At 40.5% G+C, this 1,104,264-nt stretch overlaps 1 protein-coding gene across 3 annotated transcripts; it reads right to left on the bottom strand.

Annotated features, from left to right (window-relative positions):
• Window positions 1-180,574: 180,574 nt before the first annotated feature.
• On the bottom strand, window positions 180,575-1,089,334 carry thsd7ba (thrombospondin, type I, domain containing 7Ba). Of its 3 annotated transcripts, none has more exons than XM_072579697.1 (29): window positions 1,089,267-1,089,334; window positions 1,020,315-1,020,603; window positions 1,007,843-1,008,017; window positions 744,800-745,601; window positions 729,861-730,109; window positions 705,010-705,179; window positions 659,757-659,912; window positions 652,201-652,404; window positions 587,899-588,090; window positions 575,950-576,184; window positions 572,052-572,167; window positions 559,958-560,090; window positions 555,326-555,429; window positions 476,778-476,972; window positions 468,802-469,056; window positions 461,741-461,919; window positions 360,439-360,569; window positions 358,547-358,700; window positions 345,637-345,778; window positions 342,051-342,166; window positions 337,930-338,047; window positions 319,674-319,819; window positions 260,327-260,495; window positions 246,917-247,090; window positions 222,852-222,947; window positions 221,120-221,202; window positions 205,184-205,376; window positions 185,168-185,255; window positions 180,575-182,034 (listed from the first exon to the last, which is right to left on the bottom strand). In XM_072579697.1, the coding sequence occupies exons 3-29, from the start codon at window positions 1,007,982-1,007,984 to the stop codon at window positions 181,953-181,955; spliced, it is 4,824 nt and encodes a 1,607-aa protein (XP_072435798.1). In that variant the 5' UTR covers window positions 1,007,985-1,008,017; window positions 1,020,315-1,020,603; window positions 1,089,267-1,089,334; the 3' UTR covers window positions 180,575-181,952. The 3 variants fall into 3 exon arrangements, with proteins under 3 accessions (XP_072435798.1, XP_072435799.1, XP_072435800.1); XM_072579698.1 differs by lacking the exon at window positions 1,089,267-1,089,334 and adding an exon at window positions 1,081,039-1,081,176; XM_072579699.1 differs by lacking the exon at window positions 476,778-476,972.
• Between the last annotated feature and the right edge of the window lie 14,930 nt (window positions 1,089,335-1,104,264).

Here is a 1,104,264-nt window from a genome sequence, read left to right as displayed (position 1 = left end):
TCTGGGACACCCGCACCAATCAACCACACGGCCCTGCGGCCCAAACTTTCAACTCCCCCTCCCACTCCGTCGAGGACATGGAGGTCCTGGGCGTCTTTCACCTCCGCTCCCTCACCACCAGACGCTTGGAGGAAGAATGCCTCATCTTCCGCCTCGGAACACTTCAACCCCAGGGCATCAACGTGGACTTCAGCAGTTTCCTCATTTCCCTCTTCCCCACCTCACCCTAGTTCCAAACTTCCAGCTCAGCACTGTCCCCATGACTTGTCCTACCTGCCTATCTTCTTTTCCACCTATCCACTCCACTCTCCCCCCACCTCCAACCTATCACTTTCATCCCCTCCCCCACTCACCTATCGTACTCTATGCTACTTTCTCCCCATCCCCACCCTCCTCTCACTTATCTCTCCACACTTCAGGCTCTCTGCTGTATTCCTGATGAAGGGCTTTTGCCCGAAACGTCGATTCTGCTGCTCCTCAGATGCTGCCTGAACTGCGGTGCTCTTCCAGCACCACTAATCCACAATTGTTAACTTGGTTTGGCTGGGTTTTAATCTAGAGACTGGGAAATGTTTCACTACGGCCAGGAGTTGCCACAGATTGACTATCACATGCATGGTCTCCCAACTAACCTCATCAACATTAAGTAACTTGATGAGTAAATTGTTTATATATTTGCAGCACCATGTAAGATTGTGAGGTCACAGGAAAAAAAGGCATTAGGAAGTAACACATTGGCATTTCTTAACATTGCTATTGAATCTTGTCTGCAAAGATGAGCAAATTTGAATAATATCATAATTGGACAAATGCAAGTTAACAGTTTTTGCTAACATCTTCTAAAATTCTGCATGTTGGCCAATCTCCATAGGCTCATATAAACATGTGCAGGAGTAGGCCATTCAACCCATCATTCAATAAGATCAAGGCTGATCTGATGTAGCCTTGCTACTACTAGTTCCCATTTGTCTTGACAGTCTTGTAGATTAAACTTTCTTCAATATATTCACATGGAGGATCTCTGTCATTTAGATAAGTATTATTTCAATGCTTAATGGCATGCAATCAAGATATTGTAGAACATAATAAATAACTTTTTAATATAACTGTAAATCGGAGTGCCATCACTCATTGCAAACATGATGAGTTCAGTCCAAAAATCAGGGCAGTATGATTTAGGGACTCTATAAGCATGATTTTTTTTTTGAAGTACACAGAGAGAACAGGTCATCTGGAAGCACTGAGTAAACATTCTCAATGTATTCAGACAATCCACTGAGTGACTGGTAATTTTGCAACACTGATACAGATATCTTCCTGGCTTTATAGTTAGGACTGGTGCCTCTATGTCACCAGTAGTGAGGTGAGTGAACAGAAGACGAATGCTGCAGAAAAGCAAATTACAGAAGCAAAAGAAATCCATTAGTCAATCTAAATTCACCTTGAAATTTATCAAAAATTAACATTGATGCAAACAACAAAGTCAAAGTCACCTGGAAGTATTTTTGTTCATCGTCCGATCTTAAGGACAGTTCTTTAACATTGACGTAATTTATTGTTTGTACACTTCTGTAATGTCAGTTTAGTCTCGTTGTTTAAGCATTTAGTGTTAAACAGAACTCTCAACCTTCTGACCCAGAGCCAAATACACTATTGACTAAGGGAGGGTGATACTGCTGACAGATGCATGGTTTTAATTGAGTTATTGAGGCTCGCCAAATGATAGAAATTGCTAACAATAAACTATGCATAGAACTTGGATTTCAACTCAAATTTAGGTTGCACTTAGTTTTGACTAATGGATATTTATTTAATTAATGTGTATCTGAGAAACAGTGTTAGGAAGGATCGAGACAAATAATCCTTCCAAGTAAGTACATATGATGGAGTTCGGTCAATACAAAGGTGCAGCTAACTACTACAGCTTAGCAGCTAATTAATAATTAAATATATTTAGCAATAAAACAATATATCCTGTTGTGGTTCTGTTCGCTGAGCTGGGAATTTGTCTTGCAAACGTTTCATCCCCTGTGTAGGTGACATCCTCAGTGCTTGGGAGCCTCCTGTGAAGCGCTTCTGTGCTGTTTCCTCTGGCATTTATAGTGGCCGCTTCCGGTTGTCAGTTCCAGCTGTCCGCTGTAGTGGCCGGTATATTGGGTCCAGGTCGATGTGTTTGTTGATAGAGTCTGTGGATGAGTGCCATGCCTCTAGGAATTCCCTGGCTGTTCTCTGTTAGGCTTGCCCTATAATGGTCATGTTGTCCCAGTAGAATTCATGTTGCTTGTCATCTGTGTGTGTGGCTACTAAGGATAGCTAGTCGTGTTGTTTCGTGGCTAGTTGGTGTTCATGGATACGGATCGTTAGCTGTCTTCCTGTTTGTCCTATGTAGTGTTTTGTGCAGTCCTTGCATGGGATTTTGTACACTTCGTTGGTTTAGCTCATGTTGGGTATCTGGTCCTTCGTTCTGGTGAGTTGTTGTCTGAGAGTGGCTGTTGGTTTGTGTGCTGTTATGAGTCCTAGTGGTCGCAGTAGTCTGGCTGTCAGTTCGGAAATTCTCCTGATGTATGGTAGTGTGGCTAGTCCTTTGGGTTGCAGCATGTCCTCGTTCAGTTGTCTTTCCCTTAGGCATCTGTTGATGAAATTGCGAGGGTATCCGTTTTTGGCAAATACCTTGTATAGGTGTTCCTCTTCCTCTTTTTGCAGTTCTGGTGTGCTGCAGTGTGTTGTGGCCCTTTTGAATAGTGTCTTGAAGCAACTTCGTTTGTGTGTGTTGGGGTGGTTGCTTTCATAGTTTAGGACTTGGTCTGTGTGTGTGGCTTTCCTGTAAACCTTTGTGGTGAATTCTCTGTTCGGTGTTCTCTGTACCATGGTACAGGAGGCTTCACATGGTACCCTTCGCAGGAGGCTCCCAAGCACTGAGGATGTCACCGAGACAGGGGACGAAACGTTTGTAAGACAAATTCCCAGCTCGGCGAACAGAACCACAACGAGCAACCGAGCTACAAATCTTCTCCCAAACTTTAAACAATATATTCGTTATGATTTTTAGATATTTGAAAGATGGATATTTTTAGGAAGAATTAAAAAGCATTTGTTCTTCGGAATGCAAACATCTAAAGCATCAAAATAGTAATCATCCTCTTCTGCTTCCCTTCTTAGAGACTTCAGGCAAACTCTTACCGGAATCTGAGTGATGTGGCCAATGGCAATATGCGCGAAGAACCATCAACAGGTTCAGTGATGCCCATCTTGACATTGAGGTCACCTCATTTTTTCTTTCACGCTTTTTAAAAGCAGTGTGGCAAAATTCTTACTGGATAAGAGCAAAATACCAGTTGACTCTCATTATTGTTTGTTCAGAGCATTGTTAATGCCATAACTCACATCATTAATATGCAGGCTCCCATCTGAACAAAATTGCCAAACAATCTAGACATTGGGAAACTCAATTAGGAAGCCAGGGTGAGCAGCTGGGGGGGGGGGTGGGGTTCAGCTTGTTGCTTGATTAAAGCAATCTCCATGCTCGATACTAGGCACCAACATCTCAGGGCATGCTTCATGGGCATTAGTCACTCGTACCCCACATCTATGGACATTGGTATCCAATATGTGACAGCCTCCAAGAATCTTGATGCCACATTTCCAATTCATTTACAGATCACTTCACCGCTTCTGAAATTCAATGCTATATCGCAGGCTGTGTTGGCAATTATTATTGTAATGCTATTTCAAGGACACTGTGTGCTTAGAGACATGCACCCAGCTCATGGACTAGATCAGGCTGCATCTCTGAGCTCATAGCACTCATTCACTTAGATCCTACCTGGATGTTCACATCATCCCTGCTCTGCATTCATATGCTTTGTCCTTTTGCACTTTGCTTCCACAGGCAATATTGCAGGCAATGGTGAGAATGGTAGAGCATGTGCATTGGTGGGAGGTGGGTGCAGTAGCAGAAATGGAGTGATTGTGAGCTAATGGAGGGAAGATGATGGTACTTATAATGAGAATGAAGGAGGAAATTGAACCATTACCTACCTTAATGGGTATTTCTCCAAATGGCTAGGATTGCTTTAACTTGTGTGGCAACCTGGGACCAGGCTGGTATAATCTAGCGTCAGGACTTCCACTGCTGTTCCTGGGGAAAGAGGCAGCTCGGCATCCGCAGAGTGCTGATATCCCCCTGTCTGTCAGGTCCATGGCAAACATGAAGAACCATGTAAGGTATCTCTAGACTGACAGTGCTTGTTTGGGTGCATAATGGGTTTTTAAAGCTGGCATAGTTTCCCAGATTTCAGTGATATCTGTATTATCTGCTGAGTGAGGAGTTGCTACAGGAGTGGTGCATGATAAGGTGGAGTGAGGGTTGGATGTGAGAGATTACATATAAGTGGGTGGACAATTAATGAGGTAAATTTGGTAAATCAGAGTGAGTAAACATGCTAGACCTCACAGTAAGAAACCTTCCAATAAAACTCAACACAACTTAGACTTAGCCAAAAAAAAAGCTTTTTGTTTTCTCCTGCTTGCATTGTGTCATGCACCATTTCACACCAAGTCTCGCTGTCCAAGCAGTTCTGCAAGGTGGAACCTGGAAAGTTCCATCTTTGCAGTTTTCCTTTCTTCTCTGTGGTAAAAGGCCTAACCCATTTCACCCTTGAATCATCATTATATCTTTGTCTACCAATATGGTATACTCCCGAGCCACTAAGCCTTATAATTAGATATTGTGTGATGAATTATAAATCTACTAAACCAATTGGAAAACCCTACAAATTAGAAAGATTTTCTTTTAGATTAGATTCCCTACAGTGTAGAAACAGGCTATTCAGCCCAACAAGTCCACATCGACCCAACTTCTTTCAAATTCACAATATTTGTAGTGAGTAATTTGCCTTTAACAAAAAACTTCAATTCATTATGCATGGAAACTATGTTTAATCATCCTAAATTACAAAGTACAACCAGGAATATTGTATTTCTATTACCTTTGTTATGCCTAGCTTGGCAAAATGTGCTGAACTTTGAAATTACATTTAAGACTAATTTATTATTAATAATTGAAATGCCCCGACCTGGAGATGTTAACGTTTAAAACATAAGTCCAAAGACTTTGGTAAATTAGTTAAGAGATGAATTTCTGATAATGTTAGAATATTATTGTGTTATTTTAAATATTTGTGAGGTCCAGTTATATTTTTGAATAAAACCCCATTTATCAGCTGTGAAAATCAGCCTGACAAACCACTTTTCAATCATACAGGGATATGGATGTCATTGGCTGAACTGGCCTTTATAGCTCAAAGCTAGATGCCCTTGAGAAGGTGATGGTGAGCATATAAGGCAGAGGTAAAATTACTGAAAGATTTCCTGTCCCAGTAAATTCAAATTTTAATTCAAGAAAGTTGCTGTGCATTTTAGTGATGTAAGGCATGCTTTCTTTACTTATGGCTTGTTACTCTAACAAGATTTTTCTACAATTTAGGCATTTATACAGCATCATTTACATCCAAACTCTTTCCATATTTGAAACACATGTTCGATTAATTACAGTAAATTTTAACTTGCTTCAACTCTGTGAAACAATATATTTTTCAGGTTCTTTATCATTGTATCTGATCCAATCTAAGCTAAAAGATGTTAGAGGAAATAACATTTTAATTATTTATGGTATTTTTAGAGAAACTGAAAATTGCTTTTGTCGAAACTGATGTACTTTTAGATTTCCAGATTCAATCCCTAACATTTTGCAACAAATCAACCATAACATTTTGCAATATGTTATTTTCCTGAGAATTTGTTTTGTCATTCAGCTACCAAAGGGTGCAAGACTGATTGCAACTAGGGGTCAGAAATATTTTTCCATATTACTACATTCCAGTTTACTGTGTTACCACACTTGTGTAAGCACACAGTATTTATATTCGCTGTAATGAATAACTCCTTTGAATGTTTTTGTTGTGTTTGCAAAAATATATTATGAGCAAGTGACAGTTAGCACGAGTTGAGCATTGTTGTGTAATATAGCTGACAAACCAAAAGGGAAGAAAGGTCATTTAAAATTAAAGGCAAAAAACACAAGGATGACATAGCAGCTGCTGTGGTGTTTTGAGTTTGGTCATTAATGGAATGATGGAAACATATGTAATGCATGCAGTAAAAAGACTGCTTTGGATTGCACCAGCTCAGCAAGGGCAGCAGCAGTCTGGACTGACTGAAAGGCAACAATATGGTCATTGATAGAGTGATAATTGTGGGAGGATAAGGTTGTCATCCTAAGGGAAGGCAACAGGGTTTCGCCAACAGAACCACTGTGCTTGCATTGGTTAAAATCTCTGCAGACTTACATCCATGGAATCTGAACTGTCATGGCAACTAGCATGAATAATGTAATATCCAACTGAGCTCCTATAACAACATTGATGCGTTGCACTGTGAGGCGAAGGTAAAATGTCAAGCACCCCAATATTGCTCGGTGCTTGAATCCTCCAGTGGAGTAGACTACATCTCAGTGCTGGAAAAGATGGGCTCAGAATCCTGTGTTATGTTGGAGCCAGACACCTTCCGCTTCTGAACAGTGACTGAAGGCTGTCTGGTAGACTTCTCAACGCACTAACGACCGAAGCGTGAACACGAACCAGGAACAATAGGTGCCAATCGCCCCTTTGAGCTTGCTTTGCCATTCAATAACATCACGGCTGTGCATTGTCATCTGGGTTTTCCTGTACAGCATCCCATCAAAGTCTCTATCAGAGTTTCTGCAACAGAACCTGTATACAACCTCACTCTCAGAGGAACTGATACATGATACACCTATCCTGTCTCACCTGTTTGCATCCCACTGATATCCAGTGAATTGCCACATGCTGATCTTGACTCTATATTGGCCAGTTATGCACTATGCAAGTCATTGAGCACATGTGGCAGGAATCAGGTCAGGTGATAGAGTTCTTCTCCCCTGTATGGGATTGCTTTCCCCCTTCCTCCTGGAGATGCTGCTGTTGCCCAGCTAGAAACTCTCAGGCATCCGAAGATAGAAAATCAGAAGAGAATTGGCATGGGGAAGGGAGTTGTGCTCATGATTGCACTATCTGCATTTCTAAGCAATGAGATGAGGCAGGGGGTCAAACAGGTGAATGGTATTGTAGTCAAGTGAGCACTGGCCCAAAATTCAATATTCTGAATTCACCTTATAGTCAGAAATATCAAGCCTGACAGAAAACTGGCCAAACTACATTAAGCAGCAGGCACATACTACAGGATGAAATAAGTTACAACCAGCTCAAGGGTTATGGATTGGACAAGTATCAAACAGATTTTCTGGTGTGTTGACGACCTGAGTATCTGCACTTTACTCTTCCTGGCATGACGACAGTGAAGGGTGTTGCCATGACCCCATTGAATGATTTGAATCCAACCCATGATCCTATTGGCCAAAGCTACAGAACATTTCGGAAGATCAAGGACAAGGGAAGATAAGAACACACACCTGAGTGCCAGTCCTATCCACCCCTCAGCAAAGAGCTCTGATCATCTGGAGAGAGAGGGAGAGAGAAGATCTGCTCTGATCACTGCAAGATTCTCCTTTGTGGAAGAAAGTCACACCTTCATTGGACAGGAAGGAGATTCCTAAATAGAGAGGAAATGTCCTAGGAATTTTGGGAAACGCTCGCACAGTGTTTTAGTAAGGAATATCTTGTTAATGAAATTGAGTTGAACCATGAACTGAATTCCATGTCCCTTTGTCCACCTCGGCAACAGGAGCACTTGTGTAAATACATTTTAATACATTAACTAGTCAAAGTGTTCAAAGTATGGACAACAGTATGTTAGCATTTATAGCCAGAGGATTTGAGTACAGGAATAGGGATGTCTTATTGCAATTATACAAGGCCTTGGTGTGACCATACCTGGAACATTATGTACAGTTTTGGTGCCCTTATCTGAGGATAGACGTTCTTGCTATATAGAGAGTTCAGAGAAGGTTTGCTAGAGTGGTTCCTGGGATGGCAGAACAGACATGTAAAGAGAGATTGAATCAGTTAGGATTATATTTATTGCAGTTCAGAAGAATGAGGGGTGATCCTGCTTTAAGAAGGAGGTTGTGAAACTTGAAAGTGTTCAGGAAAGGTTTACATGGATGTTGTCAGGGTTGGAGGGTTTCAGCTGTAGGGAGAGGCTGAATTGGCTGGGGCTATTTTCCCTGGAGCATCGGAGGCTAAGGGGTGACTTTATAGAAGTTTATAAAAACTTGAAGGGCATGGATAGGGTGAATAGCCAAGGTATTTTCCCCAGGATAGGGGAGTCCAAAGCTAGCAAGCATAGGTTTAAGATGAGAGAGGAAAGATTTAAAAAGGATGTAAGAGGTAACTTTATCATGCAGAGGGTGGTGCACATATGGTCTGAGCTACCAGAGGAAGTGGGGACGGCTGGTACAATTACAAAATTTAAAAGACATCTGGATGGGTATATGAATAGGAAGGATTTAGAGGGATCTGGATCAAATGTTGGCAAATGGAACTAGAGTTGTTTAGGATATCTGGTCAGCAAAGACAAGTTGGACCGAAGGATCTGTTTCCATTCTTTAAAGGTTTATGACTGTATAACTCCAGCTCATACAAACCAATAAAATTCCAACAGAACTAGATGGGAAGGATGTTCATGAAGACATTGATTTCTAGAACTAGGAATCGCAGTCTAAGGATACAGGAGCAGTGATGAGAAAAATATTTCTTCTCCAAGAAAGAGATGAACCAGAGAAATTTGCTTCCCCAGAAAGTCATTGAGGCCAAAGCATATTATATCTCAAGAAAGAGTGGAAAATAATGTTTGTGCTAAACTGTAGATTTCCAATAAAAACTTTGTAAATCTCTGAACATCTAATTCAATATATGAATATCAGTCTATAAAACACGCATCCTTCTGATAGGAAGCAGACCAGGATTGCACAGAATATTGCAAAAGTGGCCTAACCAATGTCTTGTACAGCTGCAACATGACCTCCCAACTCCTATACTATGTGCTCTAACCAATAAAGCAAAGTACTCCAAATGCCTTCTTCACTATCTTACTTATCTGCTACTCTGCTTTCAAGAAGCTATGAACCTGCATTCCAAGGTTTCTTTGTTCTGCAATACCCCCCAGGACTAACTTGGACAAGTAGGCTGACAACAATGTGGCAGCAGAGAATTTGAGACAAATGCAGAAAGAATGGTGCAAGTCTTCATGTGGATCCTAATGCTGTGACTTTGAATATATATTATCATGATGATGATTTGGAGGGCAAATGATTGAGGTCTTCCTTTGCAGCAGTATCGGTGGGAAGACAAGCCACATATCATAGGAAATGCAATGTCGATAAGTGAACAAATAAGAATGGAACCAACTGAACACAGTCTCACTGAGCTTGATGATGATGAAAAATGGTATTTATGACTGTATCACATGTGGCAGAAAATGGAAAGAATCCAGGAGAAGTAATCCACTGTGCCACCATTGCAAAAGTGTGATGTTGATAAAGATCTCTTTGATGCTGTGACAGGAATTGATTGGAGAGAATCCAACGGTGGAATTGTAGAGGCGATAGTCATGAAGTTGGACTTTATCTAAACTACTGCTCAAGTTTCCAATCTGAAAAATTCCTTATACTGCTGTGAGAAATTAGAATCAAAACAGAAAATCAATTTACATCAATTTTACATCAGCTTGATCCCATTCCTTTAAGTGTAATCATGGTTCATAAAATATTTCTGATACAACAGAAACCTATACCATTTGATGCTTTCTAACAATAAATTATATATGAGGAAAATCTTCCTTCCTCATGTTTAATTTCATTGGATTATTAATCCTTCATCTGAAAGCAGAAAATCAATATACCCCTAACTAAACATATACAAGCTACAGAGTACTGAGGTAAGTCTGACAGGAGAACTGATTTAGTGAAAGTTATATTGGAGACTGTCAAAGGTCAGATGTCTCATTGTACCATCACAATATGTCTTTCTTCCCTCCCCCTCCAATGCACTGCATCAATGGGCCAACAGTTCCAAAATCTAGTCATGTTTGTAATAAATCTTGTCCTCTAATCAAACAATAGATTCATAACATCAATGGTTCACTACCTAGAACCCTGATTTGTTTCTATTGACTGGATGTATTTTCTTCAAAGTAATGCTCAATTATTTCCATGGCAAGCTAGTACACAGAATTTATAAAAGAGAAACAAATTTTCCTTTTATAATTTCACAAGCTACAGAACAATTTAATTACTATGTGAAACACTTATTTGTTCATTCACAATCTTTGTCAGACAGCAAGTCTGCAAGTTACAACTTGAATACCTCTACTTGAATAGTTTTTTCTTCACTTGTTTGTGGAACTGTTAAAACCAAAATTCAAGAGGAAGAATTTTTGAATGATGATGTTTTTCAATCTGAAGCACTGTGTAAGTGCTGGTCACTCTATTTACAGAAGGGTGTTAATGTATTGGAAATGTATCAGAGAAGGTTTACTAAACTGATTAGATTACCAACATTGTGGAAACAGGCCCTTCAGCCCAACAAGTTCACACCAACCCTCCAAAGTGCCACCCATCGAGACCCATTCCCCTCTGACTAATGCAACTAACACTTTTGGACAATTCAGCATGGCCAATTCACCTGACCTGCACATCTTTGGATTGTGGGAAGAAACCAAAGCACCCAGATAGTTGCCTGAGGCTAGAATCGAACCTGGATCCCTGGTGCTGTAAGGCATCAGTGCTAACCACTGAGCCACTGATACCTGAAATGAGTGGATGGCCTTATGAGGAAAGGCTACAAAGGCTATGCCTGATTCTCCTGGAGTTTAGAAGACTCAGATATGACTTATCTGAAACATAAAATCCTGGGGTGACTTGATCAGTTCAATATTCAGAGGTTACTTGCTCTTGTGGAAGAATTTAGAATTAAGGGTCATAGTTTAAAAATAAGGGGTTCCCATTTAAAACAGAGATAAGGAATCAATGTTTTCTCTCGGAGGTTGTGAACTCCCTTCCTCAAAAGGCATTGGATGCAAAATTTTTAATTATTTTTAAAGCAGAGGTAGATAGATTTTTGATTATCAAAGAAATGAAAGATTATCAGGGAAATGCAGGAGTGTAGATTTGAGGATAAACTCAGATCAGCTTTAATTTTATTGAATGGCAGAGGGGCTCAATGAGCCAAGTAGTCTATTCCTGTTCCTTGTTTATATGTTTGACCTCCTTGCCAACTACTGCAGTCCCAAAGACAATTAATATTCTGAAGAGCATTAACTGATTGGAGGTGGGATTTTCACCTCCTTTTAAGTCGAAGGTTCACCTTACAGAGCCAAAAGGCCAGTAGTGCCATGGTCCCAGAAGTTCCAGTGACTAGAATTGTGACTGTAGATTTTAAGTCTTGGAGTTCAGGACCAGATAAATATGTGAGGTTTCACAACAGAGAGTGGAGGTGAGGCCCAAAGGCAATGAGGAAATATAGGTCATGGGGAGATGTGGAGAGGCCCAAAGAGGCTCAAGGAAAAGGAGGTGAGAGGTCTTGATGGAAAGGTTGGAGGGAAGGGAACACCATTGAACGGCAGCAGTGAGGAGGTGGAAGGAGTACCTGATGGTGAAAAACTGTTGAAGGACCTCCTTAAATTGCCCATAGTGTTAGTTGCATTAGTCAGAGAGAAATGGGTCTTGGTGGGTTATGCTTCTGAGGGTCGGTGTGAACTTATTGGGCCAAAGGTAGCCTCTTTACTATCAAAGGCTGGAGCAGAGTGGTTCATTCTGGGATCCCCCAAAACCTGTATTCCATTCACCAGCCTTAACATTGAGGCCATGTAACAGGCAGCCCTGAAATAATCAATAATTACGCATGTCAGTGTCTTCAGGTTGGGCAAGATCAGATTGGACACCTTAGGAATTTCCCATCTCCATTAAACTGTGGATGTTTTGGGGAGAGGCAGGATGTGGACTGTCCAGGGGATATTTGATGGGTACCTATCAACAGACCCATTGATGCTGGACAGTAACATTTGGTACCAGATATTAAGAGGGACTGCTAACCTCATTACCTTTTCATTACAAATGTAGCTCTGCCTCAAGGAAAAGGAGGTGAGAGGTCTTGATGGAAAGGTTGGAGGGAAGGGAACACCATTGAACGGCAGCAGTGAGGAGGTGGGAGGAGTACCTGAAGTAAATTTACTTAAATTTACTTCATCTGAGACAATGGACTACAAGATTCTCTTATTGGTTCAAGTCCCTTCCAATCTTCTTTGTCCATCAGGTTGTAGGCTGATGTTGAAAGACCTCCTTAAATATACTTTAACATGTTTTCTTTAACGAGACTGCCTCGACTTCTTCCACTGGACAATACCTATTCTAATGCCACTCTGCATCAGGAAGGAAAAGGACTTGTCCCATCCACATCAGCTGTCTCTCTCTGTCACAAAGTCACACTGGCACCCTTGACTAGTCCTCTGCACCTATCCTCATTGGCATTGGTGTGTCTCCATGTGGTGTTTTAGATCTTATGTAAGCACTGCAGATGAAAGGAGTCCAACTTACATTATGCCTTTTCTGTTCTCTTCCATGTCTCATTAACAGATTGTAGATGGTATTGTTAGTGACATGAACAGTCACAGATCCATAGTTGTGGTGATGGCATTTGATGCATACATCACACGCAGTGACTCAGAGACTGATGTTGCTTTGCTGATTCTTGTGTGGACATTGATCCTGAAATCATCCTCTTGGGAGATGTTCTTCCTGGGTAGGGAAAAGTTGTTAATGTCTTCAATATTCTGTTGCCATTCAACCATCTACTTATTGTTGTTTTGGTCTTTTAACAGTTAATGCGCAGACCATTCTTTCTGATCTACTTTCAAGAACAATGGTCATGTGTTGGAGTGTGGGTGATTCTTTGACCAGCAAGATGATGTCATTTGTGAAATCCAAGTCTGACACCACAACCCCTAATTGTTCATGATTCATGTCTAACATCCAGGATTGTACAGGAATAAATTTCCTTGAATTAGATCGTGGAATGACCAAAGCCATGTTTTCAGTCCCTATTGCTAACACGTTCCATAGCCACTGACAGTAGCTCCCACTTTGGTCACCATGTGAATTTGAACTGGTCACTTCAAAATCTCTGTGCACTGTTTCAATCTGAGATTAACATCCTCAATTTCCATTGTTTTAATATTGATAGTTGTACCTTAAGTTGCCTAGGACCGGACTTTTAGAACATCCCTCTTCACCTCCTCACTTTAAGACTTTCTTCAAAACCTAGACACTCTTTAAAACGTCTCACTTTTACCAATTTTTTTGGTCACCAGTGGAATATATCTTTACGTGGTTTAGTGATGACAACTGGATATTACAAAGATGGCTGTGTTTAAACAGTCACCTTTACTTAGCGGGGCATAACTCTTGAGAATTTGCCTGGAGATAAACCCATGTGAATAAGTGCACCAGCAGGTCAAATTTTCACTCTGCACTGACAGGACTCCTTGGGAGGGGAGCTGGGTGACCTCAGAGAGAGATTAGAGTCTGCTGGCTTGCTGATGTGAGGAGGCATAAAACCTGATTCAATGCACTGGCACTGTACTATGGTTTGATAAAATAAAGAATTAAACCAAAAAAAACCCTTCAGTCTCACTACATTCATGCACACACATTTCATTTACCATCCATGACAAGCCCATGCAACTTCATGCCCCCATGCCATTCTACATCCTTTTGATCCACCCTCATGCCTCCTCCTACTGCCCATACCAGCCTATGGACCTTTAGTCATCACAGTATAATAAAACAAAGGACTGCAGATGTGAGAGATCTGAAACAGACAAAAACAGAAATTGCTGGAGAATCTCAACATGTTGGCAACGTCTATGGAGAGAAAACAGAGTTAATGTTCCAAGCCCTGTGACCCTTCTACAGAATGGGCTGTATGGCTATATAAATGTCTTATACCCTTCACCCTGGTCTATTAGAGCATATGCCAACAAATGTTAACTCATGTTAATCCATGCCAACACCACCTTTTGCCTTTCCCCTCTATGTTAGCTTACCAGGTACCTATCATGGGTAAGGTATGGAAGATAGGCTGACATTAAAGAAAACAATGTGTCTACTGCTGATACCGCTATTAAAATAAACTCTTTTATACATAAAAATAACATTTAATAGATTCAAATTTGTTCAATTAATCTCTTATGGAATCAACGTTTGCAGTCCAAATTGTTTGAGAATTTTGACAGTTCTTAGACAGCTGTTTGGCAGCTTTGACAGATCCCATGTATTGATTCTGTATTTTGTAGGCACATTTGTCTCTACCTTTCACAAACCCAAATTGTACCTGCATCTCTCCCACCCTCACCAAATGTGTGTGACTTTCCCATGAAGGCCTTTGATTGTGGGGGATTTTTGGCGTTTCACCAGGATAGAGAGGCTCTCCATCACATTAGAAATCTGGAGTTGCATCTCAGCAGATAGTGCAGCATAACTTACAAACATAATGTGAGGTTTTCATTTGTACTATGAAGTTAATTGGGAATAACTTTTCTGTAGTTTGATATATTATTTAGAGACGAGGTAACGTTTAGTTAATATTAATTTGCTTGTGACAGCAATGATCATAAAATGTGAAATCTTTCTGTGTATTCCTTTCAGACAGTCAATGAAAAAATCATATTTCTTTTTTTTTAAGTTATCATGCTCTATAAGAATTATAACAATTTGGCATGATATTTACACTTAGAATCTCTACTGTGTGGAAACAGGCCATTCAGCCCAGCACCAACCCTCCAAAGAGTAACACCCAGACCCATTCCCTTATTTCTCGACATTTCCCTTGACTAATGCACCTAACACTACGGGCAATATAACATAGCCAATCTACCTGGCCTGCACATCTTTGGATTGTGGGAGGAAACCCATGCAGACACAAGGAGAATATGCAAACTCCACACAGACAGTCGCCAGAAGCTAGAATCGAACCCAGGCCCCTGGTGCTATGAGCCACCGTGCCACCCACTTTTAAAATTGTTTTACACATAATGCTCCTGTGAAGATGTTTTATTTCACTAATGTTGCTACTTAAGTGCAAGTTTTTGTTGGTATTCTCATTAGCCACAAAGGCTTTGAGCAGCTGTTGTCAGCTATTGTCAGCTGTTACGAGAAAGTGATGAACTGTCTATTTTAAGTATTTTCTTAAAGAGACTTATTCTTGCAGGCCTCAAAAGCAATTCAGGTGTGATGGCTTTAGGATTTAAAAAGAACCAGTAAAACCAAGTGATAACTATCACTTCATTAAATCCTCACGCTTCAGTTAGTGAGCTGACTAATTCCCCAAAACCTTTTGGCTGAAATCATAAATTAAGCTAATTGGTCAATTATTCACTGGTGTTGCTTTCAGGGTGAATATCTGCTGACTTAGAAATTAGCAAATGATTCAAAAAAGAGACTCGCAAAACATGACAAACTTTCATGAGTACAAAGTGTATGCAATTGTTCCATTTTGTGATTGTTTCTTTCATTTGGATAAAATAGAGATGCACTTGAACAAAAAAGAAATTGTGATCTGCGGAAAGAAATTCTAAGCTGCTGTATTGAGAACTTGGCAGAGTTAGAGGGGCCTCTGCTGTTGAGTGATGGGATTAACATTAGAAGCATACATAATGATAGGGACATGGCATCAATCAGTTAGCTCAGTTGGTTGGACAATTGGTTTGTGAGAAGGGGTAATACCAACAGGACAGATTCAATTTCTGCTACCAGCTAAGGTTACTCTCATTCTCCATCATGCCTATTGCCTGAGGTATTAGAGATGTACAGCATGGAAACAGACCCTCCAGTCCAACTCGTCCATGCCGACCAGATATCCTAACCCAATCTAGTCCCACCTGACAGCACTCGGCCCATATCCCTCCAAACCCTTTCTATTCATCTACCCATCCAAATAACTCTTAAATGTTGCAATTGTACTAGCCTCCACCACATCCTCTGGCAGCTCATTCTATACATGTAGCATACTGAGTGAAAAAGTTGCCCCTTAGGTCTCTTTTATATCTTTCCCCTCTCACCCTAAACCTGTGCCCTCTAGTTCTGGATTCCCCAACCCCAGGGAAAAGACTTTGTCTATTTATCCCATCCATGCCTCTCATAATTTTGAAAACGTCTACAAGGTCACCCCTCAGCCTCCGAAGCTCCAGGGAAAACAGTCCTAGTCTGTTCAGCCTCTCCCTATAGCTCAAATCCACCAACCCTGGCAACATCTTGTAAATCTTTTCTGAACCCTTTCAAGTTTCACAACATCTTTCTGATAGGAAGCAGACCAGAATTACATGCAATATTCCAACAGTGGCCTAACCAATGTCCTGTATAGCCACAACATGACCTCCCAACTCCTGTACTCAGTACTCTGACCAATAAAGGAAAGCATACCAAACGCCTTCTTCACTATCCTGTCTACCTGCGACTCCACTTTCAAGGAGCTATGAACCTGCACTCCAAGGTCTCTTTGTTCAGCAACACTCCCTCGGAACCAAAGCAGTCGGCCAGCAACCAAAATGGCTGAGGAGTCGCCAGAGACCAAAGCAAGCAAGGCCAAGAGGACGAAGACCACGGGAAAAGACACTGCACATTGTGACTGTACAAGTCCTGCTAAGATTTGCTTTCCCAAAAAGCAGCACCTCGCATTTATCTGAATTAAACTCCATCTGCCATCTAGATGACATCTTCAGTGCTTTGGAGCCTCCTGTGAAGCTCTGCTGGAAGTTGGGAATTTATTTGATTCCACTTCTGCTGCTTCCTGTTGCCAGTTCCAGTAGTTTGTAGTAGTGGCCAGTATATTAGGTTTATGTGTTTGTTAATGGAGTCCATGGGTGTGTGCCATGCTTACAGAAATTCTCTGGCTGTCCTCCATTTAGCTTGTCCTATGATCGTTGTGTTGTCCCAGTTTAATTTATGGTCTTTGTCACCTTAGTGTATGGCTACTAGGGACAACTGGTCATGGCGTTTAGTAGTTGGTTGGTGTTCGTGGATGTGGATCGCTAGTTGTCTGCCTGTTTGTCCGAGATAGTGTTTTGTGCAGTCTCTGCACAAATTATTGTAAATTATTTTTAGTCTTGGACATGACAGGCATATGGTCTTTTGTTCTGGTAAATCGTTCTGGTGGGTACCAGGTCTAGTCTGGCCTCTTCCCAAGTTGGGCTATTTGTATATTGCTTCAAGGAGCCCTCCTGAACACACTTAAACTCCTCCCCATCAAAGCCCCTGGTACAAAGGGAGCCCCACTCTATATTGTGGAAGTTAAAAATCACATGCTCCAACAACTCTGTTGTTTTTACATTTTTCCATAATCTTTTCACATATCAATTCCTCTAATAGTCGCTGGCTGTTGGGAGGCCTTAGTACAATGCCAAAGTGATTGCACCCTTCCTGTTCCTGAGCCCTTTAAAGTTTCCTCCCTCAGTACAGCTGTGATATTCTTCCTAATCAGTAATGCAACTCCCCCATCTCTTTTATATCCCTCTCTATCATGTATGAATCACCTAAATCCTGGAATGTTAAGCTTCCAGTCTTGTCCCTTTCTCACCAAGTCTTTGTAATAGCAACAAAATTGTAGTTATATGTATTTAGCCAAGCTCTAGGTTCATCTGCCTTGCCTATCATTCTCCTCACATTAAAACAAAATATACCTCAGACCGCCAGTCACAATGTACAGCATCTTCTCCCACAATGCCCGCCCTCCCAACCCCACCCGCCCCAGTCTCTGACGACCCCTCAGCCACCCCAACCGCCGACCGACTGCCCTGGTTCCCACTGCTTTGCCACCACAACTTAAACCCTCCAGCAAAGCTTCCTGCCAGAATATTGGTGCCCTTCAGTTTAAGTACAACCTATTCTGTTTGTACAGATAGTAAAAACATTTCCTTGGATTCTGGAGAAGTACAAGAGGCTCGGAAAGCTGTCCATGTGACACCCCCTATTCAAAGGCAAGTAGCTTAACAAGAATTAGCCTGACACCTATTGTTGGAAAAATGTTGGAATCAATTATTGAGGAAGTAATAGCAGAACATTTGGAAAATCATAATCTAATCAAGCAGAATCAGCATAGCTTTACAAAAGGGAAATGGTGTCTGAGATTATTAAAGTGTTTCAAGGAAATCTCAATCGGGGTAGATGGAGGGAAATCTGTAGATATGTTGCATTTGGACTTCTAGGAGGCATTCAACATGATATCTCTCAAAACAGCCAGTGTTGGGGGTGGTGTATTGAGAATTGGCTGAAGGGCAGGAAACTGTGAATGGCGATAGGGTATTCCTTTTCTAGGTTGGCAACTATACTCAGTTGGGTTCCACACAGATCCCAGCTGTTTACAATATATATTAACTTGGAGTAAGGAGTTGAATGTACTACAGCCAAATTTGCAGACAATACTAAAATAAGTGTAAATGCAAGTTGCGAGAGTTTTGTGACCCTCAGGTTAAACCATCACCAGTTATCTCTCTCTAATGATGGCACAGTCCTCTGGTGCAATAAGAGAATGCATATAGATTAAGCTGCCAATACAGAGTTGCTACAGAAAGTTCTATGGACTCTAGCAGCATTACTTTGAGAGATTACACAGAGTTAGAAACTAAAAAAACACCACAAAACATGATAGCAACAGTGTTGACAGTGGAAATGGCAAAATGTAACATTGAAGACAGCAAAAGAAGTGAACTTTGGGGTTAAGATGGGCAGGGAAACTCTTTTTGGAGACTCACCAGGATGTCAGGGATATCACAAGAGAAGACTGTTAAACAAATCTGGGGGCTGCATGGCAGTACTGTAATGAGCTGAAGTAATCAGCAGCAGAATAGACACAGTAGCAGAAGTAGGAACAACACCAGATCTCAAGAGAAGCAAGGAAGCTGGTCTACTGCCTCTAAACAGTTCACATAATCAAAAGGACCACACCATGCAGTCATTGAATCATAGAGTCATACAGCACAGAAACAGACTTTTTGATCCAACCAGTCCATGCTGAACATTATCCCAAACTAACTAGTCCCATCTGGCTGCTCTTGGCCCTTCTCCCCGCCAAACCTTTCCTATTCATGTATCTATCCAAATGTCTTTTAACCATTGTAATTGTACACACATCCACCACTTCCTCAGGAAGTGCATTCCACATGGGAAATACTCTCTGTGTAAAGATTTGCCCTTCATGTCTTTTTTAAATCTTTCTCCTCTCACCTTAAAAATGTGCCTCTTCGTCTGGAAATCCCCCATCCCAGGGAAAAGACGACTAACATTAATTCTATCTATACCCATCATTTGTTTATAAACCTCTGTAAGGTCACCTCTCAACCTCTTATGATCCAGTGAAAAAAGTTTCAACCTATGCAGCCTTTCTTTATAACTCAACCCTTCCATGTCTGGCAACATCCTGGTAAATCTCTTCTAAACTTTCTCCAGCTTAATAATATCCTTCCTATAATTAAGCAATGAGCACTTGGCACACTATTCCTGAAGATACCAATGTCCTGTACAACCTCAACATGATTTCCCAACTCCAGGCCAGGAGAATGGGAGGAAAAAGTTCACTGAGTACAGAACCCCTTCGGGATTAGATTTTGAAATGCCCAAAGAACTGAGTTTATTTTATTCTGTGAGTGTTGTATGTGTGCATTGCCTTGAGGGGGAGTTCATCTTAAGGACTCCTTGTGCTGTGATTATACAATTTTGCTGAGTGTGTACAATGTTTTAAATCAATGAGGTAAAAACAATGACTGCAGATGCTGGAAACTAGATTCTAGATTAGTGGTGCTGGAAGAGCACAGCAGTTCAGGCAGCATCCAAGGAGCTTCGAAATCAACGTTTCGGGCAAAAGCTCTTCATCATGAATAAAGTCAGTGAGCCTGAAGCGTGGAGAGATAAGCTAGAGGAGGGTGGGGGTGGGGAGAAAGTAGCATAGAGTACAATGGGTGAGTGGGGGAGGGGATGAAGGTGATAGGTCAGGGAGGAGAGGGTGGAGTGGATAGGTGGAAAAGGAGATAGGCAGGTAGGACAAGTCCGACAGCTACCTGGATTACACCTCTTCCCACCCTACCTCTTGCAAAAATGCCATCCTGTATTCCCGATTCCTCCGCCTCCGCCGGATCTGCTCCCAGGAGGACCAGTTCCACCACAGAACACACCAGATGGCCGCCTTCGTTAGAGACCGCAATTTCCCCTCCCACGTGGTTAAAGATGCCTTCCAATGCATCTCATCTACATCCCGCACCTCCGCCCTCAGACCCCACCCCTCCAACCGTAACAAGGACAGAACGCCCCTGGTGCTCACCTTCCACCCTACCAACCTTCGCATAAACCAAATCATCCGCTGACATTTCCGCCACCTCCAAACAAACCTCACCACCAGGGATATATTTCCCTCCCCACCCCTTTCCGCCTTCCGCAAAGATCGTTCCCTCCGTGACTACCTGACCAGGTCCACGCCCCCCTACAACCCACCCTCCCATCCTGGCACTTTCCCCTACCACAGCAGGAACTGTAAAACCTGCGCCCACACCTCCTCCCTCACCTCTATCCAAGGCAATAAAGGAGCCTTCCACATCCATCAAAGTTTTACTTGCACATCCACTAATATCATTTATTGTATCCATTGCTCCCGATGCGGTCTCCTCTACATTGGGGAGACTGGGCGCCTCCTAGCAGACCGCTTTAGGGAACATCTCCAGGACACCCGCACCAATCAACCACACTGCCCCGTGGCCCAACATTTCAACTCCCCCTCCCACTCTGCCGAGGACATGGAGGTCCTGGGCCTCCTTCACCACCGCTCACTCACCACCAGACGCCTGGAGGAAGAACGCCTCATCTTCTGCCTCGGAACACTTCAACCCCAGGGCATCAACGTGGACTTCAACAGTTTCCTCATTTCCCCTTTCCCCACCTCACCCTAGTTCTAACTTTCCAGCTCAGCACTGTCTCCTTGACTTGTCTAGACTTGTCCTACCTGCCTATCTCCTTTTCCACCTATCCACTCCACCCTCTCCTCCCTGACCTATCACCTTCATCCCCTCCCCCACTCACCCATTGTACTCTGTGCTACTTTCTCCCCACCCCCACCCTCCTCTCGCTTATCTCTCCACGCTTCAGGCTCACTGCCTTTATTCCTGATGAAGGGCTTTTGCCCAAAATGTCGATTTCAAAGCTCCTTGGATGCTGCCTGAACTGCTGTGCTCTTCCAGCACCACTAATCCACAATGTTTTAACTCCTTTCTGTAGTTAAGGCTTTCGGGATCTACAAACTTCACACATCAAATAAAGTCTGTTTCATAATCTATAGTATGTTTTACTATTTTGAATAGACTAACCCACTGAGTTTTAAAACCCAACCAAGCAATTGATTATTACACCATTATCATTATCATGATATAGTAAATACTGGGGAAAACATCATGCTGATGAAGCTAATTCTGATTGACAAGTCAGCAAACAAGTCAAACTACAGGTGTTTTATCAACAGACTTAAGTCATGTTAAAGGTCATGAAACAATCTTCAATGAACTTGTTAGTTACAGCTTTGAAGAGTGTTAAACCATAGCTGGTTAGTAAGCAGACAAATTCCACTACAGAAAGATCAATGGTCAGAGTGTATGCTGGATCCATTGCAAGCAAGGGAAGTTCAAATGCACATTGTCAGAATATCCACTTACTCATTTTAATTGGGACACAGCAGATCTCATAACAGAATTCAAAATATTTGAACAGTATTCAGCATTGGTTTCTAGATTCAGGTGTGTCCAATGCAGTAGCATACTATTAAGATTTGTCTGGTCATTAGGAATGAAGGTCCACACAGACTTTATATATCTCAGGATTTACAACCAAAGAGCTAAAAGATCTCAAACGATAAGGGGATTAGGGGGTCAATTCAGTATTGGTTTAAACTTCTGGATTCATCAACTAGAATTGATATCCTTTAGTTAGATTTCTCAGTAGACTTAGAACATAGAGCATAGAACAGTATAGCACAGTACAGACCCTTCATGGAGAGATGCAGAACAAATGGTTCATCATGTGATGTTTCAAGTAGGGAGCTAGAAAACAAAATTGTTGAGTTGGTGACCACATTCATGAAAATGTTTGAGAAAGGTTTACGAGATAAACTGAAGACAGACAGTGTTGAAGAGCTATTGTAGGATAAATGTAAGTATGAAGCGATCATTGTAAATTGATTAAGCTTACAAGTCCAGCGTACAAGCTTGATGGTTGAGACAATCACTGGAAAACCCTAACATAGTAAGACATGTGGAAGGTGTGGCCCTCTGCTTGTCCCAAGGAAATGTTCAGCTTTCATTCAATTTTGTAAGGAATGTAGCAAAAAAGGTTATTGGTAGAGGGAATGTGCTAAAGCAGTGGTTGATCTAGTACAGTTACAAAGAAATGTGCACCAAGCAAAACAGACTAAATAAGGAGTATATTCCAGCTACAATAATGATAATCTGGTATCTTGCCATACTTGTTATTAACAAACCAAATGAGACAAGAAGTGGTGAATGCATGTTTCACATTATCAGTCTTATGGAAAGCATCAAGGTCTCCATACCATTAGAACTGTTGAACAAGAGTAGGCTATTCATGCCATCAAGCCTGCTTAGCCATTTAAAGCAAACCTGTCAATACCTTTTATCAAAACTATCCCTCCAATACTTTATGACATAGATAATCAAAAATGTATCAATATCTACAATAAATAGATTCAAGAACTGCATTTTCATAGCCCTCTTGTGTAGAGAAGTTTAAAGATTCACCACCCTTTGAGTTAGAAATCTCATTATCTCAATTCTAAAATGCATTCTCTTTATTTTAAAATTGTGCCTTCTGCTTCTAGACTCTCCAAAGAGGGGAAACACCCTACCTGCATCTACTCTGCCTATAGGTTTAGGTATTTTGGCGGTTTCAATAAGATCATCTCTCATTTTTTGAAACTCTTGAGAATACAGACCCAAATTAAAACCATTCCCTACTCTTTGCGCTGGTTTTAAACATTCTGCTTCTTTGTTTGCCATTGTGTTGAGAATAAACAATCCACATTGCTTGCAAAATTTCATATATCTGTCAGCAGAGGACTGGTGACTTAGTTGTTGGGTAATTTAGGGCAAGTGCTACTATATTTCCTTGCAAATTCTAAGAAGACATGTTCCCACAGACATGGGAAGCTATGATGAATTCTATGAATGTTTGATATTCAGAATTCACCAATATCGCGCATAGGTCAACAGTGATGGAGTGTAAAGACAATCACTTTGCCTGATGTTAAGATATCCTACATTGTAGTCATGGCTGGACCAGCAATGGCAATGACCTAGCATGAGACACAACTCATGAAATTAGTCAAATGTCAAAAATGTAACAGAAAATGCAGCAGATATTGTGTATGGCTTGCAGAAGCAAGCTATTCAAGAAACACTCACAAAATTGAATGTGATAGAGGAATAAAGTACTTTCCTTTCATCTGAATTAATGCAGTTAAAATCTCAGCTGACCACTGTCAAAAGTAAAATGGAAGTTCCCAAGGAAAAGGTTGAAGATCTCACTCAGGATAAGTCCAAACCTGAAAATGCCACCTTTCAAATTTTCAAGGAATACTTCTACTCCATTCATAAAGGTGAATGAAGGGCTGAAAGAGAAGGAAAGGAAGCAGGGTGCATTCTCTCTGCTGGGTGGGGTTATACATGACACATAGGAAGGTGGCTGTGGTAATTGCAGGTGAGTCAGTTCAGCTCCAGGACATATTTGTAAGAGTTCCTCAGGGTAGTGTCCTAGGCCCAACCATCTTCAGCTGCGTCATCAATGACCTTCCCTCCATCATAAGGTCTGAATTGGGAAAGTTCATCAATGTTTGCACAATGTTCAGCATCATTTGCAGCTCCTCAGATATTGAAACAGTCAGACTTGGGCTAACAAGTGACAAGTAATGCTCATGCCACATAAATGCCAAGCTAAGACCATCTCTAATAAGAGGCAATCTAACCACTACCCTTTGACACTCATTGGTATTACCATCACTGATTCTTCCGCTATCAACATCATTTGCATTACCATTACCATCAACTGGACTTACCACATAAATGTAATGGATACAAGAGCACATCAGAGGCTAGCAAATTTTGGCAAGTAACTCATCTTCTGATTCCCAAAGCCTGTCCACTATCTACAAGGCACAAGTCAGAAGTGAGATCAAATACTCCACACTTGTCTGGATAGGTGCAGTTTCAACAACACTTGAAGCTTGACACCATCCAGGCCAAAGTAGTCCGCTTGATTATCATCACACAACAAGAGTCCACTCCTTCCACAACCAATGCTCAGTAGCAACAGTATGTTTACTATATCCAAAATGCACTTCAAAGTTTCACCCACAATCCTTAGACAGCAGCTTCCAAACCCATGACCACTTTCATCTAGAAGGATAAGGGCAACAGGTATATGAAATAATCACTATCTCCAAGTTCCCCTCCTCCAAGCCACTCATCATCCTGGCATGGAAATATCTGGCTGTTTCTTCACTGTCACTGAGTCAAAATCCTGGAATTCCCTCCATAAGGGCATTGTGGATCAATTAACTACAGGTGGACTGCAGTGGTTCAAGACAGCAGCTCACTACCACCTTCTCAAGGGCAACTAGGTATGGGCAATAAATGCTGGCCAGCCAGTGATGCCCACATTCCACAAGTGAATAAAAAGAGGATGAACTACAAACTCAAATTAGCAGTCCAGTGAAAAGATTGCCAATTTACAGAAAGGTCTGGAGCCATCCATATGGGAAACAGATCTGTCTCAGCAGCAGCATTGACAGAAACCTCGGCATGAGGTCACAGCAATACTGAAGAAAGTGACAGACCTGGAGTATCTGTAGATGCACAGCACCATACTAAAAACCACTCACTGGAAATCTTTTCAGAAGTAAGAATTTGTTAAACTTGAAAGGGTCCAGCAAGGATGTTGCTAGGCATAGCCTAGAGGGAGAGGTTGAATAGGCTGTGGGTATTTTCCTCTGGAGCATCGGAAGCTGAGGGGTGACCTTATAGGGGTTTATAAAATCATGAGGAGCATGGATAGGGTAAATAACTAAGGTCTTTTTCCCAGGGTGGCAGAGTCGAAAAAAAGAAGGCATATGTTTCAGAAAGATTTAAAAGGGATCTGAGGGGTAACTTTTACACATTTAGGGTAGAACATGTATAGAATGAACTACCTGAGGAAGTAGTGGAGGTGGGTACAATTACAACAACTAAAAGGTATCTGGATGGGTACATGGATAGGAAGGGTTTGGAAGGAAATGGGTGAAATGCTGGCAAATGAGACTAGATCAGTTTAGGATATCTGGTCAGCATGGACGAATTGGACTGACGGGTCTGTTTCCATGCTGTACATCTCTATGAATTGTGTTAGGGGATTCTCTAGTCCGAGGGACAGACAGACAGACATTTTTGTGGCCAGCAGCGAAAAAATAGAATGGTGTGTTGCTTCACTGGTGCCAGGATCAAGGATGTCTCAGAGAGGGTGCAGGATGTTCTCACGGGGGAGAGGGGCCTGCAAGAGGTCATTGTCCATGTTAGAACCAATGACATAGGAAGGAAAAAGGTTGAGATTCTGAAGGGAGATTTATAGGATATTGGTTAGGCCACTGTTGGAATATTGTGTGCATTTCTGGTCTCCTTCCTATCGGAAAGATGTTGTGAAACTTGAAAGGGTTCAGAAAAGATTTACAAGGATGTTGCCAGGGTTGAGGATTTGAGCTATAGGGAGAGGCTGAACAGGCTGGGGCTGTTTTCCCTGGAGCATCGGAGGCTGAAGGGTGAGCTTATAGAAGTTTACAAAATTATTAGAGGCATGGATAGGGTAAATAGGCAAAGTGGTAAAAACAATAACTGCAGATGCTGGAAACCAAGTTCTGGATTAGTGGTGCTGGAAGAGCACAGCAGTTCAGGCAGCATCCAACGAGCAGCAAAATCTCTGCTCCTTGGATGCTGCCTGAACTGCTGTGCTCTTCCAGCACCACTAATCCATAAATAGGCAAAGTGTTTTCCCTGGGATCCGGGAGTCCAGAACTAGAGGGCATAGGTTTAGGGTGAGAGGGGAAAGATATAAAAGAGACCTAAGGGGCAACCTTTTCACACAGAGGGTGGTATGAATATGGAATGAGCTGTCAGAGGATGTGGTGGAGGCTGGTACAATTGCAACATTTAAAAGACATTTGGATGAGTATATGAATAGGAAGGGTTTGGAGGGTATTGGCCGGGTGCTGGCAGGTGGGACTAGATTGCGTTGGAATATCTGGTCGGCATGGACGGGTTGGACCGAAGGGTCTGTTCCCATGCTGTACATCTCTATGACTCTATGAATGACGTGAAAGTGAAAGAACCAAAACAGGAAATAGAGGAAATCAAACAACATCTGAAGTAGCAAGTGGGAGAAGCACAAGGTTCAAAGACAACAGAAATATGAAAATTCAAAAAGTTTGATTATTTATGAGACAAGATTATGGAAAGGAAAATATATTAAAGTTTGATACAATTAGAAGAATACAGGATGTGGAACCAGAAGCTTTAAAATGAGCAGATATGCTTGAGGAATAAAACAGTAAATGACAAGAAGAGATTATCTATCCAATAGCTTGAGGAATGAGATTCATCAGTTGTTAATCTGCAATAATATTTGGCTGTACTGTGTCAGGATTATCAAATTCTGGAACGACAACTGCATGTTTATGACAGGAAAACTTGACAACTTAAACAGGAACAACAGGCAATGACCCTGATACTTGTGGCAGACAATAGCACCTCCAGACAAAAATCACCATTCCATCGACACTCATAGGTTGACTTGTTATTGCAAATATTTAAACATCTTTTTGGGAAGAAGGGTGATACTGTATTGTACTCTGTATTTAAAAGGTTTACCTGTGAGAACTCCGTGTATATAATGTTGTGACTCTGCTGGATCATTAGCATGATGTGCGTCTGCAGCCTTCACATAACACAGATACCAACTGGTTTGCTTTAATTGGTGCAATTTGGCTTTCATCGAGGCTGTGTATCTGATACAGTAATGCTTATGTTATCCCTCATGAATCTGAGTGTGGATAGATTGGCATTGATGAATCTAACAGATGTTTATTACAGCTAATTATTATGCACAATCATGATATCTCCCAGTCCCAGCTGCATCAGCATGTGAGCTAACCTTAAGTTATTTTATTACACAGCGCAACATACTCCCACTAGCTTATTATGATTCAAGTGATCCCAGGGTAAAATGGAGTCTGAGTCCTTGATGCCTACAGGTCACATGCTAGGATACAATGATGGTAGCAGAAACATGTCTTTTAAAGGCTTTCTATTTTACTGACCATGAGACATACCATAACAGTAACAATGACTTCATCACTTTTAATGTGCTTTTAATAAACCAACTCATTTTATTCATTATCAGACTATTATCGTTAATGTGTTTATTTCAGTATTATTAAAACTTAATTATTGAATGGGTGAAATTTAATAAAAGAAAACAGAGGCCAGAAGAAACCATGGATTTGTTAATTAAATATCACTATAGGCAGCTGAAGTATGCTCTTGTGAAGGACTAAAGGCAGAATTAAAGAGTAGAGTTGAAGGTAAAAGCCAGAGCATAGTCAATTTAGCAGGTGAGGCTTTGCCAGACAGCTTATATTGAATTAGGAAGAGTGGCCCAAGGTATTAGGCAAACAGAACCTCAGAAACATAACAGGAGATTTTTTTGACAGGAAACTGAAGTACTATGAGAAAAGGAAATGTGTCAAATTATTTTATAGACAGCAAAAGAGAAAGCATGTGAAAACTACAATCTGACAAAATGGAAATAGCCATACCATCCTCCATTTTGAAGTGTCATGGAGGTGGTGAAAATAATCTAAGCATAAGCAAAGAATGCCCAGCAGAGTGAGCAAAGTGGCTCAATTGTGAAAACAGTTCTTTTCGAAGAAGCCTGCTAATTTTAAATACAGACAACTGGGAAATGAAGAGAAAAAATCCTTAAAGCAATGGCACGTTCAATAAGTGGAATAGACAAAAACTGTCGTGGAAGGAGGCAGCAATCAGACTACAAAGTGACATCAAACAGAATTGCAGGCAACAGTGCATCCCTACTCAATGAGCTCCATGCATTTTACTTTGAACAGAAGGTTAGTGAAACAATGTCACCTATCCCAACAACCTCGGATGCACCTGTATTCATGGTTACCACCACAGACCTTAGATCGGCCTTCTGCAGAGTTAATCCACAATAGTGACTGGCCTGACTGGAGGCCCCAGCCATACACTCAGATCTTGTGTGGACCAATTGGTGGGAGGATTCACAGGCACCTTTAATCTATTCTTAATATGATTGGAAGTTCCCACCTACTTCAATAAGATCACCATCACTCTGATGCCAAACCAAAATCATGCAACATTCCTCAATGACTACCGCCCATGATTCTGACCACCATGATTATGAAGAGCTTTGTGAAGTTAGTCATGGTTCACATCTTTCCAGAGAGGAAAGATTTAAAAGGGACCTGAGGGTTAATGTTTTCATACAGAGAGTAGAGCATGTATGGAATGAGCTGCCAGAAGAAATTGTGGAGCTCGGTACAACTGCAATAACTAAAAGGCATCTGGATGGGTACATGATTGGAAGTGTTTGGAAGAAATGGGTGCAATGCTGGTAAATGAGTCTAGATCAGTTTAGGATATCTGGTTGATGAATTGGAATGATTGGTTCATTTCCATGCTTTACGTCTCTATGACTCTGTGAACGATGTGCCAGTGAAAGAACCAAAACAGGAAAAAGAGGAAGTCAAGCAATGTCTGAAGTAGCAAGTGGAAGAATTGCCTTGATATTTTGCAATTCATCTACTGGCACACCAGGTCCACAGCAGACACCATCTCCCTGGCCCTACATTCAACCCTGAAACATCTGACTAACAAGGCTATTTATGTCAGGCTCCTATTTATTGACTACAGTTCCACCTTTAGCACCCTTATTCCAAGTAAACTCCAAGACCGAGGTCTCATCTCTCCCTCTGTAACTTGATCCTCAACGTCCTGATCCATAGACAATAATCAATGAGAATAGGTGACAATACCCCCTCTCCCATAATTCTCAATACTGGTACCTAACAAAGCTGTGTACTCAGCGCCCTACTGTTTTCCTTATACCCTCACAACTGTGTAGTCAAATCCCACCCCAACTCCATTTACAAGTTTGCTGATGACATCAACATTGTAGGTCAGATCTCAAACAATGACACAATATTGGCAGCATGGTGTAAAGATAATGATCTCTCCATCAAGTTCAGCAAAACAAAAGAGCTGGTCATTGACTTAGGAAGAGGAATGGTGGGCAGGCCCCTGTCTGCATCAATGGTGCTGAGGTAGAGAAGTTTGAAAGCATCAAGTTCCTGGGAGTGATGATCACCAATAATCTGCCCTGGTCCACACACATCGATGAGATGGTCGAGAAAGCACAACAACACTTCTACTTAGGTAGGGTGGTTAAGAAGGCGCTTAGCATGCTTGCCTTCATTGCTCAGATTTTTGAGTATAGGAGCTGGGAAGTTATGTTGAAGTTGTACAAGACGTTAGTGAGGCCTCTTCTGGAATACTGTGACCAGCTCTGGTTGTCCTGTTATAGGAAGGAAATTATTAAGCTGGGGAGAGTTCAGAAGAGATTTGCCAAGATTTTGCCAGGAATGGAGGACTTGAGTTACAGGGAGAGGCTAGATACGCTGGGGTTTTTTCACTGGAGTGTAGGAGATTGAGGAGTGACCTTGCAGAGGTTTATAAAATCATGAGGAGTACAGATAAGGTGAATGGCATGTCTGTTTTCCCTGCGGTGGGGGATTTCATCACTACGGGGCATATTTTTTAAGGTGAGAGTAGGAAGATTTTTAAAAAAGACATCAGTGGCAATTGTTTTGCACACATTTCATGTGTGAAATGAACTTTCTAAGGAAGTGGTGGATGGAGGTAAAGTTAAAATGTTTAAAAGACATTTAGATAAGTACTTGAATAAGAAACATTTGTAGGAATATGGGTCAAGCAGAGGCATGGGTTCAGTTTATTTTGGGATTATGGTCAGCATAGATTAGTTGGATTGAAGGGTCTATTTCCGAGCTCTATGACTCTATGATTCCTTGCCTTGGAGGCTCAGGAAACTCGATATGTGTCTATAAGGACTTTACTAATTTTTTTTGATGCACAATAGAAAGCATCCTATTCGGATACATCACAGCTTGGTATAGCAACTGCTTTTCCCGAGAAAGCAAGAAATTCCAGAGAATCATGAACATAGCCTATCACACAAACTAGCCTTGCCTCTGTTGACTCCATCTATACTTCCTGCTGCCTTGAGAAAGCAACCAACATAATCAAAGACCTGGTGAGGTTCTTATTTTGAAATGGTCTTTATTTATGTGGCAAGAAGCCTACAAGGAAGGGCTGTCCAACTGACCAAGAAAATCCTCTCATTGAGTTTAGAGGAAAATCCTGAAAGTGAGATTGCAGAATTTTCTCAATACTCTATTTCCTGAGTAAGCTGTACCTGTGAAGATGCTAGAGAGAACTGAGTGGATTACCGATGATCAGACTTGTCAGAACATCATACGCTTCATTCTTTTGTCTTTAAGAATAATGCATTGGTTCAGATATGTATTTTTCAGATAGCTAAGTTCTTTTTCTGAAGTACACGTGCACCTGCCTGGCTGTTTAAGGTATTTGGAAGGATAAACACTTAGGCGGCTTTGGGAGGAAGGATATTTGGTGGGGTTGCTGCAGCAATGAAGGCAGTATGGTGTGTTCCTGATGGCCATTGTGGCCACATCCTGGTGGTTCCTGCAGTCTGTTTGGCCTCTTCAGTGTTTTGGCGGTGTTGTGAATCCAGTCAGAAATTCCAATGGTCTGGAACTTTTTGAGGCTGCTTGTGTGACATGTTCTGGCCTAGGATTCCAATGGAGCAGTGTGATGTTTTGCTTCAGCAGCAGCTTCAGTGGCAAGGTGGGTTATTGAGACAGTTTCTGTGGCATCTTCAGTGGCATGGTGGACTGGTCTGGGATTCCAATGGCCTAAGATTTGATGGAGGTCTTCAATGTGTACTTTCTGCTGCAGTGGAAAATGTGGTTCCTGTCTTTTCCTTGACTTGTGAACTGATGAGCCATGAATTGAACAAAGATGTACTTTGTCGTAATATATCTTTTTACATGATTCCTGTATTAATATAGGTGCCAAAGTGTGGTGACTTAAACGCTTTTAACTGTAATTTTGTAAAAAATAAACATGATAATAAATTATTATTGTATTCTATTCTACTTATTGTGCATGCTAACCTTTACTGCATTTTTGCTGAATAAGTTTTATGCTGATAATAAAACAATAGTTGTTCAATTAAGAAATCCAGTTAAAAAGTCTTTTAATTTAAAACCTGATACAGATCAGCAATTTAACTTGTTAACAGTAAAAACTATTTTACTTTGTGTTGTGACGAGTGAAACAGGAAAACAATTTCTGTTTAACATTTGCACTAAAATGTTCCAAAATCTCACCATTACAGAATACATTATCAATGTCAGAGTTTAGATTAGATTCCCTACAGTGTGGAAACAGGCCCTTCGGCCCAACCAGTCTACACCGACCCTCCAAAGAGTAACCCACCCAGAGCTATTTCCCTCTGACTAATGCATCTAACACTATGGGCAATTTAACTTGGCCAATTCACCTAACCTGCACATCTTCGGACTGTGGGAGGAAACTGGAGCAAACCCGCACAGACACGGGGAGAATGTGCAAACACACAGGCAGTCACCCAAGGCTGGAATCTAACCTGGGACCCTGGTGTTGTGAGGCAGCAGTGCTAACCACTGAGCCACTCATGTTACTGATGAATGGGAGACTGACAACACAACTTTCATTTCGATGTTAAGTGCTCAAACTTCACAATATATAGATGACCACATTGAGTAAAACAGTGCAAAGAGAAGCAAAGAAGTATCAAAATTTCAGCACAAGATACAGAACACTGGGGAGAGAAGATATGTAAGATATTAACAGAGAAAAGAAATGATCAAAGCAAAAACACCAAAAATAAAGTTTTATTTCTGAAATTCATTCACAGGATATGGACATTGCTGGCTGGGCCTGCAGAAGCTAGTGGTGTGTTGCCTTCTTGTACCATTGCAGTCTTTGGTGTAGAGCAATGGGATTAACATCAGATGCAGACATGAAAGAGGTAATAGTGATATAGTAATGATGGAGAGTTATATGATTAAACAGAGTCAATAAGTAAGGATAGTGAATCTAACTTAGTACAAAGATAAAATGACCAAAACTACTCTCTTTTCCCTGTAAATGTAGGGGCATGTGACTTTAAGGGCATGTTAAACCCTGTCCACACCAAAGAGGAAATTCATTGGATCAAGTGCCAATAGGCACTTACTGCTGATGAAGCTGGCAAAATGGTTCTTGAACCACCTGTTGCTGTGCCCAAGAAGCTGGTGGTGAAGCAAAGGCTGGCAGTCACCGTGAGCCGCAGAGAATGGTTGGAAGCTCACACTGCTCAGCCATTAATACAAGGCAGGCAGGAAAGTCAGCCTTTATCATTGAGGCTGAGGATTGTGGAGTGAGTGTCAGGGGGACAAGAGGGTCAGAGAGTTGGAAGCAAGGCCAGAGGTGGAGCTGTTAGTGGCCAGTCCCTTCCCTGATCTGTGCACCCCAACTGCAACAACCAGGCAGTTGTTGATAGCGGTCAATTTGCTCGGTCCTCTGGAAGGGAGATCATCGAGCCAATGGCCCATGAACCACCCTGACCAGAAACTAACTGCTGAGGTGGCAGAAAGGAGGTGAATATCTCTCAAGTGGTATCCCACCCAATTATTTACCCTTTCAACCAACTTTGCCAACGCTACAAGGGAGGGGGTGAACCTACTAAATGTGTATGATCAAACTATAAGTAGAGTTCTTGAAAAATATTCACAAAATAAAACATCTGATGAAGCGGGTAGTAGGATATCAGGTGGCGGTATTGGACTGCAAGCAAAGGCAAAAACTGATGAAATCTTGAGTGTTTGGAGGGTTCCCAGATACAGAAATTGAACAGAGAATTTGAATTTCAAGTCTAATGTTGAACTTGCTTTTTATGCACCTTCTTTGCAGTCATAACTTTGTATTCTTCATTCTGTTCTATTACCCAATGATCCCTGTATGGTATGAACTGGCTGTACTGCATGCAAAACATTTTTTTTAATGTTCCTATGTACATATGACAACAATAAATCAAATCAATACCCTAACTTATCTGGGTACAAGGATCACTGCGCTTGATGTTGCTGGAAATGTTGGCACTGCTGACCATCCACTAAGCAGCAGAGTACCCATTCTGCGCCAATGTACTGCTGGCAAGTTTCTTCTGAATCTCTCAGTTCTACATCTGCTGACTTTTCTCCTGAGAGGGATAAACAGTCTCCACCAGCCTTCTACCCCCAACAAAATAGTACCCCATGTTTTTGGATTTGAACTGATTTAACATAAAATTAATATTACTTGGATTTGCAACCAAGCAATACCTCATACTATTTGGTACAAATTTCATTAGAGGATCAATATTTCTAAGTCGCATGCATGTTTCAAATTCTAAGTATGGTTTACTATCTGTATTTCAATTTATGATTGTGTCCACAGAATTTGGAAGACCTTTGATTTATATTCTTAATTGAAAATGATATTATGGATTTATTCTGACTAAAGCTTATCTATGCACTCTCTTCGATTAACTTGAACTTTATTTTAACTTGATCACCATTGAAAAGAGTCATTGTTTTATGCAGAATAAAATAAAAATGCATGTTCTTGTTTTAAATCAAATCAAGTATTTATAATGTGCTATTATTGCAGTTCAATAGCTGGTGTTATGATTGTCTCCTGTCCAACTAATGAAGTTTTTGTAGCAGTAATCACAAATTGGAAACCACATTGAAAGAATAACATCAAGTTTATCTATGAAGGAAGAAAGCAGAAGAAGGAGTTAGTTCTGTCTTTTCCATCTATGTTTTCATCCAAAATGCATTTTTGAATGTCTTGTAGACACAAGCAGTGAGCCAGTCTACCCTGTTTTACCTTTTGTATAAAGATTTTAATAAACAAGATATGATTGCCAGGGTGAGATAATTATGTTGGAGCCAAGATTTCAAAACCATGCTCAGATGAAGAAATTACATTTATGGTGTAGCATGTTGGGTCTCACACCATCCCACATCAGGTTATTATTTGTAATACAATTACAAGCCATGAATGCACATTGTGTTAAAACCTTGTGGATTTAGAGACTACCCTCAAGATTAATTCATTGGAGAACACAAAACTTGTGGCATCCAATTCATATTCTTTTAACAGTGGCATGCAACAGTTCTCTTTGTACAGTTGTGTCTGAGGTGGGCAACTGGCTTTCTCGAATTGTATCCCACAAGGGAGGGGTACATGTGATTCATGGATGGAGGGTCAGCACTGTCAAGAACAAATCAGGCTTGAGGAGAGTGGCGAGCAAGGAGTAATGGAAGAGGATTTTAAGACAGGAGAGCAGGTGCAGGTGAAGTGCTCAAATGTACCATGGGAAAAACTTGGCATCTTCGGTGTGGTTGTGGGTCCAGTTTGAAGTAGTGAAATGCAAAGCTTTTGCAGGTTTGGGTGACAGGGTATATATCAGAAACTTTCAAGATGATGTTGGGAAAGCATTGGATCAGAGGTCAAGGCTGGGCAAGGTTGAAGGTAGTCTCAGCTGGCAGAGATAGCAGGGGACTTGACTCGTAAGGGGAAGGTTCAAGGTTACAAAAGGAAGGTTCACAGTAATATTGTGAAGGTGAACATCAATGGGGACAAATGGAAAGTGACAGAAGAAGGTGGAGAGACATGGGTTACAATTCAAGAGTCACTTGCATAGTGTTATTGGCCACATCCAAATCCCTACAGTGAGTACTTGCAGATCTATGTGAGGAGGCCAGCATGAGTCGGGTGCAGTTTTGGATGTGGAAATTGAAGTAAACTCCTTTTGACAGTCAAAAGAGATTGTAAAGCCAGCAGCACAAAGTACCTCCAGAGAAGAAGAGTGACGAGGAGTTAGCCATCCACGGAAAGTATCAGAGAAGGTGGTCACTGGAATATCAATGTATTTTCCAGATGAAGGCAGATTATCTCCTGAGGTGCAGTAAGCAAGGCGAGAGACACCAGTGGCTATCCCAGGAGGTGGTCACTGCTCCAGAATCACCCAACAAGACTTGCAGACATATGGATTTAATGACAGCCTCATGTCAATGATTCTTTAAGTGATTGTGGTGATCAGCATTATCACCACTAGCTATTTCCATGGGGGAAATGTATGACATTACACAGGCTGCCATGCACAATGCATCAATGCATTTGTGGGCGGCACGGTGGCACAGTGGTTAGCACTGTTGCCTCACAGCGCCAGAGACCCGGGTTCAATTCCCGCCTCAGGCGACTGACTGTGTGGAGTTTGCACATTCTCCCCGTGTCTGCGTGGGTTTCCTCCGGGTGCTCCGGTTTCCTCCCACAGTCCAAAAATGTGCAGGTCAGGTGAATTGGCTATGCCAAATTGCCCGTACTGTTAGGTGTAGGGGAATGGGTCTGGGTGGGTTGCGCTTCGGCGGGTCGGTGTGGACTTGTTGGGCCAAAGGACCTGTTTCCACAGTGTAAGTAATCTAAAAGAAGTGCATCAAAGCCTGTCCACCATAACCAAGGCACATGAGTGTAATTGAATATTTCCTGCTTGCTTGAATGGGTGCAGCTCCAACAGCACTCAAGAGTCTCAACATCATCCAGGACAAACCTGCTCACTTGATTGGCAGGACAGCGGATACATGAGACCACCACTGCCTGAAAAATTCCCTCCAAGCCATTCACTATCCTGACTTGGGAATATATCATTGTTCCTTCAGTGTCATTGGGTCAAAATCCTGGTATTCCTTCCCAAAGGGCATTGTGGCTCAAAGTAGAGCACACAGATTGTAGTCATTCAAAAAGGCAGTTCACCACCACCTTCTCAAGGACAAGTACGGATGGGAAATTAGTGCTGGCTAGCCAGCGATGTCTAGATCCCATTTGTGAATTTTTTTTAAAAAGCCTTCTTCCTTAGTGCAAAGTAGTTAATCAGATTCACTACCGATGATGAGGTAACATGAGTAATTGGTCCCATAGTCAGGAGTCACTGTTGTGCACTCCCAGGGCAATTCCTTCTCAACTGTATATCACTGTGCTGCAACTGCTAGTGGGTCTGTCTGTTGGTGGGAGAAAACATACCCAAAAAGTTGATGATGAGGTATCATTCTTTGAGGTATGTTTCTGTGAATATTGATCATTTTCCTCAACTGCTCGGGTTAATTGGTTACACACATGCTGCAAATAGAACTCACTGGGAACATTCATGAAATGAAATGAACTGCAAGGGAATCCATTCTTTAGACGTGTAACTGGTCTGCAACCACAGACCAACTATTGTGCAGATCTGTACTCCTTTCTCACCAAATTCTCAGAAATCTTGGAGAGCTCACAGCTTCTTGAATTTCTTCAGGCCTATGCCAGATCAACAGCTGGATCTTTGGTGATTATGGCCATTCCCTCCAAAGATGGTGACATTGGTGAGATTCCCCAAAGTGAAGACAAACAGGACGACAACAAACCTCATGACACAGCAGAGCCATCTTCAAACATTGGCATGCTGAAAATGCATTTCTGCTGTCTTTACCGGTCCAGTACAGCTCTGACACAGCTGAAGATGATTGAGCCTAGGACAATGCCCTGAGCAACTCCTGCAGAAATGTCCTGGAGCTGAGATGACTGACGTCACAAAACAACAACAATCTTCTTTTGTGTCAGAAATGACTTCAACCAGAAGAGCATTTCCTTGTCTCTATCTCTCTCGGCAAAGCTGAAATGCTGCATATAATCAATATGGGGAATTCTGGGGAATCTTCTCTGTACCCTCTCTAGAACAATCACATTCTTCCTATAGAATGGCAACCAGAACTACACACAGCATTCTAACTGGGGCCTAATTAACTTTATATAGGGTTCAATCATAACCTCCCTGCTCTTGTATTCAATGCCTTGACCAATAAAGTCAAGTATCCCATATACCTTCTTAAACCAGCTGATCACCTCACAATTTTCCATTTGCTATTGTTCTGTCCATTTGACCAGCCCAACTATATTGTCCTGTAGTCTAACACTTTCCCTCTTTACAATATACCACATCACCAATTTGCATCTCAGCTGCACACTTACTGATGAAACCTCCCACATTCATGTCTATATCATTAATGTCCACAACAAACAGCAAGGGACTCAATATCAAACCCTGTGATATGCCACTGGACACAGGTTTCCAGTTACAAAAAACACCTTTGACCATCACCGGCTGCCTCCTGCCACTGAGTTAATTTTGCATCCAATTTGTCAAATTGCTCTGAGTCTTACCTTCTTGACCACTATCCCTGTGAGACCTTGCCATAAGCTTGAGTGATCCATACATACATTTCACAACATTCATCCATACATTGAGTCTCCTTTTTGAAAAATTCAATCAAACCAGTCAGACATGATCTCCCCCTAACAGAGCCATGCTGACTATCCTTGATTAATCCTTATTTCTCAAAATGGAGGTTAATTATGTCCCTCAGAATTTTGTCCAATAGTTTCCCTACCGCAGATATTAGAGTCACTGGTCTATAGTTTCCGGGTTTATCTCCACTATATTTCTTGAATAATAGTACAGTGAATAATATTAACTGTCTGTCATTTCTCCAGTGTTACGAAAGGAATTGAAAATTAATCTCAGGGCCCCTATGATCTCCACCTTTACCTCATAGTGCAGCCTCGAATACACCTCAGCTGGGCCAGAGGAATTATCCAGTTTTAAGCCCATTAAAACTGTGAGTACTTCCTCCCTCTCAGTTAAAATTTGTTTAAATGTATCACAGTCCTCATCCTTGATTTCTATACTGGCATCATATTTCTAATAAGTAAATACAGATGTAAAGTACTGTTTTAAAGACTCACCTATGTCGCTGGTCTCCATTCACAATTGCAACTTAAGACCCTAATGAGGCCCACTCTTTCCCTGGCTATTATATCGTTCCTAATACACTTGCTTTTGAATTTTCCTTTATCTTACCTGCCAGTGATTGTCATGCTGACTCTGATTTCCTAATTTCTTTCTTAAGCAACACTTTACTGTTTCATACTCCTCTAGGGCTTCTGGGGTTCTCCATCCTCAGCTCCTACTATAACGTTCCTTTTGCTTCCGGATCTAAGCATATGCATTCCTTGATATCCCTGGTATTTTTTGGTCTCACTCTTCACTCTTAAAAACACATTTTGGCTTAACACTTTCACTATTTCCTTTTTGAAAAACTCCCAATGCTCTATTGTAGATTTTCCTGGAAGTAGATACCATCAGTCCACTTTAGCCAGATCAGTTCTTCTCATATTAAATTTGCCTTCACCTCATTCAAAACATTTAATTTTGGTCCATCTTTGATCTTTTAAGCAGTTGTGTTAAATTTTATTGAGTTGTGTTCAGTATGATTAAAGTCTTCTCCCCCTGAAGGTTTTTTGCTCGGTTTTGCTCCCCAAAATTTAGTCTAGTACTGACTTGTTTCTCATAAGACATTCTTCATGCTGGCTTAAAAAGCTCTCTTAGATACATTTTAAGAATTCCACACCCTCTAAGCCTTTCATATTTTGCCCTTCCCAGTCAATATTAGGGAAGATGAAATCCTCAACTAATTTTGCACCATTAATTTACACCTAAATGTCTGTCCTTCTGTCTCTTTTTGTTTGGGTTGTCAGTTCTTTTCTCAATCAGGAAATTAAAAGGAAAAATCTGAAATGATGGAATAGCTTCTAATAAGCACAGGAAGAAGCGAGTCATTTCTATTGACAGCTATTGTTTATAATTCACCACACAGCAAGTTTTATATTGCTGAATATAAACTTATATATTGGACATTTCAAATTTAATTTTTTTCATTTAAGTGTTTATTTCTATAAGATGACAGAAGGATATTGTGAATTGATAGATTAACATCCTAGGTCTTAAACAAATTTAAAATGTGCTTTATTTCTCTTAAATAGATAACTACCAGATGATTATCGAGGGTGCAGCAAACGACCTAAACACATTAAAAGGGGATACGAAGACCCAATGGTATTATCAGTGAGATAATCCAGAGACTCAGGTAATATTCTGGGGGCACAGGTTCGAATCCTGTCACAGTAGATGGTGGAATTTGAATAAAAATTTGAAACTAGGGGTCTAATGATGCTCATTAAACCATTGCTCACTGTCAGGGAAAACCCCATCTAGTTCACTAATGTCCTTGAGGGAAGAAACTGCCATCCTTACCTGGTCTGGTCTACATGTGACTCCAAACCCATGTCAATGTGGTTGACTCTTAACAACCCTCTGGGTAGTTAGGGATGGGCAATAAATGTTGGCCTAGTCAGTGATGCCTTCATCCCATGAATGAATTTAAAATAAGAGAATTGATCTGCAGACATCAGCAGCTGAATTAAGGATCCCAGTTTGTGGTGGGAGCAGATGAGTGGAGGCTTAAAAATTGGCTTTGGAGAGCAGCATGCTGGGCTTCCCACACATTGGGCTTTTGGACCATTTTCAATTCAGACAGAGCTAGGGAGTTGACAGCTGTCTTCTCATAAAGAGCAGGAAGCTCATTAGGCAAACTTAATGGCTAGCAAGACGACTCAGCAGAAGCCTGTTGGAATTTTCCAGTCCACTGAGGCTGAAACACAGCCAGAAGGTGGAAGCAGTCCTAATAGCAGATTATATATGAAAACGGGCCTCTCTAGGGATCACTCTAGGGATTATCTCTTGGCTGTTGGCTTCAATAGAGGTGTTGCCTGACAGCTGTAGCCTTTAGGATTTAAAACATTTTTCCTTGCCTTCAAAGGGAGCTTCCTCCAGGACCCTTATGCCTCTTGCACAATGTGGCAACTTGTCACTCAGATGAACAGGGCTGTTGACACGTCATTGATGTAAAGCCTCCTATTAGGTTTTCAGCTCAGGAGACCATCCTTGATTGGACAGGTAAGGTAAGGGCAAAGTCACGATGGTCTCATGGGGCTACTCTCTCATTAGAGAGAGAGAGACATCTGGTGGCAGTTTAACCTGCGGGTCACCACACCTCAGGAAAGGGGCCAGGTTGAGAAAGTGGGACCTTCATGGTAATCCCAGCTAGTGCAGAAATTGAGAGTCAAGATTAGAGTTGTGCTTGAAAAGCACAGCAGGTCAAGGAGCGGGAAAATCAACGTTTCAGGCAAAAGGATGCTGCCTGACCTGCTGTACTTTTCCAGCACTACTCTAATCTTGACTCCAATCTGCAGTCCTCACTTTCACCCAGTGCAGAAATTGAACCCATACTGTTGACATCACTCTGCATTGCAAATCAAACATCCAGCCAACTGAGGTAAACAACCCTCTATTGGATAATAAAAACACTCACTGGCCATTTAATTAGCCCTGTCTATGAAAACCACATTGAATAGTTGATCCAACCATAATGTGGGGACAAATTATACACAATGGCAGGATTTCAACCCAAAATAAGAGTTCAGACAACTTGGTGACATTTTGGGACTTCAGATTTTTAATTTTAGGAGCTCAGACTGAACTCAGCCAGGATCAAGGGATATGAAGATGATGCAGCGTCTGAGAAAACAGAACAGCAATTCACGTATTGCCCTGATGTATGCACACCTGATTGTGTTTGAGAATGGCATTGGGTTAATGAAGGCATTGTAACCATAGTAATGGGATAATTAGAAGGAATTAGGGAAGACCAGATGAATTTTAGTCATGTGCAGGGATCTTTGCTTATTACAACTAATTGGTTCAAATATTTGTTTAATTACAATTAATTGAATATACAATATATCTTAGATTTGCTGCAGCCAATTAGCCAGTACAGTCACCCATGTGTATCCTGCTTTTCTTTGCTTCACTACAACTAATTGGCCATACTGCCATCTGCATTTATATCAATTTCATTGTAATTTATTGGTAATATGTAAGGATTGTTGTGATCAAAGGAAAAATGTTACATAAATGCCATGTGCAAATGCAAGGCAGCAGCTGTGAAGCAGAGAAGATGGAGGGAGTGGAAATCCAGGCGGTGTGAAGGGATTGGCTAATTAAGGAGAGGAGATCTGTAGTCAATAGGAGGAAAACAAATCATGGCATGCTCTGCTTCTTCTTATGTATAAACAGTGCTGGAAAAGAACTACCTGATCTATCTTACATCCACTGCGAGACTTCTGTTGCAGCCATATTGAAGACTGACATCATCCTGTGTATCCAAGGTCCAATTGCCCCTCCTTCTTCCGCAGCTGTTTCCCTGTCCATAATTGGGTGATGACCCCTGGGATGGATTCTTAATTCTCAAGAAGGGTGATTGGATCTGTAACATTAACTGTGCTTTCTTTCTACAGATGTTGTCAGATCTGCTGAGATTTTTCCAGCAATTTCTGATTTTTGTTTCTGATTTGTAGCATCCACAGTTCTTTGGTTTTTATGCCTTGCATTAGGTTGTATCCAAACTCTATGCTGCAGTGAACTGGGTCTGGACCCAAAAATAGTCCCAAATCTCTGAAAATTTTCAAAGTCTGACTTACTCTTTTGGTGCTTATAATCTGTAAGAACCCATTGCACATTTTTTTAATGTAGTTTTCAATATGAACAACCTAACTTTATAGGACTTTCTTACTTTTCTGAGCAGTCATACAACTTCCTAAAAATCGTGACTACCTTTCTTGCTTAACTACCATATAGAGGTTATGGGCTTCACTGGCTGGCTAATGTTTATTGCTTATCCCTTATTGGTTTGGAAAAGACAGCGATGAGTCACCTGCTTGAACTGCTGCAGTTCATAGGGTTTAGTGGCAGCATCAGTGCTGTTAGGAAGAATATCCCAAGAATTTGACTGGGCAATCATGAAGAGACAGCATTATAGTTCCAAGTGAGTATAATCAGTGACTTGGAGGGGCACTTATCTGTGGTTGTGTTCTTGTGCATCTGTTGACCTTGTCTTTTGAGGAATTGTGGACTTGGAAGTTGCTGTTGAAGAAGCCTGGGAATTGATTTACAGTATCAGCTATCAAAGTGCATTGGCTATAGTAGGTGTGAATCTTTAAGGTGGTGGATGCAATGCCAATCAAGTGAGCAGTTTTGTCCTGAATTTGCACAGCTTCTTGATTGTTGTTGGAGTTGCACTCATCCAGGCAAGTGATAGTATTCCATCACATTCCTAATGTGTACCTCGTTGATGACCAACAGACATTAAGGAGAAAGATGAGAGTTAGTCTCTGCAGAATTCTAAGCTTTTTTGACTTTCACTTGTCGCCACTGTATTTATGTTGAATTTATATTATAATAGTCAATGGTAACTCGAGGATGTTTTTAGGATTCAGTGATGGTAATCCCATTAAATATCAGAGGAAGATGGCTGGATTCAGTCTTGTTGGAGATGGTCATTGTACTTATGTGGTGTGACTAGTATTTATCACTTAAGCCTAAGACTGGATATTATCCTGGACTTGCTGCATATGGACGTGGACTGCTTTATCATCTGGGGTGTTGTGAATAGTGGTAAGCCTTGTACAATCATCAGAGAACATCCAGACTTCTAATCTTATGATGTCATGAAAATCACTAACGATGTAGCTGTAAATGGTTGCAACTGGGACACTGCGAAATTTCTGCAATATAGTTCTGGGACTGATACAGCCGATCTGTAGCAACCATTTTCCTTTGTGTTAGGTCTGACTCCAACCAATAAGGGTTTTACTCATAATTTTCATTGGACTTCAATGTAAGGTTTCCTGATGCCACACTCTGTCAAATACAGACTTAATGTCATGTTCAATCACTGTCACCTCACCTCTTGAGTTCAGCCCTGTTTGGACCAACACTATAAAAGCTACATTAGTATTCACCAGCAACTAAGCACTCAGATTGAATCCAAAAGGTTTTTATGTAGCTTGGTAATTACTTTGATACATTAATTGACTGATACTTCTATTGCTTCATAAATGTGTATGTACATATAAATGATATTTCTCAATTAATTAACAGGATGAAATATTATTGGAATACTGGTTAATTGTTTAGGTATGGTTATATGGATTCAAACACTCATTAATTTATAGGCCTAGATACTTGGGTTAAATCATGCTGCTTTTGTCTTTTCACATATGACCTCTACACGCGGACACTGGATCAATGATCAACAGAACTCAGGTGAGTGATTTCGGCTGCTGTTGTAAAATTGCTTCAGCCTGGAGACTATACTTGCTTTATTATCTTGGGTCAATTTTATATTTTGCTCATAGAGCTAGTAATAAATTTATTACTAAGGTGGAATTGCACCAGTTATTTTATTTTATCTGTTGGAGACTTAATTTATTGTTTTTAAACTGTATTTATTTTTTACTGTTGACACATTTATTCCAGTTCCACTGATAGATAATGTCTTAGACTGCATTTCCAGACAGATTGTGTGCAGTTACCTCTGTAATGTGATGGATAGCATATTTCATATCAATGAGAGTGATATGAGCTCCATCCTTTTATGAATTTTTTCAGACCATTTTTCTCTTCACTTACTGTTATTTGTGCAATTGGATGATGTTCAAAATGGTACCTGTCAGGATTACAACTGTGATACATCTGCAATCCCTTAATATTGTAACCCATTTATTACAGCATGCAGTAAAAATTATGCAGTTGTGTAACTCAGCACTAAAGTCATTACAAAAAAGTTGAGCACAAAAATTTATTATCTAATTTTAGAATATGGATCTTTTTTCAAAATGATATTTATCACAATCAAAATTAAATATTTTGTTCTTGGTTATTGTAGCATAAAAAGCATTTGAAAGATTTATACATAATAAAAGAACATCAATTGTTCTTAAATTGATCGAGCTACTATGGTCCAGAATTTTAATGCCCAACACTTGTCTGCTGGATGATAAAGGATTCTTCATTACCTATATTGAACAATGTGAAACTGGAAATGCATCCCGGAAACACATCCAGGGAAGTTTTTTGGGTGGAACTGGGAAATGAGAAAGGGATGATCACCTTATTGGGATTGTATTTTGGACCCTCTAATAGTCAGAGGGAAATTGAGAAACAAATCTGGAATGAGATCTCAGTTATTTGTAAGAATAATAGGGTGGTTATGGTAGGGGATTTTAACTTTCCAAACATAGACTGAGACTGACATAGTGTGAAGGGCTTAGATGGAAAGAAATTTAAGTGTGTACAAAGTTTTCTGATTCAGTACGTGGATGTACCTGTGATAGAATTTGCAAAACTTGACCTACTCTTGAGGAATTAAGGCAAGGCAGATGACTGAGGTGTCAGCGGGAGAGCACTTTGGGGCCAGCGACCATAACTCTATTAGTTTTAAAATAGTGATGGAAAAGGATAGACCAGATCTAAAAGTTGAAGTTCGAAATTGGAGAAAGACCAATTTTGATGGTATTAGGCAAGAGCTTTCAAAGGCTGTATGGGGGCAGATGTTAGCAGGTAAAGGGACGGCTGGAAAATGGGAAGCCTTCTGAAATGAGATAACAAGAGTTCAGAGATAGTATATTCCTGTTAGGGTGAAAGGAAAGGCTGGTAGGTATAGGGAATGCTGGATGACTAAAGAAATTGAGGGTTTGGTTAAGAAAAAACGGAAGCGTATGTAAGGTATAGACAGGATAGATCGAGTGAATCCTTAGAGTATAAAGGCAGTAGGAGTATACTAAGAGAGAAATCAGGAGGGCAAAAAGGGGACATGAGATAGCATTGGCAAATAGAGTTAAGGAGAATCCAAACGGTTTTTACAAGTACTTCAAGGAAAAAAGAATAACTAGGGAGAGAATGGAGCCCCTCAAAGTGACTGCCTTGCTTATATCGGTGGAGCCGCAGGGGATGGGGGAGATACTAAATGAGAATTTTGCATCAGTGTTTACTGTGGAAAGGGACACAGAAGATTTCAATTGAGGAAATAGATGGTGACATCTTGAAAATGTCCATAATAGAGGAGGAAATACGAGATGTCTTGAAACACAAAAGTGGATAAATCCCCAGGACCTGATCAGGTGTACCAGAGAACTCTGTGGGAAGCTGGAGAAGTGATTGATGGGCCTCTTGCTGAGATATTTGCATCATCAAGAGTCACAAGTGAGGTTCCGGAAGACTGGACATTGGCTAATGTGTGTCACTATTTAAGTAAGATGGTAAGGACAACCCAGGGAACAATAATCCAGTGAGCCTGATGTCAATGCTGGGCAAGTTGTTAGAGAGACTCCTGAAGGAGAGGATGTACATGTAGTTGGAAAAGCAAGGACTGATTAGGGATAGACAACATGGCTTTGTGCATGGGAAATCATGTTTCTCAAACTTGATTGAGTTTTTCTTTTGAAGAAATAACAAATAGGATTGATGAGGGCAGAGTGGTAGACATAATCTGTATGGACCTCAGTAAGGTGTGTGACAATATTCCCCATGGGAGACTGGTTAGCAAGGGAGAACTAGCCATTTGGATACAGAATTGGCTCAAAGTTAGAAGACAGAGGGTGGTGGAGGGTTGTTTTTCGACTGAAGACCTGTGACCAGTGGAGTGCCACAAGAATTGGTGCTGGGTCTACTACTTCTCCTCATTTATATAAATGACTTGGATGTGAGCATAAGCGGTATAGTTAGTAAATTTGCAGATGACACCAAAATTGGAGGTGTAGTGGACAGTGAAGAAAGTTACCTCAGTTTACAATGGGATCTTGATCAGATGGGCCAATGGACTGAGGAGAGGCAGATGGAGTTTAATTTAGATAAATGTGAGGTGCTGTATTTTGGGAAAGCAAATCTTGGTAGGACTTATATACTTAATGGTAAGGTCCTAGGGAGTGTTGCTGAACAAAGAGACCTTGGAGTGCAGGTTCATAGCTCCTTGAAAGTGGAGTCACAGCTAGATAGGATATTGAAGAAGGCATTTGGTATGCTTTCCTTTATTAGTCAGAGTATTGAGTTCAGGAGTTGGGAGGTCATGTTGCTGCTGTACAGGACATTGGTTAGGCCACTTTTGGAATACTGCATGCAATTCCAGTCTCCTTCCTATCAGAAAGGTGTTGTGAAACTTGAAAGGGTTCAGAAAAGATTTACAATGATGTTGCCAGGGTTGAAGGATTTGAGCTATAGGGCGAGGTTGAATAGGCTAGGGTTGTTTTCTCTGGAGCATCAGGCTGGGGAGTGACCTTATAGAGGTTTACAAAATTGAGGAGCATGGATAGGGTAAATAGACGAAGTCTTTTCCCTGGGGTCAGGGAGTCCAGAACTAGAGAGCATAGGTATAGGTTGAGAAGGGAAAGATATAAAAGAGAACTAAGGGGCTACTTTTTCACGCAGAGGGTGGTGCGTGTATGGAATGGGCTGCCAGAGGAAGTGATGGGGGCTAGTATAATTGCAATATTTAAAAGGTATCGGAATGAGTCTATGAATAAGAAAGTTTAGAGGGATATGAGCCAGGTGCTGGCAGATGGGCCTACATTGGATTGGGATACCTGGTCAGCATGGATGACTTGAACCAAAGGGTCTGTAACCATGCTGTACATCTCTGACTCTATGGTCAATAAAACCAAGTGAGTTTCTGCAATCCCTGATCCTGTTTGCCAGACCAATGTGTAATTATTTTAAGGAAAATAATTGAAACGTACTTGTAAATGTGGTTGATTACTGCACTCAGTTCAACTACACAGATTACTGGTTTTCCCACAAAAGTATAATATGTGAGACTGAATCATTTGATTGTGATTTCAGGTCAGTTTCAATGGCCAGAATTGTATCGGGTCAAGATTAGAGTGGTGCTGGAAAAGCACAGCAGGTCAGGCAGCATCCAAGGAGCAGGAAATTCGACGTTTCGGGCAAAAGCCCTTCATCAAGAATAAAGCTGGGAGCCTCCGGGATGGAGAGAAAAATCGGAACGGGTTGTGTTTGGAGGAAAGGTAGCTGAGAGTGCAAGAGGCGAATGGAGGTGGGAGTAAGTTTGATAGGTGGGAGGAGAGGGTGGAGCGGATCGGTGGGAAGGAATCATTTAGGGGTCTGATAATATGATGCTCTGGTGAGACATATGGCAGAAACAGTCAATTCGGCAAGGCTCATCTTCATGTCAAGATCATTATTTATGTTTTTGACAAACAGTGTGGCAAGATTCTGACAGGCAGCAGCAATTTGCAAATTGACAGTCATTACTGATTGTTAAGTACCTTGTGAATAACCCAGTCAATCTAATTAATATTCAGTCTTTCATTTTTCCCAGGCTCAAAAAATAAGATTCTGGATTAGTGGTGCTGGAAGAGCACAGCAGTTCAGGCAGCATCCGAGGAGCAGTAAAATCGACATTTCGGACAAAAGCCCTTCATCAGGAATATAGGCAGAGCGCCTGAAGCGTGGAGAGATAAGCTAGAGGAGGGTGGGGGTGGGGAGAAAGTAACATAGAGTACAATAGGTGAGTGGGGGAGGGGATGAAGGTGATAGGTCAAGGAGGAGAGGGTGGAGTGGATAGGTGGAAAAGAAGAGAGGCAGGTAGGACAAGTCCGGATAAGTCATGGGGACAGTTACTGAGCTGGAAGGTTAGAACTAGGGTGAGGAGGGGGAAGGGGAAATGAGGAAACTGTTGAAGTCCACATTGATGCTCTGGGGTTGAAGTGTTCCGAGGTGGAAGATGAGGCGTTCTTCCTCCAGGCGTCTGGTGGTGAGGGAGTGGTGGTGAAGGAGGGGCCTCCATGTCCTCGGCAGAGTGGGAGGGGGAGTTGAAATGTTGGGCCACGGGGCAGTGTGGTTGATTGGTGCGGGTGTCCTGGAGATGTTCCCTAAAGCGCTCTGCCAGGAGGCGCCAGTCTCCACAATGTAGAGGAGACCGCATCGGGAGCAATGGATAAAATAAATGAAATTGGATGGATGTGCAGGTAAAACTTTGATGGATGTGGAAGTCTCCTTTAGGGCCTTGGATAGAGGTGAGGGAGGAGGTGTGGGCGCAGGTTTTGCAATTCCTGTGGTGGCAGGGGAAAGTGCCAGGATGGGAGGGTGGGTTGTAGGGGGGCGTGGACCTGACCAGGTGGTCACGGAGGGAACAGTCTTTGCGGAAGGAGGAAAGGGGTGGGGAGGGAAATATATCCCTGGTGGTGGGGTCCATTTGGAGGTTGCAGAAATGTCAGCAGATGATTTGGTTTATGCAAAGGGTGGAAGGTGAGCACCTGGGGCGTTCTGTCCTTGTTACAGTTGGAGGGATGGGGTCTGAGGGCGGAGGTGCGGGATGTGGATGAGATGCATTGGAGGGCATCTGTTACCACGTGGGAAGGGAAATTGCGGTCTCTAATGAAGGAGGCCATCTGGTGTATTCTGTGGTGGAACTGGTCCTCTTGGGAGCAGATCCGGCGGAGGCAGAGAAATTGGGAATATGGGATGGCATTTTTGCAAGAGGTAGGGTGGGAAGAGGTATAATCCAGGTAGCTGTGGGAGTCAGTGAGTTTGTAAAAAAAATTTCAGTGTCAAGTCGGTCATCATTAATGGAGATGGAGAGGTCCAGGAAGGAGAGGGAGGTGTCAGAGATGGTCCAGGTAAATTTAAGGTCAGGGTGGAATATGTTGGTGAAGTTGACGAATTGCTCAACCTCCTCGCGGGAGCACAAGGTAGCGCCAATGCAGTCATCAATGTAGTGGAGAAAGAGGTGGGGAGTGATGCCAGTGTAATTACAGAAGATCAACTGTTCTACGTAGCCAACAAAGAGACAGGCACAGCTGGGGCCCTTACGTGTGCCCATGGCTACACCTTTGGTCTGGAGGAAGTGGGAGGATTCGAAGGAGAAATTGTTAAGTGTGAGGACCAGTTCGGCTAAACGAATGAGTGTCGGTGGAAGGGTACTGTTGAGGACGTCGGGAGAGGAAAAAAATGGAGGGCATGGAGGCCCTGATCATGCGGATAGAGGTGTAGAAGGATTGGATATCCATGGTGAAGATGAGGGAACGAAAGTCTCGGAGGAGGTGGAGGGTGTGGGTGGTGTCTCGAATATATGTGGGGAGTTCCTGGACTAGGGGGGGATAGGACAGTGTCGAGGTAGGTAGAAATGACTTCAGTGGGGCAGGAGCATGCTGAGACAATGTGTCGGCCAGGGTGGTCAGGCTTGTGGATTTTGGGAAGGAAATAGAACCAGGCAGTGCGGGGTTCCTGGACTATGAGGTTGGAAGCTGTGGGTGGGGGATCTCCTGAGGTGATGAGGTTCTGTATGGTCTGGGAGATGATGGTGGGATCATGGTCGAGGGGGTGGTAGGAAGAGGTGTCCTAGAGTTGGCGTTTGGCTTCAGTGGTGTAGAGGTCAGTGCGCCAGACTACCATTGCACCCCCTTTATCTGCTGGCTTGATGGTGAGGTCCAGATTGGAGCAGAGGGATTGGAGGGCTGCGCGTTGTGAGGGTGAGAGGTTGGAGTGGGGGAGGGGGGTAGACAGGTTGAGGCGGTTAATGTCCCGGCGGCAGTTGGAAAAGAAGAGGTCGAGAGCAGGTAATAGGCTAGCGTGGTGGATGCAGTGTGTTGGAGGTGGGCGAAGGGGTCCTCAGAAGGTGGGTGGGAGTCCTGATTGTGAAAGTAAGCTCGGAGGCGGCAGAAGAAGTGATCGACATGACAACGTGTAGGCTTGACTTTGGAAAAGTCAACAGGGAAATCGGAGCATGCACCTGATGGACTCTGGTCTGAGTAATGAGTATCTGTGGACGCCGAACACATGCTCCTTGTTGTCAGACATTGACATCCAACGTGTCCAGCTTCTATCAAACCTCACTGCTCATTTCTAATCCATTCACAGGATGCCTGTGCACTTCAAACTGCACCGGCAATTATCATTGTAATGTTGCAGTAAGGACAATGTGTGCTCAGCTCATGGACTGGATCAGGCTACATCTCTGGGCACTTTGCTTGTGCTTTTAGTACTCACTCACTTGACCTACTGGGAAGCTCCAGTAATTGCCTTGCTTTACTTTATCCAATGAGTGTGGTGTAGTAGTAAATGTCACTGAACTCCTAATCCAGAAGTTAAAGTTATTGCAGTTGGAACGACTGTTCAAATCCTGCCTTTGTAATCCAATTTGATATTGGAATTGAAGTCGGTAACTATGAAGCTAACATTAATTATTTTAAAACCTGATTCACTGATGTTCTTTAGGAAGGAAACCAGCCACCCTTTTGCATTTGGTTTATAAATACATTTCAATCCAATAACAAAATAAATGAATATCAATTACCTTCTGAAGTAGCCTAACAAGCTACTCAATGTGTCAAAAATTCCACAAGAAAAAATTAAACCACTATAAAACATAAATGATAGTTGTTCAAGAAAGCAGTATAACCTCACCATCTCTGAGAACTAGAGATGAATAATAAGTGCTGACCTTGCCAGCAACACCTAAATCCTGAGAGAAAAGGAATGTAAAATGTGCGCTACATCCCTCTACCAAATGAGAATTATTCATAAACCAATTAGTACCTGGCTCTCTGTTGATATCCACACCTAGTTTTTTTATATCTGAACTCAATAGGCAGGAAATGAATAGCTGATCCACTGAAACTGCCCCACACAGCAGCAATGTCTGGAGCACCATAATAAGTACAGAAAACCACTATCATCAGGAGATGCACCAAGCTGTCCAAAATCAGTCATGTAATGTATCAGAAAAAGCCACGCAGAAGGAAAATTGCATTGTAATCCTTGTGATCAGAACTAATCCAAGAGAGGGTGCAGAAAAAATTTACGAGGATGTAGCTGGGATGGAGGGTTTGAGTTATCGGGAGAGGCTAATTGGCTGGGGCTTCTTTCCTGGAGTGTCAAATGCTGAAAGGTGACCTTACCGAGGTTTATAACATCATGAGGGGCATGGATAGGGTGAAAAGCCAAAATCTTTTTCCTAGGTTAGGGGAGTCCAAAATAAAGGACATAGGTTTAAGGTGGTGGCAAATATTTAAAGAGGCCCAGAGGTGTAACCTTTTCACACAGAGGGTGGTGAGTATAAGGAACAAGCTGTCACAGGATGTGATGGAGATGGGTATAATTACAATATTTGAAAGGAATTTGGATGGGTATATGTGGGAGATTTGTTATAACAAAAGCATCCACCTTGTCACATATTAAAAGCCTGGAATCCATTTTAAATCTCATATTAGTGTCTGTTTGTTAAGTTTGTATGTTCCCAGGCTCGGTGAGGTGGTTGACCTTGCAGCTGTACTAACACCTGATAGTATGCTCTTTCTCAGCATGGGAATGCTTTTCTTTTTCAAGAATCTACTGTAATACTAATACTTGCTTATCAGCTACTAACCAGCACAGTCCATACACTATATGACTGATTTTGGATTAGTGGTGCTGGAAGAGCACAGCAGTTCAGGCAGCATCCGAGGAGTAGCAAAATAGACGTTTCGGGCCGCAAACCCACCAACACACTAAAATAGCAACTAATGAACTTGAAAGACCCTATACAGACAAACAAAACTAATGTCATTTACAAAATACCATGCAAGGACTGTAACAAACATTACAATGAACAGAGAAAATCTAGCCACCAGGATACATGAACATCAACCTGCCACAAACGAAGGTCCTCTCACTAGTATCCTGACATACAGATTAGGAAGGACACCACTTCAACTGGGACAACACATCCATCCTAGAACAAGCTAAATAGAGACACGCACGAGAATTCCTAGAAGCTTGGCATTCCAACTGGAACTCTATCAACAAACACATTTATTGGACCCTATTTACCACTCCTGAGAAAAAGAACAGAAAACGACATCACCCCAAGAAAGCAGAAACACCAGCCGTGCTTCAGCTGGAGGCTCACTGAAGATGTTATCTAGTATGTTGACGTAACATCTGAAAATGAACCTTTCAGCTCAGTGAGAAAACCTACATCCAGAACCTTGACTTGAGCTACAAATTTTCTCAAAAGTTGCTGCCTCTACTGTTAACACTACCTTCACTATGCTGAACACCTTGGTCGCTCTCTCCTACAATCGCCCGTGTCTTTTAGGTGATTTGTCACCTGCGTTATGGGCTTTCCCTCCTAACCACGCTGATTTAGTCGTTTTGCTCCTCCATGTACTGTTACTTTAAAAGTTGGCACTCGCCTACTGTCGATCCCTTTTATAGCCGCTCACACCCACTTCTACCGAGGGCATAAGGCCTGTTATAGCTTCCCTTTTAGACCAGGGCATTCTTATTCCTATACAAAGCCCCTGCAATACCTTTTTATTTTACCTGTGCCAAAACCTGGCAAGCCTGACAGGTGGAGATTTGTCCAGGATCTACGGGCTATCAATGACATTATTGTTCCCTGCTCCCTTGTAGTACCTGACATTAATGGGCGGCACGGTGGCACAGTGGTTAGCACTGCTGCCTCACAGCGCCAGAGACCCGGGTTCAATTCCTGCCTCAGGCGACTGACTGTGTGGAGTTTGCACGTTCTCCCTGTGTCTGCGTGGGTTTCCTCCGGGTGCTCCGGTTTCCTCCCACAGTCCAAAGATGTGCAGATCAGGTGAATTGGCCATGCTAAATTGACCGTAGTGTTAGGTAAGGGGTAGATGTAGGGGTATGGGTGGGTTGCACTTCGGCGGGGCGGTGTGGACTTGTTGGGCCGAAGGGCCTGTTTCCACACTGTAAGTAATCTAATCTAATGCTATTCTCACTACTGTTCCTGACTCGGTCTGCCTTTTTCTCTATTAAACTATCCAGTGTTAGTCAATATCTTTCTGCCTTTACTTTCAGCAACCATCAATATACATGGACTCTGCTTCCCCAAGGGTGTACGGAGAGCCCCACAGTTGATGCTTCTGCTGTTCAGCATACTGTTGAGATCCTACACATGCCTTGCAATAGTGTCTTTGTTCAATACGCTGATGATTTCCTTGTTGCGTCTGCTACATCTGATGCCTGCATGCAAGGTACTGTTGCCCTGCTTTGGTGCTTTGCACAGGATGGCCACAAGGTTTCCTTGGATAAGGTGCAGCTCTGTCGGCCCACTGTTCATGACTTGGGTTTCACAATATCGCACGGTACTTGAACACTTGTTCCCGATTGCTTGAAGGCCATCACAAATCTCCCTTCTCCCACAACACACATTAAATTATTGCAGGCACTGGATTCCTGACCCTCATGAGATTAATGTGCCTTTGAGAGAGGGGTCTTCGCCTAAGAAACTACCAAAACTATAATGGACCCCTGAGATGTCACAGGCTTTTGAACATTTGAAATCTCGACAGAATTCTGCACCTGCTTTGGGCCTTCGGATTATTCACAGCCATTTCAACTTTATGTTGCTGAGAGGGAGAGTTATACCTCTGATATTCTGACATAAATGCATGGGGATCTCTGGCACCCTGTAGCCTTTTACTCTGTTCAGTTACCTCCTGTTATAAGGGGAATGGCAGCTGCCTCAGTAATAATTGAAAGGTCTACCCTGCCCCTCCCCCCCCGGCCTTGTGCTGGAACAACCATGCACTGTTTTTGTTCCACATTCGGTCTCCCTGCTGCTGCAGCTACCCAACATTTTGTTGCTTCCAGATATACAGTCTATGAGGTCATCCTACTCTCCTGGTCTAATCTTACTCTGCGCCTTGCCTCGTCTTTGAATCCCACTACCCTCCTTCCTATCACCGACTTCTTAGGGATACCTGACCATGATCGTTTCCATGTTATCCGTGAAAATGTTAACTCTCACCCAGACCTTTGAGACCCCTCTGCACAATCCTGATATGGTCCTTTTTATAGATGGCTCCTCCTACAGATCATATGACACTGGTAAGCTATGCTGTCTGCATACTATCTGAGGTCCTTGAATCTGCAACACTCTCTAACGGTATTTCTGCCCAGGCAGTGGAGCCTCCTGCTCTTACACAGGCACGCATTTTAGCTACTGGAAAGTCTGTTAATATTTACACTGATTCCCACTATGCTTTTGGAATGGTGCATTGATTTAGGCACCCTCTGGAAGCATAGGGGCTTCCTCATCTCTTCAGGTAAACTTTTACAAGATGGTCAGCTTATTAATAATCTTTTTTGGAGGCCATTCTTCTCCCTTCAGCTGTGGCTGTCATCCAATTCACCGCACGTACGTCTGCTGGAGATCATGTCACCCATGGCAACGCCTCCGCTCGGGTGGCTGTTACTAATCTTATTATGCAGGTTTTACATACTCCTAAAATATGCCAGTTTCCCATTGTTCTTGACCTTTTGGATGGCATCTGTGATGCTCAGCAGGCAGCACCTCAATCTGAGCGTGCTCTTTGGGCTAGTTTAGGTGCCACTGAATCTGAATCCCTTTGTCGTCTTACGCTTCCTGATGGGTGCATCACGTGCCCTAAATCTCATCTACATCTCCTAGCCCTGGCCAATCATGAAGTTGGCCATGTTGGTAAGCAGGGCATGTGCCAAGCAGTTGCAGGTTTTTAGTATGTCCCTGGTTTCCACTATTGCTGCTTGCGCTTTGTTGTCGCACTGTCTTATTTGCCTATAGCTCAATAACTCTAAGCCACTGGCCAAGTTTGACCATCTTCCTGTCCCTGCTGGCCCATGTGTGAAACTTCAGATTTTGTGCAAATGCCAAAAAAGCTGGGTTTCCACCACCTACTGATGATTGTTGATATGTTTTCCAAATGGGTTGAGGCATTTGCCACCAAGGATGATGCTAGGACAGTTGTTAAGTGTTTAATATTATCCCTAGATTTGGCGTCCCTGGCTCTATTGACAGTGATAGGGGCTCTCATTTCACTTCAGCAGTTGTTAAGGCTCTTTAAAACTCAGGGAATTTCCTGGCAACAACATATTCCTTATCAATCACAGTCCACGGGTATGGTGGAAAAGATGAATGGCACCCTTAAGACAGTCTTTACTAAGATATCACAGGATATGGGCTTACCCCAGTCTGAAGCTCTGCCCCTTGCTCCATATTCCATTCTGAATCAGGTTAACTGTACAGTGGGCCTCACACCTTTAGACCCATGCCTACTGCAACTAGGCCTCCTGTACTCTCCGCTGATGTGGTTCTGCTTCTGACACAGGAGTCTTTGATTATACTAAAGTCCTTTCAGAACTCATCATTCAGAATCATGACATTGTTTGGAATGGGAATGGCCGTATTGACAATGATCCCATGCATCCTTTCCAGCCAGGGGAGTATATTATGATTAAATCATTTGAAAAGAACTCCCACTCTCTCCTAGAGGGAAAGGTCCATTCCTTGTCCTCTTGACCCAAACTGCTTTCAAGGTCGAGGGGAGAACATGATGGATTCATGCCACGCAGTGCAAGAGAGCACCACACCAAGGAGAAAATCTATTGACTCCTGCTGTGTTACCTGCAAAACACATGACCGCAGATGACTCCAATTGATTGTTTGTACAGTTATTATATTGTTTTTGCTCATTTTTGATATTGCTCTTTTCTGACTGGTGTCCTCGGTATAACATACTGGCCTCTAGTAAGAAAGAATTGCATTTTAATATCTTTCTTTATTTGGCATATCTTAATGCACAAAAGGTCAGCCACTCTGGCTACTGGGTTTGCACACACATTCCTTTTCATTCTAAAGGGAGGGTTCCCTTGAGGACCATAACCTTTAATGAACCTGACACTGCTGAATGGTAGCAGCATCAATATTGTTCTGCTGCTGTTATCACTTTTTGCATCCCTCCTACCTTCCTGAAGCTGATAGGCACCCCCTCCACTTATGGAGGCAATACCTGTCTCTGATGGCAATCAGTAGGATACAGGATGGACACATTTGAAGGCTGGTTCTATAATCTATCACGCACACCCCCATCTCTGTTCCTCACCAATGTCATGGCCACGACCACACCCCTAGGAAGTATTTGCATTAAAAGCAAACATCCTATAGGAAGGCAAGATGGGTTCAGTAAATGCCTTTGCCGCATCCTCCTTTCAACATCCGATTTCTGATCCACTATGGATAGCAGCATACTTATTCTCACTGTTTCCAACAGGACTGCCATTAATTCCTCTTTTACTACCTTTTGGATTGGTATCCAATGCGATCATTTATTAGTTTTCAATGGCACTTATTTCATTTGTGGCCAGACGGCCGACTCCTGACTATCTGCCTCCTGGAATGGCAGCTTCTATCTGGGGTATGTTGTCCCTTTCCTTTACCACTCCCACACTTCATCTTTTGAGGCTCCAATGCCCCGTAGAAAGAGAACTCTTACGACCTTTCAGCGCCTTCTAACTATCTTCTCCCCTCCCTATGCTACCCTTCAAATTGAAGTTGAGGTTCGGAAGATTGCTAACGCCACTGCTTCGGCTTTTGACCTTATTAATGCAGAGATGGTGGCTGTCGCACTGTGGCCTTCCAAAATTGCATGGTCCTCGACTACCTTTTGGCTGAAGAAGGGGGTACATCTGCCCTTATCGGCTCCGACTGTTGCACCTACATCCCTGACTCCAGTGAAAACATTATGAACGTTCATATTCACAAGATGGCTTCCTCTCTCCATGATACTATCCCACATTAGGATTTCTGGACATGAATGGGTAGTTTGCTTGGCTCTTGGGCTTCAACACTCCGAGGGCATTATGGTTCTTGTTGCTGTTTTTGTTTTCTTTTCCCATATCATTGTTTTCGTAAAACAGTGCTGTGTCCATTTTGGGTCCCTACTGATGCCAAATACCCCTGTTTCTTCCCAGCTTGTATGTTTTCCCATTTCTGACATTCCCCCAACAGTGGATAATTTTACTGAGTCTCTCGGTCCTGGTGACCCTTATTCCGACCATTATCTGGGCGATCCAGAACCCCCCACCCCCCCTCCTCCCCAACAAAACCCTGGATCTGGCTACGTCCCTCCTTTTGCCAATTCTTCTGAACTGCCTCCTGATTTGGTGAAAAGAGAAAAGAAGAAATTGTGGGAGATTTATTACAACCAAAGCAGCCACCTTGTCACATATTAAAAGCCTGGAATCCATTTTAAATCTCATTAGTGTCTACTTGTTAAGCTTGCACATTCCCAAGTTCAGTGTACCTGCCCCCTGTAAAAATGTCATCCCATATTCCCAATTCCTTTGTCTTCGCCGCATCTGCTCCCAGGAGGACCAGTTCCAAAACCGAACAACCCAGATGGCCTCCTTCTTCAAAGACCACAATTTCTCCCCAGATGTGATAGACGATGCTCTCCACCGCATCTCCTCTACTTCCCGCTCCTCCACCCTTGAGCCCCGCCCCTCCAATCGCCACCAGGACAGAACCCCATTGGTCCTCACCTACCACCCCACCAACCTCCATATATATCGTATCATCTGTCGTCAGTTCCACCACCTCCAAATGGACCCCACCACCAGGGATATATTTCCCTCCCTTCCCCTATCAGCATTCTGAAAAGATCACTCCCTCCGTTACTCCCTCGTCAGGTCCACACCCCCCACCAACCCAACCACCACTCCAGGCACCTTCCCCTGCAACCACAAGAAATGCAAAACTTGCGCCCACACCTCCCCCCCCCCCCCCCCCCCCCCCCCCCCCTTACTTCCCTCCAAGGCCTCAAGGGATCCTTCCATATCTACCACAAATTCACCTGCATCTCCACACACATCATTTACTGCATCCGTTGCACCCGATGTGGCCTCCTCTGTATTGGGGAGACAGGCCGCCTACTTGTGGAACATTTCAGAGAACACCTCTGGGACACCCAGACCAACCAACCCAACCACCCTGTGGCTCAACACTTTAACTCCCCCTCCCACTCCACCAAGGACATGCAGGTCCTTGGACTCCTCCATCGCCAGACCATACAACACGACGGCTGGAGGAAGAGTGCCTCATCTTCCGCCTAGGAACCCTCCAACCACAAGGGATGAACTCCGATTTCTCCAGTTTCCTCATTTCCCCTCCCCCCACCTTGTCTCAGTCCCAACCCTCAAACTCAGCACCATCTTCCTAACCTGCAATCTTCTTCCTGACATCTCTGCCCCCACCCCGGCCTATCACCCTCACCTTAACCTCCTTCCACCTATCACATTTCCAACACCCCTCCCCCAAGTCCCTCCTCCCTATCTTTTATCTTAGCCTGCTGGGCACACTTTCCTCATTCCTGAAGAAGGGCTCATGCCCGAAACGTCAATTCTCCTGCTCCTTGGATACTGTCTGACCTGCTGCGCTTTTCCAGCAACACACTTTTAGCTCTGATCTGCAGCATTTGTAGTCCTCACTTTCTCCATGCTGTATGACTCAATGGTTCTATGACTCTTTAAGACATCATATGTATCGCACCATATATTTTACCAATCTTAGTAAGAAGTGGTGTCACCTAACAACAAGAAATTGGCAATAATACAAAAAAAAACCCCAAAGAACTACAGAGGCTAGGAGTCAGAACTTGTGGAGAAACTCAGCAGGTCTCACAGCATCTATGGAGAGAAAACATTGAGTTAAAATTTCGAGTCCAGTGACCCTTCCTCAGAATACCTTGCTGACAAGTGGCCACTTACAGGGATGCAAAGTATCTGCACATATAACAGTGTCAGTAAATAATGTCATGGGTCAACAACACGATGGGAAAAAAATGAACCACCTGATTTCTCATCTAATCTTACCCTTGCACAACTTAAAGTGCAAGACTAATATTAGATTAAATGTTTCTGCAGCCATTTCATTGAATTAGCTTCTGGAGAAAATTAAATCCTTGAATAATTATGTGCACCCCCAATGAAATCATATGAGCCTACATAATTTAAAAGAGAACAGACCCATCCATTCTGAAGTAGTAAGCTATTTATGCAAGGAACATGCTGTGTGGCCCTAACTATCAGCTCTCAAAGCTTCTAATTTATCCTTGTTGTGAGCAAACTAAACCAGAATGGGGTCTCCCAAGGTGACATGGTACTTATCCCAATTAAAAACTATTTTACAGTTTATAACCAGCGCCCCATGGGCATTTAGATACTGCATGATGTTAAATTGCTCTTTTTTTTTCTATTTGCCTAATTCAAATAATGTTTAGTATGTACGTTAGCTCGCTGAACTGAAAGATGTGTTTTCAGATGTGTTGTTACCAAATGAGCTATCATCAGCGAGAGTTGCCAGTGAAGCACTGGTGGTATGTCCTATCTCTATTTATAGGTCTTGTTCCTAAAGGTGGATGAAGTCACTTCTGGTTCTTGTTTTCAAGGGAAGGTGGATAGAATCTAAATCGATGTATTTATTGATGGAGTTCTGGTTAGAATGCCATGTCCCTAAGAATTTTCCTGTGTGTCTTTTTTTCACCTGTCCTAGGATGTGTTTGCTATCCCAGTCAAAGTGGTGTCCTTCTTTGTCTGTATGTATGGAAACTAGTGATAATGGGTCATGTCTTTTGGTGGCTAGTTTGTGTTTGTGCATCCTGCTGGCAAGTTTCTTGCTTGTTTGTCCAATATAGTGTTGTTTACAGTTCTTGCATGGTATCTTAAACAATGATGTTAAGTGTGCTGGTAGTATCTAATGGGTCCTTTACAAACTGGTCCCCTTCCTATCAGAAAGATGTTGTGAAACTTGAAAGGGTTCAGAAAAGATTTACAAGGATGTTGCCAGGGTTGGAAGATTTGAGCAACAGGGAGAGGTTGAATAAGCTGGGGCTGTTTTCCCTGGAGGGTCAGAGGCTGGAGGGTGACCTTACAGAACAAAGAAAATTTACAGCCCAGGAACAGGCCCTTCGGCCCTCTAAGCCTGAGCTGATCCAAATGTACTGTCTAAACTTGTTGGTCAATTCCTAAGCATCTGTATCCCTCTGCTCCCCACCTACTCATACATCTGTTCCAGATGCATCTTAAATGAATCTACCGTGCCTAGCTCTACCACCTCTGCTGGCAACGCGTTCCAGACACCCACCACTTACAATGCGTTCCAGACGCCCACCACCCTTGTGTGAAGTACCTGCCACGTGTATCACCTTAAACTTTCCACCTCTCACCTTGAAAATGTGACCTCTCATTATGGAATCCTTCAACCTGGGAAAAAGCTTGTCTCGACATAAAATCATGAGGGGCATGGATAGGATAGGCAAAGTCTTTTTGCTGGGGTGGGGGAGTCCAGAACTAGGGGGATAGGTTTAGGGTGAGAGGGGAAAGATATAAACAAGACCTAAGGGGCAACTTTTTCACACAAAGGGTGGGACTTGCATGGAATGAGCTGCCAGAGGAAGTGGTGGAGGTGCAATTGCAACATTTAAAAGGCACTTGGATGGGTATATGGATAGGAAGGATTTGGAGGGATATGGGCTGGGTGTTGGTAAGTAGGACTAGATTGGGTTGGGATATCTGGTTGGCATGGACAAGTTGGACCGAAGGGTCTGTTTCCATGCTGTACATCACTATGACTCTAAGTCAACGGAACACCCGTGGGATCACCAATATCAGGTCTCATAGCAGAAGCAGTAATGCAGAGACTTGAACAAGCTGCCCTCCCATCTATCCAACCCAGCTTAGAGTCCTCTATGTGGATGACACAAAACAGAACAAATTAGTGAAAACGTACAACACCATCAATAATCTCCTGACAGGCATCAAATTCACAAAAGAGAAGGAGAACGACAACAGACATCCATTCCAGCATCAAACCAGCATCTACAGAAAAACAACAAACACAGACCAAATAGTTAACTTTAGAAGCAACCATTCAACACCCATAAACAGAGCTGCATCAAGACATTATTTAAACAAGCCACATCACACTGCAGCACCCAAGAACTACAAAAAGAAGAAAAATATCTTTACATTTTCAAGAAAAACAGATGCCCACTAAACACAATCCACCAATTCCTCAGAAACAAACCCAAATAAGCATACACAATACAACCAAAAATCTATAGCCACATTACCTTACAAAGGCATATCAGAAATGACTTCCAGAATACTCAGACCCCTTGGTATCATAGCAGCCCAAAAATCACAAACACATTGAAACAGCAACTAAAGAATCCATTAGATACTACCAGCAAAACTAACATAATTTACAAGTTACCATGCAAGAATTGTAAAAAAAACACTATATTAGACAAACAAGCAAGAAACTTGCCACCAGGATAAACAAATGCCAACTGGCCACCAAAAGACAACCCACTATCACTAGTTTCCATACAAATAAGGACACCACTTTGACCAGGGCAACACACACATCCTAGGACAGGTGAAAGAAAGACACGCACGAGTATTCTTAGAAGCATAGCATTCTAATCAGAACTGCATCGATAAAGGCATCGATTTAGATCCTATCTACCTTCCCTTGAAAAAAATGAACTGGAAATGACATCACCCACCTTAAGAAACCAAGACCTATTAATAAAGAGGTGGGACATACCACCAGCGCTTCACTGAAGACTCTCACTGATGATGTTACCGAGTATGGTGATGAAACGTCCGAAAATAAACCTTCAAGCTCAGTGAGCTAATTTACATACTCATCATCAACCGGAGCTACAGATCGTCTATCAAAAATTGCTATCAAATAATGTTTCATCAAGGTGAGCCTGTCTCTTTAAAAACAATGTTCTGATATGTTACCACTGGGGACTGATTATGTAACTGTGGCCAGAATCAAACTCATGAGGAGAATTAAAAATCGCACAACACCACATTGTAGTCCAATAGGTTTAATTGAAGCACTAGCTTTTGGAGCGCTGCTTATTCATCAGGTAATTGTGTGATCTTTCCTGCTTGCCTGCTTTTCTGTAGAAGTATGACTTCTGTGTCAATATGTGCGATCTTCATGGAGATCCTCTCCACTTTAAGCCGGCAGTTAGTGGTACCAATTGTAGTCATGATTTGGAGATGCCAGTGTTGGACTTGGATGTACAAAGTTAAAAATCACACAACACTAGACATAGTCCAGGTGAAGGAGCAATGCTCCAAAAGCTAGAGTTTCCGGTTAAACCTGTTGGACTATAACTTGGTGTTGTGTGATGTTTAACTTTGTCAACCCCAGTCCGACACTGGCATCTCCAAATAATGAAGGAATTGTTGGTGTTTGAAAACTCATTGTTTTTGGAGGGTTTGGTTATCAAGGTGGATATGTAATTTTATGGCTTATGTAGGTCAGGTTTTCTAATGATAACATTCAATTTTTGGCAATCTAATGGCAACACGTATACAAAAATTCCCTTGTGGCATCAGAAAAATTTGTTCTATCACTGGGAACGTATCATAATGTCTTTCTTCTTATTGATAGGTTTTGGGGTCCAGTCATTCAGACAGCAGGCTGGCAGGTTTGGTTGGAGCACAAATACTTTTTCCAGGACTGAAGCCTATCCCAAGGGGGAGTTCCCATCCCATTGATGCTGACTATCCAGTTGAGGAGGAGGGGGGGGGGGGAGAGGGGAGGGGAGCAGGAGGAGATTGCCAATACACAAGAAGTAGTTGAGGGCAATCTTGGTGCCCTGGATTAGAGACAGTTTGGTTGGAGGCCTGCAGTGAGATGCTCAATGGGCATTGGAAGGAGATGTAAGGGGGATGATTCGTTCCAATTAGAGGCCAGAGAGGGAATTAAAAGCCTCAGGAGAGGCTGGAAGCTATGGACATTCATAAGCCTGAATGGGAATTCAAAGCCTGGAAAAAAAGGTTAAAATCCTGAGGTTGGGGATCTTATAGATTCCAGAGACTTGGAAAGGATGACACAGGCCTACAAAAATGTCGGCATGGAACGGGGGTGCAATGGAGACTGGCCTGGAGAGACGGAGACCTCATTAAGAAGCCTCCATGGGAATGTTGCAGTGACTCAGCGATGATAATGGGGAGATTGGAGAAATGAGGTAGCACTGTGCATTTACAGGCTGTTTCCCAGGTAGAGGGGGAAAATCCTTAAACACCAGATCTATTAGTTGTCAGTTGGCAATGGAGGTTGACTTGCCCAAAGTCTGCGAAACTTGGTCATTCAGAGCCAATTCAAAATGGTCCTTATAAGAATGAGGCTCACAGTCTCATCATGATATTTAAAATGTCAACATATACTCTGTGAGTGGGCTGATTGACTGCATCGCCATCTCTGCTTCTCTGACAATCATTCCATCAAAGCCTGAAGCGAGGAGATTGTAAATACATAGAGGTTGGGATTCGCATTTTAACATGTTAACATCCCATCCAACCAAACCTGCCCATTTCTTGGATCGAAAATTCTGATCATAATGAAATTAACAATTCTCATTAATTTCCCTGAACTAAGAAGTCAATTGCAGTCAGGATAAATAACAGTTCTTTCTATCATTCTCCCAGTACTATTTAGTACTTTTATACTTGATTAACCTACCGATCACTTCTGATACTTGTCTCTCTTCCCTCCCCTTACCAATAATTCTCCTGCATTCTCATACTAAATAGATCACTTCTTCATTCCACTTAGATTTTGTGTAAATCTAGTTGATGCAAGGGGAACTAACATTCAAACTTTTGCAATACTAATGATCAGCTTACTGCAAAAAAGATTTTGCTCCATTGTAACAATTAGCAAATTTGGTGAAAAGGAAGAGTCCTCTTCAAATATAGGACAATGCATGGAACACTGACTGAATATTTTTCAGTTACTCAGATGGAGAAAGCAAAGAAGAAACAAAGATTTTTGCTGCATTTTTATAGTTTGTGAAAACTGTAAAGTATTACATTTTAAATCAATTATTGATTTTCAAATACCTTACATTGTGCAATGAATGCCATGTCATTGACCTTTTGTAATGCAAGTTTTTTTTTAGTTTTCCAAGCTACATTATTTCACAGCACAAAGAGATAATGTCTAATCTCAACCATGCTGCCATAAGAAACAGAGTTAAAAATCACATAACACCTGATTATAGTCCAACAGGTTTATTTAAAAGTAAACCTGTTGGACTATAACCTGGTGTTGTGTGACTTTTAACTTTGTACACACCAGTCCAACACCAGCACCTCCAATCATAAGAAACAGAAGGATAGTGCTACACTACACAGAGGAAAGGGAAAGATATTCAATGCATATCCTAGCATTGATGTCAAGTTGGCAAAGATAGAAACTGGGAAGAGGTCTCTTGTTCCCTGTACTTGACTGGAAGCTATGTCAAGTTGAGTGACAGAAAATGGAATATGTAATTTTTAATTACCAAACATTGTGTTGTGGTTGAGATTGTTTTAATTTTTTTTCCACTGGAATTTATTCAACAGTAATTTTATTATTTGTCAATTCACAGTGTTTAATTCAATTGGATTAGTTTTATTATTTGTTCCTAACAGCCCAAAATAAATCATCAATGTTATTTCACATTCAAGTCTACATTCACATTAAGTGCTTAGTTATTATTCTTTCATTTAAATATCCTATTTTGACTTATTTCTTTTTAGATTAGATTCTCTATAGTGTGAAAACAGGCCCTTCGGCCCAAACAGTCCACACCGACACTCCAAAGAGTAACCCACCCAGACCCATTTCCCTCTGACTAATGCACCTGCACTATGGGCAATTTAGCATGGCCAATTCACCTGACCTGCACGTCTTTTGACTGTGGGAGGGAGAATGTGCAAATTCCACACAGACAGTCGCCCAAGGCTGGAATCAAACCTGGGACCCTGGTGCTGTGAGGCAGTAGTACTAACCACTGAGCCACCGTGCCACAAGGCACCGTGTTGTAAGTATGTTAGTATAAGATACAGCTTAGATATTTATCATTGAGTTGTTTTCTTTATGTTCTCTTAAATGCAAAACAATGAAAAATATTAAGATAATGACCTTGAAGGTAGGTTTATTCTGCTTATTGCTTTTCAGGTTTAACTCGAGCCAAATTGGTTGCCTGCAGATTCAGCATTTATTCTTGTATAAGCTCAACGGTTTCCTTCGTTTCATTTATTGACATGTATAAAATTAAAATTCTTGTATCCAGCATTCAACTGCAGGACATGAAAACGTGTTCATCACACTTCAAAGTACGAAACCAGTGCACCCGGCACATTTTCACCTGACTGCCCAAAATTCATGATCAGAGCAAACTTAGAACAAAGTCTGAAACCAAGAATGTTGATACTTCCTACACCATGTCGCTGCACATAGTTTGTGCAATGAAAATATTTTAAAATCGAGTTGTAAAGGCAGGTTTATAAGCTGAATAAGTATTGAGAAGACTGCTAAGTTTAAGAAGCCCAGCCAGTTATATGCAATTATTTTACAGGTGTTCCTTTCATATAAAAGTTGTGTTTCCAAATGACTAATGTTGAACTAGCAGACAGAAGATGTTTGATGGGAAAGGAATTGTTTGAGGTGCAGATGGAAATCAACAGTGGGTGTTTCTAAGGCAATCTCAAATATTCTGGAGGGAATTGAGACATCCACCTCCATTGTAGCCAATTCCAATTACTAAGTTGTATGAAATCAAGGAAATAATAGTGTTTAAGTTATCAGTAACTTGTTGAGATTTAAAAACATCAAAGCATACCTGTAACTCAAAGCTGTTATCTTGACAGTTATTCAAGGATGGAATTTGCATCTTTTCTTCTGCAGTGGTTAAACAGCAGAGAAGACTAAATGAGTTATCCAATGGATGCGTGATTCATTCTGCCACATTACTCCCAAAGTGATAAAGTTGAAAATTATACCCAAGAATCTCATGTTAAATTAATCATGCTGACTTGATAATGAATGTGACTTTCTGAACAACTTTATTCCATAGAAAGTGGAGTCCAACTGATTAGTGTTACCACAAACTGGTCCTTGTGAACCTGTAGACTAATTCGGTAGGTTTGTATCATCAAGGGACTGAAGAAGAATTCAGTTTGTTCATTGCATATATCCAAGAAAGGTTTAAGATGAAGACGCTGTTAATTTTGTTACTATGAATCTAACAAAAAAGATTGGTTCCTAATCTTATTGTCCAACCTTTCTTTGGTGACCTTGGCCAAAACAGGTTCACTTATTCACATACATGTGCTGCATCCCAAAACTGTGGAGTCATTCTTTTGTGCAACTATCAACATATTTTTGAATTGGCTATTGCAAAATGATTCAGATGAGCTAAAATTTAGGAATCAAATAAACCTGAAATCTTAGTGTGGAAGCAGGCCATTTAGCCTGTCAAGTCCACTAACCCTCCTAGCATCCCATGCAAACCCACCCCATAACCTTGCAGCTCCCACAGCTAATCCACCTAGCCTGCACATATTTGGTCTGTGGAAGGAAGCTAGTGTACCTGGAAGAAACCTGTGCAGAGATGGGATTAATGTACAAACTTCACATTGACAGTTGCTCAAGGGTGGAATTGAACCCAGGTAGGTCCCTGAGCGACCGTGCCATCCCTGCAGACTACAAATGCAGACCACAAATTTCCTGTTATTTTTTGAAAAGGAGTTAGAGTGAAGCAATTAAATTTTAATGTGATTCCCTATGGTTTGTGACCATTACAAGTTTTATAGACTTACTGATCATAGATTCCTCACATTTGATTAAACTACTTGTTTGATCAACTGGAAACTGCTGAGAGTCTTTAAGTTCTACATCAGCTTTAGAGAATTTTTTTTTTGTTCTGCTGTGTCTACAATTCACTATCATATTAAAATTATTGGGATTACTTTGAAACATCCTAAATAACATTGCCAAAGAATACTTGATTAGGCCCTTTGTTGGATGCAGGGTCATAATGCACAATTTAACCACACCCTTTTGTTTGAATGAAGGCAACTTGCAAAATTAGTGCTGAATGTTCATTTAAGGAGTGCAGCATGTAGCTAGCATTAATGGAGTGGCTCCATAATTGAGTAGAGGCAACAGAATCATGAGAGCTTGCATGAATTTGAACTTGGCCTACTCTCCAAAGAATAAATCAGCACCGTTGAAAAATGAAGTACATTTTTAGAGTTGGTGCTAGAATTCATAGCACAAGTATCTTTTCTCTTGGAAAATACTCAGGAATGGCACAACAGAACAGAAAGCATGCTCCAAAGTTTTAATAGGACAGAAGATTTATAGCAGGAGGGTGACAGAAAGAATGACTTCCTTCACGGGGCCAGAAAGTTCCTCAGACAAATCTGTGGCACCGGATGAAAGGAAAGGAGAATGTAATAGAAGCAGACAGCCCTGAAAGTCAATGCCAACTGTTCAGCCCAGAGGATCTTGATGTAGTGCTGAGAGAAATGTAATGATCGTGCAACAGTGTTCAAGGTTAGTGAAAACACCTACCAACTGCACCAATATTCTTACTCTCTGCTCAATGCACCATCTCTCCATCTCTCACATATCAACAGCCGCTAATCACAAATCATGCCCAACATTCCTTTCACCACCTCTATCCTCAGACATTTAGCATTGCAGCAATTCACATCCTGCACTTTGTAATAAGCTGTCATTCAAACACACTGAATCTGACTCCCTAGTAGGAAGGTTAAAGTTGTCCCAAGGGTGTTGTGACCATGATGAATCCTGATATACTCTAGCAAGTACTGAGAGCTTCACCAAAGCAATTTACACAAGGGAGATATTATCTACACACTCTAATACTCAATCACATTTTGTATATGTCATCATATCCTTTGATTGCACACCAGATCAAGGTCCATGTAGGCAGTGGATAGCACTGTTCCCCATCCCCGTGGGCGGCACAGTGGCACAGTGGTTAGCACTGCTGCCTCACAGCGCCAGAGACCCGGGTTCAATTCCCGCCTCAGGCGACTCTATGTGGAGTTTTCACATTCTCCCCATGTCTGCGTGGGTTTCCTCCCACACTCCAAAGATGTGCAGGTCAGGTGAATTGGCCATGCTAAATTGCCCGTAGTGTTAGGTAAGGGGTAGATGTAGGGGTATGGGTGGGTTGTGCTTCGACGGGGTGGTGTGGACTTGTTGGGCCGAAGGGCCTGTTTCCACACTGTAAGTAATCTAATCTAATCTAATTCTTGTTTGACTAAAATGCAAAGGCTATAACAGTTTGGCACAAACTGACGTAGATTTTTGCCAAGATTTGGTTCATTCATTTGCATCGCGTGTCAAGCTTAGCAACACATCAACTCCACATTCAGTGAGTGGAACTGTTTGCAGTTGCAGTACCTCACTGCAATTAGATGCTGCACCCACAAAGCAATCTGTGTACAATCAACTGTACTCTGCATTACTATCCTACTGAAACTGTATACACACTCTGCTGACTTCAGTCTACAAAGAGCAAATGCAATATATCCTCTCTCCCGGTATAAGCATAAATAACTTTTTATTCAATCGTGGATGTAAACTGTGAGATGTTAGAGTTATTGTCAGCTTGAGACTGGAAGAGTGCTGACACAAATAAGTTCATGATTTTCACAGTCACTGGTAGTGCATTCCTTCCTCTGCTCTGAGGCTGCAACAGGTAACCAATTTTCGTGTACACCATTCTCATAAAATACAGAGGCATTGTGCACCCTATTACCCATTGATGTTGAAGTAGGAGCTTGCCCCTTGAAAACCCTCTTTTGACATGTTCTCCTGTCACTCCCCTTCTCCTCTTCCTTATTGCAGCTCGTCTTTCTCAGTATTGCATCTATTGAACCTTTATGTCATGCATAGGCCAAGGTGAATTGTAGCTACAATATCCATGACAGGAAGCAAGTCACTTGAACAGAATCTTTGACATGACAATAAAATGTATTCACCACATGCCACCAGAGACCTTGCATACTCCACCAACTTTTAAAACAAAACAGAGAAATCTCTCAGCAGTTCTATGAATTCAGCAATGTTGTAAGAAATGCCCACAGCTGGCACCTGGTTCTGCAAGGAAGGATTACCTTTGGGTTGTAGTGCTGTTACCAATCTGTCTACGCTGCATGCATTTTTATTGCCTGCAGTAATGGTCTCAGAAAAATCTCCTCTGGTGCAACCTGCACCCAAAAGTCATGGACATCATGACTTTCATATTTAATGCACTGAATAAGTGGCTCCTGTGGGAAGGTCAAATTTTGTAGCCTTCAGATATTGCATATTGAATGTACAGAAATCAGTTTATCTCAATTGATCTGGAGTTAGCTCAATTTGAAAGGTATTTATAGAGTTTTTACAGACTGAATGCAAAAGCTATCTTTTTTAGAAATTAATTTCTCAAAATGTACTTAGGTATTTTTCACTCTACTCACGCAAGTGCATGTGACAGTAAACCTAATTCTTCTCAAAATACATTCCTAAAATCAGGCATCAGCACTGTTACAATAAATTACATCAAACTTGACAAAACTAGTGTGGAAAACCTTTCACAGGTCTCTCAGTAAAATTGTAAATTACAGTTCAATGACAGTATCTTCCATTGTCTTTGAATTTCTTTGCTTCTTCCTTTAGTTATAGTACATATAATTTATGAGCAATAATGACACTCTTGTTTGATTCCTTTCATCAGAAAGCAGAAAATCAATTTACTCCCATGAGTATATTGTAGATAGAAGATACATAGGCATGGGTAGCTGTACTCATCTTTAGAAAATTCTTTCTGCTTTGTCAGCAAAGATCAACCTAATTACTATTCCAATCATTTACAAAATTGCTGTAGTTCAGTATTCATTGTATATTCATTTAAATCTCTCTGCAAAATAATCCTCAAATTATGACGATGAGTCTTTACATGAAAAAGAATCAAATCATTGTTCCCTCGATGTTCAATGCTATTGCCATCTCTGAGTTTCCACTCTTAACATCCGGAGGAATACCAATGATCAGAAAGTGACTTGTTCCAACCACATCAACTTGTGGCTATAAGTGCAGGTCAGAGGCTAGGAATTCTGCAGTGCAGAACTCACCTCCTGTCTCCGAGGCCTGCAAGCCATCAGCAAGGCTCAAGTCAGGATTGTGATGACATACTTTCCACTGGCCTGGATGAGTGCAGCTCTAACATCACTCAAGATGATCAATATGATTTAGAACAAAGCAGCCTAAATGATTGGCATCCCATCCACCATTGTTAACTTTCCTGCCCTTCATCACTGAACCAATAGCAGCAGTGTATGCCAACTGCAAGGTGTGTTGCAAGGCTCTTCTCACAGCACTTTTCAAACCCTCACCCTTTACCACCTGGAAGGAGAAGGTCAGCTGATGCATATGAAAACCTGCAAGTCCCATTCCGATCCACACATCACCTTGACTTGGAACTATATCACCATTCCTTTTCAGTCACTGCATCAAAATCCTGTAACTCCCTTCTGGACAGTACTACAGGTGTCCCTACACCCCAAAGGATATAGAATTTAAAGAAGGCAGCTCACAACCACCTTCTTTAGGGCAATTAAGAATGGACAATAATTCTGACTAGCCAGTGACACAAACATCCCATGAATGTGTATTAGGTAAAAAACACCCAGTTTGACTTAACTTTCGAATGGGCTTCAATTTCAATTGAATGCTGAAACAACTATGATACTGAGCTTGTCCAAGCTGGAGGCATACTGCATGTGATCTGAAAAAGAATGGAATAAGCTTACAAGTGGACAGTTTGCTGCATCCACTTCCATTTTATTTTATGGTCCAGATCAACTGGCAGGAATACCAACTGGTCCTGCTGAAATCCACAGAATCTTTGTCTCAAACTGTCAAATTGTTGTGGATACAAAAGAGCTGAATCAGTCATCACTTCTTCCTAAAAGCATGACTGTCACTTTGACTCATTAAACTGAGGTCAGGCTGTTGATGTACTGACATATAACAGTTTATTTGCCCACCGGGAGCATTGCAACACTATCAAGTATAAAGGAGCCGGAGCCTTATTAATCTGTTCTCTATCGATTATATTCATTAACTTCCATATTTGGTAGCAAAGGTAATCAGCTTGCTTTTCCTCCACCACCCCCAGTTCCATCTTGCCTACACTGTCTGATGTTGCCCCCAAGTCAAGGATCAAACAGATGTTTTGTAGCTCAATGCTAACAATGACAAAACCATCTTCTTTAATTTCATATATCTATTATCATATGCAAAATATTGGAATGGGATTTATTTTATAGACCGATGTTACAACAATACCAATTGAAAATCTAATCATAATATTACTTAAATTCCAGCGAATGAACAGAAGTTGTCATTTCTTCTGTGATCCCTCTCCACCCTCTGCCTCCACTAACTGATATCATACTTTCCTTGGATTTTTTGTGGATAGCTTCCTGTTTGTCCTTTTAAGGAACACTAATGGGCCTGCCGTGTAGGATAAATGGGTGCAGTAGGTGTCTATATTTTGCCCAACTGTACCTCAACATTTAATTTGGAATGTCACTGGTCCTTCCTTTCATACTTCAACTAAAGTACCTTGCCCATTTTAAACAGGTGGCTGGAGCATGTTTGTGAAGGACCGATGCAAAATGTCTTAGTCTTACTTCGGTGGTAGGCAAAGTAATGGAAAGGGTACTGAGGGATAGGATTTATGAGTATCTGGAAAGACACCGCTTGATTAGGGACAGCCAATACGGATTTGTGAGGCGTAGGTCTTGCCTTACAAGTCTTATTGAATTCTTTGAGGAGGTGACCAAGCATGTGGATGAGGGTAGAGCAGTGGATGTAGTGTACGTGGATTTTAGTAAGGCATTTGATAAGGTTCCCCATGGTAGGCTTATGCGGAAAGTCAGGAGGCATGGGATAGAGGGAAATTTGGCCAGTTGGAGAGAAAACTGGCTAACCGGTCGAAGTCAGAGAGTGGTGGCAGATGGTAAATATTCAGCCTGGAGCCCAGTTATAAGTAGAGTTCCGCAGGGATCAGTTCTGGGTCCTCTGCTGTTTGTAATTTTTATTAATGACTTGGAAGAGGGGATCAAAGGGTGGGTCAGTAAATTTGCAGATGATACGAAGATTGGTGGAGTTGTGGATAGTGAGGAGGGCTGTTGTCAGCTGCAAAGGGACTTAGATATGATGCAGAGCTAGGCTGAGGAGTGGCAGATGGAGTTCAACCCTGTCAAGTGTGAGGTTGTCCATTTTGGAAGGACAAATAAAAATGCAAAATACAGGGTTAACGGTAGGGTTCTTCGTAAGGTGGAGGAGCAGAGGGATCTTGCGGTCTATGTTCAGAGATCTTTGAAAGTTGCCACTCAGGTGGATAGAGCTTGTAAGAAGGCCTATGGTGTATTAGTGTTCATTAGCAGAGGGATTGAATTCAAGGGTCGTGAAGTGATGTTGCAGCTGTACTGGACCTTGGTTAGGCCACATTTGGAGTACTGTGTGCAGTTCTGGTCGCCTCACTTTAGGAAAGATGTGGAAGCTTTGGAGAGGGTGCAGAGAAGATTTACCAGGATGTTGCCTGGAATGGAGAATAGGTCGTACGAGGATAGGTTGAGAGTGCTAGGCCTTTTCTCATTGGAATGGCGAAGGAGGAGGGGTGACTTGATAGAGGTTTATAAGATGATCAGTGGTATAGATAGAGTAGACAGTCAGAGACCTTTTCCCCGGGTACAACAGAGTGTTACAAGGGGACATAAATTTAAGGTGGTGAAGGGTGGAAGGTATAGGGGGGATGTCAGGGATAGGTTCTTTACCCAGAGAGTGGTGGGGGCATAGAAGGCGCTGCCTGTGGGAGTGGCAGAGTCAGAATCATTGGTGACCTTTCAGCGGCAATTGGATAGGTGCATGGATGGGTGCTTAAGCTAGGACAAATGTTCAACACGACATCGTGGGCCGAAGGGCCTGTTCTGTGTTGTATTGTTCTATGTTCTAAAATGGTACCAAGAGGAAGTAATGGTAAGAGCAGCATCCCAAAGTCAGGGCTGTTAAGTCCCCAGCTCTGTCCTGCGAATGAGTTAAAATCAGCCTTGGCATGCATTTCATTTTCTTTAAATTAAATTAGCTCCTTCAATGCCCACACCACCTACAATCATTATCTTTCAAATGAGAAGTTTCAGAATAAATTCCCCTGTCATCACCATCATGTGCGAACGGAAGGTGTGGAAATTAACTTTGTGGCTTCTACAATGGTGTCAAGTCCAAAACAGCTGCACAAAATAGTGATGACTTTCCAATCAACAAAGGTTTTAATGAGGGAGTGATACACACCAATTAGCCAAAGTTTGGAGAATTAATCACAGGAGAATATTTTATGTCAGAATGCATACATCTCTCACCGAGCAGTTAATTCCCAGAATGTAGGGAGATTAGAAAATGTAAAATATTTCAGTTGCTTTGAAGTTCTACCTCTGTTAACATTATTAAATCAGAAAAGCTATTTTTTTGTTTAATTAACAGATTAAATTAAACCCAGGTTTGAATCTCAATTCATTGTGCAACCTTCACTTTTGAGAGCAGGATGTGAAGAAAGGCATGATGTACCATAAAATGTTGGTGACTTACCGATGTTCTCTTTACCTCTGAAATTAAGCTTCTCTTTTTAAAGATTTAATTGGATGTTTTGGTCTAGTTTAAAACAGATATAATCAATTTATTATTCAAGAAACATAAATGCCTCAGAATGCAGTAGGTCATTGCTAGATCTAGAAGAGTAGCAATCGTGACTAAACATCATTAGTATCTATCAGCTATGAAACAATTTGGGACTTGGTGAGATTTAAAAAACATTACATAATACAAGTTCCCTTAATCCTTCATTATACTTATCTGATAACAATGTATCAGATAACAGTGTACAAAATCCCATGCAAGAACTGCACAAAACACTACCTAGGACAAACAGGAATACAGCTAACGATCCACATCCATGAACATGAAACGACATGACCAGCTATCCTTAGTAGCCACACACGCAGATGACAAGCAACATGAATTTGACTGGGACAACACTACTATTATAGGACAAGCCAAACAGAGAACAGCCAGGGAATCCCTAGAGGCATGGCACTCATCCACAGATTCAATCAATAAGCACATCGATCTGGACCCAATATACTGACCACTGCAAGGGACATCTGGAAGTGACAACCGGAAGCAGCAGATTCAAACCACTACAAATGCAGGAGGAAACATCACAGAAGTGCTTCACAGGAGGCTCCCAAGATGGAGGATGTCACCTATACAGGGGATGAAACGTCTGCAACACAAATTCCCAGCTCGGCGAACAGAACCACAACAACGAGCACCCGAACTACAAATCTTCTCACAAACTTTGAACAATGTATGATTTATGTTATTAAACTGTAAACTACTCCCCTACCCTGTAACCCTGCACTTTCCATGACTAATGCATCCCCAAGCCTGTACATGCCTGGACACTATGGGCAATTTAGCATGGACGATCCAACTAATATGCATATCTTTGGACCATGGAAAGAAACCAAACACCCGGAGGAAATCCATGCAGACATGGGGAGAGTGAACAAACTCCACACACACATGGTCTCCTGAGACAGGGACTAAACCTGTTCCCTTGCACAGTGAGGCAGCAATGCTAACCACTGTACCACCATGCTGCCCTGTTCAAGAAGTGACCTCAAATTTAATTGAAATGAATGATTTATTGTTGCATGTATTTTAATGTGAGAAAAACAGTTAAATACAATGAAAAGCTTTTCCAATGTAGCCATGTTCCGGCATAATTTTGAACAATTTAAGAATAAGGGGAAACATATAGAAAGATAGAGGTTAAAGAGAGTCCATCAGTCCTAAGCCTTCCTCTAAACTGACCCTTCCTCAGATCGTTCTTGTGAGGAAGGTCCCTCGACCCGAAATATTAACTCTGATGATTTCACTCGACAGATGCTGCCAGGCCTGCTGAGATTTTGCAGCAGCTTCTGTTTTGTTTCTCAATTAATTTAGGATATCTGGTTGGCCTGGATGAGTTAGACATAAAGGTCTGTTTCCGTGTTGTACCTCTCTGGGACTCCACACTTTGTTGGGTGTGAAGCGCTATGAATATCTTGCACTTGGGAAAGGCAATATGTAAATGTAAATCTATTTATTCTGCATTCAAGGGAGGACAGGAGACAGTGAAATATTAGAACAGTGTGATGAAAGGAGGCAATGATCTTTAGTCAACTAACAGTGGGAGCAAATAATAAAGTGGGAGAAGGATTGGGAAGAGGGGAGGAGGAGGATAACAGCAATCATTTAATATGGGATTGGTGGGAGGATTTCTGGTCCACCTAGTTCCTTATTTAGGCCAATAGTTATTTTCCAATTTATATTTTTGTTGCAGTCTAAATATTGCAACTCAAAGTACCCAGCTGTTGTATTTAATATTGCGGTACCACATCTTCAGGAAACTATTTCAGGAAAACCACATAACCCATCTTGTGCCTTTGTATGTATTCTCAGTCTATAGATGAGTGACCTTGACTGAAATTCAATGAATATAATTTGGATTAAAGCTTCCCCTCTCAACATAGTTGTCTTGGTACTTGTAAACTTGTTAAAAGTAATTTTTCCATGAATTTTCCAGATTAACTTTGAGCTGACTTGTTTATATTGCAATTCTCATGCAATGGCCCTCACAAACGTCTGTAGTATGATTACTTCTGAACATTCACTAAACATAGCACAAATTTCATTTTGTATTATGATGTTATCTAATAATGTGTTTTCAGTGGGCACAGCTTTGAAGCAAGGAATTACAGAACATTGGTTCCACTGCTTGTCCCAACAATGTAGGATCACTTTACACTCGACACTGCACCCTAGGGCAAATTTTGATATCAGCATGTGCTAAAATGATTCTTATTTAATAGAATTAATCCACTATAAACTCTCCAATCTGAAATGTTTGGAACCAAATGATAACTGGATTTTAACATTTTCTGGATTACACAGTGAAGTAGTATGCTTAACCACAAGTATGCGTAATGGAAAACAAAAGATAGATATTGGTGTTTACTTAAAATTTGTAACAACAATAAAACAATATAAAGAAATAATTAAAAACAAAACTTATCCAAATGTCTTCCATGATTTCATTCCCATAACATCAGAATGAGATAATGCAGACAAAGTTGAGGGAACAGATGAGTGCTACAATATTTTGTTTCTTCAATGGTTGAAAGGAATGTAAAAGAAAGCAGATGGTTCAATGGGCTGAATGGCCCGTTCCTATTCCGATTTTTGGAGATAGTGTGGGGAAATGGCATTGAAGGTTCGATCACCCATGATTGTATTAAATGGCAAAGCAGGTTCAACAGGCAGAATGGCTTACTCCTGTTCCAATATACAGTATGATTTAATAACACCCTGGCCCCTTGACTGAATACAAACAAGTGGTTGGAGGGATGGGGTGGATATCTAAGAAAAACATTTAATTGTTCCACGAAGGGGTAAGTTGAACACTTATTCAAAAGAAGCAAAAGTTTGCAATCTATTCTCAACACAACCTTACAATGGTGAACATGAGCTTCAGTGTCAAGCATTATGGATCTATATATTCATGCTGTTCTGGAAGACACAAGCGCAATTTGTGGCTCCATAAAACCCCTGGAATTATAAAAAGTCATTCTCTCTCTGTTCAGGCTTTTTCAAACTGATCCTCTGGAAGTCTGCACAAGCTGGGATCACGACATTAAAGCAATTCCCAAATTCTGTTTCCCACCTACCTGATGAAAATCTGACGCATACGGTCATTATGACAGGAGGTGAAAGGCCTTTTTCTGTTCAAAAATAAATTGGTCTTTAACCTTGATCATATCTAGTCAAGTGCTATATGTTGCAACTTTGAATTTTATAGTTAGTCACAAGTCTACATTACTTTTCTTCAATATGATTTTAAACCAGATTGAAAATACTTCCCTAAACAAAATGTAGGAAGATCTGATGTGTGTATGTGCACGTATTTTTGACAGTTAACAAATTAGAAAGTTGTTACAAGGCCAAATGGAATCCTAGACTTAAAAGTAGAGCCACAAATAGTGTACAGAATCAAGAAAGTTATAATAGACATTTTTAAAAACCTAGTTTGGCCTCAATTGTGGTATTGAATCACAATTTGAGAAGCAAGTTAACATCTTTAGAAACGGGGCAAAAAAGATTTTCGAGAATGATACCCAGGATGAGGACTTCAATTGTGTGGATAAAAACCATGTTTTCCTGGAGAAGAGGAGAAGATTGAGCCTAGATTTGATACAGATATTCAACACCATAAGTAGTGTAGACAGAGTTGGTAGAGAGAAGATTATGGAAAGGACCACAGGCTAAAGGACACAGGTAGAAGATGAAAAGCAAAATAGCCAATATCAACAAGAAGAAAAGCCTTGTTATGCAGTGATTAAGATTGGGAATCTGGAGGATACAGTGGAAGCAACAATGCACAATAAATTCTAAATTATTAGTTTTAAAGTGCATCCTTTTGTTTGCGATGCATAGGCTTTTTGTTTTCTTACCTGATTGTGCAGTGTCCCTCTTCCTAAATTATTTGCAGTAGCATATTTCCCAGCAATCTCTTTAACAATTCAACAAACCCTCTTCTTTGAATATGAATTTAATCACGCACCACCACTCCTACAGCCTGAAGTTTCTTATTATTTAAGCAGCTGCTCAATATTTCTCCAACTCAATGGCTCTTCCCTTTTTGTCCTTACACAGCTGGTGAATGGGAATAAATGATGTAACCCATTGTAATAAAAATGATTTTATTATCTGCCTAATTCAAGGGTTTTTTTTTTGCATTTTCAATATCCAGGAACTTTCAAGAATAATTGTAGCAAAATAGCATCTTCATTAAACTTATGTAGATAAGATTAAAGTTAAAGCTTTGCAGTCACACAGATGAATGTGGTGGTGGCACTGATAGTGTCCATGTTGTGCTTGTTTCATTTTGAGAATTAATTTTCCATCCCTTCATAAATTATCAGGGTGAATACAAGTACTGCATTTAAATTCACAGCTTCACACCAAAACAAACAGGGTACATTTGTGCACTGATTATAAGTTGTGCAATCTTAAAACACAAAGGAATTGAAGTAAACTTACCTCAGAATTGTTCTTGCTGGAATCAGAAATGGCCACTAAAAGTATATTCTTTCAATCGTGATCCTGTCACTTAAGGTATTGAAATAGAATATTGCATGAAGTTAATGTTAAGCAATCACTTTTCTTACACTCTGTTCCATCAACTAATACTATCAAATCACTGCAGTTCTTTTCATTTTCTCGACATAAAAAAGAAAATTCAATACTAATATATTGATATTAAACAAGTAAGTTTGAACCAATAAATGCATAATAATTTTATTCTATTTAAAACAGTCAAATAAGCAGGAAACAATAGCTATATGTGATACAGAGAGGCAAGGGAGTGAGAATCATCATTGTGGTTGAACATTTCACATTTATTTTTTCTTGTTGCATATCAAACCTGTAAATTAATATAGTAGAACCCAAGCTCAGGAACACATATGTAGATTACAAATTAGTTAGGCATAACCTGAATTTATTCAAACAGTTTTTGAAACTAATTACAAGAAGGAAAGCTGAGTGGGATAAGTTCTTAAGATGTATTTGCAAGTATAAACCCTACTGGAGGGTGAGCCCTCTGTCTGCAGCATGTCTGTTTCATTCGCTGAAGGATATTAAGTGACACAGCACTTTACCTGACTGCCTTCTCATCACTGATTCATGGAGTAATGTTATGGCTGAAAATCACAGCAGAGCTCACAGACTGGTTATCTGTCCTGCCAGCTGGCTGTACAGGTCAATGCCTATTGAAAGCAAAACATACAAAAGCGGATGTGAAAGATTAATTCTGCCCATTGAATATTTCATCTTGAAAATTTTATGAAATAATTTTCAGAAAATTTCTGTCCTGGATTGAAATAGCTGAAAATTTGGGAAGTCATTTACAGTTAACATTGGAACAAGACCATTTATTGATTAGTTATGAACTGTTGTGAAACCCAAAAGTTTATATTACTAAGAAAATTAAATCTAACAAAGGACCTAATCATGATGTCCCTGATTTATTTTATGCCTTACACATTTGGCATGCATTGATAGGTCAATTGATAAAGGTCAATTATTACATTTTCTTAGAAGTACCGCAGATATATAAAATACCTCAAATAAAATGAAAGTGATGTTCAATATTACAGCAGCTTGCGAACTGTTCTCATTTGTGGAAGTGGGATTTTTGTTTCTCTCTACACTATAAGCTGTACATTAAACCAGATGGAGACATGAAACATTTAACCACTAAAGATTGTGGCCTTGACTTTTTTTTTAATTAGCTGATTAATAGCAAAATAAAAGTACAGCCATCAATGTAATCCATTATAGGGTGGTTTTACCGCTGGTGGGAGAAAAGGAAATGCTAAATAACCTCAAAAGCATAGCTCAGATATAAAGTCATCGTCATAGAGATGTACAGCATGGAAACAGACCCTTCGGTCCAACCCGTCCATGCCGATCAGATATCCCAACCCAATCTAGTCCCACCTGCCACCACCCGGCCCATGTCCCAACAAACCCTTCCTATTCATATACCCATCCAAATGCCTCTTAAATGTCGCAATTGTACCAGCCTCCACCACGTCCTCTGGCAGTTCATTCCATACACGTACCACCCTCTGTGTGAAAAGGTTGCCCCTTGGATCTCTTTTATAACTTTCCCCTCTCACTTTAAGCCTATGCCCTCTAGTTCTGGACTCCCCCACCTCAGGGAAAAGACTTGGTCTATTTATCCTATCCATGCCCCTCATGATTTTATAAACCTCTATCAAGGTCACCCTTCAACCTCTGACGCTCCAGAGAAAACAGCCTCAGCCTATTCAGCCTCTCACTGTAGCTCAAGTCCTCGAACCCTGGCAACATCCTTGTAAATCTTTTTTGAACCCTTTCAAGTTTCACAACATCTTTCCAACAGTGGCCTCACCAATGTCCTGCACAGCTGCAACACGACCTCCCAACTCCTGCACTCAATACTCTGACCAATCAAGGAAAGCATACCAAATGCCTTCTTCACTATCCTATCTACCTGCAACTCCACTTTCAAGGAGCTATGAACCTGCACTCCAAGATAAAGACCTTTAACTTTTGACTTTTTTCCCTATTATTACTTAATCTGATTGAAATTTCTGTTGCATTCTACTGTTTATGCTTTCTGTCTCTTCCTGTCAAACGTTGATTGTCATTTACGTTTTCACTGCCATGTTCCATTGCTGTCTCATTTCTTTTTAATTGTTTAAACTTCCCTTCATTTGATCCCTCTATCCACTAATTAGCTCAATACCCTATTTATAACCCGAGATATACAATTCACCAGGACACTGGTCTCAGCACAGCCCAAATTATTGACACGGTAGCACAGTGGTTAGCATTGCTGCCTCACAGCTCTAGGGACCCAGGTTCAATTTGATTTCACCCTTGGGTGACTGTGTGGAGTCATTCTCCCCAAGTTCTGTGTCTGTTTCCTCTGGGTGCTCCTGTTTCCTCCCACAATCCAAAAATATGTAGGTTAGGTGGATTGGCCATGGTAAATTGTCCAGGGATGTGCAGGCTAGGTGGTTTAGCAGAGTTATAAGGGTAGGGAGGCTCTGGGTGGTATGCATTCCAGAGAGTTGGTGTGGGCACGAGGACCAAATGGCGAGCTTCCACACTGTAGGGATGTTATATAAAGTAATGATGCCCATCCCAATGGGACCATGTTCTCGATCCCCAGAATTTTTATCGGTTCCCCTATGAACCAGAACCCATTTCTCCCACACCAATCTTTGAGCCATGTATTTATCTCCATAATCCTATTTACCTTCACCATTTTTCATATGGCTGAGGCAGAAATCCTGAAACTATTACCTTTGTAGATCGGCTTTATTTTATTTTGCCCTAAACTCTCCATAATCCCTCAACAAAACACTTCCTAGTCTTACCCATGTTGTTTGTAACTACATGGTACATAACAACTGGATATTTCCCCTCCCACTCCAAGTGCCTCTCTAGCACAGAAGAGATGTTCTGAATCTGGGCACCAGGTAGGCAATACTGCCTTCTGGATTCTCTGTCTTTGCTGCAAAGAACAACATTGAATCCCCCAACTACTCTATCCCCTATCACTATTACATTTTAGAATTATTACTTTGTACAACACAATCCGCTAGTCCTCAGCTGCAATGAGCTGAAACTCAGAGGGGAAAATTATCATTTGTTATCGGCAGAACCCCTTTGGTATGGCAATGGTTCCTTCAGTTCCATGAACTGTGTTTCACTAGCATAACAATGTGCTTGACTTGTTTCTGCCAGCATAACTAATATATATTTCATTGTAAACTATTTTATTCCCATATTATTGCAAATGTAGATCATACTTACCACCACAACAGATATAGGTCCACATCCAGCATGACAGAGTGAAAGAGCCACCAAGTGGAAGAAAGTAAAATTGCAGTTTCAAAAGGTCATGCAAATTAGACCACACTGTTCAGTGCTGTAGTGCCACCTTTGTCCTGGTTGTAGTACAACAGATGAAATTTTAAAACCAAAGTGATGTTGATATCTCAGTTGCATCCAATGCAGTTTTTGAATACACCATTCAAGGACATTAGCTAGGACCATATACTGGCAGAATGCTAAATAGGCAGATTGTGATGTCAGTCAGCATGTAAGCCTAATTTGATGCCAGTACTGTTTCAGTTGATGACCTCACTTAAATATAGATAGCTGGATAGTCAGTAAACAGCAGATAGGAACATTCACCTGTACCTTTTAAAGGGTTCAATTACTTTCGGATTATCTGTGAAATGATTTCTTCTCGTTATTTATTTTAATGTTCTTTCGCAAGATGTGGGTGTCGCCGACTCTGCAAGAATTTGTTGCAACTACTCGAGTCCGTGTGGTGTAGAAACACCTATAGTGCAATTAAGAAGGCCGTTTTGACCCAGTCACAGGATGATGTGAGGCATGAAATGGAATGTTGTTGGAGGTGCACTTGTCAAGCCAATGAAGAATATACTATCACACCCAAACTTACGCATTGTAGATGGTGAACAGAACTTGAGGAACAAGGAGGTGAGTTAATAACTGCAGGACTCCTAGTTTCTAACCTGCTCTTGTAAATGCTTTTTTTTTGGCTGGCCTGTTTCAATTTCTGGCCAATAGTAATCCTCAGGATATTGATGATGGAGGATTCAGTGATTGTAATGTCATTGCATATCAAGGGAAGATGGTTATGTTATCTATGTTAGAGCTGGTCATAGGATGACACTCGTGTTCTGTGAATATTACTTGCCACTTATCACAAATCTGAATGTTGGCCAGATCTTGCTGTATCTAGGTATGGATTGCTTCAGTATCTGAGGAGTCATAAATTATGCTGTAGATTGTGCAATCATCAGCAAATATCTTCACCTTTAATCTTATGATGAAAGGAAGGCCATTAATGAAGCATCTGAAAATAATTAGGTCTAAGAAACTTCCCTGAAGAACTCCAGTGGGGGTGTCCCAAGACTGAACTATTGCACTCCAATAATTACAACCATCTTCCTTTGTGCAAGTTGCAATTCCAATGAGTGAAGAGTTTTCCAACAATTTCTATTGCCTTCAGAGGTCCCTTTATGTTATTCTCAGTGAAATGTTGTTTTGATGTTAATGACCATCACACTCACCATGTCTTTTAAGTTAAATTCTTTGGTCCATATTTCATTGTAATGAGATAAGTAGACTTAGCGGAGTCAGAGTTGAGCATCAATGATGAATAGTAGGTTGAGGATAGAAATTAGTTGGTTTGGATTTGTCCTCTTTTTAATGTCGGAAGTTACATGACACCAGGTTATAGTCCAACAGGTTTATTGAAAAATACAAGCTTTCAGAGCATAGCCCCTTCATCAGCTGAAGTCTTCAGGACTTAGAAAGGCTGCTAACTGCATTTAAAGGCACATGTAATGTCAAACCAGATTAGCTCGACATGGTGCGGATGTTGGAAAGACCTCTCCTGTAAAGCAACATGCTTATCAGTGAGGCCAAAGAAATGTGGCCCAGGTTCATGAGGAAATACACTCGAGCACAACCTAGCAGCAGTAACTGGAACTCCCCATTTGCACGTGTGCCCCAGCCAGATGGCTCCATGAGAGTCTGCTCTGACCAATGAAAAGTCAACTCAGTGATCAGAGCCTACTCCTAGCCAATACGCCAAATGGAAGACTGCATTGATAAGGTAGGGTGAAACCACCTGCTTTACGAAGATAGATTTACTCAAAGAGTACTGACAACTTCCCTAGGCTATGCTTGCGAAGGAAATCTCTACCTTCATAACTCCAGGCAAGTTATACCAGCTCTCAGCAAAGGCCTTGCCTTTATCCCTCTCCGCCCACGCATCAATGAATTTAATACACACCATGACATCGAACATTTCTTCCGCCGCCTCTGAGCTTTCTTTTACAATCAGGACTCCCACCAACCTTCCGAGGACCCCTTTGCCTGCCTCCAGCACACTCCATCCACTTGGACACCCCCGTACTGGCCTATTACCTGCCCTTGATCTCTTCCATGCTCTCTCAAGTTATACCAGTGCCAAGCCATGCCATTCAGAGTCCAAAATGCCCAGCTGCCTTTGAAAGGTCGATAAACCACGTAGTTACAAGTTGATCTAGTTGTGTGGTGTACCTATACAAACTCCTAGACCAGTGTTCAACCTGGGAAATGCAGTTATAACAACCAAAAGATCTCTTGGAAAATACAATCACCTAACCTAGTGGTCAATCTTGCAAAGAATGAGCTTAAAAAGAACGAAGAATACTATCTAGGACAGAAAGTGAGCAAAGGATAAGTACTGTCCAGATCTGCAAAAAGCAGAAGCAGTAGCATAGTTTTCCATTCCCACAACAAAACATCAAATCGTGGAAGTCTTGGTAATGTATAGGTTTAAGAAAAAAAAATTCCAAATTTCAGTGCAGTGGCTGTGCTACTGACAGACCCACTACAGAGAAAAGCAAAATTAATATGAGGTAAGAAATACCAAAATGCATTTGCAAAGCTGAAGATTATTTTAAAAGCGAGCCTGTACTTGCAGCTCCACATTTTAAATAAACGTTTAAAGCAGCCATCAATGAGTAACATGGGGGAGGGGCTATTCTCCTTCTGGGATGGCGACTCTAATCCCTTTGCCTCAACTACTGCCTGTGACAGCAAGCTCCACATTCTCACAACCGTGTTGGTGGAAACCATCTGGATTATAATAGTGACGAGCTTGCATTTAAAAAGTGGGTGGCACAGTGGTTGGCACTGCTGCCTCACAGCACCAGAGACCCGGGTTCAATTCCTGCCTCAGGCAACTGTCTGTGTGGAGTTTGCACATTCTACCAGTGTCTGTGTGGGTTTCCCTCAGGTGCTCTGGTTTCCTCCCACAATCCAAAAATGTGCAGGTTAGGTGAATTGGCCATGCTAAATTGCCCATAGTGTTAGGTGTGGGGGTAAACGTAGGAGAATGGGTATGGGTGGGTTGCTCTTTGGAGGGTTGGTGTGGACTTGTTGGGCCGAAGGGCCTGTTACCAAACTGTAAGTAATCTAATCTAACTGGGTGCTTTTCCAAAACAAAAAAGTCAAAAATGGCAGAGGGAAGGAAACCCTCGTTTTATTGCAACTCTTGAAGATAAGTGTCAGAAATGGGTATAGAGAGATCATTATTTATATTGACCACAACCTATGAATGTGTTTAAAATGTTTATTACATGGAAGGCCAGGTTATTCCACTGAAATTATTCCTTCAACTTTGCTACCTGAATATCACCTGAAGGAGGGCTTATGACCGAAACGTTGATTCTCCTGCTCCTTGGATGCTGCCTGACCTGTTGCGCTTTTCCAGCAACACATTTTTCAGCTCTGATCTCCAGCATCTGCAGTCCTCACTTTCTCCTACCTGAATATCACCAGATTGTTGAGAGATGAAAAGTAAGTTTTTCCCTAAGTCATTCACAGGATATAGACACCACATTGCCCATCCCTCATTGCATGCAGAGAAGTTAAGAGTTAGCCACATTGCAATGTCACAGTCATATGTAAGCCAGACCACATAAGGACAGCTGATTCCATTCCTTAGAAGGATTTTAGTGAATCAGAAGGATTTATATAAGAATTGATAGTACTTACCTAATTTCCATCAGAATATCTTTTCATTCCTGACTATTATTGAATTCAAAGTTCACCAGCTTCCATGGTGGGATTCAAGTCCATATCCCCAGAACATTAATCTAGAATTCTGAATTATGAGGCACGAGATATGACCACTACGTCACCATCTCACCCAGTACAGACACTATGTTGCAAACTTATAGAGACCTAGGTAGAACTGAAAGGATGACAATGACCCAGGCAAAGAGAATAAATTTGTGTTTATTGTTTTGTGCTTTTACTTATTTTCATCCTTTTAAAGAAACAGCAATGTATCTATTTTTTTCTTCACGTCGCGAAGTGTCATGATCATGTTAGAACCCCAAAGTACTGTTGACACTTTTAATCTGTAATTCCAAAAGATGGTTTTCAAAAAGCTCAGTAATGGTTAAAAATGGCTACAAAGGTAAATTAAATGGTTGTTTAGAGAAATAGACCCCAGGTAATTTTGCACTAATGGATGCAGATGAAACTTTATCACTCGCCATTAAAAGGGGCAAGCTGGAACAAACTGGACTGTTATAATTACCAAAATAATAAGGGATTAACAGTACTGCAGAAGATGCCTCACCAACATCCTGCACAACCTCAACATGGCATCCCAATTTCAAAGAATTATATACCTGCATTCCAAGGTGTCTCTGTTTTACAACATTACCCAGGAACCATTAATTGTATAAGTCCTGCTCTTAATTGTTTTACCAAAATGCAATATCTTGATATATCCAATTTAAACTCCATCTGCCACATGTCAGCTGATTGACCAAATTGATCAAGATCTCTTTGTAATCTTAGATAATCTTCTTCTCTGGCCACTATATCTCCAATTCTGATATCATCTGCAAACTTACCAAACATGCCTTCTACATTCTCATTTGCATAGTTTATACAAATGACAAACAAGATATTAGAACCTATTTTAAAGGATGTGATTCCTGGACATTTGAAAAATAATTGATTGATTGGCCAGAGTCAAAATGGACTCACAAATGGAAAATCATGTTTGGCAAAGCTGAAAGAGCTTCTTTGAGGATGTCACCAACAGGATCAATAAAGCAGAACCAGTGAATGGGATCCAATGAGTTTTTTTAAAGGGCTTTTGATGAAATCCCAAACAAGAGTTTAGTTTAGTAAACACATTAAAGTGCATGAGTCAGACAGCATCCATGGAGAGAAAGCAAGCTAGTGTTATGATGGCAAGAATTTGACTTTTGAACATAGGCATGATGACTTATTGGAGCCAGTCATTATTCTTATTATCACAAAAGAACAGAAAACAATGCCATTAGGCCTGGGCCATCAGGCTGCCCAGAATTCTCAGCTCATGTCTTGTTTACCATCATTATTCTCTATTATTAAAGTATTACTAAGATAATAAAAAAAAAATTGCAGATATTGGAAATCTGAAACAAACACAGAGGATGTTGGACAAACTCAACAGGTCTGGCAGCATCTATGGAGAGGGAAACAGAATTAATATTTTCAGAGCAGTATGACTGTTCTTGAGAACTCAGTATTGTCAAATTTGATTATGCTAATCTCTACATGACTGTGAATAAAGGACAAAGTTCTAATTCCTAAAACATAACAGAAGTGTGAATCTCTTACAAAAAAATCTGGGCCATTTAAAAAAGTTAACACACAGATTAATAAATTTTTAAGTTAAGGATAAGGGTCACAGAATCCAGGTGGATAAGTAGAGATCAGACAAGATCAGCCATGATTTAACTGAATGTGGAACAGGCTCAATAGGCTGCATAATCTACTCCTGTTGCTAAAGTAACATTAACCATTGTTTAAAAAATCCAGTTTCTGTATCAATCACTAAAATGTCTAAACTAGTTTGAAAAAAAAGATAATTTATGATTGAAATCTGAGTTTTAAACAATATGATGCAAATATTCCACTTTGTGCCATTACAATATTTCAAAGTTTATAGGGCTTGCAGGCCTAACTTGAAAATAAATCATCATGTTTAGAATTTGCAGATTTATCATCCAATCTACACTTAACACTTCATTTCCAATGATCTATGAGAAACATGAAACGAAATTCATTGACAAATGAGGATTACATCCCAATGTACTTATTAAGATCCCCTTTCATGCTGAATGAGCCATTTCATTTCCATTTACACAACCTGGTAAGTGAAAAATAGATGTTCTTGTTATTTAAAAATATGTGATACCAGAGAAATAGTAGCTCTCTGTGCCTCAATATTTGTGCATCCAATTGGAAACAATTATCTTTGTAAAAATGAAACTTCAATTTTGTGCACAAAATTGTGAGAGGATCATGATTTTTTTACTTTGCTATTCTCTGCAACAATATCTAGATCGTTGTGAATTTTGGGGTGAAACTGCGTCTTGACATTTAACTGTTACCTCAACATCCTGATTTCAATTTTCTTCCTTAATTTCAACCACTACATCCCTTCAGTGATTTTCTTTGAGTCAATTACTTCAAAGGGAATGGAGTATAAAAGCAAGAAAGTTTTGTTAAAGCTATAAGAGACACTAGTTAAACCACACCATCAACACAGTTAACAGTTTTGGGTCCTTCATCTAAGGAAAAATATACTGTCATTGGACATAGAGTCACAGAGATATACAGTACGGAAACTGGCCCTTCGGTCCAACTTGTCCATACCAACTAGATATCCCAGTTAAATCTAATCTCATTTGCCAGCATTTGGCCCACATCCCTCTAAACCCTTCCTATTCATAATCCAGATAAAGGTCACTGAGCTGATACCAGGTATGGAGCAAGAGTCTCATGAAGAGTCTCAAGTCGGTTGGGTTTGTAATCATTTGAATATAGAAGAACGAGAGGTGACCTTAATGAAACAGGTAAGGTTCCCAGAGCACTTGACAGGTTAGATGGAGACAGATTGTGTGAGAGACTAGCATAATCTCAAAGTAAGGGGTCACAAATTCAGAACTGAGTTAAGGAGGAGTTTCTTCTGAGGTTAGTGAATTTGTGGAATTCTTTACCTCAGAGGGGCTGGGTCATTAAGTATATTCAAGGCTGAGATAGACAAACTTTCAATCAGTAAGAGAAGAGAAAGGCAGGAAAGTGGAGTTGAAGATTATCAGATCAGCCACGAACTTGATGAATAACAGAACAGGCTCAATGGGCTGAATGGCCTCCTTGCGTGCCTACATCTTGTGGCCTTAACCGATTTCCCCAGATTGTTGTCTTGTAATATTAATTGGAATGAAACCACATTTGGTACATACAGAGCACTCACTATTGGAAATCAGCAGTAGTGGGCACTCTCCTGCCAACCACTGACAATATTAAAGTTTAATTTGTGATTGAATAGATGAAATGCTGCATCTTTTGCTAATTATGATTATTGAACGGTCTATCCAAATGTAGGTCACATTCACAATACCATGCCCTCAAACACAAGCAGGGTAAGGAGACAGGTCCTGAATCCACACCAGTTGAAGATCAAACACCATGCTCCTCCACCCAGATCAGTGTTTAAATGCCATTTTTCAGAGAGTTGTGGTTCTGTTTTTCAACTGGGGGAAGCCTGTTGAAGATTAGGCTGCTCAGCTCATCTCTCCTGATCTGAAGAACTTTTTTTGTGTAACCTGATTGTCCTTTTGAAAAGCAGCTGGAGAAATTCTCTACACTGTGTTTCTTGTGTAGGATGTGACTGTCAAAATACCAGAGACAACTCCCATATTTGGTGCAATTATTAAATAGTTGATGCATCTTTTTGGAAAGGAAAGGCTGGTCGGTATAGGGAATGCTGGATGACTAAAGAAACTGAGAGTTTGGTTAAGTAAAAGAAGGAAGCGTATGTCAGGTATAGACAGGACAGATCGAGTGAATCATTGGAAGAGGATAAAGGCAGTAGAAGTATACTTAAGAGAGAAATTAGGAGAGCAAAAAGGGGACATGAGATAGCTTTGGCAAATAGAATTAAGGAGAATCCAAAGGGTTTTTACAAATACATTAAGGACAAAAGGGTAACTAGGGAGAGAATAGGGCCCCTCAAACATCAGCAAGGAGGCCTTTGTTTGGAGCCACAGAAAATGGGGGAGGTATTAAACAAATAATTTGCATTAGTATTTACTGTGGAAAAGGATATGGAAGATATAGACTGTAGGGAAATAGATGGTGACACCTTGCAAAATGTCCAGATTACGGAGGAGGAAGTGCTGGATGTCTTGAAATGGTTAAAGGTGAATAAATCCCCAGGAGCTGAACAGGTGTACCAGAGAACTGTGGGAAGATAGAGAAGTGATTGCTGGGCCTCTTGCTGAGATATTTGTATCATCGATAGTTGCAGGCGAGTTGCTGGAAAACTGGAGGTTGGCTAACATGGTTCCACGCTTTACGAAGAATGGTAAGGACAAGTCAGAGAACTATAGACCAGTGAGCCTGACGTCTGTGATGGCAAGTTGTTGGAGGGAATCCTGAGGGACAGGATGTATATGTTATTTGGAAAGGCAAGGACTGATTACGAATAGTCAACATGTCTTTGTGCATGGGAAATCATGTCTCACAAAGTTGATTGAGTTTTTTGAAGAAGTAACAAAGAGGATTGATGAGGGCAGAGCAGTAGATGTGATCTATATAGACTTCAGTAAGGCGTTCGACAAGGTTCCCCATGGGAGACTGGTTAGAAAGGTCAGATCTCACAGAATACACAGAGAACTAGCCATTTGGACACAGAACTGGCTCAAAGGTAGAAGACAGAGGGTGGCGGTGGAGGGTGGTTTTTCAGACTGGAGGCCTGTGACCAGTGGAGTGCCACAAGGATTGGTGCTGGGTCCACTACATTTTGTCATTTACATAAATGATTTGGATGTGAGCATAAGAGGTACAGTTAGTAAGTTTGCAGATGACACCAAAATTGGTGGTGTAGTGGACAGCGAAGGTTATTTCAGATTACAACAGGATCTTGACCTGATGGGCCAATGGGCTGAGAAGTGGCAGAAGAAATTTAATTCAGATAAATGCGAGGTGCTGCATTTTGAGAAAGCAAATCTTAGCAGGAATTACACACTTAATGGTAAGGTCCAAGGGAGTGTTGCTGAACAAAGAGACCTTGGAGTGCAGGTTCATAGCTTCTTGAAAGTGGAGTCACAGGTAAATAGGATAGTGAAGGCGGCATTTGGTATGCTTTCCTTTATTCGTCAGAGTATTGAGTACAGGAGTTGGGAGGTCATGTTGCAGCTGTACAGGACATTGGTTAGGCCACTGTTGGAATATTGCGTGCAATTCGGGTCTCTTTCCTATTGGAAAGGTGTTGTGAAACTTGAAAGGGTTCAGAATAGATTTGCAAGGATGTTTCCAAGGTTAGAGGATTTGAGCTACAGGGAGAGGCTGAACAGGCTGGGGCTGTTTTCCCTGGAGTGTCGGAAGTTGAGGGGTGACCTCATTGAGGTTTACAAAATTATGAGGGGCATGGATAGGATAAATAGACAAAGTCTTTTCCCTGGGGTCAGGGAGTCCAGAACTAGAGGGCATAGGTTTAGGGTGAGAGGGGAAAGATATAAAAGAGACCTAAGGGGCAGCGTTTTCACACAGTTGGTGGTACGTGTATGGAATGAGTTGCCAGAGGAAGTGGTGGAGGCTGGTACAATTGCAACATTTAAAAGGCAGTTGGATGGGTATATGAATAGGAAGGGTTTGGAGGGATATGGGCCAGGTGCTGGCAGGTGGGACTAGATTGGGTTGGGATATCTGGTCGGCATGGAAGGGTTGGACCGAAGGATCTGTTTCCACACTGTCTATCTATGACTCTATGACTGAGGTGAATTAGCGAAAACTAATGATTGTCATTATTAGGAACTGTGAGAAAATGAGGACTGCAGATGTTGGAGATCTGAGTTGAGTGTGTGGTGCTGGAAAAGCAAAGCAGGTAAACAGCATCTGAGGATCAAGAGAATTGACGTTTTGGGCATAAGCCATTCATCAGGAATGAGAAGGACTTATGCTCAAAATGTCGATTCTCTTGCTCCTCGGTTGCTGCCTGATCTGCTGTGCTTTTCCAGTCCACACTCTCGAACCATTGTTAGAAACTAGTATGTTTACATCCCAGAGTAGGGAGATTGGACAATGACAGTAGAGTCTTCCAGTTCAGTCATAACACCACCTCGAAGGAAAAACACTGCAATTCTAAATAAATAACATGAAATGAACATATAAAGATAAACAATATTGGATGACAGAATTGAATTCACTATGGGCAAAAGTGAGGACCGCAGATTCTGGATTCCTGATGAAGGGGTCCTGCCCGAAATGTTGATTTTCCCACTCCTCGGATGCTGCCTGACCTGCTGTGCTTTTCCAGCATCACTCTAATCTTGAATGCACTGTTTTCAAATTGTAATTGTATAAAAAAAAAAGACAGGACAGCAACTAGTGAGAATGATACAATGAGTCTACAGAAGGATGCATCCTCGGATATTTCAGTAGTAATTACACAGTTAGTGGATGCACTGGAAGTAATCTTTCAAGAACTGTCCCAAAGATTAAAAATTTGAAAAACTGCCACTGGAACATCCTTCAAACAGCGAACGAGACAAAAACAAATAACTATAGGCCAGTTAACTCAATATTGCACTCCTTCACTGGATATTCTACCCAAAATCTTCAGGTCAAGAATCAGTCTGAAGGTCCACAGCAAACATTTGCCATCCTGATTAGACATTGTCTATGAATTTAGTGACAGCTTCCCATTTAATTGAGCTCATCCTAGTTATTGTATTAGCTACTGTGGCATTCAATGGTTTCTGCTCATCCTCATGGAAACACACTTAAAATGAGTCAACTGAAAGGAGAAACTGAAGAGCAGTGTAACTGGCATCCAATCACTCCCAATATCCAAGGAATGTCTGATATTCTTACTAATATCTAATGTCCTCATTACCTGCCAATAGGTCTTTTACAACAAGCATTACTTTTTTTAAAACTAAATGCACTCATTTACAATAAATGTACATGATAAATAAAAATTGTTCTTCTGTTACGAAATAACAGTCACTACATTTGCTATAAAATCCTCTGACTTGATTATATAAATAAGTGCTTAATATGTTTCAAATTCATCTGTCTGCCATAAATTCTTTCCTATTTAGGCAAAATGGAATTTTCTCCAACATAAATAGCTTGAAAAGAGAACACGTTAAAAATTCTGTTCCTAACAATGTAAGATTATGAATATGATTGATGTAGAACTGTATCTGTGATATAACCAATATGTTTCTTCAGTTTGTCACAAAACAGATTTTCAAAAAACCAACTTTAATATTTATATTATAGTGGCTGTTATAAAAAACTTTAAACAGCTCGGTGAAATTAGCTGCTATAATTATGTAACTAGACTTGGCAGTAACCTCACAGATGCCTCTCAGAAGTCAATGCCTGCAGACAATCAACATTTAATATATCTCTGGATGGGACAGAATGCTACCATCAGTGTTATTACCTGCGACAGAAATTACTGCATCAAGAAAGATCGTTGCACATTGAATTTACAAGTTACAGCTATGTTGCAAGAAGATGTTTTAAACCTGCTTTTCCTCTTAAACTCTTGATATGCCTATCTGCAATTCAAGATTTTCTCTCCATGATAAATATTCCACTCGTGCCAAGAAATGTGGGTACATGACTTGCAAAGGGCAGAACCCCTTTCAATTACAGTTTTGAAATGGCATTCACTTAAGGCGAAAACATTGCTTCTACAGTATCTAATGTCAAAATCAAAATTCCTATCTGGACTACAAAGGAAAAGTCTCTGGCCTGTAAAAAGCAGATAACAAGTTGTGTTCTATGCCAGTAATAAACCTACTTTCATCAAAACAGGAAATCTGAAATGACATTTTAGGAACATTCCTCAGTCAGCCTTCAAAACATTTTAAGGAGAAGAAATTGTTTATGACTCCTGAACTCACAGTGAGCTAATTGCTTCAGAACTTTCAGAATGCTAACTCCAACTTTGGAGTCTTGGACATCATTTTAAAAGAAAGAAAACTGATAAACTGGTGCCTTTTATACTTTAATTACTAATTATGTTGCTAATTGAACAATCTCTTTACCTTTTTAAATTCAATTTCTCCTTGGGTGTGTTTGTTTGTAAGTCTGCTGGTTTTGCAATGTATTTTTTGTCCATTGTCATTAACCCTCATTTCTCCTCCCCACTCCCCATTGGTTACAGAGAGGTGTTGTAGATTTCTGGTTTAAAAACCGTAACTTTATGATTTGTAAGTGGTTTTGATTCACCCTCAAATCCCCGATTATAAAAACTGGACTTAGGGAATGTGAAATGAAAAAGGCAGTAGATAGGTGTTTCAGGGCAAAAGATTCTCTGTGTGTATTTACATTACAAAAGGTAATAATACAAAAAATATAGGTGAATGCAATAGACAGGTAAATTGACACAATCAACTCTACAGAGGATGTTAGTACTATTAGATACACTATGAGCTAGATTAAATACTACAGAACCGAAAACTATGGTTTCAGTTAAATGAATGCTTCACTACTGAAGATCCAACACTGACATCCTGAAGATGGATGCAATGCTCCAAATTGGAAAGGAAATAAAAGACTCCACTTGAACCAATGAACATGAGCACATTACTCAATAAAAACAGAGCCGAAAACCAACAGCTTTAATTCGGCTTCTTATCCTTGGAGTCCCAATGCACTGTCACCATCCACCTTCCCCTCCCTGCTAGCGAGGTCAGAACTTTGGGGTCTCAGGAGTTTCAGCTAACTACTGAGGAAAACACAGTTTTGAAGTGCACTTGGGTGTTTCTGCTTGCTGTATCCAGAGCCTGGATGAAGAGTTCAGACTTTTCAGTTTGGGTTGAGATATAGTAAGGTGCATATTAGATCTGTTGGGTAAACACCTTGATTTCTTTACTTTCTGCTGGGTTTGCAGGCCCAGTTTTCATCTCAGGGAGCATCTGAAGCCTTGTGGTGTCAGTCGGGTGGGTTGGTTTTTGGAGTTTGTTGGTTGTGGTCAGTTGCCGTTAGTTCCCTGGTTTGGAACAGGCCTGTGTCTGGGAGCTCTTACTCGGAAGGTCTCAGATAGCTCTTTGATTGCTCTCGGAAAATAGCTGCTGTACTTACTGGTGGAATTCTTCCTCTTTTGGAGGTAGCTCTTTGGAACCCCTTTTCAGCTGAGCTTGTGCGCCCCTTATTTTCACTCCAAATCTGTGTCTTCCACTATGTTTCTGGTGCTCCTTCTGAAGTTAATTGGTTTCTATTCATTAAGAGATTTTACTTGAGGTTGAATGCCCAGTATCTCTGTGAATGGATTTGGTTGCAGTTGAACGTTCGGTATCTCTGTAGTCCCATATTGTATGTGCTGGGTAGCCTGAGGTCTACCACAAGTTGTCTGTCACGTTTGGTTGATGGTTCTTTAGAGTAGAGGGATGCAAATTGGAATTCTCGGTTGAACAATAGCCTCAGATAGAAAGCATTCTGGCTCTGTTGTGTGTTTGCTGTTGTCTGAGCCTAGGATTTTGTCCAGTATTTTAAATATTGGAGAAGCCCAGCATCTTGTCCAGTATTTTAGATGATGGGGATTTTTGCTCAGTCCTAAAGTGCTGACAATAACAAGTGATTTTCAAATTTAAATTTGCATTCTGTCTGCAATGGACCTCTAACTCAAGAGAAGTAAACTTCCTATAACCCATTGTGGCTTACACTGGGGCATTAAAGTCACATCTAATCTGAAATCTATCTGTCCAGTGCGAGTTTCAATTTTTCATATCAAACTTCCTGAGATGTGAAGATAGAGAGGGTTGGTAGCCCCAGTCTTATCTCAGATAAACTGCATTTTCCTGTCTGTCTACAGCTCAGCTTTTTATATTGCGCTTTGGGCCAGCATTCAGAACGAGAACAGAACAGCCTCAGGAGATAAAATTTGCAAATGTTAAAAAAGTCTAACTTCAAATAGTTTCAATCAAATGACTAAAGATTAAAATGTTGCAAATGATAATTTAGCCTTATTTATAGGTTGTAGAGTATTTGAGAAGCCATTATGTCTGCTCGGATTTCCACTGAGTGCCCTAGTTTCCTCCCATAATCCAAAGATGTGTAGGCTAAGTAGGTTAGCCATGGTAAATGCGGGGTTATGAAGATAGGGTAGGGGGCTGGGTTTGGGTGAGATGACTATCCAAAAATGGGTGCAGACTCGATGAGCCATTTGAACTCTTTCTGCACTGTAGGGATTCTATGACCTCTCATCAAACTCTTTTGCAAGTTTGTGCACTTGAAATTTAAGCTCTGATGACCTTGTTATTATGAAAAGATTAAACTACATTAATGGTCTCAAATACAAGATGGATTGTTTTGATGTCAGACTTAAGACTGTCAATGTATCTCCTTAACAATTTCTGTCAAAACAGTTAGATTCTAGTTAATACTTGTGACCCATCAGGCTGCATCATAATATATGTCCTGTAATTACCTGTCAGCATACAATACAGTGAGGAATTTTACTGTGTATGTGTTTAAACAATTTCTATTAATCAAATTGCAGAGAGCTGAATCCTCATTTAAAAGTGTGAAAATCATTTTGCCATGTAGCGTGGTGAAAGTGTGGAACTTTCTGACATGCACAGTAATTTACATTAGCTCAGTTATTAACTTTAAATCTAAGATGGATAGAATGTTGTTAATGTAGATGCAAACGTGGATATAAACCAAAGAATTGGAGTTAGATCAGAAACGATCTCCAACAATGTTAGAGCAGACTTCAGGGGCAAATGGTTTGCAATTAAAATGATCCTGATTCGTTTCTGTTTTGTTGTAGCTGCCCTCCATTGTACGCCTCTATATCAACATATTGAAATGCATTTACATTTTCTGCACATGGAGATCGATATGGCAGTGATTTACTACCATAAGTAAATTGTCCAATTTTCATTCCATTAGTCCCATGCAATAAATTCGTTCAGAAATTCATTAAATTATTTTGTTTTCTTGAAACAAAACCAAAAGATCTTGGAGTTGCATCAAGCTACATTTTGCTGACGAATTCTGAGGCTATTTTCTCGGAATTATTTTTACCAAATTTTGTGTACGTTCACACACTCAGATGTTCTGCCTATCATAAAAATGAGAAATGTGGTACATGAATTTCAGAGCCAGACACAACATCTCAAATACTGGCAGATTGCATCAAACAGGATATCACTTCAGTTACTGACAAGAAATAAGATACTGATTATTACCAGTTGCACTTGCATAGCTTATAACATACTGTTCAAAATTACATGTAACTGGACAGTTTATGTTAAATAAGCCCAAGTGCATGAATAATGCTTGCAGACAATCTATTTTCAGTTGGTTTATAGTGTGGTACACTCAAGTGTACGAGAAGCTATATCACAACAAAGTTATGCAGGGTCCCCATTCTATTATCTGGTATGGTCAATCAACGACTGAAGGTATATTTATAGATTTCTTTCTTTACATCACACTGTACTTTTCATTTACCTTTTCCTTCCAATTTTGCATTCTCAGACATCCAGGAACTATTACTTACCCAACCACTCCAGGCTAAAGAGGAAAAATGCGAGCAATTGAACTCCACTGATAAACAGAGACTGCTACTTGAGTTGACACTTACAGGCTCAGATACTGGCACTGCACATCCACTGGAGAATAGTGTCGTGTTGTGACCAGCACACAGATAGTTTTCTGGGTGCATGTCAGCTGGATGCAAGTCATGCAGGGATAAAGAGTAATTCATTTATCAGCTCACTGGTTCAGGGAACATCTCTGGGGCACGAAACAACTCCACCACCCAAGGCTGGCCACTTCATCTCTCCCTCCCACTCCCCCAAAGACATGCAAGTCCTGGGCCTCCTCCAAGGCTAAATCAAATCCACCCACCAACTGGAGGAAGAACACCTTATCTTCCACCTTGGGACCCTTCAACTACATGGCATCAACATTGACTTCACTAGTGTCCAAATCTCTCCTCTCTCCATCTCATCCCCGATCAAACCCTCCAACGTGGCACTACTCTCTTGACCTATCCTATCAACCATCATCCTTCCCACCCATCTGTTCCATGCTCCCCAATGACCTATCATAATTACATCCTAAATACATCCACATAATGTCTTACCAGCCATGTTACCCCGCCGCCCCAAACCCACCCCCTATTTATCTCTCACCTCCTTTCCCCTTCCACATTCCTGATGAAGAGCTTATGCCTGAAACATCTACTCTGCTGCTCCTTGGACACTGCCTGACCTGTTGTGCTTTTCCAGCATCATCCTTTTCAACTCTGATTCACCAGCATTTGCAGTCCAGACTTTCTCCCAGCTCACTGGATAGCCAGGTTATAGAATTATCCTACACAGACCACTTAGATGAGGATATTATTCATCAAGACCATGAGCAGCAAGCTGCTGGGTGCATTAGCTGACCTACTGTACAGCTTCCTATTGCTGTCAAGATCATAGAGGAGTCCCATTCCAAATTGACAGAGGTTTTACATGCTGTCACCCTTCTCTATTTATTACAGCTTTGGTGTAGACAGGTTACTTAACCCTGAGCCATTGCTGTGTGACTGCAGCAATGCTCTGCAGAATATCAACAGGAAAATGTGCCCATAGATGTTGCAGAATATTTCCAAATTGGAAAAGATGTCAAAAACAACCATATCTCCAATTGAGCGCCCGACCATTTCACATTGTGTGGCATCAGAATTCTACCAATTCAAAACTTTTCTGGTCCATAGAATCCTTAGTGCAGAAAGAGGCTATTCAGCCCATTGAGTCTGCATTGACCGTTTAAAAACCATCCTACCCAGAACCATATCCCCACCCTATTTCAGTAACCTCACATTTACTCTGGCCGGTCCACCTAACCTGCACATCTTTGGACTGTGGGAGAAAACCTTGGTACCCAGTGGAAACCCACGCAGATGTGCATCTCCACACAGGCAATCACCCCAGGCTGGAATCAAACCTGAGTCCCTGGTGAGGCAGCAATGCTAACCACTGTGCTGCTATGCAGCCCAAAATTGGAACTATTCGATGGTCGGGAATGGAACTTAGATTAACTGCTAGGAAGGCAGCTATGCTCACCACTGTACCATATCACTTTCTTGCTCTGGTTCACAACTGGATATACCATTCTGTACAGCAGCACACAGGCTGTGCAGGAAGCAGATGATGGTGCATCACACCCTATCGCAAGGCATGAGAAAGCTTTGTTAGACTCACACCTTTCTCAGAGTATTACATTGAAAACTAAACAGATATCAATGATTTTAGATACTTCTCCATATTTCTGTTACCTGACAACATTTGCAGAGCTCATTAACTCCTCTGACTACCGTATAGCAGAAGCAAAAATAAGCAAGGCTCCAAGGAACTACCACTGAAAGGGATAGCCTTATGATAAAGGTTGGGGAACAAAAATGAAGTATCTGTCTTTAGTTGTGCACCTGGCACTTATGTTTAAACCCAGGGCAGACCAGAAGTGACAGATGGAAGCTTTTTTCCCATATCAGTCAACATTGTTCTCCATGAAATTAGTTTGCAGAAGTTTAACCCGATACCCAATGTATGTTATTAACAGTACAAGACCCATTGTCCGGCCAAATTAAACTGAAGGCCATGAAGATTAGATTAGATTACTTACAGTGTGGAAACAGGCCCTTCGGCCCAACAAGTCCACACCGCCCCGCCGAAGCGTAACCCACCCATACCCCGACATCTACATTTACCCCTTACCTAACACTATGGGCAATTTAGCATGGCCAATTCACCTGGCCTGCACATCTTTGGAGTGTGGGAGGAAACCGGAGCACCCGGAGGAAACCCACGCAGACACGGGGAGAACGTGCAAACTCCACACAGTCAGTCGCCTTATGCGGGAATTGAACCCGGGTCTCAGGCGCTGTGAGGCAGCAGTGCTAACCACTGTGCCACCGTGCCGCCCACGAAGACACTTAAGGAATGAGAAAGCATATTTGATTGGTTAATTAACACAGCCAGAGAGATTATTCAATCATAATTAAGACTTACCAATTTGTTAAAAATCCATTTACTGTGAACTTGACTAATCCCAACTTTCAGTTGCCTGATGCATTCTCTATTCTAATGCCTCGGCCAATCAGAGACCACTTGCAAATTTTTCTCTTCTGAAGTCTAAATTGTTGCTGCTTTTTTGACATTTGTTATTCTTACATTTATTTTGATGAGTGCAAGTCAAAAATCTGCAATAGCAGGTCTCCTTTGTCAGCAATTTTTAACTGTTTCCTGCGAGTTTATTGGTTATCTGATGAGGAAACAGTGAGCTTTGGGTACTTGTGATACTTCCCCAGGCATCCTATATATTGTTTATAGATCAATTCCAGGCTCTTTACCTTGAAGGCACTAGATGAACAGATACTTCCTCCAACTGAATATTTAGGAGATCAAAGTATTATGGCCTAAAGTTGAGAGCCCCCAAAATTAGAATGAAGGTCCAACACATGTTGGTTATAGAATATAGGCAGCATGTCATGTAAACATATGAACAAATAGGCCATTCACCCTTAGAACCTGTTGACCCATTTAACAAGGTCATGGTTGATCTGATTTTAACCTTAATTCTGCATTCCTACTTGTTCCTCATAATGTTTCATCCCCATGGTAATCAAGAATCAATTTACCTTTGCCTTCAAAATATTTAAAGATTCTGCATCCACTGTGTTTTGAGGAAGGGAATTCCAAAAACTCACAACGCTCAAGAGGAAAGGAAAGTTGCAATTTCTGATAACCTTCATCACTGTCCACGATACTGCCTATTTTAGTGTCATCACCAAACTTACTAATCATACCTTGTACATTCTCATCCAAATCATTGATATAGATGACTAACAGTAATGGTCCTGCACCAGTCCCTGAGGCCGTCCACTAGTCACAGGCTTCCAATCTGACAAGCATCGTTCCACTATTACCCTCAAGTTCCTACCATCAAGTTAATTTTGTATCCAATTTGCCATCTCGTCCTGGATTCCATGCAATCTAACCTTCCAGAGCAGCTATCATGTGGAACCTTATCAAAGGCCTTATTGAAATCCATATAGAATACATCTACCCCCTTCCCTCGTCAACCTTCCTAGTCACTTCATCACAGAACTCTAACAAATTTGTGAGGCATGATCTCCCACTCACAATGCCATACTGACTACTCCTAATAAAACCCTGTCTTTCCAAATGCATATATATCTTATCCCTCAGAATCTTCTCAATAAGTTACCTACCACAGATGTTAAACTTACTGATCTATAGTTCCCAGGTTTTTCTTTGGACTAATTTCTTTTCAATAATTTTTTTAAGCATGACTTCCTTTTGTAAAAGTGTATTTGCTCTGCATGATTTCTTTTAACTTATCTAAATGCCTTGTCACAATATATGTTTTTTTAAATAATAACTGGAGATGTCAAACTAACTAGCCTCTAGTTTCCTGCTTTTTGCCTTCTTCCTTTTTTGAAAAAAGGACTAACATTAGTTATTTTACAATCTAAAGAAACTCAAATATAATGAGTTTTGGAAAATTAAACTAACACATGTACTATTTCACTAGCTACTTTGTTTAAAACCTGAGAATGAAGTCCATTACGACCTGGGGACTTAGCAATTTACAGTTCCAATAATTATCTCCATATTACTTCCCTGGAAAATGTAAAGCTCTTGAGTTTCATCCTCCCTTTCAATTTCTAATTTACAGTTAATTGTCAAATGCTCATTGAATCCTCTCAAGTGAAGACTGATGTAAAATATCTGTTCAACTCAACTGCTATCTAGAACATAGAACATAGAACAGTACAGCACAGAACAGGCCCTTCAGCCCACGATGTTGTGCCGACCACTGATCGTCATGTATGCACCCTCAAATTTCTGTGGCCATATGCATGTCCAGCAGTCTCTTAAATGTCCCCAATGACCTCGCTTTCACAACTGCTGCTGGCAATGCATTCCATGCTCTCACAACTCTGTGTAAAGAACCTGCCTCTGACATCCCCTCTATACTTTCCTCCAACCAGCTTAAAACTATGACCCCTCATGTTAGCCATTTCTGCCCTGGGAAATAGTCTCTGGCTATCGACTCTATCTATGCCTCTCATTATCTTGTATACCTCAATTAGGTCCCCTCTTCTCCTCCTTTTCTCCAACGTAAAAAGTCCGAGCTCAGTCAACCTCTCTTCATAAGATAAGCCCTCCAGTCCAGGCAGCATCCTGGTAAACCTCCTCTGAACCCTCTCCAAAGCACCCACATCTTTCCTATAATAGGGCAACCAGAACTGGATGCAGTATTCCAAGTGCGGTCTAACCAAAAGTTTTATAGACCTGCAACAAGATCTCACGACTCTTAAACTCAATCCCCCTGTTAATGAAAGCCAAAACACCAGATGCTTTCTTAACAACCCTGTCCACTTGGGTGGCCATGTTAAGGGATCTATGTACCTGCACCCCAAGATCCCTCTGTTCCTCCACGCTGCCAAGAATCCTATCCATAATCTTGTACTCAGCTTTCAAATTCGACCTTCCAAAATGCATCACCTCGCATTTATCCAGGTTGAACTCCATCTGCCACCTCTCAGCCCATGTCTGCATCCTATCAAAGTCCTGCTGCAGCCTACAACAGCCCTCTATACTGTCAACAACACCTCCAACCTTTGTGTCATCTGCAAACTTGATAACCCATCCTTCAATCCCCTTATCCAAGTCATTAATAAAAATTATCAACAGTAGAGGCCCAAGGACAGAGCCCTGTGGAACACCACTCACCACAGACTTCCAGGCAGAATATTTTCCTTCTACTACCACTCACTGTCTTCTGTTGGCCAGCCAATTCTGTATCCAGACAGCTAAGTTCCCCTGTATCCCATTCCTCCTGACCTTCTGAATGAGCCAACCATGGGGAACCTTATCAAATGCCTTGCTGAAGTCCATATACACCACATCCACAGCTCGACCCTCATCAACTTTTCTAGTCACATCCTCAAAGAACTCAATAAGGTTTGTGAGGCATGACCTGCCCCTCACAAAGCTGTGTTGACTGCATTTAATAAAGCTATGCTCTTCCAGATGTTCATAAATCCTATCGCTCAGAATCCTTTCTCACAACTTACAGATGACAGACATGAGACTTACTGGTCTGTAATTGCCGGGGATTTCCCTATTTCCTTTCTTGAAGAGAAGAATTACATTTGCCTCTCTCCAGTCCTCAGGTATGACTCCAGCGGAGAGCGAGGATGCAAAGATCTTTGCAAGTGGCGAAGCAATTGCATTTCTCGTTTCCCAAAGCAGCCGAGGACAAATCTGGTCCGGGTCTGGCGACTTGTCAATCTTAATGTTTGACAAAATTTTCAGCACATCAGCTTCCTCTATCTCTATCCATTTCAGCATGCACACCTGCTCTTTGAAGGTTTCATTCACATTCATTTCTTTCGTAAACACAGAAGCAAAAAACTCATTTAGGGCTTCCACTACCTCCTCAGACTCCACACACAAATTCCCTATGCTATCCCTGATCGGCCCTACTCTTTCTTTGACCATTCTCTTATTCCTCACATAAGTGTAAAATGCCTTTGTGTTCTCCCTAATCCATTCTGCCAAGCCTTTCTCGTGCCCCCTCCTGGCTCTCAGACCATTTTTGAGCTCCTTCCCCACCTACCTGTAATCCTCTAGAGCGGAGCTTGACCCTTGCTTCCTCCACCTTATGTAAGCTACCTTCTTCCTTTTGATGAGAAGCTCCACCTCTCTCATCATCCAAGGTTCCTTTATCTTACCAGTTCTTGCCTGTCTCAGAGGGACATATTTATTCATCACTTGCAACAACTGTTCCTTAAAAGTCTCCACATGTCTATAGTGTCTTTACCATGGAACGATTGCTCCCAATCCATGTTTCCTAACTCATATCTAATCGCATCATAGTTTCCTCTTCCCCAATTAAATATCCTCCCATTTTGCCTAATCCCCTCCTTCTCCATAGCTATGTAGAATGTGAGGCAGTTGTGGTCACTATCACCAAAATGCTCTCCCACCACAAGATCTGATACCTGCCCCGGCTCGTTTCCAAGCATCAAGTCTAGAATGGCCTCTCCCCTTGTGGCCTATCAACGTACTGAGTTAGGAAACCCTCCTAAACACATCTTACAAAAACAGCTCCATTCAAATCTTCTGCTCGAAGGAGGTTCCAATCAATATTTGGAAAGTTAAAGTCACCCATTACAACAACCCTACTACATCCACACTTTTCCAAAATCTGCCGACCTATGCTTTCTTCAATCTCCCTGCTGCTATTGGGGGGCCTGTAGTAAACCCCTAACGCGGTGACTGCTCCCTTGCTGTTCCTAATTTCCACCTATACTGACTCGGTAAGCAGATCTTCCTCGGCAATGGAAGCTTCTGTAGCTGTGATACCCTCTCTGATTAGTAGTGCTACACCCCCTCCTCTTTCCCCCCCCCTCCCTATTCTTTTTAAATGCTTTAAACCCTGGAACATCCAGCAAACATTCCTGCCCCTGAGAAACCCATGTTTCTGTTATAGCCACAACATCATAGCACCAGGTACTGATCCATGCTCTAAGTTCATCACTTTTATTCCTGATACTCCTTGCGTTAAAGCAAACACACTTTAACTGATCCCTTAGTTCCTTCCCAGGAAAATCCTTCCCACTAGCTGGTCTATCTCTTGCTATTGCCTCATCTGCATCAAATCACCTCCGGTATACAGCTCAGGTTCCCACCCCCCCTGCCAAACTAGTTTAAACCCTCTAACTACTCGAGCAAACCTTGCACCCGGGACATTGGTCCCCTTCCAGTTCAGATGCAACCCGTATCTCTTTACCTTCCATTACTGATTCCACAGACATTTTTTCTATAGGATCAACAATTACTAAATTCTTTCATTTTTTAAATATCTGAAAAAAATTTTTCATTTTATGTTTGGCTAACCTTCTACAACTAATATAACTTTTACCTCCCTATTAATCTTTTAAACTTCTGACAATGTGACTTCTCTTTGCAAAATTAAGGATCTTTTCTTTGAGTTTGATACTACCTTTGACTTTTTGAGTTAACCACAGATGGAATTTGTTTGAATGTATCTATTCTGCACTTCTTGGAATATCCCTTAAATGTTTGCCAATCATCTTTATTGATCTATCCCTTAACCTTAATTTGCCAGTGCATTTCACTAGCTCTGACTTTATACCTTGTTTAATTTCAAAATATTAGCCTTGGACCCACACTTTTTTTCCTTGAAGCTGTATGTAAAAACTCAACCATATTTTGGATAGTGTTACCAAGGGGCACTTGCATTATGAGGTGAGTAATTAGCCTTATCTCATTGGTCAATCCATGTCTAGTAGAGCTTGCTCTGGTTAGTCTCATAAAACGCTGATCTAAAAAATTGTCATGAAAACATTCAAAGCAGTCCTCATTTAGTTGACATTTTCCTATCTGATTTCTCCAGTCTATATATAGGTTAAAATCCCACATGATAATTGCTGTACTATTTTGACACATCCTCCAGATACGCTGTCTTACTATGTGCTTCCTGTTGGAGAGCATGTACACAGGTCTCACAAGTGACTTCTTGCCTTTATCATTCTGTATTTCTATGTCCTGATTTTCTGAATTTAAGTAATCCCTCTCTATTGTTCTAATATCATCTTTAATTAATAGAGCCAATTCACCACCTTTTTCTACCTTGTATATTTCCTAAATGTCAAATACCCTTCAATATACAGGTCTGAATCTCAGTCACACTGCAGACATGTCTCCGTTCTGGCTATCAGACTATGCTTATTTATCCCAACTGTTCATTTTGTGCTGCCTGTCGTTTTATATTTTTCAGCTCATATTGTTGATTTGATGGACAGCTAAACAAGCTCATGTGTGGCTAGCACCACTTAAAAGTTAGTCAGCACTTCTCAAAGTGAGCTGGCCCCTCTGAAAGGCAAAGGCATTTTGTGGTAGCTGCAGGGAATATATGAGTGTGTGTGAAGAGAATGTATGCCAGGAAACATTGGAGAGAGGCACAGTATGGAAAGAAAGGACTCCAAGTTTTTCAGGTGGTGCATGGAAAGCACTGATAAAGATGTCACGAATAAAATAATGTATTGTGTCCGCAAGGTTACTCATTAATTCTGTGAGAGAAGACTCAGATGAGGCAGCCTATGGAATAAGACTGATGGCTAAGGAGAATACAGAGCTAGAGGCATTGGAAAGCTTCCCAGAAACACTAAGGAGTTCAGCAGGATTTTGTGCAGAATTTGCAAATAGCATGGAAGTGGTGCTCAACTCCATGTGGGCATTTGCAGCCCACATAAAATGGCACAGTAATAATGTCTCAACTTCCACTGCAGCTGCTTCACTCAGTCCCAGTGCTTCAGTAGAAATTCAGTCTGAAGTCCTGCAAAGTCAGCTTGCTCTCACTATGACTGTGGATTACAGAGTCCTCCAGTGGCTCTCGAGCATTGCTGAAGCACCATGCTGGAGGATTTGCAGTGGCTCCATTGAGCACACACCTATTGTTCTTCAGAGGAGAACATCATTCTTCCTTCAGTCCCTGCTAGTCTTGCTGCCCTTGCTGTTGTCATCAGTGAGCATGTAACACGATGCCAAGATGTTGCAGTATGAAGCCTGTTCCTTTAGACCAAAACGTGCTTGAGGACTACATTATTTGTTGTCTACTTCATTAAAAGTCAGGAGCCTTCAACCAGCCATGTTCTAGCAACTAGGATAGTACAGCAAAGACAGCATTAGGACAGGCAAACACCATGCAAGATAGGCAGGTAATGAATGCAAAAAAAATTGAAACATTGATTTAAGGGTATTGGAAGTTTTGACTCACAAATATGGCTTGGAATGATTATTTTACATTAGCTGATACTCTTTTCAAGGTGGCAAAATGGACACTGCGATATTTGGTGACAAAGAGAGGTGAGATGCATAATTGTGGCTGTGGAGATCGGTATTACAGTCAGAAGAGTGTGGACTCTAAGCTAGAGGGTATAGTTTAAGAATAAAGGGCCAAACTTCAGGACAGATGTTCAGAAGCACTCTCTACACAAAGGGTAGTTAATGTTTGGAGCTCTCTTCCACAAACATGGATGCTGGATTGGTTGTTAATTGAAAATCTGCGATTGATATTTTTTATTAAGCAAAACTATTGTGGATTTAGAGTTCGGCCACAGATCAGCCATAATACAGCACAGGAACAGGCCCTTCAGCCTACCATGTCAGTGTCAACCATGGTGCTGTTCTAAACTAACACCATCTGTCTGCACATGACTTGTATCCCTCTACTCCTTGCCTGTTCATGTGTCTATCTAAATGCCTCTTAAACATTTTTATCATGTCTGCTTCTATCATCTTCCCTAGCAGCATGTTCCAGCCACCTACCACCCTGTATGTAAAAGCATTTACCTCACACATCTCCTTTAAACTTGCCGCGTCTCATCTTAAACCTATGTCCCCTAGTATTTGATGTTTCTATCTTGAGAAATGTCTATGAATGGTAGAAGACCATAAGACCATAAGACCATAAGACATAGGAGTGGAAGTAAGGCCATTCGGCCCATCGAGTCCACTCCGCCATTCAATCATGGCTGATGCGCATTTCAGCTCCACTTGCCAGCGTTCTCCCCGTAGCCCTTAATTCCTCTAGACAACAAGAACCTATCAAGAGACTCAAGAAGCTGAGTGGCTTTTTCCTGATCCTGCATTCTATGCTCATTGACAGATGAGACAGAAAAGAGTTATCTAAGTTGCCTTTTCCTCTTGTTGCTTCTCCTTATGCTCCTACATAGATATCCTCCCACTCCCCAGTTGCTCATTCTATAACTGATGTTAATGGTTTCCCTGATAAGGCCTTTTAGCAAATTGGTAGTGTCCCTATGTGAGTGAGCAGATCCACGTTCCAGTCCCATTCCAGGACTTGATGTCCATGGAAGGTAGCTAAACATATTGACCATCAACTTACAAACCCTTTGAACATATATCAGAAGCAGTATGTACCCTGCTGAGCAGTCACATTAGAGGAAGTATTGGATCAGCACATCAAAGGTCTACTCTCTCACATTGATGTGGTAGCCCTATGCTATTCCAAGCTATCCAGCTGGAGGATAGACCTAGATGTCCTTTGGTTCAAATGCAGCTGACTGCAGGCTGCTATGGAACTGAAGCTTTATGACTGCTCCCAGGATACCAGCCAGTGACTTAAGCGATTCTCTGACACTTGTCACGCAACAACTGGAAAATCATTTGGTTTCCAGGATTGGGAAGTGTAGGCATGTTATGCCAAGTGTTCACAATGGCTTCCTGCAAATTGGAGAAACCTGTCATTCTAGCGAAGAGAGGCTATCTGCCTGCTTCCTTCTGGCAAAAACGGATGTAATTAAGTTCACTCCCTCTAACATGCAACAATGGATAGCAAATTGAAGAATATTGCAAGTATCTCCAATTCCAGCTTGCAAGGAGTGCATTATGTAGATGGTTTATGGTCAGGGTCACCTTTACAGCTACCAGCAATGCTTGCCCTATTCTAAGGTTGCAGTTGTGGCTGCAACAGGGCAGGCGGTAGCACAGTGATGATAGGGTGTCATTGTCGCTGGGCTAGTAATCCAGAACTCCCAGACTAACATCTTGGGGACATGTGTTTGAATCTCACTTTGGCACATGGTGAAATTTGAATTCAATATAAACTAAAGTGATGTAACTATTGTTGAGAAACCCCGTTTGATACCCCAATGTCCTTTAGGAAAGGGAATCTACCATCATTAGCCTGTCTAGCCTTTATTCACCTGCAGATCCACAGTGATGCTGTTGGCTTTCAACTAACCTCTGGGCAAGAAATGCTGGCCTTGCCAGAAAATCCCACATCCCACAAATGAATGAAGAAGATTTCAGTGACTTGTTGCTCTTTTGGAATCAACATACTAATTCAAAACAAATAAATTATTCTTGGGCCAGGTCCAACCATGACAGCCTAATTTCTCAGAGAGCTGTAACTAAAAGCATTTGTCTGTCATTAACACAAGAAAAGGATCTATCACGTTGTTTGGGCAACACTCCCTAAAATATTGAATTGGATATTTTCAAGTGTCCTCAGGACAGATGGTCAAATTGATTATTTTGGCAACATTTCCCATTTAGAAATGAATTTTGAGGAACAGACATGTCAGACTCAAAGTGTCAATTCTATTTCTCTCTCTATGGATGTTGCCAGATCTGCTGACATTTTTCAGCATTGTCTGCTTTAATAAATAATGGCTTCTGGTCTTCAAATGCAAAGTAAAAGCAAAATACTGTGGATGTTTGACATCTGAAGTATGAACAGAAAGTGCTGGAGAAGCTCAGCAGGTCTGCAGCATTTATAGAGAAAGGAACAGAGTTAATGATCTGAGTCCAAAGTCTCTTCTTTGGAATTAATGCAGATTTATTCCATAATTAATTTGTGCTTTCCACATGCCCAATCTTTTCATAATCATTGTCTCACTAAAAATAAATAATAATTCTATTGAACCTGAAGGAATTAAGTGAAGTTCCTCTTCTACATTTAGGTGCATCCTAGAACTTTTTGGGAAAATAGGGAAGTGATTGCTGAGCCCTTTGCCACGATATTTGTATCATCAATAGCCACAGGTGAGGTGCCAGAAATCTGGAGTCTGGCTAATGTAGTGTCATTATGAAAGAAAGGTGGTAAGTAAAAGCTAGGGAACTATAGACTGGCGAGTCTGATGTCAGTCGTGGGTAAGTTAAAGTCTCAAGAGTCAAAGATATATAATGGAAGCAGAACCTTGTTTGGTATTGACTGGATCCAACAAGTCAATGCCGACAAATATCCCAAACTAAATTAGTTCCCAACTGTCTGCACTTGGTCCTTATTGCTCCAAATATTTCTTATTCATGTACTTACCTAAATGCTTTTTAAATGTTGTAATGGTACCCACATCCACCGCTTCCTCTGGAAGTTCGTTTTACACACTGCAAAAAATTGCCCTTCCTATCTTTTATGAATTTGTCTCCTGTCACCTTAAAAATAAGGCCCCTAGTCTTCAAAATCCTCAACCTAGGGAAAAGATACCAGCCATTCACCTTACCATTATTTTATAAACCTTTTGGAAAGGCAAGGAATGATTAGGAATAGTCAACATGGCGTTGTGTGTGGGAAATTGTGTCACACTAACTTGATTGTGTTGTTTGAAGAAGTGACAAAGAAAATTGATGAAGGCAGAATGGTGGATGTTGTCTTTATGAATTTCAGTGTTCTACAAGGTTCGGCATGGTAGACTGGTTAGCAGGGTCAGATCACATGGAATTCAGGGAGAGCTAGCCATTTGGATACAAAATTGACTTGAAGGCAGGAGTCAGGGTGGTGGCAGAGGGTTGCTTTTCAGACTGGAGTCCTGTGACCAGCAGGGATTGATACTGGGCCCACCTGATTTTTGTCATTTATATGAATGATTTGGATGAGTATATAGGAGTTTGGTTAGTACGTTTGCAGAGAACAGCAAATTTGGTGGTGTAGTGAACAGCAAAGAAGGTTAACTTCACTGTACAATGTAACCTTGATCAGATGGGCCAATGGGCTGAAGAGTAACAGATGGAGTATAATTTAGATAAATGTGACATGCTGCATTTTGTGAGGCAAATCAATGCAGGACTTACATACTTAATGGTCAGGTTCGGAAGAGTGTTGCCAAAAAAATAGACCTTGGGGTTCAGATTCATAATTCCTTCAAAGTGGAATTGCAGGTAGATAGGATAGTGAAGAAGGTGTTTAGTAAGATGGCCATTATTGTTCAGTACATTCAGTATAGGATTGGGGGTCATGTTAAGACTATAAGACATAGAAGCAGAAATTAGGCCATTCAGCCCCTCGAGTCTACTCTGTCATTCAATCAAGGCTGTCGAGTTTCTCAACCCCATTCTTGCAACTTCTCCTCTTAATCTTTGATCACTTTAACAAACAACAACCTCTGTTGTAAATATACTCAATGACCTGTCCTTCACAGTCTTCTGTGGCAGTGAATTCCATGTATTCACCACTCTCTGTTCTAAAGGGTCTTCCCTTTACTCTAAGGCTGTGCCCTCATGTCCTCATCTAGGCTGTACAGGACATTGGTTCAGCCATTTTTGGAATACTGCATTCAATTCTGGTTTCCCTCCAAGACAAAAGATGTTGCGAAAGTGGAAAGGGTTCAGACAAGATTTACAAGAACATTGCCAGGGTTGGAGGGTTTGAGCGACTAGGAGAGGCTAAATAGGCTGGGGTTATTTTCCCTGGAGTTTTGAAAGCTGAGAAGTGAGTTTATAGAGATTTTTAACATCAAAAGGGGGGTAGATAGGGTGAACAGTCAAGGTTTTCTTTTTCCCAGGCCAAAAGAAGAGGGTACAGATTTAAGGCGAGAGGGAAAAGCTTTAAAAGGGACCAGTGAGGAACTTTTTTAATGCAAAGGGCAGTACGTGTATGGAATGAGCTGCCAGAAGTAGTACTGGAGGCTGGTACAATTGCAACATTTAAAAGTTATCTGAGTAGGTATATGAATAGGAAAAGGTTGAGAGAGATACAGGTTGAATGTTGGCAAATAGGACTCGATTAATTTAAGATATCTGGTCAGCATGGACGAGTTGAACTGAAGAATCTGCTTCGATGTTGTACGACTTTATGACACCACGATTCCAAGTGACCAACAAGTTTAACTGAACAAGTTCATAAATTCTAAGATGTCCAGGTTTAGATGATTTGGCAGACTAGGCCAGTTTCACTCTGCTCGCTTAAGCTATTAAATATATGAATAATGTACTGTGTGTCCAGAATCACAAATGAAAGCTGATCCAATATCTACACCCAAAAGTACAGAAACAATTCAAACTATGTCTAATTTTATGCAGCAGCTTTAGTAATATCACCGAAAGACAAAGCTAAAATTAGCTGAGTGTATTAGCAAATGACTACGTGACATACATAAATTATGTTCCCTTGTGGCAAAACTATCTGATTTCTGGCATTCTTATACAGTTGACAGATCTTTTATAGCAATTGCTTGCTAATGAACAACTGGTAAGATGAACCTCTGACTGCTGAATTTATCTTTCCTCAAACAGCTTTCGGATGGTAGAACAGATTTGTAACAGCACAAATCTCCAAAAGAACCAAATAATTCATTAATACAATACCAGTTTTTTTTTCCCAGCTATGCTGGGAACAAACTTGGAGGTGGAAACAATCAGAACAACAGGACTGCTGATGTCAGAATGGAAGCCCAATGTCTTCATCTTGCTGCCTGATAATAAATTAATAGCTCTTGAATGCTGTGAAGTAATAAAAGAAAATTGATTAGCCAATTGAGAGCAATTTTACGGGTCTGATAAAAGGAGATGTTAAGAAAGTGGAAGCTCTGTAATGGAAGAGCTGCTGTGCTGCTCTATGCATTCTCGTCTCCTTTTGTATAAGAGGAAGGTCAAAGAGGAATAAACACCTCTGCCAATCTTGGCCCTTCCTTTATATTATGAACAATGTTCTCCAGCAAGCTGAAAGATCAGCAAGACACAAAAATGGGTGGGATTGAGATTATTAATGTAAAACGTAGCGGAACCTTTAGATTTTTTTCTCCACAATTCCAGCAGTTACCTCTTAGCTGACAGTTAAAAATTGATGTATGCCTCATGGTGCATTATATTACATGCTGTTTCATTTCCTCTTTTCCAACATAGACATCCCAATCATATGCAAGAATTCGTGAAACAATAATGAGAGTTCTTTATTTGAAGATAAGACCACATACAGATAATCTTCACTGAGACATTAAGCACGGTACATCTAATCCACACCCTGCTGCTCATAGATTGTCATAGTTGCACAACTTGTAGTCATTGTGCTGTGTTAGTGCTAGGGTTGAAAAGTGTGGTGCTGGAAAAGCACAGCAAGTCAGGCAGCATCTGAGGAGCAGGAGAGTCGACATTTCGGGCAAAAGGCATTCATCCTGATGGAGGGCTTATGCCTGAAATGTCAACTCTCCAGCTCCTTGGTTGCTGCCTAACCTGCTGTGCTTTTCCAGCACCACACGTTTTGAGCCTGACTCTTCAGCATCTGCAGTCCTCACTTTCTCCCTGTATCAGTGCTGGATGTGATTACCTGTAGTTTCAAATATACCTTCTTACAGGTGCATACATCTCATTGGCCCTTCCTTTATATTGCAACAGCTTTGAGAAAGAATAACAAATTCATAGTTCTGTTTAAACCTGAGAGAACAGTGGTACTGTGAGTTAATGAGTATCAATAAAATAGTCATATTATCATTTGTGAAGCTGTCTGACTCTATTAGATTAGATTACTTACAGTGTGGAAACAGGCCGTTCGGCCCAACAAGTCCACACCGACCCGCCGAAGCGCACCACCCCCCTACGTTTACCCCTGCATCTAACACTACGGGCAATTTAGCGTGGCCAATTCACCTAACCTGCACATTTTTGGACTGTGGGAGGAAACCGGAGCACCTGGAGGCAACCCACACAGACACGGGGAGAATGTGCAAACTCCATACAGTCAGTCACCTGAGGCGGGAATTGAACCCGGGTCTCTGGCGCAATGAGGCAGCAGTGCTAACCACTGTGCCACCATGCCGCCCACTATACCCTCAGAGAAGCAGAAAACATAGTAATCCAGAATTCAAGACCAGTGCTAATTGGTGCACAAGATTTATGAAAGGACACAGTTTAATTAACTTTCTGAAAATGAAAATTTCACAGCATCTGCCACTTGAACTCAATGATGAAGTCAACAAAATCCAACATCTAGAAAGGAATGCACACTGACTGGCTTTTATTGGAAATATGGACAAAATGCTGATAAACATTGACACGGCAGCAGGAAAGGTTGGTAGCAAGATTGGTGACAAACATTATCCTTGCAAAAATGAATGGCCATGAGAAGACAGTTCATAATCGATCCATCAAATGGATCTATGCTATTCACATCAGTTATTTAATTTAGCATCTAACCTCACTGGAAAAAGAAGCTTTCATTAATTTCTTGTTAGGTTTACTAATAGCTACAGTAACATCACTTTATTTTTGTCCCAATGATTAATGTAAATATATTCTTATTTTGAAATATCTATTATTGAAACATGACATCTGGAGAACAATGTTCCGTTCTGGATGTTTTTCCATAGAAATGACACAAAATATTCATATATATCATAAGATGGAACTTAATATATGATTGATAGTCATTTAAAATAATGAATATGCTCTTTAAACTTATTTAATGTGCATGGTTACAGACAGCAGAACGATACATTATTGTACAGTAGGTTTTCATCAGAGATCTGACTTATAGGAATACTCAATCTCAAGGTGGCAGTAGAGCTTTGTGTCTCAAGCTCAGTGCTACATTTGGAATTTTGCAAGATGAGAAAGTAATCACAAATGAGGAACGCCATTTCATCTAACATGATTCATCGTCCCAAAAAAAACCCAATGTTACAGTGTCTCTGCCAACACATCCTCCCCTCACTCCCCACTTTGTAGTGCAAATAGCTTCTTAAATTATTCCAGGATTTATGTTGCCAGTAAAAATCAATGACTTAATTATCAGTGAAATAGAGTTCTACAAAGACTTAATGATTTCAAAATAAATAAATGCCAGCAAGGAATGGCATTTATCCCAGTGTGCTGAGACAGACTAAGGAGGAAATCTAGAAGGCACTGATGATGTTTATGAGGGAGTCACTGAATATTGGTGAGATGCCAACAGGTTGAAAACATGCTAATGTGTTGACCATGTAATGAATGAGCTTTTACAAAACAGACAATGACATTTACTGAGCCATTAGTTTTAACATTCATTCATTTAAAGGAATGAGGTTATCGGAATTAAACCCAAGCATCATCTGTCAAATTATGTAGTTAAACATTTAGGAAACAGTGGAGAAGCAGAGGTCCAGTAAGAATGAGGTATTCAAGAAGTTAGTATGCGTGAAGAAGCAGGGCTGGAGAAACTAATGAGGCTTAAAGTGAACAAATCTCCTAGAATTAATCGCCTACGTTGAAGATTTTGAAAAGAAATAGCCATGGAGATAGTGATTGCATTGACTTTGAACTGACAATTCCCTAGATCCCCAAGATTCCCTCAGCATGAAAGGATTGATTCATCCCATATGCACAAGTCCTTATTCTGAGACTGTGATCTCTAGTTCTGAATCCCCGCTACCAGGCAAACATGCGCCAAGAATCTATCCTATCAAACACTTTACTAATTTTAAATCTTTCAATGAATTTTTTATATTCTTCTTTGTTTGGGAATAAAGCTCTCGTCTGCTCAGTTTCCCCTCATTGGGCAATTAACATATCCCAACAATCAATTTAATAAACCTTTGATATACTCCTTTTAAAGCAATATCATCCTTCTTTGGAGAAAGGCTTATGCATCATTGTGGTAGTGTCCCACTTCTGAGTCAGCAGGTCCATGTTTGAGTTCCACCTAGTCCAGAGAACTTCCCTGGATTAGAAAAAAAAATCCATCCTTCCTTAGGTGAAATGATCAAAAATGTAAACTGTGCTCAACTTGTAGCATCATTATGGCCTTGTATATTTGCAATAAATCTTCATAAGTCTTATATCCCAGTCTACTTGTATTAAAAAAAACTATCATACTATTTGCTTTCCCAAATGCTTACTTGAATTCAATGTACACCTTTACAGTGCTTATGTTCACAGCCTGAATTTTGTGAGTGCTGAGATTTCCCAATCTCACGCCATTTAAAACAAATGTTGCTGTTCTATTTTCATTTACAAGAGGGGACTTCAAACTTTTTCACATGATGTTCCATCCATCACGTCCTTGCCCATTCACTTAGCCTGTCTTTATCATTTAGATCTATCTTTGCATCTTCCTCACAGCCAACTTCCATCAGCTTTATACAACCCACAAATTTGGAGGCATTACACCTGCTCATCTAAATCATTAACCTACGTTCTACATAGCTCAGGCCTAGCACACTGATCCCTGTGAAACCCATTAGCGACAGTCTACCAAGCCCAAAACAATCCAGTTATTCACAATGTCCTTTCTCTGTCCATTTATTGAACTCCAACTTTTATTAATATTTTGTCCACAATCCCATATGACCTATTTTTAATTCAATAACTATTTGTGTGGTTGTAGAATGCTATTCGTAAATCAAAATGACATCGAATCAGACAATGGTAACAGGACAGGAGGAGGCTATTCAGCCCACCATGTCTATGCTGACCCTCTGAAAGAGCCACTAACCCAGTGCCATTGCTCTTCATATTCCCTGTAGCCCTGTAGTCTCCTAATCAGGTAATACTCAAATCCCTTTTTAAAATGCCATTACTGAATCTATTTCCATCATACGCCATACCTTACCTACTATGTTAACCAGGTCCTCCTTTTCTACAATGCTGCTTTTAACCTCAAAAACTTTAACAGATATGTTAAACCTGATTTTCCATTCATAAATCTGATCAGAGCTTACCACTCATATTCTGATTTTCTAAGTGCTCTGTTACCATCTTCATAATATTAGGTTCCAGCAGTTTCCCACTATGATGTCAAGAAGACTCAATATTTGTTACTTTCTTATTGGATTTGTTGGAAACAGAGGTAATATTCCTAGACCAGGAAATCCAGGCCAATACTCTGGAAATATGTGTTCAAATTGCACCATGGTGGCTGATGGAGATCAAACTCAGTCATAAATCTAGAATTTAAAGTGAGTATATATAACAGTGAAACTATTGTTAATTATTGCAAAAGACCAGCTGGGTTCTGGTTCAAAATGCCCCTTTAGAGAAAAGGCCATCATTACTAGATCTGGCCCACATGTGACTCCAGCCCACTGTATGGCTGACTCCAGATGAAGGGCTTATGCCCAAAACGTCGGTTCTCCTGCTCCTCAGATGCTGCCTGACAGGCTGTGCTTTTCCAGCAACATGCTCTCAACTCTGATCTCCAGCATCTGCAGTCCTCACTTTCTCCTATGGTTGACTCTTTACTGATTCCTGAAGAGGCTTAGCAAACAATTCAGTTTAATATGATTATGGATGGGCAACCAAACTTGACCTTACCAACAATACACATATACCATGAAAGAATAAAGAAAATTCTATATGGACCATGTGAGAATCAAAGAAATTCTGGAATATCAAACTCAGTATTCATTATCTCCATGTCACTGGCCAGATGTCACTTCCATTAAAATCCTTGGATATCAACCATCAGGTCGAGGGGATTTGTTGGCTTTTATTCTCAATTACTTCAAAATTTTATTCTCGTAATTTCTTGAAGCTTTCTGCTTTCATTAGACCCTTAACTCTCTGCTATTTACTGAATTTTTACTTACTGTCATTTACAAATGTTTCACAAGTTTAAACTGGATTGAAAATTCCTTTATGTTATATGAAATTGAATTTGAAATGAATGGATCTAGGAGTGTCAGTGTCTGTCTTAGATATCTTTTTCATGGCATAGGTACCAACTAAACTTGCCCAAGTTTTCAGTGACTCTCTAAATACTATCTGTGCCTTTCAGACCTCCGCCTTCATCTCTCTCAGCACACTGAAATAAATACCATCTGTCCCTGGGATTTACTTGTTTTGAACCTATTAGGTTTGTGTCACACTTCATCTCATTCATAATGAAGTTATTGATTTTACTGGGCTGTTTTGTGAATCCCCGTAGAATGCAGTTATTCAGAATATTTACTGTCCCTTGCTCATCATGAGTTTCAAGGAAAAATGAACCAGATCATTTGCGGTATCAAACATACAACATGAGCTGGGGAATAAGTTTAATTATTTTAGGAAGCATGCTGAAAAGATTACTTTTGATATTTTGATAGAAAATAGACTGAGGTTACATATTAAGAGATCACTGTGCAAATTTTTGCAAACTTTATCAAAATGCATATATTACAGCATGATCTCTCTATGACTGCCACTTCCAAATAACTTTAGTACTATCTAGAAACATAAGCCCACAGCACAGACATAACTAGCCTGCATATTACAAGTTCATTGGCCCACGTACAAGTTGATTTGCTACCTCTTGTTGCTTTGCTACCATCAGTACAAACTGATTCCTTCCACGTTAAGATAGCTGATAATTAAGAGCAGTAGTAGACCCTAATTATAGATCCCTCACTCAATCTGACCAGACCATACTCAGCTTCCTACTATAAGACACGTTCAATGTGTAAGCCATAGAGAATTAAGGTGGGGGTAAAAGCAATCTTTTTGTTATGATCTATAAATGTGTTCTGTATCATATTTCTTCCTTTGTACAACTACTTAATAAAATAGTATTTTGTATATGCTTAGTACAATTTGGTTGCTTTGGTAAGCTGCAAGAAGCCATAAACCTGGTTAGCATCAAAAAGGAATAATTCAATTAGAGGCCTGACAAAGAGAACTCTGATTTAAGTCTTCCAATCCTCTGTTGACTGTATAAAAAACAAATACAGTGAAAGGGAAGAACATGTGGCAATTAAATTTGAGGAATTGCACGATTAACAAAAAATAACGTCCATATCCTGTGCATGAATACAATAAAGAAGAACTCTTCAATTGGATTAGATGTTGGAAAAGTGCAAAAAGGATTCCTCAGAACTGAGTGGGCATATTTAATCTTTACAAGAAAAGGTTAACAGGCTGAAGCTCTTTCTGTAGAAACAAAGTGAAGAAATGACTTTCGTTTGATTCATTGAGCATCACTGGCTAGGTAATCACTTATTGTCCATCTTCAATTACTCAGAGGGCACTTAGGAGTCAACTATGTTGTTGTGGGTCTGGGGTCACGTGAAGGACAGCAGATTTCCTTCCTGATTTGATTTATTATTGTCACAAGTACCTAGGTACAGTGAAAGTCTTAATTTTGCATGCAGTACAGGCAGATCATACTATACAAAGATCATAAGATGATTGAACAGAGTAAGGAATACAAAGTTACGGCTGCAAAGAAGATGCACAGAAAACAAGATCAACATTAGATTTGAAATTTGTAAGGTCCATACAGAAATCTAATAACAGCAGGGAAGAAGCTGTTCTTGAACCTGTTGGTATGTGTTTTAGCTTTTGCAACTTCTACCTGATGGAAGAGGTTGGAAGAGATTATAACTGTGATGGGAGGGGTCTTTGATAATTCTGGCTGCCTAAAGAATGTTAGTGAACCTGACAGAGATATTTATGTTTACAGATGGGTGAGGTAGTGTAGTCAAGAAAAGATGTTCACAACTGTAGGGGAGACTAACACTAGGATCTTCAGCAATATTTAACTTGTGTTTATATGATATCTTTAATGCAATAAGTCCAAGATGCTTGACATCTTCAGAAGATTAAGTATTAAAAATTATGTCCAATCTGACAGGAGAGATGCCACAGAATGAAGATGCAAGTGGAGTTCAAATGGGGAAAAATGTGAAAATGGTGGCAAAGGAATTTACATTCAGAGATTCTGCTTCAAGATTTGAGGGATTTGAATGAGCTACACATGCTTAGGACATAAGAAGGAGGGTATCTCCGACCATCTAACAAGTATTGCTGAAAGTGGCAGAGGGAGCAATAGCAGGAGTACTGTCCTCATATGTGGTTCAGGGAGGGCAGCAAGGTAAATGGCATAGCACATATCCATGCCAACCACTAGAGTCTGATATTCAGGGTTTTCTCCTGCAAAACATTTGCAAGATCAAAACACCATCACAGCTAATACTCACGCTCATCTACATCCTGTTGCCTCTCACACCCAGATGCAGTAGTCATCCTCGACAAATATTGCTCCTCTCTACTCAACCACACACTCACGTGCTTTCCCTCTCCCTTCTCTCTTTGTGGGAGAAAGGAACATGCCACTGAAGGGAGAGGCAGGAAATAATCGGGGCCGGGGAGGGGGGGTGTGGTGGGGTGGGGGGGGGGGGGGGGGAGGAAAGGTTGTTAGCTTGGACAGTCATTAATGTGTACTCTCCTGATGTGCTGGAAGGGAGGCTAGTTCAGCTGTGATCTGACATGTGAGGCTGAGCTTCTCGAGGCCCCTGGTGCTCAGCTCATCATGCGTACTGATCCTCGGCTTGTACAGCCATGTTATTGTCTCCATCAAATTGAATTTTGGAATCTGTCCCATAGTTTTGTGGAACAGTATGTGGCTCAGCAGAAAGTAGCTACTGCCGCTGATGGTGTTGCTGCTGCTTTTGTTCCTCATCAGAAGTGTGAGGTAAAACTGCTTAAGCTGCTCCCACACTGGAGGCTGATAACACACAAGTGAAGGTCAAAGTGAGTGAAGAGTTGAAATAACTTCCAGGAAGTTGGAAATCAACTCTCAGGCAATAAGATCACATTCTCAGAACTGCTGTGAATGACAGCTTCTTAGCTGGGCATGGTTGCAGCTCTTCAGTTTCACTAATCAAAGGCTTCCCAGCCTTTCAGGTTCACCCTATAAATACTTTATTTTGTGCATTCAATTGGGTGAAACTTATAAGTTTCAAATAACTCAGGAAACCAGTGAACTAGTATTAAAGCCAAAAGGTTGGGTTAGGGTTAAAGTGAATTTTGTACATGCACATATTGCAATGACTTTCCAGACGTCTGATGGGGGGGGTCCCAAGTTGCCATCTGGTTCAAACCCCAAAGCGTGTGGGACCATTTCAAGATTTAAACCACAAGCCACAAGTGAACCCACTCCCCTTGACAGTTAAAATCATGCCCAAAGTGCCTTTAACTTTGATCATATTGTAAGAGATTTCCTGTACTGTTCAGAATGATAAAAAAGTGTTGATGGACAGGATGATAATGCAAGAACAGTAAGATTTAACTATAAGGCAAAACACTGCATTTGCTGAACATCTGAAATAAAACCAGAATATGCTGGAAAAATTCAGCAGGTCCACTGTTATCTATGGAGAGAGAAATAAATTAATATGTTGAGTCAAATGTAAGGCTTGAGACCTGAAAGAAGTTCAATGGACATTTGCCACAGAACTTTCTAACTGCTCGCTTTGAGCGAGTTGTTTGCTTGCTCACCCCATATCAGCGAGATAATTTCCTTTTACATGTTTTTTAGTTGGCAACAGGTCAATATTGGATTATAAAGGGATGCTGCTTGACAATGTTATACTTGGGAGAGAAAACACTCCGTGTACCTTCTGACTTGTTTGACCAGATAATGACTTTTTTCGCACTTTTTGCCAAACTCGCAATGACAGCAATTCTTCAGAATAGCTTCATGGAATATTTTACTTGCACTGAAAGGTTTCCTTACCTAGAAAATGATATTGTTTTTCTCCAAAGATGCTCGCTCTTTCAGTGGTAAACTTTTGTCAGAGGTAACCAATAGTCTTTGCTTTGGAAGTCAGCAGGCAGCACTTTCACCTCTGAGTCTGAAGTTCCAATCTCAATCAAGAGATTTCAATTGTATAAAATTCAGTCTAAAACTTAAGATCATTACTGAGGGAATATTACACTTGTCAGTGTTGCCACTGCTGAGGTGAATGGAAGTGATTTCATAGCACAACTTCAAAGAAGAGTTCTCCCTGGTATGCTGACTAATATCCATGCTTCATTAACAATTGCTAATTGCTATTTGATTACTACCTCATTGCTATTTGCATTGATCAACAAGCCAAATGGGTTAATCTTGCTCTTCTATCTTATAGTATGCTGGTTTTGTTACTATTATCCAACAGTCCATTGCACCTGCTCCAGTATTAATTTCAGTAACATGAACCATGCTGTATTTTTATCTCACTTCTTTACTCCTTTCTACATTCTCTATTTTTGTTGTAGTTTTCAGTCTTGAATGAGGTTCAGTTTTGTCCAGCTAAATATTGGAATGACCTAAGCCTAATTATCTTGAACTTATGCCACAAACTCTGTACATTCACCATTGGTTTCATTCCCCTCTTTGGTCACTATCGCGGAATGAATCAGGCTGTCTGTAGTCTTTGTGCCCAATGCAACTCCAAGCTGAGCTTTTAACTTTTATCTTCTATATCCACATGCTTTCACTTCCTTTTGTTGTCTGTATCAATCCTAATTTCATCCATTGTCAGCTAAAACTAATGACATGTTAATTTCACAACCAGTATCTCCCTTTCCAGTGCTCTGCAGGCTGGCTTGCTATCCTTCCTGTTATACAAACTTCTCTTTATGCAAAATTATGCTACATGCATCTTATTTCATACATCCATCATTTCTGTCCATACTGATCTCGATATGGTCTAAACGTCCCCAGTGCTTCTTTGTTGAACTGTTCATCGTTGTGTTTAATGAGGCTGTTGGAAAATGAGGCTGGAGAAGTTACAATGGGAAACAAAGAAATAGTGGAGGAACTGAATAGGCACTTTGTATGAATCTTCACAGTGGAAGACACTAGTAGCACACCAGTAGTTTAATAGAGCAGGGGCAGAGATGAGTATAGTAGCCATCACAAAGGAGAAGGTGCTGGGGTAGCTGAAAGGTCTGAGGGTTGACACCTGGGCCAGATGGACTACACCCTAGAATTCTGAAGGTGATAGCTTTAGAGATTATGGAGGCATTGTTGGTGATCTTTCAGGAATTACTGGAGTCAGGAATAGTCCAGGAATACAGGAAAATGGCAGATGTAACATCCCTGTTTAAGAAGGGAGGCACGCAGAAGATGGGAAATTATAGGCTAGTTAGCTTGACCTCGGTCATTGGTAAAATTTTAGAGACCATTATTAAGGGTGACATTATGGTATATTTGGAAGTACATGGCAAAATAGGGCTGAGTCAGCATGGCTTCATTAAGGGGAGCTGCTAAAGAGTCTAAGGTGTTACAGGCAGAGTATTGGCATGGATGCAAGATTAGCTGACTGGCAGAAGGCAGAGAATGGGGATAAAGGGGTCTTTTACAGGATGGCAACCAGTGACTAGTGGAATTCTGCAGGGATCAGTTTCAGGACCATAATTATTCATATTATACATTAACAATCTGTAAAAAAGACTTCGGGATTTTGTTGCTAAGTTTGCAGATGACAAAACAATATGATAGGAAGCAAGGAGACTACAGAAGGCTAGGAGAATGGACAAAGAAGTGATCGATGAAATACAATCTAAGAAGGTATAACGTTGTGCACTTTAGTGGGAATACAGTTGTAGACGATTCTCTAAATGGAGAAAGGCTTCAGAACTCTGAAATACAAAGAGGTTTAGAAGTCCTAGTAGTAACACAAAGGTTCAGTGAGCAGTTATGAAGACAACTGCAATGTTATGACTTGGAGATGCCAGTGTTGGACTGGGCTGTACAAAGTTAAAATCACATAATACCAAGTTATAGTCCAATAGGTTTACTTGGAAGCACTAGCTTTCAGAGCGCTGCTCCTTCATCAGGTGGTTGTCAGGCTGTGCAAAGGTCTTGTCAGCTTGTATTTGGAATATTGTGAGCAGTTTTTGTAACCATATCTAAGGAAGAATGTGCTGCCATTGGAGGATGTTCAGAGGAGGTTTACAAGAATGATCCTGGGAATGAAGATCTTGGAGCGGTTGAGGACTCTGGATCTGTACTTGATGGAGTTTATAAGGAAGAGAGGCTACCTCATTAAAATTTACAGAATACTAAGAGGCCTGGATGCAAAGGAGGTGAAGAAGATGTTTCCACTAGGAGGAGATAGGAGGACATGAGGGCACAGCTTCAGAATGAAGGATGATCCTTTAGAATTGAGATGAGGAGGAATTTCTTCTGTCAGATAGTAGAGAATTTGTGGAACTTATTGCCATAGAAGGCTGTGGAGGCTAAATCATTTAGAGTATTTAAGACAGAGAGAAAGATAAATTCTTGATTGGTTTAAGGATCAAAGGTTTTGGGAAAGAAGGTAGGAAAATGAGGTTGAAAAATATACTACCCATGGTCCAATAGCAGACTTGATGGGCCAAGTTGTCTAATTCTACATGTAGTTCTTATGTGGATGTTGGCAGACTGATGAATTTGGGAAGCCCACGGCAGATATATACTTTGAGAAGAAGAATGAGGGGAGATTTTGTTAAATGTATAGACTCCTTATGTTTAAGAAAATGGGCCATAGAATACAAAATGAAAGAAACAATGCTAAACATTTATAACTGATTGGTAAAGCGTTAAGTCATGCATTGCAGCCAATGGTAGACACCTCACTTCAGAAACTGATGACATGAACGTTAGAATGGCAAGGCATTGGAGACAATGCACACATTTTCCAGAATGATTCCATGAACATGGGACTTCTCTTGTGTGGAAGGGTAGATAAGCTGAGAATGTCCTCTCTTGACCAGAAAACAATAATGGGAGATCTGACAATGTATTCTGAATTCTAAGAGGTTTTGATTAACTAAATAAGAAGAAACTTTTTTTTTAACTGATGTATGAATCGTTAAACAGAGTAGACAAATTGGGAAAAGGAACCAGTGGATAAATGATGAGAACTTCTTTAAGCAATGAGATGCTATCACTTGGAAAGTACTTTGTGAAAAAGTGGTGAAAGCAACTTGTTACAAAGCAATATTTTATTTAAAAATAAAACAATAATTTACTGGATGAAAGCCACTGATTGGACTTTAGTCACATTCCAGCAATTTGAAGTTACAGTTCCCAAGATGGCTTAATATTTGAATTACTGCATCTGACATAATCCAAAACATAATGTGATATACATAAATGATCTGGAAGAAGGCTCTGTTGGTATGATCAGCAAGTTTGCAGATGACACAAAGATTGGTGGAATAGCAAGCATAGGGGACTGTCAAAGAATATAGGAGAATATAGATAGTCTGGAGAGTTGGGCAGAGAAGTGGCAGATGGAGTTCAATCCAGGCAAATGTGAGGTGATGCATTTTGGGAAGTCAAATTCTAGAGCAAATTATATAATAAACGGAAGAGCCTTGGGAAAAGTTGATGAGCAGAGAGATCTGGCAGTTCAGGTCCATTATACTCTGAAGGTTGCTACACAGGTGGATAGAGTGATCAAGAAGGCATATGGTATGTTTGCCTTCATTGGACAGGATATTGAGTATAAGAGCTGGCAGGTCATGTTAAAATTGTACAAGACATTGGTTCGCCGCATTTCGAATATGGTATACAGTTCTGGTTGTCACATTACCAAAAGGATGTAGACACTTTGGAGAGGGTAAGGTTTACGAAGATGTTGCCTGGTTTGGAAGATGCTAGCTATGAAGAGAGGTTAGGATTGTTTTCATTGAAAAAAAGGAGATTGAGGAGGGACCTGACTGAGGCCTACAAAATCATGAAATGTATAGACAGGGTAGATAGAGATAAGCTTTTTCCCAGGGTGAAGGATTCAATAACGAGAGGTTACACTTTCAAGGTGAGAGGTGAAAAGTTTAAGGGGGATACATGCAGCAAGTACTTTACACAAACAGTGGTAGGTGCCTGAAACGCATTGCCAGCAGAGGTAGTAGAGGCAGGCATGGTAGATTCATTTAAGAAGCATCTGAAAGACAAGTTGTCATATGATAGCTTTCTATCATTACTCTTATATTGTGTATAAGATTTAAAGAGAAAAGAAAATACAAGGGAACAAGAAAAGAGAAAAAGAATTTGTATTTATCTAGTGCATTATCACATGTCATCAAAAATAATAGTTTTGTATTAAATTCTACTGTAAACATGAGCCCACTAAAATGTAAAGCATAATTATTAGGAATTAAATAAGTTGAACCAAATTACATGCTATAATGAAATGTTAGATTATCTCCTTATATCCTGATAATATACAAGCTGGATCAAAGCAAACAACTGCATTAGAAATAAGCTGTTTTAGTTTTACTTGCAATCTGTCCTCATCACTAGCATTGCAGCAAAGTACATAATCTCCCTCTCCTAGAATCATGATCTGACAAAGGCATCTACTGTTAATATATTAATGTCTCTGACTGCAGGAAATTGATAGAGGAAGAACTGAAAGCAGGAGGGGGCAAAAGTCCCACCCTGCCACAAATCTGCTGCCATTGTGGTAAAGAGGAAATTTCAGACATTCAAGTAATTTATGCAGCACCCAGAACTGAAATGAATGCTCCCATATAACATGCTATCTTTCCTAACATTTGCAGTTAGGATATGGGTCATGGATAAATGTGGACACTGATAGCGAAATTGTTGACAACTTCAAATTCACATAACCGAAAGGTGTATCCTATTTCAGATGAAAAAGATGACCACAAAGCATTGTATAATAAGATCCATTTGATTAACTTCTCCTTTCAATTTCCTGTTCAGCTCCATTGGGACCACATCATGTAACTTCTTGGTTTAATGGTGCAATACATTTCCAACGGTATATTTCCCTTTTAAGTATTAATTTTTAGCAAGTAGAGCCATCAGTGTGATCTGCATTTACACCCTTTTGCTTCAGTATTGCAACATGAGAATCCAACTGTACTGTCAGAATTACAAAAGGATTAGAACTGTTACTTTTGTGAATTTAATATGTAGCTATCTATGCAGTATGAAATTACTAAAAACAAAGGATAAAAGGTAAGAGTCACAGAGTCATAAAATGCACAGCATGGAAACAGACCCTTCAGTCCAACCTGTCCATGCCGACCAGATATCCTAACCCAACCTCGTCCCACCTGCCAGCACCCGGCCCATATCCCTCCAAACCCTTCCTATTCATGTACCCATCCAGATGCCTTTTAAATGTTGCAATTCCTGCACTTCCTCTGGCAGCTCATTCCATAAACGTACCACCCTCTGTGTGAAAAAGTAACCCCTTAGGTCTCTTTTATATCTTTTCCCCTCTCACTTGAAACCTATACCCTCTCGTTCTTGACTCCTCGACCCCAGGGAAAAGACTCTGTCTATTTATCCTATCCATGCCCCTCATAATTTTGTAAACCTTTATAAGATCATCCCTCAGCCTCCGACCCTCCAGGGAAAACAGCCCCAGCCTATTCAACCTCTCCCTAATGCTCAAATTCTCCATCCCTAGCAACATCCTTATAAATCTTTTCTGAACTCTTTCAAGTTTCACAACATCTTTCCGATAGGAAGGAGACCAGAATTGCACACAATATTCCAACAGTGACCTAACCAATGTCCTGTACAGCCGCAACATGACCTCCCAACTCCTGTACTCAGTACTCTGACTAATAAAGGAAAGCATAACAAACACCGCCTTCACTATGCTATCTACCTGCAACTCCACTTTCAAGGAGCTATGAACCTGCACTCCAAGGTCTCTGTTCAGCAACACTCCTGAGGACCATACAATAAATGTATAAGTCCTGCTAAGATTTGTTTTCCTAAAATGCAGCACCTCACATTTATCTAAATTAAACTCCATCTGCCACTTCTCAGCCCATTGGCCCATCTGATCAAGATCCTGTTGTAATCGAAGGTAAAATTCTTCGCTGTCCACTACACCTCCAATTTTGGTGTCATCAGCAAACTTACTAACTGTACCTCTTATGCTCGCATCCAGATCATTTATGTAAATGACAAAAAGTAGTGGGCCCAGCACCAATCCTTGTGGCACTCTACTGGTCATAGACCTCCAGTTTGAAAAACCCTCCACCCACCCGCTGTCTTGAGCCAGTTCTGTGTCCAAATGGCGATTTCTCCTTGTATTCCATGAGATCAAACCTTGCTCACCAGTCTCCCATGGGGAACCTTGTCAGATGCCTTACCAAAGTCCATATCGATCGCATCTACCACTCTGCCCTCAACAATCCTCTTAGTTACTTTATCAAAAAACTCAATCAAGTTTGTGAGACATGTTGACTAGTCTTAATCACTCCTTGCCTTTCCAAATACATGTACATTCTATCCCTCAGGAATCCGTCCAACAAATTGCCCACTACCGATGTCAGGCTCACTGGTCTATAATTCCCTGGCTTGTCCTTACCACCTTTCTTAAACAGTGGCACCACGTTAGCCAACCCCCAGTCTTCTGGCACCTCGGATGTGACTATCAATGATACAAATATCTCAGTAACAGACCCAGCAATCGTTTCCCTAGCTTCCCACAGAGTTCTAGGAAAACCTCTCGAACACAATCATTTTTATTAGGCAAACTTAAACCTGCCTGTTCTCCAAAATTGGGCAGTTGGGCAGCTAAAATTCCTGTATAATGCACACTGCTCCATTCTCACCAAATTACATTTCAACTGTGCAGTTTCTTTCAATTGATGAAGGCACCCTCCCTTGAAGAAAGATCGTAGCCTCATTCACACAGGCAAATCACGGCTCAATGACCTTTGTGATATTCTAACGCAAAGTGACAGATTTATTCATGTAATCATTAAACATAATAATAGGAAGTGCTGGAGAAACTCAGCAGCTCTATGGAAAAAGAAACAAAGGAAACGTTTTTAATCCAATTTGACCTTTCTTTGCTATTAATGATTATGTGGCACTGCTTGAAGAAATGAAGTAGTTCTTCTGATATCTTGGTTAAGCAATGCAGCCAAAATCAAGTCAATCTGTAATTTAGCACATTCTTGTGGACAAAAGGACAGTCAATTTTGCCTCTGTCACAATGGTGACAATACATCTAGCTGATATACTGTTTTGTCTCCAATTTACAAATAATGTGTCTTGTGATATGAGATTAAAATTTGTCTTTCATACTGTATAATTTCAATATTGATGAACTTGCTATTTTACAACATATCTAAGGAAGAACCACACAATCCCTCCAGTGTGGAAACAGGCTCTTCGGCCCAACAAGTCCACACCAACCCTCCAAAGAGCAACCCATCCAGACCATTTTCCCCTGACTAATGCGTCTAACCTACACATCCCTGAAAACTATGGTCAATTTAGTGTGGCCATTTCAGCTAAGCTGCACATCTTTGGGCTTTGGGAGGGAATTGGAACACACAGAGGAAACCTACACAGACACAGAGAGAATGTACAAACTCCACACAGACAATCACCCAAGGCTGGAATCAAATCCAGGTCCCTCACGCTGTGAGGCAGCAGTGCTAACAACTGAGACACCATGCCACCCATCTACCACACAGAGTCAAACTATATTAAGTCTGGTAACAGGAATTGCAATAGCAGCTATGCACACCAATATGATATCTCAGAATTACATTGACATTCTGAGTCATAGATTGCAAGAAGTAACTTGGCCAGATATGTTACAACGCATATTTGTAGCAGGTGGGTCCTGAATCCACGTCTCCTGATCCAGAGGTAGGGGCACCTCCACAAGGGTCCTTCAAGACTGGATTATTAAGTTACTATTACATAATATGCAGAGCTGACTGGCCATCTAACTAACTGTCTAATTATCAACTAATTGTACAGATGGTAAAGTGAAGAAATTTTGAAAACATAAAAACATAGGAAATAAGAGGAGAATTAGGCCATTCAGCCCTTCAGGTCTGCTTCACTACTCAATATGACCATGGTTGTTCAATCCTGTTTCCACTTTTCCCCATACTTTTTGATACCTTTAGCCCTATAAAGTATGTTTAATTTCTTCCAAAAAACATTCAATGTTTTGGACTCAACCAAATTTTAAGAAAATGTGGTCTCCAACATGTAGATCACAATTAGATGATGAATTGCAGAGTTTCTGTCAGCTGATTGCACAGCCTGCCTGTGTTCCCTACAGCCATGTTGCTAAGAGCATTCGAAGAGCATAGAATTCCCAGAAATTCCTTTAGTTGACTGCTTCAGACAATTTGATGGATTCTGGCTTGGTCACATTGTTACATGATATTTCATTTAATTTATTAATTTTAAAATGAGATAGATAATTTTTTGTTCAACAAATGTATGAAGGGGTATGTGCAAAGACAAGAATGTGGTGTGAGGCCACAGATCAGCCATGATCAGACAATATATGTTGTGGACCAAATCATTGTGGTTGTTTCAAAATCCATTCTTTCAAGTGGACACCAGTGGGCTGATTACCAAATTCCATGGGGCCTTTGATTTCCAAAGCATTTGAGTTAATATGGAGATAATTACAATGCAGAATTATCTTGAGCTGCAAATGAGATCAAGAGGCAGTAATTTTTGAGGACTTGTTATTAGAAAAATACCCCGCCCTCCTATCATCCTATATGTTTTTAGGAGAAAACCTCCTTTAACTCCATATATATCTGTGAGGTAGTGTTCTCCCAAATGAAGAAAATCAAGTCCAGCTATTGCACTCATTGCACAGATACTCATTTGATAGGACTATGACAACGATAGGCCCAAACTGCAACCCAGAATTCAAGGCAGTGGCAGATAATGTGCAGTCATCAGAAACACATTGAAACTTGGTAAATAGAGGGAAAAATGAAAAGTTATCTATATTTGGTTTCAGATTGAAATAACACTAAAAAACAAAAATGTTCACTGTACACTTTCCTCTGGAAAGATCCTGGGTTGCACTTAAATTCAAAAAGCAATCTTGTGCTTAAACAAGTTGGAAACTACATGATAGAATGTCACATGGTGTGGTGTCATCGAGCTGGCTTAAGGATATAGTGTTTTTCTGAGATCTGATCAATAACACAGTAAAAATACTATGGAACTGTAAATAATGCCTTGCATTTTTATCAAAAACAAAATACTTTTCAGCTGACAAACATCACTAAGAGTACATAACAGAAAATTCTAAAAACTGTAATTGAGTGAATGTGAATCAACAGGGAATATGCTGCGGCATTAATGTCTCCATAGGAAGCCCAAGTAGAAGAGAATAAAAGAAATTAGATATTGAAGATATATCAAATTTAACAGATAAATTGTTACTATCCCCCTTAGAGACTGAATACTTTTATAAGAAAGAAATCCTTACAAAGTAAATGAAAACTAAACTACTGGGCAAGATTTCACTTTTTAAAAATGTACTGTAACAAACCAGCTAAAAACAATATAATTCAAACATCAATTAACAGGTGACGGATATTTCAAATTAAACAAATTTTAATTTAAGTAGTCTCTGCATCAAAGATGTGTTCTCATGTAGATACAAGCACTTTCATTACTTTCCACACAAGTGCAGGACCATGTATAGCCACACAGTTTTTCCAACTCAGATTCCATTTTACACTCTACTCATTCCTGACTGAATCATTTTAGCCCTGAAGTCACATTTGCCAGCAACGATATTCCATCAAAGTTTCCCAGGTTTAGTTTGATGTAGCACAGTGGCTCAGTGGTTAGCACTGCTACCTCACAGTACTAGGGACCCGAGTTCAATCCCACCCTCAGGCAACAATCTGTGTGGAGATTGCATTCTCCTTATGTCTTACGGGCTTCCTCTTGATGTTCTGGTTTTCTCCCACAATCTAAAGATATGCAGGTTAAGTGGATTGGCCATGGGAAACATAAGGATAGGGTTGTGCGGTGGGTCTGGGTGGAATGCTCTTTGGAGAGTTGGTGTGTACTCAATGGGTTGAATAACCTGCTTCCATACTGTATGGATTCCATGGTTATCACTGACAAGGGGCACAATCTGCAAATACACTTTCACATTGGCCATAAGAATCCTAATGGCATAGAATTCCCAGAAACTCCTTTTGTTGACTGCTTCAGACAATTTGATGGATTCTGGCAACTCCAAAATATCGGAATGATCTTATTTAATCCACAGTCCTTTGACATTCCTGTCTTCTAACTGAATAACACATACAGTAACATAATGTCTGCTTGTTTCTCAGAGTGCTCCTTCAAAACCAGGAACTGTTAAAACTGAAAGCTTTTCCATTCAGAGACAGGTTTGCTTCTTTTCCCTTATATGAGTTCTTAGGTTGTTCGGAACTGCCAAATGTGAAATACAGAGTGACCCAACCCCACTGCAGTTAGCTTTCTGTTCTCCTTTTATTTCCTAGTTGTTCATCTCTATGGTGCCTTCTGGTCTTATCATCATTTTATGGAACCTAATGATATCATGGTATGGAAACTAATTAACCACCTTTGAGAATGTCTCCCAGCCCACTGTGGTCTAAAAGGACATAGCTCAAAATAAACAGACTTTTCCAGTACATGCGTCATCAAATAAATGCAGTTTCAAGTATCTTTTGTTTATAGATCATTCTAAATGTATGGGAATCATTGGCAAGCCCAGCATATTTTGCCTTTAAACATCCTTATGAAACTTCTATGGGAAGGTAGTGGCAAACTTACATGAATGACTGAGTTTAAAACATGTTTTCACTTTCTTTGTTTAATGCAACTTATCTGAAATTCCTTCCAAAATCTATTATTACGATAATATACACTATTACTCAATGCAGTTCAATGTCAAAATAATTAAAAATAAATAGGGCAAGGCAGTGACTACATGTCAGATTACCTCACCATTAGTGTATCCATATGAATGATTGCTAGAGGTATGGATTTTTAGAGGTGACAACATATTAAAGAACATTGAAATTTAAAAAAGTAATATTACAGATAAGGATCAACAGTATATTTTAGAGGACGATGTTGGTGACAGTTTCATTAGATTCCCTACAGTGTGGAAACAGGCCCTTTGGCCCAACAAGTCCATACTGACCCTCCAAAGAGTAATCCACTCATACATTTGCCTCTTCACCTAACACTACGGGCAATTCACCTAACCTGCACGTTTTTGGACTGTGGGAGGAAACCCACGCAGACACAGGTAGAATGCGCAAGCTCCACATAGACAGATGCCTGAAGCGGGAAGTGAACCCGGATCTCTGGTGCTGTGAGGCAGCAGTGCTAACCACTGTGCCACCATGCCACCCACAAGCTATGCAGGGGAAATAGGCAGTATCCAAAGAAAGCATATTATTGACAAGGTCAGTGAATATAGAGACCAGATAGGGGAGTTAATCACCAATACGGCTTTAAAGGAGTTTGAGATAGAGCTCACAAACTTCAAGTGGGCTCCTGGGTGGGCTGGTGGGGAAAATGGGAGGGGATGGTTTGATTTGGTGAACACAAGAGGCAGCTGAATTGTCAGCCTTTCTTCCTAAAGGCTTTTATTCTTCTTGGGATCCAGGCAGCACTATGATTTTTTAAAAAAATTCATACATAGGTTGTGGGTGTCACTGACTAGTCCAGCAATTATTATACATCCCTAATTTTCCAGAGGGCACTTAAGTTAATTACATTTCTGGGGCCTGGAGTCATATATAGGACGGTTAAGGACATAAGGTTTCCCTCCCTCAAGAACATCAGTGAACCAGCTGGGTCCTTAGAACACTCAACAGTGATTATGTTGTTGCCATTCGGGAAATTCTTTATTCAAAATTTCATTGAGTTCAAATGTTGCCATGCTGAGAATTGATTTGCTTTGATTTGACTTATTGTAGTCACACTTACCCAAGCACAGTGAAAACCTTTGTTTTGTGATGAGGCAGATCATAGCAAACAAGGACATACAGACCATAGGATGCTTAGACAGAGTGAGGCATTCAAGGCCATGGCTGCACAGGAGTTGCACAAAGCGAGATCAATGTTATCTGAAGTTAGAGTGGTCCTTTCTTCTGTCTAATAATGGAAGGCAAGAAGCAGCTCTTTAACCTCTTGGTGCATGTGTCCAAGCTTCTGTGTCTTCTGCCTGAAGGAAAATGTTAGACAAGAGCATTACCAGGGTGGTTAATTCTGTTGGCAGCCTTACTGCGGCAATGAGAAATATAACTGGAGTCCATGGATGGAAGGTTGGCTTCCATGATGGTCTGGGCTGTGCACACAACTTTCTGTTGTTTCTTACGGTCCTGGGCAGAGCAGTTGCTGTACCAGGCTGTCATGCGCCTGATTAGAATGCTTTCTTTGGTGCATATGTAAAAGTTGGTGGGGGTCCTTATGGACTTGCCAAATTTCATAGGCCACCTAAGGAAGAAGAGGTGCCGGTGTGCCATCTTGCCCCTGGAGGCTAAGGTCAGATTATTGATTATCATCACTTGACACTCTCGACCCTCTCCACCTCAGCTCCATTGATGTAGATAGGGGCGTGTCCTCCTCCATTCTTCCTGAATCAATGATCAGTTCTTTTCTTTTGCCAACATTGAGAGGGAGGTTGTTATAATTGCACTATGACACCAAGCGCTCTATCTCCTTTCTGTGTTCTGATTTATCACTGTTTGATATCAGTCCTACCATGGTGATGTCATCAGCAAACTTGAGACATGGAGTTTATAATTAGATTAGATTAGTTTAGATTAGATTAGATTCCCTACAGTGTGGAAACAGGCCCTTCGGCTCAACAAGTCTACCCCGACCCTCTGAAGAGTAACCCACCCAGACCCATTTCTCTCTGACTAATGCACCTAACTCTATGGGCAATTGAGCATGGCCAATTCACCTGACCTGCATGTCTTTGGACTGTGGGAGGGAACCAGAGCACCTGAAGGAAACCCATGCACACACGGGGAGAATGTGCAAACTCCACACAGACAGTCTGCCTGAGGCTGGAATCAACCTGGGACCCGGGGGTACTGTGAGGCAGCAGTGCTAACCACTGAGCTCTGTGCCACGTTTATGTGGGCCATGATCAGTTTCTCAAAGCAGTTCATGAGTTTGGAGGCCAGAGCCACTGGGTGGTAGTCATTAAAGCATGTTGCATGTGGTACTGGGATGTTATTGGGTTTCTTGAAGCAGCTAAGGACTTTGGATTGTAGCAAGGAGAGGCTGAAGATGTCGGCGATTACCTCTGCCAGCTGGTCTGCATAAGATCTAAGTGCATGGCCTGGGACACCGTCTGAATCTGTCATTTTCCTCAGGTTTACTTTTCGGAATACATCAGCAGCAGTGACAGAGGGAACAGGTTCTTTGGGGCTGTTGGGACAGGTGACACAGTGCCATTGGCGTTCTGCTCAAACCGACCATAGAAAGCATTGAGCGTGTCAGAGAAGGATATATTTTTGTTGCTATCTTACTTTGCTTCATTTTGTATCCCAGTATGTTGCGTAGACCTTGCCATAGGTGGCAGGTGTCCGTTTGCTTGATTTGGGCTTTTAACTTGATACGATACTCCCTCCTGGCGTCTCTGATGGCTTTGCAGAGGTCATTTGAACCCACATCCCCAGAACATTAACCTGAGTTTGTGATCCAGCGGCATTGCCACAATGCCACTTCCTCCCTAGATCAAAGCTAGTGTTCATACTGTGTAGGTCTTAACTGTAAACCTTATTAAGTTTTCCTACCATGTGAATTAATGGCAGCTAAGCCAAATGTTATTTTTTAAATCTCACATCTATGTATGCAAATTTCCCAGCAGACATTATTGGATAGTAATCTGAGAAAGCCTGGTGGCTTTATTTGCCTCTTCCTAGTCAGTAGCTGTATCGTAATTAGAGCACTCAACTGGTTTTCAACTGAGAAGAGATCAAGATTCCTTTCAAAGCAATTATTTTTGTATCATTTGCAAAATTCAGCAGTCATATGATAAACATATACCCATTGAATGAAGGGAAAAATCAATTTATTAATCATGCTAAGAAAGTGTTGCTTCATTCTGTAGTGGATCAGCCCTGACCTACCCATGACTGTGTCATGAAAAGTGTGGTCTGCACTATAAACCACAAGAGGAAATATTTCTCTTGGCATCAGTTCAAACTTTACCAAACTAACGGAATTTAGAAATGTCAGGAACAGAGATCATACTGAGCCCTTCCGATTTCAAAGGCTTGCTGCCTTATTGAATATCTGATTAAAGCATCTGACATAGAATTGAATCCAACAATATACAACACTGTTTCATTTGTAAGCCCTTGGAACCTAGAATAATATAAAAGTTTGACCTGCACCTATCTGCATGACATCCGTGTCTTGATCAAAGAATCATACAGACCAGAAGAGGCCTTTCAGTCCATTGAGTCTGTACTGTCAAAAATATCCTATTATCTACACTAGTCCCAAAGCCTTGAATGTTATGATACTTTAAGTGCTCATCCAAGTACATTTTAAACATGGTGGGGTTATGCCTCAAATCCCCTCTAACCTCCTGCCTTTCACTTTATGAGTATGTTCCTTGTTGTTGACCTTTCAACTAAGGGAACAGTTGTTTTTTACGCACCCTGTCCATACTCCTCACAATCATATACGGATCAATCAGGGGTCACCTTCAAGCCTCTCTGTTTCAAAGAAAACCAACTTGATCTTCTCCATTCTCTCTTCATATCTGAAATGCTGCATCCCAGAAAACACCCTGGTGAGTCTCCTCTGCATCCTCTCTAGTGCAATAATATCCTTTCTCTGGGGTGGCGAGCAGAACTGCACATAGTACTCCACCTGTGGCCCATTTTGTACAGCTCCCTGCTCTTATAATACAGTTATAACACACTCTTATCACCTTTGAAAAGGAAACCAAAGGCCTTTTTGCTAAATTCTTTTATTGGGATGCATACTGAAGTGAATGGAAAACCCACTTGCAGATGTTGGATCAGACAGTTAAATAGGAGAAAGTGAGGACTGCAGATGCTGGAGATCAGAGCTTAAAAATGTGTTGCTGGAAAAGCGCAGCAGGTCAGGCAGCATCAAAGGAAGGGATTATACCCGAAACGTCGATTCTCCTGTTCCTTTGATGCTGCCTGACCTGCTGCGCTTTTCCAGCAACACATTTTTAAGCTCAGACAGTTAAATAATCAGTTAATGAGAATTCATGTTTTAAAAACTGGCACATAGGTTTCACTCAGCGAGTCGTAAGTTCATGGAATGCCCTGCCAGTAGCAGTGGTGGACTCTCCCTCTTTATGGGTAGTTAAGCGGGCATTGGATAGGTATATGGAGGATAGTGGGTTAGTGTAGGTTAGGTGGGCTTTGATCGGCGCAACATCGAGGGCCGAAGGGCCTGTACTGCGCTGTATTCTTCTATGTTCTATGTTCTATGTTCTATGTTCTATGTTCTATGTTCTAAAACTGGGCAGAATCTGCCAAGGTTTGCAAGGCAAGAGCACAGGGTTAAGCCATTGAACAATGAAATGCCCAGGCAGGAAAGTCTTCAAACAGTGAAACTGCTTATCTGTCGCATTGTCTATGTGAAAGGCTTATAATTACAGCAACTGTCCTGAGAATCTAGGTTCACTATTTCATAGTTGATTTAAATGTTATCGTACCAACCTTAAGCTTTACTCAACTTGATCTGAATTCCTGATGAAGGGCTTTTGCCTGAAACATGGATCTTCCTGCTCCTTGGATTCTGCCTGACTTGTTGTGCTTTTCCAGCACCACACTGAATTTGCCATTGTCAGCCCTAATTGTAGCAAACAGACTACTTCTGCAGCTATAACATGGAGCTGAAATAAGGAACAACCACACCAATATTACCAGCAGCAGGAGGATAGCAAGATCATCAAAATGTACAACAGATGAAGCAGCAACAACAGCAACAGAAATTGCCATCTCTGCAACCAAGGAGGAATGAGGCGGATACAGAAATGAAGCTAACAATATCCCCAATACAAGGTGTACAGGTGGGAGGTGAAGATCCTTTATCACAAAGCATAAGCCATACCTCAGAACAGGGTGAGCAGTTTTAGGACCCCAATCTAAGGGAAAATACACTGGAAGGAGAGGCGGTCCAGAGAAGGATCACTCAGCAGATCCTGGGAATAAAGGGATTTTCTTATGAGGAGATGTAGAATAGGTTGAGTAGTTAGGATACTCATTGGAATTTAGAAGAATGAGAAGGAATCTTATTGAAATCTATAAGATTTTTAGAAGGGTTCTCAGGGCAGATGTAGAAAGTATGTTTCTCCTTTTGGGCACCAGAGGACATAATCTCTGAATAAATTAACCCAAGAGTTGAGGAAGAAGTTCTCCTTTCAGAGGGTAGTGAATCTATGGAATTCTTTACCTTAGAGGGATCATTAAGCAGGTTCAAGGCTGAGATAGAGGGATTTTTAATCAGTAAGAAATTGAGGGTTATGGGAAATAAAAAAGTGGGGTTAACGATTATCAGATCAGCTGTGGAGTCACTGAATGTCAAAGTAAACTCAATGGAGTAAATGGCCCACTTCTGCCCTGAAACTTTATGGTCTAATACCTTGCGAAACTGAAATTTTTGTGGCATTTTTAGCCTTTTAGATCCAACTGTTCTTCCGAAAAGACCAGGTCAATATGCATTGTCTGACTTGAATTCCCTTACCTCAGACTTCCTCCAGGAAGCTGCTGGTGACATCAACAGAATCTCACAATCAGCTACCTATAAGTAAATTTTAGGGGTGCCCAACAGCTGAATATTCTGGTAAAACAAAGCTTGTTTGTGACAGGACTGAAATGAACACATATTTCACTGAGAATGTATGAATGTATAAACCATGAAAACTCCCTTGGTAGCATGCACACACCAGAAGGATTTGTTTCTGGTGATCATTGACCAGTGTAGGTGCAGGGAGTGAAACCCCTTTCTGTTATACATGCTGCTGGCTGTTCCCAGAAAGCTCTAAGTGTCAATTTGTGTAGTCATTTAACCCTTAGACTTGTAGAAATTTCAGCAATTTCCAGCAAATCTAACAACCCTGGCAGTCCCACCCTCTGGGTATGTTGTGAATTTAACAGAGTGATTTGCTTTTCTGGACAGGGTGTTGGTCAATTTCATAATGGATTTGTGAAGATTGACTACAATGTTCCATTAAAAAAAGCCCTGGAGAAAGCCACCGGCAAAACAGGTTCAACACCATAATCACTTCCAATATTACTGGCATTGGTTTTCCTTCCAATGTATGTGGAAACAAGCCTGTTGTGGTTCTGTTCGCTGAGCTGGGAATTTGTGTTGCAGACGTTTCGTCCCCTGTCTAGGTGACATCCTCAGTGCTTGGGAGCCTCCTGTAAAGCACTTCTGTGATGTTTCCTCTGGCATTTATAGTGATTTGTACCTGCCTCTTCCTGTTGTCAGCTCCAGCTGTCCACTGCAGTGGTCGGTATATTGGGTCCAGGTCGATGTGCTTATTGATTGAATCTGTGGATAAGTGCCATGCCTGTAGGAATTCCCTGGCTGTTCACTGTTTGGCTTGTCCTATAATAGTACTGTTGTCCCAGTCGAAATCATGTTGCTTGTCATCTGAGTGTGTGGCTACTAAGGATAGCTGGTCGTGTTGTTTCGTGGTTAGTAGGTGTTCATGAATGCGGACCGTTAGCTGTCTTCCTGTTTGTCCTATGTAGTGTTTTGTGCAGTCCTTGCATGGGATTTTGTACACTACAGTGGTTTTGCTCGTGCTGGGTATTGGGTCCTTTGTCCTGGTGAGTTGTTGTCTGAGAGTGGCTGTTGGTTTGTGTGCTGTTATGAGTCCTAGTGGTCACAGTAGTCTTGCTGTCAGTTCAGAAATGTTTTTGATGTATGGTAGTGTGGCTAGTCCTTTGTGTTGTGGCATGTCTTCCTTCCGTTGTCTTTCCCTTAGGCATCTGTTGATGAAATTGCGCGGGTATCCGTTTTTGGCGAATACATTGTATAGGTGTTCTTCTTCCTCTTTTTGCAGTTCTGGTGTTCTGCAGTGTGTTGTGGCCCTTTTGAACAGTGTCTTGATGCAACTTCTTTTGTGTGTGTTGAGGTGGTTGCTTTCGTAGTTTAGGACTTGGTCTGTGTGTGTGGCTTTCCTGTATACCTTTGTGGTGAAATTTCCATTCGGTGTTCTCTGTATCATCACGTCTAGGAATGGGAGTTGGTTGTCCTTTTCTTCCCCTCTAGTGAATCGAATATAAGAACAGCTGAAACCTGCCATAATTCATGCAAACTGCAATAGCCACATCTCCCAAAAGCGAATGAGCATGAGGTTATCCACATTGAATGAGAAAACAGAAAGGAAGCGTATTTTGATAGTTTTAGAAATATTGGTGTCTTCATTCATGAGTCCAAAAAACCAGCATGACAGAACTTGGTAGATATTTTTGGGCACTAATGAGATCAAGGAACCAGAGGATCATGGGTAACAAATGGCACAGAAGTAGATGATCAACTCTGGTCTGTTTGAAGTGTGGCATCTGCTTGATAGATTGATTATGTAAGTTCTGAGTGTGAGTTTTGGGATCATCACGGAACCAAATGTATTATGAGAACACATCTAAGTAGAGAAGTAACTTGTCAGAGGAAACTCTGATCAATGTGTCATACAAATAAATGGTTTATTATGAGGATGCTAATGTGAGGAAGCATTAGCACCAGAATCAGAGGTTAGGTATTTTTAATCAACCCTTGCAAGGGTATTATGACGCAGCTTTGGAGCAGGTGGGTCTTAAACCCAGCTCAGAGGTAGGGTCACTACCACAGCACACAACAGCCCTAACCCAAATCAGAGGCCATTAGTCAGATGGAAATGGGAATTAGATACTTCAGTCAGTAGGGAATTAGAAAATTATAGCCACAGTAACAAGAAAGAAAATGAAAAGAATGATTAAAATAATAGGTAACTTACTTTTGAAGTATGACACAACAACAAGTCAATAAAATTCAATGTGAGGCAACTGTGTCCAGTTTTGGTTATTTAGAGGACACTTATGATTTAAAAAAGCATAGATTTTTATCAGTAAACTAGAACGAGTAAGTCTTGAGTGGAATAAAGAATACTGTAGCAAATTAATTCTCAGTTATAAGTAGTAGCAGGACACACACATCTCACTCTGCTATGCTGTTTACTTACCCATTACTTAAGGATAAGGACAAATGGTAGATGGTCTACTCAAGGGCAACTAGGGATAGGCAATGCATGTTGGCCAATGCCCATATCCCACAAATAAATAAAAAAAGTAGAGGAATTCTTTTGTACTTCAAACATAAAAGATACATAAAAACAATTTGACATGAGAAGTGATTTTATTTATTTTGACGAGATAGTCTCCCTCAGAACTGTAATTTAACAAATAATGTTTATTTTTAAAGCACAATTGAATTCAATTGTTGCATTGTTCATGGAAAATCTATTCCAGGTAAAATTATTATTACAATCGTGTTTTGATGCTTTATGTTCTCAATTCAATACCTACTCATGTGTGTACCTACCCATAAACAAACGCATAGATCTAGATGCCATCTATCAACCCCTCAGAAAATGACCAGGAAATGACATCACCACAAACCCAAGGAACCTCATCCAGGAGAAAGACATCGCTTCACTTGGAGGTCGCCACTGATGATGTTACCTAGCCAGGTAATGAAATGTCTGGATATCAAACCTACAGCTCAGCGAGCAAACCTACACCCTAAACTCATGTGGGTATTTTGAAAAAAAAGCTAAAAATGCACTGGAGCCAACTCTTTCTTTAATAAATGCTCTACAATAAGAAAAGTGAAATGTTGTCACCATATCAAATATGTCTGAATCTGCTGTACAGATGGATGGGGAATTCATTTTTAAAGACAGTGCTGGGAAGAAGGAACTCTTCAAAATATTATACTATCTTTTAAGTATTAAAGGATTATGGAACTATACTTATTTTATCAGCATTATAGATCTTGTTGTTGAGTGGTTTTCCACTTCAATAGCCTTGATTGTATTGAATTTTGGTTTTTATAGGTGCTGATAGGACATGTTAGCAAGCCTGGAGAATTTGCAAGAGATTTGAGCATGTAATGGGGAAAAATTATAATTTACAAAGCCTCACTCATTTTAAGACAGGGTGTCCTTATAAATTCTGATATATAACCTACAATATTACAAATTATTCTCTTGACAGAAAGTTTACTAAGGTGCCAGTACCGTGTCTGTCTGTGTCACAGGGCCCCATTTTAGCAGGGGTGAGTTTGGTGCATAGGAGAAAGTGAGGACTGTAGATGCTGGAGATCAGAGTCAAAGAGTGTGGTGCTGGAAAAGCTGATCAGCTTCATCAGGAAGCTGATGAAGAGCTTGTGCTCGAATGTTCCCTGACCAGTGGTGCTTTTCCAGCACCACACTCTTTGACTGAGCTTTGTGCATATTTAGAGGAAGGACAAATAATGAGGTTCAATTTCCTGGTTTGCATTTTCCAGACAGCTACGACAGGGATGACTTGAGAATTGTCCTTTGACAAGCCTCTAACTTGCCTGGAGGTCTTAATAGTCTTGCACAGCACCATTGGCAGCATTTATTTTGGATGTGAATATAGGAGGTATGTTTGGGAAGGTTGCAGATGACACCAAAATTGGAGGTGTAGTGGACAGCAATGAAGATTTCCTCAGAGTACAATGGGATCTTGATCAGAAAGGCTGAAGTGTCAAGAAGTGGCAGATGGAGTTTAATTTAGATAAATGTGAGGTTCTGCATTTTAGAAAGGCAAATCAGGGCAGGACTAATACACTAAATAGTAAGGTCCTGGGGAGTGTTGCTGAACAAAGAGATCTTAGGGTGCAGGTTCAATGTTCCTTGAAAATGAAATCCCAGGTAGACAGAATAGTGAGGAAGGTATTTGGTGTGTTAGCCTTTATTGGTCAGTGGATTGAGTATAAGAGTTGGGAGGTCATATTGCAGCCGTGCAGGATATTGGTTAAGCCAGTAATGGCATACTCCATTCAGTTCTGGTCTCCCTTATATAGGTAGATGTTGTGAAACTTGAAAGGGTTCAGAAAAGATTTACAGAAATGTTTCCAGGGTTGGAGTGTTTGAGCGATAGGGAAAGGCTGAATAGGCTGGGGCTATCTTCTTTGGAGCGTCAGAGGCTGAGGGGTGATCATATATAGGAGTTTATGAAATCGTGAGGGGCATGGATAGGGTGAAGAGCCAAGGTGTTTTTCTCAGGGTAAGACAATCCAAAACTAGAAGGCATAGGTTTAAGGTGATAGGGGAGAGATTTGAAAGGGACGTAAGAAGCAACTTTTTCATGTTAGTATGCCCATGGAATGAGCTGCCAGAGTAAGTGGTGGAGGCTGGCACAATTACAATGTTTAAAAGGCATCTGGATGGGTGTATGAATAATAAGGGTTTTGAAGAATATGTGCCTAATGCTGCAAATGGGATTCAGGATTAATTTCAGGTACTTGGTTGGCATGGATGAGTTGGACCGAAGGGTCTGTTTGTTGCTGTACAGCTCTATGACACTATGACTCTGTGAAATGGATCTGCACAGGTCACCCAGAATGTCAGTACCTGCAGCTTTTCGATGAACCTTTACAGCAGCAAATTGAGCGCTTCTTTTTGCTCTTCCAGCGGTCTGAACACGATCCAAACAAAAGATTTGTTGCTGCTTTCTTAGCATGTAGAATGGCTACCTACCGTTCTGAATCTTTGAAATTCTCTGTCCCAGAAAGTTGTGATAGCTCAATCCTTGAGCTGGTCCAACGGGAAAATCCATTGCTTTCTAGAGAAAAATGTCTTTGAAGAACATGGAAATCATGTAGAAAAAAAAGCAGTCAGGAAATGACTAATCCAGATCTAGAATGGCTGAACAAACTCGATAGGCTGAAGGGTTAACCCCAGCTCTATATTCTGTCAAACAACTTATCAAATAATAACAAGATGTCCCTCTTCCAAATTTCAAATCTCATTCATCTGTTTTCATTTTCATACCACATACTGGTAGATTCACTTCTCACATACTGTCACTTACATACACCAATGACTTCCACCATTTTTTATTTACTTCACCCTTCACACACACCTGCCTTCAGATTCAGCACCTTTTCATCATCATTCCATATTTCTTCTTCTTTTCCTTCAATATACCTGTGCATGCTCCAATTAACTATTCAACAGTGACTTGCTATTTCTTCCTCTAAGACAAAACTCTGTATATACCAGTCTGGGTAAAGAAACCTCCAGAATCATTCCACTCACAAAACAGAGCAAGAAACCTTGGATATCATTGCCCTAGATTTGATTATGAAGCAGATTCTGGATTAGTGGTGCTGGAAGAGCACAGCAGTTCAGGCAGCATCCAAGGAGCAGCGAAATCGACATTTCGGGCAAAAGCCCTTATGAAGCAGAAGAGCCTGAAGATGTACCCAAGTAGTGTAAACATTTTAAAAAATGAAAGAATAAATAAAAGATAGTAAAATAAGCAAGGAAATTAAGAAGCAAATAGGTCACATCCATATCTAATAAGCACTATCGAACTTCACAAAATAATATATAATTGTAAAAATATAGATAAATATACTTTTTAAATCTGGTAGCTACTGTAAAAATGTAATATCTTGCTTCAGTATCATTTATAATCCAAAAATTGCAATTTGACAAAGGAAACTTCATTAAGCACAACATGAGAGGTTGATAACTGCATGGTTTTTATGTTGTTTCTGTGCAATATCAAATACATAAAAGATATTAACATTTATAATTATCTGCAAGAATTAAAACACCAATTTTTAAATACCACTTGCAATATTTAGCATTTGGTTATGGGGCTTCCTATTCATTTCGTGGCTGAGATGTTAAGGACGAGATTTTCTGTGTGTTGGCGACAAATAGTACGGAATCATAATTAATAATTAAGTGGAGACACATTTGGATCTTTGCCCTTTGTATATAAACACATCAAAATGCATATTAATGGTAATTTTATTCAAACACATTTCAGCAAAGTATGATGTACAAGCATTTATTTTCAGTCAAACCTCAATTGCTTTTGTCTTAGGGCATTGTTGTGGAGTGTTCACCTCAATTTTCATCACAATGTGTGCAGCTTACAAATTTACTCTTCTCCTTCTGTATATAATTCAGCTAACTAATTCACTGATAATGATGTTTTGCAACATTTCAATGCTTATTAATGCAGCATTTTAAAATTAAACAGAAATATTGTAGGGATCAGCATGTGCTTTTCATGAAGAGAATACTGTGCTCAGAAAGATGAAAAACATTTAGAATTAGAGATTGTCAGGCAAAATGTATGAGGTAAAAACAATGGCTGCAGATGCTGGAAACCAGATTCTGGATTAGTGGTGCTGGAAGAGCACATCAGTTCAGGCAGCATCCAAGGAGCAGCGAAATCGACATTTCGGGCAAAAGCCCTTCATCAGGAATAAAGGCAGTGAGCCAGAAGCGTGGAGAGATAAGCTAGAGGAGGGTGGGGTTGGGGAAAAAGTAGCATAGAGTACAATGGGTGAGTGGGGGAGGGGATGAAGGTGATAGGTCAGGGAGGAGAGGGTGGAGTGGAAAGGTGGAAGAGGAGATAGGCAGGTAAGACAAGTCCAGACAAGTCATGGGGACAGTGCTCAGCTGGAAGTTTGGAACTAGGGTGAGGTGGGGCAAGGGGAAATGAGGAAACTGTTGAAGTCCACATTGATGCCCTGGGGTTGAAGTGTTATGAGGCGGAAGATGAGGCGTTCTTCCTCGAGGTGTCTGGTGGTGAGGGAGCGGTGGTGAAGGAGGCCCAGGACCTCCATGTCCTCGGCAGAGTGGGAGGGGGAGTTGATATGTTGGGCCATGGGGCAGTGTGGTTGATTGGTGCAGGTGTCCCGGAGATGTTCCTTAAAGCGCTCTGCTAGAAGGTGCCCAGTCTCCCCAATGTAGAGGAGACCACATCGGGAGCAACGGATACAATAAATGATATTAGTGGATGTGCAAGTAACTCTTTGATGGATGTGGAAGGCTCCTTTAGGGCGTTGGATAGAGGTGAGGGAGGAGGTGTGGGCACAGGTTTTACAGTTCCTGCAGTGGCAGTGGAAAGTGCCAGAATGGGAGGGTCGGTTATAGGGGGCGTGGACCTGACCAGGTAGTCACAGAGGGAACGGTCTTTGCGGAAGTCGGAAAGGGCTGGGGACGGAAATATATCCCTGGTAGTGGAGTCATTTTGGAGGTGGTGGAAATATCAGCAGATGATTTGGTTTATGCGAAGGTTGGTAGGGTGGAAGGTGAGCACCAGGGGTGTTCTGTCTTTGTTATGGTTGGAGGGATGGGGTCTGAGGGCGGAGGTGTGGGATGTGGACGAGATTCATTGGAGGGCATCTTTAACCACATGGGAAGGGAAATTGCGGTCTCTAAAGAAGGAGGTCATCTGGTGTGTTCTGTGGTGGAACTGGTCCTTCTGGGAGCAGATCCGGCGGAGGCGGAGGAATTGGGAATACGGGATGGCATTTTTGCAAGGGTTAGGGTAGAAAGAGGTGTAATCCAGGTATCTGTGGGAATCGGTGGGTTTGTAAAAAATGACAGTGTCAAGTCGGTTGTCATTAATGGAGATGGAGAGGTCCAGGAAAGGGAGGAAGGTGTCAGAGATGGTCCAGGTAAATTTAAAGTCAGGGTGGAATGTGTTGGTGAAGTTGACGAATTGCTCAACCTCCTCGCGGGAGCACGAGGTGACGCCAATGCAGTCATCAATGTAGCGTAGGAAGAGGTGGGGAGTGGTGCCGGTGTAATTACGGAAGATCAACTGCTCTACGTAGCCAACAAAGAGACAGGCATAGCTGGGGCCCATACATGTACCCATGGCTACCCCTTTGGTCTGGAAGAAGTGGGAGGATTTGAAGGAGAAATTGTTCAGGGTAAGGACCAGTTCGGCCAAACGAATGAGAGTGTCGGTGGAAGGGTACTGTAGGGGATGTCTGGAGAGGAAAAAACGGAGGTATTGGAGGCCCTGGTCATGGCGGATGGAGGTGTAGAGAGATTGGATGTCCATGGTGAAGATGAGGCGTTGGAGGCCAGGGAAACGGAAGTCTTGGAGGAGGTGGAGGGCATGGGTGGTGTCTCGAACGTACGTGGGGAGTTCCTGGACTGGGGGGATAGGACAGTGTCGAGGTAGGTAGAGATGAGTTCAGTGGGGCGGGAGAATGCTGAGACAATGGGTCGGCCAGGGTGGTCAGGCTTGTGGATCTTGGGAAGGAGGTAGAACTGGGTAGTGCGGGGTTCCCGGACTATGTGGTTGGAAGCTGTGGGTGGGACATCTCCTGAGGTGATGAGGTTCTGTATGGTCTGGGAGATGGTGGTTTGGTGGTGGGGGGTGGGGTCATGGTCGAGGGGGCAGTAGGAAGAGGTGTCCTCGAGTTGGCGTTTGGCTTCAGTGGTGTAGATGTCAGTGTGCCAGACTACCACTGCACCCCCTTTATCCGCTGGCTTGATGGTGAGGTTGGGATTGGAGCAGAGGGATTGGAGGGCTGCGTGTTGTGAGGGTGAGAGGTTGGAGTGGGGGAGGGCAGTAGACAGGTTGAGGCAGTTAATGTCCCTGCGGCAGCTGGAAATGAAGAGGTCGAGGGCAGGTAATAGGCCAGTGCCAGGTGGATGCAGTGTGTTGGATGTCGGCGAAGGGGTCCTCGGAAGGAGGACGAGAACCCTGATTGTGAAAGTAAGCTCGGAGGCGGAGGGGACAGAAGAATTGTTCGACATCACGGTGTGTATTAAATTCATTGATGCGTGGATGGAGGAGGATGAAGGTGAGTCCTTTGCTGAGGACTGATCGTTCGTCCTCAGTGAGGGGGAGGTCTGGGTGCATGTTGAAAACTCGGCAGGGATGGGTCCTTTACTGAGGACTGATCGTTCGTCCTCAGTAAGGGGGAGGTCTGTGCGGATGGTGAAAACTCGGCAGGGCTGGGTCCTTTGTTGAGGACTGATCTTTCGTCCTCAGTGAGGGGGAGGTCGGGGGGATGGTGAAAACTAATGTACAAGCAATTTTGGAGGGGTGCAACAATTCCTTTCTAATCCATCATAATTCTAATGATGTTATGATTTGGAGGAGCCAGTATTGGACTGGGGTGTACAAAGTTAAAAATCACACAATACCAGGTTACAGTCCAATAGATTTAGGTGGAATCTGGATGAGTGGTGCTGGAAGAGCACAGCAGTTCAGGCAGCATCCGAGGAGCAGTAAAATCGATATTTCGGGCAAAAGCCCTTCATCAGGAATAAAGGCAGAGAGCCTGAAGTGTGGAGAATAAGCGAGAGGAGGGTGGGGGTGGGGAGATAGTAGCATCGAGTACAATAGGTGAGTGGGGAAGGGGATGAAGGTGATAGGTCAGGGAGGAGGGTGGAGTGGATAGGTGGAAAAGAAGAGAGGCAGGTAGGACATGTCATGGGGACAGTGCAGAGCTGGAAGTTTGGAACCAGGGTGAGGTGGGCGAAGGGGAAATGAGGAAATTGTTGAAGTCTACATTGATGCCCTGGGGTTGAAGTGTTCCGAGGCAGAAGATGAGGCGTTCTTCCTCCAGGCGTCTGGTGGTGAGGGAGCGGCGGTGATGGACCTCCTTGTCCTTGGCAGAGTGGGAGGGGGAGTTGAAATGTTGAGCCACAGGACGGTGTGGTTGACTGGTGCGGGTGTCCCGGAGATGTTCCCTAAAGCGCTCTGCTAGGAGGCGTCAAGTCTCCCCAATGTAGAGGAGACCGCATCGGGAGCAAAGGATGCAATAAATGATATTAGTGGATGTGCAGGTAAAACTTTGATGGATGTGGAAGGCTCCTTTACGGCCTTGGATAGAGGTGAGGGAGGAGATATTGGCGCAGGTTTTACAGTTCCTGAGGTGGCAGGGCAAGATGCCAGGATGGGACGGTGGGTTATAGGGGGGCGTGGACCTGACCAGGTAGTCACAGAGGGAACGGTCTTTGCGGAAGGAGGAAAGGGATGGGGAGGGAAATGTATCCCTGGTGGTGGGGGCTTTTTGGAGGTGGCAGAAATGTCGGCGGATGATTTGGTTCATGCGAAGAATGGTAGGGTGGAAGGTGAGCACCAGGGGAATTCTGTCCTTGTTACGGTTGGAGGGGTGGGGTCTGAAGGCGGAGATGCGGGATGTGGATGAGATGCATTGGAGGGCATCTTTAACCACGTGGGAAGGGAAATTGCGGTCTCTGCACATATCCACTTATATCATTTATCACTTATATATATCAGCACTGTCCCCATGACTTGTCCTACCTGCCTATCTTCTTTTCCACCTATCCACTCCACCCTCCTCCTTGACCTATCACCTTCATCCCCTCCCCCACTCACCCATTGTACTCCATGCTACTATCTCCCCACCCCCACCCTCCTCTAGCTTATATTTCCACGCTTCAGGCTCTCTGCCTTTATTCCTGATGAAGGGCTTTTGCCCGAAACATCAATTTTACTGCTCCTTGGATGCTTCCTGAATTGCTGTGCTCTTCCAGCACCACTAATCCAGAATCTGGTTTCCAGCATCTCCAGTCATTGTTTTTACCTAGATTTAGTTGGAAGCACTAGCTTTCGGTGTGCTGCTCCTTCACCAGGTGGTTGTGGAGTATAAGTGAGAATTCAGAATGTAACTTTGAAAACAGTTTTGTGATTTACATATGAAAGAATTGAAACCGACATGGTCATTCTAGCAGATGAGAGACTTAACAAGCAATCCAGGTCTTCTTCAATATATAATTTCAGTTACATCGCATTGTAACCTTTTTCTATAAATTCTGTTTCTTACAATCTTATACTCTACAACCACCTGATGAAGGAGCAGCACTCCGAAAGCTAGTGCTTCCAATTAAACCTATTGGATTATAATCTGGTATTGTGTGATTTTTAACTAATGATGTTAGTAACACTGTGGTTTATCATTACCATTCATTAATAATTCACAAATGATTCCAATTGTTTATTTTGATGATCTGCCTTGAAACTACCTCAAGGGTCATAATGTCATGGGATGCCTCATTGGCTGTTTATGTTATGGTAGTTTACATTCTTTGTCTTATACCATGCTCCCATGCATTCTGGAAACTGTACCCTAGTAGTTATTTATAAGCACAGTTCTAGGCATTTTCATAGATCGCTACCTTAATCAAGCTAATGTTACCCCTGAATATCTTGCTGAACTTTAATCAGGCTCAGTCATAACAAGCAGTTATGGCCTTTGAGCTTCATAACCTGACTCTCCAATGTAGTGAAGTATTAGTAGCACATGGCCTCTTCTAAGCCCAGTATAGTTTGCTGCCTACTAAATCCTGAAACCCCTTTCTGAGTTCTGACTGCACCAAGCTGTTATTTCTCACTGAATTCCAACTACACTTTTAATTATGCCTTATGATTTCCAGAATGTCTCCTTGAGTTATGACTGCACCAAACCAGTGACTCTAATACATCTCATTGATTGTTTAACAGCATTTTTTCTGGATAGAACCTGCCTCAAGCTTGCTCAGTCTGCTCTCAATGCATTGTGATCTGAGAACTGCTCTTTAGCGACCCATGAACTTTGTGTGATCTACTGAAAATCTTGCAACAGGTCCTGTCCCAATTGCTAGGGAGAATTGATTGTAACTCATATTTTGGAACATTCAAATGTAGTAACCCCTTAAAACTGTGTTTCCTGAATGTCACAATGTTGCAAACAGATTGCTGGCTCCTATAGCACAATTACACACACCAGATAAAAAAAAACACACAACTTTGAGTAAAATGACGCAATCCAGCGTGGGAACAAATATTAAGAAGAATGGACCAGGGAATCTGCACTTCTCATTCTTTTTCCTGATTTCACCCTGTACCACCTTGTGACAGTATCTCCTCTGTTGACAGAACAACTGAATGTACCGTCTAGTTTTAACAATAGATAGCCAGGTCAAATTGCACAAAGTACAAATTTTATAAGAATGAAATATCCTTCAAACATAAAATGTTTGTTTAATAATTAAACATTAATTTTGATATTATGTAATTTTTGAACTTGACCACCTCTGGCACAGGTTCAATGACCTTCACCGTGCTGTCACCATTGAAACAGAATGAAACAATGTCTGAATTACTTGCTTGCTTCTAAGATGTGAACTTTAACTGAAAGCCACTAATACAATTGCAAGGTAATCAAAATTCATAACAGCACCCTAGGAATTGGAAGTCAAACCAATTTTTCTTCAACTTTTCATCTGTTATATGCAACCTGCTGGTGCACTGCCTGGTCCTTTTAAGATTGTGGTTGGCCATGCATGCAGTTTTAATGGACCATGAATTCTACACAGGCTGTTTGTTGCACTGCACAATACATTCTGGTTTGCTACATGACCAAACATCCCTGCAGCTTATGGGGAAGATTGCCTTAGGCATCATTTTGAAAACAAACAGTGTACACTAGTCTTCAAAATGGAGCTTCAACACACCTTGTACTTTTATTTCCCAGTATTACTGTTTATCCCTCGGAGTGGGAAGGAGAATTCAATGGGTTGGAGGTTGGGATTGATACATGGGCATTGATTGTCAACCAGAAGGAAATCATAGATGAAAGGTGAAATTGCTGACTGAGAGGCATGACACAAGAAGTGGCTTTGGTTAAAGAGGTTAGAGATGTTTGAAGGGAGAAGCACCGACAGCCAACATTATTTTAATGTGATGTCAGGAGTAGCATTTAAGGCCTGTTAAGCCAAAGTGTTTTATTCTGAGTTGACGTAGTCTCAGGTCAAATTGCAATGGAAGTCTCAAACACAAGGAAAGCAGTAGGAGCCTCTTGGTTTTCTTGGCTTCACCAATTTGGCAGACGTTGCAAGTAAATGAACATGCTCTTTATGGTTAGGAAACAAGGAGGTCCAGGGAAGGTGAAATCCAATTCTATTGTTAAATAATATTAATTATTTGATTTTCGAAGATTACTTTCTATTTTTCAAATAAATTAAATTTTAAACATTTAAAAATCTTTCAAATCATTATTTGACTTTTTGATAATATCAAATCATGAGAATTTTGCTGATAATTTTTCCATTATCCTGTCAATATTATATACTATTATTAAAATTCAGTTAACAACAATCCAATAGAGACAGAAATTTCTGTTTGTCTTATGCATTCAAAGACTGCAAATCAGGTTTGTGCAGTAGATTTTAACCCACTTTACCAGTATCACGACAGCACAATAAAATATAACACTCCAGATATACCACGATTTATGATGAATTTAAATTTCAGATATTGCCATCAATTTACTTGATAACGTTTATCATGAATTTACAGACATAGAAAAGGAAAAAGATTTGTACTTGAAGCTGAATCATGACCTACAACTCTCAATCTGCAATAGCGATTTCCATTCACTGGTGATTTTGAATTATAATTTTCCACCTACATTTAAACCAGGCAATTTGTTGTGTTATTAGAAAGATGAGTTTCAATGAAGTTTGCTTTGGATGTTTAGGAAACTGGGAGGCCCAGGGAGGGTGAAATGCAATTCTATTGTTAAATAATATCATTTCAGATCTTTACTTATCCAGTTAAAATGATAAGATTACAGCATTTGGAATCTTAAATTCTTTTTGCCGTAATACATTTTTATCCAAGTCTTTTTATCCATGAGATATTACTGCTGACTGAAATTAGAAAAGAAAGAAACTACACTATCAGAAGTCATTTTTTAAAAAAATACACATACAAAGACTTCAGTTACAAGTACAAAACGTTCGCAATGCAACATGTTTGTAAGTGTTTAAAAATCGACTTTTTGATGATATCAGATCATGAGATTTTTGCTGCTGGGAGGAATATGCTAGCAATAAGCTCAGTCTAATTTAGTTTGCATAATATTTGATACTACAATGGTATTTACATAGTAAAATGTACTCCCTTGACCGACGACCCAGTTTATAATCTAACATTGTTGCAGCCAACCTCTTATTCCCATCTTTTACAAGCTTCTCAAAAACCAAATCTTGACTGTCTGTAAGTTGCTTGCAACAAGCTCCCATTGCCCATCACATCTCCTCACTTGCATTGGCTTTACATTCCTAAAAACCTAAAATTTGAAGAGTGCACTCAGATTCCTTAAAGATTCGTTAAAGATCTCAGTGTCCCAAACATTGTAATATTGACTGGCCATTTTTGTATTCCACAACACCACCCTCATCTTACCTCACCACCAATAGCTACAACTTCAATAACTGAGGTTCCATGCACTGAAAGTTCCTCTTTAAATCTACCCCACCCCCAACCTTATTCTTCTCCTTCATGATCCATCATAAAACTAGAGGTTATTGTCAGTCTTTTAAAAGCTTTCTGTCTTTCACCTACTATTGGGGAATAAATCACAGAATTAGTAATCTAATGGCCCAGATTAATGTTCTAATGATATTGGTTCAAATCGCACCATAGACATTTGTGGAATTTGCATTACATTAATATAATCTGGAATTGAAAGACTGTTTTAGTAGTCATGATGATGAAATCACTACCAATTAATCATAAAAATAACTTATTCACAAATTTCCCTAAGGGAAGCAAATCTGCTTTCATCTGTTCTGGTTTACAACTAATGACACATTTATAGCAACGTGGTTTCTTCTGAACTGCCCTTTGACATCAGCTTAAGGGCAATTATGGATGATAGTATTAGCCTTGTCAGCAATGCCCATAAGAGAATGTTTAAAATCTCATTCATTTCATGAGCACTTACACATCTTCTCAGATCCACATTTGGAAGAAATACACAACAAGTTGGACCTGTATAAGTGGCGAGTAAGGAATAGTTGTCATTTTTTAAAAATAGGTCTTCCATAATGAAATCTGTGTCCAATATAAATTTTGACAATAGAATGAGCCAAGATATGCATGAGATTGTACATATTCATAGGAACACCGGAGAGATCATTTACTACTTGGAAGATGCAAGTGTAGGTGGGATGTTAGAAGTTGAGTACAAATAGATCAATCACTAAAAGGATTACCAAAGCAAGGCCATAAAAATCAAAAGCAAACCAAGTAATAGCCTTTAGTTCTAAAGGGATAGAATTGAACAGTATGGAAATTATACTCAAGTTGATTTGAACCTTGATTAGATCACACCAGCATAAACTGTTTGGCTCAATTGGTTTGTCACTGTGCCATAATTCCTCCAAACTGCAATCATATGGATAATTAACATATATCTTTCTGAATACATTATTTTTTTGGGTCACACAGGTGTATGATCATACCATAGACAAACACAAATTCAGCAGGCTGCTTGTTCACTGGGGACATTGAAGCTAAGTTTAACCTGTCCATACTAACCACTCATCCGAGATGGACACTTTCCAACAGGAAACAAAATTCATCATTAATAAGGTATCTATCAGTTTCTAATCCTCATGCACAGGGATGCATAAACACAACCAAACTCTTCCCCATTACCCACTCTATCAAAAAAATTCAATACTTCTCAGACCAAGTTGAAGGATTTCAAATTGGAGTTTTGTAACTTAAATCTCACACGATGGTAATGCCTTTTGATGCTTGAATATTCTGTGCCACCAAAATACACCTTTGTAATTATGAAATAAGTACAATGGACTACTTGCTGGGTGGTTGTTGAAGATAAGTTATATAAAAGAACATTGCAGTATTCAATTGCTTGATTATGTATCTGTTAATTCTTCTCTGTTTTAAAAGCACTTTTTAGTAAATCTCCTGTTTAGTTGGGAACTAAAATATCATCTCCATATACCTGTGAGGTATAAAGCACAACAACTGGTAATAAAACAGAGATGAAAATAAATTTACCAGTTCAGAGCTTTTCTTTCTTTTTCGATTTGTCTTAATTATGCTGTGTCTCAGTACTAAGTAAAAAGCACCATTCTGTAATTTCTGAAAAGTGTTTGAAAAGGTATATGTAAGGCTACTTAATAAGATAAGAGCCTGTGGTATTGAAGGATAGAATTGAACAGAGTGTGGAAATTATATTAAAGCTGATTAGTTGGGAGAAAGTTGGGATAAAGGGGACATTTTCAGGATGGCAATCTGTAAATAGTAGAGTGTCAAAAGGATCAATGATGGGACCACAGTTATTAACAATATATACTAATGACTTGGATTAGGCAAGTGACTTCTCTTTTTTGTGTTTGTGGATGATGCAAAAGTAGATTTAAAGGCAAGTGGTGAGGGTGACCAGTTGAACTAAACCATGTTTTTTTTTGGTTAAGTATGAGTCGTTGAGATCTTTTAAGGAGTCATAGAGTCATACAGTCATTGAAGATGTACAGCACGGAAACAGACTCTGTGGTCCAACTCGTCCAAGCCCACCAGATATCCTAACCTAATCTAGTCCCATTTGCCAGCACTTGGCACATATCCCTCTGAACCCTTCTTATTCTTCTAGATGCCTTTTAAATGCTGTAATCGTACCAGCCTCCATCACATCCTCTGGCAGCTCATTCCAGAAACACACACCACCCTTTGCATGAAAAAGTTGCGCCTTAGGCCCCTTTTATATCTTTCCCCCGCTCACCCTAAACCTATGCCCTCTCATCCTGGATTCCCCCACCACAGGGAAAAAAACATTGCCTATTTATCCTAATCATGCCCCTCATAATTTTATAAAACTCTATAAGGTCACCTCTCAGCCTCCAACGTTCCAGGGAAAACAGCCCAGCCTGTTCAGCCTCTCCCTTTAGCTCAGATCCTCCAACCCTGGCACCATCCTTGCAAACCTTTTCTGAACCCTTTCAAGTTTCACAACATTCTTTCAATAGGAAGGAGACCAGGTAGCACACAATATTCCAAAAGTGGCCTAACCAATGTCCTGTACAGCTACAACATGATCTCCCAACTCGTATACTCAATGCTCTGACCAATAAAAGCTAGCATACCAAACACCTTTGTCAGTATCCTGTCTACCTGCGACTCTATTCTCAAGGAATTATGAATTTGTACTCCAACGTTGCCAGAGTGGGAATAACAATAAAGTTCCAAGTCAGGATGATGTGTGGCTTGGAGACACACTTGCAGGTATTGGTGTTCCTTACATCTGATCCCCTTGTCCTTATAGGTAGCAGAGGTCACATATTTGGCAGGTACTGTCCAAGGAGACCTGGTGAGTTATCTCTCCAGATGCTTTGAATTTCATACACGTGACTAACTGCTTTTGTCTATTCTTTTTGCTTTCATTGAATGTATTTATACCCATATTTCAATGACTATTAGATGAGAAGCAATCAGGCAACAATAGACTATTTGGTTGCTCAAACCACTCAAAAAAATCATGGCTGATCTGATCATGGTGGTAATGCTATTTTCCTACCTTGAGAAAGGTAGACTTATGCTGTAGGAGAAAGGTGTGATGGGAGAAACAACAGCTGCTGGCAAGCTGTTAGAACACGAGCCTTATTTAACACACAGGGATTATATTTTTCAAGTTTAATTATGCACATCAGTTATAGATACCAACATCCCAAAAAATTGCATTGCATCTTCATTAACACCTCATATGTTGCCTCAATCAAGTCTTGTAAAGATTACAGATTTCAAATTGTTGCCAGCAATGTTACCATTCAACCACTTAATGAGCTGAAATCAAATTACTATCCACTATTTTGCCAGATGTTAATCCATTTGCCTTCATTAATATAACAGAGAGAATCCTGATACAAACTCCTTAAATACTCAGAGTACCACATTGCTAATGGTAACTTCTGTCCTCAATTAATTGAAGATTTCGAAGATAGAGTACACCAAGAGTGTATCACTGTGGATTTCAACACCAGCCAAATCTGTGAGCTTATGAGGGGGAGATTTTTAATTTAATGTCATCGCATTTTAACGAGTTAAACGTTATGTTGGAGGGAAGTTTGGGAGTCAGGTAAGGGGGGCATTGGAGAAGTTTAAACTAGTTGTTTAAAAAATACCCCATTTAAAGCAGACTAGCAATTATTGCTAATAAGATTGCTATTGCAAAGAAAATGATCTATCTCCTCATTACTTTGGAATTATTCTTGATAAATGGATACAGTGGCAAAAAATGGCAAATACCAACAGTACAAGAAGGTCTTCAGTAAGTTGATGAAGGAGAATTTGTGGATATGGAACCCAAAAAAATGGGAATTAAGACAGGAAATACCTCCAAGTCTGATTGGCTTCTGTGCAAGAACTTCTAAAATAAACTGGTGGGCAATGGCAGATTTTACTTATCATTTTCCAAAGCTCTCTAGATTCAGGGATTACGTTATTCAGCTGGAAAATTGTAGAAGACACTGCATTATTTGTGAAAGAAAGGAAGTATCAAAAAACTCTCTGCATCTACTTCTGAAAGATTCACGAAAATCTATCATCAGAAATGGAGGGTATTTGTTTTTACTTTTGCACAGGATGGCTGACGTAGCCATTTATTGCCTATTCTTAAATGCTATGAAGAAGGTGCTGGTAAGTTGCCTCTTTGAACCACTGCAGTCTAGCTACATGTGGACACATCTCCAGTGAAATGAAAGAGGGCTCCAGGATTTTGATTCAGTAACAATAAAGTAACGATCAGAAAGTTCAAAGTCAAGATGGAATGTGGCTTGAAGGACAACTTGCACATGGTTCTGTCTCCACGCATCTATTATCCTTCTCCTAGGTGACTGCAGTTGCAGGCTGGAAGGCTGCTGTCAAAGGAGCAGTATGAATCTCTGCAGTATGTCTACTTCCATTGTCTGTCAGAGGTGAAAGAAGTGAATGTTGAAGTGGATGAGGATGGATGGGGTGGATGGGATGTCAATCAAGTGGGCTGCTTTGTCCCAGATGATGTCAAACTTCTTGAGAGTTGCTGAAGCTGCACTCATCGAGGCAAGTGGAGAATATTTAATTACTCTCCTGACTTGTGACTTGTAGATGGTAGACAAGATTTGAGGAATCAAGTGAGTTACTCAGACCCAGAAGTCTGACAAACAAACAAGAAAAAACATTAGGCCAACTGGTTTTTTGAGCCTACTCTGCCATTCAAAAACATCATGACTGACCTGAGTTTGAGCTCAATGCCTCACATTCCTGACAACCAAGAATCTCTTTGCCTCTACTTTAAAAATGTTTAAAGATTCTGCATTTACTGCCTTTTGAGGAAGGGAATTACAAAGGCTTTCGATCATAAGAACACAAGAACATGAGAACTAGGAGCAGGAGTAGGCCATCTGGCCCTTCGAACCTGCTCCACCATTCTATATGATCATGGCTGATCTTTTCATGGCCTCAGCTCCACTTACCCACCCTCTCACCATAACCCTTACTTCCTTCACTGTTGAAAAAAATCCATCTTAGCTTTAAAAACGTTCAATGAGGCAGCCTCAACTGCTTCACTGGGCAGGGATTTCCAAAGATTCACAACTGTCTGGCTGAAGAAGTTCCTTCTCAATTGGTCCTAAATCTAATTCACCTAATTTTGAGGCAATGCCCTCTTTTTCTAGTTTCACCTGCCAGTGGAATCAACCTCCCTGCTTCTATCTTATTTATTCCCTTCATAATTTTGTATGATTCTATAAGATTTCCTCCTTATTAGGAAGTTTTGAGAACATTATTTCAATGAGCCACCACACACAGCAGCACAGGGGAGCTACAAAGAACAGAGGAAAATCACCTATACAGTACATTCAAGAAGAACAAGTATCCAATGAATACAGTCTACTAATTTCTCAGCAACAAACCCAAACAAGCAGACAAAACACATCCAGAAACCCTAGCCACTCTCCTCTACATCAAAGGCATCTCGGAAATGACCGCCAGACTACTCAGACCTCTTGGTATCATGGTAGCCCACAAACCCACCAACACACTAAAACAGCAGCTAATGGACTTGAAAGACCCTATACAAACAATGAGCAAAACAAATGTCATTTACAAATATCTTGCAAAAACTGTAACAAATACTACATTGGACATGCAGGCAGAAAAATAGCCCCCAGGATACATGAACATCAACTAGCCACAAATAGACATGATCCACTCTCACTAATATCCTTACATACAGATGAGGAAGGACTCCACTTTGACTGGGGCAACATATCCATCCTAGGACAAGCCAAACAGAGACATGCACAAGAATTCTCAGAAGCATGGCATTCTAACCAGAACTCTATCAACAAACGCATTAGCTTGGATCCCATTTACCACCCCCTGAGAAAAAGAACAGGAAATTACATCACAACTCAAGGAATCCCAAATACATAAATAGAAAGTGGGCCATACCACTAGTGCTTCATCTGGAGGCTCACTGATGATGTTACCTAGTGTGGTGATGAAACATCTGAAAATGAACCTTCCAGCTCAGTGAGCAAACCTACATCCAGATCCCCCCCACATATGCTACAGCGGTGAGGAATAGGGAGAGAAAGGGGTTGAACACGTGGCTACAGGGATGGTGCGGGAGGGAGGGTTTTGGGTTTTTGGATAATTGGAGCTCTTTCTGGGGTAGGTGGGACCTCTACAAGCAGGATGGTCTTCATCTAAACCAGAGGGGTACCAATATCCTTGGGTGGGAAATTCGCTAAAGCTATTAAGGTGGATTTTAACTAATACAGCAGGGGGATGGGAACCAAAATTGTAGGACAGGTACAGAAGAGGATGAGAGTAGGGAGTTCCAAAATCAAGTATCTAACACTGGCAAGTGAGAACCTGGATTGAAATGTGTGTATTTCAACGCGAGGAACATCCGAAATAAAGTGGGTGAACTAGCAGCGTGGGTTGGTAGCTGGGACTTCGATGTTGTGGCCTTTACAGAGACATGGATAGAGCAGGGACAGGAATGGCTGTTGCAGGTTCCGGGATTCAGATGTTTCAGTAAGAACAGAGAAGATGGTAAAAGAGGGGGAGGTGTGGCATTGTTGATCAGGGCTGAAAATGTGTTGCTGGAAAAGCGCAGCAGCTCAGGCAGGATCCAAGGAGCAGGAGAATCGACATTTTGGGCATGAGCCCTTCTTCATTGTTGATTCGGGACAATATTACAGTTGTGGAAAGCATGTTTGGGGAATCGTTAACTAAGGTAGTATGGGCTGAGGCTAGAAACAGGAATGGAGAAGTTACCATGCTGGGAGTTTCCTATAGGCCTCCGAATAGTCCCAGAGATGTAGAGGAAAGGATAGCAGAGATGATTCTCAATAGGAGTGAGACAGGCAGGGTAGTTGTCATGGGGGACTTCAACTATCCAAATATTGACTGGGACCACTACAGTACGAGTACTATAGATGGGTCAGTTTTTGTCCAGTGTGTGCAGGAGGGCTTCCTGACCCAGTATGTAGACAGGCCTACAAGGGGCGAAGCCACTTCAGATTTAGTACTGGGTAATGAGCCTGGCCAGGTTTTAGATTTGGAAGTAGTGAGCACTTTGGAGACAGCAATCACAATTCCATCAGGTTTACTTTAGAGATGGAATGGGATAGGTGTACTCCACTGAGCAAGAGTTACAGCTGGGGGAAGGGAAATGACAATGCAATTAGGAAAGATTTAGAATGGGGAAGGAAACTGCAGGGGATGAGCACATTAAAAATGTGGAGCTTATTCAAGGAAAAGCTCCTGTGTGTCCTAGATAAGTATGTACCTGTCAGGCAGGGAGGATGATATAGAACGCATGAGCCATGGTTTACTAAGGAAGTGGAATCCCTGGTCAAGAAGAAGAAGAAGGCTTATGTTAGGACAAAATGTGAAAAGTCAGTTAGGGCACTTGAGGGTTACAAGGAAGTCAGGATAGACCTAAAAAGAGAGCTTGGAAGAGCCAGCAGGAGACATGAGAAGTTGTTGGCAGATAGGATCAGGGTTAACCCTAAGGCTTTCCATAGGTATGTCAGATTCTTGGGAGTGCAGATGAGCAGAGAGATCTCGGTGTCCATGTACACAGATCCCTGAAAGTTGCCACCCAGATTGACAGGGTTGTTAAGAAGACATACAGTGTTTTGGCCTTTATTAATAGAGGGATTGAGTTCCGGAACCAGGAGGTTATGCTGCAGCTGCACAAAGCTCTGGTACGGCCACACTTGGAGTATTGTATACAGTTCTGGTCACCGCATTATAAGAAAGATGTGGAAGCTTTGGAAAGGGTGCAGAGGAGATTTACTAGGATGTTGCCTGGTATGGAAGGTATGTATTACGAGGAAAGGCTGAGGGTCTTGAGGCTGAGAGAAGAAGGTTGAGAGGTGACTTAATTGAGACATATAAGATAATCAGAGGGTTAGATCGGGTGGACAGGGAGAGCCTTTTTCCAAATATGGGAATGGCAAACATGAGGGAACACAACTTTAAAATGAGGGAAGATAGGTATAAGACAGATGTCAGAGGTAGTTTCTTTACTCAGAGAGTGGTAAGGGTATGGAATGCTTTGCCTGCAACGGTAGTAGATTCACCAACTTTAAGTGCATTTAAGTCGTCATTGGACAGGCATGGAATAGTATAGGTGGGATGGGCTTCAGATTAGTATGACAGGATGGCGCAACATCGAGGGCCGAAGGGCCGGTACCGCGCTGTAATGTTCTATCTTCTGTGTTCTTTGAAAGTCCAATGAGTATAATCCCAAGTCTACTCAGTCTCTCCTCATAAGCCAAACCTCTCAACTCCAGAAACAACCTAATGAACCTTCTCTGCACCCCCTCTCATGCCAGTACATCATTTCTCAAGTAAAGAGACCAAAACTGCACACAGTACTCCAAGTGTGGCCTCACCAGCACCCTATACTGCAACATAACCTCCCTGCTTTTAAACTCAGTAGTAGTTACCAGTAGTTCTCTGCATCTCAGAGATTTGCAATCCCTCATCATTTGCCAAAATGGACAATTTGCCAATCACTTAAAACTATCTACAACCCTCCATTAACTCTGTATGTTCTCTTCACAATTCGTTTTCCTACCTATCTTTGTAGCATCTGCAAGGTTAGCTACCATACCTTTGCTTACTTCATCAAAATCATTGACATCAGTTGTAAAGAGTTGAGGCACCAGAATTGTCCCCTGTGACAAACTACTTTTGTCATCCTGCTAGTCTGAAAATGGCCTAACTATTGCACTCTCTGCTTGCTGTTATCCAGCCAAACTTCTATCCATGCTAATATGTTACTCCATGCGTCATGAGCTTTTAACATCTGTAATGAACTTTGATCCTTATCAAATAACTTCTACAAACCTAAATACAGTACGTCCACTGATTCCCCTTTATCTATTTCTTTGAAGAACGCCGGTAAATTAGTTAAACATGATTTTCCTTTGACAAAATCAGGCTCTGCCTGATTACCTTAAACTTATCCAAGTGCCCTGTTATAATGATTTTAATAATAGCTTCTATCTTTTCCTTCTGACAGATGTTAAGCTAACTGAGCAAATATGATGTATTTACTTTACACACTTCTGATGGACTCTCCCTGACTGTGCTTTGACATTCTCATCAAAATCAAATCTAGTGTGTTTGCGCCAGCAGTGAATGGGGCAATATGTCATCCATAGTGAGGGTATCAGAGAGTTGATTTATTTTCTGGTGCCATGTAATTAAAGGATCAGTTGCAATCAGAAAATATGAATTTTGTTTTTCACTATGAAACAGTCCAGAATCCTGCCTCATCATAATGTTATGGAAATACCAAATGCATGTTTAGTTCTAAACCATTTCAATAAATAAATAATATCGTAAGTAGGGCCATGATATTTGCTTATTTTTCCCATTTTGCAATACTAAATAATGCATTGAAACTTCTATCTTTGATTAGATCACCTACAGTGTGGAAACAGGCCCTTCGGTCCAACAAGTCCACACCAACCCTCCGACTAATGCACCTAACACTATGAGCAATTTAGCACAGCCAATCCACCTAACCTGCACATCTTTGGACTGCGGGAGGAAATCCACACAGACAAAGGGAGAATGTGCAAACTCCACACAGACAGTTGCCCGAGGCTAGATTTGAACCTGGGACCCTGGTGCTATAAGGCAGCAGTGCTAACCACTGAGCCACCATGCCAGCTGCCTCATAAATGGCGATAGTCATTTTTCATAAGAGATAACCAACTGGAAAATATAAAGAGAATGTAACAAAACCTATATGGAGGTATAATCTAGAGTCTGCTGAGGAAAGTATTTTTTGTTTTGTAAATTCCTGATGTAAAGTAATCCTTGGTAAAGTAATGTAGCAAAATTTTTAATCCAAATTCACTGTCATGTCAAATTCCAATAAATAGCAAACACAAGGAGTTCAAATAAAACACAAGTTTTACTATGTGTTAAATTAAATTTAGGTGAGTCCTGAAATATCTCAGATGTTTTATTAAAGAAATGAAATTCTTTTCATTTATATAACCTCTTTTATGACCTCAAATTGAGAAGAACATGCTACCATTGGCTATTAAATGTATACAGTCAACCATAAAAGTCAAGGTAGTATTGAAATTCAGTGTGCGCATAACCATCCAGGTAGGAATAGGCAACATATCCAACAGGCCATTGCAATGGTGTAACAACACTTTTGAATCTCCCCAACTTGGGGATAGTCGTCCACTACCATGTGTGCCCAATTACTGCCACATCCTTGATGTCATTGGCTTGGAATAACTTACCTTTATGATCCACCATTCTTTATCATTGCATCAGTGGAGATGTCCCATAATTACATCCCTTGGCTAACATGCTAAAATAAAATCCGCCAACCAAAGCTTCACCGTTAACATTTTTAGACATTGAATTCTACAAACAAAACGGAACTATATAACCTTGTGCATTTTCTTAGTGCCCTCTTCCTAATGCATTTGCCTGTAGTAGTGCTCTTATGCAGTGCAACCATTATGCCTACAATGTGGCAAGTGGAAGGCTGCTAACATTCAGGGAAACAGTTGATAATGCTGCAGGATAACCTCAAATAGCTGTAAACTTTGTGAACTCCTTTGAAGACTGAGCAGCATGAACCAGGAGATGAATAGCAACATTGAAACTAGATTGCTGAGAGCTAAAAGCAAGCAATTGGCTTGAGCACAAACTGCAACATTCAAAGAGACAACAATAGGTTCATACACCACTGTTAACTGTTACTCCTACCAGGCAATGCCTCAGAAATCCTAGCAATTTACCAAGAGTCAAATTGTTCAAGTTATATTGATTTGGTTGCTCAGAACATTGAAGACAGCAGTCTAAGCTTGCATGCTGTTGAGTGGCCTCGACCTGTCAATGAACTTGGTACCTTGCTCTGCATAATCATCAATGGTCTGCAGTGGAAGTATTCATCTCTAAACTCATCCTCCAGGCTGTAAGCGTATACTTTTGCCTGGCCTGGCTCCAGCCTACCAGTGGATTAGTGGTGTCCACGCCCCCCTATAACTCACCCTCCCATTCTGGCACTTTCCCCTGCCACCGCAGGAACTGTAAAACCTGCGCCCACACCTCCTCCCTCACCTCTGTCCAAGGCCCTAAAGGAGCCTTCCACATTCATCAAAGTTTCACTTGCATATACACTAATATAATTTATTGTATCCGTTGCTCCCGATGCGGTCTCCTCTACATTGGGGAGACTGGGCACCTTCTAGCAGAGCGCTTTAGGGAACATCTCCGGGACACCCGCACCAATCAACCACACCGCCCTGTGGCCCAACATTTCAACTCCCCCTCCCACTCTGCCGAGGACATGGAGGTCCTGGGCCTCCTTCACCGCTGCTCCCTCACCACCAGACACCTGGAGGAAGAATGCCTCATCTTCCGCCTCGGAACACTTCAACCCCAGGGCATCAATGTGGACTTCAACAGTTTCCTCATTTCCCCTTCCCCCACCTCACCCTAGTTCCAAACTGCCAGCTCAGTAACTGTCCCCATGACTTGTCCGGACTTGTCCTACCTGCCTATCTCCTTTTCTACCTATCCACTCCACCTTCTCCTCCCTGACCTATCACTTTCATCCCCTCCCCCACTCACCCATTGTACTCTATACTACTTTCTCCCCCCCACCCTCCTCTAGCTTATCTCTCCATGCTTCAGGCTCACTGCCTTTATTCCTGATGAAGGGCTTTTGCCCAATTTCGCTGCTCCTGGGATGCTGCCTGAACTGCTGTGCTCTTCCAACACCACTAATCCAGAATCTGGTTTCCAGCATCTGCAGTCATTGTTTTTACCTCCAGCCTACCAGTGACTGGTATATTGTGCAGATCACAACACTGTACTCACCTCCAAGGTTTGCACAATGCTTATTATATGAGCAGATAATACCTGGTCCATCTTTGGTCATCTGGTGCAACTTTCTCTTCCACATAGTATTTCTGTGGTTAGTAGTATTCCATCCTTCTTCTTTATAAGGTCCCAGACTAAATGAGTGTCAATTATTGCCAAAATAGCAAAACATAGTGCAGTTGCTGGAGATCTGAAAGAAAAATAGGTAATGTTGGAGAAACTCAGTGGGTCCGGCAGTATCTATTCAGATAGCAACAGTTGATGTCTCAAGTGCAATGTGAGTTTTCTCCAGAATCCAATTGACTAATCAACTCTGTTGGGGTGGCACAGTGGCTAGCACTGCTGCCTCACAGTTCTAGGGTCCCAGGTTCAATCCCAGGCTTGGGTGACTGTGTATGTGGAGTTTGCATGTTCTCCCTGTGTCTGTGTGGGTTTCCTCCCACAATCCAAAGATGTGCAAGTTAGGTGAATTAGCCATGTTAAGTTGCCCACAGTGTTAGGGAAATGGGTCTGGGTGGGTTACTGTTCGGAGGTTTTGTGTGGACTCCTTGGGCCGAAGGGCCTGTTTCCACACTGTAGGGAGTCTAATCTAAATGGTCTGATCCTAATTGGTTCCAATCTGTTTTGAAAGCCTTCGACGGCTACAACCCATGTTTACATTGATAACTTTAACATAATAAAATATCCCAAAGTGTTTAAGAAAGGGGTGAGAAAATAAAATTTGGCACTGCTCCATAAAGAGATATTAGGGCAAATGACCAAAAATGAAGTAAGCTTTCAAGGACTGCCTTAAAGAAAGAAAATGAGATACATAGGCATTTTGGTTTTGGGAACAACTTCCAGAAAGCACAGCCATCAGTGATGGAATAATTAAAATTGGGTATCCTCAGAAGGTCAAAATTAGAGTGGTTCTGTTATATCAGAGGCTTATTGGATGAGAAGTGATCACTTCTTGGGGCAAGACCAAAAGATATTTGAAAACAAAGATGAGAATTTTAAAATCAAAGTGGTGCGTAATAAGAAGTGAGAATACAGAGGATGGGAGAATGATCTTGCTGTGAATTAGAGCAGGAGCACCTGAGCTTTGGATGACATTAAGTCGATGGAGAATAGTGTGTGGGAAGCCAAGCAGGAGTACATTGGAACAGTTACGCTTATAGCCAACAAAGCCAAGGATAAAGACTTTAGCCACAGAGGAGGTGAGGCAGGGCAATGTTACAGAGGTGTTTGAGCTCTGATGAAGAGTTACCTAGTCTCGAAATGTTAGCTTGCTCTGTCTCCACAGATGCTGCCTGACTTGCTGTGATTTTCAGCATCTGTTTTCATTATAGAGATGAAAATTGGCCTTCTCAGCGACAGCATGGAAATGTGGTCGAAAACTAATCTTAAGGTCAAGTACCACAACTAGTTTGCAAACAGTCTGGTTTATTCACTGAAGGCTGCATCTTACATTTTTATTGGCTGTCAATTTTTGTCCAGTTTCATGGAATTTCTCTTCAAGAGACCTAGCAAGTTTTCTTGTTACATTTTATCAAACATACCTATTTAACCATCCACCTTGCTCCTATGGCAGCCCTATCATGCAATTCTAACACATTTCTACTACTTGCTTTCCCAGAAAGGACATTCCACCCACCAAATATCCCCTGATAGACCAGTATCCCATCCATCCATGCCATTTTTAAAAGGGCATTGTGCATCCAGATAAGCACGAGCATGCCAGTGCATTCCAGTGCTACCCTGCTCAATGGTGGGCAGGCATTCTGAAGATGCTGGGCAAGGTGTAACAGATGCCCCAGTTCTGCAACAGAGATAGTCCACTACTTTTCGTCATTTATAGAAATGATTTGGATGTGAGCATAAGAGGTATAGCTAGTAAGTTTGCAGATGACATCAAAATTGGAGATGCAGTGGACAGGTTTCCTCAGACTACAATGGGATTTTGATCAGATGGGTGAATGGGCTGAGAAGTGGAAGATGGAGTTTAATTTAGATAAATATGAGGTGCTGCATTTTGGGAAAACAAATCTTGGCATGACTTATAAACCTAATGGCAAGTCCTAGGGAGTGTCGCTGAACAGAGAGACCTTGGGGTGCAGGTTCATAGCTCCTTGAAAGTAGAGTCGCAGGTAGATAGGATAGTGAAAAAGGTGTTTGGTTTGCTTTTCTTTACTGGTCAGAGTATTGAGTACAGGAGTTGGGAGGTCGTGTTGTAGCTGTTAGGTCACTTTTAGAATATTTCGTGCAATTCGGGTCGCCTTCTGATCGGAAGAATGTTGTGAAACTTGAAAGCGTTCAGAACCTTTAGGGGTTCTGAGAATTTTATAAAATTATGAGGGACATGGATAGGATAAATAGACGAAGCTTCTTCCCTGGGGTGGGGGAGTCCAGAACGAGAGGCAATAGGTTTAGGGTGAGAGGGGAAAGATATAAAAGAGACCTATGGGGCAACTTTTCTATGCAGAGGGTTGTACATGTATGGAATGAGCTGCCAGAGGATGTGGTCGAGACTGGTACAATTGCAACATTTAAAAGGCATCTGGATGGGTATATGAATAGGAAGCATTTAGAGGGATGTGAGCCGGGTGCTGGCAGGTGGGACTAGATTGGGTTGGGATATCTGATCGGCATGGATGAGTTGGACCAAAGAGTCTGTTTCTGTGTTGTACATCTCTATGAATCTATGACCTGAAAGTCCTGACATGGCTTGGCATGGTAAGGCAAGGCAGGGATGCTATGAGCCCACAAGTAGGCGCTAAGTGAGTAAATGCTAAAACATCCTATGAGCAACCCTGAATCTAGTCAGCCAGGTACCTGTCCAGGAATGTCCCTGTGGCAGACTTTCATTTGGAGATCCAGGAATTGTTCTGGGGTCCCATGTTTGAATCCCACTATGGGAGATGGTGGAACCTGAAATCAAAAATAATCTGGAATTAACAGCCCAATGATGACCATGAATTGATTGTCAATTTTTGGGGAAAATCCCATCTGGTTCACTAATGACTTTTGGGAACAAAACTGCCATCCTGACCCTGTCTTGCCTACTTGTGACTCCAGACCCACAGCAATGTGGTTTGACTATTAATTGCACTCCGGGACAATAATATATGGGCAAGAAATACTGACCTAGCTAATGACGACCTCATCCCATGAACAAATATTTTAAAATGTTGCCAGGGATTGGGAATGAAATCATGAGTTACAAAATGGAATTTATAGTGTAGACTCATCAATATGTCATCAATATGATTAAAACAGTCAAGAATCAAACAAATGCAGTGCCACTTTGCTGGAAAATGGTGGAGTGTTGATTGAGGAGAATGGTTTAACAAACCATGCCAAAGACTGTGGAAAAGTAGAGAAGGAAGCAAGTGCATATGTAAAATGTGAATAAAATACAAAGAGGCTGCAAAGACGTATAGACAGGCCTAGTGAATGGGCAAAAAGATAACAGGTAAATTATAATAAAGGAAGTAGCTACTTACTTGCAAAGAACAAACCAAAAGCAAAATATATTTTTAAAGGATTGAAGCTTCTAAATGTTGATGTTGAGAAGCTTTTAGTGTACATATGCAAGCAACAAAAATAGTTAACAAAGGTTCGGAACATAGGTACTTGCACTGGAAGCAGCTCAGCAAAGATTCACTTGATTGGTTCCTGAAATGAAAGGGTTAGCTATGACAAAAGGCTGATTAAATTGGACTTACAATGTGTGGAGTGCACAGGAACGTAAGGTGATCTCATGAAAACGTGCATAATTGTGAAGGGGCTTGACACTGTGGATGCTGAAAAGATGATTATACTGGTTGCAGAATCAAGAACATCAGCGCACAGTCTAAGGGTAAGGGATTGATCATTTTGGACCAAGATGAGCAGAAACATCTCCATTAAAAAGGTTATGAAATTTCAGGATTATTTTACCTTTGCAGGTTATTGATTTTCAATTATTGAGCATATTATAAACAGATAAACAGATTCTCAGTCTCTCGGGATATGAAGCAATTGAGTGAATGGTGTTGAGATAGAAAGACAGCTATGATCACTGTGGCAGAGTCAGCTGGAAGGACAATATAATCCACTCCTGCTTCCTATGTGTGAGGATTCGTAGGGTGGTAAGTAATGAGGAGCGGGAGGATATCAATGGATTACTCAGGTGGGCAGGTTCATTGGCAGTCCTTTGCAGACGAGGATGACTCTCCTCCACTCTCAGGGTCAGGCCATAGGTGGCTGTATAGACTGATGTGGCTAGTACAGACTCTGTTACATTTGGGGCAGTGGTCACAGGAAGAGGTGGGTTGGAGTTGGTTTGGCAGCGTACTTCTTTCATTATCTTCACCTAGCTTCCACTTTTTCCCAATGGCACGCCTCAATGTGTGCCATTCTCACCTTCTCAGATTCGCTTCCTCTACTTTGGATTCACTTCTTCCAGTTGGCAGAGTACTGGCGAAGTGGAACGCAACCAGAAAAGTGTAAAGTGTGCTTGGAAAGGGTCAACAAGTCAAGGGATTACACAGTGACTAATAGATTCTGGAAAGTACTGAAGATCAGAGGGGCCTTGGTGTGCCTATCCACAGATTCTTGAATGTAGCAGGGTAGCTAAAGTGGTTAAGAAGTCATATGAGTGAGATGTATATGCCTAAGAAGCACAGTAAATGATAATATTTTTCACTCAAAGGGTGGCGGGAGTCTGAACCTTACTCCCTGAAAAGGTGGTTGAGTCAGAAACTCTTGTAACATTTGAGCTGTATTTAGATATTAACTTCCAATTTCATGGACTCCAAGGCTATGAGCCAAAAAGGAGAAAATAGAAGAGGTGTATCAGATCTTTGTTAACCGACAAAGACACAATGGTCCAAAAGGACCTCATTCTGTGTTATAAATGCATATGAGATTATGAGTGATGCAATTTGAAACCAAGTAAATGGGTAATTAAGCCAGGTAGTAGAGTCATAGAGATGTACAGCATGGAAACAGACCCTTCAGTCCAACTCGTCGATGCCGACCAGATATCCCAACCTAATGTAATCCCACGTGTCAGCATCCGGCCCAGATCCCTCCAAACCCTTCCTATTCATATACCCATCCAGATGCCTGTTAAATGTTGCAATTGTACTAGCTTCCACCACTTCTGCTGGCAGCCTATTCCACACATGCACAATCCTCTGAGTGAAAAAGTTGATCCTTAGGTCTCTTTTATATCTTTCCCCTCTCATCCTAAACCCATGCCCTCTAGTTCTTGACTCAGCGACCCCAGGGAAAAGACCTTGTCTATTTATCCTTTCCATGCCTCTCATGACTTTATAAACCTCTATAAGGTCACCCCTCAGCCTCTGAAAGTCCATGGAAAATAGCCCAAGCCTATTCAACCTCTCCCTGTAGCTCAAATCCTCCAACCCTGGCAAAACCACTGTAAATCCTTTCTGAACGCTTTCAAGTTTCACAACATCCAAGACCATGATTGCATGTAATATTCCAAAAATTACCTAATCAATGTCCTGCACAGCCACAACATGATCTCCCAACTCCTGTACTCAATACTCTGACTAATAAAGGAAACCAAATGCCTTCTTCACTATCCTATCTACCTGCAACTCTACTTTCAAGGAGCTATGAACCTGTACTCCAAGGTTTCTTTGTTCAGCAACACTCCCTAGGACCTTACCATTAAGTGTATAAGTCCTGCTCAGATTTGGTTTCCCAAAATGAGGCACCTCGCATTTATCTGAATTAAACTTCATCTGCCTCAGCCCATTGGCCCATCTGATCAAGATCCCATTGTAATCTGAGGTAACCTTCTTCGCCATCCACCACACCTCTAATTTTGATGTCATCTGCAAACTTACTAACTATACCTCTCATGCTCACATCCAAATAATTTATATGAGTGACAAAAAGTATTGGACGCAGCACTGATCCTTGAGGCACTCCACTGGTCACAGGCTTTCAGTCTGAAATACAACCCTCCACCACCACCCTCTGTCTCTCTGCCTTTGAGCCAGTTCTGTATCCAAATGGCTACTTCTCCCTATATTCCATGAGATCTAACCTTGCTAACCAGTCTCCCACAGGAGACCTTGTCGAATGCTTTACTGAAGTCCATATTGATCACATCACTGCTCTGCCCTCTTCAATCATCTTTGTTACTTCTTCAAAAACTCAATTAAGTTTGTGAGAACGATTTCCAACACACAAAGCCATGTTGACTATCCCTAATCAGTTCTTGCCTTTCCAAATTCATGTACATCCTGACCCTCAGGATTCCATCCAACAACTTGCCCACCACCGACATCAGGCTCAATGGTCTATAATTCCCTGGCTTATCCTTCCCACCTTTCTTAAATAGTGATATTATATTAGCCAACCTCTAGTCTTCCGGCACCTCACATATGGCTATCGATGATATTAATATCTCAGAAAGGGGCCAAGCAATCACTTTCCTAGCTTCCCAAAGTGTTCTAGGGTACACCTGATCAGGTCCTTTGGATTTATCCACTTTTATGCATTTCAAGTCATCTAGCACTTCCTCCGCTGAATATGGACATTTTTCAAGATGTCACCATCTATTTCCCTACAGTCTAAGATCTTCCATATCCTATGGTTAGGAATGTGACTCAGGGATGGACAGGATTTTCCATATCCTTTTCCACAGTAAATACTGATGCACTCATTTAGTATCTCCCCCATTTTCTGCGGCTCCACACAAAGGCCGCCTTGCTGATCTTTGAGGGGCCCTATTCTCTCCCTAGTTACCCTTTGGTCTTTAATGTATTTGTAAAAACTCTTTGGATTCTCCTTAATTCTATTTACCAAAGCTATCTCATGTCCCTTTTTTGCCCTCCTGATTTCCCTCTTAAGTATACTGCTACTTCCTTTATACTCTTCTAAGGATTCACTTGATCTATCCTGTCTATACCTGACATATGCTTCTTTCTTTTTCTTAACCAAACCCTCAATTTCTTTAGTCATCCAGCATTCTCTATACCTACCAGCCTTCCCTTTAACCCTAACAGGAATATATTGTCTCTGCACTCTCATTACCTCCTTTCTGAAGGCTTCCTATTTTCCAGTCATCACTTTACCTGCGAATATCTGCCCCTCAATCAGCTTTTGAAAGTTCTTCGAGGAGAAAGTGAGGACTGCAGATGCTGGAGATCAGAGCTGAAAATGTGTTGCTGGAAAAGCACAGCAGGTCAGGCAGCATCCAAGGAACAGGAGAATCGACGTTTCGGGCATTCCTGAAGAAGAGCCGATGCCCGAAATGTCAATTCTCCTGTTCCTTGGATGCTGCCTGACCTGCTGCGCTTTTCCAGCAACACATTTTCAGTTTTGAAAGTTCTTGCCTAATACCATCAAATTAGCCTTTCTCCAATTTAGAACTTCAACTTTTAGATCTGGTTTATCCTTTTCTATCACTATTTTAATACTAATAGAATTATGGTCGCTGCCCCCAAAGTGCTCCCCCACTGACACTTTAGTTACCTGCCCTACCTTATTTCCCAAGAGTAGGTCAAGTTTTGCACCTTCTCTAGTAGGTACATCCACATTCTGACTCAGAAAATTTTCTTGTACATGCATAACAAATTCTTCTCTATCTAAACCCTTAACACGATGGCAGTCCCAGTCTATGTTTGGAAAGTTAAAAATCCCCTACCATAACCACCATATTATGTTTCCAGATAACTGAGATCTCCTTACAAATTTGTTTCTCAATTTCCCTCTGACTATTAGGGGGTCTATAATACAATCGCAGAAAGGTGATCACCCCTTTCTTATTTCTCAGTTCAAACCAAATAACTTCCTTGGATGTATTGCCTGGAATATCCTTCCTCAGTACAACTGTAATGCTATCCCTTTTCAAAAATGCTACTCCCCCTCCTTTCTGCCTCCCTTTCTGTCCTTCCTGTAGCATTTGCATCCTGGAACATTAAGCTGCCAGTCCTGTCCATCCCTGAGCCATGTTCCTAACCATGCCCTGAGTTCATCTGCCGTCCGTGTTAGGCCCCTTGCATTGAAATAAATGCAGTTGAGTTTATCAGTTTAATTATTACTTTATATAACACACAGCTATAGAATGAAAGGGATGTTAAAGACTTCAAAATGACTTGCTGCAATGGGTAAGGTGATGTGATCAGCCACAATGCAAATGCACTCAGAGATCTGTTGATGCATTGACCAGCTGAGGGATCTTAGCTCACAGAAATTTTCAGCAGTGTAATTGTGCGTAAGTGCTATGTCTAAGTGGTTTAATAAAGATGTGCAACTTTTAATGGAACAGCATCAAGTTTGTTGTGTGACACTGCTATCCAAATCAAAGACAAATTTTTTTCAGCCATGGAGAGAACATCTTTCATGTGAGGTCAAATATTGATTTTTCAACATGAAAGTTGATGATGACAGATATAAAGGAGAGAAGGACGACACCTGAACAAAGAGAATCACTAACAATATCAGTCAATATGAGAGCTCAGGAGTTTAGATCAGTTGTAATGGGTAAGTGGGAATATAAGAGAGCAGAAAGAGAGATAAGTGAGACTGTACACAACAAATGGCACATTTCAGTGAGCACTTCTTTAATGAATTTGAAGCATTAAACACACCCTCCCTGCTGAAGTTGAGATCAGAGAATTATTACCAGAAGCCCCTGAGTAAATAAAAATTAAATACTATGGATGCTGGAAATCTAGTGCTATTAGACCCAGGTAATGTTAGAAATCATAGAATCCCTACAGTGTGGAAGCAAGCCATTTGTCCATCATTCCACACCAACCCTCGAAAGAGCAGCCCTCCCAGACCCACTTCCCTATCCTGTCCCTGAATTCCTGCCTTCCCCATGGCTAATCTACCCAGCCTACACATCCCTGGACACTATGGGCATTTTAACATGACAAAATCACGTAACCTTCACATCTTTGGACTGTGGGAGAAAACTGGAGCACCTGGAGAAAACCTATGCAAACATGGTGAGAACATGCAAACTCCACACCTGAGGGTGGAATCGAACCAGGGTCCCTGGCACTTTGAGATAGAAGTGCTAACTATTGAGCCACTGTGCCACTTCATGTTCTGGGGTACTGGGTTCGAATGCTGCCAGAGGGGATGGTGGAAGTTGAATTCAATCAAAATCTGGATATATGAGTTTAATGATGACAATGAAGCCATTGCTGATTATCAGAAAAATCCCATCTGGTTTACCAGTGTCCTTTAGGGAAGGAAATTGCCTTATCTGGAAGTTATGTCATTACCTGGTCTAGCCTACATGTGACTTCAGGCCCACATCAATATAGCTGATTCCTGCTCTCTGGGCAATTAGAGATGGACAACAAATACTGGTTCAAGCTAGTGACACTCACATCCCATGAATGAATTTTAAAAACAAAAAATTCTGAAAAAATTCAGCAGGTGTTAATGAGATAACAAGAATCCAGAGAAAGTATATTCCTGTTAGGGTGAAAGGAAAGGCTGGTAGGTATAGGGAATGCTGGATGTCTAAAGAAATTGAGGGTTTGGTTAAGAAAAGGAAGGAAGCATATGTCAGGTATAGACAGGATGGATCAAGTGAATCCTTAGAAGAATATAAAGAAAGTAGGAATATACTTAAGAGGGAAATCAGGAGGGCAAAACGGGGACATGAGATAGCTTTGGCAAATAGAATTACGGAGAATCCAAAGGGTTTTTACAAATATATTAAGGACAAAAGGGTAACTGGGGAGAGAATAGGGCCCCTCAAAGATCAGCAAGGCGGCCTTTGTGTGGAGCCGCAGAAAATGGGGGAGATACTAAATGAGTATTTTGCATCAGTATTTACTGTGGAAAAGAATATGGAAGATATAGACTGTAGGGAAATAGATGGTGATATCTTGCAAAATGTCCAAATTACAGAGGAGGAAGTGCTGGATGTCTTGAAATGCATAAAAGTGGATAAATCCCCAGGACTTGATCACGTGTACCTGAGAACTCTGTGGGAAGCTAGAGAAGTGATTGCTGATCTCTTGTTGAGATATTTGTATCATCAATAGTCACAGGTGAGGTGCCGGAAGATTAGAGGTTGGCTAACGTGGTGCCACTGTTTAAGAAGGGTGGTAAGGACAAGCCAGGGAACTATAGACCAGTGAGCCTGACGTCAGTGGTGGGCAAGTTGTTGGAGGGAATCCTGAGGGACAGGATGTACATGTATTTGGAAAGGCAAGGACTGATTGGGGATAGTCAACATGGTTTTGTGTGTGGGAAATCATGTCTCACAAACTTGATTGAGTTTTTTGAGCAAGTAACAAAGAGAATTGATGAGGGCAGAATGGTAAATGTGATCTGTATGGACTTCAGTAAGGCGTTCGACAAGGTTCCCCATGGGAGACTGATTAGCAAGGTTAGATCTCACAGAATGCATGGAGAACTAGCCATTTGGACACAGAACTGGCTCAAAGGTAGAAGACAGAGGGTGGTGGTGGAGGGTTGTTTTTCAGACTGGAGGCCTGTGACCAGTGGAGTGCCACAAGGATCGGTGCTGGGTCCTCTACTTTTTGTCATTTACATAAATGATTTGGATGTGAGCATAAGAGGTATAGTTATTAAGTTTGCAGATGACACCAAAATTGGAGGTGTAGTGGACGGCGAAGAAGGTTACCTCAGATTACAACAGGATCTGGACCAGATGGGCCAATGGGTTGAGAAGTGGCAGATGGAGTTTAATTCAGATAAATGCAAGGTGCTGCATTTTGGGAAAGCAAATCTTAGCAGGACTTATACACTTATTGGTAAAGTCATAGGGAATGTTGCTGAACAAAGAGACTTTGGAGTGCAGGTTCATAGCTCCTTGAAAGTGAAGTCACAGGTAGATAGGATAATGAAGAAGCCGTTTATAGTATGCTTTCCTTTATTGGTCAGAGTATTGAGTATAGAAGTTGCGGCTGTACAGGACATTGGTTAGGCCACTGTTGGAATATTGCATGCAATTGTGGTCTCCTTCCTATCAGAAAGATGTTGTGAAACTTGAAAGGATTCAGAAAAGATTTACAAGGATGTTGCTAGGGTTTGAGGATGTGAGCTATAGGGAGAGGCTGAACAGATTGGGGCTGTTTTCCCTGGAGCGACGGAGGCTGAGGGGTGAACTTATAGAAGTTTACAAAATTATGAGGGGCATGGATAGGGTAAATAGGCAAAGTCTTTTCCCTGGGGCTGGGGAGTCCAGAACTACAGGGCGTAGGTTTAGCGTGAGAGGGGAAAGATATAAAAGAGACCTAACGGGCAACTTTTTCACATAGAGGGCGGTACGTGTGTGGAATGAGCTGCCAGAGGGAGTGGTGGAGGCTGGTACAATTGCATCATTTAAGAGGCATTTGGATGGGTATATGAACAGGAAGGGTTTGGAGGGATATGGTCTGGGTGCTGGCAGGTGAGACTAGATTGAGTTGGAATATCTAGTCGGCATGCATGGGTTGGACCGAAGAATCTGTTTCCATACTGTACATCTCTATGACTCTATGAGATCTCCAGTGAGAGAATCGGTTAACATTTTGAGTCCAGTATGATTTCTTCTGGGAAAAAAATGGCTTCTTTCTTGAGTTCTGCTCCACGTATTTCACTTCCACTTTCACTGTGAATAGTATGTCTCTTAAGTATCATCTATGTTTATTCTTCCTGTCCAAAGGAATGGGAACTACAGCATTGTTACTGGCAGCTAGATGTCTGAGCCGAACTTTTGATGTGCAAAACCAAGACCTTAACTATATGCTGCACTAATCTGTATGAACTTCAACAACTTTAAATAACAGTACAAATCAGCAAACATTTCTGCAAACTCAACAACAGTCAATGGACATCAATCAACAACTAACCTGAGAGTGGATCATGATCCTTTTAAGTACCACTGGTGGGAGGGCTTCCCTGCTGTGGAGCAAAATGACTGAATAGCACTTAAAGCAGCAGAGCTATGGAGCCAAACGTATTGCAAGATAACAAATCAAAAAGATGACTAAGTGTAAAACTTGTGTGAATTTCTGAAATTGTTTTTGGCTCTCAAAACAATCAATGTTAAACCCCATGTGGAGATTAAAAAATTATTGAGAAACACATCTACTTTTTTTTATTAACAAGAAACAATGTAAGAGTTCACCCATTAGTTTCACACAATGGAAAATCTGCACCCAGGTTCACGTGGTCTTTAGTTGTTCAAACAAGTACCCATCATTAATGAAACCTAGTGGAGTGGTCAATACAGGATTCCACTTGGACAATAATTGACACCCGACTCATGTGAAAATGGGAGATCATGGCAGATTCAACACCGCAGTTTGTGGAACATCAAGAATAATTGCTGGAGGAAGGATAGCTAAGAAACAACTACAGGAATGTTGAAGTAGTTATTCATACTACTGCCTTGATGTAGATATTCTTGCTTTAACAGTTGTACATATTTATTGAAGGTACCTTTAAATTTGCACAAACTCTTAATATGTAATGTTAAATCATCAAAGATACTGACTGATCAATAAATGGAGCAATGTGACTTTTTTTTCACTCTCTATTCTTAGGTTCACGCAATGTCAAAAATTATTTCCTAACATCCCATTAAAAGTTGCAAAAATCCCTTGATTTCAATTGCTTATTGTGATAAAGCAATCCATGCTAAAAAGAACCTGTCTCCATAAACAAATGTCTTCTAATTTATTCCTATCTCTTAGTAACACTTTTTAAATTGATTATTTGACTCCAAGAGCTTGTTGTCATTTATATAAATGATTCAGAACCCTTGAGCTGTTCAGGGAGAGGTGGGTACCACAGGAAGTGGAGTGTATTATTTCCCCCTCCAACTCTATTTTGATTTAATCCCTGCCCTCCCCTTCATTGTTTGAACACACTTCATTGCCATCTAAGAAGGGCAGTGCTTGTCACTGGCCACTTGGGTATTTCCTTTCTTCCTGGTGGTGGAAATCGAATAAAGAGTTTTATACCTTGTGTCTTTCATTGTGTCTCACACCTGTACACACTCAACATGGGTGCTGGGGAAAATATAAGCGAAATATATATATATATATATATAAACAGGAGATTTAGAATCAGCTCAATCTAAGGGACTGAATCTGTGCTAGCTGGTGCTGCAGTCAGTGTGTTACTGCTGTTGTTGGTTTCTGCTTTTCTTTCGGAGAAGGAGAGTTTTCTCTTTCTTTCTCCTTGTTGAGGGAAGACATTTATTCCTTTGGTTTTTTAAAATTGTTTTTTGTTGTGTTTATTTTATTCTTTTCAAAAAAGAAGATAAGGGAAAAAAATAAATGATTTGAATGTGAATATAGGAGGAATGGTGAGCAAGTTTGCAGATGACACCAAAATTGGTGGTGCAGTCGACAGTGAAGAGGGTTATCTCAAAGTACAATGCAATATTGATCAGATGAGCCAATGGTCTAAGGAGTGGCAGGTGGAGTTTGATTTAGATAAATGTGAGGTGCTGCATTTTGTGAAAGCAAATTAGGGCATGACTTATACACTTAATGGTCGGGTCCTGGGTGGTGTTGCCAAATTAAGAGAGATTGGAGTGCTGGTTCATAGTGCCTTGAAAGTGGAGTTGTGGGTAGACAGGATAGTGAAGAAGGCTTGCCTTTATTGGTCAGTGCGTTGACTGTAGAAGTTGGGAGGTCAGTTTGAGGCTGCATTGGTTAGGGCACTTTTGGAATACTACGTTCAATTCTGGTGTCCCTGCTATGGGAAAGATGTTGTTTTATCTTGAAAGGGTTCAGAAAAGATTTACAAGCATGTTGATAGGATTGAAAGCTTTGAGCTTTAGGAAGATGCTGAATAGGCTGGGGCTATTTTCACTGGTGTGTTGGAGGCTGAAAGGTGACCTTGTAGAGGTTTTTATAAAATCATGAGGGGCATGGATAGGGTGAAGAGTCAAGGTCTTTTTATCAGGGTAGGAGAGTCCAAAACTAAATGGCATAGGTTTAAGGTAGGAGGGGAACGATTTAAAAGGAACCTAAAGGACAATGTTTTCATGCAGAGGTGTATGTATGGAATGAGCTACCAGAGGAAGTGGTGGAGGCTGGTGCAATTATAACATTTAAAAGGCATCTGGAGGGGTACATGAATAGTAAGGGTGTAGAAAGATATGGACCCAATGCTGGCAAATGGGACTGGATTAATTTAGGATATCTTCTTGGCATGGAAGCAAGGAAATGGCTTTTCTTGATAATTCTGTTAAAGCCTTCTTTGCTTCAGGTTTCAGCTTATAATGATAATTTCTTATCACTAATATTACCTTATTTTACTGTAATACACTTTCTTTGATAGATGCCCAAAACTAGCCTTAGAATGCTAAGGAGAAAATGAGGATTACAGATGCTAGAGATCAGAGTCAAAACATATGATGCTGAAAACACACAGCAGGTCAGGCAGCATCCGAGGAGCAGGAGAGCTAACATTTTGGGCATAAGACTTTCATTAGGCTTCCTAATTTCTGATAAAGGGCTTATGCACAAAACATTGACTCTCCTGCTCCTCAGATGCTGTCTCACCTGCTGTGCTTTTCCAGTACCAAACTTTTTCACTTGGAATGCTAAGGCTTAACTTTAGCATTTGCAAATTTATCATAAATTGACAGATTTTTGCATTAAAACTAGTGGTGATGCTAACTCTGCTCACATTCACTAAAAGGTGAATTGAGGAGCAACTTCCAGTAACTATACATGAGCCATTAAATGTGGAAATCAGAAGTTATGATAAGATGTTGTGCTCCTCCAGTTATAACAGTATCTCTGTGCAACGCCTGACTAAAATGTATTACGGTTATTTTGCTTTCCTGACAGCAGGAAACTAAACTACAAGAAAAAAGTCCATTCCACAATAAATACCCACTTAATGACATGCTAAGTAATACCCAAAAACCTTTCACTAATGAAAATGACATTTCATAAAATGTGAACTATTAATTTCTGCTGGAAATTTAGAGAAATATGTTTTATTTTTCTTCTTTCAATCTCTTTTGTCTCTCTCCCTTTGTCTATTCTTCTTTCATCTCTTCACATTCTGTACCTTATTTGACACTGAATTAAATATTCCAGCTGATTCTAGTCTACGTTCTGCAGTGATTATCAACGATTCCTCAATCTGATTTGTAAAGGATGGCTGTCAAAAATCCAACACCGGTACTTTAGTTATTTTAATCAATTTATTTGGACATATTCTAACTCACTTCCCAGGTAAGTGGGACTTAAATCCCAGATCTTCTAGATACCACCACCATACTACAAAAGCCTCTATGGTTACTTTTTACACTAGTGTTTCCTTAATTGTGCCACTAGGAGGATTATCAGTTCATCTGTGATTGCATTAAATGCTGGAGCAGACTTGCTGGGCTGAATGATTTTCTTCTACTCCTGTGTCTTATGATCTTATGGTTATTTTGAAGTAAAGAAGTTGAAGAATATTTAGCCCAGTCAACAACTTTCAGCTGAGATACCAGTCAGGTAAATTCGAAGTTGAATGTGACATGAAGTTCCCTTTCCTGTATTCTGCAATTTTATGATTTCCTACAAAGCATTAGAGTCATAGAGCATGGAAATAGACCCTTTGGTCCAACTCACCTATACATCCCAATCTGACGTAGTCTTATTTTCCAGGATTTGGCCTCTAAACCCTTCCTATTCATATACCCATCCAGATACCTTTTCATAGACTAATAAAATCCCTACAGTATGGAAGCAGGCCATTCAGCCTATTGAGGCCACAACAACACTCCAAAGAGCATCCCACCCACCCTCTACCAGTAACCCTGCATTTCCCATGGCTAATCGACCTAGCCTGCACATCTTTGGATACTATGGGCAATTTTTAGCATGGCCAGTCCACCGAACCTGCACATCTTTGTGCAGGTCCTCCAGAGGACCAGAGGAAACCCATACAGATATGGGGAGAATGTGCTAAGTTGACACACATAGTTGCCCAAGGCTGGAATTGAACTGTGAGGTAATAGTGCTAACCACTGAGACACCATATCGCCTCACCTCCTCTGACAGCTTGTTCCATACATGCACCACACACCCTCTACATGAAAAAGTTAACCTTAGGCCCTTTTTGAATCTTTCCCCTCTCACCTTAAACCTATGCCTTTTCTAATTTTGGACTCCTCAACCTTCAGAAATAGACCTTGGCTATTCACTCTATCCATGCCCCTCATGATTTTATAATCATCTATAAAGTCACCCCTCAACTTCCAAAACTCCAAAGAAAGAAGCCAAGCTTATTCAGCCTCTCCCTGTAACTGAAAATCCTCCAATCCCGGCAACATCCTTGTAAATCTTTTTTGCATGCTTTCAAGTTTAGCAATATTCTCGCTATAGATTGGCAACGAGAATTGTTTGGAATATTCTAAAAGTATCGTAACCAATGTCCTGTACAGCTGCAACATGACAACTCAACTCCTGTGCTCAATGTTCTGACCAATGAAGGCAATTAAGTCCAGTGCCTTCTTTACTCTGTTATCTACCTATGGCTCCAGGAACTATGGCCATTGTCCAAGTCATTCAGAATGTGTTGTCAATTTACCATCAATTAGTAGATAATGAGAGCTCATTTTATGCCATTGGCCCATGTAAGTTTGATGGTAGATTAAGATTATCCCAAAATCTGTTTTTTGCCTTTCTTATTTTCCAGGGCAGGATGATTTTACTTGCTAATAACTTTCTAAGAATTGATTTACTTTGTATTAACAAGTCATAATACTTTACCTTTGGCTAATCAAAAGAAGACTTCAAATTTTGACTTAGCGTCCTCAATTCTGAGGCTGTTTTCTGAATTTGAAATTCCATTGCCAGAAACTCAAAGTATTCACACTGACCACTGGAATTGTTTTCAAAAACTCATTACTGTGAAACACAATGTGCAACAAGAGAAAACGAAACATCCAGATTCTAACCACCTGTTTTCTGGTTTATTTTCAAGAAAATACATTGAATTGGTTCCCAATTGGAGCAATGAATACATTCCAAAATAACAAACACGCTTTACCAGCTGTTAATACTGTTCTCTTGAGGCTCACAAATGAAGATCAGTAAATGCTACGTTAACATTTGTTATTTGAATAGCACGACTACCACAAGAATGAAATAGGTGTTTTCCAGGCACCTGCTGAAATACATCAACCAAATTTAAAGGAACCTATCCTTTGAGCTCAAAATGTAAAATAAACCATCATTTAGGTGCCAACCACCAGTGCAAGGTTGTTCTATTTTTCCATAAATCTTTAGAAGGAAATAAAAGTCACTACTTACTGGATCTTGCCACTTTAGATGTATCAAATGGAATGGAAAACAACTGTTTAATTGCAAACCTGAAAACGTCTGAATCAAATGTTTAACAAATCAATGTAGTATTTTATTTGGTGTCGGGCCAGCATGTTTTTTACACTTGGCCATGTCTTATGCCTCATAATAATTAGAAATGGAACAGAAGGCAGAAATTGTGAACCATTTATTTTTCTCTATTGAAAAAAAAATCTTCACTTACTGAGAATTCTTCTATCCTATCAGGAGCATTTTAACATCTAATTAAATGTTGGGTTTATCTCATTTGAGAAAACACATTCATTACAAAATACTCATTAAGGCTCCACAACATTACACTTTTCATCTCTTCTCTGGTAAGACTAGTACTGTTCTCTTGCAGAGTAAGTCACTTGAGAAGACCAAGCATTAAGCAATATTGAAATCTTTGAATCTGTACATGGTGGATTTTTGCTTGTTCAATAAACGCAGGAAATCATGATGCACTAATATAGTGCAATTGTTCCACAGAATGTTCAATAATTCCTTTCAGGCCAGAGTAATTGTTGAGTAATAAGCAGTATTTGCCTTCAGAAATGCACTTACAGACAGCAGGTTGTAAATGCAATAAGTGATTTCTTTTAAATTGTCTTCATACCTTTGTGTTAGGAACTCTATGCAAATTTTTCTCACATTTGTTAAGAAGAAAAATGAACAAGAAATGCTGTTTAATCAGTCTTGGCTTTCATTTCATAAACTAAACATTTTAAAGAATGAATACAATTTTAATAGCCATTTTCAGTCATGTTGTGTTCCTGACTTTCACGTATCTATATTAAGAGCACATTTGGAGATTCTGAAAATTGTTTCTCCCCTCAGGAATGATATGGTTTGAGACATTCCTCAAGGCTACTTTTGAAGTTTGTCTTCTTTGCTCATGCTTGTGACACTGAAGTAAGTTTAAGGCTTCTGTCATTCCACCTAATATGAACAGAACAAAGGAAGAGTTTCTTTTCCTGAACTCATTACATGTCCATATCACCATCATAGGCTAAAGTCAGAGGTTTCTGCTGGGGAGCTGGACGAGTCTGCTGTTTTGGTTTCTTGCTGTGAAGGAGAAACAATTATAACAATGATTAATTGTGCTCAAACTTCGATATTGTGGATAAATAGAAATATAACTAAATTTAATACAGATCCACATGCGGTATATCAATCCTAAGAGAAACAAACAGTAACAATTAGACTAGATTACTTACAGTATGGAAACAGGCCCTTCAGCCCAAAAGTCCACACTGACCCTCCAAAGAGCAACCCACCCAGGCCTATTCTGCTGCATTTACCCCTTCATCTAACACTATGGGCAACTTAGCATGGCCAATTCACCTAACCTGCACATCTTTGGACTGTGGGAGGAAATGGGAGCACCCGGAGGAAACCCACGCAGACACAGGGAGAATGTGCAAACTCCACACAGACAGTTGCCCAAGGTGGGAATTGAACCAGGTCCCTGGTGCTGTGAGGCAGCAGTGCTAACCACTGAGCCACCATGCCACCCCTGAGCCACCATGCCACCCAATATACTGCTTGAATTTCCGATGAGGTCTAATACTACATTGCATTAATCATGAATGTTTGGCTAGTTATACTGCAAACTGCTTAGTTTGCATGCGTAGAAAATTGTACTGTTAAGCAATAACTTGTTTCAATTTTACTTTTTGTGTGGGATGAGAGGAGAATCAAATTTCTCCCAACAATGAAACAGTAATTATATGAAGTATAACAAATAATAAATCAAGCCATTTCTTAAATCTGACAATGGATTGGGTACTCAATATGAGGTGAATCATAAGCAGAACTTAAACTCCAGGGCAGGTAACTAGAGGACCTGGCAGGGAAGCATCTTATAGGTGCCCAGGAAGGTTCACTCCCTTTTCTTGTCCAAGCCTTATTCAAATAGAACACGTAACTTGTACGTTCCAAAGACACATCTAGTAAAAAAAAATGGTGGGACAGTTTGTCCAACAGCAAGGCAAGTGCTCGGGAGTTCAGGAAAGTTGCAGAAATGGTAGGAAGCAGAGGGTGATAGTAGAATGATGTTTGTCAGATTGGAGGCCTGTGAGTAGTGGAGTACCACAAAGGTCAGTGCTGGGCCCATTCCTGTTTGTTATCTGTATCAATGATTTGGATAACAATGTACAAGGCATGATTAATAAGTTTGCTGATGACACTAAAATAGGCAGTGGTATGGACAGTGAGGAATGTTATCAGAAATTACAGTAGGATCTTGATCAGCTGGGGATGTGGGCTGAAAAATGACAAATGGGGTTTAATATAGATAAGTGTGAGATCTTGCAGTTTGGAAAGTTCAATCAAGGTAGGAGTTTCATGGTGAATGGTAGGGTCTTAAGGAGGGTAGTGGAACAGAGGTATCTTGGAGTTTAGGTTCACAGTTCTCTGAAAATGGAGGCATAGGTAGACAGGGCAATGAAGAAGGCTTTTGGCCCACTAATCTTCATCAGTTAGGGCATTGAATATCGAAGTTGGGAAGTTATATTGCAGTTGTACTGGACATTGGTGAGATATTGGTTGGATAAAACTTGGAGTATTGTACTGAGTTTGGTCACCTTGCTATAGGAAGGATGTTATTAAGCTGGAAAAAGTGCAGAAGAAATTTCCAAGGATGTTGCCTGAACTCAATTGTCTGAGTTAAAGGGAGCAGTTAGACAAGTTAGGACCTTTTGCTCTAGATTGTAGACACTGAGGGGATTCTTATGGAGGTGTATAAGATCATGATAGGTATGACAGAGTGAATACACTCAGTCCTTTTTCCAGGGTTGGGGAATCAAGGATTAGAGGGTATCAGTTTAAGGTTAGAGGAGGAAAAATAAAAAGGGAACCTGATAGGCAACTTTTTTACACAGAGGATGGTATGCATGTGGAATGAGCTGTCAGCAGAATTGGTCGAGGCAGGTATTTTAACAAAAGGTTTAGCAGGATATGGGCCAAGTGCAGGGAAATGGGGTTAGCGTGGATGGACATTTTGGTCAGCATGGACCAGTTTGGGCTAATGGACCTGTCTCTGTGCTGCAGGACTCTATTACTCTAAATACAGAACATAAATAACCTGGTTCAGGAGCAGTTTAAACTATTTTGCTGGAGCAACGCCTGCACATCCTATGCCAAAAAAATTAATTTTGTTTATGATTTGGAGGTGCTGGTGTTCGACTAGGGTGTACAAAGTTAAAAATCATCCAGCACCAGAGTATAGTCCAACAGGTTTATTTGGAAGCACTAGTTTTTGGAGTGCTGCTCCCTCAACAGGTTCACAATCTGGTGTTGTGTGATTTTTAACTTTATTTTTGTTTAACATCACTTGGAAGATGGAATTCACACTAGATTATATTTATGGTTCTGGAAATCTTTCTCTGTAACAGAATCCTGATTTGTATAGCCTCTTGAGACTTTCATCAAAGGCAGGTGGGAAATTAGCTGCCTATCTGTGGGATAGTTATGGGCCAGCAAAATAATAGATGTACAGTTTTGATCATAATTCCTGGGCTGCCTACTTTTTTTCGGGAAGATGAAGCATAAATCCTTACATATATTAAAATAGATATCAAAAAAAGTAATACATTTCATTGCAGATGAAGGAGTTCTGTTATAGAATTATACAGGATGCATGGCAGACTGAAACTATTTTTCTAGTAAACGATGCCATATACCTGATAATTTATGTTTATATTTTAAAACCGGATTTAAGAATGGAAGCTTGGCATGCCGCAGTCTTATGTGAATTGGTAACTCATCAATGTTCTCCATTACTGTTTAACAAATCTGCTTGGGTGTGTCAAGTAAATCAAGTCATCAGGTGCCAATAAACAAACCAATTTTGTGTTTTATTGAGCATCCCATGAATCTGGCTGACTCTGATCTGTCCAAATAACAATTTCATTCTTTGGCAGTCTTGTTAAAACAAATATTTGGTTTGCCATGTTATAATACAATTTGGAAACAATGCCTTTATCTGAACTTTTATTATATTTGCTTTACAGAATACATTATTCATCAAGATTTCCAAAACTAGGTTTGAAACAAACAATAAACATTGTTGTCAATTAGGTAAAATGTCACTTAACATGCCTTGGGCACTTAAATAAGGATTTAGTCATGATTATTGGTGTATATTTTGACATTATAAATAAAAATAACATTTGAAGTAAAAGTTGCTGATGCTTACCAGACCAGATATGAAAGGACAGTAATGAAGATAATGAGGACTACCATAGCAGCAGACACTCCATACACCCAGACCTTTGGTTTACCATCTGTCAAAGAAAATGATAAAAAAAATACAATAAAGGATTAAGTGTAAGTGGACCTAATACTTAAAAGGAAAAGTAGTTTTTTTTAAGCAACTTGCAGAGAACATCATAACTTCAAGCTGATTTTGTTGATTGGAAGATAGTTGTGAGTGAGGCAGGTCAGAGAAGGTTCATGAGGATGATCCCTGCTATGGGGGGATTATGTTATGGGCAAAGGTTGAACTGCTCAGGACCCCACTCATTAGAGTTTAGAAGAATGAGAGATGAAGCATAAGGAATTCTTAAGGGAGTTGAAAGGATAACTGCTGAGAGGATGTTTTCTATTATGGAAGATTCCAGGACCAGAGGACATTGTCTCAGAATAAAGGGGCATCAAATGAAGACTGACATGAGGAAGAGTTTCTTTCTTCAGAGGGCTGAAAGCCTTTGGGACTCCTTGCCACAGTGAGCTGTGGGGGCAGAGTCCGCTTCTACATTTAAAGCTCAAATAATCAAGGGATCAAAGATTATGGTAAAAACACAGGAAAGTCGAAGTCAGGAATGTCAAATCAGCCATGGTCGTACTGAATGGTGGAGCAGGGTCAAAGGGCCAAATGGTCTATCCCCGTTCCTATTTCGAATGGTCCTATGGTCTTATGACAACTGTTTTGGCATTCACAATTCTTCAGGCTCTCTCTACATTAGTACCACATTTAAAGATCTGAGGCAGTACGTTACGTGTCAAAAGAAATAGCTGCAAAGGATATGCACCAGTTCAATAGAATTAAAAAAAATTATCAGTAACCTACACCAGAAAGCTGCAATTTCCCATTTCATTCAATGATAAGTGTTTGGTGTTCTATCATAATTGTGTTGTAAATATTCATTATAATTCTGGAATGAAAGCTTCTGGACTTTGAAAGGAAAATGTTTGATGCAGAGAGCCAGAACCCTGTCATTTAACTCTTAAGACAACAAGCCTGAATGCAGACAGTGAAATGAAAACCTTCCATTTGTGCTGACTGAGTTTATTTTTGTGAAATGAGCAATTTATATCCAAGACTAATGCCTGAATATAGAACTGTTATTTACCCTGACAATCCTTAACAGAAACCAAGGCGCTGAAGAAACTGGAAACCCTCAAACTGCTACATTATATGCTGACAACTTCTGATCTTTGGCTAAATTACTAGAATGGATACAATTTTAGGATTTCCTCTTAAGTGGTATACCAGCTTTAAACAGACAATCTTAAGCATTTAGATAAATGGGGGATACTGACAGCAAAAAACACCAGGGTCAAGTTTTTGGTTGTACCATCACATCCCACTTCCTTTCCATGTTATACATTACCTTTCCATCAGTGTTGCTGGGTCAATACTTTAGTATTCCCTGTCTTTAACCACTGTGGAAACAGTATCAATCAAATCGGCAATTTAAGAAGGATCAGAAACACCTTTTCAATACAAGGGAAATCCAACGAACATGATCTTTCCACCATTGTACAAATCCCAATGACACACTTTTTAATAAAAAGAATTATAATTATAATGTCCAGTTAATCTGCATTTGTAATATAAATACAAGAAATCATTTGTAGGTTGTATTTTATCATTTTGATTGCATTTGAGTGGAGAAAACAAATTTCACTCTCTGTACTTAGAGCACTTACCACCACCTTTTTTTAAAAGAGCTGATTAAATAGCTATTATATCAATCACTGGCAACTTAGGTTGGTGTAGAATGCTGCCACCAATCTTCTTTTTGACGCTCTTAACTGAACTTAAAATTGTGTTCAAAAGCCTCTTATGGGGCACATTAACAAAAATACATACCAACGATTTATGGAAACCTGTATAAGGAGAATAGAAACTAATCAAGTCAATATAATGCTTATCTGGGGTGATTATACACCAGGGACATAACTGTGAAAGAGAGACATGATGAAGGACTTATGACCGAAGCATTGATTCTCCTGCTCCTCGGATGCTGTCTGCCCGGCTGCGCTTTCCCAGCACCACACCACCCCACCACTTTGACCAGGCCCAGGTGCATTCCATGAGGAGGGTCTCTGATTAATCCACCCCTCCCCACTCAGGGTGCCCTTAGATCAAGAGTGTGGGGTTGAAGTGCAAAAAAAATTAAAAAGCAGTCCCTTTAAAAAACTAAAGAAGGGATTCTCCTTTCTATTCTGAGTCTATGGATCTATCTAACTGGCATTGCTAGAGGATAAAGCACAATGGAGTCTTAATGAGAACAGACACCTGTCGAACATAACAAGATGTAGTTTATTGCAAGGTAGCAATTGGTACCAGTTTTGTTGATGAGTTAGGCATGGCTACAAGACCTGTTAGGTACCAGAGATGGCATCTCTGTCTCAATCTGGGACCTGATGCCAAGGTCTTTCTTCTGCATCTAATAACTATGTAACATAATCAGATTGGCTGGAGCTTGGGCACCTTCACAATTAATAGTTTCAAAACCATTAAGTCATACTACAGTAGCCAACACATTTCAGTTATTTAAACAGCAAAGATGACAAAATAAGCTGTCTGTAAAGCTAACTACACACTGTGTGTTGTACTGCAATTCTTGTAAAGAATGTCTGTTGTTGGCACTTGGTTGTAAGAGATCCTCTTTGGGTAGATACACTGTAACTAACTCTTCTTGTAGTAAAGATAAAGTTGCCATAGTTTTACTGAACCATAGAGCTGCTCTCTCACTGGAGAGAAAAAACTGGTGGTGTTTTAACTTGAGCATCACTCCACCTCAGGTGAGGGGTGAAGCTGAGAAGGTGGGACCTTCCTGGTAACCTCAGCCAGAGTGGGAATTGAACCTGTGTTGCTGGTGTCACTCTGCATCACAAACCAGCTGTTCACCCAACCCATGTCTTCTTGGTAGTACTAGTCGAGAAGCTTATTAATGTTGAATAGTGAAGAATTAACCACTAATGAGCTTTTGTTAGAAAAGGCATATACTTGAGTAACAGAAAGTAGTTTATTGTTTAATAGTAGAATAGCATATTGTATTATCTTAAAACTGGTTAACTACATTACCACTTGGAAAGAGACATCGTTATCACCTGAGAGATCGTAACTACATTTATGCTGTATGATTGTATGCTGCAGAACTGACTAACAAAATGCAAAAAAAATGATTAGCACAGAATTGAACTACCCCCCACACACCCCCAGAGACAGTCATTTGTATATCAACTGGTGAAGCTATACCAGACTTTCCAGCTATACCAGACTTTCCAACTTTCATATACAACACATATTAACACAAGATTACCTTCATCAGCTTGCTTCATTCAGGTCTGTATTGGAATTAGCAATGCTGTACTTCATACCTGTGAAAGGTTGTGCCATACCAACATTAATAAGACCTTAAGACATAGGAGTGGATGTAAGGCCATTCGGCTCATCAAGTCCACTCCGCCATTCAATCATGGCTGATGGATGTTACCTGCACTCTTTCTGTCACCCTTAATTCCTTGCAAGATCAAGAATTTATCACTCTCTGCCTTGAAGACATTCAATGTCCCAGCCTCCACTGCGGTCTGTGGCAATGAATTCCACAGGCCCACCACTCTCTGGCTGAAGAAATGTCTCCTCATTTCCGTCTTAAATTGACCCCCTCTAATTCTAAGGCTGTGCCCACAGGTCCTAGTCTCCCCACCTAATGGAAACAAATTCCCAGGGTCCACCCTTTCTAAGCCATGCATTATCTTTTTAAGTTTCTATTTGATCTCCGTTCAACCTTCTAAACTCTAACGAATACAATCCCAGGATCTTCAGCTGCTCATCGTATGTTAGGCCTACTATTCCAGGGATCATCTATGTGAATCTCTGGTGGACATGCTCCAGTGCCAGTATGTCCTTCCTGAGGTGTGGGGCCCAAAATTGGACATAGTATTCCACATGGGGCCTAGCTAGAGCCTTATAAAGTCTCAGTAGCACATCACTGCTTTTATATTCCAACCTTCTTGAGATAAATGATAACATTACATTTGCTGTCTTAACCACGGACTCATTCTGAAAGTCAACCTTTAGAGAATCCTGGACTAGCACTCCCAGATCCTTTTGTACTTTGGCTTTATGAATTTTCTCACTGTTTAGAAAATAGTTCATGTCTATAAATCTTTTTTCCAAAGTGCAAGGCCTCGCATTTACTCATGTTGAATTTCATCAGTCATTTCCTGGACCACTCTCCTAAACTGTCTAAGTCTTTCTGCAGCCTCCCCACTTCCTCAGAACTACCTGCCTGTCCTCCTAAGTTCGTATCATTGGCAAACTTCGCCTGAATGCCCCCAGTCCCTTCATCCAGATCGTTAATATATAAAGTTAACAGCTGTGGCCCCAGCACTGAACCCTGTGAGACACCACTTGTCGCTAGCTGCCATTCCAAAAAAGAATCTTTTCATCCAAACTCTCTGCCTTCTGTCATACAGCCAATCATCAATCCATGCCCGTAGCTCATGTCGAAAACCATGGGCTCTCACCTTACTCAGCAGCCTCCTTTGAGGCACCTTATCAAACGCCTTTTGGAAGTCTAAATAGATAGTATCCACTGGGTTTTGCTGGTCTATCCCATTTGTTAGCTCTTCAATGAATTCTGACAGGTTTGTCAGGCATGACCTCCCCTTACTAAATCCATGCTGACTTGTTCTAATCCAACCCTACACTTCCAAGAATTTAGAAATCTCATCCTTAACAATGGATTCTAAAATTTTACCTACAACCGAGGTTAAGCTAATCAGCCCACAATCTTCCATCTTTTGTCTTGATCCTTTCTTGAACAAGGGTTACAACAGTGATTTTTCAATCATGTGAGACCTTCCCTGACTCCAGTGACTTTTGAAAAATCACAACCAACGCCTCTGCTATTTCCTCAGCCACCTCCCTCAGAACTCTAGGATGTAGCCCACGGGGGCCAGGAGAGTTAGCAATTTATCTAGCACTTTCTCTTATGTAATGGCTACCATACTCAACTCTGCCCCCGAGTCTTCTTAATTATTGGGATATTACTCATGTCTTCCACTGTGAAGACTGATGTAAAGTACTTATTAAGTTCTTCAGCTATTTACTTATCTCCCATCACTAGCCTTCCTGCATCAATTTGGAGCAGCCCAATTTATACTTTTGCCTCTCGTTTGTTTCTTATGCATTAAAAGAAACTTATACTATCATTTCTAATATTACTGGCTAGCTTACCTTCATATTTAATCCTCTCCTTCCTTATTTCTCTCATTGTTATCCACTGTTTTTTTTTGTAGCTTTTTCAATCTTTTGATTTCCCAGTGCTCTTTATAGGCTCTCTCTTTTTCTTTGATACATTTTCTGACTTCCTTTGTCAGCTATGGCTGCCTAATCTCCCCACCCCCTCCCCAGGTAATCTTTCTTTTCTTTGAGATGAACCTCTGTACTGTGTCCTCAATTATACCCAGAAACTCCTGCCATTGTTGCTCTACTGTCTTCCCCACTCGGCTCTGCTTCCAGTCAATTTTCATCAGTTCCTCTCTCATGCCCCTGTAATTACTTTTCTTATACTATAACATCATTACATCCAATTTTGCCTTCTCTCTTTCAAACTGCAGACCATATTATGATCGCTGCCTCCTAAGTGTAATGATATAATATGACGTCAGGATTTCTAACAATCAATGCTTCAGAGGTATAATCCTCAATTGCTGTGTTATTGTTTAGCTAACAAACATTCCATAAACAGTTAAGCGCCAGTTTTGCTTGGATTGAAATCTACCTTTTACTAGCCGGTTATATTCTTGAAACCCCCTACTCACTTTGTGAATGCATATTTCTGGATGTTGGCTTAACACATTCAGCACCTCATATCTCTACTTATCAAACCACTGCCATACACCACACTCCCTATTACACAGATCCTATCAGTAATGAGAGCACTGTCTTATTTTAATTGAAAATCATCAGGTTTTCAGTCATTTTAGACCCTTGAAATACAATTAAACAGAGCTAGGAACTACAAAATCATAACCAATCCCAACTTATGTCAACATTAAATTATATGCAACTCAGTACACGACTCATTTAATATTCTTTCTGTATGTGTCTTCACTTGACTTACCTAAATTAAATCACTTGTATCACTATCAATAACCAAGACTCTATAAATCATTTGGCAGCATTGCTGCTGAATTGTCCATAACTTTCTCTTTGTTCTGTCTAAATCTAATTCACCTACTTTCTAACAAGATAATTTAGTGCAACAGAAAATTCATACAAAATTTAGATAAAAGAAATGCCACCCAGTTAGAGGAATTACAATGCCTATCAGATCAATTAGGTAGAGAATTTACAACAGGGCAACCTATGGAAGCTCTGACTGAAACGACCTGCTTCAAAGATCCTCTGAATTGTATTAAAACAAAATACCACCACCACAAAAGGAAAGCAAGTCAGCAAACAATTTTACCTAAAGGCAGTACAATCTCAATAACAAAATGTGAGTCAGAACAGTGAGCCTACAGCACTGCACTGTTGCTTTCTGTTTTTTTGTGATATAGGAATATATATTCTGTAAGTTATTTACTTAGGGTTCAAGCTTGGAAAATAACTGAAAAATCTGATTAGTGATGCAAAATTTCAGCAGAAAGTGAAAGGATAATAGCTCATGGCGAACAGTCACATCTGAATTAAAATTAAGAGTTGTACCTTCAGGTCAATTATTGGTGCCATATAGCCTTAATACTCTCAATATGGAAGAATGATAGTGCATAAAAGTAGAAATTGAATATATGGTCTTCCGAGAGAATATTGTCATACTAACAGTTTTGATAAGATGTCTTTCTACACAAACCAGTTTGTTATATGGTCATGTCAGTTCAATTGTATAAGCATGATGATGGTACTCATGATGATGGTAACTGCTACCATTCTCTTTAAGTATAGGGACCTACACAGGCTGCTTTGTCGAGTGTGGTAGAGAAAACAAACATTTCATGGTTGGACAGGAAGGATCTCTATCTTGTTTGGAATGTTTGCGTACAACATTAAAATTGGTCAGGTAGTTGACAGGGAAGAGGCTACCTATAAACCACAGGATGCATCAATTATTTGATTGAGTAGGTGGAAAAGCAAGAACTGGAATTCAGTCTGGAGAAATGTGAGGTTATGCATTTTGGGAGGACAAAGAAAACAAGGGAATACACAACAAACAGGAGGATTTGAGAGATGTAGAGGCAATGAGAGATATAGAAGTGCAAGTACAGAGATCCCAAGGGTGGGCAGAAAAGTTAGAGTAAATAAATGGGATGCTTTGCTTATTGGACTCAGTTGTGAATACAAACGCATGAATATAATGATGGGACTGTAGCAGAGTTTGGTTAGCTTGGTGTCTGGTTCTGGACATACCATTATAGAAAGGACATAATTGTTGTCAAGATAAATGTCAACAGGGCTTGAAAATTGCAACAACAAAGAAAGATTGGATACGTTAGGGTTATTTTGCTCAAGCCAGTGGAGGCTGAGGCATGGCTTAAGTGAGTTGTACAAAATATTAAACTAGGCTAGAGTGGACAGCTAAGGCCTGTTCCCCTAATAGTGAGGTCAATTATCAGCAAACATAGATTTAAGGTAGCAGGATTAAAGTGAATATGAGAAAAATCTTTTAAATCCAGAAGATGGTGTATGCCTGCAATTCACTACCTGGCTTGGTGGTTGAGGTGGAAACCCTCACCTCATTTAAAATTAACCTGGCTGAGGATGTCCCTGGATACTGTCACTGAACTTTACCAACTGCTGGTGTGGGGCCTATGGCATAAGGCATGACCACCAAGGTCATAGCTATGTTGAATTTTTATGCAGTGGATTCTTCAAAAAAGCTACTGAGGACCTGTGAGGGATTTCTAAATCATCCACACACATATGCATCAAGGCTGTGACTCATGCAGTTCGTGCCAAATAACACCATTTCATCTTGTTTTCCCAAGACAAGGTCAGTGCTGCAGCCCAGGCACAAGATCTCAGCAATATAGCTGGCTTCCCAGTTTCCATACCTGCTGAGCTCTTCCAACAATTTCTGTTTTGGCATCTCCAGATGCAGTGTGCTATAGACTATATAGACTGAGAGGGCCATATCATAATGCAGCTAAGTTCATCAATAGAAACAACTTCCATTCCATTGTTTGCAAGTCATCTAAGATCATTGGTAGGGTATCTTAGAAGTCTGCCCTAGATACCCTGGAAGCTGTTATGATACCTATATCGTGCTGCACCCATGGATAATGAGCTGGTTATGCATTCCCGAGCAGAGGAACAGCATAAATACAATGCAGCACACTCTCCAAACAGAGCTATGCTGGGCCAGATGATAGGCTTCTTAAAGATGTAGGTCCATTGCTTGAATCTATTGGGGCAGCCTTGCAGTACCCCCAAAAAATCAGTGTGCTGCATAATCTTAGCAAGCTACACTCTGCACACTGGAACAGGTACAGTGGGCATTTGTTAGAGGCTGATGGAATGGGAGATCAACAACGGTCTTCCAAGGAGGAAGAGGAGGACATTAAGCATAAGGAACTTCATCTTCAGCATGACAGAGAGCAGCTGCATTGGATGCTACAAACTAGGCAGGATGCAATGGCCATTCATTGGCTGTCAAATTGTTGGTGTTTGATGTATAAACCATTTGTTTCTGTTCAGAGAGGAAAATCAGGTGGTAGTTTTGTTGATTTCTGTTTGGGTTGGTGAATAAAAGTGAATATTTTGAAGTGATTGAAGACTTCCCTGTCTGTAACTGTCCCATGCTGAACAATAACAAGATACTAGGCTAAGGTGGACATTGGGGTCAGAATGGAGTGGGTTGTAAGATGGATGGGTAAGCGGTGTGGTCTGGTACTTAGGCAGCGATTTTGACAGGAATGTGCAAGGTAGTGTCAGCCATGCCATCTATATCTGTGCGAAGAGTTATTTTGTGGCTGCTATGCCACCTTGTGCACAGTGAAGGCCAATTCTATCATTGTTCTACTGGGTGTATGGCTGAGTATGAAGATGGTGCTAGCATTAGGGATCCCAGGATATCCTGGTACATGGCTACAGTGAGTGGAAGAAATGAGTTGGCATTGGATGAAATAAGACAGGTGCCCAAACAGTATTGCACCAGTTAAATGAGGTGGGTTTCAGATAATCTTGAGTGAAGACTCATTAGGCACCTAAGATAAAAACAAAATTAGATTTAGCCAAAATATGGTAAGATTTAGCTCTCTGAGCAAAATTGTTAAATTCATGCAATTTATTGTCAAATATGGATAGTTTTTTATGATAAGTGATTGCACTGTTCTTGACCAATTTAGATTACCAATGGCTCTACTTCTAGTCCATTATTCTAGACTAAATCAAATTAAAGCATATAATTGAAGTTCTAATTGGAATCTATAAGTAGCCACATTTTTGGTTCTGTCAATATTGTTTTATTCACATGCACTAATTATATTAAATAAAGACCACGTACAAACAAACATGTGTAAATGCAGTTCATAATACACTTACAGTCACAGAGTCATAGAGATGTACAGCATGAAACAGACCCTTCGTTCCAACTTGCCCAAGCCGACCAAATACCCTAAACTAATCTAGTCCCATTTGCCAGCACTTAGCCATATCCTTCTAAGCCCTTCCTATTCATATACCCATCCAGATGCCTTTTAAATGCTGTTATTGTACCAGCCTCCACCACTTTGGCAGAACATTCCATACTTGCTCCACCCTCTGTGTGGAAAAAGCTGCTCCTTAGGTCCCTTTTATATCTTTCCCCTCTCATCCTAAACCTATGCCCTCTAGTTCTACATTCCCTCATCCCAGGGGAAAGACCTTGTCTATTTATCCTATCCATGCCCTTCATGATTTTGTAAACGTCTATAAAGTCACCCCTCAGCCTATTCAGCCGCTCCCCACAGCTCAAATCTTCCACTCCGGCGACATCTTTGTAAATTTTCTCTGAACCCTTTCAAGTTTCACAACATCCTTCCAATAGGAAGGAGACCAGAATTGTACACAATATTCCAAAAGTGGCTTAACCAATGCCCTGTACAGCCACAACATGACCTCCCAACTCCTATACTTAATACTCTAACCAATAAAGGAAAGCATACTAAATGCTTTCTTCTATATCCTAGCTACCTGCAACTCTACTTTCAAGGAATTATGAACCTGCACTCCAAGGTCTCTTTGTTCAGCAACACTCCCTAGGACCTTCCCATGAATTGTATAAGTCCTGCTCTGATTTATTTTTCCAAAATGCAACACCTCACATTTATCTAAATTAAACTCCATCTGTCACTCCTCAGCCCATTGGAAGGGCTTTTGCCTGAAACGTCGATTTCGCTGCTCGTTGGATGCTGCCTGAACTGCTGTGCTCTTCCAGCACCACTAATCCAGTATTTGGTTTTCAGCATCTGCAGTCATTGTTTTTACCATCTGATTCTTTCTTTACCATAAATAGTTGAGGCCCTAGAACTGATCCCTGTGATATTCAATTAGTATAGTTTGCCAACATGATAATGACCCCATTCATCCCAACTCTCTGTATCCTGTTAGTTAATAATCTATCCATGCTAATATACTATCCAAGCACCTTGTACAGTTACATCACATCTGCTGGTTTCTTTTCACATATCTTACTTTTTACATTCTTAAAGAATGCTGATAAATTTGACAAACATAATTTCAACTTCATAAAACCATGTTGACTTGGCCTGATTAAATAATGATTCCATAAATGCCCTGTATGACTTCATTCATAATGGATTCAAACATTTAGCTCATGTTAAATATTAATTCAGCACACCCCTCAAGTATGAATTTCTTTTCAAGTTTTACAAATGATACATTTATGTTCCCAAGTTCCTCCTTGATCGCCAGCAGTGTTTCTCTTTTAATTAAAGATTTTGGAAGTAAGATTTAAATGTATATCTTCTGTAAAAGGGAATCCTCTTGAAAATAACAGTATGGTAGGTCTGCGTAATTTTCCTCTACTGTGTGGCTTTATCAGTAGCAATGCAGCATTGAGTGATGAAATTACATTACTTAAGGAGGGAAAAATTGAGAAACACTATATTAGCAAACATGAGAAATGCCCATCAATAATTACAAGTTATTTTCCCAAAGTTATCAGTGAAGGCAAGATAAAGTGACTCAGCAGTATTTGAAAATTTATGATATGGTGTGGAAATTTTTAGTAACTTGTAAAATATTAGAGAAGAATCTTTCAGTGTAAAGTGTAGAGAAATGTACGAAATGCTCAATATCTCTTCTAATAACTAAGATAAGTAGTAAAATGCATCACCTCGCTTGAAAATTTGAATGTATATATTTTGCAAACTGACACAATGTTGGTAACAAACCATTACTTCAGAAAATAACTTGCTCAGATTAAATTAAAATGTAGCCAAGGTTGATTCCTTGGATAAGTTACAATGACAAATCGATGTTTCTAAATCATGGACATAAAGTACTTTATTTTCCCACAATCTCTTCAAATACATGGCTGCAGCTGGCTCTGTGGCATAGCAATACCCTGGCTAACGTATGAGCAACATATACTTATGGAATATATTTAAGATGTCAAAGTTTAAACATTATGGTTTGAATAAAGAACCCTTTATCTGTCAGGAAGAAAAATGACTTCTGTCAGCAACTTAAAAGGATGGTGGTGCAGTACCTATATTTTGTAAGATGACCTTGGATGCATTTAAACATATCAGTAAAAAATATACAATACAGGCAGCAAACTGCCTTATATAAATAGTTTGAGCATGATATGTATCATCTCATAAATATGTTTAGCACCACAGGTAATGGACTCAAGTTACAGTTTGTACCTGTTTATTAATTTAGATCAAGAGTACTTAAAATACAAACAGTATAAATCATTTCAGAGACGAAAAAGCAGATTTTCAAACCATTTGGAATATCACAAATGCATTGAAGACTCTCCTATATTTGGAAAATATGATGAATTTGAGGCTATGGATCACAGCTAAGAACATTGAAGTCCAGAAGCCTGCCACAGAATACACCTATTGCTTTTTGAAATATCAAAAAGGGGCCAATTTGCCAACTAAGTGTTCATTCTTAACCAGATTTTCACAATGCGTTTTTGCAAGAAAAGTGAATAGTCATTTTTAAAGTTAAAGGTCTATTGGCTGCTAATAGATGTAACTTTAGAAATTTATTTTCCTGGACAGATTGCAACTGGAATGGATAATATCAGAACTGTTATGCCAAAAAAATGTGACACACAGAATTTCCTGAAAGCACAGATTTAAATAGAGCATATGCACAATTGTTTATATTTTAACATTGACACAATTCACAAATGCTCCATGAAGCAGCCTTGCCAGACAGACCAAGACAACAGCCAGGTTTAAACTGATATGTGGCATACAATAACCACCTCACACAAGAGAAAATCCACCCTTCAAATGGTACAACTAGTACTGTGTCCCCCCACCACATATTATAGGATCACAAATGACCAGAAGCTGAAACAAGACCATGATTATCCAAAACACGACTAAAAACAAAACACCACAGATGCTGGAAATCTGAAATAAAAACAGAAAGTGTTGCTGAAACTCTCCAGGTCTGACAACATCTGACGTGAAAGAAACAAAGTTAACATTTTGAGTCTGATACAACTCTTTGGAACTCCAGTTCCAAAGTGTCCCACAGACTGTTTCTCCAAAGTTGCCAGACCTGCAGAGTTTCTCCACTACTTCCTGTTACTCTTTTATAAGGTTCATCAACTATACTAATAATTGAAGACTATTGAAGAATATATATGCTTTTACAGTTTTTCCAATTCCATGGCAATTTTCTGTCTGTTTCACTCGTAAGAGAGGACTTAACAGCATGAAGAGTACGTGAGTGGACAAACACATGACAGATGCACTAGAACATGGTTAAATATGAAGTTATGCACTTTAGTGTCAAAAACAGAAAGAACAGTATTAATTAAATGGTGATATATTGGATGGGTACTTTGGGTTCTGGGTGCCCTTGTACACCAGTCAATGAAAGTGGATAGGCAGATACAACAAGCAATCAGGATGGCAAATGATATATTGGTCTTCATTGCAAGAGGATTTGAGTTCAAAAGTAGGGATGGTGGTACCCTACCTGCAAATGCATGCCGTTTTGGTTTCCCTACAACAGGAAGGATACACTTGCTATAAAGGGAGTGCAGCAGAGATTCATTAAGCTGATATTGAGGATGGTTGGATTGTCCTTTGTAGAGATATTTGTTCAACTGGATCTGTATTCACTAGCATTTAGAAGGATGAGAGGGGCTGTGACTGAAACAGATAAAATTCTAATAGGTCCAGACAAATACGTTCCCTGATTGCAGAGTCTTGTACCAGGGAATGCAGTCCCAGGACTTGGGGTGGATTATTTAGGACTGGTATGAGGAAAACATTCTTCATTCAAAGGTAATAAATCTACAGGATTCTCTGCCACAGAAGGCTGTAGAGGCCAAGTCAATGAATACATTTCAATAACAGGATAGATGCATTTCTGGGCTTTGAAGGCATCAAGGTGTATGGGAAGAAAGCGGGAAAATAGCATTGAGATATGGGATCAACTATGATCATGCTGAATGGTGAAGCAGACTAGAATGCAAGAATGGCCTACTTCTGCTTGTAGTTTCGATATTTCTACCTGTCTTACAATTCTCAGTGATTGTAAGACTGGACCAGATTATAGAGTGAAGAAAGAAAGTTAAAATTTGATTTCTGGGGGGGGGGGGGGGTTGGAGGGGGAGAGGGCAGCGGGGAGGAGGCTTCCCATTGTTGGAGTTGCCCGAAATTTGTAATAAATGGAAGAGCCCAATTTTGATACCAGGGTTAGGTTATAAAGCGCGTATGCATCCTTAACCAGGATTGCAATTCCAAAACAATTACAAAGCAATGCCAGGGAGACATGGATTGACAACTAAAACTAGCACTCTGTACTGGGCATAGTTACTTGTAAGTTTGTGAAAGGTCACATGGTGTAATATTTCATTAAGTCACTCAACCCATTAGGTCTGAGCACCAGCAGGTCAGAAGACATGAGAAAATGCATAGAACAAAGAACATTGAAAAGTACAGCACAGAAAAGGATCTTAGGCCCACGATGTTGTGCTGAGGTTTAATCCTAAAATATAATAACTTAACCTACACACCACTCAACTCACTGCTCTTCATGTGCATGTCCAGCAGTCGCTTAAATGTCCCTAATGACTCTGCTTCCACCACCACCGCTGGCAATGCATTCCATGCATTCACAACTCTTTGCGTAAAGAACCTACCTCTGATGTCTCCCCTATACCTTTCTCCTAATATCTTAAAACTATGACCCCTCATACCAGTCAATCCTGCCCTGGGGAAAAGTCTCTGGCTATTGACTCTATCCATTCCTCTCACTATCTTGTATACCTCGATCAGGTCTCCTCTTTTCCTCCTCTCCAGAGAGAAAAGTCTGAGCTTATTTAACCTTTCTTCATAAGGCAATCCCTTCAGTCCAGGCAGCATCCTGGTAAACCTTCTTTGCACCCTCTCCAAAGCCTCTGTATCTTTCTTATAGTAGTGCAACCAGAACTGGACACAATATTCTAAGTGTGGTCTCACCAGGGATTTGTAGAGCTGTAGCAAAACCTCTTAAACTCGATCCCCCTGTTAATGAAAGCTAAAATACCATATGTTTTCTTAATAACCCTATCCACTTGGGTGGCAACTTTGAGGGATCTATGTACTTGAACACCAAAATCACTCTGTTCCTCCACACTGCCAAGAATTCTGTCTTTAATCTTATATTTAGCATTCGAGTTCAATCTTCCAAAATGCATCAGGTTGAACTCCATCTGCTATTTCTCAGCCCAGCTCTGCATCCTGTCTATGTCACACAGCAGGCTTCAATAACCCTTGATACTATCAACGGCACCTCCAAAATTTGTGTCATCTGCAAATTTACAAACCCACCCCTCAACCTCCTCATCTAAGTCATTTATAAAAACTACGAAGAGCAGAGGCCCAAGAACAGAGCCCTGCAGGAACCCACTCATCACTGACCTCCAGACAGAATACTTTCCATCTACAACCACTCTCTACCTTCTGTCAGCCAACCAATTCTGAAACCAGATAGCCAAATCTCCCTATATCCCATACTTCCTGACTTTATGAATCAGCCTACCATGAGGAACCTTAACAAATGCCTTGCTGAAGTCCATATACATCACATCCACTGCTCGACCTTCGTAGACCTGTCTTGTCACCTCCTCAAAGAACTCAGTAAGGTTTGTGAGGCATGACCTGCGCCTCACAAAGCCATTCTGACTGCCTTTAATCATACTATGCTTTGCCAAATAGATCCATAAATCCTATTCCTCAGAGTTTTTTCCAAAACCTTGCTGACCACAGACGTAAGACTGACTGGTCTGTAATTGCCAGGGATTTCCCTATTGCCCTTCTTGAAAAGCAGAACAACATTTGCCTCCTTCCAATCCTCCAGTCCGATTCCCGTGGAGAGTGAGGAGGCAAAGATCCTCGCCAGCGGCTTCGCAACCCCCTTTCTCACTTCCCGGAGCAGCCTAGGATAAATCTAGGTTTGGGCCTGGGGACTTATCAATCTTAATGTTTTCCAAAATTTCCAGCACATCAACTTCATCAATCTTGATCTGGTAAAGCCTGTATCCCAGCTCCTCAAAGTTTTCATTCACAACAAGGTCCCTTTCATTAGTGAAAACCAAAACAAAAAACTCATTTAGGACTTCCCCTGTCTGCTCAGGCTCCATGCACAAGTTCCCTCCACTATCCCTGATCAGCCCTACCTTCTCCCTGGTCATTCTCTTATTCCTCACGTATGAGGAATATCCTATGCACTCATAGGATCAGGGCAGATGTATCTATGGGAAGTAATATATAAATGCATTCTACATATATGGTTAGTCCTTCACTTGCTTTCCACGACTGTCTAGGTGACAGAAGATATCTTTGAAAAATTCATAGTCACTCATTACCATCTTAGCCTAGCTTCATACATATTGAATGCTCCCTCATTTGTTGCAGCATGTTGTAGAGGATGAGCATAGATGCCTCTCTCATCCTACACTCACAGGTAATTCACTTAGTGAGACTACTAGTGTGTAAATATGCAGATACTGCAGCAAATTACAAAAAAAGGTGTAAAGAAAGCATTGATAATAAAATTAGATAGTCATGAAACAAGTTTTATATTTAATAAATATGTGCTGGAACTTGATTACTGATCCCTTATCGCCTTTTTGTTGCAAATCAGCAAGAAAGAAAACAGGTATGAATACACTGAATATTTTAGAATAGAAGAACAGTCTGACCGAGATTATTCTGTTCATATTTATTCTTAGGATGATAGTATGATTAGGCGAAAAAAGTAATCCAGTCCTTCTTTAATGAAGCAACTGAAAATTATTTTGAAGCAATTCATGTGAATATGCTGGGGGAGGTGGTGTGGGAGGTGAGGCTCTGGGTCCACCAACATCCCTGTATCACAATCCATTCCAGGATATATTTTAGGCCTTCTGTATTGCTGGACCTGAAGCACAAAATCTCTGATTCTGATGCCAACTGCAGATGCCACCTTCTCTGCTGATGTAGCTATGATACTCATTCTGCCATCACTTCTCCACTGCTAGTGCCAGGCCCAACCGAATGTTAAAGTTGCCAATCCTCAGGTGCCTTGCTGGACTTACCTTGCTGACATCGTCTCCACCGATGTACTGAGAAAATGTCAACCAATTAGATTGGAAAGTGTCAGATATAAGTGTCAGAAGTGTACAAGATGATGAGAGGCATAGATAGAGTGGACAGCCAGAGACATTTTTTCCCATGGTGGAAATGGCTATCATGAGGTGACATAATTTTAAGATGATTGGAGGAAGGTTTAGGGGATATGTCAGAGGTAGGCTCTTTACACAGAGAGTGGTAGGTGCATGAAATGCATCAGGTAAAAACAATGACTGCAGATGCTGGAAACCAGATTCTGGATTAGTGGTGCTGGAAGAGCACAGCAGTTCAGGCAGCATCCAAGTAGCTTCGTAGTACAGTCAGATACATTAGGGACATTTAAGTGATTCTTGGACAGGCACATGGATGATGGTAAAATGTAGGGTATGTAGGTCAGTTTGATCTTAGAACAGGATAAAGGTTGGCACAATATCGAGAGCAGAAGGGTCTGCACTGTGCTGTGCTGTTCTATGTTCTATAACCCACTAATCAAAAAATATGACAGAATTGCAGAAAGCAGGAATTTTAGACCAGTTAGCTTGATTTCTGGCATGGGAAGATACTAGAATTGTTCATTAAAGAGATTATAGCTCCAGAAAAGAAAAGACAATAAGGAAGATACAATATGGTTTTATCAAAGGGAAATCATATTTAACCAATTTATAGGAGGTATTTGAAGGAGTGACAGACACTGCTGGTAAAAATGGGCTTGTAGACATACTATACTTGGAGCTCCAGAAAGCATTTGATAAGGTGCAACATCAAGGGAGATTGTGGAAAGTAAAATGGGGTAGTAGTTAACATATTAAAACGGGTAGATAATTGGCTGGCTAACAGAAAATGAAGAGTATGTATAAATGGGTCTTTGTCTGGTTAGGGGGATGTAATCAGTGGGGTTCCAAACTGGTCTACACTTGAGCCTCCACTTTTACAATTTCCATCAATGATTTAGATGAGGGAAGCAAAGGCATGATAGCTAAATTTGCAGATGGAAAGTATTTTCTGATGAAGACATTAGGAAGCTGCAGAGCATAGAGATAAATTGAGTCCATGGGCGATATCTGGTGAATGGAGGATCATGTAGAAAAATGTTAAGATTTTCAATTTGACAAGGAGAATGAAAAAAGTAAAGTATGACTTAAATGGAAAAAAGACTGCAGAATTCCCAGGTGCAGGGAGATTTATGTGTTCTAGTGCATGAATCTTAGACCATTAGTACATATGTATACACGAAGGCTAATTGGATGTTATCCTTTATTATGAGAAGAATTGAACATAACAGGATGTTATGTTTCAATTATACTGGGCATCAATGAGATCACATCTTGAACACTGATTACAGTTTTGGTCTCATTATTAAAGAAGGATGTAAATATATTGCAGGTGGCCCAGAGAAAGGTTACTTGGTTGATAACCATACTGAATGGATTGTATGGGACTAGGTTAGACAGGTTGGATTTGTTTCTGCTGGAAGAGTGAGGTGTGATTTGGCTCAAGCGTATAAGATCCTCAGTCATCCTGTTCAGGTCATAGAGTCTTTCAACATTACAATATTAAAAAAAAACACCCTTTAGCCCATCACAGTGCTAGTTATCAAGCACAGATCCACTCTAATCCATTTCTCAGCTCTTGGTGGTGGCAATGAAAACAATGGTATTTTAATACTTTTTAAATGTTGTGATGGTTCCCATCTTGGACACCTTTCAGGAAATAAGTTCCAGATACCTGCCACTTCTTTTCCTTAAATGTCCTCTAAATATCCTGCCCCTTTTCTTAAATTTATGCACTCTGGTTATTGACTGCTTTACTAATAGGGAAAAGTTCCTTCCAACCTATGTAATTTATATCCCTCATCATTTTGTACATTTCAATTGTTTCCTCCCTTGGCCTTCTTGGCTGTCTGAAAAACAACCCTAGTCTATCTAGCTTCTCTTCTAGCCCTGGCATTTTATTGGTGAATCTCCAGTGTATCCTCTCTTGTGCAATCATATCCTCCGCACAGTGTAATGGTCACAACTGCACAGTTCTCTAGCTGTGGTCTTATTAATATATTATCTTGCTCCATCATAACCTCTCTGCTCTTGTATTCAATTCCTCAATGAATAAGGACAAGCATCCCATATACATTCTTAACCACGTTATCTGTCCTGCTGCCTTCAATAATCTATGAACACAGATACCAAGGTCCCTCGATTCTCAGTTCTTCCAGGGTCCTACCATTCAATGTACTCCCATGCCTCGTTAGTCCTCCCAAAATGCATCACCTCAATATTACAGGATCAAACTCCATCTCCCACTGGCCTGCCCAACTGACCAGTCCATCCATAGTTTTGTAGTCTTAGGCTTTCCTCCTCAACATGTACACCAATATAGAAAGAACTCTTATGGGTCAGTCTGGAACAAGGGGCAATGTGTTGAAATTTGGAGATGCCCTTTCATGACACAGATGAGGAGATTGTTTTTGTCTTTGAGGGTTGTGAGATTTTGGAACATTATGCCTCAGAAGGAGATAGAGATGAGCTTATTAAATATTTTTACACAAAAATTAAATAAATTCTTGTTGGACAAGGGATTCAAAGGTTATTGGGGTAGCTGGGAATGTGAAATTCGAAATATTGACAGATCAGCCATGATGTTATGAATGGCAGAGTTGATTTGAAGGGCTGAATGGTATATTTCTGCTCCTCAAAATTTTTATCCAGTTAGATTGTCAGCACACATATTTTAAACAAATTTTTCATTTAAAGTAACTGAGAGATGTCAGTAAGTAAATGTGCTGATGCAAAGTATTGATGTGACATTTTAATAGTGTTGAAAATGGCACATATTCTGTATAGATATATGTAGGCAGCATCATTACTTCACTAATACAGTGGACAGGCCATTTGCTAACATTAACTCTTTTTGTAACATACATCTACTGAATAAATTAGTGAATGCTTCAAGAAATTATAACACAGGAATAGATAGTTCAGACTAACCAATCAACATTGATGTTTATTTTCTTGATCAATCAATATGAGCATTGATCCGGCTTCATATACATTTCCTGTCCCAACATCTGTTTATTCACCTCCTCTCATCACCAACCTTAACAGTGGACATTCCTCGATCAGTAACTCAAATAATCTATTTACAATGCTTCTCCTCCACTTATTTTGAACACAATTCTTACCAGGATCAAAAGGTTCGATGGACCATCCTTTAAAAAATGCTTGGAATTTTGAATTGCCCAGCTTGTTCTTCCCCACACTTGTCTTAACATCAGCTTTCTTCTCCTCTTGTCCAGGAATTTTAGTGCAGTAATCAAGGAATCCATAAGGAGTCATTACTTCCATGTAACCTTTCTCACAGCCGCATACACCTCCCTGAGAATTGATTACAATGCATTCAGTTACTGAACAGGATAAAAATGTGTTTACAAATAATTGAGAGCTTCCAGGACTCTAGCTATAGAGCCATCAGCAAAGTAATATGTAAAGTTTCAGGAGTAGGTCTAGCTCCACCATATCTTTACAATTGTATTAACTGTTGTGTAATATTTTTAACCAACTTGTTCAAATATGTTATAACACACCTCAGGAGGAACTTGTTAAGTGTGTTCAGGATAGGTTTTTCAATCAATATATAAATGACGCTACTGGAGAACGGGCAAAACTCAACCTCTTCTTGGGAAATAAGGCAGGGCAAGTGACCGAGGTATTAGTGGGTAAGCACATTGGGATCAGTGATCAAGATTGTATTAGTTTTAAAGCTTTATATAGTCAGTAGCACAGAATGCAAACTATCTGTAAGGCTGAGATCTTACAGCAGTGTAAAAAGTAAATAGGCCTGGGTTCAAACATCTCTCTTAACAAGAAGAGAATTTTGTAATATTAATTACAAGGGCCAAAATATAGGAAACTCTCAAATTATTTCATACTACCAGTGACATTTTACCCAGAAATCACATCATGGTGTAGATGGTTGGTAATAAAAGGGAACAACAAAATGGCAGTTCTACAAACTTTTCCTAACTGTCACTAATCTCTAATGAGAAATCAGATCTGAAGTCTAGGCACACCCAACAAAGACCAAAGTGGACCAATCTGTTCAGAAGTGCAACAACCCTATTTTCAGTACCAATATTTGTAAGTGGCTTAACGCTGCTGAAGAACATGTGTTCTTAGTTTTGTTAGTGACCTAATGCTGCAGTGTGTGTGTTTAATTTTGGCAGACTCAAGACTGGACTGCTTGCTTGGTCACCCAGCCTATGGTAGACAATACAAGGCAGCTCCACTCTGTCAGCAATCTGCCAGAAGGTAGAGTGCTGGATTGTTTAGTTTCATTCCTTGTCTTAATGTCAATCAATTCCACCATTTCCTTTGCAAGAAACAGTGTGAAAACCACAATACAAACTCATGTGACATGATCTTTACTTCTCTTTTGTAACAAATGCCACATACAGGCAGAAACCTGCTTTTAAATCAGTATTTAAATATAATAAAGGAAAAGCCAGCAATAAGGCAAACATTGCTTTCAAACATGGATTTGTTTACTGGCGGCACGGTGGCACAGTGGTTAGCACTGCTGCCTCACAATGCCAAGTACCCGGGTTCAATTCCTGCCTGGGGCAACTGTCTGTGTGGAGTTTGTACATTCTCCCTGTGTCTGTGTGGGTTTCCTCCCCCAGTCCAAAGATGTGCAGGTCAGGTGAATTGGCCATGCTAAATTGCCCGTAGTGTTAGGTGCAGGGATAAATGTAGTGGAATGTGTCTTGGTGGGTTGCTCTTTGGAGGGTCGGTGTGGACTTGTTGGGCCGAAGGGCCTGTTTCCACACTGTAGGTAATCTAATTGTACAGGGCAAAGAACCACAAAGGAGATGAGAAAAACAAACATTCAAGTGTGGATTGACAATCTACTGACATTCTGTCAGAGTTCAAGTTACTTACATACAGAATAAATATTGACTTTATGGATCAACAAATAAGTTATGCAAATGCAGATAGTTAAAATCCTTGCTGGAACAAAGGATTAAGAAGAGTCAATTCCTCAGGCAATCTGAATGCTGACCTCAAAACATTCCTGCTTTAAAAGATCAGCTTAAAGATAGAATTACCATCAGGATGCACAGGCTTTAGTTCACATCTTACCAACAAGAGGACATTGAGTTAAAACATACAAGAAAGCCAACTGCTCAGAAAGACCTAAATAGGCACACAATGCTCCACAGCTCAATGTGGAAAAGAGTCAACCAAAGAGCAATGTCAAAGATGTTTCCAAAGTTCCATGAGTCCTAGCAAGATCTCTAATGCAATGCTCTGACACCCATTTCATTACCTCTGTGCATCACCTCTTTGACAACCCACCAAGGGCAGCGGTACCCACCACTTCCGGGACATTTTTAAAGCCTGGACATAGAGTCATAGAGATATACAGCATGGAAACAGACCCTTTGGTCCAACTCGTCCATACCGACCAGATATCCCAACCCAATCTAGTCCCACCTGCCAACACTTGCCCCATATTCCTCCAAAACCTTCCTATGCATATACCCATCCAAATGCCTTTTAAATGTTGCAATTGTATCAGCCTCCACTACTTCTTCAGGCAGCTCATTCTATACATGTACCACCCTTTGCGTGAAAACTTTGCCTGTTAGGTTCTTTTTATATCTTTTCCCTCTCACTCTAAATGTATGCCCTCTATCAGATCAAGACCTGCCAGTCAGGAACTGCCTTTTACCATGCACATATTGTGAAGTGAACCAGGGTTCACAGGACACTAGGTGGCACGGCTGACAGTTCATTGCAAATACAGATGCACATTCATAAACATACAGGTGTTCCCCCACATCCGCGGGTGATACGTTCCAAGACCTACCACGAATGCCCGAAACCACGGATAGTAGCGAACCTTATCATTTAAATGGGAAACTTATCTCCCATACAGCCCCCCTGGAATTACTTCTGAAGTGTCCCATGTTCGATATAATATTTTCACGCCGCGGTTAACTGCGAATAACTGAAAATGCTGAAACTGAATCTGTGGATATGGGGTTCTACTGTATTTTAATTTAAAAACCAAGTTAACAGGCTAACTGTCCAGAGCGCCATTATAACTTAGAACACTACCTAAGAGAGTGCCTATTCTTCCCCCAATGCCCAATGTAGCCAAGCAAGTCCTCATTGTTCTATGAGGGACTATCATGGACAGGAAAGCCTTCTAGTAGAGTCATAGAGAGATACAGCACAGAGACAGACCCTTCAGTCCAATTCGTCCATGCTGACTAGATACCTTAAATAAATCTAGTCCTACTTGCCTGTGTTTGGCCAGTAGGCTAAACTCTTCTTATTCATTTAGGTATCCAGATGCTTTTTGAATATTGTAATTGTACCAGCCTCCACTACTTCTTCTGGCAGCTCATTATATACATGCACCACCCTCTACGTGAAAAAGTTGCCCCTTAGGACCCTTTCAAATCTTTCCCCTCTCACCCTAAACCTATGCCTTCTAGTTCTGGACTCTGCTACACCAGTGAAAAGACCTTGTCTATTTATCTATCCATTCCCCTCATGATTTTATAGACCTCTATAAGGTCACTCCTCTGCCTTTGACGCTCCAGGGGAAACAGCCTCAGCCTATTAAACCCTTCCCTTTAATTCAAACCTTTCAACTTTGGCAATAACTTTGTAAATATTTTCTGAACTCTTTCAAGTTTCACAACGTCCTTCCTAAAGCAGGGAGACCAGAATTACACACAATATTCCTATAGCGGCCTAATCAATGTCCTGTACAGCCGCAACATGACCTTCCAACTTTTATACTCAATGCACTGACCAAAAAAGGCGAGAATACTAAATGCTTTCTTCACTTTGCTTTCTATCTGTGACTCCACTTTGAAGGAACTACAAACCTGCATTGCAAGGTCTCTTTGTTCAGCAACACTCCCACGGAACTTACCATTAAATGTTTAAGTCCTGCCCTGATTTGTCTTTCCAAAATGCAGCACCTCACATTTACCTAAATTAAATTCCATCTGTTGAATACATTCACTTCTGTTCACATAAAACTTGCAAAAATTGCCAGTTAGTCCATTTCTACTAAACTTTACCCGAATGCATCAATATAGTCCTGTACATGGTTGCTTGGAAAGGTTTCCCATTCTTTTAATGAAAATATAGGGTAGGGAATATTGTATTATTGCATAGATCCAAATCCAGACAGGCAATGTACCTTTAAGACAGTAAATTTACATCTTGCATGTGACTTTTCAGTATATACCCACACTCACCTTTAGATGAAGTAGCAATAATAATGGTAAAAACATTAACTGCAGATCCTGGAAACCAGATTCTAGATTAGTAGTGCTGGAAAAGCACAGCAGTTCAGGCAGCATCTGAGGACCAGTAAAGTCGATGTTTCGGGCAAAAGCCCTACATCAGGAATACATCAGGTATTCCTGATGTAGGGCTTTTGCCCAAAACGTTGATTTTACTGCTCCTCGGATGCTGCCTGAACTGCTGTGCTCTTCCAGCACCACTAATCCAGAATAGCAGTAATAATGGCCTACTGCACGTGGGCAGTAAGCACTGAACCCAGACCATATGCAAATCTGAGATTTTATAGAAGTGAGCGTTTTTAAGTAATCTGTTTTAACAAGAACCCAAACCATTGTGATAAATCTTGCAAAGGCTAAAATATAGGAATACTCAGACTCTTTCACACTGGCAATGGTGCATTGCCCAGATACAGTTTAGCCTATGGTCTATTTGTGATCATTTATTTATTTGCTGAACATTACATTTTATGGCAATGTCAATTAAGAAATCAGCAATTAAATTGAGTAAAAAAAGTAATAGGAGTTTTTGTGTTAGGTAAGTCATTTGTAAAATAATCAGACTGAGCTATATTGCATTTGAAGTGGAATGGATAATGAAGCCTTCTTCCAGCAAATTGTGCTTTCCCACAATCCAAGTTCTCAAAAATAACACAGATCCTTCTGCGATGATATTTGACCTAAATAATCCGTCAGAACAGGGATGGTTAATTATTTAAATATCCTAAATAAAAATATCTTATTAAAACTAATTAGTCATTTAAGAAATTTGCAAAATTCATGCACATTTGTATGCAACTTACATCACGAAACACACACATAAGTACGAAATGTTAACATTTAGTGTTCTGTTTAAGTTCACAATGGAAATAGAAATATGGATTAATATTATGTGGCTTGCCAGATTTATCCCAGCAACAAGAAAGAAAGAACCCAGTATTTCAGTACTTATTATGTGTGCACATACAGGTCATTGTGTTATAACATGCATTTCATAAATGCAAATTCACTATAACACGATTGACTAACTGGGGATACATGCTCTAAAGCTCGAACGTTTAAAGCATGTATTGATTAGAACGCAATTCCGGCACCATTAATTTAAATGGTGCTGCTATTAAGCAATTTTCTTATAACACAGGGTTGCACGAGAACAGAACTATCATGTTATAGCAGAACTGACTGTATACCTTGTACTCCAGTGACTAAGTTCAATGGCAATATTACTGCTTTGCCTATTTGGGTAGCTCAGATGGATATTCAAAATTCAAAGGCATTGCTCAATTGAATTTTAACTTTCGTGAAAAAAAGAGCCAAATTAGTTGCACCAAATTAAAACACAATTTTTAAAAAAACCCAAAACTCAATCTGAAAAAGACAAGTCAGCAGCATTCAATGGTAACTGCTTAAAGTCAAGAAAATTCGATGGTATTACAATGTGTTGGGTGACGAAGGAAGTTCAATTTTTGTCAGGATATTCTTCTCAACTACTGTAAAACCAAACCATTTCAAATAAAATGCATAATGATTCTACATGTGCATTAAGAACAAAACTGTGCTTAGAGAGAGAATAGGGCCCCTTAAAGATCAATAAAGGCATCTATGTGTTGAAACTTCAGGAGATAGGAGAGATACTAAATGAATATTTTGCATCAGTTTTTGCTGTTAAGAAAAAATACAGGCTGGAGTGAATAAATTCAGGGAAATCAATATCGATGCTTTGAAATCAGTTCACATTGCAGAAGATCAAGTGCCAAAGGTCTTAGAAAACATAAAGGTAGATAAACCTCTAGGATGACCTGATCAAGTGTACCCCAGAACACAGTGGGAAGTTAGGGAAGAAATCACAGAGCCCCAAGCAGAAATATTTGTAACACCTATAACCATGGGTGAAGTACCAGAGGATTGGATGGTGGTTAATGTTGTGCCTTTATTTAAGGAATGTGGCAAAGAGAAGCTTGGGAACTATAGACCTGTGAGCCTGATATTGGTGGTGGTTAAGTTGTTGGAGGTGATTCTGAAAGATGGGATTTACATACATTTGGAGAGGCAGGGACTGATAATGGATAGTCAGCATAGTTTTGTGCGAGGGAAATTGTGTCTCACAAACTTGATTGAGTTCTTTGAGGAAATAACTAAACAAAACTGATGAGGGCAGAGCAGTAGATATTGTTATATGGACTTGAGTAAAGCTTTTGACAAGTTTCCACATAGTAGGCTAATTAGTAAAGTTAAATTACATGGGATTCACGGTGAGTTTGCCAACTGGATACAAAATTGACTTGCCAGTAGGAGACAGAGGCTGGTGGTGTTTTTCAGACTAGAGGCCTGTGGCAGGCTGTGTTCCACAGAGATCAATACTGGGTCCATTTTTGTTTGTCATTCATGTAAACGATTTGGATGAGAATATAGTAAGGCTTGGTAAGTAAATTTGCAGATGACACCAAAATTGGTTAAAAATCACACAACACCAGGTTATAGTCCAACAGATTTATTTGGAAGCACACTAGCTTTCGGAGCACTGCCCCTTCAAGAAGCGCTTCGACAGCTAGTACATCCAAATAAACCTGTTGGACTATAACCATGTGTTGTGTGAATTTTAACTTTGTACACCCCAGTCCAACATCGGCATCTCCAAATCATGATTACCAAAATTGGTGATGTAGTGGACAGTGAAGAAGGTTATCTAAGATTGCAAAGAGATCTTCATCAATTGGGTCAATGGGCTGAGGTGTAGCAGATAAATGTGAAGTATTGCATTTTGCTAAAACAAACAAGGGCAGGACTAATACAGTTAATGGTAGTGCCCTGGGTAGTGTTGTTGAACAGAGACACCCAGGGGTTCAGGTACATAATGCTTTGAAATTTGCATCACAGGTAGATGGGGTAGTTAAGAAGACATCTAGCATGCTTGCCTTCATTGACAGACCTTTGAGCATAGGAGTTGGGATGCCATGTTGAGGTTGTACAGAATGTTGGTGGGGCCACTTCTGGAGTACTGTATGCCGTTCTGATTAACCAGCTGTAGGAAGGATATTATTAAATTGGAGAGGGTTCAGAAAAGGTTTACTAGGATGTCACTGGGCTGGGAGGGTTTGAGTTACAAAAATAGGCTGGATAGGCTGGTACGTTTTTCATTGGAGTGTAGGAAGTTAAGAGGTGACCTTGGAGAGACTTATCAAGTCATGAGGGGCAAAGATAAGGTGAATAACAAGGGTCTTTTCCCTCGGGTGGGAGAGCTCAAACCTAGGGACATATTTTCAGGTGAGAGGAGGAAAGCTTTTAAAAAGACATGAGGGGAAACCTCTTTGCACAGAGAATAGCTCGTGTGTGGAATGAACTGCCAGACACAGTGGTGGACGCAGGTACAGCTACAACATTTAAAAGATATTTGGGTAAGTACATGAATAAGAGAGGTTTATAGGGAACAAAGAAATGCTGGAGATCACAGCAGGTCAGGCAACATCCGTTGAGAGAAAGATGAGTCTTTATCAGAGCTGAAGGGAAGTGTGGAGGGGGTAGCAGTTATGCAAGAGTTGGGGGTGGAGTTGGGGGAGCGGGGAGAGAGTGTTGGAGTGCTGGGGCAGCAAAGGATGTTGATAGTTCAGATTCAGCGATCAGAATGTGAAAGTGGCAGAACAATGGTGTGTCCAACTGTCGGATTGGAAGGGAAAAATAATCTCACTGGAGTAGGGGAGGGAAGAGAGGACATGGTGACAGAGAAAGTAACAAGCAAAGTTAAAAGGAAAGAAAGGAATGGATTCACAAATTGTTTGAAACCTTCCTGATAAGACCATAAGACCATAAGACCATAGATTCTCTAAAGGTCAACATGCAGGTTGAGTCTGTGATTAAGAAAGCGAATGCAATGTTGTCACTTATCTCAAGAGGGTTGGAATATAAAAGCACCATTGTGCTACTGAGACTTTATAAAGCTCTGGTTAGGCCCCATTTGGAGTACTGTGTCCAGTTTTGGTCCCCACACCTCAGGAAGGACATACTGGCACTGGAACGTGTCCAGTGGAGATTCACATGGATGATCCCTGGAATGGTAGGTCTAACATATGAGGAACGGCTGAAGTACAAGATAATACATGGCTTGGAAAGGACGGATGCTAGGAAATTGTTTCCGTTAGATGAGGAGACTAGGACCCGTGGACACAGCCTTAGAATTAGAGGGGGTAAATTCAGAACAGAAATGCGGAGACATTTCTTCAGCCAGAGAGTGGTGGGCCTGTGGAATTCATTGCCGCAGAGTGCAGTGGAGGCCGGGACGCTAAATGTCTTCAAGGCAGAGATTGATAGATTCTTGTTGTCTCGGGGAATTAAGGGCTACGGGGGGAATGCGGGTAAGTGGAGTTGAAGTGCCCATCAGCTGTGATTAAATGGCGGAGTGGACTCGATGGGCCGAATGGCCTTACTTCCACTCCTTTGTCTTATGGTCTTATGGTCTTATGATATCATCAATGTTCATCACCTATCCACTGAAAATCCAGTTTCATGTACTTACTAACAAACAGGCATTGAATTGAACCTTTAAATCTGACCTCCCCAAAGTCACCTGCCTCCAGTGCTGCCTCATGTTTGCTACAGTAGACAACAGACCTGCTTAGAGGCCAAGTTATGCAAAGGGGACTGAAAAAACATGCTTGTGGAGAAGGAAGTGAGAACATGCCTAGGCTTGACTCCAACTCCCCTTGGGAAAATTGTCCCTCTTTGTCCTGATACTTTTGTTCACCATTGGGCAACACATTCTTAGTTTTCTGGCCTCTACTCAACATAATGAAGATGCTATATGCTGTAATTACAGAACTTTTATGCACCCTCACTCGCCTTCCTTGGTATCAGAAAATTGGCTGAATTCAGAATATACAATGTTGGTTGAAGTCATGTCAACTCTGTTCCATGAGTGCAATAGTATTATTACATTTTCAGAACTTTGGTTGTGGGCTAGCATGATAATATTCTCTTTCAAGCACTTTCCACTGCAGGATTTCTGGAGATTTTCAGTCATTACAATTGTTAGTGAAAGGGGCTAAAAGAAATTTGTTTTCCAATGTCTGACCTGAAAATGGCCAGAGTTTCTGTTGCCCTAGTCAATTAAATAAATTATTCACATCATGTTGTTCAGGTCTTCACACTCACTGTATGATTACTTTATACAAGCTTCATGAAAATGCTCCTACATTATATCTAGCTCTGAACCTAGTCTGAACCTGGATAGGTATATGCTGTCACCATCACTCTTAATGTATGGCTAGCTCTACAGAGCTTGTAGATCTCAATGTAGCTCTACAGAGCTTGCTTGGTATGATGTGGGAGAAGAAAGCCACTTACTATTTAACTAGAAAAAGCTCTGCTAAAAACAAGAGGTAATTTTGTTGCATGATAGTAACCAACTGGAGGTTACATTGATAAGAAAGACATTGGTGTAAATCTACCAATCTGACAAAAAAATACATTCACCTTTTGAAGAGTTCTTTCATTTGAAGCACTCCAGTCTAGGCCAAGAATCTTCAGTAAAGTGGATTGGCTTTGAAACTAAGCCCCATTTTCATGTCAATTCCTGCCATATTACAGCATTTTAAAATCCCGAAGCCACATTCGCAGTAGTTGAGGCAGGGAGTCATCCCAGGTTGAATCCACACTGTTGGCATCAGTTGGCATTGCAAACCAGCCATCCAGCCAACTGAGCTAAGCTGTACTTCACACTGTACATTTTGCTTGAGAGCCTATCATGATTGCATGTTTGACAGTACTTAATCTACACAGAATGTAATGTGAAGAAATAGACAAACCTTTAGAATTTGAAGGAATCAAATGGTAGTTTTAATGTTCATTTGCTGACAAGTACAACTGCCAGTTCACATCAAATAACCAACAACTCAACCCCTTCACTCTAACTCAAATTAACTGAGGTAACTTGGTAAACTGCGCGGATATCCTTGCTGTAAAATGTTGACCTGACTCAAGTATGTTGCTTTAGCTGTATCTGTATGAGTGTTTGACTTCTTATCACCTTCATGAATTTTTATTCACAAAAATTGTTTTAATTTACTTTTTAAAACATAGCTGAGGATTCCTCACTTTTATTTTTGTAATTCAGCTTTGCAACCACACAAAATTGAAAAATAATATTAAAAAGGAAGAAGATTTTGGCACAGTCAAAAGGTTTGTAGCAGCATATTGACTTTATTATCACCAGGGGGCAGTAAATGCCTTTTTTACAGAAAAACCAGCCTTCGTGAAAACTGCTTTATTTATTCTTGGGATGTAGGTGTCTCTGGCATATTGGCATTTACTGCATATCCCCAGTTGCTCTTCTAGAGCCAGATGTGGGTTTTCTTGTTATACTGAATTTACTGGAATTCATTAATCAAAATCATGGTCTACAGAAAAACTGAAACAGACAATAAAATGTTGACCTAATTGCACATATAAATTGTCTCTTGTTAAAACTCATAAATAATGTAATTTATTAAACTGTTTAGGTAATTGTATTTCTTTTATCCCTGCTGAGTTCATATCCTGTGGTTCAACTAGTTTTTGGCTCAACTCATTATTTCAGGTCCTCCATTAAATTCTCACAAAATATAGAGCAAATATTTTCCAGCCTCTTCAAATCTCCTTTAGCACCTTTAACATTGTTCTCAGAGGGTTTTAAGAAGTCCATCTATTGTTCTTTTGTATGCGATTATATAAACTGCATTAATGCTTGTCCATCCTACACCAGTCAGTGAATTCGCCGATCTGTGCACAATGATGTTACTTGTTCATACAAATCATGACAAATGCTGAAGTACTAGATTGTCTTAAATTCTCACAATTAATTACAGGTTGATCAGTATCATAAATCAACTGATTTTTTTAAAAACTTTGAAACATATGAACATAGAAACTTGGAGTAAGTAAAGTCTATTCAGCTCTTCAAGCCTGTTCTATCATTTAATATGATCATGACTGATTATCTCAGTACTCTTCTGCTGCTTTCTCCCCATACCTTTTGACCTCTTGAGCCCTAATAATTATATTTAATTCCTTCTTGAAAACATTCAACATTTTGACGTCAACTGCTTTCTGTGGCAGAGAAATTCACAGCTTTACTACACGTTGGGTCCAGAAATTTCTCCTCATTTCAGTCTGAATTGACATACCCTGAATCCTTAGACTGTGACCCTTGGTTCCAGACTCTCTGGTCATCAGAAATATCCTTCCTGCATTTACTATTGCCTAGTCCTTTTAGAAATCTATAGATTTCTATGCGATTCTATCCTTCATTCTTCTAAAGCCCAGTAAACCAATCCAATCTCTCTTCATACATCAGTCCTGGAATCAATCTGCCGTACTTTTGTTGCATTACCTTCATAGCCAGAATATCCTTTCTCTGGTAAGGTGACCAAAACTGCACACAATACTCCAGGGTGTGGTCTCACCAAGGCTCTGTACAATTGCAGCAAGCCATCACTGCTCTTGTACACAAATGCTCTCACTGTGAAGGTCAACATATCATTTGACTTCCACACCACCACTTTACCTACATGCCTCTTTTCAGTAACTGCTGTACAAGGGCACACAGGTCTTGTTGCACCTATGCCTTTCCCAATCTACCGCTATTCAGATAATAATCTGCCTTCCTCCTTTGTGTTACCAAAGTGGATAACCTCACAATTATCCACAATAAACTTCACCTGTCATTCATTTGCACAAAAATTGTGAAACTATGCCTTTTGGGACAGGGTGGATATCCTTTACCCACACATCTGAAAATTGGAAAGGTCTAAAAGCTAAAGGTCTTTTTGAAAGTAGCTCATATAGATCAGAATAAACCCATAGATATGCCAAGTTCAGGAGCTTGGGGAAAAAAAACTTCAAACCAACATAAAAGTAAAGTATTTTTTTCAAAGCCTGAACTCAATAGGTCCACAGGTATATAGAGGTCTGTTTGGGCCCTTTGAAAAACTTCTTCTATTTGAGGTCTGCTTCGGTCCAATCAGGCTAAGTGAAATTTATTTCCAAAGGATTTGAATAGACACAGCGGTAAGTATAGAAATATATGGATACAAAGAAGAATAAGTGCAGAGAATAATGTGAAAAGAATTAGAGTTTTTGATGAAGATAAAGTGAACCCATTCCCTAACAGATTAAGGTACAGTGTGTTCAAGAGATAAATGAATATGTTGATTTTCATTGTAAGCTGATGAACATTGGATCTTAAAGAGTAAATGTATCTGAAACCCCAAAATATCCTAGAAACAGTTGGTTGCAAGGTTTATGGATAAAGGATTCCTTAATAATATTCTACATTCATATAAAACTCCTCTGCCTACTTGTCAGCCTCAGATCACTTCCTGTACCCTAGCTAGCCTGAAAATTGAGGGTTCAAATTCCAAACCTGAAACCTGAGTGTAGAATGTAGACTGACAATCTGTGCAATATCGAGAGTGAATTGCAAGTTAGAGGTGCCACCTTTTGGGTGAATCTTAAAAACCAAATCTTTGTCTCCACATGTTTCTCTACTTACCACTGGGTCTATTCAGGTCCTTTGGAAATTAACTTCACACATGTCCTTGTCGAGTAGGATTCTTTGGCATCATTTTGAATGAGATTAACAAGTTTGCTTGTTGTTCAGATTAATACTTACTTATTAAATTATCCAGTTGCCTACCATTCCGCAGTTTACATTTTGCTGTATAAACCTCCCTCCCCCTTGTTTGACATCAACGATGGGAAGAAAAATGAGAAATATGATGGGAATAAGGAAAACCAGTCCCAATTTTTCCCTCAAAGTTTGATTGGCAAATTCAGTTTCTCAGTATTGAGCAGCAATCTTCTAATTTCCATATATTTGCATCTTATTTCAAACCCAATTCATCTTGATGTATAAATTGGAGCAGGTACCCTGGCAAGGGAAACACATTGAATGTTTGTCCTGACCATTACACAACTGCTTCTTCAGAACAATATCACTTCATGTCCCATAGCCCCCATTCACAATGATTATTCGTCCACTCACGCAGCATCAGAGAACAACCAGTCTCACTATATCATCATGCCTGCTCTCAGACTAACTCACGCAGCACTTCAGTTTTGGAATTCAGGGACACTAATGACTTGTATGTATCTGCTAGGTTGCTTTGCATGGATGGATAAACAAACATCTCATACATTTGGTGAGGATGCATCTTTTGGCTCTTAGTTTGCTTTCTTAGCCCTCAAGCAGTCTATCATTTACTTGGAAGCCGCTAGACTCTATGTACTTCACATTGTTATCACGGGGCACACTCACCGACTTCAACATTGGTTTACTAATGGCCATCCTGTGTGTGTGGCATGTGTTTCTATTTAGCACACAGGGTTTTTATTGCCCATTACAGGCTGCCAGTCTCTGTCACTTACATTGCGTTTCAGTGCAAAGGGAGACGCAGGAAACTTGTAACAGTGGACAGCACTGAACAAGTCAAGCTTTCATTCAGATAGGGTGAACAAGTCATTGTTTGGTACATTACTATGCATATGTAAAACCCAGTGAGTGAGTAAGACTTGCGGAGGATGCAAAAAGCCTGGGGTCTAATAAATGGACATAATGCATATGGAGAGTTAAGTACATGAACTTTGGAGGTAGGCTTGCAACTGCAGAGTCAGAGAGTGTAGTGGAATTATAAGTGTGAAGTAGCGGAGAGAAGATAGTGGCACCTACCCTTGTGAAGTACTGAAGAACATTAACCATCTTTATACACTGTGAGGTGTTCCTTTTCACCTGGGACACAGCACAGCCCAAGACTACAATCCATGTACAGATAACTGTGTCTGGTGGCATGGTTGCTTGTGTTAGTCAGTTGGAAAAAGGACTGCCCTCTTCTCTATTACCCTCACTACCCTGTCCGCAATTACCTCCAGATCTCTATACAAGTCACAAGCTTTGCTTTCCTATGGGTCATATGTTTGGGAATAATGATGGGTAGGAGGGCCCTGGCTTGCAGCATCTAAATGGATAAAGAGTTGGGCATTAAATATGGTGCTAGACCCATGGAAGCCAAAAGGTCCCAGCAGTGATGAGCATACTCTGGCCACATGATTACCTGTGAAAGGCATCTGTGAGTTGACTGTGTAATTAATGAGGTGAAGAGAGTAAGATTGAATGAAAAAAGTCACTCTATAGACTGGGTGTCATGAATCTCACTCAACAATACCCTTTAAGTGCAAATGGGAAAATTCAGCTCATTGTTATTCCCTACATCAATATCTATGCTTCCGTCATGCTTCATGAACTTTTTAGTCATTTCAAATATCAAAGAGATTGCGAAGGCATAAACTAAGTTTAAATTCTTGGCTGTTAATTTAGATTTGTATACACTGGAGTTTGGAAAATCAGGTGATGACTTTGTTAAAACATAGAACATCTTGAGGAGATTTGACAAAGTAGATGTAGAGTGGATTCTTCTCATAGAAGAATCTGTAACTAGGTGTCACTGTTTTAAAATAATGGGATGCCTAGTTAGAACAGAAAAGACTTCTTTTAATTTCAGGGGTCATGAGTCTTTTGAACTCTTCTGGAAAAGTTGGTAGAAGCGGAAACTTTGAATATTTTTAAGGCAATGACAGATAAATTGTTTGGAAGCAACAGGGTGAAAGATTATCAGGGGTAGGTTGTAATACAATTTGAGATTACAATTAGGTTGTCCATGATCCTGTTAAATGGTGCAGACTCAAGGGGCTGATTGGCCTACTCCTGCTCCTTGTTCGTCTGTTCATCTTTCAATGGATCTGAATTTTATCAACATTTAGGAAAACTGCTTCAGTCCCATCTCTACATTTGGTCTAAGTAGTCCATCCATAAAAGATTATATGATAAAGAACAAGATTTTTGATTTTCTAAAATATATATTTTAAGGTAATTAGTCTTATGAGGGATCAGTGAAAACTAAATTATCCATTTGCATTATACACACGTAGAATGTAGGAAATCATATAGTTCTTTTTGCTGAATATATATATGTATTGCTCAATATATTTTGAAATGTGTACCATTGAAACTTTTTCAACCATGATAGCCATATTATGAGTAGTTCTAGTATCCTTTTCAAAGAATGACTTCAATCACGTCCTGTGAATTGTAAAGACCAGCCTCGGGTGACTGTCTGTGTGGAGTTTGGACCTTCTTCCTGTGGCTGTGTGGGTTTCCTCTGGGTGCTCCGGTTTCCTCTCACGATCCAAAGATGTGTAGGTTAGATGAATTGGTCATACTAAAATTGCCCATAGTGTTCAGGAATGTGTAGGTTAGGTGCATTAGTCAGGGGTAAAGATAAGACAATAGGGTAGGGATGGGTCTGAGAGGGTTACTCTTCAGAGGGTCAGTGTGGACTTGGTAGGCCGAAGGGCCTGTTTCCACACTGTAGAAATTCTATGATTCTATGATTTGGTGACAGGCTAATTTCCAGAAATAAGCCTAACTCTGCTGTTTTCTTGGCTAAACCCTTTTAAAGACCTTACCCAAGCACTTGGCAAATACAACATAAATCCATAATGACAATACCATTTGTTGTTACATTATCTTACTTCCATTACTTTGCAGCAAGAGATGATGGAACAGCCTTACATTCAATGTATGATAGACCAATTGTTTCCAAACTAAATTTATTGCACTTCTACAGAACGTAATTAAAACCAGAGCTTCAGCATTTATATTAGATATGGAAATTAAAAGCAGGGAGCAGCAAGGATTTTTAAGCACAGTCAATAATTTATTAAATAATAAGTATTTACAATGAAAAAACATCTATCTTGTTTGCCTACCTGTGTACAGAAGGAATATGGTTTAGTGCAGGATGGGTGGCAGTGTCTGGTAGCAGTTGGCTGATTTCTGGGAGAACATCCTCCTAAATTTAATAAATTCAACAACATTATGCATTCATAAGCTTCAATAATACTGAAGACTGACAATTCTTTAAAAACTATACGCTTTAATAATGTACTGTTTATTAACACTACTAAAATCATGCAGAAATTGGAAATGTAAGAGCACAGCTATGACACAGCCTTATGAATTATGAATTCAACTACCAAAGATTCAATAAATTGTAACTTTACAATATGTTCTGGTTTAACGATATCATGTTCAACATGGCATATATTTTACAATGTTTTGTCAGAAGGAGCCAAGGACAAAAAATATTCTTCATGTTCCTGTCTGCCATGAAGATGTCTTAAGTTCTCAAGAAGAAAGTTAACTTTACAGTGTAGCTACAGCTTGCCACTATGCACTTTTGCCCAACCCCCAACACCACCCTGGCTTACCACTGGGAGGCAACCAGGCTCCATCTTCAGGACCCATCTTCTTTTAAAAATCCAAACTGCATGTTATGTTATGCCCTCAACTGATATTTAAATGAGCAGCTTTGTGCCATTGTACTTTTGATTTCTCAATCTTTCCACACTGACCAAAGAACGAGATTAAAGTTGTATTTCCCATTTTCAGGCACATAAAGCAAGCAAGAAAATTTAAGCCTCTTACCCAGCAAAAATTATTTAACATTTATTATAGTCTGAAAAATATCTTAGTGATTGTAATTTTTTTTGAGTTGATTTATTATTGACACATGCGCCAAGACACAGTAAAAAACAATGTTTTGCTTGCTAACCAGATGAATCATACCTTCCATAAGGACATCTGGATAATGGAGAATAATGAAGTAACACCATGTCTGGGGAAGGCCGAAATTGTCACGATAGGCATAACAAACTCAAATAACAGGGCTTTTTACGCTGGTTTTTAAGATGGTGAGATTCAGCAGGGTTGAGAAAGCAGTTTCAGAACATGGGGCAAGATAGTTATAAGAATAGCCGCTGGGCATAAAGCAGTGAAGATTTATTTTGGGTTTAGAGGACTCAAGGACATTTACAAGGTAAAGATGCTGGAGTGGTTTATAAGAGATAGGGAAGCTGAGATCATGGAAATATTTACAAATGAGTGGAAGAATGCTGAAATGGATTGCTACGGTCAAGGGAAGCTGGCGCACATCGGCACAGGAGGAGATGTGGACTTTATTATGTGTCAGGACATAGATATGTACCATTAGGAATAAAATTCAACTTATGAAAGACAAAAGCAATGTAAGGATAATGATGTTGAAACAAAAATTGGGTGTAAATTAATGGGTGAAGTCGGGAAGATGTAGCTTTATGGATGTGGAAGTTTGTTTTGAGGTTAGCTCATGGAGGTTGGAAGATGAGCTCAGAATGAACCAAGGTTTCACGTCCCTGGACTATAGCTGAGGTGGAACCAGGAAGGAGACAGGGTCAAAGATTGAGGCATATAACCATTTACAAAATCAAAAAAAGATGGAATCAGTTTTGGAAATAATAAGAAACAGAAGTAGTCAGTCTGATGCATTCATCCTAAAATAAATAGAGGAATTTAATGAAAAAGATGAACAATTACTCAAGATCAAACACTGACAGAAACTGTTACCCTGATTATTCAGTCTCTGTCAATTGGATGCAGAATATAAAGTTAGATATGGTTTACCTGTCACATTCACACCATCTGAGCGGACACACCATACAGTTCGTTCATTACCATTCCAAGAGCTTGTCCTCCACTCATATTCATGACAATTTCCCTCTAGAAATAAAATATTCAAATTGTTCGTTGCAGGAAGAAAATTCAACTTACTTTTACTTCATGAATTTGAATTTAGGCCATCAAAATAAAAATAAAAAGGCAAAACGTGAGGCTCTCATTAATTTGAAGCAGTGATTTTGAAAGGCATGATGAGAATGCAAGTACAAAGTTACCAGAAAAAATGTCACCATGAAAAGAAACTTAAAAATAGACTGCTTTTTACCTTATAGTTTTAAACCTCCTTGGATTGGAGCATATATATGAACATTCCTGTTATCTCTGAAGTTGAATACTACACGTATTGTACTCATTTATTTTGCATCAAACTAGGTAAAGGAGGTCATACTTTCACAACCCATGTGTTGAGGCTTTAAGCAGACCTAAATGTGCTGAAATTACCCCTTGTGAGGTTTTAAGCACAAATGAAAATGGTGAAAATGAATGTGACAGTATGTTAGATTAAGTGATTAACGAATACAAATTATGGAACATGATAAAGGTCATATGACCCATCAAATCCTCTTTTGCAGACCATGTACAACTTACCCTATCATGGAGCTTAATCAAGCCTTTTGACTCCTGGAGGGAAAATACTGCATTAAAACTTTCTTAAACCCAAAGGTTATTTAACATGTACCAGAACATTCACCCATTATTCACATCTCCATTATTTCAAGTCAGGAAGGCACGCAGATATCAAACATAATAGCTCCAACCCTTTGCAATACCAAGCATCATTTTTATTCTTCACATATTCCAATCAGCACAGAATTTCAGCACTGCACTCCTTTGACAATTCTCCATGCCTCTGATCTTCATTCTCTTGAATAGTACCACAACAAAACTAACTTGATATTCAAGTAAGTATGAAACAAGTTAATTTAAAAATGTAAATGACATGGCATCTGTAATTTAATGTTAAATTTTGAAATCATTTTGAATAAAGTAGGAAAATAATTCATATGCAGTTTTCAGAAATGGGGATGTCTTTATTGACCTTATGTTCTTCAGCAGTCATCTTTATTAGTACCTTTAATTATTTTCAGTCGAGGTCAGAAGCTGATAAGCTTCAAATTTAGTTCTGTGGAGGTGAAGGGCAAAGGCTTTCAAATTGAACTAGATTAAAGTAACTTTCAATTACACATGTATCTTTCAGTGTGATCTATCTCTGAATGGACATTGCAAATTGCACTTTAAGGTTATTTTAGCAGCACAGAACTGCTCACTGCCAGCAACAGAGACCAATTTTCAATCTTATCTCTTTATAACAGTGGTGCACAACACATGGCTTATGCACCGCTTCCAGACAGCAAAGCTTTGTGAAGGCTCAGTTAGCACTTATAATTTTGTGAAATGCTGAATAGTTCAATTGCACTGACCCAGGTGGACAGATTTCAAATGCAGTTTCCTTTTCTCTGTATGTTTTTGTCTCCTTTTCTTTTGTTTTTCTTCTTCTTTACTTTTTTTTCCATGTTGTCTCCTTTCCTGCAGAATTTCCTTTTCTATTCCACATACTCTTGCTAATGAGAAGGAAACTATTCCAGGAACATTCCATTGGTAGAAGTACTCACTTCATCCAAGTCCGTGGCAGTGCCAAAAGAATGCCGTCGTCAATTGCCGATTTACCTTTGACTAACCCACATGACCTTCACTCAGACTCTAAACTAGCAGCAAAAATTGGAACGTTCAACACATATAACTTAGATTTAAAACAGAATCAAAGCTTCAAATAAATATTGAAAATCAGAAGTCTTAGTTTAACTTCTGAGAAGATTCACTGAACTCATTCCAGAACATGGTAAAAACAAAGACTGCAGATGCTGGAAACAGATTCTAGATTAGAGTGGTGCTGGAAAAGCACTGCAGTTCAGGCAGCATTAAAGGAACAGGAAAATGACATTTCGGGCAAAAGCTCTTCATCAGGAATATGAAGGGCTTTTGCCCAAAACGTCGATTTTCCTGCTCCTCGGAAGCTACCTGAACTGCTGTGCTTTTCCAGCACCACTCTAATCTAGAATCATTCCAGAATATGGGCTTGCCTTACGAAGAAAGGTTGAGTGGATTAAACCTCTCCATGCTGGAGTTTAGAAGGAATAAGAGGTGACCTTATTGAACAAACAAAATCTTGAGGAAAATGGATAGAGTGGACAACTGGAGAATGTTTTCTCTTGTGGGAGAGATTAAAATGAGAGACGTAGGTTAAGAATGAGGTCCTCTGTTTAAAACAAAGTTGGGGCATTTTATTTCTTTCTCTCAGATGTTCATTACAGTGTGGAATTGTCTTCTCCAGAACATAGTAGATATGAGATCTTTAAATTTATTCAACCTTAATTTCAGTAATTTTTGACTGACGAGGGAGTCAAATGCAGACAGGAAAGTGGAACCAAAAGCACAACAAGATTAACCACCATTTTGTTGATTAACATGCTTGCATTTTTGGCTCTAACTTAATCTGTTCAACCTTGCTTCATAGGCTCTATCTTTCTCCCTAACAACAGACTAAACCTGAATCTTTATACTTTAGCATGCTCTCCTACTTAGCACCAAGGTGCGCTTCCAACTATATATTCATTTGGGTATGTTCATCTCTGTAATATCCCCCATCTTTTCCCTCCCTCAGTTCATCTATTAGTGAAATCTTCATTCATGCCTTTTCCTCTAGGTTTGAATATTGCAATGTCATCCTGGCTGGTGTCTCATGTTTTACCCTCTGTAATCTCAAAATCATTTTAAAAATTTGCTCACCGTGTCCTGCTACTTGCTGCTTGTGTTGCCCTGCTCGCACCAACTCCCAGGAATCTAATATCACCACATTGTTGATTTACAATGGCTCACAGGAAAGAAACACTTTGATTTTAAATTGTATACCTTGGATTCAAATCCTTCCATGTGTGCTTATAAAGTCCCCCAATTCAATGTTGTGAGATGTGGAGGTGAACTTTGAAGTAGTGGTGTTTAGAAGTGGCTTTTGTAAGAAGTGTTGGTGAGATGTTTCAATGCAACTTGTAGATGGTACACAACTGCTACAGTGTCTTTGTGGTGGAAGGAGTAAGTGTAGAAGATGGTGAATGAGGTGCTAATCAAAGAGACTGCTTTGCCTGGATGATGTTGAGCTTCTTGAATGCGGTTGGAGCTGCACCATCTAGGGAATTGGGGAGGAGTCCATCATACTCCTGACTTCACCATACAGATTTGGTCATGTTTTGAGGAGTCAGAAAGTGAATTACACACCTAAAAAACTCCTTGTCTGTGAATTTCCCTTGTATATGTCTAATCTAGTTTAGTCCACGTCAGTGGTGAGCCCCAACAATTGCAAATGAGGATTCAGCGTTGATAATGAATGTCAAGGATTAATGTTGGATTCTCTGTTGTTGGAGATAGTCACATTGACTGGCATTTGTGTGGCATGAATGTTACTTGCAGTCACCCTCATTCAATTCAGTTTTTGTGTTGATGTTAGGATCAAGGCTAGGCCTGGCAGAACCAAACCAAGTGTTAGTGAGCAGATTATTGTTGAGCAAATACAGCTTCGTAGCACTATCAATGATGCATCCACAATTGAGAGTAGACTTATGCGATGGTAATTGGTTGGATTGGATGGGACCTACCTAGTTCCTCATTCCCAATGAAGGGCTTATGCCCGAAACGTTGAATCTCTTGCTCGTCGGATGCTGTCTGACCTGCTGTGCTTTTCCAGCACCACACTCTCGATTCTGGTCTCCAGCATCTGAGGTCCTCACCTTCTCCTAGTTGATTTAAATCTTACTGTGAAGCCTCTTCCATAAATGCCTACTCTGAAGAAGTTCTCTTTCTCTCTCTACAAGGATCTCAATGAGTCTCTCTTTCACTGCACCCCCCCCCCCCCCCCCGCCAAGTCATCTCCTCTGCCCTGAAGCCTTTCAGCTATATCCTGAAGCAGATATACTACCACAGCCACATCTCCTTCCTTCCTTCCTGATGAAGGGCTTATGCCCGAAATGTGGATTCTCCTGTTCCTCGGATGCTGCCTGACCTGCTGTACCTTTCCAGCACGACACTCTCAACTGGGACATACCTGGCCAAATTCCCAAATTACTGAATAGATACCAACATTGTAACAGGGCTAGAACAGCTTGGCTAGGTATGGAGCTAGTACTAAAGTACAGATCTTCAGGAAAAATACCAAATGTTGTCAGGACCTTTTCAGTACCAATGCCTTCAGCTTGTTTTCGATAACACATGGTGTGAATGGATCGGCTGAGGTCTGGCTTGTATGATATTATTTTTATTTGTTCATGGGATGTGGAAGTCATTGGTTATGTCAGCAGTTATTTCCCTTTCTCAGTTGCATTGAAGAAGGTGATGCTAAGTTGTCTCTTGAATCACTGCATTCTTATGGTGTACAGTGCTGCTAGAAACGAAGTTGAGCAATAATGACCACAATGAAGAAACTGTAATATATTTCCAAATTGTTGCCCTTTGATGTTTCCAAGCTAATCTATGTATGTCTGGTGCTGCTCCTGACATGCACTCTTAATTGCACAAGTGTTGACCCCCTGGCTTATTGATAATGGCATAGCAGGAGTTATGTTGAGGTTACAGATTGTGGGTGAATACAATTTTGTTTCTGCTGATGGCCCACAGTGCTAACTGGATGCCCAGAATTGAGATGCTACTGCTGTTCAAAATCCATTTGGAGGGCAAATATGTGAAGGTGAGTCTTCATCGCCACAATGCCTGTGCAGTGGTGACTCCAGCCATATTATCATAGGCATGTAAATCTACTACAGATAGATTGGTCAGGACAAGCTTAAAATCAGCATTTTTGCCCGTCCATTGTTTGCCCATCGTTAAGATGGTGGTGGTGAGCTGCTTTCTTGAATCACGGCAGTCCATTTTGAAAAGAGGGCTTTGCAAGGTAAATAAAACAGACTGTGCCATTGCCTTTTCAGCTCATTGCCGGTCGTCCACTTGCTTTCATTTCTCTAGTGAGACTTTGTAGCATAACAAGTGAGCTTAATGGCAACCATGTACTCACTGCTGATAGTTGTCAAAATCTAAACTGGTCACACATTTCCTTTGGGGGAGAGAAATTTGCCATCCTTAGCTAGGCTGGCCTACATGTGACTCCAGATCCACAGCAACATTGTTACCTTTTAACTTCACTCTGTGTAATTACATTCTGGCCATGCCAGTGATGCCAAAATCCCACAAATATTTCAAAAAGGCATACATACAAACTAGGGGTTTCCTAGACTATTTGAATGTGCATCGCAGTGGCTCTCAAGTTACAGATGGCCCAGAACGAGACGAGAATGTCAGGAGTTCTCTCCATAAAGAATATTGGTGAAATAGATAGTTTTCAAAAGAAAACGGTTTTATGGTCACCAGTAAAATTGCTTTACATTGCAGATTTTATCAATTTAATTCAAACTTCACCATCAGTCTTTGTTAGATTCTAACCTATATCCCCAAAGTATTAACCTGGGTCTCTGGATTAATAGCCCAGTGACAATATTCTTACAACATGATCTCCTATCTGACATGGTATCACTTTATATAATATATTGTGATCTGAAGAAGCGTCCGACTGAACTTGAAATGCTAATTCTGTTCCTCTCTCTCCACAAATGTAGCCTGCTCTGAGTTCCACCAGAACTTCCCATTTTTCTTTCCAGTCTTCAGTTATTCACAGTATCTTTTTCTCCTACTGTATCTCCTTATTATCCACTTATTTATTTTAGTTTCATTTTTATTTCACAATGCTCCCATAAAGTGCTTTTGGAGATTCTATTTAATTTAAGGTGCCACATTTAAGATATTGCTTTTGTAATGGGCTTCAAGACTGCAAACTATTCATTCTGACTTCTGAAACATTGGTGGGAAGAATGGCATATTGCCAAAGTTGTTTGACAAGAATTCATCAGGACAAATGCAAGAATGCCAAATTTCAAACAGCCCAATTTTAGATCTAGCATTGCTCAATTAAGCAGGGTTGATTCATAAACTCATTATAAACATCATCTGGAAACTAGATCAGGAAGTTAAGGAGGTAGAAAACAGGAAACTGTAGGCCAGCTAGCTTGATGGTCTCCTCTCCCAGACCTGTTGAGTTTTTCCAGTAATTTATGTTTAAATGTTTGATATCTATCATGGGGAATATAGTTGAATCAATTGTTAAGGACATTATATCTAAGCACTCGAAAAAGCTTCACATTTAATTGGAAAGCATCAATGTGGCTTTGTGAAAGTAAAATTATGTTAAATCAATTTACTGGAGTTCTTTGAAGGAGCAACATATCCGATGGATAAAGGGAAACCTGTAGGGGTAATGTACTTGGATTTCAGGAGGCATTTGATACATCAAAAGTCATTAAGCAGCATAGGAGCTCATGGTGCAGGAGCTACATGGATAAAATATTGGCTGGCTGGCACAAAAACATACAGTATGCATAAATGGGTATTTCTTTAATTGACAGGATATGGTAAATGTAGAGTTCCACAGGGTTCTATGGTGGGGACTTCTTAAAAAAAAGATATAAGTGATTAAATGGGATGTGCCAAAGTTTGGTTGCTAAATTTGCCGATGACACAAATGTAAGTGGGAAAGCATGTTGTGAACAGAACTTAAAGATGATGCATATATATGCAACTAATGAGTGGGCAAAATTCTGGCAGATGGAGAATTTTGTTCACTTTTTATGTGATTGCAATGCTGGACAAGTCAGATCCCAGAGTGAAAGCTGGTCTTATGAACTAAAAGTTTAATTTTGTCATTTTTTTGAAAGTTGCAATGCACTTTTAACATCATAAGGTATTATAAATATAAAATGGAAAAAACACATTATATTTCCCAAGTAAGAAGTATTTGAAATGGTCTTACTACAAATATTAGAGTTAAGTATTTACTTTTAACATTGCCTTTTACCCTCAACACAAATTACAGGTATTTAAAACTCAATGAAAGTTCATCCTGTTTCCAATTTAAAAATCCTTGTTCAGTGGAAATGGCTGCAATTGCTTTATTTTTGGCAAGCTCCATCTTTTACTCAGTGTGATTCCGTCAGTTAATGACACTTCCTGAGCCCTTTAAACAAACAACTAACACAGTCGAAAAATGTGGCGCTGAAAAAGCACAGCAGGTCAGGCAGCATCCAAGGAGCAGGAAAGTTGACATTTCAGGCATAATCCCTTCAGCCCTTTCTGATGAAGGGCTTATGCCCGAAGTGTAGATTCTTCTGCTCTTTGGATGTTGCCTGACCTGCTGTGCTTTTCGAGTGCCACACTTTCCGACTCTGATCTCCAGCAAATGCAGTCCTCATTTTCTGTTAAGAAACTAACAAAGCTCACTTATTGTTGCTGGAACTTTAGCCAGATAAGACCTCTTTTATCCTGTGTTAACTGCATTGCTGCTGTTATGTTTTTTTTTGTTTTTGAAAGACCTATTCTTTCAAAATGAAACCTATACACTCACTGACCTTTTGGATGTTTCTATCTTCTGAAAATAATTTGTTTCAGCCCCTGTCTTCCTGTTCCCTAGGAGATCTTTCTTGCTGAGCAAAAGCCACTTTTTTCTACCTTTGTCTCTAAAGCACTGATTATTCACATCAAGGGTTTTAAATGCATAATTTAAAATGCATGTAAAGAAACATCCAAACAACCTGACACCAATCACAGAATTGAAAAATCAAACACAATTTTAATATCGAAAATACTAACCAAGCTTAAAACCGTACATTGTTCTATCTACATTAACACCCAGGTTTCCGGATGATAATAGTATATCCTGAACCTTTAGAGAAGAATAACTAGACTAATACCTGGAAACAGGGGGCATATCCAATAAGGAAAGTTTGGGCAGATTGGACTTGTTTCCATTAGAATTTAAAAGAGTAAGGGATGACTTGACTGAAGTAAGTGAGATCATAAAGAATCTTGACAAGGCAATGTGAAAGCCATATTTTTTTTTGTGAATGAGATTAGAATTAGGGAGCAATGTTTGAAAGTTAGGCTTAACTCTTTCAAGACAGATGCAACATTGGAACTCTGCCTCAGATGTTAGTAGAGGCAGAGTCGTTGAATACATTTAAGACAGAGATAGATTGATTTTCTTGCCTAGCAAGAATCTAAGATTACTCAGTGTAGAATAGCATGTAATTCAAACAACAAACTATTGAATTATGCAGCAAACACATGGACTGGGTGGCCACTTTCTGCTTCCAATGTTTATATGATGGTAAAGGCTCCAACATTCTTACCATCATATATTCACCATGAACCTTTCCTGCACTTACTGCCAACATTGGCACTTCCACTTGCTAGATTTAAAGCATGGCAGATCTCCTGCTCCTTTGATGCTGCCTGACTTGCTGCGCTTTTCCAGCAACACAGTTTTTCAGTTTCAGGCATAGTCCCTTCATCAGGAATGTGGAGGGGGAAGGGGCAGAGAGATAAGTAGGAGAGTGGGATGGGGATGGGTAGAAGGTAGGTGGGAAGGCAATAGCTGAATGCAGGTGGGGGGTAATTGTGCTAGATCAGTGGGGAAGATGGAGTGGATAAGTAGGAAGGTAGACAGGTAAGACAGAGGGAAAGTGAGGACTGCAGATGCTGGAGATGAGAGTTGAAGAGTGTGGTGCTGGAAAAGCACAGCCAGTCAGGCAGCATCCGAGGGACAGGAAAGTCCATGTTTCGAGCATAAGTCCTTCATCAGGGATGAGGCTTGTGGGCCAAGGGAGTGGGTGGATATGATTTGGTGGTGGAGAAGGCCAGTGGAAAACAGGGAGGGAGACATGTAGTGGTTGGCCACTGGCGGTGGGATTGTTTGGTGTGTGTGTCCCAGAGATGTTCCCTGAAACACTCTGTGAGTTGGTGTCCTGTCTCCCCGATGTAGAGGAGACCACACCAAGATGGAGTAGATGAGGTGGGTGGATGTACAAGGAAATCTCCTTTGGAAGTGAAATGATCCTTTGGGGCCTTGGATGGAGGTGAGGGGGGAGGTGCGGGCAAAGGTTTTATACCTCGTGCAGTGACTAGGGAAGGTGCTGGGCCATCTTCACTGTTGAAGACACAAGTTTTATGCTATAGATAAAGATATGCTAGGTGCTAAAAAGACCAAAGACATTCAGGAAATTAATATCTGCTGTGATAAAAGGGTAATGGAGAATCACAGCAACTATAGTCTTACCAGGACCTGATAATAACTCCATCTAGAGTTCTGAAGGAAGTAATTGCAGATTTAGTGCACAGCCCACTCTGTCCAAACTTCCCTCATTGGGCATGCCTCCACATTCCAGGTATCAATCTAGTTATTTTTCTCTAAAAGCTCAGGATAATAATTTTTAAAGATCTTCTACCTTCTCAAAGAGCACAAACTATTTGGAAGCGAGGAAATGTGACAGCACTATTCAAGAAAGAAGGGAGAATGCAAATACATGACTACCTGCCAGGCATCAATCATTGGCAAAGTGCTGGACCCTATTACTCTGAAGGACTAAACAATAAACTGAGACACTTATAATATGAGTAGACAATGAGTAAAGTCAATATGGTTTTATGAAAGACAAATGTTGGTTGACAATTGTATTAGAGATTTGGGAGAATTTACCTTCTAGAGTAGAGAAAGCAAAACCTGTAGATGTAGATGTGGTGTATCTGGATTTTCAAACAGCAGTTGATCACAAAAAGCTAATAAACTAATTGAGTTGGGGATTGACTATACAATGGAGAGAATAGCAAAGAGAAAGGATAATAAGGTTATTTTCAAATTGGCAGGTTCTGGCTACTGGTGCACAAATTAGTGTTGGGGCCTCAGCATTTTACTATCTATAGGAATGACTTGGCTAACAAGAAGGTGAATAGTATATTCAAGATTGCTGATGATATAAAACCAGCTGGAGTTAAATTATTAAAAAAACACAGAGAGGGTGTAGAGTGATAAATGAGGAGACAACAAGTTGGCAGATGGACTATAGTATGTGGAGAAGTGAGGTTATTCACTTTTGCCATAAGAATAGGGAATCAAAATATATTTCAAAACATGTGCAATTTGTAAGTGGTCAGTTGGCACTATATAATTTGAATATTGATGAAAAAGGATGTTTGTTTTTCACTTTGCACTCATGAGGACAAAGAGAGGAATGCAATAATTAGGTTAGCACAGCATTTTAAAAAATTCATTCAGGGAAGGTAGGCTTCATGGACTTGGTCAGTATTTACTGGTTATAATTACTTGCCTGTATGGACTGCCTTTTTGGCACACCAAATATCTAATACAGAAGGATTTCCAGGAATTTGACTCAACCATTGTAAAGGAAAACAACATATTTTCCAGCTCAGAATGGCTTTGTAAGTGGTGGTGTTCCTTTGTTTCCCACTGCCCTTATTCTTCTCCATGGTAGAGATTTGAAAAACCTACTGCAGGAGAAATGAATGCAGTTTGAATGACAAGTCAGCTATCAGTGAAGCACCTACAGTTCGATGTGATTTGGTGAGAGTGCAATACGTTAAACAATCCTGAATGCACTAATAGCTGAACTAACAACACGCTTAAGAAAATTGACTATCTCTGAGCAGTGGTAGCCTAAAATTCCCTGTTCTCTCTGTGGCAGTGCCTCACTCAAAACATCAACCATTTAGCAGCTGTTTTTCCTGCAATATTGTTGCCTTTTCCCCTGTAGTATTGTTGTGATAGATTGAAATTTGGCTTTCTCATATCCTTCCTGATAAGCAAGCAAGAAGCTTTGCCTTGTTGATGTTTAGCGTAACATGGGTGTACTCATACAGAAAGTTAGTATATAGGCACGGCAAACATTTATTACAAGTGTATTAGAATATAGGAATCAAGAGGCTTGCCACAACTTAGTGAGACTACACCAGGTGTACGGGGTGCAGTTTCTGACTAAAATTTCAGGAAAGATTTACTTGCAAGGCAGTACAGTAAACATTCACTTGTTTGCTACTTGCAATGAGAGGGTTATATAAGGATGAGAATCTCGGTAAATTGAACCTTTATTCTCTTGCGTTTAAAATGAGAAGTGATCTCATTGATACAAATGAGATTCTGAAGTGGTTTGAATGGTAGACAATAAGATGCTTCTTCTGCTGTTTGGAGAATCTAAAACATGGCAGTACAGATACAGGATAAAGATTTAATCATGTAGGACTGAGATGTCAAAAAGAAATTCTTTATTCAAAGAGTTGTGAATTTTTGGAAGAATGTAGAAATGCCATTGTTGACAATATTTAGGCTAGAAGAGACAAACCATTGGTCTGCTAGACAAAGGATATGGTATGTTCCCAAATTAAGTGGTAAGATATGCAATCAAATAGCCACATTTTCTTCCAAAGCAACATGTCCAACATCGAGGCTGTAGTAATTGAAAACTAGTTCTGTTGGATTGGACATGTTATTTACATATCTGGCTCCTGATGTAACTGTTCTGTTGAGTATTCAGCTGTCACAGGATGCTCCAAGGAGAACAGAAACATTCCAGAGATGCCCTCAAGATCTGGAGAGGTGAAATATCCTTGCCAATTGTTGGAAGTCCCTGCTTTTTCACAACCAAGATGGAGAAGTTTCATCCAGGGACTTTGTTAGGACACAAAGGTAAAGTTTAGGTATCAGTGACAGTACATAAAGCAAAGCCAATGGCCTAGGTGGTATTATTGCTGTTAATCCAGAGACTCAGGTAATGTTTTGGGGACTCAGGTTTGGAATTAGGATTTAGTGAATTTGAATTCACTATAAGTCCAGAATAAAATGTCTAATGATGACCATGAATCCATTGTCAATTATTGGAAAAAACCATCTGGTTCATTAATGACCTTCAAGGAAGGAACTGCCATCCTTACTTGGTCTGGCCAACATGTGACTTCAGACTCACAGCAATGTCGTTGAGTCTTAATTGCCCTCTGGACAATTAGGGATGCGCAATAAACGCTGCCTAGCCAGTGATGCCATCATTCCGTGAATGATTAGTAAAAAATATATTAGACCAGTATTGTGGAATGTGACAGGATTAATTCAAGCACGATTGAGAGTGGATTCATGCTTACTCAAACCAAGTCCAGTCAAAGTTAATGAAGGAGATTTGAGTCAGTGGCAATGAGGATCAAGCGAAGAGCAATAAAAATATAAAACGTGCCAGTAGCATAAGAGTAGAGCCTGGGGAAGTTGGAAAACTGTGAAGTTGAGAGAATTATACTGTTACTTTAAGTACAGCAACTGAGTATGCATAAAAGGAGTTAAATCATAGTGATATCAGATCACAGATGGAACTGAAGCAGCAGTTTATAGGTTTCAAGTAAGATGTCCTCTCTTACCATCTACTAAACAATAATGTTCAATAAACTCTGTACACTTATAAGACTGTAGATTTCACATTAGTATAGAAACAGCAGGAACAAACGACAGTTTGGTGTGAGGTGAAATGTTCATCTGGTAGAGCAGGAAGTAGCCATCACACTCAAAAGAGAAAGTATTAACCAACATGCTTGCATTTTTCACAAATATTTTGAAAGGGCAACTGCAGTTTCCTTTCATCACAGATGACATTATTTGTCATCTTCACAGACTTACAACTAACGGTAATTCATATTGTTGAACACTTTCTGCTTTTGAATATTTTTATTGTGGTATCATGCTTCTTGTGACACGAACTGTCAAAATGGAACAGCAACACTTTTGTTGTTTCTTAACACCTTTTAGTCAATGCAAGTGGCAACACTTCTGATTGCAGTGAACCACACAAGGTTTTCTGCATCCTTAGTTCATCAGTAAGGTTGAAACAATAAAGGGGCATCTAGTATTCATATTGGCACATTCACTTTGCAACAGAAGATCTAATGTGATACAATGCCCATTTGTGATCAGCTTCAAAATCAAGTTTTTAAAGACCTGTTTGAAATTACATTCACTACTGCATCATCACAATGTTGAAGAAAGAAAGAAGGTAACACGATGAACATGAAAGAAAAGCATTCGTCTCTTCAAAACTGTCAATTGCATTAATTTGACAGTCAAAGCTGGAAAGCACCTGATGTCTGAATGGAATTTCCCAACTCTTCATATAATACTTGGTTAGCATTTTCCCTATGTTTTTCTTATGGTGCAGCACAGAGCATTTCTTTGAGAAACAATGTAAATACAGGCTCAAGCAAATACATAGAATGTTGCATAGTGTCCTCTGGTCTCCCTTGTGGGCAAATGATTGCATGCTTAAGTTGTATCATTTTTTGTTGCAAAATCTCGAGGATTAATAAAACACTCACCAGCTTTTATATAAAACTGGGCTGTTGCCTTTTCAGGTGTTTTGGCAAGTTAGTGCAATAATTCACACAAAGGTCTGCAAATGTATGAATATTTTTCACTCCTCATGTACTGCCTATGAACCACTTACAGAACAGTAGATTCTGATTAGGTGAGAAGCAGTAGGCTGGTGCTCTCCTTTCCCACTGCTATTTTAGTGCAACAGCTTGCAGAAGGTACATTCTATTTCAATGAATGCTGAGTTGTTAAGCTAAGTAACAGAGGGGAGATCAAGATCATAATCTTAAGATATAGGATCAGAATTAGGCCATTCCACTCATCGAATTAACTCCACTTTGGCCGATATGTTCCTCAACCCTTTTCTCCTGCCTTCTCCCCATAACGCTTAATGCTCTTACCATTCAAGAACCTATCTATGTCTGTCTTTAATGCACTCAATGACTTGACTTCAGCAATGAGTTCCATTGATTCATCACCCTCTGGCTGAAGAAATTCCTCCTCATCTCAATTGTAAAGGGACATTCTTTCACTCGCAGGCTGTGCCCTCAGGTCTTTGTCTCTCCTAATAGTAGAAACATCTTCACCACATCCTCTCTATTCAGGCCTCTCGTATTCTGTAAGTTTCAATGCGATCATCACCCCACCACTCCCCATCCTTCCAAACTCTATTGAGTACAGACCCAGCATCCTCAACTGCTCCTTATATGACAAACGCTTCATCCTCAGAGTCATTCTTGTAAAACTTCTTTGAATCCCTCCAATACCTGTACATCTTTTTTTTCAATACAGGATCCAAAACTGCTCATGGTGTCACAAATATAGTTGACCAAAGCCTTATATATTTTTAGTTGTACATCACTGCTCTTGTATTCTATCCTTCCCCAAATGAATGCTTTCCAACTGCCAACTGAACCCGAACGTTAACCACAAGCCAATCCTAAACTAGGACATCCGCATTCCTTTGTGATTCATATTGCTGAAGCATTTCCCTGTTTATTAAATAGTCCATTTATTCTTCTTACCAAAGTGCAAAACCTCACATTTTCTCACATTGTCCTCCATCTGTCACTTCTTTGCTCACTCTCCTATCCTGTCCAAGTCCTTTTGCAGTCTGTCTGCTTCCTCAACATTATCCATACCTCCACCTATCCTTTTATTATCTGCAAATCTAGTAACAATGCCCTCAGTTCATTGTTCAGATCATTAGTGTATAACATTAGTGTATAATGGGCGGCATGGTGGCACAGTGGTTAGCACTGCTGCCTCACAGCGCCAGAGACCCGGGTTCAATTCCTACCTCAGGCGACTGACTGTGTGGAGTTTGCACGTTCTCCCTGTGTCTGCGTGGGTTTCCTCCCACAGTCCAAAGATGTGCAGGTCAGGTGAATTGGCCATGCTAAATTGCCCGTAGTGTTAGGTAAGGGGTAAATGTAGGGGTATGTTTGGGTTGCGCTTCGGCGGGTCGGTGTGGACTTGTTGGGCCAAAGGGCCTGTTTTCACACTATAATGTAATGTAATGTAATGTAATGTAATCTAATCTAATCTAGTCACATCCTTATGGCTAATTTCTCAACTAGCAAGCCAAAGAAAGAGAGCTCATTGGAATGTGTGGATGGCCCAAGGTGCACAAAAATAAAATCCCTTAACTCCCTATCATACTTATGTGGGCGGCACAGTGGTTAGCACTGCTGCCTCACAGCGCCAGAGACCCGGGTTCATTTCCCGACTCAGGCTGTGACTGTGTGGAGTTTGCACGTTCTCCCCGTGTCTGCGTGGGTTACCTCCGGGTGCTCCGGTTTCCTCCCACAGTCCAAAGATGTGCAGGTTAGGGTGAATTGGCCATGCTAAATTGCCCGTAGTGTTAGGTAAGGGGTAAATGTAGGGGTATGGGTGGGTTGCGCTTCGGCGGGTCGGTGTGGACTTGTTGGGCCGAAGGGCCTGTTTCCACACTGTAAAGTAATCTAATCTAATCTAAACATGATTAGTTGTGGTCCCAGCACTGACCCCTGTCAAACTCCATATGTTGCCAGCTGCCATGCTAAAGAAAACCACTTAACTCTCACTTTCAGCCTTCAGCGAGTCAGCCAATCCTTTATTGATGCCAGTGCCTAGCTCCTAACTCCATGGGTTCTTATTTTATTAAGCATCATCCTGTGTGATATCTTATCAAAGGATTTTGGAAATCCAAATCGATCATGTCCACTGGCTCTCCTTTGTCTAACTTGCTGATTACCTCCTCAAAGCATTCTATCAGATTTGTCAGACATGACCTCACTTGGTGAAGCTGACTCAGCCCTATTTTACCATGTACTTCCACGTACTCTGCAATCTTACTCTTAATAAAATCTTAGCAAAAAATGAGGTCAGGCAACCAGCATATGCTTTCCTGCCTTCTGCCTCCCTCCATCCTTAAACGGGAGTGTTACATCAGCCAATTTCCAGTACTCAGGGATTTATCCCCCTTTCGAACTTTCAGCTTCCCCAACATCTTCTCCTTAGTTATGGCCATTACACTCACACCTGCCCCCTGACTGTCTTGAAGTTCCACTGTGAAAACCGAAGCAAAATGTATATTCAGTTACTCTGCCATTTCTTTTTTCCTATTTGCCCAGCCTCATTTTTCCATGGTCCAATGTCCACGTTTGCCTTTCTCTAACCTTTTATATGACTAAAAAAATCTCTTACAATCTTCTTCTATATTACTAACTAGCTTACTTTTCACCTATTCCCCCATGGCTTTTTAAAAAAGTTATCTGCTGCTTGTTTTTAAAGGCTTCCCAATCCTCTGGCTCCAACTAACCTTCACCACATTGTATGCTTTTTCTTTTAATTTTATTCTGTCCCTGCCTTCCCTTATCAGCCATGGTTGCCTCGTCCTCCCCTTAGTATGTTTCTTCTTATAGAGTCATAGAGATGTACAGCATGGAAACAGACCATTCAGTCCATCCCATCCATGCCAACCAGATATCCCAACCCAATCTAGTCCCATCTGCCAGCACCTGGCCCATATCCTCCAAACCCTTCCTATTCATATACCCATTCAAATGCCTCTTAAATGCTGCAATTGTACCAGCCTCCACCACTTATTTTGAGATAATTCTTCAATGGAATGAACTTCTGCTGTGGCTCCTAAATTACCCCAGAATCTCCTGCCATTGCTGTTCCAATGTCTTCCCTGAAAGGTTGCCCTGTGCTGATTAGTTCATGGCTCAAGTGGTAATCAAGTGATTATTACTTTTTTGGTTCTGCTTTTTAATTTAATCTCTAGCTGCTCACATTCCATCAGCAGAACTTCTTTCCACTTTCTACCTATATCATTGGTACCCACGTGGATCATGCCAAATGGATCTTTCCTCTTCCATTCCAAGTTCTTCTGCAACCTTGAATGAGATATCCACAACCCAGGCACCAGTCAGGAAATACAGCCATCAGGAATCTCAATCCCGGCTACAGGGAACAGTGCCTATTTTCCTGATTAAACAGCTCCCAATTACAAGTAGGTTTCTCTTTACACTTCTCTTTTGAATGGCTCTCTGTTTGCTCATCCTGTCTACAGGCATCACTGTCATTCACACAGGGAGAAAGAATCTCAAATCTGTTTGACAAGCCTAAGGACTGATGCTCCTTCAGCACTACCTCCTGAATCCCTCTGGCTGCCTTGTTCATAGGCATACACTGCTGTCCCTGACCACTGACTGAATTTGAGGTAGTTGGTCTAAGGAGCATGATCGTGTCCAGGAAACTCTCACTGCTCTCTTCTACATCAGTGTTTGAAGCTTAGACTGCAACTCATCAACTCTGAGCCACATTTCCTAAAGCAATCAACAATTGCTACAGACGTGGTCACTATGAACAACAATGAGGTACGCCTGCTCCCACATAATGCTGTTACAACACATCGCCTGGCCCTGCATCACTATTTTAGTTACTTAGTTCTTAACTTGAGTTTTGAAAATTTCACTGTGGTCGTTTGATTTTTAACCTGTAAATATTTTCCCTATTTAGCTTCGACCTGAAAGTAACATATAATAGTCAAATTAGTAACTATTATCAACCAATGAATTTATGGTTTTCCTAAAATGTCACTCTTTTGTTCTGGCCCCTGATCCAGGGTTTCAACTGATCCTGTAAAAAGGCTTTCCAAACTTTGCACCAAAAAAAAACAAGCAAAAAAGCAGCTCTTCCTCCTGCACTGAATTCCCACACTAGCTCCAAAATCCTCAAACCATCGGGCTATGTCTCACTAAAAGATCAAACTTTGAGTGCACATACCAAATCAGAGGATACAGTCAGGGCAGGAGAGCAAAACAGAAAGTTTGAAACTGAAGGTCATAGAATGACAGGAAGAGACAAAGAGAATATACCCAGGAATACACCAAGACAAGACTTACAAAGATTAAAAAAAAATTGAAAGGTTCTGATATCAGAATGTGCATAGCATTCATAACAAATAAACAAATTGATTGCACACTTTGAAGAAAATAAATATTACGGAAACCTGGCTGCACGTTGACAAGGATTGGGTCCTGAATATTGAGGGACATGTTACATTCAAAAATATAGGAAGGTAGGTAAAACTGGAGGGCTAACACAGCTTATCAAGGATGGCTTTGGTGCAGTAGTAAGTGATGACCTTGGTTCGAAAAATCAGGGTGTAGTATCGACTATAGTATCAGGAATACTGTAGAAAGAGTCACATAAGGATTGCTGTACACAAACAGTATCTATAATATAGAACAAAGTATACAAACAGAAATATTGGGTGCTTCTGATAAATGACCTGCAATAATAAAAAGTGATTTTAATATAAACTGGAACAATCCAAATGGCAATAGTAGCCTGGTTAAGGAGTTTGTAGAATGCTTTTGAAAAATTTCTTAGAGCAGGATACTTTAGAGCCAACCAGACAGCAGGTGATGGTAGACCTAGTAATATGTAATATGACAGACATAATTAACAATCTCAGAGTATAGGCACCATTAGGTAGCAAAGACCACAGGTTATTAAATATTATATTCAGTTTCAAAAGAAATGAGTGGGTCTGAGAGGGCATATTAAACTTAAATAAGGGCAACCACATGGGCTTGAAAACTATGCAAGCTCAAATGAACTGGAATCTTACACTAGAGGATAGATCAAAAGAGATCTTTAAGAGGATATTTCAGAATACTGAGAATAAGTATATTCATGCTACAAAGAAAAATCCGAAAGGAGCATTCACCATCTATGGTTAACTAAGAAGTTAAGGAAAGCTTTAAGCTAAAGGAAAACGTATGTGATTATGCAAAACTGAACAACAGGTCAGGTGATTAGACAGAATATAAATAATGTCAGAGAATAGCTGTGTGATTCATCAAGAGCAAGAAATTAGAGTATGAAGAGACCTTGATATAAATAGAAGCTAAATAGCAAACGTTTCTACAGGCATTTAAGAAGCAAAAATGTAAGTGAAGTGGGTGAGTCCCTGAGAGTGAAAACTGAACGTCAATAATAGATAATAAGGAAATGACACATGAAATCAACAAATTTCAGGACCTATCTTCACTAAATACAATGCAAAAAATTGAAATATCTGTAAATCAGGAGGTGAAAGATAGAGAGAAATTTGGTAAAATTACAAAGACTAGGGAAATGTTACTGAATGAACTGATGGAGTTTGAGGTGGACAAATCCCCTGGTTCCAACAGATATTGTCACATGGCCTTAAAAGTAGCACCTAATGAGGCATTAGTGTTAATTTTCCAAAATTAATTCAACTCAGAAAAGATTTCATCAGACCATCAAGTAGCAAATATAACTACAAACAAAGAACTGCAGATGCTGGATCTGAAGCAAAAATCAGAAAGTGCTGGAGAAACTCAGCAGATCTGGCAGCATCTGATTTGATGAAAGATCACTGAACTCAAAACCTTAATCCTGTTTTGTCTCTCTACAGGGGCTGCTGGACCTGCAGAATTTCTCAAGCACTTTCTGTTTTTGTAGCAAGTATAACTTCTTTATTCAAGTCACAAGGGAGGCATAAAACAGGAGATGATAGGCTCGTTAGCTGGATGTCTGTCATGGGGGTAGGTTTCAGAATTGATTATTAAAGAGGATACAACTGGGTTCCCAGAAAAACCTGAGGTAATTGGGAAGGGATAACATGGTTTTGTGAATTTAAATCATTTTAAAGCAATGTATTCAAGTTCTTTGAAGGAGTAACTTGTGCTGTGGATAAAAGCGAACCTGTAGACATATTGTACTTGTGTTTCCAGACGCATTAAATAAGTTGCCACATAGAAAGTTACTGCACAAATTAAGAGCTCATAATATTGGGGTAACCATAAGCATGGACAGAAGCATAGGTGGCTGGCAAAAATATCAAAGAGTATGTTTTCTTTCATTGGTAGAATGTGATGTGTGGAATTCCACTGGGCACTGTACTGTGGAGTTCAGCTTCTTTCTATTTATATCAATGACATAGAGCTTCTGTGCAGGTACAGCAGGTAATAAGGAGGGCAAATGGAATTTTGGCATCTTTGCTAAAAGAATGGAGTATAAAATTAGGGACGAGTTTGTGCAACTGTACAAGGCATTGGTGAGACTGCATCTAGAGTCCTGCCGACAGATTTTGTCCCCTTATTTAATGAAGGATGTAATTGAATCAAAGGCAATTCAAACAAGGTTCACTGGGTTAATTCCAGAGAAGGAAGACTTGTCCTATGAGAGAGATTGAACAATTTAGGCCTATACTTATTAGAGCTTAGAAGGATGATAGAAGGTCTAACTGAGATGTTAAATAGGATTTTAAAAAGTTAATGTAAAGTGAATGTTCCCCCTATCGGGTAATCAAGAATGAGAAGTCATAGTTTTAGACTAAGTGTAACAGATCTAAAACAGAGATGAGTAGGAATGACCTCTCAATTTACTACCCACAGAGCAGTGGACACTAGGACACTGAATAAATTTAAGGAGGCGACAGACAGATTTTTAATTAATAGTGGGTTGAAGGGTTATGGTCAGCAGGCATGAAGTTGCAGTTGAAGCTGAGATGAGATTAGTCATGATTATATATAATAGTAGAGTTGGTTCAAGGGGCTGAGTTACCTACTACTGCTCCTAGTTCTTATGAACAAATGCATGGTAGCTATATTTGTAGATGGCACAAAGATGGGTCAGAAAGTATGTGATAAAGAGGACATAAGGAGGATCCAGGTGGGTATAGGTAGGTTCAGTGAGCAAGCAGATGGAGTGTAAGTGGTAAAATATAATACTTTTCACTTTGGCAAGAAGGATGAAAAAAAAAGTATTATTTAAATGGAAAAGTAATGCAGAGCTCTGAGATGCAGAGGGATCTGGGTGTTCTTGTGCATCAGTCACAAAAAAACTTGGTATGCAGGTACCACAAGCAGGCTAGTATAATACTATCCTTTATTGCATTAGGACTTGAACATGAAATTAAGGATGTTAAGTTTCTGTTGAATAGAACATTAGTAACAAAACAACATGGATAGTGTGTATATTTTTGGTCTGCTTATTTAAGGAAAGGTATAAATGAGTTGGAGACAATTCCCTGAAGGTTTATTAGGTTGACACCTGGAATGAGTGGGTTATCTTATGAGGAAAGGTTGGACATATTGGGCTTGTTTATAGTTGAGTATAGAAGAATAAAGGTTTACTTGATTGAAATAGATAAGATTCTAAACAATCTTGATAAGGTAGATATGGAAAGAACGTTTCTCCGTGGGTAAGTCAAAAACTAGGTACCACTGTTTAAAAATTAGGGTTATCCTTTCAGGACAGGGATGAGGTTTTTTCTCTCTTAATTGACAAATTTGTAACTATCTCAGAAAGCATGGAGGCTGGTTAATTGAATATTTTCAAAGTTGAGATAAGTAGATATTTGTTATGCAAAAGAATCAAAAGTTATGAAAGAGAAGTGGGAATGTGGAACCAAAATAATTTCAGCTATGGGTCTTTTTAAATGGTGGAGCACTCAAGCAAGCTAATTGCTTATGTTTTTAATTCATTAGTTTGCATGTTTGTGTTGTCTAACTGCAAAAGATGCGTAAAAGATGGTTTCCTGGCAATAAATTCAGAAAATCATTTTTTTTAAAGCATGACTTCATAGTGGATATCGATTTTCAATGATTCACTACACTCTATGCATAAAAATAGCACGTTTACTCAGACTAGTCATACTGGCACAGTAGTTAGCACCAGCGCCTCACAGCACCAGGGACCAGGGTTTGATTCCAGCCTTAGGCAACTGTGTGGAGTTTGCACACTCCCCGCATGTCTGCATGGGTTTCCTCCAGGTGCTCTGATTTCCTCTCACATTCCAAAAATGTGCAGGTTAGGTGAATTGGCTCATTTGTCCATAGTGTGCAGGTATGTGTAGGCTAGGTGCATTAGTCAGGAGCAAACGTAGGGGAATGGATCTGGGTGGGTTACTCTTCAGAGGGTCAGTGTGGACTTGTTGGGCTGAAGAGCCTGTTTCCACAGTGTAGAAATTCTAATTCTAGCCTAGTTCTGTTGTTACCACACCCATAATTCTGACACTATCACATTAGGCAGGTTTTTGTTTTTAAAGAAAAGAGAATCACATTTATTGTATTTTATCTGACCTAAGTAAAATAATAAATGCATTCCAAATTCCATGCACACACCCAAATAAGTTACAGGATCTGAGGATAACTTAAGCAATTTCAATTAAAGACAATGTAGTGGGGTGTAATTAAAGAGGAATTTGGCATCTAGCTTTAGGGCATTGGTAATGTTGATGGTCAGTTTTTTTTCTTTTGGAGGCAGCAATTGCCAGGTTGATTTTACAGGAGCAGGGATGTATTGTCGCAGTTATACAGAATATTGTGTGCAATTCTGTTCTCCTTTTCTGAGGAAGGATGCTCTTGTTCTCAAGGGAGTGCAGCAAAGGTTTACCAGGCTGATTCCAGGGATGTCAGGACTGACATATGAAGAGAGATTGACGAGGTTAAGATTGTTTTTTGCTGGAATTCAGACAAATGAGGAGGGATCTCATAGAAACTTATAAAATTCTGACAGGACTGGACAGCATAGATGTTCCCAATGGTGCGTGTGTCCAGAACCAGGAGTCACAGCTTGAGGATTTGGGGTAAACCATTTAGGACGGAGATGAGGAAACATTTCTTCACCCAAATAGTGGTGAGGTTATGGAATTTATTACCACAGGTAAGTAGTTGGTGCCAAAACATTGAATGTATTTAACAGACAGCTAGATATAGCACTTGGGGTGAATGGGACCAAAGGTTATGGGGATAAAGTAGAATTAGTCTACTGAGATGGATGATCAGCCACGATCTTGATGAATAGTGCAGCAGACTCAAAGGCCTCCTCCTGCTTATTTTTTCTATGTTTCTATGTTTTTTATTATATCTTTCCTGGGACATATGGATAGCCACACAACAGACTGACTCCAAGCTTTCACAGCCTAGTCAGAATTTTGCTTCATCAGGTTTTAATTTCCTTGTGCACTTGTCTACAGAGAGAATGAATGCTTTAACACACAAAGGTTACACTGTCCCATGACCCCCTCCAACTGTCAATCAATCCTATCTGGTCATGATTAATGGATTCTAATTGCCTGCCCTTCATGTTTAGATTATGCCCAAGCATATTCTTTTCACAGCTGCACTCCATTTGACCAAGTGGTTAATTCTAATAGTTTGTCCTGACTAAGTTGAGTAACCAAATGATTATCAGAGTACTTTGCTAATAAAGTAGGACAAGTGCCTCATTCACCCTCTTTCGAGGTAATATCTCTTGGCTGGTATTTGTAGAAGTTTGACTCCATTTCACAGCTTTTGGAATGTAGGAGGTAAGGTGGTGCAAATGTTCATCTATCTCTGCGACAGTGATTTCAAGAATGGCTTCAGTTTTTTTTTAAATCCATGTAATAAATTCATCAAGTCATTTTTTCAAAATAAAGCTTGACTTCATAACAAATATTAATCATCAATGATTTACTATATTCTATACATAAAAACAACATGGCTACACTAGCTAATATGTTTCTTTTTAGGTTCTGCTCTTACTACACCCATAATTCTGATATGGATAACTGTCATAATCTCTGCTGAATGTGGAACCTCACAAATATTGCTCTAAATTAAAAATGTTACAAGTATAGTCAAAAACAGGAAAATAAAACAAGCAACATAAAAGATAGAACAATTTTTCATTAAATTAATTGCCATCTGGCAAAACAAGGAAACCTTGACAAGAAATTGGCTGTTTTCCCACAGTAGCCTCAAGCAAGAAAAGACTCAAAATGATTATGGAGTGAGTATAAGAAATAAACAACTCCTTCCTAGAAATCCCTCGCCTAATTTTGAAATTTTATTGATTGTGGGATGGAAGGAAAAAAAAGTAAATATCTTAGGCTAAGTTCATATATTCTTAATGTCTAAAGTGTTAAAGATTCTAGAAATTAGGCATTAAGCTTTGCATAATCTTTGTAACCAATTCCAAATTATAGTTGGTCCATTAAAGCAATTTGAATGGTGCAAACAGCTATTTGTCAGGGCTCATGTATCTTGACTTTCATGATTCATATCCTCTTAATCCAGTTGTGTGTTATTACATTGACTAAACAATGTTAAATAAGCTGAATTGATTGTTAATTATTTTACAAATTATTGATGATAAATTTGACAATTACATTTTTTAAGCAAATTTTGCAACAACCTTCTTGGTTTGTTCTCACCTGTGCAATGCCGCTCCTCCCACATTTGTGCAGGGCAGTTAGCCTGGTTTTCCAACGCCTGAACAATGACAGCTCTGGAACGGGTTTGACGACCAATTGTTTCAAATCTCTTTCCATCCAGGCAAATCAGCTGGCACGAACTCCATGTAGACCACTCAGTTAGGTGACAGTCACCTGGTATTACAATTGAAATATTTCATGACAACAATGCTCACATCTGAACAAAATAATGGTCGTGCATGCACTGAATGAGCCATTTCTAAACTTGTAGCAATATTAACTTGCAGCATATAGTGTCATGATGATGGATCATAACTTCAGATCACTTATAGACATATGGATCATTTAATAACAAGTTTTAAAAAAAGGCATACAGCCTCAAAATGACTGTGGGTGTAATTTCAGTGGCTTACTGGAGATCAAGATCCAAGAATTTCACACCTACTGGGATGTCAAGGAACTTTGACAGGATGGATTGAAAAGGGAAGAAATGTACCACAAACAGTTATCTCCTGGCAGTTATTTCTGACTGTGAACATAATGGGATAAAAGACAATAGTCTCAACTAGACATGTGTTTTGTGCCTTTTCCTTTTAGGAATACACAAGGACAAGTGTGTGCTAGTGGAAGGCAGTATGCTTGTGAGCTGCGGAGCTCATGTTAATAGCCTGGGTTCAATCACTAGCAAGCTGCAAAGGTAACAGACAAACAGCTCACTAAATACCCTACAATACGGGTAAAGTAGTGTATATTAAAGTCAATTAGTCAGTTTTCCTTTAACAGGACAAAACAAGGATTCTCATTCTGAGTGTCACCTGTCAGCCACTGTTAAAAGGAAATGGACAAAAGCTATGCCAATAGTTCTGAAATTCACAGTTTAGCTATCTGATGATCCACTATCAGAAATTACCCATTATGTTGGACTTGTATAGCTAACTTCTATCAGTTTTGGACCCATTTCTCTTTTCTCATCTGTGTGCATTTGTTGCATTACTATTTCTACTTGCATTGAGGAACTGATAAAGTTACTAGCTTGTTATTACAAGAAACTCTGGTTAAATTGATTTCTTTAAAAAAAATTCCCCAGTATGTTGCCTGGGTTGAAAAGTCTCAGTTATAATGAGAGACTGGATAGAATGGGTTTATTTTCCTGAGAGCAGCGGAGGCTGAGAAAGGATCTGATTGACAAAATTACAAGAGGCATGGACAGAGTAGATTGGAGAATGTCATCCTCATGGCAGATGTGCCGAAGACCAAAGGGCATAAGTTTAAAGTGAGGACCAAGTAGTTTAGAGGAGATCTGAGAATTTATTTTTCATCCAGAGAGTAGATATATGGAACATGCTAACTGAGAGCATGATGGAGGCTCCCACAACATTCAAAAACACATTTGGATAAGTACTTAAAATGTCAGGGCATACTAGGCAATGGACTAAGTGCAGGTAAATGGGATTAGTGTAGTTTGGAGTTTGTTAGTTGGCATAGACATGGTGGACTAAAGGGCCTGTTTCTGTTCAGTATGACTCTATGCAACACTAAAACTCTTTCAATTCATTTGATCTGGGAGGTAGGTATCCACAAGGAAGAAGTACTTTATAATCTTGCTGCAAACAACCAAAGCAGCTGAAGAAGAAAGAAGGATAGACAGTTCAGCTCTTATCTACACAGAGCTTGACACATTAGGGTATCCCAACGGAACCCCTAATAACTTGAGGAACCTCATCCAGAGTCTGGCCATAACAGCAGCAAATATAAGCCCAATCACAGAATCATCTCTAACAGTGGAGCAATGTTGTTTAAGAGTTTCAGTGCTGGAGCAATGTAAGACATAAACCACACGTCAGAGATTTACTGATCAAAACAAACAGTATGTTCCTTAGATTGTTGATAATTGGCAGAGTAAAGACTGTACTCAACTATCATGTGTTCACATAAAGTCTGAATGTGATTCTGTGAAAGAATTTTTCAAAAAATACTGTCCTGAGTATGCGAGTCGCTACACTATCAAACAAGGTAAGTGATACAGCTACTAACGTGGCTCATTTATCTTTGTTGGAAGTGTCATTCATTCATAAGTAGGTACCTGTTCCCAGCAAACTAGAGCAATATGTTCAAACTTTCCATTTTTTTAATTACCCAGGAGCTTGGAAAGAAATAGTTCCTCTTTGCCTTCTCCATGGACAGCACATCATTACTAGAAAGCTACAAACAGGAAGCAATAAGAAATGTTGAGTTAAAGCCAAAGGTTGTCTGGCATTTATCTGTACTGCTGCAGCACTGCAGAAGTCCTGTGCAGCCAAAATTCAGTGAGCCATCTAAGGATCATTTGCAAGGTACCCTAGCCTTCAGTGTAAATGAAGGTTTTCTCTAAATACTTAGGGGGAAATAGAGGAATCAACAGGAGGAACTATTTGAATTTTTGACAAGTGAGGAATCACAGGAGAGGACAATCATCCATCCAATTGCACATTATCCTCAAAGAATGTCTCCAAAGCAGTTCTCTAGAATTTAAATAGGGGCAATACATGGGAAGGCTTCAATCCCGCAGGAAGATTGGTAAATTTGACATATTGCAGGTGCACCTCAGCTATGCTCCAGGCAGGCATGCTGCCACTGTCAGTCAAGGTTAACTCTTGTTAATTTTTTTTTTGTTGCTTGATGAGTATAGCACTAGAACAGAATATTTAATTCACCCCAGTCAGTCAGCAGTCCAATCAGAATTTAACAGGTGAGTAATGTCTTGCTCCAAAGAGCCAATATTTACATCATATTCGCAGGTTACTTCACAACTGCAGGACTTCCCAATTACAACAATCCAAAGGTTAAAAAAAAATAGTATAACATGGAAATAAAAGTGCTGGTCACGCAAGACCTCCAGTTTGAAGTACACAATGATAGTGCATCATTGAAAAGCTTATTAGTTTTCTCCTTGTAGCATATTACATATTTTCTTTTGTTCCTTGGCTAAATGACAGTGTCAAATTTCCACCCAAAATAAGACTTGCCCACTTCATGACCCTCTGAGCAACAGACATGGTGGTCATCGAATGCTCCTAAGACAGAGCTAGATAGGTCTTGACCAACAAGGGAGTCAATAGTTATTGTGGGATAGGTGGGCAAGTGGAGTTGAGGGCATGATTAGATCAACTATGACCTGATCAAAATAGCAGAGCATGTTAGATGAGCCGAATGGTCTACCTCTCCACTTAACTTTTATATTTAATAGTAATTGCCATTTAACCACTGTGAAGAATTACAGACATTTGAAGGGATATCTCTTAATGGCAACTTATCTCACAGCACCTCCATAATGTCCAACACAAAGAAACCAAGAAACATCACCAATAATACAAATGACATGTTTCCAGTGCACCAGCATATCAGAAATTAGAATAACCTTGCATAGATTTAAGGCTGAAAGAGTTAGATTCTTGATCAGTCGGGGAAATCAATGGTGAGTAGGTTCAAGAGGCCGTATAGCCTACCCCCGCTCCTATTTCTTATAGTCTCATTGTATGTTCTTCTATGAAGAGCTGGAGAAAATATGGAAACCAGATTAAATGACTGCCTATATATGGGACACCTCTGACTTTTTATAATTGCTTATTTTAGGAGAAGAAGCCATACAGTGTGGAAATAGGCCCTTCGGCCTAGCAAGTCAACACCAACCCTCAAAGAGTACCCATTCAGATTCATTCCCCTACTACTTCTACATTTACCCCTGGCTAATGCACTAACCAATACATCCCTGAACACTGGGCAATTTAGTATGGCCAATTTACCTAACCTGCACATCTTTGGATTGTGGAAGGAATCCAGAGCACCCAGACGAAGCCCACGCAGACATGGGGAGAATGTGCAAACTCCACACAGACAGTCGCCTGAGGCTGGAATCGAACACAGGTCCCTGGCACTGTGAGGCAGCAGTGCTAACCACTGAGTCACTGTGCCACCCACAATCTTGTGATAACCCTGTTAAGAGCATTAATTTCTTCCAGCAATGGAGCCATAAGCTTTTCGCTGTTATGTGAGTGATGACATGGCCTGCTGCCAGGCTCATCTTACCACCTTAACCATCTTATTGCCATAGCTCAGGAGCTGAATCTCCTCCTGTCCTCCATGTTTCTGAACAATATGTTTAAAAAGCGCATCACAAGAAAATTGTTGCTTCTACCGTTGCTGCTTCCAGACATTTTAAGTTACCCTCAAATACCTAAGCCAGACAGATAACAAACCAACTGGAAGTCAAGCAGACCCAAAACAGAATCAAAAATAAAACAAACATCAAGCCCAGACCACAGGAAAACAGGAAAAGGTCAGCCACAGAAGAAAACATGCAGAAACGCAGGCCTCTGATTTCAAAGCAACTTCAACAGAACACACTGGGGGCTAAATTGGGTAATAGGTGCAAGGTACTGGGCTGTGAACCTGCACCTGTAAGTTGACATGTATGCAACATGTTAACTTCATGCTACCTGCTCTTTATAATTATATTAGACAGCTAGCATACACAGTGCTGATCATTGACTGCACCCAGCAGTAACTTGCTTGCACCACTTAACATTCTGCTTCAGGCTGGCTTGCAAAGGGTGCATTGCTTTGGGGGGATAGAAAGAATGTGGGGTCATTTGGGAAATATAGTGAATTATACAGGAAGTGATTCTAATCAAAAGATCGAGGGAGCACGTTGGTATAGAATTCAATGTCAAGAAGAAACCCAAGGATGTGCATACAGTTTTGAATGCTGTTCAATGATCTCACACATCAAGGGCAAGTGCATGAAATTTTAAATACAATGGCCTGCTAACTGCACCACTTGCCTTGGTAATATATTATTATTCAGTACAATATTCAGTTTACCACAACCTACCACTAACTAACTAACAATCTCTATCAATCAGGATTCTTGCCTGGAGTTCATGTGCTTTACCTAGCCTACACACTAGGCACTTGCACAAAGCTCCTGACCAAACTTCACAGGTTTTACACACTGCCAAATATTCAACATGTCAGGTATATCAGCAAAATGATGCTAATCAAAGCTGAGGCCATTGTTATAGGCAGAGGTGAAACACTGATCTCATCCTCATTCCTAATCCTCTTTTTCCTTATCCCACAAGCCCATCATTCCACAGCCTTGAGATTCCAGATTTGCAATACTGTGGTTGACTCTTAAACCATCGAGTTCACTAATGGCCTTTAAGGAAGGAAATACATGGGAATATGTCATCCTCACCTGTTCTGGCCTAGGTGTGACTCCACAGAAACATGATTGATGCTTAAATACTGACTGAAATAGCCTCACTAGCCACTCAGCTCTGGAGAAGGGTTATATATGAAACATTGACTTCTCCACCTCCTGATGCTGTGTCGAGAATGTGGTGCTGGAAAAGCACAGCAGATCAGGCAGCATCCGAGGAGCAGGAGAATCGATGTTTCATGTATAAGCCCTTCACCAAGAATGAGGCATTCCTGATGAAGGGCTTATGCTCGAACCGTTGATTCTCCTGTTCTTTGATGCTGCCTTCTCTGCTGTGCTTTTCCAGCATCACACTCTCAACTCTAATTTCCAGCATCGGCAGTCCTCACTTTCTCCACCTCCTGAATCTGCTGGCTTGCTGTGTTCTTCCAGCCTCTGACTTGTCTACCTTGTGAGCCAATTATGTCAAGTAAAATTAGGGATGGGGAGCAAAACCGCGCAGCAGATTAGGGCTTCTGAGCGAGGGGCTTGCCTGCACCATTCATTTCTCTTTTTGTTTGTTTATTTTTTCTCTCTCTCTTCTCTCGTTTTATTTTCTTTTTTATTCTATTTTACTTATCTCTTGGTGAAGTGTTTGGTCCCAGTGACAAGTAGGCTCAGCAGCATGGACTCAGTCCTAGCAACAATGGCAGAGATTAGTTCAGGTTCCTTGTGGCTTCTGTCAAGGCAGTTTAGTGCTGCCTCAACACCTAGTTCAGGCTTCGGGTGAGGTTCCGGGAGGCCACAGGGTGGCCTGCAGTCATTCCTCATGGTTGCTTCAGTGACGGCTGACGATGAGGCCTTCTGCCGGACTTGACAGGGTGACAGCAAGCCTGGCTTCCTGAGCATGTATGGCAGCAGCGGCAGGAGGCAGTTGTATGAGGGCAGTGAGCCCAGCACATAAGGAGTGAGCCTTCAAGAAACACCCGATAGCAGTGATTGCGGGTCCTGAGCTGAGTGATGGCATCAGCACAGGACTTGAGATGGTGGCAGTGGCATTGGCTTTTAATGGCAGGATGGCCTCTGCAGTTGGCAGAGAAGGCAACATCTGTGATTGGTGTCAGTCAGCCATGGCAGTGCGGGAGGCCGAAATCGATACTCTGGGGGAGACAACAGGAGTGGTGGTTTCTTCAGCTGCAGAATGGTAGGCCCCATGAGGGGATTCCTGGTATGGACTGTGTGAGGAAAGCACAGCAAAGAGGAGGATCGGAGCCCCTGTAGGAAGTGCAGTCCATACATGGCTAAGTACTTTCCAATATAATATTTGACATTAGCTTTATTTCTTTATTTAATACTAATAATTACTGCAATGTTTAACTTTTAACTTTGTTCTTTCTTTCTACCATGTTCTTAAGATTCTGTAGCTCAATACTTGTACCTAAATGATGCCTTGTATGGTGACAATATAAACTTTTCACTGTATTTGAATATGCATGACAATAAAACAAATCTAAATTTCAAAATGCTAGGCTTGCCAGTGAAAATCACATCTAATGTAACAATAAAATTATTTTAAAAACATTCTTCTGAGTCACAAGCTGCACAAGGTATAAGCAAACACCTGACTTCTCTATCGTCTTAACATAATTTCAATCTTATATATTTTAGTTTTCAGATTCCCATGAAGCATCATCAAACCAGACCAGGCCATAGAGGATTACCAAGAAGAGAGTGAAGATAGGGACACACAAATGATTTCACACTGACAGCCAAAAGCTCAGCTTCTGCTCCTCCTTTGTCTTAAGTCACTTGTCCTGCTCTGAGTAACCTCTGCTCATCCACCCCACTCATAATTTATTCTAGGCAGAATGCTTAATAGAGCACACATGTTTGGAAATTACTACCACGTGCAGAAGTCTTAAAGGCAATAAAAATTCCTGTAACAGCTGCCATATCAATTAATATAGATTTTTACAAGTTGAATGAACTGTGGGAAAGCATCAAATACCTGAAGCAATAGATATTAGAGATCTACCAGCCAAAGACCTATGAATGGTTGATGACCCTGTAAGTGGTTGATGAATGGGGTAGATGTTCTTTACTGCCGCATGTTTGAATGGGTGAAGTTAAGAGAGGTGATGACTGAAGCGCTGAGCTCCAAATGGGCACCAGTGACATCAAATTAGTGTTTTATTTCTTCTCTCATGGGATATGACTGTTGTTGGCAAGATCAGCATTTGATGTCCATTCCTCCAGCCCCCTTGAACTGAGTGACTTTCAAGACCCTTTTGAAGCCAGTTAAGAGTTAACCACATTGAAAGTGCAATAAGTGGCTGCCACAATCATCTGTGCACACCAAGTCTGTATTTATGAGTCCAACAACCAGAAAATATATGGTTAATGCACATTTTGGACACAGCATGCTTCTGGTGCTCTGTGGTTCTGTTTGTTAAGGCAAAGAGCCAAGCAAGCAAAACTGACCTTTAAGCTTTAAACCCGCAGGAGAACTACACTGCACCTGACATCATTATACATTCAGATAACAAAGCAGCAGCTTTAGCCAACCTGCAGGAACAGGTTATTACCTTGCTGAAATCTATTTTGTAGCTACTGGTTTCCAATTAGTCACTGCAGTTAAATGCTTATATGTAGGAGAAAAGGCTTTATTTAGTTAAAAGCAAATGTTAATTTAGAATTCTGAATTTTGCTTGATTAGTCTCTTCTTAGCTTGGATATTGCTGGATTTTCATAAATGGGAGCTCGGGGACAATGGAGTCTGTCTTCTGATTTGTCTGGATGCCTGTTTTCAGGTTCAAGGTAATTTTCTTTTTGAGCAGGATCATTCAGTCCCACATTGATTCTCCGAAAAGCTTTCCACTGAGATCCACCCCAACCACCACCCCCATCCCACACTTATTCCAGCATTTCCCACAGCTAATCAACCTAGCCTGCATATCCCAGGACACTATGGGCAATTTATCATGACCAAACCACCTAACCTGTGCATCTTTGGACTGTGGGAGGAAACCAGAGCATCTGAAAAAAACTCATGCAGACACTAGGAGAATATGTAAACTCCTCACAGTCACACAAGGGTGAAATTGAGCTCAGGTCCCTGATGCTGAAAGGCAGCAGTGCTAACCACAGAGTAACTATGCCACCCCAATTTACATTCCAGCAAATCAATGTATGAAATTCAGGCAGACGATAAAACGTGCAAGTAGTCTACTACACTAGATTATCACCCGGGAGTGGGGATAAATATCACCTCCAACTAGAAAATCAATCCATTTATTTAAGCTATGATCTAACATCAGGAAGAAAACCTCAACAGAATAAATCAAATAAAAGTGCAAGATCAACATCTAAGATTTTGAACTTTTTATCAAACAGGTATTTGTTTCAACTCCTATGTAAAGAAATATGAACTGAAACAGAATAAATTCTGGGAAAAAGAATATTCTACTGTGAATCATAGAAATTGTAGCTTGCAAGTGTGAAAGTGTAAGTGTTTTTCACTGACAAGGACCATGATTAAGTGGTACTTTCCAAGTCACAAACTGCCACAGTTAACCTTTTGAACCTGACATGAAGGAGTTCATAATGACCTAAGTATTTTTCTAAAAATTCTGTTTGCAGTTGGTGGCACAGCTGCTAAAAAGGGACTTTCCATCTTCAGCAAATAGGTTCTGTACATGTGACAAATGCTTATCAGTGCTTCTAATGTTAGTTATCATTAACTGTCACTTACCCTTAAAACATACTGATGATTCATTAGAAAGTTCATACAACTATAGAGTCCCAAGGCTTACAGCACAGAAAAAGAGCATTCACCCCACCGAAACTGCACCATTAAAAATAAACATCTATTCTCCCCTATTTTGTAGCATTTTGTCCATAATCTTGTATAGCTTAGCATCACAAGTGCATATCTATATACTTCGTAAATGTTATGACTGTTTCACATCTACCACCCTTACAGGTAGTGAGCTTCAGATTCCCACCACTGTCTGGGTGAAAAAACTCCTAATTTCAATAGCAACACGGCATAAATTAGAAATGCAACCAAGGCAGGGCAAATTCAGCTATTTGATGTCTAAATATGAGGCTTAATGAGAGCAGTATTAGAGGTAAGTCAGATGAGTTAAGAGCTTGGATTGACATATGGAAATACAATGTTGTTGCATCACAGAGATATGGTTGACAGTGGGACAACTCTGGCAATTTAACATTCCAATGTGTAAAATTTTCAGGCAGGACAGGAAGTGGTGTTGCATTATTAGATAGGGAGTCACCTACTCCAGTAAGGAGGAATGATATCTTGGAAGGGTCATCAAATGAGTCTTTGTGGGTAGAACTTAAGAATAAGAAGGGGGCAGTCACACTGTTAGGAATGTATTATAGATCCCCAGCAGGCCATTGAGGAACAGATATGTAGTCAATTCACTATGCTGTGAATAACTAATACGAGGAAAATTATATTAGGGAATTTCAACTAGCCTAATGTTAATTGGAATAATCATAATTAAAGGATTTAGAGAGAGGAGATTACTTGAAATGTGTACAGGAAAGCTTTTTATATCAACATGTTGATGATGCTACGAAGAGCAGTGCTGTGCTGGGGAATGAAACGTCTGCAGGCCAACTTCCCAACTCGGTAAACATGTCCACTCCAACTGCAACCAGCACCCGAGCTACAAATCTTTACCCTATGCTTGAACATATAATAGGTACAAAGGGAGCAAAACAATGCAGGCCCTAGAGGAGCTTTAGAAGTGTTAGGGAGAGCTCAAGAAAACAGTTAAACTAAAACAAAAGGGGTAATAAGAAAATGTTGATGGACATGATTAGGAAGAATGTTCTAGAAGTATATCAAGGCAAAGAGAATAACCAGGGAAAGAGTGGGGCTTAATAAGGACCAATTAGACAAACTGTGCATGAAGCCAGAGGATATTAGTACAGTGTTAAATGAATACTTCACATCTGTCTTACTCAGGTGGAGAGGGATGCAAGTACAGAATTTGCGGAGATGGACTGTGAAGTTCTTTAGCAGATTGATACAAGAAGCAAAGAGGTATAGAGGGTTTTGGTAGATTTAAAAATGGACAAATCCCTAGGTCCAAATGAATTGTATGCTCGGCTGTTATGGGAGATGTTGGAGGAAATTGTAAGGGCCCTGACCAAATTTTCAAATTATCTCTGGCCACAGGGAGGTGCCAGAGAACTGCAGGACAGCTAATGTGGTTTACACAAGATGTAGTGGAGCTAGACCAGGGAACTATAGACCAGTGAATTTAACACCAATACAGCATGTTAAAAAACACAAAACGCCAGGTTATAGTCCAACAGGTTTATATGGAGGCACTAACTTTCAGAGCGCTGCTCCTTCATCAGGTGCTTCATCAAGAAACAGTGCTTCGAAAGCTTGTACTTACTAATAAACCTGTTGGACTATAACCTGGTGTTGTTGATTTTTAACTTTGTCCATCCCAGTCCAACATCAGCTCCTCCAAATCATGACCAATAGGGAAACTGTTGGAGAAAATAATGAAGGAGAAAATGAATTTCCATTTAGAGAGGTAAGATTTGGTTAGGTATCGTCAGCATGGCCTTGTCAGAAAGAAGTCATGTCTAACAAATCTGATGGAATTTTTTGAGGAGGTAACCAAGTGCTTGGATGAAGATAATGCAGTTGGTGCAAATTATATGGATTCCAGCAAGGCCTTTGACAACATTCCATCATGGCAAACTGTTAAAGAAGGTAAAAGCTCATGGGATCCAGGATAACTTGGCAAGGTAGATCAAAAATTAGCTTAGTAATGGGACACAATGGGTAGTGCCGAAGGTTGTAAGTGTGATTGGAGGCCAGTGCAGTTGTGTACAATAGGGATCAGTGCTGTATTCCTTATTGTTTATGATAATCATAAATGATGTAGATAAGAATGTGGGAGGGATGATAAGTGAATTTGCAGATGACAGAAAGTTTGGTGGGTAGTTGATCGTGGGGAGGAAGATGTTAGGTTACAGAAAGATATAAACTAATTGATCAGTTGGGCAGATCAGTGGCAGATGGAAGTTAACCCTGATAAATGTGAGGTGATGCACTTTAGAAAAAGGAAAAGACAAGGGAATACTCAATGAATGGCGAGACACTGGGTCATTCGGAGGAATAGAGGGATCTGGTGGTGCCTGTCCATAGATCCCCGAAGGTGACAGGACAGAACAATAATTAAGAAGGCATATGGCACACTTGCCTATATCAGTTGTGACAAAGATTATAAGAGCAAGGAGGCCATATAGGAGCTGTACAGAACTTTGGTAAGGCCACAGCTAGAATACTATATGCAGTTCTGGTCACCATACGATAGGAATTATGTAATTTCACTTTAGTGGTCACAAAGGAGGTGCCCCAAGACATTGGTTGGGACATGGTGTATTTGAGCTCTGAAGAGAGGATGGATAAGCTTGGTTGTTTTCTTTGGAACAAATAGGCTTGAGAGAGGACATGGTACAGGGGTATATTGGTGAAAATATCAGCTATAACTGTACCTTTCCCAAAAGCAAATCAGCAAAATGCACACTGCCTCAAATCATTAGTTGTCAAGTTTTAATAAATTTTGATTAAAGGGAATTGCTTGAAAGCATTAACTCTCTCCCTTCATGGATGCTGACTGGCCTGATCAGTCTTCCCAATATCTACAATGTTTATATCAGATTTTTGGCATTCATTGTCATTTCTTCTTGTTTTAATGTTCATAATCTTATATTTTAACTATATTAAAAACTTTCCAGGTGTTTTCACTAACATTGTCCTAGACCCAACTATCTATTTACTGGCATCAATGATCTTCATTCCATCATAAGGTCAGAAGTGAAGAAGTTCACTACTGATTGTACAATGTCCAGCACCATTTGCAAGTCCTCAGATATTGAAGCAGCCAGTGTCTATATGCAGCAAGACCTGGACAATATTCAGGCATGGCAACATGAATAGCTACTATCATGCATGTCACAGAGATGCCAGGAAATGACCATCTCCAACAAGAGAGAGTGTAGCCTTTGTTCTTTAACATTCACTTGCATTACTATGACTGAATCCTTGACTTTCAGCATCTTGGAGTTATACTGACGGAAGCTGAACTAGGTCAGACATATAATTACATATAACTACAATGGCTACAACAGCAGATGGGGTGCTCAGAATCTTGTAGCCAGTAACTCAACTCCTGACTCCCCAAATCCCCAAAGCCTGTCCACCATTTGCACGTCACAAGTTAGGAGTGATTTGGAATACTCTGTACTTGACTGGCAAGTGCAGCTCCAACAAGACGCAAGAAGCTTGAAACTACCCAGGACAAAGCAGCCCACTTGGTTGGTATTCCATTCACCCCCTTCCACATTTAATTCCATCACCACTGATGCACAGTAGCAACAATGTGTATTATCTGCAAGATACACTCCAGTAACTTACCAACACTCCTTTCATCAAAGACATAACTTCTACCATCCAGAAGGACAAAGGATGCAGATACATGGGAATGCCATCTGCAATTTCCCCTCCAACACACAGCCCAACCTGATTTGGGACCATGTCAGTTACAGCACTCTACAGGTTCTGACATACCAAGGACTGTAGTAGTTCAAGAGGTACAGCTATCACCTTCTCCAGGGCATTTAGGGATGGGGTAAAAAATGCCAGCCTAGCAGCCATTCCCACAACCTATGAATGGATGAAAAAATGTTGGCTTTCCTAATATGCAGAATTACAGATTATTAACACTATGTCAGTGACATCAGTATTCATTGGCATCTCTCATGCTTGTAGTTTGAATGCATCGTAGAATGTTAATATACTTTAAAGGTATAAGTGTATGTTGTTTTCTTCTGCTAAGTAACACTTGAAAAAGTGCATAATACTAAAGAGAAATATCAGCGATCACAGCAGCTTGCCAGTGAATAATTATATGATAACACCGATGTGAATTAGAATCAATTAAGTAATAAATTGCAAGCATTAATTTTGATATCATGAAGCATTATTGATCTTCCCTTTTACAAAACCATCAAATTTGTCATAAATGGAAATAAAAGCATTGTAGCAATATCTCAAAGAGCTCTTAATTTAACTTGTAATGACTTTTATGCTTCAATACATTGCCAACATGATTATCAGAAATATTCCAAAGTATTAACAATTCATATTTATGTGAGGTAATCATATGACATTTTACCTGGACAAGGCACTGAACAAGGAATCTTTAATCCCCACACATCAGATATTCCAACTGGCCTGTTGCCACACAATTCGTTCTCCACCACCTTTGCTGAACCTGGGAGTCTTCCATCATGAACAATACAAGAGAGATTACGCACTTTAAAACCATCACCACACTGTGCTCCCTGCAAAATAAAGTAATTATTGATTATAGCCTTTGAAACATTAATAAAAATGTCTATGAGAACTGAGATCCAAATCAAATTCAGGCAACATTATCTGACTTCTGTTATGGGTTGTAGTGAAAATGGGCTATCGATATTTAACTTCGATCATTTGACTTTACTAACTGAGATTTTCCTGGATTAAAAGTACTTTTTTAAAGGATGCTACTGACCTAGAATGTCTGCTGTGATTGGTTGACCATCCCAAGCACCCAGGTCAAAAAAATGACACTAATTGCATTGGAATTGCCATTGTTCTCAAGAATCATTGAAATTCAATGCAGCAGCAAGGAATTTGCATCTTTTGCTTTATTCACACTTGCATGACAAATTCAGATATTGAGTAATGATAGGTTGCTTGCAGCGAAACAATGACACAGACACTAGAATCCTCAGAGGAATTGTACAGCAACAGCAGCATTTGAGCAACTAAGGAAAGGGAAAGCAAAATTGATCGAACGTTCTTTTCTGCTGAAATCTCTCAACCTCAGAAGGCAATGCTCATGAAAAAGCAACCTAGGAAACAACAATTCAGCAAGAAATCAAGATTATCTCGAAGTTTCACTGCTCCTTAGGAAATAGGTTGAAACATTCGGACACAGTATTCACTCTTGCAATTTAATGATTCTAAAAATCAGGAACCAGCAACCTCTTTTATGATCCTATCAATATGGACACCCCTACTCCTAATTTATAAGAATTATTACTTGTGTTTGTGTGCCTGATTTTGATGGTGTGATTTTGTATTTTTCTCAGGTTTAAAGGTAAAAAAGAAACTCTCTTTCAAGCAAGAAAACATTGGATTTGACGTTTTCTTAGTTTTTGATCTGGTGAACTAATCATAATTGACGTCCAATAGCCATGCAAGCAACAGGGAAGGTTAAAAAGACAGGAGCCAATCACTAATTGGTGAAGGTGTGGCCAAGTGATATTATCATCAGACTATTAATCCAGGGACCCAAGTGATGTTCTGTGATCCATGTTTCAATCCTGCCATAGCTCTTGGTGGAATTTGACTCTAATAAACGTCTGGAACTCATGGTCGAATGACGACCATGAAGGTGTTGTTAATTATTGGAATAAAACCAAAATCTGGATGATTAATGTCTTATTAAGGAAGGAAATCTATACTCCTTATCTGATCTGACCTACATGTGACTCCAGATCCACAGCAAAATAGTTTCCTCTTAACTGTCTTCTGAGCAATTAGGGATGGGCAATAAATGCTAGCCTAGCCAGTAACACATAACTCATCAAAGAATTTTAAAAAAAACTTTTCACTTGTTCAGAACTTTGAGAGATTTGCAAGCTAAAATGTAAATAATTGCATTTTTCTCTCTTCAGAATGAAAATCCTCATCCTACATTTAGTGTTTTTTTTCAACATGATAGTGGAAAAGCAGTTAAATGAACAAATCTTGGTCCCCTAGTTAAATTCAACTAGGAGAAAGTGAGGACTGCAGATGCTGGAGATCAGAGCTGAAAAATGTGTTGCTGGAAAAGCACAGCAGGTCAGGCAGCATCCAAGGAGCAGGAGAATCGACATTTCAGGCATACGCCCTGCTCCTTGGATGCTGCCTGACATGCTGTGCATTTCTAGCAACACATGTTTCATCCCTAGTTAAATTCTCAAGCAGACTGAATTCTTATGTCTCCTAGTAATTACTTGCTAATCAATTGTGTTCAACAGCAATCTGATAATGAAACAAGGAGTGTGGTGAGGAGGAATCAATATACATGAGAGAGATCTTAATTCCTTAATCCAAAATGAACAACTGAAGGCAAAAAAAAAGCAGAGAACATCCCAATGGCATATTCAAATATATGGACAACCTTTATACAGTCTTTACACTATCTTACTGACATTCTTATTTTTAAATCACCAAAATCTTCTCTTAATATATTATACGAAACATATAGATTGGTTGAAAACATAATTATTCTTTAACTCAATGACACATTAACAATGTATCTAAAATGGCAGTCTGTACTCAGATAACACATTCTATGTATTTATTAGCGAGAGCATTAAATTTGAATTGAAATACATAAAATACTCCTTTATTCTCTTTGGTGAACACTACAATGCAAAAGCAGTAAATAAATATACATTGGTGTAAGCGTAAGTTGAAATCTCTGCCAAATTATTTTTGCAACACTGTAACATTCAGTTCACAGAGTGATAAAGTATTTACTAGCTGTTTTAAGATACGTTAAATTAAGGAACCAACTTGAAAGCAAAATTTTATGACACCTAACCCCATTTATTTTCCATGCAAATATTGTTATATAATACATTATCTGTAAAACAGTATCTTCTCTGAAATGCAAAAGTACTTATTATGTTTGCAATGATATAACATTTGATTTACAGATAGAGAAATTGGAATAGAAAAATCTTGATTAATATAGCGCAAACAGCACCAACAATAAATTTTCAGGAAAACACAACATTCAGCCCTGCATTATCTCAGTGCTTCTAAATCAGAGCTGTACATTGCCATCTTACTACACATCTAATTTCTGAAATTTATTTCCTGTCTGTTTCTCCATGTCTAAGCTTTTATGTTTGCTTCTTCACCTTCTATTTTTTTTACTTACTTGCTTATAAACATCAAAACTTTAATTCAGGAAGTCTGACTCATTCATCACATACCAAAATGTACAAAAACAACTAATCTTAGAGTGAAGATGTTGTCAGTAATTTGAACCAAAACTTGTACTGTTGGCACTAAATGAAAAGTAGTTTTATTTGTTTGCAATTTTCGCAATCCAGGCAATTTTAAGATTAACAGCTCCATCAAGGAAGAGACAAGACCTATTCTGTGAGCACTATGACAATCTGGCTGGCCACTGATATTTGCTACAAATCGTCCGACTCCCATAGTTACCAGATACATCCTCACATCCTGCTTCCTGTAAAGACTCTTATTCCATTCTCTGTCTCCGTCAAATCTGTTCCAAAGATGCCAACTTCAAAAAGGAGGCCTCTGAATGTCCATCTTTTTCTTCAACCAAGAATTCCCCATCACTGTGGCTGATAGGGCCCTCAGCCATGTCTAACCCATCTCCTGCACTTTGGCCCTCACCCTTCTCTGCTCTCCCAGAACAGCAATAGTGTACACCAGTCCTCAGTTACCATGCCACCAGCATCCATCCACATCCAAAAGATCATTAGCCACCATTACCACCACCTCCAGTGAGATGCCATCACCAGACTCATATTCCCCTCCCCTCCCTTGTCAGCATTCCACAGGGATGTTCCCTCCAGGGTACATTGATCCATTCCTTCACTCCCAACACACACATGCTCTTGCCCCCAACCCCTACAGCCATGTAATCACAGAAGGTGCAAAATCTGTCTGTTTATTTCCTCCCTCCTCACTATCCAAGGCCCCAGACACAGCTTCTAGGTGAAGCAGTGATATACTTGCACTTCAGTCAATCTAGTCTATGGTATTTGCTGTTTACAATATGGTCTGTTCTACACTGGGGAAGCGAGATGTAGACTGGGCAGTTACTTTGCAGAATGCCTACAGCCGGCCCACAAAAATGACCCTGAGCTATTTGTTGCCTGTCACTTCAATACACTACCTTGTTCCCTGGTCAACATCTCTGTCTCGGGCTTGCTACATTACTCCAGCAAAACTCTGTGCAAGCTGGAAGAACAGTGTCTCATTTTCTGCTTCGGGACCCTGCAGCCTTCAGGACTCAATATCAAATCCATTAGTTATAGGCCCTGAGCACATTCTCCCATTTCCTTACCCCAACCCTGACACATCAGGCCTTGTCATCACACAGGCTGTTATCACAATCAACCCATTGTCAACCACTAATGGTCTCTATTCGCAGCTATTGATTCTCCTTGGCTGACCTATGCCTATTCTTTTGTCTGCTCAACTGTTCTCTCTCACTGGAATCCATCTCTACCTATCAGTTACTCCTCCACTGTTTCCTCATCTGGAGAATGACAATTAAACCCATTAGGTAAAACCATCAGGTAAATCCAATCTGGTTCAACAATGTCCTGTAGGAAAGGAAATCTGCTGTCCTTACCTGGTCTGTGTGCGACACCGGACATACAGCAATCTGGTTGACTCTTAAATGCCCTCTGTGCAATTTGGAACAGGCAATAAATGCAGGCCTAGCTAGTTATGCTCACATTCCTTGAATGACTAAAAAAAAATCTGGATTAGAGTGGTGCTGGAAGAGCACATCAGGTCAGGCAGCATCTGAGGAGCTGGAAAATCGACGTTTCGGGCAAAAGCCCTTCATAAGAAAAAAAACCTCTGCTTTCTCTCCACTGAACTTCTCCAAAAATTTCTGTTTTTATTTCTAATTTCTAGCATCTGCAGTTCTTTGATTTTTTTTGTATATGTTATTGCATGCTGAACAGGTTACATTGATATGATAGACATTTTTATAGAACATTTGAGGAAGACCAGATATTCGGTATTGCTCAATTGTGAACCTAAGCTGTCATGAGTTCACATGACATCATCAGAGTAAAACTGTTCAGCGTTAACCCTTTGAGACTCATAGATAACGAGCTTCTGTATAAATATATTTATATTTGTTCAATGATACAAAATTCTTAGCAACTCCTTATAGAAAAGAAGGGTTTATTATAAATTGTAAAATATCTTAGAATTCCTCAGACGTTTCAAAGCATGTAACATCTAATTGAATATTTTGATAAGTAGCAATCATTATTACATGGCAATTAATTCATACACAAGCTCAAACAAAATTGTTAATTTGATAACTGACCAGTTAACAGGCTTTTGGCTGAGAGAAGAATGCTAATTAGGATATGAGAACATCCTATCCTCTGCAACCTAAGGCAATGGTAGCTTTATATCCATTGTAAATGATAAATGGAACATACTTCTGCTTAATAGCTCATTCAAAATATTTTCTGACAATATTGCATTCCCTTGGGACTAGACTTAATCACATGTCCAATTCCTGGAACACTCAAAACTCAACCTGACTCCCAAAGAAAGGCATAGGTTTAGGGTGAGAGGGGAAAGATATAAAAGAGACGTAAGGGGCAACTTTTTCACACAGATGTTGGTACGTGTATGGAATGCCAGGGGATGTGGTGGAGGCTGGTACAATTGCAACATTTAAGAGGTATTTGGGTGGGTATATGAATAGGAAGGGTTTGGAGGGATCTGGGCCGGGTGCTGGCAAGTGGGACTAGATTGGGTTGGGATATCTGGTCGGCGTGGACAGGTTGGACCGAAGGATCTGTTTCTATGCTGTACATCCCTATGACTCTATGATTCTAAGGAATGCTACAATGGAGACAGCCTATAGGTTATCAAAGTTTATTGGAAAAAGTACATATTTTCCCAAGTTTTCAATGCCTTTTAGGATCCTGTCATTTTTGAATAAATAATAACGTAAAGCTGCAAAGCACATTTATTTCCTATGGTTCTTAAAGTAGAGTAATGCTGATGAAGTTAGATATAAAGTAAATCAGAAAAGAGCTACAAACTGCTCTCTTTTTCAACATCAACACTGTTGTACATATCAAATCTGCAGTGATTCTACTGAAGTCAGCCAGGTGGACCTCACAGAATATGAGTTCCCTGAGTGGGGTTGTAAATCTGGTCCAATCAGGGAGTCCTGGCTGACAGATTAAAAAAATGAGTGTCAGACATTCAGACACTCTGAGAGCTGGCTCTGAGGAGACTGAACCTGAGTTAAGGACTTTCCACATGTAAGTTGACAATGACTTGGTGATGGGATTCCGGCCTCTGTGGAGTTATTTCAAAAACCTATATCACTTTTAAATTGAACTTCATTTTGTGCTTTCAATTGGAATACTATTCAAGTTATTGTCCACATCAGATAACCGTAACATAAAGTTTGTGTCATGAGGTAAATGCCCACAGAAGTGGAGCTGGCACTGAACATTGTAAACTTGAAATGTTTTTGTCTTCACTACAAACCTATTATACACTAAAACCTCTCCACTCTGGAATACCTTGGACTAAGTCAATTTTTGGTTTAGATCAGAGTGAAGCTGGAAAAGCATAGCAGGTCAGGCAGCATCCGAGGAGCAGGAAAATCGACATTTTGGGCAAGGGCTTTTGCCTGAAACATCGATTTTCCTGCTCCTCGGATGCTGCCTGACCTGCTGTGCATTTCCAGCACCACTCTGATCTAAACTCTGGTTTCCAGCATTTGTAGTCCTCACTGTTGACTAAGTCAATTTTTAGTTTATAGAATTTTTTGGATAATAGAATGACATCAGAATACCTTGCACACTTGAAAAAAATGACAGATTATGAATAGTTAACTGAAACATAAAACAGTGGTAAAACATTATAAAGTAATAAAAACAATTATCTTACTCATCTAAATACTGCATTTTTCATGTTTCTGCTCCCAAAATAAAACTAATGATGTTGAGGGAATGATTGGGTCTTGTCAAAAACATTCTAGTCTATAAGAATTTCCAAATAATGGAAAGCTTACATTATATTATTACTCAAGTAATTTAATGCAATAGCACATGAGTGCAATGGAAATCAATAGCTCCTCTTTACAGAGCAAGATGAGGACTTAGAAGAAAACCTAATTTAAAGTTCATGACAATGCAGAAAAATGTATATCTGATAAAGCCACTGGAAATGCATAACAAAAGAAATTCTCAAACGACTGAACCATTTTATCTTCGCCCTGATATGGTCTAGGAAGAATGCAGGACACTTTCTTTTGAAAGCACCAATTTGAATGACTTGTCAAAAAAACTCAATAATATTACCATAGTGCTGAAAGCCACTTAATTTGGTAATAGCAATGTTTTAAGGAAATTCAAGTAACAACTATCCAATTAAATGCTTAAAATTTTAGTTGCAAAAACAAATGGTAAATTCTGCTATGAAGACTCGATCAGAAAGTATATGAATCTAACATGCAAAACCTGTTGATTCTCCTGATGATTTGCTGTTCATTTCACAAATTATTTATTGTCTGTCCTGAATAGAAATACAGAGGAACCTCGATTATCCAGCATTCAGTTATCCGGAATTCAGATTATCTAGACAAGAATCACAAGGTCCCAATGCTTGGCTAAACTGTGTTATCCTGTGTTATCCGAACATTCGATTATCTCAACAACATACTCCCTACCTGAGGTGTTCGGATAATCAAGGTTCCTCTGTGGTTCCAATTTATTTTCTAAGAATAGCGTGAGGGTAAGCTGCTCTAAACTTTAGCTATAAATAGTCAATAAAATGTAAAGGCACAGCAGATCAGGCAGCCTCGGAGGAGCAAGAAGGACAAGGTTTCGGGTTGAGACCCTTCATCAGTCCTCGTGGAGGTTCCCGATTTGAACCATTGACTCTCCTGCTCTTCCGGTGCTGCCTGACCTGCTATGCCTTTCCAGCTCCACATTCTAGCGACTCTGACGTCCAGCATCTACAGTCCTTACTATCTCCATTTAGCAATAAACATGCTGTTGAGGTTCAGCTGGGAGCACTCTTGCCCCTTGGTCACAGGTTTGTATGTTGAAATTCCACTCCACAGATCTTGGCTCAAGGCTGTTGTGTTGTGTCACATATGGACTATCAACTTTTAACTTCCACCATTTGCTTGTTATATCTGAGATATTTCATGAGCTAAAATGTTTTTTGAAAGAAGAAAACTACTGCCCTAAGTATCTGCCATGATCACCTGAACACAGATTGACACACTCTACATGATTCATTTGGAATAAATGTAACCATTGGCACTGAAATTATCATTTTTATCTATGTACATCAAAATAAGGCAACTCAGTCACTTTCAAGAAATTCAGATGTCTAGTTTAATTCACAATTGTATGATCATTTCATATATTGGGAAATAAGAGGCTCACCTGCTCGTTAGTCAGCTTGGAAAGACAATGGAGCCAAACTTGAGAATATACATGCATAGCATATTTTTGTAGCTGTTTTTGAGCAGCACAGCAGAGAATAGGAACGATGACCTCTAAACATAGAAACTTGAAAGCTCTTTCTCTCTCACACACACACACATACACAACACACACATACACTCTCACTCTCTCTCTCCATCTCTCTCTCTTTTACCCCTTTTAGATTAGATTAGATTAGATTAGATTAGATTACTTACAGTGTGGAAACAGGCCCTTCGGCCCAACAAGTCCACACCGCCCCGCCGAAGCGTAACCCACCCATACCCCTACACCTACATCTACCCCTTACCTAACACTACGGGCAACTTAGCATGGCCAATTCACCTGACCTGCACATCTTTGGACTGTGGGAGGAAACCGGAGCACCCGGAGGAAACCCACGCAGACACAGGGAGAACGTGCAAACTCCACACAGTCAGTCGCCTGAGGCGGGAATTGAACCCGGGTCGCCGGCGCTGTGAGGCAGCAGTGCTAACCACTGTGCCACCGTGCCGCCCTTGGTTCTTCATCATTTCAGAAGACTGTGCCCAGTAAACACATGAATTGAAAAAATATTGAGAGTGAAAAATATCCCTACAGCTATTGTTGATGATACAAGTCAACCATTAAAATGAGACTGAATGTTAAAAATCTAACATCCCAACTCGTCTAAGGACTTCTAAACTACGTACTCTTTATGTACCAAACACTCTTCCTTTACTAAAATATAATAGCTATGTTTTTTGTGTGTTTGATTTTCCCATGGTTAGTAGGTAATAAAATTCTGTTCTGTTCCACTGAAATAAAAAAAAGTGTAATTGGATCCTTCATTTTGATCCAGTTAACCGCATTTTTAATTGAAGTGTGATAATTGTGTAGTAAAAGTAAGAAAAAAACATCAGTTGTGACTGATCAAGAGAAGATTAAAAAGAGGGGTGATAAATCACCCATCCTCAACTCTTTGTAAAAAGACTGGCATGCAGGGTCGTGCTGTCTTTCAGTTTGGTGGGATGTTAGACTGAGACGTCAGATGGATGCAAAACAGCACTTCTTTGTCCAAGAGCAGTAAAATTGTTCCTAAGAGTCCTAATAATATTTATTCTTCAACCAACTTCTCAAGAAACAGCCCATCTGGTCAATATCATATTTCTGTTTGTAAAAGCCTGCTGTGTGCAAATTGACTGCTATTTTTCTTATTTTTTTTTACTCACCCATGGAACATGGGCATTATTGGCTAGCCAGCATTGATTGCTCATCTCTAGTTGTCTTTGAGAAGACAATGGTGAATTGTCTTATAGAACCACTATAGAGAACAGGAGTGATCCTACTTCAGAAAGTACTTATTTAACTGTCGCCATTTAGAACATCTTGAGGTCATGAAATGTGCAACGTAAATGTGAATTCTCTTTCTTCTTTTAGAGTGTCAATCTGTGAAGTAATCTGAACTGTGAATGGTTCATCTTCTCGAAATAGCCATACTCATAGGCAAGTGATTCCTATGCAACAATGACATTAGCGTCTTCTCAACAACATGAGAAATCACCCAGGTATTTGCCGTCCACAAAAAGCAGGACACATCCAACCCAGCCAATTATCATCTATTAGTCTATTCTCAATCTTCAGTATGTGATCTTGATCCTCAACATCTGCTGTCAATCATCAGCAAAGAGATGAAAGATGTCATTGACCAAAACTGTAGCAACACTTACACAGCCTGCTCACCAATATTAACAATAGGTTGTCCCATGGCTACTTGACTCCTGACCTCATTGCAGCCTTAGTCCAAATATGGACAAAAAGAGATATGAGGTAAGACAGCATTTGATTGAGTTTTGCATCAAAAGACCCTTGCTTGGAGTCATAACTAGCACAAAGAAAAATAGTTGCTTGTTGATCTCAAGTGAGGACATTACTGCAAGAATCCTTCAAGATAATGCTGAGGCCTTACCATCTTCAGTTGCTTTGTCAACAACTTGCCTGTTATAAGGTCAGAAGCAGGAGTGTTGACTGATGATTGCAATGTTTGACATGATTCATGATTACTCAGATACTGAAGCAGACTGTGTCTGTAGGTCACATGATTTGGACAACATTCAGGCTTGAGATGATAAGTGGCAAGCAACATCTGTAGTATACAAGTAGCAGGAACTGACCAGCTCCAACAGTGCTGAATGACCCATTATCAACATTGTGGGGTTACCATGAACAAGAAACTGAACTGGGCTCGTCATACCAATATTGTAGCTGTGAATCCATGCCAAAGGCTCAGAATTCTGCAGTATGTAGTTCACATCCTGAATACAAAACCTGTCTGCCACCTATAAGGCACAAGTCAGGAGTGTGATGGAGTACACACTACAACTGTAACAATAGAAATACACTCTATCCAAGATAAAGAAGCTGTCTTGATTAGCATCCCATTCACCATCATAAAGTTTCATTCTCATCACTGATGCACAGTGGCCTCAGTACCTAACATTTACAAGATGCACTATAACAATACACCAAGACGCCTTCATTAGCACCTTTCAAATCTGTGACCTCCAGGTAGGCAGAGATAAGCAGCAGATACATAGGAACACCTGATAGGTTCTGCTCCACCTATCCCTCTGATATGGAACTATATTCCATTTCTTCATCGTTGCTGGGTTCGCGTCATAAAAATCCTTACACTTGAAAGACTGTAGCAATTTAACACTACACAACACCAGATTATAGTCCAACAAGTTTATTTGGAAGTACCAGCTTTCAGAGTGCTGCTCCTTCATCAGGTAGCTAGGGGGACAGGATAAAAAACACAGAATTTATATCCTTATGATCCAGACCCAATAGCTAGCTGACAAAGGAACAGAGGTCCGAAAGCCAGTGCTTGCAAATAAACCTGTTGGACTATAACCTGGTGTTGTGTGAATTTTTAACTTTGTCCATCCCAGTCCAACACCGGCACCTTCTCATCATGGCAATTCAAGGCAGCAAGTAGTTCATCACGAATAGGAACATAAGTTGTAATGGGACCATCCATGTGTTGTAGAGGGCTTCATGAGTGCAAAAAATAATTACATATATATGATATATTTTTCATATTGATCTTTCCACAGCTGGCAGCATCCATATTCTGTCTTTGTTGGAAGGGCTGTACATTTTGTACCAAGGATTTCACCATGGCTACTGTCAATGTCAATTCGTTATTGTCAAGTTCTGGGTTTTAGTCACACTTCAGGACTTAAGCTCAAAAATCAAAGCTGGCAATCTCATGTATTAATTTACCCTAACTCCATCAGAAATTACAAAGGCACAAAATAGCATACATTTTAACTGCCACATGTTATCTCCAAACCTTCAAAGATCCCACTACACTTTGAAGCATCTGATGCATCAAAGCTTTAATTTCATACTTACAAATCCATGTATACATATCTTCATAGCCTAAAGCAGTGGAAAATATCAGAAACAATTCCCAAAAATGATTAACTTTACTGCAGGAACTAATTAATAGATGACAAATCAACATTGTTTTACTGCAGAGTACATTGTGGATTGAAAATTCTCAAGAGTAATTGTTCACTATATTTCCTCAAAAAGCAAAAATTAATTAGTTTTTCTCACCTAGTAGATGCCAATTAACACTCACAGAACATTATATAATGTTTTTAGAACACCTGGTTCATCTCTGGTGAAATGTGTAACAGTTTCAATATACAACTTTATTTCGTCCAAATGATATCCTACTTTAACAACAGAAATCAAAGACAAACTGAAAACAGCCTCAACTCCAACTTTTTTTATTACTTCTTTTTACAGTCTTGTTGCCATATCTATCCTTTCTTTTAACCAGGTCAGATTTCTGGAACATGGCTGTGGACAAGAATCAAATTTAAGACGACAAATTAAAGCTCAGCTCAGCCACTTCTATTCAGAAAGGTTAGACCATTTTTCTCATTATATCATGCCATTTATCAATGCAACGTTTTAAGAAAATGAAGAAAAAAAACAAGAATTGATTTAAAAGAAACATTTCCCCTAAAAGGAGAATGTGCATCTCGACAGGTGAGACATTAACATGGAAATACTGGGAACCATGAAACAGACAATAATGGGAGCACACATGAGGTTGAGAAGTATCTGGGAAGGTTAAATGTTTTCAAGTAGCCATCATTTATCAGAACTAAAATAATTTCAGATTTTGGTGTAAGAGTGTCATAAGGTTTGGGTCACGAAGATTGGTCTACTTAGTAATTAATCAGATCAAACTAGCAAAGATACTAAAGCTTCTACATTTTAAACAGTAATTATTTTATTACCAACTGTTCACCATTTATAGCAGATAAGAAGTCCTCAAACATATAATCTCAGACATTATCACAGTAGGTAATGTACTCATATTTTAACTTTGTTAAACTTTCTTATAACATATTTCCCCATAGTCTATGTGCTGATAATTATTTTACATACATTCACAACATTGCACCAGTGCCAATCTTCTGCTTTATCCCCAAAGCCTTGCATATTTTTCCTTTCCAAATAATCATTCAACACTCTACTGAATGCCTCAATTGATCCTGCCTCCACCATATTTCTAGGTGGTGCATTCCTAACTACTTACTGAGCTTTTTCGCACATTACCTCAATTTCTTTTGCATGACACTTTCTGTGCCTTCTCCTTCTTGATCCTTTTACAAGAGCTATAGGGAGAGGTTGAATAGGCTAGGGCTGTTTTTCCTGAAACGTTTGAGGCTGAGGGGTGACCTTTTAGAGGGGCATGGATAGGATAAATAGACAAAGTCTTTTCCCTGCGGTGGGGGAGTCCAGAACTAGAATGCACAGGTTTAGGGTGAGAGGGCAAAGATATAAAAGTGACCTAAGGGGCAACTTTTTCATGCAGAGGGTGGTACGTGTATGGAATGAGCTGCCAGAGGAAGTGGTAGAGGTTAGTACAACTGCAACATTTAAAAGGCATCTGAATGGGTACATGGATAGGGAGGGTTTGAAGGGATATGGGCCGGTTGCTGGCAGGTGGGACTAGATTGGGTTGGGATATCTGGTCGGCATGGACGAGTTGGACCAAAGGATCTGTTTCCATGCTGTACATCTCTATGACTCTAAAAAGGAACAGCTTCTCCCTATCTACAGTACTCTAAACATCCTGCTCATGGTTTTGAAAACCTCTGTCAAATTTCCTCCCAACCTTCTTCTCTTCAAAGAGAACAATCCCAACATGTTCAATGTAGCCTCATAACAGAAGTTTTTAATTCCAACAACTATTCTTACAAATTGATTCTGCACTCTTTCCAACACATTCACATCTTTCACATAATGTGGCACCAACAAATGTGCATCTAACAAGTGTCTTATACAAGTTCAACTTCACCTCTTTGCTCTTGTACTCCAAGCCCCTATTAATAAAGCTGAGGACACTGTATGCTTCATTAATTGTTTGCTCCACCTATTTTGCCACCTGCAATGACTCTGCTCTGACACCACTATTAGAATTGTACACACTTTTTAAATATTGTCTTTCAATGTTCTTCCTACCAAAGTGTATCACCTCATGCTTCTCTAAACTGAACCTGACACCTTTTTTAGATTACTTACGGTGTGGAAACAGGCCCTTTGGCCCAACAAGTCCACACTGCCCTGCCGAAGTGCAACCCACCCATACCCCTACATCTACCCCTTACCTAACACTACAGGCAATTTAGCATGGCCAATTCACCTGACCTGCACATCTTTGGACTGTGGGAGGAAACCGGAGCACCCGGAGGAAACCCACACAGACACGGGGAGAATGTGCAAACTCCACACAGTCAGTCGCCTGAGGCGGGAAGTGAACCCGGGTCTCTGGCGCTGTGAGGCAGCAGTGCTAACCACTGTGCCACCGTGCCGCCCACCACCATACCTGCCATCTATTTGTCCACTCCACCAACTTGTCAATATGCTCATGGAGTTCTACACTGTTCTCCTCACAGTTTGCAAATTCTTCCAGGGTTTGTATCATCTTGCATTCTTCTTTGTGTTTAGATTTAAATATTACTCCATCTCTTTGCAAGTCTCTGACTTGACAGATTTAATCCATTAGGAAGATTCACGACTCTGCCTGATTGTGTTCTCACCTGTCTCAGAAAGTGGTTAGTATTAGAACACTTCTTCTTAGGTTTTCACTGTTTTCGATGAAGTCCATAACATATGGCTCTTCTTCTTTTTCAGACTCAACATCTGGTTCATCCATATTGGTACATGTTTAGTGTTATTGATATATTGATATCGGATTTCTCCTATTTCTTCTTATGGTACCATCTGGCATGTGTACTAGATAGAATCTCTTGACGTACATCTCTCTGGATTATCACCAATAATCTCTTCTCTACTAAATCTTAGATCCACAATCTGACCTTCATTTAGTTTTGATAGATTGCTTGCATGGTATCCTCTATTGTAGCTTTTTTTTACTTCTTGTGTTCAGTTGGATTTATCTCTTTTCTTGCACATGTTGATAATTCTGGACACTTAGGCCTAGGGTAATTTCATGGGAGGATAAGAAGTTGCGTGTTAAGCTTCTTTCCAATCAATAACTCTGATGGCGCTAATCTACATAGTAAATGAGCTAAGTTTAAGAGTCCTACTTGCAGAACTGTATTCTTCTTTAAGAATGATTTGATCATTCTGACTACTTGTTCCATTTCACCATAAGACTGAGGATATCAGAGAGGACTTGCACATTGGTTTTAAAAAAAAAACTGCAGATGTTGGGCAAAAGAAACACAAACAGAAATGACTGGAAAATCTCAGCAGATCTGGCAGCCCCTGTAGAGAAAAAGCAGCCTTAATATTTCAGGTTCAGTGATCCTTCTTCAGATCTGATAGTAGCTTGGAAAAGTTTGGTGTATATGGTGAAGCTAAGGTGGGGAAAAGGGGGAGGAGTAAACAATAGGTGGAAATAGAGCCAGAAACAGAGGACAGAAGGTCAGCAGACGAACGAATATGTAAAGGTCGTCCAGGGAGGATGAATAGCTGCTAATGGGGACCATTAGTAGCTGACAAGGAGTTGGTTGTGGTTGCAGTCCATGTGATGTCAAGGCCTGGTGTATGGGGTTGGAGTAAGTGGGACAAGGTGCTCAGGTCCTCAAATTATAATACTGATATTGAGTCCTGAAGGTTGCAGGATTCCCAAGCAGAAAATGAGCTTGTATTAATGCTGGAGGTTGTCTGTATCATGGTTGTTGATCATCTTTGTGGATTACTCTGTTTTCCTTGTGAACTTCTGACTATTTCACTCACTGTATTATTTCTTCCAGGCTGAGGTCTTCATTCGATTGTCATAAATTTGATTGTCATAAATTTGAATGACAAATCCAATGACAATGCTGTCCCTGATCAATTCTGATTTAAAATGTTTGTAATTGTACCTCTCAGCTAAGGTTTATAAATTATTGATAAAATCCTCTATTAATTTACCTTCGGCATTAAATGCTTCAATTAAACTTGTCTCTTTCTAACATCTTATTTGTTTTGGGGCCGAAGTAACTATTCAAGGCTTCATTTCCTTGTTTTGAAATAACTTCTTCTGTTGTATCTCCAATAGAATAACAAAGAGTGTTAACTTGTTGTGCTTCAGACTTGCCGTCCTAATTATAAAGCAATTTTATACTCTTTCTTCATAATACACAATCCTGGGCAAGATTTGGTTTGTTATTATGTTTAACCTTAATTGGGTTAGACTCCCTACAGCATGGAAACAGGCCTTTCGGCCAACCAGTCCACACTGACCCTCCGAAGAGTAACCCACCCAGACCCATTCCCCTCTGACTAATGCACCTAACACTATGGGCAATTTAGCATGGCCAATTCACCTGACCTGCCCACCTTTGGACTGTGGGAGGAAGCTGGAGCACCCAGAGGAAACCCACACAGACACGGGGAGAATATGCAAACTCCACACAGTCAACCAAGGCTGGAATCGAACTCAGGTCTCTGGCACTGTGAGGCAGCTGTGCCAACCACTGAGCCACCGTTCCACCCCCATCTTTCTGGCCAGAAAATGCCGAATGTTTGTTTTTATTTTTAAGGATGTTGGATGGATTTGCTTGTTTCTTTAAACTGTTTACTTGGTAATGGATTTTTTTGGCTTCTTTCTGAACCTTGCTGTGATTCTCCAATTTTATATTCAACAATGATATTATTAGATTTTGTTCTGCACTCACTTCTGCTGTGAACACATTAAAAGCTTTCCCTAATTTTGGAAAGATTCATTTTTTTTTGCCATGATCCCTACTGTATTCCAACCTGGTTGTTCTTCATGTTATTTTAAGCTACCTTCCTATCTGTTTTATTATTTTTAAATTTTTCTTTATTTCAACTAATTTGAATTTTTTTACTTAATCCTTTCAACTAAGTAGAAGTTTCATGATCATTCGCCTGATCTAATAAGTGCAAATCCTAAAATTTCTGCATTTTAAATAAAAACAGTTCATTATTTTTGCAAGGTAATCAAGACATGCCTGTTGCCACTGAAGTCTTCGCTAAAAGTCTTTATCATGTGATCTCTGACATCGTAGTAGGTGATATCACCCACATTCTAACCCTTTCAAACATTTCAAAAGAAGAATGGACATTTTTTTCTCTTTCCTAACGCTGACATAAATGTTGTGAAAGCCCAGCCTCTTACATTTTCGTTGTGACATAGAATCCAGTTTTTGTTTGACTATGTTATGACTTTCAAGAGCATTACTATTTGCTGGATCATGGAATCCTGTATTCTGCAAATATGACTATCAGGCTACTTTCCAACTGCACCAAACTCTTAGATTCCTCCTTTCAGCACAAAAGTCCAGTCCACGAAAGCATTGTGAACACTGAATGAAAACTCACCTGTAAAATCTGCTGATATGCATAAGGATTTGTTTTAATCATAATCATTCATTCTTTCTTTATTCATTCATGGGATGCAGGCATTGCTGGTTTGGTCAGTATTTATTGTCCACCCAGGGGGCAATTCAGAGTCAACCACATTGCTGTGGGTCTAGAGTTATGTAGAGTCCAAACCAGGTAATGATGGCAATTTCTTTCCTAAAGTGAACCAGATAGGTTTTTCTGACTATTGACAATGGTTTCATGGTCAACAACAACAACAGTTCTGAAGAAGGGTCACTGGACCTGAAATGTTAACTGATTTCTCTCTACAGATGTTGCCAGACTTGCAGAGATTTTCCAGCAATTTCTGTTTTCCAGCATCTGCTGTTCAGTGGTTTTTCATTTAATGGTTCCATGGTCACTATTAGATTCTTAATTCTTTTTATTGAATTCAAATTCCACCATCTGACATGGTGGGGTACAAACTCAGGTTCCCAGTATATTACCTGGGTCTCTGGACTAACAGTCCAGCAATAATACCACTAGGTTATTGCCTCCCCAAAATCACTTAAACAATTTCACATACCCAGCCACATTTAGTTTTATTGGTAATGGGTCTACTACAATATAAGCAGTGTCTGTTCATTGTTGTTATGCAATAAAGACAATTACAGTTGTGAAGACAACATGTTTCATGCACAATGAGCAAGTCTTGGTTTCTTGCCTGATTCTTACTTATCTCACTTAGGTATCACCCAGTGGTTTTAACGAGGGAAATGCTTGTGAACGAAATGCTTGTTTTGTAGCCACTAAGACTGTCATAAATGGTAGATCCATTGGGAATAGTATGCCTAAAATTCACTGATGCCCAGTTTCCTGAAGTGCTCAGGATTACCACTAATCCCTGGTATTTTTGAAGCATTGAAAAATGATGTTACAGCTTGAGTATCTGGAAAGGATTGCGATCAAGACATTTTTGTTATATAGAAGTTATAAAAGGATACGTTGTGAAGGCAGAAAAATGAGCACATTGGCTATGAACTTAACTGACCAATAGAGCAAGCCTGAGGATCAGAATGGCCTAGTCTTCTTCTTAATGTTGTTCTGTTTCTAAAATGCATTTTCAATGCAGACCTGAGTTCTTTTTTCAGGTTAGTGAGGATTTTGTGAGCATAGATAAGTTTGGAAGTAGTTAATGTTTAAAATCATACTAAAGTCTACAACCAATGCTTCTGCTTAAAGCATTATGACATATCATTCTCCCTGTTCATTCCACAATCACACTTCTGTGTTTATACTTTTATGTGCAGTCTTGTTGCTTTCCATTTATTTTTAGATAACATGCAACTAATCTAACATGAAACAGAATGTATTGAAGATAATGGCTTGAAGTTTCTATTAGGTTATAAATAACTCACTTTAAATCAACCAGAAATGCAAAAGATAGAGGAACTTCAAGCAAAAATTCCATCCAGTGCAGTCTGAGTTTTGCAATCGTTAGTAATTATTTAAGCAATGCTGCAGTGGAAAGCACAAAATTGGCCACAGTGCCAGACAGACTTAACTACCGTGCTGGACTCCATTAATTTGACTTGCTTCCAAGCCTTAAAAGAGTTTCTTCAAATTAAGCTTGTTATTTATAGGCACTTTAAAAAGGCTTCTAAGTATGATTTTCTACAGAACCCAACCAGCATACATGAATGAAACAAGAAAGTAATTCAAAAGCTCTTCTCTAAAAAGTAATGTTCATTATTTAAAATTGGGTAACAATAGTTGGTTACTAAACATTGGATAAAAAATGCTGATTTAATTTGTTATTGACCCATTTTCAGCTGTATTAATAAAACAGCACCACAATACTTCTCTTCGGCATACAGATTAATATTTCACAATCTTCTTGACTAAAATGTTATCTGATTCTACTGGTTCACTCAAGATTTTATATTCAACAATTTCAAATGAGTTTTAGCAGAAATCTGGGCCAAAGAAAAGTACATTTACAAAGCTAGCCCAATTTTAACTACAATTTACAACTGGATTGGCAGGTGGGACCAGATTGGGTTGGGATATCTGGTCGGCATGGACGGGTTGGACCAAAGGGTCTGTTTCCATGCTGAACATCTCTATGACTCTATGACATCCAAAGCCGAAGTTGTTAGTCACTACATGTACCAAAAACAAGCTCAGTATTTTGCCTGTTCCAAGAATATACTCCACAGAAGAATCAGGCAGAATCAATTAAAGGAGCTAAGTGAGGCCAGAATAATTGAACTCTCCAAATTTGATCTCATATCTTGCATCACACCACAGTTTAAATGTTTACAAAACCAAATTGTTTTTATTATTTAGATTTAGTTTTTAGAATCTCTCATCTTGGTGTGTGAGTAATCAATGCCAATCATTTATCATGCCCTCTCCAACTTTGCTTTCTCCAAGTATTTCCATGAATTCCAACCTGTGCAAATAATAATTTCTTCATTTTATTCATCATCGAGCTCCCATATATACTGAAGTTAAAACCGTTATCCTCATTCGCAGACAAACAGAAATGTATTACTTTAGCATAAAGTTGCCACAGTTTTATCAGACTATCCAACTGCTCCCTCATGAGAGAGAGAGAGAGATTACTGCAAGTTTAACCTGAAGGTTACCGTGCCTCAAGCGAGAGGAGTCTTTCATGATAACCACTTCAGTATTTGCATTATGAAAGACAGAGTCACAGAAAAAGAGTTACGTAAGATGATCAAAAGCTTAGAGCAAAACCAGAGAGGGAAGAAATGGCTTAAAGGAGAAAACTAAGGTGAAGAGACAAAGAGGTGCAGGGGGTGTATTGTAGAGTTCAGGGTCTACACAATTGAAAAAGTCAGACATCATGCAACACCAGATTATAATCCAACAGGTTTATTTGAAATCACAAGCTTTGAGAACAGTTTGGATGAAGTGATGAAGGAGCAGTGCTCCGAAAGCTTGTGATTTCAAATAAACCTGTTGGACTACAGCCTGGTGTTCTGTGACTTTGTCAACCCCAGTCTAACATCGGTACCTCCACATCATGGATACACAGTTGAAAGCACAGCTACTAATGGTGGAATGATTCATGTCAGGAATGCGCAGGAGGCCAGAATTAGATGATCACATGTATCTCAGAAGGTTGTGAGCTGAAGGAGATTATACAAATAGTGAAGGGTAATGCCATGAAGGTATTTGAAAATAAGATCGAGAACTTTTAGAATGACCAATTTTAGAATATTAAAATAGTTATGGAGAGGGGCAAAACTGGTCCTCAGGTTCAAGTTCTAAATTGGGCCAAGATAAAATTTTGGTGGAATTAGATAGGAGTTTGCTAGGGTTGATTGGAATAGTTTGTTTACAAGCAAAGAGACCTCTGGCAAGTGGGAGGCTTTAAAGGTGAGATAGCTAGAGTTCAAGGTCTATATGTTCTTGTGACGATGAAGGGCAAGGCTGGCAGGAATAGGGATGACAGGGATATTGAGGTTAGACCAGAAAAAAAGAATGAAACATGGCTCAGTTACAGGCAGCTGGGGTCTAGGGAACCCGTGAAGGTATATAGGGAATACAGAAGTTTACTGAACAAGAAAATGAGGAGGGTGAAAATGGAGAATGAGATAGCCTTGGCTGAGAAGATTGGGTTGAATCCAAAGAGGTTCACTAAGTATATTAAAGGAAAAAGAATAACTAGAGAGAGAATAGGCCCCCTCAATGACCAAAGTGGACATGTATGTATGGAACTGCAGAAGGTGGGTGAGATCCTCAATGAATATTTCCCCTCTATGTTTACTGTGAAGAAAGACATGCAGACTTGGGAACTTGGGGAAGTTAGTGGTCATACCTTTGACGAAATCCATATCACAGTACACGAAGTGTTGGACGTATTAGAATGTATAAAGGTGGATAAATCTCCTGGTCATGACCAGATACATCCAAGAATACAGCAAGAAGCTAAAGAAGAAATTGCAGGGGCCCTGGCTGATATTTTTGTACCATCATTAGCCACAGGTGAGGCCCCAGAAGACTGGAGAGTAACAAATATTGTGTCCTTATTCAAGAAGGGCTGCAAAGTAGATCCTGAGAACTATAGATCAGTAAGCCTAAGTTACTTGGAAAGATCCTGAGATATAAGATATACATGCATTTGAAAAGACAGGGTTTGATTAGGAATAGTCAGCACAACTTTATGTATGGGACATCATGCCTCACAAATTTGTGAGAATTCTTTGGTGAAGTGACCAGGAAGGTTGACGAGGGCAGGGCAGTAGACATAGTCTATATAGATTTCAGTAAGGCCTTTGATAGGGTTCCATATGGTAGGCTGCTCTAGAAGATTAGATCGTATGGAATCCAGGGGGACCTGGCAAACTGGATTCACGTTTGGCTTGATGATAGGAAGTAGAGGATATTAGTGGAAAGATGTCAGACTGGAGGCCTGTGACTAGTGGGATGCCTCAGGGCTGGGCCCATTGTTGTTTGTTATTTATATTAATGATTTGGATGAGAATGTACAAGGCATGTTTAGTAAGTTTATAGATAATATTAAAATAGGTGGTATCGTGGACAGTGAGGAAGGTTATCAGAAATTGTAGCAGGACCTTCATCAGCTGGTGAAGTGGGCCGCGAAATACAGTTAAGTGTGAGGTCTTGCATTTTGGAAAGTCAAATCAAGGTTGGAGTTTCATGGTGAATGGGCCTCAAGGAATGTCGAGGAACAGAGGGACCTTGGAGTTCAGGTTCACAGTTCTCTGAAAATGGAGTCACAGGTAGACAGGGCAGTGAAGTAGGCTTTTGGCGTATTGGCCTTCCTCAGTCAGGACTCTGAGTATAGAAGTTGGGAAGTTACGTTGCAGTTGTACAGGTGCTGTGGACAAGACTAGACCACTCGAAACGTTCTAAAGTGGCAGCCCAGACCATAACTTTGTAATTTGTTTCGGTAAGTATACAGTGAAAATTACCCGGAGTAAGTTAGCTCGGTTGACTACCAGGTTTTAAATAGACAAAAAAATTATTCACAAAATTACACAATGAAATACACAGAACAGAATAAAGAACCCTCACAGAACTCATTCTATCCATTCTAGACGTAATTATGCTATACCAAATATACACAACAGTCCTAATAAGCAAACCTGCTTAAAAAACAGTTAAAATGGAACAAATGCTTACAGGTTGAAGTCAGAAGGGCAGAAGGAGAGAGAGAGAGAGCTTTGCAGCCTGTTTCCACATAGCTGAACTCCTAACTAGTTCTGGACTGAACTGTTCAGCTAGAGAGCTGACCATTCCCCTTTCATTATACAGGTTACTTCTAAAACATGACCACTTTGGCCTGAAGTCTCATCTGTTTACATTTAAACAAAAGGCCTCTCAACATCCTTTTTCATCTCTGTACCAAGCCAGTCACCTCAGAGCTGGGAGGGTTTTATACCCCCTCTGAAAGAAAAACCAAGGACACAGTATCATTGAGAAAAGGAACAGCTTTTAGAAAAAGGGGACCAGCTTTATGTCACGGGACGTTGGAGAGGCAGCACTTGGAGTATTGTGTACAGGTTTGGTCACCTTGTTTTTGCAAGGATGTTATTAAACTGGAAAAAGTGCAGAAAAAAATTTACAAGGATGTTGCCAGGACTCAACGTTCTGTGTTACAGGGAGAGGTTGGACAAGCTAGGACTTCTTTAAAGCATAGGAGACTGAGGGAGAAACCTTAAAGAAGTTTATAAGATCATGAGGGGCTTGGATAGGGTGAATGCACTCAGTCTTTTTCCAAGGATTGGGAAATTGAGGACGAAAGGGCATCAGTTTAAGGTTAGAAGGGAAAGAATAGAAGGGAGTCTGAGGGACATTTATTTTACACAGAGGGTAGTACGCAATTGGAATGAGCTGCCAGGGGAAGTTGTTGAGGTGGATACATTAACAACATTTAAAAGGCATTTGGACAAATACATGGATTTGTATTGCAGCAGGGCAAAGTGCAAAGAAATGGGGTTAGTGTGGATGGGCATTTTGGTCGGCGTGGACCAGTTTGGATGAAAGGGCCTGTCTCCGTGCTGTAGGACTCCATAAGTCTAACTCTTGTTAAGCATAACAAGGAGCTTCATTGGGTAAATGAGGTTAGGTGTTTTATTGAATGGCAGCACACGTTTGAGAGAGCAAATGGCTAACTCCATGATGGATGTTTCTTCATATCCTTCTATTTGACATCTTTCTGTCAAGCAGTGAAACACCTTGGGACATGCTACTACATTAAATGTGTTAAATGTGTGTAATTTATTACTTAGTAATCTAACTATGCCATGAAACATGAATGGATATGTCTTCTCAAACAAGACGCCTATGCACAATTGCTGAAAATATACCTGGAAGAAGCCAGTAGTCGAGAAGTTAATTGTCACCATCACCTTGACTGCTATTGCAGAAGCAGTGGCAACTGCAGAGTGAGCACTAAACTCTGCAATTTACAGCGTAGGTCGATGAGAACTTACCTACTGAGATTTATTCTCCTCAGGCACTGCATTTCAATAAGACAGATAATTTGTTTTCAACTGGAATTGGTACTGCTTCTTCTACCATTCTCCAGTTGCTGCTGTCATTGTTATTAATGCTCCTCCAACAAACAATTCTGCAATGAGTGTGCAGGCTGCTGTTGACAGCAGGAAATATTTATGCCTGGTTCAAATAGACTGTAATACTTTCAGGTTTAGTGAAGAAAATGTTAACTGAGTTCATTCTAAAGAAATTGATACCTGAATTGTATCCTCCTTAGCACCACTGTAAAATGCAAGATAACTTAGTGGTAGCATGTGATATTGAGTATATTTGGTCCATCAATGTCATACAGGTGGGAAAGTTTTATGGTGTTGATGGTGGCTTTATGCAGGTGACAGTAGGTTTATGTAAGTGATGCTAGTTTTATTAAGGCGATGGTGGATTTGGCTGCTGGTGCCAGAGGTGGCAAAAATTTGTGCTGGCTCCTTCTGGGACAGCCTGCCATATTACCAGCCAATAGTTGAGGATGCAAGCAGGCCTTTCATGGAATCAGGATTCCAGGGCAGAAAGTTCCATCTGCTGAGACCTGCCAGCCAACCTGAGACCAGAAACTCCTTTGCACAGCAGTGTTACAGGGGAGAGAGTGTTTTTTGAAGTCAAAACACCCATGAGCCAACGCTCATGGAGTGACCTAGGCCAGAGGAGTGGCTTCTAAGAACACCATCCCCATCTATCTCCCCCCAACATCTAAATGTTACGTCTCTCAATTTGTCACTGACACCTTGAATAAGGGATCCCTTGAAGAGACTCATGCAGTTCCACACATTGTTTCCCCACATGATGACGGGTCTATCCACATTGCATTATTATCACCAGTTATAGAATCATAAAGGTATACAGCACAGAAACAGACCCTTCAGTCCAACTCGCAAATGCTAACCACATATCCGAACCTAATCTAGTCCCATTTAGAGTCATAGAGTCATAGAGATGTACAGCATGGAAACAGACCCATCGGTCCAACCTGTCCATGCCGACTAGACATCCCAACCCAATCTAGTAGGGGTGGGGAGAAAGTAGCATAGAGTACAATAGGTGAGTGGGGGTGGGGATGAAGGTGATAGGTCAGAGAGGAGGGTGGAGTGGATAGGTGGAAAGAAAGATAGGCAGGTTGGACAAGTCATGGGGACAGTGCTGAGCTGGAAGTTTGGAACTGGGGTGAGGTGGGGGAAGGGGAAATGAGGAAACTGGTGAAGTCCACATTGATGCCCTGGGGTTGAAGTATTGCCCTCGGCAGAGTGGGAGGGGAAGTTGAAATGTTGGGCCACAGAATGGTGTGGTTGATTGGTGTAGGTGTCTCAGAGATGTTCCCTAAAGCGCTCTGCTAGGAGGCGTCCAATCTCCCCAATGTAGAGGAGACCGCATCAGGAGCAATGGATACAATAAATGACCACCAATATCATTTATTGTATCCGTTGCTCCCGATGCAGTCTCCTCTACACTGGGGAAACTGGATGCCTCCTAGAAGAGCGCTTTAGGGAACATCTCTGGGACACCCACACCAATCAACCACACCGCCCCGTGGCCCAACATTTCCACTCCCCCTCCCACTCAGCCAAGGACATGGAGGTCCTGGACCTCCTTCACCGCCGCTCCCTCACTACCCGACACCTGGAGGAAGAATGCCTCATCTTCTGCCTTGGAACACTTCAATCCCAGGGCATCAATGTGTACTTCACCAGTTTCCTCATTTCCCCTTCCCTCACCTCACCCCAATTCCAAACATCCAGCTCAGCACTGTCCCCATGACTTGTCCTACCTGCCTATCTTCCTTTCCACCTATCCACTCCACCGTCCTCTCTGATCTATCACATTTATCCCACCCTCATTCACCCATTGTACTCTTTGCTAATTTCCCCCACCTTCCTCCCTGACCTATCACCTTCATCCCCACCCCCACTCACCTATTGTACTCTATGCTACTTTCTCCCCACCCCCACCCTCCTCTCATTTATCTCTCCACCCTTCAGGCGCTCTGCCTCTTTCCTGATGAAGGGCTTTTGCCCGAAATGTCGATTTCCCTGGTCCTCGGAAGCTGCCTGAACTGCTGTGCTTTTCCAGCACCACTCTAATCCACAACATAGAACATAGAACAGTACAGCACAGGAACTGCCCTTTGGCCCATCATGTCTGTGTTGATAAGGATGCAATACTAAACAAATCCCATCTGTCTGCACAAGGTCAATACCTCTATATTCCCTGCTTATTCACATGTCGCTATTGGAGCTGCTTCTACCACCTACCCTGGTAGCAAGTTCCAGGCACCTACCCGTATAAAAAACTTTCCTCACACATCTCCTTTAAATTTTCACTCTCTCACCTTGAATCTATGCTTCCAAGCATTTGACATTTCTACATTGGGGAAAAGGACTGTGACTATCCACCTTATCCATGCCTCTCATAACTTTTTATACTTCTATCATGTCGCTCCTCAACATTTGATGCTCTAGCCTAAATAATGCAAGCTTGTCAACCTCTCCTTATAGTGAATAAACTCCAATCCAGGAAACATCCTGGTAAAGCTCTTTTGCAATATTGCCAAAGCCTTCACATCCTTCCTATAGTGTGGCATCCTGAACTACAGACAATGTTCCAAATGTGACCTAACTAAATTTTCATATAGCTGCACTGACTTTTATACTTTAATTCTCAATCCCCAACTAATGAAGACAAACATGCATACACCTATTTTACCACCTTATACACTTGTATTGTCACTTTTGGGGAGGTATGGACTTGCACCCAAAGATTGCTCCATATATCAATGCTTATAAAGGTCCTGCCATTTATTGTAGACTTCCCTCTTGCATCTGACCTCCAAGTGGTAACCAGAAGATCCAGTTGCAACTGAATCTGAACTGAATACAGGCTCTACATAAATTCCCTGCTTTTGAACTGAATATCCTTATTTTTGAAGCTTAAGATTTCATATGTTTTGCTAACTACTCTCACAATATGTTTTGTCATCTTCATGAATCTCTGCATTTGAATTCCCAGGTTTGAATTCCTCTGTCCTTGTATACTCTTCACAATTGTATCATTTAGTCAATGCTGCCTTTCCCCTAATCTCTCTTCCAAAGTAAATCAATTCATACTTTGCTATCCACTATACAAATTTTTCACTGTATTTTATAACAAGATACCTGTGACAATAAATAAATCACATAAATCAAATTTGCTGCTTATCTACCTCTTCTGTTAGCCTAAGTCCTAAACAAACAGAGAATGCTGGAGAAACCCATATATCAACGCTCCAAGTGGCCGTACCATTTATTATATACCTTATTCTTGCATCTGACCTCCAAAAATGTATCAACACACACTTGTCTGGATTAAACTTCATCTGCCATTTCTCCATCCAACATTTCAACTGATGTATCTTGCTGTAAGCTATGAGAATCTTCCTCACTCTGCACAAAACCATCAATTTTTGTGTTATCTCCAAATGTACCTCTGGTCACAGATCTCCAGTCAGAAAAAAATCCATCCACAACTACCCTCTGTATCTGTATCGAATTTTGTATCCAACTTACCAATTCCTCATGGATCCCTTGTGATTAAATCATCTAGACCAGCCCACCATGATAGGCCACATCAAATGCTTTAGCAAAGTCCATGGACACAACATCTACTGCCCTACTCTCATCAATCATCTTCATCACTTCCTCAAAAATCGCAACAAAATTTCTGAGACAAGGCCTCCTCCACAAAAAGCCATGCTGACTATCCCTATTAAGTCCATTCTTTTTCAAATACCAATCATCTTGTCCCTAAAAATCTTCTCCAATAATTTCCCTATCACTGATGGAGTCATAGAGTCATACAGCATGAAAACAGACCCTTCAGTCCAACCAGTCTATACTGACCATAATCCCAAACTAAAACAGTCCCACCTGCCTGCTCCTGGCCCATATCATTCCAAATCTTTGCTATCCACGTACTTATCCAAATGATGTTTAAACATTGTAATTATACCCACATCTACCACTTCCTCTGGAAGTTCTTTCCATACACAAAGCACAAACTTCTATAAGATCACCTCTCAACCGCCTCCATTCCAGTGAATCGAGTCCCAGCCTTTCCATTCTTTCTTTTTAACTCAAACCTTCTATATACAGCAACATCCTGGTAAGTCCCTACTGAACTCTCTTCAGCTTAATAATATCCTTCCTATAAATGGGCAAACAGAACGGGACAGTATTCCAATAGAGGCCTCACCTATGTCCTGCAGAACCTCAACATGGTTTCCCAACTCCTATACTCAAAGGACTGAACAATGAAGGCAAGTCTGCCAAATATGTTTTTAACCACTCTGTCTGTCTGTGATGCAAACTTCTAAGCATTATATTCCTGAATCCTGAAGTCGGCACGGTGGCTCAGTGGTTAGCACTGCTGCCTTACAGTGCCAGGGACCCATGTTTGATTCCAGCCTTGGCCGACTGTCTGTGTGGAGTTTGCATATTCTCCCCGTGTCTGTGTGGGTTTTCTCCCACAATCCAAAGATGTCAGGGCAGGTGAATTGGCCATGCTAAATTGCCCATAGTGTTAGGTGCATTAGTTGGAGGGAAATGGGTCTGGGTGAGTTACTCATTAAAGGGTTGGTGTAGACTTGTTGGGCTGAAGGGTCTGTTTCCACACTGTAGGGAATCTAATCCCTAGATCCATTTGTTCTACAACACTATCCAAGACCCTACCATTAATTGTATAAGCCCTACTCTTTTTTTGTTATACCAAAATGCAATAACTTGAATTTATCCAGACTGAATTCCATCTGCCATTTTCAGCCCATTGACTCATTTCATCAAGATCCCTTTTTAACCTTAGAAAACCTTCTTCATTTTCTACTATGCAACCAATTCTGGTGTCATTTGCAAACTTACTAAACATGTCCTCTATATTCTCATCCAAATCATTTATATAAATGACAATCAGAAGAGGATCCAGAACTAATCCCTATGGAACACCATTAGTAACAGATATCCAGTCTGAAAAACAACCCTCCAACATTACCCTCTGTTTCCTGCCTTTAAGCCAATTATGTATCCAATTGCCCAGCTCACCCTGAAGCTCATGTGACCTAACTTTGCTAATTTCGTCTACCATGCAGAACCTTGTCGAAGCCTTTATTAAAGCCCAAGTAAACAAGGTGTACTGCTCTGCCATCATTAATCTTTTTAGTAACTTCCTCAAAAAATTCAATCAAGCTCATGAGACTCCTAGTTCCTCACACAAACTCATGTTGACTATTCCTAATCAATTTTTGCCCCTCTAAATGTCCATAAATCCTATCTTTTAAAATTACGTCCAACACTTTGCCCGCAACTGAAATGAGACTCACAGGTCACTAGTTCCACAGTTTCTCTTTACAACCTTTATTAAAACAAAGGTACATTAGCCAGCCTTCAGCCATCTAGCACCTCACCTGCAGTTATTGATGATGCAAATATTTCTACAAGCATTCTTGCAATTTCTTCCCTTATTTCCCATAACGTTCTGGGATACATTAGAACAGGTCGTCAAGATTTATCTACCTCTATATTCTTTTAGACCTCCCAAACCTCCTCTATTGTAATGTGAACTGTTTTTACAACATCAAAACATATTTCTCTGCCTACTCTAACTTCCATTTTTTTCTACACAGTGAAAATTGATGCAAAATATTCATTTAGTATCATTCTCATCACCTGGGGTTCAATATAAAGGCAATCTCCTTGATCTTTAAGGGGCTGTATCCACTCTCTGATTACCCACTTGCTTTTAATGTATTTGTAGTATCTCTTTGGATTATCTTTAACCTTATCTGCCAATGTTATCTCATATCCTCTCTTGGTCTTCCTGACTTCTTTCTTAAGAATGCTCCCACACTCTTTATATCGATGAAGAGATTTAGTTGAACCAAGTTGTTGATATCTAAAATAAGATTGTCTTTTATTCTTGAATAGAGCCTCAATATCTTTATTCATCCATTGTTCTGCAATCTTAACAACCTTACCCTTCACTCTAACATGCACATAATGCCCCTGAACTCTTATCGGGATATTGAAAGCTCTTGTCTTATACCATTAAAATTTGCCTTACACTAATTAAAATCTTTAACTTTTATTGGAAAGGTTATCCTTTTCCATAAGCATTTTGAAACTAATAGAATAATGTTCGCTAGACCCAGAGTATTTATCAGTCACCTGACCTGCCTTATTGCCCAAAAAAAGTTCTAGTGTTGCTCCTTCTCCAGTAGAAGCATCCACACATTGAGCAAGAAAATGTTCTTGAATACATTTGACAAATTCTTCACCAACCAAACCTTTAATACTATGGTGGCCCCAGTTAATGTTTGAAAAATTAAAGTCCTCCATTTTTACAACTGTGAGACTCATTGGCCTACAATTTCCTGAATTATCCCTCTTGCTTTCTTAAACAAGGAAGACACATTGGCTATTTTCCAGTCTTCTGGAACCTCATCTGTGGCTAAAGATGGGATAAAGACCTCAGTAAAAGCCCCAGCAATCTCCTGCCTGACCTCCCTCAGTACCTTGGGATCGATTCCATCACAGGGACGCAGTGGTAGTCTGGCGCACTGACATCTACACCGCTGAAGCCAAATGCCAACTCGAGGGCATCTCTTCCTACTGCCCCCTCGACCATGACCTCACCCCCCCATCACCAAACCATCATCTCCCAGACCATACAGAACCTCATCACCTCAGGAGATCTCCCACCCACAGCTTCCAACCTCTTAATCCGGGAACCCCGCACTGCCTGGTTCGACCTCCTTCCCAAGATCCACAAGCCTGACCACCCTGGCCGACCCATTCTCTCAGCATGCTCCTGCCCCACTGAACTCACCTCTACCTACCTCGACACTGTCCTATCCTCCCTAGTCCAGGAACTCCCCACATACGTTCAAGACGCCACCCACGCCCTCCACCTCCTCCAAGACTTCCGTTAACCTGACCCCAATGCCTCATCTTCACCATGGATATCCAATCCCTCTACACCTCCATCCGCCATAACCAGGCCTCCAAGCCCTCTGTTTTTTTCCTCTCCAGACGTCCCCAACAGTACCCTTCCTCCGACACTCTCATTCATCTGGCCAAACTGGTCCTCACCCTTAACAATTTCTCCTTTGAATCCTCCCACTTCCTCCAGACCAAAGGGGTAGCCATGGGCACACGTAAGGGCCCCAGCTATGCCTGTCTCTTTGTTGGCTACGTAGAGCAGTTGATCTTCCGTAATTACACCGGCACTACTCCCCACCTCTTCCTCCGCTACATTGATGACTGCATTGGCGCCACCTCGTGCTCCCGCGAGGAGGTTGAGCAATTCATCAACTTTACCAACACATTCCACCCTGACCTTAAATTTACCTGGATCATTTCTGACACTTCCCTCCCCTTCCTGGACCTCTCCATCTCCATTAATGACGACCGACTTGACACTGACATTTTTTACAAACTCACCGAGTCCCACAGCGACCTGGATTACACCTCTTCCCACCCTACCTCTTGCAAAAATGCCATCCCGTATTCCCAATTCCTCCGCCTCCGCCGTATCTGCTCCCAGGAGGACCAGTTCCACCACAGAACACACCAGATGGCCTCCTTCTTTAGAGACCACAATTTCCCCTCCCACGTGGTTAAAGATGCCCTCCTACGCATCTCGTCCACATCCTGCACCTCCGCCCTCAGACCCCACCCCTCCAACCATAACAAGGACAGAACCCCTGGTGCTCACCTTCCACCCTACCAACCTTCGCTTAAACCAAATCATCCGCCGACATTTCCGCCACCTCCAAAAAGATCCCACCACCAGGGATATATTTCCCTCCCCACCCCTTTCCGCCTTCCGCAAAGACCGTTCCCTCCGTGACTACCTGGTCAAGTCCACACCCCCGCTACAACCCACCCTCCCATCCTGGCACTTTCCCCTGCCACCGCAGGAACTGTAAAACCTGCGCCCACACCTCCTCCCTCACCTCTATCCAAGGCCCTAAAGGAGCCTTCCACATTCTTCAAAGTTTTACTTGCACATCCACTAATATCATTTATTGTATCCGTTGCTCCCGATGCGGTCTCCTCTATATTGGGGAGACTGCCCGCCTCCTAGCAGAGCGCTTTAGGGAACATCACCGGGACACCCACACCAATCAGCCACACTGCCCCGTGGCCCAACATTTCAACTCCCCCTCCCACTCTGCCGAGGACATGGAGGTCCTGGGCCTCCTTCACTGCCGCTCCCTCATCACCCAAGGCCTGGAGGAAGAACGCCTCATCTTCCACCTCGGAACACTTCAACCCCAGGGCATCAGTGTGGACTTCAACAGTTTCCTCATTTCCCCTTCCCCCAGCTCACCCGAGTTTCAAACTTCCAGCTCAGCACTGTCCCCATGACTTTCCGGACTTGTCCTATCTCCTTTTCCACCTATCTACTCCACCCTCTCCTCCATGACCTATCACCTTCATCCCCTTCCCCACTCACCCATTGGACTCCATGCTTCAGGCTCACTGCCTTTATTCCTGAGGAAGGGCTTTTGCCCGAAATGTCGATTTCGCTGCTCCTTGGATGCTGCCTGAACTGCTGTGCTCTTCCAGCACCACTAATCCAGAATCGATTCCATCACGCCCTGGTGACATATCCACATTATTAGTTTTCAAAGTACCTAACACCTCCCCTTTCTTAATATTGACGCAGCCTAGAATATCAATACAGCCAATTCTAACTTTGCCATTATCCACGCCCTTCTCCATAGTGAATACTGATGTGAAGTACACAAGAAGGTCCTTACCCACTTCCTCTATCTCTCGTCATGAATTCCCTCCTTTGACCTTGAGTGGACCTACCCTTTCTTTAGCCAGCCTCCTGCTCGAAATATACAGATAAAATACCCTGGAATCATCCTTAATTCTATTTGCCTCTCACAGGCCTCCTAATTCCTTGTTTAATTGCTTTCCTGCTTCTTTTCTAATCCCTAGGGCCTTGTCTGATTACCATTTCCTAAATTGCTTCCTTTCTCTTTTGGATTAAATTTTCAGTACCTTTTGTCATCCAGGGATCCCAAATCTTGCCATCCTTATCTTTCATTCTTACAGGAACATGCTGGTCCTGAACTCTGATTAACTACCTTTAAAAAACTTCTACGTGTCAGATGTGGCCAACCCCATCTAGATTTTCCAGTTCCTATCTAATACTGTTTCACACTTTTGCCCAAGGACCAGTCTTACCCTTATCCATAACTCTCTTTAAAGTTATGGAATTAGGATCACTGTTCCCAAAATGCACTCCCACTGAAATTTCAATCCCACTAAGTCCAGTACAGCCCTTACCTCCTCCCTCACCTCTATCCAAGGCCCCAAAGGAGCCTTCCACATCCATCAAAGTTTCACCTGCACATCCACCAATGTCATTTATTATATCCATTGCTCCCAATGCAGTCTCCTCTACATTGGGGAGACTGCCCGCCTCCTAGCAGACTATTTTAGGGAACGTCTCCAGGACACCCGCACCAATCAACCACACTGTCCCGTGGCCCAAATTTCAACTCCCCCTCCCACTCTGCCGAGGACACGCAGGCCCTGGGCCTCCTCCACCACCGGTTCCTCACCACCTGACGCCTGGAGGAAGAACGCCTCATCTTCCGCCTCGGAACACTTCAACCCCAGGGCATCAATGTAGACTTCAACAGTTTCCTCATTTCCCCTTCCCCCACCTCACCCCAGTTCCAACCTTCCAGCTCAGCACTGTCCTCATGACCTGTCCTACCTGATAATCTTCCTTCCCACCTATCTGCTCCACCTTGCCCTCTGATCTATCACCTCCATCCCCACCCCACTCACCAATCGTACTCTTTGCTACCTTCTCCCCAGCCCCACCCCACCCCCACTTATCTCTCCACAATGGAGGCTCCCTGCCTCCATTCCTGATGAAGGGTTTTTCCCCGAAACAGCGATTTTCCTGCTCCTCAGATGCTGCCTCTAATCTAAACTCTAGTACAGCCCTTTTCCTAAATTGACTATCGATGTACTGTTTCAAGAAACCCTCCAATTCTGCACTATTTTAGACCCTGACACTAAGAAAGACCAATCAATATGGAGGAAGTTAAAATCACAACGCTCTTGCTTCTACAACTTCTCATGATCTGCCTGTATATCTGTTCCTCTATCGTTCAGTGGCTATGCGGAGACTTATCATTTAACCCCATCATACAGATTGCACCTTTCCTGTTCCTCAGTTCTACCTATTGGGCCTCGCTGGATGAGCCTCCAAGATGTCCTCTTTTAGTGCAGCTGTGCATTCTCGTTACTCAGTAATGCAACTCCCCACACATTTTGCGTCTCTCTGCCTGAAGCATCTAAACCCTATACCGTTGAGCTGCCCTTCTCTCTACTACATTTCTGTAATGGCTACTACATCATAGTCCCATGTACTAATCAAGTTTCTAAGCTCAGTTGTTTTACTTGTTACACTCCTTGCATTAAAACAAATACTCTTTAGACCACCAGTCCCACTGTGTGCCCTGTCCGTCCTTCCTATTATAGAGTCATAGAGATGTACAGCATGGAAACAGACCCTTTGGTCCAACCCGTCCATGCCGACCAGATATCCCAACCCAATCTAGTCCCACCTGCCAGCACCCGCCCATATCCCTCCAAACCCTTCCTATTCATATACCCATCCAAATGCCTCTTAAATGTTGCAATTGTACCAGACTCCATCACATCCTCTGGCAGCTCATTCCATACACATACCACCCTCTGCGTGAAAATGTTGTCCCTTAGGTCTCTTTTATATCTTTCCCCTCTCACCCTAAACCTATGCCCTCTAGTTCTGGACTCTCCAACCCCAGGGAAAAGACTTTGTCTATTTATCCTATCCATGCCCCTCATAATTTTGTAAATGAAGAGTTCATTTTAATCTCTACGTTCTCCTCAATCACTCTGCATGCTGACCTCCTGCTCTGGTTCCCCTCACCTTGCCACACTGGTTTAAACTTTCCCATGTGGCATTAGCAAACCTCCCTGCTAGGATATTGATATCCCTCTAGTTTAAGTGCAACTCATCCTTCCCAAATAGGCCCGTTATGTCCTGAAAGAGATTCCAAATGATCCAGGTATCTGCAGCCTTCCCTCTTACACCAGTTCCTTACCAAGCATTCAACTGTATTATTTTTCTATTTTTGGTCTCACTAGAAATTGGCACACAGAGTAATCCTGAGAATATAACCCGAAAGGTCTTGCTTTTCAACTTTTTACCTAACATCCTAAATTTATTTACATGACCATATCTCTCTTCTTGCCCTTGTCATTTGCACCATTATGGGCCATGACCTCCAGCTGCTTAGCCTCCCTTTTCAGAGTAATCTTTGCCCACTCAGCAACATCCTTGACCTTGGCACCAAGGAGGCATGATACCAGCCCGAAGCATGCATCTGTGCCTCTGACTATAGCGCCCCCTATCATAACTATTCACCTGCATTTTGACACCACTGCTGCACAACAGAGCCAATTGTGATACCACAGAGCTGGCTGCTGCTGCAGTTTTCCCCAAGAGGCCATCTCTCCCCAACAGTACCCAAAAAGATATACTTGTTTGAGAGGAAAAGGCCACAGGGGACTCCTACACTGGCTGCCTGCTACTCCTAGGTAAAACCAATGACTGCAGATGCTGGAACCCAGATTCTGGATTAGAGAAGCTGGAAAAGCACAGCAGTTCAGGCAGCATCTGAGAAGCAGTAAAATCAACGTTTCGGGCAAAAGTCCTTCATCCTGCTGTGCTTTTCCAGCACCTCTAATCCATGCCTGCTGCTCCTGGCAGGCACCCATCTATCTGGCCAATCCTTTGGTATGACCACGTCCCTGAAATTTGTAACTAGAAAACTCTCTGTTTCCTGCATGCTCCTTAGTGAGTCCAACTGCCACTCCAACTGATCCATGCAATCTGAGAAGACACACTACCTGCAGAGAGGGTATCACACTTGATCTCCCATATCTCACAGGAGCAGCACATCACTCCTATAGCTGCCATTACTATCCCTCTGGTAGGGATTGGATTAAAAGAAAAGGAAAGGCCATATCTTGTCATACCTTAAAGCTGCTTTCCCTCCTCAGTGAAGCCCATACTTTAACCTCAACTGTAGCTCTTTGACCTTATAGCACCTCTCCAAAATGGCTGCTTCAACTACAACTTGCCTCTTTTTTTATATACAGAGGAACCTCAGTTATCCAAACAACACAGGCAGGGAGTACTTTGTTCAGATAATCAAAATTCGGATAATCAAATGCTGAATAACACAGTTTAGCCAAGCATTGGGATCTTGCGATCTTGCGAATATTCTGAAATTCAGATAATCAAATACCAGATAATCAATGTTTATCTGTATTGTCAATAAGAAGGAAAATCCCAATCTTTTACCTGGTCCCTGCCTTTTCAAATAGTCTCTGCTGCTGCTTCTCCCCTTCCTTTGCTGCTTGGCATGTCTAGTTAGGATGCTGTGTTGGATGTTCTTCCTCCTTACTTTCAAAAACACCTCTAATTTTGGTATCGTCAGCAAACTTTAAAATATTACCCTATTCCAATATCCATGTCGTTAACACAGTGTCTGGGACTGAGCATTGGGGAACACCATTGTCTATCATTTTCCCATCTGAAAAACAACCATTAACCACAGTTTCCTATTTCCTTAATTTTTTTTCATCCAAACTGACACTAATCCTCTGATTGCATGAGGCTTGTTCAGTCCTTATTGTGTTACTTAGTTCCTGGTCTTAGTGAAGTGTGTATTAATCTCTAGTAAATATGTGGCACAATACCAAGCAGAGACATTGAATTTGACTAGGCTATCATGAGGAACAGCCACCCAAGCTTCCTGAGGCAGATGAGTACCACAGGGAAGTAAATAAAAGAGTATTCAAGCTTGACAACTAGATTAAATTGATTTTACTGAATATTGATCTTAGCTTGGTGCTTCTCTTATATTCTGAGGCAAGGGACTTCTAATTGTTCCGCTACAATTGGGCTTTAATTGAAAGAGGAAGTTCTAGATACTCTATGATATTGGAGCTGGTGGACACCATTGTGGTTTACTTTGACCACACGTGTAGCAAGTGTTGGTTACTTGAGGAGCTCAGGCTCAGAGTTGGTGAGCTGGTGTCTGAGCTTTGAACACTGCAGCACATCAGGGAGGGGGAGAGTTATTTTGAACACTGGGTTTCAGGAAGCAGCCACACCCTGTAGGTTAAATACTTCAAATTTGACCACTGCTCAGGAATAGGAGGATGTGACTAGCAGTGAGGCAGATAGAGGGGTCCTGAATTTAGCATTGGAGGAACCCCAGCTCATGCTCTTGTTGAACAGGTATAGCGAGGATGGGCAAACTGACCATTGGACCATGGTACAGCATTCAGTCAGGAAGAACAAAAAGAACAGCGGTAGTGATTCTACAATTCAGGGTACAAATGCCATCCTTTGTAAATAGGGTTGAGAGGCCTATATGTTGTGTCGCCTTCCTGGAATCAAGGTAAGTAACATCTTAAATTGGCTTGAAAGTGGGGTGAGAGGGAAAGGGTGCAGTTGTTGTGGTCCATATTCAGAGTAGGCAAGAGGTCCTGTTTGGAGAATGTCAAAATTAACAAACAGAGCCTCAAAGTTTGTAATTTCTGGATTATTACCTGAGCCCCGTACAAGTTGGCACAGGAAAAAACAAATTAGGAAAGTAAACACGTGGCTAGAGGAGTGGTGCAGAAAAAAGGAATTCAATTTTTGGGCACTGGCATCAGTATTGGGATGGGATGGTAAATAGGAAAGGGACAAGAACTTTAAGTTAGTGAATCTGGGGTTGGGGGGATGGGGTTGATGCTTGGGTGAAATCATTACAGTTTCAAAATCAAGTAACATAATAGACAATAATGAATCAGCAATCCTACTTCAGGTATTGCAGGTAATGACAAAACTATAAGAACTGCATTGATTAAATGGGGAGAGAGAGGTTCAATAAATGGGTGAAGAAAGTACCGGTGCTGAGGGACAGATTACAGTGTATGGCCCATATGCGATTCCATATGCAAATATATGGAGCACTAGGAATAAATTAAATGAGCTGCCGGTACAAACTGAAGTTGGAGATTTTGACATAGTAAGCATTACTGGGACATGGCAGCAGGATTGGGAACTATATATACACAGCGGTCATTGGGTTTATAGGGCAGACAGATCAGTTGTTAATTTAAAATCTGAGATAATTTTATTTTGTTAAGTAAAGGTATTAAGTGATATGGATTTAAGACAAATATGTGGATTTAGGCCACAGACCAACCATTGAATGGTGGAACAGGTTCGAGGGACTGAATGACCTATTCCTGTTCCTATGTTCTTGTAAACTGGGAAAATCTGCTCATGAGTGAAGTAACTGAAGAAGAGTGGAGAATATTTAAGGAAACATCTAACACAATACAAGGCCAATGTATACTTGTGAGAGGGGAAAGCTCCATTTCACAGATCAAAAAAAACAGCCATAGACAACTAGAAAGGTGAGGGAGGGATAGCATTTAAAGAAAAGAGAGGGCTTACACAAAATCAAAAAACTGTTTAGAACTGCTGAATGGAATAGGAACAAAAACCAACAAAGAGCCACAAAATAGCTCATAAAAGTGTAAACATAAGGAAAGGTGGGAGGTCAGTAGCAAAGTTGGCCCACAAAAGACTGCAAGTGGGGATATTGTCAATGACCATGGGGAAATGGTATACATATTGAATAATTACTTTGCCTGAGGATTTATAATAGAAAAGAAAGATAGCTTGTTGGAAGTCCTGAAGAAATTAATGCTGAATTGGGAACAGGGATTGAAAAAAGTAGACCTAAGTAAAATTTGGTAATGAGAAAATTAATGGAATTAAAGAGTTACAAATCCCTGGGACCTGACAGTTTCCATCCAAGGATATTACAGGAAATAGCGGAGCATATTGTCAATGCCCTAAATATATATTCCCTCAGTATTGGAGTCATGCATCTGGATTGGAAAATTATACATCACTTTTCAAAAGGAAAATGAAGGAATTTCAGACCAGTTTGCCTAACAACTGTGATAGGGAAACTGTTGCCTTAAGGATGAGCTAAATGAACACTTTGAAAACTTTCAGTAACTCAGGGAGACCAAGATATATTCATAGCAGATAGATCATGCTTGACGAACCTCATTGAGTTTGGAGAGGTGACTAAGATATTGGACAGGAGAATGTCTGTGGATGTTTATATGTTCTTCCAGTTTGCATTTGATAAAGTCCCATGTAACAGACTGTTTTCTAAGGTGAAAGTCTGTGGAATTGATGGCAAATTACTGAAAAGGCTGGGAAATTGTTTGAGTGGCAGGCAATAAAAAGTAGGGATAATGGCTAGGTGCTCCAGTTGGCAGAATGTGACCAGTGGTGTCCCACAGGGATCTGTGATAGGGCCTCAATTATTCACATTCTTCATTAACAATTTGGATAAGGGAATAGAAGTCAGATATTCAAATTTACTGATGACATAGAGTTAGACAGCATTATAGACAGTATAGGAGATAGTATAAAATTACAAAGGGTCATTGATAGACTAAGTGAAAAGGCAAAACTGTGCCAGATGGAGTTCACTGTAAACAAGTGTGATATTATCTATTTTGGACCAAGAAAGAGCAGATCAGGATACTTTCTAAATGGTACAAAGTTAAAAACAATGGATATCCAAAGACATTGATCTTTTAAATATCACAAGCAGATGCAGAAAATAATCAAGAAAGCTCATAGAATATTGACCATTGTATCTAAAGAACTGGAGTACAAAGATGCAGAGGTTATATTGTGGTTATACAAAAACCTTGTTATACCCTCCTTAGAGTACTGTGAACAGATCTGGAGCACCTTTGGAAGGATATATTGGCCTCAGAGGGAGTACAGCATGGGTTTACAAGAATGATACCTGAGTGACAAAGTGATGAGAAGAGATTATGCAAATTAGGTCTATTTTCTCGAGAATCTACAATTGGATTGTTTTCACTGGAAAGACGGAGGTTGAGGGGCAACCTGATAGAGGTTTACAAAATTATAAGAGGCATAGACAGGGTGAATAATCAGAGGTTTTTCCCAGGGTAGAAAGGGCAACTACAAGAGAGCATGGGTTCAAGGTGAGAGGGGGACTGTTTGGACAGAAATGCAGGAAAAATGTTTTACACAGAGGGTGGTGGGTGCCTGGAACATACTGTGAGTGGAAATGATGGAAGTAGGCACCTTAGCAATGTTTAAGCCATGTCTTGATTGATACATGAATGGGAGGTGAACAGACAGATAGAAACTGTGCAATAAGTAGCAGGTCTATATAAGGATTCGGAATCAGTGCAGGCTTGGTAGGTCAAAGGGCCTGTTCCTGTAAAGTATTAAATTGAAGTGAAAAATTTAGAAAGTTAAGGGGTGACCTGATTGAAGTCTTCAAGATATTAACAGTAAAAAATAGGAGAAAAATAAACTATTTTCACTGGTTGGGAATTCTAGAACGAGGTGGCATAGTCTGAGAATTAGGACCAAGCTGTTCAGGAAAGATGTTAGGAAGCACATCAGCACACAAAGGGTGGTCAATGCTTGGAATTCTCCTCCACAAATAGCAGTGGGTGCAGTTTCAATTGTTAATTTTAAACCTGAGATCATTTTTTTTTGTTACACAAACATATTAAGGGATATGGGTCAAAGGCAGGTTTATAGAGTTAAGCCACAGATCAACCGTGATCTCACTGAGTGGTAGAATAGGATCAAGGGGCTGAATAGCTGAGGTATTGTTCCTATGTTCTCACACTGACAGAATAGTTTAATGTTTACGATGTCAGAATTATTCTGAGACCTGTGTTCTGATGCACTATCTCGACTTCCTCAGATCTTAACGCTTGTGCTCATTCAGCCTTATGCTCATAAACATGCAGTTCCAGGAGGAGCCGCTGAATCATGGTCAGAAAGAGGAACCATAGCTTATTTGTCTGCTCCCCATGAGTATTTAGGTCAATATTAGCATATTAGCATTTAGACTGACGAGGATCTGATAGCTAAATAAAGTCCTGGGAACAATTTGTTTTTGTTTCAGTCTAGAGGTACATTTCAACATGTGAATTATTACAGTTTGTTTATTTTTCTGAGGAAATCTGATTTTCCTTCCCATTGTAGAACACATTTCATTCTCCTCTAATCTTTTTGTAGTTTAGGAATGCCTAGTGTGCAAAACACACACCAGTGCCGACTGAGGTTCTCCAATTTCGATGGGGATGGAAGATGGATTTCCTCCCACGTATTATTTTCTTCTGGGGCTTTAGAGCACAATAAAAGCACACTAGGCTTGAGAACTTATGAAAAAGATGAAAAGTCTGCTGAGTAGTCAAGGACATTCTAAAACTCATGTAATGAAGTGTATTCACATTTTCAAATCTCACTATTAGGTGCTGTATTGCAATGGAGGTGTGTTTTTATTACAGTGATTCAACATGGAGATATGTCCTGCAAAGGTAATTTGACACTTACATTGAACAGCATGTGTACTTGTTCACATGCATTAAAGTGTTTTTCAAGGGAGAAAAGTACCTTATGCCATGAAAAATGGAACCAAATAGCCAATCAGCTTGTGTAGCTTGTTTTGAATTGTGATTCAAATGGAATAGCAGCTCTAGCTGATAGCAAGAAAATAACTTTGACACTTGAAGGAAAATTAACCATCTGTGTAAATCCATTGAGTGACTGAGACTTGGCTATAAAATTGAAATTAACATCGTCGAGTTCCATTTTGGAGAGCGGCTAACTGTGGACATTACGATTCCTTGGCTGAGTTTTGAAAGCTGAAGTGGATTTTGCAAGGGAGGTGTCCATTCATCTGTGAATGAACAACAGCTTAAGAGCTTTTTAACAATTAACTAGGTTTTTGATGTGGTTTATGATTTAATGACACAAGCTAACAGGATTACAATTATTTAAAGTTTTATTAGCACAGCAGAATCTTTTTTTACCTTAATGTCAATGATAATAGTTTTCATAGATACTTCCTTTAGATGATGATAATTTTGTTTTTTCACCAAGGAATATAAAATATTTGCCATTGATTTTGCCTTGAAACATAAGGACTAAAAATAGTGAATGTTTGTAAGAGGATACATGATAACAAATGGAAGGGGAATGAGGTGGCAATGAAAAAGTAAGGATATGAGAAATGTTATATAGAGTCTGTAACAATATTAGGAGCCATGTTACTGCCACTAGGACCTTAGCAACCCAGGCCACATCCACATTCCAACATCGGTTCATGGCTCACAAATTCCCCTGAAAAATCAAACCTTGTGGAATAAGACAAAATTCTTTTGCCAATTTGCAGTCACTCAAGAGAGCAGTTTGCAAATTGCAAAATCTCCTGACTCATAAAACGAGCTCTCAAGAGAAATCTGGCTCCAGTGATCAAAATATATTTGCTTCAATTCAATATACCATCAGAACATATTTAAGAAAAATAGGCTTTATATTGTATTGCTTGGTTGGTTGGTTTGGGAAATGATGTGAGTTTGGGGTTGGTAGCTTGAACTTGACACAGACTTCTCAGTATATTGGGAAATAATCTCAACCAACAAGTAACACTGGGTCTGAAAGCTGATTGTATTATATTTATATATATTTGAGGCACAATATTTTCAGTTTGTTTTAAGTAGAGAATGTAAAAAGAAAATACTTGAGTAATTTGTCAGAAAAACTCTCTCTCTGAAATCATTACTTGAAGTGTTTAGAACCACACAGTAACAGAGATGTATAGCACGGAAACAAACTGTTTGGTCCAACTCGTCCACGTTGACCAGATATCCTAAATTAAATTAGTCCCATTTGCCAGCATTTGGTCTATAGCCCTCTAAACGCTTCCTACTCATGTACCCATGCAGATGCCTTTTAAATGTGCAATTGTACAAGTCTTCACCACTTCCTGTGGCAGCTCATTCCATAGCCATACCACCCTCTGTGTGAAAAAAGATGTCGCTTAGGTGCCTTTTAAATCTTTCCCCTGTCATCTTAAACCTATGCCCTCTAGTTTTGGACTCTCCCATCCTGGGTAAAAAGACCTTGGCTATTTACGCTATCCATGCCCCTCATGATTTAATAAATGTCTCATAACGTCACCCTCAGCCTCCGTGCCCCTGCGAAAACAGCCTGAGCCTATTCAGCTTCTCCCTATGGCTCAAACGTTCCAACCCTGGCAACAGTCTTGTGAATCTTTTCTGAGCACTTTCAAATTTCACAACATCCTTCCAATAGTAGGGAGACCAGAACTAAACACTAACCCAAATGTTCTTACAGCCACAACATGACCCACCAACTCCTATACTCACTGACCAATGAAGTATACCAAATGCCTTCTTCATTATCCTATGTGCCTGTGACTCCACTTTCAAGGAACTATGAACCTGCACTCCAAGGTCTCTTTGTTCAGCAACATTCCCCAGGTCCTTAGCATTAAGTGTATAAGCCGTGTCCTGATTTGCCTTTACAAAGTGTAGCATCTCACAGTTGTCTAAACTAAATTCCATCTGCCACTCCTTGGCCCAATGGCTCTAATAATGACATTGAATGCTGCTTAAGTAGGAACATGGACAAATGTACTTTATAGGCAAGAAATTTCATGTAATATAGAAAGGTGCATTATAGAAATGTAATGTTTTACAGTATTGCACTGACCTGATATTAAAAAGAAATCTGAATGTAATATTTGTGATTTATAATATATAACAATGTGTTATACGATTATATTAACATCCTATAACACTTGAGCTGAAAAATGTGTTGCTGGAAAAGCGCAGCAGGTCAGGCAGCATCCAAGGAGCAGGAGAATCAACGTTTCGGGCATAAGCCCTTCTTCAGGAATGAGGAAGGTATGCCAAGCAGGCTAAGATAAAAGGTAGGGAGGAGGGACTTGGGGGAGGGGCGTTGGGAATACGATAGGTGGAAGGAGGTTAAGGTGAGGGTGATAGGCCGGAGAGGGGGTGGGGCTGGAGAGGTCGGGAAGAAGATTGCAGGTCAAGAAGGCGGTGCTGAGTCCGAAGGTTGGGACTGAGATAAGGTGGGGGGAGGGGAAATGAGGAAGCTGGAGAAATCTGCATTCATCCCTTGTGGTTAGAGGATTCCTAGGTGGAAGATGAGGCGCTCTTCCTCCAGGCGTCATGTTGCCATGGTCTGGCGATTGAGGAGGCCAAGGACCTCCATGTCCTTGGCAGAGTGGGAGGGGGAGTTAAAGTGTTCAACCACGGGGCAGTTGGGTTGGTTGGTGCGGGTGTCCCAGAAGTGTTCTCTGAAACGTTCCGCAAGTAGGCGGCCTGTCTCCCCAATGTAGAGGAGGCCACATTAGGTGCAGCGGATGCAGTAAATGATGTGTGTGGAGGTGCAGGTGAATTTCTGACGGATATAGAATGATCCCTTGGGGCCTTGGAGGGAAGTAAGGGGGGAGGTGTGGGCGCAAGTTTTGCATTTCTTGCGGTTGCAGGGGAAGGTGCCGGGAGTGGAGGTTGGGTTGGTGGGGGGTGTGGACCTGACAAGGGAGTCGCGGAGGGAGTGGTCTTTCCGGAACGCTGATAGGGGTGGGGAGGGAAATATATCCTTGGTGGTGGGGTCTGTTTTGAGGTGGCGGAAATGACGAAGGATGATACGATGTATCTGGAGGTTGGTGGGGTGGTAAGTGAGGACCAGTGGGGTTCTGTCCTGGTGGCGATTGGTGGGGGTCCGCCCTTGAACCCCGTCCCTCCAATCGCCACCAGGACAGAACCCCTCTCCGGCCTATCACCCTCACCCTAACCTCCTTCCACCTATCGCATTCCCAACGCCCCGCCCCCAAGTCCCTCCTCCCTTCCTTTTATCTTAGCCTGCTTGGCACACCTTCCTCATTCCTGAAGAAGGGCTTATGCCCGAAACGTCGATTCTCCTGCTCCTTGAATGCTGCCTGACCTGCTGCGCTTTTCCAGCAACACATTTTTCAGCTCTGATCTCCAGCATCTGCAGTCCTCACTTTATCCTATAACATTTCCAAATACTAGAATAAGTCAGAAATGTGACCTATTTTGTGAAGTACAAAATAACTAATATTAGCAAATGAAATGGATAACATAATAGTGACTCTATTCACTGTCTTGCCATTTTTTCTGTCAATTAAATTTATATTTCTATGGGTGAACATAGTTCACAGCACAAACTGCAAACTCTACACAAATTGACTATAAAGATAGCCAGTGCTGGAAATGCATTCACATGATTATACCAGTGATCTTTTAACATGAAAATTAACTGATCTATTCTCTGCAATAGCTATGTGATAGCATTTGATGTTGCAACTAAGTGAAAAACATCCCATTCTCAGAATGTACAATGTGTACCAGTGTTCAAATAAAATTGTAAAACCCCATTTTTGGTATCTTTCCAAAACAGGCAACCACACCCATGACACCTCCCACATATGCACCACAAGGGAACAGTACGTACTAACAAGAACTTACTGTTCCTACAAAAAAACTATCCACTGCTTTAAAGTAAATAAAGTTATTGTCAAATAAGACTACCAGGACATTATAATAACCACCCAGAGTTGTACATTTGATGTCAAAGATTTTCATCAATTCACTCACAGAATTTTGACATTGCCAGTAATCACAGCATTTATTTTCCTTTCCTAATTGTTATTGGCAAAGCAATGGTCAGCCATCATGGAATAACTCAGTGGCTTGTCAGACCATTTCAGAGGGCAAGTCAGAATCAGTAGATCTGGATAAAAGCAAATTACTGCGGATGCTGGAATCTGAAACCAAAAGAGAAAATGCTGGAAAATCTCAGCAGGTCTGGCTGAGAGAAAAGAGCTGACGTTTCGAGTCTAACTGACCTTTTGTCAAAGCTCGGAGTTCCATGTGGGTCAAATTGTGTCAGGCCAATAGAGGCTATTTCAGTAAGGCGCTTGACAAGGTTCCCCGCGGGAGATTGGTTAGCAAGGTTAAATCTCACGGAATACAGGGAGAACTAGCCATTTGGATACAGGGTACAAACAATGACTGCAGATGCTGAAAACCAAATACTGGATTAGTGGTGCTGGAAGAGCACAGCAGTTCAGGCAGCATCCAATGAGCAGCGAAATCGACGTTTCGGGCAAAAGCCCTTCATCAGGAATAAAGGCAGTGAGCCTGACTATGCTAATCTCTCCCCACCCCCACCCTCCTCTAGCTTATCTCTCCATGCTTCAGGCTCACTGCCTTTATTCCTGATGAAGGGCTTTTGCCCGAAACGTCGATTTCGCTGCTCGTTGGATGCTGCCTGAACTGCTGTGCTCTTCCAGCACCACTAATCCAGTATTTGGATACAGAACTGGCTCAAAGGTAGAAGGCAGAGAGTGATGGTGGAGGATTGTTTTTCAGACTGGAGGCCTGTGACCAGTGGATTGCCACAAGGATCAGCGCTGGGTCCTCTACTTTTTGTCATTTATATAAATGATTTGGATGCTAGCATAAGAGGTATAGTTAGTAAGTTTGCAGATGACACCAAATTTGGAGGTGTAGTGGACAGCGAAGGAGGTTACCTCAGATTACAACAGGATCTTGATCAGTTGGGCAAATGGGCTGAGAAGTGGCAGATGGAGTTTAATTCAGATAAATGCAAGGTGCTGCATTTTGGGAAAGCAAATCTTAGCAGGACTTATACACTTAATGGTAAGGTCCTAGGGCGTGTTGCTGAACAAAGAGATGTTGGAGTGCAGGTTCATAGCTCCTTGAAAGTGGAGTCGCAGCTAGATAGGATAGTGAAGAAGGCGTTTGGTTTGCTTTCCTTTATTGGTCAGAGTATTGAGTACAGGAGTTGGGAGGTCATGTTGTGGCTGTACAGGACATTGGTTAGGCCACTTGGAATATTTCATACAATTCTGGTCTCTTTCCTATCAGAAAGATATTGTGAAACTTGAAAGGGTTCAGAAAAGATTTACAAAGATGTTGTCAGGGTTGGAGGATTTGAGCTATAAGGAGAAGCTGAGCAGGCTGGGGCTGTTTTCCCTGGATCATCGGAGGCTGAGGGCTGACCTTGTATAGATTTAGTGCAGCAGGTCAAGCAGCATCAAAGGAACGACGTTTTGGGCATAAGCCCTTCTTCAGGAATGAGGAGGGTGTGCCAAGCAAGCTAAGATAAAAAGTAGGGAGGTGGCATAGGGGAGGGGCGTTGGGAATACGATAGGTGGAAGGAGGTTAAGGTGAGGGTGATAGGCCGAAGAGGGGTGGGGGGGGGGAGAGGTTGGGAAGAAGATTGCAAGTCAAGAAGGCTGTGCTAAGTCTGAGGGTTGGGAATGAGAAAAGGTGGGGGGAGGGAAAATGAGAAAGCTGGAGAAATCTGCATTCATCTCTTGTAGTTGGAGGGTTCCTAGGCGGAAGATGAGGCGCTCTTCCTCCAGGCGTCGTGTTGCTATTTGAAAGGCATTTGGATGGATATATGAATAGGAAGAATTTGGAGGGATATGGGCCGGGTGTTGGCAGGTTGGACTAGATTGGGTTGGGATATCTGGTTGGCATGGACGGGTTGGACCGAAGGGTCTATTTCCATGCTGTACATCTCTATGGCTGTATGACTCTAAATCTGGACCAACCCTCCAAACTTCTTTGCCCATGACACTACAGGGCAATTTAGCATGCCAATCCACCTAACCTATGCATCTTTAGACTGTGAGAGGTAATGAGCGACTAGCAGAAACCCACACAAACATGGGAGAACATACAAGTTCCAAACAGACAGCCACGCACAATTGGATCAAACCTAGGTCCCCTATGTTGTGAGGCAGCACTGTTAACCACAATCCTAATCCTTGTTTTCTTTGTAGCCTTGTTTATCTTCACCTCTTAAACCCGTCCAGTTTCGCGACCTTCCAAAATCTTCACCCTGAGTGATTTGCTAGGCCATACGAGAAAGCAGTTAAGAGTCAAACACATTTCTATAGGTCTGGAGTTACAGTTAGACTGCATTTGGTAAGGTATCCTTCTATAAAGGAAATCTTTCCGAAGGTCATTAGTCAACCATTTGGGTTTAAAAGCAATTGACAATAGCTTCATGGTCATCATTAGATTTTTAATTTCAGATGTTTTCCAGAATTCAAAATCCACCATTAGTCCTTGTGGGATTTGAATCTAGTTTCCTGGATTATGACAGTAGCAACAATATCTCCAGGCCTTATACAGTTCTGATTTTAAGTGTTCCACCATTGACAGCTGTCATTTTAATTCCTACACTCTAACATCAAGCATTACCTCTCTAAACCCTTCTGCCTCTTTATCCTCCTTAATAACCCCTTTAAAAACCTCTTTACTTAAGCTTTTGTTATCTGCTCCAACATCATCCTATGCGTCTAAGTGTTAAATTTTATCTAATACTGCTCCTGTGAAACACCTTGGTCCTTTGACTACATTGAAGGTGGCATATGAATGCAGTTAGCTGTTATTACTGCTGCATCTGAATGAAATCTTTTCAGAGATAATGACCACATCATTAGTGAGAAGGCAAGGATGGAGGAGCTTTAAATGGGAAATCTGAAGATTTCAAACTATCAGGCACATTTTATGTTGTTCCTACAATGACACTCTATCAAATTGAAATATTTATTTAACAAGACCATGGTTATGGAGCAAAGATGAGGATAGGAGTGAGGATGTGGGGAGATCACTTTTGGGGTAAGAGATCTGGTCAAGGCTAGAGAAGAGGAGAGATTTGTTTGGGGGTGGGGAAAGTAGTTCATGTTTAGCACTCTAGAGGAGTGGAGGTCAAGGTCAGGGAGAGGTAGTGGTCAGGGAAAAAAGTTCAGATGATGGGAATCCATCATGGACGTGGGGAAACAACATGACCAAAGGAGGAAAGCTCATTTGAGTATTGTGGGTTGGGAGGGTGGGAAAGGTGGTAGAAATTATGCGGGATCAGGTGTAGAATAGGGAGGTAAGTTCATGGAGAAGGAGCGTGTGCAAGCAAAAGTACAGTTGAAAGAGAAAAAAATCTTCTCTGGTGGAGATAGAGGTAAAAAAGGTGTGAAGTTGTGGGCTAAGAGAAAACAGACATGTGGTGAGAACAGAATTGCCAAGGATGGGGAGGTTGAGTGTGGTTTGTAACCGTGGAAATAGAAGCAGCTTAGTTTGCAGAGTGTGAAGGATATACTCGGGCTGCTCCTTCCATAAAGGCCCCTTAATAGAGCTAACCCACTTCACTTTCTTACAGCTGCCTATTTCGCTAAAACTGAAAGTGTCAGAAAAACTCAGCAGGTCTTGCAGGATCTTTGAAAGGAAAAACAAGATGGTCTTCACTTGAACCATCGGGGCATTAATATCCTGGGTGAGAAATTTGCTAGTGCTATTTGGGTGGGTTTAAACTAGCTCAGAAGGGGGATGGGAACCTGAGGTGTAATTCCAATACACAGGAGGTTAACAGTACGGAGGACATGGACAAGATTTCATGGTCACAGGAGTATGCTGGCAGACAGCAAGCTGGTTTGAAGTGTGTCTACTTCAATGCCAGCGGTACCAAAATAAGGTAGGTGAGCTTGAACACACATAGGTTCCTGGGAGTTAGATGCGGTGGCCATTTCGAAGACATGGATAGAGCAGGGTCAGGAATGGAGGTTGTAGATTGTAGGGTTTAGATCTTTCATTAAGACCAGTCAAGGACAGTATAACAGTGGCTGAAAGAACTTTTGATGAGGACCCGTCTACTGAGATGGTATGGGCCGAGGTTAGAAATAAGAAAAGAGTAGTCACACTGTTGGAAGTGTTTTATAGGTCTCCACAAAGTCCCAGGGATGTGGAGGAGAGGATTGGCAAAATGATTCTGGACAGGAGTGAAAGGAACAGGGTGGTCATTATGGGGGACTTTAACTTCCCCAACATTGACTGGAAATGCTATAACTCTATCTGTTGGATAGATCAGTTTTTTTTCCAATGTGTGCAGGAGGGTTTCCTGACACAGTATGTTGAAGGGCCAACAAGAGGGGAGGCCACACTGGATCTGGTACTTGGTAATGCACCAGGCCTGGTGTTTGATTTAGTGGTAGGTGAGCACTTTGGAGAGAGTGACCATAATTCGGTTCCGTTCAGTTTAGTGATGGAAATGGATAGATACAGGGCACACAGGGCAAGACTTATAGGTGGGGAAGGGCAATTATAATGCGATTAGGCAAGACTGAGGAGGCGTAGAATGGGATAGCAAAATGGAGGGGATGGGGACAATCGAAATGTAGAGCTGGTTCAAGGAACAGATATTGTGTCTCCTTGAGGCAAGGAGGAAGTGATAAGGTAAGGGAACTGTGGTTTACTACAGAAATTGTAGCTCTTGTTAAGCTGAAGAGGGAGGCTTATGTGACTTTGAAATGAGATGGTTCAGATGAGGCGATGGAGAGTTACTGATTAACTGGGAAGAAATTAAAGAGAAAGTTAAGAAGAGCAAGGAGAGGACATGAGCAGTCTTTAGCAGGTAGGATAAGGTAGGATCCTAAACCTTTCTATGTGAGGAATAAAAGGATGACTAGGGTAGGAATAGGGCCAGTAAAAGACAGAAGTGGGAAGTTGTGTCTGGACCCTGTGGAGATTGGAGAGGTGTTAAATGAATATTTCTCATCTGTTTTCACTCAAGAATAGGAGAATATTACAGAGGAGGAGACTGACGTATGGGCTCAGTATGGGATTTAGGTTAGTAAGGAGGAGGTGTTATCAGTTCTAGAATGTGTGAAAGTAGATAAGTCCCCTGGACCAGATGGGATTTATCCAAAGATTCTCCGGGAAGGTAGGGAGGAGATGGCAGAGCCTTTGGCCTTGATCTTTGAGTCATCACTGTCTTCATGTTTACTAACAGAGGACTGGAGGATTGCAAATGTTATGCCCTTGTTCAAGAAGGTCAGCAGAGATGACCCAGATAATTACAGACCAGTGAGCCTTAACATCTGTTGTAGGAAAGGTTTTGGAAAGGATTATGAGAGATAGCATTTATAATCATCTAGCAAGCAACAGCTTGATTGGAGATAGTCAACAAGGGCAGGTTGCATTTCACAAACCTCACTGAGGTTTTTGAGAAGGTGACTAAGCATATTTTGATTAGATTAGATTACTTATAGTGTGGAAACAGGCCCTTCGGCCCATCAAGTCCACACCGACCCTCTGAAGAGCAACCCACCCAGACCCATTCCCCTACACCTGACACTATGGGCAATTTAGCATGGCCAATTCACCTAACCTGTACATCTTTGGACTGTGGGAGGAAACCGGAGCACCCGGAGGAAACCCACGCAGACACGGGGAGAATGTGCAAATTCCACACAGACAGTTGCCCGAGGCAGGAATTGAACTTGGGTCCCTGGCGCTATGAGGCAGCAGTGGCACTGTGCTGTCCATATGGATGAGGGTAGGGCAGTTGATGTGGTTAACATAGACTTAAATAAAGTCTTTGGTAAGGTCCCACATGGTAGGCTATTGGAGAAAATGCAGAGGCGTGCGATTGAGGGTGACTTAGCAATTTGGATTAAAAACTGGCTTTCTGTAAGAAGGCAACAAGTGATGGTTGATGAAAAATATTCAGCCTAGAGTCCAGTTACGAGTGGTGTGACAAAAGGATCGGTTTTGGGACCACTGTTGTTTGTCATTTTTATAAATGACTTAAATGCAGGCATTGGTGGATGGGTTAGTAAGTTTGCAGATGACACTAAAGTCAGTGGAGTGGTAGACAGTGTGGAAGAATGTTGCAGGTTGCAAGGGGACTTGGATAAACTGCAGAATTGGGCTGAGTGGTGGCAAATGGAGTTCAATGCAGATAAATGTGAGGTGATACACTTTGGGAAGAATAACAGGAATGCAGAATACTGGGTCAATGGAAAGATTCTTGGTAGTGTGGATGTGCAGAGGGATCTTGATATCCATGTACATAGATCCCTGAAAGTTGCCACCCGGGTTGATAGTGTTGTTAAGATAGCATACGGTGTTAGGTCTTATTGGTAGGAGGATTGAGTTCCAGAGCCATTACGCTATGCTGCAACTGTACAAAACACTAGTGCAGCCTCACTTGGAATATGGTGTACAGTTCTGGTCTCTCCATTACAGGAAGGATGTGGAAGCATTGGAAAAGGTGCAGAGGAGATTTACCAGGATGTTGCCTGGTCTGAAGGGAAGGCCTTATGAGGAAAGGCTAAGGGACTTGGATCTGTTCTCATTGGAGAGAAGGCGGCTAAAAGGAGACTTAATAGAAATGTACAAGATGATCAGAGGATTAGATAGGGTGAACAGTGAGAGTCTTTTTCCTAGGATGATGGTATCAGCTTGTACAAGGGGGCATAGCTGCAAATTGAGGGGTGGTAGGTTTAAGACAGATGTCAGAGGCAGGTTCTTCACTCAGAGAGTGGTAAGGGCATGGAATGCCCTGCCTGCCAATGTAGCACACTAGGCCACATTAGGGGCATTTAAATAGTCCTTGGATAAGCATATGGATGATGATGGGATAGTGTAGGGGGAAATGCTTAGATTAATTCAAAGATCGGCGCAACATCAAGGGCCGAAGGGCCTGTTCTGCACTGTATTGTTTGATGTCCTATGTTATAGAAGCAGAATTAATATTTCGAGTCATTATGATTCTTTGTGTTCTGTCATCATGTTAACATTAATGCTGTTTCTCTCTCCACAGATACTGCCAGATCTGCTGAGTTACTTCAGCATTTCCTGTTTTGATTTCAGATTTCCAGCATCTGCAATAATTTGCTTTTTTTTTAGGTTGGAGACATGTGAAACTTTGCAATCATGAACTTCTCATCGCACCTGAACCCACCAATTCTTTCAGATGAAATTACTCCCAAACTCTTGATGAAATCATTTAGTCTTTTTGTCATGTCGAGTAACCATTACAAGAAATGAAAATTTACAAGGTATGCTGTGAGCCACAAGCTGGTGAAAAAAAACGAAATGGTGGTCATTGAAGTGTTTTTTATTGACTATTCTTGATAAAAAAAAGCTTGCTTTTCAGGTCTTGCTTGTCTTTTGATTAAATTTAGGATTAGAGTGGTGCTAGAAAAGCACAGCAGTTCAGGTAGCATCCGAGGAGCAGGAAAATCGACGTTTCGGGCATTCCTTGGATGCTCCTGAACTGCTGTGCTTTTCCAGCACCACTCTAATCCAGAATCTGGTTTCCAGCATCTGCAGTCATTGTTTTTACCTTTTTGATTAAATTTTCTCCCCTCCTCTACAGGTTTGTAGATGTGTCAAATACTTTTGCACAGGAACAAGTCACTTAATGCAGCAAGTACATGCCAATGCCTTTCTTCAAAAACATTCTGCTGTCAAACCTCACTCTCCTTCTTGCCCACAACATTTCTCTTTTTTAAACAATGATAGAATTCACATTGGTGCAATTTGCAAACACTGCTTCAATTCTGGCAGCAAAGAATCCCACAATTTAGCCATCTTCTGTCTCAAGAGTTTTTTTAAACTTGTTTTTAATTCTTTTTGGTCCAATTATTGTAAATTTGTGGCTTCTGACTCATGCTTTGTCCTGCTGGAATTTCAATATGGCCACCCTCTCCATACACATTTAGTCTTTGGGCTTGGTAACACAAAATGGCCAGCTCACCACACCACAGTATGAATGTCGAAGGTGGGTGTGGCTAATTTTGCAGGCAGTGAATCTTTAAGTCATGTGAGATAGTACTTTTGTCTGTCTCCAACAGGAAGCATCATATAATAGACTTGTTAGCCACTCAGAGGCCAGAAACTCCACACATTGGTAATATCAACCAGGAGTTGTGGCCAGTGTATTGCAGCTGTGAAAGTGATGCTCAGCATTTTCCTGGACATTTGAGTAAATCCAGGATGTGATTGGGGCCAAACTGACAGGCCCCAGCAAGAGAAGGTGAATGTTAGAAAGGGAATCGGTGAAAGGGACAGTTACAAAGAGAGGCAAAACTGTGTGAAGAGATCTCTGATTGGAGCCTGGCAAATGGCACCATCTCCATTTAAACTGGCCAGCTGCTCACACAGGTAAACCTGCCAGCCTGCACATTGAATGCAAGCCTCTTCCACCAATCAATCGAATCCATCTACCAGGCCCACTGTAAAGGAAAGGCTGCCAGCATTCTCAAAGATCATCCCACCCTGGCAATGTTTTTGTACAATCTCTACCATCGGGGAGAAGGTACAGAAGCCTGAACACATGCTCCAGCTGGTTTCCAAACAGTTGCTACCCTACAGTTGTTAGAATACTGAATAAACTCATAAACTCTTAACATTCACCTGTACCTGTGTTTTTGCTTTTGCTGCTGTTTACCTATTATTTACTTATCTATGCTACTTAACTATGTGTATTGCTCGCAAGATAAAGCTTTTCACTGTGCCTCGGTACATGTGACAATAAATTCAATTCAATTCAATACAAATCAATTAAATTTAATTCAATATTGGCATTGGGATGAGGTCAGCATCGAGTGTTTGGTGCTGAAAAGGCACAGCAGGTCAAGCAGCATCCAAGGAGCAGGAGAATCGACGTTTCGGGCATAAGCCCTTCATCGAGAATCAGGGTTTATGCAAAAAAACCTCAATTCTCCTGCCCCTCGGATACTATCTGACCTGCTGTGCTTTTCCAGCACCACACTCTGATCTCCAGCATCTGTAGTCCTCACTTTTTCCACCAGGAGGAAGCTGTTAACTGGGCATTATTTGCCAACTTGGAAGCTTCAATTCAGTCACAAGCAGGTGACCACAGCAATGCTTCCCTTGCAATGTATGAAATTGTGATGAAGGGAGCTGAAATGGGCAGGGACAAGGTGGTCATTGTGCATCCTCCTACTTTCTAACCTGCTGCTATCCATTACAATTCAGCCCTTAACATGTGAGCTTCAATTGTAAACTATGAAGCTGCTTCAACCCAGCAATCTTCAAAAGTGAGAGACAAGTCTAACATCTGTTTGGTCCCCTCAGTTCTGTTCATCAGTAGATAAATCCATTGAAATATCCCACATCCCTCAGAGCTACATTTTCCAAGCTATGTCAGTTTTCTTCAAGGAGAAAAATTGTATGTTGGGAACATTGTGTTTCATCCTCACTAGTGTTTAAAACATTGGAGCTGAAGGAACTGAATTTTTTTTTTGAAGAGTCAGAGAAAACACAATCCTAAATATTCTGCAGAGTTTTATGAGTTATTACCCAGTAAGAAGAGTTTACCGATATCTGTATTTCAACATATAAACAATTATTTATCTGTAGCCTGAAAACCAGTTTTCTTTCATGAAGCTATTTTCAAATTCAGTACAATGTACAATGAGAGTTTTTAGTAAAAGTATCTTTATGATCTGGGTAACCTGTCTTATGAATTGGAACCTGCTACTTGCAACAATTGCAACATTTCATGTTGAAAATTCCACATGACTGTCAGCCAGAAAGTCATAAAGGACAGCAATATACTCGCTCATTACAAGCTATACCTGTTGTACCCGCATACTAATTTTTGTGACTAATGAATTAGAATTCTAAATTCCTCAGCACTTCAAACTTCTGCAGTCATTCTCCATTTAAATAATGTTCTGCTTTTCCATTCTTTCAGCTAAACTGAACTTCACATTGTCCCACCTTATTTGTCATCTGCTAAATTTGGCCCATTCACCCATTCAATCCATTTCATCATCAATCTCTGTATGTCTTCTTCAAAGCATACTTTCATACCTCTGAAAAATTTAGTAACAATGCCTGTGTTTCCCTCATCTAAGTAATTGTTGTAAAGGGTTATAAATCTGAGGATCCAGCACAATTCACTGTGGGACTTTACTCATTATATCCTGCCAATCAGGAAAAGATGTATTATGTACCTTCCTAGTTTTCTGCCAATGCACCAATCTTCTGTCAATGCTAAATATGCTATCCCCTATAACATTATCTTTATTTTCCATGATAAACTTTGGTGTGGCATCTTGTTAATTGCCTTCTGAAACAAAACAGTATGTTGACAAGGTCTCATTCATCCACAATACATGTTACTCCTTCAAAGAACTCCAATAAATTGATCAAGATTTCAATTTGACAAAATCATGTTGACATTTTCCAACTACCTTGAGCTATTCTAAATACACAACTATAATCTCTTATTAATCAATTCTGACATTTTCTCAAACATAAACACCAAGTCAGTAGTTTCCTGTTTTGTGCTTCCATCTTTCTTGAACAGAGGGGTTAGATTTGCTACTTTTCAGTCTGATTGGGTCTTTCCTGAAAAAGAGAATCTTGGAAAATGAACAGCAATGCATCTACTATCTCATTAGCTACTCTACAATGAAGTCTATCTAGACCTGAAGACTTGACAATCTATAATTTACCTAGTATCACCTTTCATGTGATTGTGACCTTCTTTCTCCTTCCCACCTCCTGAGTTGCAGATATTGTTGGAACAGTTTTTCAGATCATGTACAGTGAAGACCAAAGCAAAATATTTTTGTTCTGAGGAAGTTCTGATGAACAGTTACTGGAGCTGAAAGTTTACCTCTGATTTCTCTCCACAGGTGCTGCAAGATGTGCTGAGCTTTTCCAGTAATTTGTTTTTGTTTCTGATATCCAACATCCGCAGTTCTTTCAGTTTTTATAAAGCAAAATATCTGTTAATTTCTTCTATCATTTCTTTATTATCTCCAATTAACTTCTCATCCCCACTTTGTAGAGGGCCAGAGAACTGAGCACACATGTGCAGGATGTGTTAGCTGTGGTTACTCATTAGTTTCACAAAGATAGAATGGAATCCCTTTGTAAATGAAATCTATTGGCTAAACTGTGGGATCCACAATGGCTACATGCATGGGGTCTATCACATCTTGCACCTGGGGATTGCAACAATGACTCTGAAAACTTTGGCTCAGTTAGTCAAGGTACAAATGGATGTCTTGGTTAGCCCTCCTGACATTGGTCATTACTTTGTGAGATTTTGGATTCTAGAGGTAATTTAGGAGTGGATGTAAATGCTGAGAAAATGAATAACACCTTTATTTCAAACAACGGTGAACATAGATGACTACAAGCATTTATTCATTCAGGAAGCCGTGGTCTGTCTAGTGTGTTTTCTGTATTCTTTTCGGAGTGCTGCCATGTCATGATTCACTTTCACTACCAATTGCAATAAAGGAAGGCTGCTGACTTAGCTGCCCAGTGGCCTAAGAGGACTTGGTGATCATCCTCTGGTTGTTTAAAAATTGGTGGCACTTGGCAGCATTCACAGCGCCTGCACAGTTACGTTAGATGCTGAATTTCCAGCATCTACCCCTTTACTGACAGCCCCATAGGCATATCATCAGCCTGGACTCAGCATGGTCCTGGCTTCTCACTGTCTTCCGAGTATTAGTGGCCATGTCTTTCTCAGCCTGCTGTTGGCTTCTCCAGAGCTTGTGATTTTTTCACAAGGTTTTAACATCAAACCTAAGCTCGAGTACACAACCACCAATGAAAGAGTATCTGAACTGGTTGAGAGTGTAAAAGGAATGATGCGACTCTGCATCCACTGAGGCATCTTCCCACTCCACCTTCTGAGATTTAAATAACTGCCCTGGAGGTGTCAGTTTTCTGATCTTGTGATTGACAGATTGAGAAAACAGAGAGATCATTGGGTTCTGCACTTCCAAATGTAACTCTCTAGAATTGGTTTGCATTCTGATCAATCCACACACACTGGAGGATATAGGAACACAATCGCTTCTGTTCATTGAAGGCCATGGCTAGTCATTAGGGTAGATACCCTCTTGACCCTATAGCCCTGCTTCACCATCTGCAATGGAGCAGACAGCATGCTACACTGCTAGTTCCAGACCTTTCTCCTCTTATGGAATTAAGAGGTGAGAAGTGGTGTTCTACCATTAGTTTGGCTTCTTTATTTCCCATTGTGATTCCCTGAAGGAACAAAGAAGCAGAATATTAGCTGTTTCAGAATGCCAGGAAGAAGAATTTTAATCATCCCATAAGAACAGGAACAACTTCTGACCTGTTCGCTTTGGGCGCATTTGAAAGCATTCAACATCTGGCCACTCTGAAATTACATTGCAAAATAGCCAGACTTTTACCTCTTTCCTGAGCAGCATCTATTTCTTCAGTCTCACCCAATTACCACTGACATGGTTAGCTCTGCGTAATAAGGGAACCATGCTGTGGAGTACTCACTCTTGTGGAGTGAAGATGGTCATTGATGTACTTCTGGCATTGCAGTTCTCTAAGTGACCGATGCCATTGATCTTCCTTGTGACCTTTGACCAGAATTGCTTGTTTACGTCTCCTCCTCCTGCCCTGTGGAACAGGACCTTCTGACTTCTCTGAGAAAAGTCTGGAGCCACCAATCAAATGCATGGGCATCTAGGAGTCTTAGGTCTCCATATTCCTGTTTCCAGCTCCTGGTATCCACTCCTTACCTCTTCATGTGGATATCCCTGCTTTTAATTTTTTTACACTTGCACTTCATTGCACTTATTTACAAAACTCAAAATGCCATTGAACATTTAACTACGTGCATTCACAATGGAATTTCAAAAGCAAGTTGAGAAATTGTAGATTTCCAGTTTGAATTAGTGAAAATATATGTTTCAGCAGAAATTCAAATTAAAAATTATTCAAACAATGCAAATTTTAAACTGTGGTAGGATTGTGAAATTGCGGCCAGAACTTTGGTTATTTAATCTCTGATATCTTTCAACATTAAGTATGTATAGCATTAGGTGCTTGGTGCATTGAGTACAAAATTTGAATTTTTTCAAAATTAATTATTTTTCTTGTTATCTGTATCTGGATCACTGTATTCAGTGGGGCTGGCACAGTGGCTCAGTGGTTAACACTGCTGCCTCACAGCACCAGGGACCTGGGCTTACTTCCACTTTCGGGTGACTGTATGAAGTTTTTACATTCTTCCTGTGTCTGTGTAGGTTTGCGCCAGGTGCTCCTGTGTCCTCCCACAGTCCAACGTTGCGCAGCTTACGTAAATTGGCCCCACTAAATTGCCCATACTGTAGAGGGATGTGCAGGCTAGCTGGGTTAGTCATGGGGAATGCATCATTACAAGGATAGGGGAGTGGATCTGGGTGGGGTGCCCTCCAGAGATTCAGTGTGGACTCGATGGGCTGAACAGCTTGCTTCCACATTGTAAGGTTTCTATGATTCTATTTCTGACATTTGTTCCAGACATTTTCAAGAGATCTACATTCTCCTTTCCATGATCAAATGTAAAATCTGATGCAAAATATTTAATTAAGGGTTTGGAAATTTTCACTGTTACTGGCTTAACTCTGGTAATACATTAGCAGCACGCTCCCACATTTGGGTACTCTTCTTCATCCATCTACAAATCTATTGGCTCCAGTGGAAAGTGGAGCTCAACTCACAAAGGAAAACAGCTTGTCTTCCCAAACTACTTCGATAACATCTGTCTGTATACTGATTGGATCTTGTGAGAGAAATGCTGTGCTAATGTCAAACAACTAATTCTGGAAAGAAGATGAAGAGAGGCAGCTAGAACACAAAGACTGACATTTTGAATGCCTCATATAAATTTAAACTTCCGTCAGTTAAGGTAGATAATTTATATCAGTCATATAGATGTCTGTAGCTCACACCTTTTAGAGAGAAACAATGCTAAGGTATGGAATTTGTAAGAGAAGGGTTAGCTTCAGCCTATGTGAATAAAAAAGACACTAATTTGATCCTTTAATTGTTAATATCCTTCCTCTTTTCAGCAACAGTTTACATTTGTCAAAGACTGCAACCATATATGCCTGCACAGAATAATTATGCAGTCCCTAGACAAGCTATAAAAATGTGAGAATCTTACCTCAACTTTGCAAGGAGACCATTCACTAAAATCCCAGCTATAACATGGCTTATTAAGGCAAGGCCGGTATTGAACCAGCTGAGAGGAACAGGGTCTTCCCTCTCCCTGGGTCTTTTGTAGTACACGCCTATCACGCTTCATTTGACCTAAAAAAGTAAATGAATGATTTTCATACTGGGCAGTGTGTCAAATTTGTTTAATGCTGGAACACACACACACACACACACACACACACACATATATAAAGCAAATTTGGACAAACCTGCTACTTTCAAAACATACATATGAAGACAGAAAATGATTAAAATATTAACAATAGCTAGTGGTTATGTTAAGTCTGAAAGCAAAGCATCTTGTTTGTAATGGCAAGTATTTTGCATGTCTGCATTCACCATCTGAAACTGACAACAATTTTGAGAGTTTGGACATCTGCAGAACAACATGAAAATCTAGAAGCTGTAGACAATGAGTTTGCACTCCTTCATAAAATATGCTGTAAACATTCTCACAGCCTGTACTCTTTATTGCAAATATGGATTGATGAAAACTTCCACCCTTATATCACTAAAACACTGGAAAAAGTTATATTTTGCTAAATGAGGCAAAACTGAGTTTAACAAATTGCAAACTTCCCAATTATCGTTAAACACCATCAATGAACTCAAAAAGCTATTCTTTTTATGTGGAAAGTTAAAATTGTTGACATTGATTAAAAAATTCATACATTTTAGAGAAGTTTTGCTTTTCAGGTCTGTGTATCTTTATTTTAGTTTTTTTAATGAAGTCTGACTTTTTTGGATCAGCTCTTGTAAATAAATAGTGGTAAAAGTGCAGGACTTCAACTGTTGTTAATTTCCAGGTTTTTGGGTGTGTTACTATTTCTGTTTGCTTGATTGTCTGCTTTCTTGTTGACACCACTACTATGACACATCAACTCATCCTTTGATTCGTTGCCAAGTTTAAGCTGCTGTTCAACAAGGGGAAAGCAACATCATGAAGATCACTAGATCTTTGTGGATAGTGTCATTCCTCACTAGGTATCATGCTGAAAATTAAGCCTTGCTATTTCCAGAATGACCACAGATTTTAAAAACTTTATCAAAGTTCACAAAATTCCCCCAACTCACTGTCTTTTTAGGTTCAGGATGATAGAAAGCATAGACCATTTATCTGCACTAAACAAGAATTATAACTCATTACAAATAAACAAAGACATAGAGCTGACCAACATGGAAACACACCCTTTGGTCCAATTCATCCATACCAATCAGATATCCTAAATTAATCTAGTCCTATTTTCCAGCATTTGGCCCACATTCCTCTAAACCATTCCTATTCAAGTATCCATCCAGATACCTTTTACATGCCTCCACCACCTCCTCTGGCAGCTCATTCAATACACGCACCACTCTCTCCATGAAAACATTGCCCTTTATGACCCTTTTAAATCTTTTCTCTCTCACCTTAAACTGATGCCATCTAGGTTTGGACACCCCTACCGTGGGAAAAAAAGATCTCAGCTATTTACCCTATCTATGTCCCTCATGATTTTATAAACCTCTATAAGGTTACCTCTCAGCCTCTGACACTCCAGTGAAACTAGCCCAAGCCTATTCAGCCTCTCCCTATGGCTCAAACCCTCCAAACCTGACAGCATCCTTGTAATTTTTTCCCCTCCTTTCAAGTTTGTAAGAACTGTTGACATGTAAACTACTAGTTGAAACTCTAATTCCCTTATAAGTACTCCATAGATATGCATACAGACGGAGAAAACATTGGTATTATGGGTAAAAGGAGAAACTGGAGAAGATAGTCAAAAGCATTTGTTAAGCTGCTCCTTTTGGCTTGCCAGGACTTGCTGCTCCTTAACCTCTCTTTCAGGTACTGCGACCTGCTTGCAGGAGGCATGGAGTAACTGGGTTTATAGTATCTGATGTACTGTTTGAAAATCTCGGCTTTCAACAGCTGAGGAAGGAAAATAAACTGTCTCTCTTCAGGTTTTAGCAATTTTTACTGCAAACAAAAGAACAGATCTCCCCTTCCACAGATCTGAAGGTCTTCTGGCTAGATCATTTACTCATAGCTGTTCAGCTACCCAAAAGTCTATCACATGGTTGTTGGAAGACTGAAGGCCTTTAGCATCGACGACTGGTCAGAACTCAACAGAGTAATCAGCTGCATCTGGCTGGCCAAATGACCCTTCAGATCTGTTCCCTGACTTGAGCTCATCTGCAATAAGCCCACTCCTAATGATTGATGAAATAGCTGTTTAGAGTGCACTTACAGTAGGTGTCAGGTAACCTTTTTAAAAATACAACAATCCCTTTCATTATCCTTGGTTTTTACAACAGTCCTTTTCCCATGTCAATCCACAAGTAAAATAAAAACAATCTCTACAATAACTTTCTTCAAGGTAAATCTCATTGATTCATCACTAATTGCAAAATTTAGATCAATGCATTGACATTTAACATGCAGGCTTGTTTCTTGGTCAACCTGAGCATCAAGCAATTAAGACCTGCAATGGTCATTGCAGTGATCACAGATTTAGGTCTCTATGACTGTGAAATGCTGAATACTTTATATCACGCAGGCTATGTTTTATGCCACTATTTTGTGCAGCATTTTTAAAAAAAGGCTTACATTGCCTTTGACACTGAAGAAACAGTCTCTAAACTATTTGATTCAGGTTGGGTGTCAGTGCTTTTTGAATTTCCAAAACAGCTAGCTGACATCATTTTACAAGTTTAGTCTGATAGTGTTGAGATTTTAAAACAAAATTGCAGCAGGTTTCCTTTGACATTTATACAAAGGATGCTAAATATCAGCATATTTTGGCAAAGTGCCATCTTTTGTCGAATTTCATGGGGGATTTATCTCTGTGAGGCCTTGTGTTTTCTGATGATGTCATCCCAAATGTATGTCCTCCACACTCCTGTGGAGACCTCCGTCATCTGATGCTCACCTGATTCTTCTACTCACTCTAACCAGAAGTACTTGCCACGACTGGGATACCTCAGGATCCCTTGTGCCAGTGCCATCTTTAAAAGGTTGTTTTACATCCAGTCAAGTACTGTCAGTCTAACACTGTCCTGCATAGGTTTTGACCTTTGCCCCAGTCTTAGCAGCTTGGCAGAAATTGGAGGAGATTGTCGATGGGGTGATCCAGATGATGGGCATTGTTTTTCCTATAAGACTAACAGAGAAGACCATGACATCAGACCCTAGCAACCTAGTTCAAGATGGCAACCTGGTTAGGGAAGTCTCCAGCCATCTGGATGAAAACGAAGCAGTGTAGGAAAAGAGTCAACGACCTTCTCTGTTCTGCTAGAGAAAGTGTCACTATATTCTGTCTGCTACGTCATATTCATAGACAATTCCCACCAAGGTTCATGCTCCATTACTCTCACTATTGCCTGCAACACTTTCCCTCACCCACTCCCACCACCTGGCTCACCAATGTCACTAACCCTACGTGGCCTCTGAACTGCCGACACACTCACATTTCACATCTCTCCACCTTCCCCCCTCCTGCACCCACACTAACAGCTGTGCTCACCTACTTTGTCTCACTGAATTCCTCCTTTTTAGTAATTCCAGGATAAGACAATTCATGATAGAAAGAGCCAAGACACATGGCAGGGGGTCTGACTTTCGGCTCCTCAACCGTATGAGGAGAAGAACCTGACCCTGACCACGACCTGTTTTAAATGGATGAATGATTGTACCCAAGCACTGGTCTGATATCAGAGGCAGTTCTTGACTTACTGCAGCAGGACCTTCTGACTGAAAGGTGGGCCTTCTGACCACCTAAAACAATAAAGCAGATAACTAAAGTCAAGATGAAACATACCACATCGCTTTGAGGCAAGAGGGGGTAAGTTTAAAGGAGATATGAGTTTTTTTAGGCAGAAGATGTTAAGTACCTGAAATGCGCTGTCAGGGAAGATGGTGGAGACAGATACAACAACAATGTTTAAGAGGCATCTTGACAAATGCATGAGTAGGCAGGGAATAGAGAGATATGGACCACGTAGAGACAAAATGTTTTTAGTTTAGAAAGACATCATGTGTTGGCACAGTCTTGGTGGGCCAAAGCAGCTGCTCCTCTGCTCTACTGTTCTTTGTTCTTTTGTTAATACATAGTCTAACTGCTCAAAAGAAAATACTTGGTTTCTTTTCTCAGTCTTTTTTTTATACAATTGAGCTGTAAAAAATTTAGAAGGAACAATTATACAATATGCCAAACCAAATTACTTCAGAACATTTGTTGTTTTTTATGTATTAGCTTTACTATCCTGAAGATTTAAAACACAGTTGCTTGCCTTTTTATTAGCCTCACCAATAAATTTCCCATAAACTCAGAGATTTCTACTTTTTTGAACTAGTTTGCTTACACAAGGGCGAAGAAAATACTTTGAGGTAGTAACATTATGCAATTTTGCCTGTCTCAAGACTCATCCACTCCAATACACAACTTTGACTGTTCACCACATTTTATTCTTTGTTTCACTGAGGTGATCCAAGCCTGCTGCAGATTCACTTACACACAAGTCCCATTCATCTATCATTACTGTGCTTGTTGACCCACATTATTTGACCTCAAGCAATGCCTTGATATCAAAAATTCTCATCCTTATCTCCAAATTCGTCAATGACCTGAATGCCCTCTGTCTCTGTAATCTCCTCCAGCTGTGTACTCGCTGAAATATCTGTACTCATCTAATTCTAGGTTTGTAAGTCATCCCTGAATTTAACTCCTCCACCATTGACATGTCTTGTTTCAGTTAATAGTTTTACACAATAGTGCATTTGCTTGAAATTCCCTCTCTTCTGCAAATCTCTACCTCACTGTACTTTAAGATACTTACTAGAACTTATTTCTTTGGTCAAGCTGTTATCCTGCCAATACCTTATGTGGCTCAGTATCTATTTTGAAACAATCTTTTTTTCTAAATTTATTCAGGGAAACACAGACTTCACTGAGTGGGCCAGCATTTATTGACCATCTCGGATTGCCCTTGAGAAAGTGGTGATCTGCCTTCTTGAACAGTGGCAGGCCATTTGATGGAGACTCCAAGAGAGAAAGTTCCAGGATAATGAAGATAGAACGTATTGGGGATACTCAGTAGTTCTGACAGCATCTGTGATGAAAGAAACAGAATTAACATTTCGAATCCAACATGACTCTTCTTTAGAAACTAGGGCATTGACCCAGTGATCCGAAGGCATAGAGATGTATTTCCAAGTCAGGATGATGAATGGCTTAAAGGGAACTTGGGTGGTATTCCCATGTATCTGCTGCTTTTGCCCTTCAAGATAACGTAGTTTGGAAGGTGCTGTCTAAGCAACCTTAATCAAATACACTTTGCTGTTACTGAGAGCTTGTAGTGTAAAGAGTGAATGTTTATTGATGTGGTGCCAATCAAGCAGCTGCTTTGTACTGCATGTTGGCAAGCTTCAATGGCAGGAATGTATTTACAGCTGCATTCAGCCAGATAAGTGGGGAGTATTCCATCACAATCCTGTCTTGTGGACAGTGGATGGAAGCTGTGCAGACAGGAGGTGACCTGCTCACTGTACCATTCCTGCATCTGAACTGAGAGGTAAAGAATAAAATATCATAGAGTACTTATAGTGATTGGAACCAGGTTGACCTCATTAACTTCAAGATTGTTTATCGGACTGGTTAACTTGAGCCAATCAGGAAAGTTCTGGCTAACAATATAACCAGGAGATTAAAGATTCGTGCACCTTGTGTCTCTCACTGTGTCTCACACCTCCCCCCCTCCCCCCCCCCACCCCCCATCCCATCCCATCCCATCCCCTCCCCACCCCACCCCACCCCCACCCCACCCATGGGTGCTGGGGAAAAAATAAGCACTAACGCAGTTAGGCGGTAGTGTGGGGGTTAATTACAAAAAACGGAGAGAAGGGCACTGCTTATCACTACCCACTCAGGTCTTTTCCAAAAAAAAAGACAGGAGATTTCCCCTTCACTGTTTGATCACACAGCAAGAAAAAATAAAAAATAAAAATAAACAGGAGATTAAAACAGAAGTGCGTAAAAAAAACAGGAGTGAAAAAAAAATTAACCAGATTACATTCGAGTCTGGGTGTCCCTGGAGATGAAGCATGTGGTGTCCAACCTTTCAGAGGGGAGGGGAGGAGAGGGTTTTATTTCCCTTTCCAACTCTATTTTGATTTAATTCCTCCCCTTCACTGTTTGATCACACAGCATTGCCCTTTGATGTGAGGGGAATTCTTGTCACTGGCCACTCGGGTGTTTCCTTTCTTCCTGGTGGTGGAAACTGAATAAAGATTTGTACGCCTGTTGCCTTTCACTGTGTCCTACACTGAACCACACACAACATGGATGTTGGGGAAAACATAAGCACTACTACAGTTAGGCAGTAGTGTGGAAGAAAATTTAAAAATATACATAACCAGGAGACTAGCATCTCCTCAGTTCAGGTGACTGACTCCAAGCTGCCTGGTCACAGCAACTGTAGTGTGCACAAGCAAATACAGGGTGACCTGGTGACAGGATCCTGGCCTCTGTGCAGTTATTTCAGCATTATAAGCAGGAGCAGAGAAAAATATTAGCACTTTAATACACCTCTGCAGCAATTATGTCAAGGGCAATAAGGCTCATAAAAGGCCTTCCCATCCATCAACATGTGAGGCCCTTAAATAGTGAATTGATGTTAATGTGTTCTAAATGGCCATCATCTCTCAGGAGATGCAAGGGCCTCAGCTTTAGTCCTTAATCGCAAGAAAAAAATCTCCTGCTGGTCATTTGATGGGCTTGACAAACATATAATAGTAGCAGCCCTTCCCCAGTGGAGTTAAACTGGGACTATGACCATTCTGCCTCACTCCGGGTTAATTGCAAATTTACAATTTATCTTTTTGGGGTCAAATGGGGAAATAAAGGTGATTGCATCAAGCATGAAAATTTGAAGGTCTTTTAAGAAGTAACATTTTCATGACAACACTTAGGTTTGATTTTAGTTTTGAAAACCTCTTCCAGTTTCATGGCCACTCACTAGAGCTCTTCTGAGGCTCCTTAAAAATTATTGCTATGTATTTGTTATGTATTTCAAAACACAAATAGACCAAGCATTCGATGTGTCCATCCACTCAAGAAGATTTATCAATAAAGATATTTTTCTGTATTGTTAGCTCCAGGCTAAAAGAGAAAATCAAGCAGTAAGGTCACAGCTGACAAACAACCTGTACTAAAATGTTGAAGAAGAAAATCAAGACCAGCCTAGAATCTAAAGTGTGCTTTTATTGCACATTCTAAAAACCTCACACAATGTATTCTGAATTATTCATATCATATCCATAGGTGGTCATACTGTTGGAGAATTAGGACTAAACATAACAACAGGAAAGTAGTGACAGAGGGAAGACATTTACTGAAATCAGAAACAAACTTGAATTAACTCTTGAGTTTCATAGACAAATGTCAATGTAGTGTATTCAATTCAAACTAAGCAATTGTTTGATGCCCACTACATGGTTTGGTTGAGCCATGAAGACTATTGGAACAATAACTTGAATGGAATATCACACCCTCAGTGAAATTTATTACTTCCACAAATGGAGATAAGAGCAGCTGTTAAAGAAAAGAGGTCTATCAGAAATGATTTCAATGTGCCTGTGCTATAGTGTAGTTATAGATTCAGAATCTACAAAATCTGGCTTCACAACATCCAGAGCTTTGGTGCTACAGGTACTTTTCAGGTCTAATCTCAGTATCCAAAGTTGGCATCATTTTGCTGCGGTTGGTAGCGTGGTTATTAACAGTAGATAGAGAGTACTAGCGTTCAGTGTGTAATGTTGATTTGGCATCAAAGCTACAATTTTCAACCTCAACATTTCATTTAATGCACTCTCTTTAATGCGTACGGCAGCTGGAAGGACCCTTGACAAGAACAATTTAAAGGCAACATCAATACTTTCAGGATAGATGTTGATTGTTTTTTAAACTTGGTTCAGGGTGAGTTTGGAGAGGTGCCATGAGTTTTCGACTCCTCCTTAAAGTTGCTGAAGTCAACAGGAATCATGTTGCCTGTGGAGATGGTGTTGTAGTCATCAGGGATTTGGGACCTTGGGTAAGAAAGCAAGAGACAGGAAAGGCACCACTGAGGAGGAAAAGCCCACAGAGGGGGAAGAGAAGTCAGCAAAAAATCTTACCCACTTGGGTCTTTCTGGAACAGTGTGCACATCAGTTCCATTTTACAAAGGATGCAGGCACAGAAATCTGCCAGCTTTTGCTGCTATAACATAGCCTGAGCACAGAATGAGAAAGCTGCTATTGGCTGTGTAGGCAACCACAGCCACCAACCTCACAGTGTCAGACTGCTTCCAGGATGGAGCAGGCTACATCTCCAACATTTCCCAGTTTGGCAGTCGTTACTGTGTGAAGGAGGTAACAGTCAAACTGTATGAGGGATGTAATTGCACTGGAGAGAGAGCAGAGGAGATTTACCAGGATGTTACCTGAGTTGGAGAGTTTTTGTTATGAAGACAGACTGAACAGACTGGGGTTATATTTTCTCTGAGTAGAGGAGACTGAAAGGGCAAATGATTGAGATTTATAAAATTATGAGGGGGGTTGACCAGTTGGACAGGAAGGAACATTTCCCCTTGATGAACATATCAATGACTCCGACTGTGGAGGGCATCTGGACCTCACTGCCTGTAAGGGCAGTACAGGCAGAAACCCTCATAACATTTAAGAAGTATTCAGATGTGCACTTGTAATGCCAAGACATAAAAAGCTATGTACAAAGTTCTGGAAACTGGGATTAGAATAATTGGGTGACTTTTTTTTCATTGACAAAGACTCAATGGTCCAATGGACCTTTCTGTATGCTGTAGATCTTTATGTCTCTGGGGGGAAGTTTACATCACCACAGAGACTGGGCTGGCATAGAATCAGACACTATCACAGTGGCATGTCCTACCATCTCCACTGCTATTGTACCAGTGATGAGAAGCATTGGGTCACTTCTCCCAATGGTACAGCATTGAGTAAGGTAACTAATTAATGGAAAACTGAAGTCTGCCCGACTAATAGTATAACCCTTTCCCGCATGTTCCCTTCTGACACTGCAGAACATAATCCCTATTTCACTAATCAGGGCTTAACAGGTTTGCTCAAGAGAAACTCCAGTTATATAGCTTCCTATTGTTGGACATTTGCTGTAGTTACAGCAATGGCTATTGTTCCCAGTGGCACCACCTGGTTAGGAGAACTATCAACAATTTGATGGGCTGGCACCTCTTGGAATGGGATTTTCTGCCACGTGGAAGTGCAAACCTTGTCCCGACCCAATCAATGCTGTACAGGCCAGAAAGACACAGCAGGGCGACTCAAGCTAGTGAAATTGAATTCACCATTAATTTTTTGCGTGTGAGGTGTTGCAAAGTAACTACCTCCAAGTAAAATACTGGCCTTTTTAGAAGGATAGGGAATAAATTGTCTTCCTTCTTAGATTAGATTACTTACAGTGTGAAAACAGGCCCTTCGGCCCAACAAGTCCACACCGCCCCGCCGAAGCGTAACCCACCCATACCCCTACATCTACAATTACCCCTTACCTAACACTATGGGCAATTTAGCATGGCCAATTCACCTGGCCTGCACATCTTTGGACTGTGGGAGGAAACCGGAGCACCCGGAGGAAACCCACGCAGACACGGGGAGAACGTGCAGACTCCACACAGTCAGTCGCCTGAGGCAGGAATTGAACCCGGGTCTCAGGCGCTGTGAGGCAGCAGTGCTAACCACTGTGCCACCATGCCGCTATTAAGAAGTGGACACAGTGGGCTCACAACATTTGCAGGAGTGGGACCATGCCCATGTTGCCAGATGCCATCATGGCATACCATGGCTCCATAAGCACCTTGTCTAAATGTTGGTGTGTGTCACATCTTACAATCTATTAATATGTAGCTACTGTATGACAATGCTCAATACAACATGTTGATAACACTCAATATCCTGGCAACAGGCATGGAAGCCTTTGTTCTGCATAAGTCCACTATTCCCTCAATTTTTAAGCCATTACATCAAGCTAGAGGCTGCCCACTGGGTGATAAGGACTGATTAGATTAGATTACATTTCAGTGTGGAAACAGGCCCTTCGGCCCAACAAGTCCACACTGACCCGCCGAAGCGCAACCCACCCATACCCCTACATTTACCCCTTACCTAACACTACAGGCAATTTAGCATGGCCAATTCACCTGACCTGCATATCTTTGTGACTGTGGGAGGAAACCGGAGCACCCGGAGGAAACCCACGCAGACATGGGGAGAACATGCAAACTCCACTCAGTCAGTCGCCTGAGGCGGGAATTGAACCCGGGTCTCTGGCGCTGTGAGGCAGCAGTGCTAACCACTGTGCCACCCACAAGTCTGTCCGCTGACGTTTTGGCTCGTGACCTCTGTACATGATCCAACGATGTGTGACCAGCAGGCAGGCATGCTGAAAGCCATGCTGCCATACAGAATCTTATCCATTTCTCTCCTGGCCAGAAGCTCTGTCTGAATTATAATGATCAACTCTACCTCTTCCAGTAGGGTAAAGTGCCTGACTTTTCTCCAGTTAGATATTGCAGGCTGTTATTATGCGCCACCAATGGTTAATGTGTGTCAGTGAGTGTAGTTGATGATGTACTTGGCATAGTTTGGTTGTTGGAATAGTGCTCAAGTTTTGAGGTAGTGTGACAATTATAACAGTGATAACAGTCTCAGGAAGAGACCAAACTAAGAGTACTTAGTATGTGTTGTAGCTATTATCGGATGTCATTCACCAAGTGAAACAGGAATAATAAATGGAGTAATGTGTGGAACTAATGGTCCATTTGAAAGAATAAGGCATTTGAAGATGTATTCACTGACCTTGACCAGAAATGTGGAGTCATTCAATTTCTTCCTGCTTTTCATGCAAATCCTCAGGGCTCGGCTGCTCAGTGATAGCTACTTGCTTTCACTCTATGGTGCCTGCATGGCAGATAAACAGCCTCCTGTCCATTTCTTGCATCAAAGCCTCCAGTTCTGTGCCAGAGAAACATAAAACCCTCTGCCAGTTTTCATATTCACTCTTCTTCCAGCTCAGAATGTCTTGTGTAACCACTTCTTCCAGACAGAATATAATTTCACGAGAAAAGGAGTACTCTGACTTTAAAGTTGACAGCCCAGCTTTATTTGGTCCAAGTGTGTCATGAATGTTGGTCCACTGCTAAGTCATGTGTTCATTCAACAACAGAATTAACACTAGGCTGCATGCTAATATTCTTTAAATTAGCATGTGCTGTCAGTATTTGATGCAATAGCTTTGAGTTAATCATTCTTTGAGATTGCTTTGCCCCCACTTGGGGCTTTATGCAAATTTATGCCCTGATGTTGGAAGTTGAACAATTTACCATGGATTTCCAGATTGGTTGAGATTCAATAGCTCTGATTCCTTTTGACCCCAAACTGTTTTTTAAGAGAGCTTGTACAGCCAAAAATGGTGGTGGATGCAAATTAAGTGGCTGTCTAGAGAGAGGCTGATGGAATATAACACTAAGTGTCAAGGAAATTTCCAAAAGTCTGGACTATCATATCTTGCAACTCCAAAGATGAGGGGCTGATGATCACTTGCTCAACAAGTTATCACCCTGTAGATCATGTCCCAAACTGCAGACACATTTTGTGTTTCTCCCTTTGAAAGAATACACAAGGACAGGAACTAAAATGTCAGTTTAATTTCTACTGGAGTACATCATTGGCAATGAACTCATTCAGGTGTACCAGTGTAGGTCTGAGAGTTAGCGTGTTGTCACAGTTCTGTCTCTAGTTAACAATGTTGCAGGCAAATCCCTCTCTCAATTCGAGTGCTACAAATCAGTAAAAAGATAATAGGACAACTAAAGGATTCTCTTTCACCATGAATGCTACAATTCCAAGTTAAAACTGTCCACAATACTTTGGGGTTCTGACCCATGTCGAGAGTGTAGTGCTGGAAAAGTACAGTAGGTCAGGCAGCATCCGAGGAGCAGGAGAATTGACATTTCGGGCAAAGCCCTTCATCATCTGATCCATGGTCATAACAGCGCAATTCTTTACACATGGAGCTATTTAATCTAATTCCACTTCCTGTCTTTCTTCTGTATTCTTACATACGTTTTCCTTTCAAATAACTGTCCAATTCCATTGTAAATATTAAAACCTCTGCAACTAAAGTTGCTTGTATAAAGCATTTCATGACCTGTGTGTGAAAGAAAATTGTAAATTTCCCCTTTGTTCTTCTAATAATAATTTGAGTCTTAACTCCAGTGTTACTAATTCACCAACCATAAACAATCTCTCCCTATTTATTTTCACCACTTAACATGATTTTATTAAGCTCCATTTTAAACTCACCTAGTCTCGTGAGGAAAGATCCATTTTCTCAAGTTTTTCTTCATTACCATCTCTTTAATCATTCACAATTAATTCAAACTGATTAAATTTAAAATATATTCACCTCTATGTTTTGTTTAAAAAACAACTTTCAAATTGCCACTTGGTGGCTATGCTCTAAGAGGAGGTTTCTATTCAACACCTTCAAAGTTAGATTGCAGTCAAGGGATTATCAATGATTGATCTGCAGCTGTCCATATTCACATGAAAAATGAAACATGTTGAAGTTGAAATTCTAGCTGACAAATATTATAGAGATGCACAACTATAAAAAGCAAAAAAAAATAAAGAGGATGCTTACCTCATAGGAGTTTATTTTTTTAAATTTTGAGTCTTATACTTATGCATATCTATATATATATATATATATATATATATATACACACACTTATTAATTCCTTTTTTTTGTTCTAATCATTTGAACAGTAGGAGCCAGCAATTTATGAAACCTAACATTTAGGGAATCTGAGGTTCCAATATTTACTATGAGACTATTTTGAAACCTCCTCAGAACAAGAGCAGAGCTCAGCTCACTGCAAGGTTTTCAACAAGTCACACATAAGAGCTGAAGGCTCTTTGAAGACCAAGTCAAATGATACAGGCAGTTCAAGGGAAAGTATAAGTCTGTAACAGACTGGGCAGACAGAAGCAAGTTCCATGTCAAGATGTGCTGCTACTGAACTGCAGAGAAGGCAATTGAACTTCACTGTGTGTTTGGAGCTCAGGAAGATGTCACAAGAGCTGTTGAATACTTCTGCGTAGTTAGGATACAGGATGCAGTTCTCTAAGCCAGTGAGCAAGATTAGGGCTAAGGGAAAATGCCCATAACAACAATAGCTTGGTGAAGCTAGCTGCCAATAAATAAAACAACTAGAGATGTATCTGTACTTTGATGTTTCCAGGGAAGCATAGTCCCAAAAGAGGAGGGTGAAGTACCAGATCATGAGTAGCTGTTGAGGCAGGTCAGGATCGAGCAGTGTTTGAGGGCGTTCCAAACAGAATATGTTGGAATGCCTTGTAAGGTTTAATGAGATTTGGTAATCCATAGTGTCACTAATATCTGGAGGACTGCTGAGGAATTCATGGGTGTTGTATTAACTGCACTTGCTAATTGTTGTGCTCTGTGGAATCAGTGTGTCTTTTACCTATATTTACTTCATGTTAATTCTAATTGGAAGTTAAAATACAAGTTGTATACATATTGTAAATTGCATTGCTGTTGTAGCTTTGTAAAGTGAAGCTTATTAATTTATTTTGTTCAGGCCTAAGGGAGTTCTCTGAGGATGTATGTTGAATCTCATAGAGATTGCTGCTTAAATTTGGATGTTTAGTCTGGGGTCACAACAAAATAAACACATTTATTTTCTGTCACTTTTTAGCCCTCATGCTTCCTGCACCTGATAATTCATCACAATCAGTACCGCACAAAAACTGCAGACCTGCACTCGTAAGCAAATACATAAGGAAAAGCCTGCAGGTGGAATTTATCAAAAACCTTTTCTTAACAAGTGTTATCTGTCTCTAATGAATGTTTGAGAAATACGTTATTATCACCACTTAAAGGAGCAGCATTCTGAAAGCTAGTGCTTCCAAATAAACCTGTTGGACAATAACCTGGCGTTGTGTGATTTTTAACTTTGCCCACTCCAGTCCAACATCGGTTCCTCCAATCACGATCTTTCTGAGATTCACCTTTTTCACAATGGGCAAACAGCCTGTGGAGGCATGACAAGAGGAAAGGAACAAAGAATTCCAGGATTTTCACACTTTTTATTACCTCGGGTTGTCCCAAAGCATTTCACAAATAATGAATTATTCTTGAACACTATTTGCCATAGTTTTTGTAGGTAAAACATTATGATCAATTTATACACTACAAACTCACAATAAGATGAGCAACCAGTTTCATCTATTTTGTTCCTGGTGTTGATTGCAAGATGAGTGTTGACCAGGCCACTAATTATTCAAATATCAGATGTTGGCTAATAATTCAAATCCTTATTTGTGATAAAATTAGTAGGAATGTGTAGGTATCTTGGCTCATCACTAACAGCTTTAATGGAATTTTTCAAGGAAAGTCACATTTGACAGATGTAGTAGAGTTTTGAAGAAATGACCAATTGAAAAGAATAAAGGGAATACCGATGAATTTTAGAATGCTTTCAATACACTGACATAGCCTTGTGAATTTTCAAATGCTTCCATTGAACTTATTCCTCAAACAGCAGAAATAGTCATCGCCTATGAACTCTATCAAAACTGTCTGTTATTTTAAATTTTTTTACGAAATGACCTTTTATCGCTCTCTGCACTGCTGGAAATATTCACATTATTTTAAGTGTTTGGGTAAAATATTTCTCATCCAGAATATTATCCTGATAAATCCACACAATATGTCAGGTGTATTTGAATCCCTAGATCTCTGGCAATCACATTTCCAACAACAATAATGTTTCCAAGCTGTATTACCAAATAGTTTTTCCACATTCCATTACAGTTGTCCTCCATCTGCTCATTCCACTAACCCACATTCTCGTCACCAGTTGCTAAACCCTCTTCAGAGATGCCCACTTATTGTTTGGCAGTACAGAATTAAACACTGCCAAAGAGAATCACAAAGTCAATGCTTTCATTTGGACTGAAATGGAAGAAAACCAACTTAGAGTAGAAGCAACTTTCTAAGGTGGTTTTCTTTCATTTAAATCCCACACAAGGCACTTGAAAAACAATGGCTTCATGTCTCTTTTGAGATATGTTTAAGTCCTTACTTTCTCTTGACAAATTTCAGTATCAGGATATTTACATTCAAATTTAAGTTATCTAAATACATGAAGAACATAAATAGATACAGCAATTATCCTTGGACTACATCCTCTCTGCCAGACTTCCAACCTGTCTCCAATCTGCATACTACCCAGTCGTATTAACTCTGTTTCTTGTCAATCAATTCGTTATCAACAATGCTACATTTCCTCTAATATCATGTTCTTCAATATTCTAATAACCCCCCCTTGCAGTCTATTATATTGAATGTGTTCTGAATCAAAACAAGAGACATCAATTCAAAATTGTCACTCAATTAGTGAGGCATCAAAAGCTTTTATAATAGTACATTGGTTAATATGGCATTGCAGCATGACAGTACTTGCTATACATTTCAAAATCTCAACCAACTAAACCAATATCAGTTGCTCCCATGTTATAATGTGATTATATGTTAACCCATGCTTTGAAAAAATCTTTTGAGATTTCCACAGTCAATTCATACATCATGATCTAGGGCAATTTTTGGGAACTTGGCCTTATTTCAAAGTCAGCATTTATTGCCCATCCCTAGAGTGCCTTCAAACGTTGGTAGTGGTGAAACTTATTCTTGAACTACTTCATTACGTGATGTGGAGTTGGTCTATAGTGCTTTTCGGGAGGGCATTCCCAGACTTTGACACAGCAACACTGAAGGAATTGTGAGATCATGCTCAAGACACAATGATGTGCAACTCTGAGAACACAGTGCTTCTATAAACCTCTGTCCTTGTCCTGCAGGGTGTAGAGGTTATGTGTTTTCCAAGAGCTACCAAAGTTAAGACAAATTGCTGCAATTCATTTTCTATACAGCATGCACCACAAGTAGTTACAGAAGAGTTGGATTGCATGAAGTGACAACCAAACAGAATACTGTGTCCTGGATTATGTTGACTTTCTTTGGTGTTGTTGCAACTGTCCTTATTAAGGCAAGGGATAAGTATTTCATTTCAGTCCTTGTTTGTTTTTCCTTGTATTTGGGGTTTTTGGAGAGTCAAGAGGTGAGCCATTCAGCATGAATAATGAACCTCTGATCTGCTCTTGTAACCACTGCTAACTGCTGTGGTAACGTGTCCCTTCAAAGATGTGTGAGCAAAACAGCCCCAAGGTCTCTCTTTTTTGCATCTTGCTTAAAATTGGAGAAATTAGCTGACATTTATAATTTTTGCTATAAAATGAAGCACTTCACCCATTTAGTGCATCAAATTTCATTACCTCTGCATTAAGCCATTCCATTAACATACCTCTGTTTTCTTGAAGTCTACTCTACTACTTTCTTCCTCACCTTTAATGATACTTCCAAGTTTTGTGTTATCTGTAAATTGTGCCTGATATCTCCTAGTTCAAGGTCAATAATATGTATCAAAGACATCAATGACTTTTGTTCTGTATCCTGGGCAACATCACAGCATATCGTCAGTCATTCATCTGTTTTCTGTCCCTGAGCTGAATTTGTATCCATGCTAGTGTTGTCCCTTATATCCTCTGGGCTTCAATTTTGCTCATAAACCTCTTATGTGATTCTTAATAAATATATTTTGAGAATCTCTGTAGATGAAACCAACTTCACTGTTCTCAACTAGCATCTTTGTTAATTCAGCCAAAAAAAAATCAAGCTAATCAAACACAATTTCCCCCTAAATAAATCGGGGCTGGCTGTCCCTTATATGTACCTATTTGTCCATTTGGCTACTAATTTTCTCCCAGTTTATAGTTCCTGTTAGCTTGTTTACCACTAGAGCCATAATTACTAGGTTTATTTCTTTTCCCCTTTCTTAAACAAGTGTGTAAACAATTGCAATTGTCATGCTGGACTCTGATATCATTAATAATTGAGATGTTTATGGATCCCATTATTGTGTAAATGTCACCAATCATGACTGGAAGTGACAGGCTTGCAGAGCTGTCACTAGATACTTTGAAGTGATTGCTTATTTCTGTGTATGTTATACTACCTCCACTGTTTGGGCAGGAAATGGCCTGTGCTGTAGCTTCACTAGGTGGTTCTGGCATTTGATACATATGGTGATACTTTCTGTGATGGTCTCAATTGTGTGAATGATTTCAATGCAATTAAAAAGCAGGAGAGGCATAACAGGGACTGCCAATTTGTTGCTGACAATTTTATACAAAGTCAAAATCATTCCAAATATCTTTTCATGTACAGACATGAACAAATATGCTTCATTTAAAAAGAAATTATTTACTTATGTAAAATTTGGGCATTACTAATCAAGAAATTAATATTGATATTCAGGTCACCGCATGTTATGTTTTCAGTGTGGTCTCCATTCTAACAATAACTGCATAGCTGTAGAGAAAGCGATAGAAAAAAATCATAAGATGTAAATAAAGTGTTCAATTAGCATTAATCTGACCCTCTAAAAATAATATTGATTACTGATGTACTATACAGACACATTTTTCTTTCCCTCTACAGTCCCTATGATGCACCTAAAGGTTTCTGAATTTGTAATATGTTCAGTGCTGAATTATTCAGATATGCAAAATTCAAATGCCACATTGAATATTAAATGCAAACTGTTATATACGTGATCTGCATCTGGAATAAATTTCCAGATAAATTCCATATTTAAACTAATAATATGGCAATGAACAGTTAAGCATGTTTGACATCATTCAATACAATTATAGAATGCTTATTATGGGATAATATTGAATATAATTGTTTTCCCTTTTATACTCTTATATCAAACATTTAGAAACATGTGTTTATGTGTTGGACTTGTTATGTAGCTTTATCCACAATTCAGCCACAAAATAAAAGTTAAAAATACCTAAACTAATCATCATGACAATTAACAGACATGTTTTATAAATTAATTTTATTACATATAAGCAATTAATCAATTAGAAATCTCTTTCTTATTTTTTCTCAGATATTAGCCTTAGTAACTGCTTGTACTGATGTTGTACATGGAAGATAGACTAACACCTGCTTTGAGTTGGTCAGGAGGATCTACATACCTTCAAATCCGCAAGTGTGGGAACACTCAGACCAAGGTGACCACTCTGACAGCTGGCAATTTACAGGGCATTCCACAACGCAAGGCATAGATAAATGCCAAGGAGATTCCAGTGCCATCTTGGAAAATTGAAACAGAAATGCAGCAGTAAACCAGCCAGTCAATAGTGCCATTCAGATACAATTTACAACAAAAATTTACACATATCTAGCAGCTTTGTCACAGTAAAATCTCCCAATACATTTCACAGGAGTATTCTCAAATAAAACCTGGCACTGAGCCACAAAAGGAGATTGAAGGTCAAGTAATCAAAAGCTTGGCCAAAAAATAGGTTTTTAATAACATCCGAAAGAGAAGTGGAAAGCCGAATGTGGGTTTTGAAATCTACCAGTGTAAAGAACTTAGTGATTTTTTGATTTACATTCTGTTGCGAGGTGTGTTTGAAGTACATATTGTAAGGTGAAGAGCTGAATAGATATTTTGAAAACCTGCTACTATGGAAATAAAGTGAGTGCAATTAATGGCAGCGTCTGCATCATCTGAAAGCAGCTGTCACAAGTTCTTAAACATTTCTTTGAATGCCAAGGAGTCTGAGGGCTGTGGTAATCAGATGGAATCCTGAGCAATGCTACTTTCAAGCAATCCTGTCCACTTGCTAAATCAACTTTTTTTGTTTTATTTTGTTGCATTACAAATTAATTAGAAGTATAAATGGGTTTGCTTTTTGTTAATAGCCTTGGTCAAAGCAGTTTCTCATTGATCATGAAAATTGAGTGTTATCACAATCCGTTAATGACTGGATCAGTGAAGCAGCTGTGCAGTAATATAGAGATTAAACTATTTACACTACCTGGGTTCAATATAACTGTTAAACAAGGAGATGCAAACACTATTGTTTCATCTTTAAAAAATTAATCTCCAATATAGACCAGCCTGAATATTTTGCTGATGTATGCTTTACTGATTAATTGCTGACTTTGTGAAGGTATGTCAAGCTTAATGTATTGGGAATCTGTAACTCACCAATGATTTGCATGGTCTTACATCAGGGTAGCTCAAAAACAATGTGCTTGGACACATTGCCACAATAAATTGGGTCAATAAAACTATAAATCACTACTGGATATATAAAATTGTAAAATGTCATTGTTTAGAATTGGGAAATAAGTAAAAGTTATTCAGAGGCACAAACTTCAAAATAGTTTTGACCTTTAAAGACCAAAGTGCATATATCCATTTGCCGAGTATAAAAACATTTTTCTTGACCTTTACTTGCTAATAATGTAGTCAAAGTGTGAAATCGGCAGTCTGCTTAAATTTTAAAGAAACTCATGTCACTTTTGCACGACATGACTGGAGAGGTAACATGTTCCCAGTGAACAGCTAGATTCAATAGAGTCTGGGTCAAAGGTAGAAAGGATTGAGTTGTATGCCTAACTTCAGCTCGTGCTCTACATGACGGTGGATCTTCACTGGCAGCTTTAATTATAACATCATTACTGCAATCTCCCAAGCCCCAACCTTCAACTTATTTTAGAAAATAGGTTGGGACATAATTCTCTTGCAAGAAAAATCTTCTTTCAAATAACTATTATATGCCTGTTGAGAGGGGAAAGATCTAAAAGGGAGCTAAGGGGCAACTTTTCACACAGAAGGTGGTGTGTGTATGGAATGAGCTGCCAGAGGAGGTGGTGGAAGCTGGTAAAATTACAACATTTAAAAGGCATCTGGATGGATATATGAATAGAAAAGGTTTAGATGAATAGGGTCAAATGGGATTAGATTGCTTTTGGGTACCTGGTCGGCATAAACGAGTTGGACTGAAGGGTCTATTTCCATGTTGTACATCTCTATAACTCAATTACATATCTAGATGAGATACAATACAATCGAACACAGTGAAACCACAATTTCTCTGTTTAAGTGGTAAAAAGTGAGATGCAATGGCTAATTTCAAACTTGTAGCATTAAGGACATTTGCACAATGAAGGGATAGCTTAATATAGTCAAGGTAATCATGTTGTGCTTTTGAGTCCTTTAAGCTTCCCGCCAGAGAGAAGTTAACCAACCAATTGAATGCATAACAATTTCTGCTGCTACCTGCAGCAAAGCAAGTAACAAAGCAAGAATAGTAAAGCAGAACGATTCAGAAAATGGTCGAACTATTTCAATTTGTAATATATCAGAAACACATGGAAGATTAAATGTATCAGATCTGAATTTTAGGAACATAGAAGATAGGAACAGGAATAGGCCATATGAGTCTACTCCACATTCATTAATGATCATAACTGATCATTGATCTCAATACCCTAATCCCATCCTTCCCCATATCACTTGATCCTTTTAGAGTCTATCACCAGCAGGATTGCATTAGGGCACTGTAGAATGCTACAGGTGGACTTCCTGTTGACTTCCTGCCAGTCCCTGACTTGCCTGTAATATTAAGGAGGAAGCAGGGAAGATTTAGGCCTGCCCACATTCACCTCAACAGAGGCCCTTGAGGTGTTAAAGACTAATTTGAACATGGTCTCAATTTTAAGGCTCGCAGCAGGTGTTCAAGAAGAATGGGAAAGCCTAGCAGTCTTCTCAGGCCTTGAACAGTAAGTGATGAGACAGGGCCTTTCCTGAAGAGCCTCTTCCCAGATCAGGCACACTGCCCCCTCTCTGAAACCTCTCTCAGGTGCTCTTTCCCATCTCATCCCCAAACTCTCCAGCAAGACTTCTTCACTGCATCTCCTTCTCATAAGTGAAACCTTTTCAGACCTCCAGACACTCTCCATCCCCTTCTACTACCCAGCACCATCTCTCATCACAATGTGGCTCCTAATACTTAAATAATCCTGGACATTGGATTTTCAAAGCTGGAAGCTCAACCTCCAGCCAATTAACCAAACAATGGGACTGCTGTGATCAGCAGGGATGCATTTCAAATCAGCTCCTTGGCTAGTGGGTTGGGAAACTCTGCCGTCCAAAATATCCTGTCCCTTACATGGAACTTAAAGCAACAAGTGACATTAAAGGGTCAATTTCCCAACTTGGGACAATGTAGAGACTACTCAGCTTTTGAATTCAATCATAAACAACAAACATATGTCAGAAAGGAAAAAAAAAGACTGCATCAATCTAGTACCCTGCATGACCACATGATGTCCCAAAGCATGTTATACCAAAGAAAAACTATTGAAATATGGTCACTGTTGTAGCATAGAAAAAGCAATTTAAGCATTGCACCGCTCTTACAAATGGTGTGATACTGATCAGATCACTTATTTTTAGAATGTTAAGTTGAGAATAACACTGGTCAGGACACCCGAGTTAGTATCTCTGTTTTTCAAAATAGCACTATGAGAACTTTTACAACGGAAGGGGAGTCTTAGTTCCTCATTTCTTCTGGAAGAAGTCTTGAGCCCATAGCTTTCTGACTCTGAGGTAAGTGTGCTATCAACTGAACCAAGGCTGAAACTGAAAAACGTTTGTTATTTTTCTCTACTCATCATGAGTGCAAAAAAAACCCCTCCAAGATAAATAAGTCAGCATCTAAGAATCAAACATCAAGAGTTACTGGAGCACTGTATCATCATGGACGTAACAATATAAGAAAGCTGAAGATAGAGTGCAAAGCAATGAAGGCCTGAACTGATTTTCCTTGAATGAATTGCAGTGAAATCAGGCAATTCCTTTTTTCACAAATGTGCATCTGAATCAATACAACTTGGCAATATTCACCAGGCTCAGGCAATCCACTGTTTCCAACACACAGCATATCTTTCTGACTATGCTGTGAAACATAGAAACAGGGAGCAAAACTGAGGTGAGAGGTTTCACTGACATACCTTCCTAAACACGATTTCACCGCTCGTAATGTTGACAAGATGTTATGTTCGAAAACATTAGAAAAAATATTGAACTATTAAGTCTCATCATGCAACAGTTTCTTGTTAACAACTTTTACTGTTTTACACTTAAGTGACTGGAGGTGAATCTTTGAAGAGGAATGTGTATGAATAAGGTCACACACAGCGATCTAATGCAGGTGTTATACAATTACAGTCCATTTCAACTGCACCTCCAAACCAACCAGGTTCAGTCATGAAACCACACCACATATTGAGGTCTCACCTTTTCACAGTACTTGCTATCAACTGATTTTCCATCACTTCGAACACAATTAAGCAAGCGAATCTTTAGCCCTTGTCCACAAACTGCATTATCACTCAGCTGGCAAGAGCTCCAATCTGACAATACAAAAAAAGACACATCCAGAAAAAGTCACTGCATTGACTGAAGTTTCTGGCTGTACCTGTTATAATTAACATTGTAGTAAATATCATTAATTCAAACACAATAATTTGCTTTTATTTGTTGACAGGTCTACAGGGAAACAAACATTATGACCCTAGCAAAAAAATATTGTCTTCACACCAGTCACATTTATACATACATGCACAATGTTTCAATATTTCAAAAGGCTCTGCTGGTGTCTAATGGGCATCATTCATTTTTGCATAAAACCACTGGTAACTTTAGAATCTAGCACAATGACATGAGGGTCAATGATGATGTGGTGATATTTAACTCTACATGACTATTTATTTCCTTTCAGGAAAGAATATTGATGGCTGTGAAGGTTATATGCTTAGAAAATTAATTTCGTAAAGGATTTGATAGCAGAGGTGTTTTATACCTGCAAGGAATGGGATAAGTGTCGTTAAATTGTATTTCCTGAACTTTACAATTTGTCATGACTGAAATCAATAGCACTCACCAAAACAAATGGCTCCAGTAAAAGTGTCGACTTAAATTCATTCAGACTTTGAAGGAAATAAAATGGAAAGTTTGGAACAGAAACTTCAATGTGAACTTATAAAAATAAGAGAATAGAGAGAGGTCAAAATTAAATATTTTACACAAGTGATGATAATGTGCAGAACAAAATAAAATAAAGAATTCTGGATGCTGGGAATCTAAAAGTGCAACAGAATTGGTGCAGAAACTCTACAGGTCAGGAGCATCTGTGGAGAGAGACAACTGAGTTAACATTTCAAGTCCAGTGAAGCAGTGACACAATTCAGAAGAAGGGTCACTGGACTTGAAATGATAACTCTGGTTTCCCAGAGTTTGCTCAGAAATCAATGGCAGTAAAAGGTAGCATGGAACAACTTGAAGAAGCAGTCACTTGAGTGGGCAATCGAGGTGTACTAGGTTGGATTTGATAGTGTACTGCGGTTCCGAAGGGATGGGGTAACTGTCCATGTTTCTATTGGCAACCATGCAGCCATTTAATGCTGGGAACAGTGATAATTGATCTGTCTCTTTCTCAGGAGGAATTTCTGCCTTAGAGGGATACTTAACAATTGGATCGCCAAAATCGCTTCAATTTGCCAGTACCAACAGGACCACTAGCCACTGCTGGCACAATGGGCAGTGCTACAAAGCCAAGCAGCCCATGGAAAGCCAGAGTTGGGCATCCTTGACAAGGCGAGTTGATAGAACATATAACCTTTGGTTAGGGAAATCCCTCTGATGGGTTAAGGGGATTCACAACAGATTAGATTCCCTGCAGTATGAAAACAGGCCCTACGGCCCAACAAGCCCACACCAACCCTCCAAACAGTAACCCACTCAGACCCATTCCTCTACCCTGTATTTACTCCTGACTAACGCACCCAACACTATGGGCAATTTAGCATTGCCAATTCACCTGACCTGCATATCTTTGGATTGTGGGAGGAAACCGGAGCATCGGAGGCAACCCACGCAGACATGGGGAGAATGTGCAAACTCCTCACAGACATGCACCCAAGGTGGGAATCGAACCCAGGTGTCTGGCACAGTAAGGCAGCAGTGTTAACCACTGAGCCACCGTGCCATCCAGCACTTACTTCACAGGAGCCTGCATATCTAAAGCTGACCGCCTTTCTCTATGGCCATGGGCAAAATATCATCAATGGGATGAGGACCTTAAATGGCTTTGCAGCTGAACCATCCCCTGAACCTCCATGAGCCCCCATCTTGACATTATCTCTCCACCCTTCAGGCTCTCTGCCCGTATTCCTGATGAAGGGCTTTTGCCCGAAACATCGATTTTACTACTCCTCGGATGCTGCCTGAACTGCTGTGCTCTTCCAGCACCACTAATCCAGAATCCCATCTTGACATTACTCAGTGGTGGTTTGGGTCCCTTGGTGAGTCAGGACCTCATTGGGTACATTCCCAGCAGCTATCACCAGCTTCCTGATGATGCTTCTGAGCAATTAACAGTTTAGCTGCCTCTGCTTAAACACATTCACTAGCACGTGTTTAATTTCTAAAAACATCGTTATTTGATAAGAATGAATTAGAAGAACAATCCTTTTTCTTTTCTTCACTCCTGCAAACTTGCAAGTTATCTGCCCTTTATGTCTGGATTTCTCCAAACATTTCCAATGGTTTCACTCTGGTCTCTTAAAATCTCTAATGTGAAAACCTGAACTTTGACTACTAACTCCACTTCATGATTGGGACTGTAATGTTGTTTAATTTGACTTAATCAAACAGCCTTACTTATATTGCTCTGTTGGTAGATTTTGTTATACAGGCAAGCTTTCTGTTTTTGTTGACTTTCACTTTCATTTTGAACTTCAGTTTGGGCACAGGATTCAATCTGTGGTTTTTTCATGCTGCCCTTTTGTCAGATTTCCTTTTTGAAGCAAATGATGTATGGAGAAAAAATAAAGTTGTCGTAGTATTACCAGACCATTGGGTTGCTCTCTCATTAGAAAGAGCCAAAGGGCGGTGGTTGAACCTGAGGGTTATCATGAGTCAGGCAAGGGGAGCAATTGAGAAGTATGGTCATTTATAGTAATCTCAGCCAGTATGGCAATTGAACATATGCTGAAAGGGCAGTGTTCATGGTCTGAACACAATGTTGAACCCCAAAGGCTGGAAAGTGCACAAGTGGGAAAAGGAGAGATTCTGTTCCCCCAGCTTACATTGGGCACCACCAAAACACTGTAGCAGGCCTAGGACAGAAATCTTAACGTGGGTACAAGATGATGAATTGAAATGGCAAACAGCTGTAAGATTAGGATCATTGTTTCACAGAGCAGAGGTGTTCCACAAAAAAGTAACACAGTATGTGGCTAGCCTTACCAACATAGAGGAGAATGCAGTCTGAGCAGAGAACACGGAAGACTGGATTGTTTATTTTGTTTATTCATTTTTTCCATGTGATCTGGGTATTGCTGGATAGGGCAGCATTTATTGCCCATTCTGAACTGTCTAGAAAGCAGTTAAGAGTCAACCACATTGCTGAGGGTCTGCAGTCACCTGCAGACCAGGCATAGTATGCCCAACAGATTCCCTTCCCTAAAGGAAATTACTGAACTCGACAGGTTTTTGTGACAATCAACGTTAGACTGGCATTTTTTTAAAATTCTAGATTATTTTGTTGAATTTCATTGCCATGGTGGGTTTTGAACCCAAATCCCCAGTATTAGTCTGGGACACTGAATGTTACTACTAAACCTTCCCTTTGAATAATAGAATTTACTGGTCGCTTTTGAAATCATGATATAATTTGGAGGTTAAGTCTGGAATTGTAACAATGGAGCTAACTCTTTAATTCTCCAGCTGTTGCTTTTATTTGGAAACTCACAAAAAAAACTAAAAATGAAGTATTTTTTCAGAGGCTTTCACTTTATGCCATTTCTGAATTGCCCACTACCTGTTATGTTGTAATGATAGTGAAAGCAGTTTTTGTTGAGAGTGCAGGGCTCCACCTCAGAGACTTTGGGGCAGGTTTTCCCATCTGCTGGTAAACGTAGAGGATACCGGGTTCGAACACGAATGTTCAAGATGTTACACTCCTAGAGATAGACATTCAAATGCACAAATATGAATAGCAATGTTTGCAGAAAACTAAATTTAAAGTCAAAATACAGAAGGTGCTGGAATTTTTTTTGCATTTTGTATTAGCAAAATACAATGCTACCTTGCGCAGATATGCTTGCATTCAAGTCTTAATCCCATATTTTCAACAATGAAATAGCATTTGTTAAATTTTAATTTGTACTACAGTGACTAATATGATCAAAACCCTCACATCAGGAAGTGGTTTTTAGTCACTCCGTTTCTAATCGGTTGTCAGAGTACCACACCCAGTTGTACTAGTAGTGCTCTAAGGAAATGGTTTGAACCACATGCCCTGTCTTCTGTTCTTCTGACACAAAGTGGAGCTGCTGTCTGATATTTGGTCTAACAGGTTGAGCAAAACCTAGGCCTTGCTGTCATTTTTAAAGCATCTATAAACGAGTTATTGAGCAGGTTCAGAACAAAATGTTGTGCAAAAATCTGCCACTCTACCTCAGAGATAGAGGAACATATTTGCCAAACGATTTGGGTAAGCTATGCAGAAAATAGAATGAGCTTAAAGATGTTGCTTTAGATAAATAGCATTTAGTTTTAATTTCTATTAATTTTGCATTTTTCAAACATTTCAATGCAAAATAATGAAACTCTATGTTAAATCAGTGTTAACTCAAGTGAACATACATATAAATATATGAATCATGGAATCATAGTTTCATACTGCATGGAAACAGACCCTTTGGTCCAACTCATCAGTGTTGACTAGATTTCCCAAACTAAACTAATCCTATTTGCCTGCGTTTGGCCCATATCCCTCCAAACCTTTCCTATTCATCTACCTGTTTAAGCATCTTTAAATTGTTGTAACTGTACCTGCATCTATCACTTCCTCTGGCAGTTCATTCCATCAATGTACCACCACCTAGGTGAGAAAGTTGTCCTCTCACCTTAAACCAAACCCTCCAATTTCCCGACCCAAGGGAAAAGTCCTTTGCTATTTATCTTATGCCCTTTATGATTTAATAATGTTCTATCAGGTCAACTTGCTACATTCCAGGGAAAAAGGTCTCAGCATCTCCCGATAACTTGAGCCCTCCAGTCCCAGCAGCAATTTTGTAAACTTTTTCTGCACCTTTTCCAGTTTTAATAATATCCTTCCAAAAGCAGGGCGACTAGAACTATATGCATTACTCCAAAAGTGGCCTCATCAATGTCTTATACAGGCACAACATAACATCCCAAGTACAATACTCAATTCTCTGACAATGAAGGCAAGCATCCCAAATGGCTTCTTCACCACCCTGTCTACCTGTGATGCCACTTTCAGGGAACTATGTACCTGAACCCCTAGATGTCTCTGTTTGACAACACTCCCCAAAGCCCCATATTAGTCACTGTGTAGGTCCTGCCCTGATTGTCTTACTAAACAGCAATATGTCATATTTATCTAAATTAAACTCTATCTACCACTCCTCATCCCATTGGCCCAGCTGATCAAGATCTGAATGTATTCTAAGATAGCCTTTTTCACTATCCACAATACCACCAGTTTTGATGTCATCTGCAAACTTACTAACCATGCCTCCTATATTGTCATCTAAATCGTTTATATAAATGACAAGCAATAGAGGACCTAGCACCGATCCCTGCTGAACACCATTGGTCACAGGCCTCTACTTCACCTTCTGTCTCCTACTGCCCAACTAGTTATGTTATATCCCATGTGATCTATCCTTACTAACCAGTTTACCATGTGGAACCTTGTCAAATGCCTTACTGAAGTCCATGTAAACAACATCGATTGCTCTGCCCTCATCAATCTTCTTAGCCATATTGTCAAAACATTCAATCAAATTTGCTAAACAGATCTCCCAGGCACAAAGCCATGCTGGCTGTCCCTAATCAGTTCTTGTCTCTCCAAATGCTTCCAAATCCTGTCTCTTAGAAACCCCCCCAACAACATTCCTGCCACATTACGTCAGACTAACTGGTCTATAGTTTTCTGACATTTCCTTGCAATCTTTCTGAAATAAGGGCTCAACATTAGCCACCGTCCATTCTATTGGCACCTCACCCATGACTGTAAATGATACAAATATCGCTGTTAAGGCCCCCACAATTTCTTCCTTAGCTTCCCCTGGAATACACTTGATCAGGCCAGGGTTTTATCTACCTTTATGCCTTTTAAGACCTCCAGCATCTCTTCTTCTGTAATGCAGGCTGTCTTCAAGACATCAGTTTTTATATCCCCATGTACCCTACCTTCCATGTGTTTCTCCACAGTAAATACTGACATGAAATATCCATTTAATATCCATTCACCCACATCCTGTGGTTCCACACGTAGACAGCCTCATTGATCTTTAAAGGGCTCTGTTCTCTCCCTAGATACTCTTTTGCCCTGAATGCATTTGTTAAATCTTTTTGGATTCTCTTTAACCTTATTTGTCAAGGTTATCTTATATCCATTTTTTGCTCTTCTGATTTCCCTCTTAAGTATTCCCCATATTCACCCAATACTCCTTCAGAGATTCACTTGATCTTAAGTCAGAAGCAGGAGTAGACCATTCAGTCTTTCACCCTCACTCCACCGTTCAATAACATCATTGTTAAACTGATTGTAACATTTCTGCCAATTCCTGATAAACTTTCAGCTTCTTACTGCCCAGGAATCGAGAGGATCTTGTTGGGTGGAGTGATCGAGCTGAGTGAGAGGGGGTCATTGGGTCTCTCTCCCCCCACCTGTACTCCTGCCAGCACCATGCGATTTCTCACCACCCCCAGCCCCACTCGTCATCTCTCCCCCCTCCAGCTTCTCTCCTTCACCTGCAGAATGTCATCCATATGTGCTGTGAGTGATTGAATTAGCATTGTTAATATGCCTGAAACCTGGTTTGCTTCTCCATTATCAAAGATGATACTATTACTTAAATAATCATCATGATGATATGTCCATGAATTCACAACTTGGGATTTCCTTTGCTGGCATCTTTCCCCCTGTAGTACCCTCTCTCAGCTTCTGTTTGGATATTTCTGCCTATCAGCCTCACGAGCAAAAAACTAATGTGAATCAAAGGTTCTGCACAAATATCCCAACATTGTCAGTAATTCAAACCTTTTGAATTCACTGACCTCCTGTTCTCCTTCGAAGATAGGACATAGAACAGTACAGTACAGGAACTGGCCCTTTGGCCCACGATGAAAATGACAACAAATGAAACCCATCCCTTCTGACTGCTCGTGGTCCACATCCCTCCATGACTTGCTTACTTATGTACTTATCTGTAAGCTCCTTAAATTCACCTAACATCCCTATCTTCACCACTACCCTCAGCAGTATGTTCCAGGCGAAAGTGAGGACTGCAGATGCTGGAGTTCAGAGTCAAAAAGTGTGGTGCTGGAAAAGCACAGCCAGTCAGGCAGCATCCGAAGAGCAGGAGAGTAGACGTAGAGTCAGGAAGACGAAGATCAAAACACAGATTCTCCTGCTTCTTGGATGCTGCCCGACCAACTGTGCTTTTCCAGCAACGCACTTTTTGACAGCATGTTCCAGGCACCTACCACTCTCTGTGTAAAACAAACTTACCCCTCACACCTCCTTTGAACTTTTCCCCTTTTACCTTAAATTGATACCCCCTAGTATTGGACATTTCAACTCTGGGAAAAAGATTCTGACTGGCAACTTACCTATGCCTCTCATAATTTTATAAAATTCTGTTAGGTCTCTCCTCAGCCTCTGCTGCTTCAGAGAAAACAAATCTAGTTTGTCCGTCCTCTCCTCATAACTCATACACTCTAATCCAGGCAGAGTCCTGGTAAACCTCTTTTGCATCCTCTCCAAAGCCTCCGCATCATTCCTGTAATGTGATAACCAGAATTTAATGCAATACTCTATGTGTGGCCTAAAACTTTTATAAAGCTGCTTTTATAATGTCTTCCTGACTCTTGTACTCAATTCCCTGACCAATAAAGTCAAGCATGCCATATGCCTTCTTTACTCCCCTATCTACTTGCTTGGACACTTTCAGGGAGCTATAGATGAGGACCACAAAATCTCTCTGTACATCAATGCTGTTCAGGGACCTGGCATTAACTGTATACTTTCCCTTAACATTTGATCTCCCAAAATGCAACACCTCACATTTACCCAAAATAAGCTCCATCTGCCATTTCTCTGCCCATATCTGCAACTGATCTACATTCTGCTGTTTCTTTGACAACCCTCTATACTATCCACAACTACTCTGATCTTTGTGTTGTCTGCAAACTTACTAACCCATCCACCTATGTTTTCATCTAAGTCATTCATATAAATCACCAACAACAGAGGTCTAGCATGGATCCCTGCAGATAACCGCTACTCATGGGCCTCCAGCATTCTATGCGCAAACCAATTCTGAATCCAAATGGCCAAGTCTCTGAGGATCCTATGCATCTTACTCTTTCGGAGGAGCCTGCCCTGAGCATGCTGACTGTCCATATTTTGGCTTTTCCAAAAGTGCAAAAACCCTATTTCTAAGATTCTCTCTAATAGCTTCCCAAACAACAATGTGAGACTCACCGGTCTACAATGCTCTAGATTATATTTATTTCTCTTCTTGAACAGTGGAACAATGTTAGCTACTTGCCAGTCCTCAGGGATCTCTTTGCTGGCTGGAGAGGATACAAAGATCTTAGTCAAGGCCCCAGCAATCTCCACCCTTGCCTCTCTTAATAACCTACGATAGATCCCATCAGGCCCTGGGAACTTAATTCACTTTAATGCTCTTCAAGAAACCTAACAACATATTTTTCGTGACTTCAAAATGCCCTAGAATATTCATATTAAACATTTCCCTGAATGTAAATTCTCTGAACCAAATCCCACCTGAACCACTTCCTTAGCCTATCATCTTACACGGTCTCTGTATTTACATGAATATAATTTATAATGATCCCATCACAGACCTCTTCCTTACTATCTTTGACCATTCATATCCCTATATTTTTGTCCTATGCCATTTCTAACTCCAGTTTCATCACTGGAATACACTGTTTAAGTCACGCCATATAACATTATCAAATGACCAAAATACCACATTTAAATTGAAGATTAAGAAAAGCATAAGTGAAACAAATATCGGGAAGAAAAACTTTCAAGAGAATGAGAATGGCCGCACAGAAAATAAACAGGAAAACATTGTTGACAAATAAAGAAATAGAACAACAATGAGAAACATTTAAAATGCCAATCAATAAGCTGCCTGGGAGAAATATATCCCACTAAAATGTAAAAACAAGACAGCTCCTAACACATATGAAACAAGAACAAAAGTAATACCCCAAAAACAAACGTAACAAAGGAGAGAACAAGAAACAGGAATAAATGAGAAGTAACAAAAGACAAAAAAGAATAACTAAATTAAATTAAAAACAGACATAAAAGGAAATAGTAAGCTTGCCAAGCCCCATGAAACCAATAGAAAATTCAGGACAGGGATTGGACCACTAAATTATACATAAGATAAGCTCACAGATAATGCCAGCAAGGTGGTAAAACAATAACTTTACCTTGATATTTACTGGAAGACAAATATGAGAAGAACACAATAACAAAACAAAACAGGAGTGAGATAATTGATTATCTCATCAAATTAGAGAGAGTGCAACCCCTGTCCATTGTATCTGAGCATAATAACATTGTTTAAAAAGTCATTGTTTCTATGAAATGAGATAGGAAATAGAACGTGAGTATATTTGTTGCCGAAAAGATAATAGCTATCTTATTTAACAATGTAATACAAAACACTTGGAAATTGAAAATATGATTGGAAGGAACAGCAACGACCTAAAAGCAAAGGTGGCCAGCTTTGTTAAATTCTTTAAAGTAGTGACTTAAAGGATAGAAAGGGTAATACAGCAGATTTATTTAGATTGTGACAAATTAGAGGGATATTTACATAAACTTTCAGAATGGGCTTTTAATTGGAAACTTTAAAATAAATACATATGAAGTTGTAGATTTTGCTAGGAAGATTAATGAGGCCACAAAATTTGTGAAGAGTTAATTTCTAAATGGGATAGGTGAACAGAGTGGGGCAGGTGTACAGATACACAAGTAGCAAGTGTGGCAATAGAAGTGAATAAAGCCTTTAAAAAAGTCATCAGTTTTAACTTTTAGAGGGAGATATTTAAAATGAGTTCAATTGGTATAGAAATTAATTAGGCCGAGGGATGTAGGTTTGCTCGCTGAGCTGGAAGCTTCATTTTCAGACGCTTTGTCACCATACTAGGTAACATCTTCAGTGAGCCTCCGGACGAAGCTTCTGTCATATTTTCAGTCATGAGATATGGGGTATGCTTGCTAGTCCAGTATATAGCCCATTCCTAGTTACCATTGAGAAGGTTCTGGTGAGCTTCTTTCTTGAATAGATGCAGTTGGTTTGCACACCCACAATGATGTTACGGCAGGTGTTCCCGAACTTTGACCCAGTGATCCTGAAGGAGTGGCAATATAGCTCTACATCAGGATGGTGAGTGGTTTGGAGACACACTTGAAAATTGTGCTGTTGATTTGTATCTAGAGATCCTTAAGTTTATGAAACTGTTTGAGAATGTATACATAAAGAGGCTGTTTCTACAGGCAAGCAAAAGCAAATTTAAGGGACATTAAAATGGTCACAAATGGATTAGATTAGATTAGATTAGATTAGATTACTTACAGTGTGGAAACAGGCCCTTCGGCCCAACAAGTCCACACCGCCCCGCCGAAGCGTAACCCACCCATACCCCTACATCTACATCTACCCCTTACCTAACACTACGGGCAATTTAGCATGGCCAATTCACCTGACCTGCACATCTTTGGACTGCGGGAGGAAACCCACGCAGACACGGGGAGAATATGCAAACTCCACACAGTCAGTCGCCTGAGGCGGGAATTGAACCTGGGTCTCTGGCGCTGTGAGGCAGCAGTGCTAACCACTGTGCCACCGTGCCACCCACTAATTCAGCTAGCAACAAATTCAGAGAAACATCTTACTCACAGAATGATTTGAACATGGAACACACCACATGTAGTTAAAGTTGAGGTGAGCACCATACATTAATTCAAGGGCAGGCTGGGTAAATTTATGAGTGAGAATGGATTAGATACCTATGCTTTTGAGGTTAGATGAAAAAGGATGGAAGAGAGATGACAAGGAGCACTTTTTGGGCTGAATGGCTGTCTCTGTGTTGTAAATATTTTATAATACATTTTCCAGCAATGAATTGCTGCAATCTCATTGACATCTTGATTTGGCCATTCGGATGAAATTTGTGCCATTGTTGCTTATTGCAGTTGGATACCAAAAGAAAATAACATCTCCTGTAGATTACTAGGGTTAGGTCAGTTTTCATTTTACGTGTTACTCTAAATAATCAAAAAAGACAGTTTATCTTAAATGATCTATTATTTATTGAATGAATGGCACATTCTTATGAAAGTTGTTAATGTACTCTAGCTATTTTTACCCTTGACCTCAGTACACTATGTTATAATAAGAACAGAAAAGTAAAATTTCAAATGATAGTTCTTTGTCAATAGCTAGCCTATTACCCTACTGCAAATCTTCTTGCAAGGGTGCCTGCCTTGAAGAAGTTTTCCTTCTCTCTCGACAAGAGTCTCAGGGAGTCCCTCTCCCACTGCAACTCCCAGGTCCTTTTCTCTGCCCTGAAGCTCTTCAACCATGTCATGAAACAAACTCACTACCACAGCCACATTCACTTCCTCAGTGCCTGCCTCTGTAACCAACTCATCCCACACGGACTCCAGACCACTTTTAAACCAGCAGAGTTTGGGCCCGAACAGGACAAACAATACAGACTACTGATTCAAAAACACCAGCAACAGCCCTCCTTCAAGATCCTCCGCTCCACGCTTGCAGCAATGCACTGGCACCTAACCTCTCTACAGTCAGCCCTGCCTCAGTTGAGGGCCACACTCTCTCAGAATTGCAAAGGACACACTCTGTACTACATCCTCAGGAGAATTCATACTCTCAACAAACAGTATTTCAACTCCATCTCAAACATCAAAAACTGTAAGTACAACAAACTTTTATCGACCCAACTCCATAACCAGCGCTTCTCAAACATTCCAGAAGATTCTCCCGGCCTCTGGAACTACTTGAACTCCATTAGCCATGCGGCTGGTGCAGCTGCCACCCTCATGCTGATTGATGATGTCACTTCCGCCCCCATCATGGCCACTCCAACAACCACTTCCACACCTCACAATTCCTCATACATCACACGTGACATCACTTCCGCCCTCACATCATCGCTGATGTCACACGGTCAGTGACTTCCGCCACCCCTACCTCCATGTCTGCCACCACTTCCGCCCCCACCAATGCCACTCACCTGCATTCTGCTGACATGCCCCCCACATATCCCACTGTCACCATTCCCGGCCCCCAGAACCCTGAGGGGAGCACCACCCCTGGTCATGGCTCCACCCCCATTCACACCCACTCCAGTTACAGGTTCCGCCCCCACTCCCAGCTCTACATCCACACCAGATCCCAGCTCCCAGCCCTGCCGAGATTTCACCATCCCTCCAGACCTTCCCCTCACTGAGGACGAACGATCAGTCCTCAGCAAAGGATTCACCTTCATCCCCTTTCGTCCATGCATCAATGAATTTAATACACACCGTGACGTCGAACACTTCTTCCGCTGTCTCCGCCTCCGAGCTTACTTTCACAATCAGGACTCCCACCCACCTTCCGAGAACCCCTTCGCCCACCTCCAACACACTGCATCCACCTGGACACCTCGTGCTGGCCTATTACCCGCCCTCAACCTCTTCATTTCCAACTGCCGCCAGGACATTAACCGCTTCAATCTGTCTACCCACCTCCCCCACTCCAACGTCTCACCCTCACAACGCGCAGCCCTCCAATCCCTCTGCTCCAATCACAACTTCACCATCAAGCCAGCAGATAAAGGGGGTGCAGTGGTAGTCTGGTGCACTGACCTCTCCACCGCTGAAGCCAAACGCCATCTCGAGGACACCTCTTCCTACTGCCCCCTCGACTATGACCCCACCCCCCATCACCAAACCATCATCTCCCAGACCATACAGAATCTTATCACTTCAGGAGATCTCGCACCCACAGCTTTCAACCTCATAGTCCGGGAGCCCCGCACTGCCCGGTTCTACCTCCTTCCCAAGATCCACAAGCCTGACCACCCTGGCCGACTCATTGTCTCAGCATGCTCCTGCCCCACTGAACTCATTTCTACCTTCCTCAACACTGTCCTATCCCCCCCAGTCCAGGAACTCCCCTCATACATTCGAGACACCATCCACGCCCTCCAACCTTCTCCAAGACTTCCGTATCTCCGGCCCCCAATGCCTCATCTTCACCATGGATATCCAATCCCTCTACACCTCCATCTGCCATGATCAGGGCCTCCAAGCCTTCCGTTTTTTTCCTCTCCAGACGTCCCCAACAGTACCCTTCCACCGACACTCTCATTCGTTTGGCCGAACTGGTCCTCACCCTTAACAATTTCTCCTTCGAATCCTCCTACTTCCTCCAGACCAAAGGGGTAGCCATGGGCACACGTATGGGCCCCAGCTATGCCTGTCTCTGTTGGCTACATAGAACAGTCGATCTTCCGTAATTACACCGGCACCACTCCCCACCTCTTCCTCTGCGACTTTGATGACTGCATTGGAGCCACCTCGTGCTCCCGCGAGGAGGTTGAGCAATTTATCAACTTCACCAACACGTTCCACCCTGACCTTAAATTTACCTGGACCATCTCTGACACCTCCCTCCCTTTCCTGGACCTCTCCATCTCCATTAATGATGACTGACTTGACACTGACATTTTTTACAAACCCACCGACTCCTACAGCTACCTGGATTACACCTCTTCCCACCCTACCTCTTGCAAAAATGCCATCCCGTATTCCCAATTCCTCCGCCTCCGCCGTATCTGTTCCCAGAAGGACCAGTTCCACCACAGAACACACCAGATGGCCTCCTTCTTTAGAGACTGCAATTTCCCTTCCCACGTGGTTAAAGATGCCCTCCAATGCATCTCATCCTCAACCCGCACCTCCGCCCTCAGACCCCACCCCTCCAACCGTAACAAGGACAGAATGCCCCTGGTGCTCACCTTCCACCCTACCAACCTTTGCATAAACCAAATCATCCGCCGACATTTCTGCCACCTCCAAAAAGACCCCACCACCAGGGATATAATTCCTTCCCCACCCCCTTCTGCCTTCCGCAAAGACCGTTCCCTCCGTGACTACCTGGTCAGGTCTACGCCCCCCTACAACCCACCCTCCCCTGCCACCGCAGGAACTGCAAAACCTGCGCCCACACCTCCTCCCTCACCTCCATCCAAGGTCCTAAAGGAGCCTTCCACATCCATCAAAGTTTTACCTGCACATCCATCAATATCATTTATTGCATCCGTTGCTCCCGATGCGGTCTCCTCTACATTGGGGAGACTGGATGCTCCTAGCAGAGCGCTTTAGGGAACATCTCCGGGACACCGCACCAATCAACCACACCACCCTGTGGCCCAACATTTCGACTCCCCCTCCTATTCTGCCAAGGACATGGAGGTCCTGGGCCTCCTTCACCGCCGCTCCCTCACCACCAGACACCTGGAGGAGGAACACCTCATCTTCCGCCTCAGAACACTTCAAGCCCAGGGCATCAATGTGGACTTCAACAGTTTCCTCATTTCCCCTTCCTCCACCTCACCCTGGTTCCAAACTTCCAGCTCAGCACTGTCCCCATGACTTGTCCAACCTGCCTCTCTTCTTTTCCACCTATCCACTCCACCATCCTCCCTGACCTATCACCTTCATCCCCTCCCCCACTCACCCATTGTACTCCATGCTACTTTCTCCCCACCCCCACCTTCCTCTAGCTTATCTCTCCACGCTTCAGGCTCTCTGCCTTTATTCCTGATGAAGGGCTTTTGCTCGAAACATCGATTTTACTGCTCCTCGGATGCTGCCTGAACTGCTGTGCTCTTCCAGCACCACTAATCCAAAATCTGGTTTCCAGCATCTGCAGTCATTTTTTTTTAACCTATTACGCAGTGCTGCAGTCTGCTTGTGTATCTGATTTTCAACTACATCTGCTCAAACACGAAAGTGAAAGTGACTGCTCCTCTTAAGGTTAGCACATTAAAGCAAATGGGACTCAGTAAATGAGTGCAGCAATCGCCGGTTACCTAAAGCACTCTGTTACTCTCTGAGTAGCTACAAATAACAGACAATAATTAATTAGGCAACAGAACTAAACAGTATTTAAACGCTCAGCTACTCACAATATATTAACATATTGGCATTTAGTCACTCCCAGCTACAATTACAAAATTGCAGAGGGAAACAGAACTTATCATAATAAGATGTTTAAGCACTGACTAGCCTTAGAAACCATTTAAAATGTGCACCAGCTTGTAGTTACTAATTACATTTCTCCTCTGTTTGGAAAGGAACTGAAATGTCAGTTTGTGAATAAATTAAGACTAGATTACTTACAGCGTGGAAACAGGCCCTTCGAAGAGCAACCCACCCAGACCCATTCCCCTACATTTACCCCTTCACCTAACACTACAGGCAATTTAACATGGTCAATTCACCTAACCTGCACATTTTTGGGAGGAAACCCACGCAGACACAGAGAGAATGTGCAAACTTCACACAGACAGTTGCCTGAGGCAGGAATTGAACCCAGGTCTCTGACGCTGTGAGGCAGCCGTGCTAACTACTGTGCCACAGTACTTTCTAACAATATAAAAGGATTGATATTTTGTTTAGTTTTAAAATTTTGTATTGGTTTCATGGGTCTTGGAAAACTTACTATTTCCTTTTATAACTGTTGTTAATTTAATTTAGTTCTTCTTTTTTGTCTTATGTTACTCCTCATTTATTCCTGTTTCTCATTCATTCACACAGCAGATTTCTGCTTTTCATCTCAGTTTTCCAAACAATTGCAATGTTAAATCTTAAAAGTAGAAGTCAGTACCATTATGATACAACAATATTGGACATAACAATTTTGGTTTTAATATTCAGCTTAAATATTTTAAGAGTGACAGAAAAAGAAACCATGTGTCATTATCTCTCGCTTTCACTGAAAAGATACTTAATCATCAATGATCTGGCACTTATTAAACATTCATTCATCAGATGTGAGTATTAATGACATTTATTGCACATCTTGAATTGCCCGTAAGAAGGGAAAAATTAAATTTATGAAGCCAAGGAATCAATACACTTAAAGTGCATCTCAAATTGTTGTAGTTTTTGTTAATTGTTTTTCAAGGTGTAAATACTCACAATTTCAATTCCTAACATGCAAAAACAATAACAACATCCTTCAGTAAAGTGCCAAAAATATTAAGAAGGAATGCTGCTTCTGAGTCTGTGTAGGAAAACAATCAGTAAGACTGACTGAAATTCCATTATTTTGCTTTGTATTTGATTTGCTGTCTAAGTTGCACACCTTCAGGTGATAGCTTACTTAGGCGCAAGCAGCTTGACTAGTTCAAAACAGGAAGATATACAGGGCATATGCGTACATGATTTATAATTTATTGGGCAGTTTCTATCTCAACTAAACATGTGATTAGTTGAGATGCTTTTTGCACAAAAAAATTACCATTTTAATTTTGTTTACAGCTTCTAAGTAAATCGATAATTGTCATTTCTGCAACATTCCATTTGGCAAATTTATCAAATGCATTCAAAACAAAATACCAACTTTTGGACAAGTACTCCAGTCGCCCCAATCAGACATTACACAGTTATTTGGACAGTGGAGAGCACATTCCCGAGCTCCAATGGGCATTTCATCATAATCACACAATGCATCATCCACACTCTCTTGAGGCCCAGCAGCTGTGCTATTCACACATCTAGGGAGACAAAACATGTTTTTATTATTGGCATAAGTTGTCAAGCTATCCAACCAGCATGATATATGAAATGGAATATACTGTTTTTTTTCTGGAAGAGTCGCTTTTACTATTTTGATATTGCAATCTTATATCATCTATCACCTTTTAAATGCAAATAACTGTCAGAAAATTTGACTTTTGTATCTTTGATTTTGAAAATGAGAAAGGACTACATAATCTCAGCAAAATTGCCAGTAAGTGACAAAGGCCTCATTCAGAGTTAAGTGCATTGTGCCTTCCAAAAAGCTTTGGAGATTGGCACTGCTGAGAAGGTAGCCCTCATTGCTCACAGGGGATCATCATAATGATATAAGCACAAAACCTCTCAATGTCAGGTGCATCAGAGCACCTTTGTATATCTGTTATCCCTTTGTATAAAACAGTCTACCTTTGAATCAGGTGTCTTAGTTACTCAGATGCTTTATCTCTCCCCCCACCAGCAAATAAAAGAGCATTCTATTAATCCACTGTCTATTCTACAACATGGTAACATAAAAACATTTCAAGCCTTTTTACCCTACATGACAGTACCAATTATCATGATTTGATCAAATAAGGCAATACCAAATCCAAATATGTTCTGTTTAATGACCCTTATGAAAAAGAGTTTGTCCTGAATAAGCACTGATAAGATACCTTAAAATTGTGCTTGCTATCTACTTGAAATGTTTATTTGACTAATTTCAGAGAAAGAGAGAAAGGGTACATGGAAACAATAATTGACTCAATTTACAACAGTGCAAGGGAATTATTGAAACTGAAGACCAGAATGTTTGGCTAATCAGTTCAAAAGAGGCATTCAGGGAGAATGGCATAGGGTGGAGAGACATCATGTAGGAATCATATTCCATTCGTACATAACTAAAGACTGAAATGGTAAGATGCTGTCGTGTATTGCTGCAGGTCCCAAGACTCCTTTGAAAGGTGTAGACAACTGAAATTGGTTTGTTTTGCAAGACCAACTGTGTGAGGATTGATGTATACAGAATTAGTTCCTGGAACCTGGACAACAAAACCCAATTAAAAATGACCAAAGGAAAATACTATTTGGAATAACAATTGCGTATGATCAGAGGACATCCATAAATTACTTTAAAAATAGTCATCTCTTATAAATTTATCACATTTTTGAAAGGTTTGAAGGCAGCTTTTGGGCATGAGAAGACAATAGTAAACAAAATGTATCTACTAAATATTCCTGAAAAAGAATGCCCCCATTGTGGGTGCTTACAAGCAGAATTAGAGTAATGTATGTCATCAGAACAGTTCAGAAACTTGAGAAAATATTTTGGTCAAAAAGGATTAATGCTGCTGGTTATAAAAGCATCAAACTTCTTGTTATTAAAACTCACTCATTAAAGGATTACACCTCATTAGATTAGATTAGATTACTTACAGTGTGGAAACAGGCCCTTCGGCCCAACAAGTCCACACCACCCCGCCGAAGCGCAACCCACCCATACCCCTACATCTACCCCTTACCTAACACTATGGGCAATTTAGCATGGCCAATTCACCTGACCTAGAACATTGTAAAAATACGAAGAATTCTTTAGTTCTTCAATAAAATGGTGTTCTCCCCAATTAAAAAATGAAATTTCTACAGTATAATGTCAAAAGATGAGCCAGAAGAGACTAGAAACAAGAAAGATCTTAGATATTCCAATGTATGTGCAATTCCTTTTTTTTGATTTACCTCACTTTTCGAGTTTGAACACCTTCTCCACATTTATGCATTGACTCTTTATTAATTCTGCAATCAGACCATGGTTCAGCCATCCAGCTATATTTACTGCAATCTCTGTAACAGGGAACTCTGTCATACACCTGAGAATTAAATCAACAAAAGTAAATCAGTCATCATCCTCTGAACTGTGGTTCTTCCATACAAGAATGATTTTTATATATCGAGTGTAAAGCTTAATTTTCCACGACACTGTTGGCTATTATGGATACAATAAATTCTTATGCCATTATTTCATAAATTCCACAAAGTCATCAGTAAATTTCAAAGTAATAGTATCTAATATTGATGCCCAGAGTGATTGGAATGTTAGGCAAACAGAATATGATGGTGTAAATCTAAATACAATAAGGGTTGACACACATTTAGAAATAATGTATTTTTTAGATATCCTGGGATTCATAAGGTACTTATTGAGATATTGTATGGAATTTACTGACCCCATTCCAGGATTAGAGGTGAAGGAGGCATGGGTGGTGCATGAACTGGCAAGGCATAGGGTTGCCTTCCCATCCCCTTCCATTTAAATCTGCACTTTTAGGCTGGAGGATGGACTTCTCCCTCAGAGGCGAACTGAGGCCCTTAGGTAATCAAAATACTCTTATAGGTCAGGAAAGTAAATACTGAAGTTGGATTTAATCACATTGTTTAGTTGCATCATGCTTGAATAGGAGAGAATTGATAGACAAACTCTTCTTTATCTGTCCGTAATTTTTAAAATTTATTCATGGAATGAGGGCATCACTGACTAGATCAGCTTTCATTGCCCATTCCTACTTGCCCAAAGGGCAGACCATAAGACCATATGATATAGGAGCAGCAATTAGACCATTCAGCCTATTGAGTGTGTTCGCCATTCAATCATGGCTAATAAGTTTCTCAAATCTCTTCTCCCGCTTTCTCCCCATAACCCTTGATCCCCTTGACAATTACGAATCCATCTATCTCAGTCTTAAATATACTAATGACCTAGCTTCCACATCCTTCTGTGGCAATGAATTCCATAGATTCACCACTCTCTGACGGAAGAAGTATTTCCTTATCTCTGTTTGAAAATGTCTCCTCTTTCCTCTAAGGCCATGCCCTCAAATCCTGGTCTCTGCTAGCTATGGAAACATCATCCCATCATCCACTCTGTCCAGACCATTCAGTATTCTATAAAATTCAATTCAATCCCCCCCATCGTCCTTCTAAACTCCGTTGAGTATAGACCCTGAATCCTCAAATGTTCTCGTACATTAAGCTTTTCATTCCTGGGACCATTGTTGTGAACCTCTTCTGAACATGCTCCAGGGTCAGTACATCCTTCCTGAGATATAAGGCCCAAAACTGTGCACACTCCTCTAAATGTGACTTGACCAGAGCCTTATAGAACCTCAGAAATACATCCCTGCTTTTATATTCAAGTCCTCTCAAGATAACTGCCATCATTACATTTGTCTTCCTAACTACTGACTCAGTTTGCAAGTTTACCTTGAGTGAATCCTGGACTAGAATTCCTAAGTCTCTTTGCACTTCAGATTTCTGAGTTTTCTCCCCATTTAGAAAATCGTCCATGCCTCTATTCTTTCGACCAAAGTGCGTGACCTCACACTTTCCCACCTTGTACTCCATCTGTCACTTCTTTGCCCACTTCCTAGCCTGTCCAAATCCTTTTGCAGCCTCACCACCTCCTCAATGTTACCTGTCCCTCTACCTATCTTTCTATAGTCTGCAAACATAGCCAGAATGCCTTCAGTTCCTTCATCTATATTGTTGATGTACAAAATGAAAAGTTGTGGTCCTAACACAGAGCGTTGTGGAACACCACTTGTCACTGGCTGCCATCCTGAGAAGGACCCTTTTATCCTCACTGTCTGCTTTCTGCCACATAGCCAGGCTTCTATCCATGCTAGCACCTTGCCTCTGACACCATGAGCCCTTACCTTACTCAGTAGCCTCCTGTTTAGCATCTTGTCAAAGACCTTCTTGAAGTCCAGGTGGATAACATGCATTGGCTCGCCTTGGTCTAACCTGCTCATTACTTCCTCAAAGAATTTTAGCAGGTTTGTCAAGCATGATCCCCCCTTGATGAAACCAGGCTGAATTTGCCCTATTTTACCAGTTACTTCTTAGTATTCAGAAATCTCATCCTTTACAATGGATTCCAGGATTTTACCATTGCCCGAGGTTAGGCTAATCGGATTGTAATTTTCCATCTTTTGCCTTACTCCCTTTTTAAACAGGGGTGTCATAATTCTGATTTTCCAGTCTTCTGGGACGTGAAAGATTCCTGAAAGATCACCACTAACGCCTCCACTATCTCTTCAGCTATCTCCCTTAGAATGCTGGGCTGCTGTCCATCTGGTCCAGGTGATTTATCCACTTTCAGCTATTCAGTTTTTCTAACACCTTCTCCTTGGTAATGGCCGCCATACTCAGCTCTGCCCCCTCACTCTCTTGAATTTTTGGAATATTACTTGTGTCTTCCACCATGGAGACTGATACAAAGTAATTATTCCATTCCTCAGCCGTTTCCTTGTTCCCCACTACTACCTCTCCAGCATCATTTTTCCAGTGGTCTATTGTCCACTTTTGCCTCTCTTTTGCCTTTATATATCTAAAGAAACTCTGACAGTCTTCCTTTATATTACTGGCTGGCTTACCCTCATATTTAATCTTCTCCCTTCTTATTTTTGCTTTTGTTGCCCTCTGTTGGTCTTTATAAGCTTCCCAATCCTTCGGTTACCCACTGCCCTTCACACATTATCTGCTTTCTCTTTTGCTTTTATGCTATCCTTGACTTTTTTCCCCAGTCAGCCATGGTTGTCTCATCCTTCCTGTATTATGCTGCTTTTTCCTTAGGATGAACCTCTGTTGTGTCTCCTGAATTACTCCCAGAAACTCCTGCCTTTGCTGTTCCACTGTCTTTCCTGCTAGACTCCTCTCCCAGTCAATTCTACCCAGCTCATCCCTCATGCCTCTATAGTTGCCTTTATTCAGCTATAATAGTGTTACCTTGGATTCTATCTTCTCCCGCTCAAATTACAGAGTAAGTTCAATCATATTATGTTCACTGCCTCCTAAGGGTTCCTTCACCTTAAGCTGCCTTATCAAGTCTGCCTCATTGCACAACATTAAATCCAGTATTGACTGCTCCCTAGTGGGCTCCACCACAAGCTCCTCCAAAAAGCCATCTCATAGATATTCCACAAATTCCTTTTGTGGAACCACATTGCTGCGAGTCTGGAGTCACATGTAGGCCAGACCAGGTAAGGATGGCGGCATATTTTCCGAAAAGTCATTAGTGAAACAAATGTTTTTTTACGACAATCGATGATGGATCCATGGTCATCACTACACCTTTTTTTAGTGAATTCAAATTTCACTATCTACCATATCAGGATTTGATCTCCAAAACATATTCTGGGTCTCTGGATTAACACTCCAATGATAATGCAATTTGGCCATCACCTCCCCATTTCAAGCTCGATTGTTTGTGTTATGCTTTTAATACAGGTTCTGGTATGTGTATTCTGCATAGTAGCCAACTAGCTAAATTATCCAGTTTTTTTTATTATACAAGAAGGGTTCCAATAATAAAAAACTTCAAAACAAGTATTTTCCAACAATATTATAAATCTTAAAAAAAACATAATTTTACGAATTCTAGATTACAGCCAGAATTTTGATGATAAGTGTATAATGCAAAAGAAAAACTCATTCTCAGCACATCATTGAAGGAACAAATCAGAATCAGTTGTAAAAGAGTGATTGTCTTGTATAAATTGTTTTCTCAAAATACTGATAAAAATGTAAAGTCTCAGCAAAGCTTGTATGGTTCTTTCAATCTGAGTGGATTCTGCATTCATTAAAAAATCATTAATCACTTTATTAACAGTTGCAAATAATTCTACCTGTAAATTATTAGTTTTGATTGCAAGGAAAATGTCATTAGATAACTACATACAGAAAAAAAAAATCTGATTGGTGGATTACATACATCATTACAGGAAAGAAATTATCACATTTGAATCTTGATAATAATGAAATGCTCTATAAGTGGAATGAGTGCAGAATTAATTAGTGTTTAGCAATTCACTGCACTGTTAATTACATACTCATCATGCCTTCATCACATACCACTTATTTCAAGAACTTGATCATACTATAGGCTTCAATAAACATATTCCAGTTAGTATATGGATGCAAATTATATACAGTAGCCACATAAAACATATCACATGCAAGGCACTGGCAACCATTAGTGCTCCAAGCAAGTTCATGTCTTTACAATAAACAACTGAAAAATATAATTTTAAGGAATATCAGAGAAGCATGGATTAGATTCCCTACAGTGTGGAAACAGGCCCTTCAGCCCAATAAGTCCACACCAGCCCTCCGAAGAGTAACTCACCCAGATTCATTTCCCTCTGACTAATGCACCTAACATTATGGGCAATTTTAGCACGGCCAATTCACATGCCCTGACATCTTTGGACTGTGGGAGGAAACCAGAGCACCTGGAGGAAATCTACGCAGAGACACAGGGAGAATGCACAAACTCCACAGACAGTCACCCAAGGCTGGAATTGAACCCGGGACCCTGGTACTGTGAGGCAGCATCCTTACCTGGTCTGGCCTACACAATATTCCAGACTCACTGCAATGTACTTGACTCTGAATTACACTCTGAAAGCATTAGACAAGTTTCTCAGTGCAAGGACAATTAGGGATAGGCAATAAATGCTGGCCCATCCAATGTCCACATTCCATGAATGAACAACAATAAGGATACATTTACCTCCTCCACCACTCATGCACAGGGCAGCACTGTATATAATCTAAAACGTGCACTTCAGCAATTTAACAAGCCTCCTTCTGAGCTCATGAACTCCAAATGCTATCAGGTCAAACACAACAAATGTATTGCAATACCATGACTTGTAGGATCTCCTGTAAGCCATACATCTTCCTAGAATGAAATGAAATAAATGTTCCTTATTGTCTTTATGTCAAAATTCTGGATTTCCCTTCCTAGCTATGCTTTTGATGTACATACATCACACATTGACTGCAACAGTTCAAAGAGGTGGCTCACGAGCACCTTCTTAAGGGCAATTGGATAGGCAGTAAGTGTTGGCCACAACTGCAATGCTCGCAATGAAAATAAAACAAGAGTCCAAGAACTAAATGCCATTTGTGCACTATTATTTCCATAAATGTGTCAGTAAATTGTTTGCTTTAGTACACCAGACTTAGATCAGTTCCATCAGTTTTTTTCAGGAAGGGGACAGCCAAATAACTTTCGATTAACTGGACATTCTAAATTATGATGTGCATTTTGACATCTCTGAAGGCACACTCAAACAAATCTCACTCTTCAGTCTCAACCACAGCGTGCAGGTTTCTTGTCTTTCAATATCTATAACATAGCAAGTTTTTATCAAAGTGTTGGAACTTAATACTTTAAAATGCATATTAGAAAATGGCAAATAGCAAATGTCATATTTACGATCACACCAAACAGTTGCTGGATCATGTTTATATTTTTAATGATATATAACTTTTTCAGTACAGTTAAGATAATTCATTATATAATATAAATTTCTTGCAAACTAATTAAAGTAATGTGGCAAGTATTAATTTAACCTGTTGGTATTATTCTTGTTACAGTTACAATCTAAACCATTGATGAAGTAAACCGTAAGCAATCTGAGAGTTTCTTAAGTTGTTGGCTTGCTTAATTTATGTCCGGTGGTAGACCACATAAATATTTTCTAATCACTCTGTTCAGAGATGTTATTGTGCACCTCTGCAGTAGATGGGACCTCAAATCAGCCCTTTGACTCAGATATAGAGACACTACCATTGTTTCACGTAAGTGCTCTTTAGATCATCATGTTGGACAATGTTTTAATCAATTTTCACACTAGGGCAACTTTCATGTGTAAATGGGAACAAAAAAACTTCATCACTTGAAGGAGATAACAAAGCCAGTGAATGACAAACTACTAGAATCATTGGCAATAGTGAGATTCAAACCCACCCTTCCAAAGAAATTGGAGTCTGAATCCAGCACCTTAGAAAATATGGGCATGCTACCACCTGGCTGCACATATATCATGCACACAAATTACTGTGATCATTACCTTTCCAAATAATTTGAGCAATTCTGTGTGAAATTTACAGACATTCAGAAAATGACTCCCACGTTTTCAATATTACTGCAGAAAACATTCATTCGAAGCTGTTCAAGATGGAGATAGATATATTTCCTGGAGCTAAATGGATCAAAGAGTATGGGCTGAAAGTGTGGAACAAAGTACTAATTTGAATGATCAGTCATTATATATTGAATGGCTGAGCAAGAAGACCAAATGGCCGACTCCTCTGTTCTGTGTTTCTAGTCACAGTCAAGATGCTCAAGTCCTATTAACATACTCAGCCCTCAGTTTTGACCTATATCAAACTGCTCAGAACGTAACATCAACAGTACAAATGTATTATATATTAAGTATATCTTATTGCTTGAGGAACAAACATTGATTTTGCCAAAATTTTATAAGACCATGAATTGAAGATTTGCATCAACCTGAGAGTTGCACCCTGCTAATCCGATTGCACAAGTACTTCACTCATGCATCCTACAGTAACAATGTTACAATTCCAAATGACATATTTGAGAAAGCCAGATCCAAGTTTACATTTGAAATTAAACTCAGGAGTATAATCTCAGCAAATGCAATGTGACATTTCCATACAATTATTCTTATCTACATATCTGCATATATCATATGTGAGCCTAAATTCAAATGATTTAAATCTGAAATAAGATTTTAAACTTGCCAAGGTCAATCAATTTATGATGTTTGAACTACCATGATACAGGATTTAATAATACTGAAACCTAATTGTTGTCATAAAGTATGAATTTCAGGTATCATTCACAGTACTGACTGTAATTTAAATAGGCTAGTTTTTCATTCATTGCCTACAAAGGAGTGAAACCTCAAGTAGTTTCACTGAGGTGACCACAATTCTTATGTGTGCTTACTGGACTCCACTCAGTTCATTTACCCTACTTATACAACTTCAATTGTTCCTTAGTTTTCATTCATTTATGAACCAATTGTAGACTAAGGAGATTGATTGATTTCACTCCTTCTCACAGCACTTAGAGATTTTTTCACCTTCACAAATTGTAACTGGTTGTTCTCCGAAGGTTCATTAAAGAGCATTAAATTCATTGGGGAAGCTTGATTTTAATTGCAATTTGTCTGATTCATGGAACTTGTATGAATCAAGTTAAAGCTTTCAATTTAAATATCATAAGTATTACATATACAAATGTAAGGAATGAAACTTAGGATGGTGATTACTTTTATCATACCTCATTTGCAAAAAGTACATATAACTGGAATTCTGCCTTGAGGTTCAAGCAGTATCTTTGTAGAATGTTTAAGCTGAGTTAATACAGTAAATAGCAAACTGTTACAGTCTCAATAACAAAAACATACACAAAACAGCCTAACTTAGCTGTAACACCGCAGTGCACAACCAAGAAATCCAGAAGCAATCATCAAATTTTATCAGTTCATTTTGCCACTTATATCGAATTGAAACTTTGAAACCCTGTGGAAGCTATCTTAAATGCAATGATGTCATGACCAAGTTGGGAATGTGCACTGATATTCAAACCTCACTAATCCTGAGGTCCTCACAGATTCCTCAAAGTTCTTTGTTTACCACGTCTGATAAGCTTAGGTTAACTGAAAACATTGACTATGTTTCCATGCTTAACAAAAAACTACTTATTATACATAAATCAGGTCTAACCACAGGCAAACAAAATATGAATGACCAACTTATAACTTTTCCCCTTCTTAAACACCAATGCACATTTGCAGAAGGAGATAAGCGTTAAAAAAAAAGACGTCATGGGCAGAAAAAGGAAGAAATGTTACAGAAATAATGTTCATTCACAAGACAACAATATTCATGAGGTGGCTTTTTGCTTCTTCGGTTTATAGATCTCTTATTTTCTTTCCAAGTCCTTTCAGTGTTTTACTTCAGTCACAGGGCAGTCAGCACACAAATTGATCAATCATTGAGTCCCTGATAGATGCAACAACCTAATTTCCAGTTCTTTCATACTTCTCTACAAAGAGAGAGATTCTGTCTTTTTAAGAGTCTGGAGATTTTCTGTCCCTGTATAATTCACACAGGGTGCCTACCTGCCTGGGATCCAAGCAGAGGATTGTTGTAATGTTGATGATTCATGGTCCACAAAACTGTCCTGATTGAAAAACAAATCGATAGCCTGTTCTCTGGGCCACTAATGTGCACACATACACACACACACATATCATGCATCTCCTCTTCCTCCCACCACTTTATCAATGCAACAGTGTGCATTCAACCTACAATAAGTTCCAAAATTGCAACTTCTCCTTCCATAGTGGCCCTGTTTTAGTCCATAATCCAAAAGAACTCTTTTAAAAGAAGGTGGCTATTCCGGGAGCACTGTACCACCTGGCAAACATTGTATTTTTTTAAAACATCATGGCTGTCCTGATGCAAGTTCCAAAATTCTTTAATATGTCTTCACATCATGTAATAGCTGGTAAATGGAAATGAAATAGATGGTTAAAACACTAGCAAAATGCAGGAATTCTGAAATATAAACAAAGTATTGAAGAAACTCAGCAGATCGAGAAACATCAATGATCTCTTAGTTCTTAAATAGAAAGTTTTAATGAACTTTTGCTCTCAATCAGTCCTGGACCTGATCGATTTAAGCCTTAAAGGGACCTGCATTTCTAACTCTGACAGGCAATGCTATCAAGTCCCAAGTCAGACAGCTTTGAAAAGTAAAGAACTTACTACTTCTTATACAAGATTTTCAAATATGCCAGAAGTCTGGAGCCGTGCTGATATTTTGCTGAGCACTTGTCATTCAATAACTTCCATTTGGAAATGTAAACTTAGTCCAAATGGCCCAAAGCAAACATTCAAGTACTTTCAGACTTGACTGGATTTTCTTTGAAAAGTCTGTTTCTAGACATAATCATAAGAAATTTCAGTGATTAAAGAAAGTGTATTTGCAGATTGCTGTCTTTCTAGACTTAAAGAACAGCTGCCTTTCATTCAGGCACATCTGTAAGGTTACTTCTGAGGATGTTTGCATGAAGATGTCTTTTATTTGACAGAAACATTATCATCAAGCAGGCCATTATATTGACTGTGCACAGAATTTCAATGAATATATTGCATTTCCTTTCTTACAGAGAAAGAAATGTTGACTTATTTGAAGATACATTGTTTGCTAAAGAGAAAAAGGAATCAATGAGGTTCAAGAGAGTAACCAGAATCAGCTGGATTCTGCATGGAGCTTTTGAAGTTCACTGAAAGGAAGAGGCATCGCCTTTTGAATATGTATCACCTTCCACAGAATTTGTAGACATGCACATGAACAGAGCATGACAAGCAAGGGAAGGAAAAAAAACTTAGGTATTTTTATTTAAATATTGTATATTTTCATAAAAGCTGTTTCAAAAATCCTGTTGTGATGTAGGGGGCATCCACAAAATAGATCTCAATATGAAAGGAGATCTCAGCTATCTGTAAGAATAATAGGGTAGTTATGGTAGGGGATTTTAACTTTCCAGACATCAACTGGGAGTGCCATAATGTTAAAGGTTTAGATGGACAGGAATTTCTTAAGTGCGTACAAAACAATTTTCTGATTCAGTATATGGATGTGCCTACTAGAGAAGGTGCAAAACTTGACCTACACTTGGGAAATAAGGCAGGGCAGGTGACTGAGGGGTCAGTGGGGGAGCACTTAGGGGCCAGCGACCATAATTCTATTTGTTTTAAAATAGTGGTGGAAAAGGATAGACCAGATCTAAAAGTTGAAGCTCTAAATTGGAGAAAGGCCAATTTTGAGGGTATTAGGGAAGAACTTTCAAAAGCTGATTGGAGGCAGATGTTCGCAGGTAAAGGGACAGCAGGAAAATGGGAAGCCTTCAGAAATGAGATAACAAGAATCCAGAGAAAATATATTCCTGTCAGGATGAAAGGGAAGGCTGGTAGGTATAGCGAATGCTGGATGACTAAAGAAATTGAGGGTTGGTTAAGAAAAAGAAAGAAGCATATGTCAGGTATAGACAGGATAGATCGAGTGAATCCTTAGAAGAGTATAAAAGCAGTGGAAGTATACTTAAGAGGGAAATCAAGAGGGCAAAAAGGGGAAATGAGATAGCTTTGGCAAATAGAATTAAGGAGAATCCAAAGGGTTTTTACAAATATATTAAGGACAAAAGAATAACTAGGGGGAGAATGGGGCCCCTCAAAGATAAGCAAGGCAGCCTTTGTGTGGAGCCACAGAAAATGGGGCAGATACTAAATGAATAGTTTGCATCAGTGTTTACTGTGGAAAAGGATATGGAAGATATAGACTGTAGGGAAATAGATGGTGACAGCTTGCAAAATGTCCAGATTACAGAGGAGGAAGTGCTGGATGTCTTGAAATGGTTAAAGGTGGATAAATCCCCAGGACCTGATCAGGTGTACCCGAGAACTCTGTGGGAAGCTAGAGAAGTGAATGCTGGGCCTCTTGCTGAGATATTTGTATCATCGATACTCACAGGTGAGGTTGCAGAAGACTGGAGATTGGCTAACGTGGTGCCACTGTTTAGGAAGGGCGGCAAAGACAAGCCAGGGAACTATAGACCGGTGAGCCTGACCTCGGTGGTGGGCAAGTTGTTGGAGGGAATCCTGAGGGATAGGATATACATGTATTTGGAAAGGCAAGGACTGATTCGGGATAGTCAACTGATTCGGGATAGCTTTGTGTGTGGGAAATCATGTCTCACAAACTCGATTGAGTTTTTTGAAGAAGAAACAAAGAAAATTGATTAGGGTAGAGCAGTAGATGTGATCTATATGGACTTCAGGGTAAAAACAAGGGCTGCAGATGCTGGAAACCAGATTCTAGACTAGAGTAGTGCTGGAAAAACACAGCAGTTCAAGCAGCATCCAAGGAGCAGGAAAATCGCCGTTTCAGGCAAAGGCCCTTCATCAGGAATAGAGCTCTTTTCCTAATAAAGGTTTTTGCCCGAAACATTGATTTTCCTGCTCCTCGGATGCTTCCTGAACTGCTGTGCTTTTCCAGGACCAGTCTAGTCTAGAATCTATATGGACTTCAGTAAGGCGTTCAACAAGGTTCCCCATGGGAGACTGATTAGCAAGGTTAGATCTCATGGAATACAGGGAGAACCAGCCATTTGGATACAGAACTGGCTCAAAGGTAGAAGACAGAGGGTGGTGGTGGAGAGTTATTTTTCAGACTGGAGGCCTGTGACCAGTGAGGTGCCACAAGGATCAGTGCTGGGTCCTCTACTTTTTGTCATTTACATAAATGATTTGGATGCGAGCATAAGAGGTACAGTTAGTAAGCTTGCAGATGACACCAAAATTGGAGGTGTAGTGGATAGCGAAGAGAGTTACCTCAGATTACAACAGGATCTTGACCAGATGGGCCAATGGGCTGAAAAGTGGCAGATGGAGTTTAATTCAGATAAATGCGAGGTGCTGCATTTTGGGAAAGTAAATCTTAGCAGGACTTATACACTTAATTGTAAGGTCCTAGAGAGTGTTGCTGAACAAAGAGACCTTGGAGTGCAGGTTCATAGCTCCTTGAAAGTAAAGAAGGCGTTTAGTTTGCTGTCCTTTATTGGTCAGAGTATTGAGTACAGAAGTTGGAAGGTCATGTTGCGGCTGTACAGGACACTGGTTAGACCACTGTTGGAATATTGCGTGGAATTTTGGTCTCCTTCCTATCTGAAAGATGTTATGAAACTTGAAAGGGTTCAGAAAAGATTTGCAAGGATGTTGCCAGGGTTGGAGGATTTGAGCTATAGGGAGAGGCTGAACAGGCTGGAGCTGTTTTCCCTAGAGCGTTGAAGGCTGAGGGGTGACCTTATAGAGGTTTACAAAATTATGAGGGGCATGGGTAGGATAAATAGACAAAGTCTTTTCCTGGGGTGGGGGGGGTCCAGAACTAGAGGGCATCGGTTTAGGGTGAGAGGGGAAAGATATAAAATAGAACTAAGGGGCAACATTGTCATGCAGAGGGTGGTATGTGTATGGAATGAGCTGCCAGAGGATGTGGTGGAGGCTGGTACAATTGCAACATTTAAGAGGCATTTGGATGGGTATATGAATAGGAAGGGTTTGGAGGGATATGGGCTGGGTGCTGGCAGGTGGGACTAGATTGGGTTGGGATATCTGGTCGCCATGGACAAGTTGGACCGAAGGGTCTGTTTCCATGCTGTACACCTCTAGGAATCTATGAATCTATGAAGACTTTTTGTTTAATAATGTGATAAGACATTAACAATTCATAATCATAAACAATGCTTAACATAATGCAATGCTACAAAGTGTCTTTCTGAAAGGATTATAATGTAAATTTAGTCAAACAGTAGAATAGATGACCGAGAGCGCAGTGAAAGAATTATGGCGTGTCATATAGGAATATGAGAGTGACAGAAGATTAAAGAGGGAATCCTGGAGACAATGGCCTAGGTAGCTGAAGGTTCAGGCACCAATAATGAAGCAATTAAAATTGGAAATGCCAGAATTAGACATATCTTTGAGGTTTGTGGGCCTAGAGGATATTACCGAACTGAGAAGTAGTGATTCCATGGAAGAATTCGAAACAAGGATAATTTTGATTTCACAAAATCAAAACGTTACTTGAAATAGAGTCACTTATGCCGGTGAGCACATGGTAACAGGTTTCAGTGCAACTAAGGACACAGACATTTTGGGCAATATCAAGTTTACAGAGGATAGGATATGGAGGACTGTTGTTTAAGATGTTCAAGAAATCAGCTTCTCCCACCAGAATGAGAGTTAATGCTGAGTGTATATTAAGCACCTTATGATATTAAATGGACTTCAATTGGAGAACAGCTTTTTATCTTGAAGGAGAAAGATCCAGTATCTATATTTTTGTTGTCATCTCAGTAGTCCAGTCTATCATATCAATGTAGATACTTTCTAATCAACTTTTCACTTCTAAAGCAGGTGAGACTTGAAGTTGGACCTCCTGGCCTAGTGGTAGGTACACTATCACTGCACTGCAAGGGCACAATATTACACCAATGCAAGTTATAGCTGATTGCTATCATGCATAATCAATAATCTTGTTTAAGACAATAAACTAAATTTCATTCAATTCCCAAGTGGATTTTCTCAATTCGACACTTTAAACTCCAACTTAAAAGAAGAACGTTGGCAGCAAATCTACCCAATGTGCCTTTCACCATGATGATGTGACATCATGAGCAGTCTGTTTTACTCTCAACAGATGTCAGGTAGAGAGGTGGAATTGGTGGCTACAAATAGTATCTATTGTGTTCCAATACCGAATTGTAGGACATTTCTGTTCAGCCAGCACAGGACGTTGGACCAACAGATGAGCTGAGTGAGGAGGTAGTGAGGCAGAGTTGGGTGACAAAAGCACATAAATGTACATGTTGAAATGAATGCAGTGTTTTTGGATGATGTGACCAATACATTGTATATAACCAAGAAATAGGAATGGGGGGTGGGGGAGGGGAGGATGGGGTGGTTGTGCACAGATTGATCCTTGGGGAACACTAGAGGTAACAGTGCAAAATCAAGAAGATAAATTATTGTGAGTGATCTTCTGACAGTGATTAGATTGATAAGAGTGGAACCAAGTGAGTGTAGGTTCAAATATCTGGAAACCCAAGGAGAGGTATCTCAGATGGTATGATCAATAGTGTCCAAGACGGCAAAGAAATCAAGAAGGTAAGAAGGTGACATTTACCATTGCCCCAGTCATCAAGAATGTTTGTCATGTGTGACTTTGATTAGAGCCATATTATGGTGGGATGGAAATCTATTTGAGGTGATACAAATGTGGAGTTTCAGAAAAGTCAGAATTAGGAGGTGAAGTATGTTCAAAATGATGGAACAGTGGTTGGAAATGGGATGGTAGTTTGCAAGGGTTCTTGTTAGAGGGGAGAGGTAATGGAAATAAATTTAAAGGAGAATCAAAACCACTTGAAAAGAGAGCAATATTAAAATATCAGTCAATATGAGAAACAGCAGGAGAGCAGGAAGTGTGTCTTGTGAAGAAGGTGACCTTATGGGAGGAGATAGGAGAGAAGGTAGACTTGCTGAGAGGGTTACCTGGAGAGACCGTAGTGTGTTGTCAATTATTAATCCAGAGGCTTGTGCTAATGCTCTGAGGTCATGGTTCAAATCCCACCAAGGCAGCTAGTGTAAGTTAAATGCCAGAAGGTAAACCAGCAAGTGGCATATGCTGGTTTGACATATTTTCAAAATGAATCTCCAGTACATTTATTTCCAATGAGTACTGTCTTTTTACTATTTATTTTCTCTGGGATTCAATTAATGAATCTGGTATTAAAAACTAGTTTCAGCAATGTTGATAATGTCAACTATTATACAATTGTTCTAAACATTCATCTATTTCACTTACTCTTTAGGGAAATAAGGTGCCATCCTCATTTAATCTGATTTACGTAACAGGCTGGACCTACAGCAATGTGATTGACTCATCTAACCCTAAGCTTGACTCTATTGCAAAGATCTCATGAGGTGCTTAGCTTAAGGGCAACTAGAGATGGACAATAAATGGTGGAAAGAAGAGAAATGGCAGCGGCAAATGATCAAATTATCTTGATCTTTGCAGCAAAGAAGTTCATGAGCTCTTCTCATTTATTGGTGGAGGTGATAGAGTCAGGGGTTTAAGAAAATGTTTTTCAGTACAAAAGTGAAACTTACAGTTATCTATGCATTCCAGAACAATCCTAACATGGTGAGCAGTTTTACAAATGAAGAGCTTTAACTGGTTCGGTTTGTAAAGGGCTAAACCAATTGACCACCATATCCTTTCGAGTCTGCATTCCTTGGACTCAACTAAGCAGCAATAAGGGTTGGACCAAGAGAAATAGCCAAGGAGAGAGACAGTGATGGTTTTACTGGACATCAGGATTTCAAACGTGAAGGTGTGAGACAGCTGTGCAATTTCCTAACTACAGAAATGCTGCAGAGAATGAAGGGTTAAACATTAGATGTTTCAGATTTTGAATGTCGGGTGGAATTAGTCTTAAGATCTAAAATTTCTCCTCAGAATTAATATTTCTCACTCTAGTATAACCTTGTTTAAACTTTACTGCATATCCACAATAATTTCAAATTTCTTTCGAAAGTGAAGTAACAAAAATTGTACACAGCACTCCAATGATGGCTTCAATAATGCCTTGTGCAACTTTATAACAATAATTTGTGTGCATGTCTGTTGAGCCCTTATTTGTAAAAGCAAGAATGGCATTGTCCGTTTTCAATGATCTCATACCTGCTCTTTCAAAGAATACTGCATTTGAATTCCCAGGTCTCTTTGTGCATTAAAACATTTCAACATTCTTGCATTAAGTTATTTTTCTGACCTTCCAAACTGAATAATGTCACCCTGAGCCACATTAAGCTGTACCTTCATTTGCCTATTCATTAAGTGTCTTCTTGAAATCTTGTACAGTCCTCCTCACTATTTACTAAATATTTTAATTTTTAAATAATTTATTATGCCAGAATTCATATCAAAGCGTAACTCTAATGTTTCAAACTACTAATGCATTCCTGCACTGTTACACTTAAATATTTAAGCAATAATTTATTGGATGCAGAAATACATCCCTCATAATCTCCAGTGGTATTTCACAAAAACAAATATTTGTTGTTTTGTTTTTTTTCCTTTTAAACATATTCAGGTTTTTTATATATTTTGAATTAAAGACAACATTGAGGCATAAGCCATTCATGTTTTTGCAAACAGTTTCTCATTCTATCTTAGTAAAATTTATAGTGGAAACAAAAGGAAATTGTCTCAAACTTCCGCCATCAGCAAAGATGCACATAAATTCCTACCATGATGTTAAACTAAAACTGAACGTAACTCAAGCATCAATACTCGTATTTACTTACAACCTCGCTGAAAACAATTGACTTTGGAAATAGCTGATAATGATTAGTTTGATGAAAAGCTATTACTCATGCTGATAAATGTATTCTTAAACCCATAAAGCAATTCTCTCATAAGGCAAGACAGATTCAAGGACGTTCATGGTTCAAGTTATAGCATTGTTAGACACACTAAATGTCTGAATAAACTAAAGCCTGCCTAAAGGAAGCTAGGATAAATTGAATCATAACAAAAAAAGCAAGTATTTTCTTCAGCTTATCAGCAGCGATGAAGTTATCTTGCTTTTCCCATGACATAAACTGAAACTTTAAAAAACAATGCACCTGTTTCTCTCGCTGCTGACTCAAGCTGAATTTGATGTGCAAAATCTTGGTGCACTGCTTGGCTCTGAGCTGATCTCCAGAGTTTGAGCCTTTATGAGCATCCCCAACAGTTGCACTCCATGATGACTCCTGTAGGTTGAAGCTTAGCTGCAGCATCAACTGGGATGACCATGAACCTTACAGGTGACGGTGAAGTGTAGGTGTTAGGCTATAGTTTCTAATGGACTCCTCCATGCTTTCTACATAATGGGAAAGTTCAAGCAGTTCAATGCTTTGATACATTTCTGGCTGAAGGAGTGCTTTCAATTTGTAAGAGCCGGTATCCTTAAAATCTGCATCTTTATCCTTCTTAAAAAGGTTGGAATGTGAGCCGATCCTTCATTGAGTTACCTCATGGTCATCCTTTGAACCTGGATAGTTGCTTGCTCATCTGGGTTCAATGATAGACCTCTATAGAGTCTTCCAATTCACTGACTGCAAAATCAGTCTTGCTGGTTTCTGTGCTCATTCTCAGAAATATAAGAAAGAAATTATGCATTTGTGGCAATTGAGGTTAATTGCCCAGCTTCTCCACAAAACATTTGAGGGCTACAATTTGAATAAAGAGCCTTCAGAAGCAGATCCTGAAGAGTGAATAAGCTTTCCAGTAGCAGAGGATGACTTTGACTTCAAAACATCTGACAATGTCAATTCTCCTGAAATTTCAGACTTTGTAGATAACTTCTTTAACAGGTTTGTCTGATGACTGATCAGATTTTTTAAACATGAGTGTATATGACATTTTAACAAGATTTATCATACTCTTATAATTCTTAAACACAAATGACATTTAATTCAAGATTTATAAGATTTTCTAAATGTAAGTGCATAAGAGGTATTACAAAGATGTACACCAAATACATGATTTTCAAAAATATTATTTGACATATTAGAAATGTTTAAATTTATATTTCTAAAAAATAGTTTTCTAAAAATAACATTCAACCAAACTAATCTGACTTGAACTTTTGTTTTAATTTTTAACCTGAACCTTCTATGACAAGTAGAGCTGACAGTAGAGACACTACCACTGCAACACAAAAGCTTTTAAGAGGGCCCTGTCCTTTAACTGGAAACATCAAATTCACACCTTCCAATTAAAAAGCTGTTTATGCAGAATAACATTGCTACTAACAACTTGTCAATTATAATTAACCTCAAACTAGGAGACAAAAGTGGCACAGATCCACTGCTGACAACCCTTGGCCAATGGCACTGGCGTCTGTTCAATCTCTTTTCAGCATTAAAACTAATCTTACAGTTTCATATCTATTTCCTAAGCAATTCTGTACTTTCAAATAGAATGCTAGCTAATAAAACTCAGTTTTCAAAACTGTAAGTGCAAATCCACTCCTTACATTTGCATACGCATGTGTGTGTGTGAAGGAGAGGGAGTGTATGTGTCTATGAGAGAAAGAGAGAGAGTGTGTATGTGTGGAGGGGGGTGCAGGAGAGGGAGAGTGTTTGTATGTGCGGTCTTGAGCGAGCGAGTTTGTGTGTGTGTGTGTATTTGTAGATTTGAATTTGCAAATACTTTCTATTTTGTTCAAAAAGCACACAATCTGTAGACAGTCAGTCAGTTACTGTGGCATTTTATAAATTCCTAATTTGGAAATAAAAGCAGTCTAGCTCCAGGATGAGATACAAACAGACTTGAAACATGGCCTCACACCTAAAATACATTGCTTGGTCTAAGATGTCACCTTTATTCTGATAAACCCAGCAGTTATCTGGGAGTAAGGATGCACATATTAATCAATCAAAACCTTTCCTTTCTGTTCTAACTGATTAAAGACTTAATAGCCATCTAGGTTTGTTCAATACATTTGCATAAGTTGGATGACCCTTTGATCTTTTACTTATAAATTGTGTCCAATGTATTGTCTCTCACTAGCTGCCTGAGGAAGGAATGGGGGCTCCAAAAGCTTGTGGTTTCAAAGAAACCTGTTGGACTATAACCCGGTGTCATGTGATTTTTAACTTTGTCCACCCCAGCCCAACACTGGCTCCTCCACATTTATTTCAAAGGGAATGGAGTATAAAAAAGGAAAGTCTTGTGAAAGCTACATGAAGCACTAGTTAAACCACACCTGAAATACTGTGAATAGTTTTGGTCCCCTTGTCTAAAGAAAGGTAAACTATCATTGAGGGCAGTTTAAAGAATGTTCACTGGTTGATCCTGGGCTTTCCTATGAGGAGAGTTTGAGTAAGTTGGGCCTGTACTCATTAAAGTTTAGAAGAATAGGTGGTGACCTTACAGAAACATATAAAATTCTTATAAGGCTGAACAGGATAGACAATGAAAGGTTTCCATTCTGGTAAAGTCGAGGACCAAAAGATATGATAGAGTAAGAGGCCATTTATGATGGAGATGAGGAGAACTTCTTTTTTCTCTCAAAAGTTAGTCAGTCTGTGAAATTGCTTATTGCAGACAGCAAAAGAGGCTGCATCAATAAGTATGTTCAAAGGTGGGTGCTGGAGCAATGCCCAAACATCACACTGTTACTTTTATGACGAGTGAAATGATTTCCATTCTTGGCATCTCTTCAAATTTTTCCTTAACTTTTTTATAATAACGATGTCATTCCTTCCTGGTGTATAAAGACAAAAAAAAATTACTATCTATTGTTAATACGATGCCATTGGTTTTTTAACCCTTTGAACAAAATGGGATATTTATTTTCAAAGTAAAATTCAGCTTTTGTTGCTTAACCTCTACCCCTTTTGAATGAATTGAGGACAATACAAACTGTTCTACTTAGAGTGTGATGATACTGGGTCTATAAGAGATGTGTTCTGTCCTGCTTCTCTTGCAGAGGGTTGCTGTAAAAGCGACACTGAAATGTCTCCTTCATATATGTAGTTGATAAATAATTTTCAGGTCTCCCTGGGTGATTTTTTTTTAAAGTAAGACAAAAAAATCATGAGTGGACAGGGTCAGACTCACGTATACTCAAAACAATTTTGGTTTTGCTCTCAATTATTTGGTGGGTTTTACTGGCTGTTGAAGTGAAAGCTTGAATTCTCTGTTGCTAGAATGCAGCCTTAGACAGAGAAGCTTCCTCTTTAAAAAAATCAAGATTTTTTTTTGATTTTCTTTCTACTGGACTACAGAGAGATAGTCCATGGGAATAATACATTGTATTGCTGAATTGCCTTTACCAAGGATGTGTTTATGGGATGTTGCCCATATGAGAACAGTTGATGACTGGTGGGTAAATAATACATTATCTTGTTAAACATTTCAATAGAGTAAAGTTATGTCCATTCTTCTCTTTGCTGTATTTTAATACATTTGTAAGAATAAAGTGTGTCTTGATTAAAGCTTAGTGGTTGACCAATCAAATCATATCTGAAACATAGTGCCTTGTACTTGCTTTTCAAAAAAATATAAAAGTTAGGTCGTGGCCATCTCCATAATTTACTTTGGGAAAGTCTGATCTGGTCCTAACAAGAGAGAATCCAGAACCAGAGGGCATAGGTTTAGGGTGACAGAGGAAAGACATGAAAGAGACTTAAGGGGCAATTTTTCACTCAGAGGGTGCCAGAGGAAGTGGTGGAGGTTAGTACAATTGCAATATTTAAAAGGCATCTGGATGAATGGGAAGGGTTTGGAGGGATATGGGCCAGGTACTTGCAGATGTGACTGGATTGGGTTGGGATATCTGGTCGGCATGGATGAGTTGGACAGAAGGGTTTGTTTCCGTGCTGTACATCTCTGTGACTCTGTAAATCAAATGGAAACACATTCTGGGAGAGTCATGAAATCTCTAAACTTCTAAATTTATTAATTTAGGTACTAGAGGAGAGATAGGATAGCTGTAAATATAAGAAGTGGCATGCCTCACTCTGGTGGTGCCCTGGAAATCAAATTTGCTATTCCTGATATATCAAACTACTCAATATCTCCAATTTACCTTTCTAAAAATTCATTTGTGAAACATGGACATTTTGTGTTATTCAATCACTCTTTGGATTCTTTTCACTTCCTCGCAGGAGGCATAGATAATTACGCACTAGCTGCAATTTCTCTTAATTACTGGTTAAAGGCCACATCCTTTTAACAGTTGATGAGACAAAATAAACTGGCATTCTTCAGGCTTTATGTATGTTATTAGAGAGAAGGATGAAACATTTGCCCTTGCAGCAGTTCAAACATTTCTGCCAGTATTGTTCACACCCACAAATTGTTCAGCTACACTTCAACTAGTTACATAATTGTTGTCAAGCTGATGCCATTTGACATCCAAAACTAATCACAACTCTACAAACCACTCAGCAAGCTGTTTCTGGCCAAATCTTACATACATATTGCTACAGACCTGCCCACAAACAGCTTCCCTCATTGCTTGAACACTACAGCAGTATAAACTCAGCTTATAACATATCTCAAAAAGTTGCTTTTTAAATGTGCAACAATTCTTTCCACAATTTTTGATTATAAAATGGTCTTTTTACTAGTACAGCCCACAGTCAAAAGTAAAAACGATATAGCTTCTACAAAATACTAATGTATATGATAATAATAATAATTGAGATAAAGCTTTCAGCAGAGATGTAGATGGGTGTGAAAGGGTAAATATCTGCATGTAAGTTTAGCGCCAACCATTATGATGATGACACACAGTGACACAAAATCAATTTGAAACAATTCAGAAGAATTAGAATCCCTACAGTGTAGAAACAGGCCCTTCAGCCCAACATGTCCATTACGACTCTCCGAAGAGTATCCCACCTGGACTCATTTTCCTACATTTACCACTGACTTATGCACCTTACCTATACATCCCTGAACACTGTGTGCAATTTAGCAAGGCCAACTCACCTAACCTGCACATCTTTGGATTGTAGGAGGAAACCGGAGCACCGGAGAAAACCGGGTCATTGACGTAAGACAGAAAGTCTATTGCAATATCAGTAACACTGATAGAAATGCTCATGTATCCTTGAGGATCCTTGATTATCTGAAGTACAGGGGTGGGGAATATTTCCTTCAGTTAATTGATTGCCTGATAACCAAGGAACATAGTTAGCCAAGCATCGGGACCTTGCGATCCTGTTCTGAAATTTGGTTAATAGAATGCCAGATAATCGAGATTCCTTTGCATGTAGTTTTGAATAATAGACTTATTATTTAGTTTACTGTTAAGAACCCAAATGATATAAACACTGGACAAATCAGATCCCAAACCAAAATCTGTCTTGACAGACCATAGTTTGGATTTTATTTCATTTAACAAAGTGGTCTTTAACTAATACACATGCACACAATGTTGCAGATTTGGTTTAAACAATAAATCAGAAGTTTAACACACACATAAAATGAAAACTTAAAACAAAATAAACCAAACCATTCACATATAACACAAATTGAAATATTTTGAAAGACATAGTAAAATACTACTATTGAATTTTAAGTACTCCTTTAAACTATTCACACCAGGGAATAATTTCCCTTCTCTATCACATCTGTAGGCCTTAATATAACTTTGGCTTCAATTCTAGATTTGAGAATCCAATTGGCTCTTCCTTGAGTCTGCATTCAACTAAGCCTAGATGTTCTCACGTTCAGTACCTCCTTTAGGGTTTTATCCCGATACCTCTGGTCTGGAACTTACAAACTAATCGGCTTACATAGAGGTAATGAATTTATTAACAGTTTTAAACCAACTCCTTCCATCAGAAGCACTGTGTTACACATCTAGGTTCAGCCAAAACTTCTGCAAAATTGCAAAGCTGAAACTGAAAAGTCTTTTTCTCTAGGTTATGGGTGTTTCCACTCAACAAAAGGAAAATGAAAATCAATTTCTGACCTTCTAAGCTAAAAGCTAAATGAACAACAGCTTCATTTGTTTGCTAATCAAATGCTTCCGATTTAACCAAATATTCATTAGCCGCTTAGGAGTATATCTCTCAGATTATCCTTAAAAATAAATCACCAAGGTTACAAAAATATTTATAAATGAATTACTAAAATCTTTTGGACACCATGGACCAAAGCTCATATGCTACCTCAGCCAAATTCAAATTTTGAAATGAAGGATTTTGAAATATGGATAAATAACACACCTTACATCCTATCACTAACCCTCAAGATTTCTGTTAGTTAGACTGAAGGGAATGTTTGGACTCATCCACAACAAACCACATAAAGCTGGATATAATGGTTACAACAATATAAATGCTGGAATGTGAGAACTGTATGGTAAGAATGGTATAGAAAGATGTCGTGTTTTGAATAAAAAAATGTCTGAAGGACGTAATTGAGATGAGGATTGTTGAAGGTGTTGGCAAGGCAGAGGGATCTGGATGTAGGTTTGCTCACTGAGCTGGAAGGTTCGTTTTCAGATGTTTCGTCACCATACTAGGTAATCTTGGTGTCCATGTACACAGATCTCTGAAAGTTGCCACCCAGGTAAATAGTGCAGTGAAGAAGGCATATGGCGTACTGGCTTTTATTGGTAGAGGAATTGAGTTCCGGAGTCCTGAGGTCATGCTGCAGTTGTATAAGACTCTGGTGCGGCCGCATCTGGAATATTGTGTGCAGTTTTGGTCGCCATACTATAGGAAGGATGTGGAGGCACTGGAACGGGTGCAGAGGAAGTTTACCAGGATGTTGCCTGGTATGGTAGGAAGATCCTATGAGGAAAGGCTGAGGCACTTGGGGTTGTTTTCATTGGAGAAAAGAAGGTTTAGGGGTGATTTGATAGAGGTGTACAAGATGATTAGGGGGTTAGATAGGGTTGACAGTGAGAACCTTTTTCCACGTATGGAGTCAGCTATTACAAGAGGGCATAGCTTTAAATTAAGGGGGGGTAGATATAGGACTGATGTTAGGGGTAGGTTCTTCACTCAGCGAGTCGTAAGTTCATGGAATGCCCTGCCAGTAGCAGTAGTGGACTCTCCCTCTTTATGGGTATTTAAGCGGGCATTGGATAGGTATATGGAGGATAGTGGGTTAGTGTAGGTTAGGTGGGCTTTGATCGGCGCAACATCGAGGGCCGAAGGGCCTGTACTGCGCTGTATTCTTCTATGTTCTATGTTCTATGTAACATCTTCAGTGAGCCTCCGGACGGAGGCTTCTTCCGAAGGCACACTGAAGATGTTATCTAGTATGGTGAGGAAACATCTGAAAATGAATCTTCCAGCTCAGCAAGCAAACCTACATCCAGACCACAGCCTGAGCTACAAATCATCTCAAAACTCACTAAGGCAGAAGGATGTTAGAAGTGTTAGTAGGTATTATGGAAGAAGATGGCAAGCTGATCAGTTGTTTTTTAAAATTTTTTTCATCTCCTGTAAGATCATTGAACCTTTATTGATACTGAATCCAGGTCCTGAGAGTTGTCACTGTTCTTGACCTGCTCAGTCAGCTTAGCAGGCTTGTTGAATAGTAGCACTAATAAAACTATTGAAAATACTGGAAAATAATGCTTCTGACTTTACCCAGAAAACCTGGAAGAGGTCTAGTCACTCATTCTCTTGATGTTTCTTTCTTCCAATTGCCTTGCAGCAAAAATGGATCAGATATTACAACTAGTCATAAAATGAGGCATTTTCACTGTTCATCATCTTGGATAGATCACTGGAAACTGCAACATGAAATAAAGAGCTCTCCATTTTATATCACAGGTAAGCAGGATGCCAGTCAAATCAAAATGCAACATGGGGGAGCAAAATTATTTCCTGCTGCTCCCAGCTCCACATCATATTAAATACTTGTTTTAAAAAATATATTTTTGGATAGCCTCTATTAGCCCTCTTTAAGAATTGCTGGTTAGGCCAACTGCAAACCAAGTAATACTGAGCGAACAGGTACTAATGCACACATTGATAAGAATATAAAATGATTTTGAAATATTTTCATTATTATTCCCTTCACAAAATACCTGATACCTTCAAATCCGTCAGGGTTATCAGCTCCAGTATCCGACATATCCATCAAACCAGTTTTTCTTTCGAACAGCATGAAACACACTAACTGTGCGACAATGGTAAGAAAACAAAATTCTGAATAATAATATTCAACCATTTCCATGAATGAGAAACTAGTGCACCCTCTCTGATATCTTCTGATCCTTCTTAAAGCATTGTACTCAGTGGTGGGCACACTTTTCCAGTGAACACTGAACTAGTCTTTTAGACGTCTAACATATTTTAAATGCTTTTGTTCTCTATGTCCTTACCAATAAAGCCTAGAATGTTATGTGGGAGAAAGTGAGGACTGCTGATTCCTGAAGAAGAGCTTATGCCCAAAACATCGATTCTCCTGCTCCTTGGATGCTGCCTGACCTGCTGCGCATTTCCAGCAACACATTTTTCAGCTAGAATGTTATGTACATTGTTAACCATTCTTTCAAGGTGTTGGCCTAGTGACACTATGACTAGACTATTAATTCAGAGAAAAGAGTGGGGGAAGGTAGCAAAGAGTACAATGGGTGAATTGGGATGGGGATGAAGGTGATAGGTCAGAGAGGAGGGTGGAGTGGATAGGTGGAAAGGATGATAGGCAAGTAGGACAGGTCATGAGGGTGGTGCTGAGCTGGAAGGTTGGAGCTGGAGTGAGGTGGGGAAAGGGGAATAAGGAAACTGGTGACATCACGTTGATGCCATGGGGTTGAGGTGTTCCAAGGCAGAATATGAGGCGTTCTTCCTCCAGGCGTCGGGTAGTGAGGGAGCGGTGGTGGAGGAGGCCCAGGACCTGCATGTCGTCGGCAGAGTGGAAGGGGGAGTTGAAATGTTGGGCCACAGGGTGGTGGGGTGATTGGTGCAGGTGTCTCGGAGATGTTCCCGAAAGTGTTCTGGATCCCCACCCCCATTCACCCATTGTACTCTTTTCTACCTTCCCCCACCCTCCTCTCAGACCTATCACCTCCAGCCCCACCCCCATTCACCTATTGTACTCTATGCTACTTTCTCTCCACCCCCACCCCCCTCTCATTTATCTCTCCACTGCAGGCACCCTGCCTCTATTCTTGATGAAGGACTTTTGTCCTCGGATGCTCCTGACCTGCTGTGCTTTTCCAGCACCACACTAATCTAGACTCTAGCTTCCAGCATCTGCAGTCCTTGTTTATACCTTATTAATTCAGAGAGTCTGGTAATGTTCTGGGGAGCCAGATTCAAATCCCGCCAAGGTGGAATTTGGATTCAATAAAATAGCTGGATTAAATTTAGGTTTATTGTCAGGAGTAAGGAGTTTAATAAGGACCACAAAACCATTGTTGATTTTCAGAAAAATCCATCTAATTCACTAATATCCTTTAGGGAAGGAAATCTGTCATCCTTACCTGTTTTGGCCTACATGTGACTTCAGGTGCTCAACAATGTGGTTGAAACTTAACTGTCCTCTAGGCAATTAGGGATGGGCAATAAAAACTGGCCTGGTCAGCAATGCTGGCATCACATGAATTTTTTTTTTTAAAACTGCCATACCATTTATGCCCCATTACTCCTCTACTTTTATGAGAATTGTCCTTTTTATTTACATTGTCTCTTAATGTTCTTTCTACCAAAACAAATTATTTTATTCTTTTCTGCATTAAAAGTTTTCTACTGCTTGTCTTTGTGTTCCACCAACCTGTCAAGATTGAACTTTTGCATTATCCTCTTCATAGTCTAATATACTTCCAATGTTTGTATCACCTACAGATGTGGAATTTATACCCTGTACACCAAGTTCTAGGAAATGAACATATACAGAGGAAGCAGGGGACTTAACTATCCGTGGGGTACCACATCTTTGTCCAATCTGAAAAACAATGATTCACCGAAACGCTTTTTTTTTGAGTTACCCAACTAATATTTTGTCCATCTTGTTACTGTCCCTTTTAATTCCTTGAGTTCTCACATTGCTCACAAGTCTGTCATATTCCACATTTTTTTTAAATTTGGAATTTCACACAGCCCATTAGCAATATTAGCTTCATCAAACTGCTCTGTTGCCTCACCACAATATTAAAACTAATTAATTATATATGATTTTCCTTAAATAAATCCATACTGTCTTTCTTTAAAACACCTAACTTTGCCCTATTAAATTGACTGACTTTTGTCTGTGAGGCTGGCCTTCACACCCATTCTGAACAAACAGTATAACACTTGCAATTGTGCAATCACAGACATTACTCCAGAACCTAAAGAGGGTCGGAAAACTGTGCCCAGTGCTTCTGTAGCTTCCACCTTCACTTCTTTCAGTATCCTTTGTTGTAAATCATGCAGTCCTGTTGCCTTATCAACTTTCAGTACAGGCTTTTCCAAAACAACCTTCTTATCAATTATAATGCTTTGAGAGTCTCAACTACCTTCTCTTTCACCACTTTCTGAGCAGCATTTTCTTCCTTGGAAAAGACAAAGCAATGTGTTCATTTAACACCTCAGGCATGCCTCCAGAAATCTGTCACATTCCCACTTATGTTAGTTTTCAGTCTCTTTTCATCGTCCCTCTTGGTTTCTCCTACATGTTTTTTCAATTCCCCTCTGAACCTTCTACTTCTGGCCAGGATGTCAATTGTCTTCTTCATCTTACATATGTTGCATGCAAATAAAATGAAATAAAGAATCGCAGATGTTGGAAAGCTGAAATAAAGAAAGAAATTGCTGAAGAAAATCAGCAAGTCACAGAGTATGTGTGGAGAGAAAGAAGAGTTAATGTTTCGACTCCATTGACCCTTCCACAGCCCCTTCTTTTTCATATGTTACATGCATTCTTTTTCGGCTATATCATAATTTCGGTTGCTTTTGTCAGCTGGGGAGCAAAAGGTTTGCTTGTCCCAACTTTCCACTTCTTGGCAAGGTACCAGTATTCAATGTCTTCTTTAGAAACAGCTATTGTTCTGCTGCAGTTTTGCAGTCTAGCTTTGAATTCCAATTCATCTGGATGCGATCCATTTCTACCTTATTGAAGTTAGCTTTCTTCTAGTTAACTACTTTTACTCTGGACTACTCCTTGACCTATTTGAAAACCAATCTAAGCTTTATCATACACTTCATTGCCATTCCCTATATGTTATGTTACAGCCACTTAATCAACTGGGATTATCTCATTTCCAAAAACTATGTCCAGCAAAGCAACCTTTCTCATTAGATTGGAAAGATACTTTTGGAAATTCACATTATTCGTACCACACTTTGTATTTGAATCATTAAGGTATTGCATTATAACTATTCTATAACACTTGGACAATTCTATAATTTTGGAGCAAAATTGATCATCTATCATTTCCACTACTTGGTGGTCTGCAGATTACACCAAACAATGTCATTAAACATTTTTCATTCCTCTAGCCAAGTAGGGAGAAGATGTCACTGGATCAGACATTCTGGTGAATGTTCTGGAGACAAGGGCTTAAATTCCATTAAGACAACTGATGGTATTTAAACTGAATTAATGATTCTGGAACTTAAAAACCATTTTAGTAATGATGGCTGCAAAACTAATACTAATTGATAAATTCCTGATAAAGGGCTTATGCCTGAAACATTGATTCTCCTGCTCCTCAGATGCTGCCTGACCTACTGTGCTTTTCCAACACCACACTCTAGACTTTGATTAAAGTAGACCAACTGAATCATATCTGAAGCAGAGAACCTTACACTTGCCATTTTAAAAAATATAAAAGTTAGGGTCCAGGCTATCTCCATACTATACTTTGGGGTTCTGGTCTGGTCAATAAGATGTGGAAGTGATCCCCACAACAGTGGTCTACAAGTACTCAGTGTGGGCTGGATGAAGGTTGTGAATGTTCTTGCTCAGTTTACAAGGATCAGGTGAGGGAAACAGATCAGACCTTGGTGCAACAGAAGCCCACAAGCAATCCTGGACCACAAATCTATTTGAAATAAATTTTAAAATTTGCAGTCTAAGCTATTACAGACCCTCCCTTTGATTCATTCTCCCACCATACCTCCTTTCACTTATTAAAAACTAATTACATTTCTAATTGTTCCCCAGTTCTGATGAAACATCACAGACCTGAAATGTTAATGTTGTTTCTGTCTCCCATCTCACCTGCTGAGTTTCCAGCATTTGATGTCTTAACTTTGGATTTTCACTATTTGCAATATTTTGTTTTCAATAAAATGTTCCTAAGTGCTGGATTTCTTCCACCCCACAATTCTGCCCCCCCCAGCAAATGAAGCATTGGCCACTACACTATCGCATCTACACCCATCTCTATTCAAGCCTACTTCTAAATTTGAAGGTGTCCCAATAACATCACCAAATGTGTCCTACTCACTCTCTGACATAAAATGGGGTGAAAAGGCAGTAGGAACAGTTGCAGAAGAGACTAGCCTTACTTGAACCACCCCTTGCAAACTCCTGCTCCTCCCACCATGACCAAGTCTGCAAGAATGATTTAGTGCCTGAACCATTAAAAATCCTAATCTATTAAAAATGGGAATTTGATTAAATGGCAAAGTCAAAACTTTGTTAGAACTATTGCTTACAGTTCTGACAGAAAAAAAAGACAAAAAGAATGTTAATTTCTGGAAGTAAGAGAAAAAAGGAAATCCTGTACAGCTATGGATTCTAAAGGTTAATGGCTTATTAGAAAGTGATGTCAGGCCCAATCATCACTTGATGACATGTTTGCTCTGAAGAATGAAAAGTTGTGCTTTAGTGGCTAATATGACATGAACAAACTCATTTCACACTGAGATTGAACATCCAGGATATCCAAATAGTTGTCTAAGGAACTTGGGAAATGTTTCAGGTACTAACTTAGACATTTAAAGAACAATCTTATTCATGTTGTAAACCCTTTTGTCACCAGATAAACTTAGTGATTAACTCAAAGTGCTAACAGGCTGTCACCATATTCAGCAATAAATTCCTTATGAAATCTGAGCAGGTTTTCTCTGCTGTCTGCAGCTACAGTGTTTCTGCCTTTTAAGCGTTGCTGGCTGCTTTTAAATACAGTTGATATTCTCAGATCTCGGTATGAATTTTACAAATTTGACATGCAGCTTGGGACCACAGAAACAAAAGTACATAATGTAAGCCCACCTTCACATTTCTAGAGCTTAAGTTTTTGAGTCATTTTCAAATATTTTTTAAAAATAATTACTTAAAATTTCTGGCAACTTTTGAAGTTTTCAGAAAAATGTACCTAGCATAAGCTCTTACACTGTGAGGTAATAAACTACAAAAACTTCACCCTGAGGAACAACAATTTGTGTTTAGCAGGCTGGTCTTAACTTTTATTCGTTCTTTTCTGAAATGATTGGACACTACTTGCATCTCTTTGAGATAGTTGTGATCTAGAGCTGTGTAATAGCTTTTCTGAATAGGTTGATTAGAAAAAGAGGTTATAAGCTTATCATCTATCTTTTTTTAAGGTTTCCAGTTTCTTTGATTGATGATATTGGAAGTACATCTAATTAGATTCAGCCTGCAGTTTGATCACAACATCTCCACTGACTGTTGAATTTAAATTAAAAATCAATTGTCTTTTTTTGAATTTGTAAGAAGTGGGTGTTGCTGGCAAGGTAGCCATTTCATGCTGCTGTCCTTGAGAAGGTTTTGATGGGGTGGGTGGGGCAACTCCTTGAAGTTTGATAGAATGACTCAATGATGTTGAAGTAAATGATGCCATATACCCATATCAGTGTGATATGTAACTAGATAGACAATTTTGATATATTGTGCTTTCATGCACATGCTGCCTTTCTTCTTCCAATGGATAAGATCTCAGGTTTGAGAGGTGCTATTGATTATGTATTCATAACTTGCAGCAGTGCATCCTGTAGAGAATACACACCGTTACCATTGTGTGCCTTTTACAGAGAGAATGAATGGTACTGCAATTCAATAGTATAATTAAATTGGAACATCTACGCCACTATGAAATGTTTCTGTGAGGGAATCCAGCCATAGTGAAAGTTTGTAAGCCAGAAGAGTTGATTTCCTTAATTGATTCCCATAAAAGTTTCAAAGGTTCAATTTTTTAGTTCAGTTATGTAACAGTAAATGGCCATGGATGACTGAATGAAATGCTTACCTAACTGCCATTAGAATAATTCCTGATTAAAAAGATGAACACTTAAAGCCACAAAGCTTATTGCAGGACAAAGCATTCATAATACCATTAAAGAAACTATCATAAAAGCTACCAGGATATAATATTTGGAATGAGATGACTTTATTCTAATGGTCCTAAACCATAGTCAATTGATTTTTGACAATGCTAACCAAACCTAAATCTACACAATAATTTGGAACACAGATCAATTAATATAGGATTTACGATTGTTTGGCTTATGAACACTTGCACTTCTGAATGTGATCCCATACGGGGATGTCATTGTAAATCCAACGTACAAACATTTCCTGTACTTAAAAATGGCTAGTTTACACTTACCATCATTTTGTTTCAACTTGAGTATAAATTGACTTGTGAACAGCACTCACTTGCATCCTGGGGACTGTCTACAATGAAAATTTGACCTTGCAACCTGCTCTCGCTTCCTAAATCAGAGGGGGGCCACAAATTAACAGTAATACAACTTTATTTGGCAATTAAAAGAGCTACTGTTGAGTGACCACTTCTACACATAAGAAGTACAATCTCAGAAATGCTTTCAATATTGAAAACACACATTGGACTTTTAGTAGCGTAACTTGCTTGAGTGCCACTCAAGGTAGAAGTAAAACTGTTGGGATAAGGTGATATACTTCTCTCCTTTTAACTAGGTCAGATTTAGCTCATTAATTCTATATTCTTTCACTAAATTTGTGATTAAGGTAAATGTTACATTAATAACTGTGGATCTACAAGTTAAATATTTTACTATAACAATATTTGGAATTAGAACACAGATTCTCTATTAGAAAAGATATTTTATTTTCTGTCCTTATTTGCAATTGACTACGTCACTAGTTCTTTCATAAAGTTTTATATAGTTTAGAATGTATACTGTCTCACATAGCATTCGATGTCACGAATTTGTGAACCTGGCTTTAGACAATCTTTAATAAAAAGACATGTTACTGAGGAGAGACTCCAGAATTCTAGCTGTATCAGAGATATTGTAGTCTGAGTGAAACTTCTTAAAATGGCATGATAATATTCCAACTGGAGTTTGGGCAGCCTTTCAGTGTCTTTGCAAATTTGTCTTTCTCAATCTTATGTTGAGAGTGATTATTTGAGAAGTAGGCCTGATGGGGGATGTGATCAAAAGTGGCTAGGAATGTAATACTCGATAGTTGGTATCTAACATGTTTCCTATTTGATACAAAATCTTATATTTACATCTAAATATATCTTTATGGTAATTGAGTACACAATTGAGTAACTGACAGTGCTATAGGATCCAGATATACATTCATACAGACAACAATTCCCTGAATAGGTTTTGCAGAAATGAAGTCAGAACTTCCTCAATGTATCATTTAGGTTTAGAAGTTACTTATGAAGCTTGAGAACTGATAAATAGCAAACCCTATCAGAGTTAGTCAAGTTGCTCCATTTGAAATCCGAAGGAATTCTTTGTGATAGCAGATAATCCTGCCTTGCTACCTCCACAAGGTCAAGGCTCTTTTCTAAATAAAAGGTATTGATACCTGTGCACTTTAGAAATCATGGTATAATTGGAACTGGTCCCAAGGATCAGAGAGTGCAACATAGTTGCTGGAAATATGTCAGACCCTCAAAGTAGCTGAATGGTAAACTGTGAACTAGCCCTTTCACCAATGACCTTTCCCCCATCAGGAGATCAGAAGTGGAGATGTTCACCAATGATTGCATAATGTTCAGCACCATTCGTGGCTCCTGAAGCAACCCATTTTCAAGTACAAAAAGATTCAAACTTGGAAAGATAAGTGACAAATAACATGCATGCCGCCAGGCAATGACTATGTCCAATAACAGACAACTACTCCTTGACATTCAATGGTGTTACCAATACTAAATCTCCCTCTATCAACATCCTTTTTGGTTACCACTGACCATAAACTCTGCTGGACTCTCCACATTAACATCATCTACAAAGCACAAGTCAAGACCGTGATGGAATACTCCTCACTTGCCTAGATGAATGCAGCTCCAACACTATTAAAGAAGCTTGACATCATCCAGGACAAAGCAGCCTGCTTGACTGGCACCACATCCGCAAACGTTCTCATCATCATCAATGCTCAGTAGCAATAGTGTGTACTATTAACAAGATGCACTGCAGAGATTCACCAAAGATCCTTAGATAGCACCACCCTAACACATAACCATTTTCATCTCAAAGAACAACGGCAGCAGATACATAGGAACACCATCACCTGCAGGATCTCTGCCAAGCCACTCATGATCCAGTGTTGGAAATATTGCCATTTCTTCACTGTTGTGGGCTCAAACTCCCAGAGTTCCCTCCTTTATAGCATTATGGGTCAACCCACAACATGTGGACTGCAGTGGTTCAAGAATGTAGTTCACTATCACCTTCTCAAGGGCAACTAAGGATGGGTAATACATGCTGGTCCAGCTAGTGATGCTCACATCCTGAGAGTGATTAAAAAAAAAACAAAACCCACAGTGGTTTTTTGTATGAGTTTGCTATCATCAGAACCAACCTTTTTTTTTGACTATTATTCACATCAATCATTAATATCGAATGTGCATCTCAATGTTTCAGTTCAATCACTTTGTGTTGGAATGAATAAACAGCTGGTTGCAAGGCAGAAATTAGAGATCAGGAGTATATTTATGTTACCTTGATCATTTGCTCTGAGAACTATTTAAATAATTTAAGATCTCCTCTGGCTTATTCGTTGTTTCCTTACTTTTATCTGGATGAATAATGAACTGCAGTCATGCCATCTCAACAAGACTTAAAGGAGTTCCCCTTATTAAGTATTTTTACATTTCTACCTCTGACCTCTTTAAGTATAAAATATCCTTTGAACAGCAATAGTTTTAGTGGTGTTTATCAGTGTCTAAAATCTAGGGTTATTCCACTTGCATTTATAAATTAAAGTCCTGAAACTAAAAATGATACTCCTAAAACATATGAATCATGATTTTATATATGCAAAACATTTGCATTGAATCAGCAGAGGATCACAATGAAACCTCAGATGAAACATAACTCACATAGCTCTTAGACTTCACATTGCTTTATTGAAAATAAGAGAAAAAGAAACAGTAATAAAAGTAAAAATTGAGTAAATTTCTTAATTAGATGAAATCTCTTGTGTGGCTGTAATTCATATTAAGTTCATTCTTCTTGTTCATTATTGCCTAATTGGTGGATTAACATTAACTTTCATTTCATCTAAATTAAAACATTTGTACACTTTGATCTCAGAATGGAGTTAGTTTCTCAGCTCAGTTCAACCTAAGTAATATATTCTCAAAGCATATTGCAGTTGGCATTGTTTCAGGTACATATAAATGTGACTGCAAAATGTATTTTTGAGGAGGTGCTAAAGGCATTGTTGGTCAACCTACAGCACATGGACTACAGCGGTACAAGAAGGCAGTTCACCACCACCTTCTCAAGGGCAACTAAGGATGGGCAATAAATGCTGGCCCAGCTAGTGATGTCTATGTCCCAGGAATGAATTCAAAAATAGTCTAAGTCCCCCATTTTCCCAGAGTTGTGACACACAACATGATTTTTGTTGAACGTGTTAAGGCATGACAGCATTGTTCTGATATGCCACAGATAGGGCTAGATTTTGCCAGCAACATGGTTTTGCAAAACATGAATTGGATAATTCTTGATTAGAATCTGGGGAAATCGGGCAGCTACTTAGCGACCATAGGGGCTCCTGCCCCTTTGCAAATAAAGATTCCACCCCCAAAGCCTGGCAACCTGTGGGAGGATTAGCAGATCTTCAGTCACAGCAGCATCACTGGGATTAGTGGCCATGATTGCGACTGCATCTGGCTTGAACAGCATCCTCCTAAAAGGTAAATGGAGTCTAGGTCAGTTGCAACAGCAAGTGGAGAATGCTCTTCCCATCCAGAGGACAATTTTGCCACACGAATGATCTATGGATAACCTCCACCTTTCTAAATGTCAGCAAGATGCCATGGTGACAAGAAAGCAACTGGCAATATCACCCGCTCGTCCCTACTTTGCACTCCCCCCAGTCTTAGCCTGCTCCTTCATATAATTAATTCCATATACCAATAGAATATACCACCACATCTAAAGTATTCATCAAGGGAGGAACCATGATTTGAGTCATATTGCGAATTCAGTTATATCTACATATGACACGATAGATTTGAAGTTTGCATTTGCTGCATCATCAAAGGTCAAAGTCACTCACTATATTTTAAAAGTATGTAGCAGATTCAACTGCAACATTGAGTCTTCTGACATTGATTTTGGATTTTATAATTTCTGTGTCATTTTGAAGAGTTCTATCTGGCTTCATTTTAGCTTTAAAAGATTATTTTAACATGTGGTTAACAGCTTAAGGCACTTTACTTTGAATACAGGGTTACAGTCTGAAATTTTAGTGATTTTTGAGAAGATTTGTAGCTCAGGTTGATGATAAATATGTAAGTTAGCTTGCTGAGCTGAAAGATTTGTTTTTAGATGTTTCGTCACCATACTAGACAACATCATCAATGAGAGTTTCCGGTAAAGCGCTGGTAGCATGTCCCACCTCTCTATTGAAAGGTCTTAGTTTTTTAAGGTGAGTAATGTCATTTCCTTTTTTTTCAAGGGAAGGTGGATAGCATCTAAATCAATGTGTTTATTGATGGAGTTCTGATTAGAATGCCATTCCCCTAAGCATTCTCATGCATGTCTTTGTTTCGCCTGTCTTACAATGTGTGTGCCGTCCCAGTCAAAGTGTGTCCTTCTTTGTCATACATATGAAAATTTAGTGATACTGGGTTGTGTCTTTTGGTGGCTAGTTGGTGTTCGTGTATTCTGGTGGCAAGTTTCTGCTTGTTTGTCCGATGTAGTGTTCTTTACAGTTCTTGCATGATATCTTGCAAATGACATTAGATTTGCTGGTAGTATCTAATGGATCCTTTAGTTTCATTAGTCTCTGTTTAAGTGTGGGCTACTATGATTCCAAGGGGTCTGAGTACTCTGGAAGTCATTTCTGATATATTTTTGATATAAGGTAATGTGGATATAGTTTTTGGTGGCATTGTCTCTGCTTGTTTGGGTTTGTTTCTGAGAAATCATAGGATTGTGTTTATTGGGTACCCGTGTTTCTTGAAAATGTTGTATAGATATTTTTCTTTTGCTTTTGTATTTCTTGTGTGCTGCAATGTGATGTAGCTTGTTTAAATAGTGTCTTGATACAGCTCCGTTTGTGGGTGTTGGATGATTGCTTCTGAAGTTAAGTATTCGGTCTGTGTGTGTTGTTTTTCTGTAGACACTCGTTTGAAGCTTTCATTTAACTGTATGTTCAGCTGTCATGTCAAAGGATGGGAGTCTTTTGTCACTCTCCTCCACGTTTGTGAATTTTATGCTGTCTGGATATTGTTAATGGTGTTGTATATTTCCTCTAATTTGTTCCATTTTGTGATGACAAAGGTGTTACCGACGTAACGAACCCAAGGTTTGGGTTGGATAGAAGGGAGGGCAGCTTGTTCAAGTCTCTGCATTATGCTTCAGCTATGACCCCTGATATTGGTGATCCCATAGGTGTTCTATCCACTTGTTTGTAGGTTTTGTTATTGAATGTGAAGTGGGTGGTGAGGCATAGGTCCACTAGCTTGATGATGTTGTATTTGCTGATGAAGTTGGTGCTGTCTGGTCTTTGTGGCCCTGGTTTACCTCGTAGTGATGTCAGTGTTTCTTTGACCAGGTCAATGTTAATTGATGTGAAAAGGGCTATATGTCAAAGGAGACCATTATGTCAGCTTCTTCGATCTTGGTGTCTTTAGTGATGTTTTATAATATACTCTTAGATAATGCATTCAATGGACCGACACATTAATTGGGCTATTCTTGAACTAATTGTTTTCCAGAAACTCAATGATTGACTATTTAAGATTTTTGGTTGAATTCCCAGCTTGTAAAATTATACAGATTTGTTGATAAATGTGTGGAAAATATTGTTTATCTAAAAGTTCTATCTTCCTTTACCCAAAGAACAGATGCCAGTCATTGATCTAAACCTGCCAAAGAGTTTCCACCTGAGGCTGAGATGATCAAGTGAAGCACTGAGTCAATATTAATCAGTCACCTATCAATATATTCTCTTTTCAAATCATTGGTCATCTGTTCAAGGCATTAGCAGAATTCTGAGCTTTGTCTTCTTATCCAGAGAAAATACACATTTTTGCTCTGGGATTTCCACTTTTGTCCATGTCAGTCCATTACTTTTTGACAATTCACTTTAAAAGACAGATGTGCAGAGGCTGGCTCCAACCTTTATATTCACTTAATAAATAAAACAATTAAAATAATATTGCAGCTGCTTTATAATTGTTCTGCATAATAATCTTTATTCAACACAGATGGCAGGAAATATTTCTGTAATAATCACATCTATGTCCAAATTTGAGTGCCACATCATAACAATATTAATATCCTTTATGATAATACATACCATCCCTAATTTGTGACAGTAGGGATCGCTCATAATAATGTTGGAAATCAACAGCCATTAAGTTCAACAGACATCTTCTTGTAAAGAGAAGTCTTTCAGTGGTTTTAGCAAGGCGAAAGGCAAAGCAACACAAACAGAACAATTCGTAGAGGTTCAGAACTTCTCTGCATTTTTTGTTCCGTAAATTGTTGGATTTTTTTGATGTATAATACCAAATAATGACAATATGTTACCCTAATAGCACATCTGCCTCATCACTTCTGACATAATATTGCAAATATCAGTGATTTTTACACTCCACAATTTTAAGATTTCTGTAGAAACATAAACAGATCGCTATTTTTCCAGTGAATCATCTTTGGTGTTTCAAGAATGATCATTTTCATGCAGGCAAATTACAAACAAAAATAGAGATTGCTGGAAAAGCTCAGCATGTCTGGCAGCTTCTGTGGAGAGAAATCAGAGTTATCATTTCGGGTCACGTGACTCTTCCTCAGAATGTTCTTTTCAAAGGTCTTCGGAATTATCTATTCCAAAATCATGGATTCAATAGACAATACACAATAGGTGCAGGAGTAGGCCATTCTGCCCTTCGAGCCTGCACCGCCATTCAATATGATCATGGCTGATCATCCTTAATCAGTATCCTGTTCCTGCCTCATCTCCATAACCCTTGATTCCACTATCCTTGAGAGCTCTATCCAACTCTTTCTTAAATGAATCCAGAGACTGGGCCTCCACTGCCCTCTGGTGCAGAGCATTCCACACAGCCACCGCTGTCTGGGTGAAGAAGTTTCTCCTCACCTCTGTCCTAAATGGTCTACCCTGTATTTTTAAGCTGTGTCCTCTGGTTCGGCACTCACCCATCAGCGGAAACAGGTTTCCTGCCTCCAGAGTGTCCAATCCTTTAATAATCTTATATGTCTCAATCAGATTCCCTCTCAGTCTTCTAAACTCAAGGGTATACAAGCCCAGTAGCTCCAGTCTTTCAGCGTAACGTAGTCCCGCCATTCCAGGAATTGACCTCGTGAACCTACGCTGCACTCCCTCAATAGCCAGAATGTCTTTCCTCAAATTTGGAGACCAGAACTGCACACAATACTCCAGGTGTAGTCTCACCAGGGCCCTGTACAACTGCAGAAGAACGTCTTTGCTTCTATACTCACTCTCTCTTGTTATGAAGGCCAGCATGCTATTAGCCTTCTTCACTACCTGCTGTACCTGCATGCTTACTTTCATTGACTGGCGTACAAGAACACCCAGATCTCTTTGTACTGTCCCTTTACCTAAATTGATTCCATTTAAGTAGTAATCTGCCTTCCTGTTCTTGCCACCAAAGTGGATGACTTTACATTTATCGACATTAAACTGCATCTGCCATGCATTTGACCACTCACCTAGCCTGTCCAAGTCACGCTGTAATCTCCTAACATCCTCCTCACACTTCACCCTGTCACCCAGCTTAGTATCATCAGCAAATTTGCTAATGTTATTACAAATGCCATCTTCTATATCATTAATATATATTGTAAAAAGCTGCGGTCCCAGCATTGATCCCTGCGGTACCCCACTGGTCACTGCCTGCCATTCTGAAATGGAGCCGTTTATCACTACTCTTTGTTTCCTGTCAGCCAACCAACTTTCAATCCAAGTTAGTACTTTGCCCCTAATACCATGCACCCTAACTTTGCTCACTAACCTCTTATGTGGGACTTTATCAAAAGCTTTCTGAAAGTCCAGGTACACTACATCTACTGGATCTCCCTCGTCCATCTTCAGAGTTACATCCTCAAAAAATTCCAGAAGATTAGTCAAGCATGATTTCCCCTTCATAAATCCATGCTGACTCTGACCTATCCTGTTACTACTATCCAGATGTGTCATAATTTCATGCTTTATAATAGACTCCAGCATCTTTCCCACCACTGTGGTCAGACTAACTGGTCTATACTTTCCTGCTTTCTCACTCCCACCTTTCTTAAAAAGTGGTACAACATTAGCCACCCTCCAATCCGCAGGAACTGATCCCGAATCTATCGAACTCTGGAAAATAATCATCAACGCATTCACGATTTCTCGAGCCACCTCCTTCAGTACCCTGGGATGTAGACCATCAGGCCCCGGGGACTTATCAACCTTCAGACCTAACAGTCTCTCCAACACAAATTCCTGGAAAATATAAATTCCCTTCAGTTCAGGTCCTTCAGCCACTGTTACCTCAGGGAGATTGATTGTGTCTTCCCCAGTGAACACAGATCTGAAGTACCAATTTAATTCTTCTGCCATTTCTTTCTTCCCTGTAATATATTCCCCTTTTTCTGTCTTCAAGGGCCCAATTTTAGCCTTAACCATTTTTTTTCCTTTCACATACCTAAAAAAGCTTTTACTATCCTCTTTTATATTTTTGGCCAGTTTACCTATGTACCTCATTTTTTTCTCTGCATATTTCCTTCTTAGTAATCCTCTGTTGTTCTTTAAAAGCTTCCCAGTCCTCCGTTTTCCCACTTATCTTTGCTATGTTATACTTTTTCTCTTTTAACTTTATATGTTTCTTAACTTCCCTCATCAGCCATGGCCACCCATGACTCCTCCTAGGATCTTTCTTCCTTTTTGGAATGAACTGATCCTGCATCTTCTGCATTATACACAGAAATATCTGCCATTGTTCCTCCATTGTCATCCCTGCTAAGGTATTGCACCATTGAACTTTGGCCAGCTCCTCCCTCATAGCTCCATAGTTTCCTTTACTCAACTGAAATATTGTCACTTCCGATTGTACCTCTCCCTCTCAAATTGCAGATTGAAGCTTATTGTATTATGGTCACTACTTCCTAATGGCTCCTTCACTTCGAGGTCCCTGATCAATTCTGGTTCGTTGCACAATACCAGATCCAGAATTGCCTTCTCCCTGGAGATTCCTTCACTCAATGATCCAACACAGAAAAAAAGAAATCGGTCACTTTGATCCTGTGCATCACTAGTTAAATTGTTGATCAAGGCACCCTAGTATTGAGGTAACATTAAGAAAAACAGCTTTTATCATCACATCATTGTTGTTCTTACAACCTCTGTCTCCTTGAGGTTGGAATTTAAGCCCAAATTTAACTATTGCTGTTTTGGTCAGCAGTAAAGACTAAGGAGCCATTAGGTTTAGAACGACAAAAATAGAACTTTCTTCTCATACATTATAGAATACAACAATTTGATTCGGGAGAACAATCCTAAGCTTTCAAAAATCAGTGCTGGAGCCAAAATCTAGTAAAGTGTCAGTCACGCTCAGCTCTCTATATATCTTACTGCCAAAAATAAAATTACAGGAACAGATTTCAACTCTAGTCTTCTTCATTTACAGATTTGGCATCTGCTTCTGTGTCCACGTCAAAAGATTTAGGAAAGGCTTGATATTCACTGTTTGAAAGCACTGACCAACTAATTCCGATTTAAAACATTAAATTTTATATTAATGCAAAAATATTACAGGCTGCAAAAATATGCAATGCAACACCAATTTAAAGCTACATGATAGTTATGTTAACATTAAACTAATTTGTAATTTCCACATAAGCAGAATTACAGTCTCAGAACTAAGCCCAATTTTAAATCTGTTCTCAAATTTGAGCAGCAGCAACATGATGAGAGAGATGCCCAAAATGTTACAAATATTATCTTAACTATCAAACTTTATTTCCATCTGATTGTTTCCATCAGACCAACTAAATAATGCATGTAATTTCTGGCAGGCCAAATAGGCTGGATGGCATTTCAAAGCAGGGTTGCACATCTTAAAGCGAGGTTTCATTCACAATGGCAATGTTCGTAATGGTCTCTTTCTAAGTGATTCTGCTGTAAAAATGACTACGAACAATAGTGTTCATTAAAAGCAGATATAGTTTACTGGTCTGAGAAGGCAAATGAAGTGAGGAAGGTCTGGCTTGGAATCTGAAAGATGTGCTCTTAGTCCCAATAGCACAGCAACATTAGTTCATCTGAATTAATCTATTTCTTCGCATAAGAGTATAGGTCAAGAGGTGGCCATTCAGCTCCTTTGGCAAGCCTGTTCTGCCATTTAATTAATTCATGGTTGATGCGACCCGCAGCTCCATTTACCTTCCTCAGCTCCACATTGCTTCATACCCATACCTACCAAAAATCTACTCTTTCAGCTTTACTTCCTACTTAATTTATTATTTGCCAATGTCATTCTCTTACTGCATCCAATTCAGAACAATATATCCTTCCTGGGATGCTGCACCTAAAATTTAACTCCAGGTGGAATCTGACTAAAACTTTATGCAGCTGATGCAAAACTTTAACCTCTTTGTATTTTGGATCCCTAGTAGCTTTTTAGATTGTACCTATCTACTAGCTTTAAACAATCTATTTACATGGACTTCCATGTTTTTGCTGCAGTGCAATCTATTCACCATACTATGGATCCTGGGACAATTGGAGCTTTTAAGATTGTGATTGATGGATATCTGTAAGGAAGGATATAATGAAATATGTAATAAATGTCAGTAAATGGATTTGAGATACAGGGCAGCCATGATCTAACTAAATGATGGACTGTGCATGTGGCATCACTGATTGGCTCCTTGACAGTTTGGCTCCTGGTGGATAAGGAGCTGATGCGTGAAAGCTGCAAAACAAGGTGTGTCTATACTTGGAACAGGTAGAGTGGGAGATGGCTGCTATTCTGCATGGGGTGGTTAAGAGATGTAGTGGAGTGGGAGATGGTCAGTTCAGGATTTGGGGAATGGATCCATCAATGGGAACTGGAGTAGGTACCTGCATCCCATGAATCCCTCCTTAGTCCTGCAAGTGCAAGTTGACCCTGGTCTATTCTGGTATTTCTGGTAAAATCCTCGTAAATAATTTTTGCCTCCTCTTTATATCTTCCAAATTTTTGTTTATAATCCCACAGCCAGAATCATACACAATAAGTCGGTTGCAGCCTAATCAATCAGCTTTGATATAAGCTAACTGTAATTTTGCAACCTTCTAATTCTGTTGCTCTAAAAAGCCTAGGATTTATTTCTTAAGGTCTTACTACATGCATTGCTACTTATTGTGATTTGTGTATTTGTACTCTCAAGTCTCTAAACTTTTCTATCCTGTTATATCCTTATTTTTAAGTAATCTGCATATTCCTTATTTCTCTTCCCAAAATTTAATGCTTTACATTTACTTCTATTCAAATTTTATGACAATTATATGTTTACTCTTTGGGTTTATCAAGTTTTCTTTGAATTTGTTACTATGCTCCTCAGTATTGAATATTCCCGTCAAATGGATGCCACCCAGAAATTTAGAAATTAAGATTTTGATTCCAAAGCACAATTTGTTAACATAAATTGTGATCAAAGGTGATCTCAGCACTGATGCTTGTGGATCCTACCTTCCACTTTAAAAAGCTTCCCTTTATGTTTGGTTTCTAATTTCTATCTTGCAGGTGCACATTCTGGTGGAAGGTAACTGACCCTAAACCAATGCAATCCACAATGCAATCTGGCTCAATATTTTCTGTTTTTATTTCAGTTTTTCAGCATTTGCAGTATTAACTCTCTCAGCTCTTCAGCCAACTACTTGTCTATGACACCGATAATGAAATTATCTGTTGTGCCAATTCAGCTAGTTATGGTTAGTAAGTTTTCAGATGACACCAGAAATGGTGGTGGAGTGAACAGTCAGGAAATTTACCTCAGAGTACAATGGGGCCTTGATCAGATGGGCCAATGACTGAGGAGTGGCAGATGGCGTTTAATTTAGATTTTGATTTTGATAAGGCAAATCAGGGCAAGATGCATACATTTATTGGTAAGGTCATGGGGAGTGTTGCTGAACAAAGAGAACTTGGAGTGCAGGTTCATAGTTCTTTGAAAGTGGAGTCACAGGTCAACAGAGTAGTGAAGAAGGTATTTGGTACACCCAACTTTATTGGTCAGTGTATTGAGTAAATGACTTGGGAGGTCAAGTCACATCTGTACAGGACATTGGTTAGGCCACTTTTGGAGTATTGAGGCTGGGTAGATGGGGACTATTTTCCCCAGAGTGTAGGAGACTGAGGGGTGACCTGATAGAAGTTTATAAAATCATGAGGGTCATGTATAGGGTGAAAAGCCAACATCTTTTCCCTGAGGCAGGGGAGTCAAAATTAGAGACACAGGTTTAAGGTGACAGGGGAAAGATTTGAAAGGAACCTAAGGGACAACCTTTTCATGTAGAAGGTAGTGCGTGTATGGAATGATTTGCCAGGGGAAATAGTGGAGGTTGGTACAATTATGACATTTAAAAGGCATCTGGATGGGTATATGAATAGGAAGAGTTTAGAGGGATATGGGCCAAATGCTGGCAAAAGAGACAGATGAATTTAGGATATCTGGTCAGGAAAGACAAGTTGGACCGAAGGGTCTCTTTCAATAACGTATATCTTATGTCTATGAGTGTATAACTACAATTCAAATTATGAAACTTGTGCATATTTTTGAAATTTAACTGAGAGACAATGGTTAAAAATCCAATCATTTTTCTCTGCACTGAAGTGGAGATTTATTCGGACAGGTTTCAATTCTATTTGTGAAGAGGAGCAATTATCAACAATCGTGCAAGTCTTTGCTAGTTTCATCAGCATTGAGTGCCTGTATTTTGATTTCCATAGTCATAATAGATTCTGAATAATTCATTAAGCATCTCCTCAAAGATGCATTTTGCAGTTACGTTTTCTTTACCTGAAACAATGCCAACTGCGATATGCTTTGAGAATGTATTACTTAGGTTGGACTGAGCTAAGAAACTGGCTCCATTCTGAGATCAAAGTGTACAAATGTTTTAATTTGAATGAAATGAAAATTAATGTTAATCTTTTAATTAGGTAATAATGAATAAGAAGAATGAATTTAGTATGAATTACAGCCACACAAGAGATTTCATTGAATTTAGAAAATTACTCATATTTTATTATTATTGCTGTTTTTCATTATCTTATTTTAAATAAGCAGTTTGCACATAAAGCAAGGTGAAGTCTAAGAGCTGTGTGAGGTATGTTTCATCTGAGGTTTCAGAGTGATCCTCTGTTGATTCAAAGCAAATGTTATACATATGTAAAATCATAATTCATATGTTTAAGGAGTATCTATTTTTAGTTTCAGAAATGTAATTTTTAAATGCAAGTGAAGAAACCTGGGCTTTAGACACTGATAAACATCACTAAGACTTTTGCTGTACAAAGGATATTTTATGTTTACTCAAAAAGGTCACAGGTGGAAATGTAAAAGTATTTAATAAGGGAAACTACTTTAAGTCTTGTCGAAATGGCATGACTGCAGTTGTATTCATAAGGGGTTTTCATTATTCATCCAGATAAAAAAAAGTAAGGAAGCAACGGATAAGCCAGAGGAAATTTAAATTATTTAAGTAGCTCTCAGTTCAAATAGTCAACTTAACATGAAGATACCCCTGGTCTCTCATTTATGCCTTTCAACCAGCTTTCAATCTTAAACATTGAGATGCGCAATCAATATTAATGGTAGAGTCATAGACATGTACAGCAAGGAAACAGACAAGTCCAACCCATCCATGCCAACCCACTATCCCAACCCAATCTAGTCCCACCTGCCAGCACGCAGCCCATATCCCTCCAAACCCTTCCTATTCATATACCCATAGGTGTGGATGAGAGAAAAAAGGTTGCTTCTGCTAATAGCAAACCCATGCAAATAAACACTGGGCTTTGGGTGATTTTTTAAAAAATTCATTCACAGGATGTGAACATTGCTGGCTGGCTAGCATTTATTGCCAGTCCATCGTTGCCCTTGAGAAGGTGGTTGTGAGCTGCCTTCTTGAACCTCTGCAGTCCATGTGCTGTGGGTTGATCCATTTTGTGACTAATGAGGGAATTCCAGCATTTTGACCCAGATACATTGAAGGAACAGTGATATATTTCCAACTCAGGATGGTGAGTGACTTAATTGGAAACCTGCAGGTGGTGGTGCTTTCATGTATCTACTGCCCTTGCCCTTCTGGATGGAAGTGGTCATGGGTTTGGAAAGCGCTGTCTAAAAATCTTTGGTGAATTTCTGCAGTGTATCTTGTAGATAGTACACATTGCTGCAACTGAGCATTGGTGGTAGAGGGAATAAATGTTTATAGATATGGTGCCAATTAAGTAGGCTGCTTTGTCCTGGATAGTATCAAGCTTCTTTAATGTTGTGTGGCTGCAACCATCCAGGCAAGTGGGGAGTATTGAATTACACACCTTACTGTGCCTTGTAGATAATGGACAAGCTTTGAATAGTCTGGAGGTGAGCTACTTGCCGCAGTATTCCTATCCTCAGACCTCCTCTTCTAGTCTATGTGGTGTGTCTAGTTGAGTTTCTAGTCAATGGTAACCCTAAGGGTGTTGGAGAATTCAAATATGGTAACACCATTGAATGTAAAGGGGCATTAGTTAGATTGTCTCTTCTTGGAGATGGTCTTTGCCTGGCATTTGTGTGGCAATAATGTTACTTGTCACTTGTTAGCTCAAGCCTGCACATTATCCAGATCTTCTTGTATTTGGATATGGACTGCTTTAGTACCTGAGGAGTCGTGAATGGTGGTAAACATTATGCAACCTTTGGCGAACATCCTCACATCTAACCTTATAATGGTGGGAAGGTCTTTGAAGAAGCAGCTGAAGATGGTTTGACTGAGGACACTACCCTGAGGAACTCCTGCAGAGATGTCCTGAAGCTGAGGTGATTCATCTCCAACGACCACAACCATCTTCCTTTGTGCCATGTGTGATTGCAACCAGCACAGCTTTTGCCCCATAATGCCTACTGATTCCAGTTTTGACATCAAGGATTGTCACTCTGACTGTCAATTGTGTAATCAAAATAGAGGACAGTTTTTTATATGGCCTGAAGTAGTTGAACTCAATGTCAAGTCCTGAAGACTGTAAAGTTTCTCTGTAGAAAATGAGGTACAATTCCTCCAGCTTGGATTGATCTTGATTGGAACACTGCAGCAAATCTAGGATGGATAATGTTGGTATAGGAGCAAGATGGCTTATTGAAATGGCCAATAACTGTAAAATTGAGGTCATTCTTGTGAACAGAATGAGGGTGTCCTGCAAAGTGGTCACCCAATTTACGATTAGTCTCACCAATGTTGTAGAGATTTCATCTTGAATAGATTGAACTAGATTGAAAGAAGTATAAACAAATCACTACTTTATTTGTCAGGGTGTATTTTCTTCCTCAGGCAGTGAGGAAGAGGAGGCAAAAGGACAATTCTTACATTTTTTGTATTTGCATGTGAAGGTGCTGTTGGTCTGGGGGAGGGTGGGGTGGGATGGGGGTAATGAGGAACTTTAAGATGCAGTAGTGGAGTAGACCAGGTTGTTGTGGACAGAACAGTCCCTGAGAAGGAGACAATAGAAAGGAGGGGATGATGTGTTTGGTGATGGCATTCTGCTTGAGGTGACAGAAATGATGGAGGATAATTCCTTCAAGGTGGAGTCTGGTGGGGTAGAAAGTAAAGATATGGAGAACCCTATTGTTGTTATGGGAGGAAGGGGAAAGGATGAGAGCAGAAGTACAGGAAATGGATCAGATACAGCTGAAGGCCCTATCAACTATGGTGGGTGGAGGGAGGGGTGTGCAAGTCCTCAGTTGAGGAAAAAAGGGAACAGACCAGAGAATCCCCTGCAGAAGGTGGTAGCATCAGATCAGATGCAGCAGATGGAGATTGGAATAGAATCCTTGCAGGAAGCGGATTGTGCACAAATGTAGTCAAGGGAGTCAATGGCCGTGTAATGGAAACGGGTGAAGAGCCAATCCCTTTAAACAGAAACAGAGAATTAAGAAAAAGAAGAGAATTATCAATGAATGATCAGGTGAAGGAGAGAGGAAGGTGGATATTGGAAACAAAACAAGTTTTTCCAATTTTGGACATAAGCAGGAAACAGCACTGAGGATGCCATTGATGTATTGGAGATGTGAGTAGCTGCCTCAGAGTACGATTAGAATATTCCACCTACCCTACAAAGACAGAGGAATATCTTGCATTATCTGGGTACATATAACACACGTTTAACAGCTAGTATGTGGGATGAGTGAAAGCAAAATTTGTTGAAGTTGAGACCAGCTCAACCAGCTGAAGGATGGTAATGGTGGTGGTGAACTGTTCTGGCCTCTTTCAAGGAAGAAGCAGGCAGCCTTCACACCAGCCAGATGGAAGATAGATGTGTCGAGGGATTGCACATCCACAGTGAAGAGGGCCAAAAAAACTGGAGAGTGTGGAACCAATGTAAATCATCAGACAAATCACAAATGTGAGTGGCAAGAGATTGGACAAAGAGAGAAAAGATTGAGCCAACAGAGCATGAAAAATAACTAGTGGTCAGGAACAGACTAAATGATGGAGGTGCCAGGGCAGTCCTGTTTGAATTTTTGAGAAGAAGGGCAAGCAAACTGCACAGGGTTGGGGATCCATGCGGTAGGAAACTATGTAGGGAAGATCACCACAGGAGTAGAGGTCAATGACAGTCCTGGGAACAATAGCTTGATGTTCAGCATTAGGGTCATAACCCAAGGGGAGATAGGAGGATGTGCCTGATTATTGGTGCTCAGCCTTTGCCAGGTAGAGGTCAGCTTGCCAGATAACTAAAGCACTGCATTTACATTATTGCGCTTTAATATCAGTTATTCATCCTGTTGTCTTTCTACTACATTGACAATGAAATGATTTATTGTGTTCATTTAACAATGGTATAGATGTTAGTAGCACGGCGGTGGCCCCCGTGTAAGACTGCAAGAAGAAAGGTATCATATTGCTGGAAAGGTTCAGCAGGTCTGGTGGCATCTCTGGAAAGAAATCAGAGTAAAAGGTTTGGCTTCAGTGACCCTTCCTCAGAACAGTGCGGGCGCTTGTGAACAGATGGCCTCCTCCTTCAAGGACAACCCAGATGGCCTCCTTCTTCAAAGACCGCAATTTCCCCTCAGACGTGATTGACGATGCCCTCCACCACATCTCTTCCACTTCCCACTCCTCCGCCTTTGAGCCCCACCCCTCCAACCGCCACCAGGACAAAACCCCACTGGTCCTCACCTACCACCCCACCAACCTCCATGTACAGCGTATCATCTGCCGTAATTTCTGCCACCTCCAAACGGACCCCACCACCAGGGATATATTTCCCTTCCCTCCCTTATCAGCATTCCGAAAAGACCACTCCCTCCGTGACTCCCTCGTCAGGTCCACAGCCCCCACCAACCCAACCTCCACTCCCGGCACCTTCCCCTGCAACCACAAGAAATACAAAACTTGCGCCCACACCTCCCCCCTTACTTCCCTCCAAGGCCCCAAGGGATACTTCCATATCCACCACAAATTCACCTGCACCTCCACTCACGTCATCTATTGCATCCGCTGCACCCAATGTGGACTCCTCTATATTGGGGAGACAGGCCGCCTACTTGCGGAACGTTTCAGAGAACACCTCTGGGACACCCGGACCAACCAACCCAACCACCCCGTAGCTCAACACTTCAACTCCCCCTCCCACTCCACCAAGAACATGCAGGTCCTTGGACTCCTCCATCGCCAGACCATAGCAACACGACGGTTGGAGGAAGAGCGCCTCATCTTCCGCCTAGGAACCCTCCAACCACAAGGGATGAACTCAGATTTCTCCAGTTTCCTCATTTCCCCTCCCCCCACCTTGTCTCAGTCAAATCCCTCAAACTCAGCACCGCCTTCCTAACCTGCAATCTTCTTCCTGACCTCTCCGCCCCCACCCCACTCCGGCCTATCACCCTCACCTTGACCTCCTTCCACCTATTGCATTTCCAACGCCCCTCCCCCAAGTCCCTCCTCCCCACTTTTTATCTTAGCCTGCTGGACACACTTTCCTCATTCCTGAAGAAGGGCTTATGCCCGAAACGTTGATTCTCCTGTTCCTTGGATGCTGCCTGACCTGCTGCGCTTTTCCAGCAACACATTTTCAGCTCTGTTCTAGCCTCTTGTCAAGGAAGAAGCAGGGAACCTCCAGATGGGGGCTGGCTGTGTAAAGGAATTACACATACACGGTGAAGATCGGGTTTCCCGTTCTAGGTTCTCCTGCAAGAGGAAACATCCTTTTCACATCTATCTGTCATTACCCCTCAGGATTTTAGGTGTTTCAAATCAAGTCACATTTTACCTTTGTAAATTCTAGTTGATACAGACCCAGACTGTCCAACCATTCCTCATCAGACAACTCAGGTATTAGTCCAGTAATGATGTGGAGGTATCGGTGTTGGACTGGGTTGGACAAAGTTAAAAACTACACAACACTAGGTTAAAGTCCAACAGGTTTATTTGGAAGCACTAGCTTTTGAAGCACTGATGAAGGAGCAGTGGTCTGAAAGCTAGTGCCTCCAAATAAACCTGTTGGACGATAACCTGGTGTTGTGTGATTTTTAACTTAGTCCAGTAAACCAACTCTGAATTATTTCCACTGCATTTACATTTCACCTGAAATAAGACCTATACTGCACAGTACTTCATATGTGGTCTTACCAATGCTCTGTATAACTGAAGCATAACCTGTTTTCTTTTGTATTTAATTCTCTTTTTTTAGGGACAGGATGTATCTGGGCAAGTTTCCAGCTGGCCAAGTAGATGCCAGTGTTGATTCTGTAACTTTTGCTAGAGATATGGCTAGTTCTGGAGCATAAGGCTTAAGGTCTGTTACTAGAATACCCGGTCTGTAGCATTTTCAGTATTCAGTTATTTCTTGATCCCACATTGAGTGAACTGAATTGTTTGAAGACTGGTATCTCATGATGCTGGGAACCTCCGTGGAGACAGAGATGGATCAACCACTTGGCCCTTCAGGCTGAATATGAATGCAAATACCTCAGCCTTACTATTGTTCTGTAAAGCAATAAGTGGTCACCTATTTAAGCTAAAGATGAGAAAATATGTTATCTCACAGTACATAATATAGACTTTGATTTTTTTTTCCTTGAAAGGTGGCAAAAGCAGTGTTTTTGAATATTTTTCAGACAACAGTGGATAGATTCTTGGTAAATAACTAGAGTGGCCAGATCAGCCACAACCGCTTTGATTGGTGGAACAGGCATGAAGGGTCTAGTGTCTTCTGTTCATAGCTTGTGTGTTCATATATGTGTAAGAAGTTTGACAGCACCCAGAACAGTCTGCTTTATTGGTACAGTCCACATTAACTCTGAGACACCGTGTACCAGTGTGAATCATGAAAAGGTGAATTGCAGCAACTCACCAAGGCTCCTTCATTGGTATCTTCCCCTACCACCACAAAGGAAAAGAGCAGCAGATGCCTGGGTACACCATCACCCGCACGTTCTCTGCAAGTCACACTGCATCCTGACTTGAAACTATATCACCATTCCTTTCAAGTCACTAAGTCAATATATTGAAACACTTGAAGAAATGAGTAGAAGTTTCTTTTATTAGGAATGGATGAAGAGGGTTGGGAGAAGGTTAATGTGGAGCATAATTGCCAGCATAGAGTTGTTGGGCTGAATAGTCTGTTTCTAGGCCAGAAATTTGATGCAAAAGTTAAAGTACTCATTGGGTTGACAGGGAAAAAAATATCCAGACATTTGAGTTTATTACTCTGGTAAACTTTGTTTATCTACTTAGTGTCAAAAATTTAATTACCAATAATGTTAAATTGCCCACAGTGCATAAAGACTTCAACTTTGCATTGTTCATTAAGTCATAAAAGCATCCTGAAGGATACTTAATTAGTATTGCATGAAAGGACACTAATTTTCCAGAATTTTATTATCTCAGTAAAGTTCACAGGCACAATGTCATGACAACAACCCAAAGTGAACAAACTTAGATTTACATAAATTAAATTTTATTATCACACCAACAATACTGGTGAAGATCTGTGTTCCCAAACTAATTCAATCTTTGTGCCATGTTGTCACAGTTCAGCAACAACACTGGCATCTACTCAAAAATGTGGAACATTGCCCAGGTACATCTGGCCACAAAAGCAGAGCATAACCCAATCCAGCCAATTATTGTCCCATCAGCCTCTTCTTCATCATGAGTAAAGTGGTAGAAAGTGTTGTCAATCGTGCTGTCAAGAAGAAGAAAGTGAGGACTGCAGATGCTGGAGATCAGAGTCAAGAGTGTGGTGCTGGAAAAGCAGAGCAGGTCAGGCAGCATCCAAGGTGACGAAGGGCTTATGCCCAAAATGGCGATTCTCCCGTTCCTTGGATGCTGCCTGACCTGCTGTGTTTTTCCTGCACCACACTCTTAGTGCTATCAGGAAGCACTTGCACAACAGTAACCCACTCATCCATGGTCAGTCTGGGTTCTGCCAGGACCACCAGATTCCTGAACTCATTGCAACATCAGTATAGCAAAATATATACATCCTTGCTGACTAGCAACCCAAGGTCTTTGGTTGTGTGACTGCACTAATTAGCGCAGCATGGCAAGGCAGGGCATGAATGTTTTAAGCAAGTAGGTGCTAAGTGAGTGCTAAGAGAAAAAGTGAGCAACCCTTGTTCAATTTGTGTGCTGGATCAATGTGCATGAAGTGTACCTGCTGTAGCCTTTTAAAGTTTATTGCTAGCTTGCCCTGCAATACATGTCTATGCTTCCAGAGCACTCTGCCAGTTTATCAGTGAGGTACCATGATATTTTGGACGCAGATGTCTGGATGAGGGATGTATGTAGCTGGAGCTCATAGAATGTTCTGAGGTGCTATTTGGTCATGGGTATCATGGAGATCCTTTGGATCAAGCAGTAAGCTGAATTCTCCAAGCACTTGTTCTGGTTTCCATGCCAAGCTTTCTTAACATTGAGCTTGTTAGTCACATAGGAAGAAGAAAGGAAGTTTAATATTAATGAGGCACATGTGGGGCATGAGCAAGGTGTTTAACAATCAACCAATTCCTTTAATTGACAGCTCTGTATTACCTAGCAAAAAGTTCACACTGCTTCTGGAAAGCAAACTTATGGAATGGGATCCTCCCAACATCTACATGAGCCTCATCAGATTTCTCATCCAATTTTGCCACAAATCCCTACATTGTCCACATCGCTCAGGTCCCTATAACATTCCATCTGTTATTTTCTGTGTTGCACATTCTCTCAGATGTTCCCCAATCATTTCCAATTCTATTTGAGCTCACATAGTAACACAAAGCTGCAAACAAACTGTTAAACTGCTTCAATCCACTTTCAGTACTTGATGATAAAGGTGTGACTGCCAATACAATTTCTACTTACTTTGCTGAATTCCTTCCAAAGCAAGTCATGTGTCCAATGATAGTTAAAAATTTAAAGTTAATCTTTATTTCCTCAATGACCAATTGAAGTAGTTTGGAATGTACTCCATCTTGTTCCGGATATTTAACACATTTTCACTACAGTTTCATTATCAGGCCATACATTTATTATTTATTCTTCTATTAATTTAATTTGGACAATTTCTTCCCTCTTCTCTGAAAATGTCAGAGTAAGATATTCACTGATTAGATTCCCTTTGGCCCAACAAGTCCATACCGACACTCTGAAGAGCAACATACCCAGACCCATTCCCCTACATTTACCCCTTCACCTAACACTACGGGCAATTTAGCATGGCCAATTCACCTCACCTACACATCTTTGAACTATGGGAAGAAACCGGAGCACCCGGAGGAAACCCACGCAGACACGGGGAGAATGTGCAAACTCCACACAGACAGTTGCCTGAGGCAGGAATTGAACCCAGGTTTCTGGTGCTGTGAGGCAGCAGTGCTAACCGCTGTGCTGCCCACATGCCTTGTCTACCACAAAACACAAACTTCCCATTTGCTTTGATCTATTTCTTGCAATATGTTTGCAATTGCTAGCATTAATAAATATCTATGTTTGTACTAGAAACATACAAGCTGCTACAGCTGTACTCAAACATTTCAAAAACATTTACACTGAATCAGCACTTCCTGGTTTGTAGATTGTGGCAATTCTGAAATTTGCATTCCTTGCTCAAAACAAAGTACAAAGTTAATTATCACTTGGATCAGTGTATTCTGATGCTATTCTGAGAAGAACCATTGCCACCCTGATTACTCTAGATTGCCCACTCGTAAATCAATACAATTCTTCCATGTCTTCATCTACAATTTGCCATGTATACAAAACATACAAAACAGACATTGTATGCCTAATTTTCAAGTGAATCTTAATTAATTGTAGTTTATGAAGGAGACAGGATCCAAGTGAGGAGAAGAAAGGCAAATCTAGAGGGCACAAAGGTTTTTATCGGAATTTCAAAGTCAATGAAGTAAAAGGGTCAATATTTTGGAGACAAAAGTAGGCAGACTTCATGATGGATGGGATGCAGTGTTTGAAGCTCAGCTCAAATCAGATAGCAAGACAATATACCATTGAGCAAGAACTTCAAAAGAGATTCAGGAGAATAGATGGATTAGTAAAGTGAGTACTGTTCTGGCATTCCAACCTTTGAATATTGGTAATGATAGTTGAAAATTTAAAGTTAATCTTTATTTCCTCAATGACCAATTGAAGTAGTTTGGAATGTACTCCATCTTGTTCTGGATATTTAACACATTTTCAGTACAGCTTCATTATCAGGCCATACATTTATTATTTATGCTTCTATTAATTTATTTTGTACAATTTCTTCCCTCTTCTCTGAAAATGTCAGAGTAATATATTCACTGATTAGATTCCCTTTGGCCCAACAAGTCCATACCGACATATAAATAAAGAATTTAAAGGAAGGAATAAAATAAATGTGATGATGACTATTGAAGTTGAAACAATTACAGGAGATATACTGACATCATTGGGACAGATTGGCATAGATGGATTATAGGGCAGTGCAACAGTGCACGGCAAGAAGACAGTGGAAGAGAATGCTAACAGTATTGAAGGTAAAGGGACCAGATAAAAACAAAATACTGTGTGTGCTGGAAATCTGAAACAAACATGGTGAGTTAAAAGATGAGTCAGATTGGACTCTGTTTCTCGACAGATGCTGCCAAAATTGCAGAGTTTCTCCAGCATTTTCTGTGTTTGTTGTGAAGTGACCAGAATATGATTGACAAATTTGCTGCAAAAATAGATAGGAGAATAGGTTGCAAATCATAGAATAGAATCATAGAATTCTTACAGTGTGGAACCAAGCCATTCACCCCATCGAGTCCACACTTATCCCCCAAACAGCATCCCAGCCACACACACACCCCAACTCTATCTCTGTAACTCTGCATTTTCCAGGACTAACTCACCTAGCCTGTACATCCCTGGACACTATGGGCAATTTAACATGGCAAATCCTCCTAACCTGCACACCTTTGGACCGTGGGAGGAAATCAGAGCACCTGGCGGAAACCCACGCAGAATGTACAAACAGACAGTTGCTCAAGAATTGAACTTAACCTGGATCCCTGGCGCTGTGAGGTGGATTGAGGTACTAAGGAAGTATAAGATGCAGTAAAGGAGTCGACTAGGGTGTTATAACCAAACAGTCCCTGAAGAAGACAGACATTGGAAGGGAGGGGATGACATGTTTTATTGGTGGCATTCTGCTAGACATGATGGAAATGGTGGAGGATGAATCTTTCAACTTGGAGAGGGAAAGTGGGGTGAAAAGTGAGAACATAGGGAACCCTGTTGCTGTTCTGGGAGGAAGGTAATGGATGAGAGCAGAAATGTAGGAAATGGTTCAGATATAGCTGAGGGCCCTGTTAACCATGCTGGGTGTGGGGAGACATATACACTGTTGTGGAACAGGCGAGCCCCTCAAAATACTTTAAGGTAGCTCAGACCCTAATATTTTCTTATTTTTAAAGCAGATATAAGTGGATATTCCAGGAGTGATGCAGCTAATCAAACCACTTAGCTTTAAGCAAAACAGAATTTATTTACACACTAAAGTTGAAAGACGAACAAAAGAAAATAGGATTTAGAATAACTTAAAAGGATTTTGTGTAATCCAAGATGGTGGATGGGAGCAACTTCTGGCTGTAACAGGCTGCTCCTTTTTTGAGGTATTTTACGTGTCGAAGGTGATTTATTGAATTCCCCAGGAGCAGCAATTACTGTTTCATATGCTGTTGTATTGTTTTGGAACTTTGGAGAAAAAAAAGTCAAAATAACAGCACTTTTAAAAAGGAGAAGAACAGACAAAGGAAGCACATGGTGAGGTCAGTGCAGGAGAGAGAGAGAAAGAAACCGACACCACAGTGTACCTGCACAGTTACTGCCTTTGCTGTTTGAATTCATGTATCACTGGACATCGGAGTGTGTCTGGGAAAACTAACAAACAGTGAAATTCACAACTGATCTTGAAGGAACCTGTTTGGGAGAGGTCACAGCACAGAAAGAGATACGTGAATATTTTAAGTGTGGCCTTACAGTAAGTCTGCAGTTGTGAGTAGAGTGGGTTTTTTCTTCATTATATGTTTTATTGAGATAAGTTTCTTGATAAAACTTAAAAATATAAGCCTTAAGTATTAAGTTAGCCTGGACTAATGTTTTGTAGAGGAATAAGACAGTGCTATTTTCTGGGTCTGTAGACTGAAAGAAGCAATAATGACCTTTAGTAGAGTGATGTGCTCTTTGTGTCAGATGTGGTAGTTTAGGGAGTGTTTAAATGTTACTGAGGATTATATCTGCAATAAATGCAGTTAGAGGTTATGAGGAATTTACAAGAGCTGTGATGGAAGGCAATTATAGGAAGGGCAAAAAATCACAGATACAGTCACATAGATGGGTTAGCTCCAGCAAAGGTGAGAGAGGTAGGCAAGTAGTGCAGGAGTCTTCTGCAGGTATCCCCATTTCAAACAGATATGCTGTTTTGGAAAAAATAGAGGGTGATGGATTCTCAGGGGAATGCAGCATCAACAGCTAAGTTTCTGATATTGACACTGGTTCTAATGCAATGAGGGGTATGCCGGGTTCCAAGAGATCAATTTCTTTAGGGGACTCTAGTCTGAGGCACAGACAGAAGTTTCTGTAGCCAGCAGTGAAAAATCAGAATGGTGTGTTGCTTCCCTGGTGCCAGGATCAAGGATATCTTGAGAAAGTGCAGAATGTTCTAAAGGGGGAAAGGGCCCAGCTGGTTAAAGAGGAAGTTTTTAACGAGTGTCTTAAAGACAGAAGAAAGTTAGAGAGGCAGGTGAGTGTAGGGATGGAATTCTGGCCTTTAAAAGCTACCTAATGAAGAAATGGCTCCCAATGGTAGAGCAATTACAATTCAAAATGTGTAAAAAATCAGCATGAGAAATGTAAAGCTATCTTTGAAAACACTGAGACCCAGAAAAGGTTGCAGAGATGGGCATCGATAAGGTCAAACAGGGATTTTGAAAAACAAGAATCAGTTTATTAAAATCAAGGTGGGTAAAACAAAATTAGAGTTATCTTAGATGAGATTAGTCACAAAGTTCCTTGTTTTTTTTGTGTGCTACAAATGGCCCTAAGCAGCAGATTTGTTTTCATGTGACACATGTTGAATGTCATTGTGGTGAGGTTATTAGTGTGTGCGCAGTCAGCAGACAGCCAGAAATATGAAGAGGAGACTGATTATGACATTAGTGAATGTATAATGCTAATTTAACACCCGCTCTGTTGTTGGAACCTGATTCTCAAGCCACTGCTGTTTTTTAATCACACACAGTCGAACACAGATTAAGAAGCAGGACAGTTTGCAAAACATCAGCTATTCAATGGGATCATCAAGATAGCTGCTGATTGATTTCTACTCTATCATGTTACAATTGTACAAGTTTTTGGTGCTTTCTGGAATTTCTATAAAAATGCTAAACATTACGGGGAGAACTTGGCAGATGCTGAAGAAATTGATCCTGACTACAAGGTTTCTGTGCAAACAAGCTGACCCCTGACTTTGATCGATTAGGATGCATTCCCATTGGATTATCGCTTGACTGGAAAAATTAAAGAGAAGAATTGCAGAGTAAAATCAGGAGCTAGAAGAGGGAGAGGAGAGAGGAGTAAGTTCATAAAATCATAAGACATAGGAGCAGATGGAGGCCATTTAACTCATTAAGTCTGTTCTGTCATTCAGTGAGATCCTGGCTGATCTGATAATCCTTAATTCCACTTTTTTTTGCCATTTCCTTATAACCCTTGATTCCCTTACTGATTAAAAATCTCTTTCTTCATGTTGAATACATTTAGCAATGTAGTTTCAACAGGCTTCTGCAGTAAAGAATTCCACCGATTCATTATCCTCTGAGAGAAGAGATTCCTCCTCATCTATGTCTTAAATGTGTGCCCCCTCACTGTTAGATTATGTCCTCTGGTTCTGGACTCTCCCACCAGGGGAAACTAAATTTCTGCGTCTAGCCTGTCAAGTTCCCTAAGGAGATCGTGCATTACAATAAGGTTATCTTCATTCTTCTAAATTCAAATCGGTACAGGCCTAAGAGATTCAACCTCTCTTCATAAGGCATTTCTTTCATACCTTGTGGCAGCCTAGTGAATCTTTTCTGAACAGTCTCCAATTCCAGTATATCTTTTCTTTGATAATAGGACCAAAACTGTTCACTGTTTTCCAGCTGTGGTCTGACTAGCATCTTGTATAGTTTTAACAAAATCTCCCTACTTTTATACCCCATTCCTTTTGAAGTAAGGGCCAACATTCAATTTGCTCTCCCTTATTACAAGCTGAACTTGGTTGCTAGCTTTTTGCGACTCATACATGAAGACCCCAAATCCCTCTGCTCTATAGCTTTCTCAATTTAAATAATAATCAGCTCCTCTATACTTCCTGCCAAAATGCATAACTTCATATCTTACCACATTATATTTTGTCTGCAAAGTTTCTGCCCACATGACAAGCCTATCAATATCCATGCTAATATATTACTTGGAAAATAATGATGTCATTAAGTCACTTAATGTGTGGAACCATATCAAATACTTTCTGAAAATCCATAGATACTATATTTACTACTTCCCCTTTTTCTATCCTGTTTGATAACTCCTCAAAGACTTCTAGCACATTTATCAGGCATAACTTTCCATTCACGATGTCATACTGACACTACTTGAATATATTATGTTAAAAATCACACAACACCAGGTTATAGTCCAACAGGTTTAATTGGAAGCACACTAGCTTTTGGAGCGACGCTCCTTCATCAGGTGGAGGGCCCTCCACTATTACCTGATGAAGGAGCATCACTCCGAAAGCTAGTGTGCTTCCAATTAAACCTGTTGGACTATAACCTGGTGTTGTGTGATTTTTAACTTTGTACACCCCAGTCCAACACCGGCATCTACAAATCATGAATATATTATGCATTTCTAAATGCTCTGCAATTAGATCCTTTACAATAGACTCTAACAATTTCCTAATAACATATATTAAGCTAACTGGTCTGTAGTTACTTGTTTTTTGACCCCCCTTCTCTGTGTATCCACTACATCTGTAGATACTTACTTTAATATCCTAAGATGCATCCAATAAGATCCAGGGGACTTATTGGTTTTTTGCACTATTAGTTTCCATAGCACTTTTTTTTCTGGTAGCAGTTATGTTTTCTCCTCCTTTTCTCCTTTGATTATTTAGTCATGTTGGAATGCTATTACTGCATTCTACTGTGAAGACTGATCCAAAGTATTCATTCAAAACCTCTGCCATTTCCTGGTCCCCAATCTCATTCTGTGAGGGTGTATGTTCATTTTGCCTTCTCTCTTCCATTTTATATACATAAAGTAGGTCTTGTTGTCCATCAGAATATCACTAAATTTAATCTTAACATTGAATTTCTCTCTTTACAATTTTCTTGGTCATTGTTTGTTGGTTTTTAAAACTTTCCCTCTGTCTTGCCATTAATCTTTACCACATTGTAAGTTTTTACTTTCAATCTGATGATACCCTTAACTTCCTGGCTGATTATAGTTGGTTTATCTATTCTTAGAATTTTTCTTCCTCACTGAAACATGTCCTTGCTGTGAGCCGTGAGCCATGATCCATTTTCTTAAATGTCAGTCATTGTTCCTCACCCATCTTTGCTGCTAAACTCCTTTTTCACTACATTCCAGCCAGCTCTGCTCTCATTCATTTGTAATTACCCTTATTTAAAGTTAACACAATTTTTCTGACCCAGTTTCCTTCCTCTCAAATTGAATGTTAACTTCTAACATGTATGGTCATTGTTTCCTCGAGATCTTTTACTCTGACATCATTTTCACATGTGCCTCACTGAATCCAGAATAGCCCTGATCTCTGGTTGGATTGCCACATGTTGTTCTTGTAAGCTGTCTCAAATACATTCTATGATGGATACCTCTGCAAATCTGACTATCCCAATCTATATGAAGAATAAAGTCACCCATGATTAATGTACTGCCTTTATCTCCTGAGTTATTCTCTGTCCCACTGTATAGCTACTGTTAGGTGATCTATAGAGTACGCCTTCCACTTTTATCTTTTTTTTCTTAACCACACCCGTATGAATTCTGTCTTCCAAATTTAAAATAATTTCTTGCTATTGTTCTTTTTCCGTCCCACACCAACAATGCTATCCTATCACTCTTGCTTTCCTGCCTGTCCTTTTCAAAAGTTACATACCCCTGAATATTTTGACCCCAGCTTTGATTTCTTTGTAATCATATGTCCATAATGGGTGTAAGATCATACCCATTAACTTGTATTTGTGCTGTTAATTCATTTATTTTGCTCTGAATGCTACTCACATTCAAGTAAAGACCTATCAATTTTGTCCTTTTTACCATGTTTCTGCCCTGGCCATAGTTACTGCTATTTTCCTATGTTTGTTTAACATATCCTTACCTATCCCACATTGGCTACTATTATATAAAAAGTTACCTTTTAATGCTACCAAATCCTTTAACTTTGTAAGCCTAAATGTACCCACTCACAAACCCTCCACCTCTCTAATTAGTTTAAAGCGCTTGTTATTCAATTCAACAGGACATTGGTTCCATTACATATCACATGAAGCCCATCTCACTGGACTAACTCCTTCCTACCCCCCAGTAATGATGCCAGTGATCCATGAAGTGAAAGCCATTCCACCCCAGCAATCTTTAAGCCACATACTTAACTGCTTGACATTATTCCAATATCCCCGTAGATAAGGTAATAATCCAAAGATTATTGTCTTGAAGGTTATGCTTTATAATTTAGCTTCTAACTATTTAAAATCTCTCAGCAGACCTCCTTTGTAGCCCCATAAATGTTATTGATAACAATGTGGATGACATCCACTGGATCCCTCCCATCTCTCTCCAAGTTCTTCTCCAGCCCTGAGAAGATATCCCTTGACCATGGCACTGGGAAGGTAACACAATCTTTAGGACTCCTGCTCATGACTGAAGAGAACAGTACCTATCCCCTTAATTATACTATACCCTACTATACCGAGATTCTTATTTCCTCCCCCAAATGAATGGCTCCACACACCAAGGTTCCATGGTCTGTCCACTCATCATCCCAGCATTCTCCACTCTTGTCCAGTCAACTTCAAAGAACCTCAGCACTGTTGGACAGGTTGAGACTCCTCAATTTTAACCCCTTGGTCCTAATACCTGCCTCATCTGCAGGGACACTCGCCTATCCCCGATCACAGTGCAATTTTGAATTTCCTAATCCCTCACGTGACACAATGTCTGCAGCTTAGACTCTAGATTCTTTACTTTGACCTGAATTTCCTTGAACTGCAAACATTAAAGGTATGTCGCCTTCAATTGCATTGGTTCCCAGCAGCTTCTATATGTTGCAGCATCAAATGTTACCAGCATCAATCTAATACTTAAGCAGTTATTGTTAATAAAAGAGAAAAGAAAAACACTCGAGTCCTAAACATGAACTGAAGATCTGACTTTCACTTTAAAAGGCTAAAAATGTTCACCGATTCTATTCACTAATCAGCTTCTTTACCTGCACTCATATAATGCAGAAGGCCATTCAAGAGGGGGGAGTTAATAGACAAGTAGTGGTTATAGGGGATTCTATAATTAGGGGGACAGATAGTATCCTTTGCAAGCCGGATCGGGAGTCTTGCATGGTGTGTTGCCTGCCCGGTGCCAGGGTGCGGGACATCTCCGACCGGCTTGAAAGGATATTGGAGCGGGAGGGGGAGGATCCAGTTGTTGTGGTCCACGTTGGTACTAACAACATAGGCAAGACTAGGGTGGAGGACCTGTTTGGGGATTACGAGGCACTAGGCAGGAAATTGAAGCACAGGTCCTCAAGGGTCATAATCTCCGGATTACTGCCCGAGCCATGTGCCAATTGGCATAGGGACAAGAAAATTAGGCAAGTAAACATGTGGCTAAGGGATTGGTGTGGGAAAGAGGGATTCCACTTCATGGGGCATTGGCATCAGTTTTGGAACAGGGGGGATCTGTACCGTTGGGAGGTTTTCCACCTGAACCAATCAGGTACCAATGTTCTAGCGAAGAGGATAAATAGGGTGGTCAGTAGGACTTTAAACTTCTGAGTTGGGGGGAAGGGAAAGTGAAAGCAACAGGGAGTATGGCGTTAAATGGAAAGACAAGCAGCAGGATAGCATGTGTCCAGGCGGATTTAAAATTGAGGCAGACTGGGAATGCAGAAAAAAGCAAGGATAACTTAGGACATCATATGACTTCCAATATCTCTGATGATAAGAAAGTTAGCATTAAGGCGCTTTACCTGAATGCGCGTAGCATTCATAACAAAGCAAATGAACTAATGGCACAGATCATAGTGAATGATTATGATGTGGTAGGCATCACAGAGACTTGGTTACAGGGGGGTCAGGACTGGCAGTTAAACCTCCAAGGATTTTCAACTTATCGAAAAGACAGGGAGGTCGGCAGAGGGGGTGGGGTTGCCTTGTTAGTTAAGAACAATATTAAATCTATGGCACTGAATGACATAACGTCAGATGATGTGGAGTCTGTGTGGGTGGAATTGAGGAACCACAAAGGCAAAAAAAAACATAATTGGAGTTATGTACAGACCTCCTAACAGTGGTCAGGAGCAGGGACGCAACATGTACCTGGAAATAGAGAAGGCATGTCAGAAAGGCAAGGTCACGGTGATCATGGGAGACTTCAATATGCAGGTAGACTGGGTAAATAATGTTGCCAGTGGATCCAAAGAAAGGGAATTCATGGATTGCTTACAGGATGGCTTTTTGGAACAGCTTGTCATGGAGCCCACAAGGGAGCAGGCTATTCTAGACCTAGTGCTTTGCAATGAACCAGACTTTATAAAAGATCTTAAAGTAAGGGAACCCTTAGGAAGCAGCAATCATAATATGGTAGAGTTCAGTCTGCAGTTTGAAAGAGAGAAGGCAAAATCGGATGTAATGGTGTTACAGTTAAATAAAGGTAATTATGAGGGCATGAGAGAGGAACTGACAAAAATAGACTGGAAGCAGAGGCTTGCGGGGAAGACAGTAGAACAAAAATGGCAGGAGTTTGTGGGTATAATTAAGGACACTGTACAGAGGTTCATCCCCAAGAAAAGAAAGATTATCCAGGGAGGGATTGGACAGCCATGGCTGACAAAGGAAGTCAGGAAATGTATTAAAGAAAAAGAGAGATCCTATAAAGTGGCCAAGAACAGTGGGAAATCGGAAGATTGGGAAGGCTACAAAAACAAACAGAGGATAACAAAGAGAGTAATAAGAAAGGAGAGGATCAAATATGAAGGTAGGCTTGCCAGTAATATTAGAAATGATAGTAAAAGTTTCTTTCAATACATAAGAAACAAACGACAGATAGAAGTAGACACTGGGCCACTTCAAACTGATGCTGGAAGCCTAGTGATGGGAGATAAGGAAATAGCAGGAGAACTTAACAAGTACTTTGCGTCAGTTTTCACAGTGGAAGACAGGAGTAATATCCCAACAATTAAAGGGAGTCAGGAGGCTGAGTTGAGTATGGTTGTCATTACAAAAGAGATAGTGCTAGAAAAGCTAAAAAGTCTTAAAATTGGTAAATCTCCTGGCCCCGATGGGATACATCCTAGAGTTCTGAAAGAGGTGGCTGAGGAAATAGCGGAGGCGTTGGTTGAGATCTTTCAAGAGTCACTGGAGTCACGGAAAGTCCCGGATGATTGGAAGATCGCTGTTGTAACCCCATTGTTCAAGAAAGGATCAAGACAAAAGATGGAAAATTATAGGCCAATTAGCCTAACCTCGGTTGTTGGTAAAATTCTAGAATCCATCATTAAGTATGAGGTTTCTAAATTCTTAGAAGAGCAGAGTCTGATTAGAACAAGTCAACATGGATTTACTAAGGGGAGGTCATGCCTGACAAACCTGTTGGTATTCTTTGAAGAGGTGACAAGCAGATTAGACCAGGGAAACCCAGTGGATGTGGTCTATCTAGACTTCCAAAAGGCCTTTGATAAGGTGCCACACGGGAGGCTGCTGAGCAAGGTGAGGGCCCATGGTGTTCGAGGTGAGCTACTGGGATGGATTGAGGATTGGCTGTCTGACAGAAGGCAGAGAGTTGGGATAAAAAGTTCTTTTTCAGAATGGCAGCCAGTGATGAGCGGTGTCCCGCAGGGTTCAGTGTTGTGGCCACAGCTGTTAGCATTATATATTAATGATCTGGATGAAGGGACTGGGGGCATTCTAGCGAAGTTTGCCGATGATACGAAGATAGGTGGACAGGCAGGTAGTACTGAGGAAGTAGGGAGGCTGCAGAAGGATCTAGACAGTTTGGGAGAGTGGTCCATGAAATGGCTGATGGAATTCAACATTAACAAATGCGAGGTCTTGCACTTTGGCAAAAAGAATAAAAGCACAGACTACTTTCTAAACGGTGAGAAAATTCGTAAAGCCAAAGTACAAAGGGATCTGGGAGTACTAGTCGAGGATTCTCTAAAGGTCAACATGCAGGTTGAGTCCGTGATTAAGAAAGCGAATGCGATGTTGTCACTTATCTCAAGAGGGTTGGAATATAAAAACACCATTGTGCTACTGAGACTTTATAAAGCTCTGGTTAGGCCCCATTTGGAGTACTGTGTCCAGTTTTGGTCCCCACACCTCAGGAAGGACATACTGGCACTGGAATGTGTCCAGCGGTGATTCACACGGATGATCCCTGGAATGGTAGGTCTAACATATGAGGAACGGCTGAGGATCTTGGGATTGTATTCATTGGAGTTTAGAAGATTAAGGGGAGACTTAATAGAGATGTACAAGATAATACATGGCTTGGAAAGGGTGGATGCTAGGAAATTGTTCCCATTAGGCGAGGAGACTAGGACCTGTGGACACAGCCTTAGAATTAGAGGGGGTAAATTCAGAACAGAAATGCAGAGACATTTCTTCAGCCAGAGAGTGGTGGGCCTGTGGAATTCATTGCCGCAGAGTGCAGTGGAGGCCGGGACGCTAAATGTCTTCAAGGCAGATTGATAGATTCTTGTTGTCTCGGGGAATTAAGGGCTACGGGGAGAATGTGGGTAAGTGGAGTTGAAGTGCCCATCAGCCATGATTGAATGGCGGAGTGGACTCGATGGGCTGAATGGCCTTACTTCCACTCCTATGTCTTATGGTCTTATGGTCTATCACTGGTCTCACTACAGGTCAACCTCTCAATCCACTCCTTTTAATTTCTTCACTTAGCTCTCACTCTGGAGAGTTTATTTCTTGCAGTACACCCTAATTAATGCACTTCTGCTACCCTTTGCACTTTGAACTAAATTTTCAACAGTATAGTCAGTAGACTCACTCGACCTTCATCTCCCTCTGTTCAGTGTTATGCACAATGATCCTACTCCTTACTGATTGCCTTGTATAGCTTTAGCAAAAATCCCATATTTTTATAGTTCACTCTTTCTGAAATGAAAGTCAACAATCCAATTCCCTTCCCAATTACCTAGTAAACTTGGATGCTAGTTTTTTGTGATTCATACACAAGAATCCCCAAATCCATTCTGTGTTGCAGATTTCTTCTGTCCTTGTCTATTTGAATAAAACTCAGCTCTTCTTCTTTTCTTGTAAAAGTGTGTAACCTCACATTTCTGGCATTATATTCCATTTGTTATGTTTTTGCCCACGCACTCACACCTTGTTCCCCGTTGTAGCTGCTGTCTATTCATGCCTGGGATCATATAAGATTCATATTCAAATTTGAGTTATCCTCTAAAATATTCTGAGAGCTGAGTACTCAAAGTGTCTGACTGATTGGCTTGTTTCTTCATTCTCTGTGTGTTCTTGTTTCTCGAGCACTACCTGAACAACAAACTTGCACCATCTACTTAATGCTATCCAAATTGATGAATGAATATTGAAATATCCTGCTACTATTTTCTTTGCTGCATAGTAAAGTCTACAGTAATTAATGTATCTCAATTAACTGCTTCCCCTGAACAAATAAATGTACTTCATCTTGCTCATCTTAGCATAATTGTTCCAAAACAACAGAAATTCTAATGTTTTCTCACAATTGCAAATGTCAGAATTTTATCATAGAATCCCTACAGTGCAGATAGAGGCTACTTGATCTATTGAGTCTGCACCAACTCGCTGAAGAGCATTCCATTCAGGCACAACAGCCCTTCCCTTCCCCTCCCCCCACTCCCTGCCTCCCATTCCCATAAACCTGCATTTCCCATGTGAACCCATCTTAGTCTGTACAACACTGGACACTACAGGGCAATTTAGCATTACCAATCCATTTAATCAATACATCTTTGGACTGTGAAAGGAAGCCAGAGTACTCAACAGAAACTCTCACAGACACAGAAATAACATGCAAACACCATACAGACAGTGCCAGAAGGCTGGAATTGAACCGCGATCCCAAGCAGTTTGAGGCAGCACTGTGCCACCCCAAATTTTATGATTGAAAATACAGTAAAATATTTACAGTGAAATGTGTGAACCACAGCCAACTTTAAAGAAATGCACAAAGGCATTGTCCATCTCTATTAGTAATACTGTCTACACTTCTTGAGCTGACTGTTCAAAGAAACCAGGAAATTGATGGGACTTGAAGTCCAATTTGGTAAATGACTCACCTACTCACTAAACACCAAGATCATTTCATTCAGGAATTATTACAAAAGACCCTTTTACGTTTCTATTATTTAGGCTAGTTGAAAAAAATGCTTAGTATTGCTGTCAGAAATAACATACACTGAAAATCTTAATTCCCCGACTGAATGCTGGTTCATGATTAATTCTCTGCTGATTCCCACAACCTGATAATACACATTCACATTCATATTTTACCCTTTGACTGGGATAATGTGCCTGGTCTCAGATGATGTCTGCCTCCTTCCCAACAAATAAATCATATTCAATTTGTTGCTCCATTTTCTTTTAACTCTTCTTTTCCAGCCTGTTTGACCATATTGTCTCTAACCAGAAATCCATGCTAAAATGCCAGAAGTCATTGAGATAATAATGACTTTGGGTACATACATACAACAATGATAATGCACGAAAGGCTAAATTTTATAGTCCTTGAAAACTGATGAGGCAATCATGGTGTCCAATTAATGGATGCCCATCTCCTGCAAGGCAGGCAGTATGCCAACTATGTGCTGCCCACCATTTTGAATTATTGCGGAATCTAGTCCATGCTAATCATGCTATTGCTTAAATGCTTGACTGAGGTTTGACTAATATCAGGAATGACCTGTTTGAGAGTCTTCAGTTTCATGAAATCTTTTTAGTGTTTTGGACATTCCACATTGCTTGGTGTGACTCAAGAACCCTATTTAATATAGTTACTTTGCTGCATTTGTTGTAGACAATGGCAGTGAACTGAATGGGTCAAGATTCTCTGTCCCCTGTTTTCTCCATGTCACCTTCTTGACCAGTTGAGTTTTCCCAGTTCCATGACATGTACCCTGCACATTTCAAAGTGAGGTGCAGTGGTTAGAACAGGTGCTGGGAGCTTTGCAGGAACTAAATGTAAATCTAAGAAACACAGAATTGTAATGGTGCAGAAGAAGCATCATGTCTGAACAATTTAGCTTAGTATCAATCTCCTGACTTTTCCCTGTAACCCTGCATTTTATTTGTAATTAAATAATCATCCAATGTCCACCTGAATGCTTTCACTGAACCTGTCTCCACCATACTTCCAATTAGTACGTTCCTGACTCCAACTATTTGCAGTGTGAAAATGTTTCTCCTGTCTCACCTTTGCTTCTTTTGTAGAAAATTTTAAATCTGTACTGTCTGATTTTTAATCCTCTTATGTAGCATAATTTCATGGAATAATGGTAAACATGGGAGAATGTTGGCTATAAGTGTTTTCAATATTATATGCGAGATGTTCATAGAGGAATTAAACATTAAAATAGATACCCTGTATAGAAAGGGAGCCAGAAGGCTCTCGAGATGCATGCTCAGAAGGCAGTGGCATAGCTGGCTGTGGATATCAATGTCAGGAGTCAAGCTCCAAGGGCCCATGCAGCAAGTGTTCAAGTGTCCAGAAGCAGTTCATTTCGCCATGCAATAAGATCTGGACAACATTCAATCTTAGGCTGGTAAATGTTAAGTAACATTCATTCAAGTGCATGGTGGCAAAGTGGTTAGCACTGCTGCCTCACAGCACCAGAGAACCGGTTCAATTCCTGCCTCAGACAATTGTCTGTGTGGAGTTTGCACATTCTCCTCGTGTCTGCGTGGGTTTTCTCTGGGTGCTCCAGTCTCCTCCCACAGTCCAAAAATGTGCAGGTTAGGTGAATTGGCCATGCTAAATTGCCCATAGTGTTTGGTGAAGGGGTAACTGTAGGGGAATGGGTCTGGGTGTGTTGCTTTTCGGAGGGTCGGTGTGGACTTGTTGGGCCGAAGGGACTGTTTCCACACTGTAAGCAATCTAATCTAATCTAATCAATTCCCTAATATTAACATCCCAGAAGTTGCAGTCAACCACAAAACCCAACTAGACTAGCCAGATTAATACTGTGGCTACAAGCATCGGTCAGAAGTTGGAAATTTGTCACAAAAAACTCACCTCCTGATTACCCTGTCTACAATCTAGAAGACAAAAGTCAGAAATGTGATGGAATACTCTCCACTTAACTGGATTCATGCAGCTCCAACAACAGCCAAGAAGCTTAACACTCAAGCAGCCCATTTGATCGTTACCTCATCCATCACTGAAGAACTGATTTCCTTAATCACCAGCAAAATGTCCTATCTGAAAACCCAGCTAACAAATTTCCTTCAACAGTATTTTCCAAAACAACAAATTCTACCAGTGAGAAAGACAAGGGTGGCAGCCATATGCGTAACCCACCATCTGCAAAGTTCACTCCAAGTCATGCATAAGGCTGACCCACTTTTGCTTTCCTGTCACTGGATCAGTAATTTTCTTCAGTTGTACTTTCTTCCTAACACCACTGTGGATGCATTTATAATGCCTGACTGTAGTGGTTTACTAGTGGTGCGTTACCATTTTTTCAAGGACAGGTGTGGATGATAATTGCTGATCTTGCCAGCAACACCCATATCTCAGTGTTACAACTATGGTTAAAATGGATTACCATTATTCAACTTTCATCTTTTAATTTAAATAATCCAGTTTTCATGGATTAAAATGGTTTTAAAATGGACATTACTGGCATAAAATGGCTGCTATGATCTGTTGAGAAGCCCAGGGTACCCACACGAAATATGCAAAGTCAGCTGCCTCGAAATTAACATTTAATCAGGAGGCACTTAAAGTCAAGGCACCACAAAATTGGCATCTCTTGTTTTACTCACAATTGCATAATAACCGTAAATAGGACGCAATTGCAATATTTAAAAGACATTTGGATATGTACATGAATAGGAAAAGTTTGAAGGGATATGGGCCTAGAGCTGGCAGGTGGGACTAGTTTAGTTTGGGATTATGCTTGGTATGGACTGGTTGTACTGAAGGATCTGTTTCCATGCTGTATGACTCTATGAAGCTTTGAAAGATTCCTGCCCAACTTTTTCTTCATTTCTATCTTTCTATCTATCTCAACTACAGAAACCAATTCCATTGAGAAAGCAATTTGGAACATCCATCATTCACTAGCATTCAAGATGTACAAACTTTACCACTGTGAAACAATTGAAATCAGGTCCTTTCATTCTCACAACGCTCAAATTGCAAATGCATTGGAGGTGGTTCAGAGGAGTTCACCATATTGATACCTGGTCTGTGAGGGGTGTCTATTGAGGATAAGTTGGTCAGGCTGAGCTTGGTTCCACTGGAGTGTAGAAGACTGAGAGTGGGTGTTTCCTTTTACAGGTATACCCAGATCTAGGAATTACCATAATAAAATCAGGGGTCACCCTTTTAGGAAATAGCTGGGGAGAATATTGTTCTCTTAGAAGGTTGTGCAACTTTGAAATTCTCTGCTTCAGAAGGCAGTGGGGATGAGGTCATTAAACATATTTAAGGTAGAGGCAGAGATATTCTTGTTATACAAACAAACTAACGATTAAATAGGAACTTAGAAGTTGAAACACAAACAGATCAGCCACATGCATCATGAATGGTGTAAAGCTGAGGAGTCTCGAGGAGCTGAATTTTATTTCTGGTCCTATTTTTATGCTTGTACACTTATGTCCTTATGAGGAAAGACCAGACAGACTAGGCCTGTATCCTCTGGAGCTTAGAACAGTCAGAGGTGATTTAATTGAAATAAATAGGATCCTGATAGACTTGACAGGATTAATGTTGGAAGGATTCTTCTTCATGTGGAAGAAACTAGAATTAGGAGTTGTAGTTTAAAATTGAGGGCGCATTCATTGAAAACAGGTGAGAAGATGTTTTTTACCCCTCTCAGAGAGTTGTCAGTCTTTAGAATTCCCTTCCTCAAAGGGCAGTGGACACTGAATGTTTAAGTATCTCTTAGGCAGAGTCAAGCGGATTCTTGATTATCAAGGGGATGAAAGATTATTGGGGGTATGTAGATATGTGGAGTTGAGGTTAAAATTGGATCAGCCATTATTTTGCTGAGTGGCAGAACGTGCCTGAGGGCCAAGCAGACTACTCTTGTTCCTCATTCATATATAGCTACATTTCCTTTATCTTCCAGTATGTACTCACCACTTCATCCCAACCAGCATCACCCCACCCCACAACTCTTCTTTGAAAGTTAATTTGTATGCATTTGATACCACATTTTAACAATATCCATCATACCTCAAGCTCAGATATTTAGAATGGTTACAAACCTCACATCTACACCCCAATTTGTTATCATTGTCAGCTATTCAGCCACATCACCAAATGGTCTGCACACCACTAACAGACACATTTCCTCCCTCTTTCAGGATAAAATGGTACACAACTAGAGGCAGTTGGAGCTAACTATAATAGTTATAACACAAATAATTACGTGAATAGCTAAAGTTTTTAACTAAAGTAAAAGCTGAACATTCATATTGACTCATTTTAAGAGATGGGTTTAGCCATTACAATTTTAATTTTAATTGTACACTGAAATATTTTTCTTTTAATATGCTGTCATGTGCTGCGCAATGCATATATTAAGTAGAAATAATTTTGGTAGCAGGATATCTGAATTTTCTGTGGCCTGACAGCTTCTCTGTTGCAGCATTGAAGCTTATATGGAGACAGCTTATTGAATTAAGAATGCAGCATCATCTTCAACATGCAAATAATCATTGCTTCTAACACAGAGTCCAAAACAGCTGGGAAGAGAAGTAATAGATCTGTCAATTTCTGGTGGCTGTTTGCAATAATTAATCATTTGGCCATTCAGTTCAGAGCAGTATGGAACATATAATATGATGCAAATTAAATGCTCAATTTCAAATGCTTTATTTTTGAGAATTTTCAACCTGTTGATGAAATTCCTTGATCCAGTGCTAATCTTTTCAAACATTAGAGCCGTAAGAAGCTTCTGTAACAAATGCATAGATAACCCAAATTAAAATAGTTAGTTCACCTCTTGTTCATAAGAATGGCCACTAAAAGAAACATTGCTGAACCTCACATGATAGAACTGTATTTCATTGACAGTGTTAAGATAATTGATTTTTAGGTTTGAGGTTTAACAATGGTAAATGGCTTTTTCATCACTTTTATCTGCTTTGAAATGTAGCTTAACCTGATAAAATCAATGTTTTTCTCAGTTTTTTTAAGGTAGCCTTTCCCAAAGTAGGTAAGTCGGTTTGGGTCAGTGCTATCCTCTTTACACACAAGGGCATCAAAGAATCCGTTGTCCTTGTTGTGGTTCTGTTCGCCGAGCTGGGAATTTGTCTTGCAACCGTTTCGTCCCCTGTCTAGGTGACATCCTCAGTGCTTGGGAGCCTCCTGTGAAGTGCTTCTGTGCTGTTTCCTCTGGCATTTATAGTGGCCTGTCTCTGCCGTTTCCGGTTGTCAGTTCGAGCTGTCAGCTGTAGTGGCCGGTATACTGGGTCCAGGTCGATGTGTTTGTTGATAGAGTCTGTGGATGAGTGCCATGCCTCTACGAATTCCCTGGCTGTTCTCTTCCGGACAAACAGGAAGACAGTTAACGATCCGTATACATGAACACCAACTAGCCACGAAACAACACGACTAGCTATCCTTAGTAGCCACACACACAGACGACAAGCAACATGAATTCGACTGGGACAACATTACCATTATAGGGCAAGCCAAACAAAGAACAGCCAGGGAATTCCTAGAGGCATGGCACTCATCCACAGACTCTATCAACAAACACATCGACCTGGACCCAATATACCGGCCACTGCAGCGGACAGCTCGAACTGACAACCGGAAGCGGCAGAGACAGGCCACTATAAATGCCGGAGGAAACTGCACAGAAGCGCTTCACAGGAGGCTCCCAAGCACTGAGGATGTCACCTAGACAGGGGACGAAACGTTTGCAAGACAAATTCCCAGCTCGGCGAACAGAACCACAACAACGAGCACCCGAGCTACAAATCTTCTCCCAAACTTTGAATCTGTTGTCCCTTAGCCCTATAAATCAATTTCAGTCGTGAGCTAATATGGACATTTAAAATGTTGATGCTCTAACAGTCTGAGACTTTTGCCATTTTTTGAATGATAAAGATCTTTATATTAACACTTCCTGGAACAAAGAACATTTTATTGATATGTAGTGGTGCCTGTCTTGCTGATTAGACTAAATTAGTCACAAGAGTCAATAAAGTGTGGTGCTGGAAAAGGCGCAACAGTCTGGCAGCATCTGAGGAGCAAGAAAGTTGACGTTTAGGGCTTAACCCTTCATCAGGACTGGGGAAGGGGTAGGGTACTGAGAAATAAATAGGGGAAGGAGGGTAGGGCTAGGGTTAAGGTAAGTGGGATGATGATTGGTTGGCCAAGGTAACAGGTGATTGTGATAGGTATATGGGAAATATGAAGCAGATAGGTGGGAAGGAAGATGGGCAGGCAGAGATTTATTTGCATATGCTTAATCCACATTTACTGCATCCATTGATCTCAATATTGTGTCTTCTACATAGAAGAAACTCGCAAAACAGTTCAGGGAACATCACTGGCCTGTACTTAGCAACCAACTCCACCTTCTTGTATCCAACCACTTCAACTCCCCCTCCTATTCCCCTAAGAAATGTCCATTCTGAGCCTCCTCCACTGCCCAAACAAGGCCACCTGCAAACTGGAGGAGGAACAATTTATCTTCCACCTCGGGAACACAGCCTCAACATTGAATTCACAAGATTTCAAATCTTTCCACCCCACACCCCATCCTAGACCCAACCCTCCAACTCAGATCTGCCCTCTTAACCTGACCTACCTGTCCATCTTCCTTCCCACCTATCTGTTCCACCAACCTATTACAATCACCTCCTACCTTGGCCCACCTATCCCCATCCCACTTACCTTTCCCATAGCCTTAACCCCTCTCCCCATTTATTTCACAGCCACCTTCCCCAGTCCTGATGAAAGGTTAAGAGCCCGATTCTCTTGCTTTTCAGATGATGCCAAACCTGCTGTCCTTTTTCCAACACCACACTTTATTGACTCTGACTTCTCCTGCATTTGCAGCCCTCACTCACTCCTAAATTATTAGCAATTTGACTAAAAACAAATATGTTTAAAATCATCATTCAGAAGTCACAGCAGTATGCAGTGTCACAGAGGTGAATGAATCAGTTTGAGGGCATGACAGAGACATTGGCCTCAATAGAAGTCCCTGTGATCAAACAGTAAGACTTGAGGAACCTGTTGGGCTTCAGATCTCATTTCTATGCAACAGGCCAGCTGCAGAGAGCATCTTGATATACTACCGTACAGAACCAAGCTGTATTTGTGACTATATATATCTAAAAATGTTTTATGAATAAAGTATGTTTTTGAAATAAAAACTGTGCATGTGGCAAAGGTGAGAGAGCATCAGGCCACTGCCAGCAAACAGCAAACCTGAGGTAAATGGGGCAACCAGGGAGTGGGTGATTGATGACAGGTCAAGGAGGTCAGTAGCTAGGCTAGAAAATTGATAGCTGGAGATTTGATAAAAGATACCACTCGTTCTGCTAGTCTTTTTGAGCGTAGACAATAGATTGATGATATAGGCAACTCCACTTAGTTCACATGCCCTGAAATGGTCTGCCAGTCTTCTGCAATTCACTCTCAGATACTATTTCCTCATAAAGGAGATCTAGCTTACCAAGTAGAACGTAAGGGGAAATCATTGTAACAGCAATTTTGGCATGAGCATTTCCATTGTTACGTCTTCCAATATATTTCCATATATTACATGAAAATCTGCCTATTCTCTATTTTGTGATATGCAGGACAATTTTTTTTAAATGGATCATAGCTCACTATGATTTTTATGTCAGCCGCTTGTTACATAGCTATTATTTTATTTACCCGGCATGAATCACACCTAAACCACAGGTATACGTAAATTAGGTTTTAAATCAGCAGGATAATGCACACATTAAACAAAATGACTTGATCTGTTTGATGCCAAGCCAAGACGTGCATGTCTTTTACACAGCAGTACACGCAACAGGAGCTGGCATAAAACATAACACAAATTCAACTAGGAATGTTAAAAGAATTTATCCATCAACTTCTCTAACAACGTTCACAGTACATTTTTCAAGCACAAGAACAATTGGCTTTCTTCAATGTCCACAGCAGTAATTTGATGCCTCAATACATATGATATGAGCTGTAACATGTGCTACTTTATTCGCAGTACCTTTGGATGATGCTGATGAACAAAATGACTTCTTTAAAAGAATGGAAATTTTATGACAAAGTAGGGTTGTTTCAGTAACTAGTTCTTATTGATTAATAGATAACAGCTTTGGTTGTATTTTTTAATAGGATCATAGAATCCCTACACTGCAGATAGAGGCCATTTGACCAATCAAGTCTGCATTTACACTCCATAGACCATCTTACACAGACCCAAAATCAGACTAAAACAGATGACACCCAAGCTAAGGGGATGGAATTAATCTGCACTGGCTGAGTGAATTGCACTTGAGTGAAATAACAGTCTGTTTCATAGTACGTGAGTTTTTAACTTTTATTTCTCATTGGCTTGGAAAGTGTTGAAAAATTTTGAATTTCAGACCAAGTAAAAGTGACATGATAACTTTAGAGTTAGTCTCCAAAAAGCTGTCTGAACCAGCCTCCCGTGAACTCCAGTGGGAGAAAGATCAGGTGTAATGGCAGTCAGCTGCTGATTCACTACAAACCCATTGTTAGCACAGTCTAACTCCACTTGCAACACAACGACCAAATGGCCCATCCCAAATTTAAACCAATGACTAAGCTTTATGAAAAACACGGACCAGATTAAAGTTGCATGTATCTTCAAAGTATCATTGCTCTTTGGTTGCCTCCTCTAATCAATGAAATTCTAACCTATAACAAACACAGAATATGGAGAAACTCAGCAGGTATGGTAGATTTTGTGGAGAAGGAAACACAGTTAACATTTTGAATCTGGTATGACTCTTTTTCAGATATTCAAACATGCGTCTTTTCATATTGAGGTCTAAGTATCTGAGCAAACTCCCTTAATTCATCATTCATAAAATTCATTCAATCTCTGTAGCTCAGATCCTTTTGTCCACCGTTATTGCTCTAAGTAGCCTGGTCAAATCCTAGGAGCTCCCCATTTTCTAGCATAATGATTTCAAGGTCCTTTTAAATCATGCTCCTTCCTGGCTAAGTAATTTCCTCTTAGCATATTTTTCAGCATGCACTGTTTACTTCCAATCATTTTTACTTTTTGTTGAATGAATTTCTTTGCGTACACCTCTGAAAACTAATTTTTTAGGCTTTGTGTTTTTGTCATCTGGAATTCTCCCTAAATCTCACTGCCTCACCAGTTCTCTCACTTCTTTCAAGAGCTTGTTAACAAAATTATATTTCCATTTGTGTTTTTGGTCCAATTAACCACTTAACCTTGTTGTCCAAACTAAATTTTTCTTTCAGAATGCCTTGAGACAAGTTTTTACGTAAGGAGCGCTGTATAATTTAATGTTTTTTAATTTGTAAAGATTCTCAAATATTGATAAGCAGTATCTTCACGTACATAAAACAACTTAAAGGATTTGTTTTCCCAGAAGATAATACAAAGTACACCTAATTTCAAGTAATAATGACTTCCAGCTGCATGAATGTGAACAGTTGCTCTTAATAGATATCTAAATTACAATTAGATGCACAGATGTTAAGATGTATCAAATGAAAGATGGGAGGAACAAGGATAACAGATTAATATCAATTCATAACTTATCTTAATTAGAAATTAAACTGAATAGGAAGAATAAATTGCATAATCTAAACATTGATCAATTACTTCATACTTAATATATGATGTGTTACTTTGTAGCCATCAGGATGAGTAAATGATGATTAACTGTTTCCACTGTTGGCCAATATTCCCGACAAGGCTACTGACTCTGAAAGCTACATTGCTGACATGTTTTTCTATCCCAGTTACAATACAAACTATGTTCTCCAATTCTGTACTTTCCAAGTCTCTGTCTTGTATCTGGTCAAAAATTAGACCAATGATATGAGTTACTTTGTTCTCCATAGTGAGCATTAAAGTTTAGAGTGAAATTCTGACAGCCAACAACTAAGTAAAAGAACTTCATCACAAGATTTCATTTATTTAAACAAAAATCAGACTTTACTATATATAAAAAGAAATAAACAAACCAGCATTAGTGAATCAAGCTATTGAGACATAGTTTATCCTCCCTGAATGTGGTAAGGAGTCAGGGTTAGAGAAGAGAAAATAAATTGTGTGAGTTTGCCCTGGAGAGAAGCTGACCCAATTCTCACCATCTCAGTAATGATGTGCAGGGCAAGGAGGTCCATAGACAACTTTCTCAACTCACTAGCAATTATGGTCCTTTAGTGGTCAATTAACCTTAACCACCAGTTCTCTGACCATTTGCCTGCCCAGCAGATGGGAAACGTGACTGCCAATTGGAGGGGGAAGGGGAGGAAGTAGCCTCCGACTGCCCTGATCTGTGCGTTTGTGCATAGATTCGGATAGTTGGCAGTCAGGTTTGATTGCTTGCAATGTGCATTTCATAGAATTAAGTCAGCAAAACAGATAACTATTACTCCAGTTCTAGAGTTAAAGCACAGAAATTATTCACTGCATGGAATACAGGTAGGAGGTCATGCTAAGTTTGGAGACAGAATTCATAATGGGGAAAGAGGTTGGATGGAAGGACTAGATGTTTGTCACAGAAAGCCCCTCACACTTTTCCGTGACATCCCCTCCCCAACTCCCACAACTCAGATCCTGCAATGAGAAAATTAACAAAAATTTATCTTCCTGCTGCTGAATAACTCTGGAGTAAACCTCAACTAGTAGCCTTTAGGAGAGGAAAGCTTCCTGTGCCTGATTGGCACAGAGTGACCCAGGGCCAGGTTTCCAGTGGTAGAGTACCTGATGGATCAATAAACTCACCAAGTGTTGCTTAATGGTAGACATGTGATACAATGAATTATCTCACTGCTGTGGTGGCCTGTTAGGTGGTAGCTAACATGCTGCCTTAATATTTCATCACAAAATAGCAAAATATTTGCCTTAGAACATAAGTACAGTTCCCAATTTTAATCCTCATTCCATCCACATGATTCTTTATATATTAGATCTTGAGGGTTTATATCATTCAGGTTGTGGCTATACAAGATGTTGGTTAAGCCACTTTTGAAATATTGTATGCAGCAGTTCTGGTATCACTCCTAAAGGAAAGATGTTGCAAAACTCGAAAGCGTTCAAAAAAGAATTACAAAATGTTGCCAGGGTTGGAGGATTTGAGCTATAGGGAGAGGCTGAATAGGCTGGGGCTATTTTCCCTGGAGCGTCGGAGGCTGAGGGCTGACCAAACAGAGGTTTATAAAATCATGAAGGACATAGATAGGGTAAATAGACAAAGTCTTTTCCCTGGGGTGGGGAAGCCCAGAACTAGAGGACATAGGTTTAGAGTGAGAGGGAAAAAATTTAAAAGGGACATAAGGGGCAACCTTTTCATGCAAAAGGTGGTGCATGTGTAGAATGAGCTGCCAGAGGAAGTGGTGGAGGCTGGTAAAATTACAACATTTAAAAGGCATCTGGATGGTTATAGGAATAGGAACGGTTTAGAGGAATATGGGCCAAGTACTGACAAATGAGATTAATTTAGGATATCTTGTTGGCATGGATGAGTTGGACAGAAGGGTCTGTTTCTATGCTGTACATCTCTATGACTCAAAGCCAAGTATGTCTGGAAATCACTTTGATTTCTCCTCATTGTTCGAGTTATTCTCTATGGGCTTTCATGGAGATCCTTCCATTAGCTTTCAGCTAATTGGACACTCAACATTTCATCAAAATCACATCACTGTGCATTTCTCAGATCAAGCTTAGGCCTCACTGCATTCGGGCTTATTGATTTAAAATTCAGGAACACTCCTTAATTGTCTCTATTCTCCTGTTTAGCTTTTGGTCCTACAATTGGTCCGACAAGAGCTCCTTGCAGAGTCTCTCTCTCTTTCTTTTTCACTCTTGGTCTGTATATTCTGAGCTCATTTCCAAGGTGAAATGTTGCTTTTCACTCTATGAGTTACTACTCGATTTATAGCTTCAAGCAATGTAAATCCTCCAGCCTCTTTCCCCATGATGGATTCTGTCTCCAAACGTAGCATGAGTTTATAACTGTATTCCAGGCAATGCAAGATATAGTGTGTACTTTGTCTGATGAAGCAGCAGGATTGAACAACATGTCTCTTTTGTTCCCTAAACTCAGTCAACTGAAAATTGTGCAAGACTAAAGTGACAGTGACTGTCTGTTTCTGTGTCCAAGTTAGGTAAAGCCTAACACAAAAGAGAACTTTCCTGTATAGCCAGGTAAAGTGGCATATCTTTGATGTTCCTGAATGGAATTCCAAATTAACTGTTGTTCACTTTCAAATAATCCTTTGATCATGGAACATACAACAATAATTTAGCTCTAACAGAGTTTAAGTCATTTTCCAGAGGTTCTAATTCCACCAAAAAACTGTCTCATTTACAAAAATATTTTTTTTAAAATCACAAACTGTGGGAACACATTCAATTCTTTACTAAAATAACTGCGACCTCCGCTCCTTGCTGAGGTCCACTGATTAGCTTTTCTTACCTCTATCTTTAGCATCACAAAATGAACACTGGCTTTCCTTTGATTACAATTACATCGGGTTTGGCTACCAGTCTCTCAGTCATGTGCTTTCATTGATCTACATTCAAATTCAATTCCGAAACTAAGAGCTAGGCCCCAAAAACATAAGAATTATAAAACCAGAAATTCGCAACACAATGCCTCTGATTTGTTAAATACCAGAAGAATTGAGGAAGCCGTAAATCAGAAGCAAAACCAGAAATTGCTGGAAAAGCTCAGCAGGTCTGGCAGTGTCTGTGGAGAGAAATCAAAGTTAACATTATGGGTTAAGTGACTGTTCTGAGGAAGAGTCAACCCAAAACATTAACTCTGATTCGTCTCCACAGGTGCAGCCAGACCTGCTGAGCTTTTCCAGCAATTTCTGGTTTTGCTTTTGATCTGTTGTCGTTTTTTCTCAATCAAGAATTCCCTCCACCATGATTAACAAGTTCCTTGATCAGATCTAAAAAATGTGTTGCTGGAAAAGTGCAGCAGGTCAGGCAGCATCCAAGGAGCAGGGTATAAGCCCGAAACATTGATTCTCCTGCTTCTTGGATGTTGCCTGACCTGCTGCACTTTTCCAGCAACACATTTTTCAGCTCTGATTTCCAGCATCTGCAGTCCTCACTTTCTCCTCCTTGATCAGGTCTATTCCATTTTCCATACTCCAGCACTTAGCCTTTCCCGTCCTCATGCCTTAGCAATTTGCCTTACATCCCATAGGCCTCTACACTCAATGAATCATCCTCTGTCATTTTATTCAGAATGATACTATCATGGAACAACTTTCCCACATCTTTTATCAGGCACTTCCTGACATTCCAGTCAATATAGCGTTTCTTTCATACAGCACTTACCCATTTACTTGGAGGAGATGCAAAAGCTACCCTTCTACCTCCTCCCTCACTGTTATCCTCGGTCCAAAACACCACTTGGAGATCAAACAATGGTTTAACTCTTTGAATTTAGAATAACTTATTTGCTGCTCATTATGTATTCTCATTAAAGTTAGGGAAAGCAAATGCAGGTTGTAGGATTACATTGCTGAATGCCTCCATTCAGCCAATCAGCTGTTATTTTTATTCTTACTGACTTTTCTATTCTCACCATCCTACACAATTCCAAGGCAGTTCAAGGACAGCACCTTGCCTTTCAGTGAGGCACTCTACAGTCTTCTGGGTTCAACTTTGTGGGCAATTTTATATCTCAGCTTCTGCCTATAATTTCTCCAGCTGGCAAGTGATATTGTTGATAATTATTCTGCTATTCCCTCAAGAACCCTTCTCACCACTCTTTGTTCCTCTATTTGTCTCATTACTGCCCATTTTTGCCTTGAACAACCTTTGTCACTTAATGCACCTTTCACTCTTCTTTTCTTCCTCACTCCTCTTTTATTGTGGGCCCTTTATTGGCTTCAAACCTATCATACCCCCAAACAGTTCTGATTACAGGTTCTTGAGCTGGTTTTCTCTCTCCACAGATATTGCCTGATTTGCCAAGTGTTTCTAGCATTTGCAAGTTTTATTCTACTGTGGAAAATATGATTAACCAGTACACTGGAACCTCAATTATCCGGCATCCAATTATCCGAATATCAGATTATCCAGCAAGATTGCAAGGTCCCAATGTTCAGCTAAACTATGTTTTCTGGAATTCAATTATCCAGAATTCAATTAACCAACTGAAATACTCCCCTCCTGTGTCCTTTGGATAATCGAGGTTCCTTTATATATGCACCATCCATCAGCAAAGTCAGGCCGATAGACTTTATATGTATCATGCCAGGACAAACAGTCTGCATCCCAAAGGGGTATCAGGTTATATGGGGAACCAGTGCAGAATTATAATTATTTATTTGATGAGAGAAAACGTATGATGAATGGTTGGTCAAGTAAAGTAATTCATCATATGATGTTGGAAAGAAACAAATCACAGGCAGTTTCAGAGCAAATTGAATGCACACTGTCGGTGTCACTCTGCATCACAAACCAGCCGACTGAATTATTATACGAACCATTTAAACAGAGAGGGGATTGGCAAGGTTGTCATGCCTATATCCACAGATTTCTCGCTTTTAGCCAGACTTCTGCTGTTGCATCTCAAGCACTGAAGAGAGGTGAGCTTTCCCAAAAGTTAGAGGGAAAAGCCAACCTCTTCAACTAAGTAGGCAGGATGGAAGTGGTCAAGGAAGTCCATGGCAGGGAGTAGTGACTCCTAATCTGGAAACAGAGCACCAGGAGCATCCCTGACCTCAGTGGGGGCAGTGAGAGTGAGTGGCATAAGTCATTCCTACATGATGCCCAAACTCTGACTCACCCAGTGTTCTTCAATACAGGAGGCTTCCAAACAATGCACCATATAACAGCAACCAGTTCTCACTTGACAGGCATGTCACATCACCCTCTGAACATCCAACCCTTGTCTTATCACCCTTTTATACCTATACCTCTCAAATACTGTCCTTCTTTTCCCTTCACATAAACCATTCTAACACCCATATCACACATATTTCTCTCCTGATAGAAGAAGAGATCATAAAACCTTGTTAGGAAGCAGAAACAAAGTGGTGAGGGTGGCCTACTAGTCAAGTTTTTAAGAGGCTGGAAGTATCCAAACTCACATACTGGAAAAGCCTGAGCCTTCTGAAGTGCTGACATCATATCAGAGATCTGATCCTCTACCTGTAGACTCCACGCTGTGGACCTGTCGCTATGGAACTGGATCTCTGTGACAATCCTCTCTGTCCTTTGGAGCAGTATGTGTCTGAGAAGAAGGCAGCTGTGGATGGAGCTGCATTCAGAGTTTCCTGTCATTATTGCCACTCCTTTTGTTTTGATATCAGATGTGTAAGGTAGTACTTCATATCAGGGGTACGCAGTTGAAAGTCAGTGAAATGCAAGACAGGTAATGTAACTTTATAAGAATTTGGAAATCACCTGGCATACACCAAAAGCACTCATTGAAAATTAATGCTATAAACAACAGTCTCTCTCTCTGTCTTTTGTCTGGAGCTGTTTAGATGAAATCAAAAGAGAACAATGTGATTCCTGGGCCAGCAACACTTTTTTAGTGAATTTAACACCTCATACATCAACACACCTTACTTTTTTGAACCGGTGATGGAAAATTTGAAAAGTTGACGAGTTCACATTTGCAGTGTTAATATTTGAAAGTTCTTACATAGATATCATTGGCAACAGCTACAGAATCATATAATGCCTACAGTGTAGAAGCAGGCCATTTGGCCCATCAGGTTCATACCGATACTCCAAAGAGCATCCAATCCAGACCCACCCTACATACCCTATCCCTATAACCCTGCATCTCTCATGGCTAATCCACTTAGCCTGCACATCTCTGGACACTATGGGCAATTCAGCATGGCCAATCCACATATCCTCCACATCTTTGGACTGTGGAAGCAAACTGATGCACAAAGAGGAAATCTACACAGCCACAGGGAGAATGTGCAAACTCCACACAGACAGTCAGGTGGAGTTGAAATCAAAATCAGGTCCCTAGCGCTGAAGCAGCAGTGCCAACCATTGAACCACTGTGATGCCTGGTGCGAGAACACCAATATGACATGTTTTTCTTAAAAAAAAGTTGTGTTTCTTAATAGTGTTTTATTTTCAAATTCTTCTTTAAACAAAGACATGGACTTGTAAAACAGTCAAGACGTTTCAGAAAATTGCTTCCAGACTATTCATGTAACCATTATATCATGAATAAAAGATGACAATGTAACTAAGTAATAACTAAGTTTTAAATATTTTCTGCATTATGAATAAGGTACAACAATATCAGAACTTGATGAGCAGAGAAAATGTGCCAAATTATTAATATGTGCTCTGGTTTTGAGAGATGTCACCATCGTTTGATGTTTCGCTGATTGAAGTGTTCTCACATTCTGAAATCCCCTTTGAGGGACCATCTACCCTTCAACACCTGTGCTTCCTAATGTCTAAATAAATTCAGAATCATTAACAAAGGTGGATTGCTAATTCACCCAGCTGTTCTGATGATTGTTCAAATATAAATGAGATTGATACTAGGAAGTTCCAAGCATGTTAATTATTACCAACAGATTTAAAAAAAACAGATGGGCACCATTCTGCTGATCTTCATAACTACAAGCCCAAGATTATTCAATACAGATGATGACGAGACAGGTAACACTTTCATGTCAATAGAAAATAAAATAAACAATTTTCTTCATTTAAATGTTTCTGGTCTATTGGATTTTAAATAGCTTTTCAATTATTTACTTAATATCAAAATTGCCAGGTGACAAGAAAAGTCGATCAAAACCATATACCAATGTCAAAACAGAGAACAGTTCAGGAGCACAGGAGCATGGCCTTCGCTCACTTCCTCTCTGCCAACCATGATACTGTTCTAAACTAATTCCCCATCTGCCTGTTTTTGGTCCATATCCTTCTGTTCTCTGCCTGTTCATGTGCCTGTCTAAATTCCTCTGAAACCTTGCTAACATATATGATTCCACCCTCACAGCATGTTCCAGGCACCTACTACCCTCTACGTAAAATCTTCTTGCAGCTTCCCCCCTCTGACCCTAAACCTATACCCCCCCTAGTATACAAAAGTATACACCTGGGGGAAAAAAACTCCAACTATCCACCCAATCCATGCCTCTCATAATCTTATAGACTTCTATCTGGTCACCTCCTCAGCCTCCAATGTTCGAGTGAAAACAATCCAACCTTGTCCAACCTCTCCATATAGCTAATACACTCCAATTCAGGCAAATCCTGGTTATTTTCTTTTGCATCTCCAAAGCCTCCACATCTTTTCTATCATGTGGTGACCAGAACTGCAAGCAATACTCCAAATCTGGTCTAACCTAAACTTTTATACAACTGCACCATGACCTGTCAATTTTCATACTCAGTGCCCCGATCAATGAAGGCAAGGATGCCTCACATATTCTTTACAATCTCAACCACCTGTATTCCAACTTTCAGGGAGCTATGTGCTTGCATCCTAAAATTCCTCTATGTATCAGTGCTCCTAAGGATCCTGCCATTACTGTATATATTTCTCATGCATTTGACATCCCAAAATGCATCATATTACACTTTTCTGGATTAAACCACATCTGCCATTTCTCTGTCCAACTTTCCAACTGATCTATATCCTGCTGTATTCGTGTTATAGAAGATTATATCCAAACTCAAGTGTAGAGTAATACAGCATAGAATCAGCCTCTTCAGCCCATCATGTCAATGCTGACCAACAAACGCCAAACTACACTAATCCCATTTACCTACACTTGGTCCATCGATCACTATGCTCTGGAATTTTAAGTACTCATCCAGATGCTACTTAAATTTTGTAAGAATACTTGCCTCCACCATCCTCTCGAGCAGCATATTTCATATATCTATCACATTTTGAGTGAAAAACAAATTTCCTCAGATCTCTTCTAAACCATTGACTTCTCACCTTAAATTTATAATCCGCGCAACATCAAGGGCCGAAGGACCTGCACTGCACTGTAAAGTTCTATGTTATGGCCTCTGGTCTGAGCCATGTCTGCCTCTGGGAAGAGATTCTCACAATATATACTGTCTATGCCTCTCATACTTTTGTATACTTCAATCAGGTACGCTCTTGGCCTCCTCTGCTGCAAGGAAAATAAATTGAGTCTCTCCAATCTCTCCTCTTAACTGAGACTTCTCATCCCAGCTATCTTCCTAATGAACCTCCGCTATACCCTCTACATCTTTCCGATAGTGTGGTGACCAGATATGTACACAGTATTTCATCTGTGGCCTAGCAATGTTTTATGAAGCTGTGACAAGACTTTCATACTCTATATTATAGCAGAGACAAGAAAACTGCAGATACTCAAATCCAAAGTAGACAAGAACACAGCAATTCAAGTAGCATAACCCTTCTTCAGGAATGGAAGTGGGGGTATGGGGAGCTGCAGATAAAGAGAGAGTTGGGGGGGGGGGGGGGGGAGGTGGAGAAGAGTAGAATGGTGAGGTGGTGATAGGTGAACACAGGTGGTCCCGTATGTTTTCTTCACCAGCTTGTTTACCTTTGCTGATACCTTTCGTGATCAATGGACTTGTATATCAAGGTTCTTTTGTTCCTGAGTACTCCTTATGTTCCCACTATTCTTTGTGTATATCCTTCCATTATTATACCTCCCACAGTGTACACTTTGTACGAAATTCCATCTGCCACTACACTGCTCAATTTATCAGCCGATCAATATCAGACTGTAACCTGAGACCAACCAATTTTTGTCATCTGCAAACTTATTAATTATAGCTTCTACATTCACCTTCGAATAGCAGGGTTCCCAGCACTGAGCCCTTTGGTACAACATTAATCATAGGCTTTAAATCACAAAAACAACCTTTCACCTTCACTGTTTGCATTGTAATTGTAAGCCAGTTTTGGATCCAGTTTGCCAATTTGTCTTGGATCCCAGGGGCTCTTACCTTTTGAACCAGCTTTCCATGTGGGACCTTGTCAAAGGCCTTACTGAAATTCATGTAAACCACATCAACTGCAGTATCAACATTCATATATTTGCAAAAAAAACTCTGTTAAATTAATCAGACAGGATTTCCTTCTAATAAATCCGTGCTGACTATCCCTGATCAATGCTGAAAATGTGTTGCTGGAAAAGCGCAGCAGGTCAGGCAGCATCCAAGGAACAGGACAATTGACGTTTCGGGCATTAGCCCTTCTTCAGGAATGAGGAAAGTGTGTCCAGCAGGCTAAGATAAAAGGTAGGGAGGAGGGACTTGGGGGACGGGTGTTGGGAATGCGATAGGTGGAGGGAGATCAAGGTGAGGGTGATAGGCAGGAGTGGGGGTGGGGGCGGAGAGGTCAGGAAGAAGATTGCAGGTTAGGAAGGCGGAGCTGAGTTCGAGGGATTTGACTGAGACAAGTTGGGGGGAGGGGAAATGAGGAAACTGGAGAAATCTGAGTTCATCCTTTGTGGTTGGAGGGTTCCCAGGCGGAAGATGAGGCGCTCTTCCTCCAACCGTCGTGTTGCCATGGTCTGGCGATGGAGGAGTCCAAGGACCTGCATGTCCTTGGTGAAATGGGAGGGGGCGTTGAAGTGTTGGGCTACGGGGTGGTTGGGTTGGTTGGTCCGGGTATCCCAGAGGTGTTCTCTGAAACGTTCCGCAAGTAGGCGGCTTGTCTCCCCAATTTGGAGAAGGCCACATCGGGTGCAGCGGATGCAATAGATGATGTGTGTGGAGGTGCAGGTGAATTTGTGGCGGATATGGAAGTGTCCCTTGGGGCCTTGGAGGGAAGTAAGGGGGGAGGTGTGGGCGCAAGTTTTGCATTTCTTGTGGTTGCAGGGGAAGGTGCCGGGAGTGGAGGTTGGGTTGGTGGGGGGTGTGGACCTGACGAGGGAGTCACGGAGGGAGTGGTCTTTTCGGAATGCTGATAGGGGAGGGGAGGGAAATATATCCCTGGTGGTGGGGTCCTTTTGGAGGTGGCGGAAATGACGGCGGATGATACACTGGACATGGAGGTTGGTGGGGTGGTAGGTGAGGACCAGTGGGGTTCTGTCCTGGTGGCGGTTGGAGGGGTGGGGCTCAAGGGCGGAGGAGCGGGAAGTGGAAGAGATGCGGTGGAGGGCATCGTTGACTACGTCTGGGGGGAAATTGCGGTCCTTGAAGAAGGAGGCCATCTGGGTGGTACAGTTTTGGAACTGGTCCTCCTGGGAGCAGATGCAGCAGAGACGAAGGAATTGGGAATATGGGATGGCGTTTTTACAGGGGGCAGGGTGGGAGGAGGTGTAGTCTAGGTAGCTGTGGGAGTCGGTCGGTTTATAGTAAATGTCTGTGTCGATTCGGTCACCCGAGATAGAAATGGAAAGGTCTAGGAAGGGGAGGGAAGAGTCTGAGATGGTCCAGGTGAATTTGAGGTCAGGGTGGAAAGTGTTGGTAAAGTGGATGAACTGTTCAACCTCCTCGTGGGAGCACGAGGCAGCGCCGATACAGTCATCGATGTAGCGGAGGAAAAGATGGAGGGTGGTGCCAGTGTAGCTGCAGAAGATGGACTGTTCCACATATCCTACGAAGAGGTAGGCATAGCTGGGGCCCATGGCTACTCCTTTGGTTTGGAGGAAGGGGGAGGATTGGAAAGAGAAGTTGTTCAGGGTGAGGACCAGTTCAGTCAGTCGAAGGAGGGTGTCAGTGGAAGGGTACTGGTTGGTACAGTGGGAAAGGAAGAAGCGGAGGGCTTTAAGTCCTTAGTGATGGGGGATGGAGGTGTACAGGGACTGGATGTCCATGGTGAAGATAAGACCGGGGAAGCGAAAATCATGGAGGTGGTAGAGGGCGAGTGTAGTGACCCGAACGTAGGTGGGGAGTTCTTGGACTAAGGGGGACAGGACTGTGTCGAGGTATGCAGAGATGAGTTCGGTGGGGCAGGAGCAGGCTGAGACAATGGGTCGGCCGGGGCAGTCAGGTTTGTGGATTTTGGGCAGGAGGTAGACACAGGCGGTGCGGGGTTGTGGGACTATGAGGTTGGAGGCGGTGGATGGGAGAACCCCTGAGATGATGAGGTTCTGGATGGTCTGGGAGATGATGGTTTGGTGGTGGGAGGTGGGGTCATGGTCAAGGGGGCAATAGGAGGAGGTGTCTGCGAGCTGGCGTTTAGCCTCAGCGGTGTAAAGGTCGGTGCACCAAACTACTACCACGCCTCACTTGTCTGCTGGTTTGATAGTGAGATTGGGGTTGGAATGGAGGGAGTGGAGGGCTGCACGTTCCGAGGGTGAGAGGTTGGAGTGGGTGAGAGGGGTGGAGAAGTTGAGGTGGTTAATGTCGCGGCGGCAGTTGGCTATGAAGAGATCGAGGGCGGGTAAGAAGCCAGCACGGGGTGTCCAGGTGGATGGGGTGTGTTGGAGGCAGGAGAAGGGGTCGTCAGAGGGTGGGTGAGAATCTTGGTTGAAGAAGTAGGCACGGAGGTGAAGGTGGCGGAAGAATATTGATTAATCCAGGCCTTCAGAATTTCTTCCAATAATTTACCTGATACTGAGGACAGACTAACTAGTCTGTAATTACCTGGTGTATCTCTGCTGCTTTTCTTGAACAAAGGAACTACATTAACTATGATCCAATCATCTGGCACTTCACCTGTGGCCAGTGAAGTATGAAATATACCTGCCTGAGCCCCCTTCCTTTCATAGCAGATTGACTGGAAAAATAAAGACATAGAAATTGCAAGAAGTGATGAGCAAATGTAGAAATAGAACAGTTTAAGAAATTCATATAATGTCTAGAAAGGCCAAAGAGGAGGGAAACCATTGGTGCATTTGGATAGATGGACCATGCATCAATTTGAATAAGGGGGGATTAAGCGGGAAAACTGGAATTCTAATTATCATTTTGGGTTAGTGAACAATGGAGGCTAACAAGAAATGGTTCCACTGGAGATCAAATTTTATGTTTCCATTTCTCTCCCATAATTTTAGAGTACAGCCTTCTTGTAAGCTGTCTCTGCTTAGCAATGTGCTAATAGTGTAAATGCACCAAATAGATCTTCTTAAATGTAATCTCACTACTTGTATTGCATAAAGTTGCTGAATTTCAAAACAAGAAAAAATGGACACCAGAGCAGAAGGGAAAGACTGCAACATCATAGGCATTAATTGTGAAGATTAATAGAAAGAGGGAGCCACAATTGGATAGTCAGAGTACTGCTTCTTGTGATAACACATTCTGGTGCATGGAAACTTTGCACACACTGCCCAAGTTACTTAACAAATATGCATACCCTTTCCCAGGAATAGCAGTCTGCTTCCCTTCAGTGAGGTTGGAACATTGCCATTGTAATCCTGCTTTGGTATAATATGGCTGCAACCCACACCACAACTGTATTCCAAGCGTTTTTAACAAGAAACCACAGGTTTTAATTCCATAAGCTGTTTATCTCCACTGCCTGATCCTCCTTAGGCTTGCATTTCTCTCTGTTTCTCCATAACTGCACCCATGCCTCTTACATCACTGGATGATAATTGGCCCACAATGTATTGTGGCTCCAACTCTTCATGACATCTCATTGGAATGTGATACCATGAGTTCTGGAGAGAAGTCCTTTCATTGCAAGTGGAACACAGCTGAATCTGGTTCTCCATTTATTAGACTCATAATTAATAGGATGGCCCTTCAGTGAACCAGAAATTTGAAATATTAACTCTATTTGCTCAAAGAAAGGCCTTCTCCCAGTTTGGCTATTGCAACATTCTCACATTTGCTTCCATTTCATTATAAGGATCAATTTGATCAACATTCTCCTCTCACTCACCAACATCCCCCATTATCTTTTTTTCACACCACCCTGTATTTCTGTTTCCTCTGTTACTCTTGAACCTTCCTCCATTTCCACCAATCCCTTCCATGTATATATTGACTTTCCTACACACAGAGCTTATAATTATCAGGGTCGCATAACCCCACCTGACCCTGATACCTCCCATTTTCTCATTAACCTTCACTCTCTCTTTACTTAAATCCCATATACGGAACTATATAAAACCCACCTATACTAAAACTTGCAGTAAAGAAAATGTATGAAACCCTTGCCTTTCTCTGTCACTGAATTGTACATAAAAGTTGTGAAGTCATGTTGCAGCTATATTAAATTTTAAGTAGACCACATTTGGAGTTTTGGCTCACCACATGCTATAGGAAGGAAACTTTGATGAGTTGGCAAACAAGGTTTGGCAGGATGTTTTCTGGATTGGAGTGTTTTAGCTATAAGGAGAGGTTGGACAAACTTGGATAGTTTTCACTACAGCCTCTGAGGTGACCTAATGTGAAATGATGAGAGATATGGATTGGGTGGATAGACTGAGTCTTTTTTTTCTCTAAACCTCGGGGGCATAGGTTTACAGTGAGAGGGATAAGTTTAAAGGATCTGTGCAAGGCACATTTTTTACACAGAGGCTGGTAGGTGCCTGGAACATGCTGCCAGGGAAGTGGTAGAAGCAGATAGGATAGCAATGTTTAAGGGGAAATTATACAGATACATTAACAGGCAGGGATAGAGGGATACTGAACACATTTGGGATGAGCTTACAATTGTATCATGGTGGCATTGGCATGGTGAGCTGAAAGGCCTGTTTCTGTGCTGTACTTTTCTATGTTCTATGTTCTACCTCTAACTGTGACAATACCCTCTGCAATGAATGTCCATCATTCAGGCGCCCAGACATAAACCTCTGACAGCAGTAACCTTCCACTGGACACTGAGCTGTCTGTGATGCACCTTTCCCAATCGTCAATCCAAAAACACAGAATAGGACAAAAATGTGCTGCCACTTTCCACCCTTGCTCTTCCCAGACAATGCTCTGCCTTTCCAGGGCATTGTCCCATCCTTCCCTAGCCTTTTTTTCCAAATGCTTCTCCAGTGACCTTTCCTGCCTTGTGATGCTTTTGCTCTACCCAGCATCATGTAGTGAGAGCTAGCCTCTTGTCCTGTGTCACATGGAGAACGCAACCAGTAATCTTGATTTAAAACTATGTAACTATAAGGACAAAGCAGCCAGAACATATGATAGAGTCCTGGAAGAAGAAGTCAAGTTCAACCTTTTACATGTAGTTAGGTTTCTGAAGGAATGTACTTTCTGACTGGGTGGACTTTCATTTGGATAGAGCATTTAATTCTCCTGCATGATGAGATCCATGATGAAATCCATAGAGATAAGATTCTTGACATCTGCAGATTGGAAGGTTGGCCAACATTTAAGTTTGGAGAACTTAAGCGGAAAAGCTTATCTCACCCTTAAGCTTCTGAATTTTGGACATCAACCAGTTAAATGTCCCCTGCCCACTTTTCCTCTTTACTCCTTTAGAACCAGAAAATCCCACCTACACATACACATACATATGCCTACCAATCATGTATGCTTGCTTGTTATCTTGTAAAAAGAATCTATTTGCAGATCGCGTAGCTGAGTGAAAACAGACCATATCACAGCAGACACAAATGTGGCAATTAAAACACTTAAGTAGCACAAAACTTGGTGTGTTTTCGTAATTACAGTAAAATCATAAGTTTATTGTGGATGAGCACTCACTTTATTATGTCTCATTATACATCTGTATTCTCAATATGATTTATTGCCTGTTTCTTAGTATTTGATGATTTCACTACTATACTTTCCTAATCAGCTAATTGCAAAGCTTTTCTTCTATTACAATAAACAAACACTGTCAATATAATTAGGCCAAAAGCATTAATCTTTAAAATTATATTTTTGGAAACCTCCGTAAATAAAGAGAAAATATAATCTAAGCTCTTTTCTTTGAAACAAAAGACAAACAAGCTGTCGTTGGTCAACTCAAGTCTCCATTCTTGGACAAGCTATGTATTACCCAACAGACAGAAGCATAGAACGAAGCAGAAAACTGAGACATCTTCATCTAATTATAATCACAGTAATGCTTCTGTAGAAGCTCTCATGGGATTTGGCTATTTTAATATAACAAACTGCAAACTATAAGCACATGTAGCCTCAGAGGACTATATCAAATATTATATTGTTAATGCATTTACAACACTTTGAGTAGGAAGTGAGGTCAAGTAATTTTGAGTACCTTTAGTTAGAATAAGAAGTGGTAAATGAAAATCTGTGGCCGCAGTATGTGGCTACTTAAATATTTGAAAATGTTAGAAGAGTTAAGATGGTATTGATAAAGGATAGTGGGACACAACTAAGTAGGAAGCTTTTCCAGTTCCCTGGTACAGTATATACACTTTGGACAGAATAGCCTCTTGTGATGTAAATTTATGATTCTAATCATGATCCGAAATAACAATGTACTTGGATCCTCAAACAGGTAATACCGGGAACAAATAGTTTAGCCAAGATATAATGTTAAAATCTCATCTAAGCAAAGATCCCTCCAAAGGTTGTGAAACTTAACACAGTAAATTTGATGAAAAAAATAATATCTTTCCAAAATAGGAATTTGCCATGGCTACATTATGCAATTCACTGATTGCTCTAATTGCAGACTGTGTGGTTAACTCTTACTCCCCTCAGATCAAGGTGGGATGAACAATACAGTTACCCAAGGCAAATGAAAATATTAAACATTAAGGTGTTTAAAGGGAGGAATCAGGTCTTTGTAATTTTCAGCAGAGAATTTGAGTCTTTGGGGATAATCTTAGCTTGGTTTAAATGGTGACAGAAAGGATAAAGGTCCAAATATGTTGCATCAAAAAACAACAATAAATTTTGATGTGTCTCATGTTGGAGCCGATAAATAAAGTGTTTTTAGGCCATAATTTTCATGCTCAATTTGCTCCAGCTATCTCTGAAATTGTTCTTCTAAGTACATACATTTTCACTACAATTTAATTCACATATGAGAGCACATTACAACAGTGATCACACATGCCTAATGTTTAAAGAAGGATAGTGTAAAATTAACTAACTTGTCTAAGATTTAAAAAACTACATTGTAGAGAAAGGACTGGAATTTGTGTGCCACAGGGACTTCAATTCAGTTCAAAGGTCAGGCACAGAGGAACTCAACTGGCAGATGAGGTGAGGTGAGATTTTTGCTCCTCAGCAGAAGGAAGTCGAACCTCACAGATTTACTGCCAATTACACGGGGGTGAAGAATCCCGCTGGATGGTTATAACTTGGTGGGATCTTGTTGCATCTTGCTGGGTCACAATGGGCCCAGGAAGACTATTAAGGGGTGAGACTTGGCTGCCTGAATTGGACTTTACCTGCCATCAGTAAAGTCCTAGCAGTATGACAAATTATAATCACAGCAATTCTTCTGTAGAAGCTCTCACTTAGGTCTTCACTTGACCCACCAAATTCACAACCCCTGACCTCTCACATTGCACACTCCACAATTGTGCAGTTGCTAAGATAAGAAAACAGTCCCTAGCTTTAATGTGCCATACCACTGCCTTCAAAGTGAAAGTATATTAAAACAGTCCAAAGTGTTAGCTAACATTTTGACAACAATCAACTTCAGAAAAAGGCTTAAAATTTAAGGTTTCTGCTTGCCAGTTAACAAGAAGTTGGTGTTATATAATCCCAGCAGCTTCAATAATTTAATAACTTCAAGCTGAAACAAACTATATTTTACAAATTACTTTGCTTGTAGCAGCAGGTTGACACATTAGACTAATGTATTAGTATCAGCGCATCCATTATAAAGTCATTAGAGGAACAAGCCAATTCCCTCTAACTAATCATAAAGCAATGCACAACATGACACTATCATCCATTTAACCCAAGGAATAACTTCTAATTTATACTCTCCATTCCCTAAAAAGTTCACATATTTCTGGCAGAAAGAACTGTAAATGCAAAAAATAAATCTTCCTCCTGTCACATTTTTTAGAACAATTTTTAACAGCTGTGGCATTCACCTACAAACATCTGCTGTAGGGATTATGACTGCAATGGTTACTTACATGGAGGCAACAATTCAAGACAAATCACTTTTTTCTTTGAAAATGCATTCAAAGTAATTTTTATCATTATTAAGCATTTTTGAAAAATTTGTCATTACACACTCACTGACTGATTAAGGAATCTCATTTTTGATTCACAATATTTGATGCTTGGAATTTTAAAATAAATATTAAACTAGGTTTAAAAGATCAATAAGAAACATTTCCTAAGTCATAATCAAAATTGGGAAAGATTGATTTTCTTATTAACAATGATTTTTTTTTTATTTATGTTTTCTAGTCAAGGGAATTTTCCTCAAGATCCTTCTTAGTACAATTCCTCTTACAGTGTTATTTTCCATTGCACTTTATTTTCAATCTATCTAATCAGAAATTATCCTTATTAAATTCCTATACCTAACTCTCATATTTTCATTTTATGTCAAGTGTGAGATCATAGCAATATATATTGACAAATCAGCTTTATTTGGACATAGTTGAAGTTTACTGTGTTAACTGGTTGATGAAAATGGATTGCAAATAAAGGTAATCTCATTCGTGCAAAGAGGTGGGATGATAGATCTATTTGTTGGTGCTGATTAGGACCATACAAAACTCAGAATGACAAACACAACTTATTTGCTAATAAGTTATTGTTGTTTATATCAAATATATAAATAAAAACATTATTTATAATTGACATGACCCATTTTTTAAAAATAACTTATTTCATTTATCTTTCATGCTCTTTCAACTTGTTGTTGTGAACTAGATTTTTGTTTGGCACCTGCATTACATGGTTAGTAAAATTATATCTGGAATTTTGCACAATAATATGAAAAGAATATTTGTAAATCCATGAAAATTTAACATTTAAATTATGTTGGCAAAACCCATCTACACTTAGTGGTCCAGTAGAGGCAGTAATGAGTCTTTTCCTTGTTCTGTGGCAGTTCTTGAGGAGGTAGTATTTCCATATTATTGTCAGTCTTGAATTATGGGATTCTGACCAATTATAGATATATATTTCCAAATCAAGATGGCATGTAACTTTGATATAATGGTGTTCCCACGATGTAGCATATACCATAGTAGAGGGTGTCATGAGCTTGAATCAGAATCCCAAAATATTATGGACGTTTTTAACTTTGATGAAATCTGGTACAAAGTGGTCCTTGTGGAACTTAAACTGAGCATTGATGAGGGAAATAATGGATAATATATAAATAACTATTAGCACAAAAAGATATTCAAATAGATTATATTCAAGGCTCTCAGAACACATCATCTTTACACAGCAATTTTGTAAGTTTGTATCAACTCCTGCTTTACCCAGCAGTGCTACTTTGATATATTAATAATATATATTTACCTTTTGTTAGCATATTTGAACATAATTATCACCTGTCTTTCTAAGTTATAGAAGGCAACATTCTATTGATTATGTCTGTGAAGTACATTTACATTCATTTTGATGGTGATTGTAATGAGGTCAACCAGATGGACCTCATAGAATATGAGTTCCCTGACTGGGGCTGCTAACCTGGTCCAATCAAGGAGCCTTGACCGACAGATGCAAACAGGAGTGTCAGAAGTTCTGTTCAGTCTGAGACCTGGCTCTGAGAGAGCTGAATGACTGTCAAGGATTCTCCGTGTGTAAATAAAGGGTAACATAGTGATAGGATACCAGTGTCTGTGGAGTTATTTGAATTTCCATATGAAGAATTATGAAGTCACATCTAAACAATTTAACCCAATTACATTAACACATCTTATAGAATTAGTTGAAACATAACAGTAGCCACTGTAAATACTATTACATTATACCTGGTATGGACATTCCTAATGAATATCAGTTGTACCACTCTTGAATGCTCATACTTTATGAAGGTGTCAATTTGTCTAACAGTAACGAATGTAACATAACTGCCTAAGGGGGTTCATGAAAAGCCTCACAGCTAGAAGCTGCAAAAATGTAACAGTGATAACTTCCTAATTTTCAAATATAAATACCATATGATACATTTTCTTCTAAACAATGCAGTGGTCATTCCCTCAGTTACTTAAAGTTGAGATTTAATACCCATGACTTACAGGATTTAAAATATGTTTGGAGCCATTGAGTGTCTCAGAATAGGCAGTGGACTGATGGCACTTATCTCAACTGAGAAGAGCAAAGATGGCATTAAATTGAGTGTTGGTCCTCAATTCAATACATTTGGTGATCTTGACCCTTACATAGTTATTTTTCTCTTTGTTTAAATCATTGCAGGCAACCCGTCTAGTTAAGTATGGAGGGAGAGAATGATTGCATTGTGGGAATTTGTTTGTGGCTAGCGGAGCCTAGTTAAACAGTTGGCATGAACTTTCCTATTACTCTTGGCTCTGCAGTTTTTTTTTAAAGATATATAATGTAAACTTAGCTTTTCAGACAGAATTAATTACACAACTTGTTCTCAGAAGGGATATAATCCAAAAGTGCTCGGGCCTCATTAGCAAATGCATTTTCCTTTCAGCATGATACCCCAAGCAGCTGAAAATCAGTCAAGTCCATCAATGCAAATTCAGTTTTTCAGGCATCCATCAGATGTATAACACAGCTCTGGAAAATTGTCACTGCGTCAATTTCTATTATTTCTTCAATTCAGTGTGAACTAACTGAAGGTGGTCAACTCTATAATGACAGAAAGCAAGTTTTATACAGCACAATTTTAAAGGATTTTAGATGTATTTACATGTAAATTCAGCTGAGAGCCTGATATTGAACTCTCAGGCTGTGGTTAATCACAATCTGTCAGTCTCGGTCTCATCAATAAAAATATTCTATGCACCTGAGAGTATGTTTCTGAATGCTTCCAAAACAGGAACCGTAATAGTTGTGAACAAGAAGTAGATTATGAGCATCTGGCTTTCATGAAAAAAAACATGGTGATTTTAGTCACAATGATGCTAAAATAAGCTATTCTTTGTTTATAGCTGGTATAGTGTTCTCTTGTGCTACTGCCCAGTGAACCAAGACCTCAGGATTCTCTACATCCGCCGATAGTGCACACCTTATTCTTCTTCCGTTATGAGCAGTCTCTGTGATATGCTGAATTAAATAGCATGCAGTAAATATCAACAATCAGGGACACCTTAGCTGGAATGTAATTCAGTGCTGCTCCAGATTTATCAAGGTTCCAGAGTACCTTCAGTATACAATGATCTGTTTTGTAAGAATCCTTGCGAAACTAAAACATAATAATATCAGTGTTCAGCAGAGATCCTAGGAAACCATACCAGGTCATCAGCCATTACTTCACAGAAGATCTCATTACCTGCCTTTTTGCTACAAACCTCCTTAACTTATCAGAATGGTGATATGTCCCTGGATAATGAACATTATAGAATATTGGAATGTCACAGCACAAAACAGGTCAGTTTTCTCTCGGAGAGAGCAGTGATGCTTAGTCCGACATATTTGCTCTTTGATGGCAAGGCTGTAAGTTCTTCATCCCATATATCCAAATTCTTTCTAGAATTAGTATCCAGCACATTTTCAAGAAGTTTATCAGTGCCTCTTTCTCATTAACACCAATGTCAGAATCCTCACCAGTCAGTCAGCATCCGAGGAATAGGAATAAGGTCTCATCCCTGATGAAGGGCTTATGCCTGAAATGTCAATTCTCCTGCTCCTTGGATGCTGCCTGACCAGCTGTGCTTTTCCAGCACCACATTCTTTGACTTTGATCTCCAGCATCTACAGTCCTCACTTTTTTCCAATGTCAAAATCCTGTCCATTTCATAACAGTGCCAGAGCCCCTTTCCCTTTCAGGTGTGCACTAATAGATGTTAAAGGTTGCTGATCATGATAATCTGAAATATTTTGCAATAAAAGAAGCTGACAGGCTTTCTGAAAGGAAATAGGATGTGACTGGTCAATAGTTGATAACAGGTTGTGTGTGAAGATATTAGGGCAGTATGTTATAATGTCACAATATTGAAAATCATGCATACAAAAGATAAGACCTGACCAGCACAAAGAATGTATTGGTCACTAATGCATTGGCATGCAAATTGAGAGCTAGTTACTGCTTTCACAAATTCCACATTGCCTCTGGTGGAGGTATCTTGCAGGTCTGTGAAATAATTATAATCTCCTGAGAGACGTGGAGCCTTTTTCTTTGTTACTTGATGTTCAGGTTGAAAAAGGAGCTGTAAGTAGAAAGGCACGTGTGGCTTATGGGTAAATGCCAGTTAATGGCATTTGATTGATATATCCTCATGAATTCCCCCTCCAAATGTTCTATTTCTTCCTCTACATTTATAATATAGGTCAGAATCTTCAAGTTTAACATGATTCATTCAACGGTGAATGCTTCAAGCTGCAAAACTATATACCCCAAGGAACAACACAAACTTCAGATGAAATAAAATGCATAAAATAATTCCTAATGACTATTTTGCAATGAAGTTATCATGGTTACAATATTTCTTTAAATCCAGAAACATTCAAAAGCAACCAATTAATTAATACTTGATACAACACTCTATTCTTAATAGTAAGCTGCTCATAGATAGGAAGACTGAGTGTCTGCCTTGACAACAGCATTTAAAACTTTATTGGCATTTGATGATGATATGTGATCAGGTATTACTGGGTATCAAGCTCAGTCTCAGAGGTAAATGCTTAAGGCAGTTGGTAAAAAGTGTGAATTTGGTACAATGGTACATCAATCCATTTTTTGTTTACAAACTTACATGAAAAAAGTCATTAAAAGAGGGGGTAGGTATGTTCAGCACACAGATTCCTTTCATACTTTCTTATTCATCTCCACTACAACATGGATTTGGAGGGCATTCTTTTGCCCCCACAGCTGAAGTGACAGAAACATGAGTAAAGCTGCAACTTACATTAGGATATGATTTGGAGATGCTGGTGTTGGACTAGGGTATACAAAGTTAAAAATCACACAACACCAGGTTATAGTCCAACAGGTTTAATTGGAAGAACTAGCTTTCGGAGCACTGCTCACAACCACCTGATAAAGGAACAATGCTCCAATTAAATCTGTTGGATGAGAACCTGGTGTTGTGTGATTTTTAACTTTGTACATTAGAATAGTCAATGTCCCCCTTCCTGTAATGTCAAACACCTTGTCTTCATATATCATTAAGTTATATATTCAAAATTGTATTGAGCTGGCAGCTGTAAATGATTTTCATGGAAAAGGTCAATGTATTTATAGCTGTCTAGACTATTTGTGTTTCCTCAAGGTGACTTAAACATGCAGTTTTAATTGTTGCAAACTGGCCTGGGCACCAGAATTCTTTCATCATTGGTAAAATACATACAGTGCTGCAAGCCAAACTGGTTGTCTTCATAAGCACTAAAGATAAAGGGAAGGAGTGTTCATCCATCAAACTTGACACAAGAGGCCATCACAATCGATGATTATGCAGGAAACAGTGATGTAAGGTATCAATTACATTCCCAAAAACAAACATTGCTGAAACTCAATAGGGCTGGTAGCATCTGTAGAGAGACAAAAGTTAACATTTGTCCAGTGACCCTTCTTCGGAACTAATTGTAGATAGAAAAATGTTGGTATATAGGCTGAAGCTAGGGTGGAGTGAGCAGGGGAGGAGTAAAGGATAGGGAGAGATGGAGCCCAGAGAGAGGAAACAGCATCTGGGGAGACAAAAGGGTGGATAATGGTCAGGCTGGGGATATTATTAGCTGCTACTGGAGACTGTTAACAGTCAACAATGAATTGATTGTGGTGACAACCCATGTGATAACAAGCCCTGGTATGTGGAGTTGGGGGAAGAACGTGGAAGGAGGTGTTCATGCCCTAAAATGATTGAATTGAATATTGAGTACTGAAGGCTACAGGGTCTCCAATCAGAACATTAGATGCTATTCTTCCTAGAATCATCCTGCAGAAAACTGACAAAGGAGTGGAGAGGAAAAGATGTCCTGGTGGTGGTATCCTGCTGCTGGTGGTGGAAATGGCAACTAATAATCTTTTGGTTGTCGATGCTGGTCGGTGGTAAGTGAGCGCCAGGGGACCCTATCGTTGTTGTGGGAGGAAAGAGAAAGAGTAAGGGCAGAAGTACAGGAGATGATCAGACACACTGAGAGTCCTATCAGCCATGGTGCTGCAGAATCCACTGTTGAGGAAGATGGTGAATGTTTCAGAGGACACCCTTGTAGAAGCAGGAACAGATTCGACAAAGATGGAGAAACTGGGACAATGAAATTGCCTCTTTCCAGGATGTGGGGTGTGAGGATTTATAGTCAACATAATGGTGAGAGTCAGTGGAATAGCGAAGCTTATTGTTGTCTAACTTATCCCCAGAAATAGAAACAGAGATATCAAGGAAAGGGTGGGAGGAGTCAGCGATGGACAAAGTGAAGGTGAGAGTAGGATGGAAATTGGAAGCAAAATTTATTAATTTTTCCCCTTCCAGATAAGAGAGGGAAGCAGCACTAATGATGTCACTGATGTACTGAAGAAAGTTTTATGTACTAATCGTATTATACTTAATAGAACAAAAATTATAAAGCTTTTTGACTTATTTTAAGTTTGTGATATTTGTGTCATCTCTTGTTTACTTATCTTCAAATTAAATGCCGTTGGTCTTGTTTAAAACTGCAAATTAAAAAGAAGTAATAAAAGGTATTAAAGTGTTTGAAAGCCTGAAGCTAAAATGAACTTTCCAATCAAACTACAGATCAAGCCAAGTATTACTATTATTGAGTTACTGACTAATATACTTCTAACAAAGTACTAAACACATACAAGTATGTCCATACACAAGATGACAGTGATAATGATCAGTATAATTGCTAGTGGTGCCTTCATCTGGTCTGTCTGCCTATTTATTTTTTGGATGTCCTGAATTAGGCTTGTGTTATTATTCAGGGATTTTTGATCCTGTAAACAAAATAAGGGCAGTGAGCTCCTTGATGTTTTGCCTTGATGTTGTTTAATCATTGAAACATGTTGTCCAAGTTTCTTTACATTGCATGAAGTAAGGTAATCGATTGTTAATATGCATGTTATCTACAGTAGAACCTGAGAAATTATTTTAAAAACACTGGCAAAATCAATGGAAAACTGGATGAAAAAATCAGATATCGAAGAAGCCTAGTTCCTATTTTGACAAAATGACCCAAAATTGGTACAACATCGATAACTGTTGGCTTGTGCACAATTGTTTTAATTTAGTTTAATTTACAGAAGTAGGATAGACACAAAGACAACTTTCCTTCTTTCCTGATGAAATGCCTGCATTAAACTGAAATAGGTATGAAGGGCTTTTGCCCGAAACGTCGATTTCAAAGCTACTTGGATGCTGCCTGAATTGCTGTGCTCTTCCAGCACCACTAATCCTTAAACTGAAATAGGCCAACCATATTTTTCCTCTGCTTCACTGTTTTTCACCAGGTGACAATCACTAACGTGTAGCTCCTCATTTACCGTGCACGGTGTCTCTGGACACATCTGTGATTACCCTGGATACATTTGTAAAATCTTCTGTGCCATTTCCAAATAAGAAAAATCTGCAGTTTCATGCCTGACAAAGATGTGAAATTCAAAGAAGTGAAAATAGTTACAAGGAATCCAAAGTTAAGCTCAATATCCTTGAAGCCACTCAGCTGCTTTGCACAACCTGCGTGCCTCTTGAGTATTCAACTCACTTAGCTTCTCTCAAAACAACATATGTCTATTACCAATCTGGTCTTGCAGACTGAGATCCACCCTGTCTCAATGACAAACTCCTATTCTGACCAAACTTGTTTCCAAGTCTATTCTTAGCAAAATAAAATCACAGCCACTGCTTTGCTCAGTCAACTCCCGACAGCCCACATGCGTGATTAATTTTATTGGATTCAATTAAGCTGTTAGTGAAGTGACCCTCATATAAGACATAAACGTGAGGGAAGGCTGTTGTATGCTAGACTGCCTTTTGGCAATATACTCCTCTACCAAAGTGCTATTTATTTTCTTTTGGTTGAATAGTCAGATGAATAGAAATAAGATGCAATGGAATTAAAAGGGTGGACTCAAAAAGTAAGCACAAATAAATGGAAGTGAACGGCTAACTAATAATGGTGCATTCAAAGCATATGCTACCTGTGGATGGTTACACTGTTTCAGCATGGCTTTGGAAGGATCAAATGTATGTAATTACACCAAAATGTGAAACTATTTATTCAGGAGAAAATTAGCAGTTCAAGCACATGCAGTACATAAACAACAATTGGAGTACTGACCAATAATACATTAATGATCAATGCTGCACTTCGTACTTCATTGTTAGTTATTTAGTATACCTCACCTGATTCTTCACATCAAGCTTCAGGCAGGGTCGGCCACCATTGTATGACTTCTCCCGCAGCCATTTGGATCTGATCTGTATTCCACTTCCACAGGATTTGCTACACGCTGACCAATTTGACCATTCACTTAACTTACAGTCAGATGGACATGGCAAATTGCAAGTCTCTTCAATATACCCTAATTTGATTAATTAAAAGAATATAATTTAGTGTTTAACACTGTACAGCCAGGTATTCTACAAGCTTGACACACATGTTTTTAAGTAACTTACATCTCAGATTGTAATGTAGAAGCATGATTTTCTCTGACTTGCTGCTATTACAGAAATTAATATTACTAAAAATATATAATTATAAGGCAAATTAATTTGTTTTGTTCATGACTCAGATATAGTTATATCAAGTGGGCCAAAGCATAAACAACATATTCTTCATATTATTTTTACTGAATACTAATTCAGCTACTTTATCGACAGGGAGTAAAATTATAGATTGTATAATTAATTCATTACATTGAAAATGATCAGCTCAGTATTTAATTTTAAATGAGCATTTTATCATATTCAACTTAGTGATGAAATAGACTTTGAAAACAATGATGACAAGAAGGTTAAATAATGAGGATAGTTTGCACAAGACTGGGTTTGTATATTGGAGATTTAACACAATCTAACTGAGGTGTTTAAAATGATTAAAGGGATTGATGGTATAAATAAAGAGAAGTCTCTTTCCATGGACAAGTCCAGACCAATTTCAGCTAGGTTACTCAAGGAAATGTCAGAAAGTACTTTTCATACAAATAGTAGTGGAAATCTAGAATTCTCTCTCTGATCAAGTTATTGAGGCTGTGTCAAATTTCAAAATTGGGATAGATAGATTTTTATTAGGTCAGTGCATTAAGAGATATGGACACAAGGCAGGTAGATAAAGAAAATATAAATTAGTCATGATCAAATTAAATGGTGGAAAAGACTTAGGGTTTGAATGGCTACTCCTGTTTCTAATTCCCTAAACACAGAAATAAGTTTCAATAATTTGCTGAATGATGTCCACAATAACACTTCTGTTTCTCTTTTTTTTTCTGAACTGATGAAAACTTTTCACATTTTCACACAGCAGTTGTCCAATTAGCCAGCAATGGAATGATGTATGATGGAGAATGATAGGATGCTGACATAATGCCTATGAAGGAAATGTGATGACTTCTCAGTTCAAGTTGACGAGTGGCTTGCAGATAAACATGGATTCAATGTTCTGCCCGAGATATTTCTGCTCTTAAAAAAATTGCTGTTTGGTCCATTGTGGTTATGTCAGCTCCATGCTGAAGCAACTCAAATCCAGCCTACTGTCCTGATTCACCACTATTAACATGCTTTGTGGTTTTGTATGTGTTAGCCCATGTAACTTATACCACAGATAGTTGGGATTTTGTGAGTGAAATGCATTGAAGTTTATTAACAATACAATCTATTTCCATGGCTATAACATCACAGATTTACATACATTCTCTGAGTTCTATGCTTGCTGATGATACTGTCCATTACATACGTGAAAAATTTGCCCCTGAGGTCTCTTTTATATCTTTCCCCTCTCACCCTAAATCTATGCTCTCTAGTTCTGGACTCTCCCACCCCAGGGAAGAGACTTTGTCTATTTATCTGATCCATGCCCCTCATGATTTCATAAATCTCTATAAGGTCACCCCTCAGCCTCTGTTGCTCCAGGGAAAACAGCCCCAGCCTATTCAGCCTCTCCCTATAGCTCAGATCCTCCAACCCTGGCAACATCCTTGTAAATCTTTTCTGAACGCTTTTAGGTTTCACAACATCTTTCCGATAGGAAGGAGACTAGAATTGCATGCAATATTCTAACAGTGGCATAACCAATGTCCTGTACAGTCGCAACATGACCTCCTAACCCCTGTACTAATACTCTGACCAATAAAGTGTTGTGATGACATGTAACTGTTTCAATAGTACAGGCCATTCTGGGTTAGGATCTATGCTATGATATGACTTGCTCCTTTATCCTATAAAATACGGGAATCATTTCTCTGATAATGATCTACAAAGATATATTTGGATATGTTGTCTCAACATACTCAGGTAACGTCTTGATAGACACATGACACAACAAGATCTGGTCTCTTATTCTGTTGTTACAACTTGGATGTGTAACTTCATTCTATGCTGTGCTGGTTGTCATTGCAGATGGATGTGTATCAGTTGTCATAGACGTGTGGTTGTTGTCTGGTATGATATCTTCAGTAACTACATTGTCATTCTTTATTGATTTGTCACCGTTATCCAGATGATTGATAGTATGCAGTTTTAGAATGTCAACATTTTCTCTGGAGGACTTGAGAAATGCCCGTTGGAAAATCATATGGTCTAATGATTTGGACTGGACACATTTTTTCATCAACTCATGCAACTGCATGAAAATCTCAAAGGATTAAGCTTTGTCCTAGCACAATTGGGAAACATGTATGCATTCTTGTTGTTCATACTCTTGCTTCATTTTCTCCCTTCTTTCCAACAATGCATCATACTCATCAGTGATGAGTGTGTGGGAGGAAGAAATATGTCAATCTGTCTCCCAAATATGAGAGCTGCCACTGAGGATAAAACATTGTTTAGAGGAGGAACATGTACATTTAACATAATTATCCGAAAATATTGACAAGTCACTCTATATTGAATGATCATGGACTTTAGAGAATAAACACTGCACTCTATGAGACCATTGGACTGATGGTAGAGAGGAGAAAAGGTAACATAATAAACATTCCTGCCCATGTCTTTGAAGAGTACACAAATGAACTGTGGAACATTGATAGATACAATTTGTCGGGATACACTGAACATACTTAATTTCGCATCAGTATGTCAAAAATTGTTGATTAAATGATATCTCTAATTTGGCATGAACAAGGGAATTTGCCTGCAATTCCACAAGGATCAATGCTGGGTCCTCTACTTTTTGTCATTTACATAAATTATTTGGATGCGAGTACAAGAGGTACAATAAGTAAGCTTGCAGATGACACCAAAATTGGAGGTGTAGTGGACAGCAAAGAGGGTTACCTCAGATTACAACAGGATCTAGACCAGATGGCTAATGGGCTGAGAAGTGGCAGATGGAGGTTAATTCAGATAAATGCGAGGTGCTGCATTTTGGGAAAGCAAATCTTAGCAGGACTTATACACTTGATGGAAAGGTCCTAGGGAGTATTGCTGAACAAAGAGATCTTGGAGTGCAGGTTCATAGCTCCTTAAAAGTGGAATTGCAGGTAGATAGGATAGTGAAGAAGGTGTTTGATATGCTTTCTTTTATTGATCAGAGTATTGAGTACAGGAGTTGGGAGGCCATGTCGTGGCTGTACAGAACATTGGTTAGGCCACTGTTGGAATATTGCATGCAATTCTGGTCTCCTTCCTATTGGAAGGATGTTCTGAAACTTGAAAGAGTTCGGAAAAGATTTACAAGAATGTTGCCAGGGTTGGTGGAGGCTGATACAATTGCAACATTTAAGAGGCATTTGGATGGATATATGAATAGGAAGGGTTTGGAGGGATATGGGCCAGGTGCTGGCAGGTGGGTCTGGATTGGGTTAGGATATCTGGTCGGCATGGACGGTTGGACCAAAAGGTCTGTTTCCATGCTGTACATCTCTATGACTCTATGGTGAAACAAGTGGTTATCAAAATGAAATTGTGATCATGTATACGAAAATTATCAATCACAATCTTAGACCATGTCACAAAAAGAACCTGACATGGAAGGAGAGTCACTCTCAAATGTTGATGTTGATAGAATTAACATTTTACACACTTGATTAGTTGAGTAATGTCTTTATTAACGCAATGCCAATATCTGGATGCAAACACTTATCTCTTTTTTTTCCTTGCTGCACTGAAGTAACCAATACACATATTTCACATATATATAGTCTAACAAGTCTTATGCAGAGCTTATGAAATTATACTTTTTGCTTTTGAAGGTTACATCCTTAGAGGGTCCTAGTTTCTGTCTGAATGACCCGAAAGAATGAACTGTATAGGGCACTTTGAGTCATAGAGTCATAGAGATGTACAGCATGGAAACAGACCCTTCTGTCCAACTCGTCCATGCCGACCAGATATCCCAACCCAATCTAGTCCCACCTGCCAGCACCCGGCCCATATCCCTCCAAACCCTTCCTATTCATATACCCATCCAAATGCCTCTTAAATGTTGCAATTGTACCAGCGTTCACCACATCCTCTGGCAGCTCATTCCATATATGTACCACCCTCTGCGTGAAAACATTGCCCCTTAGGTCTCTTTTATATCTTTCCCCTCTCACCCTAAACCTATGCCCTCTTGTTCTGGACTCCCCAGCCTCAGGGAAAAGACTTTGGCTATTTATCCTATTCATGCCCCTCATAATTTTGTAAACCTCTATAAGGTCACCCCTCAGCCTCTGACGCTTCAGGGAAGATAGCCCCAGCCTGTTCAGCCTCTCCCTGTAGCTCAGATCTTCCAACCCTGGCAACATCCTTGTAAATCTTTTCTGAACCCTTTCAAGTTTCACAACATCTTTCCGATAGGAAGGAGACCAGAATTGCACGCAATATTCCAACAGTGGCCTATCCAATGTCCTGTACAGCCACAACATGACCTCCCAACTCCTGACTCAATACTCTGACCAATAAAGGAAAGCATACCAAATGCCTTCTTCACTATCCTATCTACCTGCGACTCCACTTTCAAGGACCTATGAACTTGCACTCCAAGGTCTCTTTGTTCAGCAACACTCCCTAGGAGCTTACCATTAGATGTATAAGTCCTGCTAAGATTTGCTTTCTCAAAATGCAGCACCTCACATTTATCTGAATTAAACTCCATCTGCCGCTTCTCAGCCCATTGGCCCATCTGGTCAAGATCCTGTTGTAACCTGAGGTAACCCTCTTCGCTGTCCACTACAGCTCCAATTTTGGTGTCATCTGCAAACTTACTAACTGTACCTCTTATGCTAGCATCCAAATCATTTATGTGAATGACAAAAAGTAGAGGGCCTAGCACTGATCCTTGTGGTCACGGACCTCCAGTCTGAAAAACAACCCTCCATCACCACCCTCTGTCTTTTACCTTTGAGCCAGTTCTGTATCCAAATGGCTAGTTCTTCCTGTATTCCATGAGATTTAACCTTGCGAATCAGTCTCCCATGGGGAACCTTGTCGAACGCCTTACTGAAGTCCATACAGACCACATTTACTGCTCTGCCCTCATCAATCTTCTTTGTTACTTCATCAAAAAACTCAATCAAGTTTGTGAGATATGATTTCCCACGCACAAAGCCATGTTGACTATCCCAAATCAGTCCTTGCCTTTCCAAATACATGTACATCCTGTCCCTCAGAATTCCCTCCAACAATTTGCCCACCACCGAGGTCAGGCTCACCGGTCTACAGTTCCCTGGCTTGTCCTGACCACCCTTCTTAAACAGTGGCACAACTTTTGCCAACCTCCAGTCTTCCGGCACCTCACCTGTGACTATCGATGATACAAATATCTCAGCAAGAGGCCCAGCAATCACGTCTCTAGCTTCCTACAGAGTTCTAGGGTACACCTGATCAGGTACTGGTGATTTATCCCCTTTAACCATTTCAAGACATCCAGCACTTCCTCCTCTGTAATCTGGACATTTTGCAAGATATCACCATCTATTTCCCTCCAGTCTCTATCTTCCATATCCTTTTCCACAGTAAATACTGATGCAAAATATTCATTTAGTATCTCCCCCGTTTTCTGTGGCTCCACACAAAGGCTGCCTTGCTGATCTTTGAGGGGCCCTATTCTCTCCCTAGTTACCCTTTTGTCCTTAATATATTTGTAAAAACCCTTTGGATTCTCCTTAATTCTATTTGCCAAAGCTATCTCATGTCCCCATTTTGCGCTCCTGATTTCCCTCTTAAGTATGCTCCTACTTTCTTTATACTCTTCTAAGGATTCACTCAATCTATCCTGTCTGTACCTGACATATGTTTTCTTCTTTTTCTTAACCAAACCTTCAATTTCTTTAGTCATGCAGCATTCCCTATAGTTACCAGCCTTTCACCCTTACAGGAATATACTTTCTCTGGCTTATTGGATATATTCAAAACACCCTTTGACAATGACCTTCATTGGAGTTGGTCATCATCTGACACAGTTTGCTGAATCTGCTCATTTGTTTGACTGTGACCAAAATGCATGAAATCGATGTCAAGACTATCTTTCAGTTTAGATTCGATAATGTCCACCTATATCTTTCAAGAATATCTTGTCGTAGAATTTGGAAGTTAACTAAGAACATTGGGGTTGGCCAGTGGGATCCTTGATTGTATTGCACTTCTAAATCATACCCTGGAATAATCACACATTGATGTTGTAGTCATGGGGGTGTCGAGGTTTTCAGCAGACCATTTCTAACAGTTTGTAATCGGTTGGGACAATGAAGTTCCTTCTGAACAGATACATGTGCAACTGTTGTATATGAAAACTAAAAAACTAGGTTGAGTTTTGCAATGTTGGAATAGTTAGCCTGAATTGACAAAAGAACCTTAGAACTAAATGGATTATGCTTATCATTTTATAGTTGACTTGTTCTTTTTGGGATGTACCTTCTGTCAGGATTAGAATATCAAAGTTAACACTTCCTGGATAGTAGAATGTTGAGAAATTGAAAAACATGCTTGTGATCTTTTTGCCATATGTATAGTGTGCTCTTGTGGAGAGGATGTCAAAGAAGTTTTTATCGTTACATCATGTCCCTATCCTTAACCTGCTGAGTTTCTCCTGCACTTTCTGTTTGTTTTTCTGGAAATACTTGCTATTGATACTATGTTGCAGGAGAGGAAAAGAAATGTTTGTTTCTTTTGCCCTCAAAGCCTTTTCCGTGATGTACAGAGCAATTAAATTTTACATTGCAAAATAAAGTAAATAAATTGCAATATTTCTCAAATTATTACTTGCAGAAATAAAATAATGCCACACCACTGAAATTTTAATCAGATTTATAACAACTGTGACATACCAGAATTGCTACAAAGCCAAGGATTCACCAACTTCTCATCTTGGTCATAGCAGGCTATGGCTCGATAATGCACACCCTTCCCACAGTCTTTGACATCTCCTTGTACCTTCATGCCAAGTTGCAGTGTCACCTTGTTTTCAGGAAGAATGCAATCTGACCAATTCCCTTGTGGCTGGCTGAAATATTTGTCACATGGACAAGACCTGGTCTCAACTAGTGGCTCCTTGAGGCACTTCTCTTTCTTCTTGTTTTTTCCTAATTGAACAGAAGAAAAAAATTACATTCTTTATTTATTCCACAATTCTTCATTTTCCTCATGTTATATGATAGGTGTTTGGAACGATTTGTGCAAAATATTTAAACAATTCTTTTTTATTCTGTCCTTAACTCTCATCAAAATCAATCATCAATTCTGCAGGTGGGAGGCGTAACCTCAAACATGTGTGGAAATTCAAAACTGATAAATGACCTTTTGTTTGCCTCTTACATTATTTGACAGTTTATTTTCCTTTAATCTCAGTATAGACCATTAACTTCTAGGTGACATTCAAACTCAGTTATTAATTGAAAGACTTGTAACACAATGTTTGGCATTTTAAACAAAACACTTTTACTGCACAAGAGTTGAACAAAGCAAATTTATCCTGACCTAACAACTTGGGGAGGATTTTCCATTCTGAGGTGGAAAGAACAATTGCATGCGCAATGAGTGAATCAAACAAGTGTCAAAAAATCTGATTCCCCTCATTGAAATAAACATTCACAAGATTGCAAGATCATATGGACACCAACTTATGGTGAGAAATCAAAATACCAGAATTTGTATCCCATTAATTACCCAAATTGTTGGAATTAATTTCGCTTTCCCAATTAATTTCTGTTCAAATGAGATACTTAGTGTTTCAGAACTTCAATTGCATCAGCCAAACAAGCACTTGGGGACTTTGGTCCTTTGTTACTAGTTTGGATGAGTACTCGATTTTCCACCAATACTTTGTAATGTTCCTTCTCTTCACTTTTGCTTAAACTTCCACAACTGCATGTTGACTAAGTCGGGACGTATCCCTGGACCATCACTCCACGTAACTGGACAATCTTATTGCATCACTATCAGCTTCACAGGTTGCACTTCCACGCACAGAAACAGAAATATGGGGCAGGGGCCAGCAGTTTTTGTTTCACAGGTGACTCTTTAGCTCAAAAGGAAGCATAGACGCTGGTACCTGTAGAGAATGAGAAAGGTAACTTGCTGGGTGACACAGTGCTATGTCAGAGGCAGTGCATGTCCCAAAAGTACATGTGACAAACATAGTGTATGTGCATAGAAAGCACAGCAATGTGTGAATGGAAAGATTAAGACATACTTAATGGCTGGAGGGTACACTCCCGTGAATCAGAGAATAGTGTCACAGAAGCTGGGAGATTTCTAGTCCAGGTGGACGGGATTTGGCAACAGTTAGTCAAGCAGTTGGCCCACCACAAGCCTGGAAATCCATGCAACTGTAGATCAAGGATCAGAATTCTGTCATTTGGTATGTCTAGTAAAATAGCCTGGGTCTTGCCTTATTGCTCAGTTTGAAGGTAGCACTACAAGTCGGTAAAGACCTGCTGTAAAGTCTGTCCATAGAATGGACCTAAGTCAGATATCAAGGTGGGATCTGCTTTAGGCTGGGAATTTACCTTTTTTCTACTTAGAGGACATGAGAATTGTCAGTCACAGGAGGAATCTGTAGATATTAGTGTTGGAACTGGTTGATATGTGAGAGGACTGAAAGGTCTCAAAGAGAGTGCCAAGATGAATCATGGTCTTTCAGACTTCATTATGGGGAGAATGCAGGACAGCAAGAGCGGCCACCTAAAGAATCATAGGCTCTGGGGACAAAAAGAGTACATCAATGGTCATGTGAAGTGGCTCAACCAAATTGGAAGGAATGATTCTCAAGCTAAAAGTTACAAAAACTAAATCACATATGGCGGATTTATTTCAGACTTTCTGAAAACTGTTGAGGGCAGCCAGAAAAAGAGAAGGAAGCAACCTAATGCTACATACATAGTTTTCCAAATAACATTTGATAAATTGACAAAGTATAAAAGATTGGTTCACAGAAAGAAAAAAGGAAGTAAGGGATAAACCAGATATTTTCATATTGGCAATCTGAATGTATTGGTGTGCCATAGGATCAGTACTGGACCTCAGATATTTGTAATCTATATGATGAAGAGACTGAGATTAGGTGGGAATGTAAACTGTAAGGTGGACATGAAGAGGCTGCAAAAGGACATAGAGATTAAATGAGCAGGCAAAAAGTTGACAGGTGGACGATAACGTATGGAACTGTGCAGATATCCGTTATGGTAGTAAAAATAGCAAAACTGAATGTGTTTTAAAAGGCATGAAACTTCTAAATGCAATGTTCAGACACACTTCAATATGATCAATTAACATGCAGGTACAGCAAGCAATTACAAAGGCAAATTGCATTTGGCCTTTACTGCAAGGTTGTTAAATAGGTACTTTCTACGTCCAACTTTATGCTGCTTGTCACTAATCTTTCAATCTGATTTGCTGAGGAAATGCAGAGTTGCTTGTCTTAATTATACAGGAAAAAGATCTCCCACGAAAGGTGCATTGCTTTTTGGCTGATTGACTGACAGCAATGTGAAATGGAGAAACCCATGGAAAATTTATGGGCAAATGCACATCATTGTTCAGACCTCGATCAAGCCCATGATGAATTCCTGTCACCTCTTTCTAATGTGTAACAGGATTAGTTATGACATGACATTAGACTATTACTACATTGTGCACGATATGGGATGACTAGTCTAACTTTATAGTCTTGTTCAATTCCAAAGCTCAAATTGCTTATTTTTAAACAACTATATAATTCATTTTTACAAACATTTTTGGGCTTAGCTTGAATAGCTGATTTTTTTTTTATAATTCTGTGTTTTACACATAATACTATTAAATAATTTGACTCCCCTTTCAGTCTTGCTGTGAACATTTATTTTCCTACCCACTCTTTATGTTTTATTAAATAATGGAAATAAAATAATTCAAATCAAAACATCTTGTCCAAGTGGCTCCTCAACCCTCTCAGCTCCAGTACAGCAATAAACTCTCAAGCCTGACTGTCATCCAGAGAACATGATATGAATTTATACTGCACGTTTCATTACTTTTGCTTATTATGTATTATGAGATGCAAGTAATCCTACAAAAATGGCAAAACTGGTGTCTTTTACTAATTCAATATTATCTCATAGATTCTATGGTCTATGACACTGCTTACAAAAACAACGAACCACACACAGAGTGTCTAAACATTACAATTCCTATACTTGTCCACTCTGAGTAAATCTTTATCAGATGAGCTTTTCTCTTTCTTCTTTCTCCCAATACATCTTTCTTTGACTTAAAATAGAGTGATTCATTTTCTTTAATTTTGAACTGTATTTGTCCAATCTATCTATCTCTCTCCTGCTACCCAATTTATGTACTTCCGCACTCTTTCATCGTCCTCACCATTGGAATAATTTGCTTTTGTTTTTGTTTTAGCTCTACACTCAAGTTGTTTCTAAAATAGACTCAGTATTCTGACTTCAATCAGCCATTTACTCATCCAACTCTATTTATTGAATAATCTCTGCATAAAGAAATAATTCCAAACAGTGCAACTTGCAACTCACAGTCTGAAACATGATTGCTGTTTGAATCACTATGATACAGGAAGGCCATCCACACTTCAGATACCATGAAAAAGGTGGTAAATACGGCAGACCAAAGTTACCTGCCTGGACAGTTATCTCCCTGGAAAACCAAAGATGGAGTCCAGTGGTTATGGTGGTGTGTCTGAGACTGGAAGAGCCTGTGGCAAGTATGCCTTGTTCATTCTGGGTTCCCCAATGTTGTTATTGTCATTCAATCACTTACTTGGTCAGTAATAAGCCCTGGTCATGACCTGGGAGCACTTTCCTGCATCTGACAGCTGCAGGTTAATCAAAGGTCAGCAATTCTCTAGAGCTGGGAGTGCCACTTGAAGTAGAGGCAGTTGCTGGTACTGCATTAGCTGAATTACGGTGGGACAGCCCTGTTGCAGTCATTGAGTGTTGTGGCCATCACTGTAGAGAAGGTGCTGAGAAGCCTACCAAGGATCTGCTGCCAGCAATGACTGCCACAAGGCTGTCCCACCATAACTCCTGTATGCCCTTTAAACTGACAGTTTCACTACCTTGGCAATCTCTGACTGGCACCAGTAAGCCTATCTAACCTGCCTTTCCCCCAGTAATGGTCTGGTACTTCAGCCAGCTGCAGTACCAGCAGCTACCTCTACTTCAAGTGGCACTGCCAGTCCTAGAGAATTGCTGACCTTTGATTAACCTGCAGCTGTCAGACACAGGAGCCAGAAGATCTTTGGTAGGCTTCCCAGCACCTTCTCTACAGTGATGGCCACAACATTCACTTCTGCCACCCCAACTCTCTCAAAGGTCTGGATGCTGTTGGGGTCTCCACTGTGAAACTGATGCAAAGTACCTATTCAGATGCTTCATCATTTCTTTGTTCCCCAGTCTCATTTCCAAGATGGTGGCAGTAGCAGCACAGCAATCAAGTTCCTGCCCAGAGTTCACCTGCTCCATCTACTTTTATTTCACACCTTTTTTCTTACTTCAATCTACTTACATTTTGTGGAGAGATTGGCAGATTCAAGGTGTCCAGCACACCTGAGGAAAATTTACTTGCCGGCGGTGGTGTGTCGCATGTGGAGATCCAGCCCAGCATGGGGGAGAGCAAGAGAGTGAGCCCATTGCGATGAAGTGCAGGAGACAGTGAGAGACCATGGGGGAGAGGGAGAGAGCGAGTCCAATGCATAGGAGAGCAAGCCCAAGGCCTCCCAACGTCTGTGGTGGCTTTAAGCATGGAGGAGATTGAGCCCTTGTGGGGAGTGCAAGATCACCATGGCTCAGCACTTAAAATTCAATATGACAATGTCTTCTTAAGTTTATTTCTTTATTTTTCAATTTTATACTAAGAAGGATTTTTATGTTGAATTTTTAACTTTATTTCCTAATCTTGTACCTAAGATTTTGTACCAGCTGGCACCAGGAATGGTGACTGTATACACTTTTCACTGTAGTTCTGTACCCCTGTACTTGAGTACCCATGACAATAAAATTTGATTCAGATTCAGATTCATTTTCCACTGGACCAATGTCCACTTTTGTCTCTCTCTTACATTTTATATATCTAAAAAATCTCCGCAATCCTTTCTATTACTAGCTAGCTTACTCTCATATTTCATTGTCTCTAGCCTAATTGCTTTTTTTTTGTTATCTTCTGCTGGCATTTAGAGGCTTCTAAATACCTGGCTTCCCACCCACCTTCACCACATTTACACTTCCTAATTTGCATTTATGCTGTCTCTGACTTCCCTCATCAGTTGCCTTGTCTGCCCCTTCTTCTTCCTTGGGATAAATTTCTGCTTTGCCTCCCGAATTACCCTCAGAAACTCCTGCCATTGGTGCTCCACAGTCTTCCTTGCTAGACTCCCATTCCAATCAACTCTGACCAGGTCCTCCCTCACATCTTCGTAGTTACCTTTACTCAATCATAATACCATTCCACCTGATTCCAGCTTAACCTTTTCAAATTCCACAGTGAATACTATCATATTATGGCCACTGCACCCTTTCACTTGCCAATCAAATCTGCCTCAATAAACATCACCAAATCCAGAATAATTGTTCTCTCGTGGGCTCTACCACACACTGCTCCAAAAACCATCTTGTAGATATTCCATGAATTTGTTTTCCTTGAAATCCACTACCAACCTGATTTACCCAGTCTACTTGCAAGTCCCCGTGATTATTGTAATTGTGTTTTTCTTATGTACCTTTTCTATCTCCTGATTTATTTTCTTTACCACATCCTGACTACTTCTAGGAGGCCTGTACATGCCTTTTGATTCTATTGCATTTCTTGATATTGATTTAATTTCATTTCTTATGAACAAGGCAACCCTGTCCCCTCTGCCCATCTGCCTGTTCTTTCCATAGGATACATATTCTTGGATATTTATTTTCAGCCCTGATCCCCTTGCACCTACATCTCTGCGATACCTATAACGTCATACCTGCCAATTTCAATCTGTACTACAAGCTCAGTTACCTATCTGTGCATTTAAACACAACACCCTCAGTCCTGCATTGGCTGCCTCCCCTCCCATAATTGTTCTCTTATCTGCTATGCCTGAAGTTCAGTTCCTAAGACTTTCCACACTCTCCCCCATATAATTCATTCTGAAAACTGTAATAACCCTTGATGAGCCCTCTCCATCCACACCCTTAAACCTTTTCTACAGATTTTTAAGCAACTGAATACCAGTTCCTCCCCCCACCTCTTCCCCCCCACCCCACCCCCTCCCTGCACTACCAACTTTTTATTTAAAGCCCTATCCAGAACCCCAGTTATTCAATTTGTCATTACTCTTGCCCCAGCATGATTCAGGTACAGGCATCCCATCAGAACTGCTCAGACTGGAAAACATTAAGGTGCTTAATATGTGAAATAACATGACATGTTACCTTACAGAATACTATATAGTGAGTAACACTATAAAGAGGTAATTGCAGAATCATAAATTGATTTGTTTGCCTCGGCCATAGGAAAAGATTGTCACTGTTAATGATGCTAATGTAGGAGATTTATTACCAAATAAAACAATATCTGTACAGACTCAATCTAAAAGATTATTTTAGAGAGGGAGAAGATTAAGGTCATGATGGACAATGAAATTCTCAAACTGAGTCATAGAATATGAAGCTCACAGGACATGATCGTGCCAGAAACAGATGGGTCACAGTGATTCTGTATTATTACAAAGACAACATGTGATGAAAATTGATTCATGTCCAATTGCAAGACTGGAAGATGGCATTGAATATATTAGACATATGATTTTTCACAAAAACTAACTTTCTAAACTAAAATTGACAGATCTTGTTGGCAGCTAGAAACAGGTAGAGACTAGGGGAAACCTATAGCTTGGGAATCATTTGCTTTCAGTTCACAGATATCCTAGTTGGGATTAGATGAAAAAGTGAAGTTCCTCCAAAAAGAGGCAATAATTCAGAACAGTTAGGGTATGAGCTGCCTCAGGGTAAAGATTTACTTTGAAATTTCCAGACCAGAAGTGTTTGGTTAGAACCCTTATGTGTTATTCAAAACTGAGAAAATCTAAGCTTGGCTGTGTCAATTGTAAAGAAAGACACTGTCACTTCAAACTGTTATGATCAGGAATTGAAAGATATTGTTAAGTAAATCAATAGATGTGTTACAGAAGAGATTTGTCTCTGGTATTTCAGTGCTAAAAAGCAGTGGTGTTGGTATAGATGACATTGTATTTTTACTTTGTGTCATTGTGATAGATGTAATAATTTATTCTATTTTATCTTTTCTTTAAGTGTGATTTAAGCCTGACTCCTCCATAAATGACATCACCTAAGATAATAATCGTAAAACAACCAATTATTAATCTGATGAGATTGTTAAAACAGAATCTGTTATTTAAATGCCACTCAACACTTTAAAGTGTGCAATTTTAAAACATAAACATGAATTTACTCTATGGCAAGTAACCATGTTTAAAAATTTTCATAATTCCCATGATTAAAAACATGTGATTGCTACTTTCTGAAGGCTGGCAATAAATTACAGTCTTTGGAAAACTAAAACAAAAACTAATGAGTTCTGTTCTGTTAAGTATGCTTTTACACAGTAGTGTGAGAGATCAAATTAATGCTATAAGACATGACAATTAATCATTGTTTGAGAGTGTAACGGAGCTTCCAAAAATATGATTAGTAAAAACAAAAAATCAATTTAATAATAAGAAATAGGAAACTTGCTAATTCACTGTGATTATATTTGATGTAATATGTCAAGCCTTTTACAATTGGCAATGCCCAATATTTACCTATCAGCGATCTTCTCCGACTATGCGTTGATCCACAGCCTCCTACACAGGGTGTAAACTTGCTCCAGTTTGTGAACATGCAATCATCATGGCAAGGAATGCGACAGTTCTGCACAAGTGCAGGCATTGGTCTTGCCCACTTCAAGCATCCAAGAAAGTCCACATTTTGATCATTACCTGTTCTACAGGTCACACCTAAAATAAAAAGGACAGTAAAAGTACTTTCAACTGAATTCCTTTATGAACACCTCCCTACTTTAATATAATTTAAAACATGGTCAGTTAAATATCTAGAATAATATTAGAAATCATAGTATTTGTAGCTTGAAGTGACCTGAAACAAACATACTAATCTCAGTTAAAAATCACACAACACCAGATTATAGTCCAACAGGTTTAATTGGAAGCACTAGCTATCGGAGCGCCGCTCCTTTATCAGGTGGTTGAGGAGCGGCACTCCAAAAGCGAGTGCTTCCAATTAAACCTGTTGGACTATAATCCGGTGTTTCCAATGGGAGAACAGACCTAATCGTCTGTATGGCCTAATCTTGGACCTGTTCTAATTCTCTTTTTCTGGAACAAACTAACGTGGTGATTCAGAGACCTGAATACGCCAGTTTCAGATAAGTTATTTTCAATAAAGTAATATGTGGAACTAGGTGGCATTGAAACCCATTATGAAAGCTGAGAAAATGTTGGTGAATTTCAGTCCTCTCAGAAGGTAATGTGGTGAGTAGTTTGGTTCCATTTGATTACTATTTCAGGTAACTTGTGGTCTGTTCTGGATTGAGATGGCTTCTTTCTGTCTGTGACTAACTGAGATCTAATGTTGTATTCAAAATTCCTTTTTTAACATCACAGTACATTTTATACTTGCAGTGTCTTGTGCAGAATACTCCCCACACTTCTCAGATGCTTGCATCTCAACTGCTGATGTCATTATTATATCATGATACACAGCACATATTTCATTACCATAACCATTAATCCATTACACTGCAGTCCAACTTGTGAAACAGAATACTAAAGGTGAGAATGACAACTAATTCATTACAATCCTTCTTAGTTTTAGATGGATTTTCCAGAAGCAATATGACCAAAGAATTTGCAACATATGCACAAGGAGTACAGGATGTTGACAATGCCTCTGCTGGAGTTACTGAGTCTAGCTCTGGTCACCCTGGTGTAAGAAGGATCTTATTAAGCTGGAGAAGGTTCAGAAGAGAATTAACATGATGTTGCCAGAAATGGAAGGTTTGAGATCTATAGGTTTGAGACTCTATAGGCTGGGACGTTTTTCATTGGACCGTAGGAGGTTGACAAGTGACCTTATAGGGTTTATAAAAATAATAAGGGGCATTGATAAGGTGAATAGCAAGTGTCTTTCCTACAATGTCAGATTTTAAGAATAGGGGCATATTTTTAAGGTGAGAGGAGAAAGATTTTACAAAGATATCAGGGGCAATATTTTTACACTGAGAGTGGTTCGTGTGTGAAATGAACTTCCAAAGGAAGCAGTGCATGCAACTACAGTTACAATGTTTAAAAGACATTTAGATAAGTACATGAATCAGAAATGTTTGGAAGGGTTTGGGCCAAATGCATGCAGGTGGAATGAGTTTAGTTGGGGTTATGGTGGCATGGACTGGTTGGATCGAAAGGTGAGTTTCCATGCTGTATGACTCTCTGGGTAGAAATTGGTCATTCAGCCCCTCAAGCTTGCTCCTCTTTTAAATAAGATCATGGCTGATTTGATTGTAACTACAAACACAAACCCCCACCTAAACCTAATAACCTTTCACCTCCTTGCTTAACAAGAATCTAGGCACAACTGCCTCAAAACTATCTAAAGACTCTAATTCCACGACCTTTTCAGAAAGAGAGTTCCAAAGAATCATAACTCACTGTACAAAAAAATCTTGCCTCTTCCCTTTTTTTAAATTGGTGATCTCTTATTTATGAACACTGATTTCTGATTCAAGAGGTAAAGTTTTTGGAAAGTAAGAAAAAATTATCTTAAGTATTACTGATTTTGGAATTTGTCAACTTCAATGAAGAGTAAGTGAAAAATTATCAGTGGAGTAAGAGTGACCTTGTATTCCTTCCAATCCTGAAGACATAGGCACAAATAAAGCCAAGCAAGAAATAAATGTTTCCAGCCTATTATTTGATATAAAAGATTCAGGTGAACGGTCTCCTCCCAATGATAAGACTGATCCATGATTTTACTTAGCTACTTAGAGTGTGTCCAAGTCTTCCAGATCCTAGCTCTCAGTGACTGTTCATTTCTTTTTCACAGATCACTTCTGGAATACAGTCAAATTACACAGTTTGGATTTTAAACAGAAACTGCACTCTAAGAAATGATTGCTTTTTGGCTTGACTGAAATGTATTTGAAACTAAAATTTATTTTGATTGCTATTTCAGGTCTTAACTATTCTTAATATCAACTTTATGTACAAACGTAAGAATTCTGAGCCGAAATAGACAATTCCGCCCCTCAAGCCTGCTCTGCTAATCCCAGCCTCAGCTCCAGGTTTCTGCCTGCTCCCCATAATCCTTCAACCTGTTACTAATTAAAAATTTTCTATCTTTGTAAATTTACTCAATAATCAAGCTATAGGATAGTGTTTTCTACAGATTTGTGACCCTTTTGGAGCAGCAATTTCTTTTCATCCCTGTTTTAAAATCTGCGACACCTCATCCTAAATTTCTGACCTCACATTCCAGATTGCCCCCGCATGGAGTCGTAGAGATGGAGAGCACGGAAACAGAACCTTGGGTCCAACTCACCCATGCTGACCAGATATCCTAACCTAATCTGATTCAATTTAACAGCACTTGGTCCATATTCTTTTAAACACTTCCTACTCATATGCCATCCAGATGTCTTTCAAATGCTGTAATTGTACCAGCCTCCACCACTTCCTCTGGCAGTTCATTTCATACACACACCACCCTCTGCGGGAAAAAATTGCATCTGAGGTCCCTTTTAAATTTTTCCCCTCTCACCCTAACCCTGTCGTTCTGGAATACCCCAACCCCAGGAAAAAGACTTTGCCTGTTTATCCTATCCGTGCCTCTCATGATTTTATAAACCTCTATATAGTCACCCCTCAGCCTCCGATGCTCCAGGGTAAACAGCCCCAGCCAATTCAAACTCTCCCTGTAGCTCAAATCCTCCAAGCCGGGCAACATCCTTGTCAATCTTTTCGGAACCCTTTCAAGTTTCACAACATCTTTCCAATAGGAAGGAGACCAGAATTGCACACAGTGTGCCAAATCTGGCCTAACCAATGTCCTGTACGGACTCAACATGACTTCCCAACTCCTATACTCAGTGCTCTGACTAATAAAGGAAAGCATTCAAACACCTTCACTATCCTATCGACCTGCAACTCCACTAAAAAGGAGCTTTAAACCTGCATTCCAAGGTACCTTTGTTCAGCAACATTCCCTAAGTCCTTACCATTAAGTGTACAAGTCCTGTTCTCATTTGCTTTTTCAAAATGCAGCACCTCGTATTTAACTAAATTAAACTTCACCTGCAACTCTTCAGTCCATTGGCCCATCAGATCAAGATCACATTGTAATCTGAGTTAAACTTCTTCGCTGTCCACTACACCTCCAATTTTGGTGTCACCTGCAAACTTGCTAACTATACCTCCTATGTTCACATCCAAATCATTTCTATAAATGATGAAAAATAGTGAACACAGCACTGATCCTTGTGGCACTCCACTGGTCACAGGCCTCCAGTCTGAAAAACAACCCTCCACCACCACCTTTGAGCTTCTACCTTTGAGCCAGTTCTGTATCCAAATGGCTAGTTCTCCCTGTATTCCGTGAGACCTAACCTCGCTAACCAGTCAGTCTGTATCCAAATGGCTAGTTCTCACTGTATTCCATGAGATCTAAGTTTGCTCACCAGTCTACCATGAGGAATCTAGTGAAATGCTTTACTGAAGTCAATATAGATCACACCCAACGCTCTGCCCTCATCAATCCTCTTTGTTACTTTTTCAAAAAGCTCAACCAAGTTTGTGAGATATGATTTCCCATACACAAAGCCATGCTGACTGTCCTTAGTCAGTCCTTGCCTTCCCCTCTGAGAACATTCTGCACCCTCTCTGAGATATCCTTGATTCTGGCACCAGGGAGGCAACACACCATTCTGATTTTTCCTTGCGGGCGCAGAAACATCTGTCTGTGCCTCTGATTAGAGAGGCCCATATCAAAATCAATCACTTGGAACCCACATACTTGTCATAACATTGGAGCCATTCTCAGTACCAGAAACATGGCTGCTCATGCTACATTCCCCTGAGAGTCCATCACCTCTTACATTTTCAAAAACAGCATACTCATTTGAGATAGGGCTAACCACAAAAGACTCCTGTACTACCTGCTTATCCCTCCTACCTTTCCTTGAGTTCACGCAACTACCCATCTATATCTGTGGCTTTTCTCCCTTTCTATGATTGCTATCCATCACACCCCCAGCTCTTGCAAATTCCTTATTGCCTCTAAATGCCACTCCAACCGATCCATGCAATATGATAGAATTCATCAACAAAGACACCTCCTGCAGACATAATCATCAGTAACATTAAAACTCTCCCTACACTCCCACATCTGACAGGAAGAGCACATCACTCTACTGAAGGCCACCTTTGCTCCTTTGCAATCTACAGACCCAGAAAATAGCACTGTCTTATTGTTCTAAAACAATGTGCTCCAGGCTAACTTAGTAATTATGGTTTTTATTTTTAAAATTCAATCAAGAGACAGATCTCAATAAAACATATAATCAAGAAAGAACCTATTCTACTCACTACTACAGACTTACAGCAAGTTTATACATAAAAACTATGCACTTATCTGTTGATAAGTGAGCCCTCCCACACAGGTTCCTCCAAGGTCAGCTGTGAATTTCACTGTTTGTTAATTTTTTTTAGACGCACTCTGATGTCCAAGAGATACATGAACTCAAACAGCAAAGGCAGTAACTGTACAGATACACTGCTACGTCAGTTAGTAATGTGGTTTCTTTCTCTCTTCAAAGTTTGGGAGAAGATTTGTAGCTCGGGTGCTCGTTGTTGTGGTTCTGTTCGCCGAGCTGGGAATTTGTCTTGCAAACATTTCATCCCCTGTCTAGGTGACATCCTCAGTGCTTTCTTTCTCTCTCTCCTTCACTGACCATGTTGTCGCTGCCATTTGTCTGTCTTCCTCCTTTTAAAAGTGCCATTGTTTTGATCTTTTTTCCCTAAAGTTCCAAAACAATGCAACAGTATATAAAACAGTAATTGCTGCTCCTGGAATTTGAGGAAATCACCTCCAACACCTAAAATACCTCAAAAAGGAGCACCTCTTACAGCCACGATCTTGGATGAGGAAATATCCTCTCTAAATCTTTATTGATCCTCTTTAGTATCTTAGAAACTCAATGAAATCTCCTCTCATTATTCTAAACTACAGAAACTATTGGTTTACACTGCTCAATCTCTGTTCATAATAGAAACCCCTCATTTTTGGAATCAATCTAATGAACTTCCTACGAACTCCTTTCAATGTAACTACATCCTTCCTCAACTAAGGAAACCAAAACTGCATGTACTCCAGATGCAGTCTCACGAATGTCTTTTACAGTTGCAGCAACACTTTTGTAATTCCATTCCTTCAGCAATAAATACCAAAATTCTATTTGTCCTCCTTATTTATCTGCTGTATCTGCTTGCTCATCTTCTGTGATTCATGCAAGAAGCCACCCAGGTCCCTCTGTACAGAAGCATTTTGAAATTCTCTCTATTTAGGTAATAAGCTTTCTGTTCTTCTGACTAAATGAATAACCTCAGACTTATCCATGTTAAACTCGATCTGCCACATTCTGGCCCACTCAACTAAATTCGCCATATGCAATTTTAAATTATTTATTTATTTATTTATTACAAGTTATTTTCTATCTACTTTCACGTCATCTGCAAATGTTGTGATTATATCTACTATCCCTGCATCCTTCACACCAATCTATCCTGTAAATAATTGGGCCTAAGAACCAAAGGCAGGCACTCAGGCACCCCACTACTTACATTTTGCCAATCAAAAGAAGACCAATCTATCCTAATTCTGCTTTCTTTTGGTTTTCCAATTCTCCTTCCACACTAACAAACCCAAACATGTGATCTTACCTTGTGTTTAATCTTTTTGCAGCAATTTAACAAATGCATTCTGGAAGTCCAGATATTCTACAAGTACATGATATCTACTATTTACATTGTTATGTCTTCAAATAACTCAAGTAAATTATTTAAACATTCTTTACTCTTCATTAAACTATGCTGACTCTGATGGATTGTGCTTTTGACTTTCCAAAGGTCTTGATACTATTTCTTTAATAATGTATTAACCAGTCTACGGGTTCCTATTTTCTCCTTCCCTCTCTTTCTCAATAAGAGCATGATATTGGCATGCTTCCAATCCACTGGAATTTTTCCTGCATCCAGGAAATTTCTGTGCAGATGTGTATTTCTGTTTATCAAGTGCACACTAAGCCAAGTGAATTTTTAATGTGCACTGAATTATTGATTTTGTTTGTGCCTGGATTGACGTACAAATACACACACACACACACACACACACACACACACACACATATATCCATTTTCTTAATCTGTTCATTTCTTCCTAATTTGTTACACTGTTCTCTTAGTAAGACAGAGATATTGCTGCTATTGGATGGGAGAAACATTGCATCATGCAAAAAAATAAAGTTAGTCCTTTACTGAAACTTATTTCATGTCCCTTTAAGACTATTTAATGAATTTATGAACAAAGTCAGTTCAGTCAATAAACCTCCCATTCTGATACATTTTCTGTGTAGATGACAAATTAGGTTTTTGTTTCATTCTCATTCATTTAAAATAAACATATTTTTTTTAATATGTAGGCATATAAATGGACACATCATACAAGTGAAGCCTTCAAGTGAGAAAAGTCAAAAGTCAGAGGGGAGAGGGTTAGCTGGGGAAGGGGCGGGTGGTATTTGACCAATGTCCACAGGCAATGGACATTACCCATTTTTAAATCATGCCTTCTCATCTTAGATTTACTAATAAATTAACAGACTGAAAAAATATACCTGCAGGAACTTCATGGATTTTGAAAAAAATTCTGATATCTTATTTCAAAATTTATAAAGGCAACTGTGATTGCAAACTTGCCACTTTATAATTACACTCTGACCAGTAGTGACACTATGCTGGATGAATAATCATTCCCTTACAAAGAGAGTGACCAGCCAATTAGCTCTGGCTTTTCTGACCTCTACAGCTGGCCAGTTATTTACAGAAGGAACCTCAAGGGTTCCAATTTAGAAGGAATTAGCTCACCTATGCTGGTAGCTTCCCCTGGTGCTCAAACAAGAACAAGAATTTGCAGTGCCGAATATAAACATAAACCTTCATACCCTCACAATCTGTTGCTACATCAACATTCCAGACAAAATCCTTAAAACAGTGCAAAGTTATATTGTCAATTTCATGCTATAGTTTATAATTGTGAATGTGATACCATGTTATGTGAGTAAAACTAGAATTTTCACAATATAAACATTTTGCTTTTCAACACACTTCAATATTATCATTCCAGAAAAGAGTTCTTTTATTCTTTTGTTGGACATGGATATTGCTGGCTGGCCATCATTTATTGCCCACCCTGAGTTGCCCTTGACAGGTTGGTAGTGAACTGCCTTTCTGAAGCACTGCAATTCATGTCCTTCGGGTTGATATACAATGCCAGTAAGGAGGGAATTCCAGCGTTTTGACCCAGTGACACTAAAGGAATGACAATATATTTCTAAGTCAGCCTTGAAGGGAATTCCCAAGTACCTGCTTTCCTCGTCTTTCTAGATGGAAGTGGTCATGAGTACTATTTAAGGATCTTTGATGAATTTCTGCAGTGCATCTTGTGGAGAAAACACATTGCTATGACTGAGTATTGGTGGTGGAGGGAGGGGATGCTTGTGGGTATGGTGCCAATGAAGCTGGCAGCTTTTTCTGCTTCTTGAGTGCTGTTGGAGCTTCACCCATCCATCACACTCCTGACTTGTGCCTTGTATATGATTGACAAGCTTTGACGAGTCAAGAAGTGAGTTACTCACTGCAATTTTCCTCACCTCAGACCTGCTGTTTTATTCACTGTGAATGTGTGGCGTGTTCAGTTGAGTTTGTGGTTAATGGTAACCCCAGGGATGTTGATAGTGGGGGATTCAATGATTGTAACACCAGTGAAAGTCCAGCGGTGATGATAAATTGTCTCTGAATGGAAATATTGATTGCCTGACATTTGTGTGGTGGGAAATAGGTGGTGGCATCTTGAAAAACATCCATATTGCAGAGGTGGAGGTGCTGGTTGTCTTGAAACGCAAAACAGTGGACAAAACCCCAGGACCTGATCAGGTTTACCCTAGAACTCTATGGGAAACTAGGGAAGTGATTGCTGGGCCCACTGCAGGGATTTTTATTTCATCAATGGTCACAGGTGAGGTTTTGGAAGACTGAAGGTTGGCTAACATGGTGTAAATATTTAAGAGGCATTTGGATGGGTATATGAATAGGAAGGGTTTGGAGGGATATGGGCTGGGTGCTGGCAGGTGGGACTAGATTGGTTGGGATATCTGATCAGCATGGATGGGACCGAAGGGTCTGTTTCCATGCTGTACATCTCTATGACTCTATGACTCTAAAAGTGGTAAGGAAAAGCCAGGGAACTATAGACCAATAAGCCTCTCATCAGTGGTGGACAAGTTGCTGGAGGGAATCCTGAGGGACAGGATTTACATGTATTTGGAAAGGCAAGGACTGATTAGGCATAGTCAACATGGCTTTGTGAATGTGAAGTCATATCTCACAAACTTGATTAAGGTTTTTGAAGAAGTAACAAAGAGGACTGATGAGGGCAGAGAGGTGGATGTGATCTATATAGACTTCAGTAAGGCTTTTGACAAGATTCCTCATGGTTGACATGTTAGCAAGGTTAGATTTCATGGAACAGAGGGAGAACTAGCCATTTGGATACAGAACTGACTCAAAGGTAGAAGACAGACGGTGGTGGTGGAGGGTCGATTTTCAGACTGGAGCCTGTGACCAGTGGTGTGCCACAAGGATTGGTGCTGGGTCCACTGCTTTTAATCATTTATATAAATTATTTGGATGTGAACATAGGGGTATAGTTAGTAAGTTTGGATATGACACCAAAATCGGAGGTGTAGTAGACAGCAAATAAGGTTATCTCAGATTACAACAGGATCTTGATCAGATGGGCCAATGGGCTGAGGAGTGACAGGTAGAGTTTAATTTAGGTAAATGTGAGGTGTTGCATTTTGGAAAGGCAAATCAGAACAGGACTTATACACTTAATGGGAAGGTCATGGGGAGTGTTGCTGAACAAAGCCACCTTGGAATGCAGGTTCACAGTTCCTTGAAAGTGGAGTCGCAGGTAGATAGGATAGTGAAGAAGGTACTTGGTATGCTTTCCTTTACTGGTCAGAATATTGAGTATAGGAATTTGGGAGGTCATGTTGCGGCTGTACAGGACATTGGTGAGGCCACTTTTGGAATATTGTGTGCAATTCTGGTCTTCCTCCTATCAGAAGGATGTTGTGAAATTTGAAAGGACTCAGAAAAGATTTACAAGGATGTTACCAGGGTTGGAGGATTTGAACTATAGGGAGAGGCAGAATAGGCTGGGGCTGTTTTCCCTGGAGAATCAGAGGCTGGGTATGACCTTATAGCTGTTTATAAAATCATCAGGGACATGGAATGGATAAATGGACAAGGTATTTTCCCTGGCGTGGGGGAGTCCAGAACAAGAGAGCATAGGTTTAGGGTGAGAGGGGCAAAATTCAAAAAGGACTTAAGGGGCAACTTTTTCACACAGAGGGTGGTGCGTGTATGGAATGAGCTGTCAGAGGAAGTAGTGGAGGCTGGTACAGTTATAGCATTTAAAAGGTATCTGGATGGGTATATGAATAGGAAGGGTTTAGAGGGATATGGACTAAGTGCTGGCAAATGGCTCTAATTAAGTTTGGGATATCTGATCGGCATGGACAAGTTGGACCAAAGGGTCTGTTTCAGTGCTGTACATCTCTATGATTCTAACAGTCACTTGCCATTTGCCAACCCAAGTTTCGATACTGTCCAGATCTTGTTGCATTTGAACATAGATTGCTTCAGTTTCTTGACAGCCACGAATTTGCAACATTGTTCAATATTGAAACATTCCCACTTTGACTTTATGACAGAGGGAATGTCATTGATGAAGCAACTGAAGATAGTTTGGCCTCATATACTTCTCTGATGAACTCCTGCTTAGATGCCCTGGAGCTGAGATGACTGATCCCCAACAACCACAACCATCCTTCTATGGGCCAAGTATGATTCCAGCCAGTGGAGAGTTTTACACTGATGCCCATTAATTCCAGTTGTGCTAGGGCTCCTTAATGCCTAGCTCAATCAACTGCAACATAGATGTCAAGGGCTGTCAGTTTCACCTCACACCTGAAATTCAGCTCTTTCTCCATGTTTGAACAAAAGGCGTAATGCATTCTGGGGCTGAGTGGCTCTGGCAGAAGCCAAATTAGGCATCACTGAGCAGGTTATTGCTGAGCACATGCTGGTTGATCGTACTGTTGATAACACATTCTATAGCTTTCCTGGTGATCAAGAGTAGATGAGTGAAGCCATAATTGGCCAGGTTGGATTTGCCCTTCTTGTGTACAAGACATACCCGGGAAATTTCCACATTGTCAGGTAAATGCCTGTGTTGTAATTGAACTGGGACAGCTTGGCTAGGGGAGCAGCAAGTTCTGAAGCATAAGTCTTCAGTGCTGTTGCCAGAACATTGTCAGGTCCCATAGCTTTTGCAGCGTCCGTTGCAGAGTCCATTTTTTTGATATCACATGGAATGAATCAAATTGAAAATCACATAACACCAGGTTATAGTCCAACAGGTTTAATTGGAAGCACTAGCTTTCGGAGTGTCTCTCCTTCATCAGGTGGTTGTGGAGGACACAATTGTAAGGCACAGAATTTATAGCAAAAATTTACAGTGTGATGTAACTGAAATTGTACATTGAAAAATACCTTGATTGTTTGTTGAGTCTTTTATCTATTAGAACGACCATGATAGTTTCACTTCTTTCATATGAAAATCACAAAACCTTTTTTAAAATTTACATTCTCAGGTTAACTGTAACAATTGGTGTTAGCCAGATAATATGTTGAAGGTGTTAGCCCCCTGTGTTCCCTGTCTGTGCCATAATGTTTAGACTGATTCTAATCTAAAAAGTGAGTTAACACAGTCTTACATGGATTCATGCAGTTTTTGAGCGAAGTACAAAGTAACTCTGCAAGTACAAATTCATCCCACAAACATGTGTGTATGTGTGTGTGTGTCTGGGGTGGGGGGTTGTGAGTGTGAGAGAGAGTGTATATGTGAGTGTAAAGTGTGTAAGTCTGTGAGAGAGGGCATGTGTGTGTGGGAATGTGTGTGTCTGTAGGAGTGTGTGTATGTCTGGGGTGGGGGGGCTGTGAGTGTCTGTGAGGGAGAGTGTATATGTGTGTATGTCAGTGTAAAGTGGCCTAATTCTGTGAGAGGATGCATGTGAGTGTGGGAGTGTGTGTGTCTGTAGGAGTGTGTGGGAGTGTGTGTGTCTGTAGGAGTGTGTGGGAGTGTCTGTGTGCTGTCTATAAATATGAACAGATGAGGAGGAATGTGACGGGCACCGAAAGTACTCAAGGATACCCTCATAAGAACAGGGTACGATGCTCAACTCATCAACTGTCAGTTCTGACGTGCCACAGCAAGGAACCGTAATGACCTCCTCAGGAGACAGACACATGCTGCAACCGACAGGGTACCCTTCGTTGTTCAGTACTTCCCAGGAGCTGAAAAACTACGCCATGTTCTTCACAGCCTGCAGCACATTATCAATGAGGATGAGCACCTTGCCAAGACCTTCCCAACACCTCCACTGCTCACCTTCAAACAACCGCCAAACCTCTAACAGATCATTGTTCGTAGCAAACTGCCCAGCTTTCAGGACAACTCCATGCAACCCTGTCACGGTAGGCGCTGCAAGACGTGTCAGAGTGTGGACATGGACACCACTATTACACATGGGGACACCTCCCACCATGTACGTGGCAGGTACTCATGTGACTCAGCCAACGTTGTCTATTTTATACACTGCAAGCAAGAATGCCCTGAGGCATGGTACATTGATGAAACCGAGCAAAGGCTACAGCAACAGATGAATGTGCAATGCACAACAATCAACAGACAGGAGTGTTCCCTCCTAGTTGGGGAACATTTCAGCGGTCCAGGACATTCAAACTCGGACCTTCGGGTGACCATCCCTCAAGGCAGACTTTGGGACAGGCAGCAGCGAAAAGTGGCCAAGCAGAGGCTGATAGCTAAGTTCTGTACCCATAGGGAGGGTCTCAACCTGGACCTTGGGTTCATGTCACATTACAGGTGACCACCATTGCACCACACACCCACACACACACACACACACACACACACACACACACACACACACTCCTATACACACACATACGTATACAGACAGGCACACAGGCACTCACACACACTCCTACAGACACACGCATGCATCCTCTCACAGACTTAGACCACTTTACACTCACACACGTATACATTCTCCCTCACCGACACTCACAACTGCCCACCCCAGACACACACACACAAGCACACACACACTCCTACACTCACACATGAAAATCCAGATTGTCATTCATCCCAGTGCATCAATCACACCTGAAAAAGTCATACATGCACTGTTTGTGTATTATTTACATCTATTGGCTGAAACACAATCTCATTGGACTGAAACAAATTGTAACTGGATAAAACACATAACAATCACCAAAAAATTAAAAATATTAAACATTGAGAATGAATATATGTAATTTTTAAAAGTTTAATATGTTCAGATCTGGGTTATTGCAGGGAAAGGAACTGATAATTTGCAAGCTTTTTCCAAGCTACACACAAACATTCCTTTGACCAACTCCAAGGTATGGTCATTAAACTTTGTGATCTTCTGAGAATGCGCCAACAAAGCCTCAGCAGCAAAGTAGTAGCGTGTTCTTTGGCAACTTAGCATTAAAGATCAGATATCTTCGAACTGAGAGCAATGCAAGAGACATCCTGGCATTACAAAATAATGGTTCCACAAGAGAGAAGCTATTAACGGTGACACAAATACATAAATGGAAGCAAATGGAGAAATTTCATATAAATGGAAGATTAAAATATTCCACTATGGTTATTCACAAATTAATACAAAATCAGATGGAGGAAAAGAGGAAGAATTTGAATATTTAGTTATGTAAAGTGCCTGCCTGTTTGCCTTGGAGACTCTAACTGCATTAAGTGGAAGAAGCTACTCATGATAAAATGGCTTGCAATTGCAAGGGAAGTAACTTACTATTTAACGAAAGGCTACAAATGATACTGAAAATATGATAAAATATTACACTTGTTTTAAGCTCTGCCAAAAGGGCAACATTCCCATGATCAATTACTTTAGGGGGGAAATGTTAATTATAATTGCAGTGTCAAAAAAGTTTGCAAGATTTCTATTGTTTTGAGTTATCTTGAAATACAAAAACTAAATGTTATATGTTCTAATTGCTTCATAACATCAGTTACTACCATCAGGAATATAATCTTGTATATTACAACACATGCTATCCTGGTTCTGCGTTCACATTTTCAATACCATGAATATATACAAATAGAACTTTCATTAGAAGTTACTAATAATTTAATTTTGGAACTAATACTTCACAGCTTGTATAATACTGATAGCGGAATACATATATGAATAAATTCCACCTTTTTTTCCTCATTAATATACAATATATGTTGGTATAACATTTTTTCACTCCCAACTCAATAATTTTAATAGTAATATTTCAAATGACATTCCTCTCCAGTTTGAACACAGGCATTTCTGCCCATGCACATGCCAAATGAAATTGAACTGTGTACATCTCAATTTAGTGATAATAGTTTCCAATATAATCTTTATAAATTTGTTATGTTTTGAGTCTACCTTTTTAATGTTTTGTGAAATGGAGAAACAAAAGGTTTTTTTGTGATCTGATGTGAAGTTGGCCTGACAATAAACTTTGTTCTTGTGGTTGTTATAATGGTGACCAAGTTGATTTGCTGGGCAAATCAACTCAGGACAACTCCAAAAAACCCTAACACAGTAGGCGCTGCAAGACATGTCAGAGTGTGGACATGGACACCATTATTACATGTGGGGACACCTCCCACCATGTACGTGGCAGGTACTCATCCGACTCAGTCAACGTTGTCCATCTTATACACTGCAGGCAAGGATGCCCTGAGGCAAGGTACATTGATGAAACTGAGCAAAGGCTATGGCAACAGATGAATGGGCACCGCACAACAATCAACAGACAGGAGTTGATTGTTCCTAGTTGGGGAACATTTCAGCGGTCCAGGACATTCGAACTCGGACCTTCGGGTGACCATCCTCCAAGGCGAACTTCGGGACAGGCAACAGGGAAAAGTGGCCTAGTAGAGGCTGATAGCTAAATTCAGTACCCATTGGGAGGGTCTCAATCAGGACCTCGGGTTCATGTCACACTACAGGTGACCACCATTGCACTATACACACAGACAGATATTCCTACACACACACACACACACACACACACACACACACACACACACACACACACAGGCACTCCTATACACACGGATACACATATACACAGATGTGCACACAGACACCCACACACACCCTTACAGACACACACACTCCACAATCACACATGCATCTCCTCACAAACTAAAGACACTCTGCACTCAGACAGACAAAGACCCACATGCACACATATATTTTGTGGGGTGAATTTGTACTTTCAGGGTTACATTGTACTTTGCTCAAAAACTGCATGAATCCATGTAAACCTCCGTTATTTCACCTTTTAGATTAGAATCAATCTAAACATCATGGCATAGACAGAGAACACAGGGGGCTAACACCTTCAACACATTGTCTAGCTATCACCATTGTTAACAGCTAACCGGAGAATACAACTTTTTAAAAAAAAGTTTTTGTGATTTACACATGAAAGAAGTGAAACTGTTATGGTATTCTAACAGATTAGATTACATTACATTACAGTGTGTAAACAGGCCCTTCGACCCAACAAGTCCACACCGACCCACCGAAGCGCAACCCACCCATACCCCTACATTTACCCCTTACCTAACACCACGGGCAATTTAGCATGGCCAATTCACCTGACCTGCACATCTTTGGACTGTGGGAGGAAACTGGAGCACCCGGAGGAAACCCACGCAGACACGGGGAGAATGTGCAAACTCCACACAGTCAGTCACCTGAGGCGGGAATTGAACCCGGGTCTCTGGTACTGTGAGGCAACAGTGCTAACCACTGTGCCACCGTGCCACCCAAAAAGGCTTAACAGACAATCAATTTTTCAATGTATAATTTCAGTTACATCACACTATAAATTTTTGCTATAAATTCTGTGTGTTAGGATTGAGCCCTCCACTACCACCAGATGAAGGAGCAACGCTCCGAAAGCTAGTGTGCTTCCAATTAAACCTGTTGGACTATAACCTGGTGTTGTGTGATTTTTAACTGCTGGGAAGAAGTCGTGAAATATATATATATGTATATATATCGGTAAGCAACGACCAGATCAACTGTGCTATTGGCCAATGGATTGCATGTTTCTACATCCACATGGAGATGCTAAGAATGTCAGGCTTCATAGATGATTATACTATTTAATTTGACGATATATTGGAATTTGTGAGTTTAGAGAATATTTAATTTGAGTTTTGACAAGCAGATAGTGCCTATGTCATTTACATTGCTATGGGAATAAGCTTTACACATTGTAGAATTGAGCCCACACCAGGCTAAAAATGGCTGATCTTGTCTAATCTTGGAAGCTGAGTAGTCTCAGGCCTGTTTAGTACTTGGATGGGAATACAAGGTGCAGTCAGCTTCTCCAAGGGTGCTTGTGGCGCAGTGATAGCACCTCTACCTTTGGGCTACCTGTTTCAGAGGTAGGAGTTAACACATCTGAAGAGGCTGATTAAAATATCTATAACTGAGTTGCAGGTTTCTGCAAGATATTCTTGAACCTCTCAGACATGGTTAATCTGCAAGAATGAAGAAAGATAGAGGCAGTCTATTGTTCACCACACAGAATGTGGTTGTTCCTCACAAGCGGATGAACAAATCAGGTTTGAATGGATTGAAATGAAGCTGGAAGGATCATTTGATTTTGGCTTGAGAAAGAAAATGCCAGAGGAGCCTCCAGTGTAAAACTTATTCCAGGAATTAGAAGTTAGTTGAAAGAGGAGAAAGGAGGAAAGTGATTGAGAGTTGAGAATAGCTTTAGACAGGTCACAGGAGAATGAAATGTCTACTTGAGGAACAGAGCCAAGTATAACCAGAACATGGTACGTTTCATTGTCTTCAAAGCTAAATTAACTTGCCTGTATTTTAAAGTACAAAATTGCTTGCTGAATATGGCTCAGACAATTGTTTTTGCTTGTTTTCCACAATAAAAGTTTTAAATCTTGAAATATTGTATTTGTTCTTATTCAGCATTTCATGGGATCTGTATGTTGCTGGCAAAGGCAGTCTTTGTTGCTGATCCCAAATTTGCTTTGAACAGAGTAGTTTGCTCAGCCATTTTGTATGGTTCCAACTCATCCATGCCAACCAGACATCCCAATATGATCTAGTCCCATTTGTCAGCCCTTGGCCCATATCCCTCTAAGTCCTGCCTATTCATATACTCATCCAGATGTCTTTTAAATGTACCCATCTCCTCGACTTCCTCTGGCAGTTCGTTCTATTAGGCCACCAGCCTCTGCAAAAGGAAGTTACCCCTCTGGGCCTTTTTAAATCTTTCCCCTCACACATTAAACCAATGTCCTCTAGTTTTGGGCAAGGAAACGTATCTTGGCTTTTCACCTTATCCATGCCCTTCATGATTTTATAAACCTCTATAAGGTCATACCTCAGCCTCTGACATTCTAGGGAATTCCTTTCTGAAATCCAACTGGTTGTATAAATGAGGGATTGAATATCCCAGTCAGCCTCAATGTCACTTAAAGAACCTTTATGGTTCATCTGTCAACATTTTTCCAACACTTAAATAATTTATTTTCCATTAGGTTGCTGAAAATTCCACATTTAGATTTGTTAACACTGTAAATCAGTCCAGAGTTACAGTTCAACCTACTAAAATTATGTTTACTTTTGTCAAATACAAGCCAAAGTCCAGAATGAAGCGTGGCTTGGCCTAACATGTTTTCTTTTTGTTTGGATAGTTGACATGATGGGTAGTCACTGAAACATATTCACACACAAGGCTATAGACTTTATTTTAGAAAGGAACAAAGTTCTGTCATACAAAAGAAGAATAAAACGAAGTTACCTAATTCTGGAAGACAGATTGAATTATTTTTAAACACAACAAAATATTTCTTTTTAATTCACCCGTGGAATGAGGGTGTCACTGGCTGACCCAGCATTCATTGCCCATCCCTAATTGCTCAGAGGGCAGTAAAGACTCAACCACGTTGTTGTAAGGCTTGAAGTCACATGTAGGCCAGACCAAGATAACAGTTTTCTGTCGCTAAATGATATCAGTGAACCAGTAAGGTTCTTCCTGAAATTATGGTCACCATTAGACTAAATTCCACATTATTTACTGTGATGGTATTTGAACCCAGGTCCCCAGCACATTAACTAAGTTTCTGGATTAATAGTCTAACGACAGTACAACTAGGCCACTGCTTCCTCATCTTTCCTGGCATTAACCTTTATAGAAACTCAGGTCGAGAAAAATTGCACCCTCATCTCAACTCCTTAACTTCCTTCATAACTGCCTACTTACAGTTTCTTTGGCATAGACTGTGGAGACAACTTGATGAGTTATTGCCATGTCTGCTGCTATGACACTTTCACAAATCTGACAGCCAAAATTTTTTCAGTTCTAATAATTTATTACTAGCAACTCAGCAAAGTTCTAACTAAAAACTCCTAGTTTAGAAGATTCACAAAGTATATCCTTCTGCTGAGGCAACTGGTTCCCTGTTGCTTCCTTCTGGCAACACTGGCATTCACTGAACTGAAAGTTTTAAAGAAGTTACTCAATCCTAGAACGTTACCTGTTCACCCCAGTTGCTTTCTGAGAAATGTAGGATTTAGATAACTTTTTCAGAAGGACTCCACAATCTCTCATTTTTATTTTACAGAAAACACTTTGCAGTGTCAAAGGACCCCATGGGATATAGATCAGTTACAGATATGGACAGAAATGACAGATGGAGTTTAATCCAAGTAAATGTGAGGTGTTGCACTGTGGGAAATCAAATATTAAGGAAAAGTATGAAATTTAATGATAGGACCCTGAACAGTATTGATGTACAGAGGGATCTTGGCGTTCAAGTCCATAGCTCCTTGAAAGGGGCTATGCAAGTAGATAACTTGGTAGGGAAGACCTTGTCTTCATTGGTCGGGGAATTGAATACAAGAATCATGACATTGTGTTGCAGCTTTATAAAACTTTGGTTGGGCCACCCTTTAGAGTATTGCATTCAATTCTGGTCACCAAATTACAGGAAGGATGCAAAAAGGGTGGGTGAATAAGAGTGCAAAAGGAGTTGACCAGGATGATCCCTGGATGAGAGGGTATGAACTAAAAGGAAAGACTAGAAAAACATAGGTTGTTTTCTCTGGAGCAGTGAAGGCTGAGGAGAGACTTGGTAGAAGTCTATAAAATTATGAGATGCATAGATAGGATTGACGGTCAGAATCTTTTTTTTTACCAGAGTTGACATGTCAAACACTAAGGGGCTTACATTTAAGGTGAGGTGGGAGGATTTAAAGGAGACGTGAGGGGTAAGTCTTTTACACAGACTGTGTTAGCAGTCTGCATCTGGCTGCCAGAGGTGGTATACAATTGGGGAATTTAAGGGACTTTTAGATAATCACATGAATATACAAGGAATGGAGGGATATGGAGCAAGGGCAGGCAGAAGAGATTAGTGTCGCTTCATGCTCGGCACAATGTTGTGGGCCAAAGGCTAGTTCCTATAATGTACTGTTCTAAGTTCAAAGGAACCAACCCACCTGCCACAGTTTGGAAATTCAAATTCCAAAAATGATATTATTATATATAAATAATACACACTTTGGAGGATACATAAGAATCAATTACACTACTCTGGAGTCGTATCTAAGTCAGACTAGGTTCAAATGGCAAATTTCCCTCTCTAAAAGATATTAATGTACCAAATGGGTTGGAACATCAATTGATGAGAGTTATCATGGAGACGATTTGGAGGCCAGTTTTTATTCTAGATTATAATAAACCAATTTAAATTCCACCAGGTGCCATGGTGATTTTTGTACCAATATTCCTGAATTCAGAGTATCTGAATTACTAGTCTAGATATCAACCATGAATTCATAATACAATGAGCAAGATTGTTCAGACAGTGGGAGTTCATGCAGTCACCCAAGGATTGATGGAGAACACATCCTTACTGTATGCTTTGACTCCACAGCCATTTGATGCTTCATGGAGAATTCACTTGCTGGAGCTGAGATCTCTGCTCTTCACACGGGAAATAATTAATCCCCAAAAGCTCTCTATTGGATTGAGGGAGGGCAGACCATCCTCGTACATTTTTAGGGAACTGGGAGGGTTTTGCATAGGGAATGCAGATAAAAGTGAAGGTCCCCCTCCCTTGCAAGCTCATTGATAGCAGAATGCAAATGGCTGATCCACATGTAAAGAGTTTGGAGAGTGGAATTCTACAAGCTTATAAAGAAACTTCATAGTTTGATTGTTTATAATGAAATGTTCAAGTAACACCACTCCACTATTAAAAATAAAAATGAAAGAATGTATTCATCTATGGATAAATCATTTTAAATTCTCAAAGTTAATCTCAGAAACTAGAGATCATATCTATTTACAATTGAAAATACTTTAAATCTTTCATTTTGTTGAAATGCCTTTTGTTCATTAAAAGATGCACAACGTACATACTGTATTAACTATTCTCAGTATGATTTAAGGTGTGAATGATCATTCCTTCCAGTGTCTCACACATCTCCACTTCTAACTCCACTGCAAGGAGCTAAAACATATTATCCAGCTGCCAACACTTCTGCAGTTTCCATGATTTACACTCCCATTATGTTTCCTTCACTAAACACAAGGGACATCACTTTTAATATGGCGAACATGATTCTTTACTATGACTTTTCCAATACAGTCCATTGTAGTACATTTATCAGATTGTTCAGAATCCATAATAAATCATCATTGACAGACCTGATGAGTACAATTAGAACATAGAATGAAAGATGGGAAGAAGCACCATCTAAAGTGCACAGCAAAGAAAGAAGGGATGAAGGTTTCTGGATAATTGTAAGGAGAATTTTCATAGTGATTTTCTCCATGCAACTTTCTGGCACAAGTTATAAGAACAGGGAAGAATTATGAAGTACCAATAAGCATGTCTATATCTCCCTTCATTATAGTGAAGACCAAGCATAGGTTAAAGTCATTGCGTCATAGAGAGGTACAGCACAGAAATAGACCCTTCGGTCCAAATCTTCATGCTGACCAGATATCCTAAATTAATCTAGTCCCATTTGACAGGACTTTATCTATATCCCTCTAAAGCCTTTCTATTCATGTACCCATCTAAATGCCTTTTAAATGTTGCATTTGTACCAGCATCAACCACTTCCTCTGACAGCTCATTTCATACACACATCAGCCTTTGCATGAAAACATTGCCCCTTACGCCCCTTTTAAATCTTTCCCCTCTCACTCTAAACCTAAGATCTCTAGTTCTAGACTTCCCGACCCAGGGAAAGGCCTTGTTTATTTACCCTATCCATGCTCCTCATGATTTTATAAACCTCGTTAAGGTGACCCATCAGCCTCTGATGCTCAATGGAAAACAGCATGAGCCTATTCAGCCTCTCCCTGTAGCTCAAACACTGTAACCCTGGCAACATCTTTCATGTTTCATAATATCTTTCCTTTCATAGGGAGGCAAGAATTACAATATTCCAAAAATGGCCTAACCAATGTCCTGTAACATGGCCTCCTGACTCCTATACTCAAAGCTCTCAAATCAAGCAAAGCATACCAAACGCCTTCTTCATATCCTATCTACCTGCAACTCCACCTTGAAGGCACTATGAACCTGTACTCCAACGTCTCTTTGTTCAGCAACACTCCCCAGCATGTTATCATTAAGTATATTAGTTCTGCCCTGATTTGCCTTTCCAAAATGCATCACCTCACACTTATCTAAATTAAACTCCATCTGCCACTCCTCGGTCTATTGGCTCATCTGATCAATAACCTATTGTAATCTGAGGTAACCTTCTTCGCTGTGCACTACACCTCCAATTTTGCTGTTATTTGCAAACTTATTGACTATACCTCCTATGTTCACATCCAAATCACTTATATATTGACAAAAAACGGTGGACCCAGCACCAGGTACTTTGAACTAAACTTTTCCCTCACGCAGCTTCAAACTTAGGAATCACCCTCAACCCAAGTTCTTATCATCCAATTTATTTCTGACTTTAGCACATTGTAACACGACACATTCTACACAGAATCATTGAATTGTATGGTGAAGAAGGAGATCATTTGGTCCGTCATGTCTGCACCAGGAACATTAGCCAGGGGCTGTGGGTGACTAATCCACTGACGTTACCACAATGTCACCACCACCCCATATATAATCCAAGTACCCATGTCAACTGGCACCTCGCAAAGTCCCTTAGGGAAGTATAAAGGTAAAATATACATTCATAATGCACTCAAAAAGATATGTATTTCATGGTCATACAATGATGCTGAGACCCATACAGAAATAAGGGATACAGTAGGGAGAGAGTTAGACATAGTACAGGAGAATAAAGAAACAAATGAGGAGATGTTAATGTTTCAAGGAAAAGGACGTGTTACAATGAAGTGAAAGAGAAGTGGAATATAGAGAGACAACTCAGAAAGGTGTAGCATGGGAAAGGAACAGAGGAAACGTTAGCGAGAGAGGGTCTCGCAATGATTTTGAGCATGTTACTTGAAATGACTCAAATAATATCACATTCATCTTGGATCTTTCTGAAGTATTATACATAATAACCAAACATGGCAGCAATTTCATACCAGTAAAATTCCACACAAATCAATGGGAGAAAAGAACAGTTAATAATCATTTTGAGAGCATTGGTTGAATTAGGAATATTGACAACACAACGGGAGAAGTCAGTGTTCTTCCGTTGAATTCTGCCTAAATTGTGACCTTGTCTATGTGTGAATGAGGAAGTAACATACTCAGTATGAACAAGGAATTCTTTAAGAAGCTGATGAGGTTACCAAAAGACATCTAGCAATCTTCAAGTCCCAATAATAAATCGACTATAATGAATTATATTAAGTAAAATTGTTAGGTTGTAATCTACTTATTAAGATCATTAAGACAAAAGTTTGCAAGGTGATGCTCTAGTAGTATTACTGCTATCGTAGTAATCTAGAGACACAGGTAATTTTCTATGCATCTGGGTTGGAACATCACAATGACAGATATTGAAATTTGAATTCTGCAAAATCTGGAATAAAAAGCTGGCCCAATAGCAGTGATATGCTCAAGGATCAAAACCGCTGAATGAGAAAAGTGGGACAGCTTACCATCCAAAGACCAGGTTGGAAAGAATATGAAACTTCATGTGGTGTCATGTTTGGGTGAAGGGTGACATGAATGCTAGACAAAAAAATAATCATCTGCAGATGCTGAAAGTCAGAAACAAAACCAGAAATTGCTGGAAAAAGTCAGCAGGTCTGGCAGTATCGGTAGCGAGAAAGGAGAGTGAACATTTCACGTCCAATGACCCTTCTTCAGAACTGACGTTAGCCAGGAAAGGTTATGCTGAAGATAGGGTAGGGGGAAGGGGAGGAATAAACAATAGGCAGAGATGAAGTCCAGAGAGACAGGATTACAGTTGGAAAGATAAAGGTTTGAGTAAAAGTCAGCCTGGGAGAATCAATAGCTGCTAATGGGGACCGTTTGTGGCTGACAATGAGTAGTTTGTGGTAGCAGTTCATGTGATGCCAAGGTCTGGTGTGTGAGGTTGGGGTAAAGGCATGGGAGAAGGTGCTCAGGCACTAAAATCATTGAACTCAATTTTGAATCCTGACAATTGCTAGGTACCCAAGCAGAAAATGAGATGCTGTCCCTCCAGTTTGCACTGAGCTTTGCTGGAACACTGTAGCAAGCTTGAGACAGAAAGAACATGGTGGTGTGTTGAAGTATTCTGCAAAGTGTTCAGTTTGTGTTTTATTTCCCCAATGTAGAGGAGACTACATTGTGAGCTGCGAATGCAATAGACTAGATTGAGTGAAGTGCATGTAAGTCACTGCTTCACTTGGAAGGTGTGTCTAGGGCCTTGGATATTGAGGAGGGAAGAAGTAAATGGCCAGGTATTGTACCTGCAACTGCATGGGAAGGTGCCATGTTGGGAACCCCCCCCCAAAACCAGACTTTGTCATTATATCGGGTGATACCACAAACAACCCATTGTCAGTCACAAATGGTCCCCAGTAGCAGCTAGTGATTCTCCCAAGCTGACCTTAATACATTCATTTGTTTGCCCAACTGTGTTTTTTTCTCTCTTTGGGCTCTATCCCCACCTATCGTTTACTCCTCCCTTTCCCCTCCAAACCCATCTTCAACATATATATCAACATTTTCCTCATGGCATTTGCATGGCTTCTCCAATATACCATGCTTCAGGGCATCTATGCCTGCAATGTATGAGGTAGACAACGTTGGCTGGGTCACATGAGTATCTGCAGTGTACGTGGTGAGTGGTGTTCCCACGTGTGATGGTAGCATCCATGATCTCATGATTACTCTTCAGAATCAGTCTCATTCTTGGACACATACACCTCCAATCAAGGAAGGACACCTTAGTACCTCACTCTATTGTGAACCTACAGATAAACTCACGATGCTGCATTTCACTACCTTCCATCCTAACTATGTTAAAGAAGCCATCCCCTATCGACAAGCCCTTCATTTCCATAGGATCTGCTCAGACAAGGAGGAACGCAACGAACACCTAAAGCTGTTGAAAGACACCCTTAATAAGAAAAGGGTACGACGCTCAACTCATTGATCACCACTTCTGATATGCCACAGTGAAAAATTGCAATGACCTCCTTAGAGAACAGATGTAGAACCTGACCAATAGAGGACTCTTCATTGTCCAGTACTTCTCCACAGCAGAGAAACTACACCATGTTCTTCACAGCCTTCAACGAGACATCAATGAGGATGCACACCTCTGCAAGATCATCCCTTCGCCTCTACTTCTCGCTTTCAAATAACCACTAAAACTACTGGAGCTAGTTGGTGGCAAGCTGTCGGAAGGCGGAGCAGCAGAGTAGAGATGACTTTAAGAGGACCAGAGCTCAGGGCACTGGAGCTGCAAAAAAATGGAATGATGTCACAAGGAGGCTGTGACCTGATTGGCTGGTGGGAACAATGCACTAAATTCAATAAAGTACCCAACAAAGAAGTATCAATAACATTAATTAACTCATACAGATAAATTATATAAATTAATAAAGTAATTAACTAAGCAGAAATGGCTGGACAGGTGATGTGCTGTAGCTGTATGATGTGGGACCTGGCTAATCCCATTGTGAACTGCAGTGAGCACATCTGCAGCAAGTGTTGTTTGCTGGAGGAACTTTGGCTCAGAGTTGATGGGCTGGAATCTGAGCTTCAAACACTTTGGCACATCCAGGAGGGGTGGACTTATCTGGAAACTTTGTTTCAGTAGGCAGGTCACACTTACCTACTGAATTAAATATCACAAATTTGGTCAGTGGCCAGGGACAGCAGCGTGTGGCTGCAAGCAAGGCAGGGAGAGGGATGCTGCAGTCAAGAGCCTCAGCTCTTGACCTTGTCTAACAGGTACGAGGTACTTGTTCTCGGTGTAGATAAGAAAAAGGACAGCAGGGAGGATGAGCCAACTGACCACTGCACTCTGGTATGGGAGGCCTGTGAAGGGGGGGTGGGGAAGCAAAAAGACAAGTGGCGGCTGTAGCGGATTCCATAATTAGGGGGATACAGAGTCCCATACGGTGTGTTGTCAGCCCGGTGCCAGGGTAAGGGATTTCTCTGACAGGCTTGAAGGATATTGGAGCGGGAGGGGGAGGAGACAGATGTTGTTGTCCATGCTGGAACAAACGACAGAGACAAGACTAGGAAACAGGAGCTGTACAGAGATTATCAGAAGCTAAGAACCAAATTAAAGAACAGTTCCTCAAGGGTTATAATCTTCAGATTACTGCCTGAGCCACATATAAACTGGCATAGGGACTCAAGAATAAGGGAAGTAAACACGTAGCTAAAACAGTGGTGTGAGAAAGAAGGGTTCCTTTTCATGGGGCACTGACATCAGTATTGGGACAGGAGGGATATGTACTGCTGGGACGGTCTCCACCTGAAGCAAGCTGGGACCAATGTTCCAGCGAAAAGGTTAAATAGACTTGTCAACAGGACTTTAATCTGGAAAGTGGGGGTGAAGGGAAGGGTAAAACTTCCCCCAGTGGGAAGCAAAGCAGCAGATTAAGATCTGTAGGGGTGCATTCTACTGCATGGGAAAATATGAAAGAAGTGGCAAAGAAGGAGAACTCAGGAGAGGTTAAAAAGTCTTCAGTACAGTCACAAATAGGACAGAGTGTTTGGAAAGGGTTAGCAATCAAACTTCAAGCACACTGGTCACATGAATGAGAATGAGAAGAGAGACAGTTAATACAGGACTGAAGGTGTTACATCTGAAGGCACACAGTATAAGGAATAAGGTAAATGAGCTTGTGGTGCAGATCAAAATTGGCAGGTATGACATAGTCAGCATCACGGAGACTTGGCTGCAAGGGCATCAGGATTGGCAGCTGAATATTCAAGGATATACATCATATCGAAAAGATAGGCAGGTAGGCAGAGGGGGGTGGGGTGGCCTTATTAACAAGAAATGAAATTAAATCAATAGTAAGAAATGAAGTAGAGTCAGGTAGTGTAGAATCTGTGTGGGTAGAATTGAGGAACCACAAAGGTTAAAAAAAAACCATAGTTGGATTATGTATAGGCCTCCAAACAGTAGTCAGGGGCTGGGGTGCAAGAAAGACTTTGTAAGAAAGGCAAAGTTACAGTGACCATGGGGGATTTTAATATGCAGTTGGATTGGGAAAATCAGACTGACCATGGATTGCAAGAAAAGGAATTTGTGGAATGTCTATGAGATAGCTTTTTGCAGCAGCCTGTGGTGGAGCCCATTAGGGAGCAGATAATACTGGATTTAGTATTGCGCGAATGAGGTAGATTTGTTAAGTGAGCTTAGGGTGAAAGAACTCTTAGGAGGCAGTGATCATAATATCATTGAATTTACTCTGCAATTTGAGAGGGAGAAGATAGAATCAGAGGTAATGGTATTACAGCTGAATAAAGGCAACTACAGAGGCATGATGGAGGAGCTGTAAAGAAGGAGCTGGGAGAGGACCTTAGCAGAAAAGACAGTGTAACGGCAATGGCAGGGGTTTCTGGGAATAATTCAGAAGACACAGCAAAAATTCGCTCTGAGGAAAAAGAAACATGGTACAAGGAGAATGAGGCAACCATGGCCGATTAGGAAAGTCAGGGATAGCATAAAAGCAAAAGAAAAAGCATATAATGTGGTGAAGGGCAGTGGAAAACCAGAGGGTTGAGAAGCTTACAGAGATCAACAGATAGCAACTAAAAAAATAAATAAGGAGGGAGAAGATTAAATATGAGGGCAAGCTAACCAGTAATATAAAGGAAGATTGTAAGAATTTCTTTAGTTATTTAAAGGGCAAAAGAGAGGCAAAAGTGGACATTGGACCTCTGGAAAATAATGCTCGAGAGATAGTAGTCAGAACAAGGAAATGACTGAGGAACTGCATAATGACTTCGCATCAGTTTCATGGTGGAAGCCAAAAGTAATATCCCAAACATTCAAGAGTAAGGGGGCAGAACTGAGTCTGGTGGCCATCACCAAAGAGACGGTGCTAGAAAAACTGAATGGCCTGAAGGTGGATAAATAACCTGGACCAGATGGACTAGACCCCAATGTTCTAAAGGAGATAACTGAAGAGATAGTATAGGTGTTAGTGTTGATCTTTCAGGAATCACTAGAGTTAGGAAAGGTTCCAGAGGACTGGAAAATCGCTAACATGACACCCCTTGTTAAAAAGGGAGTAAGGCAAAAGATGGAAAATTACAGATCAATTCGCCTAACCTAGGTTGTAGGTGAGATTTTGGAAGCCATTGTGAAGGATGAGATTTCTGAATAATTGGAAGTGTATAGAAAAATAGGGCAAAGTCAGCATGGTTTCATCAAGGGGAGGTCATACCTAACAAAACGGCTAGAATTCTTTGAGGAGGTTAGACCAACGATAGCCAATGGATGTTATCTACTGAGACTTCAAGAGGCCTTTGACAAGGTGTGCAGGAGGCTGCTGAGTAAGATAAGGGTCCATGGTGTTAGAGGTAAGATGCTGGCATGTCAGGCAGAAAGCAGAAAGTAGAGATAAAAGGGTCTCTCTTAGAAATGGCAGCCGGTAGCAAATGATATTCCACGAGGGTCAGTGTTGGGACCATAACATTTCACTTAATACATTAATGATCTAGATGAAGGAACTAAGGGCCTTCTGGTTAAGTTTGCAGACGACACAAAGATAGGTCAAGGGACAGGTGGCATTGAGGAGGTGGGGAGGCTGCAGAAGGATTTGGACAGGTTAGAGTGAGCAAAGAAGCGGTAGGTGGACTACAACGTGGTTAAGTGGTCATGCACTTTGATAAGAAGAATCAAGACTATTTTCAGAAGTCTGAAGTGCAAAGAGACTTGAAAGTTCAAGTTCAGGATTCTCTCAAGGTAAACTTGCAGGTGGAGTCATTAGTTAGGAAGGCAAATGCAATGTTGGCATTTATTTTGAGAGGACTTGAATATAATAGCAGGGATATATGTCTGAGGTTCTAGAAGACTCTAGTCAGACCACATTTAGGGTATTGTGCACAGTTTTGAGCCCAACATCTCAAAAAGGATGTAATGGCCCAGGAGTCAGTTCAAAAGAGATTCATGAAAATGGTTCCAGGAATGAAAAGCTTAACATATGAGAAATGTTTGAGGATTCTGGGAATATACTCTAAGGAGTTTAGAAGGTTGAGAGGGGATCTAATTGAAACTTACAAAATACTAAACGGACGAGTGGTTGTTCAGAAAATGTTTCCATTGGTGGGAGAGACTAGGATCTGAGGGCAAGCCTTGGAGTAAAGGTAAGGCATTTTAGAACTTTTAGACCTTTTAGAACAGAGATAAAGAGAAACTTATTCAGCCAGAGAATGGTGAATCAATGGAATTCATTGCCACAGAAGGCTATGGAGGCCAAGTCATTGAGTATATTTAAGATAGCAATAAATAGGTTCTTGATTGTCAAGGGGTTCAAGGGTTACAGGGATTGAGAAACTTATCAGCTATGATTGAATGGTGGAGCAGACTCAATGAGCTGAATAGCTTAATTTCTTATGGTTTTATGGTCTAAACAGACCATCATTTGCAGCAAGCTACCCAGCCTTCTGGACAACATTGACCACAACACGACACAACCCTGTTGTGGCAACCTCTGCAAGACATGTCAGATTATCAACATGGATACTACCATCATACTTGGGAATGCCACCCACCGCATACATGGCAGATACTCATGTGACTCAGGCAATGCTGTCTATCTCATTTGCTGCAGGCAAGGATGCTCGGAGGCATCATATATTGGCAAGACCATGCAGACACTATGACAAAGGCTGAATGGACTCCATGCAACAATCTGCAGATAAGGATGTTTCCTCCCAATCGGGGAACACTTGAACGGTGAAGGACATTCAGCCTCCGATCTTCTGATATGCGTCTTCCAAGACACATAGCAATGCAGAATCACAGATAAGAAACTGATAGCCAAGTTCCATAAACATTAAGATGGCCTGAATCGAGATTTTGGGTTCATATCGCGCTACATGTAACCCCATCATACTGTTCTGTGATTGTAAAATCTTCCTTACTGTCCTGTTTTAACACCAAAACCTTGATAAATTGCTATGATCTTTCTACCTTAATGAGTTTGTATAGTTTTAGATTACTTGTTACTTTGATTTATACCCTCGGCATACAACTATATCAGCTCTTAGTTTGTCTTACTTTTAATAAAATAAATCTGTAATAAATGCTGACAGTGTGGAAACAGGCCCAATAAGTCCACACTGACCCTTCAAAGAGTAACATACCCAGACTCATTCACTGACACTATTATTCTACTTTTACCCCTGACTAATGCACCTAACCTGAACATCCCTGAACACTATGGGACAATTTAGAATGGTCAATTCATCTAACCTGCATATCTTTGGATTGGGGAGAAAACCGGAGACAAGGGGAGAATGTGCAAACTCCACACAGATAGTCCATACACAATCAAACTCAGGTCCCTGGTGCTGTGAGACAGCAGTGCAAAACACTGAGCCATCGTGCCACTCCAGTCTATTTAGTTTTTGTTATCTTTTGTAATTATCTCTCTGCCCCAATTAATTAGGTTATAGGTCATGCCCTTCACTTACTATTCAACTGTTGACAATTTATTGATACCATCTGACACTTTTGATCACTTGTAGAGACTTATTATTCAGCCTTTTGGCACTCTACTCAGACCAGTAGAATGATCTTTTAATCTATCTGCCCATTGATTGTTCTGCCTATAAATTCTATGCCTGTAAGCTTTTCTTCACTTCAGCTGACAAAGGTGTCACGCTTCAAAAGCTTGTGATTTCAAATAAACCTATTAGACTATAACCTGGTGTCATGTGACTTCTGACCTTGTCCACCCCAGTTCAACACCGGCACCTCCACATTATAATATTCTTTGGGGGACCTCCTATTTCATTTGTAACTTATAGTTCAAACCAACTATAATTTGTCTATTAATTTATGGTTAATTTACAAGGAATTAAAAGTGAAATGTTGTTCCTAATTTCTTCTTCAAGGGTCATTTGATAAATATAATACATTTGACTTATGGTTCCTCTACATTAATCATAAGAATGCAATTCAAGTGAATTTTTTTTACCAAAGAATGGCAAAGACTGTTGAATGTGCTATCACAAGAAGTTATTAAGTCTAATAACAAGATGCATTTAAGGGGAAGCTAGAAAAGTATATGAATGGCAAATGGAAGGACAGTCTGATGAGTTACATAAAAGGGATAAAAAGTGCTTCTGGTGGAGCCTAACTGCTGGCTGACATAAATCACTTGATTTGAATGGCTTGTTTGTATGTTGTATATTCAGTGTTACATAATCAGGAAAAGGCAATGTATTACTACAACCTTAAAATGAAAGAAAACTACAAGCAGATCAAAGGACTCAAATGAACTAAGCAGCAGAAACTATTCACACATTAAATATAGCTTGTAGTGTTGAATACAGAAAGATAGGTATTATTGCAGTATTTGCTAGAGAGGCGATTTTGATCTTGATGTTCCTTTTAATTTATAAGTTTGCCTCAGAGCATTGAAATTACTGTAAAGGTAGTGTTGGTTGTTTTCCCTGACAGCAGTAATTATTTTAGAACTTTGCAACAAACTGCATATACTTTCAATCTTTAAACTGAGTCGGTTGAAAATGCAACTATTATGGCCTAATATCCTGATCCATGAATAATTGAAGAAAATCTTAAGTTAACATTTCTATTGCCAACAAAGATACAATAGCTGAATGACTCTAGTCCATTTTCAATTTTACTTTTTGTGAGTCAAAGGGCTATTTTCAATAAGAGAGTGGTGTCAATATTCACAACATTCATTTTCAAGACTATTTCCACAGACAAATTCTTTATTGATTTTGTTTGTTTTGTGAGACATGAATTATTTGATCATAAAGATAAGATATGACAGTGCTGGTCCAATGATTGTTTTTATTTTCAGGTATACTGTGGTTGAAGTGCAGGATAAAGCTTCATTTCCAATAGTGAACCAGCCCTTACACAAAAAAATAAACCATGCCATGTTTATGCTTTGCTTTGTTGGGATAGGGTTAACCTATTTTTGAAGTGTAACTTGGTGCAACACAAGATATTGTAACCATCCAGCTTAATGAGGCTCTAAATTCTGCAACATTATGGTTCATCAGTTTATGCATAGCATGCAATAATCTTATACAATTCCTCAACAATAAAATGATTATCCTGCCTTATCATTTAAAATGATAGAACTGTAGGAAGGTACAGCACAGGAGGAGCCCACTCTGACTGTGCAGCTCTTCTATTGCTTTAGTTGCCTAGTCTTACTCTTTTAGATTGGATTAGATTCCCTACAGTGTGGAAACAGGCCCATTCCCTACATTTACCCTTTCATCTAACACTACAGGCAATTTAGCATGGTCAATCCACCTGACCTGCACATCTTTGGACAGTGGGAGGAAACCGGAGCACCCGGAGGAAACCCACGCAGACACGGGGAGAATGAGCAAACTCTACACAGAGTGTCACCTGAGGTGGGAATTGAACCTGGGTCTCTGGCACTGTGAGGCAGCAGTGCTAACCACTGTGCCACCGTGCCGCTTTTCCCAGTGTTGTATGAACAAATTCCTTTGGAGTATTTATCTAATTCTCTTTTGGATGTTATCAAATATATTTCTGTCATTTTGCCTGAACACAAAAACTGTTTGTGTGATACAAAGAAGAATCTTTATGTTGTCTCTTTTTGCCAGAACCTCTTTCCAGTCAAATTCTCAAGATAACTTAAGATTTTATAACAAAAGGTGATATCTCAGCTGAGACAATGCTTTAAAGGTGTGAGGTTAGAGTCTGTCTGCATCCCAATCTTGAGCCAGGCTGGTTCTATTTCCAAAGTAGGAATTTATAAAATGTTGCATGGATTGACTGCTTGCATTGACTACCTGCAGATTGTGTGCTTTACAATTCTGCAAATGAAAATTCACCCCATAGACTTATATATATGTGTGTATGTAAGAGAGAGAGAGAGAGAGAGAGAGAGAGAGAGAGTGTGGGTGCATGTGTGTGTGTGTAAGTATAAGAGGGAAAGTGTGAGTATGTGTGTGTGTTTCTGCATGTGTGCGCTTGGCGGAGTGTGTGCATGAATGTGACAGAGCATAAGCTTATGAGAGGGTATGTGTCTGGACATCAGTGTGGGGCATGTATGTGTGTGTCTGAGAGAGCTTGTGTATAACAGAGAGTCTGCAAGGGTATGTGAGTGTATAAAGTTGTGTGTGTATGTATAGTGTAGTGGGGTCACCTGTAGTGTGACATGAACCCAAGGTTGAGGCCTTCCCCAAGTGTACCAAACCTCTGCTCGGCCACTCTATGTTGTTGTGTATCCCAAAGTTCACCTTGGAGGATGGTCACCCAAAGATCTGAGGCTAACTGGAAAGAAGTTCTGGGATTGATATATTAATGAACCAAAACCTGCAACCCATTCTAAAAGATGCAAGACTGAAAGACTTAACACCAATTGAGGTTACTTCAGTTGCATGACACTGAGGTCTTTTGCTATAAATTTTGTGTCTTATGATCTTGCTCTACATCTACCTGATTAAGGAGCAGCACTCCAAAAGCTAATGCTTCCAAATAACCTGTTAGACTATAAACTGGTGTTGTGGGATTTTTAACTTGACCATCCTCATGGACAGTAAGTTCCAGCTCATCTCAGGAAGGTGTTGCCCAAGTACCACCAGAACATTACCTGTCCCACTAGGGGCTCAAACATTTTAGACCAGTGCTATACCACTGTGAAGGATGCGCAGCACTCCATCCCCTGCCCTTATTTCAGGAATTCCAACCACTATGCTGTGCTTCTTCTCCTGGCTTTAAGGCAAAAGCTCAAGCAGAAGACCCACCCTTATGGATGCAGGTCCAGTGCTTGTTGGAGGAGGCAAAGGATCAACTTTGGTGCTGCCCATAATTGGCTGATTGAGCCATGTTCAAACAGTCTGCAGGTACGTTGGACGAGTATGCCACCACTGTCACAGACTTTATCAGCAAGTGTGTGGAGGAGTGCATATTGAGGAAGTCAATCCAAGTGTTCCCCAGAAGGAAACCCTGGATGAATCAGAACATACAGAACCTGCTAAAAAAAACAGATGTGGGTCTTTCAGATCAGGAGACCCACTCAAATATAAGAATCCAAGTATGACCTTCACAGAGACATTAAGACAGTCAAGGACCAATACCAATCCAAACTAGAGACCCAGACAAACACCCAGTGACTATGGCAAGGACTGAATGACATCACAGGTTATAAAAAAGTGCAAGATGGTAGTCAATGGCATATCCCTCCCAGATTGTCTCAATACCTTCTATGCTTGCTTTGAGCAGAATTTTAGCAGAGTGGTAACAACTATTCCGACAAGTCCTGACGAACTTATCCCAACAGTCACTGTTTCCTTCATGTGAATCCAAGGAAAGCAATGGGGCCTGACAGAGCATATGCAGATCAACTGGCAGAGATCTTCTCAGACATCTTCAACCTCTCCCTGCAGCAGGCCACTGTCCATGCCTGTTTCAAGAGGGCCAATATCATCAGTGTGCCTAAGAAGGTTCATGCAGCATATCTCAATGACTACCACTCAGTGGCCCTAACTTTGATAGTCATGAAGTGCTTTGAAAGGCTGGTCATGGCATTAATTAACTCCAGCCTCCCCACCACTCTTGACCCCTCCAATTTGCCTTTCGGACAAACAGATCCATGTCAGATGCCATATCTCTTGCCCTTCACTCCTCCCTAGAACATCTTGACACCAAGAACAGCCATGTAAGGATCCTACTTATTGACTATAATTCAGCCTTCAACACTATTATCCCCTCGAAACTGATTACTAAACTTAGTGATCTCAGACTGAGCCCCACTCTTGCAACTGGATCCTCAGTTTCTTGACCCACAGGCCATGATCAGTGAAGACTGGGGACAATATTTCATTGTCACTAACACTCAACACTGGAGCCCCCCTAGGGGGGCGTACTCAGGACTCTACAGTAGCCACTGTAGACCTATGACTGGGTCATGAAATACCAGACTAATGCCATTTACAAGTTTGCTGATGACACCACCATAGTCGGTTGAATCTCAGATGGCAACGAAACAGACTACAGATGGGAGGTGGAAAACCTAGAAAAATGGTGCACTGAGAACAACCTAACTCTCAATGCCGGCAAAACCAAGGAACTCATTATTGACTTTTGGTGGGATGTTACACATGACCCCCTACACATAAACAGCACAGAGGTGGAACAAACGGAGAGCGTCAAGTTCCTGGAGTGGTCATCCACAACAAACTTTCTTGGACTCTTCATGTGGTCGCACTGGTTACCAAGGCTCAACAACGTTTCTTCTTCCTCAGGCAGCTGAGGAAATTTGGCATAATGGTGAATACCCTTGCCAACTTTTATAGATGTGCCATCGAGAGCATTCTGTCTGGATGTATCACTACCTGGTATGGCAACTGTACCATTCAAGATCGGAGACAGTTACAGACAGTGGTGAACTCAGCCCAGACAATCACAAAGGCCAACCTCCCATCTATAGAATCCATCTACCAACCCTGCTGTCAAAGAAAGGCTGCCAGTATTCTTAAAGATCCATCCCACCCTGGCAATGTTTTTTACAACCTCAACCACTGGACAGAAGGTATAGAAGCCTGAACACACGCACCAGCCGGTTTTGAAACAGTTTCTACCCTACTGTTGTTAAAATACTGAATGGACTCACAAACTCTTAACATTCACCTGTATCTGTGTTTTTGTTTTTGCCACTGTTTACTTATTATTTACTATCTGTGTTGCTTAACTATGTTATCTGTCTTTATTGTTCACAAGGCAAGTCTTTTCACTGTGCCTCAGTACACGTGACAATAAATTCAATTCAATTCAATTCATTGCTGCATTGTGTATTAAAAAATCCTTTCTCAAATCCCAACTACAGCAAGTTGTGTCCAAAACCTTAAATCTATGTACTCTAACCCCTATAGCAGCAGCTGATGGGAATAACTTTTCTCTGTCTATCTTATTTGAACCTTTCATTATCGTGGATACATTTATCAAAAATTTCCATGACATTTTTTTGCCAAGGAAAACAACCTCAGTTTCCTCAACTTAACCTTATCATTAAGATTTTTCATCCCTGGAACGATAGATTGATCACTTTTTGCACTGTTAATGACCCTCACATCCCTCGAAAGCCATAGTGGCCAAAACCTGATGCAATACCTGTATTCTAGCTGGCTACAAACAAAGTTCAACAGAACTTCCATGTTTTTGTACTCAGTGTTGTACACATGTACATATCAATCCATGAAGCCCAACATTCTAATAATGTTAAATTTAGCAGATAGATCTTTCATTTTTGGAGTATTTTTGAAACTGAACTATTGCCCTACAAGGACTTATGCAATATATACTCAGGGCTCCCTGTTCCTCTGTCTATGTCAAATTGTGCTGTTCATCGAACCTACAGTGTGGAAGAAGGCCATTTGGCCCATCACATCTGCACTGACGCTCTGAAGAGCATCCTATCCAGAGTCAGCCCCCTCCCATATTCCTGTAACCTCACATTTATCATGGCCAATCCATCTAAACTACCCATCTTTGGACTGAGGGATGAAACTGGAGCACCCAAAGGACACCAACAGACACAGGAAGAACATGCTAGCTCCACACTGACAGCCATCCAAGGCTGGAATTGAACCCATGTTGCTGGTGTTGTGAGGCAATAATGCTAACTACTGTGCTAGCAAGCAGGTTTATTTCATACAATTTCTTCTCATTCTTCCAATCATAATGCAGCACTTTACTCTTCTCAGCATGATATTTCAATTGGCATGTGACTACCAATTCTAGCATTCCATTTCCTCCTGAAGAGTGTAGCTAGTCATTTCATTGCTTACTAACTGTCTGAGTTTCTGATCACCTACAAACTTTACATCAATCTAAGTTATTGACACATACAACAAAATTCTGGAAAGAAATCAGCTTTTGTTTGAAATAAACAAGGGATTAATAGATATGAGCCAAGGGAAGCACAATTACATAGGATCCTTTGGTCAATGTACTGTAATGGTTAAACATTTGATACCTAAGAAGGATTTTCAGTGTGCTTTTGAATCTGACTGTGTGCTATCCATTAGCACTTGTGGTACATTTTTTTTCTCAGAAGAAAAACCTTTCATATCCTTCACAGTTCTCTGGGTCTCCTCAGGTCATTCATCACTTACTCATGACACTGCAGACCAGAAATGTAGACAACTGATTTGTCTCAAGACCTTTGCTGCATTAAACCCATTACTAAGAGGAAAGTGCAAACTCCCTTCTGATTTTCTATTCCCCTATGGGAAGACATTACAACCTTATTACCCCTTCCCATCTAACCAGACACATTTCTTCTCTTGAAGTAATAACAAAGAAGTGAAGCAAATTTATAAATTAAACTAAACAAGATCAATCAGGTATATTTGAATTAACTCTTTGGATCCCTGGTGTGTCCAAGATTAGTCTATAATATTAGCTCATGGCAACATGAGAGAGGTATAAACATTACATTGCAGGCATCTTGGAACCTATTGTACAGGGGATCCTCAGCTTCTGTCGCAACACTACGGATTTCTTACAGAAACTCAGCACCCACGGACCAGTCGAGCCGGGAACATTCCTCGTCACAATGGATGTTTCAGCACTCTACACCAGCATCTCCCACAATGATGGCATCGCGGCAACAGCCTCAGTACTCAACACCAACAACTTTCAATCTCCAAACACCATCCTACAACTCATCCACTTTATTCTCGAACACAACATCTTCACCTTTGACAATCAGTTCTTCATCTAGATACATGGAACAGCCATGGGGACCAAATTTGCACCCCAATATGCCAATATCTTTATGCACAGGTTCAAACAAGACTTCTTCTCTACGCAGGACCTCCAACCAACATTATACATCAGGTACATTGACAAGATTTTCTTCCTCTGGACTCATGGCGAGGAGTCACTGATAAAACTACACAGTGACATCAACAAGTTTCATCCCACCATCAAACTCACCATGGACTACTCTCGACTATCTGTCTCATTCTTGGACACATGCATCTCCATCAAGGATGGACACCTCAGCACCACACTCTATTGCAAACCCATAGACAACGTCACAATGCTACACTTCTCCAGCTTCCACCCAAAACATATTAAAACAGCCATCCCCTATGGACAAGCCCTACATGTACACCAGATCTGTTCAGATGAGGAGGAATGTGATGGGCACCTGGAAGTACTCAGGGATTCCCTCACAAGAACGGGGTATGATGCTCAACTCATTGACCGCCAGTTCCGACGTGCCATAGCAAGGAACCGTAATGACCTCCTTAGGAGACAGACACGTGCTGCAACCGACAGGGTACCCTTCGTTGTTCAGTACTTCCCAGGAGCTGAAAATCTACGCCATGTTCTTCGTGACTTGCAACACATTATCAATGAGATGACCACCTCGCCAAGACCTGCCCCACACCTCCACTGCTTGCCTTTAAACAACCGCCAAACCTCAAACAAATCATTGTTCGTAGCAAGCTGCCCAGCTCTCAGGACAACTCCATACAATGCTGTCATGGTAGGCGCTGCAAGACATGTCAGAGTGTGAACATGGATACTACCATTACACCTGGGGACACCTTCCACTATGTACATGGCAGGTACTCACGTCACTCAGCCAACATTATCTATCTTATACGTTGCAAGCAAGGATGCCCTGAGGCATGGTACAATGGGGAAACCAAGCAAAAGCTAAGGCAATGAATGAATGGGCACTGCACAACAATCAACAGACAGGAGGGTTCCCTCCCAGTTGGGGAACACTTCAGCGGTCCAGGACATTCGGCCTCGGACCTTCGGGTGACCATCCTCCAAGGCGGACTTCGGGACAGGCATCAGCGAAAAGTGACCAACCAGAGGCTGGTAGCTAAGTTCCATACCGATATGGAGGGCCTCAACCAGGACCTTGGGTTCATGTCACACTACAGGTGACCACCATTGCCCTATACACACACACACACACACACACACACACACACACACCCTTACACAGGCATCCTCTCAGAGACTTAGACCACTCTACACTCATGCACACACATACGCACTCTCTCATATAAACACTCACAACCCCCTCCCCAGACACACCCTTACAGACACTCCCACGCTCACACATGCACCCCCTCACAGACTTAAGACACTCTACACTCACTACACACACATATACATTCTCTCTCGTACTCGCAACTCCCAAACCAGACAGACACACACACAGACAGGCACAAAGACCTACATGCACACATGTATTTTGTGGGGTGAATTTGTACTTGCAGAGTTACATTGTACTTTGCTCAAAAACTGCATGCATTCATGTAGAACTCTGTTATCTCACTTTTTAGATTAGAATCAGTCTAACCACCATGGCATAGACAGAGAACACTGGGGGCTAACACCTTCAACATATTGTCTAGCTGACATCAATTGTTACAGTTAACCTGAGAATGCAAATTTAAAAAAAAGGTTTTGTGATTTACATATGAAAGAAGTGAAACTATCATGGTATTCGAACGGATGAAAGACTCAACAAATAATCAAGGTATTTTTCAATGTATAATTTCAGTTACATCACACTGTAACTTTTTGCTATAAATTTTGTGCCATACAATTGTGTCCTCCACAATCACCTGATGAAGGAGCAGCGGTCCAAAAGTCAGTGTGCTTCCAATTAAACCTGTTGGACTATTACCTGGTGTTGTGTGATTTTTAACTAACTACATTGCAGTTGTGTGTTTTTATCAATTTAACAGGGTTCATGGTTACTGTCACTAATTTTCAGCAGAATGCTACAAAGTGAACAGATTTTCATTCTGACAATCGAACCTAGGTCCCTGGCACTGTGTGACAGTATTGCTAACCTCTGAGCCAATGTGCCGCCTTACTGAATACTGAAACCTGAGCATTGCATCAAAATCCAGCATTTATATCAACTTGCTCAGATATATTATCAAATCTACTCTTGATGCTAAAATCTTCAAAAATCCTGGATCCTCTCTTATGTGATCACGTCCTTTCAGAACACTAACTTTAGCTTATTATTCAATGCACTTCTAGTATTATCTCCTTCTGCTGTTATTCATGAAGCTTTGATGAATGAAGGAAAGCAGTTTGCCTTCTGACCCATCTTTTCCATATTCAGGGATTCTATCTTACTGAAGTCTACAACAGTCCTCTGCACTAAGAGGTTTATGGGCATTAATTTAATAGAGCAAATTTACAAATAATCCATGTTTTGACAATTTTTTATCAATGACATTACACAGATTAAAATCCTGCAATTTGTTCGATTCAACTGTTCCATTCAAATATTCCTAACTTAAATACAATTAACCCCATGGTGCACATTCACACACAATTACATATTTCTCAAAGTTATGACAGCAAATTAGCAGTGTGGTTACATGAAATAGCAATCAGTATAATATTTAGTTTGGAAGAGTTTAAATACGTTAATTCAAATAAATCATAAAACTGTGCAATATCAGTTTAGAATCAATGGTAACACAAGAAGGGGTTTAACTTCTAATACATCAGATTACTTACAGTGTGGAAACAGGCCCTTCGGCCCAACAAGTCCACACCGACCCGCTGAAGCGCAACCCACCCATACCCTTATATTTACCCCTTCACCTAACACTACGGACAATTTAGCACGGCCAGTTCACCTGACCTGCACATCTTTGGGAGGAAACCGGAGCACCCAGAAGAAACCCACACAGACGCGGGGAGAATGTGCAAACTCCACACAGTCAGTCGCCTGAGGCGGGAATGGAACTCGAGTCTCTGGCGCTGCGAGGCAGCAGTGCTAACCACTGTGCCACCGGGCCGCCCAAAATTGTTTTAATTCGTTCTGAATGTGCAAGTCAATGTAATTCCTGGAAAAGTACATCAATCAAAAATGAAATAATTAACTTGAGTAACAATAAATAACTGGTTATTTTGCTGAAAAAGACAAATTTTCTCAGCATGTTGTAAATATTGAATTATAGTTCACACATTTTGGCATAAGAAGTATAAGTATTAAGTCAGCCAAAAAACACATTTTATGACAACATGGTACATTCGTGTGTCCATCTATGCCCATACATTTAATTACATGCAAGTAACATTAGATCAAAGCATGTTACTTGGACAAAAACAGTAGAATGAACTACTGAAGGAGAAAGCACAGACTAATCATATTAACAAGTTCCAGAACAAGGTTCAAAAGTACCCGAAGGAAGATTTGACTGAAGGATATATGAAGTATTACAGATACAATGTTGCTAAGATACTGGGATAGACTATTGCCTTGTCTATTTCTGTGCTTCCCATGTTTCCTACAGATGACGCAATTATTAAGCCAGAACCACTTTTAAGAAATACTGATCAGAGCACCCTCAGAAGTGTGAAGCCAGAAATCCAGTCTGACAATTCTCTTTCAATGCAAAATTGTTGGAGAAGGCAAATCATGTCCCCTTTCTCATAGCAGTCAGCTGCTACCTTCTGAAATGTAAAGATCCAGAATTTCAGACAACCTGGACTGTTGCAGTCAAAAGGTAATTATGTGAAGTAAGTGTGAGGTTAGGGTGCCAGATGAGTAGGGAATAGTGTGCTAGGTGGGAAAGATGCCAAGTCAGTAGTCTACAATGTGGGTAACGAACAAAGTCCAGATAAAGAGTATCAGCGTGGAAGGTAGAAAGGAGCCATGTAAGTGATGCAGAGCTCAGGATAAGTTGGACTGAGTGGGAGATATCTGGTCTGGCTGTGGTTGGGGCTGGTTAAGGAGTTGGGTCCTGGAAGGGATCAGGTCTGGTGGCAGGAAAGGGTAGCAAATTGAGTCTAGAGCAAGGGGAAGGGAGAGTGGATCCAAGGGGTGACAAGAAAGATTGGGCAAAAGCAGGGCAGGTTTTGGCAGGTGACAGATCCAGGGTGAGGAAAGGCAGAGCACTGAGTCCGGACAGTGGAGAAGAGGGTAGGTGTCAGGTGCTGGGTCTGCACAGAGGTATATCAGACCTGGCAGTGGGTGAAGACAGGAGTGAAAAGTGGGAGGGGTTCAGAGCCAGAGTGAGAGATGTGATCGAGTCTACAGCAGGGAAGGGGTGAATGTGTGAGGGGTGGGTGGAGAAAGATCAGGTCTGAAGTATAGCACAGAATGGCAGTACCAGGGTGGATGCCAGAGAGAGAAGGGGGAGCAGCAGGTAGATTACTGGGCAGAGTGGATCTGTCAGGTCCAAAGAAGTAGGGTAAGTGAGGTGTCAGCTTCAGAACAAGGCAGGAGTTGTAGGTTTTTGTGGGGTGAGGGTTGGGGGGGAGGGGGGCAGGGAGGTGGGGTGGTAGAGGGGTTGTCAGGTCACAATCTGAGGGTTATAAATGGTCTGGCAGAGCTGTAGTTGGGAATCTGTGAGATGAGAATTGGATTAGTTGACTAATTACTCAGGAGTTGGACAATGTATTTAATAGTCTAACATTTCCTGCAAATTTATTAATTTAGTTCCATCAGAAAGCTACAAATTCTCCAATTTACTTGGAGTCTTTCGGAGAGTTCCAGGCTAAGAGGAATTTTCCAATAGAATTATCAATTCTCCAGGCATTTCCTTCAGACTCTGCATTACTGGGATTCCATAGCATCCCCATGCACAACTCTTACCTTTGGTGGAATAATGGCTCTCTGGCCATTTGAAAGTCCTGGAAAACGTTCTGAGCTTTTAAGCATTCATTAAACTTTTGACTGTCTATAGTGTCTATAGTAGTAGTAGGTCTTACACTACAGTCAAGTTACCCCTACTCCCAACAGCCAACACTCTCGCCATCCTCACAGATTACTTGTATAATTGTTGGCTTGCATTTCAGCACAATACTAAGTCACTGTTGTACATATCAGGCAGTAAACTTAGAAGGTGTCTGTCTTCTCAACTGAATGAATATTAAGATCCAGCAGTGTCTCAGGGAGGATTTCCAACCAACACTTACTTCCAAACTAACATCACTAAAGTAGATTTATTAGTTATTTGTTGGAATTTATTTGCAAATTGGCTGCTGCTGTCCCCTCATATAACTGCTCCTTCTCTGGAAATATCACCCCTCCCATTCCTACAATAGCATGTATACTTTTTTTCACTGAGGAGATGTGGGGGTGCTGGTAGATAAGCCAACAGTTATCTCATTGAGGAGGTGGTGGTGAGCTGCCTTCTTGAACCGCTTCAGTCTATTCGATGTAGGTAGGCCCAAAATGCTGTTAGTAGGGGAGTTCCAAGCTTTTGTCTGAGCAAAATCAAAGGAATAGTGATAAATTTCCAAATCAGGATGAAAGGTGCCCTTGTCCTTCTAAATGGCAGTGTTTATTAGTTTGGAACATGCTGTCTAAGGAGCTTTCATGAATTTCTGCAGAGCATCTTGTTGTTGGCATGCGCTGCTGAACCTGTTAGTGATGGAGAGTACTAATGCTTGTGGTTATGGTGCCAATCAAACAAACTGTGTTGACCTGGATGCTTTGATTTTCTTGAATGTTGTTGGAATTGTACAGATCTAGCCAAGTAGGAAGTAATTCATCACACTCCAAACTTGTGCCCTGTAGATGATGGACAGGTTCTGTGCAGTCAGTTGAGTTCAGTTTCTGGATGATTTTAACCCCCTGAATGTTCATAGTGAGCAATTTAGTAATCGTAATGCCATTGAATTTCAAGTAGTTAAATTATCTCTTGATGGAGATAGTCATTGCCTGACACTTGCTTAGTTAAAATGTTATTGTCACTTATCAGCCCAAACCTGGAAATTGTCCAGGTCTTGCTGCATTTGGACATGGACTGTTTCAATTCCTACGGAGCCACAAATAGTGCTAAACATTGCATTATCATCAGCAAACATCTTCACTTATGTTATTGGGATGGAGTGAAGGTCATTGATGAAGTAGCTGAAGATAATTGGGCATTGGACATTATCCTGAGGAACTTCTACAGAGATGTCCTGCAGTTGAGATGACTGACCTTCAACAACTACAACTATATCCCTTTATGCTGGGTATGACCCCAACCAGCAGAAAGTTTTCCACAACTGTTCAGTGTTTTTCTTAATTCTTTCTAAAAAGATTTATGAGGAGGATTGTATATGGACTGGAAAGAATATAAAGCACAAAATCTACTGTTGCATAGCCCAATGAAATAGGAGTTGTGCAGAATTACTTAGGGTTATATAATAAATATACGCCAAAAGATCTGATTATAATTGCTGCAAATTACTTACTACTTAATACATGCCCTAAGGCAGGCCAACTTATTTCTACCATATGGAGTTTCCTATTACAAACGTTGAGAGCTATATTCTTTATACTCATATCATTTGTAAAGTTAAATATCCTCCTATTTTGCCCACAGATATCGCACTTATTTTCTCAAAGGAAAGGCTTAAAACCCAATATCAATATCGAAACAGAGGATTAATATTTAAAGTCATAATGAATGTGTCAATTATTCACTGCAGACAAGTAAGTACGGATTTAGTACCTATTTTTCTAAGATGATTAATAAGAGCAGATCTTAAATAGTAACTTTAACTACATGCATTTGAAATATTGGAAATGCAGCTTTTTTTGTTCCCATTGCAGTGAAGCATTAATAAGGATTGGAATGAGTGGTATTGGCAAAATCTAAACTAGCCATCAGAGAACAGGATATTACCAAAATAAGCCAATAAGATAACATGTTCACTGATGCTTTCAATTACTTTGCTGAAAGTTGGCTTGTGGAATGGCATTTGACCAGATTGGACTTATCTTGTTTTTTTTCTGGAAAGTAAATGTCTGGGTAATTTTCCATATTGTTGGATCAATGCCAGTGCTGTAGCTGTACTGAAACAGTTCAGCTAAAGGCATCACTAGTTCTGGACCATGAATCCTCAACAGTACAGCCAGGCTGTTACTGCAGCCCACAGTCTTTGAGTATCCAGTGAATTTAACAATTTTTTCATGTCATTTGGATGAAGCAAATTGTCTGAAACCTAGCAGCTGAGAGCGTGTGAATTTCAGGGGGGAGGGGGAAGATGGATGATCTATTTGACATTTCTATTTGAAAGTGTTACCAATATTTCAACCTTGACTGTTGCACTGACCTGCCAAGCTCCTCTATTATCGAAGATGGAGAGATTCGTTGCTTCCATGCCCATCACCATTTCCAGCTGGATGTGGCATGACTATGAGAGGTCTGATTTGATCTGTTGGTTGTAGGAGCATTCAGCTCTGTTTAATTGCTTTTCCTATTTATCGTTAATATAATCTTATATTGTACTTCACTACAGTAGAATCCATGTAATAGAACTATTTTGTTAAACAATGGAGTTAAGGAAGTGTAATTAATATTGTGTATATGTATTTAAACAAAGAGTTTGATAAGATTTTGAATAGGATATTTGTTGATAAAATCAAGGTTCACCACATGAAAGGATATATGACAATATAACTATTCAAGTTGGTTAAAGGACATTTTTCAGACTGGTTGGATGTATACAGGGTGTTTGAGGGGAACACTTTGAAGTGTATTGAAGACCAATTTTCTTCAGCTTCAAGACAAGAAATGCAATACTAAAATATGCAGATGACAAAAAAAAGGAAGCTTGTTAACTGTGAAGTGAAACTTAAAAAGATCTGGAGGCCATCATCAGGTTATTACCATGTCAAATCTTGTGAGGGGAATTACACTTTGGTGGATGAACACGTATATTGCTAAGAGAAAAGTTCAAAGAAGAGGATAAATACCCGATTCTCACATTAATATTTAGAGTACTTTTAATGATGGAGCATGCACTTATGGTAACTTACTCAAGTAAAACTGAAATTCTGTAATGGACAATATATTCATGTGTAAGTCAACATTCTCAAGGACACATACACATATACACAGACGCGCACAATGACACCCACGCACACCTTTACAGACTCACACACTCCCACACTCACACATGCACCCTCTCACAGACTTAAGATACTCTGCACTCACTACACACACACATGCACTTTCTCACACTCACAACCCCCACCCCAGACAGACAGACACACACACACAGACAAGGACCCACATGCACACATATATTTTGTGGGGTGAATTTGTACTTGCAGGGTTACATTGTACTTTGCTCAAAAACTACATGCATTCATGTAGAATGCTGAACTCAAAAACTGCATGAATTTATGTAAAACTCCGTTATCTCACTTTTTAGATTAGAATCAATCTAAACATCATGGCATAGACAGAAAACACAGGGGGCCAAAACCTTCAACATATTGTCTAGCTATCACCATTGTTAACACCTAACCCAAGAATGCAACTTTTTAAAAAAAGTTTTGTGATTTACACATGAAAGAAGTGAAACTATCACTGTATTCTAACAGATGAAAGGCTTAACAGACAATCAATTTTTCAATGTATAATTTCAGTTACATCACACTGTAAATTTTTGCTATAAATTCTGTGTGTTAGGATTGAGCCCTCCACTACCACCTGATGAAGGAGCGTCGCTCCGAAAGCTAGTGTGCTTCTAATTAAACCTGTTGGACTATAACCTGGTGTTGTGTGATTTTTAACTTTGTACACCCCAGTCCAACACCGGCATCTTGAAATCATTCTCAAGGATGCCAGTTAGGCTCAACAAAAAGCAAAGCCCAACAGCTCCAGTTCATCTGTGAAATGAAACATAGTTCAGTAACTAGTAGGTAGACATGATTGTTATTTTACTATGCAACAACATTCTAAATTGCAGAGATATGAAAATACTATTCATTTCAGGAGACATCATAAAGCTCTGTGCTGCAATTATTTTAATCTGTTTATGTTGGTAGAACATATTGTTTTCTACTGTCTATTTTTCATCATTTGCCATTTTCTAAAAGTCAGATTTTCTGTCACATATCAAATTTAAGAATACTCCCTGAAGGCAAGTTGTCAATTTTGTCCACTGGTTGCCTAAACTATCACAGTACTCATTAAACACCATATTCCACTTGGGTTTCACATCCTTTTCTGGTGAACATAAATAGGACTTTTTGTAATACATGTCTTTATGCGTACTTTCAGTCAGCACACTGTGTAATTTCAGAACTGAGAATATAAAATAATACTGATGTTTGATTGTTCAAAAATTTCCTTCAACAGCACTTATGTGAATATCTGAGATGTGCAAATTAAAACTGTTCACATGACCTATAGCCAGCAGAAATTTGAGAAATTTTCCTCATTGATATTCCGTTCTTTGTAATTTTTAAAAATTTCTTAACAATTGTGATCGTACATCAACGTGGTAGTTACTTTAATAATCGAACTTGGAAAAGTACCACCCTTGGGTTTAAATTCTATACCAAAGTGTCACATCAAATTCAGACAAAAGAAAGCATTATATTTGTGTCCAAAATGCTTTGAGCACTGTTGTTTATTGTACATCACTTTCTCTATCCTTCCTCTCGCAAATTCAGAGATCATTCAAAGAGATTTATGGGTTGAGTTTACCATCTGTTTGCATAAGAATTGACAAACTTAAAAAAGAAAAGTAACCTTTGACAAGAATGAGAGAAAAACCCAGAAATGTGTTCCAAAGAAATTTGAAAAGCATTTGTTTATGAGTCACATTCAAGCCAATTACCATATCTACATTGCTATAGTTTCTGAAATTAGTAGTCCTGATGATTGAAATGTTAATTTTGCTGTTAATTATTAACATATTAATCAATTTACTCAGCACTGGCCACGCCAAATCAGATTTTAAAGTCATGTCCCTGCTGTCAGCTTGTTACTGCTCACTTTTCTCACTTTGCTGTCTCTTTTCTTTCCCTCTATTTTTTTTCTTTCTCTCCTACTTCCCCGATCTGAATTCTTCTTGTTCCTCTCTCTGTTCTTCTCTGAATTTTGGTACAAGGACATGTGTGATATTATAGAAAAAAGAACAGACTTTATTTGTGGTAGCATCAACAGGCAAAATGCAGCACTCACCAGCCTGCCTAATCACTTATGCTGTTCCCCAATCCAGTTATGCCCATGCTTTATTTCTTTGTTTTCCCATTTTCACTCCTTCCTGTTGCATGTTCAATCACATCATCACTCCTATTATTCCAACTGTTCACTTATCAATATATTGTCCTTGGCTTGCTCACCTTTCCTGCAACTCCTATCCCAACTCCTGTATTAATAGGCTCAATAATAGAAGAGAATAACATTGTAAAAATAAAATTCTTTGGAATGGCTTCATGCTTCACTGACAGGATTGACAAGTGGGAAATGCCTAATAGTTGAAAAACATAAGCATTTCCAATTACTTTTCAATGGATATTGAATGAAGGGAAATTAAATAATAAAAAAAACAACACACATGCATTGATCAGTTATTGAAACAGAAATGGAGATTAGCCAAAACCATATTTCTCTTTCAAGTGATAACCAAACTGCTTTGAACTTTAACATTTTCTGTTTTTGAGTTTAATTCTTCCAAGAATTAGAAGTTTCTTTTGAACTTCCTCAAGAAACCTCTCTTAAACCTCATTACTTGGGAACAACTTTTGAATATTTTACCCGTAATCCTGGTCTTTTATTAGTCTGTTTCGAGGCCTTCTTATTGTGTGTAGCATAACAGGATATTTCACTTAGAGTTGATCAGAAGTTGATATAATGCTAAATGCTTTCTAACCATCGACAAATAATACCAAAGAAAAAGTGAGTTATGGATGCCATTTTGTTGAAGCAAAAGCATGTGTGATGATAAGTTAGTTCATGTTGTGGGTGAGATCAGCAAACGGGGTGCAAAATGTGCTCAAAATTGCACCAGTTTTGAAAAGTGTTATTCCTTATTCCTTCATATTCTGCTCAATTTTATTTGAAATCCCTGATCAAAACAATTGCCAAAGAAAATAATTGATATGATTGAGAATGCTAACTTCAAACATCATGATTTTAATATGATTAAAGGTGAGTTTATCACAAAAAAATATCTTGAATCATCAGATTTACTTTTCTAAAAAGTCAATTAAATGTCAATTTCAGGGAGTTTCATGGATGCTTTTTCTCCATGAGCTCTCTTATACAATTCTTTTCTCATCTTTTACATTTACATTACGCCTCGATGGAATGCTCTCTTGCTTTCTTGTGTTCACTCGAGGCAGAAGTAATCACCACTGCTGGAACATTCTAGGAGATTTTTTTTATGATTCATTAATGGATGGGGGCATCATTGGCTGGACCAGCATTTATTGCCCACCCATAGACGCCTTTGAGAAGGTGGTAGTAAGTTGTCCTCTTGAACTGTTCCAGCCCATTTGGTGTACATATGTCCAGAATGCCTTTGAAGAGAGAGTTCCAAGAATTTGACCCAGTGATAAATTAACAAGTCAGGATGTTAAGTGGCTTTGAAGTGAACTTGCAAGTGGTGGTTTCCATGTATCTGCTGCCCTGTTCTTCTGGATGGCAGTGGTCATGGATTTGGTGACGGTTGCTAAGGAGCCTTGGTGAATTTCTGTAGTTCATCTTGTAGCTGGTGCATACTGCTGCTACTGAGTGTGGGTAGTGGAGGGAGTTAATCTTTGTGGTTATGGAACCAGTTAAATAGGCTGCTTCACTTTGCCTCATTCAGGGAGAAAAGAGGTCACAATAGGATGGAAAGGACTAGGTTGTGGTTTTGGAGTAATCTCAACATACATCTACTCACCCTTTGCCTTAGCGAGAGAGGATTGTGATTACTCCTGCAGTGGTGTTCAGACCTCCATGTCCCACCAACCAAGTAAGATTCATTGTTAAGTGCTGTGCTACTTTCCTAGTATTGCCAGCATCAATTCTTAATGTGCTCAAGCTTCTATCCCTATGTCCCAACTCTTTCCCACATTTGTATTCCTCAAGCACCAGCTGCATCCACACAGTCTCTGCTTAGAGGAGGACAACCCCTCTGGATATCATTTCCTCCTCCACTTATGAGGAAAAAAAACCTCACTGATCCCACAGAAGGTACATTGGCAAGGTTATCTCCTGCACATTCCCAGCTCAGCCACTAACACTTCAGTGGGCATGCCAAGTGAATTGGGAGCACTATCTGGTGGTTTGTGTCACATCTGCCACACTACCGCATCTCTGCAACTGGATGAGGAATAGATGCCCCCAGTTCAAAAACCAAATAACTGTGGATGCTGGAAATCACAAACAAAATCAAAAATATATGCTCAGTTTACATCATCAGCTCTGTCATTGTTGCTGCAGTTACAAGAATGAAGGTGAGAGACTAGCCATTCTTAACTCCACACAATGTTCTAACATTGTTTGAATGATAGTTATCCTTTCTATAGCCACCATACTGTGTAAGATAATAAGATGGAGAAGCAAAAGTAGACTATTCTGCCCATCGAGTTTGCTCTGCCAATTAAATCAGATCATATCTGATGAGATCTGATAATCCTCAATTCCACTTCCTGCCTTTCTCTAGCACTCTTGATCCCTTGGATCAAAAGTTTTTAAAAGGTATCCTTAGCTTCCAAAAGAACTAGCTTACATTTTAGACATAAATGAGCACAATTAGTGGGAACTCTGAATTGTGGTAAATTCATCCTAAAGGTCTGGCCAAGTTATGTAATAGGTACCTTGTCAGAAAACATCTCTTGAAAAAAAAGCACAGAATCTTATTTCATACTGCTTGTAATTTGCACTTGGAATTCTGTGATATTTTGTGAGGACTCTGCTGAAATCAAGCACATAATGCCATAACAAAAACCTGCAAAACCATCTTATTCTAATGCATGTACTTAAGTGTCTCAGTACAATGCATGTTTCAAATTGAACGCAAACTCGGTGTTTGATTTTTGTGTATTTGAATCTGTAACCTTTAATCTTTGCATCCCTCAGAATCCAATACATATTCCAGGCATGATGCAGGATAAAATTTAAGACTAATGGGAAAAGTTCAACACAGGATCAATAAGATATCAGTGGACATAAACAATTACGACGAAAGTTAGGTCACTTTATAATTGGAGTAAAAAGGATTGAGAGATGCTAGAAGGTTTTACATTTATGAAGGCTGAAAAGAAAGAACAAATAGTGATCTGCTGATTAGAAAACTAGTAGTAAAAGGGCACAAGTTTAAAATAGTCACACAAAGAATTATGGGTATGTACACAAAATAATCCATAGAAGATGTTGAAAGATGACTTGCAGACCCTCTTTAAGGTTAATTAATTATTTGCTTGACAACAAATATCAAAGGTTATGACATGCCAGCAAGAGCACGGGATTAGACAAGAAATAAAGCATAGATCAAAGTGCTGTATCAAAGTTGAGGGACACAGATAAATCCGATTGCTTGATTGTATTCAAGGTGTTATGCAAATACGTTATTATAATAAATAAGCTGAAAAGCAGGGAGTGAGGAGGGAATTTAACAAGGCTCATTGGATACAATTTGAATTTGAAGATAACAGATGTAATAATCACCTTTAAGAAAAGGTCAAAAGCAATATCATGTAAATTACACATCCATCAGGTGACATTTATAGTGATTTGCTATTGCAAAGGAGCAATTGAAGAGCATCTAGCAAGAGAAAAATTAATAAATCCAAGTCAACTTGGGTTCACAAAAGACCACATATGCCTGATAAATTGGAACTCTCTAAGGACATATTATTTGGTATATAGAATCATAGAATCTCTACGGTGTGGAAACAGGCCATTTGGCCCAACAAGTCCACATCAACCCTCTGAAATGTAATTCACCCAGACCCATTTCACCACTCTATTTCTCTACATTTACCCCTGACTAATGCACTAATTACTAATATACCTATTAGTCCAAGGCAAATACGAATAGTATCCATTTTCATTGGCCAAATGAGCCATCAGAAGCAATTTGCCATTCCCAGCCAGGGGGTTTTTGTGAGGCAGCGTTCATTTCCCTACCTCTGAGCTAGTTCAAGCCCTACCTGCTCCCGAGGTATGTCAAACATCCCTGAACTGGTGAATTAAAGTATCTGCAACTTCTATCCAAACATTTTCTCTATTAAATAAATAATAAATTGCAGTTAAACATTGAGATTTGGTTATACAGAAGATGAAAATTGTGATCTGATTTCTTGTAGGATTTCCACTTTGACTTTGAAATGCATGATGAAGCTTGATTGAGAGACCAGGCATCCATTAGATAGCTGAAACATCTATGCTCCAATTTGATTGACAGCTCTGGTTGTCTGATTTATACCAATTTCACAATCTTTCCTACACTGTTTTTAAGTGCCTTGCAGTTTCAGGTTTTAAAAGATCAACACTTTTGTTGCTCTGTGGTAGAAATGAGATTTTAACATGAAACATTAGGAATGAGTCACTGACTAGATTTTTTGTGTGCACATAGAACTGTCACACATGGTTGAATGGACAATAAGTGCCATTCCATGGCATGAGGGGCTATGGTGATGGGCATCTAGAACCAATGGTGTTGCAAGGAAGAGTGTACACCTTGGCATGACTAGTATGAGGAGGACACTTAGAACTTACTTTTCAAAAGGTTCCTTCATGCAAGATATGGTTCAAGACATCGCTGATCTATTATGAACTACAACCATTCAAAAACCTGGCCTGACCCAATGAAAATTGTTGATGAGTAGAACATGTCTACCACCACAATGGAGCCATGATGGCAAATACTACATTTCTCTCACGGGCTATGATGTAACTCAGAGATAGATTTGACATCTGGGTCTGGGATATGTTACCTGCACTGTCAAAACATGCTCCTGATATTCATAAGAAGGAGATCTGTCAAAAAGCTAGTCTATACATGGGGGTGGGGTGGGAGGTGTCAGTCTGGAATGATCATGTAGTGTAATCACATCAATTAGGAACAGAAAGGAATTGGACATTCTTCAAAATTACTTTCCAAGCCCTGGACAGTTAATGACAAGCCCAAACTGCAATGACTCCCAAGAAACCTCATCCAGGCACAAACCGGTCATACCCCTTAAAAGTCAAAAACTGTGGTGCTGGAAAAGCACAGCCAGTCAGGCAGCATCCGAGAGATGGAGAGATGGTCAAATCTGAATGCAATACAAAATCTGGAATTAAAAAGCTAACCTAATAACGACCAGCTAATCGTTGTTGATTGTTGGGAAAACACATTTTGTTCACTGAGATCTTTCAGGGCAGGAAATCTGTCATCCATACCTCATCGGGCCTACATGAGCACATATACCCTTTAAAAGCCCAGGTGAAAATTGGCAACATGGGAAAGCAGCCAGAAATCCTACAGTTGGATATTGGCCACCATTTTTAAAGGTTTTCTATGTCAACCTGCTTCTGCAAAAACCTGGCTCTTTACACATCATTGGGGAGAACCAACTGAAAGACATTTTTCTCTCACCTTACTGCCAGCGCACGCAGGAATTGCAAGTTCTGCCAGTCCTGTCAGGATTTTACAGTATGTCATGTTGTAGCAATTGGTCTTGTTTTTTCTCAGAGTTATTGAAATTTTGCATCTAATGATGCATTGTCAGAATGAAATTCTTCACAGTTTTTGTGATCAATATCAAACATTCTCAATTAAATTACAACTTAGTCACCATCAGAATGCAATCAACTAGTCATAAAGAATGAATATGAATCAATTGAATTCCATCTTGCTTATCTTTGGTACTGAGTAGAATTTGTTTTCATGATGTTTTATTCCCACAATTTAAGCTTTATTTCGCTTCTCTGATTTTCGATCACAACGTCTGATTAAGTTATCACTACAGGTTCCCCTACACAACAAGCTTCCTGTGTGAGGATATGTTAATGAATAACATTGATATTCATTTTCGTAGAAGCCAAGAGATCTATGGCACAGAAAAAGACCATTCAGCTCATCAAGTCAAAGCCGGTCAGAAACAACCACATAAATCAACGAGGTAAAAACAATGACTGCAGATGCTGGAAACCAAATTCTGGATTAGTGGTGCTGGAAGAGCACAGCAGTTCAGGCAGTATCCAAGTAGCTTCGAAATCGACGTTTCGGGCAAAAGCCCTAAATGTTACATTCAACTGAATCATTATAATGCAAACAGCAGAGGAAAGTCTTTAACTAGTTATTCAGTGAGCTGATTTAACTGTGGAAAATGATTAAAGGGAGGCAATGATGTAGTAAGAATTTCATTAGCAATCCAGAACTTCCAGTCAATAGTCTGCAGACATGAGTTTGAATCTCACCATGGCAGATGGTCAAATCTGAATGCAGTACAAAATCTGGAGCTAAAAAGCTCACCAAGTGACTACCAGCTAATCACTGTTGATTGTTGTGAAAACACATTTTGTTCACTGAGATGCTTCAAGGAGGGAAATCTGTCATCCATACCTCATTGGGCCTTTATGACCAAGAAATGCTAGCCAAGCCAGTGATGTCTACATAGCAAGAACAAACAAAATGCCATTAGCCATGCGGTTGGTGGAGCTGTCACCCCCACGCTGACTGATGATGTCACTTCCGCCCCCATCATGACCGCTCCGACAACCACTTCCACCCCTCACAATTCCTCATGCACCACACGTGACATCACTTCCGCCCCTCACATCATCACTGATGTCACATGCTCAGTGACTTCCGCCCCCCCTACTGCCGTGTTTGCCACCACTTCAACTCCCACCAACGCCACTCACCTGCATTCTGCTGACATGCACCCCACAGATCCCACTGTCACCATCCCCGCCCCCCAGAACCTTGAGGGGAACACCACCCCTGCTCATGACTCCACCCCCATTCTCCCCACCACCACACCTACTCCAGTTACCGGCCCCGCCCCCACTCCCAGCTCCACACCCACAACAGATCCCAGCTCACAGCCCTGCCAAATTTTCACCATCCCTCCAGACCTCCCCCTCACTGAGGACGAATGATCAGTCCTCAGCAAAGGATTCACCTTCACCCTCCTCTGCCCACACATCAATGAATTTAATATATGCCATGACGTCAAACACTTCTTCAGCCGCCTCCACCTACGAGCTTACTTTCACAATCAGGACTCCGGCCCACCTTCCGAGGACCCTTTCGCCCACCTCCAACACACTGCATCCACCTGGACACCCCGCGTTGGCCTATTACCCGCCCTTGACCACTTCATCTCCAACTGCCGCCGGGTCATTAACCTCCTCAACCTGTCTACCCCTCTCCCCCACTCCAACCTCTCACCCTCACAACACGCAGCCCTCCAATCCCTCTGTTCCAATCCCGACCTCACCATCAAGCCAGCAAATAAGCCTGGTGCACTGACTTCTACACCGCTGAAGCCAAACTCATGGCCACCTCTTCCTACCGCCCCCTCGACCATGACCCCACCCCCATCACCAAACCATTATCTCCCAGAACATACAGAACCTCATCACCTCAGGAGATCTCCCACCCACAGCTTCCAACCTCATAGTCCGGGAACCCCGCACTGCCCGGTTCTACCTCCTTCCCAAGATCCACAAACCTGACCACCCTGGCTGACCATTGTCTCAGCATGCTCCTGCCCCTCTGAACTCATTTCTACCTACCTCGACATTGTACTATCCCTCCTAGTCCAGGAACTCCCCACATACGTTCAAGACGCCACCCATGCCCTCCACCTCCTCCAAGACTTCCGTTTCCCCGGCCCCCAATGCCTCATCTTCACCATGGACATCGAATCCCCCTACACCTCCATCCGCCATGACCAGGGCCTCCAAGCCCTCCGTTTTTTCCTCTCCCGATGTCCCCAACAGTACCCCTCCACCGACACTCTCATTCGTTTGGCCGAACTGGTCCTCATCCTTAACAATTTCTCCTTCGAATCCTCCCACTTCCTCCGGACCAAAGGGGTAGCCATGGGCACACGTATGGGCCCCAGCTATGCCTGTCTCTTTGTTGGCTATGTAGAACAGTCCATCTTCCGTAATTACACTGGCACCACTCCCCACCTCTTCCTCCGCTACATTCATGACTGCATTGGCGCCACCTCGTGCTCCCGCGAGGAGGTTGAGCAATTCATCAACTTCACCAACACATTCCACCCTGACCTTAAATTTACCTGGACCATCTCTGACACCTCCCTCCCCTTCCTGGACCTCTCCAGCTCCATTAATGACGACCAACTTGACACTGACATTTTTTTACAAACCCACCGACTCCCACAGCGACCTGGATAATACCTCTTCCCACCCTACCTCTTGCAAAAATGCCATCCCGTATTTCCAATTCCTCTGCCTCCGTCGTATCTGCTCCCAGGAGGACCAGTTTCACCACAGAACACACCAGATGGCCTCCTTCTTTAGAGACCACAATTTCCCTTCACATGTGGTTAAAGATGCCCTCCAATGCATCTTGTCCACATCCTGCACCTCTGCCCTCAGACCCCACCCTTCCAACCATAACAAGGACAGAACACCCTTCAAGCTCACCTTCCACCCTACCAACCTTCGCGTAAACCAAATCATCCGCCGATATTTCCGCCACCTCCAAAAAGACCCCACCACCAGGGATATATTTCCCTCCCCACCCCTTTCCACCTTCCGCAAAGACCGTTCCCTCCGTGACTACCTGGTCAGGTCTACGCCCCCCCCTACAACCCACCCTCTCACCTGGTATCTTCCTCTGCCACCGCAGGAATTGCGAAACCTGCGCCCACACCTCCTCCCTCACTTCCATCCAAGGCCCTAAAGGAGCCTTCCGCATCCATCAAAGTTTTACCTGCACATCCACCAATATCATTTATTGCATCCGTTGCTCCCGATGCGGTCTCCTCCACACTGGGGAGACTGAACGCCTCCTAGCAGAGCGCTTTAGGGAACATTTCTGGGACGCTCGCACCAATCAACCACACCACTCTGTGGCCCAACATTTCAACACCCCCTCCCACTCTGCCAAGGACATGGAGGTCCTGGGTCTCCTTCACCGCCGCTCCCTCACCACTCGACGCCTGGAGGAAGAACGCCTTATCTTCCACTTTGGAACACTTCAACCCTAGGGCATCAATGTGGACATCAACAGTTTCCTCATTTCCCCCTCCCCCACCTCACCCCAGTTCCAAACTTCCAGCTCAGCACTCTCCCCATGACTTGTCCTACCTGCCTACCTTCTTTTCCACCTATTCACTCCCCCCTCCTGCCCTGACCTATAACCTTCATCCCCTCCCCCACTCACCCATTGTACTCTATGCTACTTTCTCCCCACTCCCACCCTCCTCTCACTTATCTCTCCACCCTTCAGGTTCTCTGCCTGTATTCCTGATGAAAGGCTTTTGCCCGAAACGTCAATTTTACTGCTCCTCGGATGCTGCCTGAACTGCTGTACTCTTCCAGCACCACTAATCCAGAATCTGGTTTCCAGCATCTGCAGTCATTGTTTTTACCTAAACAAAGAAAACAGCAGAGGAAAGTAGCTGAGGCATTGGCGTAGCAATAATGTCACTGGATTAGCAGGCAGTGGCACAGAAGTGATGTCACTCGACCAGCATTCCAGAGTCACAAGTTTTGAAGACATGGGTTCAAGTTCCACCCTGACAGATTGAGAGATTTGAATTTACTGAAAATCTGGAATTAAAAAAGCCAAACTATCCAATATCCTGAAAAGCCCACTTGATTCATTAATGTGCTTTAGAGAAGGAAATCTGCCATCCTTACCTGATCTGGTCCATGTGGAACTCTAGGCCCACAGAAAGGTGATTGAGTCTTATTTGCCCTCTGGGCAAGTAGGGATGGGCCATGAACGTACAATGTCTAATTGCAATGACGACATTGCATGATCAAACAAAAAATAATCTAGAGATTCACTTAGCTGACTTATCAGAATGAAAATCATTCAGTGTCTATACTTTGCACAGGTCAGTTGTAATTTGTATTAAATCTATTTGACAAAGTTCTGGACACAACTCTTGAGGAAGATTACAGCACTGGAATTGGAGGAATATTGGCCAGTTAGATTGAAAAGTGTCTTAGTGATGGAATGGAAAAGGTGACATTCAGGAGAAACACTGTCTAAGGAGAAATGACCTGTGCATTCAGCAAACTTCTTTGCTGATCACACCATTAATTATTAAGGAAGTGATTCTAATATAGTAACATTGACTGATTGATAACATTTAAAATAATCTAGACAGAAAGTGGATTAACTACAAAGGGCAATTGCATTTTAATGTAAGAATATATATGCAAGGCAATATATGTTAGCAATCTCTGAAGAGACTGCTGATTTAAAACACTTATTCTTTGCATTAATTTTCTTTTTAATTTCCCAGGGACAAGAATGCTTAATTACCAATAAAGTCTGAATTTAGGCCAAATTTATTTTGGGAAATGTGTCCACTGAAGACTATGTTAGCAATCGTTTGATGAGATCCTCCACAATTATTATATTGCAAGTGCAATCCCACAATTATTTCGTCGAGTTCGATCTAACTTAGGGTGGCCAGAGGAGAAGTAATTCTTAGCAGTTTCGGTACACTCCAAGACATATTCTCCGAAAATTTTACAACAATCTGATGGTAAATTGAGATACATCAGTTGCTGTGTCGCTGAATTAAAAGATGGCTGCAGAGATTTAGTAATCATTATGGGAGGCATGCATGGCAAGTTGCATAACCTTTTCAAGTGTCAGAAAATGATCAATTGATTGCAAGCTTCACCTGGGAGAATTCACATCACACATATTCACTTATCAGGATGCAGGAGGTAAGACGAAAGCTAATCTGATCTCTTCAGCATGTTACCTCCAAGCAACTTGCTAACCTCTTGGACTTCAGAAATCAAGCTCTACTGCTTTTCATCAAACTGACAGCAAAGTGAGTAATCTTTATTTGGCTTCTAATTATCGAAGATGTTTAATCAGAATAATTAAGATTTTTATGGTTAGTGCAATCAGTAGTAACAGATAATAAAGGCAATATTAGGTCAAGAGCTTTGATCACTGTTTACTTTATTTCCTTATCTCAATATGTTCAAATTCTTCTGTGTTAGGGGTTTTACATAGTAAATTTGTCCCTGTAGAGAAATGTCATGATATTGTTCAAAGACTTAACAATCTGATAGATGATAACATGCAGCACTTGTAACAAGACAAGCAAACCTGACAAAGTAGTTAATTGCTCTTGACTAGAAATTCTAGCTTCAAATTTTCCTTTATTCTCTCATCTTCCAAAGATAAATTAATCTAAATGGTCAGCTCAGTTATTGCCCCAGCTTGAGTATGAGAGGGCAGGAATTCCCACCTGGTGCAAGGATGAGCTTCCAGTTGTAATCATACATTAAATCTCTCAGAGTAAATAAAAGCAAAAGACTGCAGATGCTGGAAATCTGAAAAAAAACACAGAAAATATTGGAGCAACTCAGCAGGTCTGGCAGCATCTGTGGAGATAAAGCAAAGTTTGACAGTTTGAGTTCAGTTTTTCAAAATCTTCGCTAGCCTCTTGGAGAAATCTCTCCAGGAATGGCCAAAGAATTCCCATGTCTGGGAAGACATATTAATCACTCTTAGTGGAATTTGCTGGACGTGGCCGAGGAATGGGGAAGGTGTTGGTGGGTATTGTTTGTGTGGCTGGCAGATATCATATCAGATTGTGTCTTGATGCACGATCATGTTTACATTCATTTTTTTGAAATCTGGATCCAATTTGCCCTTTGTATTTACTGCAGAATTATAGTTACCATCATAATTCAATGCTCAAGTACACGAACATGCCCAAATGATTTATAATGACCTGAAAGAGAACAGAATGTGGAGATTGGACAAATCAGGATGGATTAAAACTGTAGTTAAATAAAGAGTTTCTTGAGAATTCATTGATTACTCGAGTAAGAGGATTGAAAGCTGGCTAACAAGGGCCTGTGAGTTGCTTGCTTAAAATTCTAACTTCCGCTGTTGTCTCTCACATAGTTATAGACTAGAAAATGTTATTTCAGCACGATGGAAAGTGTTTGAAATAACTAAGAGAAAGATGACATGTATATTTCCATGGTTTTACAGTAGAATTCTTGAAGCCTCTCAGCTGTGATGTACCTCCTACTCATGGAAAATTCTCTCTTACATATGACCTGCTGACATCTACTAAAACGTTAATATAATAAGGTTTATGATGTAATAGGCTCACAGCATAATATTGACATTAAAGCAGTTCATATCACAAGACACTACACTTAATTACATGCTACTTAGCCAGAATTGAACTTCCTCCTGGGAATTCCTCATTCGATCAACTAAAGGGCATCTCCACATGAGGAAGTTGCCTGGCAACTGCTGATAGTCTCTTGGGAAGCACTGGGGCCCTGTTTTTCACCCAAGATGTGGTCCATAAAGGTCACACATTTTTAGTGACAATGACTGCTCTCAGTCAAACAGCTATCCCTGCCATTGACAACAACACCCACAAATGTACCCCCCCCCCCACTGCCACCGCCAACCCCCCCCCCTTCCATCCCCAAATGATAACCTCTTGTGCACCCAGTCTGACTGGTACCAGCAAGTCTGACTAATGTGCCTACACATTTGGGTCTCAACCATGCTAGCTGCTTAGGGCCTATTGCAGTCCCAGCTGTCCCTAGCTATTCCAGTAAAGCCACTGGACAGAAAGGCTGCCAAACCTCTAGCTTGCCAATAGTTCTTGAAAGTAGACAAGCAGGAGGCGAGAAGAACACAGCAAACCAGGCAGCATCAGGAGGTGGAAAAGTTGACACTTCAGGTGCAACCCTTCTTTAGGTCAGGAGATGGGTATGGGAGATGCTGTAGATAAAGGGGTTGGCGGAGGCAGGGTCGTGAAGTGGGGATAGGCGAAGACAGGCAGAGGGTATGACCTGGTTGGTCAATGAGAAGAGTGGTAGGTGGCTGGGAGAAGTGGAATGAAGAGGGAGGGGCTGGGAATGCAGAGGAGGGAAGGGGAGGGAGGTTATTTGAAATTGGGGAACTCAGTGTTGAGCTCTCCGGGCTGTAGGCTGCCAAGGCGGAAGATGAAATGTTGTTCCTCCAATTTGCGGTGTGGTTCATTGTGGCAATGAGGTGGCCAAGGATAGTCATGTTGGAAAGGGAGTGGAAAAGGGAATTAAAATGGACGGTGACTGGGAGGTCCAGTCGGTCCTTGCGGGCCTGGCTGAGATGCTTGGCAAACTGTTCCCTAAGTTTACATTTGGTCTCCTCAATAAAGAGAACATAAACTTAGGGAACGGTTCGCCGAGCATCTCAGTCAGGCCTGCAGGGGCCAACCGAATCTCTCAGTCATCGCCCATTTTAATTCCCCTTCCCATTCCCTTTTCGACATGACCATCCTGAGTCTTCTCCATTGCCACAACAAGCCAACCAGCAAATTGGAGGAACAACACTTCATCTTCCGTCTGGGCAGCCTACAGCCTGGAGGACTCAACGTTGGGTTCTCCAATTTCTAATAGCCTCCCTGCCCATCCCCCGACTCCTTTCCCACCCTCTCCCCCTCCCTCTCCTTCAACATCCCCCAGCCACCTACCATAATATTTTCTCCCTTTGGCCATACCCTCTGTCTGTCTTCACCTATCCCCATTTCACCACCCTGCTCCCACTTCCCCCTTTATCTGCAGCTCTGTCTACACCCATCTGCAGTCCTGAAGAAAGGTTACACCCAAAACATTGACTTCTCCACTTCCTGATGCTGCCTGCCTTGCTGTGTTTTTCCAGCCTTCTGCTTGTCTACTATGGATTCCAGCATCTGCAGTTTTTTTTTGTCTCTAATGGTTCTTGGAGACAGAATCTCTGCCAGAAGCCCAACATTACTCAGTTAGTTGCCTGATTTTGTGAAAATTTCATCAAGATTTCCAAACAGACCAAGCTAGGTTTGCCTCTGGCTTTCCAGGTGTTGGACATTTCATTAGTGGTGCAGTGACATTGAACCGCTGGAATTCAGATCAGCTGAGGCAATCTGCAGGCACATATTTGACAATTCTGGCACTAGACTTAGGCTTGTAACGTTGAACCCGGTGATTATTGGGTCATTCCTTAGTTTCCTTGTATCATAAATGTGCTCGGGGCATTTCCTCCTCAGATAACTTCAGATACTTAACAGTGATGTTCTCACGCACATCCCTGCCCCCTTACTTTGCTCAATAATTTGTCAATTTGGAGAAAACATGTCTACCAAGTGACTGTCTCCATGTTATGCTGTTGAACAAGTCCGTTCACACCATGTTCTCCAGTGCGATTAAAGACAGGAAATATACATTGGTTTGGCCACCTATACCATATCCTAGGAAAGAATTTTTTAAAAATGTCAGAATTCAATGCACAAGGTAAAATCCTGCCTCTCTGTCAGGGACAATGGCTTTGATCAATGCAACAGCACTTTGTATGGAGCTACTATTTTATCTTATCAGGTTGGCTTACATAAAATCTCAGAACACCCGAGATATTCCTTGACAACACTGAACACCTTTTTGCACTTTCTGAATCAAATTGCCATTTGAGTCCCAACTGTTGCCTATGCATAAACATTTTACACACTGTGGAGAAAGTGAGGACTGCAGATGCTGGAGATCAGAGCTTAAAAATGTGTTGCTGGAAAAGCGCAGCAGGTCAGGCAGCATCCAAGGAGAAGGAGAATCGACGTTTCGGGCATAAGCCCTTCTGATTCCTGAAGAAGGGCTTATGCCCGAAACGTCGATTCTCCTTCTCCTTGGATGCTGCCTGACCTGCTGCGCTCTTCCAGCAACACATTTTACACACTGTGTCAAATAAAAATATGAGATTGATAACCCATCTCAGTTTCACAGCCAACTGAAAAAAGCACCTGCTTCATCTAATATTTTTTCTTGCTCAGGCTGAATTTTTCACCTAATGTTCTCCTGGGAAGAGGTTGACTCCTTCATGTTGTATCTCATTCTAGTGTCCATTACTCATATGTGTGCTTTGAAAAACGAGTGCTGCCTAGATACTACAACCCTAGGGAGAGTAGAAGCTGAGCCCAATTCTATCCGCATGTACAATCTTCAGAAGAATCTACAACAAAAGAGTACAAAATTTAATGGATATTCTCACTAACCAATATCAAAGAACACAACTTGTTCTAAATTGCATTACATGGTCAATGTGAATCACCAACGTTTAGAAGGGTGGTTATAAAGGGCAGATAATGACATAGCGAGAATGTCGCTGGTTAGAAATCCATAGGGTTCAAATCCCACCATGACCAGTAAATCAAGAATTGAAAGCTAGTCTTAGGAATGCTGACCAAGAAACTATTATTGGTTGTTAAAAAAAAACATTTTTCCTACTAAAGCTCCTTCAAGAAAGAAATCTGTCATCCTTACCTAGGCTGGCCTGCATGTGATTTCAGATCAATAGGAATATGGTGGGCTCTAAATTACCCTCTGAAATTCCCAGGAAGCCACTCAGTTCAATGGCAATTAGGGGTGAACTATTGAATACCTTGCCACTGATACCCACATTGTGTGAAAGAATAAAGAAGAATAAAATTAGTAGTGCCCATATGAATCCATCATGTTCAAAGATGGAGCCTAGGCTTAGTCTTGGTACTTAATTAATGTCATTTAAAGAAAATCCTAAAAAGAAGTTCACTTTTCATGTTTCAGCCTCTGATTGGCCAGAATATATTTACAGTTAATTTGTCCCCTCTGATATTAATTACTTTAATGACACATTTTTGCCAAGGCCTTTCAAAGATCTCAGTGCAATGTATACAAGATTGTATACATTGGCAAGAATTTCTTTGAGGTTTCATAGGAGCATGCTGAACAGAAGTCCAACCCAGACACACCCTTTAAATGTGGGGTGAGAGCAGAAAGATGGCAGGAAGAGAATACAGAATCATTTCCCATGCATCTGAATATACAGTTCTCACAGGGATGAATCACTAGGTAAATCAAGGCCACATTCAAGCCACATTCTAGCTCTGCCTGTTCTTGGCACTGATTGTGCATTGGAAGTTGACAGATTTTTTTTATAAAACACATAAACAATCGTAACCGAGTTGGTGAACTGTCGACCTACAAAATCCAGACTGCAATACAGTTGCAGTCATCAGCAGATTTACTCAAGTGTAACAAGGACAGAAATGAACTGTGGCAGCTGGTAATATTCCAAGTAAAACTGAGGTCTTAATACATTGAGTCACAGAAGTACGAACATGCAAATTCAATTACCCACATCATTGATCTTACAAGTTCAGTTGCACTGATGTCGGTAAATATCAAGCTAGAGCAGAACACCCTCTTCTGATCAACGGAGAAACAAAATATTCAGAGAATAGTGCTAGGCCACTCTTGCTTACAATAATACTGGTGGAGATGTGAAGCAGGTCACTTCCTAACTGAAGAATGTACATGCCCTAAGGTTACCATATAGATTAAGAACAGGCAAAAATTACTTTAAAAGAAAATGCACAGTTTTTATTCATTCATCCATCCCAAAACACACTGGTTAATGTGTTGCTTTATAATATAATATCTGGCAAAATGATCAATAAGATCTTATTGATCAGAGGGTGGTGCTCCTACATCCAAAGAGGCCATTCTCATCTTGCCTAGCCCTCTGGCCACAAGCACCCAGAGTCATGGGATAGAACCAAGGCCAACAGGGTCCACTGCAAGGCAGACTCCCTCCACCTCAGAGTGGAGCATGGAACTTCACTGAGACATAGTGGAAAGGAAAGAAAGAAGATGACTTCCTGAAGGCACAAAGGTGACACATCAACGTAAATACGTTATCACATTTGTAAATATATGTGCACTTTTGTTCAACAGCTGTACAAATGTCTGTGCAGACTCAGTGATAACACTGAAAATATGGACCCTAGTCTTCCTCAGAGTTGGAATAATGAATAATAAATCTTGGAGATTTATGTTATTCTGCACATGTGGACTCCTGAAATTGCTGCCAGTTTTAGTGAGGGAATGACAACCAACACTGACAGTTTTGCCATCATTATCACTGCATCAAACTCTACAAATGACAATAGTTACCTGCAACCATGAAACATTTTGAAAATGAGCCCTGGAATTCTCCCAAGAGTTATTCGATTACTAGTGTGCATTTCAATTAAGTGTTAAGTAGCAAATGTTTCCAGAGTCAGATTTGTATAACACCAACTCTGCCATGACCTGAAAGGCTTTATAGAAATATAATTGTTCATGCATCCATATGACAAGCTCCAGATATCACCAAGCTTACAGATGTGTCAATACTCGATCTGTTCAAAAGTTTTGGTTAAAGACAGGTAGCTAACAAAAGGTGCTTATAAATCCACAAAGATCTAACTAAGGTGGAACTTCAATGACATGATTGTGTATCAAAGGGAACATTCTTGTTTATTATATCAAAAAATGAGAAAGAATTTAAAAATATTTTCACTTGAGATGTCTGCTGCAGATAGTACTGTCTCAATTGTTTCATCTTTCAATAACAGTTTCAGATTTAAACCTGACAGAGATGTGAAGTCCTCATCCAAATTGAAGTTGAAATAGTATGTGATCACTGGATAACTTTATAAAGGTCTTTAGCACAACGTCTAAATGGCAGAATATGGCACAATAATGGCTCCATTTACAATAGACAATAGACAGTAGGTGCAGGAGTAGGCCATTCTGCCCTTCGAGCCTGCACCACCATTCATTATGATCATGGCTGATCAGCTTCTCTAGGCCTTCACCCAACGTTGTCTTCACCACAAAATTCCTACATGTTTATAGACACTGTGCTCCTTCACCTTTCATTCAAGCAAGTTGACATTAGAAAGCCACCAGCCTCACTATCTCATGCCTATTCTCAGATCAACACACACACACTACCTCAGTCCTTCAGGATTTCACTTTTGAAACTAGGAGCTCCTATATCTTGCATGGTTGTGCCAGGTCAGTTTGGAAAAGTCAAAGGTGTGGACATGCTGTGGCAATATCACATTTACAGCAAGTACCAGCAGCTTAAGTGGCTAATGCATTTCATGTGCTTCAATCAAATGACGTGACAGAAAGTCAAAGGAGATCAATCCTCAAGTACAACCTACAGGCAAGCACAACCTAAAGTCTGTCAAGAGCCTTGTCTGCTCCCAGTCAAAGAGATGGGTGAGAGCCAAGTTTTTCTTGCAATTAGACATAGGGAGGAACTGAGTATGATAGAAGCTATTGGTGACATGTAGGGCAGGAGTGGTGGTGAGTTATCACTTGTTTGTGAATAGGAGACACATAGGGCATGAAGGGTCAGTAGTTTCGGAGGATGTGGTGGGTGAGAGTCATTGAGTGGACATGATACACGCAATTGTATAAGTTATGGTCCATGACTGTTGTTTAGAAATGTGTGCGATGGCGGAATTGAAGTGAGTGATACCCCTGTGAGAATAAGGTAGCAGAGAGAAAAAGGTGGGGTCTACCCTTGCAGAGTGCAGAAGATCATTAACCTTGTTCCTGCACTGCTGTGGACTTTTTTCTCACCCGGAATACTGCACTGGCGCAGGCTGCTGTCCTTGTCTAGTTTGGCTGGTTTGGTGGTATGGAGTTATTTGCCGGTCAGCAGGAAACAGCATTGCGCTACATTTTATCACTCTGCCTACCATCAGCTGCAGGTGCCTGTTGGTAAACCAATGAGCTTACTTAGTAGGTGTCAGCTAAATCTTTGGGGTTGACAGTGGTGTAAAGGGCAGTTCCTGGTTTTAGCACCTCAAGTGTTGTGCAGCTGAGTTTTATTTATGGTGCTAGTAACATGAACGTGACAAAATTCTGACAGCGGTGATCACTCCCACTTTTTTGGTGCTGCATGATTCAACGAGATGGGTGCTGTCATCACAGTTAACATAATGGATGAAATGATGAACAGAAGGGAGATGTTTAAAGTCCCCCAGGCTACGGAAAACTGGGTGTGAATTCCATTCAAAAAAGCACTTTGTCCAATAATTGAAAATACAGTGCCTTTTGAAATGAAGGTCACAGGAAGCCATCATTATAACAATGTTTTAAAGTCCTTCAGAATAACAGACTACAGCTATGCACCGGTGTCTACATTCCCATTCTAAAGCAAGGCTTTGCGAGAACATCACACTGCACCATATCAGACTCATTCAATTCGTGCAGATCAAGAGATGACAACAGATTCCTCAATTCATTGTGTAACTGGTATGCTGTGCATGTCATAGCCATATAAAATCTTCAGGAAACTTTGAAATTTATTGGTTCAATAAACAGTATTCTGAAACTAATGAATTAATTAATTTAAGGCGAATTAAAGTCATCCTTAGTTACGCACGTCCAATGAATCAACCATGGTTAATTAACTATGAATATATAAGCAACAGCAGGAAACGCTCTCATTAAGGTCATTGTTATTTTCCTCTTACAGTACCCAGATTATTCTTTGGCTAAAAGATGAGCAGAGATATACCACAATCAGCTTTCAAGGTAATTAAATAGTGAAACACTAATAGTCACCAAAAGGAAGCAGTATCAATAATCTAGCTTTGAACTTTTGAGATTGGCACTTACAAGATAGAATAGAGTACTATTTCCTTTGAGTCTTTTGCCAGACAAGTCACATATGAAGCAATGTCACCGAAAAGATTGCTCATGACTGACATTTTCTGATTATTTAGTCTCTTTCTCAAAAGCTGACATCAATATTGACCCATAATGGCTGTTGGGACGATTGCTTTAGTTACAGAATATTATACAGTTCAAGCTGCTGTCAAATTATCTCTTGGCACATTATTGTTATGGGGCTGAAATGTCTACTTCTTGAACTTTGTCTTGATTTAAGATTTTATGTTGAATTTCAAGAAATCTTTAGACTGATTCAGCTGCAGCAGTTTCCCTGCCAGCAAATAACCACTCACATTCAGACCGAGAATGTGCTAACAAACAAAACATTTAACAGTAAGAAAGCATTATTTTGAGATTGTTTTTACAATTATCTCACGTTAAGCAAAGTCAAGAATGACTAATTGAAATAAAGGGCATCACAATTATGCAATGTCTAATGGGTTTACTGTGGAAGAGATAACCAAGTGAGAGACTTTTTTAGGATTTGCAAGGGGAAAAAGAGGATGAGGAGGGAAGGGCACATTCTGCTCAGGAAATCAGCTTAAAGGCTCCAAATGTATTGTATGCATCAATATTAAACCTTAGAACGTAACTAGTGTTATGCTACAACCATGTGGCAAGTTGGAAACAGCCAGCTAACTGAGGATAAAGGGTGTGGTGGCATGGAAAACAAAGGGTGTGAGGAATGAGGAAGGAGAGAGGCACAATGGGGTGGCAAATTGATGGTAATAGCAACAACAACCAGGAGCAGCAGGAAATGGTATTGATTAGCTTGTGATGAAATGCATAATATATCTTTCAGTTTGGAATTTGCATTTTCAATAGATGCAGATCACTGTGTGTCAGATGTGAGGATTTTTTGTTTGAAGATTAGAAAATCATTTGGAATAGTGACTAAAGTGCATCAATTCCAAAATAGGATGTGGCTGTAGCCAAATGCCTGACAGAACCCTTGTAGCATTAATTGACAGAATGTTTAATACCAATAAGTTCGCAACTGACCAGAAAATCATTTGCTTTAGATTTGAGGTCAAGTCAGGAGAATCAGAAATTCAGTACAGAGGGGGAAACAGTTTTTTTTTTGTGCAGCAAAACAATCAAGCTTTTAGTTCAGGGCAACTAATTGCCATAGCTGAGCTGATTTCATTTGTGGATTTGTTAATCCAGGAGAGCTTGGACAGAAATCTTCAAGTTCTTAAAACCAGGGGAAAAAAATTACACCATTAGAATTGTGAAAGGTTCAAGTCCACTGATTAGAAAGGAATGTCTTTATAGTTCAACATAAAGAAAGTAGTGAGTTAATTAAAAGTTAAGATAGGAGTGAAATTTGAGTGGAATTGATTATCTGTAAAAGAAAGTGTGAGAAAATTGGTCGAAATAATGTTTTACTGGATGATTCTGACTGTCCTATATCTAGTTTTATTTACGGTTTGCCTCCCTTTGGGGAAATAAATTTGCATTCTGTTGTTAAAGAACACCTGCAGCCCTGTGTGAATGCATATTTCAGAGTCTAACTATCATGATAATTAACTGAGAAAAGTTAAGTATATGACCTACCAAACGAGTTTTCAGTTTGTGATCTGATTTGTCTGGTATTACTGTCAGCTCGGATTGTAACACGTTAGATCAGAAATAGTGGTGCTGGTGGTTCCAGAACAGTCATCTACAACCAGGGAAATGGTAGCACCATCAGGCCATGAAGGTCATTTCAGAGCTACAATGAAGGCAGGAGACAGTGACAATGCAGATAGATGTGATGTAGCATGAGCGATTAGATGAGCAAGCAGAGTCTGACTGTTGGTAACATTCTCTGAGTGTGAACCACACCTACTCCTCTTGCCTCCACTTTCAGGCGCCAGCTGGCCCCTTAACACCAAGCATATGTCTAGCTCTCACTAAAACAATGTGTAAAACACTGCATGGGATGTACTGTATCAAACGTTCGAGTCAGTTCAAGTGTTTCGATTCACACAAGTTAAATGTGTGGAAAAGGTCCTCTGAGGTTTCACGCTTGTTTTATTCAGTCACTGTACACACAGCCAAACCTAGCAACAGACAATTCTAGATGAGAAACGCATGGATATTGATCTCCAGAAGAACAAGTTAGGTTTATAGAAACTCTTTTGTTTAACTCACTGGACAGCCATGTCTCATGATATCTCATAAACAAAAATAAACAATCTTCACATATATTTAGCGATTACTACTATTCAGAAGCATCATTGTACCACAGGTGAGTTACTGGTGGGAATATAGCTGTTCAGTTATGTGTAATAACACTTCTGGATATAAAAAAAGAAAATAAAGAGAAGCACCACTGTCAATGCTTGTGACCATCAAGAGAATTATTCCCAGTTTGCCATTAATTTTGCCTCAAACGATATTTGCATTTCAGATTAATCTGGAGCAACATGTATAAAGAATTCTCGATGGGTCATTATATTTACAAACTAATATATTGCAATTCTACCCTGTTTAAACAGCACATAAATGCTCCTTCAATGGTTCAGGAAATTTATACCGCGACTAACTTGATCATGTAGACCCTGAAGGTTTAAGTTTTGATCTGTAGTCTCATGTCGAGTGAGTTGGTTTTCATTTAAGCAAAGGAATAATGTAAGGAAGTTGATTCTTGAGATAAGATTCCCTAAAGTGTGGAAACAGACCCTTCTGTCCAAAATGTCCACACCTACTTGGGCATAGGTTTTTTGATGAAGTAACAAAGAAGATTGATGAGGGCAGAGCAGTAGATGTGATCTATATGGACTTCAGTAAGGCGTTCGACAAGGTTCCCCATGGGAGACTGATTAGCAAGGTTAGATCTCATGGAATACAGAGAGAACTAGCCATTTGGATACAGAACTGGCTCAAAAGTAGAAGACAGAGGGTGGTGGTGGAAGGTTGTTTTTCAGACTGGAGGCCTATGACCGGTGGAGTGCCACAAGGATCGGTGCTGGGTCCTCTACTTTTTGTCATTTACATAAATGATTTGGATGCGAGCATAAGAGGTACAGTTAGTAAGTTTGCAGATGACACCAAAATTAGAGGTGTAGTGGACAGCGAAGAGGGTTACCTCAGATTACAACAGGATCTTGACCAGATGGGACAATGGGCTGAGAAGTGGCAGATGGAGTTTAATTCAGATAAATGTGAGGAGTTGCATTTTGGGAAAGCAAAACTTAGCAGGACTTATACACTTAATGGTAAGGTCCGAGGGAGTGTTGCTGAACAAAGATACCTTGGAGTGCAGGTTCATAGCTCCTTGAAAGTGGAGTCGCAGCTCAATAGGATATTGAAGAAGGCGTTTGGTATGCTTTCCTTTCTTGGTCAGAGTATTGAGTACAGGAGTTGGGAGGTCTTGTTGCGGCTGTACAGGACATTGGTTAGGCCACTGTTGGAATATTGCGTGCAATTCAGGTCTCCTTCCTATAGGAAAGGTGTTGTGAAACTTGAAAGGTTTCAGAAAAGATTTACAAGGATGTTGCCAGGGTTGGAAGATCTGAGCTACAGGAAGAGGCTGAACAGGCTGGGGCTGTTTTCCCTGGAGCGTCGGAGGCTGAGGGGTGACCTTATAGAGGTTTACAAAATTATGAGGGGCATGAATAGGATAAATAGGCAAAGTTTTTTCCCTGGGGTTGGGGAGCCCAGAACTGGAGGGCATAGTTTTAGGGTGAGAGGGGAAAGATATAAAAGAGACCTAAGGGGCAACCTTTTCACGCAGAGGGTGGTATGTGTATGGAATGAGCTGCCAGAGGATGTGGTGGAGGCTGGTACAATTGCAACATTTAAGAGGCATTTGGATGGGTATATGAATAGGAAGGGTTTGGAGGGATATGGGCCAGGTGCTGGCAGGTGGGACTAGATTGGGTTGGGATATCTGGTCGGCATGGACGGGTTGGACCAAAGGATCTGTTTCCATGCTGGACATCTCTATGACTCTATGACTCTCCAAAGAGTAACCCACCAGACCCATTTCTCTCTGACTAATGCACCTAACACTATAGGCAAATTCTCACAGTGCTCATGAGTTGCGGAAGAGTGACAATTTCAATTTTTCATATTGTTCACTGGAACTTCACATGTGGATATCAATTTGCTGATACCACTACACTGCTGTGAAGAATGAGGGACCTAGCAGAATGTAAATTAAAACACTACCATATAGCTAAATAGGGCTCACTAAGGGTTAAATTTAAAAGCTAACAATATTTAGAAACATAAAAGGGTGATTGAAGAGACCCTCTCAGCAGTGTTAATAAGATACAGTAAGTTGGTGACATCTGGGAGCCCAAGCAACTGGGACTCAGACCTCATCATAACGCACTGCAATCGTAAGCCACACAGGTCACTGCCCCAAATTCCAGGTCAGTTTGGATCTTGGGTGTTTACAGGACAGGACATGAGGTCTGTGGACTGGATTTGCTTGGGATCAATTGGGAAGATCTCAAGTCTCATGGGTGTCAGGAATACTGTTGGGGATTGGAGAGAGGCCTCACAGGCTTCGGCATATCTTTAGGACTTTATTAGGAAGGACAAGGGCCCTTGGGGTTAGTGATATCTGCACTATGAAATTATTGCAGTCAGAATTTTTATTTATTCATAGATTTGTAGTGTTGCTTTTCCTGGATATAATTTGTGCTGTTGGATGCCTCAGTATAAATTGCAATGAGATGTGAAACAGTTACATCTCTTAACGCAAATCCAAGTATCCTAATCCCTGATTCAGATGTGGATAAAGTATGCCATTGTTAGTCCTTTTCAAATATGAGGAGCAGCAACTTTCCATTCAGGAGAGTGTGCACAATTCCTGTCAATCATTCTCATGCTTTAGGAGGCCATGTTGCAATTTAAAAATAAGTCTCTCTCATTAGCTTTGACCGCAATTGACATGGATATTGCTAAGGTACCTACCTCAACAAGTTTCAAGCAATTAAATTTGGTTTGGAGATATTTTGAGTGAGCAAGATTTCACAGAAGTGTTCAGCATCCTCAGGATTCCATTAATGAGTTAATTATTCCTCTCCACAGATCAATAGAAAATTGGCAATAAGCAGAATACAGGCACCTAAAATAGGTTGGGTAGTTAGTCTACCCCCAAACACGCCTAATCTAGAGCAGATTCTGTAATCACCAGTCCAACCACCATGAGTAAATAAATAATTAAGATTCCATTGACACTGATCATTTGCAGCCCACACCACAATATAATTAGTAATAGCAGCCCAGTGGAAGTGGCAGCTGTTTTTAAAATAGAGGATTTTAAAACGGCTGGAAGAAAAGGAAGTAAACTTTTAAGGGAGTACAATTTTCACGGCAGGGACACATCACCTGAATACAGTACCCGCCCTCCTCCATATCATAGTTCCTGCCTGCTCTCCAAAACCCCTCTAGATACCCTTCACCAATCTTTAACGAATTACTAACCCCTTGACTCAATACCTCATACTTACCTCAGTCCAGGATTGATGGCTGCCTTCCTCATTGGCTTGCATGCTGTATTACAATGTGTAATTCAGCTTGTGATGCTGCCAGGACTAATACGGCAGATCAGCTAATGGCTCCCAAAGGTGTGACTTCCTTCCTAGAATGGGGCAGAGCTCCTTCATGGGCTTGATGTTGCTGCCTTAAGCATTATTGTTTCTGGCCAGACTTTGGAGGTCCTGGGCCTCCTTCACCGCCTCTCCCTCACCACCAGACGCCTGGAGGAAGAACGCCTCATCTTCCGCCTCGGAACACTTCAACCCCAAGGCATCAATGTGGACTTCAACAGTTTCCTCATTTCCCCTTCCCCCACCTCACCCTAGTTCTAAACTTCCAGCTCAGCACTGTCCCCATGACTTGTCTGGACTTGTCCTACCTGCCTATCTCCTTTTCCACCTATCCATTCCACCCTGTCCTCCCTGACCTTCATCCCCTCCCTCACTCACCCATTGTACTCTATGCTACTTTCTCCCCACCCCCACCCTCCTCTAGCTTATCTCTCCACGCTTCAGGCTCACTGCCTTTATTCCTGATGAAGGGCTTTTGCTCGAATCGTCGATTTCGAAGCTCCTTGGATGCTGCCTGAACTGCTGTGCTCTTCCAGCACCACTAATCCAGAACTTCTCATTTGTCAGCTTCTGACTGAAGTTTTAGTCCCCACCCAACCGTCTACCCCCACATCCCTGGTATGTGCAGCTTTAAAACCAGAATTCATAAGGAACAAAATTATTGCTGGAAATACTGATGTTTCTTTTGTCAGATTTATTATAGTCCAAAGAAGATCAGACTTTAGACAAAATTGCTAAGCTTGCACCAGAAGCAGAAAGCAGGAAAGAATTGGAGAAATATTAAGAGAAGGACAATCGATTCCATTCAGTTTAAAAGGCATAGCATCCTTAAAGCCACGAAGAGTAGACAGACAGCAGGTACTAAGAGTGATTATTAGTGCGGTAGGATACGGGAGCCTCATAGACGCAATCAGTACCCAATTATCCGAAAGAATACTACATCAGTAAAACTATAGGTCACTTCCAGAAGATGTGTAGAACTAGGATGCAATTATAGAACATAACAAAGTCAAATATCTAATCATACAAAAATGTTAGTATGGTACAAAGTTAAACATCATACAACACCAGGTTATAGTCCAACAGGTTTAATTAGAAGCACACTAGCTTTCGGAACGTCGCTCCTTCATCAGGTGGTAGTGGAGGGCTCAATCCTAACACACAGAATTTAAAGAAAAAATTTACAGTCTGTTGTAACTGAAATTATACATTGAAAAATTGAATGTCTGTTAAGCCTTTCATCTGTTCGAGTATTGTGATAGTTTCACTTCCTTTATGTGTAAATCACAAAACCTTTTTTTAAAAAAGTTGCATTCTCAGGTTAGCTGTTAACAATGGTGATAGCTAGACAATATGTTGAAGGTGTTGGCCCCCTGTGTTCTCTGTCTATGCCATGATGTTCAGATTGATTCTAATCTAAAAAGTGAGATAATGGAGTTTTACAGGAATGCATGCAGTTTTTGAGCAAAGTACAATGTAACCCTGCAAGTACAAATTCACCCCACAAAATATATGTGTGCATGTGGGTTTTTGTCTGTGTGTGTGTGTCTGCCAAACCTCAAACAGATCGTTGTTCGTAGCAAGCTGCCCGGCTCTCAGGACAACTCCATACAACCCTGTCACAGTAGGCACTGCAAGATGTGTCAGAGTGTGGACACAAATACCACTATTATGTGTGGGGACACCTCCCACCTTGTACATGGCAGGTACTCATGTGACTCAGCCAATGTTGTCTATCTTATACGTTGCAGGCAAGGATGCCCCGAGGCATGGTACGTTGGGGAAACCGAGCAAAGGCTATGACAATGGATGAACGCACAACAATCAACAGAGAGGAGGGTTCCCTCCCAGTTGGAGAACACTTCAGTGGACCAGGACATTCGACCTTGGACCTTCGGGTGACGATCCTCCAAGATGGACTTCGGGACAGGCAGCAGAGAAAAGTGGCCGAGCAGAGGCTGATAGCTAAGTTCGGTACCCATAGGGAGGACCTCAACTGGGACCTTGGGTTCATGTCACATTACAGGTGACCACCATTGCACTATACACTCACACAGATACTCCTACGCACACACACTCTCAAACACACACAGGCACTCCTATACACACATACACACGGACACACATATACAGACGTGCACACAGGCACCCACACACACCCTTACAGACACACACACTTCCACACTCACACATGCACCCCCTCACAGACTTAAGACACTCTGCACTCACTACACACACACATGCACTTTCTCACACTCACAACCCCCAACCCAGACAGACAGACAAAGACCCACATGCACACGTATATTTTGTGGGGTGAATTTGTACTTGCAGGGTTACATTGTACTTTGCTTAAAAACTGCATGCATTCATGTAGAACTCTGAGCTCAAAAACTGCATGAATTTATGTAAAACTCTGTTATCTCACTTTTTAGATTAGAATCAATCTAAATGTCATGGCATAGACAGAACACAGGGGGCCAACACCTTCAACATATTGTCTAGCTATCACCATTGTTGACAGCTAACCCGAGAATGCAACTTTTTTTTAAAAAGGTTTTGTGATTTACATATGAAAGAAGTGAAACTATCACGGTATTCTAACAGATGAAAGGCTTAACAGACATGCAATTTTTCAATGTATAATTTCAGTTACATCACACTGTAAATTTTTTCTATAAATTCTGTGTGTTAGGATTGAGCCCTCCACTACCACCTGATGAAGGAGCGATGCTCCGAAAGCTAGTATGCTTCTAATTAAACCTGTTGGACTATAACCTGGTATTGTGTGATTTTTAACTTTGTACACCCCAGTCCAACACCAGCATCTCCAAATCATGGTTAGTATGGTAGAGTCACTGACATTAGAAAAGATAACTGATGCATTCCTAGGGTCAATTGGCAGTCCCAACAAAATAAATTACATTAATAGTAAATGAAATGGTTTATCTGGTTCAGAAAAGTGAAATAAAATTTCAGTCATAGGACTATCACCTCCTCCATAGAAAAAGGAAAAGTTGGAAGAGAGCTAAACACATTGGCAGCTGATTAAAATTAGAGTTAAAAAGTACATGGAATTTGAATTTTCAGAATTCAGCATTTGTTTCCATCAAATTGACACTGAAATTTGGATAACTGGACAAGAGAAAATTAATACTTAGCATGAATATCCACAAAATGAATGATGGTGGAAAGGGATCTGGAGAATCTTATAAATTCATCTTTTCCTGATGGCATGTTGCATTGTTGCTTCAGTCTAATGTCTTTCTTTATCTGCTTCATGATATTTAGAGTTAATCAGAAATTTATACTAGATAAGAAAATAATTCAAGATGGTTATGTAATTGTAACAACATGAAAATCTGAGGTAAGGGCACAGCAGGTAAATGAGTATTGTTGGAAATTAATACTGATAAGTAATAAAGGAAATAAACACTTAGTTTATTTCAGTATATAGAACCATCTGATATTTAAAGACTGAAAAATATAATGCAACAAGTTGCCAGCACTTAAAAGGGAACAACCATCCTGCAGAATAATGCATGATGGGAGATAATTTACCACAAAGATAAATATAGGAAGTAAGAAAGGTATACACTCTTTAAACGCACAGGAGCTTTCCTATGCTGAATGTAAAGATTAAGCTAAGTGCTTTTATCAGACTCCATTTTAGAATAAAGCCTTCATTCTATCTGTACAGTGTCATTTAATTAAATAGCTAAAGATTGAAATCTTATCCAATAAAATCTGTCCTTTGAGGATTCCAAATAAAGGTGTCATTCATTCTTCTTATGTTTTATTGCATAGTTTCAGGGAGGTTTGGGAGGTTAGATGCTGTGTATGTTATCTCAAAAGTAATAGAACAGATGACATTTAGGCTGAATCATAGACCAAGATAAAAGGATACCTTTTTCGCAAATAAAGATAAGGGTGGCTTTTAATCCATTTAAGGAAGGCATAAATACTGGACTTGTCTTCTTACACATATTACCACAGGCCATTCAAGTTGATGAGCTGATAACACCCTGCAGATATGCTAACAGGTTATGTTTGTAACTAACTAAACTATAAATATAACCTTTGTATTTTAACTTCTTCTTGTATTGTAAGTACTTTTGTAAATAAAAAGAACATCTAGACTTTGAAACAAGTATCATTTAAGTCTTAATATCACAGATCAAATCAAATACTAATCAGTCAGAGTTTAAGAGAATAACCGTGCATTATTTTTCTCTGCATCACATTACAATCAAATGATTCAATAATCTAAATTCCATCATTGTGAGTTTTGCGATAAATCCATCGACCAGGATTTTTACAACAACAAAAACACCAATTTGGACCTTAATGTAAGCCTTCAGTAAAATATCCAACAATAATTCATAGACACAATCAGATAAAATAGTTGCTATGGCAAAATAAGCTGTTTCAAGAGATGTGACCAGAGTTGGTCAAAGGTGGATATATAAACTGAGCTCTCAAAGAAGTAAGAAGGTGATGGAAGGTCTGTGGTTTGTGAAGGACATTGCAGAGTGTGTGATTCAAACAACTGAAAGTACAGTTTTCAAGTGAGGAGTGAAGGGAACAGGACTTGCACAAGAGCCCAACTATCAACCCAAGATGGAAATTAAATCTTATTAAGAGGATGTGAAGTTGCTCATTGCACAGGCGGAGATTGGCATCAGGGAGGAAGATATCTCCATTATCAATTTGGAGTGATGATTGGAATAGGGGATGATAGACAATTAGGACGTTAAAAAAACTGATGAAATGGGCTGAATAAAGCAAAGTGCTTGAAGGATGAAGAAGAGCAGCATTGATAGCAAAAGAGACAACACAGTGATTTGATGATAATGACCACAAGCATCACTCCAGAGGCTTTGTCAGACAATGAGCTATGTTTTTTTGTCAATTTCTAGAATGTTAATGATTAGATAAACAATAAATTTGAGAATTGTAAGGGACTTATCTGTGAAGATCTAGTTAATAATACTCAAAGCATAGGGTTTATTGTTATCCAGGACCCATACCAATGAGGTGGTTATGGGTAGTTGAGTGAGATGGCTAAATGGTTGACAAGATTAACCATCAGTGAGTATGCTGAGTGGAAAGCTTCGTGAAAAGGAAAGGTAAGGTAATTAAGATTGTTGTTTGTAAGGCAGCAACAACAAATGTTTCCAAAAACTATTTGGAGAACATGAAGAGACTGGGGATAAGAGTGATCCAGGCCTATCCAAATGGGTTTAAGCCCAAGATGGCAGCAGAGTTATTTGATTGGTTAGGATTCAGACTGATAATTTAAAAGCTATTGAAAATTAATGTGGCATTATAAACAACAGAGAGATGAGAAGATAGGAGGGGGAAAAGGTGATAAAAGTAATTACAAATAACCCCAAGCATAATAAGTGCTAGAACAAATTATGTACCACACAAACTTCTTCTCACCACTGACCTCAATTCTGGAGGGTAAACAAATGCACACACAGTTGGACACAGAGGGAATTTAGCTTTCCAAAAGTTACACAACATAAATTAATAAAGGACATCCTTTTGCAAGATTCTATGAAATGGTTGGATCAAAAGTTGCTGAATACAGTTCACTCGATACTTTTATGTTACAATAACAGGGCACAATATTTAGTCAGCTGCCAGGGTTGGTGCAAACTTTACTGGGTCAACCATCTCACTAAATACTAAGGCACTCTACAAGCAAAGTTCACACAATTATAATTCCTTCTGCAACATTTGTCATGTTTATATTATAGAACTACAATTGGCTCATTCAATCCAGTTGATATAATTACACCTTACTGCAAAAGGAGGGAAATCCACAAACTAAGATAGTATCTAAAATCAAACAACATTGCAGTTTCAAAATACAAACAAAAAAGGAAAAAAAGAAAGAACCCTACAATGTCAGAGAATTCTTTTTATACCAGCATGCTTTATTTGGAATAGTTCTTCAACGTAAGTGCAAAGAATTACCTTGGCTTATCATAGCAAAACATTGTCATTCTTGTAAAATTCCAAGATATTGCCACATGATTATTTGTGTTCCTAAATGTATTTGGAAGATTAATGAGGAAATTCTAAATTCATACCATTCTATCAAAAGGTCTTGAGCGTTCACTGATAAAATATGGAAATTCACAAAAAAATCTTACCTCTGGTTTGCAAACCAGAACCACAGGCCTCAGTTGCTCCAATTGTTCCTTGTCTGACATAATCAGGTGCCAAGATACAGTGATGCCACTTATGAGTCTTCCACCTAAAGTGAAGTGATCAAAATTATAGACCAGTGAGCCTTACATCTGTTCTGGGAAAGGTTTTGGAAAGGATTATAAGAGATAGGATTTATAATCATCTAGAAAGCAACAATTTGATTACAGATAGTCAACATGGTTTCGTCAAGGGCAGGTCATGTCTCACAAACCTCACTGAGTGTTTTGAGAAGGTGACCAAGCATGTAGATGAGGGTAGGGCAGTCGATGTGGTGTACATGGACATCAGTAAAGCCTTTGATAAGGTTCCACATGGTAGGCTGTTGGAGAAAATGCAGGGACATGGGATTGAGGGTGATTTAGTAGTTTGGATTAGAAACTAGCTTTCTGTAAGAAAGCAATAATTTGATGGAAAATGTTCAGCTTGGAGACCGGTTGTTAGGTTATTAGTGGTGTGCCACGAGGATCTGTTTTGGGATCACTACTGTTTGTCATTTTAGAAATGACTATGACACAGGCATAGGTGGATGGGTTAGTAAATTTGTAGACAACACTAAAGTCAGTGGACAGTGTGAAGGAATGTTGCAGGTTACAGGGGGACTTGGATAAACTGTAGAATTGGGCTGAGAGTTGGCAAATGGAGTTCAATGTAGATAAATGTGAGGTGATTCACTTTGGGAAGAATAACAGGAAGGCAGAATACAGGGTCAATGGTAAGATTCTTGGTAGTGTGGATGTGCAGAGGGATCTTGTAGTCCATGTACATAGATCCCTGAAAGTTGCCACCCAGGTTGATAGTGCTGCTAAGAAGGCATACAGTGTGTTGGGTTTTATTGGTAGAGGGATTGAGTTCCATAGCCTTAATGTCATGCTACAATTGTACAAAATGCTAGTGCGGCCTCACTTGGAATATTGTGTACAGTTCTGGTTGCCCCATTACAGGAAGGATTGGAAGAACTGGAGAAGGTGCAGAGGAGATTTACCAGGATGTTGCCTGGTCTGGAGGGAAAGTCTTATGAGGAAAGGCTGAGAGACTTGGATCTGTTCTCATTGGAAAGAAGAAAGCTAAGAGGAGATTTGATAGAGACATACAAGATGATCGGAGGATTAGATAGGGTAGACAGTGAAAGTCTTTTCCCTAGGATAATAACATCAGCTTGTATGAGGGGGCCTAGCTACAAATTAAGGGGTGATAGACTTAAGATAGATGTTAGAGGCAAGTTCTTTTCTCAGATAATGGGAAGGACGTGGATTGCCCTGCCTGCTAATGTAGTTAACTCAGCCACGTTGGGGAGATTTAAACAATCCTTGGATAAGCACATGGATGATGATGGGATGATGGGATAGTGTGGGCTTAGATTAGTTCACAGGTCAGCGCAACATCGAGGGCCGAAGGGCCTGTTCTGCGCTGTATTGTTCTATTTTCTATGTTCCAAACAGGGTGGAGAAACTTCCTTCCATAATCATAAAAGTTATTCTTCAGATCTACACAACTTAAGATGGTTTATCTTTAAATCCATCAAGGAGCTCTGGTTTGTGAGCTATAGAAAAGGAGACCAACACTGTGGGAAATTAACATTCTTTTTTCACACCGACACATTGATGAGGACAGGCAACTTGAGAATCATTAATCTTACTTTTTGTGAAGCATTGGAATTAGTTTGGAGAAAATTTCAATAATAATTATAAAACAGTAACATTTAATCATGATCTGCACAAGTACTGATTGGAAAGGCCCTGCCTGACTATTCTCCTTGATTTCTTTGTGGAAACGGCAACCTAATTCAACCATCACAGACACAATGGCTTTGTTCCTTCAATTAACCAAAGGCACTTGCTAAAATTCCACAGGAAAGATTAAGCTTTTAGTTGTGCACATTCAGCGCAAGGCATACTTCATATCAATATGTACACATTGATATGTTCTCATTTAGAATACTGTGTACAGTTCTGGTCACCACATTACCAAAAGGATGTGGATGCTTTGGAGAGGGTGCAGAGAAGGTTTACGAGGATGTTTCCTGGTATGGAAGGTGCTAGCTATGAAGAGAGGTTGAGTAGGTTAGGTTTATTTTCATTAGAAAAAAGGAGATTGAGGGGGGACCTGATTGAGGTTTACAAAATCATGAAGAGTATTGACAGGGTGGATAGAGACAAGCTTTTTCCCAGGATGAAGGATTCAGTAACGAGAGGTCACGCTTTCATGATGAGAGGTGGAAAGTTTAAGGGGGATACACACGGCAAGTACTTCACACAGAGGATGGTGGGCATTTGGAACACGTTGCCAGCAAAGGTGGTAGAGGCAGGCACTGTAGATTAATTTAAGATGTGTCTGGACAGATGCATGAGTAGGTGGGGAGCAGAGGGATACAGATGCTTAGGAATTGACCGACAGGTTTAGACAATACATTTGGATTGGCTCAGGCTTGGAGGGCTGAATGGCCTGTTCCTGTGCTGTAAATTTTCTTTGTTCTTTGTTCTAATATAAAACTTTCTTTGGGTAAAACATAATAGATACTAGTTAGATGGGTAATATCAGAATGGAGGGTTTCAGAGGTTCAATCTTGGGACTATATTGTCTCTTGTTCATATCAATGAGTTGCATTCTGAAGCCTCAAGTAAATTGGGGCTACATCAAGCAGATGATATCAATTTTAGTCCACAATGAAATAAAGAGACGCCGAAATTACAGCATGAGGTTTTTAAAATGCATAAATGCAACAAACAGAGCAGTAGCAGGCTAAATGTAATGTATATAATTGTAACATTGAACAAAAAGAGAAAAGAAGAGTAACATATATACTTCTGAACGGTTATTAATCTAGTTAAGGCTAAGTTGCAAGACACATAGGAACCTCAGTAGACTCAATATTCAACAACTTCCATAATGCAGAGTAGCAGTCAATGAAGCTAATCAAATGTTGAACTGCTTAACCCAAACAGCAAAATGGCATTTTGATCAAGATTACAGTAACCAAGTTAGAGCATACCTTGATTATCATATCTATGTTCAAAAGCAAAGGAAGTATTCAAATACAGGTGGCGGGGTGGGGGGGGGGGGGGTGCAGAAAGAATGATGAAGATGATTAGAGATTTGAGATATGAAGAACTACTGTAAGGGTGATGCCTGATAGATATAGATGTTACATTACAGAAGTGTGTAAAATAGTAAAAGAGATGGTAAAGTCTAGTCTGAAATAGAATTTTGAATAAAATTGGGGAACAAGAGAAGGGAGCATGAAAGTAGTAAAAGTTAGAAGTTTGCTTCATTCAAAGAATGATTTGCACCTCCAATGAAACTCTGGACGCAGTGATGGAACTCTGCAGAAAACAATAACAATCAACAAGAGCTAGAGTGTTGTGGTATTTCTTATGTTGTCAGCAATGGTTCAGTTGGTGGCAAAGATGAGTTAGAAGGTTGTTCCAATAGACCCATTTCAGAGAACTGAGCATAAACTTCAGGCTGGCAATGTATTGTACTCTCGTGCAGGACTGAGAATGTCTCTGAGGTATTCCAAGGCGACACATATCCAATATTTAAGTGAGGGCCAATCTGCCTATTTAGAAATACATAAAGGATCACTATTTGACGAGAAGTAGTGGCATTCTCAATTGACACTCTCAATATCCTATCGCTTAACCAGCATTATTAAACAGGTAAAAGTTACATTTCTGCTTGTAGGAGCAGTTGCTATAGAACAACTATGACTATGCTTCAAAGAGTATTTAATTGACTCCAAAGCTTCAGGGTGTCTGGGGTCATGAGAGTGTATATAAATGCAAGACATTCTTTTTCCTTTTTTTGTGTGACAGCCCTGAACACAACAATGTCTACTTACATAATTTTTAATAAAGATATCCATGCTTGGGGGTGGCACAGTGGGTCAATGGTGTCTCACAGTGCCAGAAACCCAGATTTGATTCCAACCTTTGATATCTGTCGGTGTGAAGTTTGCATGTTCTTCCCGTGTCTATGTGGGTTTCTTCAGAGTGCTCTGGTGTCCTCCCACAGTCCAGGGATGTGAAGGTTAGGTGGATTGGCCATGCTAAATTGCCCCAAAGTGTCAAGGGATGTGCAGGCTAGGTAGGTTGTGAGGGATTATGAGGATAGGGTGGAGGTGCCGTATGCCCTTTGAAAGGTCAATGCAGCCTTGAAGGACTGAACGGCCTCTATATGCACAATAGGGGTTGTATGATTCTATCCTGCGCTCAACAGGGGCATTTCTTTGATCCAACTTCTAATTCCAAACCTATTATTTCACTCAGATAAGCAAAACGCAAGAGTAGAGTATTAGAAAATACACCTTTTATGTGATGTTTATGACAGAATCTCGCTTACAAAAGAACAACTTTCATTTCTTTATCACCTTTCACAAACTCAAGACGTCCCAAAGCCCTTTACGGTCAATAAAATAGCTTCAAGTGTAGTAACTGTTGTAACGGAGCAGCAAATTTCTGCATCTTGCATTTTTTATTCTGCAGCGTTTAAATAAATAAATAATTCTTCAACTCACAGAGGGAATCTGCCAGTGACATTTAAAATTTCAATCCACTTCTTATGTCCAGTTATTTTACCTATAAATTGGACAAGGAGGACGTGCTTCACATTCTCTTTCTTCATACAGAGTATCTGGACACTCCTGTCCTCCATTGTCAGGCTTCTGAATGATTATTCTGTAGCGAGACTGTTTGACAAAGGAAGAGTTACCTGAAGAAAATCAAATTGATAGAGAAATAATCAGAGAATTTGCTTAAGTGCAAACTAGACATTTAAGCTGGAAAATGATTTTATAAAAAAAAACTTGGCTTTATTTATTCTTCCTTCCACCAAACTTACACATATGTACATAAAGTAAATAGTGCCCTCCAGAAGAAAAAAAGGCAGAAAAATAGAAGCTAGGAACAGGAATAGGCCATTCAGCCCTTCAAGCCCACCCCACCATTCAATTTGATCATGGCTGATCATCCAACTCAGTACTCTGTACTTGCTTTTTCTTAATACCCTTTGATTCATTTTTAGCCTGAAGAACCAAATCTAACTCCTTGTTGAAAGCATTCAATCTTTTGGCTTTAACCATTTTCTGTGGCAGAGAACTCTCGAGGCTCACCAATCTCTGGGTGAAGAAATTTCTCCTCATCTCAATCCTAAATGGTCTACCTGATAGGCTCTATCTTTACAATGTGACCCCTTAGCTCTGGACTCCCCAGTCATCAGGACCATCCCCCCTGCATTTACCCTGCCTTGTCTTGTTAAAATTTTACAAGTTTCAATGAGATTTACCCTAATGCTTTTCAACTCCAGTGAATATAGTCCCAACAAGTCCAATTTCTTTTCATATATCAACCATGGCATTCCAGGAATCAGTCAAGTAAATCTTCATTGCGCTCTCTCCAGAGTCAGAACATCCTTCCTCAGATAAGAAAATCAAAACCACATGTAAGTGGTCTCACCAAAACCCTGTACAATTTAGCAAGACACCCCTGCTCCTGTCTTTGAATTATCTCGCTATGAAGACCAACATACAATTTGCCTTCTTTGCTGTCTGCTGCACCTGCATGTTTAATCTTCAGTGACTGGTGTACAAGGACACCTAGATTTTGTTACACCTCACCCTTTCCCAATGCACTGTTTTTCAGATAATAATCAGCTTGACTGTTTTTGCTACCAAAGTGGATAACTTCTCATTTATTCACATTATCCTTCTTTTGCCAAGCATTAGCCCATTCACTCAACTGGTCCAGATCATTCTGAATCATCTCTGCATCTTTCTCACAGCTCACCTTACAAAGTGTTGTGTTGTCTGCAACTTTGAAGATATTTCATTTAGTTCCCTCATCTATATATTTATATATATATAAATGTATTAATTTATTGTGAATATTAATATTTATTGTGAATAACTGAGATTCTAGCACTGATCCCTATTGTACCACAATAGTACTCCTGCTGCTTGAAAAAAGACCCATTTATTCCTACTCTTTGTTTCCTGTTTACCAGCCAGTTCTCTATCTATGCCATTCCATTACCCCAATTCCTTGTATTTCCATATTACATGCTAACTTCTGTGTGTAACCTGATCAAAAATCTTCTGAAAATCCAAGTAAACCACATCTAATGGCTTCCCTTATCAATTTTATTTGTTATATCCTTGAAAAATTCCAGTAGACTCGTCAGCTATTAATTTCCTTTAATAAATCCATGTCGACTCTACCAATCCTGTCATGTTTTCCAATTGATCTGCTTTTAAATGTTTTATCATGGACTCCAGCATTTTTCACAAAGACTGATACCAGGCTAGGCAATCCATAATTTTCTTTTTCTCTCTACTGCCTTTTTTAAATAGTGGGGTTACATTAGTCTCCCTCCAATACATCAGAACTGTTCCAGAGTTTATACAATTTGAAAGATGACCACTAACGGATCCAGTATTTCAAAGCTACTTCCTTAAGTACTGTTGGATGTAGATGGTTAGGTCCAGGCCTTCATCCCATCAATTTCCCTCATACCATTTCCCTACTATTATTGATTTCCTTCAATTCCTTCTTCTCACTGGACACTGAGTTCTTCATATTATTGGGACCATTATTTGTGTCTTCCTTTGTAAATACAGAATGAAAATATGTATTTAATTTGTCTGCTCTCTCTTTGTTCCTCATTATAAGCTTCCTGGTTTTTGACGATCTAATTACATTTGTCTTCACTAATCTTTTTTCACTCCACAAACCTATGGAAGGTTTTGTAAGCAGCTTGTATGGTCTCTGCAAGCTTACTCTCGTACTCTATCTTCCCTTCTTAATTAATCCCTTAGCCTTCCTTTGTTGAAATTAAAACTGTCCCCAGTGCTCAGATCTGCTACTTTATTTGGCCAGTTTGAATGCCCCTTCCTTGGATCTAATACTATCCTGAATTTCCCTTGTTATGCAGTATGCAGTTTAAAGTCACCAATAAATACAGCTGTATCTGTTTTTTTTTGCTTGCATCTATAATTTCCTGTTTAATGTCTTCCTTAATCTTACTATTTCAGTTTGGAGGTTTATAGCGTTTTTTGCCCCTTCACGTTTCTAAGTTCTACCTGTTCAGATGCTGTTTCACTGGAGCTAATATCCTTCCTCACTATTGTGTTAATTCCTCTTTCATGAGCAATGTTACCCACTTCCTTTTTGCTTTTGTCTTCCATTTCCAAATATCCCTGGATATTCAGTTCCTGCCTCTGGTCACCCTCTGCCTGTATTCCTGATCAAGGGCTTTTGCCCAAAACGTTGATTTTACTGCTCCTCGGATGCTGCCTGAACTGCTGTGCTTTTCCAGCACCACTAATCCAGAATCTGGTCACCCTACAGCCATGTGTCTGCAATCCCAAATACATCAGACCTATTTATATTTCTCTGTGCAATTAGCTCATCCATTATATGGCAAATCTTCTGTGCATTAAAGCATGAGGCATTAAGGCTTATCTTTTTAACATTTTCAATCCTGTTTCCATTATTTGCATCGTGGTCCTGTGTGATTCTTGACCTTGAATTCTCTGCCTATCACTTTTCTTATTTCCCATTCTATCTTTTGTTTTTGCCCTAGTTTCCCTCTTTTGTCTCCCTGTTTAGGTTCCCATTTTCCTGCCATTTTTGTTTAAAATATCCCAACTCCCCTCAGAGCCAGGCAACCCTATCTCTGATGTCTCCCCAATCTACATTAAGCAAATTGTGTACTGACCCAGAATGATTTGTCATTTCAGTTTACCATTTTCTGTAAGAAAGTAAGCATTTTCCAGTCACTGCTTCCCTCTGACAGTCTGGCTGAGATTAAAATCTCACCATAGGGAAAATCAAAAATTCAAATTCCAATTTGTCAATCTATTGCACAGTACCCTTGGGACAGGAGGCACTAAATATATGTCACTGCTCCATAAAATGTCAATACAAAATAGAACAACTGTACAAATGATTAACAGTTGATATTAAATCTACTTAAAATTTCCAATGTTTACAAATGTTTCTAGATGATGAAGCAATCCTATGCCTGACTTCACTTGTCAGTGGAAGAAAATCTTGAATTTTAGTAGTTAACAAACTGGCTTCACTTACCCAGTCAAACTCATGAAATCAAATTTGTTTATTTAATGGATACAGTACACTGTGCACTTTTAATCACTGTGCATTGGTTGAGTTAACAAAATTCAAGGGCAATGTCACCAAGAACTCCAGCGACACTGGTCAACACCCTCACTGTGCAACCATTCAGTAAAATTTTAATTAACAGGACTGTGTTATAATGGTCATTGGAGTAAAACAGCTCTTTACTCCTGCAATTGTGAACCAGTCTTGTTCATGATAGTTGTAGGAGTTTGTTAATTAAATTTGAATTCTTTTCTCTTGGCTTATTTTTAAAGGGAGATCTGCATGTTTAACTTTTCTCAAATGTAATGCAATTACTGAATTACTGTAGTTATTGCATTTTATAAAATCTATGTATTCAACCAGAGATACATTTAAGAGATCATATGTTATGGGTCTTACAGCCCACATAGATACATATCATAATAAATGGTATGACAACACTCAGATCTTCAATCTGAGTTTATTATGAGAGCTTTAACAAAGCAAAGTCAATTTTGGAGGCCTTTACATGATAACAATCATTTAAATTTTCTACATTTGAACACACATCCCTTTCTTTATTTGTTCATTTAAAAATATGTTCACCATGTTCAATTCATCTTCCATTCATCTGTCACCAGTACCCTTCAAAGAATGTTGTCTTTCAGCTGGAGTTAAATTCCTCCTCGACATCATTCACACTCTGCACTAACCATTGCATCTGGTTCTTACCAAACACAAATGTAGAGACAGAAGACAGAGTGAGAGCAAATGATATAAAGAGAGAATTAATGCAATGATACAATGATGAGGGCTAACAGGCAACTTAAAACAGAAGCTAAAGAATGGAGAGAGAATGAGAAATGATGGTAACAAAGACACGAAAATGGAATGAAAAAGGTGAGCAAAGGAGAGAGAGAAATAGCTGGGTGAACAGAGGACAAAGTAGCAACATAAACAGTGTCTATCATCCATAATTTTTGACTGCCAGTCGACAGTTCCACAGCAGACACATTAGTAGACATATTATAAATTTCCATTGTCTTTTTTTAGGACTTGCATGTGTAGTGACAGGCTTCTCACAACTGTAATGTGTTGGTAATGTTCAGTAAAAAGCCACTGACAACAGCATTTGATAAGAAATATAAATAGGTTTGGGTTCATAATAAGCTATTAAATGGACCCTGATGTTTCTGATGTTGGTAGAACATAAACTGCGTGTTGTCTATAAATTGAAATGATAACTTGTAGCCAATACGAAGTGTAGGGTTCAATGATTGCACAGCTAAACAGATGGAATAAAGTTGTAAGATGCTAGCAAGAGCTCAAACTTGCCTGTACTATTTAACACCAACTGTACCTCTTAAAAAGGTGGTACATTTTGGTTGGAAAATGCACTGGAAGTCATTGTAATCTTGTGTTTGACATGAGAAAAGCACAAAAATGACACGACATGAAGGAGAACTGTTGTAATTCCAGATATCAGTCATGCCCAGTATTTTGTATATTCTGATAATCAAACACTGGTAACTTGTGGCTTGTTCACTGTCACTAATCGTCCTTTCTATTCTGAGTCTCAGGGCTGCCTAACTAACAGAGGTAGAGAGTCTTAAAAAGAAGAGATATTTGTCTTACAGGACAAAGTTATTGAATGATACTAGTTGGTGCAACATTAATGACAATAATTATAACAATTAGGAACCAGGCATGTCACATCTGTCTTCATCAGAATATCGTTTCTTACACAAAGACTGCGTGACATCTGAGATTGGGTGGAGCGAATGCAACTTCAGCACTAACACTGTCAGGGCCTTGCACTGAAACAGCAGGCTCTAAGATTTTCTGACATTGAACTGATGGCTTTGGTCAAGAAGGTAGAGAACATGAGAGGAATTGTCCATTCACAAGGGATCAGGATGCCTTTGTGTTAACCTCTGAGAAAGTACTGGGATCAATTAGTCTCGGAGTTCAATGCAAATATACTAAACCCTGTCTTCCTGGATTCAGGCCACAAAGCTTTCAATGACAGTACTCAAGTTATTGAGGTCAGTGAATGTACTTTCAAATAATCTACAAATAAGTACTTCTACAAACTTTAAAACTGCAGTACTGGCACCCAGTGTATAAATCAGAAAAGATTCCGGAATGATGGGGCAAATGGGATTTGAGGAGAAAATGTAGCTGGTGCAACTGGGGAGAAGATTCCCAGAAGGAGTTTGATAAGGTGCCACATCAAAGGTCATTGCAGAAAATAAAAGTTCATGGTGTTCAGCTAACATACTGGCATTGACAGAAGATTGTCTGGCTAACAGGAAGCGGAGAGTAAGAATAAATAGTTCTTTTCTGGCTGGTAGGATGTCATGAATGATGCGCCACAGGGTTTGCTGCTGGAGCCTTAACACTTTACAATTTATATAAATGATTTGGATGAATGGACTGAAGGCATGGTGGCCAAATTTGCAAATAATCAGGAAAGCCATAGAATGTCACATTTTATTATGGGGGAAATTAAATCTATAAGTAGGGAACACAGGGTATTGGTGAGCCATCATCTGGAGAGTTGTCCACAGTACTGGTCACTGTACCTTTGGAAGGATGTTAATGCACTGGAAGCACCACAGCCTGAAATAAGCAGATTGCTTTATCGGGCAAGACTAGACAGGTAGGTCTGTACCCTCTGGAGTTTGGAAAATTCAGAGATAACTTAATTGAAACATATAAGATTCTGAGTGGATTTGACCAGGTGATTATGGAAAGAATGATTCCTCTTTTGAGAGAGTCTAGAACTAGGGGTCATGGTTTAAAAATAAGGGATCATCCATTTAAAACAAATAGACAATGCTGGATTTATCCTACTTTTTTTGATTGGACAGGACCTACCTGATCAATTAGCCACAGTGTGGAGTCAACGCAAATGTTCTGGACAGATTAGAATACATTCACTTCTTACAGGTGTGGTGCGTTTTCAGTCAGGTTCGTAGTCTGTGCTGTGTACCTCATTCTCAAGCATGTTTCCTAAATTTAACTGAATTGGCTGGGACTTGGTATCTCTGATGTCAGAGAATTTAATATTAGCAATTGTGGTGGAAGGGTAGTTTGGGGGTGCACTGATTTAGAAGCTGAACAAGTGCAGGAAAGAAAATCAGCAAAATGTTTCCTCCTGCATGTTTGACATCATAGGATTAAGAGATAAAGTGGAGGATTCCCTAAGTGTACATCACTGACCTCTGTGAATCCTTTCTACCAGTCGGACAGGATATAAATGGCACAGTCTAGGACATCAACTAACATGTGATTCTGTGGGAATGACTGTGGGAATATGGCTCCAGTAAATTGTCAGCCTGAATGCTCTGTCAACTGTAATTCCTGTCTTAACAATTTGACAAAACTGAGTGACTTGCTTGTCCTTTTCAGGGGGCTGTTAAGATTCTGGTGTGTGATTCTGGAGGTTGTATCTGTCCAAATGATAAGCAACTATAAGTATGATTTCCAAAAGTAAACTGAATCTGTTGGGTACATGTGGTAATCAAAAAGTTTCAATAATAAAAACAATTTAAGACATTCATCAAAGATATGTTGCATTTAAAAATAAAAATAGCAAGAAAGATCCATATGTGGCTTACTCAGGAAGTTAAGGCTGATAGTTGATTAAAAGAACAGGCTTATAATATTGCAAAGACAAGTGCTAAGCCTCGGGACTGGAAGTATTTTAGAAACGAGAAAAGAGTTCCCAAAATGTTACTGAAAATAAGTAAAACTAGACTCTTGAGATTAAACTATGAGAAATATATCAAATTGTAAGAGATTTTTTTCTAAGTACAGAAAAAGGACATGAGTAGCTAAAGTAAATGTTGGTACATTACAGGCAGACACAAGAGAATTTATGAGGAACGAGAAAATAGAAGAAGATGTTAAATAAATATTTTGTACCTGTTTTCACCACAGAACACACCAATTGTATCAAGAAGCTAAGAGTAACCAAATGACTAATGAGAGTGAGGAACGAAAAGTAATTACTATTAATAGAGTGAAGAAAAGAAACTCAAGTGACTAATAGTCAACGAATTCCGAGGATCTGATGGTCAACATTTTACTTAAGAAAGAGGAAAGTCAAGAGAAAATGGAAGCACTGACAATGATTTTACAAAATATCCTAGATCTTAGAAAAATATGACTGTGTTGAAAGTAAACAAACACAACATCATTTAAGGACATAGGAAGAGCATTTACAGGCAACCATAAGTCAGTTAGCTTGATGTCACAGTCATGGTAAAAAGATTGAATTTTGCTGGCTTGGCAGGTAATCTGAACTCAGGGTAGAAAGCCAGAGTAAACACACAAAATCATAAGCTGTAAGAAGTGGAATCTATTGGAGCCCATTCAGCTGCTCCATCATTCTGTAGCATCGTGCGCAATCTTTAAATCCCTTGATTTCCTGACAGAGTAAATATCTGTCAACCTCGGCAGTGAACATATTTAAGAATGAAGCATCAATGACCTTATGGGGTTGAGAATTCCAAAGATTTGGATTGTGTCTCCAAATTCTACATTTTGCCAACAGGCAAACAACCTTAGTGTTTATCAGTTTATCAGTCTGTTTATCAGTATCAGACTCATACCAGATGCATCTTCAGGGTATTCCATTGTTCCTTAATCGGCTTTACTCTAGAACAGGAGTCATTAACTGTGATGAACTTTATCTTAACTTTACTTTACTTTTTTTATTATTATGTATGACTTCTGTCATTGATGATGGCAGCCTGGTACCCTTATAAAACTTCTCACTGTATTTTTCATGTAAAAGTACACATGGCAATAAATTTCTATTCTATCTTGTTCCATTCTATTCCATAGGCATTATCACCAATGAAGGTGGTCCCCAACAACCAGAGCAATTACCATGGAGGATTTCACCCTGCCCTCACCAATCCATTGCTCCATCCCTTTCTGGTGCCCGCCTGTTTGGTCCCAGTGATCCTACCTTCAGTTGGACTGTGAAGGGATCAGTGCTCACTTTTGAAAATAGCATTCCCAACTATAGCTTATTCTGCGAAGACTGAAGAACTGCCACCCCTCAAAGAGGCTGAGAGACTCATGTGCATGTCTGTCCATCATTTATATGGACAGAAATCTGGGAACAAGGCAGTTAACTACTTGAAAACTGACAAGTAATGCTTGGTGCTCTCAAAAGGCAAACCCTTTATACTGAAACTGTTCTCTGCTAGTGTCCTTATGAATGCTTGTCTTAGAGCCAAGACTCACCATTAGTTCAGCAGGTCTATACTAACTACTGAGGTGAATTGTTGACTTTTCCTGAATGAAATCTTTGTATAGTTATCATTAGTCATTTTTACTGAATCTCTTTTAACAATGTTTTAACGTTGATTGAAGCAAAAATAAAAGATGTGAAATGGTTATTGTCTCTGTTGCTGCAATTATAGATGCTGTGTATGATTGACACTTCCATAGGTTTGTAGGAATAATGGGTTTCTTTTCAAAGAAAATTTCTGAATCAGTCTTTGTTTCCCTCAACATTTTCCATATATATTCTTTATTATGTGGCTCGATGGTTCACTGCATAGCATGTACTTATCGGATGGGCATTTGAGTGGCAAGCATGTAGGCAGCCCAGAGAGTATGAAGGAGATACATGGATCATGGAGGGGCATGAAAGGCATGAGATGGCATGGGGGTGGGTGAGAGTCATCAAATATACCATCAATATACATTATTCTCAGTATGCATAAACAATTTAGATGAATGAATTGAATGCAATAACTCCAAATTTGCAGACAGCACTAAGCTGGGTGGCAGCATGTGCTGTGAGTAGGATGCTAAGAGGCTGCAGGGTGACTTGGGTAGGTTAGCTTGAGTGGGCAACTACTGTGCAAATAATGTAGACAAATGGGAGATTATCCACTTTGGTGGCAAAAACAGGAAGGTGGATTGCTATCTGAATGGTGGCAGTTTATGAAAAGGTGAGGTGCAATGAGACTTGGGTGGGGTCATGGTAGAACAGTGGCTGAAGGTTGGAATATAGGTGCAACAGGCAATGAGGAAAGAAAATGGCATGCTCACCTTGATAGTGAGGGGATTTGAGTATCGGAGTAAGGATGTCTTGCTACAGTTATACAGGGCCTTGGTGAGGCCCACTTTGAGTATTGTGTGCAGTTTTGCTCTCCTAGTCTGAGGGAGGACATGCTTGCTATTGAGGGAGTCCAGCGAAGGTTCATTAGACTGATTCCCAGAATGGCAGGGCTGACATATGAGGAAAAGATGGATCTGCTAGGCCTGTACTTACTGTAAGTTAGAAGAATGAGGGGAATCTCAGAAACATATGAAATCCTGGTGGGGCTGGACAGTTTTGATGCAGGAAGAATGTTCTCGATGTTGGGGAAGTCGAAAACAAGGGGTCACAGTATAAGAATAAGGAGTAAGCCTTTCAGGACTGAGATAAGGAAGAATCTCTTCAGAGAGTTGTGAAACTATAGAAATTTCCACCACAGAAAGCTGTTAGAGCCAATTTTCATTTGATATATTCAAGAGGGAGCTGTACGTGGTTTTTGCGAATAAAGGGATAAAGGGTATGAGGAGAGGGTGGGAATGGGATACTGAAATTATATGATCAGCCATGATCGTATTGAATGATGGTGCAGAATCAAAGGGCTAAGTGACCTACTCCTGCACCTATTTTCTATGTTTCTATGTGTGGGCAGGGAGTGAAAAGTGAGAATTAGAGGGCTTCTGAAAAATAGGGAAGAAACTCTGGAGACCCAATGTGGATTTTAAAACTAGAACGTATCACCCACCACATGATGAGAGTGGTAGTAACACTACTTGCAGCACCTTTTAAGTTGGGAAATTTCACAACTTAGTGGCAAATCTGCCTCACAATCTCTGGTTACAAATCCAGTGACATAGCATTCTGCGGTGCTTGTTATAACTTCCATCCATAGTATTTTGCTTTGACAGAAATATCTGTGATCTACTTCAGTGGTTTTCTGCATTTCAAACTTAAATTTCCTTCCTGCCAGGAAACATATATCAGACTCAACATGAAGTCCTTAATATAAAATGAAATTCACAGACACTGCACAGATTTTTTTGAGAGCTTTGCGGAGGTGTTACAGAATTGCAATGTGATCATTTCTCTGGATTCATGCTGATCAATACTTTGAACAAAATCTCTGAGGCAATGTAAATTCTACATAGATACACTGTAAATGAGTGAAATGACTCCAAGTTATTCTAAGAAGATGAGCTTTAAGATAAGTTTCCAAACTTGTCGATATTACTTTGCTCAAGGACATCCAGATAAAAATGCCCCAAGTTTATCAAATGTTCACCATAATGGAAAATTTAGAAACAGAGCATAGAAGGAAATCAATATTTCTCAATGTCATGAGTTTAGTTATGACAGGGTTTTTGCTAGAATTATTTTATGTTCAAGTTTTCAAGACTTTTATAAAAAATGAAAACCTCTTGAATGTACTGTACAGAAGCATGTTAAATGAGTTTGAAAATAGCACAATCTTTAATTCAGCAAAGATAGAAATCTTGCAAGACAAAAATGATAGTTGAAACATCAGGTTATATAGGCACCAGTCAATTTATATACAGATTCATTTTTTTTGTATTAAATATCTTGAAGACAGTGAATTGTTATTTGGCAAATAATTAGTTTCCAGGTTTGTGACATATCAAAGCAAGATTTTATTTTTTTAAATGATAACTAAAAACAGAATGATGTTTTCATTCTTGCATGGAAGATGGGCATCGATATTTACAAACCAGTATTTGGTGCCCATCCTTAATTGCCCTTGAACTGAGTGCTGTGCTAGTCCACTTAAAAGGCAGTTAATAGTCAACCACATTGTTGGGGTCTGAAGTCACAAGTAGGGACAGTCAATGTTGTTCCCTCAGTGTTTTTTTTTACAATAATCGTCACTATTCAACTAACTTTAAATTCAACGTTTTTATTCAAGCATCAGCATCTGGCATACTACGAGTTAAAACCATGCCGACAAAACACTAACCTGGGCCTCTGGATTACTCATCCTGTGATATTACTATCATGCCCTCACCTACCTAGATTTCAATCATAATGTGTGAGCAGATAGGTAAAAACAAGGACTGCAGATGCTGGAAACCAGATGCTAGATTAGAGTGGTGCTGGAAAAGCACAGCAGTTCAGGCACCATCCGAGGAGCAGGAAAATCGACGTTTCAGGCAAAAGCCCTTCATCAGGAATAGAGGCAGGTCTCCACCCTGCAGGCACTCTGCCTTTATTACTGATGAAGGGCTTTTGCCCGAAACATCGATTTTCCTGCCCCTCGGATGATGCCTGAACTGCTGTGCTTTTCCAGCAGCACTCTAACCTAGAATGTGTGAACAAATATCTACTCTGCGAAAATATGTTTTTCTTTATTACTCAGCAATGAGCTTTTCATGGAGATGTATCTGTCCTGGGAGGAGAAAGCAATAATAAATCTAAAATTGATTTAATTCTCGAGCATTAGTGATTTTCTCAAAGCATTTATCCACTATGGAGGATAATCTTTTTAAAAAAAGTTACCTTGTTGACATAGAGTAGGGCAAGGTGTCCATTCACTGAAAGGGGTGACAACGCAGTCCGTTTTACATGGTAATAGACATGGTCGAACTGTATCAGGCCTGGTGTTTTCAGGACACCTAGAAATTTTGGGAGAGATGGAAAACCAAGATGTCTTTACAAAGAGCAGACTTAACAGAAGCAATGAAATTCTCAACAATAATGTATAAAATAATTTTTTTGAGGAAGATTAATTCCTTCTAGTCAGTCAGATTTTCAGGTTTTCAGATATTGTTTCTTTCAAGACATAGGCTGCTGACACAAATTAAAATTACATGGTAAGCCTAAACTACTGTAGGTACATGGACAGTCATGTGATTTAACTACGTTTCCAGCCATTGCCAAAGAATTGACTTATTATGATGTACAAAACATTTCACTAAACAACAATATTCTGTTAATGTTAGAGGGAAAACTACATTTTGCTGCTTAATAAGTTAAGCAGGATTACTTCCAGAAAATCACTTCTCACTTATGACAGAAACTGGTTTCAAATGTCAATTTTTAAAATTTGAATATTTTTCTAATCAATATCTGACCAAAGACTGGGTTGATAAAGGTTAGTGTATGCTGCAGTTCCCTCAGTCAACTGTAAAGTATTTTTCTTTAAATTAAGCTGAAGTAAAAATGTGACCATTGAACTCATTCAAATCCAACTCAGTTGTTTCACCATTACCACAATTCTATATGAGGCTCACTAAAACAGTTTGAGAAAAATGTTGCAATATGGGCATGGAATGATTCATGAAAACCTATTCCCTATATTAGTTCTCAAAATGATCTATGGAACAATACCAGATGTTTCATTAGTGAAAAAGTCAAACTTTGATGTGGCTTTTCAATTTGCACCCAATTCACAAAAATACTAATTCATGAGTAAAACAAGTATCTATACTTAATAAAAGGATAGTGCTGATTGATCAGCAAGTGGACTGAGCAATAGGTAGCAAGATTAATATGGAAAATGCATCAATTAATTATGACTGACAGTCAACAGCCACGCTTTGTGCTGATCAACTGTCAATCATCATATAAATATTGGTACTCTTCTGAATTGTCTTGATGAGTGCAAGATAAAACAAAACTTCAAAAAAATGCCTCTTTTGTCAGCAGTTTTCATTCTTTGCTTCATTCTCAAAATCATTGTATACTTTTCCAATAGACTTGAAATATATGGAACAATATCCACTATTCTCTTCATTCTCAAATGAACTGTACACTTTTGCAATAGTCCATTTTCATTATAATGTTCATTCATGAATCAAATTAAACCAGCCTTCTTAATTTATTGCCATCAATGAATTTAAATAAAAATAATTGAGCAGGAAGTCTTGACAACATTTGTCTGCATTTAATAGCATTAATAAGTTCCCTGTATTAAACATAGATGATGAGGAAGAGAAAGATGAACCTCAGAACCCTATTAGCATTGTGCATTGTAGTTATTATTTTTAATGTCTGCATATGGAAAACTCATCAGTATGATTAAGAGATTGTCCATGACATTTTAATGTGTTGTCCATTAGTGCTAGTGTGTCATTATTAGGCTGTCATTGTGATGATCTTTGTTTCTCTCCAATACATGTTAAATAAACAAGTTCCAGCCTATGTGTTCAAAAATAAACTTTCTATGGGATGAACTTAAAATATATTATGCTTATTATTCAGAACACCTTTGACATACAAAATTAATTTTGCCCGTGTTATTAATTGGAAATTACAACTGAAAATATGCAATCAATTTCTGTTAGCTAGGTTAAACAATTAACTTAAAATAACATTGTTAATGTTTATGATTAGATTCCTTACAGTGTGGAAACAGGCCCTTCGGCCCAACCAGTCCACACCAACCCTCTGGAGAGTAACCCACCCAAACTCATTTCCCTCGGACTAATGCACCTAATACTATAGGCAATTTAGCATGGCCAATTCATCTGACCAGCACATCTTTGGACTGTGGGAGAAAACCCACACAGACACAGGGAGAATGTGTAAATTCAACAAGACAGTCACCGAAGGCTGGAATTGAACCTGGGACCCTGGTGCTGTGAAGCAGCAGTGCTAATCACTGAGCCACCGAGCCACCCGTAGAAGCAAAATGTTACAATGTCTGAAAATCTGACTCAAACACAGAATGCAGGAAATAGTAGATCTGGCAACATCTGAGGAAAGATAAAATTAGTATTTCTGTCGTGGCTTTTCATCTGCAGTGGAAAAAATTAGAGATGTAACCAAATTCTAAGTACTGATTCATGGAAAAGGAAGAAGGGAAGGAAAGAATAAATGGGAGGATCTGTGATTGAGTGAAAGGTATTAGAGATTGAATGACAAAAGGACACTATTGCAAAGCAAAATGGATGCTATTGGCACAGGTAAAGAAACAAAAGCTCAGTCTGGACAAGATATAAATAGGAATAGCAGATTTATTATAAACAACTGTTCTCTTAACAAGTAGTTAAAATGATTATGATCTGACATTTTAAGCTCACTACTGAGTCTGAAAGGCTACAAACTGTCTAACTGAAAGATGAGATGCTATTCCTCGAGTTTAAGTTGCCTTCTGCTAAAAGCCATTAAACAGCCAACTTGCTATTTTCATAAGAAAGCTGTCATGATGATGGCATATTTTAGCATTAAAGTGCATGAGTAGCAATAGAGTAGGAAGAAATCCAGAAAAAGTTGCAGAACACAGAGAAAAGCACCCAAAAACAAGGATTGCATTTCAGAAAAATACAAATTAACAGTGTCGAAGATAAATAGCAAACATCAAAGGGAATTGAATGAATGCGACAAGAGAGTATGCTATCAGATCTCACTTTAGTTTCCTTTTTCTGTTGCAATTTATTTTAGAAAGCTGTAATGTATTTTTTTTCTCCCATTCTTCAGATTTTTCAATGCTCTGCACTTCTTTTTGATCAGCAGGAAAAGCAAATAACTTGTTCCCTCATCTCTGTTAATGTTGTTTCAGAACAGGATATTAAGATAGTTTAGGTGGACTTATGTTTTTGATTTCCTTTGCTTTTCCATGTAAAACATCTTACTTCTCAATCTTCACAAAAGCATTAGGAACTTAAAGTTCAAAGAACCTGAGCTGCAAACTTTCATTCTTTCCAACAAAAAAAGTACATTTTGATTTTATGCATTGATTCTCCCATTTATTAAATGTATAGAAGTTGTACCTTAAAGTAGGTCTATTAAGCATCTTTGAAGCCCATTTTACAATAACTGGCTTCCAATCCATTGGGATTTAGATCCCTCAGAGTCAGTCTGAAATTATGCAGGCCTCATTTCAATTTTCAACTGAGACTTTAGAATCCGTTCTGCATCCTATGCAGGTTCCTAAATGTGTTTAGACATTGTACATTGAAAGCTCTGACAAGTATTTTAGCATCTTCAGCTATTAATCTACTGATCTTATTGGAGATCACACAGAAAATGGCTCCAAGATTCTGCTAAACCTTCTTTTCTGGAGAGTTGGTAGGGTCTGCCTAACATTTGGCAAAATCCAAAACAAAAAGTGTGAGGCAACTCTGAATAAGAATGGGGTAGTCTGATAAATAATTCAGTCCACAGGCTTTTCCATATTGTTGTGCTGTGTTAGGATGATATACTAAGAGAAAGTGAAACAAAATGGGTTGGGCAGAACGCACAAAAGTACAAGTCTTCACACAAGGTCAAACTAAATTAAGGTTTTTGACTTTTGAGTCAATGATTTGAAAACATTGTGGTGGAGCAGCAACAACCTTCACAAATAGCAACTGAACTTATTAAATCTCAACAATAGACAAGACTCAGAGAGAATTATTTTCTTTATTACTAATAGCTTATCTAAGTTATTACTCTGAAAAGGAAATACTAATACCTTTTGGGAGTAACATGTCCAAATTTGCTTTTCATGCAAAGCACCCGTCGAGTCTGTATGCCCACAGAACACGTGGCTTCATTATTCCAACTGATTGTAGCATTGAGAGACATTACTGCTGTGCCTTCTCTGCAAGGACACCATGGTGATGTATCCCAATAGAATACCATACAGCTATGCTCGTTACAAGATCGCCATTCTTGCAAAGCATGGCTACCAGGACAAGGATTTCCACCTAGGATGTAAAGGAGCTTTTAATTCTTCCAGATAAGATACATAAACAATATTTCACAGGGAATCATCCATTTTCATAAATTTTGAGAACACCTAATGTAGAAACATTGATTGTATCTGCATTCATAACAATTTCTTCATAAATCATACTCATGTTTAATTGATGTATTTCAATTATCATTGATTAATTCACATATGTTCATTACCTTCAGTGCAGATCTATGTGAAAAAGACTATTTTTCTAAAATGATACCATGAAGTAAAAATATCAACATCCATGTATAGGTTAAAGTTGTACGCGTATGTCTGCTTTCAGCAACATGAAATTTCACATTAAAATAGACCATTATTAAGTCACAGTTATTTTAAGCAATTCAGCAAATTACTGATATGTACGTAAATAGCCTATCAAGTTACAAGTGTATCCTTGGAAAGACCATTAACAAATTATCTGTAGATATATTTAAATTACTAATGCTAAATTTTAAAAAAAAATAAAATTGCAAGTGTAGTTTCAGTTAAACAGCCTGATAAATTGTTTATATATGAAATTATATAAAACATTAACAGGTTTGTAATAGTCCATTTAGAAAATTGTGTGCGTGTGTTCTTTACCAGTTCATTAACACAATACAAAAGTATTTATTAAGTAGCACAATAACTATTATCTGGTTTAATAATCCATTCACGGGTTATTCAGCCAGTACCAAACCTGGGTTTAAAAACAACATTTTATTCAATTGAAATCTGTTTGTTGCTTATTGATGACTTGTATTATTTATGCATTACTTTTATCTTTAGCCATTATTAACTGTAAAAAAAGACTTACACTGCGATGGCAATGTCCCTATCTCTTGTCCAAGAGATCGGGCTTCAAGCCCCAACCTATCCAAAGAGTTATAGAATCATGCAGCATAGAAACAAATTTACAGTCAAATGCCAACCATGTTCCCAAACTAAACTAGTCCCATTCATAGCATTTAGCCCATATCTCTCCAAATCTTTCCTATTCAAGTATTTATCTAAATGTCTTTTACATATTGTAACCGTACCTGCAGCTATCACTTCCCCAGGCAGTTCATTCTACACACAAACCAGTCTCTGTAAAAAGGTTGCCCCTCAAGTCCTCTTTAAAACTTTCTCCTCTCACCTTAAAAAAATATGCCCCCAAGATTTGAACTCCCCACTCTCAGAAATAGACCCTTGCCCTTCACCTTGTTTATGCTCCTCATGATTTTATAAACCTCAGTAAGGTCACCCCCTCAACCTCTTACGTTTCAGTCAGGTTGCTCAAAAATAACTATAATCCACATTCCTCTTCAAGCTACACTGCTGCTAAATAAGGCAATTGAGCTTATGTTAACTTAGAGTTGAATCTTATGCTTTTTAGGTTACGTCGTTAGTTTTTGGAGGAATTTTCACAATGAGGCATGATGACATTTTTGCTCTTTCTAACCAAACTTGTCTCACTAACTATGTACCCTACCTCACCTGACCAAATCGTTCCGAGAACAAATTGACACTGAGTGGATAGCTGCCAAAAGACAGACAACCCTTGAGTCTGTCCCGTTGTTGCTGTGTACCTGGATGACCATTGGCAATCTGAAGCTGCCCTGCACATTGGTAGACAGAACCTGAGCATGATGGAGGAGTGGAAGATGGCACTGTGATTGTTCAACAGGGACATGGTGATCCTGCCAGACAGGGTGGTCCAAAGGAGAGGAATCATCTTCCTGGAGAATCAGAAGATCCCACCAGATACCATCAGTCTGGTCTGAATTGCAACCTGGGTCAAGGGGGTCACCAGGAGATGGAGGAATGACTAGCTATGTGAAAAGTAAGTCAATGAGCTTCTCAGCTATGCCATGGTAAGTGCCATTTTCCTCTCTTAGCTTCCTCACATTCACGCTACTTCTGCTACTCACCCAACTTCCACCAAGGGCCATGCTTTGCCACTCTCAGTATTGGCTTCAGTATCTTTCCCACTCAGCCTCACCCTCCACACCATTAACCCAGCATGCCACCTGCCCTGGCTCCTCCCTCCCTCTCTCGGAACAACTCTCTCTGTAACTCTTCATCCCCTTAGTAATGAAGAACCTGTCTGTCTCTGCCTTAAATACACTCAATGACTTGGCCTCCATAGCCTTCTATGGCAATAAGTTCAACAAATTCACCAGTCTCTTGGCTGAAGAAATTCTTCCTCATCTCAGTATCTGTACATTTCAATCAGATCCCTTCTCATCCTTCAAAACTCCATCAAGTACAGGCCCAGAGGCCTCAACTGCTCTTCCTGTCACAGGCTCTTCATTCCTAGGTCAATCTTGTAAACCTCCTCTGGACCCCCTCCAATATCAGTATATTGTTCCTTAGATACCAGTCCCAGAAATGCTCACAATGTTCTAAATGTGGTCTGATCAGATATTTAAACAGCTAAACAGTACATTCCTGCTCTTGTATTTTAGCATTTTCCAAATGAATGCTAACATTGTATTTGCCTTCCTAATTACTAACTGAAGCTATATGTTAACCTTAAGGGAACCCTGAACTAGGACTCCCTATTCACTTTCTGATTCAAATTTCCAAAGCTTGTCCCAATTTAGAAAACAGTCTATACCTCTGTTCTTCCTACAAAAGGGCATAACCTCACATTTTTCCACATTGGGTAAAGAAGTAGTAGATGGAAGACAATTTCCTAACCTGTTCAAATGCTTCTGCAGTCTCTCTATTTCCTCAACATACCTATCCCTCCACCTATCATTGTGGCATCTACAAACTTAGCAACAAATCCCTCAGGTCCTTTGTTTAAATTGTTAGCATATAATGTAAATAGTTGTGGTCCCAGTACTGACCCCTGGAGAAAGGCACTAACCACCAGCCTCCATATCTTGAATAAGATTCCTTTATCCACACTCTGCCTTCTGCCAGTCATCTAATTCTCTGTCCATGTCAGTACTTTGCCCCTAACACCTTGAGCTCTTGTCTTATTTAGCAGACTCCTGTACAGCACTTTGTCAAGGGCCTTCTGGAAATCCAAATAGATCACATCCATTGGCTCCCCTTTGTCTAGAGGGATACAGATTCTCTAAGTGAAGACAATTTCTATGTATGGACGGGCGAAATATGTTGGCGCAGGCTCAGAGGGCCAAAAGGCCTGTTGCTGTGGTGTATCGACCTTCTTTGTCTAACCTGTGTATTACTTGCTCAAAGAATTCTAACAGATTTATGAGACATGACTTCCCCTCGACAAAGCCATGCTGACTTAGCTCTATTTTATGACACATTTCCAAGTGTTCTGTAATCCCATCCTTAATCATGGATTCTAAAATATTACAAAGTGTCCAAAGTCAAGCTAACTGGCCTATAATTTCCCATTTTCTGTCTCCTTCCCTTCTAAAACAGGGGTGTTACATTGACCATTTTCCACTCATCTGGGATCCTCTCCGACTCCAGTGATTCCTAACAGATCACCACCAATGCCTCCACAATCTCCACAATTGTAAATCTCCCTTCCCCTACACTTTACTCGTCCCTCCCCGCAGAGACGAAGACTAACTTGCTGTGTCTAATTTCTGCAGTAAAAGCCACCCTTGTCCCATCCATCCAACCCCCTTTACCCTTAGTTGCTGTTGATGGACATGACGGTTTGTAAGTGGCCCATCTCTTTGCATGATCCCTGTCTGGTTACTGTACATTTCACCAACTGTATTAGCCCTAACTCCCTGGACTGGTCACTATAGAACAACAAAACAAACCTACTCCCTGGACTGTAGAGACACCCATTCTCTGACTAGAATCATCCAAAGCAGATGTCTGATTGTAGCTAATCCAGAGGACTGGCACGCAGATTTGACTGATGGGTGTCTCAATGAATTTCAATAAGGGTGGGTATGGAAGTTTATAATGACAGGCTGGATAGGCTGGGACCTTTTTTTTAACTGGAGGGTAGAAGGTTGAGAGGTGACCTTAAAGAGGATTGTAAAATCGTGAGGGCATAGATAGGGTTAATGTTCTTTGCGTTCAGATTTCAAGACTAGGAAGCATATTTTTAAGGTAAGAGCAGAGAGATTTAAAAACGAAATGGGGAGCAAATGTTTTACATAGAGGTTGGTTCGTGTGCGGAATGAATTTCCTGAGGAAGTGGTGAATATGGGCACAGGTTCAACATTTTTTTAGATTAGGTTACCTACAGTGAGGAAACAGCACATTTGGCCCAACAAGTCCACAACGACCCTCTGACGAGTAACTCACCCAGCCCCATTCCCCTACCCTATATTTACCACTGACTGATGCACCTAACACTAGGGCAATTTAGAATGGCCAATTCACCTAACCTGCATATCATTGGACTGTGGGAGGAAAAAAGAGCACCCAAAGTAAACCCACGCAGACAAGAGGAGAATGTGCAAACCCCAGACAGACAGTTGCCCGAGGGGGGAATCGAACTCTGATCCCTGGCACTGTGAGGTAGCAGAGCTAACCACTGAGCAACCATGCTGCCTATATGCCTTTACAATTGTCTTTAAAAGACACTTAGATAATTACTTGAATAGGGAAGTTATGGAGGGATATGGGCAGGAGCAGGCAGGTGGCACCAGTTTAGTTTGGGATTATGTTCTGCATGGACTGATTGGACTGAAGGGTTTGTTTCCATGCTGTATGACTATGACTACTTTCCTAAGATAGTAAGACATGTTAGCCAGTGGCACATGGAACAATTATGAAATGGATATAGCACACTGCAGAACAGCAAATTGTGTGCCCTCTTGACTGATGACTGCTGACCAGCTGCCTGGTTTCGTGACTGCATTAATTGGCACAGCAAGATAAGACTTGTATGTTGCCAGTCAAGTGAGTGCGTGCTAAGACTGCAGCACTGAGATGCAGTCTGGTCCATTCTTTGAGCTGCATACCTGTCCATGTTTGCAAAGTGTCCCTGGTGCAGCCTTCCAATACCAGTTAGTGATGCTGCGTTCTGCAAGGCAGGTCTGTGCTTCCAGAACACATGACCAGTGTAAAAGAGAGAGAGAGGTGCTATGATGGTTATGAAGGGTTGGTTGATGCTGGATGCCAATGTCCATGGAGGAGGTGTGCACATGACTGGATTATACCCTATGATAGCTACCTTATGAGAGCTTTATCAACGGGGAGTTCATTCAGAGCAACAATAAGCTGAATCTGTCAGGTTCCTGAACTGGCTTCCACATAGAGTTATCTCGACATTGAACTTATTTCGTTAAAAAAAAAGCAGAATATTAATGAGACAGATTGAGCCAGTAACAAAGCATAGAAGAAACAATAATTGCCCATAATTGGCAACTCATTGTTGCCTAGTGAGCGTCACTGCTTGTGAAAAGTAGAAAAGGTAGTTTGAGTTGCTCCTGACATCAAAATGGGTCTCATGGGATTTCTCATTTGATTCTGCCACAAATCTCACCATAGATAGAAAGGATTCTGCCCATTTCTACTTCACACAATGCTTACCATATGGTGTAACTTGGTATCAAAACAGCTGCCTCCCTGAAGTAGGTGCAACAAGATTAGTTTAAAAAATAAATCTTGCACACTGATGGACAGCTGAAAGCCAATGAGGTTTGAAAGTTCAAGCACACTTTTTGTATACGGGGAGGAAGGTTTTTTTCAGTCATTAATCCCAGCTCCCCTGACCTGAGGAAATCTAATATTAATGGCTGTTGGCTACCCCAAATGAAAATTCTATTTTCCAACAATGACAAGCCTTCATTTTAGTGTAAAAAATACAACAAATAATTGAATAGCTTTTAAAATTACTTATCCCTGTTCTGTTTATCAGTCATGAGTTTTTCGCACTTGAGGAGTAACTTACCAAACAATTCCTCTACTGTCATTGGTAGATATGACTTCAATTCAGAAACAAGCCTGAAAGTCATTGTTACTACAAAGTAGAAAATGTTCCATCCGAACTACCAATGTCCTTCACTTTGATGAATGGCTAAGTTAAAAAAAAACTTTAAACAGCCACACTGTTATTGCAAGAAACTCTTGCAAGCTGTTTTTGAAAACATCATACTGTGCTAAGCAGCCTACTAGGATAGCATAGACGTACCAGGCAAAAGACTGATTGTGTTAAGCTGCCTCAATATAAAGAAACCACTCATGCAGTCAGAATAATTGTTCTCTGTCAAGAATATGTGAGACCAAGTGGGAAAGTAGCAGCTGGTATTTTGTCTTCAAGAAAAAGGCAGCATCTTTGTGGGTGATGGATAATACATAATGCTTGCTGCCAATGGAAAATCTGTTGCATTCTGTTCACAGTGGCAAAGAGAACACATAACCATGTAAGATGACAGCCCAGCAGAATGCTAATTTGTAATGGCTGAAGTTCAGTAAATGGGCTGCATGCATGAAAAGTTATCTGCTCGTGTTGCAGATTAATTTTGTTCTGTGTATTAAAAGCCTGCAAGAAATGAACAGGTCACAGCTTCTTTGTTTGTCAACAAAAAAAAGGGAGACAATTCTGGATATCATGAAAGGTATCCAACCAAGATGCACAGCCACATTTGTTCTTGCCCATAATTCATTTTCAGTGGTAAGATATTACTACACTCCAGAAAACCCAGATGATTTTTCTCTTCCCCAACTCCTAGACACTTATTATACACTCTTAACATTACTTAAATGAGATTAACTAATACCAGAGATCCAGGTAAAACATTGGTCTGTTGTGGTGAGTATGGTACTGCCTTAACCAAATCAGCCATTATTTGGAAACAAGCTTAATTTTGTTACTTCCCTCATTTATCATTATACAATTTCAATCTTAGATTGAACTGACTAGAAAGATTTTCTTCATATGAATTATTCTTCTCAGACATGGATGATTCCATTTCCAAACCCAATACATGCATCACCATGTCCTGGCATTAATTTCCACTGAAATCTTATTCAGTAGTTTCTTCAGCCAAACAAAAATTTAAGTCCAAAATTCACAATGTGTGAGTTGAATTCATAAGACTGCATTTTAATTATAATTAATTCTGCCATTTTCCAATAATATACTCACACATTTTCCTGTAATATTTCCCCCTTTCTGTCCTATGGCATAATTGTACCCCATATTGATGTTGTGTATATTGATTTCAGCAAGGCGTTCGATAAGGTTCCCCACATTAGGCTATTGTACAAAATGCGGAGGAATGGGATTGTGGGAGATATAGCAGTTTGGATCAGTAATTGGCTTGCTGAAAGAAGACAGAGGGTGGTGTTTGATGGGAAATGTTCATCCTGGAGTCCAGTTACTAGTGGTGTACTGCAAGGGTCGATGTTGGGTCCACTGCGGTTCGTCATTTTTATAAATGACCTGTATGAGGGCGTAGAAGGGTGGGTTAGTAAATTTGCAGATGACACTAAGGTCGGTGGAGTTGTGGATAGTGATGAAGGATGTAGTAGGTTACAGAGAGACATAGATAAGCTGCAGAGCTGGGCTGAGAGGAGGCAAATGGAGTTTAATGCAGGCAGGTGTGAGGTGATTCACTTTGGTCGGAGTAACCGGAATGCAAAGTTCCGGGCTAATAGTAATATTCTTGGTAGTGTAGATGAGCAGAGAGATCTCGGTGTCCAGGTACACAGATCCTTGAAAGTTGCCACCCAGGTTGACAGGATTGTTAAGGCCTACAGTGTTTTAGCTTTTATTAATAGAGGGATCGAGTTCCGGAACCATGAGGTTATGCTACAGCTGTACAAAACTCTAGTGCAGCTGCAGTTGGAGTATTGTGTATAGTTCTGGTCACCGCATTATAAGAACGATGTGGGAGCTTTGGAGGGGATGCAGAGGAGATTTACTAGGATGTTGCCTGGTATGGAGGAAAGGTCTTACAAGGAAAGGCTGAGGGACTTGAGGCTGTTTTCGTTGGAGAGAAGAAGGTTGAGAGGTGACTTAATAGAAATATATAAGATAATCAGAGTTTTAGATAGGGTGGACAGGGAGAGCCTTTTTCCAAGAATGGTGACGGCGAGCACGAGGGGGCATAGCTTTAAATTGAGGGGTGATAGATATAGGACAGATGTCAGAGGTAGTTTCTTTACTCAGAGAGTAGTAAGGGTATGGAATGCTTTGCCTGCAATGGTAGTAGTTCGCCAACTTTAAGTACATCTAAGTCGTCATTGGACAAGCATATGGCCATACATGGAATAGTGTAGGTTAGATGGGCTTCAGATTGGTATGACAGGTGACGCAACATCGAGGGCCGAAGGGCCTGTACCGCGCTGTAATGTTCTATGTTCTATATATTATTTAAATGGTAAACCTTTATCCAATCATGTATCATAAGAATTACTGTTGACTTCAAAGGACTCACACTGCAGATAATTGCGAACAATGGCAGGCTTCAGAGCCTTACCAGATGTTACAGTATTGTAATTACTTTCAAGTACAAAAATAGCCAAACTACTATATCAAATAACAGTTGGGTTAGAAAGAGCTGTGAGCTGTGACGAAATTACAGGTTCACATGATATTTGTTCTGATGGTTTATAATTTCAGCTGTGGCCCTTGGTTGCAATTTGTTCCAACCCAAATGTTTCTGTAATATATTATAGCTACAGGGATCACGGACACAGGTTATTGATGAACGAAGAATGCTGAATAAAGACTAATTGAAGCAGAATAGTAGCTGAAGACAAACTGTACTGTATCATAAAAGCTACCTCTAGTTCAGAACATTCAAACAAAAACCATCCATTGATTGTACATGTAACGCTGGAAATAATATCAAAAAAAGTTAATACATGGAGTGTTTTATACAGCAGAAAAACTGAACTGAAATTGGAATTAGAATTGAAATAAATTGAATAAGCAGATTTTATTATACTACTACAATTTGAGGATTGAAATCCTTCAATTATTAGATTTCATTTTCCTGTTTTTTTCAAATACCTTGAAATTCTCTTTTAACCGATGAAGATAATAAAGTTTCAAACACTTCTTAAAATTTATTCATAAGACATGGATGTCCATGGCTGGTCAGCATTATTTGTCTGTCCTGAGCTGCCCTTGAGAAAGTGGTGGTGAGCTATGTTCTTGAAACACAATGCTCTTAGGGAGAGAATTCTGGGATTTTGACCCAGTGACAATAAAGCAATAGCGATATATTGCCAAGTCAGGATGATGAGTGGCTTGAAGGAGAACTTGCAGGTGGTCACGTTCCTTTGTATCTGCTGTTCTTGGAAGTAGGTGTGGGTTTGGAAAGTGTTGTTTAAGGAGCTTTGGTGAATTTTTGCAGTGCATTTTGTGGATAGTACACAGTGTTGTTACTGAGTATTGGTGGTGGAGAAAATGGATGCTTGTGGACATGATGCCAACCAAGTGGACTGCTTTGATCAACTGCATCTATTTCTGGGCAGCACACTTAAGTAAAGGTGTAATGACTTCAGAGCGATTGCAGAAAACTTGCACAGAATGGTTCTATGGTTGAGGAAATAAGATACCGAGAAAGAGTGGAGAGGTGGACTTGTTTTCTTTGGAGGAGAAGGTCAAGAGGAGATTTGATAGAAGTGTACAATGGCAGAATGACTGAGAGCATGAGGGCACAGATTTAAAAGATTTTGCAAAAGAATCAGTGGAGATATGAAGCAAAACATTTTCATGCAGAAAGTGTCTGAGATTATGGTGAAGTTAGGTTTTATTGAGGTATTCAAAGAGAAATTTAGTTATTATCTGAAAAGGATGAATGTGCAAAGGATAAGGTTTGACAAGTAATACTGGATAAATCATTCCTCTAAACAGCTAATGTAGACATGATGGGCTGAATGTGGTTTTCTATATTCAAATGTTCAATGATAAACAGGATGATGCTCACTGTTGCACAAGTAATCATTGTTTTCAATATCTTCACAAAATGGGTATCAGGTCTTAACTGGTAAATTCCAAACCTGCAACTATTATTATCTGGAAGGATAAAGGCAGCAATTAGATGAGAACACCACCTTTTGCAAGTTCCCCTCTAAATACCTCATCATCTTGATGTGAAAATATGTATCACAGCTTTTTTAGTGCTGCTAGGTCAAAATCCTGGAACTCCCTCCTTAACTTTGTGGTTTTATCTACACCAAATGGACTGCAGCAGTTTAAGAAGGCAACACACCACCACCTTCCCAAGTGCAAAAAGGGATGGGGCAATAATTTACCAGTTAAGACTTGATACCCAATTTGTGAAGATATTGAAAAAAATGATTACTTGTGCAACAGTGAGCATCATGGGCCCCAGCCAATGATGCTCAATGAAAAAAAAATTATAATTTATAATGCACTCCTGAAACTAAAAAGAGTTGATATACACTTTAGAAAATCGAGAGGATCCAACTGGCCTTTTATCTCCCATGGAGGAGGAAATCATTTTAGGAAGGTGAAAGCCTTCATGTTTCTCACTGCAAAAATGGAATTCGACTCCCTTCTTTGCCCCAAGCTCTGTTTGTGGAGCTTTTGTGTGTGTCAGAAATTCCTTTGATTACGACCCCTCACACACCTCTTCTGAGATCGGAATTGTGCCTTAAGCAGATTTGAACTGCACATAGTTGCTTTGGTATGTTAGTGTGGAATTTATAAGCCCTAAAATCAATGCCCAGTTGGAGAGTTTGTGACTGAGGAGTCATGAATATTCTGATCATTAAGTGTTAAATATAAAGATGAATTCAAATGTCACTTCTAAAAGTGTTGTATTTTAACAAAGATGCATTTAATCATAGTGATTCATCTCTCCTGAAATGGTAAGTTGACGATTACTTTGACCAATATCAGGTGCTGGAATGCATTAGAGTACTTTTCCTGCTGGAAAAAGTACCATAATGTAATCAACACCGTAGAAAAACATGAATTGGAAAACTCCTGACATCTCATAGGCCATGATTTAAATGATGTGTGACGTTCACAAAGGTATATATTTTTTGTTAACAACAGATTGATCATTTGAGGTGATTTATTTATTTGAATAACTTTTATGAATGACTTTTTTCAGTATGAAGTGTCTCTGAATGATGGCCACTTGACCAATAGAGGTATGTGTTTGTCAATTCAAAGGTATTCTGACCATATTGAATAATGGGTTATTGACTGTGGAAGATATGGAAGCATCATAAGGGTATGAAGGAATATGGAGTGGCATGGGGGAATATGAGAGGCATGGAATGTCATAGAGAGCTTGAAGGGGCATCAGGATAACATAAACGAGTGAAAGAATAATTCAGGGAACTAGGTTGTTATTGCAATGAAGTGAACTAACCAGCTTCTGTTTAGATCTCAAAACACAAGCTGTCCTCATATTGATCTCTCAGAGTCAAAAATATGTCAGGAGTCGGGCTCAGATGTAGACCTGGTCTTGGAAGCAACAGAACCTTGTATTTCCCCAGCTCAACACAAAATCAGGATTTGAATCTGTCGACATTGTTTTCAGGACATGAAGAGTTTATTTACACAGTATTATCCACAAGCTTATATAAGTTACAAATTATTATACTTATTTAAAATTCACTTCAAAAGCTTTATATAAAGCATTATTAATATTTTGAAGGCTGTTATATTAGCAGATAAAGTGTTAAGTTAATAATACAATTGTTATACAACCTTTCTGACCTCCAAACAATGGATAATAATGAGTTTTTATTGTCACAATTATGACTTATTTTGTTCACAGTGAAAGGTACTTTTGAATAGCTGCTAAAATCTTTGAAGACATACATGCTTACCATCTCCAGCTAATGCTATAATATATCTGGTTCTGCTTTGCTTGCCCTCTGCATTTTTGCTGGAACATGAGCGTGAACAAACTGACCACTCTGACCATTCACTGAGAACACAGTCAGATGGACAGGGCACTTTGCAGGTACCATGCCTAGGAAGATAGGGCTTTCCACATAGCTCATCTGATGTCACCTCCCCTGCAAAACACAAACAAGAAAATCTTCAACCACATGTTGCTACTTACCCTTCTTATCTTGATTAATTAGGTTTAGAAGCATAGGAATAGGATATGGCTATTCTGCCACTCAAATCTGTTCTGCCATCAATCCAATCATGGCTGACTTGTACTTAGTCATCTTCATTTCTTAAACCTTGAAGCTTTCATATAACAAACATTAATCAAGCAATACCAGTCTTTAAAATCACAACTTACCCATCATCAACAGCCTTTTTGTGGAAAAATTGTCGTTAAGGTTATGTGGTTTCCTCTATATGTTATAAGAAAATGTGCTTCCAAATTTCATCTCTAATTGATGTAGTAGAATACTGTCCTGGGCTAGATTTTCCAACCAGTTGAAATCATTTATCATCTTTATCAACACAATTAAATCTCTTAATCGTCTTAAATACCTTGATTAGCTCACAAATCAATCATCAAAATTTAAGGGATTACAGCACAAGCTAATGAGTTTTGAGAAGATTTGTGGTTCAGATTGAGGCTCTGGATGTAGGTTTGCTCACTGAGCTGGAAAGTTTGTTTTCAGATATTTCATCACCATACTAGGTAACATCATCAGTGAACCTCCAAATGAAGCACTGATGCTGTCGCCCTCTTTCTAGTTATATGTTTAAGTTTCCTAGGGTTGGTGATGTTATTTACTATGCTGATATCATTTCCTATGGTGATGTCATTTCCTGTTCTTTTTCTCAGTGGGTGGTAAATGGCATGTAAGTCAATCTGTTGTTGTTAGAGTTCCAGTTGGAATGTCATGCTTCTAGGAATTGTCATGCATGTCTCTGTTTGGCTTGCCCTACGATGGATGTGGTGTCCTTCTTCATCCGTATGTAGTGAGAGTGGGTCATGTCTTCTTGTGGCTAGTTGATGTTCATGTATCCTGGTGGCTAGTTTTTTGCCTGTCTGTCCAATGTAGTGTTTGTTACAGTTCTTGCAAGGTATTTTGTAAATTACATTATTTTTGCTTGTTGTCTGTATAGGGTCTTTCACGCCATTAACTGCTGTTTTCGTGTGTTGGTGGATTTGTGGGCTATCTTGTTGCCAAGGGGTCTGAATAGTCTGGCAGTCATTTCTGAGAAGTCTTTGATGTAGGGGAGTGTGGTTAGGGTTTATGGCCATGTTTTGTCTGCTTGTTTGTGGTTGTTGCTCAGAAATCAGTGGACTGTGTTTATTGGATACCTGTTCTTTTTGAATACAATGCATAGATGATTTTCCTCTGCTCTGCGTAGTTCCTCTGTGCTGCGTAAAATTCACTAAAGGAGGAAAACTACAATAAACTGCTATTCCTAGATGTTGCAGTAGAGCGAACCGCCAATGGGGGACTTCAAACCAGCGAATACAGGAAAACAACACATACAGACCAATTATTGAACTGCAGGAGCAATATTCCTAACATCCACAAACAAAGCTACATTAGACCATTATTTCAAAGAGCCACCACATACTGCAGCACCGAGGAACTACGCACAGCAAAGGAAATTCACCTATACAGTATATTCAAAAAGAATGGTTATCCAATGAGAACAGTCCACTGATTTCTGAGCAACAACCCCAAACAAGCAGACAAAACATGTCCAGAAACCCGAGCCACTCTCATCTTCATTAAAGACATCTCAAAATTACTGCCAGGTTACTCCGACCCCTTGGGAGCCCAAAAACTCATCAACACACTAAAATAGCAGTTAATGAACTTGAAAAACCCAATGCAGACAACAAGCAAAACTAATATCATTTACAAACTTACAAATGAACCTTCCAGCTCAGCAAGCAAATCTACATGGTGACATGGTGGCTCAGTGGTTAGCACTGCTACCTCATAGCACCAGGGTCCCAGGTTTGATTCAAGCCTTGGGCGACTGTCTGTGTAGAGTTTGCACATTCTCCCCCTGTCTGTGTGGGTTTCCTCTGGGTGCTCCAGTTTCCACCCACAATCCCAAGATGTGCAGGTCAGGTGAATGGGCCATGCTAAATTGACTAATGTACCTAACACTATGGGCAGAGGGAAATGGGTTTGGTTGGGTTACTCTTCAGAGGGTCAATGTGGACTTAATGGGCTGAAGGGCTTGTTTCCATAGGGAATCTCATCTAATCTAAATCCAGCAAAAGTTAGTGCGAATCTCTTCATAAATTAGCCCTTTTAAACCTGGCATGATTTCTCTTGCCATACTCCTTCCAAAATCAAAATATCTTCTCTAAGGTTGGCACCCAAAATTGATTGTCAATGTTAAGTTGAAATTGGAACAATGAAGTATCATTTCTTCCATTTTAATTTCAGACTTGTAAAAATAATTTGTAGATATAGAAGAATAACAAGCACTGTAGCAAATATTTAGTAATATTGACTGGTGAAAATAATATGGCTGTTTTACAGCAAGAGGTTAATTTCATACATCATTGAGTTGAAAAAATAAGAATTCATTCCCAGTTTTAAAAAGGTCAAAAATATCATCTGTACATAACACTGAACAGGCTGGGAGGGTGTCAGAGGATTGGAGGAGAGCTAACGTAGTTCCATTGTTCAAGAAGGGTAATGGGGATAATCATAGGCCAGAGAGTCTAACATCTGTAACAGGGAAACCATTGAAAAAAAAATTCTGAGGGAAAGAATTATCACCACTTTGAGGGGTAAGGTTTAATCATGGGTGATCTATATGGCTTTGAAAGGAAGAAGATCATGTCTAATACATTTGATTGAATTATTTGAGGAAGTAACTAAGTATATAGATGAGAGTCGTGCAATTGACATAGTCTATGAGGGCTTCAGTAAGGCTTTTGCCTCATCTGGCAAACTGGTTAAGAAGGTAAGAGCTCATGCGATCCAAGGCAATTTGCCAAGAGTCAAGACATATCCAGGTCCTTATCCCCATTGAACTGTCAAAAGACCATAAGATATGGGAGTAGAATTAGGTCAGTCGGCCCATTGAGACTGCTGTATCATTTGATCATGACTGATATGGGTTTTACAGCCACAGACACATGAATGAATAGAGAGGTCTATTTATTTTGTGATACAGTGAGCACTCTTAAAGCCACTTAATTGTCTTAGTATTTCAGGTAATGTGGACAACAGGCAGAGACCATCAAATAGACTATTATTATGCTTTTAATTATTGATGTATTATTCTTTTCAATGACTTTAATGGGGGGGTGTGGGAATAAGCAGGAAGGATACACAATAAACTCTGAGAACCATTTCCTCAACTTTGCCCTTTCAGCTTAAAAATTGTTCATAATTTTTTTAAACATAACTTAGTTAAGAAGTATTCAGTTGCTGGATAAGTATATATCTTTTAGTTTACTTGTATTTATTATTATTGACCTCTTCCTGAATTCTTATTTAAATGTAAGCTTTCAGAAGGCTGCAAGTGTAGAGGATTTGCACAGCAGAAAACTCAATTTCCTTTGGAATATGCTACCATGCGGATTCCATAGGGTCCCCATGCACAATTCCAACCATGCTGGAGTAATGACTGTACAATTGCCTGGTCAGCAGAAAATCTGTGGCACTGGTCTTTACAGCTTTCTGTTTCTCATCGAATGAACTTACTTTGTCCCAGCAACAATTTCAGAATTGCAGTTAGAATATTGAAGGGAGCCTTTAGATCAGAATACTGTAGTACATACGCAGGACATCACAGTAGTTAAAAGATTACTGTGATTGCTGACGCAACCCAAATACATAATAAAATAATATTAAGTTTTATTAAAGGAAATGGTCCATCATTGAAAGTAGTCCATGTAAACATTTATCTGTGCCATTGGAGACCAAGCACTTTTCTTAAAGGCATCCTGTCTGTGTTCAGCTTAGCCACTATAGGCAGCTGTAGCTTTCTGATTCTCAACTTTAGAATGTAAAAGTGATGAGTGGGCTGAGTACTGCTCATTCATTCCAATGAAAAATCTGATGCAAGAAGTGAAGTTTCATTGTTTCACAGTCCATCAGTAATTGCTGCCTGCACAAAGACCAATTTTTAGACAAAGCTACAAAAGACAGGACAAAACACTTGTCTCAAGTGCTGTATTTACTCCCTGGGAGAATGGGTGGATGTTGTTGTTTTGCTGAAGGATCAATTAGCTCTATTACCAGAGTCGGAAGCATGCACTGACTAAAAGCATCAAGTCCTATTGTTCACACCACCAGCCAGTCTCCAAGCAATTTCCTTCTCTTATCAATAACTATGGGAGGAGCGCCTCTGGCAAAATGAATGAGATAGCTAAATTAGCCTGAAATGTTTGTCAGTTTTAAAATTCTTCATTTAATATTCCACATACAAAATACATCAGGTAATAAAGTCATGAATCGTCTATATATTAATTAAAATATTCAGAATACTGTTCAGTATTAAGTCTGAGTTAGACTGTCTGAAGCAGCATGTGGGTGTGGCTTTTCTATATCCCAAAGCAATTTTTTATGATAGCAGTTTCTCTTTATCAGTAACAATAGTCTATTTAAATTCCACATCAGTATAAATGTAGTCTTCGTGTTATTACAGTTGTTTTTCCCAATAGCTCCTAACGCTATAAGAAGAAAAGCCTGGCCTTTCCATGTAGAATTATTTTAATGCTGGCATTAATATTTTCCAAAGAACATACATGGGAGAATCCAGACTACTATTATTAAGCTAGTGACTGGGAAGTGTGAGAAAAACCTATGGTGATTTGCACCGACTTCCCTTCACACTGGGTGGGTCCTGCTATTTCTCTTTGTAGCTCTCTCTATCAGCATAGCTAAAATCAGAAACTCACCACATCAGAAATCAGGGATGTAAAACTACATCCTACTTTTCAACCCAAGTTAAAGGAGAGACAAAAGGTGCAGATGAAAAGTAGAGTACCAGGAACAAAAGCAGAAACACAGCAGATCTTTTAGATAAAAGAAAGAAAACATAATCCAATTCAAAGGAGAAAGAAACACATATTTTACAGCATTGAAACAATATTAAATACTTCAATTTTTCAATGGCAAAAGAGTGAGAGCACAGAAGTATTGAAACATAGAAGACAGGAGGAGTCGTCGGTCATTTGGGCATTCGAGCCTGCTTCACTTTCTCCCCATATACCAGCCTATCTAGCCTTTATTCATAGCTGATTCACCCCAGAAAGGGCAACCAAATGGGAAACCTCCTCTGTATCCTCTCTAATGCAATTACATCCTTCCTAGAGTGTAGTGACCAGAATTGCACACAGTACTCAAACTGTGGTCTAAGTAATGTCCTGTATCACACTGTCATGACCTCCCAGCTCTTAAGTTCCCTGTCTCAACTAATAAAGACAAGTATCAGTTTGCTCTGTACTGCATCTCTTATGACTCTAATTCCATGAAGTTCCTCTCTCCCTTTCACTACCTGATTTACAACTATGACTGCATGTTCTTTGTATACTTTATAATGAAGACAGAGGTAAAATATTTGCTCTTTCCATCTGCCGTTGTATCATTATCTTCCATTGGCACAATGGTTAGCACTGCTGCCTCACAGTGCCAGAGACCTCGGTTCAATTCTCACCTTAGGCAACTGACTGTGTGGAGTTTGCACATTCTCCCCGTGTCTGCGTGGGTTTCCTCTGGGTGCTCTGGTTTTCTCCCACAATCCAAAAATGTGCAGGTCAGGTGAATTGGCCATGCTAAATTGCCCACAGTGTTAGTTGAAGGGGTAAATTTAGGGGAATGGGTCTGGGTGGGTTGCGGATCGGTGTGGAGTTGGGCCGAAGGGCCTGTTTCCACACTGTAAGTAATTTAATCTAATTCCTAACATATAGTGTGCTTTCCCCTTAAAATGTTTCTTTAAAATAGCAATATGTTTAATCTGAGTATTCCGCAATATCCCCTTAAATCCGAATTGATCTACCCTTAGCTTGGTATGCCAGTTCACTCCAACTAGTTCAGCTTGTATGTCCACACATATGGTCCTATTCAAGTTTAAAATATTCACCTTTGACCAAATATTCTCTTTTATAAATATGTTGAAAAGTTAATTGAATTATGGTCACTGCTACCAAGGGATGCCTTTACTCTGAGGCCTTGAATTAATCCTGTCACATTCCACAATACGTAGTCTAATTTTTAAAAATTAATTTACAGAGTGATGGCATCACTGGCTAGGCAGCATTCATTACCAATACCCAAAGGGCAGCTAAGATCAACTGCATCACTGTGGGTCAGGAGTCACATGTAGGCCAGACCAGGTAAGGATGGAAGTTTCCTTCCCTAAAGGACATTTGTGAACCAGACTAGTTTTTCTGACAATGGATTCATGGTTATCATTAGATTCTTAATTGCAGATATTTATTGAATTCAAATTCTACCATCTACCATGGCAGGATTCAATATGGTGCATGAGGTTGACAGTGTGAAACATGTCACCTCCAAGGTTGCTTTTCTGTTTCTAGGTAGTTAAACCCATTCATATGCTTTTGTATGAATGGACAAGCTTCTATGCCCCTAACATGCGATATTGTACCACCTTGTTGGTTACCTGGGTTTTGTTCCAGAGTCCAGTTTGACTTTTGTAGCCAAACTCTTTGAGCATGGTTTGATAAGGTGCAACAAATTAAATGTATGAATAATCTTGCTGATTTGGTGAAATGTACTGACTGTAGCAATAATGTTGTCTGCACGTAAAGCATGTAATTTATATTGGTCAACTAATATGGCTTCACAGGTGTCCATGTCCCATCAAGTCATCAGTGACATGGCACTTTTTCTTGTCCAGAAGGTTTTTCCTGAAGGCTTTGCAGTAGAGGTGATTATCAACTTAATTACTCTTGCAGTGACTTATTCTTCAGAGAACTCACACTCATGCCCTTTGCTATAACATTTGGTGATGTCATCATTTGACTCTTGGGGCTTCTGTATTATGACAAGAGTTGGAGTCTGTTCATCCAGACGTTGAGTTGTACCTTGAACTGGTCCTCAAGTATTTTCCAAGTTTTCTAAGGAAATGTTTTATTGTTCTTAAAAAGACTGGATGTATTTATTCTACACAAATCCCTCTTGCTACTAGCAAGTCAGATTTTCAGAGATCTCCTCTCAGCAGTAAGCCATTGTCTCCACATATTCAGCTCAAAACTTCTTTGAATTGAATTTCATCTGCTGCCATGGGATGAGATTTGAACTCCTGTTTCCAGGACACTGGCTTGGGTATCTGCATTGCTAGCCCAGAGACGTAATTAGATGGGGAAACAATGGCCTAGTGGTATTATTACTTGATTGTTAATCCAAAGACTGGGGTTCAAATCCTATCATGGCAGATTTATAAAATACAGCTGTTTATGTTGCTTAAATATTTGTGAGAATGTTACTTGCTGCTGAATCCATAATCAAACATTTGTTTTCCATTTCTTGTTGAAAGTCAATGACCATTTTTCTTTCATTGAATTAGAGGGCAGTGCTTGGTTTTTCCTTTCTTTTACTTGGATTGCAATCTGTCCTTTTATTTTTCCTTCTTTTGTTTTAATTTTCACAGTTACAGCCTCCTTACAAGGTTTTTCTGAGTGTGGGTGTGTGTCGTGAAGAAATAAAGGCCTGTGGTAGCAGGTTTCAGTGATTAAATAGATTTCTGACCAATTATGGAATGATGAAGCCAAATTGAAGGAAATTAAATGGAACCAACCATTGCACAGTGGCATACTTCATGAGATGAAGAAAACACTTTCTAGTGCTTAGAAAGCCATTTTTTTCCAAACAGGAGGGCTTTATAGTTTTGATGACAGTATCTTTTGATTTTTCATGCTCACTTTATGCCTATTGGAAGCCTTCCAGATGCCAATTTTGATAATAAGCCTGTAAGAGCTATTTTAACTGCTGTATCTTTGCTTATAAGGAGTTATGGAGTCATACAGGACAAAAAAAACAACCTTTTGGTCCAACCAATCCATGTAAACCATAATCTGAAACGAAACTAGTCCTATGTGCCTGGGCTTCCAAACACTTTTTTTTATTCATGTACTTATCTAAGTGTCTTTTAAACATTGCAACTGTACCTGCAGTTGCCCTGGAAGTTCATTTCACACATGAACCCCTCTATATAAAAAAATTGCCTCTCATAGCTTTTTAAATTCTTTCTGCCCTCACCTTAAAAATATGCTTCTTAGTCTTTAATTCCCCCACTCCAGTGAAAAGATACTTGCCATTCACTTTACCTATACCCCTCATTATGTTACAAATCTCTTTCAGGTCACATATCAACTTGATATTTTGGGAAGCAGGCTGAAACTTTTAAAAACTTTTTGTAAAAGAGGCAGGGTTTCTAGCTAGATATGTCATGAACTTTAAGTGGAAATAAGCTAACTCTGTCTCCTAGCTTTTAATTTGGATATCTGTACTCATATTAACTTATTATGGCTACTTATCTGAATGCTTTATGATCCAGAGAGGTCTAATCTTCAATGAAAATGCTTTTATAAGCAGTTCATAGTGCTTACTGCCATGATGCCACAATGATGTGTTATTAGTGGTAGCTGACGCTCTTCAACTCTCAAGGTTTCATGGTCAGTGACCATAACATATGAATGAGGCATGGATGACTAATACTGAAGAATTCAATGATCTCTCGATACATCACCTGGTATTTAAATAATTTGTTTTCATTATAATTACAAACAGTGACTGGCCTCAAGCTAAGCAATTTAAATCTATTGTGGCATGCTTCCCTCAGTGTAACACGCTGTAAGAGGACAGAGCTCACTAAGATGGAGACTGAGACATTTATACTATTAGCTCATATGTCTTAATGCAGTGATAACATCTTGAGCATGTTCCTTAAAGTTATATCAAGACTACAAGACCTAACATAATGAAAACAAAGTTATTATTAAATTCTGTTAATAAACTTCAAGATATCTTTCTCAACAAGAACTTGGTCCTTTGTGGTATATGCTATATGAGTTAAAAATATAGGGAAACATTTAGACAATATCTGACTAGAAGTGGTGCTTGATCCAAGAAACCATATCTGAAACCATGAATTTGGATACCCATATAAGTCTGATGTTTTCTTGGGATCAGGCAAGAGGGGCTCAGTGATGGGTTGGGGGCCAGATTCGGGAGGATGCAGAAATGGGTAATACATTGGGGGAGGATCTACCTTGGAGAAGTGTCCCATCATGGGCAAGACATGCTAGTAGGAGGTATTGCTCTCTGAGTCAGCATCAAGACTGTGAGAAGAAGCACTTAATTCAGGAAATGCAATTTCTTTAGTCATTAATTGTCCATTTAAGGTCCGCGATTGGTCCATTGGAAATCAGAATGCCCCATAAATTCCTCATCACCAGTATAATACCAGCTATAGGAGGCAAGTGATGTACATGGGTGAGCGACCATTCCAATAAATTTACATCACTCCTTTGCTAGTTCACTCTCATTGTGTGAGGGACAAAATAATTCCACCTGGTAACTCTCACATTTTCTTCACACTTGCTGCCTAGACTACTGAATGTTTCTAGAATTTTCCATTGTTATTTCAGTTGATTCAGAAAGTGGAGAAACAAAGTCATTATTTCAGTAGCTGACATCATTATTCATTCCAGGCAAATCGTCAATTGGATTTCAGACAGGTTTTGATTAAAACACAGAATACCTTTAGTGATAATCAAGCCTGGTGATCAGATGTTTTAAGTGTTTGAGTGAGATTCTCCTGTTTGCCATTCTACTGCAAGGCTTAAAAATCCATTACAAGATTCTAATTAAATAATTCAAATTGATTCCAAATTTCGAGGGTTGTTGCTCTTAGAAGGACAATGTGGCTGACAAAATACAGATGAGATTTTGTTTAACTTGGGTATCAAAAGTTACCTTGTGAAGTTTTCATTTTGATAAATTAAATTGAAATAAACTATTTTGCTATCTATGCACCATACATAGCACAAATTGTAGTGCTTTGTTATGACATCCAAATTGAGTTGTTAAAGTAGATAATGTAGAATGGTGAGATTAATTGCCTGAATGACCTTGCTCATTTTTATTTATCTTTGTACAAAAACAATCAATAACTTTTCTGTAAATGAAATGTAATTACAAAATTGCAAGTTACTAAGCAAGTCTACACAATTTGTTTATTTCCTTTTTCTCCATCAGAAATGTGTTCTCCTCACTCAATAATTGGAACGTCAAACTTTGTAGACATCTACTCAATCTGTTCATACGTGAAATCACCCAGAGGAATCCTCAGGTTAGAGAAGAAAACAGTCTCTTCTCCTTCACCAGACGACCTAAGTAAAGCCAACTGAAGTTATATACTCAAGATACAACAAGAACAAATTTCAGTTGAAATGGTAAAAATATTGGGAGAAATGTAAGAAAAAATCAGTCAAAGATTAACTATACTTTTAGAAGCAGAGAAAGAAGTAGAAGGAAACATGATCCTGAGAAGTTCCAAAGAGTAGATCCTGATAGAAGTAAACCCTGCTATTAACAGGAGCAAAAGCATGGTGTGCAGTAGACCAGAGTTAGTGCACTGAACAGCACACATTTCGGTACACAATTATAGGACTGGAGTGCTAAGCTGTTCCTGGAATACATGTTATAGCAGTATCAATCATTGTGCTACTCTACATTAAATTAATTCTCTTGTCACATTCTCTCCCTTAAAGCATAGTCAAGAAGTAAAACCATATCTTATTTTTACAGATGGACTGTTACTTGTCAAACCAAATGAAATTAATCTAATATGCTTGATAATTATGATGAATTAGATCCCTTACATGTTTTAATCTTTCAGCTTTATCTAATTATTGTAACCACAAACTGGTGTAGAGAATAATTAATGCACTGAATACAAGATTCAGCATGACCTTCAGCTGCAAGTTCAGTAATAAAAGATTTCTGCTTCATTGCTAAGGGAGATTGGCCAAAATATTGGCCAACACCTTTATTCTGGTCATGATTCTGTCAAACTTTACCTATACTTAACCCATTGATATCAAAAACGTTACTGATGATGTAATTAGATTTAAAATAATAACCAATACATTAGGAGACAAATTGTTTGAGTATGTCTCTGTATCAAAGAACCATATTCTGAGATTCATTATGCTAGATTAATAAATGGATATTACAGGATGTTACACTTTGATAATTACAGGAGGTGGGGGAGGCAAGCACTTTTCAAGTCACAGAAACTCAGAAACAGAACAGTTGACCCCATTTGAATTCTTTCTCCATTTACCACTCAGCAGCTGATCAGATTGAAAGCCTATAGGACTGTGGCAGTAAGGCAACTAGATACTGGAGAAGAGTGAGAAAAAGACGGAGTGAGAATTAATTATTTTCAGTCCTGTCAAGATGGGGTCTTAAACAGAAAGGAAACATAGAAAAGGAATTAACATGGAGCATAACTCACAGAAGGGAAGAGAAAGGGGAAATGAGATCACAGAGAATCAGGAGATTGCAGAGGATAAAGTTCACAAGGAATAGAAATCAAGAGGACAGTGATAGAAAATGCAAGGAATAACGATCATAGAGGATAGGAATCATGGAACATAGGTATCACAAGGGGGGTCACAAGAGACAGTGATCAGAGAAGGTAGAGATCAAAGGGAATAGGGATCATGAGGGATAGAAATTGTGGAGGATAGTGATTGCGAAGAATAGACATCATGAGAGATAGAGATTATGAAAAGTGGAGATCATGAGAAATAGGTATCATGAAAAATAGACTTTTAATCACCAATACTGTATCCAATGACCAAATTCTACATTTTTGTTCAGATTGTATAGTTAATAGCAAAATCTTAGAACTTAACTCAGATTTTGTGGTCATGATAAAAGTGAGATTGTCAGTTCATACAGCATGGTGGCTCAGTGGTCAGAAATGCTGACTCACAATGCCAGGGAATCGGGTTCGATTTCACCCTCAGGTGACTGTCTGTGTGGAGATTGCACATTCTCTCGGTATCAGTTTCCTCGGGATGCTCTGGTTTTCTCCCTCAGTCTTAAAATGTGCAGGTTAGATGGATTAGCCATGGTAAATTGCACATACTGTCCAGGGGTGTGTAAGGTGGATTATCCATGGGAAATGCAGGTTTACAGGACTAAGATAATAAGGTGAGTCTGGAATGCTCTTTGGAGAATTGGTGTCAACTCGATTGGCCTGCATCCACACTGTAGGGATTCTATGATATACAATTAAACATGAAACTCTGGAAATTGCTGTACGACATATCTGCACTTCACAGGTTTTGCTTCACCAGTTCCTCGCTGTAACGGTCATATAATTTTCATAAAGCCACTAAGGCAGTTTGGAGACCAAAATGACAAATGGGATGCATCCTCCAGCCAGAAGAGGAGAACCTGGCCCAACACAAACAGTCATTAGAGAGAGAGGGGCTAACCTTTTCTTCACCTGAGAATGGACAGCCGTGGTAGGTCACAAATAGGGTAATTCAGGATGGGCAAAAAATGCCGGCCCAGTGATGCCCATAGCTGTGAATTGATTTTTTAAAAAATCCCTCTCCAGAAACTCAGCTACAAATGTGAAACCATGGAGAATTTAAAACTGCATTTATATTCCGAGAATTAAGGAGGCACCTGTTCAGGTCTTCAATACTTCCATCCCCACACAAATAATTTCAATTTTCTATTTATTTCTTGTTATTCTGTACAAACATAAATATGTGCTTCACCACTGAAACCCATTTATTGTTTTATGTTTGGGGGCCTGTGTAGTTGGAGGATTGAGTTGTTTTGTCAGATTTACATTTTAACGTGATGTGCAAGTAATAATTATTTTTTATTTAAATGTACTCAAAACCCTGTCTCATATTGCCTCTTTAAATTCACAAAACTCAAAAGGTAAAAATATTTGCTCAAAAATATATATTGTTGTCCCAACTAAGGAGAGAAAGATATTTTTATTCACTCATGGGACGAGTTATACTGCCTGAGAAATTCTGAAATAAATGGTTAGTCCGCAATTAAAATGAAAAAGAGCTTTAATCTTATTTAATTTAATCTTGAGAAAATTGTAAAGAGACTAAAATGGCCAACAGTGTTTTAGGCCTTCTCTGGCAGTCTGAATTACATGAAAGAGTTTGTGAAGATTATTCCATGTTATAATTCTAAGATTATAATTTATTATAATTATAAGATTATTCCCTATCTGTATGCTATGATCAGATGAAAACTACCGTTCCAAATGCATATGAGTTGGGACTGGAGGGGCCTACACTGAACTTGAGAAATTGAAATGCGTGACTTTGATCACTAGCTAATGCTTTAAAATCATTGTAAAAATATACAAGAAATAATTTGAGGAATTTATACGTATTTTAAGGGTGAGAGATGCTGCTGTGATGACAGATGAGTATTACCTTACCCATAACCATTTTACACAGGTAAACCTTTCCCTAACCATCTCCAAATGACAAAGAAGGACAGAAAGTGGGAAACCAATGCAAAATGAAATTTTAGTGAAAGGGCAGAGTTGGAATGACAGAGCAACTTCCAATTTTAATAAAGATGTCAGGAAATGACATATTCCACTACGGTTAGCTTCACCATTTAAAAGACGACAGCTGCCATTACTTGGGTCAGTGTAGAGAGGAACCTGGGTAAGTCAGCAAGTAAGACCATGAGAATTGGGCTCTGCTGAAATGTTACAGAAACTGACCCAAATTGACAGGACTTTTGATTTTCCAAGAAAGCAGGAAAAGAAATAAGCATTCTCAAGGATACTTCTTGTCTACAAACTGTGCTTGCAGTAAGAGATCGAGATTTTCCGCCCAAACATTGAGTGGGTGCCAATGTGTTAGTTAAGACCTTGTACAATAATGGAATTTAACATCATTACCATGTATAACAGAAATGTGCAATGACGTAACGATAAGGTCAGCATTCATAAGTAGAACTGAAAGGGTGCAGAAATGCTAAACTAGTGTGAAGAGACTGTGTTTCAATCAAACTCTAAATAAACAGTAGTGTTGCATGGTTTTACATCTTTGTCCAGGAGTGTGGATTCAAGACAATCTGGTCCAGGAGAAGACAAGGTCAAGAACTGACTTTAGACTTTGCCTTCTTTAAGAATTTAGTTTATTGCAGTAATACTGAATGTGGTAATCTGAAATATACTAGGCTCTAACCTTACTGAAAACTTATAAAGGAACTATTCTTTGGACACAACCTTCATCTCCTATCTATCTTACCTTATCGCTACCCATGCTATCAGAAGAAAAGCCACCCTGAAATACAGCTAATAAGGAGTGAACTTTAAGCAAATTTAAAGACTCTTGTAAAACCTGCAAGGAGGACTAAATCGCACTCTGTGCATATTCAGCCACTGAAGCCTCTTATAGGAAGATTTTATAGATTCACATGAAAAATTATTTGAACCAGCCATCCTAAATATAATATCCAACAAAAATAAAATGCAGGAGGAGACAGAGAAGCGAGGTACACTGCAGGAGCTTAATGTAAGTCTAACTATCCCTTTCACTCTGGAAATCAGGATTACCAACCTGCCTGAAACTGAATGATTGAACTCATATGTTGTTGAAACAGCAGTTTAGGGGGTAAAGGTCTTTACAAGCAATGCATTTTGCCAGAATACAATAACAATTCAATTACAAAAATTGATACTAAATACATGAGGACAGAGAATATTTTAGTCCAGTAACCTGTAAAATTCAACCCACCCAAGAACTTGTGTCAAACTGATATTACAAGAAGGCATTCACAAAAAATACACCATTTTTCTCTCCTGTACATAAAACTTACCGAGATTCAGTGCTAAAATACATGAAGCATATGAAGAGTTATTAGACTTGAACACTAGATATCCATAGAATGGGAATTAGGCGTAACACAATCAAGAGCCACCTTTTGATGGCATCATAACTCTTAATTATTGTCAAACAAATTCTTTGGTACTGAGAATTTAATTCTGCAAGTGTGAAGTCTCATTTTGATATCTTCAGAGATTTTTTACAAAATTAAAAATAAAATTGATGCTTATAATTTTTACCATGACATATCTCTCTCTCATACTTAAATTTCCATCTAGTTTGCTTTCTGTATATGATCTCACATTGAATTAAAAGCTAGCTTTCCCAGTCAATTTTTAAATTTGATGGTGACACTGAGTTGGGAAGATTGGGAGGACAAAGGAAGACTGCAACAAATTGCAGGAGGGCACTAGCTATCTTGCAGAATACGATAGTATACTTTGCTAAGAAGAATAGGGTGTCACTTTGGAGGAACAACAAGGAGGGAAAAAGGAGCAAATGGATTTTGAAATACAAATGTTACAATCAATAAAAATTCCATTAAGGTATACCAGGACCATAAAAAGAACCATGTGCTTGGCTTTATTTTTAAACAATGAAAAAATACAGAAACTATGGTAAACCTGTAAAGTGAAAACTGGCCAGGATAGTGGATTAAAAAAAAAAGGTGCTGGAGATGATAATCAGAAGATTTACTATGATGGTATCATAAATGAAGAGGTATAAATATCAAAAGAAGGTTGGCAAGTTGTACCTAGTGATTTTGTTAATTTTCAACTGGTTTCCATTCGATCAAAAATTTATTCAATCCAGTTGAAGCAACGTTCAGTGAAATAGCTGCTGGAGCACATGAATTACAAGGCAGCTATATTTTGTCTGCCATTACTATTGCTAGATACTTTGTTAGATACTTATGAAGAAATTCAGTAGCTGATCCATACATTGTTTTGCTTTATATTGTGGGAAAAAAAAGTCTGTTCTCCTGTTTTTCTACATTCTGTTCCAAGGCATGAATGTCCATTTTAGGTTTGGAACAATTTGATTTGTTGTTTGATGTGTTTTTCAGATTACAGCACGTTGTCGAAAAATGACCTGATTTACAACCTGAGTACATCATTGGCTGAAGGCTGGACAGTTTTGTCTTCGTTCATGTGGTTTTGGGCATCATTGGGAATTGAGGGAAAACTCTCCACTGATTGAAGTCATACCTGGCATGTGACAAGATGATTGTGGTTGTTAGAGGTGAATCATCTCAGCTCCAGGTTATCATTGAAGAAATTGCTCACAGTAATAACCTAGACCCAAACATCTTCTGCCCCTTCATTAATGACCTTCCTTCCATCATAAGGTCAGAAGTGGGGAAGTTTGCTGATGACTGTGTAATACTGAAGCAGTCCATGCCCAAATACACCAAGACCCTGGACAATACTCAGGCTTGGGCTGACAAGTAGTAAGAATCGAAAAGCACAGCCGGTCAGACAGCATCTGAGGAGCAGAAGAATTGATGTTTCGAGCACAAACTCTTCATCAGGAATGAGGCTCGTGGTCTAAGGGGACTGACAGATAAATGGAATGGTGTGGGACTGGGGAGGGGAAGTAGCTGGGAATGTGAATGTGAGGGTGAAGGTGAAGGAGAGAAGGGTGGAGCAGATAGGTAGAAGGACGATGGACAGGTAGGATGAGAGGGTGGTGCTGAATTTGAACGTTGGATCTGGGATAAATGGGGGGAATGGAAATGAGGAACCTGGTGAAATCCACATCGATCCATATGGCTACAGTGTCCCAAGGTGGAAGATGAGGCTTTCTTCTTCCAGGCGTCGGGTGGTTAAGGTTTGACGATGGAGGATGCCCAGGACCTGCATGTCCTTGGCAGAGTGGGAGGGGGAATTGGAGTGTTCAGCCATGGGGCAGTGGGATTAGTTAGTCCAGATGTGCTGGAGATGTTCTCTGAAACAATGTGCAAGTTGGCATCCAGTCTTTTCAATATAGAGGAGACCACATTGTGAGCAATGGATACAGTAGATAGCGTATGTAGAAGAATAGGTAAATCTTTCTCGGATGTGCAAGGAACCTTTGGGGCCTTGGACAGATGTGAGGGCAGAGGCGTGGGCCTGGGTTTTACACCTCTTGTAGTAGCAGGGGAAGGTACCGGGAATGGAGGGTGGGTTAGTGGAGTGGGGGGTGGGGAGGAGGGGGCTGGTGGACCTAACAAGGGAGTCGCAGAGGGAAGGGGTGTAGAGGGAAATATATCTCCAGTGGTGGGGTCTGTTTGTAGGTGGCGGAAATGGTGGAGGATGATGTGATGAATATGAACTTTGGTGGAGTGGAAGGTGAGAACCAAGGGGGTCTGTCCTTGTTGCTCTGCAACTTATGTTTTAAGTCCAAGCCCCTCACCAACCCATCCTCAATGTCTGGCACTTCCCCCGACACCAAAAGAAGTGCAAGACCTGCGCCCACATCTCCACCATCGCATTTGTTCAAGTCTCCAGTGGTTCCTTCCACATCTGACAGAGATTCACTTATACTTCCACACATGTCATCTGCTATGTCTGTTGCTCCCGATTCGGTCTCCTTTACACTAGGGAGACAGGACGCCAACTTGCAGATTGTTTCAGAGAACATCTCTGGGACACCCACACCAACCAACCCTACCACCCAGTGGCTGAACACTTTCACTCCCCTTACCACTCCACCAAGGTCATACAGGTCCTAGGCCTCCTTCACCGCCAAACCCTAAGCGCCCGATGCCTGGAGGAAGAACGCCTCATCTTCTGTCTTGGGACCCTCCAACCGTACGGGATCAAAGTGGATTTCATCAGTTTCTTCATTTCCCCTCCCCCACCTTATCCCAGATCCAATCTTCCAACTGAGCACTGCCATCTTTAACTGTCCTACCTGTCTATCTTCCTTCCCACCTATCCGCTCCACCCTCCTCTCTGATCTATCACCTTTACCCCCACCTTTATCTACCTATTACATTCCTAGCTACCTTGCCCCCAGTCTTAACCACTCTCATTACTCTCTCAGCACCCTTAGCCCACTCATTCCTGATGAAGAGCTTATGCTCGAAACATTGATTCTCCTGCACCTCGGATGCTGCCTGACCTGCTGTGTTTTTCCAACACCACACTTTTCAACTCTGAAACTCCAGCATCTGCAGTCCTCACTTTTTCCGACCTGACAAGTCGTAAGTAACATTCACATCACACAAATGCCAGACAATGACCATCTCCAATAAGAGAAAATCTAACCACTTCCTCTTAACATCCAATGGTATTGCCTTCCCTCACTATCAACATCCTTGGAGTTATCATTGAGCAGAGACTCAGCTGGACTCACCATATAAATACAATGGTTCCAAGAGCAGGTAGGAGGCTATGTATGTAACTCATCCCCTGACTCCTGAAAGCCTGTCCACCATCCACAAAATACAAGTCAGGAGTGTGATGGAATATTCCCCACATACCCGGATAGATACAGCAACAACAATACTCAAGAAGTTTAACACCATCCAGGACAAAACATCCCATTTGATTGGCACTACATCAACAGGCATTCACTCCCTCCACCACCAATGCTCAGTACACATTGCTGCTATTATCTACAAGATGCACTGCAGAAATTCACCAAAGATCCTTAGACAGCTCCTTCCAAACCCATGGCCAATTCCATCTAGAAGGACGAGGACAGCAGGTAAATGGAATACCACCACATACAATTTCCCCACCAAGCCAGTCACCAACCTCACTTGGAAATATATCACTGTTCCTTCAGTGTTGCTAGATCAACATCCTGGAACACCCTCTCATGAGGCATTATTTGTCTCCCCATACCACGTGACTGCAGCAGTTCAAGAAGGCAGCTTTCAGGGTAACCTCAGAGGGACAATAAATGTTGGTTCAGCCAGCGATGCTCACATCCCATGAGAGAGAAAAAAGTAATACACGCCTAAAGAATATCAATTGGTAAAAGAAAATAAAACCTGGCAATAAAAATTGTTATTGAAATTCAACTAAAAGTGAATCTTATTGAAATATTTCTTATTTCGACAGTTTGAATGACAAATTTGAAATTTTATTTGACATTAAAGGAGTTTTATCGATTTTATTCATTAAAATACGAAAAATTAAATAAGGACAAACAGCTCAGATTTGATCATAGTGTTGAATTCGATTCAAAGATATATTTCATGAATCTAGATTCAAGGCAGTCTAGTTAAAGAGAAGGCAATATCAAGAACTGAATTCAGATTTAGACTTCAAAGGTTATTTATTATATGTTACTGCTAAATCCGATTGTACGTGCTAATTATAGATATAATAGGTTCTGATTTTATAGGTAAATAATAAGTACTAATCTATCTTCTTCTTGTGCTCATGTTCATATGCTTGTTTGAGTCTTTCAAAGACAGTTTCTCACTCCAGCCACATTGGTCTATCAACTGGAGCACTGAAGCCCTAACACACTCCCAGAGCCAAGCCAATGTCTCTCTGACCACAGACCCAGCAGTGACACACTAGCAGGACCTACCCAGGTCCTGGCCATTGGCATATACCAGGGACCCAGCTGATGGTGATCTCTGCACCTTCCCCACCCACTCCTGGTACCTAGTCCCCAGTCCTGGCCATAGCAGGCAGCCCCTAGATTTGGTTGATGGCAATATCCCGGGAGCCAGACAACAATGTGGCCCCAGTACTCAACCAACAGTATTGCACTTTCCCAAACACAGTTGACAGAAATCCCAATAACACATTCATCTCAGCCACTTACCTTCCCAATTGTTCTTCCAGTGAAAGATCTACTCTCCCCCAAATGTGTGACAGAAGTAGTCTGTGGTTGGAGGAGCATGAGTGAGATAGACTCATGGACTCATGGAGGAGCATTCTTCATAGATCCTGTCTCTCTCATGTACAGAGGTGACCGTTCTATATTTGGTTGGCTCGTGATTAATTTCTTGAGGGACTTTCAGGAAGAATTTGCCTATAAATCTCAGTAAAAGTGAGAGAGATTAAAGCAGACCAGCTTGTATTTCTTTTGGTATCAAGCGAAGCCTCAAACCAAACAAACACTTTTGACTGAGTACATTTCTCAATAGATACCGTTTGAAAATAATTAGCAATGTCTATGAAGTTGTTTCTTTTAAAAAGTTGCTTAATTAATTCAATTAAATTGTAGACCCTAACATATGTGGATAACAAATGTGGTTCCCTTGTTCAAGAAGGGGAGTAGGGATAACCCTAGTAACTATAGGCCGGTGAGCCTCACTTCTGTTGTGGGCAAAATCTTAGAGAGAATTGTAAGGGATAGGATTTTATGAACATCTGGATAGGAATAATGTGATCAAGGATAGTCAGCATGGTTTTGTGAAGGGCAGGTCGTGCCTCACAAACCTTATTGAATTCTTTGAGAAGGTGACTAAGGAGGTGGATGAGGGTAAAGCGGTAGATGTGGTGTATATGGATTTTAGTAAGGCGTTTGATAAGGTTCCCATGGTAACCTACTGCAAAAAATATGGAGGTATGGCATTGAGGGTGAGTTGGAGGTTTGGATTAGGAATTGGCTGGCTGGAAGAAGACAGAGGGTAGTAGTTGATGGTAAAGGTTCATCTTGGAGTGCAGTTACTAGCGGTGTTCCGCAAGGATCTGTTTTGGGACCATTGCTCTTTGTAATTTTTATAAATTACCTGGAGGAGGGGCTAGAAGGTTGGGTGAGCAAGTTTGCGGATGATACGAAAGTCGGTGGAGTTGTTGACAGTGAGGAAGGATGTGTCAGGTTACAGCGGGATATAGATAAGCTGCAGAGCTAGGCAGAAAGGTGGCAAATGGAGTTCAGTGTGGGTAAGTGTGAGGTGATTCACTTTGGTATGAGTAACAAAAAGATGGGATACTGGGCTAATGGTCAGATACTTGGTAGTGTGGATGAGCAGATGTGGATGTCCATGTACACAGATCTCTAAAAGTTGCCACCCAGGTAAATAGTGGGTGAAGAAGGCATATGGCATACTGGCTTTTATTGGTAGAGGAATTGAGTTCCGGAGTCCTGAGGTCATGTTGCAGTTGTATAAGACTCTGGTGCGGCTGCATCTGGAGTATTATGTGCAGTTTTGGTCGCCATACTATAGGAAGGATGTGGAGGCACTGGAACGGGTGCAGAGGACGTTTACCAGGATGTTGCCTGGTATGGTAGGAAGATCGTATGAGGAAAGGCTGAGGCACTTGGGGCTGTTTTCATTGGAGAAAAGAAGGTTTAGGGGTGACTTGATAGAGGTGTACAAGATGATTAGGGGTTTAGATAGGGTTGACCATGAGAACCTTTTTCCACGTATGGAGTCAGCTATTACAAGGGGGCATAGCTTTAAATTAAGGGGTGGTAGGTATAGGACAGATGTTAGGGGTAGATTCGTTACTCAGCGAGTCGTGAGTTCATGGAATGCCCTGCCAGTAGCAATGGTGGACTCTCCCTCTTTATGGGCATTTAAACGGGCATTGGATAGGCATATGGAGGATAGTGGGCTAGTGTAGGTTAGGTGGGCTTGGATCGGCGCAACATCGAAGGCCAAAGGGCCTGTACTGCACTGTATTTTTCTATGTTCTATGTTCTATATGTGCCATATTATTTGAAAAAGTTGACATAAGTCTTATTCAAAAGATAACTCTTTTTCAACTTACTGAATGCCTTGCTGAACTTTTAATGCTAACACATCAATTTCAAGTTGTGATGATTACAGTGCAAATTATGCATTCCTCATGCTTGGTTCGTAAGAACACCATTGTTTCTGCTAAATTGCCAGGTCTGCTTGAGGAACACCTCTGCCAATATATCTTTATTGATGGGGTACACTTAACAGAATAACACCATTCATCAAATCCAATGCACATTCATGGCACTAGCAAATAGTTTTATAAGTTTATTTTATGGAAATCTTGTAGAAAAAACAGCCGTTTGGGATTTCCCACATCATGGTTTCTTTTTGTTTTTGAAAGAAAAAGCCAAATCCCCAACTGGCAGTGAGGGGCAAATTTCAGCACCTTCTTGACCCCATATCAGTCAAAAGAACTACAGGAAGCAATTGTGACAGATTTTAATTTCTTTCCTTTGCTAATTTATCATGTATGGACATAATTAGCAAGGTGAACATTTCATGTTCCTAACTGAGAAGCTGATAGTGAAATATTTTCTTAATCTACTGCAGGCAGTCTCGTGTGGGAACCATCTTTGTGCTGGTATGTAGGGATTTCCATGACTTAGATCCAGCAGTAATGAAGGAAGATGTTTAAATTGAAGGGGAAATTGTAGGTAGTAATATTCTCACATTTCTGCTGCCTTTGTCTTTGTTGGAAATGGATATCATAGATTAGGGTGGCTTTTCCAAATCCCTTGATGAGTTGCTGAAGGATGTCATGGTATACGGATAGTAATGGGGCACTAATCAAGCGGGTTGCTTTGATCTGGATTGTGTTGAGCTTCTTGAGTATTGTTGGAGCTGTGTTCATTTAGACAAATGGAAAATATTGCACTACAATGTCCCAATATGTGCCTTGTAAATTGTTGATAAGCTTGTAGGTAGACAGGAATTGAGTTCCTTACTGCAGGATTCAGAGCCTTTCACTTGCTGTTGTAGCTATAGTAGTTATATGACTGGTCAAGTTCAGTTTCTAAACAGTAGTGATCCCAAGGATGTTGACGTTAGGGCATTCAAACATTGGTAATGAGCCTTGGAGTGTCAAAGGTAGAACACAAAACATAGAACAAAGAACATTACAGCATAATACAGGCCCTTCGGTCCTCGATGTTGCACCAACCTGTAGAACCAATCTGAAACCCAGCTAACCTACACTATTCCATTCTCATCCATATGTCTACCCAATTACCATTTAAATATCCTTAAAGTTGGCGAGTGTACTACTGCTGCAGGTAGTGTGCAGATGGTTGGATCTTCTGTTGTTGAAAATTATTATCTAGAATTAGTGCTGTGATCCCAATGGAGGCTAATAGTTATTAAAAGGCAAGAATCCCAAGACATCAGTGAAAAGAAATCCAATGGACAAGATTTTAGTTTCAAAGATTCCACAATAATAATCCAACTAAAGTCATCATAATTCAAACATAAATTAATAGATTAAGAATATTACAAATAAGAAGGTAATTTTTATATTAAGTAATAGATGCAACAAAGTAATGCCTCATTTCTTTATAATAAGAACACTTTTTTTTCTTTCAGGACTAATGTAGCACCATATACAACCTCAGTCGTTCAACTTAGCCTCCATTACTGAGAATCTCTTATTCTCCACTCAATTGTTTTATCCTTTGAGTCACATTTACCAACATTTACATTCAAACAAAATTTTATGGTTATGTTTAGCACTGACAAAATGTATATATACAACCCTCTTTCATTCAGGTCATAAAAATCCAGAATATTCTGAGTTAAATTTATTGCTTTCCAGTTATTTTACTAGATACAGCTCTCTCACCATAGTTAAAAATGAATATTCTTGCATGTTTGTGGGCAAATCCATATTTTTACGAGTGGACTTTATTTTAATAGATCAGCGAAAACTTTGCAAATGAGGGAATATTTACGTCAAGGGAGACCTTCACAGCATTAGGAATAAATCTGTGACTGTATTCAGGAAGCAGTATTGCTCATGAAATGGTATACACATGTCAAGCTACTGGAAAGGTCTACTCATAAACTATTTTATGACTAGCTTTGAGTTAAGATTTCATGGGAACTCTCAATGCAGCAATATGTCTCAATCTCTGGAGAAACAATGTTGATTTGCTTTTCAAATGACCAACAAAACATTTAACTTACAAACTGTATGTGACGAGTTTGGAGTTCTGTCATCAATCAAATCAAGTGAAATAATTTATCTGTTCATCTGTTTATGGGATGATGTTGGTCATTTAACTTTGCCCTTTGCAGGCTTGGGTTCTGTCAGTTGTTGAAGCTCCCCATTCTTCATGTGAGCCTGGAAATGTTCTCGGGAGTCGTCCTGCTCTTTTGGCAAATACAACGACTTTTGCTACTCCAATTGTCGACTGAATCTTAAATAAATGATAAAATGTTACCAGCCTAAAGGCTGTAGAGATTTGTGTTATTTCTATTGCCCAGGCTACCAGATTCAACTTTGTTCAGTGAAAGAGTCAGTCATATGGCATTGCATCCCTGGATTGTTGATTGAATATTAACATTGATTGCCTTCAGTTCTCACATGGTGCAATGGGAGGGTATTGTTCTATGGGATTTTTACATCTCCGGAGGGAGCAGTTGATTTGCAGCTCCTTGCACAGAGAGAGAAATAATTTTGGCAGTCTTTTTCAAATGTATGCACTTCTCCTGATTACTCAGCAACCATACTGCTGCTACAAGGTATCTAGGGCAGAGGTTAAGATTCAGATGTGAATTTTGTGGTAAGGATTCCAGTCCGTGTTTCAATAACTTTTGTACTGGAAAGTATTGGCTTATTATCTTTGTAGCCAAGATGGTGCAAATTAAACAATGTCGGTATTTTGTCAGGGCACAGCCGTTTGGGGTGGTGCAAGGAGGGATGCTAATGGAATAAAATGCATTCAGGCATTTTTCATGGCCACTATCTGGCTTTCCTTGTGATGAAATGCCTGACTGCCAATCATAGGTTGGCTACTCATTCTACTACCAATGGAAAGGGCGGCTGCTGGAGGCAATGCCGCACCAGGGCACCAGGCCCATCCTACAATCACAGATCAAACTTGAATGAAAGGGTGGGTGGGTGGGTGAGGATGTGGAAGAAGGAACAGGAGGCAAAGGCAAGGTTATCGTCTTCAACAGCTAACGCCTCCACCCGATGCCAAGTTTCCCTAGTTGGCAGACAGTGCCTGATAATGAACAGGCAGCATGGAAAACCTGCCAGAATTTGTTGGGCAGCCTTCCAAAGGCATGGAAAAGCTGTGCGGCCTTATTTGCTCCCAGAACCAAAAGTAAATTGCTGCAGGTTCAGGTAGAACGCATATTAATTCATTCATTAATAAGTCTCATTAATATCAAAGCAGCAGCAGCTGGAATTCCACGTTAACACCTACCATCTTCTACTTAAGAAGGTTTTTCCACTGCTGGGAGACCAATATTAGGCTTCTCCATTGATTAGGTAAAAACAATGACTGCAGATGCTGAAAATCAAATACTGGATTAGTGGTGCTGGAAGAGCACAGCAGTTCAGGCAGCATCCAACGAGCAGCGAAATCAACGTTTCGGGCAAAAGCCCTTCATCAGGAATAAAGGCAGTGAGCCTGCAGCATGGAGAGATAAGCTAGAGGAGGGTGGGGGTGGGGAGAGAGTAGCATAGAGTACAATGGGTGAGTGGGGGAGGAGATGAAGGTGATAGGTCAAAGAGAAGAGGGTGGAGTGGATAGGTGGAAAAGAAGATAGGCAGGTCGGACAAGTCAAGGAGACAGTAAGTGAGCTGGAAGTTTGAAACTAGGATGAGGTGGGGGAAGGGGAAATGAGGAAGCTGTTGAAGTCCACATTGATGCCCTGGGGTTGAAGTGTTCCGAGGCGGAAGATGAGGCGTTCTTCCTCCAGGCGTCTGGTGGTGAGGGAGCGGCGGTGAAGGAGGCCCAGGACCTCCATGTCCTCGGCAGAGTGGGAGGGGGAGTTGAAATGTTGGGCCACGGGGCGGTTTGGTTGATTGGTGCGGGTGTCTCGGAGATGTTCCCTAAAGCGCTCTGCTAGGAGGCGCCCAGTCTCCCCAATGTAGAGGAGACCACATCGGGAGCAACGGATACAATAAATGATATTGGTGGATGTGCAGGTGAAACTTTGATGGATGTGGAAGGCTCCTTTAGGGCCTTGGATAGAGGTGAGGGAGGAGGTGTGGGCACAGGTTTTACAGTTCCTGCGGTGGCAGGGGAAAGTGCCAGAATGGGAGGGTGGGTCGTAGGGGGGTGTGGACCTGACTAGGTAGTCACGGAGGGAACGGTCTTTGCGGAAGGCGGAAAGGGGTGGGGAGGGAAATATATCCCTGGTTTTGGGGTCTTTTTGGAGGTGGCGGAAATGTCGGTGGATGATTTGGTTGATGCGAAGGTTTGTAGGGTGGAAGGTGAGCACCAGGGGCGTTCTGTCCTTGTTACGGTTGGAGGGGTGGGGTCTGAGGGCAGAGGTGCGGGATGTGGACGAGATGCGTTGGAGGGCATCTTTAACCACATGGGAAGGGAAATTGCGGTCTCTAAAGAAGGAAGCCATCTGGTGTGTCCTATGGTGGAACTGGTCCTCCTGGGAGCAGATACGGCGGAGGCAGAGAAATTGGGAATACGGGATGGCATTTTTGCAAGAGATAGGGTGGGAAGAGGTGTAATCCAGGTAGCAATTTGAATTGAAGAGTATGAAAAAAACTCAACTTAGATATGATTGATATTCAAAGAGCACCATTAATTACCTCCCATATATGGCTTGAAAGAACATTGGAGCGGGAGGGGGAAGGCAAAGCTAGGGTGCAGGAACTGTTTGGGGATTATCAAACACTAGGAACGAAATTGAAGTACAGGTACTCAAGGGTCAAAATGTCCGGATTACTGCCAGAGCCATGTGTCAATTGGCATAGGGATAAGAAAGTTCGGTTAGTAAACACATGGCTAAGGGATTGGTGTGGGAAAGAGGGATTCCATTTCATGATGCATTGACATCAGTTTTGGAACCAGTGGGGCTGTCTCCACCTGAACCAATCTGGAACCAGTGTTCGAGCAAAAAGGATAAATAGGGTTGTCAGCAGGACTTTACACTTCTGAGTCAGGGGGCTAGCAAAAGTGTAAATGACGGAGTATGGAGGTAAATGGAAAGATAAGCAGCAGGACAGTATGTGGGCAAGTGGGTTTAAGCTCAATGCAGGCTAGAAATACAGCAAAAAAGGATAATTTGGGACATCTTATCATTATGAGAGATATTGGAAATCATAAGAAAGTTAGCATTAAGGCATTTTACCTGAATGCTCATAGTATTCATAACAAAGTAGATGAATTAACAGCACAAATCAATTTGAATGAATATGATGTGGTAGGCATCACAGAATCGTGGTTGCAGCAGGTTCAGGACTGGCAGTTAAACATACAAAGATTTACAACTTATCAAAAAGACAGGGAGGTGGGCGGGGGGGGGCGGGATTGCCTTTGTTAGTTAAGAATGAAAATAAATCTATGGCACTGAATGACATAGGGTCAGATGATGTGGAGTCTGAGTGGGTGGAATTGAGGAACCACAAAGGCAAAAAAAACTATAATGGGAATTATATACAGACCTCCCAGCAGTGACAAGGACCGGGGGCGCAAGATGTACTGGGAAATGGATAGGGCATGTCAGAAAAGCAAGGTCACATGATCATGGGGGACTTCAAAATGCAATATGGGTGAATAATGTTGCCGGTGGAGCCAAAGAAAGGGAATTCATGGAATGCTTACAGGATGGCTTTTTGGAACAGCTTGTGATGGAGCCCACAAGGAAGCAGGCTATTAGTTCAGTCAGCAGTTTGAAAGAGAGAAGGCAAAATCGGATGTAATGGTGTTACAGTTAAATAAAGGTAATTACAGGGGCATGAGGAAGGAACTGATGAAAATTGACTGGACGCAGAGCCTAATGGGGAAGACAGTAGAGCAACAATGGCAGGAGTTTCTGGGTGTAAAAAGGACACAGTACAGCGGTTCATCTCAAAGACATGAAAGATTATTCGGAGGGGATTAGACAGCCATGGCTGACAAAGGAAGTCAGGAAACGTATCAAAGAGAAAGAGAGAGCCTATAAACTGGCCAAGAGCACTGGGAAATCAGAAGATTCAGAAGGCTACAAAAACAAACAGAGAATAACTAAGAGAGAAACAAGGAAAGAGAGGATCTTTCACAGTGGAAGACACGAGTAATATCCCAACAATTAAGGACAGTCAAGAGACAGAGTTGAGTATGGTAGCCATTACAAAAGAGAAAGTGGTAGAAAAGCTAAAAGGTCTAAAAATTGATAAATCTCCTGGCCCCAATGGGCTACATCCTAGAGTTCTGAGGGAGATGGCTGAGGAAATAGCAGAGGCATTGGTTGTGATCTTTCAAAAGTCACTGGAGTCAGGGAAAGTCCCAGATGATTGGATAATTGCTGTTGTAACCCCTTTGATCAAGAAAGGATAAGACAAAAGATGTAAAATTATAGGCTGATTAGTTTAACTTCAGTTGTGGGTAAAATTCTAGAATCCATTAAGGATGAGATTTCTAAATTCTTGAGTCAGTTTAGAACAAGTCAGCATAGATTTGGTAAGGGGAGGTTGTGCCTGACAAACCTGTTAGAACTCTTTGAAGAGGTAACAAGTAAGCTAGACCAGGGAAACCCATTGGATGTTATCTATCTAGACTTCCAAAAGGCCTTTGATAAAGTACCTCACAGGAGGCTGCTGAGTAAGGTGAGAGCCTATGGTGTTCGAGGTAAGCTACTGGCATGGATTGAGGATTGGCTGTCTGACAGAAGGCAGAGAGTTGGGATAAGAGGATCTTTTTCAGAATGGCAGCCAGTGACAAGTGGGGGTTCAATGTTGGGGCCGTAGCTGTTCATTTTACATATTAATGATCTGGATGAAGGGACTGGGGGCATTCTGGTGAAGTTTGCCGATGATACAAAGTTAGGTGGACAGGCAGGTAGTACTGAGGAGGTGGGGAGGCTGCAGCAAGATTTAGACAATTTAGGAGAGTGGTCCAGGAAATGGCTAATGAATTCAATGTACTTTGGAAAAAAGAATACAGACATGGACTATTTTCTCATCAGTGAGAAAATTCATAAAGCCGAAGTACAAATGGATCTGGGAATGCTAGTCCAGGATTGCAGGTTGAGTCCGTGATTAAGAAAGTGAATGCAATGCTGTCATTTATTTCAAGGGGGTTGGAATATAAAAGCAGCGATGTGCTTCTGAGACTTTATAAAGCTCTATTTAGGCCCCATTTAGAATACTGTGCCCAATTTTGGGCACCACACCTCAGGAAGGACAAAACGGCACTGGAGCATGTCTAGTGGACATTCACATAGATAATCCCTGGAATGGTAGGCCTAACATACAATGAACAGCTGAGGGTCCTGGGATTTTATTAGCATTTAGGAGGTTGAGGGGAGATCTAATAGAAACTTACAAGATAATGCATGGCTTTGAAAGGGTGGACCCTGGGAAGTTTTTTCCATTAGTCGGGGAGACTAAGACCCATGGGCACAGCCTTAGAATTAGAGGGGGTCAATTTAGAATGGAAGTGAGGAGACATTTCTTCAGCCAGACAGTGGTGGGCCTGTGGAATTCACTGCCACGGAGCGCAGTGGAGGCCAGGACGTTAAATATCTTCAGGGCAGAGATTGATAAATTCTTGATGTAGCAAAGAATTAAGGACTATGGGGAGAGTGTGGGTAAGTGGAGTTGAAATGCCTATCAGCCAAGATTAAAGGCAGAGTGGCCTTGATGGGCTGAATGGCCTTACTTCCACTCCTATGTCTTACAGTCTTATGGCTGTTTCTTTCCTAGCACAGAGACACTTTCTTTCCACTGACTAGCAACCAATCATTCAAATAATGTTGGCACTCTTTCCTATTTTATTAATAATGCACTGTTATCTGTCTTCAGTTGGTATCTTTCATTCCTTCCCTCAGTTCATGGAGTCACCTATCAATCTACCTTCTCTCTTTTTCTCAACTATGCAGACACCTTCCACTGTCCAGACTTGAAACATCCTTACTTCCCACTATTAATCGTCACTCACCTCTACACTTAACTGCCAACTCCTACCATCTTCATTTCAACAGTAACTCACTATGTGCATGTTGTTGTCACCTTCAGCAGGTTTATTCAATTTCATTGTGCTTGGTACAGGTTGCTTTCAAATTCCAACCTAAGATCCAAGGGTCGTTTATTAAAAAGGGACAATTGCCTGAAAGACGTAAATTCGTTGGAAATGTTTGTCTCTGACACTTTTAAAGCGGAGCCAACAATATTACTGATGCTGACTATTGAGGCCATTACGACCCTGTGAAATCAAAGCAAAAGCAGTGTAAATTAACCAATTCCTTATTTCTACTGGATGCCCTGCCTCCCTCAATGCGGTTTCGTTTGGGAAATTTAAAAGCACTTTTGTTATTGAGAATATACCTGTTCTGAATTTTACAATTACTTTTGACAGTTCAAAAATATTCCATGTTATTGCCTGAGGAATAAAGATGCTAATAAAAAAAAACTCAAGCCTTCACAGTTAATCTCTGTTCTCCAAGTTCAAATGCTTGTAATATGCTAGAAGGAAATTACTTTGAGATATATTTCCATAATTTACAGAAAATATGTACTTTGACCTTAGATCATTAGTAGTGTTGCTAATTCATTTTACTCGCTTGAATTTTCATAAATCATCTCTTTCATACTATATATTTCATTTGATTTGTTACAAAGAGAACAAAACTTGGATTTATTTTTAATTCAAAGTAGGCAGGTAAAGCATCATAACGAGTTTTTGTATTTTATTTTTACTGTCACTTGTCCAACTTTCACTGCTATAGTGCAGATTGTTGATCATATCTTCTTGGATCTATATACCCAAATATGTAGATGTTTTTTCTCAGAGGATTAAGATTTATGCTGATGAATATCTGGATTGTTTAAACTGTGGAAAATGTGTACTTTCTAATTAAGTGATTGAACTATCTTTGCAGAAAGAATATCTATTTCTCCCAAACAGGAACTGCAGATCGCCCTCTGATAAAGGGATTTCAGAAGAACAGTAATAAGTGATTTTCTAGCAAGAAATAAGATCTGCTCGGGGGTCATAAATCTTGCTGAATAATTTTCACCAAACTCAGCAGGAAGTGACATTCTCTCTGGATATGAGTGCCATTCCAGATTTCAGAATCGGTTCAGATACTTATTGTAGCTGATGTTCATGCATACAGTAAGTTATTTTTAGCACCTTTAAAGAGTCCTGAGTAAAACAGAGACCAAGCAAAAAGAAATTAACAATGGGTGGCAAATTCTTTGTGGAAGTGATGAGCATTGAATGAATCTTAGAAAGATCAATGTAGAGAAATGCTCATCAAAGGATTGAGACTGAGGGCAAAGATTTGAAGTGATTTACAAGCAGAACAAACACAATGTAAAAAAGATTTTTTTCTAAACAACGTGGTTCGAATCTGGAACACAGTGCCTGGAAATGTGGTGAAGGCAGAATTAAGTGAGACCAAATGGCCTCCTTCTACACAGCAACAATTCTGTGATCCTGTGAAGAAGAAAAGATGCAAGAGGCAGAGCTGCTTAGAAAGTAATGTTCAAACTCTGATGAGTCAGTGGTTGTAGACAAGACTGCTAATTGTGCTGAAAGGAACAGTTATAAAAAAGAAGTCAGTATTAAAGGAATTGATTTAAGTGAGCTTGTTAGGTGTTCTGTGGTACAGTGGTAGTGTCCCTACCTCTGGGTTCAAGTTCCATCTGCCCCAGGCAGAAAAATATCTATAAATTAGTTTGTTTCTTATGTTTAAATTGCTGCTTCACAGAAGGAACATCAGGAAAACTGGTATGCTGTTCACACTTATGTATTCAAAATAAAAGGCCTGTATGACCGGTCTACTCATTTCAAAACATTACTTTTATTTTAATGATTCGCTCTGAATTTTCAAGAATATTATTTCAGACTTCCACTGGTGACTGTGACACAAAATGGCCAGGTCCCTATGTGCCAGCCTGTTTATATTCCCAATTTCCAACAGTTGAAATCTACACTTGCAATTTTCCAAAACAGGAATGCCAGCTGCAATATGCACATTCTGGGTCCAATAATTAGCTGGGGTATGACAAGGGACAGATCAGTGAGTTAACAATATTGCTGAGCACAGATTGGCAAGAGGTGACAGTAAAGCAGACACAATCGATGGGGCAACTCTACTAGATTGACGGACAATGAAGAAAGCATCAGTATTCAGGAGGCAACAGCAAAATTTGAGGTATTCATGAGGACACATTCGTATAAGTCGAAATGGATGGTGCTGGCAAAACAGCAGCAGGTCAGGCAATATCCGAGGAGCAGGAGAGTCAACATTTTGAGCATAAGCTCTTCATCAGGAATGTGGAAATGGAAAGAGGCTGAGAGATAAACAGGGAGCTGGGATGGGTAGTTGGGAAGGCACTAGGTGGATGCAAGTAGGAGGTAATTGTGATAGATTGGTGGGGAGAGTGGAGCAGATAGGTGGGAAGGAAGATGGACAGGTAGGACAGGTCTGACGGCAGTACTGAGTTTAAGGGTTGAATCTGGGATGAGGTGGGGAGTAAGGAGATTTGGAAACTGGTGAAGTTGATGTTGATACCATGTGGTTATAGGGTCCTGAGGCAGAAGAAGAAGTGTTCTTCCTCCAGTTGGCTGGTGGCTTTGATTTGGTGGCGGAGGAGGCACAGGATTTACTTGTCCTTGGAGGAATGGGAGTGGAGTTGAAGAAGTGGTTGGCCACAGGGCAGTGGGGTTGGTTGGTATGTGTAGACCAGAGATGTTCCCTGAACATTCAGTCTCCCCAATGTAGAGGAGACCGCATCAAGAGAAACGGATGCAATAAATGAGGTGGAAAAGTCTCTGTCAATATGGTCTCCTCTACATCAGGGAGATTGAGCACCGACTTGTAGAGCAATTTAGGGACCATCTCTGGTCCACACCATCCTATGACCAAACACTTCAACTCCCGTCTTACTCCACAAAGCACATGCAAATCCTGGGCATCCTCCATCACTAAATTAAAATCACCCTGCCAACAGGAGTAAGAACACCTCATCTTTTTTCTTGGAACCTTACAACCACACGGCATCAACACTGACTTCATCAGTTTTCATATCTGCCCACTCCCTAACTCATCCCAGATCAAACCCTCCAACTCAGTATTATCCTCTCGATCTGACCTACTGTTCATCCACCTTCGCACCCATCTGCTCCACCCTCCCCACTAACCTAGCACAACCTAATCTGCATCCACCTATTGCCTTCCCACCTGCTAACCCCCATCTCCACCCCAACCCCCTATTTATCTCTCAGCCCCTTCCTCTTCCACATTCCTGATGAAGGGCTTATGCCCAAAATGTCGACTCTCCTGCTCCTCAGATGCTGTTTGGCCTGTTGTGGATTTCCAGTGCCACACTCTCGACTCTGATTCTCCAGAATCTGCAGTCCTCACTTTCTCCACATCAGTATGAGTCCGGTCAACTAATTGTGGAAGAACAGGTAGAAGTAAAAAAAGTAGCAATCAAAAAGCCTAACAATTTATATCAGAAATCAGGAACAGGTTGTTAGAAATATGAAGCATGCAGGTATAACGGCAAATAGGAAGGACAATGCAATGCAGGCCAAAGGCAAACAAAAGAGGCAACATTTCTAGAATAACTCAACATCATTCTCAAGACAACTGCACTTGGATGACGTTATATTACATGAATGCATAATAAGTAGCAGCAATAGAATAGTCCACATCCCTCCACCAGTTGTGGGAATTCAAAACAATCAACAACAAATGTTAATTGAGATAACCACATAACAGCATAGTGGTTAGAAGACAACTATAAGAGAATATTGTAACATCACAGAGAACTTAAAGTCACACAGACGGATAAAGTGACATTTCCTGGAATTTATCATGGGATTTGTAATGGAAAATTGATTGGATATACATTTACAGAGTATTACAATGCATGACTTTAGGGAGGTACAAATTAATTGTATATTGTCTTTAAGTTATTGTCAACAGGACTTACATCTAATTAAGAATTGCTTATTAGATATGGTGTAATTACACTGGAGCATAAAGGTCATTCAAAGATTTTAAAGCAAATAGTATAAGGACCACATTGATACAGAATTTGCAACATCCGTTTAAATATAGTGTGTTCTTGGCAAAAAGTCTTTATATTATCAAGTTCATGATCATTTTCGTGTTGGATTAAAAATGATATCTTCAAACCAGATCATTAAAGGTTAATTGTTAAGGTTTAATTGGACATGACAACGAGCAGTAGAATTAAAGCAGGAAAATACTCGGTAAACAGGCCTAATGCAAAAACAGCCTGTTTTAACTAAGAGGTGACCACATGACATTAAACTGTCTGAGAGAACTGTCCTGTTGGGCTGTCACAAGGAACCACCTGGAAATGTTTTTCTGTATTTCGGAATGTCTGGAAAAGTGCCATAAAATGGTACTACCGCATATGATCTTAGATTCAGGGTAGTTCTAATATCAGGGACTTTGCCCCATTCAGTAGACTTCACTTTGGGATGGGATTTGCTACTATAAGAAGATAGCAGGGCTTGTTGGAAACTTAACAAATGTGTTATTTGTGTTGAAGTTCATCTCGGACCAGAATTGCTAACAGTGCCAAGACCTCTGAGTTCTTCAGACTAGTTGTCATAAAATGGAGTCCCCAAGGGTTTGGAAAGATGTGAAACTCATTGTCTATATACATTAACTGCTTTATATATTTACTGCTATACATTTATATACATATCATATATAACTACTGCTTTACATATATATTTACTGCTTATATGTATGCATTTACTGCTTAATAAATACATTTTGCTGCTTAATATATAAATCTATATATAACTGCAAATAAATGTATTCATTTGTATCATTTAACCCATATAGCTTTTATTGTTATATTCCACTGAATCCACTATCAAACCTTAACAACCATAAACGTGTGTCTTGATGATGCCACATTTTTCCATTTGTGCTATAGTTGTTTTTGATGGTATGTGCGCACTTGAACATATTAAATAGTGCCATTGGAATAAATCATTCTAATAATAAAATTCTTCTGTTAAAAAAATCACCATCAGTGTGACATTAAATCCAAGTTCTGTCTCAATTCTAAAGACTTTGTAATTCATTTACTCCCAGCCCCGATGCAGGCACAAATATTGAATGTGCATTTGACCATGACTAATTTCTTCAGACACTTACCATTAAAATAGTTTTGGCAGGTTCCCAACTAGTATTCCCCCCCTCTGTATGAGAGCCTGTCTTGATGGAGATGCAAATTGCAATAGATACTTGATGAAGTTTAGTGATGCCGGTTGCTTCAGCTGTAGCTGAGATGGAATCAGTACTTTTATTTCAAATCACAAACGTAAGTTTGCTAGACTACAACTTTAAATTGATCATATCATAAAGCAGTTCAAAACTGTTTTTGGTATTTGACATTAAATGTCCACATTACATTTGGGCAGCACAGTGGCTCAGTGGTCAGCACTGCTGCCTCACAGTGCCAGTGACCTGAGTTTAATTCCAGCCTTAGTTGACTCTCTGTGCAGAGATTGCATGCCGTCTGCATAGGTTTCCTCCAGGTGCTCCAGTTTCTTCCCACAATCCAAAGATAAGCAGATTAAGTGGACTGGCATTGCAAAATTGTCCATAATGTCCAGGAATGTTCACGCTCGGTGGATTAGCCATGGGAAATGCAGGGGTACAGAGTTAGGATGGGGGTGCTGGGTGGGATGATGTTCAGAGGGTTGGTGCAGATTTGATGAGGTAAACATAATGACTGCAGATGCTGGAAACCAGATTCTAGATTAGAGTGGTACTGGAAAAGCACAGCGGTTCAGGCAGCATCCGAGGACCAGGAAAATTGACGTTTTGGGCAAAAGCCCTTCAACAGGAGTAGAGGCAGAGTGCCTGCAGGGTGGAGAGATAAATGAGAGGACGGTGGGGGTGGGGACAAAGTAGCATAGAGTACAATAGGTGAATGGGGGTGAGGATGGAGGTGATAGGTCAGGGAGGAGGGTGGAGGAAGGTAGCAAAGAGTACAATGGGTGAATGGGAGTGGGGGTGAAGGTGATAGGTCAGAAAGGAGGGTGGAATGGATAGATGGAAAGGAAGATAGGCAGGTAGAACAAGTCATGGGGACAGTGCTGAGCTGGAATGTTGGAACTGGGGTGAGGTGGGGGAAGGGGAAATGAGGAAACTGGTGAAGTCCACATTGATGCCCTGGGTTTGCTCATAGGCGGAAGATAAGGTGTTCTTCCTCCAGGCGTCAGGTGGTGAGGGAGCGGTGGTGAAGGAGGCCCAGGACCTGCATGTCCTCGGCTGAGTGGGAGGGGGAGTTGAAATGTTGGGCCACAGGGCGGTGTGGTTGATTGGTGCGGGTGTCCCAGAGATGTTCCCTAAAGCGTTCTGCTAGGAGGTGTCCAGTCTCCCCAATGAAGAGGAGACCGTATCGGGAGCAACAGATACAATAAATGATATTGGTGGATGTGCAGGTAAAACTTTGATGGATGTGGAAGGCTCCTTTGGGACCTTGGATGGAGGTGAAGGAGGAGGTGTGGGCGCAGGTTTTACAATTCCTGCGGTGGCAGGACGGGAGGGTAATTGTTGGGGGGCGTGGACGTGACCAGGTAGTCACAGAGGGAATGGTCTTTGCGGAAGGTGGAAAGGGGTGGGGAGGGAAATATATCCCTGGTGGTGGGGTCCGTTTGGAGGTGGCGGAAATGTCATCAGATGATTTGGTTTATGCGAAGGTCGATAGGGTGGAAGGTGAGCACCAGGGGGGGGTTCTGTCCTTGTTACGGTTGGAGGGGTGGGGTCTGAGGGCGAGGCAAACAGCTTCTTTCTGGACTGCAGGAATTCTATGATTCCTGCACACCGGAAAGGCTGTGGGGGGGCCTTGCTTTGTTTTGTTGCTTGTCACAAGACAAATTCTTACATGACTTATTTCATCATTTATTTGCACTGAATGTCAATAGGCCAACCCTTATTTGGACTGTCATTTTGAATACCTGCTATCACGAACAACAAGATATCCTACAAGTGACAAGGAACCATGGGAATGCCAAAGGAAAAATTCCTTACATTAGAAAAAGTCTGTGACTAGATAGTTAAAGCAACAATATGACTTTAAAACAACCTTTCATTGTACTGGTGTAGTTAAACAACCATTTTATTGGAGCTGGTTTCCTTATGCAAAACTGAACATTTGAAGACATGATATAACAATGTAAACATATCATTTCTGTTTGTTTATAAACACTAAATATGAATAGCATCTCCACAGACCTCTCTCCCCACACAAAACAGGCTTATTAACTTTTTACACAAACGTTGTGCTCCGTTAGGAGTCTTTGTTTTCCGTTACATTCATGCTATGCATTCAGCACTGAAAAACATTTTTCAGTATTCCACCAAAGCATTATTAAAATGAAAAATAATCTGAGCAAATCAAGAAAATATTAAGAAGGATGACCAAAGACACATTTAAAGCGATGGGAGTTTAAAAAAAGGGTCTCTTGATGGGAGAGGGAGGTGCTGAAGCAGAGCAGTTTAGGAACTGAATTTCCGAATATTCAATCTAGCTAGCTGAGCGCCTGTAGCAATGTGATGAATGGAGGAATGGGCGAAAAGATTTCTCTTCATTTTCTCTTTAGTTCACACCATTACATGCTCAAAGGCGTTTGACTATCAAAAGCAAAGTTGAATCATTTCTAACAACCATTTCAACTGCGAGAATGTGTTACTTCTTTGTATATATTCCCCGCCAGTTAATCTTTGACCTTCCATTAGCAATATCTATTTTTCCATGCTGCTGCTTTATGGCTCCTCAGTTTTTCGACATAACTTTGTCACATGTGAATTATTTGCACCTTTGCATTGTGTTACACTTTGAATAGTGATTGTTTTACCAATATTTCTTTTCCACAAATAAAAAATTTTAAAATGGATGAAAACAATTTCACGTCAGAGATGGTCATAGAACATTATCCTGTTTCTTTTATACTAACTATCCAGAAAAGAATATTTTGTTTATCCTAATTTCACCTGCACAAAAACAAATTGCAACAGCTGGTTGTCAAATTGTTATAGTGCTCACATCATTATTGTGTCAGGAAGTTTCAAGCTTGGGAACCACACCATGGAAGTAAGTAAACACCATGCTCCCATGTCTTTACTTCCTTGTTCAATTCTCTCAACATTTGCATCATAATAAGTGGAAGTAACATAATAATAGCTGTAAGAAAAATACAGCACACAGAAAGTCAGCAATTCTTCCCTATAATTGCTTTTGAGACCACAGCCACAGACATGTCCTTATAAATACCCAAAAGGTTGATAATTCAAATAATACTCTAATGTAAGAAGATGAGGCAGGGCATATAATCAGTTCTAAAATTAATGTGCTCACTTTTAATGAAATGTTTTGCACATAACTAATCATGTTAGAATAGGCAACTATTGCTACCGTTTTGCTTTAATATTCATAAAATATAGGATCACGTTTTTTTTAAAACAGAAATATTAATTTACATTTTTGTATACTTGAACTTATAAGTCACTCCTGTGTATCTTTAAAAGAAACAGCTCAGTACACCACATGCATGATCTCATGGGAGTAGGGCAGAAGGCCCATTTAAGAAAAGGCTACAATACATGGAGTACTGGATTCCACTCTGAGTTTCCACCTGAGTTATGCAAATCGAAGATCCTTCATCACCTGCCTTACAGTGTTGCCTGCATCACAGGCACTCTGAATGCCACGTTTCTGGCTTGTTCCTGTCCTCTGTCTTTTGCTTCAGAAAGGCCTAGCATAATTTAGGAGGCTACACTGAATATGAAGAGGTATGCCACCAAAGACCAGCTTTCTCTGTGGTTACTGCAATTCCTTTGCAAAAAGAGAGGACTAAACCTGTAAGCAGAGGCAAGTGCCAAAGGCATAGCTCTAAGGTGGGAGAGGAAAGATTTAAAAAAGATTGAAGGGGCAACTTTTTCTGGCAGAGTGTGGTGCATGTATGGAATGAGCTGCCAGAGGAAGTGGTGGAGGCTGAAACAATTACATTTAAAAGGCATCTGGATGGGTATATGAAATAGAAAGGGTTTAGAGGAATATGGGCCGAGTGCTGGCAAATGGGACTAGATTAGGTTAGGATATCTGGTCGGCATGGGTGGGTTGGACCAAAGGGTCTGTTTCCGTGCTGTACATCTCTAGGACTCTATGACCCTATAATTCACCATGTTCTAGAATTATCATCACTGGAAAATATATATAGATAGAATCTTGGTGTAAATGCCAGGATTGTGGTCTGAAGAATTTCATATTCTGACCTCCCAGAATTTATTCTTTGTATATCTGCAGAGTAAATGTTAAAGTATGTGGTGCTGGAAAAGCACAACAGGTCAGGCAGCATCCGAAGGGGAGGATTTTCCTGCTCCTTGGATGCTGCCTGATCGGCTGTGCTTTTCCAGCACCATACTCTTGACTCTGATTTCCAGCATCTGCAGCACTCATTTTCACCTAAATTTTAAAGTATGTCTATCTGTCCACCTTATTACTTTAAATGTATCTTTTTGAAGTTATAGCCTTACTCAGTGGTAGCACTTTAAATGTGATGCTGCAGGTTAAAGCCCTGATCCAGTTATAATTTGTATTTTTGGGGCTGAGATTATTTAGGTCAGAAATCACACAATGCCAGGTTATAATCCAGCAGGTTTATTTTAAATCACAAACTTTCAGAGCACTCCTCCTTCATCAGGTGAAGTGAAGAGAAGCATGCCAGCACAGAATTTACAGGCAGAGAAATCAGAAGTCGAACCGGAGAGAATGGATGAGATTCTGAATGATTACTTTGCATCAGTGTTCACTGAGGAGAGGAACATGATGAATCGTGAGATTAGAGATAGAAGTTTGATTAGTCTGGATCAAGTTGACTTAAGTAGGGAAGATGTGTTGGGTAGGCTAGAGGTTATTAAGGTGGACAAACCCCCAGGATCAGATGGGATCTATCCCAGGTTGCTGAGGGAGGCGAGAGAGGAAATAGCTGGGGTTCTAACAGATATCTTTGTGGCAACCTTAAATACAGGTGAGGTGCCGGAGGACTAGAAGGTTGCTCATGTTGTCCCCCTGTACAAGAAGGGTAGTAGGGATATTCCGGGTAACTACAGACTAGTGAGCCTGATGTTGGTGGTGGGAAAGTTGCTGGAGAGGATACTAAGGGATAGGATCTATTTATATTTAGAAGAGAATGGGCTTATCAGTGATAGGTTTTTTGTGGGGGAGATCATGCCTTACCAACTTAATACAGTTTTTCAAGGAAGTGACCAAGTTGATGGATGAAGGAAGGGCTGTTGATGTCGTATACATGGACCTTAATAAGGCATTTGATAAGGTTCCCCATGGTAGACTAATGGAGAAAATGAAATCACATGGTATGCAGGGTATTCTAGCTAGGTGGATAAAGATCTGGTTGAGCAACAGGAGACAGAGAGTAGTAGTTGAAGGAAGTTTCTCAAAATGGAGAAAGATGACCAGTGGTGTTCCACAGGGGTCAGTGTTGGGGCCACTGTTGTTAGTAATATACATAAATGATCTGGAAGAGGGCACTGTTGGTATGATCAGCAAGTTTGCAGATGGACACGAAGATTGGTAGAGTAGCAGAAAGCATAAGGGACTGTCAGAGAATACAGTAGGGCATAGATAGACTGGAGAATTGGGCGGAAAAGTGGCAGATGGATTTCAATCCAGACAAGTGTGAGGTGATGCATTTAGGCAAGACTAATTCTAGAGTGAATTGTATAATGAATGGAAGAGCCTTGGGAAAAGTTGATGAGCAGAGAGATCTGAGAGTGCAGGTCCATTATACCCTGAAGGTTGCTGCACAGTGGATAGAGTGGTCAAGAAGGCATATAGTATGCTTGCCTTCATTGAACGGGGTATTGAGTATAAGAGCGGCAAGTCATGTTAAAATTGTACAAAACATTGGTTCGGTCATATTTAGAATACTACTTACCAGTATTACCAAAAGGATGCGGACGCTTTGGAGAGGGTGTAGAGAAGGTTTACGAGGATGTTGCCTGGTATGGAAGGTGCTAGCTATGAAGAGAGGTTGAGTAGGTTAGGTTTATTTTCATTAGAAAAAAGGAGATTGAGGGGGGACCTGATTGAAGTTTGCAAAATCATGTTGGGTATAGACAGGGTAGATAGAGACAAGCTTTTTCCCAGAGTGAAGGATTCAATGATGAGAGGTCATGCTTTCAAGGTGAGAGGTGGAAAGTTTAAAGGGGATACATGCAGAAAGTACTTCACACAGAGGGTGGTGGACGTTTGGAACATGTTGTCAGCAGAGGTGGTAGAGGCAGGCACGGTAGATTCATTTAAGATGCATCTGGACAGAGGGATGAGTAGGTGGGGAGCAGATACAGATGCTTAGGAATTGACCGACAAGGTTAGATAGTACATTTGGATCGGCTCAAGCTTAGAGGGCCAAAGGGCCTGTTCCTGGGCTGTAAATTTTCTTTGTTTTTTATTCTTTGTTATCATACAAATAGTGTGAATGGAGTGTTGACAGGCTGAATAACAAATCTCTACAGCGGATTAAAAGTGTCAGACGGTGTGGGTAAAGTATCATCAGCTGAATAGCATGTAAAGGGATGGCCTATGAAATCATTCCAAAAAATTAAAAATAAGACGGTGCTGGAGACAGCTGGAATAACATGATTGGTATAAGACTTGTATGCTGAAGGGGTCTAACTAAAGTAACATGTAACCCAAAACTATTCAAACTAATTAAGGTAGAGAGACCACCACAGCAATTTATTTCTTATATAAATGCTGTGCTTCTCTTCACTTCACTTGACAAAGGGGCAGTGCTCCAAAAGCTTGTGATTTAAAAAAAAAACAGGTGTCATGTGACTTCTGACTTTGTCCACCCCAGCCCAACACTGGCACCTCCACATCAAGATAATTTTGGGCTGAGATAAATAGTTTGGGAATCAAGGGGTGCAGGGAAAAGGTAGGTAAATGGGCAGAAAACGAAGAGGAATGTTGGATCAGCCACAATCCTATTGAATGGTAAAGCAGCTCGAGAGGCCGTACAGTCTACTCCTGTTCCTGTTGTTGTGGTCTTATGGGAATGAGTATAATGATGAAAGTGATCTTATGATTGCCCAATACCCTCTTGAATGCCTCAACTGAAGTAACACACCCCAGTTCCAGGCAGTGTGTTCAATACACTACTTGCTGTATGAAAAGTATTTTTCTCATATCATGCTCACTTCTTTTGTGAATCACTTTAAACTTATGCCCTCTTGTTCTTGTTGTTTTTACAAGTAGGAAACAATTTTACCTGATCCACTTCAGATCTCCCCTCAGCTTTCTTTTCTTTTCAGGAAAATAATCCCAACTTCTTCAATCTATTTTCAAATCATTCCTGGAACCATTCTTTTAAATTTCTCCAGCACTCTCTAATGCATTCACTTCCTTCCTATAAAGTGGTGTAGAACTGTACACATTACTTTCATTGAAGTCTGACAAGTGTCTTGTACGAATTCAACATCACCTTCTTCCCCTCATACTCTAAGCGCCACCATAAAACTGAGAACACTGTATACTTAACTTACTGCTCTCTCCACCTGTCCTACCACCTTCAATATCTGTTCACATATACACCCAGGTCCCTCAACTCCCTCACCGCGTTTAGAATTGTATCCCCTATTTTCTATTGCCTTTCAATATCTTTCCTACCAAAATATGTCACATCACACCTTTTTGCTTTAATACTCATTGGACACTTAACCACCGACTTCACCAACGTTTACATTGTCCTCGCCACAGTTTACAATTCTTCCAAGTTTCATGTCACCTGCAAACTTTGAAATTGTCACCTAGAGACTAAGATCTAGATCATTAATATATCTGGAAAAGAAAGGGTCCCAATGCCAATCATTGAGGAACTCCAATACTAATCTTCCGCTAGCTCAAAAAAAAATCCATAGACCACTGTTATCTGTATCCTATTACTAAGGAAATTTTGTACCCAAGTAATTACTGATCCTTTTATTGAATGAGCTGTAACTTTTCTCTTTTGTTGGCAGTGTATTAAATACTACCTGAAAATTCATGTGCACCATTTCAATAGTATTACCCTCAGCAAGCTTATTACCCCTTTAAACAAAAAGTCCATCAAATTAGTTAGACATGATTTCCACTTTAGAAATCTTACAATTCGACTCTTCCAAACCAACCCATTTTTACTATGTGAGTACAAATCCTATTCCATTGAATTGTTTGTAGAAGCTTTCCCACCACTGACGCTAAACTGACTAGTCTGTAATTGCTGGGTTTGCCCCTACAAAATATTTTGAACAGGGCTGTTACGTTTGCAATTTTTAGCCTTATGGCATCTTCCCTGAATTGAGGGAAGACTGAAAGACTATGGCTTGTGCCGTTTGCAGTTAGATTTCACAAACTGGACCTGCAAATCGAACAGACACATCAAACTTACTGAGGCTGAGTCTAAGCCTTTTTTGATGTCCATGTTTCAGTTTTATAATATTGGTGCTGCATTATTTATGACACTTTCTGACTTGACATAATCGTACTTTTGCCAAGAAAATGAAATTGTCTTGGAACGAGGAGGACATACATAAGACATGAATCTCATAACAATTTGTGGCCCTCTAGCCTACATGATAGAGATTACACTTCCAAATAGTTTATTGGCTCTGAAGCACAGTTAAATGCCCTGAGGATAGGAAGGGGGCAAGCTATCTAAATGCAAGCTCTTCATTACTTCACAGTTAATCATTCTGATGAGTTTTTGTCACTTACAAATTTAGAAACTGCCTTGATCTGTCCAAATCTAAATTATGTTGAGCATATTAGGAGTAGCATTAACCCCTAAAGTATACCACTTAGATCAACCATGCTCAAAACAAAATTTAACCACAATGAAGTGGTACCAGAGTAAATCATTTTGAACGATTTCTAGGAAAAAGATACAACAAAAGTTGTGCTATTGGAGGTAGGAAGTCTGAGAATGGAAGTCACTGGAAGTGAAAGTAAATTAAAGAAAAGACAAAGTGGCCACACAATGGCCTTGATTAGGGAAGGATCAAACCAAAAGCAACAGAGGAAGAGCAAACAATTCAGCAGATCTAAAATGCATTAATAATGCATTGTGAACAAAGAATGAAAACCTACAAGGGGAACTAAACCCAGAAACATACAATCTCTTGTTATTATTTGCTGTTTTTTTCTCTCAAAGTTTTAAATCCAGCTTAGAATTGACTAAATTGTTCAGTCTTTGCAAATTAATTAGGGCTCTATCCAACTTCTTTCATCATCTTACCCATTTGTAGTTTTCCACATCACGTCTGGGGAAAGTAATGTCGATGTTGATTCCAGGAGAATGTACCCTCAAAATTAATGCATTAGTCATTTTGTTCTGTCCTGAGGCTCTTTGCTTGCAATTAGACATATTATTATGTGGAAGTATTCTGAATATTGCATAAGTGATTTGCTAAAACCGCAGCCTGTTTTGAAACATTGGCACAGAATTTGCAGGCAAAATAATAAATGGTGTGTGAACAAAGTATATTATTATTTAATACACAAATCAGTCACAAATTTTGGTGAGGAAGAAGCACCCAAAAGAGTGTGCATCACCAATAGCTGTCTGACATTTGCTGGTCCTCGGTAAACTTCAGAAATACAGCATGTCAAGTTTAACCTCATCACGATTTTCAGGAATTTTCTGCATTGTGTATGAATAATTAATAACAAGCACAAATAGTTTTTCTATAACAATTTGAAAACTCGTATTTGTGTCAGTTAGTAGAACATTCCAGTTCAGTGCTGAGCAAGTACTGTAATGACTGAGGTACTTTCTTTCAGGTGAGATGCTCAATGATGTGTTGGGAATGTGGTGCTAGAAAAGCACAGCAGGTCAAGCAGCATCCAGGGAGCAGGAGAGTTAATTGTCCTGCTCCTCAGATGCTGCCTGACCTGCAGTGCTTTTCCAGCACCACACTCTCGACTCTGATCTCCAGCATTTGCAGTCCTCACTTTCTCCTCTCAACTGATATGTTATCAACTTACTCTGGTGGTTCCAAAACCAAGAAGAGCAAGGTAGTTATCCCCAGTGCCTTGGTCAATATTTAACCCATAATCACGATCACAAAATCAGATTACCACATACTGTTATGTCACTGCTTATAAGTGTTTATTATGAGCAGATTAACTCCTGTTTTCTACTTCACAATATTTCAGTTGAATGACTACACCTTGGAAAGTGTAAAGTGTTTTGAAACAGCCAGTGATCTCTGCAAAAGCACCACAAATTCATTTCTTTCTTATGACTGCTAATCAATCTTTCCGGAACAGACTCATTTTTTTCAGCTGTCAAATTGCTGTTGGAAATCAAAAAACAAACCAAACTTTGCATTTTACTTATTTATTTTTCTTTGTCTCTTAAATTAATCTGTCCCTTTCTTTCATTTTCTACAGCAGATTTGACATTGAGTTGTATCTTCTTAATCCTCATTTGTTTATTTCTTAATCCTTAAATCATTGTGATGAAATTTCTGCTGTTTTCTTGTCCACCAGTTCTCCATCCACAAAAACCATAAAAAAAAGACTTCTTGTCAGCTATCAGGGCATGTCTTCCAAATCTGGGGACTTCCACTATTGTATTTACACTAGCTTCTCCCAATCCATTTAACATTTACGAAGATTCAATATACAATTGTAGAAAGATATGAGTTTTTTCTTTCAACTGTACTTTTCTGAAAGTTATAGCTAGCAACTGTTACAAAGCATAAAGAAAACTTTGGAGGAACAAATTTAAACTTTTTCTCATTTTGGAGATCTTATTTAGAAATATATTTTAAATGTTTTTAATCATCCATGGATGTCACACACAGTATTTAGCTTAAAGTTTAAATTTATTCGACAGTCTAAAATTGTATTTATGCAAACTTTACATTAACTACTGCCCCACCTGCCAATAGTATCTGGTTTTGTCTGCTCTTTCTCAAATTCTCCTCTGTCCCTACTTTCTCCTGCCTGTCCATGAAGGTGAATATCAGTACACCTTCATGGTACAAAAGCCTGAGATATGGCAAGCAAGCTGGAATCACAATCCTCTTTTTATCTTCCCTGTGTCAGGCAGTGATCTGAAAATGAAAATAGGATTTTGTACATTTTCCGCAGCTTAGAGGAAACTTGCTCCATTCCACCATCCCATCTACCAATACCAACTGATACTTGTTCCTCTGAGCCAAGTGCTTAGTAACAACAGTTAAGCACTAGCGTGCGAGGGCCAATTCCTGGTTTGCAGCATCTGAAATGGCACACAGCTCGGATTACAACATGGTGCCAGAGGCATGAATGCCAGAAGATTCTGACAGAGGTAGCAACTTTACTTCTTCTCCTCATGTTTCTGGCAGGAAGACCAATGTTTGGCTGTGTAATTAATGAAGTGATGGCAGTAAGATTGTGGGAGAATAGTTGCTTCAAGCCACGATGAACCAGATGCCATGAACCTCACTCAACAAAACACTTGTACTGAAAATGGGATGATCCCAGTACATGTATTTGAATGTTAGAACTGATAAGCTGAATTACATTTAATCCACTATTTTTGTTCTCTTCATATTAATCCATTTTGTTTGTGTCTTGTAGATATTATTGCACCATGTTCTTATGTCGTAGCTACCATAGCCACTGTTTGTTTTCTCTGTGCAATTGCCCAATAGGCGGCTTATTGTATTGTGGTGGCTTTCTGATCAAGTAGTCCTGTGTTGGTGCATTGATATTAATAAATGATATGCAGAGTAAACAGAAAACACTTACAGCAGGAGTGGAATTATATTATAAAACACCCAAATGTAGCAAGAAAAGAAAGAAAAGCCAGAAATGTAAGAACCTAGTGCAGCTTTAGCATTTCAAATGTACATAAATCCTGGAATAGAGTAGGGATCAATGCTACGTGATGTTCATGTGGAGTAGCACACAAGAAACAAGGATGAAAACAATGCCAATCAATCCACAGTCTTTACACCATCACCACACAAGTAGAAAATGAATTAAATTGGAACTGCAGAGGGAATCTCATTTGATTGCTCTGGCTTCAATCAGTAAACAATTTTGTTAACAGAAATAGTTCTAAGTGAGGGATGGATAGGTCAGAGTTCTTCAAGAGAAATTTTAATTGCTCTTATTTACTTCCTAATATATTCAATCGTACTCTAGTGAATATGTTTGAAAATGTATTTTACACTCTGACATTTAGAAAGCTGCAGGCATTTAAGCATTAAGTGTGATGCTGCACTTTAAAAAAAAACAGATTCTCCTACTGTGCTATAAGGCACCCCCTACTGAAACTGAAACATTGTTTGAAATGTTAATTCTTCACATTGTCAGTCGCACAAACCTACTTGCTGGATATCTTTAAAATCCCAGTGGTGCAGCCAATAAAATCAAAACGTCAATTTTCTTTTAAACTTCTCAGAACTTATCTCTAATATTATTGCAATTTTGCATTTATTCAGTCACCAATCTGCCACATGGACCTTGATTCATGAAAAAATTCTATTTATTATTCAATTGCATCGTAGTTTTGATTTGTCCAACTTTCAAGGCATTTCATATTTGCCACTCATTTTTATATTCTGTTACCACTTTTACAAGTGAAAACATTGGACAAATCATGTGCTGGGAAATGATTAAGCCAGTAAGGATATAATGATTTTCTGAAATGATTGGGAACTGTTACTGTGCATCCTAAAAATGGTACCACTCTCCTAAAGAAATCAACCCAATTGAAGATTATTAATCCCAGTTCTTTCCTTTTCATGTACTGCACCAAGATAGGATAGCTCAATGGTGCCTCACGGCACTAGAGACCCAGATTCAGTTTCGGCATTGGGTGACTATCCGTGTGGAGTTTGCACATTCTCCCTGTGTCTGTGAGAGTTTCCTCCAGGTGCTCAGGTTTCTTACCACAGTCTAAAGATATGCAGGTTAGGTGGATTGCTTATAGTGTCCAAGGATATTTAGGCTAGGTGTATTAGCCATGGCAATATGGGGTTAGAGGGGTTGGGTAGGAGGCTGGGTCTGGGTGGGATGTTATTTGGAGGTTCGTTGTAGACTCGATGGGCTGACTGGCCTCTATGTGTACTGTAGCCATTCTATGATTTTGTACACATTTCCTGAACTTAGTTGATTCTTACTGATTAAAAAAAAGCCAAAGTTAAAGCCATACTTTACAACTGAAAATCAGCAATGATGGATTTGTTATTTGCGACTGTTATTCGAGATATTTCAAAGCAATGGCATCTTTGCAAAATAAAATCTATTTGTCAAAATAACTGTGCAAGGAACACTGGGAGTCAGTGCTGGAAGACTAGATACAATCCAGATCAGACAAATGGATTCTGCACCTATAAACTAGGTGCTGCCAGCTGTTCTTCCTTGCAATGTAACGGTTCAGCAGATAGAAATTGTACTAATGAGACTGTGGAGCTAAATTACTGTTAGGCAATTCATGTTGGAGAATATAAAGTAACTGCAAGTAGTGATTCGCGCAAGTTGTCTGCTTCAGTGGGAATACCGACAAGTAGCACTTTTTTTGACAGGCTGCTCATTTTGTTAGAATAAATGTCTTGAAGATATTCAGCTCTTCAGAGCACAGGGCAAAGGGTGCAGAATCACTGTGCTGCAAGTACTGAGTGGCGGCATATGAAAATAATATTTTACATTTCCCATGTGACTTAAAAATTTAAATAAAACATTTTCAAAAATCAGAGGTCATGGAAGCTGACAATACCGTTGTTCAAATTGACACTGATTAAACAAAAAAAACATTCATACACAAAAAAATCAAATAAATAATTTAACATTCTCTTTCAGAAGTACCTCCACACACAAATAAAATCAAGCTTCAAACATCCAAATAATCATGCAAAAAGTGTGTCTGGGCATTTGGTTGTCTTTTACGTTATTGTCCAGCTGCCATTAACCTTCCTTCTTATTCTGGCATCACTGTTAATGATAATCACTGCTACTCTTCACAACTGTCTGCTGTCCTCTGCAACCTACTATGGACTGCTTCGCCCATGTCCTTTGCTGATACTGATCATCCTGTTCCACTAATGGCACCACTATCTAATTCCATGCCTTTATTGCACAATTCACACCTCTGCAATTTCTGAGAGCATGTCCATCAAAAGACAACTGTACTTGCCATATTTCTTTGGTGCTGCTGCTCCTATGATCTTTCCTGTGGTCTGCCATATCCATCTTTTCACCTGCCAAATCTCCACTGTTGAGTGGTCACTTAGTCACTTATTCTGCTTGTTGTAATAGTTTGAAGAATTGATGAAGACTGCCAGCTGCTTGATGGGAATAGCGCTAATAACTCTGTTTAAATAAGAAGTAATATCTTCTATTTTCTACTTCTACATGGAAAAGCCCCCTCGGTGTTAAACAAATGTCAATGGAGACCAATGTTGACACCAGCTAGTTTTCAAACAACTTCTCAAAGTAGAAGAATGCTAAAAAGAAGGAGAGGTATACAGAGGAAGTTTCAAAGTTCATGAAAGCTCAATGGGCGAGTAATAATGATCAGTGCTGTACAAGAGTAACACCAACTACCTGTATTTACATAGCTACTTTAACATAATAAAACATCCAAGAGTGTTTCACAGGCATGTTACAAAACAAAAGGGGATACCAAGTCACAAAAGACAATCTTCAGATAAATGGCCTTATGGAAGTAGAATGTAAGGAACATCTTAGAAATAGAGATTGAGGGAATGAATTCCAGACTGCAGGGCCTAGGAATTGAAGGTCAACAGGAGGACAAAACTGAAGAAAGCAAAAAAAACCATGCTTGCTGGAAATCTGAAACAAAAACAGAAGTTGATGGAGAAACTCAGCAGGACTGGCAGTGTCTATGGAGGGAAAGCAGAATTAACATTTTGTATCCTGTGTCCCGTCTTCATAACTGATTGTAACTAGAAAATGTTGATATGTGTCCTGAAGATGGGGTGGGGAGATGGGGGATCTGTGTGCCTGGGGTTCCATCGCCACCTATTACTTACTCCTCACCCCTCCTCTCTCCCCATCTTCAGCATATACAACAACTTTTTCCTAGATACAGCTAAATGTCATCAGCATAAAAGTGTGTTGTGATGTTTTGTTCAAGGATGGTGACATTGAAGGGCAGCATATACAACAGAAATAAATAGGAGCTAAGGATTCATCCTTGAGAAATTCGAGGGATAGTGGCAGTAGGATGGGAAAAGAAAACATTGTCGTTGATTCTCTGGCTACAATTTGATAGAAAAGAATAGAACTGGGTAAGTACATTCCAAAATAACTGGACATTAGAGATCTATTAGAGGAGGAAGGTGTGATCAGGTGTGCTAAGGGCTGCAGAAAGGATGAGAATGATGAGGATGGATAGATCATCAAGGTCAAAGTCACATCGACAGTCATTTGTAACTTTAGTAACAGTTGTTTAAGCATTGAGTCAAAAGAAGAAAACTAAATGGAGAAATTCAGAAATGAAATGAGATTACAATGTATTCAATGACATTGGAAATGAAAGGGAAGTTGAAGTTGGAATTGTTGTTATAAGATTAGAGAGGTTATGTTTGGAGAATGTTTGAAAACAATGGAGTAATAGAGGCAGATTTATAGGAGTGAATCGTAGTATCTGAGAGTAAACGAATAACATGAGGCCAGAAAGTGAAACAAGGCAGTCAGTAATTTGTTGGGAAAAGAATGAAGGGAGCAGGAATTGGCTGTCATAAAGAAGATGAGCTTAGTGAGATCTCAGTAGGAATGGGGTAAGATTGAGAGAAAGATGTAAGTTCAGTCCAAAATCAGCACATGGAAGAGAAGAGAAAAGAAGTAAACAAAAGAATAAGATTTCCAACATTAAACATTACACTTCAAATTTATTCACTCTCAAATTTAAGAAAACTTTCTGATCTTTTCACATCCAGCAGAGATTTTCCTGGACATCCACCCACCTCACCTACTGTGTCCATTGCTCTCGATGTGATCTCCTCTACATTAGGGAGGCAGGATGTCAACTCGCGGAGTGTTTCAAGGAACATCTCTGTGACACATGCACCAAATAATCCCACCACCCTGAGGCTGACCATTTGAACTCCCCCTCCCACTATCCCTAGGACATGCAAGCCCTGGGCCGCCTCCAGTGTCAAATCCAAGCCACCTGATGACTGGAGGAAGAAAGTCTCATCTTCTGCCTTGGGACACTTCAACCACACAGCAACAACACTGACTTTACTAGTTTCCAAATCTTACCTCCTCCCCCCACCTCATCTAGCTCCAACCCATCAACTTGGCACCACTCTCTTGCCCTGTCTGACCTGTCCATCTTCCTTCCCACTTATCTGCTCTTCTCTTCTACTAACCCATTACAATCACCTGCCACCTGTATCTAATTATCGCCTTCCCCAACTACCTTCCCCCAGCCCCACCCCACCTTCCTATCTATCTCTTAGCCGCCTTCCCCTCCCACATTCCTGATGAATGCATTTGCCCAAAATGTCGACTCACCTGCTCAGATGTTGCCTGACCTGCTATGCTTTACCAGCGCCACACCCTTTGACTCTGACTCTACAGCATCTGCAATCCTCACTTTCTCCTGAACGGTCTGTTTACAAGCTGTATGACTCTATGACTCCAACATCTTTCCTATAGAAGGGTGACCAGAATTATCTGCTGTATTCTAAAAGTGGCCTCACCAACACTCCCCAGGGCCTTACCATAACTGTATAAGCCCTGCCCTGGTTTGCCTTACTAAGTTTCAACACCTCATATTTCTGTAAATTAAACTCCATCTGCAACTCCTTAGACCAATGTCCATGTGTCGAGAGTGTACTGCTAGAAAAGCATAGCAGGTCAGGCAGCATTCGAGGAGCAGGAGAATCGACCTTTCGGGCATATTTCCTGATGAAGGACTATGCCTGAAACATAGATTCTCCTGCTCCTCAAATGCTGCCTGACCTGCTGTACTTTTCCAGCACGACACTCTTGACTCTGAGCTTCAGCATCTGCAGTCCTCACTTTCTCCCATTGTCCAATCTGATCGAGGTCCGATTGTACTCTGAGATAATGTTCGTCGCTGTCCTCTCCACCACCTATTTTGCTGTCATCTATAAATTTACTAACCATACCTCTTATATTGTCATTTGTAATTGTTTTGTCAATTGTCATTGCCATTACCTCTTATGTAATCATTTAGATAAATAATGAAAAGCGGTTGATGCAGTACACTTTGTTGATAGTCAAATATTGTGGCCATAGTGTCCTGGTTGTAGAAGTGGTGAATGTTTAAGATGGTGGAAAGCAGGCTGCATTATCCTGATTGGTGTTGAGGGTCTTGTGTGTTCTTGCAACTGAAATTATCCAGTCAAGTGAATATTCCATCATTCTTCAGACTTATGCTCTTGCAGTTGGACTAGTTTTGGGACTCGAAGAGAGTTAACTGCCACAGAATTCCAAGTCTCTGACCTGTTCTTGTAGCTACAGTATTGAGATCGCTGTGTTGAGTCTGGCTCAGTCCAGTTCAGTTTCTAGAAATGATGACTCCCACCCCAAGTTATTGATAGTGGGAAATTCACCAATAGCTGTTAAGTATTAAGTGGGAACAGTTTGAATCTCTTTTGTTGGAGAAAGTTATTGCCTGGTAGTTGTGTAGCATGAATTTTATTTGTACCTGTAGAGACCAAGTCAGAATGTATTCAGCACTCTCAAATGGTGCTGCTGATCAGGCAACATCAAACCTGATGATAGAGTGAAGGTCATTGATGAAGCAGTTGAGAATGATAGCTCATCCTGCCTGCAAAGTGGGGCACCAATTTCCCACTGTTTGTCAGACATGGGGAAAATGTCAGCAACCATATCAGGCAGCTTCAGACTGACAGTACACTTGTAGGTGCACAATGCATTATTAAAGATGCCATGGACACAAAGGATGCTGGTGAATTCTGGCAAATTGGATGAGTGGTAAGAAATTTTGGTAACGCCACATGGCAAAATAAGGGGGAAATTGGAGGTGAGAGATGCCATGGGGCACAACTGCATGTTGCCTTTGAAATCATGCAGCATCCTTCCTTGAAAATATATTTCTGTTCACTCTGTGTCACTGAGTAAATATCCCAGAACTCCCTCCCTAACTGCAATGTTGACATAGCAATACCAGATTGACTGCAAAGATTTATAATGACCACTCATTAACACCTTCTCAAGAGTAATTAGAGATGGGCAATAAATGTTGGCCTTGTCTGTGATGTTTATCTGCACAGAAAACAAATTTATTTGAATCATGCGAGTTCAGTAAGATACAGTGGAAGAACTCATTATTAGGCCTTGCAGTGACAGACCCTCAAAAAACTCAATGCAACTTGGAAAGGCTGTGGTCATGATGTCTAGCGAGTTCTCTCACCATACTCAATACAACTCAGACTTGGCTAAAAAAAAAATTCAACCCAATGGTAGTGTGAGTAAAAGCCATCTCCATCTTGAACACCTCTACCCTTGTGTCTTTCACGTCTATTACACACACTGTCAACAGCATCAGTTAAAGTGGACAGCATTTTCAATGCCCAACAATATCCTGTAATTGGGCTCATAAACATTGGTGAGGGATACAGGTTATAATGAACTATATTTACTCAGACAATGGCTCTATTGTTAGGTTTTTCTGCTTGTTTTATGTTGATTAAAAATACTGCAAATATTAGAATGCTGTCATAATAAACACGTTCAAACAACATTTGAATTAGAATATACTATACACCTGATTTAGTGATTGTTAGTGTGCATAAGAGGCAGTCAGTAAGAATTTAATCACCCATATCCCGTTACATGCTGGCTGAAATCTTTTTGCTTAAAGTAGTGATGCGACACACAACTTTCTATTCATCTCTCACTGTAGCACAGCCAATATAAGGTTGGAAGTTGCCGTTGATGGTTACTTGAGGTTTGAAATAATAATCTCATGTAAAGTCATTACAGCGAAGATGAGAAAATTGAATTATATCTGTATTGATTAACATTAAAACTTTATGCATCTAAATAGAAAGAATAGTCTTTCTTTATAAGTGAATGATTCAGAGTAAAGATGGAAATGCAAACTGAAGAAAGATAGAGTCAAATTTCAAGATAATTGGACAGATAACATCAAAGACATGAAATAGGGTAAAGAAGTAAGTAAGAGTAAAGAGGTAAATAGAAAGACTGAATATAAATGGAAGTAATTAACAGGAAAAGCAGAAATAAAGCATAGTTATATAATATTGGTGAAGTTGTTGTTTTAGTGATAGTGTCAGCCAGCTGAATCCTAACTGAAGTCACTGAGTGGCAATTGTTTTGCAAGAGGCATGGAGCATTTCTCTCCATGAGACCTAATGAGTATTTTCCGTGCTCTCTTCCCAAAAATTGCTTCATTACCAATCCACCATGCTCCTATAAGTGCCAATTGTCATGTTCTCCCACTCATCACAGATGGGAGTACTGGTCACTGTCAGGATATCCTGGAATTCCAGGCCCCAGTTCCATCTTTAAAAGATGTTTTTTTACTCAGCCAAGTGATGTTAATTCAGAGCTGCCCTGTTCATGTTATTTCTCTTGGACATGTCAGACAAGGTAAAGTTTCGACCTTGCTTTACAGACAGGAACCTGGAGAATTTGGTGGATGGGCTGGTTCAAAGGATGGCTATCCTCTTTGCCCAGGACCAGCAGAGGCAATGACAACACCAGACCTTGCCAGTCTGGTCCAGGGCTGACATTCATATTAGTACAGTGTTCATGGTACAGGTACAGTATGAAGATCAATGACTACTTTTCTCTCCTACCAAAGCTCATGGTCAATCAATCTCACTGTTGCATATGAAGGTATTAAAAGTGATATTAGCAAATTTGCTGATGATACTAAGCTGGGTGGCAGGGTGAAATATGAGGAGGACGTTAGGAGAATACAGGGTGATCTGGACAGGCTAGGTGAGTGGACAGATGCATGGCAGATGCAGTTTAATGTGGATAAATATGTGGTTATCCACTTTGGTGGCAAGAACAGGAAGACAGATTACTACCTACATGGAGTCAAGTTAGGTAAAGGGACAGTACAACGACATCTAGGTGTTCTTGTGCATCAATGAAAGCAAGCATGCAGGTACAGCAGGCAGTGAAGAAAGCTAATCGCATGCTGGCCTTCATAACAAGAGGAATTGAGTATAGAAGCAAACAGGTCCTTCTGCAGCTGTACAGACCTGGTGAGACCGCACCTGGAATATTGTGCGCAGTTTTGGTCTCCAAATTTGAGGAAAGACATTCTGGCTATTGAGGGAGTGTAGCATAGGTTCACGAGGTCAATTCCTGGAATGGCGGGACGATCTTACGCTGAAAGATTGGAGCGACTGGGCTTGTATACGCTTGAGTTTAGAAGGCTGAGAGGGGATCTGATTGAGACCTATAAGATTATTAAAGGATTAGACACTCTGGAGGCAGGAGGCATGTTTCCTCTGATGGCTGAGTCCCGAACCAGAGGACACACAGTTTAAAAATAAGGGTAGGCCACTTAGAACAGAGTTGAGGAGAAACTTCTTCACCCAGAGAGTGGTGGGTGTATGGAATGCTCTGCCCCAGAAGGGTGTAGAGGCCAAGTCTCTGGATACTTTCAAGAATATGGGCGGCACGGTGGCACAGTGGTTAGCACTGCTGCCTCACAGTGCCGGAGACCCGGGTTCAATTCCCGCCTCAGGCGACTGACTGTGTGGAGTTTGCACGTTCTCCCCATGTCTGCGTGGGTTTCCTCCGGGTGCTCCGGTTTCCTCCCACGGTCCAAAAATGTGCAGTTCAGGTGAATTGGCCATGCTAAATTGCCCATAGTGTTAGGTAAGGGGTAGATGTAGATGTAGATGTAGGGGTATGGGTGGGTTACGCTTCGGCAGGGCAGTGTGGACTTGTTGGGCCGAAGGGCCTGTTTCCACACTGTAAGTAATCTAATCTAAAAAAGAGTTGGATAGAGCTCTTAAGGATAGTGGAATCAAGGGTTATGGGGATAAGGCAGGAACAGGATACTGATTGAGGATGATCAGCCATGATCATATTGAATGGTGGTGCTGGCTCGAAGGGTAGAATGGCCTACTCCTGCACCTATTGTCTATTGTCTATTCCCTCACTCACTTTAACCCACCTCAAATCCCCAAACTATTAACTCCGTATGCTCTGTCCACTGCCTACTCATTGAATTGGGGCACCTCACCACCTTTATCCTCTTAGCACCAACACTGTGCAAGTCGCTTTTATCTTACTCGGTCCCTCCTGTTGACACATATGCCAGGAGAAATCAATCCACAATAGGGTGGAGAGAACCAAAACAGGTGCTGTGGTACCTGACAGTCAATTTATATTCCTTATGTCAAAAGGTAAGTCAACATCTGAGCACTTAAACTCTGATTGACGGTGCAAAACACAAAAAAAAGAAAAATGTCCATATTGCAGAGGAGGAAGTACTGCACGTCTTGAAACACATAAAAGTGGATAAATTCCTTAGACCTGATCAGGTGTACCTGAGAACTCTGTGGGAAGCTAGGGAAGTGATTGCTGAGCATCTTGCTGAGATATTTGTATCATCGATTGTCACAGGTGAGGTGCTGGAAGACTAGAGGTTGGCTCACGTGGTGATACTATTTAAGAACAATGGTGGGCAAGTTGTTGGAGGGAATCCTGAGGGACAGGATATACATGTATTTGGAAAGGCTGACTAGGGATAGTCAACATGGTTTTGTATGTGGGAAATCATGTCTCATAAACTTGATTGACTTTTTTGAAGAAGTAACAAAGAGGATTGATGAGGGCAGAGTGGTGGACATAATCTATATGGACTTCAGTAAGGCATTTGAAAAGGTTCCCCATGGGTGACTCATTAGCAAGGTTAGATCTCATGGAATAAAGGAAGAACTAGCCATTTGGATAAAGAACTGGCTCAAAGGTAGAAGACAGAGGGTGGTGGTGGAGGGTTGTTTTTCAGACTGGAGGCCTGTGACCAGTGGAGTGCCACAAGGATCGGTGCTGGATCCACTATTTATCGTCATTTATATAAATGATTTGGATGTGAGCATATGAGGTATAGTTAGTAAGTTTGCAGATGACACCAACATTGGAGGTGTAGTGGACAGAGAAGAAGGTTACCTCTCAGATTATAAGGGGATCTTGATCAGATGGGCCAATGGGCTGAGGAGAGGCAGATGGAGTTTAATTTAGATAGATGCGAGGTGCTGCATTTTGGGAAAGCAAATCTTAGCAGGACTTATACACTTAATGGTAAGGTCCGAGGGAGTGTTGCTGAACAAAGAGACCTTGGAGTGCAGGTTCATAGCTCCTTGAAAGTGGAGTCGCAGGTCGATAGCATAGAGAAGAAAGTATTTGGTATGCTTTCCTATATTGGTCAGAGAATTGAGTACATGAGGTGGGAGGTCATGTTGCGGCTGTACAGGTCATTGGTTAGGCCACATTTGGAATATTGCATGCAAGTCTGGTCTTCTTCCTATCAGAAGGATGTTGTGAAACTTGAAAGGGTTCAGAAAAGATTTACAAGGATGCACCTTGTATGAACTAGGTGCCTGTTCTTGTGAGCAGAGTGTGCTCGCAGCACTATTGCAATGAGAGTGTCAGTGGCTCCAAAGTGGTCCATGGAAGTGCAGAACTATGTTGCAAGTGGTTTAGGGATGTGCCACACGGGTGCTGTGAGCTGGTATGTGTTATATGCCAAGGTCTATATACATGGAGTGCATGCAGTCTCTGCACATTGTACCCTGAGATGTTGGAGGCTGACATCCAGGTTGGAGTGCTGGAGGAGCAAGCAGAGAGCTGAAGCCATCATGTAATCACTCTGATTTTCAATTGTCGCAGCCTGGTTTCTATTCGGCTGGTGGGACAAATGGGAAGCTGCATATAAATGAGAATCGGTTGGATCAAGAATTGATCAGAATGAGATGTTAATGTATGCTAATACATGCAAATTGGTCTGTCCCAACTCATTCACAAGAACCTTGTCTCACTGCTCAACACTTGATTAACACTGGAAAAGGAACTTTTTGTTCTTGATGTTCTCACTGGCCAACTCGTAATTTCCCAACTTTCTTAGCAAGACCCATGTTGTTCAGGGGCTGGAAGATTCCTTCGAATGGCACTAATATTACAATGTTACAATAATTAAACAACTCCTTGCAGTTGAGTTGACTTAGCAGAGAAACATGGTGATCATATTTTAAAGCATCTAACTAACTTTATGCAGTCTTCAAAATTCCCAAGAATTATTTATAGGCTTAATATTAAATAATGCTATACATTTCTTCAACTTGTAATACTTTACATTTGACATTTACAGAATTGAATTCAGATCAAGAATTCGTGATAGTTTAAACATTATGCTGTGCATTCAATGATAGGTATGCAGAAAAAAATCTGATACTTTATTATGTATGTGAAATGGATTGTAATTTTATTTGATACCGAAGACAAGTTAAAGACAATGTGATATATAAGGTGTCACTGCTGGCTAAGGTCTGAATGGTGCATCGCTTACGTATTGGTTGACATTTACAAAGGAACTGGAACTACCTGTACATTATTTATTTGCTCAGCTGCACAATTTTCCTGAGAGGGGAGAAAATAGCATCTGACAATGGAATTGTGACAATAAGACACAGTGAGTAGAAACAACATCAAGAGAAATCTCCTCAGCTGCAGGTATCTAAGCCTCTTGACAAATGGATATACTGAAGCCATTTTAATTATATCTTAACATTCCACACACCTTTAATTATAATAATTAGTTAAAAGGTCTAGACAACTGTGGTCAACGTTTAACTGGGCTCAGTTGTTCACTGCTAATGATACCAAAAGTGAAACAAAAGCTGTTTCTTCAAAGACAAGTGTACAGTCATATTTTATTCCTCTTGATAAGCATCATAAAGACAGTAGCTACAGAATGATGCTGTTTTCTCCACTGGATGCTCTTGACACAGTTGGCAGTTTGATTTTTGTATTAAGTTTTTGCAACATAATGGAATTCCTTTTAACTGCAATACCTGTGTGAAAAGTCATGGATAATGACTCAGGTCATCACCAACATTGAAGTGATCAGAATAAATCAAGTGTTTCCAATTGTCAATTCTGGACATTTCATCAGCACCTAGACAGAAAACACCTCACTGCAGTCAATTATCTCAGTTACTTGCAACAAAATTAGGAAAAACAAGCAGATTGCAAAGTCAATATCTGTTTGTATTCCAAAATTCAGACAAAGGATTCAACAACTCCCCATAAAACAAACACTAAATCCTGTTCCGGATTGTCCCATTTAACAAGGGTTTGGTTTCGCTACTGAAAGATATACTCAAATTAATACCTCATGATGTAATAAAGTCTTAAGAAGAAACAAATGTGTTCAGAAGTGGAGATACTGCTGCATTTAGTAGATTGAATGATGGTTGCACTGTTGAAAAATCTGAGCATCCTCCTCAAAAGGAGCTTGAGAGTTAGAAATATTGACATCAATGTTTGAGTCATAGAATCATACAGCATAGAAACAGGCCCTTTGGCCCACCATGTCTCTGCTGAATAACAAATACCAAACTGCACTAATCCCATTTACCTGCACTTGTTCCATAGTCCACTATGCTCTGGTATTTTAAGTACTCACTCAGATGGTTCTTAAATATTGCAAGAGTACTTGCCGTGACTATCATCTCAGGCACCACCTTATCCATCATCCTCTGGGTGAAAGAAAAATGTCTACAGATGTCCTTTACCCACTTGCCCTTCACCTTAAATGTATGGCCTCTGGTCTTAGACATGTCTGCCATGGAGACGAGATTCTCATGATCTTGTCTGTGCCTCTCAATATTGTACACCCCAATCAAATCCCCGATAGCCTCCTTGTTTGGATGTAACCACTAATGTCAACTGTGCAGGATCACTGCGTCAATATCATTCCCTTCCCAGCAGTATTCACGGCTTCCCTGCCTCCCAAGAATTGAAAGTGATGGTTCGAGGTCGGTATTCACCACCACCTTCTCCAGGGCAATTAAAGATGAACAGTAATACTGACCTTCTATGAATGAAGCAAAAAAAAGCACAGAGGGCACAGAGGCTAGTCACGTACTTCCCCAACCAGACTTAATAGGACTTGGTCCCTACTCAGCAGACTCCAACAAATTAAATACCTCATTCATCTCCAAACATGCCTCAGTTAGAGGACATTGATTTCCATGCATTGCTGCAAGGCTTGGTTATTCCACTGTTCTTTAAATATTCAGTGTCTAGTTTTAATCGGGTATTAACACTTCTTGGGAGTATTTTTTTCTGAGACTATTGCATACATTGGAGGTAACCTTAAATATCTCCTGATAATTAACAAAGATATTTTACTTTGAAATTATCTGGCCAAAACTCCAAATCCCCCAGATGACATGAATCCTTCATTGTGCATGGAACCTCAGATGAAATATTAAAATTCTTAACTATAGGCTAGCCCAATTGTTATGAACATAATTTTTTTTTAAATTTATTCATATAACTTACTATATTTTGCTTACACTTGACAAAATATCTTAAAGCGGAGACTTAAATCTAATTTACATACAATGTAAAAAAATGCATTTAGTGGGCATAAACAATACGCCATGAATTCCAACTTCAGATCAGGAAGGAGTTTCTTCAAGAAACCCGTTCCTTATTTCTTTTTTAATGAACTCCATTTTTGTTATGTAGCTTGCATAAAGCCTTGACGTAATTAAAATGTAGCAAGAACAAAAATTGTTTACAGTTAGTTTTCAGGAGGATGGCATCCTGTTAAACTGAAGGTAAGCTACGTGTATATTCCACACTGTGTCAGCTTCAAAAGATATTAGTGCCACTTGCTGTTCCTGTGACAAATGAGAATTGCAACACTCCACTTCTAACTGTGCTTATGTCACTGCAGCAACATTTCAGGTATATCGCACAACTATTTTGACAGGCCTGTAATACTGATTGCAAATTAAACACTCATCTGAACTGGTAATCATTTAAACGTTGTTGACAATGAAAGCCCAAAGAAGGTGCAGCGTTCTAAAGCAAAAGCAAAAATTGGTAACTGAGGCTAACAGCTCAGGTGAATTTAAGGGGAAACCAGATATGTGCATGAGTATGAAATGAATGTAATTATCCACTGATAGGGTTAAACAAAGTGGAATGGATGAGGTTTGTGGAACGTAAGAGCCAGAATAAATCAATTGGGTCAATTTACCTGTTTCTATCCTGTAAAGGCACTATATCATAGTCAAATTTTAATAGAATTCTGTAACACATCACCACTCTAATGCATCTCCCATGTTTATTGATATTTTTAATCAACCTGTTCAATACATGGGTGGATCTGGTGGAGCTTAAACCCAGGGACACCACCACTGCACAACAAGGCCTTTCTCCCATGTTTATTACCAAACACTGATGATTTTGCATTCCACCAGGGTCCATCATTAAAGAAAAGAGACTGCAAACAGCTTGAGAATATGGACCTTCACCTGCAGCAGCATTTGGCTATGTCCTAGAATGTTTCTTTGATGAAACATGGACATGAGTTATTTATTTATTTAGTGTTATATATTCTCGACAGACATTATTTTGTTGCCACAGTGCAGCGCCATTTTGAGTTACAAAGATAATTTAAAAATACATAAATAGAGTTCATCTTCTGTACAAGAAGTCTACAAACATAACTTGAGGCCTTTGGCAGGGTCTCTGCAGGGTAACTCAAGAACTTAAGGAGTCCACGCTTCAGGCTTACTGCAGCCAGGAGTCCCTGATCCATGTAGTGCCAATGCCTTAGCCATCAACCCACTGGGTTCTCGTATCCAGGTTCTGCACCACTACTGCTGCAGCCAATACCACGCCAACACTGCTCGAGCTCCTCAGGAAATGCACTTGTAAACACAATTCTGAGCTAATTTCAAACATTCAGACTCAATTTTATGTGCAATCAGCAATTGGAGAATGCAACATTAGATGAATTAGTTCTGATGGCTTCCAATCCTCTCTTCACCTGATCAATTGACTGATACTGACAACTTTCAATGGCAATGTAAAAAGCTGTTTTTCCTTGTGAGACATTAACAAGCTGACTCACAGGCTAGCATGCTTCCTTCTCGAGATACCAACAATTGGCATCTGTCCTGTATCTATTTCTAGGCACTGTCACCAACATTCAATTTACCTGATACTCTTGTCAATATTGCACATTGCCTGTCATGTGGAGAGATGTTCTGAAGTGTTAATGAGGACAAATTTCCCTATATCTACCTCACACACAGTATTTGAGCTTCCTCATGCATCAAAGAATGTTTTGGTGGGGCTTTACTGTTACACCATATGCCATGTGGACTCCATTTTGTACTGCAACATTATTTAATTTTTCTTTGCTCTTTGCCTTCTATTACTTTCACTTCTATTACCTTTGTGCAAACTATGATCACAAAAACAATTTTTTCAGCTTTTCCAGTCAAAACACTAAAGTGCAGCCACTTAACTTTAAGTCATTTTAATTTCATGGACCTCCCTGTTTAAAGTTCCCTGAACAAAATTTGGTTTACACCTCAAAGAGATACAAAATATGTTAACAGATTGGCTGTTTGGTTCAATAAGGCACATGGAGATACTGATGGTTTTTATCCACCTGGAATCGTCCATTACTAACATTGAGAGATTCCAGACATTTACTTAATCTATTGTTTGATGAATGCTCTTGCTGCAACCATTTCAAAAACGCACAAATTAAATTCAAGTTTGCTTTGAATCAAGGTCAAATTGAGTTGGTGCAGACACACGTTTATTAATACTGAGCAAGGAATTTAAGGCTTGTGTCTAACCAATGGAACAAAACATAGTTTAACTCAACTGTTGCGATCCACATGGACACATTTAAAAAGAAAGTTGAACTTAATGGATATCATGACAACTTAATTGAGCTCAATGATGTCATGACAAAGTTCCTCATATAAAGATCTTTGCTCCAGCAAACAGATTAAAAACCACGGTTGAACAAACAGCATTTTTGTGTGCAACTTCTATTTCACACTACAGAGCAGAACTTTTAGTAAAGCTGAAAATGCTATCAGATTCATTACATTGTCAGTTAAATAGGCATCTAATTCTTTCAGAACCAGTCCAAAATGATTCTCAGCTGTTGGCAGTTTATCACTGATCTTTTCCTATCCTAGCCCAGAAATATTTAAAGCTAGAATTGTCTATCACAGCCCAAGTTTTCCTTGAGACCGCTATCTCTACCTATAGCTAAACAAATCTTCCAGCCTCATCTTAACTCCCCAGGAATATCTTTCCAATCTGAGACCAAGCTCCATGCACACATCTGCACAGTGAGCCTGAGAATAACCTGTTACCTTAAACCTACCTCAGAACATTCTGAAGAAGCACCAAGGTCCCACGTTCAATTCCAGCCTTGGGTGACTGCCTGTGTGGAGTTTGCACATTCTCCCCGTGTCTGTTTGGGTTTCCTCCGGGTGGTCCAGTTTCCTCCCATAGTCTAAAGATGTGCAGGTCAAATGAATTGGCCATGCTAAATTGCCCATACTGTTAGGCGCATTTGTCAGAGGCAGGTGGGTTGCTCTTCGGAGGGTTGGTGTCGACTTGTTGGGCTGAAGGGCCTGTTTCCATACTGTAGGGAATCTCTAATGTCTAAGGGTAACTGAATCCGAAACATTCACTCTGATTTCTCTCCACTAATGCTGCCAGACCTGATGAGATATTCCAGCAATTTCTGTTTTTGTTTCTGTTTTCCAACATGTACAGCTTTTTCAGTTTTTTATTATGCAATGTGAATCAGATGGGCTTCGTAACCAGGCAGAAATGTTGACTAGCCATCCTTCGATTGCCAACCCTCTCTTATCCTGGCAGTAATTTAAAGCTGATACTTTCAACATTTCTGGGGTTGTTTGGAGGCTCTCAATCTATACAATGTTAGCACGCAGATTGTTGTTTCTGTTTACAACACTTTATGCCTTCTTCACAGTAAAGCAAGTAATCCCATTAATCTCTAACAATCAAGCTATTCAGGTTTTCTGTCAGGCAGACTGCTGAACAGGTCACACAAGCCCCTTCATTTTACATTATATTAAAGACAGAGCCCTAAAACCTAGCAACCTTATGAATGTAATAGTTTATTTTCAATTAAGCTACTTTGTGAACCCATTTAACATTCAGACACTGAAAAATAATGAGGAAGATGCAAAAATGGACAGCATCAAATTGATAAAGTACACACTGATTTTATCATGTTTGACTTTTAGCATAATCTAACATTTCATACTCAATTTGCACAAAACTTGAAGGCTAAGTGCAAGTAAAGTTTAATTTTATGAACTTTAGAAGTTGAGACTCAATGGTTTACAAGAAATGAAAAATCAATAGGTAGATAAAATAATACCCTACCATTTGATTTGGCAAGTTTACAGGATTTGCAAACTGGACTGCTTCATCACATAACTAACCTTGGTTAGTCTTGCACAATACTGTTTGGTTGTAGGTACCTCTGCCGCATGTTTGATTATTTTCAGTCACACAGAGGCTCTCTTCAAGCACATGCCAATGATAACAGATTGGCTCCTCACAATGAATGGCTTCTACAAGATGTGGGCAGCTGCCAGCATTTCCAGTGGGCTCTCTGACTATATGGCGTCTTCTCATCTTAAAACCTACAATTGAATTGAAATTTTCAGTGAATAGTCACACACCATTTAGAATAACAAATAGAAATAAATTTTCTTTATCCAAATTGGTGCTGCGCTGCAACAATATGGTTGGTATATTTGCAATATTCTTACACCTTCATGACAAGAAATGACAGTATAATGTTCTCTAAATCTCAAAATGTATTGAACCTCTCCTAAAATCCAAATACCACCTTTATTTTCGATTAGCTGCTTATATTGCAAACAAACAATGAAAGGCATGATAAGAGTAAATAGTTGTTATTGATGAGTCACCCAGTCACTATGAGTTTTTATCGAAGGAAAGATAATGCAAAAGCTGTAAAAGATACTTTTCAGTGGTGCCATGCAGTGGTAAACTTGTGTTGCTCCAAAAGGTCAGCTGCAAGTCCTTATCCAATGCTGCAGCGATAATATACTTCGGGCTGATTTATAGAAATATTGATATCGGCACTAAAGACTTTACATTTCAAACAATCTATACATTTTAGAAATAATTTTGCATAAATACCCTGAAGAGGTGGCTATTTTGCAAACACAATTATCCAATGTCATCTTATGGAGACAAAATAAACCAAGGAGAGAGTGATATTACAAACCTGTATTAGCTTGTTAGTAAACCTTTTAAGAAAAGCATTAAAGGTTCATTACTTGGTTGACAAACAATTCATTGCAATTAGCAGAACTTTCCCAGACCTTGAGCTTTGTGAGCAAAAGTGAGAAGTTTGAAAATACGACAATAAAAAAAACAGATTCTGACATTGAGAAAAAAAGAAATTCTGATCTTATTTCTATGCAGTTTCTCTGCTGTTTGACTGTGAAAGCTGATGGCGCAAATTCCTGACACTAAACTCTGGGCAGTTACCCAGCACTATAGGAGGTGGTGACTTGATGCAACTGGGCTAGTAATCCAAATTCCTAGGGATATAGGTTCAAATGCCATCCTGGGAGATAGTGAAATCTGAATTCAATAAAATCTGGGATTTAAAAGAATTTTAAAATTGGCAATCAGGTAACTTCTGTCAATTGTCATAAAAAACCTATTTGGTTCACAAGTTTCCTTTAGGGAACGAGATCTTACCTGGTCTTCAGCAGATATGATTCAGACACTCAGCAACGCGACTGACTCACAAATCCCACTGAAATGGCCTTAAGCACCAAGGGAAATTAGGGATGGGCAACAATTTGGTCAACACAGATTTGATGGGCTGAAGGGCCTTTATCTTTTTATTTATTTATAGCATATGGGTATTTCTGGCTCACCAGCATTTATTGCCCATTCCTAGTTGCCCTTGAGAAGGTGGTAGTGATTTGCTTTCTTGAACTGCCACAGACTATGTTTGTGCATTCACCCACAATGCCACTAGGGTAGGAATTCCAGTGACAATGAAGGAGTAGCAATATACTTCCAAGTCAGAATGGTGAGTGGCTTGGAGGGGAACTTACAGATGATGGTGTTCCCACATCTCTGCTGTCCTTGTTCTTCTAAATGGAAGTGGTTCTGGCTTTGGAAGACGCTGTCTGAGAATCTTTGGTGAACTTCTGCTGTCTATCTTGTAGGTAGTACATACTGCTGCAACTGAGCATTGGTGGTGGAGGCAGTGTTTGCTAGTGCATGTGGTGCCAATCAAGCAGACTGCTTTGTCTTGGATATTGTCAAACGTCTTGAGTGTTGTTGGAGCTGCACCTCTCCCAGGCAAACAAGGAGTATTCCCCCACATTCCTGACTTGCCTTGTAGATGATGGATAGGCTTTGGGCAGTCAGAAGGTGAGTTACTTGCCACAGTATTCCTAACCGCTGACCTGCTTGTCACCACTGTATTTAAGTGGCAAGTCCAGTTGAGTTTCTGGTCAATGATGAACACCCCAGGATAGTGGTAGTGGTGGATACAGTGATGGTAACATCATTGAATGTCAAGGGGCGATGGTAGTTGTCTCTTATTGGTGATGGTCATTGCCTTGCATTTGAACTTTTCACTTCACCCGCCTGCCACTGCCCAGTATTCTGTTGCAATGCAATTGGAGTAAGGGCCTTCAGTCGGTAATAATTGGCCAACTAAGACCCCTAATAAGCCTAAGGATAGACGGAATAGTGGACACCTTACCCATCCACCCCCGATCATGTGAAATGGGTCAGCATGAGCGTTAAGGTGGTGGATTGATCACCTGATATATTTTACGTATTTCCCTTCCAGACTAATTGTGAACTGTAATTAATGCACTGCATCCAACACTGTTGAAATCAGTAAACTGAATAACTATGGAGTGGTTTACCACTGCTTTGAATTTCTTCAAACATACTGTCAAATTTCCCAACAGAAAATGTAACTGAAATGTAATATGAAGTGCTGTATTCCAGTTCCTCCAGCAGTATTTCCTTCTGTTTACTTCATGCAAAATCTATCTTTTGTAGCTTTTGGAAATTCTCCTTTCAATCCTGATGAGGTGGTTCTCAAATCAACTAAAGAGAAAGCTAACCATTTCGGCTCTCCTTCCTCCCTTAACTCGAATTCATGATAATAATGGCATTTTATTCAAAAAACGTATTTGCTTGACTGAAGTGTAATTTGCATTAAAAATGCTTGAATATATAAGTATCAAAGACAAATGGGTCAATGTGCTGAAATATGACAGATAGAGTTCAATCTAGATAAATGCAAGGCATTACAGTTTGGCACAACAAACAAGGGTGGGACTTATACAATTAATGATAGGCATGATGCAGAGGTGCCAGTGTTGAACTGAGGTGGACAAAGTCAGAAGTGACATGACACCAGGTTATAGACCAATAAGCTTATTTGAAATCACAATCTTTTGGAGCACTGCTCCTTCATCAGTTGAAGGCACTTCCCTCCACTTCACCTGGTAAAGGAGCAGTGCTCTGAAAACTTGTGATTTCAAATAAACTTGTTGGACTATAACCTGGTGTCATGAGATTTCTGAATTAATGGGAGGGCCTTGGTTAGTGTTATAGAACAAAGGAACCTAGGAGTTCAGGTACATAATTCTTTGAAGTTGGCATCACACACAGACAGAGTGATTAAAAACATATCGAGCATGTTTGGCTTCATTGCTAAGTCCTTTGAGTATAGGAGTTGGGAAGTCTTGTTGTGGTTGTACAGGATATTGGTTGGGCTTCTTCTGGAATACTGTGACCAGTTCTGGTTGCCCAGTTAGAGGCAAGATATTATTAATCTGGAGAGGATTCACAAGAGATTTACCAAGATGCTGCCAGGTACGGAAGACCTGAGTTATAAAGAAAGGCTGGATAGGCTGGAACTTTTTTCACTGGAGTATAGGAGGTTGAGAGGTGACTTTATAGAAGTTCATAAAATAATGACGGGTATAGATAGGATTAATGATAGTTGACTTTTCTCAAGGATGGGGGATTTTAAGAATAGGGACTACATTTTTAAGGTGGGAGGAGAGAGAATTAGAAAAGACATGATGGGCAATTTTTTTTCAACAGAGGATGATTCACGTGTGGAATAAACTTCCCGAGGATGTGATGGATGTGGTAGAATTACAACATTTAAAAGATGTTTGGATTCGTACATGAATAGGAAAGCTTTGGAGGGATATAGGCCAGGAACAGGCAGGTGGGACGACTATAGTTTGGGATTATGTTCAGCATAGACTGGTTAGACCAAAGAGTCTGTTTCCATACTGTATGACTCGATGATTCTGTGAAAAGATGGAATGTATGTGGCAATCACACACTAATATAAAGAGACAAATTTAGCAGTTACAAGGAAAGTACTGGACAAGATATGAAAGGAGTGGCCATTAAAGTAAAATCAAATTCCAATTCTAAAACAATATATAATACCTACATTACAAGCACTGATGTATAAATAAAGATTCAATTTTTTTAAGAGCTTTATTGGGGAATCAAAATATGTAAGAAATTGGATTGCTCAGTACCTTTCCCTACTGTGTCTACGGGGGTTGAATTCAGTTAAACCTTTGAATTGACTCGATCACTCTGAGAGTGCAGGTGGTAACTATTTCTGAAATTAGGATGGTACAAGGGGTTTTCCTAATTCAGTACAGATATTAATTCTTCTAGTTTCTGCAATTATAAAGTTTGTGCCATGAAAGGCATTGTCATGTTAGAGCTTAAGATCCACCTGAGCTGTTTGCTTGTGAGAAATCAGGGTGCCAGAAAAGGCTCAGTGTACTTGTTCAAAGAGAGGATAGAGCCACTGTAAATTGGTATAATCCTATTAGGTATTAAGGAGAAAATGAACACCCTGTAATTAAAAGACAAAACTATACCTTAAGATCTCAATGCTTTTAAACTAAGTCACACTTCACTGAATACAAAAATTTAAGCAAAACCAGCATGACTGACTTAATATTGTAGATTAAAAGGATTATGCCATAAACTCATTTCTACTCTTTACTCTAGCAATTTCAGTTTTTGCTTGTTTCAGATCTCCAGCACCCACAGTTCTTTGTTTTACCTTTATGTCAGTCACCTCCCCCTTCATCTTCACAAGTTCTCTTATTCACAAAATCTTGAAGGCTGAATTTACATTCATTGTTCTCAGTATTCCAATGTTCTCCAAGGTTCAAGGTTAATGGGATCAATTCCATTAGCTTCTGCCTAAGCTATCTTGCAATCATATTTTAAGACATTGTGACTGTGAACTCTTCAGTTTTTTTGTCCTGGCTTTGCTCACAGATACATGCCTGCTCCCACATTTTCTGCACAGCTCTTTCTGAAGCTAAGATACAGGTGTTTTTAATTGAATGGTTGTGATTAGGTGGCCACGATGCCTGACACACTAATTATGGTTATTGAGGGCTAACTCTGATTGATTGATGACTGGCATCAAATCTGAAATCCACCAGGCATTTCAGAACTTCCACTTTCTGGGCCATAACAAAATCATTGTCCTAATTAACGCAACATCTGCAAGATGTAGTCCTCTCCACTTCACCCAATTTTTAAGCATCTTGTCTACCACTTTGACTTTCAGACCACTTTACCTTCTCCAAATGAATACACTCTTGTATCACAGGAAAATTACTCCTAATACACTTCATAGGAAGGATACTGTGAAATGTGAAAGGGTTCAGAAAAGATTTACAAGGATGTTACCAGGGTTGGAGGGTTTGAGCTATAGGGGGAGGCTGAATAGGCTGGGGCTGTTTTCCCTAGAACATCAAGGATTACAAAGTCATGAGGGGCATAGATAGGGTAAATAGACAAGGTATTTTCCCTAGGGATGGGGGAGGCCAGAACTAGAGAGCTCAGGTTTAGGGTGAGAGGGGAAAATTTTAAAAGGAACAACGTTTTTGAGCATAGGGTGGTGTGTGTATTGAATGGGCTGCCAGAGGAAGTGGTGGAGCCTAGAACAATTGCAACATTTAAAAGGCATCTGGATGGGTATATGAACAGGAAGAGTTTAGAGGGATATGGGCCAAGTGCTGGCGAATGGGACTAGATTAGGTTAGGATATTTGTTCAGCACCACAAATTTGTCTGAAGGGTCGGTTTCCATGCTGTACTTTTCTATAACTCTATGACTCTATTCTCAACGTTTTGCAAATTCAGTTGACCCCAAAAATCAGCTTAGGATTCACAATGTATGATTGTATCCTCTGGATCTCAGCTGAAAATGTGTTGCTGGAAAAGCGCAGCAGGTCAGGCAGCATCCAAGGAGCAGGAGAATCGACATTTCGGGCATGAGCCCTTGAAGAAGCTCTCTTCCTCCCTCTACAGAAGGGCTCGTGTCCGAAATGTCAATTCTCCTGCTCCTTTGATGCTGCCTGACCTGCTGCGCTTTTCCAGCAACACATTTTCAGCTCTGATCTCCAGCATCTGCAGTCCTCACTCTTTCCTCTGGATCTCACCCATTATCTAACATTATATTGCTTAATGATATATTCTTCCTTTATATTGCTTAATGATATATTCTTCCTTTATTTGCACCTTTTCAAAGCCCAAACTTGATATCACCAAATCAATCCAGGCCCAGTCTCTGGATTCATTTAAGAAAGAATTGGATAGAGCTCTTAAAGATAGTGGAGTCAAGGGTTATGGAGATAAGACTGGAACAGGATACTGATTGGAAATGATCAGCCATGATCATATTGAATGGCGGTGCAGGCTCGAGGGGCTGAATGGCCTACTCCTGCATGTATTGTCTATTGTCTATTGTCTAATATATTATGATTTACTTCATTTTTTTCCAAACTTCTGAAACTTTGGTGGCATTCTATAGAATGTATCTTTGCCCTTTGTGAGCAGTCTTATGAACAGTCAATTTGCTTCAGTGAATACGCTTTTGGCCTTTTTTCCATTTTTTGTTCTTGTCTTCTATTTATATTTAGTTTTGATTTCTTTCGGCCACCATACATACTTTCTGATCAATGACACTCAGCTCATGTATTACATACAAAATAAATGGTCTACTATTCTCCCATTAAAATATGCATAGTTATTGATTTTAGCACAGCATGCCCTGAAACATTGCCCTTAAAGCTGTTTGACATTGACCAATTAGTTACAACTAGTGCTGAATTCAGGACAATTTGGTGCTGCTTAATTGAGAGCTACAACTGGACTAGAACTGCTGAAGCACACTTTACATGAGATCTTTAAAATTAACTAGGAGAGAAATTTTATATTATATCTGCTTGGAAGAAAGAGTAAAGCAATGGTGCAATATATCTCTCATCTTTAAAACAAAGTGCTATTGATTTATTAGTATGTTTAATGTTCTGTTAAGCTGACATTTATACCATAAAAAATGTAATTATATTTTTCTGAATCCAATACATATAGCAGACACTCCCTCATCTATCCCGGCAGGAATATAACAAATCCCACAGGTCCAGTTAAATGTTTAGTTTCATTAGCTATGTATAGCTGTGCTCTGTCAGCAACTGATAATTATTGTGAAATGGTTAAAAGAAATCCTTTTGAAATATAGCTGTTTAATGTTCATATCATTCATAGAATATGACATATTAAATGGAATACACTGGCAAGAAATGCAGCTCTGCTAAAGGAAAGTTTATTTTTCTTAGGAACAAATCAGATGACTGCGCTAAAACCTGAATTTTGGAATCACTTGTGAAGTTGTAAGTTCCAAGTTAAATATCTATAATTAATAAATCTTTATACAGCTTTTGTTGCTTTATTACATCTTATTCTAAAACTGGTGCAGTTCATTCTAAATAGAAGTATTTTGGTTGCAAAAAATTTTGAATGTAATATATTTTGACATGGATTTGAAATTATGACTGAAATTTCTAAATATAAATGGTTGGTGAGAGTACCATGATAGAGACTCAATTCAAAATGAAAAAGTGAAGGACTGAAACCTTTAGTCCGTTGAGGATCCTGGCAGCTCTCAGGGATGCAGGGTCTCCATGCTGACCAGGCTGAAACTGAGCAGTCAGTAGCACAGGCAATGGTGCAAAGCTGTGAAGTAACTGGGATTGGTCCTGTGCATAGGCTGTGATCCACTGGTCTGAACACTGCATAAAACAAAACAAAACTAGTTATTGTGCCCACTATTCAACAACGTTAAAGTTTGCTGTTTCAGTAATGCACTGTAAGAAAGCATTTCTAACATGGCTCAGATACACCAAGCCCAAAGTAATTGCAGGTCAGGAAAGCACAGTGTTTAATTCTATAGCCCTTCCAATTTTCTCTTCTTCTAAGTGTACTCATTCAGGGTGGGCCATGGTTGTACAGATTGAGAAATGGTGCTCAGTCAAATAACTATGTTTAAGATGTGTGGTCAGATTGTAAGGCATCAATTTCAAATACAGTATGTGTGTGACACCACAGCAGCAGCCAATGAAGTGCAGGTGTGGCGAAACTCACAACAGCATTCCACAGGAAAGCAAACTTAAAAAGAATCTCTTGCACTTACATGAAAGAGAACTTATGAGTAAAAACTACCACAACGTTTCCTGACAGAAACAGGATGATTCCTCCAGAAGAATGCAATAAGTGCATAAAATCACATGTAAGATAAATCCCAGTCATTTAGGCAGTCTCTATGTGTGGCTGACAGGGTCTTGGTCTCAGTGTCTCGATATATAGCTATGATTTGGAGATGCCGGTGTTGGACTGGGGTGTACAAAGTTAAAAATCACAACATCAGATTATAGCCCAAAAGGTTTAATTGGAAGCACTAGCTTTCAGAGCGCTGCTCCTTTATCAGGTGGTCACCACTTGATGAAGGAGTAGCGCTCTGAAAGCTAATGCTTCCAATTAAACCTGCTGGACTATAACCTGGTGTTGTGTGATTTTTAACTTGATATATAGCCAACGTAAGCACTCCCAACTTGGCAGAGGTCAGGTTGGACTGGGTAGGTGAGTGAGTGAGGGAATGTGTTGGGGAAGGAATAAGGGGAATAGGAGGAATTAGTTGCAATGAAACGAGAGCTTGTACACTCCTTCTATCCCGAATCTCACAGCAATTTGAACTGCAGGTGGTAGGAGGATCCCAAGGTGAGGTCCTTTTTAAGTATGCAGATCAGCAGATGATGATATCATCAAGACAAAGGCAGATAATGCTGCAGAAATTCAACAGATCTTGCAAGGAAGAATCAGAGTTAACATTTTGTGTGCAGTATGACTCTGGACAGGACAGAAATTTAAAAGCTAACATTTGTGAACTGGACCTACTGTAATGTTTCAATGAAGCAAAATGCAAGCTTATGGAACAACACCTCATTTTCCACTTGGGTAATTTAATCTGGAGTTCCACAACTTCAAAGCCTGACCACATGATTTCGGATCACTATTTTTCTCACATTGTCTCCCCATCTCATTCCCATGCCATGTCTTGTTTACATTGCTGTCAGTTGAGAGGACCCATTTTCTCCCTTTCATATCTTAATTTATATCCATTTTACATCTCCATTTCCATTTCACCACCATTACAAACCAGTTCTTCTCTTTCACTGAGCCTCCACATTATCTGCACCCCCCCCCCCCCCCCCCCCGCCCCTTGTTCCTCCTTTGATTCTGTAAGAAGTCTTAAAAATATATTTTCCAACACCTTCAGCTCTGAAGACTTGTCATTCTGGACTAGAAACATTAACTTTGCTTCTCTCACTATAAATATTGCCAGACCTGCTGAGTTTCTCCAGCATTTTCTGTGTTTGTTTCAGATTTCCAACATCTCAGTATTTTGCTTTTATTATGATGGCATTGAGGCCTGTTCTGCCATTTTGATCCAAGACCTGACTGAGAGGGCAATGGTAGCATTTTCACAAGGAGGAATGTGGCAGGCACATAAGAGTCAGTAGTTTATTAGCATATTAACTGTGTTTTTTAATGCTGATTTTAGTTTGAGGGAGAAGTCAGCAATGTTTTCTGTCAAGTCAAATATAAAAGTCTTATGTTGTTGCAGTGGATTTCACTTGTGAAATATTGTGAGAATAAAATGATGTAACTGAACAAATCTATTTTTGTTCTGCCACCTCTGCCAAGAACTCACCGACGACATCTGCAATTTGACTCCTCCTCAATAAAACCAAAAGGCATTGAGACCATAAGATAAGAGCAGAAATTAGGCAATTCAGCCTATTGAGTCTGTCTTGCCAATCAGTTATGGCTGATAAGTTTCTCAACCCCATTCTCCCACTTTCTCCCGTAATCCTTGATCCCTTTGACAATCAAAAACCTATTATACTCAATGACCTGGCCTCTACAACCTTCTGTGACAGTGAATTCCATAGATTCACCACTCTCTCGAAGAAGTTTCTCCTTAAATCCTTTCTAAAAGGTCTTCCCTTTACTCTAAGGCTGTTCCCTTGGGTCCCAGTCTCTCCTACCAATGGAAACATCTTCCCAACATTCACTCAGTCCCACCAGGGCCCTGTTCAGCTGAAGAAGGACCTCTTTGTCCCTCGACTCAATTTCTCTTGTTAAGAAGGCCAGCATGCCATTAGCTTTCTTCACTGCCTGCTGTACCTGCATGCTTGCTTTCATTGACTGATGTACAAGAACACCTAGATCTCATTGTACTTCCCCTTTACTTAACTTGACTCCATTTAGATAGTAAACTGCCTTCCTGTTCTTGCCACCAAGGTGGATAATCACACATTTATCCACATTAAACTGCATCTGCCATGTATCCATCCACTCACTAGCCCATCCAAGTCACCCTGTATTCTCAGAACATCCTCTTCACATTTCACTCTGTCACCCAGCTTTGTGTCAGCAGCAAATCTGCTCATGTTACTTTTAATACCTTCATCTATATCTTTAATGTATAGTGTAAACAGCTGCTGTCCCAGCACCGAACCTTGTGGTACCCCACTGGTCACCACCTGCCATTCCGAAAGGGACCCATTTATCACTACTCTTTGCTTCCTGTCAGCTAGCCAATTTTCAATCCAAGTCAGTATTTTGCCCCCAATACCATGTGCCCTAACTTTGCTCACTAATCTCCTATGTGGGATTTTATCACAGGTTTTAGACGATAGTGCTGCAAATAGAGACAAAGTGATGAACCAGTACAAACCATCTGTCGCAAATACACCCACAGTAATAATAAGGAGGAAATTCTGGGATTTTGATCCAGTGATAATGAAGAGCAATGCAATAGTTCCAAGATAGAATTAGTTTTGACATGGAAGGGAACTTGCAGGTGGTGATGCTCCCATATATCTGTTGCCTTTGGCATTCAGCTATCAAGGTCCTAATCCTTGGAATTCCATCACTTTCCTTCCCTCCCTCAAGCTGCATCTCAAAATCTACCACTTTAACCAATATTCTGATTCTCTGACCTAATATTTCCTCGTGGCTCTGTATCAAATGTTACTTGATAACACTTGAGCAAAGCACTGGAATATTTAATCATATTAATGACATTATATAAATGTAAACTGTTGCTTAAAAAAACTTTAAAAATTGATAACACTAGATTCTAGTTATCAAACTCACTGGCAGTAAACAAAAACACTTTTCTAATTGAATGCAATTCTGTGCTAATTTTAGCATCCCTTTGAGCTGAAGAAATGCAGAAGTTGACATCACTGCAAACTTGTGTCTGCATTTAGCCAGATAGCCTATAGGGCTTTCAGATAGGTTACTGGCATTCACATAAACAGGGTTCTATCACAATAGAGCAATTAATGAGCATACAGAAATTATAATATGCATTATCTGCTGGAGTACTGATAGCGAATGAGCACAGAAGTAAAAAGGATTTCATTAAATATTCAAAAACATTCCATCAGCAATACCTGAAATAAAACTGAGGTGGATATAAACAAATCTACATTTCTGGATTCACAACATTGATAAGAAATACATATGTTTCCAACAATTTACAGTCTGTATTTATAACTTGTTTCGTTACTGTTGAAGCTGAATATTTAGTCTAAAACAAATACCTTGTTTAGCGTTCTCAGAATATCTTTAATCTGCTACCACTTATCACCACATTTCCAGAGCTACAGCATTCAAATAGATATTTGAACATTTAGAGGGAAAGTTTTTTTATTAATATTTCAGTTGGAGTATGCTTGCTTCAATTTTTGTGGTATGAGTGCACTTTAATAACTTATGGATATTAAATTATATCCTTTCCTATTTGCCGTGATGCATCACTAAGTCAGGGCTAAACCAATGATAAAGTTGTGCCTGAGTGCTGCTCAGATGTAATATAATATTTCCTGTATTAGAAGAGGAAACTGCCATCCTTACCTGGTTTGGCCTACATGTGACTCCAGGCTTACTGCAATGTGGTTGACTCTTAGTTGTCCTCTGAGCAATTAGTGATAGGCAACAAATGCTTCCTAGCCAGGCATGACTAAAGAAGAAAAAAGGCAAGCATGCCATATGCCTTCTTTACCACCTTATCTACTTGCATGGCCACTTTCAGGGAGCTATGGACTTGAACCCCAAGATCAATGCTGATCAGGGTCCTGCCATTAACTGTATACTTTTCTTAGCATTTGATCTCCCAAAGTGCAGCACCTCACACTTACCTGGATTAATATCCATCTGCCATTTCTACCCCCCCCCCCTCCTCCCCCCCCCAATATCTGCCACTGATCTATATCCTACTGTATCCTTTGACAACCTTCTCCACTATCTACAACTCCATTGATCTTTGGATCGTATGCCAACTTATTAACCCACCCATCTATGTTTTTATTCATATAAATCACAAACAACAGCCAGAAACACAGATTTCACCATTGCCCTCTGTCTTCTATGGACAAGTCAATTCTGAATCCAAATGGCCAAGTCACTGTGGATCCCATGCATCTTAATTGTCTGAATGGACCTGTCCTGAGGGACCTTGTCAAAAGTCTTACTAACATCCACTGTTCTACAGTTATCAATCACCTTCATCACCTCCTCAAAAAATTCAATTAAATGGTGAGACATGACCTGCCCTGCACAAAGCCATGCTGACTGTTCCTAATTAGGCCATACTTTTCCAAATGCAAGGGGAGAATGTGAAGACTGCAGATGCTGGAGATCAAAGTCAAGAGTGTGGTACTGAGAAAGCACAGCAGGTCAAGCAACATCCAAGGAGAAGGAGAATCAACATTTTGGGCATAAGCCCTTCATCAGGAATGAGGCTTGTGGGGATCTCTCAGCCCCCCGGCCCACAAGCCCTATTCCTGATGAAAGGCTTATGCCCGAAACATCGATTCTCCTGCTTCATGGATGCTGCCTGACCTGCTATGCTTTTTCAGCACCATACTTTTCCAAATGCAAGAAAATCCTATCCCTAAGCTTCATAACCACCATGTGAGACTCACCCATCCATAGTTTCTTGGATTATCCCTATTTCCTTTCTTGAACAGGGAACAGCTTTAATTACTCACCAGTCCTCTGGGAACTCTTCAGTCGCTCGCGAGTTTACAAAGATCTTGGTCAAAGCTCCAGCAATCTCCAATTTTGCCTCAGCCAATAACCTGGGATAGATACCATCGGACCCTGGAGACTTATTCACCTAAATGCTCCTCATGAGACCCAACACCACTTCTTTTTGATCTAAAAATGCCCTAGCATTTTATCATGCTCCACACAAATCTCACTATCCTCCATATCCTTCACCTGGGTGAATACCAACACAACATACTCATTTAGGATCTCACCCACAACCTCTGTCTCAAAACACAAGTTCCCTCCTTTATCCTTGAGGGGTCATACCATCTCCTTGGTTATCCTCTGCTTTTTAATATATAGAATGCCTTGGGATTCTCTTTAATCCGACTTGCCAAGGTCATTTCATTGCCCCATCTTATTCTCCTAATTTCCTGCATGAGTTCTTTCCTGCTCTCCTTATATTCCTCATGGGCCTTGTCCAATTTTAGCTACTTAAACCTTACATATGCATCTTTATTAATTTTGATTAAATTCACAACCTCCCTTATTATTCAAAGGTCCCTTACCTTACTATCCCTGTCCTTATTCCTTCCTGGAATATGCTGGTCCTGAATTCTCATCAGCAAGTCTTTAAACAACTCTACGTATCAAACATAGATTTGCCTGAAAGCAGCTCCGCCCAGTTAACATTCCCTAGTTTCTTTCTAATATTGACATAATTTGCCCTCCCCCAATTTAGTGCCTTTCCACTATGTCCTAATTTATTCTTATTCATAGCTATCTATAAACTAAAGTTGTTATGATCATTGTTTCCAAAATGCTCTCCCATTGAAAGGTCAGTCACCTGGCCAGGCTTATAAGCTATTACAAGATCCAGTATGGCCCCTCCTCAAGTTGGACTATCCACTCACTGTTTCAAGAAACCCTCTGGGATACATTTAACAAATTCTGCCCTGTCTAATCCTCTTACTCTAAGGGAATCCTACTCCATATTGGAGAAGTTGAAGTCACCCATTATGACAACCAACAAATTGGTTTATATATTTGTTCCTCAATTTATCAGTGGCTGTAGGATCCTATGACATAATCCTATCAAAGTGATTGCATCCATCTAGTTTTTGAGCTCTACCCGTATTGCCTCTGTGGGTGAGCCCTCCTGTATGTCCTCTCTGAGTACAGATGAGACATTCTCCCTGATCAGTAGTTTCCTCCACCTCTTTTACCTTCCACTCAATCTCATCTCAAACAATAAAACCTTGAAATGTTGACCAGACAGTCCTGTCTCTATAATGGCCACCACATCATAATCCCATTTACTGATCCAGGCTCTATGCTCATCTGCCTTACTTATAATAACCCTTGCATTGAAATAAACACATTTCAGCCCATTAGTACCATTGTGTTCATTTACCTGTCTCTGCCTGTACTTCCTTTCTAAGTTGCTGGTACTACCACCTACTTTCCCTCAATCTCTCCACTTGCTGACCTACTGCTCTATTTCCCAGCCCTCTGCCACTCGAGTTTAAACCTTCCTGAATAGCACCAGCAAATGTCCCTGTGAGGTTATTGGTTCCCCTCCAGTGCAACCTGTGCCTCTTGTACAGGACATTCCTGCCCCAGAAGATGTCCCGATGATCCAAGATTCTGATACCCTGCCCCATGCACCAGCTCCTTAGCCACACATTATTCTGTGCTATCTTTCTATTCCTTGCCTCACTAGCACATGGCACTGTTAGCAACCCAGAGATTACTACACTTGAGCTCTTGCATTTCAGCTTCTTTCCTAACTCCCTGTATTCACTCCGCAGGACCTTATCCCTTTTTCTCCTTATGTCATTGGTACTAATGTGCTTCCATTGTCCCCCATGCCCAAGCACTAATTACCCACAATGTACAGAACTTGTTAGTCTTATAACATTGGAGAGCATTTCAGATGCTCAATAAAGTGCAAAAATAAACAGGAAGATATTCAAAGCCAATTCAATAAAAGCTAACCCCATTACTGTTCATAAAACTATCAAAACAAAAATCACAGTTCTATCAATAACCCATGCTGAGCTGAATCTGTTAGAGGACCTGGGGCTTAGAGATGAGAATTCCTAATCAGGCTCCAAAGTATTGCTGTGTCAACAAAGGTTCTAGAGCTAAAGACATTAACACCTTTGAAAGTAATGATTGTTTCCAAAGCCTAGCTCCTACAGTTGCAGATTGGTGAAAGGAATGCACTAAAATCTAAATCACAATGCTTTTGAATGCAGAAGAGTGGATTAATTTACTCATGGGGTATAACACATTGCTGATTCTAAACATTTTCACAATGCTTGTCAATTTAATTGTCACTTTCCTATTCTAAACACTGCAGTAAAAATATATTGAATTTATAATAAAACATTAAATTATAACACGTGAAGAAATAGATAACCGTTTAGCATGCTTGTCAAAAGATGGCTCCAGACAAGCTCTCCTCACTTCTTACGATACCTCTAAATGATGCGAATCACATTTTATAGCAAAACAGAATGGTCCTCTTTGAAACATACCCACCCTTTGCATAGGCAAGAATGTAATTGCTGCATGTGGACTCAATAATTGCACTTTTATCCTGTAGCCATGACAATACCACACAATGGGAATTGAGGCAAGAATCGTTTGGACATGAACAAATGCATTAACCTGTAAGGTAGAAGGTTGATTCATCAGTCATTCAATTATCATAACTCAGCTTTCCTTAGCGCAGATTGATGCCATCCATGAATTCCAATTTTGCTACTTTCCTGTCCATTCCTACCAATCTTCATCACTATAGCATTTGTCCTTAAGATGATAAGCAACATCATCTTTGCACTGTTTCCAAGAAGGTGCCTAGTCTTTGTTTCTGTACTTTTGTTAGAAGACACATATCTCATCATTACCAAGACATGTTGAATATCCACTAATCTCAGGTCTCTCCCTTTCCAAGCCAGTTTATAAAGGAAGGACACAGGCTGGAAAGTTATGCCCCCTCCAGCACCACTAAACTCTAGAAGCAAGTTGACAGCAAGAATTACATAAAATCCGGCAAGGCGCACCATAACCCACCACAACCACCACTTCCATCAGGATTTTGTAGACATCAGATAGCTAACCCCCTGCCCCTCGGGTCAATTCAAGTCCTTAATTATCTAGCTCATGGCTTCCTCTCCCTGTTGGTGCCATTCACATCACACAGCAAAGCTATCAAATAAGACATGGTGGCCTGATTGCAGGTTCTGGTGGGGTGTTGCTGGTGAAGTGGAGAAAGAGTCCCGTTTGTTTGAGCGGCCTGTGCTCAACAGAGGCTCAATCGACTCTGGAATCAAGGGAAGCCTATTTATCAACTCCACCGTGGTCTCGCTGTTGTTGGTCCTCATCCCTCATGTGGCCATAAGTAGTGTTTGTAAAGTGATCAGCGAGCTGGAGATGATAGAATATGAGTTCCCTGATTGGACTGTTAATCTGGTCAAATTAGGTATTACCTGGCTGACAGGTAAAAAAAGGAGTGTCAGAGATAGTGACACTCTGGATGTTGACTCTGACGAAGCTGTGCCAAAGTCAAGAAGTGTGTAAATAAAGAGTAACTTGTTGAAAGGATACCGGCCTCTCTGGAGTCACTTCACCTTCCAGACTGGTCCCCATGAAGCTGCCCATTTTCCCTGGATTTCCAGACCATGTTGGGGGAATGACTGCAGACCCAGCAACCTCCCACATGAGAGTGGAAGTCACACCCATGAGCAATTAACTGCCTGATAACCATAAAGTACTATCCAGTCATCTTCAGCTGAATGGTGGGTGCTCATTCTCAACTTATTAAACTGTGGGACAGGGCCATTACCTCTCCACAAAATTCTGGCCCATTTCTATTTTCAATCTCTTACATGATGCTATTTCCTCCTTGATGTCTGTCAAAAGCTCATTAAATTTAGTTGTTTCAGATTGATTAATTGGCACTAAATGGTAGCCTGTGCTACTAAACTAAATTGCATTTTGAAAACGTCAGCATCATAAATTGCACAATGCATTGGGCTGTGCACTGACACACTGAAAAAAACACTTAGCTTGACTTATAATTGAATCTGTAACTGGAGGAGCTAGAAGCAAAGTCTTCTCCCAGCCTGAAATATTTCATTAGCTGTGAACAGATAAGGTTTGTTACATTTCATTGCATACATACAATTAACAATGTCTATGATCTAGTGCAGTGCTCTTCAACAGAAACCATGAACAAACCGCAGGAGCAACTGTCGGAGCAACACTTTAGCCCCCATGCATTGATTTTTAACAAAGAGTATGTCAGCAATATGGCAAATGTACCACACATTATTATGGAAGTCCACATTGCAGAACCAAAAAAGGAATCATACTTCATCTCCAGAAAAGAAAATAAAAGACAGAAAGAAAATGTTACAATCTCATTACAAGTTGTCAAAATTCTGTTTATCACTTTCAACGGTAAAATGTCACTGTGGAGCCTGGCATTTTTTTTTTACATCATTCTTAATTTTTTGCATTCAGCTAAAATTTCTCACGTATGTCTACCAGTAGTTCGTGAAAGTGAATTAAACACAAATGTCAAATGTTATAACAACACTCAGGCCTATCTGTAAACTTACAACATGTGCATCACTGCAATAAATGATGCCCTAGCCAGCAACACCCATATCATAAGAATGAATTGTTTTTAAAATCACAGTTTGAATTTTGAAATTGGAATATGAAGTGGTGAGTTAAAACCACAAAACAAGAGTCAACCAGCAACTTTTAAAAAATGCAAGAAATAATTGCTACTGTGATTTTGTTGTAACTCAGTTGTAATTAGGTGTGACTATCCATCTGCTGAGTTTGTTTATTGTGATCAATGATACAAGTTGCTGCAATTGTACTCAGCACTCACGCAACCCAGAATCTTTTCATTCTCAATTAAAGAACTAGTTGACTGACTTTGGTAGATTCCATGGAGAAATGAGCAAAAGCATATGATTGCAGTGTAAGGAACAAGTCTAGCCAAGAGCAAAATGCAAGGGAATATAAGCAGCTTTCACAGAATTAATATCTTATTGTATACACTGGAAAGTTATTTTCTTGCAATTAACTGCAGATTATCCCTTAGTGGAATGTTAGTAATGATGTCAGAATTACTAATCCTCTTGTTAATCTATTTAATGACAAGAAACTCACTGGCAGCTATTATTAGCATGAGATAACTTGTGATACAGTGTTAGTGTCCCTAAGCATTGGGACAGGAGGTTAAGGTTCAAGCTCTACCTGCTACTGAGGTGTGCAATATTGTCTCCAGACAAGTACATTAAAGTAACTATTAGCAGCATCCTAGAGTTCATGGAAGTGGATACAGCGCATCTGTGTATACTAAAACAGCACAGACCCTATTGAGAAAGTCATGTGGTGCATGATAGCCTCGCTACCCCGGGCCAGAAGATCCGGAGTTCAATTCTCATCTGTTCCAGGGCAGTGTCACCACATAATCTGAGCAGATTCTCATTGAAATATTGAAACATAACTGAAAATAATAAAGAGGCACAATAAATAAAATGGTGCTCATTAAATGCAAAACCAGACACCTTGGATTGATTGTGATGCAGCAATCTGTGAGTGATAGAAATTAGACAATGTCACTGTTGCTGCAAATATTTCAGTGAAAAAACATAAGGATATCTTAATGGTGTTTTTTTTTTCCCCTGTCCTGTGTACTTTATTTACCAACTGACTAATGTCCCAAATAATAATTCTTCACTTTGTGATGCAACTTTATGGAAAACAATGAGAATAAAGCAAGGGGCTTTTCTAACTTCCATCTGAAGCAAAATTTTTAGCAAAAACTTGAATGTAGCGTAGACTGATGGAAAAGGTTCCACGCTGTTTTTTTTTCTCAGCTAAACAGACTGGAATGAGTGTGTAATCTTAGCCATTACTAGCTACGAATTCGCAGCAAACCGACTGTGGACTGGTGCTAAACCGACTAGTTCTTTCAGGGAAAAGATGACTGCTGCTTCACCTGAGAATCTGAAAATTCAGGCCACTACAACTAATTTGAAGCTGCTGTCCTGTGGTCAGAAGGTCGTAATCATAAAACAAATATAATTCAACTTCTCAGAATGGTAGCCACAAAATGATATGGCTACCTGTCAATTGCAATCAGTAAACATTCTTGCAAAATGAGGTGATTTCAAAAAAGTTCAAACTTCAAAGCAAAGAGGGAAGAACTAAATTACTTTAATAGAGAAAGCTCAGGAGAGGAAAAAAGTATTTTAAAATTGAGGGTATTTAGAATAAAAGGGAAACTGAGGGGCAACTTTTTTACGCACAGGGTGGTATGCATATGGAATGAGCTGCCAGCAGAAGTGTAAGTGAGCCGGATACTTTAACATTTAAAAGGCATTTGGACAAATACATGAATAACAAACATTCAGAAGGATATGGGCCAAGTGCAGGGAAATGGGGTTAGCTTGGATGGACATTTTGGTTGACATGGACCAGTTTGGGCCAAAGGGCTTGTCTCTGTGCTATAGTACTCTAACTATATGAGAAGGTTGTATTGATTTACTTAACCATTCTGAGAAATGTGTTTATTTCATCTAGATATCTTACTGGTCATTTCATCAAAGAACTCTTAACAAATTTCTGAGTCATGAACTCCCATGTACAAAGCCACTCCTAATCAAACCTTGTCTTTCCAAATGCGTGTATATCTTATCTCTCAGAATTTTCTTAAGTAACTTACCTACCATGATATTAGGCTTACTGGTCTATAATTCCCAAATCTTTTCTTTGCAACCTTTCTTGAATAAGGGCTGTCCCTAAGATATCACCACTAATTTCCCCAAGTTTCCAAGTCTTCATGTCTTTCTTCTCAGTAAACACATGGGAGATATATTAATTGAGGACCTCATCCATCTCCTGCAGTTCTAGACATACATGTCCACTTTGGTCCTTGAGGGGTCCTATTCTCTCTCTAGTTATTCTTTTTCCTTTAATATATTTAAAGAACTCTTTGGATTCACCCTAACCTTATCAACCAAGAGTATTTTGTGCTCCCTTTTTGGTAAGCACAAGAATAAGCAAGGAATGGAGGGATGTGGACCATGGCCAGTTAGAAGGGGATTAGTTTAACATTGTGGGCCAAAGGGCCTATTCCTATGGTCTGCTGTCCTTTGTTCTATGTTCTTTGTTCTGATCCCTCCACAGATTGCACCTCTCTATTTCCACAACTTCCTCCAGTCTATATTTTCTCTGCATTCCCTGAAATTCAATCACCATTTGTAAATTCCCACTTCATTCTACCCACCAGGAACATCCAGCAATTACTCTGTCAAAGCCTTTAGATTTGAATTGTCTGTACAAATCTCTCTGCTTCTCTGTTTCCAAGATGGCACCAGAGTGTGGTGAAGTTTTGTAAGTTCCCCTAAACAGATCATCCTCTCACATCTTTTATTACCATTCTGTTCTTTTAAATCTTAATTGTCAGAATTACTAATAATTATCTTTTAAATCTACTAACTGGTCTGGTGACCTTTCAAACTCCAGAAACAGCCAGTGACCTGCCTGGATCTGACCAGATAAAGACAAGGACTTCCCGGAACACCCAACTATGTGAATCAGTGGGCCCTGACTGCTGATGTGAGAACCACGACAATGAAGTGACAAGCCACTTATGAAGGTCCAAACAGACCAAAAATAAGTCCCCACCACGGAATGTCTAAGGCCACAACCAATGACCGGGACCCCACTGGACATACCCACTTATCTTCCAAAATGGTGGACCATCCAGTCTGACTCCTGGGCCTGACCAGAAGCAGGCCAGAAACCCAGGAAATGTTCAAGATGCGCTGGTCTACAGCTGAGACTAAAACAACACTGCTTCAAGTCTCCCCTCCCCAGCATACATCTAACAAATGCCCAAGCATTGAAAATAAGATGGATGAACTTAAAGCTACACTCACCTACATCAATTGACTGTGCCTTACATCCTGAGGGTTTGTAAATCCTCCAGATGGACTGCACAGTATCCTTGGGTAAGGCAAAGGGTGGTGGAGTCTGCCTCCTGATGATCACCTCTTGGTACTTGGATATGATGACCTTGGCAAGTTACTGCTCCCCTGACCTAAAGTACCTAACAGTGGAGTTCTGTCCCTACTACATGCCATACGAGTTCACTACTGCTAGCGTGATAGCAGTTTCATCCCACCCCTTGCAAGGTGAAGACCACACGTGATGAAATATGTGCCACCACAAATAGCCTTGTTCATTGTAGCGAACGACTTCAAACACTGGATTAGTGGTGCTGGAAGAGCACAGCAGTTCAGGCAGCATCCAACGTGCAGCGAAATCGACGTTTCGGGCAAAAGCCCTTCATCAGCTGCTCGTTGGATGCTGCCTGAACTGCTGTGCTCTTCCAGCACCACTAATCCAGTATTTGCTTTCCAGCATCTGCAGTCATTGTTTTTACCTCAAGGACTTCAAACAGGCCAACTTCAAGAATGTGCCTACCAAGATTCCACCAACATGTCTCCTGTCACACCGGCTGCACAAACACCCTGGACCATTGCAACACAACATCAAAGACACCTAAAAGTCTATTTTTTGCCTGCATTTTGAAAAATCAAGACTGTGTTCCTTCTCCTGACTTACAAGCATAAACTGAAGCATTAGAATCTGGTAAGGAAAGTCGTACAGTGCTAGCATGAGGTAACGGAGGAGCTCCTACATGACTCCTTGTCAGTGGACTGGTACATGTTCAAGAATTGAGTGGTCAATCCAAATGAGTATGCCACTACCATTACAGACTTCATCAGTAACTGTGTAGAGGACTGTATGCCAAAGAAGTTCATCCAAGCATTCCCCAACCAGAAGCCATGATGAACCAGGAGATCAGCTCCCTACTGAAATCCAGATCTGAGACATTCAAATCGGGTGACCCTGACTATACAGAAAATCGATGGGTCATCTTCACAAAACTATCTGGGATGCCAATTGACAATATCAGACTAAACTAGAATCCCAGACTAACCACATGAACACACATCGACTGTGAAAAGGCTTACAAGATATAACGGGCCACAAAGCGAAGTTGATTAGAATGGCTGACACACTGCAACTCTCCCTGACATGCTCAATGCATTCTATGCTTATTTTTAACAGAAAGTCAGTGAAGTAATGTCACCTTCCTTGATAGCCTCAGGTGCACTTTTACCGTTAGACACTGCAGCTGACATCAGGTCGGTCTTCTTGAGAGTGCATCCAAAGAAAGCCACTGACCCCGATGGAATCTCTGGCTATGCACTCAGATCTTGCGCAGACCAGCTGGTAGGGGTTTTGCAGACACCTTTAACCTCTCCTTATTATAGTGTGAGGATCCCATCTGCTTCAAGAACACCACTATCATCCTGATGCCAAAGAAAAATCAGCCAATGTACTTTAATGACCAGCACCCAGTGGTTCTGATATCTGTCATTATGAAATGCTCCAAGAGGTTAGTAATGGCTCACATCAACTCCAGCCTCCAAAATTGCCTTGATGCTCTCCAACTCACCTACCATCACAATAGGTCCATGCCAGATACCATCTCCCTGGTTGGATAACAAGAACACCTACATCAGACTCCTATATCTTGACCTTAGCTCCACCTTCAAGACCATAGTTCCAACAAGACGCCTCTCCAAACTGTAAGACTAGGTCTCTGCTCCTCCTTCTTCAACTTGATTCTCGACTTCCTGACCCATAGACAGCAATCGGTAAGGACAGGTGACAACACCTCCTTGACACTGGTGGCCTACTAAACTGCATACCAAGTTCCTTTCTAGAACTCCTTGTACACTCACGTCTGTGGAGCTAAATTCAGCTTGAAACTCCATTTACTAATTTGCTGATTATACCACCATAGTGTGTTGGATCTCAAACAAAGAGACAGAGTACAGGAAGGATTTAGACAGCTTAGTGACATGGTGTAAAAATAACAATGATATATCCTTTGATGTCAGCAAAACATAGGAGCTGGTTATCGACTTCAGGAAGTGGAGTAGACAACATACTCTGTCTGTATCAATGGTGCTGAAGTGGAGATGGTCAAGAGCTTCAGTTACTAAAAGTGAATATTGCCAACAGTCTTATCCTGGTCCATCCACATCAACATTACAGTGAAAAAAGCACACCAACACTTCTACTTCTTCAGAAGGCTATGGAAATGTGATGTATCCACAATGACTCTTAGTAATTTCTACAGATGCATGATAGAAAACATCCAAAGAAATTATTTGTCTGGTTAGCATACAATTTAGTACTTTTCACTATATCTTGGTACGTGACAATAAAAAACAAAATACAATCAAACATGCTCTCTTCCCAAACACATAACTGGATATACTTGCTTAAAAGTCACATTTCTTGGACTAATATTTTCATGAGAGAGTATGGATCTTCTCCAGGGTTTGAAGCCCACCTTCTCCTATTGTCTAGCTATCGCAGAGCTGTCTAATCAACCCCAACCTTAAAGCTTACACAAAAGGAGCCCAAAGTAGTTTTATCATTGTACTTTTAGCTATAAGTAAATCAATGGAGAAAGCAAGTAATTTCTGTACACTGAGTTAATTACGTTTCACAAACTCAAAAGCCAGATGCACAAATTGAAATGATTTCAAACACTGCTGTCACAGTACAAAAAAAAGCAACCACACTGCAGAGCATGAACTGAATTTGTACTATGATTCATAAAACTCACCCTTTCGCTTATTTTAAGAACCAAATATATCATTCCAATTCACTTCCTGATTTGCATCACCATATGTATCATCAACATTATCTTTGCCATTGACCATAATAATTATCTCCCGTGTCATCAAATGTGTTAGATATCCAACATTTCATGAATGATTTGATGATAATTTGCATTCTGGTTTCATCTTATTCCTCTACAACCCATTTGCACAAGATTGATAACAGCTGAGACCATATGCTGCTTCCCTTGGTGAATATCTATACATTGTTTTTTTTCTCCATCTTTGTCCAATCTTTGGCTAGCGGGCAGTCCAAGAGAATCAGGACAGTAGAGAAGATATTACCCCCAAAATAATCTCACTTGCAAATTGTTATTTTCCATGTTGAATACTAGACAGGGCAGTGGCTCTTCAGAGGATTACAGTCAGAAATAAAGTCAGTGACATCACAGGTGTCTATGTCAGTACCAAAGATTTAAATGAGAGGGGAGATGAGGTCCTGAAAACAGGCTTCAAGAAGTAAGGAAGGATAGTGAAAAGCAAGCCCTCCAACTTAGGCAATCTCAGGAATCACTCCCAGTCCCACAAGCTAGTGAGCATTTGACATGTGACTGGAAAACTGGTGCAAGGGGAGGGCATCAGATTTCTGAAACATCAGGCCAAGTTTGGAGGTGGATGAGAACTGTCCAAAGTGATCTGGTATATCATGGTGGGAATAGGAGTAACATGCTCCAAGAGAGATATCTTAATGCCATTTGGGGAAGGGTTTAGAACCACGAGATAGATGGGGGAATAGGAACCTATAAAGGAGAAGGATGTCAAATTCAAGGGATAGGAAATCAATGAAAGGAAGTAGAAGTGGAGTAAGGAAAAATAGAAGACAGACAAAATGTTGGAAAGCATCAAACAGAATCGAAGTGAAGAATAATGTTGAAAAGGCTAACATTAAGGCACATAGCATTCACAAAAAGTTTGATGATTTGAAATTGAGCTGAATGGAAATGATTTAATTGCCATTACAAATACATGGCTACAGAGTAACAGAGACTGGGAAGTGAATTTACAAGGATATTCTACAAGTTGGACAGGTAGATGAAAAGCAAAAGACTAGAAGACCACAAGACACAGAAGTGGGCAATTCAGTCTGCTTTAACATTTGTGCCTTTTCTTATAACCTTTGATGCCCTGCCTTGGCACCCATCTGCATTAAATATTTTCACACATTCTCTGCCTTCTGACATGAAATTCCACTTTGTCTCTGTCTCAATCTTAGGACTGACAAGAGAAGAAATTTCTTCACCCAGAGAGTAGTGAACCTGTGAAATTCTCAGCTGATGCCAAAGAATTGACTGGTTTCAAGATGGAGTTAAATATAGTCCTTTGGGCCAAAGGGATCGAAAGGTATACAGAAAATGTGAGAACAGGGGACAGAGTTGGATGATCAGCCATGAATTTACTGAATGGTAGTCCAAGCTTGAAGGGCTGAATAGCTGAATCCTGCTATTTTTTTTTCAATGTTTTAAATGTGCAATACTTTATTTTGAAATTACGCCTTCTCATCCTAGACTCTCCCACAAGAGGAAACAACCTTTCTGCATCCCCCCCTGTCAATCCTCTAAACACCTGATAGGTTTCAATGAAGTTGCCTCTCATTCTTCTAAATTTCAATGACTTCAGGCCTAACCTATTCAACCTCTCCTTGTAAGAGAGTTTCTCCATTCCTGGTAAAAGCCTAGTGAACTTTCTCTGAACTGCATCCAATGCCAGTATGGTGTTCCTTAGATTCGAGTCCCAAAACTGCTTACAGTATTTCAGTTGTGGTCTGATTCATTCTTTGTGTACTGTTCATTAAACCTCCCTAATTTTGGACTCATTTCTTTGCCTTGCTAATTACCAATTGAACCTGAATGCCAATATTTGTAATTCATGGATAAAGACTCCTAAATGCTTCTAGTTCTGTGGCTTTCTGCAATCTTTCTTCTTTTAAATAATATTCAGCTCTTTCTGCCAAAGTGCATAATCTCTTTTACTTTTCCACATTGTATTCCATCTACCAGATTTCTGTCTGCTCACTGTCTCTGTCCCTCTGTGGATTCTTTGTGTCATCCTAACCACTTTACTTCCTACCAATTTCTGTGTCATTTGCTAACCTGGCTATGGTACATTTACTTTTACTGTTACTTATTTGCTGTTACTAAATGAATATTATAATGATTCATGCTAGGTCTATATCTGATTTCGATATGGGAACAAATTGCAATATATCTAAATTTGGTGACAACACCATACTGCATGGGAACAAGGGTGCAAGAAGACTTGGGTCAGCTAATTGAGTGCGCTAGAACATGGTAGATAGAATAGAATGTAAATCAGTTTTCCTTTCTCATTCAGGGGTGTGAGCTTCAGTGATTCGGCCAGCATTGATTCCCTATTCCATATGCCCTGAAGGAGGTGGTGGCAATCTGCCTTCTTCAACTGATGCAGTCCATTTGTTAGGTATACCCACAATCAACTCAAAGAGACAGGCCATTTAAGACTGAGGTAAAGAGGAATATCTTCATCCAGAAAGTGGCAAATCTTTGAAATTCTGTACCCTAGGGAAATGGAATACCTCATTCAAAGAGTCATAGATCTGTACAGAATGGAAACAGACCCTTCCATCCAACTCAGCCATGCCAACCAGATAACCTAAATTGATCTCATCCCATTTGCCAGCATTTGACCCATAACTCTCTAAAGACTTCCTATTCATGTACCCAAGAAGATGCCTTTGAAATGTTGTAGTTGTACCAGCCTGTACCACCTCCTCTTGTAGCTGATTTCATATGCACACCATCCTCTGCATGAAAAAATTGCCCCCTCAGGTCCCTTTTAAATCTTTCCCCTCTAGTTTTGGATTCCCCTAACCTGAGGAGAAAACCTGGCTGTTCAGCTGATCTATGTCCCTCATGGTCTTACGAACCACTAAAAGGTGACCCCTTGGCTTCCAATGCTCCAGGAAAAAGAGTCAGAGTTTATTTAGCCTTCGAGGAGAAAGTGAGGACTGCAGATGCTGGAGATCAGAGCTGAAAATGTGTTGCTGGAAAAGCGCAGCAGGTCAGGCAGCATCCAAGGAACAGGAGAATCGACGTTTTGGGCATAAGCCTTCCACTATAGCTCACATCCTCCAATCCTGGCAACGTCCTTGTAAACCTTATCTCAGTTCTTTCAAGTTTCACAACAACTGTCCTATAGCAGGGAGACCAGAATTAAACATGGTATTCTAAAAGTGGTCTAGTCAATGTGCTGTATAGCTGCAAGATGATATTCCAATTCCCAAACTCAATGTACTGATCAATGATTGAACAGGTTCCGACAGAAATTGACAGGATCCTGGACTTTGATGGCATTCAGGTTTTTGGCAATCATGCAAGAAACTGGTATTGAAGACAAGATCAGTAATGATCAAAATGAGTAGAGCAAATACATTGAATGCATTACTCCTGTTCTACTGATTTTGAAATCTAATTTTTAAATCAAAACACTTCAGCAAAATACTTGTTAATTCTCAGAGAATAAAGGATAAGATATGAAACAATACAGACGATCTTCAGTCCTGGTAGATGTGTATGTAGATACACTTAGTTGTTAGTCGGATCTTCAAATATAGTTATTTCTGGAGATTTCAAGAGGCGGTCTCCTCTTTTAGGGAGGATAGCATTTTCAGTTCTCATATGGGATCTTCAAGATCTTCTCAGAAAGGTACAAAGGTTGATCTGGGAGTCTTTCTTTTAACAGGTTATATCCCAACAATATCAAATGGCTACACCCCTGATAGCCACAAACTCAGGCATGTAACTGTCAGTAAGTCCAGAACTGACTTATGGAAGGGTCACTTAAACCAAGATGTTAACTCTGATTTCTCGCCACAGATGCTGCCAGACCTGCTACACTTATCTAACAATTTCTGGTTTTGTCTCTGATTTACAGCATCTGCAGTTCTTTAAGTTTTATTTAGTAAATCTATGAAGTTAGCTGCGTGTACGTGGCTTCTTAAAAGTGTCTTTCTCTTTAAAAAGTGTCCGATAATGTCTGTTAAAAAAACAGGTTCATGTAACCTTTCAACATCCCAAATTAAATCATTTTCATGATCCTTCAGACACAAATTTTAAAAAATATACCAGTAATGGAAAAATCTTTATAACATTTCACAATATTGTTATCTGGAGTTGCACGATTCTTCCCTACTGATATGAAAGACTGGTCAAGTCTTTAGTTTGAGGACTATTGACTTTGATTCTGATTCACTGTCAGCCATTTCTCCACTGAACAACCTTCTAGCTTTTGGATAGCTAATAGTCAGTCCCTTTCCTTATCAGGAGGATTATAAATACCCCAACTTTCCTTTGCAGATGAATTATTTCCTGCTAACTCAAGTAGTTTTGCATAATAACATCAGTGGGGTGACCTTTAAATATATGAATCTTCCTGATGGAAAATAGCTGTGCTGGTCAAATGAGTACTCATTTCCTTGGTGTATCCTGGATTTCTGAACAAGGTAATTGCTTTTTACATTGAACAGGCATGATAATTTTTACAGTATCCTGCACATTCAGACTGGGTAGTTTCTTCTTTTTGATTATGTCTTGAATCTGGTTTCCATGGAGTCATGTGCAGTCCATAATCATTTTGTGAAAGAAGCTTTCAAAAGCTCAATCTGCATTTACAAGTGTGTTCATGTGAGTAAACTCTTTACTTCAAATTGTTGATAAGGTTGGATATCTTCATTCACCCTTTACAATGCAGTCAGGCTTCCTCAGAACCAGTGTTTTAGTTTCTCTCTCTCTCTCCCTTTGTATATCATCTACATGGGCATAAATAACACCTAAGTAATTTGAGTTGATTGAAACATTAATATTGGTTGAATGACAAATTTTCCACAGAAATATATCTTCTAACAGTAGTATATCATCTAGTGATAGTGGAGGGCCCTCCACCTGATGAAGGAGCATCGCTCCAAAAGCTAGTGTGCTTCCAATTAAACCTGTTGGACTATAACCTGGTGTTATGTAATTTTTAAACTTTGTACACCCCAGTTCAACACTAGCATCTCCAAATCATTTCCTAATGGAGATTACTCTACTTTGTTGAATTGTTTACATTTGTAAATATAGTAAACTCATTTGTCTTCAAAAATCATTTTGTTCTGGATTGAATGGATTCTCTACCTTTTTGTTACCTTCAGCTACTATAGCATCAGTGCCCCCACTTATCACCATGTTGTATCAGGTTCTAGATTCTAATCATCAACAGCTCATTGTGGGAAAAGTTGCATGTTATGAATACTCCTTTCTTATTGAATATAAAGATCTATCTCATTATAAGTGGTAGAGAATTGACCAAGTGAGGGTCTTAACAAGAAGGCACACTTGTTTCGCATAATATATTATAGTTTATTACACAATTGCAAATGGCATAACTAAAATTAACTAGTTAGGAATAAATACAGCAATCAACAGCCAAATGTGTCACATCTGACTCCATAAGGGCTTCGCAGAATACAAACCATTTCTGCACTCAAAGGCTGCATAGGTAGCATTATTAGATTGGCTGGAGCTGATGCAAATTCAACAGCAACACATACAGAGCAATTAACTTATCAAGATTCAATATGAGACAAAACTGAGAACAATTTCATTTCCCAGAAAGATTGACAATATATGGAAAGATGCATGAAACATTTCAAAGTTTAACTGTAGTTCCTATTTAGTTAGCCATCTTTTCAACTGCTGGCATCTATTCTCATTCTCCAGCAATCTTCCATTTCTTCTGTAGATGCGACACCATTAAAATCACTATAAAGCCCTTTATTTTGTAATTAGCTGTACCAACACAAATGATAAATCGGTGAATTTCATGACTGATGCAAAAAGTCTCCAGTCACCTTGGATTTCTGAACTTTAGACTTCCACACTGAAGAGATCACAACATACAAGAAATTGCAAGAACATAAATAACAAACCTCTCAGTTTTAGGCAGTGAGTAACAATTTCTCTAAAATAATTCACCTCAACTTCAATGTTAAGCATCCTTGGAATGCAGGCCATTGATTCATGAAATTAAGCTGAAATATGCCCATTCTATGCCTGTAAAACAAATGTGTTCCTAATTATATATAAATATATATAAATGCCTGTGTATGCATGCATGTGTGCATGGGGATGAATTTAGCTTACCTTTACATTGTAGGATAAAAATAAGCTGCAAACAATATAAGGATCCAAAATTTAAAGGAGATATTTTATTCACTTGAGGGACCTGGGTGTCACTCGCACACCTAGTTGCTCTTGAGATAGTGGTAGTGAGCTGTCTTCTTGAAACTCTGTTGCCCACATGCTGTAGGTTAATCCATAATGCCTTTAGGAAGGAAATTCCAAGATACTGACCCAGCGATTACAACATTTGCAACTTACAGCACAGAAAGTAGGTAGTCAGCTAATGCAATTGTGCCAACTTCTTCAAACATGGTATCCATTCTTGTTCTCTCGCTCATTCCCTGTAGCTTGTGCCCTTAATATTCTGCCTTCATTTATGCATTTATCCAATTCTCTTTTGAAAGTTACTGCTGAATCAAGCAACTCTTCCAGACCATATTAACTTGCTTTATAAAAAAGAATTTTCCATTTCCAACTATGATTTGCATAATGTACAAAATTACGCACACAATTTTTCAAAATCAAAAGAGTCAAGGCAAACTGCCAGTGACAGCTAGATCCCCTAATACAATTTTCCTAACTATAAAAACAAGCATCAAGCTCAAAAGCCCACCTATCATCTTGATTAAATTTCATAGAAATGATACTTTACATATCTGCCTGTCCATAAAACCCCTCATCAACCAGATTCACACACCAGAAACTCCAGCTCATGCTGCCAAAGAGTTTCCAACCATTAAAATGAAAGAGATAGAAAATTATTAGTGATGGCACACAAATTTTCCAATGTGCTGGGCTGCCAAATGATGCTACCTGTCAGCACTGCAGACTCGGAAAACGACTCCTTATCTCTGTAATTGCTCTTTGAAGAAAGTATATCATTCCAATTGAAAATCTAATACTATGGATAGCAGTGAATTTTAAGTGCAGATCTGCAGTCCATCCTCATCTTCCTCACATTGTTATAATATAGAAAGCACAGAAGTTATTTTGAAACAGGCCTAGGCAATTACTTGAAAAGGGCAAATATTGAAAGGGTTAAAGAAAGTGGGAGAACAAGGTTATTAAGATTGGATTACATGAAGAAAAAATTGGTGGAGACTCCGTCTACTGTTCAATCATTTTTTGCAGTAAATTCTTTTTTAAAAAACAGTGAATAGTGGCCTAAAGTTGCACACTAACCCAACTTTGATATCAATAATGTATTTCTTTCTCCTTTATTTAATTTGCTTATACCCAAAATTATTGTGCTGATAGACAATGAGAACAATCCGTCACTATTTACCTGACCATACTCCAGTCACAATCTTGTACATCTTCAACAAGAGACATTTGTCACCTGCTCAACTCAAGTGGTATAAACTTGACTGTCTGAACTCATTTTTCACGATTTCTCATTCCCACTAATACCTCATTGATCTAAAATGCATCTGCCTTTATTATTCCAAAACAAGATCCTCAAAGCTGCTGACAATGGAGTAAAATTAATTTTTCACTTGGGAGTAGGCTCGAAGGTGGGGGAGAGCTTCGAATCATTTAGACAAAAGATGGGGTGAAGTGTTCAGGCCTTTCCAAATCCTTCTAAATTCGGAACAGAGACAGTTAAGGATTGTCTTGCTGCTTACAAGTCAATTAAGATTCATTAATGACCAATTCAAGTGTATATAAAGATGTTATCCAACCATAGCTGGTAAAATACTAGTGGTTGAAGAGACCTTAAGACAAATAGAATACGCCTAGTGAATGCCAACAGTTTCCCTGTGGCACAGTGAGGTTGTGAGAGGGCCCTCCTATTTGGTATCCTTTACCCAAGCAAGGTCTGGCCTGGCCTTTATTCACCAGAGTTTAGAGAACTCATTCATTAGAGAATGAGAGGTGTTCTTATTAAAGCATATTAGACACTGAGGGGGTCTTGACAGCGTAGATGATGAGACAATATTTCCACTAGGGAGAGTTTCAAACTAGGTGACAGAATAAAGGGACATTTAATTAAAACTGAGATGTGGAGAAACTTCTCCTCGAGGCTCATGAACATCAGGAATTCTCTACACCAGAGTGTTGTGGATGCTACATATTAAAAGTATTTAGAAAGGGAAGATGAAGGCTTTTAAAATATCAAGCAATTGAGATCAAGGAACTAGCAGGAAAGTAGGAGTTGAGGCCGAGGCATTGTTTTATAGAATAGCTAAGCAGGCTTAAGGGGACAAAAATCCTACTCCTAGATTCATTTCGTGCGTTCTTGGGTTCTTATGGTACTGCTTGAATTACACACTTGACGATGAACACCTCCATCTCATAGGGGCCAGCCTAACTGCCCAAGCTGGGCAAGTCCTACAAATCTACTCGAGCACTGAATCTAGAGTGTATACATTTGATTTGGCAAGACAAGGTATAAACCAGAGTTCAACACAATTGCTCCAACCCAGAATAGATTGGTAATAGGGACAATGCAACATAATCTGAGGGTCTTTGTACACCAGACACTGAAAGTAAGTATTGCACCATTGCAATTGGTTTCCATTGCGGTCGGAATCAAGAAGAGGAGCAGAGATGTCTTGCTGTAATTGTATGGTGCCTTGAGATCACACCTAGAGTATTGTGTGTAGTTTTGGTCTCCTCATCTGAGGAAAAACAAGTGTGTGCAATGAAGACTTCTCAGACTGATTTCTGCGATAGCTGAAGGGAGACTAGATTGATCAGAACTATATTCACTAAAGTTTAGAAGAATTCAGAGGGATCTCATATAAACTTATAACATTCTATAAGGGCTAGACAAAGTAAATGCAGCACAGACATTCCTGATGACTGGAGAACCATGGTTACAGTCTAAGAATATGGTGTAGGCCATTTTCGGATGGGATACTTATGACCAACGGAGATCCGCAGGGATTGGTGCTGAGTCCACTTTTGTTTATTTTTATATAAATGATTTGGATGAGAATTTAAGAGGCATGGTTGGTACATTTGCAGATGACACCAAAATTGGTGATATAGTCAACAGTGAAGAAAGTTATCTAAAATTACAAAGGGATCTTGATCAATTGGGCCAATGAGCTGAGGAGCGGCAAATGGAGTTTAATTTGGATAAATCGAGGTTTTGCTTTTTGGTAAAATGAACAAGGACAAGACTTATCAGTTAATGCTAGTGCCCTGAGTAGTGTTGTCAAATAGAGATCAAGGGGGTTTAGATACATAGTTGTTTGAAATTTGGGTCACAGGTGCGCAGGGTGGGTAAGGCAGTATTTAGCATACTTGCCTTCATTGCTCAGACCATTGTGTATTGGAGTTAGGACATCATGTTGTGCTTATATAGGACATTAGTGAGGCCACTTCTTGAATACTGTGTACAGTTCTGGTCAACCTGCTACACAAAGTGTATTCTTAAGTTGGGGAGGGTTCAGAAAAGGTCTTACAGGATGTTGCCAGGAATGGAGGGTTTGACTTTTAAGGGATTTTTTTCATTGGAGTGGAGGAGGTTGAGGAGTTATCTTGTAGAGACTTATAAAATCATATGGGCATAGATAAGGTAAAGAGCATACGTCTTTCCTCTACGGCTGGGATATTTAAAACTAGTGGTCATAGGTTTAAGGTGAGAGGAGAAAGGTTTAAAAGGGAATGTTTTTCACATAGAGGATGGTTCATATGTGGAATGAACTGCCAGAGAAAATGATAGATGCAGCTACAGTTACATTTAAAAGGCATTTGGGCAGCTAAGTGTGAAGTGATTCACTTTGGTAAGAGTAATAAAAAGATGGATTACTGGGCTAATGGTCAGATACTTGGTAGTGTGGAAGAGCAGAGGGATCTTGGTGTCCATGTACACAGATCTCTGAAAGTTGCCACCCAGGTAAATAGTGCAGTGAAGAAGGCATATGGCGTACTGGCTTTTATTGGTAGAGGAATTGAGTTCCGGAGTCCTGAGGTCATGCTGCAGTTGTATAAGACTCTGGTGCGGCCGCATCTGGAATATTGTGTGCAGTTTTGGTCGCCATACTATAGGAAGGATGTGGAGGCACTGGAACGGGTGCAGAGGAAGTTTACCAGGATGTTGCCTGGTATGGTAGGAAAATCCTATGAGGAAAGGCTGAGGCACTTGGGGTTGTTTTCATTGGAGAAAAGAAGGTTTAGGGGTGATTTGATAGAGGTGTACAAGATGATTAGGGGGTTAGATAGGGTTGACAGTGAGAACCTTTTTCCACGTATGGAGTCAGCTATTACAAGGGGGCATAGCTTTAAATTAAGGGGGGGTAGATATAGGACTGATGTTAGGGGTAGGTTCTTCACTCAGCGAGTCGTGAGTTCATGGAATGCCCTGCCAGTAGCAGTAGTGGACTCTCCCTCTTTATGGGTATTTAAGCGGGCATTGGATAGGTATATGGAGGATAGTGGGTTAGTGTAGGTTAGGTGGGCTTTGATCGGCGCAACATCGAGGGCTGAAGGGCCTGTACTGCGCTGTATTCTTCTATGTTCTATGTTCTATGTACATGAATAGGAGAAGTTTAGAGGGATATAGGCCAAATGCAGGTAAACAGGACTAGTATAGTTTGGGAAACTTGATTGGCATGGACTAGTTGGACGAAGAGCTGCATGACTCTATGATTTTATTCAGAATTGCGCTGAGGAGGAATTTCTTCACCCAGAAATTTGAGATCCTATGAAATTCTCTGGCCCAGAAAGCAGTTGAGGCCAAAGCAAAGAATGTTTTCAACAAGGAATTAGATACAGTTCTTCGAGCTAAAATGATCAAAGGTTATGAAGCGAAAGTGGGAACTGAGTACTGGGTTGGATGATCCTTTTGATTGGTGGAATAGCCTCAAAAGCTGAATGGCCTACCCTGCTCTTTTTTTTCTGTGGTTGTACTAATTTGCAAGGCATCCATTATCTCTGTTTTGTTTTCTGATTTCAGTTTGGTGGATAGTCTTTTGTTGAGAAGTTTGAAATGATCTTCTGCGCTATGCTGTCATTTTTCCACCTAGCTCAGGTACTGACACTCAGTGACCATATCAACCAGAATAGAGCTGGTAGCACATGCTGCTGAGTATAACACTGCCATGTATCTGCAAGTGGCTGAGGAAGGAACAACCCACTTTGCTGGCACTTTGAGTTACCAGAAACCAGACATCTGCTGAGCCCCAGTACAGGGTGATATATCCTGTCAGCAGTTGAGAACTTCATACAAATGCATAGAAATAGGAGCAGCAAGCAGGTTTATCAGAGGGACCGGTGACTTAAAGATTGGAGGATTCTACCACCATGGAACAGTACAAAGAGTGTCTACTAGATGTATGCACATATACACCACTTACCTAACTATAAGCACTCAGTATTAAAGGCAATATGACAGAGGGATAAGGAATTTTCTCCTCACAAAGAGTCAGGGCAGTATTGTATTAATCCATCTTATTACTTGGCAAGTCAGATCCCAGACTGAATCTGAATTGATAGTTCATATTTATTTTTTATTTAACAAAACTGTCATTTACTGAATGTAATGCTGCAGATCTGGCTTTAACAACAAAACAGCACTTTATTACATAAATGTAAGATTAAATCGAATAACCAAAGCTATTTGTGTATTAATGAAATCTGTAAGATTTCAAAACACACAGTAAGATTGCAAACCCATCTCTTCTGACACCATAAGTTTACAATACTCAACACGAGAGAGAATTCCTTTCTTCATCATATCTGTAAATTCAAGCCCCAAGTCTCACCATGGCTGACTCCCATGAGTGATCTAGCCAAACAGCCCCAAATAATGAGTGACCAGACCCATGACTGACATCTGTGCAGCTCTCTGGACATAAATGAGGTAAGATTAACTGATATCAAATGCTAATGGATGTGAATAGTAAATAGGCTTCTCACCGCTCACTAGCAAGATTCTAGTTTCAGCATTGAACAATTGCTTGGATAATAAGATTTTTTGCTGTCAACATTGACAATCTCACCTGGTTTTCTCAAATTTCCTGTCATTGCCAACATTTTGCAGTGATTGGAAAGATTCCACTCATTAACTCTGTTTCTCTCTCACCACAGATATTGCCTAACTTGTTGAGTGCTTTCCAGTATTTTGTTTCCCCCCCCCCCCATCTCAGATTTCCAAAATTCACAATAAGCAGTTTCAAATTCTTATCCTAAAATATGGAAGCTAATGGTGAGGTTACACTTGTAGCTAAAAAGATAGCATATTCACCACTGTGAAGTTGTAGAAGAATTTAAGTGAAACAATAATCTTTCCATTTCACTCTGTTACATTTCAAAGCAAAAATTGTGAGATAAGATTGTTTGTGGAGTCCTCTCATTCATTACTACCACTTTCAATAAATCACTACTGCGTGGATTGTCTCTGTGCAATGTTTAATGAGGTGTTGCCTGAATGAGGAATTCTTTTCTCCCCTTTCTCCAAGGGGATGAAAAAATTAGAAGATACATGGTCCTTTTTAAACAGTGGCTCCATACAGGATTTAAAACAAAAATCAGATACCGCAACAAAACATGAATAAATGTGCCAGCCACAGCTAAATTGTTGAATAATGCAGCTGAATGACTAGTTTCAGCTGGGGCAATGTTAAAATCCATGTTGGCTCACTAATGATGTTCGGGGAAGGAAATTGCTGCTCTTACCTAGTCTGACCTTAAAGTGACTCTAGAGGCACAGGTTAGTGGTTAACTCTTAACTACCCTCTGAATGGCCTAGCAGGCCTTTCAGTTCAATAAACTGCTAGAAAGGAAAAAAAAACTGAATGGACCATATAGCATTAACTAAAGCACTGGAAAAATTAAGGGCAAACATGCCCTGTCAATCTTGAAAATTACTGGATATAGGTTTGCTCGCTGAGATGGAAGGTCCGTTTTCAGACATTTTGTCACCATACTAGGTAACATCATCAGTGAGCCTCCAGATGAAGCACAGGTGGTATGGCCTGCTTTCTATTTGTGTGTTTAGGTTTCCTTGGGTTGGTGATGTCATTTCCTGTGGTGACACCATTTCATGTGGTGATGTCATTTCCTGTTCTTTTCTAGGGGGTGGTAAATGGGATCCAAGTCAATGTGTTTGATGATAGACTTCTGGTTGGAATGCTATGCTTCCAAGAATTCACGTGCATGCCTCTGTTTGCCTTGTCATAGGATGGCTGTGTTGTCCCAGTCAAAGTGGTGTCCTTTGTCATCTGTATGTAAGGACACTAGTGAGAGAGAGTCATGTCTTTTTGTGGCTAGTTGATGTTCATGTATCTTGGTGCCTAGTGTTCTGCCTGTTTGTCTAATGCAGTTGACCTCATTATTCAACATGTATTATTTGCCTAGTTTGGATTATCCAAAAGGCATAAAGACCAATAAGTCACCTGGACGAGGTGGGATACATCTTAGGAAATAGCTACAGAGTTGTGGATGCACTGGTAGTAGCCTTCCAGGAATCCTTAGATTCTGAAAAATTCCGAGAGGATTGAAAAACAGCCAATGTAACACCTTTATTTGAAAAGTAAACCAGATAACTATAGACCAGTTAGGTTAACATCTGTGATTGTGGAAATGGTAGGGTCTTTTCTGAAGGATGTAACAGCAGAGCATTTAGAAAAACATAATATAAGCAAGAAGCATGGCTTCATGAAGGTGAAATTATGCCTGGTAAATCTAGTGGACATTAACAGCATAGGTAAAGGAGAAGCAGTGGATGCAATATGTTTAGTCCCCCAACAGGGTTGGCAAGAGGTATCCTCAGGTCTCCGGCATCTACAGCAACAGAAGAGATTAAACTTACCTTCTGGAGAGAGCTTGGTCATGGAGGCAGCAGTGGCAACGGCATCAGGCCTTCATCAGGTCCGGAGCCTGACAGTGGCTGTAGGACTGGAGCGGGGAGTTTGGTGGTCAACTAGAGGTCTGGTGCACGGCAGCACCTGGGGGCCTGGATCAAGGTTTTGACAGTCGGAGATCAAGTCCAATGTGGGAAGAGCAAGCCCAAGGCAGCAGTGAGGGAGGTCCCCCTGCATCTGCAATAGTGGCAAAAGCAGGCAGTCCAAGATCTCTCAGAGAGCTGGCTAAAGTAGAGGAGATTGGACGCATGTGGTGAGTGCAAGCCCAGCATGACTAAGCACTTTAAGGAAGACTTCTGAACTTTTGATTTGGAGATGCTGGTGTTGGACTGGGTGTACAAAGTTAACAATCACCTGATGAAGGAGCGGCGCTTCGAAAGCTAGTGTGCTTCCAATTAAACCTGTTGGACTATAGCCTGGTATTGTGTGATTTTTAATTCTGAACTTTTAACTTTGTTTCTTCACTTCTCTACTTTGTACCTTATATTTTGAACCTAAGATAGCATTGGAAATGCTAACACTGTACTCTTTTCACTGTACTCATGTACTTGAGTATGCATGACAATAAAACCTGTTTCTAATTTATTTGGATTTTCAAGAAATGTTTGAAAAGATACCACAATTTTGGGGTACTTAATAAGAGATAAGCCCAATGTGTTGAAGGTATTTTATTAGCATGGGTAAAGGATTGGTTAATTAATAGAAGACAGAGCAATAAGTGGGGGAGAGAGGTTTTTGGAATTGCAAACTCCAACTACTAGAAATCGGTGTTGGGCCACAATTATTTGCAATATTTATTAATGCCTTGGATGAGAAATGTCAATATACTTCAGTCAAATTTGCGGATGACAATAAAAAAGATTGAAAGCAATTGGTGAGGATGACACAGTCTCTAGAGGGATATATACAGATTAAGCAACTAGGCTAACAGTTATCAAATGGTACTTAAAATAGAGATACATCAGATCGTGCACTTTGGCAGGAAGATGAGAAGCTAAGTATTATTTGAATGGAGAAAGGCTGCAGGAAGCAATGGAACAATGGGATTCGGGAGTCCTCATTGAGGAATCACAAAATGTTAGCATCCAATTTCAGTGGGTAATAGAGAAGGCAAATTAAATGTTGACCTTTATTTCAAGGATAATGGAATATAAAAGTCAGTGGGTTCTGCCAAAACTATCCAAGGCACAAGTCAGACCACAGCTGGAATATTGTGAACAGTATTGAACCCCTTATCTCAGGAAAGATATATTGGTACTGGAAGCTGTCCAGAGAAGGTTCACTAGGCAGATAGCAGGTACAGTGGAGAGGTTGTACAGATTGAGTGTGTACTCTTTGAAATACAGAAGAATGAGGGATCATCTTATTGAAACATACAAGATTTTTAGATGGAGAGGTCATTTCACCTTGTGAGAGAATCTAGGACCAGGAGCATAATTTCAAAATAAGGGGTTGCACATTTAAGACAGAGATGAGGAGGAATTTCTTCTCAAAGAGTCGTGAATCTGTGGAATTCTTTTCCGTAGAGCCCAGTTGATGCTGGGTCATTAACTATATTCAAGGCTGTGATGGGTTTTGATTCAGCAAGGGAATCAAGGGCCATAGGGAAAAGGCAAGAAAGTAGATTTGAGGATTATTAGATCAGCCCTGATCTCCTTGAATGGCAAAGCAGTCTCGATGGGCTGAATTGTCTTATTCTGCTCTTAGAAACATAGAAAATGGAAAGAGTAAACCTTTCACCTCTTTAAACCTGCCCCACCATTAATATGGTCATGTCTTCTCATCCAACTCTGTCTTCCTCCTGATTTCACCCCAAACTCTTTGATTCTTTTAGCCTCAACAAATGAATGCCTTGGAAAGATTCAACGGTTTAGCTTCAACTACTTTCCATGGAAGAGAATTCCTGAAGCTCACCACAGTCTGGATAAAGAAAGTTTTCCTCATCTCAGTCCCAAATGTATCCTTAGACTGTAACCTTTGGCTCCAAACTCCCCAGACATCTGCGACAACCCTTGACTACTTCTGTTCGAAGTATATAGTTTCCATGAGATCCCCCTTCATTCTTCTGAACTCCAGTGAATATAGTCCTAACCAATCTAATCTTTCTTCATATGCCAGTTGTGCCATTGCAGGAATCAATTTGGTAAATCTTTATTGCACTCCCTTCATAGCCAGAACATCGTTCAGCAGTAAGGAGATCAAAACTGCACACAACACTCCAGGTGTGATCTCACTAAAGCCTTTTACAAGTGCAACAACACAACCCTGATCCTATATCTCATGCTCTTTATGGTCAATTCATTTCACAAGAGATCAAGAAATGGTTGGAGGCACTGGATGCTGCAAAGGTTACGGTTCCTGACAACATTCAAGCAAGAATACTGAAAACTTGAATTCCAGAACTTGCCATGTCATTAGCCAAGTTAATCCGGTATAATGATACCACTAGTGTCTACCCAACATTGTGGAAAAGTTCACAGGCATCTCCTGTACATAATAAAGCAGAGCAAATTCAACCTGACCAATTACCACTCTCACAGTCTACTCACTATCATCAATAAAGTGATGGAAGGTGTGAACAGTGCTTACATGCAGCACTTACTCAATCACAGTCTTCTCATTAATGTCAGCGACATTCCCTCCTTGGTCTGAATCTGAACAACAGAACTGAATTCCCAATAGTGAGGTGACAGTGACTGGTCTTAATCTCAAGGTTGCATTTGACCAAATATGGCATCAAGAAGCTCTAACAGAAAACTGGAGTTAGTGGCAATTCAGGGCAAAATTATTTCAAGTTACACCTGGAACAAAGAAATGCAGTTGGGGGAGTTCAGTCACCTCAGCTCTAGGTGGTGTTCCTCAGAGTGGGGTTCGAGGCCTAACCATCTTCAGCAGTCAATGAACTTCCTTCTATCATAAGGTCAGATGTGGGGAAGTTTGTTGATAATAGTACAACATTCAGTCCTCTTTGCAATTCCTCAGAGACAAAAAGGAGTCTGTGTCCAAATGTAGCAAGACCTGAACAGTATCCAGGTTTGGGCTAAGAAGTGGCAAGTAATGTTTATGTCACACAAATATCAGGCAATGACTATTTCCAACAATGGAGAATATAACCATCACACCTTGATATTCAATGACAATTCCATTACTTAATTCCTCACTATCATCCTGGAGGCTAACTATTGACCAGAAACTGCACTGGACTAGTCCTATAAATATTGTCATTGCAAGAACAGGTCAATGGCTAGGAATCTTGCCATGAGCAACTCACATCCTGTCTTCCCAAATTCTGTCCACCATCTCCAAGCAGCAAGTCACGAGTGTGATGGAATACTCCCCACTTGCCTGGATGAGCACAACCCCAACAACTCTGAAGAAGTTTGACATCATCCAAGTCAATGCAGCCTGCTTGATTGGTAGTTTAGATCAGAGTGGTGCTGGAAAAGCACAGCAGGTCAGGCAACATCCAAGGAGCAGGAAAATCGACGTTTCGGGCAAAAGCCCTTCATCAGGAATAGAGGCAGGAAGCCTCCAGTGCGGAGCCATTGTGTTTTCTTTATTTACCCTACCAAAATGCAACATCTCAAATTTATCCATTTTGAAATTTATTTGCCAGTTAAATACTCGTTCTGCATGTTTAGCAATCCCATGTTAACTGTCTTCTGGAATTTGATCGAATCCATAAATCTTGAAATTGTACTTCCAATTCCCACGTCTAAATTGTTTAAATCGGTAGTAAATTACAATGACCCTATTCCTGATGAAGGGCTTTTGCCCGAAATGTCAATTTTCCTGCTCCTCGGATGCTGCCTGAACTACTGTGCTTTTCCACCACCACTCTGATCTAAACTCTGGTTTCCAGCATCTGCAGTCCTCACTTTTGCCGTGCTTGATTGGTATCACATTCACAAAAATTAATGCCCTCCATCGAGTCTCAATAGCAGCAGTGTGTACTATCAACAAGATGCACTGCAGAAATTCATCAAGGATTCTTAGACATCATCTTCCAAATCTATGATCACATTCATGTAGAAAGATAAGGGCAGCAAATGCATGGGAACACCACTACCTGCAAGTTTCTCCTAAATCATTCACCATCCTTCCTTCACTGTCACTGGGTCAACACGATAAATCATTCTTAGTTTCTATTCATAATATCCACATTTGACACGATTATTCCAAATGTCAAATGAGATGTCCATGTAATCCTGGTCAAAATAAATAACCCTGAAAACTGAGCGGAATGCTCATCTTGATGGCTAATACCTACCTGTGCATAAAAAGATTGGGATCTCTGCTCCATACTTTAGGATTGTCCATTTAGACTGGGCAGCGGCTTCTAGTGTTGAAAATCGTGAAAACCATGAAACACTAAGTCAAAGTCAATTATTTTGGTTTCAGTTCCAGGCGCTTACTAAAAGAACCATATAAGATATTTGTACGTATCTTGGCAAGATTTTAAGAGACCTCTGAGTGTTTGTGGGAAAGAAGCTCATTTTTCAACGATCTGTTGATTTTTTTTAAAGAGGTTACTGAGTTGACAAATGAACATTGTCCAAGGCATGTAAGGTATTTGGATTTTTAAAATGGCCTTTGACAGTATTAGAAGTAGACAAACCTACACAGAGGCCACTGGGAAAAAGAGAACAGATCTTTGGTGAAAAAAGGATGTCTTGCATTTCTGTAAGCATAATGTTGTGATTAATGGCAGCAGTTCTGCACGGAGATGATTTACTTGTGGAGAGTAAATCTCCTGCAGAGATTTGTGATGGCCCTATTACTGTCCAAAAGCAGTGCTAATGATTTTGAGGAAAGTGATGAGGAAACTGTAGGCAGACTCATAAATGACACAAAGATGTTTGGGGATAAAGCTATGGCTGAGAAAACTCACCTACACAATCAGAACTAATTGCGATGGGAATAGGCCCTGTGAATAAAGGATTACAATTAATGTTGAAAAATGTACCGGGGGGGGGAGGATAAAAGCCCATGAAAATGTTCAGAGCAGAGCTGCAGGTAAATAAATTGGTGAAAATGTTTTCGTTCTCACAATGGCTGGATTTTTTTCCACCAGAAATGTTATCCTTGCCAGGATTAATTAGTTTGTGTCTGTTTGAATAAGATAAATCAAGGATAATTAGGGGAGATGAGTACAAGATAGTTAAGCGTGAAATCTTGTTAAATGTTAGGGAGGAGCAAAGCAGTCCTTTCGTCCAGGGAGCACAAAACTGGCAGTGTGCTAGGTCAACCTTACACCTGCACCATACGTCAGCAACTTACATGACAAACTTACTACACATGCAGCAAGCAAGCAGACAATCTGTAGGAGGCTAGTCCCCATTGAAGACCATGGAGGTGCCTATCAGGTGATCCTGGCACAGTAAGTCAAGAGCAGCTTCCCATGCGAATTCAGGCAATGACTCACAGTTAAGCTTTCATTCGAAGTCAGTGGTTCCATGTCTCTCTAGTCCAGGAAGTGCATATGGTTAGACTTTGGCTCCATAGCATCACATCCAGGGGATGAAGCCATGGTTGGGTAGAACCATACAACAGTGTGTGGACACATCTTTTTTTTACTCGTTCATGGGATAGGCCAACACTTATTTCTAATCCCTAATTGCCCAGGGCACAGTTAAGACTTAACCACATTGTTGCAAATCTGGAGCCACATGAATGTCAGACCAGTCAAGGATGGCAGTTTCCTTCCTAAAGGACATGAGCGAACAAGATGGGGTTTTCCTGACAACTGACAATGGATTTCTGGTCATCATTCCAGATTTTTATTGAATTCAAATTTCACCATCTGCCATCGTGATTCCACCGCAAGGCTGCACACCTCCCCTGCAAGTTTACTCAGGCGTGTGGGCCATCACCAGATCAGTCCAATAGTCCATTCAGTAAGAAGAAAATGAGAGAGGGAGGCCAAGTGCTACCACATGCCTCAGCAATATACTGTTCTGAAAAGGGGCATGTAGGCTCTGGGCAAGGGCATTGTACAATTGTGAAGGTGGGAGCAGCAGGATTTGCAAGAGCAGAAGCAGTGGGGATGGCACAGTGGCTCAGTGGTTAGCACTGCTGCCTCACAGTGCCAAGAACCTAGAATTAAATCCAGCCTCAGGCAATTGTCTGTGTGGAGTTTGCACATTCTCCCCGTGTCTGCGTGGGTTTCCTCCCACAATCCAAAAACGTACAGACTAGGCACATTGCCCATAATGTTCAGGGATGTGTCAGTTAAGTGCATTAGTCAGGGGTAAATGTAGGGGAATGGGTTTGGGTGGGATGCTCTTCAGAGGGTTGGTGTGAACTTGTTGGGCCAAAGGACCTGTTTCCACACTTTAGGAATTTTATGATTCAGTAAAGCATGGCTGAGAAGGATATAATGCCAGAGTGAGAGTCATCCAGGTCAGAAACATTTGAAGGCATGCAGAGTGACTGGTGTGGCATACTGCAAGGATGGGGGAATAGAATGAGTGATGAAAGAAATTACATGCAATAATGAGAGTAACAGAACTTGAGCCTTAGTTGAAGGTGCATGTGGTAGCAGACATAGATTGTGGGTGAGGTAGCAGAGAAAAGACGTGACTTACCTCAGGAAATGGAGAAAGTGATTTCTACATTTCTGGCCATTCCTCAGCATCAGGGAGATGGTGATGATTTGGATGATGATCTCAGTCTAGGCTGCCAGCATCTAGTGTTGCAACCTCCTCCTCCAGTCCACCGGGAAGAGGATGTCTCTCCTTTGCAGCACCATGTCCAGCAGGACCTCCAGGTCCCTGTCAGAGAACCATGAGGCCATCATCCCCTTTCCATCACATTCAAGTTCTGTCCATCAACATACAGGGCAGCTTCATAATGCCAGTGCTCATCCAGGTACTTAGCAGCCTTCTAAGGGTTGTACAGATGTACAGGATCCCTGTCTTTCAATAGATATCCACTGATTAGAAAGATGTACCAGGAATGTCACATAGTAGATGAGGCAGAAACTGCATACGGGAGAACACCACAGGGACTAGGTATGTAATAGCAGAGATTTATGAAAGGGAAATAATAGCTCTACTGGAATTCTTTGAGACTGTAACTTGATGAGTTGATAAGGGGAGTAGATGAAGGAACTGAGGACATTCTGGCTATGTTTGCAGATGATACAAAGATAGGTAGAGGGATAGGCAATATTGAAGAAGCAGGGAGGCTACAGAAGGATTTGGACAATGTAGGAAAGTGGGCAAAGAAGTGACAGATGGAGTACAGCATGGGTAAGTGTGAAGTCATGCACCTTGGAAAGAAGATGAGAAGCATGGGTTATTTTATAAATGGGGAGAAAATTCAGAAGTCTCAACTGCAAAGAGACTTGGGAGTTCTAGTCCAGGATTCTCTCAAGGTAAACTTGCAGGTTGAATCAGTAGTTAGGAAGGCAAGTGCAATGTTGGCATTTTTTTTAGATGACTTGAATATAAAAACAGGGATGTACTTCTGAGGCTCTATAAGGGTCTGGTCAGACACATTTGGAGTATTGTGTGTGACGTACAGGCCCTGGAGTGGGTTCAGAAGAGGTTCATGAGACTAAACCCAGAAATGAAAGGTTTAACATATGAGGAATGTTTGAGGACTCTGGATCTATATTCGATGGAGTTTAGAAGGATGGGGGGGGGGGGGATCTAATTGAAACTTGCAGAATACTAAATGGCCTGGTCAGAACAGATGTTGGGAAGATGTTTCCATTGGTAAGAGAGACTATGACCCGAGGGTACAGCCTTAGAGTAAAGGAGAATGGAGATAAGGAGAAACCTCTTCAGCCAGAGAGCGATGAATCTATGGAATTCACTGTCACAGAAGGCTATGAAGGCTAGGTCATTTAATATATTTCAGACAGAGATAGACAGGTTCTTGATTGTCAGTGGGATCAAGCATTATAGGGAGAAAGCAAGAGAATAGGGTTGAGAAACTTATCAGCCATGATTGAATGGTGGAGCAAAACTTGATTGGCTGAATGGCATGATTTCTGCTCCTATATCTTATCCATGGGCTCCCATAAGACCATATGATTTATTTTGAATTTCACAAGGTGGTGGTGAGCTGCCTTCTTGAACTGCTGTAGTCCAAATGCTGTAGGTTGATCCACAATGCCCCTAAGGAGGGAGTTCCTGGATTTTGACCCATCGACTTTCACCAAAGTCCCAAATAAGAGATTAGTATGTAAAACTAAAGCACATGGGATTAGGGGCGGTGTATTGAAATTTGTAGAGAACTGATAGGCAGATAGGAAATAAACAGTAGGAATAAGCAAGTCTTTTCCACATGGCTGACAGTGGCGAGTGGGATACCAGAGTGATCAGTGCTTGGATCCCAGCTACTCACAATATCTTTCATTTTTAAGGGAATATACCAGGCTGTCCAGGAAAAAAAAGTCTTCTTGAATATAGCACATTATTCAACTTGTGCTGCCAACATTTAACTCCACTAATTGCCCTTGTGAAGATAGGGGTCAGAGTTCTTGTTGAACAGCTGCAGTATTAGCAATGCTTTTATACACATAAGGAAGTATTCCAGCTAACTATACTTCTGGACAAGTCAGATCCCAGAATGAAGCCTAGCTTGATGGATCTTTCATTTATTTCAATTATTGTGGTGGTCAATTGCTGAAGCATAACTACATAAGGCTAAGAGTTTCTTTGATATATTACACAGAAGATAAAAACAAAAAGAAAGGACAGGCATGCCAATTTATATAGATAGAGAAGACTGTTCAAAACATTTTAAATCACCCAGCAAAATAAGTTTCAAACTGTTTCCCAACACCATCACTTTACAGTGATTCAAATCCAGAGAAATTATACTTGGATATCAAAACTATAAGGTTTGACTTAACGGATTCTCCCTAGCTTCTGACCTGTGATCTATGCAATATTCTTATATGGGTGCTTACCAAACTGAGAGTTTCTGCTTTTTCAGCCTCTAATAACCTTCAGATTTAAAACCAAACAATTCTGATCTGAAAGTTGCAATCCCAACGAATTTGGTAACTTATTTCCTTAACTGCTCTGAATGAACTCCTCACTGGGTGAGGGATTGTGCTTGCATCTGAACCCACAGGTCTCTTTTGAACTGCCTGAAAAATATTAAATCACTGGGTTTCCCAAGTTAAATACAATCTTTGAATTTCTTCACAAAAAAAATCTTTATTAACTCATGGGACATAGGTGTCACTGGATTGCCAGTATTTATTGCCCATCCCTATTTGCCCTTGAGAAGGTGGTGGGGTGCTGCCTTCTTGAATTGCTGAGTCCAAATGCTGTGGATGACCCACAATTCCCTTGGGGAAGGAGTTCCTAGATTTTGACAAATCAACAATGAAGGAACGGTGATATATTCCCAAACAGCAAGTGATAGACAGAGCTAAACACTTCCACAATTGATGGACTAGATCTAAGCTCTGCAGTCCTGCCACATCCAGTTGTGAATTGTGATGGGCAATTAAGCAACTCACTAGAGGAGAAGACTCCATAAATATCCCCATCGTCAATGATGGAAGAGCTCAAGACATCAGTGCAACAAATAAGGCATTTGCAGCAATTTTCAGCCAGAAGTGCCAAGTGGACAATACATGTTGGACTCCTCCAGTGCTCCCCAACATCACAGATACCAGACTTCAGCCGATTCTATTTGCTGTATGTGTATCAGGTAACAGTCAGAAACACTGGATACTGCAAAGATTATGGGCTATTACCATGTTCTGGCAATAGTACTGAAGACATGTGCTTGAGAACTTGCCACTCCCCGAGCCAAACTCTATTATAGTTATAACAGTGGCACCTGCACAATGTGGAAAATTTACCAGGTATGTCCTGGGCGTACAAAGCCAGACAAATCCAACCCAGTCAATTGCCACCCAAACAGTCTACTCTAGATCATCAGTAGAATAATGGAAGGTGTTATCAACAGTGCTACCAAGAAGCACCTGCTCAGCAATAGCCTGCTCAGCGATGTCCAGTTTGGGTTCTGCCAGGACCACTCGATTCTAAACCTCATTACAGCCTTGATTCAAACCTGAAGTGAGTTGACAGTTACAGACTTTGACACGAAGGCCACAATCCCCTGAGTGTGCCATCACGGAGCCCTAGCACAACATGAAACAATGGGTATTGAGGCAAACCCTCTATTGGTAGGATTCATACCTGGTACATGGGAAAATGGTTGTTGTTCTTGGAGGTCAGTCATCTCAGTTCCAGGACATCTCTATAGGAGTTCCTCAGAGTAGTGTCCTAGGACCAACCATATTTATCTGCTTCAAAGACCTTCCTTCTATTGTAGAGTCAAAAGTGGGGATGTTCACCAATGATTTCAAAATTTTCAGCACCAACCCCTCCAATACTAAAGCAGTCCATGCAAGATCTGGACAACATCCAGGTTTAGGCTGATAGGTGGCAAGTAATGTTCATGTCAGACAAATGCCAGGCAATGACCATTTCCATTAAGAGACAAATAACCTAATCAGCATTCCTCAACATTCACTAATGTTACTATCAATAACTCTACCACTATAAATATCCCTGGGGCCACCATTGACCAGAAACTCCTCACCATATAAATATAGAGGCTATATGAGCAGGTCAGAGGCTAAAAACACTACTGCAAATAACTCATCTCCTGACTGTCTAAAGCCTGTCCATCATGTGCAAGGCCCAAGTTAGGATGGGTGCAGCTCCAATAATACTCAAGAAACTTGACCCCATCCAGGATGAGGTTGCCTGCTTGATTGGCACAATATCCACAAGTATCCACTCCCTTCATAACCAATGCTCAGTAGCAGCAGTGTGTACAGTCTACAAGATGCATTAGAGAAATTTACCAAGGATCCTAAGACAGCACTTTTCAAACCAATAACTACTTCCACCTGGAAGTTCTCAGGCAGCAGACATATGGGAACAACACCACCTGCAAGCCACCTATCATCCTGACTTGGAAATTTATTGTTATTCATTGGTCCAGATCTTGGGGCTCTTGAACATGGACTGCTTCAGTATCTGAGGAGTCACAAATGTTGCTGAACATTGTGTATTTGTGATGGAGGGAAGATCATTGATGAAGCAGCTGAGATGGTTTGGCCCAAGACTCTACCCTGAGGAACTCCTGCAGTGATGTCCTGAAGCATGAGAAATTAATCACCTCCGATGTTTATACTACATGTCATAAACCCGAGAGCAAAATCAATTTGCCATTAATGTTTTTGAGACTTTCCAGTAAGCCTCTGACATACTGGATTAGGTCATTGTTCTGGAAGGACTGTTATATCTTATTTTTAAAACATATCTTCACAAAAGCAACCAGCACACATCTGTCACTAATTAAAACTCTAAAAATAATATTTGTTTAAATGAATAATACACTTTTTGAAATACTTGCACAGAGGCCATTATCCCTTCATCAAGTCACCAATTATTTACATGCGCCCTAACCAGCCAGCTTAGGGTTAGTCCCTGCAATGAGGAGATTCTCTGAATCTCCTATTTATTTTTGTCAGCCAGAGCTCCCTGATTGGTGCAGGTTAACAACCTCAGCCAAGGATCACATAGAGAATGATATCCACCTGGTCCACGTTCCAATCACCATATCTTTCATTACAGTGAAAAAAAGAGTTCTCGAGGTTAGAACCAGTGAGAGTGAAGGGATTTCTATCACTCTCTTGAATTGTCTTGCAGATGGTGAACAGCTTTAGGAATGCCTGATTGAAGGATTTATGTCTGAAACATCGATTCTCCTGCTCCTCGGATGCTGCAAACTTGCTGTGCTTTTCCAGCACCACACTCTCAACCATCATCACGCTCAAATAGGTGGCACGGTGGCTCAGTGGTTAGCACTGCTGCGTTACAGCACCAGGGATCCTGGTTCGATTCTCGCCTCAGATGACTGTCTGTGTGGAGTTTGCATATTCTCCCCATGTCTGCGTGGGTTTCCTCCCATAGTCTGAAGACATGCAGGTCAAGTGAATTGACCATGCTAAATTGCCCATAGTGATAGGTGTATTGGTCTGGGTGGCTTACTCTTTGGAGGGTTGGTACGGACTTGTTGGGCTGAAGAGCCTGTTTCCATACTATAGGAAGTTGAATCAAATGACTGTAGCACCAGCTGGTCAGAAGTATTGAGTTATCCTAATGTACACAACAACATCGTTCAGATCAAAGTAGAAGCAAGGTTCTTAGTAGAAAAGCTTATGGCCCCATTTTCAAACAGCAGTATTATCCACTTCTTCTGAATAAATATTTGGGACAACCAAAGAATGGTAAAGCGTGGTCAGTGACAAGGTAACACAAAAGCATACAAGCCAGTTCTGCTATAACGCATGTTTCTTCAACGCAAATTGGCTTTAACGCATTTGAAGAATTTAGACCATTATTTGTAGAACGCAAACTTTCTTTACCATATTGGCTATAATGTTGTTTTGGCCCTGTTAGTTTAAATGACACCGCTATTGCATGATTTTCTTTTAATGCAAGGTCGCACAGAATGGAACTATCACATCATATCAGAACTGACCGTACTTTGTCAAGTGAACACACGCAAAGAAATCATGGTTTCAAGTTGGAAACTGAGTTTGCATCAATTCGAAAAATCACAAGCTCAAATCATCTCTCTCAGTAACACAGCAGGTCAAATGGTTGTATAGTAACAATGCATTTCTGTTGGACGGCAACACAAATTGGAGTATGAGATACTGAGAGCAAGCAGATCAGGGTTTTTCAAGGATGGTGATTGTGAGGATGGATTTCACTTTCTGATGAAAAACTGTGACATTGGTTTGTCTCATAGACCTGACCATGTGGAGCCCCAAGTCGCAAGCTGTGGATCTCAAATTCATAGATCTGTTACTAACAGCTTTCATATCACAATTATTTCTGAACTTGGAGAAAGTGGACATGCTGAAGAAATGGCTCAAAGTTTGTATGTACACTGTTTAGGATGGTTTAATTTAAAGTGTTAATTTAGTTTTAGTTTTAGAAGGGAAAAAATATCCAGTGTTCAATTGTTCAGTATTTGTGTGTGATTACAGCAAAATGAAAATTAAATTGAAACAAGAAGCTGTAAACATGAAAGTAAACATTTTAGAAGCATTGTAAATGCTTCTGCTCAGTCATAGAAGCTGATTTGTCATCACTACGTTACTCAAAGATATAAAGAACAGCATAGTTTAATTGTGAATAATATCTCAACTTCAAAAATGAAAAATACTTACTCATATGAATTTTAACTATCTGAGGGAATTAATATACTAGGATTTCTATTCCAGACCAAGGCTGTACTATCTTTTAAAAGGTATTTGAACTTCATCAAGTCAGGTACATCAAACATAAAGTCTGTGAGAACATTTCCCATTGGTGAACTATTAAAGTGATTATTAAAGTGATTATTTCCCTGATACACCATTAATATGTCTGCAACTTTAGTTGGTTCATAAATCATATTGATAAAATTCACTGTGATCCTCACACAACCTCAAAGAAATGCAAGGAAAATATTCTAAGTTATATTAGTAATTTATATCACTGACTTGTAGTCAAGTTCTCAGAATTGAAGGGTACCTTTTAAATATTTGGCACCAGTCTTAATCACACCTGCTAAAATGTATGCAATTTTATTACCTACGTTATGGAAACAAGCCATTTGGCCCAACAAGTCCACACCAACCCTGTGAAGAGTAACCCACCCAGATCCTATATTTACTCCTGACCAATGCACAATGCACAATGCACTATAGGCAATTTAGCACAGCCAATTAACCTAACCTGCACATCTTGAGACTCTGGGAGGAAACCTACACAGACACAGGGAGAATGTCTGTCTGTGTAGAGTTTGCACAGTCACCCAAGGCAGGAATCGAACCCAGATACTGTAAGGCAGCAGTACTAGCCACTGATCCACTATGGGTCCCTAATAACGTCAGTGAAATCACACCTCACTTTGAATTGGATAGCTTCTGTAATCTTTCTGTAAAAATGTTTATGGTGCTGAGTTAAGAGACTGCATTAAAAGCTTTTTTCTCATGACTGTTAATTGCAATCTGCAAAGAGTGAACAGTAAAAATGAGCAGCCGAGCAAAAAAGTAGAAAATTATACTCAGAATGAAAGACAGGAACAAACAGGTCGATAGATTAGTCAGTGGATGAAGACTCATGAAGAACATGGATATAGGGTATTCACTTCCAAGTGTGAAAATCAGAATTATTGCTGAACTGGTATATTTTATGGGAACATTAGTATGATGTACAAGGTGAGAGAAGTGAGAAAACACAGCACAGTGTTTCAAATAGTGGAACCAGCATTACAAGAATTCACAAGTATTTGTTCATACTTTAACTCAATATGGAAATAAAGTGCCTTCCCTGAAGCAATGTGACAAAGAAACATCTAATCTTTTCCTTCATTCCCTGAACACTTTGAATTTAGCATCAATTTCTCTATTTCTATTTCCAAAAAATTTTACATTATTTTCCAGATGGAAAATAAATGTGACTGTATCTTGAAACATATAAACAGTTTACATTTCCCAGAGGAAAATATATTACTTGCAATTCCTAGCATTTCCATTTAGTATTCGATTGGATTGCTTCATATAAGACAGTGTTGAATTGTACTTGTGCTGCTCACCATTATACTACTGGCACAAACTGAGTCAGTAAATTCTGGCGGAAGTCAGTTACTGGAACATGTAAGATTTTATCTATTGATAATATGTAGTTTAGTATTTTAAGTGATAGGATGTCTAAGATACATAACATTAACTAGGAAGCTCACTAGTACAGACATCACAATCTATACAACCGTGTGAAACCATTGAGCAGGAAAAGACCAGCTCATCTATTTATCCTGCTCAACTCCCAAATGGCTGAAACATCACGATGAAACCTGTCCACCTTCTCAAACCAGCCCCAACACATGATCTCCCAAGGTAATTTAGCAGAAAAGGTTGATATTGTGACAAGTAGAAAGACTTCAGATATGTACGCATGATTACAATACCTTCTTTTAAATGTTGTTTGTTAACTTCGCCTGTTTTCTGTGCACAATAAACCTCTCGCGTCTGAATGCCACCTCCACACAAGGTTGATTCATTGCTTCTGCGTCGGTCATGCTGACTGAGTAGAGGCTTCACCTGGCATTCATTCCAGTCAGTGGTTTTCCAAACATACCTAATGGAGAATGAAAGCAGCATATGGTTTCTTTCCTTCTAATTGTAGATCTCCATACATCAGAAATTTCACTGGAAAAAAAATCAAAAATTGGCACCACTTACATTTATACTCATTGATTCATAAAAGAGCTTGACTCAAAATTTGTCAATATCAAGCCCATTCTGTATAGATCAACTTATTCTGTCCATACATAAAAGGAAACATTGTAAACTAATCATGCTTCAAGTTTAACTAATAAGCAAAAGATGTTTAAGATCTTTGAATAAATCCTGAATAACATCAAACTTTTTAGCTGAGTATTAATGTGAAGATCTTACTTTGCGGATACAATGAATTCAGAAATGTACACACATTATACATTTTAAATTATAAACTACTAGAAACAGCTCTCAGAATAATTTGCTGAAGATATTTAAAATGACCAGTGGGACATTTAATGTTCTAGTGAGTTCAATTGAGGCAATGGAGAAAATGGTCAGAGATAAGCTGCTGACTATTTTAAGTCAACATAACAGTCTGTGTATTCATCTTACTCATTTACACAGCTTGCGAACAGTAAATATTCATATTCCTTCAACATTTAGTTTCATCAGAGGAAAAAATGAGATGTTTCATTTTGAGAAAGATGAACTACCTGGACCGAAAACTGGACTTGCTTTCCTATGAAGAAGATTGCAGCCCCAAGCAACGTAACATTACAGAAAAATATTAAATGAAATGAAGAGGGAATAATTTTTTACTTCCCTGACCTATCAAAAACACACACCTAAGAAATGAAGGAGCCAAAGGGAATAAAGGTCATCCTTGACATTTGAGTGCAAACTTTTAAAATAATCACTGCACAACTAATATTTTCTAAAATATCTTAGGAACAGGAATAGGCTATTTTGGCCCCTTGAGCCTGTCTGCCACTAAATTAACTCATTGATCTGTATTTTAACTACATTTATCTACTGTTATTCCATATCCCTTGGTATGGTTACCCAACAAAAATCGATCAACCTTAGACTTGACAATTTAGATCCACATACTTTTGAGACAGCGAGTTCCAGATTGTCACAACTGTGTGTGAAAATGTGTTTCCCAGGTCAATATATCCTTCTGAAGGCAGAGTGTTCAAAACTGAACGTTGTACTTCAAATGGGGTCTAGGTAGGCATCACTAAATGTCAGTAATTTGTGAACAATAATATCTAATTAATTTAGCATCTCTATAGCTGCCAGCTTCTCACCTACAAAATAAATATTCTAATTTGTCCTTCTCAGATCCAAAGTGGATGATCTCATGTCTCCAAACTGAAATCCAAGTTTCTTCTCACTTGGTTTCTTTGTAACTTTCATCTCCATTCAAATAAATTATCATGCTTCCTAAATTAGTGTCATATACAAAATTGCATGTATATTTATTTCTACTTGCATCCAAGATAATGTATGTAGAGAAACCCTGAAGCAAACAATTCATTGGATTCAAGCCCCTCAGCATCAAACACAACTTTCTAAAACTATTATGATACTCTCCAAATTTATCTTTTAGATTTGATCTTAATATTTTGTCCTGTCCGCACACTAACTGAAAGGAAATACTCATTAATCAAATCTTTAGTTTCCTTATAACCAGTTGTACATTTGCATATTTAGTAGATCCTCATTCCTGTTTACTATTCTCTATCTCTTCTTCCATTTATAAAACATTTGTTCAGAGTTCCATGCACAATCTATCATGTCTACAGTGTTCCACTTCCTATATATCTGCCAACCTTGTTATTTGAGCTGTTGTGAGAGTCCAAATTTTGCAATTTTAAACTGTCAGTGTTAACCATCCATACTACTCTGAAACTGACAGCAGCTTCTGGCACCTGCAAATAAATGCAAAAATTGCTGTCAGTAATTCCCTACTCCTCTGCAGGATGCTTTTGTTGATGTCCTCTTTGATTAAAATCTTAGAAATCGTTAGAGTTTATATTAACTTTCTCTTTTTACATAATTAATTTTGACATAAAAACCTGTGAAAAAGTTATGCCTTGTTGAATGAACTGAAACTGGGCTCTTATTAGTTTGCTGTCGTAATGATTATTGAACAACCTCTTTTCCACTGTTAAGCTCATTTTTATATTTTTGGATAGTCTGTTTTCATTACGTTTTCAATAAAAATTAAAAGATTTTTAAAATAATAAGAAATATTTTGTTAAAGTTTTACCTTAGGCCCTATCTGAATGTTCCAGTCTTTATTTTGCTCTCTTTACAATGTTTGAATTTGGAGAATAATTGCTTTCTTTGATTTCCTGGTTTACTACGTTGTATTATTTTTGAAGCAACTCACTGCTTGATCTGTTCATGCATTTCATTGTTGCAGGATATCAGGGATCCTTTTATGGCTGATGTCAAAAGGAAATTAATCTTAGAAAAGATTTGCCATTTCAAGCAAATGTATGTCGAGTATTTGCAGATAAAAGGTATCACCAGTGGCTAGACAATGATTTCTGTTGAGCAACCCTGTACCATTTGAAGACAATAGAATTTCCCAGCTTTCTCACCAAGAATCCAGTGCCACTGTCATAGATTAACTTGGTTATTTATCTCAGATGCTACTTTTGTGATGTTGGGAACTGGTTGGTTATTGTGCTTGTTTCATAGTCGACTGAGGCTAGATTTTAAAAAATAACGCATTAGATTTGCAAGTCTTTTAAACATTGAGGAAATTAACTTCCATCTCTCCTCTTGATAGCCAATGCACTTCCTAACATTCAAGCATCTCTGATCAGAGGAAAATTTGAAATGTGCAATGAAAGTACTCATTTATTCTGGGAAGTTTTGCTCATCAACACAGGATTAAGTACAGATGTCACTAATGATTTAAAGAGTTGCATCAAATAGTATTTCATAATAAAAGAGCATTTCGTGGATTCTTAATGACAATAATGAAATTTTACGATATAACTGTCCTGCAGACTAAATATGTTTTACCCTTTTTGTTTTCTTAATTTGTCTCAAACAAATATTATTCATATTAGGCAAAGTTAAGTCCCACCATATCTGTGGTGTTATATGACACTTAGCAAGATAATACCTGAGACTCCAATGACATGTACTCTGTTATCTCCTTATTTGTCAACTATGCACCATAGTCTGTCATTTAATTATAAAACTTATCATCCAAAGTCTGAGGCAAAATCCAATACTGAGCATGTATCTTAGATTTGAACATTATAAAAGGTAATAGTTAAGCTGCCAGCAAGCAGTATTCAAGCCAGAGTTTTTGAAACTGAACCAGCAAATAAACCCCCATCACTTCCCCACCTTCCAAATGAAACAGAAATAAAAATTTGCTTTTATATATCACCTTTGATGATCATCAGATCATCAACACCTAGAGTGAAATTTAGTTCTTAAACTTTTGAGTTAGCGTTGAAAATGCTGCCAACTGAACCACATGTCACACCACTTTGGTGAACAACAAAAAAACCTGGCATTTTTGCAGTAAAGTTGTAACATGCTGTATTTTTACAGAAACAAAATAGGCCTCAAGGTGCAGTCATTAAAGAAACATCAACAGCACTGTAATGTCAAAATACTTTTCTTAGACTGTAAGTCAATTCTTCATTTCACACAATTCTACATACATATAATTCATGAGGAGATCCAAGTAAGCAAAGGAGCATTTCCTTGAGCAAAAGATGGTACAACTCTGACAGTGTAAATAACAAAGTAGACGGGCAGGAGTCTGGAAGAACACAGCAAGCCAGGCAGCATCAGGAGGTGCAGAAGTCGACGTTTCGGGTGTAGTGCTTCTTCAGGACTGTGGGTGGATGTGGGGGAGCTGCAGATAAAGGGGGAGGTGGGGGCTAGGTGGTGAGGTGGGGATAGGTGAAGACAGCTAGAGGTAAGACCTGGCTGGTCAAAGGGAGAGATGAATCTAGTTGGTGGCAGGGAACAGTGGTAGGGCAGGGGAGGGGCTTGGAAGGGAGTTGGGAAATGGAGAGGGAGGTTATTCAAAATTGGAGAACTCGATGCTGAGTCCTCTGAGCTGTCGGATGCCCAAGCGGAAGATAAGGTGTTTTTGCTCCACTGTGATTTGTTTTGGCAATGGAGGAGGCCAAGGATGGTCATGTCGGGAAGGGAGAATTGTTAGGGGGAATTGAAATGGGCAGTGACTGCGAGACCTGGTCGGCCCCTGAAACCCGGGGGCAGTGCTCAGTGATCCATTCCCTAAGTTTACATTCAGTCTCCCCAATGTGGAGAAGACCACATCGGGAGCAACTGATGCAAAAAACTAGGTTGGAAGAGAGACAGATGAACCTCTGTCTCACCTGGATGGACTGTTGGGGCCCTGAATGGAGGTGAGGATGGTGGTGTTACATCTTTTCTGGTTGCAGGGGAAGGTACCTGGGAGTTCACTAGCATGGGTGGCATGAACCAACGACTGTCAGAGGAAATGGTCCTTCCAAAGGGCAGAGAGGGGTGGGGAGGAAAAGATGTTCTTGGTGGACGGGTCTGTTTGGAATTGATGGATGTTTTTGAGGATGATGCATTCGAAACTGGTGGGGTGGTAGGTGAGGACAAGGGGTCCATGTCTTTATTGCATTGGAGGGGAGCATTTAGAGCAGTGGTACGCAGAATAGAAGTGGTGCAGTGGATGGTGGTCTGGATGATGGAGGGAGGAAATGCTCATTGTTCAAAATAGGTGGACATCTGGGATGCCCACAAGTGGAATGTTGCCTTGCCTGAGTAGATGCGACAGAGACGGAGGAATTGGGAGAATGGGATGGAGTTCTTGCAGGATACTGAATGGGAGGAGATATAGTCCAGGTAGATGTGGGAGTCTGTAGGTTTGTTGTAGACGTCCATTGGAGATTGTTGCCAAAGATGGAAATGGTGAGGTCAAGAAAGGGGAAGGAGGTGTCCAAGATGGACCAAGTGAATTTGAGGTGCAGTGGAATTTGTGAGTGAAGTTGATGAACTGCTCATGCAAATGTCATGAAAACAACTCATAACCATGAATTACTTACAGATATATGAAAGTTTTAATTATGTGCTTTTTAAAAGCCAAAAGATGGCTGAGAATATAAGTTGCACTGATATCAGGAAGAATCATGGAAGATCATACCTGAAGAGAGTCAAGAGAACTTCAGACAGTGGTATTTCAAAGGGAAAGTTCATGTGATTTATGTCCCCATAATGTGGACATGATAGGAGTTGAAGATTAGATTACTTACAGTGTGGAAACAGGCCCTTCGGCCCAACAAGTCCACATCACCCCACCGAAGCGCAACCCACCCATACCCCTACATTTACCCCATACCTAACACTACGGGCAATTTAGCATGGCCAATTCATCTGACCTGCACATCTTTGGAATGTGGGAGGAAACCGGAGCACCCGGAGGAAACCCACGCAGACACGGGGAGAATGTGCAAAGTCCACACAGAGAGTCGCCCGAGACAGGAATTGAACCCGGGTCTCTGGCGCTGTGAGGCAGCAGTGCTAACCACTGTGCCACCGTGCCGCCCACGGAAATGCAATTCTGCACAAAAGACATGTTTGTGTTTTACCCATTTAGGAATTTATATGAAAGAGGGTTAAAAACCAACTCTAAGCCGTGAGCTTAAGTTCCAGTGTGCTATGGTTTGCTAAAGAAGAGGCACAACTGAGAAATTCCACTAGATACTATTGAGCGTACGGATAAACAAAGGTGTCTTTGATTGCTGTATACAACTCAACAATAAAGCAACTGTTAAAGGAATCTAGATAAACTTTTTAGCTAACTGCACAACCAAGAAAATCCAAAAAGCCACTCAACTTCCAAAGTCAGTACTGCAGAATTATCCACCATAATAGCTGCAATGTTTTACAAACTATTTGTCATGAACAAGACAAAAACTGAATCATATATTCCTTACAATTTACATACTTATAATATTTTAGTCACTAATGAACACATGTTTTGTTTAATTCAAGAAAGCAGGGTTAAATTGACTCCTTTCAAAACATAACATGCTTGGGCTGGGTAAGGATCTCCATGACGAGGTTCCTTTTTGAAATTAACCTTATTGCAACCAACCCAGAGAGGGATTAAGTAGAGAAGAGAGGGCAGTTCAGTCTTTCTAACTTGGAAGCATAGCCATTTGGGGTATGCCATCCTGAATAATAATGACTTGGGATCCTTGCCAGCAAAATGTAGAACCAGTAGACAATCTCCATAATAAATGCAATGTGATGTAATGACTCTTAAGAAATTGTTGCTTGTGACAACCATATAAATGGTGCCCGAAATTGATATCAGACTCACCAGTTAAAGAAATCATTGCAGATGCTCATACAAGCAATTTGTGGTATTTGACATCTAAGAAGAAATGTTATTAGTTTCTTTAACTTTATTTGGAAACATCTTTCAGCCACATATCACAGGAAATACTGTATTTATGTTGAAGTGAAATGTCTGTATTGTATGTAAAAAAAGCTACAGTTAAGCCCTGACTTTGAGAAAGTTTAAAACAAGCAACAGCACTCTCACTGTTTTACCTCTCTATTAAATTACTTCAAAAGAAATAGAAAGAAAGACAAGAGGTTAAACAAAACAGGCTTTTAACTTTCCAGAATATATTTTACATTACTGTACAAAGTTAAAATTTGTCTGATTGTCCTTTATAGCAGATCAAGTGAAAATGAAAAAGATTAGCTCTGTTGTTCTAAAGCAATCAAGTTGAACTAATATCCAGAAGATTTTATAGGCATGTTTAACTGCAATGCCAGTCATGAAAGACATTTGTTTGGCAAATAACTCATTCATAAATGCTTGGGTTTTTATTGTGAGTCTTAAATTTATTCCAGGATCTATTGACCTTCAAAATATATCACAATAAATAATTATATCCAAAAGTTCGAATCCTACAGTCTTAGTTGACATTCAGATTTGTTATTCCAGTGCATCCCTGGTGATGCATTTTGATTGATTCTGCTATTATATGCAAGGGATGACTAATTGGTAGGGATATATATTATTTGAGCCCGTAACTTTTAAGATTGTGAAGAGCATATTACAAAAACTCCATAGTCTTTGAGAATTTTCAATTCACCATTCACAATCATTAGAACTTGAATTGGGTTCTAGCATTGACTGATAACAAATAAAACCAACTTCAACTAGAGATTTTTAAAACATTAAGGTGACTATAATTTACAAGTCAAGAAAAATATAAAGAAACTTGCATTTATACAAAATATTTGATAACTTCAAAATGGTCCAAAGCAGTTTACAATCAATTAAGTGTTTTTGAACTGTAATTTCAGGACATCAAAGACATATTGTGATAGCAAATTATGTAATCCTTTCTTAAATGGAAAGATTTGGACTTGTATATTTTGTGATCTAAGGACAACTTAAGCTGTTTCGTACCTAGCCAATAAAGTATTTGGTATGTATAGTCACTGTTGGAAAGGCAGCAAATGTAGCAGCAAATGTGTGCAGAGAAAAACCTATAAACAGCAAGTAACTAAAGACCAGTTCACCTGCTCTAGAAGTTTTAGTTGTGGGATATATATTGAACAAAACATTGGGAAGAGCTCTTCTCTCTTGTTTAAAATATTGCCATGCAGTTTCAAAATCCATACTGGTTAGCAAGCAAAATTATTGTGATAGATTCCAAGTTAAAATATTAGTGCAATATTAGTAAGTTTAGACAAAAACAGAAATTGTTAGAAAATTTCACCAGGTCTGGCAGCACCTGTGGAGAGAAATCAGAGTTAATGTTTCTGGTCTAGTGACACATTTTCAGTAATTAATAATTTTAGGTATGTTCAAAATAATGAGTATAGTCAATCAAACAAGAGGTTTCATGAAAAGCACACAAAAGGCATGGACACAACTCCAATGGGGACTGCTCTCCTAAAGGTAAAATGAATTTAAATTACTGGGCATTTAACTAACTTGCAATTATATAACAATTATTCCTGAGTGTGAAATACTTGCTTTCCAGAATATATAAAATAAAGCAAGAAAAATTGATTCATTCTTATTCACCTACAAGATTAGCTTCACCACATCATCTTTCTCAGAAATTTCAACTAATCATAAATTAACAATACAACAGAAATATCTGAATTCTAGCTTATCAGGAGAGGGATGGTCAGTGGTCAGTGGGCATGATGCAGAGTGGGAACAGCCAGAAGTTGGTGGGTGGAGTGCAGATAGGAATCAGCCAGAGATTGGTGGGTGCAGTGCATTGTGGGAATAGCTAATGGTTGGCGGGTGTGATGCACAAGTGGGAACAGCCAGTGGTTGGCGGGTGTGGTGCAGAGTGGGAATAGCTAGTAGCTGGTGAGCGTGGTGCAGAGGGGGAATAGCCAGCAGTTGGTGGGTGTGGTGCAAAGTGGGAATTGCCAGTGGTTGGTGGGTGTGGTGCAGAGTGGGAATAGCGAACGGTTGGTGGGCGCAGTGCAGGGTGGGAATAGCCAGCGGTTGGTGGGTGCAGTGCAGAGGGAGTATAGCCAGCGGTTGGTGGGTGCAGTGCAGGGTGGGAATAGCTAGCGGTTGGTGGGTGCAGTGCAGAGGGGGATTAGCCAGTGGTTGGTGGGAGCAGTGCAGCGGGGGAATAGCCAGCTGTTGGTGCGTGCAATGCAGAGTGGGAATAGCCAGCAGTTGGTGGGTGTGGTGCAGAGTGGGAATAGCTAGTAGTTGGTGGTGCAGTGCACAAGTGGAATAGCCAGCGGTTGGTGGGTGCAGTGCAGAGTGGGAATAGCGAGCGGTTGGTGGGTGCAGTGCAGAGTGGGAATAGCGAGCGGTTGGTGGGTGCAGTGCAGATTGGGAATAGTCGGTGGTTGGTGGGCATGGTGCAGAGTGGGAATAGCCAGTGGTTGGTGGGCATGGTGCAGAGTGGGAATAGCCAGCAGTTGGTGGGTGTAGTGCAGAGCGGGAGTAGCCAATGGTTGGTGGGCATAGTGCAGATTGGGAATAGCCAGTGGTTAGTGGATGTGGTGCTGAGGGGGAATAGCCAGCGATTGGTCGGAGTGGTGCAGACTGGGAATAGCTAACGTTTGGTGGGTGTGGTGCAGAGTGGGAATAGCTAACGGTTGGTGGGTTTGGTGCAGAGTGGAAATAGTCAGCAGTTGGTGGGAGCAGTGCAAAGTGGGAATAGCCAGCAGTTGGTGGATGTGGTGCAGATTGGGAAGGGTCAGTGGTTGGTGGGCATGGTGCAGAGTGGGAATAGTGAGTGGTTGGTGGGTGCAGTGCAGGGTGGGAATAGCTAGCAGTTGGTGGGTGCAGTGCAGAGAGGGAATAGCCAGCGGTTGGAAGGTGCAGTGCAGAGGGAGTATACCCATCGGTTGGTGGGTGCAGTGCAGTGTGGGAATAGCCAGCGGTTGGTGGACGTGGTGCAGAGTGGGAATAGCCAGCGGTTGATGAGTGCAGTGCAGAGTGGGAATAGCCAGCGGTTGATGAGTGCAGTGCAGAAGGGGAATAGCCAGCGGTTTGTGGGTGCAGTATAGAGGGAGGATAGCCAGCGTTTGGTGGGTGCAGTGCAGGGTGGGAATAGCGAGCAGTTGGTGGGTGTGGTGCAGAGTGGGAATAGCCAGCGGTTGGCGGGCATGGTGCAGAGTGGGAATATAGCTAACGGTTGGTGGGTTTGGTGCAGAGTCGGAATAGCCAGTGGTTGATGGGTGCAGTGCAGAGTGGGAATAGCGAGCAGTTGGTGGGTGCAGTGCAGATTGGGAATACTCAGTGGTTGGTGGGCATGGTGCAGAGTGGGAATAGCCAGTGGTTGGAGTGCATGGTGCAGAGTGGGAATAGGCAGCGGTTGGTGGGCATAGTGCAGAGTGGGAATAGCGAGCGGTTGGTGGGTGCAGTGCAGGGTGAGAATAGCTAGCGGTTGGTGGGTGCAGTGCAGAGGGGGAATAGCGAGCGGTTGGTGGGCGTGGTGCAGAGTAGGAATAGCGAGCGGTTGGTGGGTGCAGTGCAGGGTGGGAATAGCCAGCGGTTGATGAGTGCAGTGCAGAGGGGGAATAGCCAGCGTTTTGTGGGTGCAGTGCAGGGTGGGAATAGCTAACGGTTGGTTGGTACGGTGCAGAGGGGAAATAGCTAGTGGTTGGTGGGTGTGGTGCAGAGTGGGAATAGCTAACTGTTGGTGGCTGTGGTGCAGATTGGGAATAGTCTGCAGTTGGTGGGAGCAGTGCAGAGTGGGAATAGCCAGAAGTTGGTGGGTGTGGTGCAGATTGGGAATAGTCGGCGGTTGGTGGACGTGGTGCAGATTGGGAATAGTCAGCAGTTGGTGGTTCGTGGTGCAGAGTGGGAATAGCCAGCGATTGATGAGTGCAGTGCTGAGGGTGTATAGCCAGCGGTTGGTGGGTGCAGTGCAGGGTGGGAATAGCCTGCAGTTGGTGGGCATAGTGCAGAGTGGGAATAGCGAGCGGTTGGTGGGTGCAGTGCAGAGTGGGAATAGCCAGTGGTTGGAGGGCATGGTGCAGAGTAGGAATAGGCAGCGGTTGGTGGGTGTGGTCCAGAGTGGGAATAACCAGCAGTTGGTGGGCGTAGTGCAGAGTGGGAATAGCGAGCGGTTGGTGGGAGCAGTGCAGGGTGGGAATAGCTAGCGGTTGGTGGGTGCAGTGCAGAGGGGGAATAGCGAGCGGTTGGTGGGCGTGGTGCAGAGTAGGAATAGCGAGTGGTTGGTGGGTGCAGTGCAGGGTGGGAATAGCCAGCGGTTGATGAGTGCAGTGCAGAGGGGGAATAGCCAACGGTTGGTGGGTGCAGTGCAGAAGTGGAATAGCCAGCGGTTGGTGGTAACTGTAGAGGGGGAATAGGCAGCGGTTGGTGGGCGTGGTACAGAGTGGGAATAGCTAGTAGTTGGTGGGTGTGATGCAGAGGGGGAATAGCCAGCTCTTGGTGGGCATGGTGCAAAGTGGGAATAGCCAGCGGTTGGTGAATGCAGTGCAGAGGGGGAATAGCCAACGGTTGGTGGGTGCAGTGCAGAAGTGGAATAGCCAGCGGTTGGTGGTAACTGTAGAGGGGGAATAGGCAGCGGTTGGTGGGCGTGGTACAGAGTGGGAATAGCTAGTAGTTGGTGGGTGTGATGCAGAGGGGGAATAGCTAGCGGTTTGGTGGGTGCAGTACAGAAGTGGAATAGCCAACGGTTGGTGGATGCAATGCAGAGGGAGTATAGCCAGCGGTTGGTGGGTGTAGTGCAGGGTGGGAATAGCGAGCGGTTGATGAGTGCAGTGCAGAGGGGGAATAGCCAGTGGTTTGTGGGTGCAGTGCAGAGGAAGTATAGTCAGCGGTTGGTGGGTGTAGTGCAGAGTGGGAATAGCCAGCAGTTAGTGGGTGTGGTGCAGAATGGGAATAGCTAGCGGTTGGTGAGAACAGTGCAGAGTTGGAATAGCCAGTGGTTGGTGGGTGTGGTGCAGATTGGGAATAGTCAGCAGTTGGTGGGAGCAGTGCAGAGTGGGAATAGCCAGCAGTTGGTGGGTGTGGTGCTGATTGGGAATAGTCAGCGGTTGGTGGACGTGGTGCAGAGTGGGAATACCCAGCGGTTGACGAGTGCAGTACAGAGGGGGAATAGCCAGCGGTTGGTGGGTGCAGTGCAGAGGGAGTATAGCCAGCGGTTGGTGGGTGTAGTGCAGGGTGGGAATAGCGAGCGGTTGGTGCGTGTGGTGCAGAGTGGGAATAGCCAGCGGTTGGTTGGAGCAGTGCAGAGTGGGAATAGCCAGCAGTTGGCGAGTGCAGTGCAGAGAGGGAATAGCCAGCGGTTGGTGGGTGCAGTGCAGACGGGGTATAGCCAGCGGTTGGTGGGTGCAGTGCAGACTGGGTATAGCGAGCGGTTGGTGGGTGCAGTGCAGAGGGGGAATAGCCAGCGGTTTGTGGGCATGGTACAGAGTGGGAATAGTCAGCGGTTGGTGGAGGTGGTGCAGAGTGGGAATAGCCAGTGGTTGGTGAGTGCAGTGCAGAGGGGGAATAGCCAGCGGTTGGTGGTACACTGCAGAGGGGGAATAGCCAGCGGTTGGTGGTACACTGCAGAGGGGGAATAGCCAGCGGTTGGTGGTACACTGCAGAGGGGGAATAGCCAGCAGATGATGTGTGCAGTGCAGAGGGGGAATAGCCAGCAGATGATGTGTGCAGTGCAGGGTGGGAATAGCCAGCGGTTGGTGGGTGCAGTGCAGAGGGGGAATGGTCAGCAGTTGGTGGGCATGGTGCAGAGTGGGAATAGCTGGCGGTTGGTGGTGCAGTGCAGAGGGGGATTAGCCAGCAGTTGTGGGCGTGGTGCAGAGTGGGAATAGCTAGCGGTTGGTGGGTGTAGTGCAGATTGGAAATAGTCAGTGGTTGGTTGGCGTGGTGCAGAGTGGGAATAGCCAATGGTTGGTGGTCATGGTGCAGTGCAGAGTGAGAATAGCCAGTGGTTGCTGGCTGTGGTGAAGAGTGGGAATAGCCAGTGGTTGGTGGGTATGGTGCAGAGGGGGAATAGCTAATGGTTGGCTGGTGTAGTGCAGAGTGGGAACAGCTAGCGGTTGGTGGGCATGATATGGGTTGGCCAACCGGCGATGGGGCTGGAGTGGTCGGCATCTTACAGATGGTGGTCAGTGGCTTGCGAGTCTAGTTGGGGTCAGCCAGTGCGGGAGAGACCAAGACCCAGTCCAAAGAGGTAGCCATGGGCACCCGTATGGGCCCCAGCTATGCCTGTCTCTTTGTTGGCTACGTAGAACAGTCCATCTTCCAGCACAACTCCCCACCTCTTCCTTCGCTACATTGATGACTGCATTGGCACCACCTCATGCTCCCAAGAGGAGGTTGAGCAATTCATCAACTTTACCAACACATTCCAACCTGACCTTAAATTTACCTGGACCATCTCTGACACCTCTCTCCCCTTCTTGGACCTCTCAATCTCCATTAATGACGACCGATTTGACACTGACATTTTTTTACAAACCCACCTCTTCCCACAGCGACCTGGATTACACCTCTTCCCACCCTATCTCCTGCAAAAATGCCATTCCGTATTCCCAATTCCTCCACCTCCACCGTATCTGCTCCCAGGAGTACCAGTTTCACCACAGAACACACCAGATGGCCTCCTTCTTTAGAGACTGCAATTTCCCTTCCCATGTGGTTAAAGATGCCCTCCAACGCATCTCATCCACATCCCACACCTCTGCCCTCAGACCCAACCCCTCCAACCGTAACAAGGACAGAACGCCCCTGGTGCTCATCTTCCACCCTACCAACCTTCGCATAAACAAAATCATCTGCTGTCATTTCCACCACCTCCAAATGGACCCCACCACCAGGGATATATTTCCCTCCCCACCCCTTTCCACCTTCAGCAAAGACCATTCCCTGCATGACTACCTGGTGAGGTCCACGCCCCCCCAACAACCCACCTTCCCCTGCCACCGCAGGATTTGCAAAACCTGCGCCACACACCTCCCTCACCTCCATTCAAGGCCCCAATGGAGCCTTCCACATCCATCAAAGTTTTACCTGCACATCCACCAATATCATTTATTGTATCTGTTGCTCCCGATGCGGTCTCCTCTACATTGGGGAGACTGGACGCCTCCTAGCAGAGCACTTTAGGGAACATCTCTGGGACACCTCCACCAATCAACCCCACCGCCCTGTGGCCCAATATTTCAACTCCCCCTCCCAGTCTGCCGAGGACATGGATATCCTGGGCCTCCTTCACTGCCGCTCCCTCACCACCCGACGCCTGGAGGAAGAACACCTCATCTTCCGCCTCAGAACACTTCAACCCCAGGTCATCAATGTGGACTTCACCAGTTTCCTCATTTCCCCTTCCCCCACCTCATCCCAGTTCCAAACTTCCAGCTCAGCACTGTCCCCACGACTTGTCCTACCTGCCTATCTCCCTTCCTACCTATCAGCTCCACCCTCGTCTCTGACCTATCACTTTCATCCCCACCCCCATTCACCCATTGTACTCTTTGCTACCCTCCCCCACCCTCCTCTCTGACATATCACCTCCATACCCACCGCCACTCACCTATTGTACTCTATGCTACTTTCTCCCCACCCCCACCCTCCTCTCAGTTATCTCTCCACCCTTTAGGCTCTCTGCCTCTATTCCTGATGAAGGGCATTTGCCCGAAACGTCGATTTTCCTGCTCCTCGGATGCTGCCTGAACCACTGTGCTTTTCCAGCACCACTCTAATCCAGAATCTGGTTTCCAGCATCTGCAGTCATTGTTTTTACCATGCGTGGAAAACCCCCAGCATGGAGTGACTGCAGACTATAGGGGGATTGTAATGTTTATCTTTTAAATTTATTTCTTTGTTTTCCCAATTTATACTATGAAGAACTGTAATGCAGAACTTTTGGCTTATTTACTTGTTTCTCTATTTTTGTACCTAATCTATTTAGATTCCATTCCCTACAGCATGGAAACAGGCCGTTCGGCCAAACACGTCCACACCGACCTTCCAAAGAGCAACCCACCCAGACCCATTCCCCTACACCTAATACTACAGGCAATTTAGCATGGCCAATTCACCTAACCTGCACATCTTTGGATTGTGGGAGGAAACCAGAGCACCCGGAGGAAACCCACGCAGACACAGGGAGAATGTGCAAACTCCACACAGTCAGTTGCCTGAGGCGGGAATTGAACCCAGGTTCCTGGCGCTGTGAGGCAGCAGTGCCAACCACTGAACCACCGTGCCGCCCTAAACCACCGTACCTAAGATTTGTAACTGGATGCCTTAGATGGCCCTGCATATGGCAACATTGCACACATTTCACTGTACGTCTGTACCTTTCTTCTTGAGCACACATGACATTAAAATCTAATTATCCTAATGTGTATTATGATTTATATTTGAAAGCATTAAAATATTATGCATATCATTCAGAATTACAAAACTGTATGTTTGTCCTTTATTAATGATGGTCCCAGTGATTGATGAGATGGATAACTGGAATTAACAACGACATGAATTTTGCTGATGCTTTATCATGTTTGAATGCGTTTCCCAATTGAGCTTGTATTAACAAGTTATGGCATTAAAAACATACAAAGTTAAAACCGCAGCAGTCGAGATTGCATGGCAAGTTAAAAAGTGTAAGAAATTTTAGATTGTTTATTGTTGAAGTTGAGGCTGTAATTAACTCAACTTTGGTTCAGTAGACCTGACACTGACTGGTACTATCTCAGGCACTTGGAAAATGTGTGAAGTGTACTAATGATATTCTAGCTTTCTGAATATACTACGCTATATTGAGTGCAGTTCAAAACTTTCTAGACAAACAAAAAATACTTGTACACTCCAAAACAACATTTTGTATTGTCAGTCTGTTCATCTGAATTGCCTATTTTGAGCATTATTTTTAGATAGGCAAGGGACAGACTGCAAGTTACTACAACAACAAAATTACATTGATTTCATTACAATCATTGGTCACTCAGTATGGGGGTGATTGCAAATCAACTAAAAGCAAGCTTCTTGTGGTTTATGCCCATCATGGTATCATGCATGAGCAGACAAAGAAGAAAAAAATGAACATAACCTTCCCTTGCCAGCTGCACACTATAAAATATATTGGATAAGAGTATGATTTTCTAGCAGCAATTTCATCTCAGGATCCAGATGATGGCTACAAATTGTTTGAGCTTCCTTCTGGTGGCTTATGCAATATCTAAATTGTTCAATGAATAGCACATCTGGTAATCACTTCCACACATTAATTATTGTCTTCACTTACTTCTATTTACTTTTCTGAGACCAATCATTAGATACAGCAATCACTCTTTCACTGATACATCCTCATGACATTGAAGTAACCTTCGGGCTCATATGATTATATTTATTAAAGATGATTACATATCTCTTCAACACAACAAATCATGACTTCCCACTCTCTCCTCAGAATCATGCTTGATTTATAACTGTCCAGTTGAGCTACCTTATAGAATATTCAATTTTAATCTGAAAATTACCTGAAAATAGAAATGAAAGCCTTTTTTTGGCTGGAATCACAGAATCATTATGGCACAGAAGGAGTTAAGTCAGCCCATCATGCCTGCACAGACTCTTCAAACAAGCATCACTACCTTGTGACAATCTCCTGCTATTTTCATATACCTTGCATATACCATTTCTATCCAAACAATCATCTAACATCTTTTTGAATACCTCAATTCAACCTATTTCTACCACACTTCCATTCAGTACATTCCATACCCTAACTACCCGAAATAAGTGAAAAAGGTTTAAAGGTTTTCCCCACATCACCTTTGCTTCTTTTTCAGATCACTTTAAATCCATGTGCCCTCATTCTTGTTTCCCTCCCTAGTTATCCTATCCAGCCTGCCCTTGATTTGAAAGCCCCTATCAAATTCCTTTGGTAGGTATAGGGAATGCTGGATGACTAAAGAAATTGAGGGTTTGGTTAGGAAAAAGAAGGAAGCATATGCCAGGTACAGACAGGATACATCAAATGAATCCTTAGAAGAGTATAAAGAAAGTAGGAGTATACTTAAAAGGGAAATCAGGAGGGCAAAACAGGGACATGAGATAGCTTTGGAAAATAGAATTAAGGAGAATCCAAAGGTGTTTTACAAATATATTAAGGACAAAAGGGTAACTAGGGAGGGAATAGGGCCCCTCATAGATCAGCAAGGTGGTCTTTGTATGGAGCCACAGAAAATGGGGAGATAGTAAATGAATATTTTGCATCAGTATTTACTGTGGAAAAGGATATGGAACACATAGACTGTAGGGAAATAGATGGTGACATCTTGCAAAATGTCCAGATTACAGAGGAGGAAGTGCTGGATGTCTTGAAACGGTTAAAGGTGGATAAATCCCCAGGACCTGATCAGATGTACCCGAGAACTCTGTGGGAAGCTAGAGAAATGATTGCTGAGCCTCTTGCTGAGATATTTGTATCATCGATAGTCACAGGTGAGGTGCCGGAAGACTGGAAGTTGGCAAATGTGGTGCCACTGTTTAAGAAGGGTGGTAAAGACAAGCCAGGGAACTATAGACCGGTGAGCCTGACCTTGGTGGTGGGCAAGTTGTTGAAGGGAATCCTGAGGGACAGGATGTACATGTATTTGGAAAGGTGAGGACTGATTTGGGATAGTCAACATGGCTTTGTGCGAGGGAAATTATGTCTCACAAACTTGATTGAGTTTTTTGAAGAAGTAACAAAGGAGATTGATGAGGGCAGAACAGTAGATGTGATCTATATGGACTTCAGTATGGCATTCAACAAGGTTCCCCATGGGAGACTGATTAGCAAGATTAGGTCTAATGGAATACAGGAAGAACTAGCCATTTGGATACAGAACTGACTCAAAGGTAGAAGAAGGTAGAAGATGGTGGTGGTGGAGGGTTGTTTTTCAGACTGGAGGCCTGTTACCAGTGGAGTGCCACAAGGATCGGTGCCGGACCCTCTACTTTTTGTTATTTACATAAATGATTTGGATGCGAGCATAAAAGGGACAGTTATTAAGTTTGCAGATGACACCAAAATTGGAGGTGTCATGGACAGCGAAGAGGGTTACCTCAGATTACAACAGGATATTGACCAGATGGGCCTATGGGCTGAGAAGTGGCAGATGGAGTTTAATTCAGATAAATGCGAGGTGCTGCATTTTGGGAAAGCAAATCTTAGCAGGACTTATACACTTAATGGTAAGGTCCTAGGGAGTGTTGCTGAACAAAGAGACTTTGGAGTGCAGGTTCATAGCTCCTTAAAAGTGGAATTGCAGGTAGATAGGATAGTGAAGAAGGCGTTTGGTATGCTTTCCTTTATTAGTCAGAGTATTGAGTACAGGAGTTGGGAGGTCATGTTGCGGCTGTACAGGACATTGGTTAGGCCACTGTTGGAATAATGCATGCAGTTCTGGTCTCCTTCCTATCGGAAAGATGTTGTGTAACTTGAAAGGGTTCAGAGAAGATTTAAAAGGATGTTGCCAGCATTGGTGGAGGCTGATACAACTACAACATTTAAGAGGCATTTGGATGGGTATATGAATAGGAAGGGTTTGGAGGGATATGGTCCAGGCGCTGGCAGGTGGGACTAGATTGGGTTGGGATATCTGGTCGACATGGATGGGTTGGACCGAAGGGTCTGCTTCCATGCTGTACATCTCTATGACTCAATGACCTCTTCTCTCCAAACAGAACAGTCCAGAATTCTTCAATCTATCCTCATAACTGAAGTAATTCAAAGAAATTAAAGCATTGTAACTCTCTGTCTTGCCAGACAGAATCTTTGTATTCTTGTTTCTGCCAGAGGGAAAGATTCACAGAGGAATTCAGAGCTTGGTTCCTGGATGATCATAGTCCTCCTATCCTGCTGTGTCTCTATTCAAGGAGCAGTCATTTCACTGGATATTTACTATGTATCAATCTAGTTATTGTCTGGTTTCATCCATGTGCTGTTAAGTTTAGCATTGGATCATCACTCTGAAAGTATAAAGTGGAAAGATTCTCCAAAATGTTTTACTCCTCAAATGGTTAATTATGATGAGCTTACGGACTTCCTGCTTATTTGACATTTTTACTTGATCATTTTGGAGATACTTGTAACTTGTGGTACAAATTCCATTTTTTTCTTTTGGTGGAGCTTTAAGTATCTATTTAGAGAACTCAGATTTGAATCTAATACTTCATCCATTTAAGACTAAATAGGCAGTTGTAAAGTCTGTGCTGCCAAAGGCACGTTTAAAATGTGATTCCCAGCATCCTGACCATTCACATTAATCACAAGCAGGACATACAGGAAGAGAGTGTAAGTAATTCAGTCCTTGAGCATGTTCCTTGTTTCAATTAGATTATGACTCTGCTGGATTTCAACTCCATTTAGGTGCCTTAATTTCATATTTCCCAATAACCTGATATCAAGCATGTACTGCTAAGAGCAACACAGATTCAAAGTTATCTGTTAAGTTTAATTGATGATTGGGTTTTAGACCTACAGTTTAAAAAAAAATTACTGCTACTATTTGTTTGGCACACTACAAAAGAAATATAAACACCTCACAATGCATTACAAGGGATTCATTCAATCAAACAATTCTGCTGACATTATACTGCTCAAGATTCACTGTCTTTGAAATTACTGCCTTGAGCACAATGATACAATGCACTGCTAACCATATATGATATTTTGTATAAAATCAGGAGTCATACAACACCGGGTTACAATCCAATAGGTTTATGTGAAATCACATAAGCTTCCAGAGTGCAGCCCCTTTGACAGGCGCAGTTGACTAAGAAGCAGTCCTTTGAAAGTTTGTAATTTCAAATAAACCTGTTGGACTATAACCTAGTGTTGTGTGATTTCTGACTTTGTCCATCCCAGTCCAACACTGGAACCTCCACATTATACTTTGAATAGTTTACTATAGAGCTTGTCCTCTGACCTATACTACAGTATTTCTGTACAAATCCATATTGCATATTTCCCAGTTACCTTTTTTGAATGGGAGAATATGCAGAAGTTGACCATCTATGAAATTAAAATTATGAACATTTCTTAGACAGGCTTGTGATGGGCAGACAATTCTGAAGCAGTCCACCCATACCACTTTAAAAATAATTACCTTCTGGTTGTTTATTGTAATGCCAAAGGAGGTAAAACAGTTAGCTATTCTTTGCATTACTGCTTGGAAAATGGAAATATGTAGCAAACAGTGAAATTTTAACACTTCTGTGATTTGTTATAATTCACCTCTCATAAACTGTACTTACTTTTTTCTTTTATTCATTCATGAGAAGTGGAATTTGTTGGCTGCACCAGCATTTATTGCCAAACTTTAGTAGCCCTTGACAAGGGAGTGGTGATCTGACTCCTTGAAGCGTTGCAGACAATTTGGTATAGGTAGATCACAATAGCATAGAGACATATTTGCAAGTCAGGATGATGTGTGGCTAAATGGGGAAATTATAAGCAGTGATGCTCCCATGTGTTTGTTGTCCTTGTCCTTCCAGATGGTGGTGTTCATGTGTTTGGAAGATGACATCAATGGAGCTCTGGTGAAATCCTGCAGTGCAAATGATAGGTGGTACATATTGCTGCTACTCAGCACCAGTAGTGGAGGGAGTAAATGTCTTTGGATCTGGTATCAATCAAATTGATGCTTTGTCCTGAATGGTATCAAACTTCTTGAGTGTTGTTTGAGCTGCCTGGATGGCTGCAACTCATGTTGGATGGGTATTGATTTGATGTTGTATTCATTCAATGTTGTGCTTTAGATTTTATGGAAGCTATGCACTGAAACAATGAGTGGAGCATCAGATAAGAATAATGGTCTTGAGGTACCAGCCACTCATTTGAAAGCTTATAAGTTGATGACCATCTCACAGTTTCAATTAATATTGTATCTTTTAAATACTTCAGCACTATCACCAATAAAGCAGAGGAAGATAGGTCTAGGGTCCATTAACTACAGTACTCCCACAGGCCTGGTCTTTTTCTGAGTAAAGCACATTTTTCTCAAGCAGGGGTTATGGTTTCATTAGGTTTCCTAATTTCAATTCCCAGTAAATTTTTAATATCTAACTTTGAACCAGATAATCTCACCAAGTGGTATTATCAGCTTTGATTTTCAGGATAACATAATCATTGAAACTAAGGTGAGCTTTACCACCCTGAGTCCCAGGTCTACGGTGTACTTATGCCAAGCACTGTTGTGTTCTATCGTCCCATTGAAGCCAGGATAACAAGGTCAATATCATCCCAACCCTCCATCTGCAGAACCCCATGCCCTTCTTTGTCTGACTATCTCCCATCTGATATATTGAGTTGTATCCCCTCCGCATTCTAGCATGCTGCCTTCAGTCCCCATGAATGACTTCCTCAATTTCTCTGTCACAGCAGTGGCCCCTGACAACCTCCCCTTGATTTCATTGAATATGCCCCAAGATGCACCATGGGTCCCATGCCCTGAACCAATCTGGAATGACTGCCTCCCGCACCTCGCTAATAGGTGACCAGAGCAGTGACTGATCTCTGTGCAGTTTACCAATCCTACTGATCCCAGACTTCAAACAAAAAATACTAGAGATCACAGCAGGTCAGGCAGCATGCATGGAAAGAAAGCAAGCTAATGTTTTGACTTTAGATGACTCTTCCTCAGAGTTGAAGTGAAGTGTGAAGAGGGCAAATTTATGCAATAGTGGGGTGGTGGGGGGGAATGGGTAGGTGATGGGTGGGGGTTTGGTGATGGAGTGCAAGGTAAAAAGGATGTTGATAATTTACATTAAGTGATCAGACCCTGCAGGAGTGACCATGGCACACTCCCAGACAGTAAGCATATGAAACAAGTGATTCTGAACCATCCCAGCTGCTTGACTGATTTCCTGAAGCCCTTGGACTGATATCGAACAATAATTCCTGACTATCAACAGTTCCTTTCAACTTGTCTGTGACTACTCCCTTAGATTGAAAATCTAGCCATTTGCTTGAAGCACATTCAGTATGTTTGTCACATAAACTGCGGGTAAATGTTGTAGCAGTTGTGACATTGATAGAGCATGGTGCCATACAGGAACATGTCCATCGCCTTAACTCATCACTGCTGATGAACATGACAAGCAGCCTGGCTTCGTGATGCAAGACAGAAGGACTGTGAGCCTTTAAAGTTCTGAATGAGGCACCAGTGCACAAAAAGGCAAAGCAAGGCATTGATTCTATAAGCATCTAAGTGAGTGAGCACTCGAAAGCAAGTTGAGAGCCATACTCTGTTCTCATTCACGTGCTGACTATCTGTGTCTGCACACAAAGCAGCCTGGCAGCAGCATTACAATGGAAGGTATTGGTGTGCTGTAGAGTGTGTCTTGAAATGCTGTTTGATAAGTGAGTCAAGATGTGATGTTATAATGTGACGAAGGTGGTTGTTGTCCCATGCCAGCCTCCATCGATAAGGGATACAGGTAATTCCTGCTGATGGAACATGCTCTGAAATGTTGGGAAATACTGGCCAAAACAGATAACAAGCAAGGACACCAGCTCATTGCTGCTGCCAGGTACCCACTCAGATTTTAATGTCAGGAATTGTTACCATCTAATTTCATGCCACTGCATGGAAAAATAGCAAACTGCACATAAATCAGGTGAGATTAAGTAATAATCATAATTAATACATGTAAAGCAGTCCCTTACTATTCACTAGCTAGAATTGCATTGTGCCCTTAAAACTTATGTGCAGAATTTGACTTTATCATTCTTGCTTTATTCTTCTGTCTCATCATTGCCCACATTGATTGGTTGATTGCTTGATTGATTGATTGATTGGTTGATTTATTGTTATGTGTATCAAAGTACAGTGAAAAGCTTTGTTTACAAGCAATACAAGGAGATCATGGTAAGCATGGATGTATAGGTCAAAAAGACTTTGACAGAGGCATACGGGTTACATTGCACAGGACGTGTACTAGGCAAGATCAACATCAGCAAGATCAGCATCATTTGAGGTTAGAGAGTCTATTCATCAGTTTAATAACAGCCAGGAAGAAGCTGTTCCTGAACCTGCTAGTGCTTGTGTTCAAGCTTCTGTATCGCCTACCTGATGGGAGAGGTTGTGGGAGATAATTACCGGGGTGGGATGAGTCTTTGATGATGTTTGCAGCCTTTCTGCGATGGCAAGGTGTGTAAATGGAGTCCATGGATGGAAGGTTGGCTTCCATGATGGTCTGGGTTGTGCACGCCACCTTCTGTAGTTTCTTACGGTCCTGGGCAGAGCAGTTGCCATTCCAGGCCATTATGCACCCAGATAGTATGCTCTCAATGGTGCACCTGTAGAAGTTGATGAGGCTCCTTATGGACATGCCAAATTTCCTGAGCCAACTGAGGCAGAAGAGGTAATGGTGTGCCTTCTTGACTGTTGCATCTACATAGGAAGCCCAGGACAGATTGTCGGTTATTGTCACTCCGAGGAACTTGTCACTTTAAACCCTCTTAAACTCTGCTCTGTTGATTTGATGGGAGCATGTTTTCCTCCTTTCTTTCTGAATTCAATGATCATCGTTCAGGTGCTGAGAAAATTCCATGTATAATTCTTTTAAGTAGCATTTTCAGGTTCTATTTTTAATCACAGTGTGTAGATTTCTTCCCTTCCAAAGCTCGAGACATCTTGATCATTACTTTGTGATTGGGTTTCTGGTTTCATAATTGCAAGTATTAACCTCAACTCAATTAACAAGCAAGAATTAATTGATTGAAATAGAAAACGGCGACAGTTTGGATTGCAGTGGTCAAACTAATGAAAACCATGATAAAAATAATCAGTTGTACCTTTACTGCAGGTTGGCTTTTATATCACAATGTTCTATCACAGTTCTTGCTAAACAATTATCTTTATTTATCCTCAACTCTGCAGTGCAGAATGGGAGGGCCCTCTTTAACCCTGAAAAACTTCAAATTTCAAATCCTAGCCATCACCAAATCACTTCCTTAATTGGTTACAATCCTATCTTTCAGAAGATTCTATCAATGATGTGTCATCCTTAATTTCCTTAATGCGCTATTTACCGGTTCTCAAAGTGGAAATCATAGAGAAAGTACCAAACTGAAAGAGAATATTCAGAACACATGATTGTAGCCCTGCAAGTTACAGTGCTTCAGGTGTGGATCCAGGTTGCTTATAAATGAATTGAGGCTTTCTGCCACAACCACCAAATTCAGCAGTGAATTCTAGTTACTCACCACCTCCTGGCTGAAAAGACTTTTCCTTATGCCCCCTCTATTTCCTTCCACCACACATCTCAAACCTGTATTTCTCAGTGCTTGCTCTATTCACAGGGGAACAGGTCTTCCCTGTGCACTCCATCCACACCTCAATCTATCCAAGCTACTCACTTTTTTTTTTACACCTCAATTTAAGTGCCCCTCAACCTCTTCTTTTCTAAGGAAAACAACACTATCCTATTCAATTTTTCCTTAAAACTGCAATTTTCAAACCTTGAAAACATTCTAGCAAATCTCCTCTGAGCTCTCTCAAGAGCAATAATGCCCTTCCCATAATGTGGTGACCAGAACTGTACACAAAATTAAATCTGCGGCCTAACCAGTTCCTATGTAAATTCAGTTTTTCATCCCTACTTTTATATTCTATACCTTGTCAAGTTGCCTCCTTTAGCACCTCATCTAACTTTGTTGCCTCTTTCTGGGACCTATGGACATGCTTTCCGCTCATTGTGTACTCCTAGGTTTGTTTGGCCTACCACAATGCATAACCCCACCTTCTCCAGATTGAATTCCTTTTGTCACTTTTCTGCCCACTCATCTGTAATCATTCCTGCAGCCTAGCTCTTGAATTTCTTTCAATTCAAACTAACAGCTCATACCCCATTATTCCAACAATGGCTGACTATGTGATTCCACCCTACTACTGGTTCAAGTCTAAGTCATCATTGTTCTGCTCCTCAGAATTCTCTTCCTATTTCTCAACACCTTCAAATCTATCATTACTGCTCTCTTCCAGCACACTTTCTAATTATATAAGTTTTTCTGTACCTGTCAAGTGAACACACTTCCATCCTGTCTAGGTATGCAAGACATTTTGCAATATTAAGACCACTGTCTAAGTTCCATTTGGTGTATTACAATCCTGTAAAAGCTCATTGAGGAAATGTACAACTGCTAAAGAATGATTAGCAACAGAATTATTTGAGCATAAACTATGCTTTACTATTGCTTTAAAAATCAATGAATTCATAAGTCAGACATACCTCTGACATGGTGGTAATCTTTCTCCTCCAATATTACAAGTTTCTTTTTCCTCAAGATTGGGACAATCTTTGCCGCCACCTATAGCTACACACTTTATGAATCGAATCCTGCTTCTATACCCTGGAGAATAGTCAGACGATCGGCAAGTCTTGGTGCATGAACTCCATTCAGACCATTCAGAAAAGTCACAATCACGAGGCATAACACATGACTGAAAGATTGCAGGGGTGTCACCACGAATACAAAGGCTAATGACAAAGAAACAAAAGAGACAGTATGTCAGTAATCAAAAACCTAATAGATTTTTAGTATATTCACCAGACATAAATTCTTATTAAGAAAAAAAGTTAATTATAATTGTGAACGGATTCCACACAGTGGGTGAATGATTTAATTGTCCTAAGGTCAGAACATTTCCACTTTCGTCATCCCACTACTTGGTTGGATTCTTCAAAGGATGTTCATAATTAATGCTTCCCTGAGATGGGAATAAACACAGGTTAAGCATAATGAGAAGTAATTCCATGAAAATGAATCTCTGGACGCTCATTGTTAAACTAATGTAGGCTCCTCTAAGGATCCACACCAACCTCGGTGTAGAGTTTACCTGGAAACTTTATTTGTGACATTATTTCACCCCGCATAATTGTTTATGGGGTCTTATAATTTAATTAACATGCTTTTAGAAATAGCAAAAATACAGTAACATTTTGAAAATAGTAACCTAATGTTGCAGTATGTTGTGGTAATTAATTATATAATTGCACCAAAAAAATGCACTGGATAACTACCTTCAGGATATTCGTGCACTACTATTGGGGAAAAAGACAAAAAAGAAAATGATACTACATATCCATTGCCACAATGGCATGCTATTTATAGCTTAAATAATTAAACAACTTGAATAAATACTAACTATTGGTGTTCCGAAATGTGAAACACTAATTAGCTAAACAAAATGCAGTAAAGATAGCAGTACAGATGAAATGTTGCAGCTGTAGCATTGGGCATCAGTATGATCTGCAACGATCATACTGACAATAAGGAACTTCGGCTCAGTGTTAATGAGCTGGAGTCTGCCCTTCAGATATTATGACACATTATTAAAAAGTTTGAGAATGAGAGCACAGACTTAAAGTGATCTAAAAAAAAATAGTCAATTTAAAGTAATCTTCAAAAAACTTTTTCATACTGCAAATGGTTCAAGTCTGGAATGCCCTTCCTGGCATTCAAGAGAGCTTTAGAAGACTATTTGAATTGAAACAAAGTGCAGGGGTGTGGAATAAAGGCACAGAATTGGCACAACATCATAATGCTCATTCAGAGAGCAGATATGATGGGCTAAATGGTGTTCTTCTACGCCATAACATTTCTGCGATTCTGTGATCAGAGAGAGAAAGTTACCTAGACATTTTGTTCCAGGAGACAATCACACCCCTCAGATAAGGCAGATCAGATTTAGCCCATGGTAACAGCGAGAAAATGTGACAATGACTAGGGTAGGTATGGGAATTCATGAAGTAGCATCAACACTATGCTTGTCCAGCTAGTCAAAAGTTTTTGAGGTGCCAGTGGAAGGGTAGAGGAATTGCAGGGAAGCTGGGTGTGCTTACCAAAACATCTGAGCACAGGGGCCCAATTCAAGTTAGGGGATTAAAAAGAAATGTAGCAATAGGATAAGACAATATGCATGGGGAAATGGACACTGCTCTCTGCAGTCAAAAGCATGAATGCTGAAGGCTACATTGTCTCCTCGGTGCCAAGGTTAAATATATCTCCTCAGGTTGGGAGAAGAACTTGGAGCATTGGGAGAAGGATCCAGTTTTTATAGTTCACAAAGGTTGACCTCTTTGGAACAGAAAAGAAAGAGGTTCTACTAAAGGAATATGAATAACCAAGTGTTACGGTGAAAAGCTGAATTATAAATTTAGTAACACCTGGATTATTTTCTGAGCAAACTTGAAGATGATGTGCAAGATGAGAGAGTTGAATACATGGTTAAAATGATTGACATTTTTATTTTAATGAGTTTTGATTCATGAGGACTGGCAGTGGTACTTAGCAAAAACTTTAAAGTAAATAGACACTAGTGGCAAATGGTTCATGTGATGTGTAATGAAGAAAGTTAGGAGAAATGACAAGATAGTAATGGAAGTGAACAATATAGGTAATGACAACAAGAATATGATGGGAAGGAAAGAAAGTGAAGTAAAGGACACAGGAATCAGTAAAGCCACATTGGTTAAATCATTGGACTAACGTTTGGCAAGAGCAGTTTATTATGGGAAAATGTCGAACATTGTCTATTTTGGTGGGAAGAATAGAAAAGCAGGATATTATTTAAATGGAGGTAGAATTAAAAATGTTGTCATATAAAGAGATCTGTGTGCTCTAATTATTACGATCCCTGGAAAAACCATCAAATTTATACTGCAGTCTGGTGAGGGACCAATAACGTTTTGTTTTCTTATATACACAGATTACTTACAGGCCCTTTGGTCAAACAAGTCCACACCGACCCTCCGAACAGCAACTCATGCAGACCCATTCCTCTACAGTTACCTCTTCACCTAACACTATGGGCAATTTAGCGTGGCCAATTCACATAACCTGCGCATTTTTGGACTGTGGGAGGAAACCGGAGCACCCGGAGGAAACCCACACAGACACCGGGAGAATGTGTAAACTCCACACAGTCAGCTGTCTGTGGTGGGAATTGAAGAAGTTCAATATCCTAGGTACTTAAAGTCAAGGATTCCAAGGATTAAAAAAAAAACTAAATTTAGCCATGCAAGCTGAGAAAAATAAATCCATAATATGTATACAGAACATAGTCTAGGATGAACAAGAGGTAAACAAACAACAGTGATTTAACACTTCACATCAGCTTTTTAAAAGGCAAAAACAGTCAATTCATCTCCTTTGGAAGCAACTTCAGTTCGTCACTTTCAAAGGTTTAGCCTTAGAATTCCCTCAAACGCCACTCTGTTATGGATTGTGTCAATGACAGCTTACACTTTGGTAATGTAAATATTTCCCTGGAGACTGCTTTTACTGAATTCCCAAGACAGAACTCTAATCAGAGGCACAGTTCCAGCTTCTTTGCAGTCACTAAGTTGACATTACTCCATAAATTTCTCTAAGTTCCAATAGTTCTCTACTGCACCAAGAATATATTGCCTGAAGGTTTCCTATACCCCTGGTCACAGCCACACTGAAATATCAATGGCTTTCAGTGACTTCTCCTACTCAAACAGCCCAGACTCTGCTTCTAACACTCTCCCAGCTTCAAAGGTAGAACTGACCTCTCTCTGCAAACCGCGTGTTACACACCATTTGTTAGACCTTTGCCCACTCATTTAAACTCTCTATATCTCTCTTTAAAATTCTTATGTCCTCTTCAGTACTTACCATCCCTTCATGTAAGTCATTTATCTGATTTGGAAACAGTTGAGTCTCAGCACCAATTCCTCTCTCTGTCTCGTTACATATTGCCAACCTGACAGTGACATATTGGGCTACTCTCTTCTTTCAGTTAGCCAAAACATCTTCTAGCCAAACCAATACGTTATCCTTTGTACCACAAGCTTTTATTTTCCACAATAACTTTTGATGTGACATTTTATCAAATACCTTCAGGAAATCTAAGTACAATAGATTCTCTGGTTCCCCTTAATTGCAGAAAGTATCACTTCTTCAAACACTCCAATATGGTTAACATGGTTTTTCTTTCACAAATTCATTCTTGGGCTGGTGGAACTATTAAGTATGTTTGCAATAGAGATTGATAGATTTATAAATACTCAAAACATCAAGGAATGTTGAAAAATCAAAGGAAAATGTCATTTAGGTCAATGATCAGCCATTAGTGAGGTGCTGGAGAAGTACAGCAGGTCAGGCAGCATCTAAGGAGCAGGAGAATCGATGTTTCAGGCAAAAGCCCTTCATTAGGAGTGAGGCTGTGAGCTGAGGGGGCGGTGAGATAAATAGGAGGGGTTTAGGGCTGATGGAAAGGTACCTGAGAGTGCTATAGATGGATGGAGGTGGGGGTAATGATGATAGATCGGAGAGGAGGATGGATCGGTAGGACAGATCATGAGGGTGGTGCCGAGTTGGAAGGTTGGAACTGGGATAAGGTGGGGGGAGGGAAATGAGAAACTGGTGAAATCCACATTGATGCCGTGGGATTGTAGGGTCCTGAGATGGAAGATGAAGCATTCTTCTTCCAGGTATTGTGGGGTTCGGAAGTCACCATGGAGGAGGCCCAGGACCTGCATTTCCTTGGCAAAGTGGGAAGGGGAGTTGAAGTATTTGGCCACGAGGCAGTGGGGTTAGTTGGTGTGGGTGACCCAGAGATGTGTTCTGAAGCATTCTGCGAGTAGACATCCTGTCGCCCAATGTAGAGGAGATTACATTGGGAGCAACGAATACCGTAAATGTCATGTGGAAGTGCTGGTAAAACTCTGATAGATGTGGAAGGCTCCTTTGGAGCCTTGGATGGAGGTGAGAGGGGAGGTGTGAGTGCAGGTTTTTCAATGCCTGTTGTGGCATGCGAAGGTGCTGGGAGGGGAGGTTGGGTTGGTAGGGGGCATGGACCTGACGAGGGAGTTGAGGAGGGAATGATCTTGACGGAAAGTGGATAGGGGTGGGGAGTGAAATATATCTCTGGTAGTGGGGTCCGTTTGTGAGTGGCGAAAATGGCGGAAGATGATGTGATGTATACTGAGGTTGGTGGGGTGGAATGTGAGTACCAGGAGGGGTGAGGTTTGAGGGCAGAGGTGCAAGAAGTGGATGAGCTGTGCTGAAGGCATCATCAACCACATGGGAAATTGTGGTCTTTAACGAAGGAGGCCATCTGGATGTGCTCTGTGGTGGAACTGGGGCTCTCCTAGCATCAGATGTGGCAAAGGTGGAGGAATTGGGAATAAGAGACAGCATTTTTATGGGAGGCAGGATGGGAGGAGGTGTAATCCAGGTAGCTGTGGGTTTGTAGAAGGTGTCAGTGTTGAGTTGGTCATTGTTGATGGAGATGGAGAGGAACCAGGAAGAGGAGGGAGGTGTCTGAGATGGTCCAGGTAAACTTAAGTTCGGGGTGGAACATGTTACTGAAGTTGATGAAGTATTCAACCTCCTCATAGGAGCACAAGGTGGTGCTGATGCAGTTATCAATGTAGTGGAGGAAAAGGTGGGGAATGGTGCCAGTGTAGCTACGGAAGATGGACTGTTCCACATAACTGACAAAAAGACACTGCATAGCTGGGGCCCATGAGAGTACGCATGGCTACCCATTTTGTCTGGAGGAAATTAGAAGATACAAAGGAGCAATTATTGAGGGTGAGGACCAGTTCAGCCAAACAAATGAGAGTGTCAATGGAAGAGTATGGGTGGGGAGGTCAGGAGAGGAAGAAACAGAGGGCATGGAGGCCCTCGTCATGGTGGATGGAGGTGTACAGGAACTGGATGTCCATGGTGAAGATAAGGCATTGAGAGCCAGAGAAACAAAAGCCTTGGAGGAGGTGGAGGGCATGGGTGGTGTCCCAAATGTTTATGAGGAGTTTCTGGACTGAGAGGATAAGACAGTACGAAGGTATGTGGCGGTGCGTTCGGTGGGGCAGGAACAGGCCAAGATGATGGGTCAGCTGGAGTAGTCAGGCTTGTGGATCTAGGAGGTAGAACCCGGCGGTCCGGGGTTCCCGAACTATAAGGTTAGAAGCTGTAGGTGGGAGATCCAGTTCATCAACTTCACTCGAGGTTGAACTGTTCATCAACTTCACTAATTACATTGATGACTGTATCGGCGCCACCTCATGCTCCCACAAGGAGGTTGAACAGTTCATCAACTTCATTAACACGTTCCACCCCAAACTTACATCCACCTGGATCATCTCAGACACCTCCCTCCCCTTTCTGGACCTCTCCATCTCCATCAGTGACCGACTCAACACTGACACCTTCTACAAACCCACACTGACTCCCCCAGCTGCCTGAACTACACCTCCTCTCACCCTGCCTTCTGTAAAAAGTATTATCCCTTATTCCCAAGGCCTTCACCTCCGCCACATCTGCTCCCAGGAGGACCAGTTCCACCACAGAATACACCAGATGGCCTCCTTCTTTAAAGACCGCAATTTCACCTCACACGTGGTTGATAGTGCCCTCCTGCGCATTTCTTCCACTTCCCACATTTACGCCGTCGAATCCTACTCCTCCAAGGATAGAATCCCCCGGTCGTCATCTTCCACCCCGCCAACCTCTGTATACATCGCATCATCCTCTACCATTTTTGCCACCTGCAAACGGACCCCACCAGCAGAGATACATTCCCCCCCCCCCCCCCACCCCATCCAGCTTCTGTAAAGACCATTCCCTCCATGACTCCCTTATCAGATCCACTCTACCCACCAACCCACCCTCCCCTTCCCAGCACCTTCCCCTGCTACAGCAGGCATTGAAAAACTTGTGCCCACACATCCCCTCTCACCTCCATCCAAGGCCCCAAAGGAGCCTTCCACATCCATCAGAGTTTCACCAGCACTTCCACAAGTCATTTACTGTGTCCGTTGTTCCCGATGTGGTCTCCTCTATATTGGGGCGACGGGGTGCCTACTCGCAGAACGCTTTAGAGACCATCTCCGGGACACCCACACCAATCAACCCCACCGCCCCGTGGCCAAACACTTTAAATCCCCCTCCCACTCTGCCGAGGACATGCAAGTCCTGGGCCTTCTCCACCGCCATTCCCTACCCACCAGTCACCTGGAGGAAGAACGCCTCATCTTCTGCCTCAGAATCCTCCAAACCTACAGCATCAATGTGGATTTCACCAGTTTCCTCATTTCCCCTCCCTCCACCTTCTCCCATTTCCAACCCTTCAACTCGGCACCACCTTCATGACCTGTCCTACCTGTCTATCTTCCTTCCCACCTATCATCTCCACCCTCCTCTCTGATCTATCATCATTACCCCCACCCTCCATCGATCCATCGCACTCTCAGCTACCTTCCCCCAGCCCCACCCCCCCTCCCATTTATCGTACCACCCCCTCAGCTCATAGCCTCATTCCTGATGAAGGGCTTTTGCCCAAAACATCAATTCTCCTGCTCATCAGATTCTACCTGACTTGCAGTGCTTTCCCAGTACCACAATATTACCTAGTTTCCAGCATCTGCAGTCCTCACTTTCACCTCGATGATCAGCCATTGTGTAGAATAGCAGAGTAAGTTCAAGGGGCTAAATGACCAACTCCTGCTTCAAAAGCTCAGCAGAAAATTTTGGTTGCAGTTATCAACAGGTTAAGCAACCATTCACTCTATATCCCAGGGCCGAAATGTCTGCAATAGTTGGAACGTTTTCAAACTCAGCTGATGACTGATGGTTTACAAACTCAGCAATTTAACACCATATAGGTTAGCCTTAATTCTATGGTGTACAGTGATAGGGTTGACACAAAAAAAAACTACAGAAAGTTTCTGAAATAGCCACTTCGTAGCTTTTAGTTAAGCACATCACCAACACCAAGGCAAGAACAAGTCATCCAAATGCTGCAAAAGGCAAGTAGACAATTGCAAACTATTCATAGAAAAGCAGTTAATTAGCTCCTGAAATGTTTTATAATTTAGTTGAAATGCCTTATACATTTGGAAAAAGTCTGTACTATCTCACTGTCCTGTAATTATCTTCATAACCAGTTTCAAGGCTTAACAGGTTATCATGATTCAAATGTTAATCCTTTGAGATAAGTCAGAACCTACAGGATTAATGTTCAAAGGTTGTAATGTTCTGAGCATGGAAAATGTTTGCAAGAAAATGAACAACAACGCAGGAGGCAAATACGATAAATGATGCATAAATACACATTTTGGCTTCCAGCTGAATAAAACTGATTAAAATGATCCCATTTAAATAGGTTTCCTGCAAATGAGATTTCATTAGAGACAGAGACTGAAACCGTATCATGCTTCTTGCTACTGCGGAGTTTCCTTGTTATTGTCTCTCTGTACCTTATGATGCCATATTGTTTCACCTAATGTATGTCCATTCTCACTAATTGAATCTAAGCAGGTAATTTGAATTTTATTTTATAACCATGGGAAAAAATATGGGATGTAAACTGATTATCCTCCACTGCTTAGTGCAACAACAACTGGAATATATCCAAGCAGCAAGAATCACAGCTTAGGCAGAGGGGTGTAATTTTTTTGTGATAAATGCTCAATTGAACACATTTTAGTAGGATCATAAAAGTGTCATATGGCATATCTGTGCTTCATGTGCTGGCATTTCAATTATATTGTCAGTGATATGCAAATTTGCTTAAAGCCAATTACATTTGTCTGGGAAAATGGATAGGTAATGGTGACTTTGTAAAGGGAATCAGTGGCAATTTGGAAAACAATTTTGGCAACATTCAGAAAGGTTATATAAATTCAGACAGGGTAGCAATATATTCTGAAAAGACAATGATGTTCTTAGAGGGGATAACTACAACAGGTTTAGAGACAGCAGGTGACAAGAATATGGTGATAGTTTTCCAAGTAAGGAAATGCTTTGAAAGTTGCTGTAGCCTAAGTTATGTTTAGCTTCTACTATCAGTATAAAACATATATAAATAATTTTCCACAATGTAAAAAGGAATTACATTAAAATAGATGTATATTTAATGGTGCACTGAATATCATAATCTATTTGGTAAAAAATCACACACCAGGTTATAGTCCAACAGGTTTAATTGGAAGTACACTAGCTTTCGGAGCGACGCTCCTTCATCAGGTGATGGTGGAGGGCTCAATCGTAACAAATTTATAGTAAAAATTTACAGTGTGATGTAACTGAAATTATACATTGAAAAATTGATTGTCTGTTAAGCCTTTCATATTCCTGATGAAGGGCTTTTACCCGAAACGTCAATTTCGCTGCTTGTTGGATGCTGCCTGAACTGCTGTGCTCTTCCAGCACCACTAATCCAGAATTTGGTTTCCAGCATCTGCAGTTATTGTTTTTACCTGTTAGAATACAGTGATAGTTTCACTTCTTTCATGTGTAAATCACAAAACCTTTTTTTAAAGTTGCATTCTCGGGTTAGTTGTTAACAATGGTGACAGCTAGACAATATGTTGAAGGTTTTGGCCCCCTGTGTTCTCTGTCTATGCCATGATGTTTAGATTGATTCTAATCTAAAAAGTGAGATAACAGAGTTTTACATAAATTCATGCAGTTTTTTGAGCTCAGAGTTCTACATGAATGCAAGCAGTTTTTGAGCAAAGTACAATGTAATTCTGCAAGTACAAATTCACCCAACAAAATATATGTGTGCATGTGGGTCTTTGTCTGTGTGTGTGTCTGTCTGTCTGGGGTGGGCATTGTGAGCGTGAGAAAGTGTGTGTGTAGTGAGTGCAGAGTGTCTTAAGTCTGTGAGGGGGTGCATGTGTGAGTGTGAGAGTGTATGTGTCTATAAGGGTGTGTGCGGGTGTCTGTGTGTACCTGTGTCCGTGTGTTTGTGAGAGTGTGTGTGTGTAGGAATATCTGTGTGTGTGCATAGTGCAATGGTGATCACCTGTAATGTGACATGAACCCAAGGTCCCAGTTGAGGCCCTCCCTATGGGAACCGAACTGAGCTATCAGCCTCTGCTCGGCCACTTTTCTCTGCTGCCTGCCCCGAAGTCCACGTTGGGGGATGGTCTCCCCAAGGTCCGAGGCCGAATGTCCTGGACCACTGAGGTGTTCTCCAACTAGGAGGGAACCCTCCTGTCTGTTGATTGTTGTGCGGTGCCCATTCATCCATTGTCGTAGCCTTTGCTCAGTTTCTCCAATGTACCATGCCTCCGGGCATCCTTGCAACGTATAAGATAGACAACGTTGGCTGACTCACATGAGTACCTGCCATGTACAAAGTGGGAGGTGTTCCCATGCGTAATAGTGGTATCTACGTCCACAATCTGACACGTCTTGCAGCGTCCGTGACAGGGTTGTACGGAGTTGTCCTGAGAGCCGGGCAGTTTGCTATGAACAATGATCTGTTTGAGGTTTGGCGGTTGTTTAAAGGCAAGTAGTGGAGGTGTAGGGAAGGTCTTGGTGAGGTGCTCATCCTCATTGATTATATGTTGCAGGTCATGAAGAACATGGCGTAATTTTTCAGCTCCTGGGAAGTACTGAACAACGAAGGGTACCCTGTCAGTCGCAGCACGTGTCTGTCTCCTGAGGAGGTCATTACGGTTCCTTGCTGTGGCACGTCGGAACTGGCGGTCAATGAGTTGAGCATCGTACTCCATTCTTGTGAGGGCAGCTTTGAGTATTTCCAGGTGTCCATCACATTCCCTCCTCATCTGAGCAGATCCGGTGAATGCATAGGGCTTGTCCATAGGGAATGGCTGTTTTAATATGTTTTGGGTGGAAGCTGGAGAAGTGTACATTGTGAGGTTGTCTGTGGGTTTGCGGTAGAGTGTGGTGCTGAGGTGTCCATCCTTAATGGAGACGCATGTGTCCAAGAATGAGACAGATAGTCAAGAGTAATCCATGGTAAGTTTGATGGTGGGATGAAACTTGTTGATGTCACTGTGTAGTTTTATCAGTGACTCCTCGCCATGGGTCTAGAGGAAGAAAATGTCGTCAATGTACCCACAGACAACCTCACAATGCTACACTTCTCCAGCTGCTCAGATGAGGAGGGACGTGATGGACACCTGGAAGTACTCAAAGATGCCCTCACAAGAACGGAGTACGATGCTCAACTCATCGACCGCCAGTTCCGACATGCCACAGCAAGGAACCGTAATGACCTCCTCAGGAGACAGACACGTGCTGCAACTGACAGGGTACCCTTCGTTGTTCAGTACTTCCCAGGAGCTGAAAAATTATGCCATTTCTTCATGACCTGCAACACATTATCAATGAGGATGAGCACCTCACCAAGACCTTCCCCACACCTCCACTAGTTGCCTTTAAACAACCGCCAAACCTCAAACAGATCATTGTTTGTAGCAAACTGCCCGGCTCTCAGGACAACTCCATACAACCCTGTCACGGTGGATGCTGCAAGACGTGTCAGATTGTGGACATAGATACCACTATTACGTGTGGGAACACATCCCACTTTGTACATGGCAGGTACTCATGTGAGTCAGCCAACATTGTCTATCTTATACATTGCAAGGATGCCCGGAGGCATGGTACATTGGGAAACTGAGCAAAGGCTACGACAATGGATGAATGGGCACCGCACACCAATCAACAGACAGGAGGCTTCCCTCCCAGTTGGGGAACACTTCAGTGGTCCAGGACATTCGGCCTCGGACCTTCGGGCAACCATCCTCCAAGGTGGACTTCGGGGCAGGCAGCAGAGAAAAGTGGCCGAGCAGAGGCTGATAGCTCAGTTCGGTACCCATAGGGAGGGCCTCAACCGGGACCTTGGGTTCATGTCACATTACAGGTGACCACCATTGCACTATGCACACACACAGATATTCCTACACACACACACACTCTCACATACCCACGGACACAGGTACACACAGACACGCACACAGACACCCGCACACACCCTTATAGACACATACACTCTCACACTCACACATGCACCCCCTCACAGACTTAAGACACTCTGCACTCACTACACACACACTTTCTCACGCTCACAATGCCCACCCCAGACAGACAGACACACACAGACAGACAAAGACCCATCTGCACACATATATTTCGTTGGGTGAATTTGTACTTGTAGAGTTACATTGTACTTTGCTCAAAAACTGCTTGCAGTCATGTAGAACTCTGAGCTCAAAAACTGCATGAATTTATGTAAAACTCTGTTATCTCACTTTTTAGATTAGAATCAATCTAAACATCATGGCATAGACAGAGAACACAGGGGTAAAAACAATAACTGCAGATGCTGGAAACCAAATACTGGATTAGTGGTGCTAGAAGAGCACAGCAGTTCAGGCAGCATCCAACGAGCAGCAAAATCGACGTTTCGGGCAAAAGCCCTTCATCAGGAATAAAGGCAGTGAGTCTGAAGCGTGGAGAGATAAGCTAGAGGAGGGTAGGGGTGGGGAGAGAGTAGCATAGAGTACAATGGGTGAGTGGGGGAGGAGATGAAGGTGATAGGTCAGGGAGGAGAGGGTGGAGCCTCCTTGTCCTATCACCTTCATCTCCTCCCCCACTCACCCATTGTACTCTATGCTACTCTCTCCCCACCCCCACCCTCCTCTAGCTTATCTCTCCACGCTTCAGGCTCACTGCCTTTATTCCTGATGAAGGGCTTTTGCCCGAAACGTCGATTTTGCTGCTCGTTGGATGCTGCCTGAACTGCTGTGCTCTTCCCGCACCACTAATCCAGAGAACACAGGGGGCCAACACCTTCAACATATTGTCTAGCTATCACCATTGTTAACAGCCATCCCGAGAATGCAACTTTAAAAATAAGGTTCTGTGATTTACACATGAAAGAAGTGAAACTATCACTGTATTCCAACAGATGAAAGGCTTAACAGACAATTAATTTTTCAATGTATAATTTCAGTTACATCACACTGTAAATTTTTGCTCTAAATTCTGTGTTACGATCGAGCCCTGATGGAGGAGCAACGCTCCGAAAGCTAGTGTACTTCTAATTAAACCTGTTGGACTATAACCTGGTGTTGTGTGACTTTTAACTTTGTACACCCCAGTCCAACACCGGCATCTCCAAATCATAATCTATTTGGACTTTCACAATGTACAATTGTGTAAAAAATATTGCAATTAGCGTCATAGAGTTATAGAGTCATAGAGATGTACAGCATGAAAACAGACTCTTCGGTCCAACTAGTTCATGTCGACCAGCTGTCCTCAACTAATGTAACTAATCCTAAACTAGTCCCATTTGCCAGCACTTTGCCCATGTCCTTCTAAACCCTTCCAAGTCAAATACCCACCCAGATGCCTTTATTGTTATTGAAATTAAGAACTGTCATTCAAAAGATATCAGCTTTCTTTAGCTTATGATTCAATAGTGTGTTATTCATTTATGATGTCTACCCCAATTTAACACTGTACATACTTTTTGAGTATGTTGTCAGTTGACAAAGAACCATTTAAACTATAATTGATTTGAAGATGTCCTAAAGAGGTATACCTTTAATTGAATTATTTACCAATAATTAGACCTCATAGTTCCAAGGAGACTTAGCATTATTCTTTTGATGCTCTTGGGCTTATAAAGCAGTGCATGCTGTGACTTAGTGGGAACAAAGACAGGGTTATCCAGTATATTTATTCTCGCATCAAGTTTATTTTGGATACTAGAGTGAAGTTGTTAATTTTATCACAAAAAATGTGACTGAAATAATTAGTTACAAAATAATTTGGAGCGGCATGGTGACTCAGTGGTTTGCACTGCTGAGGTGCACTGCTGTCTCACAGTGCGAGGGACTTAGGTTTGATTCCAGCCTCGGGCAACTGGCTGTGTGGAGTTTGCACATTCTTCCCATGTCTATGTTTCCTCCGGGTGCTCCAGTCTCCTCCCACAATCCAAAGATGTGCAGGTAGGTGAATTGGCAATGCTAAATTGTCCAATGTGCTCAGGGATGTGTAGGTTAGGTACATTAGTCAGGGGTAAGTATAGGGTAGGCGATTGGGTCTGGGTGGATACCTCTTTGGAGGGTTGGTGTGGACTTGTTGGGTTGAAGGGCCTGTTTCCAAACTGTAGGGATTCTATCCTATTAATTTAATTGTGTCAAGTTTTCTGAGAAACTGAACTAACTTGAATTATTGGAAAAGTGGCTACGACTGTTATTTAAAGAAGCTTCACAATGCTATATGAGGACTACAAAAGTACTATTGTGGGATGAATTTTGTTGATAATGGCCTCATTGCCAATGTTGAAAGCAATTCCTATGTAGGTGGTGGAGCCCACTTTGGCATATTGCTGGCAGCATCAATTAAGAGGAATCCGCTGGTACCATTGTTCCATTAAAGAGAGCAGTCAACCAATAAGAAGTTCTGAAGAAAGGTCTGGACCCAAAATATTAAGTCTGCTTTCTCTCTTCAGATGTTGCCAGACCTGCTAAGTTTTTCCAGCAATTCCTGTTTTTGTTTGATTTCCAGCATCCACAGTATTTTATATTTTTTTCAATTAGGCGGTCACCTCTTGTAGTCAACAATGCTGAGGTTGCAACTCCAGGGAAAAGATACCTCAATAAAAGGGCAACATCAAAGTCTGGGGTATACAAGGGCCCACCAACTGGGGGCATGAGAATTGAATACCAGAAGCATTTTCATGTGAGGGCAGCCACAGCATCTGGGGATATCTCAACATGAGTCATGGAGTCCCCATAAAATAGGATCACGCCCTCACGCTCTACACCTTCTACAACCCAACCAAGTTTCACATGCATGTCTTTGTAGTATGGCTCCCATTCTCTCCACCCCCAAATGAGGCATGCAAAATGCCAATGGAAGGAGAACGTGTCCTTCATTGTTCACTAAAGTGGATCAATTGGTATCTAGGCTGGCATCTGAGTTGCCAACTTCCCCTCTGTTGACAAATATTATGGTATGGCAGTGATGAGGCATCAGACTCCCCTTCTGAAATCTTCATCTGCCATTTTGTCAGCCCTCCCGCCTTGTAACCCATTTCTACAAGGGGCTGAAAAGGGCACCAGGTTATCCAAATGAAAATCCAGACCATCTATAAAATACAAGAGGCTTGCGTTGTTCTCTCTAGATTGTATTCCATACTTTTGTTTCATTTTTCAAATAGTGACATTCTCCCTCTTCATTGTTTGGAATGCTGTTATGGAAGTGCAATAAACTGCAGTTAGTGATTCGATCTTTATTCAGCTAGAAAGGTGCAAGAGTAAAGATATTTAGCGTCATACTTCAAAACTTGCTGCATTTGTTTATTCCACAGGACGCTGACTAATCTTTGTTAACAGGCAAAAACCTGGAACAATAATGTTACCTTAGCATGGCGTTCCTTCCATCGCTTCTCATACAATGCACATGTCTTGTTTGATATCCTATCTCTACATTCCATGCCTTGGAATGCTGGTGGATTGGATGCTTCACATGATTCTTTCCTGACGATTGCAAACTAAAGTTCAGTACTGTGTTGCCATTTTGCCAGATTTGTCTTTGGTGTGGCAGTCTGCAGTCACTCCAGGGACCTACTTTTAGACTGTACTGAAACTCATCCTCTCCAACCAAACAGGAAATCTGTATGTCACAGCTTCTAGTTTCCGTTAGAGACGGGCAGGTATTACCACCATACAAGGGTGGTGATAATACAGAACGAACACGATGTTGTAATCCTTTCCCACAACCTTTGCTGCAGGCTGACCAAATAGAGAACTCCGACACAACACAGTCTTGTGGGCAGGGAATGAGGCAGGCTTGGTCCGAGGCAGGCTTAGGTGTAAAGAATTCACAAATCTCGTCTAACACCACCGATCGGTTGGATTTTCGTACGCAGTGTACTTTCCTATGCTGCAGTCCCTGCTGGGCAGTGACACAATTGGAGGTCCTTGGTTCAACTTTATTTGAAGCAATATGAAGTGTACAATCTCCCCATTTTGAGGATTCCCACTCAAAAAGTTCCTGATGCCAGTCACACACCTTGAAACAGTCTCTCTGAATTTCTGGTCTCTCTTCATACTTACAGTGGGAATGGTGTGTTGTCCAGCCTTCAATGTGGACACACCACACTGTTCTACTTTGTACTCCATTTGGACCACAATCTTCACCAATACATCGACCCCACTGGCCTAAAAGCAGAAAACAAATTGAGTAATTCAACATCTAAAATGGAAAAGCACATTAAGTATTGGCTTGAAACAAATGTGGAGTCATGGACACTTTTAAAAACTGTGATAACTTACAACAGACATAATTTCTTTGAGTATAATCTGCATTTAGGTGTCCAAAGATTATAGGTTAATAGCAACCAAAAACAAAAATTAATAACTGAACACTGCTGAAATTTATTTTAAAAAGTTAGCCATTAAAAGTGCTGGGAAAACAAGCACATGCGATAGATGTGTTACATTACTTTGTACATTGAAATATGGAAAAAGGACACCTATAAACCATTTCCATTTGTCCTCGCCTTGATCCCAGGAACACACAGTCCTCAGATGTAAAGAAGATGAAGAAGTGAAGATTGTGTTGTTGCATTTCTGTATCTTTTCCATCACCAGTGAGACACAGATGGAAAGACCACTTACACAATTTGAAAAGCCCTCACAGGATAACTAAGATATCCCATAATAAGAAAACAAACAGAAAATACTGGAAAATAAATCCAACAGGTCAAAAGGCCTTTCATAGGCAGGAATCAGGTTAAACTTTCAAGTTGATGGTCTGTCATTAAACGTGGACTAAGTTAGTGTCATAACAGATTATAACTAAGCAAAAACAGAGAAGAGTATTGCATTTAATTCTAGCTGCCACATTACAGGAAGAATGTGGAGGCCTTGAACAGGATGCAGAAGAAGTTTACCAGATGCTGCCCAGATTATAAGGTATGAGCTATAAGGAGAGGCTAGAGAAACTGGCGTTGTTCTCTCTAGAGTGGCGGAGGCTGAGGAGAGACTTGATAGAAGTCTATAAAATTATAAGATGCATAGATGAGGTTCACAGACAGAATCTTCTTCCCAGAATTGAACTGTCTAATACTAGAGGCCATGCATTTAAAGTGAGAGGGGGAACGTTCAAAGGAGATGTGAGGGGCAAGTTTGTTTTATACAGCAAGTGGTAGGTGCCAGGAACTCAGTGATGATGGAAGCAGGTACAATAGGGATATTTAAGGGACTTTTAGAGAAATACATAAATAAACAAGGCATGGAGGGATAAGGACCAAGGACAGGCAGAAGGGATTGGTGACATGTGTGGCATAACACTGTGGCCCAAAGGGCTGGTTCCTATGCTGTACAGTTCTATGTTCTATGAGTAGGGCCAATTAGTGACTAAAAATAAGTTTTACACCCAGAAATAAGGGGCATAGCGGAGGTGTTAAATGAATATTTTTTTTAGATATCTTTACATGGAAGGAGGAAACTCAGTCACTAGAAGTTTTCAAAGTTAATAAGGAAGAAGCCTGAGACAGATTATTGGTACTGAAAAGTGACAAGGCACTGGGACCGAATGAGATACATCCAAGGATTTTGAAGAATGTGGGGGTAGACATCGCAGGGGTCTGGGTGTAATTTTTCATTCTCCCTTAGATTCTAGGGTGGTGCCAGAAGATTGGAGAATTGCAACAAATTGTGTTGCTAAAGAAGCATTGCAAAAAATAAGCCAAACATTACAAACTTGCCAGATTAACTTCAGTGGTGGGAATCAATCATAGCATCCCTAGAGTATGGAAGCAGGCCATTCAGTCCACACCGACTGTTCAAGGAGCATCCAACCCAAACCCTCCCTCAAGACCCTGTCCCTGTATTTCCCATGGCTAATCCACCTAGCCTGCTCAGGCCTGGATATTATGGCCAATTTATCTTGGCCAATCCACCTACTGCTGGAGTGTGGGAACATACCAAGGCACACCCATGCAGACTAGGGGACAATATGCAAACTCCACACCGACTCCATACCCAAGGGTGGAATTGAATCGACGTCCCTGGTGTTGTGAGACAGCAGTGCTAACCACTGAGCCACCTAAGCTTTTAGAAACAAATATTTAGCATAGAATTAGAATTTATATGGAAAAAGATGGGTTGATTATAAAGAGTCAGCATAGAATTCTAAAGGGAAAATAGGTTTTAAATAACTTTGCTGGAGTTTTTGAAGTGGTAACAGTAAAGCTCAATGAGTGCAACATTGTTGATGTGGTATCCTTTGATGCAAAGCCAATCAATAACTTGGTGAGGAAAATAGTAGATCCCTGTGTAAAAGAGGTTGCAGCAACGTGACTACAAAATTGGCTGAATGATAAGAAATAAATGAATATTTTTCAGGCTAAAGGAAGGTTTGCAGTGGAATTCTCTAGCGGTCAGTATTGGAACTTGCTTTTCCTGACATATATTAATGAATCAAATCTTGGTGTGCAGGTGATAGTTTCAAAAGGTTATAGATAACACAAAAGTTGGAAGCATTGCAAATTGTGAGGTTGACGGTGTGGAAATCCAAAAGGACATTGACTAGTTGGTGGAATGAGCGGGTAGGTGACAGATGAGGTTCAATATAGAGAAGAATGAGGTGATGCACTTTGCTAGAAAGCACTTTGAAAGCAGTTAAAAATAAGGGGTACAAATCCAAAGGAGGTACAGGAGCAAAACAAAACCTTGATTGCATATGTGCTCAGATTATTGAAGGTGGTAGGGCAGATGAAGAGAGCAGTTAATAAAGCATATAATATCCTTGGCTTTATTAATGGGGATGTAGAGTACAAGAGTAAAGAGGTGATGTTGAATTTATTTAAAACACTTGTTAGACTTCAGATTAATTACTGTATGCAGTTGTGGGTCCCATATTATAGGAAAGATGTGAATCTTTTGGAGACAGTATAGAAGCGATTCACAAGAATAGTTCCAGGATTGAGAAACTTCAGTAATAAGTTGGAACTGCTGTCCATGGACAGCAGAAGGCTGAGATGAGACTCAATAGAGGTTTTCAAAATCATGACTGGGCTGGATAGAGTAGTTAAGGAGAAGCTGCTCCCAGGCCTGCAAAAAAAAGAATGAGTGGGCATAGATTTAAACTGATGGGCAAATGGAGTAAGTGTGATGCAAGAGAAAAACATTTTCACACAGCAAATAATTAGGGTATGGAATGCACTGGAAATGTGGGGGCAGGTTCAAGTGAGGCATTTGGGGGAGCACTGGATTACTATTTGGATAGAAATTGTGTGCACCGGAATGGGAAAAAGCAGAAGATTGGCACGAAATAATGATGCTTTTTTAACAAATTGGTGCAAGCATGATGGACAAAATGGCTTCCTTCTGAACCATAACAATGCTGTAATTGTGTGTGATCATAAATGCATGTACTATAGTAGAGTGATTAAACTACTGTTGGACCAAATCTCACTATATGTATTGAACATGAGTTAAGAAAATGTGATAACTTGTCGGCATGGGACCTGCCAGTAGGATTAGGGTTAGGTGATTAGAGATGAAAATCTAATCAATGTCAAGAGGGAACCCCCAACTGAGGCTGGACTCAATATAATGCCTCCAAGACACAGTGAGCTCTTTATGATATTCAAAGCCATCTATCACATCACTTCATTGTTAGGAGTGCACAGTAAGTATTGTTTTGCCAATGTTGGCCACATCCTGAGAAGGAGCATTGTAGATGGTTACACTTGTTCTATAATTAGGGAAATTCTTTTCCCAAAATTTCTCAGGATTCCTAAAACATGTTTAGTTCAAAGTAACCAAGAAATTGTGGTAAGCCTCAAGGCATAACTCGTGTGTCACTTGTTTTTGACTCTATTATTTGAAGGCAATTTTAAAAAAAAGTAAAAGGATTTACATTTCCAAGTAGCTTGTTGTATGCAATGATCAATTATTCTTTTCTTCAAATATTTTTGAAATCCCACTCTGTCCAGATAAAAAATAAAAATCAATTTTTAATTATAAAGACATTACATACGCAACAGGTACTGGTAAAAATCTGCAGAAGAATCATTTTAGAGACAGGGAAATAATTCAGGCTGATGAATGTCATGTCTCACAAATTATGATCACCACCTTTGGATTTACAAATGTCTTAAATTTCAAATTTAATTCACTTGAAGTTCTTGTTATGTGTGTTAAAAATTAGCAATCTGCAGATGGATAATTATTGTATGGTTCTGATTTGGAATCAGTAATTTGCTGATTTTTAAGTGGTTCAAATCACCCCACCAACACCCCCACCCGCTCTGCCCCCAATCCCTGGATTTAGCTGCTGGACTTATTTAGGAAATGGGAAACGAAGAAAGCAGTAGACAGCTGTTTCAGGGCAAAAGAATCTCTGTTTATTTACTATACAAAAGGTCAATGCAATGGAGAAGGAAATTGACAAAATCAACCATACAGAGGACAGTAACTAAATACAGTATTAAATTAAACATAGATTAAACACTGAAAACTTAAACAACAATTTTAATCACAGAAACTTGAAGCAGACTTCCTAACACTGGGGCTCCATGCACTGTCACCACCCCCCTCCCCCTGCTGCTAGCAAGGTTGAAACTTTGGGGTCTCGGGAGTTTCAGCTCACCATTGAGGGAAACATAGTTTAAAGTACAGCTAGTCATTGAGGTTCTTGTCATCAGTTCTCCTGGTTCAGAATGGGCTCATATCTAGAAGCTCTTCTGCGGATAGCACTTGATTGGCATGCCCCATTTCTGATGTCATTTGTTGTGATGATGCCCTTGGTTGAGCTTACCGAATCAGCTTCTCTGGTCAGCCTCAGTGGTTCTTTGTTCAGAAGCTTCTTGTTGGGGCTGCAAGCTTGTTGTCAACAAAGCTCTCCCCCAGATGAGATCAAGGATGGCAATTATAGAAGGAAAGCCAGTGTTTCCAAATAAACCTGTTGGATTCATGTGACTCTGCCAAAGTTGTCAATCTCATATTTTACTCATGTGACTCTGCGAATGTTGTCTGTCTCAAACGCTGCAGGCAAGGATGCCCTGAGACATGGTACATTGGCGAGACCAAGCAGAGGCTACAGTAATGGATGAATGGACACCGCACAACAATCACCAGGCAGGAGTGTTCCCACCCAGTCAGGGAACACTTCAGTAGTCCGGGGCAGTTGGCCTTGGACCTTCAGGTGACCACCCTCCAAGGCCAACTTTGGGACAGGCAACAAAGCAAAGTGGCTGAGCAGAGGCTGATAGCCAAGTTTGGTACCCATGGGGATGGCCTCAACTGAAATCTTGGATTCATGTCACACTGCAGGTGACCCCACTAAACAATACACTCTCTATGTCTCTCTCTCCCTCTTTCACACACACACTCACACTCACATCCTCTCACAGACGTATGCCCCATTACACCCAACACAGACACACCCCACTCCCCCCCACACACATACATGCATACACTCACTCGATCTCCCCTCTACACACACATATAAGTTTGTGGGGTGAATTTGTACTTGCAGAATTACATTTTATTTTGCTCAAAAATTGCATAAATCCATAAAAGATTCTGTAACTCCCACTTTAGAAATAAAATCAGTCTGACCTAACATTAGGACACAGACAGACTTTAACTTTACACCTCCAATGCATTATCTGAGCTGAGATGACACCTATTGTTAAATGCAATCTTGAAAATGGAACTTCAGATCCACCCATGTCAAGCCAGTGTTCTTCTCTGACCACTGCCTCCTGCTGGCCGACTGTCACCCACAGGACGAGCAGTGGGCTGGTAAGGGAACGTGGAAACTGAACACAAAGCTGTTGACCCTGGGAAACATTGAGGAGCTCAAGAGGGACTACGCAGGTTGGAGAACCGTGAAGCCCCTCTTTGAGTCCCCAGCGGACTGGTGGGAAACAGTAAAAGGGAATATCAAAAAGTTCTTCATCCTCAAAGGTGTTCAGGAGACGAGAGAGATATGGGAAAAACTGTCCCAGCTCCAGGAAAGTATGCAGAACCTGCTCCTGCTGCAGACGATGGGTGTCGATGTCACGGAGGACCTCAAGGAGGTGAAGGGCCAGCAAGCCTCGCTCTTTGCCTCGGAGGCCTCCAAGACAATCTTCCGGTCCAGGGTCCGCTCGGTGGAGCGGGACGAGACGTGTTCACATTTCTTCTTCCAGAAGGTGCACAAAGAGAGCTCCGTGCTCAGCAGCCTGAAGGAAGAAGATGGCTCGATAACGTCATCTCAGGCTGGCATCATGAGGATCAGCAAATCCTACTATGCCAGTCTGTATGACGCGAAGCCGACCGACAGTGCAGCCTCCCAGTTGTTCCTGTCCTCTGTCACGGAGGTCTTAGACGACAGAGCGTGGGAGAGGCTGGACCAGCCGCTATCTCTGGACGAGCTAACCAAGGCTCTCAAGTCCTTCGAAAAGAATAAAACTCCTGGAAGCGACGGCTTACCGGTCGAGCTCTATTCTGCTCTATGGGACTTGATTGGCCAGGACCTGCTGGAGGTATATGTCAGTATGCTTCGGGCAGGTGGCATGAGTGAATTCATGAGGAAAGGCATCATCACCCTCAGCTACAAGCGGAAAGGGGAGAGGGAGGAACTCAAAAGTTGGAGACCAATCTCACTGTTGAATGCGGGTTACAAAATTCTGTCAAAGGTAATCGCCAACCAGGTCAAGTCTGCTCTGGTGTCGGTGATACACCCTGACCAAACCTGTGCTGTAGTGGGCAGGAAGATCGCTGAGAGTCTGGCACTCCTCAGGGATACGATCGCCAACGTGCAGGACAGAGGTTTGGACACCTGCCTGATCAGCCTGGACCAGGAGAAAGCCTTTGATAGGATATCACACAGGTATATGAGAGATGTTCTCTCCAAAATGGGCTTGGGGAGGGAATCTGCAATTGGATCAGACTGCTCAACACCATCATTGTCAGTGCAGTCTCAATCAATGGGTGGGAATCAGATAGCTTCCCAGTCAGATCTGGTGTCAGGCAGGGCTGCCCTCTCTCTTCTGCCTTGTTTGTGTGCTGCATAGAGCCTTTTGCCGAGTCCATCAGGAAGGATGTGAGCCTGAGAGGGGTGACTATTCCTGGCAGCAGGGGCCTGCAGGTCAAGGCCTCCCTGTACATGGATGACGTCACAGCTTTCTGCTCGGATCCACTGTCCGTGCGCAGACTCATGTGCATATGTGACCACTTCAAACAGGCCTCTGCGGCCAAGGTAATCTGAGGCAAGAGCGAGGCCATGCTCTTCGGGAACTGGGCCGACCAATCCTCAATCCCCTTCACCGTCAGGACCTGAAGGTGCTGGGTATTTGGTTTGGGGGGGAGCTGGGGCATGCGCCAAGTCTTGGGAGGAGCGTATCAGCAAAGTGAGGTAGAAACTGGGCAGATGAAAGCTACGGTCGCTCTCCATCCAGGGAAAAAAACCTGGTCATCAGGTGTGAGGCACTGTCATTGCTGTTATACGTGGCACGGATCTGGCCTATTCCCAGAACCTGTGCCGCTGCAGTCACCCGGGCCATCTTCCAATTTATATGGAGGTCAAAGATGGACCAGGTCCGAAGGGACTCGCTGTACAAAGATCTGGGCAACGGAGGAAAAAAATACACCCAATACCACCCTCACCCTGATGGCCACCTTTGTGTATGGCTGCATCAAGCTGTGCGTGGATCCCCAGTACGCAAATACCAAGTGTCACTACGTACTGAAGTTCTACCTGTCCCCGGGGTTGTGAAGGATGGGCCTGGCCTCACTGCCGCGGAACGCTCCGAGTAGTTGGACCGTTCTGTATCACCTGTCCTTCATGGAGAAGTTTATGAAGAAAAACACCTTTGACCACAAGTCCATCAGGAAGTGGTCAGCACGTAGTGTCCTTGAGACCCTTTGGGAAATGGAGAGGGTGGGTCCTATCGAGCGGTTCCCTGAGCAGATTGTCAAAGCCATTTGGCAGAATGCCTCATCACCAGAACTGTCCAGCAAGCACCAAGACATGGCTTGGCTGGTGGTAAGAAGGGCTCTGCCTGTGAGATCCTTTATGCACGCCCGGACTCTCAGCCATACCGCACGCTGCCCTCGAAGTGGCTGCGGGGGGGAACGAGACTGTCACACACCTCCTTCTGGAATGTGCCTATGCAGAAGAAGTCTGGAGAGGAATGCAGTGGTGTTTGTCGAGGTTCGTCCCGAGCAGTGCCGTGACGCGGGACTCTGTGCTCTACGGCCTGTTCCCCGGGACGCACACCGAGACGAACATCAACTGTGCCTGGAGGATCAACCACCTGGTGAAGGACGCTCTCTGGGTGGTCCGAAACCGGTTGATCTTCTCGCTGAAGGAGTTGACCCCGACTGAGTGTTGCAGACTGGCACACTCCAAGGTCCAGGACTACATGTTGAGGGACGCGCTGAAGCTTGGGGCAGCTGCCGCCAAGGCGCGGTGGGGAAAGACCACCGTGTAACGTCTGCCTGCCTAAAGAAGAACAGGGGGCCCACACAGTCATTTGGGCTCTGCTGACACCTCAGCTAAAAATGTAATCGTACAGACCTGTAAATAGGAATGATTACTCTGTTTCGGTATGCAAAGAAGTGGAATGTTTACATACGTATGGCATATCCAACTGTACAGACCATCAAATTATTTTATGAATAAAGTATATTTTTGAAATTAAAAAAATGGAACTTTAAAAAAGTTTGGGGATTTACATATGAAGGAACCAAAACTAACAGGATGAAAGACTTAAGCTAAATTTGTTTAGTATTACATTCCTTGACACTGTAATCCTGTTGTTGTAAGTCTGTGTTTTATGATTCTGCTCCACTGTAAGACTCTGTTAACTCACTTTTTAGATTAGAATCAGTCTAAACATTATGGTACAGACAGGGAACACAGGGGGCTAACATCTTCAACATATCTGGCTGACATCAATTGTTACATTTTACCTGTGAATGTAACTTTTTTATATAAAAAGGGCTTGGGATTTACATATGAAAGAAGTGAAACTATCATGGTCGTTTTAACAAGGTAAAAACAATGACTGCAGATGCTGGAAACCAGATTCTGGATTAGTGGTGCCGGAAGAGCACAGCAGTTCAGGCAGCATCCAAGGAGCTTCGAAATCAATGTTTTAGGCAAAAGCCCTTCATCAGGAATAAAGGCAGTGAGCCTGAAGCGTGGAGAGATAAGCTAGAGGAGGGTGGGGGTGAGGAGAAAGTAGCATAGAGTACAATGGGTGAGTGGGGGAGGGGATGAAGGTGATAGGTCAGGGAGGAGAGGGTGGAGTGGATAGATGGAAAAGGAGATGGCCAGGAAGGGCAAGTCCGGACAAGTCATGGGGACAGTGCTGAGCTGGAAGTTTAGAACTAGGGTGAGGTGGGGGAAGGGGAAATGAGGAAACTGTTGAAGTCCACGTTGATGCCCTGGGATTGAAGGGTTCCGAGGCGGAAGATGAGGCGCTCTTCCTCCTGGCGTCTGGTGGTGAGGGAGCAGCGGTGAAGGAGGCCCAGGGACCTCCATGTCCTCGGCAGAGTGGGAGGCGGAGTTGAAATGTTGGGCCACAAGGTGGTGTGGTTGATTGGTGCGGGAGTCCCGGAGATGTTCCCTAAAGCGCTCTGCTAGGAGGCGCCCAGTCTCCCCAATGTAGAGGAGACCGCATCGGGAGCAACGGATACAATAAGTAAACCTTTGATGGATGTGGAAGGCTCCTTTAGGGCCTTGGATAGAGGTGAGGGAGGAGGTTTGGGCGCAGTTCCTGTGGTGGCAGGGGAAAGTGCCAGGATGGGAGGGAGGGTTGTAGGGGGGTGTGGACCTGACCAGGTAGTCACAGAGGGAATGGTCTTTGCGGAAGGCGGAAAGGGGTGGGGAGGGAAATATATCCCTGGTGGTGGGGTCTGTTTGGAGGTGGCGGAAATGTCGGCGGATGATTTGGTTTATGCGAAGGTTGGTAGGGCACCAGGGGCGTTCTGTCCTTGTTACGGTTGGAGGGGTGGGGTCTGAGGGTGGAGGTGAAGGATGTAGACGAGATGCGTTGGAGGGCATCTTTAACCACGTGGGTAGGGAAACTGCGGTCTCTAAAGAATGAGGCCATCTGGTGTGTTCTGTGGTGGAACTGGTCCTCCTGAGTGGAGGCGGAGGAATTGGGAATACGGGATGGCATTTTTGCAGGAGGTAGGGTGGGAAGAGGTGTAATCTAGGTAGCTGTGGGAGTCGGTGGGTTTGTAAAAAATGTCAGTGTCAAGTCGGTCATCATTAATGGAGATGGAGAGGTCCAGGAAGGGGAGAGAGGTGTCAGAGATGGTCCAGGTAAATTTAAGGTCAGGGTGGAATGTGTTGGTGAAGTTGATGAATTCAGATGAAAGACTCAACAAACAATTAAGGTATTTTTCAATGTATAATTTCAGTTACATCACACTGTAAACTTTTGCTATAAATTCTGTGTCTTACAATTGTATCCTCCACAACCACCTGATGAAGGAGCGATGCTCCGAAAGCTAGTGCTTCCAATTAAACCTGTTGGACTATAACCTGGTGTTATGTGATTTTTAATGTTGTACTTCCCAGTCCAACACCGACATCTCCAAAACATGACTGTTGGACTATAACCTGGTGTTGTGTATCTTTAATTTCATCCACCCCAGTCCAACACCAGTACCTCCATGTCACAGCAGTTATAGAGACTGAGTACCCCATTATCTCCCGTCAAACCTGTGTCATCCATTATGTTTCTGGTCTTTCCTTTTGAAGTCAATTGGATTCTCAATAGTTAAGAATATGGTGTAAATGGATTTAAATTGAAATGAAATGTTCAGTATTTCTGTGAATGGATTTTAACTGAAGTTAAATGTCCAATATCTGTGTAGGCTCCATACTGCCTGAAATGTAAAAGTTAGTTTTGGGTAAGTGTGTTAGATTTGGTTGTTTGTTCTCTTACCCGAGTGGAGGTGTAAATTGGAATTCCAGGCTGCACAATGTTTCCAAGCAGCCATCTCTGTGTTATGTGATTTTTAACTTAAAGTCCTGTTGGACTATAACCTGTTTAATTGGAAGCACTGGCTTTTGGAGCGCTGTTCCTTCATGAGGAGGTTGACAACCACCTGATGAAGGAGCAGCGCTCCGAACTCTAATGCTTCCAATTAAACCTGTTGGGCTCTCACCTGGTGTTGTGTGATCTTTATCTTTATGAACCCCAGTCCAACACCAGCATCTCCAAATCATCTGTATTCGTGTAATTTTCCCAGAGTTTAGCCCAGCTCTCGCTTTACTTTTAAAAGTTTTGACAAGTCCAGGGTCTCATCCAGTATTTTAGATCACGGGGATCTTTGCTCAATCCCACATAGTGCATAGTGCTGGGACATAGAAGTGGTGGCATTCTGAACATGATGACCGTTCACCTTGAAGATATACAACAAAGAAAACTTAGAATTTCATTAGAATGTGGAATTTTATTAATTAATTGATAATGTTTGGAAACAACTGTTTCAAAACATCATTTTTTTAAGGGATTAATCAGAATTTTATTAATTAGAAAAAATACTCAACAATGTAACCCAGCAATGCATAAGCAAAGGAAATTAAAATACAAAATTCTTCAGCCATACACACAAAAAAACAGGCATAGGAACCAATGCAGTAAAGTTAGGAGAGCTCATTCAGAAACACTATAGAGTAGACTGTCTTTCTAAAAGAAGTCAAACTGTGAAAGGTGCTATTGACTTTTCAGTTAAAAAGGGATGTAATGTGCTACACCACCAGAATTGTCAAAATCTGTGGTAAAGCAGTTACATTGAAGAGTGCCTTGATGACAATAATTGTACCTAGTAAACTTGGATGTGAAAGCAGCTGTTAGATCGGATTCCTGATACACCCTGCATGAATAAAGAACACAGTAGCTATATAGAACCACACTAATGCAGAAAGTGGTGCATGTTCTTGTAGTTGTGCAGCGTATATTCTCTTATCAACAATTTAATGTACGATTTGCTTTTTTATTTTAAGTATCATTTCCCGGTTAATACTAGCTTAATATATTTTGATTCATGTTCTTGGTTATTTTGCTTAATTGTTTCCCCATGGGAAATTTATTTTAAATGATTAGTTCATGCATGAGAAGACAGTTGACGGAGCCAGCTTTTATTGCTCATCCCGACATGCCCTTGAGAATGTGGAGGTGAACCACCTTCTTGACGTGCTATAGGTTTTGGGTAGAGATACCCCCTTGGCTCACAAGCCTCATTCCTTATGAAGGACTCTTGCCAGAAACGTCAATTCTCCTGCTCCTTGGATGCTACCTGACCTGCTGTGCTTTTCCAGCAACACACTCTTGACTTTGGGTATAGATTCATCCACAGTACTGTTACAAAGGTAAATTATAATGCAAGATACAGCAACCTGATTATGCATTGCCATTTAGGCAAAGAATCAGTAAGAAATTGTGGGGAAAATCGGGAGAAGTTATTGTGATGTGATCTAATTAGATTCAACCACTTTTTCAGTTAACTCCCTTAATAATGCTATATCAGTGTCATTTTTAACTGCATAGATACAAAGTAAAACATTTCTTCTGGGGTTTATGCACATTTCCACCTTCTCCATTCTTCTATGTATGGAAGGCATTTTAGAGCAGAAGCAGTTAATTGTAGTAAGTGGCTGAGCAGACTCAGGGGTGTTGAAATGCCTACTCCTGCTCCATGTTCTATACAGTTAATGAAAAGCAATTTGCCAACTGAGATTTGCCAGGATTGGCACTCTCCTTGACTTCCCATTCAGCACGTGGACATCAATTCTGTGTCTCCGCAATCACAAAACCAAGATCAAGAGGCCAACTCAGGGGAAGATTTGTGAACACAGGTACAAGTAAGATAGATGCTCTGTGAACAAAATTCAGTATATGTTCACTTTCATAAATTGCTTTGTCTTGGTAAAGCTACATTAAGCAACTGGCCCAACACAAGCAAACTTCAGCCACTGCAACCAGGGGAAATTTTCTTCATTTCACCAGTTATCTATTATAATACAAGTCTGATACTGGAACTCAGAAATATTTTCCTGTTTAAAGTATGTACAAACTCTTGTTCAGAATCATAGGTTTATAGTCACAAGATGCCTGACTTACACAACCAGCAGGTTTATGTTGTTATAACTTCACAACTATCTGCAGCTTATGCAAAATGAACTTTTTAAAAATCTATTGAAGGTAAGTATTATTTCTCCCTTTTCAAACGTTTCTCACTTCTGAGAGAGTCTCATTGTTGTAGAAGTTTTCCTCAATTGTTTCAAGTGTAATAGATATCTCTGATATTGCCATTTTTAAAAAAAGTGTGGTTGCAACAAGTTATACCTGTCAGTATAAACTGAAGAACCATGTATCACATTGCACACAATCTGAAATATCTCCATGGAGGTCAATAGTCTGTCACCAAGTCACCCTTTATTTACAGATGCACAGTTCATTGTCTCTGACCAACTAGCTCAGAGCCAGCCACTGGATTGAGGAGACTTTCTGAGACTCCTGTTTACATCTGTCAGCCAGGGCTCGCTGATTGACCCAGGTTAACAACCCCAATCAGGGGTCTCATACTCAATGAGATCCACCTGGCCCTCATTCCAATCACTACATAATCACTCCTGGTTGGATGTGAATGAAAAGTAATGCTTGTGGAGAACATCAATCCATGAATGAACACCTTTCTCTATGTCTAGAATATTCTTTGATATTTTTTGCAGTATTTATATAGAATATTATCATTGTTATGCACAGGTGAGGATGCGTGATTGGTTCTTCACTTTTTTTACTTATTTTTCAGTCAGTCATAACAATTTTTTTAGCACATTGCTATTATTGTTCAATTAAACATCAGGACTGAAAGAGATGCAATTCTAAGCTTGTCCTGAGTGAAAGAGGATGGAGCTATTAATTAACTATCAAACCTGAGGAAATTACATAACATGAAACACATGCACAGAACACAAGTAATAAGTTTAAAAACAAGGTCAAGTAGAACATGTCTCTCCAGACAAGAAAACAATTGCACTTTAAACTTTTTGGATTGCTTAAGTTGAGAGAATGAACAATATAGCTGTCCTATTACTCAGGAATGACAACATTGCAAATAATCTCCAATTTTCAGTGAATTGAATTTTTCTATTTTGCATTTTCATCAAATTACTTCTGTTGAGAGGGAGCTCAGTTGTTATTGTCATGTTATTTACTCTCTGTATTGTTGAAAGCAAACTACATAAGTATGATTCATTTGTATATTCCAAGTCTAGCTCCATTGTCTTTTTCAAACTGAACTCTCTGACAAGAATCTTTCATTTCCAATACATTATAAGACAAATGTGAGTAAAGCAAATTTCTTGACATCTCACTGAATTTGAATGTCCTTTTGTTTAAATACAGTTTAAAATAATGTATAAACTGGATACTTGTCTCTATGAGTAAAAAGTGTCCTTGCAGCAGTATTACAACGATAGTTACCAGTGTGCCCTGAGGTGCAGGTTTGAAGTGGATCAGAGATGTGCCTTGATGTGGAGAGTCTGGCAAGTATCAATGTTGAGGTAGGTTGATGGGGGAGGTATGTGTGGCCAGTGCCTGTGGAGCATTTTCCACGTGCTGATAGCAGGTGTCCAGGAAAGAGGTCCAGCAGTGCAAGTGACGAGCTGGAGTCGCCAGGTATCCTAATTTGACTTTCTTGTCAAGAATTTTCAGTGTTCCAGTTTTTTGCAGTGGGTGATAGGATAGGAAGCTGCATAATAATGAAGCAGGTAATGAGTAATTGTAGTTGCATTTCACCACTACCTAGTGAGAATCTTGTCTTGACACCCAGAATGTATTTGGAAAATGCAACCAGTTATTCCCAACTTCAAGCAAAGGCTTCAAAGGGCTTCCCATATTATTCTCCCAGATATCTCACAAAAGTCCACACTAATCAGACCCTTACAAAATTCCATCCAGTAATTCCAATGGAACTAGTTTTATATATTCTACGTTTTGGCTGCCTGGGCTAGTCAGGTGATCACAGCAGCCATTTTAGTCAGAAGAATTCTTTTTAAAACATACTTAGTTCATGAAAGTCTCAAATATTAAAGTCAAATGATGAAAGCTGAACAGTCATAGTCTATATTAACTAAAATCATAACATAGGACATGGGAAATGAAGAATATTTTTGACATTTGAACACATTTTAACACATGTGCCTCTTGTGGCACAGTAATAGTGACCGTGCCTCTGGGCCAGAAGTTTTACTTTCAAGTCCCACCAACTCCAAAGATATGTCATAACTTATTTGAACAGGTTGTTACAAAATATCGAGACTGTACAAGATATGCCACAAAATCATGTGCTAATCGCTGATAAGTGTGTATGCTCATATTTCAGGTTTTTGATTTCAACAGCAGATTTTTTATTTTTATCACATCTTTCACTTTGTAAAATATTTTTGTGAGTTGTAAGCACATAAAAATCAACTGCACATCAAAAACGGTTAAAATATCTAAATAAACGTTTATCCACAAAGATGGACTTTAAGGACAGTTTTAAAGCTGGAAAGGGAGATGGAGAAACAAAGGGGTTTCGGGGTGGAATTTCAAAATTTAAGGTACTCAGAGAGTTTAAGGGTGGATTTCAGTTAAAAGAAGCTTACCAAAAGTATGATATTTTGCCTGAGGATTAAGATGATTTTAAATAAAAACTTCAAAGTTAGTAAAGAAATTAATAAAAGGGAGAAAATAAACTAGCAAGATGTGTAAAAATGGATTGTAAGCTTTCTAGACACACGTGAAAAAAAAACTGTTTAGCGAAAATAAACATCGGTCCCTTAACAACAGAGACAAGAAAACTGATAATGGGAACAAAGACATGAAACAACTGCATTGTGTCCATGTTCAAAGTAGAGACAAAGTACATACTGAAAATAGTTGACAAGAAAAGCTCTCATGAGACTGAGTAACTTAAACTAATTAATATTAAACAAGAAAATGTACCGAAAAAATTAATGGGACTAAAAACCAACAAATCCCCTGGTCTTGATGGCCTATATCCGAGGATTCTAAAAGAGATGGTGATAGGAGATAATGGATGTATTAGTTTTTAGCTTCCAGAGTTCCCTATATTTTAAAATAGCTCTATGCTAGATGGAAAATAGCAAATGTAACCTGGCATTCAGGATGGAACGAGAACATAAGAAATTACAGGCCTCATAGTCTCATGCCAGCAGCAGCAAAATGCTGGAATTTAAGTAGGGTATTTGGGAAAGCACAAAATGATTAAATAGAGTGTGCATGCTTTCATGGTATTTTTAATGAATCTACAGTGAGTATCTTGACAGTTTGGCCAAGGGTGCAAATTAAAGAGAAACCAATGGATGTAATGACTATCAAGAGGCATTCTCCAAACTGACACAAAAGATCGAGGACACTAAAATTGGGGACAATATGGATTGAGAATTAACAAGGCATAAAACAGAGTAAACATAAATGGATACATTAGGCAGGACTAGAGACAGTTGCTGCTTTATATGGGCAGCTGCCTCAGTGAACCAAAGGTGTGCAATTTGGAACCCGTGTCAAGATTAGAGTGGTGCTGGAAAAGCACAGCAGGTCAGGCAGCATCCAAGGAGCAGGAAAATTGTCATTTCGGGCAAAAGCTCTTCATCAGGCTTTTGCCCGAAACATCAATTTTCCTGCTCCTTGGATGCTGCCTGATCTGCTGTGCTTTTTCAGCACCACTCTAATCTTGACTCTGATGTCCAGCATCTGCAGTCCTCACTTTTGCCCAATTAGGAACCAGACCTCATTCGCCTCATCCTGTGAAAATGGCCAGTGGGATGTCTGCCTTTGAAACCATGTTTGGAACAAGGGAGGAGCTCTGTGTCATTGCAAAGATTCAGGCTATAAAGTGTTATACAGTACAAAAAGAAGCTATTCTGTCTATATAATCCATACTGGCTCCTCACACAGCAAACAGTCAGCTTCGCTCCTCTTCTTGCTCCCTGTACTGCTGCAAGTTTATTTCCTTCAAGTGCTCATTCAATTTTGTTTTGAAATAAATGATTAGTTCTGTATCCATCATACTCATGGAAAGTTTTAAATTAGCCAGCTCCTTGTTCTAAGCCATTGCCATTCCCCGCAAGAAAAAATTTCAAATTACCTTTGAATTTCCTGTCCAAAATCTAATTCTGTGTCTTCTTGTCTAATCAATAAATGGAAAGAGCTATGCTTCATCTACTTTATCTAAGACTGTCACAATGATTTTTCTCTTTATTAAATATCCCCTCAATCTCTTTTGCTCCAACGAGGACAACTCAATGTTTAACTAAAATGCTCTATTACTGGAACCATAGCCGTAAATGGCCTTTACAGCCTGTCAAAGGCCATCATACCTTTCCTTTTTATTCATGCATGGGATGTGGAAGTCACTGGCCAGCTAGCATTTATTGTCTGTCCCTAGTTGCCCTTGACAAGGTGGTGGTGAGCAGCCTTCTTGAACTGCAGCAGTCCATCTGCTGTGAGTTGACCACAATGCCACTAGGGAGAGAATTCCAGGATTTTAATCTGGTGACAGTGAAGCAACGGCAATATATTTCCAACTCAGGATAGTTGGAAGGGAGTTGGAGTGACTTGGAGGGGAACTTGAAGGCGGTGGTGTTCCCATGTATGTGCCATCTTTGCCCTTCTCGATGGAAATGATTGTGGGTTTGAAAGGTTCTGCCTGAGGCTTTTTGGTGAATTTGTGCAATGCATCTTGGAGATTGTACAAGCTGCTGCTACTAAGCATCAGTGGTGGAGGGAGTGAGCGTTATTGGATGTAATGCAAATCACCTGGATGATGTTAAGCTTCTTGAGTGTTGTTAGGGCTGTGCCCATCGAAGTAAGTGGGGAGTATTCCATCACACCGGGAGTGCCTTGTAGATAATGGACAGACCTTGAAGAGTCAGGAGGTGAGTTATTCACTGAAGCATCCCTCACCTGGATGGCATTTCCTGCTGATAGTCTAATCAGAGCTTCAAATAAGTACTTTTCAATCATTCATTTGTGAATGGGATCACTGGCTGGGCCAGCATTTATTGTCTGTCCCTAGTTGCCTTCGAGAAGGTGGTGGTGAACTGCCTTCTTGAATGTTAAAAATCACACAACACCAGGTTATAGTTCAACAGGTTTACCTGGAAGTCCGTACTTCCAAAGTTGAACTATAACTTGGTGTTGTGTAATTCTTAACTTTGTCTACCACAGTTCAACACTGACATCTCCACACCTTCCTAAACTGCTGCAGTCCACATGCTGAACCAGCTTTTGCAATAGATCACATTTGCTTTACCAACCAGTCTCTCAACATATTCTGCCATCTTCAAAGATAGATGCACATGCACATCTAGATGTATAAATTCTTGCACACTCTTTAGAATCATGCTATTAAATCTATATTGCTTTACTAATCCTTTCTGCAAAATGCATCACCTTTCACTTCTGTGTATTAAACTCCATCTGCCACTTGGTTGACCAATCTTTGAGGTAAAAACAATGACTGCAGATGCTGGAAACCAGATTCTGGATTAGTGGTGCTGGAACAGCACAGCAGTTCAGGCAGCATCCAAGTAGCTTCAAAATCATCTTTGTGCCTTTTTATGTATTGTTGCAGGCAACACATATCATCCGATTTGCCATGCATCCATTTGGTCTCATCGGCAAGTTTTGAAATTTTACTCCAGTTCCAAGATTTGAATCTTTTATGTTTTATGTTAAACAAAAGTGGTAGTAAATACAAAGGACCTTAGAGAATGCCATGATCAACCACTCTCCTGACTGAAACACAATGAGCTACTACAACCCACTGTTCTCTGTCTTTAAGCCATTATTTTTATCCAATTGCACACTGACTCTTTATTTCAGAAGCCCTAGTATTGTTTACCAGACTTTTATGTGGTAGTTGGTCAAATGTGTATTTGAAATGTATATAGATACCATTTACCACAGTCTCATCGCCAAATATCTCTAGTTATTTCATCAAAAAAAGTCAATTAAATCAATCAAGAATAATTTATTTCAAAATTTAATCCCTCGGAATGCTAGTAGCACACAAACTCACCAACATTCTCAAACAAAAACTAACAAACTTAAAAGACACAGTACATCCCATGGACAAAACCAACATAGTCTACAAAGTTCCATGCAAGGACTGCCACAAACACTACGTAGGACAAACAGGAAGAAAGTTAGCCACCAGGATACACGAACACCAGCTAGCCACAAAAAGACACGACCCACTCTCCCTCTAGCCCTACACACGGAGGGAAAAAAAAACACCATTTCAACTGGGACAACACATCTATCCTGGGACAGGCTAAGCAAAGACATGCCAGAGAATTCCTAGAGGCCTGACACTCCAACCACAACGCCATGAACAAACACATACCATCTATCAACCCCTCAGAAAATGAACTCGAAATGACATCACCACAAACCTCAGGAACCCCATCCAGGACAAACATATAAATAGAAAGCAGGAGACAACAGCTTCGCTTCACTTGGAGGTCGCCATTGATGTTACTGAGCCAGGTAATGAAACGTCTGGATATCAAACCTACAGCTCAGCGAGCAAACCTACAACCTAAGTGATTTATCTTTTACAAAATGGTGCTTGTTCTTAATTAATTCAAACTAGTTACATTGTCTCAAGAATAAGAGATCAATCGTTTAGGATTGAGATGTGTAGAATTGCCTTCCCTCAGAGGATTGTCAATCTTTGAAATTATGAGCCCCAGAGGCTTCTGTAGTTGAGTGTATTGAAAGCTGAGAGAAACTTCTGTTTTCTTAAGGAAGAAAGAATATGGGCATCAGGCAGGAAAGTACAATTGAGGCCAATGAATAACCAGGATCATACTGAATAACAAAGTGAGTTTGAAAGGCCATTGTTCCCATTTCTTATATTATATTCATATTTTGTTGATGCTCAAGTCATTGAGTGTAATTAAGACTAAATCAGTAGATTCATCAGCACTATGGGAGTCAACATATATGGGAATACATTGGAAAAGTGAAATTGATGTTGCAGCTTAGCCAGAATTTTATTGAATAGTGAGGTAAGCTTGAGAAGCCATTTGGTCTATTTCCATTCTTTTTCATTATGGTCTGAGTGTTCATCTGAAGGAGGGGATATTGGAAAGAAGGAGGCTAAAAGGGGATTTGATAGAGACATACAAGATGATCAGAGGATTATACAGGGGTAGACAGTGAAAGTCTTTTCCCTAGGATGATGACATCAGCCTGTACGAGGGGACATAGCTACAAATTGACGGGTGATAGATTTAAGACAGATGTCAGAGGCAGGTTCTTTACTCAGAGTGTGGTAAGGGCATGAAGGGGCCTGCCTGCTGATATAGTTTACTCAGCCACATTACAGAGATTTAAACTATCCTTGGGTAAGCACATGGATGATGATGGGATAGTGTAGGAGGATGGGCTTAGATTAGTTCACAGGTTGGTGCAACATCAAGGGCTGAAGGGCCTGTTCTCCGCTGTATTGTTCTATTTTCTATGACTTGAGTGCTGGAGAGGATAAGAGAAAAAAAAGAAGATTAGGTATATATAGGGGTCTCAATACAATGGATGCATTAGAGGAGTATAGAAAGTGCAGGAAGTTACTGAAATGATTACTGAGGTTTTAACTGATACTTTATATCTGTGTTCATGATACAGAAGGACAATGTAGGCACAGAAATTAGGGAGGCGCACTGTTCTATACTTGAAGAAATTAGCATCAAGATGGAGCAGATATTAGCTATTTTAATAGATTTGCAAGTGAATAAATCCCCAGGCCCAGGTTGCTTTAGGTGACAAAGAGGGAGATGGTAGAGACTCTGACATTAAATTTTAAATCCTCTCTGGCCACAGGAGGGGTGCCAGGAATCTAGAGGCCACCCTAATGTGTACTTTTACTCAAGAAAGATGGTAGGGATAGACTCAATGACCAACTGATTCTTGATTCATCATCAATAGTTATAAAAGTGTTGTAAAAGGTTCAGAGGGACAGAATTAATCTTGGTAAGGTTACCACACAGGAGTAGATTCATCAAGGATCATCAGGCTTACAGCATGATGCATTTTCACGTGCTAGAAACTACACATTATAATATACAGGCCTCTGTTTTATGTAAGCAAACGGAATTATGCCAGGAATTATCCCGGACATGCGGGTATGGAGGGATTTGGGCCTGTACTCATCAGAGTTTAGACAATTGTGAGGCAACCTTATGGAAACATATAAGATTCTTAAGGAACTCGACGAGTTAGATGCAGAGAGTCATCTCCCCTTGTGGGAAAGTCTAGGACCAAAGGGCATGATCTCAGAATGAGGGATCAATCATGTAAGACAGAAACGAGGAGGAATATCTTCTCCCAGACAGTAGTGGAATTTGTGAAGTCTTTCCTGTAGACAGCTATAGAGGGTGGGTTTTAAAGAGTATTCTATGCTGAGATAGATATTTTTAATCAGTATGGGCAGGAAAGTGGAGTGGAGGACTATCTGATCAGCCATGAAAACAGCAGAGTAAAATTTGATGGGCTGAATGTTCTACGTATGCGCCTACATTTTATGGTCTTAAGAAAATATCAATAAGTGCATTTCTACATCTTTTTGAATCCATTATGTGAATATATTTGGACCTGTATTTTTAAAATCACAGGTCTTACCAAATATTTCTTGAACAAGCCAAAATCTCAACACTTACATTTTTTTGATCTCTTTAAACACTAATTGCTTTTAAAAATACAGTTGAACTTTAAGTTAATAGCTGAAGTATGACACAGAAAGATTTCATGTTTTAAAATGACTCACTGTAACAAAAGACTAAAAGGATGACTATTTGAATGCTGTCTTTGTAGGCAATTTATACGTTAAACCACAAAGTAGAACATTCACCTTTTGTGTTTTAGCAAAGCACACTTTTTATCCTGCTCTTTTAATCGACATTCACTTCTCCCAGAACTAGTCCAAGATAATTCTTAGGTGCCAAGCATTTACTTCTGTTGTAGTCCTTTCTCAGCCTGTATGCTTTTCATCTTGGAACTGTGTCTCAAAGTAAGCTTCTTTTCTCCCCCAGAGATTCTCGCTCACTTACAAGCTAGGTAAATCTTCCAGACCTGTTTTAACTCTTCATGAATCCAATCTTCTCAATCCAAGTGTAAGCTCACAACCACATTCCCGCTCCACAAATCACAGCTCCATTCTTCAATAGCTGTTCTCTGTCTCTTGGGTCCTGACTGACCAACGTTACCTGAGGATTTTCAGCAATATATTTTAGATCCTTCCCCTCTCAAATCATATCTCAATGTTGTGGTTCTGTTCGCCGAGCTGGGAATTTGTGTTGCAGACGTTTCATCCCCTGTCGAGGTGACATCCTCAGTGCTTGGGAGCCTCCTGTGAAGCACTTCTGTGTTGTTTCCTCCAGCATTTATAGTGGTTTGTCTCTGCTGTTTCCGGTTGTCAGTTCCATCTGTCCGCTGCAGTGGCTGGTATATTAGGTCCAGGTCGATGTGTTTGTTGATAGAATCTGAGCACTGAGGATGCCACCTAGACAGGTGCAACACAAATTCCCAGCTCAGCGAATAGAACCACAACAACGAGCACCCAAGCTACAAATCTTCTCACAAACTTTGAATATCTCCATGTCAATATGAATCACATAGGCCTTAAATCCAGATAAAGATAGTGATTAGCTATCTTACAGACCCCCATCTTTCTTTCCACTTGGAAGAAAATGAGAAGTTTAAAAACATGGTTGTTTTAAACCTGACTTTCTCAACACAGTTCTGGGACTTTGAAGATTCTCAGTGTATCCAATATCAGCTCACAGATTGCTGTCATTTTCTAAAATTGTGAATACTTTATTTTTCCAAGTAAAACAATGTGGGCACATTTTAATCTCTAGCAATCAAACCATCCAGAAATCTTTCAGGCAGAATTCAGGACAGGTTACATCACCCTCGTCTTTTACCTTAGATTAAAGATGTGCCCCAAAACATAACTATCTTATTTACCTCATAACTATAATCATGACAAAGTACTGATTCTTTGAAGAGTTTTCCTTGACTGACATCAAGCAATCAGATCACTATCTATTTTACCATCAATGCAAAGTCTATCTGCTGAGATCCTCGGCTTTTCATCTGAGGAAGTACTGAAGAATATTTACATTATCAATGATGATGCTCAAAGCAGATAACCTATGAACTGAAAGTGTAACTGCATTTTCTTTAATAGTATTTTAAATAATCTAGTAACTAAAATTTCAAAAGGTTAAAGAATTAAAAAGAATATACATTGACTTCACTGTAATGTTAAAAACTCAAGATGAAATTTATCTTAGGTGGTAGGTTGGAGTGTTACAATTGTGGGGGCCATTGTTATTAAAATATGTGCAGTTGTCCCTCATAGCAGGTAGGGCTTTTCAATTTACTCCACAGCTTCAAAGCCTTTAACTTAAAGCCCAAATATTTATTTTGTTGTAATGTTACCTCTACATCATTCAAAGAACTTCTGGTCAGACTCCAATCCTGACTACCTTTATCCTAACTTGCTTGTTTACTTATTTTTTTGTCCTTTAAGACATTCCTGCCCTTTGACCAAGCTTTAGGTCAACTGCCCTTCTCATTACCATGACTGACTGTCAAAATTTGCTCAATAATGCTCCTGTGGCATATGTTCTATAAAAAGCAAGTCATCAAAAAATATGCAACAACATTCCGGCAATTGATTTTGTTGAATTTAATTTTCCATTAATTTTAATTTAGTTAGACCTTACTCCCTGGAACATCTGCCAGGTGGCACTGCACTCAATGATACTGGAGATATTATTGTTTGGCTTATATTCTTTATTATTTTGAGATTTCTGGATTCATGCAAAGAATTGTGGGAATTCATGGCACTTGTGTCTCTGCTCTTAGCTTGCTGTGAGGCAACTGCTGAAACTTAATTTAAAACAAGTAATTGCCTGATAAGTACAACTAGATGTTAATTCTTAAAAGAAATCTTCACTTAATTGTGCTGTCCTAATTATGTTGTCCCATTCTTTCATTTACTATTTTATGCCCTTCAAACAGTAGAAGGCAACATAGAGAAATTACATGAAGTGCTATACTTAAATATATTCATACAAGCTCAAAAGAATCCAAGACAGAAATGCCTCGTGATAACAATGTTAAGAGTAAGATTAATTAAAAAATAAATCACATTTATCTATTTGTAGAAAAATTGTTGTAAAATAATTTCTTGGCAATAACTATTCCTCACACAAACCAAACTCATTTGTATTCAGTTAACAAATGAACGTGTGCATAATGTAATTAAAATGAAGTTGTTGCTATCCTGAACATCTGATTACCAGCAAAATAACCTGCTGGGATTACAAATGATGCCTAACACACTGAAAAGGAATGATTTGTTTTCTTCAGACTCTGTAAATTATCGAATGAGAGAACCAATGAGAGGAAAATCCACTTCAGAAGTACATTTGAGACCCTTTTTGTTTTTCCAAGGATACAAAATCTACTTACCTTATTAAATAGAAAGGATAAATTTCCTTTGTGTTTAATGGCAGAATATGTAAATTATTCTCAAGTGTAAAGTCAAAAAACAACCTTGAAGAGTTAAATTGCCAGAGTTTTAACAAGTCTGGTGGCATCATTGGACAGGAAGCAGCGTAAACGTTTTGGGTCTAGTGAACCCCATCTTCAGAACTTTTTTCGCTTTTTTGTTGTTTTCATTGTTTTTTGATTTTTTTTGTACTTGAAGGTTGATTGAACATACATTCCTTTCATAATATATTACTTTTGAGTTTGAAGGTAACTTAATTTTCATTGTTAACTCCAAAAAACGCTACTTGCAAAATGCCACACTATATTGCAAATTTAACTGATAGATGCCATCTGAGGTACACAATAGCAGAATTTACATAAGTTATCAATAAATGTAGAAAGTTGCCTGTACTCTTCAACAGAAATAAACTGCATGTAGTTCTAAATTTAATTATATCAGTTCAAGTCACCTATAGAAAACAAGATCATTTACAAGTCAAAACATGCATTTTCATTTCTTTTCTGCAATTTTGGAGCCTTGCTCTCTTCGAAGGCTGAGCACTACTCAAATTCAAATAGGGCAGTTTATACAACGAGGCCTGACTTTAGTGTGTGAGTTAAGTACAAAACAATACAGAAGTATCTTCTGAAATTAAGCAATATAGTGCTTAATTACAAAAAAATACCCTTCTTAAACATATAATTGTAGAGCGAGCTCTTCACGTTTGCACTCTACCTAGTTTCACAATATTCCCTAAGCCGAAGTCAAAACTGCTACAGATTTAATGCACTGCAATTTTTACACCACTAGTTGTACACATTACAATCTGTAGAACTGCAGCAGATTATGTCTTAAATTACACACAAATTACATCCCACTTAGTTGGGTATGTTGATTAAGCTTTACACATTTAGTTGTGAATGCAGCTTAATACACAGTCCTTGGTGTAAAGTAGACAACTATATTCCACAACCCCCAATCCCTCTCATTAAGTTTGCCTATGAAGGTTAAAGTAAGGAACTAGCAAGTACATTGCAAACTTTATTTGATGATCAATACGAATACTTGCATGAAGGTTATGAAGAATGAAAGTCAGGAGCAAAAAGGACCAGCAGACAAAGAAGCATATTACAATATGGAGTTTATTTAGATTATAGACACAATAAAAAAGTCTATAAAAGCATTTACTTTCTAAAAGTTACTTCTTAGATAGCTTTTTAAATAAAAATGTTCTTTTTTTGTCTTTCCCGAAAAGACTAAAATCAGAATATATTCCATGGCCTTGATTTTGCAAGAGAAACTGTCAGCATTCACAGTTGCTGTTCTTCTGAAACCGACAGTAATTTCTGGAGTATGCATATGCACAGATGAATATGGAAATCCAGCAATCGCTCTCAGTGTTTCAATGATTGCCAAAAGAGGACACTGCTGAAATGCCTCCAAACTGTAATAGTATAGAAACCACTGAGTTAATGAAAACACAACCCTTTATGACAGAAATACCATTGGATAAACTATTGAAAATGTTATGCTTCTTTGAACAAGGTGTAAAATTGAGAGTGGAAGAAGTCAGAGCAGATGTAGAGGTGCATTAGGGGCTTAGTCCCCAGCCTTTGGTAGGAAAGTCAGGGTGAATCCATACCCACTCCAGAAGGTTGTCCTGCAGAGATCTAATGGCTGTCAGGCCATTATAGCTTGAAGACAATTGCCTCAGGGAAATTTTATAAGATGAGAGCCCATAGTTATTGGAGGTAGCATTTTGGCATGGATAATGAATTGGGTCATCCAGAGGAAACAGTGAGTGGACAAAAGGAGCTATTTTTCAGGTTGACAATCATGAACAATGCAGTTCCACAAGGGTCAGTGCTAGGACCCAACAAACTACAATATGTATTCATGACTTGGAGGAAGCAAGTGAACTTACTACAGCCAAATTTGCAGACAATAACATTAAAACGGGAGGAAAAGCAAGTTGTGAACGGGATACAAACTGTTTACAGAGAGATATTGATAGATTAAGTGGGTAGAAAGTTGGAAAATGGGGCATAATGTGGGAAAATGTGAATTGTTCATTTCAGAAGGAAGAAGAAAAGAACAGAGTATTATTTAAATAGAGAAACATTGCAAGAAGCTGCAACACAATGGGACCTAGGGGTACTTCTGCATGAAACACAGAAAACTAGCATACAAGTACAGCAGGTAATCAGGAAGATTAATGAAATGTTGGCCCTTATTTCAAGGGAGTTGGAATATAAGGATAGGGAAATCTTAATACAATAGTACAAGCTGCTGGTGATATCACATCTGAAGTACTGTGACCCTTATTTAAGCAAAGATATAATTTCATTGGAGGCAATTCAGAGAAGGTTTACTAGGATGATCCCCAGTATAACGTGATTGTCTTATAAGCAAAGGCTACACAAGTTGGGGCTGAACTAACTGGAGTCTACTAAAATGAGACACACTCTCATTGAAAGGCCTTGACAGGGTAAATGCTGAAAGGACGCTTTCCCTCATGGAAGAGTCCAGGACCAGATGCTATGGTATCAGAATAAAGGGGCATCAATTTAAGATTGAGTTGTGGAAGAATTCAACTCAGGTTGCGAGTCTTCCAAACTCCTTGCCACAGAGTCCTTGTATATATTTAAGGCTGATACACAGGGATTCTTGATCAGTAGGGGAATCAAGAGTTATAGAGAAAGTGGACATGAGCAATTGCAGATCAGCCATGATCATATTGAATTGTAGAGAAGGCTTGAATGGCCTTCTCTTGCTCCTATTTGTTATGGTCTAATTCCAGCCTCAGAATCAATAACTAATCGATAGTAACAGGGACTGCAGTACTACTTTTGCCTTTAATCCCCAACTATGAGAAGTTAGCGTCAAAGGTAAGTGGGGTAAGTGTGCGTTTCACCCTGGTCAAGAGTGAGAGCCCAGGAGATTCCAGGGAATGGGTGCCTGTGATAGATAGCTGTTGGAGTACTGACCTATGGAGGTGCAGGAGGTCATGGAAGAGGCATGCACTTGAATCCGTCACCAGCTGATGAAGGTGGAGAATTGGCATAAGCCTTACCTTCACTCCCCTCACTTCCACTACTCCACCCTCAATGGTTAGATTTCAACAGAGGCAGCAGAATGAGGTTCTCAATAACTCAATGGACACTTTTAAGGTCCTCTATTGGCCCATTGCCAGGTGGACAGGCTGACCAATACGTACCTCAAAGCTAGCAAAATTGTCAGTAGCCTAAAGCACCAGACACGATGTTCAAATCCGCGGCCCTTGCCAACACTGGCTGCTAGGGAGAGGGGTAGAGTACAGGTGGAGCATACTTTTTTTTCGTGATGTATCAGGTTGACAATAACTGAACAGGCTCATTGCACCGAGAAAACTAAATTTATAATTGTGGAATTTCAAATGTATCTACTTAAATACTAAAACTCTCATTCTTAGAATGGAAAGTATCTTTAAAAAGGTTTATGATAATTCAGCTTCTATGTTAATTCCTTACATGTCTTCTAATTTGTTATTTTGCCCTCTGTAAAATCACTCAGCAAAAGTGAAAAGTGAATGCTTATTTGCAGTTTGTAGGAATACCTCAATGCAATTTGTTGCTTACACTACTTGTTGCCATCACTGTTGCTAGATGACTGAAGAAACCATCACCTGAGGGCGAGATTCAAACTGACATTGTACAACTTGAAATGTTACAACAGAGGATGCTACTCTTTTCACAGCAGCTTTCTCATCAGTCAGCAACAATCCTTGTTACTCCATTGTTAACCACAAACTTCAGGCCAAGGAGTTTTAAGCAGCAGGTGCATAATGAAACTGATCACGCCACTGTGACCAAATTCTTGCTAAACTAGTTGATTCTTAAATATATGGTAGAATATCAACTTGACTGAAAACAGACAAGCAGCTAAGAGAAGTATTTTCATTCGGTCATTGTGTTTCAAAACAATGAGGTCCAATGAAGTGAACACATTCATAATTTATTACTGTAGAGCTATGACCTCTGGAGCACTAACCAAAATGAATAGAAAGTCACAGTTGAACAGTGACACTACAGGTGAAGGAGATCTACGGCTTCCAACTCTGATGTGTTGCAAATTAAATCTACAACAGTTGGTAGGAGAGGTAAAACAACACACAGTTCAGGTTGTAAGTTTGCTCGCTGAGCTGGAAGGTTTGTTTCCAGATGTTTTGTCACCATGTTAGGTAACATCATTTGTGAGCCTCCAGTGAAGTGCTGGTGTTATGTCCTGCTTTCTATTTGTGTGTTTTGGTCTGTTAAGATGGGTGATATCACTTAAGGTTCTTTTTATCAGAGGTTGGTAAATGGGGTCCAAGTCAGTGTGTTTATTGAAGGAATTCTGGTTTGATTGTCAGACCTCTAGGAATTCCAGTGTGTGCCTCTGTTTAACATTCAAATTGGAACTCCATCAATAAACACATCGATTTGGATGCCATTTACCATCCACTGAGAAAAAGAACCAGAAATGGTATCACCCACCTTAAGAGATCAAGACACACAAATAGAAAGCAGGAGTTCACCAGCGGTTCACAGACACTCACTGATGATGTCACCTAGCAAGGTGACAAAATGTCTGAGAACAAACCTTCTAGCCCAGCGAGCTAACTTACAACCTGAACCTCAACCTGAGCCACAAATCTTCTCAAAAATCACAACACACAGTTATAAATCTGCATCGCAAAGATGGAACCAATGTGTTCATTCTGCAGTGAAAACCTCTTCATTGCCCCAAAATAATTCCCCTGGAAGCAATCACAATTCCTTATGTGAAATTTGACATTCAATCAAGGGAGCATGGTGAACAAATTAAAGGTATCAATTGGTAGCTTTAATTTAGAAGGATATGTTTCAAACCTCAACCATGATTTGCAAATAAAGTGTAACATAACACTGCATTGTAGCATTGAGGAAGATTTCTTCTATTGGAGATGCTATCTCACATGGATATAAAACATTCCAAGACCCCATTCACATAAAAATATAGGTATTCATCCACTGCCCCTTGCTTACATTTATAATGGAACCAAGATTACTCAAAAAAGCTATGATCATTTATTTCATTGCTGCTTCCGAAACCTTTTTACATGGAAATTGTCTACTCCGTTTCCACACCTTACAATAATGGCTATTAATTGACTGAGAAGCAACTTAAGGCACCATTGTTCTTATAATGAACTCCTAATTCCCTAGCCCCCAAATATGCATTTGAGTATCAAGCAATTTCTATTAACTTCTCAACATGATGTGTATTATGAATATCAATTGAGTCTTGCACCATGTTATCTATCATAAATTAATCAAATTCTTTCAGAAAGAAATGAACGAACAGCATACTTCTTATTTAATAGGTAATGCATCTCAAATTCCTGTTTATGGACGTAACTCTTATGTTAACACAGAAGCTATCACCTTGTAATTCCACTAACCAGAATATCATCACACGACATGCTGAGTGCATATTAATTAAGATTATTATATCACAAGATTTAAAATCGTTGTCTTAATGTGTGGAAGAAAATCATGGACCATAACATTAAAACAAATTTAATTTTTAATAAATGAGGATAAAATGAGATGGCTTTATAGAATAGATAATGAATTTCACCATTAAGAATGAAATTGGAACTGATCCTATGCCAATTGACATGGTGGCATTTTACTGACAGTGGGCAGCCAAGAGGTTATCTCCAAGACAACAATTCAATTGAGAATTGAGAGCCAATAGCATCCAGCAGCTTAGTAGCCTTGCCACACCAATACAGGTGGGGCTGGAGACAATGGTTAGGTATTCCAGGAAGACAGACCCGGTTATTGGGGAGGGGAAGCTTCTAGGTCCTGTATTTGTGGAGTTATCCATTGCTGTTGGTGTGGACCCCTTCCTGGAAAATGGAGTAGCCATAAAGGAAGCCCACCACACCACCACTGCCTGAAACCTCCTGGGAGTTTGCCTGAATTTATCTGGCAGTCTCGCCAAATGCCAACAGCCCTCCAACACTGGGTAAAATGCCAACAGAGCTGAGAGGTGGCTCATAATTGAACACAACAATGCTACAATTGATGACCCAGTAGGCAGCTGCATCACCAGATGCCTGGCACTGGTAACATGCCACAACAGCAGAAACACAGCGAGATCTCTCGATCATTAGTTGACAAGCCCAACTTGACTCCCAATTTGACTCCAAAGGGCTGGAAAAATTCAGCTAATATTTGCAAATCAGCAGATTTGCTTTTCCCCTGCAGGTCATATTGCTATGCTAATTGGAATAAAATTTTGATTAACAGAACCCCCTTGAATGTAACTTTTCATTCATTTATTTTCTTCTATTCTTTGTAAAATGATTGGATTGCACATGAATGCTATGCTGAATAAGTTACACTGGCTCTTGGTTGAGCCACATCTCAATTTAAAGTTTTCAAGCATGTATTCAATTTTCTTCCACAGCCTCAATCCTTCCTATCCCTCAAGGCTTGCAACCCTCCAGAGCAGTGCATCATTCAAATTCTGATTTCCTATTCCTTTCTAATTATATTGTCCCATATTGCTGGTTGGTCTTGCAGGCTATTAAGTCCAACTGTCTCACCTAAGCATTCTCATGTCCATCTCTATCCGTTTGTTTCAGGCATTCCTTAAAGCCTAGCTTTTTGTTCAAGGCATGACTCACCAGTCCTAATATAGCCTTATGTGCATGTCAAATGTCATCTGAAAATGCCCCTATGTTACCCCTTGCAGCATTATATTAAGTAGAAGTGTTCTATGAAGACAAGTTGGAGTCACAGTTTATTAAACGGCAAAATGCTGGACCAATAACAAAACAGAAGCAATGAATGTCAGGAAAATCCTTTAAAATCACACAACACCAAGTAATAGTCCAACAGGTTTAATCGGAAGCACACTAGCTTTTGGAGAGCAGCGCTTTCTGTTGTGGAGGACAATTGTAAAGCACAGAATTTATAGCAAAAGTTTACAGTGTGATGTAACTGAAATTATACATTGAAAAATACCTTGATTGTCTGTTGAGTCTTTCATCTGTTCGAATACCATGTTAGTTTCACATCTTTCATGTGTAAATCACTTTTAAAAGGGTGTGTGTCTGTATAAGTGTCATAGGAGTGCCTGTATGTGTCCCACACAGGCACCCCTAGACACACACATACACACAGACATGCGCACACACCCTTACAGACACAAATACTCCCACACTCACACATGCATCCTCTCAGAGACTTAGACCACTCTACACTCGCTACACATTCTCTCTCACACTCACAACCCCCGACTCAATCAAACAAACAGACAGACAGACAGACAGACAGACAGACACACACACACACACACACACACACATACATTTGTGGGGTGAATTTGTACTTGCAGACTTACATTGTACTTTGCTCAAAAACTGCATGAATTCATGTAAAACTCTGTTATCTCACTTTTAGATTAGAATCAATCTAAACATCATGGCACAGACAGAGAACACAGGGGGCTAACACCTTCAACATATTGTCTAGCTAACACCAATTGTTACAGTTAACCTGAGAATGTAACTTTAAAAAAATAGTTTTGTGATTTACACATTAAAGAAGTGAAACTATCGTGGTATTCGAACAGATGAAAGACTCAACAATCAAGGTATTTTTCAATCTATAATTTCAGTTACATCACACTATAAACATTTGCTATAAATTCTGTGCCTTACAATTGTGTCCCCACAATCACCTGATGAAGTAGCGTCGCTCCGAAAGCTAGTGTGCTTCCAATTAAACCTGCTGGACCAAAACCTGGTGTTGTGTGATTTTTAACTTTGTACACCCCAGTCCAACACCGGCATCTCCAAATCAGGAAAATCCTTGATATGCATTAAGCAGGATATCATTGTTCCAGTGTCCAAACAGACGTGCAGTAGTCGAGCTTGTCAACTCAAGCTTCTAAATGAAATGTCGCAATCCAAAAACAACAATTTGTTCTGATTGACTATCATTGCCCAATATTAGGTTGCTGAAGTGGTAATACAACAGCTCTTCATGTCCATGACAATGTATTTTTAATTTATTTTTCTGATGGTCAATTCTTTCCCTGTCACTTTAATTAATTTATTGAATCATCTTAAAATTTTCAAGAAAGAATCTCTTTGAATAGTTTCACAAGTTGGAATCTTATAGCAGCTTGAACAGCATCAACCTAGGAGAGCTGTTTAGCAAAATCAAGTGAGATATTCAGTGAGTTCTATCAGACGATTTTAGCTTGTTGAATGTCATATTAACATCAAAACTCATCTTATTTCTATTCAGTTTCCAATCTTTCCAAAAGCGATGATCAAGATCGATATTGAGAAGTCTTAACATGGAAGGCAGAGTAGGCTACTTCAACTCACTATTGGCTAAGATGCCCCCATGTTGCTTAGGACCAACAGCATCTCAGGGCATGATCATGGTCACAAGCTGCTTGTGCCTCTTGTTTGTATTCATGAGCATTCAATATTTTCCAACCCCTCACAATCTTCATGGCACCTGTCTGATTTACTCCCAGAGTAGATAGGAATCATTGATTTGCATTGCAGTGAGCACCAGCAACTGGCAATGAAAGGCTGCTGCAAGAATATTTTGTGCAACCGGACAGGCGTCAAGGTCATGGATTGGATGAGGTTGCACCTCAGAGCTGCTCAATTTCTCCCGTCACACTTGCTCACATAACTTGCTTCACATGAACTGCATCCATGACTTTTCATGCCATGCCGGGTTGTGCCTGATAGCTCTGGCTGAACTGCCAATATGCAAAAGGCTATTAGCACTGCCATATTCAAATGGCCTTTAATGTAGACACATAGACAGCCTGCTTATCAGGAGGGATCTGTCTGGGATCGGGGTTCTTTAAGAACAGCACACTGAAACAACAATCTCACACCTTCAGCATGTGCCAGCTGCCTCCACGGTAAACGTACAGTATTATTATTCAACTAAATAGTCGTGTCACAAAGCAGGTGGGGATTAGTCTTCCGCCCTTCAAAGGAGCACCACTGTTGGTCAGCACTCCTGTTACCATAGGTTACAGGCGCAGTCTGAGCACAGTTGTCCACTCAGGGTCAGCACAATCACAGAATAGGTCCAACTACAGTCTGGAGAACAGGTAATGTTTAGTCCTGTAAAGCCAGCAAAAGCTGTCAGGGAGTCACACATTGTCAGGCCTCAGAGCTGAAAGGACAGCGGTCAGGTCAGTCATGGCTATGAGCTGCTCAGAATTGGTCAGAGGTCTGGGGCATGTACAGTCTTGCGTTGATTACTGAGGAATGTGCAAAACAGACTTTGTAGAGAATATGGGGCAATACTGCCAAAAGTGATGGAAGAATAAAGGATGATGGGGAAAGCAGATGCATGTCTCGATGAGGACTAGGATGGGGACCGTGGGGAACTATTGGTATATGGGGTGTAGGTGGGATAGCATCAGATGGCATTGTAGGCAACAGGAGGGGGCTTATTGGCAGTGCCTACCATACTGATCTCCACATAGGTCACTAAGGTGTAATTGTCAGGAGGCAGGTAGGACAGTCGAAGGCAAAGTTCAATGTGAAGGTCTCCACATTTAGTGGAGTGGAAGGTCTGGTATTGGATGCATTAGTGGAAAGCGCTGTCAGTATAGTGCACGATAAAAGGAAACATGCAGTCTCAGAGAGTGGACCTGGCAACAGGCTCAGCCCAGTGCTGATGGTATCCATCCCGAGCTGCAATCCCTGCCATCACTTGCCTTTCTGTAGATCCAAGTGGCAACAGGAAAATGGCTGAGACAATGCCAAAAAGTGGGCCGAGTGCATGTCAGTTTGATGGGTAGAAGTGCTACATCCACATCTGCTGGACAATGAGACATTAAAGGAAAAAGTACATGAAGCAACCATATGCAAACTCTAGCTACATTTCACTGTAATCATTTTATTGCCCATTTGCACTGCACAAAGACTGAACATGCTCAAGAGCCAAATGCTGGTCAAAAATTATTTGTGCCATGCCATTTGGTCCTTTTAAATAGAATCTTGCCATCTCAACAATGCTGAAATTAGCAGCAATGACTTAAAGAGAAGTGGATGACCCTATAGGTGACCCATTCCTGGTGAAGCTACAATCAGAGATCATCATTTCATCATCTGCTTCATGCGTTTAATGATGGTCTCTGTACTGAATGCCGTTAAAAGTGAATGATTGAAGAGGGTCTGGGTAGGATGTGCATGGTCACTCAGTGTTGATGCACATGCTGGGGATAAAGCTGAGGGTAATGCTGAGGGTAAAATGAAATTGAAGACATCTGACTGGATAGAGCACCCAGCTCAGGGAGAAGTCACAGGCCCCTCAGGATGCATTGGGTTTGCAGGAGCAGCAGAGTTCCTTTGTCCACAAATCCATATCCTAGGAATGAATGCAGCACACTGTTATCACAGGCTCTGGGTATCCCAGGACACTGGGATGGAATTGTGCTAGATGCTGGAGCAGGAACTGAAGATTGCAGAAGTGGGAGGCCATCCTTTCCCAGTGGCTGAAGCTAAAAGCCATTTTGAACTTCTGTGAAACTGGCTCCTTGCAGACAGTAACAGGTGATTTGTGTCTCTCAGCTATGCACCCACAAATCCATCAGGACAGTGACGTCCAGCAGAGTCCAGACAGAAGGGTACCTTATCATCCACGTGTGCACAATTGGAGCAGGCAATGTGTTAATCCTGTGGATTCTGATAATCTGGGAAATAGGAACAGTCTTCCAAAAAGAAAGAGGACACTGGGGAGAGGAACCTGTCGTTGTTGATGATAGAGCATCAGGTGCAACAAGCAGTACAGAACCTCATTGACACCCAGTTCCAGTAATGAGAGTTGGATGCTTCAGACCATCATGGAATGCAAACTAACCATTGGACATGATGCGAGCATTTTGTTTGCATTGTGGGGCGACTGTAGCTTCTATCAATTTTAGTTGTGTGCAATTTTCTGGCTTTAGATAAAGGCTTATGCTTGGAATTATCCAATTGCTTGCCTATATGTGATGTCCTCCTCCAGGTCAATGAGAGGCGCAGGTCTCCATTGGGCCTTCGGTTACAGATTCGCCATGATTCAAGAGAAGATATTTAAACAGGATGGAGCTGAGAACATGTAAACTGTGTAGCGCAGTGGCTAAATAGCAGTTAGGGTAAGAGAATGAGGTTGGATGTATGAGGGAAGGTGAGCTATTCTAGTTATGTGCTGTGAGCTGTGTTGCTTTGTGGCTGCTATTCAATTTCACTACTGGTAAGAGGCAAGGTTAAATTGCAAACACTTGCCTGGGTGCACAGAGCCATTTATAAGGTGGCACAGACACAAGGGATGCCAGTATTTTGGCAGATACCCAGGGAGTGGCAAGTTGTTCTGGGAATAGCACAGGGTAAGATTGGGATAGAATTGGAGATGATAGACACCAAATAGGTGGGATATGGAGTTAATAGGCTGAGTGGGGTAAGATAGGGCAAGAAATCTCACTAAATCTCATGGCAAAAAAACATTCCAACAAATTCAAAGTATATTGCATTCAGCTAAAAAAACCTAAAGATTCAGCCTATTAACTCCAAAATTGAAATGATGAAAACAAGCTGTTTAGAAAAATAAAAGCAACAATATATTATAACACACATCAACAGGTGACTATTCAACAATTGACGCCGGAAAAGACACTCAGTTGCTTTACCTTTCTGAAACCAAATCAGTTCAGAGCTCTTACTGCTGTTATTTCAGATTTTCAGTACACATTTATTTCCAACACATCTGAGAGATAAAACTATTAACGTTTATAGTGTTAAAATTATAAACTAATTTGCAAAAAGCAGGACAGATTTGTTTTATCCACATTGTCCAACCACGTTTAAAATCTGATTTTTGTTAAATTTCCTTGAGCAGTTAAAGGCAGTAAATCAATTTATACAATCCATACAATGAGCAGCCAATATATTATTCCAGATATATTTTCTCCCCACAAAGTGCATTGAAGAAAGTCTATAAACAGCTAGCAAAAAAAAAACTGCAGATGCTGGAAATAAGAAACTTGAATTTGACAAATGCTTTGCAGCTGAAACAGGACTTCCTCTGCCCTTCTCTCTTCAAAAATGCTGTCTAATCCACCAACACCAATCACTGCAGCATTTTCTAGTTTTTACTTGTGAACACTTTTTCAGGGAAACATTAGCAATCCGGCACTTCAGCATACAACACAAGGCAGCAGCTTAGATCAAGAGTTTGGTCAAGAGTTTATTTTACTATGTCCCATGTTCGAACCGGGTGAAAAAGTTATGAACCACTTCCCCTCTTTAACCTTCTCAGTTAGATGTAACACAATTTTAGTTTTTTTTAAGCACTGAGCACTACCTCTGTCGAATTAAAATATATCAGGGTCTTAACAGATTGTGTGAGACCCCCCCCCCTGAAAGCAGGAGTGAAAATCAACATCTTTTGACATTATTGATGTTTAAATCAGATTTCCTGAAGCAGTAAATTTGGGTCACACTGTGGGACAAGGCCAAGCAACACAACAAAAGCAATAATAAGGGCGATTGTGAAAGTTCCCATTGCTAAGACAAAACACACAGTCTTGCAGTAAATCAGCGCTTTATCAGAAGTTTGTTCTGAACTTCAGCACTGGAATGATTCGTTTGATAAGCTTACTAGAGAAAATTTGAATGGGCAAAACGTTAAATTGCCACTGACAAGCTATACTGATTACCAGACACAGTTTAGAAGCACCAAATTATGTTAAATCAGTTTAATAGTTTTGATACCAGTGATGTTGATGTTGGTGTAGTATTAGAACATAGAACAGAGAAAAGTACAGCCCTGAACAGGCCTTTTGGCCATGATGTTGTGCCGAGGATTAATCCTAATGTAAAATAAAATAACCTAACCTACGCCCCCCTCAATTCACTGCTATTCATGTGCATGTCCAGCAGTCGCTCAAATATCCCTAATGACTCTGCTTCCACCACCACCGCTGGCAACGCATTCGATCCATTCACAACTCTCTGTGTAAAGAACCTACCTCTGATGTCCTTTCTATACAGGGGAACCTCGACTAACTGAACTTGATGGGTGGACACTATTTCGTTCGGATAATCGATTATTCGGTTAATTGATCAGATGCCTTTCCTCTGGGGCTCGGAGCTTTTAAAGTCTGCTCCCCATTTAGGAGACTGCAGCAGCATACAGCGTGTAAGCCCTGCCCCCAACACGGGCCTCCCGCCCCCAACTCCGTTCAACGCTGCCCCCACCCTCAACCCCATCCAACACAGTTCCCCTGCCCCCAACACTGACGATGCTCCCCACCCCAATCCCCATCCAACACTCCCCTGGCCCCAACACCGCCCCCACACTCAACCCTGCTCAACACTGCCCCGCCCCCAAACCCGTCCAACACTGTCCCCTGACCCCAACTCCATGCTACCCCCTCCCGACCCCATCCAACAGCCCCCCCTGCCCCAACTCTGTGCAACACCACCCCCTTGCTCCCAATCCCCTGCAATACCCCCCGCCCCCAACCCCGTCCAACACCGCCCCTCTCCTGGGCAGCTGGACTGGCACTGTTGGAGACACGTCTTTGATGTAATGTTTCCACTGGGACCTCGAGGTCTCCTTTGGATAATCCGATCTTCAGATAATTGGTATTCGGATAATCGAGTTTCCTCTACACCTTGCTCCTAATATCTTAAAACTATGACCGCTCATGCCAGTCAGTCCTGCCTGAGAAAAAGTCTCTGGCTATTGACTCTATCCATGCCTCTCATTACCTTGTATACCTCGATCAGTCTCTTCTCTTCAGAGAGAAAAGTTCAAGCTTCGTCAACCTCTCTTCATAAGACAAGCCCTCCAGTCCAGACAGTATCCTGGTAAACCTTCTTTGCATCCTCTCCAAAGCCTCTGTATCTTTCCTATAGTAGGTCAACCAGAACTGGACACAATATTCCATATGTGCTTTCACCAGGGACTTGTAGAGCTGTATCAAAAACTCGTAGCTCTTAAACTCGATCTCATTATTAATGAAAACCAAGGCACCATATACTTTCTTAACAACCCTATCCACTTGGGTGGCAACTTTGAAGGATCTATTTACTTGAACACCCAGATCCTCTATTCCTCCACACTGCCAAGAATCCTGTCTTTAATCCTACATTCAGCATTCAAGTTCGACCTTCCAAAATGTATCACTTAGCATTTATCCAGGTTGAACTCCATCTGCCATTTCTCAGCCCAGCTCTACATCCTGTCTAGGTTGTGCTGCAGTCTACAATAGCCCTCGATACTATCAATGGAACCTCTAACCTTTGCATCATCTGCAAATTTACTAACCCACCCCTCAACCTCTCATCCAAGTCATTTATAAAAACTACAAAGAGTGGAGGCCCAATAAAAGAGCCCTGCCAGACCCCACTCAACACTGACCTCCAGGCAGAATACTTTCCATCTACAACCACACTCTGCCTTCTGTCAGCCAACCAATTCTGAATCCAGGTAGGCAAATCTCCCTGTATTCCATACCTCCTGACTTTATGAATGAGCCTACCAGGGGGAACCCTATCAAATGCCTTGCTGAAGGCCATATACATCACATCCACTGCTTGACCTTCATCAACCTGTTTTGTCACCTCCTCAAAAAACTCAACAAGATTAATTAGGCATGACCTGCCCCTCACAAAGCCATGCTGACTGCCTTTAATCAGGCTCTGCTTTTTCAAATGGTCATAAGTCCTATCCCTCAGAATTATTTCCAAAACCTTGCTGACCACAGATGTAAGGCTGACTGATCTGTAATTGCCAGGGATTTGCCTATTACCCTTCTTGAAAAGAGGAACAACATTCGCCTCCTTCCAATCCTCCTTTCGAAGTCCTGGGGAGAGTGAGGAAGCAAAGATCTTCGCCAGCCAGTTAGCAACCTCCTTTCTTGCTCCCTGGACCAGCCTGAGATTAATCTGGTCTGGCCCTGGAGACTTATCAATTTTAACGTTTGCCAAAATTTCCAGTAGATCAACTTCATCAATCTTGATCTGTTCAAGCCTGTTTCCCAGCTCCTCAAAGTTCTCATTCACAACAAGGTCCCTTTCCTTAGTGGAAACTGAAGCAAAAAAACTCATTTAGGGCTTCCCCTATCTGGTCAGACTCCACGCACAAGTTCTCTACGCTCTCCCTGATTGGCTCTACCTTCTCCCTGATCGTATTCCTTACGTATGAGTAAAATGCCTTTAGGTTCTCCCTAATCCTTCCCTAAGCCTTTCTCATGCCCCCTCCTGGCTGTCCTTTCTAGCTCCTTTGGTGGGCGGCACGGTGGCACAGTGGTTAGCACTGCTGCCTCATAGCGCCAGAGACCCGGGTTCATTTCCCGCCTCAGGTGACTGACTGTGTGGAGTTTGCACATCCTCCCCGTGTCTGCGTGGGTTTCCTCCGGTTTCCTCCCACAGTCCAAAGATGTGCAGGTCAGGTGAATTGGCCATGCTAAATTGCCCGTAGTGTTAAGTAAGGGGTAGATGTAGGGGTATGGGTGGGTTGCGCTTCGGCGGGTCGGTGTGGACTTGTTGGGCCGAAGGGCCTGTTTCCACACTAAGTAATCTAAGCCTGTAATCCTCTAAAGCTGTGCTAGATCCTTGTTTCCTCCACCTTACATAAACTGCCTTCTTCCTTTTAATGAGAAGTTCCTCTGTTCTCATCATCCAAGACTCCTTACTCTTACCCTTTCTTACCTGTCTCAGAGGGACAAATTCATGCATCAATCGCAATAACTGCTCCTTAAACAGTCTCCACATGTCTGCTGTGCCCTTCCTGTGGAACAATTGCTCCCATTCTGTACTTCACAACTCCTGTCTGATAGCATCATAATTTCCTTTTGCCCAGTTAAATATCTTTCCTTGGTAACTGCTCCTTTCCCTTTCCAAGATTATGGTGAATGTCAGGCAGTGACGGTCACTGTCACCAAAGTGTTCTCCCACCACGAGATCTGACACCTGTCCTGGCTCATTGCTGAGCACAAAATCCAAAATGGCCTCTCCCTCATCGGTCTGTCTACATACTGAGTAAGGAAACCATCCCGAACACACCTGATAAGAATGGCTCCATCTAAACTATCTGCACTAAGGAGGTTCCCGTCGATATTGGGAAAGTTGAAGTCACCCATATCAATAACTCTGCTACATCTACATTCTTCCAAAATCTGCCAGCCTATGCGTTCTTCAATCTCCTTACTGCTATTAAGGGGTCTGTAGAAAAACTCCAGTGAGGTGGATGCTCCCTTACTGTTCCTAACTTCTGACAAGTAGATAAATCTTCCTCAATAACCTTCGTTTCTGTAGCTGTGATGCACTCTCTGATTAGCAATGCTACACCCCCTCCTCTTTTTCCATCCTCCCTGCTCTTTTTAAATATTCTAAATCCTGGAACATCTAGCAACCATTCCTGCCCCTGTCTCAGTTATGGCCACAACATCATAGCCCCAAGTACTGATCCATGCTCTAAGTTCATCATTCTTCTTTCTGACACTCCTTGCGCTAAAGCAGACATACTTTAACAGATCCCTTTGTTTCACCACGTGAAAAACATTCCCAATAGATTCACTACATCCTGTCACTATCCCATCTACAACTAACCCCCTCTCAGATATGTAGCTCTGGTTCCCATGCCTCTGCCAAACTAGTTTAAATCCTCCCGAACCACATGGACAAATCTCCCACCCAGGACATTTGTGCCCCTCCAGTTCAGGTGCAAACTGTCCTTTTTGTATAGGTCCCACCTTCCCCAGAATGCATCCCAATGATCTAAGTATCTGAACCCCTCCCTCCTGCACCAGCCTCTCAGTCACGTGTTAAGCTGAATTCGTTGACTGTTCCTCACCTCACTGTCTTGTGACACCGGTAGCAAACCTGAGATCACTACTCTATTCGTTCTGCTGTTCAGCTTCCAACCTAGCTCTCTGTAGTCACTTTTCATATCCTCAATCCCTTTCCTGGCTATATCATTGGGAAAAATATGTACCACAATTTCTGGCTGCTCACCCTCTCCCTTCAGAATCCTGTAAACCTTACAGATAACATCCCGGACCCTGGCACCAGGGAGACAGCATACCTTCCGGGAGTCCTGTTCCTGACCACAAAATCTCCTGTCAATCCGTCTAACTATGGAGTCCCCTACCATTAGCACTTTTCTAGTCTCCCACCTTCCCTTCTGAGCCATAGTGCCAGTCTCAGTGCCAGAGACCTGGCAACTAAGGCTTTCCCCTGGTAGGCTGTCAGCAGTATCCAAAACGGCATACTTATTGCTGAGGGGAATGACCACAGGGGATCCCTGATCTATCTGTTGGTTCCTTTGCCTCCCCCTGACTGTAACACAGCTGTCCTTATCCTGTGTTTGAAGAATGACCACCTCCTTGTACATCCTCGGCACGGACAAGTTGACCGAAGGGTCTGCTTCCGTGTTGTACATCTCTAAGACTCTATGACTCTCAGATTCTCCCACAGCATCCCGGATGATCCGCAGTTCATCCAGCTCCAGCTCTAGTTCACAAACAAGGCGGGTGAGAGGGGGCATCCCTGCCTGACTCCAGATCTTACAGGGAAGCTATCTGATTCCCACCCATTGATTGAGACTGCACTGACAATGTTGGTGTAGAGCAGTCTGATCCAATTTCCGATTCCCTCCCCAAAGCCCATTTTGGAGAGGACATCCCTGGACCAGGAGAAAGCCTTTGACAGGATATCGCATACATATATGAGGGATGTCCTCTCCAAAATGGGCTTTGGGGAGGGAATCGGAAATTGGATCAGACTGCTCTACACCAACATTGTCAGTGCAGTCTCAATCAATGGGTGGGAATCAGATAGCTTCCCTGTAAGATCTGGAGTCAGGCAGGGATGCCCCCTCTCACCCGCCTTGTTTGTGTGTTGCATAGAGCCATTTGCCGAATCCATCAGGAAGGATGCGAGCCTGAGGGGGGTGACTATTCCTGGCAGCGGGGGCCTGCAGGTTAAGGCCTCCCTGTACATGGATGACGTCGCTGTTTTCTGCTCGGATCCGCTGTCCGTGCACAGACTCGTGTGCATCTGCGACCAGTTCGAACGGGCCTCGGGGGCCAAGGTAAACCGAGGCAAGAGCGAGGCCATGCTCTTCGGGAACTGGGCCGACCAATCCTCTATCCCCTTCACCGTCAGGACTGACCACCTGAAGGTGCTGGGTATTTGGTTCGGGGGGGCTGGGGCGTGCGCCAAGACCTGGGAGGAGCGGATCAGGAAGATGAGACAGAAACTAGGCAGATGGGGGCAACGGTCACTCTCCATCGCGGGAAAAAACCTGGTCATCAGGTGTGAGGTACTCTCAGTATTGCTATATGTGGCACAGGTCTGGCCTATCCCCAGGACCTGTGCCGCCGCAGTCACCCGGGCCATCTTCCAATTCATTTGGAGATCAAAGATGGACCGGGTCCGAAGAGACTCTATGTACAAAGACCGGTGCAATGGGGGAAAAAACACGCCCAATGCCACCCTCACCCTGATGGCCACCTTTGTGTGTGGCTGCATCAAGCTGTGCGTGGATCCCCGGTACGCAAACACCAAGTGTCACTACGTACTGAGGTTCTACCTGTCCCCGGTGTTGCGAAGGATGGGCCTGGCCTCGCTGCCGCGGAACGCTCCGAGTAGTTGGACCGTTCCGTATCACCTGTCCTTCGTGGAGAAATTTATGAGGAAAAACACCTTTGACCACAAGTCCATCAGGAAGTGGTCAGCACGTAGCGTCCTTGAGACCCTTCGGGAAAAGGAGAGGGCGGATCCTGTCGAGCGGTTCCCTGAGCAGACTGTCAAAGCCATTTGGCAGAATGCCTCATCGCCAGAACTTTCCAACAAGCACCAAGACGTGGCTTGGCTGGTGGTGAGAAGGGCTCTGCCTGTGAGATCCTTTATGCACGCCCGGACTCTCTGCCGCACCGCACGCTGCCCTCGAAGTGGCTGCGGGGGGGACGAGACTGTCACACACCTCCTTCTGGAATGTGCCTATGCAGAGGAAGTCTGGAGAGGAATGCAGTGGTGCTTGTCGAGGTTCGTCCCGAGCAGCGCCGTGACGCGGGACTCCGTGCTCTACGGCCTGTTCCCCGGGACTCACACCGAGACGAACATTAACTGCGCCTGGAGGATCATCAACTCGGTGAAGGACGCTCTCTGGGCGGTCCGAAACCTGTTGATCTTCCATCTGAAGGAGTTGACCCCGACCGAGTGTTGCAGACTGGCACATTCCAAGGTCCAAGACTACGTGTTGAGGGACGCGCTGAAGCTTGGGGCAGCTGCCGCCAAGGCGCGGTGGGGAAAGACCACCGTGTAAGATCGGCCTGCCGAAAGAAGAACAGGGGGCCCATACAGACGTTTTTTTGGGCTCTGCTGATGCCCCAGCCAAATATATGTATATATACAAGATTGAAAAAATGCACAGGATTGTAAAGGACAAGAATAAAGTCGAATCTGTGTTTGTAAATATGGACATATGTATGGCATGATCCAATGTACAGACCATCAAATCATTTATGAATAAAGTATATTTTTGAAATAAAAAAAAAGCTCCAGCTCTAGTTCCCTAACTCAGTTTTCGAGGAGCTGGAGTTGAGTGCACTTCCTGTAGGTGTGATCGGCAGAGACATGTGTTGTGTCTCTCACCTGCCACATTCTGCAGGAGGAATATGCAACTGCCCGTTAATCTGAAAGCCCACACAGGACTAAACAAGGAAGAGAAGAAAAAGAAAAAAAAAAGAGAAAACCTGAAAATTTACCAAGTTTACAGACTCTTAGCCAGGTTAGAGGAGGTGGGTGGTGGGGGGGGCCCTGCAGTGTAGGGTCTCGTGTTTTGATCTCATCTATTTAAAAACTTCCCAGCAGCCCTCACTTCTCTCTGGCCTCTCTCATCACTGCTCTGTTCAAAATGGAGGCCCAGCTCTTGAGGTAAGTTCCTTTTTAAGTGGGAAAAACTAACTTACTGCGCTGTTACAAGAGGATATGATGAAAATCAAATGAACAATTAGTTTTCATGAAAAGTGAATTCTTGCCAAATAACATATTCAATACTGGGGAAACAGACTTGGAGCCTGATGTTGGCTCTACAACATCTTGAAGTCTAAAAAAGAACATAAGAAATAGGAGCAGGATTAGGCCATCTGGCACATCAAGCCCACTCCACCATTCAATAAGATATTTTCGTGGCCTCAGCTTTAGTTACGCGCCTTCTCAACATAAAGCTTTAATTCCTTTACTGTTCAAAAACTGATCTACCTTAGCTTTAAAAACATTCAATGAGGAAGCCTCAACTACTTCACTCTCAGGGAATTCCACAGATTCACAAAACTTTGGGTGAAGAGGTTACTCCCTACATTTTGATGCTATGCCCTCTTGTCCTAGTTTCACCCATAAATGGAAACATCCTCCCTGCTTCTATCTTATCTACTCCCTTCGTAATCTTAATGCGTTTCTGGAAGATCCTGATTTGTTGTTCTAAATTCCAGTGAATATAATCCCAGTCTACGCAGTTTCCCCTCATAAGCTAACCCTCTCAACTCCTGACTCAACTTAGTAAATCTCGTGTACCTCCTTCAGTGCCAGGACATCCTTCCTCAAGTAAGGAGACCAAACTGTACCCAGTATTCCAGGTGTGGCCTCACCAGCACCCTACACAGTTGTAACATAACCTCCCTGCCATTAAACTCAATTCCTCTTGCCATGAAGATCAAAATTCCATTTGCTTTCTTAATTACCTGTTGTACCTGCAGACCAACTTTCAGTACCATGACACCCAGACCCTCCTGCACAGCAGCATGCTGCAATTCTTTACCATTCAAATTATTATTCTTTTTCCTGTTAGTCCTACTAAAATAGATGACTTCACATTTATTAACATTGTACTCCGTCTGCCAGGCCTTTGCCCACTCATTAAAACTATCCATGTCCCTTTGCAAAGTTTCACAGTCCTCTGCACACTTTACTCTACCACTCATTTTGGTATTATCCACAAACTTTGACAAACTACATGCGGAAGTGGGTACTGCAGATGCTGGAGATTAGAATCAAGATTAAAGTGGTGCTGGAAAAGCACAGCAGGTCAAGTAGCATCCGAGGAGCAGGAAAATCGACGTTTCAGGCAGGAACCCTTCATCAGGAATCTCAGATGCTGCCTGATCTGCTGTGTATTTCCAGCACCACTCTCATCTTGACTCCAAATTATCCATTTAAGTTGTAAACAATTGCAGTCCCAACACTGATTCCTGACGCACACCACTAGTCACTGTTCACCAACCAGAAAAGCTCTCACTTATCCCCACTCCTTGCTTCCTGTTAGTTGACCAAGCCTCTATCCATGTTAATACATTACCAGTAACACTGTGCACTTTATCTTATGCAGCAGCCTTTGTGGCACCTTGTTGAATGTCTGTTTGAAATCTAGATGTGTCACATTTACTGGGTTCCCTTTGTCCACTGCAGTAGTAATGTCTTCATAGAATTCCAGTAAATTAGTTAAACATGATCTGCCCTACATGAAGCCATGCTGCATTTGCCCAATGCGACAATTTTTATCTGGACATCTTGCTATTTCTTCCATGATGATAGATTTAGGCATTTTCTCCATACAGAAGTTAAACTAATTGACCAATAACTCTCCACCTTTTGTCGACCTCCTTTTTTAAACAGTGATATCACATTTCCAGTATTCCAATCTTCTGGAACTGCCATAGAGTCCAGCGAATTTTGGAAAATTACCTTGAGCACATTTGCTATTTCTCCCACCATCTCTTTTAGTAACCAAGGATACATTTCATCAGGGCCAGGAGACTTGTCTACCTTTAGGCCAGTAGCTTGCCCAATACAACCTCTTTCAAGATTATGACTATATCTAGGTCCTCACCTACCTTAGTCTCCTTGTCATCAATTACTAGCGCATTATTTTTATCCTCTTCTGTGAAGAACGACGCAAATTACCTGTTCAATGCTTTGGCTATTTCCTCATTATTAAAACCCCCTTCTCATCCTCTGAAGGACAAATATTTACTTTAGCCACTCTTTTTCGTTTAATATTTTTGTAGAAACGTTTGCTATCTGTCTTTATATTCTGTGTTAGTTTGCTCTCATAATCTATCTTACTTTTCTTTATAGCTTTTTTGTGGCTTCCTGTTGGCCTTTCAAGTTTTCCCAGTCTTCTAGATTCCTGTTTGCTCTTCGCCATTTTGTGTGTCTTCTCTTTTAATTTGATAGCCTCCCTTATTTCTTCAGACATCCATGGCTGATTACTCCTTTGTCTACAGTCCTTCCTTTTCACTGGGATATACTTTTGCTGAGAACTTTGAAAAATTGCTTTGAAAGTCCTCCACTGTTTCTCAACTGTCGCACCATAAAGTCTTTGCTTCCAGTCTACTTTAGCAAACTCCTCCCTCATCCTATTGTAGTCTCCTTCATTTACGCACAGGACCCTGGTATTGGATTTTATCTTCACACTCTCCATCTGTATTCTAAATTCAACCATACTGTGATCACTCCTTCCAAGAGGATCCCTAACTCTAAGATCATTAATTATTCCTATCTCACTACACAGGACCAAATCTAGGATAGCTTGCTCCCTCATCGGTTCAATTCCATAGTGTTCAAGATTTATAAAATCATGAGGGGCATGGATAGGATAAATAGACAAGGTATTTTTTCTGGGATGGAGAAGTCCAGAACTAGAGGGCATAGATTTGGGGTCAGAGGGGAAAGATATAAAAGGTACCTAAGGGGCAGCTTTTTCACACAGAGGATGGTGCAATGTTTGAAATGAGCTGCCAGAGAAAGTGATGGATGCTGGTATAATTGCAGCATTTAAAATGCATCTGGATGGGTATATGAAGAAGGGTTTAGAGGAACATGGGCCAAGTGCTAGCAAATGGGACTAGACTAGGTTTGGACGAGTTAGAACAAAGTTTTTGTGCTGTACATCTCAATGATTCTATGATTCTAAAACTATCGTGGATACGTTCAATGAAGTCCTCCTCAAGGCTGCCTAGACCGACTTGGTTTGACCAATCGACATGTATATTAAAATCCCCCATGATAAATGCCATACCATTTTTAAAGGCATTAGTTATTTCTTTGTGTTTTGCCCCAGTGTGATAGTTGGTGGCCTATAGACTACACCTATCAGTGACATTTTCTTCTTAAAATTTCTAATTTCCATCCAAATGGACTCAACCTTATTCTTCATGGAACCTATATCATCTCTCACTGCTGCCCCGATGTCATCCTTAAATATCAGAGCTACACCACTCCAGAGCTACATATCCAACAACTCTGCAGAGACTGTTATTCAGATAAACCATAATCCTTCAGTCATCCTGAACGATTTCATAATATAAATCTGAGATTGTTTCATTGGAATTTAATACTATAACCATATCATTTCAAAATCTATCATACTGTTGGAAAATACAATATTATTGAAGGTGCTTTATCAAGACCAAATATAGAAGAAAATTAATGTTGTGATCAAAATGGACATCACATGGAAAAGTCTTTGTATATTTAATGTGAATTATATTTCTGTGAAAATGAAATTTGTATAAATAGAATAGTACAGTTAAATTAGAAATTTATACTAGAAAACTGTAAATGCCTCTTAAAGATACTTTTTTCATTTTTCTTACAGGGTGGCATGATGTAGGTTTATAGTTTTTTTAAACCATTAGGGAACTTCAGTTATAAATTAGATGTAAATGGACTGCTGATATATACTTCTTTGAAGGTGATTTGAGTTTTTAAAGGATCATAGATGCAAAAATATTACTGTCAATTATATTATTATTCAATGTTGTTGTCCATCATGAATTGATCTCTTCCCTCCTTGAAGCTAATTTCTCTGAATCGAGTCAGTAAGGATGCTGATTTATGCGTAGTATATATTTTCCATTATCTTCTTATATTGCCAAAGACGTTTTCCTAGGCTGTTGACACAAATCAATTTATGAGTCTGTAATAGATTTTATATTGTTTATTATTGTGCATGTTATTTTGTATTTTGGGAAATATCACAATATTCCATCAAATTTTTCAAGCACTTTCATATAATCCAATTGGATTACTGGCGTATCAACTTCTCAATTTTCAATTTCTGATTCTTTCGTCAATCATTTTGATATTTTTATTTTGCTCCCTATTTCTTTCAGCAGTGTAAATATGCTTCCCTTCTGGATATCCTCCTTGTCGTAGTATCAGTTTGACAAATTAATGTGACACACTGGCTGACTTTTTGTCTGAAGTACCCACTTCAAAATTCTCATAATTGAGCTTCTTTTGTGATTTTGATAAGGTCAGGTGAACTTTACTTTTAATGATTTCTTGGAAGCAAATGACAATATTCTGAGCTTTTAAGTACTCTAATTTCCTTGCTTGTTGAGTACTTTTTTGATAGTTTTTGGGCAACTCCGGCTTTGGTTAAATTTTCTTGAAAGTTAACACCTAAGTTAAAGTGTAGTGCCTGAACTTTGGTTTGCACATTTTTCTTTAATTAGTTTAAGTGGTCCACTCACATCATGTCCACATATCAGTTGTGGATCATCTGGACTCATAAGGGTCATATTGAATTTCGAACAGTGACCAGGAATTCCTTTATCCCAATCATTACATCATTCTGGACAATAGCCTGAATCAAGGCCTTTAAGGTTTGATGCTATCTTTCAAGTGCTCCTTGAGATTGTGAATGATAAGTTAAAGGCATGAATTATCTTATTCCCTCGCTATTCACTATTTGAATCTTTATAGCAAAAAGTCTGTTTCCAAGACTGACTGTATTCTTTAGGTAATCCATATCATGAGGAAAAAAAAGACTAACTTTTCAGCTACTATTTTTGTTATAATCTCTTCTCAAAGGCACTGAAACATCCGCAATCAGAAAACTCAACTGATTTCCACTCCTGTGCCCTACCCAATCCATTAAGACCCTGCTAACCACTTTTTCAAAAGCTGGAAATAAAACAAAGAAATGCAGATGTTGGAATCTGGAACAAAAATAGAAACTGCTCAAGAAACTCAGGTCTGGCAGCATCTGTGGAGAGAGAGAAATGGTATTAATGTTTTGAATTAGTGGTGCTGGAAGAGCACAGCAGTTCAGGCAGCATCCAAGGAGCAGCGAAATCGACATTTCGGGCAAAAGCCTTTTGCCCGAAACGTCGATTTCGCTGCTCCTTGGATGCTGCCTGAACTGCTGTGCTCTTCCAGCACCACTAATCCAGAATTTGGTTTTCAGCATCTGCAGTTATTGTTTTTACCTTATTAATGTTTTGAGTCCAGTGACTCTTCTTCTAATCTGATAGCATTTAGGAAATAGTGGTAATTAACCTGATGATAGGAAATAGGGAGGAATGAAGTGGACAGATAAGTAGAGATGGAGCCCAGAGAAAGATGGTGAATATTAGGCAGACGATCAAGTAACTTACTAAGTTTGGAGGGAGATTCGCTCTACCTGAAACATTAACTCTGATTTCTCTCCACAGCTGCTGCCAGACCTACTGAGCTTTTCCAGCAATTTCAGTTTATGTTACCAACTAACTAGTTGCTAACAACTAATAAACAATGTTTGTTGACTACAGGAGTCTTTTCTAGTTAGACCAGGGAGCGGTTTACCACTACCACATTTAATCAAACAAGTTCTGTGGTTTCTTAATAAGGAACATGGCAGCAGCTCATACCATGTCGTGAGTTGGTCTGCCCTTACAATGACATTCAGTGGGTGTAGTTTTGCAACACAGAAGCTCTCAAAATTCACAACTATGCACTAAGTTGGCAACCTTGGATAACTGTTCCAAAAAACTAAATACATAAAATGGTCACTGTCTTATTTAAATATATTACAAAGCTCACTGTGGAGACCAAAACATCACCCACAAATCCCAAGAAGGGCTCATGCCCGAAACGTCGATTCTCCTGCTCCTTGGATGCTGCCTGACCTGCTGCGCTTTTCCAGCAACACATTTTCAGCTCATCACCCACAAATCCACCAACATTGAATTGCACAGGTCTAAAAGATAGAAATTTCACTCCCATAGTGGTCCTTGGTTCTTCATATGCAGAAAAACAGGTAGACAAGTGTACAAGCATGTAAGAGAGATTCTTGGTCTATCAACTTCCCCCATCAGCTAATTTTTATTTTAGTAAAAGCACAAAATTGTCAAAAACTCAGCAGGTTATTACAAAATCTGTGAAGAGAAAGAGAATTAACATTTCAAGTTTGTGACCTTTCAGCGGAACTAACGGACCTGAAACATCAACTCTATTATTCTCCTGCAATGTTGCCATAATTTGACAAATATTCTCACCATTTTCAGTTTTTAATTTCAGTTTTTGAGCATTCATGTTATTCCTCTTTCTTATTAAAATATTTTGTTTGACTATGATGGAATAAGCCTTACAAAATAAATAGTAAACTATTAATAGTAACTATAAACTAGAGATTTTAAAGAGGAAAATAATCTCTTGGAAAGAAAATGACTAAAACAAATTATCTTTATAGAAACCCACATTGTAGAGATTTGGAAGCAGATAAGCAAACATCAGAAGAGTTATATGGATATGCTGAGCATTTTTCTTTTACTGTAAACAGTTGTGACAGTTTTATCAACCTCATTAAAAGACTAAAATAGCAGGACACTGGGGGCATGTTCAAATTACACTATCAATACTATTTAGCATTTACTTGCAAAACTAGTATGTACAAAAGATTGTAAGTCATTATCAAGATTTTGATGAGCTTTCTCCCTTCACTAAATTATGTCTAGCTTTTTGACATGATCAAAGACTTTGATAATATTTTTATCAGAATATAAATTGTTATTTTAAAAATAGAGTTCAGGCAGATATGCAAAAGCAGAATTTTTAATAAGAAACATTTTAATTATATGTCATTAAAATCAAGCAAATGATATTCTGCTCACTATTTTAATTTATTATCAGCAAACACTGAGTTTGACTTTTTCCATAATTTTGTAATTTTAGAGATTATTTTAACCCAGTAATAAATGAAGCAGAAAATTACATTGTGTGGTCATCAAGATCCCCATTTATTCCATTATACAGTTGTTTAATATAGTTTGGCTCTGGAATATCTGGACATCACTCCACTTTAGTGTCATAGTCATGTCATTGAGTAAGTGCATTTAACTTTGAAGAGTGCAACAAGATGAATCTTCAACAAAAATCATCTGTGCTGCTATATTTGTAGTCTCTTACACAAAGAATCCAGACACCCACATACCCCAAACAACCTACACAGAGCTAACTAATTATTTCATACCTTTTTTTGGTTAATACATTCTACAAACAGAAATGTATTGTGTTGATTGCCATAACACATAAGATATAATGTAATCAAGGTCAAAAGTCACAGCTTTTGCATCATGTTTTCAAATAATGAGAACTCCACATTTGTGTCTGGATAAACTGCATCATTTCCTTAGTATCTTGTCATTTTGAACTCATCAAACTTATTAATTAGGCTGTATGTTCATACAACAGCCCATAAATTACTTTCAATTTACTTGGAATGATAAGATTGGATTAAGAGGAAAGACTGGATTTGTTTTCACTGGCGAGTGAGAAGTGATATGAATTTTAAAAGACCAAGAATATTCTTGACAAGGTGGAGATGGAAAGAATGTTATCTCTTGTGGATGAGTCCAGAACTAAGAAATGCTGTTTTTTAATTAAGGGGCACCCTTTTAAGACAGATTTGGGTAGAACTTTCCTCTTTTAGAGGATTGAGCTACTTTGGAACTATCTGCATCAGAAGGCAATGGAGGCAGGATCATTTGAATCTTTTCAAGCCAGAGGTAAATAGATTTTTATTTCACAAGGAGATCAGAGATTATTGGAGATAGATGGGAATGTGAAACACAAATAGACCATCTGTGATCTTAATGAATGCGAAGCATGATTAACAGGTGAATCGGGTAATTTTGCACCTAATGTATTTGTTGTATGTTCTGCTCCCAGGAGGACCAGTTCCAAAACCGTACAACGCAGATGGCCTCCTTCTTTAAGGACCGCAATTTCCCCCCAGACGTGGTCGACGATGCCCTCCCCCGCATCTCTTCCACTTCCCGCTCCTGCGCCCTTGAGCCCCGCCCCTCCAACCACCACCAGGACAGAACCCCACTGGTCCTCACCTACCACCCCACCAACCTCCATGTACAGCGTATCATCCGCCGTCATTTCCGCCACCTCCAAACGGACCCCACCACCAGGGATATATTTCCCTTCCCTCCCCTATCAGCATTCCAAAAAGACCACTCCCTCCGTGACTCCCTTGTCAGGTCCACACCTCCCACCAACCCAACCTCCACTCCCGGCACCTTCCCCTGCAACCGCAAGAAATGCAAAACTTGCGCCCACACCTCCCCCCTTACTTCCCTCCAAGGCCCCAAGGGATACTTCCATATTCACCACAAATTCACCTGCACCTCCACACACATCATTTACTGCATCTGCTGCACCCAATGTGGCCTCCTGTATATTGGGGAGACAGGCCGCCTACTTGCGGAACGTTTCAGAGACTGGACCAACCAACTCAACCACCCCATAGCCCAACACTTCAACTCCCCCTCTCACTCCACCAAGGACATGCAAGTCCTTGGACTCCTCCATCACCAGACCTTAGCAACACGACGGTTGGAGGAAGAGCACCTCATCTTCCGCCTAGGAACCCTCCAACCACAAAGGGTGAACTCAGATTTCTCCAGTTTCCTCATTTCCCCTCCCCCCACCTTGTCTCAGTCAAATCCCTCGAACTCAGCACCGCCTTCCTAACCTGCAATATTCTTCCTGACCTCTCCACCCCCACCCCACTCCAGCCTATCACCCTCACCTTGACCTCCTTCCACCTATCGCATTTTCAACGCCCCTCCCTCAAGTCCCTCCTCCCTACCTTTTATCTTAGCCTGCTGGACACACTTTCCTCATTCCTGAAGAAGGCCTTATGCCCGAAACATCGATTCTCCTGTTCCTTGGATGCTGCCTTACTTGCAACACATTTTCAGCTTTGATCTCCAGCATCTGCAGTCCTCACTTTCTCCTCGAAGATGTACCTAATCACTACCAAGTTGAAGGAAAGGAATGAAATCAGACAGACCACATTATATCAACCTAGATACTGGAAACTATGGAACAAGCACAGCCGTAGCAAGGAAGCAAAGTCCTCCACATCAATGTCTGGAAGCTTGTGCTAAAATTGGGAGGTTTGTTTCAAGCACTCGTCAAGCAACAGCCCCTTATGCTGTGCAGACAATGCACCAAATACGCAATCACCATCCCTGTGTCAATCCTTTCCCACTGGCAGGTTTAAGTCTGGCTGAAGTTGGATACAAATTCTTCTGCTTGTCTTTGACACTGATGTATTGATCTCCCTCAGTATTTAAAGTGTGAATATTTATGAAGCATGCACCTCTGGATAGATAATATCCAGCATTTGTGATTGAATGTATTGGGGTTACAAAATGTAGATGCGATCTTTTGAGTTGGCAGTGATAATGGGAGAGTGGAGAATATGTTGGGTCATTACTGATGAAGAGCTTATGGTCAAAACATCAATTCTCCTGCTCCTCGGATATTGCCTGACCAGCTGTACATTTCCAGCACCACACTCTTGACTCTGATCTCCAGCATCTGCACTTTCTCACGGTTTTACTACTGCTGCTGTCACACCAATTTTAGTTTTGAATTACTCAATCTGTTTGAAATCTGTCCCATTCAGCCCAGAGACACGATGAATGATATCCCCAATATGAGCACAGGACTTCATCTCCACAAAGACTGTGCAGTGGTCACTCCTACTATTTATGTCATAGACAGGCACATTTGTTACAGATAAATTGATGAAGTCAGAGGAAAGTAGGCTTTTCCTTGCTGCAGACCAGATATAGCAACTATGTCCTTTTAGACTAAAACAGCTTGGATTTTAGTGGTCAAAAGAACTGTAGATGCTGAAATAAAAACAGAAATTACTGGAAAGGCTCAAGAGGTCTGGCAGCATCTGTGGAGAGAAATCCAAGTTAACATTCTGAGTTGAGTGACCCTTCCTCAGAAACTTCTCGACCCGAAATGTTAACCAGTGACAGAATCAGTGATGGATTTTGAAACCTTCCCATCAATAGACAATAGGTGCAGGAGTAGGCCATTCTGCCCTTCGAGCCTGCACCACCATTCAATATGATCATGGCTGATCATCCTTAATCAGTATCCTGTTCCTGCCTTATCTCCATAACCCTTGATTCCACTATCCTTGAGAGCTCTATCCAACTCTTTCTTAAACGAATCCAGAGACTGGGCCTCCACTGCCCTCTGGGGCAGAGCATTCCACACAGCCACCACTCTCTGGGTGAAGAAGTTTCTCCTCATCTCTGTCCTAAATGGTCTAACCTGTATTTTTAAGCTGTGTCCTCTGGTTCGGCACTCACCCATCAGCAGAAACAGGTTTCCTGCCTCCAGAGTGTCCAATCCTTTAATAATCTTATATGTCTCAATCAGATCCCCTCTCAGTCTTCTAAACTCAAGGGTATACAAGCCCAGTCGCTCCAGTCTTTCAGCATAAGGTAGTCCCGCCATTCCAGGAATTGACCTCGTGAACCTACGCTGCACTCCCTCAATAGCCAGAATGTCTTTCCTCAAATTTGGAGACCAGAACTGCACACAATACTCCAGGTGTGGTCTCACCAGGGCCTTGTACAGCTGCAGAAGAACCTCTTTGCTTCTATACTCACTCTCTTGTTATGAAGGCCAGCATGCTATTAGCCTTCTTCACTACCTGCTGTACCTGCATGCTTACCTTCATTGACTGGTGTATAAGAACACCCAGATCTCTTTGTACTGCTCCTTTACCTAAATTGATAATATTTAAGTAGGAATCCTGTTCTTGCCACCAAAGTGGATAACGATACATTTATCCACATTAAACTGCATCTGCCATGCATCTGACCATTCACCTAACCTGTCCAGGTCACCCTGTAATCTCCTAACATCCTCCTCACATTTCACCCTGCCACCCAGCTTTGTATCATCAGCAAATTTGCTAATGTTATTACTAATACCATCTTCTATATCATTAACATATATTGTAAAAAGCTGCGGTCCCAGCACTGATCCCTGCAGTCGGAGAAAGTGAGGACTGCAGATGCTGGAGATCAGAGCTGAAAATGTGTTGCTGGAAAAGCACAGCAGGTCAGGCAGCATCCAAGGAACTCAAGGAACATATCCAAGGAGCCCTGAAGAAGGGATCATGCCCGAAACGTCGATTCTCCTGATCCCTGCGGTACCGCATTGGTCACTGCCTGCCATTCCGAAATGGAGCTGTTTATCACTACTCTTTGCTTCCTATCAGCCAACCAACATTCAATCCAAGTTAGTACCTTGCCCCCAATACCATGCACCCTAATTTTGCTCACTAACCTCCTATGTGGGACTTTATCAAAAGTTTTCTGAAAGTCCAGGTACATTACATCTACTGGATCTCCCTTGTCCATCTTCAGAGTTACATTCTCAAAAAATTCAAAAAGATTAGTCAAGCATGATTTCCCCTTCATAAATCTATAATGACTCTGACCTATCCTGTTCCATCCTGTATCCATGCTGCCTTGAGGGCTTCCTCCAAATGCTGCTGAACACAGAGAATTACGGATTCATTAGCAGAAGGACTGGGGCATAGATAAAAATGGCAACTAACATGATTTCTGGCCCATTTTTTTGTCCTGATGGCATCAGTCCTTATTAGGTCCGGAATCAATTATACAACAGTGTGCTGCCACCTCTAGATGATCCATCTTATCAGTGTGATGATGACGTTTGAATGTTATCTGTGAGCCCCCTGATCTCAGGAAAGAAAGAAGATGATTTTGCAGTGTCAACAGGACTGGGTTAATTGTTTCACTTTCTACTGGGAAGGTAAATGACGTTTCGGGCATGAGCCCTTCTTCAGGGCTCCTTGGATACGTTCCTTGAGTTCCTTGGATGCTGCCTGACCTGCTGTGCTTTTCCAGCAACACATCTTCTGCTGGACTTCATTTCTTTCTTTAGAATTTGAGGCAGTTTGATACAATTGAATAGGTCACTTCTTAGGGCATTTTAGAGTTGATCACATTGTTCTGAAACTGGATTCACAAGTAGTTCAGACCATGTGTGCAAACGTAAATTTTCTTCCTAGATTGGTTTTTCAACAATGACTCACCTTTACTTTCAACTTTTATTGAATTCAAATTTTGCCATCTGGAATTACTAATCCAGTGACACTACCAATAAACCATTTCCCCTGATGTCATTTGTGTGCGCATGCATAAAGGTGCTTCTTAAAGAATGTTAGGGGCACCTCTGAGGAGCTGTAAGGAAATGTTAACATACTAGCAATGAGTTCAGTGCAGTGTTTGAAATGTGGAAACTGGTGGCAAATTACTTTGAAACTAATTGTAATGATACTGCTGAATTGAACAGGGTAGTTTACATTAAAGTAGAATGGTTAATCATAGCAAGTCATCATTTCCAGACAAGTTATCATAGTGGGGAGGAAAGACTTTTGCTTAATAGTCATGATACTGGATTACTAATCCAGAATCCCAAATCAATGTCTTTGGGACATGTATTTGAATCCCACAATAGCAGATGGTGAAGTTTAGAATTCAAAGTTGGTCTAATGGCAACACATCTAACCATTGTGGATTGCGATAAATACCCATGTAGCTCACTCATCTCCTTTATGGCAGAAAAACTATTGACCATAGATGGTCAAGCATACATTTGACTCCAGATCCAAAATGATGTAGTTGATTCTTAACTGCTCTTTGAAATGGCCTAACAGGCCTATTTGTTCCATGATAATTAGGGATGAGTCATAAATGCCAGCCCGGCCAATGATACCATGAACAAATAGCAACATAAAGAAAAAGTCTTTAGGTGATTAAGCTTATAGAAGACAAGTTGGGAATACTCTCAACTAACCAAGAGCTGATGATATATTAACCAACTAACCAATCCTCCAGAAAAGGGTTGTGCTCTAGTTCATTAAATAAATTGTACTTTGTACAAAAATACCTGCAAAAAAGTCCCGTACTGGAGCAGACATAAAGGAGAAAGTGAGGACTGCAGATGCTGGAGATCAGAGCTGAAAATGTGTTGCTGGAAAAGCGCAGCAGGTCAGGCAGCATCCAAGGAGCAGGAGAATCAACATTTCAGGCATAAGCCTTTCTTCAGGAATGAAGCCCTTCCTGAAGAAGGGTTCATGCCCAAAACGTCGATTCTCCTGCTCCTTGGATGCTGCCTGACCTACTGGAACAGCCATAAAGCAAGGTAGACATTATGGATAGACCACAGTCTAAGAAGATGACACAAGATATTGTGTTGCATTCAGAAAGTAAGGAGGCATGGGATACAGGGAAACCTGTCTCTCTGGATACAGAATTGAATCTCTCATAGAAGGCACGGGGTGGTGGTAGATAGAAAGTATTCAGCCTGGAGCTTGGTGACCAGTGGTGTTCCACAGGGGATTGATTCTGGGAACTCTGTTCTTTGTGATTTTTATAAATGACTTGGATGAGGAAGTAGAAGGGTGGGTTGCTAAGCTTGCCGATGACACAAGGATTGGTGGAGTTGTGGGTAGTGTCGAGGCGGTTGTAGGTTCCAATGAGACATTGACAGGATGCAGAAGTGGACTGATAAGTGGCAGGTAGAGCTCACCTGGAAAAATGTGAAGTCGTTCACTCTGGAAGGTCAAATTTGAATGCAGAATGCAGGGTTAACAGCAGGATTCTTGGCAGAGTGGAGAAATAGAGGGATCTTGGGGTCCATGTCCATAGACTGCTCAAAGTTGCTACCCAGTTTGATAGAGATGTTAAGAAGACGAATGGTATGTTGGCTTTCATTAGCAGGGGGATTGAGTTTAAGAGCCGCGAGGTTATGCTGCAGCTCTATCGAGTCCTGATTAGATCACACTTAGAATATTGTGTTCAATTATGATTCACACATTATTGGAAACATGTGGTATGTTAGAGAGGGTCAGAGGAGATTTACCAGGGCACTGCCTGGACTGGAGGGCATGTCTTATGAAGAAAGGTTGAGAGAGGTAAGACTTCTCTCATTGGAGCGAAGAAGAATGAGAGGTGACTTGATAGAGGTGTACAAGATGATAAGAGGTATTGATAGAATGCATAGTTAGAGACTTGTTTCCCATGGTGGAAATGGCTATCACAAGGGGGCATAATTTTAAGGTAATTGGAGGAAGGTTTAGGGGAGATGTCAGAGTTAGGTTCTTTATTCAGAAAGTGGTGGGTGTGTGAATTGCTCTGCCAGCAGTGGTAGTAGAGTCAGATACATTAAGAACATTATAGTGACACCCTGGATAGGCTCAAGAAAGTTAGTACAATGAAGAGTATGTAGGTTAATCTGATTTTAGATTAGGATAAAAGGCCGGCACAACATCAAGGCCTGTACTGTGCTGTACTGTTCTATGATCAATATGTGCCAAGTGAATGCCCTCCAATGAACCAACAGAAAAGTTTAGCCAAGTTTTTTTTTCTCTAAACAAGATAACTGAGCATGTTAAGTTTTCTGACAGTCTCATTGTTCCTTTGGCCACTATACTGTGCTTACTCACCTTGTATTCCATTGTAGAATTTAAATTCCCATGATAATATTTGAACGAATGCTTCCAAAGTGTTTGTTTCACTCCCTGGATTACTAATCCAGTGAAATAAATCATTGTACATTTTCATGTTCACCACAAACTCTACTTTTGCACACATAATATTCTACTGCAGGCATTTTTATGTATTTACAAATTCAATACTCATTTGACTACATGGAGCAACAATCACAATACTGCTATGGCAGAGAAGGAGACCTTCATGCCAATCGTGTCTGCATCATCTCTCCAATGAACATTCTGATTTAGTGTCAATGTCCTGCCTTTTCCCCAAATCCTTGTACATTGTTTCTATTCGAATAATCATTTAAGGCCCTTTTGAGTGCTTCAGTTGAAACTGCCTCCAACACACTTCCAGGCAGTGCATTCCATACCCATACCACTTATTGTGTGAAAAGCTCTTTTCTTACATCACATTTCATATGCTTGCCAATCACTTTAAATCAGTGTTCTCCCTTTGTCTTTTTATGAGCAGGAACAGTTTCTTCCTATCTACTTGATCTAAATCTGTCATGAATGTGAATACTTCTGCGAGATCTCCTTTCAGCCTTCTTCTCTCCAAGGAAAACAGTCTCAATATCTCCAATCTATTCTCAATTGAAGTTCCTCATCCCTAGAAACATTTTTGTAAGTCTCTTCTGCACCGTCTAAAAAGCATTCAACATCTTTCCAGCAGAAAAAGCAAAAAAAACCATACACAAAACTGCAACTGTGGTCTAACAAGTAAATTGAACAGGTTCAGCATAAACCCTTTACACTTGTACTCTAAGCCCCTTTTAATAAAGTACAGAATACTATATGCGGCACGGTGGCTCAGTAGTTAGCACTGCTGCCTCACAGCACCAGGGTCCCAGGTTTGACTCGGGTGACTGACTGTGAAATTTGCACATTCGCCCTGTGTCTGTGTGGGTTTCCTCCCACAGTCCAAAGATGTGCAGGTCAGGTGAATTGGCCATGCTAAATTGCCCAAAGTATTAGCTGCATTAGTTAGAGTGAAATGGGTCTGAATGGGTTACTCTTTAGAGGATTGATGTGGACTTGTTGGGCCGAAGGGCCTGTTTCCACACTGTAGGGAATCTACTCTAATCTTAACTGACCTCTCCTGCTACTTTCATTAAGCAGCCTTACCAGAAAACAGTAATATAAATGACAAATTCCATTCAGCCTCTCCACTCAACATTGAACAATATATCTTTATTACAGCACTCAGTAAAATAAAGAGGTATAAAAGGGTGTGCTGTGCATTCTGTCTGCAGCTTCATCTGTTCAATGTTAATCATGAATTAATTCACTCAACTCCTTGGCAGAATGGGCAAGCAGCCTAGCAACAGCTTAATTGTACATGACTAATTTTAGTTTTATTGAAGGACACTGTCCCACTTATGTATCAGACATTCAATGAGTCAATCCAAGCAAGATCCAATTCTGTGATATCCATGGACCAGAGATCACGTTATGAAGTGCAAACAAAATTTGACCAGGTTATATATTACACTGCAGTGCTGGACTATCCAAAAATCAGCCCATGAGTTGAATCAAGATAAAAAATGTAAATTAAAATTTTAAACTGTTGACTTCTTAAACACGTTGCCCCTTATCAGTTTTTGAATGCTTAACATTTTCTCATTTCATACTAGACATTCTATTCAACTATGACATTGATTTCCAAAATCGAAACATATCACCACATTCAGCTCAGTGTAACAGCTAGTGGGAGATGTGAAAATGAACAGATAAAGTGACGGACCTGAAAGTAAACAGATCACGACCCTTACCACTTCATATGCCATCATGAGAAAAATCTTTGAAATGAACAGGTACTTATAGATGAAGACAGTTCAGCAATGACAAGGTGCAAAGCAGTTATTCCTAAAATCCAACAAAATTGGCTTCTAATGTTATAAAGTCAAAATTAATTTGGAAAAGATACCTTTTTTATTTGAAAGATCATGGGCTTGTAGTTAAATACACACAAGTAAGTTGTCAAAAAAGTCATTGTAGGGTATAGTGCTCACTCAAGTCTAATCCTACATTTAAGGACAAGATTCACAAATGTATAATGTTATATCCTAAACCATAAATTGATCAAATCATCATTTCAGATTCCTACACTGTTGCATTTACCAGGAATTATCACAGTAGTGTAGGTGCTATCTCATGCTCAGTGATCCTTACCTCAGTTAGAAAGTCGAAAGTTCAAGCTTCATCAAGACTTAAGCATTTGATAGCCTGATAATTCAGTACCATAAGAGTACTGCACTCCACAAGCTATTGCGTTATACATGAGCTTGATTCCTGAATATCCTCTGGAGTGGCACAATTTGAAAAAGAGCAAAGGAATTTAGCAAAGCATTTATCCCTCATTTCATACTGTACCAACAGATTATTTGGTCATTTATCATACTTCTGTTGTAGGACTTTGCAAATTGGCTACGAACAATATAATTGCGTTTTTCATTGACTGCAAAGTGCTTCAGGACATACAAACAATGGCCAACAGGAAAACATCCTTGGTCCACCTTGCTGTTTTTCAGAATTGGGGTGCTTTGTTCTCACCATCTAAAGAAAAACGCGATTCTTTCAAAAAAATAGCCGAGGCAAATTTTACACAGAATGTACAGCAGAGGAACAGGCTAATCAGCCTAACGATACAGCCAGTTATACTCCACTTGAGCCAAATTCAGAAAAAAAAAATCAAGCAAATTTCTTTCCAATTCTCAACATGTCTGGAACTACTTCAGGAGATCATTCTCTTCCGGATAAGCTGCTGCAAGGATCATGCTTTTTGACATTTATATTAAATGGTTTGGATGTGGATATACGAAGTATGGTTAATAAGTTTGCAAATTACACCAACATTGGTGGTATAGTAGACAGTGAAGGATGTTACCTCCGAGTACAATGGGACCTTGTTCAGATGGGCCGATGGACTAAGGAGTGGCATGTGGAGTTTCATTTAGATAAATATGAGGTATTGCATTTTTGTAAGGCAAACCAGAGCAGGACTTATACACTTAATTGTAATGCCCTGGGAAGTTTTGCTGAACAAGGTACCTAGGCGTGCTGGTACATAATCCCTTGAAAGCGGAGTCACAGATAGACAGAGTGGTGAAGACAACATTTGGCTTGCTTGCCTTTGTTAGTCACTACATTGAGTATAAGAGTTGCAATGTTATGCTGCAGCTGTACAGGGCATTGGTCAGGCCACTTTTAAAATACTATTTTATGCAGAGAGTAGTGCATGTATGGAATAAACTGCCAGAGAAAGTTGTGAAAGTGGGTACAATTGTGATATTTCATACAATTATAGAATTCCTATGGTGTGGAAACAGGTCATTTGGCCCAACAAGTCCACACCGACCCCTCCAAAAAGTAATCTACCTAGACACATTCCCCTATCCTATTACTCTGCATTTACGCCTGCCTCACCTACACATCCCTGAATGCGATGGGTAATTTAGCATGGCCAATTCACCTAACCTGCACATCTTTAGATTGTGGGAGGAAATCCATTCAGAAACAGGGAGAATGTACAAACCTCACACAGACAGTCACCTGAGGCTGGAATTGAACCTGAGTCCCTGGTGCTGTGAGGCAGCAATGCTAACCACTGAGCCACCAAAAGGCATCTGGATGGTTATACGAATAGGAAGGGCTTAGAAGGAGATGGGCCAAATGCTGGTCAACAGGACTATATCAGTTTAGGATATCTGGTCAGCATGGATCAGTGGGGCTGAAGAGTTTGTTTATCTACTGTATAATTCTATGACTCTACAATAGCATGCACAGTGAGGAATTAAGTGACCATATTCCCTTCAATCAAAAACAAGTGTAACTCTCATCTGAAAGAATTCAGAGAATAAGTGATGGTGACATGAGTTGGTAACCTATAATACAGATTAACTGTTCTCTGGGAAATGAACCACTTTTGGCATCTTTACTCCATCTGGCCTTGCACAACTTAAAAATTGAGCTTCCTAACCTATTTAGTCAGAACACTGTTGACTCAAAAACAATCTATTAATTTAATCAGTTTACAAACATAAATCAGATCATCTCAAAGACTACGCTTCACTGAAGCATAGAGTCAAAGCGATTAGACAAACACATCTTGAACTACAATACTTCAAAAAATAATTATTGTTGTACCCTTCATTAATATGGATGTCAAGATCTAAGCCAGAACACATTGGTTTAGTATAATTGCCTTACAGTAACTGGTAATGAGCTGTCTTCGAGAACCACTTCAGCCTTTGGAGGTGTAGGGACAGTCATAATGCTGTTAAAAAGGGGTTTCTGGATTTTGACCAAGTAATAATGAAGAAACAAGGATATAATTCAAAGTCAGGAAGGGGTGTGATTTGAAGGGGAAGATGCATGTGATGGTTTTCCCATGCATCTATTTCTGTTGTCTAGGTGGTAGAAAACATGGGTTTGGAAGGTGCTGTCAAAGTAGTTGGTGAGTTACCGCAGTGCAACCTGTAGATAGTAAGTATTGCTGACACTGTACCATCGATGAAGGAAGTGAATGTTGGAGATGTGGATGGAGGAACAATCAAGCAGTTGTTTTGTCCTTGAGTGCTGTTGGAGACACATCAATCCAGGCAAATAGACAGCATTCCACCACATTCCTTACTTGTGCTTTATAGGAGGTTGTGGGGGGGGCAACATGTGAGACACTTACTGAAACCCGAGGCTCTGAGTTAGTTTTGTAGCCACAGTATTTATATAGCTGGGTCTAATTCAGTTTCTTGTCAATGGTTAGGTTCCCTCTTGTTGGAGAAGGTTGATGCCTGGCATTTGTGTGTCACAAATGTTACTTGCCACTTGTCAATTCAAGCATGGATATCATTCAGGTCTTCTGCATAAGGTCACAGGCAGCTTCAATATCTGAGGAGTCACAAACGGAGCTGAACCTTGGACAATCATCTTCACTCTGACATTATGGTGGAGGGAAGGCCATTGCTGCCAGAGCTGAAGGTAGCTGGGTGTAGGTCACTTTGCTGAGGAACTCTTGCAGAGTTAACCTGGATCTGAGATAACTGACCCTCAGCAATTACAGCCTTCTTCCTTTTTGCTGACTTTAACTCCAATCAGTAAAGAGGTTTCCCCTCGATTCCCATTGACTCCAGTTATGTCAGGACTCCTGTATGCCACATTTAGTCAGATACTGCCTTGATGTGAAAGGCATCTCTTTCACCTTACCATTTTTATTCCAAAGCTGTAATCGTTTCAAGAACTAAGTGGCCCTGCTGGAATCCAGACTAAGAGTCTGGTTATTCTTTTTGCAAGCAATGGTATTGTCCATGATAGCTGCTATCATATTGCTTTCATATTTATCCTGCTTTGTCTTTGTGTACAGGAGACACTTAGGCAAATTTCCACATTGCCGGATGGATGCCACTGTTGTGGCTGTTTAGGAAAAGCTTTGGTTTGGTATGTGGGTAGTTCTGGAACAGAAGCTGCACTACTATTGCGGAAATGTTGTCAGGGCCTTTGTACTGTCCTTTGCTTTCTGCTGTTCCTTGATATCACACACTGAATTGAATCAGTTGAAGACCAATTTATTTTTGCTCTTTCTCTTTTTTTGCCTTTGTTGGCAGCATTGGTCCCCTTCCCAGAGTGGGAGCAGTGCCTTCCCGGAGCATTAGCAGGAGTGGGAGTGGTCCCCTTCCCGGAGTGTCAGCTTTGGTAGGGGTGGTCCCCTTCCTGGAGTATCGGCAGAAACGGGAGCGGTCCCCTTCCTGGAGCATCAGCAGCAGTGGGAATAGTCTGCTTCCTGGAGTGTCATCAGCAGTGAGAGTGGTGCCCTTCCCGGAGCAATGGCAGCAGTGGGAGTGGTCCCTTTCCCGCAGCATCGGCAGGAGTGGGAGCAATGCCTTCTCAGATTGCCGGCAGCAGTGGGAGCATTCCTCTTCCCGGCATGCTGGCAGCAATGGGAATGGTCCCCTTCCCGGAGTGTCAGAAGCAGGAATGGTTCCTTCCCGGAGTGTCAGCAGCAGCGGGAGCAGTTCCTTCCTGGAATGTCGACAGCATTAGGAGTGGTCCCCTTCCCGGAGTGTCAGCAGCAGTGGGAATTGTCCACTTCCCAGAGTGTTGGTAGCGGTGGGAATCGTCCTGTTCCCGGAATGTTGGCAGCGGTGGAAATCATCCTCTTCCCAGAGTGTTGGCAGCGGTGGGAATCGTCCTCTTCCCAGAGTGTTGGCAACAGTGAGAGCAGTTCCTTCCTGCGGTCTGGGCAGTGGTTCCTTCCCAAAATGTCAGCAGCAACAAACTAAGCCAGAATGAGGCACTAGCAGATTCAGTGTGGTGGGCACAGCATATAGTTTGATCACAGTTCCAGAGGACTCATGGCAACAATGATGTCAGTGGAGGCAAGATGGTGCCGTAGTGTGGTGACATGGTTCCAGAGATGGCAGGGCTCCATGCCATGGCTGGGCCCGGGTACCTGACAGTAGAGGCTGTGGCATGTTAGCTGCAGTGGCATATTGGAACCTGAATGTTCGCAGACTGATGGATGGAGTTTGTGACTTTGTTTTCCTGGCAGCGAGGACTCATGACGGATGCAGAGGAGTGCTCTGGATGTTTCCTTTGCTTTTGGCTGTTTCTTTTATTTCTACTTCTGATTTTATTTCTGCCCTTTGTATCATAAGATGGTACCAGAGAATGGTGACTTTGTGCACGTTTCACTGTGTTCCAGCATTCCTGTATTCGAGTGCATGTAACAATAAAACCTAAGTCTATAAAATTCTTCTGCAGCCTTTTACATAACATGGCTTGGAATGTTTGAAACCATTTTTCAAGCCTCCCAAATATCTTCACTATTTTCAATTTTGATTTTGATTTTCAGCATTGGCAGTTTTTGCTTCTGAATTTAAATTCACTTTCTCTCTGAAGATGTCACACTGCATTCAAGTTGTTAACAATTAGCTTTCAAATTCCAGTTTAAATCTAAGCCTTATATGCATTTCAATCTCTGTAGTACTTTGGGTGCAGCAGTTACATCAGTAAATATTTATTCTGGAATTCATCTGAAAGTGGGAGGAAAAACCTTCAGTAGTTATACATAACAACATCAATCAGTAACAGAATCCAATAAAATGTGAAGTAGGTCCATTGTGGAAGGGTGATGATTTCCTGATCTGACTGAAATGTGTGTGTTTGACAGAGAAACAACTGTTAGCTATTGATTTTTTAAAAAAATCAATCATGTATATAAATCATGTAACCCTCAAATCTACAAACCGCAGCAAGTAACTAATTGTATTATGGAGTGTTTCTTTTGAAGGACTTCAAAGCTGAAGTTCAAAAAGTATAGGGGGTAACTACAAATCTTCAGAATTTTAAACACACCACTCTCCAAAATAAACTGCTGGATATGGATGTTGTGTGACGCTAGAAGCTAACAATCTGCAACAGGAACCCAACCTGCCAAATGACATTTTGAACACAGTTGGATACATTGCCCTGGTCTCAGGAAACCCAACAGCTAAAAGGATGCAAAAAGGACAGAAATAAACATAGAAGAAAACAGGACCAGACCTGCAGTCCTTTGTATCACTGTTTCTATTCCAAGGGCAGGTGTGTTCCTGCTAGCCACCAGGCTTTCCCGACCATCTAACAACACCCTCACAATCACACACCAAGACCATCCACCTGTGAATCAGACTGGCTGTAGATGGGAAACTTAACAGAAAAACTTAGATCCATGTATAATCTCAATTCCTGACTCCAGCCCCAACCCACACCGCCCTGAATCTAAGTGACAATTTAAAGATTTTTGTATGCTTCATTAATACAATTCTTTTACAACATTTTTGTTTGGAGATGGATTCTGAGCCTGCTTATATTTTCAATGCCTATTATCTCTTAATCACCACAACTAACCAATGCTGCTTGAGTGGGCATACACCATTCTGCCTTGTCCCAACATTCCCTGCAGGAGCAACGATAAAGCTGGATCATACATTTTCTCCAAACATTTTGTCTCAGTCGTATAACATCACTGCAATTTAATGCCATATGGAATAGCTCAAAAAAATCGAACAAAATGCACTATTATATCTCAAGGGCATCCATGTATTATGAACAGAATCTCAATGAAGCTTCTCAAAAAGACTTTTGTAGCTTTAATAATTCTGTGCTTACAAGATGAAAGCCTGTAGCACAATGCTGTCAATAGCTTTGATAAAGAATTGCCAAGGCAAACAACAAAGTGTCATTTTGAAAACCTCACTAGTTGCTGCCAATTATAGCACCCAGGCAAAGTACAAAGAAAACTACAGCACTTTTTAAAATCTTTTGTATCAAAATACGAGATTGCAGAATGGCTCACGATAGCTTTTTACATGCTCACAAGTCACACTGGTGATTGGTGATTGAAAACTGAAAATAATAAATCGGGAGTAACATAATATTTTCAGGTAACCATATATTCAAAGACAATTAACATTTTCTATGAAATCTACTTCAGATAGCACTCTGCTTATCCTAGCTGAGACATATGGCAAATAAGCAAACCATGTATGATGCAGATCAGCACCATGAAGTTGGTGTAGAAGTTATAAGAAAAGCGTAGGTCTCACTAATCTTTGAAGGAAACAGCAAAGGCAAGACCTAAGAGTGTACAAGTTATGCATTGAAAGACACAGATGAATTTGGGAGTATTACATGGAGAAATATTAAGGAACCAAACCAAACCAAACCAAACCAAACGGAATCAAGTACAAACATTTAGGACTAATGTCAGGATAAATTGCTTCATGAATGAGTGATCCAACACTTAAAATGGTATTCTAAATGAGCTATTGGGGAAACAATCTTGAATGAATTGAGAAATTAGCAATTTAAATTTGGCTGACGCATGAATGGATATTTCTAAAATAATGGTGAATGAATTTCAACATGCCATCTTTTATTGTTGCGTTGTGTTCTCTATGAATTGTGGGATCAGGTATTTTGCTATTGACCAACTTTCAACATAAACAACAAAAATAGATATCAGTCTTTGGGTTAGCTTTCCAATCAATGTTAGAAATAAAACTTATTATCAAAGATATCAGAATGCCACAGTTCAATTTCTAAACAATTTTGGTGGATTTTAAAAACATAAGTCAATTATCCTATTTGCAAATGTTGCCATACTTCAAAACAACAGAACAGATTCAGAAGATATAGCTGTAAATCAAGGAATGACAGCTAGCATCAATCTTGGAGAAATCAGAACAGCACCGAAAGGAACTGAAATTAGCGGACCAGCAGGACCAGATAAAATACTAGCACAAGTATGGATCTGCATCAGTGAATATGGGTTCGAGTTCAAGAAAAAGCTACTCAATTACATTATAACAAGAGTGAAATTCCCAAAGACATAGAAACAAAGTATTCTAATACCAATATCCTTAGGGAAGAGTGGCATTCAAGATTGCAAACTACTGAGAAATTAAACTCTTATCACATACTTTCAAGATATGGGAAGGAGTCATGAACTCAGAGACTGAGAAAATTAGTGGAAATCCATAGTTCAGATTCATGCGTGGAAGAAGCACATTTGCATAGCATTTTTGAAGATTAGGAAAATAGATCAAATAATTAAATGCATGCGTTGATGCTTTTATCACCTTTGTGCTTCCAGACCTGTGTAGGAACAGTAATAACAAAATTTTTCACATTGCATCATGCAATTGTGAAACCAACATCTTTGTAGCCCACATCCGAGATGAAATGTCAGTATAACTTTTAAGTAAACCAAACCATTGCTTAGATGATCATCAACAGGTTAGTTTCAAAGCAATTTCAAAACAACACAAATTTCCATCCACCATTTAGAAATTTCACTTTCAAGTTTTGCATTGATTCTTCCTTCAATGCAAACTTGATTTTTTTACATTGCACCATAGGGCTGGAGTGTTATTGTTTCTGGTTGCCAAGTACAGAGGCTCATGCTAGTTACTTAAAAGGGTAGAAATTCTACATTATTACAAATAATTATTTTGCACATATATAAATTTTAGTGTATCAATTAAAATAGTGCTAATATTAACATATAGCCCAGAATATGCAGGTCAGTATCATACATATACATCTTCAGACTACAGAATATAACAAATGTGTTCCATTAATTGAATGCAGGCCACTTCTCTTATAACCTTCTTCCAAAAATCCTCAAATCCTTTAAACTCAATACATTGACTTCGAGAATCCATTTGCAACATAACAGGTAAATTGTATCACCATGGTTACAATGAAGCACAAAGCTCTTAATCCAGCATTTCAAATCTGCAAAGTAAAATTATCACCAGTATAGTATTTCACTGTTTCAGACATTCAGTCTCCAGTGCGGGTGGCCCTCTTAGCACTTATATAGGTCATTGATTTTCTGCTTGAAGTACTGATTTTAACTATTTGGTCTATCAGTATAAGAATATTTGAAATTCAAGTAATAGAGTCTTCCATGTTTCGGTGGTGCTTTTAATTCCAAAATGTGCATGTAGTAGTTAATGGAGAAAGTGAGGACTGCTGATGCAGCAGATCAGAGCTTAAAAATGTGTTGCTGGAAAAGCGCAGCAGGTCAGGCAGCATCAAAGGAACAGGAGAATCAATGTCCAAGAATATTTTACTAGTTCAGAAAAGGGCACCTTTAACTTCTACTGTAGTAATTTAAATATGTCCACACATTTGTTGCATTGAGCACTTAATACTATAACTGGACACAATCTTCTGCAATGGAAAACTGAAAGACTCTCTATATCACAGCATACTTGCAAATGGACAACATTTTCAACGTAGTGACATGTGCCATGACGCTTCACAGACCCTTCACAAACAAAATTTAATGCAGGTAGCCTCTGCAGTCTGGAATGCTTGGGACCAAGTTATTTCTGATTTGAGAATTTTCTGCAACGTAGATTGATGCTAAATACAGGTGAGAGAAGCAGAGAAGACCACAACACAAGTATTTACCTGAAATACAAAATATGATAAAACTTTGTAAATTAGCAACAAAAATGGTTTTACTGTTGTAAATATGGTGCGCTGACTTGAGCGGTAACATTGGTGAGTCTGCCAGTGGGCAAAGAAGCGATTAAGAATCTGGCAAGGGAAGTACATGTTTGTTTGAATTTGATTGTATGGTAGATGATACACGTTTATTGCCAAATGCAGTTGTGAAACCAACATCTTTGTAGCCCACATCTGAGATGAAACGTCAGTATAACTTTTAAGTAAACCAAACCATTGCTTAGATGATCATCAACAGGTTAGTTTCAATGCAATTTTAAAAAAATACAAATTTCATCCCCATTTAGACATTCCACGTTCAAATTTTGCATTGATTCCTTCTTCAATGTAAACTTGATTTTTTTTTACATTGCACCATAGGGATGGAGTGGTATTGTTTCTGGTAGAGGGGGAGGAAGCATTAGCTCCCCATCCAACAAAGGATGGCGCCATATTCAAAAGGCAACAGCCCTTTGTAAAGCTGCAATTCTGCATGTGAGCATTCTGATGGAGGATTGTAAAAGTGAGCTTGCCATCATTGCAAAGTCTGTGCTCAGCTTGTCAAACAAAACCTTTTGTTTGTCCAAATAGAGGAAATCTCAATCATCATTAAATTTCAAATGGTGGCATCAATGGCCTTATATTAAGAGATGTCATAATCCGTGCTATGTATTGCCACATTGTTCAGCCAGAAGACTCTGAACAACCTCGTTAGGTCATTTGGTATGTAAAGAAATTCTAATTCCAGTTTATTGCTGCAAATGGCCTGTTAAATAGTAAACCTGGGCTGGTTGAAAATGGTAGCAGAGTCGCTGTGGCTTCCAGGACAACAAGTCCAACTCTAGAAAAGAATTAATTACCTCTTTTAAACTGTAGCACTGAGTTTGCATTTCAAACTATCAACAAATGGAGGCAAGGTGAGCAAGTGGGGAATTAATAGAAAGGATGCAAGTAGTATTAAGTGGTTCAGAGATAGTACAGGCATTGTGGTATGAACATATTCCACCTCACCAGCTTCATTATGCATAAGCTGTATGTGTGTGCATCATTGAATTCTGCTTCTTTCTCAGCACTTTATCCAAATTTCATGACAGCATATGCAGACACTAGGGAGAGACAGCCGCAGCCTGCTCCCACCACATCTATAGATGTTGAAGATACACCTCATTCCAACACACAAACATTACAAGAAGCTCACTCAGTACACAAATACCAATGGTACCTTAACAATGCTGAGGAAGGAGTATTATTTTAACATTAAAATTCAGCATGTGCTATTTCACAGGGGAACCTAAACATGTAGGGTGCATATTATCAGGTGTTTTCAGGCACACAGACAACTTGCCTGCTGATTAAAATGCAAGCCTGTAATGGCAGGGAAACAGCGATGTGGTATGCGTCATTGCAACAATATGTGCCATACAAGGAAATGGGGCAAGGCTCTTATTTTTGAGTAATTCAATAGTCACCAGATGGGTGGAAGCAGGTCAGGATATGATGGACCCTTGCCTTTCTGTGTTAATTCCCATGGCTCAGAGATCAGCAGCACGGTGCATCCCCTTCCATTTCACTCTCTACCCCCTGTCCTCCTTACCAGATGAGGCATTGTTCTGGTTGGTACTATCCATAGGACGTTGTAAAAGACAAGGAGGTTATGTACTTGCTTTGATTGTTCAAAGGAGGTTATGTACTTGGAACAATCAAAGCAGCAGGAGTGCATCTTTAACAAATCAAAGGTTTGTTTCCTGATGTTCTCTGTTATACCTAGAGTGACATTGAACCTCCCTGCTTCTCACAGCAAGGGTTTCTAATTGCTGTCATTAGCCAGTTGTAGACAGATTCGCCATTGGCACCTAGGATCCATCCATTGTTCTTGAATTTGTTGGAAGTAACATGACAGGCAATGAGGATAGGTTTATGGACAGTGCAAATTGACAGCTGTTTAGGAATCTTTTAGTTGGAGGTGTTAAAGGCATTGATGATGGTTTCAACAGCAGATGAGATAAGGCAGTGTTCCAGAAGAGAAGATTGGAGTTTTGTTAGCCGAGATAACTAGAAGTTCATGCTGGGGTCAAATATGACATCAAATTCAGCCTGAGACAGATGTCGGGGTAATGATGGAGTTAATGCCAAATTGTACCAGGGCTTGAAGACTCAGAGTTCAATCTTCCCAATTTTTAGTTGCAGAAATTTCTGGTACGTCTGGATACTGAACAAACAATGTGACAAATTATTGGCAGTGGAAAGGCCAAGGAGATGATGGTGAGGTAAAGTTTGAGGTTGTCAGCATACATAAGGATTCTGACAGTGTTTCAAGGTGATGTTGCCGTGATGCAAAATGCAGGTGAAGAAATGAAGGGCCAAAGATCAAGAAAGGGTTAACTCATCTCTTGCAAAGGATATACTTCCTCAGAGAACTCAGTTGCAAGCTCATCATTACTGTTACTACTGGCAGACAGACAAAAAGATGTAATTCCTGAACTGGAGATATAGATGTGTCTTTTTAAAATTATTTTCAAATGATGACATTGCAGCCCGTAATTCACACTGATACCACTAGTAAACTAAACACAGATCAGTCAGCTCAGCAGCAGTGTTAGACTGGAAGCAACTTATTCCATTACTTCAGTTCTGAGCCACTGTAGCCACAGTACATTGCTAGTCTTCCTGTTAAATGCACATGGATGAAATGGTATTTTAGTCCTTTTGGTCCCAGCAAAGTGATTAAATCATCACTCTTGATTTTTTAGATTCTGTTTTATAAGATTACTTGATTGCATGTTCTAATGCAATTATTAATTCTCTACATCTTCAATACTCCCCATATTCTTCTTAATCAATTGACTTTGCTGTTAATATCTGATATGTATCAGCTTTTCTCATGTTACAGCACTCAGATTCATATAACGATATGAAGGTAACCATCATCTTATAAACTCATGTCTCTGTTTTTAACCGAATGTTTTCTCGGTTTTCATATCTTGTTTAATCTTCCAAAAGCAATTTTAACTATCTTATATCTCTGATAGGATTGACCTAACAGTAAGATCGACTACAAGTTTGCAGAAGCTAACTAATAAGTTGCATATGGAGAGTAGAAAGTTTAGATTGCGGATCAATAAAAAGATGACATAAGTCATGTCATTTAGGAAGATGTCAGGAAGAATTACATGCTGCAGTTGGCGTGGAAGCAATTGAATCTCAGAAATAGGAGCAGAAGTATGCCATAGAGTCCCTCAAATCTGCCCTGTCGTTCAATAAATTCAGGACTGATGTTATACATGAATTTCACTTTGCTACATTATTCCAATGCCCATTGATTTCTTTATTGTATTAAACCACCAACCATCAACACCCAATGGGATCATGAATTTCAAAGACTTGCAACTCTCTGAGCAAATAAATTTTCTTTGTCTCAGTCCCAAGAGCCTGACCCCCTTTTCTTATACTTAAAATATGATTTCCTATTTTTAGGCACTCCAATCAGGGGAAACAGCCCCATAGCATCTCTCTTGTCAAGCATTGACTGAATGCTATACATATTCATACAATCACCTCAAACTTCTAAACTCCGGAAAATAAAGGCCCATTCTACTCAATCTCACATAAGATAGACATCTCCTCCCAGGAGTCAATCAGATAAGCATTCATTATACTTCGGCTCTCCTTCTAGGATTTCTGAGAGATGGACAAGTGCGTCTCTGGTGAAGAGGCCTGTATGCATGCAGCTTCTTAGAATTAATTTCCTGCATAATGTTGGATGAAGGGAAGAAGAGTCAGGAAACAAAGCATGAGCAACTGGACAGTGACGGTGCTAAATTAGTTGTGACAACTCTCTTCCTGTTCGCTTCATCCAATAGTTGTCACATTTAATTCAGCACAGTCACTGACCAGGTTGCTCATGCTTTATACTTGCTGACTCCTCTTCTTTTCATCCATACACAATAAAGTCTACACATAATAATAAGCCCAGTTAAAAGTCATTATGAGTTTGTGACTTTCTGAACAGATGCAATGGATTATTAAGGTATCACCTTCAAAATATTCACAGGCCTCTAGATAGGAAAACTGAAAATATCAGTTGCAGAATGGAAAGGGAAGCTCAATTCCAAATGGCAGGTTGAAGCTTGTGGAGTTCTATTGTCATATTGCCTACAAGGTTTCCTAAACCTTACATATATCTCCCTTTCCTTTTTGACTAAGCTCTCAATTTCTCTTGTTACCTAAGGTTCCTGAATCTTGTCAACTTTATCCTTCATTTTCACAGGAACATGCTGGTCCTGAACTTTAATCAACTGGACTTTAAAAGATTCCCACATTCCAGATATGAATTTACTCTCAAACAGCCACTCACAATCCAAATTCTCCAGTTCCTGCCTAATATTGTGGTAGTTAATCCTTTACCTGAGGACTACTCATATCATGATCAAAAAGCAACTTAAAACCTACAGAATTATGGTCACTTTTCTCATAATGCTCCTCCATTGAAACTTCGATCATCTGTTTCGCCTCATTCCCCCATAATAAACAGCCCAGGGGTTACCAATGACTAGAAACTCAACTGGACTCACCACATAAATACAGTGACTGCAAGAGAAGGTCCAAGTCTAGGAATACTGTGGTGAGTAACTCCTGATTCCCCAAAACCTGCCTATTATCTACAAGGCACATGACAGGAGTGTGGTGGTATACTCCCCAGATGCCTGGCTGGGTGCAGCTCCAACAAAACTCAAGCAGCAAAGTATCTCTGCACCAGTGAGACCAAATGTATCTCTACATCGGTGACACCAAAAGTAAACTAGGGGAACATTTTGCCGAGCATCTCATTTGGGCCTGTAAGGGTCAGCCTGACTCATTGGTCACAACCTATTTCAATTCCCCTTCCCACTTCCTCTCCAACAGGTCTATCCTTGGCCTTCTCTATTGCCACAGTGAATCAGATTGCAAATTGGAGGAACAACACCTCATCTTCTGCCCGGGCAGCCCACAGCCCAGAAGACTCAACATTGAGTTCTCCAATTCCAAATAACCATCCCACCCACCCCCTGACTCCCTTTCCAGCCCCGGCTCCTCTTATCCATTCCAACTACCAAACTTACCTTCCAGCTACCAACTGGATTCATTCCTCCAATCAACCAAACAGGTCATACCCACCACCCATATTCACCTATCACTACCTCACCATTCCATGCCCTGTCTCCAGCCAAATTCCCCACCCTCCCTCTATCTGCAGCTCCCCTATTCTCACTTGCATTCCTGAAGATGGGTCATCCCTGACACATTGTCTTCTCCACCTCCTGATGCTGCCTGGCTTGCTGTGTTCTGCCAGCCTCCTGCTGGTCTACTTTGTATTCCAGCATCTGCAGTTTTGTCTTTTGCCCCTAACCATCCAGGACAAAATAACCTGCTTAATTGGCACTGCATCCTCAAACACCCAGTCCCTCCATCACTGAGGCTCAGTTGCAGAAGTGTGTACGGTCTACAAGGTGCACAGTAGAAACTCACCAAAGATCCTCAGAAAGCACCTCCCAAACCCACAACCATTTCCATCCAGAAGGACAAGAGCCCAAGATACATGGGAATACCACCATCTGCAAGTTCCCCTCCAAGCCACTCACTATCCTGATTTGGAAGTATATCATCGTTTTTTTTCATTGTCACTGGGTCAAAATCCTGGAATTATCTCCCGAATGGCATTGTGGGTCAACCGACAGCAGATGGACTACAGCAGTTCAATAAGGCAGCTCACCACCACCTTCTCAAGGGAATCTGGAGATGGACAGTAAATGCTGGTCCAGTCAGATATCCTACATCCCACAAGTGAATAAAAGAAAAACTGTACATTTGTTTTCAATGTCACACAGGTATAGGTTTTTGTGAAAAAACAAATGAAGTGTGGAATCTGTTCCCAAATCTGAATATGAATTGTGAAATATGACATCACAAAAATTGTTTAACTTTTACAGGTGTCTTATAATTGCCTTGGTTATAGGCCTTTATTCATGATTGTTTTTAAGTTACACTTTTTTCTTGAGCTGTCAGTTTTTGGAAGGTTACATTAAATATTTCATAGCTGCTCATTAACTTTTCAAATTTTCTGGTCAGCCTCTTTGAACAGTGTGCCTATCATATTATTCTGGAGGCTCAGTGGTTAGCACTGCTGCCTCACAGTACCATGGTCCCAGGTTTGATTCCAGCCTTGGGTGACTGTCTGTGTGGAGTTTGCACAATCCCCATGTCTGCGGTTTCCTCCCACATTCCAAAGATGTACAAGTCAGGTGAATTGGCCATGCTAAATTGTCCATAGTTGTTTAGTGCATTAGTCAGAGGGGGTGAGTTACTCTTTGGAAGGTCGGTGTGGATTTGTTGGGCTGAAGGGTCTGTTTCCACACTGTAGGGAATCTAATCTATTCCAGCCATTTGGTTTGTCTCCAGCACCACCCTATTTTTATTGTTTTGCAATTATCTCTTTGCCACAATTAATTAGATTATAGATTATCCCCTTCACTTACTACTCAGCTGTTGACACTTTATTCACACCCTTGCAGAGACTTATTATTCGACACTCCACTCACAACATTTGTATGATCACTTGATCTCTTCACTTATAAATTCCGTGCCTGTCTGCTTTTCTTCACTTCACCAAAGGGCAGCACTCCAAAAGTTTGAGATTTCAAAAAACCTGTTGGACTGTAATCTGGTGTCATGTGACTTCCAACATTTTCCTAGCTACCATCAGTTCTGAGGAAGGGTCATTGGACGTGAAACATTAACTCTGATTTCTGTCCACAGATGCTGGCAGAGTTGTTCAGCTTTTCTAGCAATTACTGTTTTTGTCTTCTATTTAAAGGTTAAGTCATTATATTTCTAGTCACATTGAGTCCTGACTACCTACAATAAGAGTTGATGAGACAAGATTCAAATCTATAAGCAATGTTACTGGAAAAGAATCCTCTTTATGTAAGTATTTTACCACAAAAGCAATATTTTCCTTATTTGTAAGAACATTCATCTCAATACTCTACAGACTTGATTTAACTGGGTAATATTCTTAATCTGGAGACTCCACATCCATCCCTGAGCATGGTTTTTCTACATTCAACTTGTGCTAAATTTATTATTTTCAAAAGTCAGTCAGAGGAATTGAGCCAGATTCAGATTTCGGTGCTCCTGATTTTTCATTCCCCACAGGCTTGTTATAAAAGTTGAGGCCATCCATCTTCTAAGCAGCCTGGAAAATGTATTTGCAGAATAGTGATCTCACTCTGCCAAGCTCCCCAGAGCACCCAATTCTCTGCCGCACATTTACATAGTAGCCATCAACATACCTCAAGGTAAATTTGTCCAAAAAAAGTAACATTCATTTCTTATCATTCTGTCTGCCATGTTAGTACTGTTAAAAAAAAGCATCCCATTAAATGTCAGTTGTCCCCATAGATATGTTTTAAACACAAAGCCACTTTGGCTAACAGCTGTTTCCTTATTCATTCCTCAGCAGAAAGTCTCATTTTCTCGGATCGGATATTTTAATCAGTATTGCCTCCAAATAGTTACTTTTAATCAACCAGAATCTTGAATTTGTTCAGATTTTAGAGAATGTATCTCATTAAATTTAGCTACTTAGTCAGTACAAATGGACTATCAATATTGAATTTTCATCATTTGAATTTGAAACTCGAGACATCCATGAATTTGAAATGATTTTAAAAAAGGAAAATACCAATTTAAAATAGCTGCTGTTATCATCTGATAAGCCCAGGAAACTGCTGGAGGACTGGAGCAGAGGGGGCAAAGAATTGGCAGATGGAATACAATGTGAGAAAGCATTTTGCACTACCCTCTTGAACTGTCCTCCCTGTCCTTCTTCCTTCCCATCTATCCGCTCCGACCTCTGCTCTGACCTATCACCATCATCACCCCTCACTTTCATCTACCTATTGCCTTCCAAGCTACCTTTTCCCCAGCCCCACTCCCTCCTATTTATCTCTCAGCCCCCTTGGGCCACATTTCCCCACCCCACCAACACACACACACGATGAAGGGTTTATGCCTGAAACATGAACTCTCCTGCTCCTCAGATGCTGCCTGTTGTGCTTTTCCAATGCCATACTTTTTGACTCTGATGTCCAGCACCTGCAGTCCTCACTTTCTCCTTGAGAAACACGTCAGCAATTATTGAATGGTGGAGCAGACATGAAGTGCCAAATGACCTAATTCTGCTCCTATATTTTATTGTTGTGTACAGTACCAATCATTTGGGAAGAAATATTTTAATCAAGAGTAACTGAAACTCAGTGAGATTTCATAAAGTTCACATTTCTTGTTTACTCACCTGAATGTTAACATCACATATTAAAGATAAAAAGTTACCTGTGAAGTATTCAGCTTGAAAAAGACAACTGAAATGGACTTGGAATGTACAGAGTGAACAATTTATCAGTAGTTTGCTTCAAGCAACAAAGGAGAAAGAAAGCAAATAACAGAGGATATTGATAGCTCTTCTCTCACTCAATCACTCTCTCGACCTCAGCAATGAGGAAGAAGGAGGACAGCCTTTCCTAGCAAATGACTGCTCTTATATAGACAATTAAGGGTTTCGTTAAACCACCACTGGAATATTACTAACAGCAAGTGGACCTCTGGCATATGGGTGGTTGGAGTCAAGATTAGAGTGGTGCTAAAAAAGCACAGAAGGTCAGGCAGCATCCGAGGAGCAGGAAAATCGACTTTTTGGGCAAAAGGCCTTCATCAGGAATGAGGGCTTTTGCCCGAAACGTCAATTTTCCTGTTCCTCGGATGCTGCCTGACCTTCTGTGCATTTTTAGCACCACTCTAATCTTGACTCTAATCTCCAGCATCTGCAGTACCCACTTCTGCCATATGGGTGGTTGACCTAGTCAGCTCCAACTAGCTCTCTGCCGGATTGGATTTGGGATGGGCCGCCTGAGCAGATATATTGTGATATACATAAGGGCAGAATTCTCCACCCAGTATCTAGTGCTACTCCTGCGTCCTGTCCATTCCAACCATCCTGACCTCTTCACTGGGCCTGCCCAACTCATCTGACAACCCTGATCCCACTTTCTTTATGACCAGCATTCCCAGTGGCACAGACTCCCACTCTGGAGACAGGAGGCTCACCAGCATCTCTTCACTGATTGGTTGCCACAGAATCAGATTGGGGCTCAAACACAGCACAGTTAAGGCATTCCCTTAAGGCTTTCCAGCCCATCACATGGCAATGCTGCTAGAGCAAAGCCATGGCAGTGACACTAAGTTGTTGTATCACTATCTCTCTCAGTGAATTTTTAAATTTCCGACCTAAAATTATTGGGATGTGACTTTAATAATTCAACTCACAAGAGTTTCAGATCTCAAAGATGCTTGAGTGGGGAGCACCAAGGAAGATACATATTCCTCAGCAATTCACCTGTCAATTACCACTAACTAGTTCCTTGCTCGGCAATCGCGCTCTCCCCACATCTAGCTTTGATCTTTCCAAGGAAAGTAAGAAAGAAATTTAATATTTTACAATACTAAATGTTATTTATTTCCAAGGAGGCAAGTTTCTCAAAAAAATGCAACACAATATGTTGCAGCAGTGTTAAATTTATATGTTAATCAAATAATTATTCTCTTTAATATAGCAACTTTGAAATTATATTTATGAAACAGTAAAACTCTCCAAAATATGATAACCCTGCTTTAATGTTCCTCATCAACATTTTGATGGATTTCTCTAACACTATCATGTATACTTTCAAAATGAGAATGTCAGTCGGATTTGCAGAACAGTCTATTGAAGTGCCTGGAGTCAATCATTGTTACAGTTGTATCTGGGGAAACTTGTCAATGTTAAACTAATGGGTGATTTCTGAAGGAGTGATTTTGTTGGGATCTGCTCACAGGATATCACTAGACTTTCAGAAAATCATAGTGATTAGTACTGCAGTCTGTGTGGGACTAACAGGAACCTGCATTTTTGACACAGAAAGATGCCACGTTTCATCGGAAAGTCAGAGGAGAATTAGAGTTTGCATGGCATGACTAGTAAAGTGCCAAAAATGTAACCAGTCACAGTAAATACAAGCAATTTGAATGATAATATCCTTCCCAAGTCCCAGTGTCAATCACTGCAAATGGTCATCACCTATAAGTCATTTTGCATCAATGTTATATTAATACTTGTAACTGTCCTTAAATTAATCAGAGCAATATTGAGTTTCACCTCAAGTACTGACTTAAAATTGCTCTCCAGAAATGTCTAATTCTGCAATAGTATTGACAAGACCTTTACTTTATCGTCGACATTCCTTATTCTGCATTCATTAATCTGAATTTAAACTGTAGGAATTCTCAGACCAGCTCTAACCACTGCTAATATTTTCTATGATTTTACACAAAAATGTCAGGAGGTGGAACTCACTTGTCAGGTTCTTGCTGAAACAAAAACTAAATGAGCATTCAAGATTGGCGTAGATGAGTGAATGAAATAAAAGGTCATGGGTAAATGCCAACAAGAACTGGTTGAACCAAATAACTTCTTTACCTATTGTAACATACATATCTATTTATTATAATAGTGTTGTTAAGGTACCTTAAGAAGAATGCTGCCACAATACTTCATCCTATCTTAGTCCAGCGGCTTTTTGAAAGGTGGAGTAAAGCTCAAACCACAAATAAGTCTCAGCAAAAGAGACAGCCCAAGCATACCTTGATAGTCTCCCAAGTCACTGTGTTGTATGGCAGAGTGGGTGCAACTTCACCTAACACAGGTTCAACCTTTCACATCCATTACTTCATACAACATAACCATACTCTTCAAATTGGTGTGGACGAAATGTCAAGCACCTATTATAATCAGTCACAACACATGAACACAAAACTACTGATGGATCTGATCAAATCATCTCAACCATTATTATAAAACAATTAAACAACTGATTTGCAGATTTAATAGGTTTTTAAATGAGTAAAGTCTTTTCACCACAATATAAACACCAAACCTCCCCCTCCAACTCTATTTTAATTTAATCCCTACCCTCCTCTTCACTGTTTTGATCACACAGCATTGCCCTTTGATGTGAAGGGCACTGCTTACCACTGGCCACTTGGGTGTTTTCCTATCTTCTTGGTGATGGAAATTGAATAAAGATTCGTGCACCTCGTGTCTTTCACTGTGTCTCACACCTGCACACACACACCATGGGTGCTGGGGAAAAAATAAGCACTACCAGAGTTAGGCAGTAGTGTGGGGGGAAAGAAAAAAAGACAGGAGATTTCCCCAAAAACAAAAAAAAATAACCAGGAGGTTGATCACACAGCATTACCCTTTGAAAAAGAAAAAAAATACAAACACCAAACCCATATTCATGCCATCACCAAGCCTGTCGAATTCCACAAGCTAAACCAATGCACAATTCCTCTCCTGCCTCAACTCATCCATGTCTTCATTACCTCAAGATTTGGCAACTTCAATACTCGCCTCACTGACAATCTATCTCTAATGTTTCATTTTATGAATAGCTTAAGCTTGTTGGAACCTTGATATCTATATCCCAGCATGCATCAAGTCGTGTGAGCTGTTATTTTGCACTTATTGATCTACAATGATTCCTGATCTAAAAGCATGTCAATTTTCATATTCTTATGCTTTTTTCAAATCCTTCCAGATGATCTCTGTGACCTCCTGTCACTCTACTATCATCTGAGATCTCTGCTCTCCTATAATTCTGATCTATCCTGCACACTGTCTTTTAATCACATCATTACTGGAGGCTGTGTCTTCAATTGTGCAGCCTAAAGCTTTAAAATTTCCCTCCATAACTTTCTATCACCTTTCATGGGTGACACAGTAGCTCAGTGGTTAGCAATGCTGCCTCACAGCACCAGGGTCTCCAGGTTCAATTCCAGCCTCGGTTGACTGTGTGAAGTTTGCATGGGTCTGCGTGGGTTTCCTCCAGGTGCTCTGGGCTCCTCCCACATTCCAAAGATGTGCAGGTCAAGTGAGTTGGCCATGCTAAATTGCCCATAGTGTTAGGTGCAGTAGTCAGAGGGAAATGGGTCTGGGTGGGTTACTCTTTGGAGAGTCGGTGTGGACTGGTTGGGCCAAAGGGCCTGTTTCCACACTGTAGGGAACCTAATCTCTGTACCTTTTTAAGATCTTCCTTGAAATCTCAAATTGACAAAGCTTTTAGTAATTTCTCCTATTATGTCCGATGTGACTGGTGCCAAATTTTGTTTTCACAACACTGTTCTGAAACATCTCAGGCTGTTTATTTTATTAAAGATACTGCACGTACCAAGTTCTTGTTAATTTTGCATACAAGGTAATAATTACACTTTTAATAAGCATTATATATGCTCATGCAGAATATTTTATAGTAAATGTTCTATATATTTGCAGGATTATTATGGGATCCGTCATCATTTATATGCCTATTTCTTTGCTCTGCTTGTTTAGTAATTGTTTTTGACAGGCATTCAGCTCAGGTGATGGGTTCCTCACCTTGCAGCCAGAATGATAGAGGGTAGAGTATCTGAGCTCCTGTCACTCCGATTCACTCTGATGAAACAAGATTGACAAAAACGTGGAGACATTCATGACCCTGAAAATGTCTGTGAGCCACTGAAAAAGAGCACTTTGCCAAACATCACCATAAGGAAATAAAGACAGCAAACAATAAGGATTTAATCTTTTAGGATTGTGAATGATGTGAACTATAGCAAGATTTGTGGCAGAATCACTCGGGCAGTCTAGTGGGGCTTGTTTCAATGTCGGGATCAAGTCATTGCATTGTTTATGTAACCACCAGGCACTGAGGCAAGTTTCTCATTAGGCAGTAGGAGATTGCCGATTAAGGGTAGTTATGGTTTTTCAACCACCTTATTAAGCATTGAACCTTATTAATATACAGCTTCCTACCTTACCGAACACACTGAACAAACCAAATGCCGACAATTCTTGATGTGGAAGTCAGACTCGGTATCTGACAACTTCACCTTGCTGCTTGCTCTAAAAGGACTGAATGCCAGATACCAGACATCAATGGCTCAAGGCATGCTCCACAGGCACCAGCCACATGTACCCCACATCCATGGGCATTGACAGTTGACATGTGCAAGCCTTTGATGCCATATTTCTGATCCACTTCAGCACTTCAGTGTTGCACCTCGGGACACAATGACAGCTATCATTATAATACTGCAGCAAGGACACTTGGTGTTCAGGGACACACATCCTGCTTATAGATTCTGCCACCTCCAAACAGACCCCACCACCAGGGATATATTTCCCTCCCCACCCCTTTCTGCCTTCCGCAAAGACCGTTCCCTCCGTGACTACCGGGTCAGGTCCACGTCCCCCAATAACCCACCGTCCCATCCTGGCACTTTCCCCTGCCACTGCAGGAACTGTAAAACCTGCGCCCACACCTCCTCCCTCACCTCTATCCAAGGCCCTAAAGGAGCCTTCCACATCCAAAGTTTTACTTGCACATCCACTAATATCATTTATTGTATCCGTTGCTCCCGATGTGGTCTCCTCTACATTGGGGAGACTGGGCGCCTCCTAGCAGAGCGCTTTAGGGAACATCTCCGGGACACCCGCACCAATCAACCACACTGCCCCGTGGCCCAACATTTCAACTCCCCCTCCCACTCTGCCGAGGACATGGAGGTCCTGGGCCTCCTTCACCACCGCTCACTCACCACCAGACGCCTGGAGGAAGAACGCCTGATCTTCCGCCTCAGAACCCTTCAACCCCAGGGCATCAATGTAGACTTCAACAGTTTCCTCATTTCCCCTTCCCCCACCTCACCCTAGTTCTAAACTTCCAGCTCAGCACTGTCCCCATGACTTGTCCGGACTTACCCTACCTGCCTATCTCCTTTTCCACCTATCCACTCCACCCTCTCCTCCCTGACCTATCACCTTCATCCCCTCCCCCACTCACCCATTGTACTCTATGCTACTTTCTCCCCACCCCCACCCTCCTCTAGCTTATCTCTCCACGCTTCAGGCTCACTGCCTTTATTCCTGATGAAGGGCTTTTGTCCAAAACGTTGATTTCAAAGCTCCTTGGATGCTGCCTGAACTGCTGTGCTCTTCCAGTACCACTAATCCAGAATCTGGTTTCCAGCATCAGCAGTCATTGTATTTACCTCATTGATTTTAACCCTACTGCGAATCCTCTTGCAAGGATACCTGTCTTGAAAAGTTTTCCTCCTCTCTCTACAAGAATCTCTACAAGTCCCTCTCCCACCTCAACTCCCAGGTCATTTCCTCTGCCCTGAAGCTCTTCAACCATGTCGTGAAACAAACTCGCTATCACAGCCACATTTGCTTCCTAGTGCCTGCCTTCGTAACCAACTCATACCACACGGACTCCGGACCACCTTTAAACCAGCAGAGTTCGGACCCAAACAGGACAAACCTTCAAGACTACAGATTCAAAAACACAAGCAACAGTTCTCCTTCAAGATCCTCCGCTCCACACTTGCAGCAATGCGCCGGCATCTAACCTCTCTGCAGTCAGCCCTGCCTCAGCTGAGGGCCACACTCTCTCAGAATTGCAAAGGACCCACTCTGTACTACATCCTCAGGAGAATTCATACTCTCAACAAACAGTATTTCAATTCCATCTCAAACATCAAAAATTGTAAGTACAATAAATTTTTATCCACCCACCTCTATAACCAGCACTCCTCAAACATTCCAGAAGATTCCCCTGGCCTCAGAATCTATTCTACCATTAGCCATGCGGCTGATGCAGCTGCCACCCCCACACTGATTGATGATGTCACTTCCGCCCCATCTTGGCCACTCCCACAACCACTTCCACCTCTCACAATTCCTCATGCATCACACGTGACATCACTTCCACCCTTCACATCATCGCTGATGCCATTTGCTCAGTGACTTCCACCACTCCTATTGCCGTGGTCACCACCACTTCCGCCCCCACTAGCGCCACTTACCTGCATTCTGCTGTCATGCCCCCCACAGACCCCACTGTCACTATCCCCACCCCCCAGAACCCCGAGGGGAACACTACGCCTGCTCATGACTCCACCCCCATGCCCCCCACCATCACACCCACTCCAGTTACAGGTTCCGCCCCCACACCCAGCTCTACACCCACACCAGATCCCTGCTCCCAGCCCTGCCGAGTTTTCACCATCCTCCCAGACCTCCCACTCACTGAGGACGAATGATCAGTCCTCAGTAAAGTACTCACCTTCATCCCCATCACCTTCATCCACGCATCAATGAATTTAATACACGCCGTGATGTCGAACAATTCTTCTGTCGCCTCCGCCTCCAAGCTTACTTTCACAATCAGGACTCCCCCGCCCACCTTCCGAGGACCCCTTCGCCCACCTCCAACACACTGCATCCACCTGGACACCCCGCGCTGGCCTATTATCTGCCCTCGACCTCTTCATTTCCAACTGCCGCCGGGACATTAACCGCCTCAACCTGTCTACCTCTCTCCCCCACTCCAACCTCTCACCCTCACAACGCACAGCCCTCTAATCCCTCTGCTCCAATCCCAACCTCACCATCAAGCCAGCGGATAAAGGGGGCGCAGTGGTAGTCTGGCGCACTGACCTCTAAACCACTGAAGCCAAACGCCAACTCAAGGACACCTCTTCCTACTGCCCCCTCGACCATGACCCCACCCCACATCACCAAATCATCATCTCCCAGACCATACAGAACCACATCACCTCAGGAGATCTCCCACCCACAGCTTCCAACCTCATAGTCCGGGAACCCCGCACTGCCCGGTTCTACCTCCTTCCAAAGATCCACAAGCTTGACCACCCTGGCTGACCCATTGTCTCAGCATGCTCCTACCCCACTGAACTCATCTCTACCTACCTTGACACTGTCCTATCCCCCCTAGTCCAGGAACCCAGGAACTCCCCACATACATTCGAGACATCACCCACGCCCTCCACCTCCTCCAAATCTTCCATTTCCCCAGCCCCCAATGCCTCATCTTCACCATGGATATCCAATCCCTCTACACCTCCATCCACCATGACCAGGGCCTCTAAGCCCTCCGTTTTTTCCTCTCCAGACGTCCCCAACAGTACCCTTCCACCGACACTCTCATTCGTTTGGCCGAACTGGTCCTCACCCTTAACAATTTCTCCTTTGAATCCTCCCACTTCCTCCAGACCAAAGGCGTAGCCATGGGCACACGTATGGGCCCCAGCTATGCCTGTCTCTTTGTTGGCTATGTAGAACAGTTGATCTTCCGTAATTACACCGGCACCACTCCCCACCTCTTCCTCTGCTACTTTGATGACTGCATTGGCGCCACCTCGTGCTCCCGCGAGGAAGTTGAACGATTCATCAACTTCACCAACACATTCCACCCTGACCTTAAATTTACCTGAACCATCTCTGACACCTCCCTCCCCTTCCTGGACCTCTCCATCTCTATTAATGATGACCGACTTGACACTGACATTTTTTACAAACCCACCTCTTCCCACAGCGACCTGGATTACACCTCTTCCCACCCTATCTCCTGCAAAAATGCTATTCCATATTCCCAATTCCTCCACCTCCACCGTATCTGCTCCCAGGAGGACCAGTTCCACCACAGAACACACCAGATGGCCTCCTTCTTTAGAGACTGCAATTTCCCTTCCCAAGTGGTTAAAGATGCCCTCCAACGCATCTCGTCCACATCCCGCACCTCCGCCCTCAGACCCCACCCCTCCAACCGTAACAAGGACAGAACGCCCCTGGTGCTCACCTTCCACCCTACCAACCTTCGCATAAACCAAATCATCCGCCGACATTTCCGCCACCTCCAAACAGACCCCACCACCAGGGATATATTTCCCGCCCCACCCCTTTCCACCTTCCGCAAAGACCGTTCCCTCCGTGACAATCTGGTCAGGTCCACGCCCCCCTACAACCCATCCTGGCACTATCCCCTGCCACCGCAGGAACTGTAAAACCTGTGTCCATATCTCCTCCCTCACTTCTATCCAAGGCCCTAAAGGAGCCTTCCACACCCATCAAAGTTTTACTTGCCATCCACTAATATCGTTTATTGTATCCATTGCTCCCGATGTGGTCTTCTTTACATTGGGGAGACTGGGCACCTCCTAGCAGAGCGCTTTAGGGAACATCTCCGGGACACCCGCACCAATCAACCACATCGCCCCGTGGCCCAACATTTCAACTCCCCCTCCCACTCTGCCGAGAACATGGAGGTCCTGGGCCTCCTTCACCGCCGCTCCCTCACCACCAGACGCCTGGAGGAAAAACGCCTCATCTTCCGCCTCAGAACCCTTCAACCCCAGGGCATCAATGTGGACTTCAACAGTTTCCTCATTTCCCCTTCCCCCACCTCACCCTAGTTCTAAACTTCCAGCTCAGCACTGTCCCCATGACTTGTCCGGACTTGTCCGACCTGCCTATCTCCTTTTCCTCCTATCCACTCCACCCTCCCCTCCCTGACCTATCACCTTCATCCCCTCCCCCACTCACCCATTGTACTCTATTCTACTTTCTCCTCACCCCCACCCTCCTCTAGCTTATCTTTCCATGCTCCAGGCTCACTGCCTTTATTCCTGATGAAGGGCTTTTGCCCAAAACGTCAATTTCGAAGTTCCTTGGATGCTGCCTGAACTGCTGTGTTCTTCCAGCACCACTAATCCAGAATCTGGTTTCCAGCATCTGCAGTCATTGTTTTTACCTTGCTACCTCTCTTTAGTCTGCCTGAATGCTTTACAATATCTCTGCCTTTTTGCACTTTGGCCCAGCAGCCAAGCTAACAGGTTCACAGCACTGGTGATTTGGCTTGTGTTAGAGCAGATGCAAAGCCAGGAGTCTGACCACAGTTGTCAACATTCCTCAGTCAAATCGAGGTAAATACCCTTTTGTTCAGGGTGCCCCAGCACAGTGTGTCAAGGACAGCCTTTGATACCAATCAACAGACCTGAACACAGTCAGTCAGTTGCTCAGAGTAGTCAGAGTCAGGATCCTCTCCACATAGGTGTGGCACTGAATGTCAGATAGCCCATCACCCACCTTGGCTCTTTCCGCATGTTATGGACTGTTTTCCTCATGAGTCGAGAGTATGTTGCTGGAAAAGCACAGCAGGTCAGGCAGCATCCGAGGAGCAGGAAAATTGCCGTTTTGGGCCAAAGCCCATCATCAGGAAGGCTCAGGCCTGCAACATCGGGAAGGCTCAGGCCTGCAACACACTCTCAACTCTGATCTCTAGCATCTGCAGCCCTCACTTTCTCCCTGTTTCCTCATGAACTGAGAGGGAGGCCGGTATTGTGTGAGATGAAAGTTAATGGCACAACTGTTATTTTCAGTTGGGGAGATATCCCGAGTGAGTGAGTTGGCAGAGCAGAGGGCATACAGGCTTATGACTATGACTATAGTCTATGACTAAGGCAGGTGACTGTGAGGGAGAGAGAGCAATGGAGAATAAGCTTTGGTGGGTGGTGGGTATAGCAGAGTTTATGTGAGGTAGTGGAGAGAAGTTAATTACACTTACTCTGGTGGAATGGAGTAAGTCATTGACCTTTTTCTTATATTGCTGCTCATTCCTTTAGACAGCTGAGACTAACCTGGATGTGTGGTAACCTCAGATCCTGGCTGGCATGGGCTGGTGATGTTGCTTTATTGCTGTTCCCAGGGAGTATGGATGCATCACCCCATCCAGAAGGATTCCCAGGTCCCTGTCCATACAGAGAGATGCCAATTTTTCCCTTGTCTACCATGTCAGGGGCAAACGTCAGGAAACCTGCTGGGTTCCTCCAGACTGAGTGCACTTGTTTGGGTGCACAACAACTGATTAAAAGCGACACCACTGCCCAGAATGCCAGTAAATTCTGGGGCATCCTGGCAGTGGCAACTTTTTCTAAGAACAGTGTATGGAAAGGTGGGGCTGGAAATGAATGTGAGCGTACCATGAAGGTGGGGTATGGAGAAACAGCTTGGAATCTCGCTCGGACTCACAGCACAAGCCCTCCAAAGAATTTAACAAAACTCAGCTATAAAAGGTAAGAATTATCCCAAGAATTAAAATCTTGTAGTTCTGCGGATGTTCTTTATCAACCGTATAACTTGTTGTCACATCTGTGAATTTTATCCATCTCCCAATCTTGAGTCAGACTGGTTCTATTTCCAAAGTAGGAATTTATAAAATGTTATGTGGATTGACTGCTTGCAGGGTGTGTGCTTTTTGGATTGGGATACAGACAGACTCTAACCTCACACCTTTAATACATTGTCTAAACTGAGATGTCACCTTTTTATATATAAAACCTTGAAGTTCTGGGATTTACATATTAATGAACTCAGTCCTGCAACCCATTCTAAAAGATGAAAGACTTAACAGCAATCTAGGTTTATTCATTCTATCATTTTAATTGCATGATACTGTGATCTTTTGTTATAAATTCTGTCTTATGATCCTGCCCCACTAGCTACCTGATGAAGGAGCAGTGCTCTGAAAGCTAACATTTCCTAATAAGCCTGTTGTGTGATTTTTAGCAATGGAGAAAGTGATAGAGAAAACCATTTGAGATCAGGTTATAGTTTCTGTGAATAGCTTGAGAAAAATCAGTTGCAGTTTTGATTTAAGGGTGACACATAGTCAATTGACAGAACAGAGAAAAAAGATGGATATTGGCTACCATGCACCTTAAGCAGAGAAAATGCAAAATATATCTTCTGGAACATATCAGGAAAGGAAACAAAAAGATTAAAACTTTGGGAATGTAGGAGCAGCATTAGTTTGTTCAGCTCATCAAGCCTGCTCCACTATTCAGTTTGATCATGATATCAATGCCTTTTAGCAACTTCATAACAAGGTATGCCAATGCTATTCAGAAATCTTTACCTTAAGATAGTCAAAGACCTCAGTGATTTCTCATCTCAGACCTCTCCTTTTTAAATTGTGCTTTTTGGTTCTAAACTCCCCAAACAGTGAAATAGCTTACACAATGCTTAAAAGGATAGACAGGGTAGTTGCAGGTGGGTTTAAATGATTGCACTTCTCATTCTTTGAAACTCTAGAGAATACTGGCCCAGCTTGCCCAATATCTCTTCACAGGAATTGTCAAACACTTTGGATTGGTTCCAGGGGAAGTGAATGTCTACTTAAACGACCCAGTAACATGACAAAATTGGCCTCTACTGCTGGTAAAATTAAAAAGTGGTAAACTTGTTGGGTTGTTTAAAGCATAAATTTCTGGCAACAATCATGTTTACTTACTAGTGTTCTGTCTTTAGGCAGTGACACAGTAAAAGTTACTTTAAAACATGAAATATTAAAATGTCATCCTTTCAGCTATTTGCAAGTTTGAATTTCTTTTTAAACCATTATTGGTAATCTATGGAAATAATAACATTCTACTAAAAATGGAAATTATTTCACCCAAGTATATTTTTCAGTGGTTACTGTATGTTGAACACACTACTCCTTTTACTAAGTACCAATTATTACTACAATGTAAATTAATTTCCACTTTAATTACTTTGCAAGAAAATAATGATTCAAACTCACAATACTGTTGATATTTTGAAGCTGTTTTAATGCAGTGCAAGCAATCAGAAACATTAACAGAACCACAAAATTGAACAATATCCTCAATCAACTGCCAGAGACATATTTCACAAGAAAATATACCCACTGATCATTAGTGGAATAAAATTCTATCTTTATAGTATCAATAATTTTGAAAGGACACAATATGTAGTGGAATTCTAATTAAAGGACTGATTCAGTAATCAAAAGTTAATATTTTCTTATATGCAAGATATAAACCTTTAGAAATCACAGAATAACAACAATAAATGTCAGTTGCAAAGAGGAAAATCAATATTTTTCCTCATTGATGTTTCTCACCTTTTCATTTCATTCGGTCAATCTCATCTAGAGCTTTCAGTTCTAAATCTAGATGATTGGCCTTACGAGCAACTTTATAAATACCAGCCAAACCATTTCTTCACCATACAAGCTTGATGCTTAAAATGGGGTGCAGCAAAGTTACCCTGTGGACCAATGGCTACCCACTTCAGATTAGATTAGATTAGATTACTTACAGTGTGGAAACAGGCCCTTCGGCCCAACAAGTCCACACCGCCCCACCGAAGCGTAACCCACCCATACCCCTACATCTACATCTACCTCTTACGTAAGACTACGGGCAATTTACCATGGCCAATTCACCTGACCTGCACATCTTTGGAGTGTGGGAGGAAACCGGAGCACCCGGAGGAAACCCACGCAGACACGGGGAGAACGTGCAAACTCCACACAGTCAGTCGCCTGAGGCGGGAATTGAACCCGGGTCTCTGGCGCTGGGAGGCAGCAGTGCTAACCACTGTGCCACCGTGCCGTAGATCATTGCTTGCTGGATATTGCACAAACCTAAAAATGGTTTAAATTGCCATTTTCAGTCCAAACAAATTCCCAGTCTACCTCAAAATGCTGTGGAAGATATCTCAAAGATTACCCCAGGAGGCATTCAAAAGCTTCAGCAAAAGGTGAGAGAAGTTATTTCGTGCTGCTACTCTGCAGAAACGACAAGTGATGTTCTCCATAGTGGACAGCAAGAGGCCTATTTGATTAAATTCCCTACAGTGTGGAAACAGGCCCTTCGGCCCAACAAGTCCACACTGACCCTCCAAAGAGTAACCCACCCAGACCCATTCCCCTATATTGACTGTGGGAGGAAACCAGAGCACCCGGAGGAAACCCACACAGACACGGAGAGAATGTGCTAACTCCGCACAGACAGTTGCCCAAGGCAGGAATTGAACGCGGGCCCTGTACTTCATAAACAGAACGAACATATCCACGCATTGCATCATTTTTGACTAAACAAAATGGGGTCAGCCATTTCCTTATGCGTCATTCCCCATGACAATACTTTGACCTATGAGAGATATTGACAGTTGATAGCCAGAGACTTTTTCCCAGGGCAGAAATTGTTAACATGAGAGGTCATAGTTTTAAGCTGTTTGGCGGAAGGTATAGAGGGGATGTCAGAGGCGAGTTCTTTACACAGAGAGTTGTGAGAGCATGGAACACATTGCCAGCAGCAGCTGTGGAAGCGAGGTCATTGGGGATATTTAAGAGACTGTTGGACATGCATATGGTCACAGAAATTTGAGGGTTCGTACATTAGGCCTATCTTACATGAGGATCAATGGTCAGCACAACATCGTGGGCTGAAGGGCCTGTTCTGGACTGTTCTATGTTCTATGTTCTAGTTCACTTGTCCAGTTCAGCTTTAACCAAAAGCTTAGCAATGAACTGTTCTCTGACCCCTTCTTCAATATGATACCTCTTCCAATCAAAGTCTTTATAATTCCAGACACACCCTCAAATTATGTTACAATTATGTCCCGCCTCAGGCGACTGACTGTGTGGAGTTTGCACTTTCTCCCCGTGTCTGCGTGGGTTTCCTCCGGGTGCTCCGGTTTCCTCCCACAGTCCAAAGATGTGCAGGCCAGGTGAATTGGCCATGCTAAATTGCCCATAGTGTTAGGTAAGGGGTAAATGTAGATGTAGGGGTATGGGTGGGTTACGCTTCGGCGGGGCGGTGTGGACTTGTTGGGCCGAAGGGCCTGTTTCCACACTGTAAGTAATCTAATCTAATCTAATCTAATCTAATCTAATCTAATCCAAATAGGGCTATTAATTTATTTTGTGTTGTCCGTTGTCCGTTATGGACAAATAACTCTGTTCTTGTGTAAAGTCGACAAAATTTGAGATCCTGCTCCTTATTTAGAGAATGAACTAAACTTTACTGTACAAGATTAGGAAACTAAGCAACCTGTACGATAGGCGAAATCGACGTTTCGGGCAAAAGCCCTTCATCAGGAACATCGATTTTGCTGCTCGTTGGACGCTGCCTGAACTGTTGTGCTCTTCCAGCACCACTATTCCAGAATTTGGTTTCCAGCATCTGCAGTTATTGTTTTTACCTAACCTGTACTGTATGTACATAATTATATTATAACTTCCAGAAATAACAAAGTAAATATGACAATTCATGATTGAATATGCCATAGAGCACATCAGATGCAGTCAATACAGACCCCAGAGATTTCTTAGCAACCCACTGAAATGTCATTGATACTGTAAGCCACCAAGTCAACTTTGCCTCCTTTATGGGGGATTCCAATTCTTCACTTGTAAAGATCTAACCTCAGAAATTTCCCAACTACAACTGTTCACGACTTGGTAGTTGAATCTCTTCTTCCGACACCCTATTTCTCCAGATTCCTGAGACTGCTGCTAAGTGCCTAAGTACCAGACAATTTCAGCCTTTTGCTAAGCAGCTCGCTTCACTGAGCTGGTGCTGCCTTTGAGTTTCCAGACCTAGCATTCTTGGTTGTCTTGCTCTGCTAAACCAAACTTATTGACCATTCCAGCTCAGATGTAATGACTGGTGGGGCATCTCATTCTTTTTTGTGACTCTTCCACATGATATGGGCATCACTGGCTAAGCCAGAATTAATTTCCCACCCTTAATTGCCCTACACAAGGTGATGAGCTACTTTCTTAACCTGCTGCAGTCCATTTGATGGAAGTATACAGTGCTTTTAGGACAGCTGTTGCAGGATGTTGATCCAGTAACCATCAAGGAAATGATGAAATGGTTCCAAGTCAGGATATTGTGTGGCCTTGAGGAGAATTTGCAGATGATGTTATTTCCATGCATCTGCTGCCCTCGTCCTTCTAGGTGATAGAAGTTGTGTAATTGGAAGTTATGGGTGGAGGAAGCTTTGTGAATTACTGCAGTGCAACCTGTAGATGGTACACACAGCTACAACTGTGAATCATTGGTGGCACAAGTGAAGGTTGAAGGTGATGTATGAGATGCCAATCAAGCAGACTGCTCTGCCCTGGAAAAGACCCCACCACCAGGGATATATTTCCCTCCCCACCCCTTTCTACCTTCCGCAAAGACCGTTCCCTCCGTGACTACCTGGTCAGGTCCACACCCCCCGAAGACCCACCCTCCCATTCTGGCACTTTCCCCTGCCACCGCAGGAACTGTAAAACCTGTGCCCACACCTCCTTCCTCACCTCTATCCAAGGCCCTAAAGGAGCCTTCCACATCCATCAAAATTTCACCTGCACATCCACCAATATCATTTATTGTATCTGTGCTCCCGATGTGGCCTCCTCTACACTGGGGAGACTGGGCGCCTCCGAGCAGAGCGCTTTTGGGAACATCTCCGAGACACCCGCACCAATCAACCAAACCGCCCCGTGGCCCAACATTTCAATTCCCCCTCCCACTCTGCCGAGGACATGGAGGTCCTGGGCCTCCTTCACCGCTGCTCCCTCACCACCAGACGCCTGGAGGAAGAACGCCTCATCTTCCGCCTCGGAACACTTCAACCCCAGGGCATCAATGTGGACTTCAACAGCTTCCTCATTTCCCCTTCCCCCACCTCATCCTAGTTTCAAACTTCCAGCTCAGTTACTGTCTCCTTGACTTGTCCGACCTGCCTATCTTCTTTTCCACCTATCCACTCCACCCTCTCCTCCTTGACCTATCACCTTCATCTCCTCCCCCACTCACCCATTGTACTCTATGCTACTCTCTCCCCACCCCCACCCTCCTCTAGCTTATCTCTCCATGCTTCAGGCTCACTGCCTTTATTCCTGATGAAGGGCTTTTGCCCGAAACGTCGATTTTGCTGCTCGATGGATGCTGCCTGAACTGCTGTGCTCTTCCAGCACCACTAATCCTGCCCTGGATGGTGTCAAGCTATCTGCGTTTTGTCAGATTTGCACTCATCCAGGCAAGTGAATTGTGTAGCATTTTTCCTAAACCACTAGCTTACACCTTACCAATGAATAGAAACAAGCCAATTTGCCAATGAATTAGCATCCCCTTCTCTTGCAAAATACATTTTTATGCCTTTGAGATTGGGCACTCTGGTGATTCAATCCTGATGAAGACAAAACAAAACGTTTTTACAGCATGTCTCTTTATCGGCAATATTCTGTATTGTTAAATGACTATTTGTAACTGTGTGTTAATTCTAAAAATTCCTTATTACAGTAAATCTTCACACATTTTAGCATTTAACCATAAGGAATTGGGTAAGTGAATCAAATCAGTCAGTTCCTCAATCAAGAGTGTACATTGCTCCCAAGACACAAATCATGTTTTTTGAACATCTAATTGTGAAGAGTCAAAAGTAATCTCTAATGTTGCAAACAAGAATCTATTCCAACAGATCACAGATTCAACACTAATCTAACTATTCATTGTACTTGAAGCAATTGCTGAAGAAACATGGTATTATTTTGTTTTTTTTTCATAATTATGCTGCAATTTTAGGAGCTATTGTGGTAACAGAATAGTCCAATCAAACAGCTGTTATGTAAAATTTTTGATAATTTCTTTTCTTCCACAGAAAGGATTTTGAGAGAAAAAATATGTCAAGTTGCTTTTAAAATTCTGTGAATTCATATCAGCGTTTGAAAAGAAGAACTGAGACAAAAAGTCAAAAAGCAAAGTGCAGTAAGATCTGTCACTATGTGAAGCTGTGATACTGTATGTTTTGTCAAGAAAGCTATATATTTTGTTCAAATAGAGACAGGTAAAAATGCCCCACAGAAATCATAATTGCCATGTGGATTCAGCTGGCATTAGGGCCCAGCTCTGTATGTCTGAAAAAGAAATTGAGAGGTACATAGAACATTAAAGTGCAGTACAGGCCCTTTAGCCCTCAATGCTACACTGACCTGTGGAACCAATCTGAATCCTCTCTATCCTACACTATTCCATTTTCATTCATATGTTTATCCAATGACCATTTAAATGCCCTTAAATTTGGCGAGCCTACTACTGTTGCAGGCAGGGTGTTTCATGCCCCTACTACTCTCTGAATTAAAAAAAGACTACCTCTTACATCTGTCCTATATCTATCACCGCTCAATTTATAGCTATGTCCCCTCGTGCTAGCCATCAAAATCCAAGGAAAAAGGCTCTCACTGTCCACTCTATCTAACCCTCTGATTATCTATCTGTACCAATTAAGTCACCTCTCAATCATCTTCTCTCTAACAGAAATATTTTTTGAAATTTAATGTGCATTTCATAGGGTAAACAGAGAATTTTTATCCATGTTTTCCTTGGAAAAGAGACTGGCTTCCCTGTCTCACCAATATCCTAAAAGAATGACAGCCATCTAAGCTAATAGCCAAGATGGTTAAAAAGTCAATTATCTCAACTGAAATATGATCAATGGATATGTGCTCCAATACTGAATAGGGAAGCATAATTTGACAATGTGGGATGGCAGCCATTTTTAAATTTTGAACTGTATCAAAGTATCTGGCTGTAAGCAGCCATTTTGGGCAAAGATGTTTGGCGAAATACTTTGAAGCAGCAAACGCTTCTCAAAAGGGGCTAAAAACAAAACTGGTTGCATTGAACCAGGCTCTCAAGAGCCAGAACTTGTGTAAGATTCTGGGTTCATTTTGAACTTTAATGGGAAGACCCTAGGCAATTACAATTAAAGACTGTTTTGAAAGAGCCAGTCTAAAAGTTTTTCCCTCAGCCTTGACTCTGTCACCATGTTGTCTCCCCTTCTCCCCACTCCAATGTCTGTCCTTTCCAGTCTAGAAGTTAGACGCACCATTATTCTGCCATTCTCATATTCCTATAACTTAATCTGAACCTTCAATGTCCTTTCTCCCCCGGCACGCCCCCCCTATCCACACCCCCTCCACAACTACATAAGTGCTGCCCTTCCACACTTCACATTAACTCTGTTGAAGAGTCATGTGGTCTCAAAACATTCCCTTCTTTTCTCTCCATGGATGCTGCCTAACGCACTGTGATCTTCATCACTTTTTTTCAGTACAGATTGCAGCATCTGCAATAATTTTGCTCCTAAAAGTTTATTAGTCCTGATTAGTTACCAGACCCCTTCCAGGTACAAGTATATTTTCACACATTTTACAGCATTTACATTTACCTTGGGGCAACACAATGGCTCAGTGGTCAGCATTGCTGCCTCACACAGCTGGGGACCTGGGTTTGATTGTGCACCGAATCATTTAAAACCCAGATCTCCTTTACCTTTACTAGCCATCACCCTGTGCGCATAATCAAAAGTATCCACAATTCTGATTGGCGTATTAGGACATAAACAATGTACTAATAACTCACAGTGAGTTTTGGATTGACTAACTACTCCATGACTAATTCCTGAGTTTCTTCCAAAGTAATGGTTAGCTCAGTGACATTTCTCACTAACCCCTCAGTCATTCTGTAACTTACTAATCAATGTGTTGGATTGAAACCGAAAGAATTGCAGATGCTGTAAATCAGAAACAGAAACAGAAGTTGCTAGAAAAGCTCAGCAGGTCAGGCAGCGTCTGTGAAGAGAAATCTAAGTTAACTTTTCGGGTCCAGTGACCCTTTCTCAGAATTGGTTCCTCTTATATTACCAACTCTATAGTGGGCGGCAGGGTGGCACAGTGGTTAGTACTGCTATCTCACAGCACCAGAGACCTGGGTTCAATTCCTGCCTCAGGCAACTGTCTGTGAGGAGTTTGTACATTCTCCCTGTGTCTGTGTGGGTTTGCTCCAGTTACCTCCCACAGTCCCAAGATGTGCAAGTTAGGTGAATTGGATATGCTAAATTGCCATAGTGTTAAGTGAAGGGATAAATGCAGGAGAGTAAGTTGCTCTTTGGGGGATCAGTGTGGACTTGTTGGGCCTGTTTCCACACTGTAAGTAATCTAATCTTTAACAAGATCTGGCACCAATGAAAATTAATGGTTATGATGAGAGTAGAGAGCATCATTTCCAAGATATTAATTATTATTACAAATATGTCAAATGTTCTCCAAAATCACAGTAACTTTTAATTTCAAGAAGCTTATGTGACTCCACAATACCTGTTGATACTTGCAACAAATTAGAACAAAAATAACCGTACAAACTAATACTCTATGGTGCGTTATGTAATTTAAACTGCAAGATTGAACATTTTAAAATTAACTGAGTTGTGAGTAAAACATTAACTTTGACCTACCATATGGCTTCTTTACCACAGAAAATATTCCAAACTACCACAATTAAACAAAATAAATTGTAATTTCTCACTTGTTTAATCAAGTTAAAATGATTAACTACTACCTTCTATGACTATGACACTGATCAATTAGACTAAGTGCATCTCGTCAAAACTTTCTCTCCATGTGCACTTGCCCTGAAAGAAACCAGTGTGATGATTTGCATCTGTCCCATTTTACTCAATGTTTCTCATCTTACTCATGTTTAGAGATGTCATTTGTAAATTGAACATATATCCAGTTCAGATCACAATACAGTACTTGTGTTGCACTAGATTATGTTATCATATAGTTATGATTGGGAGATACTGGGTGTCCAAAGTCAGAAGTCACATGACATCAGGTTATAGTCCAGTAAGTTCATTTAAAATCACAAGCTTTTAGAGCATTACTGCTTTGTCAGTACTTGTGTTTCAGGATTATGTAGTCTTAGGTTCAGTTTAAAGTTTAACTTATGGAGATGTACAAGACATTAATAATGTCCAATCTTATCCCTAACCTCTGTACAATCAGTATTACACTCCTGCCTTCCTTGTCACTACAATGTTGCCGGTTCATTATATACAGTAGCTTTGAGCTCACAAAGGTTGAAGTGGTCAAGTCATCAAATCATCATTCTGATGAAAATTTCAAAATTAGTATGCCAGGAATGAGTTCTATCTTCTTCTAAATCCTACTGGTGGTTTCATAATAACAAAATACTGTGTGCTCACAATGTCCTCAAATGAGTTAAATCCTATCAATGTCTGGGCAAAAACCCAGTCATGTGATCTGATCCTTTACCAAAATCATGCTTAAACCAACTAGATAGAAATATCTGATATTCGTCATGTATTGACTTCAACAGCACAATAAAGAAGGAAAATATATTAAATGTATTGAACCTTGCACTGAATCACCAAGTCAATCTGGTCTTTAAATTAGATTTGAAAAAATGAGCAGCTATAGGACTGAGGCCAAAGAATCCAAGACACTGGTGGAAATATATATCTTTTTGTGCAAAAATGCATTTGTGTATTAGGGGAATTAGATTTGACTAGAGAGTACATGAATCTATTAATTTCCAACCCATGCTCATTCTTACAATAACCTCAAATTTGTTGCACTGGGGCAACTCACAACATGCTCCATTTGCCATGGATATGTACCTCAGCTCAATTTTTTTGCTGGTAATTCAACCTGATCACCACAAGGTCAATGAGACACCAGGGATCATATTGAATAATGGAATCAGCAGTCTATCTCTATAGCCAATGAGATTTGAATACAGATTAAGAAAGATAGAGCAATGATTGAGAGGAAATACAGTGAAGTCGAGTCAAATTAGATATAGCAAGAGAAACTAAGCAAGGTGAGGAAAGACTGGAACAAAAGAGAAAAAAGACAAAGAAAATGCAAGAAAATAATTTAAAATCCAAGTCCAAAATTTTAAAAACCTCCAAAAATAATTTATCGCTTGTAGGATTGAGACTCCATGGTTTTAACAGTTCCTCCTTGGCAAGAAAGATGTATTGCAAAAATAGAAATCTCAGCACTAAAATTCCATTACATAATTACATGCCAATTTTAGATTTCTATACAAGTTTAATTACTTTCAACAATCTAAATGCAATTCTTTCTTGAATGTCTTGAGGAGATCAATGGTGAGCTCTTGGTTTCATATGGTTCAAATCAGTGCAAATTGTCCAACAGTTTATTAATATTTCCAAATTGTGAGGAGGGTGACACACTAAGAAGAACATCTGTATTAAAGTTGCTTACTTTTTCCGATTCTGAATGAGTGTATCCAAGTCTCTATATGATAATATTTATATCAAAGTATGACCTATAGGCTAATAAAAACAATACTGAGAATGATTCACAAATCTGAAATTCCAGATAAAGGCCAAAAGGGTCAATAATGAGAAAAGGTTATAAGAGAAAAAAAATGGAGAACTGATTTTAAAAAGTAAATGCCAGTCTGCTCAAAAGACAAAGCATTCTGATTTGGCAGGAAATGCAGTTCAAGGGCAGGTTTAATGTTACTTGGTAGGCTGGGTCAACTTTGAAGCAGTGGCTGTTATCTATCAGCTCAGTTCAACAGAAATGGTATATGCAGTGGCAGCCAACCAGATGCTCAGTGACTATGCAAAGTTGTGCTCAACCATTTAACTGAAACATTTGAACTTATCAAGCCTCTGGTGCTGCTCATCAAATTTTTGACTTCTTGAAAACAAAAAGCAAACCAAAGGTTAGGATTTTTGCAATCAAGGTGGGTAACGGGTGAAGGGGGAATCTCCTGACTCACCAGATCTCATCAGACAGGCTGGAGATGGGCAGAGTATCATATCAAGAGAAGCAGCAAATGCTGAGATAAGATAGTTAGAAAGGCTGTCTCAGTACTCTGGAACATCATCCCAGTTATAGAGTCATAGATTCACAGAGGTATACAGCATGGAAACAGACATTATGGTCCAACTCATACATACCCACTATGTTTCCGAAACTAAGTTAGTCCCATTTGCCTGCGCTATGAGGTCCATATCCCTCCAAAACTGATCTCACCAATGACCTGCACAACCCCCTCAACATGAAGTTCCAACTTCGATACTTAATGATCTGAGCAACGAAGGCAAGCATGCCAAACACCTTCTTTATCATTGTACACCTCTGATGTAACTTTCAGTGAACTATGTACTTATGTACCTAGGTCTCTCTGCTCTGCAACACTTCTCAGGGCCCTACTATTAAGTGTGTAAGTCCTGCCCTTGGTCATCTTAACCAAATGCAAAACTCACATTTATATCAATTAAACTCCATCTGCTAATCCTCGGCCCATTGATTTAATTGATTGTTGCATTAAATGCTGTTAGAGACTTTAGCATTTTAAAGAAGGGTGAAACCTCCTTTAAACTCAAATAAATAGCTTTATTCTGCACAGCAGTTCTTCCTCGATTTATTCTGTTCTGTTAATGCCAAGCATTCGTTTAAAAATGCAAGATATAGTTCAGAACATTTGCACAAGGCCATTTTGAATCATGATGGGCATGAAGTTTTCATAAGTGCTCACATCTTCTCAACCCCACCCAATCCCCAAGTCACCTCCCTACACCCTTAGTACAAGTCATGTCCCTAACCCTGCCAACTAATGGCTTTTGGTGTTCATCCATCCAATATGCACTGTGGAAAGAACTAATGAGCCATATAATAGTACATAACAGCATGTGTAGAACAGCTTGAAAAAAATACCAATCTCAAACCTTCTTTCAGAAGAACTGCTTCTTCTAAATCCTTGCGTCAATCAAATAAACCAGTAAAGTATCAATAAAACTACTTCAAACTATTCTTATCTCTTAACCTCATCCAAATAAATATTGATACATTTACAAAAGAAATCATAAAAAGAACAAATGCATTGTAATCACATATAAATCAACCAAGCAAAACCAACAATTCTCTCCAGTTGTTAAAACAGAAGATACAACTGAGATAAATCTTCTGAATCTAGGCTCTCAGCCAGCACACATCCTGAAAATAGGTGCAAAAAGTCATTCAGTGGAAATAAATGACTATATTCTGCAATCAGTTCTGCCTCATTTTAATCTATTCTGATAAAGCCAAGTGTTAGTTTCAAAATGTGTAAATAGCTCATAGTTGTTTCAGATCATTTGCACAAGACTATTTTAAACCATGATGGGCAGGATGTTTTCAAAAGCATGTATTCTTACTTTTCACCCCAGGCCATTTTACAAAATAGTCAAATTATTTGACCTATTCATAACACTGAAGAAATTTACAACAAATATTCTAATGTTCAGAATGTGTTATACAAAAATTGAGACTTTAACATAGCGCAAAGGTTTTCTTTTTCAAAAGCATGCAAGTCATCATGTAAAATGTTACCAAGAAGTGTTAGAATTATCAAACCATTGCCTAATATGTTAATCATTGACATGATAGGTTTTAACTAATAAACACATTTTGGCTTCTGGAGCTGAGACAGCAACAGTACATTAGCCAAACTGTGTGCATGTCAGGATATCAGTACTAAGTCTGTGGTTTTCAATAAATGCTGATCTCTTCCATTCCAGTATAAATTGTTTAAAGACTTTTTATAATAAATTATATTGTATATAGCAACTATGAAGTGTGCTGAATCAACATTACATATATCTGCAGCTCTAGACTATCTTACTCAATTTTCTGAAGGCTTAACAAACCTGTTACCTTTAAATCAGTTGTGCCTAGAAGCTCCACAGAAACCACAGTCTTGGCTCCCTAACCACTAACTTATCAGAAAATGTAAAAAAGATAGAAGGGTTTACTTACAATCAATGTGTAAGCACCAACTAGCTACTGGCTCTCAGTTTGTGTCTCACCAGGACCACTCTGCTCCTGATGTTTTTGGAGGCTTATACCAAACATGAACAAAAGAGCTGAACTCAAATGGGGAAGAGAAATGACTAAATTTGATATCAAAGCAATATTTAATCAAGTATAGCATGATGAGCTCTAACAAAATTGGAGTTATGGAGGATTAGAAAATAAATTTTCTTTTGGTTGGAGTTATACTTTGCAGAAATAAGGATGACTGCAAGATATTGGTGATTAATCGAGTCAAACCAAGACCAAATATTCAGGAGTTCCTCAGGGTGATGTACTTAGTCCAATTATCTTTATATGCTTCTTTAATGAGCTTCCCTCTACCATAATGTAAGAAGTAGGGATATTTGCTGACGATTGCAGAATGGTCAGCACCATTTGCGACTCATCATGCAGAACTTGTGCAGATGCAGTAAGACCTGGACAGCATTCAGGCTTGGCCTGAATAAGTGACAAATACTATTCACACCATGAAAGTGCCAGGCAATGTCCATCTCCAACAAAGGAGCCTTGAACATCTCCACTTAATGTTCAGAACCACTTCCATCCTTGAATCCTCCATTATCAACATCCTGGGATTATCTTCTATCAGAAACTGAATTGGAACAGCTATATAAATACTTTGGTTTCAAGAGCAAGCAACTGGAAGTTGACAGTGGATAATACACTTCCTTCCTTCTCAAAGACTTTCCAAAGTGTTAAAGGCGCAAGTCAAGACTGTAATGGAATACTCACTGCTTGCCTGAATGAGTGCAGCTCCAGGAACACTCAAGAAGCTTGATTAACAACCGACCAATGCATTCTATATTCGATCCCTCTATCATGATTACACAATAGCAGCAGTACATATGAGCTTCAAGAAGGACTATTGTGACTGACAGAGGCTTTTTGACAGTATTTCATAACTCCACTGGCACTATCCATTAAAGGATAAAGTCAGTAAGTTCTACCCAAGCCACAAATCATCATAACTAGGAATGTATTATCTGTCTTTTATTGTTGTTGGGTAAAAATCTTGGAACTCCATTCCAAAAGCACTGTATTATACCTACACCATATAGATTACATGGCTGAAGGTGGTTGCTCATCACCACCTTAAAATAATTGAACCTCAAAGTTAGTGATCTCAAGATTACTACCAGAGCTATGTCAGTGAGAGTAAAATTAATAAGATGTACTAGATGAATGTGTGGTTGGAAAAATGATACACTAGGGAGGAATTCAGATTCCTCAGACATTGGGACTGGTTCTGAGGAAGGTGGCAACAGTACAATCAGGATTTGTTACAACTGGACAAGAGTGGGACAATCATCCTGGGGGGATGGGGTACTGTTTGTTGATGCTGTTTAATCTAGAAAAACAGGTGAATGGGAACCTGAGTAGGGAGACAAAGGAGGAAGAAACGAGGATAGACACAAGTTAAAAAGGTAAAAAGCAAAGGTGAAAGGCCGAACAAACAAGGGTGGGAAAAAAAATGGGGCCACAGTGCAAAATAAAGCTAAGTTGACAAATAAGCCAAGAAAGATAAATCTAAAGGTCACATTAAGGTGGATGAATTAGTGGCATAAATAGGTATAAGCTGATATGACATAGTAGCAATTACAAAGACATGGCTACAAAGTTACCAAAAATGAGAACTGAACTTCCAAGGGAATTCATTGTTTAGGAAGGCCAAACATAAAGGAAAAGCAGGTGGAGTAGCATTGTTAGTAAAAGAGTAAACCAAGGCAAGAGTGAGAAAGGATATTGGGTCCCACAATCACAATGTTGAATTTGCTTGCATGGAAATAGGAAACACAAAGTTGGAGGTTGTCTATTGGCCCTCAAACAGTAGTGGAGATGTAAAGGAAGACAGTAAAGAAGAAATTAGTGTTGCGTGTAATACAGGTAGAACTGTAATCATGAGTGGCTTCTATTTGCATATAGATTAGTCAAATCAATCTGGTAGTGGGTATTGTGAAGGAAAATTTCCTGTGATGTGTACATGATGGTTATTTAGATCAATATGTTGAAGAGCCAACCAGATAACTCGTTATTCTGGACTGAGTATTGTGTAATGAGAAAGGAATAATTAACAATCTTGTTACTTAGTTTCCCTTAGGGAAAAACAACCATAATATGGAGATGGAGTATAAAGTAGTCAAATCTGAAACAAGGTCCTGAACCTAAATAAAGGGAACAAAGAAGTATGAGGTACAAATTAACATTTTAATTTGGGAAACTTTGCCAAAGATGTTGATGGTGAAGAGGCAATGGATCATATTTAAAAGTATGAGTGCAGGGATTATACCAATATTCAATCCTTTCTTGCACAAAAATTAAAGAAGAAAGAAGACTCAAGTATGTTTTACAAATTAAATTAGAGATAGGATAAACTCCAAAAAGGAGATTTATAAAATTTCCAGAAAATGCATCAAGAGGACTAGGAGCATTTTAGAAGTCAGCAAACGAGGAAAAATAGTTTGATCATGAAGAGAAAAATAGAGTATGAGAGTAAAACATCAGGAAATGTAGAATCTGACTGTAAAAGCTTCTATAATTATGCAAAGACAGAAAGTATAGTAAAAGTAGGTCCTTTACCTAGGGAAAATCTAATGGGGAACAAAGAAATGGCCAGAGGATTGAACACAGTTTTTGGTTCTGTCTTAACAAAAGACGGCACAAATAACGTCCAGAAACATTAGGGAACCAAATGTCGATGAGAGAGTGGAATTAAAGGAAATCAGTATTTGTAAGAAAATGGTGATGGGGAAATTAATGGGGACTAAAGACTGACAAAGCAGTAAGGCCACAAAATCTACATCCCAGAATACTAAGGGAAATTGCCCTGGAAATGTTGGATTCATTGGTTGTCACCTTCCAAAATTCTATTGACTCTGGAGTAGTTCCCACAAATTGTATGGTAGCAAATGGAACACTACTGTTTAAATAGAAATGGAGATGAAAAGAAAGACAATTACTAACTGTTTATCCAAAAATCATTAATGGGAAATATGCAAGGGTCTATTCCAAAAGATGTGATGATAGAGTAAATGGGATTGGACAAAGCCAGCATGAGTTTATGAAAGACAAAGCAGGTTTTTTTTTAAGGATGTAACTAGCAGAATATATAATGGAGAATATATAAGTGGATCTGGTGTCTTTGGATTTTCAGAAGGCTTTTTTAAAATCCCTCACAAGAGGTTAGTGGGCAAATATAAAGCACATAGGATAGAAGGTAATATATTGGCATGGATCAGGAATTAGTTGACAGACAAGAAACAGAAAGTAGGAATAAATAGGTATTTTTCTCCAAGTCACAGGCAGTGACTAATAGGGTACCACAATAAGAATCAGAGCTCGAGTCGCAGTTATTCACCATCTACCTGGATGAGGGAACCAAATCCAACATGTTGAAGTGTGCTGATGTCACAAAACTGGGTGAGGTTGAGAGTTGTGAAGAATGGCAAGGAGGCTTCAAAGTGATTTAGACAAGTTGAGTGAGTGGGAAAATACATGGGTTGAGGCAGCACAACATAACTAAATGTGATGTCATACACTTAGGTGTGAAAAACAGGAAGTACGAGTGTTATTTAAATGGTATCATATTAGCAAGTGTATAAGATGGGCCTGGGTTTCACTGTACATCAGTCAATGAAACTAGACAGGTAGGTGCAGCAAACAATTGAGAAAGAAAGTGATATATTGGCTTTCATTGCAAGAGTATTTGAGTTCCATCTTCCTACATTCTGCAGTTATACAGCACTGTGGTGATACCACATGTGGAGCACTGCAAGCAGTTTTAGAATCTGTAAGAAAGGATATACTTGACTAAAGAGGAGTACAGAAGTACTTCAATCAGCTGATACTGGTGGTAGTGGGACTGTCCTATGAGAAGAGATTTGTTTGACTGTACCTGTATTCACTCCAGTTTAGAAGGATGAGGGGAGTCTGATCGAAATGCATAAAATTCTAACAGGGCTAGACAGACTAGATGCAGGAAGGATATTTTCCCTGGTTGGTCAGTCTAGAACCAGGCTATGGGTTAGACCATTTACAACTGAGACGAGGAAAAGATATTCACTAAAAAAGTGTAGTGAACCTGTGGAAAATAAGACTGCAAAGGCCAACATACTGAATATATTCATGAAAGAAATATGATTTGGAGATGCCGATGTTGGACTGGGGAGTACAAAGTTAAAAATCACACGACACCAGGTTATAGTCCAACAGGTTTAATTGAAAGCACACTAGCTTTCAGAGCGACGCTCCTTCGTCAGGTGGTAGTGGAGGGCTCAATCCTAACACACAGAATTTATGGCAAAAATTTACAGCGTGATGTAAATGTAATTATACATTGAAAACAGACAATCAATTTTTCAATGTTTAATTAGGGTTACATCACTGTAAATTTTTGCTATAAATTCTGTGTTAGGATTGAGCCCTCCACTATCACCTGATGAAGGAGCAACGCTCCGAAAGCTAGTATGCTTCCAATTAAACCTGTTGGACTATAACCTGGTGTTGTGTGATTTTTAACTATGAAAGAAATAGATAGATTTCTGGATTTTAAAGGCATCAAGGGGTGTGGGGAGAAAGCTGAGATAGAGGGTCAGCTATGATTTTATTGAATGGCACAGCAGGCATAAAGAGCTGAATTGCTGACTCCTCCTCCTGTGTTTCTCACTTGGAATGAGCAACAAATGCCAACCGAGCAGCAGTGCCTGCATCCCATGCACATAGATATTTTTATTTCTTTGCTATTAATTAATTTTCAAACTCTTATTTGCCCTTAGGTTACCCCTATTTCTGGTACATAAATTGCATGTTAAAGTCTCTGACAGATTTTCTTTTTAGCGTTCAACTAAGGGTAAATACTGTAAATTGCTTTTCAGCAATTTCAGGTAAGGAAATATTTCAGTTGCCATCTTTCTGCCTTTACAATACAGTTCACTCTAGATATTCCATATATGCCCTTACAATAGAGGTGGTAATGATAAAAGAGATGTTGGAAGTTAAATTTATACAGCCTGCATGTTCCTGATAATGCTAATCATCTGACTTCACAATTTCCGTCAAGGTCAGATTCATTCCACTTCACCCCGTTGACACAGCTTCGCTGGCAGAATTTGGGTTGCTTAATTGTTTCATTGGTTTAGGACAATAATGTTTTTCAATTTAGAAAATGTTTTAACCTTCTACTGAAAACAATTACCAACACATAATCACATTTTAATTCAGGACCTCAGAGACTGATTTACAATATTTTATTTCTTTTTTAAACAATTTCTAATAACCAATTCATTACCAACAACTGTGAAGAAAACGGAGCTGATAATTCTTAAAATGTCAGATTGCTTTATGTTTTTGCTTAAATTTGAAATACTACATCCTTTACAGACCATTTCTATAAACCAAGTAATATTAGTTGCATCATATCACAGTGCTTAATGACTACTCAGATATTTTGCTAGTAATCTTAATATTTAAAATTATTTTAATACTTGCTTGTCCTGTATGTACAAATTGACAGCAATGATTATTATGAAATTAGTAATGCAGATAACCACTAGTAAGCTTCGAAAAAAATTCAGAATTTCAATTGGTGAAACCATACATGAATACACCTTTCGCTGCTGGCATCAGGAACATTAATCAACAATTAATTAAATATGGGTATTCTCCAGCTGGCTGCCTGACTATAATGGCAATTTAGGGGAGTATGAGTTGACAACAAGTTGGTGTGGAAGGAATGACAGGTTACAGAGGGCAGATGTGGGGATGAGGGTTGGAAATCAGATGACATTGAGTTGGCATGGAGGGTATGTGGAGACATGGGACATGAGGAAATCATTGTAACCAGTCCAGCTTGGCACTCACCTAAACCTATAACTACCAACACTATGCTTCTAGGGTTGGCTTACCAACCTCCATCTACTATCCATTCCTCATAGTGGAAATCAGATAACTCAAGGTGCTTTCCACTAAACCAGTTATGGTGAGCCTCAAATTTCCCAGATTCAGTCCTGAAAGTCCAGCTGTATTTTACTCATACATATACACATGTATTTTAGATACTTGAATCGAAAGGTAAGGGGGTGACAGAACATGAAGAGCAATTTGTAGAACTCCTACATGAAAAAATAAACGACACTTTACATTAAATTTATTTTTACATTGGCACTACTGAGTGCTCCCTCCCTCGATGTCAATGCTTTAAAACAAATGAGGCAGCTCCAGTATCCTAACTGATTCCTGTTAAAGGGGTTATTCCTTGCTGCATTGCTAGAGGCAAAAAATGCTGCTGGTGTGTGTGTTACTAACTACTATATCATTGATAAAGAAGACAAATGTTGCATATTGACTTGTTTGAAATTACCACACAAGTAAAATATTGCATGTAAGATATGATTGGGTGTTTGGAATGAAGGAGGGAACCTGTTGCATGGCTGTCAACACAGAAGTGATTTAACTATTGTCCAATGTAGCAGCTTGGACTGAGTCAGTGACACAGACATTGATGCATCCATTTCTTGTAGAACTGCAACAGCCCTGACTTTGCTGATTCTAGCAATGAAATACAGGTCTTGGTGCATTTGCTGACACAACTCTGGCAAAGTCTCAGATCATTGAATCTGTTCAAGATTGTTCTCGACCTGTTACATCTGCATGTATGCAGTCATCATGACAGATTGCATTTTCACGGTACACTGAAAGATCATTCTAATTCTCTCATTGAATGAATTCAAAGTTCAGTTAATCACATTTCTAATAAACAATGCAAAATCAAATAAAAACAAACATCAGGTGGAAGGTTACAATAAGAAAATCTTCAAACGATTCAAATGAAAATGCATATTTGGAAACCCAAGATTTAAAAAAAAGTTAAAAAGCTTAATAGATATAAAAAGAACAAGTATTCCTAGTGTGATTTAATCTCTACAAAGACAATGTTAGGTGCCCTGTGCATAATGTCTTTTGGGAATGAACCAATCATCTTAATCAAATTTGCCATATATAGAATTCAATGCAAAAGACACATTCAGGCTGAATGGCTTACAACTGGTCTTAGGTCATGTGTCTACTTCTTTCAATTAAACAGCTCACAGTCCACTTAGATTCCAGATTGGTACTCATGTCAACATTCCCAAAATTGATGTGTGAAACAGTCTGTGTGTCAACTGAATCACACAATTATTACAGTGCAGAAGGAGGCCATTCATGTTTGTACCTGCTCTTCAAATGAGCATCATTCATAGTGCCAATCTTCTGCTTTATTCACCATTCCGTTACTCTCTATATCTCCCCCAAATAACCGTCCAACTCCTGTCTAAACATTAACAGCCATGGGGTTTCATTTTCAAAGATATTTGAAATGATCCTGATTTACTTCCAGACAAAATAGTAGATATTTTAGGAGACACTTTGTTTAAATCAGGTAGTGATTTTTGGCTTCTGCGGACCATTTGATAGGTGTGCAAAAGTGAAGACTGCAGATGGTGAAGATCAGAGTCTAGATTAGAGTTCTGCTGGAAAAGCACAGCAGGTCAGGAAGCATTCAAGGAGCAGGAAAATCGGCGTTCCAGGCAATTCCTGATGAAGGGCTTTTGCCCAAAACGTCAATTTTCCTGCTCCTCAGATGCTGCCTGACTGCTGTGCTTTTCCAGCACTACTATAATCTAGACTCTGATCAAGCTTTTCAAGTTGTAAGGAACTCTTGCAGGAAGAAAAGAGCAAGAGTTAGACAAAACAAACAGGACTGGGACATGAAAAGAATTCTGTACTCGATTACCTTCAGGCTAGACTAAGCTGATTTTTGTTTTGTTCATGGTGTGGAAGCAACACCAGGAAGCCTGGATTTATTGTTGCAAACCTGCCAGATCGATAAAAAAGAAGGACTATTGATCTTCAAATTCCATTGGTTCATTTAACGCCTGTAGCTCTTGTGGAAGGAATTGACTTTAATAAGGGAAGGAATGACTTAGAAATGGCCATATTGATCACTTGGCATACACAGGTTGCCAAGTTTCCTGAAACACACGTATATTGGACAAAGCCAGTCTGAGCTAAAATTGTGATTTCACATAAGGGCAATGAACCCAATCAGGCAGCAACCAGAAGACATGAAAAGGTCACCATTTCCTGTCAGATTTACACCATTATGAGGATCTCATGTGTTAGAGATGAAATGTTGGGTGGAATTTTCCAAGGCCCTTAGAAATAGAGCAATAGAACCAACTGGGAAAATATGATGAGAATGGAATTAATAATGAGATTTTCTACATCAGCAAAAAGGAGATTTAATTTTTCACTCAAGGTCTTATTGATTAGATGAAGAACTATGTTAATGAGCAGCAAGTGGTCTCAACATCACTACTACCTAATCTCATCTCATTTATACACTGTCTGTTATTTTCTTTGGCAGTGCAGAGAAACGAGGTAGTGACAATTCCCAACTCGAAAATCTATGCAGGTTTCAGGCAGCTGCAACTGGCTGGCGTCTTCTGTGGGCACTTTGTCACCATGCCTCAATATCTCATTGCAAGCTCCATGGAAAGCAATCATCTTCACCCTCCAACCATGAAGTTTTCAATAACAAAGTGGCATAGAAACAGGGATAGGCCATTCAGCCCATTGAATCTGATTCACCATTCAAAACAATCATGGCTAATCAAATACCCATCCCATCTTCACAATGGCTTACACCAATGATAGTTATAAATTTATCAACCTCTAACTTAAATATACTCAAAGAATGAGTTTCCACAGCCTTCTGTGGTAGAGAATCCCCAAGGTTCACAATCCTCAACCACACCACATCACAATAGCACCTAGAGGTCAGCGGTTTAATACTGATGTTAGGTGCTCGCTGACACCTTTCACTGTCATGGACCTGCTAGGCCACATTGCATACAGGGTTGGACATCCATCTACTGTATCAGGACAGGATACATCTCAATGTTCTTCGCTTCCCTTTTTAAAATTCACTTACTTTATGCTTATTTGGATATTCTCAGCATCTATGCTTTGCCTTTTCATCAGACAACTAACTAGCTTATTATGTTTGGTAGCAATGAACAGTCAAGGGGGACTAGGACAGTCAGGAAATATGGTGAAATATCTCAATTAAGTAAAAATTAAGTTAGTGAGAAATGCATTGGGCAGGAGGGATTAGTAACTTTGCAAAATAGTTAAGAGCTACTGAGATTTCACATGCAACATTAAGAATGGTAGACTATCAGCATTGGTGGTAGAGTTTGGGTAAGTATGAGGTAGCAGAGAAAAGATGATGGAACTTAACATTGTTGCTTGTACAAGTTCATTAATCCACTAATGGCAGATAATGGACAATGCACTGGCCCAAATGGCTGCTTCAGACCACGTCAGCAGCATTTTACACTGTGCAGGGTCCGATATCCATCTAGTGCATCGGGACAGGATGCAGCTCAGTGTTCTTACCTTCCATCCTTAATGTTCACTTACTTTGTGCTTATTCGGTTACTTTCAGCATCTATGTCTTGCATTCTAATCAGACAGACAACCAGGTGGAGTTTAAATATGCTGCCTGTTGTGAAAATACCAGAATTTCCTGGCACCAGTAAGCATTGTGCAACTGCTGAGCACAAGATAGCATGAAAAATGATGCATATTTAATTATTCCAGCAGCACAAAACTGCATAAAACATCCTTACGACTCAAGGAGGAAAAGCATCCATGGATCTCCCCAAAATTGACATGACTTAGTACATTGCTTTTCACAATTTAAGATTATGTGCAAAATTCAGTAGTCAGAAATCATAAGCAAACTGCTTTCATGGAGTTCTCTGTCTTTGGCAGAGGAGAAGAAAGGGAGTTGAGTCTGCAGAACTAAACACAGGCTGGAGAAAGATCTCTCAGTCTCTCGAGAAGAAAAGTAGAGGCAGTATTGATTGGAAAAAAATCAGAATATTGAGAATTTATTTTATAAATCATTTGTTCCTAGATGAATGTATCACTGTCTGGGCCAGGAGTTTTGCCAATCACTAACTGCCCTTGAGTAGGTGGTAAACTATTGCAGTCCATTTGTTGTTGGTACACCAACAGTGCTGATAAAGAGAAATTCCAGGATTTTGATGCAGCAATATTAAGGAACAGCAATGCATTTTCAAATCAGGATGGAAAGTGGCTTGGGAAGTATTTGCACGTAGTGGTTCTTCCATGTATTTGCTGCCTTTGTCCTTCCAAATGGTTAAGGCCATGTGTTTAGAAGGTGCTGTCAAAGGAGCTTGTTGAATTTCTGCAGTGCATCTTGTATATGGAATATACTGTGCATCATTGGTGGAATGAGTAAATGTTTGTGAATGCAGTGCCAATCATGCTTTATCCTGGACAGTGTCTAGCTTCTTAAGTGTTGGTAGAGGTGTACTCAGCTAGGCAAGTGAAGAGTGTTCCATCACACTCCTGACTTGTACCTTGTAAATGATGGACAGGTTTTCGGGAGTCAGGAGGTGGGTTAATCACTGCAAGATTCCTAGTTTCTTACCTGCTCTTGTGGCCACAATATTTATATGACTAGTCCAAATAAGTTTTTGTTAATGATAAACTCCAAGATGTTCAAAGTGGGGGATTCAGTGATGGTTATTCCATTGAATGTCATTGGATGAGGCATAGATTCTCTCTTGTTGGAGGTGGTCATTGTCTGCACTTGTGTAGGACAAACACTACTTACCACTTGTCAGCCCAAACCTGATATTGTTTCATTTGGAATTTGACTGCTTCAACATCTGAACATTGTGAAAGCATTAACAAACACCTCATTTTCACATAGAGTCATATTGCCTCATATTTGGAACCTCAGGAGGAGGGCAAGATGGATCATCCACTCAATAAGTCTGGTTAAATATTATTGTTAATGTTTCAGGCTATCTTTTGAACTGGTATGCTGGACTCTTCCATCATTTAGCATAGGGATATTTGTGGAGCATCCTCCTCTAAATAACTATTCCCGAGTCTGTGGGTAGTATTGCAGACTTAGATAGAATCACCAAGTTGTGGGATTGCTTAGATCTGGCAGGATCCTTCCACATCCAACAGAGATTGTTCTACACATCCAAACACCTCATCTGCTGTGTCCATTGCTTCCAATGTGGTCTCCTATACGCTGGGGAGACAGGATGCCAACTTGCAGAATGTTTCAGAGAACATCACCGAGACACACGGACTAAACAACCCTGTGACTGACCACTTCAACTCCCTGCCCACACCCCCAAAGACATGCGAGCTAGGGCCTCTTCCACCGCCGAATTCTAGCCACCCAACGACTAGAGGAAGAACACCTCATTTTCTGCCTTGCGACCCTCCAACCACAAGGAATCAACATCAATTTCACTTGTTTCGTCATCTCCCCTTGCCCTACCTTATCCCTGATCCAACCCTTCAACTCAGCACCGCCTTCTTGAAGTCTCCTACCTCTCCATCTTCCTTCTACCTCTGCCCTCCGCTCCAAGCTATCACCATCACTCCCCACCTTCATCTACCTATCGCATTCCTAGCTACTTTCCCCCATACCCAGCCCCCTCCCATTTATTTCTCAGTCCTCTTGGCACCCCACCCCCCCAATTCCTGATGAAGAGTTTATGCTCAAAATGGTTACTCTTCTGCTCCTTGGATGCTGCCTAACTCGCTATGCTTTTCCAGCACCACACTTTTTGACTCTGATCTCCAGCATCTGCAGTCCTCACTTTCTCCTCCGCATAGCTTAGATCTGTGAATCATTTGCTGCTTATGCAGTTTGGCACAGAAGTAGTCCTGTGTTGTAGACTAACCTAATTTATACATCAGCCTGGTGCTGCTCATAACATGTGCTCCCACACAATTCATTGAACCAGTACTTGAATTTGGTAACATGAGAGATATGCAAGGCCCTGAGATTGCAGATTGCAGTTGAATACAATCCTGTGGCTGCTAATGGCCACATTGCCTCATGGCTGTAATTACTACCTCTGACCATCCATCCTGTCAGATTAAAGTTTAATGCTTCAAGGACAGCCAAGGAACTCTAAATTGTTTATTCTCACATCTTCCTTCATATTGGACACTGACTGCCTTTAATTTTATGTCTGTCTGTATACATGCATGAGAGTGTGCAGGCCTAAATGACTCATGAGTCTATGTTTATCATCACCTCTTTATCAGCTGAAGTGAGGGCTCTCTCAGGTAATAATTTATTCTTCCTTTAACTCAAGAAAACCTTGCAAGTGCCTCGTTCCTAAATTCAGTAAAAACAATTAATTCCAATTTAATTGGAGAAAAGGTGCTCATAAAAGCTTTAATTTAAACCTTTAAATTAGACTTAAACTTTTGTTGTGACTAACTGAAAAAGTAGAAAAGATCAAAGATGGTTCACCCCTTCTTATTTGGTCACAACAAACATTTTCCTGCCTGAAAAGATTTTCTCTCTCAACACTAGATTTGTAAAAATGGTCAACATTTTGAAACTTCTGTCCAAAGGACAGGCCAATAATTTATTTTCTGACCCATGTCCATACTGCACTATAAAGTTTGACAAGTTAATCAATAAATGATCATCATGGAGTGCACCAGAGAGAAAGGATTGGTGCTTTCTTTAATTCGATTTCCCCTTTGCTCTCAATATAATCCACATGAGCACATTAGGCCTGTCTCTGATGTGTTCACAAGACAACTATCTATACAGTTCATGAGATGAGCAATGCTAACTATATGTTCAATCACCACCTTGTTCTTATTCTGGCTTTTAAAACATCCAAAGATTCCTTCTAAATTAAAATGCCTTTTAAAAGTCGCCTCAATCAGAAAAGCAACTTCTACTCCTTAATTATTATCTGGACTCCTCATCAACATGTAGGATCTTTATATCTGTCCACACTCCAAGATTAATTTGAGAGCATTTATGTCTGATTTGTAACAGCTACTATAAAACGCAACATTTATTATACACTTTAATAGAATGACTAGAAGAAATGCTTGCAGGAGATAAAGGAGAAATGTTTTAAAACAAATAAAAGGAGTAAAGAATGCTGAACTGAAGTAAATTAACTTCACAGTCAAAACTTGATCCCCTTGGTTGTTCGGTGTTAAGTAAGTGTATTATTAGATTAGATTAGATTAGATTAGATTACTGACAGTGTGGAAACAGGCCCTTCGGCCCAACAAGTCCACACCGCCCCGCCGAAGCATAACCCACCCATACCCCTACATCTATATCTATATCTATATCTACCCCTTACCTAACACTACGGACAATTTAGCATGGCCAATTCACCTGACCTGCAAATCTTTGGAGTGTGGGAGGAAACCGGAGCACCCGGAGGAAACCCACGCAGACACGGGGAGGCGGGAATTGAACCCGGGTCTCTGGCGCTGTGAGGCAGCAGTGCTAACCACTGTGCCACCGTGCCGCCCACCAACTTACTACAAAATAGCCAATTATTATTATTTTGTAAAATGGTAAATAGCAAATATATGATGGCTGCCACACCCCCTCCTACGCTACAATTATAATCAATATAATTTACATATACATAAACTGCTTCCATGTCAAATATCGTGGGAATATAGCTTGGGCATTGGAAAATAAACCTAAAAGCCTTTGCATTGGCAAATGGGTGCAGATTATTGTCTCCAATATGCTTTAAATCCAAATGATATGATTTCCAATAATTTAATCACAGCTATGTTTTTTCCTGATGACTCGTGGTTAAATTCACCTGGACCATCTCAGACTCCTCCCTCCCCTTCCTAGACCTTTCCATTTCCATCTCGGGTGACCGAATCGACACAGACAATTACTATAAACCGACTGACTCCCACACTACCTAGACTACACCTCCTCCCACCCTGCCCCCTGTAAAAACGCCATCCCATATTCCCAATTCCTTCGTCTTCGCCGCATCTGCTCCCAGGAGGACCAGTTCCAAAACCGTACCACCCAGATGGCCTCCTTCTTCAAGGACCGCAATTTCCCCCCAGACGTGGTCGATGATGCCCTCCACCGCATCTCTTCCACTTCCCGCTCCTCCGCCCTTGAGCCCCGCCCCTCCAACCACCACCAGGACAGAACCCCACTGGTCCTCACCTACCACCCCCACCAACCTCCATGTCCAGCGTATCATCCGCCATCATTTCCACCACCTCCAAACGGACCCCACCACCAGGGACATATTTCCCTCCCCTCCCCTATCAGCGTTCTGAAAAGACCACTCCCTCCGTGACTCCCTCGTCAGGTCCACACCCCCCACCAACCCAACCTCCACTCCCGGCACCTTCCCCTGCAACCGCAAGAAATGCAAAACTTGCGCCCACACCTCCCCCTTACCTCCCTCCAAGGCCCCAAGAGACACTTCCATATCCACCACAAATTCACCTGCACCTCCACACACATCATCTATTGCATCCGCTGCACCCGATGTGGCCTCCTCTATACTGGGGAGACAGGCCGCCTACTTGCGGAACCGTTCAGAGAACATCTCTGGGACACCCGGACCAACCAACCCAACCACCCCGTAGCCCAACACTTCAACTCCCCCTCCCACTCCACCAAGGACATGCAGGTCCTTGGACTCCTCCATTGCCAGACCATAGCAACACAACGGTTGGAGGAAGAGCGCCTCATCTTCCGCCTAGGAACCCTCCAACCACAAGGGATGAACTCAGACTTCTCCAGTTTCCTCATTTCCCCTCCCCCCACCTTGTCTCAGTCAAATCCCTCAAACTCAGCACCGCCTTCCTAACCTGCAATCTTCTTCCTGACCTCTCCGCCCCCACCCCACTCCGGCCTATCACCCTCACCTTGACCTCCCTCCACCTATCGCATTTCCAACACCCCTCCCCCAAGTCCCTCCTCCCTACCTTTTATCTTAGCCTGCTGGACACACTTTCCTCATTCCTGAAGAAGGGCTGATGCCCGAAACGTCGACTCTCCTGTTCCTTGGATGCTGCCTGACCTGCTGCGCTTTTCCAGCAACACATTTTCAGCTATTGGTTAAATACACAAAGCATAATAGTTCAAATGCAATTAGTATTCTCTATTGACCAAGTATGTTCTGTCAACGAAAAGTAGAACAAATTTTATTGGGCTAATTAATGCCCATCAGTTTACTCTCAGTTATCAAATGGCAGCACAGAGACACAGTGGTTAGCACCGCTGCCTCACAGCACCAGGGGGTTTATGCCAGATGCTTGGGTTTCCTCCCACAGTCCAAAGATGTGCAAGTTAGGTGGATTGGCCATGTTAAATTATCCATAAAGTCTAGGGGTGTGCAGACTAGGTTGATTAGCCATGGGAAATGCAGGGTTACAGAGACAGAGTGGGAGGGTTAGGTCTGGGTGGGATGCTCTTCTGAGGGTCTGTGTAGGCTCAATGGGTTGACTATCCTCTTTCTGCACTGTAGGGACTCTGCAACATTCACTCCCTTGTCCATCAACACTAACAGCAGAGTGCACCATCTGTGAGATCACTGCTCTGGTTCTCATTTATCTTAAAATAAAATTTACAAGAAGTGAAATTTATCAATAATTTGGGTACTGTTTGGTAATTTTGGTTTAGGACCTCCCACAGAGATTGCAACAATATACAAGATGCACTTTAGCATTCTGCCAGCTTCCTTCCAAATCTATTGTCTATACCACCTAGGAAGACAAGGACAAAAATGAATGCAAGTTCACTTTCAAGCCACATATGATTCTGACTTAGTACTTTTGACTGAATTGACATACAGTCTCAGTCTGCTATTCATTCCCTACCAGCACTGAGGGTGTGTGCACCCTACACCAGAGAGACTGCAGCAGTCCAAGAAAATGGCTCACCACCACTTTCTCAAAGATAATCAAGGATGTGTAACAAATATTGGTCCAGTTAGAAATGCACATCCTCTATGAAAGAATTGAAATAAAGGAAACAGACTTAACTTTCAAGCTTCCCTATTTTCAGCAAAGAGAATTAGAAAGGAAAATAAATAGTAACATAACTGAGACACCATTAATCATTGATTCCAGGCACCCATCACAGCACTGATTGTTATGTAACAATGGGTGCCTCTCTAATGCACAAACTGTAAAATTGGAAAATATGACATTTCTTTCATTGAGGGGGGTAGGATTATTTATTATTCTCTTTTATAGTTGTAATCTTATATTGTTGGAATCAAATATGCATATACACATAGCAAGGTATCAATTCATCGCACGCAGGGCAAGGATGGAGATGGAATTCTACAGGTAGGAAAATACCATGCTAATAGAAATAACTCCTGCAAGGTTTTTACTTATTTGATAATGACTGCCAGAATTCTACTTGTGTCTTGTCTGCTATTAAACACATTTTATAATGTTGCGCGTGCATTTACAGCTTACACAGATGTTGAGAGAACCAAGGAGATTTTCCTCAGTCTGACATATCTGGAAATCAATGTCCTTCAGTTCAAGGACACCCATCATTAAGTCAGGTTTATATCCATCATGCTGTCCTACGGCTTCTCAGTGCTTTCTCAGAAGAAAATACAAAACCTCTGCCAGTAACAGTGTTAGGCCAAATATGCTGACTAATTTGAGACTGGCAAAGTATTTCCTACCTTTTACATCACTCAGTTGTAAATTCCTGATCTATGTCACTTTTATATTCAATGTTGATCTGTCCTAAACTTCTCCTGAGCAGACGACCAACATGGCCGCAAATCAAGGGCAGCATAGTTAGTTTAGAATTGCATTTTGGAAAATCGCCAGGATATTTTAATGAACTCAGGGCTTGGTGGAAACCAACAGTCAGAAAATCGAAGAGTCTAAAGCACAAAGCTGAGCTCAAATTTACTCACTTCTTTGACAGTACAGAAATGTCAACTTGGAATATGCATTCAAGTTTCTCAAGTGGGGTAAAATTCTGAATCTTTTCACTTGAAGGCAAGTGATTCATTATGAGAAGGAAAGGATGATGCCTTTTAAAAAGGGTGGAAGAACCCTGAGGATGAGAACATTGAATTTTTTAAAGAACGGCCTGAGATTAGTCAATTCCTGGTTGAGATGGGCAGAACGACCGGTTGAAGAAAGTTATAGCGTTGCTGGATACACTTCCAGTTGTCATTTGCATGTGGCGCACTGTGAACTGATGATTGGAAATCTTCAGAAAAGTAATAAGAAACAGGAACAGGAGCAGGCCAGAGAATATATTGAGTCTGTTTCACAATTCAATACGATTACAGATGATTTTCTGTTTCATTTCCTACCCTGTCAATTTACTGGCCAAATATTTATCACCTTCAGTCTTAAATATACTCATGGACCAAATAGCAACCAGAGTCATTGGGAATTTTAAAGACTCACTAGCCTCTGACTGAAGAAATATCTCCTTGCCTCTGCTCCAAATTGCCAGTCTCTTATTAAAAATGATCACTCCCATTTCTAAACCCAGACTATAACATCTACTCAATCAAATCCTCTCAGAATTTTATACATTTCAATTAGATCATCTTTCATTCTAAACTCCATGGATATAAGTCCATTCTCTTCAATTGCAAAAAACTGGAAGTAAATTGAGGTCAGCTAAGAATTACTCTACGCAAAGGTAATTGACCTTCTTGTCTGAATTACTCATGTTTCTACCACTCTATAACCTGAGGTACTTTAGAATAGGAAATGCATTTTCTACAGTAACGGATTTCAAAGAAACTTCCAGTATATTCTGCCATCTTAATGTCATGTTTGATGCTTCAGATATGTTCATCTGTTGTAGTGTTGTCACAGAAATTATGATTTGCATCCTGATATGTATAAATCCATAGTACTGGCACTCTAAGCACTTTCAGAATAGTTTGCAGTGCAAGCAATTTGTGATCAAAGCTGTAACATGATAACTGGTATGAAGCTGGCAAAAGCTGGCCATACCAACTTTGCAGTGAGCCATAATAAATGCAAAATGCTGGAGATCAGCAATGAAAACAGAAAGTGCCACAGAAACTCAACAGACCTGGCAGCATCTAGGGAGACAGAAACAGAGTCAATGTTTCAAGACCAATGTGACATTTCATCAGAACGCTGAAGAAAGGTCATGTTGCAATGAGTGAACTTTGATAACACCTTCCTTCACATGGCCACCCTTTAAAAATGTGTTGAAAACCACCTTCAACTGTCACCAACAGTTTTTGCATCTCAGGATTAGGATTTAGATTCATTGTGGTTTGGCAACTTATTTAAAAGAACAAGTGGCAACGTGTCAGTTACAGAGTTTTCTGGAGGTTTTTTGCAGTTGAAGCCTAGCGAGTTATCTCACTCGATCTTACTCCCAAACTCCCATTATTAACTACCCATTCAATCCTAATGGCCTGCTCTCACCTGATTCAAATCCAATTTTACCATGTGCCATTCCTGGAACAGCTTGCCAATACAGAGGTATTTTGGAATTGGCAAGCATCCCTGGCTCTGTTGCCACCTTTAAAATGCTGTCACAAGTACCATTTGAGAGGAACTGCTCTACACAGTTCTTGACATTTACCTTGGATATGGATAGCAAGGGAATTGTGGCTCCCTGGTGAGAAAGCAGGGACCTGGAGGTCCTACTCAATGAAATGATACAGTCATGGGATGTCCTCTTCCCCCAAAGCCAGTGGAAGAGGTCACAACACCAGATCATGCCAGCCTGGTTCAAGGTTGTCCAACCCCCCCCCCTCCCCCGCCTCTCCGAATCAGTGTAGTTTCAGCCGTCTGGAGGAATGCACTACAATAGACAAATGGCTATTAGTTCTTACAAATTGTGCCATAATTCTTTGGCATGCTTTTGTGAATCAGCTTCCATCTTCCTCAACTTAGCATATGCACAAAGGTATTCCACACATCATATCTAAATGTGTAAAAGGAGATGTTCAGATTTATAACGAATCAATGTTTACTTGTAACTGCTTCCACAATATAGAGCTATTGCAAATACTAAATTTAATTATTTCATCACATTAGGCCCCTAAATTGTTAATCACATTGAATTGAAGCGGTGTCTTTTTCTTTAAATTGCTTATCATTTGAAATGTAGCACAACTGAGCAGAACATTAATTTTGTATGGTTGCTTCCTGCCATGTTTGTCACAAGCAGAAATAGAGAAAGTTGATTTTCAAGAAACAAAAAACTGGTTACAATTAAATATTCATATTTTGTTTGTATTGCTATGGTTGGTTCAGGGGCTTTTGGTCAATCTTTGCTAAACTGAGCACCACAATCACTTATGAGACACAAACAGGATAAATGGTCATGTAAATGGAGATGAAAGTCACACGAGATATGTTTGTGTGTGGTACAATGAGCATAATCCCTGCAGTTAACAACCATGTCAAAAATTATCAAAGATATCAAAAACAAAATCAAAAGTTGCTGGAAAAGCTCAGCAGATCTGGCAGCATCTGTGAAGAGAAATCAGAATTAACGTTTCGGGTCGAGTTCTGAGGAAGGGTCACTGGACCTGAAATGTTAACTCTGATTTCTCTTCACAGAGGCTGCCAGATCTGCTGGGCTTTTCCAGTATCTTTTGGTTTTGTTTTTGATTTACAGCATCTGCAATTCTTTTGGTTTTTATAAAGATGTGAAAAAAAAATCAGGTTCTTGAGTCACTAAATATTTTTATATTATATTATCTAATATTTTACCACATGCATCAACACTACACATCCCCATCTTCCTACATTCCACAATTACTGAGATTTACTCTTTGAATTGGTAATGTGGCAGTGGAGTAGTGCTTCTGAGTCCAGGGCTCGTCTGCTTTTCTTTTCATTTCAGCGCAGACTCAGATAGGCTCAGAGTGGACTCAGATAGGCCTAGCATAGACTCGGGTAGGCTCAGAGTGGATTCTGGTAGGCCTAGTGCGGACATAGGTAGGCTCAACGTGGACTCGGGTAGTCCTACCACAGACTCAGATTGACCCAGCGTGGACTTGAGTAAGCCTAATGCGGACACAGGTAGGTCTAACGTGGACTCAGGTAGGTCTGGCACAGACTCGAATAGGCCCAGACTGGACTCAGATAGGCCCAGAGTGGACTCAGGTAGGTCTAGCACAGACTCGGGTGGGCCTAGACTGGACTTGGGTAGGCCTAGCAGACTCGGATAGGCCCAGAGTGGACTCAGGTAGGCCTAACACAGACTCAGGTAGGCCCAGTGTGGACTCAGGTAGGCCTAGTGCGGACACAGGTAGGCCTAGCGCAGACTCGGATAGGCTCAGCATGAACTTGGGAAGGCCCTGCATGGACTCGTGGCAGCGGTGCAGAGGTGAGTTTGGGTTCCTGGCATCATCTTCATCAGGTGCAGATTCATGGAGGTAATAGCAAGTTTGGGCCAAGTACAAGGTTTGGCGGCATCAGCAGAGGCTGAATTAATGAGGTGGGGCCAAAGAGGTCTCATGGCAGTGGCAGAGTCGAGTTTGTGCCAGCGCAGTACTTAGTGGCATCAGTGGCGTCAGCAGCATCTGCATTTGCGATGTCCAGAAAGGACTCATAATGACGATGATGTAAGTGGATGTGACATGGCGCCGAAGAGTAGCAACCTTTGTTCTAGACATGGCAGTGTGGGGAAAGGAACTCGTGTTTGGCCACCAGACCCAAGGCCCATGAAGGAGCATTGAACTAAAGGGACGGTAAAGTTGACAACTTTTTCTTTGTTTCCTTATTTTTCTGCCTTTATTTTCTCAGTTTTGGTTTATTTTTCTGTGTTTTAAAATGATGCTAGAGAGTAGAGACACCAAATAATACTTTTCACTGTATTTTGTAACAAAATACATTTGACAATAAATAAATCAAATAAAATTATGTAAATGCTAAGCAAAAGTAAACTGGTGCACAAACTGTGCTCATGTGGTATGTTTTCTGGGATTCCACTAAGTTAACAATTAAAACTGTAAAATCATCTGTGGCCAGCTGTAGCACATGCAGGCCCTTTGTCAAACTAGTGCTTAAATTTGTGGCTGAACCTGGGCTCTTTTAGTGGGTTTCAGAGCAAATAAAATATTTCAGATATTTTCATAAACGAAACTTCAAAGCTTGTGGATGTCACTGGTTCGGCCAGCATTTGTTGCCCATTCCCAAGTGACTGAGAGAAGATGGTGGTGAACCACCTGCCTGAACTGATTTAGTCCGTATCATGTCGGTACACCCACAGTGTTATTAAGGTGTTCCAGCATTTAAACCCAGCAACAGTGAGGGACCAGCAATATAGTTCCAATCATAGTAGCATTGAGGCATATGATCAGTGGCAAATAAATTACATATTGAGAAGATATATTTCTGTCTTGCTGATGTCAACATAGGATTGATCACAGAAGCATGTTCGGTCTTGTCAGTGTTACCAACGCTGTCTGGAACTTCAAATATTTATCATTCTGTTAATTACAGTACAATCATGGAAATTAACTAAAATACTGCTGATGACAGTTCAGAGAGTAGCTACTAAGATTTCTAGCTCTAGAGAACAAAAGCTCAGTAACATGGTTGATCTTCTTTTCTGATATTAACAATAGCTCAATTGACAGGCTGAAATGATTCAGTCATACAGATATTAAGGCCATGAGTAGCATTGATGCTTTGATGGAGGTGAACAATAGATTCACTTGCTTCAAGTAGCATTACTCTTTGCTGGCATCTTTTTAAACGATATACCCATGTGATGTATTGCTCCTTGGTGAAATGCAGACAGAATTGTTTACTTTGGTGTGAAATAACAAGGAATTGGGTGTGTAAGCCTCTGTTATGGCCTCAACTAATTAGTTCTTCTCCACTGGTCCTCCTCTGAATCAGAAAGCAATGATGGAAGAGAAGTCCCATTAAAGAAGGCATTGTACCCCATCAATAATCAATAGGAGTGAAGCTGGTGGCAGATAAAAATGGCAGATAACAAAGTAATTGGCTAAAAGGATTTTAAAAAACTGAAAAATTAACTTTCAATTGTATGTATCAAATCCAGGGCTTAAAATCCTCTTTGGTCTTTCTGTGGTACCTAGAAACATGAGAAACCTGCGAACATGAGGTACAAATATTGATAAATGAGTCTAAGACATCTTATATCATTTGCACTTCATTTACTTATACCTGACCAGGAATGGGAATACAGTTAGAAAAATTGAGCATCAAATTAGTCAGAGATAAGTTGTTGTTGGTTCACCATTGCATCTTCCGTTGTCACCAGTTCAACAGGGGTCATAATAATGGGGAACAGCAGTGAAAAGTTAAGGGTAGAGTTTTACAGCGAATTCAAGTCTTTATTGTGAATTTTGTCTATGAAATTATCGAATAGATTGATATAGGACTTGAGAAAAAATAACTGAAAGCTACTTCCTATGAGACTTAAAAAATGCTTGACATAAGTGTCAAGTACATTCTTTTGCGTTTTCTTTGCATCATAAATAACTCTACCCCAAAACACTGTTCAGAGTTACTGAATCCTACTATGTCATCTTGAAAGGAGAAACCTCCTGTATAAAACATTATTTTTGTGTAACATGTTAAAAACGTATAGACAGTATTGGGTGTTCTTCACTACTCTGGTTACTGGCACTCTGGTTACACAGTATTTAATCATTTTAGATTTGATAAGTTTAAGCAAATCCTCTTGTATTTACACTAAAAGTCTATATTCAGAGACATAATATTTTAACATTATCATGACCACAGACTCAAGTAAAACCATGAAACATAATCAATTCGGATTATCACAAACCGTTATTTCTACCGTGATCAGGATTTAACAATTTAAGAGTCACAGGCCAGGCAAGGAAAAATCAAACATTGTCTTTTGCACTGTAATCACATTTTAACATTTATGCCATTGAATGCAGCAACTTTGTAGAGCAGGTACTCATGGCACAGAGTATCAGCTCAGGAGATGATTTTATTCCGATATAAATAACAACAGAATTTCAGCAGTAACCCAATGGCTGCACCAAATTTATGAATGTGAATAATTAGTCAACATTCTAGCCAGCACTTTAATCCTGTAATAACCTACATAGTCAGAAAGGAAAGGCTTTTGATGAAGGCACTATGTGAAGGCAATACCATTTCAGTGTACCTGTTATCCCAAAAAAAATCACAATAGACATTAAGAATTCCGTGATGGTACTATGTAGCCTTTCCTCAAAAAGAACACTAAAATACTGTGTATTGTTACAAAATCAGTACAAGATATCCTTAACTTTAAAGGCAGCAACTGCAGTTTCGTAAAGGTTTGGGTGACATTTAATTAGAGGTTATATCAAATAGCTGATCTGAAAATTGTAGAGATATTTTTCTTAAGCTTAGCATTTAAACTCATAAAATGATGCATCATAAATAACTCTGCCCCAAAACACTGTGCAGAATTATTGAATCCTACTATGTCATCTTGAAAGGATAAACCTCCTGTATAAAACATTATTTTTGTGTAACATGTTAAAAAGGTATAGACAGTATTGGGTGTTCTTCACTACTCTGGTTACTGGCACTCTGGTTACACAGTATTTAATCATTTTAGATATGATAAGTTGAAGCAAATCCTCTTGTATTTACACTAAAAGTCTATATTCAGAGCATAATATTTTAACATTATCATGACCACAGACTCAAGTAAAACCGTGAAACATAATCAATTCGGATTATCACAAACCGTTATTTCTACCGTGATCAGGATTTAACAATTTAAGAGTCACAGGCCAGGCAAGGAAAAATCAAACATTGTCTTTTGCACTGTTACATATTTCAAGCATATGATGTTATAGAGAAAATGAGTCTATGGTGCACTTAAAACATGGGAATTCTGTGAGAAATCATGAAAAAAGTCTAAATGAAAGGTAGTGTCAACCAGATCTCAAGAGCATGTTGTGCCCTTGAACATATCATCAATTATTGTTCACTTTAGGTTTGGGCCTTTTGTTAATCAGTGTGAAAAATGTTAGTGCAGAGCATGAGACATTTTTTTCAAGTTACCATTCAAGTGGCAGTATTGAGCCATTGAGCCATCAGTTAGCCATTTTATAAAGAGAATGCAACAAGGCTCCTGTGCTAATGCTACAATTAAACTAAGAGGCTAATATCCAACATTGCAAAGTTTAGCACATACAACACTTATTATTGTTAATTTCTCCATAAAAAATAAGCATTAAGAGAATATGTATCCCTTCTTGTATCCAATTAAATGTTATACCCCAGAAATTGGCAGGCAAATGCATCAGAACACACGGACCAGAGTTACATCTAATATTGGGCTTTTCTTTTTGCCGGGAACTTTGGATGCTTTCTTGTCTTTCCTAGTCATCTCAGCAGTGAAATAGCTTTCATTTTCAGGGGCAATAAGCAATATAAAGGGAAACTGAGATCAAGAATAGATAGCACATTGGCTCAGTAGTTAGCACTACTGCTTCAATGCCAGGGACTCAGGTTCAATTCCAGCCTAGGATGACTATATGTGTGGAGTTTGTATGGTAGCTGCATGGGTTTCCTGCAGGTGCTCCTGTTTTCTCTCACTGTCCAGAAGTGTGCAAATTAGGTGGATTGGCCATGCTGAAAATGTCTGTAGTGTTCAGGGATGTGTAAGCTTGGTGGATTAGCCAGGGTAATTGTGGGGTTACAATAACAATGAAGGGGATTGGTCTGATTGGGATGCAGATTTGAGGGGCCAAATGGCCTCCTTCTGCCTTGTAGGATTCTATGAAGAAGAAGAAGGGAAAGCAATTGGACACTAGAGAATGATGAAGTGAGGAGGAGAATAGACAACATCCAAATAAAGGCAGTAATGGTTTTTGTCAAATGCATTAGACTTATTAAGAGCAGCTCCCTCCAACCTTTTTGGTGATGGCCTTTATTGGTCCTTTTTTTCAGATTAATGGCTAGGATGCAAAGGGATCATGTTGGCCCTGCAGCAACTATATTAAGGACGAACCAATTTTGCAAAACTGGCTTTAAATCTCCATTAGGCCTCCTAGTTACTCATGCATAAGTAGTACTACAGTTTCAGGCACGGGCCAAGGGTGGTTCCTTTTCTGCTTTATTGTTATGGTAGGCATAACATGCTAGCGAAAATGAGCACGTGCACTCTGTCTACCAATTTGAAACCTGAAGCACCTGATTGACATGTGTGAATGAGCAATCAGTACTGAATATCTACTACTTAAATTTGTACTTTTGCCACTTGTGTCTTGTCATACAGGATACTGCAGAAAAATCTCAATCAAAATTGTGTGTTGTAAGTTAGATTATTAATTTTGAAATGATCTGATTTCAGTTAATAAATATAACGCAGAAGTTTACATGATGCTCGTAAAAAACATTAATGAAATGAATTTAATTTTCTGCCAATGTAATATTTCAATATTTATAACCTCTCAACCAAGTTCTTTGCTGTCTTGCATATTTTTTCTCTATGATTTAAATGGCCTAATTCTTCACGACTGATTTTCGGGAAGATGTGAACTCATTCTAAATTCCTCTATTTTGAATTAGCTTCAGAAATATTTATCTTATATCATGAAATACTTGTTGTATTACAGCATAGACCCAGCCGAGGCCATTAAGATTGTTGCACTACGTCACGACTTGGCATTCCAGTATAAAGTTTACCCATCTCACCTTCAATCAATCTCTCCCCTCCATAGAAACTAAAAAGTAGGAATTGGTCATTGAGCCCTTCTGGTCTGCTCTACCAATCAACATGATCTTAATGATCCTCTATTTTACTACCATATTCCTGCTTTCTCCTTGTACCCTTTGACGCCAATAAAATCTAAAAGTTTTTGATCTCTTTCTTGTATACATTCAGAGATTTGTTTCCATAGCCTTATGTGGTGAAGAATTCCACAAGTTCACTACTTTTTGAGTGAAAACAAATCCTCATCTCAGCCCTCCATGGTCTACCCCATATCCTGAGACTATGACCCCCAATTCTAGATTCCCCAACCAGGGAAAACATCCTCCCTGAATCTCCATTGTCCAGTCTTGTTGGAAGTTTAGCAGATCCCTTCTCATCCTTTCAACTCTAATGGATTCCAATAGTACTGATCTCTCCTCGTGCGACAGTCCTGCCACCCCTGATATCAATCCAGTAAACCACTGCATCACTTCCAGTTGGCAAGTAAATTCTTTCATAGGGAGGAAGACCAAAACTGCAAGTAATATTCTAGACATGGAGTCAATGTAGTGTGGTCAGTCAGTCAGCTAGGTTGTGTAAAGTACAGTAACATCAGTAAGCACAGAAACCAGACTCTATATGTCTCTAATATTGAAGACATGTGAATAGTATTGTTAATAAACTTCAAGACAAATGTCTAAACATGAATCTGACTCTCTGTGGTGATATGTTATTTGGAATTATAAGCAGAAAACCACAAGTGCAATACCCTCTTACTTTCATGGAATCGTGTCATGTAGCAGAATTGACAAATTAATTTGATTGTATTGATAGCATAAGTCAGTTGAAAAATAATTCCATGAAAGCTGGAAGAAACGAAAGGAGACAACTGCAAAGAAATTGGAGATAATTAAACACCATTTAACTATCTAATTCAGACCATTATTTAAATTTAAAGATTGTTTTTTCCAACTGAAATTCAAAATCTTGTTTTTGTCTACTGACGATCATGTGGATTTATTCCTTAATATATGTGATAGTGAATGTTTGACCATGGTTATTTGCACTGTTGATGGGTGATGTGATATTAATGGCAGCCTGAGTGATGTTACATGACCCACAAACTCATATAATGCAATTTAGATGCATGAAAATTGGTAGAATATGACTTTTATTTAGGAATTCTGCATCATTCTGTGTAGCGAATTACAGAAAGTGTTACTATTGACTGTATATAATGTGATAAACAAGATCCACCATGCACCAGAAAACACGTCTTGCAGACTAACGTTTGTCAAATTTGATTAAAAAAAAGATGCTGTGGCAAAGCACATCAAACAGTATGACTTGGACAGAAGATTTGATGAAATGATAGTTCCTACCTGTATAAAGTATCCAAAAGCAGTAAGACAAGTCAGAAATTGTTACTCTGAATGCAAATGCTTCTCTTCTCCTGGCATGGATTTTATTTCATACAGACTGATTGTTCTCTCAGCTGCCTCAACCAAATTATGAGACACAGAACACATTGTTTTCTTTTTATGTATATTTATACCTTGTTTGTGGGATCCATTTATTGCCCAACCCTAATTGCCCTAAGAAGGTGGAAGTGAGCTACCACTTTATTTTCATTCATTCACGGGATGTGGGCATTGATATCTGGGCCAGCATTTATTGCCCATCCCTAATTACCCAAAGGGCAGTTAAGAGTCAACCACATTGCTGTGCGTCTGGAGTCACATGTAGGCCAGACCAGGTTAGGATGACAGTTTCCTTCCCGAAAGGGCATTAATGAACCAGATGAGTTTATCCCCTGACAAGCATCAATGGATTCATGGGGTCATCGTTAGACTCTCAATTCTGCCATGGCAGGATTCACACACAGCTGCCCAGAACATTATCTGGGTCTCTGGATTAACAGGCTAACGATAATACCACAAGACCCTCGCCTCCCCACTGCAGTTCATGGGCTACTGGTACACCCACAATACAGTTAGGAAGGAGGACCTGAAATGTTTGTCAATGAAGAAAGAACAGTATATTTGGAAGTCAGGATGGTGTGTGTCTGCAGGAAATTTGTATATTGTGGTGTTCCCATGAATTTACAGCCCATGACCTTCTAGATAATAGCAACCATGAGTCTTGAAGGTGAGATCATAGGAGTCTTGTTGAATTACTGCAGTAAATGTTGCCACTATGCATACGTGGTGAAGGGAGTTGCGATATAAACTGATTCTTAATACAATTTATTTTAAATTTTGTTTTTTAATTATTGGCTAGTTACATATGGATTGTGTGTGTGTCTGAAGTTAAAAATTAACTTGCAAGTATTCCTTTAGATATGATTATTCACTTTAAAATGTTCTGTGAAGGTTACTTTGACTGTGCAATGGGTTTGTGATTCCTTTAAGATAAAACTTAGCAAGGTAACAGCTGTGCTTTAAAAGATGTCTGTTAGGAATTTATGGACTGCAGGTTTGTTTAAGCTTCAGGGAAACCCCCATTGGAGAAAGTGTTTATTTTATTATTACTTTGTTTTTGGGCAGTTCTGTGAAGTCCTTCCATGGAAATGTAGGTGTAGGAGCACTGCTCCTGAAAAGGAGAGAAGAAAGTAAACTGGACTATCTTAGAGTCAAGAGATAATGATAGTCCCAGAATGAGAGTGTTGGGTCAAAACATGAATATGAACTTGAAACTGAGTTTATTTTAACTCATGTGTGAAACAGGTGCAGCAGGAATGGAATTTCCAGACCTATATCCTGAATGTGGGACACCAACCTTACATGTTTATCTATATAAGTGGTTTAATGCCTGCTTTAGGCCCATTTTGTTAAATTCAATATTACGGAGCTGGAATTTATTTTTTCAGTCACAGGATGCCAAGATCATTGGCAAAGCCGGAATTTATTGCCCTTAAAATGATGATAGTTGTATTCCGCCTACTGTGTAGGTATACCTTCCCAGTGCTTTTAAGGGAGCTTCAGGTTTTTCACCCAGCAACAGCAATGCAATGATTCTAAGTCAGAATGTTGGCTGACTTAGTTGGGGAAATTTCAGCTTGTGCTCTCCCCAGTTGGGGAAGCATCTTCTGTTGGAGGTTGTGGGCTTGGATTATTTTGTGCAAAGGAGCCTTGGCAAGTTGCTGCAGTGCATCATACAGATGGTACACACCTTTGCCACTGTACATTAGTGGTGGAGTGAATAAATACCTAATATTTAAGGAGTGAATGCACACATTGCAACTGTATTACATTTCTTTCTGGTCCAAAAATACAATAGAAAAAATAACCCAAACATGGCTAGAAATGAAATCAAGGACAGTAATACCTTCAAAGAAAGGTATATAAGAAAAGTGGTGGAGGGTTGCTTTTCAAACTGGAGGCCTGTGACCAGTGGTGTGCCACAAGGAACAGTACTTTTCATCAGTTATATAAATTACTTGTATGTGAACATAGGAGGTATAATTAGTAAGTTTGCAGATGACACCAAAATTGGAGGTGTAGCGAACAGCGAAGGTTACCTCAGATTACAACGGGATCTTGATCAGATGGGCCAATGGGCTGAGGAGTGGCAGATGGTGTTTAATTTAGATAAATGCGAGGTGCTGCCTTTTGGAAAAGCATATCGGAGCAGGGCTTATACACTAATGGTAAGATCTTGAGGAGTGCCGCTGAACAAAGAAACCTTGGAGTGCAGGTTCATTGTTCCTTGAAAGTAGAGTCGCAGGTAGATAGGATAGTGAAGAAAGCATTTGGTATGCTTTCCTTTATTGGTTAGATCTTTGAGTATAGGAGTTCGGAGGTCATGTGTGGCTGTATGGGACATTGGTTAGGCCACTTTTGGAATATTGCATGCAATTCTGGTCTCCTTCCTATAGGAAGAATGTTGTGAAACATGCAAGGGCTCAGAAAAGATTTACAAGAATGTTGCCAGGGTTGGAGAATTTGAGCTGTAGGGAGAGGCTGAATAGGCTGGGGCTATTTTCCCTGGAGTGTCAGAGGCTGAGTAGTTTAGGGTGAGAGAAGAAAGATATAAAAGGGACCTAAGGGGCAACTTTTTCACACAGAGGGTGGTGTGTGTATGAGATGTGCTGCCAGACGAAGTGATGGAGGCTGGTACAATTCCAGCATTGAAAAGGCTTCTGGATGGGTATATGAATAGGGAGGGTTTAGAAGGATATGGGCTAAGTGCCAGCAAATGGGAATAGATTAAGTTAGGATAACTAGTCGGCATGGACAAGTTGCACAGAAGGGTCTGTTTCCGTGCTGCCTCAATGACTCGATGACTCTAAAATTGTCAGATAATATAGCAAGCCTGAGTACTGGTAGCAGTTTAGAACTCAGTAAAGGAGGAGTAAGCAAATGATGAAGAAGGAAAAATAAAAGTAAATGTATTGGGAACTGAAAAGCAGAATATGACAGCTTCAATACATACGTGAAAAGAAAAAAATGTTAATGCAGACAAAAAAAGGTCTTTTACAGACTGAAATAGCAGAATTTATATTGGAGATCAAGGAAATAGCAGATCAATTAAAGACTATTTTAGATCAGTCATCACAAATAGCTTCCCAGAAAATTAAGAAAGTAAGGGTCGATTGGGAAGGATGAATTTAAGAATATTACGATCATGAAGAAAGATGCTTGAGAAATTAATTGGACTGAAACCTGCTAACTCCCTAATTTCTGAAAATGCAAAACATCCCAGGTACTAAAGGAGGTGGCTAAAGGAAATTATGAGGTAATTGTAGGTTTGCAAAATTTTGTAGGTTTTGGAACTCTCCCTGCAGATTAGGAGGCGGCAAATATAACCCCACTAGTTAAAAAAAGGAATGCGAAATCAGGGACTTAAAGACTGGTTAGTCTAACATCAGTGATCGGAAAAATGCTGGAGTCTATTATTGTTATGAAAATGTGGGTGTAATATACCTTTAACAGAGTAAAAGCTAGCAGTGACAGCACCGAGTGTTCTCAATAAGACACAATGTAAAATGTGCTCCAGCTACTTGGGTAGCTGGAAACAACAAAACAGATTCAAATTCAGCCAATCAAGTTTAAATTATACCCACAAAAAAAAATCAAATTCCAATCCAGTTTGAATTTAATGTATTTACAAGCTTAAAAGCCAATGACACAATCCAATGCGTTGGGGTATAAGACTGGGGAGAATTGGACAGTTGGGATAAGAACTGCCACCAGACTGTAGACTGCTAGTTTGAACTCTCTAAGAGGTACCTGTCTAAAGAAGAAGTTTGTGTAGAGAAAAACCTCAACACTGACCTGGAGAGCCAATCTACTGATGAAAATAAAGAGAAGATTCGACTGCTGGTTTTAAAATTTGAATTTTTTTGTAAGTCTTAATTAGGAGTTTTATCAGACTAGTGTTATAGAAGAGAAGGTAAAAGATAGGTTAGAGGAAGAAATTGTAAATAATTGTCAGTTAATTATTCTCTGTTATACTTTAAGAAATAAAGTTGTTAATTTTTACTTTAAATAGTTCTTGGTCACTCGAATGTTTACAGATTACTGCATGGGATAAATCTTTTCTGTGTTGCTGGTTTTAAATTAAGCAGGAGAGTTTACCCCGTGTCATAACAATTATAAAGGATACAATAATGGAGAACCTGGAAAATATTAAGAGGATTAAACAAAGTCAACATCAATTTATGAAAGGAAAATCATGTTTGACAAAATTACTGATACGCTTGCCTTTATGGGTCAGTGCATTGAGTATAGAAGTTGGGAGGCCAATGTTGTGGCTGTACGGGACATTGGTTAGGCCACTTTTGGAATCCTGTGAATAATTCTGGTCTCCCTGCCATAGAAAGGATGTCTGAAACTTGAAAAGGTGCTGAAAAGATTTATAAAAATATTGCCAGCTATAGGGAGATGCTGAATAAGCTGGGGATATTTTCCCTGGATCACCGGAGGCTGAAGGGTGACCTGATCGAGATTTACAAAATCTCGAGGGACAGAGATAGGGCAAATATCAAAGGCTTTTTTCCCCCTGGGTTAGGATGTCTAAAACTAGAAGGCATAGGTTTAAGGTGAGAAGGGAAAGATTTAAAAGGGTCCTAAAGGGGCAACTTTTTCACACTGAGAATGGAGCATGCATGGAATGAACTGCCAGACGAGGAATTGGAGGCTGATACAACTACAATATTTAGAAGGCATTTGGATGTGTATGTGAATAGGAAGGATTTGGAGGGATATGGGCCAAATGCTGCTTTTGGACACCCCACTCCATCTTGAATTACCCAGAATACCTTTTTGTTGTGTTCCAGATAGAGGTTTCAGCAATGGTAATGTCTGTTTTTAGGAAATGTTTTCTCACCATAAGAAATTATCCGTAGATAATTAAAAGCAGCATATATTTGGTGGTAAAGATAAAGAATTTTTTCAAATATCATTGTCGTTGAAGTAGTAACAGGAGTATTCCCCAAATCTACAAAATGCCAACCGTACATGAATTGAGCAACTTCACTCAACATTACATTTTAGCATTTTCTGGAAATTCAAAACATATTGTAGATTTTCTATTGCTTAATTTGAGCGACAGTAGAAACAGAATTGTATCCCACAGTATTTTGTTAATTGTATGAGGGTTTTTACAATGTTTGTTTCAAACATCAAGAACTGCATTGAAAGTCCAGGATGAAGCAATTTCAGTCCAACAAAGTTGCTTTTTATTTAAGCCCACTATTTTGTAAATATAAAAATCCATTCTACTGTTTCAATTTTGAGGTGTTAAATCTCTCTTACCTTGAAAATGATATAGCACAAAACAACAACCTGTCAATTGCCATTTGAAAATTGTGTGCTTTCCATAGAAGATGACATTCTGAGTGGTCTCAATTTTGAGTATGGCAACCAATATCTTTATTAAAGAAACATATATCCAAAAAGACAAAGACTGCATTTTGTCAGCAGGTCCAGCAAGGATAAAAATTTTGCACAAAGCAAAGACGTTACCTTTGACCTCAATTTTATTTTTTGCAGTCTGTTCAGAGTGTAAACTTTTTCTATTTCTTATCATTACAGTTCAATCATCAAATATAATTACAGCATCACCATTTTAAATTACTTCTTTTTCCAAAAACATGAAGAACTAAATTATGCTCCGTGTACAGTTAACTAATTATATTAGTCTGATCTCCAGCAAAGAAGTTATTTATATCCTTTTTTTCACATAAACCCCAACCTGAAACTGATTAGGAATTGGCATGGTGATAATTAAAGGGAGAACTTTGCTGTGTATATGTTCAGGGTAGCAGTAAGCAGTTTTCCAAAGCTGATCTGTTTTGTGCATGTTATTAATAAAAACACAGAGAAATAAAGCTAATGGAGGAGTAAAATGCATTTGAATTACATTTTACTTCATAACATTTTTATGATAATCATACTTGTATTGTTTCTATGAACTTCCTGAAGGAAAGCCTTAGACGGTCCATCTATATAACTACATGAAGTGAAAAGTGCCGGTGAAATCTACAGCAATCTTGTTGTGGTAATAACAATATGGAAGCTTTCACTGCTTACCCTTATTTTAAAGTAAATTGGAAACAAATTATGACATCTCTGCCTACACAGTTAAACATGGAAAATAGGGAAATTGCTGTCGGAAATGGCCTCATGATGGACAGCTGCAGTCTTTGCCAATGAACTCACTGTTAATATGACTGCAACATGGTAAACTTGCTGTATTTACCTTTATTAGAGACAGTACAAAAAAGATTAAGACATTTTTGAACATCATTGTCATTGAAGTGGATTGATGCATCAGGAATACGTAAATGTTTAATGGAGTGATATGTGACAAGTTCAACTGCAAACTTTTTGAGGCCTGAAATATTGTTAAGTTTGGATTATCATTTGCCCCCAGAAAAAAAGGTGCTGAAGATATTTTTAAAACCACTTTATGTACTTTTATTGTATCTTATTTCTTTCCCCAATCCCACTTATGTTTCTCAATGCCTATTTTGTTTTCATAACACTGTTTAAGTAAAATTCAGAAGTCCTGTTCCTTATTTCCTGGTTGGGTCTCTGCATCTCTCATTAAGGATTTGGATTGGTTGAAAAGCCTCACTATTTCAGTTCACAGATGCCCTGTAGGAGACACTGTATTGACACTTAACACACTGTATTACCCAGAAGTAGCCAAACCAGATTTGCAAAAGAAGAAACTGTGTAAAGAAACACCAGATAAAACTTTAGTAGGAAATCCAAACTACTTGTGGCAAAAGAAACCTGCATGCTTCCTACATGGCAAAGAGAACACTTGACCAAAGTTGTCCCCCTCAAAGTTGAGAGATGGCTCACTGTGTTGAACATTACTGTGAATTGTACTCCAATGAGTTGGATATCTCCGCATCAATGTCTGATGTTCTCCTATAGGTTTCTGTTGTGGTTAAGCGAGATGCAGAAATATCAGCACTCAAGGTAACAAAGCCTATTGATTCAATAGCAAGCAAAAAGGCATCCAGCAAGGAAGGAACTCAAGGCATCCTAAAGCATGGAAACTCCCATCTATTACCATACCTTCATGGCGAACTCATTTTTTTGTTAGAAGGCAGAATCCATTCCACTGGGCTCACACCTTGCATGCAGCAGCCCATTGTAAATAAACAAGAAATATGATAGGGGAGATTTCAACAGCTGCAGGGACAGCATACTGCTCAGCAAGGGCCTTACGTAAAAGATTCTATCAAATTGCAGCCCAGGTATATCCAGAAGCACAATGCAGCTTCTGTGCTGATAGATCTGCAACCTAATTTAGGGAATAGAATATACCCCTCTACTTCAGTTTTGTACTTCTCACAAAAGCATCAGACACCATCAGCAATGGACTTAACATTTTGGAGAAAATAAATTAGAGTGGTACTGGAGAAGCACTGCAGGTCAGGCAGCATCCGAGGAGCAGGAAAATCGACGTTTCGGGCAAAAGCCCTTCATCAGGAATAGAGCATTTGGAGAAAATGGCAGCCCACCAAAACTCCTCAGTCTTCTTTCCTTTTAAGATAAACTGTACAGTTTGGCAATTTTACTTCCAATAGTTTCAGGATGAACAATGGACTGAAACAAGGCTGTGCCCTAAACCCTGCTTAGTTTGATGTTTTTGCTGCTTTTTCCTGACTTTTGTCTTCCCTACAGATATAGTCAGATAGCAACCCCTATGACGTGTCCATGGCGTTCCAGCCGGAACTCTATCAACAAACACATCGAATTGGACCCCGTCTGCCACCGCCTGGGAGGGGGAGCAGGAAATGACATCACCACAAGAAATAACATCAGCAACCCAAAGAAACCCATGCATATGGGTGGAGGGCGGGAGTCATGTGCAGTGTTTTGCCTGGGGCCCACCGAAGATGTTACCTAGCGGTGATGGAACATCTGGAAATGACCCTTTCAACTCGGCGAGCAAACCTACATCCAGAACCTCACCCTGAGCTACAAATCTTCTCCAAAGCCCGCTAAGACATGTATGTGAATTACAGAGGATAAACTCCTCGGAACGATCAAGTCATTTAAAACATGAGGCATTTTAGAACTCCTTTTTTTTTAAGAAAAAAGCTTGGTGTGACTATTCATACTTTGGCTAGCCATCTGTTGACATCAACCTCCTGATTGCCACTATAGGATAGGTGCTGCCTGACTGATTCCACTAACACCTTTTATTATCAGCATGGGGTGGGGTGCTGTAAGGTCATGCTTTGACAGCTCTTAAGTGGTGATGAATATGTCAGAAACTTTTTCCCCGGGTACAACAGAGTGTTACAAGGGGACATAAATTTAAGGTGAAGGGTGGAAGGTATAGGGGAGATGTCAGGGGTGGGTTCTTTACCCAGAGAGTGGTGGGGGCATGGAATGCGCTGCCCGTGGGAGTGGTAGAGTCAGATTCATTGGCGACCTTTAAGCGGCATTTGGATAGGTACATGGATGGGTGCTTAATCTAGGATAGAAGTTCGGCACAACATCGTGGGCCGAAGGGCCTGTTCTGTGCTGTATTGTTCTATGTGTCCAGATTGAAAGCAAGGACAAATATACAATGCATCTTGATCAGCGAACTTCTCTATGCTGATGAAAAGGTCAAAAAAATTCATTTACAAAAAAGAAGAAGCACACCATCCAATTTCCTTTCAAAGTCATTGATTGTTTCTTCTTCGACCACCTTTTTGGGAAACCAATTCCAGGTTATTTCCATTTGTTCCATAAAAATACCTTTGTCACATTCTTTTGCATCTCTAGCCCAAATTGCCAACCCGTGTCTTGTGTTCATCGATCACATAGAAGCAGAGGGAATTGTGTTAACTCCAGCACATTTGCAGGATTGAAGATGGATGGATTATTTTATGTGGCGAGCTAGTCGGAGCCTGAAGAACAATGGGACACCAAAATCTCTGCTTTGCAAACATGATAGGTAGGCCCAAACCATCAATTTTAACACATGGGTGGCATCAACCAACAAAACAGAGAAATAGGGATCTGCATGCAGCAACTTGACAATATACTGAAAACCACAGTACACAATGACACGTCTTATGGACCATTTGTGCCAGAACCTGCTTCTCATGGATAAGTCTCTCCAATCATCAGCTAAAATGACCCACGTGAAAACAGCCTATCTTCAACAAGTTAATTGCAAGTCTATCATCACATGTAGTTGGAAAGATGTCAATGAATTTAAACTATATATTCGATAATTAAAATACCATAATGATGTGAAACACAGGATACAATACAAAAGAAGAAAAATAATTCGAGTGATTTTTCAACAAGCATAACTTGGATTGCTCTGCCAATGAGGACTCATATATTGTTACTTAAAATGGAATAGAAAAAACTCACAGGCAAGGAACCCCAAACCAATAAGAGTTCACTATAAAAATCCAAACAATAGATAACTCATACAATGTGAAAATAGAAATATGGAAGTTGGAATGAGCAAACATATATCCACAAAACTCTCAGAATATAGTAACATTAGTTATTCATTCATGGGATCAGAGCATCACTGGTCAGCCAGCATTTTTTGCCCTTGAGAATGTAATAGTCAGCTACCTTCTTAAACTCCTGCAGTCGACATGCTGAAGGTTGATCCACAATGCCCTTAACAGGGAATTCCAGGATTTTGACCCAGCGATGGTAAAGGAACGGCAATATATTTCTGAATCAGTGGCTTGGAGGGGAACTTGTAGGTGGTAGTGTTCCCATATATCAGCCGTCCTTGTCCTTCTGGATAGAAGTGGTTGTAGGTGTGAAAAATGCTGTCTAAGAATCTTTGGTTAATTTCCACAGTGCATCTTGTAGAAAGTACACACCACTGCTACTGAGCATGGATAGTAAAGGGAGTGGATTTTTGTTGATCTGGAGACAATCATTGAAGGAAGGAGAAAGACACCATCACCTCTCCTAGGAATGTTATGGATATGTTTGACATGAGACATTAAATTAATTCCTCATCTGCCCTTTCACATGGATGTAAAGATCCCGAGGGCACAAGCACAGACACAGATCAGAGATGTTATCCTCAAAGTCCGGGCCAACATCTCTTTTTAATGCATAATGAGGAATGAATGACTCTGTAATTATTTTGTTATTGTTTATGAATATTTATTCTACTGCATTACAGCACTCCATTGCAGTGATTACATTTCAGAAGTACTTCGTTGTTTGAGAAATGCTTTACATTCATTTGTGCAAGTTGATACATAAGTTGCAAGTTATTAAAAAGAACTGTGGGTTTAATATTCCAGATTAATATTGAGAAAACTCGAGTTAAACAAGAATATTTGGCTAAAATAAAACAAAGAAGTCTCAGTGGACTCAAAACTTTGACTCAGCTTTCTCTCAACAAATGCTGCCAAACCTGGTGAGTTTCTCCCACAGTTTCTGTTTTTGTTTAGGGAGATTTGGGTTCAATCCACTGGTCCATTAAATAGAAATCTTTGAATAGAAACGGTAGAAATGATACAATATAGAAGGGGGACATCTTGTCCATGTCAACTCAAAGACACCCAGATGTCCTTTCTCATCCCATCTACCTGCAAATGACCTGCCCTCCTGCAGCTTACAGCACTTTTGGTGCATCCAGGTTCTTTATAAAGAATTTAAGGTCTCTGCCTCCACTAACTCAGACAGCAAATTGAAGACACACCACCTGCAGTGTAAAAATGTTTTTCCTCACTTCCCCTCTAATCATCTGCCATTTGTGTCTTTGACCCCTGGTTTTTGGACTCTTTGCCAAAGGAAACAGGTTTGTCCTGTCTACTGTCCTGTACCCCTCACAATTTTGTATACCTCAATCATTAGATCCCTCAGCTATCTCTGTTCTAAGGAAAATAACCCAACCTTTCCAATCTTACCTTAGAGCTCCAATTCTCCAGCCATGGCAACATTCTAACAAATATTCTCTTCACTCTCTCCAGGGGAATTATATCTATCACTAGTAAGGTGATAACCATAACTATCTCAATTGTGGTCTCAACAGTGTATTATAGAGTTTTATAATTATATCCCTACTTTTGTACTATATACCACTGTCAATGAAGGAGAGCATTCCAAATGCCTTCTTTACTTTATCTACCTGTACTGCTACCTTTAGGGATCTGTGTACTTTTACACCAAAATGTACTGTACTATATATTACACAGCCAAGTTTTGTGTCAATTTTAAATTTCCTTATTCCGCCCACCACAATCAAGACCAAATCATCAATGTATAAAAAAGGAGCAGGTGTCGCAACACCAAGCCCTGTGGAACACCACTTGAAACAGCTTTCCGTTCAAAAGAGCAGCCATTAAACATTTTGTTACATGCTACTATCCAAATTTGAATCCACATTGACACATTACCATGTATCTCATGTGTTTTTAACTTTTTGACCAGTTTCAAAAGAGGGATCTTGTCAAATGCCTCATTAAACTCCATGCAGACAACATCCGCCGCACTACCTTCATTGATCCTCCTTGTCACTTATTCACAGAATCCAATCAAATTTGTGATGTGCAATGTTCCCTTATCAAAGCCACAGAGACTATTCCTGACTAGTTCATGCCTTTCTAAGTGACAGTTTATCCAATCTCTCAGGATTGATTCTAACAATTTGCCCACCAATGAAGTAAGACTGCTGCCCTATAATTGTTAGGAGTTTCCTTTGTAACCTTTACAAACAAAGGTACCATACTTGCATTTCTCCAGTTGCTTGGCACCCCACCTGTCCAGTGCTATCAATACATATGGATAATAGGTATGAATTAGCAAACCCAAATTCTTGCATGATTTGCCATTTCATTGAGAATGTTTTCATTCTCAACCATTGATAGAAAATGATTTCTGATTAAATTCATTGAGATTCTATGCCTTTTAATTAGTGCAAACTAGATTAGAATTATAAATAAAGTACATTAAATTATGCATTCTTCAATACATTTCTAAAAAGGTTTGTTGGCGTTTATCACACTGGCATTAAAAATTAAGAACCTGAATTTTAGCCAGAAATATTCCAAACTACTACCTAATATAGCATTTCAAGGTTTTAAGGGTGAATAATTTTCTTCCAATTGTAAAATGGTTTCTCTTTATTTGTATTCCACTAATAACAATCAAACAATGAGTTAATTCTATTAGTTCAGGAATTACAAACCTAATTCAAACAATACCTTCATAATTACATATTTCATATTGTTCAAACTGATTTATATGTAATCATACACAAATAATTATAATCATTAGCTTTTAACACAGTGTAATAATTTGCAATAATAATTACAAACTTAATTCAATCCCTAAACTTTGTTTTGGCTATAAGAACATATTGTGCAATCACCAATCTGTTGTTTACACCAGGTCACTTTGATTATAAAGATATTAACTGAATTCATGATTACTATTCCTGATCTGTCACAGGTACTCTCTCAGTTCAACAGTAACAAGCTGCCATTATTCTGTGATCATTTTGTTTTTCTTACAGTTCCCTCATACCATTTTATCACCTACTTGTGGGATAGCATTGGCCAGGGAGTGGAACAGGAGTAGACTGCATGATTTGTGCTGGATATTCATTTCTTTTGCAGACACTGTTCTTTGATCATTCTGAAGGCGAGCTGATGAAGCACTCGTTGAAACTAGTCCTGATAGAAATTGATAAGCTGCTTGATTTCACAGTAGGATGAACGTACAGAAATGACAGAGCTCCTGTCCTTGCTTTGCAGCTTCTGGTAATCTGTGGCTGTCTGAATTCTTCATAAAAATCTACTTTAAAAACGTTGCTAACTGGCTGCCAGGAACTTTGCTCCTGTTTTATCCATCAATTGTGTTTGATTATAAAAAGGAAAAGTGCATTCGACCCTCTTGCAATGCATTCAATGAGTAAGACAAATTGACTAACAGCTGAGACAAACTACAAAACTGTGTATTACGTAAATACTCCGAGGAAATGACTTGAAAAATAATACATCTTTGCCTAATATGTGATAAATACTTCAATTAAAATATGTGGTAAAGTGTCAAGAACCACTCTACCAATGTAGAAAGTTTACCATTTCAATTTCTAAGACATTACATGTTCTAGATGTAAGAGTCAATAAAAATACATGTGGAGGATTTTTCATGGAGCAGTTCCATGTAATATTCATCAAATAAAAGTTGTATAAATTAAACCACAGTCCATATTAATGTAGTTTGGCTTCAAATAAATATTATGAATTTCAAGAACAGAGGAACAGAGGATGTGAAGGTTGCACGAGAGATGAAAGTCAAATGACCAAATTACCATTAGATGTTCCTGAGGCTGGAGAAATTTGAGAATAATATTGTTAGAGCAGAAATAGCACACAGCTAATGTAAAAAGGTAAAGTCACCATAGTCCTGACAGACCAGAGGGTCAATAACTCATTGGAGAGAGACCCAAGGGTCATCATGCACAAGGTCAGAAGAGGGAAGGTTTGAGAAGGAGACTCTTTCATGGTAACCATAGCTGTTATGTAAATTGAACCCATACTATTGGCGTCACTTCACTTTGCAAACTAGTTGTCCAACCAACTGAGATAACTGACTCCTATAAATATATGTGAGGCTTTGAGTGACTTGATGGAACTGAAAGTTTTAAGAGGTGAGCTAAGGATTAGTAAGGGGATCCAAGGGTTACAGGGAGAAGGCAGGAGGATGGAGTTGAGGAATATTGCAGACAGGGTTGAAAGTTAGAGCAGGCTCAATGAATGGCCTAATTTTGCCCCTGTATCTTGTGATCTTATGACTACAAGGAAAGCATGAGGTTATGGTCTTTCACCTCATCCAAAATCCTGTTACTTGAACCATACCAAACCAAATCTATTCCCTTACTGTGTGAGCTCCAACTGTTCATGCTTCATTGACCTTGCCACTCACCACCACTGTGACCCAGTCTAGTCCTGCACACCCCTCAATAAAGTCTCATCTCCTCCTGTGTATTCCCCCTCCCAGTGCCACTCCATTAATGGGCATATTTCCTTTCACCTTAGTTCCATAGGGTAACTTGCTCTTTGCTCCTCCACCCAAGCCTACTTTGTAACATTTATAAAAAAACTTTAGTAAGTACCTGTAGTGCTAATAATAGTTATGGTTTTGCTGCATTAAGACACATTAACTTCTTAAATGCTAAGAACTTAAGCCAGAGATGTGTAGTCATCTCTTCATACCATATAGAGAGCAAACTGGACTTTGGAGAGCATTCTCAGGCTACACCTGAATATGAAAACATCACCTCTATAAGCAGAAGACTGCTCACAATCATCAAGAAATTCATGCTTTGGGGTTCTCTGTTAACCAGCATCATCTTAGCCAATTTGAAGCTGTCCAAAAAAACTGTAGAGGTTGTAATCATGGAAGTCATTGGTGATGGGATGTTTTCTGACTTAAAGAAACACAGATAAATGTTCTGTTCAATTTCTTGAATACTTTAGTTATGCTCAGCAGGAAAGCAGCTCTTTGAGTTTTACTGTCCATAGAATAATTCCGCAATTATCCTGTGGTAATGCAAAACCCATATCCTTGTACAGGGACCTTCTAAGGGCAATATTACTCTTATAAGATATTAGCTGGAACCTTTCATCTGCAGGGCACTACAGAATTAGCTCACTTGAATTCACCTTTTATAATCTGTAGTTGAGGATCGATGAAATTAGCTTGTAAGGCACTCTATACAAGTGTGCAGGAGCACATGGAGATGGGTGCATACAGGCAATTGGAAGGAGGCAGGTCTGAGGTCACATACACATCTGCTGTATGGCATACAGAAAAGTTTCATGCAACAATTGCATGCATAGCTGATATCATTAACTAACAGAATTGATTCGAAGCAATCTTTTCAGAATGATCAAAACTCCCTCTATGAAATAGTGTCTCAAATATTGTGGTTTTGATATTGATAATAGTATGCAAGAATGTTTTTGGAACTCTGCAAGGATAGAATGCTGATTCAACAGAAATGCCAACTGCAATTTATCACCCAAGAAATTTCACATTTTTGACTTTGATTGGGCAGACAATTCTAATTTTTGGTGATCTTTGACAGTGAGGTCAACTTTCTTGTCATGACAAATGGTTCCCTGATCTTCTTCAAGGAATACTCAGTTGCTGGTGTATGTGTAGCAACAAGACAGAAATAGATGATATTTACTACTTTGGGTGACAACCAAAGGACAGGTAGGTGGAAATTAAGACGTTAGGTTCAGGTTTTAAAAAAGTAGCTAGTACACATATTATATAGCCCATGTGCTCTGGGAATCTGAATACTAAAAGAGAGATGTAGAGCAGCTAGTTTATTTCCCTGCTAAAATTCCAACCTCTTCCATATGCACTAATAAATTCATTGTCAAAGTACAGACAGTGGAGACTAGAATTGTAAACAAGTCTAGTTAATTTAAAGTAAGCATGATGTTAATAGGACCAGAACCTTACAGGAACAATGATAGGATTCAGCTGGACAAGTGCAGCTTTTAAGTGAAACTTCTGTGTGTTAATTATTTATATCCATCCTTCTTTGCTTCACATAAACAGAATGACATAAGAATCATTCAAGAGTTGAGGAACATTGGTTATATAGATTGAAGAAGTTGGGGTTGTTTGCCTTGTAGCAAAGATAAAGAGGAGATTCGATAGAGGTGTTCAAAAATCATGGGAGATTTGGACAAAGCAGATAAGGAGAAATTATTCCTATTGGTTGAATTGTTCTGGTTTAAGATGAAGAAAAGAAGTAATGGAAAAATGAGGAAGTACATTTGGATGATAAGACCATAAGACATAGGAGCGGAAATAAGGCCATTCGGCCCATTGAGTCCACTCCGCCATTCAATCATGGCTGATGGGCATTTCAACTCCACTTACCCGCATTCTCCCTGTAGCCCTTAATTCCTTGTGACATCAAAAATTTATCAATTTCTGCCTTGAAGACATTTAGCGTCCCAGCCTCCACTGCACTCTGTGGCAATGAATTCCACAGGCCCACCACTCTCTGACTGAAGAAATGTCTCCGCATTTCTGTTCTGAATTTACGCCCTCTAATTCTAAGGCTGTGTCCACGGGTCCTAGTCTCCTCGCCTAACGGAAACAATTTCCTAGCGTTAACCCTTTCCAAGCCATGTATTATCTTGTAAGTTTCTATTAGATCTCTCCTTAATCTTCTAAACTCCAATGAATACAATCCCAAGATCCTCAGCCGTTCCTCATATGTTAGACCTACCATTCCAGGGATCATCCGTGTGAATCTCCGCTGGACATGCTCCAGTGCCAGTATGTCCTTCCTGAGATGTGGGGACCAAAACTGGACACAGTACTCCAAATGGGGCCTAACCAGAGCTTTATAAAGACTCAGTAGCACAACAGTGCTTTTATATTCCAACCCTCTTGAGATAATTGACAACATTGCATTCGCTTTCTTAATCACAGACTCAACCTGCATGTTTACCTTTAGAGAATCCTCAACTAGCACTCCTAGATCCCTCTGTACATTGGCTTTACGAATTTTCTCACCGTTTAGAAAGTAATCCATGCTTGTATTCTTTTTTCCAAAGTGCAAGACCTCGCATTTGCTCACATTGAATTCCATCAGCCATTTGCTGGACCACTCTTCCAAACTGTCTAGATCCTTCTGCAGCCTCTCCACTTCCTCAGTATTACCTGCCTGTCCACCTAACTTTGTATCATCGGCAAACTTCGCTAGAATGCCCCCAGTCCCTTCATCCAGATCATTAATGTATAATGCAAACAGCTGCAGCCCGAACACTGAACCCTGCGGGACACCGCTTGTCACTGGCTGCCATTCCGAAAAAGAACCTTTTATCCCAACTCTCTGCCTTCTGTCAGACAGCCAATCCTCAATCCATACCAGTAGCTCACCTCGAGCACCATGGGCCCTCACCTTGCTCAGCAGCCTTCTGTGTGGCACCTTATCAAAGGCCTTTTGGAAGTCTAGGTAGATAACATCCACTGGGTTTCCCTGGTCTAACCTACTTGTCACCTCTTCAAAGAACTCCAACAGGTTTGTCAGGCACGACCTCCCCTTACTAAATCCATGTTGACTTGTTCTAATCTGACCCTGCTCTTCCAAGAATTTAGAAACCTCATCCTTAATGATGGATTCTAGAATTTTACCAACAACCGAGGTTAGGCTAATTGGCCTATAATTTTCTATCTTTTTCCTTGATCCTTTCTTGAACAAGGGGGTTACAACAGTGATCTTCCAATCATCCGGGACTTTCCCTGACTCCAGTGACTTTTGAAAGATCTCAACCAATGCCTCCGCTATTTCCTCAGCCACCTCCCTCAGAACTCTAGGATGTAGCCCATCGGGGCCAGGAGATTTATCAATTTTAAGACCTTTTAGCTTTTCTAGCACTTTCTCTTTTGTAATGACAACCATACTCAACTCAGCCCCCTGACTCCCTTTAATTGTTGGGATATTACTCATATCTTCCACTGTGAAGACTGATGCAAAGTACTTATTAAGTTCTCCTGCTATTTCCTTATCTCTCATCACTAGGCTTCCAGCATCAGTTTGAAGTGGCCCAATGTCTACTCTTGCCTGTCGTTTGTTTCTTATGTATTGAAAGAAACTTTTACTATCATTTCTAATATTACTAGCTAGCCTACCTTCATATTTGATCCTCTCCTTCCTTATTTCTCTCTTTGTTATCCTCTGCTTGTTTTTGTAGCCTTCCCAATCTTCTGATTTCCCAGTGCTCTTGGCCACTTTATAGGATCTCTCTTTTTCTTTGATACATTTCCTGACTTCCTTTGTCAGCCATGGCTGTCTCATCCCTCCCTGGATAATCTTTCTCTTCTTGGGGATGAACCTCTGTACAGTGTCCTCAATTATACCCACAAACTCCTGCCATTTTTGCTCTATCGTCTTCCCTGCTTGGCTCTGCTTCCAGTCTATTTTCGTCAGTTCCTCTCTCATGCCCTCATAATTACCTTTATTTAACTGTAACACCATTACATCCGATTTTGTCTTCTCTCTTTCAAACTGCAGACTGAACTCTACCATATTATGATCGCTGCTTCCTAAGGGTTCCCTTACTTTAAGATTTTTTATAAAGTCTGGTTCATTACATAGCACTAGGTCCAGAATAGGCTGCTCCCTGTGGGCTCCGTGACAAGCTGTTCCAAAAAGCCATCCTGTAAGCATTCCATGAATTCCCTTTCTTTGGATCCACTGGCAACATTATTTACCCAGTTCACCTGCATATTGAAGTCTCCCATGATCACCGTGACCTTGCCTTTCTGACATGCCTTCTCTATTTCCCGATACATGTTGCGCCCCTGGTCCTGACCACTGTTAGGAGGTCTGTACATAACTCCCACTATGGTTTTTTTGCCCTTGTGGTTCCTCAATTCCACCCACACAGATTCCACATCATCTGACGCTATGTCATTCAGTGCCATAGATTTAATTTTGTTCTTAACTAACAAGGCAACCCTGCCCCCTCTGCCGACCTCCCTGTCTTTTCGATAAGTTGAAAACCCTTGGATGTTTAACTGCCAGTCCTGACTCCCCTGTAACCACATCTCTGTGATGCCTACCACATCATAATCATTCACGATGATCTGTGCCATTAGTTCATCTGCTTTGTTACAAATGCTACTAGCATTCAGGTAAAGTGCCTTAATGTTAACTTTCTTATCATTGGAGATATTGGAAGTCATAAGATGTCCTAAGTTATCCTTCCTTTTTGCTGCATTCCCAGTCTGTCTCAAGTTTAAATCTGCCTGCACATATGCTATCCTGCCGCTTATCTTTCCATTTACCTCCATACTCCCTGTCGCTTTCACTTTCCCTTCCCCCCAACTCAGAAGTTTAAAGTCCTACTGACCACCCTATTTATCCTCTTCGCTAGAACATTGGTACCTGATCGGTTCAGGTACCTGATCAGATCTGGAATAAACAGACAGAGTGTGATGGAGGCACATTCAATTGAGGTTTTCAAGAGAGAATTGAACAAACAACTACAGAGGACAAAATGAGATCGACAAGGAAAAGGTAGAGGAATCAAATATATTATGTTTCTCTTGCAGGAAGTCATCATGGACCACTGGATAAATGTCATCCCCCTGTTGTGATATGATAGGCATGCATTTTTAAGGAGTGGGGGGGGCGGTATCTGAAACTGCTGTCAATTAGCTTCGTCAGAAGATATGATTTATGGACCATATGATTTGTTGAACTTATTGAGGAAACAGCAATGGGAGTAAATTGCATTACATATAGACCTTTAAGGGTATTAGCTGTCTGTAGTCTTATCTTCAAATGAAACTTCCACATTATTGTTTCACAAATGCATGCATGTGGTAGATTTTCTATCTTAAAGCAACACCTTCTGTGTTGAATTGCTCAATGCTAAGCATTCCTCCTCAACTTCCCCAAGCTTTACTTCCTGTTACAGGACCCAAGTTTGATATTCATGATACTCTAGTTTAATTATATCCCCTCTCTGATGATATATTCCAGAGATATTGGGAATTTTGTACTATGAAATATCAATGGAAAGGACTTTTTATTATTCATTCATGGGGTTTTGATGTTTATTACTGAGTCCTAATTTCTCTTGAAGTGCATGACTTGTGAGAAACACAGAAAGCAGATCAGTAGCAACCACACACCTATGGATATGGAGACATATCTGTGCTGAATGAGCTTACAATGGCAGATTTCCTTTCCTGAAGAACATTAGATCAACTTGAAATTCCAATTTCATTATTTGAATTAAAATTTCACTGGCAGTTATTGTGGTATTCAAATCCATGCCCCCAGAATATTAGGAGAAAGTGAAGACTGCAGATGCTGGAGATCAGAGTCAGGAGTGTCACATTGGAAAAGCACAGCAGATCAGGCAGCATCCAAGGAGCAGGAGAATTGACGTTTCAGGCATAAGTTCTTCGTCAGGAATTAGGCTTGTGGGTCGGGGAGGGGGTGGGGTTTGGGGGAAGGTAGCTGAGAAAGCGATAGGTGGATGAAGGTGAGAGAGAAGGTTATAGATCAGAGGGGGGAGTGATCGACAGGTCCAGAGAGCGTTGCTAAATTGGAGACTTGGGACTGGGGTAATATGAGCGGAGGAGAGATGAAGAAGTTGTTGAAATCCACATTTATCCCGTGTGGTTGCAGATTCCCAAGGTGGAATATGAGGTGTTCCTCCTCCAGATGTTGGGTTGTAACGGTATGACAGTGGAGGAGGCCTAGGACCTGCATGCGTTTGATGGAGTGAGAGGGAGAGTTGAAGTGTTCAGCCACGGGACGGTGGGGTTGTTGGGTGCGGGTGTCCCAGAGATATTCTCTGAAATGATTCGCAAGAAGGCGTCCTGTCTCCCCGATGAAGAGGACACGACACCGTGTGCAACAAATGCAGTTGATGACATTGGTAGAGGTATCGGTAAATTTCTGACGATGTGGAAGGACATTTGCCTGGAGTTCTGGATTACAAGGCTACTATCATTGCTTTCACATCATGATCTCCCACAGCTCACCCAAAAGCATAACGTCTCTAACAGTCTCAATACAAAGGCTACCTAATGTTGCAAAAACATAATTCAAACATTCATATTTAATGGAAAATATATTCACATATTAAAAATAGACAAGTAATAAACTCAGATCCACACAAATAGATATTTAGTTCAATTTGCTAAAAGCAATCTTGAAAAAAATTGGTGATGTTAAACTGAAAACCTCTTTTTCCAGCAAAATCCAAGTATTCTTCTCCATTGTAGAAACTTTAAATCTTTTATATTCCTGTATCTATACAAAATGTCAGGAGTAAAACTAGCGGAGAGGAACATTAATTTCAGTCAACAACCAGATACAAGGCCACCTATAAGAGATTAAAAGCTCAAGCCTTTGCAATGAGAAATATTTTCAAGACAGTAAATAGTGAAGCATGAAATGTAGGTGCTAACACTGGAGCCAGTTAATCAATACAATCTGTCCAGAGACCTAGTCTTAAAAAAGACAATTTCAGGAAACAGAGATTGAAAAATGCAATTTCTGCCCACTTCAGAAACACAGTACTTATTTGGTATTCCTTTCCCCTGCTCAAAATGAAATCCCTTGTAACAAGTATAAGAGAAACAAATATCTCAATAGTGTGTGTGAGAGAGAGTTCGACACAGATGGGAAGGATAGAACGTTAACCACAAAATCAGATTTAAATAAAATTGATCCAAATCCACTTGCAGTAACACATCCACTTTTGATTTTAACAGAGGCATGTCAGATTAAGCTGTTGACTAATCTGTTCTCAGGAAGTGGATCTGCCAGTAAAATCTTACAATGGAGGTTGTTTGCCTCAATTTTAATGGGTTTGGTTTCAATTTATTCCACAATTGCATTGGGTGAAAGGAGCCAAGAAGAGCCAGATGGATGAGTGAAATACATTTACATCGGTGTTTTTGGTGCCAGGACAAGAAATGTTTGCTTTCAGTCCAACAACAGAAAATAGTGGCATGCCATTATTGTGACTGGATTAGTAATTCAGGCTTTACTGGTGATATGGGTTCAGTTCCACAATAGCCCCTGCAGAATTAAGTTTAAATAATAAATATGAAGCTATCAATGTACATCATAAAAAACTCACCTGGAAGGAAATCTGCCAGTTTTGCCAGGTCTGGCCTACATGTGATCCCAAACCGACAAAAATGCGCTTGACTTTTACCCTTTGAAAAGCATAAGCAAATCAGTCAATTCAAGGGTACTTGGAGATTGGCAGCAAATGTTGCCATTGCTAGTGATGCCCAAATCCCATGAAAGAATACTTTCTAAAAATTCCCCAAACAAAACCTAAATTGTCTCATTCTCCCACAACCTTGCTGTGAGCCTTCACCTCCAGCCTTGTGACCAACCTCCCACCCTCAATCTGAATTAGTTAGCATCCACTACTTATTTATCAGGTATTTGTATTTACACTCAATTATCCCTCACCTGCCAGGTGGCCATAGGAACCAAGAACTTTGTTCAGAAAATTTAGAAACCATTCCATAGTTAATTTCTGTAAGAAAGGCCGAGTAGTTACTCAATCAGTTACATTGGCTACTGCTCTTCTCATGGATCTGAGTAAATATCAAGGCCAAGTAAGAAAGAGAGAGAGATTGAATAAGTTAGTTTGGGCATGGTTTCGATCTAACCAGTCTAGCCAATTAATTAACTGGTTTTAAGCTGTGCTCTATTCTCTTCCTTGCCTGATTTACTTTTCTTATATTTAAGCATCTGAAGGCCCAGTTCTAAGGAATGTCACTGAACCCGAAACGTTAACACTGATTTCTCTCCACAGATGCTGCCAGACCTGCTGGGATTTTACAGCAATTTCTATTTTTGCTTCTGATTTCCGGCATCTGCAGTCGGTTTTCACTAAATCTAAAATTTTTTGGAATGACAAAATATATCTAAATTATTTATGTTTCCAAGTGGGATCATCAAAAATTGACTGGCATAACATTCCCACAGCTGCGGTTAGAATGTACTAGATTAACGTTCTGTGCTTAGTTTACAGGTGGTGAAAACTCAAGATGTTCCCTTCATCTCTCAATGCCTTTCATTATACCCTGCATTTCACCCTTTGATATCTTGATTACCGCTCTTTTGTAGAACAAGAATTGTGAAGATGTTCAGTAAACCTGGTGAGGTTGACAAAATAATCTGGGAAGTTTCTGTCACACATGCTGATTATAGATGTGATCATGAAACCAGAAATAACGAATAGGAAATGATAACCTTTTACCTTTCCTTTTCCAAAACCATAACAGAGTGACTAATTGTGCGAAAGAAGCTCCTCCTCATTGGAAGTGTATGTATTGTTGAATTATTTAATGTCTGAATGTGCAGACACTTATGTCAGAATCATGACAATTTTACTTGTTCAGATAAATGCTTGCAAATTAATGGCAATTGAATATGTTAAGAGAGAGATTTGCTGGACTTATTTCTGGCAGAGGCACAGAATTATAAACCAATTTTTTTTTGATGACGTATTTTCTCAAATCCATCAAAATTAAGTTCAGTTATCATGAATGTTGAATTTTATAAAACATGCTGAAAATGTACCTTTAACTCAAAATAACACCTTTGTTCAGCAATTTGCCCATGTGATCCAGCTGCCATTGGGAGAGAAACTCAAACAGAAAACTATGGAGGTATCATGGCTGCTTTAATGTCTTTTCACAGTAAATCAGAAAAAGGACAAATGCTTTTTCACATTAAAACAAAGTAGTTCCTGCTGTGGGAAAGCAGAGAGAACAGTTTTGTATTAAGAGCCAAGCAGGATATTTATGCAGTTAATTTTTTGTTCAAATGAAAGGGAACAGAAGAGCCAAGGCTCTGGAAGCTTTAAGGAATGAATAACCATTGAAGTATCTTTGGCTGGTGACAATCAAATCTGGAAGACTTGAACTGGGAGTGAAATGATCATCAAAGGACAGAGGAAGTTTCAGCTTGCTGTAATGGGAAATAGTGAGTGAGCTTCCACTGCAGAGCTCAGAGTGACTGTGGGACTGTTTCTGTACATAGTGGCTTGCTGGTTATGTAGAAAAATGCCCAGCCGTGGAGGCATGGAAAAGATGCTGTGGCCTTCAAAGCTCTTTCACATTTCTATATGCATCAAAAAGGAGGCACAACCAAACTGGTCAATCACCACAATAAGGTACGCAGCCTGCAGCAGGTGTAACTCGGGACCAAAGCTCCACAAGACAAAGGTTATCGCAATTCAAATCTTCATCTATACACAAAGCAGCCGGCCAGCACAAACTTGCTTGCTATTTATCTGGCACCTTGCAGAAACACAAGATTAGGTTGAAAAGTTTACAGAGTTACAGAGTGTATGCATTGATTTTAGTAACATTGTGAAATGGCTCTCATGTCATGGCATGAATAGGAGCTGTTCAGTCAACATTCACAGCTAGGGGTTATGAGATAATGACATCTTTATAGTCTGATGTACAGCATCATTTCACACAGTAGTGAGATGCCATGATCAAAAGAGTTCTCTGCTATCAAATTGGCATAAATGGTTCTTGCTGCCTTCAAAGTCTGTCATCTGCCATCAATTCAGACTAGTGCTGCTCTTCCGACTGATCCCTCTATTAAACTGAGGCATAGCTCCTTCAGGACTTAATAATGAGTCCTGTTTGTAAGACAAAGTTTTACAACTTGCAGCAAACAACCAAAATACTCTCGTCCTACCAATTCAACATCATTGAGCACCCCAGACATTCATTGTAGTTGCTACTATAGTGATGTCCAGCTCTGTCCTTAAAAAATGCACAGATGTAATTTGCCATAGCTGCAGAGAATAATCTTAATCTTCTAAGAATGACACAGAGGTTTGCCTTTCCAGCCTATAGACATGCCAGAGTTCCTTATAATAATACCAATGTGGAAACTACCATGAAATCCGAGTTCATTAAGTATTTTGAAATGCTGCTGAACACAAACAAGTTGAATAATAAGAGTTGAACTCATTCTCACTGACATTAGTTCTAACTTTAATAAAGAAAACATTTTGGTCTCAGCCAGTCATTGTATTCAATAAAACATAGAACATAGAACATAGAAAAATACAGCGCAGTACAGGCCCTTCGGCCCTCGATGTTGCGCCGACCGAAGCCTACCTAACCTACAATAGCCCAATAACCTCCATATGCTTATCCAATGCCCGCTTGAATGACCATAAAGAGGGAGAGTCCACCACTGATACTGGCAGGGCATTCCATGAACTCACAATCCGCTGAGTAAAGAATCTACCCCTAACATCTGTCCTATACCAACCTCCCCTTAATTTAAAGCTGTGTCCCCTAGTAACAGCTGACTCCATACGCGGAAAAAGGTTCTCACTGTCAACCCTATCTAAACCCCTAATCATCTTGTACACCTCTATCAAATCTCCCCTAAACCTTCTTTTCTCCAATGAAAACAGCCCCAAGTGCCTCAGCCTTTCCTCATACGATCTTCCTACCATGCCAGGCAACATCCTGGTAAACCTCCTCTGCACCCGTTCCAGTGCCTCCACATCCTTCCTATAGTATGGCAACCAAAACTGCCCACAATACTCCAGATAAGGCTGCACCAGAGTCTTATACAACTGCAATATGACCTCAGGACTCCGGAACTCAATTCCTCTACCAATAAAGCCCAGTACGCCATATGCCTTCTTCACAGCACTATTTACCTGGGTGGCAACTTTCAGAGATCTGTGTACATGGACACCAAGATCCCTCTGCTCATCCACACTACCAAGTAGCCTACCATTAGCCCAGTAATCCATCTTCTTGTTACTCCTACCAAAGTGAATGACTTCACACTTAGCTACATTGAACTCCATTTGCCACCTTTCTGCCCAGCTCTGCAACTTATCTATATCCCGCTGTAACCTGCCACATCCTTCCTCGCTGTCCACCACTCCACCGACTTTCGTATCATCCGCAAACTTGCTCACCCAGCCTTCAAGCCCCTCCTCCAGGTCATTTATAAAAATGACAAACAGCAATGGTCCCAAAACAGATCGTTGTGGAACACCGCTAGTAACTGCACTCCAAGATGAACCTTTACCATCAACTACTACTCTCTGTCTCCTTCCAGCCAGCCAAGGAAATTGGATTGCAAGTTACGTATCCAAACTGGTCAATTAGGCAAAGATAAGCAGCACTGTAAGCAGTAGTAGATAGTCTAAAATTTGAGATATTGATAGCTTAGGTGAATGGATAAAACTGCAGCAAATGAATTTCAACGTAGACAAATGTGAAGTTATCCACGTTGGATCCGAAAAGGATAAGTGGTGAAAAGTTGGTTGAGCAATCAATTGTGTGAGTGGCAGGGTCTAAGCCAATCATTAAAATGTAATCAAGTCAAGAAAATTATCAAAAACGGTTGCTGACCTTTATACCTTTAGCAATGAGTGAGAAGTGGTAGAAGTTAATCTGCTATATAAACTCTTAGGAAGACCATGCTTGGAATACTGTGAGCAGGACACTGAATAATTTGTTGGTCCCAGAGTCAGTAAATTTATCAGAATATTACCTGAATTCCAAGAAGAAAGTGTACTAACTAGAGGTGCATTCCCTAGAATTGAGAAGATCATGGATTGGTTTGATTAATGTTTTTGTGATGTGAAAGGTAATAGATAAAATAGGTTGGGAGAAACTATTGTTGTTATTGGCAAGTCTAAAAGGAGGAGCAGTAGTCTAACTATTGGAGCCTTTCAGGAATGAAATTAGGAAATAGTTTTTCATGCAAAGGTTTAGGAGGTTTAGAACTGTTTTCTACAAATGACTATCGATGGTAGATCAATTGTTAATGTTAAGCCTATGACTAATGTATTTTTGTTATTCAGAGAATTAACGGATATGGGGCAAAATAGAGTTGGTCACAGATCAGCCATGGATTCACTTAATGGCAGAACAGAGTTGAGGGCCAAAATTGCTTATTTCTGTTTCTATGCTGGAATTGCCCCTTGCACTCTCAGGAATTCTGCCACTGTAAAATTACAGTGCCCGAGCATGCTTTTTCTGGTTTCCAATAAGGAAGTAGATGAACTGAATGGAACAATTAATTCTAAAATCTATGATGAGATTGGCCAATTATTGATGTCTACGAAAGTAGTTTAGAACTACTTCATTTAAAACCCATCAAAATTAAGACATTGCGACCTTTACAATCAATGGTGGTGATCTGCTTGTGCTGGAGCTGCACTTTAGATCGGTTTAAAGGATACAGCATAATTGATTGATAATTTCCTTTGGTAAGGACCAATTATAGGAGAGGTGATGGCCTAGTAGTATTATCGCTAGACTATTAACCCAGAGACCTCGGTTTGAATCCTGCCATGGCAGACAATGGTACTTAAATTCAATTTTAAAATCTAGAATTAAGGGTTTAATGGTGACCCTGAACCATTGTCAGTTGTTGGTTCAATAGTGGTCCTTTAGGGAAGGAAATCTGCCACCCTTACCTGGTCTGGCCTACATGTGACTCCAGACCCAAAATAATGTGATTGAATCCAACTGCATTCTGGCCAATTATGGTTGAACAATAAACATTGGCCTATACAGTGATGCACACATTTTGTGAATGAGTTTAAAAAAGTCCTCAATTCCTGTGTTAAGTGAATGCAGATGCTCCTGGGTTTGTGTATTCTGGTATGGAAGTACAGGTTACTATGAAGTTCCTGTACTATCACACAAAGAGACCTCCACTAGTCTTCAAAAGCAAGAAAAACAATCCTTATAGATTCTTTAGAATTGAGGAAAAGGGAACTGGAACTTGACCCTAGGAAGAACTAAAGGTACATAGCTCTCTTGTTCAGTTATTAAAAACTAACAAACAGCACTTTGATAGTTCAACCTCGCATAAAGCTTTTCTTCATGGACATATGACCAAAAATTACAGACCAGACTTGCTAAGATTCAAAGACTTTAAGTTTTTTTTTCCAACATGCACATTAAGTCCAATCATGTGTGGTAATTTACCCAGCTCGCTTTTTTATTAATTCTTAATAGGCTTGGCTTGTGGTTTTCAGCCAGAGTTACATTCTGTCAGCATGGTGTTTATGGTCAGCTGGATAGATGTGAAATGTATGCTGACACCCCACATGGTTTCAGGGGAGGGGTGAAGAGATTAAGTTGGTTGTTAGAGGTCTGCCACAGTATAGCCTGACCAGCGATAAATATAATACCAATCAAAAAATAGATTTTAATTTACCAAAGTTTTGAGTAGCAGTATGTAGATCCATCGCATACAATCTGATTGCAATCAGCAGTGTAAATGACAGCAAATGGTTCAAGTGAAGTGGCTTGCCAAAGAGTTTGCTGGCATGAACATTCCCCAATACAATACAACTAAAAATCTAACCTTGCAACTTTAAAACTTTCTTACTCTTAAATGCCTGACTTTGCTCTCTCTTTCACAACCAGATTTTGTTAGGATAGTGAAAGTCTCAAAACAGCATAACTAGCCAGAAATTAGAGACAATCCCAACTTGGTGGAGGAAGGGGTAAGTGATATCACAGTGTTGGTGAGGGCAGAGGCAAAGTTATCACAAGACAGCCTTTGTTGCCAAGAAACTCCTCCATGGTCCACAGGGTGTCAATCTGAATGGCTGTCTCACTTGCCCTCACTAGGAATTAGCGGACTATCTCTCCATGCAGCAGAGGACTACCAGCAGAGGCTGGTGTTATGTTAACCACTCATTCCAGTGGTACAAAAGGCTTTTGTGCAGGACGGCCATTCTTCATCTTCTCAAAGCTGCTAAATTCCATGGCATGGGATGAGACAGGCATACTTTCCCACCACCCACTAGCTGCCTCTCAGCCCATTCCTGTTGGCTTCACAAAACCTAACCTTCAATTTCAAATCCTTCACTAAAACAAACCAGTTGTCACAATTCATAGTTCTTTCACAGTTTGAATGCCCAATTAGAAAGTGAGGCTTCACTTGGCCAACAAATGTTAAACATCCTCAACTTTTACCTGATGACCAGTCATGCTTTCTGTAAATCCAAATATATTACAGCCATTGTCCGACCTCAAAGACAAAAAGAGATCCTCTTACTCAACCTAATAGCAGGGCTGTCCACATTCCTCCAGTCATGCTATAGCCAATTACACAAAGGCAACATTAAACAACCTCTTAACATTTTTCCTCAATTCTCTGCTAATACGTATCATTATCACATTTGCCTTTGCTATGATGGCTAAATAAAACACATTGACCTCTTTGCAGCCCACTCCCTTCTCTTCCATCAAAAAACTAGGTGAAGCAAATTCCTGACATCTAAAATTGAGTGGGAACCAGAAAACAGCAACTTCTTAAAAGACTGTCCTGGTCTTTATTAATCAGCCTCTTCTGTATAACATCTCTACATACTCCATGGGTACAAACCTCCTTAACACTTGACCCACACATCTCTGTATCAGTAAATTATCAAATGCCTTCTGGAAATCCACATTTATTACATGTGCTGCTTCCCCTTTATCTTTACTACTTGTTACCTCCTCCTTACCTAAAAAAGACACACGTGCCGTTGAGGAAGTGGAGCAAACATTTACCAGAATAATTCCTCAGATTTCAGGCTTGTCATTTGAAGAGAAATTGAATTTTACTCTGTGGATTTTAGAAAAATGAGAAAGGATCTTATGAAAATGTAGAAAATGCTAACAGGTTTAGCCAGGCATGATACAGACATGTTATTTCACTTGAAAGTGTATCCAAAACAAGTGTCTCAGAGTCTCGGAATATGCAGTAGGTCATTTTGGACTGAGATGAGAAATTTATTCACTCAAAGGGTGGTCATCCTATGGAATTCTCCAAGGCTGCCTCCTCCAACCTACATTCCAGCATACTGACTGCATCTGACAAAACCACTTGATGTTCCTGTGCTTGTCTCTGCACAGTGAGCATGCTAGCTGTGAATCAGGCCATACAGAGTCATAGAGATGTACAACATGGAAACAGACCCGTCCATGCCGATCAGATATCCCAACCCAATCTAGTCCCATCTGCCAGCACCTGGCCCATATCCCTCCAAACCCTTCCTATTCATATACCCATCCAAATGCCTCTTAAATGTTCAATTGTACCAGCCTCCACCAAATCCTCTGGCAGCTCATTCCATATATGTACCACCCTCTGTGTGAAAACGTTGCCCCTGAGGTCTCTTTTATATCTTTCCCCTCTCACCTGAAACCTATGCCCTTTAGTTCTGGACTCCCCGACCCCAGGGAAAAGACTTTGTCTATTTATCCTATCCATGCCCCTCATAATTTTGTAACCTTCTATAAGGTCACCCATAAGTCCTGCTAAGATTTGCTTTCTCAAAATGCAGCACCTCGCATTTATCTGAATTAAACTCCATCTGCCACTTCTCAGCCCATTGGCCCATCTGGTCCAGATCCTGTTGTAATCTGAGGTAACTCTCTTCGCTGTCCATGACACCTCCAATTTTGGTGTCATCTGCAAACTTACTAACTGTACTTCTTATGCTCGCATCCAAATCATTTATGTAAATAACAAAAAGTAGAGGGCTCAGAACCGATCCTTGTGGCACTCCACTGGTCACAGGCCTCCAGTCTAAAGGTCAAAGAACAAAGAACAAAGAAAATTTACAGCCCAAGAATAGGCCCTTCAGCCCTCCAAGCCTGAGCTGAGCTGTCGGTCAATTCCTAAGCATTTGTATTCCTCTGTTCCCCACCTACTCATGCATCTATCCAGACGATTTTGTAAACTTCAATCAGGTCCCCCCTCAATCTCCTTTTTTCTAGTGAAAATAAACCTAACCTACTCAACCTCTCTCCATAGATAGCACCTTCCATACCAGGCAACATCCTCATAAACCTTCTCTGCATCCTCTCCAAAGCGTCCACATCCTTTTGGTAACGTGGCGACCACAATATTCTAAATGCAGCCGAACCACAATTTTAACATGACTTGCCAGCTCTTATACTCAATACCCTGTCCAATGAAGGCAAGCATGATATATGCCTTCTTGACCACTCTATCCACCTGTGCAGCAACCTTCAGGGTACAATGGACCTGCACTCCCAGATCTCTCTGCCCATCAGCTTTTCCCAAGGCTCTTCCATTCATTGTATAATTTGCTCTAGAATGAGTCTTGCCTAAATGCATCATCTCACATTTGTCTGGATTGAAAGCCATCTGCCACTTTTCCGCCCAACACTCCAGTCTATCGATATCCTCCTGTATTCTCTGAGAGTCCCTTATGCTTTCTGCTACTCCACCAATCTTTGTGTCAGCTGCAAACTTTCTGATCACACCAACAGTGCCCTCTTCTAGATCATTTATGTATATTACAAACAACAGTGTACCCAATACTGATCCTTGTGGAGCACCACTGATCACCTTTCTCCATTTCGAGAAACTCCCTTCAACGACTACTCTCTGTCTCCTATTGCTCAACCAGTTCTTTATCCACCTAGCTAGAACACCCTGCACACCATCTGACTTCACTTTCTCCATTAGTCTACAATGGGGAACCTTATCAAATGCCTTACTAAAGTCCATGTATATGACATCAACAGCCCTTCCTTCATTTAACAACTTGGTCACTTCCTCGAAGAACTCTATCAAGTTGGTAAGGCACAATCTCCCCCGCACAAAACCATGTTACCTATCACTGATAAGCTCATTCTTTTCTAAATATAAATAGATCCTATCCCTCAGTACCCTCTCCAGCAACTTCCCTATCATCGATGTCAGGCTCACTGGTCTGTAGTTACCCGGAATATCCCTACTACCCTTCTTATACGGGGGACAACATAAGCTACCCTCCTGTAGCCTCCCCTGTATTTAAGAATGCCACAAAGATATCTGTCAGGGCCCCAGCTATTTCCTCTCTCTCCTCCCTCAGTAACCTGAGATAGATCCCATCCGGTCCTGGGGATTTGTCCACCTTAATAACCTCTAGCACATCCAACACATCTTCCCTACTTTTGCCAACGTGATCCAGACTAATTAAACTTCTATCTCTAATCTCAAGAATCATCATATTTCTCTCCTCAGTGAACACTGATGCAAAATAATCATTCAGAATCTCACCCATTCTCTCAGCTTCGGCACACAGCCTTCCTTCATTATCTTTTAGTGGACCAATTCTTTCTCTCATTATCAGCTTGCTTCTTATATAAGAATAAAATGCTTTGGGATTTTCCTTAATTCTGCTCACTTGATTCCTTGTTTAAGACTTGTCCTACTTTTCTGATATTCCTCCAGGACCCATTCTGTCCTTAGCTGCCTAGACCTTATGCCTTCCCTTTTCCTCTTGGCTAGTCATACAATTTCTCCTGTCAATTTCTCTGGTTGTGCAGATGCTTGGTCTCTAGCAGTGGTCTGAATCCTCAATCAGCTTCAAAGATGTTGCAGTGTTATGCTCACCAGATTGTGTTTCTGGATTTAATCCAGAAAGTAAAAAGAACCCATTGAAGTGAAAGTCTCTGAGCAGGTGGAGGGGGCAGGTGAACATCTTGCTCATACATTCTCTAACTGCCTTCTTCCTCAGAGCTGGAACTGGAGCTGACAGTGGGGTTGGTCTCTCTGCGTATATTCAGTGTATGATACCGGTTCTGAGTAAGAAAGGAGAGAGATGTAGTTCCAGACAATGGATAAGAGCTTCAGGAGATTCAGAATGAGTTAGCACTAGTGGTCACAGGAATGCAAAACAACACAATGAAGTTAACTGGGTTTGTTACCTAATTCCTGTGCTCTTTTGTCAAATCTAGTATTTTCTCCCCATGTGGAGTAAGCAACCTAATGTCCACCATCCACCCCCTCCAACTAATCTTAGCCCAATCTGACCAATTTTGGGCCACTTTTCAGTGAGACAAAGGAAATAGTTGATTATGATGGAAGTGGACTCAAGAGTGATTTGTGATCATGCAGGAGCAGAAGTGTCCCCAGTGAGTGAATGGGAAGTTAAGAGATCAGTTAGCATTAGTAGTTTAGAGGTCCTGGGTGAAACATGATCCATGTCGTAGTCCCTGAGCCCTGGTGAGCTGTATGTGCAGTGGCAGATTTAGAGAGTTTGCTGGAGCTGTGAATGTGAGGCCGCAAAAATGGAGACACTTGCTCATGTGGAATGCAAATCACAGGCAATCTGTGTGATGTAGCCTCCTTTGGTAGTCAGCATGAACTGCCCTACTTTCCACCACTAAAGTAGGGAGTCAACTCAATTTTACTTTTCATAATTTTCAGGGTGGATCACCACACTTTGAAGTCGTTCCTGGCTTGCAGTATCTGAAATGAGGTGCAGCTGGCTTTTAAATATGGCACCAAGACATGTAAACGGCAAGATGTCACCACTGATCAGCTAAGTGATTTCCCCAGAAATGTGCCCAACAGCTTGGTTGCATAACTAGGAACGTGAAAAACGGAGGACCAAGTGATTAAAATTCTACCTGACCTTGGCAGACCAGATGCCATGAAATTCATGTGCCACCTACACTTTCTCTGCCAATGGGTAAATTCAGCATTGTCTAAAAAATGGGAACATTCTATACTATATACACACATTAGCATTACAATAGAATTCACCACTTGGAGAACATTTAATGGTTAATTTAATTAACTGTAATAATATTTTCCAAAACTAACTCTTAGAAATAAGAACAGAAAATTCTGGAAATACTCTGCAGGTCAGACATCACCTGTGGAGAAATAAACAGAGTTAATATTTCACGGCCATATTGATGATGGTTCATCTGAACTGCAGTTTTCACATTTTCCATTTTTATTTCAGATCTCCAGCACCAGCAGTGAATTGCTTTTGTAAAAGTAGGAAATTTAGTCTATATCCATAGATTGAGTTGGGATATCTGGTCACATGGACGGGTTGGACCGAAGGGTCTATTTCCATGCTGTACATCTGTATGACTCTATGACAGAGGCAAATCAGAGCTGCTGCTTATTACACTTGTATGGTCATGACTGTGTGAGTTTCAGATGTTGCACAGGAAAGCAAGCCGTGAGAGGTGCTGGACATTTGCATACTTAAACTTAAATCGTTCAGGGACGTGAGCAGCTTAGTCCTGTGAAGGCCTGTAGAAATTTGTAGCAAATAGACCTTAGGCAACAATAGATTAGAGTCCCCTTCAGATTTTTAGCTGTTGCTGTCTACTTTTTTGGGGAAAAGAGAAGCTTATAAACAGTTGGAAATCTGTCCCAATGTCTCTCAGATGAGCACCTACATCATACACCTTCATAATATAATATATTTGTGTTCTCACCTGTATATCCTCCTTTTCAGTATTTTTCATTTGTTTGGCCCTATGTTCAGTTAGCCCCTCTCCTCGTCTTTCATTGTTTGGCATCATTTGAAAAGCTATGAACACGTTGTATTTAATGACAATCATAGACCAGTCAGCACTGCGTTGAAAGATGTTCACTGATGGAAAGGTATTTAAACTAGGAACTAGAATTGGAATACATAGACACAGACACAGAATACAGACACACACACACATGCATTTTCTGGGTCCAAAATAGCAGCAGAGTAGGGCGCCTGTGCCAGAGGTCATCCGTTCCGACCACTTTTTTTTCTCTCTTTATTCTTTTTTACTTACCTTGTCCTGAGCTTAAGCAGCATTGGTGTTGGCAAGAGGCCAGTGCATGGACCTCAAGCAGACCAGCCCACTGACCTTGAGCAGTCTTGAGCTGGGCCCAGGGCATGGACCTTGGGCAGACCTACCTCGGAACTTGAACAGGCCCAAGGTGTGGACCTCAAGTAGGCCTAGGGCACGGACCTCGAGCGGGCCAAATGCAGAGGGAAGTGGGACCAATACTGAGCTCAAGTAAGCCCCTTCTTACTTTTCCAAGTTAAGCATGCATTTAAGGTAAAGGGAGGAAGGATCAAAGGACATGTAAGGGGCAAGATTTTTACAAGGAGAGTGCCAGGAGTGTGGAACGTGCTGCCAGGGGGGGATGATGGAGGCAGATACGATAGAGGCATTTAAGAGACATTTAGATAACCACATGAACATGCAGAGAATGGAGAGATATGGATCAAGGACATGCTGAAGGGATTAGTTTAATTCAGCATCATGTCCAGCACAACTTTGTGGAGCAAAGGGCCTGTTCCTGGGCTATTCTGTTCTATGATCAATGTTCTCAGCACAGGAGGTGGAGTTAGCAGTTGCTACATCAGCAGAGGTGATGTCGAGGTAGACACAGGGGCACAAGATGATGCCTGAGGATTGGCAACTTCATTGTTGGTTAGGCCTGGCACCGCAGTGGCAAAACAGTGGCAGAAGGGCATCAAGACAACATCGGAGAACATCAGCCCAGCGGTGAGAGACAGAACTCTGACAGTGGTTGGTCCAGCACAGGCAGCAGCAAGGCAATGGTAGAACAGTATTGGCCCAGCAGCAAAGATGCTGCCTGAGGATTGGCGACTTCGGTGTTGGTTGGGTACGGTGCAGATGGTGATGAGGTGGCTCAGGACTGATCATGGAATCATTGAATTGATGGACTTTCTTTAGGCTTTATCTTTCTTTTTTTCCCTTTTCTTAAATTATTCAAAACAAGCCATATTGTGGCAAGAAATGAAAGTTTTTCACTGGATCTTATTGTATTCTTACTGTAAAATATACACGACAATAAAATCAAAATCAAAAACAGCATTAAGATGTCAGCAATGTGTTCTAACAGTCCTGGTAGTTAACTGGCCTCATTGCATGTACAGTATATATATTCTACTTCTTTAAGATACCACATGGATAGAATCAACTAAGGCTGAAAATGTAACCTTTAGTCTCCAACCCATTGCCCTTCCCCTCATATCTAAAAAACAGAAGGGTGCAGATGATTGCCTTGACATGAAAGCATTGTGTCTGCTGTCTGAGAAACAGGCATTTACTTGCTTGCTGATCACTGACCTGATCGAGTGGGTAATAGCTTATCCTTTTCTTGTTGGGCACTGTATTGTGCCTACAAGTCACATGGGAACCATCTGTGATCCTTTGTACATCGAGATTCCAGCAGTGCAATGAAATTACACAGCTTCAATCACTCACAGCAGGAAACAAAATGAAGGTGTTAGACTAGCTGAATGATGCATTCACCGTTCATTTAATGCACCTGAAGTACCCAAGTGACTGAAAATGCAGGTGCGAGCTTGGAAAGAATTGGAGCACTGCAGTTAAGGCTCTATTTAACTTCACTGCCATTACAGTTTTCCAGCTCATTCTAGCTCTGTGTGAATGACAAAGCAGTGACTGAACTCCCAGTTTCACTTCATTAAATTATTTGCCAGGAAAAGACCAAGAGGATGCTGCTTAAAATGAGTAGGATATGGCTTTACATTTGGATTACACAAGAATAACAAATCTCACACAACAACAATTTACACTGCAGGGCAAATGGTTGGCAAGTTAAATCTCAATGACTAAGGCACTGCTTTGGAGAAATTAAATGATTAATTACAGGATCCTCCCATCCCAGGTAATTCAAAATGCAATTCCTGAACATATTCTGTTTATTTGCAGAGAACAAGTCCCTGCATGTGAATGTATGCTGCTTTTGACAGTTGTAAATGATCCATGTTATGAGTTCAACTGATTATCTTAAATTGGCTGTTTGTAGAGCTATTAATGCACTTAGAATTGTTCAGCAGGAGTTTTTTTTATTCATTCACTGGATGTAGACATCTCTGGCCAGGTCAGCATTTACTGCCCATTCATAATCGCCCAAAGGCCAATTAAAAATCAATCACATTGCTGTGGATCTGGAGTCATATGCAGGCCAGACCAGGTAAGATGGAGTTCCATTCTCTGAAGGACATTAATGAATCAGATGGGTTTTTCCTGACAAGTGGTTGTCATTAGACCCTTAACTCCAGATTGAATTAAAATTCCACCACTGGGCTGGCAAGATTTGAACCCAGGTCCCCAGAACATTACCTGAGTTTCTGGATTAATAAGGTCAAAATGAGAACTGCAGATGCTGAAGGTTAGAGTCGAGAGTATGGTGCTAGAAAAGCACAGCAGATCAGGCAGCAGCCGAGGAGCAGGAGAGTCAACGTTTTGGGAAAAAGCCCTTCATCAGGAATGAGAATTAAAAGTCGAGCAATAATACCACTAGGCCACTGCTTCCCTTATCGTCCAACTGATCTATCACATCTATTCTTAGTTAAAAATCACTGGACTATAACCTGGTGTAATTGATTTTTAATTTTATCCATCCCAGTCCAACAGCGGCACCTCCACATCACATCTATTCACAGATATTTTGTTTTAAGTTTTACAACTGAAGACTAGTGGAGTATGGTCTTTATAAGATTTATTACAAACAACTGAAAGAACAAATTGAAGTCTATCTGACACAAAAAAAATCACTGCCCTTTCAAGAGGAAGATAAGCATCTGAATGTACATTCCACAATGTGGTCATGCCTCCTGCAAACTCAGTTTCTATGGTGCTCCTTCATTTCTTGTGCAAATGCTGATCCTGCCATAGTAATTCGCCACTACATTGATGGTGACTGCCTTTCTCTCCTGATGTACCCTTCACTTCAAATAAATTGCAAAAGCATCTGAGTCTCCTCCTCTCCTGCTGGTGCCTGCCTGAAAGCCTCTGAATTTCTTGTCATGCAAAGCAGTTATCAGACTGTCAAGTCTTTAATGATTCAAGTAATTTGAAGTTGACAGACCTCCATGAAGTGCACTTGAAACTCAAATTGTTTTCTCTTGCAAGTTTTGAAAAATCTTGGAAACGTGTAGTGAAGGTGTTAAATCTAAAGGAACTCATGGCAATAGGTTTTCATTTGCATGCAACTGTCAGTTTATCTGGGGTCTTTATTGCCTACACTTCTGTGCTCTTAATCGCATTGACTCCAGCAAATAATTGTGGTCACGCTTCACTTTTATAGGAATTTAATTACGTTCTTGACCACAATCCACCCATTGTTGCTTGCTAACATTTCCCTTTGTTAATGTGAGGCCAGTAAAGCAAGATTTGGCATTTGTCAGGTGCATGATCATTATTGTAAATAGTGGTAACATCAGAAAATTTTACTGTATGGAAATAAATATTTAAATAATTTGTGTAGCAATAAACAATAATCTGATCCTGAACACAGATACCAAAAAGAAAAGAAAATTCCACTTATTAGAGTTTGGAAGTAAATGGTCACTAGAAATACTGAAGAAGGCACTACATTCACCCAATTAACATATAGCTTTTTAAGGTGGTTTTAAGCTTTTGGAAGAGCATTTATAACTGAGGAAAATATGTGTCGTTAGACCTGCTTCAGTTAAGCATAATAGTCGCTGGAAGTGGGACAGCTATATAGCGTGGTTATACAAGTGAGTGACAACTTCCACAATAATTCTCACTGCAATGATTAAGCTCTGTTCTATTGTGATCAAACTGAAGTGGCACATCATTCTTCATGGGACTGCCACAGAGCGTTGGCATTGAGCCAAAAGCTAAACAACCCACTGTGTAGTTAATCCCTCTTAAATTCATGCCTAATAGATGAATACTTCTGTTAAGTGGTTTGACATTGAACATTCAAAACCATTTTATGTTTGCATCCATTGTTTTCCCTCTTGCTAATTGAACAATTATAGCAATTCTTTCGGTATACCTATAATATTTGAAAGCTGGAGCAAATTAAAAAGAGTAAGAAATCTAATGTTTTGATGAAATTTCCATTCTAACATACTTGCCATTAATGTGTACTCTATTGCAGAAGTGAAATAACTTTAAATCTGTCATGGAAAATTGTTTTATTCAATAGATATACTGTGATCTTTTCTCAACACCAGAAAGTGATGACAATAGAATGATATGAGTAACCAAGTAATTGTTGCCAATATGAGCAAATGAATGCTTAATACCTTTAGATGATTTTTCTCTGTCCACCAACTTAGCAGAGATATTATCTTGTTTCAAATAAAATGATCAAAACGTACATTAAAATAGCTCAGTGCAAGAAGGGCATGAAATCATCTTAAACATTTGTTTGTTAAGATCAACATTTCCAAGTTGCCGTCTTACTTGAACAGTGGGGAATTTCAATGGATAAAATCACCTTTGCACAAAAGGATTGAATGCTTTGTTGCTTTATATGTACAATTCTGATTTTGAACTTATCAGTAAATTCAGTTTAAACTAAATTACCAATGCTTTATTGGTTATCTGCTTTCACCAGAGGGATTACATCCTGATCCAAGCTCATATCTCTGCAGTAGGTGATCCATGACAGTCCACAGATATTGCTAGTCCATGGGCACTCAGGGGATTTACTGCAATGGTGTAGACAGTTTGCTTTTGCTATTGAACCTTGCCAAGCAATTATACATGTAAATGTATCATTTAAAAAGACTGATATGGCTCTGAAAAATTCTGACAAGGTCAAGATAACCATGGTAGAGAGCCCTACTTTAAATCTTTAATTTGCCACTTGATACAATTGCATCAACAGTCATTTCCGTTGACGAATTCAGTGTCATGCATATTTAGATCCATGTAAATGGATCGCTGCATACAGTTTCATTTGCTGCTTCACATAAATTAATGCAGAAAAGAAATATTCCAAATCAGGGAGACAAAGCATTTTGGAGATGTAAGTGCCACAAAATAAAAGTAATGTGCATTGTATAAATTGTATTTTAAAGATTTGGCACTGCAAAGGCTGTGCAAACTGAACCAAAAGGTTTGAGGAGTGCAAGGAATTGGTCCAGGTGCCTCACCTACATACACAGGATGAGCCACAGATATCATTTCATAAGTAACTGGACCCATCTCTCCAGCCTTTTACCTAAAGTCATCTGCCATTGAGGCAAGTTCATGGGGGAGGGCTGGAGTCAGTGGTAATACAACTACACAACTCAGGTCCACAGAAAACTTTCTTTAAAGACGTGTTAAAACTTACCTTTAGACGGTGCTGAAGGATGATTTGTGGAGCAATCCATGTGTGTCTACCTCATTTAAAATTGGATCCTTCCTGCTTAAAATCAAAATGGCCTAACGCTTAGGACGCTGGGGAAAAAAAAGGATTTTGATCATAAATGTAACAGATTGGCTGTTCCACTAAACTGACATGCATTATGTTTGTGTCACACCAGAAAAATATGTACTGGTTGTGATTATTTATACACTTCTGCATACAAATTATCAAATATTTTGTTTTAGATCATAAAACCATAAGGTATAGGAGCAAAATTAGGGCATTCAGCCCATCAATGCTCCACTATTTGATCATGACTATTCTCAACCCCATTTTCCTGCTATCTTCCAGGGGGGCACAGTGGCTCAGTAGTTAGCACTGCTGCCTCACAGCACCAGCGACCCAGGCAACTGTCTGTGTGCAGTTTGCACATTCTCTCCATGTCTGTGTGGATTTCCTCCAGGGTGCTCTGGTTTCCTCCCACAATCCAAAGATGTACAGTTAGGTGAATTAGCCACGCTGAGTTACCCATAGCTTTCAGGGGTGTGAAGGTTAGGTGCATTAGTCAGGGGTAAATGTAGACTAATAGGTAGGGGAATGGGTCTGGGTGGGTTACTCTTTGGAGGGTTGGTGTGGACACATTGGGTCAAAGGGCCTGTTTCCACACTGTAGGAATTCTATGATTCCCATAACCTTTGCTCCCTTTACCAATCAAGAGCCTTTTAAGGAAATGTGAAAAAAAATCAATTAAAGTAAATATTGAAATACCAGTTATACTTCAAGATCTTAACATCAGTCAGCAGTATTTAGATTCAGTACTTAGGTGTTGTATATTTTGTTGGAAAAAAATGCAAACTTTATTTCTCATTAGGCCATAAATGCTGGAAATCATTTCTCAACATTTCCATCTCTATCTTCATTTGAACTGTGCCTTTAAACCAAACTCTTTGAACAAGTTTGTGGTGACTTACCCTGATATCCCTTCATGTGGTGTCGTGTTAAATTCTGTTCGGTAATACTCCTGCAAAGAACCTTGCAATACTTTACTTTGTCAAAAGCACATGGTACTTGCTCTTGGAGTGTACCTTGGCACAAATCTACCACCAGGTCTCAAACAACACAACTAATTGGGACCAATTACCTTTTGGGAGTGAAGCTAGTCAGTAGCAGTAACCCAATATGGGCTGGAAGCAGCCCTGCAGCCCATTTTACACATGCTCAATTTCCATTTGTGTCAGTCCATTAGTGCTCAATGGGTAGCACTGTGAGTTGAAGGGCCACTGGAGAGACTAGAGCACAAAATTTAGGCTGATACTCCAGTACAATACTGAGCAAATGCATCCAACTTCTGTTTGCTGGCTTATTGCACTTTCCAGTTCTTTAAGATTAATATGCAGGCACACACCTCAAGGGGAATGTAAAACATATGTGTGACCTATCTCTTCCCTGCACAAGACATTCCCAATTACTATGTAACTACATAATATACAGCATAAAGGGAATATTGGGAGTGAGAAGTGTTTTATTTTTAGGGGTACAGCAAAGACTCTTTAGGAAAATGAATGAGGAGATAATCCTGTGATAAAAGGCTGAGTAAATTGAACCTATATTTGCTGGAGTTCAAAAGAAACAGAGGAAATCTCATCAAAACTTATAAGATTCTGAAGGTGTATTGTAGGTGTTAAGAGATTTAGTTCACTGGTCAGTGAATCTAAAATATGGATCCACAGACTCCACATAAGGGAGCAATCATTTAGGACTGAGATGTAGAGAAATTATTCACTTACAGGGTTGTGAAGGTCTGGAACTCTCTATCCCAAAGGCTGCTCCAACACTGACTAACTGATTGATTAATTTATTGTCATGTGCACCAAAGTACAGTGAAAAGCTTTGTTTATGAGCAATACAGGCAGATCATCATAAACAAGAATATACAGATCAACAAGAATTAGACAGAAACATACGGGTTACATTGCATAAGGCATGCACTAAGCGAGATCAATATTAGCAAGATCAGCATTATCTGAGATACAGAATCTACTCATCAGTCTAATGACAGCAGGGAAGTAGCTGTTCCTGAACCTGTTGGTGCGTGTATTCAAGGTTCTGTATCTCCTGTCTAACGGAGTGCAGTTGGCAGCCGTTCCGTGACAATGAACCATGAACATGGAGTCCATGGATGGAAAGTTGGCTTTTGCAATGGTCTAGGCTGTGCACATAACCTTCTGTAATTTCTTAAGGTCCTGAGCAGAACAGTTGCCATACCAGGCCATTATGCATCCAAACAGTATGCTTTAGATTAGATTAGATTCTCTACAGTTTGGAAACAGGCCCTTTGGCCCAACAAGTCCACACCACCCCTCCGAAGAGAAACCCACTCAAACCCATTCCCCTGCCCTATATTTACCCCTGACTAATGCACCTAACACTGTGGGCAATTTAGCATGGCCAATTCACCTAACCTGCACATCTTTGGATTGTGGGAGAAAACTGGAGCACCAGGAGGAAACCCAAGCAGACACAGGGAGAATGTGCAAACTCCGCACAGACAGGCGGGAATCGAACGCAGGACCCTGGTACTGTGAGGCAGCAGTGCTAACCACTGAGTCACCGTGCCACCCCCACTGAGCCACTGTGCCATGGTGCATCTGTAGAAAGGTTGGTGAGGGTCCTTATACTCATACCAAATTTCCTGAGCCACCTCAGAAATAAAAGGCATTATTGTACCTTCTGGACTGTTCCATCTACGTGGGAAGCTCAGGACAAGTTGTCAGTTGTTGTCACTCCAAGGAGCTTGACACTGTCCACCCTCTCAACTTCAGTTCTGTTGATGTAGATATTGGTGTGTTTTCCTCCTTTCTTTATGAAGTGAGTGATCAATTCTTTAGTTTTGCCAACGTTGAGGGAGAGGTTGTTCTCACTGTACCACGTTACCGAATCCTCTATCTCCCTTCTGTATTTTGGCTCTATCTTCTTAGATATCCGTCCTACTACAGTGGTGTCATCAGCAAACTTGTTGATGGTGTTCGTTTGTAATTTGGCAACACAGTGGTATGTGCACAGGGAGTTAAGTAGGGGCTGGGAATGCACCCTTGTGTAATTCTTATGGAGGAGGTGCAGTTACATTGAAGATATTTAAGTCTGGGATTGAGATATTTTTGATCTCTCAGGGAATAAAAGTTGAAAAATGACATTTAGGCTCAACATCTCACACAATAATACTGAAAGAAGAAGCAGACTCAATAGGCCTTATTATCCAATCCTGTTCTTAGAGTACTAGAGTCACAGAGATGTTTAGCATGGAAACAGACCCTTCAGTCCAACTCATCCATGCCCAGGTAATCTAATCTAGTCCCATTTACCAGCACTAATCCCTCTAAACCCGTCCTATTCATATACCCATTCAAATGTCTTTTAAATGCTGCAATTGTACCAGCTTCCATCAGTTCTTCTGGCAACTCATTCCATACACGCACCACGCTCTGTATGAAAACGTTGCCCCTTAAGTCCCTTTTAAATCTTTCCCCTGCCACCCTAAACCTATGCCCTCTAGTTCTGGACTCACCACCCCAGGGAAAAGACCTTGCCTATTTATTCTATCCATGCCCTTCATGGTTTTTCACCATCTCTAAGGTTACCCCTCAGCATCCGGCCCTCCAGGGAAAATATCCCCATCCTATTCAGCCTCTCCCTACAGCTCAAATCATCCAACCCTGGCAACATCCTTGTATATCTTTTCTGAACCCTTTCAAGTTTCACAACATCCTTCCAATAGGAAGGAGACCAGAACTGCACGCAATATTCCAAAAGAGGTCTCAATAATGTCCTATACAGTTGCAACATGACCTTCCAACTCCTATATTCAATGCTTTGACCAATAAAGGAAAGCACAACAAATGCCTTCTTCACTATTCCATCTACCTGTGACTCTCCTTTCAAGATAATATGAACTTGCACACCAAGGTCTGTTTGTTCAGCAACACTCTCTTGTACCTTACCATTATGTGAATAAGTCCAGCTCAGTTTTACTTTTCCAAACTGCAGCATCTTGCATTTAAATAAATTGATCTTCATCTGTCACTCCTCAGCCCATTGGCCTATCTGATCAAGATCATGTTGTAATCTGAGGTAACCATCTTCGCTGTCCACAACACCTACAATTTTGGTGTCATCTGCAAACTTACTAACTATATCTCCTTTGTTCACATCCAAATCATTAAAATAAATGACGAGAACAAGTGGACCCAGCACCCATCCTTGTGGCAGACCACTGGTCACAGGCCTCCAGGCTAAAAAGCAACCTTCCACCACCACCCTCTGTTTTCTACCTTTGAGCCAGTTCTGTATCCAAATGGCTAATCCTCCCTGTATTCCATGATCTCTAACCTTGCTAACCAGACTCCCATGGAGAACCTTGTTGAATGCCTTATCGAAGTCTACATAGATCACGTCTACTGTTCTGCCCTCATCAATCATCTTTGCTATTTCTTCAAAAAACTCAAACAAGTATGTGAGACTTGATTTCCCATGCACAAAGCCATGCTGACTATCCCTAATCAATCCTTTCCTTTCCAAATACATATGTATCCTGTCCCTCAAGATTCCCTCCAACAACTTACCCACTGCCAATGTCAGGCCCACTGGTCTATAGTTCCTTGGCTTTTCTTTACCACCTTTCTTAACTAGCTGACTTCCAGTCTTCCGTCACCTCACCTGTGACTATTGATAATATAAATATCTCAGCAAGGAGCCCAGCATTCACTTATCTAGCTTCCCACAGGGTACACCTGATCAGATCCTAGAGATTTATCCATTTTTATGCGTTTCAAGACATCCAGGATTTCCTCCTCTGTAATATGAACATTTTTCAAGATGTCACTATCTACTCCCCTAAATTCCATGTCTTCCATGTCCTTCTCCAAAGTGAACACTGATGCAAAATACTCATTTAGTATCTCCTACCTCTCCTGTCACTCCACAGAGTGGATTTTAAGGGGCCCTATTCTAATCACAGTGCTGATTTTTAAGGGGCCCTATTCTCTCCCTGGTTATTCTTTTGTCCTTAATATATTTATAAAATCTCTTGGGATTCTCCTTAAGCCTATTTGCCAAAGCTATCTCATGTCCCTCTTTTGCCCTTCTTATCTTTTTGATCTTGTGAAATGTCCGAGATGTCTGATCTCTTAGGTAGCATTAAACATCCCAATTCACTATAGCAAAGATAATCAAGGGAGTTATATCTATATATTCTTTGACCAACATCACAAAGTAGTTTATCAACGCTTCATCACGCTACTGCTTGTGTATTTTATTGAGAGATTTGATTGCCTAGATTCCTAATCTACAATAGTGACAATAATTCAAAATAATAGATCCTCTCATGACTGAGGGTCATTCCAAAGTACAAACCCAATGAAGTACATTTGAAGTGTAGTCACTCTTCTCCTACATCACCCACATTGTAAAAGAATTTGAACACAAGCAAGCTTTCACAAACAGAAATATGATCATGATCAAGTACTTTTGTTCTTGTGGTGTTCAAGGGATGAACACTGGCCAGAATGTCAGGAGTATGCTCAAACACTTTATCAAAATTGTGCCATGGTTTTTTTTATATCCTAGATGGAGCCAAGCATCTCTAAGAATGAATGAACCTATGAACACCTGACTCAAGTTAGAAGAATTTCAGCTTCGACCAGAGCCACAAACTGAGGTAGGCAGAGGGAACTGTGGAGTTGCCTGGAGCTGATCTTCCAGCAGCTTACCCTGGGAGCCAGAGCCAATGTTCCAGCCAGGCTTTGAGGACCACCTGGCCATCGTGTGGACCAATCAGCACCACCTTCACAGTTCCACACCTCTAATGAATGAGACCACTATCCACCCCAAAACCCAACAACACCCTTCCAACACTCCAGGCCTTTCTAAATGCGAGTGTGGCTACGAAAACCACATTACATTTTCATTTGCTGTTTGATAGCATTGTTAATGACACCTTCCATCACTTTACTGATGATTGAGAGTAGACTGATGGGGTAGTAATTGGCCAGGTTGGATTTGTTCTACTTTATACGTACAGGACATACTTGGGAATTCTCCCCATTGTCGGGTCGATGCCAGTGTTGTAACAATACTGGAAAAGCTTGGCTAAGGGAGCGGCAACTTCTGGAGTCGAAGCCTTCAGTACTATTGCCAGAATGTTGTCAGGCCCATAGCTTTTGGAGTATTCAATGCCACCAAGCATTTCTTGACATTGCATGGAGTGAGTTGAATTGAAGACAGGTATCTGTAATGCTGGAGACAACTGGAAGAGGCATTGACCAGCTTCCTATAGTTTTATTGATCTTAGTGCCAGCAAAATTAAAGCCAGGAGGAAATTGTTCTAGGATCTATAGCTATATAAACACAGTGTGACTTTGTGAAGATTTTATATTTCAGAAGAATCTGAAAGGGATTTTTCATTTTCAGAGTGTAAATATTTTACGTTAGCATATTTTGCCAGGTGTACACTAACACTTATCCCAGCAGATGAAGTAATTGATTACTCCAGGTCAGACATTTCAATTTCAAATTCAATATCTTGAACTGTCAACAGGAAAATAATGTTGGTTATGTAAACCTTTTGTACTCGACATGCAATTTCTACTTGCTCAAGAGAAACCTGTTTCTTTGATCATGTAACACTGACTCAAGCATGAAATGTCTCAGGAAATTTGTTATGCATATTCACTTGATACAATGTGCAATCAACCTTAAAACTAAGAGTTAGAGCTGCAAAGTCAACAACTGACATTTTAAATCAGTTTAATTTTGGTGCCCTCAACAACTTTTAAGAGTTGGATTTTGCATTTCACATTGGGGCGAGGGTGGCAGAATCTGAAACAATTAGTCTGCTCGCGCTCTCTTGCCACCCTCTCAATTCAGCGAATTGGCACTCAGGTCACCAATTAATCACTGCCTGTGGATCAGCAGCACAAATGGAGGAGGCTCCATTCCAAACCTGCAAGCTATTGTCATGTTCAGGAAGACATGCAGCAGAGGAATTATCCCTTTAACAGATAGTTGGTCTTGGTTACAAATACAAAGATCCCTGCTCTCTAAATCTTTCTTTATTTTTTGTAGCAGGTTCATAAAAGTAAAATGAAAATTAGATATTTGAAAAAAAAACAAAATTGACACATTTGCCAACTGAATCTTTTGCATTCAGCCATCTTTTCCTATATCTTTGTGGCACCTCTTTAGACCTGTCGTCAAACATCCCCAAAATGTTTCTGCAGCTGATGCCTTAAAATTGCAGGAGATAATGAAAACATTTGGATAACTCTGTCGTGAGCTTTCAAAATGGCTGGTGACCTTTCACTTCCGTGCCCACTCGCCTTCCCTAATTTCAGAGGCTGGCATGATGATGTTGTTGTACCGAACAGATATCATCACTCTATTTTATGGTTGCATAGGAGGGCTGCCTGCCCAATTTATGGCCCTCAAATCCAGCCCCAATTTTCAATTTATATAAACTGACTTTCTTCAATGGAGGTTCCATCTGTACTTTTGAAATGCTTACTGTGGTCAGGCAAGTGCACAAAGAAAGGACAGGAGAGAATCCTCAAAAAGCTTTTTGGAGCATTGCCCATACCCAACCTTATGGTCAGCCCCTTGGAAATTATTATGCCCCTATGTACCAATGTTCCAGTCAATCAATGACTACTGACCTTTTAACTGAGTTAACAAGATAACCGTTAATCCAATCGTTTTGTACTAAATATTAAAACACTAATAAACAGTCAATTAATGATAAATCCAGTATGAATAAACATTAGGAATTAAATCATGTTCCAGCCTGGACATCAGATAAATAGAATATTCATGGCATTGAAAAAGGGGATTGAACCCATTGTATCCACACTGGCTTTCTGTGCAGCAATGCAGTCAGTCTCATTACCCCACCCCCTTCTGGTCTCCCTGCAGGTTTACTTCCCTCGAGCACTCATCCAATTTCCTTTAGAAATCATTGATTGATTCCACTTCCACTACCCTGATAGACACCAAGTGCCAGATCAATAACCAAAGCCAGTGATTCCTGATCATTGTTTCATCAGATATTGAGACCAGTTTTTCTTTGTCAGCTTCCATAATCTTTTATGCCACAGTCAGATCTCCCCTGAAACTCCTTTGCTCAAGGAGAACACTCGCAACACCTCTGACATAAACTTATAAGTTGACCAGTAATCCAGAGCTCCAGAGTAATGGTTAGGGCGATGGGTTCAAATCTCAGAATGGCAAATGATGAAACTTGCATTTAATGAAAATCTGGAATTTAAAAAGGTAGTCTAATGGCAACTACACAACCATATTCGAATTTCATAAAAACACATCTGGTTCAATTCCTTTACGGAAGGAAATCCGTCATCCTGACCTGAACTGGCCTACATCTGACTCCAGATCCACAGCTGGTGGTTGGTTCTCATCTGCTCTCTAGACAATTAGAGATCTAAAACAAATGCTGGGCTATCCAGTGATACCTGTATCTCACAAATGAATTTTAAAACTTCAGTCCTGAAACAATTCTAATAAATCACCTAAATAGCCTTTCATGGTTCCTGTATCAACCTCACCAACAGAAAATACAATAGCAGAAACAGCCCTGCTGAACCTGCAAAATCCGACTTATTTATGTCTGGGGGCAAGTGACAATATTGGAAGAGCTGTTTCACAGACTAGTCAAGCAGTAGCTTTGCATATTGTCACCTTCACAGAATCATACCTGACAGACAATGTCCCAGACACCACCATCACCATCCTGGTGACAGACCCAGCAAAGCTGGCGGATACAGTCTGGAGGGAGTTGCCCTGGGTGTTGTCAACATTCAAGTTGGACTCATTAAGTCTCATTGTTTCAGGTTAAACATGGGCAAGGAAACATCCTGCTAGTTGCCATGTACTGTCCTCCCTCGGCTGATGAATCAGTATTCCATGTTGACCAACACTTAGAGAAAGCACTGAGGATGGAAAGGGCACAAAATCTACTCTGGATGGAGCATTTTTAGTGCTATCATCACTAAATAACCCATTATCACATCCTGATAGCGGGTTACTATTGACCAGAAACTCAACTGGACTGACCACATAAACACAATGGTTACAAATGCAGGCCAGAGGTTAGGTATACTGGGGCATGTAACTCATGTCCTAAATCCCTAAAGCCTGTCCACCATCTATAAGGCACAAGTGAGGAGTGTGATGGAGCTCCGCATTTGCCTGGATTGGTGCAGTTCCAACAGCAGTCAAGAAGATTGACATCATCCACGCCACTGACCATTCGGATTTGAAAATATATTGCCATTAATTCAGTGTCATTGGGTCAAACTCCTGGAATTTCTTTCCTAAGGGCAATGTGGGTCTACCAACAGCATGGTGGCCTGCAACAGTGCAAGAGAACAGCTCACCACCACCTTCTCAAGGACAACTAGGGATAGGCAATAAATGCTGGCCAGCCATAGCCCTGAAGTTCTACAAGTAAATAATCTGGAAGAAATGGTGTAGTTATAGTCAAACAAAAGCTTTATAAAAGGTACAGTAAAGCCTCCCCACTTTTATACTCAATGCCTCGATTTCTAATATACAACATTCCATACGTTTTGCTAACCAATCTCCCAATATATCTTGGCACCTTCAGAGATGTTTCAGCATTTTTCACATGCAACTTTCCTCATTAAAAAGTTTGAGGTCAATGAGTGATATAATTTTAAAATAAAACAGCCACAGGATTCAAGAAAACAGAAAAAGTAATTAAATAAAGAGTCTAACACATTTGACAAATTACTTAATTGGCTATTGCCAATGATTTCTGGATGGGTGGAATCTTATCATACCTGAAGTTTTCTGCAATCTTACTGAGTGAAAGCTATCAGCATGTATTCTTCACCATTTTAATGCCCTTAAACCTTTAATTGTGTTTCAAGTACAGCAAGGAGACAGACATTAGAATGAATAACAGGTCTAATTTGATACAATCATCTAGTCAGTGCCATAAACTGGGAAAATTTTTGTATCAGTCAATCTTCAAATGAGGTTATCCTCCCCACTTCATTGATGAGGTGATCAATTCAGCAACAAATTACCAAAATTGCATTTCATTTAGAGGAAAGCTACAGAAAACAAGTAGCAAATCTTTCCTATGACCTAGAATTCAATACCATTTAGCAGCGTATTTTTTTCTGGAGATTTAAAATTATATGGATAATTTAAAATTATGTTTCCAAAAATATATCAGCAAAATTAGGTTGTCACCATTAGTGAAGCACTACTAGAGAACTGATTCATACCAACCATTGGTTTTCAATTGCATGAAGACTTTTCCAAAAAAATCACCAAGGCAGAAACCAAAACCACCTAATTTTCTCACTTTGGAATTTTACATTCTTATATTGAGCTTTATATTGTTTTTGTTAAAGATGGCAAAAAACATTCTGATTAAAATTACATTTCAAGCCACTTTTCAGGAAGAGGAATTGACACTCTCTCCAACTATCGTATTGTTAAATAAGATTACCTTGCAATAATTAAAATATGTTTATAAACATAAATGTGTCCAGCATATATAGAAATTAAAATATGATAGAAAATTTCTTTTTATCAAATGAATTCTAATCAATTGTTATGACAATGGTTCATGACCCCAAATTACTTACGAATATATTGAACTTTGAAAGTAGACCTGGATTTTAATAAAAGACCTAGAAGCCAAGAATGGTTGATAATGTAAATCCTGAGAATGGAATACAGACTACTGAAAGTGGCTTTGTGAACAGATGGAACATCACATCAAGGGAGTACCAGGAAACATCAGAGAGACTTAAAAGGAAGAGATGCAAAGCATAAGCTGATAACTTTCTCAGTAGAAAAGCCATTTCTTGTGTGTTATATTCCAGATTGTGGACATAATTCAAAAGACATTTTTGTGTTTTGAGCTCTCAGCAATACACAAGAACAATGATTAAATTCCCTGCAGCCCCCATCTCAGTTTATTAGTGATTTGATATGATATTGTGGACTAGTGCACTGTGAATGTCACAATTTGAGGTCAGCCATTAGATATCCCTGCACTGTAGGTATAAAAAGATTGTTTCTCATTCTGAATGCTGAAAGGCAGGCAAACCATTGTAGTCACTGTTGGACAGGAAACAGGGAAAAAGCTTGCCAACTAACTTGCAAAGCCCAGAATTTAGAGATGGACTGCTTCAGTAACAATGCCAGTGTTATCACTATCACACTGTTTAATGGCTCCAATATTCCACCATCCACTCATCGTGGAACACAGTAACTGTTATCTTTTTCCTTAATTCACATTTATAATCTGTGTATATGCTTATTGTGGATTATTATCTTTTCTTGCATTCATTAGCTGTTAAATTCATTTTTTCTTTAACTCAAGAATTTGGCTCCTTTTAAAGAATTGAGACAGTTGGATGGGAAAAGGTATCCAAAACTAAAGGAATCCAATTTAAATGAACTGTTATCAACTGAGAGAAGGGTTCAATAAAAAATGGGAGACAGTTCATCCCTCCTCACCAGGGGCTATTCTGCCCAGAGACATCACTTGTTCAGGACTAATCATAATACAGTCAGGAATCTTGAAAAGGATTGTACGCTAGAGGGTGAAAGGAGGCAGGTTTATGACTTCTGTTGGCTCCAAATACCACTTCCTGATCCAATTTCATGGTAACAACCTATCTTGGTTCCATGGTAGGGAGGGGAAGGAGGAGCGATAAGAGTATGGACCTATCAGTGCAGAACTGGAAAAATGTAACTCCATTGTGAATCACAAGGTTGGGCAAACAGACCTTAGCTGGACAGCCTTATCATTTTCAATATAACTGAGCTGCTTGCCTAACAATTGGGAAGGATGATACCTCAATCAAGAACTATACTTAAGTATCAGGAGATGCTCTGTGATGAAGCAACACAATCTGGCCTCTGAGAGTTGTATTGCTATCAGAAATGAAAAAAGAGATTTTCCTCCTTAGAGGAGGCAAGAAAAGGCAAATAAACACATAAGTTGGCACTAGGAAGCTATGCGCCCCTCTCCGTCCCTTTCTACCACTTCAATTACTTTTTGGACAGGTAGGTCCATGGTCAACCCCTACTTAACCTGCCACCCATTAAGGCACTCAAGTGGACCGTTAATAATCAGAAGATTGACTGTACACCAGCTGGATTAACTGCCTTCCTGATAGGCAAAAAAAATTGCCACCTTTCCAACTCTGCAAATGTGTTGGCATGACTATTGGGTTAGGTTGAGGAAGGCTTGATTTGTCTCATTGTGGGGCAATCAGATGCAAGAATAGACAATGGGAGTGGCAGGCAACAATCAAATGCCAAGCCTTTCTCACCTCCAAGCCTTGACCACCTTCTTTCTATGATCTTCATCTTGCAATGCTTCCCCTCAGAAAAAAAACTTACTTTTTAACTGGTCCTGATCTTCATCTACCACAGAAGACTGAGGAGGTCAAGTCAGTAGATTATATTCAAGAAAGAGATAGATCAATATTTAGTTTATAAAGACATCTAGGGAGAAAGCAGGAATATGGCATTGACATAAAGGATCTGACACGGTCATATTGAATGGTAGAGCAGGCTTGAAGGGTCTAATGATGCACTTCTGCTTCTGGTTTCCAGACTTCACCATCTTGGGTCTTCCAAGTGCCATTACTCCACACAATGGCTGCCAACTTCCAACTGGCCAAGAAGTCCACCAAGTTCCTGCTTAAGTGCCTGATATTTGATGCAGCAGGTTCTTTCACAGGTGGAGGCTAAGAAGTTTTCTTCTTCTTCACTTTGCAAAAAACATGAAATCCAGCTGAAAATCATGAATTAACATTGGCTCTTCAAATAAACATTGGCAAGAACAAGAGTTTATTCGACTGACAGAAGCTTGCACCCTTGCCCAGATTTCTTTCGCTCTTGCCAATTGCTCATTCAAGCTAAACTCTACATTGTGAAACCTCAATCCAGAACTCAGCTTCAAATCCTATATCTAATTTATCTATTTCTGGGTCCCTCTGTACCTACCATTTTACCATCTCTGAAATTCTCTGATAGGATGTTGCTCTTCTTCCAACATTCTCTAAATTGGCCTTTTCAAGTTCATTGCACAAAAATTAAAACATATCCAGAAATCTGCTGCCCTTATTGATTTCTGGCCCAATAGATTGATCTCCCAATTATCTTTGCTTTGAAACTCTTCTAATGCCTCTCACGCCCCTCTCTCCATGACCTCTACCAATCATACATCTCAAATCATGTTGTCTTTTATTAGAAATCTAGACTACAATGTACCTCCTCCCTCTATACTACTAGCAGAAGAGTCAATGGCTTCTGTGATATACTTGTCCTGAATCCTCCCATCTAAAGGGCCTTCCCATCTAAAGGACCAACAAGCAGCAAAACAAATGTCATTTACAAAATACCGTGCAAGGACTGCAACAAACTTCATTGGACAAACAGGCAGGGAACTAGCCACCAGGATACACAAATACCAACTAGCCACCAAAAGACATGACTATCACTAATACCCTTACATCCAGATGAAGAAGGACACCACTTTGCCGGGGACAACACATCCATCCTGGGTCAGGCTAACCAGAGACACACACAAGAATTCCTAGCAGTCTGGCATTAAAACCAGAACTCCATCAATAAGCACATTGATTTGGACACCATTTACCAACAGAAATGATATCACCCACCTTAACAGACCAAGACACACAAACAGAAAGCGGGACAGAACACCAGAGGCTCACTTATGATGTTACGTAGCATGGTGATGAAATGTCTGAGAACAAACCTACCATCTCAGCAAACAAACCTACAACCTGAACCTCAACCTGAACTACAAATCTCAAAAATCGCAAGTATCTGAAGAAGTATAGCACGAGTAACCAAGAAAGTACAGTGGTAAATAAGTGCAGGACAGGAGAATAAAACTTTGGGAGAATGAGACATAAAAATCAAACACACAAAACAAAACCCAAACTTCATGCAGGGTTTACTGGGGAACAACAGTGAGCAGGAGCCTGAGACTAAGGCAACACATTTTTCCTGGCAATGAAATGAAGAGTGATGTATAAAATGCAGGATTATGCACACACACACAAGAAAGCAACAAGGCTCAAAGCCAGAATACAGGAAGAATGTCTATAGAGAGCCTGGGCCACAGATCTCTCATTTAGCAGAGGCATATCAACAACAAACACTCAGATCTACAAACAGCAAAGACAAATGAACAGGGGAAAATCAAATCATAGACATGATGGGAGTCCTGAAAAAAGCCCAGAAAAAGAAGGCAAATGCCCAGAGTGCAGATCAGAAAAAGAATCCATGAAGCAACTGGCAACAGCTGGAGAAAGAGCGTAAAGACCTCAACAAGATCAAAATTGTTTGCATTCAAAGTTGCTGACAACTGAACATCACGAACATTTGAACAATAATAGCTTAAAATATTATTGTAGGTGCAAAAGTTCATAAGTTCAAGCTTGAAATTAAAAGCACTAGATAAGACTCTGTTCCACTTGTAAAACAAAATGATTTTTGAAGCAATTTGTCATATAGCAAGCTGGGTACGCAGCCCGCAATTTCAACTTGACACAAGGTGGTCAACTTCGCTGTAAAGAGCTCTTGTTCATCAACATTAGCATTGTATGGTTCTTGATATTAATAGCCATTAGGACAGTTAGCAGTGCCACCAACACAACAGGGCAGGAAGGATATACTCTTTAACAACACAAAATTATTTTTGTTGTACTTTCAAAGACACTACACAAATGTAAATTAATGCTACTGAGCAAATCAGAGTGGGTAGCTGGACAGATTCTATCTACTTAAGTCAATCATTAAAGTCTGACAGACAGACGCAAGATGTGATATGTGCTGAGGAAGGATGTTTAATTAAACGGATGATTGATCAGCCATGGCATCACTTCAGTGCAGAGCTGAGAGAACGTTGCATTATTAAAAGGTGCCATCCATCAAATGAAACACTGAATTATCGCCCTTTCTGCCTATTCAAGTGGTTTATGCAAATATTAAAGGTCCCATGCCTCTATTTTTAAAAATGGGGAATTCAGAATAAAAGATCATAAGAAAGTTTTGATTGAGAAACAAGACTCCACACATTCAATATGTAAGCCTATCCAGAGCAAAAGTAGCATTTTTTCTACGTGGTCTTTTCTCATTCACATTGAATAACAAACATTAAATAAGTTAAAGCAAGGGATGAATCTCCCCATGAAACAATTTCAAATAGTGCTGTGAATATGTGTGTAATTCAAATACAGGCTTGTCTGCCTGTCAGCATGCAACTCAAACGAGCTGACTGCCAGCTGGGAAAGGAGAGAGAAACAAGCTCCAAATAAGGTCCTGGTTTTAAATTCAAAAGGAACTGTATTTCTGGATCTTGACTCAAATTCCTCTAAGCTCTCTATGACCCAGAAATGGGGTTGCACAGTCAGGAACCAGCAAAGTCAAAGCTCCCCCTGTATTATAATAGGATGTAAATATGCTAATAATGATCATGTAAGACGTGATGTTACTTTGATGTTGGCAGACTAGAGTAACGAGAAGCATATAATGGAGGAGGGAAATGCTGAACTAGACACCTGTATTCAATATTATGTATGCCTAAATGAAGTGCTCTGCAGTACAGAATAGGATGCAAGTCTCATTCCAGGATAAGGTCAAATTAGGGATGGTGGAGCTTAATGCTAATAATAGTAGGAAGGTTATATGGCATAGTAAGCTTTAAGAGAGCAAGTGTAGACACTCAACGCTTTAGAAAACCAATCTATGAAAAGACAAAAAAGGAAATCTGGAAAGCATGCTGGCAACAGTAGTCTCCTGAAACACTTCTATTTTGCTGCAATGTTCCTTCCCTTAATCTATAAAATGCATATCTCACCACAACCTTTTTCTATCCAAGCAAAACAATGATGGTTTATTAGAACAAGAATGCCAAATTTGTGTCGCATTCCGTTCTAGAAATGGATTGCTATTTCAAAATAGGACATCCCCACGCACAATTTTCACTGGTTTCTTTCAAAGAACTGGGAGGATACTTGTCCAATGATTGTAAACTACAATTAAACTTTAACCTTGCAGCAAACAATAGTAAACAGTGAAAACGAAAACAGTTAACACCCATTCCCTAAAATAATCATATATGGCATACATTGACAAAATGGATACTAGTCCATTTGTCCAAGAGTTAAACAAGGACCAAAGGAAACATGCTTAAATTTTTAACTGCAAACTTGCTGCACATATTTTCACTATACCAGCAGTCATCTGCAAAACTATCAATCTTCTGTCTTATTTAAAAATGGTAGAATGTATTTATTTCATTCTATATATTATAGACTGATATATTTCCTATATGATTCAATAATAGTTGACACAAACATGGAAAGGTAGGTGGATTGATGGAGTCATTTTAAATTGAGTTTACTGAAAAGAAAGAGAGAGATTTTATCAAGGCTTTTTACTTTACACACATCAGGACTTGCACAGTAAGGGTGATATAAAGGGGAGACAACACAGACTGGTGCATTCTCCATGAAAGTACACTTAATCTGAGTTCAATTGTTAACCAATCAGCACTCTCTGCAGAGAGAGTTAGCCTCCTTCACATTGGATTGTTAACTCAGCTAACATGGTAAACTACATTCAGATGCGATCAGTATCAACAGCTGATTTCATTTATTATTGTCACATATACTGAGATACAGTGAAAAGTATTGTTTTGCATACCGTCCAAACAAATCATACCTTGTCTAAGTACTTCAGGGTAATAGAACTGAAAGCAGGACATAATGTTACAGCTCAGAGAAGGTGCGGAGAAAGATCAACTCTAAAATATGAGAGGTCCGTTCATAACAGCGGGGAAGAAGCTGTTCTTAAATCTTTGGCATGCATTTTCAACTCTTTGTTTCTTCTGACCAATGGAAGATGGTGGGAGAGAGTATAATTGGGGTAGGAGGGATCTTTGATTATGTTGGCTGCTTTCTTGAGGCAGCGGGAAATGTAGATGGAGTCAATGAAAAGGCGAATGGATTTTGTGACTGGCTGGGTAGTGTTCCCCACTCTGTAGTTTCTTGTGGTGTTGGGCAGGGCAGTTTCCAAGTGAAGCTATGATGCATCCGGATTGGATACTTTCTATGGTACATTCACAAAAATTGGGAACAGACCTTGTGAATATGCTGAATGTCCTTAGTCTTCTGAGGAAGTAGAGGCACTGATATGCTCTCTTGACTGTACCATCAATATGCATGGACCAGGATATTTACTCCTTGGAACCTGAAGGTCTCAACCACCCCCACTTCAGCGCCATTGATATAGTCAGGGGTGTGTCCTCCACTCCGCTTCCTGAAACTGATGAACAGCTCCTTCATTTTACTGACATCGAGGGAGAGACTTTTTCTTTAAATTTTATTTGGGGGATGTGGGCATCACTGGCTGGCCAGCATTTTATTGCCCATCCCCAACTGCTCTTGGGACATGGTGGTGAGCTGCCTTCTTGAACTGCTGCAATCCACTTGCTATGGATGGATCCACAATGCCTTTAGGCATTTTGACCCAGCAACAATGAAGGAACAGCAGTATATTTCCAAGTCAGGATGGTGAGTGGCTTGGAGAGGAACTTGCAGGTGGTGGAGTTCCAATTTACAGAGGAACTTTGATTATTCGAACAACACGGTCGGGGAGTATTTTGTTCGGAAAACCGGAAGTTCAGAAAATCAAATGCCAGATAACAGAGTTTAACCAAGCATCAGGTTCTTGTTCAGTTAATCCGAAATTTGGATAATTGAAGTTCAGGTAATTGAGGTTCCTCTGTATCTGTTGTTTTTACACCATGCCACTCAGCTGTTTATCTCCTCTCTGTACTCTGACTCAACAATGCTTGAGATCCAACCCACTACGGTGACATCATCAGCAAATTTGTCACTGGAGTTGGAGCTGAATTTGGCCACATAGCCATTAATGTATAAGGATCACAGTAAGGGGCTGAGTACACAGCCTTGTGGGGTACTGGTGTTGAGGATTATTGTGGACAAGATGGTGTTTCCGATCCTTATTGCTTGCAATCTGTTGGTCAGGAAGTTAAGACTCCAGTTGCAGAGGGGGAGCAGAGTCCTAGGTCTCGGAGTTTGGGCTTGGGTTTTGTTGGAATTATGGAGTTAAAGTTGATACATCGGAGTCTGCCATAGATGTCCTTGTTATCCAGATGTTCTAGGGAGAAGTGTAAGGCCAGGGAGATGGCATCTGTAGTGAACCTAATATGACGGTAGGCAAATTATGGTGGATCAAGGCAATCTGAAAATGTGGAGTTGATGTGCCATTACTAACCTCTCAAGCACTTCGTAATGATGGATGTCAGAGCCATTTGGCACTGAGATGATAGTGGTCTTCTTGAAGCTGATGGGAACCTCACATCATAGTAAGGAGAGGTTAAGGATGTCTGCAAATACCCCCGCCAGCTGGTCCGTGCAGGATCTGAGTGCAAAATTCAGGCCAGTTGCTTTCTTTGGGTTCACTCTCAAGAAGGCTGAGCTGATGTCTGCGGTGGTGACTGTGGGTACAGGTGCGTCCGAGACTGTCGGAACAGATGACATCATTTCACTGACCTTCTGTTCAAAACAAGTATAAAATGCTTTGAGCTCATTGGGGAAGGATGCATTGTTGTCAGTGATTCTGCTCAACTTTGCTTTGTAGCCCATTATATCGTGTAAGCCTTGCCACAGTCAACATATGTTCATGTGGTTGTATGGGACTCCAGTTGAATGTGGTATTGTCTTTTGGCATCCCAGATGGCTTTGTGAAGATTGTACCTTTATTTCCTGGATAGGTCAGTGTCACCTGACTTGAACACCTCAGACTGGACTTCAGTAGGGTGTGGATTTTCCAGTTCATCCATAGTTTCCGATTGGGAACACTCGGATAGACCTCTTTGGCATGCAGTCCCCTAACACTTCCTGATGAAATACTTATTTAGCTCCCATAACTAATTTTTTTTCAACACTATAATGGTCAGTCAAATTAACCTCCCTATCTCTGCATTTAACCAGACTTAATAACCAGAACAAGACTTTGTAAATAACCTATATCAGATATCAAGTTGAGAGCTCAAACAAAAGAATTAACAATTTACTAATAATACAGTTGCTTTAGCAAAGCAATGATAAACAATAAGATGATTTAATTAATGTTTACAATTTAAGCTCAAGCATCTTTGATTCTAGCTCCCACTTACACCTGGACAGATAGCCAGTCATAGTTAAACGATAAGTCAAAAGAAAAATAAGACAACTAACTAATTAGTTCACTTGAGCAAACTCCGTAACATCACAGGTCAGGACCGCTGAGACAAGAAAAAACAATGACTCCTGTTTAAAAGGAGTTACAAAGCTTCAACTACAATGGCTGGAGTATAGAAAATAAACTTGGGGAGTAAGAATTAAATATTTTACATGCCGACCAGAGCCAGGATGTTAGGTGCTGAGATCTCCCAGAAAGCCAATAGAAGAGTCAGTAGAATGAAAGAATCAATAAAGAATATATCCCTATCACTCATAGAAATTCTACAGCACTTAATAATCCAAGGTGAGTAGTCAGCACTTCAGCCCCTCGAAAGAAACAAGTCCCCCCATAAAAGACCACTGGTTGATCTGATTGGCAAGCAGCTCTGACGTTGCAGCAGTGTCACAGGCAGTGATGGCCATGACTGAGCCAACAAACAGCATCAAGTTCAAAGTCCCAGAGTACAAGGTTTAAGTAGGTATTGGCCGTGTCGTGAAGGCAGGCAGGCAGTTCTAGGTTTTGCCCAACAAGGGGAATTATTAACAAGTTACAGCAAACTGGAGGGCAGCTCGAAGGCCGAATGGGGCATTTTACAGTTTCTCTTTGTAGATTAGATGCCCTACTGTGTGGAAACAGGCCCTTCGGCCCAACAAGTCCACACCAACCCTCCGTAGAGTAACCCACCCCCCTCTGACTAATGTACCTAACAACTATGGACAATTTAGCATGGCCAATTCACCTAACTTGCACATCTTTGCAATATGTGAAGAAACCGGAGCACCCAGAGGAAACCCACTGGGGGAAAATGTGCAAACTCCGCACAGACAGTCCCCCAAGGCTGGAATTAAACCTGAGTCCCTGGTGCTGTGAGACAGCAGTGCTAACCACAGAGCCACTGTGCCACCCATTGCTGTGGGTCTAGAGTCACATGTAGGCCAGACAAGGTGAGGATAGCAGATTTCCTTCCCTGAAGGACACTAGATGGGTTTTTTTCTGACAATCAACAATGATTTCACAGTCATCAGTAGAGTCTTAATTCCAGATTTTTGTTTTTATTGAATGCAAATTTCACCATGAGGCTTAGAGGCTGGATCATTTGTATGCAAATATCTGAGGATGTGGGGTGCATGCAACTGGAACCAATGGAGCATGCTCTTTGACATTTTGGCATCTGGGGTCTGACATGGAGGTCATTTGGAGTGGGTGGTGAGCTGGAGTCAGCAAATACCTACTCTAACATCCATGTTGACAATTGGTAATGTCTAGTTTATTTGTGGCAGAAGGTACAACAGAAAACTGCATTCTAATGAGGTGAGATTTGCAGTAAGTAAAGTGGTTAAGTAATGAGCAATAATCCCCTTAGAAGGCAGCTGACTGCTTAACAAGAATCTCATCTCAAAGTCCAGGAATTACTTTTAAATAAAAGTAACAAGTTGCTCCTGTGATTAAGAAAGGCCTTGCGGGACTTCTTGTGTGATTCTACCAGAATTCTCACTATGAACCACATTGTTCAGGCCTCCATAAGATTCAGCTTACTGATTCAATATAATACTTCTTCGAATATAGGGAAATGGGTCTGGGTGGGTTACTCTTTGGATGGTCAGTGTGGACTTGTTGGGCCAAAGGGCCAGTTTCCACACTGTAGGGAATCTAATCTAATCAATGTGGTTGACTCTCAGTTGCCCCCTGAAATGGCCAAGCAAGCCATTCAGTTGTACCAATCACTACAAAGTCTCAAAGAAATGAAACCGGATCACCTAGCATTGACCTAGGCACCGGCAAAGACAATAGCAGAAACAGTCCTATCAACCCTTCAGGGTCTTCCTTCATGCCCTACTGGGGCCTAGTTCCAAAATCAGGGAGAGCTGTTTCACAGACGAATCAAGCAACAGCCTGACATAATTGTACTCATCAAATCACATCTTACAGACACCACCATCACCATCCCTGGATATGTCCTGTCTCACCAGCAGGACTGACCCAGCAGAGGTGGCTGCACAGTGGTATAGAGTCTGGAGGGAGTTGCTCTGGGAATCCTCAACATTGACTCCAGATTGAGTGAAATCTCATGGCTTCAGGTTAAACATGGGCAAGGAAACCTCCTGCTGATTACCACATGCTGTCCTCCCTTAGCTTGTGAATCAGTACTCCTCCATGTTGAACAACACTTACAGGAAACACTGAGGATGACAAGGGCACAAAATAGAGGATTTCAATGTCCACCACCAAGGGTGGCTTGCCAGCAATACTTCAGATTGAACTGGTCAGGTCCTAAAGGACATAGTTGTTAGTTTGGGTCTGCAGCAGGTAGTAAAGGAACCAACAAGAGGGTAAAACATACTTGACCTCATCCTTACCAATCTACCAGCTGCATCTGACCATGATAGTATTGGTAAGAGTGACCACCGCATAGTCTTTGTGAAGCTAAAGTCCTGCCTTCAGATTGAGAATAACATAGTGTTGTGTGGCATTATCACAGTGCTAAATGGGACAGACTTCAAACAGCTCTAGCAGCTCAAGACTGGGCATCCATGAGGTGCTAAGGGCCATCAACAGCAACAGAATTGTACTCCAGCACAATCTGTAACCCCATGGCCCAGCATATCCCCCACTCAACCATTACCATCAAGCCAGGGGATCAACACTGGTTCAATGGAGAGTGCAGGAGGGCATACCAGGAGCAGCATCAGGCATAACTGAAGATGAGGTGTCAACCTGGTGAAGCCATCGAACAAGACTACTTGCATGCCAAACAGCATAAGCAGCAAGGAGGCACACAGGTAAGCAATTCCATAATCAATGGATCAGATCTATGCTCTGCAGTCCTGTCAAATCCAGTCGTGAATTGTGGCAGACAATTCAACAACTCACTGAAGGAGGAGGGTCCACCAATATCCCCATCCTCAATAATGGAAGAGGCCAGCACATCAGTAAAAAAGATAAGATTGAAGGTTTCGCAGCAATCTTCATCCAGAATTGCTGAGTGGTGGATCCAACTCAGCTTCCTCCAGTGGTCCCCCACATTCCAGACATCATGGTTGCTGGAGGTCAGTCACCTCAGCTCTTCAAAGCTGCACTTCAGTCTGAACAGCAGCTCTCACTATAATGCTGCAGCAAGAACACTGAGCACTGAGTCAAAAAGCGTGGTGCTGGAAAAGTACAGTAGGTCAGGCAGCATCTGAGGAGCAGGAGGGTAGACGTTTCAGACATAAGTCCTTCAACAGGAATCAGAGAGATGCTCCCAGTTCCTGGACTGCACCAGGCTGCACATTAGAACTTTTCGCTTGCTGTCTTATTTTACTCACTTTGAGCTCACGTGAATGCTCACAGCAACTCTGCCTTACCTTGCCATTTTGCACCTTGCCTCTCTGATAAAGAAACCAATCTGACATTACTGCTTCATTGAGTTTCTCTTTGCCACCAGGTCAGTGCAGCCTTTGTCATCTATGGAATGGCTCAAAGTGCAGGAAGAAAATCAAAGACCTTCTCCTCTCCACCATCGTAAGTGCCACCATCTTTACTTTTTATTTCTACTGTTGTACCACCTCACAAAGCTCATGTTCTACCACTCGCACAATTGTTTGCAACAACTTTCCTCAACCACTCACTCTCACCCACCCTAACCACGGACACACTAACTGAGCAAGCTGCTCAGTTCAAAAGCAATTAAAAATGCTGGCACTGCCCACAATGCCTACCTCCGATGAATGAATACAGTTTTTTTAAATAAAGCTAGAACACCAGAATATATTCAAAAGGATTTTAGAAAGTTCAGGGGCAAGTTAGCAGACTCAAGATAAAAGAAAAGATTGACACACACAATTGTACAGAAAACAGCAAGTTATGAGAAAAAGCTGTCAAAAAATTCAAAAACAACAGCAAGGTATTTTACAGAGGGCAATGAAAATATTTTTTTTAAAATGAAGGTTGATCCATGAGGAGACGATTGTCAATTTATGGCAGATGATCATAAATACCAAGATGTATTTAAAATAAGCATTCTGCATTGTTTAGCACATAGACAAAACCTGGAAACTTTGGGTGGCATGGTGGCTCAGTGGTTAGCATTGCTGCTTCACAGCAGCAGGGTCTCAGGTTCAATTCCAGCCTTGGGTGACTATCTGTGTGGTGTTTGCACATTCTCCTCCAGGTGGTCTGGTTTCCTCCATGGTCCAAAGATGTGCAGGTCAGGTGAATTGGCCATGCTAAATTGCCCACAGCATTAGTCAGAGGGGGGTGGGTTACTTGTCGATGTGGATTAGTTGGGCCAAATGGCCTGTTTCCATACTGTAGGGAATCTAATGTTGTCAGCAGTCCTCAGTCAAGTCAAGGGAGTTAGACTTTAGTCAGAGGGTTTTGACACAGATTCAGTCCAGAAGCTTGGACATGGTCAGTTAGTCACTCAAGGTTGTCAGAGTCAGGATCTTCTCTTCTTAAGATGTGAGGAGCCAACTGTAGGGTGCCCTCTACCTGCCAGATTTTCCCAACTGTGGACTGTTTTCCTCCTGAACTGAGAGATGTGCAGATTTTTTGGGAGATTAAAGTGGGTGGCACAGCTTTTCATACAGGCAGGCAAATGATCTGAGCCAGTGAGTAGGCAGTGTAGAGGGCATACATGGTTAGTGTGTCCATGGATAGGGTGGGTGAGAGTGAGTGGTTGAGGAAAGTTGTTGCAAACAATTGTGCGAGTGGTAGAACATGAGCTTTGTGAGGTGGTACAACAGTAGAAATAAAAAGTAAAGATGGTGGCACTTACGATGGTGGAGAGGAGAAGGTCTTTGATTTTCTTCCTGCACTTTGAGCCATTCCATAGATGACAAAGGCTGCACTGACCCGGTGGCAAAGAGAAACTCAATGAAGCTGATACTTAGCCAAAAAAACATAATATTTAACAAAATATGCTTGGAACTCAAATATTCAATAAGATTGTTTATGATTGTAGAGGTATGATAAGAATAAATTATTATTCTACAAATTCAAATTGGTGACTTTTGTTTAGGGCATAGAAAATTAGAACATAGAGAGAAAATAATGAAATACTAGCACATGTGTGGAACCTCTTTCTCAAGGAAAAGTTAATGGACGTAAAAGGTGGAATCTTTGCTAGATTTATTCATCAATAATGGACTAAATTAGCAAGATGAACCAGATGAAGGATGAGCTTTTTTTGAAGAGTAGAAATTACAAGGTTCAGGATATAATTAGAAAGAAAAAACAGAATGTTGGCATATTGCTGATGTCATTGGATTAGTATTGGATTAGTAATGCAGAGAAATAGGCTAATGCACATATTCAAATCCTACATGGTCGATGGTGTAATTTAAAAATTCAATTAAAAGTCTCATGCGAGAATTGGTCTTTGTATTCATGATAATGATTATTGCAAAAATGCATTTTGTTGACTAATGTCAGTTTGAGAAAGAAGTATGGTGTCTTTATCTGGTCTGGCCTACATATGACTCCAGGCCACAGAAATGTGCTTGACTATTACCTTCTGAAATGGCTTGGCAAGCTGCTCAGTTCAAAAGCAATTAAAAATGCTGGCACTGCCCACAATGCCTACCTCCGATGAATGAATACAGTTTTTTTAAATAAAGCTAGAACACCAGAATATATTCAAAAGGATTTTAGAAAGTTCAGGGGTAAGTTAGCAGACTCAAGATAAAAGAAAAGATTGACACACACAATTGTACAGAAAACAGCAAGTTATGAGAAAAAGCTGTCAAAAAATTCAAAAACAACAGCAAGGTATTTTACAGAGGGCAATGAAAATATTTTTTTTAAAATGAAGGTTGATCCATGAGGAGACGATTGTCAATTTATGGCAGATGATCATAAATACCAAGATGTATTTAAAATAAGCATTCTGCATCATTATGCCATAATCAGAGAGGGAATTCAATATATTTGTAACACCATCACAACAATTGTAGGAAATGATCCAGAATTATGGAACATCACATTCAAAACAGTTAGAAAGGATTAATGTTTTGTTTAAACAATATTGTTATCAGATGTGGCAATACCACAGGACTGTGACTTTAAAAGATGAAATTGTGATCAAGTAAAATTGATGTGCAATAGAAATCCATATGTTTGTGGCATAATTATCAAAATGAATAGTTACCTAAAAGTTACTGAAGTAGTCCATTTAAAAAGGTACAGTTACAGACCACTGGTTAAATCAATTTGCATACACAGTTGATAATGAAACTAAAATAAAATTTACTTGCATGGTTTAATGAGGTTAAAGCAGATGAAGGCTTATAACATGGAAAATAGTAAAGAGAACATGTACAATTTAGCTTAATATCTATCATTCATTTATTATAAGCATCACAATCAATAATTCTAAGTGAAAGCAAGGCAAATATGAACAATGTAATCAGGCACAGCTAGAAATAGAAAATAATAAAATTAGCAGGTACTGATTGCTTCAATCATTACGTACTAATATAAGCTACTGAATAAAGGAGAACTTAAGCTAATTAGAAGTAGTTTAAACAAACTTAATCTCAATATCTGAAAATTGTTTTGATGAATCATAACAGCTATTAGAAACATATAGAGAAGAACTGAATATAAAAATTAATTTTATAGAATATTATTGCTTTATTATATGTTCTCAAGTTTATAACGCAATTTACTGTTTGTGCACTTTATCTAAACAATGCTTGAAATCTATCCATGTCACATTATTACAATCTCAGCAAGATCATTTAAAACACACTAATCACAAATAAAAGAATGTTAGCTGTCATATGACTATTGTATTCTGAAATTTGTAGCCATCAGAAAATGCAAAATACTGAACTGTTCACTGAAAGCCGTCTTAGTAACATTCCATTTACACTGCACAGGAATAACATTAATGTGAGAACACTGACAACTGAATAACACATGGTTGCTACCCACTCATCATCCTTCCATCTATGAAAGATAATGGACATAAAGCAAATAATGCATTTTGGATGGGGTGCCTTCATACGGTGCACCTACATTGATGGCTGAAGACATCAATCCTTGAAAACCATTTTCTACCCAAGTTTCACCCGTCAAGTTACCAGCAATTGTTCCGTTTGAGCAGCACATCTCCTCAGAGGGTCAGTGCACACCAGAGACATGGACTTGCAGTTCCAGCAGCTACTGATGCACATAGACTCCAAGGTCAGTGCAGCAGCCGGAAAAATGAGAGGAAACATATCAGATGTTGTTGGTTTTGGCATTGATGTCTGTTGCCAAATCGCTGCAACTACAGCTGGTCATAGTGGTGCACATTAATCCACAGAAAATCAACATTTTCTTCTGTTATCAGCTGGCCACTCAAATGTGTGATTTGTAATACTTAAGGCCTTCATGCCACACTTGTAACTGCAAGCGCAGCTTTGGATGTCCTACTGATTGTCAAACTTCATCTACCTCCCCATAGATAAAGGTTTTGGGTACACACCCATAGAACATAGAACTTAGAACATTACAGCACAGTACAGGCCCTTCAGCCCTCAATGTTGCGCCACTCTGTGAAACCAACCTGAAGCCCATCTAACCTACACTATTCCATTCTTGCCCATATGCCTATCCAATGACCAGTTAAATGCCCGTGAAGTTGGTGAGTCTACAACGGTTGCAGGCAGTGCGTTTCACGCCCCTACTACTTTCTGAGTAAAGAAACTACTCCTGACATTTGTCCAAATCTACTATCCCTCAGTTTAAAGCTATGCCCCCTCGTGCTAGCCATCACCATCCAAGGAAAATGGATCTCACTGTCCACCTGATCTAACCCTCTGGTTATCTCATATGTCTCAATTACGTCACCTCTCAAACTTCTTTTCTCTAATGAAAACAGCCACAAGCCCCTCAACTTTCCTCATAAGTCTTTCTCTCCATACCGTGCAACATCCTCGTAAATCTCCTCTGAACCCTTTCCAAATCTTCTACATCCTTCCTATAATGCAGTGACCAGAACTGTACACAATACTCCAAGTTTGGCCACATCAGATTTTTGTACAGCTTCAGCATGGCCTCATGGTTCCAAGCCTCGATCCCTCTACTAATAAAAGCTAACACACTGTATGCCTTCTTAATAGCACTATCAACCTGGGTGGCAACTTTGAGGGATCTATGTACACGGACACCAAGATCTCTCTGCTCATCTACCCTACCAAGAATCTTACCATTCGCCCAGTACTCTGCATTCCTGTTACTCCTACCAAAGTGAATCACCTCACACTTTTCTGCATTAAACTCTATTTGCTACCTCTTAGCACAGCTCTGCAGCTTATCCCTCTATAACCACAACGTTAAAAATCACACAACACCAGGTTATAGTCCAACAGGTTTAATTGGAAGCACTAGCTAGTGTTTCCAATTAAACCTGTTGGACTATAACCTGGTGTTGTGCGATTTTTAACTTTGTATACCCCAGTCCAACACCGGCATCTCCGAATCATGTAACCACAACATCCTTCCATACTATCCACAACTGTACTGACCTGAACTCCCAGGATGAACATTTCCCATCAACCACCACCCCCTGTCTTCTTTTAGCTAGCCAATTTCTGATCCAAACCGCTAAATCACCTCAATCCCATGACTCCATATTTTGTGCTGTAGCCTAACATGGGGAACCTTATCAAATGGCTTACTGAAATTCACATCAATGGCTTTACCCTCATCCACCTGTTTGGTCACGTTCTCAAAGAACTCAATAAGGTTTGTGAGGATGACCTACCCTTCACAAAACTGTGATGACCATCCCTAATCAACATATTCCTATCAAGGTGATTATAAATCCTCTCTCTTGTAAACTTCTCCAACACTTTACCCACAACTGAAGTAAGGCTCACTAGTCTATAATTACTAGAGTTGTCTCTACTCTCCTTCTTGAACAAGGGAACAACATTTTCTATCCTCCAGTCTTCTGGTACTATTCCTATAGACAATGACAACATAAAGATCAAAGCCAAAGCCTCAGTAACCTCCTCCCTGCTTCCCAGACAATCCTAGGATAAATCCTATCTGGCAGGGGATTTATCTATTTTCACACTTTCCAGAATTTTTAACATCTCCTCCTTGTAAACCTCAATCCCAAATAGTCTCGTAGCCTGTTTCTCATTATTCTCCTCGACAACATTGTCTTTTTCCAGTGTGAATACTGACGAAAAATATTTGTTTAGCACTTCATTTATCTCCTCTGACTCCACATACAACTTTTCACTCCTGTCCTTGATTGGCCTTAATCTTACTCTCGTTATTCTTTTATCCCTTGTATACCAACAGAAAACTTTAGGGTTTACTCTGATCCTATCCACCAGCAACTTCTCATGGCCCCTCCTGGCTTGTCTTAGCTCTCTCTTTAGGTCTTTCCTGGCTACCTTGTCGCTCTCAATCGCCATAACTGAGCCATCATATGTCATCCTAACATAAACCTTCTTCTTCCTTCTGACAAGATATTCAATTTCCTTAGTAAACCACAGCTCCTGCGCTCGATAACTTCCTCCCTGCCTGACAGGTACATACATATCAAGGAACCACAGTAGCTGTTCCCTGAATAAACTCCACATTTCAATTGTGCCCATTCCCTGCAGTTTCCTTCTCCATCCTATGCATCCTAAATCTGTCTAATTGCATCATAATTGCCTTTCCCCCAGCTGTAGCTCTTGCCCTCCAGTGTATACCTATCCCTTTCCATCACTAAAGTAAACATAACTGAATTGTAGTCACTATCACCAAAGTGCCCACCTACCTCCAAATCTAACACGTGGCCGAATTCATTATCCATCTTGAGTTGGCATCGACAGTATGAAGGGCGATTGGATGGTGGGTGAAGGAGCATGGATTGGCATCAAGGACATGCAGGACCACTGTGGGTGGACAGGAGGGGTGGGGGTGAATGTATTGGCATGTCAGGAATGGGTAAACGCTTTTGCAGGTATATTTTAATACGTTCTGACCTCAAGACAGGACATGAACGATGAGTCCTCCAGCTGCTGGATGAAACTGACCCCACTCCACAAACATGGAAGAAATACTCAACCCTGAAATGGATTGGACAAGATAGGAAGTGCAGAGTACACTGGCAAAAAAGTGTGGGCACTGGAAATCAAGTCAGGAATTGTAGGATTGAGTCCGGTGCCATGTTCACCTTGGCTCTTCAAAAATCCAACCCAAGTTAATGCTAGTTGCTACTAGATTCAGTTTCAGAACTTTAAATATCTATTAAGGCATCCCAATCAAATAATATCAGGGTATTTACCTTCTATTATTACTTTGCAACACCTTTTATTGAGTAGTTGTGTATAATGTAAAAGAATATGCTGTGCATTTTACAGACTAAGACATTAATATGTAGCAGAATTGTTACCAATATTTGTACTTTCTTCATGAAGTTCAAATTTCAAGTGGAATAAAACACAGATTATACTTATTTCTTTCAGATGCATCAGTGGCAATTTGATACAGATATAGGCATTTTCAGCAAATGATTGTGTACTTAAGTCATATTGTAGACTTCAGCACACGATTTATGCCAGCACTTGAGTGCAGTATTAAATGAGGACTGCAATTTCCGTGTTGTCAACACACAAACAAAATGTTAAATTGGGGCCTGATCTGCTTGACGACTCTAAAATTGTTGTGTTATTATTAGAAGATGACCCATAATTCTTCCAATCTCTTTGCCCATAAAGTGAGAGTCCAGATGGAGTCGATACTGTACAGGCCTAGAGGTACAGGCAGAAACATTACTGAAGGCAGTGATGCAGGTTAATAAAAGCATTAAAAAAGAAATCTCTGTGGTTCATTTTTAGAGAGATGTATTTGAAAATCTGAGATGCTTGCTACAAAAATTCAGCAAGTCCATACTCTGTCATGACAGAATAACATTTTACCATTGATCTTCAAATTCTATCATTTGATTTTAATACCTGACCATTCCATGCAAGGAAGTGGATTTAAAAAGGGTAAGAACTTAAAATGGCCACACAGTTTACCAAGCTCCAATCATCCAATGTACAACAAATAAAATTGTCTGAACTGAATTTAATATTTTATCAAAAGATATTGAAATTAGTCCATTCATGCTGGCGTGCAAAGACCCTCCCTCCTATTTTGATTTACACCTGCCTGATAAGTCTCACTTATTGGAGATGAAAGATATCACTAGCAACTAGTAAATTGGAAATAATTAACTCAGTTATGGAAATTACGAACCAGTTTGAATTTCAGAAAGCTCCTTCAGCAGAGCAGGGGGGGTTAAAGATAATCTAACTGTACAACTGGGATCAGCCAGAGAAAATGTTATCACAGTCCCTCAGGATGAAAAGAAGACTTGTGTTAAAACTAGTTAAAAATAAATATCAAAATACTGAGAATTCAAAGGATAATTTAAATATTTAGTTTTATTGGTGATTGAAGACACCAATTAAACAGTGGTGATCTCAGAGTAATACATTACACTTCAAGCATTCTCAGTGGTTTTAACTGAATATTCCTTCAGCCTTGCTTTTGGACTGGACACTATCTCTTTAGTTTTGTTCCTATATATCCATATACTCAAAAATATGACCTTATTGCTTTTCTCAGGGCTAGCTGATAAGAAAATTGCTCTTCCTCTCCCTCAAGTAATTTGAACCTGAGTCACCTGGAAGACATTGTGCAATTATATTTTTATTGGAGGTATTGCCTCATGTTAAAAGGAACACAAATGATTGTTGCAGCCAAGTGGGAAGATTGAAAAGAGAGGAGCTGAGTCACCTTCCTTCACGTGATAAAGTCGAACAGTGCATATTAATGGTCTATATGTTATAGAAAAGGCAAAGAAAACTGAAGATATGAAAAAAGATTCATACGAATAATACCAAATCTCAGCAAAACTGAGCAGAACCATAGAAACAAAATTGCTGGAGAGAAACAAAATTAACATCTCAAGTCAGATATACTTTTCTTAATTCCAAAGAAGCGTATTTATTGGGCTTAAAATATTAATTTACTTTCTTTTTCTAGGTTTACTGAGTTTCTCAGGATATATCCGTTTTTATTTCAGGTCTCCAGCATCTGCAGTGCCTTTAATTTTCTAAACATAGAGTCATAGAGTCATAGAGATGTACAGCATGGAAACAGACCCTTCGGTCCAACCCGTCCATGCCGATAAGATATCCCAACCCAATCTAGTCCCAACTGCCAGCACCCAGCCCATATCCCTCCAAACCCTTCCTATTCATATACCCATCCAAATGCCTCTCAAATGTTGCAATTGTACCAGCCTCCACCACTTCCTCCTGTAGCTCATTCCATACACGTACCACCCTCTGCGTGAAAAAGTTGCCCCTTAGGTCTCTTTTACATCTTTACCCTCTCACCCTAAACCTAGAGTGGCACGGTGGTTAGCACAGCTGCCTCACAGCGCCAGAGACCCGGGTTCAGTTCCCGCCTCAGGTGACTGACTGTGTGGAGTTTGTACATTCTCCCCGTGTCTGCGTGGGTTTGCTCCAGTTTGCTCCCACAGTCCAAAGATGTGCAGGTTAGGTGAATTAGCCATGCTAAATTGCCCGTAGTGTTAGGTGAAGGGATAAATGTAAGGGAATGGGTCTGGGTGGGTTGCGCTTCGGTGTGGACTTGTTGGGCCGAAGGGCCTGTTTCCACACTGTAAGTAATCTAAAAAAAAACCTATGCCCTCTAGTTCTGGACTCCCCGACCCCAGGGAAAAGACTTTGCCTATTTATCCTACCCATGCCCCTCATAATTTTATAAACCTCTGTAATGTCACCCTTCAGCCTCCGAGGCTCCAGGGAAAACAGCCCCAGCCTGTTCAGCCTCTCCCTATAGCTCAGATCCTCCAACCCTGGCAACATCCTTGTAAATCTTTTGTGAACCCTTTCAAGTTTCACAACATCTTTCCGATAGAAAGGAGACCAGAATTGCACACAATATTCCAACAGTGTCCTAACCATGACCTCCCAACTCCTGTACTCAATACTCTGACCAATAAAGGAAAGCATACCAAACGCCTTCTTTACTATCCTTATGCTCAAGAAAAGAAAAGATTGAACAATGAATTAATAAAAGGAAATAAAATAGTCTAACAGAAACAAAATCTCCATGTTCATCCTGGTTTGGGGGGCAAAACAAAATCGAAGGCCTTAAATATATGATCATTATTAATAGGTGCAATAGAGAGTTAAGAAGAAATTTCTTCAACCAAATAGAGATTAGTATCAGAACCCATGACACATCAGAGTCATCAGGGTGAATAGCATAAATGTGCTTTAAAGGAAAGAGATAAATATATAACAAGTTTATGCTGATAGTACTGGTCAATTTGTTTTCTCCCGTCACCAGCACACCCACCTTAGGCACCAACTATTTTTTCCAATAATTAACATACATTTTTGTCAAAAAAAGGCACCACCCTCAACTTTCTTTCCATGGACTCCACAGTTAAGTAATTACATCCTTGTCTCCATTTATGGCTCCATTTTTATTTGTAAGGAATTCGTTACCTCAGTGACATCAAATTTTCTTTGTTCCCATTTAGTTGAGCAATCTTTCATTGAAAGGTTTAAAACTACTTGCTCCAATTTTCAACCTTCCTCCCCACTTTCCAATCCTTCTCCTGCCTATGCATCCTCCTTTACTCACTTCACTTTGTCGACCTCACCAGCCTCACTCACCCTCTTCCCAATGGCTCCTCATGGCTTGAGTCTCACTGCTCCAGTCTCTATCAGTCCTACTTATGTGGAGATAATCTTTCTCTGATTGGTCTTCTGGAATTTTATTTTTGTGGCTGGAGGTCTGCGGTAAATTTACTCACAATGCCCAGTGTTTTTAACTCTCAGCCGATAGGATTAAATGATGTGCGGGAGGTGGAGGCTCCGATGGAGCATTTGCATTAAGTGGCTGTTTGTGTACTGCACATTTTCTGTACTATTTATCTTTCAACCAATCATCTCTCAAAAACTAATTTTATCAATTATTTGTAACTGAATCAACCAGCTATCAACCACTTTGGCACATATTAAGAGTATGAAAAAGTGTTTAACAAATCAAAGACTTTTTTTCTTTATTTGATATTTTGGAGGCCGGTTGTTCTAGTCAGCTCTGAAATTACACTGAGATTATATTGTATGAATACTTTATGGACTAATCTGAAACTCCTCTTACTAATGTTTTGTTGAAGCATTAATCTGTTTTTAAAAATTTGGATTAAAGCCTTTACTGAATTAATGTAAGTTATTTGTGATCAATGTATTAAGGTATCACATGCTCGAACTACAATCTAATTTCAGAGCCATCACTTTCAGAAGAATTTCTGATTTTTGATCTATCATGAGTATTTCATTCTTGTAATTGACTGCTGCCTTTACAAATCAATAAGTACTCTTTCGTTTCAGACAAGTGATTGCATCTAAATGTTTCATGGAACAAACAAACAAAAACACAAGGTAACATTTCTGCTCACCATATTTTTCATCTGCAGTTGCCTTTACTGTATATTGACGTCAATACAATAAGTCATCACCCTGAAATGTTGAGCAGAATTGTGACTGCAAAGGAGAAGTGAGATTGGAGTTTATAGCTGTCTGCATGAACCCAAAAAAACAAGTTCAAATCAGGACCCCAAAATTATGTCTCCCACTTCCAGGTATCACTGCGGTAATTTTGCAGGTGTGTAGATAACTTCCTTAGAGCTGAAAGTTAAGCACCAGACAGTGTTACAATTCAATAATTAACTTCAGTTTTTCCAAATATTCTGCCTTTGACAGCCAACGCACTTATTTTTGAACTGTCAGTGACTCAGTTGGATCAACCAGGTGATTGCTTCTTCAGTGAAACTGACAGATGGAGAATGCTTTGAAGAATGAAACTGACAAACTCCAACAATAGCCTGGTGGGAGTGCTCCAAGCAGAGGTCTCTTTCTCAGAGAACGCTTTCGCTACTTGGCAGGGATTGCAACTTCTTTGAAGTTAAGCCAATTGTCTTGCACTTCACTCCCCTTAAACTACAATTCCCTCCTTTCAGCCCTCACCATGTCATGTGAATAGATTGTGCAGCTCTAATGAGAAACAAAAGGAGAAACACCAATAGTGCTGTGGCAGGAGTAAGATCAGCAGCAACACTAGCTGTCAACTTCTCAGTCAAATTCGATCACATAAGGCAAAGGGAATCAACACAGAAATCTAACTTCAAGAGGCAAGACATCCAGCAGTGTACGGGCAGAGGATCACCTCTACTTGGCATGACTGAGCTTCAGTGCCTCAGGAAGTTCAGGTATTCAAAATAAATTTCTGCAGACACATACAGCCTTCTATAACAAAAGTCCCTTCCCATTAGATGAATTAAATATGCCTTGCACATGGATATCAATCTTTACTTTTACCCTTTAAATGAAATGCTGTAAAACAGGCAATTGTGCATTTTACATATTTATACAAAGTCAAGATCTACACAGTGAGTAGCTCCTTGGCACTTTGATTTAAGTTTAATTATATATTTTTCATATATATATATAGTCCCACAGACTGCAGTTACAACATACTTGCACAATAGAATATGGACTTCTTGAAGGAAGGATTCCTGGCATCCCTTCTGTGTGCTAATGATTACTTTTAACCTGACATAAACCTTACCCAGTATTTTTGAAATATAGTTCCCTTACCCTTTCATAGTGTTTTGTCTCAGCATAAAATGCAGAATAGCTAGAAATCCACTGTACAAGGATTAATGGATTCTAAATGCATGGTTATTATCATGCATTTATTATACAGTGTAGTAACTTTTCCATATTGGCAGTTTTTAGAGGGAACAGCAGTGGCGATGAACTAAAATTACACCTATCTTCATGAAGGAAGGGGATGCTTTCAATGTCACTTGTTGAGAGACTGAATCGGATAAAAATCACGGTTCCGAGTGGTGTACTCCAGCTCCTACTTTTAATGTTCTTATGTGGCAGCTACTTAAAAATGTTGGTAGCTTTCAAAGTAGAAGAATCATCTTATCGAGGAGATGTATCCTAGATTACACAGCAAGTCAAGGTAGAAATTGCAAAGACTCTAGCCATAATTTTCCAATCCTCGTTTGATGTAGAAGTGATACCATACAGAAAAATATAGGTTCACATACGAGGCAGCCCAAATTTAAAGTTTAAAGCAAATTATCTTTGATTTATTCTGTTGGGATCTTCAATTGGAATCCTCAAATAAGTAACAGAAGAAGTTGCTGAGTGTACAATGGTTGATGTTGGATATATTGTATGAGAAATGGGGCTATTTTTCAGGTACTGTGAATGCCCTGAGAACACCAAACTGCGATCTGCAACATGTTAGCACAGGTATGAGATAAATCACTTCAAATGCTATGAGCAAATACATAGAGCAGGTCACTCATAACTTCAATTTTCAACACTGCAATGAAATTTTGGAGATTAACTTTCCAGCCATGACCAATTCTTACCATCAACAAGCAGCCTAAAGTAATATTCAACAGTATTATATAAATGTATCATCATATATTCAGATTTTAACTAATCTTTTCAGGCTTTTTTTAAATTATTAAAGTATTTGGTGTTTTTAGACATTGAAATTTAACTACTACAACATTTTAGGATTTTTCCAAAGGTGTGACACTGTAGCTTGCTCATTCTTTACTAAATTGGTAACCTAAACTAGATTAACTATTTAATAGACAAAACTAACTAAATCAATAAACAATAAATAAGGTTTCCAGACACAACAGATATGTGACATGCCATAACTTACAAATTTGTAGTGAGCACAGTGATCCCAGACAACATATTGTAGTGTTTGCAGTTTAAGTAACTTTATCTAAAAGTTCTTTAGAAGATTCATATCAGGTACAAAATGTTAACACTGTTTCTGTCCCTAAAGAGTTAAAATACACACAACACCAGGTTATAGTCCAACAGGTTTATTTGGAAGCATGAGCTTTCGGAGCACTGCTCCTTCATCAGGTGGAATGCACCACAACCAAATAAACCTATTGGACTATAACCTGGTGTTGTGTGATTTTTAGTTTTGCCTATCCCAGTCCAACACCAGCTCCTCCACATCACGATTCAAGAAGGCAGGTCATGACCACCTACTCCAGGGCAATTAGGGGTGGGGCAATAAATACTGTTTTAGTCAGCAATGATCACATCCCTGAACAAGTAAAAAAAAACACTGAGGTTTAATTGAAAGAGATTGGTGGCAGGTAAATGATGAGGTTGTGGAAACTGAACAGTGGCTGAGGTTATTAATGTAATTTGTAGGAAGTGACATGAATGATGCATTTCCTGATATTGGCAGTCATATGAAATCATTGAATATTTTGTAGTATTGCATCCAAGTGCTCAGAGTTCATTTCCTGGCATTGACCGAATGGGTTGTGTGCTTTAGCTGCCTTCTGAACTGGTTAGACTCATTCCTTCTTGTGGCTACATTTAAACTACTCCACCAGGTCCTCCAGGTAGCATTTTAGAACCCAGGGTCTACCCAGGACCCAATTCCTCACTTTTTTTCCAAAGTTAGATTTTCTTCAAGCATGATTCCAGTCACATTGTACTTTATTATTTGCAGGAAAGCTTTAAGTGTTTTGGTCATTCACAATATTGGCAACGTGCTGATGTACCAAGCCAATAAACAGTGTGGTAAGCATTTTCTGGATGCAGAATCAATTGAGACAACACAAAGATGGCATGCTGCCTCTATTGCAATCAGTTGTCACACATTGTCAATCCCCAAACCCATTTCTGGGGACTATCCAATTTAACTCCCATGGATTTTCAAAGGAATTTTGATAAAATATCACACAATACGCCTGCTAGCAAATCTGAAAGCCACAGGACTGAAGCACCAGTTATCTAAGAAACAAAAAGCAGAGAATAGTGTTGAGAAATAGTTTTAGTGATGGATGAGAAGCACACAATGCTATTCCCCAGCAGGGATACTGCTCTTTTCAATATGTATTAATGATCTAGACTTGAATATGCAGGAGGTAATTTCAAAATTTGCAGATGACACAGAGCCTGGAAATGTGATAAACAGTGAGGAAGAACATTAAGACTTCAGAACTTCATGATAGTGTGTGGCACGGTGGCACAGTGGTTAGCACTGCTGCCTCACAGCACCAGAGACCTGGGTTCAAATCCTGACTCAGGCGACTGACTGTGTGGAGTTTGTACGTTCTCCCCATGTCTGCGTGGGTGTGCTCTGGTTTCCTCCCACAGTCCAAAGATGTGAATTGGCCACGCTAAATTTCCAGTAGTGTTAGGTTAAGGAGTAAATGTAGGGGAATGGGTGGGTTGTGGGTCGGTGTGGACTTAGGAATTGCTTTTGGGCGGCACGGTGGCACAGTGATTAGCACTGCTGCCTCACAGCGCCAGAGACCCGGGTTCAATTCCAGCCTTGGGCGACTGACTGTGTGGAGTTTGCACGTTCTCCCCGTGTCTGCGTGGGTTTCCTCCGGGTGCTCCGGTTTCCTCCCACAGTCCAAAGATGTGCAGGTCAGGTGAATTGGCCATGGTAAATTGCCCGTAGTGTTAGGTAAGGGGTAGACGTAGGGGTATGGGTGGGTTGCGCTTCGGCGGGGCGGTGTGGACTTGTTGGGCTGAAGGGCCTGTTTCCACACTGTAAGTAATCTAATCGGAAAAAAAATGCATGGCGGATACGATTTAATGGAGAGAAGTGTGTAGTGATGTATTTAGGTGGGAAGAATGAGGAGAGCAAGACAAACTAAATGATGCAATTTGTAAGGGAACAGAGGAGCACAGACACCTGGGAGTGAACATACACAAAGCTTTGAAGGTGCTGGCAGGTTGAGAAGAAAGTTATAAATGTAAGTTGGATTCGTGGCTGTAGAAAGTGAAGAAGAAAGTTATACTAAACATTAATCAATCATTTTTTGAACCCCACCCAGTTGAAGTAACTGTGTGGAGCACTGGGTGCCACACTTGAAGTGAAATATTGAAGTCTTAGCAGGGTGCAGAAGAGATTTATGCCAATATTATTGGAGTGAGAATCCACAGTTGAAACATGGAGAAACAGGTGTTGTTCTTCTGGGCAGATGTTAAATAAAGATATCATAAGGGGTTCCAAGTCTTGATGAGTTTTGAGAATGAAAAAGAATTTTTAGTGGCAGTGGCAGTAGAAATGATGAAGGTATCAGAATCAAGATGAGGAGATATTATTTTGGCAAACCAAACATTCATAATCTGGAATTCACTGCCTTGAATTGTGGTAAAAGCAGATTCAGCAGTAACTTTCAATCGAAAATTGGATAAATATTTGAAGGGGAGAAAATTGCAGGGCCATGGAAAAAAAGCAGGGAAATAGGAATAATTGAACTGCTGCTTTCAAGAGACTGCATGGATTCAATACTTAAAGTGGCCTCCTTTTGCGCTGTACCTGTCTATGTAGCCAATATATCTGTTTCAACAGTGATAAGTTGTGATCTCTCTCTCAAATATCAGTCTGAAGTATTTGAAGAGTCAGCCATATTTGTGTTGCCTAATTAGAGGATCAGCATTTGTAAGGTATTGGGTTAAAATTGTGCAGAATAAGGGAACAGGTGTTGCTTCTGCAAAAGTTTACATTATAAAATTAGGCTGCGCACGCCAATACTAAACAGTGAGAAGCGAAAACAGGTCGAATTATCTATGACTAATAGGGCAGAGCAACCGTGTAGCGGGATGTACCAGTAACAGGAGAATAGTTTGCCAGTCAGAGGAGGGATGTGGCCAACGGATGGAATTTAGTTTGGCAGGATGATCGCACGAAGACAGCAAACTATGCCAGGATAGTCACATATAAGGAATGAGATAAATAAGAGTAAGGGGCGACAGGCTTAGAGTAATGTGAGAAGAAAACAGAGGCGGAGAGAAACTAGACAAAGGTGGAGTGAAGCTAGAGCTTGTGATAGGCTACGCACTACAGCAAAAGTAACCAATGGGGTGAAAGGAGAGGACCAAGAGACGCAGCTGAACAACATAAATCAGAACGTAACCCTCAGATCAGGGTGCTTACTCGTTAGGCACACATTCTTGCAAGTACGTATTAATAAAATTCGCTGCTTCAGAATTTGACTCGGATTGAAATTTATTAATATGTGAGTTTTGGTTCTCACAGCATTCAATAATGAAAGTACTTTATCACAAAATTGTTGGAGGATTATTTGACAATCACGCAAAGCAACATTCACTTGCTTTGCACTAAAACTGGCCCCGATTCTTTAAATCTTTCTTCTGACATATGCCATTATATGTGAACATAAGAACTTGATAGTTTTGTTTTCATGTGGTTACCAAGAGCTCCATTTATGTTCAACACTTTAAATATTTATGAAGTTAAACTTCAACAAGCATCACTTCAATAATTATCTTATTTACTGGTAAACAAAAACGCAGCACTGGTGTTATATTGCCTTTTGACTGAAATAAACAAAATGTTTGCTAACTTGCCCTTTCTTTTACAAAATTGGTAATGCTACAATGTATAATGATAATAGATAAATACATTACCTAACACTAAACAATGCATTGCAATAGTACCTCTTTCATATTATCCTTTGGCTTCTACAAATTGCAATTCTCAATATACTGAAGTTAGAAATTGATAATTAGTTTCATCAATATAATTTCCAGAGGCCGTGCAGTGCTTATTTTTCAGAACAGCCGAAAACAACTGTCTGGTTTAAAATTGCATAAACCTGCTCTGTTTTCCTGTCAATACTGTTAATAAACTGGACTAAGAGCTCCTGGCAGGGCTGACGATTGGATTACTGACTATATAAATATAAGAAAGATCCTTTATCTCCTCGTATTGCATTTAAGTGAACATTTTTGATCATTGTGATCAAAGTGTGGATTGATGCTGGGTTTTGATTGGAACTGGCAGCTCTCTGCTGCAGGCACATCTACAGGATTTCTGTCCCATTTTAACCTTCACAAACCTCCTCAAGTTTTACAAAACATTGCAGTGCATTTTACTTCCCTCATGAGGCTCTGAGTTGTTGCTACCTAATAATTATATTGTATGCAAGTGGCAAAGGCAGAAAGTGCTTAAAGTACAAGCAGTCTCAAGCGCTTTCTTCTTCCACGTTCTATAAGGCTCAGCTGAGAAACGATAAATAAGCTTTGATTCAGGATTCTTTTTTCCCCATAACCTAAGATCATTATTTAATGAAATTAAAATTGCCGTTTGAAGGCAACCAGAATTTTCAGAGTTGTTGTGTAGTGCTCAGGACTTCAGGAACAGGTAGAGAAAATATTTTTTAAAAGCGATATTGTTTAAAAGTTAGAAAAATATATTCTGTCATGGTCATATGCAAATTTGAGAGAGTGGCTAGTAAAGCAAACAGTGTCCTAATCTGGGAATACTGTACAAGAACTGGACGTTCTGAAATTGCAGATAAAGTTTGATCTCAGTCCTTTGTCAAGATCTGTGCACTGCATTTAGAAAAGATATAAGGTATTTTACAGTGTGCAGAAATGATTCATGAGAATGGTTCCAAAGAAGAGGAAGATAGATTGGAGAAATTAGTGTGGCTTTCCCTGGAGAAAAGAAGGCCGAGAGGATATTTGAAAGAGGTATTCAAAATCATGAGATCTGGACATAATAGATCAGGAGAAACTGTTCTCACTTGTGAAAGGATTAAGAACAAAAGATTTATGGTATTGGGAGAAAGAAGAGAAAGCAATATGAGAAATGAACCTTTTTATGCAGCAAGTAGTTAATGTTTGGAGAAATACAATTGTGGAGGAGAAAGTGAGGACTGGTGATCAGAGTCAAAAAGTGTGGTGCTAGAAAAGCACAGCCAGTCTGGCAGCATCCAAGGAGCAGGAGGGTCGACGTTTCGAGCATAAGCCCTTCATCAGGAATGTGATGACATAGCCATTAAAAAGTATTACATGAACCATAATGCCAGAAGTCTGAATTGAGATTGAGCGAGATTTCAGTACTTCAGGAGAGCCAGATTTTGAAAAAAAACAGAAGAACTTATTAAACACAGGCTGCAACTTTGAACTGCTGCGTAAGTTGAATGAATTTTCCACACCTTCCTGCTATGGAAATGAAAGGAGATATGAGATAGAACTGGAATTTTTTCCCATCTCCATAGAAATTGTATTAAAAGATACAGAACTGAATAAAAAGAACAAGCAAATAAAAGTGGCAGCCAGTAATTAATGCTTGAGAAAAGAAGTGTTTTCAGCTGCATTATATCCTAAACCAGACTGAGGATCGGTGAAATTTTGAAAGCTTTCAAGACATATTTTGAATTCTCAGTTAAATATTAACTTTGAATGCCATATGTTCAATATTACAGGAACATTAGGAACTGGAGTAGGCCATTCAGCTCCCTTAAGTCTGTTCCCCATTTCATGAGATCATGGCTGGTATTATTACTCAGGGCAAGAGAGACACTATTCAAAGTTTGGGAGAAGATTTGTAGCTCGGGTGCTCGTTGTCGTGGTTCTGTTCGCCGAGCTGGGAATTTGTCTTGCAAACGTTTCGTCCCCTGTCTAGGTGACATCCTCAGTGCTTGGGAGCCTCCTGTGAAGCGCTTCTGTGCTGTTTCCTCCGGCATTTATAGTGGCCTGTCTCTGCCGCTTCCGGTTGTCAGTTCGAGCTGTCCGCTGCAGTGGCCGGTATATTGGGTCCAGGTCGATGTGTTTGTTGATAGAGTCTGTGGATGAGTGCTGGCACGACAGCTCGAACTGACAACCGGAAGCGGCAGAGACAGGCCACTATAAATGCCGGAGGAAACAGCACAGAAGCGCTTCACAGGAGGCTCCCAAGCACTGAGGATGTCACCTAGACAGGGGACGAAACGTTTGCAAGACAAATTCCCAGCTCAGCGAACAGAACCACAACAGAGACACTATTGATCAGTATTTCATTGGCACTGATATCTCTAGCTGAATCATGACACCTCTGATAAACGAAAGGTGATCTCATCAGAAAGAGAATTGTCTTATAGCCAATACAAACCTGTGGTCAAATGTCAGCATATCTGCTGAAAGAGGGTGAGACTTACTCTTGAGAAAGCTGTCAACATCTGCAGAAGCCCTGAGGCTGTCAATCATTAGTGGAGCATATTAATGGGAAAACATAGAACATAGAATGTTCCAGCACAGTACAGACCATTCAGCCCTCAATGTTGCACCAACCTGTGGAACCAATCTGAAGCCCATCTACCCTGCACTATTCCATTTTTATCCATTTGTTTATCCAGTGACCATTTTAATGCCCTTAAAGATGGCGAGTCTACTACTGTTGCAGGCAGTGTGATCCATGCCCCTACTACTCTCTGAGTAAAGAAATTACCTCTGACATTTGTCCTATATCTATCACCCCTCAACTTAAATCTATGTCCCCTTGTGCTAGCCATCACCATCCAAGGAAAATGGTTTTCATTGTCCACTCTACCTAATCCTCTGATGATCTTATATGTCTCAATTAAATCACCTCTGAACTTTCTTTTCTCTAACAAAAACAGCCTCAAATCGCTCAGCCTTTCCCATAAGACCTTCCCTCCATACCAGGCAGCATTCTAGTAAGTATCCCTTTCCAAAGCTTCCACATCCTTCCTAAGATGCTATGACCAAAACTGTACGCAATACTTCAAGTACAGCAACACCAGAGTTTTGTACCGCTGCAGCGTGACCTCATGGCGCCAAAACTCAATCCCTCTACCAATAAAAGCTAACACACCATATGCCTTCTTAACAGGCCTATCAACCTGGGTGGCAACTTTCAGAGATCCATGTACGTGGACACCAAGATCTCTCTACTCATCTACACAGAATATGAGTTCGTTGACTGGAGCTGTTAATCTGGTCCAATCAGGGACCCCTAGTTGATGGATAGAAACAGGAGTGTCAGGCATCCTGACACACTGAGAGCTGGTTCTGAGGGAGCTGGATCAGAGTCGAGGATTTTTCACATCTAAATAAAGGGTGAATTGGTGACAGGTTACTGGCCTCTGTGGAGTAATGTCAATGCTCTTCATCTAAATTATATAAAACCCTTAACTATTTTTATCCTGATTAGAAATCTATTCACCGTTTTTACACAAACATTTGAAATGTTTCTTTTTTGAAGAATGAAGTCAAAAATTAAAATGAGAATCAAAATAAAATGTAAAGATTATTATTATCCAGGCTTCAGCAAATACAAACTGGAAAATGTGATTTTTGGCACATGAAATTTACTAAAATTTATCTTATTTCAACAAAGATATTTTAGGTTTTAGAGAAATTAGTATGTAATAAACATTTAACCTTAAGATCGTAAATAACTTGGGATGTTAACACACTACAGGAAGAAACTATTAATCTGAGAAAAGCTACATCACTGAAATAAACATGAAATTTTAGTTAAAAATCACACAACACCAGGTTATAGTCCAACAGATTTAATTGGAAGCACACTAGCTTTCAGAGCGTCGCTCCTTCATCAGGTGATATCGCCTGATATCGCTCCAAAAGCTAGTGTGCTTCTAATTAAACCTGTTGGACTATAACCTGGTGTTGTGTGATTTTTAACTTTGTACACCCCAGTCCAGCAACGGCATCTCCAAATCATGAAATTTTAGATTAATGATACAAAATGTTTAGTTTGCATTTCCTTACCTCAGCTGTTTTATTTCCATCAGGCATTGCTTTGAGCTGTTTTCTCTCCTCGCTGTGCCACAACTATATCACATACTGATACAGACTGCCAAATGGCAATTGCATACATGCTCTCTTTTCTACTATATCACTCCACATTCACTGCTTCTCATCCCAGAAGAGTTTACGTTTCCTACAAATTCACAAGAGGGGTATCTTTAAATGTAGCACAATGTCAAGGATTGCTGAGATTGTAACTGATGGATATCACCTAGTATTCTTAGAACTGTTTCTTGTATTAAAATGAATAACCACCTATCCAAGACAGCTTGATTTTAAGGCATTGAGTGCTTATCAAGTTAGAAAGATTGGTGCCAGCTGTGGCTCAGTCAGAAGCACTCTTGCTTCAGAAGCCAAAGGTTGTTTGCTCATATCTCAATTCAGAGACTGATCACAAACACGTGGAACAGTATCTCATGTCATATTGATGAAGCACTATTGTTCAGATAAGACATTAAAATAAGGCCCTATTCTACATTCTCAAGTGAACATAAAATATTCTGTGATACTATTTGAATAATGGCAATGATGACCGTATCCCTAGTGTTCAGGCCAATAAGTATTCAATCAATAATATAAAGAAAAATTAACTGGTCACAATAACATTTTCATTTGTGGTAAGCTAATCCATGCAAATTGGCTGTACTTTCTCTTCATTACAGCAATGACTACAATATAAGTGCTGACTCACGGTCAAGCACTTTGAGATATTCTAAGGTCATGACATAAAAATGTAAAAAAGCAAATTACTGTAGATACTGATAATGTGAAGTATAAACAGACTGTGCTGGACCAGCTTAGGAGGTTTGGTAGCACCTGTGGTGAGACAGACAGTTTGAGTCCAATGTGACTCCGAAGAAGACAGACAAGTTGAGTATCTTCAGCATTTCTGTTTTTATCTTTAAAAAATGCAAGCTATCTATCAAATTCCTGAATGGGTCAAATAAAATAAGCTGTTCCCGTTCATAGAAGAAAAGAAAACAGGATGAGGTCCTGAGAATTTAGGTAGCTGGGAACTAGATTTTAAAAAGGCCCAAAAGTTAGTAATCTTTAGTGGTTAGTGGTGCTGGCTCAAAGGGCAGAATGGCCTACTCCTCCACCTATTGTCTAATATCTTTAATCAGGTACCATGAGCTGGAGAGTATAGAAGTAAAGTGCAAATGAACAAGTGGCTGGAGAGATGGTGTAGGTGGAAGGGCTTTTAAATTTCTGAGATATTGGAACCACTTTAGGGGATGGTAGAACCGGTACAAGGCAGATGGGTTGGGAATGGGACCAGTATCCTTGTGGGAAGGTTTGAGCATGCAGTTAGCAAGGGTTTAAACTAACGTGACACGGTGGAATCCAGAAAGAAAATTCAGCTGGGTGAAGTTGAACAGCCAAAATTGGATGTGGCAGCAAGTGAGTCAAAAAGGCATATAAATTATCGGTCTTTTAAGCACAAGGGAGTGTGGTATGGTTAGATGGTATTTCATTTAATACAAGGTGTCTTCCGAACAAGGCAGATGAATTGCATGCAGAAAGTAAAAAATGTGGGTATATTGTCATTGCTGTCATTGAGACATGGTTGAGAAAGAGGCAGAACTCCCATAGCTACCTGGATTACACCTCTTCCCACCCTATCACTTGCAAAAATGCCATCCCGCATTCCCAATTTCTCCGCCTCCGCCGTATCTGCTCCCAGGAGGACCAGTTCCACCATAGAACACACCAGATGGCCTCCTTCTTTAGAGACCGCATTCCCTTCCCACGTGGTTAAAGATGCCCTCCAACGCATCTCGTCCACATCCCGCACCTCCGCCCTCAGACCCCACCCCTCCAACCGTAACAAGGACAGAACGCCCTTGGTGCTCACCTTCCACCCTACAAACCTTCGCATAAACCAAATCATCCGCCGACATTTCCGCCACCTCCAAAAAGACCCCACCACCAGGGATATATTTCCCTCCCCACCCCTTTCCGCCTTCCACAAAGACCGTTCCCTCCGTAACTACCTGGTCAGGTCCACACCCCCCTACAACCCACCCTCCCATTCTGGCACTTTCCCCTGCCACCGCAGGAACTGTAAAACCTGTGCCCACACCTCCTCCCTCACCTCTATCCAAGGCCCTAAAGGAGCCTTCCACATCCATCAACATTTTACCTGCACATCCACTAATATCATTTATTGTATCCGTTGCTCCCGATGTGGTCTCCTCTACACTGGGGAGACTGGGCGCCTCCTAGCAGAGCGCTTTAGGGAACATCTCCGAGACACCCGTACCAATCAACCAAACTGCCCCGTGGCCCAACATTTCAACTCCCCCTCCCACTCTGCCGAGGACGTGGAGGTCCTGGGCCTCCTTCACCACCGCTCCCTCACCACCAGACGCCTAGAGGAAGAACGCCTCATCTTCCGCCTCGGAACACTTCAACCCCAGGGCATCAATGTGGACTTCAACAGCTTCCTCATTTCCCCTTCCCCCACCTCATCCTAGTTTCAAACATCCAGCTCAGCACTGTCTCCTTGACTTGTCCGGACTTGTCCGACCTGCCTATCTTCGTTTCCACCTATCCACTCCACCCTCTCCTCCTTGACCTATCACCTTCATCTCCTCCCCCACTCACCCATTGTACTCTATGCTACTCTCTCCCCACCCCCACCCTCCTCTAGCTTATCTCTCCACGCTTCAGGCTCACTGCCTTTATTCCTGATGAAGGGCTTTTGCCCGAAACGTCGATTTTGCTGCTCGTTGGATACTGCCTGAACTGCTGTGCTCTTCCAGCACCACTAATCCAGTAAGAGGCAGGACTGGCAGTTCAGGATACTGGGCCTGCTGGTGAGACAGGGAAGGAAGTAAAAGGAGGAGATGGGTGATATTGATCGGGAAATCAATTACAGCAGTAAAAAGGGATGACATCTTAGAAATCTCCCCAATCAAATGAAACCATATGAGTAGAACTTAAAACCAGAAAGGAGTAATTACATTGCTGAGTGTGCTGAAGGCCTCCTAACAGTCCAAGAGAAATAGAGGAACAGATATGTCGGTAAATTTCAGAGGAATGTAAAAGTAAATAAGGTAGGGATAGTAGGGATTGCAACTTCCCCAATATCAAGTGCAGTGGTCCGTCATGGTGTGAAAGGTTTGGTGGAACTGTGAGCAAACAGGGAAGAGCAATAAATACTGGTGTACCCAGAGATATCCATTTCCCATGAGAAAATAAAATAAAAATCTTGCTCACAAATACCCTTTCGGGAAGGAAATCCTCCATCTTTGCCTGGTCTCTCTCACACGTGACTCCAGATCCGCAGCAATGTGATTGATTCTTAACTGGCCTCTGGGCAACTAGAATGGGCAATACATGTGGGCCTGGCCAGAGATGCCCACATTCTGTGAATGCATAAAGAAAGAAAATCATGTATTGAATCTTGGTCAGACTTTACTCGGCACGCAGCATCATGCAGTTTCGGTTGCCATATTCAAAAAGCATATAGATGCACTGGAGAAGATACAGAGATGATTATGTACAGTGTTACGTAAATGAAAGAGAAATAAGGTTCCCTCTTGTAAAGGAAAACATAACTTGAGGCTAATATAAAATAGTCACCAAGAAGGAACCTTTACTGAAAGTGTGGTGAGAGTGTGAAACATGCTACAACACAGAGTGGCTGAAGAGAATAATATAAATGCATTTCAGTGGATGCTAGTCAAGTATATGAATGGGAAATAGAGGGCTTCCATGATAGAAAGCAGGAAAAAGGCTAGAGTGGAATAGAAACACAAATATGGACTGGTTGGGCCAAATGGCCTGTTTATTGAGCCATAAATTCTGTATAATCCCTTGTCATTTTTCTCACAGTTTACAATATCAATTAAGTGTCAAGGAAAATTAGTTGGTACTAGACTTCCAAGTTACTATTAACATGCACATAAAGGAATTATGTAAAGGGTGAAGGAAAGCATGTTATTATTTGATATAAATATTGGTTAATTTTCGAACTCTAATTTTAGAACTGTGCTTTTACTATAACATCATAAGCTGTAATTTTGTAATTAAAGGAATATCAGTTCTGTAAATAAATATACATTTTAAATATTTAAAATAATTTCAGCATTTAAACATTTATTTTGAAATCACCCACCTTTAAAATATGTCAATTAATAAATCATGTTGAATTATGTTATGCACCACATGGTAACTAAACTTTACAGAGACTTCCCATGGATTAATTGGATTTAGAGATATTTGGCAGGCAGGATGAAGAACAGGCACGCACAGAGAAAATCTAAGGGTCCACTTGAAAACGTTATTTAATTGTAAATGAATACTGCAGTGATGTCACCTTGAAAGCTTTGAAGACAACTATTCCCTTGAGAAGTAATGTATTTCAGAACTAATTGTGTGAGATAGAGAATGCCTTCGTCTGTCAATATAAGAATTTAAATTACAGCTCTTATTTTGAACAAAGTATTGAGAAAAAGGAAATTATTATTGCTGGTGATTATTTACATTCAATGGGTTTTGTTGTCTAAAGTTAAACATATAGAATGTGCTTACTCTTTTCTGGTGACTTGTGATGGATGCTACATTGGTGAGGGCCTTAGTACAGGTACCAAAAGTATATCAAACAAATTAAACCTTTGACCAATACTGATTTGATGGCAGTGTCACATGTTCCCTTTATTACCAATGATCAATACTCTCGTATGTAAAAGGTGTTTGCTTTCTTGCCTTCAGAGTGTATATCCCAAATTAAATAATATCAGATGTGACTTTTGAGAGATTAAAAATAACAAAAGCCATTATCCTCATATTCACTCTCACACACATGCCCACATACAGAAAAATTAGATACAAATTCAAGGGAGATATTGTTACGTTGATATATTTTCATTATCTCAGTCTGTTTTACAGCAGGCCTGTAATTTCCCCGATTAAGTTGATGCTTTAAAGTTGAAACAAAGATCTTAAAAGTGAAGGATTATCAGAGGCAATTAGATTTCTTGCAGTTGAATTTCTAAAGTTAGTTCTCAAGTCAAAGGGTTGTTAAGAAAGCATATAGTGTTTTGGCTTTCATTAACAGGGGGAGTGAGTTTAAGTGTCGTGAGATCTTGTTACAGCTCTATAAAACTTTGGTTAGACCACACTTGGAATACTGCGTCCAGTTCTGATCACCCTATTATAGAAAAGATGTGGATGCTTTGGAGAGGGTTCAGAGGAAGTTTACCAGGATGCTGCCTGGACTGGAGGGCTTATCTTATGAAGAGAGGTTGACTGAGCTTGGACTTTTTATCATTTGAGAAAAGGAGGAGGAGAGGGGACCTAATTGAGGTATACAAGATAATGAGCGGCATAGATAGAGTCAATAGCCAGAGACTATTTCCCAGGGCAGAAATGACTAGCATGAGGGGTCATAGTTTTAAGCTGGTTGGAGGAAAGTATAGAGGGGATGTCAGAGGCAGGTTCTTTACACAGAGAGTTGTGAGAGTATGGAATGCGTTGCCAGCAGCAGTTGTGGAGGCAGGGTCACTGGGGACATTTAAGAGACTACTGGACATGCATATGGTCACAGAAATTTGAGGGTGCATACATGAGGATCAGTGGTCGGCACAACATTGTGGGCTGAAGGGCCTGTTCTGTGCTGTACTGTTCTATATTCTATATTCTATATTCAACTTGAAGATGGGCCACTTTGGGAGTGTCCTCCTCTCTGTTTTAATCTCCCGTTGACAAGGTATTGCTGCTGATTACTTTGGCTACTTGATGTCTTCTGGCTTTAATTGGAACCTTCTCAAAAAAAATCTACTGATTTGAGAAGCAGACAAGAACATGGCTCATCATCTGTGATTTTCATAAGTTCAAAATCCTTTTCCAAAGAAGTAATAGTGAAGTGTATGTCAACAATGCATTTAGTGTTATTGTTATTGTTTGTTAATACCTTGTGGATTCATTTCAGGAAAGGGTATTGATTCAACCTGAGTCCAGAAAATTATCTTTCTCCTCTCTTAAGACAACAAAGAAGCCAGGTGACCCTCAGGTAACCATTGTGTGCAGCAATGTTAAAGACAGTGGCAGCAAAGTAAGCAGCATTCGGGCTCCGACTTGTCCTCTTCATCTGTTTCTTTTCCTTTTGTCCCCTACATTTCTCAGTTTATATTTTGTTTTCACTTAACCTACATTTGAAAGAGAGCTCTTCATTTGGAAAGCAGCTTCGATGGGGTCAGGAGAAATGACATCTTCAGAAGCAGTGTGGTGACAGAGTCAGCCAGCCTGTGAAGCCGTTGCTGGTGTAGCTCAGAATGAGACTCTGGTGCTGGTGCAGCTTAGAGTGAGACTCCGGTGCTGATGTAGCTCAGAGTGAGACTCTGGTGCTGGTGTAACTCGGAGTGAGACTCTGGTGCTGGTGTAGATCAGAATGAGACTCTGGTGCTGGTGTAGCTCAGAGTGAGACTCTGGTGCTGGTGTAGCTCAGAATGAGACTCTGGTGCTGGTGCAGCTTAGAGTGAGACTCTGGTGCTGGTGTAGCTTAGAGTGAGAATCCGGTGCTGGTGTAGCTCAGAGTGAGACTCCGGTGCTGGTGTAGCTCAGAATGAGACTCTGGTGCTGGTGCAGCTTAGAGTGAGACTCTGGTGCTGGTGTAGCTTAGAGTGAGAATCCGGTGCTGGTGTAGCTCAGAATGAGACTCTGGTGCTGGTGCAGCTTAGAGTGAGACTCTGGTGCTGGTGTAGCTCAGAATGAGACTCTGGTGCTGGTATAGCTTAGAGTGAGACTCCAGTGCTGATGTAGCTCAGAGTGAGACTCCGGTGCTGGTATAGCTCAGAATCAGACTCTGGTGCTGATGTAGCTCAGAATCAGACTCTGGTGCTGGTGCAGCTTAGAGTGAGACTCTGGTGCTGGTGCAGCTTAGAGTGAGACTCCGGTGCTGATGTAGCTCAGAATGAGACTCTGGTGCTAGTGTAGCTCAGAGTGAGACTCCGGTGCGGGTGCAGCTTAGAGTGAGACTCTGGTGCTGGTGTAGCTCAGAGTGAGATTCCGTACTGGTGTAGCTCAGAGTGAGACTCTGGTGCTGGTGTAGCTCAGAGTGAGACTCCGGTGCTGGTGTAGCTCAGAATCAGACTCTGGTGCTGGTGTAGCTCAGAGTGAGACTCTGGTGCTGGTGTAGCTCAGAGTGAGACTCCGGTGCTGGGTGTAGCTCAGAATGAGACTCTGGTGCTGGTGTAGCTCAGAGTGAGACTCTGGTGTTGGTGTAGCTTGGAGTGAGATTCTGGTGCTGGTGTAGCTCGGAGTGAGACTCTGGTGCTGGTGTAGCTCAGAGTGAGACTCCAGTGCTGGTGTAGCTCAGAGTGAGACTCCGGTGCTGGGTGTAGCTCAGAATGAGACTCTGGTGCTGGTGTAGCTCAGAGTGAGACTCTGGTGCTGGTGTAGCTTGGAGTGAGATTCTGGTGCTGGTGTAGCTCGGAGTGAGACCCTGGTGCTGGTGTAGCTCAGAGTGAGACTCCAATGCTGGTGTAGCTCAGAGTGAGACTCCAGTGCTGGTATCGCTCAGAATCAGACTCTGGTGCTGATGTAGCTCAGAATCAGACTCTGGTGCTGGTGCAGCTTAGAGTGAGACTCTGGTGCTGGTGCAGCTTGGAGTGAGACTCTGGTGCTGGTGTAGCTCGGAGTGAGACTCTGGTGCTGGTGTAGCTCGGAGTGAGACTCTGGTGCTGGTGTAGCTTGGAGTGAGACTCTGGTGCTGGTGTAGCTCGGAGTGAGACTCTGGTGCTGGTGTAGCTCAGAGTGAGACTCCAGTGCTGGTGTAGCTCAGAGTGAGACTCCGGTGCTGGTGTAGCTCGGAGTGAGATTCTGGTGCTGGTGTAGCTCGGAGTGAGATTCTGGTGCTGGTGTAGCTCGGAGTGAGACTGTAGTAGCAGAGAAGAAAATGTTAGACTGTCTCTTAGTTATCTTTTTCTGTCTTTTTATTTTATGTTAAGTTAATGCGAATAAACTTGTCACAATATTTTATATTGAAACACATTACAGTAAATGATTCAATTCAATAAAGTATAAAAAGAAGTTTGAAGGTCAATATATACTGAGGTATGACACCACTGATGGCAGAGTTCAGTGGTGCCACTCTTGCTTTCTTCTAACTTTGCACTGCACAACAGCCATTCAACAACAGGAACAAGTCCAACCAGTACTACATAAAAGGAATCATTGACTACTTACAGGTTAGTTGTGATCAATTTCTTCTGGTTGTGTTTGGATGTCACATATGTTTGATATTCTCTATGGTTGTTTTAAGTTGCCAAAATGTGGAGGTGTAATGGAGTAATTAGTCCACCAAAATGTGAGACTTCTGTAATAGTTCAGATGCTCCTGAGTGTGAAGTCCACTTGGAATTCAGTGTGACCTGGACAGTGGAAAGAACCAGACAACCTGCTGGAAGAGAGAAAGCTGGAAGGCAAAGAAAAGTTCTCAACTTAAGGCTATACCTAATTAGCAAAATTACCGGAAAACTCAAAATTGTCTTACTAGAGCCTGTGAGAATAACATGTGGTAACAATGCTTCAGTAAAGAAATCCCTCTCTGAAATCTGTCATATGTCGTAAAAAAGGCTAACACAACTCCATTATGGCTGTCAAGGAAAGCAAGTGCCTCTGTTTTATTCCTGATAGCTCTTAAAGCCAGCCACCAAGCACCACCTTTACTTGCAAATGGGAAGGAAATGTTTCAATGAGTGTTTGCATGATGATTGGTCATTATTCCATCTGTCCATGTATTAACATTGTGAGGGTGTATGCAGCAGTGTGAGAGAGCACAGTGTAACATAATAATTATTACTTGTGATGGATGGGGGTAATTGATTGGTGCGTGTTTGGATGATGGTGAGTTGAGCAGTGCTTGAGACAAGTGGTGCAGTTGGTAGCGAATGCATTTAAATTAATTTTACTGACCTAACACAGTGATCGAAGTTGATGAATGTCCTGTGGAACTGCATCTGGTCCTCACAGCATGATTCTTGGTCTTGCTTTGTACAGATACTTACTGCCTTCTCTGCGTTATGTCTGAGGAACTCTTGCTAATACAAGATATCAGTCCTCCATTGCATCTTCATCACCAAGGTCTCTGCTGTGGGCATCTGAAAATCTTGAAGCTCAATTTTCTGGTTTTTTGAGCCAGTCTTCCACCTTTCTCACATCACATTTTATTCACAAAGAACTCTCAACACATGACCATCTTTCATTTAGAGGTACAAGCTAGCTTTAACTGGCCAGTCATGATATTGGGCTTTTAGTCCAAACAAACAACAGCCTGGTAAGCATTAGCATGGGATGGCATAATGATGGAACTGGCACTATTACATTTCCACACTACCTGCGGTTAGCAGGCATGGACAGAACACATACCACAAGCCCCTGCCCACGTTCATTAGCTATCTAATAAAAGTTAAAGTTCATATTTATTATTTTCCATGGTCCCAAGTAAGATGCCTTGAAACTCTGTGACAATGAAAAAATAATTTAGATTTTTGTAAGTAAGAGCCATTGTGTTAATTATTACAGATTCTGGTGGAGTTCCCTCACCAAAAAAAAATGATGAATCAAACAGACAAGTTTTTTCATCATTGTAATCCTCTGTTGTTGAATGTACAACTCCATTACATATCTATTTTCTGCCATAGCCTTGGGGGAATACATTTATCCTCTTTCCAGGCTACAAGTGTCTTGTAGGATTTGTGGTAATACATGATCTGAATAGTTTATTTTGTAAAACTAAAGCTCAAGTACAAAGTTCCTTATAAATATCGAACAGAGAGGGCAACTGAAAGAGATTTTAAAACTATCCAAATTCCCGATTTAATATTGGATCCCATTCATATGAGTGTATGCCTTTTTCGACTAATAGCCATTTTTGTCAGCGAGAAAACCCTCGAGATTAAGCTACTTCTGTGCAATTTCCTATCAATAAATCATGTTGACAGAATACAACAAGTAAAAATTGTCAACACCAAAAAGTCCACAATTGTCACTAATTGAATTAGCACACCTACTTTGTTTGGCACGTGAAATTCAAAAACACCAGCTTCAAGCAATAAGTGCAAATGTGAGTACGTAAGAAACAGTTGACTTGAAAGCAGTGTTCAATATTCAGTATTAGCTTTTTATCCATTCCTGGGAGGTGGGAGTGGCTGACAAGGCCAATAATTGCTCTTGAGAATGTGCTGGTGAGTCTCTTTCTTGAATTACTGCAGTCTATCCACTGTAGGTACATTGACAGTGCTGCTAGGAAGTAACTTCCAATGGTTCAGATCTGGTAACAACGATGGAATAACAACAAAGTTTGAAGTCAGGATGCTTTGTGACTTGGAGCGGTACTCACAGCTATGTCTGTACAGCTATTGTCCTTCCAGGTGATATTGGTGGTGGATTTTGAATATGTTCCCTAAGGAGCTTTAGTGAGTTGCTGCCTTGATGGAGAAAGTGAATGCTGCACATGGTGGATGTAATGTCAGTTAAGTGAGTTTCTTTGTCTTTGATGGAGACCAGCCTCTAGGATGGTGTTGGAATTGCATTCACCCAGGCACACTTCTGACTTGTGTCTCTTAGCTAATGGATGGGCTTAAAGAGTCCAGAGTTATAGGGAGAGGTTGGCCAGGATAGGACTTTGACACAGAGTTAGTAGCTTCTGACTTGCTTTTCGAGCCACAGAATTTATATTGCTGGTCCAGTTAAATTTCTGATTAATGATAATACCGTAAGATTAAAATTTTGAGGTATTCAGCAATGTTATTGAAAGTCTTGAGGAGATTGTTAGATTCTCTTCTGTCAGTGTTACGATCCAGGTGAAAGAGTAGAGTCATAGAATAGTACAGCATGGAAACAGGCCCTTCAACCCAAATTGGTCCATGCTGATCATGGTGCCCACTCAGCTAGTTTCAATTGCCCACATTTGGTCCATATCCCTCTCAACCATTCCCATTCATGGAGCTATCCAAATGTTTTTTAAATGTTGCTCTTGTACCTGCATCAATCACTTTCTCTGGCAGCCCATTCCATTTGCACCACTCTCTGCATGAAGAAGTTGCCCCTCAGGTCCTTCTTTCCCCTCTCACCTTAAACCTATGCCTTCTAGTTTTCAATTCCCCATCCATGGGGAAAAAAAAACTATATTCATTCATCCTATCTATGCCCCTCATGATTTTATATACCTCCATAAGGTCATCCCACATTCTCCTACGTTCCAAGGAACAAAGTCCTATCCTGGCCAACCTCTCCCTGTAACTCAGGACTACTTGTCCTGGCAACGTTCTTGTAAATCTATTTTGCACTCTTTCCAGTTTAACTATATCTTTCCTATAACAGAATGGCCAAAACTATACACAATATTTCAAGTGCGCCCTATTCTCACTGCCTCGACCGATGAAGGCGAGCATCATAAATGACTTCTTCACCACCCTGTCTACCTGTAGTGCCGCTTTCAAAGAACTATACACTTGGTCTCCTTGGTCTCTCTGTTCCACAACACTTCTCAGGACTTTACAATTTACTGTATACGTCCTACCTTGGTTTGATTTTCCAAACTGCAACCCCTCACATTTATCTATATTGAATTACAATTGCCAATCCTCAACCCTTTTCCCCATCTGATCAAGATCCCTGTGTAATGTTTGATAACCTTCCTCGCTATCAACGATGCCTCCTCACTTTGTATCATTTTGATGTTTATCAGGTAGTCAAATCCCAGACTAAAATCTGGATTGATTGATTTTTTTTTGGTTTTGACTAGGTGTCTTTCACTGAAACTGAAAGATAATGCTGCAGGGTAGGGTTTAATAATAAACAGAAGTTTATCCCACAAAATAAATTCAGTTAATGTATCACAAACCAAGTTATATAATGCAAAATTACAGATTTAGAAACATATGACAAAACACAATCCTATTAATCCCAAAAGCTCATGCTCACACCAGAGAAAATTGTCTTCCCTTTCATATCTATACAGCTTAAGTTAACTGTGGCTTCAATTCCTTGCCTTAAGATTCTGATAGTCTTTTCCTGGAGCCACATTTATAGTTAAGTATTAACTCCCTTCGGACACATAAAAAACACATCCATAATTCAAAATCCAAAAATCCAAAATAAATGCTATTAAACTATACAAATCACAGGTCTATCATCACTTAGAAATGGTCATGTTGATGAAGAGCATAAATGACATAATACATGTTAATCGGAATTTAATCTCATTAACATCAGGGATAATGTACATACAAAAGAATATTCTTAGATAACTTATAAAATATCTCTATCTATATTTTCAATTAAAATGTTGCACTTGTATAAAAGACTAATATTAAAGAACCTTACCTCTGGGCTAGGCATTATTTGTCCAATGATCAGTTGATCCAGTCAAAAGCAGATACAAACATACTTGTGTTTTTTTAGCTTTTACTTGTATTTCCACTATCCCAATGAACATCAATCTCATTGAAATGATCAACAATAATAAAACTGTTTATCGCAGTAGATGGTCATAAGTTTTGGAATGTGATTTTTTTAGATGCATTATAATGATTGATTAGGATTGACTAAGAATCATCTAAGCAAGACAAATAAGTATAGATTTGCAAGAACAGATGGCCAAAACATCTGGATTGAATAAAAATTGTGCTGATGTTTCTGGTCTCCCTATGAAGACGGCAATAAACAAACATCAAAAATGTGTAATCATAAATTCGCTGACAGTGAAGTAAAACTGCCCTTACTGAAGACCTTTACATGTTTAAATTAGCTGTCCACCTCCTTGCAGACAATTCTGAGTTGCAGTCAGTAAAATTCCCTGATGGCAGTACATAGACAACATGGTAAGAGATCTGCTCCAATGCAGCCCCCTACAATTTTACCAGCCGCTCTCTCCATTTCCCAGGGGCTGGTGAAATTCTGACATTATCTCTGTTACAGTGTAGGATATCATGTACCATGTCTGTCAAGTAACAAAAGAACTAGGCAAACCTTTGTGTGATTGGATGCCAAATGGGGCCAAATCACAATAATAACATGGGAACATAAAAAAGAAAATCTGTAGAACAAAAAAGGATATTCAGCCCCTTAGTTTTTCCATACAAAATGTTCAGCCTGCAAATTATGAAAGGCACTAACGTTTCCAGTCTTTTGAGAAAACATTCAGCTACATATTAGAATACCATCTGTTGTTGTAATAAGTGGAGAGTATTATTAAATTTATTTCACTATCCCATGCTGGCTTAATCAGCTTGACTTGCAAATTTTAAACAATCCACAATTCCTATTAAATTGGGAGAGTGAATGGAAATGCTTTGTGGACCTACTGCGAAAGAATACCTCACAAAAATCCTTGTTAAGCAGTCATAACAGTTAGCGTGCAGGAAAATAAGCAAAGCATCTGCCAGCACAGAAATGAGCCTCCCAGGCAGGAGTAGTAATTTAATTTTCTGTAATAATTCTAGAGGTCATATCTACTATGAATTTTAGAGCATAGTCAGAGATGTTGTCATGGAAGAAAAAGGCAGTAATTTCAAGAGGATTTGGGAGGATGAAGCTATGGGAGTAAGAACTTCTGGTTAGACTGTAAGGTTAAGGAGTCGTGAACATTGCTTGTAGAGGTCAGAAATGAAGAAAATAGAATAATAAAAAGAGAAAATGTCCAAAGATGGGCAAAGATGAATAAATAAAAGGAAGTTGAAGTGATAGCCATGGGTTGCTTATAGCAGTAAACATGCACGTGAAAATGAAACAACCTGAAGGAGACTGGCATGACACACACTTGGCAAAGTTTAGAACAAAAATCCCCTTTTAACAAATCAATAATAGAGATGAGAACTAAAAAAGTGCCCAAAGTTTTGACAAGTGCAGCATGATAGAAAGGTTCCTTGAGTATATAAAATTGGATGTGCCCAGATGTCGAGACATGTAATTAGGAAGGTGAGTTAGAGTTGTACAGGACATTGATGAGGCCAGATCTGGAGAAATGTGTACAGTTCAGGTCACCCTGCTATAGGAAGGATATCATTAAATTGGAGAGGTTCAGAAAAGATTTACCAGGATGTTGCTGGGAATGGGACGTTTGAGTTATTAGGAGAGGCTGGATAAGCTGGGACTTCTTTAATGGCAGCATAGGAGATTGAGAGATGATCTTATAGAGATCTATAAAATCATGAGGGGCATAGATAAGGTGAATAGTGAAGATCTTTTCCCTGGAGTGGGGGTGTTCAAAACTTGGGAGCATACTTTTAGGGTGAGAGGAGAAAGGTATAAAAGGGACCTGAAGGTGATTCATATGTGAAATGTGGTGTCAGAGGAAGTGATAACTGCAGATATACTTACAACACATAAAAGTTAGTTGGACAGGTACATAAATGAGAAAGGTTGCGAGGGGTATGGGCCAAGTGTTGGACTAGTCTAGTTTGAGATTATGCTTGGCATGGACTAGCTAGACTGACAGGTCTGCTTCCATGCTGTATGGCTTTATGACTGTAGGTTAGTGTTTGTATTCAGATTTGCTTTATTGACATCCTTTAATGATCCGAAAGTTTTTTCAATGTTAATCTATCAAGGGAAAATTAGGGAATGCAAATGAATTCTAACCAATTACAATTTAATATAATTAAAACATCTAATTTGTTATAACAACAGCTTGTATTTATAAAGCACCTTTAACATTAGATATCCTGAGGTGCTTCACGCAAGCAATACTAAAACAAAATGTGGTACTAAGCCATATAAAAGAGATAGAGGATGGATGATGGAAATCCTGGTCAAAGGGAATAAATTTTAAGGAGGATCCTAAGCAAGATAGGGTGATGGAGAGCCTTAAGGAAAGGCTTCAAGAGTTTGGGGAGTTGGCAAGGAGAAACAGCTGAAGGATAAATTGCTGAAGCAATTCAATAGGTCGGGCAGCATCTGTGAGGTAAAAATAGTTAATGTTTCAATCTGTTTTCTCTCTACAGATGCTACCAGACCTGCTGAGTTTCTCCAGCAATTTCTGTTTTGTTTCAGATTGCTGTTTTTTCAATACAGTGGCTTTCTCAATGCAGGCAAGTGGCTGTTGTGGGAGAGGAAGTGGACCTAACCTACCATTTAATTGGCTCAGTTGGCCAACAGGCACCTTTACAATTGGGAACCTAAATATCACGGCAGCATGAAAACATCAGCCACTCACCCTGACACCTTTCTTTAACATTTTTTTCTGCTACCCAAGCAATCTCCAAATGCCCCAATAATTTCATACCTACTTTTACGGATGGAGAGTCCATGACTAAGGGGTATAGTCTAAAAGTTAAAGCCAATCTTTTCAGCAATAAAATCAGGAAATTCTTCCTCACTAAAAAAATTCTGGACGTTTTGAATTGTCTTCAACTAAAGGTGATTTATGTTGGATCGACTGTAGCTTTAAGTCTGGTATGGATAGACTTTTGTTATTCAAATATATTAATAAAAAGGCAAAGGTGGACTGTAGGGTAAAATAACTAATCAGACATGATCACTGAACAGTGTAACAGACTCAAGTAACTAAATAGTTTACTCCTGTTCCTACAACAAACCCATGTGATGTTTTTAGTTGAAATAAATGTTTCATTGTTCCTACATCCACAATCAGACACAACAGAATGATGTCGGGTAAGTATGGAACACAACGGTAAATAACAGTTGTCAGAGATCATCCCCAACAGCTCTTTGCCATTCCTCGAGCATAACTCAGTGTAAAAGTGTCTTTCATGCAAGGTTGGCAAGTTTTAGATAATCTGAAAATGAAAAGAAGTAACATCATCCTGATGACAATGTGGTTTAGCACAACTTAAACATGACTAGGTGTTTGTTTCCATATATTAATAAAATCATCCGTACATCTGGAGCTAATTTGAGCCCTAAAACAGAGAGGCGCTGATGAAAAGGCCTTTGATCTGAACTATTGACTCTGTTTTCCCCTACACAGCTAGTGCCTAACCTTTTCTTTTAATAATTTGTAGTATCTGGGCTAGCTACGTCTTCATTTATTGCCCCTGTTTCTTGAACTGTAGTTCTTCAGGTATAGTGACAGCCACAGTGCTGCCAGGAAGGAAGTTCAGGGATTTTGAACCAGTGACAGTATGGGAACAGTAACATAGTTCAAAAAAGGATGGTGCTTGGTTTGAAGGGGAGCTTGCAATTGGTTGTAACTCCTGTATCTGATGCACTGTCTTTCTAGATGGCTGAAACCACATGTTTGAAACATGTTATCAAGGAAATGCAGCTTATAGATGTTCACTGATGTGTGTTGGTGGCAAAGGGAGTAAATGTTGAAGATAGTGGACAGAGTGTCAATTGTGTGAGTTGTTTTGGCCTGGGTGATGTTGGGTTTCTTAACACTTTGTTGGATTTACACTTGTCCAGGTAAATGTATTGTGCCACTCTTCTACCTTATGTTTGGAGATGATGGGCATGCACTGGGGAGCCAGGAGGTGAGCTGATTGCTGCAAAATTCCTAGCCTCTGATGTGCTTTTGAAGCCACAATGTTACATGGCTGGACTAATTCAATTTCTGGAGACAGTGAGGTCTGTGGATGCTGGAGATCAGAGTTGAGAATGTGTTGCTGGAAAAGCACAGCAGTTCAGACAGCATCCAAGGAGCAGGAAAATCGATGTTTTGGGCCGGAGCCCTTCATCAGGATTCCTGGTGAAGGGTTCTGGCACAAAATGTCAATTTTCCTACTTCTCAGATGCTGTCTGACCTGCTATACTTTTCCAGCAACACACTCTCAACAATTCAATTTCTGGTCAATGGTAGGTCCAGTATGTTGATAGTGAGAAGTATCACAATGGTAATGCCATCGAATGTCAAATGGGGTAAGTGATTAGATTCACTCATGTTTGGAGAAGGCCATTTCATACCACTGAAGTGTCAAGCAATGCCTACAAAGTTTTCTCATATTTTGCGTCCATGTACAAATGGCAGTTGTACCAATTGTCAATTTTGAATCTGAGATGGATAAATATTTGCTAAGCAAAAGATATTAAAGGTAGGTACTACATAGAACATAACAACGCAGTACAGGCCCTTCAGCCCTTGATGTTGCACTGAACTGTGAACCAATCTGAAAACCATCTAAACTACACTATTCTATTTTCATCCATATGCTTAACCAATGACCATTTAAATGCCCTTGAAGTTAGCGAGTCTACTCCTGTTGCAGGCAGTGCATTCCACACCTCTACTACTCTCTAAGTGAACAAGCTTCCTTTGACAGCTGTCCTACATCCATTACCCCTCAATTTAAAGCCACGTACCATCATGCTAGCCATCGCCATCTGAAAAAAAGGCCCTCACTGTCCACCCTATCTAAACCTCTGACTATATAACTCTCTAACTCAATAAAGTCACTTCCCACTACTATCCTGATTGGCTCTTATCTTACTGTAGTCATTCTTTTATTTCTGATATACCTATAAAAGCATTAGGGTTTTCTTTGATCCTGTCCACCACTGACTTCTCATGTCCCCCACCTGGCTCTTCTTAGCTCTCTCTCTTTAGGTCTTTCCTGGCTAACTTGTAACTCTCAAGTGCCCTAACTGAGCCATCACATCTCATCCTAACATAAGCCGCCTTCTTCTTCTTGACAAGAGATTCAACTTCCTTAGTAAACCACGGCTCCCACACTTGACCACTTCCTTCCTGCCTGATAAATACATACTTATCAAGGATCCACAGTAGATGTTCCTTGAATGAACTCCACATTTCAATTGTGCCCATCCCCTGCAATTTCCTTCTCCTTCCTATGCATCTATACATCGTAATTGACTTTCCCCCAGCTATAACTCATGTCCTGCAGTATATACCTATCCCTTTCCATCGCTGAAGTAAACGTAACTGAATTGTGGTCACTATCACCAAAGTGCTCACCTACCTCCAAATCTAACACCTGGCATGTTCATTACCCAGTACCAACTCACCCCTTGTTGGCCTGTCTACATACTGTGTCAGAAAACCCTCCTGCACACATTGGACAAAAATTGACCCATCTAAAGTACTTGAACTACAGTATTCCTCGTCAATATTTGGAAAGTTAAAGGCCCCCATAACAGCTACCCTTGTCACTCTCATTCCTATCGAGGATCAACTTTGCTATCCTATCCTTTACATCTCTGGAACTATTCAGAGGCCTATATAAAACTCCCAACAGGGTGACCTCTCCTTTCCTGTCTCTAACCTCAGCCCACACTACCTCAGTAGATGAGTCCTCACATCCTTTCTGCAACTGTAATACTGTCCTTAATGGAGTTTAGTTACAGATCAACCACGATCTCATTGAATGGTGAAGGGGTTCACGAGGCTCAATAGAATACTCCTGTTCCTATATGTTCAGATTTATTGCATTTCACTTTTGATATATATACTGAGGATTTGTGAGCAAAAACTATTGGCATTTTGTGTGAAGGAATCCAGTTTTTAGCTACTTTGAGAGAGCGATCAATTTACTCTGTGCTACCTCATGGGTCACACAAGAAAATATCCCAGTGTTCCCAAGGAATTAACAGGTCTGAATTTGATCTCCCATTTGTAACCATACAGTACATAATAGACTAAAATGGCCCATTTTAAAGTGCATCTTAGTTTTGTTCCAAATTTCACTATCAGACATTATGCTTTTAAAAATACTAATGGCCTGTTGGAAGTGCATAATTGAATAAATGAACTGGGTATATGTAAACACGGCATTCATGTTACTTATCTAAAATTCTTGCATTATTAATGAGTGCAGATCACTTTCAAGCCTCAGCTGTGGCCACTTTGCCAGAATAGAAACAAAATCTGTCTTGTGACAGCACAATCTGTCCTGCAAGGCTGTCTGACGAAATCCAAACTGAGTGGACAGAACGGCAGTCACTTACAAGCTCTGTGGTTCAGGGCTTTACGATCTGGCTGCACAGGAATGAACAGATGCCACTTTTTGGCAGGGGGGACCCCCTGCTGAGACAGATTTATTCTGTTACCTTTAAAAAAACTTTTGTTTCTGATTTATTTTAATTGTTATTAACAGTATATTAGATGCAGCAAAGCACAGCTACGTGGAACATCTGTTCAAATTTAACATCACAAATTTCACTTGGTACAATGAATACTGAATCTATGCAGAAAATCACTGAGAGCCATCGGTTACAACTTGCATGAAATAAATTACAGCCAGATGTTACAAGCAATATTAATTCGACCTATTCATTTTGGTACAGAATACATTTTATTCTTTGAAATTATACTTTGGCCTATTTTTGTATCTTTTTGGATGGTTATAAGACCATTGGATCATAAGAAATGGGAACAAGAGTAGGCTGCTTGTCCCCTCAAGCCTACTTCACCATTCAATAGGATCGTTGCTGAACCAACATCCATTCTCACTGAAACCCTTAATTTCCCCGACTGATCAAGAATCGATTGCAGCCTTAAAATACACAAAGACTCTGTCCCCACAGATCTGTGTGGCAAATAGTTCTAAAGACACTCAACACTCAGAAGAAATTCCTCCTCATCCCAGTCTTAAATTGGCACCCCTTAATTCTGAGTCCATGTCCTCTGGTTCTAGACTCTTTCATGAGGGGAACCATCTTCTCAGCATATACCCTGTCAAGTCTCTCTTGAATCCTATACTTTTCAATGAGATCACTTCTCGTTTAACTGCATAGATGCAACTATTAATCATTAATAGTTGATCAAAAATTATTTTGAATATGCAACAGCACCAAAGGTCATTGTCAAATTGTCAGTGTGATTCTAAAGCTTGGGAAAAATTGATTTACACAACTTATTCATCAAAATACAGCTCTGTACAAAATGACAGTTTAAAGTTCCTAGTCAGCTCACTGATTTTTTGGTGTCCCGACAAAGTAGTAAGAGTTGTGGTCAATTTTAGCTTGCTGTTCAATCCTTATGAATGCTATCGAAAGCATTTTGTCAAACACTGCAAATTTATGTTAGCCCAATGCAAATTAATTCTGACCAACTGTTTGCAATTCACATTTATTCACTGCAGTTTGAACATAAGTAAATTATTTTGGAACATGCTGTCTCAAGCACAATTTTCGAAACAACAAACCATCCAATTCAATACTTATAAAAGTAGTTTTCAGCATCAATATTAAAGGAAATACATGGACTAGCCCTTCCCAACCCCAATATGCTTGGTCTACCAGGGTGCTAGGATAAGCAAAAAAGTCAGACACTAGTTTAAATTGTAATTATAATACAATACCGTTTTTCTAATGTATGTCATTAAGCTAGATCTTGGTGGACAGGGCATTGTTTCAAAATTTGTGAATGATACAAAATTTGGAAGTGTTGTAAACTGTAAGGAAGATAGTGTGAAACTTCAAAAGGAAAGAGGCAGGTTAGTGGAATGTGTGAACAAGAGACAGATGGAGTTCAATGTGAAAGGTAATTCCCTTTGGTAAGGAGAACATGGCAAGACAATTCAAAATACAAGATAAATATCTAAACATAGAACAGTTCAGCAAGGTACAGGCCCTTTGGCCCTCGATGTTACACCAACCTGTGGAACCAATCCTACACAATTCCATTTTCATCCATATGTTTATCTAATGACCATTTAAATGTCCTTCAATTTAGAGCTATGTCCCCTCGTCATCACCATCTGAGGAAAATAGCTCTCACTGTCCACCCTATCTAACCGTCTGATTATCTTATATATCTCAATTAAGTCTCCTCTCAATCTTCTTCTCTCTAATGAAAACAACCTCAAGTCCCTCAGCCTTTCCTCATAAGGCCTTCTCTCCATACCAGGCAACATCCTAGTAAATCGCCTCTGAACCCTTTCCAAAGCTTCCACATTCTTCCTATAATGCAGCGACCAGGACTGTATGCAATATTCCAAATGCGGCCGCACCAGAAGTTTTTACAGCTGCAACAAGACCTCATGGCTTTGAAACTCAATCCCTCTACCAATGAAAGCAAATACATTGTATGCCTTCTTAACAACCCTATCAACCTGGGTGGCAACTTTCAGGGATCTATGAACATGGACATCAAGTTCTCTCTGCTCACCTACACTGCCAAGAATCTTACCATTAGCCCAATACTCCACATTCCTGTTGCTCCTTCCAAAGTAAATCAACTCACACTTTTCCATATTAAACTCCATTAGCCCTCTCAGCTTATCTGTGTCCCTCTGTAACCTGCAACATTCTTCGACAATATACACAACTCCACTGAACTTAATGTAATCTGCAAATTTACTAACCCATCCTTCTATGCCCTCATCCAGGCCATTTATTAAAATGACAAACAGCAGTGGACCCAAAACAGATCCTTGCAGTACACCTCTAGCAACTGAACTCCAGGATGAACATTTCCCATCAACCATCACCCTCTGTCTTCCTTTATGGAATATATGGAAGTTAATTTGGCAGTTATGTAGTTAACTCAGTGGTGGAATGCATGCACAGGCTAAGGTTACAGATGGGCAGTAGTTGGATTCCAGTAACAGATAATGGTAACAGGTAGCTGTGATAGGCTAGTTAAATCACTGATAGATGAGCTAATGGTAAAGATGATGGTGGTGTAATGTGATAGGTTAAGTGTCAGCAGCAGACAAGTGTGGCAGAAGATAATTAGTGTAGAAAGACAAAGCAAGCGAGTATGATTGGTTGTGCTAATGTTATCAGATAAGCGCGGGAACGAGAAAAGTAGAAAAATTAGTGGCACCAAGAGTCGTGGGCAGTTAAGAAGCCATTTCTGATTAACACAGCTTTTCTTTGCAATTAAAAGTATATCTTCGTGAAGAATTTTCTGCGTCTCCTGGTAATTCTCACAGAGTGTTGGGTGATCTTTCCACAACACTTTCAGCTCGCCAATATATGATCCAAACTGCTAAATCATCCTCAATCCTATGCCTGCACATTTTGTGCAATAGCCTGCCATGGGGAACCTTATCAAATGCCTTACTGAAATCCATATATAACACATCAATCACTTTACCTTCAATCACCTGTTTGGTCACCTTCTCAAAGAACTCAATAAGGTTTGTGAGGCATGACCTACTCTTCACAAAACCTTGTTAACTACCCCTAATCAACGTATTCCTTTCTCGATGATAATAAATCCTATCTCTTACAACCTTTTCTAACGCTGTACCCACAACGAAGTAAGGCTCACTGGTCTATAATTACCAGAGTTGGCTCTACTCCCCTTCTTGAACAAGGGGATATTTGCTATCCTCCAGTCTTTTGGCACTATTCCTGTAGTCAATGATGACATAAAGGTTAAAGCTAAAGGGTCTGCAATCTCCTCCCTGGCTTCCCAGAGAACCCTAGGATAAATCCCATCCAGCCCAGGGGATTTATCTATTTTCACACTTATCAGAATTGCTAACACCTCCTCCTTGTGAAATTTAATCCTGTCTAGTCTGGTAGTTTGTATCTCAGTATTCTCCTTGACAACATTGTCTTTTTCCAATGCGAATACCAATGAAAAGTATTAATTTATCGCTTCTCCTATCTCCTCAGACTCCACACACAACTTCCCACTACTGTCCTTGATTGGCCCTAATCTTATTCTCGTCATTCTTTTATTCCTGATTTAAAAGGGGGTCCAGAACCGGAGGTCATATGCCCAAATTTCTTTACAGGTGGCAGGACAGGTTGAGAGATCCAGTTAATAACTTTATTAATAGGAACATAGAGTACAAGACAAATGCTGAACTTGCACAAGACATTAATTCAGACTCAGCTGGAGTATTGCATCCAGTATGAAGTCCTGCCTTTTCGGAAGGATGTAACAGTATTGGAGCAAGTTCAGGAAAGATTCATGAGAACGGGTCCAGGGATGACAAAATAAATTAGAGAAATTAAGACTGTTTTCCTTGAAGATAGTGCGAAGAGAAAGTCTGATAAAGGTAGTCAAAATCATGAAGAATTTGAACAGAGAACATGGCAGCACACATTTAGAATAGAACTTTGTTGTTTGTGAGGAATATCTGTGCATAAATTAGCTACTGTATTCCGACATTACTTTTGCAGAATACTCACCAGTATATTTCATTGGCTACAAAGCACTTGAAGGCATGTTGTAGTTTTGAAAGGACTTCATGGATATTGAAGTCCTCCCGTTTCTGTTTCTCTGTTTCTGTGCTTTTGACTGGTTTGTATTTTGCATACTATGATTTTTTCACTTCCTTTTCTCTTCATTTCCTCCTTAACGTTTAGATTAAGCAGTGTGGAATTGCACATGAGATGTACAGAAAGAGCAGCTCCAGGCCATCAGGTCTCCATTCTCAGTCATTCATGTTTCCCTCACCTCACATCAACTACTGTTTATCATCCAATATCTACCAACCCCTTACTTCCATTTCTATTCTGGCTCACTTAGGTTACTACTTCTTTATCTTCCCAACTAAGCCATCATTTCAACACTTTGTCAGTCCCGTCTCACTCCACCATCAATCAATTAGCCCTTAATTCCCTTATTCCAATTCATTTCATCCAAGAATGATGGTAATAGGTTTGAGTTGAGTTACTTTTTCATATAATCAAAACAAGAAATTACTGAAGCTTGATGCTCCAGAGGAAGATAGCAATAATTAGGTAGAAAATTATTTCAGGCAACTATGAAACTGCTTCACATAGAAAAGACATATTATCCAAGTTTATTTCTTCATTAATTCATAAAACAATATCTTACTGCTATCAAATACCTCATGTAAATTCAAACCAGTGTTTGGAATCCAGATCTTTGTGTGATTGAGTAAGAAAATAGAAGTGAACTTTCGAAGTGTGACAAACAATATCTGTGTAAATACATTTTGGTCAATATAAGCTACACTGGAATCCATAATTGGCACTTAATGGGTGCATAGTAAATAACAGACTTCCAGAATGTGGAATTAGGTATAGTTCTTCAGGCTAAAGGATCAAAAGTTTGGGAGAACAGGGAAATGAGTTGGATTACCATGACTTCAGTGAATGGCAGAGCAGGCTCAAAAGGTCAAATGGCCGACTCCTATTTCTATTTTCAATGTTTCTATGGAACATCATTTTACTGTCTGAAATAAACTGTAATAATCATGCTTTGTTGATATTAAAAGTGACATGCCATATTGGGAGAGATTCAATGCAAAATGTGCGATTTCTAGAAGGTCAAGGTTGCTCCACACACTAGCTATAAGTGCAGGACCGGTGCTGTGTCAGTAAAAAGAAACAACACCATTCATACAATGGGGAATGGCTCTCAATTTTGCTGCAGGACTTCACTCTGTGTCCTATCTTCTGGGATGGATTCTTTTACCAGCAGGTGGCATTGGCTTGGGAGACCACGAGGCAGGGGAATTAGTTGGCCTTTATGAGTTCCTTTGGGATGATATGCACTGCCGTCGGCAGGCTGGGCAGAAGTGCGGAGCAAAGCCAAAAGCCCTGAGCATAGGATGATGAAGGGAATGGATCCAGAAGCCACAAAACGAAGAGGAAAACCAGAGTTAGCCTCGATTGTGAATTGCAGCATGGTAAGAGTGAGGGTGATGAAGAGAGTAGACTCCAGTCTCTGAAGATGTCTATAGAACCAGAGAGGAAAAATGGAGAAGACATATATCTGCTAGGGACCAAGGCAGACTGACTAGATAACAGGGAACCTCCTGGAGTCTGTGAGATCAGAAACACCCAACTGTAGTGATTGTAATGAGGTCAGCCAGCTAGCCTCATAGAATTCCCTGAATGGGGCTGTTAATCTGATCCAATCAGGGAAAAGTGGCTGACATGTTAGGGTGAATGTAAGGGATATAGCACCTCCTGAATACCTGACTCATTGGGAGGCAGTGCTATTATCAAAGGCTATGCATTTGTAAATAAAGGGTAATTGGTGATGGGATGCTGGCCTCTGAAGAGTTACTTCACCATCCTGCCATGGCTTGGATAGCAAGGTAATCAGTGGATGGCTGCAGAAGACAGGAAGAAGTTTCTGAGGAATTGTTTCCTGATGCTGGAAGGGAAATTGGAGCAGATTTTGGGAGATGCAGAACATTTTAACTCTGCTGATGACACTAGCTTCATCAGAAAATCCCACTAACAAGATGCTTTGAAATTCTGAACAAGGTGTCCGTGTCATTTCTGGCAACTTGATGGACTTCACAGGAAAGATTTGAAGATGATATTGCTGGTGTACCTTTCCACAGTATCAGCAGGTTATTTGTAGGTATTTTCAAAGCTTGAAAACTACTACATAACAAATATTGCACATTTCAGCAATGGAACTGATCATGTTTGCATTCCAGAAAGTGAACATTTAATGAATCTCACCTCTCCAAGTGACCCTTGCAAAACAGGAGCAAACATCATTATTTTCCAATCTGAATAATTTCTCTGGCTGCAGAAGTTACAATTCAGAGTTCAAAACACCATTCAACAGTTTCAATTGATGCAGTGTGTAGATCCTACCAGGTTAGGATCTCTTAGAGTAGGAGTTCAGTATGTGGGTTATGGTCTGACTTGGGATGGCCAGAGACACAACTTGAGCTGTTCTACATCTTCCACTTATTGTGCAAGTGGCCACATCACCCCTGGTCCATTTTCACACAGTTGATAATTGTCCCAATTTCTCATGGAAGGTTGAAACCTGGGATTTCGTTACTCAGGTCAGCCACCAAATTGTTTATCCAGAGTTGGCAAAGATGTACTTCAGTTGAGATATTTCCCTTAAACAAACGTAATTGCTCATTTGCCTGCTCATTTTTGGTTTGTATTATTGGGGCAGCCTAAGAGTTGAGGAAATTTTCAGTGAAGCATAAAGGGAAGAAATATTGTTAGATCTTAGCTCTCCCCAACATTGCAGCCTCCCTATTGATGTAAAGTCACTGACCAAATCCCTGCAATTTAACGTCATTGAGTTATACTTCTTTTATCTACTGTTAGCATAAAATAATGTTTTCTCAAGGCACTAAATGTAGAATTATTCAGAAAAATTCAATTATTACATTAAAAATCATTCCAGAGCAATCACCAAAATATCTTTCAGACATTCCATATAGTTTTGTATTTAAAATAAAGATTTTGCTATAAATATATTGTGTGCAATTCTGGTCTCCTTCCTATCGGAAAGGTGTTGTGAAACTTGAAAGGGTTCAGAAAATATTTACAAGGATGTTGCTAGGGTTGGAGGGTTTGAGCTACAAGGAGAGGCTGAACAGGCTGGGGCTGTTTTCCCTGGAGCGTCGGAGGCTGAAGGGTGACCTTATAGAGGTTTACAAAATTATGAGGGGCATGGATAGGATAAATAGACAAGGTCTTTTCCCTGGGGTCAGGGAGTCCAGAACTAGAGGGCATAGATTTAGGGTGAGAGGGGAAAGATATAAAAGAGACCTAAGGGGCAACGTTTTTACACAGAGGGTGGTAAGTGTGTGGGATGAGGAAGTTGTGGAGGCTGGTACAATTGCAACATTTAAGAGGCATTTGGATGGGTATATGAATAGGAAGGGTTTGGAGGGATATGGGCTGGGTGCTGGCAAGTGGGACTAGATTGGGTTGGGATATCTGGTTGGCGTGGACAGGTTGGACCGAAGGGTCTGTTTCCATGCTGTACATCTCTATGACTCTAAATGTAAGGGTACTCCGTTTTCTGGAATTCACTAAAATGTAGCACCACCATCTGATGTCCAGACTTGGTAAATGACAGATTGAGTGTCATTACATCCCCAACTTTATGACCTTTCCATTTATGTCTTCAGAGGTTCTGTGCTATAATGAGCCAATAATTTTGTTTTATATTTCTGCATCATCATATCCTGAGCATCTGTTCACTATTCCATTCACTACATTGCATCAATAGATTCCTAATCTGATTTGGGCATGTGTGTCTTAATAATTAAATCATGTTGAGTGCTTTGCAAGCTGGTTCATCTTTTCCTGAATCAATCAAAAATGAATAAATCAAAAAGACTAATGAAATGAAGCCAGTGTTGATCCATATTACCTTTATGATTTATCTGTTAATTCCAAATAGAATAAGCAGTTTCTATGATAAATATTTCTTAGCACATTTAAACAAAATTTCTATTGAATAGGATTTCTACTGCATAGGATTAACCTTGTGCACTATGGTAACAGACTTGCAAACATTTTGACTGTTTTGTTTTAGCTCAAAACTGCTTTTAAAAAACAAGTACTGTCACAAGCTGTCACTGCTGGAAATTGGAACATGACCAGTTTTGATCCCATTTGGAGTTGTGCACAAACATTCAGACATGGCTTCTGTCTTCCTGAATATAATTATACTACGGCCTTCAGGAGATTTTCAAAAACGTACTCATGATGCAATTTTCAAAATTGTCACAGCTTGGTTAAATTATTGTTTAAATTTGTTAATTTTTTTTTACAAACAAACCTGAATTAGAAGTCAGACAGTTGGCATCATAATTAGATTTTTAAGAAAGGTGTTTCATTTCTGTGGATCCTTTCATGGCCAAAGTACTTCACAACCAATGAGTTACTATTTGAGATGGACTCACTGTGACAATACAATAATTTTACATTTGAAATTAGCATTAACTGCTTATTCATGTAAAATGATGTTTAACAACAGCTTCATTTACATTGCATTTCTAATGTAGTCAATGCCGAGGTTTAATTCATTATTACCATTGCCACCTTTGGCTGCACATTTCCTTGAAAACTATTATAAATATGATTTGGAGATGCTGGTGTTGGACTGGAGTGTACAAAGTTAAAAATCACACAACACCAGGTTATAGTCAGTGCTTCCAATTAAACCTGTTGGACTATAACCTGGTGTTGTGTGATTTTTAACATTATAAATGTGATTATCCCAGTTTCAGAATTTTAACTACTAACCATAAGAAAGAAACAGCATTATTCACACTGCAACTCTGATGGAAACAAATGCATTTTATAGCATTGGCCAAAATACTTGGATTGCCTGCTACTCTTTCCAACTTCGCAAATTTACCAGTCATCAGAATGTACTGTTATCATCTCAACTAAAGACAATGACCAAAAAGATCATCATGGCTTCTCCTAATCAACTGTTATACTTTTGCAGAAAACCAAGAAAACTGTTTATGTATGGGAATAGGTTTCCAACAATCCTTTTTAAGAATATGGGACAGGCAATTCGGAAAACAGTTTAGGGAAATTCCTGGGAAGCACATTCAAGAAACTATCTTAATGGAGTCTTCCTACACTGGCTATTAAGACTTGATTTTACTTCCAGCTCTCTTCAATGAAATTTCAGTTCACAACGTTTTGTGACAAAGATTTATATACTGCAACCTAACATGAGAATTTGATAGAGCAGAGAGTGACAAATAGATACTGTTCTCTTCAGCAAAGGCAGAATTCCAAAAGCTCCCTAATGCCAAGGTGAAGGACATACTTTCTGTACTGGAGGGGAGTTTGGAAGAAGGAAAGGAAGAATCCCATTGTCATAGTCAATATTTGTTGTAGGTCCCTAGTTAGGACTAAGAAAGAGTTTCTGCTGAGGCATTACAAGTAGCATGGGTCTAAATTACAATGCAGAAACACAAAGATTATGATCTTTAAATTACTACCTGAGCAATGTGCAAATCGGTATAGGATAAATAAGATTAGAGAGGTAAAGGGGTGACCTGAAAATTGGTTGTGAAGTGACAAATGATAACTAAAATGTGACAGGAGGAACAGAAAATATAAACAGAAAAGTGCAGTAGGAATTAGAACCAGAATAAGTAATAATGGTGGAAAATCAAGTTTAAGGCTCTTTTTCGGCATTTACACATCATTTGTAGCAAGATAGATGAATTGATAGCACAAAGAAAAATAATTGAATATGACTTGATCACTAATACAGACTATTAACACAATGTGGTTGCAAGATGCCCAAGACTGGGAATTCAATATTCCAGGATATGTGACATTCCACAAGAATAAGCCAAAAGAGAAATGGAAGTGAGGTAGCTGTGTTAATAAAGGAAGGGTATTAGGATGATGGTAAGAACTGAGATAGGTACAATAGTTCGTGATGTGAAATTATATTTTGGTGGAAATAAGGAATAGCAGGGGAAATAAGTCACAGGTAGGAGTTATGTGTTAGGCCCTGAAAGAGTTGCCTCACTGTAAATTATATATTTATAACTATAAAGCAGGAACTAATGGAGATTTGTAAAAAGGGCATTATAATTTTCTTAGGTGACTTTAACCTTCATATTGGCTGGATAAGCCAGGTCAGTAAGGGTAAAATGGAAGATAAATTTGTCAAGTGTAAGGGAATTGTTTCTTCCACCAATATTTTGGAGAACCTTGCCCAGAACAGGGTATTTTAGATCTCATAATGTGTACTGAGGTAGAATTAATCAGGGATCTCATAGTTTGGAAAACTGCTAATATGATATCCTTGTTTTAAAAAAGGCTAAACAGAAAGCAGGAAACTATTATACATTCATCTTAACGTTTGTTGCTGTAAAAGTGCTAGTGTGCATAATTAAAGGGAAATAATAGGACATTTAGAAAAGCTTAAGGCAATCAAACCGAGTCAACATTTTTGATTTGATTTAATTTGATTTAATATTGTCACATGTACCGAGATACAGTGAAAAGTATTGTTTTGTGTACTGTCCAGACAAATCATGAGTGCATCATGGTAATAGAACATAATGCAGACTATGGTGTTACAGCAACAGAGAAAATGCAGAGAAAAGTCATTGTCAGTAATTCAGACACATTTGCAATTGAGAATTTAAAAAGTACAACAATTACAAAAGATGTGAGGAGATAATCTACTGGGGTCAGCTTCCAAAGAATCACCATTATCCGGCACCATGGTTTTGTCAAAGGGAAATCATGTTTGGCAAAGTTGTTCATATTATTTGAGGATATAACAAGCAGATTTGAGGAAGAGAACCTGCTAAATGCAGTATATATGTATTTCCACAGTCATTCAATAAGGTGCTGAATAAAAGGTTATTGCACAAGGTAGGAGTTCATGGCACTGAAAGTAATGCATTAGTATGGATTTGAGATTAGCTAATACATAGGTTGGAACTAGTGGAATAATTGGGGCCTCAATTATTAATGATCTACCATTATGAGGTGGAGGAGGGAGCATAATGTAACATATCCAAATTTTCTGTTGATGCAAAAACAGGTGGGAGTACATGGTGTGTCAAGGCTATAAGGAATCTGCAAAGGCCGATAGAGAGGTTGAGTGAGTGTGCAAAATCTTGGCAAAGTGAATTTAATATCAGAAAATGAGGATGTGAAGTTTGGTATTAAGAATAAAAACTTAGTTAGATACAAAAAAATTGCAGATGCTGGAATCTAAAGTAGACAAGCAGGACGCTGGAAGAACATAGCAAGCCAGGCAGCATCAGGAAGCAGGGAAGTCAATGCTTTGGGTGTAACCCTTCTTCAGGACAGTCCTGAAGAAAGATTAAACATCGGGAAAACTTGTTACCATTGTACAGGGTGTTGGGTAGGCTACATCTAGTGTTGGGTACACAATTTTGGTCCCATATTTACAAAAGGATATATGGGTATTGGAGGCAGTTCAAAAGAGATTCACCACTCTGATTCCTGGGGTGAAGGAGTTGACTTAGCAAGAATGGCTAAACAGATCAGGTCTTTATTCTTACAGTTTAGAAAAGTGAGGGTTGATCTTATTGAAAACATATGATTTTGAGGGGGCTTGGCTGGAAAGATGTTGAAGTGTTTTCACCAGCGGAGAATCTCAAACTAAGGGACACAGTTACAGAATAAGGGGGCACTGATTTAAAACTTAAATATTTGAAGGTATTCTTTTCTCTCAGAGTAGTGTATGTATCAAAAATAAAGAATGGTGTATTGAGGAAAATAATGGGTTGAAAATTTGATAAATCCTTGGCATCTGATAGTTTACACACAGCAGAGTGTTGAAGGAGGTGGCGATAGAGATGATCAATGCATTGATAAACATCTTCCAAAATTCCACAGCTTCTGAAATGATTCCTCCAGATTTGAACTTGCAAATGACACCATACTACATAACAAAGGAACAACAGATTAAAAACAGAGAATTACAAAACTGTTGGCCTTACATCAATATTCAGGAAAATGTTAGAATCTATCATAAAGCACATGCTAAATGGAGATGAGAAAAACAATCTGACTGGGCATAGTCAGCACAGATTGGTGAATAGAAAGTTGTGTTTGACAAACTTGGGATTTTTTCAGGATGTTATAATCAAATTGGTGAGAGGAGTTCATGGATATACAATATTTGGATTTTCAGAGAACTTTTGAAAAATTTTCCCATAGGAGATTGTTTAATCAAATTAAAACACACAGATAGGAGGTAATCATGGATTAGTGATTGGTTAAGATACAGAAAACAGAGCTGAAATAAATTAATCATCTTCTCATTGGCAGACTGCGACTGTCAGGATCAGTACCTGAGTCCCACCTGTTTACAATATATGTCAATGACATGAAAATGGGCACCAGCAAATTTAATATTTCCAAATTTGCAAATGATACAAAACTAAGCAGGAATGTGTGGTATGAAGAAGATGTAAAATAATTCAGAAAGATTTGGACAGGTTTGGTGATTGGGATAGAATATAATGTGGGAAAAAAATGAGATTATTCCCTTTGACAGGAAGAATAGATGTGCAGAATATTTCTTATACAGTGAGGGGTTAGGAAGTGTAATTGCTCAAAGGGAGTTGGGTGTCTTTGTCAATAAGTAAGTGATGGCTCATAAGTAGGTGCAACAAGCTTTTAGGAATGCTTGCATTTATTGTCTTAAGTGGGTTTGAGTACAGAGGGACTGGGTCTTGCTTCAATTGAACAGATTAAACTGAACCTGGAGTGCTCGGTGTAGTTTTTGTTGCCGCATCTCAAGAGAGATATTATTACCATAGAGACAGTGCAACAAAGATTCACCAGCATTGTTCCCAAGATGGGAGAACTATCCTATGAAGAGAGATTGAGCACCCTGGGCCTGTATTCTCTCGCGATTTGGAGAGTGAGAGATAATCTCACTGAAACTTACAAAATGTTCAAAGGGGTAGACAGCGTAGATGCAGATAAGATGTTTTCCCTGGTTGGGTATTCCAGAACCAGAGGTCACAATAAGGCTGACACCACTTGGGTCTGAGATGAGGACAATTTCTTTTACCCCAAGTATTGTGAATCTTTGGAATTGTTTACTCCCAGAGGACTGTGGAATTTTAGTCTTTGAATATTTTTAAGTAGTGTTTGATTATCAATGGCATCAAAGGGTTGTAGGGGTAGGGTGGTTAAAATGTATCAAGGTGTTTGATCAATTGTAATTGTGTTAAATGACACAACAGGCTCAATGGCCTACTCCTGTTCCTATTTCTAATATTCTTATGTTTGTACATTTAACAACTGGTCAAGGAGTCAGACATTGGTGACAGAGCCTTAAACTTAGAGCCAAGTCATTCAGAAGAGAGGTTGGAACACATTTCTCATGCAAAATGGTTAAAAGATGTCTGAAAGCTTTTACCCATTAAGGCTTCCTCAATCAGTATTTTTAAAGATGTGATCAATAGATTTAGCAAAGGTAAATGGACAGAGTTAAGATACAGTTCAACTATAATCTCAATGAATGGCAGAATATGCTTATGGAGCTGAGTAATCTATTCCTTTCCATATGTATGTCAGACTGTCTGATATCCAGCCTTTGATAAACAACAGTCTTCAACAACCCAGAGAGTACACCAAAGCAGACTTGGTCACTATAAGCTCCATGATCATAATGCCAATTTCATCCCCATCTCCATTTCAGGGGTAAAACTGACTTTCCACAAACTCAGGATCGTATACAATACAAGATGAGCATCTCACTCCATATACCAATCATCTACACACCACCATGTCATCCTTCTGCCTATTCCTTTGTACATTTGCCTCGAAAACCTGTGTTTGTGCTTTGTCACCTTCAGGCCTACCTCCAGAAAATAACAAAACAACATCATTAATCTTTTTGGGATCTGAGTCGAGTTTGACTTGTCAGAGAGCCACAATGGCCTCCTTTTGCAGATACTGAGTTAAAATGTCAGTTCAATCTTGATGATGTCAACAAACTTGAGTCTGCATTTTTAAATAAGGATTATTTTAATTCTAATTTGTGTATCTGTTTCCTGTTTCAAAGAAGAGATTAAAACTAGAAAAGGATTGGTGAAGATAAGGCACTGTGGCTATTTGAACTGCACACTCACTCCATTTCCTCCAGACAGTTCAGAATAAAACTGGCATTCAAGTTCTTACTTCTGGTTTGGCACTAGGAAGAAAACTAAGTCACTACTCTGAAGTTTTATGAGCGTGGCCTACCTGGAAAAGTGTATTCATAAAATACATCTGGTGTCCTTCACTTGGAGTTTGATGTGGTTGCAATTCCAAAATATTCTTAGACTTTAAAGATTCTGATTGCCAGTAAAAGGCAAAAAAAAGTGTCGATATTGATTCTTCTCGATATCACTGCCTTTGTGTCACTGCAAAACCATTTCACTTTGCAGTGATGCAAAAGTGACTGTATAACACTGATCTCACGAACCAATCTGAATCCAGAACACAGCAGTGCAAGATCCCTTGGGAGTGCAGTCTCCCGTCTGCACTCTCAAAACATTTTAAATTTTCTGCCTGGAGATTGGAGCTTGGCACATTACACATGTAAACTGTATAAATCAACTCCTGACAATTGCAAATTGATTCTGCAGCTACTGATCTCAAGCAAATAGCACTGTATAATGACAGCCTAAAACAATAATCCAACAAAGCATTGTTGAAACCAAAAAAAGTAATTAGCAAGTTTTCACTAGTTTTAAAGATAGGTCACCTGAATATAAATGCCTTGCACTCTTCTTGCAGAATGGAAAGCACAGTGTTGAATCCAGGAATATATGGAGGCATGCAGGCAGAAGAGACAGTGAACAACATGGATTATGTAATAGTAAGATTATCTAACTATATACTGTGGGCAATCAAAAATTGGCTACAATATTAGAAGCACCTTGGCTAATTAAAGAAAAAGTTCCTTATCATTTGCACAAATGATAATTAGACTGTAGAATGATAACCAATACAGTTAAGGACTAAAATTCTGTCACCCTAGACAAATAAAAAAGTATTTGCTGAGCTATATGATTAGATTAGATTACTTACAGTGTGGAAACAGGCCCTTCGGCCCAACAAGTCCACACCGCCCCGCCGAAGCGTAACCCACCCATACCCCTACATCTACATTTACCCCTTACCTAACACTATGGGCAATTTAGCATGGCCAATTCACCTGGCCTGCACATCTTTGGATTGTGGGAGGAAACCGGAGCACCCGGAGGAAACCCACGCAGACACAGGGAGAACGTGCAAACTCCACACAGTCAGTCGCCTGAGGCGGGAATTGAACCCAGGTCTCAGGCGCTGTGAGGCAGCAGTGCCAACCACAGTGCCACCGTGCCGCCCACATATGGAACCCTTTGAGGTAGTATCCATTTATAAGTCTCCTATATCCCTTTTTAAACATTACAGATTAACTTAATGCAGCAAGCACAAAAACAGTAGCCCAGAATTGTAAAGGCACCATTTGAAATCTGAAAAGGAGGACAGATGACTTTTGTGGTACTCTTTTGAGCTGGACCCAAAAAGGTCCTTGGGAATCCATTGCATCTTCTGTTGCTGATGGTCTGGACATTTGAAGGCCAGATTCCCAAATGCAAGAATTATCTTCTTTCTTTCAAGCCTCAAGGAACTAGGGCAACAATTGATATCTTCTAAGATGATTTTGGGCAAGCGGTGTGGAAGAACCAGGACTGCCTTTGAATTCCTCCCATTTTCTTCAGATAAAGTGAGAACACTATTGCCACCCTAAATGTCATGAATGCTAAACATTAATTTATAAATGCTAATCCCATAGCATACAATAATCATGGGTGCACTATTAAGTCAGGTCTGACCTCTACCCTGCCCCAATCCTCTTCTTAAACTCCTCCTTCGAACACAATCTCAATACATTTTATATTCCCTTGCAGTATTTCCTACAGCATTTCAGAGAAACTGCCTTGTTAGCTTGATTATTCCTGTGTTGTTACATTATTGTATGGTGAAGATTTTTTCAAAGCTGGCATAAATATTTGTAAGCTTGGCATATGTTTTTGTTGTACACAACTGCTCTGGCCACTTGCTTTAGTTTCTGAGTAACTGGTTGGTAAGAGTAAACCCAACTGGTTTCCAGCATCTGCAGTCATTGTTTTTACCTCGGTAAGAGTAATAGACCAGGTCAGCCATGTTCAGGTTTTTATTTCTAACTTTGTTTTCTAACTTTTTTATAGAAAAGCTACTGAGGAATTAAATATTCAAACAACCGTTCAGATATAATGAGTGCAGTAAAGATTCAGTGGCAAAGAATTTGAGTTGCTCTGTTTTTCTTGTTTTGATTATTAAACACTCTCTTCCATCACTGCCACAGTCTGGATTGGTATCAAAGTGAATCAGACTTTCATGCCCAGCTAACTGTTTGGGTTCTTTAAGCCATTTTATTTGAAATCATCACAGAATTTACATTAACACATGAGCAACCCAATTAAGATTTACTCAGCTCCAGTTTCTTTCTTGTACAATGTTAAAAGTCTTCTTTCATATTCCTTCTTATGTGCTCCCACAGTAACGTTTAGTGCGATGTTAATAGGCAATTCATTGAGGGATTTGTTTTGTATTCTAAGAGCTTATTTCCTTGTGGAATAACAGCTAGAAACAGTTTAAAAAAGCCAAGGTAATGTGTTCAAGTCAATTACTCTTGTCAAGTGCTCCAGTCGTGGCTGAGCAACCTTCAAATTTGAAATAAAAGTTGTTCTGGAGAAACCTGGCAAGCACAGCCTGACAAAAATGCGTCGGATCTAGATGTCAAACCCCAACAGATGTTGTGTAGATGGCAATTATCACATGCTAACATCATAACTACAGCTCAGCATCACGTACATTTACTGTAAAACACCATATAATTGCGTCATTGGTGCAGGACAACCACTTGCAACTGATACATGCACTTCAGATAATTTAAAGTTTCAGTGCTCTGAATTCACAAACCATCAATTTAAGCTCTTGCACTAAAATCTATCAACCAGGGGCCTCCAGCATTGACTCTACCAGTATATTCAAGGTGAGGTATAGGACAATCAATTGTAAATATATTGACAGGCAGCATCTATCTTTTGCACCTTTGAGAGGAGAGAAACTTCAAAAAAAAATACAATTTGAATGCTTTAGGAAGGAGCACAGTGATATCAATACTCACCACCATAAACAGTGGTGTCACGTTTACTGATTATTATTTAATTTTCAATGATCATTTAAAACTAAAACAAAGGAAAATAACTGATTTTAAATCCCAGTAAGCTCTTGCGCCCCATGTAAATGGAAGTAATGCTGTTGCATTTGAAGCCAACCTCTCCACAAAGCAAAACCTACCAAAAGGCAGCTTCATTCTGAATCTCCCTTCTTCCAAATGGATATGACTTGGATGAAGGTCGCTTGGAGCTTTATCACATGGAGAAAGTGATGTACAAGGGTCAGCAAGGATATCTGCCCAAAATTTGCTGAAAAAAAAATGATATTGCCTGCACGCTTGTTTATAATTACATCAGTGTAAGTGGAATAACCGAACCAACAGAAATCCATGTTAGGGTTGAAAATAGTGCCAGTGGTGATGTGATGAAATGGCATTCTCATCACAAGACTTGGAGAGATACTGTTGCATTTACCTTCGAAAAGTTGGGTCCCTTGCAGTTGAATACTATTGGCAGAGGTTATGCAACAGGTTCCAAAAACCAGAAAGCCACCAAGATTTGAGGAAAAAGCACAGATAAAAGATTGGGATGAGGAGGGTCAGAAATTCAGAAATGAGTGACAAGGAACACAGGTAACTGATGAGCAACCCCTTGCATTTCAGATGCATTGTCACTTCAGAAATGGATGCCAGGAGAAAATAGGGGTAGACATCAGGATTTCATCTTGCTGCTTTTACAGAATGCCCAATCTAAAAGCTGAATGTTGCATTTGAGACCCAACAGGAGATTTTGTATAGCAGAGTCTGATGGCTAATACACACATAGCAGCCTTCTCTTGCCTTTGCTTCTGATTACAGCTCTGTAATAACATTTTTTTTTAGCCAGACCTGGTTATAGAATCCCATAAGCATGAAGGCAAATTAATCCTAAGAACCAGATCAAAAATTCTGGCTTAAGCAAGAGAAATGTTTCCAGCCCATGAGTGCCAGGCCAGAAGACAATAATATTCCACAGAGCCAAGTTAATCCTACCTTTGGATCATTTTACCACCAATAGGAATGGCACTGGCTCAGTTACCTGCTGACCAAAGGACAATGGACAATTGGAGCAAAGGTTTAATTATGAGCTATATTCCAGGTTTCCAGCCTTTTCCTAAGAGCAGAGTGGCCCCTACATCATACAAAGAGCACCAGACACAACAGATTCCCAGAGGCTCCCATTGCATCCGAATCTCCATAGCCCAAGGAAGAGAGTTCACAGAAGGAAAGGCTGCCTCCCACAAACTTGATGCAGCCATTGAAGGGACCAATTACCCTCAGGTGGGGCCTGCTAACCTGGGCCTCAACAGAGAAAACCTTTTAGGAACTTTTGAGTCATTCCAGGGAAATTGTGACACAACAACATCAACCCCTTGTTCACAATGCATTCTCTAACCCTCACGGACTGTATCACACCAGACAGGCTCATGATTTATTCTGATACTTGTCTCAATGTTGAAGACTTTGGTCCAATCCTATAATGTCTCTAATATATTGCTTGCATCATTTAAATTAAAAACTATGTAACTCACATGCAAACGTTTTTCCAACAATACAGAAAAATCAAAATTATGCTAAATACATTCAAAAAAATAGGCTGATTCAGTGGTTTTGAAAATCTGTGATAAATATTAAACATGAGCATTATATATTATTTATGCTTTGGTTATTGTACTTTGCTGGTCTGGGACTACATGCACAAAGCTGTACTCTCCGCACATCTTTTCCAAAGGTTTGAAGAGTAAATATAGTATTGCTGACTTTCTCATGACATTAGAAAGGATCAGAAGTCCATAATGGGAAATGGAACATAATTTACAGAGAACTGAATCATACTAGATATCAGTTAAGTGTCACTTTTGTTGAGTTTCATGGAGGGTTTATCTCCATGAGGTTTAGCACATTTTCTTGCACTATCATCCCAAAATGGATTCATTAACTATGGATCAAGTCCCTATGGTACCCCATTGATCCTATATTCAATACTCACTACTGCCAAGACATCCCAGGATTCCTGGCATCAGTGCCATATTTCAAAGGTCATTCTGCACCTTGTCAAGTACTATCAGTCCAGACCCACACTATATGACTCCTTGCATTCAGGGACCTGGAAGTCCTTGTGAATGGAGCAGTGCAAAGGCAGGATGTCCTCTTCCCTTGGGATTGTCAGAGGAGGACATGATACCTGATGCTGTCAGCCTGGCCTCCATCTATATCATTACTGTCTCAAGAGTCCAGACAAATGCATAGCACTTACTTAATCTACAATGGCCTTCTCCACTCTGCCAGGGGAAGCAGCACCATCTCCTCACACCACCTCACACTCACTCAATCTCTGATATTGCACACATTTCTCACCAAGGATCGTGCTCTACTACTCTCATGATTACGTGCAAAATCTTTCCTCAAATCACTCTGAACACCCACCCACCATGTCCTCTGAGCTGCCTACCCACACCTTAGAACACCTTACTATGTTCTCCCATCTTCACTCTCCAGACACCAATTGCTACATGAACACCCAACCAAAACTCCAAGGTCAACCAGCTCCACTGCAGGATAGACTCACCTCCACCCCCAGTGCAGACCAAGACATAGATTGCATCAAGACATAGTGGGAGAGAAAGAAAGAAGATCTGAGAGCTCATAAGTAGCATAGGAGACCCTTCACTTTAAATACTTCATGACATTTGTTAATAAGTACAATTTTCATCTTTAGCTCAGTGAGAAAATGTCTGTCTAGTCACAACACAACACAAAGTACAAAACGTTAAGTCATTTTTAGCATTACATAAGGTCCTCTGGTCCAGTCTGTGAAGTGAGCAGCTCCTGCAATATGAACAGGCTATGGGACTTTGGAAGGTCAATGCTGCTTTGACAACTAAGGTGAATCTTTCCAAACCATGAATGACATTGATTGCTGATGCTGCATGATGCGGTCAAGAGTGCTTAGGGTGAAGCTTTGGAATCGACCCAGGAGCTTGATGCCTAAGGTTCACAGAGCATGCAATGTTCATAGATGTGTTTTAGCTTAAGTGTAAGCTGTTGCTCTATCAAAGGCCTCATATCACTCAAGCTGGAAGGGCCCTCTCTCACAAAGCATTTAATCTGCACACACTTTTCTGTTCACAGAATTAGTTGTTGTCTGCCTTTTTTTTGGAAAAGAGAAACTCGTATACAGTTGGAAATCTATCCCACTGTCTCTTAGATGGCAGCTAGATCACACGTTGCAGCAGCATGCAACAGCTTAAGTGAAATAAAAATCATTAAGGGAGGCCAGAAATAAAGGTCCAGCAACTGAAATAAACAGGACATGAAAGTGGCCAAAAAGCAAAGAATGATGGGAATGCCTGAGCCAAAACAGACTCAAGAGACTGTCCTACTGAGAGACAAGTCCTTGCAAGATGCAAGCCCAGACAACTGGAACTAAAGAGACACCTGAACACATCAGGAAGTGTGAAAGGCAATTCAATTCTTCCTGACAAACAAACAACACTAGATGCACAAGGCAGACATGCTTCAGAAAGACAAAAGACCAGGTGCATATTTTGGGATGAAACCATACTTCCAGGCCCAAGAGCAGAGACATCAAAGAGGTCACAGTTAAGCAAGCCATCGAGAGCTAATACCAGCATTTCAAGGTGATAAAGCCAATAAATTTGAAACTGCTGATTAATCAAGTCCTTGGAAAGTTCCAGAAGGTAGCCAGGAGAGTATAAGAACCCAGCCTAGTAGGACTCAGGGTACCCAACTCCCGAGTCTACCTCAATGTATGTCAGGATACAGCAGTGGCCAGAGCAGCTCGCCGTCCGACCAAAGAATCAATCTGTGAAGCAGAGCAATTCAACATACCAACAAAAGTTACAAGTATTTGGGAAGTATTTTAAGTTTCTAACCAATTCAATAGTTAGAAATAAAGTTGTTAAACATGTAAAGTTTAACTCTTAACCTTTGTTGTCTTCAAATAAAGTTGCAACCTGGTTCACTGACTGCAGACTCATGCTGTGTGGTCCTTTCCTGATACATGCTAGGAGGCCTGTGTAAATTAATATTGTGTACACTGTTCGAGAAGTCCATGGGAGATACCCTGTTCAAGACAACAACCTTCATGAATATGTTTATGTTCTAACCTGTACATCCTCCTTTTGAGTGCTTTTGATTTATCTGCCCCTGTATTTTGGTTGGCGCCTCTCCTGTCTTTCACTGTTTGGCATTATTTGAAAAGGTACGGAAGATGGAGTATTTAATGACAATTGTAGAACTGTCAGCAATGTGTTGAAATATGTCCACTGATGTAAAAGCATTTAAACGCTTCATTAAGATTTCAGCAATATGTTTTAACACAGTTCTTACAGCTAATTTTCCTGTATATACATTTTGCTCCTTTAAAATACCACATGAGTAGAATCAACTGGGGATGAAAATGTCAACTTTAGTCTCCACTGTACTAACCTTCCATTCATACCTGAAAAGGAGGAGGGTGGTTAACTCTATGTGGTTGCAGCGATTTTCAACTCCACTACGCCCTGATTACATGCAGCACAATTAACAGAAACTGTGGTCACTCTTCACACAGTGAATGGCAGGCTCAGCCTCATCCCATAATAAATCCCCAATGTATACATTTTCTTTGTCGTAGCTTGCCCAGTCAATCCTATTGGCTTTGAACTTTTCCAACATCAAAAGCACCCATCTATCTTTATCTTCATCATCCAACTTTTACAAATTCCACAAGCCCCACCCCATCCTAGCATATCGAGTCAACATGCCAGATACAGTAGTGCATTGTCCCCACATGGAAGTCAGGGGGCTATTGATTGATGGCCACAACCCTTTTGCAATACTCCTTTCCGTTCAATGCTCTATCATCTCCCAAATTTATACTGAGTTGTCCTGTTCACACTTGTCACCCTCTCTTCAATCCAGCAAGCTGCCTCCAATTCCCACAATTAATCTGCCCAGCTTCCCTCCCAGAGCAGTGGCCTTTCATATCTGTCCTGGATTTGAGTGGATGGATACTTAGGAATGACCATGGTCCATACATTTGAGCAATTTAGACAGATAGCCCCAAATATGAGTGACCAGATCCCTAACTGATCTCAGTACAACTCACCGACAAACATCCCATAATACCCCAGACTGGTTGCACTGAACCTGCAGGTCTACCTATGGTCTGCTACCCAGACTGTGGAGACCCCCTGACACTGACTGCCAATATCAGCAGATTGACCATGTCCTAGGTCCTGCACTGATACTGGAAACTGTTTTGAATTATTGTGCCAGGAGCTCTTGAGTGAAAGATGTCTTCCATTGACTTGACTGAGGACCATTCTCTTTTGACTTCAAGACATGGCTATTTGGTTGATGTACATGCAATGTGTCTGGCACATAGGCTGCTGGCACATGTGGGTACAGGTGGGAGATTCACATAGTACAGTGACTTACAGCAGCATATCCACCCCATTGGCTGACTCACGAGCTTAACAAGCTGCCTGGCTTCTGTCTGTACTAAAAGGCAAGTCAAGGTAAAACAACTGTGAGCTTTTAAGCTTTGATTGAGGAGTTAAAGTGCAGAAAGGCAAGGTAGGAATGTTGAGAGCAAAGTAGGCACAAAGTGATTGAACACCAGGAGAGCAAGCAAGGACCCGGAAGAGTCATCCCGCTCAAACTTGTGTGATAGTTGCCTATCTCTATGTGTAAAGGCTTCTGGAAACAGCATTGCAATGAATGCCAGTGCATTCTAAGGTGCATTCTTGAAGTGGAGAACTGTGCTGGAAGTGGATCAGGGATTGGCTATGATGATGCAATGAGACTGGTACATGTCAGATGCCAATGTCCTTTGATAGGGTTGCAATTACTGCCCAGGGATTCTGGCCCGAGGTTTGGTGCCTAGTTTCCAAGATGGAGGACCCTAGAGAAGCAAGCAGCAAGCTAGAATTGCCAGGTATCCACTTTGACTTTCATATTGGGAATTGTCACAATCGAGTCTCTGTCCAGTGGATGGTGGAATAGAAAATTGCATATTGATGAGTCATTAGACAACAGAGATGTTAACAAATGCAAATAGATCTCTCACCTCTCACTTGCAACAATCACATCTCGCTGTTCAACATTTCGTTGGAAAATAGGACTTGTTACTCCCAACACCAAAAAGCTTCTCGCTAGCCAATTTTTGTAATTTTTCCCAAATTTCTTGCCATGCTCCGCATTCAGTGACTGAGAAGATTCCATCCAGTAAATACATTAGCCTCAACTTGTGAACTGCTTGAAGAGAAGGAAATTTGCTGAAAAAGCCTTGACACCATGGAGCAGCCAAATGTATGTGACATTTTGACATTCAAACTAAAATAGATAAAGCTTTAGAAACTTCTCTTCACAGTTGTTCATCACAACAGGAGAAAAGAAATTGCACTTCCACATTTCAGGATTTCAGCAGTTGCCAAAATGTATGACAATATAAAGTTGTCATGTAGGGAACACAGCAGTCAAGTTGTGCACAGCAAAGGCCTTCAAAGAGGGATATAATAAATGATTAAATTATCTAACTTTGGTCTTGGTTGAAGAGTAAATATTAGCCAGGACCCTGGGGGGAGAAAAAAGACACTCTGCCCTTGCTCTTGGAATTTCTGCATCCATCATGAGGATCAATGTTTAATGAATTATTGAAAGGACACTTGCAATGGCTGAATCTCACTCCCTCTGTACAGCACTGAAGTGCTCTTCAACATAATATGGTTCATTTTCTGAATTGAGGCTGGAATGCACCAATCACCGAGAAGCAAGAATGCCATCGATGACCAAAGTCTAAAATAGGGCATAAACATATATACAATTTCTCAGGAAATTTTTCCCTCATTATACTTCAGGACAAGTTATGAACAGAATCCTCTTACTCCCAGTTGAGATGGTCACTTTTTTTTTGGAATTCATAAAAAATACTTGTATATTTCTAGCATGTTGAATCTTCCCAGCAATTACTTGCTCCTTCAAAATTAACACAAATACAATATAGATCTCTTCTCCTTTTTCTTTTAAAGACCCAGAGTTATAGTCTATTTGTCTCAAATAATGAACTGATTTTCAGCCCCTTAAACTGAGAAGTTATAATGTGCCATACAAATCCCAAAGCACCCAGGATATATTATTGATGTTCACTGTGTGTTAGTTTAACCACTGAGTATAAATTTCCAAATATTAGCCATTTACAATGTTAATTATTTCCTATCCATCCTTCCATTCAATTCCACTTGAGGCACTTGAATACCTTTTTGTAGAATTTGACTGAACTTTATTCCATTTATAAACTCTAAATGAAGTTCCTTCAACAAATGAAGAATTGATGTTCATTTTTAAAGGAATATAAAATAAAAATGGTACCTCCCCAACAATATTAGACATAAGAACTGAAGCAGTTCAAGAAAGGACCTCTCCACTGTCTTCTCAAGGGCAATTAGAAATGAGTAATGATTAAGCCTAGCCAATGTTGAAACCAGATCCCAGGCAAATTCAACCTCAGTTCATTACAGCATTCCCCAAACCATTAAGCCTTTGGGTTAGGAGGAATGGAATGTCTCCCCTTAATTCACTCAACCTTTTGGTTGGTTGCAACAAGGTTAATTTAGAAAGTGATCTCTTCCCTTATGGATACCTTTCTCCCAGACCCAAATGCATTGTTGGTTTAAAAGGAGCCAAATTAACCAAGCTCTCGTGAGTTAACAAAGAGTGAGTTTATTACTTAATAAATGCAAGAAGAATTAGTAACACAGCACATATATGCAGATTAGAAACAAGAAGTGAGTACAGCAAGTTAAAAATAAACATTACTCTTTTCTCGCATATTGCAAATAATTGAGCATACCTTGCAATGGCTGCAAACGTAAAAGTAGCTCTGACCTTGGTAATTAAACAGTCAATTAGTTGAAGTTCTATCATTCTATTCATTTTAATCATGATTACATTTCAGTATTCAGGATAAGAGAGAATCCTGTTTTTTCTGGTTTCCTTTTATTCAGCTTGCTGCAGTCTGTAGTCTTTAACTCAGAGGGGTACCCAGGGCACAACGCTTTGAGTACGACCTTCACAGCATGCCAACATTTCAACTCAAGCTGGTACATATGAACATTCATCTCACTAGTATATGCCTGTAGACTAGTAAATAGCTTTTTAAACCCTTGTCCCTATGTATTGTTCAAAAGGGAAAAACACCATGTGTGGGATATAATTTGGAGAGGGTGACTTACTGGTGAGCAGGGTGCCACAGTCATTTATAATCTTTGAACTGTGACCTCATGACTACATCTTGCCCCACTCTCCCCCACCTCACATTTGGAGGTTGTTTGAAGTTCCCTTTACATCATGTAGATGTGACATACTCTCTCCAAACAGCCACTTAATTTACATCTGTAGCCATCTTTGCTTGCATCAACCTCTTTTAAAAAACGTATTTTGGAATTTAAGGCTAAAAGTGCTTGTAGTATTTCAGGTTTCTGAACCATTGCTTTTACATCAGTGATGCAACAAGTGCAGTGCCAAAAAAGTACAATGCCATCTTGCATAGAACTTAGATTAAATCATACGTGGAAGCACTGCATGAATTTCTATTTTACAAAAATATTATTGAAGCATTAGCGAGTGCATAAATGACATGCCACATGTTACCAATATTGAGAGGTTGCCAACATAATGATTGAGTAGGCAAGGCACTTAGAGAAAAGACAAAATAAACAATTAATCAACAGTGTATTTAAAAATTCTGGAAAAGGTTCAAGAGGGAGGACAAGAAGAAAACATGTCCACTAGTTAGTAAGCTCAGAACATGGCAGAATGTGAAAAAACAATTGCTTAAACAAATGATAAAGAATTTCGGAAGTCTTTCTTTAGAGTGTGGTGGAAACATGGAACTGACTGCCGCAAGTAAAGGGTGCCATGGTGGTTCAGTGGTTAGCAGTGCTGCCTCACAGCGCCAAGGACTCAAGTTCACTTCTAGCCTCGGGCAACTGTCTATGTGAAGTTTGCACATTCTCCCCATGTTTGTGTGGGTTTCCTCTGGGTGCTCTGGTTTCCTCCCACAATCCAAAGATATGCAGGTTAGGTGAATTTGCCATGCTAAATTACCCAGAGTGTTCAAGGATGTGTCGGTTAGGTACGTTTGTCAGGGGTAAATGTAGAGTAATAGGGTAGGGGAATGAGTCTGGGTGGGTTACTCTTCGGAAGGTCGGTGTGGACTTGTTGGGCCAAATGGCCTGTTTCCACACTGTAGGGATTCTGTGAAGTAGTTGAAGTCAATAGCATTGATTTATTTAAGGGTAGGCTTGATGCATGTAAGGGAAAAGTGAATCAAGAGATGGAAGAACAGATGGAAAGAGCTTATTATAGCAGGAGAAGAGTCATGTGGCTTACCAGCATGAACCCAGTTGATACAATGGCAAGATTGTGTTGTACATCCAATACAAATACATTATTGGAATACCTTGCATAATCAGTGCTGGTGTAATCATTTCTGTTCTCCTCATTATTTGTATATCTGCTTTGTGAAAAATTGACATTTTAGTTCAGTTGATTCAATGATCTCCCTTTGGTTTCCAAGAGCTCAAAATGGCAAATTACCGATTTGCTGTTTGAGTTTTAAAAACAGTTTTCCATTTTATAAATCTCTAGACCCATATGTAATAAAAGCAATTCCATCTTCAGGGAATGTGAAAAAAAATGTTTGGTTACATTGTCAATAGCTTCATAAAAATGTTGGTAACCTTTTTATCATTCACTGAAAGTCAACATATATGAAGCTTCATAACACCACTGGGAGTCTGATTCTTCTACCTTGGTGTTAAGATCTGAATCTGTTTGAGCATATGCCCTTTCAAGTAAAATTAATCAATCTCTTTATCACATCAGCAACATCTGAAGCTGTAATCATTGTCACACTGCTGAGAGCAAAATGAAAGTGCTGATCACAGAGGGAGTCTGGTTTTAAGATGTGCAAAAGCAAAGTTTCATTACATTCTAATTTCAACAACAATTCCACGCAACCAGGCACCTAGCTCTGTAGTGCTTTGAAACTGGATTTCATTATTTGAGAGGCATATCAGTTTACTTTGATGTCACAGATAAGCAACAAGCCAAGCTATTAATCATATACAAGAATAGCAGAGAATCACTCGATATACCAGGTTTATAAGCCTGACATTGTCATATTCATCCATGAATACAATTTTGACATCAAAACAAGTTATATCTGATACTTGTGGAAACATACACACTTTGCTGCAAATCCCTTCATGTGAGAAGACAACTTCAACAAAGAAAAACTGCTCAGAACTATTTCACAGCCAATAATTAAACTATGATGTAAAAAATGTGAATGAATGATTTACTGTTTCCAATAAATCTTTGTTCTCAGTTCCCTTGAGAAACAAGAAATTATTGATCCAACCACATTCATAATAAAAACAAGCTTTCACAGCAAAACAGAAACTTCAAACTCTACTATGCCTCAATACATGCTCATTAACGTATAATCCCTCAGCCTTCATAATTCTGCAGAAAATCTATGACATTTTACATTAATCATTTGCTTTCACAAGATTCCACAAGCAGTCTCTTTCCATCTATTTCATTACACTGATCATTTCATGTAACCACACACTCAGATTTTTAAAATGTGGCCTGACACAATAGTATGTTTCTTTGTAAGATAATGGATCTCCAACATCGTTAGTTGTAATAAAAGCAGCATGCATATTGATCAGGTTGCTAAATTGGAAAGTAATTGAATTTTAAGTAATATATTTATTCAAATTTAGTCCCTCCCCAGATTGTGGAAATATAGAAAAGAAACTCACAGGGATCTTGTTTTGCAGTAGCAATATTCCTATATCTAGATCAGAGGGCACAGGTTAAAGTCCCAGCTGCTCCAGAGGCATATCATTGCATATCTGAACAGGCCAATAAAAATTATCTGGGAAGGGTTGTCACCATTGCTCTCATAAAAGATAGGGCCTTGGATGGTGGTGAGGGAGGACGTGTGGGCACAGGTTTTGCAATTTGGAATTGCAAATCAACACCATCCAAGGCCCCAACGGAGCCTTCCACATCCATCAAAGTTTCACCTGCACATCCACCAATATCATTTATTGCATCCGTTGCTCCTGATGCGGTCTCCTCTACATTGGGGAGACTGGATGCCTCCTCGCAGAGCCCTTCAGGGAACATGTCTGGGACACCTGCACCAATCAACCCCACCACCCCATGGCCCAACATTTCAACTCCCCCTCCCACTCTGCCGAGGACATGCAGGTCCTGGGCCTCCTCCACAGCCACTCCCTCACCACCCGACACCTGGGGGAAGAACGCCTAATCTTCTGCCTCAGAACACTTCAACCCCAGGGCATCAATATGGATTCCACTAGTTTCCTCATTGCCCCTCCCCACCCTACCCCAGTTCCAACCTTCCAGCTCAGCACTGTCCCCATGACCTGTCTTACCTGCCTATTTCCCTTCCCACCTATCCGCCCCACCCTCCTCTCTGACCTATCACCTTTATCCCCACCCCTATTCACCTATTGTACTCGTTGCTACCTTCCGCCACCCTCCCCTCTGACCTATCACCTCCATCCCCCCCCCATTCACTTATTGTACTCTTTGCTAACTTCTGCCCAGCCCCCCACACCCCCATTTATCTCTCCACCCTGGAGGCTTCCTGCCTCTATTCCTCATGAAGGGCTTTTGCCCGCAACATCAATTTTTCTGCTCCTCAGATGCTGCCTGACCTGCTATGCTTTTCCAGCACCACTCTGATATGAAAGAACTGAGACTAACATGGTCATTCTAAAAGATAAGAGACTTAATAAACAATCCAGGTCTTTTTCAATATATAATTGCAGTTACACTTGATGTTACGTACACTTCTGGAGCAGGAGGGACTTGAACTTTGATCCTAGAGGTCAATGGGTGGTGACACTACCACTGCACCATAAGAGAGCCCTAACCTCATTTGGTTTATAACGCATGGCAGTATCATCTGTTCTCAAGCCCATTCTGGAATCCCTCATCTCCTTTTCCTCATGACTTTGTAAGTTTTCTTAAAACATAAACTTATTTTACATCATCTTATTCTGAGTTTTCAGTGATGTAACCCATTTCCTCATGACTATTGGCTGTAAAATACCTTTGACTATTTTATACATTAAAGCTACAACATAGATCATCATCAGCACCTCTCGTCATTGAAAAGAACCTGGACAAAAACAAGAAATAATTTTCACAACTTAAAAAATGAATTTATTTACAAGCAGATGCCCAGATCATAAACTTAAATTACAATATATCTTGAACAAGCAGACTTGTCACCGGTAATCTCAAAATAGATATTTTCTAATTAACCTCTTCATTGTTGTTATTACACAATGCAAGAACACGTGTGTACTTGAAACTAAACCTCCTGTCTGAGAGGTAGTGGATGCAAAGAAATCCCAAAATAGACTATTGCATTCACCATTGATTGGTTGTCAGAAGACCAATCCCACTGGTTGTCATTCACTATCAATTAACACATGGAATTTTGAATAGTTCTTCAGTTAATAAACTCATTACAAGGGTTTAAAAACCCAACATAACTACCAAAGCCTTTACCATGGAAATATAAACAATTTGTTTTTATTAATTTCAAAAATTCTGTATTAATAAATAAATGCAGCATGTGGTGTCAATGAAATGCTGTTAATATCAGAAACAGTTGTGTTTATTTCAGTTGATTGCAACATTTCATCACAGAGGTAGCATTTGGAGTCATAAGGCATGTATATAAATAAACTAGTCAAAGCATTATGAAGTATGCCCATATTAAAGCGAATGGAACGTATTAGGCTCTATACTTTGGGTAGTTTTCAAATTTTACCTGTTGTCCAGATGTACCGTGCTTCTTTAGGTGCCTCAGTATTAGCTTGTGTTTGCAGAAAAATGAAGATCCAAAACATCACGGATGTTCTCAAATTCTGCCGCATCCATCCCGCCAGGTCAAACTCATCTCTCAAGCTCATAGTCCAGAGAATTTCGTCTTACCACTTCAGTTTCTAGAGACCAAACAACATGCTTAATGATTCACATCTTTTACCTTGGTTTTCCAGTGCATTAAATAAACTCATTTCTGTTCAGAAGAAATCTTAAAGGGAAGTCCAGACAAGATAACAAGAAGGTCATCATTTGACTATCATTAACTCATCCAGTCTTGCAAACTCTAATTCCCTTCTCAGACAGACTCCAAATTTTTTGTCTAAATTCTGCTATCTATATACAGAAGGGAGCAATGACAAAGATCAAATCAATGTAATATTGTGAGGTAAAATTTTGTAAGTTGGCCATCATTTATTGAGCAAGATAAAAGTGATATGATTACTCTCCTTCGGGTTACAAAGGTTGTATAATATAGACCATGCATTAAGAGTGTGGTGCTGGAAAAGCACAGCAAGTCAGGTAACATTCGAGGAGCAGGAGAATTGATGTTTCAGGCAAAAGCCCTTCATCAGGAATGAGACTGTGAACTGAGGGGGTGGTGAGATAAATGGAAGGGGGTGGGACCGAGCAAAAGGTGGCTGAGAGTGCGATAGGGAGATGGAGGTGGGGGTAATGGTGATAGGTTGGAGAGGAATGTGGAGAGGACAGGTGGGAAGGAATTTGGACAGGTAGGACAGGTCATGAGAGCAGTTGGAAGGTTGGAACTGGGATAAGTTGGGGGGGAGAGGGAATGAGGAAATTGGTGAAATCCACATTGTTGCTGTGGGGTTGGAGGGTCCCGAGGTGGAAGATGAGGCGTTCTTCCTCCAGAATTCAGGTAGTTAGGGAGTCATGATGGAGGAGGCCCAGGACCTGCATGTCCTCGGCAAAGTGGGAGGGTGAGTTGAAATATTCGGCCATGGGGCAATGGAGTTAGCTGCTGCAGGTGTCCTGGAGATGGTCTCAGAAGCACTCTTCAAGTAGGCGCCCTACCTCCCCCAATGTAGAGGAGACTGCATCAGGAGCGACAGATACAGTAAATGACAGACCATGACTAGTTATATCACCTTGTCCAAAAGATGAGAAAAGGAGGCATGTGACCTGAATGAGGAAAATCCTCATTATTTCAGTAAGTAAATGGTTAAACGACAGATCAGGATCCTACAGAAGATGATGTATGACATTATTATTGATTCATTTAAACATGAATTATATATTTCAGATATCAAATTGCTGATACAGTAGAGCAACAATTTGAAACAAGACGTGAACATTCAACATACTTGTGAGGAATATGTTAGATTTTTGGAGCTATGTTTCTCCAAACTCTCCACTGATAAAGGATCATGTCAAGGTCTATGGTGGATTATATTACAGTGATTGAGTGCTCTAATTAATCAATAATCCTGTTGTTATTATATAATTTAAGCTAACAGGTGGTGGGAGACTGTTGGGATGTACTTTAGCCTCTTTTTGACCTCCAGACTTTTATATATTCTTACCTGTTCATTGTCTATTAAGCAGCATGAAACACTTATCTGCATTTTATGTTTGGGTTCTAATACTCAACCATGGAGATTCAGATGATTTTAAGTGGTATGACCTTACTTGCAAATTGGAAGAAGCTGACACTGATCTATAATGCCAGAGTTCATTATCTTTTAACATGAAAAACTAGCACAAGAAGTTATGATTTCTGATACATTTCATCAGATTAACTCGGTTTTTAACTATCGGAAGAACAACTTAGAACGAGTCAGTGAGTTGATAGACTGACCACTTAATTACCTGAGCAGTCCTGGAAGGTGTACCAGGCAAAGCCACCACAGTATGGGATGAAGCTAATCCAGAGATATTTGTAGCACCCAGTGTGGTGGAAAATTACTGACTGAAGTTTGAAATAGATGAACAACATTGAAACAGCACTAATTCACCCATGGTTTGAATGAAGAATTGGAAGCTACATTGGACAATTGTAGTTTAATGTGGAAATTTAGAGGAGAGTCTAACACTTTCAGAATGATTTTATGCTGCAGATGGGAATCTTGGTCAGTTATGAAGGAGAAATGACCACTTTAAATGATCGTGCATCATCATCAACTCTTGTCACATATTTCTAATTGCTGGGTGCATGACGTTTTTACACCAAACATGGAAAAGCTCATCATGGAGAAGATGGGCTGACTGGCCCATGCTGTGCTGTATCATTTATATGGTTGTATGGCTCTACTAAATCTGTTTTGAAGATGAAGTATGGTGTTGAGTATGTTCGATGGTGTCAACTATGGTAATGTCTGAGGTAAGTTATCTCACGTGATCTCGTGCTTCTCAGCTCATTATCTCAACAAGAACAATGTTTGGTTAAGGTACTCAGAGAATTGCATGCTGAGCGAGGCTGGAGATTCTTGCTGCAGGCAGGATTTTCTGGAGTCAAATGACCGGGCTTCATATTAAAAGGCCAGCAGGATACCATTTCAGATGTTGCAAGCCAGGAAATACCCCTCACCTCAGAAATAGGTACAAAAAGTCCAAGATGGCTCCAAGGTTTGCTGATACTGCCCTTTATAAACTGCTAGTGATGGGATTGAAATAAAGTCCATCCTCTTCCTGGCTGACTGCTTCTGGAGGCCACCCCACCAGATCTATCCAGCCTGGGCCAAGATCTATGTGCCAGCATCAGAAGCTTCATCTCAGGAACACCAGGGCACCCTGCTCCTCTAAATCATCCTTGCCCATGACTCCATTGTCTCTGTAACTCAGGCCAAGAGGGTGTGCCTGTACCTGTCAGCATGCCTGGCCCTTTCAGCCAAAAGACCCCAGAAGGCACCAGCCAAAGCTAGCAGGATGTACAAATCAGCATGCTTCCTTTGTCCCTGCTGCAGAGGCCAAGCCTGCACATAGACACCATGGGAGGTGAAAGAAAAAATCCTGCTGAGGGCAGATCGATGAGATAGCTGTTCAATCATTGCACATAATCTGAACTTTGGTTAAATATATTCACTTGCACTGTTCCAATGTCTGCTGCAGCTCTATTGTCCCAATAGGACCAGATAAAGTTATCTGAAATGAAAGATGTAGAGCATTTTCAGCCAACAACATTATGTGTTGCACTTCAAACATCGCACCTTACTATCTGTCTCATAATCAGCAAAATTGATGATTGGTGATAGGTTTCTAAGATCATGAGACAGAGAAGCAGAAAGAAGCCATTTGATCCTTTGAGCTTGCTCTGCTGTTCAATGAGTTGATGAATCATTTGATCATTCTTAACTCTACTTGCTGCCTTTTCCACATTTCCCTTGATTCCCTTGCTGATGAAAAAATACATCAATCTCAACCTTGAATACAGCTTTTACAGCCCTTTGTGTCAAGAATTCCACAAATTCACGACCCTCTGAAGAAAAAAAACTGGCTCATCTCTGTCTGAACTACTGGTCCTTATTCTGAGATTAAGCCATCTAGTCCTGGATTCTCCCACAATGAGAAACAGTTTTATGTATCTAACCTGTCAATCAGCCTCAGAATCTTGTACGTTTCAGGAAGGTTGCTTCTCATTCTTCTAAATTCCAATGAGTCCATCAGGGAATCTAACAACTTTAGGTTTGAAATTGCAGTCAAAATGCTGGAGATCTCAGGCACACTGAGGATAGCACTAAGTTGCAAGCAGCAACCCAGAATGTACAACTGGCACACAGCACACCATACGCAGGCTTCATTGGAGCAAGCATGCTGGAAAGAATCTAGAATGTATCTACACACTCCAGTCATGAAAGATTTGTCCTATGTTTGGGGTTCTCAAAACCATAGCAATATGAAACTTACATGTCTGTACCATCAGAGCAGAATGCAATGGCGGGAAAAGATTCATGCCTGGCATTCCATGGTCTCCACAACATTGCCAATGAGTTGTAAGGACACTGAAGACTAAATAGTATTCACCAGAGATGGACTCCTTATGTGACTCATATCTCTTTGGTTCAGAACCATTTTAATGAAAATATCCATATGTACAATGCAATAGAAGTGTCAATTGTATTACAGCTGCTTAAAGCACGTTGGTCCTCGGCAAGGTTTGTACATGCATTAAAAATTTTACCATTGTACAGATGTCAAAGCCACAGCTGAAAGTAAAAATCAACATTTTATTGTGAGCATAAATTAAATTGAAGAACAATTCAATCCTGTCAGGAAGGTGCATTTGCAAGCAAAGAGTCAAATATCAACTGCATCTTTGAAATAATAGCAGAGACAGTGAAAGTGTCAACACAACTCAATCATCATAGGCTGTATGGTTCTCTCTAGTTTCCTAAACTCAGTGTGGCATTGCCTGGTTACATCTTAGAGCCTTTGAAAGGGGCTGCTAGTGTGAATAGTCCAGGATGTGGGTTGAGTCAGCTTCCTGGATATTTATTGCAAATCGACATCATTTGCTGTTGGGGTCACAAGTGATTGGAACATTAGGGAATGGAATCATTTTCTGTTGATGAAGTCTATTGGATATTGTAGAGCACTCTGATTGGAATTGATTACACCCTGAACCTGCAAGAAAGCAGCAATGGCCAAAGGTCCCAATGCCATCGTTACTTGATTGGCCGCATGAAGGTGTTCAATATGAATAGATGAGCTCTTAAGAAGAGAGCATCAGTAACATCTCAAGTGTAATTATGAGTTGAACACTAGGAAATTCCACAGAGGTCCACAGTAAGTTCCTGAGCAATCTTCTGGCAAAGCAATTAGGGGAGCTGTCACCATTGGGAATATGGAGATGGGATTACCACTGAATCCTTGTGATCACAGTTCCTCGACCAGCTGCTGGTAAAGTGGGAGATGAAGGTTTGAGACATCCTGAGTCATCTTCAACTTGATTGTCCTCTTTTGCTAATAACTGCATGAAGCTTGTCAATGTTGTTCTGGTTGAGAGTTCTCCTTCAGTGTAGTGGCTATTGTCCTGCTGCTTCTCTCTCTGGAAGCTCTACAGCAGCTGCCAGCAACAATATTTAATATTGCTGCAGATGGAATTAGCTGCACGTTCAGCTGCAGTAGTTCCTCAGCAGTCATATGATCACAAGAAGAATGTCTAGATTGACTTCTGACATATTTTTTCCTAAACTTGCAGCAGATCTGTGACAACATTAAGTGAATGCACACAGTCTTATAAAAAGGAACACTTCAGCCTGGCATCCTTCTCATAATCCTCCAGGTTGTGCCCTCATAGATGATTATGTCACTCCTGGGCAAGATGCCAAAATATATGTGTTTCCTTTGACTCTGCATTGCTGTGTACAAGGAGAGAACAGCACCAAAAATCAATAAGAAAGGCAAATAATATGTTGGTATTCATTGCACGGGAGTTTTGAGTCAGAAGTAAAAATGTTTTGTTGCAATTGTAGAGAGCCTTGGTGAGACTACACCTGAAATATTGAGTACAGTGTTGGTCTCCTTCTCTAAGGAAGGATATACTTGCCATGGAGGAAAGGCCACCAATCTAAATTCCTGGGATGACAGGACTATTGAGAAAATTGAGCCTAGGTTCCCTACAGTTTCAAAAACAGATGAGAAGAGAGCTCATTGAAACTAATAATATTCTCACATGGGTATGACTGGATAAATGTGAATCTAATGTTTCCCCAAGTGCCAAGTCTAGAACCAAGAGACATAATCTCAGGTTAAGAGGTAGCAAGTAAGATGAGGAGGAATTTCTTCACTCAGAATGGTGAACCTTTGGAATTCTCTACCATAGAAGGTAGTGGATGCACAATTGAGCAGCTTTAAGACAGAAATTGATAGGCTTCTGGAGACTAAAGGCATCATGAGATAAGAGAAAATGTGGGAAAATGGTAGTGGTAAATGTTCAGCCAATATATAATAGAATGGAAGGGCTTGCCCAACAGGGGCAATGGACTACTCTTGCACCTATGTTCTGATGAAAAGGAGTCAGTGCAGAAGATAATAAATGGATGTTCTCACATCTTCGTGACAAAGAAGGTCTCAAGTTATTAGCATTTCTTGCCAATGAAGAGAGCAGGTAGTGGAGAATATAAGCAGGAGTTATCTTTGCTTTCAAAGATGATTCTGGAATAGTGACCATTTTTGATTGGTCTAATCCTGCCAGATCAGATGAAAGAGGATAAATGGATAATGATACCTCAATTCACATTTCTTAGATTTGGAAATGAAGGGCATTGCAGGGAGAAATGAGCAGATGGGAGACTAAGCAACTAAAATGCTCTTGCTAATTGGTCAGCAGATACTGAAAACTCTTTACAGTCAGATATGGAGAGACAAGCAATTTTGACAAACATAGCCTCTAGGTTCCCCCTTTCTAGCAGCTGTCATTTCAAATCTCAAATATCCCAGATCAGGTAGGAGTACAGGCTTCAGCAAATGGTTAGGTATTTATTACAAACTAGCAGCTTTCAATGTCACCTTAACCTAATGGGATGGGAAATATGACCTGTAGGTTGTTGGTTCAATATCATAGCTCTTACCCTGCAGTGATAATGTAATGATGTTAAAGGGGTTTTGCCAAAGAAGTCACATATTACTAGATTGAATTCTCCCCCTAATATTCTTGTTCCATACAATCATGACATTTTTTGCCACAAATTCATCGTAGGGCAAGGGAACATAGTACAAAGGGACTTTGAGCAATGAGGGATAATACCCTTAAATAGGTATCTATGTCAGAAATTTGATTAATCTGGAAGTATAGTTTAATTGAGGGGAAAGGACTTTGATCAGAATAACAGCTTGATATGCAAAATTTAATTGGAAAACAACATGAGTTTTGTTTGATTTCTCAAGATAAGTGTACGTGATTTCAGATATAGTTAGAAAGTATAATGATAGTATTGCTTTTCCTGTCTGTCAATTCTCCTTCTTTCCATCGTATTTCGGTTGTAATGCAACTTCTTATAAACGAATACCTGGAGAGGATGTTATTATGCATGCCACAAAAAACTTAAATAATAATGTCTCAAGAAAGTGTTCACAGCAGAATAAAGCATAGCATTGATAATTCAAAGTTATCCTGATCAATGCACAAAATGGTAAGCAATAGACTTCAGAATTTCAAAGAAAGATTCCACTGCCACTGCTTCAAACTGGTTCAGCTGGCACAGTATGCTAGAGATGTATTTTGCAACATGTAATTGTAAGCTAAAGTTTTAACAACATGGATCACTTGAATGCTGTAGTAGCATTTTAAAAATTAGTCAACTTTTGTGTTGAGTATATATCAGATTTATTATGACATAAAATTTCAGTGAGGTATAAGGGAAGCCTGATGCCATCTGTGCCTTGGTGCACAGCACGTTTGTTGGTTTAAACCAACTAACAATATTAATAGTTTGTATTAAAATGTATACATTGTATAATTGTAACCTGTGTAAAGTGTAAATTGGCTCCAGAGTTAAAGGAGTCTACAACCTTCACTCACTCATTTACTCATTAACCACATCGTAACAGTCAAGAAAAGATTGCTTCTCACTGGGGATAATGGGTTGAATGAAATTTGCTTCTTTACAGATTGCCTTGCTACAGACCACCTTGTATAACACCTTCTCCTCAAGTTACCTCAACTTAGCAGTACTATCTGAGTCTTTGTTGCTACTTCATAGAAATACTGGCAGGAAGAGAACATTCAAAGCATGATGAGTTTGATGGCAATCCTTTCTCTCCCTGACAGACAAAGTTTTGTTCCAATAAGATACTCACACTAACACTTGAGTTGAGAACTGACGTTAATCCAAAGTGAGATAGTCAGGCATTTGATAACTAATTTGCTCCCCATTTTCAGTGGCAAGGAGCTTTGGGCCTTAAATTTATGCTGTTTGAATGAGTGAATGAAAGATTGAATGAATGAATGAATGATTATTGTCACATACATCTTGAAGATATAATGCAAAGCTGTTTTGTCACCTCAGTCCGGCACCATTTTGATTTGCAACAAGGATGAAAAGAAATTACATTTATAAGTTAATCTTCTGTTCAAATTGGGATCTCAAGCATGCTTCAGGGCTTTTGCAAGGTGTTCCAGTTCTCAAGGAGTCCCACTCTGGGGACAGCAACGATGACATCGATGTCCCAGGAGACCCCAGCTCTGCTGCCACCACCTCGTCAATACTGCCAAGAGTCCAGGCTCTGGGCCTACTTGGAGTCACCACTCTGGGCACTACTTCTGCTAAGAGTCCAAGCTCAGGTCTACTGCCACAAGGAGTCCAGGCTGCAGACCTACCTCTGGTTTGGGAAAAAGACTCCCACATTTCCTAAGCATCAAAGAATTTAATTACCTTTGAATCAAGGTTTATGGAGAATTGTAGACTAACTTTAAGACAAAATATTATTTATAATCATTAAAATAATTTCAGATGTGAAGAGTTACTAATTGGATTATACATTCAAATTGTTTAATGTTGATGTTTAATTAGCAACTCTTTAATCCTAAAATTACCTGAAATTTTAGAGTTCATATAAAGGCGAGGAAAAAAGGTGCCTAGTGGTTATATATAGTAACTGTACTCAAATGTATCCTGACTCACAGCAATCAGAGACATTTTTGCACCGTAGGTGAAAAATAACATGAAATTTAATGTGCCTTCAAGTTCACAGGATGCCCCAAATGTGTCAATGTATTCATTTATAAAATAAAGTCATTTACCTAAAAAGCACTCTGCTGGCCCAAAACATTTTATCAGCATGTAGTCAATCAAAATAGCATTCAGCCCATTCAGCAACAGCACCGTTAATAATATCTACAGTTGAGGCTTCAGGGAGAAGGAGCGGGCATCTTCTTTTTGAGATGCCCTTGAAGGCCAGGTCAGAATAGCAATGGGGCTAGACAGACAAGTGAGCTTTGGCAATCAGAGAGGCGAGTTCAGTAGAGGCATCATCAAAGTTACCCATTGCCTCCAGGTGGATTTTCTAATAGCTAGCATTGTTTTAAAAGGACAACCAATCAGCATGAAGCAGGCAGGAAGACACCTCAATACTCCTGGCTGTACCCCCATTGAGTTGGGGCAGGTCCTATTCTATTAAAACATGGGACATAAAATGGCCAGTAATAATACAGTTGTTTTGAGTGACGGCCCACAGTTGGTCAGTGGTAGACGAGTGCAGAGTAGGTGCGGGGGTGTGGGGGAGGGATTAGGGTGTGGTTGGTTTACTAAAGCTTTTCTTGTCCCTACCATTTGAATTATCCTGAATTGGAATGAAGAAAGCAGACTTGCCTCATAGTGTCCTCTCCCAACATTTTTATAGCTCTCCCACCCCAGCCAAACTACAGAGGGCTGGCAAAATCTCAAATATGCATTTCCATATTTATTTGGGTATCTGTACTCAACTTAACTGGATGTGGAATTTTCATTTAACAGGAGTGAGTGTAATTGGCTTTGCCATTATTTTGACAACAATATTTAAGCCATTGCTATTTTCCAGAGAAAGGCAATACAAGTGGCATGGTGGCTCAGTGGTTAGCACGGAGGAGAAAGTGAGGACTGCAGATGCTGGACATCAGAGCTGAAAAGCGCAGCAGGTCAGGCAGCATTCAAGGAGCAGAAGAATTGACGTTTCGGGTATAAGCCCTTCTTCAGGAATGAGGAAGGTGTGCCAAGCAGGCTAAGATAAAAGGTAGGGAGGAGGGACTTGGGGGACGGGCGTTGGGAATGCGATAGGTGGAAGGAGGTTAAGGTGAGGGTGATAGGCCGGTGAGGGGGTCGGGGCTGAGAGGTCGAGAAGAAGATTGCAGGTCAAGAAGGCGGTGCTGAGTCTGAGGGTTGGGACTGAGAAAAGGTGGGGGGAGCGGAAATGAGGAAGTTGGAGAAATCTACATTCATCCCTTGTGGTTGGAGGGTTCCTAGGCGGAAGATAAGACGCTCTTCCTCCAGGCGTCGTGTTGCCATGGTCTGGCAATGGAGGAGGCCAAGGGCCTGCATGTCCTTGGTGGAGTGGGAGGGGGAGTTAAAATGTTCAACCACGGGGCGATTGGATTGGTTGGTGCGGGTGTCCCAGAGGTGTTCTCTGAAACGTTCCACAGGTAGGTGGCCTGTCTCCCCAATGTATAGGAGTCCACATCAGGTGCAGCGGATGCAGTAAATGATGTGTGTGGAGGTGCAGGTGAATTTGTGATGGATATGGAAGGATCCCTTGGGGCCTTGGAGAGAAGTGAGGGGGGAGGTGTGGGCGCAAGTTTTGCATTTCTTGCGGTTGCAGAGGAAGGTGCCGGGAGTGGAGGTTGGGTTGGTGGGGATTGTGGACATGACAAGGGAGTCGCGGAGGGAGTGGTCTTTCCAGAACGCTGATAGGGAAGGGGAGGGAAATATATCCTTGGTGGTGGGGTCTGTTTGGAGGTGGCGGAAACAACAAAGGATGATACGATGTATCTGGAGGTTGGTGGGGTGGTAGGTGAGGACCAGTGGGGTTCTGTCCTGGTGGCGATTGGAGGGGCGGGGTTCAAGGGCGGAGGAGTGGGAAGTGGAGGAGATGTGGTGGAGAGCATCGTCAACCATGTCTGAGGGGAAATTGCGGTCTTTGAAGAAGGAGGCCATCTCGGTTGTTCGGTATTGCGGAACATTTCAGAGAACACCTCTGGGACACCCGCACCAACCAACCCAACCGAACACTTTAATCCCCCCTCCCACTCCGCCAAGGACATGCAGGCCCTTGGCCTCCTCCATCACCAGACCATGGCAACACGACGCCTGGAGGAAGAGCGCCTCATCTTCCGCCTAGGAACCCTCCAACCACAAGGGATGAATGTAGATTTCTCCAGCTTCCTCATTTCCCCTCTCCCCACCTCTTCTCAGTCCCAACCCTCGGACTCAGCACCGCCTTCTTGACCTGCAATCTTCTTCCCGACCTCTCCGCCCCCCACCCCCTCTCCGGCCTATCACCCTCACCTTAACCTCCTTCCACCTATCGCATTCCCAATGCCCGTCCCCCAAGTCCCTCCTCCCTACCTTTTATCTTAGTCTGCTTGGCACACCTTCCTCATTCCTGAAGAAGAGCTTATGCCCGAAACATCGATTCTCCTGCTCCTTGGATGCTGCCTGACCTGCTGCGCTTTTCCAACAATACATTTTTCATCAGTGGTTAGCACTGCTGCCTCACAGTGTCAAAGACCTGGACTTGATCCCTGCGTCCCACAACTGTCTGTGTGGAGTTTGCATGTTCTCCCATGTTTGCATGGGTTTTCTCCCACAAACGAAGATGTGCAGGCTGGGTGAATTGGCCATGCTAAATTGCCTTGGTGTTCAGTGCATTAGTCAGAGGTAAATATAGGGTAGAGGAATGGGTCTGGGTGGGTTATTCTTTGAAGGGTTGGTGTGGACTTCTTGGCCCAAAGGGCCTATTTCCTCACTGTAGGGAATCTAATTTAAAACAATAATAAAACGCATAACCAGTTAATTGTTTGATAGAACACTGGCAGAATGGTAATTTTTTTTCCCTGGGCATTGCCTTGCTTTTATGTTAAAAATGACATTCTTTCATTCACCTGCACAGGGAAAACTGACTTTGGCTAACTATCTCACCTTAAAAATACAGCATATGCTCAATATTTTATTGACGTATATCCCCTACCTATTCCAGCCCTCATGCCTGATGGGAACCTACAACTTATAGATTAAAGTGCAAGTGTAATTTACCATTTAGCTAAACTGACACCAATTATACATGTAAACATAGAAGTTTATTATATAACATATCCACAGGAAATGCAGACAAACAATTTTATTAATATATTGTTTAGATTTCTTAGTATAATAGTCTTTACAGCATAGATTAAATAAATGCTATACATATGTGAACTGGGATATATAATATCCTAACTACAAAATTACATAAACAGTTAAATTCTGGTTAAATCTGAAACTGCTCTAAAACTGATGGAAGGCTTTTTAATAAAGGTTTTCAGTCCTTTCCAGAGGGAATCAATCAATAGCAGACCAAATACAATTGAAATAAAATACATGCCATATTACGTCGTGAAACTATGAGCTTTCAAAACTTCTGTCTTTAATATATTGGGAGGAGAGTTTAAATAGGTTAAAATTATGTTATGCATGACATGGGAAATCATATGAAAAGCATTCAGTAGTTGCATTTTCTTCTATATTTTAATCTAGTGAAAGAATATTCCATGAATCATTATAAAGTAAAATAATTCCATATTTGTAACTGAGAAAACAAGACGCAACATCGCATATTGAGAAGTTATTGCTAATTGAATTAATGCAATTACTATGAGAACCTACATTTAACTGCACTAACCATTAACAATGACAAAATTTGTTCAGTACTTTTTGTTAAATTGAGAAAATGCCAAAACTAGCAAATATGTTTTTTTCAACTTCAGGTTTGGATGACAAAAAGAGACTTACACAAAATGCTTGGTAGATTTTCATCACCTGCAATTGTCCCAAGACGTTTGGCTGGTTGGTTTTTTCCAAGTTTTCTTTATTGAGCTGATTCACAGCACAGAACTGGTCTATTTCAGCATCTCTAAAGCACATTATCTAATCATTGATCCATTGGGATCTCACTTTGATGGTTCACTTTTGAAGGATAGGTCTTCAAACAATCTCTAACAGCAATATGCTCCTTGGCGATAATCTAGGGCACTCCTTGGATCAGAAGACTGTCAGAATGCCAATAAGAAACTAAACTGGGCTGTGAAAAAATAAGGAAAACAATCAGACAAAAATACCCTACATTTAAAGAGGTTGAGATGATTTCTGACGTTCAATTTTGATGCCTAATCTTGGAGAGAACAAATAGCTCCACTTTATAATCAATGGCACCATTTTAGTTCAATCAAAATATTATTTTCATTCAATTAGCTTTTTTTAAAATGAGAAATAGATGACCTTCCATTGATAAATTGATTTAGCACTGACAACATCACACGTAAAAGTAAAATCCATCCATCTGTGAAGAAAAATGTTCTCACTGTCTTTTCCAAGTATGTAACCAAATATGGCAAGTTTAATTTGACAGCAATATAAAGAATCAAAATGCTAAGCAAATAAAAATATTTGCTATAAAAATGGAAGATATTGGGAAACTCATGAGGTCTGACAGAATCTATGGAGAGAGAAACAAAATTAACATTTTCAAGTCTGAAATTAATCTTCTTTATTGTTCCAAATAATAATTTGCATTATTGATTTCTTTTTTGGTGTGTGTGCACCAATTTCAAAAAAATCATAAAATCCAGAAACTCCTGTTTATTTGTAGTGTGACCCAAAAACAAAATGCAAGCAATACAATATGTCATTTCAAATATTGACAGTCAGTTAGTTTTGAAAATAATTTTCAATAATAACTTGCATTCTTAACAATTGTTCCTTCTCAACAAGATTAGAAAGCTGGTCCAATAACTCTATCGGCAGTCTGTTGAAAATAGTCACGCAATGAGTCTAACTTATTGAACACTTTAGCACTGGTAACATGTGAAAGAGGTGCTTCATGTGCACCTCATCTTCCTCAGCTGACTCATCAAAAGGTGCTGCATTTGTAACTACTTCAACAATGATATTGGTGTGACACAAGCTTCAACAGCATCATCAGCAACAGCTGCAGTCGTCAAAAATCCTTCCATTTCTAATTCTAATTTTGAGAAGGACACAGTGTCAGCATCATCTTCCATGACATTGCAAGGTGGAAATCTATTGAAACTGTTATAATTAGCTTCAAACAATATTACACACACAAAACATATTGAGACATCTAAGATTATTAAAGGATTGGACACTCTGGAGGCAGGAAACATGCTTCCGCTGATGGGTGAGTGCCGAACCAGAGGACACAGCTTAAAAATATGGGGTAGACCATTTAGGACGGAGATGAGGAGAAACCTCTTCACCCAGGGAGTGGTGGCTGTGTGGAGTGCTCTGCCCCAGAGGGCAGTGGAGGCCCAGTCTATGGATTCATTTAAAAAAGAGTTGGATAGAGCTTTCAAGGATAGTGGAATCAAGGGATACGGAGATAAGGCAGGAACAGGATACTGATTAAGGATGATCAGCCATGATCATATTGAATGGTGGGGCTGGCTTGAAGGGCAGAATGGCCTACTCCTGCACCTATTGTCTATTGTCTAAAACAATGCTGGATTGTTTCCTGCTTTACCAATCCCAGGCTTTCTTCAGGATGTTCAGTACTTCAAGCAAGTTGATACTGAAGTTTTCACTGAATTCCAGGCAGATGATTTTCTTATGGACAAGCATTGTGTTATTAAAGCATTTAAAATTACTAACTGAACATCGGTCTATTAGTTGAATAAGTGAAGGGAGAACAACCAATCCAATGGCTTTTCATCCTTCAACATGAGAATAGGCTGATTAATTATCCACAAGGAATAAGATTCTATGTTTTTGGAACGGTATGTGACACTCAAGTTCTTGAACTCATGAATTAAAAACTGTGAAAGTCACCCAGACCTTTTGGTTTGCTTTGCAGCTAACAGGAAAATTGTTGACATGTTTTAAGTGGCTTGGCTTTTAAATAACAAGCCATGTTTTTCATTTTCCAAACTCATTAGCAGCAACAAGAAATGACACTGGTTGTTTTGTTTACTTACCATCAAGTTATGTGAACATAAAAAGCCATTCAGTCCATCATAGTTGATATTCCCTCGGCCTCAACTCCTCTTTAGTGACCACTCCACATAGCCCTCAACTCCCTGGTATTTCAAATACCTATCAACCTTATCTTTAAATATTTTCAAGGATTCAGCCTCCACAATTCTCCGAGGAAGAGAATTCTGAACATTCATAACCTCTTGTAGAAGAAATTCCTATGGTATCACAGTGTTAAATGAGTGTCCACTTATTCTGTTCCTAGTTCAAGATTCCCTCACTAGTGGAATTGAGTGCTGCATTTGTGGAAGTAAGTTTTGTCTGGAGTAGAGATATCAGTGGGATTATATGCTTGAATAAGCCCTTTAATAGGCTTATGCCAGACAACCAGATTTGAAATGGCTATGGATGCGCCTTCCCTACAAAGCTTCTTATCGACAGGTTTATGTCATGATTTAAGCCACAAAAACTACACTTAACCTGGGCTAAAGTTATTCATATTCATTTGAATTTTGCCCATAAAATCTTCTTCTGTCCACGGTACATTTGGGTTAGCTTTAACTGTATGATTCTACCAATGAAACAACACCTTCTCTAATCTTGGATGTTTTTGCAAATTGTGTTTTTTTTGGTAATAGCACTTCATTTTCCACCCTCACTTTGCTAAAATTTTTCGGTGTGTTTGCCCAATTGTTTTACATTGAATTCAACAGTATTTTCTTTTTCCTTTGTCCAGTGCCTTCAATGCTCTGCACTTGGTTTTGAGTTCTTCGAGGTTACGTTTTACTTCTTCACCATGATTCGTCATGATTTTCAACAACAATAGCCAAAACACATACTTCCTTAAACCACAGTAGATGTAATCATGTTGAATAATGGAATGGGCTTGATGGGATAAAAGGCCATCTCCTGCTCCTATTTTCTATGCTTTTATAATATAACTGGGCTACTGCTACAGGGATCCAGAGACATCCATGTCCTAACACCCGAGTAATGGTCACATTAACCAGATGTCTCACAATATTACTAAGCAATGACCACACGCCTTCTGCCTCTCATGTTTATAAATTTGCCCATCCTCCCAAGGACCTGCCCATCCCCTGCAGAGCTCCTTGACCTCCCAAAAATTCATGTGGACACACTGGAGCAACCACACTGCCTCCTGGCCTGAGTATTTGCAGAGGTATCACCCTTCCTCATAAGTTAGCTCATTTACCCTGTCCATTAGCCATTCTCCTCAGCAATGTGCTCTACCCATCATGCTTCAGAACAACGAGTTGTCTGCCAGTGGCTTTCAGCCTCATCACTGACACACCATTGAGAACCATAGCATCAGCCCTTTCTTGCTGAGTTCCCATTATATCAAACCCAAACTTCACACTTCTCCAGGTATTCACCTTAATGACTAGAACTGCCTACCTCTGTTCCTTTAAGATCTGCAAACAGAGATGACAAAGGTGATGGGATGGCTATGGCACATTCCCTCAAGCAACCTGACCTTACCCATCCAGACCCCTCACTACTGGAGACACATGGCCCTGACTGCAATAGCCCTCCTCCCTGGAATGGCTCCAATGAAGATAAATGACTGACCATGACCCTTTTTCTGGAGTAGAGAGGCACAGATCTCTGTGAAAAGCAGCCCTGACTGGACATACGATTGTGACAAAACCTGGGACTGGTATGAAAGGCTGCCTTTGACTGGCCATGCTGGGTCCCCATAGACTTCACTGCAGACTACTCTCCAAAGACTTTCAGAAACGTTGCATTGCCTGCTGCGAGTATGGTGTGAACACTGGGGTATAGTTGCTAGATTAATATGCCACAATGAATTAAGTTATAAAGTATGCACCCTTAACTGACAACTGCTGCACAGCATTGCCACTTGCCTGGTTAGTGGGACTGTGCCAATTACCAATGCAAGGCATGGCAAGTCAAGGCAAGGCATGCATGCCAATAGGCACTGAGTGAGTGAAAACACACTGAGATAGGAAATGAGCAATCCTGGCAGGCAGCCTAGTTCATGCTATATATGGTAACTATACTCAATTCAACCATACATTGCTGAATGCACCCTGTTAGACAAGTCTGATATCCAGGGCATGGTGCATTTGGAGGATGTCAAGATGGTGGAGTGCCAATGTGGGTATATGCAGCTAGTCCTGGGGGATCCTGCCCTTCTCTGCAGATTGCCCATGAGCAAGATGGAGGTCTTTTGCAGCAAGTGTTGAATTGAACCCACAAACAATCCACTGTGGTTTCCATGTTGAGTTTTCCCAACAGATAGTTTGTAAGGCAAATTGATAAGATTGTAGCTCGTGGTAACAAGGCACTTAACAAGCAACGTGCGTCTATTGGAAACTTGCCACTGCCTAGCAAGAATGTCAGGACAGCATCTGAGAAAAGTGAACAAGTACAGAGATATGACATCAATGTCAAGATCAGTCTCACTGAGCAACTTATCTGCTTCTAGCAGTCATCCTGCCAGAGTCCACATCACTCAGAGCCTGATAAGACTCCACCCAGAAACATAAATTGTGACCAAAAGGCAGTTCTTTTGTTAATCATCATTACCAAACTCACCTGACCAACCTACCCTGAGAAATTTATCTAATACCTTACTCACCTGGCACCTTAACCATCCCTTTCATCTGATACATTATCACCTTACTCATCATACAAACTCATTTTTCTTTGCCAAATATGTTGCCAAATAGCCCTTGGGATCCTTAACTCCACCAGTAAGTGTCACAAAAATATGGGTGTGCCTTGGTCTACAACACTACTCCTGTGCTGGTGGATTTACGTACAAATATATGAACAAAAAGCAGGAGTAAATCTGCAATTAAGCCTGCTCAGCTATTTAAAAAGATCATGGCTGATCTGATTGTAACCACAAATCCACACACCTGCCCATTCCCGATAATCTTTCACTCCCTTGCTTTCCACTTCTGCTTTAAAAAATATTCGGAAAATGCTCCTTACCCTTCTCAGGAAGATAGTTCCAAAGAATGGAGGCTGAATGGCCTCCTCCTGCACCATAACAATTCTGCCACTCTGTGAAAGGTTCATATCCCTCTGTGAGAGAAAAAAGATAATCTTCACTCTATTTACAATGAGTGACCCTTACTTTTAAACAGTGACCTCTAATTCTTGGTTCACCTATTGGAGGAAACTCCCAGTCCACGTCTACTCTGTCAAGATTGCTCAGAAACTTAAATGTTTCATTCAACTATTTCTCACTGATTATCTCTCAGGTATACATTTCAGACAAGCCAGATACGGAATCTTGGTCAGGAAAATCAGAGGCAAACATGAGTACTTTTAAAAATGGCAATATTATTCAATTCTGTTCTGATGGACATTCCAATATCTGGGCCAGTATTATTTACCTGACCTTGGTGAACATAAATTAGCATTTTCTTGCAAAAATGACCAAACTTCTAAAAGTTGTTAATTAGCTGTAAAGCATTTTGGCATACCCTATGTTTGTGAAACGTGCTGTATAAATGCAGTTTGGTTTTTTTTTCTTTGATCCTACCCTGAAAGAAAAATGAAAAGTATACCAATGATCAACAAGGTTTCACAATGTAAGCACAAAACCATCAGCTACATTAATAGTACAGAGCAAAAGTCAAACCAATGTATGATGTCAGTTCCATAAAAGGTACACAGTAATAAAAACAATCTAAGTAGCATCACCTTTGTGATTCACAACTCTATTTAATTTGATTTGAAGGTTGTTACATCAAAATAACACCATTAAGTGTGCCAGATGCATTCAGTTTAAGGGTAGGTTTGAGATGTCAAGACTATGGGACAGACTTTCACTGCCAAAAAAGCTCTAATGGGGAATTTCCCATTCTGGTAAGTCCCACCTCAATACAAAGGGTCTCTCGTGTCCAATATTCTCTCTTGGGCAGCGATCTTTCCACCTTGCCCATTCACCCACCACATCCATACACCAACCTAACTCATCCACTCAGCCATTCAATGACTCATCAACTTATCTGTTCACTAGCATTCAAAGACTGGAGCTTTACCTTCATATATGACAGTTGTGGTTTGATTTCAGTCTACTTGCTTTTATTTTAAACGTAGATGCGCTCCCCCTTTCTGTCCTTTGCTAGAATCCTACTGCTGCTTCCAAGCTTGACAGCACCAGATTGACCTTTCAGCTTCCAGAGCCTTACAACATTCACAACTGAGTGGCAAATCTATCCCTCTGGCCATTAATCAGCCAAATGGGGACAAAAATCACATAAGTGACTGCACCCCACTCAGTGTGAAATCTTAATTTCCACGGGAGCCTGACAGTAGTTTTCTAGAATCCACTGTAATTTGTTTCTAAGTTCCTCTGTGCTAAGGATAACAAATCACAAATAATATCCTTCGGAAAAAGTGTAAGAGGAAATTTCACATGAAGTGAGCGATTAAAATTGCTGCCCATTTCAGTTATACTTCCCATCAAAACTTTCTTGAGATAGATTTCATAAATATGAATGACTACTTGTAAAAATTCCAATAAGCATATAAGTCTGTCGTACAAAAAATCCTAAATCTTCTGCACTGATACTGAATTTTTAAACACAGCTTTAGATGGATTTTATACTCAATATTATTAGATTATACATACTACTTCACCACAGAAATCAATAAATGTATCAAAAATAACTGAATGAACTACTTCTACAGGGGCTTTCGAAGAGTCAATACAATCCTGAAACAATGTTGTAAAACAAGCTTCTAATATATTAGGGAATTTCAATATCACTGTTAAATATCTGAATCCATAATAATATAGTGTAGTCTTCTTAAAATCAAATTTAGATTGTTTTGAAATAATTATTAAAATCAAATTATTTCTCAAATCTAAATATGTGTTTATGCCACAGATTCCAGACCCCAGGGTCGAGAGGAACCATTCCTATGTTTCCTGTCCCAGAAGTAACATTGTAAGATAGTTTCACTTCTCAAATTTGCCCTTAGGAAAGTCAGGAATCCACAGGACTGCTTGCAATTGATTAAGTCAGAGGTTGTCAACTTTGTTAAAATATCTGAAGTCCCAACATCATTCCTGGTAGCAGGCTGGTTACCCACCCATTGCCCAGCCTCATTAAATCTCATAGTTGATGGATTGGGGTCAGGTTTGAGACTTTAGAATTGTAGCCTCTGACCTGACTTTGATCCACCTATTTCTCAGCACCAGAAGAAAAGAAGCTTAAATACAAGTACACCACACTAAACTGGTACCAGATCTTTTATGCAGTATTTAATCTAAAGTAAACCATGATCTTAACACTTTATTTTTCTTTTTAAACATGGATGATGGCACAAAGTCTGTTGCAATCCATGTCCGGATGAAAATATAAATATGATCTAATCATGCTCTCCCTAATTGAAACTAATAAATTCATAAATGTCAAAAATTGATAGGTCAATTCTCGGAATGGAGGGACTATCTTATGTTGAAAGATTGGAGCGACAGGGCTTGTATACCCTTGAGTTTAGAAGACTGAGAGGGGATCTGATTGAGACGTATAAGATTATTAAAGGATTGGACACTCTGGAGGCAGGAAACATGTTTCCGCTGATGGGTGAGTCCCGAAGCAGAGGACACAGCTTAAAAATATGGGGTAGGCCATTTAGGACAGAGATGAGGAGAAACTTCTTCACCCAGAGAGTGGTGGGTGTGTGGAATTCTCTGCCCCAGAAGGCAGTGGAGGCCCAGTCTTTGGATTCGTTTAAGAAAGAGTTGGATAGAGCTCTCAAGGATAGTGGAATCAAGGGTTATGGAGATAAGGCAGGAACAGGATACTGATTGAGGATGATCAGCCATGATCATAATGAATGGTGGTGCAGGCTCGAAGGGCAGAATGGCCTACTCCTGCACCTATTGTCTATTGTCTATCCATTGGTTTGTCGAATAGTGATGTTGTTCCAAAGAGATCGGGACAAGATTGTCCCATTTATTATGGCTCTAGACAGGGTACCCCAAATTCTCAAGCTCCCAGTGAGGATGGATGAACTGGCTCCCTTCCTTTATTTGTCCCTCAGTCAGTTGTAACATGATTAATTCACAAAGGGTTCTTTCTTTTGTGGGTGCCTTTCTTCCAGATAAAATAAAGTTATGCTTTAAAATAAACTGATTTAATAAGGCTTTATTGAGTTAATAAAACAGTGAGTTTATTCATCTTTAATCATGGGAAGAAATAACAATGCAATACACATACACAGATTAGGAATGAGAGATGAGGCCAAAAAGATAAAAGTTAAAAAAAAATGTGAATTCAGTCCCTAAATACCAGGGAAAGTAGATAAAAGGACATGGAAGCCATTGGATGATCCCAGAAATACTGATGCTGGGAAGTGAGCAGTTGATTGAAAGGTGCAAAACTTTATAGGTCAACTGAACGGCCTTCTTCCAGGATTTCATTTACTGCAGTTTTGCTTGCTTTCTAGCTTTCAGCAAAGAGAAAGAGACTACCTTTCTCTTTTCTTGCAATGCACAGTAAATTCTGAAAGATAAGATTTGCTTGCATTTGGAGAGTCAAGAACTGAATAAAGATAGTCAGCATGGCTTTGTGCATTGCAATATAGAGCAAGCTAGGAAGAAAGTCAATCACCTCCTCCATTTTGCCAGGGTAAATTTCACCATTTTCTCTGTGATACCTCACACTTTGCTACGGTACCCACTTTCCACCAAGGCTCATGTTCTACCCCTCACACCATTCCTGACAATATCTGTTGTCACTCACTATCAACCACTAACCCTGCACACCCTCTAGGCTTTGCATTCACTCATTGGGACACCTGCCCAACTGCACAGCTGTACCACTCATTCCAGGAGAAAAGCAGGCCAAAACAATGAGACATATTTAAGATGGGTGATGGGCTGCCCAACATTTAGCTCCATACCTGTTATAAGGAGAAGATCCTGACTCTGATCAATCTGAGAGACTGACTGACCACATCCAAGCCCTTGAGCTGGTATTGGAGCCTTCCCCAGACTTACTGTGCCAGGGCATCCTGACCAAAGGCTCTCTCTCATGACTTGGTTGCTGATAAACATGACAGATTCCTGGTTTTATGTTTGAACTAAATTCCAAAGCAATGAAACAGGACTGTTGGGCCTGGTATCACTGCCTGAGGAGCAAGGTGCAAAAGGCAAGACAAGAACAGGACAAAGGAAGCTGTGAACACCTGGTTGGGCTCAGAATGAGTGAGCACTAAGTGAGCAGCCCTGTCCAGTCCATGGGCTCAGTGCATGTTTTTCAGCATGCAATATTGTTGCTGCAGCATTACAGTAAAAGTTGTTGATGCAGCACTGAAATGCAGAAGTGTACTGAAGCGGATTGTAAATGTGCCATGAGGGTTCTTAGGAGCTGGTCACATGTTGGATGCCAATGCCCATGAATATGGCATGCATTTGCTGCTGCCAATGGAATATGCCCTGATGCGTTTGTGCATGGTGTCCCAAATTGAGCAGTGAGCTAAAACTGTAGGCATTGACTTCCATTGCTCTGACTTCCATGTCAAGAATTCTTGGCATTCAGTTTGCTCATGGCTGGTGAGAGGGTAGGAAGTCATATATTAATGAGGCAAGATGTCCAGTTAATAAGGTCATTAACAAACAACAATTTTCTTTATAAGCAACTCCTTAAGTGAACCTTGGTTGACCTTGTGGACCTAGCTCAAAGATGGAGTAAGTTACTCTTGATGTTGAAATAGTCCTTATTAGACTTCTCTCCTGATTCTGTCACACATCTGGCCAAAGCCTGTGTCATTCAGATGTCTATAGATTCCATCCTTTATTTCCAATTCCAATTCCAACTCACTTATGGAGTTCCAAAGACTAACCCAAATTACTGTGTTCATTTTCTTTCTAACCATGCAATGGTCCATGACTCCAAGCTTAATTGTGTACAATTTGTCCACCAGTTTTTCCCAAATGGTGGTGCACAAACATGATCACTAATGATTGATGGCGCATCAATTATTATTCAAGCAGGTATGATCCTGTAAAGAACAATTTAATGCAAGTTACAAAGTTTACACAAGCATGCTGAAAAAATTGTTTGATTCTCCCAGTTAGGAGATGAGGCAAGTGTGAGCTATATCAGTATTACATGCTTGCTATGGATTTGTCCCTCAATTAAAATCAAATCTTCATCACACAAAGGTAACCAAGATAGTCAGATGATTTTTTTTTTAATTTCTAACTCAGCAACATCCATTATAATTAGATTCTCATTAATTTAACAGTTCATTTATTAGCTTACAGACTAATTACAGCACATATTGATTTAGTGTAGTAAATTTTAAAAACATCTTCTCTCAAATAGTAAATGAATTACACAGGTCACTGTCTACAAGGCAAGGCAATTTTCTTTCTGGAAAGGGAAATGAGGGAGCATATTAAATGTTTCTTGAAATTCTGCTTCAGTTGCATAGCCTGTTTGTAACCTGTGCAGGATAGTTCCAATTATTGTACATTCACATTATTGTGCAGCTTAAAAAAATATTGCTTCTACATCCCACAGTTTTTAGAATGCACCCGATCATGGGTTTATTAAATTATATCATTTTAAATTAGGATTCTATTCTTGGGCTGACCAATGGAAAGTGTATTGATCTGCCATTTTCATTTAAATTTTCTTTCTCAATTTATAAAATAGTGTTCACCCTCTTCCCAGATTCATCTCTATTTTTTCTAAAAGCAGCTCACAGTAGCTACAAATATCTATTGTTTAATTTCTAGTCTATAAATTGAGAAGTTCATTGAATTTCAACATCTCAACTGCCATGAGCAGCTACTCACTGAAGTTATTCAGCCCATAACACCAAGAATAAATGCAACAAGTTTTTCTTCACCGTTAGTCATATTTAACTTATTTTAAAATGCATGTGTATACTTATGTGACATTCTCCAATGTCTGGCATATTTGACTTCAGTTGTACTGCACAAATAGGTATGTGTAACACCTCTCTAGAGAACTAAACAACTCAGTCTTTCAATTGCTGCATAAATCTTTGCTTAGTAACTTTCTAAATTGGTTAAGATTATCATTTAATTTCTCTTTAGGATGAAGTGCACTGGTATCAAAATGTACCGATTACTAAATATGTCAGTTTTCTTTTGCCATGACACTGACGTTCTTGATTGTGTATCTTAGAACACAAAAGATAGACGGGTTATCATAATATTCTATTACTATGCAAACTAAGGCCCACAATGTCCACCCTGAGTCAGGTGCACAGAATATGGAGAATATACGGTTCCATAAACACAACTTTTACAATGGCTACCCACACTTTTCTATTTTAAGGTTGGTTTTGAGATGGATAGATAGAAGCTGGGGCCAGTGGAGGCTGCTAGGTGTGGACAGAGCTGATTAGGAAGACCTGCCTTGATGATCCATGAATTAAAAATAAAAGATGAAAGATCCCTTCAGTCCTCAGTCTCCCATGTTTGTATTCCCAAAACCAAAAGTCAACCCATGCCATCTCATTCTCCTTTACCTATGTCCCTTTATAGTCTCCATGGCAAGCTGTCATGCTCAACCCATTTCTATGTCCAGTTATATTTATCATGCCAAGCCATATCTCTGTACTTCCCACCACAGCACTTTATAGCTACCATACCAACTAAGTGCCAAAGGAATGCTAAACCATGCCCATGTTAGTGTTCCCTTAAGTTTTTTTTTACTGGCTGCGCAGACCTCTTGAGGTCCAGGCATGGCAAAGACTTCTGGAACTAGCAGTCAATGCCACGATTGGGGTACCAGCACCGGTTGTCATGCACATAACATCAGAATAACGGAACAACTTAGAGTGAACATTGGCCCACACACACTATACTTTGCTCTTACACCTACCGTACCAACCTATTAAGTACCCAGCATGCACTGACACCAGAAGCCATGGAGAGATGAAATAAAACAAGGATACCATATCGTAGAGTTCTAAGGATTGATTGAAGACTTAATTATATCTAGAAAATTCATGAAAGCCTATTTACTACATCCGTATTCCTTCAACAAAATAATGCTTAATTACATTTAATTCAAGTGCAGTAAACATAAAAATCACTAATCCTAAAAAGAATCCGATACTACGTGTAACTGTCAATCATACTGTGTAATGGAAGGGACCTCATTGTGCTAATAGATAGTTGTAAAATCTGTGATGTAGAAGTAATGTAGGCATAGAATCTATCAGGCTTGTGTCAACAGATTTTTTACAATATTTATTTGTGGGATGTGGCTGTCGTTGGCTGGCTAGCATATATTGCAAGTCTTTAGTTGCCCTTGAGAAAGTGGTGGTGAACTGCCTTCTTGAACCGTTGCAGTTCATCTGCTGTGGGTTGACAGAGAAAGCCATTAAGAAGGGAATTCCAAGATTATGACCCAGTGACAGTGAACGAACAGTGATAGATTTCCAAGTCAGGATATAGTTTCAAGACAGTCACCCTCCAGTCTCAAGTGAATGTTTCAGAGGGGAACTTGAAGGTGGTTCTGCTGCCCTGTGCTTTGAAATGGAAGTGGTCATGGATTGGGAAGATGCTGTCTGAGGACCTTTGGTGAATTTCTGCAGATGGTACACACTGCTGCTACAAAGCATCATTGGTGAGGGAGTGGATGTTTGCAGCTTTGTTCTTGATGCTGTCAAACTTTTTGAGTGTTGTTGGAGCTATTCCCAACCAGACAAGTGGGGAATATTCCTGACTTAAGCCTTATAGATGGTGGACAGATTTTGGGGAGTCAGAGGTGAGTTACTCATTGCAGTATTCCTAGCCTCTGACCTAGTGTTGTAGTCATTATGTATATATAGCAAAGCAAATTGTGTTTTGGTCAATGGTAATTCCCAGGATGTCGATAGTGTAGGATTCAACAATGGTAACAATTGAATGTCAAAGGGCAATGGTTAGATTGTCTTTTATTGTTGATTGTCACAGCCTGACATTCGTAAGGCGTGAACATTGCTTGTCACTTGACCATAAGACCATAAGACCATAAGACATAGGAGTGGAAGTAAGGCCATTCGGCCCATCGAGTCCACTCCGCCATTCAATCATGGCTGATGCGCATTTCAGCTCCACTTGCCAGCATTCTCCCCGTAGCCCTTAATTCCTCTAGACAACAAGAACCTATCAATCTCAGCCTTGAAGACATTTAGCGTCCCGGCTTCCACTGCACTCCGTGGCAATGAATTCCACAGGCCCACCACTCTCTGGCTGAAGAAATGTCTCCGCATTTCCGTTCTGAAATGACCCCCTCTAATTCTAAGGCTGTGTCCACGGGTCCTAGTCTCCTCGCCTAACAGAAACAATTTTCTAGCATCCACCTTTTCAAAGCCATGTATTATTTTGTACGTCTCTATTAGATCTCCCCTTAATCTTCTAAACTCCAACGAATACAACCCCAGTATCCTCAGCCGTTCCTCATATGCTAGACCTGTCATTCCAGGGATCATCCGTGTGAATCTCCGCTGGACACGTTCCAGTGCCAGTATGTCCTTCCTGAGGTGTGGGGACCAAAACTGGACACAGTACTCCAAATGGGGCCTAACCAGAGCTTTATAAAGTCTTAGTAGTACATCTCTGCTTTTATATTCCAACCCTCTTGAGATAAGAGACAACATTGCATTCGCTTTCTTAATCACAGACTCAACCTGCATGTTTACCTTTAGAGAATCCTCGACTAGCACTCCCAGATCCCTTTGTGCTTTGGCTTTATTAAGTTTCTCACCATTTAGAAAGTAGTCCATTCCTATATTCTTTTTGCCAAAGTGCAAGACCTCGCACTCGCTCACGTTAAATTCCATCAGCCATTTCCTGGACCACTCTCCCAACCTGTCTAGATCCTTCTGTAGCCTCCCCACTTCCTCAGTACTACCTGCCTGTCTACCTAACTTTGTATCATCGGCAAACTTCGCTAGAATGCCCCCGGTTCCCTCATCCAAATCATTAATATATAATGCGAACAGCTGTGGCCCCAGCACCGAACCCTGCGGGACACCGCTCGTCACCGGCTGCCATTCTGAAAAAGAACCTTTTATCCCAACTCTCTGCCTTCTGTTAGATAGCCAATCCTCAATCCATCCCAGCAGCTCACCTCGAACACCATGGGCCCTCACCTTGCTCAGCAGTCTCCCGTGTGGCACCTTATCAAAGGCCTTTTGAAAGTCCAGATAGACCACATCCACTGGGTTCCCCTGGTCTAACCTACTTGTTACCTCTTCAAAAAATTCCAACAGGTTTGTCAGGCATGACCTCCCTTTACTAAATCCATGTTGACTTGTTCTAATCAGACTCTGCTCTTCCAAGAATTTAGAAACCTCATCCTTAATGATGGATTCTAGAATTTTACCAACAACCGAGGTTAAGCTGATTGGCCTATAATTTTCCATCTTTTGCCTTGATCCTTTCTTGAACAAGGGGGTTACTACAGCCATCTTCCAATCGTCCGGGACCTTTCCTGACTCCAGTGACTCTTGAAAGATCTCAACCAATGCCTCTGCTATTTCCTCAGCAACCTCTCTCAGAACTCTAGGGTGTATCCCATCGGGGCCAGGAGATTTATCAATTTTAAGACTTTTTAACTTTTCTAGCACTATCTCTTTCGTAATGGCAACCATACTCAACTCAGCCCGGTGACACCCTTTAATTTTTGGGATATTACTCCTGTCTTCCACTGTGAAAACTGACGCAAAGTACTTGTTAAGTACTTGTCAGCTCAAGCCTCAATATTTTCCAGATTTTGTTGCATTTGAACAAAGAATTGCTTCAGTATTTGAGGAGTCGTGAATGATGATCATTGTGTAATCATCAGCAAACATCCCTGCTTTTGATTTGATGAAAGAGGTAAGTTCATTGATGAAGAAGCTAAAGATGGTTGGGCCAAGAACAATACCCTGAGGAACTGCTGCAGAGATGTCCCCTGGAGCTGAGATGACTGACCTCCAACCATCATAACTATCTTCCTATGTGTCAGGGATGACTCCAACCAACTAAGAATTTGCCCTCTGATACCCATTGATTCCAGTTTCCATTGTTGCTACACTCAGTTGACTGCTACATTGATGTTAAGGGCTGTCACTGTCACCTCACCTCTGGAACTCAGATCTTCTATTCATATTTGAACCAAGGCTGTAGTGAGGTCAGGAGCTGTGGGCCTTGGTGGAACCCAAACTTAAACAGCAAGAAATCATTATAACACCATACCTTTGAGAAAAGCTTGGAACCCAGCAGAGTTAAATACCTTGATGGCTTTGACAGATTCAACAGTTTTTGACAATTTCAATGTGTTCAGACATTTCTTTGATGAACAACAGTTCACATTAGTTTATATACATTTTACGCATTTTCATATCTACTTGTGATGAGCCCTTAGAACATCAAACCTCTCCCAAAAGGCAATTAACTCTCCCTGAAGTGTTCTGTAATTATCACAAAAAAGGTAGTTTAACTATTAAAAGTGCCCCCCTGACAATTCCAAAGAGCTCCAACAATGTTCAGATATTTTTCCTTCCATGTTTTCTCAACACACTTCAGATTCCACACACCTACTTCAGGAAAATCCAACAAGTGAAGGCAGCTGCTGATTTACACAGACTGCTACATCCATGAACAAAGGATATGGAATTTTAGAGTTGACCCTCATTCCTCACGCTATGATTATGCAGGGGCATTCTTCAATGTCAGTGAATCAAAGTCCTAGAACTCCCTAACAGCATGTGTCTACCTGTAACATATGGGCATCAGTGGTTCAAGAAGGCAGTTCAGCATTACCTTCTCAAGTGCAACTAAGGATGGGCAATAAATGCTGATTGAGCAAATGACACCATGTCCACGAGTGAATTGAAAAGAAGAAAAATAAGAGCAGGAGTCAATCATTCAGCCCTTCGCACCTGGTCCACCAGTTAACATGGTCATGGCTTATCATTTGATCCGATGGCCTATTCCTCTTATGCGCTGATCCCTTTAGACCCAAGTGCCAAATATACCTTCTTGAATTCAAACAATGTTTTGGCCTCATTTGTTTTCTGTGGAAGCAAGTTCCCCAGGTATACCATCCTCTGGGTGAATAATTTCTCCTCATCTCAGTCCTGAATGGTTTAACCCATATCCTTAAACTATGACCCCTGGTTCTGGGCTCCTAGTCATCAGGAACATTCATCCTTCACCTAACATGTCAAAGCCCCATTACACCTTTTTTGGTTTATATCTTACCTCATTCTTTTGAATGCTGGTGAATATAATCCTAGCTGTTTAAACCTCTCTTCTTATGTCAGTCCTGGAATCCCAGGAATCAGTCTCGTCACTGCACTCCCTCTGTAGCAAGAGCATCCTTCCTCAAATAAGGAGATGAAAACTGCATAAAATATTTGAGAAGTGGTCTCACCAAGTCCTTGTATAATTATAGCAAAACACTTCTGCTCCTGTATTGCAATCCACTCACTATGAACACCAACACACCATTTGCTTCCGAAGTGGGTAACCTCACATTATATTGCATCTGTTATGCATTTGCCCGCTTATTCAACTTGTCAAAATTACAGTGAAACAACTCTGCATCCTCCTCACAGCTTACCCTCTTACTCAGATTTATGTCAATCTTGTAGATATTACATTTGGTTCCCTCATCCAAATCATTAATACATATTGTGAATAGCTGAGTTCTGAGCACTGATCCCTGCAGTACTCTACTACCCACTGTTTGCCACTCAGAAAAAGACCTATTCATTCCAACTCGTTGTTTCCTGTTTTATCCATCTCAATATATCAAATCCAATCCCATGTGCTTTAATTTTACACACAAATGTTTTATATATAACTTTGTCAAAAGCTTTCTGAAGTCCAAATAGACCATGTCCACAGGCTCTTCCCATCAACTGTATGAGTTACATCCTCAAAGTATTCCAGTAGATTTGTCTAGAATGATTTGCCTTTCAATATTCTCTGCTGATTCTGTAACTGTTTTCCAAATGCATAGCCATTAAATATTTTATGATTGACTCGAGAATGTTCCTGATGACTGGGAGCCCAGAACCAGGGGTCATAGCTGACATCCTCACTACCGATGTCAGGCTGATTGGTCTATAATTCCTGGTTTTCTCTCTTCCTCTGTTCTTAAACAGAGGGGTTACTTTTGATATTCTCCAATCTGCAGCAACTGTTCCAGAGTCTATATAACGCCCCTCTATTTGAAAATTCAGCTCTACGTCTCCAGCCAGTCAGGTGTGCAATTGAAAATCTTTTTTTAAAATAATGATTCACGGGATGTGTGTGCTCTGGGAAGAATGGTGTGCATTATTTACTTTGCATTACCATGGACAGAATTTTTTTGGGAGGTGCAATTTCTTGCCCAGGCAGTCAAAGAATCAATGGGACACTCATGCCCTCTGATACTAATCACACTGTAGACATTTAAATGCTCCAAGGATTGTTTATTAGCTGGAGACCTGATTATTGCCTTTCACTTAAGCGGACTACCTACATCAGGTCTGCTGGTCCTCTAATCAACTCACAGCTTTGCAATTCCAACTGCACTAGGAACAGCAATGGCCAGGACTGGGTCTATTAGCAGTCCCATTGTAAACGAACCAAGCTTCAGGAAGAGGTTGGTGCAGGGAGATCTCACTGTGCGTAGGGAGATGAACGACTAGGAAAGTGGGGAAAGACAAAGGGAGGGTGCACCCTTCAATGGCAGATACTTCTAAATAAAGGAATTGTGAGCATTGTTGCTGAGTTGGCAGATGACTCAAGATAGATAGCACTGAGGAAGCAGTGAGGCTGCACAAGGATTTGAACAGGCAAGAAGAGTGGACAAAGAAGTAGCAGAAAAACCATGTGGGAAAGTCTGAAGCTGTGGATGTAGGTTTGCTCACTGAGCTGGAAGGCTCACTTTTCAGACATTTTGTCACCCTACTAGGTAACATCTTCAGTGAGCCTCCGGATGAAGCCCTGGTTGTATAGAACCTATTCTATTTATGTGTTTGGGTTTCCTTGGGTTGGTGATGTAATTTCCAATGGTGCTGTCATTTCCACTGGTCATGTTATTTCCTGTTCTTTTTCTCAGGGGTGGTAAGTGGAATCCACGTCAATGTGTTTGTTGATAGAGTTCCAGTTGGAATGCCATGCTTCTAAGAATTCTCATGTGTGTCTCTGTTTGGCTTGGATGAATGTGTTGTCCCAGTTGAAGTGGTGTCCTTCCTCATCCGTATGTAAGGATTCTAGTGAGAGTATGACCCACTCCAGAGGAAATGATGTCATATCAGGAAATTACATCACCAACCCAAGGAAACCCAAACACAAATAGAAAACGAACTATATCTCTAGTGCTTCATCTGGAGGCTCACTGATTATGTTACCTAGAATGGTGATGAAATGTCTGAAAACAAACCTTCCAGCTCAGCGAGCAAGCCTACATCTAGAACCTCAACGTGAGCTACAAATCTTCTCAAACTCACAAGTCTGAAGTTATGCATTTTGGTAGGAAGAATAGAGATTTAAACAATTTTCTAAATGGGGAAGGGCTTTGGAGATCTCAAACACAAAGGGACTCATTCAGGATTCTTTTAATGTTAAGATGCAAGTTCAATTGATAGTTCAGAAGGCATATTTCAGGACAGCTAGAATACAAGAGCAGAGATGTACTGTTAAGGCTGCATAAAGGCTCTGATCAGACTGCATTTGGAATACTTTGAGCAGTTTTGGACCCTGTATCTAAGAAAGGAAATGCTGGCCTTGGAGAGTCTCCAGAGGAGATTAACAAGAGTAATCCCGATGATGAAGAACTCGTCACATGAGGAGTGGCAGAGGACTTTGGGTCCGTGCTCGATGGAGTTTAGAAAGATGAGGGGGGAATCGGATTGAAACCTATAGAATACTGGGAGGCCTGGATACAACTGATGTCGAGAATTATTTCCACTAGATGGAGAGACTAGTATCTGAGCACACATCCTCAGAATGAAGGGGGTGACCCTTTAAAATTGAGATGGGGAAGAAATGTTTTTCAGCCAGAAGGTGGTTAATTTGTAGAACTCATTGCAGCAGAAGCCTGTGGAAGTCAAGTCATTGAGTGGATTGATTATGGAGATCAAGGTTCATGGGGAGAAGGCAGGAGAATGATGTTGAGAAACATATCAGCCATAATCAAATTGCAGAGCAGACTAAGTGGGCCAAATAGCCTAATTTTGTTCCTATATCTTATGGTCATTCAGTGGGGAGGTGAGGGGGAAACTTGTATTGAGGGAAAAGACTGTATTTTAGGGCGACATCCCCACCTCTTCTCTCCTCAGGGTGACTTGCTTCTCCCAGCAGTTTCAAAATTGAGATCAGGTGGAAAATACCCTTTAGGTATTGCCCAGATAAGGGCACCAAACACTGGTTTCACTCATCTCACCATAAAATTGCAAACTGGTCATGGCAGACAGAAAGGTCATCTGAGAAATTTTATGCAGCCATCAACCCCACCCACTCAAGCACCCTGCCAATGGAGAATGTAAAATGCTGCACATCAGATGCAGAGATGCTGGCTGGCCATCTTGTTGAACAGTTGCTTTTGTTTTAATACATGTTAGGGACTTTCTAGGGCTACTTCAGAAACACGAACAGGCATCAACCACCTTACTATGAGACTGCTGGGGGGCACGAATGACAGGAAGATATGATAGCACCATCTTCTCTGGATTCAAAATACTTTAAGTTGTAGAACTGTGGAAAAAATGAAGCAGCTAAAACCTTGTGTTTCATTGATTTTCTGTTATAACTCCGATGAGACAAAGTGAAACCTCCAGGGAACTGACAGTAAAGCTATTTCCAACTTATTCCTCAATGTTCTGCCACAGATCAAGCAGAAAGCTGGTGGACCCCTACAGATGCCCATTCCTGCAATCTAGTTTTTGCATGTGTTTCCCTACTATTCATACCGAAAATTATTTATTACTGCTTGTCTGTGCTCAATGTTTACTCTGGGTATTGTAATTTTATGGAAGCAGATTGAAAAACATGAGCAAATGTTATTTTTAGCTGTATATAATGACCTGAATATAAAAAATAAAACAGGAACAGAAGACTGTGTTGCAATTGAATGATTTGATTAGATGATTTTAAGCTACTTACTGTTTTGGGAATGGTTAACTACAGGAGGCAAAAAAAGGGTCTTATTAGCATGATGTCCTGCTGGTGCTTTTTGCTCTTTCTCTCTGTCAGATTTTTGATTGGTCACAACAGATAAGAGGCTACCTAACCCAAATCATGACTTTCAGGGATTGTGATATGACTATTCAAGTTGATGCTTTTAAAGTTCCACCATTAGGTGACCACTTTTGTAAGGTGTGTTGTTCCTGGCATGAATCAGAGTCAAAACTTTTAATTATCAAGAAACTTGTTAATTACACTTTAGTTCATTCTGCTTTTCTTATTTTGAAGCAATTACTCCATCATTTAGAGATTTTTCTTTAAATTAGCCACAGAACTGAGCTTTATTATGTCAAACCTTGTGCTAGGCTAAATATGCTGATCTCAAAGTGATTGTTGATATTACCTGTAAAGTTTGAATTCAAAACTTCACTGAAGATATTTTGAAGTCAAACGCATAACGCATATTTTTGTGGATGGAAACAAAGTGCCAACCAGGAATTAAACTAATTTGCTCTTCATGATTTATGAACACTGGGAATGAACAGTGGATAAATCCCACCTGAACTTTCAATTAAACTGCTACATATTAAAATTAAGTGCACGAAAATTGAGGAAATCAGAAACAAGGGAAATTAGTTAGATACACTTCAAATACCAAAAGTGAGAAATGAAGAGATTGCTCCTAAATAGATTTTGAAGATACATATCTACTTTGTAATCTCCACATGAATACTGTAAATACTGGAATGTGCTTATTGGAAAATAACATTACTTTGGGAAGTGAATTATAAAAACATTCTGTTCATTACTGCTTGAAATCATTACTTTATTTCACATTTATTTTTATTTCAAATTTATTTGCTCAGAAGGACAGGGTTGTTATGAGGTTTATGCATGGAAAGTAGCAATGAGGTGATAATCCAAAAAATTGCTATAATTGTAGTGAAAAATCAACACTCTATTTCAATCATTTGTCTTTAATATCTAAGGCTTTTTTGTGCTAAAAATGGCTTTAAAGTGCACTACTAATCTAAAATGGTTGCTTTGAACAAACCCAGACAGTCCATGTGAAATATACAAAGCTGGCTGCATCAGAATTACCATTTTCATTTAAAGATACTGAAATTCAGTGAGGCATCAAGAAAGTTCCATCTTTTGTCAAACTCACACTTGCATGATAAATTCACACATTGAGAGATGAGAGATTGTCAACAATAATCCATCCTGGAGTGAAACAAATCTCCCAAGAAACTCTACATCAACAACAGTCTTTGACAAACAAAGGAGAGAGAAAGTCCCATAACTGATTGATCGATTGATTGATTGTAACTCAGTACATGTGACAACAATCAATGAAAAGTGTTGTTTTGCGTGCTATACAGGCAGATTGTCCCATACAAAGGATAGCAGAACAGAACAGACCCAAACTACAATGTTATAACCACAGAGACACAGAGAATTTCCTTGGCCTCCTAAGGAAGTAGAGATGTTATTGTGTTTTTTTGACCAATGCATCAATGTGGGTAGACTGGGAAAAATTGCTGATGATCATCGCTCCCAGGAAGTCGACACTCTCGACCATCTCCTCCTCAACACCATTGATGTAGACAGGGGTATGCCCAACATTCAGCTTCCTGAAGGCAATGACCAGCTCCTTCATTTTGCTGACATTGAGGGAGAGATTGTCATCTTTACGCCATACTGCTAAGTACTCAATCTCTCTTCTGTATTCTGTCTTGTCATTGTGTAAGATCCAATCAATAAAAGGTGGTGTCATCAACAAATTTGTAAATGGAGTTAGGGTGGAATTTGGCCACACAATCCGAAGTGTATAAGGAGAGTAGCAGGAGTCACTGGTAACAGCAAGGATATACAAAGTTATTGTCTCCAGCTCTCTCATAATATCTTTCAACTTTGAAAACCAGCGCTACTGGAAAAGTACCATTCATCAAGAAATCATGGTCATATACGGGATTTGCCACTCCACAGGAAACAGAACAGCAAATAGTGGAACTTGAAATTGATTTTTAAAAAACTGGAACTAAAAGCCTAATGATTATCATTATCGATTATCAGGAGAAAGGGCATTTGGTTCATTAATGTCCGTGAAGGAGGGAAATCTGCTATCCTTTCACAGCCTGGCCTACATGTGACTCTTGACCCACAGCAATGTGGTTGACTCTTAACTGTCCTTTAGACAATTAGGGATGGGAAATAAATGCTGGCCTGGCAAGCAATACCCTTATCTTCTGAATGATTAAAAGAAAACCTAAGCAGTTGGGAATCAGCCTTTATTCTTGCAACTGAAGGACTCTTAAAACCTGAAACTGCAATTGCTTTTACATTCCTGTCTGTACAGACAACCTCTCCTCTCTTTTTAAGCTTATTACCTGTGTTTGTGCGTATGTTTTGTGTCAATTTTTTTTTGTGGTGATAGTCAATATCAAAGTTTCCTCTTTTTTTCATTCAAGAAGTCTTAGACTTGGATGTCCTTCATTTTTGGAGATAGTGAAGTCTGCAGATGCTGGAGATCAGAGTTGAGAGTGTGTTGCTAGAAAAGTACAGCAGGTCAGGCAGCATCTGAGGAGCAGGAGAATCGATGTTTCGGGCCAGAGTCCTTCAGGAATGAGGAATCTTTCCTGATGAAGGGCTCTGGCCTGAAACGTCGATTCTCCTCCTCAGATGATGATGCCTGACCTGTTGTGTTTGTCCAGCAACACACTCTGTCCTTCACTGTTGATCCAGTTAACTAGAGTTAATTGAAGTGTGATAGCAATGCACTAAAAACTGAATTAAAATATGTGTTGTAACTGATCAAGTGGAAATTAAAAAGAGGAGACTCATCCTTCCTTAGCTAGTCCAAATCCCACTATGGTTGTTTGAGAATGGAATTCCAGATTCAGGAATGCAAACAACTATTATCAGTAAAATGGGTCCATGCAACTATTCAATTCATGGAGTCCCTACATTGTGAAAGCAGGCCATTCAGCCCATTGGGTTGACATCAACCCTTTGAAGAAAATCCCACCCAGACCCAGTCTGTTATCAAATCCCCATAACCGTGTATTTTCCATGGCTTATCCACCTAACTGGTATATCTTTAAGATAGTGGGCGGAAACCAGAACACCCAGAGGAAACCCATGCAGATACGGGAGAATGTGAACACACCCCACAGTCACCCAAGACTAGAATCAAACCCAACACCCAAGCACTATAAGGCAGCCAGGCTAACCACTGAACCACCACACCACCCAATTGCTCGAGAAACTCAAAAGAAGATTCATTGTTGGGCATTATCCATTCTGATTTTAAGTGAGCTCAACACTGCTCTGACATCAGTGTGATAATGACTATTATTTGCCCTCTCACACAACTCAAGTGCATTAAAATGAAGCTAGGCCTGGACATCAAATGATTAATTTGCTAATAGAGTCCACTATCTAAGAATGAATAAAGGAAAGAATCATCAGCCTGATAAAATGACACATTCATTCATTCACAAAAGAGGTTTGTTAAGAGAGGGAGAGAAAGAGAATAGGAAGACCCCAATTGTTGTCTACCACAAACTCTGGCAGATAGTTAAATAACAATGTTGATTGATGTTTTGAGGAAATGCCACTGATATCCATCTTGTATCATTAATTATCGAAGAGAAGGAAAATCATCTAATTATATGGAGAAGGACAAGTACATATCATGGCTGGAACTTTGTGATTATGTCCAAACTCCCAATACTAGGAACAAACATTTGTGCCACTAAAGTATATCCAACATTAGAGGCAAGGGTATGATGCTGGAAAAGCACAGCAGGTCAGGCAGCATCGGAGGAGCAGAAAAAAAAATCTACATTTTGGGCATAAGCCCCTCTTCCTGATGAAGGGCTTTTAACTGAAATGTTGATTTTCCTGCTCCTTGGATGCTGTCTGACCTGCTGTGCTTTTCCAGCACCACACTCTTGACTCTAATCTCCTGCATCTGCAGTGCTCACTTTCGGCCTATGTCCAACATTAAGCTATCTTGTACTGGCCACCTAATTAACTGCGAGTGGTGGAGATGGGATAACAGGGCCAACCAGACCCTGAATAGAGATGGGCAATAATGTGACTGCCACAGGGTCAGTGGAACCATTTTTATAGGACTGCCAGAATTCTCAGTGTCTAGTTTTTTTTTTAAAACTTTGGAGACACTCAATCCGTTTGGTTCCTGCCAATAACACAGCACCAGGCAATATGAGAAGCAATATTACTGACTGGAACATGCATACTGAAAACCTTTTGGAAAAAGGCACTTGTTGACATGTTGGACAGAAGACCATGAGTAGCCCCGTGATTTGCGTTGAGTCTTTGTAGGTTTTCAGTCATGCTACTTGGGAAAAGCACGCTTCTGAGCAAGCTCTTACTTAGGGGTAGGAGATAAAGGGACCTTCTTTCCTAAAAGGACTAATCAAGAAACCCTAGACTGAGGTTGCAGACAACGTCAACAGTTGTGGTGTCATTTGGAGAAGGTGGCTGTATTGCCTCAAGGTACTTAGTCAAACAAGGCCCCCTGAGGGAGGAGAAGCAACTGCCTCTTTTTCTGGGGTTCCTATTAGGCCACCCAATGTGTGAACAAGAGCTCCTCAGCCCTGCTGATGGTGATGCAAAGGCCTCAACTTGCATAACAATGCAGAAGCTTCTCACATGTAAAGTGCTCGGCTCCATCTTAGGCCATCCAGGTCTCAGGTGAGCAGGATATGACCAGCAAGGACTTGGTTTTCTACCTATTAGATGTTTTGTGGAACTTTCTACGGTTCTGGCCAATCAGGGAGTTACATTTAATAATTTGAAATAGAATCAATTATTTAGATGGCGTACTACTGTTACTTTTTTTTCCTGTTGCAGGACCGGATGCTTTTCTGCCTGGGTCCTCCTTTGTTTAGTGGATAAGCTGTAGGGGGTATGTCTTTCCAGAATAACTGTTGCCTTTGATATTACACTAATGCCATTAGTACCCGGCCGCTGTGTTTGCACTATGTCTGGTGTATGGTTTTTGTGATTTCAGAAGTTTACTTGGCCAATGTACCCAGCATCCCTTGCTGTTTGGCCAAGTTAACAATCTAACAGCTAAGAGGCTGCTGCAAGTTGAATCCTTTTGCACTCTCTAAATCAATATGATACTGCATACATTAGATATCATCAACCCAGTATGGAGGTTGAATATAAAAAAAATTTCTAACTCAGTTCAAGAAACAAGATGCTCCTTTCAAAGCGTCATGGGAAATAATGACGAATGGATGGTTTAGATCTAACGCACGCCTATTGCTAAAGGAAAGTATTTGGCATGCAGGGATGATGTGAAAGCCCAAGATAATGTCTTGTACAAAGGAAATAGATTCATTGTCCCTAAGAAGATGAGAAACAAGATGCTAAGTGATCCTTACAAGCCATCAAGGAATTAAGTCTAATCTGGGGAAGGCAAGAAAAGCACATTTATTGGCTAAACATGATGACTGAGATTAATGACCATATCAGCTATTGCAGTGTTTGGAATATATACTGAGCTAAACAGCCATTTAAGGCATGTGATATCCCAGATAGACCATGGACGACCTCTTCAGTCTCAAAGGAAGAAGTTAAATTGTCACCTTTACTATCATTCTGCTATGCAGAGTCAGATCAACGATTGCTAACAGCTAGCAGAATGTCTGAGAGAACTCTTCGACAGACATTATGATGAGCAATAATGGCTTGCAATTCATGAGTAATAAAAGCTTTAGACAGTTCATAGAAGATTGACAAATTCAACAACAAATATTATCTCCACACTATCTGCAGTCAAGAGGAAAGATTGAGACAGCAGTGAAAATCGCCAAAACTGGGAGATTGTTTTTCAGACTGGAGGCCTGTGACCAGTGGAGTGCCATAAGGATCGTGCTGGGTCCACTGCTTTTCGTCATTTATATAAATCATTTGGATGTGAACATAGGAGATATAATAAGTAAGTTTGCAGATGACACCAAAATTGGAGGTGTAGTGGATAGCGAAGAAGGTTACCTCAGAGTACAATTGGATCTTGATCAGATGGGCCAATCAGCTGAGGAGTGGCAAATGGAGTTTAATTTCGATAAATGGGAGGTGCTGCATTTTGGGAAAGCAAATCTTAGCAGGACTTATACAGAGGTATAAGTCCTGCTAAAGGTCCTATGGAGGGTTGCTGAGCAAAGAGACCTTGGAGTACAGGTTCATAGTTCCTTGAAAGTAGAGTTGGAGGTGGATAGGATAGTGAAGAAAACATTTGTTCTGCTTTTCTTTATTGGTCAGAGTATAGAGTACAGGGAGGTCATGTTGTGGCCATACAGGACATTGGTAAGGCCACTTTTGGAATATTGCATTCAATTCTGGTCTCCTTCCTATCGAAGGATGTTTTGAAACTTGGAAGTGTTCAGAAAAGATTTACAAGGATGTTGCCAGGGTTGGAGGTTTGAGCCACAGTGAGAGGCTAAATAGACTGGGGGTGTTTCCCCTGGAGTGTCGGAGGCTAAGGGGGGGTGACCTTATAGAGGTTGATAAAATCATGAAGGGCCTGAATAGGATGAACACAGAAAGTCTTTTCCCTGGGTTGGGAGAGTCCAGAACTAGATTGGCTAGATTTAGGGTGAAAGGGGAAAAATATTAAAGGGACCTAAGAGGCAATTTATTTAGCGAGTTTTGAGAAGACTTGTAGCTCAGGTTGAGGTTCTGGACGTAAATTTGTTCATTGAGCTGGAAGGTTCATTTCAAGACGTTTCGTCGCCCTACTAGGTAACATCTTCGGTGGTCCTTAGGCGAAGCACTGTACATGATTCCTGTTTTCTATTTCCTGTGGTGATGTCATTTCCTGTTCTTTTTCTCAGGGGGTGATAGATGGGGTCTATCTCAATGTGCTTGTTGATAGAATTCCGGTTGCAATGCCATGCTTCTAGGAATTCTCATGCGTGTCTCTGTTTGGCTTGTCCTAGGATGGATGTGTTGTCCCAGTTGAAGTGGTATCCTTCCTTATCTGTAAGTAAGGATACTAGTGCGAGAGGGTCATGTAATTACAAAATACCGTGTAAGAACTGTAACAAATGTTACATTGGACAAACAGGCAGAAAACTAGCTACCATGATACATGAACACCAACCAGCCACAAAACAACATGACCCTCTCTCACTAGTATCCTTACATACAGATAAGGAAGGACACCACTTCAACTGGGACAACATCTCAGGATGAGCCAAACAGAGACTCATAGGAGAATTCCTAGAAGCATGACATTCCAACTGGAATTCTATCAACAAACACATCGAGTTAGACTCCATCTACCACCCGCTGAGAAAAACAGAAAATGACATCACCACAGGAAATAGAAAGCGGGAATCATGTGCAGTGCTTCGCCTGAGGCCCACTGAAGATGTTACCTAGTCGGGTGATTAAACATCTGGAAGTGAACCTTCCAGCTCAGCAAGCAAACCTACATCCAGGCAATTTTTTTTTCATGCAGAGGGTTATGCATGTATGGAATGAGCTACCAGAGGAAGTAGTGGAGGCTGATACCATTGCAGCATTTAACAGGCATCTGGATGGATATATGGATAGGAAGGGCTGAGAGGGATATGGGACAAGTGCTGGCAAATGGGTCTAAATTAGGTTAGGATATCTAATTCAACACACTGGTCGGCATGAACAAGTTAAATCGAAGGGTGTGTCTCCGTGTTGTACATCTCCACGACTCTACATGGTGGGCCACAGACATTAACATACTACTAGAGAAGCTATTTCTTCACTGCAGACAATGGATCAGAAAAAAACCATCTCACCACCTGCACAGAATACAGAAACAGCAATCAATCCTAGAGGTCCACTGTTTCCCTGCTACCAAAATGGATCAGCAACAGTTACCACAGCAACAGCACTCACCACAGGAACAACACTCCCTCGAGAAGGAACATCACTCTAAAAAACAGCAGATACCAGAGGAACAATCAATGAAAACATACGCAGGTACTATCAGGAGACTTGCATGATTGAAAGACTATGTATACAATACATATAGCAGAAATGAAACTCACTAGAGTTAACAGTGTTTTGTTAATGAATGATAATTTTCTTTGCAAACAAATATGTTGGGAAAATGGCATAAATTATAACTGCAGAAGTAATGCTTGGTGAAATGCAACTGTATTTAGTGTACTAGTTGGGTTGCCATTGTCATTAGGCCTCTACCTCTGCCGTAACTACCTTCATGTGTAATCTGTAGCAACCAGTTGTAAAATATCCCTTGCAAAATGTGGAAGTGGAATAGTGGCAAAGTTCCATTCAATTGCTTCCTTACGTCTAATCTATAAAACTCATCAAAACACATTCATTCAGCATTCTACCCTAGTCGGATTAGAAAACTAAATTAGGCAGCACATAGAAGATAATCGGCATGGCATGGGAGTCCTTTCTATAGAGACAGAACAAGACGTACTTTTCTGAGGTTGAGTTGAATGACACAGAACAGAAGGAGCTTTCATTTGCATCTGGGCTGTACTATGATGATGATAAACAAATATTGAAATGTAGTAACTTGTTCCATTTCACGTTCAAGTTCGAAGAAAGAGTTCCAGCTACTCTTTTAAAGTGCTGTAAATAAATAATTACTTCATGAACCTCCTTTGGTAGCAAATATTTTGAGATCAAATGTGCAGGACCGAGAATCAGTCAACTATGTTAACCAATCAATTTTTTTCTCATTCCATTCCTTGGCACTGACAAATACTCTTGTGCTTCTGTACAGTTAATTTTCTTTTCTCCTAGTTAGAGAGAGTGTTAAAGTTTCATCATGAAGACTTGAAATTGGGAAGGGCTTGAATACGATCTCACACAGCTAAAGCCAACATGTGTTCAGTAGTTGATAATTAAATTGAAAGTTGAATCACAGACCACTTCTGCAAGAAAATTCAAGAGTGGATGCACAGCAGGGATTCATTGGATCTGTTGTGTTTGGAAAAGTATTTGATAAAATATTATAAAAAGATTATGTTCGATGTTATTCAAGCCAATTTACAGGAAGAAAGGGGTGGTTCTAAGATAGAGCATAGCGAGTAGCAGTAAATTAATATTTGTTTTACATTAGCAAGATGTACAAGATTAGCAGTGATGTGCCCAAGGGTCAATAAAGTGTCTCGTATTTTCTGTACACAAATGTAGGGACATAGAGGGAGTAATATAAAGAATTGTTGATTACTTCAAATAAAGATCATGGGAAATTTTGAATGAAGCAGGCAGAAGACTACAATTAAACAGAGAATTGTTCTGTTATGTCACAAGATTATCCCAAAACTAAATGAGACTGAAAATATATCCCAGGTTGTAAAATAGTCAATTGAGCAGAAGAGTAATAAAATCTCAGGATAAGTGTACAGCTATTTGAAAGTAAATGGTACGCAGGGTTTTATATATGTACAGTTTGTATAGGAAAGGAAATTTTTAATTTATACAGTATCTTGTCACAGTCAGAGTCTCCCAAAGTAATTCAAAATCAATGGAGATTTTGAAGTATTTTGTTTATATATATATACGGCCATTAATTAAGACACAATCCAATTCCACAGGCAATTGAGTAAATGACCAGTTAACCTATTTTAGGGAATGTTGATCATAGAATAATTGTTAGTCAGGATATTTGAACATCTCCTGCTCATTCCCGTGCAACCGCAGATTGCAGTGGGTTCACTGACTCCCAGTCCAACTGTTTGTTTTGCGGTGTTGTGGATTCTGTCGACCACGTATATATTGGATATAGATTTTGTACTCCCTTTATAGTTATCTGAAAGACATTCTCCTCTGTTTTTGGTTGCACTTCAGCCCCTCGCTCTTGATCTTCAGTCACCCAGTGCCAAGTGGAACAGGCAGGTCAGATAATCTCCTCATGTGTCTGTTCCTGGGCCTGGCACCAGGCTATCATCGCTGATGCCACATGCTCAGTGACTTCCGCCTCCCCCACTGCCGTGGTCACCACCACTTCCGCCCCCACCAGCGCCACTCACCTGCATTCTGCTGACATGCCCCCCACAGACCCCACTGTCACTATCCCCACCCCCCAGAACCCCAAAGGGAACACTACCCCTGCTCATGACTCCACACCCATTCCCCCCACCATCACACCCACTCCAGCTACATGTTCCGCCCCCACTCCCAGCTCTACACCCACACCAGATCCCAGCTCCCAGCCCTGCCGAGTTTTCACCATCCCCCCAGACCTCCCCCTCACTGAGGACGAACGATCAGTCCTCAGCAAAGGACTCACCTTCATCCCCCTCCGTTCATGCATCAATGAATTTAATACACGCCGTGATGTCGAACAATTCTTCCGTCGCCTCCGCCTCCGAGCTTACTTTCACAATCAGGACTCCCGCCCACCTTCCGAGGACTCCTTCGCCCACCTCCAACACACTGCATCCACCTGGACACCCCGCACTGGCCTATTACCTGCCCTCGACCTCTTCATTTCCAACTGCCGCTGGGACATTAACCGCCTCAACCTGTCTACCTCCCTCCCCCACTCCAACCTCTCACCCTCACAACGCGCAGCCCTCCAATCCCTCTGCTCCAATCCCAACCTCACCATCAAGCCAGCGGACAAAGGGGGCGCAGTAGTAGTCTGGCGCACTGACCTCTACACCGCTGAAGCCAAACATCAACTCGAGGACACCTCTTCCTACTGCCCCCTCGACCATGACCCCATCCCCCATCACCAAACCATCATCTCCCAGACCATACAGAACCTCATCACCTCAGGAGATTTCCCACCCACAGCTTCCAACCTCATAGTGCGGGAACCCCGCACTGCCCGGTTCTACCTCCTTCCCAAGATCCACAAACCTGACCACCCTGGCCGACCCATTGTCTCAGCATGTTCCTGCCCCACTGAACTCATCTCTACCTACCTCGACACCGTCCTATCCCCCCTACTCCAGGAACTCCCCACATACGTTCGAGACACCACCCACGCCCTCCACCTCCTCCAAGATTTCTGTTTCCCTGGCCCCCAACACCTCATCTTCACTATGGATATCCAATCCCTCTACACCTCCATCCGCCACGACCAGGGCCTCCAAGCCCTCCGTTTTTTCATCTCCAGATGTCCCCAAAAGTACCCTTCCACCGACACTCTCATTCGTTTGGCTGAACTGGTCCTCACCCTTAACAATTTCTCCTTTGAATCCTCCCACTTCCTCCAAACCAAAGGGGTAGCCATGGGCACACGTATGGGCCCCAGCTATGCCTGTCTCTTTGTTGGCTACATAGAGCAGTTGATCTTCCGTAATTACACCAGCACCACTCCCCACCTCTTCCTCCGCTACATTGATGACTGCATTGGCGCCACCTCGTGCTCCCGCGAGGAGGTTGAGCAATTCATCAACTTCACCAACACATTCCACCCTGACCTTAAATTTACCTGGACCATCTCTGACACCTCCCTCCCCTTCCTGGACCTCTCCATCTCCATTAATGACGACTGACTTGACACTGACATTTTTTACAAACCCACCGACTCCCACAGCTACCTGGATTACACCTCTTCCCACCCTACCTCTTGCAAAAATGCCATCCCATATTCCCAATTCCCCCGCCTCCGCCGGATCTGTTCCCAGGAGGACCAGTTCCACCACAGAACACACCAGATGGCCTCCTTCTTTAGAGACCGCAAATTCCCTTCCCACGTGGTTAAAGATGCCCTCCAACGCATCTCGTCCACATCCCGCACCTCCGCCCTCAGACCCCACCCCTCCAACCGTAACAAGGACAGAACGCCCCTGGTGCTCACCTTCCACCCTACTAACCTTCGCATAAACCAAATCATCCGCCGACATTTCCGCCACCTCCAAACAGACCCCACTACCAGGGATATATTTCCCTCCCCACCCCTTTCCACCTTCTGCAAAGACCGTTCCCTCCACGACTACCTGGTCAGGTCCACGCCCCCAAACAACCCACCCTCCAATCCTGGCACTTTCCCCTGCCACCGCAGGAACTGTAAAACCTGCGCCCACACCTCCTCCCTCACCTCTATCCAAGGCCCTAAAGGAGCCTTCCACATCCATCAAAGTTTTACTTGCACATCCACTAATATCATTTATTGTATCCGTTGCTCCCGATGCGGTCTCCTCTACATTGGGGAGACTGGGCGCCTCCTAGCAGAGCGCTTTAGGGAACATCTTCGGGACACCCGTACCAATCAACCAAACCGCCACGTGGCCCAACATTTCAACTCCCTCTCCCACTCTGCCGATGACATGGAGGTCATGGGCCTCCTTCACCGCCGCTCCCTCACCACCAGACGCCTGGAGGAAGAACGCCTCATCTTCCGCCTCGGAACACTTCAACCCCAGGACATCAATGTAGACTTCAACACTTTCCTCATTTCCCCTTCCCCCACCTCACCCTAGTTCTAAACTTCCAGCTCAGTAACTGTCCCCTTGACTTGCCCGGACTTGTCCTACCTGCCTATCTTCTTTTCCACCTATCCACTCCACCCTCTCCTCTTTGACCTATCACCTTCATCCCCTCCTCCACTCACCCATTGTACTCTATGCTACTTTCTCCCCACTCCCATCCTCCTCTAACTTATCTCTCCATGCTTCAGGCTCACTGCCTTTATTCCTGATGAAGGGCTTTTGCCCGAAACGTCGATTTCGAAGCTACTTGGATGCTGCCTGAACTGCTGTGCTCTTCCAGCACCACTAATCCAGAATCCAGGCTAATTGCCTGCCTCTCCTCCGTGGTTATATTCGAGCTGGGTGTCCTTGGAGAGGAAACACTTGGTGTTCACCAACACTTTTGATGCCTTCAGGGAGAGGTGGACACTGCAGGGAAGTGGACTGTTCTATTTCACCCTCCAATTCTATTTTGATTTGGTCCCGACTTTCCCCTTCACTTTCACATAAACATTGTTCATGCCAAGCTTTGCTTGTTACTGGTTCACTGACGACCTGAGTGTTTTTCCTGGCGGTGGAAATGTTGAATAAAATTATTTTGTACATGGTGTTTTTGCTGACTCCTGCACTTACACACACACACACACGCACACATGCTGTGGGGGTAAGCAAGCACTATGCTGTGTGGCAGTAATTGGATAAGAAAGGAGGGAAAAGACAAAAAATACATCCAGGAGATTAGAATTCCCTCAGTTGAACACTGAAAAAAAAAGAAAAACAAAAATATATAACCAAGAGATTAGAAACTCCTCTGAGGAGGATTGACTCTGAGCTGGTTGGCTCATCTTAGTCGTAATCCCCTGCTCATCTTAGACGTAACATACTGCTGTAAAGGCATGCCAGCTCACTGTGCTGTATGTACTGCTGCTCATGGTGAAGATTGCTTCCACAGTCCTGTTTAAGCATGCGCAGTATGGTGGCTCAGTGGTTAGCACTACAAACACACAGCGCCAGGGACCCAGACTTGACTCCCACCTCGGGTGACTGGTTGTGCGGGTTTTCTCCAGGTGCTCTGTTTTCCTCCCACAATCCAAAGATGTGCAGGCTCGGTGAATTGGCCGTGCTAAATTGCCCATTGTGTTTGGTGCATTAGTAAATATAGGGATCGGGAATGGGTCTGGGTGGATTACTCTTCAGATGGTTGGTGTGGACTTGTTGGGCTGAATGGCCTGTTTCCACACTGTAGGGAATCTAATCTAAAAGAAAAATAGAAAACTACAAGACCTGCTAGACAAGTGCAGTAGAGCTAATCCAAAGGTGTTGTCCCATCAAAATAGTATCTTGTATTAAAAAGAATAGAATTTTTATGCATATTAGCAGTTAGTTACAGTTTGCATTGATGTGATAAGACATTGCTACAGAGACTTTGAGGAGGTCCAGATATTAGGTCTCATGCATTTGAGATCCAAAACTGTCCTGCCCACAGGTTTTGTTGACATCACAGCACAGAAAGCGGTGTTTATCACATTTCAGGCCTATATACACAACCTCTTCCACCCACCAAACATTTTTTACTTCATTTACATTAATATTTGCATTTACATATACAATTGGTCCACCTCACCCCAAATTAAGTTAATTCTCATCATTAACTGATCATTATGTGATTGGCTCCCAAGTACCTGAACAGCTTGACAATATGAACAAAACAGGGAGAAGCCATCAGATCTCCACATGATCAGGAGCTGTCTCTGTTCTCTTCAGAGAGAGAAAAAAAAATCACTGAGCCTGAAGGAAGCCAGTTTACCTTTCCTTCAGTGATTGCCATAACGTAACCTGGGACTTGTAATTAAGAAGGCAGAGGCCATTATACATATGAACTAGTCACGCTGTATATTAAGAGAAGGAAGATCAAGAATCACCATTCAGATCAGGACAATAATCAACTTAGCAACCCTGTGAACAGGGGCCTGTCTTTCATTCCACCCATAAGACGAATTTTTGTTTTGTTTCTCTGTATTTGTCTGCATGCCTGGCTAGAGGAGGGAGTTTATAAAGAGTTTAGAGTTTTAACCAGTTGGGTTATATGCTGATGGTTCATAATTGTTTATTTACTTATTAACTATTTATTATAAACAGTAATTTTTGTGAAGTACAGAAGCCTGGTCCAAGCTCTCCATCCACCTGGGTCTGAAAGTTGGGTAAATTGGGAAATTCAGCATATTTAAAATCTTTAACTTTTGAGATAACTCCAGGACTTAATCTTCAATACATTACTCAAGTGAGATATAACAATTGCAAATGTACGTATAGTTTTTTGACATTTTGATGTACCCTGTATTGGAAAGTTGTTTGTGGCATATCTTTATTCTTAAGTGCTCTGCTCCTTGAATAACGTGTTGCAATGATGTGAGCCGTAGACAGTACTTTCTTCACCAGACCAACTATCTGATACAGTGACCGTCTCCATGGTGTCTAACATTTAAAAAAATCTCTTCATCTCGTCCCTAAAAGGGTGATACCAAATTTTCAAACAGTGCCCCCTAGTCCTGGACTCTACCACAAGAGGGAACATCATTCCACTTCTCAAGGTGTTTCAGGGTTTCATTCACTTCAATCAAGTTCATCCCTCCCTCTTCTCAACTCCAGCAAAAACATGACCAGTTTGTCCAATCTTTCCTCATAAGACAACATACTCATTCCAGACATCAATTTTTTTTTAATTTCATTGTGGGAAGTGAGCATCACTGACAGGGTCAATATTTATTACCTATCCCTAGCTACCCTTGAGAAGATGATGGTGGCTGCCTTCTTGAACTGCTGAAGTCCAGGTGCTGCAAGTTGACCCACAATGCTGGTAGAGAGGGAGTTCCAGGATTTTGACCCAGGTAGAATGAAGGATCAGCAATATATTTCCAAGTCAGAATGGCTTGGAGGGGGACTTGCAGATGGGGGTGTTTTCATGTATCTGTTGCCATTCTTCTTCTTGATGGTTATGGTGTGAGGTTTGAAAGATGCTATGTAAGAATCCTCGGTAAATTTCTTCAGTGCATCTTGTCGATAGTATACATTGCTGCTACTGAGCATCAGTGGATGGAATGGATGTTTGAGGATGTGATGGTAAGGAAACAGGCTGTTTTTTCCTGGACAGTACCAAGCTTCTTGAGTGTTGTTGGTACTGTTCTCATCCAGACAACTGAGGATCACACTTAATGACTTTTGTCTTGCAGATGGTGGACAGGAGGTAAGTTAACCTGCTGCAAAATTCCTAGTCACTGAGTGATTCTTGTAGCCATAGTACTTATATACTTAGTCCAATTCAGTTTCTGGTCAATGGTAACCTCCAAGATGTTGATACTGACTGATTCAGTGTTGGTGATGCCATTGAATGTCAAGGAGTGATTGTTGGATTCTCTATTTTTGGACTTAGTCATTGCCTCATACTGTGTGACACAAAGTGTCACTTGCCATTTGTCAGTCAAACCTGGATATTGTCCAGGTCTTGCTGCATTTGGACCTGAACCGCTTCAGTGTCTAAGGAGTCAAGAATAGTGCTGAATATTGTGCGATTATCAACACATATCCCCAATTCTGACCTTATGACAGAGAGAAGGTCAATGATGACGCAGCTGAATGCTAATAAACATCTTCTGGACCACCTCCAGTGCATTTACATCCTTCCTTAAGTAAGGACACAAAACTGTGCACAGCATTCAAGATGTAATTTCACTGATGTTCTAGAAACCTGAAGCTTAACATGCTTAAATTTTATGCTTAATGAATCTCATATCAGAAATAACATTCCATCAACAACAAATGCAAATTACAGTTGGTGCAAGACATTTGAAATAGGAACAAATAACGCTAGAAAAATGCAACAGGTCTGACAGCATCTGCGGAGTGAGAAACTGATTTACCTTTTTGAGTCCATTATGTCTCTTCAACGGAAATGCTATTCCATTAGTCTCCTTAATTACTTGCTGTACCTGCGTATCTACTTATTGTGACTTGTGCTCTAAAACTCCTAGAACCCTCTGCATCCCAAAATTCTGCAATCACTCTAGTTTAAGTAATATTCAGCTTCTTTTTATTTTTCATGCCAGAATAAATAACTTCATTTTCTTCCCACATAATACTCCTTATTATCCTGTACATGTTACTCCTTCAAAGAACTCCAATAAATTAGTTAAGCATGATTTTCTCTTTCCAGACACTTTGAGTTTTTATCATTACTCAGCTATAACGCCCTTAAACGATTAATTCTAATAGCTTTCCCATGACATATGTTATGCTACCTAACCTATACATTCTCCAATTGTCTTCCTCTCTCCCTTCTGGAATGGCGGAATTATATGTGCTATTTTCTAGCCTGATGCAACCCTTCCAGAATGGAGTAAATTTTGAAAAATGTCTATGTCCATCAGGACCCAGAGACACAGCTCCACCAGTTTGCTCTGTACCATTTCCCTGATGTTCGTTAAGTTCATCTCACCCATCTGCTTTCTGATTTGTAGCTGTAACTGCAGTGGTTTGTATTCTCAATAGTGAAAACAGAAGCAAATATTTGTATGTTTCATCTGCTATTTCCTTTATATCTGCTGCTAACTCCCCATTCTCATTCTCTGAACTCTGAACCCACTGAATGTCAATTGAAGACAACTCCCACAGATACTGTCTGACAATATAGCCAGCATTTGCTTCGGAGTTACTAAATGCTTTCTTCAGGTTGAACATTCAAGTGACTATACAACTGTGTGTGATCAGGGAGGCATGGCCAGATCCTGGTTCCCTTTAAAAGTTTAGAATGCAAGAAATCCTAACATATCCAGTTAATGCTGGACAAGGATTGTTTGGCAGAAGGTTTGGATATAAGATACACATCAATAACTTATTAAAATTCCAACTATTTCTATGGATTCTGATATGTAGATTCTACCACAGAAATTCCAGACTTCTTGCCAGGTACTCCAAGAGAATGGAAATGTTACATGGTGCTTTCAGTTTTGTTCCTTTCATGCAGCAATAATGACATGATTTCTGTAATTCATCAAATGTGCTTTCAAATCTAATATATTAACATTACTATCACAATTTGAAAGGACACCTTTTCTGAGGATTCTTTACTTTTTGGAAGCATTTCTACCAACGCAAGAGTAGTTCATTGTACTGAATTAATAACATTAGAATGCTGGTTATAATGAGTTTTTAAGGCTTTAAAACAAACAAGGTTGGAATAACTTTAATTATTACAACAAAATTATTTATACACTAGGACCATCTTGTATTACCCAGACCAGATATAATGTTCTGTTTGTAGTATTTGATAATAATCTCCCTTAGGGTCAGTATCTACAGTTCCTACGGTGACAGCAGGTCTTTGTTTGTTTGTTTCAGCTTCTGCCATGTTTTTACTAATTGAGACCCCAGATGGCAAGGAAGTTTCATGCTACAAGAACAAGATGAAACATTATGCATTACTTTTTGCATCACCACAGTGTACTGTCAAAAAAATTCGCTGTGATATTACCAGACATGGTATTTCTTTTTAAAAATTGCAATTTTCTTTCATGGAAAACTCTTGCTTTCAAATGCAACATATTTCTCCAGAACATATTTACATTTTATTTTAAAAGATGTCATAAGATGCAAATCTGTTCAACAAAAATCAATTTTGATATTAGTCGTGAAGAAAAGGGAATATTATTGCAGCTGCAACAGTATGCCTCAGTAGGTCACAATTAGTGAAAGGTCAGCAACAAAAATATATAGTTAATGTAACCACGGACATATGTGTTCCAAATAACAGTTCCCAAAGTATTTGATTGTCACTGTCAATTGATTCCAAAAACAAATATTATTTTATGTTTTCTGTATCAGGCAAATTGTGACTTTCTAAGCAAACATCAAGTGCTAGTAATTTTTATTTGCTTCATGATTACCTGTAACTCCAATGGAAAGTCAGTGGCAACATAGGAGTAATAAATGCCTTTAAACAAATACCATTAAATGGCTTTTCACTGACTTACTGCGGAGGTGACAGTGCCCAGTTGGAAATCCCCAAAGGAATTACCTCTCAGTATTTTTGTGCCCTTTTAATATTTCCTCTCACATCTTAGTTCAGATGTTATTTTAAGACATGAAGAACAAAATGGAATGGTGTGATGGTAATTACAGGTGCACTGGATTGAAAAATAAATGAAATCTAATTGAGCATGATATTAATGAGCAAGTTGAAAATCCATCCAAGTTTATTTTTAGTTTTAAAATTGTCATTTTTAATTTTAGGATAAATGTACAATCACATATCTAAGGAATTTATAAATCAGACATAAGATAATTGCAGATCAAAGGGGAAATTTTATTACAATCCTGGCACAGTAAGGAGAAGGCATTCACACATAGGATTATAGTGGTCTCTTTGGATCTCTTCTGAGGAAATGGCTTATCACAAGGCAACTCAGAAGAGTGCTTGAATGAGGAACAAGACTTGGCCCTTCAAGCCTGCAGGCCATTCATGGCTGATCTGATTTTAAACACAACTCCACTTTACTGCCTATGCCTGAATTTTTCATCCCCTTGGTAATCAAAAATCTATCTACCTCTGCTTTAAACATACAGAAATGCTGCAACTAATTTAATGACCTCCTCTGCTCCCCTAGGGTAAATGTCAACATCTGCTGTCTGCTACCTCACAATCTGTCTCTTCTACTGCACCCACTTCCCGCCAAAGCTTTTGCTCTACCATTCTCACTAACATCAACAACATCTTGCCTCACTCAGTCTTGCCTATCAGCCCCATGCCCCACTCTACTGACTCCATGTTGCCTATACACAAACTCAGACCTCTCACTACCATTCCCCCACTTCCAATGGCACTAATAACAATGCCACCTACTTTCATTTCACTCAATCATAGAATCTCTACAGTGAGAAAATCAGCCATTCAGCCACTGGAGTCCACACTGACTCTCTTGAAAGCATCCCATCCAGCCCCAATTCCCTACCCAATCCCTTTAAGCATTTCCAATAGTTAATCCATCGAATCTGCACATTCCTGGACACCACAAGGTAATTTAACATGGCCAATCCACCTAATCTTTTGACTTTGGGAGGAAACTGGAGCACCCCAGAGAAACTCATGTAGACACAGGGAGAAGGTTTAAACTCCACAGAGGCAGTCGCCCAAGGCTGGAATCGGATCTGGGTCCCTGGTGCAATGAGGTAGCAATGCTAACCACTGAACCATCATACCGCCAATCCTTCCCTTTTTTTAAATCCAGGAGAAAACAGTCCGTTAGAGGGCTAAAAGAGACAAGAGCGATGACGGGGCACAGACATTCAGCCCCTATGAGGAGAGAATCCTGGTCTTTGGTGGTGTAGATCAGGACTAGTCATAGAGTCATGAAGATGTACAACAGCCCCAGCCTGTTCAGCCTCTCCCTATAACTCACACAGAGATGCAAAAATTTCCATGTCCCAACAATCAAGTAAGAAACATTGTTCGTTGTTGTGCTACTCTCCCACAACTCTCCCTGTGAATGGATTATTAACATGCTACAATTTCTACCCCTTGGTCATGATGCACTCTCTCTTTTGTTTTTTGCTGGTCCCAGTGGGATAACCAGGGTCTCTGCAGTCAAGATGATGTTGCCACATCACAGCCCTTCCTCCACTCTAAGGAAGACAGCACAAATGCCTCAGAGGGAGCAATAGCGAGGCTGCCTCCTACAACATCCACTTGATCAGATACTGACATATTGTGGGGGCATTTCTTTTCTCCATCACAGTCTGTGGCACCTTCTGAGGACCACTTCTCTGGCCCAGTTGACTGGGGAAGAAATGGCCCAGATGACTGGAACTCAGAAGACTTTCAGAGACTAGCAACCAGCTCAGCTTCAGGCAGCAAGGACCTCATGGTGTCAGCAATTCAAAACTTCATACAAATCTGTAAGCAGATAGAAGCAGCAGGTGAGGGGTGGGGGGGGGGGGGGCGGGTGGAAGGGGGGATGGGGGAGCTGAGCACCCTGAAACAAATGTCCTACTCCTTCTAATTCATATGTTTATAAAACTTTTAATAAAACCTTCAGTATATTTTTAAAAAGTTATAACCTCACAAGTACAAGATATAGACAGTTGATCTTTGAATTACATTCTCTAGTTTAATATCCACAATTTTCATAGACTAATTTTTTTTTAAAAGGACCAAAAGCATTCATTTAAAATGGCCACCAACATCACCAGACCTACCTAGGTTGACCAAGTTTCAGGAAACTAATGTCAATTATACAAAAATGGCAGTCTAAATTCAAATTAGCATTTTATCCAGTCATCAACACCAACACCAAACCCCATCCCAGGATATAAAAATTGCCCTCATTTCCCAAATGATTTTCATCAAAAGAATCTTCATGTTACTGTGTATGGCTCTGGTCTCCCTCTATAAGAAAGATGTTGTTAAACTTGAGAAGTGCAGAAAAAAATTACGAGGATGTTGCCAAGACTGGAGGGCTTGAGTTAAAGGGAGAGGCTAAATTGGCTGGGGCTTTTTTCCCTGGAGTACCAAAAGCTGAGGGGTGACCTTGTGAAGATTTAAAAACACATGAGAGGCATGGATAGGGTGAAAAGCCATGGTATTTTTCCCAGGGTAGGGGAGTCCATAACTGGAGGGCAGAGGTTTAAGGTGAGAGGCAAAAGATTTGAAAAAGCCCTGAGGAGTAACTTATTCACGCATAGAATGATGCATCCGTAGTACGGGCTCCCAGAGGTGGTGGCGGAGGCAGATACAATTACAACATTTAAAAAAGGTATCTGGATGGATCTATGAATAGGAAGGGTTTAGAGGGATATGGACCAAATGCTGGCAAACAGGATTAGATCAGATTGGGAAGTCTGGTTGGCAAAGACGAGTTGGAACAAAGCATTTGTTTCCATGCTGTATGACTCTATGAAACATTACCTACAGTTATCAAGCCTAAACACCATGAACTCAGCCGACAGAACATACAAACAAGCTACTATTTCAAATGTTTCTTTCTATAGCAAAAACAGAACGACTGGATTTTTGACAGCAATGTTTAAACAGGCCGGAGAAAGCTCTGTCTCTCTCTAGAAGAAAACCCCATTGACAAACTGATTGGAAAGAAACATCAGGAAAGCAAAAACTTTAGAAAGCAACTGCAACCGTCACTAACTGCTGAGCATTCAAATGTCAAGTAACCCAGCAGGGTATCAGGTCATAACTTTATGACTTCAGGACACCCTAAGGACTCTAAATTCTATATTCTTTTATCTTCATTTGGTATTGGACATTTATTGCTTTTGATTTTTAATTGTGTACATGTGAGAACCTAAGCAACTGCAGAAGACTGTAAGCTTGACAATGTATCTTTACTATTTTCCTTGGCATTAACAGATAATAAAATTGCTCTTTCATACAGCCAGATCTTGTAACTGGCTCCTAATTGCTTACAGAAAAAACAAATTAATTCATTTTTTAACTGGATTAAAAGGTCTAACCATTTACCAGAGAGATCTTAAACTTTTGTTGTACCCAAACACAGAAGTTATAAAGAGGTAAGTCAATTCATGCCTTTAAACCTGGTAGTGACAAAATTAACAAGTGGCTCTGATATAAGTCATACTTGGATTTCTAAAAAGGCTGGAGTTTTTTTTCCAAGATTATACAATATGCATTATTAATCTTTATCTCGATGGATTTTGACATGATGGGAGGTGAGCTAAAGCAATACATTATACGGAAGTGACTGGAATTAAATGCATTTTATCGACTTTTATGGCTATGTAAAATGTTGTCAGTAATGCTCTTGTAATTCATTGATATTTAAACAAATGCAACTTTTCATATTATGCTCATTATAAGGAACCAGATTTTGCCATTAGTTACCAACAATCCAGAGATCTGTAACAATGGTTTCCTGAGGACAAATTAAATCTCACACCAAGGCAAAGAGATGTACCACAGCACCAGTCAGGTCAGCAAACAAAAAAGGAACCAATCACATTAAGGTATTCATACACCACAAACCAGGATGCTAAAAACACCAAAACCCTTTAATTTTTATTTGAAGTGTAGATACTTAAATGCAATTAAGAATTGTATTAAGATAACAGCCAAAGCAATTTCTTTTTTAAAACAATTTTTTTTAAATGTCAATTTTTTATAATCATGAAGAATTTTGACAAACCTGGAGTATAAAAATCAATGTAAGGCCAGTAAAGTAGCAATTCTAAAAAGTTAGTACACTGTAAAAATCCCAGTTACACATCATTCAACAAGGTGTGACTTTTCCAGGGTTTTTTCAGTAAGATTAGCAGCGTAAGAGCCAGAGATGACATGAAGAAAGCTTTTCTTTGTGAAGTGAATGATGATGATTTAGAATGCACTGCCTGATAAAGGCATGAATGCAAATTCAATGGTAACATTTGAAAGGGCATTGGGTACATAATTAAAAAAGAAAAGTGTGCAGTGTTATAGAGAAAGATTAAGGGAATTGGACTAATTGGATAGCACTTTGAAGGAGCTGATGCTGCACAATGTGTCAAATGACTTTGTCTGCACTATTGTAAGATGCTATAATTTGATAAAAGATGACTTTACATATCATATATATAAAATGCATGAGAAAGGTTGAGTAGGTTGGGCCTGTACTCATTGGAATTCAGTGAAATGTGAGGTGACCTTATTGAAACATTCAAGATTCTTAGGAGACTTGACAGGGTAAATACTGAAAGGGTGTTTACCCTTGTGGGAAAATCCAGGACTAGATGGAATAATCTCAAATAAGAGTTCTCACATTTAAAACAGAGACAAGGAGGAATTTCTTCTCTCAAAGGGTGATGAATCTGTTGAAGTTTTTACCACAGATGCTGTGGAGGCTGGATTGTTTATTCCCTTTGAAAAGAAGGCTGACATTCCAATTGCCTTCCCACTTAGCTCGGTGCTAGTTCTCTTTTGTGATTAAATCTTTGCCCCTAGGACAGTGATCCTGTTACCAGGGAAAAGTTCCATGATCGGAGGAGTTGAGTTATAGGGAGAGGCTAAATAAGCTGGGGCTATTTTCCCTGGAGCGTCAAAGACTGAGCGGTGACCTTATAGAGGTTTATAAAATCATGATGGGCATGGATAGGGTAAATAGACAAGGTTTTCTTTTCGGCAAAAGTGAGGACTGCAGATGCTGGGTATCTGGTCAGCATAGATGTGTTAGACAGACGGGTCTGTTTCTGTGCTGTACATCTCTATGACTCAACCCTATGTCCCTCATAACGTTATGCTTCTTAATCATGAACCATTCAGTCTGTTCTGCTCCAAGGAAAACCACCCTAGTCTGTCCAAACTCATTTCCTAACTAAAAGTTTCCAGCCTAGGCAACATCCTGGTAAATGTCCTCTGCACCTTCTCCATTGCTATTGCACCCCTCCAATAACATGAATATCAAAACTGCTCACAATAATCTAGGTATGGCCATATCAACATTTTATATAGTTCCAGCATAACCTCCCTGTTCTTAAACTCTAGCTTCAGCTAATTAAGGCATGTAGCTGATTACTTTCAGAGACCAGTGGACATGCATGCCAAGTTCCCTCAGGTCCTCAGTACGTTCCAGGGTCTGACTGTTTATCATATATTCCCTTGTCTTGCTGTCCTACCCAAATGCTTCACCATATACTTATCTGGATTGAATTCCATTTGCCACTAGCCACCCCATTTATATCCTCCTTAACCTCAGGCAATGACCTTCTCACAAATTAACACAACAGCAATTATTAGGTCACCTGTGAGTGTGCACATCAACCCTCCATGTCCAGTCATCTGAATACCAGACTTTTGAACCAGATAAATTTCTGTTTATTTCAGACCAAAATTGATGAAATTCAGAGAAAAAGGTAGATAAATAAATGTTCCATTTAAAATACTAAAAACTAATTTGCAGTGAACAAGATAGTTAATGAGACTAAATAAATTTCCATTGTTTTAATAAGAAATTCTTAGCACCAATGATATTATAGTTGTTCTTATTATGCCAGAGTGTGTGTTAAATTAGAAAATCTCTGCATAAGAAAACAAGTGAACTGTCCTGAACTGGGTGGTAATAATTCCTGTTTTCACAAACAAAGGTGGGAAAGTCATCTCCTTTGTCATTATTAATGAATTAAAGAAAATGTACACTGTTCATGCGCAATCGAGAGAATTGGGTTTCATTAACAGTAATGAACCTTTAACAATCCTCGAACAGTACTTTAGCACAATAACCTCTGGAGAATTTGATAATCCTGATGCAGTGAAGGGTTAAAGCCACTGAAGAAAATCAACTACCATTACTGGTAATGCAAGCACTTTTTTGATAACAGGTACATAACACGCAGAGTCAACACAAACCATGGCAAGTTATTATAGATTAGACATAATACTCTTCAAGGACATTGGGAAAAAAAGGCTGATGGAAAGAAATAAAGAGTGCAACAGGAAGGCATGAACACTGTTGCCAAGTAGCAACACAGGACTTGTTTACAGATGTTGGTGAATAGAGAAGTTACAAGGAAATTGAGAGAAAAGAAATATTAACAAGCATGTAACAAATGAGGTATTAGATAGCAGTATTATGCAAAATCCATAATTCATGTCATGCTTGCTGTATAAGACAGTTAAAATCAGAAAGTGTTAATTAACATCAGAAAATAAGCTCCGTCCATCAGAATATAAAGCACGGTTTCTGGAAAGAGCTAACCAGTGTGCTATGGGTTCTCCATGTGTTCATCAGAATCTATATTGTACTCCAATGACTGTTCTTACTGTTCACAGCATGAAACTGAAGTTGTATGTGTATTTAATTTAATTTGAGCCCATTGTGTCAGAAGAAGCAATCATGTATCTTCGGTCTACTGTAAATAGCAATAACATGATGTGCAATAAACTTATTTATTGTTCAAAAAGATTGAACTTATCTTCAATCTAAGAAATCAAAGAACATCTTTTCCCATGTTATCAGTAGCATAGATTAAAATTAGCAAGAAGGATTGTTGGCAAAAAAACTACCTGAGACATCCCAGATGGTTCCTACAGAAACCAACGTTTATAATAACGATGAAAGGGATAATGGGTTGAATTTTCTGATCCCATGGAGGTGTGACTCGGAACAAGATTGGCAAAGAGCATGGCTACCCTACCCATTCTCTCATATCACACTTACCAGACAGAGGTGAGTGCAGGCCTGGCTGCAGCAAGTGTCCAATTAGGCACAATAGTGATCACTGGGAGTGAGATCTTCTCAACAGTAGGCAATGTCTCTGCTGATGTCATTTCACTGATAGGACAGTGGGGTTGGCAGGGGGTGGAGTGGGGTGGAGACAGGGCAAGAATCAATTCTTATAATGAGCTAAATGTGGATCCACATGAATAATTTGGGTGCCATAGCCAATGCCATAAGCTATCCTATTGGTGGTGGTGGTGGTGGTGGTGGTGATGGTGAGGGTGATGGGGATGGGTCTGCTAATGGCTGAGAGCTATGGCCATAAAGAATTTTTAACCAATTGAAGTTGCCTCCATCTAAGGCTCCTCCTTGCTGATCCAGCACTCCTAGTCGGACTGTCAACTGAACATCACTGGGACAGTCTAGTGAGCTTGCCAGTTCACTGAGTCTGCCTGCAATGCTTAATTTGGCAGGAGTCCCAAATGAGACAGTTTAAATTAGGAGATAGCAAATCCCTCTGTGGCTGCTTACAGGTTCCAGGTCCATCATTGAAGATTATATTGGAATTATACTCCAACCAGGAAAATCTAGCTCAATACCCTGTAAGAAGGATTTTCCATTGTGCAAATCAGTATCTCAATTCCATCTGCTCCCATTTCTAAGGTCAAACTTAACCTAAATTGTAGACTTCTAAAAATTTAAGGAATATATTCTTCATATGAGTTATCTTTCATATTATATTGCATCATCTGTTCTACCACTTATGGTTCTATTGTATTGATTGTGAATCAGAAGATTTATTGTTTTCTACTAACAGGACATTTACATCACATGGAGCATCAGGGTCACTGAATGAATATGGTCAGCAACTTTTAATGATATTTTACGAAAATAATTTCATGGTTTTCTTCATTACTCTTAACTGTAATCACCTACCAGTTTTAGAGCCAGGAATCACAGCTAGGTGATACTCAAAACACACGAATTGATGCCACAAAATTCCATATGAATTGGTTCCAGATGTACCAGCCCTGCTCCATTGAGTCTGACAATGCCCTGCAGAGCAGAATCTGCTAAAATTTGCTAAATCAACTAATTAAAATACTAATTGCCAGTATTCTACCACACATGTTGCTTGATCCTGTGCAGGCACTGAGTGGAAATAAGGGCAACCATTAAAAAGTCAGGTTTGATTAAAGATTGCCACAAATACCCTGTGCCTTCTGAAGGAAAGGGCATGAGGAAAAAGGTCCCAAGCCACCATTGTGCAGATGTTCACATTTTAGAAATTAGTAACTTAATGTGTGAATTCTATAGTTATCTGAGAGGTCTCCATTATTAGTGGCTACATACTCCACCATGCTGCCAATCTTCAGTGTCTCATCCACCATAGTAATTTGAATATTTAGCAATTGAATGCTACCTCTGGTTCTCCACCTCTTCCTGGAGATATAACTTCTTTCACTTCACAAGGAGAGAGTTAGGAATGTGAGAAACAAACATTGTAGAGTGATGGAGAGAAATGGGATTGAAGCAACAATATAACAAGCATGAATGTCAGTGTTAGTTTTTCAGACCAGATGCAAGAGTAACAAGTGGAACTGCGAGGTGTATTGAGGAATAGTGCACAGGAGAATGCTGGGGAAGTCAAATGTGTTGGTGTTGGGTACTTGAATGTGGGAAACACCTCACCTTTCCTAGCCTTTTGAGATTATTAAACTTGGTGTATAAGGGGCCACAGTCCACTGCGAATCCAAAATGAGGAGAGCAAAGACAATCTCAGCATGTCTGGACCATCTAGACAAGGACATTCCCAAGGTCAACTATCTGCACTTCCAAGGCCGGCAGGCTCCCTCTACTCCAGCTATGGAACTTATGTCTCTGTTGAGATATGGTGGTAGGAAAAGAAAGAAAACCTTCTGGGGACATAAAGGTAACATGGGTAACACTTCATTACAAATAGCTTTTCAGCTTTGTAAATGGATGGTCTGCTTTCACCATTATCAGCTGTGCAGGTCTCTCCTTAGCTGTAAATGCAACATTGACAGTCATGGTCCCACCCTATCTCTGCAAAATGTTCCACAATTCAAGATATGATGACTGCATCTCCTGCACCATGCACAGACAATGGGTGAATCACAGGTTGTCTGGGACCACAACAACTCTGCTCCATCTTTCCAGCTGTGCAGACATTGATGCTACATCACAGGCATAAGTGCAGTCTGAACATTATCCTCCATGAATTGGAAAGTAACAGAAATCGCTCCTCGGACACTGGATTCCAGGCTCTGCCTCTCCGTGTTGGTAAACAGCCGGACATAAATATTCCCCATTTGTCATCCATCTCCTTTTTGGGATGTGGGAGTTGCTGTCTGGCCAGCATTTATTGTCCATCCCTAGTTGTCCTTGAGAAGGTTTGGTGAGCAGATTTCTTGAACCGTAGCAGTCATCGTGCTGTGGGTTATTGACAATGCCTTTAGGGAGGGAATCCAAGGATTTTGACTCGAGGAATAGTGAAGCAATGGCAATATATTTCCAAGCCAGAATAATCATTTGCTTGGAGCAGAAATTGCAGGTTGTCATGCTCCCATGTAGCTGCTGCCCTTGTCCTTCTAGATGGAAGTGGTCATAGGTTTAGAGAGTGCTGTCTGAAGAATTTTGGTGAATTTCTGCAGTGCAGCTATGAAGTATCGGTGGTGGAGGGTGTAGATGCTTGTGAATGTAGTGCCAATGAAGCTGGCTACTTTGACTTGGATGGTGTTAAGCTTCTTGAGTATTGTTGGATCTGCACACATCCAGACAAGTGGGAAGTATTCCATCACACTCCTGACTTGTGCCTTGTAAATAGTGGACAGTGTTGGGGAATCAGGAGGTTAACATTCCCACTTCAGACTTTACAACGAAGGGAAAGTCATTGATGAAGAAGCTAAAGATGGTTCGGCCTAGGATACTATCCTGAGAAACTCCTGCAGAGATACTCTGGAACTTACTTCCAACAAACACAAGCATCTTCCTATGTGCCAGGTAAGACTCCAACCAGTGGAAGGTTTGCCCCCCCGATACCAATTGATTCCAGTTTTGTTCAGGCTCCATGATCCATCAACCACATAGGCTTCTGATCTCCCAAGTCTCCACCACTCTGTTTATCTTAGTTTGAGTCTGGCCACTTCCCTCTCACCTATATCTTTTTGCTTCCATGTTGTGCCATCCTTCCACTTTATATGTGGGTACCTCCCATTCATCCACTCACATCTCAGGATTCTACATGATTAAGATCCCCGGCTTCCCTCTTGCTGCACTGACCTTCTGATAACATCCCTTGCTTTTTAATTATCAGAACTGCTGGACTGATGATGGTCCACCCCTCGACAATATTTACCAACCAGCACTAAACAGTGAGTGACCAGACCCCTGACTGGGACCTGTCAACTCCCTGACTGACTTCCTATGACTGCATGGACTGGTTAGCCTGCACCTATCAAGCTGACTGTTGAACTCCTGACAATGATGACCCACCAGATGCCTCATGGTCTCCAAGCTCATGTGGACTACTGTCAGAAGTTGCCCTTGTCTTATTATGCTGGGACCCTGATTGACGGCTGCCTTCCTGAAGTTCCCCTTGGTCATTAAGATATGACCGTTTCCTTGCAGCATGTATAATCTGTTTGCCATTTAGGCCACTGGCACTAAGGTGTGAGACTGGTGTGGCACTGTGCTATTAGGCAGGTCCTTGACAGATTTACCATTAAGCATGTCAAGCTGCCCTGCTTTCTGACTGCACGAAGAAGCAAGACAAGTTTTTAAGCTGTGCTGAAGGTGCCAAGGCATAAGAAGGCAAACCAAGGCAAGATAATAATGCTGTGGGCATCCGGGTAGGCTCTAAATGAGAGTGCATTGAGAGTGAACAAGCAGCCAAGAGTTGCAGTCTAGTCCAATTCATGAGCTGTGTGCCTATCCTTGCATTCAAAGTGTCCTTGCAGCAACATTCCACTTATAGGTGCCAACACAACATGGAAATGCAGATACATATCATAAATGGATATGCCATGAGGGTGCAGGGAGGCTGGCGTGCATCAGAAATGAATGTCTGAGGTTGTGAAATGCATGTGGTTGCTGCCTGTGGAAGATGTCCTGAAACATTGGTGCTCCATATCCAAGATGGTGTTCCAGAGGACCAAGTGTTGAGCTGGAGCAAGCTTCAGCCACTCTGACATTCATGTCAGGAGTTTGCTCTGTCTAGTTTCTATCTAGTGCGTGCTAGAATAGCATTCTGCAAATAATGAGGTGAGATTCGGTATTTATCAGGGGCCCAACTAATAGGCCCCTTGCCACTCACTAGCAAGAATCTTATTTTGACGAAAGGAACTTTGTTGGTAAATGGAACTAGTTTCTCTTGGTGTCAACAAATACTTTGGTTGTTATCTCAAATGATTGTCCCAGATTTTTCACCATATCACACATTAGATTAGATTAGATTATTTACAGTGTGGAAACAGGCCCTTCAGCCCAACAAGTCCACACCGACCCGCCAAGGCGCAACCCACCCCTTCCCCTACATTTACCCCTTTACCCAACACTACGGGCAATTTAGCATGGCCAATTCACCTGACCTGCACATCTTTGGACTGTGGGAGGAAACTGGAGCACCCGGAGAAAACCCACGCAGACATGGGGAGAATGTGTAAACTCCACACAGTCAGTCACCTGAGTCAGGAAATGAACCTGGGTCTCTGGCGCTGTGAGGCAGCAGTGCTAACCACTGTGCCACTGTGCCACCCTATTAAAGATTAGATTACTTACTTACAGTGTGGAAACAGGCCCAACAAGTCCATACTCATCCCCCAAAGAGCAACCTACTCTCCTACATTTATCCCTTCACCTAACACTACGGGCAATTTAGCATGTCCAATTCACCTAACCTGCACATCTTGGGACTGTGGGAGGTAACTGGAGCAAACCCACACAGACACAGGAAGAATGTACAAACTCCACACAGACAGTTGCCTAAGGCAGGAATTGAACCCAGATCTCTGGTGCTGTGAGATAGCAGTACTAACTACTGTGCCACCCTGCCGCCCACTATTATTTAGGACCTGGGGAGATTCCACCTATCATTGTTCTTAATTTACTGCATATCCTGATATTTATGGAAAATAGTGGACACACAACCAGTAATCAACCTTCTTCATATTTTATATACACATAAAATTTAAAGCAAACATAATTTATGCAATGTGTCTGTTTAAATAACAAATTCTACCTTGTCATGATAATAGATCATAACTCCAAAGTACTTATGAATATCTTGAACCTTTAAGTACAACACATGCTCTATAAAAGGAAGGCATATACGCCAAAAGTTGGCTGAGAGTTGTCTGGACCATCTTTGTGTGGATAGCACAGAGTCCTGAGAGGAATCATGGATTGCCCATATCTGAAGAGTGTCAAGCAACCTCAGACATCAACACTTCAAAAGGAGAGATGCCTTCCAAAAATTGAACAAAGTTCTTCAATGGCTACACAGACAAGGAGAAGCTGAATACCCCAGAAAGCCATCTCCGGTGAGTTGTATCCCAAACTAAGAACATGACTATGAGTTGAATGGAAAACAGTTCTGGGTGAACATTGGTGTTTTAATTTTCCAGGAATAAACAAAAATGGAAGTTAAAAACTTACTGCAACCTCTGCTCTCTATGAGCTAGAGTGTTGCGTGCCAATGTTATAATTTAAGGTTCAGTTTCCGTTTTTCTCTCTCTCTCTCCCTCTCTCTCTCTCTCTCTGATTACTGAAGGCAAAGGAAATCAGCAAATTCCGTCTTGAAGGAAACTGAACAAGCTCCTTTCAATGAACTGCAGAATCTCTAAACAATTATTCAACTGCCAAAGTCAGCTATACTGGAATCACCACTTAATGGCCACAGTGTTTCACAATCTGTCATGGACAATCCAAAGTCTGATTCATATTTTTTTATATTACTTTTGCTTTTCAGATAATTTCTAATTCCTAATTTAGTGCACAAATATTAGATTTTAATTTCTTTTCACACATCCTAGTTGCTAATAACATTATCCTTTAGCTCAAGAAAGCTTGGTAAAATTAGCTCCATTTAAAACAGAAGGTCTGGTAAAGATAACAGTGAGGATAGGGATCCTTGCTGTGACACACCAAGGGAGAGGCTTTGGTGATGAACGGAAGCCAGTGCATCCCCCCTTCCTCAGGAACATAACCATTTGGACATATCCACAATTATAATGATTAGCCTGCAGATTGTTCATAATTATTTCAATAAAAGAAGTCTAAATTTGACCTTCTGACCTTTAAAATAACCCCTGGAAACTTTTTAGTAGGAGTGAAAAATATTTATTCCAGTCAACAATTCTTTTACTCTCCTTTTTCCTTTTAACAATTTTACTTCATTTAATATCCCCATTGCTTTAATCGCTCTTTGATATGAACCATTCCCTAGCCACCTTGTCTTCAGTTATGATCACAGTGTAATTCCCTATAATTAATTCTAGATTGTAGGTTGGCACACCACTGATTTACTGATGCCAGTAATGTGTATTCATTCTTGAATATCCTTCAAATTATCTGATAGTGGAAGTTCTTGCATTCCAATCAAATGCCATAGACCTTTCCTTAAACTTTCTGATCAACAAATTTCATTTTTTTTTTCACCTTTCCATTATATATGGCTCTCTCTAAATACATTGCATGTGCTGAGACTGCACCATGGCAGCATCACAGCTCTGGACAAGAAAATCAAATGTAAAGAAGTTTTTGAAAGCAGTTGAAACTTTCAAGTACAAATTTAAAATGAAAGCTTTAAGAGGTTTCAGAGATAAATTGAGCCATCTTACTGTAAAATAATGTCATTTTCCTGCAAGCCAACCTCACTTTCTTTATCTGACTTTCTTTGTTAGGTTTAGTGGGCAAAGGAGTGTTATGGCAGGCGGTCAGAATATTGTCATGTGCAAACAGATAAACAGAAGAATTTTTTTAAAGTAAAAGTAAAATACTTCAGTTGATGCAAATCTGAAACAAACAGAGACTGCTGGAGAAGGTCTTCTGAGAACATTTTGAAAAAGAGGCTTGCCAGAATCAAAATGTTAACTTTTTTTTCCCTACAGATGCTTCTGGACCTGTTGAGTTTCCCTAGCATTCCCTGTATTTGTTTAAAAAGTCTTTGACTTTTCTATACATTGGCTTGTTTATTTAAAAATAAATCACTGTATCCTTACTCCATAGCCATAAGACATAGGAGCAGAAGTAGACTGTTCAGCTAGCTAGGTCTGCTCCACCATTCAATGAAATCATGACTGAACTGATAATCCTCAATTCCTTTTCCCTGACTTTTCCCATAACCCTTTGATTCCCCTACTGATTAAAAATCTGTCCATCACGAATAAACTTAATGACCCAGCCTCATCAGCGCTCTGTGATAAAGTATTTCACAGACTCACAACCCTCTTTGAGAAAAAAAATCCTCTTCATCTCTGTTTCAAATGTGCTTCTCCACATTCCGAGATTTTGTCCTCTGGTCCTAGATTCTCTCACAAGGGGAAACAATGTTTCTGCATCTACGTATCAGATATAGCTAGTCATGAGGTAATGACCAGCCCAAATGTAAAACCCAAAATCCTAAATTTAAACTCTGAACGATGATCACGAACATTGCCATGGTTCTGTTATTATCTCTTTATTAGAAACCAGACCAAAATCTGCAATCTGTTTGACTGTTGTGGCAAGTACATGAAAGGGCTATTGTGGGCGCACGGTGGCACAGTGGTTAGCACTGCTGCCTCACAGTGCGAGAGACCCGGGTTCAGTTCCCGCCTCAGGGGACTGACTGTGTAAACTTTGCACATTCTCCCCGTGTCTGCGTGGGTTTCCTCCGGGTGCTCCGGTTTCCTCCCACAGTCCAAAAATGTGCAGGTTAGGTGAATTGGCCACGCTAAATTGCCCATAGTGTTAAATGTAGGGGAATGGGTATGGGTGGGTGCGCTTCGGCGGGTCGGTGTGGACTTGTTGGGCCGAAGGGCCTGTTTCCACACTGTAAGTAATCTAATCTTGCAAATATAAACAGAAACATGAAGTGCAGTTGAAGAAGATCCTACCACTAGTGAAAGAAGAAATACTGGTCAATCGATTCACTCAAGAAGATGAGTAGTAAGGTCATCTATTGAAAAAAATGATGATGTCAAATATCAGCAGTGCAGTCTCTCCAAACATCGTGAAACCTCTGATGATATTTTTTAAAGGAATACAAAACAGAAGTCAATTGGAATAAGGTATCACCAGAAGAATTTTGTAAAAACTTAACATTTTGCATTCAAATGGAATGAAATATTTTTATCCAGGCACAGGAGAACACATAAAAGCATAATAATTGAAAGTGAAGGGCATCAGTAAAATATACAAGCCAGCGTAGGAGCATTCATGAAAGTACAGTTAACAATGTGAATTCTCCCTTTTAAGTGAATACCTGAGAAAAATAAATCAAGCAAAAACTCAGAGAAATATGCTTAGTAGGTAGCAACCAAAAGAATTAGAATTGATATTGAGGTGTTAAAAAGGATTCTGTATGTGTTGCGGGCTGTTTATGCCTAAGAATATGACCCCCAAAAAATAGTTGATGGAAAATCTTTAAAGCAATGGGTTACATTGTCTGAAAGGATGGCATAAGAATTTAAAAGGGCAGTTGGAAAGAAAAAAAGACAAATATGCTTATTTTGATGTTAGAACCATAACTCTTTTGAATTTATACAATAGTATTAATTCAACACAAGTTGCAGAAATTTACAGAAAACACCAAATTAGAGGTGTGTAGTTGATGAAATCAGTTAAGATATCACAAAATAATATTGGCATAATATATCTAAAGACAAGAATAAGAAGTTTTAATTCAGTGCAGACAAGAGGAAGGCACAGCATTAGGAAGAAAAAAGTAGATGGCATATGTATTCCATGAATGGTGGTGAGATAGTTACAGGTAAAGTTGTACAAGACCTAAATGTTTAGTAAACTTTACATAGATTGCTATTCACCATTGGATGATGCACAATCAGTGAATAAGGAATGTGGAATATGGAATTGCTTTGAGTCACAATGAAATAAGTAAGACAAAAACATAAAATATGTAGTGCTCTAATCAGACCACACCTTAAATACTGGTGTCCTGTTTTGGTCATTGCAATGCCACATTCATACCTTGGCAATGCAGAGGCAATAATTTGATCCCTGATATCAGGATCTTCTACAAGTGCACTCAGATCCTGTGTAAGCCAACTGGTGGGAGTATTTACAGATATCTCCTTACTACAATGTGAGGTTCTAAGAAGACCACTATCATGCCAGTGCCAAAGGAAAATCAGGCAGCTTGTCTTAATGACCACTGCCCAGTGGGTCTGACGTCCGTCATTATGAAATACTTCCAGACTTTAGTAATGGCACACATTAACTCCGGTAACCCAGGCTGGCTTGACCTGCTACAATTCGACTGCCATGAAAATAAGTCCACAGCAGATACCATATCCTCTTTCCTGAAACATCTGGATAACAAGGACACTTACATCATCCTATTTATTTATTTTAGCTCCACCCTCAACACCATAATTACAACTAAACTCATCTCCAAACTATAACACCCAGGACTCTGTTTTCCACTCTGCAACTGGATCCTTGACTTCCTGACACGCAGACTGCAATCAGTGAGGATAAGCAACAACACCTCCTCTACGATTATCCTCAACACCAGTGCCACACAAGGCTGTGAACTGTAATCCTTATACACTCACAACTGTGTAGTCAAATTCAGCTCTAATTCTATTTACAAATTTGCTGAAAACACCACTGTAGTGTATCAGTTCTCAAACAACAACGAGACAGAATACAGGAAAACGTTAGACAGCTTAGTGGCATGGTGTAAAGACAACAATCTCTCCATCAATGTCAGTAAAATGAAGGAGCTGATCATCGACTTCAGGAAGCAGAGCAGAGAATATGTCCCTGTCTGTATCAATGGTGCTGAGGTGGAAGTAGTCAAGTGCGTCAAGTTTCCAGGAGTAAAGATCACCAATAATTTGTCCTGGTCCATCCATATCAACACTACAGTCAAGAAAGCACTACCTCTACTTCCTGAGAAGGCTAAGGAAATTTGGCATGTCCACAATGATACTCAAATTTTTATAGACCATAGAAAGCATCCTATCTGGATGTATCGCAGTTTGGTATGGCAACTGCTCTACTCAAGGCCACAAGAAATTACAGAGCATTGTGAATGCAGCCCAATGCATCATGAAAACCAGCCTTCTCTCTATTGAATCAGTCTGCACTTCCCACTGCCTTCGAAAAGCAGCTGACATAATCAAACACCCCTCCCACCCGGATATACTCACTTCTACCCTCTTCCATTGGGCAAAAGATAGAGAAGTTTAAATTAGCTTATTCCCTGTTGTTATGAGACTTACGAACAGACATCTCATATTAGTGTTGGTCTTTCTCTGCACCTTCTCTGCAGCTGTAACACTATATTCTGCATTCTGTTCTATTACTCTGATGTACTTATGTAAGGTATGATTTGTCTGGATAGCACACAAAACAATACTTTCCACTGTAATTCAGTAGGTGACAATAATAAATCATATCAAATGAGAAATGTGTAAGAAAGTCAATGATAGGAGAAAGATGAACACAAAAAATTACTTTGGATTAACATATTCAAATACATATGGAAACAAATTCAAATTTTGGAGTGATGTAAGGAAGTTACAGAAAGAATGATTTGTGCATGGAATGGATTTTGAGGTGAGCAGTAGTTGAAAGAATACAACGGTCATTTGAAATCTGACGACATAAAATGGAGATACCTTAGAATATTTCTGGCTGTGAACTAACACACTGAATCATTTTTTCATTCATAATGATCTTGCAGTTGAGGAATAATTACCACTGCTTCACGCTAAAAATCTAAAATAAAGTGAATTAACTTGGTCATTTAATTTAGATTTTGGGTTGCGTAGTATGGCACTATGAAAGCAAAATTTTTAATAAGATATATCTTTCTTGTTATGACTATACCTCAGGCAGGTTTCTCTAAATTATTAGATGCCATACAAAAATCCCAGATTCCATACATTATTCTCCTAGATGAGGATGGTTGAACTGACCACTCTTATTTATTTGCTCATCCTCTCTTTTAGTCACAATGAAGTTAATTTGAAAAGGACCCCTCACTTGTGAGTATTTCTCTTACAAGAAATGAATTTATGTTCTAAAAAGATCCATTTAATCAAAAATTTTGAGTTTACAAGTGAGTGAATTTATTGGCTACTGAATGTAAAAAGAAGGAATAATACAAGAGACATACATTTAGGTTAGGAATAATAAGTGTGTCCATAAAAGGTAAAAGTTTGTAGATATATGGATCAGTCTTTCTTGGGTGGTTTGCAAAGATAAGATAGTGGAGTGTTGATAGTTGAACAGTTGGGATTCTTGACTTTGCAGTTTGTAAAATTATTTTATCAAGTTACCTTCTGACAGTGGTTTGTTGGAAGCACACAAAACAACAGAATCCTTCTATTTTCCTGTTTCGTTTTAACTGGTTTGTTTGCAAGCTGGCTTCTAAAACTCAGAGTGAAAGAATCCTTTTCTCAGGAACACAGGGGTGATTAGTAGGAGGTTCATCAATGTGACATTCAAAGCACACTTGTGCTCAAACACAGCCTAGTACACATGAAACTCTCAGTTCACTGGCACACGATCTATCATTTGCACACATTTCTTTTCCACTAACAGATACTGACCACGTGTAAATTTTTTTTAATCCCTTTTTTGTGTTTTCCTGGAAGAATGAAACACAAGAAAATGTCTGCAAGAGGCATCACTCTGCTGAGAGAGAAGAGCTAGTCAGCATCCTTGTTATCTCTTTCTGTTATATTTCTCTCAGTTCGAAGTTTCCCTGACATTCTAAAGGTGGAACTTTCCATGGCTCTCACAGAACGTTTGCAGACTGCACTAAATTCATTTCTCAATTAGGATCACTGGACCCCAAATGTTAAGTCAGCAGATGTTGCCAGATCTGCTGAGTTTTTCCAGCAATTTCTGATTTTGTTTAGCACTAAATTTACATCTGAAGTCTGTTTTGCCTGTGACAGTCTTTTCTTAAAAACACATTTTGGAAATTAAAGTTGAAAATGTTCAGTACACTTTGGAGCATATAACCGTCACAATGACATTTATAACTGAGACATACAGACATTTGATTGCAGCAGGATTAGGTGCAATAATTGAAACGAGAAGAATGACAAGCAGCCATTATACTATATACCAACATTGCAATTTAAATGATCAATTAAGATCAAATTCCAGAATCTGAAGTTAGTGCTCTTCCTTACAATGAGAATGTGTCTCAGGATGTAGGTGTGCTCACTAAGCTAGAAGCTCGTTTCCAGATGCTTTGTCACCATATGAGGTAACATCATCAGTGAGCCTCCGGATGAAGCACTGGTGGTATGACTCACTTTGTACTTATATGTTTCAGTTTCAGTGGGTTGGTGAGGTCATTTCCTACTGTGAGGTCATTTCCTGCGGTGATGTCATTTAATGTTCTTTTTCTCAGAGATAGTAAATTACCACCCCTGAGAAAAAGAGCAGGAAATGACATTACCACAGGAAATGACATTACCAACCCAAGGAAACCAAAACACATAAATACAAAGCAAGCTATACTACCAGTGCTTCATCCAGAAGCTCACTGATGATGTTGCCTCGTATGATGATGAAACGTCTGAAAATGAACCTTCCAGCCTAGCTAGCAAACTTACATCCAGAACCTCAACCTGTGCTACAAATCTTCTCAAATCTCACCAAGTTTGTCTCAGTTTGGATTTTATTTTAACATAGAATTTAATCCTGACTATGTTACTGAAATCATCAGTTAAAAGATTTCATCCAAATATTCCTTAATATATTGTTTACAGCTTGGGCATGAGCACAAAGTAAATATTTCTTTTAAAAATTCAATTTCAGAATAAATCAGAGGACACCAGAATCAAAATGAGGTAGGGAAAATTGATTCAGTGCAAACATTTTGATGACATCAAAAGATTTGTTGATGGTGGAGTCTTTGCTGTTTATCCAGAAGGAGACCTTAGACCACAGATCATTTATTTAACAACTGATTTTTCATTCATGATTGCCACTGGAAAACATGTACTTATCTTTCATATTCTTAGCTTGCTTAATTGTTGTGCTTTTGGCACAACTGACTGACTTCCTGATCCACTTCACAGGACATGTAAGAGGTAATCACGCTGTTGTGGAGCTCAGGTCAAACTGGGCCCGAACATCAGGGAAGCAACTTTTTCTTGTACAAAGGTCTGACAGCTTCACAGTAGTGTTTTCTTAATGCTATCATCATTTTGATTAATTTATCAGTAATTTGAATAATTTCCAATTAGATTCAAATTCTTAAAGAATGGTTTTGATGCACACTAAAGAATTGATAACCTATTTTATATTATTTTACAATTTATAATCAAAGAGGTGTAAAACAAGCTGTTAATCTGTTCTTGTCATATTTGACAATATTTGACAAGGAGTCAAAATGATTCCCATATTCTCTGCGTTGTTACTCCAGGTCCACCTGTGAACGAACCACTCTACAACACTACCAAATGGAATTCTGCAATAAAGCATTGAACACATTTATCCAAGAATGAAATGAAAACATTTCCACTGAAAAACTACATATTAGTAATACATGTCAGTTGTGCATGTTCCTGGGTATAAGTTTTGGACATTGATATGGTTTTATTGTGGTCTTATTATTTTCATATGTTTGATTAAATTTGTATATATTTGGAACAAAATTGTATGTACACACAAATAATGAAATTTCATTTAATATCTACTTTTAGTTCATCAAAAATGCCGATGACAAGTAACTGATCCAAACTGACCTGCCACAGAACCCAGATAAGTCACTGTGTAATTAATTACTTTCCTTGACAGAGTTAAAACCATGCTTGATAAAATGTATTTTCTCCAGATTATGAACATGGCAAAGGTTAGATACAGAAATGTTACTGGAGCTCGAGAAAAAAATTAACATTTGCTGTTGCAATGTTACATGAATCATCTTACAGTACAGATATCAAATAACTGCACATATTTCATCTGGTTCATCCATTGATCCCTGTCATACCGACCTTCCCTGCTGTCATGGCCATTACAGTTCAATCAACAGTAGAATCCTACAGAGCATCTGTTGCACCAACTAGCAATAATTCAGTAATGACGGCCCAGAGGAAAAATAAAGTAGAATCAACCCATCAAGACTTACCCCAGAGGAACTGAAAGCTCTACAGTTTACAGACTAGACTATAACCTGAAGAAATTAAAAGTTCATTTCAGACACATTAGATGTTGAGCCATTCTACCTAATAAGCAACAATTATCAGTTCAAAACTTATTTAAGCCAGCCATAATGCATTACACTTAAGGAAATACTATTCATTGAGCCTCATCCTGCACCACTTTAGCAACACTTATCCCAAGAGTTTTAAGCAAATTGTATTGTAATAAGCCTTAAGTGTTCTGACAGCAAAAGGACAGAACAAAGGAAAGAAATCAATACTTTGTTGCTCTCAAGTGATGAAAATGTTTCTTATGAGATATCAACCCTCAGTTGTTAAAAAGGAGAAACTACTGTTTCTCAATGAAAAGATAAATAGTAATGCACTACTTACAGCAATATCCATAAAGGACCATCTTTAGTCTGTTCCTTTCCTTGAATGATGAATTAAGCACAGTGCCAGTGCAGCACATAACCAGAAGTCAGAAAAAAAACATTTTAAATCTCATTAGTTCTCAAGCAAACAGAGAACAGAAACTGCAAACAAAAGTGAGCAATTCAGCTTCACATTGCTCTCAAATTGTAAGCACTCCCCCAATGGATTTGCGTTTTATTGGCTTGGTCTCTAATTGGATATCTGCGTTTCGCTATTCTGTTCTGACCTGAATATCATTAGAGATGTATTTACTCTGACAACATGCTAGTATTGTGAATCTGGATAATCTGAATACTAAGCCAATAGCTCCCCTTCAGATTGTTTTTAGTTGCACTGTTCTTCAAGCTGCAATTGTCTATTGAGGTTTCGTTTATATAAGCTGAAATAGACTATAGATAATAATGTAAAGCCAAAAATTTATAAAAATCAAGAGATCAGTTAAGCCACATTTAGCTATTTTTTTCTTGCAGGAGCTGATAAGCTAGCTTCAGTCCCAGTGCTGTTAATAGGCAACAGTGTAAAGCCAGCACTGTTATTTGACCAGCTCCGACTGCATAATTCAATAGGCAGGAAATCAGCTGCAGTGCAGAGGAGTTTGTATGCATCTCCAGCACCAAAGCATGAATCTAGGCAGCAAGTTCCAATCTCATCACCTTGTCAATGTTCTATTAAAATATACATGAGAAAAGGGGATGGGCATCTAACCTGAACACTGCAGAAACACCCCGATTCGACCAAAGTGAACAGAATGTGAACTTGAACAAGCGACATGGCATGGTATGAATAAACAGTTTAAGATTCCTAAAAAATGTACACTGCAGATTAAGGTCTCCATGCACAGTGTCCCATCAACATTGTTTATGGTCTGTTTGGAAAGATGTGCTAATGTTAATTCCTTGCAGTAGCATTTCATATCATGTCAGTACCCTAATTACTGTTCACTCAATTGTTTTATGAAGCGATGGTAAAATAAAAACACAAAATTTGAATAAGTCAAGACAGGATACATTACATGATACACAATGCTAAGAAAACTGAGCCCCTGCAGAGTTTATAACTTACAGTATACTACCTAATCTCTTGGTGAGCGTTGTCAGAGGGCAGGTAGTTGGATTAATACATGTGACATGAAAAAAGTTGTTGTACAAAGCTAGTGACAAGCAGTGACTGGGGAGCAGTTGAATTTGCTTGTTCTAGTGGTTTACAAGAAAGAAATGACAGTGTTTATGTAAATTCCTACATTTGGGAAGAATATTTTCAACACTTCTGTAAAGAAGAAGTGTCCTTCTAAGATTTGCTTTTAAAGTTTTACTGGCAATATTATCAATAAATGCAACACTGAATATGGAGGAAATTGAATCACTACAGAGCCCAGATTTGCTTCACTGATTATTTCAAAATCCTTCTCTACAGAATTTATTTGTGTGCCACTGTGTTGAGCAGTAGCTTGCTTCACTCTTGCATCAACTTCTACGGAAGTCTTCGATCAATTTCACAATCGTGATTTTTTTGGTGGGGGAGTCGGGTGAGGTAGAGCGGGAGTTAATGTTGGTTGGGCTTGTTTTGTCACAACTTAACACAGCAGTCTATTTCCTGGCATAGAGTCATAGAGATGTACAGCATGGAAACAGACCATTCGATCCAACCCGTCCATGCCGACCAGATATTCCAACCCAGTCTAGTCCCAACCTGTCAGCACCCGGCCCATATCCCTCCAAACTCTTCATATTCATATACACATCCAAATGCCTCTTAAATGTTGCAATTGTACCAGCCTCCACCACTTCCTCTGGCAGCTCATTCCATACACGTACCACCCTCTGCATGAAAACGTTGCCCCTTAGGTCTCTTTTATATCTTTCCCCTCTCACCCTAAACCTATGCCCTCTAGTTCTGGACTCCCCCACCCCAGGGAAAAGACTTTGACTATTTATCCTATCCATGCCCCTCATAATTTTGTAAACTTCTGTAAGGTCACCCTTCAGCCTCTGATGCTCCAGGGAAAACAGCCCCAGCCTGTTCAGCGTCTCCCTATAGCTCAAATCCTCCAACCCTGGCAACATCCTTGTAAATCTTTTTTGAACCCTTTCACATTTCACAACATCTTTCAAATAGAAAGGAGACCAGAATTGCTCGCAATAGGATTCACATTTTTGGATCATTGGAATCTCTTTTGGGGTAGAAGTGACCTATACGAGAAGGACGGATTGCACCTAAATTGGAAAGGGACTAATATACTGGTAGGGAAATTTGCTAGAACTGCTTGGGAGGATTTAAACTAGTAAGGTGGGGGGGTGGAACCCAGGGAGATAGTGAGGAAAGAGATCAATCTGAAACGGGTATAGCTGAGAACTGAAGTGAGTCAAACAGTCAGGGCAGGCAGGGACAAGGTAGGACTAATAAATTAAACTGCATTTATTTCAATGCAAGGGGCCTAACAGGGAAGGCAGATGAACTCAGGGCATGGTTAGGAACATGGGACTGGGATATCATAGCAATTACGGAAACATGGCTCAGGGATGGGCAGGACTGGCAGCTTAATGTTGCAGGATACAAATGCTACAGGAAGGATAGAAAGGGAGGCAAGAGAGGAGGGGAGTGGCATTTTTGATAAGCATTACAGCTGTGCTGAGGGAACATATTCCCGGAAATACATCCAGGGATGTTATGTGGGTGGAACTGAGAAATAAGAAAAGGATGATCACCTTATTGTATTATAGACCCCCAATAGTCAGAGGGAAATTGAGAAACAAACTTGTAAGGAGATGTCAGCTATCTGTAAGAATAACAGGTTAGTTATGGTAGGGGATTTTAACTTTCCAAACATAAACTGGGACTGCCATAGTGTTAAAAGTTTAGATGGAGAGGAATTTTTTAAGTGTGCACAAGACAATTTTCTAATTCAGTATGTGGATGTACCTACTAGAGAAGGTGCAAAACTAGACCCACTCTTGGAAAATAAGGCAGGGCAGGTGACTGAGGTGTCAGTGGGGGAGCACTTTGGGGCCAGCGACCATAATTCTATTTGTTTTATAGTAGTGATGGGAAAGGATAGACCAGATCTAAAAGTTGAAGTTCTAAATTGGAGAAAGGTCAATTTTGATGGTATATGGGCGGCACGGTGGCACAGTGGTTAGCACTGCTGCCTCACAGCGCCGGAGACCCGGGTTCAATTCCTGCCTCAGGCGACTGACTGTGTGGAGTTTGCACGTTCTCCCCGTGTCTGCGTGGGTTTCCTCCGGGTGCTCCGGTTTCCTCCCACAGTCCAAAGATGTGCAGGTCAGGTGAATTGGCCATGCTAAATTGCCCGTAGTGTTAGGTAAGGGGTAGATGTAGATGTAGGGGTATGGGTGGGTTACGCTTCGGCGGGGCGGTGTGGACTTGTTGGGCCGAAGGGCCTGTTTCCACACTGTAAGTAATCTAATCTAAAAAAAACTTTCAAAAGCTGATTGGAGGCAGATGTTTGAAGGTAAAGGGACGGCTGGATAATGGGAAGCCTTCAGAAATGAGATAACAAGAATCCAGAGAAAGTATATTCCTGTCAGGGTGAAAGGAAAGGCTGGTAGGTATAGGGAATGTTGGATGACTAAAGAAATTGAGGGTTTGGTTAAGAAAAAGAAGGAAGCATATTTCAGGTATAGACAGGATAGATTGAGTGAATCCTTAGAAGAGTATAAAGAAAGTAGGAGTATACTTAAGAGGGAAGTCAGGAGGGTAAAAGGGGGGCATGAGATAGCTTTGGCAAATAGAATTCATGAGAATCCAAAGGGTTTTTACAAATATATTAAGGACAAAAGGGTAACTAGGGAGAGAATAGGGCCCCTCAAAGATCAGCAAGGCGGCCTTTGTGTGGAACCACAGAAAATGGGGGAGATACTAAATGAATATTTTGCATCAGTATTTACTGTGGAAAAGGATATGGAAGATATCGGACTGTAGGGAAATAGATGGTGACATCTTGCAAAATGTCCAGATTACAGAGGAGGAAGCGCTGGATGTCTTGAAACGGTTAAAAGTGGATAAATCCACAGGACCTGATCAGGTGTACCCGAGAACTCTGTGGGAAGCAAGAGAAGTGATTGCTGGGCCTCTTGCTGAGATATTTGTATCATCGATAGTCACAGGTGAGGTGCCGGAAGACTGGAGGTTGGCAAACGTGGTGCCACTGTTTAAGAAAGGGCGGTAAAGACAAGTCAGGGAACTATAGACCAGTGAGCCTGACTTTGGTGGTGGGCAAGTTGTTGGAGGGAATCCTGAGGGACAGGATGTACATGTATTTGGAAAGGCAAGGACTGATTTGGGATAGTCACATGGCTATGTGTGTGGGAAATCATGTCTCACAAACTTGATTGAGTTTTTTGAAGAAGTAACAAAGCAGATGTATGAGGGCAGAGCAGTAGATGTGATCTATATGGACTTCAGTAAGGCATTCGACAAGGTTCCCCTTGGGAGACTGATTAGCAAGGTTAGATCTCATGGAATACAGGGAGAACTAGCCATTTGGATACAGAACTGGTTCAAAGATAGAAGACAGAGGGTGGTGGTGGAGGGTTGTTTTTCAGACTGGAGGCCTGTGACCAGTGGAGTGCTACAAGGATCGGTGCTGGGCCCTCTACTTGTTGTCATTTACATAAATGATTTGGATGCGAGCACAAGAGGTACAGTTAATAAGTTTGTAGATGACACCAAAATTGGAGGTGTAGTGGACAGCGAAGAGGGTTACCTCAGATTACAACAGGATCTGGACCAGATGGGCCAATGGGTTGAGAAGTGGCAGATGGAGTTTAATTCAGATAATTATGAGGTGCTGCATTTTTGGAAAGCAAACCTTGGCAGGACTTTTACAATTAATGGTAAGGTCCTAGGGAGTGTTGCTGAACAAAGAGACCTTGGAATGCAGGCTCATAGCTCCTTGAAAGTGGAGTCGCAGGTGGATAAGATAGTGAAGAAGGCGTTTGGTTTGCTTTCCTTTATTGGTCAGAGTATTGAGTACAGGAGTTGGGAGGCCATGTTGCGGCTGTACAGGACATTGGTTAGGCCTCTGTCGGAATATTGCATGCAATATTGGTCTCTTTCCTATCGGAAAGATGTTGTGAAACTTGAAAGGGTTGAGAAAAGATTTACAAGGATGTTGCCAGGGTTGGAGAATCTGACCTACAGGGAGAGGCTGAACAGTCTGGGGCTGTTTTCCCTGGAGCGTTGGAGGCTGAGGGGTGACCTTATAGAGGTTTACAAAATTATGAGGGGCATGGATAGGGTAAATAGAAAAAGTATTTTCCCTGGGGTCGGGGAGTCCTGAACTAGAGGGCATAGGTTTAGAGTGAGAAGGGAAAGATATAAAAGAGATCTAAGGGGCAACTTTTTCACACAGAGGGTGGTACGTGTATGGAATGAGCTGCCAGAGGATGTGGTGGAGGCTGGTACAATTGCAACATTTAAGAGGCATTTGGATGTGTATGTGAATATGAAGGGTTTGGAGGGATATGGGCTGGGTGCTGGCAGGTGGGACTAGATTTGGTTGGGATATCTGGTCTGCATGGACTGGTTGGACCGAAGGGTCTGTTTCCATGCTGTACATCTCTATGACTCTAATATTCCAACAGTGGCCTAACCAATACAGCTGCAACATGACCTCCCAACTCCTGTACTCAATACTCTGACCCGTAAAGGAAAGCATATCAAACGTCTTCTTCACTATCCTATCTACCTGCGACTCCACTTTCAAGGAGCTATGGACCTGCACTCCAAGGTCTCTTTGTTCAACAACACTCCATAGAGGGGTTTGTTTTTGTAGCTCTCAATATTTCATATATTTAAGTTAATATTGACTTTTACACGTATCACATATATCCCCTTAAAATATTGTGAGAATTTTCATAAACGTTGTACAAACTAATTTAAACACCATCTCCACAACTGAACTTGGGAAGAGAAGGAAATATGAATTATAAATATTACAGGTATTTAAGCTGATGCCTAAAAATACACAACTGACCTATCAGGAGGAATGTTCCATTATATGGCTGCTGTAATGGTCTGCTGTTCATCCTAGATTTTACCTAATTTGCTTGCTCAGTTAATGTTGTGGTTTCCTTCCAGACCTTACATGCAAACGCAAAATAGAAAAAAACATCTATATATTGCTGCTGTGTATCCAGTGGTCTGTCAATATTTACCCCTTAGAATTATGCCAATGCGCTCCTCCCAGCCACCTACAGGATTCATTCCTCCTATTGACCAACCAGGTCAAACTCTCTGCCTGTCTTCACTACCCTGCCCCCACCACCCCCTTTAGCTGCAGCTCTTCCTACACCCACCCCCAGTCCTGAAGAAGGGTTCCACCTGAACCGTCAACTTCTCCACCTCCTGGTGTTGCCTGGCTTGCTGTGTTCTTCCCACCTTCTGCTTGTCTACTTTGGATTCCAGCATCTGCAGTATTTTGCATGTTAAAAACTGGTCTCTTGCTTTTGTTGGAAACTGCATAACACAAGAAAACTGTTTTACTATGTCAGAAATCTATTTCCTCCACATTTTACAATGTAATATACCTTCACACCATGTTTATGGATAAATTATCAAGCTATGTTGTTGCATATTGTTGGGAATTCTGATAAACAATAAGGCATAAGAATACATTTTGTTTCAGTAGCTAAAATCTCCTAGCAATTCATTTTAAAAATTTATTGTAGATGCTGGTGGCAACTCCCTTCTCCCAAAAGAAAACAGCCTCAGTATTTTTTTCCCTGGAATAGTAGAGTTAACTGTCAGAAGTCTACGGATCATTTCAGTTAGACTACCTACCAGATAATCTACTCCAAGTTGTTCTTGAAAGAGTTGCTCTTTGTCAAGAAAACATGTTGTACGCTGCATTGAATTTGTAGTGGTTTATTCAAATTGAAAGTTAATCATGTTCTCTCCTCAAGGCAAGCCTTCTTCACTACCTTGAAACAATTAACTTAGTCATCACCTCGAGTACTCCAATATCTAAAGAGCTTTGAGCCACAAATTAAAGTCATGCTGATTTATAGTGACACAAAGTTTGTGCATTCCTATGACAAATAATCTCAGAAACGGCTGCTTTACAAGGTTGTGAATATTCCTCAAAACCTTCAGTAATCCAGAAGCAATACAATGGATGGGAGCTGATGAGTTGGAGATTTTGTCTGTGTAAACATATGTACAGAAACGTACAAACCATTAAGAATTATTTCATCAACAATACACTTGACATTAATTGTTAAAGGGGAAAACATATTTCTTCTCTAGCACGGCATGCCTGCTTGTAAATGCAATCTTGAATCTCCGCTTCACACAGACTGCTCACTGAATTCATCACTTTTTCAGTGGACATGTTGAAAAGGTCTTAATCAGAAAGACTTCTGTTGCCTCTTAGTGGTAGTACTTGCAGACTAAACACAGAAACTCGAGATAAGATTCTGTGTGGAGAGGATGGGCTCAGTGTTATTCCCAGCAAATGCCCAACAACTCAGAATGCAATTTCTCATTCACCTGAGTATTCAATATTTCATTAATTCAATTGTGGACAAAGTGAATAATCAGTAAGTCACAATCTTTACATAAAAACTGTAATTGGCTTCCACCAAAATGATTTATTTCTACTTTCAATAAAGCAAAGTACTTAATGAATGTTGTTATGCTACAAAAAAGATACAAGACTCCCTAAAGGTAGCTTTCTATTCAGTTATTTTAACGCTACCATAACACTCTTGTTTGATCAGACACATATGTAAATTGTATGGTTTTCTTTCCAATAACACAAATCACTAAACAGATTATCAATGCTGTAGTATAAACTGCTAAACTCCCTTTGGTCTGTTGGAATACTCCCCAATAATAGAAACAACTATGAACTCAGATTTTGCATCCAAAACAAAAACAAGAATATAAAATCAAGAAAGGAAATACTTGATTTTTAAAATTTAATTTGAAATGCTGCTTTACTCACAGCATGCTTAAAGCAAAATCACTTCATTCAATAGCAATGAACATACTATAAAAACATTTCATTAGTTATAATGCTCTAAAATATGCATTTGAACTTAAAAATTATAAGCATGAAAGTATTTTTCTTTCTGGGGAAGATAACTCCAGCGATGAAGCATTATTGACATTGATTCTGCAAAATAGAAATCGTGCAAGTACAGAGAAGCAACAACATCACTCACCAGAATGAAGGATCTGAATCGTATTTGAACTGCTTACCAGCACTGTAACTGCGATACTACCACCCATTTTATACACAATACTAAGACTGTGCTCAAGAGGTGGAATTGCACTGTCAAAGAACAGCTGCTACACAGTCCAACCTTATTGGCTGAATTTTATGATCGACGCAAGCCTTGGAAATGAAGTCTTTCCTCAAACCTTAACTAATTACTTTCAATTGTGACACAAATGTACCAATCTGTCACTTCATTTCTCAAAGGAGCTGTAGTTTATTTGCACCCTTCTCAGGACTACTCTGCATTCTAAAATTAGTATTTCGATATTCTGTTCAATACCAGGTGACCGTGTTAGCAAGCACAGACTGAATAAAAAGAATGCTTCTGTAATTGAAAACAGCAGCTACTGGACTGTACTATTAAATCTGGTAAAGTTTCTTCCTGCCTTACTCAGCTCTGTTATGTTTATACCAGTTAGCAAGGACAATTTAGAGAAATCAACTGTTGCTCATTGCTGCTAAATTAACTCCTTACTTCCCTATGGTCCCTTCATTCATTAGAATAAATAATATTGCTTGTTGATAAATATATTTTGACTCTTGCTTTCATTCAATTTATTAATCACCCTAGTATATGTCAGGAGATGACTTTAACATTCAAACTACTTATTTTGCTTATATCTAGATCTAATACTCAAATACTCTTCTGTGAAAAACATCATCTTGCCAATTTATTTTTTGTGGCCATGGAATAATATTTTGAAATCCTCATATTGCAAAGTAACTAAACAACATTATCATTCACACAATACAAAGACAACAGATCATTTTGTCCACAGTTTTCCATAATCAAATTATATCCTCCGCATAAAAACCTAGTGTTTTTTTTGGTTCTTGCTATGATGAAAGGTCAGATGGATAACTGAGTATCCATCCATTTAGTATGAGCCTAAATTTTAATAAATTGATTTTTTAGTTCTTGTTATTATACCTGGAAATACCGTAATGTGTACCATCGTAAAGCTCATATTGGACAAGGCAGTTTAATATGTGCAACAAAACCTACCAACCTTTGCCCAGTCGAAATAAATAAGTGTACTTCTAGAAATGCCTCCTACATAGCAAACTTAATGGAGTATCACTGTTCTTTTGCTAGCTTGCACTCAGCAGTGTTGATGCTTGCCAGAGCTCGGTCCTTGCAGTATTCATGTCCCAGGCACCATGTCTAAATCTCAGTGTGCCATTTGCTGACAGCCCAGTGTGTAGTAGCCATTTGGCTCAGCACAGTGGCCATGGTCTGGAGGAATGCACAGCAGTGCCACAAGCACATTAATACCTTCTATGTCCACAAGGAACAGTGTTATATTTCTCTCTGTGACTTCATACTCAGTCTGCCCCTCCCATTACACCCACTTCCCACCAAGGTTCATGATCCAACACTCTCAATATTGCATGCTCTCATTGTACCCACTGAACCATTGTCCCCTATTCATGCATATCAAGATTGTTCCTGCCTTCAGCATATTTTTCAAGGTTATCTGAACCAATCTGAAAATATCATACTATTATAGATGCACAATATAGGTCATAAATGCTTCATTATTGAAGAAGATGGAGCATTAGCTTCCACTCCTCTCTACAGCAGAAGTCTAGACCATCCCAGCATCTTCGGCATTGTAGGCATCCTGGGAGTACATGCAGAATGCATCCAAAGCAGCTTTTGGAATTCCCAGAAGGTATTTGCAACAGCTTGAATCTTGTATGTTTCGAGACCATCAAAGCCAGGCAGGGCCATTGTCATGACATTGGTCAAGCAAATGCAAGCTGTGCCAAGTTAGTGCATGGTTCATTCATCATGAAATACTCCACATGCTGCCATCTTTGAGGATCCCTGTGCTATGAAAGAAAACCTGGTTGATGCCCAACCAACAAAACCTTCCACCGCCATGCCCTTTCCCCCTTCAAGGAATAATAATCCTGCAATTGTACACTGACACTAAACTCACCATCCTTCAAAATTCTTACAGCAACAGATCCACAATGTCTCATTAACTATCGTCCAGTTATCTAGCATTTCACGTGTGGCCAGCAAAGTATTAAATATCTCCACCAGGGCCCCAGCAATTACCTCCCTTGCCTCCCAAAGCAGCCAGCTGAATGGGGTAAGTGCAGAAGCAAGACTTTTCCTTCCACCAGGACCAGGATTAGTGGTGCTAGAAAAGCACAGCAGTTCAGGCAGCATCCGAGGAGCAGGAAAATCTTAAAAACAATGACTGCAGATGCTGGAAACTGGATTCTGGATTAGTGGTGCTGGAAAAGAACAGCAGTTCAAGCAGCAGGTCCCAACACTAGACTATGCCAGTTTGCTCTAATGTAGTCACCCATGTTAAAGCAGCCTCAGCTGTCTGGAGGAATGCACAACAATGTAGGAAGATAAATGTCCTTCTGCACTCCATCAGGGCAAGATCCATTATCACTCTGATACTTCACACTTGCTCTATTACTGCTACTGTTCTCACCTTGCTCACCCCCACATCACCTACCCAGCTCCACCAACCTCCCTCATGTTCTATCACTCTCACTATTGACTCCAGCACCTTTTCTCACTCACTCTTACCCATTCCAAACACCAACAGCACTATCCTCTGCATTGCCTATTCACTCACTTGGGATACACCCCACCTGCACTGACAGCAAGTGTTGTGCCAGTCCATTCAGCTCCTGCAATACATGCCTGCCTCTCATTCAATGAGGAGAAAACCCACAGTAGGCAGAGAGAGTCAAGACAAGTGGTGTGCTGGCACCTTTCAACTCTTCACCCCTAATGAAAAGAGGATCCTGGCTCTGACTGCCCCAAGCAAGGCCTGGACTGGTATCAGAATCTGCTCTTGACTACCATGCCAGGACCTCTTGAGCTATGGCTATGTCCCCTTGAATTGATTAAGGCCTGTTGACGGCAATTACATCCTTGTTTTCTGGCTGTGCTAAATAGCAAGGCAAGAGAAAAAGAACTCTAGTATCTCTGACTGAAAGGCAAAGTGTAAAAAATGTACGGCAAGACAGGGATATTGTAGGAATCCAGGAAGACTCAGTGAAAGTAAGCAGAAGGAACCCCAAGTTACAACCTGGTCCAATCCAGGAGCTAGGTGCATGTCTGTGAGTGCACACTGGCATTGCTAAAACATTGCAATGATCATTGCCATGCAGTCCAAGGTGCAGTCTTGAACTGCAGAAGGGTCCTGCTAGTGAATTGGAGATTTCCCTGAGTGTTCTTAGAGGCTAGCACATGTTGGACGCCAATGCCATGGATGTGCATTGAGTGCTCATTGAGCAGTACCCCAAGTTGTTAGCACCCTAGGTCCAAAATGAAGGTCATTTGGAGCAAGCAAAAAGGTCTCCAGGTGCTCACTCTGGTTTCCTTGCTGAGTTTTCCTGACATCAGATTTATTTGGCGAGTTTTGTCAGAATGCTTTGCGAGGCAGAAGCTCTGTTGCTGCATGTCAGTGGGCTCCTATTGTACTTCCACAAAATATTGATGGAGGAGTAGGCTGAATTAATTTTCTAGCCATACCTCAGAAAGCTGTGGTGGCCAAGTCACTGAAGAGACTTGGAAAGAGTTAAATTCTTAGATATTAAGGGAACCAAGGAGAATGGGGAGAAAGTGAGAATATTGCATTAAGATAAATGATTAGCTATGATCCTACTGAATGGCAAAACAGGTTTGAAGGGCAGAATGACCAACGCCTGCTTCTAGTTTCTCTATAGTTAATCCAAAGATCTCATTGAGGAGGGAATGAGAGGTGATGGCAGTTTAAAATTCTATACAGTTTTCAGAGATCACCTGTTTGTGATCTCCCTGTTGTTTCTTTGATCAATAGTGCTCAAAAGTAGTGCTCAGCTATACCAATTGGATTCAAATGAGGCCATAGAGGAAGTCAGTGCCTTCAGTTCCATTCAAGTACTCAGCACTAATTCTTGCCAGATAACGTCAGACACTTGGTCTTTCTTTTGTTTTTGTAGTTAATGAGAGAGCAACAAAGAAAAATGGAATTATATGATAATCTATAAAGCAGCGGAGCGAGGCAAATATACATGAAAACCATGAAAATTACTTAATTATAATTAGATCACAAAATCAAGTTAATGTCAATTTAAATAATCAATTAAATTGACTTGTCATTGAAGCAGCAAGGAAGGGCATGGCATGGCATTGTACAGCTATTTGCTTTGGTATGGCTGACAATACACCTGGACATGTTTGCAATGAAATTACAAATACTCAGACGCATATTTCTTTTAGATAATTAACTGGGCAACTGACATTGTGTACTGTCTCAAAACAATCAGAATATAACCTGGCATTCATTCAACATAATGTTTTCTCATTGCTATGTAAAGATAATTCAAAAGTTACCTTGAAGTCCAATATATTAAATTTATATATATTCATTATTAAAATAATTAATATATATATCATAATTTCAAACTAGTTGGTTGGCTAAATAATTGCCAGGACTTGACATAGCATTCAGTGCAACTAAAGGTTATTGCTCTCATGGAGATGTCAGCATTGAAAAATTAACTCTGACAAAGGCATAAAGAATCTTGTTCAACCAAGATACCTTTTTGTAAGCTAAAAAAAACTTCGGGTGCCAGAAATCTAAAACAAAAACAGGAAGTTTTGGTATAAACTCAACAGGGGGCAGCATGGTGGCTCAGTGGTTAGCACTGCTACCTCACAGCGCCAGGAACCCTGGTTTGATTCCAGCCTCGGGTAACTGTCTGTGTGGAGTTTGCACATGCTCCCTGTGTCTGTGTGGGTTTCCCCCAGGTGCTCCGGTTTCCTCCCACAGTCCAAAGATGTGCAGGTTGGGTGAAATGGGTGTGCTAAATTACCCATAGTGTTCAGGGATGTATAGGTTAGGTGTATGAGTCAGGAGTGAATGTAGGGGAATGGGTCTGGGTGAGATACTCTTTGGAGAGTGGTGTGGACTTGTTGGGCCGAAGGGGATGTTTGCACATGGTAGAGATTCTAATAAAAAGATCTGGCAGCATCTGTGGGAAGGAAGCAGAGTTAACGTTTCAACTCCATTGACTCCTTTTGAATTGCATTCTTTAATGCCAGAAAGGAAGAAAAATTGTTTCTTGTTAGAACATTGAACAAGCCGGTGAATGAAGTAGAATGTGGGCAGAATGGCTCTGAGACAGTGTGAGGTGATGTTCGTTTAAGGTGGCATGGTGACTCAGTGGTTAGCACTGCTGCATTACAGCGCCATCGACCTGAGTTCAATTCCAGCCTCAGATGACTGTCTGCGTGGAGTTTGCACGTTCTCCCCACATCTGCATGTGTTTCCTCCAGGTGCTCCAGTTACCTCCCACAATCCAAAGATGTGCAGTTAGGTGAGTTGGGCATGATGAATTGCCCATTGTCTTCAGGAATGTGTAAGATAGGTGAGTTAGCCAAGCTGAATTGCCCATAGTGTTCAGGGATGTGTAGGTTAGGGATAAATATAGGCTAATAGGGTAGGGGTATGGGTCTGGGTGGGTTACTCTTCAGAGAGTCAGTGTGGACGTGATGGGCTGAAGGGCCTGTTTCCACACTGTAGAGATTCTATTATTCTAATGGAAAGAGGGGTCAATAGCATACAACGCATGGCACTGAGTGTGGACCTTAGGATGTGGCAAGAACAGCTGTGTGAGAAGCATTCTACATCATGAAGATACCTGTAGTCCTGCTGGATTCAAAATGCAAACTTCAGTCAGAATCCACGTGGGGTGAATATGAACTGGAGGCTGTCACTTGGAATGAGATGCAGTTGTGGAACCAGAATTTGGTAAGGACTTTGTTTTTGTTTTTTCCACTAATAGTTGACAATGATGGAGAGCAAGAAGAAAAGTGTGGACCAAAATCAGAAAGAGGAGCAGAACTTGTCTGAGGTGGGCATACCTGGAAGAAGTTAAACATTAAAATAAAACAAAGAAATGGAGATGTTGGAGATCTGAAATAAAAACAAATATTGCTGATGAACCTCAGCAGGTCATAATTTCCTCTTCAGAATAATATCGACATCACCTCTGTTTTTGCAACCTATCACATTATCTCCAACACCATCTCATCATCCTCACTGCCTTTATGTTGAAAAATCACTTATCTAACAGACTGTACTTGATAAGCCAAAATTTTCTCCAGTTAAATATTGTGGGCTGTATATATCCTACAGATGTGGCACCGGTCGACATATCCTAAGGTATTGGAGTCTGGCAGCAGGTGTACTCAATTACATGGCAGCAAGGTCATGATTGTGAATGATGCAGCTTGTTGCTGGATCAAGTTTCAGAGTTGGCACTGACTTATGGAAGTATGCGTCACCTAATGGCTGTTTGGGAGCTTACTAGAAGTGTAAGGGCAGCCCCAACCATTTCAGTTAGAACCATCTTGCAGACTTTTCAACAAAGCTCTGCAGTTTAGAATATCCATGTCTTAATTTCTGTTACTCTCACACAAAAAGATGTTCCACAGTTCAGGGCGAGCTTTCTTCCACTACTACGCAAGGTGATTTTGTAGCATTAATGGGCTCAATTGAGATCTGAGATGTCACAGTCCAGTTAGTACAACCTCCCTGGGGGGGTTGATAAACTTAAAGCACCTCGACTGCAGTCGTTCAAGAAGGCAGCTCATCACCACCTTCTGAAAGGCAGCTCAGGGCAGGCAATAAATACAGGCCAGCCAGTGACTCCCATATCCCACTGGTGAAGAAAAAAGATATAAGGCAGGGATGTCAACTTGAGGATTATCAGATCAGCCATGATCTCATTGAATGGCAAAGCAGACTCGATGGGCCAAATGGCCTGTTTCTGTTCCTACATCTTGTGGTCTTATGGCTGGTCAATCTGTTGTTACTATAACTCAGTTACTTGAAATCCGAAGATCTCTCACACTGAGTAAAGTGATTAGTTTATTGAAGGTACAGGAGACACGTATGAGTTGCACTAAATTAGGAAGGTAGGATTAGTTTAATTACGTTTAATTTTTCAAATGAGTAATTAAGCATACCAACGACCTTTCAACAACAAACAGGCATGATTCTTATTTTATTACCTTTCCGCCACTGAATTAATTACTTATTGCTTTCAAAACACTAGGTTCCTGAAACAATCTTCCAATCAAGTAGCATACATACTAACCATCTTTCCCACTCCAGCACACTCCACAAAATCCAAACATCTTATTATCATCACCCACTAAAGCACTGTACCCTCACACCAAGTGTATTTACTATCCTGGCCACTGTTACAGTTTCAACCAGACTCAGATCCTCAGAATCTTATTTGTCCATTAGATAAGCTTAATTGTTCAAATACTCTCCCCTACCTCAGTAAGTTCATTATTCTCCACCCATTCGCTCCTCAAATTCTCGTCTATGCCTTTGTTAGTTCAAAACAACTCTCTTTCATTGTAAAATTCTCCAACTGATTACACAATCTCCATACATTTTGCCCTTCCCTAACTCAATAGCATCTTCCAGTCCTCAAGCCTGTGCAGAAATCTCCTTTCCTCCGAATCTGATTTCTTTTGCATCCTCCTTCCCTTCACCCATCACTAGTGGTTATGGTTTTAGTCTACTTGATCCAGCATTCAGAAATTCTATCATTCCGTCTTCCACATCTCTATTACAACACTCCCCAGACCGCACAGAAGAGCCAACCTGAAACATTTGCTCAATTCCTGGTTTTGGACTTCAAGCTACAACTTCCTGATTTAGCAGTATGAATGTTAACACTGAGCTAAGTTGAATGCCAAGCACCTAGACTCTGAGCATAAACTGTTTTTAGCTGTCATTGTTTTTTTTTTGGCATTAATCCTCAGAACAAAACAAAAAGATTTAGCACTGTAATATTTAGTAGAATAAAACCTTAAACGTCACAAGTAACCTTCACTGTCTATCCATTTTTTTTCTCAATTTTGTCACCGTATGGCTCTTTATCTCAGTCCAAACCAGACAACTGACTCATCAACAATAATCTATGTGTGTAGAATTTTCCCATTTACTGTACTGTTAAAGTGCTTTGTTGAGTGAGATTCACGATGCCTGTTTGGCAAGGCCAAGATGGGTCTACCTACAACACATGGACTACAGTGATTAAAGAAGGTAGCTCACCATCACCTTCTCAAGGGTAACTAAGGACTGGCAATAAATGTTGAGCCACAAGTGATGTCGATGTCCCACCAGTGAATTAAGAAAAAAGACTTGTCCCAAACTGGTTTGATTCTTCACATCAATTAAATAGCAAGCTTCTTTGGTATCTTGCTTAAGGAATCATGTGGCAGGAAAGGCAGACATGCTTGCTACTGCCAGGACCTTCTGGCTTTCATACTCTATTTAAGGCCCAGCTGCAAACAACTTCAGAAGCCGCAAGCCATGAAATGGCCCTCCTGCACCATTACCCCTGAGGAAATGACCCACAAAAGCAAATTTGCTCTCCACTTTATGAATAGAGGCCTCAAGATGTTGGTGGAGTGGAACATTGCCATTTCTCCTGTAGGCCACCAAAGTAGACTATGCCATCGGAAATAGCAGGCCTGGACACAAACAATGGCCCAGAGGTGTGCGGTGTCCCAGGTCAAGCAGAATGTACATCAGTGTAGAGGCAGAGAGAGGTACAGCACAGAAACAGAGCCTTTTCCCAACCCTTCCATGCCAACCAGGTATCCTAAATTAATCTAGTCCCATTTGCCAGCACTTGGCCCATATCCCTTTCACCCTTTCTATTCATATACCCATCCAGATGCCTTTTAAATGTTGTAATTGTACCAGCCCCTGCCACTTCCTCTGGCAGCTCTTTCCATATAAGCATCACCATCTGCATGAAAAAGTTGCCCCTTAGGTCCCTTCTAAATCTTTCCCCCTCACCCTAAACCTATGCCCTCTAGTTCTGGGCTCCCCCAGCCAAGGTAAAGGACCTTGTCTATTTACCTATCATGCCCTTCATGATGTTCTGTGCTCCACAGAAGTAAGTGTCACCATCTTCTTCATGCTATCTCATATTCACAAGACTGTCATTCGAAGTCTGTCAATGCACATTCATTTCACCAAAACTCAAAGATTACAATGTTTCATTATTGTGTGCATCACGTCCATTCAATAAATCTCACCCAAACTAATAAAACCTTCCTGCCCCCTATAGGGGGCATTTTCTCCTCACTCATTGGGCATATCAATGCTCAGGCTCCTGTATCACTATTAACTGCACTTTCATCATTCTCAAACCCTTTCTTTGACTCATTGCAGGATTGTCTCATAACTGGTCCATGAAAGTTTGGTCTAGTGGAAGTTTGGGTGGGGGAGGAATGGTGATCAAGTTTACGAAGTTATGGTTCAGTTTGAGGTTAAGGTAGCTGCGCAGCTTTCACTTCCAATCTTGGTTTTGGAATGTCCTTTTGGAATGACAAGCTCAGGTGACATTTTTGTGTTTACTTGTCTGGTTATATTTGCCTGGCTATAAGACAAGGAAGCAATGATTGCACACAATGATTGCTTGATGCCATTATTCTCCATGTATATTCTTGGACAATGAATGACTTGCTGATGAGCTGCATATTAAAGCCTGATGGATGGCAGATCTGAATCAGTGGAGGCTTGATTACAAGCATTTTCCCTAGCAGGGCCTCCCAATTCCAAATGTTTTACTCTGCCCTTGAAGGAAAGAGTAATAATTTGATCCATCCACTTTGCTCATTTTTGTGTGGTTTTATTTTGACTCATTCACTGGATATGGGCATAATTGGCAAGGCCAGTATTTATTGCCCATCCCTAATTTCCCAGAGGATTGTTAAGAGTCAATCACATTTTTGTGGTTGTGGAGTCACATGTAAGCCGGACGAGCAGTTTCCTTCCCGAAAGGATATTAGCAAACCAATGGGTTTTTCCAACAATCAACAACAGTTTCATGATTGTTAGACTCTGAACTCCAGATTTTTATTGCATTCAAAATTTCTCCATCTGCCATAGTGGGTCTCAAACCCAGGTCCCCAGGTCCCAGCTGGATCTCTGGATTTATAGTCTAATGATAATACCACTAAGCCGCTGCTTCCACACAGTTGCCTCCCTCTTGCTCAGTTGACATTTGATCTGAGATGACAATGATTCAACTTTGCATTCCAGTGAGTTCCAGGCACTGCTTGAGAAACAAAATAGCTGTGCCAACCCCTGCCCCAATTCTTCATGTCTCCTTTTGCATTGCTGTCCCTGCAGCCCTAGGACCTTTCAGCTGACCATTGTTACTGTTAAGTTCCTTTATGTAATTTAAATGTCCTCATATCACCCCCAGAGCCCATGGCTTTGCAAATTACAATGCCCATGTGTCAAAATACTCTCCTCATGTAGTAGCCAGAGCGAACATCCCCCCAACATTTCTTCCTCTTGCCTATGACATCCCCATCTCTTCACTGTAATCATTCACTATGCAACTCAGCAAAATTAATCGAGGCCTAGGACAGGGGTAGTGGGGGCACATCAGGGACCTATAACCACAAGACCAGGGCTCCAAATGGGCCTGCTGTGCTTGGGTTGGGGGACCGGTATCAGAGCCAGGACACATAATAGGGTCCCTACAACAACCCATCAATATTCTGAGTAGTCCACTTTCCCCAGGACTATATAGACTTCTCCCTGATAAGTACCAGATTAAATCAGACAAGCCTTTTGACTAACTGTGGAGTTACTCCTTAATTGATTTTATTCTCCCATGACATCAGTAAAAACCGTTTTCCTTCAACTTTTTGACATAGCCATTTGCTTGTAGCACCTGTACTGTGCTTCCTAGGTATATTACTGGCATGCACTGTGGGTGTGATGTTGACTTAGTCCAGTGCTATACAGTGGGACATCCTCACAGTTCAGGTCCCCACTGTGACAAGCTACCTCTCCCTCTACATTAAAAAGCAATCCAAGAGACAGAGGCTGGCAGTCTGAAACCTTAGGACTGAAGAGCCCGTGTTTTGAAATGTAAACCACAGAGATGGACACCCTCCAAATAAATGCAAAATTAATGAGTATGGAGAAAACAAGAGCCATATGGTGCAACCTGTGTGGTTGCAGGAGTTGCATGTGTGTTCCTGCACATAAACTGACGAAGTAAAATCATGCAAGTTAAATGTTTCCCTGAGCTCAAATTGAAGTGTTGAATGAGGAAGTGCTGTGAGACCAGGAATGATGATGGAGTGGCGCTGGTGATTTGCCAGTGCTGACTTGTGGAGCAGGCTGGGGGCTATGGAGCAAGTAGGAGTATTGTTGTGGCGGCAGAGATGCATGATGGTTACAACAAGCTCATCAATGAGCTTCAGCAAGCAGATACTTACTTGGAAATTGTGCCCTCTATATTCTTGAGGAAGGGGAGGAAAATTGGAATAGATGTATCGATAAACCAAGTTGTCCTAATAGTGAATTGCAAATAGAGTCATTGTGTTATAGAGATGTACAGCATGGAAACAGACTCTTTGGTCCAACTTGTCCATGCCAACCAGATATCCTAAATAAATCTAATGTCATTTGCCAGCATTTGTTCCTTATCCTTCTAAACCCTTCCTATTCATTTACCTACCCAGATGCCTTTTAAATGCCGTAATTGTACCAGCCTCCACCACTTCCTCTGGCAGCTCATTCCATACACGTACCACCCTCTGTGTGACAAAGTTGCTCCGAAAGTCCCTTTTAAATCTTTCCCCTCTCACACTAAACCTATGCCGTCTACTTTTGGACTCATCCGCTCTGGAAAAAAGGCATTGTCTGTTACCCTATCCATGCCCCTCATGATTTTGTAAGGTCACCTTTCAGCCTCCAATGCTCTAGGGAAAATAGCTTCAGTATATTCAACCTCTTTCTGCAGCTCAAATCCTCCAACTCTGGCAACATCCTTTTAAATCTTTTCAGAACCCTTTCAAGTTTCACAACATCCTTCCTTTGGCAAGGAGACCAGAATTGCATGCAATATTCCAATAGTAGCCGAAGCCATATCCTATATAGCTGCAGCGTGAACTCCCAACATCTGTACTCAATGCACTGACCAATAAAGGAAAGCATACCAAATGCCTTCTTCACTATCCTATCTTCCTGTGACTCCACTTTCAAGGAATTATGAATCTGCACTCCAATCTCAGCAACACTCCCCAGGACCTTGCCACTAAGTGTATAGGTCCTGTCCTGATTTGCCTTTCCAAAATGCAGCACTTCACATTTATCTAAATTAAACTCCATCTGCCACTCCTCAGTCCATTGGCCCATCTGTCAAGATTCTATTGTAATCTGAGGTAACCTTCTTCACAATCCAGTCCACCACCAATTTTGGTGTCATCTGCAAACTTACTAACTGTACCTCCTATGTTCACATCCAAAACATCTATATAAATGACAAAAAGCAGTGGACCCAGCTCTGATCCTTGTGGCACTCGCTGGTCATGGGTCTCCAGTCTGAAAAGCAACCCTCCAAATTCTAAACACTTTGAAATTAGGTATTTATTACTTAAAAGTAAGATTCTAAATTTGCTATTTCACGTTTAGTGGCAGAAATTGGGAAACTTTCTCGATGTTTTGATTCTAATTTATTGTTCTAACGCAGATTCTCACACGGGACAAAATGGCGTAATGGTTTATTGATAGATTATTAATGCAGAGATCCAGGTATTGTTTAAGGGATCTGGGTTTGAGTTCCACAATGGCACATGGTGGAACTTGAACTCAGCAAAAACCTGGAGTTAAGAGTCCAATGATAACCATGAAAAAATTGCTAATTGTCAGAAAAACTGATCTGGTTCACTAATGACTTTTAGGAAAGGAAAATGCTATCCTTATTGACCTTATCGAGGTTCACAAAATTTATGAGGGGCATGGATAGGGTAAATAGGCAAAGTCTTTTCCCTGGGGAGGGGAAGTCCAGAACTAGAGGGCATAGGTTTAAGGTGAGAGGTGAAAGATATAAAAGAGACCTAAGGGGCAACTTTTTCACGCAGAGGGTGGTATGTGTATGGAATGAGCTGCCAGGGAAAGTGGTGGAGGCTGGTACAATTGCAACATTTAAGAGGCATCTGGATGGGTATATGAATAGGAAGGGTTTGGAGGGATATGGGCCAGGTGCTGGCAGGTGGGACTAGATTGGGTTGGGATATCTCAATGGCATGGACGGGTTGGACCGAAGGGTCTGTTTCCATGCTGTACATCTCTATGGCTCTATGACTCTAGAGACAAAAAAACTGCAGATGCTGGAATCCTAAGTAGACGCGCAGAGGCTGGAAGAACACAGCAAGCCAGGTAGCATCAGGAGGTATAGAAGTTAATGTTTTGGGTATAAACCTTCTTCATGACTGGGGTGGGTGTTGGGGGAGCTGCAGATAAAGGGTGTGTCAGGGGCAGTGTGGTGAAGTGGTGATAGGTGACGACAGGTAGAGGGTACAACCTGGTTGGTCAATAGGAGAAATGAATCCGGTTCATTGCAGGGAGCAGTGGCAGGGTGGTGGGAGGGCTGTGAAGGGAGTTGGGGGACAGGGAGGGATGCTATTTGAAATTGGAGAACTCAAATGTTTAGTTCTCCAGCCTATAGGATGCCCAGGCGGAAGATGAGCTGTTGCTCCTCCATTAGGCACTCTGGTTTGTTTTTGGCAATACAGGAGGCCAAGGATGGTCATGTTGGAAAGGGAGTGGGAAGGGGAATTGAAATGGGCAGTGACTAGGAGGTCCGGTTGGCCCCTGCTGACCTGGTGGTGATGATCAGTGAGCCATTCCCTAAGCTGTTCAGTTACTATATTTTACATTAGGATTAACCTCGGCATAACATTGTAGGCCAAAGGCCAAAGGGTCTATTCTGTGCTGTACTTGTCTATGTTCTATCTATGTTCTAAAACACATTTGCATCTGCACACACACGATATGGGTGCTGGGGAAAAATAAGCACTCCCGTTGTTCGGCGGTAGTGTGGGGGTTTTATAAAAAAAGAAAAAATGTAAACGAGAGAAAAAAATAAAGTTCATTTGCAAATAATTAAAATAAATTTGTAAAGGACAGCAAAACAAAATAAAAGGATGACTTTGAGGTGAACAAACCAAGATGGTAAAGAGTTTCAGTCAAGTCCATACAATGGCAATTGATCAGAATTGGAGCAATAGCAGGTCTCTATGTAACACAGCTGGACTGGGAAGGAATAATGTTAAAATTTGTCCAACCTTATTATTATCCAGCGATCAAAACTGGAAAGTACACAAATGATTATCAGTTAAGAACATGATTGGTTTGTTGGTATTCAATATCACGCTTACCTGAAACATGTATGCCAAATTAAAGGAACTAAATTACTTCCAGGGAATTGTACCGAAAATATACCAGCACTTCCAGCAAAGAAAAATATTGAAAGCAATGACAAAAGCCAAAGGTTTACCAAATAATAACTTTCAAATCAGTTCTGCTTTCAGACTCCGGTACTGACTGCCCCAACTATACGGTTAAAAATAACTACTTCAAAACCAATGGATTCAGGGGTGTGAAATCTGAGATCCCAATCTTGGTTCATGTAATTACAGCCAGTGAGATCAAAATTGATGTACAGCTGAAAATAAATACTGAGGCAAGCTCCAATTTTCCAAACATACACGCAGAGCAGAAATGCTTAAATATATCTCTGCTATCACTCCAATTGCTTCTGAAATTCTTAAGATAGGATCCTGAAATGTACTTTTCTGAAAATATTATAGCAAAATATACATTTATGGATTATTACGAGCCAAATGATGGTCATCTATGAGGAAAGGAAATGTAACCTTAACAAAAATAGATTAAACTGTAGAGGGAAGTCATACATTTAATTTTCAAGTTATATGATTACCATCAGAATGAGGGATAAGCTAAAAAGACAATCAAAATAGGTGACAATCACAGGATAAAATTTAATGACCTCCCTCATTGTGACGTTGGCTGTCGGGCATACATAATCAGTTGGGAATTCAGTAGATGTCGACT

This window comes from Chiloscyllium punctatum, chromosome 10 (assembly GCF_047496795.1).
Source record: "Chiloscyllium punctatum isolate Juve2018m chromosome 10, sChiPun1.3, whole genome shotgun sequence".
NCBI classification, from domain to species: Eukaryota; Metazoa; Chordata; class Chondrichthyes; order Orectolobiformes; family Hemiscylliidae; genus Chiloscyllium; species Chiloscyllium punctatum.
This window is presented reverse-complemented; position numbering and strand designations above follow the sequence as displayed.

Excerpts from the sequence above, each read along its gene's own strand:
- thsd7ba (XM_072579697.1), bottom strand. The coding sequence starts at position 1,007,984 with ATGAGCTTGAGAGATGAGTTTGACCTGGCGGGATGGATGCGGCAGAAT. Across the intron at positions 555,430-559,957 it reads CCTCCTTGTCCAATTTATAG|GTGGAAGACTCATAAGTGGC; the intron begins GTAAAATAACTG and ends ACTTCACTTTAG. Across the intron at positions 358,701-360,438 it reads GTTCAAACTCGAAAAGTGAG|ATGTGTGAATAGCACAGCTG; the intron begins GTAAATCAAAAA and ends TTGTCTCCCTAG.